Here is a 1,153,433-nt window from a genome sequence, read left to right on the forward strand (position 1 = left end):
CCCAAGAAAAACTGATTGAGGGGTGTGATATACCTGCTTCCACAAAATACTGATTAAGGGGTTTGATATACCTGCTTCCACAAAAAACAGATTGAGGGGTGAGATATACCTGCTTCCACAAAATATTGATTCAGGGGTTCTATATACCTGTTTCCACAAAATACTCAATGAGGGGTGCGATATACCTGCTTTTACAAAATACTGATTAAGGGGTTCTATATACCTGCTTCAACAAAATACTGATTGAGGGGTGCGATATACCTGCTTCCAGCAAATATTGATTGAGGCCTGCGATTGAGAGAGAGGGGCGGAATCAATCGCAAACACAGAAATATTTTTGTCTAATGCGCTTGTTGTCAAACCATGCATACGGACAAACTGGCCATCCACTAAGTTAACCCCTGCCCCACTGTCAATAAATACTTCCATTTCCACTGTTTTGGAAACTAGCGCCACCTTGGCAGGCAAGAGAAATCGGGTACTACCGGTAAAAGAAAAAAGTTTACTCTCAGTTTCCCTATCCACACTACCAAGAGTGAGAAAAGGACTAGACACATCAGGACTTTTTTTTTTCCTTTTCACCTTGATGTTTAACATAAGGACATACGTTAACAAAATGTCCCCCTTGACCACAGAAAAAGCAAAGTCTTTTCTTAACCCTAAAGTTTTTATCACCTAGTCCATGTGTGACCTGACCCAATTGCATTGGCTCATCACCAGACATGAGCTTGAGTGTCTCTTTACCCAGAGTGTCAGAAGAGACCGCTTCTCTGTATGATAATACCTCCCAAGCGAGAGGAACTTTAGATCTCTCCCTCAGGCGTCTATCAATACGCACCGCCAGAGACATGGTCGCCTCCAATGACTCTGGATTTGTGTGAAATGCCAAGGTGTCCTTCAGACCGAGAGGATGCAGAGGAGGCCGAAATAAATGCACCACTAAACAAGAAACCCAAACCAAAAAACACAGACAAAGTACAGAACCCTACACTAACTTGAATACTTTTGAGAAATCGAAGGGTATTTTGAACCTTTCTAAATACACACTGAACCGTAATGAAATTGAACTCCTTGGTAAAGGTTTATCATTCTGTCCTACTAACAGTCCCGATCTTTTTGAACTATTTGTAGACCTAAATCAATTTACAAGGAAACTCACATTACATAGACACTTCTCCACTAAAGCTCAAACACAACAGACTAGCATTATCGCCACTCCTTCTAACACTAACCCAGATCCTGCCACCTCCGCTATCTTAGAATCCGTGGGATCGACACCGTCTCCGATCACAACTATCATTCCATCTAATATCCAACCTAAATCCAGTTTTTACCCCATTACTAGTAGAGGCTCACATGTAGAAACATTCTACAATATGGTTCTAGCAGATCTCAAACAATACCTTTCAACCCCTGGCCTCCTGGGGGCCAATAATCTTAGCCCCAAACAAAGAATGGCCACAAAAACACTAACAGAAAATAAAGATATTGTCATTAAAAGTGCGGACAAGGGAGGGGGGGTAGTGGTTATGGATAGTAGCTACTATATCTCTGAATCCCTCCATATACTATCTGATGAGACGTATTATATACGTTTAGCTACAGACCCTACAGCTACATACAAGAAAGAACTATATAACCTCATAGATGAAGGTTATTCCCTGGGCATTGTCGATAAGAAAATAAGAACATATCTGAAAATACCCCACCCAGCCATGGCAAAATTTTATTTCCTTCCCAAAATTCACAAGTCCCTGGTTAACCCCCCGGGTAGACCTATTATCTCGGGTATAGGTTCACTGACCACAAACCTTTCCGAATATATTGACGGTATATTACAAAACTATGTTATCCAGTTACCATCATATTTGAGGGACACATCTCATCTACTACACACTTTGGAGATGGTGAAGTGGGAAGACAAATACCAGTGGGTCACCCTAGATGTTGCTGCTTTATACAGCAATATCACACACTCCTTAGGCCTTGAAGCTATTAGAGCAACCCTCAGCTCTGACCCCAAAATGCCACCATCACAATGTCAGTTCCTAGTTAAATCTATCAATTTCATTTTACAACACAATTATTTCTCCTTTATGGACAAAATTTATCTCCAGCAAAAGGGTACCGCGATGGGGACGAAATTTGCCCCATCGTATGCTAACCTTTTCATGGGTCACTTTGAGGATAAGATGGGGCTTCTCTCACATCCCAATATTCGATTATACAAACGGTATATAGATGACATTATCTTCATCTGGGATGGTGATGCAGGAGATCTATGCACTTTCGTGGAAACACTAAATAAAAACAGCTGGAATCTCTCATTCTCTTTTGAGTACAGCCAGAGAGAAATAACCTTCCTGGATCTTCACTTGAGTACAAAGGATAACTGCATCACGACCAGAACACACTTTAAGCAGGTCGACACTAACAGCTATCTCGACTATAAGAGCTGTCATCATTACCGTTGGAAAAATAATATTCCATACGGTCAAATGCGTAGAATACAGAGGAATTGTTCCGATAAAAAAACACTACAGGGACAACTGGAGACGATAGGGAAGAGATTTCTGGAAAAGGGCTACCCTAAAGGCCTTATTGCAGATTCAAAAAGACGGACCCTTGAGACCAGAAAAGAGCCTGTCCCCACAACCAATATAGATGGAGGAAAGAAATCCACACAATTTCCTTTGAATTTTATCACTCGATACAATTCACAACACCATGCCATCAAAAACACCTTCATGAAACATTGGCCGATCTTGTTAAAAGATCCGATCATTGGCAAAAGTATCCCTCAGGCCCCTATATTGACATTTCGGAGAGCCAGAACATTGAAAGAAATTTTGGCCCCCTCATGCCCTAAAATTGGTGACACAGACAAACTAACAACAATGGAGAGGTTTTTGGGAAACACTACCCACCCTAGCAAGGTAGGGTCTTTTAGATGTGGGAAGGCTCGGTGCAAATGTTGCGCTATGATTTCTCATAACACCAAAGTGTTATCCCTCGCCAAATTGGAGGGTACAATCCCCTTGCGGCAAGAGATGAACTGTGGCACATCTTTCGTTGTATATTTATTGTACTGCTCTTGTGATATATACTATGTGGGTCGCACCACACAATCTTTACGCGAACGGATGAACGAACATCGTTCGAATATCCATCGCAAAGTGGTCACCCACAGTGTTTCCCGGCATTTTTCTATCTATCACGACGGGGACTCTAGTTCACTTCGTGTCACGCCTTTGGAGTGGGTACCTTACTCATACCAAACCCTCTGCCGCAAGGAGATGTTTTGGATTTTCAAATTAAACACCCTGACCCCTTTCGGGTTGAATGAATCTCTAGAACATTCCAATTATTAAAACTCCACTATCGAAATTACGTGTTACTTGGATAACTAAAATACCGAAAACCAAAATACCAATAATAATAATAAAAATAGTTATGGATCCACTACATTCCTGTGATTTTGTATCGATACACTGTGTCCCTTACTTAGACCTACTGCCTAAAGTAGGCATAAATACCCAAATACCCAATGCAGAGCGCCACCCTTTAGTAAAGAAATGATAATGTGACCCGACTTTTACTCACTTATTTGTACATGTTATTAAGTTTACTACATTTATACTTACTAATTAATTCTTTATTCATTATCCACTAATATGTTATTAAGTTTACTAATTTTATACTTACTAATTAATTCCTTATCCATTATCCATCAACATCTTAATTTTTTCCTTTTTATCATTTTATTTTATATTTTTATTTATTTTTATATATTTATATTTCATCAGTGTTTCATTTACTATTTATTAATTAATTATTCATTACTAATACTATTATTATTATTATTTTCCACTTATATATTTTATTTCATATGTATATATACGTATATGAATATTTTTATAGAAAGAGTCTTTTATACCTACTTTTATATATTTATATGCATGTTTCCATGCCCATTGTATACCATATTATTATATCTGTGCATTACTGGCATTTTTATATGCCACTTTCTTCCTTTGGCATTAATTGCTAAACATCATGGGTCTTTTTTGACCCGCACTGTGCGTTCCGCCGGAGCCTTGATGTCACGGAACGGAAACCCTGGCTCCTGTCTCTGTTGGAGCGCATTAGGTGCGTTCCACAGAGCGGAAGTCAGGTACACTTCCGGCCCGGAGCGTCCTGTCCCGACGCAACAATTCACAGGACTTTTGAATATTCCGGCAAGTAATCCCCACGGTTAGATAGAGGAACTTGTAGTATTTGTAGATATTGCCACCGGACCCCCGTCTCTGGTCCCTGGTGGAGCGCATCTCTTTGCGGTCCACAGAGCGGAAGTCAGGGGCTTTTCCGGTCCGATATATCTGAGTTGCTAGACATAGTTCTTCCATACAAAGGGCAACTCTGGATATATCTAGCTCGTTTTGTATTACACACTACATTACTTGATGTTTTACCACTATTATTCAAGATGCTTTATTTGTATATGGTACGCATATGCGTTCCAAATACCGGAAGCGGCGTCATACCACTTCCGGTCTTTTGAAAATTGCGCCCTTTTCAGGGTTATCAAGGTATAAATTCTTTTACTTTATTGTCATTTGGTTATGTAATGCTCCTGAGGAAGGGGAATTGTTGTCCCCGAAACGCGTCGAGCCACATATGCATATTAAAGGTGATTGATCAGAAGCACTGGATTTTTGCTGCCTTCCATCACTACGATTCTACATGTGATCCTGGCCGGGGGGGTTCAAGTCACAGGTGTATTATGCTTATCCTGATGACTACCCCCCAGTGAAGTGAGTTTTATTTATTCATCTGTGTGTAACTGTAGTAAGGGGCACTCCACACTGTTTACACAAATTTTACTATACTATTTATATTATTTTTACTATATTATTATTTTTACTATGCTTACATGGTTTTAGTCGGTCCCTTTTCTACTAGCCTTGTATATCCAGGTTTTCCATCCGGAGTACCCATCATCCTTACTCCACTCTAATGCTTTATGATATATTTTGTGCAACATAGTAGTTATCACTGCAATTGGTGCCTTCTACTCTTATTCCATTTTTTATTTTTCAACTGTTCTTTGACACAGGGTTTGGCGCTCGTTTTCCCTCATTTTTTCTTTGGGGTCTTTACTGCAAGTGTTTGACTCTGTTCAACACGGCAGATATATCACCCTACACACGTATATACTACCTTCAGGTTCTGAAACAGTCCTTGACAAATTTAACTACGGAGAGATTGGTCATTCCACTCCGTATCAGTTGCCCACCTCCTAAATTCAGAGCAATAGGACTCAGCTGAATGATCTCCCTGCTGCAAGCAACGCAACTTACATTCGGCCAGGGAAACCCGATCTGAGTCATCGCAGATAAGTCCCAGAGCTCTGAAAAATTAATCTATCGACCGGAGGGATTGTGAACCAGTTGGCAAAGAGAAAGCCCAAGACTGAGCGTCACCTTTCAGCAGCTAAATAATAATCCTCACTCTTTGATTCTCATCCCCAGAAGAGCTAGGACGCAGTCTGAAATATAATTTACACGATTCCCTGAACCGAATAAAGTTGTCACAATGCCGGAACCCACTGCCTGTGGTCTCTGAAACTGTGCAACGGCCGTGCGGAGGTCAGACACCTCCAAAGACAGCCCCTGCATACGATCGACCAGTGCAGAAACAGTATCCATAGCTGCACTGATAAAACAAAGGATAATGGTTTAGGCGGTTGATAATGTCACAGGTTTAGGGAAGGGAAACACACCACAGCGAACAGACAACCATCTAGGCCTCAAAAGCTAAGGAAGAGGGATGGTGACCTCCTAGTAATCCCTAGGCCTTTCCCTAACTCCTGCCAGTATGAGCAGATCCTGATGGTGGAAATACTCATACACCAGATACCTAAAGCCCTGCTAAAACTGACAAGCCCTAGGAGAGGTGTAGCAGGGGATGAGACAGCTGGTTCCTTCAAGAATGAAGGAGCCTGCGTCTCCCTGAGGCCTAGAAACAACACACTTCAGATAATGAGAGACAGCGAAGGCAACAAGTACTTAGCTTAGAGATGTATGGAGAAACAGGAGATCCAAGACAAACCAGCACTAGCAACTCCAAGCAGAAACTATCAACCGCATGGTCAGCAGTGTGAGGCGAATCTAAATAGAGCCTCATCACTGATAATGAGCAGCACCTGAGGAGAGGTGAGATCCTGCCAAACAACAACATACATAGAGGAAAGCAGAGAGACCTGTCAGATAGCCTCACGTGCAGCAAGTCTATCCGATCTTCTCCCCTCTCTCACGGGAGGGACTGTGACACCATCTAATATACCTCCAGGCACATAATCACTTGTTCTTTTCTGTCCAGTGAATGCATAATTTTTGGGGCTGATACTCCACTGGCCTGTATAAAAATGGTCATACCCTGACCGCCTAACATACCTCCAGTCACATAATCACTTGTTATTTTCTGTCCGGTGAATGCCTAATGTTTTTGGCCTGTACTCCACTGGCCTGCAGAAAAATTGTTATCCACTGACCGCCTAATATACCTCCAGCCACAAAATCACTTGTTCTTTTCTGTCAGGTGAATGCATAATTTTTGAGGCCTGTACTCCACTGGCCTACAGTACAATTGTTATCCACTGACCATCTGATATACCTCCAGCCACATAATCACTTCTTCTTTTCTATCAGGTGAATGCCTAATTTTTGGGACCCGTACTCCCGTGGCCTAAAATAAAGTTTTTCTAGGCTCCAGCAGGGCACATTTTTGCGAGTTTTCCTTTAAGATGCATTAAAAATGGCCCCTGATTAAAATACAATTTTTTGTGGGAATTTTTGCCATTGATTCCCCTCTGGTATGTCACTGTCCATGTTGTGGGACTATTTGTGCACTTCTAGTAAGTATTTGGTGGCTGCAAATATGACCTAAAGTGCCATTAGATCGCGAACGCGCGTTCGAGAAACATCCCGGCCGATGTTCATCTATCACTAGATGCTGTGACCTAAAGATTAAATGCTGTGAACAGAAGACTACTGAACGGAGTCAGAGAGCCTGAACGGAGCAGTGGGGAGCAGATGAGTGTAAATTTTTCAACATGTCCAATATGCTGTGGGAAGCAAAATACCCAAAAGCTAAAAAACCTCTTTAAGTGGCCTGAAATAACAAAAGAATGGATGCTTACCTATTATCTTCTCTAAACCAAGCAAACATGGAACACCTCCATACATAGGTATTTTACAAACTTAGTAATTTATAAAAGATGATATCATAAAAAATATCTGCAACAGCAGACTGTGGTACACAGGGCAAATATCTAAGCAAAATTTTTATTAAAGAATGATATCAAACATATAGAACAGCAAAATTAACTATTGGAGTAACCAGCAGATAAGAACAGACAGTAAAGGACTGATGGAGAGGGCCGAGGGGTCGGCCACAGCAAAGATTCAGGCTAAAAATAGAGTGAAAATAATTCTAGTGATAATAATAATAAACGAGACTGCCAGCAAGAGGCAAAAAAAAAAAAAAGTATTAAATAAACCTGTTTCAAAGAAACTAGGTACAAGGATCCACAAGCTGGCCGCCAAAAGTAAACTGACAAAAAAGAATAAAAGTGTACTACCAGATGCTGCGTGTCGGTCCCTCGGTCACACCCTGGCCAACGCTGTTTCGCCTGTGAAGGCTTCTTCTTCTCACACTGGCCACGAGCATGTGATGTAATCACGTGACCGGATTGGGATCACATGACCAGATGATTCTGGGGAGGAGTGCAGGGTAGGCGGCGATAGCCAGACTAGAAGCAAATAAAAATATAATGATAAAGCCTGCAGACAAAGGAGGCGCAGTGGTTATAATGGACACTGATAAATACAAAAGGGAAGTACAGAGACAATTAGAGGATAGAGGGGTATATAAAAAGCTAGCGGTTGATCCAAAACTGGACATAACACAATAATTGGGAGAGATAATAGACAAAGCAGTTAATGAAGGGACAATAGAAAGAGATTTGGAAGAATATTTAAGAATATAATACCCGATAACCCCGCTGCTATATATACAAGCCCCAAAATCCATAAAAGTCTAGTAGACCCTCCCGGTAGACCTATTGTCTCAGGTAGAGGTTCAATATTTAGTAATATAGCCATCTTCCTTGATAGAGTACTTTGTGTCTATGTTCATAATGCTCCCTCGTACATCAGGGATACTAGCTATTTTTTGCTGAAATCACAGGAGATTGTATTGGTAAGTCATTGTTTTCTTGTTTCATTTTATGTGGTTTCGTTGTATACCTCTATTGAACACAATGATGGTTTGAGGGCCATCGTTGTGGCGCTCGCCAGCGCAGGATTCTCTCCAGAAGGTGCACAGTTTGTCCTCCAACTCTTGGAGGTGGTCCTGAGGAGGAATTATTTCCTCTTTGGGGACACCTTTTACCAACAACAACATGGTACGGCGATGGGGTCGAACGTGGCCCCTAGGTACATGAACATCTATATGGCGGATGTTGAGGACAGACTGGTGTACCAATCGACATTTGTGGAGAGGATCCTGTGCTGGTGGCGCTAAATCGATGACATTTTTTTTATAAGGACAGGCACAATGGGGGAATTGAATGACTTCCATTGTCACCTGAACTTGGGTATACCAGGATTACAATTTACTAAAACTATATCAGAAAATGAATTACAATTTTTTGATGTAAAGGTTTATGTTGAAGATGGATATATCAAAATGTATCTGTACCAAAAACCCGCAGACAGAAATAACCTGTTGGAATATAATAGCAATCATCCACGTGATATGGTACAATCCCTCCCACGGAGTCAATTACTCAGAGTCAGACGGGTGGTCTCTGATGAACAAAGATTTGATTTAAGAACTGAAGAGATGTGTAAAAGGTTCATGGACAGGGGCTATCCAAGACATCTATTGCAAAGATCAGGTAGTGAGATAAGGAAGATAGATACTAGTAGCACATTACAATCAGTATTTAAACATAACAAAACATGTAGAATCACCTTTGAAACACCAGTATATTGAAAAAAGAGTGGCACATTTTACATAAAGGATTACCCTCAATACAAGAGTTTGGGATACCCCCTTTAATGGCCTACAAAAAGCATAAATTTGAGAGATCGCCTGGTAAACGCAGATATAGGAGGCACACAGGTAGATAGTCAGAGATATCTTGCCCCAAGTAAAAATGTCAACTTTCCCTGTTTGGGTTGTTGTAATTGTGGTGACATGATTAAAGGGGACACCTTTGTACACCCCTATGCAGGACGTAAATACAGGATCAGGGGATATTATACGTGTAGATCAAGGGAGGTGATATATATGATTCAGTGTCCCTGTAGTATGATCTATATTGGGGAAACAACTATGGAGATTAGGGAAAAAATCAATAAACACAAAAGCACAATCAGAAAAGGTATGCTAGACAAACCAGTAGCTAAACATTTTATTGAATGCGGCCACTCAATCAATCAATTACGATTCAGAGTCATTGACTCTGTGGGATTTTTGAGAAGAGGAGGGGATAGGGAAACAATACTTAGGAAGAAGGAATTGAAATGGATGTTTACGTTGAAGTCACTGCAGCCATTTGGATTGAACATTGAATTCAATGTAGGTGGCATAGAATACGTCTTTACTATTTTTGTTCACTCGTGGAGAGTGTACGACAATGGATGCCTAATATGCACAGTTTTACACCGTGGGCGTTTTTCTAATTAATGCAATGTGGTGTTGTACAATAGGCAAAATACCTATAACGATAAGACATACCTATAACGATCAGAGGTTTGCTCTTGCAGAAATAAGTTGGAGTTTGCAGTGGAATATAGCTAGAGTCTTCTAGGAAACGTGATGCTCTTTCAGAAGGCTGTCTTTCACTGGCCACGATCACGTGATGTAATCACGTGACCGGAGTGGGATCACATGACCGGAGGATTCTGAGGAGGAGCGCAGGGTAGGCGGCGATCGCAGCTGAGCGCAGGTGATAGAGTAAGCCGAACCAGAAAGAAGCCTTCGGGATTACCAGGTGATGAAGCTCGAAGGTGATTCTAAATGAGCAGGGAGGAGATTTGCGCTCTTATACATGGGCATTGAAGGATCTAAAACGCCAAGCTGTGATATGATGCTTAAAGTAAGGTGTCCATTGGTCGTTGCTCTCAGTATCACCACTATGCACCACTATGTATAGGTGTATGGTGATGGCAATCACAGTTTGTTGATCTCCTATTGGTAGTGTTTCAAGCTAGGTAATTGTGAATATAAATTTGATTGATTTACCAAAATGTGGGTGTGCCCTATATAAGAGATGGGGGACCACTGCATACCATGCTTGAGAAAAACTACTGCGTAGTTGAAACGTTGCAGCTTTTATAGCCTTTTTGTACATTTTTCTTGAACTAACCACTATTAAAGATTTTTTGGAAGAATATGCTGTCGTCATCTACTATTTAAAACTCTATGAATGGACTTCAGGGGATCGGGAGTCACAGATGGGCTGTTGCATGTCTTCCAATGAGGAGTCAGTAAGGTACTGAAGTGCTGCTCTACATGTTATTGATTATACTGTGTGCACTGAATGTCACAACTGCAGCCAGTATGATGACGGGAGCAGCAGGAGGACCAGATCGCAGTGCAGGAATAAGCAGGGGTGAAAACGGGTGAGTATCCATTCTTTTGTGATTTTAGGCCATCTACAGTTTTTGTCTTAGATTTTATATAACTCAGACAACCCCGTTAAGCTACCTCTAGTGGTGTTTGAAGGCAGCCAGAGCCGTGTCATTTAAAGAGGTTGTCCAGGGGTAGAATATTCTTCAGAAGGGGCTCAAAGTGGAATAACCCCGCCCACCAAAACAATGAGATACCTACCCTTACCACATCACATACCGGCTCAATCCTCTTCTGACACTAACCAGGTTCCAGCTTGTGTCTACTACCTGGTCAACTCTCAAACAAAATAGGAAATGCCTGAAGATGCTTGATCAGCCAAACACTGAATCAGGGGGTCATCACTGCGGCTAGTGATTAGCTGAGCAGGATTATCCACATATTTCCTGTGTGTTGAGACCAGGACCAAGAAGTAGAGACCAACAGGGACCTGGTAAGAGTTGGAATGGGACCAGGGAGGATGAGTATTCCTACTATAATGTTTTTTATCCCTTTGATCTTTTTTTAAAATAATTCTCTCCCTTTAAATGTATGTCTATGCAGGGGATTTACAGCAGTGTATCAGCTCATTATTTGGGATCTATTCAGACAAAAAGCCCAACCAAATGGTGTTCACAGGTGGACGTTCACTGAAGATATTACCTTATATAACCTTTCCATAATCAAAACATCTACAATTGCCTGGAAGCCTTCCAATACTATGCAGAGTGCCATTAAACAAACAACAATATAGTCCAAGACATAAAATGCTAGTGCTTTTATCCTTCTATTGGAGATTATACACTGTCATGAAAATGAATAAGGATATAACTTGCCCTGAATTTTGTGGATGATACATTTCCAGAATGATGGGTAGGATTCTGGACTCTGTTTAAATAAACACACTCATTTATCATCTCTGAAAGAGCAATTACTGAGAGAAGATACAGAATATAATTTGTCATAACTTTACTAACCCATTGGTTTGCATTTGACTTAAATTGTAATGCATATTTCTCCCACAAATTAGTATAGAGTGTAAGAGGAGCACAGAGCTACGCAGATTTAAAATTGGATGATAAAGGTCAAATGTGCTTGATAGAATCCCTGGAATGAATGTTCTTCTCATGAAGAAAATAAAAAGCCATAAACTTTGAAAACAACTTCTATCTGGCCAGCCCTTCTCATTCGTCTTTTTCCATGTCAGTTTATGGCGTGGAAAATGGCCTTAAAGTACACCAGCAAAGTACCTGAGGTAGATTAAAGCATGTTGCATCCACAATTTGGTTAATCTTGTAAACAAAGAGAAGGCTTATTAAAAAATTCAATACAATTCTCAGAATAAGTTAGATGTCTGGTGCTTTTACAACACTAAAAGATCCATTGTTCCAGTGACCCAGTGATACCTGTTACAGGGCTTTCTGGAGAACAAGTTGAAATCAAAGTTTCCCCATGCTGAGAATCCAAGTGATCAGATGTAATCTGTAAGGAAACCTTTCAGTAAAGCTAGGCATACACATTCAATAACTGTCAGTGGAATGATCATTTGGCCAACAACTATCTCTGCCGGCTCCCTCCCTGCTCCTTCATATATGCACACATTTGGCTAGCTGAACGTGTATGCGTATTCTATAGGGAGAACAGCGAAAGCTAGACACTTCTGGTTGAGGATCATCTCCTGGTAGAACAAAAGGAGCAGGCAAAAATATTAATGTCTCCCTATTCTTGTCTCCCCGGATATCAGCTGTTGAGGGAGAGTCAGGTGCTCCCCATACAAAGTTCCGTTCTACCCTGGTGTGACTGACATTACACTAATGTGCATGGGGGCTTTAAGTGTTCAGTTTTTCCTGCAGCACCACCACCACCACCAATGGGATGTATATTGCAAGTCGGGAAGGTTCTCCAGAGCAAGAGATGCTCTTTGTAACTACTCTACATTCTGGCCAAAAGATGATGATCCCGAAGAGAGAAACTCAGAATTCCCTGAAAGGGTTTTCTAAGGTGGACAACCCCTTTAATAAGTTTTCATTGACACTGATCATCAATTCCAGTCTAAACGACTTTGTGTAGAATAGATACTAGAAATCTTACATAGGAAGATATAGATTTGCATACAACTGTTAACAAATTAGCTCTCCAGAAGAATGCAAACTGTCTCTGTAAGGGTAGCTACCTATTAAGTGTCACTAAAAAGACAGCTTTCTTCCTTCTGGAGGAGAGAATATATCATCAATATCTGACCAATATGGGTTTGACTCCCGACACTCCTGTCAATCAGCTGTTTTTCAGTAGCTTTGATGTGGAATAGGCACCCAAACAACACTGTTCTGTCCACTGTGTAGTGGTCAGAGCTGGTTACTGCAGCGCAGCTCCCTCAAATTAAATAGGAGAAGTGCTGAAGTAACCAGCTCCACCCACTACACCCTAACTTGAACTGTGTTGTTCAGATGACGGCATCAAAGTTACTGAAAAATAGCTGATTGGTGGAGGTGCTTGGAGTAGAATCGACGCTCATCAGAAATTGATGATCTATCCTAATGATAATGATAGGACATCAACATAAATGTCCTGGAAAACCCATTTAATGGTTGGCATTGCTGGATCTACACACACCTATTAAGATCAGCCTATTTTGCCACTATCAGTGTTGGAATGAGGTTCCTTAGGCTCGCAGAGAAAATGATTTTCCATATTGAACATGTATTTGTCCACTTTAAAGTTCATCATAATCCATATTATTATCAATGCACATGTAAGACGTACCATCAATATCGTCTAATGGCTTATGTGTGGCCGAACTATAGGGACAAACTCTAATCTCCAAGAAGTGTTGTCTTCTACTTGACCTCTGATATCTGTAATTGCAGTAACACAGTAAAGAAGAAGTGGTGCTGCTTTTCTCAGTGGATCAGAAGAACACAGATGGATAGGTTAGTATAATTTGTTTATTGGCAGGAATGCAGATGTTCCCATCTGCCTGCACTTTCTCTTTTTCTTGCAGCGATCCTCTCGATGTGCACTTCTATTTTGTTTTGCAAGATCTGACCCATATATGTAACCCATTAAAAAATCCTCTGTTATCCTGGTGGACCAGTTTGACTCTGCCCATTATGCTGACTGGTGCCATATAATGATGTGAAAAACTAGGTCAGACAGTGAAAAATCAAACCTGGGTGACTTTTAGTTGTCCATTTTTAATGTTTGAATGGGGAGAGGCAGGAGGAACCTCAATAAGGTTCTTTGTGTGTCCATCTTGTTTTATACTTTTAACATTTCAAGTTAAGGACATTTCCTTTAAAGTTTTACTTTATTTCCCATCAGCTGTAATGAGTTTAATTGTCCATGCACACTCTGTTTATCCTTTTATATTTGTCAAGTTCGTCTTGAAGCCAGCAGATTAATAGTTTGCCTTTTCTTCCATACCATCAATAGGACATTTTCTTGAAGTCTACGTCTTTATCTCCTGTGGCATGTTCAGTGTCATTCATCAGTATGGTACACAAAGGAAAGCTTTAGGGAATACTGGTCATGTCACACTGAGTTACAGCTTGTTCTGACATGACAAAACACAATAATTATAAAATGGAACAAACAATGCCTCAGAATCCTAGTGCTCTAAAATATGTAAGATTTTTATGGAGACCAGGATTTTTATGCCAGAGTGCAGTATGTACTATGCGTGTCACCCCTTTGTTTTTTATACGCAGCTCAGGGTTAGATTTACAGTCTAATTCTAAATCAGTTTTCCTTTTCATTCAATGCGCATGCCTTGCATTTCTTTTATAATGGATTTTCTGTGCTACAGCAGAGCAATAATATGGGGTAAATACAATATTAAAATGTAATAACGAACATACTAACAATAAGTCCAATTTACTTTACCAGTATCTCATAGTGTGTGATGAGATGTTCTTTGTTCAAACTATGAATAAGGTAGCTGCTTCTCCCCTCTCCCATCAATAACTCCAGCAGAACGTTGCCTTGTCCCCACTGGAAGTGGCTAAAGTGTTAATGTCACTGTATTTCATGCATTGTATGATCTAAAGTTTGTTTATGAAGTGGAAGGTTCCCTAGCGGCTGGTCAGGGATGGCACTTGTGAGTCTAATGGGAGCTGTTGAGTACACAGCCACGATCAGCAAGGGAAGCAATGCTGAGCCAGGGAATCCTTTACCCTGTGGATTACAAGGATCAAAGTGACAATTTATGTGCTAGTTATTAAGAGAAGGAGAACTTAGAGAACGTTTAACAGTTACTAAAGAGGATTGTAGACATTTGTCAGAGAAAGGTAATGCACTTACATAGAGGCTACAGACATGTCTGCATGTGGTAGAGCGATAAGCTTCAGGCTACTCACTATAACAAAAGAGACAGAAAGGATCTACTGTTCAGAGACTGTATTCCACTGAGGATACTGGGGTATCTAAATACCCAGAGAAAGGACACCCCTTAGGCTGGGAAAGATAAGATTGTGCAGACTATAAGAAAGGGATTCAGCTTCATCTTCATCTTCCATACACAGCCTAGGGAATTGCATATGCTCATTGTAAAGACTGCATTGGATGTGTACAATGCTTGTGTGAACCACCTAAAAATAGGCTTTGGGTAAATGCATAATAGTGGATGGTAACAACTAGGCTTTGTATGTTTAAAAAGTGGTCTGAAAAATGTATACACACACACACATACCACTTGGAATCATATGATCCTCTTTCTCCATCTGTTCTGTCTTCTGATCTGAAAAATGGCTGATGCCATTTTGTGAAACTTGCTCAAATGAAATCACCAAAACTTTGGATTTGGATTTCAACCAATATTTTGAAAAATTCAGGTTGATTTGATTAATTTAGAATCAAATTGTTCATCTCTTCTACTGACTAAATTCTAAACTTTTATGACTATCAATGTAAATGGCCAATGTTGCTAGGTATTTTTTCGCAATTCAGACATATGTTGCAGGAAATTGAACTACGATTTAGATTAGAACTAAAAATATGCATTCATATATACGTACTTCATGACACTGCTAAAATTGGGTCAAAAAAGTTATGTTTTTTGCATAAAAAAATACAATTTTTACCAAAAATTTTGAAAAATTTGCAAATTTCAAAGTTTCAGTTTCTCTACTTCTGTAATACATAGTAATACCCCCAAAAATTGTGATGACTTTACATTCCCCATATGTCTACTTCATGTTTATAGCATTTTTGGGAATGATACTTTATTTTTTCGGGATGTTACAAGGCTTAGAAGTTTACAAGCAAATTTAGAAATTTTTCTGAAATCTTCAAAATCCCATTTTTATGGACCAGTTCAGGTTTGAAGTCATATTGTGAGGCTTAGATAATAGAAACCTCCCACAAATGACCCCATTCTAGAAACTACACCCCTCAAGGTATTCAAAATTGTTTTTTCAAATTTTATTAACCCTTTAGGTCTTCCACAAGAGTTAATGGCAGATTGAGAAACAATTTCGAAATTTCAATTTTTTGGAAAATTTTCCAATATAATCAATTTTTTCCAGGAGTAAAACAAGGGTTAACTGCCAAACAAAACTCAAAATGGGTTGCCCTGATTCTGTAGTTTGCAGAAACACCCCATATGTGGTCGTAAACTACTGTTTGGCCGAACGGGAGCACATAGAAGGATATGGGTTTTGGAAGGCAGATTTTGCAGGACTGGTTTTGTTTATACCATGTCCCATTTGAAGCCCCCTGTTGCACCCCTAGAATAGAAATTTCAAAAAAGTGACTCCATCTAAGAAAGTACACCCCTCAAGGTATTCAAAATTGGGTTTACAAACTTTGTTAACCCTTTAGGTGTTCCACAAGAGTTAATGGCAGATGGAGAAACAATTTTGAAATTTCTATTTTTTGGAAAATTTTCCATTTTAACCCTTACTTTATTACTGGAAAAAATGGGTTAACAGCCAAACAAAACTCAAAATGGGTTGCCCTGATTCTTTAATTTGCAGAAACACCCCATATGTGGTTGTAAACTACTATTGGGCTAAACGGCAGGACATAGAAGAAGGGGAACCTCATATGGTTTTTGCAAGACAGATTTTGCTGGACTGGTTTATTTACTCCATGTACCCTTTCAAGCCCCCTGATGCACCCCTAGAGTAGAAACTACATAAAAGTGACCCCATCTAGGAAACTACGGGATAAGGTGGTTGTTGTTTTGGGACTATTTTAGGGGTAAATATGATTTTTGGTTGCTCTATATTACTCTTTTTTGAGGCAATGTAACAAAAAAAATTAATTCTAAAATTGTTTCTACATTCGCTATTTAGTTTTGTGGAACACCTAAAGAGTTAACATAGTTTGTAAAGTAACTTTTGAATACCTTGAGTGGTGTAGTTTCTTAGATGGGGTCACTTTTTTGGAGTTTCTAGTCTAGTCTACATCAGGGGGGGCTTCTAATGGGACATGGTGTAAAAAAAAAAAAACTGTCCATCAAAATCTGTTTGGCTGTTAACCCTTGCTTTATTACCGGCAAAAAGGATTCAAATGGAAATTTTGCCCAAAAATGGGTGTTTTGGCACCGTTTTTATTTTATATTTTTAACACCGTTCATCCGAGGCATTTGGTCAAAAGTTATTTTTATAGCGACGACTTTTACGCACGCGACGATGCCCAATATGTATGGCTCTCAGACTTTGGAGACACTAAGCAGGCATCCTAAAACTGCGGCCCTCCAGATGTTGTAAAACTACAATTCCCACCATGCCCTGCTGATGGCTGTAGGTTGTCTGGGCATGCAGGGAGTTATAGTTTTACAACATCTGGAGGGCCGCAGTTTGAGCATGCCTGCACTAAAACTAATATTTTTTGTTTCCGTGTCTCCAAAGTCTGAGAGCCATAGTTTTTTATGTTCTCTAGTGGACTGTTGGGGATTATAAAAATTTAGTACTCCATGGAAGTGTGATACTCCCTGAAGCAATTGATAACGCAGAGGCCCGGATGATCGGGGCACGTGTCGCACTGAGTGGTGGTGTCCTTCCGTATCCCCCTCTGCACTCTGCACTTTTTTTGGGTTTGTCCCTTCTTTCCAGTATGGGGGACAACACCTGGAAAGTGTTGGCCAGGGACGATCCGGGCGCCTCCAATTCCCGAGGTACTCCGGCCTGCTCTTTCCTGGTCCGAAAAGATCAGGTCCTTGAGGACTGCCTCATAGAATTGGAGGAATGTCCCTGTGCTGCCAGCGCTTCGGGATAGTACAAAAGAGTTGTACATGGCAACCTGCACCTAGTAGACCGCAACTTTTTTGTACCATGCCCGGGTTTTGCGCATGGCGTTATATGGCTTGAGGACTTGATCAGAGAGATCAACTCCTCCCATATACCGATTGTAGTCGACGATACAATCGGGCTTGAGGACCGTTGCCGCGGTACCTCGCACAGGGACAGGGGTGGTGCTGTTACCGTGGATTGTGGACAGCATAAGGACATCCCTCTTGTCCTTATACCTGACCAGCAACAGGTTTCCACTGGTAAGTGCACGGGTCTCACCCCTGGGGATAGGTACCTGGAGGGGGTAGGCAGGGAGGCCACGTTGATTTTTACGCACGGTCCCACAAGCGAACGTGGATCTGGCGGCAAGGGACCTGAACAAGGGAATGCTGGTATAAAAGTTATCCACGTACAAGTGGTAACCGTTATCCAGCAGTGGGTACATAAGGTCCCACACGAGTTTCCCGGTAACACCCAGAGTGGGGGGACATTCTGGGGGTTGAATCCGGGAATCTCGCCCCTCGTACACACGAAATTTGTAAGTGTACCCTGAGGTACTCTCACAAATTTTGTATAGCTTCACGCCATACCTCGCCCACTTTGGGAATATATTGGTGGAAACTGAGTCTCCCCTTGAACGCAATGAGAGACTCATCAACCGCGACCTCCCTTCCAGGTACGTAGGCCTGCTGAAACGTGGCCCCAAAGTGATCGATGACCGGCCGTATCTTATACAGCCGGTCATAGGCAGGATCACCTCGGGGTGGACATGCTGCATTATCGGAATAATGCAGACATTTCCGGATGGCCTCAAACCGGGGACGTGTCATGACCATACTGTACAGTGGGGTCTGGTATAGGACGTCCCCACTCCAGTATTGCCTGACACTGGGTTTTTGGACTAGACCCACATGCAGCACGAGGCCCCAAAATGTCCTCATCTCGGCTGCACTGACCGGCGTCCAGCCACCGGGTCTAGCCAAAAATGAGCCTGGGTTTTGAGCGACGAACTGTTGGGCGTACAGATTCGTCTGCTCCACCATTAGATTCACCGGTGGGTTACTAAAAAAAAAAACTAAAATAGTCAATTTCAGTAAACCCCACTGTGGGAATCTGGATTCCAGGATTGCCAGCAAAATCCAGAATCTCAGGCTCAAAGTCCACTGGGGGACACCAACTAGTGGCAGGGGGGGGTATGGGGTCTGATAGATGGATCAAAGAAAGTTTTGAATAAAAGTGCTTTTTTTTTCCTAACTAACTTTTCCCTTCTTTCCCTGCCTAACGTTTCCTCTCCCTCACTGACCCTAACCTACCTGGGTGGCGCCTCTCTCCCCTGCACCAATCAGCACCCTGGACAGCAGTGTTCAGCACCAGGGCCAGCACCGCCTCTCCAAATCTTCGGACTGCAATTGGTGGTGTATAATTACGCCACCGATCGCAGTCTTTTCCGGTTCATCGGGTCACAGGACACCCGAATGACCCCCCCCTGCCCTGCTACGGGATGCCGGCTGAATGATTTCAGCCGGCATTCCGTTACGATTAACCCCCGCGGCGCCGGAATCCCGATTTAAAGTTAGGACGTACCAGTACGCCCTGAGTCCTTAAAGGGTTTCTATCACTTCATATCACATATTTAGGTGTCAGACACTAGCGATCCGCTAGTGTCTGCTCTAACAAACCATCCTAATATGATAGGTTTTGGGGCAGCCGTTTTACTAAAATAACAACTTATATCTATATGCTAATGAGCCTCTAGGTGCTATGGGGGCGTCATTAGCACCTAGAGGCTCCATCTACCTTCATAAACTGTCGCCGCCCAGCGCGTCCCTCCAGCCCGCCCATCTCCTGCTGAATGCGATCTTCTCCGTGCGCGTCTCTGTTCTGCGCATGCGCAGGGAATGTCTGACCGCTTCCCTGCTCAGACATCTCCACTGCGCCTGCGCCGATGACATCATAGTGCTCCGAGGAACAGGCGCAGTGGATAGAAACCCTTTAAGGACTCGGGAAATAGGGTGTACCGGTACGCCCTGCGTCCTTAAGGGGTTAAAACAATATTCCACTGGCGCTTTTTACCCTCCTTTGGAACCTTCCTGTCGCTGCAGTACTGCAGCAGTACCGCTATTGCTGCAAACTTCTAAATACACCAATACTAGTCTATAATCTGGTCCCGCACACAGCAATTTACCCACACCTAATTAAAGAGGTTGTTTAACTTCAGTAAGGCTACTTTCACACCTGCGTTAGGTGCGGTTACGTCTGGTATCTGCACGCTTGCAGCGTTTTGATGTCCGCCTGACGATGCAGAGCCAAACGGATCCGTCCTGACTTACAATGTAAGTCAATGGGGACGGATCCGTTTTCACTGACACAATATGGTGCAATTGAAAACAGATCCGTCCTCCATTGACTTTCAGTGTAAGTCAAAACGGTCCGTTTGCATTATCATGAAAAAAAAAATATTATATATTTTTTTGTTCATGGTAATGCAAACGGATCAGTTCTGAATGGATACAATCGTTTGCATTATAGGTGCGGATCCGTCTGTGCAGATACCAGACGGATCCGCACCTAACGCAGGTGTGAAAGTAGCCTAATGCAAACGCTTGCATCCGTTCAGAACGGATCCGTTTGCATTACCATGAACAAAAATAAATAATGCAAATGCAAGGTAACAGATCCTTATCCATTCAGAATGCATTGGGGTTAACTGATCCATTTTGGGCCGCTTGTTAGAGCCCTGAAACGGATTTCACAAGCGGCCCCAGAAACGCCAGTGTGAAAGTAGCCTAAGTTGCATTTATCATGTAGAGGAAGTTAATACAAGGCACTTACTAATTTGTGATTGTCCATATTGCTTCCTTTGCTGGCTATATTAATTTTTCTATCACATTATACACTGCTCGTTTCCATGACTACAGACCACCCTGCAATCCATCAGTGGTGGTCGTGCTTGCCCACTATAGGAAAAAGTGTCAGCCTCTCTGGTGGCAGAGAACACAGGAGCGCATATAGGCTAGTGCTTTTTTCTATATTGTGCAAGCATGACCACCACTGATGGATTGCAGGGTGGTCTGTAATCATGGAAACGAGCAGTGAATAATGTGATAGAAAGATGGATCCAGTCTAGCAAAAAGCGATTACAGACATCAGCCGGTAATCTTGGAGTGTTGTAGGGACAGTATAAGGTCATATTAAGTTACCGTCGGTAGATTTAATCAATAGGTAGAAAAGTCAAGGTTTTATCAAGGTTAGGTTTCTATAGTTCATAATTTTTTTTAGGCTTTTTTTCAAGGCACCTCCAGCCCCAGCGGCATACATTTTGCTGCAAAATGCCCCTTTTTTCTAAAAACCTGTTTAAATTTTTTTCCCATTCTAATTTAAAACTTTCAGAGAAGCTGTTATAATTCCCATAAAAACAACAACAATTTTGCTGCATTGTATAATTAAGCAGTTCATTGTATTTTACAAGAGTTTTTTTTTGTAGCAGGGCACGTTTAATTGCACCTCTGTTAGTTACTGAAAAAACAGTTTCAGTTTTCCTACCTTTTGTAATTGTGTATTTCAGGGCATTTCAGTGCATCAATATACCAGTTTTATTCAACGTATTGTACTGCGTCAATACACCATGAAGTTTTAATTAACGTATTGTATTGTCGCAATATACTAAATAATAAACTGCATCAGTATTCAATGCAGTTTTATTTAATGTATTGTACTGCATCAATATTCCAGTTTCAATGAATGCATTATATTATTCAGTAAATGCATTGTAATGAACTGTGCCACCATGCAATTTTATTTACCGCATTATATATATACCAATTGCATTCATTGCATTGTATTGCATTGATATAGCATTGCAAATTGTCAATACCAATATGCAATGTGCTTGTAGAATGGGAAGGACAAATAATTGTGCCTCTGTCTGTACATTACAGAAAAAGACATTTACAATTTAGCTAGTACCATTTTACAATCTGTGTACTAAACCTGTGACCTTTTATTTATAGATTTCATAATAAAATGTCTGGTAAACAGAAGAGTGGAAAATGAAAGACCCATGCCTCATCATCCAAGATTTAAAAAAAATGGATGGCTGTAGTAGCAAAAAGCAGTAGCAGCACAAGCCATCCAGCCAGTAGCAGTAGTTTGCAATAGGTGCCACATTATTTTTGAGGACCAAAAGGATGAGCCTGTTGACTGGATGTGAAGCTAACTGCTGCACCCAGCTTTTCCACAGTCTGATATTGTCCACACCCCTTATCTTTCTTTCTCATTCCCTGATATGTCTACATTGAACTTTAACCGCTTTACGTCCGCCCATAGGATATAAACATCCTATGGGTGGACGTCTATTTCTGAAAGCACGTTTTAGAACGTCCTTTCAGAAATAGCAGCTGCACGCTAATCGTGCAGCTGCTGATCGGGTTGCCCGCTGTCAGTGACAGCAGGGCAACCCTAAGACAAGGCAGGGACAGTGCCCAGTTGTCCCTGCCTTCCGGATCGCTGCAGACACAGCGTTCACCGAGCGCTGTGTATGCAGAGAAGGAAGCGCTGTGCGCTTCCTGTTCCGGCCCGGCGGTCATGTGACCGCCGGGATCGGAGAGTGCAGGGGCTGTGTGAGGTCTCTCAGAGACCTCGATCAGCCCTGCTGTGAGGCTGTACAGCGCTGGATTGCTGCTGTACAGCCTCTCTAGGGGTGTATTTGTCCTGTAACTGGGGCTACTATGTCAGCCCCAGTTACAGGAGAAATCAACAGTGAAAAAAAAAAAAAAAAGTGAAGCAAATGTCCCCCAGAGGTCTTGTATGACCTTATGGGGGACGAAAAGTGTAAAATAAAAAAAATAAAAATAAAAGGTTGAAAATAAAAAAATAAAAAAAAGTTTCACATGTAAAAAAAAAAAAGTCCCCAAGTAAGAAATGAAAAAAAAAAGTTAAAAATAGAAAAAAAAAAAAAAAGTATACATATTAGGTATTGCCGCGTCCGTAAAAACCAGCTCTATAAAAATATCACATGACCTAACCCATCGGGTGAACACCGTAAAAAAAAAAAAAAAAAAAAAACTGTGTCAAAACAAGCAATTTTTGTCACCTTGCATCACAAAAGGTGCAACACCAAGTGATCAAAAACGCGTATGTCCCACAAAATAGTACCAATAAAACCGTCACCTCATCCCGCAGAAAATGAGCCCCTACATAAGAAAATCTCTAAAAATATATAAAAACTATAGCTCTTAGAACATGGAGACACTAAAACATCATTTTTTTGGTTTCAAAAATGCTATTATTGTGTAAAACTTTAATAAATGAGAAAAAGTATACATATTAGGTATCGCCACGTCCGTAACAATCTGCTCTATAAAAATGTCACTTGACTGAACCCCTCAGGTGAACGCTGTAAAAATAAATAAATAGAAACTGTGCTAAAACAACCAATTTTTTGGTCACCTTGCCCCATAAAGTGTTATAATGAATGATCAAAAAATCATATGTACCCAAAAATAGTACTAATAAAACTGGCACCTTATCCCCTAGTTTCCAAAATGGGGTCACTTCTTGGGAGTTTCTACTGTAAGGGTGCATCAGGGGGCTTCAAATGGGACATGGCATCTAAAAACCATGTGGAGTTCCTTTTCTTCTGCGCCCTGCCGTGTGCCCATACAGCAGTTTATGACCACATGTGGGGTGTTTCTCTAAACCGCAGAATCTGGGTAATAAATATTGAGTTTTGTTTGGCTGTTAACCATCGATGTGTTAAAGAAAAAAATTGGATTAAAATGGAAAATCTGCCAAAAAAGTGAAATTTAAAAATTTGATCTCCATTTTCCTTTAATTCTTGTGGAACGCCTAAAGGGTTAACAAAGTTTGTAAAATCGGTTTTGAATACCTTGAGGGGTGTAGTTTCTACAATGGGGTCATTTATGGGGGTATCCACTATGTAGGCCCCACAAAGTGACTTCAGACCTGAACTGGTCCTTAAAAAGTGGGTTTTGGCAATTTTCTTAAAAATTTGAAGAATTGCTTCTAAACTTCTAAGCCTTCTAACGTCCTAAAAAAATAAAATGACATTTCCAAAATGATGCCAACATAAAGTAGACATATGGGGAATGTTAAATAATAAATATTTTATGAGGTATCACTTTCTGTTTTAAAAGCAGAGAAATTGAAATTTAGAAAATTGCGAATTTTTTTAAATTTTTGGGTAAATTTGGGATTTTTTCATAAATAAAGGTGAAATATTTTGACTCAAATTTATGACTATCATGAAGTACAATGTGTCACGAGAAAACAATCTCTGAATGACTTGGATAAATAAAGGCGTTCCAAAGTTATTACCACATAAAGTGAGATATGTCAGTTTTGCAAAATTTGGCCTGGTCAGGAAGGGGGCAAATGTCCCAGATGGCAGGTGGTTAATGTTTCTTTCCCTGATGGATTTATGAGTATTTGTTTACATTGACTATTTCACCCCTGTATCTGGTCATCCCTTGATTAGGCCATATTGTATGTAGCCCCCTCCCCTCTTGGTCACACCTGTCTAAGCTTCTAGGTCTTCCAGATCTTGGTCTTTCCAAATGCAACATTTTTCAAGTGCAACTCTTTAAGTGCACATACTGAATTATTCTAGAATTGGACCAGAAGGGGACCACAGGTAATTACAGAAATAGTTAATGCAAACAATGTTTCACTTTTTCATCTTACTCTACCCACTACATGCCCAAAACCTCCTGAAATACCCCCACATCCATTCACCCAGCAAGGAACTATTCATCTCTCCCTCCATCTTACCTTCTCATCTGACCGCTTGCACAAACCTGTTTGGCAAAGTTAAACCCTTCCTTCCCAAACACACACAGATACCTCCTGACCTCTCTTATTCTCACCTACTAACACTTTCTCTGCTTCTCCTTATTGCTGGTGATATTCTCTCCAAATCCAGGGCCCCCCTCAGCAAATCCCCACTATCACCTCTACGTCCCAGTACAAATCTCCTTCTACAAATTTCTGCAACCCCTTAAACCCAATAACCATTCCTCTGACCCCTGATCCTTTAGTTCCTCTTGCAGGAGCATTATAGAACAGACGCTCTGTCTGTAACAAACTGTCCTACATTCATGATCTTTTCATCTCTCAAAAACTTTCCTTCCTGGGTTTCACAAAAACATGGCTGACACCCTCTGACACCTCCTCCCCTGCTGCACTCTCATATAGTAGACTTCATTTCACTCACACCCCCTGCCCCCACTGCAAACATGGTGGAGGAGTTGGTCTTCTCCTATAAGACACCTGCTCCAACAGCCCAACTCTACTGCCACCCTCTATTACGCTCACTTCATTTCAAGTACACTCTGTTCGCATCTACTCTCCATCCAACCTAAAAGTATCTGTCATTTACCACCCCCCAGGCCCAGCCACCATCTTTCTTAACCACTTTAACACCTGGCTACTACATTTTCTTTCTGCCGACATCCCCACTATCATCATGGGTGACTGCAACATCCCTATTGACACCTGCCACTCAGTCGCCTCTAAACTCCTATCACTCTCTTCCTCCTTCGGCCTCTCACAGTGGTCTTCCGCTACCACCCACAGAGATGGTCACACTCTGGATCTTATCTTTACCCGCCTCTGCTCCCTATCTAACCTTTCTAATTCGCTTCTCCACCTATACGACCACAACCTACTCACCTCCTCTTCATTGGTCTCTTCTGCTGCTCCCCCGGTCCACACACTAGCACACCCCCGCAGGAACCTTAAAAATCTCGACTTTCGCTTGCTTTCTGACTCTCTTCTGCCACTCTCTACTATTTGTTCCCTTGAAGACCCAGATGCTGCCACCACCCTATATTACACCACAATAATCACAGCTCTGGACACTGCTGCCCCCCTCACACACAACAAAACCCGAAAAATCAACAGACAACCCTGGCACACCAACCTGACCAAAAAACTCAGACAAGCTTCCAGGGTTGCTGAGCGGCGATGGAAGAAATCCCATTCTAAAGATCAATTCACCGCATACAAGCAATCCCTCCTCATATTCAAATTCTCACTCACTGATGCAAAACAGCCTTACTTCTCATCTTTCAAATCTTCCGTGGCCCACAGCCCTAAACAACTTTTTAACACTTTTAACTCCCTTCTCCGTCCTCCAGCGCCACCACCCTCTCCTCTCATCTCAGCCAAGGACTTTGCCACATACTTCAAACAAAAGATAGTCAACATCAGAGAAAGCTTCAGTGCACAGTCCCCACAGACCCTCTACACAACTGCTCAGTCCTCTTCTCCCAAAACCGCTTCTCCACCATTACATAAGGAAAACTCTCCACTCTACTCTCCAGATCACATCTCACCACCTGTGCTCTTGACCCAATGCCATCCCAACTCATCCCTAACCTCACCACAGTGTTTATCCCAGCCCTAACTCATCTCTTCAACCTATCCCTAACCTCTGGTGTCTTCCCCTCTGTTTTTAAACATGCTACCATTACATCCATCCTCAAAAAGCCTTCACTTGACCCATCTTCTTTGTCCAGTTATCGCCCCATGTCTCTTCTTCCTTATGCATCAACAACATGTCCATTCGGAACTGTCCTCTCACCTCTCCTCCTGCTCCCTCTTTGACTGGCTACAATCTGGCTTCCGACCCCACCACTCGACTGAGACTGCCCTTACCAAAGTCACCAATGACCTACTAACAGCCAAAACCAAAAAACATTACTCTGTCTTGCTTCTCCTTGATCTGTCCTCTGCCTTTGACACTGTAGACCACTCCCTTCTATTGCAAACTCTCTCATCTTTTGGCATCAATGACCTGGCCCTCTCCTGAATCACATAATACCTCACAGACTGGACGTTTAGCGTCTCCCACTCTCACACCTCTTTTGGCCTGGGATATCTCATAGAGTCCCATGACTTTCAGTATCACTCTTATGCTGATGACACACAATTCTACCTCTCTGGTCCAGACATCACCACCTTATTATCCAGAATCCCACATTGTCTATCTGTTATGTCATCCTTCTTCTCTTCTCGCTTTCTAAAAATTAACATGGATAAAACAGAATTCATCATCTTTCCGCCATCTTGCTCAACACCCCCAAAAGACCTATCTATCAAAGGCTGCACACTCTCCCCGGACAACCAAGTCAACTGCCTTGTAGTGACCTTGGATTCTGCCCTCTCCTTCCAACCACACACCCAAGCCGCCTCCAACTCAAAAACATCTCCTGCATCCGCGCTTTCCTCAACTTTGAATCTGCGAAAATGCTTGTACATGCCCTCGTCATCTCCCGCCTAGACTACTGCAACATTCTCCTCTGTGGCATTCCATCTAGCACCCCTCCAATCTATCCTCAACTCTGCTGCCTGACTAATGCAGCTCTCACCCTGTTACTCCTCTGCCTCTCCCCTCTGCCAATCCTTTCACTGGCTACCCACTGCCCAGCGAATTCAGTTCAAAATACTAACCAATACATACAAGGCTGTCCACAACCTGTCCCCTCCCTACATCTCTGAGCTACTTTCCCAATACATCCCCACACGCAATCTCAGATCCTCACAAGACCCCCTCTTCTCTCCTCTTATCGAGTCTTCCCACAATCGCCTCCAAGATTTCTTCCGTGCATCCCCCACACTGGAACTCGCTACCCCAACATCAGACTCTCACCGACAGTGGAATCCTTCAAAAGAAAACAAAAAACCCACCTCTTCAGACAAGCCTACAACCAGTGACCCTGCTGCCTCTATACCGCCATGACCAGCTTCACCCTCACCTACTGTGTCTTTCTCCCATACCATGTAGATTGTAAGCCCTTACGGGCAGGGCCCTCTCTCCTTCTGTACCAGTTTGTAACTCGTCTTGTTTATGCTTAGTGCAATTGTCTGTATTATGTATGTATACCCCTTTTCATATGTACAGCGCTATGGAATAAATGGCGCTTTATTAATAAATAATAATAATAATAACGTGCAGCCCCCCAGGTAAGATCATGTGCCAGATTAATCATAATGTCGAGTGATGTGGTGCGGCCTCAATAGTTTTCTGTATGTGTGAGGGTGCTCCTACCTGGATACCATCGCTCCCCAGGGTTAGGCTCCGAAGCAATAAAGGGGAGAGTAATGGTGGAGGTGGAGAAATAGTCGAGTCCAGACTTTGATAAAGTTCAACAGCTTTACTTGAATCAACTTGCATCAGTACAAGAAGTGATCTTTCTCTTGGCTTCAGCAGGTTTTGGCATAAACTTGCAGGCAAACTGGGATATTCTGCTTTATTCTTCTCTGCTGTGCTAAACTCAGATTTAGTCTGGTAGCTGGTAGCTGGACTTTAGGACTGTTCTGGCACATTTGAAGTGGGGTGCCTTTGGCTGTTGCCCCCCTCGTGACACTCTGTCGTTACAGCTGTAAGGAATCATGTTACTTTATAACTTCTGCCGCAGGACGAGGACTTTGCCCTATCTACTACATTTTGACACGTCTGCTTCAAATACTAGCCTAGAAAAACTAACTAGACACTTCCGGCAGCCCTTCCTTTAGTAGGAAGCAGGACTAGCCCACTTCTGCCTAAAAGGGGAGAATCTAAAGATCTTTCTGCCATATACGCTGCCACCTGCTGGTGAACCAGGCATATAACATGTAGTGCAACAAATAACAGTTACATAGCAGAATATTGCACCCTGTAAGAGGACCTGGAATAAATACACAGATGACATTATGGTTAGCCCATTATAGTAAGTAGTAGGGTGTAGGAATGGTAATACCACTCTGGGGTATTACAGATGGCTTACTCCTCCTCTTATTCAAAGCAGAAAGACAATGTCATTTCTGAGTCTGACAACACGTCTTGGACACAGGGGTCACAGTATTCCTCCTGTTCATCCTCCTTGCTGCCCCAGAAAAGCCCTTTAAATTATTAATTTCTGTCTTCACTGCCTCTTCTAGTGGGACACCTTCCAGGAACCAAACCAGGATCTTGTCTCGGCTGAGACATTGATCAAATCCTCAGCCTCAGCCATGCAGCCTCGGCTGGATGAAGCAAGCAGACAACCTCCAGTTCCAGGAAGAAAGCGTTCCCTGAGACGATAACTGTGAGTAAAGACCAGACACCCAGGAGAAGCCATATTCCTCCTCAGCTAGTCATTCCCCATACAGCAGAAGATAGAGAGTGCAGAAGCCAAATTCCTGCCACAGTATAGAGCTAACAAAGCAGATGTCCTTTTCTGCAAGCTCCAGGTTGATAGAGCAGAAGATAAGTACCTGTCAACCATTGTTGAAAACCTGCTGGGACCTAAGACTAAAGCTGTATCTTGCTTGGATAAAAGTTGCCATCAGTAAAGACAAGTTTGAACTTTACCAAAGGTCTGGATCTCAATTTCTGCTGCAAATTCCTCTATTACTCCTACTAGCACTACACTCAATTTATTGCAAATGAGCCAGGATCACGGAGTCCAGCCGTACCCAGACACCGTTGACACAATTAGCACTACCATACAGAGACATTACACCACTCTGGCATTTCTAACCTGGGGCGTGAGTTATAACACCTTAGAGGACCCTGTGACAGTATCCTGCGCACGCTGCAATTGGCGTCACAAAGAAAACTATAGACTATTACATTCATATCCTGACCCACTGCATAATTTGGCATCAGTGTAACCGTACCATGGTCCTGCTCATTGCAATAGCAATGCAGTGCCAAAGGAATAAGGCCAGGTCCTACTGACACCTCCATGTTTGTGTCGGTCTGGTTCCCACACCAGGCACTTATCTGTCTTTTCCACATCCTCCTTAATGGACATCCTCCATCCCCAGCAGGAACAGGGCATAGTGTTGCTTCCACTTCCCCGTCCTCCTATCATATGTGTATGGTAAAGTGTTGTCATGTTGCTGATCGGCCTGGACAGGAGTAGCCACACAGTGGTTCTCTTGCTAAAATGCATCAAGCAGCAAACATCCTGCTGGCTCTCTCCCTGCCATCTCAAACTGGGCAAGGTGGTCAGCGACAATAGAAGGAATGTTGTGGCCACGCTACATTTGGGGAAATAACACATGCTCCCTGCATGGCTCGTTTGATAATTTTAGTGGGGCAACACTTAAAAAACAATACCTTTGCAGAAGGTTCTAGCCATGTCCAGGATACTGTCATCACATTTCAGATATTCTTATGTGGCACTAAAATCCCTCCTGTATTTGCAGCAACAGAACGGTTTGCTCTTGCAAAGTTCAATCCACGATGTTCCAATTCACTGGAATTCCACCTTGCATATCCTGGAGCGTCTGTATGAGAAGCTTCTGGTGGTGAATGGTTTCATTATGCACCAGACCACCTCAGCAGGGACCATATGTTGTTTCAAGTTCAGGCAGCGGCAGCTCATGAGAGATGCATTTCACATGCTCAGGCCCTTCAAAGAGACCACTAGATTTGTCAGTAAGGACAACTACAGTATCAACAATGTCATCCACCTGATACTTATAAAAGCACAAATGCTTACGCTGATACAACATGGGAGCGCAGGAAAAGAGCAGTTTACACATCTTGCTGGCCTCCCTGTAGCTGTTGGGGACCCATGAAGGAGAAAGTAGAGGACGAGGATTAGGAGTTGCCCCTGTATAAGGAGGGGGAGGGGTGATGATGCAGATTAAGGACATGGCTGATGATTATAACAACACTGGACACAATAACCAATCATTGCATTAGGAGAATTTAGACTAGCATATCCAAAGTCATAGGTGCACATCTATAACGTTAACATGCAGACAGCAAGCAAACAACATATGGCAGTACACAGTTATGCATGAAAACAATGGAACTGGGAATTAGGCATTAATCTGAATTACATTGTTACTATACTTACTATACATGAAAAATGGAAGCTCTTTGCGCACATCTAAACTTCTTCAGCCCTGCTATGTTGGCTGGCTTTAATAGGAACTTTTCCTCTAGCTTTCTGTGGTAGGCTGCAACTTAGCTTTCTGTAGTCTGACTCTCACTGTAATTCTAGGAAAACTTCTTCCTGGCTTTAAGCTTACTTTGGCTTGGCTTCTTAGGCAATGCAAGCCCAGGAGGGGACATGCAACCATTTAGAACTTATAGGCAAGGCCTGTCAAAGCAGGACTAGGCCTGCTTTCTCGCTTTATCAGGAGACAAGCTACACACAACCTCACCACCTGAGGGGTAGGCTTAGATTCACTTACACTAGCTAAGACTCCTCCCTCTCTAGAGAGGGGAATAGAATGGAAAAAAGGGCTCCATTCTATATAGCACAGCTCTGCCAGTAATGCTGCCACCTTGTGGTAAACCAGGGAATTGCATGAACATGAACAGTTTCATAGGAATACAGTACCTTGCAAAACTATTTATTTTTTATTGTGAAGCAAACAACAAATAGGACAAAATAACAGAAAAAGTTAATGTGCATAACTTTTCCCCCCCCCCCCCCCTAAAGTCACAGACCAGCTGGCTGAAGAGTAATACACTGTGTAATACAATTACAGCCAAATGCCTGACAATACAGAAGTATTGTCATGCATTGTGAAGGGGATCAGGCCACCAAAGTGGGATAAAAAAGCAAAGTAAAAAAAAGTTAAAATAATAAAGTTTTACAAAAAAAAGCATATTTTTCCCAAAATAAAGTAAAAAAAAGAAATTGTGAAAAATAGGGAAACAAAGAAAAGTAGACATATTAGGTATAGACGTGTACATATTGACTGGCTGTATAAAAATAACATATGACCTAAACCCTCAGATGAACACTGTCCAAATTTTTTTATAAAAACTGTGTTAAAAAACAACAACTTTTTGGTCACCTTACATCACTAAAAGTGCAACACCAAGCGATCAAAAAGGCGTATGCCCCCAAAATAGTACTAATCTAACCGTCACCTCATCCCGCAAAAAATGAGCCTCTACCTAAGAAATCTCCCAAAAAAAAACAAAAAAACTATGGCTCTCAGACTATGGGGACACTAAAACATGATTTTTTTTTTTGTTTCAAAATGCTTTAATTGTGTGAAATGTAAAAGAAAAATTGGTATCGCCGCATCCGTAACAACCAGCTCTATAAAAATACCACATAACCTAACCCCTCAGGTGAACACCGTGAAAAAAATAAAATAAAAATGGTGTAATAGTAAGCAATCAAAAACTCATACACACCATAAAATAGTACCAATCAAACCGTCATTGCATCCCGCAAAAGTGATACCCTACCTAAGACAATCACACAAAAAATAAAAAATATATTGTTGTGTAAAACTTAAATAAATAAACAAAAGTATACATATTAGGTATTGCCACGTCCATAACAACCTGCTCTATAAAAATACCACATGACCTCAGTTGAACACTCAAAAAAAAAAAAGAACTGTGCTAAAAAAACATTTTTATGTCACCTTACATCACTAAAAGTGCAACATCAAGTGATCAAAAAGGCGTATGCCTCCCCAAAATAGTGCCAATCTAACCATCACCTCATTTCTCAAAAAATGAGACCCTACCTAAGACAATCACCCAAAAAATAAATAAAAATATGACTCTCAGAATATGGAGACACTAAAACACAGTTTTTTCTTGTTTCAAAAAGGCAGTAAGGCTCCATTCACACATCCGCAATTCCATTCATTTTGCGGAACGGAATTGCAAACCCATACATTTCTATGGGGCCGCACGACGTGCGGCCCCGATCTGAAATTGCGGACCCGCACTTCCGGGTCCGCAATTCCGATCCTGAAAAAAATAGAATATGTCCTATTCTTGTCCGCAATAGCGGACAAGAATAGGCATATTCTCTTTGTGCCGGCAATGTGCGGTCCGCAAAATGCGGAACGCACATTGCCGCTGTCCGTGTTTTGCGGATCCGCGGATCCGTGGATCCGCAAAACACACACGGATGTGTGAATAGACCCTTATTATGTAAAACTTTAATAAATAAGAAAAGTATACATATTAGGTATCGCCGTGTCTGTAAGAACCTGCAGTATAAAAATACCACATGACCTAACCCCTCAGGTAAACACCGTAAAAAAATAAAAAAGTCATATGCACCCCAAAATAGTGCCAATCTAACTGTCACTTTATCCCGACAAAATGATACCCTACCTAAGACAATCACCCAAAAAATTAAAAAAACTATGGCTCTCAGACTATGGAGACACTAAAACATGATTTTTTTTTATTTAAAAATTGATATCATTGTGAAAAACTTACATCAATAAAAAAGTATACATATTAGGTATCGCCGCATCCGTAAGAACTTGTTGTATAAAAATATCACATGATCTAACCCCTCATGTGAACACCGTAAAAAATAAAAATAAAAAGTGTCAAACATTTTTTGTCACCTTACATCACAAAAAGTGTAATACCAAGCGATCAAAAAGTCATATGCACCCTAAAATAGTATCAATCAAATTGTCATCTCATACCGCAAAAAATTGGACCCTACCTAAGACAATCACCCAAAAAATAAAAATAAACTATGGCAGACACTAAAACATAATTTTTTTTTAAATGCTTTATTATGTAAAACTGAAACAAACAACCCAAAAAAGTATACATATTTGCTATTGTTGCATCCTTAACAACCTTCTCTATAAAAATACCACATGATCTAACCTGTCAGATGAACATTGTAAATAGCAAAACATAAAAACGGTGCCAAAACAGCTATTTTTTGTTACCTTGCCTCCCAATAAGTGCAATATAGAGCAACCAAAAATCATATCTACACTAAAATAGTACCAACAAAACTGCCACCTTAAAATGGGGTCTTTTTTGGGAGTTTCTACTATAGGGGTGCATCAGGGGTTCTTCAAATGTGACATGGCAGCTTAAAATTATCCCAGTGAAATCTGCCTTCCAAGAACCATATGGCGTTCCTTTTTTTCTGCACCCTGCCGTGTGCCCTTACAGCAGTTTATGACCACATATGGGGTGTTTCTGTAAACTACAGAATCAGGGTAATAAATATTAAGTTTTGTTTGGCTGTTAACCCTTGCTTTGTTGCTGGAAAAAATGGATTAAAATGGAAAATCTGCCAAAAAAGTGAAATTCTGAAATTTAATCTCCATTTTCCATTAATTCTTGTGGATCACCTTAAGGGTTAAAAAAGTTTGACAAAATAAGTTTTGAATACATTGACATGTGTAGTTTCTAAAATGGGGTCACTTTTTTGGGTTTTCTACTCTAGGGATGCATCAGGGGGTCTTCAAATGTGACATTGCAGCTTAAAATTATCCCAGTTAAATCTGCCTTCAAAAAAACATATGGTGTTCCTTTCCTTCTGCCCCCTGCTGTGTGCCCGTACAGCATTTTACGACCACATATGGGGTGTTTCTGTAAACTACAGAATCAGGGCAATAAATATTGAGTTTCATTTGGCTGTTAACCCTTGCTTTGTTAGCAGAGAAAAATTTATTAAAACTGAAAATCTGCCAAAAAAGTGAAATTCTCCATTTTCCATTAATTCTTGTGGAACACCTAAAGGGTTAACAAAGTTTATAAAATCAGTTTTGAATACCTTGAGGGGTGTAGTTTCAAAAACAGGGTAATTTTTGGGTGGTTTCTATTATGTAAGCCTTTTTAAGGACCTGAACTGGTCCTTAAAAAGTGGGTTTTGGAAATTTTCTGAAAAATTTCAAGATTTGCTTCTAAACTTCTGAGCCTTCTAACGTCCCCAAAAAATAAAATGGCGTTCACAAAATGATCCAAACATGAAGTAGACATATGGGAAATGTAAAGTAATAACTATTTTGGAGTTATTACTATCTATTATAAAAGTAGAGAAATTGAATTTTGGAAATTTTATAAATACAAATGAATTTTTTTGACTCAATTTTACTACAATCATGAAGTACAATATGTGACAAGAAAACAATCTCATAATGGCCTGGATAAATAAAAGTGTTTTACAGTTATTACCACATAAAGTGACACATGTCTGATTTGCAAAAAATGGCTTGGTCCTTAAGCTGAAAAATGGCAAGGTCCTTAAGGGTACTTTCACACTTGCGGCAGGACGGATCCGACATGCTGTTCACCATGTCGGATTCGTCCTTCCGCTATTTCGCCGTGCTGCCGGACCGCCGCTCGAACCCCATTGACTAAAATGGGGACGGGGGCGGAGCTCCGGCGCAGCACGGCGGTGCACGGCGAAAGCCGCCGGACTAAAAAGTCCTGCATGTCCGACTGTCTCAGCAAACTACAAACCTGTCTCAGCAAACTACAATTTGCTGAAACCACTGCAGCTTACTGGATTTCAGTTATCTCACCTAGCTAAGGTACACATTACCACAGTAGATATAGATAGATATAGAGATGTAAATAGATACGTTAAATGTATGTTAGATGATAGATATCGCTCAATCTTCGCACACATATTATATATACACACACACACCCTGTAAACCTATTTACATATCCACACACATGTATTTTATATATATATATCACATTGTGGGAAAAGCAATAACATTTATTCAATGCCGCGAATGTAGGATTGCTATCATTATGTTGATTTCTCTATGTAGTTATTTGACTGAAGGACTGATGAGATGACACCTGAGGTGCTGTTGTCACTATTGCATCAAAAGTAGGCAGAGATGTCATGTGATCACTCCTCTGAAGATGCTTGCTGTGATGCATGCTGGGATTTTTACTTTCACTTTTGCACCTACACAGCCTCTCATCAATGTGAGCATGCTATGCTGAAGGCAGTAGAAAAATAAATATATACACAGTATATCTGTCATGATGCAAATACCTCTTGGCATTAGTTATTGTCATGCCTTCAGCTAGTTTATTGTTAATTTATGCATAGCTTTCATACATAGTTAATATGTTTTCTGTATCATTCTCTGTTGATTGTGTAACAGCTCCATCTAGTGGCCGTTTTACATACAATTGCAGTTATTCATACTACAAGTTTGGTCTACTTCAGCTTCCATATCTTAGTGACATCATCATTCCAGCACATAGCAGCCATCTTCTTCATTCACAGTCATAACTGCCTGAGGATAGAACATGGCTTGGAAGTCTCTTGAGTCATCCTCTACATCTAAGCTCACGGTAGCATCGCTGGTATGTCACATAGCTACATTATAGCGTGTTTTTATATGTATTTTGCATATCCTTTTCCTCTCCTTTATAGCAGCGTACAGTTAGCAGCTAGGGACCATGGTTGTTATGCAGATAGGTAACATGCTCTGGTTAGATGCATCTACCTATTGACTACCTCTTGATGCTCATCAAGAGAATGCCAAGAGTGTGCAAAGCAGTAATCAAAGCAAAAGTTGCTACATTGAAGAACCTAGAATATGACATATTTTCAGTTGTTTCACACTTGTTTGTTATGTATATAATTCCACATGTGTTAATTCATAGTTTCGATGCCTTCAGTGTGAATCTACAATTTTCATAGACATGAAAATAAAGAAAACTCTTTGAATGAGAAGGCGTGTCCAAACTTTTGGTCTGTACTGTACATCCTTGCAATAAAGATAAAGTTGGAAAAGGTTTAGCTGTCTGTCAAGCTATGTACCTTCACACATAACGAGGACAGAACAGTAGAGTTCCTAAAATTCCTTGCCCGACGTGAGTTAATAATCAAGGGTCTCTCCAAGTTTGATGACAGACCTGAAAGCTATAGGTCATGGCTGAAGGGAATCCATATTCTTCAGATATGTAGAAACTTATTCTGTTTTAGCAAAGTTTCTGTTCTGTGTAAAATGAAACATCTCTTTGGCACTACGCCCAGATGTTTCCCCCAAATATGGAAGTTCCGCTTTTTGCTCTATTTGCCTGTAGGATAGAACGTGTTGATCTATGATAGGTTGAATAAATAACTTACTTTGATATGCTAATATGGGGGCGTAAACCCCTCTATATAATCTGTGTGTACTAATAATAAACTTTAGAGCGTTCATTCAGTACATCATTGTTGTGTCTGTTATTTCCTACTGAGTGAAGCGCTCTCCTGACGTTAGTACAAGACTCAAACCAAGCCGATACTAGAAGTTCGGTACCAGGGGTACCAAGTGGGAGATTTCCTAACAGTTTGGGGGATCGTGTCCGGGATCGAGAAGGTCATCCTCGGGTCCGGTAAGAAAGACATCTGTTATTGTCCTCTGGCCGATCCGAGGACCACGCCTAGATCTAGTAAGTAGAACCCAAAACTTCTAGTATAACCACTGTATCAGGGATACAGGGAACAGACTCCGGGAGTCTGGGAAGAAGTGACCAGGGGACTCCAGGAGTCCACCGTGTGGATCACTCAAAGAAAATAAAAGTGCACTAGAAAATATTGTCTCAGGGAGGCAAGAACCACTGTATTAGGGATACAGGGAACAGACTCCAGGAGTCTGGGGAGAAGTGACCAGGGGACTCTGGGAGTCCGCCGTGTGGATCACTCAGAGAAAATAGTGCACTAGAAAATATTGTCTCAGGGAGGCAAGGACAGAGCTTGGTTTGACTCTTTTAAAATTGTTTAGAGTATAAGAATATTAGAGTTGATACAAGGATACTGATGTCCGGGTGGTAAGTGTACGGACTGAAGTTGACTATCTACATAGAGTTATAAAGACATTGCATTGTTGTTTTACTGTGTTGCGGACCCCTCCGGCTAGGAGCAATCCGTTGACCCGGAGATTGGTGAACGCAAGTGGTGGACCAAAACAACAAATTATAAGTTTGATGAAACTTTCTGATATTTTGTGATCAGACCTGAGTCCTTCATCTAGTTGACAGGAATTGTCGGAGCCTTTACGGTTCAGTACAGCCAGTCCTAGAGAAGTGGCATCATTAAAATATCAGACGGCATGGGGAACATAAGGGTCTAAGACAGAATACCCCAAACCTGAGATAGGAGAAACATGTAAGGTTTATGTTGCCCTGTGTAGTCCCATACATTACTTCCTAGTTAACCCATGGGTAGACAATTTGGCAGGATGTGATATTAATGGAGAATTGAAAGTTAAAATGTGAAAAAGAATGTTACAGAGAAAGTGTGGCCCGGACAGCAGGTCGCCTGGCTGGCAACAGGGATGAAAATCTGTAAGAATCTGTGTAGTTAGAGCTTACCGACTGTGGACATCAGAACTCCTGTGATGTTGAGGGGGGGTTCTAATGAGTGATAAAACAGAGCAGTTTCAGGAAGTTAATTGATGGCACTAGCAAGAAAGAAAGTGCCCCAGTGTCTGCAATCAGAAAGGCGCTTGTGTTAAATGTTCAGAAATTAACTGGTTAAGTTTTGTTACCATAATGATATGTGTGTGTTTAAATAGGGAAGATCCATAGCCCTAACATTAGAGATTAGAGCAGTAAAAGATGGTCAGTTAATGGATAAATATTGTACCTAGTGTGAGCCACAGAACACGAAGGTGTTAGAAAGATATCTCTGTTGAAGTAGTTCTACTTTCCAGAGTGTGAGAAGACACAGTATTGTCTGGTGCAGTATCTGTAAAAGTTTGAGGAATATTTAAGATGGTTGAACGTTCTGTGGTGGGCTGATTCACTTTCCCCTGCCTTAACAGGGAAACATTCCTAAGATAAGAGAAGCAGGCAAAGAAAAAAGGGGGGAGGGAATCATGCAGAGTAAGTGATGTTATATGTGTAATAACATTATAGAAGACAAAGAATTGTTTAATAATTTTCTTTCTTCTTTCCCAAGCAGTGTTATGTGGGAAATTGGGAATCCAGCTTTTAAAAAAAAATATTATACACTCACCTAAAGAATTATTAGGAACACCATACTAATACGGTGTTGGACCCCCTTTTGCCTTCAGAACTGCCTTAATTATACGTGGCATTGATTCAACAAGGTGCTGTTAGCATTCTTTAGAAATGTTGGCCCATATTGATAGGATAGCATCTTTCAGTTCATGGAGATTTGAGGGATGCACATCCAGGGCATGAAGCTCCCGTTCCACCACATCCCAAAGATGCTCTATTGGGTTGAGATCTGGTGACTGTGGGGGCCATTTTAGTACAGTGAACTCATTGTCATGTTCAAGAAACCAATTTGAAATGATTCGAGCTTTGTGACATGGTGCATTATCCTGCTGGAAGCAGCCATCAGAGGATAAATATATGTTCTCATTCTGTTTACGCCAAATTCGGACTCTACCATTTGAATGTCTCAACAGAAATCGAGACTCATCAGACCAGGCAACATTTTTCCAGTCTTCAACAGTCCAATTTTGGTGAGCTCGTGCAAATTGTAGCCTCTTTTTCCTATTTGTAGTGGAGATGAGTGGTACCCGGTGGGGTCTTCTGCTGTTGTAGCCCATCCGCCTCAAGGTTGTGCGTGTTGTGGCTTTACAAATTCTTTGCTGCATACCTCGGTTGTAACGAGTGGTTATTTCAGTCAACGTTGCTCTTCTATCAGCTTGAATCAGTCGGCCCATTCTCCTCTGACCTCTAGCATCCACAAGGCATTTTTGCCCACAGGACTGCCGCATACTGGATGTTTTTCCCTTTTCACACCATTCTTTGTAAACCCTAGAAATGGATGTGCGTGAAAATCCCAGTAACTGAGCAGATTGTGAAATACTCAGACCGGCCCGTCTGGCACCAACAACCATGCCACGCTCAAAATTGCTTAAATCACCTTTCTTTCCCATTCTGACATTCAGTTTGGAGTTCAGGAGATTGTCTTGACCAGGACCACACCCCTAAATGCATTGAAGCAACTGCCATGTGATTGGTTGACTAGATAATTGCATTAATGAGAAATAGAACAGGTGTTTCTAATAATTCTTTAGGTGAGTGTATATGTGCAACACTAACTAAGAACACATGGCATATAAGATGATTTGGGTTTAACAAAATTACTGTATGATTATAACATGTATATTGTTTTCTTATAAGAGTTGATTAATCACAGAGTGAAGAGCAGAAGACATTGGAAAACACAGCACAACAGCGACATAGACCATCAGAAATTCTGGGTGTGGTGTGGCTATCTGTTTCCAGGAAAGCTGTGTTTGTCCGTGCTGCAAGTTTTGGGATGAAACAAAGAAAACTGTGTGGCTGGGTTGGAAGACATAAATGATTCAGTGGCATGTGAATGGGTGTGGCTTTGAGTTGTAGTTGAGTCAAATATGTGTGAAGACTGATGGATGTTTTTAGCAGAGCTGTGTATGCAATTCATATTTTATGTATAAGGGCGTGGTTATGAGCTGTTTCTGAAAAGGAGTAAATGAAAATGTGAATGTGTATGGAGTACAATATTTGTTTTCATATAATATGCGCATTGAGAATTTAATTTTATTTTTCTTGGAAGATTTTTGGTTTTTATTGGTGCCAACAGTGTTAATTGAGCTGTAAATTTTTTTTTTTTAATTGAAGTCAATGAAAAGTTTCTTATGGGCCCTTTGTGTGTTCATGTCTGTATTGTCAGATCTGTTTGTTTCAATGTTTGAAGTTACGTGTTACATGTTAAGTGTTGTGCTTAACATCAGAGCTCTGTTCTCATGGACAGCTGGGACACTACTGACGGACAGAAGGAGGACCACAGCATCCGACTAAAAGGGGTGGACTTAGATGACTCAGAGTGGGAGGAAGGAGAGTAGGATTCATGGTAGATAGCGGTGCAACCTCTAGTGTGTTAAGTAAGGATATGTACAAAGGACCATTTAGAAAATCTGAGCCCTCTATGGGAATTATGGGGTATTGACAAAAACTTTCAAAACTGACTCATTACCACTCGAGACCATAGATAGGGAATACATCACAGATCATGTCCTCAGCATTATACCAGATTGCCCAGTCAGCCTGTTAGGGAGAGATTTGTTCATTAAGCTTGACTTACAAGTGACAGCCAAAAATCAGGGCATAAGAGTACACTCAGACCTCATTCGAACCTCTACACCTGTGCCACTGATTCTTGCAAACATACAGGACCACCCAGAACTTAACAACATTAACCCTGCATTATGGTCCTCAAATGAATATGACAGGGGGCTCATAGATTGCACACCTTACAAAGCTACTGTAAAACCAGGTGTCATCTCAGTGTTCCAGAAACAATACCCGTTGTCCACAGAGAAAATTAAGGGCTTAAGGCCAATGATTGAGGAATTTTTAAAGAAGGGCATTTTAGAAGAGGTGATTTCGCCCTTCAGCACCCCCATAAATTCTGTGGCAAAAGCAGATGGTTCGGTTCGCTTTGTGCAGGATTTAAGGGCCATTAACAGCATCATTGTGCCTATAGCCCCCGTTGCACCAGATGTTACCCAGCTACTATTTGCCATCCCAGCAGACGCTGTTTGTTTCAGTGTGATAGATCTGAAAAATGCATTCTTTTCTATCCCAGTTGACAAGCGGACCAGACTACTTTTTGCTTTTTCCTTCGAAGGGCGACAATTGACCTGGATGCCCCAATGATATGCTGATTCACCTGTAGTGTTCAGCATCGTCCTCCAAATGACTTTAAAACGATGGCACCCCCCCCAAGGTTCCGTGTTGTTGCAATATGTGGATGATTTACTGTTATGCAGTATGTCAGTGGAGGCCAACATTGAGGATGGTATATCACTGTTGCAATGGTTGTTTAATTGTGGACACAAAGTGTCATTGGGGAAAATGCAATGGTGTAAAAAGCAATTTGAATACTTGGGATTTGTCCTCACAAAGGGAGAAAGGAAGATCAGTCTAGAGAGAGTCTAGTCTGTGGCGGGCCTGGTCACCCCGCACTCCAAGAAGGAAATGCTGTCCTTCCTTGGTATGATTAACTATTGCAGACAATGGATCCCCGACTGTTCCTACTATGACAATGTCTTGAGGCAGGCAACACTGGAGGACAAACCAGATTTAATAAGATGGTCTTCAGAAATGTACAATGCATGTTCATTAATGTCAAGTCCAGGATTGGGCCTCCCTGACTACAAACTGCCCTTCCACATGTTTGCACGACAAAATTGTAAAACCATGGCGGGCGTACTGACACAAGAACATGGAGGCAAGTTGCGCCCATGTGCATTTTTCTCGAAGATAATGCCCACCTCTGTCCAAGGGATGCCTGGCATGTCTGCGTTCTCTTGCAGCCTGTGCTATGATGGTAGAGTTGGCAACTACTTTTACAATGGGACATTACACCATTTTGCACACCACCCATGATGTTGTAGGTCTACTCAAGGGCATCCACACGCAACACATATCTGCACAGAGGCTTTCAGGATATGAGGTAATACTGCTCAGTGACCCCTCACTCGAAATCAAGTATGCTTCCCACACCTCAGGTCCAGCACCAATACTGAATGCTCTCTTAGGCCTTAAAGGACAAGAAGATTGCCTCACAGATACACATGACTGTTTACAGGTCCTAGAACATGAAACTTCTCCAAGACATGATTTGTCATCCACACCCATTGAAGGAGCTCCAGAAGTTTTTGTGGATGGGTCATGCACCAGACAAAATGACACCAAATACTGTACAGGCTACGCCATTGTTATGCTCCCAGATGTCGTCCTAGAGGCGAAACCCATAAAATTCCAGTCTGCACAGGCAGCTGAGCTCATTGCACTCACTAGAGCATGCATTATACATACTGACAGACCTGTCGGCATCTACACTGACAGTAGGTACGCCCATGGAGTAGTTTGGGATCATGGAATGATTTGGCAGAGGAGAGGGTTCACGGCTGCAGATGATAAGCGTATCTCACACTCACAGTTGGTCACAGATCTACTTGAAGCCATCAGACTACCCTCACAAATAGTAATTGTCCACTGCAAGGCACACACCAATGGCAAGGATCATGTCTCACAGGGCAATGCGCTGGCAGATAAGGTGGCGAAACGAGTGGCCAAATGCAATCCCACAGGCCCGTGTAACCATTGGGAGATGCCATGTTTGGCACCCCCAACCCCTGAGATGTCACAGATGCTTACTGACCTTCAAAGATACGCCACTGAACAGGAACAGCAAGACTGGTGTTATCCAGTATTGCAAAAAAATCCTAGGACAGGATTAGTCTGCAAAGAGGGGAAGTCATGCATTCCACAACACAGTGCTTCCATCTTTATAGCACATTTCCACGGAGTAGGACATAGCAGCATTCACCTCTAAACTCAACAAGGAAATTGCTAAATAACTACAGATAGAATGGAAATTTCACATTCCATATCACCCACAGAGCTCAGGAATTGTAGAACGCATGAACAGGACAATGAAAGATAAATTGAGGAAGGCCACAGCAGGTACCTTTGAAAAATGGAAAGAGATTCTAACCATAATACTTGCAGAAATAAGGATGACACCTAATAAGAAGTTAGGGTTATCACCATTTGAGATACTCATGAGAAGACCTTTCCCCACCCCCTGGGCCAGACGCCCAATGATAGTACAGGAAGGGGACCTTGATTTAATAAGAGAGGAGTATGTCACCAAATTGATACAGGTACTTTTACAGGGAAAAAGTTGCTTGTAAGTCTCCCTCTCTTCCACAGGAACCCACCCACCCATACAGGGTGGGGGATGAGGTGGTGGTCGAAACACTGAAGAAAGGAAGAGCTCAAGGTGATTTTGTATATGGGCCACCTACTACCGTGGTCGCAGTAACCAGAACAGCCGTGCAGACTGAACAATCTCCAACGTGGATCCACGCCACCCAAGTAAGGCTTGTGAGAGCAAGAGAGGAGGCTGAAACGGGGGCAGACAGCCCTGACCTCCAACGAGGCCCAGAGGTACTAACGGGGGCAGACAGCCCTGACCTCCAACGAGGCCCAGAGGTACTAATAGGGGCAGACAGCCCTGACCTCCAACATAAAGATCCTCTCCCCCTGTTTTGGGAAATGGTCGAGCGCATTGATTAAGATTGCAATGGCCTCGATGACTTTATTGAGTTTACTAACCAATAGTAATAGGTGTAGTAGCATTATATGTTATTCCTTGTGTGAGACGAATGCTTGAAAAGGGGATCTCTAATATGTCATTATATCAAACTCTCTTATCCCAGGAGGATTGAAGCCCAGAAGGGTATAAAAATTATCTAATATCATATAGAGAGAAAAGGGACAAGAAAGTAAAGAACCATATAGTGTGATACACTAAAGGTTCTAAGAGGGGATTTGAAGGGAATCCATATTCTTCAGATATGTAGAAACTTATTCTGTTTTAGCAAAGTTTCTGTTCTGTGTAAAATGAAACATCTCTTTGGCACTACGCCCAGATGTTTCCCCCAAATATGGAAGTTCCGCTTTTTGCTCTATTTGCCTGTAGGATAGAACGTGTTGATCTATGATAGGTTGAATAAATAACTTACTTTGATATGCTAATATGGGGGCGTAAACCCCTCTATATAATCTGTGTGTACTAATAATAAACTTTAGAGCGTTCATTCAGTACATCATTGTTGTGTCTGTTATTTCCTACTGAGTGAAGCGCTCTCCTGACGTCAGTACAAGACTCAAACCAAGCCGATACTAGAAGTTCAGTACCAGGGGTACCAAGTGGGACGGAGATTTCCTAACAATGGCTATCATCATTCAGAAATACAATAAGAGACCTAGATCTGTCTGCATGTGAGAAAATTGATCTTCTTGTCAAGTGGCTAGGAAATGAATCGGCAGAGCATGCAAAACAGATTAGAGCCATTAATATTAACTACCCAAGCACTGGGTTAAACATGATATGGGAGAGACTTGAGGACTGTTACGGCTCACCAGGAGTAATAAAGAACACACTCTTCAAAAGAATTGAGGATTTCCCCAAAATCCAGAACAAGGGGTTCCAGAAACTGAGCTCCAAGTTTCCAAAGCTGAAGGAGATTTACAAGGTCTGGCTTTCTTAGATACTGCACATGGTGTAAACTCCATAGTACAAAAACTACCTTATAGCCTGCAAGAGAAGTGGAACAGCAAAATGTCCCATTTCCTCCATTCTCTTTCTTTGTGGACTTCGTGCTCCAGCAAGCAAAGACTGGGAATGATCCCAGCTTTGACCGCTCAATGTTTGACGCCATTTACCCCAAATCAGGTAAGCCTGTCTTAATCCGTAACATGAAAGGTACACCAGTTGCAGTACACAAGACCAGTGTATCTTTTAAAGACCCCTCAAACAAAAGTTACAGTACCTCAGATACTGAGAAGATCTCAACAAAAGACCCATGCAGAGAATGTCCGCTATATAAGAAACCACACTCATTGCTGAAATGCAGAGGATTTAGAGAGAAACTTCTCAGGGACCACAAAACTTTCCTCAAGGAGAACCACATATGTTACAGGTGTTGTGCATCAACCTCTCATCTTGCAAAAAACTGTACCGTAAACATCAAATGCTCTGAATGCAACAGTGAAGAGCACAATACAGCCCTACACCCTGGGCCAGCTCCATGGACTTTCACACCCTCAGAACAGGCTGTAGAGCATGGCAGGGAGGAGAGAGACACAGTACCTCCTGAAGTGACACCCCAGTGCAACGAAGTCTGCAGAAAAGGTCTTAGTAACAAATCTTGCTCCAAGATCTGTCTTGTCACAGTTTATCCTATTGGACATAAAGAGAAAGCGGTAAGGTTGTATGCTAACCTTGATTATCAGAGTAATAGATCTCTTGCTAACTCGACTTTCTTTGATTATTGGGCATTTTAGGCTACTTTCACACTGGCGTTTTGGCTTTCCGTTTGTGAGATCCGTTCAGGGTTCTCACAAGCGGTCCAAAACGGTTCAGTTTTGCCCTAATGCATACTGAATGGAAAAGGATCCGCTCAGTTTGCCTCAGGTTGCCTCAGTTCCGTCTCCATTCCGCTTTGCAGGCAGAAAATCAAAACGCTGGCTGATGAAACTGAGCCAAACAGAACTGTCCTGGCGCACAATGTAAGTCAATGGGGACGGATCCGTTTTCTATGACACAATCTGGCACAATAGAAAACTGATCCGTCGTCCATTGACTTTCAATGGTGTTCAAGACGGATCCGTCTTGGCTATGTTAAAGATAATACAAACGGATCCGTCTGTGCAGATCCATGACGGATCGGCATCAAACGCGAGTGTGAAAGTAGCCTTACTTGTGTGTTATTTTCCCAAAGTGCTGCAGATTACCGTATGTTGGCGCTACAATACATATAGAAAGAGGCTTATGAATATTGGTCTATTGATGTCCCTGAACATGGATTACCAATATCATAGAGCAATAAAAGTTTGTATTTCACGTTTATTCCTATTTTATAAAGGAAACTGGTCAGCTGATATGCCATAAATTACTGTGGTGGGAAACCCATTCATCTTCCATTATATGTCTAGTTTAACAGCACTGCAATATGGAAATATTTTGTGATAGGCCTGAATCTTGAATGAGTATGAATTATTCTCCAGAATCTGTGCAAATGATTCCAGATTTGAAATGTGGTTTGTGAAAATTGTATGATTTTCCTAAAATATGACGTAAAGTCATGATTTTATGAAAGACACGGAGGCGAGTATTGCTTAACCCTTTCTTTACTGACACACAACAGCAGCAAAGAATACATAACAAAATCAACCAATGGGCCCACAGCCCTGCCCCTTAGTCCCAGTATAAAGGGACCACCCCTTCAGTCAGTCTTCCTCTTTCTTTGTCTCAACAAGTCCACCAACGGAATAACTGGAACAACCGGAACCAGGAAACTCCAACGAAGCGATCACCACGTCCCCAAACAACTAACTTGGAGGCACGGCGTCGACAGAAACTGTAGAAGACACTCACAGTAGTCCAACAGCAGCGCTGGGTCAACCTTAAAAGAAAACAAATAATAATAATAATAATAGCAAGAACTTCAAAGACGCGTATATCATACATACATCTGGAACACCATATGCGGTAAGAAACACCAATAAATTAACATCAGTCAATCATAAATAAATAACTTGAAATAACAAGATAACATCATAAACATATCACAGAAACAACCCCCAGGGAGGGATAAATAATGGGCGGGGCAATACTCGCCTCCGTGTCTTTCATAAAATCATGACTTTACGTCATATTTTAGGAAAATCATACAATTTTATTTCAAGACACGGAGGCTCATATTGCTAGTTTAAAGTCTGTCTACAATAGAAGCGAACAGATGCGGATCCGGTCGAAAGTAAAATTCCCTAAAAGTGGAGACAATGGACCAATCCGCCAACCTCATGACGTCCTCCAAACGCGCCCCAGACAGAGTTAAAGAAGTTGCAGAAGCACTACGAACGGAATGTGCCGTAAAAATGGAAGTGTCAATCCCAGACAGAGACAAGATCCACTTCACCCAACGTGAGAGGGTTACTGCGGCCACCGGAGCAAATGGCCTACGGAAAGAAATAAACAATTGAGAAGCAGAAGAGGACCGTAAGGACCGAGTCCTAGACTCGTACTCCCTTAGACAACGACCGGGCAAAGCGCCGTCGAAGAAGGAAAAACAGGGTAAGACACCGACGTGATATTAGTTTTGGTACGTCGAGAGATGTTAAATGTAACTCCCTCCGGGGTAAAAGACCGGGCATCATGATCCAAAGCCCGAACATCGGAAACCCTTTTGCAAGAAATAAGGCAAAAAAGGGTGACCAACTTGGCCGAAAGTTGGCGAAGGGATAAGTCCTCATTGGCGTGCCAGGAGGAAAGAAAAGACAAAATGGAGGAAACGTCCCAAGAACTAGAAAAACGAGGCCTGGGAGGCCGCGCAAACCGGGAGCCCTTGAGCAACCGGCATACCAAAGGATGACGTCCAGCAGGACAACCATCGAATCCTTTATGTCCGGAGGAAATAGCTGACCGAAACACATTTATAGTACGATAGGCTTTCCCGTCTTCAAAAAGGGAACTGAGAAATTGAATCAACTCACCCACAGCAGCCGTAGAGGGATCCAGGTTCCGAAGGAGGCATCAACCAGCCCAAGATCTCCAAGCTGCCCTATAGGCTCTTCTGGTACCCGGGGCCCACGCACTTTCCAATAGGAAAATAGCCGTCTCCGAAAGTCCCTCGGTCTGCCATGACAACCCGAGAATCTGCACGCCAGTAGACGAAGGGATCCGTCCGACACCAGAGGATGAGGATGATTCAGAGGATCCAGAAGCAGTGACGTCCGGAGAGGAAGCAGAAGGGGAATCTCCACCAGAAGCTCCAAGAGTTGAAGGAACCACGACTGAGTGGCCCAAAAAGGAAGTACTAACACCAGCTTCGAGGCTTGCAGGCGTATCTTGGCCAAAATCCGTGGGATCAGCGAAAACGGTGGAAAAGCATACATCACGCCCTCCGACCATTGTTGAAGAAGGGCATCCACCGCCTCCGCGGCCGGGTCTGGTCTCCAACTGAAGTATCTGGGAAGTTGGGCGTTCCAGCGTGAAGCAAAGAGGCCGATCGAAAACGGGCCCCAACGAGATTTGATGACAGAAAAAACCTCCACGTCTAACCTCCAGTCGCTGGCATCCGAGATGTAGCGTGAGTTCCAATCGGCCAGTGTGTTGTGTAATCCCGGTAGGTATTCCGCCACCACCGATACGTTGTGGGCCAGGCAATAATCCCAAAAGTCTTTGGCCAGATGTGTCAACATCGATGAACGGGTACCCCCCATGGAATTGATGTAACGGACGGCCGAGATGTTGTCCATCCGAAGGTGAATACATGCCCTGGCCCTCCCGCAGGTGAAGCTGCGAATGGCAAAGGAACCCGCCAGAAGTTCCAGGGCATTGATGTGTAAATGAGACTCTCCCGTGGCCCAAGGGCCTCCCGTGGAGACCCCCTCGCAATGGGTACCCCAACCGTGAAGGCTGGCGTCCGATTCTATAACTACATCTGGGTGCAGGCCAAACAGAGCCCTGCCATTCCAGGCAGAGAGATTGGCAATCCACCATTCCAATTCGTCCCTCGTCTCTGGATCCAAAGAAATCAGATCCGCATAAGAAGCACCGGCCTGCAGGTGCGCTATTTTGAGACGCTGGAGGGCCCGATAATGCAGGGGAGCCGGAAAGATGGCCTGAATGGATGATGATAAGAGACCTATCACCCTGGCTAGATGACGTAGGGAGACCTGCGGAAGAGACAGGGTGCGACGTATCGCCTTGCGGATCGACCGTACCTTCGAAGGCGGAAGACTCAGAGTCAAAGAGAGGGAGTCCACTTGGAACCCGAGAAATTCCATGGACTGAGCAGGAACCAGACAAGACTTCTCCCGGTTGATTATGAAACCCAGGGCGGATAGAAGGTGTATTGACTACTGAAGGTGGGACAGGAGAGAGGTCCGGTCCGCAGCCATAATCAGAATGTCGTCTAGATATATTATGAGTCTCACCCCCCGACAGCGGAGCCATGCCACAACCGGACGCAACAGTTTGGTGAAGCACCAGGGGGCGGACGAGAGTTCGAAGGGGAGACATGTGAAGCGCCATATCGACCCCTGCCAATGAAAACGAAGAAGATCCCTGGAGGGGAGCGCTATTGGAACCGTCAAGTAAGCATCCTTGAGGTCCAACTTGGCCAACCAGTCCCCGGGTAAGAGCATGTCCCTCAGGAGGTGGATGCCCTCCATTTTGAAGTGCCTGTATCTGACGAATGTATTTAGGGCCTTGAGATTGATGACGGGACGGAATTGGCCTCCTTTCTTTTCCACCAGGAAAATACTGCTGATTACCCTGTCGTGATCGAGAGGGCCCGGTTCCACCGCCCCCTTGAAATAAAGGGCACGTAATTCCACGTCCACAAGGTTTCGTGATACCTGAGAACGGTACTTGGAAGGAAGTGGGGTTGGAACCACGGGGGGAGAGACCAGTTCTATGTGGAAACCCTGAACCGTGGACAGCACCCAAGGGTCGTTGGTAATGAACGCCCAAACATGCATAAAATGTTGGAGTCTGCCCCCTACATAACATTCCGAAAAAGGGAGAAGAGGAGGTAAACTTACCAAATGGGCGTCTGAGGTTTGGATTTCCTCTGTAAGGTCTTCCCCGTCCATGAGCACCGCGGGAAGGGAAGAAGGACGGTTGGTGTCTATGGTCCTGGATGAGCGGACGGTAGGAGGTGAAGGAGCCTCAACCCGAGCCTCGGGTCTGGAAGGAGGAACGGCCGGACAGACGGCCCCTAGTACTGCCGGCCCTGGTGGAAACCCTACCACTAAATACCCTACGCATTGATGTTTGGGCTTTATCAAGGGCGGTAAAGGTCCCTACGAACTTGCCCAGTTCCTTAATGAACGGATCCCCAAAGAGGAAACCTTGGGCCTCCTTACCTGATTCTGATAGAGCCATATTGGTCAGCTTCGGCTCGATTTTTAAGAGAATTGTTTTGCGCCTCTCAATACTTAGGGAGGTGTTTGCATTTCCTGCCATGCAAATGGCTCTTTGGGCCCAACCATGGAGTTCCTCCGGGTCGACCAGCTGACCTTCTGACATGGCGGACTCTGCCAAGTCAAAGATTTTTGTCAGGGGCCCCATAATATCCAATAACTTGTCCTGACAAGCTTTGAGAGCCGAGTCTAGGCCTCTCTTGGGGCTAAATCCTGTTTTCGACAGGAATTGGACCATCTTTGGGTCTACAACCGGAGTTTCGCATACCTTGTTAGGTATCGCCGGTCGGGGGCATTCAGCCCGGAGTTTGTTCCGTGCCTCTTTGCTAAGCAGCTTGCGGACCATGGATTCCAGATAACTGGTCACGTGAGGTGCCGGAAGCCATTCTGCGGACCTGGGGTGATGTAGGGAGTCCGGATCAAATAGCGGAACACCCGCTGGATCCAGAAGGGAAACGGAGTGACCAGGGTCCGCCGGGTCGACCTCTACCGGTCGCCGGGGAAAAGGAGAAAAGGAAACAGAGGTCCCTTGGACAGGTGACCCATCAATGTCTAGATCCTCGGAATCATTATAAGATTCTATCAAAGCCTCCTCCTCAGATTCTGCATTAGAATCGGACTCTAGCTCGGGTTAGGACCGGGCTGACTTCCAGTGCCGTGCTCTTTCTGCCTGGCGCGGACAGGCTCTTTTGCGCGGCCGAAGCGCGCTGTCATTGGATGGGACAAAGCCATCAGTCATATCAGTTCTGGAGGCATCAGGGGCTTGTATGGCCACGGGAGCAGGGGACACCGTAGCTGATGTATTAGCAATAAGCACCTGTGAGATTGAGTGCGTCAAAACTGACGACGTGGATCCCATGGCCGAAACAATGGCTTCAGAAATGGACCTCTGTAAGGACATGGCCTGATTATCAGTGGTTAAAGGGGCAGTGCCACCAGTAGAAGGTATAACCCCCATATTCTGAGTTGGTAGGGGGGAGCCACTATGAGAGGGAGTCCCTAGGGCTGAGGTAGGTGCCTTTTGGGAGGACATGGTCGGGTATGGTACTCACAGATAATAAACTAGATGGCAGGTCAGCAAAATCTCACTCAGCGAGATATGTCACAGACCCAATAGATCCCAGAACTAAAAGCTAACTAACTGAGCAGAGTAAGTCACCCTGCACAGAGGAGCCGCCGTTCCATGTCGCTGTAGGAGAGACCGCCCACCGAATGAAGCAGCGGTGCGGTTCACCTAGGCTGGCGTCCGAAAACTCGCGTGATCTCGGCGCACAGGAGGAGTAACAAAGCCACCGGAGTAAGGAGAGAGAGACTGCCCGAGATCCCGCAAATAATCGCGAGATCTCGGGCGTCCCAAGCCAGCGGCAAGAAGGTAAGTGTACCGCCGGTAACACAGAACGCATAGGAAAAACAAATTAGTAGAAGCGGTGTACAAAGGGGGAATGAAGCGGCGCACAAAAGGGGAAATGAGGAGAAAAGGGACCAGAGAGTTGTCCCCAGATAACTGGGAAAAAACGCAGGGGAAAAATGGGTAATGCGCACTATCTATAAACCTCAAAACATACAGGTCACAATACCACCAGCTCCTGCAAGCAGGAGGGTGGAATACTTAACTTGTGTGCAGCAGCAAAGAAAGAGGAAGACTGACTGAAGGGGTGGTCCCTTTATACTGGGACTAAGGGGCAGGGCTGTGGGCCCATTGGTTGATTTTGTTATGGATTCTTTGCTGCTGTTGTGTGTCAGTAAAGAAAGGGTTAAGCAATATGAGCCTCCATGTCTTGAAATAAAATTTGCATTCTTCTCATCTTTGATCTACAAAAAATAGAGAAAGCTGCTGATGATGATCAGAATTATCCACTAAATCAGAAAAGGGAAAACTGCAATCAGATTCACTATACTATTATAAGAAATGCTATAATTTTTCAATCTTCTTTGTTCCGGCAATGTAGCAGCAATGAGTTTGTCATTCAGTGTGCTCATGTTATTGGTGATTTTACATAGAACTGCCAGTAAACTATTGCATTATCACCTCTCCTGAAAAATTTTAGTAACTATTTGCATTCTCTTTTGTAATAATGATTCTGGATCATGTTTTCTTATGACTTTGTGTTGTGCAGGTCTTCCATTATTCCTACTGTATATTTATAAATAAATTGCCAACTGGGTGTTACCATTGCACCTGTCAAAAAGAGTGTGTCCATGCACATTCTGCCACTGCCAGCACTAACTGGCCAGTGTCAGACTGTGCAGTCCCCCCTCCCCACAACAGGTAACACCCAGTTTGTAATTTATTCCATACAATCTTTTAATAGTCATAATAGAGGAACAGCAGAATATAGAGTCATAAGAATAGATGCTCCAGAATTATCATTTCAGGTGGAATACAATTAATTGCTAAAACAGACATGTTGGGAGTGGTGACAGGTCCTCTTTAACTTATTAAAGTACTGAGAAAGAATATAACTTAAAGGGGTTTGTCATGTCAATTATTGGTGGCATATCGCTAGGATATGCCACCAATGTCTGATAGGTGCAGGTCCCACCTCTGCACTGTCTCTAGAACTTAGCCCACAAAGTGAAGAACAGCGGACCGCGGATGCACGGTCACCCTCCATTCATTTCTATGACAGTGCCAAAAATAGCCAAGCGGCTCCATTCACCTGTATGGAGCTGGCGAAAATAGCCGAGCCAGCACTTGGAAATGTTCAGAACTCCAGTAGAAATGAATGGAGAGCATGCTGCACATACACGGTCTACTCTCTATTACTTTGTGGACTCCGTTCTAGAGGTGGGACCCACACCTATGAGACATTAGCGGCATATCCTAGCAATATGCCACCAATGTATGCGGTAAGACAACCCCTTTAAGATATCTAACAACAGGAATATTACTATGAGGTCAGATGTTTGGTGGAAGCAAAGGATCAGACAGGTAAAAATCCAATCATTCTGATCCTCGTTGAAGACATCATAGGTCTATTGGCTTCCATACTCCAGCTTCACACAAGTGTATTATGGGCACGTTTTTCTGCCAACATTTTAGCCAAGTGCCTTAGCTTGACTGGGAGTCTAATGACCCAAACTGACAAGATCATAGATCCCTATTGTCACGAACCAGCGGGTGTGAACCCACTGTACCACGTGATAACCTCCTTTAAGGGCATTGTCTAAGTGAACGCCTTATTTTTCACAGTACCCTGATGGTGGGGATAGGCTTTCCTGAGGGGAACACCAGTTCGCTACCTTTTGAGGTGGATAGTCACATGAAGCAGCTGGTCCAGACGGACCAGGTGGTAGAAGAGCAAGCTACCAGAGATACAGTTGTAGTCAACTGGTCAAGTTGTAACCAGGAGCATCAGTGCAGGACCAAAGGATGAGGGAGAGATGAAGTCGGACAAGCAATGGGTCAGTCTTAGTTGGGATTATCTCCTATTCTACTGGAGGTGAAAATTTGTTCAGGACTCTACCCATTAACGTCCTCAGGACCGCCGTACGCAGGATTGCGTCTTTGCGGCGGCCCTGCTCTTCTGGGTGGATGCGCCGGTGCGTCCTCTCGCGAGACGCGAGATTTCCTGTGAACGCGCGCACACAGGCGCGCGCGTTCACAGGATCGGAAGGTAAGCGAGTGGATCTCCTGCCTGCCAGCGGCGATCGTTCGCTGGCAGGCTGGAGATGTGATTTTAACCCCTAACAGGTATATTAGACGCTGTTTTGATAACAGCGTCTAATATACCTGCTACCTGGTCCTCTGGTGGTCGATCCAAACAAAGGGGACAGGTAGCTCAGTAATATGTTGCACCAAGCACCACTACACTACACCCCCCTGTCACTTATTAACCCCTTATTCACCCTTGATTACCCCTGATCACCCCATATAGACTCCCTGATCACCCCCCTGTCATTGATTACCCCCCTGTCATTGATCACCCCCCTGTAAAGCTCCATTCAGATGTCCGCATGATTTTTACGGATCCACTGATAGATGGATCGGATCCGCAAAACGCATACGGACGTCTGAATGGAGCCTTACAGGGGCGTGATCAATGACTGTGGTGATCACCCCATATAGACTCCCTGATCACCCCCCTGTCATTGATTACCCCCCTGTCATTGATCACCCCCCTGTAAAGCTCCATTCAGACGTCCGCATGATTTTTACGGATCCACTGATAGATGGATCGGATCAGCAAAACATATACAGGCGTCTCCCTGGAGCCTTCCGAAGGGGTGATCACCCCATATAGACTCCCTGATCACCCCCCTGTCATTGATCACCCCCCCTGTCATTGATCACCCCCCCTGTCAGGCTGCATTCAGATGTCCGCATGATTTTTAGGGATCCACTGATAGATGGATCGGATCCGCAAAACGCATACGGACGTCTGAATGGAGCCTTACGGGGGCGTGATCAATGACTGTGGTGATCACCCCATATAGACTCCCTGATCACCCCCCTGTCATTGATCACCCCCCTGTCATTGATCACCCCCCCTGTCAGGCTGCATTCAGATGTCCGCATGATTTTTACGGATCCACTGATAGATGGATCGGATCCGCAAAACGCATACGGACGTCTGAATGGAGCCTTACAGGGGCGTGATCAATGACTGTGGTGATCACCCCATATAGACTCCCTGATCACCCCCCTGTCATTGATTACCCCCCTGTTATTGATAACCCCCCTGTAAAGCTCCATTCAGATGTCCGCATGATTTTTACGGATCCACTGATAGATGGATCGGATCCGCAAAACGCATACGGACGTCTGAATGGAGCCTTACAGGGGCGTGATCAATGACTGTGGTGATCACCCCATATAGACTCCCTGATCACCCCCCTGTCATTGATTACCCCCCTGTCATTGATCACCCCCCTGTAAAGCTCCATTCAGATGTCCGCATGATTTTTACCGATCCACTGATAGATGGATCGGATCCGCAAAACGCATACGGACGTCTGAATGGAGCCTTACAGGGGCGTGATCAATGACTGTGGTGATCACCCCATATAGACTCCCTGATCACCCCCCTGTCATTGATTACCCCCCTGTCATTGATCACCCCCCTGTAAAGCTCCATTCAGATGTCCGCATGATTTTTACGGATCCACTGATAGATGGATCGGATCCGCAAAACGCATACGGACGTCTGAATGGAGCCTTACAGGGGCGTGATCAATGATTGTGGTGATCACCCCATATAGACTCCCTGATCACCCCCCTGTCATTGATTACCCTCCTGTCATTGATCACCCCCCTGTAAAGCTCCATTCAGACGTCCGCATGATTTTTACGGATCCACTGATAGATGGATCGGATCCGCAAAACGCATACGGACAACTGTATGGAGCCTTACAGGGGCGTGATCAATGACTGTGGTGATCACCCCATATAGACTCCCTGATCACCCCCCTGTCATTGATCACCCCCCTGTCATTGATCACCCCCCTGTAAAGCTCCATCTCTATCCACTGATAGATGGATCGGATCCGCAAAACACATACAGGCGTCTCCCTGGAGCCTTCCAGGGGGGGTGATCACCCCATATAGACTCCCTGATCACCCCCCTGTCATTGATCACCCCCCCTGTCATTGATCCCCCCCCTGTCAGGCTGCATTCAGATGTCCGTATGATTTTTACGGATCCAAGGATACATGGATCGGATCCGCAAAACACATACGGACATCTGAATGGAGCCTTACAGGGGGGTGATCAATGACAGGGGGGTGATCAGGCCATATAGACTATCTGATCACCCCCCTGTCATTGATCACCCCCCTGTCATTGATCACCCCCCTGTCATTGATCACCCCATATTGACTCCCTGATCACCCCCCTGTCATTGATCACCCCCCTGTAAGGCTCCATTCAGACATTTTTCTGGCCCAAGTTAGCGGAAATAATTTTTTTTTTCTTACAAAGTCTCATATTCCACTAACTTGTGTCAAAAAATAAAATCTCACATGAACTCACCATACCCCTCACGGAATCCAAATGCGTAAAAAATTTTAGACATTTATATTCCAGACTTCTTCTCACGCTTTAGGGCCCCTAGAAGGCCAAGGCAGTATAAATACCCCACATGTGACCCCATTTTGGAAAGAAGACACCCCAAGGTATTCCGTGAGGGGCATGGCGAGTTCCTAGAATTTTATATTTTTTGTCACAAGTTAGCGGAAAATGATGATTTTTTTATTTTTATTTTTTTCCCTTACAAAGTCTCATATTCCACTAACTTGTGACAAAAGATAAAAACTTCCATGAACTCACTATGCCCATCAGCGAATACCTTGGGGTGTCTTCTTTCCAAAATGGGGTCACTTGTGGGGTAGTTATACTGCCCTGGCATTCTAGGGGCCCAAATGTGTGGTAAGGAGTTTGAATTCAAATTCTGTAAAAAATGACCAGTGAAATCCGAAAGGTGCTCTTTGGAATATGGGCCCCTTTGCCCACCTAGGCTGCAAAAAAGTGTCACACATCTGGTATCTCCGTATTCAGGAGAAGTTGGGGAATGTGTTTTGGGGTGTCATTTTACATATACCCATGCTGGGTGAGAGAAATATCTTGGCAAAAGACAACTTTTCCCATTTTTTTATACAAAGTTGGCATTTGACCAAGATATTTATCTCACCCAGCATGGGTATATGTAAAATGACACCCCAAAACACATTCCCCAACTTCTCCTGAATACGGAGATACCACATGTGTGACACTTTTTTGCAGCCTAGGTGGGCAAAGGGGCCCAAATTCCAAAGAGCACCTTTCGGATTTCACCGGCCATTTATTACAGAATTTGATTTCAAACTCCTTACCACACATTTGGGCCCCTAGAATGCCAGGGCAGTATAACTACCCCACAAGTGACCCCATTTTGGAAAGAAGACACCCCAAGGTATTCGCTGATGGTCATAGTGAGTTCATGAAAGTTTTAATTTTTTTGTCACAAGTTAGTGGAATATGAGACTTTGTAAGACAAAATAAAATAAAAAATCATCATTTTCCGCTAACTTGTGACAAAAAATAAAAAGTTCTATGAACTCACTATGCCCATCAGCGAATACCTTAGGGTGTCTACTTTCCGAAATGGGGTCATTTGTGGGGTGTTTGTACTGTCTGGCCATTGTAGAACCTCAGGAAACATGACAGGTGCTCAGAAAGTCAGAGCTGCTTCAAAAAGCGGAAATTCACATTTTTGTACCATAGTTTGTAAACGCTATAACTTTTACCCAAACCATTTTTTTTTTACCCAAACATTTTTTTTTATCAAAGACATGTAGAACAATAAATTTAGAGCAAAATTTATATATGAATCTCGTTTTTTTTGCAAAATTTTACAACTGAAAGTGAAAAATGTCATTTTTTTGCAAAAAAATCGTTAAATTTCGATTAATAACAAAAAAAGTTAAAATGTCAGCAGCAATAAAATACCACCAAATGAAAGCTCTATTAGTGAGAAGAAAAGGAGGTAAAATTCATTTGGGTGGTAAGTTGCATGACCGAGCAATAAACGGTGAAAGTAGTGTAGGTCAGAAGTGTAAAAAGTGGCCTGGTCTTTCAGGGTGTTTGAACTATGGGGGCTGAGGTGGTTAAAGGAAGAACCTTTAGCAAATGAGGCAGTGGAAAAATGGCCCAAGGATCATTGAAAAGGGTTTAGGCAGAAACCTTTCTGTCCTGTGTGGGGGACCTGGTTTGATCCTTGCTATGGGGTCTTTACTTTTCTATGTACGCTACTGGTCAGGGCAGGAGGTTTAGGTACAGGTCAGGCAATCCTGGTAGGCAACAGGATAGAAGAGACAGAGCAGATAAGGATCAAACAGGAAGCGAAGTCCAGAATACAAACACGGGTCAGGGATGCAGGAACACAATCACAAAAGACAGCAACCTTTGCAGGACACACAGACCTCTAGGAAAAGAGCTGGACCATTTATAAAGGGGCAGGAAGGCTGTGATTGGTTACACAAGTCACATGTACGAAACCTTTAAATCACAAGAAGTGACGTGCGCCAGCCCTTAACAAGGTGCTAGAAGGAACAGGCTGCAAGGTATGCTGAGTTCAGGGCTGGAAGGAAACCATGAAGCAGGTTCTAGGAAGGATGACTCCTGAAAGGACAATATCCAGGACAGCGGCAGTGAATGGGAAGACACCGGTAGCAGATCACCTCAGCTGCTTGCTCTGTAATGCAGCCGGAAGTGGACAATGATGGAAGTGGCCAGGGAGGACAGTGCTTACCGGAACATGGAGCCTGGGGCCGTTGTGGTGAGTAGGGGAACATCGGTGGTCAGCAACTGCCGTTACACCTATGATGTTATTCCTTAGCATCTTTGGACCCACAATGTCAGGGACACTCTGAAGTATCACAGTTGTGAAAATGCGCCACTTAGAAGGTTAAAGAAATCATAGTGAAATCTTTAAAATGTGGCAAAGAAAATGTAAAGTCTATGGTAAGCTAAAGAGTTAAATGACAAATCAAAATCTGCTACATCTGTATAATCCCCACTGTAGAAACATATTAATTAAAATGTAAAACCTCGACGCACAGGTCACTGTATATCACATGGTTTAAACAGCAATTTGATGATACTTTTTAATTACCAAAAAGACTGCCCTTGGCCACACAAGTAATTTACAAGCTTCTGTTCCATCTGGTAAAATTGAAAACCTTTCTGTTTCTAGATCCCTTTTGGGGCATATTTACATCTCCACAGCATCCAAGCAAACTCACAAAGCGTCTATTTCCAAATGCAGGTTACAAGGAAAAATCAATGACATAATGGAGAAGTAGGATTCTTCTCCAGCAAATAGATCTTGGTAAAATACAATGTTTATTAGAATAGCCATACAAAACCATATTCAAAAGTGTAGCATAAAAAGACTTGGGGTTTATATACTGTGATTAAAGATGTTTTCTAGGATTACTATGTTATTTAACACATCTGCTCATGTAGTTGCTTAGCTCATGTACATCTTCCTCATCTTCTTATTTTTTTTAAAGAGAACCTTTCATGGTTTTGTATTAATCGAGACAAATACCTTTACTTTACTCCGCTATGATTGAATCGCGGCACAGCCAGGGAGAAGGAGACGCCCATTGAGAAACCTTGGCGTCTCCTCCTCCCTGTACCGATGCTCAGTATTAGCATACTGAGCGGGAAAAGTGCAGGGGGGCACAGCGGGGAGTACGAGTGCTATTTTCAAAAATCAGGCAGGGTGGCAGCATTAGCGGGGTGTACACCACAAGTCAAGGTATTTGTCTCAATTAATACAAAACCATGAAAGGTCCTCTTTAAATTTGGACTCTCCTGAAATGTTTTTAGAATGTACACAAATGTCTCAGTCCTGTATTATAATTTGGTAATGTTCTAGGTGATGGGTATCTTGGCTGTAAGCGTCTTTAAAGAGGAACTGAGATGAAAAATGGTTGTAGAGCAGCACAAAATGGACCTTCTGACCAACCCGGAATGCATCAGCCGTGATGAGACCACCGATCCACAGCCGTCCCACGAATAGTAGTAGATAACAAAAGGGTTCACAGCAGCATGTCCAGTGTGACTTTTTATTGGGAACCAAGAGTGCACACACAGAGCAATACGACGTTTCGGCTACGCAGTAGCCTTTCTCAAGTAGCCGAAACATTGTATTGCTCTGTGTGCACTCTTGGTTCCCAATAAAAAGTCACACTGGACATGCTGCTGTGAACCCTTTTGTTATCTACTTTAACCCCTTAGGGACGCATGACGTACCGGTACAGCATGTTTCCCGAGTTCTTAAGGACCCATGACGTACCGGTACGTCATGGCTTTAAATCGCGATTCCGTCGCCGCGGGGGTTAATCGTAACGGGATGCCGGCTGAAATCATTCAGCCGGCATCCTGTAACAACGCCGGGGGGGGTCATTTGACCCCCCCGTATCGGCGATCGCAGAAAACCGCAGGTCAATTCAGACCTGCGGTTTGCTGCGTTTCCAGTCCATTCGGGTCTCCGGTGACCCGATGAACCGTAAAAAGACTGCGATCGGTGGCGTGATTATACACCACCAATTGCAGTACGAAGATTTGAAGAGGCGGTGCTGGCCCTGGTTGCTGAATGCTGCTGTCCAGGGTGCTGATTGGTGCAGGGGAGAGAGGCGCGAGATTCAAACTTCCTGCGCTCCTCTCTCCCCTCCTCTTCCTGCTCTGCAGGAGCACCCTGCAGCACCGTCCAGCACCAGCTCCTGAGTCCCCCTAATCGTCATCCATCACCCTCCTGCACCCATCGCCCTCCAGGAAGGTTAGGGTCAGTGAGGGAGAGGCACCGTTAGGCAGGGGTAGAAAGGAAAAGTTCGTTAGGAAAAAAAAAAAAAAAGCACTTTTATCTAAACTTTTTTGTTTCAGCTTTCAGACCCTAGACCCCACCTGCCACTTGCCCCCCCCATCCGATAATTCAGCATGTCCCCCCCGAGGTGATCCTGCCCATGACCGTCTGTATAAGATATGGCCGGTCATCGATCACTTCGGGGCCAAATTTGAGCAGGCCTACGTACCTGGAAGGGAGGTCGCGGTTGATGAGTCTCTCGTTGCGTTCAAGGGGAAACTCAGTTTCCGCTAATACATTCCCACAAAGCGGACGAGGTATGGCGTGAAGTTATACAAAATTTGTGAGAGTACCTCAGGGTACACTTACAAATTTCGTGTGTACGAGGGGCGAGATTCCCATATTCAACCCCCAGAATGTCCCCCCACTCTGGGTGTTAGCGGGAAACTCGTGTGGGACCTTATGTACCCACTGCTAGATAAGGGTTACCACCTTTACGTGGATAATTTTTGTACTAGCATTCCCTTGTTCAGGTCCCTTGCCGCCAGATCCACGTTCGCTTGTGGGACCGTGCGGAAAAATCAACGCGGCCTCCCTGCCCACCCCCTCCAGGTACCTATCCCCAGGGGTGAGGCCCGTGCCCTTACCAGTGGAAACCTGTTGCTGGTCAGGTATAAGGACAAGAGGGATGTCCTTATGCTGTCCACAATCCACGGTAACAGCACCGTCTCTGTGCGAGGTACCGCGGCAACGGTCCTCAAGCCCGATTGTATCGTCGACTTCAATCGGTATATGGGAGGAGTTGATCTCTCTGATCAAGTCCTCAAGCCATATAATGCCATGCGCAAAACCCGGGCATGGTACAAAAAAGTTGCGGTCTACTTGGTACAGGTTGCCTTGTACAACTCTTTTGTACTATCCCGAAGCGCTGGCAGCACAGGGACATTCCTCCAATTCTATGAGGCAGTCCTCAAAGACCTGATCTTTTCGGACCGGGAAAGAGCAGGCCGGAGTACCTCGGGAATTGGAGGCGCCCGGATCGTCCCTGGCCAACAATACCCCTCAAGGTATTCAAAAGTTACTTTACAAACTTTGTTAACCCTTTAGGTGTTCCACAAAACTAAATAGCGAATGTAGAAACAATTTTAGAATTTTAATCTTTTGTTACCTTGCCTCAAAAAAGTGTAATAAAGAGCAACCAAAAATCATATTTACCCTAAAATAGTCCCAAAACAACAACCACCGTATCCCGTAGTTTCCTAGATGGGGTCAATTTTATGGAATTTCTACTCTAGGGGTGCATCAGGGGGCTTGAAAGGGTACATGGTGTAAATAAACCAGTCCAGCAAAATCTGCCTTCCAAAAACCATATGGCGTTCCCCTTCTTCTATGTCCTGCCGTTTAGCCAAATAGTAGTTTACAACCACATATGGGGTGTTTCTGCAAACTAAAGAATCAGGGCAACCCATTTTGAGTTTTGTTTGGCTGTTAACCCATTTTTTCCAGTAATAAAGTAAGGGTTTAAATGGAAAATTTTCCAGAAAATAGAAATTTCTAAATTGTTTCTCCACCTGCCATTAACTCTTGTGGAGCACCTAAAGGGTTAACAAATTTTGTAAACCCAGTTTTGAATACCTTGAGGGGTGTACTTTCTTAGATGGAGTCACTTTTTTGAAATTTCTATTCTAGGGGTGCAAGGGGGGGCTTGAAATGGGACATGGTATAAACAAAACCAGTCCTGCAAAATCTGCCTTCCAAAACCCATATGGCGTTCCCCTCTTTCTATGTCCTCCGGTTTGGCCAAACAGTAGTTTAGGACCACATATGGGGTGTTTTTGCAAACTAAAGAATCAGGGAAACCCATATTGAGTTTTGTTTGGCAGTTAACCCTTACTTTATTACTGGGAAAAATGTATTATATTGGAAAATTTTCCAAAAAATAAAAATTTCTAAATTGTTTCTCCATCTGCCATTAACTCTTGTGGAACACCTAAAAGGGTTAACAAAGTTTGTAAACCCAGTTTTGAATACCTTGAGGGGTGTAGTTTCTTAGATGGAGTCACTTTTTTGGAATTTCTATTCTAGGGGTGCAAGGGGGGGGGGGGGGCTTGAAATGGGACATGGTATAAAAAAAAACAGTCCTGCAAAATCTGCCTTCCAAAACCCATATGGCGTTCTCCTCTTTCTATGTCCTCCCGTTTGGCCAAACAGTAGTTTAGGACCACATATGGGGTGTTTTTGCAAACTACAGAATCAGGGCAACCCATATTGAGTTTTGTTTGGCAGTTAACCCTTACTTTATTAATGGAAAAAATTGATTATATTGGAAATTTTTCCCAAAAATTTCTAAATTGTTTCTCCATCTGCCATTAACCACCTCCGGACCGCCTAACGCAGGATCGCGTTCCGGAGGTGGCAGCGCTGCGCACAGTCACGCATATATGCGTCATCTCGCGAGACGCGAGACTTCCTGTGAACGCGCGCACACAGGCGCGCGCGCTCACAGGAACGGAAGGTAAGAGAGTTGATCTCCAGCCTGCCAGCGGCGATCGTTCGCTGGCAGGCTGGAGATGTGTTTTTTTTAACCCCTAACAGGTATATTAGACGCTGTTTTGATAACAGCGTCTAATATACCTGCTACCTGGTCCTCTGGTGGTCCCCTTTGTTTGGATCGACCACCAGAGGACACAGGTAGCTCAGTAAAGTAGCACCAAGCACCACTACACTACACACCCCCCCGTCACTTATTAACCCCTTATTAGCCCCTGATCACCCCATATAGACTCCCTGATCACCCCCCTGTCATTGATTACCCCCTGTCATTGATCAACCCCGTGTAAAGCTCCATTCAGACGTCCGCATGATTTTTACGGATCCACTGATAGAAGGATCGGATCCGCAAAACGCATCCGGACGTCTGAATGAAGCCTTACACGGGCGTGATCAATGACTGTGGTGATCACCCCATATAGACTCCCTGATCACCCCCCTGTCATTGATTACCCCCCTGTCATTGATTACCCCCCTGTAAAGCTCCATTCAGACGTCCGCATGATTTTTACGGATCCACTGATAGATGGATCGGATCCGCAAAACGCATCCGGACGTCTGAATGAAGCCTTACAGGGGCATGATCAATGACTGTGGTGATCACCCCATATAGACTCCCTGATCACCCCCCTGTAAAGCTCCATTCAGTTGTCCGCATGATTTTTACGGATGCACTGATAGATGGATCGGATCCGCAAAACGCATCCGGACGTCTGAATGAAGCCTTACAGGGGCATGATCAATGACTGTGGTGATCACCCCATATAGACTCCCTGATCACCCCCCTGTAAAGCTCCATTCAGATGTCCGCATGATTTTTACGGATGCACTGATAGATGGATCGGATCCGCAAAACGCATCCGGACGTCTGAATGAAGCCTTACAGGGGCATGATCAATGACTGTGGTGATCACCCCATATAGACTCCCTGATCACCCCCCTGTAAAGCTCCATTCAGATGTCCGCATGATTTTTACGGATGCACTGATAGATGGATCGGATCCGCAAAACGCATCCGGACGTCTGAATGAAGCCTTACAGGGGCATGATCAATGACTGTGGTGATCACCCCATATAGACTCCCTGATCACCCCCTGTCATTGATTACCCCCCTGTCATTGATCACCCCCCTGTAAAGCTCCATTCAGATGTCCGCATGATTTTTACGGATGCACTGATAGATGGATCGGATCCGCAAAACGCATCCGGATGTCTGAATGAAGCCTTACAGGGGCGTGATCAATGACTGTGGTGATCACCCCCCTGTCATTGATCACCCCCCTGTCATTGATTACCCCCCTGTCATTGATAACCCCCCTGTAAAGCTCCATTCAGACGTCCGCATGATTTTTACGGATCCACTGATAGATGGATCGGATCCGCAAAACGCATCCGGACGTCTGAATGAAGCCTTACAGGGGCGTGATCAATGACTGTGGTGATCACCCCATATAGACTCCCTGATCACCCCCCTGTCATTGATTACCCCCCTGTAAAGCTCCATTCAGACGTCCGAATGATTTTTACGGATCCACAGATAGATGGATCGGATCCGCAAAACGCATCCGGACGTCTGAATGAAGCCTTACAGGGGCGTGATCAATGACTGTGGTGATCACCCCATATAGACTCCCTGATCACCCCCCTGTCATTGATTACCCCCCTGTAAAGCTCCATTCAGATGTCCGCATGATTTTTACGGATGCACTGATAGATGGATAGGATCCGCAAAACGCATCCGGACGTCTGAATGAAGCCTTACAGGGGCATGATCAATGACTGTGGTTATCACCCCATATAGACTCCCTGATCACCCCCCTGTCATTGATTACCCCCCTGTAAAGCTCCATTCAGACGTCCGCATGATTTTTACGGATGCACTGATAGATGGATCGGATCCGCAAAACGCATCCGGACGTCTGAATGAAGCCTTACAGGGGCGTGATCAATGACTGTGGTGATCACCCCATATAGACTCCCTGATCACCCCCCTGTCATTGATCACCCCCCTGTCATTGATTACCCCCCTGTCATTGATCACCCCCCTGTAAAGCTCCATTCAGATGTCCGCATGATTTTTACGGATGCACTGATAGATGGATCGGATCCGCAAAACGCATCCGGACGTCTGAATGAAGCCTTACAGGGGCGTGATCAATGACTGTGGTGATCACCCCATATAGACTCCCTGATTACCCCCCTGTCATTGATCACCCCCCTGTCATTGATCACACCCCTGTCATTGATCACTCCCCCTGTCATTGATCACCCCCCTGTCATTGATCACCCCCCTGTAAGGCTCCATTCAGACATTTTTTTGGCCCAAGTTAGCGGAATTTTTTTTTTTTTTTCTTACAATGTCTCATATTCCACTAACTTGTGTCAAAAAATAAAATCTCACATGAACTCACCATACCCCTCACGGAATCCAAATGCGTAAAATTTTTTAGACATTTATATTCAAGACTTCTTCTCACGCTTTAGGGCCCCTAGAATGCCAGGGCAGTATAAATACCCCACATGTGACCCCATTTCGGAAAGAAGACACCCCCAGGTATTCCGTGAGGGGCATATTGAGTCCATGAAATATTGAAATTTTTGTCCCAAGTTAGCGGAAAGGGAGACTTTGTGAGAAAAAAATTAAAAATATCAATTTCCGCTAACTTGTGCCAAAAAAAAAAAAATTCTATGAACTCGCCATGCCCCTCATTGAATACCTTGGGGTGTCTTCTTTCCAAAATGGGGTCACATGTGGGGTATTTATACTGCCCTGGCATTCTAGGGGCCCCAAAGCGTGAGAAGAAGTCTGGTATCCAAATGTCTAAAAATGCCCTCCTAAAAGGAATTTGGGCACCTTTGCGCATCTAGGCTGCAAAAAAGTGTCACACATCTGGTATCGCCGTACTCAGGAGAAGTTGGGGAATGTGTTTTGGGGTGTCATTTTACATATACCCATGCTGGGTGAGAGAAATATCTTGGTCAAATGCCAACTTTGTATAAAAAAAAGGGAAAAGTTGTCTTTTGCCAAGATATTTCTTTCACCCAGCAAGGGTATATGTAAAATGACACCCCAAAACACATTCCCCACCTTCTCCTGAATACGGCGATACCACATGTGTGACACTTTTTTGCAGCCTAGGTGGGCAAAGGGGCCCATATTCCAAAGAGCACCTTTAGGATTTCACAGGTCATTTACCTACTTACCACACATTAGGGCCCCTGGAAAATGCCAGGGCAGTATAACTACCCCACAAGTGACCCCATTTTGGAAAGAAGACACCCCAAGGTATTCCGTGAGGGGCATGGCGAGTTCCTAGAATTTTTATTTTTTGTCACAAGTTAGTGGAAAATGCTGATTTTTTAAAAAAAAATTTTTTTCATACAAAGTCTCATATTCCACTAACTTGTGACAAAAAATAAAAACTTCCATGAACTCACTATGCCCATCAGCGAATACCTTGGGGTCTCTTCTTTCCAAAATGTGGTCACTTGTGGGGTAGTTATACTGCCCTGGCATTCTAGGGGCCCAAATGTGTGGTAAGGAGTTTGAAATCAAATTCTGTAAAAAATGACCTGTGAAATCCGAAAGGTGCTCTTTGGAATATGGGCCCCTTTGCCCAACTAGGCTGCAAAAAAGTGTCACACATCTGGTATCTCCGTACTCGGGAGAAGTTGGGGAATGTGTTTTGGGGTGTCATTTTACATATACCCATGCTGGGTGAGAGAAATATCTTGGCAAAATACAACTTTTCCCATTTTTTTATACAAAGTTGGCATTTGACAAGAAGATTTATCTCACCCAGCATGGGTATATGTAAAAAGACACCCCAAAACACATTCCTCAACTTCTCCTGAATACAGAGATACCAGATGTGTGACACTTTTTTGCAGCCTAGGTGGGCAAAGGGGCCCATATTCCAAAGAGCACCTTTCGGATTTCACAGGTCATTTTTTACAGAATTTGATTTCAAACTCCTTACCACACATTTGGGCCCCTAGAATGCCAGGGCAGTATAACTACCCCACAAGTGACCCCATTTTGGAAAGAAGAGACCCCAAGGTATTTCGTGATGGGCATAGAAGTTTTTATTTTTTGTCACAAGTTAGTGGAATATGAGACTTTGTAAGAAAAGAAAAAAAAAAGAAAAAATCATCATTTTCCGCTAACTTGTGACAAAAAATAAAAAGTTCTATGAACTCACTATGCCCATCAGCGAATACCTTAGGGTGTGTACTTTCCGAAATGGGGTCATTTGTGGGGTGTTTGTACTGTCTGGCCATTGTAGAACCTCAGGAAACATGACAGGTGCTCAGAAAGTCAGAGCTGCTTCAAAAAGCGGAAATTCACATTTTTGTACCATAGTTTGTAAACGCTATAACTTTTACCCAAACCATTTTTTTTTTACCCAAACATTTTTTTTTTGTCAAAGACATGTAGAACAATAAATTTAGAGCAAAATTTCTATATGGATCTCGTTTTTTTTGCAAAATTTTACAACTGAAAGTGAAAAATGTAATTTTTTTGCAATAAAATCGTTAAATTTCGATTAATAACAAAAAAAGTAAAAATGTCAGCAGCAATGAAATACCACCAAATGAAAGCTCTATTAGTGAGAAGAAAAGGAGGTAAAATTCATTTGGGTGGTAAGTTGCATGACCGAGCAATAAACGGTGAAAGTAGTGTAGGTCAGAAGTGTAAAAAGTGGCCTGGTCTTTCAGGGTGTTTAAGCACTGGGGGCTGAGGTGGTTAACTCTTGTGGAACACCTAAAGGGTTAACAAAGTTTGTAAACCCAGTTTTGAATACCTTGAGGGGTGTAGTTTCTAGAATGGGGTCATTTTTGGATGGTTTCTATTATGTAAGCCTCACAAAGTGATTTCAAACCTGAACTGGTCCATAAAAAATGGCGCGTAATCCCGCGCATGCGCCGATGACCGCGATATCGGCGCGTGCGCATTGAATGACCACAGTCTGACCGGGGCATCACAGTTTACCGTGCGCATGCGCCGGCCCCGGCCTAACTTACGCTTCTGCCGTGATCACAGCATCACGTCAAGAACGTAAGTTAGGCCCGGGCCGGCGCATGCGCACAGTAAACTGTGATGCCCCGGCCAGACTGTGGTCATTCAATGCGCACTCGCCGATATCGCGGTCATCGGCGCATGCGCGGGATTACGGACAGTAGGAGGAAGGATAGAGAAGAGACCAAGGGTGGGCAGACGCGGCTGAAGGGCGGGCAGAAGCGGCGGAGGGGAAGTGAATTGGTATGAAAATGACCCAGGGGCCTGGCCATCGGCCGTTGTAAGGCCGCCCCTGGGCACCTTCACAGCCTAATTTGCATACGGAATAAAAGTGTTTTTCGGAGGAACGATGATAGCAAGCAACATATGGTAAGCACAGTTTTAATAGGGGGGATGCCGTGGACATAAGTCTGTTATTAGGTTAATAAGGTGATTCGGCGTGAAAGACTCCCTTTAAGGTGAAATAGGGCTGAGTCCTTAAGGGGTTAAAGAGGAACTGTCACCACAAAATGCAATACAATCTGAAAGCACATCTTATAGAGCAAATTAATATATAGTTTTGCAGGGAAAGATTCAGTAGAACCTGTAATTTATACAATTATATCTCTGTTTTTTCTACCTCCTGTGAACAGCATTGGTGCAGAAAGAGGGGTTATCAGTGATTGATGGCATTGTGTGTATAGGTGTGCATATAGAGATAGCTGTCAGTCACTAACAACCCCTCCTCCCTCTTGTACCAATAGCTGTTCAGATTAGGTGGAAAAAGAAAAGATTCAAATGTATAAATTTCAGGTTTTACTGAATCTTTTCCCACAAACCTATATATCAATCTCAGATTCGCCTGCATGGTGCTTTAACCCCTTAAGGACTGGGCTCATTTTCACCTTCAGGACCAGGCCATTTTTTACAAATCTGACCAGTGTCACTTTACATGGTGCTAACTTTGACTTATCCAGGCCATTCTGAGATAGTTTTTTCGTCACATATTGTACTTCATGACATTAGCAAAATGGAGTAAAAAAATATCATTTTTATTTATAAAAAAATACCAAATTTGCCCAAAATTTGGAAAAATTAGCAAATTTCCAAGTTTCAATTTCTCTACTTCTAAAATACATATTAATACCTACAAAAATAGTTATTACTTTACATTTCCCATATGTCTTCTTCATGTTAGGATCATTTTGGGAATGACCTTTTATTTTTGGCGGATCATTACAAGGCTTAGAAGTTTACAAGTAAATCTTGAAATTTCTCAGACATTTTCAAAAACCAACTTTTTAAGGACCAGTTCAGGTCTGAAGTCACTTTGTGAAGCTTACATGATAGAAACCACCCAAAAATGACCCCATTCTAGAAACTACACCCCTCAAGGTATTCAAAACTGATTTTACAAACGTTGTCAACCCTTTAGGTGTTCCACAAGAATTAATGGAAAATAGAAGTACAATTTCAAAATTTCACTTTTTTGGCAGATTTTCCATTTTTATATTTTTTTCCAGTTACAAAGCAAGGGTTAACAGCCAAACAAAACTCATTATTTATGGCCCTGATTCTGTAGTTTACAGAAACACCCCATATGTGGTCATAAACTGCTGCACGGGCACACGGCAGGGCGCAGAATGAAAGGAATGCTATACGGTTTTTGGAAGGCAGATTTTGCTAGACAGTTTTTTTGGAAACCATGTCCCATTTGAAGCCCCCCTAATGCACCCCTAGAGTAGAAACTCCAAAAAAGTGACCTCATTTTAGAAACTACGGGATAGAGTGGAATTTTTTTTGGTACTAGTTTAGGGTACATATGATTTTTGGTTGCACTATATTACACTTATTATGAGGCAAGGTAACAAGAAATAGCTTTTTGGGCACCGTTTTTTTTTTTGTTATTTACAACATTCATCTGACAGGTTAGATCATGTGGCGTTTTTATAGAGCAGGTTATCACGGACACGGCGATACCTAATATGTATACAATTTTTTTTATTTATGTGAGTTTTACATAATGATTTCATTTTTGAAACAAAAAAAATCATGTTTTAGTGTCTCCATAGTCTGAGAGCCATAGTTTCTTCAGTTTTTGGGCGATTATCTTAGGTAGGGTCTCATTTTTTGTGGGATGAGATGATGGTTTGATTGGCACTATTTTGGGGTGCATATGACTTTTTGATCGCTTGCTATTATACTTTTTGTGACGTAAGATGACAAAAAATTGTTTATTTAGCACAGTTTTTATTTTTTATTTTTTACGGTGTTTATCTGAGGGGTTAGGTCATGTGATATTATTATACAGATGGTCGATACGGATGCGGCAATACCCATTATGTATACTTTTTTTTTATTTATGTAAGTTTTACACAATGATTTCATTTTTGAAACAAAAAAAATAATGTTTTAGTGTTTCCATAGTCTAAGAGCCATAGTTTTTTCAGTTTTTGGGCGATTATCTTGGGTAGGGTATGATTTTTGCGGGATGAGATGTCAGTTTGATTGGCGCTATTTTGGGTTGCATATGACTTTTTGATCGCTTGCTATTACACTTTTTGTGATGTAAGGTGACAAAAAATTGTTTATTTAGCACAGTTTTTATTTTTATTTTTTTACGGTGTTTATCTGAGGGGTTAGGTCATGTGATATTATTATACAGATGGTTGATACGGATGCGGCGATACCCAATATGTATACTTTTTTTATTTATGTAAGTTTTACACAATATCATTTTTGAAACAAAAAAAAAAATCATGTTATAGTGTCTCCATAGTCTGAGACCCATAGTTTTTTTATTTTTTGGGCGATTGTCTCATGTAGGGGCTCATTTTTTGTGGGATGAGGTGACGGTTTTATTGGCACTATTTTGGCGTACATACGACTTTTTTGATCACTTTTATTACTTTTTGTGTGAAGTAAGGTGGGCAAAATTTTAATTTCCTCATAGTTTTTATTTTTTTATTTTTATAGCGTTCACCGTGCGGGGAAAGTAACATGACCGTTTTATAGATCAGGTCGTTACGGACGCAGCGATACCTAATATGTGTAGTGTATTTTTTTTTTTTTTTTTTTATTCAGTGATAAATGTGTTTTTTTTTATCTTTACATTTTTCACTTTTTTTACATTTTTTTTTACCCAGACCAACTTGGTTCTTGAAGACCCAGTGGGTCTGATGTCTGTATAATACAGTACACTATATAGTTTATTGTACTGTATTTTACTTACACTTTGTCTGAACAGATCTATGCCTTTAGCACAGATCTGTTCAGCACCATGGACAGCAGGATGCCTGAGAAGGCGTCCTGTTGCCATGGGAACCTTCCCCGTCTTCCACAACTGAGCAGACGGGGAAGGGGAAGGAGGGGGGCTCCCTTCCTCTGTGACACCATCCTGTCTGGGGGTTGCAAAGGCACAGCAGCCCCCCAATGGGAGAGGGAGGGAGCTCCCTGACTGTTAACCTTTTCCATACAGCGGTCCGTACGGACCGTGGTATGGAAAGGGTTAAACGGCTGACATCACAGCACAGAAGTCAGCCGTTTATACCAGAGTGTCAGCAATGTGTTGACACTCTGGTATACCCACTGGACGCCAATGAATATTCAAGAGGAGGCGGGCGGGGGATTGTGATCCCGCCTGCCGCACCGCCCGCCTCCCGCACCGCTCGCACCGCCTGCAACCCCCCCCTGCACCACCCGCCGGCATAAAATCATTCAGGGGGGTGAAAAAATCTTTATTTTTGGAATTTTAAAGTTTCTGATCCCTGCCGTCAGGGACCACGGGGATCAGAAACTGCAGAAAGCGCTGTAAACCGCAGGTCTGAATTTACCTGCGGTTTGTTGCGATCGCCGATATGGGGGGGTCACATGACCCCCCCGGCGTTGTGACAGGATGCCCGCTGAATGATTTCAGCGGGCATCCTGTTCCGATTAACCCCCGTGCCACAATCGCGTTTTAAACCCATGCGGTACGTCATGTGTCCTTAAGGATTCGGGAAACATGCCGTATTGGTACGTCATGTGTCCTTAAGGAGTTAAGATTGCATTGAATTTTGTTCGATGTGATCGGATCTCTTAAATGCTGGCCATAGCAGTTCACTCTGCTGTCTACTGTCTCAAGACTTCACTTGAAGTACTGTAGATGAATGATATATCTCTCTGGAGAATCTAAAATAGGAGCAGGAGCCCTGACTTGAGCTTCCTCTCTATTCTGTCTCTGGACAGGAACTCTCCCTCCTGGATGGAAACAGGACCAGCCCACTCGTACTAAGAGGGGAGGAACAGAGTGATTAGCCCTGTTCTTTGGCAACATTTAGCAAAAAAGGAGAGAGGTGCTCATAGGGTAAGGATGTAAGACCACAGGGACCCTCAGGAAGGGTAATGTAGTCTGCTCACCTGTTTGTGTTGTGCTAACCTGAGTACAACACCAGTGAAGGCAGAGGAAGAAATATTGCTGGTCGGTGCAGCCGGAATTATCCAAAATCCTTAGTCCGGGACCGTGGTAGTCGAGCTTGTAGCGGGTAGTATAAGGCACAGGATACAACCAGACATGAAATATCGAAAATTAATGCAGTTTTATTTTATTTTTAGTTCAGGACAACGCGTTTCGGGGTATGTAGCAGAACTGTTAGGGAGCAGGATCAGGCAGTGCTTCTTCAGCAATTGCTTCACGTCAGCAATTTAGACTTGACAAAGGGGTCCTATGTACCCCGAAAAGTGTTATCCTGAACCAAAAAATAAAAGAAAACTGCATTCATTTTCAATATTTCACGTCTGGTTGTGTCCTGCGCCTTATACTACCCACTACAAGCTCGACTACCTCGGTCCAGCTACGCTCCAGTGCCTTGACAACCTTTGGCCAACCATTCCTTGCTGGAACAAAACTGTACAATTGTACAACTTGTCGTACCCCAGATTTTGCGTACTACAGGAACATAGCACAAACCTGCAAACCTGTTAAGCAATAGGACATGCATTATTATATCATGTGAGCAGGCAAAGGCTGAGGTTCGTAAATACATTGTAAAGTTGTTTTTTCTTTTGTTTGTTTTCTGAATTCAGTTAGATCAAAGAAGAATTTGCATGGATTGCCCTAAAGTTTTACATATGAGCCTATGTAACTTTGAAATAATTGAATACCATTTGTATTCCAAGCATCCAACAAAACTCTCTAAGCCAATGCACTTATAAACATAAAGCGTATTAGTACCTCTAATATATGAAGCTACTTAGGGTTTCCATTTAATGATCTTTTAACATGGTGTATGCATAATAAAAGGGTATTAGGGATGTTTATGTGGGTATTTTAATGTTAATGGCAGGTTTTATGACACACATATTACTTAGTGGTTCTTATTTCTATTCTTCTGCGTCTGTAAGTATTGTTTTGCCCTTGAACAATTTTCTCCTTTGTTTTATTGTTCAATTACGTATAAAGAAATCATCTGACTGCCAGTGGTAGAAAACAAGGAAGGAAACACTTTAAATTGCAAAACCCTAATGTAGCCATAGCAATGTCTTCCTCAGAACTAAAAACAGTGCACCTCATAGTCATAGCCCCTGCATCCCCGAATAGTCACAACTTATTCAGTAGCTCACAGTCATAGTCCCAAATAATACCTAAATGTATACTTTTCAAAAAGAACCCCCTCACACAGCAGCCCCTCTCCCATCTTCTAAAGAGTATAAGCACCCAGCTACCAAATATACAGTCAGGTCCATAAATATTGTGACATCCACACAATTCTAACATTTTTGGCTCTATACACCACCACAATGGATTTGAAATGAAACAAACAAGATGTGCTTTAAATGCAGACTGTCAACCTTAATTTGAGGATATTTTTATCCAAATCAGGTGAATGGTGTAGGAATTACAACAGTTTGCATATGTGCCTCCCACTTGTTAAGGGACCAAAAGTAATGTGACAATTGGCTTCTCAGCTGTTCCATGGCCAGGTGTGTGTTATTCTCTCATTATCCCAATTACAATGAGCAGAAAAAAAGGTCCAGAGTTCATTTCAAGTGTGCTATTTGCATTTGGAATCTGTTGCTGTCAACTCTCAAGAAGAGATCCAAAGAGCTGTCACTATCAGTGAAACAAACCATCAGTAGGCTGAAAAAACAAAACAAACCCATCAGAGAGATAGCAAAAACATTAGGCGTGGCCTAAACAACTGTTTGGAACATTCTTAAAAAGAAGGAACGCACCGGTGAGCTCAGCAACACCAAAAGACCCGGAAGAACATGGAAAACAACTGTGGTGGATGACCAAAGAATTATTTCCCTGGTGAAGAAAACACCCTTCACAACAGTTGTCCAGATCAAGAACACTCTCCAGGAGGTAGGTGTATGTGTGTCAAAGTCAACAATCAAGAGAAGACTTCACCAGAGTGAATACAGAGGGTTCACCACAAGATGTAAACCATTGGTAAGCCTCAAAAACAGGAAGGCCAGATTAGAGTTTGCCAAACGACATCTAAAAAGCCTTCACAGTTCTGGAACAACATCCTATGGACAGATCAGACCAAGATCAACTTGTACCAGAGTGATGGGAAGAGAAGAGTATGGGGAAGGAAAGGAACTGCTCATGATCCTAAGCATACCACCTCATCAGTTAAGCATGGTGTTGGTAGTGTCATGGCGTGGGCATGTATGGCTGCCAATGGAACTGGTTCTCTTGTATTTATTGATGATGTGACTGCTGACAAAAGCAGCAGGATGAATTTTGAAGTGTTTCGGGCAATATTATCTGCTCATATTCAGCCAAATGCTTCAGAACTCATTGGACGGCACTTCACAGTGCAGATGGACAATGACCCAAAGCATACTGCAAAAGCAACCAAAGAGTTTTTTAAGGGAAAGAAGTGGAATGTTATGCAATGGCCAAGTCAATCACCTGACCTGAATCCGATTGAGCATGCATTTCACTTGCTGAAGACAAAACTGAAGGGAAAATGCCGCAAGAACAAGCAGGAACTTAAGACAGTTGCAGTAGAGGCCTGGCAGAGCATCACCAGGGATGAAACCCAGCGTCTGGTGATGTCTATGCGTTCCAGACTTCAGGCTGTAATTGACTGCAAAGGATTTGCAACCAAGTATTAAAAAGTGAAAGTTTGATGTATGATTATTATTCTGTCCCATTACTTTTGGTCCCTTAACAAATGGGAGGCACATATGTAAACTGTTGTTAGTTTCATTTAAAATACTTTGTGGTGGTGTACAGAGCCAAAAATGATAGAATTGTGTCACTGTCCCAATATTTATGGACCTGACTGTATAAAGGTGTTTGAAAATGTTCTAGTCATCATGGCAACCATCTGGGTTTGTTCTTCTGCCATGCAGGTGTTGTGGCTTCTGCATTAGTACTTAAAAGCAGATCAGAAAAAGACCTATTGTTTAAATCAATTTTTTTGTGTTAAATATATATATATAAATGTTTTGTGATTTTTTCTTTCAATTTTCATATCATTAATTATCTTTTAACATATCATTATCTTTGATTGACAGGCCCAGGCAATGGCAAAGCTTCCAGGGAGGGGCTGGCCACAGAAAGGAGTGGAGCTTGGGTGCAACAAGGACAATGGTGATGCCCTTGTTGCTCCAAAGGCCTAATTTGCATATTAAGAAAGAGTATCATAACTCAGGAATGGAGCCTCAGATCAACAAAAGCTCAACAGAGTTTTAATGTATCTAGGCAAACAGTTGAATAGGCAGGTCACTTGTAAGAGATTCCCTTTAAGACTTCCTGTCTGTTTAAAGCAACGATATGGGCCATAGACACAATGGACAGGAGGTGGCCTTATTGACTTATATGAGAGGGTTTTCTAGGAAGTTTTCTGTGACCTGTGCAGAGGTCAGGAGGGAGCTGATAAGCTTTGACTTCCCCTATTGTGAATAGTTACTTGTCATTGTAATTCTGTCTGTGGTGATAATGATTTGGGATGAGCAAATCGACTTCAGATGGTACATCCAAAGTCGATTTGCAAAAAACTTCATTCTAATACTGTACGGAGTTCCTACTCAGTACAGTATTAGAATGTATTGGCTCCGGCGAGCCAAAGGTATTGTTGCAGAGTATTATTGCTGGGTGCAGCAGAGTCAATTCAGATCAGACGTTGTGGAGCAACAGGAACTGGCTTTTTTGGAACATGCATGCAATAACAGAAGGTCACCTTACACCACCGTTGTGGCATTCCAGTTTCCTTCCCATGGATTGGATGGCTTTGACCTTTTGTTTAGTATAAGAGGGACACTATCTCATTTGCTCTGCTTTCCATATACATATATACAGGGAGTGCAGAATTATTAGGCAAATGAGTATTTTGACCACATCATCTTCTTTATGCATGTTGTCTTACTCCGAGCTGTATAGGCTCGAAAGCCTACTACCAATTAAGCATATTAGGTGATGTGCATCTCTGTAATGAGAAGGGGTGTGGTCTAATTACATCAACACCCTATATTAGGTGTGCATAATTATTAGGCAACTTCCTTTCCTTTGGCAAAATGGGTCATTGGAAGGACTTGACAGGCTCAGAAAAGTCAAAAATAGTGAGATATCTTGCAGAGGGATGCAGCACTCTTAAAATTGCAAAGCTTCTGAAGCGTGATCATCGAACAATCAAGCGTTTCATTCAAAATAGTCAACAGGGTCGCAAGAAGCGTGTGGAAAAACCAAGGCGCAAAATAACTGCCCATGAACTGAGAAAAGTCAAGCGTGCAGCTGCCAAGATGCCACTTGCCACCAGTTTGGCCATATTTCAGAGCTGCAACATCACTGGAGTGCCCAAAAGCACAAGGTGTGCAATACTCAGAGACATGGCCAAGGTAAGAAAGGCTGAAAGACGACCACCACTGAACAAGACACACAAGCTGAAACGTCAAGACTGGGCCAAGAAATATCTCAAGACTGATTTTTCTAAGGTTTTATGGACTGATGAAATGAGAGTGAGTCTTGATGGGCCAGATGGATGGGCCCGTGGCTGGATTGGTAAAGGGCAGAGAGCTCCAGTCCGACTCAGACGCCAGCAAGGTGGAGGTGGAGTACTGGTTTGGGCTGGTATCATCAAAGATGAGCTTGTGGGGCCTTTTCGGGTTGAGGATGGAGTCAAGCTCAACTCCCAGTCCTACTGCCAGTTTCTGGAAGACACCTTCTTCAAGCAGTGGTACAGGAAAAAGTCTGCATCCTTCAAGAAAAACATGATTTTCATGCAGGACAATGCTCCATCACACGCGTCCAAGTACTCCACAGCGTGGCTGGCAAGAAAGGGTATAAAAGAAGAAAATCTAATGACATGGCCTCCTTGTTCACCTGATCTGAACCCAATTGAGAACCTGTGGTCCATCATCAAATGTGAGATTTACAAGGAGGGAAAATAGTACACCTCTCTGAACAGTGTCTGGGAGGCTGTGGTTGCTGCTGCACGCAATGTTGATGGTGAACAGATCAAAACACTGACAGAATCCATGGATGGCAGGCTTTTGAGTGTCCTTGCAAAGAAAGGTGGCTATATTGGTCACTGATTTGTTTTTGTTTTGTTTTTAAAATGTCAGAAATGTATATTTGTGAATGTTGAGATGTTATATTGGTTTCACTGGTAAAAAATAAATAAATGAAATGGGTATATATTTGTTTTTTGTTAAGTTGCCTAATAATTATGCACAGTAATAGTCACCTGCACACACAGATATCCCCCTAAAATAGCTAAAACTAAAAAAAAACTAAAAACTACTTCCAAAAATATTCAGCTTTGATATTAATGAGTTTTTTGGGTTCATTGAGAACATGGTTGTTGTTCAATAATAAAATTAATCCTCAAAAATACAACTTGCCTAATAATTCTGCACTCCCTGTATATATATATGGGGGTACGTGGCTCTCCTGAGTTGGACAGTCTTTCATTTTATGGGTATGTAATTTCATAGCGTGTGGCTACCCTTTGCTTTGTAAACCAATGTCTTTGTGATACAACTCAGTTACTTTTGTGTTTGCTGCAGGGGTCGATCTCTGTGATCTTTGACTTCACTTGGTAGACACAGTTATTTAGCTGATCGATCCCTGTATATTCTTGTATATGTATATGCCTCTATACATGGCTCTATTTTAGGGCACTGGCAGTAACCTTATTTGCCTTCAAGGTGATATATACATATACAGTATGTTCACGCATGTCTATAGGACTTGGTTCTCTATTTCTGTGATAGATGATACTATGCACATACGCACTTTTTTGCTGAGATTTAGACATTTGTCTTTATCACAAGTGGATGGGACCATTTGAGTGATCAGTTGCTATACAGGTGTATGTCTCGAGCTGGGATTTTTGTCTTTGGTGCACTGGCAGCCTCTTATGTGGAGATATATACGTGTATACCAGCACAATTGTGGACACTTGTGACATCTCTAATATATAAGACCTGTCTTGTCCTATATGCATGTATATATATGTATATGTTTGGAGATATACATCTGCACTTTTTCTGGACATTTGTGACAATTGTGCGTGACATCCGCATAAGTCAGTGCGTTTGTTGTACATCTTAGCTTTTTGGTAGCCTCACTGCTCTCTTCCCTTAATTGTTATGTAACTATGTTATGTTCCCTCAGGTGTAGTCCACCTTTTTATCTGATGTGACACATCACATATAATAAACTTTTTTATGTATTGTCTAATAAAGTATATGTATATTTTGCTACTATACCCGTCTAGTCTGAGTTTATCCTTTGTTTGTGTCTGCTTTCCATATAGTACAGTCGTTCTTTATGTGTCCCTGTTTGTGGCATCTAAAACACACCCTGGTCTTCTTCCTGTGTAACCTTGCGTCTGTAGCTTTTAGAGTGGTTCTGGTGTCGGTTTCTGTGGAGTAACATAGTAACATAGTAACAAAGTACATAAGGCCGAAAAAAGACATTTGTCCATCCAGTTCGGCCTGTTATCCTGCAAGTTGATCCATAGGAAGGCAAAAAACCCCTGTGAGGTAGAAGACAATTTTCCCCACTTTAGGGGAATAAAAAATTCCTTCCCGACTCCAATCAGGCAATCAGAATAACTCCCTGGATCAACGACCCCTCTCTAGTAGCTATAGCCTGTAATATTATTAAGCTCCAGAAATACATCCAGGCCCCTCTTGAATTCCTTTATTGTACTCACCATCACCACCTCCTCAGGCAGAGAGTTCCATAGTCTCACTGCTCTTACCGTAAAGAATCCTCTTCTATGTTTGTGTACAAACCTTCTTTCCTCCAAACGCAGAGGATGTCCCCTCGTCACAGTCACAGTCCTGGGGATAAATAGATGATGGGAGAGATCTCTGTACTGACCCCTGATATATTTATACATAGTAATTAGATCTCCCCTCAGTCGTCTTTTTTCTAAAGTGAATAACCCTAATTTTGATAATCTTTCAGGGTACGGTAGTCCCCCTATTCCAGTTATTACTTTAGTTGCCCTCCTCTGGACCCTCTCCAGCTCTGCTATGTCTGCCTTGTTCACTGGAGCCCAGAACTGTACACAGTACTTCATGTGTGGTCTGACTGATGATTTGTAAAGTGGTAGAACTATGTTCTTATCACGGGCATCTATGCCCCTTTCGATGCAACCCATTATCTTATTGGCCTTGGCAGCAGCTGCCTGACACTGGTTTTTGCAGCTTAGTTTGCTGTTTATAAAAATTCCTAGATCCTTGCAGTAATTCCTTTCTTCTCTGATACTCATCTATGAGCCTGATTTTTACAAATGCTAGTGTCAGATCTGTCTCAGGCCATGTCTCCAGCGCATTGATGAGTGCAGTATATGTATCGGGTAAACTGCACAACAACATGGCTGCGGCGTGACTGTCTGTTATATTTTCCCCGATTGATCTGGCGTTTATATGCTCCTGTATGTCCTGTTCTCTGCTAAGCCTCATTTTGCAAAGTTTCCTCAGGAGAAACAACTTGCTGTTCAAACTGGATCTTTCATGCAGTCTTTTCAGTACACCCCACATGCCTTTCTCTGTGCCCTCATGGCATATGTGAATGAGCTGATCATTCTCCACTAGTAAGCGTATGGTGGCCCGTGACTATCTGTTTTTCTTGTCCCAGTCATGATCATTGTCCTGTGGCCTCTCTGTGGTGGTAACCTCCGACAACTCATCTCTGGATAATAGGATTTCCACTTTAAACTTCCATAGCTGATAATTGTCATTGTTCCGCTTGGCCACTGAGAGTTAATGTCTGAGTTTCTGGCCATTCTACCTCCTTTATTTATGAACAGTCTTACTTGTCTACAGGAGATGTCACTGGAAAGCTTCCTTATGTTGATCTCCGCATCAGCCACCCTGTCTCCCATTCGGGGCTTTGTTCTGCCTGGGCCGCACCTGGCCACTGGGCTTTATCCGGTCACTGGGCCCATAACCTGTTGCAGAGTATGATTGCTGGCTGCAGCGGCGTCAATTGAGATCAGATGTGAAGTAACTGGAACTGGCTTTATTAGAACATGCGTGCAATAATAGAAGGTCACCGTACATGGTGAATGACATAGACAGAAAAAAGAAATCAGTGAGTTCACCTCAATGTACAGGAAATACAACACATTATAGCAATGCATAGAGAGACTACAAGTGAGCATTTAGCAACAGTGACATCTAGCTTTATAACTGTAAACTGCAGTCAATCCAGCAATAGACTAAGCTGTAAGTTGTTGTATCTCCAACAGGTATTGCTTCGCAAATTATTACTGTAAAAAACCTTTTAACCGAACTAGGGTTAGGTTCCTAGTGGCACCTTGGAACCGAACCAGAGTTCTGTACCAAGGTTTTTTACAGTAATAATTAATTCCTGAATTCTAGCGTGACTTCGTGAAGTAATAACTTCGGCTCATCAGAGCCAATACATTCTAATACTGTACGGAGTGGGAACTCTGTACAGTATTACAACAATGTTTTTTGCGAATTCGATCATCCCTAATAATAATAATAGTTACTGAAAAGTTACCTCAACAGGAAATTATGAAGTAGTATCTAGTGTGAAAATGTCAGGATTACTCAAAAAAAATATGTCTAAGGCTACTTTCACACGCTTCAGTTTTGTCCCCATTCTTTGTCAATGGGGACAAAACGTAACTGAACAGAACAGAATTTTCCAAAATGCATTCCGTTCCATTCTCATACCGGAGAGCAAACTGCAGCATGCTGCGGTTTGCTTCCGTCCTGACCCACAATGCAAGTCAATGGGGACGAATCCGTTTTCTCTGACACAATCTGACACAATATAAAATGGATCCGTCCCCCATTGACTTTCAATGGAGTTCATGACGGATCTGTCTTGGGTATGTTAAAGATAATACAACCGGATAAGTTCATAACGGATGCAGATGGTTATATTATCAGTAACGGAAGCGTTTTTGCTGAACCCTGCTGGATCCAGCAAAAACGCTAGTGTGAAAGTAGCCTAAGACAAAAAACGTGATTTAAACAATTTCATTTTCTGATGACACATTCCCTTAGCTAAGAATTGCAATTACCTTATGAGAAATGTTCTCATCTGTTTATATATTATGTTGGAAGCAAGAGCAGTCTTTGGACAGGCAAAGTACATGGCCCACTAAATCAAGAAATGAAACACATAAATCAAGACGGAAAACATGAGGAAGTATATGGGAAACATTTTTATTATACAGTCTAAATTTCATATCATGCGGTCTCCTTAAAGAGGATATCCCATTATTAATGTAAAAAGTGCTGAATCATATAGTACATTAAAATCTCTAACAAAGCTAGAACCAGCCCTGGACCTTACATGGATCCAGAGATATTCACATTCATTGCTCCAATTGCTCTGCTAGATTTATTTCAAGCTGTCAACTCAAGGGGTTGTAGCTAGTGGCAGTTGAAGGATGGGATTGAGCATGCTTGTCCATCTGAGCAGGGTGGACATAGAAATTAGAAAAAGAACAAACAGCAGGCGGCGCTATACTGATGGATTTCATTGAATAACTCAGTAGCTACAATTTTTTTTTAATGACATGCAATTACAAAAGTATTCAGATCTACGTGATGGTTTGAAAACTGTAGAATCTTTTTGTGGGACAATCCTTTTAAATGATTTCGCTTTCCCAGTGAATAACAGCTAAAAAATAATAAATGTTTCAAGAAAGTGGTCACGTCCGAGCAAGAAAAAAACATACATTGCTGGGTGGCGGAGGCTGGTTGTGAGCTCTGTCATACATCTGATCCCCGCTCTTCACAGTGACTGATCCAGCGGGACTGATCCACAGTGACTGATCCAGCGTAATTGATCTCACCACCCTTTCCTGACTCTGGGGCCATGCTAAAAAGGAAGGGAAGAACCGGAGGCTGGAAAAACGCATGGATTTTTTCCCCTCGTCTCAGCCGGAGCCTCTGCAAGATGGGGCTTGCTGTTCCCCAGCCTCAGTAACACATAGTATAATGAGCACGTCACAAAGCCTTGCTCCTCCTGACAGCCCAACATTGGGCAGAAGCTCCACATCCCCTGCTTCCCTGGTGGGTTTGGATGAGTTACATAAATGGGGTGTTACAGAGGGCCCCTTCCCCACATGGCCCGGCTAATAATAAGGCTGTAAAGGCCCATGCCCGCCATGATCCTGGTGTTGCAGCAGAAGTACAAAAGTTAAGCTCTTTATCATGCTCTGATGAGCTCATCACTAATTCTTCATTAAAAGATATGCTCCTATCATTGCCCAAGTCTATCAAGAAAGATCTAAATATAGTAGTGACACAGATGCTGATGGCCATTGAGGAACTGGGAGGCCGCACAGCACACATTGAAACAAAAATGGTGGAATATTCTGGTGTGCATAATGACTTAGTGGTTTCGCACACTGGTTTAGAATATGAGGCGTAGTCGGAGGACTGATCAATATTAAACTCTGTGGTATTCTAGAGGATGTGTCCTCTATGGATCTGGTCCCTTATCTGCAGGATCTTTGTAAGTTGTTGGTAGCTTCCCTATCTGGCTGATTGACCGCACTCACAGACTGCTAAAACAGAACTCAGTCCCGGAGTCTGTGCTATGGGATGTTTTGGCCAGGATACATTACCATATCAAAGAACAGGTTATTGGTATTGCCCGGAAGCTTCATCCACTACCAGCTCCTTATGATTCTGTCTCACTTTACATTGATTTATCTGTGGCTACGCTACAGCTCCAGCACCAGTTTTCAGCTTTCGCCAAGGCATTTCGTGGTCAAATTAAGATGCCTCATAGATGATGTGGCCTATTGTCTCTTTAATGTTTATTTTCCTCATAGAAGGCACCTTGCTTTTATAAAGAAAGTTCTATCTCTATATCAGAAAAATCTGTATGGCACCTTGATTTTGTTGGGGGGACTTTAATTATTATGGATTCTGGGCTAGATACCACTGGCACAGCTGGGAGGTACACTCTTTTACCATTATATCTGCAAGATCAAGATCTAATTGACGATTAGAGGTGTCTCCATGGTTCAGAGAAAGATTTAAAAATTTTTTTTTCACATTCTTATCTTATTCTAGGATTGATATGTTTTTTTGTTAGCAAGAGACTCCTCCCCAATGTATCACAGTTCTTTGGATGAAAACATTCAGTAAGGGTGTAGCGATGTGGAAGTTATCGTGTAACATTATGCTTAGATTACTGTTGATCAAGCACCAAGGTGCCCGTGTGCTCGAGTAGAACACTTCGCGATGCTCTAGTGTTCTACCGAGCACCTGAAGAGGGGAAGGTTTTGGGAGTCTAGTTCAGCTTAGGCTATTTTCACACTGGCGTTTCTGGGTCCGCTTGTGAGATCCGTTTCAGGGATCTCACAAGCGGTCCAAAACGGATCAGTTTAGCCCCAATGCATTTTGAATGGATAAGTATCCATTCAGAATGCATCAGTTTGCCTCCGTTCAGCCTCCATTCCGCTCTGGAGGCGGACACCAAAACGCAGCTTGCAGCGTTTTGATGTCCGCCTGGCGATGCAGAGCCAAACTGATCCGTCCTGACTTACAATGTAAGTCAATGGGGACGGATCCGTTTTCGCTGACACAATATGGTGCAATTAGATCCGCCTCCCATTGACTTTCAGTGTAAGTCAAAAAGGATCAGTTTTTTTTTTGTTCATGGTAATGCAAACGGATCCGTTCTGAACGGATACAAGCGTTTGCATTATAGGTGCGGATCCATCTGTGCAGATACCAGACGGATCCGCACCTAACGCAGGGACGGATCCACACCTAACGCAGGTGTGAAAGTAGCCTAAGGAGTCCCTGCTCTGACTCCATATATAGCTATATCCATATATGGAGTCTTTGTGCTTGGGGACACCCCAGTATATTTAAATCTAATGTCTGAAAACTTTATGACAGGATTTGAACTCCCAATGTTGTACATTAGAGAAAAAGACCTTATCCACTCAGCCTCATAGTTCTTTTTGATGTAGTGAAAATGACTATTCAGCAGAAGACTTATTTTATATTTCTGTGCAGGGTATATATATACAGTACAGACCAAAAGTTTGGACACACCTTCTCATTCAAAGAGTTTTCTTTATTTTCATGACTATGAAGGCATCAAAACTATGAATTAACACATGTGGAATTATATACATAACAAACAAGTGTGAAACAACTGAAAATATGTCATATTCTAGGTTCTTCAAAGTAGCCACCTTTTGCTTTGATTACTGCTTTGCACACTCTTGGCATTCTCTTGATGAGCTTCAAGAGGTAGTCCCCTGAAATGGTCTTCCAACAGTCTTGAAGGAGTTCCCAGAGATGCTTAGCACTTGTTGGCCCTTTTGCCTTCACTCTGCGGTCCAGCTCACCACAAACCATCTCGATTGGGTTCAGGTCCGGTGACTGTGGAGGCCAGGTCATCTGGCGCAGCACCCCATCACTCTACTTCATGGTCAAATAGCCCTTACTTTCAAAGTTTTCCCAATTTTTTCGGCTGACTGACTGACCTTCATTTCTTAAAGTAATGATGGCCACTTGTTTTTCTTTACTTAGCTGCTTTTTTCTTGCCATAATACCAATTCTAACAGTCTATTCAGTAGGACTATCAGCTGTGTATCCACCTGACTTCTCCTCAACGCCACTGATGGTCCCAACCCCATTTATAAGGCAAGAAATCCCACTTATTAAACCTGACAGGGCACACCTGTGAAGTGAAAACCATTTCAGGGGACTACCTCTTGAAGCTCATGAAGAGAATGCCAAGAGTGTGCAAAGCAGTAATCAAAGCAAAAGGTGTCTACTTTGAAGAACCTAGAATATGACATATTTTCAGTTGTTTCACACTTGTTTGTTATGTATATAATTCCACATGTGTGGATGCCATAGTTTTGATGCCTTCAGTGAAAATCTAAAATTATCATAGTCATGAAAATAAAGAAAACTCTTTGAATGAGAAGGTGTGTCCAAACTTTTGGTCTATATATATATTAGTTATTTTTTTTTGTAATTACACATTTATTTTGTGCCATACATTTTTTACAATTACAAAAAAAATATATAAATTTAATCTCTATTTCTGAATTGTCTCTGCTAGGATTCGAACTCTGAACCTTGTACATTAGAGGCAAGGACTTTATCCACTCAGCTATGAAGCTGAATGCGAAACTGTGTCAGGGTACTTTCACAATTGCGTTAAACTTCTCCAGTATTGAATTCCGTCCTAGGGGCTCAATACTGGAAAAAAACTGACCAGTTTTATCCTAATGCTTTCTGAATGGAGAGCAATCCGTTCAGTATGCATTAGGATGTCTTCAGTTCATTCATCGTACTGTTTTTGGACGGAAAAAATACTGCAGCATGCTGGTGAAATTTCTTCGTCCAAAATTCCGGAACACTTGCCGGAATGCCGGATACATCATTATTTTCCCTTAAAATGCATTAATGCTGGATCTAGCTCCAAGTGTTCTGGAAAAACGGATCCGGCTTTGCTGTCTGCACTTGCACAGACCTTTAAAAATGTGAAAAAGATAAATAGTGGATCCGTTTTTCTGGATAACAACCGGAGAGACATATCCGATATTGCAATGCATTTGTGAGATGGATCCGCATCCGGATCCATCTACAAGTGGTATCCATTTGCATTCAGATTGCTGGCAGGCAGTTCCGGCGACGGTACTGCCTGCCGGAATCCAACAACACAATTGTGAAAGTACCCTCAGAAATACTTCATAGTAGTTTCTGATCTAGTGAGTATTCCTATTCTGCAGAAGACTTATTTTATATTTCTGTGCAGGTTAACATCCTTGCCTCTAATGTACAAGGTTGGGAGTTTGAATCATGGCAGAAACATTTCAGATATAGAGATTTAATTTGTATATTTTATATATTTTTTTGTAATTTAAAAAAATGTATGGCACAAAATAAATGTGTAATTACTAATATATATATATATATATATATATATATATACACTCACCTAAGAATTATTAGGAACACCTGTTCTATTTCTCATTAAAGAAATTATCTAGTTAACCAATCACATGGCAGTTGCTTCAATGCATTTAGGGGTGTGGTCCTGGTCAAGACAATCTCCTGAACTCCAAACTGAATGTCAGAATGGGAAAGAAAGGTGATTTAAGCAATTTTGAGCGTGGCATGGTTGTTGGTGCCAGACGGGCCGGTCTGAGTATTTCACAATCTGCTCAGCTACTGGGATTTTCACTCACAACCATTTCTAGGGTTTACAAAGAATGGTGTGAAAAGGGAAAAACATCCAGTATGCGGCAGTCCTGTGGGCAAAAATGCCTTGTGGATGCTAGAGGTCAGAGGAGAATGGGCCGACTGATTCAAGCTGATAGAAGAGCAACCTTGACTGAAATAACCACTCGTTACAACCGAGGTATGCAGCAAAGCATTTGTGAAGCCACAACACGCACAACCTTGAGGCGGATGGGCTACAACAGCAGAAGACCCCACCGGGTACCTCTCATCTCGACTACAAATAGGAAAAAGAGGCTACAATTTGCACGAGCTCACCAAAATTGGACTGTTGAAGACTGGAAAAATGTTGCCTGGTCTGATGAGTCTCGATTTCTGTTGAGACATTCAAATGGTAGAGTCCGAATTTGGCGTAAACAGAATAAGAACATGTATCCATCATGCCTTGTTACCACTGTGCAGGCTGGTGGTGTAATGGTGTGGGGGATGTTTTCAAATTGGTTTCTTGAACATAACAATGAGTTCACTGTACTAAAATGGCCCCCACAGTCACCAGATCTCAACCCAATAGAGCATCTTTGGGATGTGGTGGAACGGGAGCTTCGTGCCCTGGATGTGCATCCCTCAAATCTCCATCAACTGCAAGATGCTATCCTATCAATATGGGCCAACATTTCTAAAGAATGCTATCAGCACCTTGTGGAATCAATGCCACGTAGAATTAAGGCAGTTCTGAAGGCAAAAGGGGGTCCTACACCGTATTAGTATGGTGTTCCTAAACAGTGCCATGCCACAGATCCCCCTACAGTGCCATCCACAGATCCCCCTACAGTGCCATCCACAGATCCCCCTACAGTGCCATCCACAGATCCCCCTACAGTGCCATCCACAGATCCCCCTACAGTGCCATCCACAGATCTCCCTACAGTGCCATCCACAGATCTCCCTACAGTGCCATCCACAGATCTCCCTACAGTGCCATCCACAGATCCCCCTACAGTGCCATCCACAGATCCCCCTACAGTGCCATCCACAGATCCCCCTACAGTGCCATCCACAGATCCCCCTACAGTGCCATCCACAGATCCCCCTCCCCGACGCTCACAGCAGTATTCTTACTTTGTCTTTGCTCCGGTAATACAGGCAGTGTGGGGAGCGGCGCTCACTCACTGACGTCACGTGCCTTCTCCCACTAGGCGGCGCAGGCGCGTGACGTCAGTGATTGAGCGCCGCCCCCCGCACTGCCTGTATTACCGGAGCTAGACTAGACTCGAGTATAAGACGAGGAGGCTTTTTGAGCACAAAAATATGTGCCAAAAAACTCGTCTTATACTCGAGTATATACGGTATATTATAATATTTTAGATATTCTAAATATACTGTATAATAATATATGCAAAAATATTATGGCTAAAAACATATATATAAAAATGTTTCTGACAGGATTCAAACTCCCTATCTTGTACATTAGAGGCGAGGACATTAACCACTACACTATAAAGCTCCATGTTAACCTGCACATAAATATAAAGTAAGTCTTCTGCTGAATAGGAATTTTCACTGCATCAGAAACTACTATGAGGTTTTTCTGATACAGTTTAGCATTCAACTTTATAGCTGAGTAGATAAGGGCCTTGCCTCTAAAGTGCAAGGAGTTGGGAATTCAAGTCCCTGCAGAAACTTTTCAGAAATAGATGCTAAATTACATTTAAATACACTGACTCAAGCTTTGTGCTCGAGCACACACGGTGTTTGGCTGAGCATGCTCGATCAACACTAGCTTAGATGGTACCTAACTCCTGTACAAATTTCCCAAAATGACTCTGGTTATTCTGATCTCTCCTGGAGAGACTGTGGTGAATGAGGCTCTATTTTTTTATATGTGGTGGGGTTGCACGTTTGCATACCAAAAGTGGTGACTCGAGATACCTTTGCCTTCATTTCTAGAATACTTAAAGTTCAGGTTGTCCCAAACCCTGCATTATCATTATTATTCTTGAGACTAGATGTCATTTGGGTGTTTAGTCGTTGTCTAGTTTCCCACATATTATATTTCATGAGATCACTAATAGCTAAATCATGGAAACAGGCTTTCTCTTTGTCCACTGTAGACTTAATTCCACCTCTGCGGTATACATATGCCATTGAATAACTTATGGATACTCGTTTCCCCAGGTTGGCGAGGTTCTCAAAAGATTATGAGCCCTTTGTTAAATTTTTTGAAGTTACTAGTGTTGATCGAGCACCATAGTGCTCGGGGGCTCAGGCCGAAAACCTCGGGATGCTCAGCACAATGGAAGTCAATAGGAAAGGCCGAGCATTAAACCAGGCACCCCCTGCTCTGAAGAGGGGAGGGTGTCTGGTTCACACGAAAGGATGGAAACACCACTGAAATGGTTCGGGAACAGCATGGGGTGGATGTCTGGATGCATCTTGAAATCCCAGATCACTGCTTGCTGGGAACAATGTTGTCCGAGTAGTACGCCACTTTTACAGACTGACAATAATATGCACTAAACTGAAGATAAAATCGATTTTAGACGGAGGAAAAATTGTTAGGAAACATTCTTTCCCGTATATTTGCTTGTATATAAAGTGCAAGTGCTGCCAAAAATTACAAGGAAGAGGTACTCCGATACAACCTGTATATCACATAAAGGAGGGCCTCATTCACATTGTGGTGAAATTGTTCAGGTAGTGGGACTACTACACTCATATAGCCTATGCTCTAAGTGAAAGGGTTACAAAAAATTACAAGGAACCGGCGCTCCAATACACCGTTTATTACACATAAAGGAGGGCATCATACACCCTTGAAAAATTATGATTGATGGCCTGCTGGTGAGCTGGCCTTCTAAAAAATTAAATGCGAGTGCCTGCAGGTGAGCTGACCCTATAAAAGATTTTAGGTGCAGGCCTGCAGGTGAGCTGACCCTGTAAAAGATTGTAGGTGATGGCCTGCTGGTGAGCTGACCCTGTAAAAGATTTTAGGTGCGGGCCTGCTGGTGAACTGACCCTGTAAAACATAATATGCAAGGGCCTGCAGGTCAGCTGACCCTGTAAAAGATTTTAGATGCGGGCCTGCTGGTGAGCCGGGCCTTGTAAAAGATTTTAGGTGTGGGCCTGCTGGTGAGATGACCCTGTAAAACATTATATGCGAGGGCCTGTAGGTGAGCTGACCCTGTAAAAACTTTTAGGTGTGGGCCTGCTGGTGAGCTGACCCTGTAAAAGATTTTAGGTGCGGGTCTGCTGGTGAGCTGAACCTGTAAAAGATTTTAGGTGCGGGCCTGCTGGTGAGCTGACCCTGTAAAACATTATATGCGAGGACCTGCAGGTGAGCTGACAATGTAAAAGATTGTAGGTGAGGGCCTGCTGGTGAGCTGACCCTCTAAAGAATTATATGCGAGGGCATTATATGCAACGAATAAGCATGTTGATATGATGGAAGACGAGGAGGAGAATGAGAAAAGGAAGATTCAACCATATACCCTTGTTTGTGGTGAAAGGGGTGTATGGGAAAACAGTGTATTCAGTACATTAAAAATAACACATTTAAATTGCCTTTATGTACAGCGACTGGTGTAGTCGAGAAGAAATGGTCAATCCAGGCCTTGTTCATTTTTATGAGTCAACCTGTCAGCATTTTCAGTTGATAGGTGGATACGCTTATCTGTTATAATGCCAACAGCAGCACTAAATACCGGCTCAGACAAAACGTTGACGGCATTTCAGGCCAGCACCTCCAAGGCGTAGAGTGCCAGTTCATGCCACATGTCCAGCTTGAGCACCCAGTAGTTGTAAGGCTCTGAGGGATCATTGAGGACGCTGACACGGTCTGCTACGTACTCCTTCACCATCTTCCAAAATATTTCCCTCCTTGCCACAGTAAACTGCGCATCAAGGTGAGGGTGCTGGCAGGGTGTCATGAAACTGTCCCAGGCTTTGGAGAGTGTTGCCCTGGCCTCTGTTGGAACTGTAGTGTGGTCCCCTTGTCTCCCCTCCTTCTGGCACCGTTTTGCTCGTCCTCTCCACCGGAGGAATGAGAGATGAGAAGTTCTCTTTGTAGCGGGGGTCAAGAAGGGTATACAACCCGTAATCCGTGTTGTCTAAAATGCGTATAATGCGCGGGTCGCTGGAAAGGCAGCCTAACATGAAGTCAGTCATGTGTGCCAGAGAACTAACAGGCAAGACTTTGCTGTCGTCATCAAGAGGATGACTCTCAATCTCCTCATCCTCATCCTCTTCTGCCCACCCACGCAAAACAGATGGAATTAAACTTCCATGGGTACTACCCTCTGTAGCGGAGGCAACAGTCGCCTGCTCCTCCTCCTCTTCATCGTCCAATTCGTGCTGAGAAGATGAACTGAGAGTGGTCTGGCTTTCACCCTGTGTAATGTTTTCACCCATTTCCACCTATTCCACATGCAAAGCATCATCCTTAATTGTGAGCAGCTAGCATTTGAGTAGACACAGAAGTGGGATGGTTATGCTGATAATAGCGTTATCGCCGCTCAGCATCTCTGTTGATTCCTCAAAGTTTCTTAAAACCTCACAGAGGTCAGACATCCATGCCCACTCGTCGCTTGTGAATAGTGGAAGCTGACTGGAAAGGCGACGACCATATTGCAGCTGGTATTCCACTAGTGCCCTATGCTGCTCACAAAGCCTGGCCAAGATGTGGAACGTGGAGTTCCAGCGCGTGCTTACGTCGGACAACAGCCAATGAGCTGGCAATTTCCAGCGCTGTTGCAAAGTTGACAGACCGGCTGAAGATGTCGATGACTTGCAAAAATGTGCACACACGTGGTGCATGTTCATCAGTAGCTCAGGCAAATTGGGGTAGGTTTTGAGAAACTGCTGAACCACTAGGTTTAAGACGTGGGCTAGGCATGGGATGTGTGTGAACTTGCCGAGCTCCAAAGCCGCCACCAAGTTACAGCCATTATCAGACACAACTATGCCTGGTTCTAGGTTGAGTGGCGAGAGCCACAGCTCAGTCTGGTCTCTTATCCCCTGCCACAGCTCTGCGGCGGTGTGCTGTTTCTCACCTAAGCAGATAAGCTTCAGCACGGCCTGTTGACGCTTCCCCACTGTAGTGCTACACTGCTTCCAGCTACCGACTAATTGCTGACTGGTGCGATAATTCTGAGGTGGAAGTGGAGGAGGAGGCGGAGGAGGAGAAGTGGTGGTTGGAGCCACTAATGTAGGTGGTGGCATAAACCCTAATGGAATTAGGGCCCGCAATCCTTGGCATTGGTAGTATCTGTGCCATCCCAGGGTACGACTCGCTCCCGGCCTCCACAAAGTTCACCCAGTGTGCGGTCAGGAAAAAGTAGCATCCCTGGCCGAATGTGTCAGTGGTTAAGTGGACCTTCCCAGTAACTGCGTTGGTCAGGGCACGGGTGATGTTACGGGACACATGTTGGTGTAAAGCGGGATAGGCACACCTCGAAAAATAGTGGCGGCTTGGGACTGCGTAATGTGGGATGGCTGTCGACATCAGGCTGCAGAAGGCCTCAGTGTCCACAAGCCTAAATGGCAACATTTCCTGGGCCAGCAATTTGGAAAGGTGCACATTTAGAGCTATGGCCTGTGGGTGGGTGGCTGGGTATTTGCGCTTGCGTTCAAATGCCTGGGGTGAGGACATTTGTACGGTGTGCTGGGACACGGAAGTGGATGTGGTCGCTGATGGTGCTTGCGAATGTCCAGGTGCAGGGCGGGAGGCATCCAGACCTGCACCTTGGACAGGGGATTGGCCAGCACGTAACACAGGGGAAGATGAGACAATTGTGTGACCCGCAGACACAGACTGTGGATCCAGGCGTTCGGCCCACTTATTACGGTGCTTGGATGCCATGTGGCGGATCATGCTGGTGGTGGTGAGGTTGCTAGTATAAAGAAAAAAAAAAGTTGCCTGGACTTTTCAAGCTGCAGATCCTAGTATAATGATGTGGGTCAAGTTCACTTTAAATCCAAATTGTACGAAAATAGGATCGCGGTGCAGATATTCCTAAGGTTCTCTTTCAAACCATGTGGTTTTGCACCATCAGATCCAAGCACGGGACGAAATGTAAGTACTCATAAAATTCCTCCCCTCATCCAATTTTATGAGTACTTACATTTCGTCCCGTGCTTGGATCTGATGGTGTAAAACCGCATGGTGTGAAAGAGGACCTCAGGAAAATCTGCAACGCGACCCTTTTTTTATACAACAGTGAGGTTGCTTGTGTTCAAGCCCAGGCTCATTTTAGAACGGCATAGGTTGTAAATTTCTATTCTTTTATTGTCCTCACTTTCCTCAAAAAAGCACAATCTGCGGAACACCTACCCCTTGGCAAGGGAGATTTCCGTAAGGGGGTGCTCCATAGAACCATTGCGGGCCTGATTAGTGTGGCCTGCCTTCTCCCTTTTGCCACCCCACTGCCTCTTCCAGCCTGTTGCGGTGCAACAGATCCCTCCCCCTCTGTACTGCTGTCCTCGCTCGGCTTTCCACCTTCCCAGGTTGGGTCAGTGACTTCATCGTCCACCACTTCCTCTTCCACTTCTTCACTCTGCTCATCCTCCTGACTTGTTGACCTAACCACAACCTCAGTGATTGACAACTGTATCTCATCCTCTTCATCAACCTCTTGAGACAGTAATTGCCATTGACTTATTGGCAACTGTGTCTCATTATCATCCACCTCATTAAACAGTAATTGCTGTTCCACACCGTCATCTTCTTGTAACTGTGGATGTTCAAGAGTTTCGGAATCAGGGCACAAGATCTGTCCCTCTTCAAGCATGCTTGGCGAGAGGGCCAAATCAAGGAATGGCGCAGAAAATAGCTCCTCTGAACATCCAAGTGTGGGATAACTTGTTTGCCCAGACTCTCCATGGTGGGAGGAAGCAGGATCAGGGTGAGGATTGTGTTGAGCAGACTCTTGGCTACCAAGACTGGACTTTGTTGAAGACAGGGTGGTGCTTAAGCGACTGGAAGCATTATCTGCTGCAATACAAACGACCACCTGGTCGCACTGGTCTGACTTCAAGAGTGGTGCCCTGCGCCGCCCTGCAAACTGGGACATAAAGCTAGGTATTGTGGATGATTGTTCTTCTTGTGCTCTGGTAGGAGGCACAGTTTTAGCGCGCCCAGGGCCACGGCCTCTGCGTGCACCATCAGCATCACAGCCACTTCTCCGTCCCTTACTGCTTGCCTTCTTCATATTAAATGTTATATATGCTTGAAAGTATGTCACACGTCCATGATTTGGAAGTGTATGCGCAAAAAAATTTAAAAGGGTATTTGGGATGTGGAAACGTCACACAGGAGATATCCTGCAGATAATGTCAATGCTGTCACCAGCGGCTAATAAAAAATTACAAAAAAGTACACTGGATGTCACAGATATTTTTGGGATGCGCACAGTTTACACTGGAGATGTGGCGCAGCTAATGTCACTGTCAGAAGCGGACACCGTCTATGGAAAAAGTACACTGGTTGTCACAGATATTTTTTTGATGCGCACACTTTACACTGGAGATGTGGCGCAGGTAATGTCACTGTCTGCAGTGGCCTAACTATTGTACACTATTTAGCGCAGGATGCACTAAAAATAGATATTGTTGCCACACACAATAGTCTTAGAAGGACTTTTGGGTCTGTAAAGTTTTAGCTATTTAGCGCATTTTGCACAAAAAAAAGATTGAGCTGCTGCCACAATCAATAGTTCTTAAAAGGACTTTTGGGTCTCTGAAAAGTTTTGGTGGTAAAAATATTCTTAAATCACTCCCTACAGTGTTTGTCCCTTCCTCAGCACAGCTCTCCCTGACTAAGAATGAGCCGAACATGCGCCATTGGGTGCTATAGAGCATCCGTTGACGCATCCGATGACGCGTTCCAACCAGCTAATCACTGTAATGCCAGCAGTCAACATGCAGTACTTACCTGCACGCTTATTGGCTGTGTAGCAGCCAAGACACGTGCGGGGCGGAGACTCGAGCATTTGACAAGCATCGAGATGCTCGAGCCGAACTGGTGTTCGGCCGAGCATGCTCAATCATCATTAGAAGTTACTCATTCTCCTTTGGTGACATCCCAGTCTCCTTAATACCACTCTGAATAGAGGGGGGGAGCAACCACTATAATTGTTACAGTCCTATTCAATATGTAACACTGAACTATGATGGGGGCTGTTCTACCCATTTCCCTATACAACTTTACCGACGTGCAGAAGACAATAAGAATATGTTCACTCTTGTGAAGTAGTGAGGCCTTGTTGATATTATTGTCATTATTTTTGTAATGTTTTATTTTATTTTGTTGATATGTATTCTTTATTGCTGGAAAACTCTTAATAAAGATTATTGCATAAAAAACAAAAACATATATATATATATATATATATATATATATATATATATAAAATGGTTAAAATTTTTTACGAGAAAGCCTTGTATTTTCTGAATGTTTGGCTCTCAGATACAAGATTTGGCCAGCAGCCCTTCATAGACCAGAAAGCTTTATATGGGAATTCAAGAGTTCAACAATCTTCCATTTCAAAGGGTTCACAATGTTTATCTTATTTCTCACAACTGATTGTATGAAGTTTGTAATTTATTCTTAACCTTTACTTTTTATGTGCACTGCATATCCATATCACAAACAACTAAGAAAATTTATATTAGTGGCTATTTATTATTTTTATAATGACTATATACTGTATAGTCTGGACTGGCTATCCCTCAGTGTGCAGATTTATGAAACAATTTTTACTAAAACCCATTGAAAAATTGCTTTTATAATCTTCTTACAAGTCTTTCCACTTCCAGCTGCGTTGTAAAAGTGTAAAAATATTGGAGCCATTAACGCAATGTGACACTGCGTTAATGGTACAGTCATATTTTAAAACCCCGTCCTCAAAATATACATAGCAGTGTGAAGGTTAGAAGCTGGTGCACTGACTGATTTAGATATTGTTTCCACTTTTCTATACTTAAGTGGACTAAAGAAATTTATTTGAGTTAATTAAACTTTTATTTTCTTGCCATTCTTTCAGCTTGCATAAAAGCAACATTAATAAAATGAAAAACAGATCGTATCCAATGGGGATGCTAATTGGCGTGCCTACTTTTCACACAGCATCAAATCCCAGCAGCTTAAACTGTGGCTGACCTTACAAAATGTACAATGAGAAAGACCCATAGAGGAGAGATAGATGCAGTCAAAATTGGAAAGCAATAAATACTTTTAGAATGTACTTTTGATATTTTAGCTTGTATGAAATTTATTGGAATTGTCTGTACTATAAGCTCCTAATTATATAGGTAAATGATTTGCAGCAGAGAATGTATGTAATAGAAAAAAATGTATTTGGCTATAAGACATACAGCATGTGCGGGGCTGGATTATAAGAAGAGTTCCTTCCAACACTTACCAGACAAGGAACATAGAAGTTCTTAAGAAGGGTAAATTCAATTCCCCCCCTTAGGGTATAAATGGATTGTATTGTATGATCAATTTGTTTAAGAAACTGCTATATGGTTTTCTTGATATTTTCTTGAAAATATGGTGTAAATATAATATATTCAGTACTGTATATGCCTGTTAAAGGGATTGTCCAAGCTGAAACTAATAAGATAATAAAAATTAAAAAAAGGAAAGAAAAACAAACCACTATCCAGAGCCCCATTTCAAGCCATTCTGAAACCATGATGTATAGTTTTGGATGCAGTGGTGACATCCTTTATGACAACGTAGCCAATCAGTGGCCTTATTGGTGAGACTGCTAAGGCCACAGATTGGCTGTAGAAGTATATGGGACACCTGGACAGTGGCCATAAAAATACTATACTGAATCAGTCAGGTGGATAGAATGGAGTGGCAGTGCTGGTTCAGAGGAGGCTTGGGAAGATGAGTTTAAAGAGGCTATCCAAAGTCTAAAATTTCCCCCCCAATGCCCAGACATATACATTATACTTACCTGCTCCCCGGCACCCGTCTCGCTCCGGATCCCTGCACGGCCACTGCATCTGCAGCTAGGGAGGCTCATCTTCATCGTGGCCTGCTATTGGCTGCACCCCCATAGCTGGATGTTTTGACCCATGCAACAGGGAGATGCAGCGGTGGCTGTGAAGGGATCTGGAGTGATGCGGATGCTGGGGAGCAGGTAAGTATAATGTAAACCAAGGGCCTGCACATTGGGAGGGATATTTTAAACTTTGGATAACCCTTTTTTTTTTATCAGCCTGCTTGCAGTTTTCCCCATATAAGCTTCAACCCGGATGACCCCTTTAGGTTGAATTGTATTGTGCCAAACTGTATTGTGCTCCCTATAGAAAAAAGAGTTGTTTGGCACCAATGGGATGTGTGTAGATGGTCCATGTGTTGTGTCAAGAAGACCTGTGATTGGTAAATGTAAATGTTAGGCCTGGTCTTGTTCTTTAGTGACGCGAGTTGGAGCTTACAGTGGCTTGTTCATAGTGAGAGGCGATGGCTTGGAGGCCTATGCAGATGCTACATAGTGGGGCACGTACTCATAGGCAAGATGTATCATTGTGGCTTCACCTAGCAAAGCCTGAAGAACATCACTGGAAGGCAACTAGGGGGAACTCTCAACCACTGCCTTAAAAGTTTTTAAGTGTTCCTCCAATATTAAAAAAAGTTTTAAAATGTGTCAGAAGAAGTCCTGTCAGTGAGACGTCATCCTTCAATGATGTAACCATGGAGGAAGTAGAGCACATAGGACAGTGCAGTAGGGAAACGTAAAGATATTGCCTCCAAATAAGCATGCTTAAACATTTAAGCTATAATTCATACATACAATATATGACTAATCGTATTATTATTGTTAATATTATGATTGGGGCAATACATTTTTTCTAAGGGCCTTGATTTGCTCTGTTGATTTTCACTTTGAAAAGTAAACCTTGGTAATAGATCATAGAAGCGAAAGGCCCATCTGTCACCCATGACATATCACTTTATTGTGCTAAACCATAGTGAATTCTTGTATAGTTTCCTATAAATCTCAATAAAACAAGGAGCAATGCTAGTCATCTGCTCACAATTTATGCAACTTGCTATATCCATAAAATTAAAAAATAATTTTTTTAAAGTATAAATGTAGTGTTGATCGAGCACCAAAGTGCTTGGGTGCTCGAGTAGAACACTTTGGGATGGAAATCAATGGGAGATCACGAGCATTAAATCAGGCACCCCCTGCTCTGAAGAGGCGAGAGTGGTTCACATGAAAAGGTCAGAAATTTATGGAAACACCACTGAAATGGTTCAGGAACAGCATGGGCAGGATGTCTGGATGCATCTTGGACTCCCAGGTCGCTGCTGGGAACGATGTTGTCTGAGTAGTATGCCACTTTTACAGACTGACAATAATATGCACCAAAGCAAAGATAAAATCGATTTTAGAGGAAAAAATGTTAGGAAACATTCTTTCCTGTATATTTACTTGTATATAAAGTACGAGTGCTTCAAAGAATTACAAGGAAGAGGCACTCCGATACAACCTGTATATCACATAAAGGAGGGCCTCACTCACATTGCGGTACAATTGACCATCTAAAAAATTAAGGGTGAGGGTCTGCTGCTCAGCTGATCCTTTTAAACATTAGGGGTGACGGTCTGCTGCTGAGCTGACTATCTAAAAAATTAGGGGTGAGGGTCTGATGCTGATCTGATCATCTAAAACATTAGGGGGGAGGGTCTGATGGTGAGCTGACCATCTAAAAAATTAGGGGTGAGGGTCTGCTGCTGATATGACCTTCTAAAACATTAGGGTTAAAGGTCTGCTGCTGACCTGACCCTCTAAAACATTGGGGGTGAGGGCATGATGCTAAGCTGACCCTCTAAAACATTAGGTTCGAGAGCCTGCTGCTGAGCTGACCATCTAAAACATTATGGGCGAGGGCCTGCTGGTGACCCTCTAAAACATTAGGGATGAGGGTCTGCTGAAGAGGACGAGAAAAGGAAGATTGAACCATATACCCTTATTTGTGGTGGAAGGGGTGCATGGGAATACAGTGTATTCAATACACCATAAAAGCCACATTTAAAGTGCCTTTATGTTCATCCGCTTTCCTCTGGTGGAGTAGAGAAGTCAGGGGCAATCCAGGCCCTTGTCATTTTGATAAGAGTCAACCTGTCATCATTTTCAGTTGACAGTGGGGTGCGCTTATCAGTTATCATGCCCCCAGCAGCACTAAATACCCGCTCTGACAAAACGCTGGCAGCAGGGCAGGCCAGCACCTCCAAGGCGTAGAGCGGCAGTTCGTTCCACGTGTCCAGCTTAGACACCCAATAGTTGTAAGGCACAGAGGGATCATTGAGGACACTCCTTCACCATCTTCCAAAACTTTTCTCTCCTTGTGACACTAGGCCGCGCATCAGGGTGAGGGTGCTGACGGGGTGTCATGAAGCTGTCCCAGGCCTTGTAGAGTGTTGCCTTGCCTCTGTTGGAACTGCTGTGTGTTCCCCTCGTCTCCTCTCCTCAGTTGCCCAAGGAACTACGTAGCAATTTTTTCACAAGGACCTTCTGGTATTGCACAATATTGCTAGTCCTCTCCACCACAGGAATGAGAGATGAGAAGTTTTCTTCGTAGCGGGGGTCGAGAAGGGTGAACAACCAGTAATCGGTGGTGGCCAAAATGCGTATACTGCGAGGGTCACGGGAAAGGCAGCCTAACATAAAGTCAGCCATGTGTGCCAGAGTCTCAACAGACAAGATTTCTCTGTCCTCATCAGGAGGATGACTCTCAATCTCCTCATCTTCTTCCTCCTCTTTGGCCCATTCACGCTGAACAGATGGAATAAACCTGCTGTGGGTACTACCCTCTGTAGCGGAGGCAACTGTCTCCTGCTCCTCCTCCTCCTCATCATTATCCAATTCGCACTGAGAAGACGAACGGAGGGTGGTCTGGCTATCACCATGTGTACTGTCTTCCCGCATTTCCACCTCTTCCACATGCAAAGCGTCCTCCTTCATTGTGAGCAGCGAGCGTTTCAGTAGACACAGAAGTGGGATGGTTACGCTGATAAAAGCGTTATCGCCGCTCACCATCTGTGTTGATTCCTCAAAGTTTCTTAAAACCTCACAGAGGTCAGACATCCATGCCCACTCATCGCTTGTGAAGAGCGGAAGCTGACTGTTGACTGGAAAGGTGACGACCATGTTGCAGCTGGTATTCCACTACTGCCCTCTGCTGCTCACAGAGCCTGGCCAACATGTGGAACGTGGAGTTACAGCATGTGCTCACGTCACACAACAGTCGTGAGCTGTCAATTACAAGCGCTGCTGCAGCATTGCCAGACCGGCGGCAGCTGTAGATGACTTTCGGAAATGGGCACACACACAGTGCACCTTCACCAGTAGCTCACGTAAATTGGGGTAGGTTTTGAAAAACTGCTGAACCACTAAGTTGAAGACGTGGGCTAAGCATGGGATGTGTGTGAGCTTGCCGAGCTCAAAAGCCGCCACCAAGTTACGGCCATTATCAGACACAACCATGACTGGTTGTAGGTTGAGTGGCGAGAGCCACAGCACAGTCTGGTCCCTTATACCCTGCCACAGCTCTGTGGCGGTGTGCTGTTTGTCACCTAAGCAAATTAGTTTCAGCACGGCCTGCTGCTGCTTCCCCACTGCAGTGCTACACTGCTTCCAGCTACTGACTGATGGCTGACTGGTGCTGCAAGATGAGAATTCAGAGGTGGAAGCGGAGGAGGAGAACGGGAGGTTTCAGCCACTAATGTAGGTGGTGGCGGAAATCCTGATGGAAGTAGGGCCCGAAATCCTTGGCGTCGGTAGCACCTGTGCCATCCCAGGGTACGACTCGCTCCTGGCCTCCACAACGTTCACCCAGTGTGCCGTCAGGCAAATGTAGCGTCCCAGGCAAAATCACTTGTCCATGTGTCAGTCGTTAAGTGGACCTTCCCAATAACTGCTTTTGTCAGGGCACGGTTGATGTTACGGGACACATGCTGGTGTAATGTGGGGACAGCACACCAGGAAAAATAGTGGCGGCTGGGGACTGAGTAATGAGGGACGGCCGCCACCATCAGGCTGCGGAAAGCCTCAGTGTCCACAAGCCTAAATGGCAACAGTTCCATGGCCAGAAATTTGGAAAGGTGCGCATTTAGTGCTACGGCCTGTGGGTGGGTGGCTGGGTATTTGTGCTTTCGTTCAAAGGCCTGGGGTATGGACATCTGTACGTTGCGCTGGGATACAGAAGTGAATGTGCTAGCGGATGGTGCTTGCGAAAGTCCAGGTGCAGGGTGGGAGGCATTCGGTCCTGCGCCTTCGACAGGGGAATTTTCCAGAACGTAACACAGGGAAAGAGGAGGCAGTGGTGTTACCTGAAGACACTGATTGTGGACCCAGGCGTTTGGCCCACCTATTAGTGTGCTTTGATGCCATGTGGCAGATCATGCTGGTGGTGGTGAGATTGCTAGTGTTCACGCCCCTGCTAATTTTGGTGCGCCACAGGTTGAAAATGACGATTCTTTTATTGTCTGCACTTTCCTCAAAAAAGCGCCAGACTGCGGAACACTTAGCCGTTGGCAAGGGAGATTACTGCATGGAGGTGCTCCAGGGAACAGTTGCGGGCCTGTTTCGTGTGGTCCGCCTTCTCCCTTTTACCACCCCAATGCCTCCTCCAGCCTGTTCCAGTACTGCGGATCCTTCCCTCTCTGTACTGCTGTCTTCGCTCGGCTTGCCACCTTCCCAGGTTGGATCAGTGATTTTATCGTCCACCACCTCCTCTTCCACTTCCTCACTCTGGTTATCCTCCTGAATTGTTGACCTATCAACAACCTCACTTATTGACAACTGGGTCTCATCCTCATCATCAACCTCTTGAGACACTAATTGCCATTGACTTATAGGCAACTGTGTCTCATCATCCACCTCGTGAAACACTAATTGCCGTTCCCCACCATCATCTTCTTGTGACTGTGGATGCTCAAGAGTTTGGGCATCAGTGCACAAGATCTCCTCATGCCCCTCTTCAAGCGGGCTTGCCGAGAGGCCCAAATCAAGGAATGGCGATGAAAAGAGCTCCTCGCATTATCCGAGTGTTGGATCACTTGTTTGGCTGTCCATGTTGGGAGGAAGGAGGATCAGGGTTCGGATTTTGGTGACCAGACTCTTGGCTACTGAGACTGGACTTTGTGGAAGACAGGGTGGTGCTTAACCGACTGGAAGCATTATCTGCTGCAATCCAACCAACCACTTTGTCGCACTAGTCTGACTTCGAGAGTGGTGTCCTGTGCCGCCCTGCAAACTGAAACATGAAGCTAGGTATCGTGGATGAGTGCGTTTCTTGTGCTCTGGCAGAAGGCACAGTTTGACCGTGACCCGGGCCACAGCCTCTGCATGCACCATCAGCAGCACGGCCACTTCCCCATCCCTTACTGCTCGCCTTCTGCATATTAAATGGTATATTTGCTTGCAAGTATGTCACACGTACAGTACAGATTTTGTAAGTGTATGCGCAAATAAATTAAACTGAATGTCACTGATATTTAGGATGCGCAAACGTTATACAGGAGATGTAGCGCAGGTAATGTAGCTGTCACCAGCGGCGAAAAAATTTAACTGAATGTCACTGATAGAGATGGCCTTGCGGTTCGCCCGGCGGTTGTTTCGCGGCGAACTTTGCGCGTTCGCAATTCCCCAAACATTCGAACATATGGCGATATTCGCGCCCACCATATTCTTTTACTTTGTGAAGAACTTTGACCCATGACACATCCATCAGGTGGTACAGGACAGCCAATTGAGACATTTCAGCGCATGGACATACCCCCTACCTTATAAATAAACCTGATCTGGCCGCCATTTTACATTCAGTCTTTTGCCAGTGTAGGGAGAGGTTGCTGAGTGGAGCAGGGACAGGCTGTTAGGGACACCAAACACTAGCTAATAGGGCTACAAAAGTCCTTTTAAGGACTGGAATAGGTGTGCTATCGATAGGTGTGACATACTGAGGGGTGTAATATACTTATAATATACTTTCTAACATAGAAAGTATATTATAGTGCAATTGTATAGTGCTGAAGTTATGTGCGGTTGTGCTGCAATACTGCAGCCACACAGAGTGCCAAACGCTATTGGAACAAATAATTTCAACTGGTGTGATATACCAGTTGCCCCCCAAAAAAACTGAGTGAGGCAGGGGTGTTATATACCAATAATATACTTTCTATAAAGTGCATTTAGGTAGTGCAGCATTTGTTTGCTGTTTTGCTACGTTACCGCATCTACACATAGAGTGACAAACGCTATTGGAACCAATAATTTCTACTCGTGAGATATACCAGTTGCCCCCCATATTTTTTTATTGAAGCAGGGGTGTTATATACCAATAATATACTTTCTATATAGTGCATTTAGATTTTAATTTAATTTCCTCATGACAGCCCACAAATATCCGCCACCACCCAGAACAAATCATGGTCCCTGTCTTAGGTAAATACAGCGGCATAAAAGGCCTTTTATGTCCATTGAATGCCTAATTTCTGTGGCCTGTACTGGCCGACAGTTACATTTTTATCCTGTGACCGCTTAATGTCCCTCCAGCCACACAATCCTACAAAGTCGTGTGCTGTCAGGCGAATGCTTATTGGCTAATTTTTGGGGCCTGTACTGGCAAGTTCTCACAACAATACTTAGTGCACCATTCACTAATATCTCATGAGACCTTATAAAATGTGAAGTTGTGTGTACCACGAAAAAAAAGAACGCATCATTAGGGATTTTCGCAATGACGCTTTTTTTTTAAACACTCAATCTGCATATACAGCGATTGTTCTAACATGCATGTGAATTGTAATCAAATACACTGCTTTAATGTCAATTTACTTACAGTGAGAAGTTCTTCTCAACGTTGAGAAAATTGTTGCCAACCATCTTTTCTGATCGCATCCAACTTCGGTCTGGTGGAAACCAGTTGCTGTAGTATGCCGCGCCTATTTTGCGCAGGTGCATATGCAAAAATTACATTGCCAATATTTTGCATTGAAAAAAATAATGAATGGAGATCGCAAATTCGATTAATACATCTGGTATGTCACTGTCCATGTTGTGGGACTATTTGTGCACTTCTAGTAATTATTTGGTGGCTGCAAATATGATCTGAAGGTTTTTCAGGTTCGCCTGCCATTCAAGTCTATGGGGCCCGCTGCGAAAACACGGTTCGCGAACATTTGAACTGTCCCGGCCAATGTTCGTCCATCACTAGTCATTGATATTTATGACGCGCATACGTTATACAGGAGATGTAGCGCAGAAAATATCGCTGTCACCAGCGGCTAATCAAAAATTAAACTGAATGTCACTGATATTTATGATGCGCAAACGGTATACAGGAGATGTAAGGCAGGTAATGTCGCTGTCACCAGCGGCGAAAAAATTTAACTGAATGTCACTGATATTTACCATGTGCAAACGTTATGCAGGAGATGTAGTCGGGTAATGTTGCTGCTGTCACCAGCGGCTAACCTTATACAGAAGATGTAGCGCAGGTAATGTCGCTGCTGTCACCAGCGGCTAACGCTATACAGTAGATGTAGCGCATGTAATGTCGCTGCTGTCACCAGCGGCTAACGTTACACAGAAGATGTAGGGCAGGTAATGTTGCTGCTGTCTCCAGCAGCTAACATTATGCAGGAGATGTAGCGCAGGTAATGTCGCTGCTGTCACCAGCGGCTAACATTATACAGAAGATGTAGCGCAGGTAATGTCGCTGCTGTCACCAGCGGCTAACGTTATACAGAAGATGTAGCGCAGGTAATGTCGCTGCTGTCACCAGCGACTAACGTTATACAGAAGATGTAGTGCAGGTAATGTCGCTGCTGTCACCAGCGGCTAACGTTATACAGGAGATATAGCTCAGGTAATGTCGCTGTTGTCACAAGCGGCTAATGTTATACAGAAGATGTTGCGCAGGTAATGTCGCTGCTGTCACCAGCGGCTAACGTTATACAGCAGATGTAGCTCAGGTACGCTATTGTCACCAGCGGCTAACGTTATACATGAGATGTAGCGCAGGTAATGTCGCTGCTGTCACCAGCAGTTGCACTCAATTTAGCGCACGTTGCGCTAATATATTTTGCAGCCAAAGAAAACAATAGTCCTTTAAAAGGACTGTTGGGTCTCTAACTAGTGTTGAGCGAGCATGCTCGGCCAAACACCAGTTCAGCTAGAGCATAGCAGAACATCGCTGAGTTCGGCCGAACACCGCGTGTGCTCGAGCCAGTGTATTTAAATCCAATTTACACTCTATTTATATGCAGAAGATTGCTGTACAGTGAGGGAATCCCTAAGTGTGAGCCTGCGGCTTAGGAGTCCCTGCTCTGACTCCATATATGACTAAGTCAGTGCTTGGGACACCCCAGTGTATTTAAATCTAATTTAGCCTGTATTTCAGAAAAGTTTCTGCCAGGATTCAAACTCACAACCTTCTGCATCAGAAGCAAGGCACTTAACCACTCAACTATAATAGCTGCACAACCAGTTACTTAAAAAAAATGAAAAAAATAAAAGATTAATAAATGAGACTTCTACTGTACTGTACTTCTACTGAGACCTATACAGTTGAAGTCTCATATTATTTCATTTTTTTTAATGTGACTGGCTATGCAGCTATATAGTGTAGTGGTTAAAGTTCAAACTTTATTATTATATTAAATTAGATTTATATATTTTTTTTAGTAATTGTAAAAAAAGTATGGCACAAAATAAATGTGTAATTACTAGGAAAAAAATGGACACATATATACACTCAGCTAAAGAATTATTAGGAACACCTGTTCTATTTCTCATTAATGCAATTATCTAGTCAACCAATCACATGGCAGTTGCTTCAATGCATTTAGGGGTGTGGTCCTGGTCAAGACAATCTCCTGAACTCCAAACTGAATGTCAGAATGTGAAAGAAAGGTGATTTAAGCAATTTTGAGCGTGGCATGGTTGTTGGTGCCAGACGGGCCGGTCTGAGAATTTCACAATGCTCAGTTCCTGGGATTTTCACGCACAACCATTTTTAGGGTTTACAAAGAATGGTGTGAAAAGGGAAAAACATCCAGTATGCGGCAGTCCTGTGGGCGAAAATGCCTTGTGGATGCTAGAGGTCAGAGGAGAATGGGCCGACTGATTCAAGCTGATAGAGGAGCAACGTTGACTGAAATAACCACTCGTTACAACCGGGGTATGCAGCAAAGCATTTGTGAAGCCACAACACGCAAAACCTTGAGGCGGATGGGCTACAACAGCAGAAGACCCCACCGGGTACCACTCATCTCCACTACAAATAGGAAAAAGAGGCTACAATTTGCACAAGCTCACCAAAATTGGACTGTTGAAGACTGGAAAAATGTTGCCTGGTCTGATGAGTCTCGATTTCTGTTGAGACATTCAAATGGTAGAGTCCGAATTTGGCGTAAACAGAATGAGAACATGTATCCATCCTCTGATGGCCACTTCCAGTAGGATAATGCACCATGTCACAAAGCTCGAATCATTTCAAATTGGTTTCTTGAACATGACAATGAGTTCACTGTACTAAAATGGCCCCCACAGTCACCAGATCTCAACCCAATAGATCATCTTTGGGATGTGGTGGAACGGGAGCTCCGTGCCATGGATGTGCATCCCTCAAATCTCCATCAACTGCAAGATGCTATCCTATCAATATGGGCCAACATTTCTAAAGAATGCTATCAGCACCTTGTTGAATGAATGCCACGTAGAATTAAGGCAGTTCTGAAGGCAAAAGGGGGTCCAACACCGTATTAGTATGGTGTTCCTAATAATTCATTAGGTGAGTGTATATATATATATATATATATTATGGCTAAAAATATATACAGTACAGACCAAAAGTTTGGACACACCTTCTCATTCAAAGAGTTTTCTTTATTTAAATGACTATGAAAATTGTAGATTCACACTGAAGGCATCAAAACTATGAATTAACACATGTGGAATTATATACATAACAAACAAGTGTGAAACAACTGAAAATATGTCATATTCTAGGTTCTTAAAAGTAGCCACCTTTTGCTTTGATTACTGCTTTGCACACTCTTGGCATTCTCTTGATGAGCTTCAAGAGGTAGTCCCCTGAAATGTTTTTCACTTCACAGGTGTGCCCTGTCAGGTTTAATAAGTGGGATTTCTTGCCTTATAAATGGGGTTGGGACCATCAGTGGCGTTGAGGAGAAGTCAGGTGGATACACAGCTGATAGTCCTACTGAATAGACTGTTAGAATTGGTATTATGGCAAGAAAAAAGCAGCTAAGTAAAGAAAAACGAGTGGCCATCATTACTTTAAGAAATGAAGGTCAGTCAGTCAGCCTAAAAATTGGGAAAACTTTGAAAGTAAGGGCTATTTGACCATGAAGGAGAGTGATGGGGTGCTGTGCCAGATGACCTGGCCTCCACAGTCACCGAACCTGAACCCAATCAAGATGGTTTGGGGTGAGCTGGACCGCAGAGTGAAAGCAAAAGGGCCAACAAGTGCTAAGCATCTCTGGGAACTCCTTCAAGACTGTTGGAAGACCATTTCAGGGGACTACCTCTTGAAGCTCATCAAGAGAATGCCAAGAGTGTGCAAAGCAGTAATCAAAGCAAAAGGTGGCTACTTTGAAGAACCTTGAATATGACATATTTTCAGTTGTTTCACACTTGTTTGTTATGTATATAATTCCACATGTGTTAATTCATAGTTTTGATGCCTTCATAGTCATAAAAATAAAGAAAACTCTTTGAATGAGAAGGTGTGTCCAAACTTTTCGTCTGTACTGTATATATATATATATATATATATATATATATTTATATATATGAAAAAAGATACTAGGCACTCTCTAGAATAAAAGGAACCTCACAATGTATTATCAATAGGACATATAAACATATAGACAATTCATTTAATACCATTAAAACACCATAACATAAAATCCGGATAAATATAATAAAAATAAATATAAATATAAAACTGGATTCCTATTAGTCTAAAATATATTTAGGAATAAGACCACCTGATTGTTCGGGGATAAAAAGTCTTTTAAATAAATGTTCCTCCGACTTTGAGTTTGGGTATACTGTAGAAATATTCTTTAGGGTATTGATAGCCCAAAAATAACTTCTCCTCCGCAAATGAAATGAAATCTCAGATTTTCAATACAGTGATTTAGTTATGCGGCGTCCCGCTTTACTCACTGTTCAGTTGAAATGCTTTATTACGCTGCTATGCCGGTACTTTAAGTTCAGGGATATCACATATGAGTTTCGTTCCCCTCTCTGTCTCATAGGCGCCGCTCTATCAGTAGAAGAGCCGGCGCTCAATGGATATTGCAGGCTCCTTTTTCTGCGCTGGACTTGATTTGTGGATGAGGGTGTGATACTCCTCAGAGAAATCCTTTTAAAGTGCGCATAAGGTCTGCAGTGAGACACAGTTGGTCCGGGTATCTATGATACTTTAGCACGGAAAGTCAATGTCCATCAGGGGGGATCCTAGCACCAAACGCGTTTCGGGGTCTGTTATCACCCCTTCCTCAGTGGTAATGAGTCCCCCTTCTAAGTTTCTTTATATAGTCTTAGATAATGACACAACTATCATCTGCTGTGTAGTTGGACTTGTTTCACAAGACCTGGTGTAGATTTTGGAAACGCCTCATTTTCAACAGTTTCTTTTATTCTCCATACTAAATTTGTATATACTTCTTTTTATCTTTCAGCTATATCCCAATATAGGCAGTACGAAATGTAGAAAGATAAGATATTATAGAAATGGCGACAAATCACATTGGATGTAGTGATAAAGATTGGTATTTGCTTAATGCCAACTCAATTTGTTTTTCTACATTTCGTACTGCCTATATTGGGATATAGCTGAAGGATAAAAAGAAGTATATACAAATTTAGTATGGAGAATAAAAGAAACTGTTGAAAATGAGGCGTTTCCAAAATCCACACCACACACAATTGTCTATATGTTTATATGTCCTATTGATAATAAATTGTGAGGTTCCTTTTATTCTAGAGAGTGCCCAGTATCTTTTTTCATTTGCACATTTTATCAAAGGAAGGGTGATTCCTTTTTACTGAGAGCACCTCTACCATAATCTGCTCCAAATCCAGTGCGTCACCTGTCTTTATCCATATATATATATATGTTTAAATTAAGTTTAGCCTCTATTTCTGAAAAAGTTTGTGACAGGATTTTAACTCACAGCTTCTGCATCACAGCCTAGAACTTTAACCCCTACACTATATAGCTGCATGGCCAATCTCAGTAGAAGTACAGTACAGTAGAAGTCTCATATTTATTAACTGGCTATGCAGCTATTATAGCTGACTGGTTAAGTGCCTTGCCTCTAATACAGAAGGTCGTGAGCTTGAATCCTGGCAGAAACTTTTCTTAAATACAGGCTAAATTAGACTTAAATACACTGGGGTGTCCCTAAACACTGACTCCATATATGGACATAGCTATATATGGAGTCAGAGCAGGGACTCCTAAGCTGAACTAGAGTCCTGACACCCTCCCCTCTTCAGACAAGGGGTTGCCTGGTTTAATGCTCGGGTTCTCCCATTGACATCCATTGTGCTCATGTGCTCGGTCGAGCATTGCGAAGTGTTCTACTCGAGTACATGAGCACTACATTATCTCTAACACCTTTCAACACTCAAAACTCCCCCCCCCCCAAAAAAAAAAAAAAACACAGATAAAACAATAATCCTTAAAAGGACTGTTGAATCTCTAACACCTTTCAACACTTTCCACTCCCTACACTATCTGTCCCTTCTGCTGCAGCTCGCCCTGACTAAGCATGAGCCGAACCACGTGTCATCTGGTGCTATATAGCACCCGATAACACGTTTCAGCCAGCCAATCACTGTAATGTCAGTAACTAACATGGCTACAGCATTACAGTGAGTGCCATCACTTCCCCACACATTTATTGGCTGCGTAGCAGCCAACAAACATGCGGGGAGGAGACTCGAGAATCGCGTAAAATTCTGAATAATTAGTTCAGTGTAACCTTTTAAATGAGCCTTAAGACATGACGTGAATAATAATTAAGCCAGCACATCATCTGCAGACAGCTGTTTCAGGGTTATTGCCCTTCATCAGTGCAGAGCAGAGAGTACTGGCTTAACTGGGTTAGAGGCAAAAGTCAGGATTCGGGGAATACTGTATCTCGGAGTGACTAAACGGCTTGAGGAGTAATATAGGCTATGCAACCCTTCTCTGTAAATTCTATGAAAAGGGTATGAGAGGATGAGGGGGAATCACCCCGAAACAGCTATCTGAAGATGAGGTGCTGGCTTAATTATTATCCAAGTTATGTCCTAAGGCCTGTTTAAAAGGTCAAACATTGACATATAGGATAGCTGCCTTACATTTGGTGGCCTTTGAGGCAGAGCTTGCTTAGAACTCGTTTGTATACCCTCTTCCCAGAATTCCAGAGGAGAATTTCCTGGCCTATATGACTCCTTATGCCATTTAGGTGCTTTCTATAGGTACATATAGTATTCCCTGAATAAAGGAATATAAAAATTCTTGCATATTTTAAGACTTTTAAAAGGGTCATAATAATTCCCTTCAGCAAAATGAGAAGGGGTAATGTCTTTCATGTTCCTTTTCTTCATCGATCATAGCATCAAAACTGTTTGCAAATATTTGGACCCTCCAAAAACAAAGATCTAAACTAAAGGTTCTAGATGCATTCGCTAGAGGTCTCTACAAGAGTTTTTTTTATTTTTTTTTATTTCATACCGACAACAGGAGGGAAGGGAAAAGCCACTAGGCCTCAACGCTAGGGAAAGGGTCACCTACTCCTTTCCCTGACTCCTATCCGTATGGGCACACCTTGAAGGTAGGAGTACCCCCACACTAGAACCTGGAGGACCTTGAGAGCCTAAAGTGCCCTATGGTTATTGGCTGGGCTTGAGACGACCCGTTACTTCCAAGATGAAGGAACCAGCATCTCCCTGAGGCCTAGTAACAACAGATATGGGGAGAGACAACAAAACACAGAGGAATGAGACACTTAACTTCTGTAGAGAGATGGACGAGCAGGAACACCAGAGAGGTCAACACACCAAGTCTTCTAAAACCAAATGAAGCTATCAGCCGCATAGCCAGAAGGGTGAGGTCAGACTATATAGGGGAGGTGTAATGTCCACTAAGCTTCACCTGAAGCAAGGGGTGTGGTCATTGACAACAACAACACAGAAGCAAGAGAGGCTGTTATATCCCTTCACGTGCAGCCAGTCTCTTTGATCTTCTGACATCTTCTGACATCTGTGATGGGAGGGACCGTGACACCCGGCAGCAGATTTTAGCAACATCTATCTTCTGGAAGCTATGTCTGTGTCAACAAAACAAGGATTCAAATTAGAATATCTAAGCCTCGAGAACCTTGCATTATTTTTCTTTTGTTTGAAAATAGAGATCATTATTAGACTGGGCATAGTAAGTCAAACATAACCAAATATTAAAGGGGTTGGCCACTTTCTGGTTATTATTGACCAATGTGACTGCAAGATGATCATATACAGATTTAGCAGGGTTAACACACAAACTCTTAACTTAAATTTCTTAAATCATCACTTTATCTTAACTCTACTACATCTGTAGCACTTACTAATATAGTCCTTGTTGACATTCTGCATCATTTTCTATATTTCATGAGGTATCCCCCCTTGTTTACAAAGTCTTTTTTGCTGTCCACACAGAGGTCCTGTCCATAAAATGGCTTCTGATGGAAGGTCATGCGACCATGCATTCAAACACACTGCACCAGTACTAAACTTCCAAAAAAACAAGTTCAGATGGCACAGAGTATCTAAATGAAAGACATCACATGGTGGTGATTTTCCTGGTCACATGACCCTCCATCAGTGGTCATTTTATGGACAGGACCTCTGTGGGGACAGCAGAAAAGACTTTGTAAACAAGGGAGCATACCTTATGAAATATAGAAAATGGTGCAGAATTTTAACAAGGACTATATTAGTAAGAATCATTTAGTAAAGTTGAGCGAACACCTGGATGTTCGGGTTCGAGAAGTTCGGCCGAACTTCCCGTAAATGTTCGGGTTCGGGATCCGAACCCGAACCGAACTTCGTCCCGAACCCGAACCCCATTGAAGTCAATGGGGACCCGAACTTTTGGGCACTAAAAAGGCTGTAAAACAGCCCAGGAAAGAGCTAGAGGGCTGCAAAAGGCAGCAACATGTAGGTAAATCCCCTGCAAACAAATGTGGATAGGGAAATAAATTAAAATTAAAATAAAAAAAATAAAAATGAACCAATATCAATTGGACAGAGGTCCCATAGCAGAGAATCTGGCTTCACGTCAGCAGAGAATCAGTCTCTTCATGCCATAGCAAAGAATCTGGCTTCATGTCAGCAGAGAATCAGTCTCTTCATGCCATAGCAGAGAATCTGGCTTCATGTCAGCGCAGAATCAGTCTTCATGTCATAGCAGAGAATCAGGCTTCACTTCACCCACCACTGGAACAGGCTACTGTCACACATTTAGGCCACGGCACCCAGACAGAGGAGAGCGGTCCCGTAACAGAGAATCTGGCCTTATGTCAGCGCAGAATCTGTCTTCATGTCATAGCAGAGAATCAGGCTTCACGTCACCCACCACTGGAACAGGCCACTGTCACACATTTAGGCCCAGGCACCCAGGCAGAGGAGAGAGGTCCCGTAACAGAGAATCTGGCCTTATGTCAGCGCAGAATCTGTCTTCATGTCATAGCAGAGAATCAGGCTTCACGTCAGCCACCACTGGAAGAGGCCACTGTCACACATTTAGGCCCAGGCACCCAGGCAGAGGAGAGAGGTCCCGTAACAGAGAATCTGGCCTTATGTCAGCGCAGAATCTGTCTTCATGTCATAGCAGAGAATCAGGCTTCACGTCACCCACCACTGGAACAGGCCACTGTCACACATTTAGGCCCCGGCACCCAGACAGAGGAGAGCGGTCCCGTAACAGAGAATCTGGCCTTATGTCAGCGCAGAATCTGTATTCATGTCATAGCAGAGAATCAGGCTTCACGTCACCCACCACTGGAACAGGCCACTGTCACACATTTAGGCCCCGGCACCCAGGCAGAGGAGAGAGGTCCCGTAACAGAGAATCTGGCCTTATGTCAGCGCAGAATCTGTATTCATGTCATAGCAGAGAATCAGGCTTCACGTCACCCACCACTGGAACAGGCCACTGTCACACATTTAGGCCCAGGCACCCAGGCAGAGGAGAGAGGTCCCGTAACAGAGAATATGGCCTTATGTCAGCGCAGAATCTGTATTCATGTCATAGCAGAGAATCAGGCTTCACGTCACCCACCACTGGAACAGGCCACTGTCACACATTTAGGCCCCGGCACCCAGACAGAGGAGAGCGGTCCCGTAACAGAGAATCTGGCCTTATGTTAGCGCAGAATCTGTCTTCATGTCATAGCAGAGAATCAGGCTTCACGTCAGCCACCACTGGAACAGGCCACTGTCACACATTTAGGCCCCGGCACCCAGACAGAGGAGAGCGGTCCCGTAACAGAGAATCTGGCCTTATATCAGCGCAGAATCTGTCTTCATGTCATAGCAGAGAATCAGGCTTCACGTCAGCCACCACTGGAACAGGCCACTGTCACACATTTAGGCCCAGGCACCCAGGCAGAGGAGAGCGGTCCCGTAACAGAGAATCTGGCCTTATGTCAGCGCAGAATCTGTATTCATGTCATAGCAGAGAATCAGGCTTCACGTCACCCACCACTGGAACAGGCCACTGTCACACATTTAGGCCCCGGCACCCAGACAGAGGAGAGGTTCATTCAACATTGGGTTGCCCCGCAATATAATGGTAAAATGAAATTAAAAATAGTATTGAATGAGGAAGTGCCCTGGAGTAGAATAATATATTGTTAAGGGGAGGTAGTTAATATCTAATCTGCACAAGACAAGAGATGGACAGGTCCTGTGGGATCCATGCCTGGCTCATTTTTATGAACGTCAGCTTGTCCACATTGGCTGTAGACAGGCGGCTGCGTTTGTCTGTAATGACGCCCCCTGCCGTGCTGAATACACGTTCAGACAAAACGCTGGCCGCCACGACCATGTCCACGTCCGAGTCCGCATCCCTTATTAGATGTTTTCCTCATTGTTCCCGTTCACCACAATTTTGAGAATGGCAAATTTGGGAATGCTTTTTCAACCCAAAACAAAAAGTCTGCTTTTACGGTCACTACAAATAACTTGACCAGCTAAAACTGTGCAGATTTGGTTGAATAGAGATGTGAGACCTGTTTTTTTTTTGCGCTGTGTGACAGTTATAGGTTTAATCACAGAATGACACTTCTATCAGCACGCTAGCGTGTGTCTTAGATTTTTCTGAATGACACTATCAATACCTTCAATGTAAGATTTTCTTTTTGGGATAGATTTCAAGTAGGCCTCAAATACCACAAACTAGTTATTTTCAGAATGGCAAATTTGGGAATGCTTTTCAACCCAGAACAAAAAGTCTGCTTTTACGGTCACTACAAATAACTTGACCAGCTAAAACTGTGCAGATTTGGTTGAATAGAGATGTGAGACCTGTTTTTTTTTGCGCTGTGTGACAGTTATAGGTTTAATCACAGAATGACACTTCTATCAGCACGCTAGCGTGTGTCTTAGGTTTTTCTGAATGACACTATCAATACCTTCAATGTAAGATTTTCTTTTTGGGATAGATTTCAAGTAGGCCTTAAATACCACAAACTAGTTATTTTCAGAATGGCAAATTTGGGAATGCTTTTTCAACCCAGAACAAAAAGTCTGCTTTTAAGGTCACTACAAATTACTTGACCAGCTAAAACTGTGCAGATTTGGTTGAATAGAAATGTCAGGTCTATTTTTTAGGCGCTGGGTGACAGGCTCAACTTGCCCCTGATGTAATATATGGCCAAAAAATAACCACACTGTTGATGGTAAAATGCACTTGGGTGACACAGGCTCAGCCTGCAGCTGATGTAGGATATAGCACAAAAAAACCACACTATCGATGGTTAAATACACTTGGGTGACACAGGCTCAGCCTGCAGCTGATGTAGTATATGGCCAAAAAATAATCAGACTGTTGATGGTTAAATGCACTTGGGTGACACAGGCTCAGCCTGCAGCTGATGTAGTATATGGCCAAAAAATAACCAGACTGTTGATGGTTAAATGCACTTCGGTGACATAGGCTCAGCCTGCAGCTGATGTAGTATATGGCCAAAAAATAACCAGACTGTTGATGGTTAAATGCACTTCGGTGACACAGGCTCAGCCTGCAGCTGATGTAGGATATAGCACAAAATAACCACACTATCGATGGTTAAATACACTTGGTGATAGCTCGTGCTGGCGCACCACAAGTCACAAAATGGCCGCCGATCACCCCAGAAAAAAAAGTGATCTAAAAACGCTCTTGGCAGCCTCAAAAAAGTGAGCAAGTCAATAATAGTACTTCAATGATCCACAGCTGCAGATTGATCACAGAATGAAGTCTTTTGGAGGAGTTAATCTGCCTAATCTCGCCCTAACGTCGCAGCTGCAACCTCTCCCTATACTGATCATAGCAGAGTGACGTGCGGAGCTACGTGACTCCAGCTTAAATAGAGGCTGGGTCACATGGTGCACTGGCCAATCACAGCCATGCCAATAGTAGGCATGGCTGTGATGGCCTCTTGGGCCAAGTAGTATGACGCTTGTTGATTGGCTGCTTTGCAGCCTTTCAAAAAGCTCCAAGAAAGCGCCGAACACCGAACCCGAACCCGGACTTTTACGAAAATGTTCGGGTTCGGGTCCGTGTCACGGACACCCCAAAATTCGGTACGAACCCGAACTATACAGTTCGGGTTCGCTCATCCCTATCATTTAGTCATCTCGCAAACACATTGGACAACGATAACCAGAACATGGCCAACACCTCTAACTATAATAGAATAAGTAGATTAAGACACAGTAGAAGATTATGTATAATAATTAGATTAGGTCATGTTCACCTATTTTTTTCTCTGTTCTTCTGATCATCAGAAAAAAATGAAAAATAAAATAAAAATGTATTCTTTATTTTGAGCATCCGTTTTTGTCAGTTTCCTCAAAGATCCATTATTTTTCACAGGGGAAAAATCCTGCGTGGAGAACTTTTTCTCCTGTCAAAAATTAAGCTTCACTGAATGGGAAAAACATTTCCAGTACAGTGATAATATGACTAAAAATTACTCCTTTAAATAAGCAAGCTTGAAACCCACAGTTGTGCTGCCATTCATCCCAACCAGGTCATCATCACGGTCCACGATATGAATAATTAATTCAGGGATAATGTGATTGGTTACCATTCTGTGCACAACGTGCAATATATTACAGAATAAGGCTTATAACGGCTGTTTTTCTGTCCATATGATAGAAGCTAGGTCTAGATGACACAAGATTTATCATGGCGATGAGGCTAATTGATAGCTTGTAGGGTGCTTGTGTTTTCCACTCCGCAGCCTTTGCTTGAGGCAGAAATTTACTCCAATGATGAGAATATTTTGACAATTCCATCCATGGACGATGAGATGCTGCAATTTATTGTTATTTTTCTGGGTGCAGTGACCCAGTTTTTTTTAGACTGAAATGGCCACATTTATATTCATGTAGATTAAAAATGCATTACCATCGCACTAAATTGACTGATGCAGTTGAATAAAGTATATTTTAGGTAAATCAATGAGATCAGCCGCACTAATTCATTTCTATTGTGAAACCAAGTAGTTGATTTATCATAATAAATGCACCAAGGCAGAATGCACATAATATTTCTTGTGTACTAATGAATAAGAAATCTCAGTAGAATAGCTTAATAGTGGCGCGCACCCAAACCTACTGCACTGCTGCCAGAACGTCAGTTTTAGTTCTATTAAAAAATAATCTCTTTCATACCCAGACCAAGATGCTTATTCCTTTCTACGTGAATGGTATAATTTTAAAATATATTTTTATTACATTTTAATTTACATAATTGGAATAATCTGTTTTAAATATTTAATTCATATAATTGGAATAATCAATTTTTTAAGTAATATTTATACTGTTTATTATTTTTATAGCAAATCTTTACAGGTGCAAAGAAAACAATCTGGTGTATAGAGATGATCGAATCAATGAATCAATTCGTAAGAATCAATTTGTCTCATCAAGCAGGTGCCCGAAGCATCCTCCGATGCTTGATTGACAAGGCCGGACAACTCATCTGGCCCTGACTAGTGATGAGCAGGATGTGCCATATTCGATTTCGCGATATTTCGTCGAAAGTCAAATATTCATCAGTATTCTATTTATTGCGAATAATATGCGTGTATTGCGATTTTAACTGTATAAGGCATCTTTCCTATTGGTTGGCTATGGCTATGGCTAATATGTGTATTTTACGAATATTCACTATATTGCTATATATTCTTGTTTTAGAATATGACAAATATTCTAAAAAACGAAGTTATAGCAATATAGACTGCAATTTAGCTAATATAGTGCTATAATCTTTTTTTTTTTGTCAAATTTTTTTTGTCTCTTCTGAAAAAATGTACACTATAAAAAAAAATACTATAGCACTTTATTAGCTAAATTGCAATCTATATATGTATTTTACGAATATTGGCTACATTGCTATATAATCTTGTTTTAGAATATGACGAATATGACGAATATTCTAAAAAACAAAGTTATAGCAATATAGCGAATATATTAGTTATTTAGAATATTCGTCTTTTTTTTTTCAATCTGGTTATTCCACTTTGTCATACTCCTCCCCGACAAGCGTCCCCGTCACAATGGGAATGCCTGTGGGTTAGAATATACCATCGGATCAGAGTTTTCACGATCTCAGGGAAAACTCAGATCCGATGGTATTTTCTAACCCACAAGCGTTCCCATGGTGACGGGGACGCTTGTCGGGGAGGAGTATGTAAATAACTGTACAGATTGGGAAAAAAAGCGAATATTCAAAATAAGGAATATGTTCCCTATATTGCTATATATTCATTTTTTAAAATATTCGTCCTTTTTTTTCCATATGAAAACATGATTCCTTCCTGCTTAAGTTGCTTGTGGGCCAATGACTCATTGACCCACACGAAAGAAGCAGGGAGGAATTATGTTTTCAGATGTTAAAAAAATGACGAATATTCAATATAGCGAATATATAGCACTATATTCGAAATATTCGTGAATTAGCGAAGTTGTGATATTCGCGATTAATATTCGCTATTTGAATATTCGCGCTCAACACTAGCCCTGAGAATCTTGTGCCTGTGCCACTGCTATCAGTAGTATTCAAGCACTGAGGATCTGCTTCTACCACTGGAGCAGTGACTGTGTGTGTGCCCCTACACGTCCAGGTAGCTGTGACGAACAGTCACTGCTCCAGTAGCGGAAGCACAGCCTCAGTTCTTGCACCACTATTGAGAGCAGCAGCCCAGGCACAAGATTCTCAAGCCTGGCTGAGGTGATCAGCCCTGTCAATCAAGTGGTGGGGGGCGAGTCCTCAGCTTCGGGTATACCCCATCACAGGTGCAGAATTCTGCTTGATCAGATGAATCGATGCTTACGAATTCTCTTCTGGTGCATAACAATTTTTCACATTTACTGCACCCTGGGATACATGAACATTTTGTACATTTAAAGGCATTTAGGTACACTTTAATCGTCTCTATCACAGACACAGCTAGATTAGTGTCTTATAAAAACAGTGTTAGGTATTGGGGACATGTATTTTACATTGGTAGATTGAATGACTTTGTAGGTTTTAGGATCGGGATAGGATAGGGCAAGTTAGTTTATTCTTTGTGTTACAGAGCTTGAGGTGTCCATATACATAAAAACTCTGCTGCACTGCACATTAGTTTTCAAATTAGCAGTACTCATTGTGCATATGCAGGAGCCAGCTGGTAGCAAAATTAATATATATATATATATATAAAAAAAAATCTTCTGACTGATGATATCTTAAGCACTACAGTTGCACTGGACATTGTGCAATTGTACCTTGTTTTTTCAAAAACCTGTTACAAATTTTCTATAGTCAATATAAGTACATATAAATGTATTTTACTGTGTCACAAGTAGAGCATATCCAGTTGAGCCTCTTTTTCCCCAAAAGCCTGTTGTAAATTTTCCATCAACCGGGTTTACTTATAGCCAAATATGTCACTGTCACTCTGACATTACTACTGCTGTCTGTGTGTTTGAAAGTGAGGATAGAGAGAGAAATGTAAAAAAATATATATATAAAAAGAAAGAAAGAAAGAAAGAAAGAAAGAAAGAAAGAGAAGAGAGAAAAAATGGAAGATCTCAGATTGTCATACACAAATTTGTATTTCAGTTGTACCAAAGAACTTAAAGTGGTTGTCCCAAGATTGGTGAGGCTCTGCTGGGAACCCCATTGATCATGAGAATGAGAGCCCTATGTTCCTCCCAAATGAATGAATATGCAATTGGGCATTCGCACTGCCATTCCACTCATCTACATGGGACTGCCAGATATAGTCTGTCATTGTATACCCCAAATCAGACGCTCATTCCCTATCCTCTAGCCTACAGGGTCATCATTTTAAATCTTAGGACAACTCATTTAAATTACTGCAATGTGTAATTCCTCTGTCTATTCATGGGCCCACATTTTGTTACTCTTAGATTGCCGGTGTTCATTTTTCTTACAGCTTCATGGCCATATATAGCATCCTCTATACATAACATCGTATATCCTCGATGCTTCCTCTACATATCTTAGGATGCAAACAAATAAAATCACTATTAGGGTCCATTCACACGTCCGTTTTTTCTTTCCTGATCTGTTCCGTTTTTTCAGGAACAGATCTGGACCAGATCTGGACCCATTCATTTTCAATGGGTCCTGGAAAAAAAACGGACAGCTCAATGTCTGATTTTTTTCAGGACCCATTGAAAATGAATGGGTCCAGATCTGGTCCAGATCTGTTCCTGAAAAAACGGAACAGATCAGGAAAGAAAAAACGGACGTGTGAATGGACCCTAACACTTCACTCCTTTGGGTTTATGAGCATTCCATATCATATAGTTCCTTTCCGTTTGGATTTTATTAGCATTCCATTGCTACTGCTTTATGGTTTATCATTTGAATTGTATTTTTAGTTAATAATGTCCTATTTTCAATGATTTACCTTTTAGAATTTGAATTTGTTTTTTATTTAAATAATGAATTTTTCATTGAATAAATTGGTAATCCATTATTTTTGTCATTATTTTATTTCTATTTCAAGTCTGTACATAACGCAGAGAAAGAGAGAGGATTTTCACATAAAAAGTGCTAACACAGCAGCAGGAGTTGGATACTTTTTGGAAGCAGATCTATGTCTCTGTGGAAAAATGCAGGTGATGGATTCATTATTTTATTCTGCAGATGGTATTCTGTAAAAGAATTCTGTGTAGATCTACAAATATCAAGTTGAAATGTTAAAAAAGTAATGAGTAACGCACACCTAAAGGGCCGCTTTGTTTTCAGAAAACATTTGATATGTCATAGTGACATATCAAATGTTTTGGATGGTGGGGTCTGAGTGATGAGACCCTCACCGCTTGCTAGAACGAGGACAAAGAAATGCTCATATAGCATACAGTCTCTTCTAGCTGCAGGAAAGGAAGCTAGATGGATTGAATAGAAAGATTATGGGCCCCTCTTGATTCAGTCTTCTGCAGTGAAGGGGGAGAGAGTGCACTATGGAAGCGTTTTTACGCTCCTCATTCTAGGGATTGGTGGGGGTCTCAGAATGACATATCAAAATTTTTCTTAAAAATCTGTGACCCTTTAAGCTCTACATAAAGTGTTGATAACTATACTATGTTTTACGGCTGATGTGCTTGCTTAAAAGGGTTGGCCCATCTCATACATTGTGGGAATATCTCTAGGATAAGCCCTCAAAGTCTGATAGGTGAAGGTCCCATACAAGTGAATGGAGTGGAGGCCGCACTTGCGCGTTGCACTGCCCATTTATTTCTAAGGGAGCTCTTTCAGCAGCCCAATAGAAATGAATGAATGGCAGCTGCGCATGAGTGGTCGACTCTCCTTCACTTTGTGGGCCCCATTCTAGAAATAGATGCAGGTCCCAGGGGTGGGACCCACACCTCTCAGACATTGATGGCATATCCTAGCGATACGCCACCAATGATTGAGATGGCCCATCATTTAATATGCTGCCATACTACTCGCATTATTTACACAGTATGACAGCATTTTTTAAAGATACCTTCATGCAAAGCAAATGACACTGTCATAAAAATAGATCAAATAACACTTCGTAAAATGAAAATAATATTTCTTTACAGCCCCAAGTAATGGTAGCATACACTGACCAAAATACATTACCCTACACTACCCATACCCTACACTAATACTGTCATACAGTACCAAAATAAAAAGCCTAAATAAATACTGTACCGTTTCCTACTAAACAGTGCATATGATGCCTGGATAAACAGCAGACACAGTGAACCAGACACTATAGGTAGATGAAAATACGCATATGTATATTCATAATTCATGTGCATTTTTTTTAGCTGACTAAAAATACATTATCCATATTTTACTTGTTTGCTAATGATACAATAGTAAAATGCAATGCAAAATGTTTGATATTGTTTGATATTTGTGTACCTGCTGCTCCATTCAACTCTATGGGACTGCTGGAGATAATTGAGTACAATCATCTGGCTATCTCCAGCAGCCCCACAGATCTGAATCGAGTGGCAGCACACAAGCATGACCACCACTCCATTCAACAGGGGAGCACAGACCCCATATTTCATGATTGCTGGATGCCCTAATGGTTAACCTCCATTGATCAGATACTTATCCCCTGAGCGGCAAATGTCAGCTGTAAAGTACAGCTGATGCCCTTCTGCAAAAGCATGGATCCAAATTAACTTTGAAAAAAATAATGGGGTCATTTATCAAACTGGTGTAAAGTAGAACTGGCTTAGTTGTCCATAGCATCAGATTCCACCTTTCATTTTCAAAAGGAGCTTTCAAAAATGAAAGGTGGAATCTGATTGGTTGCTATGGGCATCTAAGCCAGTTCTACTTTATACCAGTTTGATAAATGAGCCTTATAAGTTTGTACTATGCAAAATTAGAAATATAAAATAAAAATTAAAAATGATATCAACATAATTGTAATGGACCGTAGAATAAAGTTGTCATTTGTACCAAAAAACAAACACCAAATAACATTGGTGGAATTTATGTTTTTTCCACCCCACCACCCCTGAAAATACTAAAAGTATACATTATTTGTAGCCCAAAATGATGCCATTACAGAGGACCTGTCATCACTACTGACATACTTGGAAAGAATTGAATTCCCTGTGATATAACAATTCTGCAGCATCCGTCCTACTGTGCTGTTGCGTTCATCTGTTATTGCACCTAAGAATTTATAAATAAATTGACAATGGGGAATTGCAGTCCTCAGCAATGTATACATATGTGCTTGTAGGAACAAAAATTGCATGGCACAATCTAGAGTCATAGGAAAAACGTGCTGGAAAATGGGAATATGAGTATTTACTAAAACAAACATGTCAAGAATGGTGACAGGTCCTCTTTAACCCCTTAGTGACCACCAATACACCTTTTTACGGCAGTCACAATTGACCGGCAGGGGTGCAGATCCGGGCTGTTCAACCCCTTACATGCCGCAGGCAATGGCACTCGCCACATGTAAGCAAATGCGATCAGCCTGCTGGTCAATGAAAGTATAGGACTGACAGTAAAATGCAATGCACTATAGAGATGGGTCCCGCATTGTATTTTAGAAGCAATAAAAATAATTGCCTGTTATAGTCCTCTTGTGGGATTATTAAGTGGTAAAAAAAGTTTAAAAAAAAAACATTTACTGAATAAAAAGATTCCAATAAAAAAGTTTTTTTTTCATTGGAAATACGCTTCACAATGAAAAAAATAGCAAAAATAAAATCTGCCCCACATGTTTGGTATCTCTGCATCTGTAGCGACCCACACTAAATAAATATCATATAAATTATCCCGTACAGTGAACGCTGTAAAAAAAAAAGAAAAAGAACCAAAAAAATGCCAGAATTGCACATTTTTTCTTAGCCACCGAAAAAGCATAATAACAAGCAATCACAAAGTGTTAATTACCCCAAAATGATACCAATGAAAACTACAAGTCATCCCCACAAAGATCAACCCCCCACACAACTCCATAGGAAAATTAAAAAAAGTTAAAAAAGATGCCGTGATGTAAAAAGATGTACATGTATTTGGTATTGCTGTAATCATACTGACCCAGAAAAAAAAGATTTTATGTTATTTATGCTGAAAAATGAACAACTTAAAATTTATGACGTAAAACTCAGTGGCAGTATTGCTGTTTTTCCCCATCTCCCTCCCAGAAAGATATAATAAAAGTTGATCAGAAAGTTGTATGTACTACAAAATGGTGCTATTAAAAATACAACCTGTCCCTCAGAAAACAAGCCCTCATACAGCCACATAGATGAAAAATAAAAAAGTTATAGGTCTTGGAAAGTGACAATGAAAAATGGAAGAAAAAAACTTGGTCGGTAAGGCCCAAAAACAGGCTGGTCACTAAGGGGTTAAAAAAACCAACTCACCTCACTGAACAAGCACACATGACTATGTTGACATAAAAGTAAAGTTATGGCTCTCAAATGTAGAATTGAAAAATTGATGCTTCCTTAATGAAAAGGCATACTACATATATTTTGGTTTTCTGGCATTTTACATTGATGGTCATATGTATGTAGGTCCACAGTGGAAACCCAAAAAAAGTTACCCCATTTTGTAAACTATACCCCTCAAGGAATGGTTTAGTGAACAGTTTGACCCCACATTTGTTTTATAGAATTTAGAAACACTTGGCTGTGGAAATAGCACCAGATTTTTAATTTGTACAAGAGGTAACAGGAGGTAACAAAAGAAAATCATCCCAAAATTTGTTACACATTTTCCCCTGAATATGGAAATAGCCCATATGTGGCCTTAAACTACTGTATGGGCACATGGCAGGGCTCAAACAGGAAAGTAGCGCCAATTGGCATTTGGATGGAAGACTTTGCTGGTATGGTTTTTGGGCTTTATGACACATTTGAAGAGATCCTGAGGTAACCCTACAATGGAAACTCATAAAAAGTTACCCCATTTTGGAAACTACATCCACCAAGGAATTCTTCATGGGGTGAAGTGTTTTGAGCCCACAGATGTTTACAGAATTTAGAACTCGGCTGTAAGCTGTACCAGGAGAAAAAACACCCCACACTTTTTTGGCAAACTGCTGTATGGGCACACCACAAATATTTTTTTTCAACCGTATTAACTATGAATACCATTTGGCTTTTGGAGGGTAGATTTTGCTGGAATTGTTCTCAGGTGCCATGTCACGTTTGCAGAGCCCCTGAGGTACCAGTACAGTGTAAAACCCTAAAAAGTTAGCCCATTTTGGAAATTAAACCCTTCAAGGCGCATAGTGATTGGCTTGACCACGCGGGTTTTTTAAAGAATTTTTTTAAGATTGGGACATGAAATTAAAAATTACATTGTATTTCAGTTATATGGAGTTTTAGCCTCAAACATTTCATTTTCATAAAAAAAGCACCCCAAATTTTGTTACATAATTTTTCATGAGGGCAGCAATACCCCCTAAGTGGTCATAAACTGCTGTTTGGGCACACTGCATGGTTCAGAAGAGAAAGAGCACCATGTGTATTTGAGGCCTAGTTTGGTGATTTATACAGCACTGGATGACAACTTCAGAGGCTCTGAAGTAAAATAAAAAAGAAATTCCCAAGAAATGACCCCATTTTGGAATCCACATCCCTTACAGAATTTACTAAGGGGTGTAGGGAGCATTTTAACCCCACAGGTGTTTTGAAAAAATGAATATACTCCACCCAGGCTCGGACTGGCCCACAGGGGTACAGGGGAATCCCCCGGTGGGCCTCTGAGCAAGGTGGGCCCCTAGTCTCCCACCCCCTGCACAAGTGGCACATGACACATTAGACTTACTGCACTACATACATATATTCAATGTACAGCACCTTCACAAGCCTATGTTCCTATAAAAAACATGTTAGATTATTTATTATATTTGAATGTACCCATACGGTGGGCCCCCAAAATAAATTTTACTGGTGGGCCCTAGGTACCCCAGTCCGACACTGACTCCACCACACCAAAACACAATACACAGCATACATTGATCCAAGAAAGTACTTTATTAATCACATATTAGAAAAATAAATAAGTAAAAAATAGCAGCGGCATACAAATACAGGAAAGAAAAAGATGATTAGTGTTGATCGAGCACCATAGTGCTCGGGTGCTCGGGGGCTCGGGCCTAACACATCGGGATATTCGGGTATTCGACCGAGCACCCGAGTATAATGGAAGTCAATGGGAGAACCCGAGCATTAAACCAGGTACCCCCTGCTCTGAAGAGGGGAGGGTGCCTGGTTCATAATAAAATGTCAGAAATTGTTGGTGACACCACCAAAATGGTTCTTTAACAGCATGGGGAGAATGTATGGATGCATCTTGGACTCCCAGGTTGCTGCTGGGAACGATGTTGTCCGAGTAGTACGCCACTTGTACATAATGACAATCATACGCATAAAACCAAGGAAAAAGAATCGATTTTAGAGGAATAATTGATAGAAAACATTCTTTCCTGAATATTTACTTATATATAAAGTGCAAGTCCTGCCAAAAATTACAAGGAAGAGGCACTCCGATACACCCTTAGTTAAACAAAAAAGAGGGCATCATACACACCCTTTAAAAATTATGATTGATGGTCTGCTGGTGACCCTCAAAAACATTAGGAGCAAGGGCCTGCTGATCTGACCATCTAAAACATTATGGGCGGTGGCCTGCTGCGGCTTTGGTGACTCAAGTTAACCTGGGGCCGATGGCACGTCCCCGTGACGGAGACGATCTATTCGGATGTCTGGCCTATCAACTTTCGATGTAATTGTCAGCTCAAAACCATTGTAAACTATGGGTAACGGGGAATCAGTGTTTGATTCCGGAGAGGGAGCCTGAGAAACGGCTACCACATCCAAGGAAGTCAAGCGCGCAAATCACACACTCCCGACTCGCGGAGGTAGTGACGATAAATAACAATACAGGACTCTGAAGATGGCCTGTTATTGGAATGAGTAATAAAAAATTACAGGGAATGTCACTGCGGTATTTTGGATGAGGAAACGTTATACAGGAGAGGCCCTGCTGCCGCTTTGTTGACTCTAGATAACTTCTGCCTGATCGCACGTCCCCATGACGTCCACAATCCATTTGGATATCTTCCCTATCAACTTTCGATGTTCTTTTATGTGCCTAACACGGTGACCACCGGTAACGGGGAATCATTGTGCGATTTCAGAGAGGGAGCCTGATAAACGGCTACGGCTACTACTTCAAAGCAAGGCAGCATGAGTTGTGGGCCTGCAGGTGAGCTGACCCTGTAAAAGAATTTAGGTGCGGGCCTGCTGGTGAGCTGACCCTGTAAAACATTATATGAGAGTCCCTGTGGGTGAGCTGACCCTGTAAAACATTATATGCGAGGGCCTGCAGCTGAGCTATCCCTCTAAAGAATTCTATGCGAGGACCTGCATGCGAGCTGACCCTGTAAAAGATTTGAGTTGCGGGCCTGCATGTGAGCTGACCCAGTAAAAGATTTGAGTTGTGGGCCTGCAGCTGAGCTAACCCTGTAAAAGATTTGAGTTGCGGGCCTGCAGGTGAGCTGACCCAATAAAAGATTTTAGGTGTCGGCCTGCTGGTGAGCTGAGGTGGAACCGACAAACCCAACTTGTTTTTTGATGGCTGCATTAATCTGCAGGTGACCGTCATACAGCTCTTCAAATTTGTTTCCATCTGCATCTTTCTCAACAATCTGTGGCCTTAGTCTTTTTTCCAGACTAAGTCATTGTGCCACTATGTAGCCTCCTCATGCTGCCATCTCCACACCATGTCACCTTGCCACTCATTTTTATCACCATGCTGCTGCTGACGCTTCTTAAAAGGCCTTAAAGTGATCACCAGCCCACAATTTAATTAAGGTTTTGGAATCGATAAACCCATCTTGCTTTTGTGGGCTGCATCAGTGGCGTAGCTAGAAATGACTGGGCCCCACAGCAAATTTTTGAATGGGGCTCCACCCCACAGTAATTTTTTAGCGACACCTTCCTTTCATGCCGCCCCCATTCCTGTGGCTAGTAAAGATCGCTATCTCAGACCAGGGCCGGCAGCTGTTCCATCCGTTTTATACACTGTCTATACTGTCACTATATATAATTTCTTTGTGTAATACTGTTGAGGGGGCCCTGACCAAATACTTTAGTCCTGCTGGAAGGGCCCCTTCTGGGTCAGGGCCCCAAAGCTTCAGCTTCCCCTGCTTCCCCTATAGCTACGCCCATGGTCTGCATTAATCTGCAGTTGACCGTGATACAGTTCCACAGATTCTTTCCATCTGCGTCTTTCTGAACAATCCTTGGCCTTAGTCTTTTATCCAGACTCAGTCATTGTGCCACTGTGTGGTCTCCTCATGCTGCCATCTCCACACCATGTCACCTTGCCACTCATTTGTATCACCATGCTGCTGCTGATACTGCTTAAAAGGCCTTAAAGTGATTGAAAACATCCTTTCCTGTATATTTACTTGTATATAAAGTGCAAGTGCTGCCAAAAATTACAAGGAAGAGGTTCTCCGATACAACCTGTATATCACATAAACAGGGCCTCATTCACATTGCGAGTCTGCAGGTGAGCTGACCCTGTAAAATATTTGATTTGCAGGCCTGCAGGTGAGCTGACCCTGTAAAAGATTTGATTTGTGGGCCTGCAGGTGAGCTGACCCTGTAAAACATTATATGAGAGTCCCTGTGGGTGAGCGAACCCTGTAAAAAATTATATGTGAGGGCCTGCTGGTGAGCGCAAATCACACACTCCCGACTCGCGGAGGTAGTGACGATAAATAACAATACAGGACTCTGAAGATGGCCTGTTATTGGAATGAGTAATAAAAAATTACAGGGAATGTCACTGCGGTATTTTGGATGAGGAAACGTTATACAGGAGAGGCCCTGCTGCCGCTTTGTTGACTCTAGATAACTTCTGCCTGATCGCACGTCCCCATGACGTCCACAATCCATTTGGATATCTTCCCTATCAACTTTCGATGTTCTTTTATGTGCCTAACACGGTGACCACCGGTAACGGGGAATCATTGTGCGATTTCAGAGAGGGAGCCTGATAAACGGCTACGGCTACTACTTCAAAGCAAGGCAGCATGAGTTGTGGGCCTGCAGGTGAGCTGACCCTGTAAAAGAATTTAGGTGCGGGCCTGCTGGTGAGCTGACCCTGTAAAACATTATATGAGAGTCCCTGTGGGTGAGCTGACCCTGTAAAACATTATATGCGAGGGCCTGCAGCTGAGCTATCCCTCTAAAGAATTCTATGCGAGGACCTGCATGCGAGCTGACCCTGTAAAAGATTTGAGTTGCGGGCCTGCATGTGAGCTGACCCAGTAAAAGATTTGAGTTGTGGGCCTGCAGCTGAGCTAACCCTGTAAAAGATTTGAGTTGCGGGCCTGCAGGTGAGCTGACCCAATAAAAGATTTTAGGTGTCGGCCTGCTGGTGAGCTGAGGTGGAACCGACAAACCCAACTTGTTTTTTGATGGCTGCATTAATCTGCAGGTGACCGTCATACAGCTCTTCAAATTTGTTTCCATCTGCATCTTTCTCAACAATCTGTGGCCTTAGTCTTTTTTCCAGACTAAGTCATTGTGCCACTATGTAGCCTCCTCATGCTGCCATCTCCACACCATGTCACCTTGCCACTCATTTTTATCACCATGCTGCTGCTGACGCTTCTTAAAAGGCCTTAAAGTGATCACCAGCCCACAATTTAATTAAGGTTTTGGAATCGATAAACCCATCTTGCTTTTGTGGGCTGCATCAGTGGCGTAGCTAGAAATGACTGGGCCCCACAGCAAATTTTTGAATGGGGCTCCACCCCACAGTAATTTTTTAGCGACATCTTCCTTTCATGCCGCCCCCATTCCTGTGGCTAGTAAAGATCGCTATCTCAGACCAGGGCCGGCAGCTGTTCCATCCGTTTTATACACTGTCTATACTGTCACTATATATAATTTCTTTGTGTAATACTGTTGAGGGGGCCCTGACCAAATACTTTAGTCCTGCTGGATGGGCCCCTTCTGGGTCAGGGCCCCAAAGCTTCAGCTTCCCCTGCTTCCCCTATAGCTACGCCCATGGTCTGCATTAATCTGCAGTTGACCGTGATACAGTTCCACAGATTCTTTCCATCTGCGTCTTTCTAAACAATCCTTGGCCTTAGTCTTTTATCCAGACTCAGTCATTGTGCCACTGTGTGGTCTCCTCATGCTGCCATCTCCACACCATGTCACCTTGCAACTCATTTGTATCACCATGCTGCTGCTGATACTGCTTAAAAGGCCTTAAAGTGATTGAAAACATCCTTTCCTGTATATTTACTTGTATATAAAGTGCAAGTGCTGCCAAAAATTACAAGGAAGAGGTTCTCCGATACAACCTGTATATCACATAAACAGGGCCTCATTCACATTGCGAGTCTGCAGGTGAGCTGACCCTGTAAAATATTTGATTTGCAGGCCTGCAGGTGAGCTGACCCTGTAAAAGATTTGATTTGTGGGCCTGCAGGTGAGCTGACCCTGTAAAACATTATATGAGAGTCCCTGTGGGTGAGCGAACCCTGTAAAAAATTATATGTGAGGGCCTGCTGGTGAGCGCAAATCACACACTCCCGACTCGCGGAGGTAGTGACGATAAATAACAATACAGGACTCTGAAGATGGCCTGTTATTGGAATGAGTAATAAAAAATTACAGGGAATGTCACTGCGGTATTTTGGATGAGGAAACGTTATACAGGAGAGGCCCTGCTGCCGCTTTGTTGACTCTAGATAACTTCTGCCTGATCGCACGTCCCCATGACGTCCACAATCCATTTGGATATCTTCCCTATCAACTTTCGATGTTCTTTTATGTGCCTAACACGGTGACCACCGGTAACGGGGAATCATTGTGCGATTTCAGAGAGGGAGCCTGATAAACGGCTACGGCTACTACTTCAAAGCAAGGCAGCATGAGTTGTGGGCCTGCAGGTGAGCTGACCCTGTAAAAGAATTTAGGTGCGGGCCTGCTGGTGAGCTGACCCTGTAAAACATTATATGAGAGTCCCTGTGGGTGAGCTGACCCTGTAAAACATTATATGCGAGGGCCTGCAGCTGAGCTATCCCTCTAAAGAATTCTATGCGAGGACCTGCATGCGAGCTGACCCTGTAAAAGATTTGAGTTGCGGGCCTGCATGTGAGCTGACCCAGTAAAAGATTTGAGTTGTGGGCCTGCAGCTGAGCTAACCCTGTAAAAGATTTGAGTTGCGGGCCTGCAGGTGAGCTGACCCAATAAAAGATTTTAGGTGTCGGCCTGCTGGTGAGCTGAGGTGGAACCGACAAACCCAACTTGTTTTTTGATGGCTGCATTAATCTGCAGGTGACCGTCATACAGCTCTTCAAATTTGTTTCCATCTGCATCTTTCTCAACAATCTGTGGCCTTAGTCTTTTTTCCAGACTAAGTCATTGTGCCACTATGTAGCCTCCTCATGCTGCCATCTCCACACCATGTCACCTTGCCACTCATTTTTATCACCATGCTGCTGCTGACGCTTCTTAAAAGGCCTTAAAGTGATCACCAGCCCACAATTTAATTAAGGTTTTGGAATCGATAAACCCATCTTGCTTTTGTGGGCTGCATCAGTGGCGTAGCTAGAAATGACTGGGCCCCACAGCAAATTTTTGAATGGGGCTCCACCCCACAGTAATTTTTTAGCGACACCTTCCTTTCATGCCGCCCCCATTCCTGTGGCTAGTAAAGATCGCTATCTCAGACCAGGGCCGGCAGCTGTTCCATCCGTTTTATACACTGTCTATACTGTCACTATATATAATTTCTTTGTGTAATACTGTTGAGGGGGCCCTGACCAAATACTTTAGTCCTGCTGGATGGGCCCCTTCTGGGTCAGGGCCCCAAAGCTTCAGCTTCCCCTGCTTCCCCTATAGCTACGCCCGTGGTCTGCATTAATCTGCAGTTGACCGTGATACAGTTCCACAGATTCTTTCCATCTGCGTCTTTCTAAACAATCCTTGGCCTTAGTCTTTTATCCAGACTCAGTCATTGTGCCACTGTGTGGTCTCCTCATGCTGCCATCTCCACACCATGTCACCTTGCCACTCATTTGTATCACCATGCTGCTGCTGATACTGCTTAAAAGGCCTTAAAGTGATTGAAAACATCCTTTCCTGTATATTTACTTGTATATAAAGTGCAAGTGCTGCCAAAAATTACAAGGAAGAGGTTCTCCGATACAACCTGTATATCACATAAACAGGGCCTCATTCACATTGCGAGTCTGCAGGTGAGCTGACCCTGTAAAATATTTGATTTGCAGGCCTGCAGGTGAGCTGACCCTGTAAAAGATTTGATTTGTGGGCCTGAAGGTGAGCTGACCCTGTAAAACATTATATGAGAGTCCCTGTGGGTGAGCGAACCCTGTAAAAAATTATATGTGAGGGCCTGCTGGTGAGCGGACCCTCTAAAAAATTTGATGTGAGGACCTGCTGGTGAGCGCACCCTGTAAAAAATAAGATGTGAGGGTCTGCTGTTGAGCGGACCCTATAAAAAATTATATTTGAGGGCCTGCTGATGAGCGGACCCTCTAAAAAATTAGATGTGAGGGCCTGCTGGTGAGCAGACCTTCTAAAAAATTATATTCGAAGTATATGTGAGGGCATTATATGTGACGAATAAGCAATGCATGTTGATATGACGGAAGAGGTGGAGGAGGATGAGAAAAGGAAGATTCAACCATATACCCTTGTTTGTGGTGGAAGGGGTGTATGGGAATAAAGTCTATTAACTACATTAAAAACAACACATGTAAAGTGCCTTTATGTTCATCAGCATTCCTCTGGTGGACTCAAGAAGTCATGGTCAATTTTCCGTTGACAGGCGGATATGCCTATCTGTTATAATGCCACCAGCAGCACTAAATACATGCTCAGACAAAATGCTGGTGGAAGGGCAGGCCAGTACCTCCAAAGCGTAGAGCGCAAGTTCTCGCCACGTGTCCAGCTTGGACACCCGGTAGTTGTAAGGCACTGAGGGATCATTGAGAACGCTGACACGGTCTACTATGTACTCCTTCACCATCTTCCAAAAATGTTCTCTTCTTGTTGCAGTAGGCCACACATCAGGGTGAGGGTGCTGGCGGGGTCTGATGAAAGTGTCCCAGGCTTTGGAGAGTGTTGCCCTGCCTCTGTTGGAACTGCTGTGTGTTCCCCTTGTCTCCCCCCCTCAGTTGGCCAAGGAAGTACGGACTCTGCCGCCAGCGTTGTCAGATGGAAAATTTTGGAGCAATTTTCCAACAAGGATCTTCTGTTATTGCACCATTTTGCTCGTCCTCTCCACCAGAGGAATGAGAGATGAGAAATTATATTTGTAGCGGGGGTAGAGAAGGGTGAACAACCAGTAATCCATGTTGTTCAAAATGCATATAACGCACAGGTCACGGGAAAGGCAGCCTAACATGAAGTCAGCCATGTGTGCCAGAGTACCAATAGACGAGACTTCGCTGTCCTCATTAAAAAGATCACTCCTAATCTCCTCATCCTCTTCCTCCTCTTCTGCCCACCCACGCAGAAAAGATGGAATTAAACTTCCATGGGTACTACCCTCTGTAGCTGAGGCAACCGTCTCTTGCTCCTCCTCCTCCTCTTCAGCCTCCAATTCGCGGTGAGAAGACGAACTGAGGGTGGTCTGGCTATCATTAAACTGTGTAATGTCTTCCCCCATTTCCACCTCTTCCACATGCACAGCATCGTCCTTAATTGTGAGCAGCGAGAGTTTGAGAAGACACAGAAGTGGGATGGTGACGCTGATAATAGCGTTATCGCAGCTCACCATCTGTGTTAATTCCTCAAAGTTGCAAAAACCTCACAAAGGTCATACATCCATGCCCACTCCTCGCTTGTGAATAGCGGAAGCTGACTGAAAAGGCGACGACCATGCTGAAGCTGGTGTTCCACAACTACCCTCTGCTGCTCACAAAGCCTGGCCAACATGTGGAACGTGGAGTTCCAGCGCGTGCTCACGTCGCACAACAGCCGGTAAGCTGGCAACTTCAAGTGCTACTGCAGCGTTTACAGACACAACCATGCCTGGTTCTAGGTTAAGTAGCGAGAGCCACAGCTCAGTCTGGTCTCCTATCCCCTGCAAGAGCTCTGCGGCAGTGTGCTGTTTGTCACCTAGGCAGATCAGCTTCACCACCGCCTGTTGCCGCTTCTCCACTGCAGTGCTACACTGCTTCCAGCTACCGACTGATGACTGGTGCTGCACGTGGATACTTCAGAGGTGGAAGTGGAGGAGGAGGAGAAGTTGAGGTTGGAGCCACTAATGTAGGTGGTGGCGAAAACTCTGATGGAATTGGGGCTCGCAATCCTTGGTGTCTGTAGCTCCATTGCCTTCCCAGGGTACAAGTGGCTCCCGGCCTCCACAACATCCACCCAGTGTGCCGTCAGGAAAATGTAGCATCCCTGGCCAAAAGCACTTGTCCTTGTGTCCGTGGTTAAGTGGACCTTCCCAGTAACTGTGTTGGTCAGGGCACGTGTGATGTTAAGGGACACATGTTGGTGTAAGGCTGGCACAGCACACCTTGAAAGATAATTGCGGCTGAGGACTGCATAACAAGGGACGGCCACCGACATCAGGCTGCGGAAGGCCTCAGTGTCCACAAGCCTAAATGGCAACATTTCCAGGGCCAGGAATTTGGAAAGCTGAGCATTTAGAGCTATGGCCTGTGGGTGGGTATTTGCGCTTGCGTTCAAATGCCTGGGGTAAGGACATTTGAATGCTGCACTGGCACAGGGAAGTGGATGTGGTGCTTGCAAAGGTCCAGGTGCAGGGCGGGAGGCATCCGGGCCTGCGTCTTGGACAGGAGATTGGCCAGCACGTAACACAGGGGAAGAGGAGGCAGTGGTGTGACCCACAGACACAAATTGTGGACCCAGGCGTTCGGCCCACCTATTAGGGTGCTTTGATGACATGTGGCGATCATGCTGGTGGTGGTGAGGTTGCTAGTGTTCACACCCTGGCTCATTTTGGTGTGGCACAGGTTGCAAACTACTATTTTTTTGTCGTCCGCACTTTCCTCAAAAAAGCGGCATACTGCCAAACACCTACCCCTTGGCAAGGGAGACTTACGCAAGAGGGTTGCGGGCCTGTTTGGTGGTGCCTGCCTTCTCCCTTTTGCCACCCCACTGCCTCTTCCAGCCTGTTGCAGTGCTGCAGATCCCTCCCCCTCTGTACTGCTTTCCTCACTCGGCTTGTTGCCACCTTCCCAAGTTGGGTCAGTGACCTCGTCGTCCAGCACTTCCTCTTCCACTTCTTCACTCTGATCATCCTCCTGATTTGTTGACCTAACCACAACCTCAGTGATTGACAACTGTGTGTTATCCTCTTCCTCAACCTCTTGAGACAGTAATTGCAGTTGAGTCATTGGCAACTGTGTCTCATCATCATCCACCTCTTTAAACACTAATTGCCATTCCCCAGCATCATGTTCTTGTGACTCTGGATGCTCAAGAGGTTGGGAATCGGGGCACAAGATCTCAGGTCCCTCTTCAAGCGTGCTTGACGAAAGGGCCAAATCAATTAATGGTGATGCAAAGAGGTCTTTGGAATATCCGTTTGTGGGATCACTTGTTTGGCCAGACTGTAAATGGTGGGAGGGAGGAGGGTCAGGGTGAGGATTGTGTGGACCAGACTCCTTGCTACTGAGACTGGACTTGGTGGAAGACAGGGTGGTGATTAACCGACTTGAAACACTATCTGCTGCAATCCAACCGACCACCTGCTCGCACTGGGCTGACTTCAAGAGTGGTGTCCTGTGCCGCCCTGCAAACTGGGACATGAAGCTAGGTATCTTGGATGATTGTTTTTCTTGTGCTCTGGCACCAGACACAGTTTCACCATGCCCAGAGCCACGGCCTCTGCGCCATCAGCATCACGGCCACTTCCCCGTCCCTTAATGCTCACCTTCTTCATATTCACATTATATGTTATAAGGGACCATTTATAGGAAAAATGTTTTTGCAAATATTTTTCCCAATATCTGGCCCTGACACACGCTATTGCAGCACAGATGTGACAATTCACTGCAGACACCGTTTATAGGCAAAGTGTGGATAAATTATGGAAAAAATATAATTATTTTCACTAATATTTTTCCCAATATGTGGCCCCTACACATGCTATTGCAGCGCAGATGTGACAATTCACTGCAGACATCGTTTATAGGCAAAGTGTTGTTAAATTATGGAAAAAATATATATATTTGTTGTCAGTAATATTTTTCCCAATATCTGGCCCTGACACACAGAAGGTATTGCAGCACAGATGTCACAAGTCACTGCAGACACCCTCTATCGAAAATGTATTGTAAAATAAAATTTGCTGGCCAGCCTGCCACCACACACAATATTCCTTAAAAGGACTTTTGGGTCTTTGAAACGTTTTTCTATCGAATATATTGCGATTACACTCCCTACACTATCTGTCCCTTCCTAAGCGCAGCTCTCCCTGACTCACAATGAGCCAAACCCGCATCATCGGGTGCTGTATAGCACCCGATGACGCGTTCCGTCCAGCCAATCACTGTAATGCCAGTAGCCAACATGGCTACTGGCATTACAGTGATGGCAGTACTTACCTGCACGTTAATTGGTTGCTTAGCAGCCGCGAAACGTGCGGGGAGGAGACTCGAGCATGACGCTCGAGCACATGCGGTACTAGGCAGAATACCGCCATATGCCGAGCATAGCGATGCTTGAGCCGAACAGGTATTCGGCAGAGCATGCTCGCTCAACACTACAAATTATACATAAAATATCAAAAAGCCAGATCCCTAGACAGATAACATCTCCTTTTACCCCACCAATCACCATCCTTAGATCCTGAGTGGTGATGGTGACATCACCTCTCAGGATCGCCTCTGATTGGTAGGTGGGCGGGCGGGCGGACAGGAGATTCAAATGTTGCCAGAGCTCCTCTCTTCCTCCTTTTGTGTCCGGAGCCCGAGGAGAGAGGAGCGCTGCTGTGCACATGTGGATCTGAGCCAGCATCACCCCATCTGTGCCCCAGCACCTATCTGATAAGCAGGTAATTAGGGAAAGTCTAGGGAAAGGTTGGGCTAGGCAGGGATAATAAAGGGAAAGTTAGTGTGAAAAAATGTTTTATTGCATCACCCTAAGTAGGGTGTCTGGGGTCCACAGCACAGCTGTGTGACCCTAGACCCCCCAGGGGTGCTCCAATTGCCCCCCTGCCCCACCCCACAACTTTTTTGGGGCGCAGGCATTTTTTTTTTTTTGTGCGTACGCTGACTGTGGCCGGCCACTGTTAGCGCATCACACACCCCACCGCTGATCAACTTCGGACGGTTGATCAGCGGTTTTAGTTATTTTTGTAATTTTTTGTTCACATTTTTCCCCTTTTTTTTGTTATTTATTTTATTTTTTTCTGTTAGTTTTAGGGATAAGTACTTGAACACCCGTGCCCCCACACACACGCACACTGAATAAAAATTTACATGCACGCACACACACACGCAGACACACACTCCCCTATGGCCCTCCGGATGTTCTTGGCTGAGGAGGCATGCGCCCAGCTTGCCTCTGAGTCCGAGAGTCCTAGTGAGGATGAGGATGACCCCACTTTCCTGTTGTCATCCGTGGAGACGCCACCAGGTGGAGCAAGGGGACCGCCATGCTAGGGACCCTGTGGCCCACCGTAGTACGAGCCGCTCTGTGGCTCGTACTAGTTTTCCGTCCCACCAGTTAAATCCACCAGTGCCCCCTGTCGGTGAACTTGTCTGGTGTACCCCAGAGCGATTTGAGCCCATGATTCCTGAGTTTGTAGGCCAATCAGGAATCCAGATTTCCACAGTGGGCTTCACTGAATATGACTTTTTTAGTCTTTTTATCAGTGACCAACTGGTAAATCTAATGGTGGAGAAAACAAAACTGTACGCTCAACAGTTTGTTGCTCAACACCCAGGCTCCTTTTTGGCTAGGCCCGGTGGCTGGACCCCGGTCAGTGCGGACATTTTGGGGCCTCATTCTGCATATGGGCCTAATCAAGAAACCTAGTGTCAGGCATTACTGGAGTGGGGACGTCCTCTACCAGACCCCACTTTAGAGTACGGCCATGACACGTATCCAGTTTGAGGCCATCCGGAAATGCCTGCATTATTCAGATAATGCAGCATGTCCCCCCCCAAGGTGATTCTGCCTATGACCGCTTGTACAAAATCAGGCCGGTCATCGACCACTTTGGGGGCAAATTTGTACAGGCCTATGTACCTGGAAGGGAGGTCGCGGTTGATGAGTCTCTCATTGCGTTCAAGGGGAGACTCATTTTCCGCCAGTATGTTCCCTCAAAGCGGGCGAGGTATGGCGTGAAGCTGTACAAACTTTGTGAGAGTACCTCAGGGTAACTTACAAGTTTTGTGTGTACGAGGGGCGAGATTCCCGTATTCAACCCCCAGAATGTCCCCCCACTCTGGGTGTTAGCGGGAAACTTGTGTGGGACCTTATGTACCCACTGCTAGATAAGGGTTACCACCTGCACGTGGATAACTTTAATACTAGTATCCCCTTGTTCCACGTCTGCTTTTGGGATCGTGTGGAAAAATCAACGCGGCCTCCCTGCCCACCCCCTCCAGGTACCTATCCCCAGGGGTGAGACCTGTGCTCTTTCCAGTGAAAACCTGTTGCTGGTCAGATATAAGGACAAGAGGGATGTCCTTGTACTGTCCACAATTCATGGTAACGGCATCACCCCTGTCCCTGTGCTAGGTACCGCGGCAACGGTCCTCAAGCCCGATTGTATCGTCGACTACAATCAGTATATGGGAGGAGTGGATCTCTCTGATCAAGTCCTCAAGCCATATAACGCCATGCGCAAAACCCGGGCATGGTACAAAAAAGTTGTGGTCTACTTGGTGCAGGTTGTCTTGTACAACTCTTTTGTGCTGTCCCGAAGCGCTGGCAACACAGGGACATTCCTTCAGTTCTATGAGGCAGTCCTCAAGGCCCTGATCTTCTCGGACCGGGAAAGAGCAGCCCGGAGTACCTCAGGAACTGGAGGCGCCTGGATCGTCCCTGGCCAACACTTTCCAGGTGTGGTCCCCCATACTGGAAAGAAGGGATGAACCCAAAAAAAGTGCAGAGTGTGTTGCAGGAGGGGGATACGGAAGGACACAACTACTCAGTGCGACACGTGCCCCGATCATCTGGGCCTCTGCATTGACGGTTGCTTCAGGGAGTACCACACTTCCATGGAGTACTAAATTAAAAAACTTAAGACACCAAGAAAAATGGTAAAAACTTAAATAATTGTAAAAAAGTATACAAATTAGGTATCGCCGCGTCGGTAATAATCTCCTCTATAAAAATACCCCATGACCTAACCCCCCAGATTAACACGGTCCCAAAAAAAATAAAAGACTCTTAGACTTTAGAGATGCAAAAAAAAATTTTTTTGGTATCAAAAAGGATAATATAGTCTAAAACCTAAATAATTGTAAAAAAATGGGGTAATTTTTAGGTGGTTTCTATTATATAAGCCTCACAAAGTGACTTCAGACCGGAACTGGTCCCTAAAAATTGGGTTTTTGAAAATATCAGAAAATTTTCAAGATTTGCTTCCAAATTTCTAAGCCTTGTAACATCCCTAAAATATTAAATATCATTCCCAAAATGATCCAAACATGAAGTAGACATATGGGGAATGTAAAGAAATAACAATTTTTGTAGGTATTACTATGTATTATAGAAGTAGAGAAATTGAAACTTAGAAATTAGCAATTTTTTGCAAATTTTTGGTACATTTTTTATTTTTTTATAAATATTATTATTATTTTTTTACTTCATTTTACCAGTGTCATGAAGTACAATATGTGACGAAAAAACAAACTCAGAATGGCCTGGATAAGTCAAAGAGTTTTAAAGTTATCATCACTTAAAGTGACACTGGTCAGATTTGCAAAAAATGGCCTGGTCCTTAAGGTGAAATAAGGCTGTGTCCTTAAGGAGTTAAAAGAAGTACAATACATGATGTATTGTGGTGAATTGACTGTCAGTAGCTAGCAGGCTCCGATGCCTGTGTAAAGCATCAGGGCGTCCATAGCAACCATAGGTCCCCTATCAACACAACGCGAGGGGGCAATGGGGTCAGAGCATTTGCGTTTTCAGCAAGGGGCCTGGCTCTCAGCAACAGCCGGGCCTGTGCCGCTGATTGAGCCGGCTCAGCTCCTGCTCCCGCCCAATCAGATCACATACATACACTTGGGGATGCAGCAAGAGATCACATTCCCTCAAGTACATGTACGTGAAAATGAGGGGGTTAAATAAATTGTCCAGGATTAGAAAAACATGGCTGTTTTCTTCCAAAAACAGCACCAGCCCTGTCCAAAGATTGTATATGGTATTTTAACTCTGCACCATTGACTCCATTGGATCTAAGCTGTAATACCACACACAACTCATGGACAGGGCTGGTGCTGTTTTTTGGAAAAAAGGAGTCATGTTTTTTTAATCTTGGACAACCTCTTTAAAGACTTTTGAGGATTTTTTCATTATTGCATTGTACTCATCTTAAGCTAATAATAATTATATAAATTGGTCTTTATTAAATATATGGAGCCCTTTTTTTCTGTACAGTCTTGTGTTGCTCTAGTAGTAATATCTAAATTTTGTCTCTTTTTTATATCTGCCAGCTCACCTGACGGGCTCCTTATCTCTGCTCTCTGACCTCCTAAGTACTCATTATAGCTCACTTCTTATGTTACTGTTGCTTAAATAAGTGTTTATAGAAGTGACATAGAAACATAGAATGTGTCGGCAGATAAGAACCATTTGGCCCATCTAGTCTGCCCAATATACTGAATACTATGAATAGCCCTTGGCCCTATCCTATATGAAGGATGGCCTTATGCCTATCCCATGCATGCTTAAACTCCTTCACTGTATTTGCAGCTACCACTTTTGCAGGAAGGCTATTCCATGCATCCACTACTCTCTTAGTAAAGTAATACTTCCTGATATTACTTTTAAACCTTTGCCCCTCTAATTTAAAACTATGTCCTCTTGTAGCAGTTTTTCTTATTTTAAATATTCTCTCCTCTTTTACCTTGTTGATTCCCTTTATGTATTTAAAAGTTTCTATCATATCCCCCCTGTCTCGTCTTTCTTCCAAGCTATACATGTTAAGGTCCTTTAATCTTTCCTGGTAAGTTTTATCCTGCAATCCATGTACCAGTTTAGTAGCTCTTCTCTGAACTCTCTCCAAATTATCAATATCCTTCTGAAGATATGGTCTCCAGTACTGAGCACAATACTCCAAATGAGGTCTCACTAGTGCTCCTAGTGGACAGCGCCGGCATCCTACATTGTATGCATTTTTTGCTGGGGATGGTCGTTTGCTGCTGTCCACATGCGGTGGGACTGCTCCCCCAATGAGAAACACGCTACAGTGTTTGGGGTTTGAGCAGTTCCCCCATATTTGCCACTATATTCCTGTGATTTTGCCTTCAATAGTGCCACTTTTAAGTAGTCCCATTTCTTCTGGACTCCAATGAAACTGTTCCAATCTGATAGGGACTCGTATACCACTAATCTAATTTTAGAAAAACTTTTGTTTTTGTGTGGTGTGTCACTGTACTTATAGTAAACTACACTGACTGGTGATCACTAGATCCCAAGCTTTCCCCTACAGTAATATCAGATACCAAATTCACATTTGTTAATACTAAATCTAAAATGGCCTCCTTCCGGGTTGGCTCCTCAACTTCTTGCTGTAGAGATAATCCCAGCAGAGAATTTAGAATATCTGTACTCCTGGTAGAACTAGCTATTTTGGTTTTCCAGTTTACATCAGGAAGATTGAAGTCTCCCAAAATGATAACTTCCCCCTTCAATGTCATTTTAGCTATTTCCTCAAATAGTAGATCATCTAATTTTTGACTTGGCTAAGTGGTCTATATATCACACCTACACGAGTTACCTTATGATTAGAGTTGAGCGAACACCTGGATGTTCGGGTTCGAGAAGTTCGGCCGAACTTCCCGGAAATGTTCGGGTTCGGGATCCGAACATGTAGGTAAATCCCCTGCAAACAAATGTGGATAGGGAAATGAATTAAAATAAAAATAAAAAAAATAAAAATTAACCAATATCAATTGGACAGAGGTCCCATAGCAGAGAATCTGGCTTCACGTCAGCAGAGAATCAGTCTCTTCATGCCATAGCAGAGAATCTGGCTTCATGTCAGCAGAGAATCAGTCTTCATGTCATAGCAGAGAATCAGGCTTCACGTCACCCACCACTGGAACAGGCCACTGTCACACATTTAGGCCCTGGCACCCAGACAGAGGAGAGAGGTCCCGTAACAGAGAATCTGGCTTTATGTCAGCACAGAATCAGTCTTCATGTCATAGCAGAGAATCAGGCTTCACGTCACCCACCACTGGAACAGGCCACTGTCACATATTTAGGCCCAGGCACCCAGGCAGAGGAGAGAGGTTCCGTAACAGAGAATCTGGCTTCATGTCAGGACAGAATCAGTGTTCATGTCATAGCAGAGAATCAGGCTTCACGTCACCCACCACTGGAACAGGCCACTGTCACATATTTAGGCCCCGGCACCCAGGCAGAGGAGAGAGGTCGTGTAACAGAGAATCTGGCTTCATGTCAGCAGAGAATCAGTCTTCATGTCATAGCAGAGAATCAGGCTTCACGTCACCCACCACTGGAACAGGCCACTGTCACATATTTAGGCCCCGGCACCCAGACAGAGGAGAAAGGTCCCGTAACAGAGAATGTGGCTTCATGTCAGCAGAGAATCAGTCTTCATGTCATAGCAGAGAATCAGGCTTCACGTCACCCACCACTGGAACAGGCCACTGTCACATATTTAGGCCCCGGCATCCAGACAGAGGAGAGAGCTCCCGTAACAGAGAATCTGTCTTCATGTCAGCACAGAATCAGTCTTCATGTCATAGCAGAGAATCAGGCTTCACGTCACCCACCACTGGAACAGGCCACTGTCACATATTTAGGCCCCGGCACCCAGACAGAGGTGAGAGGTCGTGTAACAGAGAATCTGGCTTCATGTCAGCAGAGAATCAGTCTTCATGTCATAGCAGAGAATCAGGCTTCACGTCACCCACCACTGGAACAGGCCACTGTCACATATTTAGGCCCCGGCACCCAGACAGAGGAGAGAGGTCCCGTAACAGAGAATGTGGCTTCATGTCAGCAGAGAATCAGTCTTCATGTCATAGCAGAGAATCAGGCTTCACGTCACCCACCACTGGAACAGGCCACTGTCACATATTTAGGCCCCGGCACCCAGACAGAGGAGAGAGGTCCCGTAACAGAGAATCTGTCTTCATGTCAGCACAGAATCAGTCTTCATGTCATAGCAGAGAATCAGGCTTCACTTCACCCACCACTGTAACAGGCCACTGTCACATATTTAGGCCCCGGCACCCAGACAGAGGAGAGAGGTCCCGTAACAGAGAATCTGGCTTCATGTCAGCAGACAATCAGTCTTCATGTCATAGCAGAGAATCAGGCTTCACGTCACCCACCACTGTAACAGGCCACTGTCACATATTTAGGCCCAGGCACCCAGGCAGAGGAGAGAGGTCCCGTAACAGAGAATCTGGCTTCATGTCAGCACAGAATCAGTATTCGTTGTTATAGCAGAGAATCAGGCTTCATGTCACCCACCACTGGAACAGGCCACTGTCACATATTTAGGCCCCGGCACCCAGACAGAGGAGAGAGGTCCCGTAACAGAGAATCTGGCTTCATGTCAGCACAGAATCAGTCTTCATGCCATAGCAGAGAATCAGGCTTCACGTCACCCACCACTGGAACAGGCCACTGTCACATATTTAGGCCAAGGCACCCAGGCAGAGGAGAGAGGTCCTGTAACAGAGAATCTGGCTTCATGTCAGCACAGAATCAGTCTTGATGTTATAGCAGAGAATCAGGCTTCACGTCACCCACCACTGGAACAGGCCACTGTCACATATTTAGGCCCCGGCACCCAGACAGCGGAGAGGTTCATTCAACTTTGGGTTGCCCCGGAATATAATGGTAAAATGAAAATAAAAATAGGATTGAATGAGGAAGTGCCCTGGAGTACAATAATATATTGTTAAGGGGAGGTAGTTAATGTCTAATCTGCACAAGGGATGGACAGGTCCTGTGGGATCCATGCCTGGTTCATTTTTTTGAACGTCAGCTTGTCCACATTGGCTGTAGACAGGTGGCTGCGTTTGTCTGTAATGACGCCCCCTGCCGTGCTGAATACACGTTCAGACAAAACGCTGGCCGCCGGGCAGGCCAGCACCTTCAAGGCATAAAAGGCTAGCTCTGGCCACGTGGACAATTTGGAGACCCAGAAGTTGAATGGGGCCGAACCATCAGTCAGTACGTGGAGGGGTGTGCACAGGTACTGTTCTACCATGTTATTGAAATGTTGCCTCCTTCTAACACGTTCCGTATCAGGTGGTGGTGCAGTTAGCTGTGGCGTGGTGACAAAACTTTTCCACATCTCTGCCATGCTAACCCTGCCCTCAGAGGAGCTGGCCGTGACACAGCTGCGTTGGCGACCTCTTGCTCCTCCTCTGCCTTCGCCTTGGGCTTCCACTGGTTCCCCTGTGACATTTGGGAATGCTCTCAGTAGCGCGTCTACCAACGTGCGCTTGTACTCGCGCATCTTCCTATCACGCTCCAGTCTAGGAAGTAAGGTGGGCACATTGTCTTTGTACCGGGGATCCAGCAGGGTGGCAACCCAGTAGTCCGCACACGTTAAAATGTGGGCAACTCTGCTGTCGTTGCGCAGGCACTGCAGCATGTAGTCGCTCATGTGTGCCAGGCTGCCCAGAGGTAAGGACAAGCTGTCCTCTGTGGGAGGCGTATCGTCATCGTCCTGTGTTTCCCCCCAGCCACGCACCAGTGATGGGCCCGAGCTGCGTTGGGTGCCAGCCCGCTGTGAACCTGCTTCATCCTCATCCTCCTCCACCTCCTCCACCTCCACCTCTTCCTCATCCTCGTCCTCCTCGTCCTCCAGTAGTGGGCCCTGTCTGGCCACATTTGTACCTGGCCTCTGCTGTTGCAAAAAACCTCCCTCTGAGTCACTTCGAAGAGACTGGCCTGAAAGTGCTAAAAATGACCCCTCTTCCTCCTCTTCCTCCTGGGCCACCTCCTCTTCCATCATCGCCCTAAGTGTTTTCTCAAGGAGACATAGAAGTGGTATTGTAACGCTGATAACGGCGTCATCGCCACTGGCCATGTTGGTGGAGTACTCGAAACAGCGCAACAGGGCACACAGGTCTCGCATGGAGGCCCAGTCATTGGTGGTGAAGTGATGCTGTTCCGCAGTGCGACTGACCCGTGCGTGCTGCAGCTGAAACTCCACTATGGCCTGCTGCAGCTCGCACAGTCTGTCCAGCATGTGCAAGGTGGAGTTCCACCTGGTGGGCACGTCGCATATGAGGCGGTGAGCGGGAAGGCCGAAGTTACGCTGTAGCGCAGACAGGCGAGCAGCGGCAGGGTGTGAACGCCGGAAGCGCGAACAGACGGCCCGCACTTTATGCAGCAGCTCTGACATGTCGGAGTAGTTGTGAATGAACTTCTGCACCACCAAATTCAGCACATGCGCCAGGCAAGGGATGTGCGTCAAACCGGCTAGTCCCAGAGCTGCAACGAGATTTCGCCCATTATCGCACACCACCAGGCCAGGCTTGAGGCTCACCGGCAGCAACCACTCGTCGGTCTGTTGTTCTATACCCCGCCACAACTCCTGTGCGGTGTGGGGCCTGTCCCCCAAACATATGAGTTTCAGAATGGCCTGCTGACGTTTACCCCCGGCTGTGCTGAAGTTGGTGGTGAAGGTGTGTGGCTGACTGGATGAGCAGGTGGAAGAAGAGGAGGAGGAAGCTGAGTAGGAGGAGGAGGAGACAGGAGGCAAAGAATGTTGCCCTGCGATCCTTGGCGGCGGAAGGACGTGCGCCAAACAGCTCTCCGCCTGGGGCCCAGCCGCCACTACATTTACCCAGTGTGCAGTTAGGGAGATATAGCGTCCCTGGCCGTGCTTACTGGTCCACGTATCTGTGGTTAGGTGGACCTTGCCACAGATGGCGTTGCGCAGTGCACACTTGATTTTATCGGACACTTGTTTGTGCAGGGAAGGCACGGCTCTCTTGGAGAAGTAGTGGCGGCTGGGAACAACATACTGTGGGACAGCAAGTGACATGAGCTGTTTGAAGCTGTGTGTGTCCACCAGCCTAAATGACAGCATTTCATAGGCCAGTAGTTTAGAAATGCTGGCATTCAGGGCCAGGGATCGAGGGTGGCTAGGTGGGAATTTACGCTTTCTCTCAAATGTTTGTGAGATGGAGAGCTGAACGCTGCCGTGTGACATGGTTGAGATGCTTGGTGACGCAGGTGGTGGTGTTGGTGGTACATCCCATGTTTTCTGGGCGGCAGGTGCCAACGTTCCTCCAGAGGCAGAGGAAGAGGCCGAGGCGGCGGCAGCAGCAGCAGCAGAGGTCGAGGCGGCGGCAGCAGCAGAAGAGGCCGAGGCGGCAGCAGCAGAAGAGGTAGCAGGGGGAGCCTGAGTGACTTCCTTGTTTTTAAGGTGTTTACTCCACTGCAGTTCATGCTTTGCATGCAGGTGCCTGGTCATGCAGGTTGTGCTAAGGTTCAGAACGTTAATGCCTCGCTTCAGGCTCTGATGGCACAGCGTGCAAACCACTCGGGTCTTGTCGTCAGCACATTGTTTGAAGAAGTGCCATGCCAGGGAACTCCTTGAAGCTGCCTTTGGGGTGCTCGGTCCCAGATGGCGGCGGTCAGTAGCAGGCGGAGTCTCTTGGCGGCGGGTGTTCTGATTTTGCCCACTGCTCCCTCTTTTGCTACGCTGTTGGCTCGGTCTCACCACTGCCTCTTCCTCCGAACTCTGAAAGTCAGTGGCACGACCTTCATTCCATGTGGGGTCTAGGACCTCATCGTCCCCTGCATCGTCTTCCACCCAGTCTTGATCCCTGACCTCCTGTTCAGTCTGCACACTGCAGAAAGACGCAGCAGTTGGCACCTGTGTTTCGTCATCATCAGAGACGTGCTGAGGTGGTATTCCCATGTCCTCATCATCAGGAAACATAAGTGGTTGTGCGTTAGTGCATTCTATCTCTTCCACCACTGGGAAAGGGCTAGGTGGATGCCCTTGGGAAACCCTGGCAGCAGAGTCTTCAAACAGCATAAAAGACTGCTGCATAACTTGAGGCTTAGACAGTTTCCCTGATATGCATGGGGGTGATGTGACAGACTGATGTGCTTGGTTTTCATGCGTCATCTGTGCGCTTTCTACAGAAGACTGGGTGGGAGATAATGTGAACGTGCTGGATGCACTGTCGGCCACCCAATTGACTAATGCCTGTACCTGCTCAGGCCTTACCATCCTTAGAACGGCATTGGGCCCCACCAAATATCCCTGTAAATTCTGACGGCTACTGGGACCTGAGGTAGTTGGTACACTAGGACGTGTGGCTGTGGCAGAACGGCCACGTCCTCTCCCAGCACCAGAGGGTCCACTAACACCACCACAACCATGTCCACGTCCGCGTCCCTTACTAGATGTTTTCCTCATTGTTCCCGTTCACCACAATAAGAAAAATATTATTCGGGCCAATGTATTGAATTAAAATTCAGGCCTTTTTTTACAGACACCTAACACTGTCTGGCTATCTATTTAGGTACCGTATTACACTAATACAGGCACACCAGTAATGACAGATTTAGCTGAATATAAATGTGAGGCCTATTTTTTAGGCGCTGTGTGACAGGTATACGTTTAATCACAGAATTAGACTTGTATCTGCACTGTAGCGTGTGTGTTAAGTTTTTCAGAATGACCCTATCAGCACCTTAAATCTAATATACCCTTTTAGGGATAGATTTAAAGTAGGCCTGATACAGCAGAAACCACAATTATTTTTTAGAATGGCAAATTTGGGAATTGTTTTTCAACCCAGAACAAAAACTGTGCTTTTACGGTCACTAAAAATAACTTGACCAGCTAAAACTGTACTGATTTGGAGGAATATAAATGTCAGGCCTATTTTTTAGGCGCTGTGTGACAGGTATACGTTTAATCACAGAATTAGACTTGTATCTGCACTGTAGCGTGTGTGTTAAGTTTTTAAGAATGACCCTATCAGCACCTTGAATCTAATATACCCTTTTAGGGATAGATTTAAAGTAGGCCTGATACAGCAGAAACCACAATTATTTTTTAGAATGGCAAATTTGGGAATTGTTTTTCAACCAAGAACAAAAACTGTGCTTTTACGGTCACTAAAAATAACTTGACTAGCTAAAACAGTACTGATTTGGAGGAATATAAATGTCAGGCCTATTTTTTAGGCGCTGTGTGACAGGCTCAACTTGCCCCTGATGTGGTATATGGCCAAAAAATAACCACACTATTGATGGTTAAATGCACTTGGGTGACACAGGCTCAGCCTGCACCTGATGTAGTATATGGCCAAAAAATAACCACACTATTGATGGTTAAATGCACTTTGGTGACACAGGCTCAGCCTGCACCTGATGTAGGATATAGCAAAAAATAACCACACTGTTGATGGTTAAATGTACTTGGTGGTAGCTTGTGCTGGCGCACCACAAGCCACAAAATGGCCGCCGATCACCCCAGAAAAAAGTGATATAAAAACGCTCTGGGCAGCCTAAAAAAAGTGAGCAATTGAATATCAGCACTTCAATGATCCACAGCTGGAGATCGATCACTGAATGAAGTCTTTTGGAGGAGTTAATCTGCCTAATCTCGCCCTAACGTCGCAGCTGCAACCTCTCCCTACGCTTGTATCAGCAGAGTGACATGCAGCGCTACGTGACCCAAGCTTATATAGAGGCTGGGTCACATGCTGCACTGGCCAATCACAGCCATGCCAATAGTAAGCAAGGCTGTGATGGCCTCTTGGGGCAAGTAGTATGACACTTGTTGATTGGCTGCTTTGCAGCCTTTCAAAAAGCGCCAAGAAAGCGCCGAACACCGAACCCGAACCCGGACTTTTACGAAAATGTTCAGGTACGGGTCCATGTCACGGACACCCCAAAATTCGGTACGAATCCGAACTATACAGTTCGGGTTCGCTCATCCCTAGTAAGGTTACATAAAAAAAATACTTACCTGTCTCCATCACAGCTTGTGGCGTCCCGGCGCAGGCGGTCACGAACGCCTCACTGTGCTTTCCTGCGCCGCGTCATCTCGCAAGATCCGAAGCAGGAGGTCACAGTGAGGTTATCGTGACCGAGTCCTGCATCGCTCTACTGACTTATAGGCTTCAGGCCTAGTGGCCTGAAGCCTATGAGTCATAACGGAGGGGACGGGAGCCATAGGCTCCCGTAGCCCTCATTGAAATTTAGGCTGCCTGGCGCCCCCTGCAATTTGGCGCCCGGGGCAACGGCCCCTCCGCCCCCCCCCCCCACGCTACGCCCCTGCGTACTGTTCCTGAGATATTCCCAAAAAACGACGTGCATTAGACAATACAAGTCTGCAAGTCTTGTATGATCCCAACTGCCATACACATGGTCACATGTCCCTTATCAGCCAATAGAAGCTCGCAGACCCTTAGTCTCCACATATACACAGTTTTACTCCAGGTTTCCATAACAACCCAGCCATTTTTCTTCACTGCTATAGGTCAGTTTTAGGCTAGGGCTACATGACAACATGTGTCGCCTGACAATAAGTCGCACGACACATAGGGTGCAACTACACTGCTACATGTGTCGCACGACATGTGACATGCTGCGACTGCGACGCGACAGTCGCAGAAAAATCCATCTTGGATGGATTTTTTGTGACTGTCGTGTTGCAGTCGCAGCATGTTACATGTTGCAGTGCAACACCATAGCCTATCATTATAAAAATTGTTTAGACAAAATGTCACGCGGCACATGTCGTTGTGTAGCCCTAGTATTAAAGGGACAGGGTGCTGTGGAGATCACTGTTAAAGGGGCAGGCACTGTGGAGGTCACTGTTAAAGGGGCATGCACTGTGGAGGTCACTGTTAAAGAGGCGTTCACTGTGGATGCTACTGTTAAGGGGGCAGGTGCTGTGGAGGTCACTGTTAAGGGTGCAGGGGCGACAATTAAAGGGGCAAACTGATGTGGAGGTCACTGTTAAGGCAGCAGGGTACTGTGAGGTCACTGTTAAGGGGGCGGGCCCCTGAGGAGGTCACTGTCAAGGGAGTGGGGTGCTGTGAAACTCACTGTTAAAGGGGCGGGCTGCTGTGAAGGTCAAAGTTAAGGAGATGGGCTGCTGTGGAGGTCCCATTTTAAAGTGGCGGGGTTAAAGGGGTGGGGTTCTGTAGATGTCATTGTTATGGGGGATACTGTCGATATATTTTAATAATACACACAAACATTAAATTAAATAGATGAAATATACCCGTGCGAAGCCAGGTCCTTCGGCTAGTTTTTAATAAAGACCAATTGAGAAAATGTTTCTGACCAACAAAAAGAAGCACACTAAGCGCATTCAAAGGCACAGTGTCCCTTTGTAACATGGCATGCTCTACTAGGTTATAAGAATATAGGTTTTTTAATGCAAATTGTAATTTTATACCTATAATAATAATAATAATACTTGAAACATGTTTTGTATTATTCAAACATTCTTATATCCTCATTTATCTTTGTCTTGATTTCTCATGTTTGTTGCAATCTGTTGTTGAATACTGCCCTGGAATATGGGACCTCATGGGCATTTGCTAAACGTTGCCTGCCAATAACACAACAGCCATTCCAATGTCATTCTCCTGGACCGAATATCCAAATGAAGCTCCGGCATAAGTCATTTGTCAACCAAAACACAAAGGTCTAACTTGTACGGAATGACCGTGGAACACTGCTAAAATATTTATTCCAAAAATCAAAACAGCGGAAAAACATGAGTAGCGTTGAGATTTAGCAAGTGATGACCTGTTACGCATGGACAGTAATTTGCTCCATATTTCCCTTGTCTATAAAAAGCTCCACCGAGAAGATTTTTCAGCCCACAGAATCTGCATTTCTTCTTGTTTAATGCAAACAGTATAATTGAGAGCAGCAGCGTTGCCCTTCTTTTGTCATTCAAGTACTCTACTTTGAAATGAGAAAGCAGAATTATTATTTCCCTTTAATTATTTCACAAGCATGTGAAGTAATTTACTATTGTAATCACACACCGCATGAGTCCCCATCACCCATTGGCATAAATGTTTGCTTTCTATTAACTGGTGAAGAATTTTTTTTATACGTTGTTCTGTAAGCTTTAAAGAGGTTGTCTGCTTTTTCATATTGATGACCTGTCCTTAGGATAGGTCATCAATATCAGATCAGCGGAGGGCCGACTCTCAGCACCCCCAATGATCAACTGTTTGAAGAGAACGCTCTGCTCATACGAACGCTGTGTTCTCTTCACTGTTTACCTGCTCGCTGTCGTAATTGTAGCGGCGGGCGGGTGCAATTACAACTCCAATGTCCCAGTCACTTCAATGGAACAGCTTCATCCTATTCATTTGAACAGGAAGGAGTCATCCCATTGAAATGAATGGGGATGTCAGAGTAGTATTACACTATTCCCGGCTGCAATATTGACAATGAGCAGGTAAGAGAACGTATGTATGAACCCGGTGTTCTCTGCTGCTGGAAGACGGCCCCCCATTGATCTGATATTGATGACCTATCTGGAGGTCATCAATATAAATAAGGGGACAACCCCTTTAAATGTAAGAGAACTCATTACGCTGGACAGATTTATTTTCCTGTTTGCATAGTTGTATGAGGGCTTTTATTTTTATTTCTTTTTTGTTGATAAATCATTTTTTATTTTTTTCTAATGGCACCATTTACTATTTCATACTATGTAGTGGGAGGCTGGAAACAAATTCTAAATTAGGTGGTATTGAAAAAAACATGATTGCATCATGGTTTTATGGGATAAGTTTACTGTGTTCACTATGTTGTATAAATGGCATATCATATTTATTCTGCGGGTCAGTATAATTACAGGGATACCAAATGTATATAATTTTTGTTATGTTTAAACTCTTGGAAAAATATGTCTCACAAGGTTCTCATTCTTCCAGGTCATAGTATATCAAAAGTAATCTCAGAGCTTACTGGGATTGTATTTTTTTTTTCTTGAAGATGTCTTGCTAGTCATCTGACTGACTTTCTCAATTATAATTTATAAAGGCAGTCGGATGAATAGCGGAACGTCTTTAAGAAAAAAAAATCAAGTCCAATTTTCTTTGCATCGCCACATTCTGACATTCATGACTTATCCATGATACATTTCTGTCTACAGAACTGTATAAAGGCTCATTTATTTCAGTGTGATCTGTAATATGTAAGCTTGACTTTGTTCACTTTGTATTCAACTTTTGTATTCAACTTTAATATTTTAATAGCTCGAGCAATTTTGACTGTGGTGATACCAAATATGTTTTTATTGTTTATTTTTATTTGTAAAATGAGGAAAGTGGGGATATTTTTTATATTTTGAAAAAACTTTTTAAAATCTTTTTTTTATTTATTTACATTTTAGTCTTCCTAGGGATCTTTAACATAGATAGATCACTTATGACATAGACTGCAATGGTTTACCACCATGCTCGGTATCTCTTGCCTTGCAGGGCTAAATCTGTGCCGAGCAAAAGTGGTCAGCTGTGAGTAGGATGAGAAGGACACAAAGTGCCATGGTGCTTTCCTGAATAGGGTGAATAGCGACATAGTGTTAAGTACCATCTGAGACTGAATATTTTGCTGAGTGGCGACTTGTTATTCCCATGTTATTTCTGACTGCGGGTGGACAAACATCTCAATTGCTTGAAAAGAGACTGACCTCAGCCATCATAGTATCCCATGTTCATTGCATTATATTTGCAACTGCCAAGAATAGTTTTCAGTAGATTTCAAGGAAATGGCCAATCACTGTGCCTAAACTCACTCAAACCATTAAAATTGTGGCCCAAGTGAAGTCAAGTTTTGCTTTGTCTTCAACCCCTGTGACGCCTACTGGATTTCCTTCATTCTAAGCTGTGCAAAGTTCCAGCTCACTCCTTCCTTATCACCCTGGCAATACTTCACATTATCGCTAGGATTTTAGGTACATAACCCAGTAAGGCATAAGGACAGAGGTTTTCTAGTTAGGACAAACCAGTTGAGCCTCTACATACTCAGCACCCAGCGAAATGCCCTTCCAGCCCATCCACCTACGCCCTGTCAATTGGGCTACTATTAACACTGGCGCCATGTTATTTGGTATGTCAGCATGTAATTATAGTGCCGCATGAGGTGTAGTCCCAAAAATGGCACACAATTATAAGTAAATTACATTATTTGCCAATCCTACATAGTAAAACCTCTCCAGAAGGACACCTCTTTCAAATGACCAACCTTTTATGTAGATTAGAGATGAGCGAATTTCTCAAAAATTCGATTCGGCCGGTTCGCCAAATTTTTTGTAAAAATTTGGTTTGATCCGAATTTATTTGTGGCGAATCGCATTAAAAAAATGTCTATTTCCTGGCCGCAGAGAGCCTTTATAGCGGGGGAGAACACTGTGCCTTGCAGTAACACGCATAGGGAGTTTTCTGTGGTAGTGGAACAATACTGTGAGTCAGTATGACATGCAGATGACAGGCGTCGCTCTTAGAATCACTGCACACTTCACTTATTTGGATAGTTAAGCGGCCAAAACTGATCAAATAACTGAAGTATGAACTCAGCCTTACAAGTCAATGTTAGCGTCAAGAAGAAGCGCATTCCTTTAACACCGTCGGCAGCTGATTCCACATAGATGTCTACAGAACTTGTTCTATTAAACGCTTATACAAGTAGAGCCCCCCTGACAAAGTGGAGAGGGTGTCATCAGTAAGCTTGTGTTGATGTCACTGATTATTTTGCCTTTCCTCTGATCAGAGTGTGGAGGTGGTGACAGCAGCAGCATCAGCTGGAGGCCACAGGGTGGCACAATGACAGTGTGGAAGTGGCAGCAGAAACATGAGGAGACCACAGAATGGCACAATGACAGAGTGTGGAGTTGGCAGCAGCAGCATCAGGAGGAGGCCACAGGGTGACAAAATGACAGAATGTGGAGGTGGCGGCAGTAGCATCAGGAGAAGGCCACAGGGTGGCATAATGTATCTCGATGCTCGGCACATGGCGGTATTCGGCCGAATGTGCTCGAGCGCAATGCTCGAGTCTCCTCTCTTCACGTTTGTTGGCTGCTATGCAGCCAATAAAAGTGCAGGTAAGTACTGCCCTTCACTGTAATGTCATAGCCATGTTGATTACTGGCATTACAGTGATTGGCTTCCCGGAACGCGTTATTGGGTGCTATATAGCACCCGGTGACATGTGTTCGGCTCAGTGTTAGTCAGGGAGAGCTGTGCTGAAGAAGAGAAAGATAGTGTAGGGAGTGAATTTATTTTTTTTTTAAAGACTATTGTTGTGTGTGGCAGCAGCAATATATATTTTTAGTGCAACCAGGGCTAAATTGCTAAAACTTTACAGACCCAAAAGTCATTTCGAGGACTATTGTTGTGTGTGGCAGCAGCAATATATATTTTTAGCGCAACCTGCGCTAAATTGCTAAAACTTTACAGACCCAAAAGTCCTTTTAAGGACTATGGTGTGTAGCAGCAATATAAATTTTTAGCGCATCCTGCGCTAAATAGCATGCAATAGTTAGGACGCTGCAGAAAGCGACATTATCTGAGCTACATCTCCTGTGTAACGTGTGCGCATCCCAAAAATATCTGTGACATCCAGTGTACTTTTTCCATAGATGGTGTCCGCTGCGGACAGTGACTTTAGCGGCGCTACATCTCCTGTGTAACGTGTGCACATCCAAAAAATATCAGTGACATCCAGTGTACTTTTTCTGGAGATGGTGTCCGCTACCAGACAGTGACATTACCTGGGGTACATCTCCTGTGTAACGTTTCCACATCCAAAATACCTGTGACATTCCCTGACATCAGCGACATTATCTGCGGTATATCTCCTGTGGGACGTTTCAACATCCCAAATACCATTTTTAATTTTTTTGCGCATACATTTACAAATCCTACGCTACTGTACATGTGACATACTTTCAAGCATATATAACATTTAATATGAAGAAGGCGAGCAGTAAGGGACAGGGAAGTGGCCGTGATGCTGATGGTGCACGCAGAGGCCATGACCCTCGGCGCGTTGAAACTGTGGCTGTTGCCAGAGCACTAGAAAAACAATCATCCACGATACATAGCTTCATGTCCCAGTTTGCAGGGCGGCGCAGGGCGGTGCAGGACAACGCTCTCAAAGTCAGACCAGTGTGACCAGGTGGTCAGTTGGATTGAAGCAGATAATGCTTCCAGTCGGTTAAGTACCACCCTGTCTTCCACCAAGTCCAATCTCAGTAGCAAATAGTCTGGTCAACAGAATCCTCACCCTGATCCTCCTTCCTCCCACCATGGAGAGTATGGCCAAACAAGTGATCAAACACGCTGATATTCCGTGGAGCTCTTTGCATCGCCATTACTTGATTTGGCCCTCTCGCCAAGCACGCTTGAAGAGGGACATGAGATCTTGTGCCCAGATTCCCAACCTCTTGAGCATCCCCTGTCATAAGAATATAACGGTGGGTAACGGCAATTAGTATTTAATGAGGTGGATGATGATGAGACACAGTTGAGTCAACCGCAATTACTGTCTCAAGAGGTTGATGAAGAGGAAGAGACACTGTTGTCAATCACTGAGGTTGTGGTTAGGTCAACAAATCAAGAGGATGATCAGAGTGAGGAAGTGGAAGAGGAGGTGGTGGATAATGAGGTCACTGACCCAACCTGGGAAGGAGGCAAGCCGAGCAAGGACAGCAGTACAGAGGGGGAGGGTTCTGCAGCACCGCAACAGCCTGGAAGAGGCAATGGGGTGGCAAAAGGGAGTAGGCGGGCAACACCAAACAGGCCCCTAACTGTGCCCCGGAGCACACCCTTGCGGAAATCTCCCTTGCCAAAGGGTAGGTGTTCCTCAGTCTGGTGCTTTTTTGAGTAAAGTGCGGACGACAAAAGAATTGTAATTTGCAACCTGTGTCATAAAAAAATGAGCAGGGGCGTGAACACTAGCAACCTTACCACCACCAGCATGATCCGCCACATGGCATCAAAGCACCATAAGAGGTGGGCTGAACGCCTGGGTCCCCAATCTGTGTCTGCAGGTCACACCACTGCCTCCTCTTCCCCTGTGTTATGTGCTGGCCAATCCTCTGTCGAAGGCGTAGGCCCGGATGCCTCCCACCCTGCACCTGGACCTTTGCAAGCACCATCAGCGACCACATCCACTTCCGTTTCCCAGTGAAGCATACAAATGTCCTTACCCAGGCATTTGAACGCAAGTTCAAATACCCACCCACCCATAGGCCATAGCACTAAATGCGCAACTTTCAAAATTACTGGCCCTGGAAATGTTGTCATTTAGGCTTGTGGACCCTGAGGCCTTCTGCAGCCTGATGTCGGCGGCCGTCCCTAGTTACGCAGTCCCCAGCTGCCACTATTTTTCACGATGTGTCGTGCCCGCCTTACACCAGCATGTGTCCCGTGACATCACCCGTGCCCTGACCAACACAGTTACTGGGAAGGTCCACTTAACCACTGACACATGGACAAGTGCATTCGGCCAAGGACGCTACATTTCCCTGACGGCACACTGGGTGAATGTTGTGGAGGCCGGGAGAGATTCGTACCCTGGGATGGCACAGGTTCTACCGACGCCAAGGATTTCAGGCACTAATTCCATCAGGGTTTCCGCCGCCAACTACGTTAGTGGTTCCAACCCTCATTTCTCCTTCTCCACCTCCTTCTCCACTTCCACCTCAGAATTATCCTCTTGCAGCACCAGTCATCCATCAGTCGATCAGTCGGTAGCTGGAAGCAAAGTAGCACTGCAGTGGGGAAGCGTCAACAGGCCGTGCTCAAGCTTATCTTAGGTGGCAAGCAGCACACCACCGCAGAGCTATGGCAGGGGATAAGAGACCAGACTGAGCTGTGACTCTTGCTACTCAACCTAGAACCAGGCATGGTTGTGTCTGATAATGGCCGTAACTTGGTGGCGGCTTTGGAGCTCGGCAAGCTCACACACATCACAGTCACGTCTTCAACTTAGTGGTTCAGCGGTTTCTCAAAACCTACCCCAATTTGCCTGACCTACTGGTGAAGGTGTGCTGCGTGTGTGCCCATTTCCGCAAGTCATCAACAGCTTCCGCCGGTCTGTCAACGCTGCCAGCTCACCGACTGTTGTGTGACATGAGCATACGCTGGAACTCCATGTTCCACATGTTGGCTAGGCTTTGTGAGCATCAGAGGGCAGTAGTGGAATACCAGCTGCAACATGGTCGTCGCCTTTCCAGTCAGCTTCCGCTCTTCACAAGCGACGAGTGGACATGGATTTCTGACCTCTGTGAGGTTGTAAGAAACTTTGAGGAATCAACACAAATGGTGAGCGGCGATAACGCTATTATCAGCGTCACCATCCCACTTTTGTGTCTACTCAAACGCTCGCTGCTCACAATTAAGGCCGACGCTTTGCATGTGGAAGAGGTTGGGATGGGGGAAGACATTACACAGGGTGATAGTCAGACCACCCTCAGTTCGTCTTCTCAGCACATATTGGATGATGATGAGGAGGAGCAGGAGACGGTTGCCTCCGCTACAGAGGGTAGTACCCAAGGAAGTGTAATTCCATCTGTTCAGCGTGGATGGGCAGAAGAGGAGGAAGAGGTTGAGGAGATTGCGAGTCATCCTTCTGATGACAACAGCGAAGGCTTGCCTGTTTGGACTCTGGCACACATGGCTGACTTTATATGTTAGGCTGCATTTCCCGCGACCCGCGCGGTTTACGCATTTTGGCCAGCACTGATTACTGGTTGTTCATCCTTCTCGACCCCCGCTGCAAAGAGAACTTCTCATCTCTCATTTCTGTGGTGGAGAGGACTAGCAAAATGGTGCAATACCAGAAGGTCCTTGTGGAAAAATTGCTCCAAAAATTTCCATCTGACCACGCTGGCGGCAGAGTACGTAGTTTCTTAAGCAACCGAGGTGGGGAGACGAGGGGAACACACAGCAGTTCCAACAGAGGCAAGGCAACACTCTCCAAAGCCTAGAACAGTATCATGACACCCCTCCAGTGTGGCCTAGTGTCTACTGGGTGTCCAAGCTGGACACGTGGTACGAACTGCTGCCAGCATTTTGTCCGAGCGGGTATTTAGTGCTGTTGGGGGCATAATAACTGATAAGCGCATCTGCCAGTCAACTGAAAATGCTGACAGGTTGACTTTTATAAAAATGAACAAGGCCAATGAACAAGGCCTGAATTGCCCCTGACTTCTCTACTCCACCAGAGGAAAGCGGCAGAACATAAAGGCACTTTTAATGTGTTTTTTTATAATGTATTGAATATACTGTATGCACCCCTTCCACCACAAAAAAGGGTATATGGTTCAATCTTCCTTTTCTCGTCGTCCTCCTCCTCTTCCATCATATCGACATGCTTATTAGTCTGCCCTCGCTCCTAATGTTGTAGAGGGTCAGCTCACCTGCAGGGCCTAACATATAATGTTTTAGAGAGTCAGCTCACCAGCTGGCCCTCACCTACAATCTTTTATAGGGTCAGCTCACCTGCATGCCCTTGAATATAATGTTTTAGAGGGTCAGCCCACCAGCAGGACCTTGCATATAATGTTTTAGAGGATCAGCTCACCAGCAGGCCCTCACCTACAATCTTTTAGAAGGTCAGCTCACCTGCAGGCCCTCGCATATAATTTTTTAGAGGGTCAGCTCACCAGCAGGCCCTCACCTACAATCTTTTAGAGGGTCAGCTCACCTGCAGGCCCTCGCATATAATGTTTTTGAGGGTCAGCTCACCAGCAGGCCCTCTACCATAATGTTTTACAGGGTCAGCTCTCCAGCAGGCCCTCGTTCATATTTTTTTCAATGGTTAGCTAAGCAGCAGGCATTCACCCATAATATTTTCAATTGTCTGCTCAGCAGCAGGCACTCGCCCATAATTTTTTTGATGCTCAGATCAGCAGCAGGCACTCGCCATTAATGTTTTAGAGAGTCAGCTCTGCAGCAGACCCTCACCACTAATGTTTTAGATGTCAGCTCAGCAGCAGGCCCTCGCTCGTAATGTTTTAGAGGGTCACCAGCAGGCCCTTGCTCCTAATGTTTTTGAGGGTCACCAGCAGTGATGAGTGGCAGGGGCAATATTCGAATTCGCGATATTTCACGAATATTTGGACAAATATTCGTCATATATTCGCAAATTTGAGAATTCATGATCTCGTCAACACTACTCCTAAAGTCCAAAATATTGCAGCCTTCTCATTGGCATACAAGCAAGAAGCAGTGAGGGATCATGGATACTGATGAATAGAAAATAGAATATTCGCGATTCCGAGGATATAGCACTATATTCTAGATATTCGCGAATTCTTGAAGTGCCAATATTCGCGATAAAAATTTGCGATTAGAATATTCACGTTCAACACTAGTCACCAGCAGGCCATCAATCATAATTTTTCAAGGGTGTATGATGCCCTCCTTAATGTGTAATAAAGGGTGTATTGGAGTGCCGGTTCCGTGTAATTTTTGGAAGCCCTTTCACTTAGTGCATAGGCTTTATGAGTGTAGGCATCCCACTACCTGAACAATTGCACCACAATGTGAATGAGGCCATCCATTATGTGAGATACAGGTTGTATCAGAATGCCTCTTCCTTGTAACTTTTGGCAGCACTTGCACTTTATATACAAGTAAATATACAGGAAAAAATGGTTCTTAAAATCTTTTCCTCTAAAATCGATTTTATCTTCGGTTTTGTGCGTATTATTGTCAGTCTGTAAAAGTGGCGTACTTCTCGGACAACATCATTCCAAGCAGCGACCTGGGTTCCCAGCAGCATCCAGACATCCTCCCCATGCTGTTCCCGAATCATTTTGGTGGTGTTTCCATCAATTTCTGACCTTTTCTTATGAACCAGACACCCTCCCCTCTTCAGAGCAGGGGGTGCCTAGTTTAATGCCCGGATTCTCCCATTGACTTCCATTGTGCTCGGGTGCTCACACCCAAGCATCCCGAAGTGTTCGGCCCGAGTAACAGAACACCCGAGCACTTTGGTGCTCGATCAACACAAATTAGCAGCATTAGCTTTAGAACAGATAACTGCACCGCTGAATGGCAAATATATATATTTTTTTGCCACTAATACACACCAAAAAGGGCTTTAGAACATATAACTGCACCCCTGAACGGCAAATACAGTATATATTTTTTTGCCACCAATACACGCCAAAAAGAACTGTAAATTTCTCACTTCACCAGACAACGGCAAATACTTTTTTTGTGCAACTAATACAAGCCAAAAAGGGCTTTAGAACATATAACTGCACTGCTCAACGGCAAATAGTATACCGTATTTTTCGCTTTATAAGATGCACCTGATGATAAGACGCAACCCTGGTTTTGAGGAGGAAAATAAGAAAAAAAAATTAACCAAAAGGTGTGCTTTTGGTTGGTTTTGAACTAATGGTGGTCTGTGGATGACACTATTATGGGGGACCTATGGATGACACTGTTTTGGAGGGGATCTGTGGATGATGCACTGTTATGGGGGATCTGTGGATGACACTGTTATGGGGATCTGTGGATGACGCACTGTTATGGGGATTTGTGGATGACACTGTTATGGGGATCTGTGGATGACACGGTTATGGGGATCTGTGGATGACACTGTTATGGGGGTTCTGTGTATGACACTATTATGGGGATCTGTGCATGACGCACTGTTATGGGGGCATCTGTGGATGACACACTGTTATGTGGCATCTTTGGATGACGCACTGTTATGGGGCATCTGTGGATGATACTGTTATGGGTGATCTGTGGATGACACTGTTATGGGGGGGATCTGTTGATGACACTGTTATGGAGGGATCTGTGGATGACACATATATAGCATCTTATGCTATATATGTGTCATCCACAGATCCCCCACATAGCAGTGTCCCTGTGTAAAAAGTGACCCCCAATACACCTGGCCCCGCTCAGTCCAGCCGGCAGCGTAACGTCACTCACTTCGTCACACGCCTGCTCCTTCCACTTTATTAATGAAGCAGGCGCGTGAGGGAGTGAGTGACATTACGCTGCCGGACGGCCTGCTACGGTAGTTTGATAGTAAGTACTACTGCAGAGGATTGCGCTACTTTAACAAAGCTAACAAAGAGGTTAAGGATTACATGACTACAGGCTAGATATGAAGACTGCTGTGCACAGGGCCCGGTGTAATAGAGTACAGTGACTGGACTGGGGCCCGCTGCGATCGCAACAGCAGTTGCCGGCCTCCAGCCCATTCTCCCTCCCTGCTAATACATCGCAGGCTGCTCTTTGTATCAGTGTCAGCGCACCATTCGTTTTATAAGACGCACTGCCATTTTCCCCCAACTTTCGGGGGGAAAAGTGCGTCTTATAAAGCAAATAATACGGTATTTTTTGCCACTAATACACGCCAAAAAGGGGCTGTAATTTTCTCACTTCACCACACAACGGCTAATAAGCCCTTTTTTTACAAAAAAGGTTTAGAACATATAACTGCACCACACAAGGGCAAATAAGACGTATAAATATTTCCTTGTAATAAACCCTGTTAATGGCTGTATCAAACAGCACTTGCACCCCAATAACAAGAATGGTCTGCTTGGGAGCCCCAGTCAGTGCAGCAAGGTTTAATAGGATTATTCCTATTACCCAGGCTGTACACTCCCCTACAGAACCCTGTTCTGCTTCAATACTGTGGAATTATTCCTCCCTATCCTTTCCCTGAACTTCTATACAGCAAAATAAAAGTTTTAAAGTATTTCCTAGCACTGTCCCTAGAACCTGCTGACGTCTCTCCCTGCACGAAGTACACTGGAAGATGGCTGAATCCAAGATGGCTGAGGCTATTTATAGGGCTGTGATATCACAGGTCTGGGTGGCTGCTGATTGGCTGCATGCATGGCATTGTGGGTGATCCCTCGCTCCCAGAGTTCCTTGCTCCGTGTCCTCACACGTGCAGCAGCCATTTTAGGAAAAAATTTGATTTGTTACCACGAAGTGTGAGGAAATTCGGATTAGGTGTGAATTTGAATTTTTCCTGAAATTCGGATCGAATTCCACTTCGTCAACTTTGATTCGATCATCTCTAATGTAGACTTTCAGTTCCATGATATATTATGTGTAATGGCTATTTTCTTAGAGAAGATCATTCCTATAGTAAACCACTTTTCAATGCAATTTTTTTGGTGGCCTCAAAGACATTCACTGTACGGTACTATCCGTACAGATTTTTCTCAGATGCCTCTGGTGTTATTTTAACATTCAATTGAAATAGATGTTTCAATAGGCATTACATGGCGAGATGGAAACTTTGACCTTCTCAAACTTGTGTGAATATTGATTTAAATTATCTGGTCCTTTAGAAATATATTGTTTACGGCTGATTATACAATCCCAGTATTACGGCATTGCTTATTTCGCAATGTAGCAGGCAGTAGTTGATATTTTTTTTTAGTAATTCCAAATTTGGCTTTCTTTTGACATGAAGCCAAGTTGCATATTTCATCATCACAATCAGTGGTTACTTGAAAGAGCGCATCAAACTGGGGCGGATTTGATTAGACAATAATCAGCCTTATGGGTTCTACATACAGTTTGACCATATTTTGGCTTTGGGCATTTGCTTCATAGTTAGTGCTAAGGGTGAGACCAGGTCAAAAAAGCTTTTTTCCATGAGATTTTGCTTGTACCTGTCTTCCCAGGAATAATTCAGCTGCTGTTGCTCTGCAGATTTTCAGTGCCACCTGGGTCCTGAACAGAATAAGTATTTTTTCTGCAAAGATTGCAGAATGTGTCATAAAAATGATAAAGCAAGTCCATTAGGCCTCTTTCACATGAGTGTCGCGTGTAAGGGCCGGAAAAGATGGGGGTGCGTTGCGGGAAAATGCATGATTTTTCCACGCGAGTGCAAAGCGTTTTAAAGCGTTTTGCACACACGTGAGAAAAATCGGCATGTTTGGTACCCAGACCCGAACCCGGACTTCTTCACAGAAGATTGGGTTTGGATTAGGTGTGTAGATTTTATTATTTTCCCTTATAACATGGTTCTAAGGGAAAATAATAGTATTCTTAATACAGAATGCAAAGTAAATTAGGGATGGAGGAATTAAAAAATAAAATAAAATTTAAACTCACCTCATCCACTTGTTTGCGCAGCCCGGCTTGTCTTCTTTCTTCCTCTTTGAGGACCTGGGAGGAAAAGGACCTTTGGTGATGTCACTGCTCTCATCACATGGTCCATCACCACTGTTGTTAAGTATTCTGCCCTTGTGTGAAACAATTATACAATATTGAAATACTTGTAATTTATAGCAGTACTGCTGCTAAAGACATGTATTGCCTGCCTCATCTCTGCATTATACCCATAAGGGCGCGCCCTAGAACCACCACTATCATCCTGATGTGCTCCCCATCTCCTTATTCATATATGGCCGAATTAAATTCTTTTGCTCTTCATTTACATTTTTTTAATGCCAAGATGGCCTACATGTATAATGGGTAGAATCATTATCATAGTAAGGACGCTACTACAATTTGATTTATCCAAGTTGAATAAAAATTTTAGCAACCTCTGTACATGTGATAAAATAACAAAAGAAAGAATATTTCCCCTTTTCTCCCTTGTTTCGTTCTCCATGCTACTGTTTTTTTCCCTAGCTGCAGTTGTGATATTCCCTGTAATGCCGAGGCCACTGATTGGCTGTAGTGGTGATGTGTGTTAAAGGAACGTCACCACTGCAGGTAACATCATCGGCAGAAAGGACCAGAGCTCAGCACTGGAAGCACTAGGAGAAAAGGGGTGAGTATTGATTCTTTTTGTTATGTTAGCACATTTACAGGGGCTGTCTGAGTTTTTTTGTTTAACTCGGACAACCTCTTTAAGCAGAATACCATTCTATACAGACAGTTTATCACTATGACCATATGATTTGAGAACATACATTTTTGGATGGGAAGACCTCAGGATGTTTTTCACTTCCTGTAAATGATTATGGGAGGCCATGTTTAATTTTAACATCTACTGTACTTTTCTTCTGACTTTCATGGCTATTTTATTGTTAATGTTGTTTCCATACTTTTTCTCTTTCCACCTTCAGAGTCACTTTTTTTTCATTCTGTGTCCTTGATAAGGCATCAAGTAGTAGGGAGCATCCTAGTCCACTGTATTGTCATAGTTTCAATAATAGACATTGAATACCTGACGATGCTTTCCACAGCTCCTTCGGTGCGATAGCATACTTACCAAGGGACTCCCTAACCCCACCCATGAACACCCACTTATAGGTGGGGCTAACATAAGTCTCATCCAGTTTCGATCCAAATTTGCAGGGACTGTGTCTGAAAATGAGGGGCTGTCAGCAGCTATGTGATAGTGAGCAATGACTTAAAATCTACTTCAATAATACACTTTATTCCAACTCATATCCGAAGGCCAAGCCCAAAGTCTCTTTTTCTGTTTGTGCATATTAGCTTTCTCTATGTATAAATAGACATTACACAAAGGCCATTTCTTCCATTCACTTCCAAAATAAAGATGCTTCAACTGGTACTTTTCAGATGGTGTATTAAAAGCATATCATTTTTTGCATTTGCCATGCAGATTTCATTTTGGGTAGAAATATGAACTAAATCTACAATGTTCCTAATTAACTATATCTTCCAATTTCCTTACACTGTCCCAATGACTTGTGTATCTAATTGCTGTGTCTGTGATAGACACGTCCTTTTGCATTAGTGGCTGAGCTCAGAATGGCTAATACACAAGTGAATATTCTCCCTCCTGATTGGCTGTGAGGCTAACTGCGATGCATTATGTGCAAGCCCACCAGCCAGGGTCTAACCGTCTTTATCTTCCCTGCTTTGTTTTTCACACTACTCTACAAAATTTGATATGTAAAATGGTGGGCGACCTTATATTGTGCCTAATACGCAAGCCAATATCTTCCCGCTGGATTTGCTGTGAGGCTGACTACCGTACAAGGAATTACGGGCAAGTCCTACGTCATCTGACCCTCAGTCTTTGTCTTCCCTGCCCAGTTTCTATCACTGGTGAACTGAATTTGATATGCACCCAATGCACCCCAATTGAATTGCCATAATTTTGGCTTTGTTTGGAAGTAGAATTTTTGGGAAAATCGAATTAGTTACAAATTTCCGAAAATATGCAATTTTTTTAAATTTAAAACTTTTTGTGATTCGTCCCACACAGATCAGAAGACAGAGAAGGCATCTGTCACCAAAAAGGGATTTTTTTGGGCCTATTTTTCAAATTAAAAAAATTCTAACCCTCTCCTGTGCATTTACCCCTAGCAATTTACTGTATGCAGCTGTCACTTTGACATTACTAATGCTGTCTTGGGTTTAAAAAGCTTGAAAGTAGTTGGAAACAGACCTAGGAGACTCCGAATTGAATCTGACTGCAGATTCGGCCAAATCGGACCAGAACAAATTTTGAGAAATTCTTGCTTCTCTAGCTGACACCATTAAATATCCCAGATACATGGAAACCAGATTCTAGCAACACAGAAGCAACCTCGTCGGTGTTATTAGCCCTTTTTGCAAATAAACTGCGATCATTCACTTGAATTAGGAAACTACTATACGTAATGAGAGAAGACAACAGTGTGCAGAAGTGGTAGCTTCAAATACAGTGAAGGGGTTTAAGCATGCATGGGATAGGCATAAGGCCATCCTTCATATAAGATAGGGCCAGGGGCTATCCATAGTATTCAGTATATTGGGCAGACTAGATGGGCCAAATGGTTCTTATCTGCAGACACATTCTATGTTTCTATGTTTCTATGTTTCTATCACAGGTTCTTTTTGCACTTGTATGACTTAGGTAGGCAAAATGCACACCGAATGCAGCAAGTTTTTTTTTTTTTTTTAATCCAGACCATGTTGTCATGGCAACTGGAGTTCTGAATCTTAAAGAAAGTGAATTATCCAGTCTAATCATCAATATAAGAACATTACTGTAAAACAGAGTTTCACTGTAAACATCAGATGGATCATGGGTCAAAACAAGTGTGTCTGTTCTGCAGAGCTTTTAACCCTTGCCACAGATTAACATATTATATACTACTTTTGGGGTTCTGATAGTTAACATCTAGATGCAGCATTTGGGATTGTAATTTTGTTCAATCTTGGTCAATCAACCCCTTAAACTCTAAGATGTTTGACACTATTGCAAGGTGTCGCTGGTACTTCATGGCAGCCAGTGGGCTGTTAAAAACGCAATTAGATCTGCCAAATGCATCTACCTATTAGGCTGCCCATCAGTTTTATATTGACAGGCAATTACTGTAACTATAGATGAGTAAACTGTTTAGGTAAAGTCTATGGTTTTAATTGTTGTTGAGGTGGCAAATGCTTCCATGTATGTTTGTACACTGGGTTAAGGTTTGTGTAGAAATTGGCCCAAAATTTTGTTCCATAAAGCAGGTGAGGTTATGGGAGGCCTTGTTTCACTGCAAGTGCACAATGTCAATGTATTTTTTTCACTGTATGTCCCAAAGGCTGCGCATGGAGAGAATGGGAGTCTCCTGGTTACTGTTGTTGGACATGGGCTGGCACCACCCCTTTCTCTAAAGGAAGTAAGTGAGTTGTGAGTTGAGTGTGAGTTGCTGTGAGTAAAGCAACATCACAGAGCAGAGCTATACAGGGGAAACCGCTTTCCCTGTGCATTAAGAGAAGCAAAGTGACATATACTGTATGCCAGCAATTGAGGGAAATAGATACTGTATTCAGCAGAACATTCAGTGGCCATATTAAGGAAAGTGCAGAGCATCTGTCAGAAAAGGTAACGCCTCCATTGAGGTTACAGACTTCCCTGAATGTTAGTGGGAGCAACAATTTCAGGTCCCCATCATGCTAAAAGATACTAAACAGACAGGCCCCCTGTATTCCGCTGAGAGTGCTGAGGAAATACCAACATAGTGAGGGTGAGAGAGACAAGTTGCCTTCCTTGGTCGATTTAAGAAGATTGTGCAGAATATAATAGAAAGGGAACTTTTTGTGACCACTACAGCCCATACACAGCTTTGGGAACTTGTATAGGCCAACTGTAAAGACTGGGCTTAATATGATCAGTGCTTGTGTGGACCATCTACCATCTGTAGTAAAGTACAGTGAATTTGTTTCACTAAAATCTGTTTCATCCTTGTAACATTCTGCGATCTGCATCACCATAGCTTGCATGCCATGGCCCATTCATGGGATCACTGCATTGCAACCCAAAACCCATCTACACCAAGGGCACCTCCACTACAACCAGACACATTGCCTCAGAACCATAGTGTGCCCTGATTGCACCCACCTATCACTGCACAGCCTGGGGGAGCACCAGGGTGAGAAATGCCACTGTGAATACTTCCACCACCCCGCCTGCCCAGTGCAATGACATGATGATGTAATTACGTCAGGGTGCGCAAGATTTTCTTCAATCAAGATCGCCATGATGGCCTCTCCACGAGCAAATGGATGAGGTGTCTGAGTATATATTTTTAGTTTTTAATCCCTTAATAAACCCCTGAAAGGCATGAATATGATGTCGGCCTCTGAGGGGGCATCGCAATCGGCATTCCCCGTAATTGCATTCGCTATATACAATGGAATACAAATCTTTACAAAGTAATTCGTAACAAATCAAATTTCTTTGTGAACTTCGGTGAAGCAGCAGAATCGAATTTTTGATAGCTTCGCTTATCTCTACTTGCAACTGCAACTTACCAAAGCCTCATAGTTCTTTCTTATTTTGGAGAAAGAAGATCCAGCCTTACACATTAAAGAGGACCTCAATCACCCCTTAAAGTGATTATGCCATGAATTATATAAATAATGTAAATTAGACATATAGTACATGGCAATCTCTTTGCAATAAATCAAGAACCAGCCCTGGACCTCACATGGACCAGAGATATTCCATTCATTGCTCCAGTTGCTCTGCTAGACTTTATTCATGCTGGAAGCTCAGGGGCATAGTCCTTTCTCAGAGGCGTGTCCTTTCTCAGGGGGCATGCCCTTTCCTCTGCAGTTGTCACTACCAGAGCTTTGGGACGTTCTCACAGCTCTGTTTCTCCACCCCTGTGATGATGTCACTACTAGAGCTGGGAGGAGTTCTCACTGCTCTGTTTACTTTTGGTTTCCTTCCTCCCAGCTGTTCCTCATGCGTTTGATTTCCCTCTCTTTATATCACCCCTCCTCCTATTGTAGGGCGTGGATTATAGTTCTCATTTCAGTTGTAGCTCTTGCTTTAGTATCTTCACTTGTAGCTATCAGTTCACTGGACCTGTGTTCTGCTGCAGCAAGCACTCCGGATATTGCCAGCTGTCCTTGGATCCGTCTTCTCTGCGGCTGCAACACCTTCAGCTAAGTGTACAGACATTGTTGTGTACCTGATTATTTTCTGACTGGATCTGAGGTGGCCACGGTTCCCTCCATATACTGAGTAGGGCACCGGTGGCCGTGCCCCTTCCACTATTGTAGGGGTTACAGTGGTCATCAGTCTTAGGCACGTGGGCATGCCTCGTTCCGCCATTTGGATCCGGGCATGTGCTTTAGCAGAATAGGGAGAGCTTTGAGGGTCGGACAGGGGTCACCCTTTATCCTCCCTAGTTTGGGTCCGGTCAGTAGCTCTTTTACGGTGTATACTATTGTTGCTCACATACAGCCGTGACATTATAATCCACCAAAACTGTCCTTTTTTTACATGGATCCGCTTTATGGCCTGGTTGACCGCATGCAGGGTCTTTCTTTGGAAGTAGCGGATCTCCGTCAATCTATGACTCAGCTTCAAGCATTGGGCTCTGCTCTGGCTCATGGAGTCTGTTGCGAGCCAAAGGTCTCACTTCCGGAAACGTTCTCCGGGGGCAGTGAGAATTTTGTTCGCTTCAGAGAGGCATGCAAACTCCATTTTTGCTTGTGTCCCCACTCCTCTGGTAATCAGGAGCAGAGGGTGAGGATTGTCATCTCCCTGCTCAGGGGTAATGCTCAGACTTGGGCTTTTTCGCTGCCATCGGGGGATCCCTCCCTTCGATCCGTGGAAAGATTTTTTGTGGCCCTGGGGCAGATTTATGATGACCCGGATCGTGTTGCTCTGGCCGAATCTAACTTACGTGTTTTATGCCAGAACAAACTGTCTGCGGAGCTTTATTGTTCTGAATTTCGGAGATGGGCAGCTGATTCGGGTTGGAATGATGCTGCACTCCGGAGTCAGTTCTGTCATGGTCTCTCAGAGAGATTGAAAGATGCGTTTGCTTTCCATGAGAGACCAACGTCCTTAGAGTCTGCCATGTCATTGGCGGTACGCCTTGACAGACGTCTAAGAGAAAGAAACGAGACCTCTCTGTCCAGCCATTGTCAGTCTAGGTGCAGTGGTGCGGACTCATTCAGTGTGCAGGGGCCTCATCCTGTCTCGCTCCCCTCTGAGGAGGAGCCCATGCAGCTATGTCGACTTGCCCCTGATAAAAGAGGATTTAGTCCTCAGAGTATGGTGTGTTTTTGTTGTGGGGGCATAGGTCATTTGGCAAATGTTTGTCCGTCTAGGAGATTCTTGAACTGTACTAAGAGCGATAATAAGAGAAAAACCTCAAAAGGTAAATCATCAAGTTCTGCTTCATCTGCTACTTTGGGCAAAGTTGATGTAGGAATTGATGCTTTTCCTCTGACCTGCAGTTCCCGTTTTCTCCTGTCTGCCAGGGTGGCGCTAGAGAGCAAAGTCATTTCTTGTGAGATTTTTGTCGATAGTGGAGCGGCCGTCAATCTTATTGACACTCAATTTGTAGCCATGCATGGTTTTCAGGTTTGCACATTAGAAAAGGATATACCTGTTTTTGCTATTGACTCTGCTCCACTCTCACAGAGATCTCTGAAGGGCATTGTTCACAATATCCGGCTAGCTGTAGGTGACACTCATGTGGAGGATATATCTTGTTTTGTCCTTAACGGATTGCCTTCTCCTCTAGTTTTGGGGTTACCCTGGCTCACTAGACATAACCCCACTATTGATTGGCAAGGAAGGCAAATAAATGAGTGGAGTGACTTTTGTAGAGAGAATTGTCTCACAGCGACTTTTGCAGAGGTGTCTACTAAAACTGTGCCATCATTTCTCTCTGATTTCTCGGACGTGTTTTCCGAGAGCGGTGTTCAGGAGCTACCTCCTCACCGGGAGTTTGACTGTCCCATTAACCTCATTCCCGGCGCCAAGCTGCCAAAAGCACGCCTCTACAATCTCTCACAACCGGAAAGAATCGCAATGCGAACTTATATCTCCGAGAGTCTCGAGAAGGGGCATATTCGTCCCTCAAAGTCACCTGTGGCCGCGGGTTTTTTTTTTGTTAAAAAAAAAGATGGCTCTCTGAGACCTTGCCTAGATTTTAGAGAGCTGAACCGTATCACGATTCGCGATCCCTATCCCCTTCCTCTGATCCCGGACCTCTTCAACCAAATTGTTGGGGCCAAGGTGTTTTCCAAATTGGATTTGAGAGGCGCGTACAACCTGGTCAGGGTCAGAGAGGGGGATGAATGGAAAACGGCCTTTAATACCCCTAACGGGCATTTCGAGAATCTCGTTATGCCTTTCGGCCTGATGAATGCTCCGGCCGTCTTTCAGCATTTTGTTAATAGTATTTTCTACCATTTAATGGGGAAATTTGTATTGGTGTATCTTGATGATATTTTGATTTTTTCCCCTGATGTTCAGACCCATCAAGATCATCTTTTTCAGGTTCTGCAGATTCTGCGGGAAAATAAATTGTACGCCAAGCTGGAAAAATGTCTTTTTATGGTATCGGAGATTCAATTTCTGGGTTTTCTCCTCTCTGCTTCTGGTTTTCGCATGGATCCGGAGAAGGTCCGTGCTGTACTTGAGTGGGAGCTTCCTGAGAATCAGAAGGCATTGATGCGCTTTCTGGGTTTTGCGAACTAGTACAGAAAGTTCATTTTCAATTATTCCTCTGTTGTCAAACCCCTCACTGACATGACAAAAAAGGGGGCGGATTTTTCCTCTTGGTCGGAGGAGGCGCTTGCAGCCTTTTCTAAGATTAAAGAGAGTTTTGCGTCTGCTCCCGTCTTGGTGCATCCCGATGTTTCCTTACCTTTTATTGTTGAGGTGGATGCTTCCGAGGTGGGTGTGGGTGCGGTTTTGTCCCAGGGCCCTTCTCCTGCCAAATGGCGACCCTGTGCCTTTTTCTCTAAAAAACTCTCCCCGGCAGAGAGAAACTATGATGTGGGAGATAGGGAGTTGTTGGCCATCAAGTTGGCTTTCGAGGAATGGCGCCATTGGTTGGAGGGGGCCAGGCACCCTATCACCGTTTTTACCGACCATAAGAATCTGGCATACTTGGAGTCGGCCAGGCGTATGAATCCGAGACAGGCCAGATGGTCTCTGTTCTTCTCCAGATTCAATTTTGTTGTTACATTCCGACCTGGGATAAAAAATGTGAAGGCTGATGCTCTCTCTCGCTGTTTTCCGGGAGGAGGAAACTCCGAGGACCCGGGTCCCATTTTGGCGGAGGGGGTAGTTGTTTCTGCTCTATATTCCGATTTGGAGGCCGAGGTCCAGGCTGCCCAGACTGAGGCACCTGCCCGTTGTCCTTCTGGGAAGTTGTTCGTGCCTCCTGAGCTACGTCACAAACTCTTTAAGGAGCATCATGATACGGTTCTTGCTGGTCACCCCGGGAGTAGAGCCACGGTAGATCTCATTGCTCGGAGATTTTGGTGGCTGGCTCTTCGTAAGTCGGTGGAGGGTTTTGTGGCTGCTTGTGAGACGTGCGCTCGCGCTAAGGTCCCTCGTTCACGGCCTTCAGGTTCCCTTCTCCCGTTACCCATACCTTCCCGTCCTTGGACACACCTGTCCATGGACTTTATCACGGATCTTCCTCGTTCCTCGGGGAAGTCGGTGATCCTGGTGGTGGTGGACCGTTTTAGCAAGATGGCTCATTTCGTACCTTTCCCTGGTTTACCCAATGCTAAAACGTTGGCGCAAGCTTTTGTTGACCATATTGTTAAATTGCACGGCATTCCCTCTGATATTGTTTCCGATAGAGGCACGCAGTTTGTGTCCAGGTTCTGGAAGGCTTTCTGTTCTCGCCTGGGGGTTCGGCTGTCCTTCTCTTCTGCTTTTCACCCGCAGTCGAATGGAAAGACTGAGCGCCTCAATCAGATTCTGGAGACATATTTGCGCTGTTTTGTGGCAGAGAACCAGGAGGATTGGTGTTCATTTCTCCCTCTTGCTGAGTTTGCTCTGAACAACCGTCGTCAGGAATCTTCTGATAAGTCACCATTCTTTGGTGCATATGGGTTCCATCCGCAGTTTGGGACATTCTCGGGAGGGGCTCTTTCTGGTTTACCTGAGGAGGAGAGATTTTCCTCGTCTTTGTCTACCATTTGGCAAAAGATTCAGAGTAATCTTAAAAAGATGAGTGAGAGGTATAGGCGTGTGGCTGATAAGAGACGTGTGCCTGGTCCGGACCTGAATGTGGGTGATCTGGTGTGGTTGTCTACAAGAAACATTAAACTGAAGGTTCCCTCCTGGAAATTGGGTCCCAAGTTTATTGGGCCTTATAAAATCTTGTCAGTCATCAATCCTGTTGCCTTCCGTCTTGATCTTCCACGGGTTTGGAAGATACATAATGTATTTCACAGATCTCTCTTAAAACCATATGTCCAGCCCACGGTACCCTCCTCTTTGCCTCCTCCTCCGATTTTGGTTGATGGCAATCTGGAGTTTGAGGTTTCCAGAATTTAGACTCTCGCATTGTCCGCGGTTCTCTTCAGTACCTCATTCATTGGAAGGGTTATGGTCCTGAGGAGAGGATGTGGGTTCCGGTGTCGGACATTAAAGCCACTCGCCTCATCAGGGCATTTCATAGGGCTCATCCTGAGAAGGTGGGTCCTGGGTGTCCGGAGTCCACCCGTAGAGGGGGGGATACTGTCACTACCAGAGCTTTGGGACGTTCTCACAACTCTGTTTCTCCACCCCTGTGATGATGTCACTACTAGAGCTGGGAGGAGTTCTCACTGCTCTGTTTACTTTTGGTTTCCTTCCTCCCAGCTGTTCCTCATGCGTTTGATTTCCCTCTCTTTATATCACCCCTCCTCCTATTGTAGGGCGTGGATTATAGTTCTCATTTCAGTTGTAGCTCTTGCTTTAGTATCTTCACTTGTAGCTATCAGTTCACTGGACCTGTGTTCTGCTGCAGCAAGCACTCCGGATATTGCCAGCTGTCCTTGGATCCGTCTTCTCTGCGGCTGCAACACCTTCAGCTAAGTGTACAGACATTGTTGTGTACCTGATTATTTTCTGACTGGATCTGAGGTGGCCACGGTTCCCTCCATATACTGAGTAGGGCACCGGTGGCCGTGCCCCTTCCACTATTGTAGGGGTTACAGTGGTCATCAGTCTTAGGCACGTGGGCATGCCTCGTTCCGCCATTTGGATCCGGGCATGTGCTTTAGCAGAATAGGGAGAGCTTTGAGGGTCGGACAGGGGTCACCCTTTATCCTCCCTAGTTTGGGTCCGGTCAGTAGCTCTTTTACGGTGTATACTATTGTTGCTCACATACAGCCGTGACAGCAGTTCTCTCCCTGCAACTTTCAGACCTTCTAATAGTAGACTTGGCTGGTAGTTGAAGGATGGAACTGAGCATGTGCGACCACCTCAGTAGGTGGATGTGTACATTGCTATATAGAATAAACACATGGGGGGCACCATTATATAATTAATTAAAGAGCATATTTCCCATCTGTGTAACAACAAGTAAATTACAAAAGTAACTAGTTTTTCATACTGAATCGTATTAAAATATTTAAATGATTACACACCCACTATAATGGGACATGGTTTTTGTCCGGCACTAATGCTGAAAAAAAGTGGGATCACCACTGGGTCCCTTTATAGTCAATGCGCTCCGGCAGGTTAGTAGCCCACTATTATGAACTCAGGCAGGCTGCTCCCTTGCTGGAACAGCCTGCAGGAACATTTTAATGCTGGTGAGAAAGTTGCCCAAAAAGTGGCGACCCTTAATATTTTATTCAGGAGATCTGCTCTCTATATGTCTTTTTATATAAAAGACAGGATAACATTCCAGCATAAAAGAGCAGGCAGACATAGAGTACGCTAAAGAAAATATATGGATTTAAAGAATACATAGGAGAACAATTCTCCCAATCATGGCATAAAAGGAACATAATGCAAACTTTAATGGGTTGCTGAGTTCTCATAGAGACATGTCAAAGATTTGGATCAGTGATGGCCTGAGTGCTGGGACCACCAACGATCACTAGAACGAGATGAGAGAAGCACTGATATAGCTCTCTCTCTCCTCCCTTGAGATGGCAGATACACTTCTATTGAGCCAGTCTCCTGCAGCCAGGAGAGAGAGCCCGATATGCAAGCGCTTATCTCTTCTTACTCTAATGATTGGTGGGCGTCTCAGCACTCAGACCCCCACCAATTAAAATATTTGATATGTCTCTAATGAAAAGTTTTTTTAAAACCCAGTGACTCTTTAAATCACCATCTCCGCTTTTATATCGCTCATTTAGTCACATCAAGCCTTTTTTCATGATTCTGCAATTTAAAAGGAAACAAGACATTCAGGTTACCATGGTAACGATGTACTTCTTTTTATTAATATGGAACTTTTTTTCTCAGCAAACAAAAATAGTTTTGCGATCCACACATTGAATTTTTTAAGGCTTTTTACTTAAAAGCTTATTCCAATTAATGTTTGATTTTGAAATATCCTCTTACATTGATGCTTTTTAAAAAAAAAAAAAAACTATTTGACAAAGTGAAAATGTATTTTCTGTGTTGGGAAATGAAATTCTACAGGTTATACAAGGCAGAGAATATCGCTATAATGCCTACTGTGATTATGCTGTATGATGGGTTATTGGGCACATACATATATACAGTGGGAGAAAGTCACTTCCCCGTACTGTTCTAAAAATTCTGCTTTCATTCACACATTACTTGATGGAACTCCATGTGTTCACCATATCGTTACTGATGAAAGTAGACACCAGACAAATTTATTTAGTTAACTTCAGGAAAATGCTATGGATTTATGGACTCTAGTACCAAGTCCGTCTCACCATGAGCCCTTTAACAGCGGTCTGGTCTGCTTCCAGAGTCAATATACCACTAGATGAGGAGGAAAAATTAGATAAAAATGTGTTCCTAGTAAAGGGTGTCACAATGGTTTGCTTACCAAAGACCTTTTATCTATGGATAATAGATTAACCTCTGTATTGAAGTCTATGAGAATTATGGAAACAGTCAAGTACAGCCATTGGGGTGTCTAGAGAATATTGTGGCAACGAGTCAGGATCACGTTCTCTCGGTCATTGTGCGTCCTAGAAGTGGGTCTAGAGTCCTGCGGATATGCCATAAATGCCTAAGATGGGACTACCCTATCAAGGCTCATGGATTATACTACTAAATAGTAAGGAAAGGAGTGTGTGTTTAGGCCAAGGGTTTTACTTTTTACAGCCACAAACTCGGCCAGTTGCGGACACAAATCCAGTAGACCAGTGGATCACAGTGGGGTGGTAGGGTGCTGTCCAAGTATGCCACCACTTGCTGGTTATGTTTCTGCTCCAGGTCTAGCTGCTGCTGCTGGTAAGTAGTTTCTTCACTAGACGTGTTAAGAAAGCTGCTAATCATCGACTCTAGACTCAAGCTGCTGCTGATGGAGCTGGTACTGCTCCTACCTGCCCACCCTGCCACAACAGCCATGGCAGTGGAAAGAGAGCGCAGAGGGCCCCCCGGTCAAACCTATGAGAGGATGGACGATGGCTTAGATAGGCAGCGGCCAACTCACTACATAGGATGTCTCTATAGTAGTTCAGTTTGTTCTCCCTGTCAGCAGGTGTAAAAAAAGCCCCCATTTTGGACCAGTAGCAAGGGTCCAACAGGGTTGAGAGCCAGAAGTCATCCCTCTGCCAAATGGTGACAATTCGGCTATCACTACCCAAGCAAGTGAGCATGCATCGGGCCATTTGTGCAAGTGACTCGGAGGGACTCCCTGCCTCCATCTCCACTGCATCCAGCCACGTTGTGCCTGGGTCATCTGCCTCGTCTTCCTCATCTCCCTCTTGCTCCTCCGGCTGCTCCTCCTCTTCTGTCACCTGTTTAGAAAAATTACCCATTTCGCTACACATTGCTTGTGCTCCAATGTCCTCCTCCTCCAGTTTAGTCCCCACAGGGCTCATGTGGCCATGAGATGTGGGCGCCACATCTCCAGTCTCCTGAACAACCAGATGTACCAGCATCTGTTCCAGGATATGAAGCAGTGGAATGACGTTCATCCCGTATTCCTGGCGACTGACAAATAAAGTGGCATTCTCAAAGGGCCTGAGCAGAAAAGCAGGTGTCACACATGAGCTGCCACTGGCTGACATCAAAGTTACATAGGGGAGTACTCCTGCTTGGATCATCAAGAAATCGTTTATGGCCTTTCTCTGTTCGTATCATGCTTTTTTTAGGGACCGCACGTTCCCTATTCAGGAGGTCAAACCTCTTCAATCTTGAGGCATCCAAAGTTTCTGACACAGGCAAATAAATCAGGTCCCCACTATCAGTACACTAAGGGATAACAGCTAGTTCGCATATAGTGAAGCACTGCAGGTCAACAGGAAATTCCTTGTGTGTAGATACTCACAAGCGCAGTTTGATATATAGGCACATAATATAGCTCCACGGCTCTCCTCTATCCACGTCTCTTCACCACCACTAAAACAAGGATTCCTCTAATAGTGAAGTACCTCTAGCAAGTGGTTATATAAAAAGTATTTATTATACTCACAAACATATGATTAAACAAAGCAGTCAAGGCTGTCTTTTCAAATCTGCCCAACCCGGGTTTCGCTCCAAGCTTCGTCAGGGGGTGTCACCATACTCTTCCTCCCACATGTTATATACCCTCCCCCATATATGAATCATAAAGTAAAACCATAAGATCCTTATAACCAGTAAAACTTCCTTTAAAACTTTTTCCTTCAACATCTACAATCGCATCCTAGATATAATTTTCTCCCTTTCCATTTCCATTCAGTTTCAAGTTTATTCATTCATAAACCCACTCTTAATTACTTACTTACTATCAGTGGCGTCGCCAGGGGGGGGCCAGAGGGGGCCACGGCCCCCCCCTACATCATGCTGTGCCCAGTGGCGTCGCCAGGGGGGGGCCAGAGGGGGCCACGGCCCCCCCTACATCATGCTGTGCCCCCCCAACTAAAATGACCCCCCCCCCAAGTGAGCCGCCGCCGCCGGGCACAGGGAGATGAGCGCTTCCATTGCGCTCATCTCCATTGTAAACTGCCTGTGCCAGCGGAGCGGAGGTGCAGGGGAGGGAGAGGCATGTCCCTTCCCCTTCCTCTGATAGGCTGCAGGCAGGCCCGAAGTGGAGGAGAGGCCCCGCCCCCTAATTGCTCCTGTTTATCTTTCTAAAGCTAAAGGACCTTTGATGATGTCATCACAGGTCCTGTAAGGGAACTGCACAGTGTAAAGTGTAGTTCGCAGGTTAGAACAGTGCATCTGCCAGGACCTGTGATGACATCATCTTCAACATCACAGGTCCTGCAGAATCTAGCAAAGGAACTGCACCAAAAATGGTGTAGTTCCTAGGTTTCAAAGGTATATCTGCCAGGACCTGTGATGACATCATCACAGGTCCTTCAACCCCTAACAGCAAGTATTAGAAGTTCACAAGCAGCTCTGCATTGATCCATACAGACTGGAATGGAGAGGTAAGAGGAGGTCCTCCACTTCTCATCATTTACCCCCCCCCCCTCCATGCCCTGTTTTTACTCATTGCTCACTCATGTATAATACTTCAGACAGTTACAGTGACCATTACCTCATGTACCTCACACACAGTGACCATAGTGTATAACTGACCACATATTTCTATAAACACTGCATCTACAGTATTATACCTTGTATGCCTCACATCTATATATATATATATATATATATATATATATATATACACACACACACTGCATTAAACAGTATTATAGATGCAATATGTACAGATATATAGTATATAGTGATGAGCGGGAGGTGCCATATTCGATTTCGCGATATTTCGCGAATATTCGCATGAATATTCGTGTTATATTCGTCGAAATCGTATATTCGCAATTATTCCAATTATCGCGAAATTATTTTTTCGCATATTGCGAATATTTATCTTGATAGTATAAGGCAACGTTCATATGCTAATGACTATTGCTAGGCTAATATGTGTATTTTACGAAATTTCGTAATATTGCTCTAACTTCGTCTCTTAGAATATTACGAATATTCTAAAAGACGAAGTTAGAGCAATATTAAGAACATTTGCAAAAGTCGAAATTGCGATGCGAGTAATATAACACGAAATAGTCGCATGAAGATTTAAACTTAGCACTGCTATATTCCATATTCTAGCCTAATATGGAATATAGCTGTGCTAAGTTAGCACTGCTATATTCCATATTAGGCTAGAATATGGAATATAGCTGTGCTAAGTTGAAATCTTCATGCGACTATTTCGTGTTATATTACTCGCATCGCAATTTCGACTTTTGCAAATGTTCTTAATATTGCTCTAACTTCGTCTTTTAGAATATTCGTAATATTCTAAAAGACGAAGTTAGAGCAATAATACGAAATTTCGTAAAATACACATAGATTGTATTTAAGCTAATATACTGCTATAGTAATAATTTTTAATAGTGTACATATTTTACAAAACTTAAGTTCAGAAGAGGCAAAAAAAAATTACAGGAAAAAAAAGGGATTATAGTACTATATTAGCTAAATTACAATCTATATGTGTATTTTACGAAATTTCGTAATATTGCTCTAACTTCGTCTTTTACAATATTCGTAATATTCTAAGAGATGAAGTTAGAGCAATATTACGAAATTTCTAAAAGACGAAGTTAGAGCAATATTAAGAACATTTGAAAAAGTCGAAATTGCCATGCGACTAATATAACACGAAATATTCGCATGAAGATTTCAACTTAGCACTGCTATACTCCATATTCTAGCCTAATATGGAATATAGCAGTGCTAACTTAGCACAGCTATATTCCATATTAGGCTAGAATATGGAGTATAGCAGTGCTAAGTTGAAATCTTCATGCGAATATTTAGTGTTATATTACTCACCTCGCAATTGCGACTATTGCGAAATTTTGTAAAATACACATATAGATTAGATTGTAATTTAGCTAATATGGAATATAGCAGTAAGTTGAAAACGCCACTGACTGGAGCAGCCAGGAAGCCAGGAATCCAAAGGACAGGTAAGAACAATTTTAGGGAAGTGGGAAAGAAAAAAATATAATAATAAAAAAAAAAAGAAAAAAAACGAATATTCGATTTCGCGAATATATAGAACGATATTCTAAATATTCGCAAAATCTCGAAATTGCGATATTCGAGAAAAAAATTCGCAATTCGAATATTCGCGCTCAACACTAATAGTATATACCGCAGTGCACTGATATGTGAGGTACGAGGTATAATAGATGCTGTGTGTACAGATATCAGTACACTTCTGTATATACTATATATATGAGGTACGAGGTATAATAGATGCAGTGTGTACAGATATATAGTATATACAGCAGTGTACTGATATCTGAGGTACGAGGTGTCAGTACACTGCTGTATTTACTATATACCTGTACACACTGCATCTATTATACCTCGTACCTCACATATTACACTACTGTATATACTGTATACCTGTATACACTGCATATATTATACCCCGTACCTCACATATCAGTACACTGCTGTATATACTATATACCTGTACACACTGCATCTATTATACACTGTACCTCACATATCAGAACACTAGGGAATATACTATATACCTGTACACACTGCATATATTATACCGCGTACCTCACATAACTGTACACTGCTGTATATAATATACATCTGCATCTATTATACCTCTTTTGTGTGCCAGGGCTGTTTTGTAATCCCAATCCGGCCCTGATGGCATAAATTATAAAACGCAGCAGCAAGAATAGTTCATGGAACAAAGGGAGGGGCTATAAAAGGGGAATGGGGGCCCAATTTAGATTCCTGCTATGGGGCCCAGTGATTTTTATGTACGCCCCTGGCTGCAGGCACTAGGCCGGCAGCCTATCAGAGGCCGGCGCTATGACGTCATCGTGCCGCCTGAGCCTTACATTACAGCGTGGGACACAGGAAGAGGCTGCATCGCATCACTGACACTTAGGTAAGTATAAGTGTTTTTTTTTTTTTCAATAGTGTTACTGCCACATTGGGGGGGCTTATTACAATACTGGCACATGATGATGGGGGGGACTTAATACTGGTACATGATGATGAGGGGGGACTTAATACTGGTACATGATGATGGGGGGGACTTAATACTGGCACATGATGATGGGGGGGACTTAATACTGGCACATGATGATGGGGGGGACTTAAAACTGGCACATGATGATGGGGGGGACTTAATACTGGTACATGATGATGAGGGGGGACTTAATACTGGCACATGATGATGGGGGGGACTTAATACTGGCACATGATGATGGGGGGGACTTAATACTGGCACATGATGATGGGGGGACTTAATACTGGCACATGATGATGGGGGGACTTAATACTGACACATGATGATGGGGGGACTTAATACTGGCACATGATGATGGGGGACTTAATACTGGAACATAGGGGGGCTTAATACTGGCACGTGATGGGGGGCTTATTACTGGCACGTGATGGGGGGCTTATTACTGGCACGTGATGGGGGCTTATTACTGGCACGTGATGGGGGCTTATTACTGGCACGTGATGGGGGGCTTATTACTGGCACGTGATGGGGGCTCTTGTTACTGGCACGTGATGGGGGGCTTATTACTGGCACGTGATGGGGGCTTATTACTGGCACGTGATGGGGGGCTTATTACTGGCACGTGATGGGGGCTTATTACTGGCACGTGATGGGGGGCTTATTACTGGCACGTGATGGGGGCTCTTGTTACTGGCAAGTGATGGGGGCTTATTACTGGCACGTGATGGGGGGCTTATTACTGGCACGTGATGGGGGGCTTATTACTGGCACGTGATGGGGGCTTATTACTGGCACGTGATGGGGGGCTTATTACTGGCACGTGATGGGGGCTCTTGTTACTGGCACGTTATTGAGGGCACTTATTACTGGCACATTATTGGTGGGCACTATAGGGGCATCTACTGAGGCCACAAAGAAGGGGTGTTTTATATGGGAGGCTCTGTACAGTAGCATTTTATACTGGGACACATTATGGTGGGTACTATGGAGAAGGGGAGAGAGGAGTACTATGGAGTCATCTACAGGGGCACTAAGAAGGGGTATTTTTTACTTGCAAATTATGGGGGACACTGAGGGCATCTACTGGGGCACGATATATGGGACATTTTATACTGGTACATTATGGGGGGCACTAGCAGGAAAGGGGGAGAGGAGCACTATGGAGGCATTTACTGGTGCACTATATAGGGGTATTTTATACTGGCACATTATGGGGGACATTAGCTCAACTGGGGGCATAAGGGGTTATGTTTTGCACATTATAAGGAGAATTATTTCTACTGGGGGGCATTATGGTGGGTTTTATTACTCCCCCATGGTATGACCCCCTAGTAGCAGCACCAGCCTCTCCCTGCTCTGTGACCCCTCTGCCCCTTCTCCAAATCCTTATTATGAAATCTTTCTCATTAGGATAAATCACAACATCAGCTCCGCCGAGCCCCCGGCCAAGTGTTGACGTGGCGTCCGAGATCCCCAAGGGCCAAGCCAAGTAACTGTAAGTGTTCATGTCAAATATGTTTATTTTATATATGTACACTCCTGTGAGAGGCGGGGAGGGAGATCTGTGGATGACACTGTTATAGGGAGGGAGATCTGTGGATGACACTGTTATAGGGAGGGAGATCTGTGGATGACACTGTTATGGAGGGGGAAATGGGGATGACACTGTCATGGGGTGGATCTGTGGGTGACACATATAGCATAAGATGCTATATACGGTATGTGGCATCCACAGATCCCCCCATAGCAGTGTCATCCACAGATCCCCCTCTCTATAAAAGTGTCATCCACAGACAGCTGGACTTTTCTTCCCTGTTGCGGTTTTAGGTATTGGGTAAAGTATTGCAGCATTTCTAAGCGTACTTGTGTAAATGTATCGTTGTTATAGCTGCCCCCCCTACTTTTGTCCTGGCCCCCAGTGTGCCCCCCCAAAATTTGAAAGCTAGAGACGCCACTGGCTGTGCCCCCCATGTGCCCCCCCAACTAAAATGACCCCCCCCCCCCCAAGTGAGCCGCCGCCGCCGGGCACAGGGAGATGAGCGCTTCCATTGCGCTCATCTCCATTGTAAACTGCCTGTGCCAGCGGAGCGGAGGTTCAGGGGAGGGAGAGGCGTGTCCCTTCCCCTTCCTCTGATAGGCTGCAGGCAGGCCCGAAGTGGAGGAGAGGCCCCGCCCCCTAATTGCTCCTGTTTATCTTTCTAAAGCTAAAGGACCTTTGATGATGTCATCACAGGTCCTGTAAGGGAACTGCACAGTATAAAGTTTAGTTCCCAGGTTAGAACAGTGAATCTGCCAGGACCTGTGATGACATCATCTTCAACATCACAGGTCCTGCAGAATCTAGCAAAGGAACTGCACCAAAAATGGTGTAGTTCCTAGGTTTCAAAGGTATATCTGCCAGGACCTGTGATGACATCATCACAGGTCCTTCAACCCCTAACAGCAAGTATTAGAAGTTCACAAGCAGCTCTGCATTTATCCATACAGACTGGAATGGAGAGGTAAGAGGAGGTCCTCCACTTCTCATCATTTACCCCCCCCCCTCCATGCCCTGTTTTTACTCATTGCTCACTCATGTATAATACTTCAGACAGTTACAGTGACCATTACCTCATGTACCTCATACACAGTGACCATAGTGTATAACTGACCACATATTTCTATAAACACTGCATCTACAGTATTATACCTTGTATGCCTCACATCTATATATATATATATATATATACACACACACACACGCACTGCATTAAACAGTATTATAGATGCAATATGTACAGATATATAGTATATACCGCAGTGCATTGATATGTGAGGTATGAGGTATAATAGATGCTGTGTGTACAGATATCAGTACACTTCTGTATATACTATATATGTGAGGTACGAGGTATAATAGATGCTGTGTGTACAGATATCAGTACACTTCTGTATATACTATATGTGTGAGGTACGAGGTATAATAGATGCAGTGTGTACAGATATATAGTATATACAGCAGTGTACTGATATCTGAGGTACGAGGTGTCAGTACACTGCTGTATTTACTATATACCTGTACACACTGCATCTATTATACCTCGTACCTCACATATTACACTACTGTATATACTGTATACCTGTATACACTGCATATATTATACCCCGTACCTCACATATCAGTACACTGCTGTATATACTATATACCTGTACACACTGCATCTATTATACCCTGTACCTCACATATCAGAACACTAGGGAATATACTATATACCTGTACACACTGCATATATTATACCGCGTACCTCACATAACTGTACACTGCTGTATATAATATACATCTGCATCTATTATACCTCTTTTGTGTGCCAGGGCTGTTTTGTAATCCCAATCCGGCCCTGACGGCATAAATTATAAAACGCAGCAGCAAGAATAGTTCATGGAACAAAGGGAGGGGCTATAAAAGGGGAATGGGGGCCCAATTTAGATTCCTGCTATGGGGCCCAGTGATTTTTATGTACGTCCCTGGCTGCAGGCACTAGGCCGGCAGCCTATCAGAGGCCGGCGCAATGACGTCATCGTGCCGCGTGAGCCTTACATTACAGCGTGGGACACAGGAAGAGGCTGCATCGCATCACTGACACTTAGGTAAGTATAAGTGTTTTTTTTTTTTTTTTTTTTACAATAGTGTTACTGCCACATTGGGGGGGCTTATTACAATACTGGCACATGATGATGGGGGGGACTTAATACTGGTACATGATGATGAGGGGGGACTTAATACTGGTACATGATGATGGGGGGGACTTAATACTGGCACATGATGATGGGGGGGGACATAATACTGGCACATGATGATGGGGGGGACTTAAAACTGGCACATGATGATGGGGGGGACTTAATACTGGTACATGATGATGAGGGGGGACTTAATACTGGCACATGATGATGGGGGGGACTTAATACTGGCACATGATGATGGGGGGGGACTTAATACTGGCACATGATGATGGGGGGACTTAATACTGACACATGATGATGGGGGGACTTAATACTGGCACGTGATGATGGGGGACTTAATACTGGAACATTGGGGGGCTTAATACTGGCACGTGATGGGGGGCTTATTACTGGCACGTGATGGGGGGCTTATTACTGGCACGTGATGGGGGCTTATTACTGGCACGTGATGGGGGCTTATTACTGGCACGTGATGGGGGGCTTATTACTGGCACGTGATGGGGGCTCTTGTTACTGGCACGTGATGAAGGGTTATTACTGGCACGTGATGGGGGGCTTATTACTGGCACGTGATGGGGGCTTATTACTGGCACGTGATGGGGGGCTTATTACTGGCACGTGATGGGGGCTTATTACTGGCACGTGATGGGGGCTTATTACTGGCACGTTATGGGGGCTCTTGTTACTGGCACGTGATGGGGGCTTATTACTGGCACGTGATGGGGGGCTTATTACTGGCACGTGATGGGGGGCTTATTACTGGCACGTGATGGGGGCTTATTACTGGCACGTAATGGGGGGCTTATTACTGGCACGTGATGGGGGCTCTTGTTACTGGCACGTTATTGAGGGCACTTATTACTGGCACATTATTGGTGGGCACTATAGGGGCATCTACTGAGGCCACAAAGAAGGGGTGTTTTATATGGGAGGCTCTGTACAGTAGCATTTTATACTGGGACACATTATGGTGGGTACTATGGAGAAGGGGAGAGAGGAGTACTATGGAGTCATCTACAGGGGCACTAAGAAGGGGTATTTTATACTTGCAAATTATGGGGGACACTGAGGGCATCTACTGGGGCACGATATATGGGACATTTTATACTGGTACATTATGGGGGGCACTAGCAGGAAGGGGGGAGAGGAGCACTATGGAGGCATTTACTGGTGCACTATATAGGGGTATTTTATACTGGCACATTATGGGGGACATTAGCTCAACTGGGGGCATAAGGGGGTATGTTTTGCACATTATAAGGAGAATTATTTCTACTGGGGGGCATTATGGTGGGTTTTATTACTCCCCCATGGTATGACCCCCTAGTAGCAGCACCAGCCTCTCCCTGCTCTGTGACCCCTCTGCCCCTTCTCCAAATCCTTATTATGAAATCTTTCTCATTAGGATAAATCACAACATCAGCTCCGCCGAGCCCCCGGCCAAGTGTTGAAGTGGCGTCCGAGATCCCCAAGGGCCAAGCCAAGTAACTGTAAGTGTTCATGTCAAATATGTTTATTTTATATATGTACACTCCTGTGAGAGGCGGGGAGGGAGATCTGTGGATGACACTGTTATAGGGAGGGAGATCTGTGGATGACACTGTTATAGGGAGGGAGATCTGTGGATGACACTGTTATGGAGGGGGAAATGGGGATGACACTGTCATGGGGTGGATCTGTGGGTGACACATATAGCATAAGATGCTATATACGGTATGTGGCATCCACAGATCCCCCCATAGCAGTGTCATCCACAGATCCCCCTCTCTATAAAAGTGTCATCCACAGACAGCTGGACTTTTCTTCCCTGTTGCAGTTTTAGGTATTGGGTAAAGTATTGCAGCATTTCTAAGCGTACTTGTGTAAATGTATCGTTGTTATAGCTGCCCCCCCTACTTTTGTCCTGGCCCCCAGTGTGCCCCCCCAAAATTTGAAAGCTAGAGACGCCACTGGCTGTGCCCCCCCATGTGCCCCCCCAACTAAAATGACCCCCCCCCCCAAGTGAGCCGCCGCCGCCGGGCACAGGGAGATGAGCGCTTACATTGCGCTCATCTCCATTGTAAACTGCCTGTGCCAGCGGAGCGGAGGTGCAGTGGAGGGAGAGGCGTGTCCCTTCCCCTTCCTCTGATAGGCTGCAGGCAGGCCCGAAGTGGAGGAGAGGCCCGGCCCCCTAATTGCTCCTGTTTATCTTTCTAAAGCTAAAGGACCTTTGATGATTTCATCACAGGTCCTGTAAGGGAACTGCACAGTGTAAAGTGTAGTTCCCAGGTTAGAACAGTGAATCTGCCAGGACCTGTGATGACATCATCTTCAACATCACAGGTCCTGCAGAATCTAGCAAAGGAACTGCACCAAAAATGGTGTAGTTCCTAGGTTTCAAAGGTATATCTGCCAGGACCTGTGATGACATCATCACAGGTCCTTCAACCCCTAACAGCAAGTATTAGAAGTTCACAAGCAGTCTGCATTTATCCATACAGACTGGAATGGAGAGGTAAGAGGAGGTCCTCCACTTCTCATCATTTACCCCCCCCCCCCCCTCCATGCCCTGTTTTTACTCATTGCTCACTCATGTATAATACTTCAGACAGTTACAGTGACCACTACCTCATGTACCTCACACACAGTGACCATAGTGTATAACTGACCACATATTTCTATAATCACTGCATCTACAGTATTATACCTTGTATGCCTCACATCTATATATATATATATATATACACACACACACACACACACACACACACTGCATTAAACAGTATTATAGATGCAATATGTACAGATATATAGTATATACCGCAGTGCATTGATATGTGAGGTATGAGGTATAATAGATGCTGTGTGTACAGATATCAGTACACTTCTGTATATACTATATATGTGAGGTACGAGGTATAATAGATGCTGTGTGTACAGATATCAGTACACTTCTGTATATACTATATATGTGAGGTACGAGGTATAATAGATGCAGTGTGTACAGATATATAGTATATACAGCAGTGTACTGATATCTGAGGTACGAGGTGTCAGTACACTGCTGTATTTACTATATACCTGTACACACTGCATCTATTATACCTCGTACCTCACATATTACACTACTGTATATACTGTATACCTGTATACACTGCATATATTATACCCCGTACCTCACATATCAGTACACTGCTGTATATACTATATACCTGTACACACTGCATCTATTATACCCTGTACCTCACATATCAGAACACTAGGGAATATACTATATACCTGTACACACTGCATATATTATACCGCGTACCTCACATAACTGTACACTGCTGTATATAATATACATCTGCATCTATTATACCTCTTTTGTGTGCCAGGGCTGTTTTGTAATCCCAATCCGGCCCTGACGGCATAAATTATAAAACGCAGCAGCAAGAATAGTTCATGGAACAAAGGGAGGGACTATAAAAGGGGAATGGGGGCCCAATTTAGATTCCTGCTATGGGGCCCAGTGATTTTTATGTACGCCCCTGGCTGCAGGCACTAGGCCGGCAGCCTATCAGAGGCCGGCGCAATGACGTCATCGTGCCGCCTGAGCCTTACATTACAGCGTGGGACACAGGAAGAGGCTGCATCGCATCACTGACACTTAGGTAAGTATAAGTGTTTTTTTTTTTTTTTTTTACAATAGTGTTACTGCCACATTGGGGGGGCTTATTACAATACTGGCACATGATGATGGGGGGACTTAATACTGGTACATGATGATGAGGGGGGACTTAATACTGGTACATGATGATGGGGGGGACTTAATACTGGCACATGATGATGGGGGGGACTTAATACTGGCTCATGATGATGGGGGGGACTTAAAACTGGCACATGATGATGGGGGGGACTTAATACTGGTACATGATGATGAGGGGGGACTTAATACTGGCACATGATGATGGGGGGGACTTAATACTGGCACATGATGATGGGGGGGACTTAATACTGGCACATGATGATGGGGGGGGGGACTTAATACTGGCACATGATGATCGGGGGACTTAATACTGACACATGATGATGGGGGGACTTAATACTGGCACATGATGATGGGGGACTTAATACTGGAACATGGGGGGGCTTAATACTGGCACGTGATGGGGGGCTTATTACTGGCACGTGATGGGGGGCTTATTACTGGCACGTGATGGGGGCTTATTACTGGCACGTGATGGGGGCTTAATACTGGCACGTGATGGGGGGCTTATTACTGGCACTTGATGGGGGCTCTTGTTACTGGCACGTGATGGGGGCTTATTACTGGCACGTGATGGGGGGCTTATTACTGGCACGTGATGGGGGCTTATTACTGGCACGTGATGGGGGGCTTATTACTGGCACGTGATGGGGGCTTATTACTGGCACGTGATGGGGGGCTTATTACTGGCACGTGATGGGGGCTCTTGTTACTGGCACGTGATGGGGGCTTATTACTGGCACGTGATGGGGGGTTTATTACTGGCACGTGATGGGGGGCTTATTACTGGCACGTGATGGGGGCTTATTACTGGCACGTGATGGGGGGCTTATTACTGGCACGTGATGGGGGCTCTTGTTACTGACACGTTATTGAGGGCACTTATTACTGGCACATTATTGGTGGGCACTATAGGGGCATCTACTGAGGCCACAAAGAAGGGGTGTTTTATATGGGAGGCTCTGTACAGTAGCATTTTATACTGGGACACATTATGGTGAGTACTATGGAGAAGGGGAGAGAGGAATACTATGGAGTCATCTACAGGGGCACTAAGAAGGGGTATTTTATACTTGCAAATTATGGGGGACACTGAGGGCATTTACTGGGGCACGATATATGGGACATTTTATACTGGTACATTATGGGGGGCACTAGCAGGAAGGGGGGAGAGGAGCACTATGGAGGCATTTACTGGTGCACTATATAGGGGTATTTTATACTGGCACATTATGGGGGACATTAGCTCAACTGGGGGCATAAGGGGGTATGTTTTGCACATTATAAGGAGAATTATTTCTACTGGGGGGCATTATGGTGGGTTTTATTACTCCCCCATGGTATGACCCCCTAGTAGCAGCACCAGCCTCTCCCTGCTCTGTGACCCCTCTCCCCCTTCTCCAAATCCTTATTATGAAATCGTTCTCATTAGGATAAATCACAACATCAGCTCCGCCGAGCCCCCGGCCAAGTGTTGAAGTGGCGTCCGAGATTTCCAAGGGCTAAGCCAAGTAACTGTAAGTGTTCATGTCAAATATGTTTATTTTATATATGTACACTCCTGTGAGAGGCGGGGAGGGAGATCTGTGGATGACACTGTTATAGGGAGGGAGATCTGTGGATGACACTGTTATAGGGAGGGAGATCTGTGGATGACACTGTTATAGGGAGGGAGATCTGTGGATGACACTGTTATAGGGAGGGAGATCTGTGGATGACACTGTTATGGAGGGGGAAATGGGGATGACACTGTCATGGGGTGGATCTGTGGGTGACACATATAGCATAAGATGCTATATACGGTATGTGGCATCCACAGATCCCCCCATAGCAGTGTCATCCACAGATCCCCCTCTCTATAAAAGTGTCATCCACAGACAGCTGGACTTTTCTTCCCTGTTGCGGTTTTAGGTATTGGGTAAAGTATTGCAGCATTTCTAAGCGTACTTGTGTAAATGTATCGTTGTTATAGCTGCCCCCCCTACTTTTGTCCTGGCCCCCAGTGTGCCCCCCTAAAATTTGAAAGCTAGAGACGCCACTGCTTACTATCCTCATTCATGACGAGAAATTCAGAACACTCCCCTAGTACACACCTTCCTATTTTGATTGGTCTCAATCGTCGTGTCTTCTTTCAGTTACACATCTCCCTCACCTTATTGGGTAACGGCGATCGATCTTTTGCTTGTTCGAAATCAGCTACTTTATTCCACCAGGCATGATTTTAAATCCAATTCGACATCAAGTCCCTGTGGCTGGATAGTATCTAGCTCATAGATCCAGCTGACCTCCCGCCGATCTATCTTCTTAATCGCATCTCCTCCCCGCCAGTTATTTTTCACCACCTCTAATCCAGTGAATGCACGCCCTTTAGGGTTTTTCTGGTGAACTTTTTTAGAATGCATCGATACCCCATGGGTCTCCAATCCCTTTTTAATATTATTAACATGTTCCTGTATCCGAATTTTTAGTTTTCTGGTTGTGCGACCCACATACTGGAGGCCACAAGGGCACTCCAGCATGTATACAACCCCTATACTGTCACACATAAATTTTGAAATCTTTATCTCTTTTGGTCGAATGGATCACTGTGGTATTCATCTTTTTCTCTTTATTACTTCTATTCTTACACGGAAGACAAAAACTGCACCACGAAAAAAAAAAAATAATCTTTTCGTTCTTCCTTATTTTTAATCGCACTGTGAACCAATCGATTTTTTTTTATTCGGTGCCTTTTTAAAAATAAAATTGGGATGACTGGGGATTTCTGCATCTATAATCGGATCTGTTTGTATAGTCGGTCCAGCATATGGAGGGTGGAATTCCAACGGGTGAAAAACTTTGCATGTCAGCTTATGTTGGGGGATGCCGTTCTGCCGCTGCAGCTCAAGGAGGGTGTGCTTGGTGGTGTACAAGAGTCTGAAGTGCATGCAGTTTACTGGCCATTTTTAGGTTGTCTTGCAGATAGGTGGAAGACTTCAGGAACCACTTGACAACCAGATTGAACATGTGCGTCATGCAGGGCGCATGGCTCAGCCCTCCTTGACACAGCGCCGACACCATGAACTTCTCATTGTCGGTCACCATGGTTCCAATTTTGAGTTGTCGCGAAGAAATCCAGAATTCTATTTCTTGATGAAGGACACAGAGCAGTTCCTCCCGTGTGTGACTCTGTTTGCCCAGGCCAACGAGGTGTAGAACAGCGCGACACCGCCATTCCCTGCACATGTGGTATGATGGAGGAGCATTGTGAATTTTCCCTGCAGTGGAGCCTAAGGACACAGTGGAGGATGAGGAGGCAGAGGCGAACATTTTCACAGGACCAGCGGCGTGAGAACGTGGAGGCGGAAGCGGCGTCACCTGCCTAAGTTGCTGGTTTGGCTGGACAGGAACCAATTTTACCCAGTAGGTCGTAAAGGACATATATTGGCCTTGACTGAAGTTACAGCTCCACATGTCAGCGCTGCCTTGCAGACACCGTGCCATGCAGAAGCCGACAGGCTCAAGTCTGGCCCACCTTCTGTTCTACATATTTGTGCAGGGCTGGTACTGACTTTTTGGCATATAAATGATGGCTTGGGACTCTCCACCTCGGCTCGGCACAAGCCATCAGTTCTCTGAAAGGTGCAGAGTCCATCACTTGGAAACAGAGGGACTGCAGCACCAGAAACTTGGCCAGGAGCACGTTCAGCTTCTGCTGCTCTCTGTTGGATAAGTGCATGCATACGGTAGGTAGTCTCTTGGATATCGCTTCGGTGATCGATTGCTGATGGAATGACTGACAGGTATTAGGAGGGCGAGGAGCAGGAACATCAGGACTAATTGATGATGGGAAAGACAGATAGCTCCCTTTTGTCGAGGTGGTGGAGCCTTGACTGCCTGAAATCAGGTGCGTGCCACTGGGTGATGCAGCGGTGGCTGCGGAATGCTGGACCACCACATTGGAGCCACGATTCTCCCAGGCCACTTTATGGTGATGCTGCATATGTTGACACAGGGCGGTGGTGCCAACATTGGCACCCTGGCCATGCTTCACCTTCTGCCCACAGATTCAGCAAATGGCCATGTTCACCTCCTCCGACGGCTTAACAAAAAACTGCCACACCGCCGAGTAGGTGATTTTACCCCCAACACTCCACACTGACTGACTGCTACCGCCGCTGCCTCTGTGAACCCCTGCACCACTACTTTCTGGGCAGTTAGGCTCCTGCGAAGTAGGTGGTCTACCCCAGGCACGTTTGGCTCCCCACCTCCCACTGCTGCCACCCTGCTAACTCCCGGCCACGCTACCGACTTGCTATCTTTGCCGCTTCCTCAAGCGCAAGCTGCCATCCTTTTCTCCCGATGATGATGAAGCTCCTTCGTCACCCGGCTCCCAATTGCGATCGGCTACTTTATCATCGAGTATTGTCTGCACATCACTGATGTTCTCCTCAACAGTCTCTGAGCTAGGATCCTGACCATTCGCAACACTAGCTCCCACGCAACTGTCCTCATCACTACTTGCCCGCCTACCGGAGGAAGCAGCAGATGTCTCTTCTAGATCTTGGCTGGGCAGTAGCTGCTGATTGTCCTCTAGTAGCTCGTCCTTGCTGTATAGTGGAGCTGAGCCCACAGCATATAATACTTCTCTGGCTGAGGGAACAGAAAAGGACAGAGGCAGTTTGAGGACAGGTGAGGGCACAGAGCCTGCTCCTGTGCCATGCCAACTAAGGGTTGTGTATGACAAACCTACCGACTCTGGGCTGGGGGTGTCTGATGTCACTTGGGACAAAGTGGATGACAGCGTTAACATTCAAGATCCGCTGGGTTGCTGCTCAAGACACAACCGCTAGCTGACACTGGGAGCTCAGTCCTCCGGAAGTGACCCCTGCTGCCACGTCCCCTTACTCTGCTGTGTTCTGTGCCTGCTCCAGAAACATTTAGGCCTCTTCCCCTCCCCTGTGCAGAGTCTGTCACTTTTCTGTCTGACATACTGTTAGATAAAATAAGTAAATAAAAAGGAAATTAATACACCCCAAAAAAGGCTGTAATTTTGTCACTTCACCACAGAACTGCAAATATTATTTTTTGACACTTATACATGACAAAAAAGGCTTTAGAACATATAACTGCACCACTAAACGGTAAATAATACTTTTTTTTCCACTAATACATGACAAAAAGGGCAATATTTTGTCACTTCACCACACAATGGCAAATAATACTGTAACGGGGAGCCGGCGAACAGCTTCCTCCTTCCTGCGCCGCTGGAATCCCGCCTCTGTGCAGGAGCAAGGACGTGGCCGGCGTCCTCGTCTCCATGGAGACCAGCGGGCGGGGAGAACCCGGCTGTGCATGCCTCCTCAGCGCGTCCGGTGTCCTCCTAGCTGATGTGTGAACTGAGCGCTGATCGTGAGTAATCGGCGCTCAGATGGTTTGGGCTGGACTTGGGTTACGCGACGCTAGCCACGTCACGTGACTTACCTGCTATTTAAACAGGCAGCCTGCCGGTCACAGGTTGCCTGTGATTGGTCTAGTTACTCTCACCAGCTTTCTTTATATATTGAGACCTTGCTTGTTTTGACCTCGGCTTTGTTTGTGACCTCGACCTCGCTACCTCCATTTGTATTTGACGTGACCTCTTGGCTTCCGAACTCGGCTTTGTTTGTGACCTTGCTATTGTGTTTTTCCCTGTGTACTGCGTGACCTACTGTTTTTTTACTTTTGCTTCCCTGACTCTGTTCACGGTTTTCCCTTTGCTTTTAGGCCCCTTCACGTATTTATGCTAGGGACTGCCGCCAAATTGTACGCCATCAGATAGGACAGATCGTGCAAGTAGGTAGGAACAGATGTGAGGGTGGAGTCCAGGGCTGCACTCTTCCCTTCCTTCTGTGACAGAATCACAGGCCTTACTATACCATGGAACCTTTGCAAGTTTTCACGGATCAGGTACATAGTCTTGCCCAAATGGTTCAGGAATTGGGAGAAAGGCTACAGCAGCAGGAGTTGCTTCAGACCTCGCGTATAGCGGCCTCCTCCACTCAGAACCCCGAAACTCATGTTAAAGAGGACCTTTCACCGATTCTTACCCTATGAACTAACTATACAGATATGTAGAGCGGCGCCCGGGGATCTCACTGCACTTACTGTTATCCCCGGGCGCCGCTCCGTTCTGCCGCTATGCCCTCCGGTATCTCCGCTCTGTAAGTTATAGTAGGCGGAGATACCAGTCCCTAAGTTATGGTAGGCGGAGTCTGCCCTAGCGCTGGCCAATCGCAGCGCAGAGCTCACAGCCTGGGAGGTTATTTTCTCCCAGGCTGTGAGCTCTGCAATGCGATTGGCCAGCGCTAGGGCAGACTCTGCCTACCATAACATAGGGAACGGAGATACCGGAGGGCATAGCAGGAGAACGGAGCGGCGCCCGGGGATAATAGTAAGTGCAGAGAGATCCCCGGGCGCCGCTCCACATGTCTGTATACTTAGTTCATAGGGTAAGAATCGGTGAAAGGTCCTCTTTAAATTGCCCGATCGTGTTTCAGGGGATCGCAAACTGTTTCTAACATTTAAGGAAAGTTGTAAGTAGAGTTGAGCGGACACCTGGATGTTCGGGTTCGGCAGGTTCGGCCGAACTTGAAAAAAAAGTTCAGGTTCGGGACCCGAACTTGACCCCGAACCCCATTGAAGTCAATGGGGACCCATACTTTTGGGCACTAAAATGGCTCTAAAATAGCCCTGGAAAGGGCTAGAGGGCTGCAAAAGGCATCAAAATGTGCTTAAGGGGGTTCTACCACCAGATTTGGTCCTATTTAGCTGACTGACACTAGCGATGTGCTAGTGTCAGCAGTCCATAACAGTGTTCTTATTTATCATCTGTCTGCTGCCGTTCACCTTAAAAACATACTTTTATAGATATGCTAATGAGCCTCTAGGTGCTATGTGGGCATCATTAGCACCTAGAGGGCTCCGTCCACTAACCATTTCAGCCGCCCATCGCGTCCCTCCAGCCCGCCCCGCTCCTGTTGATTGACGTGAAACTTCTCAGTATCTCGTACCAATTCCCGTGCCGTGCACTTCTGTATTCTCCTGGCGCCAGCTTCCTCACTGCGCCTGTGCCAACTACGTTACAGTGAGAAAGCCGGCACCAGGAGCGCGGCATTCACTCACTGCGCTCCTGGTGCACAACGTTTTTAAGGGGTACGGCAGCAGACAGATGATAAGTAAGAACACTGTTATGGACTGCTGACAATAGCACATCGCTAGTGTCAGTCAGCTAAATAGGACCAAATCTGGTTGTAGAAGCCCTTTAAGAGCATGGCAACTGTTCTGCAAACAAATGTGGATAGGGAAATGACTTAAAATAACATAACATACAGAAAAATTAAAAATAACAATCTGGATCTAGGAGTAGGAGGTTGAGGAGGCGGTGTATGGGTGGATGTGGCGGTGTAGGTTGACGTACCGGTGTAGGTGGAAGCGGCGGTGAAGGAGGTATAGGTAGCCAACACTGATTTGTGTTATTTTTTATATTGGGACATATAACAAAATAAAACAAAGAATAAGTGCATTTGAGTACGAATGGATGGTTGAGGCTGGTATAAATGTCTATTCTGCACAAGGTACGGACAAGTCCTGTGGGATCCATGCCTGGTTCATTTTAATAAACGTAAGCTTGTCCACATTGGCTGCAGCCTGTGATAATGCTCTATGCCGTGCTAAACACACGTTCACACTAAACACTGGCTGCAGGACAGGTCAGCACCTCCAACGCTGACAAAGCTTTTCCACATTTTGGCCATGCTAACCCAGCCTTCTTAGGTGCTGGTGGTGCCCCAGCTGCGTTGGCGACCTCTTCCTCCTCCTCTGCCTTCGCCTTGTGCTTCCACTGTGCCCCCGCTGTCAGGTGGGAATGCTATCATCAGCGTGCGCTTGTAGTCGCGCATCTTCCGATCAGTAACAGATGTTTTCACTAAATTTAGTTCCCTGTCAGCAATGCAGAGATAGGGTTCATTCACGGCAAAAGTGGGTTCTTGTCACCCAGCAATACAACAGACGATTTTGAGAGATTTAAGCCCCTGTCACCCAGGCACAGCAGGGGTTCATTCACGGCAAAAGGGGGTTCTTGTCACCCAGCAATACAACAGACGATTTTGAGATCCCAGATGTGCAGTATATTAGAGGGTTTTTTCACCCTAACCAAAAAGCTGTATTTATGGCCTAAATGTAACAGCCACTTATGCATGTGTAATCCCAGATGTGCAGTATATTAGAGGTTTTTTTCACCCTAACCAAAAAGCTGTATTTCTGTCCTAAATGTGACAGTGACTTATGCACGTGTAATTCCAGATGTGCAGTATATTAGAGGTTTTTTCACCCTAACCAAAAAGCTGTATTTCTGTCCTAAATGTGACAGTGACTTATGCATGTGTAATCCCAGATGTGCAGTATATTAGAGGTTTTTTTCACCCTAACCAAAAAGCTGTATTTATGGCCTAAATGTAACAGCCACTTATGCATGTGTAATCCCAGATGTGCAGTATATTAGAGGTTTTTTTCACCCTAACCAAAAAGCTGTATTTCTGTCCTAAATGTGACAGTGACTTATGCACGTGTAATTCCAGATGTGCAGTATATTAGAGGTTTTTTCACCCTAACCAAAAAGCTGTATTTCTGTCCTAAATGTGACAGTGACTTATGCATGTGTAATCCCAGATGTGCAGTATATTAGAGGTTTTTTTCACCCTAACCAAAAAGCTGTATTTCTGTCCTAAATGTGACAGTCACTTATGCACGTGTAATCCCAGATGTGCAGTATATTAGAGGTTTTTTTCACCCTAACCAAAAAGCTGTATTTCTGTCCTAAATGTGACAGTGACTTATGCACGTGTAATTCAAGATGTGCAGTATATTAGAGGCTTTTTTCACCCTAACCAAAAAGCTGTATTTCTGTCCTAAATGTGACAGTGACTTATGCACGTGTAATCCCAGATGTGCAGTATATTAGAGGGTTTTTTCACCCTAACCAAAAAGCTGTATTTCTGTCCTAAATGTGACAGTCACTTATGCACGTGTAATCCCAGATGTGCAGTATATTAGAGGGTTTTTTCACCCTAAACAAAAAGCTGTATTTCTGTCCTAAATGTGACAGTGACTTATGCACGTGTAATCCCAGATGTGCAGTATATTAGAGGGTTTTTTCACCCTAAACAAAAAGCTGTATTTCTGTCCTAAATGTGACAGTGACTTATGCACGTGTAATCCCAGGTGTGCAGTATATTAGAGGGTTTTTTCACCCTAACCAAAAAGCTGTATTTCTGTCCTAAATGTGACAGTCACTTATGCACGTGTAATCCCAGATCTGCAGTATATTAGAGGCTTTTTTCACCCTAACCAAAAAGCTGTATTTCTGTACTAAATGTGACAGTCACTTATGCACGTGTAATCCCAGATCTGCAGTATATTAGAGGCTTTTTTCACCCTAACCAAAAGCTGTATTTCTGTCCTAAATGTGACAGTCATTTATGCACGTGTAATCCCAGATGTGCAGTATATTAGAGGGTTTTTTCCCCATAACCAAAAAGCTGTATTTCTGTCCTAAATGTGACAGTCACTTATGCACGTCTAATCCTAGATGTGCAGTATGTCAGAGGCTTTTTTTACCCTAGTATGCTAAAGCCGTATTTATGGCCTAAATGTGACAGCCACTTATGCACTTGTAATCCCAGATGTGCAGTATATTAGAGGGTTTTTTCACCCTAACCAAAAAGCTGTATTTATGGCCTAAATGTGACAGCCACTTATGCACGTGTAATCCCAGATGTGCAGTATATTAGAGGGTTTTTTCACCCTAACCAAAAAGCTATATTTCTGTCCTAAATGTGACAGTCACTTATGCACGTGTAATCCCAGATGTGCAGTATATTAGAGGGTTTTTTCATCCTAACCAAAAAGCTGTATTTCTGTCCTAAATGTGACAGTGACTTATGCACGTGTAATCCCAGATGTGCAGTATATTAGAGGGTTTTTTCACCCTAACCAAAAAGCTGTATTTCTGTCCTAAATGTGACAGTAACTTATGCATGTGTAATCCCAGATGTGCAGTGTATTAGAGGGTTTTTTGACCCTAACCAAAAAGCCGTATTTCTGTCCTAAATGTGACAGTCACTTATGCACGTCTAATCCTAGATGTGCAGTATGTCAGAGGCTTTTTTCACCCTAGTATGCCAAAGCCGTATTTATGGCCTAAATGTGACAGCCACTTATGCACTTGTAATCCCAGATGTGCAGTATATTAGAGGGTTTTTTCACTCTAACCAAAAAGCTGTATTTATGGCCTAAATGTAACAGCCACTTATGCATGTGTAATCCCAGATGTGCAGTATATTAGAGGTTTTTTTCACCCTAACCAAAAAGCTGTATTTCTGTCCTAAATGTGACAGTGACTTATGCACGTGTAATCCCAGATGTGCAGTATATTAGAGTTTTTTTTCACCATAACCAAAAAGCTGTATTTCTGTCCTAAATGTGACAGTCACTTATGCAAGTGTAATCCCAGATGTGCAGTATATTAGAGGTTTTTTTCACCCTAACCAAAAAGCTGTATTTCTGTCCTAAATGTGACAGTGACTTATGCACGTGTAATTCAAGATGTGCAGTATATTAGAGGCTTTTTTCACCCTAACCAAAAAGCTGTATTTCTGTCCTAAATGTGACAGTGACTTATGCACGTTTAATCCCAGATGTGCAGTATATTAGAGGGTTTTTTCACCCTAACCAAAAAGCTGTATTTCTGTCCTAAATGTGACAGTGACTTATGCACGTGTAATCCCAGATGTGCAGTATATTAGAGGGTTTTTTCACCCTAAACAAAAAGCTGTATTTCTGTCCTAAATGTGACAGTGACTTATGCACGTGTAATCCCAGATGTGCAGTATATTAGAGGGTTTTTTCACCCTAACCAAAAAGCTGTATTTCTGTCCTAAATGTGACAGTCACTTATGCACGTGTAATCCCAGATGTGCAGTATATTAGAGGGTTTTTTCACCCTAAACAAAAAGCTGTATTTCTGTCCTAAATGTCACAGTGACTTATGCACGTGTAATCCCAGGTGTGCAGTATATTAGAGGGTTTTTTCACCCTAACCAAAAAGCTGTATTTCTGTCCTAAATGTGACAGTCACTTATGCACGTGTAATCCCAGATCTGCAGTATATTAGAGGGTTTTTTCCCCATAACCAAAAAGCTGTATTTCTGTCCTAAATGTGACAGTCACTTATGCACGTGTAATCCCAGATGTGCAGTATATTAGAGGTTTTTTTCACCCTAACCAAAAAGCTGTATTTCTGTCCTAAATGTGACAGTGACTTACGCACGTGTAATTCAAGATGTGCAGTATATTAGAGGCTTTTTTCACCCTAACCAAAAAGCTGTATTTCTGTCCTAAATGTGACAGTGACTTATGCACGTTTAATCCCAGATGTGCAGTATATTAGAGGGTTTTTTCACCCTAACCAAAAAGCTGTATTTCTGTCCTAAATGTGACAGTCACTTATGCACGTGTAATCCCAGATGTGCAGTATATTAGAGGGTTTTTTCACCCTAAACAAAAAGCTGTATTTCTGTCCTAAATGTGACAGTGACTTATGCACGTGTAATCCCAGGTGTGCAGTATATTAGAGGGTTTTTTCACCCTAACCAAAAAGCTGTATTTCTGTCCTAAATGTGACAGTCACTTATGCACGTGTAATCCCAGATCTGCAGTATATTAGAGGCTTTTTTCACCCTAACCAAAAAGCTGTATTTCTGTACTAAATGTGACAGTCACTTATGCACGTGTAATTCCAGATCTGCAGTATATTAGAGGCTTTTTTCACCCTAACCAAAAAGCTGTATTTCTGTCCTAAATGTGACAGTCATTTATGCACGTGTAATCCCAGATGTGCAGTATATTAGAGGGTTTTTTCCCCATAACCAAAAAGCTGTATTTCTGTCCTAAATGTGACAGTCACTTATGCACGTCTAATCCTAGATGTGCAGTATGTCAGAGGCTTTTTTCACCCTAGTATGCTAAAGCCGTATTTATGGCCTAAATGTGACAGCCACTTATGCACTTGTAATCCCAGATGTGCAGTATATTAGAGGGTTTTTTCACCCTAACCAAAAAGCTGTATTTATGGCCTAAATGTGACAGCCACTTATGCACGTGTAATCCCAGATGTGCAGTATATTAGAGGGTTTTTTCACCCTAACCAAAAAGCTGTATTTCTGTCCTAAATGTGACAGTCACTTATGCACGTGTAATCCCAGATGTGCAGTATATTAGAGGGTTTATTCATCCTAACCAAAGAGCTGTATTTCTGTCCTAAATGTGACAGTGACTTATGCACGTGTAATCCCAGATGTGCAGTATATTAGAGGCTTTTTTCACCCTAACCAAAAAGCTGTATTTCTGTCCTAAATGTGACAGTCATTTATGCATGTGTAATCCCAGATGTGCAGTATATTAGAGGGTTTTTTCACCCTAACCAAAAAGCTGTATTTCTGTCCTAAACATGACAGTCACTTATGCTTGTCTAATCCCAGATGTGCAGTATATTAGAGGGTTTTTTCACCCCAGTATGCCAAAGCTGTATTTTTGGACTGGCAGATAGCCTATGCTGGTGCACTATCGTTGCATAAAATGGCTGCCGATCATGTATTGATATTGACTAACTGAAGACATTTTTTTTCATTTTCAGCAGTAGGGCAGGTTAAAAAAAATTGTGCACTGCACCCACAAAACACTTTTTCTGTAGATTGCTGAGTACATAAACCAGTTCTTTATAAGATTTCTCCCTGATCTCCTTCTCACAGCAGCTGCAGCCTCTCCCTACACTAATCCGAGCAGAGTGACGGGCGACGCTACGTGACTCCAGCTTAAATAGAGGCTGAGTCACATGCTGCAGTTGACTAATCACAGCCATGCCAATAGTAGGCATGGCTGTGATGGCCTTTTGGGGCAAGTAGTATGACGCTTGTTGATTGGCTGCTTTGCAGCCTTTTAAAAACTGCCATAAAAATCGCCGAACATCGAACCCGAACCCGAACTTTTACGTAAATGTTCGGGTTCGGGTCCGGGTGCGAAAACCCTAAAGTTCAGTAAGAACCCGAACTTTTCAGTTCGACTTCGCTCAACTCTATTTGTAAGCTTTATTTTCGTTTACGCCCTCATTCTTCAGGTCCCTAGCAGCAAAGAGTGGGAAGCATTATCTCTTTGCTGCAAGGGGACCCAAAAGAATGGTCTTTCTCTCTCCCATTGACTCCCCTTACCTAATTTCTGTTGAAGCATTTTTTCAGGTTTTGGGTGTATTATATGACGAACCTGACAAATCGAGCCCCAATTAAAATCTCTGAGTCAGGGAGACAGACCTGTGAAAGAATATTGCACCCAATTTCGGAAGTGTTGCGTTTCCTCTGTCTGGAAGTGTCAGTTCAGGACAGGACTCTCTGAAAATTTAAAGGACATGTTGGTCAGTTATACCCCTCCTGACACTTTAGAACAGACTATGACTTTGGCTGTTAGACTGGACCGACATATTAGGAAAAGACAACAAAAACAACAGATGTTTCCACAGATGGTGATCAACCCGGATCCCTCACCCTTGAGAGTCAGATTGAAGAATCCTCCTGAAGAGCCCATGCAAATCAGTATGATGAGGAGGGATCTAAGACGTCAGAGGGGTGCCTGCTTTTATTTCAGAGTCTGATCACTGGCTATGACAATGCCCTAAGATTCCTCCCCCAGGAGATCACCAGGACCGAACGCCCAGAAGTATAAGGTACTCCCGGAAGTGGTTAAAAGGAAAATATTGTTACCAGTAGCTATTTCCTTGGGTTCCTGTAAAGGTTTTGGTAAAGCGTTTATTGATTCAGAGTCTGCCTCTAATTTTATTGACCATGATTTTGTTATTTCCATGGGGATGCCCATATTATCTCTTTCTGACCCTATCCACATTATTGCTATTGATTCTACTCCTTTGGTGGGCGGTACTGTGGAGTTTTGTACTCCGGAGATAACCTTGACTGTGGGGGTTTGTCATACTGAATATTGTTCTTTTTTTATATAAAAAAATGTACCCGTGGAGGTAGTTTTGGGCATGCCTTGGCTCCAGAATCATAACCCAGTCATCAACTGGTCCACGGGTGAATTAGAGAAATGGGGACCTAAGTGTGATTCATGCTGTCTATCCTTTTTTTTAGGCTGGAATCACTACTGGGTTAGAAGCCCTTCCCCCATACATCAGTGACTTTGTCAATGTTTTTTCAATGTCTGATGCTAAATTCTTTCCCCCTCATAGACCTTATGATTGTGCCATCGAGTTGGTTCCGGGATCCAAGTACCCTAGGGGTTGTATTTATAATTTCTGAACAAAAGGCTATGAAGGAAAGTTTACTAAAAGCTCATATTAGACCCCCGGTCTCTCCTATGGGGGCAGGATTTTTCTTTGTTGAGAAAAAAGATGGGGGATTGAGACCGTGTATTGACTACAGAGAGTTAAACAAAATAACTGTTTAAAAATCTGTATTTTTTGACGTTGATTCCAGACCTGTTTAATCAGGTTCTTGGAGCTCAGTGGATCACTAAACTTGATCTCAGATGTGCCTACAATCTCATTCAAATTAAGGTGGGGGATGAGTGGAAAACGGCCTTTAATACCCCTGAGGGCCATTATGAATATTTAGTGATGCCGTTTGGGTTAAGTAATGCCCTGCAGTTTTCCAAAATTTTGTCAATGATCTTTTTAGACAGTTTATTGGGAAATTCATGATTGTGTATTTGGATGACATTTTGATTTATTCACCTGATTTTGATTCTCACATTAGCCACATTAGGCAGGTACTGAAGGTTCTTTGTGAGAATCAATTATTCGCTAAACAGGAAAAGTGTATCTTTGGGGTACAAGAAATTTTATTCTTGGGATACATTATCACACCCCAATCCTTTAAGATGGATCCGGGAAAGGTGAGGCTATTCTAGAATGGGTGAGACCCTCCTCCCTTAAAGCGTTACAAAGTTTTTTTGTTTTCTCCATTTATTATCAAAAATGTATAAAAAAAATTCTCTTATTGCTAAGCCTCTCACCGACCTAACTAGGAAGGGGGCAGATTTACTGAATTGGTCACGGGAAGCCATTAAAGCTTTCGAATCACTCAAGAGGTGTTTTGTTAACGCCCCAATATTGGTCCAACCAGACCAAGAGAGGCCTTTTATAGTCAAGGTTGATGCCTCCGAGGATGGGGTAGGAGCAGTACTCTCCCAGGGGCCAGCAACTCTCACTAATCTTAGGCCCTGTGCGTTCTTCTCTCGTAAATTCTCTCCTACTGAGAGAAATTATGATATTGGCAACCGAGAGTTACTTGCTATTAAATGGGCCTTTGAGGAAAGGCGCCATTTTTGGGAGGGGGCCCACCATCAGGTCACTGTACTTACCGATTATAAGAATTTGATGTTTTTGGAGTCTGCTAAGCATTTGAATCCCAGACAGGTTAGGTGGGCATTGTTCTTTACATGTTTTAATTTTTGTATTACGGATGTAGTAGAGTTAACACTTATGATTTATAAGACGTGTTATTTAAACTAAATACGTTAAGAAAACACATTCAATTGCTTTTAAATGGCTTTTGTCTCAAGATAACGCGACGAGTTAAGAAATTTGAGTTAAGAGCTTGAGTGCTAACCCTGCTACATCTGTACTTTCAGGCCAGGAAGTAAAAATATCAAAGCAGACGTCTTATCCGCAGTTTTTGCGCTTTTCAATCTCCCGATACTCCACCAAAACCCAACCAATATTACCAGCAGGTATCATTATGGCTTTGGTCTCCTCCTATCTGACGACCGTAATAACTGCGGGGCAACACTTGGCCTAGGTTCAATCTCCTACAGATAAGTTATTTGTCCCGGGTCATTTATGTCTCCGACTGTTGGGTGAGTGCCATAATTCTGTGTTTAGTGGACATTCGGGTATTAATGCCACCAAGGAATTCGTCTCCAGGTTTTATTGGTGGCCTACTTTGTCTAGAGATGTCTAATCATATGTGTCTTCATGTGAGATTTGTGCCAGTTCCAAGACACCTAGGTATCGTCCGGTGGGGGAGTTACGACCACTGCCCATCCCTAGTAGACCTTGGTCCCATATCTCCATTTACTTTATCAAAGACCGACCGGTGTATGAGGGTAAGTCGGTGATATAGGTAGTTGTGGACAGATTTAGTAAAATGGTGCACTTTATCCCTCTGTCAAAACTGCCCAATGCCAAGACTCTAGCTTCTCTGTTTGTTGATCATGTTATACAGTTACATAGAATTCCAGAGAATGTGGTTTCGGATAGAGGAGTTCAATTTGTTTCTAGGTTTTGGAGGGCCTTTTGTCATAAATGTAACAGCTCTTTGTCTTTTTCTTTGGCCTTTCATCCGGAAACCAACGGTCAAACTGAACGTTTGAACCAGTCTCTGTAGCAGTATCTGAAGTGCTATGTCTCCAACAACCAACAGCTGTGGGTGAAACATCTGCCCCTGGCTGAATTCGCCATCAACAACCAGGTGAACTCATCTATTGGTATGTCTCCTTTTTATTGTAATCTTGGTTTCCATCCGCATTTTAGTTTGTTTTCGCCGTCTTCCTCACAAATTCGGGAAGCTGATCTGGTAGCTAAAGAACTGTGCACAGTTTGGGCCCAGGTTCATTCGAACCTGAAAAAAGCCCAAGAGATTAAAAAAACGAATGCGGATAAAAAGCGCTCTCGAGGAGTAGACTTTGGGTTTGGTGATAAAGTTTGGTTATCCACCAAGAATTTGTCCATGAAGGTACCTTTCAATTAGTTTGCACCACGGTTTATTGGAATGTATGAGATTATTGACATTTATAATCCTGTGTCTTTTATGTTACGATTGCCTGACTCTTTTCGTATTCATAATGTGTTTCATAAATCTTTACTCAAAAAGTATGTGTCGCCTGCATCCCCTACACAGAAATCTCTGTCACCAGTGGAGGTTGTCGGTCAACCATAATTTGAGATTTATAGGATTTTTGATGTTAGAAAGGTCCAGAATCTCTTCAATATTTGGTCCATTGGAGGGGTTTTGGTCCTGAGGAGAGGTCTTGGGTGCCGGCTAGTAGGATGCATGCTGCGAGGTTGGTGAGGAAATTCCATCTAACTTACCCGGAAAAACCCGCTCTGGTGAAAGGGGGGGGAGTACTGTAACGGTGAGCCGGCGATGCGCTTCCTCCTTCCTGTGCTGCTGGCATCCCGCCTGTGTGCAGGAGCGAGGACGTGGCCGGCGTCCATGTCTCCATGGAGACCAGGGGGCGGGGAAGACCCAGCTGCGCACGCCTCCTCAGTGCAGCCGGCGTCCTCCGAGCTGATGTGTGAACTGAGCGCCGATATTGAGTAATCGGTGCTCAGATGGTTTGGGTTGGACTTGGGTCACGTGACGCTGGCCATATCACGTGACTCACTTGTTCCTGCTATTTAAACAGGCAGCCTGCTGTTCACAGGTTGCCTGTGATTAGTCTAGTTACCCTCACCAGCTTTCTTTATATATTGAGACCTTGCTTGTTTTGACCTCGGCTTTGTTTTTTACCTCGACCTCGCTACCTCCATTTGCATTTGACGTGACTTCTTGGCTTCCAACCTCGGCGTTGTTTGTTACCTTGCTATTGTGTTTTTACCTGTGTACTGAGTTACCTCCTGTTTTTTTACTTTTGCTTCCCTGACTCTATTTACGTTTTCCCTTTGCTTTTAGGCCTCTGCACGTATTTAAGCTAGGTACTGCCGCCAAATTGTATGCCGTCAAATAGGACGGATCATGCAAGTAGGTAGGGACAGATGTGCAGGTATAGTCCAGGGCTGTACTCTCCCCTTCCTTCCATGTCAAATACTTTTTTTTGCCACTAATACACGCCAAAAAAGCTTTAGAACATATAACTGCACCGCTGAACAGCCAAAAAAGCTTTAGAACATATAACTGCACCGCTGAACGGCAAATAATACTTTTTTTTGCTACTAATACACGCCAAAAAAGGCTGCAATTTTCTCACTTCACCACACACCAGCTAAAAAGCCCTTTTTTCCCCACTTATACATGCCAAAAAAGGCTTTAGAACATATAACTGCACCGCTGAACAGCCAAAAAAGCTTTAGAACATATAACTGCACCGTTGAACTGCAAATAATACTTTTTTTTGCCACTAATACACACCAAAAAGGGCTGCAATTTTCTCACTTCACCACACACCGGCTAAAAAGCCCTTTTTTCCCCACTTATACATGCCAAAAAAGGCTTTAGAACATATAACTTCACCGCACAAGGGCTAATAAGACGTAGAAATATGTATTCGTAATACACCCTGTTAATGGCTGTATAAAACAGCACTTGCACCCCAATAACAAGAAAGGTTTGCTGGAATTACAGAGGTTTCATCTATTGCAAACCTGAAAGCAGCAGTTTAATGGCAATTTGGATCCCCAGTCAGTGCAGCAAGGTGTAATAGGATTGTTCCTATTACCCAGGCTGTACACTCCCCTATTGTAGCCTCTTTTTTATTTTTATAGTGTCAAATAATTCCTCCCTATCCTTTCCCTACACTTCTAATGCACTTTCCCTGAACTTCTATTTAGCAAAATAAAAGTTTTCAAGTCTTTCCTAGCATTTTCCTTAGTGCCTGCTGACATCTCTCTCTGCACTAAGTACATTGGCTGAATCCAAGATGGCTGAGGCTATTTATAGGGCTGTGACATCACAGGGCTGGCTGGCCACTGATTGGCTGCATGCATGGTATTGTGGGTGAACCCTCATTCCCAGAGTTCTTTGCTCCATGTCCTAACATGTGCAGCAGCCATTTTAGGAAAAAATGTGATCCGTTACCACAAAGCGTGAGGAAATTCAGATTCGGTGCACATCGACTTTGATTCGCTCATCTCTAGTACCCCCCCCATGCCAAATTCTTGACCTATCCCCTTCCCTCCAGCCTGAGGTATAACTTGATCAGCATGGACTTTCTATAATACTGGTGTCTTCTTATGCGACACAAGGGTCTTTGGGCCACTCAGGCTCCTGAGCCTGATAGCGACTGCTACCCCTGCAGCCCCTGTAGCTACACCCGTGTTGCCAACCCAAAAGCAGGGCTGGACAAGTAGGAAGCTGGGCAGCTATTTTGGAAGAGGTGCCCGAAGTAGAGGGATTTGCAGCTGTAAAGATTCAAAGGAGGGGAACACAAGCAAGTGTTCTATTTGTTCCTCACTTAATATGTTTTTTCCTTGAACTAAAGAGGTAGACTATTGTCCCCAACATAAAGACCTTCATAAGACATAAATAATATCAATATACAGTTGCAAGAAAAAGTATGTGAACCCTTTGAAATGATATGGATTTCTGCACAAATTTGCCATAAAATGTGATCTGATATTCATCTAAGTCACAACAATAGACAATCACAGTCTGCTTAAACTAATAACACACAAAGAATTAAATGTTACCATGTTTTTATTGAACACCCCATGTAAACATTCACAGTGCAGGTGGAAAAAGTATGTGAACCCTTGGATTTAATAACTGGTTGAACCTCCTTTGGCAGCAATAACTTCAACCAAATGTTTCCTGACGTGCACAACGGTCAGGAGTAATTCTTGACCATTCCGCTTTACAGAACTGTTTCAGTTCAGCAATATTCTTGGGATGTCTGGTGTGAATCTCTTTCTTAAGGTCATGCCACAGCATCTCAATCGGGTTGAGGTCAGGACTCTGAGTGGGCCAAACCAGAAGGCGTATTTTCTTCTGTGTAAGACATTCTGTTGTTGATTTACTTCTATGCTTTGGGTCGTTGTCCTGTTGCAACATCCATCTTCTGTTGAGCTTCAGATGGTGGACAGATGGCCTTAAAGGGACACTCACAGGCCCAAAAAGCATATTTAGGTATATATATGACAGTACAGGTCTTATAAAGTGTATTAGAATCATCTAAGTATCCCCCCTGTCCACCTTATAAATACAGTAAAATGAAGTTTTATAACCTGCTTGAATCGTCTTCAATCTGCCCAAGGGGCGGCGTTTCATCTCAACTTGTGCCCAGCCAGCCTCGCCCCAACTGCCGTTTGAAGCGCCGCCCAGCTCATCAATATTCACTTCGCTGGGCGGCTACTAGTGTCCCCGACGCAAGATCCGGCGCATGCCCAATACAATACTATGGGCATCGGCCTCCGGCTCATCTTGCATGCGCCCGGCACCCTCACTGGCCGAGATTGCATCGCGCCTGCACACAGTCTGATTCTCAGAGGCCGATGCAGCCTCTGCTTTATGCACATGCGCCGGGCACAGTTCATAGCAGCGCTTCAGAGCGCTGCTCTGTTACATCTCAAAAGGGGTTAATTAGTGCGCAGGCGCAATATGATTAGTGCGGATTAGTGCGCCGCCCAGCGAAGTGAATATTGATGAGCTGGGCGGCGCTTCAAACGGCAGTTGGGGCGAGGCTGGCTGGGCGCAAGTTCAGATGAAACTCCGCCCCTTGGGCAGATTAACCATGATTCAAGCAGGTTATAAAACTTCATTTTACTGTATTTATAAGGTGGACAGGGGGGATACTTAGATGATTCTAATACACTTTATAAGACCTGTACTGTCATATATATACCTAAATATGCTTTTTGGGCCTGTCAGTGTCCCTTTAAGTTCTCCTGTAAAATGTCTTGATAAACTTGGGAATTCATTTTTCCTTCGATGATAGCAATCCGTCCAGGCCCTGACGCAGCAAAGCAGCCCCAAACCATGATGCCCCCACCACCATATTTCACAGTTGGGATGAGGTTTTGATGTTGGTGTGCTGTGCCTCTTTTTCTCCACACATAGTGTTGTGTGTTTCTTCCAAACAACTGAACTTTGGTTTCATCTGTCCACAGAATATTTTGCCAGTACTGCTGTGGAACATCCAGGTGCTCTTATGCAAACTGTAGACATGCAGCAATGTTGTTTTTGGACAGCAGTGGCTTCCTCTGTGGTATCCTCCCATGAAATCCATTCTTGTTTAGTGTTTTACGTATCGTTAGAGTACGCCAAAGGCTTTTGTAAGTCTTTAGCTGACACTCTAGGATTCTTCTTCACCTCATTGAGCAGTCTGCGCTGTGCTCTTGCAGTCATCTTTACAGGATGGCCACTCCTAGGGAGAGTAGCAGCAGTGCTGAACTTTCTCCGTTTATCAACACTTTGTCTTACCGTGGACTGATGAACAGCAAGGCTTTTGGAGATACTTTTATAACCCTTTCCAGCTTTATGCAAGTCAACAATTCTTAATTGTAGGTCTTCTGAGAGCTCTTTTGTGCGAGGCATCATTCACATCAGGCAAAGATTCTTGTGAAAAGCAAACCCAGAACTGGTGTGTGTTTTTTATAGGGCAGGGCAGCTGTAACCAACACCTCCAATCTCATCTCATTGATTGGACTCCAGTTGGCTGACACCTCACTCCAATTAGCTATTGGAGATGTCATTAGTCTAGGGGTTCACATACTTTTTCCACCTGCACTGTGAATGTTTACATGGGGTGTTCAATAAAAACATGGTAACATTTAATTCTTTGTGTGTTATTAGTTTAAGCAGACTGTGATTGTCTATTGTTGTGACTTAGAGGAAGATCAGATCACATTTTATGATCAATTTGTGCAGAAATCCATATCATTCCAAAGGGTTCACATACTATTTCTTGCAACTGTAGAAGTAAATATTACTTATACCCATACTAGACTTCAATTCAAAGCTGGTCAAGGGCTTAGCTTGTTTTGACATTCATTTTATATTTTATGCCATTTCAAAGAAATATATATATATATATATAATTACAAAATGAATAGGTTTTTGATCACATCTTTTAAAATAGCTATTCCAGGGTTTTAAGCTATTGTTATGGAATTCATGAATTCTAATGTCTCATTTGGTTATAATTCTAATAACCAATTGGTCTGAAATCTTACAGCTCAGGACAGAATAGGTTGTTGAAAAGTCACAGCTATTCTTTATTCAAAGTTAGAAGATTCCTGGAGTTTTATGCATTCTACAGCGCCCATTACACGAAACTGATTATTCTGATTATTTTATATAGCATCTAACATCATTTTCACTCATTTAATGCATGCTTGCTCTAAGTGATGGGGAAATAAATGTTAGACTTGAATGGCTATGTGTCCAGAATTAATTATCTCATTTGTACTAGATATTAACAGATTACAATTATTCACGGCCATTATGAAAGGCATCTAATGCCTTGTACACACTAGAATAAATCAAATATAATGCTTTAATAAAATGCTATCAGAGACCTATGAAAAACCCTTAAAGGGAATTCGTCCTGTCCCCTGTACTATGCTGCCCTCACTAGCATAGTGTAATGACAGACCGCTGATCTTTTGACTGATGGCAGTCAGTACATTTAGAGTAGTGAGATGCCGAACCCCACAGCGGACGTGCGCATGCGAGCAAGGAAGATGAATCTCATGGGGCTCTGCCCCACCCCCTCCTCCAGACAATGACTGCCAGGTTTCTTTGCTGTTGTGCATAGAAAAGAAACCTGCCAGTGGGGGAGGGGGGAGGCAGCAAGCCCCATCAGACTCATCTTGCTTGCGCTGTGGGGTTTGGTATCTCACTACTCTAAAAATACTGACTGCCAACACAGAAGTGACAAACCACTGAAATAAGCAGGTCTGTCATTACACTGTGCTGCCCTCAGTGAGGGCAACATTGTACACGTGACAGGTTCCATTTAAATAAACCTAACTTGCATAATGGGCAGAGATGTTTAGCTCTGGCACTGAAGCCACTGTAGAACACATGACTATTAAGGATTCAGGGTGTCAGACTGCCACCTACAGGGGTGGACTGGGAAGTTAAAGTGGCCCTGCAAAAAAAGCCACATATTGTAGGAGTGTATAAATTGGTAGAAGGCGAGGGAACACAAGTAGGTGTAGCCAGGAATACCATAGCACAAAATACCATCCCAGCAGAACTATATACACAGTGTGGACGCAGTATATTGCCCCAAAAGCTGTCCCTCTGTGGTGGCCATTAATAGCTGCCATTTTCTGTCCGCCACCTCCAGTTGTTGGCCACAGTTGAATTCAGGAGGGCATGTGCGGTTACTGACAGGTTACGTGAGCATATGATTCTCACAGCGCTCATTCTCGCTGAGATCACATTTTGTACCCAGCCAGTGGCAGAGAGGAGGGTCCAGGCGGCCACCTGAGCATTGGCCCACCGGGAAATTTCCCTGTAAGGTCTATGGCCAATCCACCCCTGGCCACCTATCAGATTGTGACAGCCTATCCCAGTGATGGCTAACCTCCTGGACTCCAGCTGTGGTGAGACTATAACTCCCAGCATGCTCCGCTCATTTCTGTGGAGTTCTAAGAACAGCCAAGCAAGTGTGCATCTTGGGAGTCGTAGTTTTACCACAGCTGGAGTGCTGGAGGTTAGCCATCACAGGCCTATCCTGATAACAGGCTATTACTTATAAACGGTTGGAAACCCCTTTAAAGGGGATCTGCTGCCACAAACTTGGAGTATTATCTTCTACTACAGATATGAAGTCCAGATTGATATTTTCTTTTTTCCTACTGCCTTCCATTCTTCTGCTATCTGCAATCAAAGCTGCACTGAACTACATTGTCGGGCTGAGTTCTCTCCATTATGGTAGCACAGCAGTCTAAACGGTGTATTTCTGCACAGCTTTGAGCATCAACAGCAGGAAAATAGGAAATAAAATAGAGAAAAAGAGAATTAAAATGTAAAATAGCAATTTGGACTCCTCATCTGCAGTGCTACCCATGCATTACTGCAGGTAACAGTCCAAGATCATGGAAATATTCCCTTTAAGATCCATTATGCACATGATCTTTAAGGCCTCTGTTTAATACATATGCCAGAAAAATCTCCCACAAATGCGATACAGTAGCATCGGCCATCCATAGAAAAGGTCTTATTGAAAAGAAAAACATACCATACTATACCACACTTTTTTTTTTGCACTATAATGATTGAAACCAGACAGACAGAAGCCAAAAGAACATTCTTTTGACTTCCGTTAGACTAATGTCACCCTATTGACACCTTTAACGAGCACATCAGGAGCTTTCCCATTGTGCATGTTAAACCTATGTCACAAACCTTTCCCCTGACTCCCCTTTTCTAATCACGTGTAGTGATATGCAAAATAACCGTGGAGCCCCAGTTATAGGTCTTCAACACAGTGAAAGCCAGATATCCCTCAAAGGAAGGAAAACTGAGCAAAGGGGTGTCCCCATTACAGGGATCACCAAATCCACCATATTAAGTGGCCCCTATGTCAAGATCTTGCTCTTTTACAAGCTTTAATTATGTGACAGGGAAGACCTAAGCCAGTTATCCATCCACAGACAGCTGTTTCGGGGTGTTGCCCCTCATCAGTGTGGAGTAGGATTCTGACTCCCCTTTCCTAATCACGTGTACTCTGCTTGGTTAAAATTGCATGTTTATTTCAATGAAAAGAGGAGAATAAGCTGCTGGCCAACATGCCTAATCCATCTTTCCTCAAAATCTACCATTCAGAGACATCTAAGAGGACTCCATATACATTAGATCATTTACCGATCCCATCAAAATTGGCAGCTTTGGCCAACTTTTAACTGGCTACTATGAATTTTTCCAGCCCATCTTACATGACTACATTGGAATTTCAGATATTCTGTGAAATTTCAACAACTCATTTTATTTCAGAAATTGAGTTCTATGTGCTTAGCATGAGGATTTTAACTGGTTGGCCAAAATATATAATCCAGTTTGAAGAGCTAAGCTCTGATAAAGGTTTCTTCTCCGAATAAACTAGTTCAAATAATCTTTTCTAGTAGAGGGTCTTAATTAGAGATGAGCGAATTTTTGAAAAGTTCGATTCGGCTGATTTGGCAAATTTAACAAAAAAATTAGCTTTGTGACAAATTACTTTGTCACAAAGCGCATTTTTTTGTAAGTAGCGGGTGCAATGACAGGGAGCTGCGATAGCACCGTCCCCTGTCATTGTACCCCTCAGATGCCGCGTTCATACATGATCAAGGCATCTTAGTGTAAAATGAACATTACTTTTTTTTATCAAACTTACCGCCTCCATTTGCTCACGATGGGCCGGCCACCGCCATCTTGCTTGAAGTTCTGGTGCAAAATCTTGTGCGGCGCGAGATTACATCATCACTCCGGCCGGCGTGGTGACGTTATACGTCACTACGCATAGGAATTTTGGCCAAGATCTTCAATCAAGATGGTGGCTGGCTGCCCATCGCAAGCACATGGAGGAGGTACAGTAAGTATGATTTTTTTTGTTTTTTACACTATTTCAGGTTAAATCGATTTGCTAACACTAAGCACGAGGAAATTCGGCTTCAAGGTGAATCGAATTTATTCTGAAATTCAGATCGAATTCCACTTCGTGGGATTCGATTTGCTCATCTCTAGTCTTAATGCTTGAAGTCCCAATGATGCCTGTTATCAATTGAAAAAATACTGTAAGGTTCATATTCTCTGTGGTGCCAAATCCATCTCATTGAATGCACCAAAATGATTGGTACTCATTTATTGTTTCCAATGGGCATCCACAGTCTTCCTTGGTCAAATGTTATGCTGAACCTGACTTTCAAATTTCACTTATAGAAGCAGATCTTCATTATCTAAAAACAAACTAATATCACATACCAAAAGGGTAGTCTAAAGTAGGAAAGATCTGTTATTAGTGGTCTACTGCCTTAGGTTTCATATTAAGCTTTTGCATTATTATAAGTATGTGCTCTTGCTATCTAGCTACCCAAAAAGCAGTGATCTTGTTAAAAGTAGATTTGCAGGATCCTTTAGAATTGAGGCTTACTAGGGGGGCGGAGCTTGTGCCGGTCTGAGATGGCCACACGTTACTGAGCTCCTGCACTACTGCCGTCTATATCACTAGCTATCAGCAGCTATAAGCCTCACCATGGTAAAAATTGGGAACCCTAAGTTCGGCGAACACCAGGCCCAACAGAAGAACTTACCAGTAGTGTTGAGCGAACAGTTCGAGCATAGTTCGGGTCCGTACCGAATTTTGGGGTGTTCGTGACACGGACCCGAACCCGAACTTTTTCGTAAAAGTTCGGGTTCGGGTTCGTCGTTCGGCATGTATTTTGGCGCATTTTGAAAGGCTGCAAAGCAGCCAATCAACATGCATCATACTACTTGCCCTAAGATGCCATCGCAGCCATGCCTACTATTGGCAAGGCTGTGATTGGCCAAGTGCAGCATGTGACTCAGCCTCTTATAAGCTTGTGCGCACGTCGGGACGTGCTCACTCCCGATGTGAATAGAACAGGGTTAGACGCAGCTGATGCTAGGGCGAGAATAGGCAGGGATAATTGAATAACTGGAAGCAAATTTCTCTCCTCCACCTGTGATTCATCTGAACAACTGCAGCTGAGCTGCTTTTTTGATAGGGATTGGCTATTTTTAGAGTGGCCAGAGTGATTTTTCCATCCACATGTACCCGGGCTGACCGCCGGCCGCCATTTTGCGACTTGTAGTGCTGCAGCAGAAGCTGCCACAGTGTGCATTCCAAAGCTCCAAACAAGTCAGACATCTACACCTGGGATTCAGACCAATAGCGATTTAGCAGCACAGTCCAAGGCTATTTTTTTTAAAGGTTGTGCAGACCATTTTGTGGCATATGTTACTGGGCTGATAGGCGGCGGCTATCTTGGGACTAGTGCTGCAGCACAATCTCTCCCAACGTCCATTAATCACTTGTAATAGTGGTCTGTGCCATAGAAATCCTACATCAGGGACTTGGGTGTGCTTGTGTCACCCCTACTAATACCAGTCCACCTGTAATCCATACAGTGAAAAGCCATAAAGTATTCCAGTGAGGGAATTTTTTATTTATTTAAAAAAGGCCAAGTTAGTTTATCTGGCGTTCAATATACTAGATACAGTTAGGCCTGCGTTTCATACATCTGGAATTAGCAAACTAATGTGCTGGGGTTGGGAAAACATATATGTACCCATACTAGAATCTGTCAAAGAAAGCGGTACTCACATATAACAGTCATTCCATCTGTAATCCATACAGTCAAAGGACTGAAAGTATTCCAGTGAGGGAATTTTTTTTTTATTTAAAAAAGGCCAAGTTAGTTTATCTGGCGTTCAATATACTAGATACAGTTAGGCCTGCGTTTCATACATCTGGAATTAGCAAACTAATGTGCTGGGGTTGGGAAAACATAAATGTACCCATACTAGAATCTGTCAAAGAAAGCGGTACTCACATATAACAGTCATTCCATCTGTAATCCATACAGTCAAAAGACTGAAAGTATTCCAGTGAGGGAATTTTTTTTATTTAAAAAAGGCCAAGTTAGTTTATCTGGCGTTCAATATACTAGATACAGTTAGGCCTGCGTTTCATACATCTGGAATTAGCAAACTAATGTGCTGGGGTTGGGAAAACATATATGTACCCATACTAGAATCTGTCAAAGAAAGCGGTACTCACATATAACAGTCATTCCATCTGTAATCCATACAGTCAAAAGACTGAAAGTATTCCAGTGAGGGAATTTCTTTTATTTAAAAAAGGCCAAGTTAGTTTATCTGGCGTTCAATATACTAGATACAGTTAGGCCTGCGTTTCATACATCTGGAATTAGCAAACTAATGTGCTGGGGTTGGGAAAACATATATGTACCCATACTAGAATCTGTCAAAGAAAGCGGTACTCACATATAACAGTCATTCCATCTGTAATCCATACAGTCAAAAGACTGAAAGTATTCCAGTGAGGGAATTTTTTTTATTTAAAAAAGGCCAAGTTAGTTTATCTGGCGTTCAATATACTAGATACAGTTAGGCCTGCGTTTCATACATCTGGAATTAGCAAACTAATGTGCTGGGGTTGGGAAAACATATATGTACCCATACTAGAATCTGTCAAAGAAAGCGGTACTCACATATAACAGTCATTCCATCTGTAATCCATACAGTCAAAAGACTGAAAGTATTCCAGTGAGGGAATTTTTTTTATTTAAAAAAGGCCAAGTTAGTTTATCTGGCGTTCAATATACTAGATACAATTAGGCCTGCGTTTCATACATCTGGAATTAGCAAACTAATGTGCTGGGGTTGGGAAAACATATATGTACCCATACTAGAATCTGTCAAAGAAAGCGGTACTCACATATAACAGTCATTCCATCTGTAATCCATACAGTCAAAAGACTGAAAGTATTCCAGTGAGGGGATTTTGCTTATAAAAAATAATTTATTTCATTGTGGTGCGAGTTGAATCGCAACAATGAAGAAAAATACTATTAAGGGACGAGGACGCGGTCGTGGTGGTGTCCGTGGAGCCTCTGTTGCTGGTAGAGGACGTGGCCGTTCGGCCCCAGGCGCACACAGTAGGGAACGAACTCCCTCAACTAGCCGGCAGAATGTACCGCAATATCTCGTGGGGCACAATGCCGCTCTTAGGATGGTAAGGCCTGAGCAGGTACAGGCATTAATCGATTGGGTGGCCGACAGTGCTTCCAGCACGTTCACCACATGGTCTTCCACCCAGTCTTCTGCGGAAAGCGCACAGGTGGCACCTGAAAACCAAGCCCATCAGTCTGTCACATCACCCCCAAGCATATCAGGGAAACGGTCTGAGCCACAAGTTATGCAGCAGTCTCTTCTTCTGTTTGAAGACTCTGCTTCCAGGGTTTCCCAGGGGCGTCCACCTAGCCCTTCCCCAGTGGAGGAAGACATACCATGCACTGACGCACAACCACTTATGTCTCCAGATGAAGAGGACATGGGAATACCACCACAGCAGAGTCACCGACTCTCTGATGATGACGAAACACAGGTGCCCACTGCCGCGTCTTTTTGCAGTGTGCAGACTGAACAGGAGGAGGTCAGGGAGGGAGACTGGGTGGAAGACGATGCAGAGGACGATGAGGTCTTAGACCCCACATGGACTGAAGGTCGTGGCGATGACTTTCACAGTTCAGAGGAAGAGGTAGTGGTGAGACCGAGACAACAGCGAAGCCAAAGAGGGAGCAGGGGGCCAAAGCAGACGAGCCGCCGCCCCCAGAGTTCGCCTGCTACTGGACATCGCCAACAGGGACCCAGCCCCACAAAGGCAGCTTCAAAGAGTTCCCTGGCATGGCACTTCTTTAAACAATGTCCTACCGACAAGACCCGAGTGACTTGCACGCTCTGCCATCAGAGCCTGAGGCGAGGCATTAACGTTCTGAACCTCAGCACAACCTGCATGACCAGGCATCTACATGCAAAGCATGAACTGCAGTGGGGTACACACCTTAAAAACCAGGCACTCGCTGAGGCTCCCCCTGCTCCCTCTAGCGCTGCTGCCTCGGCTTCCGCCTCGAGAGGAATGTTGCCACCTGCCGAGCAGCAAACAGAGGATGTGCCACCGACACCACCACCACCGCCACCGTCAACTAGCGTCTCCACTATATCACACAGCAGCGTTCAGCTCTCAATATCTCAAACCTTAGACAGGAAGCGCAAATTCCCCCCGAGTCACCCTCGAGCCCTTGGCCTGAACGCCAGCATTTCTAAACTGCTGGCCTTTGAAATGCTGTCATTCCGGCTGGTGGACACAGACAGCTTCAAAAAGCTGATGGCCATGGCTGTCCCGCAGTATGTGGTTCCCAGCCGCCACTACTTCTCCAAGACAGCCGTGCCTTCCCTGCACATGCAAGTGTCCGATAAAATCAAGTGTGCACTGCGCAACGCCATTTGTGGCAAGGTCCACCTAACCACAGATACGTGGACCAGTAAGCACGGCCAGGGACGCTATATCTCACTAACTGCACACTGGATGAATGTAGTGGCGGCTGGGCCCCCGGCGGACAGTTCCTTGGCGCACGTCCTTCCGCCCCCTAGGATCGCAGGGCATCATTCTCTGCCTCCTGTAGCCTCCTCCTCCTACTCGGCTTCCTCCTCCACTGCTTCCACCAGCTCATCCGGTCAGTCACACACCTTCACCACCAACTTCAGCACAGCCCGGGGTAAACGTCAGCAGGCCATTCTGAAACTCATATGTTTGGGGGACAGGCCCCACACCGCACAGGAGTTGTGGCGGGGTATTGAACAACAGACCGACGAGTGGTTTCTGCCGGTGGGCCTCAAGCCAGGCCTGGTGGTATGCGATAATGGGCGAAATCTCGTGGCAGCTCTGGGACTAGCCGGTTTGACGCACATCCCTTGCCTGGCGCATGTGCTGAACTTGGTGGTGCAGAGGTTCATTCACCACTACCCCAACATGTCAGAGCTGCTGCATAAAGTGCGGGCCGTCTGTGCGCGCTTCCGCCGTTCACATCCTGCCGCTGCTCGCCTGTCTGCGCTACAGCGGAACTTCGGCCTTCCCGCTCACCGCCTCATATGCGACGTGCCCACCCGGTGGAACTCCACCTTGCACATGCTGGAGAGACTGTGCGAGCAGCAGCAGGCCATAGTGGAGTTTCAGCTGCAGCACGCTCACGTCAGTCGTACTGCCGAACAGCACCACTTCACCACCAATGATTGGGCCTCCATGCGAGACCTGTGTGCCCTGCTGCGCTGTTTCGAGTACTCCACCAACATGGCCAGTGGCGATGACACTGTTATCAGCGTTACAATACCACTTCTATGTCTCCTTGAGAAAACACTTAGGGCAATGATGTTAGAGGAGGTGGCCCAGGTGGAGGAGGATGAGGGCTCGTTTCTAACACTTTCGGGCCAGTCTGTTCGAAGTGGCTCAGAGGGAGGTTTGTTTAAGCAGCAGAGGACAGGTTCACAAGTCGCCAGCCAAGGCACTGTACTGGAGGACGAGGAGGATGAGGAGGAGGAGGTGGAGGGGGACGAGGATGACGCAAGTTCACAGCGGGGTGGCAGCCCAGGCCCATCACTGGTGCGTGGCTGGGGGGATACGGTGGACGATGACTATACGCCTCCCACAGAGGACAGCTTGTCCTTACCCATGGGTAGCCTGGCCCACATGAGCGAATATATGCTCCAATGCCTGCGCAACGACAGCAGAGTTGCCCACGTTTTAACGTGTGCAGACTACTGGGTGGCCACCCTGCTGGATCCCCGGTATAAAGACAATGTGCCCACTTTAATTCCTGAACTGGAGCGCGACCGTAAGATGCGCGAGTACAAGCGCACGCTGATAGAGGCGCTCTTGAGAGCATTCCCACATGTCACAGGGGAACAGGTGGAAGGTGAAGGCAGAGGAGTGGCAAGAGGTCGCCAACGCAGCTGTGTCACGGCCAGCTCATCTGAGGGCAGGGTTAGCATGGCAGAAATGTGGAAAAGTTTTGTCTCCACGCCACAGCTATCTGCACCGACACCTGATACGGAACGTGTTAGCAGGAGGCAGCATTTCACTAACATGGTTGAACAGTATGTCTGCACACCCCTCCACATCCTGACGGATGGTTCGGCCCCATTCAACTACTGGGTTTCGAAATTGTCCACGTGGCCAGAGTTAGCATGTTATGCCTTGGAGGTGCTTTCCTGCCCGGCGGCCAGCGTTTTATCTGAACGCGTATTCAGCACGGCAGGGGGCGTCATTACTGACAAGCGCAGCCGCCTGTCCACAGCCAACGTGGACAAGCTGACCTTCATAAAGATGAACCAGGCATGGATCCCACAGGACCTGTCCCTTCCTTGTGCAGAGTAGTCCTTATTAACTGCCTAAAACATGTCTTGTTGTGCTACGGGCCACTTCTTTATTTGATACAAATTTTATGAAACCCACAGTTGAATGAAACTCTTCTCTGTCTGGGCGCCGGGGCCTAACCAGATGAAAGTGGCCGGTTAAACTAACGGGTGACATGAAGCCATAACCTCTGCCATGCTACCTCTGTCTTCTGTCTGGGTGCTGAGGCCTAAGTCAAATAAAGCGGTCTTCTGCTGTGCTGGGGGATATGAAGCTAATCTCTGACCTCTCTCCTCTGTCTGGGTCCAAAGGCCTAAATCACTGAAAGAGGCCTTCTCCTGTGGTGTGTGATATGATGCCAGAATATGTGCTGTGGGGCCTCTCTCCTCTTCCTGGGTGCAGGGGTCAAATAAACTAAATTGTGGCCTACTCCTGTGGTGGCTGATATGATGCCAGAATATGTGCTGTGGTGCCTCTCTCCTCTTCCTGGGTGCAGGGGTCAAAGTAACTAAATGGTGGCTTCTCCTGTGGTGGCTGATATGATGCCAGAATATGTGCTGTGGGGCCTCTCTCCTCTTCCTGGGTGCAGGGGTCAAAGTAACTCAATGGTGGCTTCTCCTGTGGTGGCTGATATGATGCCAGAATATGTGCTGTCGTGCCTCTCTCCTCTGTCTGGGTCCAAAGGCCTAAATCACTGAAAGAGGCCTTCTCCTGTGGTGTGTGATATGATGCCTGAATATGTGCTGTGGTGCCTCTCTCCTCTTCCTGGGTGCGGGGGTCAAAGTAACTCAATGGTGGCTTCTCCTGTGGTGGCTGATATGATGCCAGAATATGTGCTGTGGGGCCTCTCTCCTCTTCCTGGGTGCAGGGGTCAAAGTAACTCAATGGTGGCTTCTCCTGTGGTGGCTGATATGATGCCAGAATATGTGCTGTGGTGCCTCTCTCCTCTTCCTGGGTGCAGGGGTCAAAGTAACTAAATGGTGGCTTCTCCTGTGGTGGCTGATATGATGCCAGAATATGTGCTGTGGGGCCTCTCTCCTCTTCCTGGGTGCAGGGGTCAAAGTAACTAAATGGTGGCTTCTCCTGTGGTGGCTGATATGATGCCAGAATATGTGCTGTGGGGCCTCTCTCCTCTTCCTGGGTGCAGGGGTAAAAGTAACTCAATGGTGGCTTCTCCTGTGGTGGTTAGTATGATGCCAGAATATGTGCTGTGGGGCCTCTCTCCTCTTCCTGGGTGCAGGGGTCAAAGTAACTCAATCGTGGCTTCTCCTGTGGTGGCTGATATGATGCCAGAATATGTGCTGTGGTGCCTCTCTCCTCTTCCTGGGTGCAGGGGTCAAAGTAACTAAATGGTGGCTTCTCCTGTGGTGGCTGATATGATGCCAGAATATGTGCTGTGGTGCCTCTCTCCTCTTCCTGGGTGCAGGGGTCAAAGTAACTAAATGGTGGCTTCTCCTGTGGTGGCTGATATGATGCCAGAATATGTGCTGTGGTGCCTCTCTCCTCTTCCTGGGTGCGGGGGTCAAAGTAACTCAATGGTGGCTTCTCCTGTGGTGGCTGATATGATGCCAGAATATGTGCTGTGGGGCCTCTCTCCTCTTCCTGGGTGCAGGGGTCAAAGTAACTCAATGGTGGCTTCTCCTGTGCTGATTGATATAAAGCTGATGGTTGTGCCATCTGACATGGTTGCCAGGGTCTGATTCAATGGGGGCCTACTCCTGTGGTGGGTGATCTAAATGCCTGATTCTCTGCTGTGAAACCTCTCTCCTCCGTCTGGGTGTAGGGGTCAAAGTCTTTCAAAGTCGCCTTCTCCTGTGCTGATTGATATGAAGCTGATGGTTGTGCCATCTGACATGGTTGCCGGGGTCCCATTAAATTGTGGCCTACTCCTGTGGTGGTTGATATGATGCCTGATTCTCTGATGTGGAACCTCTCTCCTCTGTTTGGGTGAAGGGGTCAAAGTAACTAAATGGTGGCTTCTCCTGTGGTGGCTGATATGATGCCAGAATATGTGCTGTGGGGCCTCTCTCCTCTTCCTGGGTGCAGGGGTCAAAGTAACTCAATGGTGGCTTCTCCTGTGGTGGCTGATATGATGCCAGAATATGTGCTGTGGTGCCTCTCTCCTCTTCCTGGGTGCGGGGGTCAAAGTAACTCAATGGTGGCTTCTCCTGTGGTGGCTGATATGATGCCAGAATATGTGCTGTGGTGCCTCTCTCCTCTTCCTGGGTGCGGGGGTCAAAGTAACTCAATGGTGGCTTCTCCTGTGGTGGCTGATATGATGCCAGAATATGTGCTGTGGTGCCTCTCTCCTCTTCCTGGGTGCAGGGGTCAAAGTAACTAAATGGTGGCTTCTCCTGTGGTGGTTGATATGATGCCTGATTCTCTGCTGTGAAACCTCTCTCCTCCATCTGGGTGTAGGGGTCAAAGTCTTTCAAAGTCGCCTTCTCCTGTGCTGATTGATATAAAGCTGATGGTTGTGCCATCTGACATGGTTGCCAGGGTCTGATTCAATGGGGGCCTACTCCTGTGGTGGGTGATCTAAATGCCTGATTCTCTGCTGTGAAACCTCTCTCCTCCGTCTGGGTGTAGGGGTCAAAGTCTTTCAAAGTCGCCTTCTCCTGTGCTGATTGATATGAAGCTGATGGTTGTGCCATCTGACATAGTTGCCGGGGTCCCATTAAATTGGGGCCTACTCCTGTGGTGGGTGATCTAAATGCCTGATTCTCTGCTTTGAAACCTCTCTCCTCCGTCCGGGTGTAGGGGTCAAAGTCTTTCAAAGTCGCCTTCTCCTGTGCTGATTGATATAAAGCTTATGCTTGTGCCATCTGACATGGTTGCCGGGGTCTGATTCAATGGTGGCCTACTCCTGTGGTGGGTGATCTAAATGCCTGATTCTCTGCTGTGTAACCTCTCTCCTCCGTCTGGGTGTAGGGGTCAAAGTAACTAAATGGTGGCCTACTCCTGTGGTGGGTGATATGATGCCTGGTTCTCTGCTGTGGGACCTCTCTCCTTTGTCTGGGTGCTGTGGTCAAAATAATAGTAAGTGACCTTCTCCATTGGTGGGTGACTTGAAGCCTGATTCTGTGCTATGGGACCTCACTCCAATTAATATTGTTTAATTTTTATTTATTTTATGTTAACTCATCATTTCCCTATCTACATTTGTTTGCAGGGGATTTAACTACATTTTGCTGCCTTTTGCAGCCCTCTAGCCCTTTCCGGGTGTGTTTTACAGCCTTTTTAGTGCCCAAAAGTTCGGGTCCCCATTGACTTCTATGGGGTTCGGGTTCGGGATGAAGTTCGGGTCGAGTTCGGATCCCGAACCCGAACATTTTTCGAAAGTTCGGCCGAACTCGTCGAACCCGAACATCCAGGTGTTCGCTCAACTCTACTTACCAGCGAGCGGTGAAATGGACAAGTTCATAAAGAAAGCGGCATCTTCGTTTGTGGCGCGGGAATCTAAGATGGTGCCGACTCAGCCTGCACAGCCTCACAAAGCCAGCGCACAGGAGAGATCTGATGAAGACAGTGAAGCCGATGAACCGCAAGGTAAAGGGACTCTCCCTATAACTCGGCACTATCTAAAGCATACCCTGTGTAAAGCTATGGAGCCGATCCTTAGTGAGATAGCAGCCATGTGTCAAGACATGAGGCAAGTGGGGGACAGAGTTGAGGCCCTTGAGACTTACCAATCTATGATCCTGGACCACCAGAAAGCCACATCCACTTCATTACAGAAGTGCAGCGCCTACCTTAACGATCTGCACAATGCCCTGGAGGACCAGGAGAACAGGGGGCGCTGCAACAACCTCCGGATACGAGGAATCCCTGAAACGGTTGCTCCAGGAGATATCCCTAATGCGGTCAAACATCTTTGCTTATCACTCCTGGGCCCAAATTTCTCTCCAGAAATTACATTGGAGAGAGCCCACAGAGCGCTACGCCCCAAGCCTAAAACAGAGGATCCCCCTAGGGACATAATCAGTAAATTTCTTAATTTCCAGGTTAAGGCTGCGGTGCAAGAAGCGGCTAGAAATCGCCCTGATATTATATTTGAAGGAGCACAAATATCCATATATCAAGATTTAGCTCCCTCCACGCTCAGAAAGCGCCGGATCATGAAGCCCTTGACAGAATGGCTGAGTACTAACAGGATCCAATATAAATGGAACTTTCCTTTTGGGCTATCTTTTACTCAGGAAGGACACCGCTTCAATATCTCCTCACACTCAGATTCAGATGCAATGTACGAGGCACTACAAATACCTCACTTCCAGATTGAAAACTGGGATCTATTTCAAGATATTGCTGCACTTCCAGAAGTTCCAACCGTCACACCTTTCACCGTGATGCATACCCCTAACCTCTTAAGGACATAGGGCGTACAGGTACGCCCTTGTGCCCTGGTACTTAAGGACACAGGGCGTACATGTACGCCCTGTGTATTTTCGATCACTGCCGTGCGGCTGGCAGTGATCGGAACCCGGTGCCTGCTCAAATTTTTGAGCAGGCACCTAGGCTAAATGCGCGGGGGGGTCCCGTGACCCCCCCATGTCGGCGATCGCGGCAAACCGCAGGTCAATTCAGACCTGCGGTTTGCTGCGATTTCTGAAGTTTCTGGTCCCCGCAGTCCCTGACCGCGGGGATCAGAAACTTTATATGCCTAAAAAAAAAGTTTTATTCACCCCCCCCTGCACCCCCGAATGATTTTTATGGTGGCGGGAGGTGCAGGGGGAGGGTTGCGGGCGGTGCGGGAGGCGGGCGGTGCGGCAGGAGGGATCGCGATCCCCCGCCCGCCTCCCCTTGTATAATCGTTGGTGTCTAGTGGGGATACCAGGGTGCCAGCACATTGCTGGCACCCTGGTATAAACGGCTGACATCTGCGATGCGATGTCAGCCGTTTAACCCTTTCCATACAGCGGTCCGTACGGACCGCTGTATGGAAAAGGTTAACAGCGCAGGGAGCTCCCTCCCTCTCCCATCGGGGGGCTGCTGTGCCTTTGCAGCCCCCCGATGGGGAGGGAGAGAGCCCCCAGAGAGCCCCCCGAGAGATCCCCTCCTTACCCTTCCCCGTCTGCGAAGTTCTGAGCAGACGGGGAAGGTTCCCATGGCAACAGGACGCCTCTCAGGCGTCCTGCTGTCCATGGTGCTGAACAGATCTGTGCTGAAAAGCATAGATCTGTTCAGTGTAAGTAAAATACAGTACAGAACAATATATATTGTACTGTACTGTATTATTCAGACATCAGACCCACTGGATCTTCAAGAACCAAGTGGGTCTGGGTCAAAAAAAAGTGAATAAAAGTGAAAAAAAAGTAAAAATCAAAAAACACATTTATCACTGATAAAAAATGAAAAAAATAAAATTCCCTACACATGTTTGGTATCGCCGCGTCCGTAACGACCTGATCTATAAAACGGTCATGTTACTTTACCCGAACGGTGAACACCATAAAAATAAAAAATAAAAAACTATGATGAAATTGAAATTTTGCCCACCTTACTTCCCAAAAAAGGTAATAAAAGTGATCAAAAAAGTCGCATGTACGCCAAAATTGTAACAATCAAACCGTCATCTCATCCCGCAAAAATCATACCCTACCCAAGATAATCGCCCAATAACTGAAAAAACTATGGCTCTTAGACTATGGAAACACTAAAACATGATTTTTTTTGTTTCAAAAATGAAATCATTGTGTAAAACTTACATAAATAAAAAAAAAGTATACATATTAGGTATCGCCGCGTCCGTATCGCCCGGCTCTATAAAAATATCACATGATCTAACCCCTCAGATGACCACCGTAAAAAAATAAAAATAAAAACGGTGTAAAAAAAGCCATTTTTTGTCATCTTACATCACAAAAAGTGTAATAGCAAGCAATCAAAAAGTCATATGCACCCCAAAATAGATGCCAATCAAACCGTCATCTCATCCCGCAAAAAATGAGACCCTACTTAAGATAATCGCCCAAAAACTGAAAAAACTATGGCTCTTAGACTATGGAGACACTAAAACATTTTTTTGGTTTTAAAAATGAAATCATTGTGTAAAACTTACATAAATAAAAAAAATTGTATACATATTAGGTATCTCCGCGTCCGTGACAACCTGCTCTATAAAATTACCACATGATCTAACCTGTCAGATGAATGTTGTAAATAACAAAAAAAAAAACTGTGCCAAAAAAGCTATTTCTTGTTACCTTGCCGCACAAAAAGTGTAATATAGAGCAACCAAAAATCATATGTACCCTAAACTAGTACCAACAAAACTGCCACCCTATCCCGTAGTTTCTAAAATGGGGTCACTTTTTTGGAGTTTCTACTCTAGGGGTGCATCAGGGGGGCTTCAAATGGGACATGGTGTCAAAAAAACCAGTCCAGCAAAATATGCCTTCCAAAAACCATATGGTGTTCCTTTCCTTCTGCGCCCTGCCGTGTGCCCGTACAGCTGTTTACGACCACATATGGGGTGTTTCTGTAAACTACAGAATTAGGGCCATAAATAATGAGTTTTGTTTGGCTGTTAACCCTTGCTTTGTAACTGGAAAAAAAAAATTAAAATGGAAAATCTGCCAAAAAAGTGAAATTTTGAAATTGTATCTCTATTTTCCATTAAATCTTGTGCAACACCTAAAGGGTTAACAAAGTTTGTAAAATCAGTTTTGAATACCTTGAGGGGTGTAGTTTCTTAGATGGGGTCACTTTTATGGAGTTTATAATCTAGGGGTGCATCAGGGGGGCTTCAAATGGGACATGGTGCCAAAAAAACAGTCCAGCAAAATCAGCCCTCCAAAAACCAAACGGCGCACCTTTCACTCTACGCCCCGCTGTGTGCCCGTACAGTAGTTTACGGCCACATATGGGGTGTTTCTGTAAACAGCAGAGTCAGGGCAATAAAGATACAGTCTTGTTTGGCTGTTAACCCTTGCTTTGTTAGTGGAAAAAATGGGTTAAAATGGAAAATTAGGCAAAAAAATGAAATTCTCAAATTTCATCGCCATTTGCCAATAACTCTTGTGCAACACCTAAAGGGTTAACGACGTATGTAAAATCAGTTTTGAATACCTTGAGGGGTGTAGTTTCTTAGATGTGGTCACTTTTAGGGAGTTTCTCCTCTAGGGGTGCATCAGGGGGCTTCAAATGGGACATGGTGTAAATAAACCAGTCCATAAAAATCAGCCTTCCAAAAACCAAACGGCGCACCTTTCACTCTACGCCCCGCTGTGTGGCCGTACAGTAGTTTACGGCCACATATTGGGTGTTTCTGTAAATGGCAGAGTCAGGGCAATAAAGATACAGTCTTGTTTGGCTGTTAACCCTTGGTTTGTTAGTGGAAAAAATGGGTTAAAATGAAAAATTAGACAAAAAAATGAAATTCTCAAATTTCCTCCCTATTTGCCAATAACTCTTGTGCAACACCTAAAGGGTTAACAACGTATGCAACATCAGTTTTGAATACCTTGAGGGGTGTAGTTTCTTAGATGGGGTCATTTTGGGGTGGTTTCTATAATGTAAGCCTCGCAAAGTGACTTGAGACCTGAACTGGTCCCTAGAAATTGAGTTTTTGTAAATTTCGGAAAAATTTCAAGATTTGCTTCTAAACTTCTAAGCCTTATAACATCCCCAAAAAATAAAATATCATTCCCAAAACAATTCAAACATGAAGTAGACATATGGGGAATGTAAAGTCATCACAATTTTTGGGGGTATTACTATGTATTACAGAAGTAGAGAAACTGAAACTTTGAAATGTGCAAATTTTTTTCAAATTTTTGTTAAATTAGGTATTTTTTGGTGCAAAAAAAATTTTTTTTTTGACTCCATTTTACCAGTGTCATGAAGTACAATATGTGACGAAAAAACAATCTCAGAACGGCCTGGATAAGTCAAACCGTTTTAAAGTTATCAGCACTTAAAGGGACTCTGGTCAGATTTTCAAAAAATGGCCTGGTCCTAAGGTGTAAAAAGGCTGTGTCCTTAAGGGGCTAAAGCTCAGAGAACAGGAAAAAGAGGAAGACAACTAACCCCAAAGAGACTTACCCAAGACCGGTGAACTCACTTTGCTTTATTCTGTTTCTTCGTTTATTACTACCGGAATGTTATCCCAGAATCCTTTCCAATATATTCCAGAATAGACAACAATGGATATCTCACAGTGTGGACTTGTCTCAGCGAAATCCAGAGAAGTCTTAACCAATTGAAATTTCCTATTGTTTGTCTGTTTCTCTAATGCTTCCTGATCTTCCCTCACTGGTGACCTTGGTCACACATTAGTAATTGAGTATTTGTCCTGCGACCCCACTCACCATATCTATTGGATTTGTCAACTCTATCCAATGTTCATAGTTCGCTCTGCCAAACCACCGCCATTAGTTAGTTGGCCTTTTTCATAACTGTTCATTTTCCCTACTTTTGCAGAAAATGTCTATCCCACGTGGGCTGCCACTTAATGTGCTAGACGGCACAAAACCTGGTCTGTAGACCTCACTCCCCCCACGATGAGTAGTTTATGGGTGACCCTATGCTCGAATTGTTCTTCTTTTGTTTTAACGTTTTCCTTTCTTTCCTTTTTTCCCCTGTTTGATCTAAGGTACATGATACTATTGCTACACCACAATAGAGGACTCCGCATCAACTTAGGAACCTTTTCCTCTGACCTGTTGACTGGCACCCTACCGGTAAGTGCTCTCCCCTGGGGGACTGACACATTTATATGCCCCGTTCCCCTCTCATCATACAAATATGGCTGATCTACAAATTGCCACTTATAATGTGAGGGGATTTAACTCTCCTTCTAAGAGATGACAGATTTTTGCGATGCTACGCAAAGAGGGGTCGGATGTGTTGCTTCTCCAGGAGACACACTTCAGGTTCGACCATTACCCCAATTTGGAATTTTCGCATTAACCTGTGTGGTTCCATTGTGGTGGTGGTTCTTCAGCATCCGGGGGTGTGAGTATCGGTTTTAAAAGAAAAATCCCATTCAAATACTCAGAACACATTCAAGATCCTGATGGGACATACCTTTTGGTGAAAGGGAGTATTGGCCCTCAGATCTACACATTTGTTAATCTGTATGCTCCCAACACCAAACAAACATCCTGGTTTTCCAGCATCTATAAAATCATTGAGTCCTTTAAAGATGGTATTGTAGTGCTGGGAGGCGATTTCAACATAGCGCTTGACCCTCTATTAGACATATCCTCCCATAAATCAACTCACTCAATGAACTCATTAAGACGGGTGAGAGATGTTTTCTGGAACCTACACCTAGTCGACTCTTGGCGTACTCTGCATCCCAGTGATGTAGACTACACCTTTTTTTCACACGTACATAACACATACCACCGAATCGACTACTTATTTGTATCCAAGGAACACCTCCAGCACTGCTCAGCGGCAAAGATCGGTTCTATCCACATATCCGATCATGCACCTGTATTCCTTACAGTCTCGTCCCCTACACGAAACACCTCATGCTTCAATTGGCGACTAAATGAATCCATTATAGGAGATCCCAAAGTCATTACAAAAATATCTTCCCTACTAGAGGAATACTTCAAATTGAATACTAACCCCTCTTTATCCCATCAAACTATTTGGGATGCACATAAACCCTTTATAAGGGGACACTTTATTAGCATTGGATCATATATTAAGAAACTAAGGGAACAAAATATAGCTTCACTCCTCATTAAAATTAGAAAACTCGAGACTCTACACAAGCGCTCCCTAGCAGATTCTCAACGCCAGGAGCTTGCTAGTCTTAGAGCTGAACTGAAAGCCTTATTGGATGCTAAATCCGCTAAATATTATCTTAATTCGCAGCATAAATTTTATGCTCATGGTGATAGGACTACCAAGTTCCTGATGAACAGAATTAAGGCAAGAAGAGACAGCAATTATATACACCAGTTAAGCTCCCAAAATGGGGAAACCATTTTCTCCTCGAACCAAATAGCTAACCAATTTAGAGCTTTCTATGAGGAACTCTACAACATCCCTTCACCTCCTTCCTCTGAAAACCATCTATCTTCAATCTCCTCCTTTTTAGTAGCAAACCCACTCCCTACGCTCACCGATGCTCAGAGAACCCTTCTAGCTGCTCCCTTCTCAAACGAAGAACTAGCTGTAGCCCTCTCTCAACTGCCCCTTGGAAAAAGTCCCGGCCCTGATGGCCTCCCGTCATCATATTATAAAACCTTTAAGACTCAGCTACTCCCACACCTTCTTGAAGTGTGCAATGCTGCAATTCAAGGTAATACCCTTTCTAGGGATATGACGACTGCACACATAGCACTGATCCCTAAAGAAGGGAAGGACCCCAATCTGTGCAAACTACAGACCTATATCCCTCCTAAATATAGATCTCAAACTTTTAGCTAAAATGTTGGCCAACCGCCTGGCAAACTTCCTCCCTTCTTTGATACATGGGGACCAGGTAGGCTTTATCCGCAATAGAGAAGGCAAAGATAACACGACGAGAGTTATCAATGCATTGTGCTTAGCCAAACACACTTCATCTCCTCTACTTCTACTTAGCACCGACGCAGAAAAAGCGTTCGATAGAATAAATTGGACATACCTGAGACAAGTTCTGTTGGGCTTTGGTCTGCCTGGTCCCTTTGTTCAAGCGATCTTTGCTATGTATGCACAGGCCACTGCCCTGGTAATGGTTAACGGTAATTTGTCACTGCCTTTTCACATACACAATGGTACCCGTCAGGGTTGTCCTCTGTCCCCCCTCCTATTCGTGCTGACAATGGAACCTCTGTTGTCTACATTTAGGAAAGATCACAATATTAAAGGCATTAATTTGGGAGGAAGGGACCACAAAATAGCGGCGTTCGCTGATGATGTAATGATCATGACGACAAATCCTACCATTTCTCTACCTTTCATACAAAAGCACCTACAACAGTATAGCTTCATCTCAAACTTCAAGATAAATACTAGCAAATCCCTGATCCTTACTTCAGGGATATCTACCCATACCAAATCTTTACTGATGAAAAATTCCCCCTTTAACTGGTCTTCTCCAACCCTCACCTACCTAGGAGTTAAAATTAGCTCTCAAATATCAGACCTCTTCGCCCTTAACTATATCCCCCTTAAAAACTCGCTTTTTAAAGCCATAGACAACTTACAGGCTAGAGCGCCCATGCTATCTTGGTTTGGGCGTAAGAATCTTCTCACTTCATTAATTTTACCACGCTTAACATACCTCCAAAAGGTTCTACCAATTCCCATACCTTGCTCCTTCTACACTTCCCTGAAACAGAAATTTAGATCCTTCATATGGAATGGCAAAAAGGCCAGACTTTCATATAAACTCTTAGCCCACCCACGTCAGTTAGGCGGAATGGGTCTCCCAGATCCAGAAATGTATGGAAAAGCTATACTTTTAGCTAGAGTGGTTGATTGGCTCCGCAACTCTACTGACAAACCCTGGGTAAGTTTAGAACAAAGCATACTCGATACTCCTTTTTGGACAACATTATTAGGTCACCACTCCCCCCCACATATTCCAATGCCTAACTTCCCAATTCTCAAAGCAACTGTTGATGCCTGGAGATGGCTGAACTCCTTTCATTGTTCAGTTCCCTTCCCCTATTTTGACGATTGCTGATATCCTAGGTACGTCCTCTCCAATACTTCTGCAATCCTCTTCTAAACGCATCAAATCTTCCTCCTTGCCAATTAGAGATCTCTTAAATTCCACAGGGAAGCTCCTGGAAACAGATGCCATACATACCCTACTTAATCCCTGCCCATGTGACCTTACTTTAATCCCTCACATTAGATCCTTTCGAATAAAAAATAACACTAAAGGTGAACTCCTTCGTCCAATAGGATGGTTTGAAGCCCTTATCATTAACCCTAAACCCTTGAGAAAACTAATCTCACAAATTTATAGCAAATTGAGGAGTCCACCACTTATCACCAAACCATTTTTCATACACAATTGGGAAAGAGAAACTGGGATAAATATACCCTTCAATGACTTACCTGACTTATTTGATACTCCCCACAAGGCTTCTAGATGTGTTCGCATTCAGGAAAATGGGTACAAAATATTGACTCAATGGTATATCACTCCATCTAGATCTGCCCATTTTTCTGAATCTTCCTCTGACAAGTGCTGGAGGTGTTCCGAGGAGACTGGGACTTTCCTCCATATTTGGTGGAATTGTCCAGTAATTAATAAATGGTGGTCAGACATTTTTCGTTTGAGCAACCAAATTTGTCACGAATCTGTAAAGATGTCCCCTCTTGGTGCATTGTTGTCCCATTACAAGGACGCAAACCAACACCCACCTAGCTACCTCTTCAAACAACTTTTGTGTGCAGCGCACTTACTCGTACCCAAACATTGGCTTCAGACCACATTGCCAACAATTGATCAATGGAAGCTCAAAGTAGACCAGCTCTATCGCTTTGAAGAACTTTCTGCTTGGGAATCTCGCACACACCCAGCCTTCATTAAACATTGGTCAATCTGGTCTAGTTTTAGGTTCTCTGGTGGCACTAATCCACTTCTCCCCCTTTAGACACTTTTATTTCTGGGCTTTGTCATCATAACCTATACTTATTTCAGGCGCTCTAAGTTTTGATATGCCTATACTTACTTGTATGCCATTGATATCAGGAATTAAATTACATCCAAACCTCTTTAGATTGGACATACTCATAAACAGGTTCAGATTTCTAATCTGATGGATAGCTCTCTCCGTGCACAACTTGTAGTGAATATGGTCAGCTAACCTAACCAAGTATTTGTCGGTTTCCTATTAGTCACTGATGTGCTTGTCTCCTTTATATATGCTTGACTTCTATGCTATTGATTATTATGTACCTTCTCCACGTTATGTTATACCGTGTAACCTTCTGTCGTGTTTTATCACTATGAAAGTTAAAATAAAAAACTTTAAAAAAATAAATAAATAAAAAGAATTGAGGCTTACTAGACAGAATATGCAGGGCATCATCTAATAACCTACTTTTTCACACTGATAATTACAGTAAGCCACTTACACTCACCTAAAGAATTATTAGGAACACCTGTTCTATTTCTCATTAATGCAATTATCTAGTCAACCAATCACATGGCAGTTGCTTCAATGCATTTAGGGCTGTGGTCCTCGTCAAGACAATCTCCTGAACTCCAAACTGAATGTCAGAATGGGAAAGAAAGGTGATTTAAGCAATTTTGAGCATGGCATGGTTGTTTGTGCCAGACTAGCTGGTCTGAGTATTTCACAATCTGCTCAGTTACTGGGATTTTCACACACAACCATTTCTAGGGTTTACAAAGAATGGTGTGAAAAGGGAAAACCATCCAGTATGCGGCAGTCCTGTGGGCAAAAATGCCTTGTGGATGCTAGAGGTCAGAGGAGAATGGGCCGACTGATTCAAGCTGATAGAAGAGCAACGTTGACTGAAGCCACAACACGCACAACCTTGAGGCGGATGGGCTACAATAGCAGAAGACCCCACCGGGTACACCTCATCTCCACTACAAATAGGAAAAAGAGGCTACAATTTGTACGAGCTCACCAAAATTGGACTGTTGAAGACTGGAAAAATATTGCCTGGTCTGAGGAGTCTCGATTTCTGTTGAGACATTTAAATGGTAGAGTCCGAATTTGGCGTAAACAGAATGAGAACATGTATCCATCCTCTGATGGCTACTATCAGCAGGATAATGCACCATGTCACAAAGCTCGAATCATTTCAAATTGGTTTCTTGAACATAACAATGAGTTCACTGTACTAAAATGGCCCCCACAGTCACCAGATCTCAGCCCAATAGAGCATCTTTGGGATGTGGTGGAACGGGAGCTTCGTGCCCTGGATGTGCATCCCTCAAATCTCCATCAACTGCAAGATGCTATCCTATCAATATGGGCCAACATTTCTAAAGAATGCCATCAGCACCTTGTTGAATCAATGCCACGTAGAATTAAGGCAGTTCTGAAGGCAAAAGGGGGTCCAACACCATATTAGTATGGTGTTCCTAATAATTCTGTAGGTGAGTGTATAGTTCATAATTATTCAAGCCTTGTAATCAACACAATGGCTTCCAGGAAAGTTTGTGGGTGTTCTGTCCTCCTTATGTATGAGAGGGACATACAGTAAGTTGACAGGCAGCTCCTAACAACTCATTGACAGAAGTAACATCCATCTTCAGCTTTATTTGCAAGGATAGGGTAAAACTCATGAACAGAAAGAGAATGGGCCTACTATTGTTGATCAGCATATGGCAATAGGCTATAGCATAATACAGTACAAAGCTATACAAACATGTGTATGAAATACAGGTTATGTACAGTACACTATATCAATATGCATGAATATACAATCCTGTAATGCTAAATAATAACCTAAACATAACAGTGATGCCACAGGATGATTAAAGATGCTCTATTTCCAATAGTTGATCTTGGAAAAGATGGCTGCTAAGAGCTGAGTTGATGTCACCAGGGTCATAGGTCAAAGCTGGTCATCTCACACCATATACCTTGGGAGTAAGGAAGGAACTAACTTCATAACATGGGGGTATAGAAAGGTTGGCTTACATAGGAGCATTGGGAACTAGATGCATTGTCTGTTCACAATATGTTTTCCTTTTCCTTCCTGTTACAATTATCCTTTAGTTATGTCAAAGATAGATAGATAGATAGATAGATAGATAGATAGATAGGTAGATAAATAGATAGATAGATTTTTTGTGTTAAAGCATTTCCACAGCTTAATGAGGACAAAAAAATAAAATGATAAAAATACCATTCTTTCAGTCTCCCTTGAGAAAATCACAGAATTATATGGAAATGAAATGGCAGCATAATATCAATTATGAAATTCTGTTTCTGTTTTGCTAATTACCATGCAAGATGAAAGGCATTCATGTGCATCTGCATGACTCACGCAAGATGCCTGAAGCCTCTATTGCAAACAATGTCATTTGTATAGATCATACGGTACGTACACTCATGGAATAAGCACGCAACCAAATTATTATTCAGCTTATATTTATTGAATCATTCAACAGGGGAGCAACAGTGAACCCAGAGATCACAAGAGCAGCCGCAAGACACTAACCTTTACTCGGTGTGTCAGCCGCATCATTAGTGGCATAAAGAAAGCCTTTGCTTTATCTAAATTTAACTTGACATAAAGCCCTGACTGGAACGTGCTGTGGCATTTATCGAGCTGGCTGATGTTTACTGGAGGTTGGGGACTCATAATTATATCTGTCGTTCGGCTTTACACAGGCTTTGCTTTAGGAAGACAGTTATAAAAAGCATTTTTATGTTAATCAAGGTATAGAAAAATGTCCTGTAATAATTCTTGCTTTGGTGCAAGGAACATAACTCAAAGTACTACTCCAAAGAAAATGTGATGGTTGGTTCTTCTTGCATCTTACTTGGTTTAAAATTGTTCTTAGAGAAAATTTACCATGCTATTATAACATTTCCTCTTTGTAGACAATGGAGGGAATTTAGAAAGCCTTTAACACCAGTTTTGTGCCATAGAAAAGTTATACATTTTTGTGCAACCTCCTTTTGAGCAACAATGTGTGACTTTTTGTTTTATGTTGTGCTTGTCAGTTTTCTAAAAAGTGCGCAGGTCGAGATGAAGAAATTTCTCAATATTTATTTTGGGTCCGATTCGGTTGAATCGGGCATCACCATTTATTTGGTCAGAATAAATTTCACTTGAAGTGAAAGTGCCCTCATACTCCTGAAAAGACATGTATGACACTATGAGGCCTCCTAGGACTGTGTCCAGACCCTTTCAAGCTCTTTAATACAAAGACAGCATTAGTAATGTCAAAAATAACAGTGATATACTGTATATGGCTGTGGGTAAACAGATGGCAGTGAGTATATTGGGTTGTGACGGCTCACCTTGTTGTTATATATGGGGCGGGTGCTCCAACTGATAGACACACCCCGTCTATAAAGTAAGAAATAGATATAAAATGTAGATTGGTTGTGCATCCTGTCTAAGGAGGACCCCCAGTAAATTAACCCTTAATGACCCTAATTTGACACCTACTTAATTATTAACATGACGGGGCCAGACTCCCTAAAAACCCTATGGGGAAAAGGGGGGAGGGGGAGGACCATCAGTCCCTGAGCACCCTCCCTATACAGTTGGGCGCTTGCCAAATTGCTTAAAATGGCAGGCACCATTTTACAGATCAGAAGACAGAGAAGAAGGAATCTACCACCAAAAAGAAATAATTTTTTAATAGTTTTTTTAATTTAACAAAAAAAGTCTGACAGCATCGTGTTTTATTAAACAGGCTATTTGCTACCACTCACTGCCATCTAAAATGTAGATTGGTTGTGCACACCTCATATGGAAGTATATGTTTGTATGTATATATATATATATATATATATACACAGAAATTTCCTTGTGTGTAGTATTCAGTATTTATTATACATGTAAAACAATCTATTCAGATATTGTATATCATCACCAATATGCAGGATATTTTTCAATATATAGTGGTCACAGTAGAATATGAGATTTAGTGTAATATATTCCCTAGAGTAGTAGTACAGATATTGTGCCAACAAAATTTATAAATAGGTATATGTGAATAATTACGTGAATTAATAAGTGCAGAAATGTATATAAACCTGCAAAGGAAAATTTAAGAAACCATCCACAATAGGACCTTCTGGGTTTGGTATATAAGAAATTATAAAAAATATTATTATGAGTGCATAAATCTAACCACAATGGGGTGAATACTACAATAAACAGAACACGTTGTGTTACAATTCAGCGGGTCAGCGATAATTCCGCTGCACTGTAAAGGACAATTGAAAATGATATCTCTTCCAGCGATAGTTAAAAATCCTCAATAATATATAAAATTTAGTATATAACAATAAATATCAATATGGTATAAAATGTAAAACCACAATCTGTTATATTTCATCCAGCAGATCGGCAGTGATCTCATTGCACTATATCACGCGGACCTGGACACTCATATCTTATCCAGCAATGATCAAGGATTGTATTCCATCCAGCACTATAAAAGTTATGGTTCCTCCTGCAAGGTAGCGATTCAAAAACCACACTATGGTATATAGATAATATTCGGTTTCTCCAATTACAATGTCATATAAATGCAGGTTCCGTTATGTAGTTTTATGATTTCAGTCTGTCGGCCGACTTGCTATCTACATTCGTTCACTGAAAATAGTTGAGTGTTGTATCTGTTACTCACAGTTAGTTGTCTCCGAATTTAGATCCTGATATAAGTAACCTGATGGTGTCGTATCGTTTGTAGTAGCCCGCTGATATTGTATATATCTGTGGCCGCGGCGTCCCACGTGCCTACAGGACTTGTAGTGCTTGTACCCGCCAAAGCATCTCCATAAGTGTAGGATGATTACCAGGTCCAGAATACAGGTTAACTTTGTGTGGCTGCAATAGATGTCAGGTGCTGCGTCAGGAAAAACTTAATTAGAGCGCTCTTTGAGGACATGGGGGTCCTCTTTCACCAGACGCGTTTCGGAGTTCTCAGTCTCCTTCCTCAGTGGTCATGAGACCCCCAGATATGGTAGACCTTTTATAGTCTTATTGGATCAATACCTTAAGTCGGCTGGAAAACCTGCTATGGATTCACTCTTTTGCTGCAGATATCATGGCTATATCAAAGGTAAATATAGTCTGGCTGAACACATTGCGGTTTTAGTGTGGTTATTCATATACAGTTAATTCATGTTAGACAATATTCTGATCAGGACTTATAGCTCATTTAATGCAATTTTATAATAGCTATAGATATAAAAATAAGGATAAAAATATTATAAAATCATAAATGTATCCTATCTTACAATGTTTTATAATATGAATTGCAATCGCTGATATTAATACATAATATTTTATATTTTATAAAGGACATATTTAATAGGAGTATAGATGTAATCGCAATGCAAGGATATTAATGCAAATAGACAAAACTCATTACGATTTTGATGCGGTTTTTAAAATAAAGAATTTATTTGCAGTATATAGTCTTATGATTTTAATCTATAACTGGTGAAACTCCGAGCATATCCTATAGACGCGGCAGGAGCCTCAAGGATAGGCTGGTTCATAGCCAATACACCCCACAACCATCGTCGGGTTGTGCTTGGCTGCCCGCACATCACAACTGGCAAATCTTTCAGGAGTAATGTTACGGGCAAGGAATTTACAATTCGCGACTTCATGAACTGCAAGACCCGGGGGGTTATTTACCGGATTGTCTGCCAATGTGGGAAAGAATACATTGGCAAAACAATCCGTGAATTCTGTAGGCGAGTAGGTGAACACCTTAGCGATGTGGCCAAACTCAAGGATACCCCAGTGGCTAAACATGTCCACATTCTCACAAAGGCCATGGTCGTCTTTCATTCATGGCCATTGATAAAGTGAATCCACCAACAAGAGGGGGAGACTGGGACAGAATGATCCTGCAGAGGGAAGCAAGATGGATATATGACCTTAAGACCATGGCTCCCTTAGGACTTAACGAACAGCTAAATTTTGGTTGTTTTTTGTAATGGACCATCCCTCCACTGTTAGTCCCAGCCATCCCAGTATCTGCATACATTATGCACCCCGATGTATTAGGGGGCATATTAAGGGGTATCATCTCACCCCCAGTATATATTGAAAGCTACCTGCTTAGTCCTTTCCCACGCCCCCTTCCCGTCCCCCTGTCCTTCCCTCCTCCCCTCCTCCCCCTGATTAATGTTATTAAATGCTCATATTTATAAATCTTATGCCTTTCTGGCTTGTAATCATAGGAGCATTCATGCCTCTCTAACTGTTAATCTGCACAAAATGCTATATCTATATCTTTAGGAGCGCAAGCTATTATGCTTGCTCTCTAGCAGCTAACCCGGACGTCTGAGCATTCCTGGCGTCCGTCAGTTGCCCAGCAACAGGCGCTGCATTCAGCCCTTCTCCCGGCCGCCCCACGTGACCGGACGCTGCGCTGCTCGGCTTGGTGCGGTGCGGTCCACAGGACGGCCGCGCCTGCCGATGGGGCGTAGCGTTCCGATCACGTGATCGGACCATCCCACCCCCAGAGGCGGTCGCTAGACAAAGGGCGCGCATTCTGCTGCTTAAATACAGCGTCCTCATGGCAAATCGGTGTGCAGCTGATAACATCAGATCAGCTGCCCCAGAGGTGCCCCTCTTTAAAGAATCTGTGGGGTCCTCCTTCCCTTAGGACCATCATTGTCCTTTTCTTCCAATCCTATTGATCCATTGATCTAAGGTATGTCCCTGTTCCATTCTTTTTTTCCCCAATATATGTGAACTCCTTCTTTTTTCTAGATCCTCATGTTAAATATATTTTTCCTTGCAGGATTACTGTTGCACATTTTTGGATCTCTTCCCCTGATGATTTATCACTTGAAACGTGACACGTTGGGAACCATCCTTTAGGGCACTATTAGGGATACCCGCCTTATCTAGGATAGGGTATCCGGACAGGGCCGCCCCTTGCGGGGTAGGAACTCTGTGTAGATAGGTAGGGGAACAGCAGCATTGCCCCCTTCCCCATCAGGGCTTACTAGGGACAACGGTTCCCTTACCAGTCTACATTTTGGAATTACCTACGACCACATCTAACCCTCGGCCCAGACGCAGTATTATTTCCACCACGCTAGGCTGATCCCTATCAGGGGGCGTCTGAATGGTAAGACTGTTCCATACATTCTAGCCATATTTCAAGCATCTGTTTGTGGCGCTATATATTTTATATAAATTAACAATAAAAGTTATATTTTAAGCTCTCCCAAATTCTCTATTGTTCATTAAATTGTTAGTGGGAGCGCCAATATCTGTAAATCCTAACCACCCTACATATAATTTTTCGTCTATAGCTGGTTTAATGGTTATAGATATAAATAAAAATACAGAATGTCGTACTGTATAGTATTACGTGTACTATATGTTTTGGGTCACCTATCATTCTTGCAATAGTGTTGTTGATGGTAGGCAATTGATGGAAGACTAAAAACATATTGGAAACATATTGAGAACATATTGATGAAAGTGTAGATGTATAGATGTGGACGCTAAATGCGGAGGGGATATAGCATGACTGCTGTTTCACATCAGCAAGAAGCGTCACACATCAATTTATATTCATAAGAAGCCAAAAATTTCCAGGTCGGCATTAAGTCCATTGGGGAGGAGGGTGCCCAGTTCATAAATTCTTCTAGATTCAAGTCTGGACATTCTGAAGATGTGATTACCTCCTCTCCAATGTATAGGGACCTTTTCAAGCGCGGTAAATATTGAACCTACAGGATCCTGATTGTGATGTGTTTTATAATGTTTAGATAAGGAGTGATTGTCGTATCCTTTTTTTATATTGTTTATATGTTCAGCTATGCGTTTTTTGAGGGGCCTTTTTGTCCTTCCCACATATTGTAGCTTGCACGGACATTGAAACATGTATATTACGCTACTAGTGTCACATGTTATAAAGTCTCTCATTTTATGTATATGACTGTTTGCAGAGGATGTAATGGAGTGAATGGTCCTTGGAAACTTCATCAGACGACACCCCATACATCTACCGCACCAATGGAAACCTGAAAGGCCCATCCAACCTGTTAAGGTAGGTGTTTTCACATTTATAGTATTTTTTATTTTAACTGTAGGGGCTACCAATAAATTTAAATTAGGAGCCTTGGTAAATGTATTATTTGGTGCATCGGGTGTTGATGGACCTAACACTTTATCACTTCGAATGAACTGCCAATGTTTTTGGATAATCGATTTTATTTTCTTGTATTGAGGATTACCGTATTTTTCGCTTTATAAGACGCACTTTTTTCCCCCAAAAGTGGGGGGAAAATGTCAGTGCGTCTTATAAAGCGAACACTGCCATGTTTACTTTGGTGACGCTGATACATCGCAAGCCGCGATGTATCAGAGGGGTGGGAGGAGGGGACGGAGGCTGGCAACACTTACGGCGGGGCCCGATGCAGTCACTGTACTGTAATACATCGGGCCCCGCTCACGGCAATTATCACATGTAAAGTCTATTATCTTCAAGCAGTATCTCTGCTTTTAACTAGGGCAATCCTCTGTAGTAGTACACCTTACTATGAAAGCGGCAGGCAGAGCGGCAGCGTAATCTCGCGATGCTCACTCATTCACGCTCCTCCCACTTCCTTCATGAATGAGTGAGCATCGCGAGATTACGCTGCCGCCCTGCCTGCCGCTTTCATAGTAAGGTGTACTACTACAGAGGATTGCCCTAGTTAAAAGCAGAGATACTGCTTGAAGATAATAGACTTTACATATGAAAACGGCTTTATTACACTCTGCTTTCTTCTATAACAGTACTCACTATGAAAGCAGCGGTCCAGCCGGCGCGTGACGTCACTCACTCGGTCATGCTCCTCCCACTTCATTAATGAAGCTGGCAGGAGCGTGACTGACTGAGTGACGTCACGTGCTGGCCGGACTGCTGCTTTTATAGTGAGTACTGTTATAGAAGAAAGCAGAGCCATTAAAAGATTTTACATATAAAGTCTGTGTGCACTGTGGTGTAATGGGGGTCACTATTCACACAGGACAATATACTGTGACACATATGATACTGTGACCAGCATAAGATGATCTTATGCTGGTCACAGTATCATATGTGTCACAGTATATTGTCCCTGTGTGAATAGTGACCCCCATTACATAAGATGCTATATATGATGCTACATCCCCCTCATAACAATGCGTCATCCACAGGTCCCCCCATAACAGCGTCATCCACAGGTCCCCCCATAACAGTGTCATCCACAGGTCCCCCCATAACAGTGTCATCCACAGGTCCCCCCATAACAGTGTCATCCACAGGTCCCCCCATAACAGTGTCATCCACAGGTCCCCCCATAACAGTGTCATCCACAGGTCCCCCCATAACAGTGCGTCATCCACAGACCACCATTAGTTCAAAACCCAGCAAAAGCAATACCTTTTTGGTTCAAATATTTTTTTTCTTATTTTCCTCCTCAAAAATCTAGGTGCGTCTTATCATCAGGTGCGTCTTATAAAGCGAAAAATACGGAATGGTAGAATTAATCTGATAATGTCAGTTTGCGGTTCATGAATCTTGATTCTTTCTTCAAAAAAGGATTGACGATCCAACCGACGGATTCTTTCTACTGATTTATCCAGTATTGATAATGGATATTTTTTCTCCTATAATTGATCTTTCATTCGCTGTGCTTCTATCTCAAAGTTTTCGGTATGGGTACAATTTCTCCTAACTCGTCTAAATTGTCCCTGAGGGATATTTAACAGCCATTGAGGTAAGTGGCAACTATCAAACAATATGTAATTATTCTTGGAAATCTCTTTCTTTTTTTTTTTTTGTAAATATTTTTATTGTTTTAATTTAACAACAAGAATAGCAAATAGACAATCAGGTGGTGACGGACATACAGTGTGTCTCACAATATCACCTTACAATCAATATCGTGGGAGACATTAAAGACAACAATGAAAAATAGTAACAAATAATAATAATAATAATAAATAATAATAATAAAAAAATATATAATATAAACAGGAAAATGTGGGACACTGCACAATACATCTGGTAACAAAATTCATCATAAGGGTTACATCACCCAAATGATTAGGATCACTGCGATGACTTCCTATAGTCCTGCCAGGGTTTCCATAGGGAGCTGAAAGGTTTATAAGAGTGGTTTTCCCAGGCAGCCATTTCTTCGAACCTGTAGATGGAGTCAATTTTATTAAGCCAATGATCAATCAGGGGAAGGTCTTGGGTCAGCCAGTATCTAGGTATTAACAATCGGGCAGCCGACACTAATTTCTTAAATAGTTTAATCGGTATGGGGCAGAAAGGGCCGGAATGTAGGCCCAAAAGAGCTAGTTTGGGACAAGGAGGAAGGAGTGTATTGCAAATTGAATTGCATATTGTATAGATTTTGGACCACCAAGTGCTAATTAAAGGGCAAGTCCACCAAATGTGATAAAACGTCCCTCTGTCAGAATCACACCTCCAGCATACGTCAGAACCAGAAGATGAAAAGCGGCAAGTTAAATCTGGTGTTTTATACCACCTCGTGAGGACTTTATACCCATTCTCCTGGATCCTGACGCATCTGGGTGAAGTGTGGGGTTCTAAGTAAAGGCGTTGTTGATCTACTAATGAAATCGTTGAGCCCAGATCTTTCTCCCAAGAGCCAATAAAGGATGGTTTAGGCATATCAACCGGAGAAGTAAGTTTCCTATAAAAAAGGGAGATTTGGAAACCTCTTTCTGATGAGTTTTGCAAACAAGGTTATTATTGTTGACCAAAACTTCCATAGTCAATGTATGGCTTGGTGAATGGTGTCTGTACCAAGGGTTTGGCTGTGTGTCTCATGTTAGCTCTTGTTGGAATGGAAAAGAACTGTACAAGATAGATGGTTTGCATCTTTCTCTCAAGGGAACAAATGTTCTTGGTGAACAGTTCCAAGTATTTGCTAAGTAGCATTTAAACTAGGAAAGGGGGGCAAAAGAGTGATAATCCAGCAGTCCAACTACCCCCCGGAACAATGCCAGAAGATGCCAGTAGCACAAAGGTTAAGAAATGACAAGCTCAGATTCTTGTCTACAAATGCTTGCAGTTTAGGGAATAAGATCAATGAACTTGAGGCTATAATGGCATCTGAGAATATAGATGTAGTGGCTGTTACTGAGACGTGGTTCAAGGGGAGTAATGACTGGGATATAACAATACCAGAGTTCTCTCTATACTGGAAAGACAGAGAAGGCAAGAAGAGGGGAGGGGTGACAATGTATGTGAAAGATAGCATAAAATCTAATTTGATACAAGTTAGCGAGAACAATTTAGAGTCAGTTTGGGTTACCTTGCAGCTTGATAATCATAAGGTAACTTGTGTAGGTGTGATATATAGACCACCTAGCCAAGTCAAAGAATTAGATGATCTACTAGTTGAGGAAATAGCTAAAATGACATTGAAAGGGGAAGTTATCATTATGGGAGACTTCAATCTTCCTGATGTAAACTGGAAAACCAAAATAGCTAGTTCTGCCAGGAGTACAGATATTCTAAATTCCCTACTGGGATTATCTCTACAGCAAGTAGTTGAGGAGCCAACCCGGAAGGAGGCCATTTTAGATTTAGTATTCACAAATGGGAATTTGGTATCTGATATTACTGTAGGGGAAAGCTTGTCATCTAGTGATCACCAGTCAGTGTGGTTTACTATAAGTACAGTGACTGAGTCACACCACACAAAAACAAAAGTTTTAGATTTTAGAAAAACTGACTTCTCTAAAATTAGATTAGTGGTATACGAGTCCCTATCAGATTGGAACAGTTTCATTGGAGTCCAGGAGAAATGGGACTACTTAAAAGTGGCACTATTGAAGACAACAGAAAATTGCATTAGGCTTGTCAGTAAAAGCAAAAAAAGGAAGAGACCACTGTGGTACTCAGCAGAAGTGGCCAAAATCATTAAAAACAAAAAGATAGCATTTAGGAATCATAAAAAAAAAACGAGGATGACAGGCAAATTTATAAGATTAGGCAGAGAGAGGCCAAACAAGTTATAAGAGCTTCTAAAGCACAGGCAGAAGAGAAATTAGCTCAGTCAGGGAAAAAAGGCGATAAGGCATTCTTCAGATACATAAATGAAAAAAGGAAACTAAAGCAAGGAATTACAAAATTATAAACAAAAGAAGGAAGGTATATGGAAGAAGATAAAGAACTAGCTGACTGCCTCAATGAATACTTCTGTTCAGTTTTTACAAAGGAAAATGAAGGAAAAGGACCTCAGTTAGGAAAGAAGACTAATGAATATCTTGATGCATGTGTCTTTATAGAGGAAGAGGTTCTAAGTCAGCTGTCTAAAATTAATACACTGCTCAAAAAAATAAAGGGAACACTTAACCACCTCAGCCCCCATAGCTTAAACACCCTGAAAGACCAGGCCACTTTTTACACTTCTGACCTACACTACTTTCACCGTTTATTGCTCGGTCATGCAACTTACCACCCAAATGAATTTTACCTCCTTTTCTTCTCACTAATAGAGCTTTCATTTGGTGGTATTTCATTGCTGCTGACATTTTAACTTTTTTTGTTATTAATCGAAATTTAACGATTTTTTTGCAAATAAATGACATTTTTCACTTTCAGTTGTAAAATTTTGCAAAAAAAAACGACATCCATATATAAATTTTGCTCTAAATTTACTGTTCTACATGTCTTTGATAAAAAAATAATGTTTGGGTAAAAAAAAAATGGTTTGGGTAAAAGTTATAGCGTTTACAAACTATGGTACAAAAATGTGAATTTCCGCTTTTTGAAGCAGCTCTGACTTTCTGAGCACCTGTCATGTTTCCTGAGGTTCTACAATGGCCAGACAGTACAAACACCCCACAAATGACCCCATTTCAGAAAGTAGACACCCTAAGGTATTCGCTGATGGGCATTGTGAGTTCATAGAACTTTTTATTTTTTGTCACAAGTTAGCGGAAAATGATGATTTTTTCTTTTTTTTTTTCTTTTCTTACAAAGTCTCATATTCCACTAACTTGTGACAAAAAATAAAAACTTCCATGAACTCACTATGCCCATCAGCGAATACCTTGGGGTGTCTTTTTACATATACTCATGCTGGGTGAGAGAAATATCTCGGCAAAAGACAACTTTTCCCATTTTTTTATACAAAGTTGGCATTTGACCAAGATATTTATCTCACTCAGCATGGGTATATGTAAAATGACACCCCAAAACACATTGCCCAACTTCTCCTGAGTACGGCGAAACCTGATGTGTGACACTTTTTTGCAGCCTAGATGCGCAAAGGGGCCCACATTCCTTTTATGAGGGCATTTTTAGACATTTGGATCCCAGACTTCTTCTCACGCTTTAGGGCCCCTAAAATGCCAGGGCAGTATAAATACCCCACATGTGACCCCATTTTGGAAAGAAGACACCCCAAGGTATTCAATGAGGGGCGAGTACATAGAATTTTTTTTTTTTGGCACAAGTTAGCGGAAATTGATTTTATTTTATTTTTTATCACAAAGTCTCCCTTTCCGCTAACTTGGGACAAAAAATTTAAATCTTTCATGGACTCAATATGCCTCTCACGGAATACCTAGGGGTGTATTCTTTCCGAAATGGGGTCACATGTGGGGTATTTATACTGCCCTGGCATTCTAGGGACCCTAAAGCGTGAGAAGAAGTCTGGAATATAAATGTCTAAAAAATTTTACGCATTTGGATTCCGTGAGGGGTATGAGGAGTTCATGTGAGATTAAATTTTTTGACACAAGTTAGTGGAATATGAGACTTTGTAAGAAAAAAAAAATAATTTCCGCTAACTTGGGCCAAAAAAAATGTCTGAATGGAGCCTTACAGAGGGGTGATAAATGACAGGGGGGTGATCAATGACAGGGGGGTGATCAGGGAGTCTATATGGGGTGATCAACCCCCTGTCATTGATCACCCCTCTATAAGGCTCCATTCAGATGTCCGTATGTGTTTTGCGGTTCCGATCCATGTATCCGTAAAAATCATACGGACATCTGAATGCAGCCTGACAGGGGGGGTGATCAATGACAGGGGGGGTGATCAATGACAGGGGGGTGATCAGGGAGTCTATATGGGGTGATCACCCCCCCCTGGAAGGCTCCAGGGAGACGCCTGTATGTGTTTTGCGGATCCGATCCATCTATCAGTGGATCCGTAAAAATCATGCGGACATCTGAATGGAGCTTTACAGGGGGGTGATCAAAGACAGGGGGGTAATCAATGACAGGGGGGTGATCAGGGAGTCTATATGGGGTGATCACCACAGTCATTGATCACGCCCCTGTAAGGCTCCATTCAGACGTCCGTATGCGTTTTGCGGATCCGATCCATCTATCAGTGGATCCGTAAAAATCATGCGGACATCTGAATGGAGCTTTACAGGGGGGTGATCAATGACAGGGGGGTAATCAATGACAGGGGGGTGATCAGGGAGTCTATATGGGGTGATCACCACAGTCATTGATCACGCCCCTGTAAGGCTCCATTCAGACGTCCGTATGCGTTTTGCGGATCCGATCCATCTATCAGTGGATCCGTAAAAATCATGCGGACATCTGAATGGAGCTTTACAGGGGGGTGATCAATGACAGGGGGGTAATCAATGACAGGGGGGTGATCAGGGAGTCTATATGGGGTGATCACCACAGTCATTGATCACGCCCCTGTAAGGCTCCATTCAGACGTCCGTATGCGTTTTGCGGATCCGATCCATCTATCAGTGGATCCGTAAAAATCATGCGGACATCTGAATGGAGCTTTACAGGGGGGTGATCAAAGACAGGGGGGTAATCAATGACAGGGGGGTGATCAGGGAGTCTATATGGGGTGATCACCACAGTCATTGATCACGCCCCTGTAAGGCTCCATTCAGACGTCCGTATGCGTTTTGCGGATCCGATCCATCTATCAGTGGATCCGTAAAAATCATGCGGACATCTGAATGGAGCTTTACAGGGGGGTGATCAATGACAGGGGGGTAATCAATGACAGGGGGGTGATCAGGGAGTCTATATGGGGTGATCACCACAGTCATTGATCACGCCCCTGTAAGGCTCCATTCAGACGTCCGTATGCGTTTTGCGGATCCGATCCATCTATCAGTGGATCCGTAAAAATCATGCGGACATCTGAATGGAGCTTTACAGGGGGGTGATCAATGACAGGGGGGTAATCAATGACAGGGGGGTGATCAGGGAGTCTATATGGGGTGATCACCCCAGTCATTGATCACGCCCCTGTAAGGCTCCATTCAGACGTCCGTATGCGTTTTGCGGATCCGATCCATCTATCAGTGGATCCGTAAAAATCATGCGGACATCTGAATGGAGCTTTACAGGGGGGTGATCAATGACAGGGGGGTAATCAATGACAGGGGGGTGATCAGGGAGTCTATATGGGGTGATCACCACAGTCATTGATCACGCCCCTGTAAGGCTCCATTCAGACGTCCGTATGCGTTTTGCGGATCCGATCCATCTATCAGTGGATCCGTAAAAATCATGCGGACATCTGAATGGAGCTTTACAGGGGGGTGATCAATGACAGGGGGGTAATCAATGACAGGGGGGTGATCAGGGAGTCTATATGGGGTGATCACCACAGTCATTGATCACGCCCCTGTAAGGCTCCATTCAGACGTCCGTATGCGTTTTGCGGATCCGATCCATCTATCAGTGGATCCGTAAAAATCATGCGGACATCTGAATGGAGCTTTACAGGGGGGTGATCAATGACAGGGGGGTAATCAATGACAGGGGGGTGATCAGGGAGTCTATATGGGGTGATCACCACAGTCATTGATCACGCCCCTGTAAGGCTCCATTCAGACGTCCGTATGCGTTTTGCGGATCCGATCCATCTATCAGTGGATCCGTAAAAATCATGCGGACATCTGAATGGAGCTTTACAGGGGGGTGATCAATGACAGGGGGGTAATCAATGACAGGGGGGTGATCAGGGAGTCTATATGGGGTGATCACCACAGTCATTGTTTACGCCCCTGTAAGGCTCCATTCAGACGTCTGTATGCGTTTTGCGGATCCGATCCATCTATCAGTGGATCCGTAAAAATCATGCGGACATCTGAATGGAGCTTTACAGGGGGGTGATCAATGACAGGGGGGTAATCAATGACAGGGGGGTGATCAGGGAGTCTATATGGGGTGATCACCACAGTCATTGATCACGCCCCTGTAAGGCTCCATTCAGACGTCTGTATGCGTTTTGCGGATCCGATCCATCTATCAGTGGATCCGTAAAAATCATGCGGACATCTGAATGGAGCTTTACAGGGGGGTGATCAATGACAGGGGGGTAATCAATGACAGGGGGGTGATCAGGGAGTCTATATGGGGTGATCACCACAGTCATTGATCACGCCCCTGTAAGGCTCCATTCAGACGTCCGTATGCGTTTTGCGGATCCGATCCATCTATCAGTGGATCCGTAAAAATCATGCGGACATCTGAATGGAGCTTTACAGGGGGGTGATCAATGACAGGGGGGTAATCAATGACAGGGGGGTGATCAGGGAGTCTATATGGGGTGATCACCACAGTCATTGATCACGCCCCTGTAAGGCTCCATTCAGACGTCCGTATGCGTTTTGCGGATCCGATCCATCTATCAGTGGATCCGTAAAAATCATGCGGACATCTGAATGGAGCTTTACAGGGGGGTGATCAATGACAGGGGGGTAATCAATGACAGGGGGGTGATCAGGGAGTCTATATGGGGTGATCACCCCAGTCATTGATCACGCCCCTGTAAGGCTCCATTCAGACGTCCGTATGCGTTTTGCGGATCCGATCCATCTATCAGTGGATCCGTAAAAATCATGCGGACATCTGAATGGAGCTTTACAGGGGGGTGATCAATGACAGGGGGGTAATCAATGACAGGGGGGTGATCAGGGAGTCTATATGGGGTGATCACCACAGTCATTGATCACGCCCCTGTAAGGCTCCATTCAGACGTCCGTATGCGTTTTGCGGATCCGATCCATCTATCAGTGGATCCGTAAAAATCATGCGGACATCTGAATGGAGCTTTACAGGGGGGTGATCAATGACAGGGGGGTAATCAATGACAGGGGGGTGATCAGGGAGTCTATATGGGGTGATCACCACAGTCATTGATCACGCCCCTGTAAGGCTCCATTCAGACGTCCGTATGCGTTTTGCGGATCCGATCCATCTATCAGTGGATCCGTAAAAATCATGCGGACATCTGAATGGAGCTTTACAGGGGGGTGATCAATGACAGGGGGGTAATCAATGACAGGGGGGTGATCAGGGAGTCTATATGGGGTGATCAGGGGTGATCAGGGGTGATCAAGGTGTGAATAAGGGGTTAATAAGTGACAGTGGGGGGGTGTAGTGTAGTGGTGCTTAGTGCAACATATTACTGATCTGCCTGTGTCCTCTGGTGGTCGATCCAAACAAAAGGGACCACCAGAGGACCAGGTAGCAGGTATATTAGACGCTGTTATCAAAACAGCGTCTAATATACCTGTTAGGGGTTAAAAAAATCACATCTCCAGCCTGCCAGCGAACGATCGCCGCTGGCAGGCTGGAGATCCACTCTCTTACCTTCCGTTCCTGTGAGCGCGCGCGCCTGTGTGCGCGCGTTCACAGGAAATCTCGGCCATCGCGAGATGACGTGTATATGCGTCGCTGAGCACAGGGCTGCCACCTCCGGAACGCGAATCTGCGTTAGGCGGTCCGGAGGTGGTTAAACAACACAATGTAACTCCAAGTCAATCACACTTCTGTGAAATCAAACTGTCCACTTAGGAAGCAACACTGAGTGACAATCAATTTCACATGCTGTTGTGCAAATGGGATAGACAACAGGTGGAAATTATAGGCAATTAGCAAGACACCCCCAATAAAGGAGTGGTTCTGCAGGTGGTGACCACAGACCACTTCTCAGTTCCGATGCTTCCTGGCTGATGTTTTGGTCACTTTTGAATGCTGGCGGTGCTTTCACTCTAGTAGTAGCATGAGACGGAGTCTACAACCCACATAAGTGGCTCAGGTAGTGCAGCTTATCCAGGATGGCACATCAATGCGAGCTGTGCAAGAAGGTTTGATGTGTCTGTCAGCGTAGTGTCCAGAGCATGGAGGCGCTACCAGGAGACAGGCCAGTACATCAGGAGACGTGGAGGAGGCCGTAGGAGGGCAACAACCCAGCAGCAGGACCGCTACCTCCGCCTTTGTGCAAGGAGGAACAGGAGGAGCACTGCCAGAGCCCTGCAAAATGACCTCCAGCAGGCCACAAATGTGCATGTGTCTGCTCAAACGGTCAGAAACAGACTCCATGAGGGTGATATGAGGGCCCGACTGTCACGGCTGTAAGTGAGCAACTAGAGCATACACAGAAAATAGAGCCACTGACCGGACCCAAACTAGGGAGGATAAAGGGTGACCCCTGTCAGACCCTCAAAGCTTTCCCTATGCTGCTAAGCACATACCCGGATCCTAATGGTGGAACGAGGCATGCCCGCGTACCTAAGACTGATGACCATTGTAACCCCTACAATAGTGGAAGGGGCACGGCCACCGGTGCCCTGCTCAGTATATGGAGGGAACCGTGGTCGCCTCGGATCCGGTCAGAAAACAAACAGATACACTACAATGTCTGCACACTTAGCTAAAGGTGCTGCGGCAGCAGAGAAGACGGATCCAAAGACAGGTGGCAATATCCGGAGTACTTGCTGCAGCAGAACAAAGGTCCAGTGAAAAGATAGCATACAAGTGAAGATACTCAAGCAAGAGCTACAACTCAAATGAGAAATATAATCCACACTCTACAAAAGGAGGAGGGGTGATTTAAAGACAGAGAAATCAAACATAGGAGGAACAGCTGGAAGGAAGGAAACAGAAAGTAATGACCTCATCCCAGGGGCGGAGAAACAGAGCAGTGAGAACTCCTCCAAGCTCTGGTAGTGACATCATCACAGGGGTGGAGAAACAGAGCTGTGAGAACGTCTCAAAGCTCTGGTAGTGACAGTACCCCCCCCCTCTACGGGTGGACTCCGGACACCCAGGACCCACCTTCTCAGGATGAGCCCTATGAAATGCCCTGATGAGGCGAGTGGCTTTAATGTCCGACACCGGAACCCACATCCTCTCCTCAGGACCATAACCCCTCCAATGAACGAGGTACTGAAGAGAACCGCGGACAATGTGAGAGTCCACAATTCTGGAAACCTCAAACTCCAGATTGCCATCAACCAAAATCGGAGGAGGAGGCAAAGAGGAGGGTACCGTGGGCTGGACATATGGTTTTAAGAGAGATCTGTGAAATACATTATGTATCTTCCAAACCCGTGGAAGATCAAGACGGAAGGCAACAGGATTGATGACTGACAAGATTTTATAAGGCCCAATAAACTTGGGACCCAATTTCCAGGAGGGAACCTTCAGTTTAATATTTCTTGTAGACAACCACACCAGATCACCCACATTCAGGTCCGGACCAGGCACACGTCTCTTATCAGCCACACGCTTATACTTCTCACTCATCTTTCTAAGATTACTCTGAATCTTTTGCCAAATGGTAGACAAAGACGAGGAAAATCTCTCCTCCTCAGGTAAACCAGAAGGAGCCCCTCCCGAGAATGTCCCAAACTGCGGATGGAACCCATATGCACCAAAGAATGGTGACTTATCAGAAGATTCCTGACGACGGTTGTTCAGAGCAAACTCAGCAAGAGGGAGAAATGAACACCAATCCTCCTGGTTCTCTGCCACAAAACAGCGCAAATATGTCTCCAGATTCTGATTGAGGCGCTCAGTCTGACCATTCGACTGCGGGTGAAAAGCAGAAGAGAAGGACAGCCGAACCCCCAGGCGAGAACAGAAAGCCTTCCAGAATCTGGACACAAACTGCGTGCCTCTATCGGAAACAATATCAGAGGGAATGCCATGCAACTTAACAATATGGTCGACAAAAGCTTGCGCCAACGTTTTAGCATTGGGTAAACCAGGGAAAGGTACGAAATGAGCCATCTTGCTAAAACGGTCCACCACCACCAGGATCACCGACTTCCCTGAGGAACGAGGAAGATCCGTGTACCTAAGACTGATGACCACTGTAACCCCTACAATAGTGGAAGGGGCACGGCCACCGGTGCCCTGCTCAGTATATGGAGGGAACCGTGGTCGCCTCGGATCCGGTCAGAAAACAAACAGATACACTACAATGTCTGCACACTTAGCTGAAGGTGCTGCGGCAGCAGAGAAGACGGATCCAAAGACAGGTGGCAATATCCGGAGTACTTGCTGCAGCAGAACAAAGGTCCAGTGAAAAGATAGCATACAAGTGAAGATACTCAAGCAAGAGCTACAACTCAAATGAGAAATATAATCCACACTCTACAAAAGGAGGAGGGGTGATTTAAAGACAGAGAAATCAAACATAGGAGGAACAGCTGGAAGGAAGGAAACAGAAAGTAATGACCTCATCCCAGGGGCGGAGAAACAGAGCAGTGAGAACTCCTCCAAGCTCTGGTAGTGACATCATCACAGGGGTGGAGAAACAGAGCTGTGAGAACGTCTCAAAGCTCTGGTAGTGACACCGACGTCCACAGGTGGGGGTTGTGCTTACAGCCCAACACCTTGCAACACCAAGATTGGCAAATTCGCCACTGGCGCCCTGTGCTCTTCACAGATGAAAGCAGGTTCACACTGAGCACATGTGACAGACGTGACAGAGTCTGGAGACGCCGTGGAGAACGTTCTGCTGCCTGCAACATCCTCCAGCATGACCGGTTTGGCATTGGGTCAGTAATGGTGTGGGGTGGCATTTCTTTGGAGGGCCGCACAGCCCTTCATGTGCTCGCCAGAGGTAGCCTGACTGCCATTAGGTACCGAGATGAGATCCTCAGACCCCTTGTGAGACCATATGCTGGTGCGGTTGGCCCTGGGTTCCTCCTAATGCAAGACAATGCTAGACCTCATGTGGCTGGAGTGTGTCAGCAGTTCCTGCAAGACGAAGGCATTGATGCTATGGACTGGCCCGCCCATTACCCAGACCTGAATCCAATTGAGCACATCTGGGACATCATGTCTCGCTCTATCCACCAATGTCACGTTGCACCACAGACTGTCCAGGAGTTGGCAGATGCTTTAGTCCAGGTCTGGGAGGAGATCCCTCAGGAGACCGTCACCACCTCATCAGGAGCATGCACAGGTGTTGTAGGGAGGTCATACAGGCACGTGGAGGCCACACACACTACTGAGCCTCATTTTGACTTGTTTTAAGGACATTACATCAAAGTTGGATCAGCCTGTAGTGTGTTTTTCCACTTTAATTTTGAGTGTGACTCCAAATCCAGACCTCCATGGGTTGAAAAATTAGATTTCCATTTTTTTATTTTTGTGTGATTTTGTTGTCAGCACATTCAACTATGTAAAGAACAAAGTATTTCAGAAGAATATTTAATTAACTCAGATCTAGGATGTGTTATTTTTGTGTTCCCTTTATTTTTTTGAGCAGTGTATATACAAACATATGCTTCCATATGAGGTGTGCACAACCAATCTACATTTTAGATGGCAGTGAGTGGTAGCAAATAGCCTGTTTAATAAAACACGACGCTGTCAGATTATTTTTGTTAAATTTAAAAAACTATTAAAAAAGTATTCCTTTTTGGTGGTAGATTCCTTCTTCTCTGTCTTCTGATCTGTAAAATGGTGCCTGCCATTTTAAGCAATTTGGCAAGCTGATGGTCCTCCCCCTTCCCCCTTTTCCCCTTAGGGCTTTTAGGGAGCCTTGCCCCGTCATGTTAATAATTAAGTAGGTGGCAGATTAGGGCCATTAAGTGTTAATTCACTGGGGGTCCTCCTTAGACAGGATGGGGGTGGTGCAGGAAATCCTGAAGGTTACATATACCCCCTCTTTGTTCTGGTCACTTCCTCTTGCAAGTGGAAGCAAATTGGCCCTCCCTCCCTTTGCGGTTATTTTTGGGAGGTGGGTCGAGGTGCACGGTTATAATCAGTTATGGATACTTGGTTATTTTGTTTTGTTTTTCTATTTTTAAGAGCCCTCGCTGGGAGTCCAGCGGTTTGGATATCGCTCCGATGAGTATGGATTTTGAGAGCTGCGAATTCTGGTCAAGTTTATGAAGTCACAGCTGGCGGCATTTGAATACAGCGGAGATAAGGTGGTAGCAGATGGGGTACTTGCCCACTGGGAGTCCAGCGGATGGCATACCGCTCCGATATTATGGTTTATTAAGATTTTCCGCTTTAATAAAGAAGCTGTGGCCGATCACCACCCAGCAATAAAGTGACACAGGTGTCTGTGTTTTTTGTTATGGGTCTAGGTTGGGTAAAGGGGCCAAGGGTGAGTAAAAGGTGGTAGCCCCTCCCGTATTTCCCTGGATACCAGCAGTCCGTGTGGGATGAAACACAAAAATTTCAGTTTGTTTGAAATTAGAATTTGAGAAATTTATAATGAATTTTATTTATGTGCAATTATTTCACTCATCTCTATGGGTAGGGTGTGTTCTGGAGGGAATGGGCAAAGCTGCCTGATGAATTGAACACTACTTATTTATTTTATGCACTTATATAGCGCTACTATATTCCACAGCGCTTTACAGACATTAGCATCCAACTGTCCCCAATGGGGCTCACCATCTAAGGTCCCTATCAGTATGTCTTTGGAGTGTGGGAGGAAACCTACGCAAACACGGGAAGAACATACAAACTCCATGCAGATGCTGTCCTTGGTCGGATTTGAACCTAGGACCCCAGAGCTGCAAGGCACCAGTGCTAACCACTTAACCACCGTGCTGCCCCTTATGCCACTAAACTGGAGTAAATTACACCTATTTCTCTGCAGTATAGTATTTGGGGGCACAGTATTGAGATGGCAGCAGGATGACAAAGTTAGGGCAGCAGGAGGATGATGGAAAAGTGAAGAAACCAAGATGCCTGTGTGAAATGGAGAAGAGGAGGAAAGAGGACATGTACATCAGAAGAGACATCAGAGGATGTAATAGATATGTAGTGCTGTATTTTACTGTATGTTTGGTACAATGACAGACCAGGCGGCATGCTGAAGGTAGGGTTGGCTTGCTGCTATGATCACCATCTCACTTTCTCAGCCACCTGCTCCATATCTTAATTAGAGATAACTGAAGGAGGAGTTGGTGGACAATACATGGCTGCTTGTGCTGGCTGCCACAGAAGATCAGCTTCTGGGGAGGTTTTTAATTAAGCACTGTGCTAATTGGTTCTGCTGGGATGGCATTTTGTGCTGTACTATAATATTGCTGGCCCCTCCTTCTTCTGTTGGCCTTGCCTACTTGTGTTTCTCCTACTTCTGTCAATTTGGACCCACCTACAGCATGGGGACACTTTTATGTTACTTTCTAGAGCCACTTTAAGTTCCCAGTCCACCCCTGCTCCGATTTCATGTACAGGAGTATAGATTTCATATAAATCAGACATAAACAGATTGTGGTAATTGGACAATGTATTCTGGAGTACTGATGGACGAACATCGGCCAGGACAATTCGCATACGCCAACGTGCGTTCGCGATCAAATGTTCGCGAACCGCGCGTTCGCGGCAGGCCCCATTAACTTTAATGGAAGGCGAACCTGAAAAAACTTCAGGTTATATTTGCAGCCAAAAAACACTTATTAGATGTACACAAATAGTCCCACAACTTGGACAGTGATTTTTCCCACAAAAAATATGTATGTATATTTTTTTTCTACAATGGAACTGTATGGTGAACAGACGCCACTGTACGGCATCAGTCTGAGGCATCTGTTAATGCATACATTTTTGGTATGCATTAAATGGATGGCAAAATTAGAATGTGAACCCAGCCCTAGTGTCAGAATAAGCACCAGTACACAGCGGAGAGGGGAGGCCGCCATGTACTGACAGAGCGCTACCTGGTCCTGGTGGTCAGGGATGAGGACTGTGTTTCCCAAGGATCATTTTCTACTGGGAAATACAGGGCACAGTATAATACACTAGAATCTATATAAAATAAAGATATTAGCCCTACTCCGGAATAATAATACAATTAGGTGGTCATTTATTATATAGAAATACATCTATGCTAGTCAAATTTCTGACACAGATTGTGGCGCAAAGGTCCTTAGCACAGCAATCTGCTTATTTTTCCCGCTTACCCTAAGGTCTAAGAAAGGATGGCGTGGGCAGGGAAAGGGATACAGTTATGGCCATGCAGTTATTGGATACCACCGCCATATATTGACCGGATAACACCTCTGTACAGTGACCGGATAATACCACCATACTGTGACCGGATAAAAGTGTTTAAGAGGGCACAGTACAGGAATGACTAGGGGCACTGCACAGGGTGTGGTAAGTGGGCACAATGCAGGGTATAAGGGGGCACAGTACGGGGTGGGGGGCATAGTCACATGACCCTGTGACATTAGAAGGTCCTTATGGTAAATGCGGCTCATAAGCCACCATAATGAGAGGGAGAGTAGTGAGACAAAGGTGTGATTATGTGGCGAGAAATAAAATATGTAACTGTCGGCCAGTACAGGCCCCTCAAATTAGGCAATAGACATGCACCTGACAGCAAAGAACTTTGGATTCTGTGGCTAGAGGTACATTAGCCGTTCACAGGATAAATATGCGACTGTTGGCCAGTACAGGCCCCAAAAATTAGGCAATAGGCATTCACCTAACAGCAAATAACTTTGGATTCTGTTGCTGGAGCTACATTAGCCGGTCACAGGATAAAAATGTAACTGACGGACAGTACAGGCCACAAAAAATTAGGCAATAGGCATTAACCGGACAACAAAGAACTTTGGATTCAGTGGTTGGAGATACATTAGGCGGTCAGTAGAGATGGCCTTGCGGTTCGCCTGGCGGTCATTTAGAGGCAAACTTTGCGCGTTCGCGATTCGCCAAACATGCGAACATATGGCGATATTCGCGCCTGCCATATTCTTTTACATTGTGAAGAACTTTGACCCATGACTACGGATGAGCGAACCCGAACTGTATAGTTGGGGTTCGTACCGAATTTTGGGGTGTCCGTGACACGGACCCGAACCCGAACATTTTCGTAAAAGTCCGGGTTCGGTGTTCGGCGCTTTCTTGGCGCTTTTTGAAAGGCTGCAAAGCAGCCAATCAACAAGCGTCATACTACTTGCCCCAAGAGGCCATCACAGCCATGCCTACTATTGGCATGGCTGTGATTGGCCAGTGCAGCATGTGACCCAGCCTCTATTTAAGCTGGAGTCACGTAGCGCCGCACGTCACTCTGCTCTGATCAGTGTAGGGAGAGGTTGCAGCTGCTGTTAGGGCGAGATTAGGCAGTGATTAACTCAGCAAAAACACTTAATTTAGTGATCGATCTACAGCTGTGGATCATTGAACTGCTGCTATTTAATTGCTCACTGTTTTTAGGCTGCCCAGAGCGTTTTTATGTCACTTTTTTCTTGGGTGATCGGCGGCCATTTTGTGTCTTGTGTGCGCCAGCACAAGCTGCCACCAAGTCCATTTAACCATCAATAGTGTGGTTATTTTTTTGCTATATCCTACATCAGGGGCTTGGCTGTGCTTGCTATTTTATTGAGGGGTAAAATACAATTGCCAAAATAACAGTACCCTAAATCTGGTGTTTCAGCTGTGGCTAGCCAATTGTAATACTGTCTGCTGTCTGGCAAAGGATATATTTTTGTTCTGGGTTGAAATACATTTCCCAAGTTAGCAATTCCCTAAATCAGTGGTTTCTGCTGTATCAGGCCAAGTTTAAATCGATCCATAAAAGGGTATATTAGATTTAAGGTGCGGATAGTGTCATCCTCAATAACTTCACACGCTACCGTGCATTTCCAAGTCTAATTCTGTCCGTAAACGTATACCTGTCACCCAGCGCCTAAATAATAGGCCTAAAATTTATATTCAGCTAAATCTGTGTTTATTGCTGAGGCTGGTCAATTCATTTAATGTCCGCCAAAGCACAGTTTTTGTTCTGGGTTGAATACAATTCCCAACTTAGCAATTCCCTAAATAATAAAAGTCATCACACAGCTCGACTTAGCCCAGCTCACTTTAAGGGTTGACAAACCCACACATAAAGCGGGTCACCTGCTTGATCCGATTTTTGAAAAAAATCTAAAATTAATGGTAGAAGATCCCGAAGAATTGCTCTGTACTGACCATAGACTTATAGCCTTCGAACTCCACATCCCAATTAATACGAAGCAGCTAACCACAGGAGAAAAAAATTGGCGAAGAAATAACAACAACCTGACATATGACAAAATTCTACCTACCCTAGAAGAACACATCAGCAAAATTGACCTCAAACTGCCCTGTGAGAAACTCACATTACAATTTGACGACATCGTCAAAAAAACGGCGGACCAACATGCCCCCTTGAGATTGGTAAAGAAATCAGGGGAAAAAGCACCGTGGTATACGAGAGAACTAAAAATAGTGAAAATAGAATGCAACAGACTAGAGAGGGCATGGAGGAAAAATCCGATAGAAGAATCACAGCTAAAATATAAGACCCAACTGACGATTTACCACAAAGCAATCTTCAAGGCCAAACAAGACCATTTTGCTAGCGAGATCGAAAACGCTGCTCAAAAGCCTAAAAAGATCTTTCAGATAATTTTCGATCTAGCTAACCCTGATGGCCTCAAAACCACTATCCCCGAATCCCAAGACCTCTGCAACGACATCTCGAAATTTTTTAAACAAAAAGTTGATGACATCCAAAACGACATCCTGCTAGCTCAACAGGCAACTGTCCCCCCCATAGAGAACAACGTGACAAACCCTACCCACACCTTCACTCTATGCCCATTAAAACTTGAGGACCTAACTAAAAGCATGAAAAACATGTCCAAAGCAACTTATCCCCTCTCCAATATCCAAACTAAATCTCTTATTGAATGCACGACCACCATTGCCCCGTTAATTCTAACAATTATAAATGACTCCTTTCTCAGTGGTAACGTCCCCGAGACTCTCAAGTTAGGAATCATAACTCCCCTCCTCAAGAAACCAGGAGCAGACATAAACATGATGGCCAACTTCAGACCGATTACCAACATCCACCTAATAGCTAAAATCATGGAGATAGCAGTGGCAAGCCAACTCCAGCTGCACGTAGAAAAGCATCGACTTCTAGATGAACATCAGTCGGGCTTCAGGCCAACACACAGCACGGAATCAGCCCTGGCCAGCCTTTGGAATGAAGCCCTAGGGGTCGCTGACGAGGGAGGGGGGACCTGGCTGGTTCTCATAGACATGTCGGCAGCCTTCGACACTATCAGCCATTCCATCCTCCTCAATAGATTAAAAGCTGACATTGGAGTAGATAACCACGGACTTGCCTGGTTTGACTCTTTCCTGAAAAACAGAACTCAGAGAGTCAAACTGGGCTTATTCTTTTCCCCAGTCGAGAAGGTGGAGTGGGGAGTCCCTCAGGGATCTCCCCTCTCGCCATTACTTTTTAACATTTATGTCCGACCTCTGCTCGCCATTCTGAAGGAGTATAACATCAGCTATGAGTCTTATGCAGACGATACACAGATCCTTTTGAGAGTATCGAAATCCGCTGATAACTATAAACTCACGCAAGAAGGACTAAATAAGGCCAGGAACTGGCTAGCACATAACCACCTCAAACTCAACCCGACCAAGACTGAGCTTATTGCACTACATAAAACACCTGAGGCTGCCGCCCCGTCTATCTTTGGGGAAAACGTTGCCATCGCCACACAAGGAAAGAGTCTGGGGATAATTTTGGATCAAGAAATGAGCCTCCGTCCCCAGATTAAAGAAGTAATACGGAAACCAAACTTCACCCTATTCCTTCTAAAAAAAAGCCCTACCGTTTCTCCCCAACACATGCAGACAGGTCGTGGTGGGAGCGCCAGTCAACTCTCACCTGGACTATGGCAATGCAATGTATGCGGGGCTACCAGTGAAAGATCTGAGAGCTTTGCAACGCTGTCAAAACAGAGCCATCCGGCTCATCAAGAAACTAGACTGGACAGACTCTGTTACAAAAGCACGCAGGGAACTCCACTGGCTCCCAGTGAAAGAGCGAGTGCAGTTTAAGCTGTGCTGCTTAACACACAAAGCTCTCTACAAAACAGGCCCCATTTATCTGCAAAAAAAGATAACACGTTACCATTCTCCTAGAGAGCTGAGATCCACCTCAGCCTCCCTTTTGTCGGTGCCAAGAACCCGCCTCAAGACAAGGGGGGACAGAAGTTTCTCAGTATTAGCCCCCAAGATCTGGAACTCCCTCCCAGAACATATTAGAACTATACAAGATTACCTGGAATTCAGGAAGCTGGTTAAGACCTGACTATTTGTGTAGGATGACGTAGGGGCCCACCAATATAGCCGTCCACAAGCGCTTCGATCGGATTGAGTTCCTCTAGAGCGCTATACAAGGACTTAGTAACATAACATAACACCACCACCTCCGTCACCAAGCATCTCAACCATGTCACACCGCAGCCTTCAGCTCTCCATCTCACAAACATTTGAGAGAAAGCATAAATTCCCACCTAGCCAACCTCGATCCCTGGCCCTGAATGCCAGCATTTCTAAACTACTGGCCTATGAAATGCTGTCATTCAGGCTGGTGGACACAGACAGCTTCAAACAGCTCATGTCGCTTGCTGTCCCACAGTATGTTGTTCCCAGCCGCCACTACTTCTCCAAGAGAGCCGTGCCTTCCCTGCACAACAAAGTATCCGATAAAATCAAGTGTGCACTGCGTAACGCCATCTGTGGCAAGGTCCACCTAACCACAGATACGTGGACCAGTAAGCACGGCCAGGGACGCTATATCTCCCTAACTGCACACTGGGTAAATGTAGTGGCGGCTGGACCCCAGGCTGAGAGCTGTTTGGCGCACGTCCTTCCGCCGCCAAGGATCGCAGGGCAACATTCTTTGCCTCCTGTTGCCTCCTCCTCCTACTCGGCTTCCTCCTTCTCTTCTTCCACCTGCTCCTCCAGTCAGCCACACACCTTCACCACCAACTTCAGCACAGCCGGGGGTAAACGTCAGCAGGCCATTCTGAAACTCATATGTTTGGGGGACAGGCCCCACACCGCACAGGAGTTGTGGCGGGGTATAGAACAACAGACCGACGAGTGGTTGCTGCCGGTGAGCCTCAAGCCCGGCCTGGTGGTGTGCGATAATGGGCGAATTCTCGTTGCAGCTCTGGGACTAGCCGGTTTGACGCACAACCCTTGCCTGGCGCATGTGCTGAATTTGGTGGTGCAGAAGTTCATTCACAACTACCCCGACATGTCAGAGCTGCTGCATAAAGTGCGGGCCGTCTGTGCGCGCTTCCGGCATTCACATCCTGCCGCTGCTCGCCTGTCTGCGCTGCAGCGTAACTTCGGCCTTCCCGCTCACCGCCTCATATGCGACGTGCCCACCAGGTGGAACTCCACCTTGCACATGCTGGACAGACTGTGCGAGCAGCAGCAGGCCATAGTGGAGTTTCAGCTGCAGCACGCACGGGTCAGTCGCACTGCGGAACAGCACCACTTCACCACCAATGACTGGGCCTCCATGCAAGACCTGTGTGCCCTGTTGCGCTGTTTCGAGTACTCCACCAACATGGCCAGTGGCGATGACGCCGTTATCAGCGTTACAATACCACTTCTATGTCTCCTTGAGAAAACACTTAGGGCGATGATGGAAGAGGAGGTGGCCCAGGAGGAGGAGGAGGAAGAGGGGTCATTTTTAGCACTTTCAGGCCAGTCTCTTCGAACTGACTCAGAGGGAGGTTTTTTGCAACAGCAGAGGCCAGGTATAAATGTGGCCAGCCAGGGCCCACTATTGGAGGATGAGGAGGACGAGGATGAGGAGGAGGTGGATGAGGATGAGGATGAAGCATGTTCACAGCAGGGTGGCACCCAACGCAGCTCGGGCCCATCACTGGTGCGTGGCTGGGGGGAAAAAGCAGGACGATGACGATACGCCTCCCACAGAGGACAGCTTGTCCTTACCTCTGGGCAGCCTGGCACACATGAGCGACTACATGCTGCAGTGCCTGCACAATGACAGCAGAGTTGCCCACATTTTAACGTGTGCGGACTACTGGGCTGCCACCCTGCTGGATCCCCGGTACAAAGACAATGTGCCCACCTTACTTCCTGCACTGGAGCGTGATAGGAAGATGCGCGAGTACAAGCGCACATTGGTAGACGCGCTACAGAGAGCATTCCCAAATGTCACAGGGGAACAAGTGGAAGCCCAAGGCGAAGGCAGAGGAGGAGCAAGAGGTCGCCAACGCAGCTGTGTCACGGCCAGCTCCTCTGAGGGCAGGGTTAGCATGGCAGAGATGTGGAAAAGTTTTGTCACCACGCCACAGCTAACTGCACCACCACCTGATACGGAACGTGTTAGCAGGAGGCAACATTTCACTAACATGGTGGAACAGTACGTGTGAACACCCCTCCACATACTGACTGATGGTTCGGCCCCATTCAACTTCTGGGACTCCAAATTGTCCACGTGGCCAGAGCTAGCCTTTTATGCCTTGGAGGAGCTGGCCTGCCCGGCGGCCAGCGTTTTGTCTGAACGTGTATTTAGCACGGCAGGGGGCGTTATTACAGACAAACGCAACCGCCTGTCTACAGCCAATGTGGACAAGCTGACGTTCATAAAAATGAACCAAGCATGGATCCCCCAGGACCTGTCCATCCCTTGTGCAGATTAGACATTTATAACTACCTCCCCTTAACCATATTAACCATATATTATTGTACTCCAGGGCACTTCCTCATTCAATCCTTTTTTTGTTTTCATTTTACCATTATATTGAGGGCAACCCAAAGTTGAATGAATCTCTCCTCTGTCTGGGTGCCGGGGCCTAAAAATATCTGACAGTGGCCTGTTCCAGTGTTGGGTGACATGAAGCCTGATTCTCTGCTATGACATGAAGCCTGATTCTCTGCTATGGGACCTCTCTCCTCTGTCTGGGTGCCGGGGCCTAAAAATATCTGACAGTGGCCTGTTCCAGTGTTGGGTGACATGATGACATGAAGCATGATTCTCTGCTATGACATGAAGCCTGATTCTCTGCTATGGGACCTCTCTCCTCTGTCTGGGTGCCGGGGCCTAAAAATATCTGACAATGGCCTGTTCCAGTGTTGGGTGACATGAAGCCTGATTCTCTGTTATGACTTGAAGCCTGATTCTCTGCTATGACATGAAGCCTGATTCTCTGCTATGGGACCTCTCTCCTCTGTCTGGGTGCCAGGGCCTAAAAATATCTGACAGTGGCCTGTTCCAGTGGTGGGAGACGTGAAGCCTGATTTTCTGCTATGCCATGAAGCCTGATTCTCTGCTATGGGACCTCTCTCCTCTGTCTGGGTGCCGGGGCCTAAATATCTGACAATGGCCTGTACCTGTGGTGGGTGACGTGAAGCCTGATTCTCTGCTATGACATGAAGCCTGATTCTCTGCTATGACTTGAAGCCTGATTCTCTGCTATGACATGAAGCCTGATTCTCTGCTATGGGACCTCTCTCCTCTGTCTGGGTGCCGGGGCCTAAAAATATCTTACAGTGGCCTGTTCCAATGGTGGGTGACGTGAAGCCTGATTCTCTGCTATGCCATGAAGCCTGATTCTCTGCTATGGGACCTCTCTCCTCTGTCTGACATGAAGCCTGATTCTCTGCTATGACTTGAAGCCTGATTCTCTGCTATGACATGAAGCCTGATTCTCTGCTATGGGACCTCTCTCCTCTGTCTGGGTGCCGGGGCCTAAATATCTGACAATGGCCTGTTCCAGTGGTGGGTGACGTGAAGCCTGATTCTCTGCTATGACATGAAGCCTGATTCTCTGCTATGACTTGAAGCCTGATTCTCTGCTATAACATGAAGCCTGATTCTCTGCTATAACATGAAGCCTGATTCTCTGCTATGGGACCTCTCTCCTTTGTCTGGGTGCTGGGGCCTAAATATCTAACAATGGCCTGTTCCAGTGGTGGGTGACGTGAAGCCTGATTCTCTGCTATGACATGAAGCCTGATTCTCTGCTATGGGACCTCTCTCCTCTGTCTGGGTGCCAGGGCCTAAAAATAACTGACAGTGGCCTGTTCCAGTGGTGGGAGACGTGAAGCCTGATTTTCTGCTATGCCATGAAGCCTGATTCTCTGCTATGGGACCTCTCTCCTCTGTCTGGGTGCCGGGGCCTAAATATCTGACAATGGCCTGTACCTGTGGTGGGTGACGTGAAGCCTGATTCTCTGCTATGACATGAAGCCTGATTCTCTGCTATGACTTGAAGCCTGATTCTCTGCTATGACATAAAGCCTGATTCTCTGCTATGGGACCTCTCTCCTCTGTCTGGGTGCCGGGGCCTAAAAATATCTTACAGTGGCCTGTTCCAATGGTGGGTGACGTGAAGCCTGATTCTCTGCTATGCCATGAAGCCTGATTCTCTGCTATGGGACCTCTCTCCTCTGTCTGACATGAAGCCTGATTCTCTGCTATGACTTGAAGCCTGATTCTCTGCTATGACATGAAGCCTGATTCTCTGCTATGGGACCTCTCTCCTCTGTCTGGGTGCCGGGGCCTAAATATCTGACAATGGCCTGTTCCAGTGGTGGGTGCCGTGAAGCCTGATTCTCTGCTATGACATGAAGCCTGATTCTCTGCTATGACTTGAAGCCTGATTCTCTGCTATAACATGAAGCCTGATTCTCTGCTATAACATGAAGCCTGATTCTCTGCTATGGGACCTCTCTCCTTTGTCTGGGTGCTGGGGCCTAAATATCTAACAATGGCCTGTTCCAGTGGTGGGTGACGTGAAGCCTGATTCTCTGCTATGACATGAAGCCTGATTCTCTGCCATGAGACCTCTCTCCAATTGATATTGGTTAATTTTAATTTATTTTATTTTTATTTTAATTCATTTCCCTATCCACATTTGTTTGCAGGGGATTTACCTACATTTTGCTGCCTTTTGCAGCCCTCTAGCCCTTTCCTGGGCTATTTTACAGCCTTCTTAGTGCCAAAAAGTTTGGGTCCCCATTGACTTCAATGGGGTTCGGGGCGAAGTTCGGGTCGAGTTCGGATCCCGAACCCGAACATTTCCGGGAAGTTCGGCCGAACTTCTCGAACCCGAACATCCAGGTGTTCGCTCAACTCTAATTGTAACCTATTAGGCACTGGCTAGACTCTGGGATGGAGTCTAAGCAATGCCTCAGGCCTCATGCACACTGCCGTTATGCGTCCGTTCCGTGCATTGGGGACCACAATTTGTGGTCCCCAATGCAATGGCAACGTCCGTGCGGCGGCCGGGACAGATTGAGACCCATTCAACATGAATGGGTCCATGATCCGTCCGCACCGCACAAAAAATAGAACATGTTCTATTTTTTTGCGGTGCGGAGGCACGGACGGAAACACCACGGAAGCACTCCGTAGTGCTTCCCATTGAGCGCTTGCGGACCGATTCAAGTGAATAGGTCCGCATCCGTGATGCCCACGGTCGGTGTGCATGAGGCCATAGACACAGAAAGGGGCACACACACAGGGATAGACTGACACACACACACACACAGGGACAGACAGACACACACATCATGGCCCTCAGAATACACCCACATCTGTATGATAAACCCCCTTAATTGCACCAGATTCCACTCCACTTGAACCCCACTGCCCCTGAGTGCTCCACGTGCCCCCTCATATATGAGCTCCATATGCTTCCCCTCACGAAGTTCTGTGTTCTCCAGCAGCACATCCTACCTCACTCTGTATCTTGCAGGCACACACAGCCCCTCCTCCTTCCACAAGCTGCTGCTGCCGTCAGGGTTTGTCATGTGACCATGAAGGAGCATGTGACCAGTGATGTCACAGAACTCCTTCTAACAACTACATTCTAGCATAGGATCATCTACCGAAACAACACCATCTACCCTGTTCTGAGTTCTGGGGCCGCTTACCCCAGCAGTGCACATGGTGGAAATTGTCTGCATTGCTGGGGTAAGCTGCCCTAGAATTCAAAACAGGCAGGACACAGCTGCAGGAGTGAGCGGGCACAGTGGGCCCTCCCAGGAGCAGGGGGCCCCTGCACTTGCCAAGTTTGCCGGGTGGTAGCGCCGGCCCTGCATATAGTGCAGGGATGCCCTTCTAGGAGAAATATTTTCTTCCATTGCGGTGTGCCAATGTCCACAAGCCAGCAGTCAGCCGTTGGGCAAGAGCATTTAGAGAAGAGCAGTATTTGTGGAAGCTTATATATGGCAGGCCTCAATCAGTTGTTAGTTGAAGCTGGTATATCACCCTCAAGCAGTAATTTTGTGGACACAGGTATATGGAAAACCGCTATTACTATTTTGTGGAAGCTGATATATGGCAGGCCTTAATCAGTTGTTAGTTTTGTTAGTTGAAGCTGGTATATCACCCTCAAGCAGTAATTTTGTGGATGCAGGTATATGGAAAACTTTAATCACTATTTTGTGGAAGCTGATAGATTGCAGCCCTAATCGGTATTTTCTGGAAGCATACAAATGCACTATAATATACTTTCTATGTTGGAAAGTATATTATAAGTATATCACACCCCTCTGTGTATCACACCTATCGATAGCACAACGTTACCAGTCCTTAAAAGGCCCTAATAGCTAGCGTTTGGTGTCCCTAGGTTCCTAACAGCCTGTCCCTGCTCCAAAATGCAACCTCTCCCTACACTGGCAAAACACATAATGTAAAATGGCTGCCAGATCGGGTTCTGTTATAGGGTTAAGGGTGTGTCCATGTGCTGAAATGTCTCAATTGGCTGTCCTGTCCCACCTGATTGATGTGTCATGGGTCAAAGTTCGGCGCAATGGAAAAGAATATGGTGCGTGGACATCGCCATATTTTCGCATGTTTGGCGGATCGCGAATGCGCAAAGTTCGCCTCAAACCGACCGCCGGGAGCACCGAAAGGCCATCACTATTCTGGAGATATTTTTTTAAACGTTTTGCTATAGGAGAGCGCATATGACAGCACACATGGGGGTGATTTATGAATATTTATACTGTATGCTAATGTTTTGTGTATATCTGTCACAGATTCATTTGCAAAGAGGATTTGTGGACGAATCTGCGACTTCTTCCCCATCCACGCCACATACATCAGGGGTGTGGAGTGGCCGGTGAAGGGGACGGATGGCCCATCTCATAATTTTCTACGCCTGTTTTAGCATCAAGCACCAGCGCAGGGTTATTAAGACCGGCATCTAAAACTCCAGTATTAATAAATTACCCCAATAGTTCCTACAGCTAAAAAAGTGCAAAGCTGCAAGTACCCTACACATGACTCAAAAGTAAATACAGTTGAAATAAAAAGTATGTGAACCCTTTGGAATGATATGGATTTCTGCACAAATTGGTCATAAAATGTGATCTGATCTTCATCTAAGTCACAACAATAGACAATCACAGTCTGCTTAAACTAATAACACACAAAGAATTAAATGTTACCATGTTTTTATTGAACACACCATGTAAACATTCACAGTGCAGGTGGAAAAAGTATGTGAACCCTTGGATTTAATAACTGGTTGAACCTCCTTTGGCAGCAATAACTTCAACCAAACGTTTCCTGTAGTTGCAGATCAGACGTGCACAACGGTCAGGAGTAATTCTTGACCATTCCTCTTTACAGAACTGTTTCAGTTCAGCAATATTCTTGGGATGTCTGGTGTGAATCGCTTTCTTGAGGTCATGCCACAGCATCTCAATTGGGTTGAGGTCAGGACTCTGACTGGGCCACTCCAGAAGGCTTATTTTCTTCTGTTTAAGCCATTCTGTTGTTGATTTACTTCTATGCTTTGGGTTGTTGTCCTGTTGCAACACCCATCTTCTGTTGAGCTTCAGCTGGTGGACAGATGGCCTTAAGTTCTCCTGCAAAATGTCTTGATAAACTTGGGAATTCATTTTTCCTTCGATGATAGCAATCCGTCCAGGCCCTGGCGCAGCAAAGCAGCCCCAAACCATGATGCCCCCACCACCATACTTCACAGTTGGGATGAGGTTTTGATGTTGGTGTGCTGTGCCTCTTTTTCTCCACACATAGTGTTGTGTGTTTTTTCCAAACAACTCAACTTTGGTTTCATCTGTCCACAGAATATTTTGCCAGTACTGCTGTGGAACATCCAGGTGCTCTTGTGCAAACTGTAAACGTGCAGCAATGTTTTTTTTGGACAGCAGTGGCTTCCTCTGTGGTATCCTCCCATGAAATACATTCTTGTTTAGTGTTTTACGTATCGTAGATTCGCTAACAGGGATGTTAGCATATAACAGAGACTTTTGTAAGTCTTTAGCTGACACTCTAGGATTCTTCTTCACCTCATTGAGCAGTCTGCACTGTGCTCTTGCAGTCATTTTTACAGGACGGCCACTCCTAGGGAGAGTAGCAGCAGTGCTGAACTTTCTCCATTTATAGACAATTTGTCTTACCGTGGACTGATGAACAGCAAGGCTTTTGGAGATACTTTTATAACCCTTTCCAGCTTTATGCAAGTCAACAATTCTTAATCGTAGTTCTTCTGAGAGCTCTTTTGTGCAAGGCATCATTCACATCAGGCAATGCTTCTTGTGAAAAGCAAACCCAGAACTGGTGTGTGTTTTTTATAGGGCAGGGCATCTGTAACCAACACCTCCAATCTCATCTCATTGATTGGACTCCAGTTGGCAGACACCTCACTCCAATTAGCTCTTGGAGATGTCATTAGTCTAGGGGTTCACATACTTTTTCCACCTGCACTGTGAATGTTTACATGGTGTGTTCAATAAAAACATGGTAACATTTAATTCTTTATGTGTTATTAGTTTAAGCAGACTGTGATTGCCTATTGTTGTGACTTAGATAAAGATCAGATCACATTTTAGGACCAATTTGTGCAGAAATCCATATCATTCCAAAGGGTTCACATACTTTTTCTTGCAACTGTATGCTTGCTTTTATAGCCCAATACCTGGTGCTCTTTTGGTTTGGCTAATTCAAGAGGGTCCATACATTCTTTGTGTTATACGTATTAGTAAAGGCTTTCTTGTAGGATTTCGGGTAGTTTTTAATTATACTGTATAGCACACCAGAGAATGGATGACAGCACAGCTTCAATATGTACAGTAGGTGCATGTCCTTTGAAAACCATTCTGCCGAAAGAAGAGACCGTTTTAGTAGATTTAAAAATTTACTATAGCCATTGGCTACCAGCCAACATCATTAATCACATTTTGGGTGACAATATGCCCTTTGTTGGGCATTATTTCTGTAATATAGTAAATATATATATATAAAAAAAAAATAATCATGGATTGGCCTCCTGGGCATCCTTGGAACAAATCCAATAAACACACACACAGACCAACACTTCATACTCGGGCAGTGCTGGGTACTTTTTATAGTAATACATATATCTGCATCGCCGTTTAATGAACTTACTGTAGATTTGTAGTATATGATTTTAACCAAGGGCTCTTTGCTTTTGCATGACCAAACTTGTCACTAGTATTATCCCTTATTTTTAGCGCACTCATGTCTATAGTAAATACATTACATATTTATTACAATATTATTACATTATTTATTAAATTTTAAAACATCTTTAAGTGTTAGAAGATTAGAGTTGATTTTAAGGGATTATATAAGCAGAAATAATAAAAACAGTATATACTAAAACAAAAAGTGAATATGTGAATCCGTTAGAATTTCAGGTGTGTTCTGATTCAAGTCATTTCGGCAGTTTTGACTTGAATGAACTATTTATGGGAATGTGCTTGGTCTGTGCTAGCTTTGTACTGATTTGTATGAAAAAGACACATTAAGAAAATGTCAGAAATGAAAGGTATAACTGCCCTGTACAAGATAAGTAATTTGTCAGAAGATTACTTCCTCTGAACTGTGCACAGAGAATGTAAATCTTGATAAGGAGGATAGAAGAGTTTTTAATCCTGTTTTATGGAAAAAAGTTCTTAAAGAGGAAAATGTAAATCTGAAAGGAATCTCATTGATGACACAACAGATGATTAAAGTAGTTGTAGAAGATGTTAAAAAAAAAAATGTCTGTGGCCCCCCCACACCAGAAACTGTGGACTGTATCTGATATTGCCTCTCATCCCCATTTAAGTAAGCCAGGCTGCCTTCAATACCAGACCCAACCCACAGAAAAGAGTGTCATTCTTTTTGGAAACAGCAGACCTTTTTAATTCTGCCCCTTCATGATATACTACATACAGTTAAAGGGATGCGTCTGTCAGAAAGGGGTATTTTTATAAACTGAATATTCATAGAACACAATTTTTCTAAATCATTTTAGTGTTTTGGTAGTACTACGCCATTGGAAAATTAAGTACAAAATATGGTTCTTCTGTAGCAGTCAGCACAGAGGTAAAACTCCTATGTAGACAGGTAATCCATGGTTATTTTACTGCTGCTGCGAGGGAAAGTATAAAAGTAGAATTTTAATAACAGCATGCCAGTTCTATTGTTCCCTTGATAGGCCTAGATAACGGTACTACAGAAAAGCATTGCACGTACCAATGTAATGTGTGACGCTCTAATTGGGTCACACACACCCTTCTCTGACTGCAGTAAATAGTCTGACTGAGAAAGTCAAGCAAGGGTGTTTGCCATGCTAAAAGTCCAAACAAAGGAGGAAGTTAAAGAGCCAAGAAGTAGAATGCATGTGTTATGTTTGTGCCTTATGCTGTTGTTCCGCTATGTCAGGCCTGCACGGGTGTCACTCCACTCCTGCTGCATCTGGTGGTTTGGACTCACTGGTCTCCTACAGCTTCCTTGCGGAGGGTCCAGCCACCATACTCCTCTTCTCCATCCTCCATGGCAGACCACAACTTGTGCTTGCTGGCTAGGCCTCTTCCTCTTGTCCATAAGGAGCGTGCTTGCCTCAGCTCTTAAAGGGCAAGTGCACATCCTAATTTTTACCAGACAATGGCTGGCTTGTTAGTTCCTGCACGGATATGCTGTATCTGTTTGCCTGCCCATGTACTGCCCTTCTCATTTCCTAGATTCTAACCCCTCACTGCCTGCCCTGACCTTGGACTGTTTGTAGGATTTCTCATACTCTGCCTGCCTCAACCTCAGCCTGTTCCTGATTATGGTTTAGCCTGATCCCTTTATGTTCCACACTGGTGTGTCTCAACAGATGATTAAAGTGGTTGTAGAAGATTTTAAAAAGTCGGCCCCCCCCCCCCCCAGTACCCGTGGATCAGCTGTCAACAACTACCTATCACACAGAGACTACTTAAGGAAGTAGCGGCCTGGTGGCTCCCCTGCAGCAAAGTCAAGATCCCTGTATAGAGGTTAAAAGGTGAAAACCAGGGGACTGCCAGGATAACACGCTTAGGAGAAGCCCAAAGTCAACTCTGTTGGTTGTCACAGTGTTTTCACATCCACTGCCGTAAGAATATGAAGTGAGTTTAGAATGTTAAATCCAGACAACCATCCACCTGTTTTTGTATAAAAAATAAATAAAAAAAACATAGAATATTAATATACAGGGTGGCCCATTTATATGGATACACCTTAATAAAATAGGAATGGTTGGTGATATTAACTTCCTGTTTGTGGCACATTAGTATATGTGAGGGGGGAAACTTTTCAAGATGGGTGGTGACCATGGTGGCCATTTTGAAGTTGGCCATTTTGAATCCAACTTTTGTTTTTTCAATAGGAAGAGGGTCATGTGACACATCAAACTTATTGGGAATTTCACATGAAAAACAATGGTGCGCTTGGTTTTAACGTAACTTTATTCTTTCATGAGTTATTTACAAGTTTCTCTTTGCTTACAGCCATTGACATGTCGCCGAGGTTAACACGTGAGGAGCGGATAGAAATTGTGTTGATGTCTGGTGAACGCAGTAACCGGGTCATTGCAGCAGATTTCAATGCAAGACACCCTACGAGACCACCCATCTCCCATGCTACAGTTAGCAAACTGCTTGCTAAGTTTCGTGAAACTGGTTCAGTGTTGGATTTGCCAAAATGTGGACGCATGAAATCTGTCTCTAATGAAGAAACATCAGTGGCTGTCCTAGCTTCATTCAGCAAGAGCCCACAGCGTAGCACTCGCCGCATGTCACTGGAGAGTGGCATTAGTCGAACATCCCTTCGGCGGATATTAGCTACTCACAAATGGCACCCTTACAAACTCCAGCTACTGCAGCATCTCAACGAGGATGACCCAGATCGGCACACTGAATTTGCAGAATGGGCAAAACAAAAATTGGAACAGAACCCTCAGTTTACACAGAAGATTTTGTTCAGTGACGAGGCAAACTTTTATGTGAATGGTGAAGTTAACAAACAAAACCACCGCTATTGGTCTGACACTAACCCACATTGAATAGATCCCTCCAAGACTGTTGCAACAAAAAAATGTATGGTATGGTGTGGTATACGGGGTACAAAGATAGTGGGGCCATTCTTCATCAATGGAAACCTCAAGGCCATTGGATATGCGAAATTGCTACATGATGATGTGTTTCCCTCTTTATGCACTGAAGCTGGCACGTTCCCTGAGTTTTTCCAGCAAGATGGTGCACCACCACATTATGGGTGTCAGGTCCGATCATTCCTAGATGAACAGTTTCCTGGAAAGTGGATTGGTCCTCGTGGGCCAGTTGAATGGCCCCCAAGGTCTCCCGATCTGACCCCCTTAGACTTTTATCTTTGGGGTCATCTGAAGGCAATCGTCTATGCTGTGAAGATACGACATGTGCAGCACCTGAAACTACGGATACTGGAAGCCTGTGCTAGCATTTCTCCTGCGGTGTTGCTATCAGTGTGTGAAGAGTGGGAGAAGAGGGTTACATTGACAATCCAACACAATAGGCAGCACATTGAACACATTTTATAAGTGGTCAGAAACTTGTAAATAACTCATGAAAGAATAAAGTTACGTTAAAACCAAGTGCACCATTGTTTTTCTTGTGAAATTCCCAATAAGTTTGATGTGTCACATGACCCTCTTCCTATTGAAAAAAAAAAAGTTGGATTCAAAATAGCTGACTTCAAAATGGCCGCCATGGTCACCACCCTTCTTGAAAAGTTTCCCCCCTCACATATACTAATGTGCCACAAACAGGAAGTTAATATCACCAACCATTCCCATTTTATTAAGGTGTACCCATATAAATGGCCCACCCTGTATAGACTATTAATATGTGACATTTTGAAGATAGCGTCTCTTCAAGTTTTGAAGCTTTGTCCAGTTGAGGTTAATGAAATGCCATCTTGCAGTTTATTGTCCACAGCTTTTCTAGGTAAGTACTCATTAATGAGATCATCTGATATCACTGAAGGATCCTCCATTTTAAAACCATTTTATTATCTAGACTCAGCCGATCATGTCTTATGTGGTTGCATGTTTTATGCTTTTGCCAATAAAAACTGCTTTTAAGGGATGACAAAATCAGTAGACAATCCCTTTATTTTAAGATTGATTAAATAATCTGAACCTTGTTCCTTAGTGAGATGGAAACCTGAAAGTATTTAGTAAGAGAACAGTATATTAATTGAAATACTAGGGGTGCATTCGATTACACACTTGTGGCCAAAGTTCAGTCTTTTCCTTTAGATCCCAATTTATTGATTTGATTAACTTTTCAAAGAGTTTGGGCATTAGCTCGAAGAATTCTTGGCAGAAGAAATACTTGGCACTTTTTTTCAAAACTAGTTTCTAGTTCTTGACAGCTATTTCTTCTCTATGAATGCTAATTCATCTAATCTATGTCACTGCTGTGGTGAAACTATATTTTTTTTTTATGGTGATTTGTTTATGAGCAAGTCTAAATTGATAAAAATAATTTTTACAATTGCTTAACAAGAGAAATGTCATATTATAGAGCAGACTTACAACGAAGACTCCCATAAAATGTGCTATATTATTGTGTTATGGTTGACTTTAGTGGTAAAACTGCTGCATTAAAGACCACGTCATGAGGTGGAACTTGAAGATCCTGTGCACTCAATGAAAAATATTTAACTGCCCCTGCCAACTCTTGAGTGATTTGTATTAATGCTCTCCACATTTGTGCAGAGGGATTTTTACAGTTTCAACCTCTGCACTAGAAATTAGCAAACCACTCAAGATTTGATTCGGATTGTCCTGGAAATTGGAATATACCCTCCTCTAGACTCCTAGGACTCATCATTTTTAGGAAAACGTATCTCTTTCAGTTTATTTTTATGATTTTTTTTACCCTTCTCCTTCCCACCTCCCAGGTTCTGGAACGCAATGACAGCAATAGTAAATCATTTCTGAGTGACACTGGCATACATAGCTGTGGGTAAACGCATGTTTGATGGCGTTAACTTACAGCGTCTTTAAAAAGACACTGCGCCGGCATGTCTAATGCATTTTCCTATTCTAAAGTAAGGATGGGCCAACCAGATTGGAGTGAACTGGGTTCAGGGCCTTGTCTGCTTTGGGATTTAGTGATGCCACTCACACTGTGGGTGGGTTAGGCCCAAAATCTGCCAGAGCTAAACCAAGCTTGGCTGCCTGTAGTTCTGTGCGAGCAACTTCCGTATGGCACTTTTTCTCCACAAGGTGGACACACAAAACCACAGCAGTGTGCAGGATCTGCAGGATTAAAATAATCTGCAGTTATAATGCAATTATGGTTTTCAATGTTTACATTCTACAACAGTGATTGTATCAAAAGGCATAATAAAAGGGAACAGGCAATTTTTACCAATGTATTATTAAAGACTAGAACCATTTTTTCCTTTATTTAGTGCTCTGATGTTCCACCTTCCTGGGCTGCTAACAAAAATACATGTTTATGATCATGTCGACAGGGGATTAAGTGACTGGCAGATCTTTGGCTCATTGCCTCAACCAACAGCAGATATTGGGGAAGAGTTAAGTTACTATCATGCACAAGATATTGCAGGTAGATCCTGTGGACACTGGTGTTATCTACCAAAACGATCTTAATGGGGTTGCTTAACATTAGGAAAAAGTGGAACTCAGTAGGCTGTAAAATTAAATACGCATTACTTACCTTTTGATTCAACCACCACTTCATCCCCATTCTTGCCCTCCACCACATCAGTAACATATGACCACTGAATCAAATTACTGGCCTCAACAGTCTTCCTTTGTTGCCCATATGATGTCAAGGCTGCAGCCCTGTAAACACAGACTGAAAAGGAGGACAGGAAAGACAGCAGTGTATCAGTCATCTAATGTATATTTTTTGTCCAGGTATGTGTAAAGGACAAACAGACAGTGGATGTGGATTAACTGTACCAAAAACTGAAATAATAGTAGTTGTTCAATTAGTAATGTTCCTAATAGAACTAGCGGAGCAGCGATGGACACGGGCCACTGAAGGAACAGTATATATTAGACAAACCACAGCCTTCAACCTAATTTAAAATGTATTACATTGTGTTGAGCATTAACAAGCTTATCAAGGGCATCCAAACCAAGGTCTGCTTTGGGGCTCTTTGGTGGGGTGCCATGGTTGATCTCATTTCTTTTGTTTCTTGATGGAAAAATAGCATACAGGATTGTTATCTTCAAAGGGGATTGGCCCAATGGCCATGAAAGAGGTGAGGGGAGTGCAACAAATACTTAGTTCTTCATTTTATTTTGGGTGATTCTGATCTTTAATATGGAGCTCAATCATTTCTATGTATGCCACAGAGAAATCTGTATATACTGAAGCCCTGGACATTACTGCAGCAAAAGAAAGGTAAAACATGGGTTTTTGTCATTCAAATATAACGGTTTTATTGTACATTCTGAGACACAAACCCTGAACAGTGTTTTTTTTCCACACAGAACTTCTCTGACTTTCAAAAAAATCTAATAATGTACATAGTTCTCAGTACAGCAATGTAAAAAATCTACCGTACGTATAAATTGTTCTTGTTTAACAGAGGTTCAGTATTTATTCCGTCTCCTAAACATTGTGTTCGGTCTGTATAAAAGCATCTGTAACAATTTGTTATACATTTGTCTTGCTCTTAAACCAAGACTCTCACATTCCATAAAAATGTAATATGATTGGTACGGAATATTTTCAATCTGACAGATACATGACCAGCCCTTACCTGCCAGTCTGAGTAATGTACAAAGTAGAAATCAAAAAGGCAGTATCGCTAAGAGAAGTATTTCATGATTCACTCTAGTCTAACAACAGATTTGATTAATTGCCATCAAGATCCATGCCTCGTTTTGACACAAAAAATATGCTTTCTTATAACCATGTAGAAATTGAATTATCTTCATGAGCTTCTAATGTAATGATCGACCGGAATAGTATCTATCAGGGGAATAGAATGCAGATTGAAGTTTGACAGCAGTAATACATTTTCTTATTCCTCTAGTGTTAGAATATAAAATCCATATTTTAAGCGATTCAATTGGCAGAGATCCGGATGTATATCTTTTTTATTTATGAATTATTAATTTGGCAGCTTTGAAAAATAATAAAATACAAATTTTGGAAATTTAACCTACTCAGGTTTGCATGCCTAACTTTCTGTTCCAAAGTTATGTGAATAGGGAAAATGAAAATTGAAAACTGAAAATTCTAGATCTGACTTTATTAAAGTGAAACTTTGTACATCTGTTTTTGTAAGAAATTGTGACTTTGGACAGAATGTAGAAACCCAATGAGAAGTTAAAGGTGTATTCCAATGCATCTACAACCATCAATATCGGATTGTTGGATGTCTGATACCCCACACTACGCTGATCAGGTCTTCTGTAGTAGTTCCGGCCTTAAAAATCAGCATTGAAAGTACAGCTCTGTCCATTCATTGTGTGTAGTGGATGGAGCTGGTTACTACATCACTGCTTGCATTTACTTCACCATTACCTATTATTTGTTGGAAGTTTTGATATATAATATGTTTTGTTTGCTGTGTGTGTGTTTTACTTGATTTATTCTTTATTCTTTCTTTTTATATTTTTTGTATATGATATGCCTTCAAGAGGTCATAAAAACTTTTTGGGACATTTACAGTATTTTTTTTGGACTTTTCTACTCTAATTGGGGCATCAATAGGAGCTCAAGTTACAGTGGAAAACATTCTCCTGAGGGGTCATTTTACACAGGCAAATCTGATCTGGGTCTGCTAAGACAAAGCAGCTCTGATTTCTGAGAACATCCGGTTATCACCAGGTCCAACAGCATAAGTGCACTTTCCAGCAATGAGCACTTCTTCATGCTCATTGAGTGCTATGTACCCAGGAAAAGAGAAGACAGAAGTGGTAATAAACTATTAAAACCGGCGTCTCTGGCCACGCCGTAGGTCTGCAGTTAACCTGGACCTCGGTGGGGCTGGACGCCGGTCAGTAGTACATCTAAATGTAAGTGTTCCATCTGTCTGTTTTTGCTTGCATTGTGGATGTTTTTTTTTATCACTGGGTCTTTTTCTCTTTAGTGTAATGTTGAGTTTTCACGCCTCTCCCTCCCCTGCCTCAGCACAGTCATCTGTATCACTGTCCTGAGGACGGCGATACAGATGACTATGGAGATGAGCGCTTCCACAATGGAAGTGCTCATCTCCCTGTGCCCCTCCGGCGCACCCCCACTTCTAAGCAGCTCGCTGGCCCCAGGGGGGGCACTTGCCCCTCTTGCCCCTACCTGTGGACGCCCATATGGCCATTGACAGATATATATGTTACTGGTCATTAAGAGGTAGACAAAAAAAAAAATTAGTTAGATTCCCCTAGTGGGAACAGAAATAATGTTTTAATAAACCCAGCAACCCCCAAATTGTCCATGCATATAGCTACAGAAGTGTTTACTGTCAATTTACTTCACCAACGCTCCTGACAGCCATTTAGCAATTTATGAGCTATACCAGATAAGTGCCCATGAGCTCATTTTTACTCTATGGAAAATAGAATGCTTTCCCAAATTGCTTGCTCTGGTTTAAAACCTATGCATCGTTTGCTGACCCCACATAATGCTTTAGTAGCCCACTGATGTATAATCAATGCTGCATTCAGGGAATCAATGTGTTTCTTTTGTTCAATTTAATAGGGAAAATATTGGAAATATGTCCTGATGCCTTGAAGTACTAAATGTACAATTGTTTAAATCCATTAACAAGTGGAACACTGCAACTGCTACAATAAATTTAAACCAATATCAATTAGAAGTCTTCATTAGACCAGCTCTGCCACTTCAATGTTTTATTGCTTATTCCAGACACCACTGATGTGTTATTATATTCATTAATGTTCAATAACAAATGTTTTATGGCTTCCTTTAGAGTGGCATAAATTCCTTTACTTGTTGATGTTCGAGCACAGAGATACTTTTTGGAGAATTAGTGTTGAAAAAAATGCATAATTATTTGGAAATTGCAGTAAGGACGTCTTCAAACCTAAGATTGCTTGACAGGATTACACCGTTGAGTACTGGCCGAACGCTTAAGGGGCCTCCGTTTACACAATTTTCATCCTCTTTTCAACAATGACCATTAGTTAAATGTACTTACAGTAGTTATGCAGCATAGAACGCATGTGTCTACATATTCACTTTGACAATTATGTGTTGACAGCCCAAAAGAAACTATCAAATGGCTGCTAAATATGTAAAGTTACAATAAAGGTAAATGTAACATTTTTGAAATCTTCACAAATTTAACCAATCCATGTCTGAAGAGTGCCCTTAAATACTGTATATACCCAAGACATATGTAACTGTAGACCTCTGAGTGGCCAACATATGTAACTGTAGACCTCTGAACCCACATCCTTCAGTAACAGCTGAGAAGTTGCTAATGTGCAGTGGCTCTGACTCTTGTTGACTTGGGCCATTCATGTATTACATGAACAGTAATTCACCTGAATGGCCATCATGTAATATTCTAGTTCTATTTTAGTGGCCACTACAGGTAAAATTATCAGATAAAGGCAGACTCCTCCAAGAAAATTAGTCGTTTACAAGATTGTACAAACATTATACAAAGTTAAACCAATTACAAGGAGAAAGTAATCAGTGATTAAGTGTGGTTAATCTCATGGATATCAAATCAGAATGCCATATTAGGGTACATGGATGTTATAGAGGAGGTCTTGAATCCTAACAACCCCTCCCCTCTCAAAAATAAGCCGAGGAGCTGCTAATGTGTAGTGCCTTTGAATATTGTTGACTTTGGCCATCCATGAATTACATGGACAATAAGTTATCTGAATGGTCATCATGTAATGACATATTTTTCCTCTAGTGGCCACTGCACAGAAAACAATCAGATGCCAGCAACCTGTTCCATCAAAAGCAGTAGTTTACAAGATTATATGTGTAAGACACTCTCCTGTTTCACGGTCCACTGGGGCCTGTGGGGGACCCAATTGGAGTAGCGGGACAGGTCACGCATGTGCCTGCGAAATCGTCGCCTTTGAGGGCGGACGCGGTTCCGGCATCCGTGCCGATCGCTTGAGCATCCACGTACACGCTTGAGAGGAGGTTCACAAAGGGTTACGCAGCTGAACGTACGCGCATCTTATTCGTTACGCCACCCGCTCATGGGGAATATACCTGTACATAAACTCTAGTAGATTTAGAGGGCAGGCATGGGTTAAGTGATCGGTGACCAGCTAAGGCCGCACAAGTGTCAGGGATTAGGATAATCATATGGCCTATGAGGAATAGACACTTGGCACTCTGTGATTGGCTAGCAGGTATTTAAGAGGTGATCTCCCTGGCTGGTCAGTGCCCACTGTTGGTTTGACAACCCGAGTGTATGTTGCTGTTCACATTCTTCCAGACTACCTGTGCATGACCTCTGACTTCCTCAATCTATCTCTAGAGACTGCCTGTGGGAAACTTCTATGCGGAACAGTTTGTCTCGTGTTGGACCTCGGATCGGACCCTGGAAATGTCTCATCCCTAGGTACTACATTACACTGACTATTTCTGTACATATGAAATTTGGCCTGGTCTGGCTGTCCCTTGTGAGTTTTCCTGCACAAGTTATTATTTGGATTGATTACCTGCATATGATTTCTGATCTGCACTGTACTGCCATTATTTAATAAACCCACCATTGCTTAAACTCTGTCTGGTTGTTTGGGGTTATGCACCATTACAATATGAAAGTAAATCAAATACAATGTGGATTATTATTTTTTGGATGTGAGTTATAACTGGAAATGTAAAAAATGAACTGCATTAAAGAAACTTTAGAACTAATTTTCATACTATGACTTTTCCAACTCCTTTGATTGCAAACACAAATAGCGGGAGGTCAACAGAATTAGAGTAGGTTGTTTCAAAGATTGATGATTAAACTAGGGGAAGAATCCTAGAGAGTGCAGTTCTGGAGTCAAAGTACTCTTAATTTAAATTAATGGCAATAATTGCTCAGCAGCTGAAGTTCCATTAAAATAATTAAGGAATTACCTTTTACAGTGTTGAACTTTTAAAGAGGACATGTCACTGCTAAAAGGAGCCAAATAATTTCCTAGACAAAGTCACCGCAGAAAAAGTGAACAATAATGGAAGCAGGTGAAAATTAATAGGAGATTGTGACCTTAGTGGAGCTACATTGCGTGCAGAATTATTAGGCAAATGAGTATTTTGACCACATCATCCTCTTTATGCATGTTGTCTTACTCCAAGCTGTATAGGCTCGAAAGCCTACTACCAATTAAGCATATTAGGTGATGTGCATCTCTGTAATGAGAAGGGGTGTGGTCTAATGACATCAACACCCTATATTAGGTGTGCATAATTATTAGGCAACTTCCTTTCCTTTGGCAAAATGGGTCAAAAGAAGGACTTGACAGGCTCAGAAAAGTCAAAAATAGTGAGATATCTTGCAGAGGGATGCAGCACTCTTAAAATTGCAAAGCTTCTGAAGCGTGATCATCGAACAATCAAGCGTTTCATTCAAAATAGTCGACAGGGTCGCAAGAAGCGTGTGGAAAAACCAAGGCGCAAAATAACTGCCCATGAACTGAGAAAAGTCAAGCGTGCAGCTGCCAAGATGCCACTTGCCACCAGTTTGGCCATATTTCAGAGCTGCAACATCACTGGAGTGCCCAAAAGCACAAGGTGTGCAATACTCAGAGACATGGCCAAGGTAAGAAAGGCTGAAAGACGACCACCACTGAACAAGACACACAAGCTGAAACGTCAAGACTGGGCCAAGAAATATCTCAAGACTGATTTTTATAAGGTTTTATGGACTGATGAAATGAGAGTGAGTCTTGATGGGCCAGATGGATGGGCCCGTGGCTGGATTGGTAAAGGGCAGAGAGCTCCAGTCCGACTCAGACGCCAGCAAGGTGGAGGTGGAGTACTGGTTTGGGCTGGTATCATCAAAGATGAGCTTGTGGGGCCTTTTCGGGTTGAGGATGGAGTCAAGCTCAACTCCCAGTCCTACTGCCAGTTTCTGGAAGACACCTTCTTCAAGCAGTAGTACAGGAAGAAGTCTGCATCCTTCAAGAAAATGCATCCTTCATGATTTTCATGCAAGACAATGCTCCATCACACACGTCCAAGTACTCCACAGCGTGGCTGGCAAGAAAGGGTATAAAAGAAGAAAATCTAATGACATGGCCTCCTTGTTCACCTGATCTGAACCCCATTGAGAACCTGTGGTCCATCATCAAATGTGAGATTTACAAGGAGGGAAAACAGTACACCTCTCTGAACAGTGTCTGGGAGGCTGTGGTTGCTGCTGCACGCAATGTTGATGGTGAACAGATCAAAACACTGACAGAATCCATGGATGGCAGGCTTTTGAGTGTCCTTGCAAAGAAAGGTGGCTATATTGGTCACTGATTTGTTTTTGTTTTGTTTTTGAATGTCAGAAATGTATATTTGTGAATGTTGAGATGTTATATTGGTTTCACTGGTAAAAATAAATAATTGAAATGGGTATATATTTGTTTTTTGTTAAGTTGCCTAATAATTATGCACAGTAATAGTCACCTGAACACACAGATATCCCCCTAAAATAGCTAAAACTAAAAACAAACTAAAAACTACTTCCAAAAATATTCAGCTTTGATATTAATGAGTTTTTTGGGTTCATTGAGAACATGGTTGTTGTTCAATAATAAAATGAATCCTCAGAAATACAACTTGCCTAATAATTCTGCACTCCCTGTATAGGCTCTGGTGTGCCTCGGGGAAAAGGAAGCACAGGCTTTTTTTTAGGGTTCTTTCACACTTGCTTAAAATTTTTCCGGTATTGAGTTCCGTCCGAGGGGCTCAATACTGGAAAAAACTGATCAGTTTTATCCTAATGCATTCTGAATAGAGAGCAAACCGTTCAGTATGCATCAGGATGTCTTCAGTTCAGTCACTCTTATGGTATTTCGCAGGAGAAATACTGCATGCAAAATTCTGGAACACTTGCCGGAATGCCGGCATTATTTTTCATTAAAATGCATTAATGCCGGATCCGGCACCAAGTTTTCCGGCAAAACGGATGCGCAGACCTTTCAAAATGCAGAAAAAATAAATACCGGATCTTTTTTTCCGGATGACACCGGAGAGACGGTTCCGGTGTCTCAATGCATTTGCTAGACGGATCCGGATATGTCTACAAATGCTATCCGTTTGCACATGGATTTCCAGATCTTCACAATTAGTTTGGGGTATTTGTGCAGTTTATTGTGAATTATTGTTAGGGTACTTTCACACTTGCGGCAGGACGGATCCGACATGCTGTTCACCATGTCGGATCCGTCCTGCGGCTATTTCGCCGTGCCCCCGGGCCGCCGCTCCGTCCCCATTGACTATAATGGGGACGGGGGCGGAGCTCCGGCGCAGCACTGCGGTGCACGGCTTAAGGCCGCCGGACTAAAATACTGCATGTCAGGTTTTTTAGTCCGGCGGCTTACTCCGTGCACCGCCGTGCTGCGCCGGAGCTCCGCCCCCGTCCCCATTATAGTCAATGGGGACGGAGCGGCGGCCCAGGGGCACGGCGAAATAGCCGCAGGACGGATCCGACATGGTGAACAGCATGTCGGATCCGTCCTGCCGCAAGTGTGAAACTAGCCTTATCATGGCTTTAAAGGAAATGTTGCTAATGTGTGCACATTAGTTGTAAACATTTAGAGTGCTTTGTTTAAAAAAAAATTCTGACCATGACTTTTTGGCTAGTAGATGTGATTAAACAGGGGAAATTTACTGGCTTAGAGCTAAAGCTGAGCAAGTTTCTTAAAATGCGATTTGGGTCTGAATTGGTTCTATTCGGCTCCAAATACATTTCAACCCGAAAAGCAAGTGCCCTGAATGCTTGGAAAAGTATCTAATTATGTGTCTGTTTTTATGAACTGGTTGAAATTATATTATGGGAAGGTATCTGGGTTAAGTAAATATTATTGACCATGCCTTGATCAATGGAGGCCTCAATTTCCTAATTCTGACTTTATCTTTAGAATCTTTAAAACAGTCGCCATATTGGAGATTCTTTACTGCCATGCCTGATTCAGATCCTCTTTACTTGGAATAAATAAACCTTAAAGGGGTGGTCCCACAAAAACCAGCACCTAGATCTGAATACTTTTGTATTTGCATGTAATTAAAAATTAAGCATAGCCACTGAGTTATTCAATAAAATGTATCTGTATAGCGCCACCTGCTGTTTATTTTTTTTATGATTTCTTTGTCCTGCTCACAGAGATGGCCACCCATGGTCCGTTTCAACCTTCAACTTCCTCCTGTGCTGTGATATTGACAGAAGTGGAGCAGAGTAGACATGCCCTCTGAGCTTCAGCAGTACGAATACTCCTTTTGAGCTGTCAAGTTGATATAAATCTAGCAGAGCAATGAATGGGGGAATCTTTGGATCCATGTGAGGTACAGGGCTGGTTCTACCTTTTTTTTAAATTTTATTGTCATGTACTATATGATGTCTGATTTTCACTTTTTACAATATTCATGGGATAAGTCCTTTATTAAGTAAAACAATTCCAGTGGAACAGATTTATCAATGTACTGTATGCATCTCAGTTTTCTGGGGGAAAATGCAAATATGGTGTTTGAGTCATAATGGCTATGGACAAAAAGAGAGAGCCTCTTTGTACAGTAAGTGCATCTCCCATTCTTGTATAGACCTGGCCTACTATACAGTACATGGTTTTCTAGTCATCTAAATAGGCAACATGTAATGGCACATTACTACTACAGCATTGATATAAATAATCCTTTTGATTAGAGGCAGTGATAAAAATATCAGAAAAACTACTGCCTGACTGATCCCCCAAAAAACATTTCAAAAGAGCCTCAAGGAAGTTATAGTCGTAGTCATGGGAGAAAGTGTACAAGTGTCTTACCTTATTGTCTATGTCTAGTGATACATTGAACGTGATCAACTAGAGTGCTTAAACCTTAACTGCTAACTAATAGAAATAAAGACCCTCTATATATTAAAACAGATAAGTTACTAGACAGCAAAAAACAGTTTTATCACTAAGCATCAAATACGGTTTTCATGAACCATTCTGTGGATGACGAATGCATTAGTGGGAAATTTAGGTTTATTTTTAAAAGAAATTAAAATATGTTTTTTCTTATTGTCGCCAACTGAGTCAGAAAAGTAGAGAGATCAAGACAACTTTCAATATTTCAAGGAAGAATGTATTTCTCACAGTACAGGATGAAGTTGTCTCTAACTGCTCTGCATTAATTATGTAAGAGAAGGAAGTAAAGTTGAAAATATTAAAAATGTATTAATGCAACATTAAATTGACAAGAAAAACAGGGAGATTTCTAACCGGATATGTGAAGCAATAATAGCGAAACCCTACAGTAGTCATTTGGGTGATATGACCAGGAAGGTTCCATGGCAGAATTGTATTATATGAGATTTCACTGTGCAGATTTCTAAAGTTATAAATAGTGTTGAGCGAATCGAAGCATCCGAAGAGGAATTTGATCCAAAGTTTAGGAAAAATGAGTTCACCATGAATCCGAATTTCCTTGTGCTTCGTGGTAACAAATCTTTTTTTTTTTTTTAATGGCTGCTGCACGTGTTACAAAATGAAAGTAAGATACCCTGCAGCCAGCCAATCCGCAAATTGCTATCCCCTGTGATGTTACTGCCCCATCAAAGCCTCATCCAGTGCGATCTCAGTCATTTCACTGTGAGCTGAGCTTAGGGAGAGACATGACAGTGACAGATTAGGGAGAAATTTTGCAGAAAGCTATTAATAGAAGAATATTGGATAGGGAGAGAGCAGAGACAGTGCATAGGCAGTGTAGGGAGATCGTAGGGAGTGTTTTTAGAGACTGTAAGGAGAGCATAGGGACACTGCAGGGACAGTGCAGGTTTAGTGTACTCACCATATGCACCTTGTTAAACCGCTGCCACAATCCCAGTTAATATTAGTTTATACATATAAGGCTACTTTCACACTAGCGTTCGGGGCTCCGCTTGTGAGTTCCGTTTGAAGGGGCTCACAAGCGGCCCCGAACGGATCCGTCCAGCCCTAATGCATTCTGAATGGATGCGGATCCGCTCAGAATGCATCAGTCTGGCTCCGTTTGTCCTCCGCTCCGCTCAGCAGGCGGACACCTGAACGCAGCTTGCAGCGTTCGGGTGTCCGCCTGGCCGTGCGGAGGCAAACGGATCCGTCCAGACTTACAATGTAAGTCAATGGGGACGGATCCGTTTAAAGTTGACACAGTATGGCTCAATTTTCAAACGGATCCGTCTCCCATTGACTTTCAATGACGGATCCGCATTGCATTATCATTTTTTTTTTTTTGTTCATGGTAATGCAAACGGATCCGTTCTGAACGGATCTAAGCGTTTGCATTATAGGTGCGGATCCGTCTGGGCACATACCAGACGGATCCGACCTAAACGCTAGTGTGAAAGTAGCCTAATTATGGTGCCTCAGTATTAAAGGGCTGGCTAATATATCACCATCTGCATCTTGTTTAACTGCTGCAACAATCCCAGTTAATCTCTTAGTTTATATATAGAATTACTGTGCCTCAGTATTAAAGGGCGGTCTAATATATAGTCGTGTGCATCTTGTTGAACTACTGCTGCAATCCCAGTTAATCTCATAGTTTATACATAGAATTACTTTTCCTCACTATTTAACGGTGGTCTAATACATTGCCGCGCTTATCTTGTTCAACTACTGTGATAATGTTCTCCTCTGCCTCCTCATCCTTAACCTTGTCCTTACCTTCCCTTCGAGGCACAGTTCACCACAGCCTTGGTGAACAGAGCCACACCAGGGAGGAACTGCTCCACGTCATCAATAAAGAAATCAAATACTAACATTTTGTCTGCGTTGCATCGCGAGGTCTGACCCATGCGCTCTGCATGGAGCACGTCTCCAATCTTGTTGTTACCCGGTTCCTTAAGGCCTCCTTTACACAAACAATACAGATTGTGTCAGCATCTGCTCAGGAAAAAACTGATGGTTTTGCACGCAAGTTCAGTCAGCTTTGTCTGCGATTGCATTCAGCATTTCAGTTTTTTCTGAACTGGTGCAATCACTTTTGGATGAGTTTTTCAAATGTGTGAAAAAAAAATTGAAGAATAACAATCTACAGCTCCTAGCAACCATCAGTGAAAAACAAATTGCATCTGAATGCAATGCGTTTTTCATGCAAGCCGCATTTACTTCTATGGAACCAGAGCTGTGTGAAAAACGCAGAATATAGAACATGCTGCGATTTTTCTTGAATACAGAAATGATGCGTGAAAAACTATGTTCATGTACACAGACCTATTAAAATGAATGGGTCAGGATTCAGTCTAGATGCTATGTGTTTAGCTTGCTGCTTCTCCAAGACTGCTTACCAAGAGCTGATTTACAAGAGCATTGAGATATTCAGGAGATACTCAGGAGGTAATCTGGAGGTGGATACAATCTAAACAAGTAAGAGTTGTTTGTTTAAAATCTTTCCCCTCTTTACAATGGCAGACCTGGTTCTGTGCAGGAATTGTTGTGCTTTTATTTCAGGTTCCACTCTTCAGAGGTTTGGATACTGTCTGATCTGTAGACAGCTCTCCATAATGCAGCAGGAAATTACCTTTTTGATATATGAGGTTTTTAAATTAACCACTAAACAAACTCAGGCTGAGAACATTGCAATGCCACTGCCACAGAGGCCCCCTAGAATAGGGAGATGGGTTACTGTAGGTTCTGGTAGACTGAGAGTTGTGGATAGAAGGCATGTCCCACAGTCTGTGGCTCTCCATAATTCATTTGCAGCACTTTCAGAGTGCAAGAGCAACATGGAGGATGGCTCAAGCACAGTGGGTGAGAAACAATCATCTCCCATGCCTAAAGTATGCAAGACTGCAGCCAAAGACAAAAAGGAGAAGGCGAGGATTGATAGTAAGCAGCTGTTGGTGGGCGATTCCATCATAAGAGGTGTGAAGTTTGAGGAGAATGGTGTTGTGAGATGTCTCCCTGGTGCTACCGCTAGCAGGGATAGACGACGGATCGTTAATATTGTTAGGCAAGCAAAGCAGGAAAGGGAAGTGGATGTTATTCTCCATCTTGGGACAAACAATCTGGCTTGCAATGAGGTTTCAAAGGTGAAAGAAGCTTTTCACACACTTGGAAAGGATATACAGGAGGTTGCATCAACTGTTTCATTCTCTGCAGTTTTGCCTGTGCATAACCTTCAGCATGACAGGAAGATGCGCATTAAGGAATTCAATGTATGGCTTGGTGAATGGTGTCTGAACCAAGGGTTTGGCTTTGTGTCTCATGTTAGCTCTTGTTGGAATGGAAAAGAACTGTACAAGAAAGATGGTTTGCACCTTTCTCTCAAAGGAACGAATGTCCTCGGTGAACAGTTCCAGGTATTTGCTAAGAAGCATTTAAACTAGGAAAGGGGGGCAAAAGAGTGATAATCCAGCAGTCCAACTGCCCCCCGAAACAATGCCAGAAAAGGGCAGTAGCACAAAGGTTAAGAAATGACAAGCTCAGAGTCTTGTCTACAAATGCTCGCAGTCTAGGAAATAAAATCAATGAACTTGAGGCTATAATGGCATCTGAGAATATAGATGTAGTGGCTGTTACTGAGACGTGGTTCAAGGGGAGTAATGACTGGGATATATCAATACCAGGGTTCTCTCTATACAGGAAAGACAGAGAAGGCAAGAAGGGGGGAGGGGTGGCCCTGTATGTGAAAGATAACCTAAAATCTAATTTGATACAAGTTAGTGAGAACAATTTAGAGTCAGTTTGGGTTACCGTGCAGCTTGATAATCATAAGGCAACTCGTGTAGGTGTGATATATAGACCACCTAGCCAAGTCAAAGAATTAGATGATCTACTAGTTGAGGAAATAGCTAAAATGACATTGAAGGGGGAAGTTATCATTATGGGAGACTTCAATCTTCCAGATGTAAACTGGAAAACCAAAATAGCTAGTTCTGCCAGGAGTACAGATATTCTAAATTCCCTACTGGGATTATCTCTACAGCAAGTAGTGGAGGAGCCAACCCGGAAGGAGGCCATTTTAGATTTAGTATTCACAAATGGGAATTTGGTATCTGATATTACTGTAGGGGAAAGCTTGGGATCTAGTGATCACCAGTCAGTGTGGTTTACTATAAGTACAGTGACTGAGTCACACCACACAAAAACAAAAGTTTTAGATTTTAGAAAAACAGACTTTTCTAAAATTAGATTAGTGGTATACAAGTCCCTATCAGACTGGAACAGTTTCATTGGAGTCCAGGAGAAATGGGACTACTTAAAAGTGGCACTATTGAAGGCAACAGAAAATTGCATTAGGCTTGTCAGTAAAAGCAAAAAAAGGAAGAGACCACTGTGGTACTCAGCAGAAGTGGCCAAAATCATTAAAAACAAAAAGATAGCATTTAGGAATTATAAAAAAAAACAAAACGAGGATGACAGACAAATTTATAAGATTAGGCAGAGAGAGGCCAAACAAGTTATAAGAGCTTCCAAAGCACAGGCAGAAGAGAAATTAGCTCAGTCAGGAAAAAAAGGCCAGAAGGCATTCTTCAGATACATAAATGAAAAAAGGAAACTAAAACAAGGAATTACCAAATTAAAAACAAAAGAAGGAATGTATATAGAAGAAGATAAAGAACTAGCTGACTGCCTCAATGAATATTTCTGTTCAGTTTTTACAAAGGAAAATGAAGGAGAAGGACCTCAGTTAGGAAAGAAGTCTAATGAATCTTTTGATGCATGTGTCTTTACAGAGGAAGAGGTTCTAAGTCAGCTGTCTAAAATTAATACAAATAAGTCACAGGGGCCTGATGGGATACACCCAAAGCTATTAAAAGAGCTCAGCGTTGAACTAGCAAAACCATTAACAGATTTATTTAACCAATCGCTGGCAACAGGAGTCGTCCCAGAAGATTGGAAATTAGCAAATGTTGTGCCCATTCATAAGAAAGGTAGTAGGGAGGAATCGGGCAACTATAGGCCAGTAAGCCTGACATCAATAGTGGGGAAATTAATGGAAACCATACTTAAGGAGAGGATTGTGGAACATCTAAAATCCCATGGATTGAAAGATGAAAAACAGCATGGGTTTACTTCAGGGAGATCATGTCAAACTAATCTTATTGATTTTTTCGATTGGGTGACTAAAATAATAGATGGAGGAGGTGCAGTAGACATCGCTTATCTAGACTTTAGTAAGGCTTTTGATACTGTCCCACATAGAAAGCTTATCAATAAAGTGCAGTCTTTGGGCTTGGACTCCCATATTGTTGAATGGATTAGGCAGTGGCTGAGGGACAGGCAACAGAGGGTTGTAGTCAATGGAGTATATTCAGACCAAGGTCTTGTTACCAGTGGGGTACCTCAGGGATCTGTTCTGGGACCCATATTGTTTAATATCTTTATCAGCGAAATTGCAGAAGGCCTCGATGGTAAGGTGTGTCTTTTTGCTGATGACACAAAGATTTGTAACAGGGTTGATGTTCCTGGAGGGATACACCAAATGGAAAAGGACTTAGGAAAACTAGAGGAATGGTCAAAAATATGGCAACTAAAATTTAATGTTGATAAGTGCAAGATAATGCACCTGGGCCGTAAAAACCCAAGAGCAGAATATAAAATCAGTGATACAGTCCTAACCTCAGTATCTGAGGAAAGGGATTTAGGGGTCATTATTTCAGAAGACTTAAAGGCAGGCAGACAATGTCATAGAGCAGCAGGAAATGCTAGCAGAATGCTTGGGTGTATAGGGAGAGGCATTACTAGTAGAAAGAGGGAGGTGCTCATGCCGCTCTACAGAGCACTAGTGAGACCTCATTTGGAGTATTGTGCTCAGTACTGGAGACCATATCTCCAGAAGGATATTGATACTTTGGAGAGAGTTCAGAGAAGAGCTACTAAACTGGTACATGGATTGCAGGATAAAACTTACCAGGAAAGATTAAAGGAACTTAACATGTATAGCTTGGAAGAAAGACGAGACAGAGGGGATATGATAGAAACTTTTAAATACATAAAGGGAATCAACAAAGTAAAAGAGGAGAGAATATTTAAAAGAAGAAAAACTGCTACAAGAGGACATAGTTTTAAATTAGAGGGGCAAAGGTTTAAAAGTAATATCAGGAAGTATTACTTTACTGAGAGAGTAGTGGATGCATGGAATAGCCTTCCTGCAGAAGTGGTAGCTGCAAATACAGTGGAGGAGTTTAAGCATGCATGGGATAGGCATAAGGCCATCCTTCATATAAGATAGGGCCAGGGGCTATCCATAGTATTTAGTATATTGGGCAGACTGGATGGGCCAAATGGTTCTTATCTGCCGACACATTCTATGTTTCTATGTTTCTATGTTTCTATGGATGAAAACCTTGCTCGAGTGAAAGAGGCCTAAGTCTTTCACTGAACTGCAAGAGCTGTTAAAAATGTCCAGGAAACTGTGCATGCACTTCAGCCACTCTTACTGTGCAAAATGCTCTTCACCAACATTGCCTGATATGTGATATGTTTCCATCCATCGGAACTCCATGCTCCATATGTTAGACAGTCTGTACAAGCAGAGGAAGGTGGTCAACGATTTCTTAATGCTGCAGACGGTCTGGTCTACTCCCTGATGTAACTTCCATGCAGAGACGGACTGGGAACTTAAAGTGGCCCTGGATAAAAAAAACTAAAAGTGGCCCCATGTTGTAGGCTGGTCCAAACTGACAGAAGGCATGGCAACAGAAGTAGGCAGGGCCAACAATACTGTAATGCAGAACAAAATGCCACCCTAGTTAAACCAGATACAGTACCACAAAATACGTCTGCCCACACCACAGTATGAAACTGTATTATTGTCCTGGAAACATTAATTAATGCTGATAGCCTCAGATCTTTATGTATCTGGCTGGCGGCCAAGAGGAGGGCTTGGGCAGCCCTCTGGTCACAGGACCACTGGAAAATTTCCCTGTAGGATCTATGGCCAGTCCACCCATACTTCCACATTAGCCAGTGGCAGCTCATGCGTAACACGTGCCGTTTGATCAGGCCCTTTGAGGTGGCCACTTTATTTGTCATTTAGGCAGAACTACAAGATTAATGATGTTATTCCACTCCTTCACGTCCTGGAGGAGATGCTGACAAATCTGATTGGCGAGGTGATAGAAGAAGTGGCATCTCCATTTCATGGCCACCTGAGCCCTGAGGAGGAGGAACTGGCAGAGGAGAAGGACATAAACGCCCAGGAATTTTATACACAACTAGGTGGTTTATCTTCCCAAATGGCAGGAGAGGAGAAGGAGCTGGAGGGCCACAACACAGATGACACCGACAGACTGCGGCAGTATGCAGTAGAGATAGAGGTAGGGAGTCCTTCCGAGTCAATTGTGCAAATGGCCAGATGCATGCTGAGTTTGCATAGTGACAGCCACATTATCAACATTCGGCAGAGGGATGACCACTGGCTATCAACACTGTTAGACCCTTGCTAGTGCTCAAAAATGGGGGCATTTTTTAGACCTTCTGAAAGGGATGCAGAAATTGACTACTATAGAGGCATGCTGTGTATGTAGTTGGTCGCTGCCTACAAACGCCATCGCCCATCCCCAGGAAGGTCTGACTGGGGGGACCCTCTATGCTCACACTCCACTGCCATGACTAGTTGAGGAGGGGGCATTAGCAGAACCAGCTCCATATGTAGCAACTTCAGTCTGGAGTCTCTGAAGAGCATCAGCAGCAGAACCTAAACCAGCAGGTGGTGGCATACTTGGACTGATCCCCACCCAGGTTCCCCTAGATTGCTGGGCATGCAAGCTTAAAGTGTGGCTGCAAGTGGCCAAGTTTACCATAGGTATGCGTTCCTGCCCAGCCAGTAGTGTGGCCTCAGAGGAGGTGTTCAATGCAAGAGGGGGCATAGTTACCCCTAAGGCCTCTTTCACACGGGCGAGATTTCCGCGTAGGGTGCAATGCGTGAGGTTAACGCATTGCACCCGCACTGAATCCGGACCAATTCAATTCTATGGGGCTGTGCACACGAGGGGTGATTTTTACTCATCACTTGTGCGTTGCGTGAAAATCGCAGCATGCTCTATTTTGTGTGTTTTTCACGCAACACAGGCCCCATAGAAGTGAATGGGGCTGCGTGAAAATCGCAAGCATCCGCAAGCAAGTGCGGATGCGGTGCGATTTTCACGCATGGTTGCTAGGAGATGATCGGGATGGGGACCCGATCATTATATTATTTTCCCTTATAACATTGTTATAAGGGAAAATAATAGCATTCTTAAAACAGAATGCTTAGTAAAATATGGCTGGAGGGGGTTAAAAAAAAATTAAAATAATTTAACTCACCTTAATCCACTTGTTCGCGCAGCTCGGCTTCTCTTCTTGTCACGGCTGTGTCATGGTGTGGAATTGTGGACCATGACACTTTTGCCGTGCATGCTTGTTGCTGGTGGCAACATGTTGTTTTTGCATGTTTTGACACTTCCCCTTTAAGTTGTGTGTCCCTTCCCATCCTGGCGAGCAGGGGGTTAAGGTGTGTTTGCTAGGTGTGGTGGGTGTGACCTCAGGCCTCCTTATATGTTGGGGTGGTGGAACCTGAGGTCAGTTTTGATTTTGCTTGTCAGTCTGTGTAGGAGCTCTGCTCTCTGGCTGTATGTAAAAGTCTGTGTGAGCCACCCCTATTTGTTATATTGTTTCCTTTGCTCTGTCTGTGTGTCCCCTCCGGCGTGTTTCTGTTTTCCCTCTCCCACCTGGTGTATGTTGTTATGGTGTGGGCCTTGTTTGGAGGTTATTGTGTTGTGGTGTGTTTTCTCCGAAAGGGGGTTGGTTTCCTGGAGGGGTCTAGACAGTGCGTTTCTGGTCCATCTCGTCAGCGGCAGGTAAGTTCTGGTAACCTAGGTTATCTGTTGCCTTTTGTTACTTACCTGTCGTTCGGCTGTGAACCCTGTCTAGTTGGTGGCCAGCTGCTGGTCTTCTGGAGACACCATGCATCCGTTGTGTAGGATGAATGGGTGGTCTCTGCCCTGTCTTCAGGCTTAGGGCATAGCAGGGATACTTAGGGTTCTAGGTTGGTGAGCATGAGCCCCCTTACCTTCTGAAGCGGCTCATGCATTAGGAGTTTAGGGAGATCTTCATGGTCGCGTTAGGGGGTGACCTGCTCCCTGCTATCCGGCATAGCAGCGACTGATATTGTACGGTGGGGGGTTTCCCCCACTCCCCGCCGTGACACTTCTGCCTTCATCTGTGAGGAAAAGGACCTGTGGTGACATCACTGCGCTCATCACATGGTCCATCACATGATCCATAACCATGGGTGAGTTTTTTTTTTTTTAACCCCTCCAGCCCTATTTTACTAAGTATTCTGTTTTCAAATTCAATTATTTTCCCTTATAACCATGTTATAAGGGAAAATAATTACATCTACACAACCTTGAACCCAAAGCTGAACTTCAGTGAAGAAGTTCGGGTCTGGGTACCACATTCAGTTTTTTATCACGCGTGTGCAAAACGCATTGCACCCGCGCGATAAAAACTGAACAACGGAATGCAATCGCAGTCAAAACTGACTGAAATTGCGTACCTACTCGCGCGGGTTTGCCGCAATGCACCCGGGACGCATCCTGAGCCAAAACGTGACGCCCATGTAAAAAGAGGCCTAAGAGAACTCATCTTTTCTAAAAATGTTGAGAGACTAACCTTCTTAAAGATGAATCAGGCGTGAATCAACCAGGATTTCCAGACACCAGTGTCTGATGCAACAGAATAGATCATTCTGCAACTAATGATCACTGAAGTTGCGGCCACCCTCCCTACTCTGCCATGGGGCCATAATTGTCACCATTACTGCCACTGTTGCTGCTGCCACCCTCCCAATCTGCCATGGGGCCACTACTTGAATATTGGGCCACTGCTTGGTTAAGTGCATGGCAATAAATTAGACCAGATGGTAACATTGACCTGTAATACTGATGCACAGTAAATCTACAGCTAACAGAAGGGATTAAAAAGCATGTTATTGGACTGCCTCAGCATGCATTAATAGAGCGTTTTTTTTCTCTCCACTACTTTATTGCCGCTGCCTCCAGTTCTTTATTTTGTTTCACTAACAAACCATCTGGAAACAGCTCCTGTGGGGGCGCGTACACGTTTTTGGCTTTACTGAAGGGTGCTGTATGCTTTTATTTTTGTTTAACAGAAGGGATTAGCTGTGAATCTTGGTGCCCTGCACAGTGATGTAGACAACGATAAATTACACCTGTAATACTGACGGCATAGCACCTACAGAATGGATTAACTATGAATGTGGCTGCAGTAGAATGTAATGCATAGAGTGATGCAATCTTTCTGCAGTTTAAGTTCCGAGACTTAACACTGAGAATGGGCCACCAAGTGGGATGAATATGATTAACCAAAGTGGCCTAGTATACCTGATTTATCGTGATTAGTGACAAACTAATTCTTAATTAATCAAATTTCTTGACGAAGTTCGGTGACTCATCTGAATCAAATGTTTCAAAACGTCATCTCTCATAACATCTCTAGTTATAAGCCCTAAAACTGGATGATTAAAAGATTACATTACAAAAAAAAAAAAAAAAAAACTAAGCACTTCTTTAAAGGGATTGGCTCATCTTACACACTGGTGGCATATCGCTAGGACCTGCACATATCAGACATTGATGGCATATCCTAACAATATGCCACCAATGTATGAGATGGGCCAACCCCTTTAATACTCATTGGTCTTTCATATTATTTTTAGCGGAAGCAGTCTCTAGTTATCCAGAGATTTTACTTTCTTTAAAAATGTTCTAAAACAGTAAATTATAAGATACAATAAATTTATCTTATTTCTAAAATGTACATACTGTATATGCAATAAATGTACTGCACAAGAAAACCTATAGGTCTTCAGCAACGTAAGAAGGTAAATTGATTAAGTGCAATAACTATCTTGTTACATTGACTTGATTATGTAAATACTTGTAAACACGTACAAATGTGCATTGAAAACATGTTAACCCAATTGAGCTCTGCACACCATAGGGCAATTTCACAGCTTTATTTAAGCATATAAAAGTTAGTCGGTATCCTTCTCTTGTGCAGTATTATATATTCTCTTTGACGTAGAGTTGTCATCAAGCAGGCATGCTGTGTTACTGGTGTATTCTGAACAAATTAATTGCCAGGAGTAAAAGTGGTATGTTTTATGGCAGTAATATGGAGATTGAATGTATCATTTACTTATATATAAACAGTTGATAGAATTCAGATGAGTCAACTCTAATGTCAGGTTGAATTTGCTAAATTTCACTTTTATTTGTAACACTTGATATCCGTCCTTGGAAAAAGGGCATGGAATACCTCCAACATAGAGAGGCAGATCAAAGTGTTCCTATCCAAAATGCAGGATAAGATGCTTAACCTAGAATATTTGCTTGTATGAATACCTTTCCATTTAATGGTTATTGCACATTACATTGAGGAATAATAAGAAAAAACTTTTATTGGGCTAAATACATATCTTTAAATATATATAGCTCAAAGGGGTTGTTTTATGAAAATATTCTACATTTTTCAAACTAGCACCTGGATCTTAATGTATTTAACTGCATGTAATAAAAAAAAAATGCATAGCCACTGAGTTATTCAATAAAATGTATCTGTTTAGCGACACCTGCTGTTTGTACTTCTCCTGATTTCTCTGTCCACCTTAGTAAGATCTAGAGATGAGCGAATTTTTCAAATGTTCGATTCGTCCCGTTTGCCAAATATTATTATTTTTTGGTTAGATCCGAATTTATTCACGGTGCATCGCGTTAAAAAACGGCTATTTCCTGGCTGCAGAGAGCCTTTATAGTGGTGTGCCTTGCAGTAACACACATAGGGAGTCTGCTATGGTAGTGAAATAATACTGTGAGTCAGTTTGACATGCAGATGACAGGCATCGCTCTTAGAATCACTGCACACTTCACTTATTTGGGCAGTCACGGGGCTAAAACTGACTCACAGGTCAATGTTATATCCAAGAAGAAGCACACTCCTTTTTTACAGCGTCATCAGCTGATTCCACATAGATGTCTACAGAACCTGTTCGTTCTATTAAACGTTTATACAAGTAGAGGCCCCCCTGACAAAGTGAAGAGGGTGTCAGCAGTAAGTTTGTGTTGACGTCACTGATAATTTTACCTTCCTCTGATCCATAAGAACAATAACCCCCTAAAAATTGATCCTTTCTGTTGGGGATTCTCCTTCACTCGGTCAGCATTTGGTCAGTAATCCATCAGTATTGTTAATGCCAAAAAAACAGAAGTAAATCCAAAACAGAGATGACACATGAATGGAATATTTGCATGTCTTCTGTGTTTTGTACCCACTCCTGCTTTTGGCTACCAAATCACAAGCCAATTCTGATGGGACCATATAGTCCTTACAGCTGCTACACAGACAGGATTCATTGTGCGTCTCATTTTTCTATCCTTCTGACAGATCAGAAAAAGGGTCAAATGAATGATGATGTCAGCCAGGCCAAAAGGCAAAATAGTGGCCCAGTCATGAAGTGGGGAGGGTGGGAACAGCATGAGAAGTCCACAGAGTGGCCCTATGACATAATGGTGAGGTGGAAGCAGCATGAGGAGACCACAGACTGGCCCAATGTCAGAGTCTGGAGGTGGCGGCAGTATCAGGAGGAGGCCACAGAGTGGCACAATGACAGTGTGGAGGTGGCGGCAGCATCAGGATTCCACAGAGTGGCACAATGACAGAGAGTGGAGGTGGCGGCAACATCAGGAGGAGGCCACAGAGTGACACAATGACAGTGTGGAGGTGGCAGCAGGAGCATCGGAGACCACAGAGAGACCCGGTGACAGAGTAGGGAGGTAGCAGCAGCATCAGGAGACAACAGAGTGGCAAGGTGGCATAGTGTGGAGGTGGCAGCAGCATCAGGAGACCACAGAGTGGCAAGGTAACATAGTGTGGAGTTCACAGTAGAATCAGGAGAACACAGAGTGGCAAGATGACATAGTGTGTAGGTGGCAGCAGCATAAGAAGACCACAGAGTGACCCGGTTACAGAGTGGGGAGGTGGCAGCAGCATCAGGAGACCACAGAGTGGCATATTGACATAGTGTGGAGGTGGCAGCAGCATCAGGAGACCACAGAGTTGCAAGGTGACATAGTGTGGTGGTGACAGTAGAATCAGGAGACACAGAATGGCAAGGTGACATAGTGTGTAGGTGACAGCAGGATCAGGAGACCACAGAGTGGCAAGGTGACATAGTGTGGAGGTGGCAGCAGCATCAGGAGACCACAGAGTGGCAAAGTGACATAGTGAGAAGAAAGCAGCAGCATCAAGAGACCACAGAGTGACCCGGTGACAGAGTGGGTAGGTGAGTGGCAATATAAGTACCAGCTGTAGATGATGGGTGAAAGAAGGAGCACTTGGCATCAGATGTGTGGCATCAGACGGGTGGCAGCATCAGAATAGTAGCTTAGGCAGGTAGCCAGAAGAAACCGGTCTCTTTTGTCAAAGTGTTGGTGTGGCACCTTGGATGATCTAGTGTGATGCATCAGGCATTGGTGGGTTGAAATCCAGGCTGATCCACCCCTGATTCATCTTGACAAAGGTCAGTTTCTCCACATTTTGGGTGGACAGGCGAGTTCTTCTTGGGGTAACTATGGCCCCGCCGCACTAAACACCCGCACCGATGCCAAACTACTGGCCGGGCAGGATAGCTTTTCCAGGGTAAACTCTGCTAGTTGAGGCCATAAATCCGGATCTTCAATTTGGGGTGGTAGGGTACTGTCCAAGTATGCCACATCCTGCTGTTTCAGGTCCTGCTCTAAGTCTAGCTGCTGGTGAGTAGTTTCTTCACTAGGCGGGTGAAGAAAGCTGCTCATCAGCGACTCTAGACTCAAGTTTCTGTTGATGGGGTTGGAACTGCTCCTACCCCCCAAACCTGCCACAGCAGCCATGACAGAGGAACGTGAGCACAGAGGGCCCCCCGGTCAGACCTGCAAGAGGATGGACGATGGCGCAGATAGGCAGCGGCCAACTGACTTCATAGGATGTCTCTATAGTAGTTCAGTTTGTCCTCCCTCTCAGCAGGTGCAAAAAAGGCCCCCATTTTGGACCGGTAGCGAGGGTCCAACAAGGTGGAGAGCTAGAAGTCATCCCTCTGCCGAATGGTGACAATTCGGCTGTCGCTACGCAAGCAAGTGAGCATGCATCTGGCCAGTTGTGCAAGTGACTAAGAGGGACTCCCTGCCTTCATCTCCACTGCATACTGCCATACTGGGTCCTCTGCCTCGTCTTCCTCATTGCCCTTTAGCTCCTCTGGCTGCTCCTGCTCCTCCTTTCCTGTCACCTATGTGTAAAAACCACCCATTTCGCTAAACATTGCTTGTGCTCCAATATCCTCCTCCTCCAGTTCAGCCCTCACAGGGCTCATGTGGCCGTGGGATCTAGGCGCCACGTGTCCAGTCCCCTGATGAGCCAGATTTACCAGCATCTATTCCAGGACATGAAGCAGTGGAATTACATTGCTCATCCCGTAGTCCTTGCGACTGACAAATAACGTGGCCTCCTCAAAGGGCCTGAGAAAACGGCAGGTGTCATGCATGAGCTGCCACTGGCTGGCATCGAGGTTACACAGAGGAGTACTCTTGTCTGCTTGGATTATCAAGAAATTGTTTAGGGCCTTTCTCTGTTCGTATAGTTGGTCCAACATATCGAGGGTGGAATTCCAATGGGTGGAAACATCGCATATCAGCCTATGTTGGGGGATGCCGTTCTGCCGATGCAGCTCAAGGAAGGTGTGCTTGGCGCTGTACGAGTGGCTGAAGTGCATGCAAAGTTTCCTGGCAGGGCACATGACTCAGCCCTCCTTAACGCAGCGCTGACACCATGTTCTTGTCGGTCACCATGGTTCCGATTTTGAGTTGTCGCAGAGAAATCCAGGATTCGATTTCTTGAGGAAGGAGACAGAGCAGTTCCTCCCCTGTATGACTCAGTTCGCCCAGGCAAATGAGCTGCAGAACAGTATGTATGCTGGAGGGGCACTGTGACTTGTGAAAAAGAGTAAGGGGCAGTAACGTATTAAAAAACTAAGTTTTATTAGAATTGATTAAGATCCCTAATGGGAATGACAAGCCCCTACCAAACAAACAAGACAGACAACAATATGGAGCCCACATGGGTGAGTCTCCAAAAGGTAGGTCACTCCGCAGAGCTGGCCAACAGTAAACATGGAAATGGGGTCTTTGGCGGATGCCGTAGACCTGAATTATGCCAAAAGGCAGGATACAGGGTAGATCTTACCGGTATGCCAGTCAGGACCGAAGTAGTCCAGAGCACCGGAAGTGGAGGAGCCTCTCGTGTTCTGAAGAAAGTCCTCTTGTTGATGATACTTAGGTTCCAAGGGGCTACAGGGAAATGCTATCCCTGTTGATGCCCTACTTGGCTTGTGAGTCCCTATGGTATCAATCAAACACGAGGTCCTGTCCCCGCAAGGGGTGGCCACGTCCGGAACCTAGCCCTGTTACGTCGCCCTAGATAGCCCTAAAGGGACAAGGTGAATGGTCCAGATGATGGTAAGGGCTACCAGGGTGGAGTGGAATAAATTGGTATAAAGGATATATATATATATGTAGGAGTTCCTACGCGTTTCGTTATTTTTGGGAATATATTAGGATATAAAAGATACCCGCACTTTATTTAAAGTGAGACCCCCTAACTCTTCAGGGGACAGGGATCCTGAGTGGAGGTTGTAATCTCCTCTCCTACCACCATACAATTAAGTGTTTAGATCAAAGGGGGGCGGGCCTCTTGGTTGCACAGGCCTGGCCTAGACCTGTATGGTCAAAGTAAGCCCGGGTACCTGTAAAAGGCAAAGGGAAATCTGTTCAAGTAACAAACCTAACAATAATCTTTGTAAATATATCGTATAGTTGGTTGGTTTACTTACAGTTATAGGTATGGAGCGCGTATCACGTATGCCTAAAAAACACACAGCGCTCCCAGCCCAATGTATGACCTAGGTTGGAAGGAGGGATGAGCAGGGAAAGCCCTGTTGGTTGCACAGACCTGATAAGACTAATAAAGTCCGGATCAGCCCAGATACCTATAGCAGAAGAAGTGATCCGTTCAGGGCATGTGCTTTACAACCTTCACAGAAGTAGCATAAAAAGTGGTTGATTTACTTACAATTTTCCAATATGGAACGCTTGTGGCGAATACCATAGGGGGCGGTAGTGCAACGTGACTTGCCGCCTGTGTACCGGCGTCTGTCAGCGTTGCTATGGGCGCCAAAATAGTTTAAATGGAAGAAGCAGGCTGGCTATGCGCCTCACACAGTGGAGGATGAAGAGGCGGAGGCAGACATTGTCGCAGGACCAACGGCGCGACAACGCGGAAGCGGCGTCACATGGCCATTTTGCTGGTGTGGCTGTGCAGGAACCACATTCACCCAGTGGGCTGTAAAGGACATATATTGTCTCTGACTGTAGTTACAGCTCCACACGTCGGTGCTGCTGTGCACTTTGGCAGACATCGACAGGCTCAAGGACTGGCTAACCTTCTGTTCTACATGTGTGTGCAGGGCTGGTACTGCCTTTTTGGCAAATAAATGACGGCTTGCAACTCTACACCTCGGCACAAGCCATCAGTTCTCTGAAAGATGCAGAGTCCACCACTTGGAAAGGAAGGGACTGCAGCACCAGCAACTTGGACAAGAGCACATTCAGCTTCTGCGACGTTGGATGAGTGCACGCATACTGTTGTCTCTTGGCAATCGCTTCAGTGATCGATTGCTGACGGAATAACTGACAAGGAGGAGGAGGAGCAGGAGCATAAGGACCGTCAGATGATGAGAAGGACAGACAGCTCCCTTTGGCTAAGATGGTGGAGCCTTGACTGCCTGAAACCGGGTGCGTGCCACTGGGTGATGCAGCGGTTGCTGAGGCAGGCTGGACCAGCACATCAGAGCTAGTGATGAGCGGGAGGTGCCATATTCGATTTCGCGATATTTCGCGAATATTCGCATGAATATTCGTGTTATATTCGTCGAAATCGAATATTCGCAATTATTCCAATTATCGCGAAATTATTTTTTCGCATATTGCGAAAATTTATCTTGATAGTATAAGGCAACGTTCCTATGCTAATGACTATGGCTAGGCTAATATGTGTATTTTACGAAATTTCGTAATATTGCTCTAACTTCGTCTCTTAGAATATTACGAATATTCTAAAAGACGAAGTTAGAGCAATATTAAGAACATTTGCAAAAGTCGAAATTGCGATGCGAGTAATAGAACACGAAATAGTCGCATGAAGATTTAAACTTAGCACTGCTATATTCCATATTCTAGCCTAATATGGAATATAGCTGTGCTAAATTAGCACTGCTATATTCCATATTAGGCTAGAATATGGAATATACAGTAGCTGTGCTAAGTTGAAATTTTCATGCGACTATTTCGTGTTATATTACTCGCATCGCAATTTCGACTTTTGCAAATGTTCTTAATATTGCTCTAACTTCTTCTTTTAGAATATTCGTAATATTCTAAAAGACGAAGTTAGAGCAATATTACGAAATTTCGTAAAATACACATAGATTGTATTTAAGCTAATATACTGCTATAGTAATAATTTTTAATAGTGTACATATTTTACAAAACTTAGGTTCAGAAGAGGCAAAAAAAAATTACAGGAAAAAAAAGGGATTATAGCACTATATTAGCTAAATTACAATCTATATGTGTATTTTACGAAATTTCTTAATATTGCTCTAACTTCGTCTTTTAGAATATTCGTAATATTCTAAGAGACGAAGTTAGAGCAATATTACGAAATTTCGTAAAGACGAAGTTAGAGCAATATTAAGAACATTTGAAAAAGTCGAAATTGCGATGCGACTAATATAACACGAAATATTCGCATGAAGATTTCAACTTAGCACTGCTATACTCCATATTCTAGCCTAATATGGAATATAGCAGTGCTAACTTAGCACAGCTATATTCCATATTAGGCTAGAATATGGAGTATAGCAGTGCTAAGTTGAAATCTTCATGCGAATATTTCGTGTTATATTACTCGCATCGCAATTGCGACTATTGCGAAATTTCGTAAAATACACATATAGATTAGATTGTAATTTAGCTAATATGGAATATAGCAGTAAGTTGAAAACGCCACTGACTGGAGCAGCCAGGAAGCCAGGAATCCAAAGGACAGGTAAGAACAATTTTAGGGAAGTGGGAAAGAAAAAAATATAATAAAAAAAAAAAGAAAAAAACGAATATTCGATTTCGCGGATATATAGAACGATATTCTAAATATTCGCGAAATCTCGAAATTGCGATATTCGAGAAAAAAATTCGCAATTCGAATATTCGCGCTCAACACTAATCAGAGCCACGGTTCTCCCAGGCCACTTTATGGTGACGCTGCATATGTTGACGCAGGGCCGTGGTGCCAAAAATTGGCACCCTGGCCACGCTTCACCTTCTCCCCACAGATTCTACATATGGCCATGTTCACCTCCTCCGGCAGCTTAACAAAAACTGCCACACCGCCGGGTAGGTGAGTTTACCCCCAACACTAATCACTGACTGACTGCTACCGCAGCTGCTTCCTTGAACCTGTGCACCACTACTTTCCCGGCAGGTAGGCTCCTGTGAAGCGAGCTGTCTACCCCAGGCACGTTTGGCTCCCGACCTCCCACTGCTGACTCCCGGCCACGCTAGCAACCTGCTGGCTCCGCCGCTGCATCACGGGCAAGATGCCACCCCCTTCTCCCGATGATGATGAAGCCCCTAATTCACCTGGCTCCCAAGTGTGATTAGCTACATCATCATCATCATCGAATACTATCTGCACATCATCCTCAACCATTTCTGGGTCAGATATTTGGCTGGAGGTGTCTGATTTCACTTGGGACGAAGTGGATGACAGAGTCATCCATTCAAGAACCGCTGGGTTGCTGGTCAAGACACGACCGCTAGATGACACCGGGAGCTCCTGCCACGCCCCCTTACTCTGCTGCGACTTGTGCCTGCGCCAGAAACATTTATGCCTCCCCTCTGCAGGGCCTGGCACTTCACTGTCTGATATACTGTTATATCAAATAAATAAATAAATAAAAAGGAAATTAAAACACCCCAAAAAAGTCTACAATTTTCTCACTTCACCACACAACGGCTAATAAGCCCCCTTTTTCCCCCACTTATACACGCTAAAAAGGGCTGTAATTTTCTCAATTCACCACACAACGACAAATACTTTTTTTGTGCCACTGATACATGCAAAAATGGGCTTTAGAACATATAACTGGTCTACTAAATGGCAAATATATTTGTCTTTTGCCACTAATACACGACAAAAAAGGGCTTTAGAACATATGACTGCACCGCTGAATGGCAAATAGGCCCTTATTTTTTTCCACTTATACATGACAGAAAAGGCTTTCAAACATATAACTGTACCGCTGAACAGCAAATAGGCCCTTATTTTTTTCCACTTAAACACAACAAAAGGCTTTAGAAGATATAACTGCACCGCTGAACGGCAAATGGGCCCTTATTTTTTTCCCACTTATACATGACACAAAAGGCTTTAGAATATGTAACTTCGGGGCGGAGCTAGCGCCGGATGGAGATGGCCGAGTTACTGCTCCGTGTACTACAGCACCCTTTCAGCCTGGTATCACCGAGATAACGATCAACTATGGTCAAGATCGGTAATCCCAAGACAGGGGAATATACTAGCCACCCGAAATCGAGGGTAAATAGCGGAGATATGGAGAAATCTATAAAGAAAGCTGCTGCCACATATGTCTCAAAGATAGCGCCGGCGACGCCACGAGCGGCGAGCCAGAAACAGCAAGAGGAAGCAGGACCAGCAAGCGGAGGTGAGGATGAATCGGATAACCTCCTTATATCTTGCTCATATCTAAAATAAATACTGTCAACCTCCCTATCCTCAGCGCTGGAACCACTAAGCGCTGACTTAACGGCCATAAAGCAAGATGTCCGCCAGATAGGAATTAGAGTAGAATCTTTAGAAGACTCTCAAGCTGTAATCCTCCAGCATCAGGCTGCTGTAACGCAGCGCTTGCAAATTTATCAATCCAACCTAAACAACATATATAATGCGATCGAAGATCAAGAAAATCGGAGGAGACGCAATAACCTGTGGTTCCGTGGAATCCCAGAAACGGTTGGCGCTGGCGAATTCCCTAATACGATCGCAGAAATATGTCTGCAACTTCTGGACCCAGACTCTGCCCACGAAATTATACTAGAGAGGGCACATAGAGCCCTTCCCCCGAAGCCACCTTTATCTGAACCACCAAGAGACGTTATTTGTAAATTTCTCCGTTTTCCAGTGAAAGAGGCGATTCTATCTAGAGCAAGAGGCACTAATAACATCATGTGGGATGGCCACGAAATTTATGTTTTTCAAGACCTAGCACAATCCACGTTGAAAAAAAGAAGAGCACTCTAAGATCACGCAAAATTCTATATCGGTGGTCCTTTCCTTTTAGCCTATCTTCTGCACACGAAGGTCGCAGATTCCAAATATCCACATTCAGTGCCAGGGAACTCAAATAGGATCTATTCATCTATCAGACCACTCACCGGTATTCATGAAGATCTCCACTCCACAACGAAATTCCCGTGCTTTTAAATGGCGGCTCAATGAACAATTAATATCCACCCAGACACAGAAGGAGCAGGTGCAAAAGTTGCTAGATGAATATTTCCTGTTAAACTCCCTCCCAGAAACCTCCCCCCATGTAATTTGGGATGCCCACAAAGCTTATATAAGAGGTCAATTCATCAGCATCGGAGCTAGACTCAAGAAAGAGAGGGCAGCTCAGGTAGATGCCTTATTGGAAGAGATACACAAATTAGAACTTCTCCACAAACATTCCTTAGTCCCATTTAACGAGATTAACAGATCTTAGGTCAGAGCTTAAGAATAGAGTTGAGCGAACACCTGGATGTTCGGGTTCGAGAAGTTCGGCCGAACTTCCCGGAAATGTTCGGGTTCGGGATCCGAACCCGAACCGAACTTCGTCCCGAACCCGAACCCCATTGAAGTCAATGGGGATCCGAACTTTTGGGCACTAAAAAGGCTGTAAAACAGCCCAGGAAAGAGCTAGAGGGCTGCAAAAGGCAGCAACATGTAGGTAAATCCCCTGAAAACAAATGTGGATAGGGAAATGAATTAAAATAAAAATAAAATAAATAAAAATGACCCAATATCAATTGGACAGAGGTCCCATAGCAGAGAATCTGGCTTCACGTCAGCAGAAATTCAGTCTCTTCATGCCATAGCAAAGAATCTGGCTTTATGTCACCCACCACTGGAACAGGCCACTGTCACATATTTAGGCCCCGGCACCCTGACAGAGGAGAGAGGTCCCGTAACAGAGAATCTGGCCTTATGTCAGCACAGAATCTGTCTTCATGTCATAGCAGAGAATCAGGCTTCACGTCACCCACCACTGGAACAGGCCACTGTCACATATTTAGGCCCCGGCACCCTGACAGAGGAGAGAGGTCCCGTAACAGAGAATCTGGCCTTATGTCAGCACAGAATCTGTCTTCATGTCATAGCAGAGAATCAGGCTTCACGTCACCCACCACTGGAACAGGCCACTGTCACACATTTAGGCCCAGGCACCCAGGCAGAGGAGAGAGGTCCCGTAACAGAGAATCTGGCCTTATGTCAGCGCAGAATCAGTCTTCATGTCATAGCAGAGAATCAGGCTTCACGTCACCCACCACTGGAACAGGCCACTGTCACACATTTAGGCCCAGGCACCCAGGCAGAGGAGAGAGGTCCCGTAACAGAGAATCTGGCCTTATGTCAGCACAGAATCTGTCTTCATGTCATAGCAGAGAATCAAGCTTCACGTCACCCACCACTGAAACAGGCCACTGTCACACATTTAGGCCCAGGCACCCAGGCAGAGGAGAGAGGTCCCGTAACAGAGAATCTGGCCTTATGTCAGCACAGAATCTGTCTTCATGTCATAGCAGAGAATCAAGCTTCACGTCACCCACCACTGAAACAGGCCACTGTCACACATTTAGGCCCAGGCACCCAGGCAGAGGAGAGAGGTCCTGTAACAGAGAATCTGGCCTTATGTCAGCACAGAATCTGTCTTCATGTCATAGCAGAGAATCAGGCTTCACGTCACCCACCACTGGAACAGGCCACTGTCACACATTTAGGCCCAGGCACCCAGGCAGAGGAGAGAGATCCCGTAACAGAGAATCTGGCCTTATGTCAGCGAAGAATCAGTCTTCATGTCATAGCAGAGAATCAGGCTTCACGTCACCCACCACTGGAACAGGCCACTGTCACAGATTTAGGCCCAGGCACCCAGGCAGAGGAGAGAGGTCCCGTAACAGAGAATCTGGCCTTATGTCAGCACAGAATCTGTCTTCATGTCATAGCAGAGAATCAGGCTTCACGTCACCCACCACTGGAACAGGCCACTGTCACATATTTAGGCCCCGGCACCCAGGCAGAGGAGAGAGGTCCCGTAACAGAGAATCTGGCCTTATGTCAGCGCAGAATCAGTCTTCATGTCATAGCAGAGAATCAGGCTTCACGTCACCCACCACTGGAACAGGCCACTGTCACACATTTAGGCCCAGGCACCCAGGCAGAGGAGAGAGGTCCCGTAACAGAGAATCTGGCCTTATATCAGTGCAGAATCTGTCTTCATGTCATAGCAGAGAATCAGGCTTCACGTCACCCACCACTGGAACAGGCCACTGTCACACATTTAGGCCCAGGCACCCAGGCAGAGGAGAGAGGTCCCGTAACAGAGAATCTGGCCTTATGTCAGCACAGAATCTGTCTTCATGTCATAGCAGAGAATCATGCTTCACGTCACCCACCACTGGAACAGGCCACTGTCACACATTTAGGCCCAGGCACCCAGGCAGAGGAGAGAGGTCCCGTAACAGAGAATCTGGCCTTATGTCAGCGCAGAATCAGTCTTCATGTCATAGCAGAGAATCAGGTTTCACGTCACCCACCACTGGAACAGGCCACTGTCACACATTTAGGCCCAGGCACCCAGGCAGAGGAGAGAGGTCCCGTGACAGAGAATCTGGCCTTATGTCAGCGCAGAATCAGTCTTCATGTCATAGCAGAGAATCAGGCTTCACGTCACCCACCACTGGAACAGGCCACTGTCACACATTTAGGACCAGGCACCCAGGCAGAGGAGAGAGGTCCCGTAACAGAGAATCTGGCCTTATGTCAGCACAGAATCTGTCTTCATGTCATAGCAGAGAATCAGGCTTCACGTCACCCACCACTGGAACAGGCCACTGTCACACATTTAGGCCCAGACACCCAGGCAGAGGAGAGAGGTCCCGTAACATAGAATCTGGCCTTATGTCAGCGCAGAATTAGTCTTCATGTCATAGCAGAGAATCAGGCTTCACGTCACCCACCACTGGAACAGGCCACTGTCACACATTTAGGCCCAGGCACCCAGGCAGAGGAGAGAGGTCCCGTAACAGAGAATCTGGCCTTATGTCAGCGCAGAATCAGTCTTCATGTCATAGCAGAGAATCAGGCTTCACGTCACCCACCACTGGAACAGGCCACTGTCACACATTTAGGCCCAGGCACCCAGGCAGAGGAGAGAGGTCCCGTAACAGAGAATCTGGCCTTATGTCAGCACAGAATCTGTCTTCATGTCATAGCAGAGAATCAGGCTTCACGTCACCCACCACTGGAACAGGCCACTGTCACATATTTAGGCCCCGGCACCCAGGCAGAGGAGAGAGGTCCCGTAACAGAGAATCTGGCCTTATGTCAGCACAGAATCTGTCTTCATGTCATAGCAGAGAATCAGGCTTCACGTCACCCACCACTGGAACAGGCCACTGTCACACATTTAGGCCCAGGCACCCAGGCAGAGGAGAGAGGTCCCGTAACAGAGAATCTGGCCTTATGTCAGTGCAGAATCAGTCTTCATGTCATAGCAGAGAATCAGGCTTCACGTCACCCACCACTGGAACAGGCCACTGTCACACATTTAGGCCCAGGCACCCAGGCAGAGGAGAGAGGTCCCGTAACAGAGAATCTGGCCTTATGTCAGCGCAGAATCTGTCTTCATGTCATAGCAAAGAATCAGGCTTCACGTCACCCACCACTGGAACAGGCCACTGTCACACATTTAGGCCTAGGCACCCAGGCAGAGGAGAGAGGTCCCGTAACAGAGAATCTGGCCTTATGTCAGCACAGAATCTGTCTTCATGTCATAGCAGAGAATCAGGCTTCACGTCACCCACCACTGGAACAGGCCACTGTCACACATTTAGGCCCAGGCACCCAGGCAGAGGAGAGAGGTCCCGTAACAGAGAATCTGGCCTTATGTCAGCGCAGAATCAGTCTTCATGTCATAGCAGAGAATCAGGCTTCACGTCACCCACCACTGGAACAGGCCACTGTCACACATTTAGGCCCCGGCACCCAGACAGAGGAGAGGTTCATTCAACTTTGGGTTGCCCCGCAATATAATGGTAAAATAAAATTAAAAATAGTATTGAATGAGGAAGTGCCCTGGAGTAGAATAATATATTGTTAAGGGGAGGTAGTTAATATCTAATCTGCACAAGGGATAGACAGGTCCTGTGGGATCCATGCCTGGTTCATTTTTATGAACGTCAGCTTGTCCACATTGGCTGTAGACAGGCGGCTGCGCTTGTCTGTAATGACGCCCCCTGCCGTGCTGAATACACGTTCAGACAAAACGCTGGCCGCCGGGCAGGCCAGCACCTCCAAGGCATAAAAGGCTAGCTCTGGCCACATGGACAATTTGGAGACCCAGAAGTTGAATGGGGCCGAACCATCAGTCAGTACGTGGAGGGGTGTGCACAGGTACTGTTCCACCATGTTAGTGAAATGTTGCCTCCTGCTAACACGTTCCGTATCAGGTGGTGGTGCAGTTAGCTGTGGCGTGGTGACAAAACTTTTCCACATCTCTGCCATGCTAACCCTGCCCTCAGAGGAGCTGGCCGTGACACAACTGCGTTGGCGACCTCTTGCTCCTCCTCTGCCTTGGGCTTCCACTGGTTCCCCTGTGACATTTGGGAATGCTCTCAGTAGCGCGTCTACCAACGTGCGCTTGTACTCACACATCTTCCTATCACGCTCCAGTGTAGGAAGTAAGGTGGGCACATTGTCTTTGTACCGGGGATCCAGCAGGGTGGCAACCCAGTAGTCCTCACACGTTAAAATGTGGGCAACTCTGCTGTCGTTGCGCAGGCACTGCAGCATGTAGTCGCTCATGTGTGCCAGGCTGCCCAGAGGTAAGGACAAGCTGTCCTCTGTGGGAGGCGTATCGTCATCGTCCTGTGTTTCCCCCCAGCCACGCACCAGTGATGGGCCCGAGCTGCTTTGGGTGCCACCCCGCTGTGAACATGCTTCATCCTCATCCTCCTCCACCTCCTCCTCATCCTCCTCGTCCTCCAGTAGTGGGCCCTGTCTGGCCACATTTGTACCTGGCCTCTGGTGTTTCAAAAAACCTCCCTCTGAGTCACTTCGAAGAGACTGGCCTGAAAGTGCTAAAAATGACCTCTCTTCCTCCTCTTCCTCCTGGGCCACCTCCTCTTCCATCATCGCCCTAAGTGTTTTCTCAAGGAGACATAGAAGTGGTATTGTAACGCTGATAACGGCGTCATCGCCACTGGCCATGTTGGTGGAGTACTCGAAACAACGCAACAGGGCACACAGGTCTCGCATGGAGGCCCAGTCATTGGTGGTGAAGTGTGTCTGATCCGCAGTGCGACTGACCCGTGCGTGCTGCAGCTGAAACTCCACTATGGCCTGCTGCTGCTCGCACAGTCTGTCCAGCATATGCAAGGTGGAGTTCCACCTGGTGGGTACGTCGCATATGAGGCGGTGAGCGGGAAGGCCGAAGTTACGCTGTAGCGCAGACAGGCGAGCAGCGGCAGGGTGTGAACGCCGGAAGCGCGAACAGACGGCCCGCACTTTATGCAGCAGCTCTGACATGTCGGGGTAGTTGCGAATGAACTTCTGCACCACCAAATTCAGCACATGCGCCAGGCAAGGGATGTGCGTCAAACCGGCTAGTCCCAGAGCTGCAACGAGATTTCGGCCATTATCGCACACCACCAGGCCGGGCTTGAGGCTCACCGGCAGCAACCACTCGTCGGTCTGTTGTTCTATACCCCGCCACAACTCCTGTGCGGTGTGGGGCCTGTCCCCCAAACATATGAGTTTCAGAATGGCCTGCTGACCTTTACTCCGGGCTGTGCTGAAGTTGGTGGTGAAGGTGTGTGGCTGACTGGATGAGCAGGTGGAAGAAGAGGAGGAGGAAGCTGAGTAGGAGGAGGAGGAGACAGGAGGAAAAAGAATGTTGCCCTGCGATCCTTGGCGGCGGAAGGACGTGCGCCAAACAGCTCTCCGCCTGGGGCCCAGCCGCCACTACATTTACCCAGTGTGCAGTTAGGGAGATATAGCGTCCCTGGCCGTGCTTACTGGTCCACGTATCTGTGGTTAGGTGGACCTTGCCACAGATGGCGTTGCGCAGTGCACACTTGATTTTATCGGACACTTGTTTGTGCAGGGAAGGCACGGCTCTCTTGGAGAAGTAGTGGCGGCTGGGAACAACATACTGTGGGACAGCAAGTAACATAAGCTGTTTGAAGCTGTGTGTGTCCACCAGCCTAAATGACAGCATTTCATAGGCCAGTAGTTTAGAAATGCTGGCATTCAGGGCCAGGGATCGAGGGTGGCTAGGTGGGAATTTACGCTTTCTCTCAAATGTTTGTGAGATGGAGAGCTGAACGCTGCCGTGTGACATGGTTGAGATGCTTGGTGAAGCAGGTGGTGGTGTTGGTGGTACATCCCATGTTTGCTGGGTGGCAGGTGCCAACGTTCCTTTAGAGGCAGAGGAAGAGGCCGAGGCGGCGGCAGCAGCAGCAGAAGAGGCCGAGGCGGCGACAGCTGCAGAAGAGGCCGAGGCGGCAGCAGCAGAAGAGGTAGCAGGGGGAGCCTGTGTGACTTCCTTGTTTTTAAGGTGTTTACTCCACTGCAGTTCATGCTTTGCATGCAGGTGCCTGGTCATGCAGGTTGTGCTAAGGTTCAGAACGTTAATGCCTCGCTTCAGGCTCTGATGGCACAGCGTGCAAACCACTCGGGTCTTGTCGTCAGCACATTGTTTGAAGAAGTGCCATGCCAGGGAACTCCTTGAAGCTGCCTTTGGGGTGCTCGGTCCCAGATGGCGGCGGTCAGTAGCAGGCGGAGTCTCTTGGCGGCGGGTGTTCTGATTTTGCCCACTGCTCCCTCTTTTGCTACGCTGTTGGCTCGGTCTCACCACTGCCTCTTCCTCCGAACTCTGAAAGTCAGTGGCACGACCTTCATTCCATGTGGGGTCTAGGACCTCATCGTCCCCTGCATCGTCTTCCACCCAGTCTTGATCCCTGACCTCCTGTTCAGTCTGCACACTGCAGAAAGACGCAGCAGTTGGCACCTGTGTTTCGTCATCATCAGAGACGTGCTGAGGTGGTATTCCCATGTCCTCATCATCAGGAAACATAAGTGGTTGTGCGTTAGTGCATTCTATCTCTTCCACCCCTGGGGAAGGGCTAGGTGGATGCCCTTGGGAAACCCTGGCAGCAGAGTTTTCAAACAGCATAAGAGACTGCTGCATAACTTGAGGCTCAGACAGTTTCCCTGATATGCATGGGGGTGATGTGACAGACTGATGGGCTTGGTTTTTATGCGCCATCTGTGCGCTTTCTGCAGAAGACTGGGTGGGAGATAATGTGAACGTGCTGGATCCACTGTCGGCCACCCAATTGACTAATGCCTGTACCTGCTCAGGCCTTACCATCCTTAGAACGGCATTGGGCCCCACAAAATATCGCTGTAAATTCTGCTGGCTACTGGGACCTGAGGTAGTTGGTGCACTAGGACGTGTGGCTGTGGCAGAACGGCCACGTCCTCTCCCAGCACCAGAGGGTCCACTAACACCACCATGACCATGTCCACGTCCGCGTCCACGTCCCTTATTAGATGTTTTCCTCATTGTTCCCGTTCACCACAATTTTGAGAATGGCAAATTTGGGAATAGTTTTTCAACCCAGAACAAAAAGTGTGCTTTTACGGTCACTACAAATAACTTGACCAGCTAAAACAGTACAGATTTGGTTGAATAGAAATGTGAGGCCTGTTTTTTTTTGCGCTGTGTGACAGGTATAGGTTTAATCACAGAATCAGACTTCTATCTGCACGGTAGCGTGTGTCTTAGGTTTTTCTGAATGACACTTTCAGCACCTTCAATGTAAGATATCCTTTTTCGGATAGATTTTAAGTAGGCCTCATATAGCAGAAACTAGTTATTTTGAGAATGGCAAATTTGGGAATATTTTTTTTAACCCAGAACAAAAAATATGCTTTTACGGTCACTACAAATAACTTGACCAGCTAAAACAGTACAGATTTGGTTGAATAGAAATGTGAGGCCTGTTTTTTTTTGCGCTGTGTGACAGGTATAGGTTTAATCACAGAATCAGACTTCTATCTGCACGGTAGCGTGTGTCTTAGGTTTTTCTGAATGACACTATCAGCACCTTCAATGTAAGATATCTTTTTTGGGATAGATTTCAAGTTGGCCTCATATAGCAGAAACTAGTTATTTTGAGAATGGCAAATTTGGGAATAGTTTTTCAACCCAGAACAAAAAATGTGCTTTTACGGTCACTACAAATAACTTGACCAGCTAAAACAGTACAGATTTGGTTGCTTTGCAGCCTTTCAAAAAGCGCCAAGAAAGCGCCGAACACCGAACCCGAACCCGGACTTTTACGAAAATATTCGGGTTCGGGTCCGTGTCACGGACACCCCAAAATTCGGTACGAACCCAAACTATACAGTTCGGGTTCGCTCATCCCTAGTCAGGAGGTGACCTTGATCCCCAGCTTCTTGCCTAGACACTTGTTTGTTGACATTCTGTGTTTCTTGTATTCTGTCCGCCATGACTTTATCACCCGACAATACTTTGACTGCCATTTCTCAGCTGTTTTGAGATGGAGTCAATTGATGCGCTAGTTGATCGCATGCAGGCATTATCCCTAGAGGTTGCGGATCTGCGTAATTCGGTCACACAGTGTCAGAATGCTCTGGCATCAGGTGCTATAGGAGGAAGTCAAATTTATGGGGAGCCCAAAGTCGCTCTCCCTGATAGATTTGCAGGGGGTGTGGATGACTTTATCCGCTTTAAAGAGTCATGCAAGTTGTATTTTCGGCTGCGTCCATCTTCGTCTCGTGATGAGAGTCAGAGGGTAGGGATAATCATTTCCCTGCTTAAAGGGGACGCGCAATCCTGGGCCTTTTCTCTGCCGTCCGGTTCTCTGGCCCTCCGGTCAGTGGAAGAATTTTTTAAAGCCTTGGGATTAATTTATTATGATCCAGATCGGGTCTCGATGACGGAATTTAAATTGCATAATTTATTACAAGGTGAACATACTGCAGAGGCTTACTGCGTTGAGTTTAGGAGATGGGCTACCGAGTCAGAGTGGAATGACCCCGCGTTACGTAGTCAGTTTTGTCAGGGGTTATCTGAGAGATTGAAAGATGCCCTTGCTTTTCATGAGTACCCGGATACATTGGAGAATGCTATGTCTTTGGCAGTACGGTTAGATAGACGTATTAGAGAGAGGTGTAAGGTTCCCTCCGCGCAAGGGATCCCTTCTGTGAGTGGTTTCGTCTCACCTGCTCCCCAGGGTGATATGACATGTATCTCTGGGGTAGGGGAGGAACCCATGCAGCTGGGTCAGGTATCTTTCCGTTCTGGTAGTAGGAACTTTAGGAGGTTGCATAAACTATGTTATTACTGTGGAAAAAGTGGTCATTTTATTTTTGCTTGTACTTTTTTTAAACCGCATGTTGATGAGAAAGAATCACAAAGAGGTTTACTTAAAGAAAAAAAAGAAACATCCCTGACTCTTGGTAGTGTGAATTGAGTGGTATGCAAGCTCCCTGTAATACTCGTTTTCTCCTTCCAGCTATGGTGGCCCGGGTTACGTAAGAGTGTTGAGGATTACGTAGCTGCTTGTGAAACCTGTGCACGGTCAAAGGTTGCTCATACTCGACCTGCTGGTTCACTTCTTCCTTTGTCTATTCCGTCTCGTCCTTGGACGCACTTGTCTATGGATCTGCCGAGTTCCTCTGGGAAAACAGTAATTTTAGTGGTTGTTGACCGTTTTAGTAAAATGGCTCACTTTGTATCGTTAGCCAGTCTGCCCAATGCCAAGACTCTTGCTCAGATTTATGTTGATAATATCATGAAATTGCATGGCATTCCCTCGGATGTGGTTTCTGATAGGGGCACGCAGTTTGTCTCCAGGTTTTGGAGGGCGTTCTGCTCTCGGCTTGGCATTCAACTTTCATTCTCTTCAGCTTTTCATCCGCAGTCGAATGGGCAGACAGAGCGTACTAATAAAAACCTGGAGACCTACTTGAGGTGCTTTGTGGCTGAGAATCAGGAGGACTGGTCCTCATTCTTGTCCCTAGCAGAGTTTGCTTTGAATAACCGTAGGCAGGAGTCCACGGGTAAGTCGCCATTTTTTGGCGCATACGGTTTTCATCCTCAGATTGGTACCTTTTCTGGGACTAGTTCCTCTGGGATGCCAGAGGAGGAGAGATTTTCTTCTGTCTTGTCTTCTATCTGGCGGAGGATCCAAGTGAATTTGGAGAAGATGGGTGAGAGGTATAAGCGAATGGCTGACAAGAGACGTATGACTGGTCCGGACCTGTGTGTGGGTGATCTGGTGTGGTTATCTACTAAAAATATTAAACTGAGAGTTCCATCTTGGAAACTGGGTCCAAGATTTATTGGACCTTACAAAATATCTGTGGTGGTCAATCCAGTAGCGTTTTGTCTGGATCTTCCGCAGACTTGGAGGATCCATGATGTGTTCCACAAGTCTTTACTGAAGAAATACGTGAAATCGGTGGAACCATCGCCATTGCCTCCTCCCCCTGTTCTGGTTGATGGAAATTTTGAGTTCGAGATTTCCAGGTTTCTCAACTCAAGAGTTCTTCGGGGTTCCCTTCAGTACCTGGTACACTGGAGGGGATACGGCCCTGAGGAGAGGATGTGGGTTCCGGCTGTGGATGTTAGTGCCAGCCGACTGGTGAGGGCTTTTCACAGATCCCACCCGGATAAAGTTGGGCCGGGGTGTCCGGAGGTCACCCGTAGAAGGGGGGGCACTGTCATGCCCTGCTCAGGCTATGTGCGGAGGTCTGCCAAGTTAGCAGCACGTGTGTAGCCTTTTGTTTTTGTTTTGGAGTTGAGCTATATCCGCCTCCCTTCAGGTGCACTGGGTGGGGTCGTTGGTTTGAGTTTAAGTTACACCCACTCCCAGTGTCCTGTGCGGGTTATAGCTTTTGTCTGGCTCAGAGGAAGGAAGGATTTGCTGTTCCTGCTCAGAAAGATAAGTTGGTTTTGTTTTTCTTGTGGTTGTCTGTCTAGGCTGTTAGAGAGACGCCTGCCCCCTCCAGGTCTGAGGGAGCAGGCTGCCTCTTTCCCCCTTTCACCATCTTAGGGATTTTAGGGAATCTTCAGCCTAGGCACGAGGACACGCTCATTCCCACCTTCAGGGTCTGAACGTGGGCAAAGAAGTCTAGGGAGATCTGGTAGGGATTTGTCAGGAGGTGACCTTGATCCCCAGCTTCTTGCCTAGACACTTGTTTGTTGACATTCTGTGTTTATTGTATCCTGTCCGCCGTGACAGGTGGCACTGTAGAGACAAGAAATGTATCAGGTGAGTATTGGTTCTTTTGTCATTTTATTAAATTTTCTCCATTTAGTAAATTTCCTTCCAGGTTTTGGAAAATATTCTACAGTTTTCAAACCAGCCCCTGCATCTGAATACTTTTGTAATTGCATGTAATTAAAAATTTTGTATAGCCACTGAGCTATTCAATAAAATGTATCTGTATAGCGTCACCTGCTGTTTGTTCTTTTTCTAATTTCTTTGTCCTGCTCACTGAGAAGGCCGCACATGCTCAGTTCCATAATTCAACTGCCTTCTGAGCTATGATAGGGAGGGCTGAGACATGCCCCATTAGCTGCAGCAGAAAAGACACTCCCCTTGAGCTGTCAGCTTGATATAAATCTAGCAGAGCAATGAATGGGGAAATCTCTGGATCCATGCAAGGTACAGGAATGGTTCTAACTTTGTTAGAAAAAGATTTTCATGTACTATATGATGTCTTATATTCATTTTTTACATTAGATATAGGTAGTGTTAGCACTCCCGCCAACCTGCATGGTGCTTTTAATCAGAGTTACAATGGAGCTGGACACTCCGTGTTAGAGTAGGTCCCATCTGATGAGAAGCCACCTTCACGTTTGGTAAATGGGCCCGACATATTTTTGATCAATTATATGCGCTAAGAGCTTCTACTCCGCTTATTAGTAAAAGCACCAGACAGGTGGGCGGGAGTGCTAAGTTCCACAGAGGATGCCTACTCCTCTACTAAATATACATAATTAAAAAAAGGAACAGCACCTGGTGCTTTTAATCAGAGTTACAATCGAGCTGGACTGCGCTAAGAGCTTCTACTCCGCTTAATAGTAAGTATGGTAGTTATGAATTGGACCCTGTTCACACATTCACCTGTTTACCCACGCTTAGTGCATTTAGTGGTGTGCTCTTATTTATTTGTTTTTCTACATAGTTGCTATGGCAGCTTGCACCTGCTTTTAAATTAATTATGTCAGGTTGTCTCTGTTCCTTTTTTTGATTATGTACAGTACGACCAAAAGTTTGGACACACCTTCTCATTCAAAGAGTTTTCTTTATTTTCATGACTATGAAGGCATCAAAACTATGAATTAACACATGTGGAATTATATACATAGCAAACAAGTGTGAAACAACTGAAAATATGTCATATTCTAGGTTCTTCAAAGTAGCCACCTTTTGCTTTGATTACTGCTTTGCACTCTTGGCATTCTCTTGATGAGCTTCAAGAGGTAATCACCTGAAATGGTCTTCTAACAGTCTTGAAGGAGTTCCCAGAGATACTTAGCACTTGTTGGACCTTTTGCCTTCACTCTGCGGTCCAGCTCACCCCAAACCATCTCGATTGGGTTCAGGTCCGGTGACTGTGGAGGCCAGGTCATCTGGCGCAGCACCCCATCACTCTCCTTCACGGCTGACTGACTGACCATTATTTCTTAAAGTAATGATGGCCACTCGTTTTTCTTTACTTAGCTGCTTTTTTCTTGCCATAATACAAATTCTAACAGTCTATTCAGTAGGACTATCAGCTGTGTATCCACCTGACTTCTCCTCAACGCAACTGATGGTCCCAACCCCATTTATAAGGCAAGAAATCCCACTTATTAAACCTGACAGGGCACACCTGTGAAGTGAAAACCATTTCAGGGGACTACATCTTGAAGCTCATCAAGAGAATGCCAAGAGTGTGCAAAGCAGTAATCAAAGCAAAAGGTGGCTACTTTGAAGAACCTAGAATATTACATATTTTCAGTTGTTTCACACTTGTTTGTTATGTACAGTGGGATGCGAAAGTTAGGGCAACCTTGTTAATCGTCATGATTATCCTGTATAAATCGTTGGTTGTTACGATAAAAAATGTCAGTTAAATATATCATATAGGAGACACACACAGTGATATTTGAGAAGTGAAATGAAGTTTATTGGATTTACAGAAAGTGTGCTATAATTGTTTAAACAAAATTAGGCAGGTGCATAAATTTGGGCACCACAAAAAATAAATGAAATCAATATTTAGTAGATCCTCCTTTTGAAGAAATTACAGCCTCTAAACGCTTCCTGTAGGTTCCAATGAGAGTCTGGATTCTGGTTGAAGGTATTTTGGACCATTCCTCTTTACAAAACATCTTTAGTTCATTCAGGTTTGATGGCTTCCGAGCATGGACATCTCTCTTTAAGTCACACCACAGATTTTCAATTATTTTCAGGTCTGGGGACTGAGATGGCCATTCCAGAACGTTGTACTTGTTCCTCTGCATAAATGCCTTAGTGGATTTTGCAAAGAGAAAAGAAAAAAGAGGTTGAGTGGTCCCACCAGGACTGGAGGTCCTGGGGAAAAGGCGCCAGAGGGATGGAGGAGATGTAGATGTAGACAAAAGAAGTATAGAATATCCTATAGGATGAGATAAAAAAGCACCACAAACTACGTGCCTGTTGAATAACTATTCGGGGAAGGCAGCACAAGTGTTATAGGGATATGAAAAAAGATTTCATTCCCATTTGACAAATACCAATAACAGGTGAACCTAGTCTGGAGGTTCCAATTGAGGATCCAACCGGACGTGATTCAAAAAAGAAGGAACACTGTAAAGGCGCCACTCCCATAGATGTGGAGAAATTAGATGTGGTGGTTAGTACCCCCTTAAGCCGGAGGATAATATATGGTGATGAAAGATGTAGAATACTCTCCAAAGGGGAGATTCCTGATGATGAGAGCTGGAGTACTCACTTCACAGGGGGGGTAGTCACAGGATAAAGCTCAAGACACCTGTGGCCAACTGCCCCCCTAGCCGGGATCTCATGTAGAATGATTTCAATTGATGGCAGCCAACGACAAGGCTTCTGATCAATGTAGTTTATTACAGTAAAATAGCCCAACGCGTTTCGGAGGTATTATAGTCCTCCTTCTTCAGGGGTATTAAGAGAACAAAAAAGGTTTTCTCAGACATACAATATGGTTAAATCAACTAGATACACAGAGGTGCACACAATAGAGTATATGGAAAATGTATGAAGATATATAAAAATATATAAATATATAAATAGCATAAAAAAAATACATAGTCATGAATAGAATATGGACATAATAAATAAATACACATTCACATGTCTCTAACAAAAAACCTTGTGATGTATAAAGAAAAAACACTTGTGATATACAGAAGAGGGTCAGACTGTTATATCTTCCACTTGCAAATAGTGCTACATCGTATTTACTCAATGAAACATTAAGGACAGGTTTGAGTTCCATTATGCAATACACTAAAAAATCATTTACCTTCAGGGGTCTTTTCACAAGGGTCTCCACTGCTTCAAAAAAGGACTTGTTCCTTTTTGGTGCGCTTCCCCTTTAATGGATACTTAAATAGCACATGGAGATGGCGTGCAGGATGAGTATGGCCCAAACCGGAAGTTCAAGTCCCTCCCAGCTTGAGCCCAGCTAGTTGCCACAGTCGGCAAACGGATGTCACAATTGACTAGCCCCAGATATATAAGTTAAATACATATTCATCGCCATATATGTTGGCGTGAAACTATAATAATATAACCTAAACTAGCTGGATTGCCGTGCGTTCCAGTGTGGAACGCACCGCGACTTCCGGTGAGCGGCCCACATGTCAACTTCCTGTGCGTTCCACAGTGGAACGCACAGCATTTTCAAGGGAGCGTCCCGCGCATCACTTCCTGTGCGTTCCACAGTGGAACGCACAGCAGCTTCCGATGGGGATCGCGGCTCTCATATGTGTTCCAGTGTGGAACTTTTGCCTCAGATATCAAGATAGTTGTATATATAGGTAGTTTCCTTCTATTTTATGTTAGAAAGGGGGTGGGGTAAGTCTCCTAATGTATAGTGAAAAATAAGAATATAAAACTGAAAGATTCGATTTTCTGATGGTATATAATGATTATAGTTGGTAGGGATTAGTATAAATTAGTCCATCTAGATATATAAATATATATATAGAGATAAAATATATAAAAATAAAATCCTAAATAAAAGGTGTAGGGATGAAATATAATCAGTAATAAGATAAAAGGACTGTTAATATATTTCAATTAAAATTATATTACACTAGAATGAACCAATGGATTATTAATATACTTAAATTATGTTTAGATTATACTAAAAATATATATAATAGATCAATATATTCCTATAATGTGTTAGAATAATATGACTGAATGGATTCATAGGGTTTTAGTTGCTTATTCAAAGTGGTATTGATAAATTCCTTAGTACTATGTTATGTTATTTCGTTATTCTATTAAAAATTAAAAATTGACATATTCAAGGCACTCATTGAGACCGAATGGTGTTAAAGTGTTCAGGTGAAATATCCAGTACATTTCTTTTTTACACAGTGTCTGGAAACAGTGGGTAACCTGTTCGATTGGAGTCACCCGTAGGCTTATAGGGTTGCTATCGTGTACTTTAGCAAAGTGTCTGGACACGCTATGGGTGAGCACTTTTCTCGTGATGTTGGAACGGTGTTCATTCATTCTTTCACGAAGGGTTTGTGTGGTACGGCCCACGTAATAGAGTGAGCAGGAGCATTGCAGAAGGTAAACGACATTCATCGTGCTGCAGTCCATATGTTGTTTAAATGTGTAAATTTCGCCGTTTGAGGGATTTCTTATATTCTGAATATCATGTGTAATCATGAGGCAACATTTACACCTACTACCTTTACACTTAAATACACCTAGTGTGCCCTTAGATGTTTTTGAGGGGTGGTCTAATTTCGGGCAGGAGGGGGCTAATAGATTTTTCAAGGTTTTGGCTCTACGGAATGTAAGGATGGGTGTAGGGGCAATGCCTTTGTTACAGCAAACCTATCGGCATATGTGGACAATTATCTGCAGAAATATGTCACTAAGCTGCCTTCTTATATTAGGGACACAGCCCACTTGATTACCTCACTTGAAAGCTTGTGTTGGGAAAATGACTTTATTTGGGTTACATTGGACGTGTCAGCCCTCTACACCAATATTAAACATGAACTAGGTATCGCTGCTACAATTCACACGTTATCCCAGGATACCCAGATGCCAGATAATCAGAGGGATTTTATTGGTAGGGCCATGGAATTTATTTTAAAATACAATTACTTCACTTTTAATAACAATTTTTATCTGCAAACCCAAGGTACGGCAATGGGCACAAAATTTGCCCCGTCTTACGCTAATTTATTTATGGGTAAGTTTGAAGAGAAATTTGGTCTTTTATCCCACCCGAATATTAAATTTTACCGTAGATTTATAGATGATATTATTTTTATTTGGCAGGGTGATAGTTTGGAACTATGTAATTTTATTGAAAAACTCAACCTAAATGATTGGAATCTGTCCTTTACTTTGGAGTATAATACTACATCGGTCATCTTTTTGGATCTTAAACTCACCATAGAAGATAAGGAAATTGTTACACAAACTCATTTTAAGGCGGTTGACGCTAACAGTTATTTAGAATACTCAAGCTGTCACCATACAAAGTGGATTAGAAACATCCCATTCAGCCAACTGAAAAGGATAAGGAGAAATTGCTCTGATGATAATACGGTGAAGAGTCAAATAGGGTTTCTCAAGAAGAGATTTAGGGACAAAGGTTACCCGAAAAAACTATTAGAAAATTCCATAAAAAGAATCTCGAAAACCACCCAACAAGAGAGTCTACAACCAAAGGCAGACAAGTCTGTACTTGGGAAACAGGACCCTGGCTCTATCCGCCGTCTAAACCTGGTCACCAGATATAGTTCCCAACATAACTTGATCCGAGAAATTTTAAGAAAAAATTGGTCAATATTACTAAAAGACCCACTCTTGAACAAAGGCATTGCCCCTACACCCATCCTTACATTCCGTAGAGCCAAAACCTTGAAAAATCTATTAGCCCCCTCCTGCCCGAAATTAGACCACCCCTCAAAAACATCTAAGGGCACACTAGGTGTATTTAAGTGTAAAGGTAGTAGGTGTAAATGTTGCCTCATGATTACACATGATATTCAGAATATAAGAAATCCCTCAAACGGCGAAATTTACACATTTAAACAACATATGGACTGCAGCACGATGAATGTCGTTTACCTTCTGCAATGCTCCTGTTCACTCTATTACGTGGGCCGTACCACACAAACCCTTCGTGAAAGAATGAATGAACACCGTTCCAACATCACGAGAAAAGTGCTCACCCATAGCGTGTCCAGACACTTTGCTAAAGTACACGATAGCAACCTTATAAGCCTACGGGTGACTCCAATTGAACAGGTTACCCACTGTTTCCAGACACTGTGTAAAAAAGAAATGTACTGGATATTTCACCTGAACACTTTAACACCATTCGGTCTCAATGAGTGCCTTGAATATGTCAATTTTTAATTTTTAATAGAATAACGAAATAACATAACATAGTACTAAGGAATTTATCAATACCACTTTGAATAAGCAACTAAAACCCTATGAATCCATTCAGTCATATTATTCTAACACATTATAGGAATATATTGATCTATTATATATATTTTTAGTATAATCTAAACATAATTTAAGTATATTAATAATCCATTGGTTCATTCTAGTGTAATATAATTTTAATTGAAATATATTAACAGTCCTTTTATCTTATTACTGATTATATTTCATCCCTACACCTTTTATTTAGGATTTTATTTTTATATATTTTATCTCTATATATATATTTATATATCTAGATGGACTAATTTATACTAATCCCTACCAACTATAATCATTATATACCATCAGAAAATCGAATCTTTCAGTTTTATATTCTTATTTTTCACTATACATTAGGAGACTTACCCCACCCCCTTTCTAACATAAAATAGAAGGAAACTACCTATATATACAACTATCTTGATATCTGAGGCAAAAGTTCCACACTGGAACACATATGAGAGCCGCGATCCCCATCGGAAGCTGCTGTGCGTTCCACTGTGGAACGCACAGGAAGTGATGCGCGGGACGCTCCCTTGAAAATGCTGTGCGTTCCACTGTGGAACGCACAGGAAGTTGACATGTGGGCCGCTCACCGGAAGTCGCGGTGCGTTCCACACTGGAACGCACGGCAATCCGGCTAGTTTAGGGTATATTATTATAGTTTCACGCCAACATATATGGCGATGAATATGTATTTAACTTATATATCTGGGGCTAGTCAATTGTGACATCCGTTTGCCGACTGTGGCAACTAGCTGGGCTCAAGCTGGGAGGGACTTGAACTTCCGGTTTGGGCCATACTCATCCTGCACGCCATCTCCATGTGCTATTTAAGTATCCATTAAAGGGGAAGCGCACCAAAAAGGAACAAGTCCTTTTTTGAAGCAGTGGAGACCCTTGTGAAAAGACCCCTGAAGGTAAATGATTTTTTAGTGTATTGCATAATGGAACTCAAACCTGTCCTTAATGTTTCATTGAGTAAATACGATGTAGCACTATTTGCAAGTGGAAGATATAACAGTCTGACCCTCTTCTGTATATCACAAGTGTTTTTTCTTTATACATCACAAGGTTTTTTGTTAGAGACATGTGAATGTGTATTTATTTATTATGTCCATATTCTATTCATGACTATGTATTTTTTTATGCTATTTATATATTTATATATTTTTATATATTTTCATACATTTTCCATATACTCTATTGTGTGCACCTCTGTGTATCTAGTTGATTTAACCATATTGTATGTCTGAGAAAACCTTTTTTGTTCTCTTAATACCCCTGAAGAAGGAGGACTATAATACCTCCGAAACGCGTTGGGCTATTTTACTGTAATAAACTACATTGATCAGAAGCCTTGTCGTTGGCTGCCATCAATTGAAATCATTCTACATGAGATCCCGGCTAGGGGGGCAGTTGGCCACAGGTGTCTTGAGCTTTATCCTGTGACTACCCCCCCTGTGAAGTGAGTACTCCAGCTCTCATCATCAGGAATCTCCCCTTTGGAGAGTATTCTACATCTTTCATCACCATATATTATCCTCCGGCTTAAGGGGGTACTAACCACCACATCTAATTTCTCCACATCTATGGGAGTGGCGCCTTTACAGTGTTCCTTCTTTTTTGAATCACGTCCGGTTGGATCCTCAATTGGAACCTCCAGACTAGGTTCACCTGTTATTGGTATTTGTCAAATGGGAATGAAATCTTTTTTCATATCCCTATAACACTTGTGCTGCCTTCCCCGAATAGTTATTCAACAGGCACGTAGTTTGTGGTGCTTTTTTATCTCATCCTATAGGATATTCTATACTTCTTTTGTCTACATCTACATCTCCTCCATCCCTCTGGTGCCTTTTCCCCAGGACCTCCAGTCCTGGTGGGACCACTCAACCTCTTTTTTCTTTTCTCTTTGCATTCCATGGATCAACGGGGGAACTATCCCCCCAAGACCAGAGGACGGATGGCTGACTCAGGGTGGAGTTACATTGAAGACGATATTCCAAACCTTTTTATCAGATTGAAACGTGAACTAGAACAATTACTTACCGAGTTCAACCACCATTATCCCACAAAAACCGCAGAAGGCTCATGGGCCTCAACCCATTCTACAATGGAGGTAGGAGACCTTGTGGATCCGGATGACAATATCATCGAATTGACGAAAGACTTCATCCATAATGAAATAGATTGGTTCTTTCTTTCTATCTACTTGCTATTTGACATTATACCAAGAGGTCTGCGATTGCCTCTAAAGCCAACTTTTTCCAATGACCCGTCTTTTGAAAACCAATGGCTTGGTATCAGCGATCGCTGCTCTAGGGACTATATGAGGACTCTCATAACCAAAAGAAAACAAATGTGCCTTCATCTTGCGGGTAAACTGAAGAGTTATGTAAATAGGGATAAAGGTTCCATAGACCCCCACTCCCCGTTACTACAGAAAAGGGAACTATTTAGAACCTTTGAATATAGGGAAGTTAGAACCAAATGCTCAAAACTCTATAGGGACCTTTCCGACTATAGAGACCAGAAGGTTAGGGCATGGGAGAGGAAAAGAACAAATATCCACTCTAGAACAGGTCCTCCTCCTTTAGTAAGTAGACCCCATCATAACACCCTCAGAGCGGTCCCCCCCCCTCCAGTCGAAACATCACGCCATCCAACTGGGATTGACAATGTAACTATTACTAATAAGGAATCATATACATATGCAGAATCGGTTATTTTAGGTAGAACCATCTACAACAGCAGTAGATACGGGTTTGACAATCGGAAAACTAGATCGAACCAGGTTGCCACACAGGAATCCAATCCCAGGAGACCTGTACCCTTAATGTCCAAACCCATTGCCAGGCCATCGAGTAATACACCCCCATTCCTCTCAGGGTCCCATCAAATGGCTCTGATGGCAACCCAAAGACCGTGCTCTGTCCAGGGTAGGACACTAAGGCGGGCAAATAATAATAATATAAACAATAAAAATAACAAACCCACCCCACTTGACACCCCTAAATTACCTTCGGCGTCGCTGACAATAACGGACAATAGATGTAACTCTGAAGAAGCTAGACCTTTCAATCATTGCAATACCTCTATATATCATACACCAATAGGCAGCTGCCGTGCTGACATGGAAGGATCCTTTACTGAAACAACTACGGAACAATTGAGGGTATCAGCTGATCACACATCTCCAACATCAGTCGTATCAATTCTAGACATCTCTACACATTCAGTGCCTATTGGTAGTCCCGAACCAGGAACATCCATTTTAGGCCTCTCTACCCACTCAGTATCGACTAGTAGTCCAGACCACTTCCTAAAACTACCATCCTCAATAGTAGATAATAGTTTTTTAGAGCGAATTTCGCCAACAGCCAAACCAACCAAAAACATGACACCCCCGATACGAAAAAACTGGACCACCACTCTATCTGTGAGCCCGTACCTGACACCAATGAGTCAACCCCAAACCCAGATCCACCTTACCAAAATCACCAAATTTTTTCCTCCACTAAACCGATCCCGCAAAAGACAAATTTCCGGCAGAGAGGGAGAAGAGGTGGAAAACGCAGACAGTCCCGCAAAGAAAAAATTAAAACCAAAGAAAATCCTGAAATAACATCACCTACTGCACTAGAGAGATCAAAGGGAATATTCAATCTCTCCAAGTATAATCTAGACTCCAATGAGATATTACTTTTGAGCAAGGGACTTTCATTCTGCCCCACGGACCAATCAGACCTCTTTGAGGTGTTCGTTGACCTGAACCAATTTATCAGGAAGCTAACACTACAGAGACATTTTGCGGGCAAATCCCTAGAACCCAAGGGTATATCCAACCCGACCCCTGCTTTGATCGACACATCCATCCAGGCACCCATTCCCTGTGACCTCAGAGGGAAATCCACCTTTTATCCACTAGATAGCAAAGGCCCCTACATTGAATACTTCTATGATGTAACAATGAGGGACCTCAAAGAGGCTATAGCCAAACCAAAAACAGATAACACCGACAAGGGACTAGGGTACAAGTTAAAGGAAAATTTGAAACATAAAGAGAAACTTGCCATCAAAACCTTAATGAGGAATAAGGAAATTGTTATAAAAAGTGCAGACAAGGGAGGGGGGATCGTGATTCTAGATACAGAATACTACATTGCGGAATCCATGAGGATTCTTTCGGATAAAAACTTTTATAAGCCCCTGTCAGAGGACCCTACCCGAGGTTTCAAAAAATCACTCTATGATCTAGTTCTAATAGGATACGAAGGGGGACTAATTGATAAGAAATTGAAAAACTTCCTCCAAACAGCACACCCCTCAACTCCACGCTTCTATTTTCTGCCAAAGATACATAAATCCCTAACCAACCCCCCAGGTAGGCCAATCATATCAGGGGTTGGGGGCCTTACAGCAAACCTATCGGCATATGTGGACAATTATCTGCAGAAATATGTCACTAAGCTGCCTTCTTATATTAGGGACACAGCCCACTTGATTACCTCACTTGAAAGCTTGTGTTGGGAAAATGACTTTATTTGGGTTACATTGGACGTGTCAGCCCTCTACACCAATATTAAACATGAACTAGGTATCGCTGCTACAATTCACACGTTATCCCAGGATACCCAGATGCCAGATAATCAGAGGGATTTTATTGGTAGGGCCATGGAATTTATTTTAAAATACAATTACTTCACTTTTAATAACAATTTTTATCTGCAAACCCAAGGTACGGCAATGGGCACAAAATTTGCCCCGTCTTACGCTAATTTATTTATGGGTAAGTTTGAAGAGAAATTTGGTCTTTTATCCCACCCGAATATTAAATTTTACCGTAGATTTATAGATGATATTATTTTTATTTGGCAGGGTGATAGTTTGGAACTATGTAATTTTATTGAAAAACTCAACCTAAATGATTGGAATCTGTCCTTTACTTTGGAGTATAATACTACATCGATCATCTTTTTGGATCTTAAACTCACCATAGAAGATAAGAAAATTGTCACACAAACTCATTTTAAGGCGGTTGACGCTAACAGTTATTTAGAATACTCAAGCTGTCACCATACAAAGTGGATTAGAAACATCCCATTCAGCCAACGGAAAAGGATAAGGAGAAATTGCTCTGATGATAATACGGTGAAGAGTCAAATAGGGTTTCTCAAGAAGAGATTTAGGGACAAAGGTTACCCGAAAAAACTATTAGAAAATTCCATAAAAAGAATCTCGAAAACCACCCAACAAGAGAGTCTACAACCAAAGGCAGACAAGTCTGTACTTGGGAAACAGGACCCTGGCTCTATCCGCCATCTAAACCTGGTCACCAGATATAGTTCCCAACATAACTTGATCCGAGAAATTTTAAGAAAAAATTGGTCAATATTACTAAAAGACCCACTCTTGAACAAAGGCATTGCCCCTACACCCATCCTTACATTCCGTAGAGCCAAAACCTTGAAAAATCTATTAGCCCCCTCCTGCCCGAAATTAGACCACCCCTCAAAAACATCTAAGGGCACACTAGGTGTATTTAAGTGTAAAGGTAGTAGGTGTAAATGTTGCCTCATGATTACACATGATATTCAGAATATAAGAAATCCCTCAAACGGCGAAATTTACACATTTAAACAACATATGGACTGCAGCACGATGAATGTCGTTTACCTTCTGCAATGCTCCTGTTCACTCTATTACGTGGGCCGTACCACACAAACCCTTCGTGAAAGAATGAATGAACACCGTTCCAACATCACGAGAAAAGTGCTCACCCATAGCGTGTCCAGACACTTTGCTAAAGTACACGATAGCAACCCTATAAGCCTACGGGTGACTCCAATTGAACAGGTTACCCACTGTTTCCAGACACTGTGTAAAAAAGAAATGTACTGGATATTTCACCTGAACACTTTAACACCATTCGGTCTCAATGAGTGCCTTGAATATGTCAATTTTTAATTTTTAATAGAATAACGAAATAACATAACATAGTACTAAGGAATTTATCAATACCACTTTGAATAAGCAACTAAAACCCTATGAATCCATTCAGTCATATTATTCTAACACATTATAGGAATATATTGATCTATTATATATATTTTTAGTATAATCTAAACATAATTTAAGTATATTAATAATCCATTGGTTCATTCTAGTGTAATATAATTTTAATTGAAATATATTAACAGTCCTTTTATCTTATTACTGATTATATTTCATCCCTACACCTTTTATTTAGGATTTTATTTTTATATATTTTATCTCTATATATATATTTATATATCTAGATGGACTAATTTATACTAATCCCTACCAACTATAATCATTATATACCATCAGAAAATCGAATCTTTCAGTTTTATATTCTTATTTTTCACTATACATTAGGAGACTTACCCCACCCCCTTTCTAACATAAAATAGAAGGAAACTACCTATATATACAACTATCTTGATATCTGAGGCAAAAGTTCCACACTGGAACACATATGAGAGCCGCGATCCCCATCGGAAGCTGCTGTGCGTTCCACTGTGGAACGCACAGGAAGTGATGCGCGGGACGCTCCCTTGAAAATGCTGTGCGTTCCACTGTGGAACGCACAGGAAGTTGACATGTGGGCCGCTCACCGGAAGTCGCGGTGCGTTCCACACTGGAACGCACGGCAATCCGGCTAGTTTAGGGTATATTATTATAGTTTCACGCCAACATATATGGCGATGAATATGTATTTAACTTATATATCTGGGGCTAGTCAATTGTGACATCCGTTTGCCGAATGTGGCAACTAGCTGGGCTCAAGCTGGGAGGGACTTGAACTTCCGGTTTGGGCCATACTCATCCTGCACGCCATCTCCATGTGCTATTTAAGTATCCATTAAAGGGGAAGCGCACCAAAAAGGAACAAGTCCTTTTTTGAAGCAGTGGAGACCCTTGTGAAAAGACCCCTGAAGGTAAATGATTTTTTAGTGTATTGCATAATGGAACTCAAACCTGTCCTTAATGTTTCATTGAGTAAATACGATGTAGCACTATTTGCAAGTGGAAGATATAACAGTCTGACCCTCTTCTGTATATCACAAGTGTTTTTTCTTTATACATCACAAGGTTTTTTGTTAGAGACATGTGAATGTGTATTTATTTATTATGTCCATATTCTATTCATGACTATGTATTTTTTTTATGCTATTTATATATTTATATATTTTTATATATCTTCATACATTTTCCATATACTCTATTGTGTGCACCTCTGTGTATCTAGTTGATTTAACCATATTGTATGTCTGAGAAAACCTTTTTTGTTCTCTTAATACCCCTGAAGAAGGAGGACTATAATACCTCCGAAACGCGTTGGGCTATTTTACTGTAATAAACTACATTGATCAGAAGCCTTGTCGTTGGCTGCCATCAATTGAAATCATTCTACATGAGATCCCGGCTAGGGGGGCAGTTGGCCACAGGTGTCTTGAGCTTTATCCTGTGACTACCCCCCCTGTGAAGTGAGTACTCCAGCTCTCATCATCAGGAATCTCCCCTTTGGAGAGTATTCTACATCTTTCATCACCATATATTATCCTCCGGCTTAAGGGGGTACTAACCACCACATCTAATTTCTCCACATCTATGGGAGTGGCGCCTTTACAGTGTTCCTTCTTTTTTGAATCACGTCCGGTTGGATCCTCAATTGGAACCTCCAGACTAGGTTCACCTGTTATTGGTATTAGTGGATTTTGAGCAGTGTTTAGGGTCGTTGTCTTGTTGAAAGATCCAGCCCCGGCGCAGCATCAGCTTTGTCACTGATTCCTGGACATTGGTCTCCAGAATCTGCTGATACTAAGTGGAATCCATGTGTCCCTCAACTTTGACAAGATTCCCAGTCCCTGCACTGGCCACACAACCCCACAGCATGATGGAACCACCACCATATTTTACTGTAGGTATCAGGTGTTTTTCTTGGAATGCTGTGTTCTTTTTCCTCCATGCATAACGCCCCTTGTTATGGCCAAATAACTCAATTTTAGTTTCATCAGTCCACAGCACCTTATTCCAAAATGAAGGTGGCTTGTCCAAATGTACTTTAGCCCACCTCAAGCGGCACTGTTTGTGCTGTGGGCGGAGAAAAGGCTTCCTCTGCATCACTCTCGCATACAGCATCTCCTTGTGTAAAGTGCGCCAAATGGTTGAACGATGCACAGTGACTCCATCTGCAGCAAGATGATGTTGTAGATTTTTGATGTTGGTCTGTGGGTTGACTCTGACTGTTCTCACCATTCGTCACTTCTGCCTATCCGAGATCTTTCTTGGTCTGCCACTTCGAGCTTTAACTTGAACTGAGCCTGTGGTCTTCCATTTCCTCAATATGTTCCTAACTGTGGAAACAGACAGCTGAAATCTCTGAGACAGCTTTCTGTATCCTTCCCCTAAACCATGATGGTGAACAATCTTTGTCTTCAGGTCATTTGAGAGTTGTTTTGAGACCCCCATGTTGCTACTCTTCAGAGAAAATTAAAAGAGGAGGGAAACTTACAATTGACCCCCTTAAATACTCTTTCTCATAATTGGATTCACCTGTGTATGTAGGTCAGGGTCACTGAGCTTACCAAGCCAATTTGAGTTCCAAAAATTAGTTCTAAAGGTTTTGGAATCAATAAAATGACAACAGTGCCCAAATATATGCACCTGCCTAATTTTGTTTAAACAATTATAGCACACTTTCTGTAAATCCAATAAACTTAATTTCACTTCTCAAATATCACTGTGTGTGTCTCCTATATGATATATTTAACTGACATTTTTTTATCGTAACAACCAACGATTTATACAGGAAAATCATGACGATTAACAAGGTTGCCCAAACTTTCGCATCCCACTGTATATACACTGCTCAAAAAAAAAAAGGGAACACTTAAACAACACAATGTAACTCCAAGTCAATCACACTTCTGTGAAATCAAACTGTCCACTTAGGAAGCAACACTGAGTGACAATCAATTTCACATGCTGTTGTGCAAATGGGATGGTGGAAATTATAGGCAATTAGCAAGACACCCCCAATAAAGGAGTGGTTCTGCAGGTGGTGCCACAGACCACTTCTCAGTTCCTATGCTTCTTGGCTGATGTTTTGGTCACTTTTGAATGCTGGCGGTGCTTTAACTCTAGTGGTAGCATGAGACGGAGTCTACAACCCACACAAGTGGCTCAGGTAGTGCAGCTTATCCAGGATGGCACATCAATGCGAGCTGTGGCAAGAAGGTTTGCTGTGTCTGTCAGCGTAGTGTCCAGAGCATGGAGGCGCTATCAGGAGACAGGCCAGTACATCAGGAGACGTGGAGGAGGCCGTAGGAGGGCAACAACCCAGCAGCAGGACCGCTACCTCCGCCTTTGTGCAAGGAGGAACAGGAGGAGCACTGCCAGAGCCCTGCAAAATGACCTGCAGCAGGCCACAAATGTGCATGTGTCTGCTCAAACGGTCAGAAACAGACTCCATGAGGGTGATATGAGGGCCCGACGTCCACAGGTAGGGGTTGTGCTTACAGCCCAACACCGTGCAGGACGTTTGGCATTTGCCAGAGAACACCAAGATTGGCAAATTCGCCACTGGCGCCCTGTGCTCTTCACAGATGAAAGCAGGTTCACACTGAGCACATGTGACAGACGTGACAGAGTCTTGAGACGCCGTGGAGAACGTTCTGCTGCCTGCAACATCCTCCAGCATGACCGGTTTGGCATTGGGTCAGTAATGGTGTGGGGTGGCATTTCTTTGGAGGGCCGCACAGACCTCCATGTGCTCACCAGAGGTAGCCTGACTGCCATTAGATACCGAGATGAGATCCTCAGACCCTTTGTGAGACCATATGCTGGTGCGGTTAACCCTGGGTTCCTCCTAATGCAAGACAATGCTAGACCTCATGTGGCTGGAGTGTGTCAGCAGTTCCTGCAAGACGAAGGCATTGATGCTATGGACTGGCCCGCCCGTTCCCCAGACCTGAATCCAATTGAGCACATCTGGGACATCATGTCTCGCTCTATCCACCAACGTCACGTTGCACCACAGACTGTCCAGGAGTTGGCAGATGCTTTAGTCCAGGTCTGGGAGGAGATCCCTCAGGAGACCGTTCGCCACCTCATCAGGAGCATGCACAGGTGTTGTAGGGAGGTCATACAGGCACGTGGAGGCCACACACATTACTGAGCCCCATTTTGACTTGTTTTAAGGACATTACATCAAAGTTGGATCAGCCTGTAGTGTGTTTTTCCACTTTAATTTTGAGTGTGACTCCAAATCCAGACCTCCATGGGTTTTAAATTTGATTTCAATTTTTTTATTTTTGTGTGATTTTGTTGTCAGCACATTCAACTATGTAAAGAACAAAGTATTTCAGAAGAATATTTAATTAATTCAGATCTAGGATGTGTTATTTTTGTGTTCCCTTTATTTTTTTGAGCAGTGTAATTCCACATGTGTTAATTCATAGTTTTGATGCCTTCAGTGTGAATCTACAATTTTCATAGTCATGAAAATAAAGAAAACTCTTTGAATGAGAAGGTGCGTCCAAACTTTTGGTCTGTACTGTATATATAGTAGAGGAGTAGGCATCCTCTGTGGAACTAAGCATTCCTGCCCACCTGCCTGGTGCTTTTAATCAGAGTTACAATGGAGCTGGACACTCTGTGTTAGAGTAGGTCCCATCTGATGAGAAGCCACCTTGACGTTTGGTAGATGGGCCCAACATATTTTTGATCAATTATATGCGCTAAGAGCTTCTACTCCACTTAATAGTAAGTGTGGTAGTTATGTATTTGACCCTGTTCACACATTCACCTGTTTACCCACCCTTAGTGCATTTAGTGGTGTGCTTCTACTTTTTAGTTTATACATATATATATATACAGTTGCAAGAAAAAGTATGTGAACTCTTTGGAATGATATGGATTTCTGCACAAATTGGTCATAAAATGTGATCTGATCTTCATCTAAGTCACAACAATAGACAATCACAGTCTGCTTAAACTAATAACACACAAAGAATTAAATGTTACCATGTTTTTATTGAACACACCATGTAAACATTCACAGTGCAGGTGGAAAAAGTATGTGAACCCTTGGATTTAATAACTGGTTGAACCTCCTTTGGCAGCAATAACATCAACCAAACGTTTCCTGTAGTTGCAGATCAGACGTGCACAACGGTCAGGAGTAGTGTTGAGCGAACAGTTCGAGCATAGTTCAGGTCCGTACCGAATTTTGGGGTGTTCGTGACACGGACCCGAACCCGAACTTTTTCGTAAAAGTTCGGGTTCGTCGTTCGGCATGTATTTTGGCGCATTTTGAAAGGCTGCAAAGCAGCCAATCAACATGCATCATACTACTTGCCCTAAGATGCCATCGCAGCCATGCCTACTATTGGCAAGGCTGTGATTGGCCAAGTGCAGCATGTGACTCAGCCTCTTTATAAGCTTGTGCGCACGTCGGGACGTGCTCACTCCCGATGTGAATAGAACAGGGATAGACGCAGCTGATGCTAGGGCGAGAATAGGCAGGGATAATTGAATAACTGGAAGCAAATTTCTCTCCTCCACCTGTGATTCATCTGAACAACTGCAGCTGAGCTGCTTTTTTGATAGGGATTGGCTATTTTTAGAGTGGCCAGAGTGATTTTTCCATCCACATGTACCTGGGCTGACCGCCGGCCGCCATTTTGCGACTTGTAGTGCTGCAGCAGAAGCTGCCACAGTGTGCATTCCAAAGCTCCAAACAACTCAGACATCTACACCTGGGATTCAGACCAATAGCGATTTAGCAGCACAGTCCAAGGCTATTTTTTTTAAAGGTTGTGCAGACCATTTTGTGGCACATGTTACTGGGCTGATAGGCGGCGGCCATCTTGGGACTAGTGCTGCAGCACAATCTCTCCCAACGTCCATTAATCACTTGTAATAGTGGTCTGTGCCATAGAAATCCTACATCAGGGACTTGGGTGTGCTTGTGTCACCCCTACTAATACCAGTCCACCTGTAATCCATACAGTGAAAAGCCATAAAGTATTCCAGTGAGGGAATTTTTTTTTTATTTAAAAAAGGCCAAGTTAGTTTATCTGGCGTTCAATATACTAGATACAGTTAGGCCTGCGTTTCATACATCTGGAATTAGCAAACTAATGTGCTGGGGTTGGGAAAACATATATGTACCCATACTAGAATCTGTCAAAGAAAGCGGTACTCACATATAACAGTCATTCCATCTGTAATCCATACAGTCAAAAGACTGAAAGTATTCCAGTGAGGGAATTTTTTTTATTTAAAAAAGGCCAAGTTAGTTTATCTGGCGTTCAATATACTAGATACAGTTAGGCCTGCGTTTCATACATCTGGAATTAGCAAACTAATGTGCTGGGGTTGGGAAAACATATATGTACCCATACTAGAATCTGTCAAAGAAAGCGGTACTCACATATAACAGTCATTCCATCTGTAATCCATACAGTCAAAAGACTGAAAGTATTCCAGTGAGGGAATTTTTTATTTATTTAAAAAAGGCCAAGTTAGTTTATCTGGCGTTCAATATACTAGATACAGTTAGGCCTGCGTTTCATACATCTGGAATTAGCAAACTAATGTGCTGGGGTTGGGAAAACATATATGTACCCATACTAGAATCTGTCAAAGAAAGCGGTACTCACATATAACAGTCATTCCATCTGTAATCCATACAGTCAAAAGACTGAAAGTATTCCAGTGAGGGAATTTTTTTTATTTAAAAAAGGCCAAGTTAGTTTATCTGGCGTTCAATATACTAGATACAGTTAGGCCTGCGTTTCATACATCTGGAATTAGCTAACTAATGTGCTGGGGTTGGGAAAACATATATGTACCCATACTAGAATCTGTCAAAGAAAGCGGTACTCACATATAACAGTCATTCCATCTGTAATCCATACAGTCAAAAGACTGAAAGTATTCCAGTGAGGGAATTTTTTTTTTATTTAAAAAAGGCCAAGTTAGTTTATCTGGCGTTCAATATACTAGATACAGTTAGGCCTGCGTTTCATACATCTGGAATTAGCAAACTAATGTGCTGGGGTTGGGAAAACATATATGTACCCATACTAGAATCTGTCAAAGAAAGCGGTACTCACATATAACAGTCATTCCATCTGTAATCCATACAGTCAAAAGACTGAAAGTATTCCAGTGAGGGGATTTTGCTTATAAAAAATAATATATTTCATTGTGGTGCGAGTTGAATCGCAACAATGAAGAAAAATACTATTAAGGGACGAGGACGCGGTCGTGGTGGTGTCCGTGGAGCCTCTGTTGCTGGTAGAGGACGTGGCCGTTCGGCCCCAGGCGCACACAGTAGGGAACGAACTCCCTCAACTAGCCGGCAGAATGTACCGCAATATCTCGTGGGGCCCAATGCCGCTCTTAGGATGGTAAGGCCTGAGCAGGTACAGGCATTAATCGATTGGGTGGCCGACAGTGCTTCCAGCACGTTCACCACATGGTCTTCCACCCAGTCTTCTGCGGAAAGCGCACAGGTGGCACCTGAAAACCAAGCCCATCAGTCTGTCACATCACCCCCAAGCATATCAGGGAAACGGTCTGAGCCACAAGTTATGCAGCAGTCTCTTCTTCTGTTTGAAGACTCTGCTTCCAGGGTTTCCCAGGGGCGTCCACCTAGCCCTTCCCCAGTGGAGGAAGACATACCATGCACTGACGCACAACCACTTATGTCTCCAGATGAAGAGGACATGGGAATACCACCACAGCAGAGTCACCGACTCTCTGATGATGACGAAACACAGGTGCCCACTGCCGCGTCTTTTTGCAGTGTGCAGACTGAACAGGAGGAGGTCAGGGAGGGAGACTGGGTGGAAGATGATGCAGAGGACGATGAGGTCTTAGACCCCACATGGACTGAAGGTCGTGGCGATGACTTTCACAGTTCAGAGGAAGAGGTAGTGGTGAGACCGAGACAACAGCGAAGCCAAAGAGGGAGCAGGGGGCCAAAGCAGACGAGCCGCCGCCCCCAGAGTTCGCCTGCTACTGGACATCGCCAACAGGGACCCAGCCCCACAAAGGCAGCTTCAAAGAGTTCCCTGGCATGGCACTTCTTTAAACAATGTCCTACCGACAAGACCCGAGTGACTTGCACGCTCTGCCATCAGAGCCTGAGGCGAGGCATTAACGTTCTGAACCTCAGCACAACCTGCATGACCAGGCATCTACATGCAAAGCATGAACTGCAGTGGGGTACACACCTTAAAAACCAGGCACTCGCTGAGGCTCCCCCTGCTCCCTCTACTGCTGCTGCCTCGGCTTCCGCCTCGAGAGGAATGTTGCCACCTGCCGAGCAGCAAACAGAGGATGTGCCACCGACACCACCACCACCGCCACCGTCAACTAGCGTCTCCACTATATCACACAGCAGCGTTCAGCTCTCAATATCTCAAACCTTAGAGAGGAAGCGCAAATTCCCCCCGAGTCACCCTCGAGCCCTTGGCCTGAACGCCAGCATTTCTAAACTGCTGGCCTTTGAAATGCTGTCATTCCGGCTGGTGGACACAGACAGCTTCAAACAGCTGATGGCCATGGCTGTCCCGCAGTATGTGGTTCCCAGCCGCCACTACTTCTCCAAGACAGCCGTGCCTTCCCTGCACATGCAAGTGTCCGATAAAATCAAGTGTGCACTGCGCAACGCCATTTGTGGCAAGGTCCACCTAACCACAGATACGTGGACCAGTAAGCACGGCCAGGGACGCTATATCTCACTAACTGCACACTGGATGAATGTAGTGGCGGCTGGGCCCCCGGCGGACAGTTCCTTGGCGCACGTCCTTCCGCCCCCTAGGATCGCAGGGCGTCATTCTCTGCCTCCTGTAGCCTCCTCCTCCTACTCGGCTTCCTCCTCCACTGCTTCCACCAGCTCATCCGGTCAGCCACACACCTTCACCACCAACTTCAGCACAGCCCGGGGTAAACGTCAGCAGGCCATTCTGAAACTCATATGTTTGGGGGACAGGCCCCACAGCGCAAAGGAGTTGTGGCGGGGTATTGAACAACAGACCGACGAGTGGTTTCTGCCGGTGGGCCTCAAGCCAGGCCTGGTGGTATGCGATAATGGGCGAAATCTCGTGGCAGCTCTGGGACTAGCCGGTTTGACGCACATCCCTTGCCTGGCGCATGTGCTGAACTTGGTGGTGCAGAGGTTCATTCACCACTACCCCAACATGTCAGAGCTGCTGCATAAAGTGCGGGCCGTCTGTGCGCGCTTCCGCCGTTCACATCCTGCCGCTGCTCGCCTGTCTGCGCTACAGCGGAACTTCGGCCTTCCCGCTCACCGCCTCATATGCGACGTGCCCACCCGGTGGAACTCCACCTTGCACATGCTGGAGAGACTGTGCGAGCAGCAGCAGGCCATAGTGGAGTTTCAGCTGCAGCACGCTCGCGTCAGTCGTACTGCCGAACAGCACCACTTCACCACCAATGATTGGGCCTCCATGCGAGACCTGTGTGCCCTGCTGCGCTGTTTCGAGTACTCCACCAACATGGCAAGTGGCGATGACACTGTTATCAGCGTTACAATACCACTTCTATGTCTCCTTGAGAAAACACTTAGGGCAATGATGTTAGAGGAGGTGGCCCAGGTGGAGGAGGAGGAGGAGGATGAGGGCTCGTTTCTAACACTTTCGGGCCAGTCTGTTCGAAGTGGCTCAGAGGGAGGTTTGTTTAAGCAGCAGAGGACAGGTTCACAAGTCGCCAGCCAAGGCACTGTACTGGAGGACGAGGAGGATGAGGAGGAGGAGGTGGAGGGGGACGAGTATGACGCAAGTTCACAGCGGGGTGGCAGCCCAGGCCCATCACTGGTGCGTGGCTGGGGGGATACGGTGGACGATGACGATACGCCTCCCACAGAGGACAGCTTGTCCTTACCCATGGGTAGCCTGGCCCACATGAGCGAATATATGCTCCAATGCCTGCGCAACGACAGCAGAGTTGCCCACGTTTTAACGTGTGCAGACTACTGGGTGGCCACCCTGCTGGATCCCCGGTATAAAGACAATGTGCCCACTTTAATTCCTGAACTGGAGCGCGACCGTAAGATGCGCGAGTACAAGCGCACGCTGATAGAGGCGCTCTTGAGAGCATCCCCACATGTCACAGGGGAACAGGTGGAAGGTGAAGGCAGAGGAGTGGCAAGAGGTCGCCAACGCAGCTGTGTCACGGCCAGCTCATCTGAGGGCAGGGTTAGCATGGCAGAAATGTGGAAAAGTTTTGTCTCCACGCCACAGCTATCTGCACCGACACCTGATACGGAACGTGTTAGCAGGAGGCAGCATTTCACTAACATGGTTGAACAGTATGTCTGCACACCCCTCCACATCCTGACGGATGGTTCGGCCCCATTCAACTACTGGGTTTCGAAATTGTCCACGTGGCCAGAGTTAGCATGTTATGCCTTGGAGGTGCTTTCCTGCCCGGCGGCCAGCGTTTTATCTGAACGCGTATTCAGCACGGCAGGGGGCGTCATTACTGACAAGCGCAGCCGCCTGTCCACAGCCAACGTGGACAAGCTGACCTTCATAAAGATGAACCAGGCATGGATCCCACAGGACCTGTCCCTCCCTTGTGCAGAGTAGTCCTTATTAACTGCCTAAAACATGTCTTGTTGTGCTACGGGCCACTTCTTTATTTGATACAAATTTTATGAAACCCACAGTTGAATGAAACTCTTCTCTGTCTGGGCGCCGGGGCCTAACCAGATGAAAGTGGCCGGTTAAACTAATGGGTGACATGAAGCCATAACCTCTGCCATGCTACCTCTGTCTTCTGTCTGGGTGCTGAGGCCTAAGTCAAATAAAGCGGTCTTCTGCTGTGCTGGGGGATATGAAGCTAATCTCTGACCTCTCTCCTCTGTCTGGGTCCAAAGGCCTAAATCACTGAAAGAGGCCTTCTCCTGTGGTGTGTGATATGATGCCAGAATATGTGCTGTGGGGCCTCTCTCCTCTTCCTGGGTGCAGGGGTCAAATAAACTAAATTGTGGCCTACTCCTGTGGTGGTTGATATGATGCCTGATTCTCTGATGTGGAACCTCTCTCCTCTGTTTGGGTGAAGGGGTCAAAGTAACTAAATGGTGGCTTCTCCTGTGGTGGCTGATATGATGCCAGAATATGTGCTGTGGTGCCTCTCTCCTCTTCCTGGGTGCAGGGGTCAAAGTAACTAAATGGTGGCTTCTCCTGTGGTGGCTGATATGATGCCAGAATATGTGCTGTGGGGCCTCTCTCCTCTTCCTGGGTGCAGGGGTCAAAGTAACTCAATGGTGGCTTCTCCTGTGGTGGCTGATATGATGCCAGAATATGTGCTGTGGTGCCTCTCTCCTCTGTCTGGGTCCAAAGGCCTAAATCACTGAAAGAGGCCTTCTCCTGTGGTGTGTGATATGATGCCTGAATATGTGCTGTGGTGCCTCTCTCCTCTTCCTGGGTGCGGGGGTCAAAGTAACTCAATGGTGGCTTCTCCTGTGGTGGCTGATATGATGCCAGAATATGTGCTGTGGTGCCTCTCTCCTCTTCCTGGGTGCGGGGGTCAAAGTAACTCAATGGTGGCTTCTCCTGTGGTGGCTGATATGATGCCAGAATATGTGCTGTGGGGCCTCTCTCCTCTTCCTGGGTGCAGGGGTCAAAGTAACTCAATGGTGGCTTCTCCTGTGGTGGTTAGTATGATGCCAGAATATGTGCTGTGGGGCCTCTCTCCTCTTCCTGGGTGCAGCGGTCAAAGTAACTCAATGGTGGCTTCTCCTGTGGTGGCTGATATGATGCCAAAATATGTGCTGTGGTGCCTCTCTCCTCTTCCTGGGTGCGGGGGTCAAAGTAACTCAATGGTGGCTTCTCCTGTGGTGGCTGATATGATGCCAGAATATGTGCTGTGGGGCCTCTCTCCTCTTCCTGGGTGCAGGGGTCAAAGTAACTCAATGGTGGCTTCTCCTGTGGTGGTTAGTATGATGCCAGAATATGTGCTGTGGGGCCTCTCTCCTCTTCCTGGGTGCAGGGGTCAAAGTAACTCAATGGTGGCTTCTCCTGTGGTGGCTGATATGATGCCAGAATATGTGCTGTGGTGCCTCTCTCCTCTGTCTGGGTCCAAAGGCCTAAATCACTGAAAGAGGTCTTCTCCTGTGGTGTGTGATATGATGCCTGAATATGTGCTGTGGTGCCTCTCTCCTCTTCCTGGGTGCGGGGGTCAAAGTAACTCAATGGTGGCTTCTCCTGTGGTGGCTGATATGATGCCAGAATATGTGCTGTGGTGCCTCTCTCCTCTTCCTGGGTGCGGGGGTCAAAGTAACTCAATGGTGGCTTCTCCTGTGGTGGCTGATATGATGCCAGAATATGTGCTGTGGGGCCTCTCTCCTCTTCCTGGGTGCAGGGGTCAAAGTAACTCAATGGTGGCTTCTCCTGTGGTGGTTAGTATGATGCCAGAATATGTGCTGTGGTGCCTCTCTCCTCTTCCTGGGTGCAGGGGTCAAAGTAACTCAATGGTGGCTTCTCCTGTGGTGGCTGATATGATGCCAGAATATGTGCTGTGGTGCCTCTCTCCTCTTCCTGGGTGCGGGGGTCAAAGTAACTCAATGGTGGCTTCTCCTGTGGTGGCTGATATGATGCCAGAATATGTGCTGTGGGGCCTCTTTCCTCTTCCTGGGTGCAGGGGTCAAAGTAACTCAATGGTGGCTTCTCCTGTGCTGATTGATATAAAGCTGATGGTTGTGCCATCTGACATGGTTGCCAGGGTCTGATTCAATGGGGGCCTACTCCTGTGGTGGGTGATCTAAATGCCTGATTCTCTGCTGTGAAACCTCTCTCCTCCGTCTGGGTGTAGGGGTCAAAGTCTTTCAAAGTCGCCTTCTCCTGTGCTGATTGATATGAAGCTGATGGTTGTGCCATCTGACATGGTTGCCGGGGTCCCATTAAATTGTGGCCTACTCCTGTGGTGGTTGATATGATGCCTGATTCTCTGATGTGGAACCTCTCTCCTCTGTTTGGGTGAAGGGGTCAAAGTAACTAAATGGTGGCTTCTCCTGTGGTGGCTGATATGATGCCAGAATATGTGCTGTGGGGCCTCTCTCCTCTTCCTGGGTGCAGGGGTCAAAGTAACTCAATGGTGGCTTCTCCTGTGGTGGTTAGTATGATGCCAGAATATGTGCTGTGGGGCCTCTCTCCTCTTCCTGGGTGCAGGGGTCAAAGTAACTCAATGGTGGCTTCTCCTGTGGTGGCTGATATGATGCCAGAATATGTGCTGTGGTGCCTCTCTCCTCTGTCTGGGTCCAAAGGCCTAAATCACTGAAAGAGGTCTTCTCCTGTGGTGTGTGATATGATGCCTGAATATGTGCTGTGGTGCCTCTCTCCTCTTCCTGGGTGCGGGGGTCAAAGTAACTCAATGGTGGCTTCTCCTGTGGTGGCTGATATGATGCCAGAATATGTGCTGTGGTGCCTCTCTCCTCTTCCTGGGTGCGGGGGTCAAAGTAACTCAATGGTGGCTTCTCCTGTGGTGGCTGATATGATGCCAGAATATGTGCTGTGGGGCCTCTCTCCTCTTCCTGGGTGCAGGGGTCAAAGTAACTCAATGGTGGCTTCTCCTGTGGTGGTTAGTATGATGCCAGAATATGTGCTGTGGTGCCTCTCTCCTCTTCCTGGGTGCAGGGGTCAAAGTAACTCAATGGTGGCTTCTCCTGTGGTGGCTGATATGATGCCAGAATATGTGCTGTGGTGCCTCTCTCCTCTTCCTGGGTGCGGGGGTCAAAGTAACTCAATGGTGGCTTCTCCTGTGGTGGCTGATATGATGCCAGAATATGTGCTGTGGGGCCTCTCTCCTCTTCCTGGGTGCAGGGGTCAAAGTAACTCAATGGTGGCTTCTCCTGTGCTGATTGATATAAAGCTGATGGTTGTGCCATCTGACATGGTTGCCAGGGTCTGATTCAATGGGGGCCTACTCCTGTGGTGGGTGATCTAAATGCCTGATTCTCTGCTGTGAAACCTCTCTCCTCCGTCTGGGTGTAGGGGTCAAAGTCTTTCAAAGTCGCCTTCTCCTGTGCTGATTGATATGAAGCTGATGGTTGTGCCATCTGACATGGTTGCCGGGGTCCCATTAAATTGTGGCCTACTCCTGTGGTGGTTGATATGATGCCTGATTCTCTGATGTGGAACCTCTCTCCTCTGTTTGGGTGAAGGGGTCAAAGTAACTAAATGGTGGCTTCTCCTGTGGTGGCTGATATGATGCCAGAATATGTGCTGTGGGGCCTCTCTCCTCTTCCTGGGTGCAGGGGTCAAAGTAACTCAATGGTGGCTTCTCCTGTGGTGGCTGATATGATGCCAGAATATGTGCTGTGGTGCCTCTCTCCTCTTCCTGGGTGCGGGGGTCAAAGTAACTCAATGGTGGCTTCTCCTGTGGTGGCTGATATGATGCCAGAATGTGTGCTGTGGTGCCTCTCTCCTCTTCCTGGGTGCGGGGGTCAAAGTAACTCAATGGTGGCTTCTCCTGTGGTGGCTGATATGATGCCAGAATATGTGCTGTGGTGCCTCTCTCCTCTTCCTGGGTGCAGGGGTCAAAGTAACTAAATGGTGGCTTCTCCTGTGGTGGTTGATATGATGCCTGATTCTCTGCTGTGAAACCTCTCTCCTCCATCTGGGTGTAGGGGTCAAAGTCTTTCAAAGTCGCCTTCTCCTGTGCTGATTGATATAAAGCTGATGGTTGTGCCATCTGACATGGTTGCCAGGGTCTGATTCAATGGGGGCCTACTCCTGTGGTGGGTGATCTAAATGCCTGATTCTCTGCTGTGAAACCTCTCTCCTCCGTCTGGGTGTAGGGGTCAAAGTCTTTCAAAGTCGCCTTCTCCTGTGCTGATTGATATGAAGCTGATGGTTGTGCCATCTGACATGGTTGCCGGGGTCCCATTAAATTGGGGCCTACTCCTGTGGTGGGTGATCTAAATGCCTGATTCTCTGCTTTGAAACCTCTCTCCTCCGTCCGGGTGTAGGGGTCAAAGTTTGTCAAAGTCGCCTTCTCCTGTGCTGATTGATATAAAGCTTATGCTTGTGCCATCTGACATGGTTGCCGGGGTCTGATTCAATGGTGGCCTACTCCTGTGGTGGGTGATCTAAATGCCTGATTCTCTGCTGTGTAACCTCTCTCCTCCGTCTGGGTGTAGGGGTCAAAGTTACTAAATGGTGGCCTACTCCTGTGGTGGGTGATATGATGCCTGGTTCTCTGCTGTGGGACCTCTCTCCTTTGTCTGGGTGCTGTGGTCAAAATAATAGTAAGTGACCTTCTCCATTGGTGGGTGACTTGAAGCCTGATTCTGTGCTATGGGACCTCACTCCAATTAATATTGTTTAATTTTTATTTATTTTATGTTAACTCATCATTTCCCTATCTACATTTGTTTGCAGGGGATTTAACTACATTTTGCTGCCTTTTGCAGCCCTCTAGCCCTTTCCGGGTGTGTTTTACAGCCTTTTTAGTGCCCAAAAGTTCGGGTCCCCATTGACTTCTATGGGGTTCGGGTTCGGGATGAAGTTCGGGTCGAGTTCGGATCCCGAACCCGAACATTTTTCGAAAGTTCGGCCGAACTCGTCGAACCCGAACATCCAGGTGTTCGCTCAACTCTAGTCAGGAGTAATACTTGACCATTCCTCTTTACAGAACTGTTTCAGTTCAGCAATATTCTTGGGATGTCTGGTGTGAATCGCTTTCTTGAGGTCATGTCACAGCATCTCAATGGGGTTGAGGTCATGACTCTGACTGGGCCACTCCAGAAGGCGTATTTTCGTCTGTTTAAGCCATTCTGTTGTTGATTTACTTCTATGCTTTGGGTTGCTGTCCTGTTGCAACACCAATATTCTGTTGAGCTTAAGCAGGTGGACAGATGGCCTTAAGTTCTCCTGCAAAATGTCTTGATAAACTTGGGAATTCATTTTTCCTTCGATGATAGCAATCCGTCCAGGCCCTGATGCAGAAAAGCAGCCCCAAACCATGATGCCCCCACCACCATACTTCACAGTTGGGATGAGGTTTTGATGTTGGTGTGCTGTGCCTCTTTTTCTCCACACATAGTGTTGTGTGTTTCTTCCAAACAACTCAACTTTGGTTTCATCTGTCCACAGAATATTTTGCCAGTACTGCTGTGGAACATCCAGGTGCTCTTGTGCAAACTGTAAATGTGCAGCAATGTTTTTTAGGACAGCAGTGGCTTCCTCTGTGGTATCCTCCTATGAAATCCATTCTTGTTTAGTGTTTTACGTATCGTAGATTCGCTAACAGGGATGTTAGCATATGCCAGAGACTTTTGTAAGTCTTTAGCTGAGACGCTAGGATTCTTCTTCACCTCATTGAGCAGTCTGCGCTGTTCTCTTGCAGTCATCTTTACAGTACGGCCACTTTCAGGGAGAGTAGCAGCAGTGCTGAACTTTCTCCATTTATAGACAATTTGTCTTACTGTGGACTGATGAACAGCAAGGCTTTTGGAGATATTTTTATAACCTTTTCCAGCTTTATGCAAGTCAACAATTCTTAATTGTAGGTCTTCTAAGAGCTCTTTTGTGCAAAGCATCATTCACATCAGGCAATGCTTCTTGTGAAAAGCAAACCCAGAACTGGTGTGTGGTTTTTATAGGGCAGGGCAGCTGTAACCAACACCTCCAATCTCATCTCATTGACTGGACTCCAGTTGGCTGACAGCTCACTCTAATTAGGTCTTGGAGATGCCATTAATCTAGGGGTTCACATACTTTTTCCACCTGCACTGTGAATGTTTACATGGTGTGTTCAATAAAAACATGGTAACATTTAATTCTTTGTGTGTTGTTAGTTTAAACAGACTGTGATTGTCTATTGTTGTGACTTAGATAAAGATCACATTTTATGACCAATTTGTGCAGAAATCCATATCATTCCAAAGGATTCACATACTTTTTCTTGCAACTGTATATATATATTAATAATAATACTTCTCATATATATGAATGCATAATTTGTCGGAAACTACTACTGATATATTAACATATATTACATATATTATAATATATTATGTATTCTAAATATATAATAATGTGTAAATATATTATGGCTAAAAACTAAACTAAAAATAAATATAAGACTTCTACTGTATACGTCTCATTTTTTATATATATATTTTTTTTAAGTAACTGGCTATGTAGCTATTATAGCTGAGTGGTTAAGTGCCTTGCCTCTAATACAGAAGGTTGTGGGTTTGAATCCTGGTAGAAACCTTTCTGAAATACAGACTAAATTATATTTAAATACAATGGGGTGTCCCCAAGCATTGACTCCATATATGGGCATAGCTATATATGGAGTCAGAGCAGGGACTCCTAAGCTGAGCTAGAGTTCCCACACCCTCCCCTCTTCAGAACAGGAGGTTGCGGGGGTTCTCCTATTGACTTCCATTGTGCTCGGGTGCTCGGTAGAACACCCTAGCATCGAAAAGTGTTACTTTGGTGCTCGATCAACACTAGTCATAGGATAACTCTTTTAATGGCAATGATCGGGTCAATTATACAAAAATATTGTATTACCAGCACAGGTAGAAGAAGGCACAGATATATCTGAATTTCATCAGTGATAATTCTAAGGAAATCTTGGGAATATATTTATCACACAGTACCAAGAGTAGTATATAACATGTTCTCTATAAGTATACCAATGAGGCTTTTCTTCTCTGCTAATGTTAATATACATCATGTCAACTCATTCAATTAATTGTATCTCCTGACATTGAATTTTATTTTAACTCCTATGGGTGAGCCTTAAAGAACATCCATCTCTGTTTTATGTTGCCTTATAATATATTCTCTTTGGAGTGTCTAATTGGGTTTTCCAGTACTTCTAATTTTATAGCCTGAAGGAACTGCCTCCCAAAAGAATCTCGCTCACCTTAGCCATTATAGAAAAATAACATAACTCTATTTTCTATTTTTCTATTTTTCACTGCCAATAACCTCTTGGACCCAAATGGGACATCAAAACAAAGTCAACCAATCTGTCAAGAGCAATGGTGATCATACAGAAGTATGACCTATGGGCAATAATCTAATATATAAAGCTGAGTGTATGTGTGTATGTGCATTTACAATCATGAAATTCAACACACATGTACATCAGGTGCCTGGGAAGGTTTTAAACCGGGTCTCAGTTCTCTAGCATGTATCGTTCCTGAGATATACCCCAAAAATGCATTAGCCAATAGAAGCCTGGTCACATGACCCTTAGCAGCCAATAGAAGCTCGCAGAACCTTAGTCTCCACTGCTGTAGGTCAGTTTTAAAGGGGCAGGGCGCTGTGGATGACACTTTTAAAGGGATTCTGTCACCTTTTTTTACGCTATAGAGATGCGGACATGCATGGCTAGATCGCCGCTAGCATGTACGCAATATACCTGTCCCATATCTCTGAGTGGTTTTATTGAGTGTAATAAATGATTTTATTTATATGTAAATCAGCCTGGTAAAGAGCCCAAGGGGCTGTACTAACCATTCTGGAGCCCAGCCACGCCCCCTGTGAAGGAGCCCAGCACTTCCTGTATCCACAAATCTCCTCCTTGCTCAGATCGCGGTAATTTCGCGGTGCGCGAGCTCGGACATGCGTAGTTCCTTCCCTGAGGCTGATCCCAGCACAGGGAAGGAACACTATGCCGGCACTGTGCACCGCAAGATTACGGCGATCTGACTTTATGAGCAAGGAGGAGATTCGTGGATACAGGCGGTGCTGGGCTCCTTAACAGGGGGGCGTGGCTGGGCTCCAGAACGGTTAGTACAGCCCCTTGGGCTCCTTACCAGGCTGATTTACATATATATAAAATAATTTTTTACACTCAATAAAACCACTCAGAGATATGAATCAGGTATATTGCGGACATGCTAGCGGTGATCTAGCCATGCATGTCCGCATCTCTATAGGGTAAAAAGAGGTGACAGAATTTAAGGGAACGGAGTGCTGTGGAGGTCACAGGTAGGGTGGCCCCCTACCAAGTTAGGCCATGCCCCCTCCCACTCAACGGTGGGTAAAATGAAGGTAAAAATCAAGTTCTGTCAGCTCCAGGGGTGGGAGGGATGGGGATTTTCTCCCTGCAGCTCACGTTCAGACAGCACAGTGGTGCTATCTGAGAGTGAGCTATTCAAAAGGACAGCTCTGTGTCCTTCCATACACTGCGCCGGATGAAGGACAGGGAGTCTGAAAGCCGGACTGTCCGGCTTAAAACTGGACCTTTGGCCACCCTAGGGGCAGGTATCTGTAGAGGCCACTGTTAAGGGGGCTGGTTATTGTGGAAATCACTGTTAACGAGACGGGGTACTGTGGAGGTCACTAATAAATGAGTGGCCACCGTGGAGATCACTGTTAAAGGGGAGGGTGCTGTGGATGTTACAGTTAAGGGGGCAGGCCACTGTGGAGGTCACTGTTAATGGGGCGGGGTACTGTACACTGTTATAGTGGATACTGTCTATATCTTTTAATGACACACAAACATTAAATTAATTAGATGAAATAAACCCATGAGAAGCCGGGTCCTTCTGCTAGTGAAATATATAAATAAATAAAAAGTATACATATTAGGTATCGCCGCATCCGTATCGACCGGCTCTATAAAAATATCACATGACCTAACCCCTCAGATGAACACCGTAAAAAATGTAAAATAAAAACTGTGCTAAATAAATCATTTTTTGTCACCTTACATCACAAAAAGTGTAATAGCAAGCGATCAAAAAGTCACACGCACCCTAAAATAGTGCCAATAAAACCGTCATCTCATCCCCTACCCAAGGTAATTGTCCAAAAACTGAAAAAATTATGGCTCTCAGACTAAGGAAACACTAAAACATGATTTTTTTTGCTTCAAAAATGAAATCATTGTGCAAAACTTACATAAATAAATAAAAAGTATACATATTAGGTATCGCAGCGTCCGTAATAACTTGCTCTTTGAAAATATCACATGACCTAACCCCTCAGGTGAATACCATAAAAAAATAAAAACTGTGTAAAAAAAGGCATTTTTTGTCACCTTACATCACAAAAAGTGTAATAGCAAGCGATCAAAAAGTCACACGCACCCCAAAATAGTGCCAATAAAACCATCATCTCATCCCGCAATAATCATACCCTACCCAAGGTAATCGCCCAAAAACTGAAAAAAGTATGGCTCTCAGACTATGAAAACACTAAAACATGATTTTTTTTGTTTCAAAAAAGAAATCATTGTGTAAAACTTACATAAATAAAAAAAAGTATACATATTAGGTATCGCCGCATCCGTGACAACCTGGTCTATAAAAATATCACATGATCTAACCTGTCAGATGAATGTTGTAGATAACAAAAAATAAAAACTGTGCCAAAACAGCTATTTCTTGTTACCTTGCCTCACAAAAAGTGTAATATAGAGCAACAAAAAAATCATGTGTACCCTAAACTAGTACCAACAATACTGCCACCCTATCCCGAATTTTCTAAAATGGATTCACTTTTTTGGAGTTTCTACTCTAGAGGCGCATCAGGGGGGCTCCAAAAACCGTATGACATTCCTTTCCTTCTGCGCCCTGCCGTGTGCCCATACAGCAGTTTATGACCACATATGGGGTGTTTCTGTGAACTACAGAATCAGGGTCAAAAATATTGAGTTTTTATTTGGCTGTTAACCATTGCTTTGTTACTGGGAAAAATGGATTAAAATGGAAAATTTGCCAAAAAATTGAAATTCTGAAATTTCATCTCCATTAGCCAATAACTCTTGTGGAACACCTAAAGTTTTAACAACGTTTGTAAAATCAGTTTTGAATACCTTGAGGGGTGTAGTTTATAGAATGGGGTCATTTTTGGGTGGTTTCTATTATGTAAGCCTCGCAAAGTGACTTCAGACCTGAACTGGTCCCTAAATTGGGTTTTTGAAAATTTCTGTAAAATGTCAAGATTTGCTTCTAAACTTCTAAGCCTTGTAACATCCCCAAAAAATAAAATATCATTCCCAAAATGATCCAAACATGAAGTAGACATATGGGGAATGTAAAGTAATAACTATTTTTGGAGGTATTACTATGTATTATAGAAGTAGAGAAATTGAAACCTCAAAATTTGCAATTTTTTAGAAATTTTTGGTAAATTTGGTATTTTTGTATAAAATAAAAATAATTTTTTTTTTACTTCATTTTACCAATGTCATAAAATACAATATGTGACGAAAAAACAATCTCAGAATGGCCTGGATTAGTCAAAGCGTTTTAAAGTTATCAGCACTTTAAGTGACACTGGTCAGATTTGCAAAAAATGGCCAAGTCCTTAAGGTGAAATAGGGCTGAGTCCTTAAGGGGTTAATAAAGACCAAATGACAAAATATTTTAGCCCACAATGAATAAAATGCAATCATAAAAAAAAATTCCCCTGAAGATGCTCATAGACTAAACATCATTTGTCTAAGTATATGTGTGGCAGTTATATTTTATTTATCTTTCTCTCACTAGTGGTTTAGTAGTCTGTACTTATTTATTATTTAATTATTATGCCCTTTTTGGAGTGGATATTAGCTGTCTCTACACTGAAATGAACATCTGATATACTTGAATTTTAGGAGGCAGAGCTGGAGGGGTAGGGAAAGAGCACCAGTCTGAACCAATTAGGATGCAGGAGTTGCATTTTAGGTTAGGGCTAAGGAACACACGTGTTGCACTGCCAGTCACATCTAATGATAGAGAATGTAGTCATGGTGGCCACATTCATCATGATTAGGTGTCGGTCTAGCCATAGGCTAGATTAGACTCCCTGAAGGCGCTGTAGCTAAACTGTATTCACAGATCACCTATTGTATCTGCACTAATGGGGCTGAGCTAAAAGGCAGCAAGATTTTAGGAAAACAAATAGCAGGTAATCATCGTAGTTACTAACTTATTTTTTATACTCCTGACTGAACAGTTACTTTAAGATTCTGGCCTCCTAAGGGTTCACATGTCCGCAATTGTTTTGTGGTCTGCAAATTGCGGATCCGCAAAACACGGACACCGGCCATGTGCGTTCCGTATTTTGCTGACCGCACATCGCCGGCACTATAATAGAAATACCTTTTCTTGTCCGTGGCTGCGGACAAGAATAGGACATGTTCTATTTTTTTGCAGGGCCATGGAACAGAAGTGCGGATGCGGACAGCACACAGTGTGCTGTCCGCATCTTTTGCTGCCCCATTGAAAATGAATGGGTCCGCCCCCGTTCTTCAAAATTGCGGAACGGATATGGACCCATAATGCGGACATGTGAATGGACCCTTAGAAATGTAATTGCCCAGAAGATGTTCTATGTCACTGTAACGGACCGTTTCAGCAGACAAGGGGTTAAAATCCGTTTAGGCGATATGCCCCTTTCTGAGGGACAGGCACAGCTACTGCAGGATACACCAAACTCCCGAACTGGATACAAAATAGCACTCCAAACTGGAACCTCACGAATAGCTGCTAGCAGACGAACAGGGATCAGCTTACACTTCTGGCAATCGGTCTTCTAACAGCATACAGCGGATCCCCCCAATAACGAGACAAGGCTCCGTGTTGAGGGTCAAGCAGTGGTCTGAGGTGCTGGCACTCCCAGCCTGGTTTTCATTACAGTTGTTGCAAATACAGGTCCGCCCACAGGGGTTTGAAATACAGCCAATCAATATGTTACAACACATACAATGTAAGTACACGCCCCTAGGGGACCAGAAGGAAGACTTGTGACATAGGACAGATATGCAGCACTGTAGGATACACAGAGACAATACATCCCCACAATGCATCATGGTTTCCTCCTCTCTGTCCCGGAGACAACCGAGGCGTAATCCAATTATCTCTCAAGACAAAGAGAAGTCACCAATACACATGCACAGACAACAGGACAGACATCACCCTTTAAACACACAATGGGACAATGGCACAATAGAAACACACCCAGCATTTTCCTCCCAAGCTGACAAGTTACACTTATTATAAATTGTTACAACTTTGTGAGTTTACATTGGCCATACATATAACTTACATCAATTTAAACAGTATAACTTGGGGACAAACCTATCCAAAATTCACTTGAATCGGGTCAGGGGTTTAAAAGTTAGTATATGGCCCATAATCCAGGGGCAAGAGGCCAGCAGCCAGTCCTCTCCAAAACCCAGTGGTGAGGTTGGTTTCGCCACAGTCACTAACTGCTTTAAGGAGCTGTCAAACGGGATACCAATTTTTAGAAATGGGCTGAATGGGTTAACAAAAATGTTTTAAAAAAGCATTACTCACCTCACTGATCCCCTGCCACTGATCTCTTACTACACATGAAATTACTACTCATTCAACCACTGGTCACAAAACCTCAGGCAGTGTTTGGTTAAGGGTCTACTTCCTCTGTTTTGAGACTGGACCAACAGTGACACAGTAATCAATGGAATTATAGCAGCGGGGTAATAGCGACGTGATAATTCTTTTATTTTATTTTTTTAACCTATTCTGTCCCTTTAAAAAAAAAAAAAAAAACTTATCCTGCTGCACATCCCCTTTAATTTTGAAACTCATTAGTAATTATAGTCATAGGTAAAAGCCCTTAATGAAGCTCTAAGCTTAAGGATCATTAAGATGTTCTTAGATGTATTCACTTCTTTTTTATGTAAATGCCCCTGAAAAAAAAGACTGAATAAGCCCTAAAAAGTAAGATCTGTCAGAATATATTGTAATAGAACAATGGCTAAAGAACAATAAAATAATGTGTGATAGTAAATAATTGATTATTGTATGTAATTTATAGAGTTGAGCGGACACCTGGATGTTCGGGTTCGCCGTGTTCGGCCAAACTTTGCAAAAAAAGTTTGAATTCGGAACCCGAACTTGACCCTGGACCCGAACCCCATTGTCAAGTCAATGGGGACCCGAACTTTGGAGCACTGAAATGGCTCTAAAAAAGTCATGGAAAGGGCTAAAGGGCTGCAAAAGCCAGAGAAATGTGGTTAAGAGCATGGCAAGTGCTCTGCAAACAAATGTGGATAGAGAAATGACTTCAAATAACATAAAATACGTAAAAATAACAAAATAATAATCTTGATCTAGGAGGAGGAGGTCCATATGGAGTAGGAGGTTGAGAAGGCGATGAAGACCATTTTTTTTATTTTTTATTTAGTTTAAATTTGGGTAAACCCCAAAACATTGGGAAATATAAAAAATAAAACAAAGAGAAAGTGTGCTGGAGTACAACAATGGCTGGGTGAGGCCGGTATACATGTCTATTCTGCACAAGGTACGGAAAAGTCCTGTGGGATCCCTGCCTGGTTAATTTTAATGAACGTGATCTTGTCCACATTGGCTCTGGAAAGGCGGCTGCGCTTGTCTGTGATAAGCCCCTCCTGCCATGCTAAACAAACGTTCAGACAATACACTGGCTGCAGGGCAGTCCAGCACCTCAAAGGTGTAAAGGGCAAGCTCAGGCCATGTGCCCAATTTGGAGACCCAGAAGTTGAAGGGGGCAGACCCATCAGTCAGTACGTGTAGGCGTGTGCACACATACTGGTCCACCATGTTGCACGTCTCCGTGACGTCAACGATCCAATTGGATATCTTCCCTATCAACTTTCGATGTTCTTTTATGCGCCTACCATGGTGATCACGGGTAACGGGGAATCAGGGTTCAATGCCGGAGATGGAGCCTGATAAAGGGATACTACAGCCAATGGAGGTCAATGGCTGAAATGCGATCGAGCGGAAATGTGGGACAAGTTAATGAAGCAGAAGCATCCAAGTAAAGGAGGGGAAGCACGGCAATTACCCACTCCGGACTCGGGGAGGTAGTGACGATAAATAACAATACAGGACTCTTAAGATGCCCTGTTATTAGAATGATTAATAAAAAAATTACAGGAAATATCACTGCGGTATTTGGATTAGGAAACGTTAGACAGCACATGCGCCAGGCAAGGAATGTGCTTCAAACCGTCTAGACCCAGAGCTGCTACGAGATTTCGTCCATTATCGCACACCACCAGGCCGGGCTTGAGACTCAGTGGCACCAACCACTCATCGGTCTGTTGTTCCATGCCCGTCCACAGCTCCTGCGCGGTGTGGGTTTTTTCCCCTAAACAGATACGTTTCAAAACTGCCTGCTGTCGTTTACCCCTGGCTGTGCTGAAGTTGGTGGTGAAGGTGTTATGCTGACCGGATGAGGAGGCAGTAGAGAATGAGGAAGCGGAGTAGGAGGAGGAAGCAACAGGAGGCAAAGAGAAACGCCCTGCAATCCTCGGTGGTGGAAGGACATGTGCCAAACTCTGGCCCAGCCACCACTGCATTTACCCAGTGTGCTGTTAGGGAGATATAACGTCCCTGACCGTGCTTACTGGTCCACGTATCTGTAGTTAGGTGGACCTTGCCACAGATGGCGTTGCGCAGTGTACGCCTGATTTTGTCCCCCAACTTGGTTGTGCAGGGAAGGGATGGCTCGCCTGGAAAAGTAGTGGCGGCTGGGCACAATGTACTGTGGGATAGCCACTGCCATCAGATTCTTAAAACTGTCCGCATCCACCAGACGGAATGACAGCATTTCAAAGGCCAGGAATTTGGAAATGCTGGCATTCAGGGCCAGGGATCGCGGGTAGGTAGGGGGGTACTTCCTCTTTCACGCCAGTGTTTGGGAGATAGACAGCTGAACGCTTCCATGGGACATTGTGGAGATGCTTGGTACCCGAGGTGGTGGAGTTGCTGCCACATCCTCTGTTTGCGGGGTGGCAGGTGCTACTGTCACTCCAGAGAGGGATAAAGAGGCCGAGACTGCAGCAGAAGAGGAAGTAGAAGGAGCCATGGACCTTTCTTGGTTTTTGAGGTGTCTACTCCACTGGAGCTCGTTCTTTGCACTAAGATGCCTGGTCATGCCGATTGTGCTTAGGTTTAGAACGTTTATGCCTCGCTTCAGACTCTGATTGCACAGTGTGCAAACCACTCGTGTCTTGTCGTCAGCACGTTGTCTGAAGAACTGCCATGCCAGGGAACTCCTTGGAGCTGGCTTTGGTGTGCTCGGTTCCTTGCTGCGGTGGGCAGTAGCAGGAGTACTGTCTAGGGGACGGCCTCTCCACTTTTGCACCCTGCTCCCTCTTTTGCTGTGCTGGTGGCTCTGTGCGACCACCGCCTTTTCCTCCGAACTACACAGGTCACTTGCAGGACCTTGGTTCCATGTGAGGTCAAGGACCTCATCATCCTCCACATCATCTTCCACCCAGTCTTCACCCGTGCCCTCCTTGTCGGTCTGCACACTGCAGAAAGCCACAGCAGTTGACACCTGTATTTCGTCATCATCCGAGACGTGCTGCGGTGGTCCTCCTATGTACTCATCCTGAAACATAAGTGGTTGGCCATCGGTGCACTCAATCTCTTCCACTTCTGGGGCAGGGCTATGTGGATGGCCCTGGGAAACCCTGCTAGCAGAGTTGTCAAAAAGCAGAAGAGACAGCTGCATGACTTGGGGCTCAGACTGCTTGGCTGATTTGCAAGTGGGTGAGGTGAAAGACTGATGGCCATGGGCTGCAGGTGCCAACTGTGATCTTTCAGCAGGGGACTGGGTGGGAGACAATGTAAAGGAACTGGAGGCACTGTCAGCAACCCAATCTACTAGCGCCTGTACTTGTTCTCGCCTCACCATTCGTAGAGCGGCATTCGGGTCTACTAAATAGCGAGGAAGGCTCTGTCGCCTACGCGCACCTGAGGAAGGTATTTCATTTGGGCGTGTAGCTGGCACAGATCGACCACGTCCTCTCCCTGCAACAGGAGCTCCACCAACACTAGCAGCACGACGACCAGGGCCACGTCCCTTATTTGATGCTCTCCTAATTTTTTGCGGTCACCCACCGAAGTAACAGATGTTTTTACTAAGTTTAGCAATGCAGAGCAGGGGTTTTTCAATGGCAAAATTGGGTTAATGTCACCCACCAATGAAACAGACAAATTTTTGAAATTTTAATCCCTGTCACCTATGCAGAGCAGGGGTTTTTAAACGGCAAAAATGGGTTAATGTCACCCACCAAAGGAACAGACGATTTTTTGAAATTTCAGTCCCTGTCACCTATGCAGAGCAGGGGTTTTCAAGAGCAAAAATGGGTTAATGTCACCCACCAATGGAACAGACGAATTTTAGAAATTTAAGTCCCTGTCACCTATACAGAGCAAAGGTTTTTAAACGGCAAAAATGGTTTAATGTCACCAACCAATGTAACAGACAATTTTTTTTTTATTATTTCCCTTTCTACTATGTAAAGCAGGGGTATAAAACAGCCAAAAAAGGGTTAATGTCAACCAACAATGTAACAGACACATTTTTTAAAATTATTTCCCTGTCTGCTATGTAGAGCATGGGTATAAAACAGCCAAAAAAGGTTTAATGTCACCCAACGATGTAACAGACGAATTGTTTAAAATTATTTCCCTGTCTGCTATTTAGAGCAGGGGTATAAAACAGCCAACAATGCAAATATGTCAACCCCTGAACTCCCAGACGGATTAACTATATTATTGTCCCTGGCACATATGCAGGTGCAGGTGCACTTCACAAAAATTGGTTTGTCGCCCACCTAACTAACAGACAGATTAAGTATTAAATTATTAATATTTATTTTAGATGTTGCATTGCGCCCACCAAAAAATTGCTGTAGGAAGGTTAACCACAGAATGAACAGACAGATGAATTATCTTTCTGTGTCCGGGGTGTAAAAATCATGTATTGCACATGTGCCCTGGCTGGACAATTGTGTACCTGGCCTAAGATGGTGCAGGAACCCACCCTCTGAGCCATTTGTGAATGACTGGCCTGATAACTGTGGAAATGTCACCCAACAGTCCTACAGATGGATTTACTGAATTTATTTGTCTGGCTGTCAGATATGCAGTGCAGGCTGCAAAGGCATTTTATGGCCCAAAATAAAAATGTTTTTTTCACCCACAATGTCCAAGTTGTATTCACTGATTATATTTCACTATCAGATTTCCAGCACAGGCCGCAAAGGTACTATATGGGCTAAAAGTGAGTTTTTTTCAAACGACAATGTAACAGCAGCATTTAACAGTTTTGGACTGTCAGAAATGCAACGCAGGCCGCAAATGTACTATCTAGCACAAAATGGGTGTTTTTTTCAAACCACAATATAACAGCAGTATTTAACGGTTGCATTAGACTGTCAGAAATGCAGCGCAGGCTGCAAATGTACGATGTAGCACAAAAAGTGTGTTTTTTTTTCAAACCACAATATAACAGCAGTATTTAACGGTTGTATTGGACTGTCAGAAATGCACCGCAGGCCACAAATGTACGATGTAGCACAAAAAGGGTGTTTTTTTCAAACCACAATATAACAGCAGTATTTAACGGTTATATTGGACTGTCAGAAATGCAGCGCAGGCCGCAGATGTACGATGTAGCACAAAAAGGGTGTTTTTTCCAAACAAAAATATAACAGCAGTATTTAACGATTGTATTGGACTGTCAGAAATGCAGCGCAGTAAATGTACAATCTAGCACAAAAAGGGAATTTTTTTCAAACCACAATATAACAGCAGTATTTAACGATTGTATTGGACTGTCAGAAATGCAGCGCAGGCTGCAAAGGTACTTTCTAGCAAAAAAAATATGATTTTTTTCACCCACAGTGAAACAGATGGATTTACTGATTATATTTCACTATCAGATTTGCAGTGCAGGCCGCAAAGTTACTTTATGGAAAAAAAAGATATGATTTTTTTTCACCCACAAATGAAAGAGATGGATTTTACAGATTTTCTTTCACTATCACAAATGCAGTTCAGGGCGCAAATGTACTTTTTTGCAAAAAAAATGTATGTGTCCCCCCAGAATCTAGCAGATGGATTTACTGAATTGATTACACTCACATATGCAGCACAGGGGTACTTTACAGAAAAAAAATTGAATATGTCACCCCCTGGGTCCCTGAACTCACAGACGGATTACCTATATTATTTTCCCTTCCCCTGGCACATATGCAGTGCAGGTGCACTTAAAAAATGGGTATATGTTGCCCACTGAACTAAAAGAACAGTATTAAATTATTGTCCCTGGCACATGTGCACTGAACGCCCACCTACATAACAGACGGATAAAACTTATTTTTCACTGGGCTCAGGGCAGGGTACAAAAATGTTGCATTGCACCCACAAAAAAAAAAATGGCTGTAGATCGCAGAGTTAACAACAAGTTCTGATCCCAGATAGATTTTTTCCTATTCTCTCCCTCACAGCAGCAGCATCCTATCCCTACACTAGTAAGAGCTGAGTGACGTGCGGCGCTACGTGACTCCAGCTTATATAGAGGCTGGGTCACATGCTGCACTGGCCAATCACAGCCATGCCATTAGTAGGCATGGCTGTGATGGCCTCTAAGGGCACACTAGTTAAACGCTTGTTGATTGGCTGCCCTGCAGCCTTTCAAAAAGCACCATTAAATCGCCGAACACCGAACTCGAACCCGAACTTTTACTAAAATGTTCGGATTAGGGTCTGTGGTCAAAAAATCCTAAAGTTCGGTACAAACCTGAACTTTACAGTTCGGGTTCGCTCAACCCTAGTAATTTTCCAATATTTTATGTTTATAGGAAATCCAATACTTTAGACAATTGATTTACATTTGCTAATACCTGCAACAATGGTGACTCTATGTTCTGTAGAACTGTAGGAATATATAGTGTAGCCTGAAAATAATTATTTTCATATCTAAATTATTTACCAGATATTCACTTTAATTCAACTGGCAGCAAACACATTATTGCAAGACTGGTATGAGTCACGTTGTTTATCTTTTATGAAACATGCATCTTTAAACATTGCATAATCAAGTACAATTAAATTTAGCTTCAATATAGTTTAGTAAAAAGAATATCATTTTCCTACGCTGCCATTTATAATGTCTTCTATGTTAGCCTAAGGGGAGAAGCTAGCTACTTCCTCCTTCTTTTCTCAATTTAGTCATGTTCTAGGTGTCACGAAGGTGCACTCGGTCCCCCATTGCCCGCAGAACTGTTGCTTAGCTTTTGGAATGAGGTTCTGTGTTTGACCTCATTCCCAGGGCGGCTTTACTAGCTGGGTGGCTCCCTGCTCCTAGTCTGCCTTGAGCGCCGAGCTAATCACTCGGTGCTCGACGGGTTGGTCTGTCGGTCATGTGACGCTGGCCACGTCACATGACCCTCACTCCCCACTATAAATACAGGCAGCCTGCTGGCTACAGGTTGCCTGTTAATTTCTAGGTTCCTGGCTATTTGTTGGACTGCTGAATACTTACCTGATCCTGTTCCTGACCATCCTTTTGCCTGCTCCTCTTGTACTGCGCTTCCGTCCTGGTATTGTGACCTCGGCTCACACCTGACTACTCTCTTAGGACTCCTCTTGTACTTCTCTGCTCTCCTGGTATTTATGACCCCGGCTTCTCCTGACAATTCTCTGCTTGCTCCATTTGTACTTTGCAGCTTTCCTGGTATTGACTCGGTCCGTTCACGTCCTGTTGTTTGTCTGTCTGTCATCCCTGCACTTATTCCAAGTTAGGGATTGCCGTCCAGTTGTCCCCTGTCATTAGGACTCGCGAGGCAAGTAGGCAGGGCCAGGGGTAAGGGTGGAGCGCAGTGGTCACTTCCCTCCCCCCTGTGTGTGTGTGTACGCGACCGTTACACTAGGGCTTAGAATCTAGGCTTTCATGTATATTGGTTTATATTTAGGAGGAGAAGCTAGCTACTTCCTCCTTCTTTCTGATCCTTTTTTTCAATGGAGTTATCTTATAGGCTGCTACCTATATCGGTTTCTATGTAAGATGAGAAGCTAACTACTTCCTCCATCTTCCTGTTCCCATTTCCATTGGAGTCATGTTCTAGCCTGCCATTTGTAATAATTTATATTAACCTAAGTAGGAACAGAAGCTAGCCATCTCCTTACTCATATAAATTATGGTGAAGAGGTGAAGGTTCTCTTAATTTGACAAAATGCCAAGTAGACTTGATAGAGGGAGGAAAAAAAAATATTAGTGATTAGGTGACAGAAAAAAAACATCCTACAAAGGCTAATATGGCTGCCTTCAGCAGATGTCAGACAGCTACCTCATGTCCTTCAAACTCATGTAAATTTGTAATATGTCCATTAACTACTTTTTAGGCTCTCCTGAAAACTACTGGACTGTATGTAATAAATAAAAGGGCACATCATATAAAAAAAGGTTTAACTTATCTAGAAACATGACACTGAAATATTAGATACCAGGCAAGGATCTCGGAGTGAAAAATGTTCTTAGATTATTGCAGCTCACAAGGAACAGATAACATGACAAAAAATTACATTGAATCAAACACAGTCTTGTAAATATGATATCCTCTCTAACTTCAAGCCAGGCACAGACGGTTTTCCATTTTGTTAATAAGCATCTCTAAAACTTGATGCAACATTTTGCACCAGAAATGCACAAAATTTTGGCACATTTTATGCCACATTCTAGGCATAGACACATTAATAAATGTGAGCCAATTTTTATTAAATGAATATTCTAATCTCAGTATGGCAATACAAGAGATCCAAGATAGAACATGCCAGGATATTTATAAAGGTTGGTAGGCTTGACCAATGGCTACATAGGGAGTCCAGCTTAGCAGATTGATGCTGGAAGTAGACATGCCCTATTCCGATGCATGAAATGTCACAATTGTTTGGGTTCCCTAGCTATACATTGTCTTCTCAACAAAACTGTGTATTGTGGAGGATTAAAGGGTTTAACAGGTAGTTAAACCCTTAAATGTGGAAACCTTGATGTGGATCCACTGTGGCACTTGATCATATTTGGTTTGGGTCTACTCCTAAAGGTGTTTAAGGGTCCTTCTGGTCTTCTTCCTTTTACCCGTTATGTAAGGTTTTGGACTCCGCTGCAGGCCACTACATCTTGGAGTAGACTTTGTTCAAGTGACTGCTGACCCACGGGGGTTAAGAGACAGTGGTGCGGAGCACTGAGGGATCAGGAGAAAGCATACCATATTTTTCGCCCCATAAGACGCACTTTTTCCCCCCAAAAGTGGGGGGAAAATGCCCCTGCGTCTTATGGGGCGAATGCTTCCATTTTACATCGCAGTCTGCGACGCTGCAGCATCGCAGACTGCGATGTATGAGCTGGGAGAGAGGAGGGGCTGGAGTCCGTAACTAGGAGCGGGGCCCGGTGCAGTCACTGTACTCTTACACCGGGCCCCGCCGCTCACCGCAGTATTTAAAACATGATTCCTTATCCTGTTATTAAGCTTAACTAACGCTGCGCTCTCCCCTGTTCCCATGTCACCCCTGTATCCCCACAGCACTTACGAACACACTTTCATAGCAGGCAGAGCGGACGGCACCAGTAACGTCACTCACTGACGTCGCGCGCCTGCTCCGCCCACTTTTTGAATGAAGCAGGCAGAGCAGGCGCGCGACGTCAGTGAGTGACGTTACTGGTGCCGTCCGCTCTGCCTGCTATGGAAGCGTGTTCGTAAGTGCTGTGGGGATACAGGGGGGACATGGGAGAGGGCAGCGTTAGTTAAACTTAATAACAGGATAAGGAATCATGTTTATAGATAATTCGGCGAGCAGAGGGCCGGTGTATTTTGGGGGACACTGTTATAAGGGGGATCTGTGGATGACATATAGCAGTGTCATCCACAGATCCCCCCCATAACAGTTCCATACACAGATCCCCACCCCATAACAATGCCATCCACAGATCCTCCACCCCATAGCAGTACCATCCACAGATCCCCCCACCCCATAACAGTGCCAACCACAGATCCCCCCACCCCATAACAATGCCATCCACAGATCTCCCACCCCATAGCAGTACCATCCACAGATTCCCCATAACAGTGCCATCCACAGATCCCCCATAACAGTGCTATCCACAGATCCCCCATAACAGTGCCATCCACAGATCCCCCATAACAGTGCCATCCACAGGTCCCCCATAACAGTGCCATCCACAGATCCCCCATAACAGTGCCATCCACAGGTCCCCCATAACAGTGCCATCCACAGATCCCCCATAACAGTGCCATCCACAGATCCCCCATAACAGTGCCATCCACAGGTCCCCCATAACAGTGCCATCCACAGATCCCCCACATGACAGTGCGTCATCCACAGATGCCCCATAATAGTGTCATGCACAGACCACCATTAATTCAAAACCCACCAAAAGCACACCTTTTGGTTAAAAATATTTTTTTCTTATTTTCCACCTCAAAAACCTAGGTGCGTCTTATAGGCCGGTGCGTCTTCTAGGGCAAAAAATACGGTAGTCAAGGGCAGGTTGAGGTCAAGTCAGGTAGTAAAGGGTCAAATCATAAAAGCAAGCAAAAGTTGGTGCATGGCCAGATGAGTGTAGAAACAGCACACTTTTGCAGGGCACTAGCTAACTAGAACCTATTTCTCCAGTACCTTCCCTCAAAGGAAGCTGCTTTAAGTACCCCAAGGTATCTAGATATTGGCTTGGGAAGATTAGGATACGTGAGCTGGCTCTTTAAGAACTGAATGGGGGGGAAAGTGTGTGGCCTATGAGCAGTGATAAAGACTGTGTGTCGAAAGGCGTTATATATTGTTACTTCTCATATAACAAGCAATAAAAGAAGAAGATTCAGCATATTTAAGCAGTTGCTGGGATTTACTTTCACTATGAGCAGTGATAGACATTGCCAGCAAGAACCAAACAGCAGCCTGCATGGAGGGAAGAGAGAGCTAGTCCAGCGGCCCAATCTGCAGGGATGGAAGAAAAAGAGGCCAGCTGGTCCGAGCCCGTAACATATATATATATATATACATATATATATATATAAAATCACAAATATCGCAGCAGCACAGTCAGACGTAGTAAACTGGGTGGAATTCCCCACAGAGGCCGGCCCCTCCTCCACGATATATACTTCACAAATGACGAGGCAGCACTTCCAGCTTTAGGTGATAGGGTGAAGACCCCAAAACTTTAATCCCAGCAACATTTCGGCCTGCTCAATGAGGCCTTTATCAAGCTACATAACAGTGCATACAACCAGGTATATATACCCACAGTTCAATAAATGCCAAATACAATCAGTGAATACACATGTCATCAATTAGGTCACATGATCGCTAACCACACCATCACGGACTCTGTGGGGAATTGCACCCAGTTTACTACGTCTGACTGTGCTGCTGCGATATTTGTGATTTTGTATTGGGACTTAGCAGCTTAGCACTGAATCCACTGAAGATGCCTGATCAATCCGAGAGAGACCCCCCCCCGTTGTATTCTCCTACACCAGGCAGGATGAGGAGAGGATCCTCCATGATTTGGTGAGCGACTGCACATTCCTGTCCACCCCATCTGTTACAGAGCTAAAGAAAGGCTATGAGGCTGATGGTAAACGGCTGGCTTCAATGGAGCTGCATTTAGCGACTCTAGCTGAGTACTAAAAGTCGCACAGAATCCCAAGGGGGATGCGCTCCCAATTGAAGCCTAGCTTATTTCCAGCTGACAGTAAATTTGCGCATAAATTCACGCAGATCTCCAATAAATACGCCCTAGATGTTATACTACTTAATCTGGAGTTTCTCCAATATGAGTTGGGCGTGACACGTGAGCAGCTTGATAAAGCTAACAATAAGCTGAAGGAAGCCCTCCCTGTACAGGACTATGACACGTTTTTAATCAGCTGTTCTGCTTATCTGGAAAAATTCAGAAAAGAGCAGGAGGTGATCAAACGACGAAAATGGCTACGGGATGAAGAAGATTATAAACGGGGTAATGTCTATATATGGCAGGAGCAAAAAGGCCAGAGATGGCAACCCCTCTATGGTAACTTTAATAATAAGAAAAACAACGTTAACTCCAGGAAGAGAACAACATCAACTGCTGAAGAGGGATTTACACCAATTGAGCAGCGGCGAGATAATTGTTTTTTAGGCCCAGCTCTGGACTCAAAAGGACCAGACGTGGTGGACAGAGACAATACAGATGGAGAAAAAGAACAACGGACTGTAAGGAATCGGCCCACGAGGAAAAGAAATCCATAGTGGTGATTATATCCTCCCATATACTGACAGTCGCACAGACTGATTTATTATCTAAGGGTTTAACGTATTGCCCCGCAGTGGGTATAGATTGGTTTCAACTTGAAGTTGACCTGCAGAAGTTTTTTAGAAACATAAAATTGAAAGTGTGGTTTTCTGAAACGGATAAACATATGATTAGTGGAGACATTGAGCGGAGTTGTGAACTCTCTCTTCGCGGTGTGGGTTTGCACACCAAGAGTGACTTCACACCACAGATCAAATGTCCAACCATAGACACGTATATCAATGCAGTGAAGGCAGACATTGAGAGCCTGAAAGGCTCTATGCTAACTGGTGGTCTCAAACATCCAATATGACGTCTGCGGAGATACAGGCATTGGGTGAACTGTGCAACAACGGCTCCCTCACGGTGAAACCCGCCGACAAGGGGGGAGCCGTCGTTGTAATGGACACCAAATGCTATATCTCGGAGATACACAGACAATTGGGGGATGCCCTGGTATACAGATGGCTTCACCATGACCCAAAATTTGAGGTGATGAAGGTCATTACCAGAGTGCTAGACAGAGCTAAGACAGGAGGTCTGATTGATGAAGCTCTGTATAAGTACTTAATGGTAACACACCCGAAGACACCATTGATATACGTCTTACCTAAGATTCATAAGTGCGTAAAAAATCCCCCGGGGAGACCCATAGTCTCCGGGAGGGAGTCTGTGTTCTCGAATTTGGCTATCTTTTTAGACAAAATTCTCAATGAGTTTGCGGTTGGAGCTAAATCGTATATACGAGACACAGGCGACTTCTTGAATAGAATTGCACATGTGGAAGTAACGGCAAGTACGATACTGGTTTCGTTTGATGTGGTGAGCCTCTACACCTCTATTAATCATGATAGGGGTGTAGAGGCAGTCAGGAAGTGTCTGGCTAAGACTCAGTACACAGATGAATGTAGAGAGTTAATTTTGGACCTGCTCAGTGTAGTACTTAGATACAACTATTTTGCGTTTCAAGATGGCTACTACCTTCAACAGCGGGGAACCGCAATGGGTTCAAATATGGCGCCGACTTAAGCCAACATTTTCATGTCGGGCCTGGAGGCTGAACACGTCTATGTGTCCCACCACTACAGCCATGTGCGGGGGTGGTGAAGATACATAGACAATGTTTTTGTCGTCTGGGACGGCACTGAGGGTGAGTTGGCTAGTTTTCATGAATTTTTAAATGAAATGGATCCTGAGATCCAGTTCACTCTCACGTACTCCACTGAGCAGGTCCAATTTCTGGACACCATGGTTATGAAACAGGATGCCGGACTAGTGACGGATTTGTTTACTAAGCCGACGGACTGTAATAAACTATTGAGGTTTGAGAGCTGCCATCCGCGGTCCATGGTAAAAACATTGCCATGGAGTCAGTTTCTCCGCGTGCAGCGTATAGTGAAAGATCCACAGTTACGGATTAAGAGACTGTCAGAAATGGCAGACAAATTCACCAACAGAGGGTATCGAAGAAGATTGGTCCATAGACAGTTGGATGAATTGGAGTCCAAGGGCCCGAAGGAAGTTAACAAACAAGTTAGGGTGCCATTTATCTCTACATACACTGAGGGAAGTTACCAGATAGCAGGTGCCATCAAGAAACATTGGCCTATACTCAGTAGTAATTTTGGCAAGGTTAAAGAGTTTGCCGTACCCCCCCTAATGTCATATAGGAGAGCTGACAGCTTGAGAGACAAATTAGTCAGAGCAGAGGTGGCTGGTGATAGGGCCTCGGTTTAGACTTATATAGGTCGCAGAAAATATGGATGTTATCCGTGTTTAAGTTGTGTTAATTGTAGCTATATGCTGAAAGGGGAGAAATTCATGCACCCGGTGTTAAATACGCAATTTGAAATACGACACTTCTTGACCTGTGATAGTTCATTTGTCGTCTACCTTCTGTCCTGCCCCTGCAATCTTTTGTATGTGGGGGAAACTATCTGTGATGTGAAGACTAGAATGAACTATCATAGGTATTCTATTCGCCAAAAGAGGAGAGATCTCCCTGTGTCCAAACACTTTGTTGAAGCTGGACACAGGGAGAATGACCTCAAGTTCAGGGTGATAGATCATATCCCCCCACTTAAAAGGGGAGGTAATAGGGAAAGACTGTTGAAACAACGTGAGATTATGTGGATTCATAGGTTACACACATTGAAGCCTGATGGCCTCAATGCAGAATGTAGATGGGAACTTTGTGGATAGGGAATGTGTAGTTAGCTTATTGAACATGGGGGATCTTAGTCATCTGGTCTGGTTTGGGGGATGTATAACAGTGCTGGCTTTCTTGAACCTATTGCATCCCTTGTATGTTTATACAATTTTCATTTATTTCAGATAACTTCTGGATGAGCCTAATGACCCTTTTTCTATAGTATGGATGGAGCCGCGTGTGGACCCCCTGAGTACGCTAGTGAGGAAGTGGCCACTGTGAGATGAATTGGCGGACGGTGGCTGATGTGTGCCGGAGTGGGCTACATGGTGCACAATATGTTTATTGATTTCTGCATGTTATTTTACAAGCTAGCAATTCTTTCAGAGACGGTGTATGCCATGTTACTAGCCACAAGCCTGGAAGCTAGTTGGTATACACATGTATAATTACTTTAGGTGCGAGTAGATGGGAAGGGTTTGTCCCATTGGAGCTACACAGAATTATCCTGCAGTTTAGTGGGGGGCCGGTGGGGATGCTGAGATTGCCTCTGGCTATGGCCGAGTGTGATTGCTGCTGCCCCCGGACATCCCCACATACTGATGTTAAGGATGTACAGGTCCTTCTCAAAAAATTAGCATATTGTGATAAAGTTCATTATTTTCTGTAATGTACTGATAAACATTAGACTTTCATATATTTTAAAAAAACAATAAAAGATTATGAATCTATAGGTACCAAATCACAACTCAGGCAACAAAATTTTATACAAAATCACAGATGTTTTTATTGGTACAAAATAAAGTTGTGACCACTGGCCACACAGACATTTAAGAACACTTAAAATGCCATACAGACCGCAGATATGTGGTAGTTACAATAATTATGCGTAAAGTGCAAGTGCTACAATTACTTTACAGCAAAGGAGATTGGTCAGTGCCTAACACCGAGTTCGGTCCTGTCTATACTATATTGCAAACGGTCAACAATGGACCGTAGACTAAAAGGACCTGATACTCACATCAATGACTCTAAACAAATAATAACATAGATGAGAAAGCATACTGACCAAAATCTCTACCACGGCACTGGCAGTCTGTGCCCCGACGCGCGTTTCGCCGTCAGCTTTTTCAAGGGGTAATGACAAACAGCTTCCTAGCCGGGTATATATGATTCACATAGTGGGCGGACACATATTCACCTAACCTATAGATGAAGGGCACACTGATAAGGAGGCAGGTTCCACAAAGTTCCTCACCTGCATGGTATATGGTGCTCGTCTCGTGTGTTATGGCGCACGAACCGCCGCACACACCGCCGATGCCCGCGTACCCGGCCGTAGCAATGACGCAGGACGGCTACGCTCACCAGAGCACAGAACGTCCTACGTCAGAGACAGGGCCGCGTCAGCGCGCCCGCGGCTGCGCAGAGGGACGTGCGCACTACGAGCTCCATGCAGGTTAAGGGCAAAACAATATCTTAGATCCATTACTCCAACAGTGCGCTCTCCATCCTAAAACATATATATATACGTATGTGGTTATGTTATTTTCTTTTTCTCCCTATAGATGTTTAATTCATCATATATCTCTAAAAACATATACATCAACATAGATAAATATCACACATTATAGATTGAATTCTCCCACATTAGAAATATAAGAACCCACAATAACAGTGATTAGTGTCACTAGTGATAGTGCTATAAACAGCTTTCTCATCTATGTTATTATTTGTTTAGAGTAATTTCATATATTTTAGATTCATTACACACAACTGAAGTAGTTCAAGCCTTTTCTTGTTTTAATATTGATGGTTTTGGCATACAGCTCATGAAAACCCCAAATTCCTATCTCAAAAAATTAGCATATCATGAAAAGGTTCTCTAAACGAGCTATTAACCTAATCATCTGAATCAACTAATTAACTCTAAACACCTGCAAAAGATTCCTGAGGCTTTTAAAAACTCCCAGCCTGGTTCATTACTCAAAACCGCAATCATAGGTAAGACTGCCGACCTGACTGCTGTCCAGAAGGCCATCATTGACACCCTCAAGCAAGAGGGTAAGACACAGAAAGAAATTTCTGAATGAATAGGCTGTTCCCAGAGTGCTGTATCAAGGCACCTCAGTGGGAAGTCTGTGGGAAGGAAAAAGTGTGGCAGAAAACGCTGCACAACGAGAAGAGGTGACCAGACCCTGAGGAAGATTGTGGAGAAGGACCGATTCCAGACCTTGGGGGACCTGCGGAAGCAGTGGACTGAGTCTGGAGTAGAAACATCCAGAGCCACCGTGTACAGGCGTGTGCAGGAAATGGGCTACAGGTGCCGCATTCCCCAGGTCAAGCCACTTTTGAACCAGAAACAGCGGCAGAAGCGCCTGACCTGGGCTACAGAGAAGCAGCACTGGACTGTTGCTCAGTGGTCCAAAGTACTTTTTTCGGATGAAAGCAAATTTTGCATGTCATTCGGAAATCAAGGTGCCAGAGTCTGGAGGAAGACTGGGGAGAGGGAAATGCCAAAATGCCTGAAGTCCAGTGTCAAGTACCCACAGTCAGTGATGGTCTGGGGTGCCATGTCAGCTGCTGGTGTTGGTCCACTGTGTTTTATCAAGGGCAGGGTCAATGCAGCTAGCTATCAGGAGATTTTGGAGCACTTCATGCTTCCATCTGCTGAAAAGCTTTATGGAAATGAAGATTTCATTTTTCAGCACGACCTGGCACCTGCTCACAGTGCCAAAACCACTGGTAAATGGTTTACTGACCATGGTATTACTGTGCTCAATTGGCCTGCCAACTCTCCTGACCTGAACCCCATAGAGAATCTGTGGGATATTGGGAAGAGGAAGTTGAGAGACGCAAGACCCAACACTTTGGATGAGCTTAAGGCCGCTATCGAAGCATCCTGGGCCTCCATAACACCTCAGCAGTGCCACAGGCTGATTGCCTCCATGCCACGCCGCATTGAAGCAGTAATTTCTGCAAAAGGATTCCCAACCAAGTATTGAGTGTATAACTGAACTTAATTATTTGAAGGTTGACTTTTTTTGTATTAAAAACACTTTTCTTTTATTAGTCGGATGAAATATGCTAATTTTTTTAGATAGGAATTTTGGGTTTTCATGAGCTGTATGCCAAAATCATCAATATTAAAACAAGAAAAGGCTTGAACTACTTCAGTTGTGTGTAATGAATCTAAAATATATGAAAGTCTAATGTTTATCAGTGCATTACAGAAAATAATGAACTTTATCACAATATGCAAATTTTTTGAGAATGACCTGTATTATGACATGTAGTTTTGTGCACTGTGTGCCGGTCCTGGCACTTCCGCCATTTACCGCATTGGGATACACATCCCACATCTCCATGGATACTGAACACGCCCCCCGACGCTGTGCGACTGTTGTCGTGTCACATGACCTTGCCCTCCCCCCCCCCTTGCTGCTGTGCCTGAGATGCGCTTCATTGGATGATGCTGCGATCCATGGAGTGTGTGCGTAGGTACGCGGCGTCGTCGGGGGTTGGGTGAGAGACGTCTGGCCCGATGCATGCGCACTGCTGAAGGAGGGACGCCAACGCTGGCTGGCTCGGCGGGTCCACGGGCGGTGAGACCCATTGCTTTTAATTTTAGATATGATGCAGCTGCATCATTAACAATAGATTTTAACTCTTGATGCACTGAACACTTATGTACTGGACTCACTATCTGGAGTATGCACGTAAGGGACACGAATTCTGTGTAACAAAGAGCGTTTCTACAGGGAGGAACAAAAATACCAAACTTCAAAAAAGCTAAATTTAGCCAACTAAGAGAGGCCATAGGCCTAACTAACTGGGACAAAGTCCTCACAAATACAGACACAAAATGGGATATCTTTAAAAACATACTAAAAACTCATTGTGAGAGGTACATACCGTATGGTAATAAAAGGTTAAGGAACAAAAAGAAACCAATGTGGATAAATAGAACTGTAAAGAAAGCAATAAATGACAAAAAGAAAGCATATAAAACACTAAAACAGGAGGGTTGCACGGAAGCACTGAAAAACTATAAGGAAAAAAAATAGAACATGTAAAAAACAAATAAAAGCGGCCAAACTAGAGACCAAGAGATTAATTGCCAAAGAGAGTAAAACTAACCCTAAAATGCTCTTCAATTATATAAATGTTAAAAAGTATAAATCTGAAGGTGTTGGCCCTTTAAAGAGTAATGAGGGGGGAGTCGCAGAGAGCGACGAGGAGAAAGCAAAGCTGTTAAATATTTTTTTCTCCAATGTGTTTACTGAGGAAAATAAATTGTCAGATGACATGCAGAATGCAAAAATAAATTCCCCATTAAAAGTGTCCTGTCTGACACAGGAAGAAGTACATCAGCGACTTAAAAAGATTAAAATAGACAAATCGCCAGGACCGGATGGCATACACCCCCGTATCCTAAAGGAATTAAGTAATGTCATAGCCAGACCCTTATTTCTGATATTTGCAGACTCTATACTGACAGGGAATGTCCCACAGGATTGGCGCGTGGCATATGTGGTGCCAATATTCAAAAAGGGGCCAAAAATAGAGCCTGGAAACTATAGGCCGGTAAGTTTAACATCTGTTGTGGGTAAACTGTTTGAAGGTTTTCTGAGAGATGCTATATTAGAGCATCTCAACGGAAATAAGCAAATAACGCCATATCAGCATGGCTTCATGAGGGATCAGTCATGCCAAACTAATTTAATCAGTTTCTATGAGGAGGTAAGTTCTAGACTTGACAGCGGCGAATCAATGGATGTCGTATATCTGGACTTCTCCAAAGCATTTGACACTGTACCACATAAAAGGTTAGTATATAAAATGAGAATGCTCGGACTGCGGGAAAACATCTGTATGTGGGTAAGTAACTGGCTGAGTGATAGAAAACAGAGGGTGGTTATTAACGGTACACACTCAGATTGGGTCACTGTCACTAGTGGAGTACCTCAGGGGTCAGTATTGGGCCCTATTCTCTTCAATATATTTATTAATGATCTTGTAGAAGGCTTGCATAGTAAAGTATCAATTTTCGCAGATGACACTAAACTGTGTAAAGTAATTTACACTGATGAGGACAGTATACTACTACAGAGGGATCTGGATAGATTGGAGGCTTGGGCAGATAAGTGGCAGATGAGGTTTAACACTGATAAATGTAAAGTTATGCACATGGGAAGGAATAATGCAAGTCACCCGTACATACTAAATGGTAAAACACTCGGTAACACTGACATGGAAAAGGATCTAGGAATTTTAATAAACAGCAAACTAAGCAGCAAAAACCAGTGTCTGGCAGCTGCTGCCAAGGCCAACAAGATAATGGGTTGCATCAGAAGGGGCATAGATGCCCGTGATGAGAACATATTCCTACCACTTTACAAATCGCTAGTCAGACCACACATGGAGTACTGTGTACAGTTCTGGGCTCCTGTAAACAAGGCAGACATAGCAGAGCTGGAGAGGGTTCAGAGGAGGGCAACTAAAGTAATAACTGGAATGGGGCAACTACAGTACCCTGAAAGATTATCAAAATTAGAGTTATTCACTTTAGAAAAAAGACGACTGAGGGGAGATCTAATTACTATATATAAATATATCAGGGGGCAGTACAGAGATCTATCCCATCAGCTATTTATCCCCAGGACTGTGACTGTGACGAGGGGACATCCTCTGCATCTGGAGGAAAGAAGGTTTGTACACAAACATAGAAAAGGATTCTTTACGGTAAGAGCAGTGAGACTATGGAACTCTCTGCCTGAGGAGGTGGTGATGGTGAGTACAATAAAGGAATTCAAGAGGGGCCTGGATGTATTTCTGGAGCTTAATAATATTACAGGCTATAGCTACTAGAGAGGGGTCGTTGATCCAGGGAGTTATTCTGATTGCATGATTGGAGTCGGGAAGGAATTCTTTATTCCCCTAAAGTGGAGAAAATTGGCTTCTACCTCACAGGGTTTTTTGCCTTCCTCTGGATCGACTTGCAGGATGACAGGCCGAACTGGATGGACAAATGTCTTTTTTCGGCCTTATGTACTATGTTACTATGTTACTATGTAAAGCACACATGTAAATTGGAGTGTACATTTTATAATAATGAAGTATGATCATTCTTATAACTTTTGTAACTTTTGTATGGATGTATTAGTAATGTATATCACACACAGGGTGTCATGTGATGGTGTGGTTAGCGATCATGTGACCTAATTGATGATATGTGTATTAACTGATTGTATTTGGCATTTATTGAGCTGTGGGTATATATACCTGGTTGTATGCACTGTTATGTAGCTTGATAAAGCTCTCATTGAGCAGGCCGAAACGTTGCTGGGATTAAAGTTTTGGGGTCTTCACCCTGTCACCTAAAGCTGGAAGTGCTGCCTCGTCATTTGTGAAGTATATATATATATATATATATATATATATAACAGACAATGTTTGAAATGTAGGCATTGTATTAAATGCCTAGGTATTGTATACCTAAAGTATTTATGCAAAGTCTGTGTTATTTCAATCATTTTTATACTTTGCCTAAGCATTGTATACAATGCCTAGGCAATATATAGGACAAGCATTCTTTAGGCCAATTATAAAATGTTAACAAGTAGTCAATGTTAAGAACACAAAATCCATCAAGAAAGCCGCATCCAGAGTTGCTTAGTGTGTTTAACGTCTCATAGACCCTTAAAAGCACAAGACCAATAGCGACCAACAGTGGCGCTCAGCTACTTGTTTTTGAACTAATATAAAGACACAGTTGAACTCCGCAGCTTTATTAAAGATAAAAAGGGTTGGACACACCTCGCGCTTTGTCAAGCCTGCAATGATCCGGTGTGGGCGTGAGATATACCTCACACCCTCTACTCCGATCACATGATCTTCCACAAATGAATTATTAGTGAAATAATTAAAACACAAATCGTCAAATACATATCAATACATATAACAATACATATGACAATACACACTCACCCATAAAAATGAATTAAACAAAAAAACAGCAAGGTCATTTTTATCGTAAAGTCCTAACGGACCCATGGCATTAGTTTTGATAATTCACGCCTCTTCTTTCTGCAGGAGGAGACGCTTTCCGTCCCCTCCTCTTGTCGCCATGCGAACCACCTCCAATCCCGCACACTTAAAGACATGTTTATCCCCTCCATGTTCTGAAAAATAGTTTATCAAAGGTACATGCGAAGGGAGTCCCCATCGTGGTTCCTGATATCTGCTGGTACCACTTACGGTCAAAAGTAAATGCATTGTGTGAGGATAAATATCAGTGCTTGCATTACAAAATCATTATAATCCCCACTGCCGCCAGCTCTCTGCAGAGCACTGCGGATATACTGTACACCCCGTTCCTGGGGAATTCTAGTGTATAAGCTTTCCACATCTACAGTATAGATGCAAGTAAGTATCCAGTTTGCCACTCAACATCTTTCAAGGCGTCCAGTAAGTCACTGGTGTCCTCCAGGTAAGAAGGTATTTCCTTCAATAAAGGACGTAGCAGCCAGTCCAGAAACTGGGATAGCGGTTCGGTCACAGACACAATCCCCGTCACAATTGGACGTCCTCGGGGATTAACCAGTGACTTGTGGATTTTAGGGGTGCAGTACCAAACGGGTACAGTCGGAAGCTGTGGGTACAGTTTCTCCGCAGTGCTCCAGGGTAGAAAGCCACTGTCAACGTAACACCAAAGAAAAGATCTCAATTGATGCTGGTACTTGAGAGTAGGATTGGATAGGGGGGGTTCGTAAGCCTTAGTTCATTCAACTGCCTTTCTGCCTCCCCAACTTATGCATCCCTATACATAATCACTATACTACTGCGCTTGTCCGCCAGTTTAATTACCAGGTCACTGCGCTGTTTCAGCCACAGCAAGGCCGCCTACTCTCCAGCAGTAAGATTAGGCTTACACTCTGGATAGACCAAGGCTTTAATTTTCTAGTACTCGGGCCGTATTCACATTTGATTATGACCACGGCGTCTGAGGGGTTAAATACCTGCTGTGTAAAACACCAGGCACATGGTGGCTATGGCACTCGCTCCTTAAAGACCAGACTTCTACCATACATGCATGGTGGAGGTCAGGAAAGGGTTAAATTCCTGTTCATTCTGAGCTTTGAAGTCAAGGAGGTGGTCCTATAAGTGTTATGACAATAGATATGGAACCACTGTGTCAACCAACAGATTTGATTTTGGGCTAAACCATTTTCCTGGCAGTTCCTTGGTATTCAATTTTTAACCCCATACAGCAGGGATGCTCAACCTGTGGCCCTCCAGCTGTTGCAAAACTACAACTCCCAGCATGACCTGTAGCTGTAGGCTGTTCGGGAATGCTGGGAGTTGTAGTTTTGCAGCAGCTGGAGTGCTGCAGGTTGGGCATCCCTGCCATACAGGGTTGTTAGCCAATGGCTGGGGAAAATTAAGGTGTGTGTGCTGGCCCTTTAACAACTGATGGGAGTACGCAGGCTCTGTGGACAGAATAGGAGACACTTTTCTGGCAAGCAGGTCCTAGCCTTCATGGAGGGACAGAGCAGAAATGGCAGCCGGACCCACCAGAAAGAAGACAACAGGAGGTGCGTCCAGGCCACCAGGCAGGATAAGCAGGGCAGTCGTAGCCACTGCTATATTAATTAGTGATTGAAACCTATGCACAGTCATAAGGGGAAGGCTGTCCTTTACTGGTAGGACTACCTTTTTGACTTCAAAGTGCAGATTTTAAATAAAGTTTTACTAAGTGTTTTCTCACATAAAACTAGATATGCTCAGCAACTCCTTGTAAGTGCTTGAAAGGGGGTATATTAAGTCATAGGAGACCACCGAGTGCCATACATGACTTTTCATGGCATTTGGGGCACTTTTGATTTGAGTCGAACTTACTTGGACCTTAATTGATTATTACAAGCATTTCATGCAAATAGGACCCAAAATGAATTCCAAGACATTTGCTCTCATCCCTATAATTACTGTGTTATGTATTTTAATTTCATTTGGGATATGACTGTTTTAGACAGAAGAACTTTGGCACTATCTGTGTCAAGATCTAACTTTCCCAAGTGTTTTTCTTCATTCTTTCTACATTGTAATGACCTGATAAATATACAAGATCAGTTCAATCAAGCGAGCTCCTTCTTTAGAACTCTTCTTCTGCCCTCTTGAGGTTTAGCCGTTTGAGCAGTTATTTTTAGTGAGTCTAATTTCTACACTTGCATATAATAAAATGATTCTATTAAAATATATTGCCCTATGGTAGACTTTTCCATGAGACCATTATCTATCTGATAGCAACCTAATTACGCCAATCTCATTACAGTTTTATATCAGTACTAGAAAAAAGATTCCCTACAGGTGCTTTTATACGACAAACAGGTTTGGCATGGCTAGATTAGGGGGTCTACAGGGCACCACAATAACAACTTCAGGGTTCTGTTGATTGTTTCTTTTTTTAAATTGCTATTATTTTCTAAACTGATGATCTCTGGAAATTATAAAGCTCCATATGCTGCTAAAATATGGAAATTAAAGAGCTCAATGTATCATTTAACTCCTTAAAGGGGTGGTCTCATGAAGAAAGCTCCTGTCTATATAATTTACAGTAAACACAGCATATACAGTAAACACCATAGATGGGGTCTCATGATATCTTTACATAGGCCAGAGTGGAGAACTGCCAACCAGCGGTGGTTCCCTCTTTGGTGGAGTCGTTCTATGCATTATATGGACATATATTCATCTAGTAGCTGCCATGTAATATTACATTTTCTCTACAGTGGCTGTTCTATCAGAAATGTCTAGCTGGCCATGTCTTTTCCTGACAAAATCAGCTGTTGAGAAAACTCTGATGAAACAACACCTTCCAGCTTTACAGAGAAAAATGATTATTATTTTGGGGTGTGTAAGTCAACCACTTAAGGACCACAGGTTTATACCCCCCTAAAGACCAGGCCCTTTTTTACAAATCGGCACTACACTACTTTCACCGTTTATTGCTCGGTCATGCAACTTACCACCCAAATGAATTTTACCTCCTTTTCTTCTCACTAATAGAGCTTTCATTTGGTGGTATTTCATTGCTGCTGACATTTTTAGTTTTTTTGTTATTAATCAAAATTTAACGATTTTTTTTGCAAAAAAATGACATTTTTCACTTTCAGTTGTAAAATTTTGCAAAAAAAACGAGATCCATATAGAAATTTTGCTCTAAATTTATAGTTCTACATGTCTTTGATAAAAAAAAATGTTTGGGTAAAAAAAAAATGGTTTGGGTAAAAGTTATAGCGTTTACAAACTATGGTACAAAAATGTGAATTTCCGCTTTTTGAAGCAGCTCTGACTTTCTGAGCACCTGTCATGTTTCCTGAGGTTCTACAATGCCCAGACAGTACAAACACCCCACAAATGACCCCATTTCGGAAAGTACACACCCTAAGGTATTCGCTGATGGGCATAGTGAGTTCATAGAACTTTTTATTTTTTGTCACAAGTTAGCGGAAAATGATGATTTTTTTTTTTTTCTTACAAAGTCTCATATTCCACTAACTTGTGACAAAAAATAAAAACTTCTATGAACTCACTATGCCCATCACGAAATACCTTGGGGTCTCTTCTTTCCAAAATGGGGTCACTTGTGGGGTAGTTATACTGCCCTGGCATTCTAGGGGCCCAAATGTGTGGTAAGGAGTTTGAAATCAAATTCTGTAAAAAATGACCTGTGAAATCCGAAAGGTGCTCTTTGGAATATGGGCCCCTTTGCCCACCTAGGCTGCAAAAAGTGTCACACATCTGGTATCTCTGTATTCAGGAGAAGTTGAGGAATGTGTTTTGGGGTGTCTTTTTACATATACCCATGCTGGGCGAGATAAATATCTTGGTCAAATGCCAACTTTGTATAAAAAAAATGGGAAAAGTTGTCTTTTGCCAAGATATTTCTCTCACCCAGCATGGGTATATGTAAAATGACACCCCAAAACACATTCCCCACCTTCTCCTGAGTACGGCAATACCAGATGTGTGACACTTTTTTGCAGCCTAGGTGGGCAAAGGGGCCCATATTCCAAAGAGCACCTTTCGGATTTCACAGGTCATTTTTTACAGAATTTGATTTTAAACTCTTTACCACACATTCGGGCCCCTAGAATGCCAGGGCAGTATAACTACCCCACAAGTGACCCCATTTTGGAAAGAAGACACCCCAAGGTATTCCGTGAGGGGCATGGCAAGTTCCTAGAATTTTTTATTTTTTGTCACAAGTTAGTGGAAAATTATGATTTTATTATTTTTTTTTTCATACAAAGTCTCATATTCCACTAACTTGTGACAAAAAATAAAAACTTCCATGAACTCACTATGCCCATCAGCGAATACCTTGGGGTCTCTTCTTTCCAAAATGGGGTCACTTGTGGGGTAGTTATACTGCCCTGGCATTCTAGGGGCCCGAATGTGTGGTAAGGAGTTTGAAATCAAATTCTGTAAAAAATGACCTGTGAAATCCGAAAGGTGCCCCTTTGCCCACCTAGGCTGCAAAAAAGTGTCACACATCTGGTATCGCCGTACTCAGGAGAAGTTGAGGAATGTGTTTTGGGGTGTCTTTTTACATATACCCATGCTGGGTGAGATAAATATCTTGGTCAAATGCCAACTTTGTATAAAAAAATGGGAAAAGTTGTCTTTTGCCAAGATATTTCTCTCACCCAGCAGGGGTATATGTAAAATGACACCCTAAAACACATTCCCCACCTTCTCCTGAGTACGGGGATATTCCAAAGAGCACCTTTCGGATTTCACAGGTCATTTTTTACAGAATTTGATTTCAAACTCCTTACCACACATTTGGGCCCCTAGAATGCCAGGGCAGTATAACTACCCCACAAGTGACCCCATTTTGGAAAGAAGAGACCCCAAGGTATTCGCTGATGGACATAGTGAGTTCATGGAAGTATTTATTTTTTGTCACAAGTTAGTAGAATATGAGACTTTGTATGAAAAAAAAAAGAAGCATTTTCCACTAACTTGTGACAAAAAATAAAAAATTCTAGGAACTCGCCATGCCCCTCACGGAATACCTTGGGGTGTCTTCTTTCCAAAATGGGGTCACTTGTGGGGTAGTTATACTGCCCTGGCATTTTCCAGGGGCCCTAATGTGTGGTAAGTAGGTAAATGACCTGTGAAATCCTAAAGGTGCTCTTTGGAATATGGGCCCCTTTGCCCACCTAGGCTGCAAAAAAGTGTCACACATGTGGTATCGCCATATTCAGGAGAAGTTGGGGAATGTGTTTTGGGGTGTCATTTTACATATACCCATGCTGGGTGAGAGAAATATCTTGGCAAAAGACAACTTTTCCCATTTTTTTATACAAAGTTGGCATTTGACCAAGATATTTCTCTCACCCAGCATGGGTATATGTAAAATGACACCCCAAAACACATTCCCCAACTTCTCCTGAGTACGGCGATACCAGATGTGTGACACTTTTTTGCAGCCTAGGTGGGCAAAGGGGCCCATATTCCTTTTAGGAGGGCATTTTTAGACATTTGGATACCAGACTTCTTCTCACGCTTTGGGGCCCCTAGAATGCCAGGGCAGTATAAATACCCCACATGTGACCCCATTTTGGAAAGAAGACACCCCAAGGTATTCAATGAGGGGCATGGCGAGTTCATAGAATTTTTTTTTTTTTTGGCACAAGTTAGCGGAAATTGATATTTTTAATTTTTTTCTCACAAAGTCTCCCGTTCCGCTAACTTGGGACAAAAATTTAAATCTTTCATGGACTCAATATGCCCCTCACGGAATACCTGGGGGTGTCTTCTTTCCGAAATGGGGTCACATGTGGGGTATTTATACTGCCCTGGCATTCTAGGGGCCCTAAAGCGTGAGAAGAAGTCTGGAATATAAATGTCTAAAAAATTTTACGCATTTGGTTTCCGTGAGGGGTATGGTGAGTTCATGTGAGATTTTATTTTTTGACACAAGTTAGTGGAATATGAGACTTTGTAAGAAAAAAAAAATAATAATTCCGCTAACTTGGGCCAAAAAAATGTCTGAATGGAGCCTTACAGAGGGGTGATCAATGACAGGGGGGTGATCAATGACAGGGGGGTTGATCAATGACAGGGGTGGTGATCAATGACAGGGGGGTGATCAGGGAGTCTATATGGGGTGATAACCACAGTCATTGATCACGCCCGTGTAAGGCTTCATTCAGACGTCCGTATGCGTTTTGCGGATCCGATCCATCTATCAGTGCATCCGTAAAAATCATGCGGACATCTGAATGGAGCTTTACAGGGGGGTAATCAATGACAGGGGGGTGATCAGGGAGTCTATATGGGGTGATCACCACAGTCATTGATCATGCCCCTGTAAGGCTTCATTCAGACGTCCGGATGCGTTTTGCGGATCCGATCCATCTATCAGTGCATCCGTAAAAATCATGCGGACATCTGAATGGAGCTTTACAGGGGGGTAATCAATGACAGGGGGGTGATCAGGGAGTCTATATGGGGTGATCACCACAGTCATTGATCATGCCCCTGTAAGGCTTCATTCAGACGTCCGGATGCATTTTGCGGATCCGATCCATCTATCAGTGGATCCGTAAAAATCATGCGGACGTCTGAATGGAGCTTTACAGGGGGGTAATCAATGACAGGGGGGTGATCAGGGAGTCTATATGGGGTGATCACCACAGTCATTGATCACGCCCCTGTAAGGCTTCATTCAGACGTCCGGATGCGTTTTGCGGATCCGATCCATCTATCAGTGGATCCGTAAAAATCATGCGGACGTCTGAATGGAGCTTTACAGGGGGGTAATCAATGACAGGGGGGTGATCATGGAGTCTATATGGGGTGATCACCACAGTCATTGATCACGCCCCTGTAAGGCTTCATTCAGACGTCCGGATGCGTTTTGCGGATCCGATCCATCTATCAGTGCATCCGTAAAAATCATGCGGACATCTGAATGGAGCTTTACAGGGGGGTAATCAATGACAGGGGGGTGATCACCACAGTCATTGATCATGCCCCTGTAAGGCTTCATTCAGACGTCCGGATGCGTTTTGCGGATCCGATCCATCTATCAGTGCATCCGTAAAAATCATGCGGACATCTGAATGGAGCTTTACAGGGGGGTGATCAGGGAGTCTATATGGGGTGATCACCACAGTCATTGATCACGCCCCTGTAAGGCTTCATTCAGACGTCCGGATGCGTTTTGCGGATCCGATCCATCTATCAGTGCATCCGTAAAAATCATGCGGACATCTGAATGGAGCTTTACAGGGGGGTAATCAATGACAGGGGGGTGATCACCACAGTCATTGATCATGCCCCTGTAAGGCTTCATTCAGACGTCCGGATGCGTTTTGCGGATCCGATCCATCTATCAGTGCATCCGTAAAAATCATGCGGACATCTGAATGGAGCTTTACAGGGGGGTGATCAGGGAGTCTATATGGGGTGATCACCACAGTCATTGATCATGCCCCTGTAAGGCTTCATTCAGACGTCCGGATGCGTTTTGCGGATCCGATCCATCTATCAGTGCATCCGTAAAAATCATGCGGACATCTGAATGGAGCTTTACAGGGGGGTAATCAATGACAGGGGGGTGATCAGGGAGTCACTATGGGGTGATCACCACAGTCATTGATCACGCCCCTGTAAGGCTTCATTCAGACGTCCGGATGCGTTTTGCGGATCCGATCCATCTATCAGTGGATCTGTAAAAATCATGCGGACGTCTGAATGGAGCTTTACAGGGGGGTAATCAATGACAGGGGGGTAATCAATGACAGGGGGGTGATCAGGGAGTCTATATGGGGTGATCAGGGGTGATCAGGGGCTAATAAGGGGTTAATAAGTGACGGGGGGGGGGGGGTGTAGTGTAGTGTAGTCGTGTTTGGTGCTACTTTACTGAGCTACCTGTGTCCTCTAGTGGTCGATCCAAACAAAGGGGACCACCAGAGGACCAGGTAGCAGGTATATTAGACGCTGTTATCAAAACAGCGTCTAATATACCTGTTAGGGGTTAAAAAAAACACATCTCCAGCCTGCCAGCGAACGATCGCCGCTGGCAGGCTGGAGATCAACTCTCTTACCTTCCGTTCCTGTGAGCGCGCGCGCCTGTGTGCGCGCGTTCACAGGAAATCTCGGCTCACGCGAGATGACGCCTATTGGCGTTAGTGTGACCTGGGAGCGCCGCAGAAATGACGCCTTTCGGCGTTAGCGTGGCGGGAAGTGGTTAAAGGGCATCCGTCAGCAGATTTGTACCTATGACACTGGCTGACCTGTTGCATGTGTGCTTGGCAGCTGAAGGCATCTGTGTTGGGACCATGTTGATATGTGCCCGCATTGCTGAGAAAAATGCAGTTTTGATATAGGCAAATGAGCCTCTAGGAGCAACAGGGGCATTGCCATTACACCTAACGATTCTGGTCTCTGCAACTGCTGCACCCTCTCCACTTTGATTAACAGTGCCAGGCAGTGAAACTTTAATCACGCCTGGCCCTGTCAATTAAAGTGGAGAGAGCACGGCAGTTGCAGAGACCAGCGTCGTTAGGTGTAACGGCAATGCCCCCGTGGCTCCTAGAGGATAATTTGCATATATCAAAACTGCATTTTTCTCAGCAATCTGGGCACATATCAACATGGAACCAACACAGCTGTCAAGCACACATGCAACAAGTCAGTACAAATCTGCTGACAGATGCCCTTTAATTTTTAATTTTTATAATGGTTCATTTTAAGCCCTTTACAACATTAGTTGTACATTTATGGTACAGTGGGCAAGGAGTTCCCGCATCACGCTGAGTAATACTTGAGTTATTTGGTTGGTTTTGGCCCCGTGGCTGCCCAAATAAGTGAAGTGTGCAGTGTGATTCTAATTGCGACACCTGTCATCTGCATGTCATACTGACTGAGTATTATTTCACTACCCCAGCACACTCCCTATGCGTGTTACTGCATATGTCGCCAAATGAAATTTTTTAGAAATTTGCTTATCTCTACTGTACATGTATAGTTCAGTGATCAGGTGGGCACAGAGCTGTGCTTATTCAATCCTGGTAGGGTACTGTAAATACCGGCATCAGAGATAACTGCTGAACACTATATCTAAAAGTGTTTTACAGAGGGGGGACACTGTTTTTGACCTCCGATGCGATCACAAGGTGTCAATGGTTGATATGGCAGTTGGAAGCTTTACAAAAGCCTCCAGATGTACCAGCTAGGGAAGCCTATCAGGCAGGGTATTATAGGCATAGTGTGTCAGTATAAAACAGAATGTATTGTAATGTATTGTACCAAATGTCAGGATATCAGAAGTTGAAGTCCCCTAATGGGACTAAAATAAAAGAAAAAATACTGTCTTTTCATTATAACAAATACATTTCAAGTTAAAAAAGCCAATTTTCTTTCATCAATTAATTTAGTATTGTAAAAATCTGAAACAAAACCCACATCCATAACGGCCTAAGCTATAAAAAATATCACAAGGTCTATCCCGTCAGGTGAAAGACAGAAAAAGTAAATAAAAACATCAGAACTGACATTTTCTGGATGCCTCACTTCCCTAAAAGCATATTAAGTGTAGAGATGGCCCGAACTATCCGACGGCGAACAGTTCCCGGCGAACATAGCTTGTTCGCGTTCGCCTCTGCCGGGCGAACACATGCGATGTTCGGTCCGCCCCCTATACATCATCATTGAGCAAACTTTGACCCTGTACCTCACAGTCAGCAGACACATTCCAGCCAATCAGCAGCATACCCTCCCTCCCAGACCCTCCCACCTCCTGCACAGCATCCATTTTAGATTCATTCTGAAGCTGCAGTCTTAGTGAGAGGAGGGAGACTGTAACTGCTGCTGATTTAATTGGGAAATCGATAGCTAGGCTAGTGAATTCAGTGTCCACTCCAGTCCTGAAAGACTCATCTGATCTCTGCTGTAAGGACAGCGTCCTGACAGCACCCCAAAAAGCCCTTTTTAGGGCTGCAACATTAGTCTGCTTTTTTTTTTTCCTTTATATACATATTGCAGTTGCCTGGCCTGCCTGTGTGTGAGGAGCTGCAGGCCCACAGACTGTAGTGTGCCCACTGCCAGTGCTCACCCCTGTCATTCCGTGTGGCACAGGACTTTGCTTAAAAAAAGGCACTTAATTTTTACACTTTAATCTAAGGTTAGTTGCCTGCCAGTGTGTGTCAGGCTGACTTCCACTGACTGTAGTGTGCCCACTGCCAGTGCCCACCACTCATACCGGCTGGCACAGGACTTTGCATAAAAAAGGCATTTAATTTTTACACTTTAGTGTAATTTCAGCTGCTTGCCTGCTGCTAGTGTGTGTCAGGCCGACTTCAACTGACTGTAGTGTGCCCACTGCCAGTGCCCACCCCTGTCATCCCGTGTGGCACAGGACTTTGCTTAAAAAAAAGGCACTTCATTTTTACACTTTAATCTAAGGTTAGTTGCCTGCCAGTGTGTGTCAGGCCGACTTCAACTGACTGTAGTGTGCCCACTGCCAGTGCCCACCCCTGTCATCCCGAGTGGCACAGGACTTTGCTTAAAAAATAGGCACTTAATTTTTACACTTTAATCTAAGGTTAGTTGCCTGCCAGTGTGTGTCAGGCTGACTTCCACTGACTGTAGTGTGCCCACTGCCAGTGCCCACCACTCATACCGGCTGGCACAGGACTTTGCTTAAAAAAGGCATTTAATTTTTACACTTTAATGTAATTTCAGCTGCTTGCCTGCTGCTAGTGTGTGTCAGGCCGACTTCAACTGACTGTAGTGTGCCCACTGCCAGTGCCCACCCCTGTCATACCGAGTGGCACAGGACTTTGCTTAAAAAATAGGCACTTAATTTTTACACTTTAATCTAAGGTTAGTTGCCTGCCAGTGTGTGTCAGGCTGACTTCCACTGACTGTAGTGTGCCCACTGCCAGTGCCCACCACTCATACCGGCTGGCACAGGACTTTGCTTAAAAAAGGCATTTAATTTTTACACTTTAATGTAATTTCAGCTGCTTGCCTGCTGCTAGTGTGTGTCAGGCCGACTTCAACTGACTGTAGTGTGCCCACTGCCAGTGCCCACCCCTGTCATACCGAGTGGCACAGGACTTTGCTTAAAAAATAGGCACTTAATTTTTACACTTTAATCTAAGGTTAGTTGCCTGCCAGTGTGTGTCAGGCTGACTTCCACTGACTGTAGTGTGCCCACTGCCAGTGCCCACCACTCATACCGGCTGGCACAGGACTTTGCATAAAAAAGGCATTTAATTTTTACACTTTAGTGTAATTTCAGCTGCTTGCCTGCTGCTAGTGTGTGTCAGGCCGACTTCAACTGACTGTAGTGTGCCCACTGCCAGTGCCCACCCCTGTCATACCGAGTGGCACAGGACTTTGCTTAAAAAATAGGCACTTAATTTTTACACTTTAATCTAAGGTTAGTTGCCTGCCAGTGTGTGTCAGGCTGACTTCCACTGACTGTAGTGTGCCCACTGCCAGTGCCCACCACTCATACCGGCTGGCACAGGACTTTGCTTAAAAAAGGCATTTCATTTTTACACTTTAATGTAATTTCAGCTGCTTGCCTGCTGCTAGTGTGTGTCAGGCCGACTTCAACTGACTGTAGTGTGCCCACTGCCAGTGCCCACCCCTGTCATACCGAGTGGCACAGGACTTTGCTTAAAAAATAGGCACTTAATTTTTACACTTTAATCTAAGGTTAGTTGCCTGCCAGTGTGTGTCAGGCTGACTTCCACTGACTGTAGTGTGCCCACTGCCAGTGCCCACCACTCATACCGGCTGGCACAGGACTTTGCATAAAAAAGGCATTTAATTTTTACACTTTAGTGTAATTTCAGCTGCTTGCCTGCTGCTAGTGTGTGTCAGGCCGACTTCAACTGACTGTAGTGTGCCCACTGCCAGTGCCAACCACTGATACCGGGTGGCACAGTAGCTTGCCGATAAATAAGGCATTTAATTTTTAGACAGTAGTCTAAATTCAGTTGCTTGCCTGCTGCCAGTGTGTGTCAGGCCCGCTTCCACTGACTGTAGTGTGCCCACTGCCAGTGCCAACCACTGATACCGGGTGGCACAGTAGCTTGCCGATAAATAAGGCATTTAATTTTTAGACAGTAGTCTAAATTCAGTTGCTTGCCTGCTGCCAGTGTGTGTCAGGCCCTCTTCCACTGACTGTAGTGTGCCCACTGCCAGTGCCAACCACTGATACCGGGTGGCACAGTAGCTTGCCGATAAATAAGGCATTTAATTTTTACACTTTAGTGTAATTTCAGTTGCTTGCCTGCTGCCAGTGTGTGTCAGGCCCGCTTCCACTGACTGTAGTGTGCCCACTGCCAGTGCCAACCACTGATACCGGGTGGCACAGTAGCTTGCCGATAAATAAGGCATTTAATTTTTAGACAGTAGTCTAAATTCAGTTGCTTGCCTGCTGCCAGTCAGTGTGTCAGGCCCTCTTCCACTGACTGTAGTGTGCCCACTGCCAGTGCCAACCACTCATACCGGGTGGCACAGTAGCTTGCCGATAAATAAGGCATTTAATTTTTACACTTTAGTGTAATTTCAGTTGCTTGCCTGCTGCCAGTGTGTGTCAGGCCCGCTTCTACTGACTGTAGTGTGCCCACTGCCAGTGCCAACCACTGATACCGGGTGGCACAGTAGCTTGCCGATAAATAAGGCATTTAATTTTTACACTTTAGTGTAATTTCAGTTGCTTGCCTGCTGCCAGTGTGTGTCAGGCCCGCTTCCACTGACTGTAGTGTGCCCACTGCCAGTGCCAACCACTGATACCGGGTGGCACAGTAGCTTGCCGATAAATAAGGCATTTAATTTTTAGACAGTAGTCTAAATTCAGTTGCTTGCCTGCTGCCAGTCAGTGTGTCAGGCCCTCTTCCACTGACTGTAGTGTGCCCACTGCCAGTGCCAACCACTCATACCGGGTGGCACAGTAGCTTGCCGATAAATAAGGCATTTAATTTTTACACTTTAGTGTAATTTCAGTTGCTTGCCTGCTGCCAGTGTGTGTCAGGCCCGCTTCTACTGACTGTAGTGTGCCCACTGCCAGTGCCAACCACTGATACCGGGTGGCACAGTAGCTTGCCGATAAATAAGGCATTTAATTTTTACACTTTAGTGTAATTTCAGTTGCTTGCCTGCTGCCAGTGTGTGTCAGGCCCGCTTCCACTGACTGTAGTGTGCCCACTGCCAGTGCCAACCACTGATACTGGGTGGCACAGTAGCTTGCCGATAAATAAGGCATTTAATTTTTAGACAGTAGTCTAAATTCAGTTGCTTGCCTGCTGCCAGTCAGTGTGTCAGGCCCTCTTCCACTGACTGTAGTGTGCCCACTGCCAGTGCCAACCACTCATACCGGGTGGCACAGTAGCTTGCCGATAAATAAGGCATTTAATTTTTACACTTTAGTGTAATTTCAGTTGCTTGCCTGCTGCCAGTGTGTGTCAGGCCCGCTTCTACTGACTGTAGTGTGCCCACTGCCAGTGCCAACCACTCATACCGGGTGGCACAGTAGCTTGCCGATAAATAAGGCATTTAATTTTTACACTTTAGTGTAATTTCAGTTGCTTGCCTGCTGCCAGTGTGTGTCAGGCCCGCTTCTACTGACTGTAGTGTGCCCACTGCCAGTGCCAACCACTGATACCGGGTGGCACAGTAGCTTGCCGATAAATAAGGCATTTCATTTTTAGACAGTAGTCTAAATTCAGTTGCTTGCCTGCTGCCAGTGTGTGTCAGGCCCGCTTCCACTGACTGTAGTGTGCCCACTGCCAGTGCCAACCACTGATACCGGGTGGCACAGTAGCTTGCCGATAAATAAGGCATTTAATTTTTAGACAGTAGTCTAAATTCAGTTGCTTGCCTGCTGCCAGTGTGTGTCAGGCCCTCTTCCACTGACTGTAGTGTGCCCACTGCCAGTGCCAACCATTCATACCGGGTGGCACAGTAGCTTGCCGATAAATAAGGCATTTAATTTTTACACTTTAGTGTAATTTCAGTTGCTTGCCTGCTGCCAGTGTGTGTCAGGCCCTCTTCCACTGACTGTAGTGTGCCCACTGCCAGTGCCAACCACTGATACCGGGTGGCACAGTAGCTTGCCGATAAATAAGGCATTTAATTTTTAGACAGTAGTCTAAATTCAGTTGCTTGCCTGCTGCCAGTGTGTGTCAGGCCCACTTCCACAGACTGTAGTGTGCCCACTGCCAGTGCCAACCACTCATACCGGGTGGCACAGTACCTAGCACGCGTAGTACCACTTATCTAAAAAAAAAATGACAGGCAGAGGCAGGCCACCCCGCAGGGGCCGTCGTGGTCGTGGTGCTGTGATTTCCACTGTCCCTGGAATAATGCCCAGTTTTCAGAGGCCACGTACCCTGAACCCGAAAAATTCAGAGGACGTAGTTGACTGGCTTAGACAGGACACCCAATCTTCAACAGCTTCCGCTAAGAACCTTGACGCACCATCCTCCTCCAACTCAGCTTCGGTCACCTGATCTCAAGTTACCACGCACCCGCCCGTCGCCACTACCACCACAGCCACCACAGCCGCTTCACTTGATCCGTCAGAGGAGTTATTTACACATCAGTTGGATGCAATTAGTGATGCGCAACCATTATTGCCAGATGATGTAGATTACGGGGATATGTCTCAGTCAGGCAGGATTACACACATGGACGTACAGTGTGATGATGATGATGTTGTACCCGCTGCTGCTTCCTTTGCTGAGGTGTCAGATACAAGTGAAGCGGTTGATGATGACGATGTGTCCACGGATGCCACGTGGGTGCCTGCTCGAAGAGAAGAAGAGGGGGAAAGTTCTGAAGGGGAGACAGAGAGAATGAGGAGACGAGTTGGAAGCAGGGGGAGGTCGTCGCAAGGAGTTAGTGGCACAGTCAGACAGCATGTATCGGCACCTGGGGTCAGCCAGACAGCACGCCAGTCAACGCATGCTGTTGCCACCACTAGAATGCCGTCATTGCAAAGCTCAGCAGTGTGGCATTTTTTGTGTGTGTCTGCCTCTGATAAAAGCAATGCCATTTGCAACCTGTGCCAAAAGAAACTGAGTCGTGGGAAGTCCAACACCCACCTTGGTACAACTGCTTTGCGAAGGCACATGATCTCACATCACAAACGCCTATGGGATCAACACATGAGCACAAGCAGCACACAAACTCAAAGCCACCATGCTCCTCCTGGTCCTGCATCTTCAGCCACGTCAACCACTGCTGTCCTCCCTGCCCCCTCTCAACCACCCGCCACTCCATCTCTCACCTTCAGCAGTTCCTGCTCATCTGCCCACAGTCAGGTGTCTGTCAAGGACATGTTTGAGCATAAGAAGCCAATGTCACAAAGTCACCCCCTTGCCCGGCGACTGACAGCTGGCTTGACGGAACTCTTAGCCCGCCAGCTTTTACCATACCAGCTGGTAGAGTCTGAGGCCTTCAAAAAATTTGTCGCTATTGGGACACCACAGTGGAAGGTACCCGGACGAATTTTTTTTTCAAAAAAGGCAATCCCAAACCTCTACCATGTCATTGAAAAGGAAGTCATGGCATCTCTGGCATACAGTGTTGGGGCAAGGGTCCATCTGACCACTGATACCTGGTCTGCAAAGCACGGTTAGGGCAGGTATATCACGTATACTGCGCATTGGGTCAACCTGCTGACGGCTGACAAGCATGGAATGCGTGGCTCTGCAGCGGAGTTGGTGACACCACCACGACTTGCAGGCAGACCTACTGCCACCTCCTCTACTCCTACTCCATCCTCTTTAATTTCCTCCTCGGCTGAGTCCTCTTCTGCTGCGGCGTCTGGCTGCACATCAACTGATTCCCCCCAGCTCCCCGGGGCTATTCCACATCCCGGATACGACAGTGTAACGCTATCTTGGGGTTGACTTGCCTGAAAGCAGAGAGCCACACAGGACCAGCACTCCTGTCCGCCCTGAACGCACAGGTGGATCAGTGGCTGACCCCGCACCAACTGGAGATCGGCAAAGTGGTGTGTGACAATGGAAGCAATCTGTTGGCGGCATTAAATTTGGGCAAGTTGTCACATGTGCCGTGCATGGCACATGTGTTGAATCTCATCGTACAACGTTTTGTGTCTAAGTACCCAGGCTTACAGGACGTCCTCAAGCAGGCCAGGAAGGTGTGTGGCCATTTCAGGCGTTCCTACACGGCCATGGCGCACTTTTCCGATATTCAGCGGCGAAACAACATGCCAGTGAGGCGCTTGATATGCGACAGCCCGACACGTTGGAATTCAACACTCCTAATGTTCGACCGCCTGCTCCAACAAGAAAAAGCCGTCAACGAGTATTTGTATGACCGGGGTGCTAGGACAGCCTCTGCGGAGCTGGGAATCTTTTTGCCACGTTACTGGACACTCATGCGCAATGCCTGTAGGCTTATGCGTCCTTTTGAGGAGGTGACAAACCTAGTCAGTCGCACCGAAGCCACCATCAGCGACCTCATCCCATTTGTTTTCTTCCTGGAGCGTGCCCTGCGAAGAGTTCTGGATCAGGCTGTAGATGAGCGTGAAGAGGAAGAGGAAGAGTTGTGGTCACCATCACCACCAGAAACAGCCTTGTCATCATCGCTTGCCGGACCTGCAGCAACGCTGGAAGAGGAGTATGAGGAAGAGGAGTCAGAGGAGGAATGTGGCGGCTTTGAGGAGGAGGAAGACCAACCACAGCAGGCACCCCAGGGTGCTCGTTGTTGTCACCTATCTGGGACCCATGGTGTTGTACGTGGCTGGGGGGAAGAACAGACCGTCAATGACATCAGTGAGGACGAGGAACGGGAAATGAGAAGCTCTGCATCCAACCTTGTTCAAATGGGGTCTTTCATGCTGTCATGTCTGTTGAGGGACCCACGTATAAAAAGGATAAAGGAGAACGATCTGTACTGGGTGACCACGCTACTAGACCCCCGGTATAAGCAGAAAGTGGCAGAAATGTTACAAAATTACCGAAAGTCGGAAAGGATGCAGCAGTTCAAAACCAAACTAAAAAATATGCTTTACACAGCTTATAAGGGAGATGTCACAGCACAACGGGAATCTAACAGGGGAAGAGGTGAGTGTAATCCTCCTCCTACCACGGCGGCAAGGACTGGACGATTTACAGATGTGTTGTTGATGGAGGACATGCGGAGCTTTTTCAGTCCTACTCATCGCCACAGCCCTTCGGGATCCAGCCTTAGAGAACGACTCGACCGACAGGTAGCAGACTACCTCGCCTTAACAGCAGATATCGACACTCTGAGGAGCAATGAACCCCTTCACTACTGGGTGTGCAGGCTTGACCTGTGGCCTGAGCTATCCCAGTTTGCGATAGAACTTCTGGCCTGCCCTGCTTCAAGTGTCCTGTCAGAAAGGAGCTTCAGTGCAGCAGGAGGCATTGTCACTGACAAGAGAAGTCGCCTCGGTCAAAAAAGTGTTGATTACCTCACCTTCATAAAGATGAATGAGGCATGGATCCCGAAGGGACTGACAGTGGGGGATACGTTTGACTAACAAAAGGCCTGATTACATGCCTTGGCCTCAAAATGGTCCCCACGCTGCTGTATTTAATGTCTGCATACCGGATGACTTTCGTGAATTCTCCACCACCAACTAGGGTTCAAGCCGTAATGTTTTAGTCACTTTTCTGCCTGGAAAACATAAATTTTTCCGGCCGCTGCTACAATAGCGTCTGCAACAGTGCCATTATTTTTCAGGCATGTGTACATGCCTAATTTTTCTGTCCTATGGTGCAGCACTGTGGCTGCAAAAACAAACCAAAAAAAAAAGGCACATACAAGTGTCAATTCCCCTTCGTGATCGTTACCTTGTTGTGGTGAAGGGGCTTGCGTATCACAATGAAGCAATCATCATCACCTCTATAAAAGTGTGTTGGCAATGTTGCCACACCCCAGATGATAAGGCCGTTGCTTCATTATGGTCAGACCAAAAGCGATCGGGTGGCCACGCTACTAGACCCCCGGTATAAGCAGAAAGTGGCAGAAATGTTACCAAATTACCAAAAGTCGGAAAGGATGCAGCAGTTCAAAACCAAACTAAAAAATATGCTTTACACAGCTTATAAGGGGGATGTCAATGGGGGATTCGACAATGGTTAATCAATTCGACCGGATAGGGTCCGTAACAGGGATTAAACTGATAGCAATAGTACTAGTTAAGACACCACTCATATAGGGTGTCACAGCACATTGCTCTGTGCACGCGCAGTGCCCCAATTTGGGAGTAAGAGGACCGACCAAGCTGCTTTTTCCATCTCCCGGTTCCTGAAATCAATTCAGTTTAGTGTATGAGAGTTTGGTCTGTCACTGTGAAGGCAGTCGAAGGTACCCGGCCTAAATTTTTTTTCATAAAAGGCAATTCCTGATATGGGACGTAACAGGGATTAAACTGATGAGAATAATACTACAGAAAATACCACTCATATCGGTGGAGGGAGCCAGCGTTTTTTTAACCATCTCCCCGTTCAAAAAATCTATTTAATAAATGGCCCCCAGATTGGGGATGTTAGAGGGATTAAACTGATGAGAATAGTACTACAGAAAATACCACTCATATCGGGTGTGACAGTAAATTGCACGGCGCAGATGCAGTCACCGTGGTTTAAAACAGAGTGGAGGGAGCCAGCGTTTTTTTAACCATCTCCCCGTTCGAAAAATCTATTCAATAAATGGCACCCAGATTGGGGACGTTAGAGGGATTAAACTGATGAGAATAGTACTACAGAAAATACCACTCATATCGGGTGTGACAGTAAATTGCACGGCGCAGACGCAGTCACCGTGGTTTAAAACAGAGTGGAGGGAGCCAGGTTTTTTTTAACCATCTCCCCGTTCGAAAAATCTATTCAATAAATGGCACCCAGATTGGGGACGTTAGAGGGATTAAACTGATGAGAATAGTACTACAGAAAATACCACTCATATCGGGTGTGACAGTAAATTGCACGGCGCAGACGCAGTCACCGTGGATTAAAACAGAGTGGAGGGAGCCAGCGTTTTTTTAACCATCTCCCCGTCCGAAAAATCTGTTTAATAAATGGCCCCCAGATTGGGGAGTCGGGGACGTTAGAGGGATTAAACTGATGAGAATAGTACTACAGAAAATACCACTCATATCGGGTGTGACAGTAAATTGCACGGCGCAGACGCAGTCACCGTGGATAAAAACAAAGGGGAGGGAGCCAGCGTTTTTTTAACCATCTCCCCGTTCGAAAAATCAATTCAATTGACCTTTCGGGGACCCTTGGTGTTGTACGTGGCTGGGTGGAGGAAGAAACCTTCAATGACATCACCGGGACGTGGCTAGCTTGGTATCCAACCTTGTGCAAATGGGGAGTTTGCGGTTGTGCAGATGAACTGTTTGCGGTGCATTAAAAGGGGAGTTTGGTCTGTCAATGTCTGTGATGCGGGCGTAACCCTTACACTACCTGATCGATACAACATCATACCTGATCGTATACACACACTGGATGTTTTAAAGCACGTTATTCCAAACAATTTAGGAATGTTAGTTGATTTATGCCCTTTATGGATTAAAACCCGACTCTGCGTCCACTACGTAATTTTCCATGGGAGTTTTGCCATAGATCCCCCTCCGGCATGCCACAGTCCAGGTGTTAGACCCCTTGAAACAACTTTCTCATCACTATTGTGGCCAGAAAGAGTCCCTGTGGGTTTTAAAATTCGCCTGTCTATTGAAGTCTATGGCGGTTCGCCCGGTTCGCCAGTTCGCGAACATTTGCGGAAGTTCGCGTTCGCTGTTCGCGAACTGAAAATTTTATGTTCGCGACATCACTAATTAAGTGATCAAAAACTCTTAGGTACTCAAAACATTACCAATGAAACGATCAACTAATCATGCAAAAAATAAGCCTACACAAAAGACAACACCAGAAAAAAAAAAATGGCTTTCAGAAAATGGAAACACAATATCATGATTTTTTAAATGCTTTTATTGTGCAAAAGTGATAAAACCTAAAAAGACTATATAAACTTGGTATCTCTGTAATTGTCCTGACAGAAGAATACAGTTAACATGTCCTTTTTCCCATCCTGTTTATGTCAAAAAATAAAACCCAAAAACAACCCAAAATGCTGCGGAATTGTCGCAAAAAAAAAAAGAATAATTGCCAGAGAAATAAAAATCAATCAAAATATTGTAGGTATTTAAAAATAGAACCTATGTTTTCCAAAAAGATTTGATCAGAATTTATTTGTGGCAAATCTCATTAAAAAACAGCTATTTCCTGGCTTCAGAGAGCCTGTATAGTGGTGTAGAACACTGTGTCTTGCAGTAACACACATAAGGAGTCTGCTGTGGTAGTGAAGCGATATTGTCAGTGTGACATGCAGATGTCAGGCATCGCTCTTAGAATCACTGCACACTTCACTTATTTGGGCAGTTACGGGGCCAAAACTGACCAAATAACTCAAATGTGAACTAAGCCTTACAGGTCGATGTTAGCGTCAAGAAGAAGCACACTCCTTTTACACCGTCGTCAGCTGATTCCACGTAGATGTCTACAGAACCTGGTCTATTAAACGCTTATACAAGTAGAGACCCCCCTCTGACAGAATGGAGAGGGTGTCAGCAATAAGTTTGTGTTGACGTCACTGATTATTTTGCCCTTCCTTTGATCCTTCAGAACAATAACCCCCAAAAAACGTATCCTGTCTGTCGAGCATCTGCTTTTACTCGGTCAGCATTTGGTCAGTAATCCATGAGTAGCTAAAGTAAAAAAAATAATCAGGAGTGGATCCAAAACAGAGATGACACATAAATGGAAAATCTGCATATCTTCTGTGTTTTGTACCCCCTCCTGCTTTTGGCTACCAAATCACAAGCCAATTATGATGGGACCATACAGGCCTTACAGCTGCTACATAGACAGCATCTCATTTTTTCTTTACTTTGGACAGATCAGAAGAATGGTCAAATAAATAATTATGTCAACCAGGCCAAAAAGGCTAAATAGTGGCCCAGTCATAAAGTGGGAAGGGTGGGAATAGCATGACATGTCCAAAGAGTGGCCCAATGACATTGTACTCTCCTCATGCTGCTGCTACCTCAACACTGAGTGGACCAATGACATAGTGGTTAGGTGGCAGCAGCATGAGGAGACTACAGAGTGGCCCAGAGACAGAGTTGTGAGTTGGCAGCAGCATGAGGAGACCACAGAGTGGCAAGGTGACATAGTGTGGAGGTGGCCGCAGCAGCAGCATGAGGAGGCCACAGAGTGTCACAATGATAGAGTCTGGAGGTGGCAGCAGCAGCAGCATGAGGAGACCACAGAGTGGCCCAGTGATATATTTGGGAGGTGGCAGCAGCACAAGGAGACCACATTGTGGCACAATGACAGAGTGTGGAGGTGGCAGCAGCAGCAGCATGAGGAAGCCGCCGAGTGGCACAATGACAGAGTGTGGAGGTGGAAGCAGCAGCATGAGGAGACCACAGAGTGGCCCAGAGACAGAGTGTCGAGGTGGCATCAGTAGCAGCATGAGGAGGCCACCAAGTGGCACAATGACAGAGTGTGGAGGTGGCAGCAGCAGCATAAGGAGACCACAGAGTGGCCCACAGACAGAGTTGTGAGCTGGCAGCAGCATGAGGAGCCCACAGAGTGGCACAATGACAGAGTGTGGAGGTGGCATCAGTACCAGCATGAGGAGGCCACCAAGTGGCACAATGACAGAGTGTGGAGGTGGCAGCAGCAGCATAAGGAGACCACAGAGTGGCCCAGAGACAGAGTTGTGAGTTGGCAGCAGCATAATGAGGCCACAGAGTGGCACAATGACATAGTGTGGAGGTGGCAGCAGCATAAGGAGACCACAGAGTGGCAAGGTGACATCAGCATGAGGAGACTAGAGTGGCAAGGTGACATCAGCATTAGTGTTGAGCACGAATATTCAAAAAGGGAATTTTTATCTCGAATATTGCCACCTCGAGAATTCACAAATATTTAGAATATAGTGCTATATATTTGTTTTTAGAATATTCGTAATTTTTTCCATCTGAACACATGATTCTTGGCCCACAAGCAACTTAGGAAGGGAGAAATCATGACTTCAGATGGAAAAAAAATGCTGAATATTCAAAAAAAATTATATACAGTATAGCACTATATTGAATATAGTGCTATATATTTGTATTTTAGAATATTCGTAATTTTTTTCCATCTGGAGTGAACACTGAACACTGTTCACTTCAGATGGAAAAAAAATGACGAATATTCTAAAATTCGAATATATAGCACTATATTCAATATAGTGCTATATATTCATTTTTTAGAATATTCGTCATTTTTTTCCATCTGAAGTCATGATTCCTCCCTGCTTAAGTTGCTTGTGGGCCAATGACTCATTGGCCCACAAGCAAGAAGCAGGGAGGAATTATGTGTTCAGATGGAAAAAGTGACAAATTTCTAAAAACGAATATATAGCACTATATTCTAAATATTTGCGAATTCTCGAAGTGGCAATATTCGAGATAAAAATTCCCTTTTAGAATATTCGTGCTCAACACTAATGCTGATGTCACCTTGCCGCTCTAGTCTCCTCATGCTGATGTCACCTTGCCACTCTGTGGTCTCCTCATGCTGAGGAGAACGGAGCCTCTAGGAGCAGGAACAATGCCCCCTGCTCCTAGAGACTAATTAGCATATTATAAAAGTTAGATTTCTGGCATAACGGGGGCATAGATAAAAGTAGGTATAGGCTAGTTAGGTTTAGCTGACATTAGCAGATCGCTAATGTCAGCTAGCTTAATAGGCTAAAATCTGGTGACAGAATCCCTTTAATCACTGAGTTAGTGATTTCTTTTTTGTCTCTAATAGTTTGAACTCATCTTGCCCTACTAAAGACCAGACAAGATGGCTCCTATATAGCACATATATCAGTCCATATTGTAATCTGTATAAGCCTTCATAAGATGGATTCCTTTTAGATCCAATAGCTCTGACAGTGGCAGCAGCAGCAGCAGCATGAGAAGACCACAGAGTGGTACAATGACAGAGTGTGGAGGTGGCAGCAGCAGCATGATGTGAGGTGGCAGCAGTATCAGGAGACCACAGAGTGACCCGGTGACAGAGTGGGTAGGTGGGTGGCACTAACAGTACCCGCTGACGATGGTGGGTGTAAGAAAGAACACTTGGCATCAGATTTGTGGTATCAGGCGGGTGGCAGCATCAGAATAGTAGTTGAGGCAGGTAGCCAGAAGAAACAGGTCTCTTTTGTCAAAGTGTAGCACCAGGGATGATCTAGTCTGATGCATCAAGCATTGGTGTTTGAAAATCCTTGCTGATCCACACCTGATTCATCTTGACAAAGGTCAGTCTCTCCACATTTTGGGTGGATAGGTGAGTTCTCCTTGAGGTAACTATTGCCCTCGCTGCACTAAACACCCGCTCTGATGCCACACTACTGGCCAGGCAGGATAACTTTTCCAGGGCAATGTCAGCCAGTTGCGGCCACAAATCCAGTTTGGCTACCTAGTAGTCCAGCGTATCTTTAATGTGGGGTAGCAGGGTGCTGTCCAAGTATGCCAACACCTGCTGGTTCAGATTCTACTCCAGGTCTAGCTGCTAGTGAGTAGTTTCTTCACTAGGTGGGTGAAGAAAGCTGCTCATCAGCGACTCTAGACTTAAGTTGCTTCTGATGGAGCTGGTTCTGCTCCTACCCCACCACCCTACCACAGCAGCCATGGCAGTGGAATCTGAGCGCAGAGGGGCCCCCGGTCAGACCTGCAAGAGGATGTGCGATGGCACACATAGCCAGCGGCCAACTAACTACATAGGATGTCTTTATAGTAGTTCATTTTGTCCTACCTCTCAGCTGGTGTAAAAAAGGCCCCCATTTTGAAGCGGTAGCGAGGGTCCAACAAGGTGGAAAGCCAGAAGTCATCCCTCTGCCAAATGGTGACAACTCAGCTGTCACTACTAGGGATTAGTGTTGAGCGCGAATATTCAAATATCGATTTTTTTTCGCGAATATCGCTAATTCGCTAATTCGCGAATATTTAGAATATAGTGATATAAATTCGATATTTCGAATATTCTTTTTTTTTTTTTTTTTTTTTTTATTGTTATATTTTTTTCTTTCCCACTTCCCTAAAGTTGTTCTTACCTGTCCTTTGGATTCCTGGCTTCCTGGCTGCTCCAGTCAGTGCCCGTTGCCGCTTCTGCCGACTTCCGTGCTCATGGAGCGTCCCCATCACCATGGGAACGTCTCCATATACTAGAATGTACTGTCGGATTTGAGAATTACGTGAAAAATCGCAATTCGATTATTTCAAGTTATAATAATTGAATTTCGATTTTAACTTAGCACTGCTATATTTAATTCTAGCCTAATATGGAATATAGCAGTGCTAAGTTAAAATCGAAATTCGATTATTATAACTTGAATTAATCGAATTGCGATTTCAACTTGGACCTGGTTTACTATGGTTGGCTTGGTAGAATTAGCGAATATGACGAATGTATTCGTCATAATCCACAAAACGAATATAACGAATGTATTCGTCATATTCCACAAAACGAAGATAACGAAGTATCCTGCATCTTCGTTTTAGCTACCTATTCATCAACTTCGCTAATTCTAGCAATCATATAGGAAAGTTTACTATAGAGACAGCTAAGTTTAATTCGCTATGCGATTATATGACTGCTTTTTAAAAAAAAAAAAAAAAAATAGAATAATTATAATACCTGATAATTATTATAATTATTCTATTTATAAAAAAAAAGCAAAGTAATATAATCGCATAGCGAATTAAACTTAGCTGTCTCTATAGTAAACTTTCCTATATGATTGCAAGAATTAGCGAAGTTGATGAATAGGTAGCTAAAACGAAGATGCAGAATACTTCGTTATCTTCGTTTTGTGAAATATGACGAATACATTCGTTATATTCGTTTTGTGGAATATGACGAATACATTCGTCATATTCGTTTTGTGGAATATGACGAATACATTCGTCATATTCGCTAATTCTACCAAGCCAACCATAGTAAACCAGGTCCAAATCGAAATCGTAATTCGATTAATTCAAGTTATAATAATCGAATTTCGATTTTAACTTAGCACTGCTATATTCCATATTAGGCTAGAATTAAATATAGCAGTGTTAAGTTAAAATCGAAATTCGATTATTATAACTTGAAATAATCGAATTGCGATTTTTCACGTAATTCTCAAATCCGACAGTACATTCTAGTATATGGAGACGTTCCCATGGTGATGGGGACGCTCCATGAGCACCGTAGTCGGCAGAAGCGGCCATGGGCACTGACTGGAGCAGCCAGGAAGCCATGAATCCAAAGGACAGGTAAGAACAACTTTAGGGAAGTGGGAAAGAAAAAAATATAACAATAAAAAAATAAAAAAATTCAAGTTTTAATAATCGAATTTCGATTTTAACTTAGCACTGCTTTATTCCATATTAAGCTAGAATTAACGAATATGGAATATAGCAGTGCTAAGTTAAAATCGAAATTCGATTATTATAACTTGAATTAATCGCATTGCTATTTCAATAGGAGAGTAGCCTTTAAGTTAAAATCGCAATACGCGATTATTTAAATCGCATATTAATCGCAATAACAAGAATAATGACGAATATTCGATTTCGACGAATATAAAACGAATATTCTATCGAATATTCGCGAATTTCGTCGAAATCGAATATGGCACCTGCCGCTCATCACTACTAGGGATGAGCGAACCCGTGGAAGTTGTGGTGAGCTCAGTGATGTAATAGCTGGTCCTTTTTCAGGTCCTGCAGAAAGAAGAGGATACCGGCTGCGCGATCAAGTGAACAAGGTAATTTTTTTAATTATTTTTAACCCCTCAATGGCCATTTTATTTAGCATTCTGTCTTAAGAATGCTATTATTTTCCGTTATAACCATGTTATAATAGAAAATAATAAATTCACCCCAACACAGAACCCGAACTTCAGTGAAAAGTCTGGGTTGGGGTCCGGTTACCCGTACTCGGAAAGTTCCATATGAACTTGAACTTTGCAGTTCGGGTTCGCTCAACCCTAGTCACTGCAGGTCCTTCTATCTTCATTCAGCAGGACCTGCGATGATGTCACCGCCCTCACCACGTGGTGAGCGCGGTGATGTCATCGCAGGTCCTTTTGCAAGTCCTGTAAAAAGAAGAAAGAAGATGATACTAGCTGCGTGATCAAGTGGATGAGGTGAGTTTTTTTAAATTATTTTTAACTCCTCAATGGCCATTTTTTTTTTAGCATTCTGTCTTAAGAATGCTATTATTTTTCGTTATAACCATGTTATAATGGAAAATATTAAAATCACCCGAACACCGAATCCGAATTTCAGTGAAAAAGTCCGCTGGCAGGCCGTGCTCCAGCTTGTGAGCTTAGGGGAACGGAGACACACTCACAAGCCCTCCAGGCTCAGGTCCACAAGTGGCTGACACCCTGAAGCCTCCAGGCAGGTGACAACAGCAGCAACCTCCTCGCCGCCCTCCATGCTAGCAGTCTCACAAACGTGCCCTGAATGGCACATGTCCTGAACCTTGTGGTGCAGAAGTTCCAACGCACATACCCAAGGTTGAGCGACATCGTGCCAAGGGTACGTAGGATTGCCAGCCACTTCCGACGCTCCCCAACTGCCACCGCGTCCCTGTCCAAACTGCAGCAGGACAACAGTCTGCCCCCTCACAGGCTGATTGTGGACAGCATGACTCAGTGGAACGCCACCCTCCACATGCTGGAGAGGTTGTGGGTGCAGCGACGGGCGGTGAAAGAATACCTGCTGGACCAAGGCACTTCCAGGCCATCACACCCACTCCCCTACATCACCAATGCGGAGTGGCCCCATTCGAGCAGGCAACCAAGATGGTCAGTGGGGAGCATGTCGGTCTCAATGACATGCCCCCCCTAGTGTTCCTCATGGAGAGGACACTAGATCACCTGCTCAAGGCTAGGGAGAGTGCCTTGGTGGAGCAAGAAGAGGCAACAACGCTCCACCAAGACCATGCCCAGGACGAGGAGGAGGAAGAATTTGTTGAGGAGTTTACCGATGTCCAGGAGTCTGGGCCTGGTCAGGAGGGAGAGCCGGTGCGAGGGGCACTGTTAGTCTGGGGGTATGGCGGCTCCAACAGGGAGCAGCAGCAGCAGGAGGAGGAAGACCAAGATGTCATGGTCTGGGCAGCCAAGAAGAGTCCCAGCGGGCTGTCCTCTTCCCCATGGCTGCCCACATGCTGTGATGCCTCAGGAGGGACCCCCAGATCATGAAAATTAAGGAGATGGATGAGTTTTGGTTGGCCACCCTTTAAGAACCTCACTACAAGGGGAAACTGGAGCACTTCTTCCCAACCAGCTGGAGGGAGGCCCATATGCAAAACCTGCGAGCAGGCAAACCTCAGCCTCACGTTCCAGTTCTTCCCGCCCATCTCACCCAGTAGGTGGCTTGCCCAAGCACCTCCAGCTTGAGCAGGTGATCTTATGGGTGAGATCAGGCTGTTCTACCAGCCTGCGCAATGCAGTAGCTGCAGCATTCAACACCAGCGGCTGGCCCGCATGGTGGCAGACTACATGGGGTCCATCGGTGCTTACGACAGCATGAGCACTGATGACCCCATTGAGTACTGTGTTGCCAGGCTGGACACCTGCTGTGAACTGGAAGTACTGTCTTGCTCCCCCTCCAGCGTACTGTCTGAGCGGACATTCAGCCCGGCAGATGGGGTGATCACCGACAAGCGGACCCGTCTGTCCTGGATCGGCAGTGACTTCTTGGCCCCCGCCGTAGGTTCAGGGCGCTGAAGGGTCCCTTGTCAATCTCTCTCCTTGGCTCTCCCTCCCAAACTTCGTTGTTTTTTAACTTCTGTATATATTTCTTGATGATTTTAATTATTTATTTATTTAGGGATTCAATTTTTTATATATTTATTGATAAATTTATTTATATATCTATGTATAGGTGAATTTATTTATTTATTTATTAATGATTTTATTTATGTAATAATTTAGGACGTGAGGGAATCTCGTGTACCTAGGATGAATGCCGGCGCCTGCGCAGTACCCGGCATGGGACGCTGAAGTTTGGCTACACATGTGAGAATTCATGACGTGGGTTTGTCCTTTTTTTTATTGATTTCTGACCTAGCACTTTATGTATAAATTAGTGGTAATTATGTATGTAACACTGAATCATGGATATGGAATGATTATTTATATGTTATAATACTGCCTTTTGTGCACATGTACCATATTGATAGATGTTTTTAATCAGGTTTTTCACTGTATATTTGTATTCATTTATTGATGACCAATTATGTAACACTGATGAGATCTACCTATTTAAACATATTGAGAGCACTGTATTCACTAGCTTGACAAAGGATCCATTGAGAGAGCTGAAATGCTGCATTGCTTTTGGGTGTAATAAATTCCACCTTATTTTCATCACAAGACCGGAGTGCTGCGCTCTTTTCATCGTTTATATATATATATATATATATATATTTGTGTTAGGTGCTTACGGTAGTACAGTGAAGAGCCCTGGAATGCAGGGAAAGAAATGCAGTCGGTTGTGGTGTGCCGAAACCGAGGATGAGGTAGGCCTAAGAAAGAAGAGGGCCCACCCAAGGAAAAGACATAAAAGAAATGAGTTGTAAATGAGTGGAGTGGTGGGAGGGACAAAGCTCAGACCTCAGACGGTGCAGGAGCCAGGTAAGGGGGGTGCCGTAAATAGGCTGGAGGCGGACCTCAGCCCCTCCCACAAATCCAGGCAAATGCCTTAATACTTGTGTTAGGTGCTTACGGTAGTACAGTGAAGAGCCCTGGAATGCAGGGAAAGAAATGCAGTCGGTTGTGGTGTGCCGAAACCGAGGATGAAGTAGGCCTAAGAAAGAAGAGGGCAAAAATGGAAATAAACTCGTTTATTTGTAGCCAATAAATACATGAATAGCTCAACCCGTCATGCTTTGGAAAGCCACTCTCAACTCTTGCGCTGGATTGGAAATGTATCGTGCGTAAGCGGATGACTTCCAGCGCCCCAATTTCTTGATGACATGAGTAGGGATGTTGGCACTAGAGGCCGTGGATGCAGCTCCGATGCGAAAGGAGTGCCCTGAGTAGTTGGCTGCGTTGAGGCCCAGTTGGGTGAGAAATGACCTGACATGGATCATGAAGGTGGTAGTGGTGAGTACCGACCCATGAAGTTGAAGTAGCGGTTGAGAGGGTAGAAACTTGTGAAGCTGACTGTAGGTGTCCAGAACCCTGACTGGACACCATTTGTTGTGCGTGGGGTAAAATGAGATGTTGACGGGTGAATGCTGACTACTCTTGGAGTGAGGTATGGTCAGGACGTAGTGATCCAGGTGTTTCGACAGGTGGGAGACAAGAAGACAAGGTGAGGTTTGGGACGTGGAGGTTGTAGTGAATTCACCGGGCCTCAGGAACCCGTAGAAGGCTAAGTAAATTGCAGTTTTGATGACGGCGTTGGTATCTGTATCAAAAGGCGTGGCGTCCAGCAAGTCGGATAATGCTTTGAAGACATGACTGTTGATGGGCAGCCTCTGGGCTGGACGTGCGGGTTCCGTCTTCTGAATGCCTCTGAGTATTGTTTTGATTTGGTGTGAGGCCATGAAGCTGATGTTGTTGGGATGCAAGATTAGCATATGATGTTGAATGCCAGTAAGATATAGTTTGATGGTGTTGTATGACATTTTGAGTTTGAGGTGGCAGAAAGAAGCAAACCCCAAAAGAGACGTCATGACGAAAGGGTGCGTGATGTTGTGTTCCAACAGGAACCTGTTGAATAGTGTGAATGCTCTGTTGTACGTTCTATGTGTATTGACTGACAGCGCTAAGTGGGACAAAGACTGGCTATGCCGCATGATGACCTCTAGTCCAGAATGAGTTGTTGAAATGACGGAGTGCTGGAGGCTGTGGGTGATGCTGATGGGAGAGCCTGATGAAATGCCTGAAATTTGAAGCGAGACAAATTGTCAGCTGCCGAATTGCACACCCCCGGGACATGGAAACAATGCAAGAAGAAATTATTGCAGGCGGCCAGCCAAGTAAGTCTTCGCATGAACCTCATGATTGTGAGAGATTTAGAACGACCTTTGTTGATGATCTGGCAGGTTACTTGGTTGTCTGAGTAGCACCGGACCGACATGTTTGCCCATAAATGACCCCACGCCACGGCAGCCGCTACGATGGGATAGATCTCAAACAGCGCTGAGGTAGTGGAGAATCCTTCCAGACCCTGGACCGCAGGAGGCCAGCTGCCCCACAGCCAATCGTTCCCAAATATGGCCGCAAAGCCTGTGGTAGATGCCGCATCTGACCAGATAGAGGGGGAAGAGTCCGACAGCTGAGGGAGAAACAAGCTCCTGCCATTCCAGGTGGACAGAAATCTCCTCCACATGCCCAGATCCGCCGCAGCGTGGGCATCCAGGGACAATCTGTGCAAGTCGTGTAGGAACAAGGGGAAGAGGTGCAGAAGCCGTGATATGAATGAGCGACCCTGGGGTATGATGCGCATGGCAAAGTTCAGGGAGCCCAGCAGGGACTGTAGTTCTTTGCGGTTGCAGGTGCCGAGTTGAAGATAGCCATCTATGTGGGTGAGAATATCCTGGATCTTCCGAGATGGCAAACTGGCTTGCATTGAGGCTGAATCCAACTGGATACCCAGGAAGGTGATGATCGTGTCCGGCCCCTCTGTCTTCTTGGTGGAGAGGGGTACCCCCAGTTCCTTGAACAGCTCGATGGTGGCTCTGAGGCTGGAAGGGGGGGAAGTGTTTTCTTCCACCAATAGGAAATCATCAAGGTAATGTAATACCAACGGGCACCTTGCTACATTCAAAAGCAACCAGCATAATGCTTCTGCAAATATGTCGAAGATGGCCGGGCTACTTTTGGACCCGAAGGTCAACCGGGAGAAAAAATAATAATCCCCGGACCACTTGATGCCGTGCAGGTGCCATAGTGTAGGGTGAATCGGTAGCAATTTGAAGGCGTTGGTTTTGCTGAGCCATGCCCCCACCCCTGCTTGTATGATGGCTGTGATGGCGTGATCTATGGTGGTGTATTGCAGAGAGAATTCCTCCGAGGGAATGAGGGAGTTGAGACTGGGGTTGCCTGACCCGTGAGGCGCCGATAGGTCGATGATGAGCCTCTGTTTCTGGGAAGATTTTCCAGTGACGATGCCAATAGGGTTGGTGCGCCATGTGGCGAATGGGGGAGTTTTGAAAGGACCTAGCACAAAGCCCTCTGTTACTTCTTGGGCTATGAGGGCGTCAATGGCGGTGGGGTTGTGTAGAGCGGATAAAAGATTGGGACATTCCAGGGTGCCAGTTGGCATATACAGGATGCCCGTGTGGAAGCCTTCTGTCAACCCCGAAACGAGGAAATCTGAGAGATGCCTGGATGGGTGTTGGGACATGAACGCGGTAAAAACTGGCATGTTGATGGTTGTTAGATACGGTTTTGCAAACATTTTATTTGGACACATGGATTTGGCATGCGCCCGGAAACATTTGGTGCATATATGTAACAACTTGCACCCGCTGTAATTACAGGACCCCTCATTGAATATATTGCAAATCATGGATTTGCCTAGAAATTTGATCGGCCGACCCAGCTTGTCCCGGGCCACCCTTTCCGGGACCCCGGAAGGACCAGCTGCTTGTGAGAGGGCCTGTCTGTCCGACGTGTTCGGGCAGAAATTGGTGGTGTGGGCCGTGGAGGAGCAGTGCGCACAGGCTGGGGTCCTAAGGCCTGCGAAGTGGCGACAGAATATGACCGTGTCGATCCTCACCCAGTTGGAGCGGACTCCGTACTGGGAGAAAGCCCCCGCCACTTTCGCCGAAAAAGACCTGTGATAGTCGTAAAATGCTGATCCTCCGTATTTGTTGCCCAGGTCCACCAGTTTGTGCATGTAGAGGTCAAATTCCTCCCTTCTGTTGGGGTAGACCGCACAGATGACCTCTCTATAGATTCCGAAAGCCAAAACGAATTCGGGAATAATCAATTTCCTATTGAGCCGGGCATCCCTGGACTTGACCACAACTGAAACCTCGTCATAGGCATAAGTCGTGTTCTCGACCACATCCTGGGAGGCAATCAGAAGGGAGGCCAGGTTTACATCCTTACCTTCCAGGATATCCCGTTTTAAGTGCTCTGGTATCATATGCACCGGGTTGACTTCCTGGTCCTCCACGCTAACGGACGGCGTGATCACCGGTAATCCAGCCGGTGCCGGTGATGCCGCCGGTGGCGGACCTGCCAAGGAAAGGGTCGTGGTGACCGATTCTAGCCTCTCCAACCTGGTGTTGACTGTCGACATGGATGTCATCAGAGAGGCCAGCATGGCATGGATGTCCCCGGTGCCGGACTGGCTGGGTCCTTCCCCCGCATCCCTATTATCGGTTGATGCGCGCAGCAGCCGGAACAGTTCCGCTTTCCTTGCTGTGGCGGGGAAGGGAACATGCCGTTTCCTCAACTCCGCCGTGATGCGCGGAATTGTCCAAGACCGGATGGATGCTGGACTGGCTAGATCGTCTCCCAGGGTAGCAGTGACGGATCTAGCAGGGGTGCCAGGCAGGGAGATGTTTTCTAACCCATCCAGAGACATACTAAAAATAGAATAGTTGATTAGCTTGAGGACACACGGGATCGTGCTGGCAAGCTAGCTAGGCCGTACGGCGAAAAAATTACACTTGCATGGTGACAGATGAGGCCCTGCTAATTTGACAAGCGGCTTGAGAGGCTCTACCTATGATTTGGCGCGAGGGGTTAATGAGGCCACTCGTGGTAGTGGCAGGAGCGTTGGCATCTCGGTGACTGTAAGACAGGACTAGGGGAAGGGAGTGACAGGTGAGGCCCTCTCTATGCAACACGCGATGCGGCTTACTAACGAGGTGGCGCGTTGGGCGGTTGCCTCTGTACGTTTGAGGCGGGGTGTCGGCCTCGCGGGACCACTAACTGCTTGCGAAGCCAAGAAGGGGGTAACCTAGTGGGATGATGGTGCCCCCAAAGCCAGCACGCTGACCCTAACGGGACCATCCGAAATGTAAGGAAGACTTTGTTAATGAGCAGGTGAACGTACCTGGTAGTAAGAAAAAATTCTCCAGATACACGGTAGTGCAAAATACAATATAGGTTGACCGCCTGAAAAAGGGGGAGGGTAGACATAAAATAGTGTGATGAAATGTGAAATGTATATGGTACATATGTATGACCCGGAGGATCATGACGGTTGTTAATGAAATGACAGTTTGCGCCTGGTGTGAAAAGAGACCAGCGCGTGCCGCATGCCTATGCACAAGTGGGAACGTGCGGTTTGCAATCCAATGATATGTATTGGTTTGTGTCATTTATTTTTTTTTTTTCATTAGCAACCAGTTGATATCTCTTCCCGCCTTTTTTTTTTTTTTCTTTATTAGCAACCAGTTGATATCTCTTCCCCCCTTTTTTCTTTTTTTTTTTTCCTTTTTTTGTGTGGGGCTGCTGGGGTGATGTTTAACTGCAGGGTGCTTTAGTGGGGCGTGCTGGAAGCCCCCCCTGCAGCCTGTGCAGGAGGGGCCTGCTGTGTGACCGGCGCCCCCGGAGCTCCGCCGACCAGCCGAGCCGGACCGCCCGACGGCGGCCCCCCGCATCAGATGCGGCGCGAACGGCCGCCGGGACACCACTCATGTGCCGACGAATCGCCGCGCATGCGCAGTACCCCGGCCAGTACCCCGGGCGCCATCGGCCGCGCGGCAGGAGGAGCGGCGGAACAGGCAGGAGGCGGTGGGGAGGGGAGGGGATGCTTGTGGCAGCGGTATGCCCAGCGGAGGCGGACATGAATGGAGGGTGTACCGGGTGCACCGCAGCTGGCACCTGTAGCCGTGCACATGAACATGAGGAGGGGGGGGGCATGAATGTGGATGATGTGGGGTGATATGAACTAACCCAGAAATGGGGAATGAGCCCGGAACCACCAGGGTGCTGACCGGAGTGTTGGTACTGTGGGAAGACGCCAGAATAGACATGAGAGAAATGAGATGCCGGTGATTGATGCGAGAAAGCCGTGACATTGGTGCAGCGTGTATGAGATGAACAAACAGAAATGGGGGATTAACCCAGGAACCATTGGCCGCCTGCTGCAGAGCTGTTGACCGGAATGGTGGTACGGTTGTGAACAAATTGTGCATGAACAGGCGTGACAGAAATGAATACTGGTGACTTGTATGAAAAATCCGTGACATTGGTGCGCAACCGTGAGGCCCCGGCTGTACCGTATGAATGACTCACAGTTTAACGGGCAAACGCGACCCACAGTGAACCGAGTGAAGCTGGGAAAAAGAACAGCAATACTCCAAATCCAGAAACAGACGGCGACAAAAAGCTTTCAGAAATTCAGCGGCTCGCAGGTAATTCTCCAGAAACTCCACAAGCGACTTCCTCTCTCAAAGCTCAGACCTCAGACGGTGCAGGAGCCAGGTAAGGGGGGTGCCCTAAATAGGCTGGAGGCGGACCTCAGCCCCTCCCACAAATCCAGGCAAATGCCTTAATACATATAACCAAAGAAAAGAACAGCACCTCCAGACAGAATCGCAGGTGCAAGCTACCAAGGCAACAATGTATAAAAACACGAAAAAAGTAGCAGCACACTACTAAATTCACTAAGACTGGTGCATTTAGTAGTGTGCTGCTACTTTTTTCTATGCTACTGCTTCTATGTAGTTTTAGAGCATCAATTAAAGCAACTGTACAAGATTGCGATTGGGGCCAGCTCTCTCTCTTCCTCTCACAGCAGAAAGTTCTAGCATAGGCACCAATTCGCAGCTGAACTTCATCCAATAAAAATTGTATGTTAAGAAATACCTTTGGTCCTTAACAAACACAATTTCACAATAATATGCAGCTGGCATGACTTTCTATAAAGAGAAGCTCTGGTTTTGAATCTATCAAAGTTATTTGCAGTAGACATAATAATGGACCCTTTAAAGTCCACTTTTTACTAATATTAGAGTTTAAAAAAAGCACTCCAGGATTATTATTTTTTTGCCTATACAGTGCATAATAAGCCATTATTAACGAATAAAATAGAGGCTCATGTCTATGCCTTGTGTATACCTGTTTTATTTGATGTACTTTGTGGGTTGTCTACCACCTTGTTTGCTTCTCCCCTCAGATATGACAAACGAATCCTACATTTCCAATCATGCCTGGCTTTGCAGAGACAGAAAAGATGGAGTCTGTCCACACTGCACTACTCTGTGTCTTCTGATGGCAGCCATGACAGATTAGTGAGACAGCTGCTGTCCCTTCACACTGCAGGCTCTCTATGTATTCCTATGTGAGGCAACTTGAGCCTGCTTGCCATCTCTGCCCTGTCATCTCTCTCCCGTAAGCCTTTATATGCAGGAGGCAGAGAGACCAGTGTGAAGCTACATCTCATAGAACTACACTAGAGAGTCAGCACACACAGAGAGTACAGGCAGGCAGTGTGAGTCAGGAGGTTTATATAACTAATGTAGCTAATCATATACACGAGTATCCACTCACCTACTATATACAGTACAGACCAAAAGTTTGGACACACCTTCTCATTCAAAGAGTTTTCTTTATTTTCATGACTATGAAGGCATCTAAACTATGAATTAACACATGTGGAATTATATACATAACAAACAAGTGTGAAACAGCTGAAAATATGTCATATTCTAGGTTATTCAAAGTAGCCACCTTTTGCTTTGATTACTGCTTTGCACACTCTTGGCATTCTCTTGATGAGCTTCAAGAGGTAGTCCCCTGAAATGGTCTTCCAACAGTCTTGAAGGAGTTACCAGAGATGCTTAGCACTTGTTGGCCCTTTTGCCTTCACTCTGCGGTCCAGCTCACCCCAAACCATCTCGATTGGGTTCAGGTCCGGTGACTGTGGAGGCCAGGTCATCTGGCGCAGCACCCCATCACTCTCCTTCATGGTCAAATAGCCCTTACTTTCAAAGTTTTCCCAATTTTTTGGCTGACTGACTGACCTTCATTTCTTAAAGTAATGTTGGCCACTCGTTTTTCTTTACTTAGCTGCTTTTTTCTTGCCATAATACAAATTCTAACAGTCTATTCAGTAGGACTATCAGCTGTGTATCCACCTGACTTCTCCTCAACACCACTGATGATCCCAACCCCATTTATAAGGCAAGAAATCCCACTTATTAAACCTGACAGGGCACACCTGTGAAGTGAAAACCATTTCAGGGGACTACCTCTTGAAGCTCATCAAGAGAATGCCAAGAGTGTGCAAAGCAGTAATCAAAGCAAAAGGTGGCTACTTTGAAGAACCTAGAATATGACATATTTTCAGTTGTTTCACACTTGTTTGTTTTGTATATAATTCCACATTTGTTAATTCATAGTTTTGATGCCTTCAGTGTGAATATACAATTTTCATAGTCATGAAAATAAAGAAAACTCTTTGAATGAGAAGGTGTGTCCAAACTTTTGGTCTGTACTGTATGTGCAACAAAATATAGAGATATACAGAGGAGCATAAAGGGTGGAGAGGGGTAAAGCCTGAGAGCTGCCAGGAGAGATTTGATTGGTGGTGATGTCACCCTGTAGTTCACAGGAAGTGAAAGGAGTCAGATTTGAGATCACGTGTATGGATACAACTGAGTTAGGGTGCGACAAATTATGCTGCTAGAATACTGGTGGCGAGGTGGAAATATATGTAAAATTTTAAGTGTGCTTCTTTAATCAATTTACATTTTTAATGTGCAAATTCTTTTATTAATGATTTTTAAAATATTTCTTTAGTTAATGGTCAAAATTGCAAATCACTGAAGGAAAACCTGCTTACGGTTCACTAAGACTTTTTCTAGACAATCATAGAAGGCAGTGAATTATTGCTGCTTCCCATTGTGACATATCTGACATGTGCTAACTCCTTCTTCACATTCTCTGTACTGATCTGCCATTTGAGATTATAGTTAGTAACGCCTGTGGTGTGTGTCTGCTAGAGAGTATGAATAGTTTACAGAGTCTTTTATCATCTTTAGACATTAGAAAATATATTGTAATGGAAAGGAAAGTACAGGATGCAATATCAGAATTATAAAAAATATGCACTTCTATTGCTTAGAACAGGATAGGCAATAAAATATTTACATCCCCTGGTTCTGACAATGTAGTAATGGTGGATCATTTATTTTCTTTTCCAATATTTCAGGTACATAGCTTCACAAATTGCAAACGAGACAGACACTCACTTTGGGAAAGATTTGCTTCATTTTATTAATGAATCTGAATCTGGCTTTATATTAATGACTTCCAGCAGTAGAAGAATTCTACATTTCCTGTGGTTGCACTGTAGATCTGTCAGCATGCACAAGTTTACATTAAATTTGGAACCATCAACCATGTATTGTGTATGAGGCTGTCACAACTTTCCCCTGCGGTCAGTGGAAAGAAGGATCAGGTTGTTGGTTTTCAACATGCCTGATCCTATTGTTCTCAGGAGAGATAAGCCGATGCCAGAAGTGTTTGACAGTGGCTTAAAAGGGTTGTTCTGTTTTAGGAGTAAATTGGACAGAAAATGCCATCCACCTGCAGTAAAGAATAGATTGTTACTAGTGTTGAGCAAATCAAAGTCACGAAGTGGACTTCGATCCGAATTTCCGGGAAAATTTGAATTTCCTCGTGCTTCGTGGTAGCAATTAGATTTTCCCTGCAATATTGTAAAAATAAAAATATATATATATCATACTTACATACCTCATCCATTTGCTTGCGACGGGCCGGACACCACCATCTTGCTTGAAGATCTCGCGCAAAATCCTGTCATCATGGTCTTCAAGCAAGCTGGCAGTGGCCGGCCTGTCGTAAGCAAATGGATGAGGTAAATATGATTAAATGTATTTATATATTTTTTTACACCCGATTATCGCTATCATACATGATTGCGGCATCTAAGTGGTACAATGACTGGGGGCTGGCGCAATCGTCGCTCCCTGTCATTACACCTGCTACTGACAAAGAAATGTGCTTTGTAACTAAGTAATTTGTCACAAAGCAAATTTTTTTCTAAAATTCAGCGAACCAGCTGAATCGAATTTTACAATACTTCACTGATCAGTAATTTCTACCTATACAATAGATCTCGAGCTGTGGCTCCGGTTTACCTGGCAGGGCTCTGTTTATATGTCTGTAGCAGTGATGTCACGTCGAGAATATGTGACTAGTGCAACCAATCAATGGCCTGTTCGTTGCACTGCTGATGCCAATGATTTTGATGACGTGATGTCACTGCTGCAGGTCGGTAAACACAGCCCTGCTGGGAGAACCTGACTTTTAGCATGGTAGCTGTCAGGTAAGAAATACCGTATTTTTTGCCCTATAAGACCCCCCCCCCCCCCCCCAAAGTGAGGGGAAAATAGCAGTGCGTCTTATGGGGCGAATGCTGCATTTTACCGCATTTTCAATGATACGCCGTGCGGTGGGTGTGTCAGCTGAAAGGGAGGAGGGGCTGGGGGCCGGCATCTGCTTTTATAATGACAGCGGGGCCCGTGCAGTGACTGTATTCTACTACACGGCCCCGCTCACTGTATATAATCGTATCTGTAATTGTTAATTGTTATGTATATAATCGGGTAACCAGCGCCTGTATACTTACAAGCGCTCGGTAGCAGAGAGGAGGGAGGAGGCAGGCCGGGAGGACGGGCGCTGGAAGCGTGAGTCACTACGTCACGCGCCTGCGCCGCCCACTTTATGAATGAAGCAGGCGGCGCAGGTGCATGACATAGTCCTCCCGGCCTGCCTCCTCCCTCCTCTCTGCTACCGAGCGCTTGTAAGTATACAGGCGCTGATTACCCCCATAACAGTGTCATCTACAGATCCCCATAACAGTGCCATCCAGAGACCCCAATAAGTGTCACCCACAGATCCCCCATAACAGTGTCACCCACAGATCCCCCATAACAGTGCGCCATCCACAGACCCCCATAACAGTGCATCATCCACAGATCCCCCATAATAGTGTCATCCACAGACCACCATTAGTTCAAAACCCACCAAAAGCACACCTTTTGGTTAAAAATATTTTTTTTCTTATTTTCCTCCTTAAAAACTGCGTCTTATAGGGTGAAAAATACGGTAATCTATTCTTTATTGTAGGTGGGTTCCATGTGTTGTTCAATCTCCTCCTTAAACCAGACAACCCCTTTAATCCCCTTTTCCAATTTAAAGGTCATCTGTCAGCAGATTTGTACCCGTGAAACTGGCTGACCTGTTACATGTGCTCTTGGCAGCTGAAGGCATCTGTTTTGGTCCCATGTTCATATGTGCCCGCATTGCTGGGAAAAATGATGTTTTAATATAAGCAAATGAGCCTCTAGGAGCAACGGGGGCATTGCCGTCACACCTAGAGGCTCTACTCTCTCTGCAACTGCCACGCCCATAGCACTTTGATTGACAGGGCCGAGTGTGATCACATTTACACTGCCTGACCCAGTCCATCAAAGTGCAGAGGGTGCGGCAGTTGCAGAGAGAGCTGAGCCTCTAGGTGTAATGGCACCCGCGATGCTAGGGAGGCACGTCCCCGTCCCCGCCTGCCATTGGCCGCTCCCCCGACACCAGATGTTTTCTTCAGCGCACAGGGAGAAGCAGCAGTGGCAGCGCAGTGAGTGGGGAGCCAGGTCAGTAGATTCAGTGTGAGGGGCCCGGGAATATGGGGGGAATTTAATAATCTCAGAAAACCCCTTGAAATAAACAGTTGCTACAAGCATCTACTTGAAGGTCAATGGCTATTAAGCATCAATTTAAAGGGATTGTCCAATTTATTTTTTTGTTGTTTGTAAGGAATTATCAATTCATTTACTTCATCTACAGTGGCCTGTTCTCCCAGTTAGCTGAGGGTCATATGATCTATGATGTCAGCTTCTTTCCCTGCACTGATGACGTTCAATGCACAAGCCTGAGGGAGCAGGAAGAGAAGGTCTGCCTCTATGCATGGAACATCACTGTTGGCTGTGATGGTTGGGCAGATAAGCTACACCCCCTGCACTGCCCAATCTGCTGTCTGAGCTGTCTGCCCTGTGTCTCCTCTCCCACTGGATTCTTCAGCTAAGTTTAACCCAGGGGCGTACACAGAAATCACTGGGCCCCATAGCAAGAGTCTGAATTGGGCCCCCAACCCCGCCCACTACCCACCCCTGGCCCATCCCACCTCCTGGCTCCTCCCCTGCCACACCCCCATTTGCCAATAAAAAAATGTATACATGTTCTACTGAAACCGTTAGAAACCTTTAAGAAATAGGTGCTGAATTCAGGTGCTTATAGCGCTTTATATCCATACTCTCTCTGTATGGGAGTAAGGATCTCAGCCATGTACAGCACACATCACTGCTCCTGCCTGTCTGCTTTGGTAAAGTCGGGCATAAATGGACGATGTCAGGCTTTAGCAGAGTGGGCACAGGGCGCCATATGTATGCGAGCACAACTGAACAAGTGCAGGGAAGGAGCCCGCATATATATCACTTCTCCTGCCTGTGCCCACTGCGGTAAAGCCTGACACAGCTTTGTTACCAGCGCCATTTTTTCATCACTTCTCTCACCCCAAAAAATGTAATAAAATGTAATTTAAAAAGTCACACACACTCCAAAAGGGTATCAATAAAAACTACAGTTCATCCCGCAAAAAATGAGCCCCCACACAGCTCAGTAGATCATATAACTCTAAAAAAGTTATGGGGGTCAGAATATGGTGATGTAAAAAAGTAAATATATTTTTTTAAATCAAAGTGTTAATGTATTTTTACACTATTTAGACATAAAAAACCTATACATATGTGGTATCGTTGTAATCGTACTGACCCAGAGAATGAAGGGCACAGGTCAGTTTTGCCACAAAGGTAAAGCTGTAGGAACAAAACCCCTAAAAAGGTGGAAAGATTGTGGGGTTTTCCCACAAAAAAAAGTTATGGCTCAAGGAAGATAGGGAAGGAAAAATAAAATGCAAAAATGAAAAAAACTCTGGTATCCTAAGGGTTAAAGGGGCTATCTAATCCCTATTATGCCCCCCAAATTGCCCAGGCACCGCATACAGTTAATACTTATGTCCAATGGGGGGGGTGCAGACAATAGCAGGCTGCGTCGGAAATGAGCCTCCCTAGCGTCACCCACGATGCTAGGGAGGCTCGTTCCCCCCTATGTCGCTGGATGTATTAATCTGCGTGACGGGAGGGAGGCAGTGGCGGCTGTGTGGGCATCAGGAGCAATGCGGGTGCTGGGGAATGAGGTAAGTAAGGTGCCTGGCCCGAGCATTTTGGGGGGCATTATAGGGGTTGGATAACCCCTTTAACTCATTGCTGCTGATGCTAAGTGTGCACATAGCCTCCAATCATATTCTCCCCCCGCCCCTGCAAGGTGACTGATATGCTGGGGGGTCCTGTAGGATCATAGAGGACTCAGGAGGACAGTGTGCTTCCACCCTCTTCTCCCCGGGGAGTGAGGGGGGGGGGGGAGTAGGAGGAAAGCACACTGTCCTCCTGAGTCCTCTATGATCCTACAGGGCCCCCTTCCCCCCAAACCCCACTGCTTGCTGCTGCCCTCCCCCTATCAAGAATACCCATATCCAACCAATAACATATATGAGCTTTATATTAAGTCTGCTGCTGTCCTCTTACTGTGGCACACTTCTGTGTTCACGGACCAGTCCTTCAGTATGGGCCAGGGGTGTGGGGCACTCACTGGCTGATGACTGTCTTGAGGGCGGGCAGCACGTGAGCGCAGAGGATAACTCTGCCACACCGGGTGCACTCCTCTATTAGGGTGACCAGACGTCCGTTTTTTAGACTCCTGGTCCTCCGTCCGGAACAAGGCCAGGACGGACGGCCAGAAGTCCTCCTTTTTTGTGGTCATCAGCGACTCTAGACTCGACGAGTACGGGGCACTTTAAGGATCACTCACATCACGGCGTAGAGCGCACCGACATCAGTCGCACGTCCGGCAGCTCCTGCATCGCGCCAGTCAATTCTGGTTTGTGCAGGCGCGGCCACGCAGGAAGTGGAGGAACAGACTCTGAGGAGCGCAGCTGAGGTACTCTCTGGTCTGTGCTGTGGGCACATTCCAGCCAATCAGCATCATACCCTCCCTCCCAGACCCTCCCACCTCCTGGACAGCATCCATTTTAGATTCATTCGGAAGCTGCATTCTTAGTGAGAGGAGGAACAGTGTAGCTGCTGCTGATTTAATAGGGAAATCGATAGCTAGGCTAGTGTATTCAGTGTCCACTACAATCCTGAAAGACTCATCTGATCTCTGCTATAAGAACAGAACCCTAAAAAGCCCTTTTTAGGGCTAGAACATCAGTCTGCTTTATTTTTTTCCTGTGTAATCTAATTGCAGTTTCCTGCCAGCGTGTGTGTCAGGCTCACAGCGTATACTGTGCCCACTTGCCCAGTGCCACCACTCATATCTGGTGTCACAGTAGCTTGCATTAAAAAAAAAATAATTTTGACTGTGAAATAATAGCAGTCAGTTGCCTTAACGCGTGTATGTTTCAGGCCCTGCCAGTGCACAGTGTCACACCAGTGCAACTCATATCTGGTGTCACAGTAGCTTACATTAAAAAAATGACTGTGAAATAATAGCAGTCAGTTGCCTTAGGCTACTTTCACACTTGCGTTCGGAGCGGATCCGTCTGGTGTCTACACAGACGGATCCGCTCCTATAATGCAAACGCTTGCATCCGTTCAGAACGGATCCGTCTGCATAACTGTTTTTTTCAGATCTGATTTTTCACTTCGTGAAAACTCAAATCCGACAGTATATTCTAACACATAGGCTTTCCCATAATGATGGGGACGCTTCAAGTTAGAATATACTAAAAGAACTGTGTACATGAATGACCCCTGCTGCCTGGCAGCACCCGATCTCTTACAGGGGGCTGTGATCCGCACAATTAACACCTCAGGTGCCGCACCTGAAGGGTTAATAGTGCGTATCATAGCCCCCTGTAAGAGATCAGGTGCTGCCAGGCAGCAGGGGCCAGAACACCCTCCCTCCCCAGTTTTATATTCATTTGTGGCCAGTGCGGCCCCCCTCCCTCCCCAGTATTATATTCATTGGTGGCCAGTGCGGGCCCCCTCCCTCCCCAGTATTATATTCATTGGTGGCCAGTGCGGCCCCCCCTCCCTCCCCAGTATTATATTCATTGGTGGCCAGTGCGGCCCCCCTCCCTCCCCAGTATTAAATTCATTGGTGGCCAGTGCGGCCCCCCTCCCTCCCCCCTAATTAAAACCCCCCCCCCCCCCCCCCATTATTGGTGGCAGCGGAGAGTTCCGATCGGAGTCCCAGTTTAATCGCTGGGGCTCCGATCGGTTACCATGGCAGCCAAGACGCTACTTCAGTCCTGGCTGCCATGGTTACTTAGCAATTTTAGAAGCATTATACTTACCTGCGATGTCTGTGACCAGCCGGGCGCTCCTCCTACTGATAAGTGAAAGGTCTGTGTGGTGCATTGCTTATAGCACACACCTTTCACTTACAAGTAGGAGGAGCACCCGGCCGGTCACAGACATCGCAGGTAAGTATAATGCTTCTACAATTGCTAAGTAACCATGGCAGCCAGGACTGCAGTAGCGTCTTGGCTGCCATGATAACCGATCGGAGCCCCAGCGATTAAACTGGGACTCCGATCGTAACTCTCCGCTGCCACCAATGATGGGGGGGTGATTTTAATTAGGGGGGGAGAGGGGGGCCGCACTGGCCACCAATGAATATAATACTGGGGAGGGATGGAGGGGGGCCACACTGGCCACCAATGAATATAATACTGGGGAGGGAGGGGGGGCCGCACTGGCCACAAATTAATTTAAAACTGGGGAGGGAGGGGGGTCCTGAGGGGTTAATTGTGCGGATCACAGCCCCCTGTAAGAGATCAGGTGCTGCCAGGCAGCAGGGGGCAGTTATTACACAGTTCTCAGTATATTCTAACTTGAAGCGTCCCCATCACTATGGGAACGCCTCTGTGTTAGAATATACTGTTGGATCTGAGTTTCACGATCTAACTCAAATCCGATGGTATATTCTAACATAGAGGCGTTCCCATGGTGATGGGGATGCTTCAAGTTAAAATATACCCTCGGATTGGAGAAAACTCTGATCCGATGGTATATTAATAGGGACTCCATACTTTACATTGAAAGTCAATGGGGGACGGATCCATTTGCAATTGCACCATATTGTGTCAACGTCAAACGGATCCGTCCCCATTGACTTGCATTGTAAGTCAGGATGGATCCGTTTGGCTCCGCACGGCCAGGCGGACACCCGAACGCTGCAAGCTGCATTCAGGTGTCCGCATGCTGAGCGGAATGGAGGCCAAATGGTGCCATACTGATGCATTCTGAGCGGATCCACATCCACTCAAAATGCATTGGGGCTGTACGGATCCATTCGGGGCCGCTTGTGAGAGCCTTCAAACGGAACTCACAAGCGGAACCCCGAACGCAAGTGTGAAAGTAGCCTTAACGTGTGTGTGTTTCAGGCCCTGCCAGTGCACAGTGTTACACCAGTGCAACTCATATCTGGTGTCACAGTAGTTTACATTAAAAAAAACACGACAATTTTGACTGTGAAATAATAGCAGTCAGTTGCCTTAACGTGTGTGTGTTTCAGGCCCTGCCAGTGCACAGTGTCACACCAGTGCAACTCATATCTGGTGTCACAGTAGTTGACATTTTAAAAAAAAACTACAATTTTGACTGTGAAATAATAGCAGTCAGTTGCCTTAACGTGTGTGTGTTTCAGGCCCTGCCAGTGCACAGTGTCACACCAGTGCAACTCATATCTGGTGTCACAGTAGTTTACATTTTAAAAAAAACTACAATTTTGACTGTGAAATAATAGCAGTCAGTTGCCTTAACGTGTGTGTGTTTCAGGCCCTGCCTGTCACGACTGTGACTGATCCAGACAGGTCTGGGAGGAGAAGGTCGCAGCGACTTGCTACTCGCGATAGCTTGCGAGTTTGCTCCGTGGTTCAGGGTATGTCATCTGGGTTTTGCCTTGTGAACCTTTTTGTCCTGACTGGGAGTTTGTAGGCATCCTTCTCAGGTGAGTCCTGTCTGCCACTCCCAGCTACTATATTAGTTTCACTTTCACTTGCAGTCATTGCCAGATATAGTCCTTACTTCCAGTACTATTCTGACCTTTGAAGGAGATCGTTTGATGGTGTTGCTGTGGAGCTCTTGTCCGGCGTGGACTGTCGTGATTGGGATCGCCTTCTCTGCTCGTGACTGGATAAGTCTATCTCTGATATAGTTTGTTTGTTGCTGTCTTCCCCTGCTGTTCTCCTAGACATGAGTGATGGTGACTAGTGCTCCCATCGGCCTTTCCCCACTCTAGGCTTTAGGGTGACTGAGGGTTTAGGCATCCTGCTCGCCGCACGGGTTCACACCCCGTCTAGGGTATCAGGGCAGACAGGTGCCAGCTTAGGGTTAGTCAGGGGTGGCCATACTATTCCCATCTGTAGATAAGGGTCCCCCTTCCCCTCCGTCTGGTGCGACACGACTGCTGCTGGGGTAGCGGTCGTGACAGTATATCTGGCCTTTTAAAAAAAAAAAAAGACTTTTCTTTTCTTTTTTTTTTTTTTTGCTTGCTGTTTTGCTTTGTATTTTTCTGTTCCACTATGGATCCGGTTACGGTTTTGGCGAAACAATTACAGGGATTATCCCTTGAAGTGGCAGGATTAAAAGCAACAGTGCTGCAGCAGTAGCAGCCATCCTTGGGTTCCACCGTTGTGTTAAAGATGTGTGAATTTTATTCTATATTTTTTGTATATCTAGGACTGTAATGAGTTAAACTTTTTCTACTCCAAGTGCCTCCCCCCCATCCCTCTCTTTGTTTCAAGGCTAGAGAGGAGAGAGAGGGGGGCAAAGTGCTGGGCTGTAAGAAGTGTCTGATTTCTCATCTTACTACAGGTGTCCCATAGAGTGTGGTAGAGATGCATAAGCCAATCATATGGCTTGATGATATATATATTATTCACTGCCTATAGAGAAGCACCTCTTTGAAGTGTCACATATGACGTATGCAGTATTATTGTTAGATTGTCCGCCATTACAAAATGGCGAACACCTAGATGTTTACATTAGTTCACATTCCAAAAAAGGTACTCACTGCGCAGATGTTGAGTGTTATCTATGTTTCTCTTATCACTTTTTCCTTTTTGACCAATGAAACAATGTTTAAGCCTCAGAGAGGACTGCCCTCTTCTGAAGATGTATAATACGGCTTACCTGATTTAAATAAAGTTAGAGATTGCTTTGACCAACTTCTGTGTCAGTGTCCAGTCTCTCAACCACGCGTGGATATTAACCCCCTGAGGGTACATTGATTAGGAACACCAGAGTGTATCTTAAATGCCCTAATTTAGGGTGTCTTTATCAAAATGGCGACCACGAAGGGACTCTGAGCGAAGTAGCGTCCAACAGCTGACAAGATCGGCCCTGAGCTTGACGAACGGCAGAGGGGAGAGGACTGCAGCCTCAAAGAAAGGTGAGAAAACGTTTATCTTATCTGCCTTTCTGCTATTTACTTCGTCATGCTCAGATAGCTCAGTCTGCTGTGAGGTGGTACTGATGTAAGTATAGTAGTCGGCTGTAATGCTGAAGCTTGGAGTCTATAGAACCAATAGTCTGAATTTATAGATCACTCTGGTGTGTATATGTTTCGTGTGTGTTTGTATATGTGAGGAGTGAGTTGAGCACAGACGGTAAAACCACAGACAAAGGGAGGGGACCGTAACCTCCTGGTTTGGAAGGGGGCGCTGTAGCGCTGAGGTGTGGGACAAAGGAACTCCGGCTGACCTGACCAGGGAGACTGTAGTTCCACATGACCGTTTTGATCTAAATGGAAGACTGCGGAGACTACCTGACCTGACCCTAGGAAGATGGTAGAACCTCTCATGACCTTTTTGATCTAATGGAAGACTGTGGAGACTACCTGACCTGACCCCCAGGAAGATGCGACGGAGCCCGGCATGACCCCTGGTTTTGGGGAAGACGTGCGGGGAGTCCCGGCTGACTAGTCAGACGTGATAGTCAGATTTGAGCAAACCAGTGGGGAGGGTGAATCCTTTGTCTGCGGAGGAAAGGGTTAAAGGTGCTGATCACTCCTCTGTTTTGTGTGTGTGTCAGTCTGAAATACTGTTGTTAAGATGGGCAACTCCCACTCACATGGAAATGGAGAAGGAGAATATACTGCTCCTCAGATTGTAGCGAGAGAAGAAGGAAGTCAACATGTGAAAAGTTATAAAAAGTTAATGAAGATTGCAGGATGTGATATAAATGGAGAATTGAATGTTGAAGTATTGAAACGGCTGATACAGCGATGTCGGGGAAAGCTGAATCATGAAGGGTTATTAGGTGCTGCACAGTCATGGCACAGAGCGGCAAGTCGATTTATGGCAACTGGAGGGACAGAAAGATGGGATGAAAAAACAAAGATGTATATTTATACTGTGGGACCAGATGAGCCACCACCCTATCATGGTGCTCACAAACAAAAGAGCTTGCAGCCCCTGTTAAAAAGTGCCCCCTCCCAACAGAGACCAGAGGGGTGGTTTTGTAATGTATGCAGGCAGAAAAATCCAGATGCACATAACACTTGCCTGGCATGTGGAGCTCCCATGCTTCGTAACGCCTCTTCTCTGATAGCAGTGGCTGCAAACCCCTCAGCCCCCCCCCCCTTGTGGCTGCAGATAATGTACCGCCTCTCATCTCCCTTGGGGAAACAAAGGAGCCAACTCAGCTCATGCCCCCCCTGCCAGCGCCCATATATCCAGTCATAAATACTGACGGCACGTACTACGTACCAGAAAAGGGAGTGTCACAAAGAGTGAAACCAGTGGTGCCAATCATGATGGGGGCAGGAGAGGGGGGAGTGAAGAGAACAGGAGCTGGAAAATCTAACAGTTGCTACGGGAAACCAAGGTACTCCTGAGTAGAGTTGAGCGAACACCTGGATGTTCGGGTTCGAGAAGTTCGGCTGAACTTCCCGGAAATGTTCGGGTTCGGGATCCGAACCCGATTCGAACTTCGTCCCGAACCCGAACCCCATTGAAGTCAATGGGGACCCGAACTTTTGGGCACTAAAAAGGCTGTAAAACAGCCCAGGAAAGAGCTAGAGGGCGGCAAAAGGCAGCAACATGTAGGTAAATCCCCTGCAAACAAATGTGGATAGGGAAATGAATTAAAATAAATATAAAAAAAAAAAAAATTAACCAATATCAATTGGACAGAGGTCCCATAGCAGAGAATCTGGCTTCACGTCAGCAGAGAATCAGTCTCTTCATGCCATAGCAAAGAATCTGGCTTCATGTCAGCAGAGAATCAGTCTCTTCATGCCATAGCACAGAATCTGGCTTCATGTCAGCGCAGAATCAGTCTTCATGTCATAGCAGAGAATCAGGCTTCACGTCACCCACCACTGGAACAGGCCACTGTCACACATTTAGGCCCCGGCACCCAGGCTGAGGAGAGAGGTCCCGTAACAGAGAATCTGGCCTGATGTCAGCACAGAATCTGTCTTCATGTCATAGCAGAGAATCAGGCTTCACATCACGCACCACTGGAACAGGCCACTGTCACACATTTAGGCCCCGGCACCCAGACAGAGGAAAGCGGTCCCGTAACAGAGAATCTGGCCTTATGTCAGCGCAGAATCTGTCTTCATGTCATAGCAGAGAATCAGGCTTCACGTCACCCACCACTGGAACAGGCCACTGTCACACATTTAGGCCCAGGCACCCAGGCAGAGGAGAGAGGTCCCGTAACAGAGAATCTGGCCTTATGTCAGCGCAGAATCTGTCTTCATGTCATAGCAGAGAATCAGGCTTCACGTCACCCACCACTGGAACAGGTCACTGTCACACATTTAGGCCCCGGCACCCAGACAGAGGAGAGCGGTCCCGTAACAGAGAATCTGGCCTTATGTCAGCGCAGAATTTGTCTTCATGTCATAGCAGAGAATCAGGCTTCACGTCACCCACCACTGGAACAGGCCACTGTCACACATTTAGGCCCAGGCACCCAGGCAGAGGAGAGAGGTCCCGTAACAGAGAATCTGGCCTTATGTCAGCGCAGAATCTGTCTTCATGTCATAGCAGAGAATCAGGCTTCACGCCACCCACCACTGGAACAGGCCACTGTCACACATTTAGGCCCAGGCACCCAGGCAGAGGAGAGAGGTCCCGTAACAGAGAATCTGACCTTATGTCAGCGCAGAATCTGTATTCATGTCATAGCAGAGAATCAGGCTTCACGTCACCCACCACTGGAACAGGCCACTGTCAGACATTTAGGCCCCGGCACCCAGAAAGAGGAGAGCGGTCACGTAACAGAGAATCTGGCCTTATGTCAGCGCAGAATCTGTCTTCATGTCATAGCAGAGAATCAGGCTTCACGTCACCCACCACTGGAACAGGCCACTGTCACACATTTAGGCCCAGGCACCCAGGCAGAGGAGAGAGGTCCCGTAACAGAGAATCTGGCCTTATGTCAGCGCAGAATCTGTATTCATGTCATAGCAGAGAATCAGGCTTCACGTCACCCACCACTGGAACAGGCCACTGTCACACATTTAGGCCCCGGCACCCAGACAGAGGAGAGCGGCCCCGTAACAGAGAATCTGGCCTTATGTCAGCGCAGAATCTGTCTTCATGTCATAGCAGAGAATCAGGCTTCAGGTCACCCACCACTGGAACAGGCCACTGTCACACATTTAGGCCCAGGCACCCAGGCAGAGGAGAGAGGTCCCGTAACAGAGAATCTGGCCTTATGTCAGCGCAGAATCTGTATTCATGTCATAGCAGAGAATCAGGCTTCACGTCACCCACCACTGGAACAGGCCACTGTCACACATTTAGGCCCAGGCACCCAGACAGAGGAGAGCGGTCCCGTAACAGAGAATCTGGCCTTATGTCAGCGCAGAATCTGTCTTCATGTCATAGCAGAGAATCAGGCTTCACGTCACCCACCACTGGAACAGGCCACTGTCACACATTTAGGCCCAGGCACCCAGGCAGAGGAGAGAGGTCCCGTAACAGAGAATCTGGCCTTATGTCAGCGCAGAATCTGTATTCATGTCATAGCAGAGAATCAGGCTTCACGTCACCCACCACTGGAACAGGCCACTGTCACACATTTAGGCCCAGGCACCCAGGCAGAGGAGAGAGGTCCCGTAACAGAGAATCTGGCCTTATGTCAGCGCAGAATCTGTATTCATGTCATAGCAGAGAATCAGGCTTCACGTCACCCACCACTGGAACAGGCCACTGTCAAACATTTAGGCCCAGGCACCCAGGCAGAGGAGAGAGGTCCCGTAACAGAGAATCTGGCCTTATGTCAGCGCAGAATCTGTATTCATGTCATAGCAGAGAATCAGGCTTCACGTCACCCACCACTGGAACAGGCCACTGTCACACATTTAGGCCCAGGCACCCAGGCAGAGGAGAGAGGTCCCGTAACAGAGAATCTGGCCTTATGTCAGCGCAGAATCTGTATTCATGTCATAGCAGAGAATCAGGCTTCACATCACCCACCACTGGAACAGGCCACTGTCACATATTTAGGCCCAGGCACCCAGGCAGAGGAGAGAGGTCCCGTAACAGAGAATCTGGCTTCATGTCAGCACAGAATAAGTCTTCATGTCATAGCAGAGAATCAGGCTTCACGTCACCCACCACTGGAACAGGCCACTGTCACACATTTAGGCCCCGGCACCCAGACAGAGGAAAGGTTCATTCAACTTTGGGTTGCCCCGCAATATAATGGTAAAATGAAATTAAAAATAGTATTGAATGAGGAAGTGCCCTGGAGTAGAATAATATATTGTTAAGGGGAGGTAGTTAATATCTAATCTGCACAAGGGATGGACACGTCCTGTGGGATCCATGCCTGGTTCATTTTTATGAACGTCAGCTTGTCCACATTGGCTGTAGACAGGCGGCTGCGTTTGTCTGTAATGGCGCCCCCTGCCGTGCTGAATATACGTTCAGACAAAACGCTGGCCGCCGGGCAGGCCAGCACCTCCAAGGCATAAAAGGCTAGCTCTGGCCACGTGGACAATTTGGAGACCCAGAAGTTGAATGGGGCCGAACCATCAGTCAGTACATGGAGGGGTGTGCACAGGTACTGTTCCACCATGTTAGTGAAATGTTGCCTCCTGCTAACACGTTCCGTATCAGGTGGTGGTGCAGTTAGCTGTGGCGTGGTGACAAAACTTTTCCACATCTCTGCCATATTAACCCTGCCCTCAGAGGAGCTGGCCGTGACACAGCTGCGTTGGCGACCTCTTGCTCCTCCTCTGCCTTCGCCTTGGGCTTCCACTGGTTCCCCTGTGACATTTGGGAATGCTCTCAGTAGCGCGTCTACCAACGTGCGCTTGTACTCGCGCATCTTCCTATCACGCTCCAGTGTAGGAAGTAAGGTGGGCACATTGTCTTTGTACCGGGGATCCAGCAGGGTGGCAACCCAGTATTCCGCACACGTTAAAATGTGGGCAACTCTGCTGTCGTTGCGCAGGCACTGCAGCATGTAGTCGCTCATGTGTGCCAGGCTGCCCAGAGGTAAGGACAAGCTGTCCTCTGTGGGAGGCGTATCGTCATCGTCCTGTGTTTCCCCCCAGCCACGCACCAGTGATGGGCCCGAGCTGCTTTGGGTGCCACCCCGCTGTGAACATGCTTCATCCTCATCCTCCTCCACCTCCTCCTCATCCTCGTCCTCCTCGTCCTCCAGTAGTGGGCCCTGTCTGGCCACATTTGTACCTGGCCTCTGGTGTTGCAAAAAACCTCCCTCTGAGTCACTTTGAAGAGACTGGCCTGAAAGTGCTAAAAATGACCCCTCTTCCTCCTCTTCCTCCTGGGCCACCTCCTCTTCCATCATCGCCCTAAGTGTTTTCTCAAGGAGACATAGAAGTGGTATTGTAACACTGATAACGGCGTCATCGCCACTGGCCATGTTGGTGGAGTACTCGAAACAGCGCAACAGGGCACACAGGTCTCGCATGGAGGCCCAGTCATTGGTGGTGAAGTGTGTCTGATCCGCAGTGCGACTGACCCGTGCGTGCTGCAGCTGAAACTCCACTATGGCCTGCTGCTGCTCGCACAGTCTGTCCAGCATATGCAAGGTGGAGTTCCACCTGATGGGTACGTCGCATATGAGGCGGTGAGCGGGAAGGCCGAAGTTAGACAGGCGAGCAGCGGCAGGGTGTGAACGCCGGAAGCGCGAACAGACGGCCCGCACTTTATGCAGCAGCTCTGACATGTCGAGGTAGTTGCGAATGAACTTCTGCACCACCAAATTCAGCACATGCGCCAAGCAAGGGATGTGCGTCAAACCGGCTAGTCCCAGAGCTGCAACGAGATTTCGCCCATTATCGCACACCACCAGGCCGGGCTTGAGGCTCACCGGCAGCAACCACTCGTCGGTCTGTTGTTCTATACCCCGCCACAACTCCTGTGCGGTGTGGGGCCTGTCCCCCAAACATATGACTTTCAGAATGGCCTGCTGACGTTTACCCCGTGCTGTGCTGAAGTTGGTGGTGAAGGTGTGTGGCTGACTGAATGAGCAGTTGGAAGAAGAGGAGGAGGAAGCTGAGTAGGAGGAGGAGGAGACAGGAGGCAAAGAATGTTGTCCTGCGATCCTTGGCGGCGTAAGGAAGTGCGCCAAACAGCTCTCCGCCTGGGGCCCAGCCGCCACTACATTTACCCAGTGTGCAGTTAGGGAGATATAGCGTCCCTGGCCGTGCTTACTGGTCCACGTATCTGTGGTTAGGTGGACCTTGCCACAGATGGCGTTGCGCAGTGCACACTTGATTTTATCGGACACTTGTTTGTGCAGGGAAGGCACGGCTCTCTTGGAGAAGTAGTGGCGGCTGGGAACAACATACTGTGGGACAGCAAGTGACATGAGCTGTTTGAAGCTGTGTGTGTCCACCAGCCTAAATGACAGCATTTCATAGGCCAGTAGTTTAGAAATGCTGGCATTCAGGGCCAGGGATCGAGGGTGGCTAGGTGGGAATTTACGCTTTCTCTAAAATGTTTGTGAGATGGAGAGCTGAACGCTGCCGTGTGACATGGTTGAGATGCTTGGTGACGCAGGTGGTGGTGGTGGTGGTACATCCCATGTTTGCTGGGCGGCAGGTGCCAACGTTCCTCCAGAGGCGGAGGAAGAGGCCAAGGCGGCGGCAGCAGCAGAAGAAGCCGAGGCAGCAGCAGAAGAGGTAGCAGGGGGTGCCTGAGTGACTTCTTTGTTTTTAAGGTGTTTACTCCACTGCAGTTCATGCTTTGTATGCAGGTGCCTGGTCATGCAGGTTGTGCTAAGGTTCAGAACGTTAATGCCTCGCTTCAGGCTCTAATGGCACAGCGTGCAAACCACTCGGGTCTTGTTGTCAGCACATTGTTTGAAGAAGTGCCATGCCAGGGAACTCCTTGAAGCTGCCTTTGGGGTGCTCGGTCCCAGATGGCGGCGGTCAGTAGCAGGCGGAGTCTCTTGGCGGCGGGTGTTCTGATTTTGCCCACTGCTCCCTCTTTTGCTACGCTGTTGGCTCGGTCTCACCACTGCCTCTTCCTCCGAACTGTGAAAGTCAGTGGCACGACCTTCATTCCATATGGGGTCTAGGACCTCATCGTCCCCGGCATCGTCTTCCACCCAGTCTTGATCCCTGACCTCCTGTTCAGTCTGCACACTGCAGAAAGACGCAGCAGTTGGCACCTTTGTTTCGTCATCATCAGAGACGTGCTGAGGTGGTATTCCCATGTCCTCATCATCAGGAAAAATAAGTGGTTGTGCGTTAGTGCATTCTATCTCTTCCACCCCTGGGGAAGGGCTAGGTGGATGCCCTTGGGAAACCCTGGCAGCAGAGTCTTCAAACAGCATAAGAGACTGCTGCATAACTTGAGGCTCAGACAGTTTCCCTGATATGCATGGGGGTGATGTGACAGACCGATGGGCTTGGTTTTCATGCGCCATCTGTGCGCTTTCTGCAGAAGACTGGGTGGGAGATAATGTGAACGTGCTGGATCCACTGTCGGCCACCCAATTGACTAATGCCTGCACCTGCTCAGGCCTTACCGTCCTTAGAACGGCATTGGGCCCCACCAAATATCGCTGTAAATTCTGCTGGCTACTGGGACCTGAGGTAGTTGGTTCACTAGGACGTGTGGCTGTGGCAGAACGGCCACGTCCTCTCCCAGCACCAGAGGGTCCACTAACACCACCACGACCATGTCCACGTCCGCGTCCCTTATTAGATGTTTTCCTCATTGTTCCCGTTCACCACAATTTTGAGAATGGCAAATTTGGGAATAGTTTTTCAACCCAGAAAAAAAAGTGTGCTTTTACGGTCACTACAAATAACTTGACCAGCTAAAACAGTACAGATTTGGTTAAATAGAGATGTGAGGCCTGTTTTTTTTTTTGCGCTGTGTGACAGGTATAGGTTTAATCACAGATTCAGACTTCTATCAGCACGCTAGCGTGTGTCTTAGGTTTTTCTGAATGACACTATCAGTACCTTCAATGTAAGATATTCTTTTTGGGATAGATTTCAAGTAGGCCTCAAATACCAGAAGCTAGTTATTTTGAGAATTGCAAATTTGGGAATGGTTTTTCAACCCAGAAAAAAAGTGTGCTTTTACGGTCACCACAAATAACTTGACCAGCTAAAACAGTACAGATTTGGTTAAATAGAGATGTGAGGCCTGTTTTTTTTTGCGCTGTGTGACAGGTATAGGTTTAATCACAGAATCAGATTTCTATCAGCACGCTAGCGTGTGTCTTAGGTTTTTCTGAATGACACTATCAGTACCTTCAATGTAAGATATTCTTTTTGGGATAGATTTCAAGTAGGCCTCAAATACCAGAAACTAGTTATTTTGAGAATGGCAAATTTGGGAATGGTTTTTCAACCCAGAAAAAATAGTGTGCTTTTACGGTCACTACAAATAACTTGACCAGCTAAAACAGTACAGATTTGGTTAAATAGAGATGTGAGGCCTGTTTTTTTTTGCGCTGTGTGACAGGTATAGGTTTAATCACAGAATCAGATTTCTATCAGCACGCTAGCGTGTGTCTTAGGTTTTTCTGAATGACACTATCAGTACCTTCAATGTAAGATATTCTTTTTGGGATAGATTTCAAGTAGGCCTCAAATACCAGAAACTAGTTATTTTGAGAATTGCAAATTTGGGAATGGTTTTTCAACCCAGAAAAAAAAGTGTGCTTTTACGGTCACTACAAATAACTTGACCAGCTAAAACAGTACAGATTTGGTTAAATAGAGATGTGAGGCCTGTTTTTTTTTGCGCTGTGTGACAGGTATAGGTTTAATCACAGAATCAGATTTCTATCAGCACGCTAGCGTGTGTCTTAGGTTTTTCTGAATGACACTATCACTAGCTTCAATGTAAGATATTCTTTTTGGGATAGATTTCAAGTAGGCCTCAAATACCAGAAACTAGTTATTTTGAGAATGGCAAATTTGGGAATGGTTTTTCAACCCAGAAAAAATAGTGTGCTTTTACGGTCACTACAAATAACTTGACCAGCTAAAACAGTACAGATTTGGTTAAATAGAGATGTGAGGCCTGTTTTTTTTTGCGCTGTGTGACAGGTATAGGTTTAATCACAGAATCAGACTTCTATCAGCACGCTAGCGTGTGTCTTAGGTTTTTCTGAATGACACTATCACTAGCTTCAATGTAAGATATTATTTTTGGGATAGATTTCAAGTAGGCCTCAAATACCAGAAACTAGTTATTTTGAGAATGGCAAATTTGGGAATGGTTTTTCAACCCAGAAAAAAAAGTGTGCTTTTACGGTCACTACAAATAACTTGACCAGCTAAAACAGTACAGATTTGGTTAAATAGAGATGTGAGGCCTGTTTTTTTTTTGCGCTGTGTGACAGGTATAGGTTTAATCACAGAATCAGATTTCTATCAGCACGCTAGCGTGTGTCTTAGGTTTTTCTGAATGACACTATCAGTACCTTCAATGTAAGATATTATTTTTGGGATAGATTTCAAGTAGGCCTCAAATACCAGAAACTAGTTATTTTGAGAATGGCAAATTTGGGAATGGTTTTTCAACCCAGAAAAAAAAGTGTGCTTTTACGGTCACTACAAATAACTTGACCAGCTAAAACAGTACAGATTTGGTTAAATAGAGATGTGAGGCCTGTTTTTTTTTGCGCTGTGTGACAGGTATAGGTTTAATCACAGAATCAGATTTCTATCAGCACGCTAGCGTGTGTCTTAGGTTTTTCTGAATGACACTATCAGTACCTTCAATGTAAGATATTCTTTTTGGGATAGATTTCAAGTAGGCCTCAAATACCAGAAACTAGTTATTTTGAGAATGGCAAATTTGGGAATGGTTTTTCAACCCAGAAAAAAAAGTGTGCTTTTACGGTCACTACAAATAACTTGACCAGCTAAAACAGTACAGATTTGGTTGAATAGAAATGTCAGGTCTATTTTTTAGGCGCAGGGGCTCAACTTGCCCCTGATGTAATATATGGCCAAAAAATAACCACACTGTTGATGGTTAAATGCACTTGGGTTACACAGGCTCAGCCTGCACCAGATGTAGTATATGGCCAAAAAATAACCAGACTGTTGATGGTTAAATGCACTTCGGTGACACAGGCTCAGCCTGCAGCTGATGTAGGATATAGCACAAAATAACCACACTATCGATGGTTAAATACACTTGGTGATAGCTTGTGCTGGCGCACCACAAGTCACAAAATGGCCGCCGATCACCCCAGAAAAAAAGTGATCTAAAAACGCTCTGGGCAGCCTCAAAAAAGTGAGCAAGTCAATAATAGCACTTCAATGATCCACAGTTGCAGATCGATAACAGAATGAAGTCTTTTGGAGGAGTTAATCTGCCTAATCTCGCCCTAACGTCGCAGCTGCAACCTCTCCCTATACTGATCATAGCAGAGTGACGTGCGGCGCTACGTGACTCCAGCTTAAATAGAGGCTGGGTCACATGCTGCACTGGCCAATCACAGCCATGCCAATAGTAGGCATAGCTGTGATGGCCTCTTGGGGCAAGTAGTATGACGCTTGTTGATTGGCTGCTTTGCAGCCTTTCAAAAAGCGCCAAGAAAGCGCCGAACACCGAACCCGAACCCGGACTTTTACGAAAATGTTTGGGTTCGGGTCCATGTCACGGATACCCCAAAATTCTATACAGTTCGGGTTCGCTCATCCCTACTCCTGAGCCAAAAGTGGCTTTACCTGATAGGTTCTCAGGAGGGGGAGACCAATTTGTAACCTTCAGAGAAGCTTGCAAATTGTTTTTCAGGTTACGCCCTAGATCCTCCGGCGGTGAGGAACAACGGGTGGGTATTGTAATTTCTCTCCTGCAAGGAGATCCGCAGGCTTGGGCTTTCTCCCTACCATCAGACTCTCTGGCCTTACGATCAGTGGAGGAGTTTTTTGAAGCCCTGGGTCTCGTATATGATGACCCGGACAGGGTCTCACTGGCTGAGTCGAAGCTACGTGGACTTCGGCAGGAGAACCGGTCTGCTGAACTATATTGTTCCGAATTCCGTAGGTGGGCTACTGATACGTTATGGAACGACTCGGCCCTTAGGAGTCAGTTTTGCCAGGGGTTGTCTGAAAAATTAAAAGACGCGCTGGCGGTATACGAGGTCCCTAGGTCTCTGGAGGCTGCTATGTCTCTGTCCATAAGAATCGACAGACGACTCAGGGAGAGACTATTAAATTTTACGGAGGCCTCTATAGGGCAGGGATCGGTTTGTTATGATCCAGTCGAACCAATGCAAATAGGGGGCGCCACTAGACGGGTGAATCCTCCTAAGTTCCGCTGTAGGTCAGAGGTTTGTTTTCGTTGTGGGGGGAGGGGTCATTTTGTAAAGGTTTGTCCCTCAGAACCCAAGAGACCACAAACAAAGGAGCCGCCGGGAAAACTAGAGTCCCCAGATTGTGCGGAGGATAACAGTCTGGGCGTATTCGTTTCCTCCATACGCATGTCTCAGTTTTTGTTGTCCGCTACCGTTGAGGCGGGCAATAAGACTGAGATCTGTTCCGTCTTTTTGGACAGTGGGGCGGGGGTCAACTTGGTGGATTCACGGTTTGCTCAGGCTCTGGGTTTTACTCCAGAACCGATACGCAGAACTATTCCTGTTTTTGCCATCGACTCCTCCCCTCTTACTCAGAAAGAGTTAACTCAGATCATTCATAATATCCATCTGCAGGTAGGGTACCTCCATAAAGAGCATATCTCGTGTTATATCCTGGACGGTCTTCCGGCTCCTATGGTATTGGGGCTTCCCTGGCTGGTGACTCACAATCCAGTGGTGGATTGGCAGGCCGGGGAGATTGTGGAGTGGAGTGAACATTGTAAGGACAACTGCTTGAGTAGTAGGTGCTCTACACTCTCTGTAACATCTTTACCTGCCTTTCTGTCAGATTTTATGGATGTGTTCTCTGAGAAGGGTTGTCAGGGGTTACCACCTCATCGTCCATATGATTGCCCGATTAATCTACTACCTGGGGCCAAACTACCTAAAACCCGGTTATACAATCTTTCCGGCCCAGAGAGGAAGGCTATGAAAGATTATATTTCGGAGAGTTTGGCTAAGGGACACATCAGACCCTCTTCTTCACCTGTGGCTGCAGGGTTCTTTTTCGTTAAAAAGAAAGATGGGGGCCTACGTCCTTGCCTGGATTTCCGGGAATTAAACCGGATAACTATCCGAGATCCCTATCCTCTTCCTCTCATTCCCGACCTCTTTAATCAGGTTGCTGGTGCTAAATGGTTCTCCAAAATGGATCTCAGAGGAGCCCATAACCTGGTTCGCATCAAAGAGGGGGATGAGTGGAAGACGGCTTTTAATACTCCGGAAGGGCATTATGAAAATCTGGTCATGCCATTTGGTCTTACTAATGCGCCTGCAGTATTCCAACATTTTGTCAACGATATTTTTAGTCACCTTATCGGGAGATTTGTTGTGATATATCTTGATGACATCCTGGTCTATTCCCCGGATCTGGATACACATAAGATCCATGTGAGACAAGTGCTGCAGATATTAAGGGCCAACAAATTGTTTGCTAAGTTAGAAAAATGTGTGTTCGCCGTAAAAGAACTGCCATTTCTGGGGTATGTGTTGTCAGATTCAGGTTTCCGCATGGATCCAGAGAAAGTCCGGGAGATTATAGACTGGGATCTGCCTGAGAACCTGAAGGCATTGCAACGCTTCCTGGGGTTTGCCAATTTTTATAGAAAGTTTATAAAAAACTATTCCTTGGTGGTCAAACCACTGACGGATATGACCCGAAAGGGATCCGATTTTTCCAAATGGTCACATGCAGCCAAAACTGCCTTTGCATCTCTGAAGGAGAGATTCACCTCGGCCCCTATTCTCGTACAGCCAGATGTCTCGCTTCCTTTTATTGTAGAGGTTGATGCATCAGAGGTGGGTGTGGGAGCGGTACTATCTCAGGGCCCGTCCCCTGGTGAATGGCGTCCGTGTGCTTTCTTTTTCGAAGAAATTGTCTACTGCAGAAAGGAACTATGATATTGGCAACAGGGAACTTTTGGCTATTAAGTTGGCTTTTGAGGAGTGGCATCATTTTTTGGAGGGGGCGGTTCATCCCGTCACGGTGATTACTGATCACAAAAACTTATTATATGTAGTTAAGGCTGCCGTGCAGCCTGTATTTGTGGGAGGGGCAGAGGCCACGCCCCTTGGCTATATCAACCCCACGAAGTTCAAGGGACGGGACGTGCGGCCAGGTACTTCCGGTTACGTCTACATGCCTGGTTCCCTGCACGTCCCGCACCATCGCGTCCAGGTTTAGGTGAGTATCGTGGCAGGGCGGTTCACCAGTTCATGCTGCCACAGGTAAGCGGTGGAGTCCGGTGCCGGGCATCGGCGGCGGCTGCTCGCACGTAGCAATCACAGGTACTTACCCCAGGGCAGAGGGATGGATGTCGGATCCTCAGCTCGCGTTCACGGGGCAGGCCGGACGGCGCAGGGCCGCCCTCGTCGGGCACATGTTCGGGGTGCGGCGGCGGGTGCCGGTTGCCAGGCGCGCTCGGCGGCTCCCCGCCCCTGCCACGCCCCAGGCCACGCCCCTGCCACGCTCGCTCCTACTAGAGGGATCCCTCCTGCAGCCAGAGGCATCCTATATTGTTTCTCAGCTATCGCCTACAGGAGCCTCCATATGTTCAGGTCCATATAGATACATACATTCAGGTAATGTAATGGTACAAGGAGGATCATTGTTATGTTTAAGAACTTACTAAGATCCTTGTACTGGTTAAACAGTCACAGAACCGCAGTAAACATGACGCATTCGTTTGCCAGCAGGGTTACACAGCAAGCCGCACATTCAGGCTTCGGTATGAATTATGTATCCTTCGCACCATGGCAATCCCTGCTCTGTTTGTTTTTGCCTTACTCACCGATGACATTAACAAATCACAGCTAATATTACGCGTTTTTGGTAACGTCTTCTAGCAAGTTCAGAAGTAAACACTACATTTGGCCGTACGTGCTTTAAGACTAAAGCTTGTCTTTCTGCATGCCGCTGATAACGCCCACACAGTCCTGGACACCTCAATTCCTGGTCCCAAGAGCTACCAGGAAATGTTCTCAAGTAAGACATAAAGGGTATCTGCAGTCCAGAAAAGACAAGTGTAAGCAATGTATTAAAGTGTAAAATGCAGGTTTATATATGTTGGCGTAAAGCATCATTTAAGAAAAATGTATATTCTGCATGGACAAAAAGGCTGTTTTAATTTTCTTAAAAAAAAAAAAAAAACTTCAAGTACCAGCTTTCCAGGGTGGCTGGAGTATCACATGTACCGTCAGTAGATGTGATTTTGTTACTTTACTAGAATTTTTCCATCTGGTGGTCTTGCTACGTATGATAGTTCTCAAGCACCAGCTTTCCACCATAGCTGGAGTCTCACACGTATACTAACAGTAGAGGTGTTTTTATTTTTATTTTTATTTTTATTTCGTCTAAATGGTATTTTATATATATATATAGATATATAAGTTGTATCAATTAATACCTTGTTTTTATGTACCCACTGTTTCCATCAGGCACGTTGCTAATCATCATTGGGGAACATTCTGTTGTTCCCCACTCACTGTCCCAGTCTCACTTCAATTGTGGCCAAATGTGTGGCATCTGCAGGCCTACTTGGTGGTCCTGGTGCTCGCACTGTATTGGTACCCCGCAGCCGACCGGGAGTCTGCGGTCGCATGTACAGAGGCGCAGGTACACCAGCACGGGCACATTACTAGGCACAGGGCTGGTTTCATGGGAGCTGTCACCCTTTTACTCTGTTCCCAGTGTTCCACAGGTGTGTATTATTGTCATGGGTATCGTGTCTGGGATTTGAGCTTGTTCACGTGAACATTCGCCCAAACGTATTCCACTGTCTACCTACATACTACATAGATCTGCTATTAGTTCCCATAGGGTAATGTTGTGCAGTCAAGTTAATAATACAGTATACTTCGTAAGCACCACATTTAGTTGAATTGGCGTGTCGGATAGATACGACACACGTCGGGGAACCTAGACATGAATTCATGGTGGCACAGTTCTCATTCTGTTTATATGGGCTTCTACTGTACATTTAACCTGCGGCCGTTGCGGTACCTGTCTGTGATTGTCATATATGAATACCTCAAGCTTCTAGATATCTTCTCAAAAAAAAAAAAAAAAAGTTAAATAAATAAATAATTAATAAATTAATTAGAAGGTGCCAGGCGAGTGCTTGGTTCCACGGTCCATGACTTGTAGCGCTCTGGGGCAAAGGGAGTGGGGGCTCCATGGTCAACGATCGTGGTTGGAATTGTTACCTTCAAGGTACATCCGTGTGTCTGCATTTACATTTTGTCCTATACGCCATTCACTACTAGAGCAGCGGGCGCGGTTGCATTACGTTAATACTCTGCCCCCTTTCAGATTGCATTCATACGGCTGCGTTATACCATGATCCTCATGCTCATACTCAGAGCTGGGCCCATACCATGTTAGGCACCACTCACATCCAGAGCTGCATTTACCCACTTGTTCTTACATCATGTGTTCTACTCGGCTTCCAGTATTCTTGCTAGGACTATCAGCACACCGCTCTGATTCTGCTCTTCTGATAAACATAGCTGCTTCTTTTCAGGTTAAGTTCTTTCCTCGGTGGTTTGTTTCACAGACTGTTCTCCTTTACTTCTGGTCCGCATTCACGCAGATTGATCGCCCGCCCCAGTTAACCGAATAGCTCCATAGCGGACAGTGGGCCGAGAGGAGTAAGTTCCTACTATGTTTTACAGTTGTTCATTTGTTTGTCACGACAAGGGTCTTTTCTTAGCTAACTGCAATGCCTCTGGCTCTTGTTTTTCTCCCATCTGTTTCAATTTCACGGTTGGTTAATTTTTCATTCATGCAAGTGGTTCGGATCACTAATGTCTATGCATTTGCCTTTACGTCGGGCTCACGTTTAATTGCATATCATCACGGTAACGTCTTCCAGGTCGATCCCTTGGCTTCGGGGGGCCTCAGGGCCTCGGGGGCCCGGTGACCGTTTTTATGTTGTTCGTTAGGGGGCAATATGGTTGTAGGCTGGTCAGCGTCCTAGGTCATTGTCGGAGAGGATCATGGTTATGCGAGTCCCCAAGTCATACTGGTGCTGCATAGTGGTTGTTAATTAATCAAGAGGGACATTAAGCCGCCATACGACTCCGCCATTAGAGTCTCTCACGCATGGCTTCTCCCTTTTAGTGTTACGTATGACTCCGCCATTAGAGTCTCTCACGCATGGCTTAGCCATTTGAGTCTCTCACGCATGGCTTTCCCCCTCCTTTTTAGTGTTACTTATGACTCCGCCATTTGAGTCTCACGTATGGCTTCTCCCTTTTAGTGTTACATATGACTCCACCATTAGAGTCTCTCACGCATGGCTGTGCCATTAGAGTCTCTCACGTATGGTCCCGTCCCCCCCCCTTTTTGTGTTACATATAACTCCGCCATTAGAGTCTCTCACGCATGGCTGTGCCATTAGAGTCTCTCACGTATGGCTTCTCCCTTTTTAGTGTCACATATGACTCCGCCATTAGAGTCTCTCACGTATGGCTTCTCCCTTTTTAGTGTCACATATGACTCCGCCATTAGAGTCTCTCACGTATGGCTTCTCCCTTTTTAGTGTCACATATGACTCCGCCATTAGAGGCTCTCACGTATGGCTTCTCCCTTTTATTGTTACATATGCCTCCGCCATTAGAGTCTCTCACGTGTGGCTTTGCCATTTGAGTCTCTCACGTATGGTTACCCCCTTCAGTGTCACATAGGACTCCGCCACTGGAGTCTCACGCATGCCTTCTCCGTTTAGTCTTCACGTATGACTCTGCCATTAGTCTCATGCATGGCTTCTCCATTCTAGTGTTACACATATGAATCCACCATTAGTCTCTCACGCAGGGCTTCTCCCTTTTAGGGTTACACATGTCTGCCATTAGGGTCTCTCACGCATGGCTTCTCCATTTAGTCTTACACGTATGACTCCGCCATTAGTCTCCCACGCATGGCTTCTTCGTTTTAGTGTTACACATATGTCTCCACCATTAGTCTCTCACGCATGGCTTCTCCGCTTTAGGTTACACATATGACTCCACCATTAGTCTCTCACGCTTGGCTTCCCCTTTTTAGGGTTACACATGTGTTTTGCCATGAGTCTCTCACGCATTGCTCCGCCACTTGAGTCTCGCGTATGGCTTCTCAAAAATAAAAAATAAAAAATAAATAAATAAATAAATAAATAAATAAAAATAAATACACACACAACAACGCCGGTCGAGGCCGGCTGCGTGGTCCCACAACAAGTAAGTTCCATGTCTTTTCTGTCCTCAGACCCGCTCGCATGGCTCGGTCATCTGTGGCTCGCAATACAATTTCTTGGGGTGGCTCGCACGTGTGGCTTGTGCCATTAGAGTCCCACTCACGTTATTGTTTTCTCTGACTCTTTTATTTTCTAGGTTGTTGGGTTTCATTGTTTTATTTATAAGCAGTCATTTCAAGCCGGCCTTTTGCGGACATCATCTTCTCCCAGGCATGCTTACTTCATCTACAAACTCGGGCTGAGGATGTTGGTGTCCGGCCTAAGTCCTGGGTATCGGTCCATCTTCCAGTTGGAGGTACAGTATAAGGCGCAAGTTTACGAAGTCTGTCGTCACCTGACACGACAAGTCCTATCACGACTACAGGCGCAGCATACATAGTTTATCACGACCTTAAGCATGTTCTGTCACAACTGCAGGTATTGGGGTACGTCCTGTCCTTAGTACAGGCACATTAGCTCATTAATCATAATAGCCATATATTTCTGTGGATGGTTCCCCAGGCCTGGTGGGTTTACACTTCACTGAGTTGCTACTTCGGTAGGACAACAGGCACCATGTTCTGACTTTTTTGGCCCTTATTAGGATGTGTGGCCGGGGGAATAAGTAGAGGTAAGTATTTTGCCACCAGGAACAGTTGGTGCCCGATCGGGGCCCTTGGTGGATGGTTGGGGTTCATCTGGGCCGGGGGTCGTGGGCTGCGGCCCTCCGGCTGTTGCGGGGTTGTGGCTCCCGCGGTGCCCGGACAGCCTGCAGGTATCTGCCGGCGGCAGGGCGTTGTGGGGGTTGTGGTTGCGGCAGCTGAGGGGCCGCGGTTTGGGATGCCTGATCTAGGCACTTCCAACCGTTTCACCATTGTTTGTTTCAGTCTGCAGCTCTCAGGATTCAGACCTTCTCGTATATGGTCATCTGTTAGTCAACATAGGAGTGAATCGTTCCTGGTTCCAGACACTCTTTCAATTGCATCAGCATTTAACCAGCTCCAAGAACGGTGTGGCGGTACACATGACAAGGAGGTAAGGTAGATGAAAGTCACTGGGATATAAGACGGTATATCCCGCACCTCCATCGTGAAGGGTCTTTTCGTTCAAAACGGGTGTCGTAACGGTAGGTGTATATTTACTCTGAACAGGGTCTGCTCCACTCCTTTCGTTTTTTAAGGCGGTGTCTAAGCACCAGATGCCTCCTCAGGTTATCAGGTGCATGGGACGTTGGAGGTAGTCGTGTTCTCCAGATATGGTCCAAATCCTCCGATCGGAGATCCGTGATGCTTTCTGTTCACTTGCCCTGTACGGTGCAATGAGGGTTTGATGGTATGGTTGGGTCTCCTTTTTGGCCCCTTTTAGGCCTATCCTCGCTACGGGCTCCTGGCATTTCCCAGCCTGAGGTTAGCTCTAGTTCCTACGTCCAGGGGCCGTCGCCCTGACCACAAGTAGTTAAGGCTGCCGTGCAGCCTGTATTTGTGGGAGGGGCAGAGGCCACGCCCCTTGGCTATATCAACCCCACGAAGTTCAAGGGACGGGACGTGCGGCCAGGTACCCCTCCCTCCCTTCCCTTTTCTTAGCTCTTCCTTAAGGATAGGCCCCCTTTTAGGCCTATCCTCGCTACGGGCTCCTGGCATTTCCCAGCCTGAGGTTAGCTCTAGTTCCTACGTCCAGGGGCCGTCGCCCTGACCACAAGTGGAGTTTGCTAAACGTCTCACCCCTAGACAGGCTCGGTGGTCGTTATTTTTTACTAGGTTTAATTTTGTAATAACCTATCGCCCGGGGGCAAAAAATACTAAGGCGGATGCATTGTCTCGAAGTTTTCCTGGAGGGGGTGATGTTAAGGTACCAGAGCCCATTTTGCAAAAGGGGGTGGTGGTCTCTGCATTACACTCAGGTTTGGAGGGGAGGGTGTTGGAAGCTCAGGCGGACGCCCCGGCCTCCTGCCCCTCGGGTAAACTGTTTGTGCCAGAAAATTTACGACTGGAGATACTAAAAGAACACCATAACTCCACACTGGCAGGACACCCAGGTAGTAGGGCAACCTCTGAGTTAGTGTCTCGTCGGTTCTGGTGGCCTAAATGGCGCCAGGAGGTGTTGAATTTTGTGTCTGCATGTGCTACCTGTGCTCGTTCTAAGGTAGATCATACTCGTCTGGCAGGGCGTCTTTTACCTCTGGCCATCCCCAACAGGCCTTGGACGCACCTGTCAATGGATTTCATTACGGATCTACCAGTATCAGCGGGGAAGACTGTTATTCTTGTAGTTGTTGACAGATTCAGTAAAATGGTGCACTTTATTGCTCTTGCCGCATTGCCTAATGCTAACACACTGGCTCAGGTTTTTATTGACCACATCGTGAAGCTTCACGGGGTCCCTTCCGATATTGTTTCGGATCGTGGTACCCAATTCGTTTCTAGATTTTGGAAAGCTTTTTGTTCTCGTTTAGGGGTTTATCTGTCATTTTCTTCATCTTTCCATCCACAGTCCAACGGTCAGACTGAACGTACCAATCAAAACCTAGAGACATATTTGAGATGCTTTGTTTCCGAAAATCAGGAGGAATGGTCATCTTATTTACCGTTAGCTGAGTTTGCCATTAATAATCGTCGTCAAGAATCCACCGATAAGTCACTATTTTTTGGTGCGTATGGTTTCCATCCTCAGTTTTGTACGTTTAGTGAGGGGGGGCCGTCTGGGATTCCCGAGGAGGAATGATTTGCGTCTTCACTTTCTTCAGTGTGGCAGAGTGTGCAAGAAAGTTTGAAGAGAATTGGTGGTAGATACAAACGTGCGGCTGATAGGAAGCGCTCTGAAGGTCCGGACCTTGGGGTGAATGACTTGGTGTGGTTGTCTACCAGAAATATCAAGTTGAAGGTTCCCTCGTGGAAATTAGGTCCGAGATTTATTGGTCCTTATAGGGTAATTAAGATCATTAACCCGGTGGCTTTTCGTCTGGAGCTACCTCAGACTTTAAGGATCCATAATGTCTTCCACAGATCTCTGCTTAAGAGATATGTAGAACCTCCTGAACCATTGCCACTACCGCCTCCACCGGTGGTTGTTGATGGCAGTCTTGAGTTTCAGGTAGAAAAGATTGTTGATTCACGATATGTTCGCCGCTCTCTTCAGTACCTGGTGCACTGGAAAGGTTATGGTTCCGAAGAGAGAATGTGGGTTCCAGCATCAGAGATAAAAGCGGACAGACTCATTCGGGCTTTTCATAGCTCCCATCCGGAGAGGCCTGGTCTTGAGGGTCCAGGGGCCCCTCGTAGAAAGGGGGGTACTGTCACGACTGTGACTGATCCAGACAGGTCTGGGAGGAGAATGTCGCAGCGACTTGCTACTCGCGATAGCTTGTGAGTTTGCTCCGTGGTTCAGGGTATGTCATCTGGGTTTTGCCTTGTGAACCTTTTTGTCCTGACTGGGAGTTTGTAGGCATCCTTCTCAGGTGAGTCCTGTCTGCCACTCCCAGCTACTATATTAGTTTCACTTTCACTTGCAGTCATTGCCAGATATAGTCCTTACTTCCAGTACTATTCTGACCTTTGAAGGAGATCGTTTGATGGTGTTGCTGTGGAGCTCTTGTCCGGCGTGGACTGTCGTGATTGGGATCGCCTTCTCTGCTCGTGACTGGATAAGTCTATCTCTGATATAGTTTGTTTGTTGCTGTCTTCCCCTGCTGTTCTCCTAGACATGAGTGATGGTGACTAGTGCTCCCATCGGCCTTTCCCCACTCTAGGCTTTAGGGTGACTGAGGGTTTAGGCATCCTGCTCGCCGCACGGGTTCACACCCCGTCTAGGGTATCAGGGCAGACAGGTGCCAGCTTAGGGTTAGTCAGGGGTGGCCATACTATTCCCATCCGTAGATAAGGGTCCCCCTTCCCCTCCGTCTGGTGCGACACGACTGCTGCTGGGGTAGCGGTCGTGACACTGCCAGTGCACAGTGTCACACCAGTGCAACTCATATCTGGTGTCACAGTAGTTTACTTTTTTTTTTAAACTACAATTTTGACTGTGAAATAATAGCAGTCAGTTGCCTTAACGTGTGTGTTTCAGGCCCTGCCAGTGTACAGTGTCACACCAGTGCAACTCATATCTGGTGTCACAGTACAGGGTGGGCCATTTATATGGATACACCTTAATAAAATGGGAATTGTTGGTGATATTAACTTCCTGTTTGTGGCACATTAGTATATGTGAAGGGGGAAACCTTTTAAGATGGGTGGTGACCATGGCGGCCATTTTGAAGTCAGCCATTTTGAATCCAACTTTTGTTTTTTCAATAGGAAGAGGGTCATGTGACAGATCAAAATTATTGGGAATTTCACAAGAAAAACAATGGTGTGCTTGGTTTTAAAATAACTTTATTCTTTCATGAGTTATTTACAAGTTTCTGACCACTTATAAAAATGTGTTCAATGTGCTGCCCATTGTGTTGGATTGTCAATGCAACCCTTTTCTCCCACTCTTCACACACTGATAGCAAAACCGCAGGAGAAATGCTAGCACAGGCTTCCAGTATCCGTAGTTTCAGGTGCTGCACATCTCGTATCATCTGAAGGCAATCGTCTATGCTGTGAAGATACGAGATGTGCAGCACCTGAAACTACGGATACTTGAAGCCTGTGCTGGCATTTCTCCTGCGGTGTTGCTATCAGTGTGTGAAGAGTGGGAGAAAAGGGTTGCATTGACAATCCAACACAATGGGCAGCACATTGAACACATTTTATAAGTGAATCTTGAATACTGGGTGGAAGATGATGTGGAGGACGATGAGGTCCTCGACCCCACATGGAATTAAGGTCATGCGAGTGACCCATGTAGTTCGGAGGAAGAGGCGGTGGTCGCACAGAGCAACCAGCACAGCAGAAGAGAGAGCAGGGTGCAAAAGCGGAGCGGCCGTCCTCTAGATAGTACGCCTGTTACTGCCCACCGCAGCAAGGGACCGAGCACACCAAAGCCAGCTCCAAGGAGTTTCCTGGCGTGGCAGCTCTTCATACAATGTGCTGATGACAATACACGAGTGGTTTGCACGCTGTGCAATCAGAGCCTGAAGCGAGGCATAAACGTTCTCAACCTGAGCACAACCTGCATGACCAGGCATTTAAGTGCAAAGCACGAGCTGCAGTGGAGTAGACACCTCAAAAACCAAGAAAAGTCTCTGGCTCCTCCTGCTTCCTCTTGTGCTGCAGTCTCGGCCTCTTCATCCACCTCTGGAGTGACAGTGCCACCTGGCACCCCGCAAACAGAGGATCTGCCAGCAACACCAACACCTGGGTCACCAAGCATCTCCACAATGTCCCACGGAAGCATTCAGCTCTCCATCTCCCAAACACTGGAGAGGAAGAGGAAGTATCCCCCTATCCACCCGCGATCCCTAGCCAATAATGCCAGCATTTCTAAATTACTGGCCTTTGAAATGCTGTCATTCCGTTTTGTGGAGACTGATAGTTTTAAAGGGCTTATGGTGGTGGCTGTCCCACAGTACGTCATTCCCAGCCGCCACTACTTTAACAGAAGAGCCATCCCTTTCCTGCACAACCAAGTAGGGGACAAAAACAACAATGTAATGACGGGGGGCACACCGATAATAAAGTGAAGGAGTGCAGGCCTGGTATAGACAAAAGCATGAGCTAAGCTAAGAGAAAGAAATACCAAAAACAGCCGCACCTCCAAGAAACAATAATGATTTATTGAAGACACAAAATTTTAAAACCATGGACAAATACAGCCTAATCCCACTGGAGGGAGAAGATGATGAAAATGAGACAAACCTCATCCAAAAGTACCATAAATAACATGGTGCTAACATGAGCAGAACATATCCATAGGACCAAAATGGTATACTTATCCGGTAGCACAGTGGTAACACAGGAGGAGAGAAAATAATGAACAACCCTTCAGTGGGACAAGCAGGAAAAAAAATCCCTTTCCTCACGCGTATCGCTAGTCTCTAACTAGCTTCATCAGAGGTCCATGTAAATCTGCAGTAGTGCTTCATAGTTTATATACTAACAGTAATTAACATATAATGAAATACATCTGTGGTCAAACCTGTTGAGGCAATTGAGAGGAGAGGCGGGCAGGTGGGCATATCGAGGTGCACCGCCTCAATGCACCGGGGAGCATTGAGGCGGTGCACCTCGATATGCCCACCTGCCCGCCTCTCCTCTCAATTGCCTCAACAGGTTTGACCACAGATGTATTTCATTATATGTTAATTACTGTTAGTATATAAACTATGAAGCACTACTGCAGATTTACATGGACCTCTGATGAAGCTAGTTAGAGACTAGCGATACGCGTGAGGAAAGGGAATTTTTTTTCCTGCTTGTCCCACTGAAGGGTTGTTCATTATTTTCTCTCCTCCTGTGTTACCACTGTGCTACCGGATAAGTATACCATTTTGGTCCTATGGATATGTTCTGCTCATGTTAGCACCATGTTATTTATGGTACTTTTGGATGAGGTTTGTCTCATTTTCATCATCTTCTCCCTCCAGTGGGATTAGGCTGTATTTGTCCATGGTTTTAAAATTTTGTGTCTTCAATAAATCATTATTGTTTCTTGGAGGTGCGGCTGTTTTTGGTATTTCTTTCTCTTAGCTTAGCTCAAGTAGGGGACAAAATCATGTGTGCACTGCGCAACGCCATCTGTGGCAAGGTGCACCTCATTACGGATACGTGGATCAGTAAGCACGGTCAGGGACGTTGTATCTCCATAACAGCACACTGGGTAAATGCAGTGACGGCTGGGCCTGAGGCGGATAGCAGTTTGGCGCACGTCCTTCCACCACCGAGGATTGCAGGGCGCTTCAGTTTGCCTCCTGTTGCTTCCTCCTCCTACTCTGCTTCCTCATCCTCTACCAGCTCCTCATCCGGTCAGCGTAACACCTTCACCAACAACTTCAGCACAGCCAGGGGTAAACGACAGCAGGCAGTTTTAAAACTTATCTGTTTGGGAGACAAACCCTACACCGTGCATGAGCTGTGGATGGGCCTTGAACAACAGACCGATGAGTGGTTTGTGCCAGTCAGCCTCAAGCCCGGCCTGGTGGTGTGCGATAATGGGCAAAATCTCGTAGCAGCTCTGGGACTAGCCGGTTTGACACATATCCCTTGTCTGGCGCATGTGCTGAATTTGGTGGTGATTCCTTAAAAATTACCCAGATATGTCAGAGCTGCTGCATAAAGTGTAGGCCGTCTGTGCGAGCTTTTGGCGTTCTCACCCTGCTGCTGCTCGCCTGTCAGCCCTGCAGCGTAACTTCGCCCTTCCTGCTCACCGCTTCATATGCGACGTGCCAACAAGGTGGAACTCCACCTTGCACATGCTGGCCAGACTGTGCGAGCAGCAGCAGGCGATAGTGAAGTTTCAGCTGCAGCACGCACGGATGAGACGCTCGGCGGAACAGCACCACTTCACCACCAATGACTGGGCCTCCATGCGAGACCTGTGTTCATTGTTGCGCTGTTTCGAATACTCCACCAACATGGCCAGTGCCTATAACGCTGTTCTCAGCGTTACTATCCCACTTCTATGCCTCCTTGAAAAAACGCTCCTGGCGATGATGGAAGAGGATGTGGCACAGGAGGAGAAGGAGGAAGAGGGATCATTTTGTAGGGTTTCCGGCCAGTCATTCCCAAGTGGCTCCGAGGGTGGGTTCCTGCACCCACAAACCCAAGGTACACAATTGTTCAGCCAGGGCACAGTTCTGGAGGATGACGAGGTGAAGAATGAGGAGGAGGAGATGGAGGAGGAGGAACCATGTTCACAGCAGAGTGGCACCCAGACCAGCTCATGGCCATCACTGGATACAGAGGACACAGACGATACAACTCCCGCAGAGGACAGCTTTTCGTTGCCTCTGGGCAGCCTGGCTGACATGAGCGATTAAATCTGCAGTGTCTCCGCAACGACCGCTGAGTTGCCCACATTCTAACTTGTGCTGATTACTGGGTGGCCACGCTGTTGGGTCCCTGTTACAAGGACAACGTACTGTCCTTAATTCCGTCACTGGAGCGTGATCGTAATACCTATACATTAATAGGTCTATTGGACATGATTAGGCTGATGTACTTGCTATGAAAATTCATGTCACGAAAACTATATAAACCATTTGAAAGCTATCTCATCTGATATTAAACCCTTAAGGACTAAGACAATTTTGAAGGAAACATTTGTTTTTCCTTTCCCACTCTTATACACAGTGGGCATGGACCCACTGTGCCAACTCTCTGGTTTGGCTTTGGGCTAAACGTAAAGGCGTCATCCTGGCAGATCCCTGGTATTTACCTTTTCACCTCTGTACAGGGATATCCTGTACATATTCGAGAAACAAGTCCGAGGTCAGGGCAGGCGGCAGAGGATCAATACGAGAAACAAGCTGCTAGAAGTCATAGTCTGCAATCAGGCAGGAATTAAGTACAGGGGAAGTAAGACACAATATCACACCTTCATTGATAATTAGAGAATAGGAACCTAAAGCTCAGGGACCCTAAAGCTCAAGAGCTACTTTGAGATACGTACAACTTTTTGTTCATTTTTTATTCCTGTAAAATTGGAGGTGAAATTGTGTACAGTTCTGGGCTCCTGTGAACAAGGCAGACATAGCAGAGCTGGAGAGTGTTCAGAGGAGGGCAACTAAAGCAATAACTGGAATAGGGGGACTACCGTACCCTGAAAGATTATCAAAATTAGGGTTATTCACTTTAGAAAAAAGACGACTGAGGGGAGATTTAATTACTATGTATAAATATATCAGGGGTCAGTACAGAGCTCTCTCCCATCATCTATTTATCCCCAGGACTGTGACTGTGACAAGGGGACACCCGCTGCGCCTCGAGGAAAGAAGGTTTGTACACAAACATAGAAGAGGATTCTTTACTCTGCCTGAGGAGGTGGTGATGGTGAGTTCACTAATAGAGTTCAAGCTGGGCCTGGATGTATTTCTGGAGTGTAATAATATTACAGGCTATAGCTAGTAGAGAGGGATCGTTCATCCAGGGAGTTATCTGATTGCCTGAATAGAGTCGGGAAGGAATTTTTTTCCCCTTAAGTGGGGAAAATTGGCTTCTACCTCACAGTTTTTTTTTTGCCTTCCTCTGGATCAACTTGCAGGATAATAGGCCGAACTGGTTGCACAAATATCTTTTTTCAGCATTATATACTATGTTACTATGAAATTTAAAAAAATATTTAAAAAACATTTTTTATTTTTTTTTCTCTTTAAATAGTTAAATAAAAAAAATATAACAGTTTAAGCTCATGTAGGATACTGAAGAATGTATAAATACTGTACGACATTTATTTTTGTTGGTTGGTGTCCCTTTTGGTCTTTAAATTAACTATAGGCTTTTAAGAAAAAAACTGTCGACAGAAATTCTAAGTATTGGTACGGTATTTTAGAAATATCTATTTTAGTACACCCTTATAGTTAAAATGAATAATGTAGTCATTAGTAAATTATTAATATTTTTTGGTACATTTCATACTCAAGCGTTATTTAAATGACTGTACCGTAATGCATCACTTAATAAATCTGCTCCCCAGCCCTTTTTTGGATTGGTAAACAAATAAATTAGGGTAGATAGTGATGCTTTATCTCGCCTGTGCTTTTCATATAAAAAAAAATCCAAACGTTAATTACTTTGAATTCATTAATATTCATCCACAAGTTCATTTAGACAGGATTTAGAAGAATAGATTGATCTAATTTAAATAAATAGTGGATTAACAAGCAAGTTGCAATGATTGTTTAAAGGACAATTTGTTGGGCTGACAAATTGAATTCAAATTATGCTGCAAGTTTTCATTAGGAAGCTAAATGTAGAAATCACTTTAGAATAATGTAACCTAAAATCTCCACCTCATCGGCTAGATAGTAATCCAAGTTAATAAAATTATGCCAAAGTATTCTCAAAGCTACTATTGGGACTGGATATATGCATGAAAACATAGGATCTAGAACAATTATAGATGGGTTGCAGTTTTAACTACTGATCACAGATATCTCCAGTAGAAGAAAGTGTGACCACAAACCTTCACCTGTCTTAGTGTTGTCTATACATCTGCATTGCAACTAAAGTGGCTGTAGAAGATTTTGATCATCCGTTTAACCAAATATAGTCCAAATTTTGAATTTCATGACACATAAGTTCTTTTGTTTTGATAATCAGTTTTGCTTATTGTAGGGTGCTTCAGTGGGGGCAAAACATTCCTGTCACTGGCAAATTTAGACTTGGTGGGAGGAGTTGTTTTTTTTTTTAGGCCTCTTTCACACGTGCCTGTGCTGCGGACCGCATATGGCGGTTCCGCAATTCACGGGTCACCAGCCGTGTGCATTCTGCATCACGGATGCGGACCCATTCACTTGAATGAGTCCGCAAATCCGGATATGTGGTACGGAACGGAAGCACGGAATGGAACCACTACGAAGTGCTTCTGTGGTGATCAGTTCTGTGGTTCTGTTCTGCAAAAAGATGGAACTTGTTCTATCTTTTTGCGGAACGGACGGATTGCGGACCTCATTCAAGTGAATGGGTCTGCTATCCGCATGCAGCTGCTCCACGGTCGATGTCCGTGCATTGCGAACCGCAATTTGCAGGCCTTAGCATGGGCACGGAGCCCTTACGTTCCAAGAGGCCTTAAGTAGATAACACATACGCTCTTATTTGGAATATATTGATGATCTCCTCTTTAGAACTAGGATGCAATTGCCACACAAGAATTTATAGATTAAACAAAGTCATAAATTTACATACACCTTAACCATATTTTTTTCACAATTCTCTTCATTTAGTCCTAGAACACATTCCCTCTCTCAAGTCAGTTATGATCTCTAATCTATTTCAAGAATGTGACATGTCAGAATAATACTACAGACAATGATTTATTTTAGTTTTCATTTCTTTCATCACCTTTCCAGAGTTTTTTTTAAAGTTTTTTTTATACAAGTTAACTGTATCTTTAAGGCCGCCCGTGTGCCCATTGTAGAAATGCCTATTCTTGTCCGCAAAATGGACAAGAATAGGACATGCTATATTTTTTTTGTGGGGCCACGGAACAGTGCAACGGATGCGGACAGCACACGGAGTGCTGTCCGCATCTTTTGCGGTCCCATTGAAGTGAATGGGTCCGCACCCGAGCCGCAAAAACGGTTGTGTGCATGAGGCCTAAAGGAAATGTTTTCTATTCTTTTCTGATTGCAGATATTTTTTAATTTTAGTTCTAGTGTTGAGCGAGCATGCTTGTCCGAACACCACGTGTGCTCGAGTCAGTGTATTTAATTCTAATTTAGCCTCTATTTCTATGCAGAAGATCGCTATACAGTGAGGGAATCCCTCAGTGTGAGTCCGCGGCTTCGGAGTCCCTGCTCTGGCTCCATATATAGCTATGTCCATATACAGTATGTGCTTGGGGACACCCTAGTGTGTTTAAATCTAATTTAGCCTATATTTCAGAAAAGTTTTTGCTGGTATTTAAACTCAGAACCTTTTGCATTAGAGGCAAGGTACTTAACCACTCAGCTACAGTCCTAATCAAAAGTTTAAGACCACTTGAAAAATGACATTGTTGGCTCTTAACAAGGTTCCAAGTAGAGCCTCAACATGCAACAAGAAGAAATGAGAGTGAGACAAAACATTTTTTGAGCATTCAAATAATTGAAAATAACGATTAAACTGAAACAGGCTGTTTTTCAGCTGATCCAAATTTTAGGACCACATGCCTTTAAAAGGCCAAATCTGTGCAAAGATGTGGATTCATTGTCATTTTCTGTCAGGTAGTCACACGTTGTGATGGCAAAGGCAAAAAAACTCTCCCTTTTTGAACGTGGTCGGGTTGTTAAACTGCATAAGCAGGGTCTCTCACAGCGTGCCATCGCTGCTGAGGTGGGACGCAGTAAGACAGTCATTTGGAATTTCTTAAATGATCCTGAGGGTTATGGAACAAAAAAGTAAAGTGGAAGACCCAAAAAAATTTCATCAGCACTGAGCCGGAGGATCCAATTTGCTGTTCGTCAAGACACTGGACGATCCTCGACCCAAATTAAGGCCCTTACTGGTGCTGACTGCAGCCCCATAACCATCAGACGGCATCTGAGACGGAAGGGCTTCAAAAACAAAAAACGTCTTCAAAGACCTCGTCTCCTTGAACGCCACAGAACTGCTTGTTTGGACTTTGCAAGAGAGCACCAAACATGGGACATTCAAAGGTGGAAGAAAGTTTTATTCTCTGATGAGAAAAAATTTAACCTTGATGGTCCTGATGGTTTCCAACATTACTGGCATGACAAGCAGATCCGATCTGAGATGTTTTCTACGCGCCACAGTGGAGGGGGCGCCATAATGGTCTGGGGTGCTTTTTCCTTCAGTGGAACAATGGAGCTTCAGGAAGTGCAGGGGCGTCAAACGGCCACTGGCTATGTCCAGATGTTGCAGAGAGCATTCCTCATGACTGAGGGCCCTCGTCTGTGTGGTAACAATTGGGTTTTTCAACAGGACAACGCTACAGTACACAATGCCCGCAGGACAAGGGACTTCTTCCAGGAGAATAACATCACTCTTTTGGCCCATCCTGCATGTTCCCATGATCTAAATCCAATTGAGAACCTTTGGGGATGGATGGCAAGGGAAGTTTACAAAAATGGACAACAGTTCCAGACAGTATATGGCCTTCGTGCGGCCATCTTCACCACTTGGAGAAATGTTCCCACTCACCTCATGAAACGCTTGCATCAAGCATGCTGAAACAAATTTTTGAAGTGATAAACAATAACGGCGGAGCTACTCATTACTAAGTTCATGTTTGGAAGTTGGATTTCTGTTTTGGGGGGGTTTCGTTTTTTTTTGGAGGTGTGGTCCTAAAATTTTGATCAGCTGAAAAACAGCCTGTTTCAGTTTATTCGTTGTTTTCATTAAATTGAATGCTCAAAAAATGTTTTGTTTCACTCCTATTTCTTCTTGTTGCATGTTGAAGCTGTACTTGGAACCTTGTTAAGATCCAGCCATGCTAAATATGATTTTTTGCAATTTTTCAAGTGGTCTTAAACTTTTGATCAGGACTGTATAATAGCTGCATAGCCAGTTACATAAAAAAAAAATATATATATATATATATATATATATGAGACTTCTACTGTACTACCGAGACCTACACAGTAGAAGTCTCATATTTGATTTTGTTTTAAAGGGCTTCTGTCACCCCACAAAACTCATTATTTTTTTTTTTGGATAGTTACATTCCTTATAGCGCGATATAGGAGAATATAATCTTATCACTTACTTTCATGCGGCCGTTTCTTTAGAAAACAAAGTTTTATAATATGTAAATCCGGTCTCTACCAGCAAGTAGGGCGTCTACTTGCTGGTAGCCGCAGCAGAAAACCGCCCCCTCGCCGTGTTGATTGACAGGGCCAGCCGTGATCTCCTCCTCCGGCCGGCCCTGTCAGTATTTCAAAAATCGCGCGCCTCTGTTCATTCGGCGCAGGCGCTCTGAGATGAGGAGGCTCGTCTCCTCAGAACTCCCTCAGTGCGCCTGCGCCGATGACGTCTTCTCTTTTGGTGATGTCATCGGCACAGGCGCACTGAGGGAGTTCTGAGGAGACGAGCCTCCTCATCTCAGAGCGCCTGCGCCGAATGAACAGAGGCGCACGATTTTTGAAATACTGACAGGGCCGGCCGGAGGAGGAGATCACGGCTGGTCTGTCAATCAACACGGCGAGGGGGCGGTTTTCTGCTGCGGCTACCAGCAAGTAGACGCCCTACTTGCTGGTAGAGACCGGATTTACATATTATAAAACTTCGTTTTCTAAAGAAACGGCCTCATGAAAGTAAGTGATAAGATTATATTCTCCTATATCGCGCTATAAGGAATGTAACTATCCAAAAAAAAAAAAATGAGTTTTGTGGGGTGACAGAAGCCCTTTAATGATTTGCTATGCAGCTATATAGTGTAGTGGTTAAAGTGCTGGGCTATGATGCAGAAGCTGTGAGTTTGAATCCCTTCACAAGCTTTTTCAGAAATAGAGGTTAAATTAGATTTATATATTTGTTTGTAATTGTAAAAAATGTATGGCACAAAACAAATGTGTAATTACTAAAAAAAAAAAAATAATAATAAAAAAAATAAAAAAATAAAAATATATATATATATATATATATATATAATCATTCTGATATATATGAATGCATAATATGTGGGAAACTACTACTGATGTTTTAGCCATAATATATTATAATATATTTTATATATATATATATATATGTAAATATATTATGACTAAAAGCATATACAGGGAGTGCAGAATTATTAGGCAAGTTGTATTTTTGAGGATTAATTTTATTATTGAACAACAACCATGTTCTCAATGAACCCAAAAAACTCATTAATATCAAAGCTGAATATTTTTGGAAGTAGTTTTTAGTTTGTTTTTAGTTTTAGATATTTTAGGGGGATATCTGTGTGTGCAGGTGACTATTGCTGTGCATAATTATTAGGCAACCTAACAAAAAACAAATATATACTTATTTCAATTATTTATTTTTACCAGTGAAACCAATATAACATCTCAACATTCACAAATATACATTTCTGACATTCAAAAACAAAACAAAAACAAATCAGTGACCAATATAGCCACCTTTCTTTGCAAGGACACTCAAAAGCCTGCCATCCATGGATTCTGTCAGTGTTTTGATCTGTTCACCATCAACATTGCGTGCAGCAGCAACCACAGCCTCCCAGACACTGTTCAGAGAGGTGTACTGTTTTCCCTCCTTGTAAATCTCACATTTGATGATGGACCACAGGTTCTCAATGGGGTTCAGATCAGGTGAACAAGGAGGCCATGTCATTAGATTTTCTTCTTTTATACCCTTTCTTGCCAGCCACGCTGTGGAGTACTTGGACGCGTGTGATGGAGCATTGTCCTGCATGAAAATCATGTTTTTCTTGAAGGATGCAGACTTCTTCCTGTACCACTGCTTGAAGAAGGTGTCTTCCAGAAACTGGCAGTAGGACTGGGAGTTGAGCTTGACTCCATCCTCAACCCGAAAAGGCCCCACAAGCTCATCTTTGATGATACCAGCCCAAACCAGTACTCCACCTCCACCTTGCTGGCGTCTGAGTCGGACTGGAGCTCTCTGCCCTTTACCAATCCAGCCACGGGCCCATCCTTCTGGCCCATCAAGACTCACTTTCATTTCATCAGTCCATAAAACCTTAGAAAAATCAGTCTTGAGATATTTCTTGGCCCAATCTTGACGTTTCAGCTTGTGTGTCTTGTTCAGTGGTGGTCGTCTTTCAGCCTTTCTTACCTTGGCCATGTCTCTGAGTATTGCACACCTTGTGCTTTTGGGCACTCCAGTGATGTTGCAGCTCTCAAATATGGCCAAACTGGTGGCAAGTGGCATCTTGGCAGCTGCACGCTTGACTTTTCTCAGTTCATGGGCAGTTATTTTGCGCCTTGGTTTTTCCACACGCTTCTTGCGACCCTGTTGACTATTTTGAATGAAACGCTTGATTGTTCGATGATCACGCTTCAGAAGCTTTGCAATTTTAAGAGTGCTGCATCCCTCTGCAAGATATCTCACTATTTTTGACTTTTCTGAGCCTGTCAAGTTCTTCTTTTGACCCATTTTGCCAAAGGAAAGGAAGTTGCCTAATAATTATGCACACCTAATATAGGGTGTTGATGTCATTAGACCACACCCCTTCTCATTACAGAGATGCACATCACCTAATATGCTTAATTGGTAGTAGGCTTTCGAGCCTTTACAGCTTGGAGTAAGACAACATGCATAAAGAGGATGATGTGGTCAAAATACTCATTTGCCTAATAATTCTGCACGCAGTGTATATATATATACAGTGGGGGAAATAATTATTTGACCCCTCACTGATTTTGTAAGTTTGTCCAATGACAAAGAAATGAAAAGTCTCAGAACAGTATCATTTCAATGGTAGGTTTATTGTAACAGTGGCAGATAGCACATCAAAAGGAAAATCGAAAAAATAACTTTAAATAAAAGATAGCAACTGATTTGCATTTCATTGAGTGAAATAAGTATTTGAACCCCTACCAACCATTAAGAGTTCTGGCTCCCACAGAGTGGTTAGACACTTCTACTCAATTAGTCACCCTCATTAAGGACACCTGTCTTAACTAGTCACCTGTATAAAAGACACCTGTCCACAGAATCAATCAATCAAGCAGACTCCAAACTCTCCAACATGGGAAAGACCAAAGAGCTGTCCAAGGATGCCAGAGACAAAATTGTAGACCTGCACAAGGCTGGAATGGGCTACAAAACCATTAGCAAGAAGCTGGGAGAGAAGGTGACAACTGTTGGTGCGATTGTTCGAAAATGGAAGGAGCACAAAATGACCATCAATCGACCTCGCTCTGGGGCTCCACGCAAGATCTCACCTCGTGGGGTGTCAATGGTTCTGAGAAAGGTGAAAAAGCATCCTAGAACTACACGGGAGGAGTTAGTTAATGACCTCAAATTAGCAGGGACCACAGTCACCAAGAAAACCATTGGAAACACATTACACCGCAATGGATTAAAATCCTGCAGGGCTCGCAAGGTCCCCCTGCTCAGGAAGGCACATGTGCAGGCCCGTCTGAAGTTTGCCAATGAACACCTGAATGATTCAGAGAGTGACTGGGAGAAGGTGCTGTGGTCTGATGAGACCAAAATAGAGCTCTTTGGCATTAACTCAACTCGCTGTGTTTGGAGGAAGAAAAATGCTGCCTATGACCCCCAAAACACCGTCCCCACCGTCAAGCATGGGGGTGGAAACATTTTGCTTTGGGGGTGTTTTTCTGCTAAGGGCACAGGACAACTTATTCGCATAAACGGGAAAATGGACGGAGCCATGTATCGTGAAATCCTGAGCGACAACCTCCTTCCCTCTGCCAGGAAACTGAAAATGGGTCGTGGATGGGTGTTCCAGCACGACAATGACCCAAAACATACAGCAAAGGCAACAAAGGAGTGGCTCAAGAAGAAGCACATTAAGGTCATGGAGTGGCCTAGTCAGTCTCCGGACCTTAATCCAATCGAAAACCTATGGAGGGAGCTCAAGCTCAGAGTTGCACAGAGACAGCCTCGAAACCTTAGGGATTTAGAGATGATCTGCAAAGAGGAGTGGACCAACATTCCTCCTAAAATGTGTGCAAACTTGGTCATCAATTACAAGAAACGTTTGACCTCTGTGCTTGCAAACAAGGGTTTTTCCACCAAGTATTAAGTCTTTTTTTGTTAGAGGGTTCAAATACTTATTTCACTCAATGAAATGCAAATCAGTTGCTATCTTTTATTTAAAGTTATTTTTTCGATTTTCCTTTTGATGTGCTATCTGCCACTGTTACAATAAACCTACCATTGAAATGATACTGTTCTGAGACTTATCATTTCTTTGTCATTGGACAAACTTACAAAATCAGTGAGGGGTCAAATAATTATTTCCCCCACTGTATATATATATATATACACTCACCTAAAAAATTATTAGGAACACCTGTTCTATTTCTCATTAATGCAATTATCTAGTCAACCAATCACATGACAGTTGCTTCAATGCATTTAGGGGTGTGGTCCTGGTCAAGACAATCTCCTGGACTCCAAACTGAATGTCAGAATGGGAAAGAAAGGTGATTTAAGCAATTTTGAGCGTGGCATGGTTGTTGGTGCCAGACGGGCCGGTCTGAGTATTTCACAATCTGCTCAGTTACTGGGATTTTCACGCACAACCATTTCTAGGGTTTACAAAGAATGGTGTGAAAAGGGAAAAACATCCAGTATGCGGCAGTCCTGTGGGCGAAAATGCCTTGTTGATGCTAGAGGTCAGAGGAGAATGGGCCGACTGATTCAAGCTGATAGAAGAGCAACGTTGACTGAAATAACCACTCGTTACAACCGAGGTTTGCAGCAAAGCATCTGTGAAGCCACAACATGCACAATCTTGAGACGTATGGGCTACAACAGCAGAAGACCCCACCGGGTACCAATCATATCCACTACAAATAGGAAAAAGAGGCTACAATTTGCACAAGCTCACCAAAACTGGACTGTTGAAGACTGGAAAAATGTTGCCTGGTCTGATGAGTCTCGATTTCTGTTGAGACATTCAAATGGTAGAGTCCGAATTTGGCGTAAACAGAATGAGAACATGTATCCATCATGCCTTGTTACCACTGTGCAGGCTGGTGGTGGTGGTGTAATGGTGTGGGGAATGTTTTCTGGGCACACTTTAGGCCCCTTAGTGCCAATTGGGCATCGTTAAAATGCCACGGGCTACCTGAGCATTGTTTCTGACCATGTCCATCCCTTCATGACCACCATGTACCCATCCTCTGGTGGCTACTTTCCAGCAGGATAATGCATCATGTCACAAAGCTCGAATAATTTCAAATTGGTTTCTTGAACATGACAATGAGTTCACTGTACTAAAATGGTCCCCACAGTCACCAGATCTCAACCCAATAGAGCATCTTTGGGATGTGGTGGAAAGGGAGCTTCGTGCCCTGGATGTGCATCCCTCAAATCTCCATCAACTGCAAGATGCCATCCTATCAATATGGGCGAACATTTCTAAAGAATGCTATCAGCACCTTGTTGAATCAATGCCACGTAGAATTAAGGCAGTTCTGAAGGCAAAAGGGGGTCCAACAACGTATTAGTATGGTGTTCCTAATAATTCTTTAGGTGAGTGTATATGTTAAAATTAAGTTTAGCCTCTATTTCTGAAAAAGCTTGTGACAGGATTTGAACTCACAGCTTCTGCATCACAGCACAGAACTTTAACCACTACACTATATAGCTGCTTAGCCAATTGTTTAAAAAAAATAATAATATGAGACTTCTACTGTATAGGTCTCAGTAGAGTAGAAGTCTCATTATTTATTTTATTTATTTTTTTGGACAGCAATTTTTTTTTTTTACGCAGCTATTATAGCTGAGTGGTTAAGTGCCTTGTCTCAAATACAGAATGTGGAGAGTTTGAATCCCAGCAGAAACTTTTCTGAAATACAGGCTAAACTAGATTAAAAAAAAGGGGTGTCCCCAAGCACTGACTCCATATATGGACATAGCTATATATGGAGTCAGAGCAGGGACTCCTAAGCTGAACTAGAGTCCCGACAACCTCCCCTCTTCAGAGCAGGGGGTTCGTGGGGTTCTCCCATTGACTTCCATTGTGCTCGGGTGCTCGGTAGAACACCCGAGCATCGCAAAGTGTTCTACTCGAGCACACAAGCACTTTGGTGCTCACTCAACACTATTTATTTCCTGAAAATTATTATGGAGCAACCATCTTACCTGATCTGTTCTTAAAAGTTTAGAAAGCATTGTTTTACAGCAGCCATATGTGCCACAGAAACAATATTCTAGAGCTGACCACATTGACTTCTATGGGAGAGTTTGTTTGTGGACATGCTCTGTGACCTGTGCAGAGGTCATTGTACAAGGAAAGAATAGATAAGCTCTGACTGTTACCTATTGTGAATGGTGGATCCTATCTTATCTATACACAGAGGTGATATCATTAGAGGCAGGATTAGAATGAAAAATAAGCAGGTAACTGCAGTAAAGTGATCTGTACAGACCAAGAAGTGGTGTCTATTAGAGATGAGCGAATAGAAGTTGACAAAGTGGAATTCAATCTGAATTTCAGGAAAAATTTGATTCACACCGAATCCGAATTTCTTTGCGCTTTGTGGTAACGAATCAAATTTTTTCCTAAAATGGCTGCGGCACATGTTAGGACATGGAGCAAGGAACTCTGGGAATATGGGTTCACCCACAATGCCATGCATGCAGCCAATCAGCAGCCAGACAGCCCCGTGATCCTATAAATAGCCTCAGCCATCTTGGATTCAGCCATTTTCCAGTGTACTTAGTGCAGGGAGAGGCGTCAGCAGGCGCTACGGACAGTGCTAGGAAAGACTTTAAAACTTTTATTTTGCTGAATAGAACTTCAGGGAAAGATTATTAGAAGGCCTCATGCACACGACCGTTGTTTTGGTCCGCATCCGAATCGCAGTTTTTGCGGCTCAGATACGGACCCATTCACTTCAATGGGACCGCAAAAGATGCGGACAGCACTCCATGTGCTGTCCGCATCCGTTGCTCCATTCAGTGGTCCGCAAAAAAAATATAACCTGTCCTATTCTTGTCCGTTTTGCGAACAAGAATAGGCAGTTATATCAATGGCTGTCCGTGCCGTTCCCCAAATTGCGGAACGCACACGGACGCCATCCGTGTTTTTCAGAGCCACGCTTTGCGGACCCCAAAACAGACAACGGCCGTGTGACCGAAGTGTAATGAAAGGATAGGGAGGAATTATTCCACACTATAAAAGGAGAACAGGGTCCAATAGGGGAGTGTACAGCCTGTTTAATAGGAACAATCCTATTACAGCTTGCTGCACTGACTGGGGATCCAAATTGCGAATATACTGCTGCTTTCAGGTTTACAATAGATGATACCTCTGTAATTCCAGCAAACCTTTCTTTTTATTGGGGTGCAAGTGCTGTGTGATAGAGCCATTAATAGGGTGTATTATTAGGAAATATTTCTATGTCTTATAAGCCCTTGTACGGTGTAGTTTTATGTTCTAAAGCTTATTTTGGTGTGTATAAGTGGGGGAAAAAAGGGACTTATTAGCCGTTGTATGGTGAAGTGAGAAAATTACAGCCCTTTTTGGGGTGTATTAGTGGCAAAAAAGGGCTTATTAGCCATTGTGTGGTGAAGTGAGAATATTACAGCCTTTTTTGGCGTGTATTGGTGGCAAAAAAAAAGTATTATTTGCTGTTCAGCGGACAGTTATATGTTCTAAAGCTTTTTTGGCGTGTATTAGGGTCTATTCACACATCCGCAATTTCATTCCACATTTTGCGGAACAGAATTTCGGACCCATTCATTTCTATGGGGCAGCACGATACGGGGCTGCCCGGATATGGGTCCGCAATTCCCGGGTCCGCAATTCCCGAAAAAAATAGGACATGTCCTATTCTTGTCCGCAATTGCGGACAAAAATAGACATATTCTATTAGTGCCGGCAATGTGCGGTCTGCAAAATGCGGAACGCACATTACCGCTGTCCGTGTTTTGCGGATCCGTGGATCCGCAAAACACACACGGATGTGTTAATGGACTCTTAGTGGGAAAAAGGGCTTATTAGCCGTTGTGTGGTGAAGTGAGAAAATTACAACCCTTTTTGGCGTGTATTAGTGGGGGAAAAAAGTATTATTTGCCGTTCAGCAGTGCAGTTATATGTTCTAAAGAACTTTTTGTTGTGTATTAGTAGAAAAAAAAGTATTATTTGTAGAGTTGAGCAGACACCTGGATGTTCGGGTTCGACAAGTTCGGCCGAACTTGAAAAAAAAGTTCGGGTTCGCGACCCGAACTTGACCCGAACTTGGCCCCGAACCCGAACCCCATTGAAGTCAATGGGGACCCGAACTTTTGGGCACTAAAATGGCTCTAAAATAGTCCTGGAAAAGGCTAGAGGGCTGCAAAAGGCCTCAAAATGTGCTTAAGAGCATGGCAACTGTTCTGCAAACAAATGTGGATAGGGAAATTACTTAAAATAACATAAAATACGGAAAAATTTAGAAGTAGGAGGTTGAGGAGGCGGTGGATGGGTGGATGTGGTGGTGTAGATTGACGTGGCGGTGTAGGTGGAAGCGGCGGTGAAGGAGGAATAGGTAGCCAACACTGATTTGTGTTATTTTTTATTTTTTAATTGGGGTTTCCCCAAAATATTAGGACATATAACAAAATAAAACAAAGTATAAGTGCACTTGAGTACAATAATGGATGGTTGAGGCTGGTATAAATGTCTATTCTGCACAAGGTACGGACAAGTCCTGTGGGATCCATGCCTGGTTCATTTTCAAATTTAGGGCACTAAAATAGTCCTTGAAAAGGCTAGAGGGATGTAAAAGGCAGTAAAAATGTGCTTAAGAGCATGGCAACTGCTCTGCAAACAAATGTGGATAGGGAAATAACTTAAAATAAAATAACTAAAAATTACAAATTATTAACCTGCAACTCAGAGAAGGAGGTGGAAATGGAGTCGGAGGTTGAGGAGGTGGTGAATGTGTTATTGTAGGTGGAGGCAGCAATGTGGGAGGAGGAGGTAGCCAACAATGTTTTTTTTTATTTTTTTATTGGGGTAGGTAGCCCCACAAATAAAAAACAAAAACAAAGAATCATTGCACTTGACTTGAGGTCAAAAATGTATGTTTGATGGTGGAATAAATGTCTATTCTGCACAAGGTACAGACAAGTCTTGTGGGATCCAAGCCTGGTTCATTTTAATGAATGTGAGCTTGTCCACGTTGGCTGTGGACAGGCGGCTGCACCTGTCTGTGATGACGCCGCCTGCCGTGCTAAACACACGTTCAGATAATACACTGTCTGCAGGGCAGGCCAGCACCTCCAAGGAGTAAAGGGCAAGCTCAGGCCATGTGCCCAATTTGGAAACCCAGAAGTTGAAGGGGGCAGACCCATCATTCAGTACGTGTAGGCGTGTGCACACATACTGCTCCACCATGTTGGTGAAATGCTGCCTCCTGTTAAGACGTTCCATATCAGCTGGTGGTGCTGGTTGTTGTGGCGTGCTGACAAAGCATTTCCACATGCTAACCCTGCCTTCTGAGGTGCTGACGGTGCCCCAGCTGCGTTGGCAACCTCTTCCTCATCCTCTGCCTTTGCCTTGTGCTTCCACTGTGCCCCCGCTGTCAGGTGGGAATGACACCAGCAGCGCGTCTACCAGCGTGTGCTTGTACTCGCGCATCTACACTCATAAAGCCTATGCACTAAGTGAAAGGGCTGCCAACAATTACAAGGAACCGGCACTTCAATACACCCTTTATTACACATAAAGGAGGGTATCATACACACCCTTGAAAAATTATGATTGGTGGCCTGCTGGTGACCATCAAAAACATTTGGAGCAAGGGCCTGCTGATATGACCAAAATATGAGGGGCGAGGGCCTGCTGCTGAGCTGACGCTCTAAAACATTATATGCGAGTGCCTGTATGCTAGTGCCTGCAGGTGAGCTGATGCTCTAAAACATTATATGCGAGTGCATGCTGTTCAGCTGATGCTCTAAAACATTGTATGTGAGTGCATGCTGTTCAGCTGACGCTCTAAACATTATATGCGAGTGCATGCTGTTCAGCTGACGCTCTAAAATGTTATATGCGAGTGCCTGCAGGTGAGCTGATGCTCTAAAACATTATATGCGAGTGCATGCTCTTCATCTGATGCTCTAAAACATTATATGCGAGTGCATGCGGTTCAGCTGACGCTATAAAACATTATATGCGAGTGCATGCTGTACAGCTGACGCTCTAAAACATTATATGCGAGTGCATGCTGTTCAGCTGACCCTATAAAAAAATTTGAGTTGAGGGCCTGCAGTTGAGTTGATACTATAAAAAAAATTAAAGTGGAGGGAATATATACAATCTGGATGAGTAGGAGGAGAAAACAAGAGTCAACCATATACTCTTTTTTGTGGTGGAAAAGGTGCATGGGAATACACTACAGTAGATTGAGTACATTATAAATGATAGTTTGAAATTGCCTTTATGGTCATCATTAGCTCAGCTCTCCTCTGTTCATTTTTATCTGAGTCAACCTGTCAGCATTGCCAGTGGACAAGCGGATACGCTTATCTGTTATAATGCAACCAGCAGCACTAAATACACGCTCAGACAAAACGCTGGCTGCAGGGCAGGCCAGCACCTCCAAGGCGTAGAGCGCAAGTTCATGCCACGTGTCCAGCTTGGACACCCAGTAGTTGTAAGGCACTGAGGGATCATTTAGGACTCTGACACGGTCTGCGATGTATTCCTTCACCATCTTCCAAAACCTTTCCCTCCTTGTACCACTAGGCTGCGCTTCAGGGTGAGGTTGCTGGCGGGATGCCATGAGTGTTGCCCTGCCTTTGTTGGAACCGCTGTGTGTTCCCCTTGTCTCCCTTCCTCGGTTTCCTAAGGAAGTACTGACTCTGCTGGCCGTGTTGTCAGATGGAAAATTTTGGAGCAATCTCTCAACAAGTAGCTTCTGGTATTGCACTACTTTACTCATCCTCTCCACTACAGGAATGAGAGATGAGAAGTTCAGAGGTCTGAGATCAATGCCCACTTCTTGCTTGTGAATAGTGGCAGTTGACTTGAAAGGCGACGACCATGTTGCAGCTGGTATTCCACAGCTGCCCTCTGCTGCTCACAAAGCCTGCTCACAAAGCCTGGCCACAACGTCGCACAACAGTAGGTGAGTTGGAAGCCGCAAGCGCTGCTGCAGCATTGACAGACAGGCTAAAGCTGTGGACGAATTGCGGAAATGGGCACACACGCAGCGCGCTTTCACTAGTAGCTCTGGCAAATTGGGGTAGGTTTTGAAAAACCGCTGAACCACTAAGTTTAAGACGTGGGCTAGCATGGGATGTGTGTCAGCTCCAAAGCCGCCACCAAGTTACGGCCATTGTCAGACACAATCATGCCTGGTTGTAGGTTGAGTGGCGAGAGCCACAGCTCGGTCTGGTCCCTTATACCCTGCCACAGCTCTGCGGCGGTGTGCTGTTTGTCCCCTAAGCAGATCAGCTTCAGCATGGCCAGTTGACGCTTACCCACAGCAGTGTTACACTGCTTCCAGCTAGCGACTGATGTCTGACTGCTGCTGGAGGTGGAAGTGGAGGAGGCAGCGGAGGAGGAGAGGTGGGGGTTGGAGCCAGTAACATAGCTGCTGGCGGAGACCCTGATGGATGTAGGGCCTGCAATCCTGGGTGTGGGTAGCACCTGTGCCATCCCAGGGTACGACTCACTCCCGGCCTCCACAACATTCACCCAGTGTGTGGTCAGGGAAATGTGGCATCCCTGGCCACCAGCACTTGTCAATGTGTCCATGGTGAAGTGGACCTTCCCAGTATGTGCATTGGTCAGGGCACGGATAATGTTCTGGTACACATGCTGGTGTGAAGCGGGCACGGCACACTGTGAAAAATAGTGGCGGCTGGGGACTGCGTACCGAGTGAAGGCTGCCGCCAATAGGCTGCGGAAGGCCTCAGTGTCCACAAGCCTAAATGGCAACATTTCAAGGGCCAGTAAATTTGTGCAATGGCCTGTGGGTGGGTGGGTATTTGCACTTGCATTCAAATTACTGTGTTATGGATATTTGGAGGCTGCGCTGGGACAGGGAAGTGGATGTTGTTGCTGATGGTTCATGTGAAGGTCCAGGTGCAGGGCGAGGGGTATCCGGGCCTGTGCCTTTGACAGGGGATTGGCCAGCAGTGCGTAACACAGGGGAAGAGTAGGCAGTGGTGTGACCTGCAGACCCAGATTATGAACTCAGGAGTTCGGCCCACTTATTAGGGTGCTTGGATGCCATGTGGCGGATCATGCTGGAGGTGGTGATGTTGCTAGTGTTCACGCCCCGCCTCATTTTGGTACGGCACAGGTTGCAAACTACCACTCTTTTGTCGTCTGCACTTTCCTCAAAAAAGCACAAAACTGCGGAACATCTACCCCTTTGCAAGTTGGATTTACCCATGAGGGGGCTCAGTGTAACGGTTGCTGGCCTGTTTACTGACTTCTCCCTTTTGCAACCCTATTGCCTCTTCCAGCCTGTTGCAGTGCTGCGGATCCCTCCCCTTCTGTACTGCTGTCCTCGCTTGACTTTTCACCTTCCCATGTTGGGTCAGTGACCTCATCGTCCACCACATCCTCTTCCACTTCCTCACTCTGCTCATTCTCCTGACTTGACCTAACCACAACCTCAGTGATTGACAACTGTGTCTCATCATCATCCACCTCGTGAACGAATGATTGCCGTTCACCACCATCATCTTCTTGAGACTGTGAAGGCTCAAGAGGTTGGGAATCAGGGCACAATATCTCAGGTCCCTCTTCAAGCGTGCTGGGCGCGAGGGCCAAATCTAATAGTTGCCCTGGAAAGAGCTCCTCGGAATATCCGAGTGTGGGATCACTCGTTTGGCAAGCCTCTCCATGGTGGAAGGAAGGATGATCAGAGTGAGGATTCGGTTGACCAGACTCTTGGCTACAGAGACTGGACTTGGTGGAAGAGAGGGTGGTGCTTAATTGACTGGAAGCATTATCCTCAGCAATCCAACCGACCAACTGTTCGCACTGGTCCGATTTGGACAGTGTTGTTCTGCGCCGCCCAGCGAAGTTGGACATGAAGCTGGGTACGGTGGATGTTTTTTTTTTCTGGTGCACTGGCAGCAGGCACAGTTTCATTGCGCCCAGAGCCATGGCCTCTGCTTGCACCATCAGCATCACGCCCACTTCCTCGTCCCTTAGTGCTTGCCTTCTTCATATTAACGGTTTTGTCACTAGATGTGGCGCAGATTGTTTTACTGTCCACTAAAGACACAAAGTTTTTGGATGCAGGACAGTATATGTCACAGAAACCCACAGAATATGGACACTATATTAGGTCCAGATTATTGGAATTTGCAATACAGTTTTCGGATGCAGGACAGTATATGTCACAGAACACCACAGATTATGGACACTATAGGCCCAGATTATTGGAATTTGCAATACAGACACAGTTTTTGGATGCAGGACAGCATATGCCGCAGAAACCCACAGAATATGGACACTATATTAGGCCCAGATTATTGGAATTTGTAATACAGACACTGTTTTCTGATGTAGTACAGTATTGGTTACAGAAAACCACAGATTATGGACACTATATTAGGCCCAGATTATTGGAATTTGTAATACAGACACTGTTTGCAGATGTAATTCAGTATTTTGTACACAAAGCCACACACTATGGACACTAGATGTGGCCCAGATTATTAAAGACACAGTCTGCGGATGATGTACAGTATATGTCACTAATAGGTATAAAATAAAAAATATCTTGTTGCTGTCAAACACACACAGTAGTCCTTAAAAGGACTTTGGGGTCTTTGAAAAGCTTTTGGTAGTAAAAACAGCAAATTTCTCTCCCTGCACTATCTGTTTCATCCTCAGCACTGTCCCTGAGACTGCAGGTAAATAGATTGCTGCTCTAAAACACACACACACACACACACACACAGTAGTCCTTGAAAGGACTTTTGGGTCTTGGAAAAGCTTTCTCAGAATAAAAACTGTGAAATTCGCTCCCTATTCTGTCTTTCCCCTCCTACGTGTAAACCTACAAAACCTCTCTGTCTACCGCCGACAGCACAACACACCACCTGGGACAACACACAATGTCATAACAAAAAAGCCAGTGGAAATAATATATCAAAAATAATATCAACTTTATTACTTGATATGTATAAAAATATGAAGGAAAAAAAGGCAAGGATATACAGAGAAGGGAAGGGCTTTCCTTCAGCAGCTTCGTCAGGTTAACCCTTTGTAATCCTAACCCTCAAGACGAAGCCGCTGAGGTGAAACGCGCGTCGAGGTCTTGCGCTTAGGGCTTCTTTACCTCCCTTGGGCCAGATCATGTCTTCAGGTACGTCCCCGGTTAGATGTGTCTATTAAGACACTGCCATGTTAAAGTATCCATATTAGGCCTATGATATAGACTAGGCTGCGAGTATACCAACCTTTATGTTACCAATATACATTGTTGTTCATGGTTACCAGGGGCGTAGGTTGTAGATCTCACAAATGTCCAGGGACTACTTTCTGACACAACTGTACCACTGTGTGTAATCCCCTATAGTGGTGTGTAATATATTTAATCACCATTTTTGTGGTGCATAACTCGGGCTGTTTTGAGACACAGCGTATGGCCTGGTACCCGGTAAGTGCTTATTAGCTCCGTGGGGGTACATGGTTGTCCAGTTGAGGGAATGCCCTTTGCTTCTCTGTATATCCTTTCCATCTTGCCTTTTTTCCTTCATATTTTTATACATATCATGTAATAAAGTTCATATTATTTTTGATATATTATTTCCACTGGCTTTTTTGTTTTCCCTTCCTACGATCTACTCTCCCTGTCTACGTCTGAGCCGAATATGCGTCATCGGGTGCTATATAGCACCCAATGACGTGTTCTGGCTAGCCAATCACTGTAATACCAGCAGCCAACATGGCTACTGGCATTACAGTGAGGGCAGTACTTAACTGCACCTTTATTGGCTGCTTAAAACCCGTGAAACGTGCGGGGAGGAGACTCGAGCATTGCACTCGAGCGTATGCGGTACTTGGTCGAGTACCACCATGTGCCGAGCATAGCGATGCTCGAGCCAAACAGATATTCAGCCAATCATGCTCGCTCATCACTAATGGTCATCACAGATGTTGAATTCCTCTGAGGCCCCAACAAGTAGGCATTCACCGTTCAGAAAAGATTAAGTGATTATGTGGCTGGAGGTATATTAGACGGTCAATGGATATCAATTTTACTGCAGGCCAGTGGAGTACAGGCCCCAAAAATTATAAATTCACCGTACAGAAAAGAACAATTGATAATGTGGCTGGAGGTACATTAGGCGGTCACCGTATAACAATTTTACTGTTGGCCAGTTAGATTACAGGCCCCAAAAATTATTAATTCACCATACATAAAAGATCAAGTGATTATGTGGCCGGAGGTATATTAGACGGTCGATGGATATAAATTTTACTGCAGGCCAGTGGACTACAGGCCCCAAAAATTATTCATTCACCGTACAGAAAATAACAATTGATAATGTGGCTGGAGGTACATGAGGCGGTCACCGTATAACAATTTTACTGTTGAACTGTTAGATTACAGGCCCCCAAAATTATGCATTCAACAGACTTGGCCGGAGGTATATTAAACGGTCAATGGATATCAATTTAACTGTAGGCCAGTGGACTACAGGCCCCAAAAATTATTTATTCACCGTACAGAAAAGAACAATTAATAATGTGGCTGGAGGTACATTAGGCGGTCACCATTTAACAATTTTACTGTTGGCCAGCTAGATTACAGGCCCCAAAAATTATGCATTCACCGTACATAAAAGATCTAGTTATTATGTGGCTGGAGGTTTATTAGACGGTCAATGGATATCAATTTTAATGCAGGCCAGTGGACTACAGGCCACAAAAATTATTCATTCACCAGACAGAAAACATCAAGTGATTATGTGGCTGGAGGTATATTAGACGGTCATTAGATATCAATTTTACTGCAGGCCAGTACAAAAATTCGTCAAATACATATGTTTAAAAGAACAAAAAATATTAAATTGGATTAAAAACATGGCTAACGAAATCCCCCCTATTGAAAAAAAAAAATAATTATAATAGTTGAAATTCGATAACACTTGGTCGTCACAGGTGTTAAATTCCTCCGCGGTCCTAAACATTAGGCATTCACCAGACAGAAAAGGCCTTTTATGCCGCTGTATTTCTATGTTTCTATGTTTCTATGCCGCTGTATTTACATAAGACAGGGACCATTATTTGTTCTGAGTGGTGGCCGATAAGTGTGGGCTGGCATGAGGAAATTCAATTAAAAGTGGTCGTCACAGGTGTTGAATTCCTACGAGATCCATGCCTCATTCATTTTTATAAATGTGAGGTAATCCACACTGTCATGAGCTAGGCGAGTGCACTTACCGGTCACATTCCCCCTGGCTACGCTGAACGTCCATTTGGACAGGACACTCGACGAGGGGCAAGCCAAGAGTTCCATGGCAAATTGTGCCAGCTCTTGCCACAGGTCAAGCCTGCAAACCCAGTAGTCAAGGGGTTCCTTGCTTCTCAGAGCGTCCACATCGGCCGTTAACCCGATGTAGTCTGACACCTGTCAGTCTAGGCGTTCCCTGAGGCTGGATCCGGAGAGCGGCTGTCGATGGGTTGGATGCAAGAATGATCTCATATCCGAAGTGACCAACACATCTTCAAACCGCATCGAAACAAGGCCTGGAAATGCTGCATTCTGACAGCTCTCTGTGATGCTTCTGTGATGCTGGTAACATTTCCTCCATTTTGTGTTTGTACTGGGGGTCTAAGTACTTTGCCACCCATAACTGGTCCTTGCCCTTTATGCTTTTTATACGGGGGTCACTCTTCAAACACTGGAGCATGAAGGCCCCCATTTGCACTAAATTGGAAGCGATGGAGCGGCCTGGCTCCTGCTCATCACCCAGGATAATGTCGTCCTTGGTCTCTTCCCCCCATTCACGGACAACACCAGGGATACCAGAAAAGTTTAAGGCCTGCTCTTCTTGCTTCTGCTCCTCCCCCCAGAGACCATTCTCCTCTGACTCCTCTTCAGACTCCTGCTGACTTGTCTCAGATGGAGTATCCACCCTTGGAATTCATTCAGCATTGCGACTTCCTTATCTTCCTGCTCCTCGAAGGCTTGATCAATGACATGATGCAATGCATGCTCCAGAAAGAAGGCGTAAGGTTCGATGTCATTAATGGTGCCCTGGCTGCGACTGACCAGTTTGGTGATCTCATCAAATGGCCGCAGAAGTCTGCAAGCTCCCCAGAACTTGTCCTGCTGCAGAGTTCGTATAAGTAGTTGTTAATGGCACGTTTATGCTGGGGCAGCCTATCAAGCATATACAAGGTGGAGTTCCAGTGCGTCGGGAAGTCACAAATCAGATGTCTGACGGGCAAGTGGTGTCACCGCTGAACGTCAGAAAGGCGAGCCATGGCCTCGTAAGATCATCTAAAATGGCCATAGATTTTCCTGGCCTGCCGAAAGATGACCTGAACCCCGGGGTATTTGGCAACAAATCGCTGCACGACTAAGTTCAGGACATGTGCCATGCACGGCACATGTGTCATTTTGCCCTGTTTCAGCATGCTCAGCAGATTGGCACCGTTGTCGCACACCATTTTACCAACTGTCAAATTGTGCGGGGTTAGCCACTGATCGGCCTGTGAGCGCAGAGCTTAAAGGAGTGCAGGACCGGTGTAGCTCTTGGCTTCCAGGCACAACAGCCGCAGCACAGCATGGCAATGTCTCACCTGGCACGTCAAATAGGTTCTGGGGAGTTTGGGTGGTGCAGCGGAAGAGGAGGTAGCAGTGGAAAAAGAGGAGTCAGCCGAGGAGGAGACGGAGGATGGAGAAGGAGTAGGAGAATAAGAGGCAAGCTGCATGCAATCCGTGGTGGTAACACCAAATTCACACGGGTGCCACAGGTTACATGCTTCAAAAACTAAACTTTCCATTTTAGTGTTAGGATGCGGTGTTTTATACAATAAACATTAACTGATGTCCCTAGGACTGCCTTACACCTGTTAATCCTACACCTACCTCTATTCCTAAAACTTAACCTTTATTGGTATGCTCATAATAGTATGCCCTAACCCCTCTGCCCTAACCCCTGAAGACGCCGGTAATCGGCGAAACATGTCAGGGGGCAGTAAGGAGCTTTAGTTTTAATACAGCACTCTGTTGCAGCCAGCTTCACAGGGCTAAATGAAACACAGTGCCTATATTATACTGGCAGCGCGCAGCCAGGAAGGCACCAGTGCGACTCACCCTGGATAAGCACATCTAGTTAGGGGACTCCTAACAGGAATTACGGCATGTTAAGGGAAATACGGCTTTCAGCCAGGACCTTATCCTGATGACCACACAAATATGCCTAATAATTGGAGCCAGTGGTATTCACCCATTCAGTATAGCCAGTAGCATTGTGTATACATACTGTACACATTATTAGCCACATTTGCTTAGCATCCAGGGTGGGCAGGAATGGAGGTGGCTGTGTGTGGTGGTGTCCTCTATGTATTGTGTTATCTGTATCTCTATGTATAATGTCCATTGCTTTGTCATCTCCATGTTATCAGTAAACTACTTTTATATATAAGTATCTGCGAGGGTTGTGTGTTGCTCCTGGGATATATGAAGGACTGGAAGAGGTGTAATTATACACAGGATATTCGGGTTGTATGGGAAACAAAGGCAACATGCTAGGAATAGAATAGAAGGGATGGAAAACTGAGATATACATAAATCTCCAATCTTCCAAGAAGCAAAAATCCCCTCTTCAATGGCGAGCTAGGCCCAAATGTTTTAATTGATCTCTGTTAGGATATACTGTTGAAATTGCTGTTATACTGTGAATTTAGGTTTTTAGACCTGGGAGATTCGGACAGGTAACACGGTTTGATTGTGTCCTAGTGTGAGTTCAATTAATTACAAAGAACCTATTTAAGTGACATTCCTAGGTTACTGACTGTTTCCCATTATAACCTGTGAGGTTTGTTTTGTATTTTTTGTTTTTTTATTTTATTTTTTCTCCAGTCCTTCAGTAGAATCTGCTGGTTGGTAAAAGATTCTTTCAGGAGTAACACACAGATTGCAGGGATAACCATGAGTGACAAAGCAGGACATGGGACTTTTGAAAAGTTAAGTAGATACAGTACGTTTAACCCTGTATTGCCTAGATCAAATGAATCTGTGCAAATGTTATGGGAATCTCTGGTAGATCAAGCTGATTCCTATGACAAATTGCACATTGCTAAGCGTAGTGTACTCAAACAAACGTCCAAGCGACTTCACATGCTTGCTAAGCTGATGTGCATATTTGATGATGCCATTAGCAAGCTGGAGAAGGTGGAATCCTTTGAAGAGACAAAGCCCCCTGTAAATTTGCATTGTTATTGTTGTACAGAAGCGGTTAAACAGGTTTCTAGTCTAGAAACACAACACAAAGAAAAAGTCAGTCAGATCAGCCTGCTGCAGTCTCAGTTAGCTGAGAAAGAAAAATACTATACAGATGTTGATAAAGTTTTTATACAGCTGTATATGGAGATAAAGGGCTATAAGGAAAAAGCAGCCTCTACAGAGGTGATAATTGCTGATCTGAGGACCGAGTTAATAAAGAGAGATGAGACAATTAGTAATATGCAGAAGACAATAACTGAGCTCTCACATCCCAAAGATTTGCACTCAAGGCAAATTTGTGTTTTGAGTGTACATAGGGCTGCTGGTGACACAGTTCGTGGATTAGGAGGTGGCATGGGACAGACCACTTCCAACTCACAGACGTGTCATAGCAATGCGGCAGAATTGCATTCTTTCCATAACATGGAGAGGATGCAATTTCTGCTAAAGATATGTAAACTGATTCCTACATATGATCCAGACGCTGATCCTTTCCCTTCCTGTGATACTTTTGAGAGACATTGCCAGAAATTTTCTGTCCCTCCAGAATATCGCATGGAACTGTTCAAGCTATGGTTGCCTACACATCTTTTTCAAAGATATGAGGTCATAGAAAAAATTGCCTCCAGGAATGGCCTATTTCATGATGAGGAAGACAGGCTTTCCATCCTCATGAAATTGGTAACAGGGCACACGGACGTCACCCCAGAGGTCCTAAGTAACTTCAGGCCTACCATCCATGATGATCCCTTGTCGCTATGTGGAAGGTTTGAAGTTATGTATAGGAAGGTGACAAAGGATCATGGTGTGGGAGCCCCACAAGGCATGATACGTATGTTTGTGGAGAAGTTTCCATATCTTGATACCACAATTCGTTTAACTGCAGCTAAGGAGACATCACTGATTGAAGCAGCAATGGTAATAGAGCAGGTCAGGCAGGATTTGCTAAAGAGTCACAAATCTATAAAAATCAGGAAGAAGGTAGCATTTAATAAAAAAATGCAAGATGGCTGCACGTTAAAGGGGATGGCAGCTAACAAAATATCTGTGTATTCTAGTGCTCTTCAAAGAAGAAAGTGGGAGAATATACAGTGTTTTCATTGTCTGCAATCTGGACACATTAAACGACTCTGTCCGCACAGAGATGTAAGGCGGGGTGGCTTTCAACCACACATACAATTGCAGAGACAGAGACCTGTTCTATTTGTGAGCCAACAGGCTACACATGAAACAGGGCTGCAAAAAGACACCATTACAACAGATATCCCTACTGGGAATCTGTTATAATAGATATGTGGTGGGGATCCCTAAAGATCTGGCCATAATATGTAACTCAGGGATCCCCCATATACTGGCCAGAGCATGCAATCAATATAAACCCATAATAGCCCCCAGTGCATGGTCACCAACACAGGGAGGGGGGTTAGGTTTACTGTTGCAGAACCTTTTGTTTGTTTGTCCTCAGTGTGTAATGCAAATGTGATAGAGTTCTTATCTTTAATCTCTACACCAAGGTGTCTATTGGGGGAGCTATTAGGAATTTAAGGCCATACAGCTCACAAACAGATGGTATTGTCCCTCAACCATGAGGAGTCAATGGATCTTAGATGAGCTCTTTTGCTTGCATCAATTGGCAATACTGTTGGTTCATAAAGGATAACTTCTTGCATAATAAGACAGTTTAGTCTGGGAGTGCTCTTTTCATGTTGGGCAGGTACCTTAAAATAAAAAATAAAAAACTAATTTTTCGTGCCAAGGTCTGTTGCTCCCTTAACTTGGCTCAGAGTGTCATCATAAGGGCATGTTCATCATAAGGGCATGTTCATCATAAGGGCATATTCATCATAAGGGCATGCCGTTGCATATCTCCAATGTGTCTTACTCAAGTAAACCCTGTACTGTCAGCTTCTGAATTGGGTCACTAAAGAGTATGGAGAAATGGCAGTTTATCTCCCTGTCTGTCACTGGCACTTATAAGTAGGCGTTCAGTCAGGCCAAAACTGACTGGGCCCATTAACGGTAGTAACTAACTACCATGGATACATGGCGTGTAATTTGGGTGCTAGCCCACAAAGTCCGCGGCGCAGCCAGTAGGTTGTGGGGCATAGCTCTCCCTATTGGGGATTCTGCGAGGGAGTGGGATGACCCCACAGTGATCCGCAGAGGCGCTTTGTATAAATTGCGACTGTCCAGTCGGACGCGGAACTTGGGCGCAGTCGTTGCAAGTGGGAGCTCCCACTGGGTTGTGATATATAGCCTGAATTTGTAATGTACCTACTAAGAGTGCCAAGTGTTATCTACAGATACTGTCAACAGGGGGAGGCCATGATATCTCCTGATGGATTTTCAGAACTGCAGCTGTTGAGGTGTGCTCCCCTGAGGGGCAGACTGTTTAATATGATCCCAGGTGGAGAAATGCCTAGAGACACAATGATTGCCCTTGATCTAAGAAGATGACCAGACATCTGTACTCATCATGAAGCCACCAGATGATCCCAGATGAAATCCCAGATGAACATCAGAACCATCCATACACAAGAAGATGAATCAGCCGATTGGCCAAAGATGCAACATAAATGAGCTTATAATGTATTGTGTTTGTTCTTATTGTAAACACCTCCACACACAGACCAGGCTTACAACATAGTGTGTCGGTATACCGACAACAGGGGGATATTTTAAGGGAAATATGGCTTTCAGCCAGAACCTCATCCTGATGACCACACAAATATGCCTAATAATTGGAGCCAGTGGTATTCACCCATTCAGTATGGCCAGTAGCATTGTGTCCCTTGTTAGCATATCCTAGGCAGTTGAACAACATACTCTTGACCAAGAGATGGGGGGAGATATTTGGGTGGTCACAGGGTGGAGTCTATGGTGGGGGGCTGGGACACAGCAAGATATAGGTGAAAGTTGGGAGTGAGGCAGGGGCTTCTCTTCCTGGACACCGATGGATGCAGGAGCAAGCTAAGTTATGTGTGTGCGTATGTGGGTATGTATATAAATATAATATCCCAGTAGACTTTATATGTGTACATATAGATATTAGCAGTCTGCAATTGTATTACCAGTTAGAATATATATGCTGTTTATGCATGAGTCTCTATATGTACATGTACTAATGGTCAGGTACTGGATGTGCTGTATATTGGTGAACTCTGGATATACTGTATATACATACACATTATTAGCCACATTTGCTTAGCATCCAGGGTGGGCAGGAACTGAGGTGGCTGTGTGTGGTGGTGTCCTCTATGTATTGTGTTATCTGTATCTCTATGTATAATGTCCATTGCTTTGTCATCTCCATGTTATCAGTAAACTACATTTATATATAAGTATCTGCGAGGGTTGTGTGTTGCTCCTGGGATATATGAAGGACTGGAAGAGGTGTAATTATACACAGGATATTCGGGTTGTATGGGAAACAAAGGCAATTTGCTAGGAATAGAATAGAAGGGATGGAAAACGGAGATATACATAAATCTCCATTTTCCAAGAGACAAAAATCCCCTCTTCACGGCACACACCAATGGCTGCGATGTACTGGAATTTTAAATATTTAGCTAGCTATTACAAATACTATTATGAGCATACTAATAAAGGTTAAGTTTTAGGAATAGAGGTAGGTGTAGGATTAACAGGTGTAAGGCAGTCCTAGGGACATCAGTTAATGTTTACAGGTTACATGCTTGACAGTCGAACAGAAGGTTCACCCAGTGGGCAGTAAAAGTTATGTACTTTCCCTGCTTGTGTTTGCTAGACCACGTGTCTGTGGTCAGATGTATCTTGGCACAGGACACTGTGTGCCAGAGATACATTCACTTGCCGCTGAACATGGCCAATAGCTCTGGGATGCCCTTCTGGGAGAAATATTTCCTTGCGGGTACCTTCCATTGCAGTGTGCCAATGGCCACAAATTTTCTAAATGCCTCCAAGTCCACCAGTTTATATGGCAGTAGTTGGCGGGCTAGCAGTTCCAACAAGCCGGCGGTCAGCCATTTGGCAAGAGGGTTATCCGGCGTCATCAAGTTTTTACATTCGAACATTTGGGCCACGGAAGCCTGCGTTTTGCCAGATGAACGCGATGATGGCACGGTGGAAGGGGGAGTGAAGGACAAATAGGAGGAGAGAGGTGCTGGAGAAGAGTCAGGACGTGGAGCGCCGGGAGTGTGGCTTTGTGGGTTCTGACGGTGTTGCTCCCACTGGGCTCAGTGATGGGAGGCCAGGTGCCTTCTTAAGGTGTTGACAGCACAGGGTGCAGATGGCAACACTATTGTCAGCAGCTGACACATTAAAAAAAGCCCACACTGAGGAGCCATGTGCCGTCGTCCTGGGAGCGCCAAATGTGACCATGCATGGTGGATGGCTCGCTCCAGATACATTTGCAGTCTGCTTTTTGCCTCCTGTGCACTGCGAGATCTGCCTGCTTCTCCTCCTTTTCCTCCCTATCTGCTGCTCCATCTCTACCTCTGAACTCCCCTCCTCTTCCTCTCTTGTGGACACCCATGTGACGTCCATCGACACGTCATCATCGTCACCTTCACCAACACTGACATTAGAGATCTCAGAGTAGGCAGCAAGAGTGGGGACAACCCTCCTTGGGCTGATCTGTGTACTGTCATCAGACTGCTGGGTGGCGGCCGTTGCTATCTCCTCTTCCTCATCCGATGCCATGAATGGCTGCGCACAGGTAAGGTCTGGAAATTGATGGGAAAATTATTCCTCTAACTCGAGTGGAGGGGCTATGGTGGTGGGGGTGGTGTCTTTGGGGGTGCAGAGAATGAGGATCGTGCTGATATAGAGGATGAGGAGGGTACAGAAGCGGAAGGCTGATTGAGCCACTCAACCAACTCTGGTGTGTCCTTTGTCGTAATCATACGCACCTTCTCTAACTTCCCACTTAGGCTTCGGCCTGGTACACCTGCCCGATGCCTACCACCCCTGTGGAATGGACTTCCTCTTCCTCTGCCTGTCATTTTCAAAATGACCCTGTGACAAAGTCCCTAGAGAAGAGCAGTATTTGTGGAAGCAGGTATATAGAACCCCTTAATGAGTATTTTCTGGAAGCAGGTATATCAAACCCCTTAATCAGTTTATTTTGGGGCAACAACAGGTATATCACACCAGTTGCAAATAGTTGTTCCAATAGCGTTTGTCCCTCTGTATAGCTGTGCTATCTCAGCAGATGCAAAAGAATTTGGCGCCAGCGGACATCTCCATATGTTCGCCTGTCCTTTTCTATTCCCTTAGCAAGAGAAGTATTATATGCTGTGGGCTCAGCTTCACTATACAGCAAGGATGAGCTACTAGAGGACAGTCAGCAGCTACTGCCCAGCCAATATCTGGAGGAGAAATCCGCTGCTTCCTCCAGTAGGAGGAAAAGTAGTGATGATAGTGGCGTGGGAGCTGGTGTTGCGAGCGGTCAGGCTCCTGGCTAAGAGACCATTGAGGTGGACATCAGTGACGTGCAGCCAGTACTCGATGATGAGCCGATCATAATTGGGAACCAGGTGATGAAGATGCTTCATCATCATCGGGAGAAGAGGGTGGCAGCATGTGCGTGATGCAGCGGCGGAGCCAGCAAGTCGGTAGCGTGGCTGGGAGTCAGCAGGGTGGCAGCAGTAAGAGGTCGGGAGCCAAATGTGCCCTGAGTAGACCACCTTCTTCGCAGGAGCCTACCTGCCCGGAAAGTAGTGGTGCAGGGGTTCCTGGAGGCAACGGCGGTAGCAGTCAGTCAGTGCAGAAAGTTGGGGGTAAAATCACCTACTAGGCAGTGTGGCACTTTTTTGTTAAGCCGCCGGAGGAGGTGAACATGGCCATTTGCCAAATCTGTGGGAAGAAGGTGAAGTGGGGCCAGGGTGCTAATGTTGACACCATGACCCTGCATCAAAATATGCAGCGTCACCATAAAGTGGCCTAGGAGAACCGTTGCTCCAATGTGGTGGTCCAGCCTGCCGCAGCAACCGCTGCATCACCCAGTGACACGCACCCGATTTCAGAAAGTCAAGGCTCCACCATCTCAGCCGAAGGAAGCTTTTTGTCCTTCCCATCAGCTACCGGTCCTGATGCTACTGCTCCTCGCCCTCCTACTCCTCGTCAGTCATTCCGTCAGCAATCGATCACCAAAGCGATTTCCAAGAGACAACAGTATGCGTGCACTCATCCAACGGCGCAGAAGCTGAACGTGCTGCAGGCCAAGATGCTGGTGCTGTAGTCCCTCCCTTTCCAAGTGGTGGACTCTGCACCTTTCAGAGAACTGATGGCTTGTGCCGAGCCGAGGTGGAGAGTCCCAAACCGTCATTTCTTTGCCAAAAAGGCAGTACCAGCCCTGCACAAATATGTAGAACAGAAGGTGGGCCAGTCCTTGAGCCTGTCGGTGTCTGCCAAGTGCACGGCAGCGCTGACGTGTGGAGTTGTAACTACGGTCAAGGACAATATATGTCCTTTACGGTCAACTGGGTAAATGTGGTTCCAGCCCACCCAAAGCAGCAACTTGGCCAGGTGGCGTCGCTTCCGCCTCCACGTTCTCACGCCGTTGGTCCTGCGACAATGTCCGCCTCTTTATCCTCTTCCTGCACCGTGTCCTCAGCCTCCACTGCAGGGACAATTCACAGTGCTCCTCCAGGATACCACATGTGCAGGGCACTGCTCTGTCACTCTGTTCTACACCTCGTTTGCCTGGGCGAACGGAGTCACACAGAAGAGGAACTGCTCTGTGTCCTTCATCTAGAAATCAAATCCTCGCTTTCTCCGCAATCGGAACCATGGTGATCGACAACGGGAAGAACATGGTGTCGGCGCTGCATCAAGACGGGCTGAGCCATGCGCCCTGCATGGTGCGTGTGTTCAATCTTGTTTGTCAAGCAGTTCCTGAAGTCTTCCACCCATCTACAAGACATCCTGAAAATGGACAGGAAACTTTGCATGCACTTTGGCCATTCATACACCGCCAAGCATACCCTCCTTTAGCTGCAGGGGCAGAAAGAGGGCCCCCAACATAGGCTGATATTCAACGTTTCCACCGGTTGGAATTCAACCCTCCATATGTTGTACCGACTATATGCACAAAGAAAGGCCATAAACGATTTCTTGATGATACAGGCAGACAGGAGTTCTCCCCTGTGTAACTTCGATGTCAGACAGTGGCAGCTCATGCATGACACCTGCCGTTTGCTCAGGCCCTTTGAGGATGCCACTTTATTTGTCAGTCGCCAGGACTACGGGATGAACAACGTCATTCCACTGTTTCATATCCTGGAACAGATGCTGGTACATCTGGCTGGTTAGGGGACTGGAGATGTGGCCCCTAAATCTCATGCCACTTGAGCCCTGTGGGGGCTGAACTTGAGACGGATGAGGAGAAAGACATTGGAGCACAAGCAATGTGAAGAAAAATGCGTGTTTTTTTACATACAGTACAGACCAAAAGTTTGGACACACCTTCTCATTCAAAGAGTTTTCTTTATTTTCATGACTATGAAAATTGTAGATTCACACTTAAGGCATCAAAATTATGAATTAACACATGTGGAATTATATACATAACAAACAAAGTGTGAAACAACTGAAAATATGTAATATTCTAGGTTCTTCAAAGTAGCCACCTTTTGCTTTGATTACTGCTTTGCACACTCTTGGCATTCTCTTGATGAGCTTCAAGAGGTAGTCCCCTGAAATGGTTTTCACTTCACAGGTGTGCCCTGTCAGGTTTAATAAGTGGGATTTCTTGCCTTATAAATGGGGTTGGGACCATCAGTGGCGTTGAGGAGAAGTCAGGTGGATACACAGCTTATAGTCCTACTGAATAGACTGTTAGAATTTGTATTATGGCAAGAAAAAGCAGCTAAGTAAAGAAAAACGAGTGGCCAACATTACTTTAAGAAATGAAGGTCAGTCAGTCAGCCGAAAAATTGGGAAAACTTTGAAAGTAAGGGCTATTTGACCATGAAGGAGAGTGATGGGGTGCTGCGCCAGATGACCTGGCCTCCACAGTCACCGGACCTGAACCTAATCGAGATGGTTTGGGGTGAGCTGGACCGCAGAGTGAAGGCAAAAGGGCCAACAAGTGCTAAGCATCTCTGGGAACTCCTTCAAGACTGTTGGAAGACCATTTCAGGGGACTACCTCTTGAAGTTCATCAAGAGAATGCCAAGAGTGTGCAAAGCAGTAATCAAAGCAAAAGGTGGCTACTTTGAAGAACCTAGAATATGACATATTTTGTTATGTATATAATTCCACATGTGTTAATTCATAGTTTTGATGCCTTCATAGTCATGAAAATAAAGAAAACTCTTTGAATGAGAAGGTGTGTCCAAACTTTTGGTCTGTACTGTATGTGACTGGAGAGGAGGAGCAGGAGCAGCCGGAGGAGCAAGAGGGAAATGATTAAGATGAGGCAGAAGACCTAGGCACACCGTGGCAGTATGCAGTGGAGATAGAGGCAGGGAGTCTTTCCGAGTCACTTGCGCAAAGGCCCGATGCATGTTCACTTGCTTGGGTATCGACAGCCGAATTGTTACCATTCGGAAGAGGGATGACTTCTGGCTTTCCACTTTGTTGGACCCTCTCTACCGGTCCAAAAAGGGGGCCGTTTTAACACCCGCTGAGAGGGAGGACAAACTGAACTACTATAGAGACATCCTATGTAGTCAGTTGGCCGCTGCCTATCTGCGCCATCGTCCATCCTCTCGCAGGTCTGACCAGGGCGCCCTCTGCACAGTCGTTCCACTGCCATGGCTGCTGTGGCGGGGTAGGAGCTCTACCAGCTCCATCAGCAGGAGCTTGAGTCTAGTCGATGATGAGCAGCTATCTTAACCCGCCTAGTGAAGAAACTACTCACCAGCAGAAGCAGCAGCTAAACCTGGAGCAGAACCTGAACCAGCAGGTGGTGGCATACTTTTACAGCACCCTGCCACCCCACATTTAAAATCCGCTGGACTACTGGGCAGCCAAACTGGATTTGTGGCCGCAACTGGCCGAGTTTGCCCTGGAAAAGCTGTCCTTCCCAGCCAGTAGTGTGGCATTACAGCGAGTCTTTAGTGTGGCGGGGGCCATAGTTACCCCAAGGAGAACACACCTGTCCACCCAAAATGTGGAGAGACTGACCTTTGTCAAGATGAATCGGGTGTGGATCAGCCAGGATTTCCAGCCACCAATGCCTGATACATCAGATTAGATCATCCATGCTGCCTCACCCAAACCTTGACAAAAGAGACCGATTTCTTCAGGCTACCTGCATCATCTACTATTGCGAAGCTGCCATCCGCTTGATGCCACACATCTGATGCCAAGTGATCCTGCTTACACCCACCATCATCAGCGAGTACTGTTATTGCCACCCACCTCCCCAGTCTGTCACCGGGTCACTCTGTGGTTTCCTGATGCTGCTGCCACCTCACCACTCAAGTCTCCTCATGTTGCTGCTGCCACCTCCACGATCTGTCATTGTGCAACTCTGTGTCCTCCACATGCTGCTGCTGCCACCTCCCCACTATGTCACCTTGCCACTCTTTGGTCTCCTCATGCTGCTGCTAAATAAAAACTATTTCACTAGGTCACTCTGTGGCCTCCTCAAGCTTCTGATGCTGCCACCTCCACACTATGTCACCTTGCCAGTCTGTGGTCTTCTCATGCTGCTTACAACTCACAACCCTGTCTCTTGCCACTCTTTGGTCTCCTCATGCAGCTGCCACCTCCACACTCTGTCATTGTGCCACTCTATGGCCTCCTCATGCTGCTGCCACCACCACACTATGTCACCTTGCCACTCTGTGGCCTCCTCATGCTGCTGCTGCTGCCACCTTCACGCTATGTCACCTTGCCACTCTGTGGCCGCCTCATGCTGCTACTAAATCAACACTATGTCACTGGGCCACACTGTGACCTCCTCATGCTGCTGCCACCTCCACACTATGTCACCTTTGTCAGTCTGTGACCTCCTTATGCTGCTGCTGCCACCTCCACACTATGTCACCTTGTCACTCTGTGTCCTCCTCATGCTGCTGCTGCTGCCACCTTCACACTACGGTATGTCACCTTGCCACTCTGTGGCCTCCTCATGCTGCTGCTAAATCAACACTATGTCACTGGGCCATACTGTGGCCTCCTCATGCTGCTGCTGCCACCTCCACACTATGTCACCTTGTCACTCTATGTCCTCCTCATGCTGCTGCTGCTGCCACCTCCACACTATGTTACCTTGCCACTCTTTGGTCTCCTCATACTGCTGCCAACTCACAACTCTGTCTCTAAGCCACACTGTGGTCTCCTCATGCAACTGCCACCTCCACACTCTGTCATTGTGCCACTCTGTGGCCCCCTTATGCTGTTGCTGCCACCTCCGCACTAGGTCACTCTGTGGCCTCCTCATGCTGCTGTTGTTGCCACCTCCATACTATCTCACCTTGCCAGTCTGTGGCCTCCTCATGCTGCTGCTAACTCAACACTGTCACTGGGCACTCTGTGGCTTCCTCATGCTGCTACCACCTCAACAATATGTAAATAAACCACTCTGTAGTATCTTCATGGTGCTGCTGCTTCCTCCTCCCCACTATGTCACTGGGACACTCTTTGGTCTCCTCATGCTGCTGCTACCTTAACACTTTGTCATTGGGCCACTCTGTGGACTTCTCAAGCTGTTCTGCTACCCTCTTTACTCCATGACTGGGCCACTATTTTGCCTTTTTGGCCTGGTTGACATCATCATTCATTTGACCCTTCTTCTGATCTGTCAGAAGGAAGGAACATTAAGATGCACAACAGATCCTGTCTGAGTAGCAGCTGTAAGGCCTTTATGGTCCCATCATAATTGGCTTATGATTTGGTGGCGAAAAGCAGGAGTGGGTACAAAACACAGAAGACATGCAAATATTCCATTCACGTGTCATCTCTGTTTTGGATCCACTCCTGTTTTTTTTTTCTTTAGCAATACTGATGGATTACTGACCGAATGCTGACCGAGTGAAGGCGGATGCTCAACAGACAGGATCCATTTTTTGGGGGGTTATTGTTCTGATGGATCAGAGGAAGGGCAAAAGGATCAGTGACGTCAACACAAACTTACTGCTGACACCCTCTCCACTCTATCAGGGGGGCTCTGCTTGTATAAGCGTTTAATAGAACAGGTTCTGTAAACATCTATGTGGAATCAGCTGACGACGGTGTAAAAGGAGTGGACTCTTTCACGCTACAGTATGATCTTAGGCCTCTGCACGATTCTTTATACCTGGCGCAAACATTGACTTGTAATGCTGAGTTCACACTTGAGTTACTGCCCAAATAAGTGAAGTGCCCAAATAAGTTAAGTGTGCAGTGATTTCAAGAGCGACGCCTGTGATCTGCATGTCATACTGACAGTATTATTTCACTATCACAGCAGACTCCCTATGCGTGTTACTGTAAGGCACAGTGTTCTACACCACTATACAGGCTCTCTGCAGCCAGGAAATAGCTGTTTTTAAAGTGATTTGGCACAAATAAATTCAGATTGTATCAAATCTTTTCGAAAAATTCGCCGAACCGGCCGAATCGAATGTTTGAAAAATTCACTCATCTCTAGTGTCTATTATTAGGCTCAGTAGCCAGTGCAAAAAATGCTGAATTTTATGGTTTTTGTTTAAATCTAGATATTGACATGGAAAATTAAAAATATTAGGATTGAAATTTTCAAAAAATATGTTAAACACAAAAATATGATTTAAACAATAGGTAATTTTCTGATGACACATTCCCTTTAAATAGCTTTGAAAATTAAATCATGGCTTTAGAAGCTTCTTGTGAGCTAAATTATATCATTTGAGTTGATATTTATTAAGAGGAACACCTATTAAAAAGGAGAGCATTAAAACCCAGAGTAACAAGAACAGGCTTATAAGGTGCTTTGATAGCAGAAATGAGGAGGGTAGCAAATCCCTTTATGCAATGCACCTTAACTGAGATGCACTGCGCAGCAATGCTGTTGGACACACTCACTATTGTGTGTGGCAGTGAGTCTGTGCGTAGTGTATTACAAATAATTTAACTACACTACACATACAGCTCCAACTGCATAATAATGTGAGCAAACCCCCAGCAAAGGAGCTAGCAGGCAGAGAATCCTGTCTCACAGTGGAGCCTGGTAACGTTCCACATATACAGCTCCAGGCATATGGTAGTGGGGTATAAACCCCAGCACTAGAATAGGCAAAAAGAATCTCCTGCCTAATAGAGGGACCTTGTAGCGCTCAACGCGTTTCCACGTGAGACTGACCCCATGTTTCATCAGGAGCAATAATGCTATGTATAAGCAGTGGTTTCTGAGGCTCATCCGTCACTGATGGCGTGCAGACAGCTTATAACCGGCGCTGTGATGACCATATGTGGACGCACACACACAGAGTATATGAAGTATTAGAGCCGCCCCCCATGTGTGTGTGCTTCGGCAGCCATCAAATCAGGAATGCAGGCATATCACTGATCAGGCCCCCTGATCAGTGATGAGCGGCAGGGGCAAAATTTGAAGTTGCGATATTTCGCAAATATTAGCGAATTCGTGAATTTCTGATCTCGTCATTGATTTCTTGATTGTGAAAATCAGCAATCAGAAAATTTCCAATAACAATTTGCGATATGAAAATTTGCTATCGACACTACTCCTAAAGTCAAAGATATTGCAGCCTTCTCATTGGCCCACAAGCAAGAAGCAGTGAGGGATCATGGGTGCTGATGAAAACAAATCTAGAATATTCGCAATTACGAAGATATAGCACTATATTCTATATTGGCAAATTCTCGAAGTGCCAATATTCACAATAAAAATTTGCCATTAGAATATTCGCCATAAACACTACCCCTGATGACAAACGCAGAAGCGCACTGTGCTTACAGTTAAGGGGGAAAGCATTAAGGCGGCTATAAAATGTTAGTGAAAATTAAAGCCAACCATGGCCCAAGGTGAGGCCAAAGAGAAGAAAACAGAAAGAGAGTATACGTATGTAATATATATATATATATATATATATATATATATATATATATATATACAGAAGGAAAAATCCAAGGCAGCACACAAGTTATCCGTGAAAAAAAGGGTGTTTATTAACCCATGTGGACAGCTGTCCACATGGGTTAATAAACACTCTTTTTTTCACGGATAACTTGTGTGCTGCCTTGGATTTTTCCTTCTGTATATCTAATTTGGACCAGGTCCCGTGGCCCTTTTCAAGGTATTGCACCTGCTGATATTTTGTGTGCTGCTCTTCTATTTTTTTACTTTATATATATATATATATATATATATATAATTAAACCTAAACGGAAACGGAACCTCCAAGATGTCATTTTAAATAAAGCAAGTAAAGGAAAATGCTTCATTTAATCCATTAGAGTTAACAGTGCTCAAGTAAAAAATGCACTGAGCTTCCTTATGTAGAAGCGTACCATGAATATTGCCTCCACGCAGAGGTTTCTTCACATGCATAATGCCCTGAAATTTGATCACATCTGTTTTACCATCATGATGGTCATGTACATGGCGTGCAATTGGTGTATCTTTTTGATTTCTGATGTCTAATAGGTGTTCACCAATTCTTCGTCTGAATTCCCGTTTCAGACGGGAAGTCAGACCAGTGTGACCAGGTGGTCGGTTGGATTGCAGCAATGCTTCCAATTGTTTAAGCACCACCCTGTCTTTCACCAAGTCCAGTCTCAGTAGCCAAGAGTCTGCCCAACCCAATCCTCATCCTGATCCTCCCACCATGGAGAGTCTGGGCAAACAAGTGATCCCACACTCGGATATTATGAGGCGCTCTTTTCAGCGCCATTCCTTGATTTGGCCCTCTCGCACACTTGAAGAGGTACATATCTTGTGCCCTGATTACCAAACTCTTGAGCATCCACAATCACAAGAAGATGACAGTGGGGAAAGGCAATTACTGTTTAATGAGGTGGATGATGATGAGGCACAGTTGCCAATAACTCAACGGCAATTACTGTCTCAAGAGGTTGATGAAGAGGATGAGACACAGTTGTCAATCACTGAGGTAGAGGAGAGATGTGGTGGACGAAGAAGTCACTGACCCAACCTGGGAAGGTGGAAAGCCGAGCGAGAACAGCAGTACAGAGTGAGAGGGAACTGCTGCACCGCAACAGGCTGGAAGAGGCAGTAGGGTGGAAAAAGGGACAAGGCGGGCCCCATCAAACAGGCCCGCAAATGTTCCACGGAGCACCCCCTTGCGGAAATCTCCCTTGCCAAGGGGTATTTGTTCCGCAGTATGGCGCTTTTTTGAGGAAAGTGTGGACGACAAAAGAATAGTAGTTTGCAACCTGTGCTGTACCAAAATGAGCTGGGGCATGAACACTAGCAACCTCACCACCAGCAGCATGATCCGCCACATGTCATCCAAGAATTGTAGCAACCTCACCACCACCAGCATGTTCCGCCACATGTCATCCAAGCATTGTAATAAGTCAGCCGAACGCCTGGGTCCACGATCTGTGTCTGCGGGTCACACCCCTGCCTACTCTTCCCCTGTGTTATGTGCTTGCCAATCCGCTGTCGAAGACGCAGGCCCGGATGCCTCCCGCCATGCACCTGGACCTTTGCAAGCACCTTCAGCGACCACATCCATTTCCTTGTCCCAGCACAGCGTCCAAATGTCCTTACCAGCTTTCCAAATTACTGTCCCTAGAAATGTTGCCATTTAGGCTTGTGGACACTGAGGCCTTCTGCAGCCAGATGTCGGCAACCTTCCCACATTACGCAGTCCCCAGCCACCACTATTTTTCAAGGTGTGCCGTGCCCATCTTACACCAACATGTGTCCTGAAACATTACACATGCCCTAACCAACGCAGTTACTAGGAAGGTCCACTTAACCATGGACAAGTGAATTCGGCCAGGGACGCTACATTTCCCTGACGGCACACTGGGTAAATGTTGTGGAGGCTGGGAGTGAGTCGTACCCTGGGATGGCACAGGTGCTACTGACGCCAAGGATTGCGGGCCCTAATTCCATCAGGGATTCCGCCACCACCCACATTAATGGCTCCAACCCCCACTTCTCCTCCTCCGCCTCCTTGTCCACTTCCACCTCCGAATTATCTGTGTGCAGCACCAGTCAGTCCGCAGTCGGTAACTGGAAGCAGTGTAGCACTGCAGTGGGGAAGCGGCAACAGGCCGTGCTGAAGCTGATATGCTTAGTGGATAAACAGACACTGCCGCAGAGCTGTGGCAGGGGATAAGAGACCAGACTGAGCTATGGCTCTCGCCACTCAACCTAGAACCAGGCATGGTTGTGTCTGATAATGGCCGTAGCTTGGTAGTGGCTTTGGAGCTCGGGAAGCTGACACATATCCCATGCCTAGCCCACATCTTAAACTTAGTGGTTCAGCGGTTTCTCAAAACCTACCCCAATTTGCCTGAGCTTCTGGTGAAGGTGCGCTGCGTTTGTGCACATTTCCACAAGTCATCTACAGCTTCAGTCGGTGTTTCAACGCTGCAGCAGTGCTTGAAATTGCCAGCTCACCGGCTCTTGTCGACGTGAGCATGCGCTGGAACTAGACGTTCCACATTTTGGCCAGGCTTTGTGAGCAGCAGAGGGCAGTAGTGGAATACCAGCTGCTACATGGTCGTCGCCTTTTTAGTCAGCTTCCGCTATTCACAAGCGAGGAGTGGGCATGGATGTCTGACCTCTGTGTTTTAAGAAACTTTGAGGAATCAACACAGATGGTGAGCGGCGATAATGCTATTATCAGTGTAACCACCCCACTTCTGTCTACTCAAACGCTCGCTGCTCACAATTAAGGACGGCGTTTTGCATGTGGAAGAGGTGAAAATGGGGGAAGACATTACACAGGGTGATAGCCAGACCACCCTCAGTTCGTCATCTCAGCGCAAATTGGACAATGAGGAGGAGGAGGAGGACCAGGAGACGGTTGCCTCCGCTACACAGGACATCCTGAAAATGGCCAGAAAACTGTGCATACACTTCAGCCACTCTTACATTGCAAAACAGTGTGGATGTTTAATTCCATCTGTTCTGCGTGGGTGGGCAGGAGAGAATGAGTAGCCTGAGAGTGATCCTCCTGATGACAACAGCAAAAACTTGCCTATTGGTACTCTGGCACACATGGCTGACTTCATGTTAGGCTGCCTTTCCCGTGACCCGCACCATATACGCATTTTAGACAACACGGATTACTGGTTGTTCACCCTTCTCGACCCCTGCTACAAAGATAACTTCTCATCTCTCGTTCCTCTGGTGGAGAGGACGAGCAAAATGGTGCAATACCAGAAGATCCTTGTTGGAAATTTGCTCCAAAAATTTCCATCTGACAACGCTGGCGGCAGAGTCTGTAGTTGCTTGGCCAACCAAGAAGGGGAGACAAGGGGAACACATAGCAGTTCCAACAGAGGCATGGCAACACTCTCCAAAGCCTGGGACAGTTTCATGACACCCCGCCAGCACCCTCACATGCGCGGCCTAGTGTCACAAGGAGGGAAAATTTTTGGAAGATGGTGAAGGAGTATATAGCAGGCCGTGTCAGCGTCCTCAATAATCCCTCAGTGCCTTACAACTACTGGGTGTCCAAGCTGGACACGTGGCACGAACTGACGTTCTATGTCTTGGCCTGCCGCCAGCATTTCGTCTGAGCGTGTATTTAGTGCTGCTGTTGGCATTATAACAGATAAGCGTATCCGCCTGTCAACTGAAAATGCTGACAGGTTGACTCTTATAAAAATGACCAAGGCCTGGATTGACCATGACTTCTCGACTCCACCAGAGGAAAGCTGATGAACATAAAGGCACTTTGAATGTGTTGTTTATAATGTACTGAATACACTGTATTCCCATGCACCCCTTCCACCACAAACAAGGGTATATGGTTGAATCTTCCTTTTCTCATCTTCCTCCTCCTCTTCCATCATATCAACATGCTTATTCGTCGCATATAATGCCCTCGCATATATGCCCTTCACATATAATGTTTTACAGGGTCAGCTCAGCTGCAGACCCTCGCATATAATTTTTTAGATGGTCAGCTCACCAGCAGGCCCTCACCTACAATGTTTTACAGGGTCAGCTCACCAGCAGGCCCTCGCATATAATTTTTTAGAGGGTCAGCTCACCAGCAGGCCTGCACCTAAAATCTTTTACAGGGTCAGCTCACCAGCAAGCCCTCGCATATAATTTTTTACAGGGTTAGCTCACCAGCAGGCCCTCGCATATAATTTTTTACACGGTCAGCTCACCAGCAGGCCTTCACCTACAATATTTTACAGGGTCAGCTCACCTGAAGGCCCTCGCATATAATGTTTTAGAAGGTCAGCTCACCGGCAGGCCCTCACCTACAATCTTTTACAGGGTTAGCTCACCTGCAGGCCCACGCCTAAAATATTTTACAGGGTCAGCTTACCAGCAGGCCCGCACCTAAAATCTTTTGCAGGGTCAGCTCACCAGCAAGCCATCGTATATAATGTTTTACAGGGTCAGCTCAGCTACAGGCCCTCGCATACAATCTTTTATAGGGTCAGCTCACCTGTAGGCCCGCACCTACAATCTTTTACAGGGTCAGCTCACCTGCAGGCCCACGCATATAATGTTTTACAGGGTCAGCTCACCTGCAGGCCCTAGCATATAATTTTTTACAGGGTCAGCTCAGCAACAGGCCCTCAAACATAATTTTTTCAATGGTCAGCTCAGCAGCAGGCCCTCGCCCCTAATGTTTTAGATAGTCAGATCAGCAGGCCCTTGCTCCAAATGTTTTAGAGGGTCACCAGCAGGCCATCAATCATATTTTTTCATGGGTGTTTATGATGCCCTCCTTTATTTGTAACAAAGGGTATATTGGAGTGGCGGTTCCTTGTAATTTTTGGCAGCCCTTTCACTTAGTGCATAGGCTTTATGAGTTTACGAGTCCCACTACATGAACAATTGTACCACAATGTGAATGAGGCCCTCCTTTATGTGATATACAGGTTGTATCGGAGTGCCTCTTGCTTGTAATTTTTGGCAGCACTTGCACCTTTATATACAAGTAAATATACAGGAAAGAATATTTCCTAAAAAAAATTCCTCTAAAATCGATTTTATCTTCGTGCGTATTATTGTCAGTCTGTAAAAGTGGTGTAGTACTCGGACAACATCGTTCCCAGCAGCGACCTGGGAGTCCAAGATGCATCCAAACATCCTCCCCATGCTGTTCCAGAACCATTTCGGTGGTGTTTCCATTAATTTCTGACCTTTTCCTATGAACCGGGCACCCTCCCCTCTTCAGAGCAGGGGGTGCCTGGTTTAATGCTTGGGTTCTCCCATTGACTTCCATTATACTCGAGCATGTGTTCGGCCAGAGCACCCGATCACCCGAGCACTTTGGTGCTCGATCAACACTACTTATTAGCTGTTGAGTGGTGAAGTGCTAAAATTACAGCCCTTGTTGTTGTGTATCAGTGGCAAAAGTAAAATATATTTGCCGGTCAGGGGTGCTGTTATCTGTTTTAAAGCCATTTTTGCCGGGTATTAGTGGCAAACCAAAAATATATTTGCTGTTCAGCGGTGTAGTTATATGATTGAAAGCCTTTTGTGGCATGTATTACCGTTAAAATAAAAAATATATTTGCCGCTCAGCGGTGCAGTTATCTGTTTTAAAGCCACTTTTGCCATGTATTAATGGCAAAACCTAAATATATTTGCTGTTTAGCGGTGCAGTTATTTGATTGAAAGCCTTTTGTGGCGTGTATTACCGTAAAAAGAAAAAATGTATTTGCCGCTCAGTGGTCCAGTTATCTGTAGTAAAGCCTTTTGTGATGTGTATTAGCATAAAAAGAAAAAATACATTTGCCGATCGGCAATGCACTTATCTGTGGTAAAGCCTTTAGTGACATTTATTATCGAGAAAGAAAAATTACATTTGCCGATCAGCAGTGCACTTATCTGTGGTAAAGCCTATTGTGATGTATATTAACGGAAAAAGGAAAAAATATATTTGACACTCAGCAGTCCATTTATCTATGTTAAACCCTTCTGTGATGTGTATTAGCGGAAAAAGAAAAAATATATTTGCCAGTCAGCGGTGCAGTTATCTGTTGTAAAGCCAATTTTGCCATGTATTAGTGGCAAACCAAAAATATATTCGTTGTTCAGCGTTGCACTTATATGTTGAAAAGCCTTGTGTAGTGTGAAAGTTGAAAAAAAAAATAGGGTCAATTTGCTGTTCAGCGGTGCAGTTATATGTGGTAAATACCTCTTTGCGGTCTGGACCAAATTACTGTCACAACCAGACAGCTGAGAAGCTCTGACAGGAGCCGTCCAGATCCTCCTCCTTGAGTTTCTTTGTTTTGGTTTCTGTTCCTCACCTCGTTAGTCTATCTCAGCTGTCATGCAGTCGGACTGATTACTTCCCTTTAAATTCCTACCCATAAGGCAGTAGTGTGCGGCTGATACAACTTCCTGGAGTGTGTGTGCATGCTGTCCCAGCTCCCAGCTCCCAGCTCCCAGTTCCCAGTTCCCTGTCCACAGTCGTCCGCAAGATAAGTTCTGTTTATGTATTTATGATTTTCTGTTTTCAGGATCCAGGTGACCCTGACTCCCTCCGTGTCTGTGTAGGGAGCCGGTGGTCGTGTCCCCTCACTATTGTAGGGCCTTCAGGTCTAAGATAGCCAAGGTACGTGGATATGCACCCATCCACCTTTGGGGTGGTCGCATAGGCTGAGCAATAAGGGAGAGCGGCAGGTCGATTGCAGGGGTCTCCCTTTTGTTCCTTAGTTGTGGGTCCAGTGAGTCATTGTTTGTATTGTATTATCTTGTTTCCTGTACACCATCCGTGACAATTACATAGTGGTGAAATTTTTCATGCGAAACAGGCTTTTTTGGGAAAAATTGATGGGTGATTGTAGACTTTCTTCTGTATGAACCAAATTCCATTATCCTTTCACTGGTGACATTTTTTTTTTATAGAAAACATATTGTTTTCAGCAAAATTGATGGGTGATTGTAGACCTCCTTTTGCTGTATGGACCGAATTATGTAGCGGTGAAATTTTTCATGTGAAACAGCCTTTTTCTGGGAAAATTGATGGGTGATTGCTCCATTCTTTGTATAGGATGCTGTCCTAAATTATGTTCCACAATGTCCATAGAGGAATTTGGTAATACACAACCACGCGTATAGTCGTCCGGTTGTGTGCAGGCGCTTTTAGGCTTCTCCCGGTCACTGGTGCTTGTGCAGCCCATGAGCTAATGCTGCTTCTATCTCCACTAGACTCACTCTACTGTATATCCATAAGCAACTCTGGTCTGCGCTAGGTAGCTGTAAGGCTGGTTTCCATGCTCCCTCAGCCTGGCCACAGCCAAGGAGGTAAAATGGCAGCTACATCCTGGACAGGTGCTGCTCCACACCTCCTCACACATAACTAGCTTCCTTCCTGTTCTTCCACTGTTCTCCTGTTCTCCCTTGTATTAGAAAACTCTCTGATATATATATATATATATATATATATATATATATATAAAAACAACAGAAGTTCAGGGCAGCACACCTGGTGGTGATAGTTGGGTGCCAGCGGTGAAAACACCTTACCAAGGTGTATAATACAAAAGAAAGAAAGACACCGCAGCACATCCGTTGGTGAAGAAAAAAGTGTGAACCTTTTTCAAGCCAAAAAAAAGTCCCAGCAAGTGGACTGAAACGTTGCAAGAGTGAATAAAGGTTCTAACTTTTTTCTTCACCAACGGATGTGCTGCGGTGTCTTTCTTTCATTTTTTTTCTCATATATATATTTAAGTGGGGCCATAACCACCTAGGGGTGAATAGATGTAATGACACTCTCCTCTAAAACAGCCTGTTATAAGGAATTTACAGTTTACACAGCAATATATTGACATGATATATACAGAAGTTTGAAGTGCCCACAACCGTCACTAAGTGGGACACTGCAAATGTGTCCAACTATTTCCCTCTCACGATTTACTGTATATCAAATACATTATTTTTATGTAGAGATCCAAGATTTATGTTGGAGGCATGTAGTGTATGCAAGCCATGTGTGACCCCTCTCATCACTCTCACGCTGTTCTGCACCTGGTTTGCCTGGGCAAACTGAGTCACACAGGGAAGGAACTGCTCCGTGTCCTTCAGCAAGAAATTCAATCCTGGCTTTCTCCGCCACAACTCAAAATCGGAACCATGGTGACCGACATCGGGAAGAACATGGTGTCGGTGCTGCGTCAAGGAAGGCTGAGCCATGCACCCTGCATGGCACATGTGTTCAATCTGGTTGTAAAGCGGTTCCTGAAGTCTTCCACCCATCTGCAAGACATCCTACAAATGGCCAGGAAATTTTGCATGCACTTCAGCCACTCGTACACAGCAAAGCACACCCTCCTTGAGCTGCAGCGGCAGAATGGAATCCCCCAACATATGCAATGTTTCCACCTGTTGGAATTCCACCCTCCATATGTTGGACCGACTATACGAACAGAGAAAGGCCATCAACAGTTTCTTGATGATCCAAGAGGACAGGAGTACTCCCCTGTGTAATTTCGATGTCAGACAGTGGCAGCTCATGCATGACACATGCCGTTTGCTCAGGCCCTTGGAGGATGCCGTGTTATTTGTCAGTTACCAGGACTACGGGTTGAACAACATCATTCCACTGCTTCATGTCCTGGAACAGATGCTGGTACATCTGGCTGGTCAGGGGACTAGAGACGTGGCGGCTAGAAAGATGGCGGCAGAGTTTGATACATTTCTCTGTCAAGATATCTGTTTACAGTCAGTTAATGGGAGCATCATTTATCGCAAGAATATGCAAACACCTACCATTGGGGTGTTGACCCCCAGAAGCAGGTCATCGGCATGAAAGAGCAGTCATTTTCACAGCTCGAGGTATCCTCCCGGAAGCTTGACCTTTGCACGTCGACGGTCTGCAGTGCGAAGCTTGTCTAAAAGAAAAATCCTGCAGTGCACCCCCTTAGAGGAAACTCTTGATCCGGCACAGGCTGCTCTGCACCTTCAAAAACAAGGGACTCTGTACAGCGTTATACCGATGTATAATTTTTCATACACCAGACTGAAAGAGTATTACGAGCACCTGTCTGCCCACATAGCTGCCGAGAAGCAGAAGGGTCTTGCCATTGAAGTGGGCTCAGAGCTAAACCTAAAATCCAAATTTTATTGTTTAACTGGACTCAAAGGAAAGGACAGAGATCCACTGGCTGTGCTCATACAGATTTCATCCAAGCCTCCACTCACCAAGGCAAGCACAGAGGACCGGATTGTGTGGGCAGGTTGGTTCTGCGGGACGTATACAGAGGACGATCTACTGGAGGTGTTACCAGAGACATTTACTTCCCTCTCGCTCTTCCTGTATAACGGCTCCGAGGCGCTCACGGCTATTGTAGGGACGTGGTTCCAAAGAAACTTTGTTGTTACGGTAAGCTGGTGATCAGTTCTCAGGACCCGACGTAGCTAGCAGCAATGTGGACCGGGTATGACGTGTCTGGATCAGTGTCGGCCACAGAGCGTGTATTCTCTGTGGCTGTTGAACCTCGCATGGACATTTCTTATGCCATCCATGCAGAGGACTTTATGGAATGATATTCATAAATCAAAAGATGAGGTTACGTTGGAGGAAGTGGACAATTTATTTCAATGTCTTTACTCGCATTTCTTCAGACACTTTAGAATCCACTTATCAGCAACCCAGCTCGTCAAGGTAACGGCATCTGTGGCATCAGGGCATTGTGAAGGAAAAGTTCCTCAGTAAGTACTACCAGTGTTGGACTGGGGTACCTAGGGACATAGGAACATAGGCTGGTTGAGGTGCTGTACATTGAATATATGTATGTAGTGCAGTAAGTCTAATGTGTTATGTGCCATATGTGCAGGGGGTGGGAGACTAGGGCACACCTTGCTCAGGGGCCCACCAGGGGATTACCCTGTATACCTGTGGGCCAGTACAAGCCTGAAGTCTACCTAATCTGAGTGCTGGGATTCATCACAGAGCTGGACATCAATAACATCCAGTATTGAACACATGGACGACTCTCATCTCGGACCTTGTCCACAATGTTCGAGAACCCCTGGACGTCTTAAATGTCTTAGACATGATCCCTGCAGTGCTTACTACGTGTTATACCGCTTCTTACCGTTCTGTTACAGTGGCTGTAAGACCTGCACATAATATGGCTTATTTTAAATAAGTGGGTACAAAACACAGAAGACATGCAAATACCCCATTCATGTGTCATCTCTGTTTTGGATGCACTCCTCTTTTTTTTGCCATTAGCAATACTGATGGATTACTGACCAAATGTTGACCGAGTGAAGGCGGATGCTCCACAGACATGATCCGTTTTGGGGGTTACTGTTCTGACAGATCAGAGGAAGGGCAAAATAATCAGTGACGTCAACACAAACTTACTGCTGACACTCTCTTCACTCTGTCTGGGGGGGGCTCTACTTGTGTAAGCATTTAATAAAACAGGTTCTGTAGACATCTATGCGGAATCAGCTGACGACGGTGTAAAAGGAGTGCACTTCTTTTTTGGCGCTAACATCGACCTGTAAGGCTGAGTTCATACTTGAGTAATTATGTGGTCAGTTTTGGCCCCGTGACTGCCCAAATAAGTGAAGTGTGCAGTGATTCTAAGAGTGACGCCTGTCATCTGCATGTCATACTGACTCACAGTATTAATTCACTACTACAGCAGACTCCCTATGCGTGTTACTGCAAGGCACAGCGTTCTACACCACTATTCGGATCGAACCAAATATTTCCAAAGAAATTCGGCGAACCGGCGAATCAAATTTTTAAAAAATTCGCTCATCTCTACTTGCGTGCTTTTGGTCATTATAACACTGTATAACACTACTGAGCTAGAGCTTTAGGTCACAAACAGGTGTGTGGATACTCTCCTTCAGGATATTCTTTTAGAGAGCAAAATTTATGGACCTATCAATTATGGCAAGTTTTTCATATCATGCAAAATCTAATTATTGGTATAATGTTCTTATGGTGGAATGCAGTGTTAGCTTTATACAACATGTATCGGGATCCCCATGTTTTTCAAAAAGTTCCAGCTTTGATTCATCAATCCAAAGAATGCTGTCTCAAAAGTCTTAGGATCACCCATATATTTTTTTAACAAATGAAGGCGAGCCTTTGGGTCTTGTTTGGTCAACAGTGGTTTGAACCTTTGATCTCTCCTATGAATAACATTTTTCAAGGGTATTTCTTATTATAGAATTGGGTAGATTGACCATAACTAAGGCAAGTGAGACCTGCAGTACCTTAGATGTTCATTAGTGTTATTTTTCTGACCTCTGACCTCATGAATGAGTTGTGGATGCTCCTTGGATGGTTCACCACTATTTCATGTTTTCCATAGATTCTAGCTCTCACTATGGTTTGCAAGAGTCCTAGAGCCTCAGCAATGGCTTTTAACCCTATCCAGACTGGTAGATTTCAATTACTCTGTTTCTAGTCTGTATTTAGAATTTGGCTGCTTTTTCAGACCCTTTAGCAGACTCGTGCTATCTAACGTTACATTCAACAGGTATGGCAATATTCATGCCTGGGTGCAGCTTGTGAACCTGAACCCAATTGTCTATTGACTTTGGCTAACTAGTTGATTTAGTAGATAAGGGGGAAATTACTTTTGCATGTAGGGCCAGGTAGGACTGAAAAGCATTTTTCCTTCAACAAATTAAATTATTTAAAAATGGCATTCTGTGCTTACTTGGGTAATCTTTGTCTAATATTAAGTAGCATTGTGATTCTAACACATTCAGGTGTGACACCTATGCAAAAATTGAATAAATTTGGCAGGGGCAAATCCTTTTTCATATCACTGTATATGTTTAAAGCATTTTTCTGAGACAATGCACCATCAACCCCATATTAACACAAGGAGCACAAACATCCATAAATCAGTCTAACGCATACTAATGGGGGGTTCCTTGGCAACACTTCCAGTTTGGACAATAGATGAATTCATGTAACTCTCAAATACTTAGAATACTGAAATAGTTAACTTTAGTGGTGCAGATGATGTATTTACTATACATGAAATACAAGAACTTTTGGAAATGATTAAACAAATTAAAGTTTCAGCAGAGATAAAACCTTTTGAAAATTGGCTACAACAAAACTTTGTAGAGAAATGATATTAATTTATTTCATTACATGTAAACCGCAGCTAAACAGTACTTTATAGGATATCTATAAAATGTAATCAGTTACACAAGTTCTGCATCATTTCAGAAACACCCGACATAAATGGACTAAATTAGATAGAAATGAAAAAGTGCATTGCTTTAAAAGCTTAGAATTTCTTCCTGAGTAATGACCCATATGAAATAATTGTTAATGACGGTATCAGATTTTGACAGAATTATTTAAATGGCAAAGTGTTGCTAAAAAAAAACGCTAGTACCGAACTCATAAAGTTCCCTGCACATATTAATTGCATAATACTTCAGCATTTGTATATTCATCAAAATGATTTCTCTTCACGTAGAAGATATAATTCTTTAGGGCAACACTACAAAGACAAATGAGAGGAAATGTTACATGGTTTAAAAAAAAACAGCAAAAGTGAAAAATTATAAGTGGGGATCAAAATGAAAAGAACACTCATTTTACAAGTCTTAATGTAATATGCAGCACTGTCCATGTTAATAACCTCCTTCTCCGCCTTAATATACAGTAATGATGAACACTTCCATTAACTTAGATAATACTACATACACAGAGTTTATATGCTGATAAAATTCAGAAAATTCTATGTCTATTTTAGTGGATTGTACTTGCATCAGTCTCACCACTGCGCATGTGCCAGAAACTACCAGCTTGTCAAAAGAGGATTTCCTGGGGAAAGTACACCCAGCTTCACTGTGCCCTGGAACTGTTCAGGTTTTATTATGTGTTTGCACCACTGTTTCTTTTGTCTTCCTTTGTCTGGAGCCAAGGACCAATTGTTGATGTCAATTGGATAATTTAAGTGCTTTGTCTCTATATAAGGGTTCTTTGTTTATAAACACTAAATATTGTCAGTACACATTCCAATATGGCTCTGGGGTAACATATGACCCCATACGCCATGGTGAAGGACATGGCCCCTTTGCAGCATGAGAATGCATAGTCGTGGAAATACTGCACTCCTCACATGGCCCATGACTAAGTTATAAAAGGAGATGTCCTTTCCATCTTTGGAGAGTTTGGAGGCTTTGTTGGGTGTGAATGGAATTGCTTCGTTGCTGTGTCAAACTGGGTTCCATGAAAGGCTGCTGCCTTGGAGGAGACTATGTGATTGCTGGTAGCAAGGCATATAGTCTGGTTGGCCATTCTACAGCAGTCCATGTGACAACATCAGCCACCCAGTGACCAGGACAGTAGTAGGAACTAGTGGTGAAAGCTTGTCCTACATGTAGTTCTTAGAAAAACGATACTGGCACAACTTTAGCAGGTCTTATGGAGGCACTGCATGATACAGCCATCATAAAACAACATAACTGAAGTCAGGGTACAATAGAAAGTATTACCACATGGAAACACAACTGCTGCATTGTAAGTTGAACTGTGTAACATTTATAAAACTGCTGCTTGCTATATTCTGCATGAGTACCCCTGTAACTTGGCCACTAGTATTCTTGACTGTGTTGTTGCATCATACGGTGTCAACGTAAACTTTTTGAAACTGTAGTACTGCTGCACAATACCTTGGCCAAATTTCTTACAATGGTTTTGCAGTTTTATTTGCCTCTGATTAATTGGGAACAACTATAACTACCCATGACCCCAGATCACTAAGTTATATGCCCATGCTCACTACTGTTGCCATGCTGTCAGCCTGAAAACCAGCACTGAACTACATGAAAAGGACTCATCCTGGAGTCCTCTTCATTATATGTGCATGAGTCCTTGCAATTTATTGAGGCACTGGTTTGCAGACACACAGCGAGGGAACAGGGATCAGCATGGACATATGACTTAGTGATCTGGAGTCATGGATAGCAGTACTGCACTTAATAGGACATAGGGTGTTGACACATTCCCTTTAATCATTACTATGTTACAAAGTTATAAAAAATTTGATTCAACTGGAATTTCACCAAAAAATTTGATTTGTAATTAATAACTTTCTCAAGTGCATTGTATGTCGCGGTCGCAATGCCTTCAATCAAGATGGCCACGACCGTCTCTCTGCGAGCAAATGGATGAGGTGAGTATTCAGCTTAACTGCAAATAAAAAATTTCCTGAAATTTGGATCAAAGTCAGTTTGTTTGGCTTTGATTTGCTCAACACTAATCATTACTATACAGCTAACTATTGCGACTCTTGATCTTCCATAGGTCACCTTTTGCTAGAAACAGAGTGCTTCCAGTGGTAATAGACATCATACTCCTTGTTACTGTGTGGAAAAGGTGTATTTGTGCTTCTTCTATAGAAACAGTATTGAACACTGATATAGTATATGACATAGACATTCATTTTGCTCATGCTAGGTTTAAAAAAATCCAACTTGAACAACTTTTAACATTTAAAAGCATAATTTTTACATTTGTTAATGGTTACCTTGAGTTACAACATTGTACTGAGATTCAGGCTGCAATCTTTATTCTTTCATTTATTTTCAGAATCTCGGGTATGCAGTCCTAAATGTTTCTCATGTGTCCAGGATGCTGCTACTTTCACTAGCTCTCATGCATCAGCACAGATACCTATACCAATTTCTCCTTCTATAGGTTCTCCTCTCCCTGGTAGACCCTAACGCTGATAAGTGTGATCCCATCACAGCTTCAGGGTTCTCTCCTTTCTCTGCACTCAGATACATCCACTCTCCTCTCTCCTGTGTGTTCTCTCCTCCCCATCTACTTTCTGATACAGTGTAATCTGTTTGATCTACTTTCCCTGTCTGAAACGGAGTCAACAAATGAATGAATAAATGACATAACTAATTTAAGACAACACAAAGAGAGCTATAAGAAGTTACCTATGCTTCCTAGATATGGAAGGAACAGGGCTTAAAGGGACATTCCCATCTCAGACATTGATGGCATATTTCATATGCCATTAATGTGAGATAGTTGCTGGTCCCAGAGGCAAGTCCTGCTCCTACAGATGCAGCCGAGCAAAACTTGATGGTTAATGTGGAAAAAGGGGTTTTCCCATCTCAGACATTGTCTGATAGGTGCACTGAGAAAGGAGCCCTGAAAGTCATGAAGGGCGCACTGCACATGTGCAACCCCCCTCCATTCAACTCAATGGGGCTGCAAAAAATTGCTGAGCACTGACTCGACTATTAGTCAGCACCTTTTGCACTTCTTTTTGGATCACATGTATTGGATCCGGCCACGGATTCCGGACTATTCCTAGAAGGACTCCTTACATTAATTTTGCCTCCTGATGGATCATGAACCTCCCACTGTTCAAGGACTCTGAACACTAACTCTTAAACCTGGATTTATTAAACTTTTTAATAGACTTCTTATTGATGTATTGTTATGTTGTATATATTTATATATAAATATGAATTAAGATCAGTCTTCAGGTGGTTAGGCTTTTCCCCTTTGGTATTCTCCTCTCTCCCCCCCTGTCCTCTTTATTGATCCCCGATGCAGGCCCATGGGTCTTTCAACCCACAACCGATTTTATTTCTTAGGTTGTATGCACTTTTGAGTGCTTTTCAATTTTGTATTGGGGCATTTTTGATGTAAATATTATGAATTATTCTCTTTTTGATATATGAATTTGATATGAGTTTATGATAATCATGTTATAAGCATATATATCTTTTATAGGTGTATTATACATACATTTTGGTGGATTTATGATAATCACGTTATAAGCATATACATATCTTTTATAGACGTGTTACACATTAATTTTGGTGGCTTTATGATAATCATGCTATAATTATATATTTTTTATTTTCTATTATAGGGTGTAGTGCACTTTATTAAATTATATTTTAGGTTGCATAATTTTGTTATAATCTATTTAATCATGTTTATTATTCTTTTCACTATTATGTTTTCATGCCAGGTTGCTGGGCACTTCATTACATTTTGTTACAAGTGGTGTAATCATGTTCATGTATGGAAATTTTTAATAGTTGGTATACACTTGGTGATTGATTTATTATTTTACTACAGTTCATTACTTATTAGTGTATATCTAATGCATTAAACCAAATTTAATTTGGCTTGAAATCATGTTTATATTTTAATCATCGGTGTATTTGTGCTTTCGCTCTATCTATATGTTCTCTACCCATCTTAATTGATTGTTACGTTTATTCCAAACTTTTTACGTCGGTAAGTAAGTTGGGGTCTTTGCGCAGGCGCTTTCCACGACGGTCATGTGCGCAACTGCAGTTCAGGTCTTTGGAACGCACGTTTCCGGGCTTGCGCCATCTTGCTCATGCGTGGATGGTTCATCCACCCGCCGTCTTGTTTGGTGCGGCGACATCCTTTGTGCATACATGGGTACTGCACCGGGGATCATTCCCAGCCTCTCCATACCACTCCTCCCACTTTGTGTTTATTACAGGTGACATTTATTATTTAATAATCATATATTTATATATATAGGAAATACTCACATTACCACTAGATACCCCTGAGGAAGCCAGACTTGACAGGTGATATACGTTGGGCGTATTCATTAGTGATGATCGAGCATGCTCGGCCGAACACCAGTTCGGCTCGAGCATCTCGATGTTCAGCACATGGCGGTATTGGGCTGTTACGCAGCTAATAAATGTGCAGGCAAGTACTGCCCTCACTGTAATGCCGTAGCCAATCACTGCACTGTGAACATTTAATTCTTTGTGTGTTATTAGTTTAAGCAGACTGTGATTGTCTATTGTTGTGACTTAGATGAAGATCAGATCACATTTTATGACCAATTTGTGCAGAAATCCATATCATTCCAAAGGGTTCACATACTTTTTCTTGCAACTGTATAATGTTTTACAGGGTCAGCTCACCAGCAGGGCCTCGCATATAATGTTTTACGAGGTCAGCTCACCAGCAGGCCCTTGCATATGATCTTTTACAGGGTCAGCTCACCAGCAGCCCTTCACCTACAATCTTTTATAGGGTCAGATCACCTAAAGGCCCTTGCATATAATGTTTTAGAGGGTCAGCTCACCTGCAGGCCCTCACCAAAAACCTTTTAGAGGGTTAGCTCACCAGCAGCCTCTCGCATATAATTTTTTACAGGGTCAGCTCGCCTGCAGGTCCTCACCTACAATCTTTTACAGAGTCAGTTCACCAGCAGGCCGGCACCTAAAATCTTTTACAGGTCAGCTCACCTGCAGGCCCTCACCTAATTATGCCTAATAGGTTTTTTGCACGCATGCTGCCTTGCTTGGATGTTGTAGCCATAGCCGTTTCTTAGGCTCCCTCTCCGGTATCGAACCCTGATTTCCCCTTACCCGTGGTCACTGTGGTTGGCGCTGAAAATAACATCGAAAGTTGATAGGGAAGACATCCAAATGGATCGTCGCCATCACAGGGATATGCGATCGGCTCCAGGTTATCTAGAGTCACCAAAGCAGCAGCAGGCCCTCACCCATAATGTTTTAGCTGGTCAGATCAGCCAAATGTTTTTGAGGGTCACCAGCAGGCCATCAATCATCATTTTTCAAGGCTGTGTATGATGCCCTCCTTTATGTGTAACAAAGGGTGTATTAGAGTGCTGGTTCCTTGTAATTTTTGGCAGCCCTTTCACAGTGCATAGGCTTTATGAATGTAGGAGCCACACTGCATGAACAATTGTACCACAATGTGAATAAAGGCCCTCCTTTATGTGATATACAGGTTGTATCGGAGTGCCTCTTCATTGTAAGTTTTGGCAGCACTTGCACTTTATATACAAGTAAATATACAGGAAAGAATGTTTCCTAACAATTATTCATCGAAAATCGCTTTTATCTTTGCTTTTGTACTTATTATTGTCAGTCTGTAAAAGTGGCGTACTTCCAGGACAACATCGTTTCCAGCAAGCGACCAGACATCCTCCCCATGCCGTTCCAGAACCATTTCAGTGGTGTTTCCATCAATTCTGACCTTTTACTATGAACCAGGCACCCTCCCCTCTTCAGAGCAGGGGGTGCCGCCTGTTTTAATGCTCGGGTTCTCCCATTGATTTCCATTGTGCTCGGGTGCTCGGTAGAGCACCTGAGTATCCCGATGTGTTTGGCGCGAGCCGCCGAGCACTATGGTGCTCAATCAACACTAGTATTTATCTGTTCACCATGCTGATGTATCTTTGACCAGATAAGTACTCTGCCAATTGAATTTCTTTGATGCCTTATTTATATTCACAATTGTTATACAGTATATGTAAACTATCTTTGGCGGCATATGTATGTTTGTATTGTGCAATTTGGTACTCACAGGCAATTGTGTTGGACACATGTAGTCCACACAGCATGGTCTCACTGTATACAGTGATTTTAAAATATTTGTGTTGTGTCTAGTGTGGTCTTCCAATAATTTTTTTTTTTTTTATTAGATGTGAGGCCTACTGTATGTTTGAGGTATTTCTTTTTCCTGGTTTCTGGGACTCGCCTATTTTCATCGGCGCCATAGAAATGAATGGGAGCAGCGGCCGCGCAAGTGCGGTGCGCTCTCATTCAATATTATGAGAAGAGAGCTTGGTAGTGGCCAGACCCTGGAAAACCCGGGGTCCTCTTGCCACCACCGTCCCCGCTCAGTTCTTGGCTTAGTGGTATCCTAGTGATATGCCCTCATTGACGCAGATGGAAATACCCCTTTAAAGGGTTTCTGTCACCCCATTAAACCGTTTTTTTTTTTTTTTCCTTTACTAATAATCCCTATAGTGCGATCTCATGATACATAAGCAAATTAATCATTTTGGTTCAGTAGAATTTGCTAAAAATCGATTTTTAAAATATGCTAATTACCTTGCTACCAGCAAGTAGGGCGGCTACTTGCTGGTAGCAGCCGCATCCTCCGATGGTAATGACGCCCCCTCGGCATGCTGATTGACAGGGCCAGGGAAGGGAATCGTTCTCTGCTGGCGCTGTTAGAATTTGAAATCTCGCGCCTGCGCCGTACCTGTCTTCAATCGGCGCAGGCGCACTGAGAGGCGGCCGCTCTCTCGACCGCTCCATCCTCAATGCGCCTGCGTCGATGACGTCATCAAGTACACCCGGAAGAGATTTATTATTAATAATCGTTGGTGGTATAGTGTTAATAACTGTCATTTTTATAAAATTATTTATTCCCATTTCGTTGGTGGTTTTTGTGGCAGCATGCTTATTATGTACATACTTACCTGATTCGAGCATCCAGCGACGTCACCAGACTCTCCGCCTCCTTCCAGCGATGCCGGCGTCTTCTCTTCCGGGTGTACTTGATGACGTCATCGACGAAGGCGCATTGAGGATGGAGCGGTCGAGCGAGCAGCCGCCTCTCAGTGCGCCTGCGCCGATTGAAGACAGGTACGGCGCAGGCGCGAGATTTCAAATTCTAACAGCGCCAGCAGAGAACGATTCCCTTCCCTGGCCCTGTCAATCAGCATGCCGAGGGGGCGTCATTATCATCGGAGGATGCGGCTGCTACCAGCAAGTAGCCGCCCTACTTGCTGGTAGCAAGGTAATTAGCATATTTTAAAAATCGATTTTTAGCAAATTCTACTGAACCAAAATGATTAATTTGCTTATGTATCATGAGATCGCACTATAGGGATTATTAGTAAAGAAAAAAAAAAAAATGGTTTAATGGGGTGACAGAAACCCTTTAAGTAAAGAATGGCAAGAAAAGATTAACTGACCTTTGGCTACATCAGTATCTCCAGAAAAGGGCCCTTGAAGTGAAAGAGAGCCTACCACTCATGTGAGGCATGCTCTCCATTCACTGCCATGGGTGTTACGAAAATAGCTGTGAACAGAGGGTGGCCACACATGCATGGCTACTCTCCCTTCATTTTGGGGGAGCCCATTCTGGAGATAATAGTAATGTTCCATGTTTTCCACCTCTCCATTGTTTTGTTCTACTTTTCAAAACTCCTCCCCTTCTCTGCTGCTATCTTTAGCACATTAATGAGCCTGCTGCAGATTTTCTGTATTACATTTTTACACTAAATTTGAATGGGTTTTTGAAACTTCCACCAACCAATCTTTGACTGGAATTTTCAGCGTGGTCTGAACTTACCCTTTCATATAAGTAGGAAGTTTCATAGACCATTAGAAACCTTTAGTTATACAAAGCATTTCTAACATGCTATCTTCAGGAGAGGTCATCAATATCTAGCACCCCTGCCAACCAACTGTTTGAAGAGTGCTCCAGTCAGTGCTCAGCATCTTCCTAGGACAGTGACGTCACGTTCATTGTTCACATGGTCTATGTGAAGCTCATTCAATTTAAGTGAATGGACCTGGACTGCAAAACCAACCACAAACAACATCATGCAATGAACGATGGTGTACTTGGTATACTGTGGAAGAGGCTGCAGCTCTCAGTGGAGGTGGTGGCGCTGGATGTTGGACTCTCACCACTCCTCACAGATCAGATATTGATGAGCTATCCTGAAAATTGGCCATCAATATTCTACTCCCAGGAAATCTCCTTAAAGCCCTTTTACACTGCTCAATGGAGCAGACATTTGTTGGAAAGCAAGTGCTCCATCCTGACAATTGCCTGCTTGTCAGTGGAGGTGACTGCCCCTGCATTTACATGAGGCAATCCTCTCCAGAGTATGGGGAGGAGCGATTGCTGATGTCATCACTAGAGTTGAGCGAACACCTGGATGTTCGGGTTCGAGAAGTTCGGCCGAACTTCCCGGAAATGTTCGGGTTCAGGATCCGAACCCGACCCGAACTTCGTCCCGAACCCGAACCCCATTGAAGTCAATGGGGACCTGAACTTTTGGGCACTAAAAAGGCTGTAAAACAGCCCAGGAAAGAGCTAGAGGGCTGCAAAAAGCAGCAACATGTAGGTAAATCCCCTGCAAACAAATCTGGATAGGGAAATGAATTAAAATAAAAATTAAAAAAATAAAAATTAACCAATATCAATTGGACAGAGGTCCCATAGCAAAGAATCTGGCTTCATGTCAGCAGAGAATCAGTCTCTTCATGCCATAGCAGAGAATCAGGCTTCACGTCACCCACCACTGGAACAGGCCACTGTCACACATTTAGGCCCAGGCACCCAGATAGAGGAGAGAGGTCCCGTAACAGAGAATCTGGCCTTATGTCAGCACAGAATCTGTCTTCATGTCATAGCAGAGAATCAGGCTATACGTCACCCACCACTGGAACAGGCCACTGTCACACATTTAGGCCCAGGCACCCAGGCAGAGGAGAGAGGTCCCGTAACAGAGAATCTGGCCTTATGTCAGCACAGAATCTGTCTTCATGTCATAGCAGAGAATCAGGCTTCACGTCACCCACCACTGGAACAGGCCACTGTCACACATTTAGGCCCCGGCACCCAGGCAGAGGAGAGAGGTCCCGTAACAGAGAATCTGGCCTTATGTCAGCACAGAATCTGTCTTCATGTCATAGCAGAGAATCAGGCTTCACGTCACCCACCACTGGAACAGGCCACTGTCACACATTTAGGCCCCGGCACCCAGACAGAGGAGAGGTTAATTTAACTTTGGGTTGCCCCGCAATATAATGGTAAAATGAAAATAAAAATAGTATTGAATGAGGAAGTGCCCTGGAGTAGAATAATATATTGTTAAGGGGAGGTAGTTAATATCTAATCTGCACAAGGGATGGACAGGTCCTGTGGGATCCATGCCTGGTTCATTTTTATGAACGTCAGCTTGTCCACATTGGCTGTAGACAGGCGGCTGCGTTTGTCTGTAATGACGCCCCCTGCCGTGCTGAATACACGTTCAGACAAAACGCTGGCCGCCGGGCACCTCCAAGGCATAAAAGGCTAGCTCTGGCCACGTGGACAATTTGGAGACCCAGAAGTTGAATGGGGCCGTACCATCAGTCAGTACGTGGAGGGGTGTGCACAGGTACTGTTCCATCATGTTAGTGAAATGTTGCCTCCTGCTAACACGTTCCGTATCAGGTGGTGGTGCAGTTAGCTGTGGCGTGGTGACAAAACTTTTCCACATCTCTGCCATGCTAACCCTGCCCTCAGAGGAGCTGGCCGTGACACAGCTGCGTTGGCGACCTCTTGCTCCTCCTCTGCCTTCGCCTTGGGCTTCCACTGGTTCCCCTGTGACATTTGGGAATGCTCTCAGTAGCGCGTCTACCAACGTGCGCTTGAACTCGCGCATCTTCCTATCACGCTCCAGTGTAGGAAGTATGGTGGGCACATTGTCTTTGTACCGGGGATCCAGCAGGGTGGCAACCCAGTAGTCCGCACACGTTAAAATGTGGGCAACTCTGCTGTCGTTGCGCAGGCACTGCAGCATGTAGTCGCTCATGTGTGCCAGGCTGCCCAGAGGTAAGGACAAGCTGTCCTCTGTGGGAGGCGTATCGTCATCGTCCTGTGTTTCCCCCCAGCCACGCACCAGTGATGGGCCCGAGCTGCTTTGGGTGCCACCCCGCTGTGAACATGCTTCTTCCTCATGCTCCTCCACCTCCTCCTCATCCACGTCCTCCTCGTCCTCCAGTAGTGGGCCCTGTCTGGCCACATTTGTACCTGGCCTCTGGTGTTGCAAAAAACCTCCCTCTGAGTCACTTCGAAGAGACTGGCCTGAAAGTGCTAAAAATGAACCCTCTTCCTCCTCTTCCTCCTGGGCCACCTCCTCTTCCATCATCGCCCTAAGTGTTTTCTCAAGGAGACATAGAAGTGGTATTGTAACGCTGATAACGGCGTCATCGCCACTGGCCATGTTGGTGGAGTACTCGAAACAGCGCAACAGGGCACACAGGTCTCGCATGGAGGCCCAGTCATTGGTAATGAAGTGGGTCTGATCCACAGTGCGACTGACTGACCCGTGCGTGCTGCAGCTGAAACTCCACTATGGCCTGCTGCTGCTCGCACAGTCTGTCCAGCATATGCAAGGTGGAGTTCCACCTGGTGGGCACGTCGCATATGAGGCGGTGAGCGGGAAAGCCGAAGTTACGCTGTAGCGCAGACAGGCGAGCAGCGGCAGGGTGTGAACGCCGGAAGCGCGAACAGACGGCCCGCACTTTATGCAGCAGCTCTGACATGTCGGGGTAGTTGCGAATGAACTTCTGCACCACCAAATTCAGCACATGCGCCAGGCAAGGGATGTGCGTCAAACCGGCTAGTCCCAGAGCTGCAACGAGATTTCGCCCATTATCGCACACCACCAGGCCGGGCTTGAGGCTCACCGGCAGCAACCACTCGTCGGTCTGTTGTTCTATACCCCCCCACAACTCCTGTGCGGTGTGGGGCCTGTCCCCCAAACATATGAGTTTCAGAACGGCCTGCTGACGTTTACCCCGGGCTGTGCTGAAGTTGGTGGTGAAGGTGTGTGGCTGACTGGATGAGCAGGTGGAAGAAGAGGAGGAGGATGCTGAGTAGGAGGAGGAGGAGACAGGAGGCAAAGAATGTTGCCCTGCGATCCTTGGCGGCGGAAGGACGTGCGCCAAACAGCTCTCCGCCTGGGGCCCCGCCGCCACTACATTTACCCAGTGTGCAGTTAGGGAGATATAGCGTCCCTGGCCGTGCTTACTGGTCCACGTATCTGTGGTTAGGTGGACCTTGCCACAGATGGCATTGCGCAGTGCACACTTGATTTTATCGGACACTTGTTTGTGCAGGGAAGGCACGGCTCTCTTGGAGAAGTAGTGGCGGCTGGGAACAACATACTGTGGGACAGCAAGCGACATGAGCTGTTTGAAGCTGTGTGTGTCCACCAGCCTAAATGACAGCATTTCATAGGCCAGTAGTTTAGAAATGCTGGCATTCAGGGCCAGGGATCGAGGGTGGCTAGGTGGGAATTTACGCTTTCTCTCAAATGTTAGTGAGATGGAGAGCTGAACGCTGCCGTGTGACATGGTTGAGATGCTTGGTGACGCAGGTGGTGGTGTTGGTGGTACATCCCATGTTTGCTGGGCGGCAGGTGCCAACGTTCCTCCAGAGGCGGAGGAAGAGGCCGAGGCGGCGGCAGCAGCAGCAGAAGAGGCCGAGGCGGCGGCAGCAGCAGAAGAGGCCGAGGCGGCAGCAGCAGAAGAGGCCGAGGCGGCAGCAGCAGAAGAGGTAGCAGGGGGAGCCTGAGTGAGTTCCTTGTTTTTAAGGTGTTTACTCCACTGCAGTTCATGCTTTGCATGCAGGTGCCTGGTCATGCAGGTTGTGCTAAGGTTCCGAACGTTAATGCCTCGCTTCAGGCTCTGATGGCACAGCTTGCAAACCACTCGGGTCTTGTCGTCAGCACATTGTTTGAAGAAGTGCCATGCCAGGGAACTCCTTGAAGCTGCCTTTAGGGTGCTCGGTCCCAGATGGCGGCGGTCAGTAGCAGGCGGAGTCTCTTGGCGGCGGGTGTTATGATTTTGCCCACTTCTCCCTCTTTTGCTACGCTGTTGGCTCGGTCTCACCACTGCCTCTTCCTCCGAACTATGAAAGTCAGTGGCACGACCTTCATTCCATGTGGGGTCTAGGACCTTATTGTCCCCTGCATCGTCTTCCACCCAGTCATGATCCCAGACCTCCTGTTCAGTCTGCACACTGCAGAAAGACGCAGCAGTTGGCACCTGTGTTTCGTCATCATCAGAGACGTGCTGAGGTGGTATTCCCATGTCCTCATCATCAGGAAACATAAGTGGTTGTGCGTTAGTGCATTCTATCTCTTCCAACCCTGGGGAAGGGCTAGGTGGATGCCCTTGGGAAACCCTGGCAGCAGAGTCTTCAAACAGCATAAGAGACTGCTGCATAACTTGTGGCTCAGACAGTTTCCCTGATATGCATGGGGGTGATGTGACAGACCGATGGGTTTGGTTTTCATGCGCCATCTGTGCGCTTTCTGCAGAAGACTGGGTGGGAGATAATGTGAACGTGCTGGATCCACTGTCGGCCACCCAATTGACTAATGCCTGTACCTGCTTAGGCCTTACCATTCTTAGAACGACATTGGGCCCCACCAAATATCCCTGTAAATTCTGGCGGCTACTGGGACCTGAGGTAGTTGGTTCACTAGGACGTGTGGCTGTGGCAGAACGGCCACGTCCTCTCCCAGCACCAGAGGGTCTACTAACACCACCACGACCATGTCCACGTCCGCGTCCCTTATTAGATGTTTTCCTCATTGTTCCCGTTCACCACAATTTTGAGAATGGCAAATTTGGGAATAGTTTTTCAACCCAGAACAAAAACTGTGCTTTTACGGTCACTACAAATAACTTGACCAGCTAAAACAGTACAGATTTGGTTGAATAGAAATGTGAGGACTGTTTTTTTTTGCGCTGTGTGACAGGTATAGGTTTAATCACAGAATTAGACATGTATCTGCACGGTAGCGTGTGTGTTAATTTTTTCTGAATGACACTATCAGCACCTTGAATCTAAGATATCCTTTTTGGGATAGATTTCAAGTAGGCCTGATATATATAGCATAAACTACTTATTTTGAGAATTGCAAAGTTTGGAATAGTTTTTCAACCCAGAACAAAAACTGCTTTTACGGTCACTACAAATAATTTGACCAGCTAAAACAGTACAGATTTGGTTGAATAGAAATGTGAGGCCTATTTTTTTTGCGCTGTGTGACAGGTATACGTTTAATCACAGAATTAGACTTGTATCTGGACGGTAGCGTGTGTGTTAATTTTTTCTGAATGACACTATCAGCACCTTGAATCTAAGATATCCTTTTTGGGATAGATTTCAAGTAGGCCTGATATATATAGCATAAACTACTTATTTTGAGAATTGCAAATTTTGGAATAGTTTTTCAACCCAGAACAAAAACTGTGCTTTTACGGTCACTACAAATAATTTGACCAGCTAAAACAGTACAGATTTGGTTGAATAGAAATGTGAGGCCTATTTTTGTTGCGCTGTGTGACAGGTATACATTTAATCACAGAATTAGACTTGTATCTGCACGGTAGCGTGTGTGTTAATTTTTTCTGAATGACACTATCAGCACCTTGAATCTAAGATATCCTTTTTGGGATAGATTTCAAGTAGGCCTGATATATATAGCATAAACTACTTATTTTGAGAATTGCAAATTTTGGAATAGTTTTTCAACCCAGAACAAAAACTGTGCTTTTACGGTCACTACAAATAATTTGACCAGCTAAAACAGTACAGATTTGGTTGAATAGAAATGTGAGGCCTATTTTTTTTGCGCTGTGTGACAGGTATACGTTTAATCACAGAATTAGACTTGTATCTGCATGGTAGCGTGTGTGTTAAGTTTTTCTGAATGACACTATCAGCACCTTGAATCTAAGATATCCTTTTTGGGATAGATTTCAAGTAGGCCTGATATAGCATAAACTACTTATTTTGAGAATGGCAAATTTGGGAATAGTTTTTCAACCCAGAACAAAAACTGTGATTTACCGGTCACTACAAATAACTTGACCAGCTAAAACAGTACAGATTTGGTTGAATAGAAATGTGAGGCCTATTTTTTTTTGCACTGTGTGACAGGTATAGGTTTAATCACAGAATTATACTTGTATCTGCACGGTAGCGTGTTTGTTAAGTTTTTCTGAATGACACTATCAGCACCTTGAATCTAAGATATCCTTTTTGGGATAGATTTCAAGTAGGCCTCATATAGCAGAAACGAGTTATTTTGAGAATGGCAAATTTGGGAATAGTTTTTCAACCCAGAACAAAAACTGTGCTTTTACGGTCACTACAAATAACTTGACCAGCTAAAACAGTACAAATTTGGTTGAATAGAAATGTCAGGTCTATTTTTTAGGCGCTGGGTGACAGGCTCAACTTGCCCCTGATGTAGTATATGGCCAAAAAATAACCACACTATTGATGGTTAAATGCACTTGGGTGACACAGGCTCAGCCTGCACCAGATGTAGTATATGGCCAAAAAATAACCAGACTGTTGATGGTTAAATGCACTTCGGTGACACAGGCTCAGCCTGCAGCTGATGTAGTATATGGCCAAAAAATAACCAGACTGTTGATGGTTAAATGCACTTCGGTGACACAGGCTCAGCCTGCAGCTGATGTAGGATATAGCACAAAATAACCACACTATTGATGGTTAAATACACTTGGTGATAGCTTGTGCTGGCTCACCACAAGCCACAAAATGGCCGCCGATCACCCCAGAAAAAAGTGATATAAAAACGCTCTGGGCAGCCTAAAAAAAGTGAGCAAGTCGATATTAGCACTTCAATGATCCACAGCTGGAGATCGATCACAGAATGAAGTCTTTTGGAGGAGTTAATCTGCCTAATCTCGCCCTAACGTTGCAGCTGCAACCTCTCCCTATGCTTGAATAAGCAGAGTGACATGCAGCGCTACGTGACCCAAGCTTATATAGAGGCTGGGTCATATGCTGCACTGGCCAATCACAGCCATGTTAATAGTAGGCAAGGCTGTGATGGCCTCTTGGGGCAAGTAGTATGACGCTTGATGATTGGCTGCTTTGCAGCCTGTCAAAAAGCGCCAAGAAAGCGCCGAACACCGAACCCGAACCCAGACTTTTACGAAAATGTTCGGGTTCAGGTCCGTGTCACGGACACCCCAAAATTCGGTACAAACCCGAACTATACAGTTCGGGTTCGCTCATCCCTAGTCATCACTCATCCCCATACAGAATCATTGTTTGTGGGCAACAGAGTGCTGTTTAGACAGCATGAGCTAATGCTTGTTTATCGGGTATTCGGCAGCACCATTTAACGGGCCGATTATCCCTAACGAGCGTTCATGCAAATGCTTTGTTAGAGAAAATCTTCCTGAATATCGAGTGGTGTAAAAGGGCCATTAGTCATACAAAACATTGCTAAAATGCTGCTATTTTTATTAATCTACTAGAGTTGTCACAATATCAGCCATGTGAAAGTTGTTTTGAAGAAATCACAATACTAAGAACTTGAGATTGACCGACAGTTGCTGGAAATTTAATGCCTTTAATCATGAATATTGTAAACACTCCTGGGCTCACAGAATGTTCCCTTTGCTCTCTAATGATCTTTTCCTGCTTAGAATTTAGAAACCTCTAATTCAGCCAGATGACAAATGACTTTCCTTGACTAAGGACATTTTATTGTTCAGAAATAGCTTACTGTTGGACCAAACTCCTCACTGAGTGACAGTGGTATCACATTTATAAATGTGAATATAGAATAAAAGGTGGAACACAGCAGAAAAATAGTAATATCCTTTAGATGAATGGGCTTCAAGATGAGCAGAGATGAATAATTCTATTAGGAGCCAGAGATAACTGTATTTACTTCCAAGTCTGGGAACACATTGAAATTGGTTGACACAATGTGTTGTTACCAGTAGGAAGCAACCAGATTATAAATGTAATTCTTGTAGGCTTGCTGGGGTCTTAGGGCTTCAAAACATCATTAGAGTGCAAGGATAATGTCCCATATCAAAAATAATGGTACTTGCCCTCCTAGATAATCAGATTTTGTGCATTCAGTTCAACATGCACTGCCATTTAGTCCAATACGCACATGAAAAAAGTCATAGACTTGCAAAATCTTCAACAATATTTTCTAGTTTGAAAAAGCCATCATTACATAAAAATAACAAATAATTGCACAATGGAGTGTGGAGGTAGCGGCAGCATCAGGAGGCCACAGAGTGGCACAATGACAGAGACTGGAGGTAGCGACAGCATCAGGAGGCCACAGAGTGGCACAATGACAGAGTGTAAAGGTGGCAGCATCAGCATCAGGAGACCACAGAGTGGCAAGGTGACATAGTGTGGAGGTGACAACAGCATCAGGAGACCACAGAGTGACCCGGTGACAGAGTGGGGAGGTGGCAGCAGCATTAGGAGACCACAGAGTGGCAAGGAGAAATAGTGAGGAGGTGGCAGCAGCATCAGGAGACCACAGAGTGACCGGGTGACAGAGTGGGGAGGTGGGTGGCAATACGAGTACCAGCTGAAGATGGTGGGTAAAAGAAGGAGCACTTGGAATCAGATGTGTGGCATCAGGCGGGTGGCAGCATCAGAATAGTAGCTTAGGCAGGTAGCCAGAAGAAACCGGTCTCTTTTGTAGGTTGGTGTGGCACAGTGGATGATCTAGTCTGATGCATCAGGCATTGGTGGGGGGAAATTCTGACTGATCCACACCTGATTAATCTTGACAAAGGTCAGTCTCTCCACATTTTAGGTGGACAGGCGAGTTATTCTTGGGGTAACTATGGCCACCACCGCACTAAACACCCGCTCTGATGCCACACTACTGGCTGGGCAGGACAGCTTTTCTAGGGCAAACTCTACATCTTGTGGCCACAAATCCAGTTTGGCTGCCCAGTAGTCCAGCGGATCTTCAATGTGGGATGGCAGGGTACTGTCCAAGTATGCCATCACCTGCTGGTTCAGGTCCTGCTCCAGGTCTAGCTGCTGCTGTTGGTGAGTAGGTTCTTTGATAGACAGGTGAAGAAAGCTGCTCATCAGTGACTCTAGACTTAAGTTGCTGCTGATAGAGCTGGAACTGCTCCTACCCCACCCCCTGCCACAGCAGCCATGGCAGAGGAACGTGAGCACAGAGGCCCCCCCCCCCCAGTCAGACCTGCGAGAGGATGGACGATGGCGCAGATAGGCAGCGGCCAACTCACTACTTAGGATGTCTCTATAGTAGTTCAGTTTGTCCTCCCTCTCAGCGGGTGTAACAAAGGCCCCCATTTTGGACCGGCAGCTAGGGTCCAACAAGGTGGAAAGCCAGAAGTCATCCCTCTGCCAAATGCTGACAATTCAACTGTCACTGCTCAAGCAAGTAAGCATGCATCGGGCCATTTGTGCAAGTGACTCAGAGGGACTCTCTGACTCCGTCTCCACTGCATACTGCCACGGTGTGTCTGGGTCCTCTGCCTCATCTTCCTTATCGCCCTGTAGCTTCTCTGGCTGCTCCTGCTCCTCCTCTCCTGTCACCTATGTGTAAAAAAAAAACATTTCGCTACACATTGCTTGTGCTCCAATGTCCTCCTCCTCCTCCATTTCAGCCCCCACAGGGCTCATGTGGCCTTCAGATCTAGGCACCACGTCTCGTCCCCTGACCAGCCAGATTTTCCAGCATCTGTTCCAGGACATGAAGCAGTGGAATGAAGTTGTTCATCCCGTATTCCTGGCGACTGCCAAATAACATGGCATCCTCAAAGGGCCTGAGCAAATGACAGGTGACATGCATGAGCTGCAACTGGCTGGCATCGAAGTTGCACAGAGGAGTACTCCTGTCTGCTTTAATCATCAAGAAATTGTTTATGGCCTTTCTCTGTTCGTATAGTCGGTCCAACATATGGAGGGTGAAATTCCAACTGGTGGAAACGTCGCATATCAGCCTATGTTGGGGGATGTCGTTCTGCATGCTTCAGCTCAAGGAGGGTGTGCTTTGCGGTGTACGAGTGGCTGAAGTGCATGCAATGTGGGGTAGGCAGGATAGCAACTAGGCCTGGATGCCGAGAAAAAGGAGCTGATCACCTCTTACTGTAACCCTCATCTTAGCCCTGACTTCCTAACCGCATGAGCGAACTCAGATGGTAGGAGGGCTCATGCACTGTAACCTCAGGCCCTAACTAACCCTGATGATCCCTGGGATAAAGGTCAGGAAAAGGAGACGACCAGTTCATCCACAACACAGAGTCTCCTGCAGGCCTAAGAACTAGAAAGAAGCAGACAGCAAGCAAAAAAATATAGCAGCAGGTAAGAGCCCAGCGTAAAACAACAAGCACTGGCACAACAGGACTTACCTGCCACAACGACTGGGTGGAACAACTACTGCTTACTGACTTGTGGTTCCTCCTCCAAGGAACCCCAGGGACCCCCTCACTGAAGATACAGACAAACAACCATGCTGGGCTACAAACACAAATAGACCAGACATGGAACACAAAATGACATACAACAAATACCCTGTACATAAACCCACACCAAACATCATAAACAAGTGAAGAAGGGTAAGGTAAATAGGGAAACATTGGGGTGACATTCTATGTCCAATAAGGTGGCCCTCAAGCTGGTCAGATGGAAAGGTCCAGGATGGCAGCATAACTCCAGCTCCCAAAGAAGCTGAAGTCCCAGACTCCAAGCACAAGTACTATAAGAGCCATGAGGCCACACCCAGCTTCACCTAGCTCACACCTTAACCCCAAACACACCAGAATGGGCAGAGAAACAGCCTTAAAGGGGAAGTGCACACGCATGCTTAACAAACAACTTGTTGCCACTAGCACAGTCCAAGTGTCACAGTCCACTAACACCAGACTATGGCACAGCTGTGACACCTGGTCATTTTTAGGATATCTTGTAGATGGGTGGAAGACTTCAGGAACTGCTTGACAACCACATTCAACACGTGTGCCATGCAGGGCGCATGGCTCAGCCCTCTGCCCCAGCACTGGCACCATGGTTCCGATTTTGAGTTATCGCGGAGAAAGCCAGGATTAGATTTCTTGATGAAGGACATGAAGCAGTTCCTCCCCTGAAATGACGGCTTGGGACTCTCCACCTCAGCTCGGCACAAACCATAATTTATCTGAAAGGTGCAGAGTCCACCACTTGGAAAGGGAGGGACTGGCGCACCAGCAACATGGACAAGAGCACATTCAGCTTCTAGACCGTTTGATGAGTGCATGCATACTGTCTCTTGGCAATTGCTTCAGTGATCGATTGCTGACGGAATGACTGACGAGGAGGAGGAGCAGGAGCATCAGGACCAGCAGATGATGGGAAGGACAGACAGCTCCCGTCGGCTGAGGTGGTGGAACCTTGACTGCCTGAAACCATTTTGCGTGCCACTCGGTGATGCAGGCTGGACCACCACATCGGAACCACGGTTCTCCCAGGCCACGTTATGGTGATGCTGCATATGTTGACGTAGGGCCGTGGTGCTAACATTGGCACCCTGGCCACGCGTTAGGCTTAACAAAAAACTACCACACCGCCGATTAGGTGATTTTACCCCCAACACTATGCACTGACTGCTACCTCTGACGTTTTCGTGAACCCATGCACCACTACTTTCTGGGTAGGTAGGCTCCTGCGAAGCGGTCAGTCTACCCCGGGCACGTTTGGCTACCAACCTCCCACTGCTGCCACCCTGCTGACTCCCGGCCACACTAGCAACTTGCTGGCTCTGCCGCTGCCTTACAGGCAAGCTGCCACCCTCTTCTCCCGATGATGATGAAGCCCCTAATTCACCCGGCTCCCAAGTGCGATCAGCTACATCATCATCATCAAGTATTGTCTGAATGTCACTGATGTCCTCCTCAACAGTCTCTGGGTCAGGAGCCTCACTGCTCGCAACACCAGCTCCCACGCCACTCTCCTCATCACTACTTGCCTGCCTAGCGGAGGAAACAGTGGATGTCTCCTCCACATTTTAGGTGGCCAATAGCTGCTGACTGTCCTCTAGTAGCTCATCCTCGTTGTATAGTGGGTCTGAGCCCACAGCATATAATACTTCTCTGGCTGAGGGAACAGAAAAGGACAGAGGAAGGTTGAGGACAGGTGAGGGCACAGGGCCTGTTCCTGGGCCATGACAACTAAGAGTTTTGCCACTAATACACGACAAAAAGAGCTTTAGAACATATATATAACTGCATCACTGAACGGCGAATCTATTTTTCTTTTTTCCACTTTTCCACTCCACAAAAGAGCTTTAGAACATATAATTGCACAGCTGAAAGGCAAATAGGCCCTTATTTTTTTCCACTTATATACAACACAAAAGGCTTTAGAACATATAACTGCACCGCTGAACGGCAAACATATATATATTTTTTCCTCTCATACACGCCACAAAAGGCTTTAGAACATATATCTGCACCGCTGAACAGCAAATTGCCCCTTATTTTTTTCCACTTGTATGCGACACAAAAGGCTTTAGAAAATATAACTGCACCGCTGAACTGCAAATAGGCCTTTATTTTTTTTCCACAAATTGGGGGTGAGGGTCTGCTGCTGAGCTGACCATCTGAAAAATTAGGGGTGAGAGTCTGCTGCTGATCTGACCTTCTAAAACATTAGTGGTGAGGGTCTGCTGCTGATATGACCTTCTAAAACATTAGGGGTGAGAATCTTCTGCTAAGCTGACCACCTAAAAAAATAGGGGTAAGGGTCTGCTGCTGAGCTGACCATCTCAAATATTAGGGGTAAAGGTCTGCTGCTGAGCAAACCATCTGAAAAATTGGGGGTGAGGGTCTGCTGCTGAGCTGACCATCTGAAAAATTAGGGGTAAGGGTCTGCTGCTGATCTGACCTTCTAAAACATTAGCGGTTAGGGTCTGCTGCTGATCTGACCTTCTAAAACATTAGTGGTGTGGGTCTGCTGCTGAGCTGACAATCTATAAAATTAGAGGTGAGGGTCTGCTGCTGATCTGACCATCTAAAACATTAGGGGTAAGGGTCTGCTGCTGAGCTGACCATCTAAAAATTTTTGCGGGCAAGGGCCTGCTGCCGAGCTGACCATCCCAAACATTTTGTGGGCAAGGGCCTGCTGCCAAGCTGACCATCTAAAATATTTTGTGGGCGGGGGCTTGCTGCCGAGCTGACCATCTAAAACAATTTTGTGGGCGAGGGTCTGCTGCCGAGCTGACCATCTAAAACATTTTGTGAGCGAGGGCCTGCTGCCGAGCTGACTGACAATCTATAAAATTAGAGGTGAGGGTCTGCTGCTGATCTGACCATCTAAAACATTAGGGGTAAGGGTCTGCTGCTGAGCTGACCATCTAAAAAATTTTGTGGGCGAGGGCCTGCTGCCGAGCTGACCATCTGAAAAATAAAATTTTTCAGAAATTTTCAAAAACCCAATTTTTAGGGACCAGTTCAGGTCTGAAGTCACTTTGTGAGGCTTACATAATAGAAACCACCCATAATTGACCCCATTCTAGAAACTACACCCCTCAAGGTATTCAAAACGGATTTTACAAACATCATTAACCCTTTAGGTGGTCCACAAGAGTTATTGGCAAATGAAGATGAAATTTCAGAATTTCAATTTTTTGCCAAATTTTCCATTTTAATCCATTTTTTCACTAACAAAGCAAGGGTTAACAGCAAAACTAATCTCTACATTTGTTGCCCTGACTCTGCGGTTTACAGAAACACCCCATATGTGGTTGTAGACTACTCTACGGCCACACGGCAGGTCGTAGAGTGAATGGAGCGCCGTGTGGTTTTTGGAAGGCAGATTTTGATGGACTGGTTTATTTACACCATGTCCCATTTGAAGCCCCCCCTGATGCACCCCTACAGTATAAACTCCCTAAAAGTGACCCCATTTTGGAAACTACACCCCTCAAGGTATTCAAAACTGATCTTACAAACTATGTTAACCCTTTACGTGCTTCAGAAGAGAAACTCGCTAAAAGTGACCCCATTTTGGAAACTACGGGATAAGGTGGCGGTTTTGTTGGGACTATTTTAAGGGAACATATGATTTTTAGTTGCTCTATATTAGATTTTTGTGAGGTAAGGTTACCAAAAATAGAAATTCTGAAATTTCATCTCCATTTGCCATAAACTGTTGAGGAACACCTAAAGGGTTAATAAAGTTAGTAAAATCAGTTTTGCATACCTTGAGTGGTGTAGTTTCATAGATGGGGTCACTTTTATGGAGTTTCTACTCTAGGGGTGCATCAGGGGGGCTTTAAATGGGACATGGTGTAAAAAAAAAAAGGTCATCAAAATCTGCCTTCCAGAAATCATATGTCAGTCCTTTCCTTTTGCGCCCTGCCGTTTGGTCATACAGCAGTTTACAACCACATATGGGGCGTTTCTGTAAACTGCAGAATCAGGGTAATAATTATAAAGTTTTGTTTGGCTGTTAACCCTTGCTTTGTTACCGGAAAAAAATGGATTAAAATGGAAAATGTGCCCAAATTTTTTTTTTGTGACCGTGTTAATCTGGGGGGTTAGGTCATGGGGTATTTTTAGAGAGAAGATTCTTACGGACGCGGCGATACTTAATATGTCAACTTTTTTACATTTATTTAAGTTTTACCCTATATCAGTGTTGTCGAACCTATGGCACGGGTGGGCACCCACACCCTAAAAAAAGTCTAAGGCATGCCAGTATGCCTAACACTTTTCCTGCCATTCATCAGCGCAGGCGCGCTATGAACAGCACAGGCAGCGCTCAGAATGTAGGCAGGCTATTATAGCTAAATGATAAAGTACATAAAAGATATATTATATTGGACTGTAGTATTCAGGGTAAATTGCCGTGTTGGCACTTTGCGATAAAGAAGTGGGTTTTGGGTTGCAGTTTGGGCACTCAGCCTCTAAAAGGTTCGCCATCACTGCCCTATATTATCCTTTTATAAACAAAAAAAAAAAACATTTTAGTATCGCCATAGTCTAAGAGTCAGTTTTTTTTAGTTTTTAGCCGATCATCTTAGGTAGGGGCTCATTTTTTGCGGGATGAGGAGACTGTTTTATTGGCACTATTTTGGGGGCTATATGACTTTTTGATCGCTCGCTATTACACTTTTTGTTATGTAAGGTGACAAAAAAATACCGTATTTTTCGCCCTATAAGACGCACCGGCCTATAAGACGCACCTAGGTTTTTGAGGAGGAAAATAAGAAAAATAATATTTTTAACCAAAAGGTGTGCTTTTGGTGGGTTTTGAATTAATGGTGGTCTGTGCATGACACTATTATGGGGGATCTGTGGATGACGCACTGTCATGTGGGGGATCTGTGGATGGCACTGTTATGGGGGACCTGTGGATGGCACTGTTATGGGGGATCTGTGGATGGCACTGTTATGGGGGATCTGTGGATGGCACTGTTATGGGGGATCTGTGGATGGCGCTGTTATGGGGGATCTGTGGATGGCACTGTTATGGGGGATCTGTGGATGGCACTGTTATGGGGGATCTATGGATGGCACTGTTATGGGGGATCTGTGGACAGTACTGCTATAGGATGGGTGATCTGTGGATGCCATTGTTATGGGGTGGGGGATCTGTGGATGGCATTGTTATGGGGTGGGGGATCTGTGGATGGAACTGTTATGGGGGGAATCTGTGGATGACACTGCTATATGTCATCCACAGATCCCCCTCATAACAGTGTCCCCCAATACACCGGCCCTCTGCTCACTGAAGTATTTATAAACATGAATCCTTATCCTGTTATTAAGTTTAACTAACGCTGCGCTCTCCCATGTTCCCCTGTATCCCCACAGCACTTACGAACAAGCTTCAATAGCAGGCAGAGCGGACGGCAGCAGTAACGTCACTCACTGACGTTGCGCGCCTGCTCCGCCTGCTTTATTCATAAAGTGGGCGGAGCAGGCGCTTGACGTCAGTGAGTGACGGTACTGCTGCCGTCCACTCTGCCTGCTATTGAAGCTTGTTCGTAAGTGCTGTGGGGATACAGGGGAACATGAGAACATGGGAGAGCGCAGCGTTAGTTAAACTTAATAACAGGATAAGGATTCATGTTTATAAATACTTCGGTGAGCGGCGGGGCCCAGTGTAAGAGTCCAGTGACTGCACCGGGCCCCGCCCCTAGTTCCGGACTCCAGCCCCTCCTCTCTCCCGGCTCATACATCGCAGTCTGCGATGTTGCAGCATCGCAGACTGCGATGTAAAATGGAAGCATTCGCCCATTAAGACGCAGGGGCATTTCCCCCCCACTTTTGGGGGGGGGAAGTGCGTCTTATGGGGCGAAAAAATACGATACCTTTTTTTTCATTTTTTATTTTTTTTACCGTGTTAATCTGGGGGATAAGGTTTTGGGGTATTTTTATAGAGGAGATTCTTACGGACGCGGCAATACCTAATATGTCTACTTTTTTTAATTTATTTTATTTTTACTAAATATGATATTTGGGGAAAAACATTTTTTTGGGTGTCTCAAGTCTGAGAACCATAATTTTTTTTTCGATGGTCAGTGGCTAAATTGGGGAAGGGGATTATAAATGTAGTACTCCATGGAAATGTGGTACTCCCTGAAGCAACCAATAATGCAGAGGCCCGGATGATCGGGGCACATGTCACACTGAGTGGTGGTGTCCTTTCGTATCCCCCTCCTGTGACACACTCTGCACCTTTTTTGGGTCCGTCCCTTCTTTCCAGTATGGGGGACCACACCTGGAAAGTGTTGGCCAGGGACAATCCGGGCGCCTCCAGTTCCCGAGGTACTTCCGCCTGCTCTTTCCCGGTCAGAAAAGATCAGGGCCTTGATGACTGCCTCATAGAACTGAAGGAATTTCCCTGTGTTGCCAGCTCTCTGGGACAGTACAAAAGAGTTGTACAAGGCAACCTGCACCAAGTAGACCGCAACTTTTTTGTACCATGCCCGGGTTTTGCACATGGCGTTATATGGCTTGAGGACTTGATCAGAGAGATCAACTGCTCCCATATACTGATTGTAGTCGACGATACAATCGGGCTTGAGGACCGTTGCCGCGGTAGCTCGCACAGGGAAAGGGGTGATGCCGTTACCGTGAATGGTGGACAGTACATGGACATCCCTCTTGTCCTTATATCTGACCAGCAGCAGGTTTCTACTGGTAAGGGCACGGGTCTCACCCCTGGGGACAGGTACCTGGAGGGGGTAGGTAGGGAGGCCGCGCAGATTTTTCTGCACGGTCCCACAAGCGGACGTGGATCTGGCTGCGAGGGACTGGAACAAGGGGATACTAGTATAAAAGTTATCCACGTACAGGTGGTAACCCTTATATAGCAGTGGGTGCATAAGGTCCCACACAAGTTTCCCGCTAACACCCAGAGTGGGAGGACATTCTGGGGGTTGAAAACGGGAATCTCGCCCCTCGTACACACGAAACTTGTAAGTGTACCCTGAGGTACTCTTACAAAGTTTGTACAGCTTCACGCCATATTTCGCCCGCTTAGAGGGAACATACTGGCGGAAAATTAGTCTCCCCTTGAAAGCAATGAGAGACTCATCAACTGCGAGCTCCCTTCCAGGTACATAGGCCTCCACAAATTTGGCCCCAAAGTGATCGATGACCGACCTGATTTTGTACAGGTGGTCATAAGCAGGATCACCTTGGGGGGGGGGGGACATGCTGCATTATCTGCATAATGCAGGCATTTCCGGATGGCCTCAAACCGGGTACGTGTCATGGCCATACTATAGAGTGGGGTCTGTTAGAGGACGTCCCCACTCCAGAAATGCCTGACACTGGTTTTTTTTTACTAGGCCCATGTGCTGCACTGACCGGAGTCCAGCCACCGGCCCTAGCCAAAAGAGAGCCCGGGTGTTGAGCAACGAACTGTTGGGCGTACAGGTTCGTTTGCTCCACCATCAGATTTACAAGGTGGTCACTGGAAAAAAAGACTAAAGTAGTCATATTTAGTGAAGCCCACTGTGGAAATCTGGATTCCTGGTTGGTCTACAAAGCTCCGGGTCCAGATGGAGTACACCCAAAAGTGCTTAAAGAGCTCAGTTCAGTCATTGCTGTGCCCCTGTTTATAATTTTTAAGGATTTTCTAGGGACTGGTACAGTGCCAAGTGATTGATGCAAGGCCAACGTGGTTCCCATATTCAAAAAAGGATCAAGGTCCTCCACAGGTAATTATAGACCTATTCGCTTGGAAAGTATAGTTTGTAATTGGATTGAAAACTGGCTGAAGGACCGTCTCCAGAGAGTTGTGGTCAATGATTCCTATTCAGAATGGTCCCAGGTTATAAGTGGTGTACCCTAAGGTTCAGTGCTGGGCCCTTTATTATTTAATTTATTTATTAATGATATTGAGGACAGGATTAATAGCACCATATCTATTTTTGAAGATGACACTAAGCTGTGTAGAACTGTACAGTCTATAGAAGATGTCCACACACTACAAGCTGACTTGAACACTCTGAGTGATTGGGCATCAACTTGGCAAATGAGGTTCAATGTGGACAAATGTAAAGTTATGTATCTTGGTAGTAATAATCTCTGTGCTTAATATGTCCTAGGTGATGTAGCACTCAGAGAGTCACTTATAGAGAAGGATTTGGGTGTCCTTGTAGATGGTAGATTAAATTACAGCTTACAATGTCAATCAGCTGCTTCTAAGGCCACCAGGATATTGTCATGCATTAAACAAGGTAAGGACTCGCGGGGCAGGGATGTAATATTACCACTTTACAAAACGTTGGTGTGGCCTTATCTGGAATATGTAGTTCAGTTCTGGGCACCAGTACATAGAAGAGATGTACTGCAGCTTGAAAAAATACAGAGGAGAGCGACTAAAATGATAAGGGGCATGGAGGGTCTTAGTTATGAATAGGGATGAGCGAACCCGAACTGTATAGTTCGGGTTCGTACCGAATTTTGGGGTGTCCGTGACACAGACCCGAACATTTTCGTAAAAGTCCGGGTTCAGGTTCGGTGTTCGGCGCTTTCTTGGCGCTTTTTGAAAGGCTGCAAAGCAGCTAATCAACAAGCGTCATACTAATTGCCCCAAGAGGCCATCACAGCCTTGCCTACTATTGGCATGGCTGTGATTGGCCAGTGCAGCATGTGACCCAGCCTCTATATAAGCTTGGGTCACGTAGCGCTGCATGTCACTCTGCTGATTCAAGCATAGGGAGAGGTTGCAGCTGCGACGTTAGGGCGAGATTAGGCAGATTAACTCCTCCAAAAGACTTCATTCTGTGATCGATCTGCAGCTGTGGATCATTGAAGTGCTAATATCGACTTGCTCACTTTTTTAAAGGCTGCCCAGAGCGTTTTTAGATCACTTTTTTTCTGGGGTGATCGGCGGCCATTTTGTGACTTGTGGTGCGCCAGCACAAGCTATCACCAAGAGTATTTAACCATCAATAGTGTGGTTATTTTGTGCTATATCCTACATCAGCTGCAGGCTGAGCCTGTGTCACCGAAGTGCATTTAACCATCAACAGTCTGGTTATTTTTTGGCCATATACTACATCAGCTGCAGGCTGAGCCTGTGTCACCGAAGTGCATTTAACCATCAACAGTCTGGTTATTTTTTGGCCATATACTACATCTGGTGCAGGCTGATCCTGTGTCACCCAAGTGCATTTAACCATCAATAGTGTGGTTATTTTTTGGCCATATACTACATCAGGGGCAAGTTGAGCCTGTCACCCAGCGCCTAAAAAATAGACCTGACATTTCTATTCAACCAAATCTGTACTGTTTTAGCTGGTCAAGTTATTTGTAGTGACCGTAAAAGCACAGTTTTTGTTCTGGGTTTAAAAACTATTCCCAAATTTGCCATTCTCAAAATAAGTAGTTTCTGCCATATCAGGCCTACTTGAAATCTATCTCAAAAAGGATATCTTAGATTCAAGGTGCTGATAGTGTCATTCAGAAAAACTTAACACACACGCTACCGTGCAGATACAAGTCTAATTCTGTGATTAAACCTATACCTGTCACACAGCGCAAAAAAAAACAGGCCTCACATTTCTATTCAACCAAATCTGTACTGTTTTAGCTGGTCAAGTTATTTGTAGTGACCGTAAAAGCACAGTTTTTGTTCTGGGTTGAAAAACTATTCCCAAATTTGACATTCTCAAAATAAGTAGTTTCTGCTATATCAGGCCTACTTGAAATCTATCCCAAAAAGGATATCTTAGATTCAAGGTGCTGATAGTGTCATTCAGAAAAACTTAACACACACGCTACCGCGCAGATACAAGTCTAATTCTGTGATTAAACCTATACCTGTCACACAGCGCAAAAAAAAACAGGCCTCACATGCACGAGTACAAGCGCACGTTGGTAGACGCGCTACTGAGAAATCACAGTGAACGGGTAGCTTTATAATATTTAAAACATAACATTTAATGATGTACGTAGATAAAATAATGGGCCCTACTATGCTTGACAAAGATGAATAGTTGCCACTAGTAACACTTATCTCCTGAAAAAATGGGCGGAGATATGGAGGGACCAATAAGGGATAGTAATAAAGTAGGGAGATAGGATGAAGGGTAGCCAGGTACCAAGGCAGAGAGACACAGTGCTGGGTCACTTTCCCTAGATCACCCTGTCTCTCTATATCCTCCTCCTATCTAACACAATATCCCTATTGCAACCCTTCCTTAAGATGGACTGCCCAGCTTTGCCCGATAGCCAGAAATGGTCCTTAGGTGGTTACCCTAGCACCAGGGGAGGGGGCAAAAAAGATGGCAAAGATAAATGTGATGAATCAAGAGCAAGCGAATCCACAACTGGTGTGAAATCGCCTACAGTACCAGACACGTTCATACACAAAATAAGATATGTTATCCAAAATAATTAACACTTAATGATGGTGGTATAGTCCCGACGCGTTTCCTCAGTGTTACCTGATTCGTCAGGGGACAGAATTATATCTAGAGAGCCCTTAGGTTGGGCTCAGTTATCCAACAAAATAGGGTCACAGGGGGCACACTGATAAATCAAGCCCACAAAGCTTTTACAGTCTCCCTAGTGGTGGAGAACTGTACAGCAAATGAGGTATGAAGATGAACAATTGTGTGACCTCCAATCGGTCAACCGTTGTAAAGTTAGAGACCGAGACACCCTCTATTTTGTAAGGCCTGTGGTGATTCCTGGTATTTAATCCTCTATCCGTGTGGACAAAGAGATCTCAGGTGCTCAATGTTTAATGCACACCAATGTCCAGGTATAGGTGTCCAGACCTGGAGGATAAACCAGGAGTAACCAGAGGTCAATAGTCTTAACCAAACCTAGTTATATTGTTTGGTAAGACTTCAATCCAAACCTAGTAAACCGGTGATCATATATTCATAAATGCTTCTCATTAACTGAAAGTATCTATTCAATACACTTCCAATAAGAAAAGCATTCTGTCAGTTGATAGTATCAGTTTAACACACATTGTAACCGATCCCCCACCAGTGATGTCACTAGCGGACGTTTAAGAGACGGTACAACATAACTTATCTCATGCTAGTAACAGTCTGGTATAAAAGCATAAGGTAATGAGCAGCTTATCTGTCCAGTCGTTGGTAATGACCGTTCCCAGATATGGATGGATGGAGGGTATTCCCTGGCGTCCCGCGTGTAGCAGTGGCAGTGAGGCCAGGTTCGCGGGTCATTTAAAAAGCCGAGAGGCCCCGCCTCCATACAACGCCCCCTCATCGTCGAGACGCGTCATCGTCACGTGGTCCTGCCGCTGTTCCGCCTATGGTCACATGATACTCTGTTTTCCTATGACGTCTAGCGTGGAGGCGGATTCCTGTTACCAGGCAACCATGACAACGCTATGCTCTAATAATAGAGCCGAGGTCAGTATATGCCAGGTAGCCTGTCGGAACGCCGCCTTCCCTAGTTAGGTTACAGGCGGCTTAAAGTCTCCACTACACTTGCTTGAGGTGGTTGTTATAGTGAGATGCAGGGATGAAATCAAAGGGCAAGTAAGTTCAACCTCTGCTCCCACCACAATCTAACATGATTTCCATTGGTCCGTCAGGTCTGCGGTTCTCCTAATGGAATATTTAAGTTTATAAGCTGGTTCTTCAGGTGACTGTCGTTGGCACTTGATTGCTACAACGCAACCATGTTTCAATATGCCTCTACTGATCCGGTTTTGGTGACCTAGTTCGAGATGTCACTCCAACAGAAATTTTTTTGTTGTTGTCCAATTTGTTCTCACAGTAATGCAACCAATTACTGGGGGAAGCTAGGGGGGGGGGGGGGGGGGGGGGGTGGGACAACCGGATGGTTTCGCTCTTAGGGTACAATATAACAGCCAAACGACAATTGCTCGTTTAGACCATTAGGGGCTACGGTTTGAAGATGGAATATCCACCAAGTCTCCCTCTGCAATATTTTCCGGTCCCAATCCCCACCCCTTTTGGGTCTTGCGACCAGTTCGATGCCCATAAACCTCAGTCCTGAGGCATCACCCCCATGCATCATGTTGATATGTTTAGCAATGGGTGTGTCTTTGTCATTTCTAATGTCCCCCAAATGTTCACCTATCCGGCGTCGCAACTCACGGGTGGTTTTCCCAATGTATTCAAGACCGCATATGCAGTTGGCCCTGTAGATCACTCCCCTGGTGCGACAATTAATGAAATGTCTGATTTGGTGACACTTGCCGGTGACATTGGCCTGGAATGACCGTCCCTTTTGAATGTGTCCACATGCCACACAACCACTACAGCGAAAACAGCCGATTGGACGTTGGAGCCATGTCTCTTTAGAATCACGTGTGTCGCTGTAGTGGCTGTGTACAAGGCGATCCCTAAGGCTCAGGCCCCTACGGTAGGTGACCTGTGCTGTTTCCGGGATAACCACCTTGATGTCTGGGTCCATGAGGAGAACCTCCCAGTGGTTCTTCAATATCTGTTTAACCTCTGCAGAACAATCATCAAAAGTACCAATAAGGCGTATTAAACCAGTATCCGGTATTTTAGGTTTAGGATAGAGAAGTTCATCTCTTTTACTACCACACGCTCTTTTGAAGGCACTTTTTAGAACCGCATCTGGATATCCCCTTTCCCAGAAACGACTTCTAAGGTCGTCTGCCTGGGTTTTGAATGTTTCCCAGGTGGAACAGTTCCTCCTGATGCGCAGGTACTGTCCCACTGGTATTCCCCTTTTCAAAGGGAAAGGGTGGTGACTGCTCCAATGTAGGAGTGAATTTGTGGAGGTGGGTTTCCTAAAGATGTCAGTTTGAATCAAGTCATCCCTTCCCCTTGAGATGGAGATGTCCAAGAAAGGCAGAGTGTTCGTTTCAAAGACAGAGGTAAACTTCATGTTTATCTCATTTACATTAAGAGACTTAACAAAATTTGAGAATTCAGTTTCTCCCCCTTTCCAGACGACAAAGACATCGTCAATGAATCTTGCCCAAGTGACGATACAGGAAATGTGTCTATTGGGAGCGTCACCAAAGACCAGAGTCCTCTCCCACCAGCCCAGGAACAAATTGGCATACGACGGGGCACATGAACTCCCCATCGCGGTGCCCCTGAGCTGGCGGTAGAGGACTCCGTCAAAGAGAAAGTAGTTCCTTGTAAGGACGAAATTAAGTAGTTGCAGGACGAAAACATTATGTGGAAAAAACTGTTGGCCCCTAGTATACAGGAATGATTCCACTGCCCTCATCCCGAGGTGATGAGGTATGGACGAGTAGAGGGCCTCAACATCAATAGAGGCTAGGGAGGTCCCCTCCTCCAAGCTGATGCCCTCCAGGCGACCAAGAAGGTCACTCGTATCCCTCAGGTATGAGGGCAGTGTTTTCACAAATGGTGCCAATATATGATCTAGGTAGATCCCCAAGGGGGAGAAACTGAATTCTCAAATTTTGTTAAGTCTCTTAATGTAAATGAGATAAACATGAAGTTTACCTCTGTCTTTGAAACGAACACTCTGCCTTTCTTGGACATCTCCATCTCAAGGGGAAGGGATGACTTGATTCAAACTGACATCTTTAGGAAACCCACCTCCACAAATTCACTCCTACATTGGAGCAGTCACCACCCTTTCCCTTTGAAAAGGGGAATACCAGTGGGACAGTACCTGCGCATCAGGAGGAACTGTTCCACCTGGGAAACATTCAAAACCCAGGCAGACGACCTTAGAAGTCGTTTCTGGGAAAGGGGATATCCAGATGCGGTTCTAAAAAGTGCCTTCAAAAGAGCGTGTGGTAGTAAAAGAGATGAACTTCTCTATCCTAAACCTAAAATACCGGATACTGGTTTAATACGCCTTATTGGTACTTTTGATGATTGTTCTGCAGAGGTTAAACAGATATTGAAGAACCACTGGGAGGTTCTCCTCATGGACCCAGACATCAAGGTGGTTATCCCGGAAACAGCACAGGTCACCTACCGTAGGGGCCTGAGCCTTAGGGATCGCCTTGTACACAGCCACTACAGCGACACACGTGATTCTAAAGAGACATGGCTCCAACGTCCAATCGGCTGTTTTCGCTGTAGTGGTTGTGTGGCATGTGGACACATTCAAAAGGGACGGTCATTCCAGGCCAATGTCACCGGCAAGTGTCACCAAATCAGACATTTCATTAATTGTCGCACCAGGGGAGTGATCTACAGGGCCAACTGCATATGCGGTCTTGAATACATTGGGAAAACCACCCGTGAGTTGCGACGCCGGATAGGTGAACATTTGGGGGACATTAGAAATGACAAAGACACACCCATTGCTAAACATATCAACATGATGCATGGGGGTGATGCCTCAGGACTGAGGTTTATGGGCATCGAACTGGTCGCAAGACCCAAAAGGGGTGGGGATTGGGACCGGAAAATATTGCAGAGGGAGACTTGGTGGATATTCCATCTTCAAACCGTAGCCCCTAATGGTCTAAACGAGCAATTGTCGTTTGGCTGTTATATTGTACCCTAAGAGCGAAACCATCCGGTTGTCCCCCCCCCCCCCCTAGCTTCCCCCAGTAATTGGTTGCATTACTGTGAGAACAAATTGGACAACAACAAAAAATTTCTGTTGGAGTGACATCTCGAACTAGGTCACCAAAACCCTCCCCTTTTGGGGATCGGATCAGTAGAGGCATATTGAAACATGGTTGCGTTGTAGCAATCAAGTGCCAACGACAGTCACCTGAAGAACCAGCTTATAAACTTAAATATTCCATTAGGAGAACCGCAGACCTGACGGACCAATGGAAATCATGTTAGATTGTGGTGGGAGCAGAGGTTGAACTTACTTGCCCTTTGATTTCATCCCTGCATCTCACTATAACAACCACCTCAAGCAAGTGTAGTGGAGACTTTAAGCCGCCTGTAACCTAACTAGGGAAGGCGGCGTTCCGACAGGCTACCTGGCATATACTGACCTCGGCTCTATTATTAGAGCATAGCGTTGTCATGGTTGCCTGGTAACAGGAATCCGCCTCCACGCTAGACGTCATAGGAAAACAGAGTATCATGTGACCATAGGCGGAACAGCGGCAGGACCACGTGACGATGACGCGTCTCGACGATGAGGGGGCGTTGTATGGAGGCGGGGCCTCTCGGCTTTTTAAATGACCCGCGAACCTGGCCTCACTGCCACTGCTACACGCGGGACGCCAGGGAATACCCTCCATCCATCCATATCTGGGAACGGTCATTACCAACGACTGGACAGATAAGCTGCTCATTACCTTATGCTTTTATACCAGACTGTTACTAGCATGAGATAAGTTATGTTGTACCGTCTCTTAAACGTCCGCTAGTGACATCACTGGTGGGGGATCGGTTACAATGTGTGTTAAACTGATACTATCAACTGACAGAATGCTTTTCTTATTGGAAGTGTATTGAATAGATACTTTCAGTTAATGAGAAGCATTTATGAATATATGATCACCGGTTTACTAGGTTTGGATTGAAGTCTTACCAAACAATATAACTAGGTTTGGTTAAGACTATTGACCTCTGGTTACTCCTGGTTTATCCTCCAGGTCTGGACACCTATACCTGGACATTGGTGTGCATTAAACATTGAGCACCTAAGATCTCTTTGTCCACACGGATAGAGGATTAAATACCAGGAATCACCACAGGCCTTACAAAATAGAGGGTGTCTCGGTCTCTAACTTTACAACGGTTGACCGATTGGAGGTCACACAATTGTTCATCTTCATACCTCATTTGCTGTACAGTTCTCCACCACTAGGGAGACTGTAAAAGCTTTGTGGGCTTGATTTATCAGTGTGCCCCCTGTGACCCTATTTTGTTGGATAACTGAGCCCAGCCTAAGGGCTCTCTAGATATAATTCTGTCCCCTGACGAATCAGGTAACACTGAGGAAACGCGTCGGGACTATACCACCATCATTAAGTGTTAATTATTTTGGATAACATATCTTATTTTGTGTATGAACGTGTCTGGTACTGTAGGCGATTTCACACCAGTTGTGGATTCGCTTGCTCTTGATTCATCACATTTATCTTTGCCATCTTTTTTGCCCCCTCCCCTGGTGCTAGGGTAACCACCTAAGGACCATTTCTGGCTATCGGGCAAAGCTGGGCAGTCCATCTTAAGGAAGGGTTGCAATAGGGATATTGTGTTAGATAGGAGGAGGATATAGAGAGACAGGGTGATCTAGGGAAAGTGACCCAGCACTGTGTCTCTCTGCCTTGGTACCTGGCTACCCTTCATCCTATCTCCCTACTTTATTACTATCCCTTATTGGTCCCTCCATATCTCCGCCCATTTTTTCAGGAGGTAAGTGTTACTAGTGGCAACTATTCATCTTTGTCAAGCATAGTAGGGCCCATTATTTTATCTACGTACATCATTAAATGTTATGTTTTAAATATTATAAAGCTACCCGTTCACTGTGATTTCTAATATTGACCAAGGGTTTAGCCCATTACTTCATTATAGTTTGACCGACTCTAATTGGTTGTGTTAAATTATCATTTTTCTTTTTTGAGTATGGCTGGTTTCCTCTCCACTGGCGTTGACAAAAATATATTGCTCTCTGAAGCAAACAAGGTTTTCTCTGAGAAGACTTTGATTCAGAGTAAATACGCACCATCATTTAAGGCTGCCTTTAAGGATCTCACAAGAATATACAAGGAACAAATATCTTCATGGTGGGAGATTCAATCAATAGAAAACTATCTCAAAAATAAAATTGTACCCAGAGGTTTAAGAATTAGCCTGACCCCAGCTAATAGATGCAGATCTACATCCCTTATGAGCAAATGGGAGGAGGAAGCGACTAAAAGCTCCTTGAGATTTATGCATCTTTTGCTGGAGGAGGAAAGAACTAATCTGGTGAAATTAGAGAGTAATTTGAAAGAACAGATTGAACTCACACAGAAATTTGGGGGGGAAGCTGACTTTGCCAATAAGGAACTACAACTGAAGAACACTATTGACAAATTTCAGTTTCACCTCAAAGAGCGAAAACATCGCCAATTTAATAGAGATCTACAAGACTTTCGGGATAATAAGGTATATTCCACACTAGATCGCAACACATCGCAGACCAGACGTCCAGACGTGGACGCCTCATCTAGCGATACAGAGGTCTCAGAAAACGAGAAGGAGAGTGGTCAGACACACAGAGGTAGGGGAAGGGGCTACAAGAAAACTCAAAATAACAGGGGTAGAGGAGGAAGGAATAATCAGAGAGGAAGACAGGATCAGGGTGGGTCCGATTTTTTAGAAACACCCTACCCCCTACGCAACCGAGGGCCTCAAAGATCACCACCCCAGACCAACAAGGGAGTGGGCAACATAACCAAATAATCAACCTCTCTAACCAACAATTGCAGGACCCAGAGATGTGTTTACTTAGCAGGGGCCTGTCCTTTGTCCCCACCTCTAGCTTTAGCCTCTTCAACTGGGTTAGAGATATCCATCTCTTTGCCAGAAAGCTTAAATGGCGCAAACATTTTGCGCTTGTGGCTAGGCGAGAGAGCAAGGAGATGGGTATTTCACCCGACATCCTTCAAGATGTTCGCCTTCTATACAGCCTGAGTGATAGTATTCCCCAGGAGGGCAAAGGCCCGTTTACCTCACTCAGAAACAAAAGCCTAAAGATGCCTCCGTTGGGGGACCCAACTTGTATAGATGTTTTTGTGAACCAGGTGTGTCGTGATCTTACTAATCTGATATCTAGTCATGGTGGCTTCAATTGCAGCAAAAGCGAGTATAAAGCCTTGCTGGATTTGGAGAAAAAGAAAAATCTTATCATCAAACCCTCGGACAAGGGGGGGAACATCGTCTTGATGAACACCATTGACTATGCCAACATGTGTCATGCCTTACTTGACGACAGGAACACTTATGAAAAACTGAAGTGTGATCCCACTGAGAAATATCAGAGTGAGTTAATTGACATGTTACGACTGGCAAAAACTAATGACCTGATTTCTGGTGATGAATTTGAATACCTGTATAAGAAACATCCTACACTAGCCACCTTTTATAGCCTACCTAAGGTGCATAAGGGTGGTTTCCCTGTTAAGGGACGCCCGATTGTTTCGGGCGTGAACAGCTTGACCCAAAACTTGGGGATCTACCTAGATCATATATTGGCACCATTTGTGAAAACACTGCCCTCATACCTGAGGGATACGAGTGACCTTCTTGGTCGCCTGGAGGGCATCAGCTTGGAGGAGGGGACCTCCCTAGCCTCTATTGATGTTGAGGCCCTCTACTCGTCCATACCTCATCACCTCGGGATGAGGGCAGTGGAATCATTCCTGTATACTAGGGGCCAACAGTTTTTTCCACATAATGTTTTCGTCCTGCAACTACTTAATTTCGTCCTTACAAGGAACTACTTTCTCTTTGACGGAGTCCTCTACCGCCAGCTCAGGGGCACCGCGATGGGGAGTTCATGTGCCCCGTCGTATGCCAATTTGTTCCTGGGCTGGTGGGAGAGGACTCTGGTCTTTGGTGACGCTCCCAATAGACACATTTCCTGTATCGTCACTTGGGCAAGATTCATTGACGATGTCTTTGTCGTCTGGAAAGGGGGAGAAACTGAATTCTCAAATTTTGTTAAGTCTCTTAATGTAAATGAGATAAACATGAAGTTTACCTCTGTCTTTGAAACGAACACTCTGCCTTTCTTGGACATCTCCATCTCAAGGGGAAGGGATGACTTGATTCAAACTGACATCTTTAGGAAACCCACCTCCACAAATTCACTCCTACATTGGAGCAGTCACCACCCTTTCCCTTTGAAAAGGGGAATACCAGTGGGACAGTACCTGCGCATCAGGAGGAACTGTTCCACCTGGGAAACATTCAAAACCCAGGCAGACGACCTTAGAAGTCGTTTCTGGGAAAGGGGATATCCAGATGCGGTTCTAAAAAGTGCCTTCAAAAGAGCGTGTGGTAGTAAAAGAGATGAACTTCTCTATCCTAAACCTAAAATACCGGATACTGGTTTAATACGCCTTATTGGTACTTTTGATGATTGTTCTACAGAGGTTAAACAGATATTGAAGAACCACTGGGAGGTTCTCCTCATGGACCCAGACATCAAGGTGGTTATCCCGGAAACAGCACAGGTCACCTACCGTAGGGGCCTGAGCCTTAGGGATCGCCTTGTACACAGCCACTACAGCGACACACGTGATTCTAAAGAGACATGGCTCCAACGTCCAATCGGCTGTTTTCGCTGTAGTGGTTGTGTGGCATGTGGACACATTCAAAAGGGACGGTCATTCCAGGCCAATGTCACCGGCAAGTGTCACCAAATCAGACATTTCATTAATTGTCGCACCAGGGGAGTGATCTACAGGGCCAACTGCATATGCGGTCTTGAATACATTGGGAAAACCACCCGTGAGTTGCGACGCCGGATAGGTGAACATTTGGGGGACATTAGAAATGACAAAGACACACCCATTGCTAAACATATCAACATGATGCATGGGGGTGATGCCTCAGGACTGAGGTTTATGGGCATCGAACTGGTCGCAAGACCCAAAAGGGGTGGGGATTGGGACCGGAAAATATTGCAGAGGGAGACTTGGTGGATATTCCATCTTCAAACCGTAGCCCCTAATGGTCTAAACGAGCAATTGTCGTTTGGCTGTTATATTGTACCCTAAGAGCGAAACCATCCGGTTGTCGTCCCCCCCCCCCCCCCCCCCCCCCTAGCTTCCCCCAGTAATTGGTTGCATTACTGTGAGAACAAATTGGACAACAACAAAAAAATTTCTGTTGGAGTGACATCTCGAACTAGGTCACCAAAACCCTCCCCTTTTGGGGATCGGATCAGTAGAGGCATATTGAAACATGGTTGCGTTGTAGCAATCAAGTGCCAACGACAGTCACCTGAAGAACCAGCTTATAAACTTAAATATTCCATTAGGAGAACCGCAGACCTGACGGACCAATGGAAATCATGTTAGATTGTGGTGGGAGCAGAGGTTGAACTTACTTGCCCTTTGATTTCATCCCTGCATCTCACTATAACAACCACCTCAAGCAAGTGTAGTGGAGACTTTAAGCCGCCTGTAACCTAACTAGGGAAGGCGGCGTTCCGACAGGCTACCTGGCATATACTGACCTCGGCTCTATTATTAGAGCATAGCGTTGTCATGGTTGCCTGGTAACAGGAATCCGCCTCCACGCTAGACGTCATAGGAAAACAGAGTATCATGTGACCATAGGCGGAACAGCGGCAGGACCACGTGACGATGACGCGTCTCGACGATGAGGGGGCGTTGTATGGAGGCGGGGCCTCTCGGCTTTTTAAATGACCCGCGAACCTGGCCTCACTGCCACTGCTACACGCGGGACGCCAGGGAATACCCTCCATCCATCCATATCTGGGAACGGTCATTACCAACGACTGGACAGATAAGCTGCTCATTACCTTATGCTTTTATACCAGACTGTTACTAGCATGAGATAAGTTATGTTGTACCGTCTCTTAAACGTCCGCTAGTGACATCACTGGTGGGGGATCGGTTACAATGTGTGTTAAACTGATACTATCAACTGACAGAATGCTTTTCTTATTGGAAGTGTATTGAATAGATACTTTCAGTTAATGAGAAGCATTTATGAATATATGATCACCGGTTTACTAGGTTTGGATTGAAGTCTTACCAAACAATATAACTAGGTTTGGTTAAGACTATTGACCTCTGGTTACTCCTGGTTTATCCTCCAGGTCTGGACACCTATACCTGGACATTGGTGTGCATTAAACATTGAGCACCTGAGATCTCTTTGTCCACACGGATAGAGGATTAAATACCAGGAATCACCACAGGCCTTACAAAATAGAGGGTGTCTCGGTCTCTAACTTTACAACGGTTGACCGATTGGAGGTCACACAATTGTTCATCTTCATACCTCATTTGCTGTACAGTTCTCCACCACTAGGGAGACTGTAAAAGCTTTGTGGGCTTGATTTATCAGTGTGCCCCCTGTGACCCTATTTTGTTGGATAACTGAGCCCAACCTAAGGGCTCTCTAGATATAATTCTGTCCCCTGACGAATCAGGTAACACTGAGGAAACGCGTCGGGACTATACCACCATCATTAAGTGTTAATTATTTTGGATAACATATCTTATTTTGTGTATGAACGTGTCTGGTACTGTAGGCGATTTCACACCAGTTGTGGATTCGCTTGCTCTTGATTCATCACATTTATCTTTGCCATCTTTTTTGCCCCCTCCCCTGGTGCTAGGGTAACCACCTAAGGACCATTTCTGGCTATCGGGCAAAGCTGGGCAGTCCATCTTAAGGAAGGGTTGCAATAGGGATATTGTGTTAGATAGGAGGAGGATATAGAGAGACAGGGTGATCTAGGGAAAGTGACCCAGCACTGTGTCTCTCTGCCTTGGTACCTGGCTACCCTTCATCCTATCTCCCTACTTTATTACTATCCCTTATTGGTCCCTCCATATCTCCGCCCATTTTTTCAGGAGATAAGTGTTACTAGTGGCAACTATTCATCTTTGTCAAGCATAGTAGGGCCCATTATTTTATCTACGTACATCATTAAATGTTATGTTTTAAATATTATAAAGCTACCCGTTCACTGTGATTTCTAATATTGACCAAGGGTTTAGCCCATTACTTCATTATAGTTTGACCGACTCTAATTGGTTGTGTTAAATTATCAGACGCGCTACTGAGAGCATTCCCAAATGTCACAGGGGAACCAGTGGAAGCCCAAGGCGAAGGCAGAGGAGGAGCAAGAGGTCGCCAACGCAGCTGTGTCACGGCCAGCTCCTCTGAGGGCAGGGTTAGCATGACAGAGATGTGGAAAAGTTTTGTCACCACGCCACAGCTAACTGCACCACCACCTGATACGGAACGTGTTAGCAGGAGGCAACATTTCACTAACATGGTGGAACAGTACCTGTGCACACCCCTCCACGTACTGACTGATGGTTCGGCCCCATTCAACTTCTGGGTCTCCAAATTGTCCACGTGGCCAGACCTAGCCTTTTATGCCTTGGAGGTGCTGGCCTGCCCGGCGGCCAGCGTTTTGTCTGAACGTGTATTCAGCACGGCAGGGGGCGTCATTACAGACAAACGCAGCCGCCTGTCTACAGCCAATGTGGACAAGCTGACGTTCATAAAAATGAACCAGGCATGGATCCCACAGGACCTGTCCATCCCTTGTGCAGATTATATATTAACTACCTCCCCTTAACAATATATTATTCTACTCCAGGGCACTTCCTCATTCAATACTATTTTTATTTTCATTTTACCATTATATTGCGGGGCAACCCAAAGTTGAATGAACCTCTCCTCTGTCTGGGTGCCGGGGCCTAAATGTGTGACAGTGGCCTGTTCCAGTGGTGGGTGACGTGAAGCCTGATTCTCTGCTATGACATGAAGACAGATTCTGTGCTGACATAAGACCAGATTCTCTGTTACGGGACCTCTCTCCTCTGCCTGAGTGCCGGGGCCTAAATGTGTGACAGTGGCCTGTTCCAGTGGTGGGTGACGTGAAGCCTGATTCTCTGCTATGACATAAAGACTGATTCTGTGCTGACATAAGGCCAGATTCTCTGTTACGGGACCTCTCTCCTCTGCCTGGGTGCCTGGGCCTAAATTTGTGACAGTGGCCTGTTCCAGTGGTGGGTGACGTGAAGCCTGATTCTCTGCTATGACATGAAGACTGATTCTGCGCTGACATAAGGCCAGATTCTCTGTTACGGGACCTCTCTCCTCTGCTTGGGTGCCGGGGCCTAAATGTGTGACAGTGGCCTGTTCCAGTGGTGGATGACGTGAAGCCTGATTCTCTGCTATGACATGAAGACAGATTCTGTGCTGACATAAGGCCAGATTCTCTGTTACGGGACCTCTCTCCTCTGTCTGGGTGCCGGGGCCTAAATATGTGACAGTGGCCTGTTCCAGTGGTGGGTGACGTGAAGCCTGATTCTCTGCTATGACATGAAGACAGATTCTGTGCTGACATAAGGCCAGATTCTCTGTTACGGGACCTCTCGCCTCTGCCTGAGTGCCGGGGCCTTAATGTGTGACAGTGGCCTGTTCCAGTGGTGGGTGACGTGAAGCCTGATTCTCTGCTATGACATGAAGACTGATTCTGTGCTGACATAAGGCCAGATTCTCTGTTACGGGACCTCTCTCCTCTGCCTGGGTGCCTGGGCCTAAATGTGTGACAGTGGCCTGTTCCAGTGGTGGGTGACGTGAAGCCTGATTCTCTGCTATGACATGAAGAAAGATTCTGTGCTGACATAAGGCCAGATTCTCTGTTACGGGACCTCTCTCCTCTGTCTGGGTGCCGGGGCCTAAATATGTGACAGTGGCCTGTTCCAGTGGTGGGTGACGTGAAGCCTGATTCTCTGCTATGACATGAAGACAGATTCTGTGCTGACATAAGGCCAGATTCTCTGTTACGGGACCTCTCTCCTCTGTCTGGGTGCCGGGGCCTAAATATGTGACAGTGGCCTGTTCCAGTGGTGGGTGACGTGAAGCCTGATTCTCTGCTATGACATGAAGACTGATTCTGTGCTGACATAAGGCCAGATTCTCTGTTACGGGACCTCTCTCCTCTGACTGGGTGCCAGGGCCTAAATATGTGACAGTGGCCTGTTCCCGTGGTTGGTGACGTGAAGCCTGATTCTCTGCTATGACATGAAGACAGATTCTGTGCTGACATAAGGCCAGATTCTCTGTTACGGGACCTCTCTCCTCTGTCTGGGTGCCGGGGCCTAAATATGTGACAGTGGCCTGTTCCAGTGGTGGGTGACGTGAAGCCTGATTCTCTGCTATGACATGAAGATTGATTCTGCGCTGACATGAAGCCAGATTCTCTGCTATGGCATGAAGAGACTGATTCTCTGCTGACATGAAGCCAGATTCTTTGCTATGGCATGAAGAGACTTATTCTCTGCTGACGTGAAGCCAGATTCTCTGCTATGGGACCTCTGTCCAATTGATATTGGTTAATTTTAATTTTTTTCATTTTTATTTTAATTCATTTCCCTATCCACATTTGTTTGCAGGGGATTTACCTACATGTTGCTGCCTTTTGCAGCCCTCTAGCTCTTTCCTGGGCTGTTTTACAGCCTTTTTAGTGCCCAAAAGTTCCGGTCCCCATTGACTTCAATGGGGTTCGGGTTCGGGACGAAGTTCGGGTCGGGTTCGGATCCCGAACCCGAACATTTCCGGGAAGTTCGGCCGAACTTCTCGAACCCGAACATTCAGGTGTTCGCTCAACTCTAGTTATGAAGGAAGATTAAAAGAATTGAATTTATTTAGTCTTGAGAAGAGACGTCTAAGGGGTGACATGATTAACCTATACAAGTATATAAATGGGCCATACAAATAATACAGTGAAAAGCTGTTCCATGTAAAATGTGCTCAATAGACAAGGGGACACTGCCTCTGACTGAAGAAGAAAAAGTTCAGTCTCCAGAAGAGTCAAAGCTTCTTTACTGTGAGAACTGTGAATCTGTGGAATAGACTTCCTCAGGACGTGGTCACAGCAGGAACAGTGGACAGTTTCAAAAAGGGTTTAGACGAATTCTTAAAAGTAAAAAACATTAATGCTTATGAAAACGTGTATATATATACACTCACCTAAAGAATTATTAGGAACACCATACTAATACGGTGTTGGACCCCCCCTTTGCCTTCAGAACTGCCTTAATTCTACGTGGCATTGATTCAAAAAGGTGCTGAGAGCATTCTTTAGAAATGTTGGCCCATATTGATAGGATAGTATCTTGCAGTTGATGGAGATTTGAGGGATGGATACATGTTCTCATTCTGTTCTCATTCTGTTTACGCCAGTCCAATTTTGGTGAGCTCGTGCAAATTGTAGCCTCTTTTTCCTATTTGTAGTGGAGATGAGTGGTACCCGATGGGGTCTTCTGCTGTTGTAGCCCATCCGCCTTAAGGTTGTGCGTGTTGTGGCTTCACAAATGCTTTGCTGCATACCTCGGTTGTAACGAGTGGTTATTTCAGTCAACGTTGCTCTTCTATCAGCTTGAATCAGTCGGCCCATTCTCCTCTGACCTCTAGCATCCACAAGGCATTTTTGCCCACAGGACTGCCGCATACTGGATGCTTTTCCCTTTTCACACCATTCTTTGTAAACCCTAGAAATGGTTGTGCATGAAAATCCCAGTAACTGAGCAGATTGTGAAATACTCAGACCGGCCCGTCTGGCACCAACAACCATGCCACGCTCAAAATTGCTTAAATCACCTTTCTTTCCCATTCTGACATTCAGTTTGGAGTTCAGGAGATTGTCTTGACCAGGACCACACCCCTAAATGCATTAAAGCAACTGCCATGTGATTGGTTGACTAGATAATTGCATTAATGAGAAATAGAACAGGTGTTCCTAATAATTCTTTAGGTGAGTGTATATATATAAAAACCAGATGTTGAGTGCCTGCTATTTTGTTACATAAAGATTTTTTCTTAAGTAAGTGACCGGGTGAACCACTTTAAAGCAGAGCACCATTACCATAGTGTTAGGAGGGGTGAGCCACTATAAACAAGTTATACCGGCTAATAAAAAATTATGAAAACTCAAAATGGTGGCTCACCTCAGGCGGGGTTCTGGGTAAGGTGCTGCTAGCCCAATATAGAGGAACACCCCCCTCCTCTAGTAATGTATATAGAAAAAGATCAAGTTTAGGGCGAGCACTCAACACTTGGACCAATAGAATAAGGATAAAACGTTTATTAAATCACAATTTAAACACGTGTGTATTACAATCATAAAAACTAAAATATAGGAATAAAATACATATTAACAAATGCCACATATAGGGATAAAAGAATCGTGACGGTCGCTTATCAGGAAACTTGTATAGTACTGTGTATGATCTAACACTTATATCAGAGCAACTGGTAATAGTCAGCCAGGACAATTAGATGCAGCAGTGGGCTGATAACCCCTGCGCAAATAGAATAGTCAATAGGTGGTGCTGGCTTGTGTGCGCTGCTCCAGTATTGCTGACGTAATGAGGCAGCTGAATCAAACAGTTGCTACTGTTGTGTAGACACATGTGTCAGTGTCCTTAAATAGCGGTGATTCGATATAATATCTGTGCACATTCAAAAGTATGCCTGGTCGCATACAATCTGCAACGATAATGTTCCTACCTTCCTCTTAATCAATAGCGAGGACGTCTCTATGGACGTGTGCGGTGGATAGGCAACAGGTGAATAGTTCCGGCGTCTGGATAGCAACTGCTATGGTTCGCTGTCCCCAGATCTCGCGGGATTTAGGAAGTGGTGAGTATCTTGGACGGCCCAAAGCGCTGTTAGACAGATTCTGTGCTTGGCGTCCTAGAAATCCATATTCTTCCGATTTAAATTAGTATTTGCATGGCCATGCATAGAGTGCGGAGGTGCTTCTGTTACAGGTGTGCGGACCAGACGCGTTTCGGGAACTCCTTCCCTTCGTCAGTGGTACTGCAACACCTGTCTTGCTCCGCCTTTTATATCCGCAGCTTGCCTGAAATCCTGGATCACTGGATTAACTATCAGCTGAAATAAATCGCATGCGTTTTTTCATGCGTTTTCAGTGCGTTTTTTTTTCCCCATATGCGTTTTTTCATGCTATACATAGCTCGTAACATTCTACATGTCCTACAGAGGTCCAATTTATAATTACATATTGCATAAATGAAATATACTCATTATACTGCATAAATGGCACAAGTTGTTGTCATTGTACTACAACTGCAACATAGGTAAACAGACTCATTATGACCCTGCTTGTGCACTTAACTATATGATGCAAAATATGAAAAATAAAATAAAAAATAAAAAATATACAAAATACAGATATAAAAAATATAAAATATATATATGTGTTTAGAATCTAATATATAATAGATATCAATATAGCTACCTAATATACGGAAATAAACATATAGTCCATATTTAAAATAGTGTGAATGGTGCGATATCTCAATAAATGGAAATTACCATAAAATTCATAAAAATATATAAAAATGTAAAAAATATATAAAACGGTTGAGAGAGAGACCTGGAAGTTGTTTTAAGAAGTGCTCATTCAGGCCAGATTTCAAATGTGCAGATATTGGTAATTGGACTGTATCTAGTTGGCTGGTTGTGTGTGAGACTAGGGGCCCACAGCCGAGTCCACGACTCAGTGTCGATAAACGGCCTGACTGAGTCGCAAGAGTCGGAATGGGGGCACCCAGTCTACAAAAATCCTAAAATCTCCAATTCAGCATTTAAACCCACTGGCAGCAGAGAGCCAAACTGATATATGTGTTTGGATTCTATCCTGGACATTTGTTTAATGTAGTTTCCCCCTCGCCAGTGTTTGTCTACCCTTTCCAGTGCCGTGAATACCAGGCCGGAGGGATCTTTGTTATGTATGTCTTTGTAGTGTTTTGATAGACAATGCTTATCATAACCCTTCCTTATATTGGCTATGTGTTCAGCCAGCCTGGTTTTCAAGGGACGTTTGGTTCTCCCTATGTACTGTCTCCTGCAAGGGCACTGAATAAGGTAGATAACTCCTGACGTATTACAAGTTAGGCAATCCTTGATCTCCCATATATATTTATTTTGTGTTGAGGAGATAGTTGTGGTTTTTCTAGATGTGGGGTTGACCTTGCACGCCATACACTTACCACACTTGAAAAAACCTTTTAAGTTCATCCAGGAGCCCAAAATTGTATTCTCCTTTTTCATTATTTTAGATGTTTTAATTGATGGAGCTATTTTTAGGCCTAAATTAGGTGCCTTGGTAAATATTAGTGGCGGGGTAGTTGATAATAAATGCCCTATCTTTTTATCACTTAACAGATGATGCCAGTGGGTTTTGATAATTTTCTGTAATCGTTTGTGGCTGTTGTTGAATGGAAGAATGATTTTATTATTGATAGCCTCACTATCTTGTAATTCCTCAGTCCTACCCGTCTTATTCGTAAAAAAGGTACCTCTATCCAATTTTCTAGTTTTTTCTAGAGCTGAATTAATCACTCTTTCGGGATATTGTCTCTCCATAAATTGATCTTTCATCTTAATCGCTTCTACCTCAAAATCATCGTCCTGTGTACAGTTTCTTTTTATTCTGCGAAACTGGCCATATGGCACATTTATTAGCCAGGTCGGTAAGTGACAGCTAGAAAACTGTATAAAGCTGTTTTTTGCGGTAGGCTTCGAGAATGTATTGCATATATATCTTTGTTCTACTGATTTTATTTTCAGATCCAAAAATTCTGTTTCCTCTGCAATACTTGCAGTAAATCTCAAATTAAGCTGGTTTTGATTGATTTCTTCCAGGAAAGAATCCAATTCCTCTCTACTTTTATTCCAAATGAAAATGACATCATCTATAAATCTCCGCCATAGGACCAGATCCGCCCCCAGCCTGGGTTTGATGATGTTGTGTTCCCATTCTGCCAGAAAAAGGTTGGCACAGCTGGGGGCGAATCTGGTTCCCATGGCGGTCCCACACTTCTGTAAATAGAAGTTGCCTTCAAAATAAAAATAATTGTGGGTCAAAATGTAATTTATACCCTCTAGGATAAATTCAATACATGTTTCATCCATTGTACCGTCTCTTCTTAATTGTTCCCCTACTGCTAATCTACCTTGTTGATGGTCAATCACTGTATACAGTGACTGAACATCAAGAGTTCCCATAATCCACCCTGGCTCAGTTCGCATTTCTTCCAGTATTTTAATGATGTGGGTTGTGTCCTTGATGTAGGAAGCTGTTTTCTTCACAACCGGTTGTATCTGTACATCTATGAATTTCGACAGATTAGATGATATTGAGCCAATTCCCGAAACTATCGGTCGACCCGGTGGTTTGTCCAGGCTTTTATGCACTTTGGGGAGACAGTAGAAGACTGGTAGTCTCCTCTGTGTCCCTAAAATGAAGTCATGTTCTTGTTTAGAAATTATTGTGAGTTCCAAACCTTTTGTACATAATAGTTTCAGGTCTTGCTCAAAGCCATCTAGTGGATCGTTTTTTAACAGGGAGTATGTCTCAATATCTGTTAATTGACGTAGACATTCCTCATTATAATCTACTGTATTAAGAACGACCACTGCCCCCCCTTTGTCTGCGGGTCGTATTGTGATGGCTTCATTTTTTTTGTAACTGTCTAATAGCATAGTGTTCTTGTTTCGTCAGATTATTCTGGCATGTTGGTCCTACTTTCAATTTGCGTATGTCCTCTTCCACATTTTTCTGGAAGGTAGCCATTTCTGCACTGATTTCATTCCTAGGAAAAAATGTGGATTTGTTTTTCAATATGGGTTTACTCGGGTCTGTGGGTGTATTCCTCATTATTGGATTTTTTAGAAAGTGCTTTTTTAAGCATATATTTCTAATGTATTTTTGGATCCCTATATAAGCGGAAAATTTATCCAATTTTTCGGTTGGTGCAAATTTCAGACCTTTTTCTAATAACTTAATTTGTGAATTGGTGAGAGTCGTTGAGCTTAAATTAATTATTGTAGTGTTTTTATTTGTTAGTGTCTCCTGTGGTATCTTGTTCTTTCTAGAACTTCTTCTGTTTTTTTTCGTGCCTCTGTGTAGTCTTGGTGGTGATTCTTCCGTGAATCCCTCTGATTCCTTGAGGGGTATATGTTGTGATCTCTGCCTTGGGGATTTTGAGGACATGTAGAATGTTACGAGCTATGTATAGCATGAAAAAACGCATATGGGGAAAAAAAAAACGCACTGAAAACGCATGAAAAAACGCATGCGATTTATTTCAGCTGATAGTTAATCCAGTGATCCAGGATTTCAGGCAAGCTGCGGATATAAAAGGCGGAGCAAGACAGGTGTTGCAGTACCACTGACGAAGGGAAGGAGTTCCCGAAACGCGTCTGGTCCGCACACCTGTAACAGAAGCACCTCCGCACTCTATGCATGGCCATGCAAATACTAATTTAAATCGGAAGAATATGGATTTCTAGGACGCCAAGCACAGAATCTGTCTAACAGCGCTTTGGGCCGTCCAAGATACTCACCACTTCCGAAATCCCGCGAGATCTGGGGACAGCGAACCATAGCAGTTGCTATCCAGACGCCGGAACTATTCACCTGCTGCCTATCCACCGCACACGTCCATAGAGACGTCCTCGCTATTGATTAAGAGGATGGTAGGAACATTATCGTTGCAGATTGAATGCGACCAGGCATACTTTTGAATGTGCACGGATATTATATCGAATCACCGCTATTTAAGGACACTGACACATGTGTCTACACAACAGTAGCAACTGTTTGATTCAGCTGCCTCATTACGTCAGCAATACTGGAGCAGCGCACACAAGCCAGCACCACCTATTGACTATTCTATTTGCGCAGGGGTTATCAGCCCACTGCTGCATCTAATTGTCCTGGCTGACTATTACCAGTTGCTCTGATATAAGTGTTAGATCATACACAGTACTATACAAGTTTCCTGATAAGCGACCGTCACGATTCTTTTATCCCATCAACTTGTAGGATAACAGGCCGAACTGGATGGACAAATGTCTTTTTTCGGCCTTATGTACTATGTTACTATGTTACTACTATGTATATGTGGCATTTGTTAATATGTATTTTATTCCTATATTTTAGTTTTTATGATTGTAATACACACGTGTTTAAATTGTGATTTAATAAACATTTTATCCTTATTCTATTGGTCCAAGGGTTGAGTGCTCGCCCTAACCTTGATCTTTTTCTATATACATTACTAAAGGAGGGGTGTTCCTCTATATTGGGCTAGCAGCACCTTACCCAGAACCCCGCCTGAGGTGAGCCACCATTTTGAGTTTTCATTTTTATCCATTTAATCACCCCTTGTGTGAGCTCCTTCAGACGGGATTATGGACATTTGGCACCATTTAGAAGCCAAAAGGTTGAGAGCTGAGACCTATAGGTTCAATGATACTAGAAGTGCACAGTCGGGAGATAGAGATATGTCAGATATTTTCCGTGAAGTAGAGGGACTTCTACAAAAACAGTTAAGACAACACTGGGAGATTAGGTCTCTCCAACAATATTTAGAGAATAATGACATACCCAAAGGTCTCTTATGCAACAAAATTCCTGCCCAAGATTTAATCAGCGACAAATTTGAAGAGGAATGGAATGCCTTATTGGCCTCACATTCAGTGTCGCTGATTAAATTAATTATTAAAAGAAGAATGGAAATATTGGATGACCTCAATGTTAAAATCACAAGTCTTAAAGAACAGATTGAGAAGCTGCCCAGGAATGAAGAAATCGAGAATTGGCAGGAAAGACTATGTAGGGGCCTGGATAGGATAGAAAGTGAAATAATAAACAGAAAAGGGAGGAAACATCAGAATCCCCATAGGAACTATCAGACAGAAAATAGCAGGGATCACCCAAATGTATCTGAGGATAACCCCTTAAATAATAAAGAAATAGAAGAAGACAACTTACAAAACAGATATGCGGTAACGGTTAACAACCGATATGACCAATTATCCAATCAACATTTTTTAGACCACACCCCAGCACACCACAAGACACGAATAAGACACAGAAAACACACTCCTCCAACACACAATCAGGAATCACCAACACACAGATACAACCTAAGGCACAAAAACCATTATTCAACACAGATTTTAGAGAATCACCAACATCACAATCCCCAAGGCAGAGATCACAACATATACCCCTCAAGGAATCAGAGGGATTCACGGAAGAATCACCACCAAGACTACACAGAGGCACGAAAAAACCCAGAAGAAGTTCTAGAAAGAACAAGATACCACAGGAGACACTAACAAATAAAAACACTACAATAATTAATTTAAGCTCAACGACTCTCACCAATTCACAAATTAAGTTATTAGAAAAAGGTCTGAAATTTGCACCAACCGAAAAATTGGATAAATTTTCCGCTTATATAGGGATCCAAAAATTCATTAGAAATATATGCTTAAAAAAACACTTTCTAAAAAAGCCAATAATGAGGAATACACCCACAGACCCGAGTAAACCCATATTGAAAAACAAATCCACATTTTTTCCTAGGAATGAAATCAGTGCAGAAATGGCTACCTTCCAGAAAAATGTGGAAGAGGACATACGCAAATTGAAAGTAGGACCAACATGCCAGAATAATCTGACGAAACAAGAACACTATGCTATTAGACAGTTACAAAAAAAATGAAGCCATCACAATACGACCCGCAGACAAAGGGGGGGGGCAGTGGTCGTTCTTAATACAGTAGATTATAATGAGGAATGTCTACGTCAATTAACAGATATTGAGACATACTCCCTGTTAAAAAACGATCCACTAGATGGCTTTGAGCAAGACCTGAAACTATTATGTACAAAAGGTTTGGAACTCACAATAATTTCTAAACAAGAACATGACTTCATTTTGGGGACACAGAGGAGACTACCAGTCTTCTACTGTCTCCCCAAAGTGCATAAAAGCCTGGACAAACCACCGGGTCGACCGATAGTTTCGGGAATTGGCTCAATATCATCTAATCTGTCGAAATTCATAGATGTACAGATACAACCGGTTGTGAAGAAAACAGCTTCCTACATCAAGGACACAACCCACATCATTAAAATACTGGAAGAAATGCGAACTGAGCCAGGGTGGATTATGGGAACTCTTGATGTTCAGTCACTGTATACAGTGATTGACCATCAACAAGGTAGATTAGCAGGAGGGGAACAATTAAGAAGAGACGGTACAATGGATGAAGCATGTATTGAATTCATCCTAGAGGGTATAAATTACATTTTGACCCACAATTATTTTTATTTTGAAGGCAACTTCTATTTACAGAAGTGTGGGACCGCCATGGGAACCAGATTCGCCCCCAGCTATGCCAACCTTTTTCTGGCAGAATGGGAACACAACATCATCAAACCCAGGCTGGGGGTGGATCTGGTCCTATGGCGGAGATTTATAGATGATGTCATTTTCATTTGGAATAAAAATAGAGAGGAATTGGATTCTTTCCTGGAAGAAATCAATCAAAACCAGCTTAATTTGAGATTTACTGCAAGTATTGCAGAGGAGACAGAATTTTTGGATCTGAAAATAAAATCAGTAGAACAAAGATATATATGCAATACATTCTCGAAGCCTACCGCAAAAAACAGCTTTATACAGTTTTCTAGCTGTCACTTACCGACCTGGCTAATAAATGTGCCATATGGCCAGTTTCGCAGAATAAAAAGAAACTGTACACAGGACGATGATTTTGAGGTAGAAGCGATTAAGATGAAAGATCAATTTATGGAGAGACAATATCCCGAAAGGGTGATTAATTCAGCTCTAGAAAAAACTAGAAAATTGGATAGAGGTACCTTTTTTACGAATAAGACGGGTAGGACTGAGGAATTACAAGATAGTGAGGCTATCAATAATAAAATCATTCTTCCATTCAACAACAGCCACAAACGATTACAGAAAATTATCAAAACCCACTGGCATCATCTGTTAAGTGATAAAAAGATAGGGCATTTATTATCAACTACCCCGCCACTAATATTTATCAAGGCACCTAATTTAGGCCTAAAAATAGCTCCATCAATTAAAACATCTAAAATAATGAAAAAGGAGAATACAATTTTGGGCTCCTGGATGAACTTAAAAGTTTTTTTCAAGTGTGGTAAGTGTATGGCGTGCAAGGTCAACCCCACATCTAGAAAAACCACAACTATCTCCTCAACACAAAATAAATATATATGGGAGATCAAGGATTGCCTAACTTGTAATACGTCAGGAGTTATCTACCTTATTCAGTGCCCTTGCAGGAGACAGTACATAGGGAGAACCAAATGTCCCTTGAAAACCAGGCTGGCTGAACACATAGCCAATATAAGGAAGGGTTATGATAAGCATTGTCTATCAAAACACTACAAAGACATACATAACAAAGATCCCTCCGGCCTGGTATTCACGGCACTGGAAAGGGTAGACAAACACTGGCGAGGGGGAAACTACATTAAACAAATGTCCAGGATAGAATCCAAACACATATATCAGTTTGGATCTCTGCTGCCAGTGGGTTTAAATGCTGAATTGGAGATTTTTGGATTTTTGTAGACTGGGTGCCCCCATTCCGACTCTTGCGACTCAGTCAGGCCGTTTATCGACACTGAGTCGTGGACTCGGCTGTGGGCCCCTAGTCTCACACACAACCAGCCAACTAGATACAGTCCAATTACCAATATCTGCACATTTGAAATCTGGCCTGAATGAGCACTTCTCAAAACAACTTCCAGGTCTCTCTCTCAACCGTTTTATATATTTTTTACATTTTTATATATTTTTATGAATTTTATGGTAATTTCCATTTATTGAGATATCGCACCATTCACACTATTTTAAATATGGACTATATGTTTATTTCCGTATATTGGGTAGCTATATTGATATCTATTATATATTAGATTCTAAACACATATATATATTTTATATGTTTTATATCTGTATTTTGTATATTTTTTATTTTCTATTTTATTTTTCATATTTTGCATCATATAGTAAAGTGCACAAGCAGGGTCATAATGAGTCTGTTTACCTATGTTGCAGTTGTAGTACAATGACAACAACTTGTGCCATTTATGCAGTATAATGAGTATATTTCATTTATGCAATATGTAATTATAAATTGGACCTCTGTAGGACATGTAGAATGTTACGAGCTATGTATAGCATGAAAAAACGCATATGGGGAAAAAAAAAACGCACTGAAAACGCATGAAAAAACGCATGCGATTTATTTCAGCTGATAGTTAATCCAGTGATCCAGGATTTCAGGCAAGCTGCGGATATAAAAGGCGGAGCAAGACAGGTGGTGCAGTACCACTGACGAAGGGAAGGAGTTCCCGAAACGCGTCTGGGCCGCACACCTGTAACAGAAGCACCTCCGCACTCTATGCATGGCCATGCAAATACTAATTTAAATCGGAAGAATATGGATTTCTAGGACGCCAAGCACAGAATCTGTCTAACAGCGCTTTGGGCCGTCCAAGATACTCACCACTTCCGAAATCCCGCGAGATCTGGGGACAGCGAACCATAGCAGTTGCTATCCAGACGCCGGAACTATTCACCTGCTGCCTATCCACCGCACACGTCCATAGAGACGTCCTCGCTATTGATTAAGAGGAAGGTAGGAACATTATCGTTGCAGATTGTATGCGACCAGGCATACTTTTGAATGTGCACAGATATTATATCGAATCACCGCTATTTAAGGACACTGACACATGTGTCTACACAACAGTAGCAACTGTTTGATTCAGCTGCCTCATTACGTCAGCAATACTGGAGCAGCGCACACAAGCCAGCACCACCTATTGACTATTCTATTTGCGCAGGGGTTATCAGCCCACTGCTGCATCTAATTGTCCTGGCTGACTATTACCAGTTGCTCTGATATAAGTGTTAGATCATACACAGTACTATACAAGTTTCCTGATAAGCGACCGTCACGATTCTTTTATCCCTATATGTGGCATTTGTTAATATGTATTTTATTCCTATATTTTAGTTTTTATGATTGTAATACACACGTGTTTAAATTGTGATTTATTAAACGTTTTATCCTTATTCTATTGGTCCAAGTGTTGAGTGCTCGCCCTAACCTTGATCTTTTTCTAATAAAAAATTAACACTGAATAAATGTCACTGATATTTAGGATGCACAAACGTTATACAGGAGGTATATACCGTCTACGGAAAAAGTACACCGGATGCCACAGATATTTTTAGGCTGCTCACACGTTAGACAGGAGATGTAGCACAGATAATGTCGCTGTCTGCAGCAGCCAAACAATTGCAAGCTATTTAGCTATTTGGATCTCTAACAAGTTTTAGCAATTTAGCGCAGGTTGCGCAGAAAATATATATTCCTGCCACACGCAACAATATTCCTTAAAAATACTTTTGGGTCTATAACAAGTATAAAAACTAAAATATTCCTATTTTACTCCCTACACTATCTCCCCCTTCTGCTCTCCAGCTCTTCCTGACTAATACTAAGCCGAACACGTGTCATCGGGTGCTATATAGCATCCGATGACGCGTTCCGGCCAGCCAATCACTGTAATGCCAGCAGCCAACATGGCTATGGCATTACAGTTAATGGCAGTACTTACCTGCACGTTTATTGGCTGCGTAGCAGCCAACAAACATGCGGGGAGGAGACTCGAGCATCGCGCTCGAGCACACGCGGTGAGCCGGGCTTCGCAATGCTCGAGCTGAACTAGTGATCGGCCGAGCATGCTAGCCCAACACTACTAATAAGCCTTTTTTTTCCCACTGATACAAGCCAAAAAATGCTTTAGAACATATAACTGCACCGCACAAGGGCAAATAAGACGTAGAAATATTTCCTTGTAATAAACCCTGGTAATGGCTGTATCGAACATAACTTGCACCCCAATAACAAGAACGGTTTGCTGGAATCACAGAGCTGTATAATGGCAATTTGGATCCCCATTCAGTGCAGCAAGGTGTAATAAGATTGTTCATATTACCCAGGCTGTAACCTCCCCTACTGAACCCTGTTCTACATAAATGTTGTGGAATGATTCCTCCCTATCCTTTCCCTACACCTTGAATAATCTTTCCGTGAACTTGTAAATAGTTTTTTTTAGCACAATGAAGTCTTTCCTAGCACTGTCCCTAGCGCCTGCTGACATCTCTCCCTGCACAAAATATACTTGAAAATGGCAGAATCCAAGATGGCTGAGGCTATTTATAGGACTGTGACATCACAGCGCTGGCTGGCTGCTGATTGGCTGCTGATTGGCTGCATGCATGGAATTATGGGTGATCTCGCATTCCCAGAGTTCCTTGCTCCATGTCCTCACACGTGCAGCAGCCATTTTAAGAAAAAATTTGATTCGTTACCACAAATCATGAGGAAATTCGGATTCGGTGAGAATCAAATTTTTCCTGGAATTCGGATCGAATTCCAGTTCGTCAACTTCGATTCACTCATCTCTATCTATAATATTGTACTGTACACAGACACCACATTAAGATCCTATGGCTTGGTATTAATGAGCTGCAGGGGCTCTGTATACAATATTCCTGGCCATGACTTAAAGGAGTTATCTAATTTCGGCAAGTGGCATTTATCATGTAGAGAAAGTTGATTAACATCACCGTTATGGATTCCGTCATTTTTTTCTGTTATAACATGTTATAACAGAAGATAATGGAATCCATAAGACAGAAGTCAAAACGGAAGCCATTAAGAGACATTCAATTTGATCCTTAATAATACAAGTCTATGGGCAGCATAACGGATCTGTCCTGGTTTCCGTTATGCAGGAGTCCGTTATGATTCTCTTAGACTTCTATTATGACAGATCAAAAAGGAATGCCTCTTAAAGGCTTCCGTTTTGACTTCCATCTTATGGATTCCGGTATTTTCTATTATAACCATGTTATAATGGAAAAAAATGACAGAATCCATAACGGTGATGTGATTCTGCCCTTACTAATGTATTGTGATTGTCCATATTGATTTCTTTGCTGACTTAATAAATTTTTCCATCACATTATACGGGTAAGGAAGGTAGAGAGGAAGTGCACCCCCTAAACTGCCACCCTCAACCCTGTCCCTGCCTACTTGCACCACCCGCCCTAGGTGACGGGGCGCAACTGGGTGACGGTCCCTGACCTACGTAAGTGTAGAGCAGAGCAAACAGAGAAAGAGAGGAACAGACAGCCAAGGCAGAAGGCGGTACACAAGACTAAGGCAAACGGATAGACAGGGAGGTAGATAAGACAACAGTACCCAGTGATGGGAAAGGTAATGGCGGGTCAACTAGCCGAGGTCGGTCCGGGAGGTCACGTCAATACAATGTATGAGGCAGGAGACAAAATCCGAGAACGAGCCGAGGTCAAATCCGAGAGATAGCGTAGGTACCAAAGGAGAGGGCAAAGCTAGGTCAAGTAGGAAGCAATAATATAGTACACACAGCCCTAGAGACGAAAATCACAGGCAACCTGTAGCCAGCAGGCCGCCTGTATTTATAGTGGGGAGTGAGGGTCATGTGACGTGGCCAGCGTCACATGACCGACAGACAGACAAGTTGAGCACCGAGTGATCAGCTCGGAGCTCAAGGCAGACCTAGGAGCAGGGAGCCTCCCAGCTAGCAAAGCCACCCTGGAAACGAGGCCAAACACAGATCCTCGCTCCCGAAGCTAAGCAGCAGGTCTGCGGCTGATGGGAGACCGAGTGCGCCTTCGGCGCCCCGTTACAGTCATGCTTGCACACTATAGGAAAAAGCGCTGGACTCTCTGTTGGCCGGGACTGTGGGAGCGCAAATAGGTTAATGCTTTTTTCTATAGTGTGCAAGCATTGATATATTACAGGGTTATAACCATAGAAAAGAGCATTGTATAATGTGATGGAAAAATGAATCCAGCCAGTAAAGGGGGCAATATGGACAATCACAATATATTAGGAAGTGCCTTGTATTAACTTTCTCTACATGATAAATGCTATTTGCTGAAGTGAGACAACCCCTTTAAATATTGGTGACTAGCCGAATTTCCTTGTGCATCATGGTAGTGAATCAATTTAATCTGAAATAGTGTAAAATAACTAAAAAAATCATATTTTCCTGATCCATTTGCGGGCTGGATGATGCCATCTTGCTCGTAGATCTCGGCCAAAATCTTGTGTGCTGTGACATATGACATCACCACATCGGCCGTCATGAGCAAATGGATCAGGTAAGTATTTATTTTTTATTTTAATTTTACACTCTGTTATTAATATCAGATGCCGCGATCATGTATGAACGTGGCAACTGGCATCTGAGTGGTACAATGACTGGGGGAAGCGCAATCACCGCTCTCTTTCATTGCACCCACTACTTACAAAGAAATACGCTTCTCGACAAAGTAATTTGTCACAAAGGTTTTTTTTTTTGTAGAATTCAGCGAAGCAGCCGAATCAAATTTTTAAATGCTTCGCTCTTCCCTTAGGACAGGGGTCTGGCTTTTACTCCATTGCTTATCAGCTGTTGCAAGGGGTTTGCTGCATATGACACACAGTGCCTTACAATGTGTCGTTGCTATACCTGGTGTTTCAACTCAATTCCATTCACTTAAGTGTAACAGAGCTGCAGAAAGACCAGGTGCCCTAGAAAAATGACATCACAGGCCTGAAAAAGTGGCTACAGTGCTCACCCAAGTTTCATGCCCATAGTCCTTTCCAACAGCTAATTGGCAGGGGTGCCAGTAATTGGACCCCCATCTACAGGTATCTGATATTGATGACCTTCTCTAGGTATAATGTAGGCCATTCATGTTTAAGACTTGGAAACCCACTTTAATGCTCCTATCATCCTACTCAATATTATTTTTCTATACCCTTCATTTTACCTACATTGTCCCAAGACAATTATTTCATCAAACTCCCTTCTTCATTGTCCCATCTTCTCTCCAGCTTGACAGCAAGGCTTAGATTATGTGAATGCTAGAAACATTGTTTTACTTGTCAAAAACCATTACTGGGACCCAAGAGACAACACAGAACATATCCAAAGCTTTTTTTTTTTTATGAGTAATGATATGCAATCTTTTAATTCCTTAAGACAGGTTTCTCCATACATATAATTGCGGCATTGATCTTCTTAAAAATAATGTCATGAAAGATCTATCACACATTGCAGACAATATCCTCCTTTTACTTTAGGCCTCATGCACACGACAGTTGTTTTCTGCGTCCGCTAATTTTGTGTCCGCCAAAAAAAACGGATGCGGCATCTGTTTTTTTTGGAGGATCCGTTTTTTTCCACAGATCCCTTGTAATAAATGCCTGTCCTTGTCCGCAAATGTGAAAAAAGTAGGACATGCACTATTTTTTTTGCTGAAGGGAAACACGGACGTGGAACACAAACGGATGAACTATCAGCATTTTTTTGCTGACCCATTGAAATGAATAGGTCCCCATCCTATCCGCAAAAAAAACTAAACGGAGGCCGAGAAAAACAACTATCGTGTGCATGAGGCCTTTATAATATGTACAGTTGCATGACTTGCTGGAAAAAGATAGCATACACTGTACAGCCTTCGATGTCAACAATTTTTTTTGTTAAATTTGAGCACTTAGAATACATGCAAGAAATATAATAAAACCTATTTTTCTTTTTGACTTTTTGAAATCTATTGACTTCTTCCCCGGAGCCTCAGCTAAAGATTAATGAGTATAGTATTCTGAAAATATAAGTCATGGGTTTAAAGATATCATTATTTCTCTTTGACAGAATAAATCCAGTGGGAGTCTATTTTCCCCCAAGATGAATGTTTATATGCTTCTGATGAAAAAAATAAATAAAAGAAAGAACATAACCCCCTTTATCATAAAATATTTTTGAGAAAATGTGGCTGATGTGTAGCATAATGTTTTCATTTCAGTTTGTAAGTTTCACAAAGAACTCAATCTATTATTTTCTGTATAAAATAGAATACACAATTGGTGTGTAAATTAACATTATAATGTAGCTTTTTATGGGAGGATCTTATAAGCTTTTATCAATGCACTATATTCTTTTTAGAAGGAATAAAAGAAGTAAATAGAGAAATACATGACAATAAATCCCCTCATTTTTGTGTACAGTATGTGTGATAAGGATGAGCTATGCTGACACCTACTTGTACTTTCATCCTTATCTCACAGACTTTGTACACTGCATGTGTGTGTGTAGGCATGTATACAGGGACAATTACCTGATGTAGGGTATACAATGATGTTCTTATATACTTTACTGATTAAAAGGGTGTTCACCTTACAAACCTAACTTATGTTTAGCTGGGATGCATTTGGATCCCACAATGCCATCTGTATTGATAAGCATCATATAATGTACTTTTAAATACGACTTTATAGAAAGACAAATAAATCCCATGTGTGAAGGGTCATACTAGTGATATACACAATCAATTCACCCAAGGGACAATTCCTATATTTAATGCAGAGAGTTGCTTCACTGTGAATATATCATTTAGAGGGAATATGTCACCTGGTCAGTACCTTTTCGTTTTATAGGGTATAGCCACCTTTGAAACCAGTTTTAATTGATCTAGCAGTAAAGATAAACAAATTGCTCAAAATTAAATTATCTGTTGAGTATCGGTCACTTTGAATTGATTTTACTGGAATCAAAAGAGGTCAAATTGGCCTGAGAATTTGTGTGTGAGTCTCTGAGATCTCCTAAATTTTCTCTTTTGTTAATCATTTTTTAAAAGTTGTTTAATTAAAGGCGTTGTCCCATGAAAAATGTTCTGCAGTTTTCAAATCACCACCTAGATCTGGATACTTTTGTAATTGCATATAATAAAAATTTTTGCATAGCCACTGAGTTATTCAATAAAATGTATCTGTATAGCGCCACCTGCTGCTTGCTTTTTTCTTATTTCTTTGACCTGCTCACTGAGAAGGCCGCACATGCTCAGTTCTATCCTTCAGCTGCCTCATGAGCTGTGATAGGGAGTAGTGTTGATCACGAATATTCGAATTTCAAATTTTTTTGCGAATATAGGTACTTCGAAAATTCACAAATATTTCAAATATAGTTATATATATTCGTAATTTAGAATATTCAATTTTTTAATATTTTTTTTTGTATTTTTTTTCCGATTTTTTTTATTTTTTTTATCAGTACACATGATCCCTCACTGCTTCTAGCTTGTGGGCCAATAAGAAGGCTGCAATATACTTGACTTTAAGAGTAGTAGTGTTTGCGGATTCGTATTAGTTTTTTTTGAATATTCGCTATATTGCTATATATTCTTGTTTTAGAATATTACGAATATTCGAAAAAACCAAGTTAGGCTACTTTCACACGAGCGTTCGGGTGTCCGCTCGTGCGCTCCGTTTGAAGGGGCTCACGAGCGGCCCCGAACGCATCCGTCTGGCCCTAATGCATTCTCAGTGGAGGCGGATCCACTGAGAATGCATCCGCCTGCCAGCGCTCAGCCTCCGCTCCGCTCAGTGAGCGGACACCTGAACGCTGCTTGCAGCGTTCGGGTGTCCGCCTGGCCGTGCGGAGGCGAGCGGATCCGTCCAGACTTATAATGGAAGTCAATGGGGACGGATCCGCTTGAAGATGACACCATATGGCTCAATCTTCAAGCGGATCCGTTCCCCATTGACTTTCAATGTAAAGTCTGAACGGATCCGCTCAGGCTACTTTTCTAAGTAATAATGCAGACGGATCCGTTCTGAACGGATGCAAACGTCTGCATTATCGGAGCGGATCCGTCTGATGAAACATCAGACGGATCCGCTCCGAACGCTCGTGTGAAAGTAGCCTTATAGCAATATAGAGAATATTCGAAAAAAATCGAATATAGAGCAATTTAGCTAATATAGTGCTATAATCTTCTTTGTCTAATAGTTGTAAGTTGAAAAATTTGCAATAAAAAATTTGAATCCGAAAATTCGAATCTGAAAATTTGCATATTACACAATCATTACCTTTCCGATTTTTCGAGTTCGGTGTTCGGTGCTTTCTTGGCGCTTTTTGAAAGGCTGCACAGCAGCCAATCAACAAGTATCATACTACTTGCCCCAAAGAGGCCATCACAGCCATGCCTACTAATGGCATGGCTGTGATTGGCCAGAGCAGCATGTGACCTAGGCTCTATATAAGCTTGAGTCACGTAGCCCTGCACGGTAGAAATACACCAATCATTTTCTGGGGTTTTAACCACCTCAGCCCCCAGTGCTTAAACACCCTGAAAGACCAGGCCACTTTTTACACTTCTGACCTACACTACTTTCACCGTTTATTGCTCGGTCATGCAACTTACCACCCAAATGAATTTTACCTCCTTTTCTTCTCACTAATAGAGCTTTCATTTGGTGGTATTTCATTGCTGCTGACATTTTAACTTTTTTTGTTATTAATCGAAATTTAACGATTTTTTTTGCAAAAAAATGACATTTTTCACTTTCAGTTGTAAAATTTTGCAAAAAAAACAAGATCCATATAGAAATTTTGCTCTAAATTTATAGTTCTACATGTCTTTGATAAAAAAAAAATGTTTGGGTAAAAAAAAAATGGTTTGGGTAAAAGTTATAGCGTTTACAAACTATGGTACAAAAATGTGAATTTCCGCTTTTTGAAGCAGCTCTGACTTTCTGAGCACCTGTCATGTTTCCTGAGGTTCTACAATGCCCAGACAGTACAAACACCCCACAAATGACCCCATTTCTGAAAGTAGACACCCTAAGGTTTTCACTGATGGGCATAGTGAGTTCATAGAACTTTTTATTTTTTGTCACAAGTTAGCGGAAAATGATGATTTTTTTTTTTTTTCTTACAAAGTCTCATATTCCACTAACTTGTGACAAAAAAGAAAAAGTTCTATGAACTCACTATGCCCATCAGCGAATACCTTGGGGTCTCTTCTTTCCAAAATGGGGTCACTTGTGGGGTAGTTATACTGCCCTGGCATTCTAGGGGCCCAAATGTGTGGTAAGGAGTTTGAAATCAAATTCTGTAAAAAATGACCTGTGAAATCCGAAAGGTGCTCTTTGGAATATGGGCCCCTTTGCCCACCTAGGCTGCAAAAAAGTGTCACACATCTGGTATCTCCGTACTCAGGAGAAGGTGGGGAATGTGTTTTGGGGTGTCATTTTATATATACCCATGCTGGGTGAGAGAAATATCTTGGCAAAAGACAACTTTTCCCATTTTTTTATACAAAGTTGTCATTTGACCAATATATTTATCTCACCCAGCATGGGTATATGTAAAAAGACACCCCAAAACACATTCCTCAACTTCTCCTGAGTACGGGGATACCAGATGTGTGACACTTTTTTGCAGCCTAGGTGGGCAAAGGGGCCCATATTCCAAAGAGCACCTTTCGGATTTCACAGGTCATTTTTTACAGAATTTGATTTCAAACTCCTTACCACACATTTGGGCCCCTAGAATGCCAGGGCAGTATAACTACCCCACAAGTGACCCCATTTTGGAAAGAAGAGACCCCAAGGTATTCTCTGATGGGAATAGTGAGTTCATGGAAGTTTTTATTTTTTGTCACAAGTTTGTGGAATATGAGACTTTGTATGAAAAAAAAAAAATCATCATTTTCCACTAACTTGTGACAAAAAATAAAAAATTCTAGGAACTCGCCATGCCCCTCACGGAATACCTTGGGGTGTCTTCTTTCCAAAATGGGGTCACTTGTGGGGTAGTTATACTGCCCTGGTATTCTAGGGGCCCAAATGTGTGGTAAGGAGTTTGAAATCAAATTCAGTAAAAAATGACCAGTGAAATCCGAAAGGTGCTCTTTGGAATATGGGCCCCTTTGCCCACCTAGGCTGCAAAAAAGTGTCACACATCTGGTATCCCCGTACTCAGGAGAAGTTGAGGAATGTGTTTTGGGGTGTCTTTTTACATATACCCATGCTGGGTGAGATAAATATCTTGGTCAAATGACAACTTTGTATAAAAAAATGGGAAAAGTTGTCTTTTGCCAAAATATTTCTCTCACCCAGCATGGGTATATATAAAATGACACCCCAAAACACATTCCCCACCTTCTCCTGAGTACGGAGATACCAGATGTGTGACACTTTTTTGCAGCCTAGGTGGGCAAAGGGGCCCATATTCCAAAGAGCACCTTTCGGATTTCACAGGTCATTTTTTACAGAATTTGATTTCAAACTCCTTACCACACATTTGGGCCCCTAGAATGCCAGGGCAGTATAACCACCCACAAGTGACCCCATTTTGGAAAGAAGACACCCCAAGGTATTCCGTGAGGGGCATGGCGAGTTCCTAGAATTTTTTATTTTTTGTCACAAGTTAGTGGAAAATGATGATTTTTTTTTTTTTCATACAAAGTCTCATATTCCACAAACTTGTGACAAAAAATAAAAACTTCCATGAACTCACTATGCCCATCAGCGAATACCTTGGGGTCTCTTCTTTCCAAAATGGGGTCACTTGTAGGGTAGTTATACTGCCCTGGCATTCTAGGGGCCCAAATGTGTGGTAAGGAGTTTGAAATCAAATTCTGTAAAAAATGACCTGTGAAATCCGAAAGGTGCTCTTTGGAATATGGGCCCCTTTGCCCACCTAGGCTGCAAAAAAGTGTCACACATCTGGTATCCCCGTACTCAGGAGAAGTTGAGGAATGTGTTTTGGGGTGTCTTTTCACATATACCCATGCTGGGTGAGATAAATATCTTGGTCAAATGACAACTTTGTATAAAAAAATGGGAAAAGTTGTCTTTTGCCAAGATATTTCTCTCATCCAGCATGGGTATATATAAAATGACACCCCAAAACACATTCTCCACCTTCTCCTGAGTAGGGAGATACCAGATGTGTGACACTTTTTTGCAGCCTAGGTGGGCAAAGAGGCCCATATTCCAAAGAGCACCTTTCGGATTTCACAGGTCATTTTTTACAGAATTTGATTTCAAACTCCTTACCACACATTTGGGCCCCTAGAATGCCAGGGCAGTATAACCACCCACAAGTGACCCCATTTTGGAAAGAAGACACCCCAAGGTATTCCGTGAGGGGCATGGCGAGTTCCTAGAATTTTTTATTTTTTGTCACAAGTTAGTGGAAAATGATGATTTTTTTTTTTTTTTTTTTTTTTTTCATACAAAGTCTCATATTCCACAAACTTGTGACAAAAAATAAAAACTTCCATGAACTCACTATGCCCATCAGCGAATACCTTGGGGTCTCTTCTTTCCAAAATGGGGTCACTTGTGGGGTAGTTATACTGCCCTGGCATTCTAGGGGCCCAAATGTGTGGTAAGGAGTTTGAAATCAAATTCTGTAAAAAATGACCTGTGAAATCCGAAAGGTGCTCTTTGGAATATGGGCCCCTTTGCCCACCTAGGCTGCAAAAAAGTGTCACACATCTGGTATCCCCGTACTCAGGAGAAGTTGAGGAATGTGTTTTGGGGTGTCTTTTTACATATACCCATGCTGGGTGAGATAAATATCTTGGTCAAATGACAACTTTGTATAAAAAAATGGGAAAAGTTGTCTTTTGCCAAGATATTTCTCTCACCCAGCATGGGTATATATAAAATGACACCCCAAAACACATTCCCCAGCTTCTCCTGAGTACGGAGATACCAGATGTGTGACACTTTTTTGCAGCCTAGGTGGGCAAAGGGGCCCATATTCCAAAGAGCACCTTTCGGATTTCACAGGTCATTTTTTACAGAATTTGATTTCAAACTCCTTACCACACATTTGGGCCCCTAGAATGCCAGGGCAGTATAACTACCCCACAAGTGACCCCATTTTGGAAAGAAGAGACCCCAAGGTATTCGCTGATGGGCATAGTGAGTTCATGGAAATTTTTTTTTTTTGTCACAAGTTAGTGGAATAGGAGACTTTGTATGAAAAAAAAAAAAAAAAAAATCATCATTTTCCACTAACTTGTGACAAAAAATAAAAAATTCTAGGAACTTGCCATGCCCCTCACGGAATACCTTGGGGTGTCTTCTTTCCAAAATGGGGTCACTTGTGGGGTAGTTATACTGCCCTGGCATTTTCCAGGGGCCCTAATGTGTGGTAAGTAGGTAAATGACCTGTGAAATCCGAAAGGTGCTCTTTGGAATGTGGGCCCCTTTGCCCACCTAGGCTGCAAAAAAGTGTCACACATCTGGTATCTCCGTACTCAGGAGAAGGTGGGGAATGTGTTTTGGGGTGTCATTTTACATATACCCATGCTGGGTGAGAGAAATATCTTGGCAAAAGACAACTTTTCCCATTTTTTTTATACAAAGTTGGCATTTGACCAAGATATTTATCTCACCCAGCATGGGTATATGTAAAATGACACCCCAAAACATATTCCCCAACTTCTGCTGAATACGGAGATACCACATGTGTGACACTTTTTTGCAGCCTAGGTGGGCAAAGGTGCCCAAATTCCTTTTAGGAGGGCATTTTTAGACATTTGGATACCAGACTTCTTCTCACGCTTTGGGGCCCCTAAAATGCCAGGGCAGTATAAATACCCCACATGTGACCCCATTTTGGAAAGAAGACACCCCAAGGTATTCAATGAGGGGCATGGCGAGTTCATTGGAAAAAAAAAATTTGGGCACAAGTTAGCGGAAATTGATTTTTTGGATTTTGTTCTCACAAAGTCTCCCTTTCCGCTAACTTGGGACAAAAATTTCAATCTTTCATGGACTCAATATGCCCCTCAGCGAATACCTTGGGGTGTCTTCTTTCCAAAATGGTGTTATTTGTGGGGTGTTTGTACTGCCCTGGCATTTGAGGGTCTCCGCAATCATTACATGTATGCCCAGCATTAGGAGTTTCTGCTATTCTCCTTATATTGAGCATACAGGTAATGAGATTTTTTTTTCCGTTCAGCCTCTGGGCTGAAAGAAAAAAATTAACGGCACAGATTTCTTCATTCGCATCGATCAATGTCATTCGCTCATATGCCTCGGCAAACATATCTTTTACTGCAGAGGAGAAATCTCGTCTTGCAGCGCCGCATACACCGACTTGCGTGTAATCTGACAGCAGCGCAATGCTTCTGTCCGAATGCACATCAGTGCTGCAGCTGGTCGATCGGTTGGTCCACCTGGAAGGTAAAAAAAACAAAACAAAAAAGAAAAAATCAGGCCGCAAAGCAATAACTTTATTAACTTTAGAACAGAACATATTAACTTTTTTAAACTTTTTTAACTTTTTTACTTACCGGTAATTTTTTTTATTGTTTAGTTTTTTTTACCTTTATAGAACAAACCTCTCCTTCCCCATGGGACAATGTGCAAAGCGCAAATCGCCCAAAGATGTGGCGAAGTACGTTATGCACTTTATCCCAGGTGAAAGGAGAGGTTTGCAGCAGCTGAGAGTAAAAGGGCCCTAATAGCCCTGTGTGCCTGTCCTGTGAGATGCAATCCCTATGCTAGGTCTACCTGTGTGTGGTACTTCCGGAAACACTCTCCATAGCATAGGGCAGGGTGGTCCGGACAGTCAGAACAGAAATAGCGGGTGTCACGCCTTATTCCACTCCTGCTACAGACACGACATCTTTTTCGGGGTGACGGTTGGGTTGAGGTACCAGGAACGACACTGGGGAAATGTCGCTCGTGTAGACGGCTAACTACACTGGGGGATGGGGCCACGGAACCTCCTGGGTAAAGGAGGTTCTCGATGATCTCTTTCTGGAATTTGAGGAAAGATCGTGTTCTCCCAGCCTTACTGTAGAGAACAAAACTATTGTAGAGCGCCAATTGAATTAAATATACAGACACCTTCTTATACCAGCGTCTGGTTCTGCGGGAAACTAAATACGGAGACAACATCTGGTCATTGAAGTCCACCCCTCCCATGAGCGCATTATAGTCGTGGACACAGAGGGGCTTTTCAATGACACGGGTTGCTCGCTCAATTTGGATTGTCGTGTCTGCGTGAATGGAGGAGAGCATGTAAACGTCACGCTTGTCTCTCCATTTCACCGCGAGCAGTTCTTCGTTACACAAGGCAGCCCTCTCCCCCCTTGCAAGACGGGTGGTTACAAGCCGTTGGGGGAAGCCCACGCGACTAGTTCGCGCGGTGCCACAGGCGCAAATCCGTTCTAGAAACAAATGCCTAAAGAGGGCCACACTTGTGTAAAAATTGTCCACATAAAGATGGTACCCCTTGCCGAATAAGGGTGACACCAAGTCCCAGACTGTCTTCCCACTGCTCCCCAGGTAGTCAGGGCAACCGACCGGCTCCAGGGTCTGATCTTTTCCCTCATAGATCCGAAATTTGTGGGTATAGCCTGTGGCCCTTTCACAGAGCTTATACAATTTGACCCCATACCGGGCACGCTTGCTTGGGATGTACTGTTTGAAGCCAAGGCGCCCGGTAAAATGTATTAGGGACTCGTCTACGCAGATGTTTTGCTCGGGGGTATACAAATCTGCAAATTTCTGGTTGAAATGGTCTATGAGGGGCCGAATTTTGTGGAGCCGGTCAAAAGCTGGGTGGCCTCTGGGACGGGAGGTGGTGTTGTCGCTAAAATGCAGGAAACGGAGGATGGCCTCAAATCGTGCCCTGGACATAGCAGCAGAGAACATGGGCATGTGATGAATCGGGTGCGTTGACCAATATGACCGCAATTCATGCTTTTTTGTCAGGCCCATGTTGAGGAGAAGGCCCAAAAAATTTTTAATTTCGGAAACTTGGACTGGTTTCCACCGGAAAGGCTGGGCATAAAAGCTTCCCGGGTTGGCGGATATAAATTGTGTGGCATACTGGTTGGTCTCTGCCACGACTAAGTCCAAGAGCTCCGCAGTCAAGAACAGCTCAAAAAATCCCAGGGCCGAACCGATTTGAGCCGTCTCAACCCGAACTCCAGACTGGGCGGTGAAAGGGGGAACTACAGGTGCGGCTGAAGTTGGTGACTGCCAATCAGGGTTTGCCAACACCTCAGGGATTCTAGGGGCTCTACGGGCCTGTCTGTGCGGTGGCTGCGACGGGGTAACTACTGCACGTGCCACCGTACCAGCTTCAACTGCCCTTCTGGTGCTCGCCACGTCACCATGTTGTACGGCAGTGCTGGTACTAGGTCCAGGAAGGGCTGCGCTGCTGGTGTATGCCTCACCACGTGATCCGGCAGCGACAGCCCCACTCTGCTGCTCTTGAAACGGATCCTGCGTAACCTGTGGTCTAGCGACACGGGGCCGGGTACGCCTGGTGCTGCCAGGGACCTCCACCTCCTCGTCCGAACTTTGGGTCAGAGAGCCACTGCTTTCCACAGGTTCATATTCTGACCCGCTAGATTCATCAGATGAGGGTTCCCACTCCTCATCCGACTGGGTCAGAATCCTGTAGGCCTCTTCAGAAGAATACCCCCTGTTTGACATTTTGGACTACTAAATTTAGGGGTATTCCCTGAGACTACCCAAGAAAAAAAGCAAGCCTGTCTTACAAAGGGGAGGCTAGCGAAGTACCGGAGGCCGCTGCGGTTGATAAAAAATATCAAAACTGATTTTTTTATCGCCGCAGTGCTTGTAAAGTGAATGTGCAGTGATCAAAAAATATATATTTTTTGTCACTGCGGTGGGGCGGGCGTGGGTAAACGCACGTGTGGGCGACCGATCAGGCCTGATCGGGCAAACACTGCGTTTTAGGTGGAGGGCGAACTAAAGTGACACTAATACTATTATAGATCTGACCGTGATCAGTTTTGATCACTTACAGATACTATAAAAGTACAAATGCTGATTAGCGATACGCTATTCAGCGAATAAAAGTGACTGCGGTGCGGTGGGGTGGGCGCTAACTGACGCTAACTACCTAACCAAGGGGCCTAAACTATCCCTAAAACCTAACAGCCAATACTAGTGTGAAAAAAAAGTGACAGTTTACACTGATCACTTTTTTTCCTTTCACTGGTGATTGACAGGGGCGATCAAAGGGTTAATTGGGGTGCAGGGGGGTGATCAGGGGCTACAGTGAAGTGTTTGGTGTACTCACAGTGATGTCTGCTTCTCTGCTGGATCCAACCGACGAAAAGGACCAGCAGAGGAGCAGAGAAGCCATATAACAGATCATATTTACTAATATGATCTGTTATATGGCTTGTGATTGGACTTTTTAAAAATCGCCAGCCTGCCAGCCAATGATCATTGCTGGCAGGCTGGTGACGAACTTGTTCTTTAACTTTTGCCGGCCCGCCATGCGCATGCGCGGGCCGGCTTGGAGCGAAATCTCGCGTCTCGCGAGATGACGCGTATATGCGTGACTGTGCGCAGCGCTGCCACCTCCGGAACGCGAATCTGCGTACAGCGGTCCGGAGGTGGTTAAAAACACTTTTTTTTTCAAAAAACTGTATTTTCCAGATCTGCAAGTGTTAAATTCAAGTTTAATACATACAGCTTTCATATTCGGTTACCAAAAAAACACTTTTTTGGCAATCTACAACATCTGTATTAGTCAAGGAAAGATAGTAAAGAAGTTACCCATATGTAAGTCCACATGCAAAGGATTTTAGTGTGTTTGTGTTGCTTTGGATTTTGCGGTCAAATAAATAAATTATTTACGGCAAGGACAACCCCTGTAACTGATGGTATTTCACAGATGCCAGTACTTTTGTTTGTTAGATACTCTTGGGGCATCCACATGGTCCTGCCCCACCGCTAGTAGTTCAGTTTCTATTGAGAATTGAGGCTGGTTGGTTTTCCATAAGGCCACTTTCAGATATGGCAGAACTGGCACACCAATTTAGAATGTGATGCATTTAGATAGGGGTTTTCAAAACCAGAAGCATGGAAATGCAAGCATATTGTGGTCTTTCAAATCTGAAGCATAATCATTCTGTTGTAAGAAAAATATAGATTTTCAGCACAGATTTTACACATTCAGAGCACTGGGGAAAATCCTTTTTAAAAGATCCAAAATGGGTTAAAATTGAAAACTAATAAAAATAAACTTTAATCCACTCAAGAACCCCTTGCCACTGCTCCAGTCCCCAATGCTCTCTACTTTCTGGACCCAGCTGGACACCCAGCAAAGACTGGAAATGCTCTCCTGGCTATCCACTAGCTGACACTGACCAGTGCTACAAGCAATGATTGGATGAGTAGGCATTTCCAGTCATTTCCTGTGAACAAGGAAGGATGAGAAAGTAGAGAGCAGTGTCGACCAAAGGAGTATTGGTATTAGTGTTGAGTGAATCAAAGAATTTAAAGTTGACTTTGATTTGAATTTCAGGAAAAATTTGATTCACCACAAAGCTGAATTTTCTTGCTCTTCATGATAGCAGATCTATTTTTCCTGAAATGGCGGTAAAAAAAAAACATAAACATATTCACCTCATTCATTTGCATGCGTCTCGCAATGCGCCTGTCATGAATCTAATTTATTTGTGAAATTCGGGTAAGCAGCCAAATCAAATTTTTTATAACTTTTATTATTATTATTATTATTATTATTTATTATTAAAGCGCCATTCATTCCATAGCGCTGTACATGTGATAAGCGGTGCACATACATAATACAGACAATTGCACTAATCATAAACAAGACAAGATACAAACTGGTACAAAAGGAGAGAGGGCCCTGCCCGTGAGGGCTTACAATCTACATGGTATGGGAGAAGGACACAGTAGGTGCGAGTTAAGTTGGTCATGGCGGTATAGAGGCAGCAGGGTCACTGGTTGTAGGCTTGTCTGAAGAGGTGGGTTTTCAGGTTTCTTTTGAAGGATTCCAATGTAGGTGAGAGTCTGATATGTTGGGGTAGCGAGTTCCAGAGTATGGGGGATGCACGGGAGAAATCTTGGAGTCGATTGTGGGAAGAGGCAATAAGAGGAGAGGAGAGAAGGAGGTCTTGTGAGGATCAGAGAGTGCGTGTGGAGATGTATCGGGAAAGTAGCTCCGAGATGTAGGGAGGGGACAGGTTATGGACGGCCTTGTATGTATTTGTTAGTACTTTGAAGTGAATTCGCTGGGCAATGGGGAGCCAGTGAAGGGATTGGCAGAGGGGAGAGGCAGAGGAGTAATAGGGTGAGAGGTGGATTAGTCGGGCAGAAGAGTTGAGGATAGATTGGAGGGGTGCGAGAGTGCTAGATGGAAGGCCACAGAGGAGAATGTTGCAGTAGTCTAGGCGGGAGATAATGAGGGCATGTACAAGAATTTTCGCAGAGTCAAAGTTAAGGAAAGCACGGATGCGGGAGATGTTTTTGAGTTGGAGGTGGCAGGTGGTGGAAAGAGCTTGGATTTGCGGTCGGAAGGAAAGTGCAGAATCAAAGGTCACTCCAAGGCAGCAGACTTTGTTGACCGGGGAGAGTGTGCAGCCATTGATCATGATAGATAGGTCTGCTGAGGGGGTTGAACAAGATGGGGGAAAGATTATAAATTCTGTCTTATCCATGTTAAGTTTTAGAAAGCGAGAGGCGAAGAAGGATGATATAGAAGATAGACATTGTGGGATTCGTGATAGTAAGGTGGTGATGTCTGGACCAGAGAGGTAGATTTGTGTGTCGTCAGCGTAGGAGTGATACTGAAAGCCATGGGACTCTATGAGCTGTCCCAGGCCAAAAGTGTAGATAGAGCTTTGCTCTCTAATTTGAATGGCAGCAGCAGGGGATATGTAAGTGGAGCAATGCAAATTTGTTATTTCCAAAGTATAGTAAGGTGGTGATGTCTGGACCAGAGAGGTAGATTTGTGTGTCGTCAGCGTAGGAGTGATACTGAAAGCCATGGGACTCTATGAGCTGTCCCAGGCCAAAAGTGTAGATAGAACTTTGCTCTCTAATTTGAATGGCAGCAGCAGGGGATATGTAAGTGGAGCAATGCAAATTTGTTATTTTTAACCTATTCTGGCCATATAAATAAGTATTCTCCGGAAAACCCCAAATTTGTTGTTGAATTCAAGGCATTTAAATTCCATCTTAAGCAAGCTCCAAACCAGACCAGGACCACCAACTTTTGGCCCATCCATTGTAAGCCTAGGACAAAACAAATTAGCTGGGATTATTTCTGACAGCTATGAACATATCACTTTAATTTTGCATTCCTTTGGGGCATTTTTGAATTATTGAATTGTACTCATTTTTATCTAAAAATAATTATTTTCAATTGGTCTTTATTAAAATTGCTGAACCCCTGTCTCTGTGCAGACTTCAGTTTCTCTAGTAGCAGACTTTTCACTCTGTTCCATCAGGCAGCTCAGCAGACGGCTCTGCACTCAAGTGTTTACAATCTTTTAGTAATTTAGAGATACGTTTTATTAGATGATAGTGAAAATGAAAGTGCCAGTCACACAGCTACACAAATTGTTAACCCTTTGTGACAGAACTGCTCAATATTTTTTAATAAAGACCAATTGAAAAAATATATTTTGAGCCCAAAATGAGTAAAATGCAATTATAAAATAATTTGCCCCTAAAGGTTTACATAGCCTTTAAGGAGCCTTTTAAACAGATGCCTAGGCCTTTAAATCATCAATGTTCACCTGGAATCATGGAATATATTTATATTACTTACTCTAACATTGTTTCTAGTACAACGAGATACTATAAAGTAGACCTCATCATAGAAGATAAAACCATAGAAACAGGTAGAAGACATTACTTTGAAATGTTCTACACCATCAAGCATCTGTTCTAGATTATGCCATTACATTTTTATACTGCATTCATTTCCTACCTGGGCACATTAGCCAGGTTAGTCAGTCCGCTTGATCGCTTTCTATTCAGTTTTTTCCTCTATGATAATTCTTAGTGCTATATCCAACACATGATATGGAATTACTTTCCTTTGATGAATAAGATAGCTTGTTAAAATATGCCTGTCATGACAGGCAGGGAAAACTCTGGCTCAGTTATTGCATTCTGTACATCCAATATATATTATTAAAATACTTCCACAATCTATGAACATGCAAATGAATGAAATATCTAAAACTTGCAATCCTCCAGTTCTCAGACAGAGCAGATGAAATCTCTAGGCCATAAATTATTGACATTATGGCAAATGTAGTTGTGAGTATAATATTTAACGCATTTAAATACATTAATATAAATACATAGGACACCCGTTTCCTTTTACTTGGTATATTTTACCCTAAACAATTAAAGGTAATCTACCCTAATCTATTCCTGAAACAAGAAGTGCTGTAACTTCTGATTTAAGTCTTTTCAGTCTCTATGCAGTGAGAAGATATGTCACACTTTCCCCAGCTCTCCTCCCCTCTGGGTCAAGTCAGAGGTCACATGATCTGATATCCTGATTGCATGAATGAAAGTGACTTATAGGAGATATGTATAGAAGCTGAGCATGTCCTAGATCTGGCGCATTTGGAGTCTCTGCCCATAGTATCAGTGGCATCACCAGTTGCTAAGTTGTCCAAAATAGAAGCAGATCTGTCCCTGGCTAGTCTTTTGGATGTTTTGGCAAGACGTTGACTCTGCTCTTTATTGCTGCCACATCCACCACCATATTACTCTGATGTCACCTCCTACTCATCACCCCGATCAGGCTCCCAGGTCCTGTCCAACAGACAATCATCATTATTGTCCTACTTACCCTCCCCACCACTTGTCACTGTTACCATGGCTACAAGTTGCTCTACTGCCACCATCACGACTAATACAACTACCACTACCAACACAGCTATGCATTTGAGTCATTAGCCGCCCCCCCCCCCCCCCCCCCCCCACGCTTTCCTCTTAACTTCCTTCTCCTGGCAGTCCAAACACTGACTGTGCTCACATAATTCTTCAACAGGAAGACTACATTGAGTATATTCCATAGCAGCCAGGGTATTATTGGATCTTCTTAGGAGAAGACAAGGTGCCTCATTGGGAGGGGGCAGTGAAGACATAAACAATGCCAATAAAAGGCTTCTCTGGGGCTGCAAAGAGGAGAAGTAGGAATGTGCTGAAACCTGGTTCAAAAGCATGGTGTCAGACTCAGCGGTGGCATCAACATCATCCTGCTGTGAATGAAATGTTTAATGAGCCATCCAGCCCACAATGTTGTGTTGTGGCCTACCACTACTACTACTGGTGCTGACTGTGCTGCTACTGCTGTTTACATTACTACAGACAACCACATTATTCTTACTCACGTATGACAAGACACTGGTATTTCATGTTTCATGTAGTTTATCAGACATTTTATTATGAAGCCTATTTAAACAATTGGAAGTCACAAAGACTGGCTCCTGCACATAAAAAAGAGTACTGTCTCTTTAAAAGCTTGTGTCTTGTGATGTGCAATACATGAAGTTATGAACAGCTCTGGTTACAGACTCACAACACTCTAACTGACTTTATCCTGTCCCTAATAATAAAACCTGACTTTCTACCTAGTAATTTAATCTACCTAACTAAATATATTGCCTTCATTATCCTTACACTATCCCTGCAAGACCTAGAATGGCTTGTGTATCTAATTGGTGCCTGTCTGAGAGATGATAAACACATTTGTCCCCCAATTGAATCTGAAGCATTCACAATTTGTTTCGGACAAATCGCATAAAACGTAGCACGGTGCCATTTTACTGTGAGAATTGATGGGTAAATACCATGAAGAAGAAGGATGCTCACATGACACTTGGAGGAAGTGGGGAGGAATTCTTTCTCTGAGTGGCTACCAGGCTGACCGACAGTCTAGATCAGCCAATCAGGGGGAAACATACAGGGAGGTGCCTGTGCAGAATAAGCAGAACGTCATTCTACTGTGTACTTGTGACCAGGAAGGAAGCTGTGCTCGAAGACTGAAACCCCGAGCTCTAAACACAATATAAGAAGAATATAGGGAGAGAATAGGTGATTGGTGGGCATCCCAGTGGTCGTTCCTCAGCAAACAGTTAGTTATCGCCTATCCTATGGATAGGGGATAACATCTAAAGTCGGCACAACCCCTTTAAAGAGGTTATCTCACTTCCACAAGTGGCATTAAACATGTACAGAAAGTTAATACAAGCCACTTACTATTGTATTGTTATTAGCAATATTACCTCTTTGCTGAATTGATTAATTTTTCCATCACATTATACACTGCTCGTATCCATGGTTATGACTAACCTGCAATTCAACAGTGGTGGTCGTGCTTGCATGCTGTAGGAAAAAGCACCAACCTCTTTGGTGGCCGGGACTATGGGAGCTCACATAGGCTAGTGCTTATTCCTATAGTGTGCAAGCACGGCCACCATTGTTGAATTGCAGGGTCGTTGTAACCATGGATACGAGCAGTGTATAATGTATGGAAATGTTTTGATTTTTTTTTAAATTAAATTAAGGTGATTGAGTGCAGATTGAAGGGGATAACTTATTATTTTTTTTTACTTTAACACAAGGCCACAACATAACAAAATGTGAAAAAATGAAAGGACCTGAAGACTTTCCAAATGCACTGTATATAACATTTATTGCTCTATTTGTGAGGATGCGTATATATTAAACTGAAAACATGAATGTTCCATATATTGTATAAAGCAATGCAATGTAATCTTGACTTTATCCTTGAAAATATTAATGAAATCTCCTTCACTTTTATCTGCCCATAGGATTCAATGATCTTATAAAGAAGAAAAATGTCCTAAGCCTTTGTGTACCAGAACAGCACGCCTCCTCTTCTGACAGCTTGTTCTGGAAAGGTGTATTGGAGCCAATGACATCTGGCACACAACAGGCCTTTAGCAGTGTCAGCACTATGTCAGCACTATAGCAGAACAGGACTCAAGGTTGGGATCACAATAAAAGTGTTTGGATACTACATCTTAACGCCCAACAGGAATTTTTTTGCCTTTTGGTAATAAAACAGATGAAAAGCATTTATCAAATTATCTCTAATCATTAATGTCAAAGCTCCATATAAAAAGTAGGAAAACTCAACAGTAGACAATCTACCTGTGTATTAGATTTGTCTTAACAAATGAACTTGTCTTTGCTTGCAAATTTGTTGATAATTAACCACCTTCCTGACAGTAATTTTTCACCTTTCCGAAAAAGCCTATTTTGCAAATTTGACATCTGTCACTTTATGTGGTAATAGCTTTGTAATGGTTTTACTTATCCAAACAATTCTGAGACTGTTGCCGAATGACACATTGAGTCATGTTGCTGGTAAGTTTGGGTCGACATGTTTTACCTTTATTTAAAAAAAAAATCCAAAATTTAGAGAAAATTTGGAAAAATTTGCCATTTTGAAAGTTTGCATTTCTCTGCTTTTAAGACAGATGCTGATGCCTCATAAAATAGTTGATAATTAACATTCACCATTTGTCTACTTTATTTTTGCCATCATTTTGTAAATGTCATTTTGTAGGACATAAGAAGGCTTAGAGTTTTAGAAGCAATTTTTTAAATTTTCCCGAAAAATTGCTAAAGCAAGGATATTAGAAACCACTCATAAATTACCCCCACTCTAGAAACTCTACGTACCCTTTAGGTATTTCACAAAAATTTGTGAAAATAGCAGTGGAATTTCAAAATTTCTTTTTTCTCCCGGATTTCTCATTTTAATCCATTTTCCATGTAATACATTGCTGTATTACATGGTTAACGCTAAGACAAACCTCAATATTTATTCTGCAGCTTAGAGAAACACCTCATATGGCAGATTTTGCTGGAATGTTGTTTGACGAGACCCTGAGGTACTCACACAGTGAAAAAAACCCAAAAAGTGACCCAATTTTGGAAACTAAAACCCCTAAGGAATTTATCAGGTATTGTAATGAGCATTTTGACCCCCACAGACATTTCATAGAATTTAGAAACACTTGACTGTGAAAATGAAATATGTAATTATTTCCAATTAAACATTGCATAAACCTCAGATTTAGCATTATCACAAGGAGTAACAAGAGAAAGCACCATGCAATTTGTTACCTATTTTCTCGGGAACATTTTAAGATCAAAAAATTGCTGTTCTGGCACCATTTAAATTTTTTTATGACGTTCACTTGATGGGGTAGATCATGTGATATTTTTATAGACCTGGTCGTTACGGATGCGGAGATTCTTAACATGTCAATTTTTTTCTGTTTTAAAATTTTGAATTGATAAAGGGAAACGGGTACATTTTTTTAATGTAACACTTTTATTTTTATAACACACTTTTTTTTTACTTTTTATTTTTGTCCTAATTCAACTTTTGGTGGCCTCATAGGCCTCCATACATTGTAGGCCCGGACGCCTTTGAAAGTCTTCCGTGTGCCATGGTAACCATCGGCACCCTGCCATTGCATCACAGGGAGCCTGCCACAGAGACATACGGACGTCCCTGCGACAGTGAGTGGCAGGAGATCTTTGAGACTGGCAACATGATTTGACATGATTTGACATGATTTGACATGTTTACCGTGTGGATCAATAGGCGTCTGTGTTGTTTCTGGTACTGGCCACACCCTTAACTTCGAGGTGTTGCTATTGTGGTTATTTAACTTTCCCTATTTATAGTTATGTCTCCCACAATGCTGTGCGGTTTATAGCTTCAGTTGGACCTGTGGATAGCTGGTGTTTGGATCTCGGCTGAGTTCCTGGTGCTGCCATAGCTTCTTGGAAGTTAAGTGTTACCTTTCTCTTTTGCATTTTATTTTAACTTTTCTGTGTGTTGCATTTTCTTGTTTTTTTGTATTAGGCCTCAGGGAGACTCCCGTTTATCCTTCCTTTTGGAGGAACAGGTTGTCTCATTCCTGTCATTAGTACTAGGGTCCTTAATGGTTAGATAGGACTTTAGGTATTCCTGTGCATGAACTCACCTACCTTTGGGGTCTGTTCATACTGGTAGTCAGTCAGGGCTTTGGTTAGGGTTTTCACTAGGAGGTTTCCATCTTCCTTCCCCAGTTTTCAGGCCTTATTTCCTTTTCCCTTTCCCTCCTATGTTCGGTGTGGGGTTTTACTCCCACATTAGAGAGTGACAGAGCTGTTGGAGTTAAAGAGGGAGCTGTATACATGCGGTTGGCGTTTTCTGCGGCGTTGGTGGATGCACCAGCATTTGTACTAATTGAGTGAGCACAGCACCTTTGCCCACTTGATTAGTGCACAGTATGTGTACGGCGGATTGCTGCTGTACATTACATGTATGCCACATGTTGGGAAAGGACTTAAAAGTTTTTTTTATACATATCTTTTTGTATGAACACAGTTTTATATACGTCGTGTTCAATATTTCTCCATTAAGACTTCATATTCTATACAGCTCCTATAAGTATACTATATAGTCAAAGGTGATTCCCCTCTTAATTACGGAGTTCAAGTGTTTCAGGCTCAACCACTGCAAACAGGAGTATAAAACATTGGTAGTATTGTGGGTCATACTGAAGGGCTCAGTGAATAAATGTTTAAAAGGATATTCCCATTTGGCATGATCAGCTGACTCTCCATACAATGCAGCCTACAAATGGGGCCCTGTTCTCGAGATACTATAGATGCAGAGTTGGTACTAGCGTCTATTGAACTTTTATGGCATATTCTCAGTAGTCTGAAATGGGAATACGTCTGTAACCATCATAGGAAGCCATCTTTGCGACAAGTCAGTTAAATTTCTAATCAACTTTGTAAAGTGGAACTGTCTAGAAGTAACAGCAACTCATGTCTGAAGCAATAGACTGTCCAAACTCACAGAGCAGGCATGCTGAGTGCTTAAGCCGTGGCATGTCAAAGTCGCCTATCCTCTGTTGCATCACTCAATACAAAGTTCAAAAACTCTCTGGAAGTGACATCAGTAGGGTTGAGCGAACCCAAATTGCAAAGTTCGGATTCGTACCAAACTTTGCGAGTTCGGATACCCGGACCCAAACCCGGACTATTTCACTGAAGCTCGGGTTCAGTGTTCGGGTGATTTTATTATTTTCCATTATAACATGGTGTGACACAGTGAAGGGTGTGGCTTGGGAAGACAGGTATTTTCCTCCTAGTGTGTGCTGCCAGGCTGATTTGCAGCCAGGTGGGGTCAAACACCGGACTGGATCTCAAGTGCCGGTCTGGGTTTTGGCAACACCTAGCTGTCCTTAAAAGACAGCTGGGCTCAGCAGCAATCCATCTCTGTATTGGGATCTGAGGCGTGTGCCAGTTTGTAAGGCTGAGACCCGTGTCGGGGAAACAGGCCCCCTAAAGCCTGCTATGGACTGTTTGAGGCAGAACTGCCAGCAAGGTGTGAACCAACACCCAAAAAACTACAAGGTGATTTTTGCTGTATGAACTTGCCATTGTTTGTAAATTAACACCAAGACTGCAAAGTGACGGATGTAGTAGGGGAGAACACCAAAAGACAACAAGAAGGAAGGGAAAAGACACTAGGCCTCACCGCTAGGGAAGGAAAAGGGTCACCACCTATAAAACCCTGCTCCTGGCCCTAACTCCTATCCGTATGGGCACCTCTCGATGGTAGAGATGCCCATACACAGGAACCTAGAAAACCCTGGTGGCCCTCGGATGCCCTAATGTTAATGACAGGGCAGAGACTACCTGATCCTTCCCTGGTGAAGGAACCAGCGTCTCGCTAAGGCCTAGTAAACAATAAAAGGTGGGGGGGGAATACAAAATACAACAAACTGAACAGTTAACTTCTGAGGCTGATGGATGATGGATGAACATGACTTCAACTAGAACCACACTCCAGATCTTCCAAAAACCAAATGAAGCTATCCAGAGCAAGGAGTGATGGGTAGAGTCAGACTAAATAGGGGGACGTAAAGGTCACATGATCAACATCTGAACAGGAGGTGTGGACATACAAGCAACACACAGACAAAGTGAAACCAAAACCAAAAGAGGCTATCAGATCACTAATGTGCAGATAATCTTTCAGACCTTCTAAAACCTGTCACAGGTGTGACAGTAACCCCCCTTCTACGGGTGAACTCCGGGCACCCAGGACCGACCTTATCAGGATGAGTTCTGTGGAATGCTCTCACCAGGCGACTAGCATTAACATCGGTCGCTGGAACCCACTTCCTCTCCTCTGGTCTGTACCCTCTCCAATGAACGAGATACTGGAGGGATCTCCGAAGAACTCGGGAGTCCACAATCCTGCTGATTCTAAATTGCCGTCCACCATGACAGGAGCGGGAGGCAAGGAGGATGGCTCAACAGTTTCAACACATTTATTTAACAACGATTTATGAAAAACTTTATGGATTTTCAATGCCTGAGGAAGTTCAAAACGGAAGGCTGCAGGGTTAACAATGGCAGTGATCTTATATGGACCAATAAATCTTGGTCCCAACTTCCAAGAAGGTGCCTTAAGTTTAATTTTTCTTGTAGACAGCCACACAGAATCAGGTCTGGACCACTCATACGTTTCATGTCAGCCGCACGCTTATACCTGTTGCCCATCTTTTCCAGGTTATTTTGGATTTTCCACCAAATAGAAGACAAAGAAGAAGAAAATCGTTCCTCCTTAGGAAGGCCAGAATTATGAGCATCAGAAAATGTACCAAACTGTGGATGGAACCCATATGCCCCAAAAAACGGCGACTTATCAGTGGATTCCTGTCTACGGTTATTTATAGCAAACTCAGCTAACGACAAAAATGAAGACCACTCTTCCTAATTATCTGAAACAAAACATCTCAAGTAAGTCTCCAGATTCTGATTAGTGCGCTCCGTCTGTCCTTTCGACTGAGGATGAAAAGCCGAAGAGAAGGACAGTTGTACACCCAGACAAGTACAGAACGCTCTCCAGAATCTGGAAACAAACACCACATCAGAGGGAATGCCATGTAGTTTAACGATGTTGTCGACAAACACCTGCGCAAGAGTTTTAGCATTGGGTAGACTAGGTAATGCAATAAAGTGTGCCATTTTACTAAAACGATCGACAACCACCAGAATCACGGTCTTTCCCGAAGAATTCGGTAAATCCGTGATAAAATCCATGGACAAATGGGTCCAAGGTCTGGACGGGATGGGCAATGGAAGCAGAGATCCGGAAGGCCGAGTATGTGTCACCTTAGCACGTGCACAGGTGCCACAGGCTGATATATAGTCCTCAATACACTTACGCAACCCGGGCCACCAGAATCTGCGAGAGATGAGATCGACAGTCGATCTACTCCCAGGGTGCCCAGCAAGCACCGTACAGTGATGTTTCTCAAACACCTTGTGACGTAATTTGTAGGGAACAAACAACTTCCCCCGAGGACAAGAGTCCGGAGCATCTCCTGTGCCTCCAACACCCTGGCCTCAAGATCAGGATAAAGAGCGGATATAACCACCCCTTCAGATAAAATGGGACTAGGGTCATTAGACTCACCCCCCCCCCCAGGAAAGCTACGTGACAAAGCATCCGCCTTGACGTTCTTAACCCCAGGGCGGTAAGTGACGATGAAGTTAAATCTGGTGAAAAACAATGACCATCTGGCCTGCCTTGGGTTCAGTCACTTAGCCGACTCCAAGTAGGCCAGATTCTTGTGATCCGTAATTACCGTAATAGGATGAATTGCTCCTTCCAACCCATGCCGCCATTCCTCGAACGCCAACTTAATGGCCAGGAATTCCCTATTCCCCACATCATAATTCTTTTCAGCAGTCGAGAGTTTTTTAGAGAAAAATGCACATGGGCGCCCTTTACTGGGTGAAGGATCCTGCGACAATTTTGCTCCTACACCTACCTCAGACGCATCAACCTCAACAATAAATGGCTGAGACACATCCGGTTGCACCAGAATAGGGGCCGAAGCAAAACTATTTCACAGCAGAAAAGGTCTGTAATGCCGCATCAGACCAGATAGAAATATCCGCACCCTTCCTAGTCATGTCTGTTAAAGGTTTAACCACCGATGAATAGTTCAAGATAAATTTACGGTAGTAGTTGATAAACCCCAAAAACCGCATAGGCGCTTTCAGATTTTCGGATCGCTCCCAGTCCAACACGGCACAGACCTTCTCGGGATCCATACGAAAACCTGAGGATGAGAGCAGGTAACTCAGAAATTGCACTTCCTGTACAGCAAATACACACTTTTCCATCTTAGAATACAACTTATTCTCTCTTAGGATCTGTAACACCTGTCCCACATGATCCTGATGAGTCTCCATATTAGGCGAATAATTTAGTATGTCATCAAGGTATACAACGACAAACCTCCCCACCAGATGATGAAAGATGTAATTGACAAAGTGTTGAAAAACCGCAGGAGCATTGGTTAACCCAAAGGGCATGATCAGATTTTCAAAATGACCCTCAGGTCTTCCACTCATCCCCCTCCTTGATCCTTACCAGATTATATGCCCCCTCAGATCCAATTTAGAGAACCCCTTGGCACCGACAATCTGACTAAACAAATCCGGAATCAAAGGAAGGGGGTAAGGATCACAGACGGTAATACGATTGAGCTCACGGAAGTCCAGACATGATCTTAGGGTACCATCCTTTTTCTTTACAAAGAAAAATCCAGCAGCCACTGGGGACTTGGATGGTCTAATATGTCCCTTTGCCAAACTCTCGGTGATATACTCTCGCATAGCCTTTCTTTCGGGTTCCAAAAGATTATACAACCGAGATTTGGGCAATTTAGCTCCGGGAATAAGATTGACGGGACAGTTATACTCCCGGTGCAGAGGCAACTCCTGATTACCGCTCTCAGAAAACACATCAGAAAATTCAGAAATGAACGAGGGTACAGTTTTAGTGGTAACCATAGAGAACGATGCATTAAGACAGTTGTCCATGCAAAAATGTTAGCTTAACCATGGTAAGCCCAACACCAACGGAGCAGGCAGACCCTCCAACACATAACAGGAGATAGATTCCTGATGCAAATCACCCACTCTTAAATGAATGTCATTCACTACCTGCGACAGGTGCTGAGTCAATTGCAAAGACAGAAATACTAATCTCTGATGCATTAGTAGTCAACCCGTGAATGCGTACAAACTGTCCATCAATCAAGTTAACTCCTGTCGATAAATGCTTTGATTTTCACCGTTTTGGACTCTAGCGCCACCTCGGCATACAGGAGAAAACGGGTACTACCAGTAAAAGACAAAAGTAGGTTCTCTTGTTCCCCACCCACACTACCAATAGTAATATGGGGATTAAACTTTTTTTTCTTTTTGTTTACACCTTGATGCTGCAAGTACGGACAAATATTCACAAAATGTCCCTTCTTGTCATAACAAAAGCAGACTCCTTTCACATGACCCAAGCTTTTGCCAGTAGTTCCAGGATTAGCTCCTCCTAACTGCATAGGCTCATCACAAGGCACAACCACCCGTGTCTCTCCACCATAAGTGTCAAAGGAAGCAGTACCCTTATTGGATAGTACGTCCTGAAGGTGAGGACCCCTAGATCTCTCCCTCAGGCGTCTATCAAGACGTACAGCAAGAGACATAGCTGCTTCCAATGACTCAGGATTTTCATGAAAAGCCAATGCGTCCTGCAGTCTCTCAGAGAGACCCTGGCAGAATTGGCTACGGAGAGCAGAGTCGTTCCACTCTGTATCTGTAGTCCATCTCCTAAATTCAGAGCAATAGGTCTCCGCAGAACATTCTCCCTGCCGCAAACCCCGTAACTTGGTCTCGGCCTGAGAGATCCGATCCGGGTCATCATAGATAAGACCCAAGGCTCTAAAGAATTCATCTACCGACCGGAGGGATGGTGATCCAGTCGGCAGAAAAAAAGCCCAAGATTGGGCGTCCTCTTTAAGCAATGAAATAATCATACCCACACGTTGAAACTCATCACCAGAAGAGTATGGACGCAGCCTAAAGTATAATTTACATGACTCCCTGAACCGGATGAAATTGTCACTACCCCCTGAAAACCTGTCCCGGAGAGCTACCTTCGGTTTAGGTCAGGCCTGGAACCAGCAGCCTCTGGACTCTGAATCTGCAAAACCATCGCACGGAGGTCTGCTACCTCCAAAGTCAGATTCTGCAGCTGTTCGACCTGTGCAGTCATAGCATCCATACCTGCACAGATCAGAACAAAAAATGACGGTATAGGCTCTGGATAATGTCACGGATGTAGTAGGGGAGAACACCAAAAGACAACAAGAAGGAAGGGAAAAGAAACTAGGCCTCACCGCTAGGGAAGGAAAAGGGTCACCACCTATAAAACCCTGCTCCTGGCCCTAAATCCTATCCGTATGGGCACCTCTCGATGGTAGAGATGCACATACACAGGAACCTAGAAAACTCTGGTGGCCCTCGGATGCCCTAATGTTAATGACAGGGCAGAGACTACCTGATCCTTCCCTGGTGAAGGAACCAGCGTCTCGCTGAGGCCTAGTAAACAATAAAGGTGGGGGGGAATACAAAATGCAACAAACGGAACACTTAACTTCTGAGGCTGATGGATGATGGATGAACAGGACTTCAACTAGAACCACACTACATCTCTTCCAAAAACCAAATGAAGCTATCCAGAGCAAGGAGTGATGGGTAGAGTCAGACTAAATAGGGGGAGGTAAAAGTCACATGATCCACACCTGAACAGGAGGGGTGGACAAACAAGCAACACACAGACAAAGTGAAACCAAAACCAAAAGAGGCTGTCAGATCACTAATGTGCAGATAATCCTTCAGACCTTCTAAAACCTGTCACCGGTGTGACAGTGACGTTTTGTTTTGTGAACTTGCCTCGTGTGTGAATAAATACTGAAGTTTTATTTAAGAACTGGTAATTTGCCTCTGTACTGTGTCCTCTTACCCTGCCTACCAGAACGAATCCCCACAATGGTTATAACGGAAAATAATAGCAATCTTAAGACAGAATGCTAAATAAAATGGCCATTGTGGGGTTAAAAATAATTTGAAAAAACTCACCTCATCCACTTGATCGCACAGTGAGTATCCTCTTCTTTCTTCAGGACCTGAAATGAAGTCATCGCTCTCACCACGTGGGGAGCGCGGTGACGTCATTGCAGGTCCTATTGCAGGTCCTGAAGAAAGAAGAGGATACCGGCTGCGTGATCAAGTGGATAAGGTGAGTTTTATTTATTATTTTTAACTCCTCAATGGCCATTTTATTTAGCATTCTATCTTAAGATTGCTATTATTTTCTGTTATAACCATGTTTTAACGGAAAATAATAAAGTGAAGTTCGGGTCCACATTGACTTTAACGGGGTCCAGGTTCGGGTTTGGTTTTCGGGTCAAGTTCGGGTCCCGAACCCGAACTTTGACCTGAAGTTCGGCCGAACCCGGCGAACCCGAACTTCACCAGGTTCGCTCATCCCTAGACATCAGCACAAGAACTGTGCATTCCGATCTTCTTGAAACGATTCTCCATAGTCAAACAACTGCAAAGTGCAGAATAACTGCATTATTCATTACTTAATGGATTATCCATTATTTGTCAACCCAAACCAAAGGTATAATGGCTCTAGTGGAGACCCATGTTGTAGGATTGAAAAAGGACCTGTACAACTATGTCCGTTTCTTTTTTCTATTAATGCTGATCTTCAATTGAAGACTGCAAGAAATAAATCAATAATAATAAAATCACTTTCTCCTGAAGAAGCCAAGGACACACAGTGATATGCATGGCTTATTTTTGAGGGATCATTATACAGCAAGCTGTAATGTCCTAAAACTTTTCTTCACCTGGTTATTTTTCTTATTTCCTTCATTTTTTTTACTTGTTTTTCTTTTAATTTAATTGCACTTTATTGTATATCATTTAAATTTTTTCCTTGAGGGGTAGGGTATTAGTTAATACTGCATTATTTATATCACACTATTTATTTGTGTGTCTTATATATATTTTAATATTCTCAGACCATGTATTGACATCTGAGTTATGCCTTCTTCAGATCTTTTCAAGGTCATATTATAACTAGAGATGAGCGAAATTAGAAAAATTATATTCAGCAACTTTGCCAAAGTTAGCCCAGAAATTTGATTTGTTACATATTACTTTGTCACAAATAGTTATAAATCAGGTATACCCAAGCCACTCTGCCTTAAAGGGGTTATCCCATCTTAGACAATGGGGCATATCGCTAGGATATGCCCCCATTGTCTGATAGGTGCGGGTCCCACCGCTGGGACCCGCACCTACAAGGAGAATGGAGCGGAGAAAGTGGAGGAGGGCGCACTGCTCATGCGCAGCCACCGTCCATTCATTTCTATGGAGCCACCGAAAAGCCGGTCCTATAGAAATGAATGGGAGCGGTGGCCGCGCATGCGTGGTGCGCTCCCATTCACTTCAATTGGAGAGGCGGGGAGCTGTGCCTGGTGGTGGACGGACCCTGGGAAACCCGGGGTCCTCCAGCCACAACTCTCCCTGGCTCCGTTCTTGTTGTAGTTGCGGGTCCCAGAGGTGGGACCCGCACCTATCAGACAATGGGGGTATATCCTAGCGATATGCCCCCATTGTCTAAGATTGGATAACCCTTTTAAGGTACGGCCACATGGAGTGGTCATGCTGCGGGCGGCTTGTGGCCATGTTGCGGTGAAGAACTGTGCGGTCAATTTGCCTGCAGCTGCCTTTCGTTTAACCCTTAGGATAGTTTTTTTTTCTTTTTTCATTTTAATTTTCCTTCCCAAATTTCCTTGAGCCATAACTTTTTTATATTTCCAGTCAAATAGCTGTATGAGGGCTTATTTTTTGCGGAACAGGTTGTACTTTCTAATGCCCCATTAATTATGGAATAAAATGTAGTGGGAAGCGGTAAAGAAAATTCCAAATGGGGTGGAATTGGAAAAAATGAAATTCCTCCACCGTTTTACGGGTTCTGTTCCCACAGAGTTTCGTTTACAGCAAAACTGACCCATGCCCTTCATTCTCTGGGTCAGTATGATTGCAACAATACACCATATGTATAGGTTCTTTATGTCTAAATAGTGTAAAAAAAAATATTAAGCTTTGATAAAAAAAAATTTACATCACCATATTCTGACCCGCATACCTTTTTTTATACTTATGTCTACTGTTTAAGGGCTCATTTTTTGCAGAACAATCTGTTGTTTTTATTGATACCATTTTGGAGTGTTCGTGACTTTTTGAATCACATTTAATTAAAAAAAATTGGGTAAGAGAAGCAATAAAAAAAGACAAATCGGCCATTTTTACCTTTTTTCCCCGTTACGCCATTCACCGAATTGGATTTTTTTAAAAATATTTTAATAGCATGGGCATTTTCAGTCGCTGTAATACCCATGATTTTTATTGTTGTTTAGGTATTTATTTTTTAATTATATGGAGAGGGGGGTGATTTAAACAATTCTTAAATTTTTTTGTGATGATTTTGTGGCTCATATATGATCCTATAAATTATGTTTTTTTTTATTTTTATTATGCACTATCAGGGATTTTTTAAATGGGGTTTGGATTGGAAATTGCTAATTTCTTATCCTGGCCTGTCATCTGGTGGCCAAAATAAAATTGCAAAAGTGTTCAGCGCAACTACCGATGCCCCAATTGGCCACACGGGACATTGGTAGGAAGCAAGGTTCTGGATTTTTGCGCATTAAGATGCCGTGATCTCACTTGGTCACGGCATTTAAAGCATTTAATTACCGCGATCGGTATTATTGCTGGTCACGGTTATTAGCCGTAGGTCTCTGCTGTTTGAAACAGCAGAGATCTGCAGGCCATGGCGCCCGCTGTATCTGAAAGTGGGCACCATGTTTACACATCGCTCCAACGCCGTACATGTACAGTGCTGGTAGCGAAGGGGTTAATAATGAAGACCGTACTGTATAGTCGTTCTTCATTGTTTTTTTTTAATAAATCTTCATTGTTTTCTTGACATTATACAAAAACAGATTTTACAATCATTCATTTACACAACATTCCACATATCAACCCCACCTCCCTTGTTTTTAACTACTCCCCAAAAAAAATAAAAAATAATAATTATAATACAAAAAAAAATATATATATATATTTCTTTCCTTTTTCCCCCTCCTCCCCGCTCCCCTCCCATCCCCCCTCTCTCCACCACACCTCAATACCCAAATTCAGACTGCACATCTCTCCAAAAAGGTTCCACTATAGTAGCCATTTCTGCCATAATCTAGCGAATCTGTATTTTTTCTTAACCACTTCCATCTGGGAAATTTGCCCTCTTCCTGACCAGGCCTAATTTAGCAAATCTGACATATCTCACTTTATGTGGACGCCTTTACTTATCCAAGTCATTCAGAGATTGTTTTCTCATGACACATTGTACTTCATGATAGTCATAAATTTGAGTCAATATATTTCACCTTTATTTATGAAAAAAATCCCAAATTTACCAAAAACTTTGAAAAATTCGCAATTTTCGAAATTTCTATTTCTCTGCTTTTAAAACAGAAAGTGATACCTCATTAAATATATTTATTACTTAACATTCCCCATATGTCTTCTTTATGTTGGCATCATTTTGGAAATGTCATTTTATTTTTTTAGGACGTTAGAAGGCTTAGAAGTTTAGAAGCAATTCTTCAAATTTTTAAGAAAATTGCCAAAACCCATTTTTTAAGGACCAGTTCAGGTCTGAAGTCACTTTGTGGATACCCCCATAAATGACCCCATTTTAGAAACTACACCCCTCAAGTTACTTAAAACAGATTTGACAAACTTTGTTAACCCTTTAGGCGTTACACAAGAATTAAAGGAAAATGGAGATCAAATTTTCAAATTTCACTTTTTTGGGAGATTTTCCATTTTAATCCAATTTTTTATTTAACACATCGATGGTTAACAGCCAAACAAAACTCAATATTTATTAGCCAGATTCTGCGGTTTACAGAAACACCCCACATGTGGTCATAAACTGCTGTATGGGCACATGGCAGGGCGCAGAAGAAAAGGAACTCCACATGGTTTTTAGATGCCATGTCCCATTGGAAGCCCGCCTAATGCACCCTTACAGTAGAAACTCCCAAGAAGTGACCCCATTTTGGAAACTAGGGGATAAGGTGCCAGTTTTATTGGTACTATTTTTGGGTACATATGATTTTTTGATCATTCATTATAACACTTTATGGAGCAAGGTGACCAAAAAATTGGTTGTTTTAGCACAGTTTTTATTTATTTATTTTTACAGCGTTCACCTGAGGGGTTCGGTCAAGTGACATTTTTATAGAGCAGATCGTTACGGATGTGGCGATACCTAATATGTATACTTTTTCTTATTTATTTAAGTTTTACACAATAATAGCATTTTTGAAACAAAAAAATTATGTTTTAATGTGTCCATGTTCTAAAAGCTATAGTTTTTTTTATTTTTTGAGAGATTTTCTTTTATAGGGGCTTATTTTTTGCGGGATGAGGTGACGGTTTTATTGGTACCATTTTGTGGAACATGCGCCTTTTTGATCACTTGGTGTTGCACTTTTTGAGATGTAAGGTGACAAAAATTGTTTGTTTTGACACAGTTTTTTTTTCTTTTTACGGTGTTCACCCGAGGGGTTAGGTCATGTGATATTTTTTATAGAGCTGGTTGTTACGGACGCGGCAATACCTAATATGTATACTTTTCTTTATTTATTTCACTTTAACACAATAATAGCATTTTTGAAACCCAAAAAATGATGTTTTAATGTGTCCATGTTCTGAGAGCTAAAGTTTTTAAATTTTTTGAGAGATTTTCTTATGTAGGGGCTCATTTTTTGCATGATGAGGTGACGGTTTTATTGGTACCATTTTGTGGGACATACGCCTTTCTTGATCACTTGGTGTTGCACTTTATGTGATGTAAGGTGACAAAAATGTTTTTTTTGACAGTTATTTAGATTTTTTTTTATGGTGTTTATTGGACTGGGTCGATCATGTGATATATTTATAGAGCCGAACGTCACGGACGTGGCAATACCAAATATGTCGATTTTATTTTATTTTTTCTATTTTTTTTTTATTCCTTACTTGTGGAATTTTAATTTTTTATATGTGAAACCTTTTTTATTTAATTTTTTTAATGCTTTATTATTTTATTTTTTTATTTTACACTTTTTGTCCCCTATAAGGTCATACATACATCTGGGAGACATTTACTTCACTTTTTTTTTTTTTTCCACTGTTGATTTCTCCTGTAACTGGGGCTGACATAGTAGCCCCAGTTACAGGAGAAATACCCCCCCCCCAGAGAGGCTGTACAGCGCAATACAGCACTGTACAGCCTCAGTGCAGGGCTGATCGAGGTCTCTGAAAGACCTCACACAGCTCCTGCACTCTCCGGTCCCGGCGATCACATAGCGCTTGGGGAGCGCTGTGTATGCAGCAATCCAGAAGGCAGGGACACCTTGGCACTGTCCCTGCCTTTTCTATGGGTTGCCCTGCTGTCACTGATAGAGATGTCGCGAACATAAAATTTTCCATTCGCGAACGGCGAACTTCTGCAAATGTTCGCGAACGGGCGAACCGCCATAGACTTCAATAGACAGGCAAATTTTAAAACCCACAGGGACTCTTTCTGGCCACAATAGTGATGGAAAAGTTGTTTCAAGGGGACTAACACCTGGACTGTGGCATGCCGGAGGGGGATCCATGGCAAAACTCCCATGGAAAATTACGTAGTTGACGCAGAGTGTCGCAATGCGATTAACTTAACGTTCATTAATCGCATTGCGAATTCAACTTAGAGCTAAGTTCCTAATGGTTGTATTGCTAGAATTGACGAATATAACGAATATAGCACTATATTCTCAATCTTCGTTATATTCTAGCAATACAACCATTAGGAACCCAGCTCTAAGTTGAATTCGCAATGCGATTAATATAACCTGTAATAATCGCATTGCGATTACAACTTAGTCAAATTTGTGACACTGCAGCTTCAGAATGAATCTAAGATGGATGCTGTCCTTGCTTTTTGATAGGAGATGGGAGGGTCTGGGAGGGAGGGTATGCTGATTGGCTGGAATGTGTCTGCTGACTGTGAGGTACAGGGTCAAAGTTTGCTCAATGATGATGTAATAGGGGGCGGACCGAACATCGCATATGTTTGCCCGCCGCGGCGAACGCGAACATGCTATGTTCGCCGGGAACTGTTCGCCGGTGAATAGTTCGGGACATCTCTAATCACTAACAGCGGGCAACCCGATCAGCAGCTGCACGATTAGCGTGCAGCTGCAGTTTCTAAATGGAAGTTCTGGAACTTCCATTCAGAAATAGAGAACCACCTCCCGGACGTCTATAGTCTATGGGCGGACGGGAGGTGGTTAATATTTACGAGATGGAATTCCTCTCTAATGAGTGCGGTTCTGGTAAGCCTTTCCCATTCCCTAACCGTGGGAACAGAGCTACCACCCCAATGCCCAATAATACATTTCCTAGCTTGAAAAAGGAGTTTAGATGCTAGTTCTCGTTGTTGGGGGGTATCTATCTTGTCCATCACTCCCAATATGCACATTTCAAATTGCCTGGGGATTGTAAACCGATGGGATTGCTCTATTCTATCACTTACCTTACCCCAGAACTCTTGGATCTTTATACATGTCCAGAGTATATGAATATCATCTGCCCCTACCTCCCCACATTTTAAACAACTAAAAACTTTAGGTTTGTAGCACTTCATTAATATCTTAGGGGAGTAATACAGTAGATATAGTATATTGAATTGCGTAATCCTATAGGAAAAGTTCCCCTGTATCGCCAACTCCCAAAACCCTTCACGCTGAGGATTAATAACATTTTGCCATTTATAGCTTAAGCTATTAATTGCTCTTTTCTTAGTCTTTTGATGTAACAAACATTCATATATTTTAGAGACTAATTTCCTCTCTACTGTTAGTTTAGAAATATTTACTAACGGCTGCGGAAGGGTATCGATTTGTGTACCTTTTCCTACCAGCGATCGCAGAGCTTGTTTTAATTGCAAATAAAAAAACCTCGGTTCTACATTACACAATCCATACTCCTTTTTAAGGTCTTCATATGATATTATATCCCCCTGTCTTCATACCTGGCCCAGTTTGTAAATACCATGCTGGCACCAAATTTTCTGTTCAATTGCTTTTAATTCTTTAAGGTGGGTGTTTCCCCACAGTATAGTGTCAGCATGGAGCTCAACCCGGGTCCACAATGCTCCTGCCTCCCTCCAAGCCTTATCCATCAGCTCAAATATCGGTATCTTCCTATCTCCCTGTTGTCCCAAAACACCTGCTTCTATTAGTTGAAAAATAGTACAGTTACCTAACCTAACATTTATCCCTGTAGTCAGATTTATATATTTGCGTGTTACTCCATACTATCGTATTTTTTATATGCCCAGAGATAAAGTAGAGTTCCATATCTGGTAATGAGAGTCCTCCCTCCCTTTCATGAATACATAATATTTGTGCTTTTATCCTTGGTTTCTTCCCTTGCCATATTAAATCCGTTAAAAGACTAACAATTATTTTAAATATTTTTTGGGGAATTATTACCGGTGAATTCCAGATAATATAATTCAGGGAAGGAAGTAAGCACATTTTCACCAAGGAAATGCGACCTGTAATCGAAACATATAGTCTTTTCCATATATCTATTTTCTCCCTAATTTCCAATATTTTAGGGACCACATTCAACTGGACATAGTCCTTGGGGTTTGGGGTTATTGAATACCCAGATATTTAACAGGTTGATTAAACTTCTTAATTTCCAATGCGCCTGGTATAAAATTGTTCAAAGGATCAATCGGGACACAAGCTGATTTAGCCCAGTTTATGTTGAGCCCAGCGTGTTCAAATACCTGAAAAATCTTCATAAGTGATCTATGTGAGCCAACAAACAGCATAATATCATCCGCATATAAAGCTATTTTTTCCTCATGATAGCCAAACTTGAACCCCACAATTTCTTCATCTTGCCTCATCATTTCGGCTAGTGGTTCCACAACAATAGCAAAAAGCAGAGGAGAAAGAGGGCATCCCTGCCTAACCCCCCTGCAGATCTTTATGTTATCAGAGTGTTCCCCATTTAATATCACTTTTGCTGAAATTTCGGTGTATAATAAATTTACCCATGATATAAACTTATCACCGAATCCCATCATCTTCAGCGTTGTAATCAAAAAGGGGTCCGTAGGTCCGTGATCTGTGTCCGTTTTTTCTTCTGTGGGTCTTCCTTGATTTTTGGAGGATCCACGGACATGAAGAAAAAGTCATTTCGGTGTCCGCCTGGCCGTGTGGAACCAAACGGATCCGTCCTGACTTACAATGCAAGTCAATGGGGACGGATCCGTTTGACGTTGACACAATATGGTGCAATTGCAAACGGATCCGTCCCCCATTGACTTTCAATGTAAAGTTAGGAGTTCCTATTATACCATCGGATCGGAGTTTTCTCCAATCCGATGGTATATTTTAACTTGAAGCATCCCCATCACCATGGGAACGCCTCTATGTTAAAATATACCATCGGATTTGAGTTATATCGTGAAAACTCATATCCGACAGTATATTCTAACACAGAGGCGTTCCCATAGTGATGGGGATGCATCAAGTTAGAATATACTAAGATCTTTGTACATGACTGCCCCCTGCTGCCTGGCAGCACCCGATCTCTTACAGGGGGCTGTGATCCGCACAATTAACCCCTCAGGTGCCGCACCCTGTAAGCTTTTATGCAGACGGATCTGCGGATCTGTCTGTGTGAAAGTAGCCTACGGCCACGGACCCCGGACGCGGATGTCAATCTTGTGTGCATCTGTGCTTTTTCACTGACCCATTGACTTGAATGGGTCCGTGAACCGTTGTCCGTCAAAAAAATAGGACAGGTCATATTTTTTTTACGGACAGGAAACACGGATCATGGCCGCGGATGAACAACGGTGCATTTTCCGAGTTTTCAACGGACCCATTGAAAGTCAATGGGTCTGCAGAAAATCACGGAAAACGGAACGGCCACGGATGCACACAACGGTCGTGTGCATGAGGCCTTAATTAGAGAGATGGGCCGATATGAATCCGGAAAGGTTGGATCCTTTCCTGGCTTTAAAATCAATGTAATTAGGGCTTCCCTCAGAGAGTCTGGCAGTTTCCCTACCTCCCCCGAGTCTTCCCACATTATCAATAGTTTCGGAGTTAGTACTTCTTTATACTGAGCGTAAACTTCAAAAAGAATACCATCTAATCCTGCTGACTTGTTCTTTGTAATCCTGGATAATACTTTGTCCACTTCCAAGGCATTTAAAGGGGGCTTCCATGGTTTCAAGTTGTTCTATTGTTAGCTTAGAGATAGTAATTTCCTCCAAATACTGTTCTATCTGTGTCAAATTCTTATTTGTCCTACTGCTGTATACATCTTCAAAATATTGTTTAAGCAATTCTATTTTGGCCGCTTGATCGTTTATTTTATGTCCTAGTTTATCTGTTAAACAATGAATATAATTATTTTTTTTGACTGGGTCGCTACAAGGGCAGCTAACTTTTTACCCGTTATATGAGCATAGATAAAATTATCCCTCACATAATTCTCTTTTTGTTGTTCCGCCATCAAAAGTCTCTCATCTTTTAATCTAGCAGCTTTCACTACCCAGTTCTCATAATTTTTATCTGTAGGATCCTCAATATACACTTTTTCATATTTACCCACCTCTTGTTCCAGGTCCATTATTTTTTTCCTTATTCTTTTCTTGTATTTTACTGTATATTTTGTAAAGATCCCTCTAATGTAAGCCGTTGCAGCCTCCCATACTATGTTTGATACCGCTGAACCGTCATTCATAACAAAAAAATCCATTATCTCTTTCAAAATCCTATCCTGTATCCCCATTTTATTTATCCACCCTACATTTATATGTAACCTTCTTATATTTTTCCTTATAGTTTTTATAGTAGTAATAATTGGATTGTGGTCCGAAATCCCTCGCTGTCCGTATTTAACCTGTTCAATATCACACAAACATTTATTATTAGTGAAAACTAAATCAATCCGTGATAGACTCTTATGAATCTTTGAAAAACATGAATATTTTTTTCATTTAGGGTGCATTACTCTCCAAATATCAATCCAGCCCATTTCCTCAGTGATATTTTTTAATTTAAATCCCATGCAGAATTTTTGGACATTACCTGCTCTATGTCTATCAATTTTACTATCCATAACATTATTAAAATCTCCCATAACCAACAGTGATTTGTCCCCTACCTTGAACACAAAATCGTGAATTTTTAATAGGACATCTACTTTAAAGGGAGGCGGTATATAAACATTTGCTATTATCCAAGGCCTTCCTTCCAGTAAGCAGTCAATCAGGACATACACTGCGTGCAGAATTATTAGGCAAATGAGTATTTTGACCACATCATCCTCTTTATGCATGTTGTCTTACTCCAAGCTGTATAGGCTCGAAAGCCTACTACCAATTAAGCATATTAGGTGATGTGCATCTCTGTAATGAGAAGGGGTGTGGTCTAATGACATCAACACCCTATATTAGGTGTGCATAATTATTAGGCAACTTTCTTTCCTTCGGCAAAATGGGTCAAAAGAAGGACTTGACAGGCTCAGAAAAGTCAAAAATAGTGAGATATCTTGCAGAGGGATGCAGCACTCTTAAAATTGCAAAGCTTCTGAAGCGTGATCATCGAACAATCAAGCGTTTCATTCAAAATAGTCAACAGGGTCGCAAGAAGCGTGTGGAAAAACCAAGGCGCAAAATAACTGCCCATGAACTGAGAAAAGTCAAGCGTGCAGCTGCCAAGATGCCACTTGCCACCAGTTTGGCCATATTTCAGAGCTGCAACATCACTGGAGTGGCCAAAAGCACAAGGTGTGCAATACTCAGAGACATGGCCAAGGTAAGAAAGGCTGAAAGACGACCACCACTGAACAAGACACACAAGCTGAAAAGTCAAGACTGGGCCAAGAAATATCTCAAGACTGATTTTTTTAAGGTTTTATGGACTGATGAAATGAGAGTGAGTCTTGATGGGCCAGATGGATGGGCCCGTGGCTGGATTGGTAAAGGGCAGAGAGCTCCAGTCCGACTCAGACGCCAGCAAGGTGGAGGTGGAGTACTGGTTTGGGCTGGTATCATCAAAGATGAGCTTGTGGGGCCTTTTCGGGTTGAGGATGGAGTCAAGCTCAACTCCCAGTCCTACTGCCAGTTTCTGGAAGACACCTTCTTCAAGCAGTGGTACAGGAAGAAGTCTGCATCCTTCAAGAAAAACATGATTTTCATGCAGGACAATGCTCCATCACACGCGTCCAAGTACTCCACAGCGTGGCTGGCAAGAAAGGGTATAAAAGAAGAAAATCTAATGACATGGCCTCCTTGTTCACCTGATCTGAACCCCATTGAGAACCTGTGGTCCATTGATGAGGGGATTTTTGTCTCTTGGAAAATGGAGATTTATGTATATCTCCGTTTTCCATCCCTTCTATTCTATTCCTAGCAAATTGCCTTTGTTTCCCATACAACCCGATTATCCTGTGTAAAATTACACCTCTTCCAGTCCTTCATATATCTCAGGAACAACACACAACCCTCGCAGATACTTATATATAAAAATAGTTTACTGATAACATAGAGATGACAAAGCAATGGACATTATACATGGAGATACAGATAACACAATACATAGAGGACACCACCACACACAGCCACCTCCGTTCCTGTCCACCCTGGATGCTAAGCAAATGCGGCTAATAATGTGTATGTATATACAGTATATCCAGAGTCCACCAATATACAGTCTCTTCTAACCAACTCACCTCCAGTACCTGACCATTAGTACATGTACATATAGAGACTCATGCATAAACAGCATATATAATCTAACTGGTAATACAATTGCAGACTGCTAATATCTATATGTACACATATAAAGTCTACTGGGATATTATACTTATATACATACCCACATACGCACACATATAACTTAGCTTGCTCCTGCATCCATCGGTGTCCAGGAAGAGAAGCCCCCGCCTCACTCCCAACTTTCACCTATATCTTGTTATGTCCCAGCCCCCCACCATAGACTCCACCCTGTGACCACCCAAATATCTCCCCCCATCTCTTGGTCAAGAGGATGTTGTTCAACTGCCTAGGATATGCTAACAAGGGACACAATGCTACTGGCCATACTGAATGGGTGAATACCACAGGGTCCAATTATTAGGCATATTTGTGTGGTCATCAGGATGAGGTTCTGGCTGAAAGCCATATTTCCCTTAACATATCCCCCTGTTGTCGGTATACCGACACACTATGTTGGAAGCCTGGTCTGTGTGTGGAGGTGTTTACAATAAGAACAAACACAATACATTATAAGCTCATTTATGTTGCATCTTTGGCCAATCGGTTGATTCATCTTCTTGTGTATGGATGGTTCTGATGTTCATCTGGGATCATCTGGTGGCTTCATGATGGGTACAGATGTCTGGTCATCTTCTTAGATCAAGGGCAATCATTGTGTCTCTAGGCATTTCTCCACCTGGAATCATATTAAACAGTCTGCTCCTCAGGGGAGCGCACCTCAACAGCTGCAGTTCTGAAAATCCATCAGGAGATATCATGGCCTCCCCCTGTTGACCGTATCTGTAGATAACACTTGGCACTCTTAGTAGGTACATTACAAATTGAGGCTATATATCACAACCCAGTGGGAGCTCCCACTTGCAACGGCTGAGCCCAAGTTCCGCGTCCGACTGGACAGTCGCAATTTATACAAAGCGCCTCTGCGGATCACTGTGGGGTCATCCCACTCCCTCGCAGAATCCCCAATAGGGAGAGCTATGCCCCACAACCTACTGGCTGCGCCGCGGACTTTGTGGGCTAGCACCCAAATTACACGGCATGTATCCATGGTAGTTAGTTACTACCGTTAATGGGCCCAGTCAGTTTTGGCCTGACTGAACGCCTACTTATAAGTGCCAGTGACAGACAGGGAGATAAACTGCCATTTCTCCATACTCTTTAGTGACCCAATTCAGAAGCTGACAGTACAGGGTTTACTTGAGTAAGACACACTGGAGATATGCAACGACATGCCCTTATGATGACACTCTGAGCCAAGTTAAGGGAGCAACAGACCTTGGCACGAAAAATTAGTTTTTTATTTTTTTTATTTTAAGGTACCTGCCCAACATGAAAAGAGCACTCCCAGACTGAACTGTCTTATTATGCAAGAAGTTATCCTTTATGAACCAACAGTATTGCCAATTGATGCAAGCAAAAGAGCTCATCTAAGATCCATTGTCTCCTCATGGTTGAGGGACAATACCATCTGTTTGTGAGCTGTATGGCCTTAAATTCCTAACAGCTCCCCCAACAGACACCTGGGTGTAGAGATTAAAGATAAGAACTCTATCACATTTGCATTACACACTGAGGACAAACAAACAAAAGGTTCTGCAACAGTAAACCTAACCCCCCTCCCTGTGTTGGTGACCATGCACTGGGGCTATTATAGGTTTACATTGATTGCATGCTCTGGCCAGTATATGGGGGATCCCTGAGTTACATATTATGGCCAGATCTTTAGGGATCCCCACCACAAATCTATTATAACAGATTCCCAGAAGGGATATCTGTTGTAATGGTGTCTTTTTGCAGCCCTGTTTCATGTGTAGCCTGTTGGCTCACAAATGAAACAGGTCTCTGTCTCTGCAATTGTATGTGTGGTTGAAAGCCACTCCGCCTTACATCTCTGTGCGGACAGAGTCGTTTAATGTGTCCAGATTGCAGACAATGGAAACACTGTATATTCTCCCACTTTCTTCTTTGAAGAGCACTAGAATGCACAGATATTTTGTTAGCTGCCATCCCCTTTAACTTGCAGCCATCTTGCATTTTTTTATTAAATGCTACCTTCTTCCTGATTGTTATAGATTTGTGACTCTTTAGCAAATCCTGCCTGACCTGCTCTATTACCATTGCTGCTTCAATCAGTGATGTCTCCTTAGCTGCAGTTATACGAATTGTGGTATCAAGATATGGAAACTTCTCCACAAACATACGTATCATGCCTTGTGGGGCTCCTACACCATGATCCTTTGTCACCTTCCTATAAATAGCTTCAAACCTTCCACAAAGCGACAAGGGCTCATCATGGATGGTAGGCCTGAAGTTACTTAGGACCTCTGGGCTGACGTCCGTATGCCCTGTTACCAATTTCATGAGGATGGAAAGCCTGTCTTCCTCATCATGAAATAGGCCATTCCTGGAGGCAATTTTTTCTATGACCTCATATCTTTGAAAAAGATGTGTAGGCAACCATAGCTTGAACAGTTCCATGCGATATTCTGGAGGGACAGAAAATTTCTGGCAATGTCCCTCAAAAGTATCACAGGAAGTGAAAGGATCTGCGTCTGGATCATATGTAGGAATCAGTTTACATATCTTTAGCAGAAATTGCATCCTCTCCATGTTATGGAAAGAATGCAATTCTGCCGCATTGCTGTGACACGTCTGTGAGTTGGAAGTGGTCTGTCCCATGCCACCTCCTAATCCACGAATGGTGTCACCAGCAGCGCTTTGTACAGCTATTGGAGTTGTATCAGTCTGATTGGAGGCAGCCATAGGAGCGGTCTCACTCTCATCTGTCCCCCTGTTTGCACTCAAAACACAAATTTGCTTTGAGTGCAAATCTTTTTGATGTGAGAGCTCAGTTATTGTCTTCTGCATATTACTAATTGTCTCATCTCTCTTTATTAACTCGGTCCTCAGATCATCAATTATCACCTCTGTAGAGGCTGCTTTTTCCTTATAGCCCGTTATCTCCATATACAGCTGTATAAAAACTTTATCAACATCTGCATAATATTTTTCTTTCTCAGCTAACTGAGACTGCAGCAGGCTGATCAGACTGACTTTTTCTTTGTGTTGTGTTTCTAGACTAGAAACCTGTTTAACCGCTTCTGCACAACAACAACAATGCAAATTTGCAGGGGGCTTTGTCTCTTCAAAGGATTCCACCTTCTCCAGCTTGCTAATGGCATCATCAAATATGCACATCAGCTTAGCAAGCATGTGAAGCCGCTTGGAAGTTTGTTTGAGCACACCACGCTTAGCAAATCCTGCCTGACCTGCTCTATTACCATTGCTGCTTCAATCAGTGATGTCTCCTTAGCTGCAGTTATACGAATTGTGGTATCAAGATACCAGGTCTAAAAACCTAAATTCACAGTATAACAGCAATTTCAACAGTATATCCTAACAGAGATCAATTAAAACATTTGGGCCTAGCTCGCCATTGATGAGGGGATTTTTGTCTCTTGGAAAATGGAGATTTATGTATATCTCCGTTTTCCATCCCTTCTATTCTATTCCTAGCAAATTGCCTTTGTTTCCCATACAACCCGATTATCCTGTGTAAAATTACACCTCTTCCAGTCCTTCATATATCTCAGGAACAACACACAACCCTCGCAGATACTTATATATAAAAATAGTTTACTGATAACATAGAGATGACAAAGCAATGGACATTATACATGGAGATACAGATAACACAATACATAGAGGACACCACCACACACAGCCACCTCCGTTCCTGTCCACCCTGGATGCTAAGCAAATGCGGCTAATAATGTGTATGTATATACAGTATATCCAGAGTCCACCAATATACAGTCTCTTCTAACCAACTCACCTCCAGTACCTGACCATTAGTACATGTACATATAGAGACTCATGCATAAACAGCATATATAATCTAACTGGTAATACAATTGCAGACTGCTAATATCTATATGTACACATATAAAGTCTACTGGGATATTATACTTATATACATACCCACATACGCACACATATAACTTAGCTTGCTCCTGCATCCATCGGTGTCCAGGAAGAGAAGCCCCCGCCTCACTCCCAACTTTCACCTATATCTTGTTATGTCCCAGCCCCCCACCATAGACTCCACCCTGTGACCACCCAAATATCTCCCCCCATCTCTTGGTCAAGAGGATGTTGTTCAACTGCCTAGGATATGCTAACAAGGGACACAATGCTACTGGCCATACTGAATGGGTGAATACCACAGGGTCCAATTATTAGGCATATTTGTGTGGTCATCAGGATGAGGTTCTGGCTGAAAGCCATATTTCCCTTAACATCCATCATCAAATGTGAGATTTACAAGGAGGGAAAATAGTACACCTCTCTGAACAGTGTCTGGGAGGCTGTGGTTGCTGCTGCACGCAATGTTGATGGTGAACAGATCAAAACACTGACAGAATCCATGGATGGCAGGCTTTTGAGTGTCCTTGCAAAGAAAGGTGGCTATATTGGTCACTGATTTGTTTTTGTTTTGTTTTTGAATGTCAGAAATGTATATTTGTGAATGTTGAGATGTTATATTGGTTTCACTGGTAAAAATAAATAATTGAAATGGGTATATATTTGTTTTTTGTTAAGTTGCCTAATAATTATGCACAGTAATAGTCACCTGCACACACAGATATCCCCCTAAAATAGCTAAAACTAAAAACAAACTAAAAACTACTTCCAAAAATATTCAGCTTTGATATTAATGAGTTTTTTGGGTTCATTGAGAACATGGTTGTTGTTCAATAATAAAATTAATCCTCAAAAATACAACTTGCCTAATAATTCTGCACTCCCTGTATCGGCCCTCACCATCTATAGCTGTTTCCCCAATTTTAATATCAATATCGCTATGTATTAATACACTCACACCTCTAGCGTAAGATGAATATACTGAGTGAAAAGAGTGTTGTATCCACGGTCTATACAACCCGTTTATCGTTTTGCCTATCAAATGTGTCTCTTGTAGGCAGATTATAGCAGGTAAGGTTCTGTTTATTGCGTCAAACACCGCCACTCTCTTTACACCTCTACTCAGACCCCTAATATTCCAAGAGATAATTCTCATAAAAGTCTATTTATTTATCTAGCCATATCCAGAATATACTGAAAACCCCTGGAGGAGGGGAAAAGAGAGAAGGCAGAGGAGAGGGAGAGAAAAAAAAAACAAAAAAAAAACCCTATCCCACTCTTCCTGAATGACCCAGAATAGCATTTAGCCCTGGCTCTCTTCCAAAGCATTACTCCCTCCTAGCCCCGCCCCGACCTGTTTTACATCTCAGCTCTTTATTTTTTCTCTAATCCAATCTCCCGCCAACTCTGCAGTATCAAAAAAACAGGTTCTATTCTCCCATTCAACTCGTAACTTCGCTGGGAACATCATTGAATATTTTACATTATGCAAACACAACTTTTTCTTAACATCAATGAACTGACTCCTTTCCCTTACTGTTTACCTAGCATAATCGGGAAATAACATGACTGCTGTACCCGCACACTCCGATCTCTCCTTCTTTCTGGACCTGCGTACTATCTCCTCCTTATCCCTTACTGATAGTGAATTTATAATTATTGATCTCGGTCTTGTTCCGAGTCTGATACTCTTTTCTCTACCTCTACCAGTAAATCCATTCTAAGGAGCCCAACCGCCTCCTTAATATTACCAGTTTGGAAAGAGAGATCTTTTATTGCCAAACTGCAATTTTTTATTTCTTGGAAAATGTCTTGCAAGCTGGGCGCCTGCTCCCCTTTATTAAGATTACTATCACCCCCCTCTTTTAGCTGGTTAATACCTCTCTCTCCAATCTGGGAACCCTCGACTGGAATTTTAATGTTAGTGATTTCCACCAAGTCAGAAAATTCCCCCTCCAGGTCTTGGAGTACATCATCTTTTTTCTTTTTAGGGGGGCTCGTCTGACCTCGCATATTATTCAAGAGTTGTTGCTTGGTCCTTTCTGTTTTTTTTAAACATTGGGGAAATTGAAGTGTTCAGTTCCACCTGCCTGCGCCCCTTTTTCCCAGCACCCTGTCTGGCCATCTCTGCCTTACGTAATTGACCAGGTCAAGGCCCAGTTCTCTGTTCGTCTAATATAATTAGCACTCTTAGTTGCATTACAGCTGGCACATTTATGCTTTTGTTCCAGCTAGTGTGGCCAACACGAATGAGACAGCAATCAGAAAATGTAACTAACCCAGTGGTGACCACCCGACTGTAAATTGCTTCAATCGCCCATCAGTGTAAGCCACACAACCGAACTCACAGACCCATTAGTGTGGTTATATGGTTAACCCAATTAAACTCACATTGCGGTTAGTATAATCAGTCGGCTAAGTCAATCCCTGGTATTTCCCCAGGCAATAAAAACCATGGCAGTTTTACAGTTATAAGACAAATAGTCAGTTGCATGAGTTAGTTCATAACACATCATTTGTAGTTAACATAGCTGAAGCTCACCACCCAGTTAGGATAGCTAGCACAGTTATATGCATAGACCAGTTAGTATTTTAACACTGTTAGTAGTTCCGCATGACACCGCAGTCATATACGTGGCAGCTTTACTCCTATGTAGTAGCAGTCAATTAGTGAGATATATATCAATAGAAACCAGCTATGCTGTACCGTTTATCCATATGCACATGGCTACCAACACATCACTGTAGGTCACATTCAATTAGCCCAAGCTACATGGTTAAATGATTTCCACTTCATGCACAGTGATCAGGGAAAAGAAGGAAAAACACAGTTCTTACATATATACAGCCACCAGACGTCCTCCAAAACTGTTTCGGTCCGAACCAACATGCGGTTTTCAGCCCCAATATTCCTCAGCTTGGGAGCCAACAATGCAATTCACAATCTAGGGGCAAAGGGTGGCCAAATGTTCTTTTGCCACTCTCCTTTATCGTATATCTTTCCCCCTTCCCCTCTTTCCATTTTTTTCTTTTACCCTTCCCCTCTCCCCTTCAGCACTTCTTCTCCATCAGCTGCAAACAGAAAACAGCCTCCTCTTCCCCTGCCGCAATCCGATCCTTCCCTTCTCAGTATTCGTTATCCTGGTGGAGGGGAGGAGGGGGAAGAAACCACCGGGTACCTGCACTTGGGACCAGTTAACATGGAAACCCCTACCCCTCACTCATTAAACCCTCCTAACCCACAGACGAACTCAACTCGGGGTCTAATTAAGTCCGGCAGCCACACATCTTCCCTCTATACCTGCTCCCAGCGTAGAAGGAGAGACGAAAGGGTTAAGCACTCGCATGGCCGTCACACGATCCTCTTGTCAGTATCGGCCTTCCAAGCTTGGCACGTCCGCTGCAGGATCCAGAAATCAGCCAGGCGCATCTCACCCCCTCAACCTCCAGGTGGCGCGAACAGGGCGACAGACAGCAGTATGGCCGGACATCGGAGCAGCAGGGCCGCAACTAGAATAGCCTCGGTCCCATCTTGCTGCTAGCTGGACACGGAGCGGGGCTTGGCGGCCGTAAGGGAGGTGCAGACGTCACGTACGTGCGTCCGCACACACGTGCTCCACCTCGTTCTTCATTGTTAATAGCTGCGTGGCACCTTTAAATAGGAGCTGTGACTGGTATGGAGTTTGGCTGGTTAGGTGGGTGGACAAAATGTATACGATTGCTGTTCTTGCCTGCACTCTCCTGCAAGTTTTTTGACAGCAAACACTGAATATTAATCAGCTCTGGCATAACTACTCTGCCCTTCAGGTTGGAACGCTTCTTCTGCCATCTGCATTTCCTCCTTTTCAGCATCATCTAATATTGATGAGAATATCCAGCTACTCCTCTCTCTGCATGTTGTTGACTTTTCTAGGACATGATGACTTTGAAGGATGATTTGGAAGAAGTAAAGCCAGCAAAGGATGAGGATGGTCATCATTATGACCTGGCCCCCCTAAGGGTTGTTGCAGACTGGATAGTTTTGGTTGGCACGTAGGCACTTGACTAATAAAGGATTCCATCTTATTGCTATTGAATTACCTTTATGGCAGATGTAAGAATAAGTAAATTAAGGAATAAATAAATAAAACTGATGCAGCGTAAGTCTCCCTGCACTCTACCTCGCCAGTATTCTTCTATTAATCATTTTCAGCAACGCTGTTCCAAGCACATGCCACGCTTGCCACGTCTCTCCCTATGCTCAGCTCACAGGACAATGGCGGAGACCATTGGTGATGAGGTTTTTATAGGGCTGTGACATCACAAGGGATGGCTATCTGTGGATTGGTTGGCTGCACGGCATTATGGTTGATTTCGCATTCCCTGGCTTCTTGCTTTCACTTTGTAACACGTGCAGCCGCCATTCTAGGAAAAACTGATCCGTTACCGCGAATCGCGAGGAAATTTGGATTCATTGCGAATCAAAGTTTTCCTGAACTTCAGACTGATGATCCAAAGTCAATTTGTTCAAACACTTCAGTTTTAATGCTGTCTCCGCGTACTACATTAAAATATATTGCCTCCATGTAGACAAAATTTGTCTCACCCAAAGTCATGCAAGACTTTGGTAAATTAATTTGGTAATCACATCTGCATCTTTAAAAACATTTTTAAACAGCAATCCGAAGTTGGGTTTGGTACCGGCTGTACCTCGGTAGAAAACCAGACTTCGGATTGCTATTTTAAAATGTTTTTAAAGACGCAGACGTGATTTCCAAATGATTTCACCAAACTCTCATGCGACTTCAGGTGAGACAAATTTTGCCTACACAGAAGCAAGACATTTTAATGCTGTAGTGTTTGAATGAACTGACTTCAGATCTTTGATCCAAAGCTCGATTTCCTGAACACTACCTGCAATCATCACTAGGAGGAGCTCAGTGCATAGGAAAGTATAGTTGCGATTGAAGTGGAACCTGTGAAATTTTTGTTCACCGAGCCTCCCCTGCTGGTTGCTGCTGGGGATTGTCATTTTTTTGTGTATTTTGTGATATTGAATACATAAAGAATCACAATATCTTTGCATACATTTTTGATTTATGGTTATTGTTTGATTCTGCTGGGTTGTATCTTGGACCTTTTCCTTTTCTTTTTGTAGAATATTTATTTGAGGATTTCATGACAAGGCACAAAATCATTATTTACTATAGCATTAAACTTACAGTAGTTTTCTCTTTTGAAAAGCTACTCATACATTTATACAATAGCATTAGACATTGACTCATTCTCCTTTGTTTTCAAAATTGATTTAGGAAATGTTATCTATTCAACAAACAATCCAGTAAACAATCCCCCAGAAAGCAAATCAGAATGCTTCATTATCTTTTAAATCCATAATTCTGCCTTGCATTTCTCATCTTGTCATAAAGGTGGCATATTTTAAAGAGGCTCTGTCAGCATGATCAACCCTATTAAACCAGGCATACTAGCTGGTAGGGTTCTTAATGTTTATTAAAAAGGTACCTTTGTTATGTTTGTATGAAAAAAATTTGCTGGGCTATCTGAGTTTTTATTCTTGTGCAAATTAGTATGTTGGAGCACCAGTAGCAGGGGCTAAATCCTTGGAGCATTGCACAAAAATCTTTAGGATGTCTTCAAACATGACAGATTTTGTTGCAGAAATTTCTGTGACTGAAAATCAGTTCCATTCATCTGAGTTGAGTTGTTTTTGTGGGAAACACATGGATTTCTGCAAGCCACATTTAGGTGTATGGGACTGAATTTCAGTTGCAGAATCTTCTGCAACAGTATTTGCCCTGCATTAAGGCAATCTTTAAGCCATTTTTGTCATCTTGGTAATGTCCACAATGAAGATATTAGGCTTTTCATTCAGTCATTTCCTGACAATATTCACCATCTATTTTTATAGAATAACAAACAAACTGCTGATCTTTATTAAGGAATAGAGATGAGTGAATTGCTTAAAATTTTATTTGGGTCTGATTTGGCTGAATCTGGCATCTAATTCGATTCAGGTCCAAATAAAAAGGCCCCAAGTAGAAAGTACTCTGAGTGCTTGGAAAAGTGTCTCTCACTTTCTCTCTATCGATTCTTCCGAATCAAATCACACAGACTTCTGGTTCAATAAAATCAAAACTTTTAGAAAAATTTGGGTCAAATTTTTGAATTTTAGAATCGATTCACTTATCTCTATTAGGATCTTAAATTTGCCAGTCACCAAAATATGACACATTTCCTCTGAATTACAGTTATTGTCTTGGCTCCAGACATTTTGTGGTTATTTTCCTATAGACTGGCTGTTCAGGGACCTATGATATAATTGATCTACATGGATGAGAAGCAGCTGGCCTATTAGTCACTCATCGCTGCATCGAAAGCATTACTGGGACACCTCTGTGATCCTGTTGAGGCAAAAATATGGTGTTTGACTACATCTTAGGAATCACAATGCCGTTCCCAGCAGAGGAAAATATCAGATCTCTTTCCATATTCAATAAAAACTGTTGCTTTGGTCTTATTTAGTGTGGGAACCATGAGTGCACTGAATGCTTCCTACCTAGCAAGAAAAAATATAAATACAAAGATTTGTTTTGGAAATTGCAGAAGGGAAAAAAAGTGTTGTGATGACCTTTCTATTAACATTATATGTACAATATGGCCAATTTTATGTTGCTTCATTCACTTTCTACTAGTGTTGAGTGAGCATGCTCGATCAAACTGCTGTTCGGCTCGAGCATAGAGATGCTTGGCAAATTGCAGTGCTCGGCCGAATACTGCTGATGCTTTAGTACAATTTAATACAATGAAAGTTAATAGGAGACCTGAGCATCAAACCAGGCACCCCCTGCTCTGAAGAAGAGAGGGTGTCTGGTTCACTAAAAAGGATTGGAAATTGATAGAAACCCCATCAAAATGGTTTGGAAACAGCATTAAGAGGATGGCTAGATGAGTCTTGGACTCCTATTATCTATGACATACAATAGACAACCACACAAAGGCAATATGCCAAAAGCCAGGTATGTGGAAGCCAACAATCTATCCATGAGACAGATAACAGTCAGCATACCTTACAATGGCAGCCTTGTGCACTATGCGACATTCCAAACCAGTTCTCATCTGACTGAGAGCCAGTAAGCCATAAAGTTACTTCACATCTGTTGGATGGCTTGGGTGGACCTGCGAACCTAGATCAATATCATTAGGGTGACAAAATGTTTTCTAATTGTCCTAACATAATAATCAATAAAAAATAAAAAAAATATTAAAACTATGCCAAAACAGCCTTTTTTTTCACCTTGCCTTACAAAAAGTGTAATACCAAGCAAACAAAAAGTCTTATTACCCTAAAATGTCACCAATAAAAAGGTCACCTCATCCCACAAAAAATGAGCCCCCACATAAGACAATCACTCAAAAAATAGAAACCAATGGAGCACATGAACTAATCCATCAAAATCTGTGCTACAAAAGCCATATGGCACTCCTTTTGTTCTGAGTCCTGCCATGTGCCCCCACAGCAGTTTACCACCACATATGGGGTGTTGCCATATTAAGGAGAAAATGGGTAACAAATTATGGGGTGCTTTTTCTTCTGTTACCCCTTGTGAAAATGAAAAATTTGGGGCTAAAGCAACATTTTATTGGAAGAAATGAAACTTTTCATTTTCACAGCCAAATGTTTTCAAATGCCATAAAATGCTTAGGGGGTCAAAGTGCTAAGTACACCCCTTAATATATTATTTGAAGGGTGTAGTTTCCAAAATGGGGTCACTTTTTGAGGGTTTTCATTGCAGGGGTACTTTAGGGTCTCTTCAAATACAAAATGGTGCCCAAAAACCATTCTACCAAAATCTGCCTCCAAAATTCATATGGCTCTCCTTTCCTGACAACTGCCACGTGCCCACAGAGCAGTTTACCACCACATATGGGGTTTTTCTGTAAACTGCAGAATTAGAGTAATGCATATTGATGTTTAGTTTGCTATTGACCCTTTGTCACGGAACCATGAACCAGACGTACAACAAGAGATAAGTGAAAATAAGAAGGCTTTATTGAAAATAAAGCTGTAAAGCAAAAGTCCAAACGGATGGTGAAACCGAGCAGAGTCTTTGCGAAGCCAGAGGTCAGGAACCAGAAGGGTAGTCAGACGAAGCCAGGATCAGGAACCAGCAGGGTAGTCAGACGAAGCCAGGATCAGGAACCAGCAGGGTAGTCAGACGAAGCCAGGATCAGGAACCAGCAGGGTAGTCAGACGAAGCCAGGATCAGGAACCAGAAGCAGCAGCAGTCTTAGAAGCATGTGAACACAAGAGGACCAAGCAAGGAACTGAAGCCACAGACCTCCTATATATATGAGCTAGGCATCCAGCTCCTCCCAGGGGAAGGAGGAGCCGCAGGGTGGAAGGCTACAAGAAACCCAGAAACCAAGATGGCCGCCAGCACATGTCAAACGAAGGAGAGCAGCAAGCAGGTAAGACCATGACACCCTTGCTATGTTGCAAGAAAAATTAACATGAAAAATCTCCATAAAAAATGAAATTTTGCCTCCATTTTCCTTTAATTCTTGTGAAACACCTAAAGGGTTAACAAAGTTTGTAACATCAGTATTGAATAATTTGAGGGGTGTAGTTTCTAAAATGGGGTCATTTATGGGTGGTTTCCATTATGTAAGCCCCTCAATATTACTTTATAACTGAATTGGTGCTTAAAAAAATGGTTTTGGAAATGTTGTTGAAAATTTGAAAAATGGCTTCTAAACTTCTAAGCCTTCTAACGTCCTAAAAAATAAAATAACATTTACAAAATGATGCCAACATAAAGCAGACATATGGGGAATGATGACTGATAACTATTTTATGAGGCATTACTATCTGTCTTAAAAGTAGAGAAATTCAAATTTAGAAAATTATTTTAATAAATAAAGGAAAAATATATTGACTCAAATTTAGCACTGTCATGAAGTACTATGTGTCATGAGAAAACCATCTCAGAATGGCCTGGATAAGTAAAAGTGTTCCAAAGTTATTGCCACATAAAGTGACACATGTCAGATTTGCAAAAAATGGCCTGGGCAGGAAGGTGAAAACTGGCCCAGGATAGAAAGGGATAAAAATAGTCAAAATGAAACAATCCATTCAAGGGTGAATACTAGTGTTGATCGAGCACCAAAGTGTTCGGGTCGAACACCTCGGAATGCTCGGGTGCTCTACTGAGCACCCGAGCACAATGGAAGTCAATGGGAGAACTCTAGCATTAAACCAGGCACCCCCTGCTCTGAAGAGGGGAGGGTGTCTGGTTCATAGGAAAAGGTCAGAAAATGATGGAAACACCACCGAAATGCTTTGGGAACAGCATGGGGAGGATGTCTGGATGCATCTTGGACTCCGAGGTCGCTGCTGGGAACAATGTTGTCCGAGTAGTACGCCACTTTTGCAGACTGACACTAATACGCACAAAACCGAAGGTAAAATCGATTTTAGAGGAAAAATTGTTAGAAAATATTCTTTCCTGTATATTTACTTGTATATAAAGTGCAAGTGCTGCCAAAAATTACAAGGAAGAGGCACTCCGATACAACCTGTATATCACATAATGTATATCACAATAGTTCAGGTAGTGGGACTCCTACACTGATAAAGCCTATGCACTAAGTGAAAGGGCTTTTAAAAATTACAAGGAACTGGCACTCCAATAATCTAGTGATGATCGAGCATCTTAGTGCTTGGGTGCTCTGCCGAACACCCAAGTAAAATGGAAGTCAATGTGAGGACCCGAGCATTAAACCAGGCACCCCATGCTCTGAAGAGGGGAGAATGCCTGGTTCATATCAAAAAGTTCAGAAATTTATGGAAACACCACCGAAACGGTTCAGGAACAGCATGGGGAGAATGTCTGCATGCATCTTGGACTCCCATGTTGCTGCTGGGAGCGATGTTGTCCGAGTAGTACGCCACTTTCACAGACTGACAATAATACGCACAAAACCATAGATAAAATCGATTGTAGAGTAAAAATTGCTAGGAAACATTCTTTCCTGTATATTTACTTGTATATAAAGTGCAAGTTCAGCCAGAAATTATTGGATCGGCGCAAGACAAAAAACAGCCATAGCATTTGTTGCCTCGAATGTTTTCATTAATCAACAATGAAAGTCGGAGGTTCGAAGACTATCCCACAGGCGATCCAGCGGCGTTATTCCCATTACACGCCAAGCATTTTTGGGGAAAACAAACTCTTTGGGTTCCGGGGGGGAGTATGGTTGCAATGCTGAAACTTAAACTAATTGACGGAAAGGCACCACCGGGAGTGGAGCTTGCGGCTTAATTTTACTACGCAAGGGGAACCTCACCCGGCCCGGACACGGAAAGGATTGACAGATTGATACCTCTTTCTCGATTCTGTGGGTGGTGGTGCATGGCCGTTGCGGGTGGATCGAGACGATTTATGTGGTTCATTCCGATAACCAACGATACTCCTCCGTGCTAAGTAGTTACGTGACCCCCGGTGTTGAGGAGTGTGTTGAACAGACTCTTGGATAGTGAGACTGGACTTGTAGGTGAGGGCCTGCTGATGAGCTGACCCTGTAAAAGATTGTAAGTGAGGGCCTGCTGGTAAGCTGACCCTCTCAAACATTATGTGCAAGGGCCTGCTGTCGCTTTGTTGACTCTAGATAACTTCTGGGTGATCGCACGTCCCCGTGATGTTGACGATCCATTAGGATGTCTGCCCTATCAACTTTCGATGTTTTTTTTATGCGCCTACCGTGGTGACCACGGGTAATGGGGAATCAGGGTTCGCTTCCAGAGAGGGAGCCTGAGAAACGGCTACGGCTACCACTTCCAAAAAAGGCAGGCGGGGGCGCGCAAATTACCCACTCCCGACTCATGGAGGTAGTGACGATAAATAACAATACAGGACTCTTAAGAGGCCCTGTCATTGGAATGAGTACTAAAAAATTACAGGGAATGTCATAAATATTTAGGAAGAGGAAATGTTATACGGGAGAGGTACCACAGGTAATGACACTGTTCGCAGCGTCTACGCAAAGGTACACTGTATCTCACAGATATATAAGGGCCTGCAGGTGAGCTGACCCTCTAAAAGATTTCAGCTGAGGGCCTGCGGGTGAGCTGACCCTCTAAAAGATTTAATTTTTTATATCCGCATACTTTACACAGCAGATGTGACGTGGATAATTTAATTGTCCGCAGCAGACACCGTCTACAGAAAAAGTATGATTGATGGCCTGCTGGTGACCCTCAAAAACATTAGGGGTGAGGGTCTGCTGCTGAGATGACCATCTAAAACATTATGAGTGAGGGAATGCTGGTGAGCTGACCCTCTAAAAGATTTTTGCTGAGGGCCTGCGGGTGAGCTGATGCTGTAAAAAAATAAAATGAGAGGGCCTACGGGTGAGCTGACCCTGTAAAAAATTATATGAGAGAGTCTGCTGATGAGCTGACCCTATAAAAAAAGTATATGCGAGGGCATATATACAAGGGCATTATATGCGACGAATAAGCATGTTAATATGATGGAAGAGGAGGAGGAGGAGGAGAAAAGGAAGATTCAACCATATACCCTTGTTTGTGGTGGAAGAGGTGCCTGGGAATACAGAATATTCAGTACATTATAAACAACACATTCAAAGTGCCTTTATGTTCATCCGCTTTCCTCTGGTGGAGTTGAGAAGTCAGGGGCAAACCAGGCCTTGTTCATTTTTAAGCGTCAACCTGTCAGCATTTTCAGTTGACAGGCGGATACGCTTATCTGTTATAATGCCACCAGCAGCACTAAATACCCGCTCAGATGAAACGCTGGCGGCAGGGCAGGCCAGCACCTCCAAGGCGTAGAGCGCCAGTTCGAGGCACGTGTCTAGCTTGGAGATGCCAGAAGTTGTAAGGCACTGAGGGATCACTGAGGACGCTGACACGGTCTGCTACGTACTCCTCACCATCTTCCAAAACTTTTCCCTCCTTGTGACACTAGCCCGTAGGGCTGTTATTTATGTATATGTTGCAGAGGCTCCTCCTCTAAGTGTCCACCTATTTTAGATTCGTTCACATTAAATGTTAATTTTTACCCCTCTGTCCCCTAGGGGATCAGTACATAACTACTACAATTTTTGGGAGTAAATAGGTCCGTCGTCAAACCCGGCCTCTTTGTGTTTTCTTATGACACTAGACCGCGCATAAGGGTGAGATTGCTGGTGGGGTGTCATGAAACTGTCCCAGGCCTTAGAGAGTGTTGCCCTGCCTCTGTTGGAACTGCTGTGTCTTCCCTTTGTATCCCCTCCTCGGTTGCCCAAGGAAGTAAGGACTCCGCCGCCAGCAGATGACAAGTTCTCTTTGTAGCGAGAGTCCAGAAGGGTGAACACCCAGTAATCCGTGTTGTCTAAAATGCGTATAACGTGCTGGTCGTGGGAAAGAAAGCCTAACATGAAGTCAGCCATGTGTGCCAGAGTACCAACAGGCAAGACTCTCAATCTCCTCATCCTCTTCCTCCTCTTCTGCCCACCCATGCTGAACAGATGGAATTAAACTTCCATGGGTACTACCCTCCTCCTACTCCTCCTCATCTTCCAATTTGCGCTGAGAAGACGAACCGAGGGTGGTCTGGCTATCACCCTGTGTAATGTCTTCCCCCATTTCCACGTCTTCCACATGCAAAGCATCAGTCTTAATTGTGAGCAGCGAGCGTTTGAGTAGACACAGAAGTGGGATGGTGACGCTGATAATAGCGTTATCGCTGCTCACCATCTGATTTGATTCCTCAAAGTTCCTAAAAACTTCAGAGGTCAGACATCCATGCCCACTCCTTGCTTGTGAAGAGCGGAAGCTGACTGGAAAGGCGATGACCATGTTGCAGCTGGTATTCCACTACTGCCCTCTGCTGCTCACAAAGCCTGACCAACATGTGGAACGTCGAGTTCCAGCACATGTTCACGTCGCACAACAGTCGGTGAGCTGGTAATTGTAATCGCTGCTGCAGCGTGGATAGCCTTGCGGAAGCTGTCGATGACTTGCGGAAATGGGCACACACGCGGCGCACCTTCACCAGTAGCTCAGGCAAGTTGGGGTAGGTTTTGAGAAACCGCTGAACCACTAAGTTGAAGACGTGGGCTAGGCATGGGATGTGTGTGAGCTTCCCCATCTCCAAAGCCGCCACCAAGTTAATGCCATTATCAGACACAACCATGCCTGGTTCTAGGTTGAGTGGCGAGAGCCACAGCTCAGTCTGGTCTCTAATCCCCTGCCACAGCTCTGCGGCGGTGTGCCGTTTGTCACCAAAGCAGATCAGCTTAAGCACGGCTTGTTAAAGCTTCCCCACTGCGGTGCTACACTGCTTTAAGCTACCGACTTATGGCTGACTGGTGCTGCAAGAGGATAATTGTGAGGTGGATGTGGAGGAGGAGGTGGAGGAGGAGAAGTGAGGGTTGCTGCTACTAACGTAGGTGGTGGCAGAAACCCTGATGGAATTAGGGCCCGCAATCCTAGCACCTGTGCAATCCCAGAGTACGACTCATTCCCGGCCTCCACAACGTTCACCCAGTGTGCCGTCAGGGAAATGTAGCGTCCCTGGCTAAAAGCACTTGTCCATGTGTCAGTGGTTAAGTGGACCTTCCTATTAACTGCGTTGGTCAGGGCACGGGTGATGTTACGGGACAAATGCTAGTGTAAGGCAGGCACGGCACACTGTGAAAAATAGTGGTGGCTGGGGACTGCGTAATGAGAGACGGCAACCGACACCAGGCTGCAGAGGGCCTCAGTGTCCACAAGCCTAAATGGCAACATTTCCAGGGCCAGTAATTTGGAAAGTTGCACATTTAGTGCTATGGCCTGTGGGTGGGTGGCTGGGTATTTGTGCTTGAGTTCAAATGCCTGGGGTAAGGACATTTGTACGCTGTGCTGGGACACGGAAGTGGATTTGGTCGCTGATGGTGCTCGCGAAGGTCCAGGTGCAGGGCGGGAGTCTTTCGGGCCTGCGAATTTGACAGGGGATTGGCCAGAACGTAACACGGGGAAGATGAGGCAGTGGTGTGACCCGCAGACACAGATTGTGGACCCAGGCGTTTAGCCCACCTATTATGGTGCTTTAATGCCATGTGGATGATTATGCTGGTGGTGCTGAGGTTGCTAGTGTTCACATCCCTGCTCATTTTTGTATAGGACATGTTGCAAATTACAATTCTTTTGTCGTCTGCAATTTCCTCAAAAAAGCTCCAGACTGCGGAACACCTACGCATTGGCAAAGAAGATTGCCGCAATGGGGTGCTCCGGGGAACAGTTGCGGGCCTGTTTGGTGTGGCCTGCATTCTCCCTTTTGCCACCCCACTGCCTCTTCCAGCCTGTTGCGGTGCTGCGGATCCCTCCCCCTCTGTACTGCTTTCCTCGTTCGGCTTGCCACCTTCCCAGGTTGGGTCAGTGACTTCATTGTCCACCACTAGAGTTGAGCGGACACCTGGATGTTCTGGTTCGATGGGTTCGGCCGAACTTCACAAAAAAGTTTGAGTTCGGGACCCGAACTTGATCCCGAACCCGAACTCTATTGAAGTCAATGGGGACCCGAACTTTGGAGCAATAAAATGGCAAGGAAAGGGCTAGAGGGCTGCAAATGGCATCAAAATGTGGTTAAGAGCATGGCAAGTGCTCTGCAAACATATGTGGATATGGAGATGACTTAAAATAAAATACGTAAAAAAATTATTAAAAATCTTGATCTTGGAGGACGAGGTCCATATGGAGTAGGAGGTTGAGGAGGCAGTGGATGTGGCAGCGTAGGTGGAAGCGGCAGTGGAGGAGGAAGAGGTAGCCTACACTGCTTTTTGGTTTTATTTTTTATTTTTATTTTTTGTTTAAATTAGGGTACACCCCAAAACATTGGGAAATATAACCTGTGATAACCCCTTCCAGCCGTGCTAAACAAACGTTCAGACAATACACTGGCTGCAGGGCAGGCCAGCACCTCCAAGGCATAAAGGGCAAGCTCAGGCCATGTGCCCAATTTGGAGACCCAGAAGCTGAAGGGGGCAGACCCATCAGTCAGTACGTGTAGGCGTGTGCACACATACTGCTCCACCATGTCTCACGTCCCCGTGATGAGGGAGCGTGAGAAAGGGATACCACATCCAAGGGAGATCAATGTATGAAATTAAATGTGATCGAGCGGAAATGTGGGACAAATTATTGAAGGCGAAGCTTCCAAGTAAAGGAGGGGGCACGTGGCAATTTACCCACTCCCGACATGGGGAGGTAGTGACAATAAATAACAATACAGGACTCTTAAGATGCCCTGTTATTGGAATGATTAATAAAATATTATAAGGAATGTCACTGGGGTATTTTGGATTTGGAAACGTTAGACTGGAGAGGCCCTGCTGCCGCTTTTTTGACTCTAGATAACTTCTGCCTGATCGCACGTCCCCGTTACGCCCACGATCCATTTGGATATCTTCTCTATCAACTTTCGATGTGCTTTTCTGCGCCTACCATGTTGATCATGGCTTCCACACCGGAGAGGGAGCATGAGAAAGAGATACCACATCCAAGGGAGGTTAATGGCTCCAATGTGATCGAGTGGAAATGTGGGACAAGTTGTTAAAGTTGAATCATCGAATGAAAGGAGAGGGCATGCGTCAAAAAAAGACAAATTTTTGAAATTTAATTCCCTGTCACCTATGCAGAACAGGGGTTTTTCATTGCCAAAAATGGGTTAATGTCACCCACCAATGGAACAGATGACTTTAAAAAATTTAGGTCCCTGGCAACTATGCAGAGCAGGGGTTTATTCACGGCAAAACTGGGTTCATGTCACCCACCAATTGAACAGACGATTTTACAAATATTAGGTCTCTGTCACCTATGCAGACCAGGGGTTTGTATACGGCAACATTGGTAAAATGTCACCTGACAATGTAACTGATGATTTTTTTAAATTTATGTCCCTGTCACCTATGCATAGCAGGGGTTTATTCACGCAAAAATGGTAAAATGCACCCAAGAATGTAACAGACGAATTAGTGAAATGTATTTCCTTGTCCACTAGGTAGAGCAGGGGTATATCACAGCCAAAAATTGGTGAATTTCACCCGACAATGTAACAGACAAATTAGTGAAATTTATTAACCTGTCCACTAGGTAGAGCAGGGGTATATCACAGCCAAAAATTTGTGAATGTCACCCAACTATGTAACAGATACATATGTGAAATGTATTAACCTGTCCATCAGGTAGAACAGGGGTATATCACAGCCTAAAATTGGTGAATGTCACCCAACTATGTAACAGAGAAATATGTGAAATGTACTAACCTGTGCACCAGGTAGAACAGGGGTATATCACAGCCAAAAATTTGTGAATGTCACCCAACTATGTAACAGATACATATGTGAAATGTATTAACCTGTCCATCAGGTAGAACAGGGGTATATCACAGCCTAAAATTGGTGAATGTCACCCAACTATGTAACAGAGAAATATGTGAAATGTACTAACCTGTGCACCAGGTAGAACAGGGGTATATCACAGCCAAAAATTTGTGAATGTCACCCAACTATGTAACAAAAAAATATGTTAAATGTATTACCTGTCCACTAGGTAGAACAGGGGTATATCACAGCCAAAAATTGGTGAATGTCACCCAACTATGTAACAGAAAAATATGTGAAATGTATTAACCTGTCCACCAGGTGGAACAGGGGTATATCACAGCCAAAAATTGTTGAATGTCACCCAACTATGTAACAGAAAAATTAGTAAAATGTATTAACCTGTCTACTAAGTAGAGCAGGGGTGTATCACAGCCAATAATTGGTGAATTTCACCCGACAATGTAACAGACAAATTAGTGAAATTTATTAACCTGTCAACTAGCTAGAGCAGGGGTATATCAAAGCCAAAAATTTGGGTTATGTAACCCAACAATTAGACAAATTAGAGAAATGACTTAAAATAAAATAGGTTAAGGAGGTGGTGGACGTAGCAGTGTAGGTGGAAACGGCGGTGGAGAAGGATGAGGTAGCTGGTTTTTGGTTTTAATTTTAAGTTTTAAATTTAAAAAAAAATTAGGGTACACCCCAAAAGAGTGGGAAATATAAAAAATACAACAATGAGCAATTGCGCTGTAGTATAACATTGGCTGGGTAAGGTGTATACATGTCTATTCTGCACAAGGTACGGACAAGTCCTGTGGGATCCATGTCTGGTTCATTTTAATGAACGTGAGCTTGTCCACATTGGCTGTGGACAGGCGGCTGCGCTTGTCTGTGATAACGCCCCCTGCCATGCTAAACACATGTTCAGACAATACACTGGCTGCAGGGCAGGCCAGCACCTCCAAGGGGTAAAGGGCAAGCTCAGGCCATGTGCCCAATTTGAAGACCTAGAAGTTGAAGGGGGAAGATCCATAATTCAGTACGTGTAGGCTTGTGCACACTTACTGCTCCACCATGATGCTAAAATGCTGCCTTCTGTTAAGATGTTCCATATCAGCTGGTGGTGCTGGTTGTTGTGGTGTGCTGACAAAGCTTTTCCACATTTCGACCATGCTAACCCTGCTTTCTGAGGTGCTGGTGGTGCCCCAGCTGTGTTGGCGACCTCTACCTCCTCCTCTGCTTTAGCCTTGTGCTTCCACTGTGCCCCCGCTGTCATGTGGGAATGCCACCAGCAGCACGTCTACCAGCGTGTGCTTGTACTCGCACATCTTACGATCACGCTCCAGTGACGTAATTAAGGACGGTACATTGTCCTTGTAACAGGGATCCAGCAGCGTGGCCACCCAGTAATCAGCACAAGTTAGAATGTAGGCAACTCGGCGGTCGTTGCGGAGACACTGCAGCATGTAATCGCATATGTGTGCCAGGCTGCCCAGAGGCAACGAAAAGCTGTCGTCTGTGGGAGGTGTATCGTCTGTATCCCCCCAGCCACGCACCAGTGATGGCCACCCTGCTGTGAACACGGTTCCTCCTTCTCCATCTCCTCCTTCTCCACCTCCTCATCCTCCAGAACTGTGCCCTGTCTGGACAACTGTGTACCTGGCGTTTGTGGGTGCAGGAACCCACGCTCTGAGCCACTTGTAAATGACTGGCCGGAAACCCTATGAAATGATCCCTCTTCCTCCTCCTCCTCCTGTGTCACATCCTCTTCCTTCATCGCGTTTTTTCAAGGAAGCATAGAAGTGGGATAGTAACGATGAGAACGGCGTCATCGGCACTGGCCATGTTGGTGGAGTACTCGAAACAGCGCAACAAGGCATACAGGTCTCGCGATATGCCTTCCCTTAGGGACAGACGACAATCTGGCCCAGTGGCCGAGGATCCCGATGCGGGGATACCAGCCGTAGGGGTCACCACATCACCTGTAGAGTGTCATCCCGATAGGTTTCCCCTAGAGGTGTTGGCAGGCGAATCCGTGGGAAACCCCGTCCATCCCGGACCTGGAGGTATCCCGTGACACGTTCGGGACCGCCCAGCTCCAGGATCCGACATTATTGCGAGCGAGGGAAGGGGTGACAGTGGTAAATGGGGTGGCTCAGCACCCAGGGGCCGACTCGGTGTTTCCCCATTTGGCTTTTAACCAGGACCTGCTGTATAGGGTGGACAAAGTGCAGCACGAGGTAGTGGAGCAGCTGGTGGTACCCCAGCCATACCGCCGTGTGGTACTGGACTTGGCCCACTCCCACGTGCTGGGAGGACATTTGGGCGTAAAAAAAAACCAAGAGCGGATTCTGCAAAGGTTCTATTGGCCCGGGGTTTATGAGGAGGTCAAAAGGTTTTGCCAATCCTGTCCAGTGTGTCAGATGACGAGCCCCCAACCCCACTATCGCAGTCCCCTAGTACCCATGCCCATCATTGAGGTCCCCTTCGAAACAATAGGGATGGATCTGGTAGGCCCCATAAACAAGTCGGCCAGAGGGCACCAGCATATCTTGGTGGTCTTAGACTATGCCACCAGATATCCTGAAGCGATCCCACTACGTCATACTTCAGCTAAGCTCATAGCTAAAGAACTCATGGGCATGTTCGCAAGAGTGGGGATTCCAAAAGAGATCCTGACCGACCAGGGGACACCCTTCATGTCTAAGGTGACGAGGGAGCTCTGCAAGCTTTTAGGGGTTAAACGGTTACACACGTCCGTATACCATCCTCAAACCGACGGACTAGTGGAGCGCTTTAACAAAACCCTAAAAACTATGCTTAAAAGAACCGTAGCCAAAGACGGAAAGGATTGGGACTTGTTGCTGCCGTACGTATTGTTCGCAGTGCGAGAAGTGCCCCAGGCCTCTACGGGATTCTCGCCCTTCGAGCTATTGTACGGTCGACGGCCAAGAGGGTTGCTGGACATCGCTAAAGAGGCGTGGGAGCAACAGCCAACCCCACACAAGAGTATTATAGAGCTTATAGAAAAGATGCAGGACTGTATCGAGACAGTCCTACCAATCGTCCGGGAACACATGGAGCACAGAGCCGGGTATACAACCGGAGTGCCCAGGTCCGGACATTTAACCCGGGTGACCGGGTACTGGTGCTAGTCCCCACCATTGACAGTAAGTTTTTGGCACGGTGGCAAGGTCCCTACGAGGTGAAAGAGAAGGTAGGGCCAGTGAATTACAAGATATCCCAGCCAGGCCGGCGGAAGCCAGAACAGGTATATCATGTAAATTTACTGAAATCGTGGAGAGATAGGGAGTGTCTCATTGGGGACGGCCCAAGCACTGTCTTGTCTGCGGGGAAGATCCCAGCTCCACCCGAGGTCCCGGAGGGCACCTCCGTGGTAAAGATAGCGGGTGGTCTGTCGACCAAACAAGCTCAGGAAGCCAAAGAGTTGGTGAGTCGAAATAGGGACGTGTTCTCTGAGCTTCCTGGTCGAACTTCGGTAGTCCGACATGACATCGTCACCGAGCCCCACGTCAGGGTACGGTTAAAGCCGTATCGTGTACCGGAGGCCCAGCGACAGGCCATTTCAGAAGAAGTAAGGTCGATGTTGAGGTTAGGGGTGATTGAGGAGTCAAGGAGCGAGTGGGCCAGCCCCATAGTCCTCATCCCAAAACCTGACGGTACTCTGCGCTTCTGCAATGACTTTAGAAAGCTCAACGAAGTGTCGAAATTCGATGCCTACCCCATGCACCGGGTAGACGAGCTCATAGAACGGCTAGGGAAAGCTCGCTATTTCTCGGTCCTCAACCTCACAAAAGGATATTGGCAGGTGCCTCTCACAGAGGCGGCAAAGGAGAAGACTGCCTTTGTCACCCCCGAGGGGTTATTTCAGTACCAAGTTTTGCCCTTTGGCCTACATGGCGCTCCAACCACCTTCCAGCGATTGATGGACGTCATCCTACGGCCCCATCGTCCATATGCTTCGGCATATCTGGACGACATCATCGTGTTTAGCCAGGACTGGGAGAGTCACCTGCCCAAGGTACAGGCCGTAGTCGATTCACTTAGAAAAGCCGGACTGACGGCCAACCCAAAAAAATGTTCGATCGGGTTCGAGGAGGTCCGGTACCTGGGATACGTGATTGGGCGGGGAGTTGTCAAACCCCAGGTAGACAAGGTTGAGGCGATCAAGAGCTGGCCCAGACCTCTTACCACCAAGCAAGTACGTTCGTTCCTAGGGATGATAGGATATTACAGGCGCTTTATCCCCAACTTTGCCACAGTGGCGGCCCCATTGACAAGACTTTTAAAGGGGAGGAAGACTGTGATGGTCCGCTGGGATGAGCAGGCGGAAGAGGCGTTCTCCCGTTTGAAGTCGGCTCTGTGTGGGTCCCCGGTTTTGGTGACACCAGACTTCACACAGGAATTTGTCGTTCAGACGGACGCCTCTGGAGTGGGCCTAGGGGCAGTACTCTCTCAGGAAATCAGTGGGGAGGAACACCCTATTGTCTTCCTGAGTCGCAAACTCACCCCAGCGGAAACCAGGTACAGCGTGGTAGAGAGAGAATGCCTGGCCATTAAGTGGGCCCTCGAGTCCCTTAGGTACTATCTGTTAGGGAGAAGGTTCCGTCTGGTGACCGACCATTCCCCTCTTCAGTGGATGAGCCGGGCCAAGGAGGGGAGTGCCCGGGTCACCAGATGGTTCTTATCCCTCCAGAATTTTAAGTTCAGTGTCGAACACAGGGCAGGCCGCTTACAGGGGAATGCCGATGCCCTGTCCCGGGTACACTGTTGTACGTGTGTCCAACCTCTCAGGATTGAACAGGGTGTGCAACCCTTCAGGGTTGAACAAAGGGGGGGGATATGTAGGAGAGTACCTGGGGTGGTGGTAAACGGGAGGTACGTGCCAGCGGGGGTCCTGGCCCCGCTGGAGTAAGAGCCAGAAAAGTGCATTTTGCAGCGGTTACGCTGTTAACAACGGATCCGGGCCGGCTCTTATTGGGAGCAGGCAGATATGCGGGCGGGTGCCTGTCTCCCCACGGTCCAGGCCAGGTTTTGCAGAAAAGGGTTAAAACCTGACCAGCAACAAGGGTGTGGTGCACAGTGTGGAGCTTCTGTGTTCTCTGGCTGTGAGAGTGAGGAGTGGAGGTGAGCTGGGCTGCGTGCTGAGGCCTGTAAAGGAGTGTGCAGGGACCTGCAGCTGAATCCAGGAGGGATCCATGTCCTGTGGCTAGGAGCCGGACCCATGGACTTACTTCACCAAGGAGAAAAGGTGACATTACTCCTGGCTTTAAATAGACTTTGCTTTATGTGACTGAAACAGGCCTCAAGTAGCCTGCAGCAGGGACTTGCTGTGTTTGAACTATTATTTTGCTGTGTGTGACCACCCTCCCTATGAACTGCACCGTCTTTCACAAATATGCACCGTGTGAATAAACAAAGCATTGTGGTTTACACCAAGACCGGTCTGTGATGCCTCTATACTGCACTCGCTACCACTGCCTACCAGAGCGGATCCCCACAAGGCCCACTCATTGGTGTTGAAGTGGTGCTGTTCCGCAGAGCGACTCACCTGTGAATGCTGCAGCTGAAACTCCACTATCGCATGCTGCTGCTCGCACAGTCTGGCCAGCATGTTCAAGGTGGAGTTCCACCTTGTGGGCAAGTCGCATATGAGGCGGTGAGCGGCAAGGCCGAAGTTACACTGCAGCACTGACAGGTGAGCAGCAGCAGGGTGAGAACTCTGAAAGCGCGCACAGACGGCCAGCACTTTCTGCAGCAGCTCTGACATAGCGGGGTAATTTTAAAGGAACCTCTGCACCACCAAATTCAGCACATGCACCAGACAAGGGATGTGCGTCAAACCGGCTAGTCCCAGAGCTGCTACGAGATTTCCCCCATTATAGCACACCACTAGGCCAGGCTTGAGGCTCACTGGCACCAACCACTCATCGGTCTGTTGTTCCATGCCCGTCCATAGCTCCTGCACGGTGTGGGGTTTGTCCCCCAAACAGATAAGTTTACCTCTGGCTGTGCTGAAGTTGGTGGTGAAGGTGTTACGCTGACCGGATTAGGAGGCGGTAGAGGATGAGGAAGCAACAGGAGGCAATCCTTGTGGTGGAAGGACATGCGCCAAACTGCTATACGCCTCAGGCCCAGCCGCCACTGCATTTACCCAGTGTGCTGTTCGGGAGATATAACGTCCCTAACAGTGCTTACTGGTCCACGTATCCGTAGTTAGGTGGACCTTGCCACAGACGGCATTGCGCAGTGCACACCTGATTTTGTCCCCCACTTGGTTGTGCAGGGAAGGGATGGCTCACCTAGAAAAGTTGTGGCAGCTGGGTACGACGTACTATGGGACAGCCACCGCCATAAGGATTTTAAAACTCTCCGTCTCCACCAGATGGAATGACAGCATTTCAAAGGCCAGTAATTTTGAAATGTTGGCATTCAGGGCCAGGGATCGCAGGTGGGTAGGGGGGTACTTCCTCCTCCGCTCCAGTGTTTGGGAGATAGTGAGCTAAACGCTTCCATGGGACATTGTGGAGATGCTTGGTGACCCAGGTGGTGGTGTTGCTGGCAGATCCCCTGTTTGCGAGGTGGCAGGTGCCACTGTCACTCCAGAAGAGGATGAAGAGGCCGAGACTGCAGCAGAAGAGGAAGCAGGAGGAGCCAGAGACCTTTCTTGGTTTTTGAGGTGTCTACTCCACTGCAGCTCATGCTTTGCACTTAGATGCCTGGTCATGCAGGTTGTGCTCAGGTTGAGAATGTAAATTTTTTTAATAACAGAATATTATTGCAGTATTTCAAGCTTGTATTTCACACTGACAAATGCAGCAAAGGCCACAGATGTAGGGTATTGCCCAAAATTGGTGTTTTTTTAAACCCAGAATATTATAGCAGTATTTCAAGCTTGTATTTCACACTGACAATTACAGAAAAGGCCCCAGATGTAGGGTATTGCGCAAAATTGGTGTTTTTTTAATAACATAATATTATTGCAGTATTTAAAGCTTGTATTTCACACTGACAGATGCAGAAAAGTCTGCAAATTTAGTATTTTGCCCAAAATGGCTGTTTTTTTAATAACAGAATATAACAGCAGTATCTAACGCTTGTATTTCACACTGACAGATGCAGCAAAGTCTGCAAATTTAGTATTTTGCCCAAAATGTTTTTTTTTTTTTTATAACAGAATATAACAGCAGTATCTAATGCTTGTATTTCACACAGACAGATGCAGCAAATACATGCTTGACACACTGACAAATGCAGCAAAGGCCCCAGATGTAGGGTATTGCCAAAAATGGGTGGTTTTTTTAAACCCAGAATATTATTGCAGTATTTCAAGCTAGCATTTCATACTTACAGATGCAGCAAAGGCCGCAAATTATGTATTTTGCCCAAAATGGGTGTTTTTTTAATAACAGAATATTATTGCAGTATTTCAAGCTTGTATTTCACACTGACAAATGCAGCAAAGGCCCCAGATGTAGGGTATTGCTAAATATGGGTGTTTTTTTTAAACCCATAATATTATTGCAGTATTTCAAGCTTGTATTTCATACTGCAAAATGCAGCAAAGGCCCCAGATGTAGGGTATTGCCAAAAATGGGTGTTTTTTTAAACCCATAATATTATGGCAGTATTTAAAGCTTGTATTTCACACTGACAGATGCAGCAAAAGTCCCAGATGTAGGGTATTGCCAAAAATTTGTGTTTTTTTTATACCCAGAATATTATTGCAGTACTGTATTTCAAGCTAGTATTTCACACTGACAGATGCAGCAAAGGCCCCAAATGTAGGGTTTTGCCAAAAATGGGTGTTTTTTTAAACCCAGAATATAATTGCAGTATTTAAAGCTTGTATTTCACACTGACAGATGTAGCAAAGGCTGCAAATTTAGTATTTTGCCCAAAATGGGTGTTTTTTTTTAATAACAGAATATAACAGCAGTATCTAACGCTTGTATTTCACATTGACAAATGCAGCAAAGGCCCCAGATGTAGGGTATTGCCCAAAATGGGTGTTTTCTTTAAACCCAGAATTTTATTGCAGTATTTCAAGCTAGTATTTCACACTGACAGATGCAGCAAAGGCCGCAAATTATGTATTTTGCCCAAAATGAGTGTTTTTTAACAACGGAATATTATTGCAGTATTTCAAGATTGTATTTCACACAGCAAAATGTAGCAAATGCCCCAAATGTAGGGTATTGCCAAAAATGGGTGTTTTTTTAAACCCAGAATATTATTGCAGTATTTCAAGCTTGTATTTCACACTGACAGATGTAGCAAAGGCTGCAAATTTTGTATTTTGCCCAAAATGGGTGTTTTTTTAATAACGGAATATTATTGCAGTATTTCAAGCTTGTATTTCACACTGAAAAATGCAGCAAAGGCCCCAGATGTAGGGTATTGCCAAAAATTGATGTTTTTTTTAAAACCCAAAATATAATTGCAGTATTTCAAGCTTGTATTTGACTGTCACAAAAGCAAATATGCTGTGCTGGTGCACTGAACTTGAATAAAATGGCCGCCGACGCTGACCTAACTAACAGACGGATAAAAGCTATTTTTTAGTGTCACTGGGCTCAGGTGCACTGCACCCACAAAACAAAATCGCTGTAGATCGCTGAGTTAAACAAGCACTTCTGATAAAAGATTCTTTCCTTTTCTCTCCCTTACAGCAGCAGCATCCTATCCCTTCACTAGTCAGAGCAGAGTTACATGCAGCGCTACGTGACTCCAGCTTATATAGAGGCTGGGTCATATGCTGCACTGGCCAATCACAGCCATGCCATTAGTAGGCATGGCTGTGATGGCTTCTAAGGGCACACAAGTTACAGTAAAGTCACATAGCATATTACCGTGTAATGGGATGCTTTCAGCCCAACTATGCTGCACCCATGCTTTATACAGACAAAAAAATGAGAATGATGCATTGCTTGATTTCCTCCTTAGTATGACTGCAAGAGATCTGAATGTTTGGTGACAGGTTCCTCTATTGATTACCGCTGATCTGAGTCCCAGAAACATTATATACATATACCTACAAAAAACAGTCAACCCCTTTAAACCCTTTAAGGATTACGGTCCTTTCTGATTGGTATCTCCACATCATGATCACCATATAGTAGTCTCTGGCACCACCACTGAGGGACCAATTACAGATGTAGTCAGAAAAAGCCAAGAATAAGAATCTGAAGCAGGATGGAATATTGCATCACCTGGATGGCAAAGCCTGATTTAGAAATTGGTGAACATGTCAACATTAAGACCAGGACCCACAGAACAAAAGAAGGGAACATTCAGGTCAACAATAAAGATCAGGAATGGACTCCTAACACAAGCAGGTTTAACAGTGATGATGTCATCCGATTGCCGCAAAATCCACAGCTATTCCAATCACACACAAAACATAATTCCATCTTAAAACAGCACAGATCTTAAGACGTCTCCATATGTCATATCTAAGAATTAAAAAGCCAATCAAATGCATAATGAACCAACTATTTCACTTGTAGTAGAATAACCATAAAACAACTTACAATAATAAATTGCCACATAAAAGCAATAGTCTATAAAGATAGGAAACAATTAATGTGAAAAATAGGTATGAACCTAACACATACATGTAATTACAATCAATGTGCTGTATAATTATCATCAATTTGATCCATACTATCATATCTATAATGATTTAGAAAATGACTCACATCACCCGGGTACTCCATCACTCCATCCAAGTACAGATATGTACTGGGTGCACTAAAGCCGTAGTTCACAATGCAGTAGTGGTACAGTTTCTTCTAACATTACTATATATATTGTATTTGTATATACAGTAGTAATTCTTATTTCTGGCAGATGCTTTTCTATATTTTCTGAAAGGGTTATAGCTGTCTGCCCACAAGGAAGCAATCTGCTCCTTACAAATTACTTTCTCCAATAAAAGATGAAGGTTTTTCATTGGAGACTCACTAACTATATACTGTATCAGGTTACCTCACCTGGTATTCCAAATCCAACACAGGGGGGAAGAATCTTTGCACAGCCCAGAGGTCATGCAGCTTTCAGGCACTGACACTAAATGAGGCTCTCTGCCCTGTCTTTATCCCCACAGTAATGAGCCCAGAACTATACCTGGGTTTACCTCAGGCTAGGGGAAAGTGTTGTACTGGAAGGAAAAGAATATAATGTCCAACTACAAACACCTACGTGCCATTCTATAAAAATCCAGCCTATGAAATAACTTAAACAACAAATCTTCAGCAAACTATGCTTTCCTGAAACAACCAAGTGTTCTGGATGTTTTTTACATCACCCATCTGAGCATTGTGGGTGAGATATACCGCCCCCCCCCCTTCCTCCAGTACTTTACCATACACAGTGTTACCCCTATAAGAAACCTAACTTGTGATCCTTCTTTACAAACAAAACGGGTCATTTAAAGAAAGAATAGAATTTCACACACCTATCAGTAAAAACCTCTGTGGAGGAAGATCCAACCAATTTATTAAAAGATGCACACCTATTAATACATTTGTTGCATCTTCTGCATCTTCTGCGGTCAATGAACCAGAAACTGAAATCTACTCCAGAGTAGATTTGTTATAATTTAGGTCTGGCATAAATTACTGTAAATATATCAGGCTGTGGAGCCCCCTTCCCCCCCCTTCCTAACCACAAAGCCTCGGTCACTTTACAAAATAGGGCAAAATTTGCGGGGGGAAAAAAAGTTTCTAAATTTTTAGAAAAAAATTGCATGAACTTTTGTGACTTTTATGCTAAAAAGCTGGTATAATGATTTGGTAAATGACCCCCATTGACTGCAAACCAATAATATTTGACCAACGGTTGGTGCAATGCACATAAAGGTGTAAAGTCTAAAATCAAGTATATTAAGATACAAATCCTCAAATATTAATCTTTATTAGCATCTTGAATAGTGCAGCAGAACACAGGTAGGTATCAAAAATTATTTTAAAAAAAATCTAAATTTATATATCATTATACTAAATAAAAGGCATCATTTGATATAAAAAGTTTTCAAGCAAACAGTAACAGCTTATATAATTAATAATAATAAATTACACTATGTTATGTAGAATGTGCAGTATTAGAGATGAGCAAATTTCTTGAAATTAGTTTTGGGTTAGATTCTAATGAATAGGTTGGAAGATCTGGAACTAATAAAGTCAACTCAAATCCAAAGTGCCTCAAATGCCCTGAAAAGTTGTGTATGACATTCTCAGATCTCCTAGGACTGTACCTAACACCATTTAAGCTCTTTAACACCAAGACAGCAATAGTAATGTCAAAATGACAGGAACGTATATGGCGATGGATAAACACATGGTAGAGGGTGGTATCAAACAGCCTGTTTAATAACACACTGCACTGTCAGATTTTAGTTTTTAAATTAAAATAGGATGCACAAATTATCCTTTTTTGGTGGCAAATGCCTTCTTCTCTGTCGGGTGACCTGTAAAATGGTGGCTACCATTTTAAGAAATTTTTCAGATTCGGATCTCAGAAGATTCAGATTCATCTCGAACACAACGTTTTTGAAAATTCAAGGCAAATTTAATTAGTTTAGAATTGATACGCTCATCTCGATGCAGTACCTCTTATATAACATACTGAACATTAGCAAGCATTTTAAAAACATGGACACAAAAAGTGGGCAATAAAGAACACACCAGCTATGTAACGCCTCAGGCACATTTCATCGTTGACTCTGTTCCTCACTAGTCAACTTCAGTTATACTTTGAAGGGTTACAACATTCATTTTCCTTATTGTTGCACACTTCAAACTTGTTATAGTTATAAACTGGCTACAAACTTCCATATATTAACATTTTATAATAAATTATTTTGATCAAAGGAGTTGTCTTATGATCACATATTTTACTTCTGTGTTAGATCATGCAAAATGTAACAATTTTTTTTTATTGGAATAATTTTAAAAACATGTTCCTGAGTGTAGGTATTGCCATTACTTACTTGTTATAGCTCCCCCTGGCGTTCTTTTGTGTCCAGTGTGGGTTCCACAGTCCCACTGGTCCAATTTTCACTGAAATCATTAGGATTCTTTCACACAGTAAGTGTTTGGTCAGTGTTTGATCAGTGATTTCCATAAGTGATTGTGAGGCAAAACCAAGTGCGGTGTCAAACACAGAATAGGTGCAAATCTTTCCCTTATACCTTATCTCTGTGTAGTCTCCCCTCTTGGTTATGGGTCACAATCACTGATGAAAGTCAATGATCAAACACTGACTTTGTGAAAGCGACCTCACTTGGGTGTTCTGAGAAAGAAATCAAAAGAACACCAGGGGGCACCATCACAAGGATGTGGAAGTAATATCTACCATAGTTGCAAAATGACAACTCCCATCAAGCTCTGACAGCTATCAGGGCATGATGACAGTTTTTGTTTTGCAACTGCTAGAGAACCACAGTTTGGAGATCACTTATCTAAACACCACTGAATTTTTTGTGAACTTATTTGTAATGGCAAACTACTTTTTCTATCATCAAACAGAGAATTGTAAAAGGGTTATCTAGGAAATAATATTCATGACCTATCCACAGAATAAGTTATCAATATGAAATTGTGTGTAGGATCCCTGCCGATCTGATATTGATGACCTATCCTGAGGATATATCATCAACATTAATTCCCAGATACTCTCTTTAATATTTTATGGGGGAACTCTCTTTTCTTCATAGGTTCAATTTTAAAAAAAAACTATGGAATTTTTTTTTTTATAGGTTAATTTAGTCTTATCCTTAAATGAACTGTCCAGACATAAACTAAGGGATAGGTCACACCTTCCCAGTGTGCAAATAGGTATCGGATTATCCATTTTCCATTTATAATGGTACTAATGCCTAAAATAATATGAATTATTATATTATCGCTACCAGTATAATAGTACACCATACATGATATAGCTTAGCAAAATTTATAGGTCAGTTCATATTGGATACAGATTGTTTTTTATCCACTTAGTTCCTTTTCAATCCAAAGAACTCATCAAAGCGATTTAGCACTGCCTCAGATACTCAGCGAGAAATACAAGTGTGAATTCAATGGTTTATGATCCATGTCATTATCATACACAGCTTGGCCCGCTAGACAGCCGCAAGTGGCAATTTTTCTCACTAATTTCTTAAACTGGCCTTTTCTGGAGTACAATAATAAAAAACTGTAATTTATCTATGAACATTGAAAATAGAAATGACTTCTTCCGGAAAATGAAATGTAGAAAACTCCTGAAATGTCCTGAATTAACTTGTATTTGACTTTCAGTATGAAAAAGTAGAGAGGGCTATAAATATACTGTGATTTTCCATCATACAGAATTAAATACAGTAGGTTGCCCAATGCCAAATGCAGGAAATGGCAAGAAATGCCCATTCAGCTGATCACCAGTGATGATATTTGGGTGAATATTCGTCATATATTCACAAATTCGAGAATTCGCATTCTCCAGTCATTATTTTCTTGATTGCAAAAAATTGGCAATCAGAAAATTAGCGATAAAAATTTGCGATACGAAAATTTGGGATAAACACTCCTCCTAAAGTCAAAGATATTGCAGCCTTCTCATTGGCCCACAAGCAAGAAGCAGTAAGGGGTCATGGGTACTGATGAAATAAAATCTAGAATATTTGCGATTACGAAGATATAGCACTATACACTATATTCTAGATTTGCCAATAGTGCCAATATTCGCAATAAAAGTTTGCGATTAGAATATTTGTGATCAACACTACTGATCACTGGCTGAGGTGAGTCAGTGAATGGCTGAGTCAGTGAATGGCTGAACAGATATTTCCTGCTACTTCTTGTGTGTCAGTGTTAGATCAGAAGTGGTAGGAGTCAGGAGGTGAGTAAGGCATCTTTTTTTAACTCATTCTGTCCATATTATTATTTTTTTTAAACCCATTTAAGACATTTTTTAAATTAAAATTAAGGCTTTTAACAAAATGTCACAACTGAAACATTAACAGAAAGTTTTGTTTTACACATTTCTTTAATGCTTTTGTCTTGATTTCAACTTATTTTGTATTGTGTGCTGCTTTCAATACTTCTGCACAACTAACTTTATAAGCTTTATAATTTGCTGCAGTTTGCTATCTGACATGCATAGGCCAACTGGCCATAGACAGGGAATTTTCCATGTAGGCCAATGCCCAGGGGGCCGGTTTTACCAAATTATTAATGACCAGAACTGTAAAAGTATCATGCTATTAATTCTGCACAGGGAATTCCATGTGACCAAAAAGTTATACGTACGCCAATGTTGTACCCATTTATTTATTCAAATAAAGAGCATTACATATTTCACATTCCTGTATGGAGATTGTCGACGCTAACATGAGTTTTTCTCCCCATAAGGTCTTCTAATAAGGCTTGAGCGAATTGACCTTCGGACCATAGATCCGAAGTCGATTTGGTTAAAACTTTGATGTAAATGTCGTGAGACTTTTTTGAATTACTACTGTCTTCAAATCTGAAATGGGCTTTGGTAGTGGCTGGCAAGGTTGTATGTTCCCCACACAAACATGAGGAGAACATACAAACTTCCTATTTTGTATGCTATCCTTATTCATAGCATGTGTCTGTTCGAAACAGGAAGGCCGTGATGTACTAACTTAGATGTTATGCTCTTAATGTGATCTAATAAAGGAGAAGATTTTATGGACGTGCTGCTGGAGTTTGTTATGCTCTATCCATACCCAAAGCGGCCTCCTGTGCACCATCCCATACGTCTGGTCAGATATATTAAACCTATAGACTTGTTGAGCTGAACTGGCTTCCTGTTTTATTTACTTGTTGCCAGTACTTTATGTGAGCAGAACTTTAAATACATATGTGTTAGAGAACTTTGGAAAATTGATCAAAGGTTTTTCTGTAGGTTATTTAAAACCCTGAACTAGCAGCGCATGGATTGTGGTGTTTGCATTAGGAGTCTCACAGAGAAGCTAAAGCAGCATGGAGCATAGTAGTTAGTGTTCTGCATGTGGTAAAGTGTACCAGCCATGTGATGATTTCTTTTATAACGCCAACTGTGCAGCTTTACTTTATGGAATAAAAGCGTTTCATGGTCCAAATAAATGTTTCTGTAAGACTATATTTTAGAAACTACTTGTTACTATTTTATGCTCTATAACTGGTTTCTCTTTGGAATTTTTTTGACCCAATGACGTTCCGTGCAGCTAACAAAATAAATATGTGTGTACTGAAGAGCTAGAAAACAGATTATTTAAAGAATTCCATTGGTAATATATTTTCTCTTAAACTCCATTTTAAGACAACCGCTATTTCTTTCCAATAAATTTATCCATAGATAGATAAAAAAGTTCTCCTAGATTATTTATAGTAAAATTATTAGTCCCTTAGATTAAATATTTTATTGCTAATAGAGAATAGTGATGGACGAACATTGGCCGGGAAGTTTCGCGAACGCAAACGTGCGTTTGCGATCAAATGTTCACGAACCGGGCGTTCGCGGTGGGCACAATTAACTTTAATGGCAGGCGAACATGAAAAACCTTCATGTCATATTTGCAGCCACCAAATGCTTACTAGAAGTGCACAAATAGTCCCACAACATGGACAGTGACATACCAGAGGGGGATTAATGGCAAAAATTCCCACATAATATATGTATTTTAATCAGGGGCCATTTCTATGCGTCTTAAAGGGAAACTCTCAAAAATGTGCCCTGCTGGAGCCTAGAAAATTTTTATTTTAGGCCTCGGGAGTACGGGCCCCAAAAATTAGGCATTCACCTGACAGAAAAGAACAAGTTATTACGTGGCTGGAGTTATATTAGACGGTCAGTGGATAACAATTTTACTGTAGGCCACTGGAGTAGTGTGTGGGCTGGCATGAGGAAATTCAATTACACGTGGTATTCACCGGTGTTGAATTCCTCCGAGATCCATGCCTCATTTATTTTCAGAAATGTGTGGTAGTCCATACTGTCGTGAGCTAGGCAAGTGCGCTTATTGGTCTCGATTTCCCCCCCCCCCCTGCTGCACTGAACGTCTTTTCGAAAAGGACACTTGACGAGGGGCAAACCAAGAGTTCCATGGCAAATTGTGCCAGCTCTGGCCACAGGTCAAGCCTGCACACCCAGTAGTCCAGGGGTTCCTCGCTTCTCAGAGCGTCCACATCGTTCGTTAACCTGATGTAGTTGGACAACTGTCGGTCTAGGCGTTACCTGAGGCTGGATCTGGAGGGTGGATCTCGATGGGTTGGCTGCAAGAATGATCTCATATCCAAAGTGACAAACACATCTTCAAACTGCCCTCTTCTTGCAGGTGAGGTAGGCTTGGTACCCGCACCTGTTTGCTGTGGGTGGAAATTCCTGTGCCAGAGCACGCAAAAGCAGAATGCAGCATCTCTAGCAGCAAGGCCTGGAAATGCTGCATTCTGACAGCCCTCTGTAATGCTGGTAACATGTCCGCCATTTTGTGTTTGTACCGGGAGTCTAAGTACGTTGCCACCCAGTACTGGTCCTTGCCCTTTATGCTTTTTATACGAGGGTCCCTCTTCAAACACTAGAGCATGAAGGCCCCCATTTGCACTAAATTAGAAGTGGTGGAGCGGCCTGGCTCCTGCTCATCGCCCAGGAGAATGTCGTCTTTGGTTTTCTCCCTCTAGCCACGGACAACACCAGGGATCCCCGAAAAGTTTAAAGTCCCCCTCAAAACCTGCTCTTCTTGCTCCTCCTCCTCCCCCCCAGCCACCATCCTCCTCTAACTCCTCTTCAGACTCCTGCTGACTTGTCTCAGATGGAGTAGCCCCCCCGGGAATTCATTCAGCATTGCAAGTACCTCATCTTCCAGCTCCTGCTCCTCAACGGCTTGATCAATGAAACGACACAATACATGCTCCAGAAAAAAAGCATAAGGTACAATGTCACTGATGGTGCCCTGGCTGCGACTGACCAGTTTGGTGATCTCATCAAATGGCCACAGAAGTCTGCATGCATCGCGCATGAGCAGCTACTGGTGCGGTTAAAAGAAACCAAGCTTCCCAGAACCTGTCCTGCCGCAGAATTCGTATAGGTAGTCGTTAACGGCATGTTGCTGCTGGAACAGCCTACCAAGCATATACAAGGTGGAGTTCAAGCGCGTCGGGCAGTCACAAATCAGACGTCTGACGGGCCGGTGGTGTCGCCACTGAACGTCAGCAAGGCAAACCATGGCCGTGTAAGATCTTCTAAAATAGCCAGACATTTTCCTGGCCTGCCGCAAGATGTCTTGGACCACGGTGTATTTGGAAACGCATCGCTGCACGATTAAGTTCAGGACGTGTGTCATTTTGCCCGGTTTCAGCGCGCTCAGCAGATTTGCACCATTGTCGCAAACCACTTTACCAACTGTCAAATTGAGCGGGGTTAGCCAATGATCGGCCTGTGACCACAGAGTTGAAAGCAGTGCAGGACCGGTGTGGCTCTTGGCTTTCAGGCACAAAAGCCGCAGCACAGCATGGCAACATCTCACGTGACATGTCGAATAGGTTCTGGGGAGCTTGGGGGGTGCAGCGAAAGAGGCGGTAGCAGTGGAATAGGAGAAGTCAGCTGAGAAGGAGATGGAGTAGGAGTAGGAGAAGAAGAAGCAGGCCTGCATGCAATTTGTGGTGGTGACACTAAATCCACACGAGGGCCATGGGTTACATGCTTGACCACCGTCAACAGATACACCCAGTGGGCAGTAAAAGTTATGTACATTACATTCCCTGCCCATGTTTTCCAGACCACGTGTCTGATGTCAGATGTATCTTGGCACCGACACTGTGTGCCAGAGATATATTCAATTGCCGCTGAATGTAGCCATATAGCTCTGGGATGCCTTTCTGGGAGAAATATTTCCTTCTAGGGACCATCCATTGCAGTGTACCAATGGCAACAAATTTTCGAAAGGCCTCCGAGTCCACCAGTTTATATGGCAGTAGTTGGCAGGCTAGCAGTTCCGACAAGCCAGCTGTCGTTGGCCAAGAGAGTTATCCGGAGTCAACAACTTTTTAAGCTCGAATATTTGGGTCAAGGAAGCCTGCCTTCCGCCAGATGAACGCGATGATGGGACGGTGGAAGGTGGAGTGGAGGACAAATGAAAGGAGAGAGGAGAAGGAGAAGAGGCAGGACGTGGAGCGCTGGAAGTGTGGCTTTGTGGGTTCTGACGGTGTTGCTCCCACTGGGCTTGGTGATGGGAGGCCAGGGGCCTTCTTAAGATGAACGACCCTTGGTGAGTGTTGGGCTTACGACAACTTGACAGCACAGGCTGCAGATGGAAACACTATTGTCAGCAGCTGACACGTTAAAAAAGCTCACACTGTGGAGCCATGTGCCGGCATCCTGGGAATGCAAGATGTGACCGTGTGTAGTGTCCCACTAGGTAGGCATGGGCACTACACAAGGGTCAATTGGTTCACGTGTTACTTCTGCTCACAAGGGACAGTAATATTACATTTAACTGTGCACTTTAATGTATTCTCTATGTGTTTTTATATGCAATGTTCCCCCTGTGTCATGCATAGCAGGCCTATTAGGGTGTAGTTAGGCATCCTAGACACTAGAGGGAGATAGGGAGCCCCTAGTATAAATGTTCAGGCCCAGACAGGGAGTAGTTAGGTTATAGTCAGGAGTCTGTGGAGACAGAAGTGAGAAGGCACCAGCCAGAGATATGCTGAGGGCCTCCTCCTGACATGCAGCTTGATAGTCCTGGCTGCTAGCCACTACCAGGAGGATAGTGAAGAACTCTAGCCTGCCTGTAGATAAAGTGAGCCGCAGTTAGCTCAGAAGACACCCCAGTAGTAGGAGTGCACCTCCTGGGAGAAACCTGCAGTCACCTATCTAATCCAGCAGAGAATCCAGCTAATAAGCAAAGGTACTGTAATAGTTAAAGCAAGTGCCAATACTGGAGGAAGGAATTGATATACCAAGGATTCAAGCCAGCAATTAGGCATCCGGGCCTTGGGATCCAGCCAGCTAGAATAGCTGTGGGGATAGAGCAGCATTGTACTGCAAAGCATTAACTGTATACCCGCCAAGTATCTTGCAAGATTGAAACCTGCTGTGCTGTGAAGTAAACCTGCTGTGCATTTGTACTATAAAGTACTGCATTATTATCACCTACTGCAACTGTCTGTATAAAGTTGGACTGTTTCCTAAAGTAAAGCAACGTTTGGTTTACCACCTGTGTACTCCATTAATCCTCCTGCAAATCGGTGTGCCACCGTTACAGGCACTGGCGTCACGATTCTTAAAGGGACCTTGCCTCAGGCACTCAAAACACCTGCAACATCCAGGGCACCTCACCCAACATCAGGCCAGGTCTCTCCATACAGAGTGTGCCCCAGAGGAACTTGTGTCTACCTCTCATTCACTGCCGCATGCCTGCCCAGGGTTCTCCTCCAAAAAGTGAGTAACCCTCGATTGCCCATAACCGTGACCTCACTGTCGCTATACCCTGCAGGTCTGGCGTGCTGCACGTGCATGGTGGATGGTTCGCTCCAGATACATTTGCAGTCTGCTTTTTGCCTCCTGTGCACTGCAAATTCTGCCTGCTTCTCTTCCTTCTCCTCCCTATCTGCTGCTTCGTCTTTCCCTCTGAACTCCCCTCCTCTTCCTCTCTTATGGGCACCCACGAGACGTCCATCGACAGGTCATCATCGTCACCTTCACCACCTCTGACATTAAAGATCTCGTAGTAGGCAGCAACAGCTCGGACCGCTGGGCTGATCTGGGTACTGTCGTCAGACCGCTGGGTGGCGGCCGTTGCTACCTCCTCTTCCTGATCCGATGCCAAGAATGGCTTTGCATCGGTAAGGTCTGGGAATGGATGGGAAAATAATTCCTCTGACTCGAGTGGAGTGGCTATGGTGGTGGGGTGTCTTTGGGGGTGCACACAGCAGAGAGTGAGAAGGGTGCAGATACAGAGGATGAGGAGGGTGCAGAAGCAGAAGGCTGAGTGAGCCACTAAACCAACTTTGGTGCGTTCTTTGACGTAATCGCACGAACCTTCTCCAACTTAAGACTTAGGCTCCCGTCTGGTGCACCTGCCTGACCCCTATCACTCCAGCGGAATGGCCTGCTTCTTCTTTCGCCTGTCATTTTCAAAATGACCCTGTCCCGAAGACCCTAGAGAAGAGCAGTATTTTTTGAAGCAGGTACATTGCAGGCCTTAATCAGTATTTGGTGTAAGCAGGTATATAAAACTCCTGAATCAATATTTGGTGGAAGCAGGTTTATCGCACCCCTCAATTTGTATTTTGTGGAAGCAGGTATATAGAACCCCTTAATCAGTATTTTGTGGAAGCAGGTATATCAAACCCCTTTATGAGTATTTTTTGGAAGCAGGTATATCAAACACCTTTATCAATATTTTTTGGAAGCAGGTATATCGCACCCCTCAATCAGTATTTTGTGGAAGCATGTATATCGCACCACTCAATCAGTATTTCGTGCAAGCAGGTATATTGCACCCCTCAATCAGTATTTTGTGGAAGTGGGTATTTAGAACCCCTTAATCAGTATTTTGCAGAAGCAGGTATATCGCACCCCTCAATCAGTATTTTGTGGAAACAGGTATATAGAACCCCGGAATTAATATTTGGTGGAAGCAGGTATATCGCACCCCTCAATCAATATTTTGTGGAAGCCGATGTATCGCAGGCCTCAATTAAAATTTGGTGAAAGCAGGTATATCGCACCCCTCAATCAGTATTTTGTGGAATCAGGTATAACGCACCCCTCAATCAGTATTTTGTGGAAGCAGGTATAAAGAACCCCTTAATCAGTATTTTGTAGAAGCAGGCATATCGCCCCTCAATCAGTATTTTGTGGAAGCAGGTATATCAAACCCCTTAATCAGTATTTTGTGGAAGCATGTCTATCGCACCCTTCAGTCTGTATTTTGTGGAAGCCGGTGTATCGCCTGCCTCAAATCAATATTGGTTGGAAGAAGGTACATAGAACCCCTTAAAGGGTTATTCCCATCACGCTGTTTCATACTTACCTGCTCCCGGCGCGCTGTCCACTTCCTGGTTTCAGCAGGGGGCAGGTTACATCTTGATTGAAGACTTCTCCCAGCCGGGTCGCGCGCTGGACTGAACGCGCACGCCGCCGCGCATGCGCCCTGGTGACTTTTTCCTGGCAAGTATACTATACTGGCCAGGAAGAAACCACCATAGAGCATGCGCGGCATTGGCGTGCGCTTTCGGGACTGCGCGCGGTCGGCCGGGAGAAAAGAAGAAGTCGTCTGCGCAAGCGCGGCCACTGCGATTCCGGAGAGGAACGGTGGCCGTAACCAGGGGAGACGGAAGACAACAGTCAGATAAGTATATGTTCATTTTCTTCTAAGGGGTGGGAATTAGTTAATTAAATATATTTAGAAAAATGATTACTGTTAAATCATTAACAGATTTAACAGTGATCATTAAGATGGGAGTACTCCTTTAATCAATATTTTGTAGAAGCAGGTATATTGAACCCTCAATCAGTATTTTGTGGAAACAGGTATATAGAACACCTGAATCAATATTTTGTGGAAGCAGGTATTTCGCACCCCTCAATCAGTATTTTGTGGAAGCCGGTGTATCGCAAGCCTCAATCAATATTTGGTGGAAGCAGGTATATCGCACCCCTAAATCAGTATTTTGTGGAAGCAGGTATATAAAACCCCATAATCAGTATTTTGTAGAAGGAGGTATATCGCACCCCTCAATCAGTATTTTGTGGAAACAAATATATTGAACACCTGAATCAATATTTGGTGGAAGCAGGTATATCACACTCCTCAATCAGTATATTGTGGAAGCAGGTATATCAAACCCCTCAATCAGTATTTTGTGGAAGCAGCTACGTGTATATGTTAGAAAGTATAAGTATATCACACCCCTCAATCAGTTTTTTTGGGGCAACAAGTATATCACACCAGTTGAAATTAGTTATTCAAATAGCGTTTGTCCCTCTATATAGCTAGAAAGCATATTATAAGTATATCACACCCCTCAGTATATGACATCTATCGATAGCACACCTGTACCAGTCCTTAAAAGGACTTTTGTGGCCCTATTAGCTAGCGTTTGGTGTCCCTAACAGTCTGTCCCTGCTCCACAAAGCAACCTCTCATACACTGGCAAAACATAGAATGTAAATGGCTGCCAGATCAGGTTTATTTATAGGGTGGGGGGGTGTCCATGTCCATGTGCTGAAACGTCTCAATTGGCTGTTCTGTCCCACCTGATGGATGTGTCATGGGTCAAAGTTCGGCGCAATGCAAAAGAATATGGAGCATGCGAACATTACCATACTGTATGTTCATATGTTCGGCGAACGAGCAAAGTTTGCCGTGAAACAACCACCGGGGGAACCACAAGGCCATCTCTAATAGAGAACTAGCAGAAATGTACATAAACTGCCTTCAACCACTTTTAAAATGTGAAAAAATAGCAAAAATGGTATAGAATATCTAAGTTCTAAGAGTAAAGACGATGGGCTTGTTGTAAGTAGAGCTACTTTCCCTGGAACTACAGGGTGAGTCAAAAGTCGCAGGACACCCTTTTATATCAGAAATGAAAGGGAAAATGAAATATCTGAATACCCCAGCATGTAATGGGTGAGTGGGCCTATCTTTTAGGAACATGGTTGTCATCTTGAAAACCACCATATTGGATCAAGGGTAGTGTTGAGCAAACTCGAACTGTAAAGTACCAAACTTAGCGAGTTCGGGTACCCGGACCCGATCTTTGCCGGAAAAGTTAAGGTTCAAATTCGGTTTTCGTGCATTTAGAAAAGCTTGTCGAAAGGCTGCAAGGCAGCCAATCAACAAGCTTTTAAGCTGTAGGGACTTAGAAGCCATCGCAGCCATGCCTAATAATGTCATGGCTGCGATTGTCCGGTGCATCATGTGACCCATCCTCTATAAAAGCTGGATCACGTGTAGCACCGCCCATCAGCTCAGAGTATTGCAGGGACAGGAAGCAGGCAACTGAACTGAGGGAGAGAGTTAGGAATCGGGCTATTTGTTTTGTGGGTGACCTACAGTATAATGATTTTTTGTGGGTGCAATACACCACTTTTGCACCCCTGACAAAGAAATATAATACTAAATCTGACTGGTAATTGTGTGGGTGACCTATAGCAATCTTTTGGAGGTGCAATGCACCATCTTTGCACCCCTGACACAGAAATATAATAATTAATCTGGCTGTTAATTCTGTGGGTGACCTATAGCAATTTTTTGGTGGGTGCAATTCACCATCTTTGTACCCCTGACACAAAAATATAAATTTCCATTTTTTGTGTGAGGTACACCTGCACTGCATACGTGACAGGGAAATTAATATAGTTAATCCGTTTGTTAGATTGGTGTGTGATATATTCCCATTCTTGTTGTGAGGTACACCTACACTGCATACCTGACAGGGAAATAGGTTTTAGGCAAATGGCTATTTGCCGCATTTGTGTGAGGGGAGGTGGGGCTATACTGCTTATAGCCGCAGCCTCCTCCTCACCTTACCGGCGGCTCATTTCTGCGTCACTTCCGGGCGCCGGTACGCACGTGAGTATACGGTCTCTGCCTCTCATCGGTGTCTACATACCAGCGTTCACGTCTTCCAGCGGTAAGATCGGGGCCTTGCGGCTTCATTTCTGGGCGGGGGGAGGGATCGGCACCGACACGCCGCATATTGTTACCTGCACGTCTCGGCTGGCGGCAGAGCTGGCTTCCATGTGTTCAGAGCCGCGCTCTGCTGCCTTAGGTTGTCCAAGCATGCCATCTGCTGGTCGCCAGTGGTATTACAGCGCACATTTGCCTGTCATGTCTTGATACATCCTGGTTATGGTTGTGCAGTATTACAGTGGTTAAATAGGGAAAAGGAAAAAAAAAAAGGGGAAAGAGGGGTTAAGAATGATGAGGAGTGTTTTATATGTATATCCAGTATTGTTTAACGTCATAGGACAGGGCAGTACATAGGCTATATTTAGTCCCATCAGGCTTATGTCTGGCCGCAGAGGGGCCTTGGTTGCATTCTTTTTCCTGATTCATGAACTAGTGAGGTCATCTCAAGCAGTGCGTTACTTATCAATTATTGGGTCAATTGTCTACAAGTTTTTCTTTCATATATGCGTCCATAGGTTCGTGGCTCCTTCTATCTAGCAGACGCAGCTATACTTAGTAGACACGTTTGGCATCAGGGCCAAAGTAAGCTATTGTGCATCACGGGAGTAGATTTTAAGACTAGGGTGTTTTATACAGTAGCTAATACTCAATTTTTAACATGTTTAGCTACGTTCAGTCACTACATCAGCAAGGAAGCAGTTGCCAGGTACAGTAGCATTGTGGGTGCGTAGTCACATTCCACTTACCAAGTTGGTTATGGCAAGTCTGTCTGTCGGACAAGTCTCTCACGTGTCTTTTATATCCTCGGTTAGACTGTAGCCTGTCATGGCCACAGACTCTATAAAATATATATGAAAAAGATTAAAAAAAATATTTAAAAATAAAAATAAAAAAATAAAAAAAAGATAAATAAAATAAAATAAATTACGGTAATTAAAACTTGAGTCCTGTCACGTCTACAGGCATCAATTCAATACGTCTGTCACGTGTACAGACACGTTAAGTCCTGTCACGACTACAGGCATCAATTCGGTACGTCTGTCACATCTACAAACACGTTAAGTCCTGTCACGACTACAGGATACGGTCCTACAATGCATGCCTTGTTCACTCAGATGTCTCAGTCTACACTCGTTCGGGGCTTGCAAGGCTACGTAGGTCACATTCTATTCTGCTATGTACACATCTTTCCATATTCAGTCACTTAGGTGAAGGGGTGCTCCGCATGCTGGACGGTATCTCGTGTGCTGGTACGGCGGTTCTTGGCACATCGGTAGTCCGTGATACTGGTGAATGGCACAAGCTGGTGTTGGGTATTCATCTTCTGCATTAATCATGTTGTGTTTTAGTAGGATGTCTCAAGAATCATTGATGGACGATACATCATCATCCCGTGGGAGCGTGGCGTCAAATTACGCAAGAGACTCCACACCATGCTTAAGGTCATGGACTGTGCCCAAGTTGATGGCAGAGTTGTCCAAGAGAGGCATTCCATTTCCAGCTTCTGCAAGGAAGGCGGAACTGTTCCGTCTTCTGTCTTCAGTTCCGGAGGTCCAAAATGCGCAGGTGGTGTCCACAGACCTCGCTTACGCAACTGCACGCGGCCATCAACTCCATGGCGTCATCAATGTCGAACTTTCAGGTCAGGCTAGAGTCGGTCGAGGCAGGCGATACAGCTGCCCATTTGGTGTGCCAGAGTCCGGCAGGTTCTTCTAGCCTCCAGGCTAGTGTGGCTAGTGGGTCAGGCTCTATACCCCCTATCACACCGTCCCACTTCGTTCCAGCCAACATTCAACAGGACATTAATTGACGACAAGGATGTGAACTTATAAATACAGAGTAATGTCGCACTCGAATGAGGTGGAGATCCAACAGAGGTGCTCCCACTAACATACAACACCCAGTCTGATAATGATAAGTGTAATAAAGAAATAGAAGTGGGGCACTCTCTAAAAGTAAAGGGATCTTTAATATACGTGGATTACAATAAATTGACAATATGCAATAAAATTCAATAATATTTAAAATAGCGGAGGATAAATGTCAGTAGTACAAGTTCAGCAATGGATAAAACCTAAAATAATAAAATATAAGATAAAAGAATATATAGATCCCAATAAATATAAGACAATAAATTCGAATATATAAGAATCAAAAAAATTTGAATAAATAATCTTAAGAATATTATTTTCCACTGATGGTGAATAGATGCTTTTTCCACATATGCTGTATAAATATTCGGATAAATAATCTCAAGAATATTTTTTTCCACTGATGGTGAATGGATACGTTTTTCCACATATGCTGTATGAGTGAATAAATGAATAGTCGTTTATATCTTGGTGATAATAAGCTTGTGACCAGTCTCTTATACACATAAGCAAATGAATAGTCAATACGTGATTTTCATTGTGTAAAAAGTCGCTGACTACCTAATAATATATTCGATTTGCGGACAGTCTTAGTAGTGGCCAGAGCTCCAAGTAATTGTGGCTTTCAATAGTTTAAACAGACAATGTTACAGCTGCTTGCTAGCACAGCGGCGTCCCGCTGTATTTGATTAAGAAGCAATCGCTTATATCGGATTTGCGTTGTCTTACCAGAAGGTGTTTTCACTGGACGAATAAGCCCTCGACTCGGTGTGTTTTTTCTTTAGAATTCCGGTCTCAAGGGCTGTATGTTCAGATTCGAATTTTCCCGCCAGTTGAATTGTTTGCTGCACATGGATTTGTCTCTTCCATATAGTAGTGCTTTCTTTGGCAATTATTTATCATAAAGTCCAGACCTCCTGAATGTCGCAGTATTCTTGCTTTCCTTAGTGGAGGGATTAGCACCAGACGCGTTTCGGGGATTTGAGACAATGACCCCTTCCTCAGTGGTTGACATCCCCCTGCTAAATGGTCCACTTTTATAGTGAATAAGGAGTGTAAAAAAGACTGGTCTGGAATGCAAACTTCTTAAAAAGACTGGTCTGGAATGCAAACTTTTTAAGGATTGGGATCCATACATATTGTTTCTACCTAAAAACGTTAAAAAATTATGATGGCAATGAGTTACACAAGAAATCTTTCATACAGTGGTTCACCATCTCCTTTAGAATCACATAGTATAAAAAACGCATCAGTATCGCATGCGGTTTTAATGCGTTTCCGGTGTGGTTTTTTTTTGGGGAAATTTGATATTCCCAAAGGATTTTTCAGAGGGATTCATTTTAAAGCCTCTTGCAATGGTTAAGAGAAATGTAAGCATAGGGGGCATTATCAAAATGTTTTTTTTGGGTGTTTCTCCAGATGCAAGTAAAATTACATAAGAGAGCATAAAAAATCTTTCATATAATTATTCAACATCCCCTTTAAAATCACATAATGTACAAAATGTAAAAAACGCACCGGTATCGCATGCATCTTAACCACCTCCCGACCGCCTAACGCACGGATGCGTCCAGAAGGTGGTTGATTCATTCATCCTGGACGCATCCATGCGTCATCTCGCGAGACGCGAGATTTCCTGTGAACGCGCGCACACAGGAACGGAAGGTAAGAGAGTGGATCTCCAGCCTGCCAGCGGCGATCGTTCGCTGGCAGGCTGGAGATGTGATTTTTTTTAACCCCTAACAGGTATATTAGACGCTGTTATGATAACAGCGTCTAATATACCTGCTACCTGGTCCTCTGGTGGTCCCCTTTGTTTGGATCGACTCCACACCATGCTTAAGGTCATGGACTGTGCCCAAGTTGATGGCAGAGTTGTCCAAGAGAGGCATTCCATTTCCAGCTTCTGCAAGGAAGGCGGAACTGTTCCGTCTTCTGTCTTCAGTTCCGGAGGTCCAAAATGCGCAGGTGGTGTCCACAGACCTCGCTTACGCAACTGCACGTGGCCATCAACTCCATGGCGTCATCAATGTCGAACTTTCAGGTCAGGCTAGAGTCGGTCGAGGCAGGCGATACAGCTGCCCATTTGGTGGGCCAGAGTCCGGCAGGTTCTTCTAGCCTCCAGGCTAGTGTGGCTGGTGGGTCAGGCTCTATACCCCCTATCACACCGTCCCACTTTGTTCCAGCCAACATTCAACAGGACATTAATTGACGACAAGGATGTGAACTTAACGTCCTTACTCATAACTAGAGTTGAGCGAACACCTGGATGTTCGGGTTCGAGAAGTTCGGCCGAACTTCCCGAAAAATGTTCGGGTACGGGATCCGAACCCGACCCGAACTTCGTCCCGAACCCAAACCCCATTGAAGTCAATGGGGACCCGAACTTTTCGGCACTAAAAAGGCTGTAAAACAGCCCAGGAAAGAGCTAGAGGGCTGCAAAAGGCAGCAACATGTAGGTAAATCCCCTGCAAACAAATGTGGATAGGGAAATGAATTAAAATTAAAAAAAAAAAAAAAAATTAACCAATATCAATTGAACAGAGGTCCCATAGCAGAGAATCTGGCTTTACGTCAGCAGAGAATCAGTCTCTTCATGCCATAGCAGAGAATCAGGCTTCATGTCAGCACAGAATCAGTCTTCATGTCATAGCAGAGAATCAGGCTTCACGTCACCCACCACTGGAACAGGCCACTGTCACATATTTAGGCCCCGGCACCCAGACAGAGGAGAGAGGTCCCGTAACAGAGAATCTGGCCTTATGTCAGCACAGAATCAGTCTTCATGTCATAGCAGAGAATCAGGTTTTACGTCACCCACCACTGGAACAGGCCACTGTCACACATTTAGGCCCCGGCACCCAGACAGAGGAGAGAGGTCCCGTAACAGAGAATCTGGCCTTATGTCAGCGCAGAATCAGTCTTCATGTCATAGCAGAGAATCAGGCTTCACGTCACCCACCACTGGAACAGGCCACTGTCACATATTTAGGCCCCGGCACCCAGACAGAGGAGAGAGGTCCCGTAACAGAGAATCTGGCCTTATGTCAGCACAGAATCAGTCTTCATGTCAAAGCAGAGAATCAGGCTTCACGTCACCCACCACTGGAACAGGCCACTGTCACATATTTAGGCCCAGGCACCCAGGCAGAGGAGAGAGGTCCCGTAACAGAGAATCTGGCCTTATGTCAGCACAGAATCAGTATTCATGTCATAGCAGAGAATCAGGCTTCACGTCACCCACCACTGGAACAGGCCACTGTCACATATTTAGGCCCCGGCACCCAGACAGAGGAGAGAGGTCCCGTAACAGAGAATCTGGCCTTATGTCAGCACAGAATCAGTCTTCATGTCATAGCAGAGAATCAGGCTTCACGTCACCCACCACTGGAACAGGCCACTGTCACATATTTAGGCCCCGGCACCCAGACAGAGGAGAGAGGTCCCGTAACAGAGAATCTGGCCTTATGTCAGCACAGAATCAGTCTTCATGTCATAGCAGAGAATCAGGTTTTACGTCACCCACCACTGGAACAGGCCACTGTCACACATTTAGGCCCCGGCACCCAGACAGAGGAGAGAGGTCCCGTAACAGAGAATCTGGCCTTATGTCAGCGCAGAATCAGTCTTCATGTCATAGCAGAGAATCAGGCTTCACGTCACCCACCACTGGAACAGGCCACTGTCACACATTTAGGCCCCGGCACCCAGACAGAGGAGAGGTTCATTCAACTTTGGGTTGCCCCGCAATATAATGGTAAAATGAAAATAAAAATAGGATTGAATGAGGAAGTGCCCTGGAGTACAATAATATATTGTTAAGGGGAGGTAGTTAATATCTAATCTGCACAAGGGATGGACAGGTCCTGTGGGATCCATGCCTGGTTCATTTTTATGAACGTCAGCTTGTCCACATTGGCTGTAGACAGGCGGCTGCGTTTGTCTGTAATGACGCCCCCTGCCGTGCTGAATACACGTTCAGACAAAACGCTGGCAGCCGGGCAGGCCAGCACCTCCAAGGCATAAAAGGCTAGCTCTGGAGACCCAGAAGTTGAATGGGGCCGAACCATCAGTCAGTACGTGGAGGGGTGTGCACAGGTACTGTTCCACCATGTTAGTGAAATGTTGCCTCCTGCTAACACGTTCCGTATCAGGTGGTGGTGCAGTTAGCTGTGGCGTGGTGACAAAACTTTTCAACATCTCTGCCATGCTAACCCTGCCCTCAGAGGAGCTGGCCGTGACACAGCTGCGTTGGCGACCTCTTGCTCCTCCTCTGCCTTCGCCTTGGGCTTGGGCTTTTACTGGTTCCCCTGTGACATTTGGGAATGCTCTCAGTAGCGCGTCTACCAACGTGCGCTTGTACTCGCGCATCTTCCTATCACGCTCCAGTGTATGAAGTAAGGTGGGCACATTGTCTTTGTACCGGGGATCCAGCAGGGTGGCAATCCAGTAGTCCGCACACTTTAAAATGTGGGCAACTCTGCTGTCGTTGCGCAGGCACTGCAGCATGTAGTCGCTCATGTGTGCCAGGCTGCCCAGAGGTAAGGAAAAGCTGTCCTCTGTGGGAGGCGTATCGTCATCGTCCTGTGTTTCCCCCCAGCCACGCACCAGTGATGGGCCCGAGCTGCTTTGGGTGCCACCCCGCTGTGAACATGCTTCATCCTCATCCTCCTCCACCTCCTCCTCATCCTCGTCCTCCTCGTCCTCCAGTAGTGGGCCCTGTCTGGCCACATTTGTACCGGGCCTCTGGTGTTGCAAAAAACCTCCCTCTGAGTCACTTCGAAGAGACTGGCCTGAAAGTGCTAAAAATGACCCCTCTTCCTCCTCTTCCTCCTGGGCCACCTCCTCTTCCATCATCGCCCTAAGTGTTTTCTCAAGGAGACATAGAAGTGGTATTGTAACGCTGATAACGGCGTCATCGCCATTGGCCATGTTGGTGGAGTACTCGAAACAGCGCAACAGGGCACACAGGTCTCGCATGGAGGCCCAGTCATTGGTGGTGAAGTGGTGCTGTTCCGCAGTGCGACTGACCCGTGCGTGCAGCAGCTGAAACTCCACTATGGCCTGCTGCTGCTCGCACAGTCTGTCCAGCATGTGCAAGGTGGAGTTCCACCTGGTGGGCACATCGCATATGAGGCGGTGAGCGGGAAGTCGGAAGTTACGCTGTAGCGCAGACAGGCGTGCAGCAGCAGGGTGTGAACGCCGGAAGCGCGAACAGACGGCCCGCACTTTATGCAGCAGCTCTGACATGTCGGGGTAGTTGCGAATGAACTTCTGCACCACCAAATTCAGCACATGCGCCAGGCAAGGGATGTGTGTCAAACCGGCTAGTCCCAGAGCTGCAACGAGATTTCGCCCATTATCGCACACCACCAGGCCGGGCTTGAGGCTCACCGGCAGCAACCACTCGTCGGTCTGTTGTTCTATACCCCGCCACAACTCCTGTGCGGTGTGGGGCCTGTCCCCCAAACATATGAGTTTCAGAACGGCCTGCTGACGTTTACCCCGGGCTGTGCTGAAGTTGGTGGTGAAGGTGTGTGGCTGACTGGATGAGCAGGTGGAAGAAGAGGAGGAGGAAGCTGAGTAGGAGGAGGAGGAGACAGGAGGCAAAGAATGTTGCCCTGCGATCCTTGGCGGCGGAAGGACGTGCGCCAAACAGCTCTCCGCCTGGGGCCAAGCCGCCACTACATTTACCCAGTGTGCAGTTAGGGAGATATAGCGTCCCTGGCCGTGCTTACTAGTCCACGTATCTGTGGTTAGGTGGACCTTGCCACAGATGGCGTTGCGCAGTGCACACTTGATTTTATCGGACACTTGGTTTTGCAGGGAAGGCACGGCTCTCTTGGAGAAGTAGTGGCGGCTGGGAACAACATACTGTGGGACAGCAAGCGACATGAGCTGTTTGAAGCTGTCTGTGTCCACTAGCCTAAATGACAGCATTTCATAGGCCAGTAGTTTAGAAATGCTGGCATTCAGGGCCAGGGATCGAGGGTGGCTAGGTGGGAATTTACGCTTTCTCTCAAATGTTTGTGAGATGGAGAGCTGAACGCTGCCGTGTGACATGGTTGAGATTCTTGGTGACGCAGGTGGTGGTGTTGGTGGTACATCCCATGTTTGCTGGGCGGCAGGTGCCAACGTTCCTCCAGAGGCGGAGGAAGAGGCCGAGGCGGCGGCAGCAGTAGAAGAGGCCGAGGCGGCAGCAGCAGAAGAGGTAGCAGGGGGAGCCTGAGTGACTTCTTTGTTTTTAAGGTGTTTACTCCACTGCAGTTCATGCTTTGCATGCAGGTGCCTGGTCATGCAGGTTGTGCTAAGGTTCAGAACATTAATGCCTCGCTTCAGGCTCTGATGGCACAGCGTGCAAACCACTCGGGTCTTGTCGTCAGCACATTGTTTAAAGAAGTGCCATGCCAGGGAACTCCTTGAAGCTGCCTTTGGGGTGCTCGGTCCCACATGGCGGTGGTCAGTAGCAGGCGGAGTCTCTTGGCGGCGGGTGTTCTGATTTTGCCCACTGCTCCCTCTTTTGCTACGCTGTTGGCTCTGTCTCACCACTGCCTCTTCCTCCGAACTGTGAAAGTCAGTTGCACGTTCTTCATTCCATATGGGGTCTAGGACCTCATCGTCCCCTGCATCGTCTTCCACCCAGTCTTGATCCCTGACCTCCTGTTCAGTCTGCACACTGCAGAAAGACGCAGCAGTTGGCACCTGTGTTTCGTCATCATCAGAGACGTGCTGAGGTGGTATTCCCATGTCCTCATCATCAAGAAACATAAGTGGTTGTGCGTTAGTGCATTCTATCTCTTCCACCCCTGGGGAAGGGCTAGGTGGATACCCTTGGGTAACCCTGGCGGCAGAGTCTTCAAACAGCATAAGAGACTGCTGCATAACTTGAGGCTCAGACAGTTTTCCTGATATGCATGGGGGTGATGTGACAGACTGATGGGCTTGGTATTCATGCGCCATCTGTGTGCTTTCTACAGAAGACTGGGTGGGAGATAATGTGAACGTGCTGGATGCACTGTCGGCCACCCATTTGACTAATGCCTGTACCTGCTCAGGCCTTACCATCCTTAGAATGGCATTGGGCCCCACCAAATATCGCTGTAAATTCTGCTGGCTACTGGGACCTGAGGTAGTTGGTTCACTAGGACGTGTGGCTGTGGCAGAACGGCCACGTCCTCTCCCAGCACCAGAGGGTCCACTAACACCACCACGACCATGTCCGCGTCCCTTATTAGATGTTTTCCTCATTGTTCCCGTTCACCACAATTTTGAAAATGGCAAATTTGGAAATAGTTTTTCAACCCAGAACAAAAACTGTGCTTTTACGGTCACTACAAATAATTTGACCAGCTCAAACAGTACAGATTTGGTTGAATAGAAATGTGAGGCCTATTTTTTTTTGCGCTGTGTGACAGGTATACGTTTAATCACAGAATTAGACTTGTTTCTGCACGGTAGCGTGTGTTTTAAGTTTTTCTGAATGACACTATCAGCACCTTTAATCTAAGATATCCTTTTTGGGATAGATTTCAAGTAGGCCTCATATAGCATAAACTACTTATTTTGAGAATGTCAAATTTGGGAATAGTTTTTTAACCCAGAACAAAAACTGTGCTTTTACGGTCACTACAAATAACTTGACCAGCTAAAACAGTACAGATTTGGTTGAATAGAAATGTGAGGCCAATTTTTTTTTGCGCTGTGTGACAGGTATACATTTAATCACAGAATTAGACTCTTATCTGCACGGTAGCGTGTGTGTTACGTTTTTCTGAATGACACTATCAGCACCTTGAATCTAAGATATCCTTTTTGGGATAGATTTCAAGTAGGCCTCATATAGCATAAACTACTTATTTTGAGAATGTCAAATTTGGGAATAGTTTTTCACCCCAGAACAAAAACTGTGCTTTTACGGTCACTACAAATAACTTGACCAGCTCAAACAGTACAGATTTGGTTGAATAGAAATGTCAGGTCTATTTTTTTAGGCGCTGGGTGACGGGCTCAACTTGCCCCTGATGTAGTATTTGGCCAAAAAATAACCACACTATTGATGGTTAAATGCACTTGGGTGACACAGGCTCAGCCTGCACCTGATGTAGTATATGGCCAAAAATTAACCACACTGTTGATGGTTAAATGCACTTGGGTGACACAGGCTCAGCCTGCACCTGATGTAGTATATGGCCAAAAATTAACCACACTGTTGATGGTTAAATGCACTTGGGTGACACAGGCTCAGCCTGCACCTGATGTAGTATATGGCCAAAAAATAACCACACTGTTGATGGTTAAATGCACTTGGGTGACACAGGCTCAGCCTGCACCTGATGTAGTATATGGCCAAAAAATAACCAGACTGTTGATGGTTAAATGCACTTCGGTGACACAGGCTCAGCCTGCAGCTGATGTAGGATATAGCAAAAAATAACTACACTATTGATGGTTAAAAGCACTTGGTGGTAGCTTGTGCTGGCGCACCACAAGCCACAAAATGGCCGCCGATCACCCCAGAAAAAAGTGATCTAAAAACGCTCTGGGCAGCCTAAAAAAAGTGAGCAAGTCGATATTAGCACTTCAATGATCCACAGCTGCAGATCGATCACAGAATGAAGTCTTTTGGAGGAGTTAATCTGCCTAATCTCGCCCTAACGTCGCAGCAGAAACCTCTCCCTATGCTTGAATCAGCAGAGTGACGTGCAGCGCTACGTGACCCAAGCTTATATAGAGGCTGGGTCACATGCTGCACTGGCCAATCACAGCCATGCCAATAGTAGGCAAGGCTGTGATGGCCTCTTGGGGCAAGTAGTATGACGCTTGTTGATTGGCTGCTTTGCAGCCTTTCAAAAAGCGCCAAGAAAGCGCCGAACACTGAACCCGGACTTTTACGAAAATGTTCGGGTTCGGGTCCGTGTCACGGACACCCCAAAATTCAGTACGAACCTGAACTATACAGTTCGGGTTCGCTCATCCCTACTCATAACAGCTCATGAGGCGCCAGACAACAAGACCATAGTCTGTGGGGAGGTCTCGGTGGTCCTCAAATCTAAGGATGTGAGGTTGAATAGAAAGCTCAGCATACCAGAGTTTGTCTTAGCCTTTAGTCTGTACAGAAATGTTGTCTGTTCTGTTAATCCACAACGCAGGGAGGAGTTAGATCTTTATTTGTACAAAGTAGTGGATCTAGCTATAAATATGGTGGGTCCGCCTTCTACGACTATCAGCGTTCCTTCTCAGCGAAAGCTGCAGTGGCGTTGGCTCAATTCCAACACACGGTGGATTGGTCTAATATGGACACAGAACTATTCTGTAGGCACTTTGCGGGCCTCAAAGCTCCTGCCTGTTCTAAATGCCACTCCTACTCCCATATGACAGACTGGTGCTCATTTGTCAACAATCCAGCACAGTCGCAGGCTAGTAGTATTCCTGGGCCATCAGTCAGCAGAAATGTCCCGGGAGTGGACAAGTTGGGGCGCCCCATCAAGTAGGGAAGTCTCAGATCTGCAATAATTTTAATTTCTCTGCATGCTATTACAGCCAGTGTAGACTTCTGCATTTATGTGCAATATGCTTCAGAGCCCACCCCCGTGTGTCTTGTCCACAAAAAAATCATGATCCATGACTAAGCGTGGTGGACGTAATTCTTCTTCGCATCCACATACCGACTGGGTACAGTATGTTATCAATGGTCTTTCCGCAGGTTTACATACAGGGCTATTGGCTTTTCCACAGGTCTCTTACGAGTGCAAGAACCTGTTGTCAGCCTCGAGAGACCCCGTTGCCATTTTCCAGCTTGTGCAGGCAGAGCTGGACAAGGGGTATCTCATCGGGCTTTTCAAATATCCCCCCTTTGATTGTTGGAGGATTAACCCCGTTGGGGTAGTGACTGGGAAGTTCAGTAATAAAAAAAGATTGATATACGACCTGTCAGCCCCACACTCATTACCCATACCTAGTCTTAATTCTCTAGTCCCGTCAGAAGAATTCGCAATGAAATACACTTCCATCGATGAAGCCTTTCAGGTCATACTGAGGTTGGGTCGGGGAGCTTGGCTGTCTAAAGCGGACATCACAGACGCCTTCAAGCTACTCCCAATCCAGCCGCAGTTGTGGCAATGGCACGGGATTAAGTGGTTAAACAAATATTACTTTGCCAATAAGTTGACCTTTGGCTCTAAATCCAGACCATGGATTTTCGATCAGTTTGCCAGATCCCTACATTGGATCCTTCAAGAATTATTTTGTGTCGTTCACGTTATTCACTACTTGGATGACTTCCTCTTGATAGAACCTCCAGAACATACACCCCAGGACCTACAGGTGCTACAGTCAGTGTTTGCAGACCTCAGGGTGCGTGTAGCCCCACACAAGGTGGAAGGGCCCGGTACTACCATTACATTTCTTGGTATTCGTCTGGATACTGGCAGTATGGAAGCTAGCCTTCCTTAAGACAAATTGCTCAGGGTCAAAGAAGCGGTACATAAGCTAGCCCGAGTTAGGGTCACCACTAAATCAGATCTTCAGTCGCTGCTTGGTATGCTTAACTTTGCCATGCGCATCATACCCCAAGGCAGGTCGTTTATTTCCAGACTCTTGAAATTGCTGCCACACGCTCTCAATCAGGATAGTCCAGTAGTCTTGGATCAGGAAGCTATGGCGGATTTGGTCATGTGGGATGAGTTCCTGTCACGATGGAATAGCATCTCGTTGTTTATCCTGACGGTTTCAAATAGCTCCCCTGTAGTCCACACGGATACGTCATCTTCAGTAGGCTTTGCAGCTATCTTTGGTGCTCATTGGTTTGCCGACCGGTGGCCGCTGGAGATTGTGAGCTTGGAGGCTTTCTCCAGGTGTTCCCCATTGTTCGAGATTTACCCCCTCGTGGGGGCAGCTTGGGTATGGGGACCACTATGGAGGAACCAGACAGTTCTTTTCCTGACTGACAACGAGACACTAGTCGAGATTCTCTCAAAGGGTAGGTCAGCTTCCACACAGATCGTGTCATTCGTCAGGAGACTGGTTTGGTTCTCGCTTCAATAAAATTTTTACATCAAGTGTGAACACATTAGGGGGCAAGTTAATGTAGCTGCGGATGCGTTATCCAGAGGTAACTTGTCACTCTTTTTTGAGGTCTCTCCACAAGCAGACCGCGCACCATCACCAGTACCCAGGCTCGACCAGCTAGTGATGGACTAACGGTTCATCTCGCCACCCCCAGGTCCCTTATGACTAAAGCCCTGTCCTGTAACACCCTGAGGATATATAAGAAGGCATGGACCTCGTTCTGTAATTTTAAGAGAACCCATTCTTCGGCAGAAGTGGGCAACATCTCTTACCTACTGGCCTTTTTTTGCGTGGCGTGGCAAGTTCTCCAAAATGTTCAGTTGTGCTTTGACCATCCAAATATAGGATTGCCATATAACTTTGATTTTTATGGTTTTGTGAGCTTCATTTCATCCACTCTTTGAGGCGCCAGCATTGCATATAATCAGATATATTTATCAGTACCTTGATATTGAATATTAAGATGTGCTGCACCATAGCCCCACAATTAAGTATTCAATTATTTCAATTAAATACATTCATCAAGTCTGCAATGTAGAGCATTTCTTTTTAATTCTAGTTCCCATGGTGAGATAATAGTCAGTGCCAACAGGGCTTGCAATAAAACTACTTCTCCCGCTGAGTGATTTCAAATGGTTTTTAATGAACTTATTGGGAAGGAGGAACTCTTATTGGAGGAGCATAATAGATAATTGGTTACTTATGTTTTTATTCTGGTCGAATTTAATAATCAGCATTATTTTGGGTACAGACGCAGATGGAGTTGCATTTATCATCTCTAGACAGCATGTAAGCTAAATTTTTCAACTATGACAAAGTGTAATGAGTTATTAGGTTTAGTAGACAGCCAAACAGAAATATTAAAGAACACTTCAGGGTAGACTGGAAATGTATAAATACATCTAGAAAATAATCTATATAAATGTAAAATAATAAAAAAAGATTTCCATAATTGACCATGTTTTTAGACCATGTTTTTATGTTTCAAATGCTTTATTGAAAAATAATTTTTTCATCTTCATATAAGCATCATGATGCAGCAAAAACATATGCATTTCGGTCATACATAAATTGTAAACAGGAAAAAAAAAAATAATAAATAAAAATCAAAATGACAATAGTTTTTAAAGGTGGGGGCATATTGCTAGGATATACCCCCATTGTTTGATAGGTGCAGGTACCACCGTTGGGAGCCGCACCTATCTCCTAAACAGAGTCCCGAAAGTGGCCGAGGGCACACTGGGCATGTACAGCCGTTCTCCATTAATTTCTATGGGGCCACCGAAAATAGCAAAACGGAAGCCTTTAAAAAGGCATTCCGTTTGCTTTCCGTCCTAATGGAAGTCTATGGGAAAGCAGAATGGATCCGTCTGGGTCCCGTTATGCAAGACGGAAAACAGGTAGTCATTAACTGCACGTTTCTGCTGGAGCAGCCTATCAAGCATGTACAAGGTGGAGTTCCATCGCGTCGGGCAGTCACGAATCAGACGTCTGACGGGCAGGTAGTGTCGCGGCTGAATGTCAGCAAGGCGAGCCATGGCCATGTAAGATCTTCTAAAATGGCCAGAGATTTTCCTGGCCTGCCGCAAGACGTCCTGGACCCCGGAGTATTTGGAAACAAATCGCTGCACGACTAAGTTCAGGACGTGTGCCATGCAAGGCACATGCTTCATTTTTCCCTGTTTCAGCACGCTCAGCAGATTCGCACTGTTGACGCACACCACTTTATCAACTGTCAAATTGAGCGGGGTTAGCCACTGATCTGCCTGTGACCGCAAAGCTGAAAGGAGTGCAGGACCGGTGTGGCTCTTGGCTTCCAGGCACAACAGCCACAACACAGCATGGCAACGTCTCACCTGCCATGTCAAATAGTTTCTGGGGATCTTGGGGTAGGAGGAAGAGAAGAAGAGGCAGGCCTGCATGCAATCTGTGGTGGTAACACCAAACTACACGGGTGCCACGGGTTGCATGCTTGACTGCCGTCAGAAGGTTCATCCAGTGGGCAGTAAAAGTTATGTACCTTCCCTGCCCGTGTTTGCTAGACCACATGTCTGTGGTCAGATGTATCTTGGCACCGACACTGTGTGCCAGAGATATATTCACTTGCCACTAAACGTGGCCATATAGCTCTGGGATGCCCTTCTGGGAGAAATATTTCCTTCCGGGGACCTTCCATTGCGTTGTTCCAATGACCACAAATTTTCTAAAGGCCTCAGAGTCCACCAGTTTATATGGAAGTAGTTGGCGGGCTAGCAGTTCTGACAAGCCAGCGGTCAGCCATTCGGCAAGAGGGTTATCCGGCGTCATCTTTTTTCACTTAAACATTTGGGGCAAGGAAGCCTGCCTTTTGTCAGATGAGCGCGACGACAACACGGTGGAAGGTGGAGTGGAGGATAACTGGGAGGAGAGAGGAGAACGAGAAGAGAAAGGACGGTGAGCACCTGGAATGTGGCTTTGTGGGTTCTGACGGTGTTGCTCCCACTGGGCTCGGTGATGGGAGGCTAGGTGCCTACTTAAGGCGGTCGTCCCTAGGCGAGTGTTGGGCTTACCGTGACGTATGCGTTCACAGCATAGGCTGCAGATGGCAACACTATTGTCAGCAGCGGACACATAAAAAAAATAAAAACACTGCGGAGCCTTGTGCCGGCGTCCTGGGAGCGCCAGATGTGACCATGCATGGTGGATGTTTCGTTCCAGATAACTTACCAGTCTGCTTTTTGCCTCCTGTGCACTGTAAGTTCTGCCTGCTTCTCCTCCTTATCTGCTGCTCCGTCTCTCCCTCTTAACTCCCCTCCTCTTCCTCTCTTGCGGGCACCCACGTGACGTCCATCGACATGTCATCATCAGATTTGCCACCTTCACCACCACTGACATTAGCGATCTCAGAGTAGGCAGCAACAGTGGGAACCACCCTCCATTGGCTGATCTGGATACTGTCGTCAGACTGCTGGGTGGCGACCGTTGATCCCTCCTCTTCCTGATCCATTGCCAAGAATGGCTGCGCATCAGTAAGGTCTTGGAATGTATGGGAAAATAATTCCTCTGACTCGAGCAGAGGGGATATGGTGGTGGTGTCTTTGGGGGTGGACACAGCAGACAGTGAAGAGGGTGCAGATAGAGAGAATGAGGAGGGTGCAGAAGCGGAAGACTGAGTGAGCCACTCAACCAAGTCTGGTGCGTCCTTTGACGTAATCGCAGCACCTTCTGCAACTTCCCACTTAGGCTCCGGCCTTGTGCACCTGCCTGACGCCTACCACCCCTGCAGAATGGCCTGCCTCTTCCTCTGCCTGTAACTTTCAAAATGACCCTGTGACAACTGTCCCTATAAAAGAGCCATATTTGTGGAAGAAGGTATATCACACCCCTGCCTCAATCCGTTTTTTGGGGGGGCAACTGGTAAATCACACCAGTAGAAATGATTGGTTCCAATAGCGTTTGGCACTCTGTGTGGCTGCAGTATCACAGCAGAACCGCACACAACTGCTTCACAATACAATTGCACTATAATATAATTTCTATGTTAGAAAGTATATTACACCCCTCAGTAAGTCACACCTATCAATAGTACACCTAAACCAGTCCTTAAAAGGACTTTTGGGCCCTATTAGCTAGTGTTTGGTGTCACTAACAGTCTGTTACTGCTCCACACAGCAACCTCTCCCTACACTGGCAAAAAACTGAATGTAAAATGGCTTCCAGATCAGGTTTAATTATAAGGTAGGGGGTATGTCCATGTGCTGAAACGTCTCAATTGGCTGTCCTGTACCACCTGATGGATGTGTCATGGGTCAAAGTTCTTCACAATGTAAAAGAATATGGCAGGCCCGAATATCGCCATATGTTTGCCCGTTCAGTGAACAGCGAACGAGCAAAGTTCGACGCGAAACGACAACCGGGTGAACCGCAAGGCCATCTCTACCCACTGTCAGTGACAGCAGGGCACCCCAGAGAGAAGGCAGGGACCATTCCTGGGTGTCCCTGCCTTCTAGATCGCTGTATACACAGCGCTCAACGAGCGGCAACAACCGGCTCTATAATAATATCAAATGATATATCCCATCAGGAGAATGCCGTAAAAAAAAAAAATAATAATAATTAACATTGCACCAAAACAGATTATTTTGTGAGCTCACCTCCCAAAAAAAAAACATAGGGCCAGAATTTTTGCGCAATCACTTAAACTGCGCAAAAATATGCGACTTATTGGCTCTGCACTATGCTCGCCAGTTTTCTGAATGTGGGTGTTTTTTCTTATGTAAATGAATCTCTAGATAGTCGCAAAAAAAGGCGCAAAATCACTCCAGTGCGGACCATGCTTATCTTATGCGACTTTTTAAAAGAACGTGCAACTTTTTCGTAAAGACATGTGACTTTTGTAAAGCCGTTTACTGACGGATAAACTGCTACTGTCAAACCACATTTATCACAGTCTTAGGGCTCATGCACACGACCATATGGCTTTTTCAGTGTTTTACGGTCCGTTTTTTACGGATCCGTTGTTCCATTTCCGTTGTGTTTCCGTTTCCTTTCCGTTTTTCCATATGCCATATACATTATACAGTAATTACATAGAAAAAATTGGGCTGGGCATAACATTTTCAATAGATGGTTCTGCAAAAACAGAACAGATACGGAAGACATACGGATGCATTTCCGTATGTGTTCAGTTTTTTTTGCGGACCCATTGACTTGAATGGAGCCAAGCACCGTGATTTGCGGACAAGAATAGGACATGTTCTATCTTTTCACAGTACGGAAATACTGAAACGGAATGCACACGAAGACACAGTATACAGAACGCAAAATACTGTCGTGTGCATGAGCCCTTAAAGGGCAGATCATAAATCTGACTTAGCCAAAACTGACTTTAGCCATATGTGAAAGTGGAGTGAGCTGTCAGAGTAATGATAAATCTGGCCCATAATGTTAATCAAAAAGACATATTTTGTATCCCCGCGTCCGTAACAATTGGTTCTACAAAAATGTCACATGATCTACCCCATCAAGTGAATGCTGTAAAAAAATTTTTAAAAAAATTATGCCAAAACAGTTTTAGTCACCTCACAAAAATCATAATATCAATCTAAAAGTCGTATTGTAATGACCGACGACACGCACAGGGAGGAAAACAGGGAAAGCCCTGCCCAAGGGAGAGGGAAAAGTGGTGACCCCTAACTCACCTTGCGGCTGGCACCTGACTGCCCTGACGTCCCTAGACGGGTTCCTCACCCGTGCGGCGATTGCGTGCCTAAACCCTGGCTTTCGCTAATATGAGCCCTGGATAGTGAACAGGCCGGTGGGATCGCTAGTCCACACCACTATCACTAAGAGGGAAACACCAGGGAGAGGACAGACAAAACATACAAACACATACACCCAGGTGGGCGACCACAATAAACCAAAAAGGTCCAACAGGGATCTGGAGGGTAGCGTACTGGACCAACTACCAGCGAACGCAGCAACACAGCTCCAGAAGGTCAGAATAGATGTCCAGGCAGGAAGTTCTATCTCTGGCAACCAGAGAAGTGTGAGAGAGAAATATAAGGAGGTCTGGGAGTGCTGGACAAAGAACAGCTGAGGAGAAGGAGCTACGGATCCCTGAGTGAGCCAAAAGGGTTTGCTAAGCAAACCCAGAAAGCTACCATAAGGAAAACAGCCCTATCTTAAATAGAGCGTGCAGCCAACCGCTGCGACTTCCTGACCCCGGGTATAACTGAGTCAGGCGTGGTCCTCGACACCCTCGTGACAGTACCCCCCTCTCTACGAGGGGCCTCCGGACACTCAGGACCAGGTCTCCCAGGATGAGAGGCATGAAAAACCCGAACTAACCTGTCGGCGTTTACCTCAGACGCAGGAACCCACATTCTTTCCTCGGGACCGTAACCTCTCCAATGCACCAGATATTGAAGAGAGCGGCGGACCCGACGAGAATTAACAATTTTGGATATCTGAAATTCTAGGTTACCATCCACGACAACAGGAGGGGGTGGCAGCGGTGATGGTTCTAGAGGTGGAACATATTTTTTGAGTAACGACTTATGAAAAACATTATGAATTTTAAAAGTCTGAGGTAACTCCAGGCGAAAAGCCACGGGGTTGATGATGGCTACAATTTTGTAAGGGCCAATAAACCTAGGACCCAGTTTCCAAGAGGGAACCTTCAATTTAATATTCCTAGTAGACAACCACACATAGTCATTCACTCCTAGGTCCGGACCTGGCGACCGTCTCTTATCAGCCATGCATTTGTATTTACCTCCCATATTTTTCAAGTTAGCTTGCACCTTCTGCCATACCGATGAAAGAGATGACGAAAACCGTTCCTCTTCGGGAACCCCAGAAGACCCCCCCTCTTTGAAAGTACAGAATTGGGGATGAAAACCATATGCACCAAGAAATGGTGACTTGCCAGTGGATTCCTGACGACGATTATTTATGGCAAACTCAGCTAACAGTAAATATGATGACCACAACTCTTGGTTTTCAGACACAAAACATCTTAAATATGTCTCAAGGTTTTGGTTGGTACGCTCAGTCTGTCCATTCGACTGAGGATGGAAAGCAGAGGAAAAGGACAAGTGTACCCCCAAACGAGAACAAAAAGCTTTCCAAAATTTAGAAATAAACTGGGTACCCCGATCCGAAACAACATCGGAGGGGACCCCGTGAAGCTTCACGATTTCACTGACGAATACCTGAGCAAGAGTCTTAGCATTAGGTAGTGCGGGTAACGCAATGAAGTGTACCATTTTGCTAAACCTGTCCACTACTACCAAAATAACTGTTTTACCCGCAGACAAAGGTAAGTCAGTGATAAAATCCATTGACAGATGTGTCCACGGTCTATTGGGAATGACGAGTGGTAATAGAGACCCTGCAGGACGTGTATGTGAAACTTTTGCGCGCGCACAGGTAGAACAAGAAGACACAAAATCCAATACATCCTGACGCAACCTTGGCCACCAAAAACGACGAGACAATAGTTCCAAGGTTGCTTTACTACCCGGGTGCCCAGCAAGTGCCGAATTATGATGTTCCTTTAATAATTCGAAACGTAAGTTCAACGGTACAAACTATTTCTCTGAGGGGCAAGAGACCGGGGCGTCCCCCTGGGCCTCTAACACCTTCCCCTCCAAAACAGAGTGTACCGCAGAAACAACCACTCCTCTTTGAAGAATGGGTACCGGATCACTCACATTACCCCCTCCAGGGAAACAACGAGATAGTGCATCAGCCTTGGTGTTCTTTGCCCCAGGACGATAGGTAATCACAAAGTTAAACCTGGTAAAAAATAGCGACCACCTAGCCTGTCTAGGGGTGAGACGCTTAGCTGATTCGAGGTACAGAAGATTTTTGTGGTCCGTAATTACAGTGACGGGGTGGACTGCCCCCTCTAAGAAATGACGCCACTCCTCAAACGCAAGTTTAATAGATAATAGTTCCCTATTGCCAATATCGTAGTTCTTTTCTGCTGCAGATAGTTTTTTAGAAAAGAAAGCACAAGGACGCCATTTGCCAGGAGACGGACCCTGAGACAGCACCGCCCCCACTCCCACCTCTGACGCATCGACTTCAACAATAAAAGGCTGAGAGACATCAGGTTGGACCAGTACAGGTGCTGAGGTAAACCTCTCTTTTAGAGAGGAAAAAGCAACTTTAGCGGCGTCAGACCATTTAGAAAAATCAGTCCCCTTCCTAGTCATGTCAGTAAGCGGTTTTACAATAAGTGAATAATTTTTAATGAATTTCCTATAGAAATTCGCGAAGCCCAAGAACCGTTGTAGTGCTTTGAGGTTCTCAGGAAGATCCCAATCTAAAATTGCCTGGACCTTCCTAGGATCCATACGGAAACCTGACGCAGATAAAAAATAACCCAGGAATTGTATCTCCTGAACGGCGAAGACACATTTTTCAATTTTAGCATATAATTCATTCGTCCGTAGGACCTGCAGTACTTGTCTGACATGCACCTCATGTGTTTTCAGATCGGACGAATAAATTAAAATATCATCTAGGTATATTACCACAAACCTGCCGATTAGATGACTAAAAATGTCATTAACGAAATGTTGAAAGACGGCAGGAGCATTGGTCAGACCGAAAGGCATAACTAGATTTTCATAATGCCCCTCAGGGGTGTTAAACGCTGTCTTCCACTCATCCCCCTCCTTAATACGAATCAGATTGTAGGCACCCCTAAGATCAAGTTTGGAGAACCACCTAGCACCCGCAATCTGATTAAACAGGTCAGGAATGAGAGGAAGAGGGTATGGGTCTCGGATGGTTATCTGATTTAATTCGCGAAAATCTAAGCAAGGACGCAGGCCCCCATCTTTCTTTTTAACGAAGAAAAACCCTGCAGCCACGGGTGAAGAAGAGAGTCTGATGTGTCCCTTAGCCAAGCTCTCGGAGATATAATCTTTCATGGCTTGTCTCTCTGGACCCGAAAGATTATATAACCTGGTCTTGGGTAATTTTGCGCCGGGAATAAGGTTAACCGGGCAATCATAAGGACGATGAGGTGGTAACTTCTGACAACCCTTTTCAGAAAAAACATCCTCAAAGTCCGAAATAAATGTAGGTAGGGTAGTTATGGAGGCGACTAAGCAATTGCTATTTAAGCAATTTTCTCTGCACTGCTCACTGCACTCCAATATCCCCCTGGCCTGCCAATCCACCACTGGATTGTGCGCTACCAACCAGGGAAGACCCAGCACTACCGGAGTGGGAAGCCCCTCCAGAACATAACCTGAAAGCATCTCGTTATGGTGGTCCCCTACCCGAAGGTGTAAATTATGAACCATGTGCGTGAGGTTTCTCTGAGACAGGGGAGCAGAATCAATAGCGAATATGGGAATAGGTCTCTGTAAAGTACAGAGAGACAAACCCAAAGTGCGGGCAAAATGGGCATCTATCAAATTTACCCCTGCTCCACTGTCTAGAAAGAAAGAAATAGTCTCCGTCTTATCACCAAAAATAATAACCGCTGGCAACACAAATTGCGATGTACGTATGGAGGAAACGTATACCCCCCGGCTGACATCCTCCACACAGCCTGGGGTTAGTAGTTTTTCCGACGGTCTTTTGTTTCTGAGGAAAGAAGGACAGACATTAATGAAATGACCCCTCTCCCCACAAAAAAAACAAACCCCACGCCTACGGCGAGCCTCAGGAGGACGGACCTGACGAGTAGTTCCTCCTAGCTGCATAGGCTCGTCTAAGTCCGTACAGACTAACTGCTGCTTGGGAGGGGTTACCAATTGCTCCGGTTTTTTCAACCTGACCCTAAGGCGTCTATCTATTCGGATAGAAAGGGACATAACCGCATCAAGGGAAAAGGGGGTCTCATATAATGCAAGCGCATCCTTAACCCTTTCGGATAACCCAGAGCAGAACTGACTCCTGAGAGCCGGGTCGTTCCATTGGGTATCCGTAGCCCACCTACGGAATTCAGAGCAATACTCCTCTACCGGCCGCTCTCCTTGAAAGAGTCTCCGTAATCTTGATTCAGCCAGGGCGACTCGGTCAGGGTCATCATATATGAGACCCAAGGCCCCAAAAAACTCATCCACTGACCGAAGAGCCTGGGAATCAGTAGGTAAAGAGAACGCCCAGGACTGCGGATCCCCCTGCAGCAGGGAAATAACAACCCCCACCCGCTGATCTTCATTACCAGAGGAGTAAGGGCGCAGTTTAAAATATAACTTACAGGCCTCACGGAATGTCAAAAACTTGTCCCTTCCCCCAGAAAATCTGTCAGGGAGAGGGACCTTGGGTTCAGCAACAACCTGGTTACCAGTAGCAACCGCTGGGCTTGCAGTCAGTTGTAATTGCTGCTGTTGCTGGAGGACCGACGCCTTCAATCCTACCACCTCCAAAGACAGGCCATGAAATTGTTTGGACAGAGCAGCAATTTGATCCATACTGGATTCTAAGTAGGTAAAAAAATATTTTTTTTTTTTTTTTTTTTACCTACACAAAATAAGGGCCAGAGATAATGTAATGACCGACGACACGCACAGGGAGGAAAACAGGGAAAGCCCTGCCCAAGGGAGAGGGAAAGGTGGTGACCCCTAACTCACCTTGCGGCTGGCACCTGACTGCCCTGACGTCCCTAGACGGGTTCCTCACCCGTGCGGCGATCGCGTGCCTAAACCCTGGCTTTCCCTAATATGAGCCCTGGATAGTGAACAGGCCGGTGGGATCGCTAGTCCACACCACTATCACTAAGAGGGAAACACCAGGGAGAGGACAGACAAAACATACAAACACATACACCCAGGTGGGCGACCACAATAAACCAAAAAGGTCCAACAGGGATCTGGAGGGTAGCGTACTGGACCAACTACCAGCGAACGCAGCAACACAGCTCCAGAAGGTCAGAATAGATGTCCAGGCAGGAAGTTCTATCTCTGGCAACCAGAGAAGTGTGAGAGAGAAATATAGGGAGGTCTGGGAGTGCTGGACAAGGAACAGCTGAGGAGAAGGAGCTACGGATCCCTGAGTGAGCCAAAAGGGTTTGCTAAGCAAACCCAGAAAGCTACCATAAGGAAAACAGCCCTATCTTAAATAGAGCGTGCAGCCAACCGCTGCGACTTCCTGACCCCGGGTATAACGGAGTCAGGCGTGGTCCTCGACACCCTCGTGACACGTATGTACCCAAAATTGTAGCAATAAAACGTCACCTCGTCCCACAAAAAACAAGCCCTCACACAAGACTATAGCCCGAATTTTTTTTTTTATAATTGTTCTAAGAAAATGGCAGCACGAAAAACATGATTTTTTTTTTCTAAAAATTTTTTTATTGTGTAAAACATAAAAATAAAAAATAAAAAGACATTTGGCATTGTTGCATCCGTAATGACCGGATGCAACAATGTGGATGTCACTGTTATGGCAGCAATGTGGATGTCACTGTTATGGCAGCAATGTGGATGTCACTGCTATGAGAGCACTTTAGATGTCACTGTTATGGGAACACTGTGGATGTCACTGTTATGGGAGCAATGTCACTGTTATAGGAGCAATGTGGATGTCACGGTTATGAGAGCACTGTAGATGTCACTGTTATGGGGGCACTGTGGATGTCATTGTTATGGACGCACTGTGGACGTCACTGTTATGGACGCACTGTGGATATCACTGTTATAGGGACACTGTGGATGGCACTGTTATAGGGACACTGTGGATGTCACTGTTATGGGGGCAATGTGGACGTCACTGTTATGAGGCACTGTGGACATCACTGTTATGGGGGCACTGTGGACGTCACTGTTATGGACGCACTGTGGATATCACTGTTATGGGGACACTGTGGATGGCACTGTTATAAGGACACTGTGGATGGCACTGTTATGGGAGCAATGTGGATGTCACTGTTATGGGGGCACTGTGGAAGTAACTGTTGTGAGGGCACTACTGTGGGCGTCACTATTATGGGGCCACTGTGGACGTCAATGTTATGGCAGCAATGTGGATGTCACTGTTATGAGAGCACTGTGGATGTCACTGTTATGGGAGCAATGTGGATGTCACTGCTATGGGGGCACTGTGGACGTAACTGTTATGGGGGCACTGTGAATGTCATTGTTATGGGAGCACTGTTGGTGTCACTGTTATGGGGGCACCGTGGACATAACTGAATGTCACTGTTATGGGGGCACTGTGGATGTCACTGTTATGGATGCAATGTGGATGTCACTGTCATGGGGACACTGTGGATGTCAATGTTATAGGGGCATGGTGGACGTCATTGTTATGAGAGCACTGTGGATGTCACTGATATGGGGGCACTGTGGACGTCACTGTTATGGGGGCACTGTGGACGTCACTGTTATGTGGGCACTGTGGCTGTCACTGTTATGAGGGCACTGTGGACATCACTGTTATGAACGCACTGTGGACGTCACTGTTATGGACGCACTGTGGACGTCACTGTTATTGACGCACTGTGGATGTCACTGTTATGAGGACGCTGTAGATGTCACTGTTATGGATGCAATGTGGATGTCACTGTTATGGGGACACTGTGGATGTCACTGTTATGGGAGCACTGTGGACGTCACTGTTATGGGGGCACTGTGGATGTCACTGTTATGGGGGCACTGTGGATGTCACTGTTATGAGGGCACTGTGGACGTCACTGTTATGGACGCACTGTGGACGTCACTGTTATGGACGGACTGTGGACGTCACTGTTATGAGGACGCTGTGGACGTCACTGTTATGGACGCACTGTGGACGTCACTGTTATGGACGCACTGTGGACATCACTGTTATGGACGGACTGTGGACGTCACTGTTATGAGGACGCTGTGAATGTCACTGTTATGGACGCACTGTGGACGTCACTGTTATAGACGCACTGTGGACGTCACTGTTATGGACGCACTGTGGATGTCACTGTTATGAGGACGCTGTAGATGTCACTGTTATGGATGCAATGTGGATGTCACTGTTATGGGGACACTGTGGATGTCACTGTTATGGGAGCACTGTGGACGTCACTGTTATGAGGGCACTGTGGACGTCACTGTTATGGGTAATAAATAGTAGTTGTAGAGCAGCACAAAATGGACCTTCTGACCTATCCCGAATGCATCAGCCGTGATGGAACCGCCAATCCAACGCTGTCCCATATATACGAGTAGATAAGAGAAGATTTCACAGCAGCATATCCAGTGTGACTTTTATTGGGGACCAAGAGTGCACACACAAATACAACGTTTCGGCTACGCAGTATCCTTTCTCATATATACTTGAGAAAGGCTACTGCGTAGCCGAAACGTCGGATTTGTGTGTGCACTCTTGGTCCCCAATAGAAGTCACACTGGATATGATGCTGTGAAATCTTCTCTTGTCACTGGGGGCACTGTGGACGTCACTGTAATGGGGGCACTGTGGACGTCACTGTTATGGGGGCACTGTGGACGTCACTGTTATGAAGGGACTGTGGACGTCACTGTTATGAAGGGACTGTGGACATCACTGTTATGGACGCACTGTGGGCTTCACTGTTATGGACGCACTGTGGACGTCACTGTTATGGACGCACTGTGGGCTTCACTGTTATGGACGCACTGTGGACGTCACTGTTATGGACGCACTGTGGATGTCACTGTTATGGACGCACTGTGGACGTCACTGTTATGGGACACTGTGGATGGCACTGTTATGGGGACACTGTGGATGTCACTGTTATGGGGACACTGTGGATGTCACTGTTATGGGGACACTGTGGACATCACTGTTATGGGAGCAATGTGGATGTCACTGTTATGGGCGCTGAGTATAAGTGATAGGGCTCGTGCACAGAACCGTATCTGTTTTGCGGTCTGCAAGTCGCCGATCCTCTAAATAAGGCTACTGTCCGTGTGCGATTCACATTTTTTTGCAGCCCTCTTGCGTCCTATGGGTTTTAGATCTGCATCATGAGGACCAGAATAGGACATGTTCTATCTTTCGCAGAACTGACATACAGATGTGGAAAGCACATGGACGTCATCAGTGTATTTTTTACTTCCGTATGTCAGTTCCAGTAAAGACAGAACATGTCATATTCTGGTCCTCAAAATGAGGACCTCAAATCCATGGAACTCAGTGGGACTGCAAAAAATGTGGACCGCAAAATGGATACAGTCGTGTGCACACTCTGGAGATAGTGAGGGAAGAGCCTGTGGACTGTCAGTGATGGGATTAGATACACCGCTCAGCAAGCTGTATCACACAGGATAGAATTAGATACATATGTGAGGGCAGAGCCTGTGGACTGTCAGTGATGGGATTAGATACTGAGTGAGAAGTAGATTCATGTCTGGGAGTAGAAAGACAGACACAGGAGTTATAGATGGAGTCGCTGCTGCAGGCAGAGCAGTGTGGGGGGCGTGGCCAGCCTGTGACTCATCACTGTGCAGTGCAGCCAGGCTTGTGTATCAATAAAGTTATATATTCAACAAAACAAGAAGGGGAGAAAGTAAACAGATCTGCCAGGATAATGTGATGTCTTCCAGGGGGGAAGGAAAGCTCAGACATGAAAAACAGGTATTGGGGGCATATGTATGCATGGTGAGGGGTGTTAGGAGCACATAAAAAGGGGACCGGACAACCTCTTTAAGAGCCAACCTGCTGGCCAGAGCACTGCACAGGGTTATGCAATCCTCTTTCTTCATCTAATCTGCCCTGCATTGCTGTCTTTGAATCTGTAAAATTGAAGATGCCATTTTGAGCAGTGAATAGCAAAAAGTTTTGGATTTGCTAGAATCCGAAGGCTTTGGAAAATTTGCAACAAAATCCAAGGTCCAATAACTGTTCCTTAATTACCTGCTGCTGGATGCTGGCTGCCTAGCACATGATTTTTCTTTATTAGGGAACCTGATTAGTGTTGATCGAGCATGCTCGGCTCGAGCATCTCGATACTCGGCACATGGCGGTATTCGGCCGAATGCCGCATGTGCTCAACAGGGCCGGCCTTAGGTGTTCAGGCGCCCTGTGCGAGCTAACCTTGTGGTGCCCCCCCCCCCCCACAAAAAAAAAAAACACTGCTTGTTGCTGGCATCATGGCATAGGCTGGCTGACTATCCAACCAAGTAGTTACCAGCCCACACACCCCAAAGGCCGGTGTAATGTTATACTTCCCTACTTCGTGAGATGTCCCTACCTTCGTCACTTCCAGTCGAACCGGACATGAGGTGAGGAGGTGTGCAGCGCCGCGCAGGCGCACAACGACAGGTTAGGGAAATTTCACAGCAGAGTGCGCATGCGCCAGGAGCCTCGCCGGCGGTTAGGGTAGGGAAAAACTATGGGCCAGTGCGCAGGCGCAGTAATCGGATGGATGTTCTCAGCTGGACACCGGCCGACACTGTGCATGCACCGGGAGCCTCACCAGCGGTTAGGGAAGGGAAAAATGACGTACGGGCCAGTGCTTTTTCCCTACCCTAACCGCTGGTGAGGTTCCCAGCGCATGCGCAGTGTCAGCCGTTGTCCAGCTGAGAACATCCATCCGATCACCGCACCTGTGCACTGGTCATAATAAACATTGGTGGCGCAGTGCGCCCCCCCAATATAATAAACATTGGCGCAGTGCGCCCCCCCAATATAATAAACATTGGTGGCGCAGTGCGCCCCCCCAACACCCCAGTATGATAAACATTGGTGGCGCAGTGCGCCCCCCCAACACCCCAGTATAATAAACATTGGTGGCGCAGTGCGCCCCCCAATATAATAAACATTGGTGGCGCAGTGCGCCCCCCCAACACCCCAGTATGATGAACATTGGTGGCGCAGTGGGCCCCCCCAATATAATAAACATTGGTGGCACAGTGCGCCCCCCCAATATAATAAACATTGGCGCAGTGCGCCCCCCCAATATAATAAACATTGGTGGTGCAGTGCGCCCCCCCAACACCCCAGTATAATAAACATTGGTGGCGCAGTGCGCCCCCCCAATATAATAAACATTGGTGGCGCAGTGCGCCCCCCCAACACCCCAGTATGATAAACATTGGTGGCGCAGTGCGCCCCCCCCAACACCACAGTATAATAAACATTGGTGGCGCAGTGCGCCCCCCCCCCAATATAACAAACATTGGTGGCGCAGTGCGCCCCCCCAGCACCCCAGTATGATAAAAATTGGTGGCGCAATGCGCCCCCCCCAACACCACAGTATGATAAACATTGGTGGCGCAGTGCGCCCCCCCAACACCCCAGTATAATAAACATTGGTGGCGCAGTGGGTCCCCCAATATAATAAACATTGGCACAGTGCGCCCCCCCCAATATAATAAACATTGGCACAGTGCGCCCCCCCCAATATAATAAACATTGGTGGTGCAGTGCGCCCCCCCCAACACCCTAGTATAATAAACATTGTTGGCGCAGTGCGCCCCCCCCCAATATAATAAACATTGGTGGCGCAATATAATAAACATTGGTGGCGCAGTGCGCCCCCCCCAATATAATAAACATTGGTGGCGCAGTGCGCCCCCCCTCAATATAATAAACATTGGTGGCGCAGTGGGCAGTGCCAATGAGGGTTAAAAAATAAAAAAAATAATAACTCACCTCCTCCAATTGATCGTCTCCTGTTCTTTCTTCAGGACCTGTGGTGACATCACTGTGCTCATCACATGATACATCACATGATCCATCACCATGGTAATGGACCATGTGATGAGCTCAGTGACGTCACCACAGGTCCTGAAGAAAGAACAGGAGACCGGCAGCTACGCGATCAACTGGAGGAGGTGAGTTAATTTTTTAAATTATTTTTTAACCCTCATTGGCACTTCCCACTGAGCCACCAATGTTTCTTATACTGGGGTGTTGGGGGGGGGGGGGCGCACTGTGCCACCAACGTTTCTTATACAAATACAGGAGGCGGGTGCCGGAATCAAATAGCTGACACCCGACCTTTGTGACAGGGAGCTGCGATCAGCGGCAGTTAACCCCTCAGGTACCTGAAGGCTGGGTTCACACTTGAGCGTTTTACAGCGCGTTCAAACGCGCTGTAAAACGCTCAACACATGAAAACCAATGCTTCCCTATGGCCCTGGTTCTCACTTGAGCGTTTTACAGCGCGTTTGAACGCGCTGAAAAACGCCCTACGCTCAAACAAGTTCTTGAGCTTCTTTGGGGCGTTTTGACGCGCGTTTGTGGCCATAGGACACTGCAGTCAATCACACAAACGCGCGTCAAACGCGCGTTTACTATTGCAAAAAACGTGCATAAAAACGCGCGACAAAAACGCGCGTTAAACGCGCATATCAAATACGCTCAGGTCTGAACCCAGCCGAAGGGTTAACTCAACTGCAGCTGATCGCAGCTCCCTGTCACAGAGGTCGGGTGCCGGCTATTTGATTCCGGCACCCGCCTCCTGTATTTGTATTACAGGTCAGTTATCTTCATTGGTGGCGCAGTGGCCACAGCCCCTCCCCTCCTCCTCCCGTCTCTCTTCTCATTGGCAGCGGCAGGGGCAGCAGGCAGGTCAGAAACAGGGGAGGAGGAATCAGGTCAGACAGGGGAGGGGGAGATGTAGGGGGCGCCCCGAGGGAGAACACAAGTGCAGCCTCGCCTGCCGCATATTACATTGCGAGCTGTCGGCCGCCCAGCGCCCCTGTTGCTATGGCGCCCTGTGCGGCCGCACAGCCCGCACACCCCAAAGGCCGGCCCTGGTGCTCAAGCGCAATGCTCGAGTCTCCTGCCCGCACGTTTCTTGGCTGCTATGCAGCCAAAAAACATGCAGGTAACTACTGCCCTCACTGTAAGGCCTCACACACACGGCTTTTGTTTTTGTCCGCATCCGAGCCGCCGTTTTGGCGGCTCAGATGCAACCCATTCACTTCAATGGGGCCGCAAAAGATGCGGACAGCACTCCGTGTACTGTCCGCATCCGTTGCTCCGTTCCATGGCCCCGCTAAAAAAATATAACATGTCCTATTGTTTTCCGCGCTTTGCGGACAAGAATAGGCATTATATTGAAGGCTGTATGTGCCGTTCCGCAAATTGCAGAAACGCGCACGGACTCCATCCGTGTTTTGCGGATCCGCAATTTGCAGACCGTAAAACACACCACGGTCATGTGCATGAGTCTTAAGACTACATGCACACGACCGTTCCGTTTTTTGCAATCCGCAAATCGCCCATTGTAAAAATGCCTATTTTTGTCCGCAAAACGGACAAGAATAGAACATGCTATATTTTTTGGGCGGGGCCACGGAACGGAGCATAAGGCCTAATGCCGTAGCCATGTTGGTTACTGGCATTACAGTAATTGGCTGTCCGGAACGAGTCATTGGGTGCTATATAGCACCCGATGACGCATGTTCGGATCATTCTTAGTCAGGGAGAGCTGTGCTGAGGAAGGAACAGACAGTATAGGGAGTGATATACGAATATTTTTAGTAGAAAGTCTTTTCAGAGACCCAAAACTATTGTTGTGTGTGGCAGCAGCAATACCTATTTTTAGCGCAAACTGCGTGTAACGGATACTGCCGCTGGTGGGGAAGTACATCACCTTCAGCTCCCTGGGGTTCACACTGCCGCTGGGGGGGAAGGACGTACCTTTGGCCCCCTGGGGTACACACTGCCGCTGGGGGGGAAGGACGACACCTTCGGCCCCCTGGGGTACACACTGCTGCTGGGGGGGAAGGACGACACCTTCGGCCCCCTGGGGTACACACTGCTGCTGGGGGGGAAGGACGACACCTTCGGCCCCCTGGGGTACACACTGCCGCTGGGGGGGAAGGACGACACCTTCGGCTCCCTGGGGTTCACACTGCCGCTGGGGGGGAAGGACGACACCTTCGGCCCCCTGGGGTTCACACTGCCGCTGGGGGGGAAGGACGACACCTTCGGCCCCCTGGGGTACACACTGCCGCTGGGGGGGAAGGACGACACCTTCGGCCCCCTGGGGTACACACTGCCGCTGGGGGGGAAGGACGACACCCTCGGCCCCCTGGGGTACACACTGCCGCTGGGGGGGGACGACACCTTTGGCCCCCTGGGGTACATACTGCCGCTGGGGGGGAAGGACGACACCTTCGGCCCCCTGTAACTCACGTTTTTGCTGGGGCGCAGGGACGGAATACTTCGCCATCTCTGCCCGATATTCTGCTTCCTGCTGCAGATACTCCGCCAGTTCTCTCCTCACTTCCGGTACAAGTTCCTCTGTTAGGTGGGACCCGTAGATAGCCAACCGCCTCTTCAGCATAGCGTCAAACCGTACGTGACTATACCAATACTCAAGCTCTGCTTGGTGTTCCCAGGATGCTGCTCCTTGCACTAGGGAAGCCATCCCACCGCTTGCCACCAATGTAACGGATCCCCTTCCGTTAATGGACGCTTCCTAGCTTGCGCCGAGGACCACAAGCACCGCACTGGACACCACAAGCACCGCAGACTCCACAACCGCCGTAGCTTAACTGGAGCCGCGCCGTCTTCCTTCCACCCTGAATGAACCTCCAGCATTCAGGACCTTGTGGGAAAGATCTCTCCTCCAGGGAATATGCAGAGCATAGCAATCCCCAGCGTGATACAGCAATTCCCTCCAATAACGAGACGAGGCTGCGTTTTGAAGGGTTAGAAAAACAGGAACTCAACTGAACTCTTTATTGAGGGCTACCCGCCCGTATTTATGCAGGTCCCCACAATGCATCATGGTTTCCTCCTCTCTGCCCCTGAGACACCCGAAGTGCAATTCAATTATCTCCCAGGACAAAGGAAGATCACCAATACACATGTGGGAACAATAGGAGAGGAATCCCCACCCGAATACACAAAATCCTCCCTTCTGTCTGGGATATAATTATGGAGTAACATAACTATCACAGACAGTAAAAATACAGTTTTTAAACATACACTGTAACTTTAAAACCATACATTCCATCTCCATAAAAATTACATATTTAAACTCAGCATACATCAAACATAAACACTTCCAAAAATCACACAAATCCCTCCAGCGGATCAAAAGTTTAGTGGAAGTCCTTTATGACCGACCGCAAACACAATTTCCTGCCCAAAACAGTTCCATAGATTCTATAGTATACACCGCTGACCGCGTTCGGTCCTAAGAACAGTCCAGACATGCGGCATAGTTCTGTTCTTGAAGGGTAATATGTCCCGGGGCCATAGTCGTAGGGCAGGAGGCTAGCCATAAGTCCTCTACAATGCCCAGTGGCAAATGGCAGTTTGTCACACTGCGCTAAATAGCTAAAATTTTACAGACCTAAAAAGTCCTTTTAAGCACTGTTCTGTGTGGCAGCAATATCTATTTTTAGCGCATCCTGCACTAAATAGCGTGCAATAATTAGGGTCCATTCACACGTCCTTAGAATGTGTCCGCACCCGTTCCACAATTATCTGGAATGGATGCGGACCCATTCATTCTCTATGGGGCAGGAAAGGATGCGGACAGCAAACAGTGTACTGTCCGCAGCAGCATTTCCAGAGTGCGGCCCCGAACTTCCGGTCCACGGTTCTGGAAATAAATAGAACATGTCCTATTCTTGTCCGCAATTGCGGATAAGAATAGGCAGTTCTATGGGTGGTGCTGGCCGGGTGTATTGCGGAACCGCAATACACTACAGACGTGTGAATGGACCCTTAGGCCACTGCAGACAGCGACATTAGCTGCACCACATCTTGTGTGTAAAGTGTGCGCATCCCAAAAATATCTGTGACATCCAGTGTACTTTTTCCGTAGATGGTGTCCGCTGCGGACAGTGACATTAGCTGTGCCACATCTCCAGTGTAAAGTGTGCGCATCCAAAAAATATCTGTGACATCCGGTGTCCTTTTTCCATAGACTGTGTCTGCTGCGGACAGTTACATTACCAGTGCCACATGTGTAGTGTAACGTGTGCGCTGAAAAAATGTATCTGTGTCATACAGTGTCCTTTTTCCGTAGACGGTGTCTACTGCGGACAGTGACATTACCAGCTCCACATCTGCAGTGTAACGTGTACGCTTAAAAAATGTTTCTGTGACGTACAGTGTACTTTTTCCGTAGACGGTGTCCGCTGCGGACAGTGACATTCGCTGCGCCACATCTCTTGTGTAAAGGGTGCACATCCCAAAAATATCTGCGACATGCAGTGTACTTTTTCAATAGACGGTGTCCGCTTCTGACAATGACATTATCAGTGCCACATATGCAGTGTAACATGTGCGCTGAAAAAATGTATATGTGACATACAGTGTACTTTTTCAATAGACAGTGTCTTCTGCGGACAGTGACATTACCAGCTCCACATCTGCAGTGTAATGTGTGCGCTGAAAAAAATTATCTGTGACATACAGTGTACTTTTTCAATAGACGGTGTCCGCTTCTGACAGTGACATTACCAGTGGCAATTCTGCAGTGTAACGTGTGCGCTGAATTTCTTTTCTGTGACATACAGTGTAATTTTTCAATAGACGGTGTCCGCTTCTGAGAGTGATATTACCATTGCCACATCTTCAGTGTAACGTGTGCGCTGAAAAAATTTATCTGTGACATACAGTGTAATATTTCCGTAGACGGTGTCTACTGCGCACAGTGACATTACCACCTCGCTGTGTACTTTTTCAATAGACGGTGTCCGCTTCTGACAGTGACATTACCAGCGCTACATCTGCATTGTTACGTGTGCGCTGAAAAAATGTATCTGTGACATACAGTGTACTTTTTTCGTAGATGCTGCGGACAGTGACATTACCTGTGGTACCTCTCCTTCATAACATTTCCTCATCCCAAATACCTGTGACATTCCCTATAATTTTTTATTTGCCACTGGTGACAGCATTGACATTATCTGCGGGATATCTCCTGTGTGACGTTTCCACATCCCAAATACCTTTTTTAATTTGTTTGCGCATACGCTTCCAAATCCTACGATACTGTGATTATGACAGACTTTCAAGCATATATAACATTTAAGATGAAGAAGGCAAGCAGTAAGGGACGGGGCAGTGGCTGTGATGCTGATGGTGTACGCAAAGGCTGTGGCCCTGGGCGCGGTGAAACTGTGACTGCTGCCAGAGCACAATAAAAATAATCATCCACGATACCTAGCTTCATGTCCCAGTTTGCAGGGCGGCGCAGGACACCACTCTTGAAGTCAGACCAGTGCGACCAGGTGGTCGGTTGGATTGCAGCAGATAATGCTTCCAGTTGGTTAAGCACCACCCTGCTCAACACTATTCTCACCCTGATCCTCCTTCCTACCATCATGGAGAGTCTGGGCAAACAAGTGATCCCACACTCGGATATTCCGAGGAGCTCTTTTCAGCACCATTTCTTGATTTGGCCCTCTCGCCAAGCACGCTTGAAGAGGGATAGATCTTGTGCACTGATTCCCAAACTCTTGAGCATCCACAGTCACAAGAAAATTATGGTGGGAACGGCAATTACTGTTTAATGAGGTGGATGATAATGAGACACAGTTGCCAATAAGTCAACGGCAATTACTGTCTCAAGAGGTTGATGAAGAGGATGAGACACAGTTGTCAATCACTGAGGTTGTGGTTAGGTAAACAAGTCAGGAGGATGAGCAGAGTGAGGAAGTGGAAGAGGAGGTGGTGGACGATGAAGTCACTGACCCAACCTGGAAAGGTGGAAAGCCAAGCGAGGACAGCAGTAAAGAGAGGGAGGGATCTGCAGCACCGCAACAGGCTGGAAGAGGCAGTGGGGTGGCAAAAAGGAGAAGGTGGGCCACACCAAACCTGTCTGCAACTGTTCCACAGGGCACCCCCTTGCGGAAATCTCACTTGTCAAGGGGTAGGTGTTACGCAGTATAGCGCTTTTTTGAGGAAAGTGCGGACGACAAAAGAATAGTAGTCGTAGTAGTAGTTTGCAACCTGTGCCATACCAAAATGAGCCGGGAAGTGAACACTAGCAATCTCACCACCATCAGCATGATCCGCCACATGGCATCCAAGCACCGTAATAAGTGGGACGAACGCCTGGGACCACAATCTGTGTTTGTGGGTCACACCACTGCCTCCTCTTCCCCTGTGTTACGTGCTGGCCAATCCCCTCTCGAAGGCGCAGGCCCGAATGCTTCCCGCCCTGCACCTGGACCTTCGCAAGCACCATCAGTGACCACATCCACTTCCGTGTCCCAGCGTAGCGTCCAAATGTCCTTACCCCAGGCCTTTAAACGAAAGCGCAAATGCCCAGCCACCCACCCACAGGCCATAGCACTAAATATGCAGCTTTCCAAATTCCTGGCCCTGGAAATGTTGCCATATAGGCTTGTGGACACTGAGGTCTTCCGCAGCCTGATGACGGCGGCCATCCCGCGTTACGCAGTACCCAGCTGCAACTATTTTTCCATGTGTGCGTTCCTGCCTTACACCAACATGTGTCCTGTAACATCACACGTGCCCTGACCAACGCAGATACTGGGCAGGTCCACTTACCCACTGACACATAGACAAGTGCATTCGGCCAGGTCGTAACATTCTCCTGATTAGAGATGGCTTTGCGATTCGCCCGGCGGTCGTTTCGCAACAAACTTTGCTCGTTCGCCGAACATATGCGAACATATGGCGATGTCCGCCGGCTCCATATTCTTTTGCACCACACCCTATAAATGAACCCGATCTGGCAGCCATTTTACATTCTTTTTTTTGCCAGTGTAGGGAGAGGTTGCTGTGTGGTGCAGGGACAGACTTTTAGACACCAAACAAAAGCTAATAGGGCCACAAATGTCCTTTTAAGGACTGGTATAGGTGTGCTATTGATAGGTTTGACATACTGAGGGGTGTGATATACTTATATTATACTTTCTAACAAAGAAAGTATATTATAGTGCATTTGTATTGTGCAGCAGTTGTGTGCGGTTCTGCAAACGCTATTGGAATAACTAACTGCAACTGGTGTGATATACCTATTGCCCGCCAAAAAAAACTGATTGAGGGGTGTGATATACCTATAATATGCCTTCTAACATAGAAAGTATATTATAGTGCATTTGTATTGTGCAGCAGTTGTGTGCGGTTCTGCTGAGATACCGCAGCTAGATAGAGGGACAAACGCTATTGGAATAACTAATTGCAACTGGTGTGATATACCTGTTGCCCCCAAAAAAACTGATTGAGGGGTGTGATATTTCTATAATATACCTTCTAACATAGAAAGTATATTATAGTGCATTTGTAATGTGCATGTCACGGTAGGTAAGATAAGGGAAGGAAACAGAACACGACAAGGCAAACAAAACAACTGACTAGGCCCCAAATGCTAGGGAACAAAGGAGTAACCTCCTAGCAATCCCTAAAACACTTTCCCTAAGCTGCTATGCCCATGTGCATATCTCGATGGTAGCTATGCACATGCCCACGTACCTAAGACTGTAACACACTGAGCCAAACCCTCAGCTGTTGGGAAGAGGGAAAGAGACACCCATCTCCTTCCACAACCGAAGGAGCTAGCGTTACTCTAGAGGCCTAGTAAAAACAGACACAGAAGGAAAAGGGAAAAGGACTTATCTAGAGATGTGTTGGAGCAGACGATCCACCAAACTTCCAGAGCTCGCACAAGGCAGAACTTTAACCCGCAAAGGCTAGAGGGAGAGGGAGGAATAAATAGCCTCACCAATTGCCTAAAGAACAACACCTTGGAGGAGGTGTGATTCAGTTCTAACCCACAAAAAAACAAACTGTCAGATCGAGTCACGAGCAGCAACTCTGACAGATCTCCTCAGAACACCCCAAAAAACTGATTGAGGGGTGTGATATACCTATAATATGCCTTCTAACATAGAAAGTACATTATAGTGCGTTTGTATTGTGCAGCTGTTGTGTGCAGTTCTGCTGAGATTCCATAGCTAGATATAGGCACAAACGCTACTAGAATAATTAATTGCAACTGGTGTGATATACCTGTCGGCTCCCCAAAAAAAACTGATTGAGGGGTGTGATATACCTATAATATACCTTATTACATAGAAAGTATATTATAGTGCATTTGTATTGTGCAGCAGTTATGTGCAGTTCTGCTGAGATACCGCAGCTAGATAAAAGGACAAACACTATTCAATTAACTAATTGCAACTGGTGTGATATACCTGTTGCCCCCAAAAAAACTGATTGATTGAGGGGTGCGATATACCTGCTTCCACAAAATTCTGATTGAGGGGTGTGATACATTGGCTTCCACAAAATATTGATTTAGGCCTGCGATACACCGTCTTCCACCAAATATTGATTAAGGTGTTTGATTTGCCAGCTTCCAGAAAATACTCATTAAGGGGTTCTATATACCTTTTTCGACAAAATACTGATAGAGGGGATTTATATACCAGCTTCCACCAAATAAAGATTGAGGCCTGCGATACAACAGGTTCCACAAAATATTGATTAAGGGGTTTGATATCCCAGCTTCCAGCAAATACTCATTAAGGGGTTCTATATATCTTTTTCCACAAAATACTGATAGAGGGGATTGATATACCGTCTTCCACCAAATATTGATTAAGGGTTTGATATACCAGCTTCCAGCAAATACTCATTAAGGGGTTCTATATACCTGTTTCCACAAAATACTGATAGAGGGGATTGATATACCAGCTTTCACCAAATATAGATTGAGGCCTGCAATATACCGGCTTCCACCTAATATTGATTAAAGGGTTTCTAATACCAGATTTTCACCTATTTAGCTTTCTGACACTAGCGATCTGCTAGTGTCTGCTGTACCTAACCATGTTCATGTATTACCTTTGTCTGGAGCGGTTAAGCTTAAAAACTTCGTTTTATTGATATGCAAATGAGCCTCTAGGTGCTATGGGGGCGTCTTTTCAGCACCTAGAGGCTCCATCTACTCACTATTTCTGCCGCCTAGTGCGTCCCTCCAGCCCGCCCCTCTCCTCTAGATTGACAGCCTACTTCTCTCCATCTCGGCCGAGTAGGCTCCGTCTACTCACTATTTCTGCCGCCCAGTGCGCTCCAGCCCGCCCCTCTCCTCTAGATTGACAGCCTACTTCTCTCCATCTCGGCCAAATTCTCGCGCCTGCGCCGTGTGCTTCTGTATTCGGCGCAGGCGCAGTGACTGTCAGGCCGCTCCCTGCGCCGGCATCTTCACTGCGCAGGGAGTAGTCCGACAGTCACTGCGTCTGCGCCGAATACAGAAGGACACGGCGCAGGCGCGAGAATTCGGCCGAGATGGAGAGAAGTAGGCTGTCAATCTAGAGGAGAGGGGCGGGCTGGAGCGCACTGGGCGGCAGAAATAGTGAGTAGACGGAGCCTCATTTGCACCTAGAGGCTCATTTGCATATCAATAAAACTACGTTTTTAAGCTTAACCGCTCCAGACAAAGGTAATACATGAACATGGTTAGGAACAGCAGACACTAGCAGATCGCTAGTGTCAGACAGCTAAATAGGTGAAAATCTGGTGGTAGAAACCCTTTAAGGAGTTTAAAATACCAGCTTCCACCAAATATTGTTTGAGGCCTGCAATATACCTGCTTCCACAAATACTTCTCTTCTATAGGGACTTTGTCACAGGATCATTTTGAAAATGACAGGCAGAGGAAGAGAAAGGCCATTCCGCAGAGGTGGTATTGATCGTGCAGGTGCACCAGGCTGGAGCCTAAGTGGGAAGTTGGAGAAAGTGCATGGTTGAGTGGCTCACTCAGCCATCCGCTTCTGCACCCTCCTCATCCTTTGTATCTGTACCCTTCTCACTCTCTGCTGTGTACACCCCCAAAGACATCACCACCACCATAGCCCCTCCACTCGAGTTAGAGGAATTATTTTCCCATCCATTCGCAGACTTTACCAATGTGCAGCTATTCTTGGCATCGGATCAGAAAGAGGAGGTTGCAACGGCCGCCATCCAGCGGTCTGACGATAGTACCCAGATCAGCCCAAGGACGGAGGTCCTCACTGTTGTTGCCTACTCCGAGATCTCTACAGGGAGTGCAGAATTATTAGGCAAGTTGTATTTTTGTATGTTCTCAATGAACCCAAAAAACTCATTAATAAGTAGTTTTTAGTTTGTTTTTAGTTTTAGCTATTTTAGGGGGGTATCTGTGTGTGCAGGTGACTATTACTGTGCATAATTATTAGGCAACTTAACAAAAAACTAATATATACCCATTTCAATTATTTATTTTTACCAGTGAAACCAATATAACATCTCAACATTCACAAATATACATTTCTGACATTCAAAAACAAAACAAAAACAAATCAGTGACCAATATAGCCACCTTTCTTTGCAAGGACACTCAAAAGCCTCCCATCCATGGATTCTGTCAGTGTTTTGATCTGTTCACCATCAACATTGCGTGCAGCAGCAACCACAGCCTTCCAGACACTGTTCAGAGAGGTGTACTGTTTTCCCTCCTTGTAAATCTCACATTTGATGATGGACCACAGGTTCTCAATGGGGTTCAGATCAGGTGAACAAGGAGGCCATGTCATTAGATTTTCTTCTTTTATACCCTTTCTTGCCAGCCACGCTGTGGAGTACTTGGACGCGTGTGATGGAGCATTGTCCTGCATGAAAATCATGTTTTTCTTGAAGGATGCAGACTTCTTCCTGTACCACTGCTTGAAGAAGGTGTCTTCCAGAAACTGGCAGTAGGACTGGGAGTTGAGCTTGACTCCATCCTCAACCCGAAAAGGCCCCACAAGCTCATCTTTGATGATACCAGCCCAAACCAGTACTCCACCTCCACCTTGCTGGCGTCTGAGTCGGACTGGAGCTCTCTGCCCTTTACCAATCCAGCCACGGGCCCATCCATCTGGCCCATCAAGACTCACTCTCATTTCATCAGTCCATAAAACCTTAGAGAAATCAGTCTTGAGATATTTCTTGGCCCAGTCTTGACGTTTCAGCTTGTGTGTCTTGTTCAGTGGTGGTCGTCTTTCAGCCTTTCTTACCTTGGCCATGTCTCTGAGTATTGCACACCTTGTGCTTTTGGGCACTCCAGTGATGTTGCAGCTCTGAAATATGGCAAAACTGGTGGCAAGTGGCATCTTGGCAGCTGCACGCTTGACTTTTCTCAGTTCATGGGCAGTTATTTTGCGCCTTGGTTTTTCCACACGCTTCTTGCAACCCTGTTGACTATTTTGAATGAAACACTTGATTGTTCGATGATCCCGCTTCAGAAGCTTTGCAATTTTAAGAGTGCTGCATCCCTCTGCAAGATATCTCACTATTTTCGACTTTTCTGAGCCTGTCAAGTCCTTCTTTTGACCCATTTTGCCACCTAATATAGGGTGTTGATGTCATTAGACCACACCCCTTCTCATTACAGAGATGCACATCACCTAATATGCTTAATTGGTAGTAGGCTTTCGAGCCTATACAGCTTGGAGTAAGACAACATGCATAAAGAGGATGATGTGGTCAAAATACTCATTTGCCTAATAATTCTGCACTCCCTGTAATGTCAGTGGTGGTGAAGGTGACAATGATGACGTGTCGATGGATGTCACGTGGGTGCCCACAAAAGATGAAGAGGAGGAGAATTTAGAGTGAGAGAAAAAGCAGCAGATAGGGGGTAGAAGGAGGAGAAGCAGGCAGAACTTGCAGTGCACAGGAGGCAAAAAGCAGACTGCAAATGTATCTGGAGTGAGCCATCCACCATGCACAGTCACATCTGGTGCTCTCAGGATGGCGGTTCATGGCTCCGCAGTGTGGTCTTTTTTTAACGTGTCAGATGCTGACAATAGTGTTGTCATCTGCAGCCTGTGCTGTCAACGCATAAGTCGCAGTAAGCCCAACACTCACCTAGGGACGACCGCCTTAAGAAGGCACCTGGCCTCCCATCACCGAGCCCAGTGGGAGCAACACCGTCAGAAACCAGAAAGCCACACTCCCGGCGCTCCACATCCTTCCTCTTCTCCTTCTCATCTCTCCTCTCATTTGTCCTCAACTACACCTGCCACGGAGCCATCGTCGCATTCATCTGGCAAAAGGCAGGCTTCCATGGCCCAAATGTTCGAGCATAAAAAGTTGATGACGCTGGATAACTCTCTTGCCCAATGGCTGACTGTTGGCTTGTCGGAACTGCTATCCCGCCAACTACTGCCATATAAACTGGTGGACTCGGACGCCTTTAGAAAATTTGTTACCATTGGCACACTGCAATGGAAGGTCCCCGGAAGGAAATATTTCTCCCAGAAAGGGCATCCCAGAGCTATATGGCCATGTTCAGCGGCAAGTGAATGTATCTCTAGCACACAGTGTTGGTGCCAAGATACATCTGACCATAGACACGTGGTCTAGCAAACTTGTGCAGGGAAGGTACATACATTTTTCTGCCTACTGGGTGAACCTTCTGACGGCTGTCAAGCATGCAACCCGTGGCACCAATGTGGATTTGGTATTACCGCAATGGATTGCATGCAGGCCTGCCTCTTCTTCTCCTCCTCCTACTCCATCCTTCGTCTCCTCCTCGGCTGACTCCCCCTTTTCCACTGCTAACGCCTCTTCCGCTGAACCCCCTCTAGCTCCCCAGAACCTATTCGACGTGCCAGGTGAGACGTTTCCATGCTGTGGTGCGGCTTTTGTGCTTGGAAGCCAAGAGCCACACCGGTTCTGCACTCCTTTCAGCTCTGCGGTCACAGGCTGATCAGTGGCTAACCCTGCTCAATTTGACAGTTGGTAAACTGGTGTGCGACAATAGTGCCAATCTGCTAAGTGCGCTGAAACAGGGCAAAATGACACACTTGCCGTGCATGGCACACATCCTGAACTTAGTCGTGCAGCGAATCGTTGCCAAATTCCCCGGGAATGTCTTGCGAAAGACCAGGAAATTCTCTGGCCATTTTAGAAGATCTTACACGGCCATGGCTCGCCTTGCTGACGTTCAGCGTCCACACCACCTGCCCGTCAGACGTCTGATTTGTAACAGCCTGATGCGCTGGAACTCCACCTTGTATATGCTTGATAGGCTTCTTCAGCAGCAACGTGCCTTTAACGACTACCTGTACGAACTCTGCAGCAGGACAGGTTCTGGGGAGCTTGGTTTCTTTTCACCGCGCCATAGTCTGCTCATGCGCGACGCATGCAGACTTCTGCTGCCATTTGGTAAGATCACCAAACTGGTCAGTCACAGCCAGGGCACCATCAGTGACATCGTAGCTTACACCTTCTTTCTGGAGTGTGCATTGCGTCATGTAATTGATCAAGCCATCGGGGAGCAGGAGCTGGAAGATGAGAATGTCGCAATGCTGAATGAATTCCCAGGGGGGCTACTCCATCTGAGACAAGTCAGCAGGAGTCTGAAGAGGAGTCAGAGGAGGATGGTGGATGGGGGGAGAAGGAGCAAGAAGAGCAGCCGTTGAGGGGGACTTTAAACTTTTCGGGGATCCCTGGTGTTGTCCATGCTTGGGGGGAGGAGACCGAGGACGATATTCTCCTGGGTTATGAGCAGGAGCCAGGGCGCTCCACCGCTTCCAATTTAGTGCAAATGGGGGCCTTCATGCTCCAGTGTTTGAAGAGGGAACCCTGTATAAAAAGCATAAAGGGCAGGGGCCAGTACTGGGTGGCAACGTACTTAGACTCTCGATACAAACACAAAATGGCGGACATGTTACCAGCATCACAGAGGGCTGTCAGAATGCAGAATTTCTAGGCCTTGCTGCGAAGGATGCTGCATTCTGCTGTTGTGGGCGCTGGCAGAGGAATTTCCACCCACAGAGAAACAGGTGCGGCTACCAATCCTACTGCGCATGCAAGAAGAGGACGGTTTGAAGATGTGTTGGTCACTTCGGATATGAGTTCATTTTTGCAGCCAACCCATTGAGAGCTGCCCTCCTGATCCAGCCTCAGGGAAACCCTAGACCAACAGGTGTTCGACTACATCGGGTTAACGGCCGATGTGGACACTCTGAGAAGCGAGGAACCCCTTGACTACTGGGTGTGCAGGCTTGTCCTGTGGCCAGAGTTGGCACAATTTGCAATGGAACTCTTGGCTTGCTCCCCGTCGAGTGTCCTGTCCGAAATGACTTTCAGCGCAGCAGAGAGGATCGTGACTGATAAGCGCACTCGCCTAGCTCATGACAGTGTGGACTACCTCACATTTCTAAAAATTAATGAGGAATGGATCTCGGAGGAATTCAACACCTGTGACGACCACGTTTAATTGAATTTCCTCATGCCAGCCCAAACATATCCACCACCACTAGAGTTGAGCGAACACCTGGATGTTCGGGTTCGACGAGTTCGGCCGAACTTTCGAAAGATGTTCGGGTTCGGGATCCGAACTCGACCCGAACTTCATCCCGAACCCCATAGAAGTCAATGGGGACCCGAACTTTTGGGCACTAAAAAGGCTGTAAAACACACCCGGAAAGGGCTAGAGGGCTGCAAAAGGCAGCAAAATGTAGTTAAATCCCCTGCAAACAAATGTAGATAGGGAAATGATGAGTTAACATAAAATAAATAAAAATTAAACAATATTAATTGGAGTGAGGTCCCATAGCACAGAATCAGGCTTCAAGTCACCCACCAATGGAGAAGGTCACTTACTATTATTTTGACCACAGCACCCAGACAAAGGAGAGAGGTCCCACAGCAGAGAACCAGGCATCATATCACCCACCACAGGAGTAGGCCACCATTTAGTTACTTTGACCCCTACACCCAGACGGAGGAGAGAGGTTACACAGCAGAGAATCAGGCATTTAGATCACCCACCACAGGAGTAGGCCACCATTGAATCAGACCCCGGCAACCATGTCAGATGGCACAAGCATAAGCTTTATATCAATCAGCACAGGAGAAGGCGACTTTGACAGACTTTGACCCCTACACCCGGACGGAGGAGAGAGGTTTCAAAGCAGAGAATCAGGCATTTAGATCACCCACCACAGGAGTAGGCCCCAATTTAATGGGACCCCGGCAACCATGTCAGATGGCACAACCATCAGCTTCATATCAATCAGCACAGGAGAAGGCGACTTTGAAAGACTTTGACCCCTACACCCAGACGGAGGAGAGAGGTTTCACAGCAGAGAATCAGGCATTTAGATCACCCACCACAGGAGTAGGCCCCCATTGAATCAGACCCTGGCAACCATGTCAGATGGCACAACCATCAGCTTTATATCAATCAGCACAGGAGAAGGCGACTTTGAAAGACTTTGACCCCTACACCCAGATGGAGGAGAGAGGTTTCACAGCAGAGAATCAGGCATCATATCAACCACCACAGGAGAAGCCACCATTTAGTTACTTTGACCCCTGCACCCAGGAAGAGGAGAGAGGCACCACAGCACATATTCTGGCATCATATCAGCCACCACAGGAGAAGCCACCATTGAGTTACTTTGACCCCCGCACCCAGGAAGAGGAGAGAGGCACCACAGCACATATTCTGGCATCATATCAGCCACCACAGGAGAAGCCACCATTGAGTTACTTTGACCCCTGCACCCAGGAAGAGGAGAGAGGCCCCACAGCACATATTCTGGCATCATATCAGCCACCACAGGAGAAGCCACCATTTAGTTACTTTGACCCCTGCACCCAGGAAGAGGAGAGAGGCACCACAGCACATATTCTGGCATCATATCAGCCACCACAGGAGAAGCCACCATTTAGTTACTTTGACCCCTTCACCCAAACAGAGGAGAGAGGTTCCACATCAGAGAATCAGGCATCATATCAACCACCACAGGAGTAGGCCACAATTTAGTTTATTTGACCCCTGCACCCAGGAAGAGGAGAGAGGCCCCACAGCACATATTCTGGCATCATATCACACACCACAGGAGAAGGCCTCTTTCAGTGATTTAGGCCTTTGGACCCAGACAGAGGAGAGAGGTCAGAGATTAGCTTCATATCCCCCAGCACAGCAGAAGACCGCTTTATTTGACTTAGGCCTCAGCACCCAGACAGAAGACAGAGGTAGCATGGCAGAGGTTATGGCTTCATGTCACCCGTTAGTTTAACCGGCCACTTTCATCTGGTTAGGCCCCGGCGCCCAGACAGAGAAGAGTTTCATTCAACTGTGGGTTTCATAAAATTTGTATCAAATAAAGAAGTGGCCCGTAGCACAACAAGACATGTTTTAGGCAGTTAATAAGGACTACTCTGCACAAGGGAGGGACAGGTCCTGTGGGATCCATGCCTGGTTCATCTTTATGAAGGTCAGCTTGTCCACGTTGGCTGTGGACAGGCGGCTGCGCTTGTCAGTAATGACGCCCCCTGCCGTGCTGAATACGCGTTCAGATAAAACGCTGGCCGCCGGGCAGGAAAGCACCTCCAAGGCATAACATGCTAACTCTGGCCACGTGGACAATTTCGAAACCCAGTAGTTGAATGGGGCCGAACCATCCGTCAGGATGTGGAGGGGTGTGCAGACATACTGTTCAACCATGTTAGTGAAATGCTGCCTCCTGCTAACACGTTCCGTATCAGGTGTCGGTGCAGATAGCTGTGGCGTGGAGACAAAACTTTTCCACATTTCTGCCATGCTAACCCTGCCCTCAGATGAGCTGGCCGTGACACAGCTGCGTTGGCGACCTCTTGCCACTCCTCTGCCTTCACCTTCCACCTGTTCCCCTGTGACATGTGGGAATGCTCTCAAGAGCGCCTCTATCAGCGTGCGCTTGTACTCGCGCATCTTACGGTCGCGCTCCAGTTCAGGAATTAAAGTGGGCACATTGTCTTTATACCGGGGATCCAGCAGGGTGGCCACCCAGTAGTCTGCACACGTTAAAACGTGGGCAACTCTGCTGTCGTTGCGCAGGCATTGGAGCATATATTCGCTCATGTGGGCCAGGCTACCCATGGGTAAGGACAAGCTGTCCTCTGTGGGAGGCGTATCGTCATCGTCCACCGTATCCCCCCAGCCACGCACCAGTGATGGGCCTGGGCTGCCACCCCGCTGTGAACTTGCGTCATCCTCGTCCCCCTCCACCTCCTCCTCCTCATCCTCCTCGTCCTCCAGTACAGTGCCTTGGCTGGCGACTTGTGAACCTGTCCTCTGCTGCTTAAACAAACCTCCCTCTGAGCCACTTCGAACAGACTGGCCCGAAAGTGTTAGAAACGAGCCCTCATCCTCCTCCTCCTCCTCCACCTGGGCCACCTCCTCTAACATCATTGCCCTAAGTGTTTTCTCAAGGAGACATAGAAGTGGTATTGTAACGCTGATAACAGTGTCATCGCCACTGGCCATGTTGGTGGAGTACTCGAAACAGCGCAGCAGGGCACACAGGTCTCGCATGGAGGCCCAATCATTGGTGGTGAAGTGGTGCTGTTCGGCAGTACGACTGACGCAAGCGTGCTGCAGCTGAAACTCCACTATGGCCTGCTGCTGCTCGCACAGTCTCTCCAGCATGTGCAAGGTGGAGTTCCACCGGGTGGGCACGTCGCATATGAGGCGGTGAGCGGGAAGGCCGAAGTTCCGCTGTAGCGCAGACAGGCGAGCAGCGGCAGGATGTGAACGGCGGAAGCGCGCACAGACGGCCCGCACTTTATGCAGCAGCTCTGACATGTTGGGGTAGTGGTGAATGAACCTCTGCACCACCAAGTTCAGCACATGCGCCAGGCAAGGGATGTGCGTCAAACCGGCTAGTCCCAGAGCTGCCACGAGATTTCGCCCATTATCGCATACCACCAGGCCTGGCTTGAGGCCCACCGGCAGAAACCACTCGTCGGTCTGTTGTTCAATACCCCGCCACAACTCCTTTGCGCTGTGGGGCCTGTCCCCCAAACATATGAGTTTCAGAATGGCCTGCTGACGTTTACCCCGGGCTGTGCTGAAGTTGGTGGTGAAGGTGTGTGGCTGACCGGATGAGCTGGTGGAAGCAGTGGAGGAGGAAGCCGAGTAGGAGGAGGAGGCTACAGGAGGCAGAGAATGATGCCCTGCGATCCTAGGGGGCGGAAGGACGTGCGCCAAGGAACTGTCCGCCGGGGGCCCAGCCGCCACTACATTCATCCAGTGTGCAGTTAGTGAGATATAGCGTCCCTGGCCGTGCTTACTGGTCCACGTATCTGTGGTTAGGTGGACCTTGCCACAAATGGCGTTGCGCAGTGCACACTTGATTTTATCGGACACTTGCATGTGCAGGGAAGGCACGGCTGTCTTGGAGAAGTAGTGGCGGCTGGGAACCACATACTGCGGGACAGCCATGGCCATCAGCTGTTTGAAGCTGTCTGTGTCCACCAGCCGGAATGACAGCATTTCAAAGGCCAGCAGTTTAGAAATGCTGGCGTTCAGGCCAAGGGCTCGAGGGTGACTCGGGGGGAATTTGCGCTTCCTCTCTAAGGTTTGAGATATTGAGAGCTGAACGCTGCTGTGTGATATAGTGGAGACGCTAGTTGACGGTGGCGGTGGTGGTGGTGTCGGTGGCACATCCTCTGTTTGCTGCTCGGCAGGTGGCAACATTCCTCTCGAGGCGGAAGCCGAGGCAGCAGCGGTAGAGGGAGCAGGGGGAGCCTCAGCGAGTGCCTGGTTTTTAAGGTGTGTACCCCACTGCAGTTCATGCTTTGCATGTAGATGCCTGGTCATGCAGGTTGTGCTGAGGTTCAGAACGTTAATGCCTCGCCTCAGGCTCTGATGGCAGAGCGTGCAAGTCACTCGGGTCTTGTCGGTAGGACATTGTTTAAAGAAGTGCCATGCCAGGGAACTCTTTGAAGCTGCCTTTGTGGGGCTGGGTCCCTGTTGGCGATGTCCAGTAGCAGGCGAACTCTGGGGGCGGCGGCTCGTCTGCTTTGGCCCCCTGCTCCCTCTTTGGCTTCGCTGTTGTCTCGGTCTCACCACTACCTCTTCCTCTGAACTGTGAAAGTCATCGCCACGACCTTCAGTCCATGTGGGGTCTAAGACCTCATCGTCCTCTGCATCGTCTTCCACCCAGTCTCCCTCCCTGACCTCCTCCTGTTCAGTCTGCACACTGCATAAAGACGCGGCAGTGGGCACCTGTGTTTCGTCATCATCAGAGAGTCGGTGACTCTGCTGTGGTGGTATTCCCATGTCCTCTTCATCTGGAGACATAAGTGGTTGTGCGTCAGTGCATGGTATGTCTTCCTCCACTGGGGAAGGGCTAGGTGGACGCCCCTGGGAAACCCTGGAAGCAGAGTCTTCAAACAGAAGAAGAGACTGCTGCATAACTTGTGGCTCAGACCGTTTCCCTGATATGCTTGGGGGTGATGTGACAGACTGATGGGCTTGGTTTTCAGGTGCCACCTGTGCGCTTTCCGCAGAAGACTGGGTGGAAGACCATGTGGTGAACGTGCTGGAAGCACTGTCGGCCACCCAATCGATTAATGCCTGTACCTGCTCAGGCCTTACCATCCTAAGAGCGGCATTGGGCCCCACGAGATATTGCGGTACATTCTGCCGGCTAGTTGAGGGAGTTCGTTCCCTACTGTGTGCGCCTGGGGCCGAACGGCCACGTCCTCTACCAGCAACAGAGGCTCCACGGACACCACCACGACCGCGTCCTCGTCCCTTAATAGTATTTTTCTTCATTGTTGCGATTCAACTCGCACCACAATGAAATATATTATTTTTTATAAGCAAAATCCCCTCACTGGAATACTTTCAGTCTTTTGACTGTATGGATTACAGATGGAATGACTGTTATATGTGAGTACCGCTTTCTTTGACAGATTCTAGTATGGGTACATATATGTTTTCCCAACCCCAGCACATTAGTTTGCTAATTCCAGATGTATGAAACGCAGGCCTAACTGTATCTAGTATATTGAACGCCAGATAAACTAACTTGGCCTTTTTTAAATAAAAAAAATTCCCTCACTGGAATACTTTCAGTCTTTTGACTGTATGGATTACAGATGGAATGACTGTTACAGTAGGTGTTTGTGAGATTGTGCTTTTAGCACGACAGCGTCGCGCTGATACTCGGCAACATGGTGCCGAGATCTCGCACTCACTGGAATAGTGACAGCACATCCCAGCAAGCGCGTCATAGAAGCGACGGGAGATCCGACTTGGATTCCCGCCAATTCTACACGTGTGCGGCGTTTGTTATGAATCCTGAGGGGGAAGTCCCCGCCGGATTTTAAATAAAAATCCGGCCTGGGTCCCCCCCTCAGGAGCATACCGGGCCCTTAGGTCTGTTATGGGTTGTAAGGAGAGCCCCCCCTACGCCGAAAAAAACGGCGTAGGGGGTACCCCTACAATCCATACCAGACCCGTATCCAAAGCACGCTACCCGGCCAGCCAGGAAGGGAGTGGGGACGAGCGAGCGCCCCCCCCCCCCCCCCTCCTGAGCCGTACCAGGCTGCATGCCCTCAACATGGGGGGGTTGGGTGCTCTGGGGCAGGGGGCGCACTGCGGCCCCCCCACCTCAGAGCACCCTGTCCCCATGTTGATGAGGACAGGGCCCCTTCCCGACAACCCTGGCCGTTGGTTGTCGGGGTATGCGGGCGGGAGGCTTATCGGAATCTGGGAGCCCCCTTTAATAAGGGGGCCCCCAGATACCGGCCCCCCACCCTAAGTGAATGAGTATGGGGTACATCGTACCCCTACCCATTCACCTGCAAGAAAAGTGGTAAAAACACAAATAAACCACACAGTGTATTAAAATATTTTATTTTTCTGCTCCGGAGGCCGCCCCCTGTCTTCTTTATTAGCTCTTTTACCAGGGGGGGCTCTTCTTCTTCCGCTTTCCCGACGGGTCTTCTCCGCTATCCGGGGGGTCTTCTCAACTCTCCGGGGTTCTCCTTCTGTCTTCTCCGCTATCCGGGGGGGTCTTCTCAACTCTCCGGGGTTCTCCTTCTGTCTTCTCCGCTATCCGGGGGGGTCTTCTCAACTCTCCGGGGTTCTCCTTCTGTCTTCTCCTTCTGTCTTGTTGACTCGGCGCACCCCGGTTCTTCGTCTCGCGAGACTCGGCGCACCCCGGTTCTTCGTCTCGCGAGACGTCTCGCGAGACGAAGAACCGGGGTGCGCCGAGTCAACAAGACAGAAGGAGAAGACAGAAGGAGAACCCCGGAGAGTTGAGAAGACCCCCCCGGATAGCGGAGAAGACAGAAGGAGAACCCCGGAGAGTTGAGAAGACCCCCCCGGATAGCGGAGAAGACAGAAGGAGAACCCCGGAGAGTTGAGAAGACCCCCCGGATAGCGGAGAAGACCCGTCGGGATAGCGGAAGAAGAAGAGCCCCCCCTGGTAAAAGAGCTAATAAAGAAGACAGGGGGCGGCCTCCGGAGCAGAAAAATAAAATATTTTAATACACTGTGTGGTTTAATTGTGTTTTTACCACTTTTCTTGCAGGTGAATGGGTAGGGGTACGATGTACCCCATACTCATTCACTTAGGGTGGGGGGCCGGTATCTGGGGGCCCCCTTATTAAAGGGGGCTCCCAGATTCCGATAAGCCTCCCGCCCGCATACCCCGACAACCAACGGCCAGGGTTGTCGGGAAGGGGCCCTGTCCTCATCAACATGGGGACAGGGTGCTCTGAGGTGGGGGGGCCGCAGTGCGCCCCCTGCCCCAGAGCACCCAACCCCCCCATTTTGAGGGCATGCAGCCTGGTACGGCTCAGGGGGGGGGGGGGGCGCTCGCTCGTCCCCACTCCCTTCCTGGCTGGCCGGGTAGCGTGCTTTGGATACGGGTCTGGTATGGATTGTAGGGGGACCCCTACGCCGTTTTTTTCGGCGTAGGGGGGGCTCTCCTTACAACCCATAACAGACCTAAGGGCCCGGTATGCTCCTGAGGGGGGGACCCAGGCCGGATTTTTATTTAAAATCCGGCGGGGACTTCCCCCTCAGGATTCATAACAAACGCCGCACACGTGTAGAATTGGCGGGAATCCAAGTCGGATCTCCCGTCGCTTCTATGACGGCTCTGTCTCCATCGCGGCAAGCCAGCTCGGCGCTGGCTCCCGCGATGGGGCTCGTAGGTGCTCAATCTCGCCGAGAAAGAGAGCGAGATTGACACAAAATCGGGTTCACCTACTGTATATGTGAGTACCGCTTTCTTTGACAGATTCTAGTATGGGTACATATATGTTTTCCCAACCCCAGCACATTAGTTTGCTAATTCCAGATGTATGAAACGCAGGCCTAACTGTATCTAGTATATTGAACGCCAGATAAACTAACTTGGCCTTTTTTAAATAAAAAAAAAATTCCCTCACTGGAATACTTTCAGTCTTTTGACTGTATGGATTACAGATGGAATGACTGTTATATGTGAGTACCGCTTTCTTTGACAGATTCTAGTATGGGTACATATATGTTTTCCCAACCCCAGCACATTAGTTTGCTAATTCCAGATGTATGAAACGCAGGCCTAACTGTATCTAGTATATTGAACGCCAGATAAACTAACTTGGCCTTTTTTAAATAAATAAAAAATTCCCTCACTGGAATACTTTCAGTCTTTTGACTGTATGGATTACAGATGGAATGACTGTTATATGTGAGTACCGCTTTCTTTGACAGATTCTAGTATGGGTACATATATGTTTTCCCAACCCCAGCACATTAGTTTGCTAATTCCAGATGTATGAAACGCAGGCCTAACTGTATCTAGTATATTGAACGCCAGATAAACTAACTTGGCCTTTTTTAAATAAAAAAAATTCCCTCACTGGAATACTTTCAGTCTTTTGACTGTATGGATTACAGATGGAATGACTGTTACAGTAGGTGTTTGTGAGATTGTGCTTTTAGCACGACAGCGTCGCGCTGATACTCGGCAACATGGTGCCGAGATCTCGCACTCACTGGAATAGTGACAGCACATCCCAGCAAGCGCGTCATAGAAGCGACGGGAGATCCGACTTGGATTCCCGCCAATTCTACACGTGTGCGGCGTTTGTTATGAATCCTGAGGGGGAAGTCCCCGCCGGATTTTAAATAAAAATCCGGCCTGGGTCCCCCCCTCAGGAGCATACCGGGCCCTTAGGTCTGTTATGGGTTGTAAGGAGAGCCCCCCCTACGCCGAAAAAAACGGCGTAGGGGGTCCCCCTACAATCCATACCAGACCCATATCCAAAGCACGCTACCCGGCCAGCCAGGAAGGGAGTGGGGACGAGCGAGCGCCCCCCCCCCTCCTGAGCCGTACCAGGCTGCATGCCCTCAACATGGGGGGGTTGGGTGCTCTGGGGCAGGGGGGCGCACTGCGGCCCCCCCACCTCAGAGCACCCTGTCCCCATGTTGATGAGGACAGGGCCCCTTCCCGACAACCCTGGCCGTTGGTTGTCGGGGTATGCGGGCGGGAGGCTTATCGGAATCTGGGAGCCCCCTTTAATAAGGGGGCCCCCAGATACCGGCCCCCCACCCTAAGTGAATGAGTATGGGGTACATCGTACCCCTACCCATTCACCTGCAAGAAAAGTGGTAAAAACACAAATAAACCACACAGTGTATTAAAATATTTTATTTTTCTGCTCCGGAGGCCGCCCCCTGTCTTCTTTATTAGCTCTTTTACCAGGGGGGGCTCTTCTTCTTCCGCTTTCCCGACGGGTCTTCTCCGCTATCCGGGGGGTCTTCTCAACTCTCCGGGGTTCTCCTTCTGTCTTCTCCGCTATCCGGGGGGGTCTTCTCAACTCTCCGGGGTTCTCCTTCTGTCTTCTCCGCTCTCCGGGGGGGTCTTCTCAACTCTCCGGGGTTCTCCTTCTGTCTTCTCCTTCTGTCTTGTTGACTCGGCGCACCCCGGTTCTTCGTCTCGCGAGACTCGGCGCACCCCGGTTCTTCGTCTCGCGAGACGTCTCGCGAGACGAAGAACCGGGGTGCGCCGAGTCAACAAGACAGAAGGAGAAGACAGAAGGAGAACCCCGGAGAGTTGAGAAGACCCCCCCGGATAGCGGAGAAGACAGAAGGAGAACCCCGGAGAGTTGAGAAGACCCCCCCGGATAGCGGAGAAGACAGAAGGAGAACCCCGGAGAGTTGAGAAGACCCCCCCGGAGAGCGGAGAAGACAGAAGGAGAACCCCGGAGAGTTGAGAAGACCCCCCGGATAGCGGAGAAGACCCGTCGGGATAGCGGAAGAAGAAGAGCCCCCCCTGGTAAAAGAGCTAATAAAGAAGACAGGGGGCGGCCTCCGGAGCAGAAAAATAAAATATTTTAATACACTGTGTGGTTTATTTGTGTTTTTACCACTTTTCTTGCAGGTGAATGGGTAGGGGTACGATGTACCCCATACTCATTCACTTAGGGTGGGGGGCCGGTATCTGGGGGCCCCCTTATTAAAGGGGGCTCCCAGATTCCGATAAGCCTCCCGCCCGCATACCCCGACAACCAACGGCCAGGGTTGTCGGGAAGGGGCCCTGTCCTCATCAACATGGGGACAGGGTGCTCTGAGGTGGGGGGGCCGCAGTGCGCCCCCTGCCCCAGAGCACCCAACCCCCCCATTTTGAGGGCATGCAGCCTGGTACGGCTCAGGAGGGGGGGGGGGGGGGGGCGCTCGCTCGTCCCCACTCCCTTCCTGGCTGGCCGGGTAGCGTGCTTTGGATATGGGTCTGGTATGGATTGTAGGGGGACCCCCTACGCCGTTTTTTTCGGCGTAGGGGGGGCTCTCCTTACAACCCATAACAGACCTAAGGGCCCGGTATGCTCCTGAGGGGGGGACCCAGGCCGGATTTTTATTTAAAATCCGGCGGGGACTTCCCCCTCAGGATTCATAACAAACGCCGCACACGTGTAGAATTGGCGGGAATCCAAGTCGGATCTCCCGTCGCTTCTATGACGGCTCTGTCTCCATCGCGGCAAGCCAGCTCGGCGCTGGCTCCCGCGATGGGGCTCGTAGGTGCTCAATCTCGCCGAGAAAGAGAGCGAGATTGACACAAAATCGGGTTCACCTACTGTATATGTGAGTACCGCTTTCTTTGACAGATTCTAGTATGGGTACATATATGTTTTCCCAACCCCAGCACATTAGTTTGCTAATTCCAGATGTATGAAACGCAGGCCTAACTGTATCTAGTATATTGAACGCCAGATAAACTAACTTGGCCTTTTTTAAATAAAAAAAAAATTCCCTCACTGGAATACTTTCAGTCTTTTGACTGTATGGATTACAGATGGAATGACTGTTATATGTGAGTACCGCTTTCTTTGACAGATTCTAGTATGGGTACATATATGTTTTCCCAACCCCAGCACATTAGTTTGCTAATTCCAGATGTATGAAACGCAGGCCTAACTGTATCTAGTATATTGAACGCCAGATAAACTAACTTGGCCTTTTTTAAATAAAAAAAAAATTCCCTCACTGGAATACTTTCAGTCTTTTGACTGTATGGATTACAGATGGAATGACTGTTATATGTGAGTACCGCTTTCTTTGACAGATTCTAGTATGGGTACATATATGTTTTCCCAACCCCAGCACATTAGTTTGCTAATTCCAGATGTATGAAACGCAGGCCTAACTGTATCTAGTATATTGAACGCCAGATAAACTAACTTGGCCTTTTTTAAATAAAAAAAATTCCCTCACTGGAATACTTTCAGTCTTTTGACTGTATGGATTACAGATGGAATGACTGTTATATGTGAGTACCGCTTTCTTTGACAGATTCTAGTATGGGTACATATATGTTTTCCCAACCCCAGCACATTAGTTTGCTAATTCCAGATGTATGAAACGCAGGCCTAACTGTATCTAGTATATTGAACGCCAGATAAACTAACTTGGCCTTTTTTAAATAAAAAAAAAATTCCCTCACTGGAATACTTTATGGCTTTTCACTGTATGGATTACAGGTGGACTGGTATTAGTAGGGGTGACACAAGCACACCCAAGTCCCTGATGTAGGATTTCTATGGCACAGACCACTATTACAAGTGATTAATGGACGTTGGGAGAGATTGTGCTGCAGCACTAGTCCCAAGATGGCCGCCGCCTATCAGCCCAGTAACATGTGCCACAAAATGGTCTGCACAACCTTTAAAAAAAATAGCCTTGGACTGTGCTGCTAAATCGCTATTGGTCTGAATCCCAGGTGTAGATGTCTGACTTGTTTGGAGCTTTGGAATGCACACTGTGGCAGCTTCTGCTGCAGCACTACAAGTCGCAAAATGGCGGCCGGCGGTCAGCCCAGGTACATGTGGATGGAAAAATCACTCTGGCCACTCTAAAAATAGCCAATCCCTATCAAAAAAGCAGCTCAGCTGCAGTTGTTCAGATGAATCACAGGTGGAGGAGAGAAATTTGCTTCCAGTTATTCAATTATCCCTGCCTATTCTCGCCCTAGCATCAGCTGCGTCTATCCCTGTTCTATTCACATCGGGAGTGAGCACGTCCCGACGTGCGCACAAGCTTATAAAGAGGCTGAGTCACATGCTGCACTTGGCCAATCACAGCCTTGCCAATAGTAGGCATGGCTGCGATGGCATCTTAGGGCAAGTAGTATGATGCATGTTGATTGGCTGCTTTGCAGCCTTTCAAAATGCGCCAAAATACATGCCGAACGACGAACCCGAACTTTTACGAAAAAGTTCGGGTTCGGGTCCGTGTCACGAACACCCCAAAATTCGGTACGGACCCGAACTATGCTCGAACTGTTCGCTCAACACTAACCACCACTAAGAACAAAGAATGGTCCCAGTGTTATGTAAATACAGCGGCATAAAAGGCCTTTTCTGTCTGGTGAATGCCTAATGTTTGTGGCCTATACTCCACTGGCCTGCAGTAAAATGGTAATCCAATGACCGTCAAATATACCTCCAGCCACATAATCACTTGATCTTTTCTGTACGGTGAATGCATAATTTTTGGGGCCTGTAATCTAACTTCCCAACAGTAAAATTGTTATACAGTGACCGCCTAATGTACCTCCAGCCACATAATCACTTGTTCTTTTCTGTACTGTGAATGCATAATGTTTGGGGCCTGTACTCCACTGGCCTGCAGTAAAATTGTTATCCACTGACCATCTAAAATACCCCCAGCCACATAATCACTTGTTCTTTTCTGTCCGTTGAATGCATAATGTTTGGGGCCTATACTCCACTGGCCTGCAGTAAAATTGATATTCAATGACCGTCTAATATACCTCCAGCCACATAATCACTTGATCTTTTCTGTACGGTGAATGCATAATTTTTCGGGGCTGTAATCTAACTGGCCAACAGTAAAATTGTTATACGGTTACCACCTAATGTACCTCCTGCCACATAATCAATTTTCTTTTCTTTACGGTGAATGGCTAATGTTTTGGGCCTGTACTCCAATGGCCTGCAGTAAAATTATTATCCAATGACCTTCTAATATACCTCCAGCCACATAATCACTTGATCTTTTCTGTATTGTGAATGCCTAATGTTTGGGGCCTGTACTTCAGTGGGCTACAGTAAGATTTGTATCCATTGACTGCATAATGTACCACGAGCCACATAATCACTTGTTCTTTTATGTCAGTTGAATGCCTAATTTTTAGGGCCCATACTACCGTGGCCTAAAATAAAAAAAATTCTAGGCTCCAGCAGGGCACATTTTTGAGAATTTTCCTTTAAGACACATAAAAATGGCCCCTGATTTAAAATACATATGTTTTGTGGGAATTTTTGTCCTTGATTCCCCTCTAGCATGTCACTGTCCATGTTGTGGGACTATTTTTGCACTTCTAACAAGTATTTTGTGGCTGAAAATATGATCTGAAAGTTTTCCAGGTTCGCCTGCCATTAAAGTGAATGGGGCCCGTCGTGAACTTGCGGTCTGCGAACATTTGATCAAGTTCACGAGATCGTGCTCGCGAACCTGATGTTGATTTATTACTATACCCGATGACACACTGGTTGAACGTTGTGGAGGCCAGGAGAGAGTAGTACCCTGGGATGGCACAGGTGCTACTGACGCCAAGGATTGCTGGCCCTATACGTCGATCAGGGTTACCGCCAGAACCTGTGTTAGTGGCTCAAACCTCCACTTCTCCTCCTCCGCCTCCTCCTCTATTTCTACCTCCGAATTATCCACGTGCAGCACCAGTCAGCCAACAGTCGGTAGCTGGAAGCAGTGTAGCACTGCAGTGGGGAAGCGGCAACAGGCCAGACTGAAGCTGATATTCTTAGGGGACAAACAGCACACCGCCGCAGAGCTGTGGCAGGTGATAAGAGACCAGAATGAGCTGTGGCTCTTGCCACTCAATCTAGAACCAGGCATGGTTGTGTCTGACAATGGCTGTAACTTGGTGGCGACTTTGGAGCTTTGCAAGCTCGCACACATTCCATGCCTAGCCCATGTCTTAAACTAAAGTGGTTCAGCGGTTTCTCAAAACCTACCCCAATTTGCCTGAGCTATTGGAGAAGCTGCGCTGCGAGTGTGCACATTTCCACAAGTCATGGACAGCTTCAGCCAGTCTGTCAACGCTGCAGCAGCGCCGGAATTTCCCAGCTCACCAGCTGTTGTGCGACGTGAGCACGTGCTGGAACTCAACGTTCCACATGTTGGCCAGGCTTTGTGAGCAGCAGAGGGCAGTAGTGGAATACCAGCTGCAACATGATCGTCGCCTTTTTAGTCAGCTTCCACTTTTCACATGCTAAGAGTGGGCATTGACTGACCTCTGTGAGGTTTTACGCAACTTTGAGGAATCAACACAGATGGTGAGTGGCGATAACGCTATTATCAGCATAACCATCGCACTTCTGTGTCTACTCAAACGCTCGCTGCTCACAATTCAGAACAACGCTTTTCATGTGTAAGAGGTGGAAATGGGGGAAGACATTACACAGGGTGATATCCAGACCACCCTCAGTTCTTCTTCGCAGTGCGAACTGGACGATGAAGAGGAGGAACAGGAGACGGTTGCCTCCGCTACAGAGGGTAGTACCCATGGAAGTTTAATTCCATCTGTTCTGCGTAGGTGGGCAAAAGAGGAGGAAGAGGATGAGGAGATTGAGAGTCATCCTCCTGATGAGGACAGCAAAGTATTGCCTGTTCGTACTGTGGCACACATGGCTGACTTCATGTTAGGCTGCCTTTCCAGCTACCCACGCATTATACTCATTTTAGACAACACGGATTACTGGTTGTTCACCCTTCTCTACCCCCGCTACAAAGAGAACTTCTCAATTCTTATTCCTCCGGTGGAGAGGATGAGCAAAATGGTGCAATACCAGAAGGTCCTTGTTGAAAAATTTCTAGCTGACAATGCTGACGGCAAATTCCGTAGTTACTTGGGCAACCGAGGAGGGGAGACAAGGGGAAGACACAGCAGTTCCAACAGAGGCAAGGCAACACTCTCCAAAGCCTGGGACAGTTTCATGACACCCCGCCGGCACCCTCACCTGATGCATGGCCTACTGTCACAAGGAGGGAAAAATTTTGGAAGATGGTGAAGGAGTACATCCTCAATGATCCCTCAGTGCCTTACAACTACTGGGTGTCCAATTTGGACACGTGGCACAAACTGGCGTTCTACGCCTTGGAGGTGCTGGCCTCCCTTGCCACCAGCGTTTTTTTCTGAGCAGGTATTTAGTGCTACTGGTGGCTTTATAACAGATAAGCATATCCGCCTGTCAACTGAAAATGCTGACAGGTTGACTCTTATAGAAATGAACAAGGCCTAGATTGACCATGACTTCTCGACTCCACCAGAGGAAATCTGATGAAAATAAAGGCACTTTAAATGCGTTGTTTATAATGTACTGAATACACTGTATTCCCATGCACCCCTTCCACCACAAACAAGGATATATAGTTGAATCTTCCTTTTCACATGCTTCTCCTCTTCCATCATATCAACATGCTTATTCGTCGCATATAATGCCCTCGCATATAATGTTTTACAGGGACAGCTCACCTACAGGCCGTCGCATATAATTTTTTAGAGGGTCAGCTCACCAGCAGGCCCTCACCTACAATCTTTTACAAGGTCAGCTCACCTGCAGGCCCTCGCATATATTTCTTTAGAGGGTCAGGTCACCTGCAGGTCCTTGCATATAATTCTTTAGAGGGTCAGCTCACCAGCAGGCCCTTACCTACAATCTTTTATAGGGTCAGCTCACCTGCAGGCCCTTGCATATAAATTTTTTAGAGGGTCAATCCACCTTCAGGCCCTCACATATAATGTTTTACTGGGTCAGCTTACCTGCAGGCCCTCGCATATAATGTTTTACAGGGTCAGCTCACCAGCAGGCCCGCACCTAAAATCCTTTATAGGGTCAGCTCACCTGCAGGCCCTCGCATATAATTTTTTATAGGGTCAGCTCACCTGCAGGCCCTAACCTACAATCTTTTATAGGGTCAGCTCACTATCAGGCCCTGACCTAGAATCTTTTAAAGGGTCAGATCACCTGTAGGCCCTCGCAAATAATTTTTTAGAGGGTCAGCTCATCTGCAGGCCCTTGCATATAATGTTTTACAGGGTCAGCTCATCAGCAGGCCCTCACCTACAATCTTTTACAGGGTCCGCTCAACTGTATGCCCTTGCATATAACTTTTTTAGAGGGTTATCTCACCTGCAGGCCCTCGTATATAATTTTTTAGAGGGTCAGCTCAACAGCAGGCCCTCACCTAAAATCTTTTGCAGGGTCACCTCACCTGCAAGCCCTCGCATATAATGTTTTACAGGGTCAGCTCACCTGCAGGCCCTCACCTACAATCTTTTACGGGGTCATCTCACCTGCAGGCCCTCACCTAAAATCTTTTACAGGGTCAGCTCACCTGTAGGCGCTTGCATATAATGTTTTATAGGGTCAGCTCACCTGCAGGCCCTCACATATAATGTTTTACAGGGTCAGTTCACCAGCAGGCCCGCACCTAAAATCATTTACAGGGTCAGCTCACCTGCAGACCCTCGCATAGAATCTTTTACAGGGTCAGCTTACCAGCAGGCCATCACCTACAATCTTCTAAAGGGTCAGCTCACCTGTAAGCCCTTGCATATAATTTTTTAGAGGGTCCGCTCACATGCAGGCCCTGGCATATAATGTTTTACAGGGTTAGCCCACCAGCAGAACCTCACCTACAATCTTTTAAAGGGTCAGCTCACCTGTAGGCCTTCGCATATAATTTTTTAGAGGGTCAGCTCATCTGCAGGCCCTCGCATATATTGTTTTACAGGGTCAGCTCACCTGTAGGCCCTCGCAGATAATGTTTTACAGGGTCAGCTCACCTGCAAGCCCTCACATATAATGTTTTACAGGGTCACCTCACCTGCAGGCCCTCGCATTTAATGTTTTATATAGTCAGCTCACCTGCAGGCCCTCACCTACATTCTTTTACAGGGTCAGCTCACCTACAGGCCCTAGCATATAAAGTTTTACAGGGTCAGCTCACCAGCAGGCCATCAATCATAATTTTTCAAGGGTGTATGATGCCCTCGTTTATGTGTAATAAAGGGTGTATTGTAGCGCTGGTTCCTGTAATTGTTGGAAGCCCTTTCACTTAGTGCATATGCTTTATGAGTGTAGGAGTCTCACTACCTGAACAATTGTACCACAATGTGAATGAGGCCCTCCATTATGTGATATACAGGTTGTATCGGAGTACCTCTTTCTTGTAATTTTAGGTAGCACTTTCACTTTATATACAATTAAATATCCAGGAAAGAATGTTTCCTAACAATTTTTCCTCTAAAATCGATTTTATCTTCGGTTTTGTGCGTATTAGTGTCAATCTGTAAAAGTGGTGTACTACTCGGACAACATCGTTCCCAGCAGCGACCTGGGAGTCAAAGATGCATCCAGACATCCTCCCCATGCTGTTCCCGAACCATTTCGGTGGTGTTTCCATCAATTTCTGACCTTGTTCTATGAACCAGACATCCTCCCTTCTTCAGAGCAGGAGGTGACTGGTTTAATGCTCGGATTCTCCCATTGACTTCCATCCCGAGGTGTTCGACCTGAGCACCCAAGCACTAAACTTGCTTAATCAAAATTACATTGTATTGGACAATTGCCATATTTATGCAACCTCTTGAAAATCGGTGTTAAACATTATAAATAAAAATAAAGTAGCATCTGGCATTTAATATCTGGCATTTAGTAAATGAAAAGTTGCACTTTTTCCACGCAAAACTGCAGATAATCTGGAATTTCAGAATATCTGAAACAGAAAATTAAGCAAAGAAAACAAACTACATAAGGGCTGTGTTTAAATAAATTATATAATAGCATATTTATTGACTACTGCTAGAGATGTTGTACCCTAAGAAGTCAGCTTTACTGTTTTATATATTGTTCTATGACATGCACAGTCCTGCAATCAAGACTTTTTTTGTCAGGTAAAATCCCACTGGACCCCATTATAGTCAATAGGATGCATCTGGCTCCATTAGTCTCAGTTATGCGCAGAAGTGTGGGGGCATTGCACAGTCACTTCTCCAGCATTGGCAGCAGAACCTCTGCGCTTGCGCTGCAAAATCAATTTGGCCATCACTACTTTTCATTTCACTTCAGTCAGCTTCAGGGAAAGTAAGTGCCTGCATGGAGTTTCCTCAAGAATAACAGCTATAATCTCTCTAAGGCAGTGTTTCCCAACCTTTTTTACACTAGGGGCCGGTTTCATGGAAGACATTTTTTTCCACGGAGCGGGGGGGGAATGTCTGCGTTTGAAGGGGGTGTTTGGGGTTGGTGCGGACGTTAATCACGTACATAACAACATAGAAACATAGAATGTGTCTGCAGATAAGAACTATTTGGCCCATCTAGTCTGCTCAATATACTGAATACTATGAATAGCCGCTGGCCCTATCTTATATGAAGGATGGCCTTATGCCTATCCCATGCATGCTTAAACGACTTCACTGTATTTGCAGCTACCACTTCTGCAGGAAGGCTATTCCATGCATCCACTACTCTCTGTCACGGCTGTATGTGAGCAACAAGAGTATACACAGTAAAAAGAGCTACTGACCGGACCCAAACTAGAGAGGATAAAGGGTGACCCCTGTCAGACCCTCAAAGCTCTCCCTATGCTGCTAAAGCACATGCCCGGATCCAAATGGCGGAACGAGGCATGCCCGCGTACCTAAGACTGATGACCACTGTAACCCCTACAATAGTGGAAGGGGCACGGCCACCGGTGCCCTGCTCAGTATATGGAGGGAACCGTGGCCACCTCAGATCCAGTCAGAAAATAACCAGGTACACAACAATGTCTGCACACTTAGCTGAAGGAGCTGCAGCCGCAGAGAAGACGGATCCAAGGACAGCTGGCAATATCCGGAGTGCTTGCTGCAGCAGAACACAGGTCCAGTGAACTGATAGCTACAAGTGAAGATACTCAAGCAAGAGCTACAACTGAAATGAGAAATATAATCCACGCCCTACAATAGGAGGAGGGGTGATTTAAAGGCAGGGAAATCAACCGCAGGAGGAACAGCTGGGAGGAAGGAAACAGAAAGTAAAGACTTCATCACAGGGGCGGAGAAACAGAGCTGTGAGAACGTCTCAAAGCTCTGGTAGTGACACTCTCTCAGTAAAGTAATACTTCCTGATATTACTTTTAAACCTTTGCCCCTCTACAATAAAGTACATATTATACAATATGTGGCCAAAATTGGCAATAATATCACTTTATAAAGGCCAAATAATACACCACACCATGACCTAGTCATTAATAATACCGTTTAGACCCCAATCAATGACTTACAGGTAATGTCTCCTCTGGATGGAGTCATTCTCTTTCCTTTTTGTTTCTCATTCTTTCTACATAATTGAACACACCCCATTTAGTATTAATGCTTCCTTTTATGCCCCTACTTGGTAATCATCCCCGTTTAGGCCCAGTGGATATAATTAACTCCCCTGTAGTGGTCTATGGACATATAACACCCTCTAGTAGTGCCATATTTACATACAATGCCCCCCAGTAGTTGCCTCTTTACATATAATGCTCACCAGTAGTGGCCTCTTCACATATAGTGTCCCTCCAATAGTGGCCCCTTTAAATATAGTCTTAAATATCTCTTTAATTATACCCTCCTAGTAGTGTCCATAAACAATAAAAAGAGAACAAAATACTCGCCTTGCTCTCGCTGTCTGCCCACATCATTCTCCCACCCTGCTGCTACTGCTGTCCTGGCTGCCTGCATAATGGCACAGGCACTCTGCGCCGGGTCTCTGGTGGCATCATAATGTTATCACGTCACCTATGACCTATGACCCAACACAGTGGCGTGCCTAGGGTGTTTGGCACCCGGGGCAGGTCCTTTCTCTGGCACCCCTCCCAATACTTGACTACATAACTCTTACATCCAGGGACATCTCCTGTCATGTAGACTTTCTCTTTCCTCTTCTCTTCCATTACACTGCCATGACAAATTCTTTCAGCTGCATCTCGCCTCTACAGAGTTTTTAATAAAGACATGTTAGATTTCTCAGTTTTTCCATCAACCTCCCCATCCTGGTGTCCCCACAGTGTTATCCTGCTGCCACCCCCAATACTGTGGCCGTTGTGCCCCCAATGCCCCAGTTACTATACTGCTGAAACAATAGTGACCCCAGTAGACATAATTGGGGTCATTTATCAAACTGGTGTAAAGTAGAACTGGATTTCCAAAAGAGCTGTCAAATATGAAAGGTGGAATCTGATTGGCTGCTATGGGCAACTAAACTAGTTCTACTTTACACCCCAAATGTCCCTATAGTGTTATAATGTCGGCAGTTATAATGTCCCCTAGAGTGCCCTAGTAAAAACAACACCCTATATTGTGCTCCGGGTAATAATCCCTGTATAGTGTCCCCAGAAATAAGAGAATTGCCCTTACAGTGCCTCCCCAATAGCAACGCCACCCACACTGCCCCCATATAGTAATTACCCCCACATTGCCCCCCATAGTAATCCCCCATAGTAATTTGCCCCCCACACACAGTAGTTTCCCCCACACTGCCCCATACAGTAATTTCCCTCACACTGCCCCATACAGTAATTTCCCCCTCATTGCCCCCACACTGCTCCCATATAGTAATTTGCCCCTCACTGTACCCATACAGTAGTTTCCCCCACACAGTAATTTCCCCCACATTGCCCCCATATAGTAATTTGCCCCACACAGTAATTGCCCCCACACTGCCCCACACACCCAGTAGTTTCCCCCACTCATCACGCACGCCTGCGCCGGGATTTCACTACCACATAGGCCTCAGGCCTACTAGTCGTGAAGCCTATGGCGGTGATCAGCGGCGAGTCAGTGAACTATGTGCTCCCGTGCCCCGCAGCAGTACGTGGGCGTTAGCGCTCCAGCAATGAGCGCTTCCATCTGTATTGATGAAAGCGCTCATTGCTTCTGGCACCCCCCTGAGAGCCGGCACCTGGGGAAGACCTCCCGCCCCCCACCCCCCCTAGGCATGCCACTGACCCAACACAGGAAGTTGTGATGATGTCTTCGCGACCTCCTGCATGTTAGCACTGCCTCATATGAGGCTAAATGGCGGGAACAGTAACCAATAGTTCCCGTCACCAATGCTCAACAATGGTGCTCCCACGGACCAGTATCTGATGATCTACGGCCCGGTACTGGTCTGCAGCCAGAAAAAAAACTAAGAGTGGCCGTGTTGTAGGCGGGGCTACAGAAGTAAGCAGGCCCAACAAAAATACCATAGTACAAAACAAAATACTGCCCCAGCAGAACCTGCACCACAATATGAAACTGAATCATTGTCCTGAAGATGGCAATACAATTGAATTCAGGAGGGCACCTGTGGACGCTGGCCAGGAGCATAAAGTTCCTGATGCTACTACATTAATTAATGATGACAGCATCAGATCTATATGTACCTGGCTGGTGGCCAAGAAGGGGGTTTGGGCGGCCCTCTAGGCATCGGTTCATGAGTAAAATTTCCATATAGGGTCTATGGCCAGTATGCCCATGTGGCTGCTCTAAGTCCTAATAAAGACACATCAACTGCAGCTTCCTTGTAAGAAGAGGTTGTACTGGATTAAATGAGTTTTTCACCGAGACAAAGTAGGTCGTGAACAAACTAGGGTAGTTTGGATTTGGCGTAGGCTAATCCAGAGAGCCTAAAGGCCGCTTTACTCTCTACAGTTTAGCAGATGATTGCTGGGAAGGAAGGATTCCTTCCCGGCGATCATCTGATCATCAGTGAAGGAGACCACCACATTTACTTGCAGCGATCTCCTCCACAGTATGGGATCATTGTTTGCCGACAATGCTGACAGCAGAAGCTGTTTAGACGGCACAATCTGCTGATGATTTTGTTGACCATTTGAAAGATGCAATTACCCGATGAACGGTCGTTTCACCGGTTTATCGGGTAACTGGAGGCACCTTTACAACAGCAGATAATCACTAATAAACGTTCCCTATGAACTCTTGTTATCAACTTTCTATCTGAAGCTCGGCCAGTGTAAAAGGGCCTTTAGAGATTATTTATTCACCTGAATTGAAGACAGGTTTAAGAGTTGTAGCATAGTACCAATACAGAAGATATTAGTAGACACAGTCTTGTGCAGACACTTACTTACATGGATATAGTACTGCTTGTAGAATCGGTAACTTGGGGAAAACCAGAGAAATGTAACCAAACATGTTCATGAAGCACTGATACCAAATGTACCCATTCCTCAGACTGAAGAGAGAGTCATCAAGAGCCTAAAATATACTAAATAGTTAAAACTAAATTATTGAATTTAGATGTTTCACTCACATCCGTTGCACACAGCCATAGAAAATCAGGCACACGGCTATTCAGATTTCTATAGACAAACATTAGTAGCACTATAGGTCGTACTAAAAAGCTCAGTGTCTGTAAACATGGCCTCCTTTGTCACTATTAGTGTCAGCATTAGAAATGAGCGAATTTTAGAAAAATTTGATTTGGCTACTTTGCGATTGTGATTATGCCGCCCCCTGATCATTAAACCCCTCAGATGTCGTGTTCATCACTGATCGTGGCATCTGAAAATAATAGTGAGGGATTTCAGGGGTTAATCTGTAAAAAAAAAAACAACTTAATAATAATACTCACCTTATCCTTTTGAGCGCGAGTAGGCCGCCATGGCCATCTTGATTGAAGATCCCGGGCAAAATGTCATGCTGACCGGCCTGGTGACTTCATACGTCGCCGCGCACGAGATTTAATAAGGGATCTTCAATCAAGATGGAAGCCTCTTCACGCTTAAATGGATGAGGTGAGTATGTTTTTTTTGTTCGTTTTTTACCGCCATTTTGGGGAAATTAGATTCGTTACCACGAAGCACGAGGAGATTCTGCTACGTGGTGAATCTAATTTTTCCTGAAATTCTGATCGAAGTCCACTTCAGATACTTCGGTTCGCTCAACCCTAGTCAGTATGTGAAATTTCTGATCTGCCCTGGTAAGCTGCAAATGCTATTATTGTGAAGTGGAAGCATCCAGAGTAACAACAGCTTAGCCATGAAGTCACACAAGCTCAAGGAGCGGGGTTGCCATCTGCTGAAGTATATGGTGCATAAAAAACACCTATTCTCTGTTGTGTCCCTCACTTCTGAGTTCTAAACTGCTTGCTGAAACCTCATCGTAGGTTCATTGCATCGGAAGTTTGTATGTTAGAGACCTATCAAAACTGGTGTAAAGTAAAACTGGCTTAGTTGCCCATAGCAACCAATCAGATCCCATCTTTCATTTTTCAGAGCTCCTTTGGAAAATGGAAGGTGGAATCTGATTGGTTGTTATGGGCAACTATGCTATATTTCCTTTACACCAGTTTGATAAATGTCGCCCATAATCTTTATTTATTGCCCTTAAAAATTGGTAATTGTGTTTAGCGCTAAATAATGGTTCATATATATGCAGGGTTCCTCCTAAGGCTAGGTTCACATCTGTGGTAGAGGTTCAGGCATGCAGCAGTATTACCAGTATTTATGTGGAAACTGATGGACCCCATTATTGTAAATGAGATCTGTAAGGCAGTGTCTCACACATATCAGAATTTGAATGCATATGTTAACCCTGCGTAACCTCAAACAATATTGTCCCCTATGCACAGGATCAATAGTCTCTAGTCAGGAACTAATAATGTATGAAGCCTAAATGGTTGGACAATGTTTAGAGCTTCTGCTTTCAGAAGGGAGACCCGCAGCTTAAAGGGATTATCCCATGACTAATGTAAAAAATGAAAATCAGCTCTCATATAGTACATGACAATACCTTTCTAACAAAGCTAGAACCAGCCCTGTACCTCACATGGATCCACAGATCTCCTCATTCATTGCTCTGCTAGATTTATAGAAAGCTGAGAACTCAAGGGGAGTGTCTTTTCTGCTGCAGCTAAGGGGGCGTGTCTCAGCTCTCCTTATCACAGCTCAGGAGGCAGTTGAAGGATGAAACTGAGCATGTGCGGAATTCTCAGTGAGAAGGTCAAAGACATTAGGCTACTTTCACACTTGCATTCGGAGCGGATCCGTCTGGTGTCTGAACAGACGGATCCGCTCCTATAATGCGAACGATGGTATCCGTTCAGAACGGATCCGTCTGCATTATATTTCACAAAAAAAATCTAAGTGTGAAAGTTAGTCAGACGGATCCTTCCAGACTTTGCATTGAAAGTCAATGGGGGACGGATGCGTTTGAAAATTGCACCATATTGTGTCAACTTCAAACGGATTCGTCCCCATTGACTTACATTGTAAGTCTGGACGGATCCGTTTGGCCCCGCACGGCCAGGCGGACACCCGAACACTGCAAGCTGCGTTCGGGTGTCCGCCTGCTGAGCGAAACGGAGGCCAAGCGGAGCCAGACTGAGGCATTCTTAGCGGATCCGCATCCACTCAGAATGCATTGGGGTTGGACGGATGCATTCGGGGCCGCTTGTGAGAGCCTTCAAACGGAGCTCACAAGCGGAACCGCGAACGCAAGTGTGAAAGTAGCCTAAGAAAAAAAAAACAGCAGGAAGCGCTATACAGGTACATTTTATTGAAAAACTGACTGGCTATGCTAAGTTTTTAATTTCATCCAATTTCAAAAGTATTCAGATCCAGATGCTGGTTTAAAAACTGTAGAATATTTTTCATGGGACAGCCCCTTTAACTCCTTAAGGACACAGCCTTATTTCACCTTAAGGACCAGGCCATTTTTTGCAAATCTGACCAGTGTCACTTTAAGTGGTGATAACTTTAAAATGCTTTGACTTACCCAGGCCATTCTGGGATAGTTTTTTCGTCACATATTGTACTTCATGACAGTGGTAAAATGGAGTAAAAAATAATATTTTATTTATAGAAAAATACCAAATCTGCCAAAAATTTAGAAAAATTTGCAAATATCCAAGTTTCAATTTCTCTATCTCTATAATACATAGTAATAACTACAAAAATAGTTATTACTTTACATTCCCCATATGTCTACTTCATGTTAGGATCATTTTGGGAATGACATTTTATTTTTGGGGCTTAGAAGTTTAGAAGTAAATCTTGAAATTTCTCTGAAATTTTCAAAAACCAACTTTTTAAGGACCAGTTCAGGTCTGAAGTCACTTTGTGAGGCTTACATAATAGAAATCACCCAAAAATGACCCTATTCTAGAGACTACACCCCTCAAGGTATTTAAAACTGATTTTACAAACGTTGTTAACCCTTTAGGTGTTCCACAAGAATTAATGGAAAATAGAGATAAAATTTCTAAATTTCACTTTTTTGGCAAATTTTTCATTTTAATATTTTTTTTCCAGTTACAAAGCAAGGGTTAACAGCCAAACAAAACTCAATATTTATGGCCCTGATTCTGAAGTTTACAGAAACACCCCATATGTGGTCGTAAACTGTTGTATGGGCACACGGCAGGGCGCAGAAGGAAAGGAATGCCATACGGTTTTTGGAAGGCAGATTTTGCTAGACAGTTTTTTTGGACACCATGTCCCATTTGAAGCCCCCCTGATGCACCCCTAGAGTAGAAACTCCATAAAAGTGACCCCTTCTAAGAAACTACACCCTCAAGGTATTCAAAACTGATTTTACAAATGTTGTTTACCCTTTAGGTGTTCCACCAGAATTAATGGAAAATAGAGATACAATTTCTAAATTTCACTTTTTTGGCAGATTTTCCATTTTAATATTTTTTTTCCAGTTACAAAGCAAGGATTAACAGCCAAACAAAACTCAATATTTATGGCCCTGATTCTGTAGTTTACAGAAACACCCTATATTTGGTTGTAAACTGCTGTACGGACACACGGCAGGGCTCAGAAGGAAAGGAATGCCATACGGTTTTTGGAAGGCAGATTTTGCTGGACTGTTTTTTTTTTTATACCATGTCCCATTTGAAGCCCCCCTGATGCACCCCTAGAGTAGAAACTCCAATAAAGTTACCCCATTTTAGAAACTTCGGGATAGGGTGGAAGTTTTGTTGGTACTAGTTTAGGGTACATATGATTTTTGGTTGCTCTATATTACACTTTTTGTGAGGCAAGGTAACAAGAAATAGCTGTTTTGGCACCGTTTTTTTTTTGTTATTTACAACATTCATCAGACAGGTTAGATTATGTGGTATTTTTATAGAGCAGGTTGTCACGGACGCGGCGATACCTAATATGTATACAATTTTTTTTATTTATGTAAGTTTTACACAGTGATTTCATTTTTGAAACCAAAAAAAAACATGTTTTAGTGTCTCCATAGTCTGAGAGCCATAGTTTTTTCAGTTTTTGGGCGATTATCTTAGGTAGGGTCTCATTTTTTGCAGGATGAGATGACTGTTTGATTGGCACTATTTTGGGGTGCATATGACTTTTTGATCTCTTGCTATTACACTTTTTGTGATGTAAGGTGACAAAAAATGGTTTATTTAGCACAGTTTTTTTTTTTTTTTTTACGGTGTTCACCTGAGGGGTTAGGTCATGTGATATTTTTAAAGAGCCGGTCGATATGGACGCGGCGATATCTAATATGTATACTTTTTTATTTTATTTATGTTAGGCCTCTTTCACACGGGCGTTGCGGGAAAATGTGCGGGTGCGTTGCGGGAACACCCGCGATTTTTCCGCGCGAGTGCAAAACATTGTAATGCGTTTTGCACTCGCGTGAGAAAAATCACGCATGTTTGGTACCCAAACCCGAACTTCTTCACAGAAGTTCGGGCTTGGGATCGGTGTTCTGTAGATGTTATTATTTTCCCTTATAACATGGTTATAAGGGAAAATAATAGCATTCTGAATACAGAATGCTTAGTAGGTGATCAATTGAGGGTTAAAAAAAAATAAAAAAATAATCTCACCTTCTCCTCTTGTTCGCGTAGTTCCCGGTCTCTTCTTTACTTCTTTAATGATGAGCTGTGGGCTAAAGGACCTTTGGTGATGTCAGATCACATGCTCCAATCACATGGTCCATCACCGTGGTGATGGACCATGTGATTGGAGCATGTGATCTGATGTCACCACAGGTCCTAGCCGGTAGTTCATCTTTTAAGAAGTAAAGAAGAGACCGGGAACTACGCGAACAAGAGGAGAAGGTGAGTTAATTTTTTTTATTTTTTTTTAACCCTCAATTGATCACCTACTAAGCATTCTGTATTCAGAATGCTATTATTTTCCCTTATAACCATGTTATAAGGGAAAATAATACAGTGAATAGACTGTCACCTAGCAACCATGCGTGAAAATCGCACCGCATTCGCACTTGCTTGCGGATGCTTGCGATTTTCACGCAAACCCCATTCACTTCTATGGGGCCTGCGTTGCGTGAAAAACGCAGAATATAGAGCATGCTGCGATTTTCACGCAACGCACAAGTGATGTGTGAAAATCACCGCTCATGTGAACAGCCCCATGAAAATGAATGGGTCGGTATTCAGTGCGGGTGCAATGCATTCAACTCACGTATCGCATCCTCGCGGAATACTCGCCCGTGTGAAAGGGGCCTAAGTTTTACACAATAATATCATTTTTGGAAACAAAAAAAAAATCATGTTTTAGTGTTTCCATATTCTGAGAGCCATAGTTTTTTTTTATCTTTTGGGCGATTGTTTTAGGTAGGGGCTAATTTTTTGCAGGATGAGGTGACGGTTAGAATGGTACTATTTTGGTGGGCTTTTGCCTTTTTGATCGCTTGCTGTTGTACTTTTTGTGATGCAAGATGACAAAAAAATTGTTTATTTAGCACAATTTTTATTTTTTACGGTGTTCATCTGAGGGGTTAGGTCATGTGCTAATTTTATAGAGCCGGTCGATATGCACGCGGCGATACCTAATATGTCTATTTATTTATTTTTCCCTATTTTTTCCCTATTTTTTTTTTTTACTTCATTTGGGGAAAATGCCGTTTTTGGTTTATTTTTACTTGAAACTTTAAATTTTTTGGTGGGAAAACTTTATTTTTTCAACTTTTTTTTTCACTTTATTTTTTGTCCCACTTTGGGACTTGAACTTTTGGGGATCTGATCCTTTACAATGCATTCCAATACTTCTGTATTGGAATGCATTGGCTGTATGAGTAATACTGTGTGTATTACTCATACAGCTTCCGGCCTGTGAGATCCAGGGGGCTGGATCTCACAGGCACGTCACAGGAAGGCAGCAGCGATGCCTCGCGCTGCCTTCCATGCCATCGGGTCCCCCCTACAGCCACATGGGGACCCGATGGCACCACAGCCGCCGCCGCCCGTACAATAAAAAGACGCAAACCGCAGGTCTGAATTGACCTGCGGTTTGCGGCGATCGCCGACATGGGGGGGTCACGGGACCCCCCCGCGCATTTAGCCGAGGTGCCTGCTCAATGATTTGAGCAGGCACCGGCTTCAGATCACCGCCCGCCTCGCGGCGGTGATTGGAAATACACAGGGCGTACAGGTACGCCCTGTGTCCTTAAGTACCAGGAAATAAGGGCGTTCCTGTACGCCCTGTGTCCTGAAGAGGTTAAGCTCCAAATATTGTCCAACCACATCATGGTATGATGAGTTTAGTGTAGAGGAACTCAACCCCATCAAACACCATTTGGATATATTGGAAATCTAAGTGTGAAACAGATCTTCTTGTCCAACTTCAGTATTCCATGAACACACTCCAAAATCTCACGCAATGGCTCACCAGAAGAGCGAAGGCTCTTATAGACTGAGAAGTGTGACCAAATATATAGTAAAGCACACAATGTTAAAATAGGGTGTCCAACAATCTCATTTAGGTGTGGTGAGGCTAGTTTCACATTAGCGCTAAAATCTTCTGGCAGGCTGCTCCGTCAGAGGAATAGCCTGCTGGAGTTTACTGGATACTACCATTCCCCACCGTACACCAGTGACTATGATTGGACCTGGTGGGGATCTGACCCGTTTCCAGCCGTAGTGCCAGGATTCAGCAGAAAAAAAAACAATCCCGATACTAATGCCGGAAACAAGCCAGATCCCCGCCGGGTCCCATTGTACTCAATGGGGCCTGGAGGTTCTCCGCTCATTTCGGGCTATGCCGGATATGATGAACTCTGGAAGGTATTTCTTCTGCTGGAAGATTTTAGTTAAACTAATCTTAGGATACTACACCCTTTCTCTACATACTTTCAGCCATATAGTGTAGCATAACATGCTAAGTCCCATGCTCAACAAAATTTAAATTTGGATCCTTTAAGAGCCTAGGTTCAGCACATAGACACAGAAACAGGAGCTTGGCAGTAGACAGGACATTGGCCATAAGGAGCGGGTAACCAGCCTGAGTCCTATTATAGAATTACCATCTATCGTGCATGGTAGTTTGAGATGATCAGTGCTATATGAGTATCATGATTATTTTTTTTTATGTTTGCACACATCTATGTATATGTTCTAGGAATTTTACTGAGTGAAAACATCAGAATTATCATTAGCAAACAAATGTGGCAGTTTTTGGGACAAGTACTTTCCTCCCAATATATCTGCTACCACTGTGTCTGCAGTGAAATGTATTGGATGGCAATGCGGTACAGATGGGTAACTCCTGTCATTTTGACTTGCATTGTTATTGCTAACGATTGAACTCTTGATGTCATGTGAAATTACATTGCTTCTAGAATTTATCTCTGCGCTCTTGGAGATAGAAGAATGCTAATTAGCCTTTCTGCTGGTAATCACAACTTCAAAGTAGCTGATAAGCTTGTGGTCTGTAGAAGTATGAAGCATACAAAAAGAGCTAATCTCTTAGACAAAGGATTGTCTTGCTAACGGGAAAGCTCTGAGATGAAAAACCATGGCAGGACGTGAGGAGGTCACCATATACAACTTAATTATACAAATGGAGCTAAATCTTTTAATGCAGAAGTTCCATGTAGAAATCCGTTAACATGACTTCAGTAGTCAGATCATTGCCCTGCCATATAAAAGGTTTATATAAGTTAAAGACGGCTTGTCACCTCTCCGGTCTGCTTTAGTGACTACTTGCATTCCCCTTGTAATAACAATTCAGGAGCATATATTCTTATGTGCCATCCCTGTATTATTCCTGATAGAAGTTATGAATAAATTGCTAGCAGTTTACAATGAAGGTCCAGATGGGTGTTACCAGCTGAGGGTGTGTCCCTACGAAGTCTGATGCTATCACTCTCCTACAAGCAGCCAATGATGAGTGTATTATAGGGCTTTCAATAATGAAATACATGTGGATTAGGTATTAAAGAGAATCTGTCACAAAAAAAAAATTATGTTATAGGGCAGGAGGAGCTCAGAAGATTGATAAATAATTTAGATAAAATTCAGGAAAACGTATAAGTAGAGTTGAGCGAACCCGAACTGTAAAGTTCGGGTTAGTACTGAACTTTAGGGTTTTCGGCACCCGGACCCGAACCCGAACATTTACGTAAAAGTTCGGTATTCGGCGATTTTTATGGCGCTTTTTGAAAGGCTGCAAAGCAGCCAATTAACAAGCGTCGTACTACTTGCCCCAAAAGGCCATCACAGCCATGCCTACTATTGGCAAGGCTGTGATTGGCCAACTGCAGCATGTGACCCAGCCTCTATTTAAGCTGGAGTCGCGTAGCGCCGCCCGTCACTCTGCTCGGATTAGTGTAGGGAGAGGCTGCAGCTGCTGTGAGGGAGAGATCAGGGAGAAATCTTATCAAGAACTGTTTTTTGTACTCGGCGATCTACAGCAAATGTGTTTTGTGGGTGCAGTGCACAATTTTTTTACGCCTGACCTGAGCCAACTACTACTGAAAACCAACTTTTTTTTCTTCAGTTAGTCCAATATCAATACATAATCAGCAGCCATTTTATGCAATGATAGTGCACCAGCACAGGCTATCTGCATGTCTGCAAGTCCAGAAATACAGCTTTTTGCTTACTGGGATAAAAAAAAATACATCTGTTAAATATAGTGCACATCTGGGATTACACGTGCATAAGTGATTGTCACATTTAGGCCAGAAATATGGCTTTGGCATACTAGGGTGAAAAAAGCCTCTTATATACTGCACATCTGGGATTACACGTGCATAAGTCACTGTCACATTTAGGACAGAAATACAGCTTTTTGGTTAGGGTGAAAAAACCCTCTAATATACTGCACATCTAGGATTAGACAAGCATAAGTGACTGTCACATTTAGGCCAGAAATGCGGCTTTTTGGTTACTGGGGTAAAAAAAACCTCTAATATACTGCACATCTGGGATAAGACGTGCATAAGTGACTGTCACATTTAGGCCAGAAATACATCTTTTTGCTTACTGGGGTGAAAAAACCCTCTAATATACTGCACATCTGGGATTAGACAAGCATAAGTGACTGTCACATTTAGGCCAGAAATACGGCTTTGGCATACTGTGGTGAAAAAACCCTCTGATATACTGCACATGTGGTATAAGACATGCATAAGTGAGTGTCACATTTAGGCCACAAATACCACTGTCATATAGAGTTAAAAAAATAATAATTAAGTGCAATAACCTACATCAGGGTTTTTATTGGCGGTTAATTATTTTTAACATACTTAACCACTTTTTACTTTGCTTTGTGAATGCTAACTTGTCATGGTCTTACCTGCTTGCTGCTCTCCTTCGTTTGACATGTGCTGGCGGCCATCTTGGGTTCTGGGTTTCTTGTAGCCTTCCACCCTGCGGCTCCTCCTTCCCCTGGGAGGAGCTGGATGCCTAGCTCATATATATAGGAGGTCTGTGGCTTCAGTTCCTTGCTTGGTCCTCCTGTGTTCACATGCTTCTAGACTGCTGCTGCTTCTGGTTCCTGATCCTGGCTTAGTCTGACTACCCTGCTGGTTCCTGATCCTGGCTTCGTCTGACTACCCTGCTGGTTCCTGATCCTGGCTTCGTCTGACTACCCTGCTGGTTCCTGATCCTGGCTTCGTCTGACTACCCTGCTGGTTCCTGATCCTGGCTTCGTCTGACTACCCTGCTGGTTCCTGATCCTGGCTTCGTCTGACTACCCTGCTGGTTCCTGATCCTGGCTTCGTCTGACTACCCTGCTGGTTCCTGATCCTGGCTTCGTCTGACTACCCTTCTGGTTCCTGACCTCTGGCTTCGCAAAGACTCTGCTCGGTTTCACCATCCGTTTGAACTTTTGCTTTACAGCTTTATTTTCAATAAAGCCTTCTTATTTTCACTTATCTCTTGTTGTACATCTGGTTCATGGTTCCGTGACATTAGGACCAAGCCATGAATTCTGACGGTACAGGGCCATCCTCGCTACCCACGCTGGTTGCCAGACTTGATCAGCAGGATCACCTGTTGGGTCGGTTCGCTGTGGCGTTGCAAACCCTGCTTGAACGCACGGCTCATTTCGCTCCCGTTGCCGATGGGTCGGTTGTCGCTCCTGGGCTCGCTCCTACTGCCGCTCCGGTTGTTGCGCCAGAGTCTACCCCGACACCTGTTGTTGCGCCTGCGGTGTTTCGGGGTATGACCGGTTCTGCCCCTCTTCCACAGCGCTTTGGGGGAGAGCCAACTCAGTGCCGAGGTTTCCTTAACCAGGTGGGCATTTATTTTGAGTTGCTGCCACATGCCTTTCCTACTGAGAGATCAAAGGTGGGCTTCTTGATCTCGCTGCTCTCGGACAAGGCCTTGGCCTGGGCCAGCCCTTTATGGGAGAACAACAATCCGGTGGTTGCCGAGTTTTCCGGTTTTGTTGCTTCTCTTCGGAAGGTATTCGATGTGCCGGCTCGTGCTGCCTCTGCTGCGAAGCTCCTTATGTCCATCAGACAGGGTTCACGATCCGTAGCTGAATACGCCATTGAGTTTCGTACCCTGGCAGCAGAGGTGGGCTGGAATAATGAGGCTCTGGTCGCTGCTTTCTCTCATGGTCTCTCGGATGCCTTGAAGGATGAGGTTGCAGCTAAGGACCTACCAGTTGAGCTCGAGTCTCTTATTTCTTTCCTGATTTTGATTGACACCAGACTCAGGGAGAGACCTTCCTTTAAGGAGAACCTGCGGAGGTCTTCTAACAGATTGGTGCCTACGTTTGCTGTCCCACCCGTGCCTCCCTCTCCTCCCACGCCTCCTGGGGATGACTTGTCTGGGGGTGAACCCATGCAGCTGGGGTTTGCTCGCCTGTCCGAGGGGGAGAGGGCACTCCGGAGACGCGAGGGCCGATGCATGTACTGTGGTCTCGGTGGGCATTTTCGGTTGGCATGTCCGAACCGTCCGGGGAACGCTCGTACCCTGAGATCCTGTCGGGGGCAGATCTTGGGTGGAGTCTCCTCGTCCCCGGTTTCCCGTGTTGACAAACCACTGATCACTGTTGTCCTCTCCTGGGTCGGGGGCTCGGTGACGACCCAGGCGTTGGTGGACTCTGGTGCTGGTGGTTTGTTCATTGATAGTGTGTTCGCTGCCGCCAATTCCATTCCTCTGCAGGCTCGAGGTTCCCCACTGGCTCTTGAGGCGATAGACGGCAGACCCCTTCTGCCGCCACACGTGACTCATGAGACCCTTCCAGTGGGGATAGCCATTGGTGCCGTTCACAGAGAGTCGGTCTGCCTCCAGGTTATTTCGTCTCCACACTACTCGGTGGTCTTGGGGTACCCCTGGCTCCAGAAGCATAATCCGACTTTCGATTGGAGATCGGTCGAGATCCTCTCGTGGTCACCGCAGTGTGGGGCTAGTTGCATCCATGGGTCTGTCAAGTTGCTGTGTACTTCCTCGGACTCTCTGTTGCCTCCTGAATACGAGGAGTACCGGGATGTATTCGATAAGGTGCGCGCGGTTGCCCTACCTCCGCACCGCCCATACGATTGTGCCATAGAGTTACAATCTGGTGCCGTTCCTCCTCGTGGCAAAGTCTATCCACTGTCGGTAGCGGAGAATGAGGCCATGGAGGAGTACGTGAGGGAGGCGCTTTCACGCGGACACATTCGCAAGTCTTCGTCCCCGGCAGGGGCTGGATTTTTCTTTGTGAAAAAGAAGGGCGGTGAGTTGAGGCCTTGCATCGATTACAGGGGTCTCAATCGCATCACGATCAAGAACGCTTACCCGATACCCTTGATTTCCGAGCTGTTCGATCGCCTTAAAGGGGCCACGGTCTTTACCAAACTCGACCTGAGGGCGGCATATAACCTGGTAAGGATCAAGGCGGGCGATGAGTGGAAGACCGCGTTTAACACCAGGACCGGTCATTACGAATCCTTGGTTATGCCCTTTGGGTTGTGCAATGCGCCCGCAGTCTTTCAGGAATTCATCAACGATGTTTTCCGTGACCTGTTGCAGCAGTGTGTGGTAGTCTATTTGGATGACATCTTGGTATATTCTGAATCCATGGAGGCCCACATTCTGGATGTCAGACGAGTGTTGCAACGGTTACGAGAGAACAAGCTGTTCGGTAAGCTTGAGAAATGCGAATTTCACCGATCCCAGGTAACCTTCTTAGGTTACATCATTTCCGCTGAGGGGTTCTCCATGGATCCTGAGAAGGTTTCGGCTGTCTTACAGTGGCCCCAGCCCAGTGGTCTTCGTTCCCTGCAGCGCTTTTTGGGCTTCGCCAATTATTATCGGAAGTTCATCAGGGACTTTTCCATGCTGGCCAAGCCTCTCACGGATCTGACCAGGAAGGGCAGTAATTCCCAGGTCTGGCCGCTCGAGGCCATCCGAGCTTTTGAGGCCCTAAAGTCCGCCTTTGTGTCGGCTCCGATTCTGTCGCATCCCAACCCTGGGTTGCCCTTTGTCCTCGAGGTGGACGCGTCTGAGACGGGAGTAGGCGCCCTTCTGTCTCAGCGTAGAACACCAGAGGGTCCTCTGCTTCCTTGTGGGTTTTACTCCCGGAAACTGTCTTCCGCGGAGTGCAACTATCAGATTGGTGACAGGGAGTTATTGGCCATCGTGCAGGCCCTTAAAGAATGGAGGCACTTGCTCGAGGGTTCGGTGGTTCCGGTTCTCATCCTGACGGACCACAAGAATCTGACCTACCTTTCTGAGGCCAAGAGATTGACACCACGTCAGGCCAGATGGGCTCTGTTCTTGTCACGTTTTAATTACGTGGTCTCCTACCTACCCGGTTCCAAGAACATCAGGGCGGATGCCTTATCACGGCAGTACTCCGAGCTGTCCAGGGAGGAGTCGATTCCGACTTCGGTCATACCTCCGAATCAGATCCTGGCCGCCATTCGCACCAGCCTGACCTCTCCCCTGGGTGAGCAGATTTTGGCGGCTCAATCTGGTGCTCCCTCTGGGAGACCCAACGGCAGATGTTTTGTGCCTGAGGTGTTGCGCACTCGGTTGTTGCGAACCTACCATAACTCCAAGACCGCGGGGCATCCTGGAAAGAATCAGCTGTCCTGGGCTGTTTCACGTCTGTTCTGGTGGCCTTCCCTACGTTCCGACATCGCCGCATATGTAGCGGCATGCTCCGTTTGTGCCCAGAGTAAGTCCCCTCGGCACCTTCCGTTGGGCCTTCTGCAACCCATAGCCACCGGGGAGCGCCCATGGTCACACCTGGGGATGGATTTCATTGTGGACCTCCCTGCATCCCGAGGCCATACGGTCATTCTCATGATTGTGGATCGGTTTTCCAAAATGTGCCACTGTGTTCCTCTCAAGAAGTTACCCTCTGCACAAGAGTTGGCCACGATTTTTGCCAGGGAGGTCTTCCGGTTGCACGGTTTGCCTAAGGAGATTGTGTCGGATCGGGGGAGTCAGTTTGTGTCCAGGTTCTGGCGCGCCTTTTGCTCCCAGTTGGGGATTCATCTCTCCTTCTCCTCGGCCTACCACCCTCAGTCCAATGGGGCCGCAGAACGATCCAATCAGGCCTTGGAGCAATTCCTTCGTTGCTATGTCTCCGATCACCAAGACAATTGGGTTGACCTCCTGCCTTGGGCTGAGTTTGCCAGGAACACGGCGGTGAACTCTTCCTCTGGGACGTCTCCCTTTATGGCCAATTATGGGTTCCAACCTGCCGTGTTACCGGAGGTATTCTCTCCCCAGGATATTCCGGCTGTGGAGGATCACCTTTCCGTCCTACGTGCTTCTTGGGTACAGATCCAGAAGTCCCTTGAGGTCTCTGCGCAGCGCCAGAGACTCCAGGCTGATCGCAGACGAGCGCCTGCTCCTTCCTACCAGGTCGGAGACCGTGTATGGTTGTCCACCCGCAACCTCAACCTTCGAGTGCCCACTCCCAAGCTGGCGCCTCGCTTTGTTGGTCCCTTCCGAGTGCTTCGCAGGGTAAACCCGGTAGCCTATGCTCTTGCGCTTCCTCCTGGCATGCGGATCTCCAACGTGTTTCATGTCTCCCTGTTGAAGCCACTGGTGTGTAATCGTTTCACTTCCTCGGTTCCTCGGCCTCGTCCGGTCCAAGTGGGCAATCGTGAGGAATATGAGGTGAGCAATATCCTGGACTCACGCCTGGTCCGCGGTCGGTTGCAGTTTTTGGTCCATTGGCGTGGTTATGGTCCAGAGGAGCGTTCCTGGGTTCCCTCCGCAGATGTCCATGCTCCTGCCTTGCTCCGAGCCTTCCACGCACGCTTCCCTCAGAAACCGTTTTGTGCTCCGCGGAGGAGGGGCCCTTGAGGGGGAGGTACTGTCATGGTCTTACCTGCTTGCTGCTCTCCTTCGTTTGACATGTGCTGGCGGCCATCTTGGGTTCTGGGTTTCTTGTAGCCTTCCACCCTGCGGCTCCTCCTTCCCCTGGGAGGAGCTGGATGCCTAGCTCATATATATAGGAGGTCTGTGGCTTCAGTTCCTTGCTTGGTCCTCCTGTGTTCACATGCTTCTAGACTGCTGCTGCTTCTGGTTCCTGATCCTGGCTTAGTCTGACTACCCTGCTGGTTCCTGATCCTGGCTTCGTCTGACTACCCTGCTGGTTCCTGATCCTGGCTTCGTCTGACTACCCTGCTGGTTCCTGATCCTGGCTTCGTCTGACTACCCTGCTGGTTCCTGATCCTGGCTTCGTCTGACTACCCTGCTGGTTCCTGATCCTGGCTTCGTCTGACTACCCTGCTGGTTCCTGATCCTGGCTTCGTCTGACTACCCTTCTGGTTCCTGACCTCTGGCTTCGCAAAGACTCTGCTCGGTTTCACCATCCGTTTGAACTTTTGCTTTACAGCTTTATTTTCAATAAAGCCTTCTTATTTTCACTTATCTCTTGTTGTACATCTGGTTCATGGTTCCGTGACATAACTATAAGGCAAACATCTAATAAGGGACGCGGTCATGGTCGTGGTGGTGGTGTTGGTGGAGCCTCTGGTGCAGGGAGTTCTGCCACAGCTACATGTCCTACTGAACCTACTACCTCAGGTCCCAGTAGCCGCCAGAATCTACAGCGATATTTGGTCGGGCCTAATGCCGTTCTAAGGATGGTAAGGCCTGAGCAAGTACAGGCGCTAGTCAATTGGGTGGCCGACAGTGGATCCAGCACGTTCACATTATCTCCCAGTCTTCTGCAGAAAGCGCACAGGTGGCGCCTGAAACCCATGCCCATCAGTCTGCCACATCACCCCCGTGCATATCGGGGAACCTGTCTGAGCCTCAAGTCATGCAGCAGTCTCTTATGCTGTTTGAAGACTCTGCTGGCAGGGTTTCCCAAGGGCATCCACCTAGCCCTTCCCCAGGGGTGGAAGACATAGAATGCACTGACGCACAACCACTTATGTTTCCTGATGAGGACATGGGAATACCACCTCAGCACGTCTCTGATGATGACGAAACACAGGTGCCAACTGCTGCGTCTTTCTGCAGTGTGCAGACCAAAAAGGAGGTTAGGGAGGAAGACTGGGTGGAAGACGATGCAGGGGACGATGAGGTTTTAGACCCCACATGGAATGAAGGTCATGCCACTTTCAGAGTTTGGAGGAAGAGGCAGTGGTGAGACCGAGCCAACAGTGTAGCAAAAGCGGGAGCAGGGTGCAAAAGCAGAGCAGCCGTCGCAAAAACAGTTCGCCTGCTACTGTCCACCGTCACCAGGGACCGAGCACACCAAAGGCAGCTTCAAGGAGTATCCTGGCATGGCACTTCTTCACACAATGTGCTGACGACAAGTCCCGAGTGGTTTGCACGCTGTGCCATCAGAACCTGAGGCGAGGCATTAACGTTCTGAACCTTAGCAAAACCTTTATGACCAGGCTTCTACATGCGAGACACGGGCTGCAGTGGAGTAAGCACCAAGAAAGGGCTCAGGCCTCTCCTGCTCCCTCTTCTTCTGCTGCCTCGGCCTCTTCCTCCGCCTCTGGAGGAACGTTGGCACGTTGGCACCTGCCGCCCAGCAAACAGAGGATGTGCCACCAACAATACCGCCTCAGTCACCAAGCATTTCCACCATGTCACACGGAAGAGTTCAGCTCTCCATTTCACAAACCTTTGAGAGAAAGCGTAAATTCCCACCTAGCCACCCTCGATCCCTGGCCCTAAAAGTCATTCAGGCTGGTGGAGACGGACAGCTTCAAACAGCTCATGTCGCTTGCTGTCCCACAGTACGTCATTCCCAGCCGCCACTACTTCTCCAGAAGAGCCGTGCCCTCCCTGCACAACCAAGTATCAGATAAAATCAAGTGTGCACTGCGCAACGCCATCTGTGGCAAGGTCCACCTAACCACAGATACGTGGACCAGTAAGCATGGCCAGGGAAGCTATATCTCCCTAACTGCACACTGGGTAAATGTAGTGGCGGCTGGGCTCCAATCGGAGAGCTGTTAGGCGCACGTCCTTCCGCCGCCAAGGATCGCAGGGCATCATTCTTTGCCTCCTCTTCCTCCTCCTCTTCTACCACCTCCTCATCCGGTCAGCGACAGACCTTTACCACCAACTTCAGCACAGCAGGGGTAAACGTCAGCAGGCCGTTCTGAAACGAATGTGTTTAGGGGACAGGCGCCACACCGCGCAGGAGTTGTGGCGGGGTATAGAACAACAGACCGACGAGTGGTTGCTGCCAGTGAGCCTCAAGCCCGGCCTGGTGGTGTGCGATAATCTCGTTGCAGCTCTGGGACTAGTTGGTTTGACGCACATCCCTTGCCTGGCGCATGTGCTGAATTTGGTGGTGCAGAAATTCATTTACAACTACCCTGACATGTCTGAGCTGCTGCATAAAGTGCGGGCCGTCTGTGCGCGCTTCCGGCGTTCTCATCCTGCCGCCGCTCGGCTGTCTGCTCTACAGCGTGACTTCGGCCTTCCCGCTCACCGCCTCATATGCGACGTGCCCACCAGGTGGAACTCCACCTTGCACATGCTGGAGAGACTGTGCGAGCAGCAGCAGGCCATAGTGGAGTTTCAGCTGCAGCACGCACGGGTGAGTCGCACTGCGGAACAGGACCAGTTCACCACCAATGACTGGGCCTCCATGCGAGACCTGTGTGCCCTGTTGCGCTGTTTCGAGTACTCCACCAACATGGCCAGTGGCGATGATGCCGTTATCAGCGTTACAATACCACTTCTATGTCTCCTTGAGAAAACACTTAGGGCGATGATGGAAGAGGATGTGGCCCAGGACGAGGAGGAGAAAGAGGGGTCATCTCTAACACTTTCAGGACAGTCTTTTAGAAGTGGCTCAGAAAGAGGATTTTTGCAACAGCAGTTGCCAGATACAAATTTGGCCAGCCAGGGCCCACTATTGGAGGAGGAGGAGGATGGGGATGAAGCATGTTCACAGCGGGGTGGCATCCAACGCAGCTCGGGCCCATCACTGGTGCGTGGCTGGGGGGATACGGAGGACGCAGATGATATGCCTCCCACAGAGGACAGCTTGTCCTTACCTCTGGGCAGCCTGGCACATATGAGCGACTACATGCTGCAGTGCCTGCTCAACGACTGCAGAGTTGCCCACATTTTAACGTGTGCTGACTACTGGGTGGCCACCCTGCTGGATCCCTGTTACAAAGACAATGTGCCGTCCTTAATTCCCTCACTGGAGCGTGATCGGAAGATGCGCGACTACAGGCGCACGCTGGTGGAACACGCTGTGCACACGCCTACACGTACTGACTGATGGTTCTGCCCCATTCAACTTCTGGATCTCCAAATTGTCCACATAGCCAGAGCTTGCCCTGTATGCCTTGGAGGTGCTGGCCTGCCCTGCAGCCAGTGTACTCTCTGAACGTGTATTTGGCACAGCAGGAGGCGTCATTACAGACAGACGCAGCCGCCTGTCCACAGCATACGTGGACAAGCTCACGTTCATTAAAATAAACCAGACTTGGATCCCACAAGACTTGTCTGTACCGTGTGCAGAATAGACATTTATACCACCATCAAACATACATTCTTGTACTCAAGTCAAGTGCAATGATTCTTTGTTTTCTTTTTTTTTTTATTTGTCCCAATATTTTGGGGGCTACCTACCCCAATAAAAAATTTAAAAAAAACATTGTTGGCTACCTCCTCCTCCTCCATTGCTGCCTCCACCTACAACACCACATTCACCGCCTCCTCAACCTCCGACTCCATATCCACCTCCTTCTCTGAGTTGCAGGTTAATAATTTGTAATCTTTAGTTATTTTATTTCATTTTGTTATTTCCCTATCCACATTTGTTTGCAGAGCAGTTGCTATGCTCTTAAGCACATTTTACTGCCTTTTACATCCCTCTAGCCTTTTCAAGGACTATTTTAGAGCCATTTTAATGCAAAGAAAGTGCCAATTTTAGTGCCCTAAATTGAAAAAATTCTTATTTTCAATTGTCGGGTGACATTTTACAATTTTTGGCGTATACAAACCCCTGCTGTGCCTGGGTGACATGGGCCTAAATCTCTCAAAATCCTCTGTTCTATTGCTGGGTGACATGAACCCCCTTTTGCCGTGAATGAACCCCTATTGTGCCTGGGTGACAGGGGCCTAAATCTCTCAAAATCGTCTGTTCTATTGCTGGGTGACAAGAACCCACTTTTGCCGTGAAAAAAGAACCCCTGCTGTGCGTAACAGACAAACTATTTTTTTTTTACCTGTCTACTAGGTATAGCAATGGTATATCGCACCCAAACATTGGTGAATCTCACCCGAAAATGTAACAGACAAAAAAAAATTGATTTATGAGGTGGAGGTCCATATGGAGTAGGAGTTTGAGGAGGCGGTGGACGTAGCGGTGTAGGTGGAAGCAGCGGTGGAGGAGGACGATGTTGCCAACACTGACTAGGCTGCAATTATGGTTTTTGCCCAAAATGGGTGTTTGTTTAATAACAGAATATGACAGCAGTATATAACCCTTAACTTTCACACGTGCTGATGCAGCAAGGGCTGTAAAATTGTGTATTTTGCCCAAAAAGGGTGTTTTATTAATAGAAGAATATAAACACAGTATCTAAAGTGTGTATCTCACACGTACAGATCCAGACTAGGCCGCAATTTACAGTTGTGTTCAAAATTATTCAACCCCCACTGAAATTTAGTGTTTTGGCCAGTTTGACATTGATTTTAATCATTTCAGTCATCTTGTTTACAATTAAATCAAAGAGGCACTTGTAAGTCAGACAAATATAACATAACATTTATAATGAAATAACCACAAATGTCTTTTCTGTGCTCACATCATTATCAGTTTTATTCAACCCCCAAGTGACATTCAATCTTAGTACTTAGTACAACATCCTTTTCCAGTTATAACAGCTTTTAAACGTGAAGCATAGCTTGACACAAGCTTGCAGTGTCTTTCAGCGATCTACGGGTATCTTCGCCCATTCTTCATGGGCAAAAGCCTCCAGTTCAGTCACATTCTTAGGCTTGCGCGCTGCAACTGCTTTCTTTAAGTCCCACCAAAGGTTCTCAATCAGATTTAAGTGTGGTGACTGCGATGGCCACTTCAAAATGTTCCAGCCTTTAATCTGCAACCATGCTCTAGTGGACTTGGAGGTATGCTTGGGATCATTGTCCTGTTGAAAGGTCCAAGTCTCCCAAGCCTCAGGTTTGTGACGGACTGCATCACATTTTCATCCAATATCTCCTGGTACTGAAGAGAATTCATGATACCTTGCACACGCTGAAGCTTCCCTGTACCTGTAGAAGCAAAACAGCCCCAAAGCATGATTGACCCCCCGCCATGCTTCACAGTAGGCAAGGTGTTCTTTTCTTCATAGGCCTCGTTCTTCCTCCTCCAAACATAGCGTTGATCCATGGGCCCAAACAGTTCTAATTTTGTTTCATCAGTCCAAAGAACACTTTTGTGGTTTGTCCACATGACTTTTGGCATACTGCAGTCGACTCTTATTCTTTGGAGACAGCAAGGGGTTGCGCCTGGGAGTTCTGGCATGGAGGCCTTCATTACGCAGTGTGCGCCTTATTGTCTGAGCTGAAACTTCAGTACCCACATCTGACAAATCTTTTTTCAGTTCCTCAGCAGTCACATGGGGACTTTTCTCCACTTTGCGCTTCAGGTAGCGCACAGCAGTCGAAGTCAGCATCTTCTTTCTGCCACGACCAGGTAGCGTTTCAACAGTGCCCTTTGCCTTGAATTTGCGAATGATGCTTCCTATGGTGTCTCTTGGTATGTTTAACATCTTTGCAATCTTCTTATAGCCATTGCCCTTCCTGTGAAGAGAAATCACCTCTTCTCTTGTCTTCCTGGACTATTCTCTTGACTTCACCATGTTTGTAAACACACCAGTAAATGTCTAGAAGGAGCTGAGTATCACAGTCCTTTTAAATCTGCCTAATTGGTGCTTATTATGCTTGATTGCTGCTCCTTGACATCCACAGGTGTTTTCAATACCTGATCGAAAACACTTGAATGAACCTCTGTTCTTAAGAGTGGTAGTCTTTAAGGGGTTGAATAATTGTGTCAATGAAGAAATCACAAAAAAAAACATTTAATACTGTATTACAAATACAATTGATGTCATTTTAGTTGCATTTGGTTCTTTAAAAATTCCTTGTAAGATTTCATTCTGAACACAATTACAAATGTACACTAAATTCCCTAAAACCCTTTACAGCATTGGGGGTTGAATAATTTTGAACACAACTGTAAGTTTCTTGCTGTTTTTCACCTTAGGCCGAATGCACACGCTGCGCGCTCCTGCTCTGAACAGGAATTTAGCCCGGCATACCACGGACTGCTCTCGGCCGTGTTCGGCCTAAGGTGAAGGTCCAGCACCACAAAACATAAACCAAACCAAAATAAAACACCTGCCTGTCTGGGCTCTTTCTAATACAGTAAAGATTCTAGCTCACCTATTAAACACAGGTCACACAGAGAATTTGGCTTCTCTAGCCAGCGGGGCAGCCATCTTCCCAGACTTTCTCCAGGCATTACTCTCCCCAGACTGACAGCCTGGACTGTGCTTTATTTCCCCTTGACGGATTTTGGGGATCCCTCAGCTGGGGATCCCTCAGGCTAGGGGAAAACCTGTCCTGGAATGGGGTGGACTGGGGAGGTCCCTCTACCAATCCTACCTTCTCCCAATCCAATAAAATCCAGCCCATAAACTTAACTAAACTGTCTCAGCAACCTACACATTTCTGAGACCATTTTAATCTTCTGGATTTTATTTACCTCACCCAGTTGAGGAAGCTGGGTGGGATATACACCCCTTCCAGGAGTTTACCATACACATTTCTGTTCACCTTACCACAGTGGGAAATTGCTGCGCGCGCCCTCCTTTCCTTCAATTCTTCCATTTTAATAGCTTCTCCCACATTTGACGGACAGACTGATGGTTCTGCTCCCTGCAACTTCTGGGTCTCCAAATTGGATACATGGCCTGAGCTTGCCCTTTACGCCTTGGAGGTGCTGGCCTGCCCTGCATCCAATGTATTGTCTGAATGTGTGTTTAGCACGACTGGAGGGGGGTTATCACAGGTTATATTTCCCAATGTTTAGGGGTGTACCCTAATTAAAAAAAAAATAATAATAATTTAAAACCAAAAAGCAGTGTAGGCTACCTCCTCCTCCTCCACTGCCGCTTCCACCTACACCGCCACATCCACCGCCTCCTCAACCTCTTACTCCATATGGACCTTGTTCTCCTAGATCAAGATTATAATTTTTTATTTTTATGTATTTTATGTTATTTAAAGTCATTTCCTTATCCACTTTTGTTTGCAGAGCACTTGCCATGCTCTAAACCACATTTTGCTGGCATTTTCAGCACTCTAGCCCTTTTCATGACATTTTTACAGCCATTTTAGTGCTCAAAAGTTTGGGTCCCCATTGACTTCAATGGGGTTCGGGGTCAAATTCGGGTCCCGAACTCGAACATTTTTGTGAAGTTCGGCCGAACCCGTCGAACCCGAACATCCAGGTGTCCGCTCAACTCTATCCATAACTGGAATAGATCAAAAATGATAAGGGTTATCCCTTGTTTAATGTAAAAATGAAAATCAGACATAATATAGTACGTGATCATTTCTTTCTAACAAAGCTAAAACCAGCCCTGTACCTCACATGGATGAAGTGATATTCCCATTCATTGCTGCAATTGCTCAGCTAGATTTATTTCAAGCTCGGGGGCATGCCCTTTCTGCTGTAGCTGGTGGCAGTTGAAGGATGGAACTGAAAATCTATGTCAACTTTAGCTGCACAGAAAATTTTGAAAAATGGAAAACAGCAGGTGACGCTATACAGATAGATTTTAATAAATAATTTTTAATTACATGCAATTCGAGAAGTATTCAGTTCCAGGTACTGGTTTGAAAAATGTAGAATATTTTTCGTGGTATGACCTGTTTTCCATGCCAATAAGGGACACTTTTCATGCCAATTAGGAATAATATTGACCCCAATTAGGAACACCGTCCAGTGCACCTCCCTAAAATTAAAGCATTTTGTAAGTTCATACGAAGTCGGTAGAGTAGATGCTAAAGTAGGTCTTAGTTCAGAATAAATCCAGCATATACAAGAAAGAAGTTCGTCATATTTGCATCCTCTCTATAATCAGAGCACACAATTTGAAATGGCGCATTGTAACACGCTTTCCATAATTCATTACCCCATTGCTTCGATTCACCTTAAAGGCCATTAATGCAAAAGATAAGGCATTAAGATTTATTAAAATATCAGAAAATGGTAGAATTATTAAAATATCAGAAAAGGGTAGAGCAAGAATAATGAAGGCAGCCTATTATTCCAGATATGGAAAATATGAAATATAGCTGGGCTCATAATACTGATATCATTTATCAGATATCATGTGCCTGGGAAAAGTGAATAGATAGGGAAAAACATTCACTAACCCAGGTACAGAACTGGACATTGAATATTTGACTGAAACATTTTACAAAATAAACATTTTGATGACTAAATCAGCTCTGCTTCATTTTCATTTCCACCATCTGTGTCACTGGTTTAAAGGGAATACCTATTGATCCACCGGTTCAATTTTTCCCATTTTACTCTCATGACCAGTCTAAATGAAGTGATCTTGTGTGTATCCTACATATTTTTGCCCTCATCTAGGGAATATGGCAATATCTAAGTTTCTGTGACTATACGAACTTCCAGGATTTTGATATTGATGGCCTATCCTTAGGACAGGCTATCAATATTAGATTGGTGGGGGTCCGACAACCCTGACCTGGTAGTCAGTGCTTGAACTACACAGTTCTTTCCACTACATGGTGAACAGAGCTGTGTAGCTTCGGCACTAGAAGTCTAAGAGTTAAGAGCTGATTAAGGCCTCTTTCACACTGACGTGTGTGATCCGTGGCCGTATTGCGGCCCGCAAATCGCGGGCCGCAATACACGGCCACAGTTCCGTGTGCATTCCGCATCACGGATGCGAACTCATTCACTTCAATGGGTCCGCAAATCCGGAATCACGGAACGGCCGCACGGGATGGGACCCCTCGGAAGCACTACGGAGTGCTTCCGTGGGGTTACGTCCCGTACTTCCGTTCCGCAAAAAGATAGAACATGTCCTATCTTTTAGCGGAACGGGCGGATCGCAGACCCATTAAAGTGAATGGGTCCGCGATCCGATGCGGCCGACCTACGGCCGGCGATCGTGCATTGCGGCCCGCTATTTGCGGGCCGCAGCACAGACACGAGTCACACACGTCAGTGTGAAAGAGGCCTAAAGGGGGTGCGGAGTGTGTGACCTCTGCTGACCTGATAATAATGGCCTATCCTAAGGGACATGCCATCAATATCAAAATCCTGTATGATACTTTTAAAGAACATCTGTCCGCAGATTTGTACCTGTGAAACGGGCTGACCTGTTACATGTGCACTTCTGTGTTAGTCTTATGTTCATATGTGCCCGTGTTGCTGAGAAAAATGATGTTTTAATATATGCAAATGAGCCTCTAGGAGCAACGGGGGCATTGCTGTTACACCTAGAGGTTCTGCTCTTTCTGCAACTGCTGCACCCTCTCCACTTTGATTGACAACATCACTACACCTGCCCCTGTCAATCAAAGTGCAAAAGGCGCAGCAGTTGCAGAAAGAGCAGAACCTCTATTTGTAACGACAACACCCCAGTTGCTCCTAGAGGCTCATTTGCATAAATTAAAACATAATTTTTCTCAGCAATGCGGGCATTTTTCTCAGCATATAAACATGGGACCAACACAGATGTCTTCAGCTGCCAAGTGCAAATATAACAGGTCAATCAGTGTCCTAGGTACAGATCTGCTGACGGATGCCCTTTAAACTGGCTATGCACTTTCAATTGCTAATGAACTCCCCATACACACGGATTGGGCATGTTGTAATTCACCACACATGATTATTTTTATTCCACAAAATGTATATTGAATGAATGTCAGCCTCACAAATCATTAGTGTTGATCACGAATATTCGAATTTCGAATTTTTATCGCGAATATAGGTACTTCGAAAATTAGCGAATATTTGGAATATAATTATATATATTTGTAATTTCGAATATTAGAAAAAAATATTAATTTTTTTATTTTTTTAGACTTTTTTTTTTTTATCAGTACACATGATCCCTCACAGCTTCTAGCTTGTGGGCCAATAAGAAGGCTGCAATATACTTGACTTTAGGAGTAGTAGTGTTTGCGAATTTTGCTCTATATTAGTTTTTTTTTGAATATTCGCTATATTGCTATATATTCTTGTTTTAGAATATTACGAATATTCGAAAAAACTAAGTAATAGCAATATAGAGAATATTCAAAAAAAATCTAATATAGAGCAATTTAGCTAGTATAGTGCTATAATCTTCTTTGTCTAAAAGTTGTAAGTTGAAAAATTCTCAATAAAAAATTCGAATCCGAAAATTTGAATTCTGAAAATTTGCATATTATACAATCATTACCGTTCTTAATTTTTAGAGTAAAAAAATAAATCACGAATTTTCGAATTTGCAAAAAATCGACGAATATTCTACTAAATATTCGCGAAATATCGCAAATTCAAATATGACCCCTGCCGCTCATCACTGCAAATCATATACATCAGATGGTCAGCCAGTTTAGTCTAAATCTGTGTGTTCCACCATCATAAGTCTAATGGTATGTTCAAACGGCTTAAAATTTTACTGAATTTCAGCACACGTTTACACATGGAGCCAAATGGCACCCTTCAAATTGCATAACTTTACACTAAAAATAAAAACACTACCACTTAGTTGGAATAAAATGGCCGCATTGGTTTATTAAGGGTATAAAAGTTAATTTAATAAATAATAAATTCATTTGCATTAATAAATTAATGAACCATCATAACCATTAAATAAATACCGACATCCACTTAGAAACACTGAGTGATACAGCCCCTCTATTAAAGCAAAGCAACATTGCAACAATAAGGGGAGGGTGGGCGGGGCGATGAATCCGGTCTTCTTAAACTGGCCCAGATGTGTCCCGCCAGACCTGCAATTAAAAATGCAACAACTTTCCCGACGCAGGCCAGAAGACGAATCAGGGAGCGGTATTCTCCCTGAGCAACCGCTTCCACCAATCAGGGGTTTTCAGATGCTTCACAACATCTTGCTGTAACCAGCTGGAACCGGTCCCAGGTAAATTACCTCAGGTAAATCTGAAAAATAAAAGTGGGAAAACAAACAGGGGGGAGGGAGAGACACACAAACAGAAAAAGCCCTGCCTAACTAAAACTAATGGTGCCATTGCCCCCATGTGTCCCCCAAGCTAAACGCTCTGGGGGGCCTAAACATTCTACTTTACACCAGTTTGATTATTGTACCCCTTAGCTCTGTAATCCGTGTAAATAACTGTAAATCTGTGTCCCATCGTTTGTAATAAGAATGCTGTTCATATGGCGTCAGATTTTTTCCAAAAATAAATTGTTTCTAAACAAGGTATCCTTGTGAAATTCCTGCAGAAACTATGACCATGTATACTGTGGTAATGTGTATGGTATAACCGGGGAGGGTGTGTATATCCCACCCAGATACCTCAGCTGGGTGAAGTAAATAAAGTCCAGAAATGTTGTTGCTTCAGCAAGGCATAGTTGCTGGGGCTGTTTTGTTAAAGTTATATGGGCTGAATTTTATTTGGATTGAGAGGTAGGTTTGGCAGTTGGACCTTTCAGTCCACACACCGTTCCACTGCACATATTCCCTTTAACCTGAGGTGATCGCAGGTGATGCAGTCTGTGATAATTAATGAGGGATAAAACAACCTTCTGTATATGAGTCAGGGGGAGAGGAAGTGACCCTAGAGGAACTGGGAAGGAAACCTATAGAGGCTCTGTGTGGTCCCAGCTGGGGACCACGAGACTGTGTGAAAGAGGAAAGTGGTGTTGTACGGTCAGAGTCGGGAGGACTGTTGGACCATATCCCCCAAGGTATTGGTGTGGTATCAGCCAGGAGGGCTTTGGGACCGCGATCCCCCAAGGTTGGACTGTATGGCTGAGTAAAGCTGGATCTCTCCCCATGTGTGAACTGCGTCTTAGAGGTGAGTTAGGGAAACATATGTATTAGGTAGGGCCCAGACGGGCAGGTGTTAGTTTTGTATTTGTGTTTTGTGCTGCTGGAACCACATATCACCCAGTAACATTAACTGGGTGATCATCTGTACTGCTAAAGAGACAAAATAAAGCACCTTGTGGACTTTTAACCCCCACTGTCTGAGAGAAGTCTGTCATTGCCAATCCCCTGTGAGAGAGCAATCCCTTACAATGCACACACGGATTAGCCTATTTGAATCCACAGAATGAAGGCTACCAATTCAACCTCAGATTTCTCCTGCAGATAACAATGGGAATACATTTAAGATTATCTCTGCAAATCTGTCACTTGCCAACATGCTATAGAGTAGAAAAAGCTGAGCAAATTCATAAATAGCTTTGTTCGAAAAGTTCCAACGTAACTTGCCAATTATTTATTCAAAATTCCACTCATTCTGGGTTTAGGAGTCCAGTAGGCGGTCCTAATCAGTGACTGACATCATTCTCTGTATGACTCTACAGAGATAGCTGTCAATCACTGAGACCACCTACTGGACTCCTAAGATCGGACACCAATTATACAAATAGCACAGCAAGTGGTAAAGACATAGTGCTGAACAATATAATGATTAGATAGGTATATAATCCCTTGAGAAGGATCCTAGGGCAATATTATTATGAAGTAATGGTCTAAATGGCTAACAAAATCCACTAGGGATCCTCTCATATGAAAATTAAAACTTAACCTTTATTTAAGAATTTTTAAACAATAGAAAGTGAAAAATTGCACACCAAAATACCCAGGACAGTATACTGTATATATACAAGTGGCAATCAAAATGAGAGAACAACACACAATTTCCGAAATGTCAAGGTCATAGTGTCGTCCTATGTGAATGTATCCTAACATGAGTAAAATAGCAGTATTTTAAGATTATTTGATAAATTGTATTTATTCTAAAGCACAGAATAATAATGTAAATGAGATAATTGAAAAAGAATACTGATCAAAAATTAAAGAATACTTTCAGATACCTGCCAGTTATTGGTGTTAATCTGGCAACTGGTGCTAATTTCCTTAATGATCTGACAAACCCTATTTAACTGGCAGCCTAACTTTCCAGTTTTTACTGACTTTGCCAAAATGGTGTGCTGTTCCAAAGTGACTGAAACCCTCCGGCTGCAGGTTGTCCAGATGAAGGCCAAAGGGGTGACCCTATCAGCCATAGCAAGAGAAGTTGGTTGTTCCAAGTCTGTGATTTCTAGAATATTGCATCTTTTCAACATCACAAACTCATTCAAGTTCCCCAAGAAGGCTGGTCGTCCTTGAAAGACAAATGCAAGAGAGGTCAGGATAATGCGAAGAATCTCCATGGGTAATCCTTTCAACACTGCAGCTGGAATTGCTCGCCAGTTCAGCACTGAACAGGGTAAGGATCTGTCTCATCATACAGTGTCTCGACATCTAAGAGAATTTGGGCTGAAAGCCCACTCTGTAGTGACCAAACCTCTCATTAGCAGAATGATCCAAAAGGCTGGACTCACCTTTTGCTGAGGAACATGTTGTGTGGACAGAGGAGAAGTGCTTCAGAGTTCATTTTAGTGATGAAAGCAAGTTTAATTTATTTGGGTCTGATGAGAACCATTATGTTTGTCGACAAACTGGGGAAAGACTGAACCCAAAAAGTGTGTAAAGAAGTCGGTGAAAGGTGGAGGAGGCGGTGTTATGGTTTGGGGAATGTTTTCTGCAGCAGGAATTGGACCTCTCATACAGCTACATAGCAGAGTGAATGCAAGTGTGGATCAGAATCAGAACCTTCTTCAACAACACACGGTTCCTTCCTTCCTTCCATCAGTCATCAATTTTCATGCAGGACAATGCCCCCTGTCACACAGCAAAATGGGTAAAGCAGTTGCCAGCGAACACATGCGGGCTGCCATCTTGACTCACCCGTCATGCACAGGTAAGCCTCTACCTGTGGCGGGAGCCAGTCTGAAATCAAATGCAGTCACCGGGAGCAGGCAGTTCCGAGAACAGCCCGATGAAGGCCCCGGCGGCTGTTCTCGGAACTGCCTGCTCCTGGTGACCGCATTTGATTTCAGACCGGCTCACGGCATAGGTAAGGGCTTACCTGTGCATCACCGGACGGGTGAGTCAAGATGGCAGCCCGCATGTGTTCGCTGTTGAACACTGCGAACTGGCCATCACTGCCTGAGAGTAGCCAGAAGCCTATTTCCGACGATCGTTTTCTTCCTGAAAGCAGATGAAGCAAAAGCTCAGAAAACATTCTTTTATCCCCTGCCCACATGATTTTCTAGTCATGCTTGAAGTCAAGGGGGCAGCAGACTCCTTGCTTCAAGTCAAGGTAAACACGCCCCCTTCTCTGCTCCTTCTCTATGACTGACAGCGCTTATGCACGAGAGTTCGGCTGCCTTTGCCGAACAGCCGGCTGTCAGTCACAGGCAAAGGGGCAGGGAAGGGGACGTGGTAACCTTGACTTGAAGCAAGGAGGCCGCTGCCCCCTTGACTTCAAGCATGACTAGAAAATCACACGGGCAGGGGATAAAAGAACGTTTTCTGAGCTTTTGCTTCATCTGCCTCCAGGAAGAAAATGATCGTCGGAAACACGCTGCTGGCTACTCTCAGGTACTGCTGGTGGCTTGGGATGGTTTTTGGAGGTGACAGGTTCCCTTTAAAGGTTATGCACATGGGAAGGAATAATGCAAGTCACCAGTATATACTAAATGGTAAAACACTGGGTAACACTGACATGGAAAAGGACTTAGGAATTTTAGTGAATAGCAAACTAAACAGTAGAAACCAGTCTCAGGCAGCTGCTGCCAAGGCCAATAAGATAATGGGTTGCATCAAAATGGCATAGATGCCGTGATGAGAACATAGTCCTGCCACTTTACAAATCACTAGTCAGACCACACAAGGAGTACTGTGTACAGTTCTGGGCTCCTGTGAACAAGGCAGACATAGCAGAGCTGGGGAGGGTTCAGAGGAGGACAACTAAAGTAATAACTGGAATGGGTGGACTACAGTACCCTGAAAGATTATCAAAATTAGGGTTCAGTCCAGAAAAAAGATGACTAAGGGGAGAGCTAATAATTATGTACAAATATATCAGGGGTCAGTACAGAGATCTCTCCCATCATCTATTTATCCCCAGGACTGTGACGAGCGGACACCCTCTACGTCTGGAGGAAAGAAGGAACTCTCTGCCTGAGGAGGTGGTGATGGTGAGTTCACTAAAAGAGTTAAAGAGGGGCCTTTATATGTAACGGTCACATACACACACACACAGGGGGGAGGATAGTGACCACTGCGCTCCACCCTCACCCCTGGCCCTGCCTACTTGCCTCACGAGTCCTGATGACAGGGGACAACTGGACGGCAGTCCCTAACTTAGGATACGTGTGGGAAGGACAGACAAGACAAATAACGGATAGTGAACGGACCGGGTCAAAACCAAGAGGACAACGCAGTACAGAGGGATAAGCAAAGAATGGTCAGGAGAAGCCGGGGTCATAAATACCAGGAGAGTCGAGAAGTACCAAAGGAGTCCGCAAAGAATAGTCAGGTGGAAGCCGAGGTCAAAATACCAGGAGGAGCAGGCAAAGGATCGTCAGGGAACAGGATCAGGTAAGTATATGTAGTGTCCCACTAGGTGAATGTGGGCACTACACAAGGGTCAATTGGGCCACGTGGTACTCCTACTCCTGAGGGACAGTGGCAGTATATTTAACCGTCCATTTTAATGTATTTTCTATGTTTTTATATGTATTGTTCCCCTGTGATATGTACAGCAGGCCTATTAGGGTGTAGTGTAGCATCCTAGACACTAGAGGGAGATAGGGAGCCCCTAGTATAAATGTTCAGGCCCAGACAGGGAGGAGTTGGTCTGTAGTCAGGAGTCTGTGGAGACAGAAGTCAGAGGGAACCAGCCAGAGATATGCTGAGGGCCTCCTCCTGACATGCAGCTAGATAGTCCAAGCTTCTAGTTGCTACCAGGAGGCTAGTGAAGGATTATAGCCTACCTGTGTATAATGAGCCTCAGTTAGCTCAGAAGATTTACCCCATGAGAAGAGTTTTCCTTCTGGGAGAAAACCTGCAGTTCCCACCAAGCCAAGCAGAGCCAGTGTTTTCCAGCTAGTACAAGTAAGCTGAAGGGCAGAAGGATTAGTAATGTAAAGCAAGGATGAATACCTGAGGAAGATTGTTACCAAGGATAAAAGCCAGCATTGAGGTATCCGGGCCTTGGGATATAAAACCAGACAGGAGTTCTAAGGAACAGTGTACACTATTTCTGAGGAGAAGGTACAGCCTGATTTTGAGTGTGTTGTTGTTTACCCTCTGAGTATCTTGCAAGGAACAGTATACCTGCCATTGATGTGTAAAGCCTGCTTGTGAAGTGTATCTCATATGTGGAACTGAATTGACATCCAACTGTATAAAGTTGAACTGTTTTCAAGTAAAGCAAAGTTTGGTTCACCATACCATCTGTGTACCTCACTTATTACAACTAGAAATCGGTGTGCCACCGTTACAGGCACTGGTGTCACGAACCTTAAAGGGACCTTGCCCCAGGCACATAAAACACCCGCAACATCCAGGGCATCTAATCCAACACCAGGCCTGGTCCCTAAATACAGAGTGTGCCCCAGAGGACTACTGTGCCAGGAACCTAAATTAACAGGCAACCTGTGGCCAGCAGGCTGCCTGGATTTATAGTGGGGAGCGAGGGTCATGTGACGTGGCCAGCGTCACATGACCGACAGACCGACCAGTCGAGCACCGAGTGATCAGCTCGGTGCTCAAGGCAGACCTAGGAGCAGGGAGCCTCCCAGCTAGCAAAGCCTCCCTGGGAACGAGGTCAAACACAGATCCTCGCTCCCGAAGCTAAGCAGCAGGTCTGCGGCTGATGGGAGACCGAGTGCCCCTTCGGCACCCCGTTACAGTATGTATTGCTGGAGGGTAAAAATATTACAGGCTATAGTTACTAGAGATGGGTGGTTGATCCAGGGAGTTATTCTGATTACCTGATTGGAGTCAGAAAATAATTTTTCCCCTAAAATGAGGAAAATTGACTTCTACCTCACAGTTTTTAATTTTTTTCCTTCCTTTGGATCAACTTGCAGGATAACAGGCTTAACTGGATGGACAGATGTATTTTTTCAGCCTTATAAATTATGTTACTATGTATTAGATTATGGTATTTAATGTAAGTGGCATGATGGGAAGCAAAAGAATAGAAGGAGGAGAACTAATACGGAGTGTACAGAGAGAGAGGGCATAAACAGACACTTCTTAGGACATCTTAGAGTGCAACCCACTGCTACTCTACCAGCTTCAGCAAAGAGTAGCACCCTCTGATAAAGGGGATGCCCACTTAGAGAGGACACCATGCCCAGAGAAAGGACACGCTCATTAAGTTGCCAGCTTGAAAAAAATCTAGCAGAACAAATGGAGCAATAAATGGGGAGATCTCTGGATCCATGTTGGGTACAGGGCTGGTCTAGCTTTGTTTAAAATAAATTGCAGTATACTATATGATTAGAGATGAGCGAATTTTTAAAAAATTCGATTCGCCGGTTCGCTGAATTTTTTGGGGAAAATTCGGTTCGATCCGAATATATTCGTGGCGAATTACGTAAATTTTTTTTTATTTCCTGGCTGCTGAGGACCTTTATAGTAGTGTAGAACATTGTGCCTTGTAGTAACATGCATAGGGAGTCTGCTTTGGTAGTGAAATAATGTGAGTTTATATGACATGCGGATGACAGACGTCGCTCTTAGAATCACTGCACACTTCACTTATTAGGGCAGTCACGGGGCCAAAACTGACCAAATAACTCAAGTATGAACTCAGCCTTACAGGTCGATATTAGCGCCAAGAAGTGCAAACCTTTTACACCGTCGCCAGCTGATTCCACATAAATGTCTACAGAACCTTTTCTATTAAAAGCGTATACAAGTAGATCCCCCCGGGCAGAGTGGAGGGTGTCAGCAGTAAGTTTGTGTTGACGTCACTGATTAATTTGCCCTTCCTCTGATCTGTCAGAACAATAACCCACAAAAAACGGATCCTGTCTGTGGAGCATACGCCTTCACTTGGTCAGCATTTGCGCAATAATCCATCAGTATTGCTAATGCCCAAAAAAAAAAACAGGAGTGGATCTAAAACAGAGATGACACGTGAATGGTATATTTGCATGTCTTCTGTGTTTTGTACCCACTCCTGCTTTTGGCTACCAGCTGCTTCACAGACAGGATCTGCTGTGTGTCTCATTTTTTCTTCCTTCTGACTGATCAGAAGAAAGGTAAAAAAAATTAGGATGTCAGCCAGGCCGAAAGGCAAAATAGTGGCCCAGTCATGAAGTGGGGAGGGTGGGAACAGCATGAGAAGTCCACAGAGTGTACCTATGACATAGTGGTGAGGTGGAAGTAGCATGAGGAGACCATAGAGTGGCCTAATGACAGAGTCTGGAGGTGGTGACAGTATGAGAAGGCCATAGAGTGGCACAAAGACAAAGTGTGGAGGTGGCAGCAGCATGAGGAGGCCAGATTAGCACAATGATGAGAGATTGTGGAAGTGGCAGCAGCATGAGGAGGCCACAGAGTGGCACAATGACAGAGTCTGGAGTTGGCAGCAGCATGAGGAGACCACAGAGTGGCCCAATGACAGAGTCTGGAGATGGCGGCAGCAGCAGCATCACCGAGTGGCACAATGACTGAGTCTGGAGGTGGCGGCAGTATGAGGAGGCCACTGAGTGGCACAATGACTGAGTCTGGAGATGGCGGCAGCATCAGGAGGCCACAGAGTAGCACAACGACGAGAGACTGTGGAGGTGGCACAGAGTGGCAGCATCAGGAGGCCACAGAGTAGCAAAGTGACATAGTATGGAGATGGCAGTAGCAGCAGCAGCATTAGGAGGATACCACAGAGTGGCAAGGTGACATAGTGTGGAGATGGCAGTAGCAGCATCAGGATACCACATATGGTGATGCTGCATATGTTGACGCAGGGCTGTGGTTCCAACATTGGCACCCTGGCCATGCTTCACCTTTTGCCCACATATTCTACATATGGCCATGTTAACCTCCTCCGGCGGCTTAACAAAAAACTGCCACACCACCAAGTAGGTGATTTTACCCTTAACAGTCCGCACTGACTGACTGCTTTCGCCGCTGCTTCCGTGAACCCTGCACCACTACTTCCCGGCCAGGTAGGCTGCTGCGAAGCAGGTGGTCTTCCCCAGGCACGTTTGGCTCCCGACCTCCCACTGCTGCCACCCTACTGACTCCCAGCCATGCTTTCAACACATATAACCGCTGACGTGAACTGGAACTGAGAATATATTTTTCTTTTTGTACTGAAATACAAAATAACACACATAACCGCCGTACTGACTGACTGCTACCACCGCTATTTCAGTGAACCCCTGCACCACTACTACCCGGGCAGATAGGCTGCTGCGAAGCAGGTGGTCTACCTCGGGACATTTGGCTCCCGACCTCCCACTGCTGCCACCCTACTGACTCCCAGCCATGCTTTCAACACATATAACCGCTGACGTGAACTGAGAATATATTTTCCTTTTTGTACTGAAATACAAAATAGCACACATAACCGCCGTACTGACTGACTGCTACCATCGCTACTTCAGTGAACCCCTGCACCACTACTACCCGGGCAGATAGGCTGCTGCGAAGCAGGTGGTCTACCTCGGGACATTTGGCTCCCGACCTCCCACTGCTGCCACCCTGCTGACTCACTGCTGCCACCCTGCGGACTCCCAGCCATGCTTTCAACACATATAACCGCCGACGTGAACTGAGAATATATTTTTCTTTTTGTACTGAAATACAAAATAGCACACATAACCGCCGTACTGACTGACTGCTACCATCGCTACTTCAGTGAACCCCTGCACCACTACTACCCGGGCAGATAGGCTGCTGCGAAGCAGGTGGTCTACCTCGGGACATTTGGCTCCCGACCTCCCACTGCTGCCACCCTGCTGACTCACTGCTGCCACCCTGCGGACTCCCAGCCATGCTTTCAACACATATAACCGCCGACGTGAACTGAGAATATATTTTTCTTTTTGTACTGAAATATGCCACTAAACGCTTTCAAGACAAATAACCGCCGCCGAAGTGAACTGAGAATATATTTTTCTTTTTGTACTGAAATAGGCCACTAAACGCTTTCAAGACAAATAACCGCCGCCAACGTGAACTGAGAATATATTTTTCTTTTTGTACTAAAATAGGCCGCTAAACGATTTTAACACAAATAACCGCCGAAGTGAACTGAGAATATATTTTTCTTTTTGTACTTAAATACAAAATAACACATATAACCGCCGCACTGACTGCTACCGCCGCTACTTCTGTGAACCACTGCACCACTACTTCCCAGGTAGGTAGGTTGCTGCAAAGAAGGTGGTCTACCCCGGGCACGTTTGGCTCCTGACCTCCCACTGCTGCCACCCTACTGACTCCCAGCCATGCTTTTAACACATATAACCGCCGACGTGAACTGAAAATATATTTTTCTTTTTGTACTGAAATAGGCCAGTAAACGCTTTCAGCAGAAATAAATGAACCAGTGAAGTGTGTATATTTTTTTCTTTCTATGATAAAATAGGCCACTAAACGCTTTTGCCACAAATAAGTGCACCTGTGAAGTACGTATATTTTTTTCCTTCTGTACTGAAATAGGCCACTAAACGCTTTTGCCACAAATTACTGCACCTGTGAAGTACGTATATTTTTTTCTTTCTGTACGCTTTCAACACATATAACTGCAGTAGTGAACTGCGTATATATTTTTCTTGTTTGAAAAGATATAAGCCACTAAAGGATTTTCAACATGGCACTTGCACCCCAAGAACAAATTGCTGGAATGACAGAGCTGTATAATGGCTATTTGGATCCCCAAATAATCTTTCCCTGCACTTGTAAATCGCTTTTCTAGCACTGTCCCTAGTCCCTTTTCACAATGAGGTTTTTCCAATTGCTGTCCCTAGCACCTTATCACGTCTGTCCCTGCACTCAGAACTCTGAAAAATGTCTGACTCTAAGATGGCCCCTGTATTTATAGGGCTGTGACATCACAGGCCAGGCGGGCTGCTGATTGGCTGCATGCATGGTATTATGGGTCAGCCCGCCTTTCCAGAGTTCCTTGCCCCATGTCCTCACACGTGTAGCCGCCATTTTAGGAAGAATTGCGATTCGTTACCACGAATCGCGAGAAATTTCGCATTCGTTGCGACTCAAATTTTTCTGGAAATTAGGATCGAATTCCACTTCGTCTGATTCGATTCGCTTATCTCTATATATGATGTCTGATTTTCTTTTTCTACATTTATCATGACATAACCCTTTAAGTCCATCCCTGTGGACAGCTATCACACATAACACCTCACTCGAGTACAACTGAAGTCAGAAATAGCTGAGATTTTAATTAGTAAATTAGAAGCTTTACTGAATATTTTCCCATAAAACTATATATTACTATATTTCACTTTAAATTAATTCTAAATACAGAAAATACACAATAAACGAAGATAAAATATCCTGTCTCTTCCTTCCTGTATCCCTTATTCTTAACTTCTTTCGTATTACAATTTAAACTAAGAAACCTATAAAGAAGTCTTATCTGTGTGAGACCAGCCATGTCCTCTATCCTCCTCCTCCTCCTCACTGTCCTTTTTCTAGCTGTAAGAAAACTGAGTGGCGCAGCAGCCTCCCGCCTCTGCTCTTTTTGCTGTGGGAGAAAAATATATTTAAACCACATCCACAACCACCTCCACTTCTGACCACCAGTCAAAGATGGAACAGACTAGCAGGAGATGAACTCCTTTGTTTTCTGCATGATTTCAAGACTGTTTGTGTTAGGCTCATGCAGAAAACTGTGAGGCCACCTACAGTATATTTTTGTTTGCTTTTATGATTCATTTCTAGGCTTAGTGTTCCTTTGAGCGGCAGTTGCAATAAAATCTAAAGTTCTTTATATGGACAGTATGTACAGTTGTGTATCCTCTGTGTTTAGCTAGATATCGCAGTTTTTTATAGTCGGAATACTTCTTTTCCTGCCGACCGTATTGTAAATTGCTCCCCCTTCCCAATGGTGCCCAAGGTGGATGCTTTCTCTACTCACCCTCATCCTAGTCCTGGTTGACAGTTCTGATACTTAAGCTATTTAGTAAAGCTGCTTTCACGTCAATGCTAATTTCTTATTAAAACCAATGTGAACGCCATCCAACATCCAAAGATTATAATAGCCTTCTGTGCGGGGGATTTCTGTGCAGCATACGTGGAGGGCAATATCTGCTTTCCAATAAAAAGTTTAAACATCCACTCATGTAGAAAGCTGACGGGGCTGACAATTGTGAATTCAGAAAATGTTCCGCTCTCTGGTGTGCTGATAATTAAATCTACTTCTCTTCAATGCAGCTGTGGAACTCTCTAGCTGATTGTGGAAGGCAGATGCATGCTATGGATTATGCAATGTAATCAGATGGATTGATGATGCCTTGCTAGCTATTTTGTAAGATCTGACAAATATAAATATAGCATGTGCTCATTTTCTGTTTACCATTTTCAGTCTGGTATAGCTACCGCAGTTTTATCAATGAAGATTCACAATTTTGTCAGTACCGTTTTGCTGTATTACTTTTCATGTCACTTAGCATTTTTAAAGCCTTCCAGAAAATGTAACATGCATTTGGGCATTTAAAGATCAAGATGCAATACAGGTGTGTAAAAAGGAACAAGGGGCCGTCATTGACGGAAGATAAGCGTCTCCGAGGTTCCTGGCCTCGGTGAGGTAAGAACAGGATTTTTCCCTGAAGTGTCAGTTTTGCAGTTGCAGTCTGACACTTCAGCTGTTTAGTATCGCTGTAAAGCCGATCCGGGCCGGTTCTTATTGGGAGCAGCCAAAGAGCAGGGTGGGTGGCTGTTCCCCATGGTTCCAGGCCGGGTTTTGGGCTGGAACATAAAAACCCAGCCAGCACGTTCAGCTGGGGTGGATTATCCTCCATGTCAGAGAAGCTGTGGAGTCTGTGTCTTGAGAGCCGCATGCTGGGGAAACAGGCCTCTAAAGCCTGCTGTGGACTGCGGGTGGAAAACTGCTGACCAGGTGAAGGTTTTTTGCACTGTGGACTTTGTGTGGTGTGATCAGGCACCAAAACTGAACACCGTTACTTTTGGCTTGTTTTTTCTTATGTGTGAATAAAACACTGAACTTTGCTTTACATCCTTGTTTTTGCCTCTGTACTGCATCCGCATACACTGCCTACCAGAGTGAATCCCCACATTTAATGGAGGATGCGGGCACATGCAGTGAGGCAGGCCTGAAGGCCGAAAAGTTTTTGTTTTCACCGGCACAAGTGCATGTCCTATATCAAGCCAGCAAGGTTGTGACCCGTGTCCCCTGACAAAATGGAGGCAGTCATGAAGGCCCTCGTGGAGGCTAACTTGCAGCAGCGGGAGGCTAACAAGCAGCAGCAGTAAACTAACCAGCTACTATTGCAACATGTGATGGCGTTGCAAGCTGCTGGAGCGCCGCACAACGTCCACGATGCCCAGAAATCTGTCCGCGCAGCGATCCCTAAGATGACCCCCTCTGATGAGGTTGAGACCTATCTGGCGGTGTTCGAAAAGGTGTCCATGAGGAAAAAGTTACCCCAAGACCAGTGGGCTGAGGTCGCCGCTCCGTTCCTGGCATCTGGACCCCAGCAAGTTTTTTTTTATCTCCCCGATGATAAAGCGGCAGACTACCTGACCGTAAAAGGTGAGATCCTGGTGAGACTTGGGGTAAATGTGTTGGTCCGGGCCCAGCGGGTGCATCAGTGGGAATTTAACCTGGCTGAACCTGCCAGACCACAGTACTATGAACTGTTACACCGGTTGCAAAAATGGCTGCAGCCTGACATTTTGACTCCCACTGCTATGCTGTTGGCGGATGTGTTCTGGAGGGCTTTGCCGTACCCTCTCCAGCACTGGATCGGCCAGGTGTCTCCGGGTAATGCCTTGGAGATGGTTGACCTGGTCGAGCGTTACAAGGCCACCAGAAATCTACAGGGGGGTTCTTTTGGAAGGGTGCCATTTAAACCCCGGAAATCTCCACCCCAGACCCGGCGGCCAGTGCCAGCTAGACCTGCCCGGGACGTACCCCCTTATGGACACATAACGGCCGACTGTCCCCATCGGGGGGAACTTATGGACACCAACTATGGCTACCGCCACTCATTATATGCCAGAAAATTGTGTGCCACAGGATCCTCTGAGACTATGGACAATAGCCACCTGTGCCAGGTGGAAGTGGGGGGACACTCTGGCGGTGGCACTGCTGGATTCAGGGAGCCTGGTGTCCCTGGTAAGAGCTGCCCTGGTGCGGCCTGCTGAGTATACTGGCCGAAAGATCGGCGTAGTCTGTATCCATGGGGACTTAAAGGACTATCCCACTGCATTGGTCTGTCTATCCATGGTGGCCGGCAGGTGGACTCATGAGGTGGCCGTCGCCACAGGGCAACATTATGAATTAATAATTGGGAGAGACTTCCCCGGTTTCCTGTTACTGTGGCCTGAGGCGAGAGTCACCAATACACATGAGACAGATGTAACCCTAGCAGAGTGGCCCAGCTCAGGGGGGAGACCAGAGCCCTGGTAACCTGAGTCCGAAGGGCCAGCGGTAGGGGTGACCGCCACTTCGGTGGAAGAGGGGGAGACAACCCCGCTAAGTGTGATGGTAGGAGACTTGAAGGACTTGCCGCCGGGTCCAGAGTTGGCAGACTTCAACGTCTCCGGAGATAATTTTGGTACTGCACAGCACCAGGACCCGACTCTATCTCGAGCCATTACAGTCTAGTCTAGACTCTATACAGTTGTGCCATGGTAAAATAAATATGTGCGCCGTCATAGTTTGTTACCTACAATCTGAATCACCTTATATACCTCAGGCTCATATACTATTATACAGTGTGTTATATCATGTATTCTATACCTCGAGCGTGCTACATCATACACGGTGCCACATTATATAGTATGTAATTGTATTGTAATGTGTGTATGATGTAGTATGAGGTATATATAATACATATAACACACTGTATATGTGTTATATGAGGTATATAACACAGTATATGATGGTATACTATTATCAGGTATATAAGGACTCTAAGAAGTGTATGATAATAGTATGACCGAGGTATATGATATATAACACTGTATAATAATATGTGTAATATAATGAGGTATATATAAGGACTCCTATACCTCATTATATTACACACATACAGTGTGTTATATTATATCATATACCTCGCTCATACTACATCATACACTCCTTAGAGTCTTTATATACCTGATAATAGTATACCTATACATAACATATACTGTGTTATATATACCTCATGCTATTATACATATACAGTGTGTTATATATGTATTATAATATTATATACCTCATACTAGATCATACACACATTACAATTACATACTATAATGTGTGTATGATGTAGTATGAATATGAGGTATATAATACACACGGTATATGTATAATAGTATGACTATATGAGGTGTATATATAACACACATATTATGTATACTATTATCAGGTATATAAGGACTTTAAGGAGCGTATGATGTAGTTATGAGCGAGGTATTATACACTGTATATGTGTAATATGAGCTATGTATAAGGCCTCATGTACACGACCTTGGAGTGTTTTGCGGTCCACAAATCGCAGATCCGCAAAACACGGATGGCGTCCGTGCACGTTCCGCAATTTGCGGAACGGCACGGACACTCAGCCTTTAATATAACTGCCTATTCTTGTCCGCAAAGCGCAGACAATAGGACAGGTTACGCTACTTTCACACTAGCGTTCTGCTGTCCGCTCGTGAGCTCCGTTTGAAGGGGCTCACGAGCGGAGCAGAACGCTTCCGTCCAGCCCTGATGCAGTCTGAATGGATGCGGATCCGCTCAGACTACATCAGTCTGGCGGCGTTCAGCCTCCGCTCCGCTCGCCTCCGCACGGCCAGGCGGACAGCTGAACGCTGCTTGCAGCGTTCGGGTGTCCGCCTGGCCGTGCGGAGGCGTGCGGATCCGTCCAGACTTACAATGTAAGTCAATGGGAACGGATCCGCTTGAAGATGACACCATATGGCTCAATCTTCAAGCGGATCCGTCCCCCATTGACTTTACATTGAAAGTCTGAACGGATCCGCTCAGGCTACTTTCGCACTTAGAAATTTTTCTAAGTTATTAACCACCTCAGCCCCCTTAGCTTAAACACCCTTAATGACCAGGCCACTTTTTACACTTCTGACCTACACTACTTTCACCGTTTATTGCTCGGTCATGCAACTTACCACCCAAATGAAATATCTTGGCAAAAGACAACTTTTCCCATTTTTTTTTTATACAAAGTTGGCATTTGACCAAGATATTTATCTCACCCAGCATGGGTATATGTAAAAAGACACCCCAAAACACATTCCTCAACTTCTCCTGAATACAGAGATACCAGATGTGTGACACTTTTTTGCAGCCTAGGTGGGCAAAGGGGCCCATATTCCAAAGAGCACCTTTCGGATTTCACAGGTCATTTTTTACTGAATTTGATTTCAAACTCCTTACCACACATTTGGGCCCCTAGAATGCCAGGGCAGTATAACTACCCCACAAGTGACCCCATTTTGGAAAGAAGAGACCCCAAGGTATTCGCTGATGGGCATAGTGAGTTCATGGAAGTTTTTATTTTTTGTCGCAAGTTAGTGGAATATGAGACTTTGTATGAAAAAAAAAAAAAAAAAAAAAATCATCATTTTCCACTAACTTGTGACTAAAAATTAAAAATTCTAGGAACTTGCCATGCCCCTCACGGAATACCTTGGGGTGTCTTCTTTCCAAAATGGGGTCACTTGTGGGGTAGTTATACTGCCCTGGCATTTTACAGGGGCCCTAATGTGTGGTAAGTAGGTAAATGACCTGTGAAATCCGAAAGGTGCTCTTTGGAATGTGGGCCCCTTTGCCCACCTAGGCTTCAAAAAAGTGTCACACATCTGGTATCTCCGTACTCAGGAGAAGGTGGGGAATGTGTTTTGTGGTGTCATTTTACATATACCCATGCTGGGTGAGAGAAATATCTTGGCAAAAGACAACTTTTCCCATTTTTTTATACAAAGTTGGCATTTGACCAAGATATTTATCTCACCCAGCATGGGTATATGTAAAAAGACACCCCAAAACACAACCTCAACTTCTCCTGAGTACGGAGATACCAGATGTGTGACACTTTTTTGCAGCCTAGGTGGGCAAAGGGGCCCAAATTCCTTTTAGGAGGGCATTTTTAGACATTTGGATACCAGACTTCTTCTCACGCTTTGGGGCCCCTAAAATGCCAGGGCAGTATAAATACCCCACATGTGACCCCATTTTGGAAAGAAGACACCCAAAGGTATTCAATGAGGGGCATGGCGAGTTCATTGAAAAAAAAAAATTTTGGCACAAGTTAGCGGAAATTGATTTTTTTGATTTTGTTCTCACAAAGTCTCCCTTTCCGCTAACTTGGGACAAAAATTTCAATCTTTCATGGACTCAATATGCCCCTCAGCGAATACCTTGGGGTGTCTTCTTTCCAAAATGGTGTTATTTGTGGGGTGTTTGTACTGCCCTGGCATTTGAGGGGCTCCGCAATCATTACATGTATGCCCAGCATTAGGAGTTTCTGCTATTCTCCTTATATTGAGCATACAGGTAATGAGATTTTTTTTTTCCGTTCAGCCTCTGGGCTGAAAGAAAAAAATGAACGGCACAGATTTCTTCATTCGCATCGATCAATGTGGATGAAAAAATCTCTGCCAAAAAAAGAAAAAGGAGGGGAAAGGCGTCTGCCAGGACATAGGAGCTCCGCCCAACATCCATACCCACTTCAGCTCGTATGCCCTGGCAAACCAGATTTCTCCATTCACATCAATCGATGTGGATGAATAAATCATTGCCGGGATTTTTTTTTTTATATATACAAAGTGTTTGCCAAAGTATATGAACACCGCCACCTCCTCAGCTCATATGCCTCGGCAAACATATCTTTTACTGCAGAGGAGAAATCTCGTCTTGCAGCGCCGCATACACCGACTTGCGTGTAATCTGACAGCAGCGCAATGCTTCTGTCCGAATGCACATCAGTGCTGCAGCTGGTCGATCGGTTGGTCCACCTGGAAGGTAAAAAAAACAAAACAAAAAAGAAAAAACCAGGCCGCAAAGCAATAACTTTATTAACTTTAGAACAGAACATATTAACTTTTTTAAACTTTTTTAACTTTTTTACTTACCGGTAATTTTTTTTTTTTTTTTTTTTTTTTACCTTTATAGAACAAACCTCTCCTTCCCCATGGGACAATGTGCAAAGCGCAAATCGCCCAAAGATGTGGCGAAGTACGTTATGCACTTTATCCCAGGTGAAAGGAGAGGTTTGCAGCAGCTGTGAGAGAAAGGGCCCTAATAGCCCTGTGTGCCTGTCCTGGTGAGATGTGATCCCTATGCTAGGTGTACCTGTGTGTGGTACTTCCGGAAACACTCTCCTAAGCATAGGGCAGGGTGGTCCGGACAGTCAGGACAGAAATAGCGGGTGTCACGCCTTATTCCACTCCTGCTACAGACACAACATTTTTTTCGGGGTGGCGGTTGGGTTGAGGTACCAGCAACGACACTGGGGAAATGTCGCTCGTGTAGACGGCTAACTACACTGGTGGATGGGGCCACGGAACCTCCTGGGTAAAGGAGGTTCTCGATGATCTCTTCCTGGAATTTGAGGAAGGATCGTGTTCTCCCAGCCTTACTGTAGAGAACAAAACTATTGTAGAGCGCCAATTGAATTAAATATACAGACACCTTCTTATACCAGCGTCTGGTTCTGCGGGAAACTAAATAGGGAGCCAACATCTGGTCATTGAAGTCCACCCCTCCCATGAGCAAATTATAGTCGTGGACTGAGAGGGGCTTTTCAATGACACGGGTTGCCCTTTGAATTTGTATTGTCGTGTCTGCGTGAATGGAGGAGAGCATGTAAACGTCACGCTTGTCTCTCCATTTCACCGCGAGCAGTTCTTCGTTACACAAGGCAGCCCTCTCCCCCCTTGCAAGACGGGTGGTTACAAGCCGTTGGGGGAAGCCCACGCGACTAGTTCGCGCGGTGCCACAGGCGCAAATCCGTTCTAGAAACAAATGCCTAAAGAGGGCCACACTTGTGTAAAAATTGTCCACATAAAGATGGTACCCCTTGCCGAATAAGGGTGACACCAAGTCCCAGACTGTCTTCCCACTGCTCCCCAGGTAGTCAGGGCAACCGACCGGCTCCAGGGTCTGATCTTTTCCCTCATAGATCCGAAATTTGTGGGTATAGCCTGTGGCCCTTTCACAGAGCTTATACAATTTGACCCCATACCGGGCACGCTTGCTTGGGATGTATTGTTTGAAGCCAAGGCGCCCGGTAAAATGTATTAGGGACTCGTCTACGCAGATGTTTTGCTCAGGGGTATACAAATCTGCAAATTTCTGGTTGAAATGGTCTATGAGGGGCCGAATTTTGTAGAGCCGGTCAAAAGCTGGGTGGCCTCTGGGACGGGAGGTGGTGTTGTCGCTAAAGTGCAGGAAACGCAGGATGGCCTCAAATCGTGTCCTGGACATAGCAGCAGAGAACATGGGCATGTGATGAATTGGGTGCGTTGACCAATATGACCGCAATTCATGCTTTTTTGTCAGGCCCATGTTGAGGAGAAGGCCCAGAAAAATTTTAAGTTCGGAAACTTGGACTGGTTTCCACCGGAAAGGCTGGGCATAAAAGCTTCCCGGGTTTGCGGTTATAAATTGTGTGGCATATTGGTTGGTCTCTGCCACGACTAAGTCCAAGAGCTCCGCAGTCAAGAACAGCTCAAAAAATCCCAGGGCCGTACTGATCTGAGCCGTCTCAACCCGAACTCCAGACTGGGCGGTGAAAGGGGGAACTACTGGTGCGGCTGAAGTTGGTGACTGCCAATCAGGGTTTGCCAGCACCTCAGGGATTCTAGGGGCTCTACGGGCCTGTCTGTGCGGTGGCTGTGACGGGGTAACTAGTGCACGTGCCACCGTACCAGCTTCAACTGCCCTTCTGGTGCTCGCTACTTCACCAGGTTGTACGGCAGTGCTGGTACTAGGTCCAGGAAGGGCTGCGCTGCTGGTGTATGCCTCACCACGTGATCCGGCAGCGACAGCCCCACTCTGCTGCTCTTGAAGCGGATCCTGCATAACCTGTGGTCTAGCGACACGGGGCCGGGTACGCCTGGTGCTGCCAGGGACCTCAACCTCCTCGTCCGAACTTTGGGTCAGAGAGCCACTGCTTTCTACAGGTTCATATTCTGACCCGCTAGATTCGTCAGATGAGGGTTCCCACTCCTCATCCGACTGGGTCAGAATCCTGTAGGCCTCTTCAGAAGAATACCCCCTGTTTGACATTTGGACTACTAAATTTAGGGGTATTCCCTGAGACTACCCAAGAAAAAAAGCAAGCCTGTCTTACAAAGGGGAGGCTAGCGAAGTACCGGAGGCCGCTGCGGTTGATAAAAAATATCAAAACTGATTTTTTTATCGCCGCAGAGCGTGTAAAGTGAATGTGCAGTGATCAAAAAAAAATAATTTTTTGTCACTGCGGTGGGGCGGGCGTGGGTGAACGCACGTGTGGGCGACCGATCAGGCCTGATCGGGCAAACACTGCGTTTTGGGTGGAGGGGAAACTAAAGTGACACTAATACTATTATAGATCTGACCGTGATCAGTTTTGATCACTTACAGATACTATAAAAGTACAAATGCTGATTAGCGATACGCTAAACAGCGAATAAAAGTGACTGCGGTGTGGTGGGGTGGGCGCTAACTGATGCTAACTACCTAACCAAGGGGCCTAAACTATCCCTAAAACCTAACAGCCAATACTAGTGAAAAAAAAAAGTGTCAGTTTACACTGATCACTTTTTGTCTTTCACTAAGTGATTGACAGGGGGCGATCAAGGGGTTAATTTGGATGATGGGGGTGATGGATGGTGATCAGGGGCTAAGGGCAGTGTTTGGTGTGTACTCACAGTGATGTCTGCTTCTCTGCTGGATCCAACCGACGAAAAGGACCAGCAGAGGAGCAGAGAAGCCATATAACAGATCATATTTACTAATATGATCTGTTATATGGCTTGTGATTGGATTTTTTAAAAATCGCCAGCCTGCCAGCCAATGATCATTGCTGGCAGGCTGGTGACGAAATACTTCTTTAACTTTTGCCGGCCCGCGATGCGCATGCGCGGGCCGGCTTGGAGCGAAATCTCGCGTCTCGCGAGAGGACGCGCCGGCGCGTCCAGGAGGAATTAAACAACCACCTCCAGGACGCGTCTGTGCGTACAGCGGTCCGGAGGTGGTTAATGCAGACGGATCCGTACTGAACGGAGCCTCCGTCTGCATTAATATGATCGGATCCGTTCAGAACGGATCCGATCAAGCGCTAGTGTGAAAGTAGCCTTATATATTTTTTCGCGGGGCCATGGAACGTAGCAACGGATGCGGACAGCACACGGAGTGCTGTCTGCATCTTTTGCGGCCCCATTGAAGTTAATGGGTATGCATCTGAGCTGCCAAAAATGCGGCTTGGATGCGGACCAAAACAGCTGTGTATGCATGCCATGAAGCCTAAGAAGTGTGTGATGTAGTATGAGGTTTAACACACTGTATATGTGAGGTATATATTTATAATATAGTATACCTCATTATATTATACATATACAGTTACAGACTACAGTGTGTTATATATAATATATATATATATATATATATATATATATATATATATACACACACCTCAGCTCATATACTACATCATACACTCCACCTCACAAGCTTTTATTGTTCTATATATATATATTTTACTCCCCCCTCAATTCCACATATTTCTTGCGCACTGTTCCTTAATCTGTACTGTTCCTAAAAGGCTAAGAGCACTAGTAGTCATGTTACCCTCTTCTTTCAATGCAGGTGGATGCACAAAGAAAAAATATAAGTATAGTCTGGGACTATTTTAGTCAGCCCACCCCAGGAAGAGCAATGTGCAACACATGCGAGTCAATGTGAGCATGGGATCTGCAACTGCAAAAACAAAGAATACATGAAATCTTTGGACCCATCTAAGAATTAATCATGTTGAATTATTTAATGACGCAGAAAAAGAAAGGGAATCATCTCAAACACCAACTTTACTTCAGCCAAAAATAAAAGACCTATTTCAGAAACACACAAAGTGGCAAAATTCCAATGAAAGATCCCAACTTCTGGACAGAGCAATCACAGAGATGATGGTTACGGATAACCAGCCATTTACAATGGTGTCTGACTCTGGCTTTAAGCGCTTGATGTCCATAGTTGAGCCAAGGTACACACTGAAAAATGAAAAGTTTTACAGAACAGAAATGCTGCCAAAGATTCATCACAAGGTGGTTCAAAAATTGAAAACAATGTTACAACCAGAGGACGCTGGCAATTCACTCTCATTCACTACTGACTGCTGGTCTGGATCAACAGAATCACTAATGAGTCTTACGTGTCACTTCATTGATAATGGATGGACAAAAAGGCAGTTGGTGTTGAACACAAAGGTGATGCAAGGATCCCACACTGGCGAGTACATTAAAGAAATGTTTCTAGGCATGCATGATGACTGGGGATAACCAAAGATCGAGTGCTGCTTGTGCTCCGAGACAGCGGAGCAAACATAGTGAAAGGAATGAAGCTTGCTGAAGTGTCAGATCTCAGCTGCATGGCACACACCCTGCAACTTGAAGTAAATGATGGTCTGTCAAGCCAGAGAGCTGTGATCAACATAATTGCCATGCTAAAGAAGTGCGCAAGTCATTTCCACCATTCATTCATTGCCAAGCACTGACTGAGGTGCATTCAGTCAGACCCTGGCCTGCCCCAAAACAGCCTGATTCAGGCTGTTCCAACACGGTGGAACTCCACCAGGGGTCAAGTCCTGGGAAAAAAAGTGTGGGAACTCACCCAAGATCCACTGCAAACCCCCCCCCCCCGTCAGTGCCTCTCATCAGCGCCCCCCCGTCAGTGCCTCTCATCAGCGCCCCCCCCGTCAGTGCCTCTCATCAGCGCCCCCCCCGTCAGTGCCTCTCATCAGCGCCCCCCCGTCAGTGCCTCTCATCAGCGCCCCCCGTCAGTGCCTCTCATCAGCGCCCCCCCGTCAGTGCCTCTCATCAGCGCCCCCCCGTCAGTGCCTCTCATCAGCGCCCCCCCGTCAGTGCCTCTCATCAGCGCCCACCCGTCAGTGCCTCTCATCAGCGCCCCCCCGTCAGTGCCTCTCATCAGCGCCCCCCCGTCAGTGCCTCTCATCAGCTCCCCCCCCGTCAGTGCCTCTCATCAGCGCCCCCCCGTCAGTGCCTCTCATCAGCTCCCCCCCCGTCAGTGCCTCTCATCAGCTCCCCCCCCGTCAGTGCCTCTCATCAGCTCCCCCCCCGTCAGTGCCTCTCATCAGCTCCCCCCCCGTCAGTGCCTCTCATCAGCGCCCCCCCCGTCAGTGCCTCTCATCAGCTCCCCCCCCATCAGTGCCTCTCATCAGCTCCCCCCCCGTCAGTGCCTCTCATCAGCTCCCCCCCCCGTCAGTGCCTCTCATCAGCTCCCCCCCCGTCAGTGCCTCTCATCAGCTCCCCCCCCGTCAGTGCCTCTCATCAGCGCCCCCCGTCAGTGCATCTCATCAGCCCCCCCGTCAGTGCCTCTCATCAGCCCCCCCGTCAGTGCCTCTCATCAGCCCCCCCCGTCAGTGCCTCTTATCAGCGCCCCCCCCGTCAGTGCCTCTTATCAGCGCCCCCCCCGTCAGTGCCTCTCATCAGCGCCCCCCGTCAGTGCCTCTCATCAGCGCCCCCCGTCAGTGCCTCTCATCAGCCCCCCCCGTCAGTGCCTCTCATCAGCCCCCCCCGTCAGTGCCTCTCATCAGCCCCCCCCGTCAGTGCCTCTCATCAGCCCCCCCCGTCAGTGCCTCTCACCAGCCCCCCCCGTCAGTGCCTCTCATCAGCCCCCCCCGTCAGTGCCTCTCATCAGCCCCCCCCGTCAGTGCCTCTCATCAGCGCCCCCCCCGTCAGTGCCTCTCATCAGCCCCCCCGTCAGTGCCTCTCATCAGCCCCCCCCGTCAGTGCCTCTCATCAGCGCCCCCCCCGTCAGTGCCTCTCATCAGCGCCCCCCCCCCGTCAGTGCCTCTCATCAGCCCCCCCCGTCAGTGCCTCTCATCAGCGCCCCCCCCCGTCAGTGCCTCTCATCAGCGCCCCCCCCCGTCAGTGCCTCTCATCAGCGCCCCCCCCGTCAGTGCCTCTCATCAGCGCCCCCCCCCCGTCAGTGCCTCTCATCAGCGCCCCCCCCCCCGTCAGTGCCTCTCATCAGCGCCCCCCCCCCGTCAGTGCCTCTCATCAGCGCCCCCCCCCGTCAGTGCCTCTCATCAGCGCCCCCCGTCAGTGCCTCTCATCAGCCCCCCCCCCCGTCAGTGCCTCTCATCAGCCCCCCCCCCCGTCAGTGCCTCTCATCAGCGCCCCCCCCCGTCAGTGCCTCTCATCAGCCCCCCCGTCAGTGCCTCTCATCAGCCCCCCCCGTCAGTGCCTCTCATCAGCCCCCCCCGTCAGTGCCTCTCATCAGCGCCCCCCCCCGTCAGTGCCTCTCATCAGCCCCCCCGTCAGTGCCTCTCATCAGCGCCCCCCCCGTCAGTGCCTCTCATCAGCGCCCCCCCCCCCGTCAGTGCCTCTCATCAGCCCCCCCCGTCAGTGCCTCTCATCAGCGCCCCCCCCCCCCGTCAGTGCCTCTCATCAGCCCCCCCCGTCAGTGCCTCTCATCAGCGCCCCCCCGTCAGTGCCTCTCATCAGCGCCCCCCCGTCAGTGCCTCTCATCAGCGCCCCCCCGTCAGTGCCTCTCATCAGCGCCCCCCCCCCCCCCCGTCAGTGCCTCTCATCAGCGCCCCCCCCGTCAGTGCCTCTCATCAGCGCCCCCCCCGTCAGTGCCTCTCATCAGCGCCCCCCCCCCCAGTGCCTCTCATCAGCGCCTATAGTATAAATAAAATATGGAAAAAAAACCCACTTACACTTACCTCTCCTGCTCCTGGACGCAGACGCTCCTCTTCTACTGCTGTAGGCTGCGCACGGAGTGACGTCACAGAGCGACTCACTCGGCTCCTGTGCGCAGCCCTCACAGCCGACAGCCGAGGACCAGGAAGGCGGCGGTGAGTACAACGCCTTCACCGCTTCCTCCTGGTCCTTTTGCCCTGAAAGGGAACGGCGATCCTGCCATGAAAAAAGTGCAGGAACGCCGTTCCCACGCGTTCCCCCTCGACTCGACCCCTGAACTCCACACTCCATATGCTACAAAGAATGCTGGAACAAAAGCGAGCTCTTAGCATCTACGCTGGTGAACATGGAGGATATTCTTGCCCTAATGCTAGATTGTGGGAGATTGTAGCAAATCTGATTCAGACCCTCCTCCCAATAGAGGAAGTGACCCTAGAGGTTAGCCATAACGACTCAAGTGTGTCATCCGTCATTCCATGTGTGAGAGTGCTGAAGATGCTTCTTCAAGAGAATGAAGGGCCCACTACACGAGGCATTAAAACGCTTAGGGAGGTCATGAAGGAAAGCCTCAACAAACGTTTTTTGAAGTATGAAGAGAATATAAACGTAGTGTAGGCATGTCTTTTAGATCCTCGATTCAAACATCATGCTTTCTCTTCTGATAATGTATTGAGCAAGGCAAAAGAATGGCTGACAGAAGATATGCAAAAGGAGGTGCAGGTTCTAGAAAGGTCACATCTGGAAGAGCCTGTTGTTACTAGTCTGGAAGAGCCTACTACTAGTACTACTAGTCTGAAACATACAAATTCCCAAAAAGGAAACACATGGAAAAAAGGTTTAAACATGACCAAATTAATGCCATGTTCAGCGTTTTATTGGGGCCTCATGTAGAGGATTCTCTAACTATACCAAAAGTCTGCCTTGATGATGAGCTTCATCTTTATTTGAAAGAACCAGTGATCAATAGAAAGGACAATCCACTTGAGTGGTGGAAAAAAAATGAGGCACGCTTTAAAACCCTTGCTTCTTATGCCAGAAGATACCTTTGCTCTCCACCCTCCTCTGTACCTAGTGAGCGTGTTTTTAGTGAACTGTCAGCAATCTACGAAAGGAACAGAAGCCGTTTAACAGGAGAACATGCAGAAATGTTGTGCTTTCTGCACTACAATGTACTCCTTCTCAACTGGAAGTATTGAAGAAATTCTAAATATTCTATCATTGTGTACCAAGGCGGGCTCTCGGCACATAAATGTGAAAGGATAAATTCCAGCACTGGATAAATTTACCGTTGCACTTGCATTGTATTTATTTTTAATTTCATATCACAGGTTTCATCTTGTGGACATCACCTCCCACCATAACAGGTTGACATGTTTTGAATGTCCAGGAAGGTTACAACTAAAGGTACTTTCACACTTTTTCGTTTTTCTTTTCCGGCATAGCGTTCCATCACAGGGGCTCTATACCAGAAAAGAACTGATCAGTTTTATCCTAATGCATTCTGAATTGAGAGCAATCCGTTCAGGATGCATCAGGATGTCTTGACTCTTCAGTTCAGTCTTTTTGACTGATCAGGACAGAGATAAAATCACACCATGCTACGGTTTTATCTCCGGCCAAAAAAACTGGCGACGGAACTGCCTACCGGATTTCTCTGCCGCAAGTGTTAAAGTAGCCTAAGAACGCTACAGTTTGAAACATGTCAACCTGTGGTAGTGGGAGGTGAATCAGGTGATGTCCACATTTGAACATTGTAAAACAGAATATCGGTATAAATTATCGGCTATCAGCCTGAAAGTTCACAGATTATCGGTATCGGTCCTAAAAAATCAATATCGGTCGATCCCTAATCCGTGTATCATCCGCAAACGGATGGCCTGGTAGAGCGGTTTAACCAGACGTTAAAAAATATGTTGAAAAGAGTGGTGTTTAAGGATGGGAAGGACTGGGACCTTCTTCTGCCCTATCTCATGTTCGCAGTGCGAGAAGTGCCCCAGGCCTCTACCGGGTTCTCGCCCTTTGAACTGCTATACGGCAGACACCCTCGCGGTTTGTTGGACGTCGCCAAAGAGGCGTGGGAACAACAAACCACACCACACAAAAGTGTTGTTGAGTACGTCACCCAGATGCAGGGATGGATGGAAACAGTGTTACCTCTGGTTAGGGAGCATATGGAGGCAGCGCCGCGAGCCCAGAGTAGGGTCTATAATCGGCAGGCTCGGGTCCAAAACTTTAACCCGGGTGATCGGGTGTTGGTTCTGGTACCAACTGTAGACAGTAAGTTCCTAGCTAGGTGGCAGGGGCCCTACGAGGTACTTTAAAAAATTGGAGAGGTAGATTACAAAGTACATCAGCAAGGGAGGCGAAAGCCGCAGCAGGTGTACCATGTGAATCTGTCAAGCCTTGGAAGGAAAGGGAAACCTGTACGGAAGACAGCCCACGACCAGGGTTCCTAGGGGAAGCGGTTTCGGCCCCTTGGTCTGAAGCAGGGAAAGCGGCTGCAACAGTGAAAATTGCTGACAGCCTCTCCTCTAAACAGGCTCAAAAAGTCAGGGAGTTCATTAGTCGGAACACGGATGTGTTTTCAGACCTCCCTGGACGCATGTCCGTAATCCGGCATGACATTATCACTGAGCCTCGGGTACCCAAGGCTCGGTGACAAGCCATCACGGAGAAATTGCAGCTAATGCTCCAGCTGGGTGTCATCGAGGAGTCAAAAAGTGAGTGGGCCAGTCCGATAGTATTAATATCCAAGCCAGATGGGACATTGCGGTTCTGTAATGACTTCCGCAAACTTAATGAGGTGTCCAAGTTTGACGCGTATCCCATGCCCCGAGTGGATGAGCTTATTGAAAAGTTTGGCCAAGCCCGGTATTTTTCTGTGTTGGACCTCACCAAATGGTACTGGCAGGCACCCTTGATGGAGGCTGCCAAAGAAAAAACAGCTTTCATTACACCAGAGGGGCTGTATCAGTACAAGGTATTACCCTTTGGTCTACATGTCGCTCCCACCACGTTTCAAAGGCTAATGGATATTGTACTCCGTCCACATCGTTGATACGCTTCGGCATACCTGGACGATATCGTTGTCCATAGCACTGTCTGGGAAAATCACCTACCTAAAGTACAGGCTGTAGTGGACTACCTTAGGAAGGCTGGCTTAACCGCTAACCCCAAAAAAGTGTGCGATAGGGTTAGAAGAGACCAAGTACCTTGGGTATGTAATTGGGCGCGGAATGATCAAACCTCAGGTGAACAAAATTGAGGCAATTAGAAATTTGCCCCGACCTGTCACTACTCGGCAAGTAAAGTCATTCCTGGGTATGGTGGGGTACTATATGAGGTTTGTCCCCAATTTTGCTACAGTCGCCGCACCATTGACAGGCCTTTTGAAGGGACGCAAGTCAGTGACGTCCACTGGAATGAGCAGGCGGAAAAGGCTTTCTCCGCTTTAAAGTTGGCCCTGTGTGGGTCCCCGGTTTTGGTGACGCCCGACTTCAAAAGGGAGTTTATAGTGCAGACCGATGCCTCCGAATTAGGTCTCGGTGTTGTACTGTCTCAAGATGTTGACAGGGAGGAGCATCCCGTTATCTTCCTCAGCCGGAAGCTCACCCCAGCCAAGACTAGGTACAGTATAGTGGAAAAAGAGTGCCTGGCCATCAAGTGGGCACTCGAGTCTCTCCGCTATTATCTTTTAGGGAGAAAGTTCCGTCTGGTGACTGACCACTCCCCTCTCAAATGGATGAGCCAGGCCAAAGAGAGGAATGCTCGGGTCACCAGATGGTTCTTATCTTTGCAAAACTTTAAGTTTTCTGTGGAACACAGGGCTGGCAGGTTACAAGAAAACGCGGATGCCCTGTCCTGGGTCCACTGTCTGGCAAGTGTTCACCCCCTCAGGGTTGAACAAAGGGGGGAGGTATGTAAGAAGTAACAAGGGGCCGTTTTTGACGGAAGATACGTGTCTCCGAGGTTCCTGGCCTCGGTGAGGTAAGAACCAGATTTTTCCCTGAAGTGTCAGTTTTGCAGTTGCAGTCTGACACTTCAGCTGTTAGTATGGCTGTAAGGCTGATCTGGGCCAGTTCTTATTGGGAGCAGCAGAAGAGCAGGGTAGATGGCTGTTCCCCACGGTTCCAGGCCGGCTTTTGGGCTGGGATATAAAAACCCAGCGAGCACGTTCAGCTGGAGTGGATTATACTCCATGTCAGAGAAGCTGTGGAGTCTGTGTCTTGAGAGTCGCATGCTGGGGAAACAGGTCTCTAAAGCCTGCTGTGGACTGCGGGTGGAAAACTGCTGACCAGGTGAAGGTTTTTTGCACTGTAGACTTTGCGTGGTGTGAACAGGCACCAAAACTGAACACCGTTACTTTTGGCTTGTTTTTCCTTATGTGTGAATAAAACACTGAACTTTGCTTTACAACCTTGTTTTTGCCTCTGTACTGCGTCCGCATACCCTGCCTGTCACGAACTATGGATCCGATCGCTCCGGATCCCACAGCTCTGACGTAGTGGTCTGTGACGGAGTCTGCGCACACACAGAGACCTCACGTGACCGGGGTATTACCATCCGGCTAACACCCCTTCACTACACTTCGGTAACTGCCACCACGTGGGTTCCCGGTCCACGAGCCGACTATCCGGGTCATTCACTATCACACAGATCAGTGGATGAACCGGATATCACTTACTGACCAACCGCAGTCAATCACCCCCAGCTACAATTCCTAAATGCAATTTAACTAACTACTTGGTAACGTCTCTTCAAAGGCAAGGTACGTTGTTCAGCAGCTTAGAATATGGAAGACTTGGCCACTTAGATTTTATAATCTTTAATAAGAGGTAAAAAGCAGTGCATACAAATCTAATGAAAATGACTATAAATCTACAGAATAATAATAACAATATAAATAATCACGACAGTTCAAATGAAAGGGAAAAAGATGAAAGAATACTTAGTTTCTCTGGAGGGTTTCAGATGGTCGTTCATATGTCCTTTTTGAATCCTTGCAAACCCCGTTCAGTATGTATCAGGGGAGACCCTCAAAGTTCTTCTGATACAGGGATATGCCGTCAATGTCCAATTAAGTGTCTGGTGATGTTCCATGGGTCTCTCTCCTCTGTCCTTGTGCACAGATCTTTATAAACTCTGCCATGGGCAGGAGACTTACTCCTGTCAGCCAATGGCAGCAGAGTGACTGTGAAGCCTAGAGATTGGCCTCCAAGTGTTTTATGACCCCATCAAAGTTCAGTTCCTACAATGAGGATTATACTTCAGCCCGTATCTCCCTGATACATCGGCATATTTTTATACAGAATACATATTTGCGATCCTTATGTATTTACATACAGAATGAGACCACACACGGTAATGCTGGGACCTGTAGTTCTTCTACCACCCATAGGTGAGCTACAGAATCACATCCTCGGGTCATATTTGATACCCAATTAATCACAATACTCTGTAGAGCCTGGATCTGGTGTCAGAAAAGGCATAAGTTGATTCATAAATGAAATATGAAAGTGGACTGGTTTTATGCCCAGAGCTAATTAAGGGCTATTAGCTCTCCTCAAACCAGACCTGGAAATTAATGACGTCACGCTCCAGCCAGGCTTGACAGCGAGCTGATCTTTATCTTATAGGACAGGATGAGCTGGGCCTGGTATAGCCTTTATGACCTTTTATAGCCGGCCTCACAGAGTAGTGGTAATAAAAGTGTCCATTTATATCATAGGTGACCCAGGCTTCAGGAAGATGAGAGTTCACAGTTTATTTTTACATAGGCCAGAAGCATATAAGATGGCTACCCAGAGGAATTATGTATGTATGCCGGCACACTGCCTACCAGAGTAAATCCCCACAGGTGCCAACCAGAATTCTCCATATACCGTAAGCTAATAGAATGAGCAGCTGCACTTTGGAACAGGCACAGGAACATACACTGGGCAGTGGCCATGGATGGTGTGGCAGTGCTGCTTTCATATAGGAGATTGGTAGGGGGTGCTGGGAATCTGCCACCCACCGGTCTGATATTGATGACCTATTGTAAGGATAATAACAGCCGACGATAACTGCTTGGAAAAAAAAAAGTTCTAGTTCTAGGAAAACTGGATGAAAATTGTTTACATGTGGAATGGGGACATTTGTTAAAAAGTTGCTTCTTGTTCAAAAATTACTGTAAAATAATATTTAACTAGTTTTTTTAAACGTTAAAACATAAAAAAAAATACATGCACAAAGTAGCCTTGTGAACTTACCTTTTCCCCGGACATACAATTCGTTAGGGAGTTTAAAAACAAAACAAAACCGGAGGCAGGAACTCCTTATCCATCAGTGAGGAGTTCCCATGCAAATATTACTTTCCAAATTGGAATATAGTGAAATTAGACATATAATCAGTACAAGGACATAAAGAAAAACTTTCCAAGCACTGCCATGACATTATATTACATACTCCATACACTGCATAAAGATGAAGATCAGTCCACAAATTTACAGAGCTGTACTATGCATACTTAGGATTGTCCAAGTCTGGTATCTAACAAACCTTGGGATGGTAACCCTGGGATGTCATTCCATCTGCTCATCAAATTTAGTAATATACTTCCTTTTTAAATAAATCCCGCTTTCCAGTCTAATAATAGTATTCTTGTTGATTTATTCTTGCTTAGTGAGTGGGTAAGGCAGAATCCAGTAGTGAGCAATGAACTTCCTTGCTTGATATAGTATACGCCAAATTCCTAAGGCTGTAAAATTATCAACCTCCTATCTTTTATTTGCCTGTACTATTGATTTAAGCAAAGATTGTTGAAAGTTTTGTGACTATTAATATATGGAGTTAAGTACATCAACACCCATAGCTTGTGGACAAATCTTTTGGTTTTGGTTTATTTCTTAATGTGTGGTTCTAATTATTTTGCAAATAACCCACTTAAAATTAAAGGTATTTTCTGGAACGTCAGTGATAACCATTTTTCTGGATGCACAATCAGTGATTGATGCAGATCTGAACTCTGGGATACCCCCTTCCCCTTCATGATGATTAAAAGGAAGGGCTGTGGTACATGAATGGGACTAAGATTTTATACGAGGCATGGCCACCGTACTCATGACTTGTTGAACCTGGGTAAATAATGAAGAGCATGCTTGCACATTATGTATGTACAATGAAAGACTTTATGTGGCCTATGCTGTAATATATCTCCTACTAAATTGGCAAAACTCTAGTAGCTATAGTAATACCAAAAGTTGTCAGTTTAGGGGCAGATACTTAATCATTTATTAATTTTTAAAATGGAGTTATATATCACTGGCTATGCCCAGAGTGTTCTGCAGAATTCAAGTTTATAACCATATACTTCTGCCAGCTGCAAAAATGTAGGCCAGTCCTATTCTAGTCCTAGCACATCTGATAACACATGTCCTCATTAGCCTGACATACAGCAATTTAGGGACGTGTTGATTGCTCTATTCTGTGCTGAGGACTAGACGTTAACCCTTTCACTACAGTGAGCTTTAATTATTTTCTCCCAAAACAAAATAATAGATTGGCAATAAGCAATACTGCAGGAGAGCAGAACTTTTGGATGTGGCATTGACCTTCACTCCCAAGTAAAATGACATGCACTACAGAACCTGCGATAAGTGTCCCACCTGGTAAATTTAAGTTTTATTGACTATGAGAAAGAGAAATACTGTGTTTCCCTTATATGAATGTTACATTTATTTGTTAGTTTTGAAATGCACTAGCTCCAAGCTGTAGCTGGCCAGCTAAGACCTGTCCTAGGTTACTAATATAGCTTATATTTTTATACAGCTAGACTTGCCAATGACCTTAATATAGTTGCTATAGTTGTGTGTTAAAGACCAAAGCAGAGTTATTTACAGTAACTTCATGTTTGGATGTCATATAACTGTTATATATATATTGTGTTCACAGAAGCAGAAAAGATAATATGCCTTAAAGATTCATTATATAGATGTGAGGTAAGCTCAATGACACAGCAGAAACAACATAAAGCATAGAGTTAAACTGTTGTTGCTGGGCAGGAGTCTAGACCAATCACAGCCAGCCTCACACACAGCAGAAGTCTTGGCCAATCACAGCCAGCCTCACACACAGCCTGTGTGGAAAATTCCCTAGCAGGAGCTGCTAGAAATTATTATTCACCAGAGAGAGAAGCTGAACAGACATTCACTCCACTAAGAGCTGTGTTTTATGGAAGCAGAGAGGCCAAAATAGGTATTTAAAACAGTTATATAATGTTCCTACTATTAATATAGTAATTCGAACGGTATACTGAACCAGTTATATGTGTTTTTACTTACCAATTGCAAACTACAAAGTTCACAATACAAATTACATATTGCAATCCAAATTGCATACAACCGTACCAGATCAAACTCAACCAATCTGCAAATAGTTACTGCTAACTGCATATTGCGACCATATTCAGCAAGTGAACTATTAGTTAGACCTCAGATACACCTCTCAGAGAGATCATAAAGTGCTTAAATAACTTAAAGTGAGAGTACAGATACTCGAGAGAAATATATCCACTATTTTATGTTGAATGACAAGATTGAACAGGTGAACCACCATCTTATGCATACTGCCATTTTGTGATATCTTTTCAACACGTGTTATGTACATGAACTATCTGCTGTGGAGGCGGCAGTGTTATATATGAAGAAAAGTTGAAATTAATAAAGAAGTTATTTCAAGCATTTGGTGTACTCTTTAAACCTATTGTTTCCATAGAACGGCGCTAGAGGAATTACAGAGTAATAGACAGTCTGGTTAGACTAAAAGTCAGAGATTTTAAAATTCTTCTAATGCCACAGCGCAAAAGGCACTTCATAGTGCTGTGCCTGCCATAGAGCTGCCATAGAGGTATGTCTTAATTTAGAACAGAAAATATACATGAAAATAAAATCATACCCGCCCGTGCCAAACCTCTTTGGAAAAGTCTCGAGAACAGTGTAGAAATGCTACTTGCACCTAGATTTAGGCTCATTGGCATTTTAAAAGTTACAAACCTTGGGGCACATTTATTAAGGCCAGCATTTTAGATGCTGGTCTTAATAAGTATTATACCTGGCGGGGAATTAGCCGGAGTTTTGAAGAGCCGCTGGCCTCTTTATAACTTTGGCGGATCCACCGCCGCTTCTAAATGAAAGACAGATAGCTAGTTGTCTTACAGTTAGACCATTTTCTACACCTAAAACAGGCGTAGAAAATTGTAAATGAGACCGGCCTTCTACGCAACGCCCACTTTTTTAGACCTAGCTTAAGCAGGGAGAAGTCACAGATTGCAGCACAAAGGACCTTTGCGCCACAATCTGCGCCCAAAATATTTCTAATTTAGCCGTATTTCTGTTTAATAAATGACCCCCTTGTTTTTTACATCAGAAAACTAGAGTGAGGGGAATGATAAATACCCTCCATGAGCTATGCAGCCTCCAGGAAATTATGAAATACAGAATCTCTTAAAAAAACAGGGAATGAAAAGGTGATGTATACAGGCCCTATCTGCGCGTATAGTGTTAGGCTAGGCGTATACAGGGGATCATTTGCTAACTGATATATGCTAGTTTTCTGGCGTGTATGTGTCGCAGAATGAGATGCAAAGGTTATTTACGCCATAATCTGCAACCTTTTCCCACTCACGCTAGGTCTATAAAGTAGGGCGTGGTGTGGGCGTGGGAAGGGGGCGGACTTCCAGGCCCGTCTCATTTATCATCTTCTATACCTGTTTTAGGCATAGAAAATGTTCTAAATCTACGCCAGCATGGAAGCCTCTACATAACTTCGGCGGATCCACAGCCAGCGCAGGGGTTATTAAGACTGGCATCTAAAATGCTAGTCCTAATAAATGACCCCCACAGTGCGTATTACACCTGAATTTTTCGCATGGATTTTTCTGTAGAAAAATCACTTGTAATACAGTACTAGTTAAGTACATAATGTGGAAATTTTCTAAATTGAAATTAACCTACAGGGCGGGTATTGAAATCTACAGGATGTGCAGATTTTACCCTTTGGAAAGCAAAGGGTGAGATCTATCACAAATCTCTGTCAAAGTCCATTACAAAATTCATAAAGGGTAACTGAGTTTTAGAGATTCTCAAAAATTAACTTCTGCTTTTGCTGGGGACAGTGTGATGATCCATTCCAATCTCCTCCGGTGCTTTGGTCTTCTTATAATGACTTCTAGCAGCCCTAGTGTGCTGCTCTTGCATCCAGCAGTTCTCAAGCATTGGGGCGTGTTCTGATACAGGCAGTCTTCCAATACTATACTGTTCCTTTCCCATACTTCTAGGCCTATCATCAGTCGCCCTATCCTTGCCCCTATCCTCAACACAAACAGTGTGTAAGAGAAAGTTTATGCTCAAAGTACACAGATCTAGGACTCAGAATACACAGAGTCCCAGAGGACCCAGAGTATGACCAAAAAAAGTAAAAGTGTTTTTCATAAAAAAAAAAAAGTTTCAAGTAAAAAAAATAAAACTTTCCCCCCAAAAAACACATAAAATTGTAAAAAAAATTTAAAAATATATAAAAAACAGACTTATTGGGTATTGCCGCGGTCGTAACGACTGGCTCTGAAAAAATATCACATGATCCACCCCCTCACCTTAACGCCATAGAAAAAAATAAAATAAAAACTGTTAATACAACCATTTTTTGTCGCCTTACATTATCAAAAAGTGGAACACCAAGCGATCAAAAAGGCGTATGCCCCCCAAAATAGGACCAATCAGACCATCTCATCCTGCAAAAAATGAGACCCTACATAAGACAGTCGCCCAAAACATAAAAAAAAACTATGGCTCTCAAAATATAGAGACACTAAAACATGTTTTTTTTTTGTTTCAAAATTGCTTTTATTGTGTAAAACTTAAATAAATAAAAAAAGTATACATATTAGGTATCACCGTGCCTGTAACAACCTGCTGTATAAAAATATCACATGACCCAATCCCTCAGGTGAACACAGTAAAACATAAAAAATAAAAACTGTGTAAAAAAACCTTACATCACAAAAAGTGTAATACCAAGCGATCAAAAAGTCATATGCACCCTAAAATAGTACCAATCAAACTGTCATCTCATCCCCAAAAAAATAAGAGCCTACCTAAGACAATCGCCCAAAAAAAAAAAACTATGGGCAGAATATTGACACTAAAAATAATTTTTTTAAAAATGCTTTATTATGTAAAACTGAAACAAACTAAGGGTGCATCGGGGGGTCTTCAAATGTGACATGGCAACTTAAAATGATCCAAGTAAAATCTGCCCTCCAAAAAAACATATGGCGCTCCTTTTCTTCTGCGCCCTGCCGTGTGCCCAAACAGCAGTTTACGATCACAAATGGAGTGTTTCTGTAAACTACGGAATCAGGGTAATAAATAACGAGTTTTGTTTGGCTGTTAACCCTTGCTTTGTTACCGGAAAAAAAATTATTAAAATGGAAAATCTGCCAAAAAAGTGAAATTCTGAAACATAAATTCAACATTTTCCTTAAATTTTTGTTGAGCACATAAAGTGTTAACAAAGTTTGTAAAATCTGTTTTGAATACCTTGAGGGGTGTAGTTTCCACAATGGGGTCACTTTTTCGAGTTTCTACTCTAGGGGTGCATCAGGGGGTCTTCAAATGTGACATGGCAACGTAAAATTATCCCAATGAAATCTACCCTCCAAAAACCAAATGGTGCTCTTTTCCTTCTGAGCCCTGACATTTTCTTTAAATTCTTGTGGAACACCTAAAGTGTTAACAAAGTCTGTAAAATCAGTTTTGAATACCTTGAGAGGTGTCATTTATGGGTGGTTTCTATTGTGTAAGCTCCACAGTGATTTAATAACTGAACTGGTCCTTAAAAAGTGGGTTTTGGAGATTTTCAGAAAAATCTCAAGATTTGCTTCTAAACTTCAAAGTTTTCTAACGTCCCCAAAAAATTAAATGGCATTCACAAAATGATCCAAACATAAAGTATACATATGGTAAATGTAAAGTAATAACTATTATATGAGGTATCTGTTTTAAAAGCAGAGAAATAGAAATTTGGAAAAGTTTCAAATTTTTCAATTTTTTTGGGGTAAATTTGGGATTTAAAAAAAAATTAGATTGGCTGAAATGTTCCACTATCATGAAGTACAATGTGTCACGAGAAAACAATCTCAGAATGTCTTGGATAAGTAAAAGCTTTTCTAAGTTATTACCACATAAAGTGACACAAAAAACGGCCTGGTTCTTAAGGTGAAATATGGCAGGGTCCTGAAAGGGTTAAAAAGTCACATTTTAAAAGTTGTATGTGCTTTTTGATATATGAGGAGAAACAAATCACCACTTTTGATTTTGTAATTTTTTGTATTTTTTTGGTGCAAATTATGCCATTATTGATAAATGTCCCCATTGTCTCTGCAGTCTGAGATGTTGAGCATTCTGCAGTGTTGAAGCTCTGAGACCTGGTATGGGGAAGGGGCCTCTGCATTGAGCTCACAAGCACACAAGCCAGCCAGTAAAGAACTACACACCCAATTCCTTCAGTCTGTTTGTACTGCTAAGGACGGGATTCACCTAGTAGCAGTGGGTGGAAGCAAAATTGCTACCAGGGAAACTCTAGTGCCTGAGATTTCAGAAGTGTTTTTAGGGTGAATAACATGAACATTTTTAATTAAAGTGATGTCTAGATTTGTTCAGGCTCACCTAAAGTGACCTTTGAAAAGTTAGTGCCCATTTAAAGGGAACCTGTCATTAACTTTATGCTGCCCATACTAACGGCAGCATAAAGTAGAGACAGGCGAGTTGATTTTCAGCGGTATGTTATTTATAAGTTAAAAGTAAGTGGTTTCCGAGAACCAACATCACAATTATTACAGATTGGCCTGGATCACGGCCACCTGAGAAGAGTCCTGGTTATTCATGAATTCCTGTTCTCCCTGCTCTCCCTGCTGATGACTGACAGTCTTATACCTAGTTGTCTCCCTCTCTCTCTAGGAGAGAACTGCCAATCATCAGCAGATGGGCGAGAGAGCAGGAGATTATAAATAACCGTGACTCTTCTCAAGTAGATTTGACTCTTTTCAAGGCCTGTGCTGCAATGAACTTTTAGCTCATGAGTGACACACCGCTGAAATCAGCATTTAAAGGGAACCTGTCATCTCAAAAATGCATCTACACCTGCCAGCAGTAGTAGTAGCCCGCAGCCTGTTAATAATTATATGTTTCATCCTGTTGTCCGATGCTGCGTAAGTTAAAAAAGACAGTTTTATTCTTCATCAGCGCTATATTGCCGGCCAGCTTGAAGTCAAGGGGGCAGTGGCCTCCTTGCTTCAAATCAAGGTAACCGCACCCCCTAACCGTCCCCTCTTGCCTAAGAGTGACAGCCTGAAGTGCGGCCGCAATTCCCAAAGTCTTGCGCATGCGCATTGCGCCACTGAAACCCGGCTAACATTGGCAGCAGGAGATGGGATAGCTCATTACTACAGAGCGCATCGGGCATGCGCAAGACCTAGGGAATTGGATGGATGTTTTTTTGCTTTCCCTCCTGGATTTATCAATGTGCACTGGAACCCCCCGGATTGTGGTAGGACATATGGTTTCTGATTTGGTGCCGCAGAGCACCTGATTTAGTGCCGCCGAGCACTTTTTATTGCCTACCACATCTATGCATTTTGCTTAACTTTAATAATTAAATTTATTTTCATTTTGAGGGATATCTTTTCCATTCACACGTTCGCAAAATGGGTCCGCATCCATTCTGCAATTTTTCAGAACGGGTGCAGACCCATTCATTTTCAATGGGGATGGAATGTGCTGTCCGCATCCACATTTGCGGATCCACATCCGCATTTGCGGATCCAAATCCGCATTTGCGGATCCGCACTTCCGCATCTGTGCTTCCGTTTCCGCAAAAAAATAGAACATGTCCTATTCTTGTCTGCAATTGCAGACAAGATTAGGCATTTTCTATTATAGTGCTGGCGATGTGTGGTCCACAAATTGCGGAATGCTCATTGCCAGTGTCCGTGTTTTGCGGATCCGCAAAACATTTACGGACGTGTGAATGGACCCTCATAGTAACATTATTAAAGGTTGCGTTTTATCTTTATGTATATTCTAATGGATTGCCTTCCTTGTACAATGTTATAATATACTTTCTATGTTAGCGATACTGCAGGTATATAGAGGGACAAGCGTTATTGGAACAGATAATTTCTACTGGTGTGATTTACCAGTCGTCCCCCCAAAAAACTGATTGAAGCGGGGTGTTATATACCAATATACTTTCTTTATAGTGCATTTGGGTACTGTATAGTGCATTTGCGCATGCGCGTACGCGAAAATTATATTGCCGATATTTTGCATTGAAAAAAAATAATGAATGGAGATCGCAAATTCAAATAATACATCTGGTATGTCACTGTTCATGTTATGGGACTATTTGTGCACTTCTAACAATTATTTATTGGCTGCAAATATGAGCTGAAGGTTTTTCAGGTTCTCCTGCCATTAAAATGAATGGTACCCACATTTGATCGCGTTCTGGCAGCCATTTTACATTCTGTTCTTTGCCAGTGTAGGGAGAGGTTGCTGTGTGGAGCAGGGACAGGCTGTTAGTGACACCAAGCACTAGCTAATAGGGCTACAAAAGTCCTTTTAAGGACTTTTATAAGTATGCTATTGATAGGTGTGACATACAGAAGGGTGTGATATACTTATAATATACTTTCTAACATAGAAAGTATATTATAGTGCATTTGTATTGTGCAGCAGTTGTGTGCGGTTCTGATGCGATACTGCAGCTAGATAGAGGGACAAACGCTATTGGAATAACTAATTGCAACTGGTGTGATATACCTGTTTCCCCCCCAAAAAAAACTGATTGAGGGGTGTGATATACTTATAATGTACCTTCTAACATAGAAAGTATATTATAGTGCATTTGTATTGTGCAGCAGTTGTGTGCGGTTCTGCTGAACTACCGCAGATAGATAGAGGGACAAACGCTATTGGAATAACGAATTGCAACTGGTGTTATGTACCTCTTTCCCCCCCAAAAAAAAATTGTGATTGAGGGGTGTGATATACCTATAATATACCTTCTAACATAGAAAGTATATTATAGTGCATTTGTATTGTGCAGCAGTTGTGTGCTGTTCTACTGAGATACCGCAGCTATATAAAGGGACAAACGCTATTCTAATAACTAATTGCAACTGGTATGATTAACCTGTTGCCCCCAAAAAAACTGATTAAGGGGTGCGATATACCTGCTTCCACCAAATATAGATTGAGGCCTGCGATGCACCAGCTTCCACAAAATATTGATTAAGGGATTTGATATACCAACTTCCAGCAAATACTCATTATTGGGTTCTATATACCTGTTTCCACAAAATACTGATACAGGGTATTGATAAACCGGCTTCCAGCAAATACTCAATGAGGCCTGCGATACACCGGCTTCCACCAAATATTGATTAAGGAGTTTGATTTACCAGCTTCCAGCAAATACTCATTATTGGGTTCTATATACCTGTTTCCACAAAACAGTGATGGCCCGTTCACTGTGTTCACCCGCGAACACATGCGAGCTGCCATCTTAAATCACAAGTCCGGCGAGGCACAGGTAAGTCCTTACCTGTGCGTGTACCGGGAGCCAGTCTCAAACAAATGCGGTCACCGGGAGCAGTCAGTTCCAAGAACAGCCACCGTGGGCCTTCTTCGGGCTGTTCTCGGAACTGCCTGCTCCCGGTGACCGCATTTGTTTCAGACCGTCTCGCGGCGCAGGCCCAGGTAAGGACTTACCTGTGCATCGCCGGACTTGTGATTTAAGATGGCAGCTCGCATGTGTTCGCGGGCGAACACGGCGAACTGGCCATAACTGCCACAAAATACTGATAGAGGGGATTGATATAACGGCTTTCTCAAAATATAGACTGAGGCCTGCGATACACTGGCTTCCACAAAATATTGATTAAGGGGTTTGATATACCAGCTTCCAGCAAATACTCATTATTGGGTTCTATATACCTGTTTCCACAAAATACTGATAGAGGGTATTGATATACCGGCTTTCACCAAATATTGATTGAGGCCTGCGATACACCGGCTTCCACTAAATATTGATTAACTCCTTAAGGATCGGGCTCATTTTCACCTTAAGGACCAGGCCATTATTTGCAAATCTAACCAGAATCATTTTATGTGTGAATAACTTTAAAACTATTTTACTTATCCAGGCCATTCTGAGACAGCTTTTTCATCACATATTGTACTTCATGACACTGGTAAAATGGAGTCAAAAAAATTAATTTTATTTATAAAAAATACAAAATTTACCCAAATTTTTTTTTTAATTTGCATATAATACATAGTAATACCTCCAAAAATAGTTATTAATTTACACTCCCCATATGTCTACTTCATGTTTGGATAATTTTTGGAATGCCATTTTATTTTTTGGGGAAGTTATAAGGCTTAGAAGTTTAGAAGCAAATCTTGAAATTTTTCAGAAATTTTCAAAAACCCAATTTTTTAAGGACCAGTTCAGGTCTGAAGTCACTTTGTGAGGCTTACATAAAATAAACCACCCAAAAATGACCCCATTCTAGAAACTAAGCCCCTCAAGGTATTCAAAACTGATTTTACAAACTTTGTTAACCCTTTAGGTGTTCCACAAGAGTTAATGGCAAATGGAGATAAAATTTCAGAGTTTCAATTGTTTGGCAAATTTTCCATTTTAATAAATTTTTTCCAGTAACAAAGCAAGGGTTAACAGCCAAACAAAACTCAATATTTATTGCCCTGATTCTGTAGTTTGCAGAAACACCCCATATCTGGTCGTAAACAGCTGTAGGGGCAAATGGCAGGGCACATAAGGAAGGGAATGCCATATGGTTTTTGGAAGACAGATTTTTCTGGACTGGTTTATTTACACCATGTCCCATTTGAAGCCGCCCTGATGCACCTCTACAGTAGAAACTCCAAAAATGTTACTCCATTTTGAAAACTACGGGATAAGGTGGCAGTTTTGTTGGTACTATTTTAGGGTAAATAAGATTTTTGGTTGCTCTATATTACACTTTTTTTGAGGCAAGGTAACAAAAAATATAAATTCTGAAATTAAATTTCCATTTGCCAATAACCCTTTGGAACACCTAAAGGGTTAACAAAGTTTGTAAAATCAGTTTTGAATACCTTGAGGGGTGTAGTTTCTTAGATGGAGTCACTTTTTTGGAGTTTCTACTCTAGGGATACATCAGGGGGGCTTCAAATGGGACATGGTGTCAAAAAACCAGTCCAGAAAAATGTGCCTTCCAAAAACCATATGGCGCTCCCTTCCTTCTGTGCCCTGCCATTTTGGCCATACAGCAGTTTACGACCACATATGGGGTGTTTCTTCAAACTACAGAATTGGGGCAATAAATATTGAGTTTTGTTTGGCTGCTAACTCTTGCTTTATTACTGGAAAAATTGATTAAAATGGAGAAATTTGCACAAAAAAAATTGCTGTTTTGGGACCGTTTTTATTTTTTGTTATTTACATCGTTGAGGTTAGATTGTGTGCTATTTATATAGAGCAGGTTGTTACGGACGTGACAATACCAAATATGACTACTTTTTGGGGTTTTTGTTTCAGTTTTACATAATAAAGCATATTTATATATTTTTTTGGGGCGACTGTCTTATGTAGGGGCTCATTTTTTGCGGGATGAGGTGTCGATTTGATTGGTACCATTTTGGCATATATACGACTTTTTTGATCACTTTTATTACCTTTTTTGGGAAGTAAGGTGGGCAAAATTTAAATTTCATCATAGTTTTTATATATTTTTTTTTATGGCGTTCACCGTGCGGGGAAAGTAACATGAGCGTTTCATAGATCAGGTCATTATGGACGCGGTGATATCAAACATGTGTAGTGCATTTTATTTTTTTAATTTTTAATCAGTGATGAATGTGTTTTTATATTTTTACTTTTTTTTCACTTTATTTTTACTTTTATTTGACCCAGACCCACTTGGTTCTTGAAGATTCAGTGGATCTGATGTCTGTATAATACGATACAGTACACTGTACTGTATTTTCACTTTACACTTAGTCTGATTAGACTTCTGCCTTTAAGAGAAGTCTGATCAGACTTAGCCTTACCATGTCAAGCCGGATGCCTGTGAAGGCGTCCGGTTGCCATGGTAAACATTACCCGCTGCCACAACAGAGCAGCGGGTGATGGGGAGGGAGGGGGGCCCTTCCCTCTGTGATCCCGTCTAGAATCGGGGGCTGAAACGGCACAGCAGCCCCCGATGGGAGAGGGAGGGATCTCCCTCCCTGTTAACCCCTTCCATACAGCGGTCCCTACGGACCGCGGCATAGAAGGGGTTAAATGGCTGACATCACAGCACATATGTCAGCCGTTTCAAGCCGAGTGTCAGCAATGTGCTGACACTCTGCTAAAACCGCTCAGCCATCCTGGAAATGAGAGGGGGCTGACGGGATGATTGCGCGCCTGCCTGCACCGCCTGCACCCCCCCAGCCGGCCGGCACATAACAATGAGGGCTGCAGGGGGAGGGTTAAAAATTTAAAGATGTGTCATTTTGAAGTTTCTGATCCCCACAGTCAAGGACCACAGGGATCAGAAACTTCCGAAAGCGCTGCAAACCGCAGGTCGCCGATACAGTGGGGTCACAGTAACCCCCTTGACATTGTCACAGAGTGCCTGCTGAATGATTTCAGCAGGCACTCTGTTCCGATCACCGCCCGCTGCGCAGGTACAGGTGTCCTTAAGTACCGGGACATCAGGTCGTACCTGTACGCCCTGTGCACCCAAGAGGTTCAAGGGGTTTGATTTTTCCAGCTTCCAGCAAATACTCATTATTGGGTTCTATATTCCTGTTTCCACAAAATACTGATAGAGGGTATTGATATACCGGCTTCCACCAAATATTGATTAAGCGGTTTGATTTACTGGCTTCCAGCAAATACTACATTTTGGGTTCTATATACCTGTTTCCACAAAATATTGATAGAGGGTACTGATATACTGGCTTCCACAAAATATTGATTGAGGCCTGAGTATTATAATTTGCTGCATCTCTTGCAAAAATTGCTATCGCCTGACGTACTGAGTCCCACTGCTATGCTGGACCGTATTGTAGCTGACAAATTCTGGATGGCATCGTCACCACCACTCCTACGCTGGGTTGGCCAGACGTCTCCTACTAGTCCCCTGGAGATGGTGGACATGGTAGAACAGTATGGGGCTACTGAGAAACTCCAGGGAGGAACTCTGGGGAAGGGTGTAACAAAATCCCAAAAATTCCCGCCCCAAACCCGGTGGCCTGAGCTGAGAAAAACCGCACAGGATTTGCCCTTTGGGGATCGGAACCCGACTGTCCCCACCTGGTTGACCCCATGGACGTAAACTTTGGGTATCAACAGTCATGGTATGCCAGAAGGGTCGGTGTGTCAGACACTCCAGAAACTCTAAATAACGAACCTTTGTGTCAGGTGGAGGTGGGAGTCACTTCTGTGGTGGCTCTGCTGGATTCAGGGAGTCGGGTGACCCTTGTGAGGGATTCCTTGGTGCAACCCACTGAGTTTACGGGCTGGAAAGTTGGGGAGCCCAGCATACATGGAGATTAAAAAAAGTACTCCACTGCTCTGGTGTCCCTAAGCACCTGTGCCAGCAGGCGGATCCATGAGGTGGCCGTAACCACCAGCATGCACTATAAAGTGATACTAGGAAGAGACTTTCTGTTGTTCCCAGCCCTGTGGCCGGCCATTGTACATACTAATCCCCGGGAGATAGGGAAAGCTCCAGTAGCGAGGCCTCGCCCAGTTGAGAAGTTAGACCACCAGAATCTCAAGGCGGAGGGGCCCACGGTAGGTCTGGTGGGTGAGGAGGAGACAAGCCCACTGAATATGATAGGTAGGGAGCATAAGAAGAGAGCTCAGCCAGCCCAGAATCGGGCCTATAATCGAACATCTGGGGTCAGTAACTGTAGCCGAGGAGATCCGGTTTTGGTTTTTGGGCCTCCTGTCGACAGTAAGTTCCTTGCTAGGTGGAAGGGGCCCTACAAAACATCAGAGAAAGTTGGAGACACAAATTACAATGTATGCCAGCCAGGTCGGCAAAAGCCATGGCAGGTCTACCATGTCAATTTACTAAAACCATGGAAGGTTAGGGAGACCTGTAATGAGAACAGCCCGCAGCCGATTCATCTAGGGGAAGATTACAGACAGCCTTTTCCGCTAAACAGACTCAGGGGGCCAGGGAGTTCGTTAGCCGTAGCCCACCGTGATATTGTCACTGAGCCCCAGGCAAAAATCTTGTTAAGGCCATACTGGGTGCAGGTGGCTCAGCGACAAGCCATTTCTGAAGGAGCGATACGGGGTTGGCCGTGGCCTGTCACCACTTGGACAAAGAGAGGAAGTCCTGGGTCACCAGATGGCTCTGGTCACTGCAGAACTTTGAGTTCACGGTGGAGCACAGAGCAGGCCGGTTGCAGGGAAATGTGGAGGCACTGTCCCGGATGCACTGTTTATGCATGTGTTCACCCCCTCAAGGTTGGGGGGGGAAGTATGTGACACAGTAAAGGGAATTGTATGTGGAGGCAGGTATTTTCCTCCCAGTGTGTGCTCCTGGACTAATTAGCAGTCAGGTAAGGTCAAACACCTGACTGGTTCGCAGGTGCCGTCCAGGTTTTTGTTAACACCTAGCTGCCTTTAAAAGACAGCTGGGTTCATGCAGAGGGGATCTCTGTATTTGGATATGAGGCTTGTGCCGGGGTGGAGGGCTGAGACCCATGTGAGAGGAAACAGGCCGACTAAGGCTGGATTCACACGAGCGTGTCCGGATTAGTTCCGGATGCCTCCCGGTGTGTTGCGGCAAACCCGCGGGAGTAGGAATGCAATTGCAGTAAGTTTTGACTGCGATTGCGTTCCGATGTTCAGTTTTTATCGCGCGGGTGCAATGTGTTTTGCACGCGCGTGATAAAAAACCGACTGTGGTACCCAGACCCGAACTTCTTCACAGAAGTTCAGGCTTGGGTTCGGTGTTGTGTAGATGTTCCCTTATAACATGGTTATAAGGGAAAATAATAGCATTCTGAAAACAGAATGCTTAGTAGGTGATTAGAGTTGAGCGAACACCTGGATGTTCGGGTTCGAGAAGTTCGGCCGAACTTCCCGGAAATGTTCGGGTTCGGGATCCGAACCCGACCCGAACTTCCAATGGGGACCCGAACTTTTCGGCACTAAAAAGGCTGTAAAACAGCCCAGGAGAGAGCTAGAAGGCTGCAAAAGGCAGCAACATGTAGGTAAATCCCCTGCAAACAAATGTGGATAGGGAAATGAATTAAAATAAAAATAAAAAAAATAAAAATTAACCAATATCAATTGGACAGAGGTCCCATAGCAGAGAATCTGGCTTCACGTCAGCAGAGAATCAGTCTCTTCATGCCATAGCAAAGAATCTGGCTTCATGTCAGCAGAGAATCAGTCTCTTCATGACATAGCAGAGAATCTGGCTTCATGTCAGCACAGAATCAGTCTTCATGTCATAGCAGAGAATCAGGCTTCACGTCACCCACCACTGGAACAGGCCACTGTCAAACATTTAGGCCCCGGCACCCAGACAGAGGAGAGAGGTCCCGTAACAGAGAATCTGGCCTTATGTCAGCGCAGAATCAGTCTTCATGTCATAGCAGAGAATCAGGCTTCACGTCACCCACCACTGGAACAGGCCACTGTCACACATTTAGGCCCCGGCACCCAGACAGAGGAGAGAGGTCCCGTAACAGAGAATCTGGCCTTATGTCAGCGCAGAATCAGTCTTCATGTCATAGCAGAGAATCAGGCTTCACGTCACCCACCACTGGAACAGGCCACTGTCACATATTTAGGCCCCGGCACCCAGACAGAGGTGAGAGGTCCCGTAACAGAGAATCTGGCCTTATGTCAGCACAGAATCTGTCTTCATGTCATAGCAGAGAATCAGGCTTCACGTCACCCACCACTGGAACAGGCCACTGTCACACATTTAGGCACAGGCACCCAGGCAGAGGAGAGAGGTCCTGTAACAGAGAATCTGGACTTATGTCAGCGCAGAATCTGTATTCATGTCATAGCAGAGAATCAGGCTTCACGTCACCCACCACTGGAACAGGCCACTGTCACACATTTAGGCCCCGGCACCCAGACAGAGGAGAGCGGTCCCGTAACATAGAATTTGGCCTTATGTCAGCGCAGAATCTGTCTTCATGTCATAGCAGAGAATCAGGCTTCACGTCAGCCACCACTGGAACAGGCCACTGTCACACATTTAGGCCCAGGCACCCAGGCAGAGGAGAGAGGTCCCGTAACCGAGAATCTGGTCTTATGTCAGCGCAGAATCTGTATTCATGTCATAGCAGAGAATCAGGCTTCACGTCACCCACCACTGGAACAGGCCACTGTCACACATTTAGGCCCCGGCACCCAGACAGAGGAGAGCGGTCCCGTAACAGAGAATCTGGCCTTATGTCAGCGCAGAATCTGTCTTCATGTCATAGCAGAGAATCAGGCTTCACGTCAGCCACCACTGGAACAGGCCACTGTCACACATTTAGGCCCAGGCACCCAGGCAGAGGAGAGAGGTCCCGTAACAGAGAATCTGGCCTTATGTCAGCGCAGAATCAGTCTTCATGTCATAGCAGAGAATCAGGCTTCACGTCACCCACCACTGGAACAGGCCACTGTCACACATTTAGGCCCAGGCACCCAGGCAGAGGAGAGAGGTCCCGTAACAGAGAATCTGGCCTTATGTCAGCGCAGAATCTGTATTCATGTCATAGCAGAGAATTAGGCTTCACGTCACCCACCACTGGAACAGGCCACTGTCACACATTTAGGCCCCGGCACCCAGACAGAGGAGAGCGGTCCCGTAACATAGAATCTGGCCTTATGTCAGCGCAGAATCTGTCTTCATGTCATAGCAGAGAATCAGGCTTCACGTCAGCCACCACTGGAATAGGCCACTGTCACACATTTAGGCCCCGGCACCCAGACAGAGGAGAGCGGTCCCGTAACAGAGAATCTGGCCTTATGTCAGCGCAGAATCTGTCTTCATGTCATAGCAGAGAATCAGGCTTCACGTCACCCACCACTGGAACAGGCCACTGTCACACATTTAGGCCCCGGCACCCAGACAGAGGAGAGCGGTCCCGTAACAGAGAATCTGGCCTTATGTCAGCGCAGAATCTGTCTTCATGTCATAGCAGAGAATCAGGCTTCACGTCAGCCACCACTGGAACAGGCCACTGTCACACATTTAGGCCCAGGCACCCAGGCAGAGGAGAGAGGTCCCGTAACAGAGAATCTGGCCTTATGTCAGCGCAGAATCAGTCTTCATGTCATAGCAGAGAATCAGGCTTCACGTCACCCACCACTGGAACAGGCCACTGTCACACATTTAGGCCCAGGCACCCAGGCAGAGGAGAGAGGTCCCGTAACAGAGAATCTGGCCTTATGTCAGCGCAGAATCTGTATTCATGTCATAGCAGAGAATTAGGCTTCACGTCACCCACCACTGGAACAGGCCACTGTCACACATTTAGGCCCCGGCACCCAGACAGAGGAGAGCGGTCCCGTAACAGAGAATCTGGCCTTATGTCAGCGCAGAATCTGTCTTCATATCATAGCAGAGAATCAGGCTTCACGTCAGCCACCACTGGAATAGGCCACTGTCACACATTTAGGCCCAGGCACCCAGGCAGAGGAGAGCGGTCCCGTAACAGAGAATCTGGCCTTATGTCAGCGCAGAATCTGTATTCATGTCATAGCAGAGAATCAGGCTTCACGTCACCCACCACTGGAACAGGCCACTGTCACACATTTAGGCCCCGGCACCCAGACAGAGGAGAGGTTCATTCAACTTTGGGTTGCCCCGCAATATAATGGTAAAATGAAATTAAAAATAGTATTGAATGAGGAAGTGCCCTGGAGTAGAATAATATATTGTTAAGGGGAGGTAGTTAATATCTAATCTGCACAAGGGATGGACAGGTCCTGTGGGATCCATGCCTGGTTCATTTTTATGAACGTCAGCTTGTCCACATTGGCTGTAGACAGGCGGCTGCGTTTGTCTGTAATGACGCCCCCTGCCGTGCTGAATACACGTTCAGACAAAACGCTGGCCGCCGGGCAGGCCAGCACCTCCAAGGCATAAAAGGCTAGCTCTGGCCACGTGGACAATTTGGAGACCCAGAAGTTGAATGGGGCCGAACCATCAGTCAGTACGTGGAGGGGTGTGCACAGGTACTGTTCCACCATGTTAGTGAAATGTTGCCTCCTGCTAACACGTTCCGTATCAGGTGGTGGTGCACTTAGCTGTTGCGTGTTGACAAAACTTTTCCACATCTCTGCCATGCTAACCCTGCCCTCAGAGGAGCTGGGCGTGACACAGCTGCGTTGGCGACCTCTTGCTCCTCCTCTGCCTTCGCCTTGGGCTTCCACTGGTTCCCCTGTGACATTTGGGAATGCTCTCAGTAGCGCGTCTACCAACGTGCGCTTGTACTCGCGCATCTTCCTATCACGCTCCAGTGTAGGAAGTAAGGTGGGCACATTGTCTTTGTACCGGGGATCCAGCAGGGTGGCAACCCAGTAGTCTGCACACGTTAAAATGTGGGCAACTCTGCTGTCGTTGCGCAGCCACTGCAGCATGTAGTTGCTCATGTGTGCCAGGCTGCCCAGAGGTAAGGAAAAGCTGTCCTCTGTGGGAGGCGTATCGTCATCGTCCTGTGTTTCCCCCCAGCCACGCACCAGTGATGGGCCCGAGCTGCTTTGGGTGCCACCCCGCTGTGAACATGCTTCATCCTCATCCTCCTCCACCTCCTCCTCATCCTCGTCCTCCTCGTCCTCCAGTAGTGGGCCCTGTCTGGCCACATTTGTACCTGGCCTCTGGTGTTGCAAAAAACCTCCCTCTGAGTCACTTTGAAGAGACTGGCCTAAAAGTGCTAAAAATGACCCCTCTTCCTCCTCTTCCTCCTGGGCCACCTCCTCTTCCATCATCGCCCTAAGTGTTTTCTCAAGGAGACATAGAAGTGGTATTGTAACGCTGATAACGGCGTCATCGCCACTGGCCATGTTGGTGGAGTACTCGAAACAGCGCAACAGGGCACACAGGTCTCGCATGGAGGCCCAGTCATTGGTGGTGAAGTGTTTCTGATCCGCAGTACGACTGACCCGTGCGTGCTGCAGCTGAAACTCCACTATGGCCTGCTGCTTCTCGCACAGTCTGTCCAGCATATGCAAGGTGGAGTTCCACCTGGTGGGCACGTCGCATATGAGGCGGTGTGCGGGAAGGCCGAAGTTACGCTGTAGCGCAGACAGGCGAGCAGCGGCAGGGTGTGAACGCCGGAAGCGCGAACAGACGGCCCGCACTTTATGCAGCAGCTCTGACATGTCGGGGTAGTTGCGAATGAACTTCTGCACCACCAAATTCAGCACATGCGCCAGGCAAGGGATGTGCGTCAAACCGGCTAGTCCCAGAGCTGCAACGAGATTTCGCCCATTATCGCACACCACCAGGCCGGGCTTGAGGCTCACCGGCAGCAACCACTCGTCGGTCTGTTGTTCTATACCCCGCCACAACTCCTGTGCGGTGTGGGGCCTGTCCCCCAAACATATGAGTTTCAGAATGGCCTGCTGACGTTTACCCCGTGCTGTGCTGAAGTTGGTGGTGAAGGTGTGTGGCTGACTGGATGAGCAGGTGGAAGAAGAGGAGGAGGAAGCTGAGTAGGAGGAGGAGGAGACAGGAGGCAAAGAATGTTGCCCTGCGATCCTTGGCGGCGGAAGGATGATATTCCCATGTCCTCATCAGGAAAAATAGGTGGTTGTGCGTTAGTGCATTCTATCTCTTCCACCCCTGGGGGAGGGCTAGGTGGATGCCCTTGGGAAACCCTGGCAGCAGAGTCTTCAAACAGCATAAGAGACTGCTGCATAACTTGAGGCTCAGACAGTTTCCCTGATATGCATGGGGGTGATGTGACAGACCGATGGGCTTGGTTTTCATGCGCCATCTGTGCGCTTTCTGCAGAAGACTCTGTGGGAGATAATGTGAACGTGCTGGATCCACTGTCGGCCACCCAATTGACTAATGCCTGTACCTGCTCAGGCCTTACCATCCTTAGAACGGCATTGGGCCCCACCAAATATCGCTGTAAATTCTGCTGGCTACTGGGACCTGAGGTAGTTGGTTCACTAGGACGTGTGGCTGTGGCAGAATGGCCACGTCCTCTCCCAGCACCAGAGGGTCCACTAACACCACCACGACCATGTCCACGTCCGCGTCCGCGTCCCTTATTAGATGTTTTCCTCATTGTTCCCGTTCACCACAATTTTGAGAATGGCAAATTTGGGAATGCTTTTTCAACCCAGAACAAAAAGTCTGCTTTTACGGTCACTACAAATAACTTGACCAGCTAAAACTGTGCAGATTTGGTTGAATAGAGATGTGAGACCTGTTTTTTTTTGCGCTGTGTGACAGTTATAGGTTTAATCACAGAATGACACTTCTATCAGCACGCTAGCGTGTGTCTTAGGTTTTTCTGAATGACACTATCAATACCTTCAATGTAAGATTTTCTTTTTGGGATAGATTTCAAGTGGGCCTCAAATACCACAAACTAGTTATTTTGAGAATGGCAAATTTGGGAATGCTTTTTCAATCCAGAACAAAAAGTCTGCTTTTACGGTCACTACAAATAACTTGACCAGCTAAAACTGTGCAGATTTGGTTGAATAGAGATGTGAGACCTGTTTTTTTTGCGCTGTGTGACAGTTATAGGTTTAATCACAGAATGACACTTCTATCAGCACGCTAGCGTGTGTCTTAGGTTTTTCTGAATGACACTATCAATACCTTCAATGTAAGTTTTTATTTTTGGGATAGATTTCAAGTAGGCCTCAAATACCACAAACTAGTTATTTTCAGAATGGCAAATTTGGGAATGCTTTTTCAACCCAGAACAAAAAGTCTGCTTTTACGGTCACTACAAATAACTTGACCAGCTAAAACTGTGCAACCAACCTGTCACCGGAATTTTGGGTATAGAGCTGAGGACATGGGTTGCTAGATAGCCGCTAGCATATCCGCAATACCCAGTCCCCATAGCTCTGTGTGCTTTTATTGTGTAAAAAAACGATTTGATACATATACAAATTAACCTGAGATGAGTCCTGTACGTGATTCATCTCAGGGACAGGACTCATCTCAGGTTATTTTGCATATATTTAAAATCAGTTTTTTTACACAATAAAAGCACACAGAGCTATGGGGACTGGGTATTGCGGATGTGCTAGCGGCCATCTAGCCACTTATGGCCTCAGCTCTGTACACAAAATCCCGGTGACAGGTTCCCTTTAAGGTACCTCAGATGGCTGAGACAGATAAAATTCAGAGAGTGGCAGTAGTCTCAGCAAAGCATAGTTTGCTGAGACATTTTTGTATACATTTTCTGGGCTGGATTTTACTTGAACTGGCGGCTAGGCTTGGTAGAGGGAGTTGCCAGTCCACACCCTTCCAGTATGGGTTTTCCTTTCTACCTGAGGTGATGGCAGATGAGGCCTGCTGTAATCAGGCTGGCATAAAGCGCCTCAGAGTAGGTCAGTCTGGGAGAAGGGTGAGTGTCTGTGATACTGGAGCAGAGGCTCTGTGTGTGGTCTCAGACTAAGGGGCCACAAGGCTATGCAAAGCCTGATCTCTCCCCTGTGTGGACTGATGCTTAATGAGTGGAACCTGCTAAGGCTTGGAGCCTGAGACCCTGACACTAAGTGGTACTTAGAGGTGAGTCGGGGAAACCTATATGTTTAGGTAGAGCCCAGATGGGCAGGTGTTTGGTTTGGTTTATGTTTTGTGATGCTGGACCTTCACCTTACCCAGTGAATCATAACTGGGGTTGCCTGTATTGCCGGAGTGTGATAAATAAAGCAACACTTGGACTTTAACCCTGTGGTCTGCAAGAGAATCTGTCATCGCCGCCCTACCTTAGAGTGTAACCCCTTACAATATATATACATATATAAATGGAAAAGATGGCAGCACCAATAACCAGGTAATACGTTGTGTGCTTTGTCCAAGGGTGTAGCTCCTTACCCAATACAATAATCCAAAAAACAGGCAGCACATCCAGTAGAAAAAATTGTGGTTTATTCACCCATGTGGTACAGTGAGTCAACGTTTCGGCTCAAACACAGAGCCTTTCTCAAGCATGTTTGAGCCGAAACGTTGCTTCACTGTACCACATGGGTGAATAAACCACAGTTTTTTTCTACTGGATGTGCTGTCCGTTTTTTGGATTATATATACAGTACAGACCAAAAGTTTGGACACACCTTCTCATTCAAAGAGTTTTCTTTATTTTCATGACTATGAAGGCATCAAAACTATGAATTAACACATGTGGAATTATATACATAACAAACAAGTGTGAAACAACTGAAAATATATCATATTCTAGGTTCTTCAAAGTAGCAACCTTTTGCTTTGATTACTGCTTTGCACACTCTTGGCATTCTCTTGATGAGCTTCAAGAGGTAGTCACCTGAAATGGTCTTCCAACAGTCTTGAAGGAGTTCCCAGAGATGCTTAGCACTTGTTGGCCCTTTTGCCTTCACTCTGCGGTCCAGCTCACCCCAAACCATCTTGATTGGGTTCAGGTCCGGTGACTGTGGAGGCCAGGTCATCTGGCGCAGCACCCCATCACTCTCCTTCATGGTCAAATAGCCCTTACTTTCAAAGTTTTCCCAATTTTTCGGCTGACTGACTGACCTTCATTTCTTAAAGTAATGATGGCCACTCGTTTTTCTTTACTTAGCTGCTTTTTTCTTGCCATAATACAAATGCTAACAGTCTATTCAGTAGGACTATCAGCTGTGTATCCACCTGACTTCTCCTCAACGCAACTGATGGTCCCAACCCCATTTATAAGGCAAGAAATCCCACTTATTAAACCTGACAGGGCACACCTGTGAAGTGAAAACCATTTCACTGGACTACCTCTTGAAGCTCATCAAGACAATGCCAAGAGTGCGCAAAGCAGTAATCAAAGCAAAAGGTGGCTACTTTGAAGAACCTAGAATATGACATATTTTCAGTTGTTTCACACTTGTTTGTTATGTATATAATTCCACATGTGTTAATTCATAGTTTTGATGCCTTCAGTGTGAATCTACAATTTTCATAGTCATGAAAATAAAGAAAACTCTTTGAATGAGAAGGTGTGTCCAAACTTTTGGTCTGTACTGTATATCCAACAAAGAAAAACAGCACAATGTTGTCAATCCAGGTGCAATTTCCTCAGACCGCGGACAAAGCAGTCATCAGTGGTTATAGTTCTCCTAAAAAGAGGCAGAGGGAAAATAAAGCGGGTCTTTCACCTTAAATATACCGGAGTGCTGCCTCTTTTTTGGAGAACTAATATAAACTCACCTAAAGAATTATTAGGAACACCTGTTCTATTTCTCATTAATGCAATTATCTAGTCAACCAATCACATGGCAGTTGCTTCAATGCATTTAGGGGTGTGATCCTGGTCAAGACAATCTCCTGAACTCCAAACTGAATGTCAGAATAGGAAAGAAAGGTGATTTAAGCAATTTTGAGCGTGGCATGGTTGTTGGTGCCAGACGGGCCGGTCTGAGTATTTCACAATCTGCTCAGTTACTGGGATTTTCATGCACAACCATTTCTAGGGTTTACAAAGAATGGTGTGAAAAGGGAAAAACATCCAGTATGCGGCAGTCCTGTGGGCAAAAATGACTTGTGGATGCTAGAGGTCAGAGGAGAATGGGCAGACTGATTCAAGCTGATAGAAAAGCAACGTTGACTGAAATAACCACTCGTTACAACCGAGGTATGCAGCAAAGCATTTGTGAAGCCACAACACGCACAACCTTGAGGCGGATGGGCTACAACAGCAGAAGACCCCACCGGGTACCACTCATCTCCACTACAAATAGGAAAAAGAGGCTACAATTTGCACGAGCTCACCAAAATTGGACTGTTGAAGACTGGAAAAATGTTGCCTGGTCTGATGAGTCTCGATTTCTGTTGAGACATTCAAATGGTAGCGTCCGAATTTGACGTAAACAGAATGAGAACATGTATCCATCATGCCTTGTTACCACTGTGCAGGCTGGTGGTGGTGGTGTAATGGTGTGGGGGATGTTTACTGGGCACACTTTAGGCCCCTTAGTGCCAATTGGGCATCATTTAAATGCCACGGGCTACCTGAGCATTGTTTCTGACCATGTCCATCCCTTCATGACCACCATGTACCCATCCTCTGATGGCTACTTCCAGCAGGATAATGCACCATGTCACAAAGCTCGAATCATTTCAAATTGGTTTCTTGAACATAACAATGAGTTCACTGTACTAAAATGGCCCCCACAGTGACCAGATCCTAACCCAATAGAGCATCTTTGGGATGTGGTGGAACGGGAGCTTCGTGCCCTGGATGTGCATCCCTCAAATCTCCATCAACTGCAAGATGCTATCCTATCAATATGGGCCAACATTTCTAAAGAATGCTATCAGCACCTTGTGGAATCAATGCCACGTAGAATTAAGGCAGTTCTGAAGGCAAAAGGGGGTCCAACACCTTATTAGTATGGTGTTCCTAATAATTCTTTAGGTGAGTGTATGTATATATATATATCCATACATATATGCCCATATGGCACTTCCCTCTACAGACACGATAGTGAGCTGCACCACTGATGTGATAGGACATGTCTGCCATCTCTTTTGCCAACACCAATTAGACACACAAGCTTGCAATCTTAGGGTCTTGCAGGGACAGGGTAGGAATTCAGAAGAAGATACAGTATATTTACATTGAATTACTAAGTAGAAAGTCATGTTTTATCATTAGGGACAAGATAGGGGCAGTTAGAGTAATTGTCACGGATGGTGTACAGGAAACAAGACAATGCAATACAATTAATGACTCACTGGATCCACAACTAAGGAACAAAAGGGAGACCCCTACATGAGACCTGCCACTCTCCCTAATTGCTCAGCCTATGCGAACACCCCAAAGGTGGATGGGCGCATATCCACGTACCTCGGCTATCTAATACCTGAAGACCCTACAATAGTGAGGGGACACGACCACCGGCTCCCTACACTAGACACGGAGGGAGTCAGGGTCACCTGAAAATCCAGCAGACAGAAAATCACAAATAAAGGAACAGCACTTATCTTGCAGAGGACTGAGGAATAGAAACAGCATGCACACACACTCCAGGAAGTTGTATAAGCCGCAACCTAATGCATCATGGGGAGGAACTTAAAGGGAAGCAATCAGTCCAACTGCATGACAGCTGAGATAGACTAACGAGATGAGGAACTTAACCAAAACAAAGAAACTCAAGGAGGAGGATCTGGAAAGCTCCTGTCAGAGCTTCTCAACTGTCTGGTTGTGACAGTACTCCTCCCTCTACGAGTGGACTCCGGACACTCAGGGCCCACCTTCTCAAGATGGGACCTATGGAAATCCCTGATGAGACGAGTGGCCTTAATGTCCGTCACTGGGACCCACATCCTCTCCTCAGGACCATAACCCTCCCAATGAACGAGGTACTGGAGGGAACCGTGGACAAGACGAGAATCCACAATCCTAGAGACCTGAAATTCAAGATTTCCATCAACCATAATCGGAGGAGGAGGCAAAGGCGAGGGTACAATAGGTTGAACATAAGGTCTCAATAAGGACTTATGAAAAACATTATGGATCTTCCAAGTCTGAGGAAGATCAAGACGGTAGGCAACAGGATTGATGACAGACAGGATCTTGTAAGGCCCAATAAACCTAGGACCCAACTTCCAGGAGGGAACCTTCAATTTGATATTCTTGGTAGACAACCACACCAGATCACCAACATTCAGGTCCGGACCAGGCACACGTCTCTTATCTGCCACACGCTTATATCTCTCACCCATGCTCTTTAGATTATCCTGAATCTTTTGCCAAATAGATGACAAAGACGAGGAGAATCTGTCCTCATCAGGTAAACCAGAAGACCCCTCTCCCGAGAAAGTCCCAAACTGCGGATGAAACCCATATGCACCAAAAAATGGTGACTTATCAGAGGACTCCTGACGACGGTTATTTAAAGCAAACTCAGCAAGGGACAAAAAAGAACACCAATCCTCCTGATTCTCCGCCACAAAACAGCGCAGATATGTCTCCAGAGTCTGATTGACGCGCTCTGTCTGGCCATTCAACTGCGGGTGGAAAGCAGAAGAGAATGACAACCGAACCCCCAAGCGAGAACAGAAAGCCTTCCAGAATCTGGAAACAAACTGCGTGCTCCTATCAGAGACTATGTCTGAAGGAATACCATGCAATTTGACAATGTGGTCAATAAATGCCTGCGCCAGCGTCTTAGCATTGGGCAAACCAGGAAAAGGGATGAAATGCACCATTTTGCTAAAACGGTCCACCACCACCAGAATCACAGTCTTCCCCGAGGAACGAGGCAAGTCCGTTATGAAGTCCATGGACAGATGTGTCCAAGGATGGGAAGGAATGGGTAAGGGAAGGAGAGGACCTGATGGCCGTGAATGAGGGACTTTGGCACGAGCGCAAGTCTAGCAAACTGCCACAAAACCCTCAACCGACTTACGAAGCGCAGGCCACCAGAATCTCCGAGCGATGAGATCCAGTGTGGCTCTTGCCCCCGGGTGCCCAGCAAGGACCGTATCGTGGTGTTCCTTAAAAATCTTTAAGTCTCAAAGCGAGAGGCACAAACAACCTCCCAGGAGGACAAAGATCAGGAGCCTCTGACTGGGCTGCCTGCACCTCTGCCTCCAATTCAGGAAAAAGAGCAGAGACCACCACACCTTCAGCCAAAATAGGACCCAGGTCTTCAAAATTCCCACCTCCCGGAAAACAACGTGACAGGGCATCTGCCTTCACATTCTTAACCCCAGGGCGGAACGTGACAACAAAATTAAACCTTGAAAAGAACAAAGACCATCTGGCCTGTCTTGGGTTCAGACGCTTGGCTGACTCCAAGTAGGCCAGATTTTTATGGTCAGTAAACACGGTAATAGGGTGTCTGGCTCCCTCTAGCCAATGGCGCCATTCCTCAAAAGCCAACTTGATGGCCAACAATTCCCTATCTCCCACATCATAATTTCTCTCTGCGGAGGAGAGTTTCTTCGAGAAAAAGGCACATGGTTGCCATTTGGCAGGAGAGGAACCCTGAGACAAGACCGCACCCACCCCTACCTCAGAAGCATCAACCTCAACTATGAAGGGTAACGAAATATCAGGTTGTACCAGGATGGGAGCGGAAGCAAAACTCTCCTTGATATTAGAAAAGGCCTTACGCGCCTCTACCGACCAGGAAGAAAAATCTACCCCCTTTCTGGTCATATCAGTGAGTGGTTTAACAACAGAGGAATAATTCAAAATAAATTTCCTGTAATAATTGGCAAAGCCCAAAAAACGCATCAGCGCCTTCTGATTCTCAGGAATCTCCCACTCAAGCACAGCGCAGACCTTCTAGGGGTCCATGCGAAAACCAGAAGCGGAGAGAAGAAACCCCAGAAATTGAATTTCTGGAACCGCAAACACACATTTTTCCAGTTTCGCGTATAATTTATTCTCCCGCAGGATGAGCAAGACCTGACGTAAATGTTCCTTATGAGTCTTGAAATCAGGAGAAAAAATCAAAATGTCATCCAAATACACTAATACAAATTTTCCCATTAAATGACAAAAAATGCTGTTCACGAAATGCTGAAAAACGGCTGGGGCATTCATCAAACCAAAAGGCATAACCAAATTCTCAAAATGGCCCTCAGGGGTATTGAAAGCGGTCTTCCATTCGTCTCCTTCTCTGACCCTGACCAGGTTGTATGCCCCTCTTAGGTCTAATTTGGAAAAGACTTTAGCCCCAACAACCTGGTTAAACAGGTCCGGGATCAGAGGAAGCGGATAAGGGTCACGAATAGTGATACTGTTCAGCTCCCTGAAATCCAGACAAGGTCTTAAAGAACCATCTTTTTTCTTAACAAAGAAAAAACCAGCGGCAACAGGTGACTTCGAGGGTCGTATGTGTCCTTTTCTCAGACTCTCAGAGATATAAGCACGCATAGCGACCCTCTCAGGTTGGGAAAGATTGTATAAACGAGATTTAGGCAGCTTGGCACCTGGGATGAGATTAATAGGGCAATCATACTCCCTGTGCGGAGGCAAATCCTGAACTCCACTCTCAGAGAAGACATCCGAAAATTCAGAGAGGAAAGGTGGTACAGTCTTAGTAGAAACCTCAGAAACAGATGTCATGAGGCAATTCTCTCTGCAAAAGTCACTCCAACCATTTATTTGCCTCGCTTGCCAATCAATGGTGGGGTTATGTTTAGTGAGCCAGGGTAGCCCCAACACTAGAGGAGTAGGCAAACCGCTAAGGACGAAACATGACACATCCTCAACATGAGCATCACTCACAATTAAGCGGATATTGTGAACTATGCCCTTTAATGATTTCTGAGAAAGTGGAGCGGAATCAATAGCAAAAACAGGAATATCCTTTCCCAAAGTGCATACCTGGAAACCATGAGTTATTGCAAATTGATTATCAATGAGATTGACAGCTGCTCCACTATCCACAAAAATCTCACAAAAAATTATCTTGCTCTCTAGCGCCACCCTAGCAGGCAGGACAAAACGGGAACTACAAGCAAACGGAAAACCTTCAATTTCCGCCTCAACCCTGCCAATAGTAACAGACGGAACATTTTTAAAAGATTTTTTCCTTTTTGTTTCTTTATTACTCCCAGAAGACTGCCTGAATCTCCTAGAGGGACAAACATTTGCCAAATGATTTATACCTCCACAACAAAAACAAACCCTCCCATGCGGGCTGAATCTTCTATTGTCAGAGGCAATCAACCCCAGCTGCATGGGCTCCTGCTCAGAAGGGGCTGACAGCGACTGAGACCCCTGCGCACAGAAAGAGACCACTGCACTGTCCCGGGACTGAGTATGACAGGAAGGAGAGATCGCTCCTCTCTCTCTAAGACGCCTGTCAATACGAACGGCCTGAGACATGGCAGAATCCAAGGAGGTAGGTCTCTCATGAAAGGCAAATGCATCTTTCAATCCCTCTGAAAGACCATGGCAAAATTGACTTCGGAGTGCAGCATCATTCCAACCAGTATCAGCTGCCCATCTCCGAAATTCTGAGCAGTATATCTCTGCGGATTGTTTACCCTGGCATAACAGACGTAGTCTAGACTCAGCCAGAGTAATACGATCCGGATCATCATATATCTGACCCAGGGCTAAAAAGAATTCATCCACTGAACGGAGGGGCCGTGCCCCCTCCGGCAGCGAAAAGGCCCAGGATTGAGCGTTACCCCTGAGCAGCGATATAATGATCCCCACCCTCCGTTCTTCATCACCAGAGGAATGGGGAAGAAGGCGAAAATGGAGTTTGCAAGCCTCTCTAAAACGCACAAAATACTCACTACCCCCGGAGAACGTATCCGGGAGCGAGATCTTAGGCTCAGAACAAACTCCATGAACGCAAGCTGAACCGGTCACTTGAAACTGAGAAAAAGTCTTACGGAGATCAGCTACCTCCAATGAAAGACCCTGGAAGCGCTCAGCCAAAAGTGAAACCGGATCCATGCTTGAGACGGTTTTGGCGGCTTATAATGTCACGGATGGTGTACAGGAAACAAGACAATGCAATACAATTAATGACTCACTGGATCCACAACTAAGGAACAAAAGGGAGACCCCTACATGAGACCTGCCACTCTCCCTAATTGCTCAGCCTATGCGAACACCCCAAAGGTGGATGGGCGCATATCCACGTACCTCGGCTATCTAATACCTGAAGACCCTACAATAGTGAGGGGACACGACCACCGGCTCCCTACACTAGACACGGAGGGAGTCAGGGTCACCTGAAAATCCAGCAGACAGAAAATCACAAATAAAGGAACAGCACTTATCTTGCAGAGGACTGAGGAATAGAAACAGCATGCACACACACTCCAGGAAGTTGTATAAGCCGCAACCTAATGCATCATGGGGAGGAACTTAAAGGGAAGCAATCAGTCCAACTGCATGACAGCTGAGATAGACTAACGAGATGAGGAACTTAACCAAAACAAAGAAACTCAAGGAGGAGGATCTGGAAAGCTCCTGTCAGAGCTTCTCAACTGTCTGGTTGTGACAGTAATGTGGGTCTGTACTAGAGCTGCACTGCACAAGACATATGCTTTTAAAGAGACAGTACTCTTTTTTTAATGTGCAGCAGCCAGCCTTTTTTTATCCAGAAACCTGTTGCAAAGCTTCTATAGTTCAAAAGTGTCACCAGAAATAGATAACATGCCACATAAGCTGCACAATTGCACCTTTTGCAAAGATTCTACAGTTTATAGGTGTACAATAAACATATATTAGCGCATCAAAAGCAGAGTAATAGTGTATACTGTTGTCACACCCAGGGGATGTCCAATTGCACCAGTTTTTCTTTCCCCAAAAACATTTTACAGTTTTTCTACCATTATAAGTGTGTAAATAAGCAATTTTTGTGTATCCATTGCAGTTGTCACGACTGTGACTGATCCAGACAGGTCTGGGAGGGGAAGGTCGCAGCGACTTGCTACTCGCGATAGCTTGTGAGTTTGCTCCATGGTTCAGGGTATGTCATCCGGGTTTTGCCTTGTGAACCTTTTTGTCCTGACTGGGAGTTTGTAGGCATCCTTCTCAGGTGAGTCCTGTCTGGCACTCCCAGCTACTATATTAGTTTCAGTTTCACTTGCAGTCATTGCCAGATATAGTCCTTACTTCCAGTTCTATTCTGAGCTTTGAAGGAGATCGTTTGATGGTGTTGCTGTGGAGCTCTTGTCCGGCGTGGACTGTCGTGATTGGGATCGCCTCTCTGCTCGTGACTGGATAAGTCTATCTCTGCTATAGTTTGTTTGTTGCTGTCTTCCCCTGCTGTTCTCCTAGACATGAGTGATGGTGACTAGTGCTCCCATCGGCCTTTCCCCACTCTAGGCTTGTTAGGGTGACTGAGGGTTTAGGCATCCTGCTCGCCGCACGGGTTCCCACCCCGTCTAGGGTATCAGGGCAGACAGGTGCCAGCTCAGGGTTAGTCAGGGGTGGCCATACTATTCCCATCCGTAGATAAGGGTCCCCCTTCCCCTCCGTCTGGTGCGACACGACTGCTGCTGGGATAGCAGTCGTGACAGTAGTATATATTTTTGTATGACCCAGATGATGTCCTATTTCTCCTGTGCTTATTTTTTCCTAAAAACTGCTGCAAAGATTCCATACATCTCCTGCATTTTAGACAGATTTCAAGGTTCCATACTATGCTGCTTCTTATGCCGCTATTACTACCCATATAGAGCTGAACATCTACTGTTTATCTAGTACCATACTGTAGAGCTTCTGCTTACAAAAAAAGGGATAACTTTTGAACACTTGTTAAGAACAAGCCACTGCTTTTTCTAATATTACCATGTCTGTATATAAACATGCACCAGCACTCTGCAAACACAAATAAAGCCATTTTGGCACCAAAAGAGATATAGTACATTGTGGGCTCCCTGAATGTAATGAAAGCCAGTATGGAATCAACAGAGGTAGTATTTAGTGTACTACAGTCCTTGACAAAAGTCTTGTCGCTTGTGTACAAATTGACCTGAAGTGCCGCTAAAATATATTTGTAATCAAGATTTTGTTACAAGAAAAGGGTAATTTTATTCCCAACAGCTTTTGTAATAATGTTTCAGCGCAAAACGAAACTGCCAAAAAGTATTCTAATATTCACAGCTTGGTAAAGCCCATTGAGTCAATTTTTGCCAAGACATAAGTGTTGTCGCCTTGTCATATGAGCTTCACCTGTGACTAATAATGAATCAATTAGGTCTCAGGTGTGTGTATAAAAAGAACCCCAGTACACTAGACCTTCACATCAACTGCAACTAGATCTCTGCAAACATGCCTAAGATTCAACCGGAGACTAAAGTGTTGATTATCAAGAGGCTGAAGACCAGATCAACTGCTGATGTGGCAGACACCTTCAATGTGTCTCAGCGTCAAGTTCAGAGGATAAAAAAAAGATTTGAAGAGACTGGAGACGTTTTGGACAAGGCCAGGTCAGGCCGACCCCGCAAGACAACAGTTTGAGAGGACCGTTTGTTGGCTCGAAAATCCAAGGCCAGCCCATTTTCCACTGCAGCAGAACTCCACGAGACCTGGTAACCTGAAGTCCCTGTGTCAACCAGAACAGTTTGTCGGATTCTTTCTCGAAATGGCCTCCATGGTCGAATCAGTGCCCATAAGCCAGCACTAAACAAAAGACAATTGAAAAACCGTGTGGCATTTGCCAAGGGCCACAGCATGCTAAGGATGGACGCTGGAAAAGTGGCAGAAGGTGGATTTTTCAGAGGAATCTTCTGTTGAATTACACCACAGTCGCCGCAAATATTGCAGGAGACCTACTGGAACCTGAATGGTGCCGAGATTTACCCAGAAAACAGTGAAGTTTGGTGGAGGCAAAATCATGGTCTGGGGTTACATCCAGTATGGGGGTGTGTGAGGGATCTGCAGGGTGGAAGGCAACATCAATAGTCTAAAATACCAAGAAATCTTAGCTACCTCTTATATTCCCAACCATTAAAAAGGCCAAATTCTGCAGCAGGATGGTGCTCCATCGCATACTTCCATCTCCACATCAAAGTTCCTTAAGGCGAAAAAGATCAAGATGCTCCAGGATTGGCCAGCCCAGTCACCAGACATGAACATCATTGAGCATATGTGGTGTAGGATGAAAGAGGAAGCATGGAAGACGAAACCAAAGAATATTGCTGAACTCTGGGAGGCATGCAAGACTGTTTTCTTTGCTATTCCTGATGACTTCATCAATAAATTGTATGAATCCTTGCCAAACCGCATGGATGCTGTCCTTCAAGCTCATGGAAGTCATACAAGATATTAAATTTGGATCTCACAGCACCACTACTAAATTTGCTGACATATTTTTGGATTTGCAGTAAAGTTGTTCAATTTCTGTATAGGCGACAAAACTTTTGTCTTGCCAAAATTTGACCTTTCTGTCTTGATTAAATGATAAATCTTTTTTCAGTGAAACTAATTTATTTCAGTGCATTAAACATCATTTGGGAGGGCTTTAGCTTTTCATATGAGCTATTTCTAAAACCAATTGATTAATTAAAAGTCAGGTTAATAGCAGGAGTTTCTACAAAATAGAGAAGTGACAAGACTTTTGTCAGGGACTGTATAGGTTCCTGTCCTAAAGAGATCACCTTGTCGTCGGCGACCAGGCACAGATAATTTTGTACAAAATGTATTTGCCAAGAATATCACGTTTAATTATTACGATAATTCTATAGTTTTTATGATAAGCAGTCGATAGGATAAGACTGGAGAACCTCCAGGGGAAGATTAGACAACCTGCCCAATTTTTTATATCTGAAGATAAATAAGTGGTATCTCTCTGTCTCCCAGGTTTAAGTAAGGCTGTGTTCACACCTCTGTTACATATGTTCCGGCAGCCTTATCTGGCATAAACACCGGCTGTCAAACAGACAAGAAACATTGCATGCAAACCTGCCATTTACAGTATGCTCGAAAGTGGAGGATCACTGCTAGATCCCATTGTATAAATAAATCACTTGTATAAAAGTAAAAAGACACCACGCTCAGCCTATTAATATTGAACTACGGGCTGCTCAAGAGGTGACGTCACCAGCTCCCATTGCGAGCATGAGCGTAAGTACAAGTGGAGTCTCGCTACCGGCCGGGGCGAACTCCATGCAGCCTGTTTTACCTGCTATTACCTCTGCGCAGAAGAATTTGTGTATATTGGGACGCCGGAGAAGGTGGTCCCCTGATCCCACATATCAGAAACAAGGTAATCTTGATGTTTTAAACTGAGGTGGACAGGTCCTACACAGTCAGAGCCTGAGGTTAATAAGGGTCAGGATTAATAGGCTGAGCGCGGTGTCTTTTTACTTTTATACAAGTGATTTATTTAGCCCCTGATAAGTTATTGCGGAGCTGTTTGGACACTGCTGCTTATCTTTGTGCAATTAGCGCCGGTGGTGTATATATTTTTTATAGATCCGATTGTAGTCAACAAGGATCCGGCAACGTTGGATCCAGTAAACGCTGGCAGGCTGTTCTCTGCCAGAACAGCCTGCTAGAAACGTTCACCGGAGATGTGAATGTAGCCTAACCGGAAAAGTGAGCACCCCCTATTTTCCAGTATGTAATTGAATGCATGCACAATGCACAGATGACGCCAAGGCTGGTACTCCTCATGCATGTGCCAGATGTAGCTTGTGATGATGTACTTGTCCTGTGGGACATTCATTTAGCCATGAGGGGCACGAGTCAGTATGACCTCTCAGAGCAATTCCACCCCTGTGACTTTATTTAATGTCAGGAATCCAGTGTTTAAAGTTCTATATCTTCGTGATGCTGAACCTGCCAAAAAGCTCAGTTCAACTCCAGTTATAGAAAATCACAAACTGTTTCCTGCAGATTATTTCCAAAAAGAAAAAAGAAACTTGACTACTGTTCTACCCCAAAACCCCTTTAAGAAAGCAGTCTTGAGCAACAAGCAAACAGACGTAAGTGAAAAATTTGGTTGTCCTCAATTCATTCACCATATTTATGTGCTCCATTACTTATTCAATATAATAAAGTAACAGATGAATTGGCTTTTAAAGCTCTGTATCCTCAGGGTTGGCTTTTAAACTGCACTTAATACAAAGCTGTCCCCTTTCTGCCTTGTGGATATAATGCACACAATTGAAAATGTCAGCATTTATTGCATTGTCCTTGCCCCCTTTTATTGTTATTTATTTAACATTCGGCAGATCGTATTCTCCATTGATTTTGTTAATATATTTTGGTTTAAAGGTATTTTAAAACTATGAGCTCAGTGGTGCAATTTATTAAAGAGGTAGACCCAACAAATAAAAAAAAAGGATTTGGCTGAGCTAGAAAATATGGATGTGAATATTATATGTTTCATATACCTTGCTTTATTATGCATATATAAATATTATAAACATTAACCCACTTATCCATATATTTAACCCCCTCCCAACCAGTACATGTTAGGCACTGCAGGACATGACTTAAGCCCCAGCACCATAAAAGTACGGCGCAAGGATTGAGTGGGTGCTGTCACTGACAGCCAAGCCCTTGCTGTATACGCCGACATCAGTAAGAACACTTATGCCGACAAGTTGATTGTGGAGGATACGGTTCCCCATTGCAGATGAGGCCCCTATGACTGTGAAGGCCATCCACATGCATTGGAGCTAGGCTTCTATGGAAGCCTATGAGACCCAGCCCCCTGGCTGAGTCTCCCAGGCAGGCTGTCAGTGTATTGCACTGGTAATACACTGACAGGCAATGCAAAAAAATAATAATAAATTAAAAGTGTTTTGCATAATAAGTAAAAAAAAGTGCCCTTTTCCCATAATTAAATCATATAAAATTATAAAATAAAATAGGAAAAAAAAGAGAAATAGAAATATTAGGTATCGCCACGACCGTTTCGACTGGCTCTATAAAAATATCACAGTATTCATGGTGAACACCTTAAAAAATCTAAATAAAAACTGTGTCAAAACAGCCATCTTTTGGTCACCTTGCCTCACAAAAAGTTAAATTAGTACCATTTTGGGGTACATACAGCTTTTTGATCACTTGGTATTACACTTTTTGTCTTTTTGACAGTTGAATTAGTACTACTAATCAAACCATCATATAATCCCCAAAAAATGAGCTCCTACAGAACACAATTGCTCAAAAATAAAAAATAGACATATTAGGTATCGCTGCTTCCATAACAACCGTATTTTTTTAATTATCATGTTATACCCCCTCAGGTGAATGCTGCAAAAAAATAAAAATAAAAATGGTGCCATAACAGCCATTTTTGGCCACCTTGCCTCATAAAAAGTATAATACCAAGCGATCAAAAAGTTGTCTGTACTCCAAAATGGTACCAATCAAACCATCATCTCATCCCTCAAAAAATAACCTCTACATAAAACAATTGCCAGAAAAATAAAAAAAATGGCTCTCAGAAAATGGCAACACAAGAACAAAATGGATTTTTTTTTTTTAAATGCTTTTACTGTGTAAAATAGACATATTAGGTATTGCCATATCCATAACAACTGGCTCTATAAAAATATAACATTTCTTTCAGGTGAATGCTGGAAAAATAAATAAATAAAAACTGTGCCAGAACAGTCATTTTTTGTCAACTCACCTTACAAAATGCATAATATCCAGTGAACAAAAAGTCATATGTATCCCAAAATGTTACCATTCAGAATTTCACCTCATCCCACAAAAAATGAGCCCCCACATAAGAAAATGGCCCAAAAAGTTAAAACCAAGGGCGTCCGTAAACCAATCCATCAAAATTAGTGCTGCAAAAGCCATATGGTGCTCCTCCCCTTCTGAGTCCTGCCATGTGCCCTTCAGGAGAAAATGGGCAACAAATTATGTGGTGCTTTTTCTCCTGTTACTCTTTGTGCAAATGAAAAAATTGGAGCTAAGGCCTCTTTCACACTTGCGTTGTTGGGATCCGGCATGCACTTCCGTTGCCGGAGGTGCCTGCCGGATCCGTAACAACGCAAGTGTACTGAAAGCATTTGAAGACGGAACCGTCTTCCAAATGCGTTCAGTGTTACTATGGCACCCAGGACGCTATTAAAGTCCTGGTTGCCATAGTAGGAGCGGGGAGCGGGGGAGCGGTATACTTACAGTCCGTGCGGCTCCCCGGGCGCTCCAGAATGACGTCAGAGCGCCCCATGCGCATGGATGACGTGATCCATGTGATCACGTGATCCATGCGCTTGGGGCGCCCTGACGTCACTCTGGAGCGCCCGGGGAGCCGCACGGACGGTAAGTATGCTGCTCCCCTGCTCCCCGCTACACTTACCATGGCTGTCAGGACTTTAGCGTCCCGGTAGCCATGGTAACTATTCAGAAAAAGCTAAACGTCGGGTCCGGCAATGCGCCGAAACGACGTTTAGCTTAAGGCCGGATCCGGATCAATGCCTTTCAATGGGCATTGATCCCGGATCCGGCCTTGCGGCAAGTGTTCAGGATTTTTGGCCGGAGCAAAAAGCGCAGCATGCTGCGGTATTTTCTCCGGCCAAAAAACGTTCCGTACCGGAACTGAAGACATCCTGATGCATCCTGAACGGATTACTCTCCATTCAGAATGCATTAGGATAATCCTGATCAGTATTCTTCCGGCATAGAGTCCCGACGACGGAACTCTATGCCGGAAGACAATAACGCAAGTGTGAAAGAGCCCTTAATCAACATTTTATTAGAAGAAACTAAACTTTTCATTTTCACAGCTAAGTGTTTCTAAATTCCGTAAAACGCCTATGGGGTCTAATTGCACAGTACACCTCTTAATGAATTCCTTGAGGGGCATAGTTTTCAAAATGGGGTCACTTTTTGGGGGTTTCCACTGGAGTACCTCAGCGTCTCTTCAAATACAAAATGGCACCCTTAAAACAGTCTAGCAAAATCTGCCCTCCTTTCCTTCTGATCACTGTCATGTGCCCCTACAGTAGTTTACCACCACACACCGTATGGGGTATTTCTGCAAACTGCAGTATAAGAATAATAAATATTGAGGTTTTTTTGCTGTTAACTCTTGCTGTTTTACAAGAAAAAATTGATTAACATGAACAAAAAATGAAATTTTTATTTTTCACCTCCGTTTTCCTTTAATGTGGAACACCCTCAAGTGCTAATAAAGTTTTTAACATCAGTTTTGATGGATGTAGTTTTTAAAATGGGGTCATTTATGGTAGGTTTCTATTACGTAAGCCTCTGAAAATCACTTTATAACTGCCTTTGGTGCTTAAAAAAATGGTTTTGGAAATTTTCTTAAGAATTTTAAAAATTGCTTCTAAAATTCTAAGCTTTCTAATGTCTTAAAAAAAATAAAATTACATTTACAAAATAATGCCAACTACTGTTGGGGCGAGCATGCTCGGCCGAACACTTTTTTACTTGAGCATCGCGATGCTCTGCACATCGCGGTGTTTGGCCGAACACTGCGTGTGCTCGCAGCCAATAAAAGTGCGTGGAGGTACTGGCACTCACTGGCATTACAGTGATTGGCTGGCCGGAACGCGTCATCGGGTGCTATATAGCACCTGATGACATGTGGTTCGGCTCAGTCTTAGTCAGGGAGAGCTGCAGCAGAAGGGACAGATAGTGAAGGGACAGGAATATTATTATTATTTTTTTTTAGGTAGGGTTTACTGGTGAAAGGTGTTAAAGACCCAAAAGTCCTTTTAAAGACTATTGTTTTATCTGGCTGCCATATATATTATTAGCGCAACCTGAGCTAAATTGCGTGCATTTGTTTGGCCGCTGCTGACAGTGACACAACCTCTGTTACATCTGTTGCATCTGTTGTGTTACATTTGCGGTGTGAAATTCAGCACAATTGTTTGGCCGCTGTATACCTGTGCTACATCTCCTGTATAACGTTAGCGCATCCTAAATATCAGTGACATTCAGTGTAATTTTTTCGCTGCTGGTGGCAGCGACATTACCTGTGCTACATCTCCTGTATAACGCTTGCGCATCCTAAATATGCTGCCAGAGCACAAGAAACACACTCATCCACTATACCTAGCTTCATGTCCCAGTTTGCAGGGTGGCGCAGGACACCACTCTCGAAGTAACACCACTGCGACCAGGTGGTGAGTTGGAATAATGGTTCCAGTCGGTTAAGCACCACCCTGTCTTTGACAAAGTCCAGTCTCAGTAGCCAAGAGTCTGGTCAACAGAATCCTCACCATGATCCTCCTTCCTTCCACCATGGAGAGTCTTGGCAAACAAGTGATCCCACACTCGGATATTCAGAGGAGCTCTTTTCATCACCATTCCTTGATTTGGCCCTCTCGCCAAGCCCGCTTGAAGAGGGACATGTGGAGATCGTGTGCACTGATTCCCAAACTCTTGAGCATCCACAATCAGAAAAAGATGACGGTGGGGAATGTCCATTAGTGTATTACGAGGTGGATGATGATGAGACACAGTTGAAAATAAGTCAACCGCAATTAGTGTCTCAAGAGGTTCATGATGAGGATGAGACACAGTTGTCAATAAGTGAGGTTGTTGTTAGGTCAACAACTCGGGAGGATGACCAGAGTGAGGAAGTGAAAGAGGAGGTGGTGGACGATGAAATCACTGACCCAACCTGGGAAGGTGGTAAGCCGAGCGAGGACAGCAGTACAGAGGGGGAGGGATCCGCAGCACCGCAACAGTCTGGAAGAGGCAGTGGGGTGGCAAAAGGGAGAATGCAGGCCACACCAAACAGGCCCTCAACTGTTCCCCGGAGCAGCCCCTTGCGGAAATCGCCCTTGCCAAGGGGTAGGTGTTCCGCAGTCTAGCGCTTTTTGATGAATAAAAGACGATAAAAGAATTGTCATTTGCAACCTCTGCCGTACCATAATGAGAAGGAGTGTGAACACTTGCAACCTCACCAACACCAGCATGATTCGCCACATGGCATCAAAGCACCCTAATAGGTGGGCTGAACGCCTGGGTCCACAATCAGTGTCTGCGGGTCACACCACTACCTCCTCTTCCCCTGTGTTACATGCTGGCCAATCCCCTGTCCAAGACGCAGGCCCGGATGCCTCCCGCCCTGCACCTGGACCTTTGCAAGCACTATCAGCTAGCACATCCACTTCTGTGTCTCAGCGCAGCATACAAATAAGTGACTTAACCAAAATTGTGGCCGGTCACACCAAATATATAAATATGGCCCCCAACTTATGAATAGCAATAAATTGAATAATGGGAAAACCTTAAAACAAACTTTAATTCATCATGTATTAAAATAATAGGCCCAAAAATGAGTCAAACAAAACTACCTAAAAAGATAGTCATCTACTGCCAACCAGAGTGATATGGTGGAGAGTTTTAAGCAACCAAGAGGTGTGTTCACTGGCTTACTCAGAGGGTGAGTTAGGAAACACAGGGATACAATAAAAGAGAGAGATAGATACTGGGTCTCTTCCCCTAAAACATCCCTCAATCCTCACTTATAAACCAACACCCCTCTCTGTCTGTCCCTAGGTGTCCCTTATAGGCAATATGGTGACTGCCCAGCTTCGTCAGAATTTAAAGATGAATCACACCCTGGGGCAGACAGACAAACAAATATGATACAAACTGTCCCGAGGCGTTTCACTGGTTATGGGCCAGGTCATCAGGGGACCAATGAATACCAGGAATTCAATCAAAACGCATAGTGGGTGCTATTCCAGCATCAGGCACTACCAAGTATGCCGGCTCCAGCAAGTAAAGAACAGTCCTATTGGTGAAATAGAGAGTACTTAGCTCGCCATGTGTGTAGGATTCCTGGGTCCGCTCCTCTCCTGCCTGTGGCAGTGGGGAGCGATTACTTACTTAAAGCCGTGCGGGTCTAATTGAGTCCGCCCCTAAGATCACATGATCGGTCGTGACGTAACTAGTCACAAGATACCCGCGTCACAGCCCGGAGTCACATGATCAGGATCGGCACCATCAGTGCCTCCCATTCACTGAGGCCAGCCCTCTACAATAGGAGGTAGGTCCAGCGCTGTAGGGAGGCGGATCTATGATGAGAATGTAGAGACATAGAGATGGGCTATCTCCAGATCCCACAGACCACCATCTAGACTGGCGAAAATCGCCAGATGAGGTGTGTCGCTTCCATACAGTCGCGGAAGGCGCTACCAGGGCATTTAAATAGCAGATTCAATAGGTAACAGGCCTGTTAGACAATAATCAGTGAATACAATACTTTTTGTCTGTACATTTAAAACCAGTCAAACCCACAAGTGCATGAATTATATGCACAGGTGAGAATCTCAGAAATGTTAAGGTCAGATACCTGTCAGACGACAGATCGAACCACAAATCATATAGTAGTGGGACAAATCGTATAGAGCCCTATTATATTGAATTCAGGGGGATTTTTGTTGCTAATCGTGATTGAACTCTGTAATGGGTCTCTTCAATTCAGTATATGGAATATGGATTATCGCAGAGGGAGTAGAGCGGTCCCCGAAGTCACCGGGAGGACCTTGTTTCCTCAATTTAGAACTGCTCATTGAGGCCAGTGGGGTGGGAGGTCTTTAACTCAAATATCCACCATGTCTCCCTCTGCAGTATCCTCCTATCCCAATTGCCCACTCTCTTCAGGGGAGGGATCAATTCAATGCCCAAAAAGGTCATCCCCTTGAAATTTCCATTGTGACTCAATTCTATGTGCTTAGCTAGTGGGGTGTCTCTATTGTGCCTTATGTCACCAAGGTGTTCCCCCACCCTCCTTCAGAGTTCACGGGTAGTTTTGCCCACATATTCAAGGCCACAGTGACAGGTAGCCTTGTATATTACTGGATCTGCAGTTCAAAAAACGCTTGATAGAATAAGTCTTGCCTGTTACATTGCTGCAGAAGTCACGGCCCCTGCCAATAAAGGGGCAGGCGACGCAGCCACTACAGCAAAAGCAGCCCTCCAGTGGTTTGAGCCACATTTCCACATGTTCGTTGGTCTCACTGAAGTGGCTGCGAACTAAGCGATCCCGTAGGCTGCGGCCCCTACGATATGTGATCTGTGCAGTTGGTGCGACAATTCCTTTGATATCGAGATCCAACAATAAAATATTCCAATGTTTGGAGATGACATTACGTACTTCTCTTTTGTAGCACCATCAAAGGTGCCTATCAGGCGTATTTGATTATCCACCACATCTGTTTTATTAGGGTGGAGAAGTTCCGTTTGACTCCTCGAACGGGCTCTCTGATAGGCTATTTTAAGAGTAGATTCGGGATATCCCTTTTCCCTAAATCGCTCACGTAAATCATTGGTCTGTTTGTATTCACTCAACGTGGAGCAGTTCCTCCTCATATGTAAGTACTGCCCTGTGGGGATACCTCATTTTAAGGGGAGGGGATGGTGACTATTCCAATTCAATAGAGAGTTTGTAGATGTTGGTTTTCTGTACGTTTTGGTCTGAAGTTCCACCCGATAACCTCTCATGATAACTATATCCAGGAAAGGGAGGGTGTCCTTTTGGGCTTCCGAGGTAAATCTCAACCCCACATCGTTGATGTTGAGTCCCTCCACAAAGTGCTGCAGTTGTCCAACTTCACCATTCCATAGTAGGAAAATCTCATCGATGAATCTGACCCATGTCCCCATGTGTGCAGCAACATGGGTCAAAGATTCACCGAAGACAATGGTCTCCTCCCACCAGCCCAGGAACAGGTTAGCATACGATGGGGCGCAGTTGAAGAGGAAATAATTCCAGGTAAGCGTGAACTCCAGAAGTCTAAGTATCAGACAGTTATGGGCGTGGAACTGGCAACCCCTGGTTAACAAAAATGTCTCCACTGCCCTCAATTCCAGATGGTGTGGGATTGAGGAGTAGAGCGCCTCCACTTCGATGGAGGCCAACCATGCGCCATTTTCCACGGAGATACCCTCCAAACGACCCAAGAGATCACCTGTGTCCCTGATGTCAGCGCAACATACAGATGTCCATACCCCAGGCCTTTGAATGAAAGCGCAAATACCCAGCCACCCACCCACAGGCCATAGCACTAAATGCACATCTTTCCAAATTGCTGGCCCTGGAAATGTTGCCATTTAGGCTTGTGGACACTGTCTTTCCGCAGCCTGATGGCGGCGGCTGTCCCTCGTTACTCAGTACCCAGCCGCCACAATTTTTCCCGGTGTGCCATCCCCACCCTACACCAGTATGTGTCCCATAACATCACCCGTGCCCTGATCAACGCAGTTATTGGGAAGGTCCACTTAACGACTGACACATGGACAAGTGCTTTTGGCCAGGGATGCTACAATCCCCTGATGGCACACTGGGTGAACGTTGTGGAGGCCGAGAGCGAGTCGTACCCTGGGATAGCACAGGTGCTACCGACGCCAAGGATTGCGGGCCCTAATCAGTTTCTATGAGCAGGTAAGTTCTAGACTTGACAGCGGCGAATCAATGGATGTCATATATCTGGACTTCTCCAAAGCATTTGACACTGTACCACATAAAAGGTTAGTATATAAAATGAGAATGCGAGGACTGGGAGAAAACGTCTGTATGTGGGTAAGTAACTGGCTCAATGATAGAAAACAGAGGGTGGTTATTAATGGTTCACACTTAGATTGGGTCACTGTCACTAGTGGGGTACCTCAGGGGTCAGTATTGGGCCCTATTCTCTTCAATATATTTATTAATGATCTTGTAGAAGGCTTGCAAAGTAAAGTATCAATTTTCGCAGATGACACTAAACTGTGTAAAGTAATTAACACTGAAGAGGACAGTATACTACTACAGATGGATCTGGAGATTGGAGGCTTGGGTAGATAAGTGGCAGATGAATTTAACACTGACAAATGTAAGTTTATGCACATGGGAAGGAATAATGCAAGTCACCCGTACATACTAAATGGTAAAACACTTGGTAACACTGACATGGAAAAGGATCTAGGAATTTTAATAAACAGCGAACTAAGCTGCAAAAACCAGAGTCAGGCAGCTGCTGCCAAGGCCAATAAGATAATGGGTTGCATCAAAAGGGGCATAGATGCCCGTGATAAGAACATAGACCTACCACTTTACAAATCGCTAGTCAGACCACAAATGGAGTACTGTGTACAGTTCTGGGCTCCTGTAAACAAGGCAGACATAGCAGAGCTAGAGAGGGTCCAGAGGAGGGCAACTAAAGTAATAACTGGAATGGGGCAACTACAGTACCCTGAAAGATTATCAAAATTAAGTTTATTCACTATAGAAAAAAAATGACTGAGGGGAGATCTAATTACTATGTATAAATATATCAGGGGTCAGTACAGAGATCTATCCCATCATCTATTTATCCCCAGGACTGTGACTGTGACGAGGGGACATCCTCTGCGTCTGGAGGAAAGAAGTTTTGTACACAAACATAGAAGAGGATTCTTGGCTGTAAGAGCAGCTAGACTAGGGAGCTCTCTGCCTGAGGAGGTGGTGATGGTGAGTAAAATAAAGGAATTCAAGAGGGACCTGGATGTATTTCTGGAGCGTAATAATATTACAGGCTATAGCTACTAGAGAGGGGTCGTTGATCCAAGGAGTTATTCTGATTGCCTGAATTTTTTATTCCCCTAAAGTGGTGAAAATTGGCTTCTACCTCACAGTTTTTTTTTTTTCCTTCCTCTGGATTAACTTGCAGGATGACAGGTCGAACTGGATGGACAAATGTCTTTTTTCGGACTTATGTACAGTCGTGGCCAAAAGTTTTGAGAATTACATAAATATTGGAAAAGTTGCTGCTTAAGTTTTTATAATAGCAATTTGCATATACTCCAGAATGTTATGAAGAGTGATCAGATGAATTGCATAGTCCTTCTTTGCCATGAAAATTAACTTAATCCCAAAAAAAACTTTCCACTGCATGTCATTGCTGTCATTAAAGGACCTGCTGAGATCATTTCAGTAATCGTCTTATTAACTCAGGTGAGAATGTTGACGAGCACAAGGTTGGGGATCATTATGTCAGGCTGATTTGGGTTAAAATGGCAGACTTGACATGTTAAAAAGAGGGTGATGCTTGAAATCATTGTTCTTCCATTGTTAACCATGGTGACCTGCAAAGAAACGCGAGCAGCCATCATTGTGTTGCATAAAAATGGCTTCACAGGCAAGGATATTGTGGCTACTAAGATTGCACCTCAATCAACAATTTATAGGATCAAGAACTTCAAGGAAAGAGTTCAATTCTTGTTAAGAGGGCTTCAGGGCGTCCAAGAAAGTCCAGCAAGCGCCAGGATCGTCTCCTAAAGAGGATTCAGCTGCGGGATCGGAGTGCCACCAGTGCAGAGCTTGCTCAGGAATGGCAGCAGGCAGGTGTGAGCGCATCTCCACGCACAGTGAGGTGAAGACTTTTGGAAGATGGCCTGGTGTCAAGAAGGGCAGCAAAGAAGCCACTTCTCTCCAAAAAAACCCATCAGGGACAGATTGATCTTCTGCAGAAAGCATGGTAAATGCACTGCTGAGGACTGGGGCAAAGTCATATTCTCCGATGAAGCCTCTTTCCGATTGTTTGGGGCATCTGGAAAAAGGCTTGTCCGGAGAAGAAAAGGCTAGCGCTACCATCAGTCCTGTGTCATGCCAAAAGTAAAGCATCCTGAGACCATTCATGTGTGGGGTTGCTTCTCATCCAAGGGAGTGGGCTCACTCACAATTTTTCCCAAAAACACAGCCATGAATAAAGAATGGTACCAAAACACCCTCCAACAGCAACTTCTTCCAACAATCCAACAACAGTTTGGTGAAGAACAATACATTTTCCAGCACGATGGAGCACCGTGCCATAAGGAAAAAGTGATAAGTAAGTGGCTCGGGGACCAAAACGTTGACATTTTGGGTCCATGGCCTGGAAACTCCCCAGATCTTAATCCCATTGAGAACTTGTGGTCAATCCTCAAGAGGCGGGTGGACAAACAAAAACCCACTAATTCTGACAAACTCCAAGAAGTGATTATGAAAGAATAGGTTGCTATCAGTCAGGAATTGGCCCAGAAGTTGATTGAGAGCATGCCCAGTCGAATTGCAGAGGTCCTGAAAAAGAAGGGCCAACACGGCAAATACTGACTCTTTGCATAAATGTCATGTAATTGTCGATTAAAAGCCTTTGAAACGTATGAAGTGCGTGTAATTATATTTCACTACATCACAGAAACATCTGAAACAAAGATCTAAAAGCAGTTTAGCAGCAAACTTTGTGAAAACTAATATTTGTGTCATTCTCAAAACTTTTGCCCACGACTATACTATGTTACTACTTCCATCAGAATTTCTGCCACCACCTAAATTGGCTGCAACCCACCCCCCCTCCTCCTCCTCCACCTCCTCCTCCACTTCCACGTCTGAATTCTCATCTTTAAGCACCAGTCAGCCATCAGTCAGTAGCTTGAAGCAGTGTAGCACTGCAGTTGGGAAGCGGCAACAGGCCGAGCTGAAACTATTTTCCTTAGGTTTCAAACAGCACACTGCCGCAGAGCTGTGGCAGGGTATAAGGGTCCAGACTGAGCTGTGGCTCTAGCCTTTCAACCTAGAACCAGGCATGGTTGTGTCTGATAATGGCCGTAACTTGGTGGCGGCTTTGGAGCTCGGCAAGCTCACACACATACCATGCCTAGCCCACGTATTAAACTTAGTGGTTCAGCGGTTTCTCAAAACCTACCCAAATTTGCCTGAGCTACTGGTGAAGGTGCGCCGCGTGTGTGCCCATTTCCGAAAGTCATCTACAGCTGCCGCCGGTCTGGCAACGCTGCAGCAGCGCTTGCAATTGCTAGCTCACCGACTGTTTTGCAACGTGAGCACGCGCTGTATTTCCACGTTCCACATGTTGGCCAGGCTTTGTGAGCAGCAGAGGGCAGTAGTGGAATACCAGCTGCAACATGGTCGTCGCCTTTCCAGTCATCTTCCACTCTTCACAAGCGACGAGTGTGCATGGATGTCTGACCTCTGTGAGGTTTTACGCAACTTTGAGGAATCAACAGAGATGGTGAGCGGCGATGCTGCTATTATCAGCGTAACCATTAGTGTTGATCGAGCACCAAAGTGCTCGGGTGTCCTGGCTGAACACATCGGAATGCTCGGGTGCTCTACTGAGCACTCGAGTATAATGGAAGTCAATGGGAGGGGAGGGTGCCTGGTTCATAGGAAAAAGTCAGAAATTGATGGAAACACCACCAAAATGGTTCCGGAACAGCATGGGGGGGGGGATGTCTCGATGCATCTTGGACTGCCAGGTCGCTGTTGGGAACGATGTTGTCCAAGTAGTACGCCACTTTTACAGACTGACAATAATATGCACAAAACCAAAGACAAAGTCGATTTTAGAGGAAAAATTGTTAGGAAACATTATTTCCTGTATATTTACTTGTAAATAAAGTGCAAGTTCTGCCAGAAATTACAAGCAAGAGGCACTCCAATACAACCTGTATATCACATAAAGGAGGGCCTCATTAACATTGTGGTACAATTGTTCATGTAGTGGGAGTCCTACACTCATAAAGCCTAAACACTAAGTGAAAGGGCTGCCATAAATTACAAGGAACCGGCACTCCAATACACCCTTTGTTACACATAAAGGAGGGCATCATACACACCCTTTAATAATTATGATTGATGGCCTGCCGGTGACCCTCTAAAACATTTGGAGCAAGGGCCTGCTTATCTGACCATATAAAACATTAGGGGTGAGGGCCTGCTGCTGAGCTGACTCTCTAAAACATTATGAGGGAGGGTCTGCTGCTGAGCTGACCCTCTAAAAAATGATATGCCAGGCCTGCAGGTGAGCTGACCCTGTAAAACATTATATTCGTGGGCCTGCAGGAGAGCTGACCCTGTAAAAGATTATAGGTGTGGGCCTGCAGGTGAGCTGACCTTGTAAAAGATTGTAGTTGAGGGCCTGCTGGTGAGCTGACCCTCTAAAAGGTTTTAAGTGAGGGCCTGCAGGTGATCTGACCCTATTAAAAAATTATATGCGAGGACCTTCAGGTGAGCTGACCCTGTAAAAGATTGTAGGTAAAGGCCTGCTTGTGAGTTGACCCTCTTAAAAAATTATATGCAAGAGCCTGCTGGTGAGCTGACCCTCTAAAAAATTATATGCGAGGGCCTGAAGCTGAGCTGACCCTGTAAAAGATTGTAGGCGAGGGTCTGCTGGTGAGCTGCCCCTTAAAAAAATCACATGCGAGGGCCTGCAGCTGAGCTGACCCTATAAAACATTATATGCGACAAATAAGCATGTTGATATGATGGAAGAGGAGGAGGAGGAGGATGAGAAAAGGAAGATTTAACCATATACCCTTGCTTGTGGTGGAAGGGGTGCATGGGAATACAGTGTATTCAGTACATTATAAACAACACATTTAAAGTGCCTTTATGTTCATCATCTTTCCTCTGGTGGAGTCGAGAAGTCATTTTTAATCCAGGCCTTGTTCATTTTTATAAAAGTCAACCTGTCAGCATTTTCAGTTGACAGGCGGATACGCTTATCTGTTATAATGCCATCAGTAGTACTAAATACCCTCAGACAAAATGCTGGTGCCAGGGCAGGCCAGCACCTCCAAGGCGTAGAGTGCCAGCTCATGCCACGTGTCCAGCTTGGACACTCAGTAGTTGTAAGGCACTGAGGGATCATTGAGGATGCTGACACGGTCTGCTATGTACTCCTTTACCATCTTCCAAAATTCTTCCCTCCTTGTGACACTAGGCTGCGCATCAGGGTGAGGGTGCTGGCGGGGTGTCATGAAACTCTCTCAGGCTTTGGAGAGTGTTGCCCTGCCTCTGTTGGAACTGCTGTGTGTTCCTCTTGTCTCCCCTCTTTGGTTGGCCAAGGAACTACGGAGTCTGCCGCCAGCATTGTCAGATGAAAATTATTGAATAAATTTTTCAACAAGGATCTTCTGGTATTGCACCATTTTGCTTGTCCTCTCCACCAGATAAATGAGAGATAAGAAGTTGTCTTTGTAGCGGAGGTCGCTATGTGTGAACAACCAGCAATCCCTGTTGTCTAAAATGCATATAACGCGTGGGTCGCAGGAAAGGCAGCCTAACAGGAAGTCAGCCATGTGTGCCAACAGGCAAAAATTTGCTGTCATCAGGAGGATCACTCTCAATCTCCTCATCTTCTTCCTCCTCTTCTGCCCACCCACGCTGAACAGATGGAATTAAACTTCCATGGGTACTACCCTCTGTAGCGGAGTCAACCGTCTTCTGCTCCTCCTCCTCTCCATCGTCCAATTCACGCTGAGAAGACGAAATGAAGGTGGTCTGGCTATCACCCACTTTAATGTCTTCCCCCATTTCCACCTCTTCCACATGTAAAGCGTCGTCCTTAATTGTCAGCAGCGAGCGTTTGAGTAGACACAGAAGTGGGATGGCTACGCCGATAATAGCGTTATCGTTGCTCACTATCTGTGTTAATTGCTCAAAGTTTCTTAAAAGCTCACAGAGGTCAGATATCTATGCTCACTCCTCGCTTGTGAATAGCGGAAGCTGACTGGAAAGCCGACGACCATGTTGCAGCTGGTATTCCACTACTGCCCTCTGCTGCTTACAAAACCTGGCCAACATGTGGAACGTCGATTTCCAGCGCGTGCTTACTTCGCACAACAGCCAGTTAGCTGGCAATTTCAAGCGCTGCTGCAGCGTTGACAGACCGGCTGAAGCTGTCGATGACTTGCGGAAATCTACACACACACGGCGCACCTTCACCAGTATCTCAGGCAAATTTGGGTAGGTTATGAGAAACCGCTGAACCAATAAGTTTAAGACGTGGGCTAGGCATGGAATGTGTGTGAGCTTGCCGAGCTCCAAAGTCGCCACCAAGTTACGGTCATTATCAGACACAACCATGCCTGGTTCTAGGTTGAGTGGCGAGAGCCACTGCTCAGTCTGGTCTCTTATCCCCTGCTACAGCTCTGCGGCGGTGTGCTGTTTGTCCCCCAAGCATATCAGCTTAAGCATGGCCTTTTGCCGCTTCCCCACTGCAGTGCTACACTGCTTCCAGCTACCGACTGATGACTGACTGGTACTGCACGCGGATAATTCGGAGGTGGAAGTAGAGGAGGAGAAGGAGGAGGAGTGGGGGTTGGAGCCACTAACGTAGGTGCTGAAGGAAACCCTGATCGACGTACGGCCCGCAATCCTTGGCGTCGGTAGCACCTGTGCCATCCCAGGGTACGACTCGCTCCCGGCCTCCACAACATTTACCCAGTGTGCCATCAGGGAAATGTAGCGTCCCTGACCGATTGCACTTGTCCATGTGTCTATGTTTAAGTGGACCTTTCCAGTAACTGCGTTGGTCAGGGCACGTGTGATATTATGGGACACATGTTGTGTAAGGGGGGTACGCACAACTTGAAATATAGTGGCCGCTGGGTACTGTGTAACGCGGGACGGCCGCCGTCATCAGGCTGTGGAAGGCCTCAGTGTCCACAAGCCTAAATGGCAACATTTCCAGGAACTGTAATTTGGAAAGCTGCACATTTAGTGCTAAGGCCTGTGGGTGGGTGGCTGGGTATTTGTGCTTGCATTTAAATGCCTGGGGAATGGACATTTGTATGCTGCGCTGAGACACGGAAGTGGATGTGGTCACTGATGGTGCTTGCGAAGGTCCAGGTGCAGGGCATTCGGGCCTGCGCCTTCGACAGGGAATTGGCCAGCACGTAACACAGGGGAAGAGAAGGCAGTGGTGTGACCCGCAGACACAGATTGTGGACCCAGGCGTACGGCCCACCTGTTACGGTGCTTTGATGCCATGTGGCGGATCATGCTGGTGGTGGTAAGCTTGCTACTGTTCACGTCCCTGCTCATTTTTGTATGCCACAGCTTGCAAATTACAATTCTTTTGTCGTCCACACTTTCCTCCAAAAAGCGCCAGACTGCGGAACACCTACCCCTTGGCAAGGGAGATTGCTGCAAGGGGGTGCTCCGGGGAACAGTTGCGGGCCTGTTTGGTGTGGACCGCCTTCTCCCTTTTGCCACCCCACTGCCGCTTTCAGCCTGTCACGGTGCAGCAGATCCCTCCCCCTCTGTACTGCTGTCCTCGCTCAGCTTTCCACCTTCCCAACAGTAACTTCATCGTCCACCACCTCCTCTTCCACTTCCTCACTCTGCTCATCCTCCTGACTTGTTGACCTAACCACTACCTCAGTGATTGACAACTGTGTCTCATCCTCTTCATCAACCTCTTGAGACAGTAATTGCCGTTGAGTTATTGGCAACTGTGTCTCATCATGATCCACCTCATTAAACAGTAATTGCCGTTTCCCACTGTCATCTTCTTGTGATTGTGGATGCTTAAAGGGATTCTGTCATGAGATTTGAGGCCTATAACCTAAACATATGGCCAGGTCCCTACTAATACCCTGAATCCGAAACAGACCTTATTAAATGTGCCTGTGGCTCTATTAGCATATAAAACAGGTTTTTATAACCTGTCATTCACGTACCTAATGTGTCCAAGGGGACGTCTCATCATGCAGGGTGCCCGGCTGCAGCCATCTCCGTCTGGTGCCCAGCGCCGCCTTCCCAGTTGAAATCACCGCCTTCCTCACCTCAGCCTTGCCTCCGCAATCGTCCAGTCCCTCTGCCAGATACCGCGCGTGCGCACTAGGCATAACCTGAGGGACCGGACAATTGCGGAGGCGGGGCTGAGGTGAGGAAGGCGGCGATTTCAACTGGGAAGGCGGCGCTGGGCACCAGACAGAGATGGCTGCAGCCGGGCACCCTGCATGATGAGACGTCCCCTTGGACACATTAGGTACGTGAATGAAAGGTTATAAAAAACTGTTTTATATGCTAATAGAGCCACAGGCACATTTGATAAGGTCTGTTTCGGATTCAGGGCATTAGTAGGGACCTGGCCATATGTTTAGGTTATAGGCCTCAAATCTCATGACAGAATCCCTTTAAGAATTTGGGAATCAGGGCACAAGATCTGTCCCTCTTCAAGCGTGCTTGGCGAGAGGGCCAAATCAAGGAATGGCGCTGAAAAGAGCTCCTCAGAATATACAAGTGTGGGAGGAAGGAGGATCAGGGTGAGGATTGGGTTGAGCAGACTCTTTGCTACTGAGACTGGACTCGGTGGAAGACAGGGTGCTGCTTAACTCTCTGGAAGCATTACCTGCTGCAATCCAACCGACCACCTGGTCGCACTGGTGTGACTTCAAGAGTGGTGTCCTGTGCCGCCCTACAAACTGGGACATGAAGCTAGGTATCGTGGATGATTTTTTTTCTTGTGCTCTGGCAGCAGGCACAGTTTCGCCACGGCCTCTGCGTGCACCATCAGCATCACGGCCACTGCCCCATCCCTTACTCATATTAAATGTTATATATATAATGTCAATGCTGTCACCAGTGGCTAATGAAAAATTACAGGGAATGTCTCAGGTATTTGGGATGAGGAAACGTTATACAGGAGAGGTACCACCGGTAATGTCACTGTCCGCAGCGTCTACGCAAAAAAGTACACTGTATGTCATAGATACATTTTTTCAGTGCACACCTTACACTGCAGATGTGGCACTGGTTATGTCACTGTCAGAAGCGGACACCATCTATTGAAAAAGTACACTGTATGTCACAGATAAATTTTTTCAGCGCACACGTTACAATCCAGATGTGGCGCTGGTAATGTCACTGTTAGAAGCGGACACCGTCTATTGAAAAAGTACACTGGATGTCACAGATAATTTTTTTTAGTGCACACGTTACACTGCAGATGTGCCGCTGGTAATGTCACCGTCACAAGCGGACACTGTCTTTTGAAAAAGTGCACTGTATGTCACAGAAAAAATATTTAAGCGCACACGTTACACTGCAGATGTGCCGCTGGTAATGTCACTGTCCGCAGCAGATACCTTCTATTGAAAAAGTACACTGGATGTCACAGATATTTTTTGGATGCTGTGACATAGCAAGGGGTTTTGTTTGGGAAGGCAGGTAATGTCCTCCCAACATGGGCGGCTGGGCTTATTTCCAGCCAGGTGAGATCAAATACCGGACAGGAGTTTAAGTGCCGGTGCGAGTTTTGTCAGCACCTGGCTGTCCTTTAATCAGGCAGCTGGGCTCAGAATCAAGGTCTCTGTTTTGGGATCGGAGGCATGGTGCCGTGCTAGAGGGCTGAGAGCCGCATGCAGGGAAAGAGGCCCCCTAAAGCCTGTTGTAAACGCTGAAAGAACCTTCTAACAAGGTGACTGTTTTGCTCTTTGGACTTTCCTTTTTTCCTCCTGTGTGAATAAACACTGAAATTTAGTTTTACAGACTGTTTCTTTTGCCTCTGTTCTGTGTCCGCTTACCCTGCCTACCAGAGCGAATCCCCACAATGCGCACACTTTACACTGGAGATGTGGCGCAGCTAATCTCACTGTCCGCAGTGGACACCATCTACGGAAAGAGTACACTGGATGTCACAGATATTTTTGGGATGCGCACCCTTTACACTGGAGATGTGGCGCAGCTAAGGTTACTGTCCACAGCGGCAACAGTCTACTGAAAAAGTACACTGGATGTCACGGATATTTTTTGGATGCGCACACTTTACACTGGAGATGTGGCGCAGCTAATGTCGCTGTCTGCAGCGGCCTAACTATTGTACACTATTTAAAGCAGGATGCGCTAAAAATAGATATTGCTGCCACACACAAGGATATTTGGGTCTCTGAAAAGTTTTGGTGGTAAAAATATTCATAAATCACTCCCTACACTGTCTGTCCCTTCCTCAGCACAGCTCTACTTGTCTAAGAATGAGCCGAACATGCGTCGTTGGGTGCTATATAATGGCTACAGCATTACAGTGAGGGCAGTACTTACCTGCACGTTTATTGTCTGCGTAGTAACCATCCCACTTCTGTGTCTACTGAAACGCTCGCTGCTCACAATGAAGGCGGACACTTTGCATGTGGAAGAAGTGGAAATGGGAGAAGACAGTACACAGGGTGATAGCCAGACCACCCTCAGTTCGTCTTCTCAGCACAAATTGGTTGATGATGATGAAGAGGAGGAGGAGCAGAAGGGCGGTTGCCTCCGCTACAGATGGTAGTACCCATAGCAGGTTTATTCCTTCTGTTCAGCGTGGATGGGCCGAAGAGGATGGATGAGGAGATTGATATGTTATGCTGTCTTTCCTGTGACCCTCACGTTATGCACATTTTAGCCTACATCGACTGGTTGTTCACCCTTGTTGACCCCCGCTACAAAGAGAAATTCTCATCTCTCATTCCTGTGGTGGAGAGAACTAGCAAAATGGTGCAATACCAGAAGGTCCTTGTGGAAAAATTGCTTCAACGCTGACAACGCTGGTGGCAGAGAACGTAGTTCCTTGGGTAACCGATGGGAGACGAGGGGAACACACAGCAGTTCCAACAGAGGCAGGACAACACTCTCCAAGGCCTGGGACAGTTTTATGACACCCCTCCAGCACCCTCACCCTGATGTGCGACCTAGTGTCACAAGGAGGGAAAAGTTTTGGAAGATGGTGAAGGAGTACGTAGCAGACCGTGTCAGCGTCCTCAGTGATCCCTCTGTGCTTACAATTATTGGGTGTCCAAGCTGAACATGTGGCACGAACTTGCGCTCTATGCCTTGGAGGTGTCGGCCTGCCCTGCCGCCAGCGTTTTGTCAGAGCGTGTATTTAGTGCTGCTGGGGGCATAATAACTGATAAGTGCATCCGCCTGTCAACTGAAAATGCTGATAGGTAGACTCTTATCAAAATGAACAAGGCCTGGATTGCCCCTGCCTTCTCTACTCCACCAGAGGAAAGCGGCTGAACATAAAGGCACTTTAAATGTGGCTTTTATGGGGTATTGAATACACTGTATTCCCATGCACCCCTTCCACAACAAAAAAGGGTATATGGTTCAATCTTCCTTTCTCGTCCTCCTCCATCATATTAAAGGATAACTGTAATTTTCTTTTTTTTTTTTGCTAAAGTGTAGGGCAAGTGATAGGTAACAATTTTGCAATAGACTTTATTTAGCCAAAACGTTTATTTTTGGTAGAAAACTGGGGCTGAAATGGCCCTTAGCAGCACTCTTCAAAAGCGCGTTGCTAAGGGCCATCCGTCCATTAGAAAATACGGGCTGTGCAGACGCTCTGCTTCTGACTTGTGCTTTCCTGGGAGACAGAAGGCTGGGCACAGGAGTCTTAGGAGTTAAAATTACATTTATATTCCCTCTTTTTATGCAATCTAATGCTCCGTTACATTCACTGACCTGCGATCCCTGTGATAATAATTCATGTAGCAGCCGGCTCACTGCACACAGTGCTTCTACTTCCAGCGGCTGCTACATGAATTATTATCACAGGGATCGCAGGTCAGTGAATGTTACGGCTGCCTTCGCTCCTAATATTTTAGATTGTCAGCTCAGCAGCAGACCCTCACCCCTAATGTTTTTTAGGGTCACCAGCAGGCCCTCGCCCATAATGTTGAAGATGGTCGGATCAGCAGCAGGCCCTCGCCACTGATATACAGGTTGTATCGGACTGCCTCTTGCTTGTAATTTTTGGCAGCACTTGCACTTTATATACAGGAAAGAATGTTTCCTAACAATTTTTCCTCTAAAATCGATTTTATCTTCGGTTTTGTGCGTATTATTGTCAGTCTGAAAAAGTGGCGTACTACTCGGACAACATCGTTCCCAGCAGCGACCTGGGAGTCCAAGATGCATCCAGACATCCTCCCCATGCTGTTCCCGAACCATTTCAGTGGTGTTACCATCAATTTCTGAGCTTTTGATGTGAACCAGACACCCTCCCCTCTTCAGAGCAGGGGGTGCCTGGTTTAATGCTCAGGTTCTCCCATTGAATTCTATTGTGCTTGGTTGCTCTGTAGAGCACCCGAGCATCCCGGTGTGTTCTACTTGAGCACCCGAGCACTTTGGTGCTCGATCAACACTAATGCCAACATAAAGTACAGGGAGTGCAGAATTATTAGGCAAGTTGTATTTTTGAGGATTAATTTTATTATTGAACAACAACCATGTTCTCAATGAACCCAAAAAACTCATTAATATCAAAGCTGAATATTTTTGGAAGTAGTTTTTAGTTTGTTTTTAGTTTTAGCTATTTTAGGGGGATATCTGTGTGTGCAGGTGACTATTACTGTGCATAATTATTAGGCAACTTAACAAAAAACAAATATATACCCATTTCAATTATTTATTTTTACCAGTGAAACCAATATAACATCTCAACATTCACAAATATACATTTCTGACATTCAAAAACAAAACAAAAACAAATCAGTGACCAATATAGCCACCTTTCTTTGCAAGAACACTCAAAAGCCTGCCATCCATGGATTCTGTCAGTGTTTTGATCTGTTCACCATCAACATTGCGTGCAGCAGCAACCACAGCCTCCCAGACACTGTTCAGAGAAGTGTACTGTTTTCCCTCCTTGTAAATCTCACATTTGATGATGGACCACAGGTTCTCAATGGGGTTCAGATCAGGTGAACAAGGAGGCCATGTCATTAGATTTTCTTCTTTTATACCCTTTCTTGCCAGCCACGCTGTGGAGTACTTGGACGCGTGTGATGGAGCATTGTCCTGCATGAAAATCATGTTTTTCTTGAAGGATGCAGACTTCTTCCTGTACCACTGCTTGAAGAAGGTGTCTTCCAGAAACTGGCAGTAGGACTGGGAGTTGAGCTTGACTCCATCCTTAACCCGAAAAGGCCCCACAAGCTCATCTTTGATAATACCAGCCCAAACCAGTACTCCACCTCCACCTTGCTGGCGTCTGAGTCGGACTGGAGCTCTCTGCCCTTTACCAATCCAGCCACGGGCCCATCCATCTGGCCCATCAAGACTCACTCTCATTTCATCAGACCATAAAACCTTAGAAAAATCAGTCTTGAGATATTTCTTGGCCCAGTCTTGACGTTTCAGCTTGTGTGTCTTGTTCAGTGGTGGTCGTCTTTCAGCCTTTCTTACCTTGGCCATGTCTCTGAGTATTGCACACCTTGTGCTTTTGGGCACTCCAGTGATGTTGCAGCTCTGAAATATGGCCAAACTGGTGGCAAGTGGCATCTTGGCAGCTGCACGCTTGACTTTTCTCAGTTCATGGGCAGTTATTTTGCGCCTTGGTTTTTCCACACGCTTCTTGCGACCCTGTTGACTATTTTGAATGAAACGCTTGATTGTTCGATGATCACGCTTCAGAAGCTTTGCAATTTTAAGAGTGCTGTATCCCTCTGCAAGATATCTCACTATTTTTGACTTTTCTGAGCCTGTCAAGTCCTTCTTTTGACCCATTTTGCCAAAGGAAAGGAAGTTGCCTAATAATTATGCACACCTAATATAGGGTGTTGATGTCATTAGACCACACCCCTTCTCATTACAGAGATGCACATCACCTAATATGCTTAATTGGTAGTAGGCTTTCGAGCCTATACAGCTTGGAGTAAGACAACATGCATAAAGAGGATGATGTGGTCAAAATACTCATTTGCCTAATAATTCTGCACGCAGTGTATACACATGGGCAATGTTGATTGATAACTAGTTTGAGGTATTACTATCTGTCTTAAAAGTGGAGAAATTCAAATTTAGAAAATTGTGAATTTTTAAAATTTTTGGTTAATTTGGGATTTTTTTTTATAAATAAAGCTGAAATATATCGAGTCACGTTTAACACTGTCACAAAGTACAATGTGTCACAAGAAAACAGTCTCAGAATGGCTTGGATATTTATAAGCGTTCAAAAGTTATTACCACATAAAGTGACACAGCATATTTGCAAAAAATGGCCTGGGCAGGAAGGTGAAAACAAGCCTGAGGTAGAAGGGGTTAAAGGGTTTTGGTAATTCTGGCTACTGTTGACAATGTGTTTATAAGATGACAGTATGGTACTTATATAGCCTTTGTTGAAATTCTATATTTCATAGTGTATGATCTCTTGTTTACAAAGTCTTTTGTGCTGTCCGCACAGAGGTCCTGTTCATAAAATAGCTGCTGATGGTAGGTCATTTGACCAGGCAGATCACATCAAAGTAATGCCTCCTCCCAACAGAACAAGTGCAGTTGGCAGGTGCAGTGTGTTTGAAAGGAGGAGACATCACAGTACCACACAGTGCCCCACAGTAGTACCCTTTGTACATAAATGCTTGCCAGTAGTGCCCCCTGTACGTATCATGCGCCCAGTAGGGCCCTCTGTACATATAATGCCCCCTCATAGTGCCATCTAAACATATAATGTCCCCATAGTGCCATCTCTACATGAAATGCCCCCCCCCATAGTGCAATATATAATATAATATAACATATAATCCCTACCCCCCATCTCGTAGAGCCCCCAGCAGTGAGGAAATAATAACATCATCAAATCGCCTATAACCCAGATGAAGGAGCTCCGAATTATGTCATTGCGACCATCCTACACTGTTCCACTGCCTCATAGGCCTTAAGCCTATGAGGCTGAAGGGCAGGGATGGGAACCATCATATCCTGTTCCCCTGCCATCAACTCCGACACCCTCTTGGAGTTTTTTCGGGGCAACCATCCCTTTGCCCCTACTCTCCACACTAGGCAACTGCTCTTGTTGCACCCAGGCTCCACTCATTTCTGGGGCCAGTCCCTCTCACAAGGGAGGGCCTGACCACATAAAGGAGTGGAGCTTTGATACAACAAAAGCAATGGTGATGCCCTCATTTCATCAAATGTCTAACTTGTATATTAAGAAAAGATGTCACAACTCGGGAAATGGGCCTCAGATCAACAAAAGAAAAACAGTGGTTTAATCCGGCGAATGTGTTGGGATTGAGAACAGTTGGATAGGGAGGTTGCTGGTGACATACCACAGATCTAATGCTTTTGGATTTTTTCTACCTGTCTGGGTGGATATTTAGTTTTGTGCCACAGAGTATCCAAGGAAAGACCAATGAATATTGTTCAAATAAAATTCAGACATATTAAAATACAGTACATAATGATCTTGAATGTTCATTGAACAAAATTTGACATAATTTATAAGTAATAGCACACTGCACATTATTGTCGGTAATTGCATTATGCCTCTCAATTACTGAAAGAGTTCTTTTACCAGTCAAGTGATGTTTTATGATTGAGCTGAAAGTTCTGGAATGACGACAATCATTTGAAGACACTTCACTGTGTAAAACACCAATCACTTCTTCATATTTTGCCTGCATATCAACGTGATCTAAGTTGAATGTGAAGATTAGAACTGAAATAAAAACTAGATAAGTGCATTGCAACTAGAAGTTTTTAGGTTGCTGAATTATAAGTAAGTAGTCTCTTTTTTTTACAGGACTTAAGTTCTGGGTTCAAAGTCCACAATGGCTGCAAAGCTACATGGATTTGGAATGTTTATCATGTTATTGTGCATTTTATATTTTAACAACATATTAATTGGTGAAATGGCTTCTTAATGGGGGTTCTCCGGGAATGATTTAAGACTAGTTTCACACTAGCCATAAGAGATCCAGCAGGGAACAGGCTGACAGAGCTCTCTGGATCTGGCATTGCTGGACGGTACCTGAATGCGAATAGTTCGGGACATCACTAAAGATTAGTGATGTCCCGAACTATTCGCCGGCGAACATAGCTTGTTCGCGTTCGCCACGGCGGGCGAACATATGCGATGTTCGGTCCGCCCTCTATACATCATCATTTGACCCTGTACCTCACAGTCAGCAGACACATTCCAGCAAATCAGCAGCAGACCCTCCCTCCCAGACCCTCCCACCTCTTGGACAGAATCCATTTTAGATTCATTCGGAAGCTGCATTCTTAGTGAGAGGGGGACAGTGCTGCTGCTGATTTAATAGGGAAAGCATTAGCTAGGGCAGTGTTCTGTGTCCACAGACTCATCTGCTGTAAGGACAGCGTCCTGACAGCACCCCAAAATGCCCTTTTTAGGGCTGGTACATCAGTCTGCTTTTTTTTTTAATATATATATATTGCAGTTGCCTGCCCGTGTGTGAGAGGCTGCAGGCCCACAGACTGCACACCACTCATATAGGGTGTCACAGTACCTTGCAGAAAAAAAAAGTCAATTTAGTATTATTTTTTTTTATATAATCGCAGTTGCCAGACAGTGAGAGGCTGCAGGCTCACAGACTGTACTGTGTGCACACCATTCATACAGGGTGTCACAATACCTTGCAGATAAAACTAAAGTCAATTAATTTTTTCTCTGTAATAAATATAATCGCAGTTGCAAGCCAGTGAGTGTCTGGCCCACAGACTGTAATGTGGCCACTGGCCAGGCCACCACTCATACCGTTACAGGGTGTCACAATACCTTGCAGATAAAACTAAAGTCAATTTATTTTTTCTCTGTAATAAATATAATCGCAGTTGCAAGCCAGTGAGTGTCTGGCCCACAGACTGTACTGTGGCCACTGGCCAGGCCACCACTCATACCGTTACAGGGTGTCACAATACCTTGCAGATAAAACTAAAGTCAATTAATTTTTTCTCTGTAATAAATATAATCGCAGTTGCAAGCCAGTGAGTGTCTGGCCCACAGACTGTACTGTGGCCACTGGCCAGGCCACCACTCATACCGTTACAGGGTGTCACAATACCTTGCAGATAAAACTAAAGTCAATTTATTTTTCTCTGTAATAAATATAATCGCAGTTGCAAGCCAGTGTGTGTCAGGCCCACACAGACTGTACTGTGCCCACTGCCCACCACTTATATAGGGTGGCACAGTACCTTGCACGCATAGTACCACTTATCTAAAAAAAAATGACAGGCAGAGGCAGGCCACCCCGCAGGGGCCGTCGTGGTGCTCAGATTTCCACTGGCCCTGGAATAATGCCCAGTGTTCAGAGGCCAGGTGCCCTGATCCCGAAAAATTCTGAGGACAAAGTTGACTGGCTTACACAGGACACCCAATCTTCAACAGCTTCCGCTAAGAACCTTGACGCATCATCCTCCTCCAGCTCAGCTTTGGTCACCTGCTCTCAAGTTACCACTCTCCCGCCCGCCGCCACCACCAACACTACCACCACAGCCACCACAGCCGCTTCACTTGATCCGTCAGAGGAGTTATTTACACATCAGTTGGATGAAATTAGTGATGCGCAACCATTATTGCCAGAGGATGTAGATAACAGGGATATGTCTGTCAGGCAGGATTACACAAATGGACGTACAGTGTGATGATGATGTTGTACCCGCTGCTGCTTCCTTTGCTGAGGTGTCAGATACAAGTGAAGTGGTTGATGATGACGATGTGTCCGTGAATGCCACGTGGGTGCCTGCTCGAAGAGAAGAAGAAGAGGGGGAAAGTTCAGAAGGGGAAACAGAGAGAAGGAGGAGACGAGTTGGAAGCAGGGGGAGGTCGTCGCAAGGAGCTAGTGGCACAGTCAGACAGCATGTATCGGCACCTGGGGTCAGCCAGACAGCACGCTAATCAACGCATGCTGTTGCCACCACCAGAATGCCGTCATTGCAAGGCTCAGCAGTGTGGCGTTTTTTTTTGTGTGTCTGCCTCTGATAACAGCAATGCCATTTGCAACCTGTGCCAAAAGAAACTGAGTCGTAAGAAGTCCAACACCCACCTCGGTACAATTGCTTTGCGAAGGCACATGATCTCACATCACAAACGCCAATGGGATCAACACATGAGTACAAGCAGCACACAAACTCAAAGCCACCATCCTCCTCCTGGTCCAACATCTTCAGCCACATCAACCACTACTGTCCTCCTTGCCCCCTCTCAACCACCCGCCACTCCACCTCTCACCTTCAGCAGTTCCATCTCATGTGTCCACAGTCAGGTGTCTGTCAAGGAAATGTTTGAGCGTAAGAAGCCAATGTCACAGAGTCACCACCTTGCCCGGCGTCTGACAGCTGGCTTGGCGGAACTCTTAGCCCACCAACTTTTACCATACCAGCTGGTGGAGTCTGAGGCCTTCAAAAAATTTGTCGCTATTGGGACACCACAGTGGAAGGTACCCGGACGAATTTTTTTTTTTCAAAAAAGGCAATCCCAAACCTCTACTCTGAAATTGAAAAGGAAGTCATGGCATCTCTGGCATACAATGTTGGGAAAGCGTCCATCTCACCACTGATACCTGGTCTGCAAAGCACGGTCAGGGCAGGTATATCACGTACACTGCGCATTGGGTCAACCTGCTGACGGCTGCCAAGCATGGAATGCGTGGCTCTGCAGAGGAGTTGGTGACACCGCCTCGACTTGCAGGCAGGCCTGCTGCCACCTCCTCTACTCCTCCTACTCCATCCTCTTTGCTAACCTCCTCGGCTTAGTCCTCTTCTGCTGCTGCGTATTGCTCCACATCTACTACACCCCCCAGCTCCCCAGGGGCTATTCCACTTCCCGGATACGACAGTGTCACGCCGTCTTGGGGTTGACTTGCCTGAAAGCAGAGAGTCACATCGGACCAGCACTCCTGTCTGCCCTGAAGGCACAGGTGGATCAGTGGCTGACCCCGCACCAACTGGAGATCGGCAAAGTGGTGTGTGACAATGGAAGCAATTTGTTGGCGGCATTGAATTTGGGCAAGTTTTCACATGTGCCGTGCATGGAAAATGTGTTGAATCTCATCGTACAACGCTTTGCGTCTAAGTACCCGGGCTTACAGGACGTCCTCAAGCAGGCCAGGAAGGTGTGTGGCCATTTCAGGCATTCCTACACGGCCATGGCGCACTTTTCCGATATTCAGCGGCGAAACAACATGCCAGTGAGGCGATTGATTTGCGACAGCCCGACACGTTGGAATTCAACACTTCTAATGTTCGACCGCCTGCTCCAACAAGAAAAAGCCGTCAACGAGTATTTGTATGAGCGGGGTGCTAGGACAGCCTCTGTGGAGCTGGGAATTTTTTTGCCACGTTACTAGACGCCCATGCCTGTAGGCTCATGCGTCCTTTTGAGGAGGTGACAAACCTAGTCAGTCGCACCGAAGGCACCATCAGCGACCTCATCCTATTTGTTTTCTTCCTGGAGCGTGCCCTGCGAAGAGTGCTGGATCAGGCTGTAGATGAGCGTGAAGAGGAAGAGTTGTGGTCACCATCACCACCAGAAACAGCCTTGTCATCATCGCTTGCCGGACCTGCGGCAACGCTGGAAGAGGAGTCTGAGGAAGAGGAGTCAGAGGAGGAATGTGGCTTTGAGGAGGAGGAAGACCAACCACAGCAGGCATCCCAGGGTGCTCGTTGTTGTCACCTATCTGGGACCCGTGGTGTTGTACGTGGCTGGGGGGAAGAACAGACCGTCAATGACATCAGTGAGGATGAGGAACGGGAAAGAAGTAGCTCGGCATCCAACCTTGTGCAAATGGGGTCTTTCATGCTGTCATGTCTGTTGAGGGACCCTCGTATAAAAAGGATGAAGGAGAACGACCTGTACTGGGTGGCCACGCTACTAGACCCCCGGTATAAGCAGAAAGTGGCGGAAATGTTACCAAATTACCGAAAGTCGGAAAGGATGCAGCAGTTCAAACCCAAACTCAAAAATATGCTTTACACAGCTTATAAGGGGGATGTCACAGCACAACAGGAATCTAACTGGGGAAGAGGTGAAAGTAATCCTCCTCCTACCACGACCACGGCGGCAAGGACAGGACGCTTTACAGATGTGTTGTTGATGGAGGACATGCAGAGCTTTTTCAGTCCTACACATGGCCACAGCCCTTCGGGATCCAGCCTTAGAGAACGACTCGACCGACAGGTAGCAGACTACCTCGCCTTAACTGCAGATATCGACACTCTGAGGAGCGATGAACCCCTTGACTACTGGGTGTGCAGGCTTGACCTGTGGCCTGAGCTATGCCAGTTTGCGATAGAACTTCTGGCCTGCCCGGCTTCAAGTGTCCTGTCATAAAGGACCTTCAGTGCAGCAGGAGGCATTGTCACTGACAAGAGAAGTCTCCTCGGTCAAAAAAGTGTTGATTACCTCACCTTCATTAAGATGAATGAGGCATGGATCCCAAAGCGACTGACAGTGGGGGATATGTTTGACTAACAAAAGGCCTGATGACATGCCTTGGCCTCAAAATGGTCCCCACGCTGCTGTATTTAATGTCTGCATACCGGATGATTTTCGTGAATTCTCTGCCACCAACTAAGGTTCAAGCCGCAATGTTTTAGTCACCTTTCTGCCTGGAAAACATAAATTTTTCCGGCCGCTGCTACAACAGCGGCTGCAACAATACCATTATTTTTCTGTCCTCTGGTGCTGCACTGTGGCTGCAAAAACAAAACAAAAAAACGCACATACAAGTGTCAATTCCCCTTCGTGATCATTACCTTGTTGTGGTGAAGGGGCTTGCGTATCACAATGAAGCGATCATCACCTCTATGAGTGTGTTGGCAATGTTGCCACACCCCAGATGATAAGGCCGTTGCTTCATTATGATCAGACCAAAAGCGATCGGCTGGATAATTTTTCATAGAAAAAACATTAATTTTCTTTTTTTCTTTTTCTTTTTTAAGTTGTATGGGTTTTTAATACCTAAAATAAAAAAATCATAATAAAGTCTCTTAATAGTTTATTAGAAATAATGCAGACAATTTAAAAAATCCCCATCAATTCCAATACAAAGCAAGTACAGAGCTCAGAACTAAATTATTTCAAGATGTCGTAATGGTTTGTTAATTCGACAATGGTTAATCAATTCGACACACGTCTCCGGATAGGGGACGTAACAGGGATTAAACTGATAGGAATAGTACTAGTTAAGACACCACTCATATAGGGTGTCACAGCACATTGCTGCGTGCACGTGCAGTGCCCCAACTTGGGAGTAAGAGGACCGACCAAGCTGCTTTTTCCATTTCCCGGTTCCTAAAATCAATTCAGTTTGGTGTATCAGAGTTTGGTCTGTCACTGTGAAGGCAGTCGAAGGTACCCGGCCTAAATTTTTTTTCACAAAAGGCAATCCCTGATATGGGATGTAACAGGGAGTAAACTGAAAGGAATAGTACTAGTTAAGACACCACTCATATAGGGTGTCACAGCACATTGCTGCATGCACGCGCAGTGCCCCAACTTGGGAGTAAGAGGACCGACCAAGCTGCTTTTTCCATCTCCCGATTCCTAAAATCAATTCAACACAAGTCAGGGATTAAACTGATAAGAATAGTTAACACACTACTCATACCGTGTGGCAGAGTACATTGCACGGTGCACGCGCAGTGCCCCAAATTGGAAGTAACAAGAAGGACGCACACAGATAAATCACATTTCTGCAAGGAGTTTGTCAACTTTTGACAACTGTTTGCGGTTGTCTAAAATCAATTCAATACACGTCCTGATAGGGGACGTAACAGGGATTAAACTGATGAGAATAGTACTACAGAAAATGCCACTCATATCGGGTGTGACAGTAAATTGCACGGCGCAGACGCAGTGACCGTGGATTCAAACAAAGGGGAGGGAGCTAGCGTTTTTTTAACCATCTCCCCGTTCGAAAAATCAATTCAATAAATGGACTCCAGATTGGGGGACGTAACAGGGATTAAACTGATGAGAAGAGAACTACAGAAAATAACACTCATATCGGGTGTGAGAGTAAATTGCACGGCGCAGACGCAGTGACCGTGGATTCAAACAAAGGGGCGGGGGCCAGCGTTTTTTTAACCATCTCCTCGTTCGAAAAATCAATTCACCTTTCGGGGACCCTTGGTGTTGTACGTGGCTGGGTGAAGGAAGAAATCTTCAATGACATCAACGGGACATGGCTAGCTTGGTATCCAACCTTGTGCAAATGGGGAGTTTGCGGTTGGGCAAATGGACTGTTTGCGGTTGTTTGCGGTGCATTAAAAGAGGAGTTTGGTCTGTCAATGTCTGTGAAGCGGGCGTAACCCTTACACTACCTGATCGATACAACATCATACCTGATCGTATACACACACTGGATGTTTTAAACCACGTTGTTCAAAAAAATTTAGGATTGTTAGGTGATTTATGCCCTTTATGGATTAAAACCCAACTCTGCGTCAACTATGTAATTTTCCATGGGAGTTTTGCCATGGATCCCCCTCCGGCATGCCACAGTCCAGGTGTTAGTCCCCTTGAAACAACTTTTCCATCACTACTGTGGCTAGAAAGAGTCCCTGTGGGTTTTAAAATTCGCCTGCCTATTGAAGTCTATGGCAGTTCGCCTGGTTTGCCCGTTCACGAACATTTGAGGAAATTTGCGTTCGCCGTTCGGGAACTGAAAATTTTATGTTCGCGACATCTCTACTAAATATAAGTTTAGAAAATTTTGATTTGTCAATTTTGCCAAACGTTATCGGAGAGATTCAATTTGTTCTGAATTAATTTATCATAAATCGCTATAAATCAGGTATACCCAGGCCAGTCTGCCTTAGGGTATGACCACAAGAAGCAACCATGGTGCAGACGGGTTGTGGCCATGCTGCGATGAAAAACCAAACGGCCAATTAGCCTGCAGCTGCCTTTCATGTAATAATGAAGACCACACTATCAGTGTAACTGCCGTTTCATTTTTTATACCCTAATGTATAAATGCTTTTGTGCTTTAAAATTTATTCATTTTCAGTTTTACCTGATAATAACTCCCACAAATGTGTGCTACTTTCCTATTCTGCAGCCTCTTCTCACAGGGTTGTCATTTGCAGCCGTCTCCTCTGTATTATAAACAAGAGACGGGGAGAGCACTGGGAGGAGGAGCTCAGCCCTGAGTGTCTGGACTCGGGCAGAAAGTGGAGGGGGGCGGGCTACTTTAGATCGTGATATCTCCTGAATGGTAGCAGCTAGAAACATGCAACTGGTCTTGTCCAAGCAACAGAGGAGAAATCACTGTCCATCATGGGTAAAATCTGCTTTTATTTTCACTTTCAGCTTCATTCACATCATCCCGATTTATGTCAGTGATATCTTCCCCTGTACTGAACATATTGCTGTCATTCTGGTATTGGCTAAAAGCTTGGAATGTCAGCTTTCAAAAAATATAAGGCCAAATTCTCTATCTAACTAGAGATATGAGCAGTTAAAGCACCCCGCCAAGACCACCTCCCTGTCAGTGTGGAGGAGAATGAGGAAGCAGCTGCAGAGCTGACAGGTTACTATTAAGAGGCTAAAACAAATGCTTACTGATTTCATGTCTCTGGTTAGCTGGATGTGAGAGGATACACACTGCTCTGGGGTAGTGGGGGAGGTTATCTGCATTCTGATTGGTCCTGCTAGTTCATGTGATGAGAGTGAAAGGTTAAATAGAATAAGCTATATGATCTGTATGAATGACAGGATGTTGGGTGACATCATACTAGAGGGTGAATGTATTTACATTAGCCTTATTTCCATATAAGGAATTGTTTCTACTTAGCACAATTGTAATGTGAACCACATCTGTTTCCTGTATGTATGGTTGTATGTATAAGAGGCTGTATTCTCATAATAAACTCAGAGCTGTTTCAGTGACCATACTGTCTGTGTGTGTGTCATTGACCACTCTCCAGGCGCCTGTCATTCGGGATGGAGGAGGAATCAGGGTGCGAACAGAAGCAGATCTCTTTCAGCTAGGGGCTCTGTCCGGGATAGAACACACAGGAATTCGGTAAGTACGGAAAATTCCTGCCTTTAGGACTCGGGAAATTCCGATGCGTTCCGAAAACTGTTGATTCTATCTTGAATCCACTTCAGACAAACTGAAAGGAATAGTATCTATCTTTAGGCAAGATAGACTATAAATAGACTACTGGCCAAGTCTAAAAGATAAATTCTTTAGGGAAGGATTTACAAGAGGAATTCTTTTGGGAAGAATTCAAATATTGTCTGCACCCTGGTTTCTCTATAGCCAATTTCTATCGCTTCTTATCTGTCGCTTTCTTATGCTTTCTTTTATGTTATGATGTTATGAAGCATTAATTAATTCTATTTTATGCTGAAGGTAAGCAGCAAATGATACTGTGAAAACTGTACTAACTTTATTGTGTGTCCTGGAGAACCGTTAGACGCCCCACCACTCTGGCGAGGGAAAACCCGCTAACCCAGAAACTGGTGAAAGCAAGTGACGGTTTTAAGGGATAATACTAACAGGAAGTTGAGCATAGACATAAGTCCTCTATACCCAGTGCACTCTCCCTGCACTCTCCCTCTCTAATATTCTTCTATTAATCATTTTCAGCAACACTGGCTTACCACATCTCTCCCTATGCTCAGCTCACAGGACAATGGCGGAGGCTGCGCGTCATGAGTTTTTCTTTTAGGGCTGTTACATCACAGAGAAATAAATACTAATGGCGCCCATAAACCAATCCATCAAGATCTGCACTGCAAAATCCATATGGCACTCCTTCCCTTCTGCGTCCTGCCATGTGTCCCTATAGCAGTTTACCACCACATAGGAGATGTTGCCATATTCAGGAAAAAATTGGTAAAAAATAATGGAGTGCTTTTACTCCTATTACCACTTGTGAAAATGAAAATTAGGGGCTAAAGCAACATTTTATTGGAAGAAATTAAACTTTTCATTTTCACAGCCAAGTGTTTCTAAATTCCATAAAACGTCTATGGCTCAAAGTGCTCAGTACATATATTGGACAATTTTTTTTTTAAAAACTGGCCCAACCAAAGTTGCTCCATTTGTCCTGAAAGTTGGCAAATAACCCCCCCCCCCAGCCCCCTAGGACTCAAAATGTTTTAGGAAAACTTGTTATCTCTTTTTGTTTATTTTTTATGATTTTTTTTCTCTCCCCCTCCCCTAAGCTCTGCCACACAAGGATAGCAATAGCAAATGACGTCTGAGTCACTCTGATATACATAACTATGGTTAAGCACACATTTCATGGCGTTAACATACAGCGTGTTTAAAAAAAATCTGCGCCGGTACATGTCTCATGCTTTTTCATATTCCAAACCTTCTAAAAATTGTCCCTGATCGGGTGTAGATGATGTTTAAACACACACGGTGTTATGAGATTTAAAAAAAAAAAAGTGGCTTGAGGGAATGCGATAGTTGGCAAGTGGCATTAGTGACATGATACAGGCTGCAGCAGCAGCCGTACAGAACGTGATGGTAGGTAGACAGACAGCAAGAGTGGAAAAATGGGGCACTGGCTTGGTTAATTTTGAGAAAAGGAATGTTTCGGACACTGGCGGAAGATAAGCCCATTGGGTGTCACAACGTGACACTGGTCTGCTGCAGTAATCACACATATATGTTGCTTAATTAAATTGACCCCCCAAAATTTTTTGATTGCATCCGTGTGGAAACTGAAAATACATAAATGGACGATTGAGGTGTGATGCTCAATTTCAACTTAACACACACAGGTAGATTTCTGCCACACCGTGGGGATTGCAGCAGTAATCACATATATTCAATTTCAGCTTAATACACACAGGTAGACTGATGCCACACCGTGGGTATTGCTGCAGTAATCACATATATATATTGAAGGTATTTGCTTGCAGGTAGATGCTTTTGAGGTGCACTTGCACTTCTCATAGCAGGCACAGCCAGAGGTGCTGTCTCCTATTCCCCTGTCTGTCAGCTGCCCTGCTTCTCTCTGTTGTACACAACACACATGTATGTTACACATGTATTTACTATGTAGCCACCCCTTCATGTGTGACATAAATTTTTCTCCTCCCCTCCCTTACCTTTGTGCTCCATTGTGAAACGCACTAGATACCCGAATTCTCTCATCAGCGGTTACTTCCGGTTGAGCTCCCCGCGCTTCCGGTTACCTCTGCGCTCCACGGTGGAACGCATCGCACTCTGGATGCGTTCCACTGACTACTTCCGGTGTGTCACTTCCGGTATCGGCGCTTTAGCGAGCCTTTTGATCTGAACATCAAGCCACATGGCTATAAATAGCTGTTATTGTGCTGTAAGTGTTTTTAATTATTTTTGGATATATTGTACCTGCTCCTGAGGAAGGGGAATATTGTTCCCAAAACGCATTGAGCCACATACTGTCTACTGAAATAAAAGGATTGATCAGAAGCCTCCAGACCTGTGCTGCCATTAATCCTCAACATCTCTAAATGCGATCCTAACCAGAGGGGTTCAAAGTCTCAGGTGTCTTGAGTTTATCCTGCTGACTACCCCCCAGCAAAGTGAGTGCATACAGATTCTATTTTATATTATTTTATTCTATCTTACTATTTATTGATGCTTATGCTCATTTTAAACTGTTAGCGTCAAATATTTTATCTGTGCATTTTTTCTATTGGAACCTGGAGTCTTTATATTCACTAAGCTATTTGTAACTGCATCTCTCTTACTGAGTATACTACATCCAATATTAAGGGAGTGGCGCTTATCATCCCCCACGTTGTGGACATTTACTTTCGTCCTGGTGAAACCCCATCACCACACGACGATCCTTTGTCGCATTTCCTAAATACCTATGTCTAAGTGTTTGACATTATAAAACACTCCTCTATAAGCTGCCTCCCCCCCCCACCTATATTAGCTACCTTATTTATTTCTCACCTCCTACCATATCCACCAATGTTGGCGCCCTAACCTTCTTCGTTCCTTTTGGGATCTCATGATCCCCTGGGATTGGATTAACTTCCTTTTTGTTTTCACTGTCAGACACTGTAAGACCCAACCACTCTATCTCACAGCCTAGCGCATCTGGAGATCTGCTTATTCTGCTAGGGCACCTCCCTGCCTGTTGCAGCACTGATTGGCTCATCCAAGTTGTCTGTAAACTTGGAAGCCAATCAGGGCAAGCCCCCCCCACTTCCTCCAAGGGTCATGTGAGAACCTTTTTAGTTGATACATGTCTGTGATGTAGTTCTAGGGTGTGTGGTCATCCCTTACCAAATAAAATGTATTATTTTATGTTAACTTCTGCCTCAGTCCAGGAGAAGAGACTGTCCTGGCTTCAGTCTTATGTAACACCCCACAGAACACAGTGATGACTCTCTGGGTATAGATAATGGAGTAGATGTTACCTGTGATCCTATGTAAAACCCCATATAACACAGTGTAAGGCAGTGACAGGCCTCATAGCGCCTAGGGGAGATTCATGGCAACAGTTTCTGTGTCTTCTCCATCAGACATCAGGTCTGAGGCAGCACCAGGTGACACAATCAGTCTAGGATTAGAGCCCAGCCCAGACTGTCAGTCAAGGAGAGAGAGTCTTGGTGCAACAGAGGCCTGCTGGAGGCTCTGGAAGAGTGGTCTCAGCCGGGCTGGCTAAGGAGCCATGGGGCTAGGTGTTAGCCTGAACTTTGGGGGACTCCGCGAGGTCTGGGAAACGACGGTCGCAAGGTCCGAGTCAGCAGGACTGCTAGACCCATACCCCCAAAGGTACTGGACTTGCTACTACCTGAGAGGCTGGAAAAGCCGCATGTTGTTGCCGTGTGTGAACGGCGCTTTAAGGGAGGTAGGGATATTTCCTGTTTAGTTAGAGCCCAGACGGGTAAGGTGTTATTTTATGTTTTGTTGCTATGAGAATAAACCTCACGTTTGGACCTGCAATCTGGCTGTTGTGGAAATAATTGCGAGAATGACCCCCGAAAAAGAGCTAATCCCCCACAATTGGTGTCGGATGCGGGCAGGTGTCCGTGCTGAAAAGTAAAAAGCAATGCAGTTGCTAGGGGCAACAACAACTCAGGAGCCTATTTGTTCGTTGGAGCAGGTGCTGCTGGTGTTAATCTGGACTTTTTTTTCCTGAGGTGCAAGCTGTGCAGGAATTTAAAGGGCCAGAAGCACTGTAAAAGAAACTGACCTGTCAAAATGCCTGCGGCTTGGAGGACCCTATGGGAGAGATCCTGCGAGATGGTGATTGGGGGACTCCCAGTGTGGGTTACGCTAGACTCCCACCAACAAGTGTCTCGGGTCAGGCCCGAAGTTTTGAAGAAGGCCTCGATGGTAAGGTGTGCGTTTTTGCTGATGACACAAAGATTTGTAACAGGGTTGATGTTCCTGGAGGGATACACCAAATGGAAAAGGATTTAGGAAAACTAGAGGAATGGTCAAAAATCTGGCAACTAAAATTTAATGTTGATAAGTGCAAGATAATGCACCTGGGGCATAAAAACCCAAGAGCAGAATATAAAATCAGTGATACAGTCCTAACCTCAGTATCTGAGGAAAGGGAGTTAGGGGTCATTATTTCAGAAGACTTAAAGGTAGGCAGACAAGATACTTTGGAGAGAGTTCAGAGAAGAGCTACTAAACTGGTACATGGATTGCAGGATAAAACTTACCAGGAAAGATTAAAGGACCTTAACTTGTATAGCTTGGAAGAAAGACGAGACAGAGGGGATATGATAGAAACTTTTAAATACATAAAGGGAATCAACAAGGTAAAAGAGGAGAAAATATTTAAAAGAAGAAAAACGGCTACAAGAGGACATAATTTTAAATTTGCGTGGCAAAGGTTTAATAATAATTTTAGAAAGTATTACCGTATTTTTCGCTTTATAAGACGCACCTGATGATAAGACGCACCTAGGTTTTTGAGGAGGAAAATAAGAAAGAAATATTTTGAACCAAAAGGTGTGCTTTTGGTAGCTTTTGAACTAATGGTGGTCTGTGGATGATGTACTGTTATGGGGATCTGGGGATGACGCACTGTTATGGAGATCTGTGGATGACACTGTTATTGGGGATCTGTGGATGACGCACTGTTCTGGGGGGATCTGTGGATGACGCACTGTTATCTGGGGATCTGTGGATGACGCACTGTTATGGGAGGATCTGTGGATGACGCACTGTTATGGGGGGATCTGTGGATGACGCACTGTTATGGGGAATCTGTGGATGACACTGATGGGGGATCTGTGGATGACACTGATGGGGGATCTGTGGATGACACTGATGGGGGATCTGTGAATGACACTGAGGGGGGATCTGTGAATGACACTGAGGGGGGATCTGTGAATGACACTGAGGGGGGATCTGTGCATGACACTGAGGGGGGATCTGTGCATGACACTGATGGGGGATCTGTGGATGACACTGAGGGGGGATCTGTGCATGACACTGAGGGGGGATCTGTGCATGACACTGAGGGGGGATCTGTGCATGACACTGATGGGGGATCTGTGGATGACACTGATGGGGGATCTGTGGAGGACACTTATGGGGCTCTGTGGATGACACTTATGTCATCCACAGATCCCCATAAGTGTCATCTACAGATCCCCCATCAGATGCATCAGTGTGGAGGGAGGAGGCGGAGACACTCATGGCGGGGCCCGGTGCAGTGACTCTACTCTAATACACCGGGCCCCGCAACTGTTAAACATTCAATCTGATCTATATCTAATAGTATATGCTCTGTACGGCTCTTACTGTAGTACCGTAAGTATAGCGCAGACCGGCATCTCCATCGGTCATGCGCCGCTTGCCGCACCTCCCTCCTCATGCGCCGTCTGCTCCAGCTCCCTCTGTCATGCGCCGCCTGCCCCAGCTCCCTCCTCATGCGCCGCCTGCCTGCTTATCTCACTTTATGAATGAACAGGCAGGCGGCGCATGACAGAGGGAGCTGGAGCAGAGGGCGCATGAGGAAGGAGGTGCGGCAAGCGGCACAAGACCGAGGGAGATGCCGGTCTGCGCTATACTTACGGTACTACAGTAAGAGCCGGACAGAACATATACTATTAGATATAGATCAGATTGAATGTTTAACAGTTGCGGAGCCTGGGGTATTAGAGTAGAGTCACTGCACCGGGCCCCGCCTCCTCCCTCCACACTGTCACTGATAATTCGCTGGCCGCGCTGTTCAGCATAGCGGCCAGCGAAATATTAGCTTTATAAGACGCACGGCCATTTTCCCCCCACTTTTGGGGGGGAAAAAGTGCGTCTTATAAAGCGAAAAATACGGTACTTTACTGAGAGAGTAGTGGATGCATGGAATAGCCTTCCTGCAGAAGTGGTAGCTGCAAATACAGTGAAGGCGTTTAAGCATGCATGGGATAGGCATAAGGCCATCCTTCATATAAGATAGGGCCAGGGGCTATCCATAGTATTCAGTATATTGGGCAGACTAGATGGGCCAAATGGTTCTTATCTGCCGACACATTCTATGTTTCTATGACCTGGCAAAAGGACCTTTGATGACGTCACTGCGCTCATCACATGGTCCATTCACTTCTATGGGGCCTTTGTTGCGTGAAAAATGCACAATATAGAGCATGCTGCGATTTTCACGCAACGCACAAGTGATGCGTGAAAATCACCGCTCATGTGCACAGCCCCAAAAAAATGAATGGGTCCGTATTCACTGCGGGTGCATTCACCTCACGCATTGCACCCGCGCAGAAAATTCGCCCGTGTGAAATCCGGATTCATTCACTTCTATGGGGCTGTGCACATGAGCGGTGATTTTCAAGCATCACTTGTGCGTTGCGTGAAAATCGCAGCATGCTCTATATTGTGCATTCTTCACGCAACGCAGGCCCCATAGAAGTGAATGGGGCTGCTTGAAAATCGCAAGCATCCGCAAGCAAGTGCGGATGCGGTGCGATTTTCACGCATGGTTGCTAAGATGAAAGTCTATTCACTGTATTATTTTCCCTTATAACATGGTTATAAGGGAAAATAATAGCATTCTTTAATACAGAATGCTTAGTAGAAGGTCAATTGAGGGTTAAAAAAAATAATAATTAACTCACCTAATCCTCTTGATCGCGTAGTTGCCGATCTCTTCTTACTGCCGGCTAAAGGACCTGTGGTGACGTCATATCACATGGTCAAATCACATGGTACATCACCGTGGTGATGGACCATGTGATTGGACCATGTGATGAGTCCAGTGACGTCACCACAGGTCCTTTGACAGGTCCTGAAGAAAGAACAGGAGACCGGCAGCTACGCGATCAGGTGAGTTAATTTTTTTAAAAAATTTTTAACCCTCAATTGACCTTCTACTAAGCATTCTGTATTAAAGAATGTTATTATTTTCCCTTATAACCATGTTATAAGGGAAAATAATTACATCTACACAACACCGAACCCAAACCTGAACTTCACTGAAGAAGTTCGGGTCTGGGTACCACATTCAGTTTTTTATCACGTGGATACCAAGCTAACCATGTCCCGTTCCTTGTCCTCACTGACATCATTGAAGGTCTCTTCCTCCACCCAGCCATGTACAACACCAAGGGTCCCCGAAAGGTAAAAAAAAGCCCCCTGTGACGCATGCTGTGGTTGGTCTTCCACCTCCTCAAAGCCACCTTCCTCCCCTGACTCCTCTTCTTCAGACTCCTCTCTCTGCGTTGCCGCAGGTCCAGCAATCGATGACGACAAGGCTGCTTCTGGTGGTGATGGTGACCACAACTCTTCCTCTTCATGCTCATCTACGGCCCGATCCAGCACTCTTCGCAGGGCACGCTCCAGAAAAAACGCATATGGGATGAGGTCAATGATGTTGCCTTGGGCTTGACTGACCAGGTTTGTCACCTCCGCAAAAGGACGCATGAGCCTACAGCCATTGTGCATGAGCGTTCAGTAACGCGGCCAAAAAATACCCAGCTCCGCAGAGGCTGTCCTCTTTTTTTTTTTTTCATTAAAAAAAACTGTTTTTACCAGTTTAATCTCTGTTTTGTCCCCTATCAGGGGCCGGTGTATGAAATAGATTTTAGGAACTGGGAGATGGAAAACGATGGTTGGTCGGTCCTCTTACTTCCAATTTGGGGCACTGCGCGTGCGCCGTGCAATGTACTGTGCCACCCTATATGAGTGGTGTGTTAAGTAGTACTATTCTTATCAGTTTAATCCCTGTTACGTCCCCTATCAGGGGCCGGTGTATGAAATAGATTTTAGGAACCGGGAGATGGAAAACGATGGTTGGTCGGTCCTCTTACTTCCAATTTGGGGCACTGCGCGTGCGCCGTGCAATGTACTGTGCCACCCTATATGAGTGGTGTGTTAAGTAGTACTATTCTTATCAGTTTAATCCCTGTTACGTCCCCTATCAGGGGACGTGTATGGAATAGATTTTAGACAACCGCAAAGAGTTGTCAATAGTTGACACACTCATGACATAAATTTTATTCCTCAATGCGTCAATCTTGGTGTAGTGATGACTGTGCTCGTGCGCACGTTTGGGAGATTGTAGGCGATGGCAGTTTTTCAAAGCCTATGGTCGTGCTGAGGTAGTTCAGTGACAGTTAAGTGACCCAGAAAACAATGATTCTGCAGTGTGGGCCCATTGTTGGCCTAGTAGGCTTTAATGATCACCTTAGATGATCACAAAGAAAATTAATGTTTTTTTCTATGCAAAATTATCCAGCCGATCGCTTTTGGTCTGTTCACAATGAAGCAACGACCTTATCATCTGGGGTGTGCCAACATTGCCAACACACTCATAGAGGTGATCGCTTCATTGTGATACGCAAGCCCCTTCACCACAACAAGGTAACGATCACGAAGGGGAATTGACACATGTATGTGCCTTTTTTTTTGTTTTGTTTTTGCAGCAATAGTGCAGCACTAGAGGCCAGAAAAGTAAGGCATGTACACATGCCTGAAAAATTAGGTATTGTTGCAGCCGCTGCTGCAAAAACATAAAAATTTATGTTTTCCAGGCAGAAAGTGCACTAAAATATTGCGGCTTGAACCCTAGTTGGTGGTGGAGAAGTCACGCAAGTCATCCGGCATGCAGAGATTAAATGCAGCAGCGTGTGGACCATTTTTAGCCCAAGACATCTCATCAGACCTTTTTTAGTCAAATGCATCCCCCACTGTCAGTCCCTTTGGGATCCATGCCTCATTCATCTTAATAAAGGTGAGGCAATCTAGACTTTTTTGACCTAGGCGACTTCTCTTCTCAGTGACAATAACTCCTGCTGCGCTGAAGGTCCTTTCTGACAGGACACTTGAAGCAAGGAAGGCCAGAAGTTCTATCGCAAATTGGGATAGCTCAGGCCACAGGTCAAGCCTGAACACTCAGTAGTCAAGGGGTTCATCGCTCCTCAGAGTGTCGATATCTGCAGTTAAGGCAAGGTAGTCTGCTACCTGTCGGTCGAGTCGTTCTCTGAGGGTGGACCCCGAAGGGCTGTGGCGATGCGTAGGACTTAAAAAGCTCTGCATGTTCTCCATCAACAACACGTCTGTAAAGCGTCCTGTCCTTGCCGGCGTGGTCGTGGTAGGAGGAGGATTACTTTCACCTCTTCCCCTGTTAGATTCCCGTTGTTCTGTGACATCACCCTTATACGCTGTGTAAAGCATACTTTTTAACTTGTTTTGGAACTGCTGCATCCTTTCCGACTTCCGGTAATTCGGTAACATTTCCGCCACTTTCTGCTTATACCGGGGGTCTAGTAGCGTGGCCACCCAGTACAGGTCATTCTCCTTCAGCCTTTTAATACGAGGGTCCCTCAACAGGCATGACAGCATGAAAGACCCCATTTGCACAAGGTTGGATGCCGAGCTACTCATGTCCCGTTCCTCGTCCTCACTGATCTCATTGAAGGTCTGTTCTTCCCCCCAGCCACGTACAACACCACGGGTCCCAGATAGGTGACAACGAGCACCCTGGGATGCCTGCTGTGGTTGGTCTTCCCCCTCCTCAAAGCCACATTCCTCCTCTGACTCCTCTTCCTCAGACTCCTCTTCCAGCGTTGCCGCAGGTCCAGCAAGTGATGATGATAAGGCTGTTTCTGGTGTTGATGGTGACCACAACTCTTCCAGTTCCTCTTCACGCTCATCTACGGCCTGATCCAGTACTCTTCGCAGGGCACGCTCCAGAAAGAAAACAAATGGGATGATGTCACTGATGGTGCCTTCGGTGCGACTAACTAGGTTTGTCACCTCCTCAAAAGGACGCATGAGCCTACAGGCATTGCGCATGAGCGTCCAGTAACGTGGCAAAAAAATACCCAGCTCCACAGAGGCTGTCATAGCACCCCGGTCATACAAATACTCGTTGATGGCTTTTTCTTGTTGGAGCAGACGGTCGAACATTAGGAGTGTTGAATTCCAACGTGTCGGGCTGTAGCAAATCAAGCGCCTCACTGGCATGTTGTTTCGCCGCTTAATATCGGAAAAGTGCGCCATGGCCGTGTAGGAACGCCTGAAATGGCCACACACCTTCCTGGCCTGCTTGAGGACGTCCTGTAAGCCTGGGTACTTAGACACAAAGCGTTGTACGATGAGATTCAACACATGTGCCATGCACGGCACATGTGTCAACTTGCCCAAATTCAATGCCGCCAACAAATTGCTTCCGTTGTCACACACCACTTTGCCAATCTCCAGTTGGTGCGGGGTCAGCCACTGATCCACCTGTGCCTTCAGGGCAGACAGGAGTGCTGGTCCGGTGTGACTCTCTGCTTTCAGGCAAGTCAACCCCAAGACGGCGTGACACTGTCGTATCCGGGATATGGAATAGCCCCTAGGGAGCTGGGGGGTGCAGTTGATGTGGAGCAAGACGCAGCAGCAGAAGAGGACTCAGCCGAGGAGGTTAGCAAAGAGGATGGAGTAGGAGGAGTAGAGGAGGTGGCAGCAGGCCTGCCTGCAAGTCGTGGCGGTGTCACCAACTCCTCTGCAGAGCCACGCATTCCATGCTTGGCAGCCGTCAGCAGGTTTACCCAATGCGCATTGTACGTGATATACCTGCCCTGACCGTGCTTTGCAGACCAGATATCAGTGGTCAGATGGACCATTGCCCCAACACTGTGTGCCAGACATGCCATGACTTCCTTTTCCACAATAGAGTACAGGTTGGGGATTGCCTTTGTGAAAAAAAAAAAAATTGCCGGGTACCTTCCACTGCGGTGTCCCAATAGCTACAAATTTTTTGAAGGCCTCAGACTCCACCAGCTTGTATGGTAAAAGCTGGCGGGCTAAGAGTTCCGACAAGCCAGCTGTCAGACGCCGGGCAAGGGGGTGACTCTGTGACATTGGCTTCTTACGCTCAAACATTTCCTTGACAGACACCTGACTGTGGGCGGAGTGGCGGGTGGTTGAGAGGGTGCAAGGAGGACAGTAGTGGTTGACGTGGCTGAAGATGCTGGACCAGGAGGAGGATGGTGGCTTTGAGTTTGTGTGCTGCTTGTACTCATCATGTGTTGATCCCATAGGCGTTTGTGATGTGAGATCATGTGCCTTCGCAAAGCAGTTGTACCTAAGGGGGTGTTGGACTTCCCACGACTCAGTTTCTTTTGGCACAGGTTGCAAATGGCATCGCTGTTATCAGAGGCAGACACATAAATAAAATGCCACACTGCTGAGCTTTGCAATGACGGTATTCTGGTGGTGGCAACAGCATGCGTTGATTGGCGTGCTGTCTGGCTGACCCCGGGTGACGATACATCCTGTCTGACTGTGCCACTAGCTCCTTGCGACGACCTTTCCCTGCTTCCAACTCGTCTCCTCCTCCTCTCTGTCTCCCCATCTGAACTTTCCCCCTGTTCTTCTTCTCTTCGAGCAGGCACCCACGTGGCATTCACGGACACATCGTCATCATCAACCGCTTCACTTGTATCTGACAACTCAGCAAAGGAAGCAGCAGTGGATACAACATGATCATCATCACACCGTACGTCCATGTGTGTAATGCTGCCTTACTGAGACATATCCCTGTTATCTACATCCTCTGGCAATAATGGTTGCGCATCACTCATTTCTTCCAACTGATGTGTAAATATGTGTGCTGGCGGCGGGCAAGTGGTAACTTGAGAGGTGCCCAAAGCTGAGCTGGAGGAGGATGGTGCGTCAAGGTTCCGAGCGGAAGCTGTAGAAGATTGGGTGTCCTGTGTAAGCCAGTCAACTATGTCCTCAGAATTTTTTGAGTTCAGGGTACGTGGCCTCTGAACACTTGGCATTATTCTAGGGCCAAAGGAAATCACAGCACCACGACCACGACGGCCCCTGCTGGGTGGCCTACCTCTGCCTGTCATTTTTTTTTAGATTAGTAGTACTATGTGTGCAAGGTATTGTGCCACACACGGGCAGTGGGCACAGTACAGTCAGTGGGCATGACACTCACTGGCAGGCAACTGCAATTAAATTACAGAGAAAAAATTAAATGACTTTTTTATCTGCAAGGTACTGTGCCACCCGATATAAGTGGTGGGCACTGGCAGTGGGCACAGTACAGTCAGTGGGCCTGACACACACTGGCAAGCAACTGCAATTATATTACAGAGAAAAAATGAAATGACTTTTTTATCTGCAAGGTACTGTGCCACCCGATATGAGTGGTGGGCACAGTACAGTCAGTGGGCCTGACACTCACTGGCAGGCAACTGCAATTATATTATAGAGAAAAAAATGTATGACTTTTTTATCTGCAAGGTACTGTGCCACCCGATATGAGTGGTGGGCACTGGCAGTGGGCACAGTACAGTCAGTGGGCCTGACACACACTGGCAGGCAACTGCAATTATATTACAGAGAAAAAATTTAATGACTTTTTTATCTGCAAGGTACGTGCCACCCGATATGAGTGGTGGGCAGTGGGCACAGTACACTCTGTGGGCCTGACACACACTGGCAGGCAACTGCAATTATATTACAGAGAAAAAATTAAATGACTTTTTTATCTGCAAGGTACTGTGCCACCCGATATGAGTGGTGGGCACTGGCAGTGGGCACAGTACAGTCGGTTGGCCTGACACACACTGGCAGGCAACTGCAATTATATTACAGAGAAAAAATGAAATGACTTTTTTATCTGCAAGGTATGTGCCACCCGATATGAGTGGTGTGCACACAGTACAGTCTGCAGGCCTGTGGCCTCTCACACACGGGCAGGCAACTGCAATATATATATATAAAAAAAAAAGAAAAGCAGACTGATGTACCAGCCCTAAAAAGGGCTTTTTGGGGTGCTGTCAGGACGCTGTCTTTACAGCAGATGAGTATTTGAGGACTGGAGTGGACACAGAACACTGGCCTAGCTAATGCTTTCCCTATTAATTCAGCAGCAGCAGCAGCACTCTCCCTGCTCTAACTAACACTGCAGCTTTAGAATGAATCTAAGATGGATGCTGTCCTTTTTGATAGGAGGTGGGAGGGTCTGGGAGGGAGGGTATGCTGACCGTGAGGTACAGGGTCAAAGTTTGCTCAATGATGATGTATAGGGGGCGGACCGAACATCGCACATGCTCGCCCGCCGGGGCGAACGCGAACAAGCGATGTTCGCCGGCGAATAGTTATGGACATGTCTATTGGGGTGGTGAAAGTCAGAGATCCCATGCTAGCCCGGGTAAGAGGTAGCATTATAGCCGCCCGAGAGACTGATAGAATGTTAAATGTTTGGGACAATTATGTGGATAATACGGACTATAAGGTGGTTCTCACTGTGGGAGAGTGTCCGGTGAGAACTGGGACTTGTGAACCTGATGTTACAAATACACTCATACATGAGAGAATGGTGGGCTGTAATTTTCCCTTATGCTTGGAGGTTTTGAGTAATGGAGACACTTCTGCAGAGAGTGACAACTACTGTCCCTTTAAATGATAATGTGAAGTAGCTGCACATTGAGAACAAGGGTGCAGATAAGATGCAAAGTGAAAGTGTCAAGTTACTTGAACGCCATAATGACAATGTGGATTTTTGTAAAAGATGTGAACTTGATGTTAAGGTGCTCGTACATGAGGTGAAGTGGGGAAACACTTCTGCATCTAGTGGTGAAACTCCTTCAGAAGTTGTTTCTAGCCCTTTAAATGAAGTGACCATTAGAAACAATGGTGCTGATAAAATGCAAAATGAAAATGTTGCATCTTGTGAAATAGGTGATGATGATGACATGGCTTTTCCGTTGCAGGATGTGGTCGGGGAAATAGCGCCCCCTGGAGGAAAAATTTTAAATTGCCATAAAATTTTAAAAATGGCAGAAGGGTTGATAAATATTGTGAGCACAGAGTGGAGCAATCCTACTCTTGTGAACATGCAAGAAAGGGTTGCAGTCCTAGAGGGTGTACCACACGTACCAGAGGTGGATATGCAGTCTCCATAGTGTTCTATGATCAATAAAGTAATGTCCCAGGTAGGGATTAACTTGTCAGTGCCCCTAGAGGTCAGCATTAACAATAACACGAGCGGCATAGGTGACGTATGCGCTGTGACCATTAGCAACTCTGAGAGGGAAGCTACCTGGTCGAAGTCTTGCGTAGTTGAGGTGGTTACTAGTAGCGACCAGATGACAGTTGTATCTGATATTATAAAAGTTAAGTGGGGAGACTTCATCCTAATGTCTGAGACCCATACCCAAGTCGTGGTAAATGACCTGACATGTCGTTATAGCTGCAAGCAGGAAGATGATTTCTTCCTCTCTATACAGTCCCTAGATCTGATAAAGAAAAGACTTCACAGAGTCACAAAAAAGGCTGCAGAGGGGTCAAGGGAGGAGACCCTGAAAGAAATGAGTGAGATGAAGTGTCAACGGCCTGATATCCAGGTGAAGAGTAAAGGCGCTGAAAAAATACAGAAAACTGCAGTAGACACTGATAAAGTGCTTGAAGGGACTCTGGGTGGAACCCCCCCAAATCTTTGACCGGCCCCGGGCTGGAGAGAAATACATCTCGGCCTGATATACCGAAGAAAATGACCAAGCGAGGCCGGGTGCTCGAGAAAAAGAGACCAAGGCCCTCTTCTTGGCTAGAGCCCTTGAAGAAGAGCAAGATGAGTTTGAAAGACTGAACAAGCAACTCAGAGCAGAGATGGAGGATATTATAAGCTCAAAAGGATGACGTCGGGAAGAACGTCTATGAGTTGGAGAAGTCTAAGCCAGAGCCTGTTAAGAAGGGATCTGGAAATGATGGCACTGCGGTGCCGACCGAGGCAGAAAAGACGGAAGATCTTTCTGCTGAACCTGTGGATGGGGCTAATGTAGATGCAGAGGCCAAGAGGCTCCTGGCAGTGGGTAGCCAGGACCTGGTCCCGAAAGACGTCCCCTCCGCCTACAAAGCCGTCTAAGTAGCCAGCAGCCTGCTGGGGAAGGAATATGAGGAGTTGGACGACCAGTATGCGGGTCCTGTCTACTACTGTGGGTTTGCTCTCCTGAATTCTTCCCGAAAGGAGAACTGTGTCCTAAGTGAGCCTCTGGAGAAAATGCCAGAAGTCTACGAGTCTGGTGAAGTCCCTGTTGTCCCCGGTACTTACTACCTTGATGAGAAAGAGGAAAAGGATTTAAGAGGGCAAGTATATGATGCTGGGTCCAAGAAAACCAAGGTTGAAGAAGTTAAGGCCTAGGTGTTGGAGGACTTGAAGTCCTCAGGTGCCGCAGTGACCGAAGGAGTTGCTACCGAAGCGGATAAAACCTACTAAAGAAGCCGAGATCTCTGAAACTGCCGCCACAGTGGGAGAAACCGCTGCTGGAAAGAAGTGAGCCGGAGGCACGTAAAAGAAGTGAGCGAGGATAAGCCTGCTCTGCTGAAAGAGCCTCTCAAGGCAAAGGAGAAAGGGTCGGGACACGACCATGACTCGGAACAGTTCAGTCAAGAGCTGCAGCAGTCAAAGAAAAGACATGAGGAGCGTGTGCAGAAGCCAGAAATCTGAAAAGAGAGCCTGCTAGTCGTATAAAAACATCTTCTGAGAGAAGTTCCAGAAACCGAATGCCAATGTGGAGAGGAACAGAAAAAAGAAAAGAGAGAGACCACGGGGGCGAAAGGGCATCACCCTCGCTCGTGAAAGAGAGTACCTGCTCATGAGATGGGCAAGAACATCCCATAGGTCTTATGGGCTCTGTAATAAACTCATGAGGGTGACAAAACAAGCGCCGTTGGCCTCGGTCTGGCAGAATAAGGCCTCATGCACGCGACCGTTGTTTTGGACCGCATCCGAGCCACGGTCCGCATCTGTTGCTCCGTTCCGTGGTCTGCAAAAAAAAATATAACCTGTCCTATTCTTGTCCATCTTGCGGAGAAGAATAGACAGTTATATCAGTGGCTGTCTGTGCCGTTCCACAAATTGCCATACGCACACGGACGCCATCCATGTTTTGCTTAGCCAGGACCCTGTGGTGGGGAGTAGCTAAGCATGCTTCAATCCGAAGGTCTGGTGGCATGGGAACTGAAAAGCACCTGAAGGTGGAAAACCCTTTTAAGGGTAAGTGTATTGTTTGGACATGTCTCAATTCAGAGTTTCCGTTACTCCGTCTTCACAATATCTATGTTTCTGCTCTAAGGGGGCAGGACTGTAGTGTAGCCGTTGCCCATACGAAGCGCTCTTCTGATGTTGCCCTCACTTCCCATAATTCTCTGCTGCAACTCATCACCAGCAAGGGGAAAGCTGGGTAATGAGAGCGCTCTTCAGACAGTGCGGGAGCGCACATTGCTTAACCAACAGGAAGCAATCCGTAGACGTACGCAGTGAATCAGTCTACGGATTATGCCTGACAACAGAAGACATCCTCAATGTTTGTGAGTAAGACGACTGTAGCAACAGCAAAAGTGAGGACACATATAGAGGATTTATGAACTACTTTTAAAAAGACAATATATTATACATTTAAAAATTAACATGACAACTACTGAATTAAGAAAAAAAAATTAAATATAACAGTGAAACTTGATCGCACATTCTCAATACTATGCTTTTATCTAATAACTGCTTCTCAGCATAATTAACATCGCTTCTCAGCGCAATTTATAGTATACCTACCCCTATGTTGCATACTGTACATGAGGCATTGGTATACAATTTGATCAAAAAGCATAAGCCGACTCACCACGACAAGGTTGCCTCCTCGAGTTGGAACCTACTCTAAATTTGGCACGGCGCTGCACGGCGACCACCGGTGCTGCAGCACTGCACCAATAGGTAGCGGGATCCTGCAGCCAAACAACGCCCCCGCTGTCTGGCAGAGCCACCCTGGCACTGGGCCCCACCAACCCACCAGCACAGCACCAGAGCAACAATGACCGACTCACAGCACCGCATCATGTGAACAGTTGTCAAAGCTCACCTTGTCACATGTGCTCAGGAACTTCAACTGAGAGGTAGGAATTTATACACCCTTAGGTCTCTTTCACACTGGCGTGTGCGGCCCGTTGCCGTATTGTGGCCCGCAAAATGGGGGCAGCAGTACACGGGCGCCGTTCCGTGGTTATTCCGCATCACGGATGCGGACCCATTCACTTGAATGGGTCCGCAAATCCGGAGATGCGGAATTGTGCGGAATGGAACCACGGAATGGAACCCTACGGAAGCACTACAATCCAGATTATTATTAGTATAGTAGGCACTAATTACATTTCAACTGATTGGATTTGTGACCATGACACTAGCGTTAAATGAGATTTATAGCACAGATATTTAAGGTACTATTAAACTCACATTTGGCAATTACATTCAATTTACATAGCTGGAAAGTATCTACACTGAGCAAAAATAAACGATGCTGCAGCACTGCACCAATAGGCAGCGGGACCCAGCAACCAAACAACACCCCTGCTATCTGGCAGAGCCACCCTGGCACTGGGCCCCTGGCACTGGGCCCCACCAGCACAGCTCCAGAGCAACGATGGCCGCCGCAATTAAGAAAAAAAGATTGAAATGATAGGTACACTTTAATGCTTAACAACAAGGAAGTAACATGCACTCAGTGCGGCGATAATTCACATGCCTTCACCCATGAGAAATCTAGGGACAGGTGCTTTGCTGCTAACCAGGGTGATCCCACTCGTATTTCATTGATGTGTCTACAATAAGATTAATGTACAATACAATCCAGATTATTATTAGTATAGTAGGCACTAATTACATTTCAACTGATTGGATTTGCGACCATGACACTAGCGTTAAATGAGATTTATAGCACAGATATCTAAGGTACTATTAAACTCACATTTGGCAATTACATTCAATATACATAGCTGGAAAGTATCTACACTGAGCAAAAATAAATACACAACACTTTCGGTTTTGCTCCCATTTTGCATGAGCTGAACTCAAAGATCTAAAATGTTTTCTACAGACACAAAAGACCCATTACTCTCAAATATTGTTCACAAATCTGTCTAAATATGTGTTAGTGAGATAATTCATCCCACCTCACAGGTGTGGCATATCAAGGTGCTGATGAGACAGCATGAATATTGCACAGGTGTGCCTTAGACTGCCCACAATAAATGGCCCACTCTGAAATGTGCACAGTTTTGCCTTACTGGGGGACAGAAAACCAGTTAGTATCTGGTGTGGCCGCCATTTGCTTCGCGCAGTGCAACACATCTCCGTCGCATAGAGTTGATCAGGTTGTTGATTGTGGCCTGTGGAATCTTGGTCCACTCCTCTTCAATAGCTGTGCAAAGTTACAGAATATTGGCAGGAACTGAAACACGCTGTCGTATACGACGATCCAGAGCATCCCAAACACGCTCAATGAGTGACGTGTCCGGTGAGTATGCTGGCCATGCAAGAACTGGGATGTTTTCAGCTTCCAGGAATTGTGTACAGATCCTTGCAATATGGGGACGTGCATTATCATGCTGCAACATGAGGTGACTGTCGTGGATGAATGGCACAACAATGGGCCTCAGGATCTCGTCACGGTATCTCTGTGCATTCAAAATGCCATCAATAAAATGCACCTGTGTTCGTTGTCCATAACATACACCTGCCCATACCATAACCCCACTGCCACCATGGGCCACTCGATCCACAACGTTGACGTCAGCAAACCGCTCACCCACACGACGCCACACACGCTGTCTGTCATCTGCCCTGAACAGTGAAAACCGGGAGTCATCCATGAACATCCGCCTGTCCAACGTGCCAGACACCATCGAATGTGAGCATTTGCCCACTTAAGGCACACCTGTGCAATATTCATGCTGTCTAATCAGCACCTTGATATGCCACACCTGTGAGGTGGGATGGGTTATCTCGGCAAAGGAGAAGTGCTCACTTGCTCACTAACACAGATTTAGACAGATTTGTGAACAATATTTGAGAGTAATGGGTCTTTTGTGTATGTAAAAAATGTTTCAGATCTTTGAGCTCAGCTCATGCAAAATGGGAGCAAAACCGAAAGTGTTGCCTTTATATTTTTGCTCAGTGCATCTATATTCTGTAACATACATATAGACGTCTAGGCCTTCTTGTTTGGATATCCTCTTAACTGTAAGAAAAAAACTCCACATGTTAGTATAACAGGACATCTCAAAATTTTTAAGTGAGAATTTATCAATTTATCAAGGGTTTCATCCTTGTAGTGGTCAGTGCTCAGATTTTCTAATACACTGCTCCAAATTCCCTGCATATACGTGGATTTTGAAGATAACATTTCATCTGCCTGCAGCCACCGTTAGAGTAAGTTTAGGAACTTGAGTGGAGGCGGAATTTATCTGCACTCCAGAATTCTGGCTTCAAAAAGTTTTACTTGCGGAAAATTTGCAAGTTTTTTTGCTCTTACTCCATTTACTCCAGTTTTGAAAAGTAGGCCAGATTTAAGAAATTGAAAAAGTTGAACTAGTGTTGCATAAATATTGAAGGTTTGCTCCAGTGGGGGAGTGGGGTTGGCATAAAAACTGGGGTATCATCTCTAGACCTATTTAAAGTAGCGCCCCCACAAAAATTTCTGACCTGTTATAAGATCTAAAAAATAAGCTTGCTTAGATTTGCTCGATAATTTATACCAGTTTCTGGGATAATGGTATGTATGTCTGGCTCTGGGAGTTCAATAGGAGGAGGATTTATCATGGGTGAAAATTTTGAAGACAGGTTTGCTTGAGTATGCATTGTCATTGTTTGCACCAAAATTTTCAATCCCAACTTCTTTGATAGGTTTGGTGCACCTTTAAAGAAGTACTCCTACAAAAATTTCTAATCTCTGACCCCATAGAAAGGTACATGATGTAAACTGTATTGAAGGTAATCTTCTTACCAGTGACAGAATTTGTGAGTTATAACCTACCTTTTGATCCTGAGCTGTGTCATGTGACCAACTCTCTGATCTCCATATAACTATCTTATGTGTGAACAGAAAGCCAGTTTCTCTATGGTTATAACTCACAAATACAAATGTAAGTACCATGAGCTGCAGATAGGGTATGGGCTAGGGAACTGCTATATCCAGTTCTGTCATCTTGTGCACAATCCACGTTTTTACAAATGTAAAAATAATAATAATAAAAAGATCCATAAAAGCATATTGCTCAGTATCATGTGCCCATACTGACCTACGTAGCCCTCATGTCCCAACATGAGTTTCACCATTGCTTCTTCTCCTTTCAGTGTTTGGCATTTGCTGCTTTGTTTTATCTGTGGTTTTACTATATGTTTTCTCAATAAATCTTTGTATACAGTTCAACATGTTTTCTGTATAGGGTATCCATATTTCTTAATACTGTAGATTAATTCTCTTTTCACATGTAAAACATGGACAGTAAGGAGGAGATTTTTTATCTCCCTTGCGTCTGAAAAGTGGTGGTAAGTCACAAACTATGGGGTTAATTTATTTAGCCAGGGTTTTAAATGCCGGTTTTAATAAGCCCCTGCGCTGGCAGTGGATCCGGCGTCAGCCTCTACATAACTTCGATGTATCCAGCGCTGGTCTAAATGTAAGCCAGCTTCCTTGGTGGCTTAGGCTACTTTCACACTAGCGTTTTCACTGGATCAGGCAGGGTTCTGCAAAAACGCTTCTGTTACTGATAATACAACCATCTGCATCCATTATGAACGGATCCAGTTGTATTATCTTTAACATTGCCAAGACGGATCCGTCATGAACTCCATTGAAAGTCAATGAAGGACGGATCCATTTTCGATTGTGGCAGAGAAAACGGATCCATCCCAATGACTTGACTTGGGTGTCATGCCGGCTCCGTCTTGCTCTACATCCCAGGACGGAAAGCAAACTACATGTTGCGGTTTGCTCTACGGTATGGAAACACAACTAAACGGAACAAAATGCATTTTGGAGCATTCCGCTCTGTTCAGTTCAGTTTTGTCCCCATTGACAATGAAACGGAACAAAACTGGATAATTTTTTTTTTTCGTTATTGAGCCCCTATGATTAATTTCAATACCGGAAAAGTAAAATGCTAGTGTAAAAGTAGCCTTACATTTAGACTATTTTCTATTCCTAAAACAGGCGTAGAAAATGATGATTGAGATGGACCTGCTGGCCCATCCTCTTCCCCACCCATGCCACGTCCTGCTTTTTTAGACCTGGTGTGAAAGGGGAAGAGTTGCAGACTGAGGCGCAAATAATCTTTGCGTTGCAATCTGTGCCAGAAATCTATAGATGTATTTCTGATTGTAAATAACCCTCTATGTGTTTGTGATTTTTTTTAACTGCAACTTCTTAAAAAATGATTGCATCTCTGAGCTGGAGCAGATTTCTGTCGGAGAATGCACCCAATTTATGATGAGGTGTGTGCCTTATCAGAAATCTAGATGCAGGCGTTTCTGAATTTCGCTCAGTAATAGAGGGAAATAAAGAGAGAAAAGGGGATGCACAATAAGGTAGCATGTTCGACAAAATGTATGTAATCAGAAATTTATGAGAATGGAGGCTCACCTTATATGGTTGTGCTAAAGATAGGCACAACCCTATTGTAGACTGTAACAGAACACCTGGCACCCCGACTGCGTACCTCCGTTGATAGATGCTCCTAGTGCTTCCCGAGTGCTCCAAGCACTCCGCTCGACACCGTAAGCACTGCAGACCCCACTAAATGCTGCAGCTTGTTTGGGGTCTTGCCATCTCCTACCCACCCTGGACCTACGACAAGACTCCAGGCTCTAGTGGGTGAACCTCTCTTCCTTCAGAGAGCGATGCAGGAACAAGGAACAGGAACAGCTCTTACAAGAGCTAGGGATTATAGCCAGGGGAGTATAAAGCGTATAGCAATCCCCACACACATGAGACGAGGCTCTATGTTGAAGGTAAAACAGGGACTCACTTTATTGAAGAAGTCTAACAACATAAATCAATCAACCATGAACAACATGCAAACAGACATCTTCACCACCTCCCTAATGAATGAATAGGGAGAGAGGAGACACATGTGATGGGATTATCTCCTTAGTGTATCATACGGTCATCTACTCATCTACATTGGAGTCGGCTACTCCTAGAGTCAGCTATCTTAATCCCATCACTAACACAATCAGTGGGAGTCTCAGTGCAGAGTTAACCCTTTTTGTGTTGCTGGATTCACACCTTGCACCTTTAGTGGTCAATAGGAAATATGTGGCATATAAATTCCACACATAAATCAGGGTTCATAGTTCCTTGTAACCCCAAAAGGTCAGAGGGGGTCTCCATAATTCTGTATCCATAGTCCGTAGGAAGGAGGCTAGCCCTCAGGCTTCCCCAGCAGCCCAAGTGACGGTTCAGTCCGTCACATAGACTTTACCGAAAAAGACTTTTGGTCACCAGGTATGCAGCCGCAGAGGTAGTATCTTTGAAATGGGATGCCCAATTCCACAAAAAGATGCTTACGGAAAGGAAGATTCTGTTTTGACGCAAAAGCACTGGTGTGGACGATCCATGAAGTATCCAATGATCTTCTTTATTTTCACAGATAAGCAAGATCTTGTAACCTGATGAAGTGGACATTAGATTCCTCGAAACGCATTGTTACTTTATGTATATGTGCTCATCTGTGAAAATAAATTAGATCATTTGATACTTCATGGACCATCCACACCAGTGCTTTTGCGCTGAAGCAGAATCTTCCTTTCCTTATCAGAAATCTGGCATCCTCCGGCAGAGCAAAAAGCCCCAGTCTAAGTTTTTGGATGGATGACAGTTGGGTAAAAATTGACTTTTAACTTGCTCTATCTAACTAAGAGGGTTGTAAAGTCAGTGCTAACTAGGAAATTTGTCATCCTTTGGTGCAGATGTTCTTCTGTAAAAGAGGAACTTCAGAGTCTGAAATATTTAATATACAGTGATACCTCGGTTCACGAACTTAATTCGTGAACTGACTCTGGTCGCGAACCGAATTGGTCGCGAACCGAGGCACATTTTCCCATAGGGTTCAATGTAAATCCGGTTAATCCGTGCTGACCTTTTTTTGGGTGTTTTTGAAGCACAAAAATATGAAACAAATTACAATACACATTAGTACAGTATAGTAATGTATAAAGAGAGGACACTAACCTTGCTTGACATGACTTCTGGCATGGAGGAAGGCAGGTGGGAGGCAGTTATTGTTTGGAGGGAGAGTCCCCCTCCATAAGGACATCAGGGGGATCTCCTTCAGGGGTTTCCTCTCTCCTTTGTCTCCTAGCTGCAGGCTCAGTTTTTCTGAAAAATCTGTCCAATGTCACTTGTCTCTTCCTGTGCTGCATAACCCTCCGGAAATGAGAGACCACATTATCATTCATGAGATTTAGCACTCTGTTCACGACAGTTATGTTGGGGTGGTGCTTTTCAAAAAAATCATGGCACTCATTCCATTTTTGCATAATGGATTTTATGGCATCACTGCTAACCTCCTCCCTTTCTTCCTCTTCCTCAGTGGAATGCTCCTCAAGAAGTGCCTTCTGCTGCTCACTGTGGAGTTCAGAAAGTTCTTCCGTGGTCAGCTCCTCCCTATGTTCCTCAACAAGCTCTTCCACATCAGCACCATCAACGTCCAGACCCATACTCTTGCCCATGGACACAATTTCCTCCACTACCTCTGCATCAGACCCTTCAAAGTCATGTTCACATTCAGCGACACATTCTGGCCACAGTTTCCTCCAGGCTGAATTTAGGGTTCGGGGAGTGACCTCTTCCCAGGCTTTGTCAATGAGGTTAATGCAGTGGACAACATTGAAATGTTTCTTCCAGAAGTCTTTCAAAGTCAAGGACGTCTCTTCAGTGACATTAAAACACCTAGTGAAGAGTGCCTTTGTGTACAGCTTCTTGAAGTTGCAGATGACTTGCTGGTCCATGGGCTGCAGAAGTGGTGTTGTGTTGGGGGGGAGGAACTTTACCTTGATGAAGTCATACTCAGCATCCATATCATCCACCAAGGCTGGAGGGTGTGCCGGGGCATTGTCCATCAGAAGAAGGCACCTTTCAGGCAGCTGGTTATCAGAAAGATATTTTCTGACGGTGGGTGCAAACACCTCGTGCAGCCATTCCATAAACAATTGCCTTGTGACCCAAGCTTTGGCATTGGCTCTCCACATGACGGGCAGTCTGGCCTTGTTCACATTTTGTTGCCTAAATGCACGAGGGGTTTGAGAATGGTACACCAGTAGTGGTTTAATTTTCAGATCGGCGCTTGCGTTGGCACACAGCAAAAGGGTCAATCTGTCCTTCATGGGCTTGTGCCCTGGTAGTGCCTTTTCCTCCTGCGTGATATAGGTTCTGTTCGGCATTTTTTTCCAGAAGAGCCCTGTTTCATCACAGTTGAAAACTTGTTGAGGGACGTATCCTTCTGTCTTCATGAATTCCGCAAAGTCTAACTTGTAGGCTTCTGCTGCGGCCTTGTCAGAACTGGAAGCCTCACCATGTCTAATCACACTGTGGATGCCACTTCTTCTGCGGAATTTTTCAAACCACCCCCTACTGGCTTTAAATTCGTCACTTGCTGCACTTGTAGAGGGGCTTCTTTGCAGTAAATCACTGTGCAATTTCCTGGCTTTCTCACAGATCATAGCTTCACTAACGCTATCACCTGCCAGCTGTTTCTCATTCAACCACACCAACAAAAGTTTTTCCACCTCTTCCAGCACTTGCGTCCTCTGCTTGGTTAACATTGTTACTCCTTTTGCAACATCAGCTCCTTTGATGGCGGCTTTGTTTTTCAGAATAGTTGAGATTGTTGACTTTGCCATCTTGTACTCCGAGGCCAGATCAGTCACACGAATACCACGGTCATGCTTTTCTATAATTTCCTTCTTCAGCTCAATGGTTATTTTCTTCACAACCTTGCTGTCACCTTTACTACTGCTCTGCACTTTCTTTTTGCCACCATGCTTGCGCTGCACATTCTTGTCACCTGCATTTCCACTTTGCACATTGTCACTTGCATTTCCACTTTGCACATTGTCACTTGCATTGCTGTTCTTGTCACCTTCATTGCTGCTCTGCACTTTCTTTTTGCCACCATGCTTGCGCTGCACATTCTTGTCACCTGCATTTCTACTTTGCACATTGTCACTTGCATTTCCACTTTGCACATTGTCACTTGCATTTCCACTTTGCACATTGTCACTTGCATTTCCACTTTGCACATTGTCACCTGCATTGCTGTTCTTATCACCTTCATTGCTGCTCCGCACTTTCTTCTTTCCACTATGCTTCTTGGGAGCCATATTGGGTGTCCAGTGAACTGTATAGTACTGTATGTGCTAAAAAGCACACCAATGTTTGCAGAGTACTCACAGTACTTCTTTCTGTGTCTCTTCTTCTCTCCACGATCTTCCTACAGGAAGTGACGACCATGTGACAGCCTGGAAATAGCATTAAAATGGCCGCGGCTCCTGTTCGTGAACCGAGGCGGAGTTCGTGAACCGGAGCATATTTTTATGAACTTTTCTGTTCGTGAACCGAGTTGTTCGTGAACAGAAGCGTTCGTGAACCGAGGTATCACTGTATTATGTTCTTTATATGAGAAATGTTTTTTGCATGAGAAATATTCTTTCTATGAATTTTTTTTCTATTAATTTCTTGCAGGTGCATTAGATATGTCACTGGGTAGAAAAAAATTAATTGTAGAGGGACGTAGTCACAATGCCTTTTGCCTGACAAGAGTGATTAAAGAGACTTGTAACAGTTATTGCTGATGACTGTAGGAGCATCTGAATTTCCGGACACCTTTTATTACTTTTCCTGCTTTGTTCTTCTTATGTTTTCAGACAGTTCACTGAGATCCGTGAATGTGATGATGAAGACACAGATATTCTAGCTAGGGAAATAAGTCTTAAATTATTTTGTAGATCTCTAGAGCCTCGTTCTAGCTTTAGCTATTCACAGAGTATATCAGAAGGGACCAGTCCAAGTTTACATGGAAACAACACGAAAGTTCTGGTATTCTAGAGATAATTACTTATTCCCATTAAAGAAAAATAATAGGTTATAAATATAAGTCTTTGGCGGAAATTATCATAAGGATACTGCCACACATCAGGTTTCCTGATGCCGTTTTGGAAGACAAAACCAGGAGTGAATTGAAAAAAAAAAGATGAGAAGTTGTATTTGTGCTTTAGATTTTCTCTCTTTTTATGATCCACTCCTTATTTTAGCCTCCAAAACTACAGTACATCAAAAAACCATAATGGGAATCATTTTTAGACGATGAAGTCTGCATTCATGAAGATTGTCAAAAAGTTTTGTAGCTATAAGCTTGTTGCACTATGTGAGTCAAGTAAAGACTGCCTAATTTAGGTTACAGCTGTGTCTGCCTGACTGCTTCCACATCCCAAAGTGGGGAGTAGAAATGAGAAAATCTATTCTAATATTTAGAAAATTCCCCTTAATTTTCCAAAAAGTTCGGATTCTAATGAACTTGAATTTTGTGTGATTCAAGAGAGAGAGATTTTCAGACAATTAGAGTACTTTCGATTCAGGTCAACTTCATTCAGACACTAATCAAATCGATAGGCCGAAACAGACACAAATCAAATTGGGGTACCATTCTTCTCAGGGGGTAAAGATCCATTTCTGCGAGGTCTGACACAAAAAGGCAATATGTATAGTGATTTTGGCATTGTGCACCTATAGTATGGAACTGAGCAGAAGGCACTGAATCAATCAGCATGGATTCCCCTCAGATTTTTTTGTGCATTTCATCTGCTGTGTGAACATCCCATTTCCAGCAAGAATAATAAATGCAGATTTTCTGTGTGTCAAATGCAAAATGAGTAGACTTATGGATATATATATATATCTGACTGTCAGCCCCGATACTGGCAGGTCTTCTTCCTGCTTGTTTTTGACACAGGAGATAGCTTCCTGCATCAGCATTGAACCTGTACTATGTGTGAAGAGTCTGGCATGAAGCAAGGAACTCTGGGAATGAGGGATCACCCACAATGCCATGCATGCAGCCAATAATCAGCCAGCCCTGTGATGTCACAACCCTACAAATAGCCTCAGCTATCTTGGATTCAGCCATTTTCCAGTGTACTTGGTGCAGGAAGAGACATTAGCAGGCGCTAGGGAAAGTGCTAGGAAAGACTTGAAAACTTATATTTTGCTCAATAGAAGTTCAGGGAAAGAGCATTAGAAGTGTAGGGAAAAATTGGGGAGGAATTATTCCCCAGTATTGAAGGAGAACAGGGTTCAATAGGGGTGTTTACAGCCTGGGTAATAGGAGCAATCATATTACACCTTGCTGCACTGACTGCGGATCCAAATTGCCATTATACTGATGCTCATTTCAGGTTTGCAATACCTCTGTAATTCCAGCAAACCGTTCTTGTTATTGGGGTCTTATTAGCCCTTGTGCGGTGCAGTTATATATATCTTCTAAAGCCTTTTTTTGTTGTGTATTAGTGGGGGGAAAAAAGGGGGCTTATTAGCCGGCGTGTTGAAGTGAGACAATTACAGCCCTTTTTGGCGTGTATTAGTGGCAAAAATAAATATTATTTGCAGTTATATGTTCTAAAGCCTTTTTTTGTCGTGTATTAGTGGGGAAAAAAGAAAAAGGGCTTATTAGCCATTGTGTGGTGAAGTGAGAAAATTAAAGCCCTTTTTGGCGTGTATTGGTGGCCAAAAAAATATACTATTTGCCATTCACGGCCGCAGTTATATGTTCTAATGACTTTTTTTGGCATGTATTAGTAGGGAAAAAGAAAAAGGGCTTATTAGCCATTGTGTGGTGAAGTGAGAAAATTAAAGCCCTTTTTGGCGTGTATTAGTGGCAAAAAAAACATTATTTGTTGTTCACGACTGCAGTTATATGTTCTAAAGCCTTTTTTTTAGCGTGTATTAGTGGGGAATAAGAAAAAGGGCTTATAAGCCATTGTGTGGTGAAGTGAGAAAATTAAACCCCTTTTTTGCGCGTATTAGTAGGGGTAAAAAAAAAGGGGCTTAATAGCCATTGTGTGGTGAAGTGAGAAAATTACATCCCTTTTTGGTGTGTATTAGTGGCAAAGAAATATATATTATTTGCCGTTCACGGCCGCAGTTATATGTTCTAAAGCCAAAATCCAGCAGAAAACAACCCATTAAAAATAAATTATACTTTATTATTACTATTTTAATATAGATATCCCAAAATAACAAAGGTGACGGTAAATGATGTCACGTATATTTGATATGCTTCAATTGATGAGGGAAAATTATCAGGTGGAAAATAGGGAATTCTTACCCTAGAAAACTCTATGCTATTCCTCAGCCTAGGGATGGCCCCTGATGGTGGGGACTCCCTGTCCTCGTTCCTGGGATATCAGGCCCTGAATTTCCCTAGCGAGTCCCTTCTACCTATTAAAAGCTAGTCGATAGGTCTGTCCCATCTGTAATAAATGGCATTACTCTGTGACATTTAGTTCCCCAACCGTGCCTGTGATGCGAGAAGCATCCAAATCTTTGTAGTTATCACTGGAGGATAATATCATTCCCCACTATTGTTTTATATTTTTTCAACGACTGATGGTCTATGGTGATCATGTGAATTATAAGATCCCTCACAGCCTGTGACATCTACATGATATGTCCCCCTATTTTCGTCTTAGGTCCCACTGCACATAATAAGTATTTCCTACCAACATACACCACTAGCCCTGATTTATCTTAATACCAATGTTATAGGGGCTCATCATTGTAACTTGTTTGAGGGACTGTTTCCCCACCTGCTGGCGGCACGTGATTTTTCCACTTCCGGCGTATCAGATCCGGTGGAGCGCATTTGTGTTCCACCTACCAGTGGACTGCCCTACTTCCGGTGTGTGCGTTTCACCTGCCGGAAGTTGGGGTGGCATTCTGACATTGCGGCACCGGTTGCAGCTGATGCCGCTGCCCGGATCAATGTATCAGGGTATGGGGATCATAGTAGGGGGAGCCTCCTCCCTCCCAGTGTTGCTGTTGCGCAGAGTGTGCAAAGCTAATCTTTTCTGACGGCCAATGCGTTCCACCCATAATAGGTGAAAAGGGAAACGCATCAGGTGGCCAGAAAGGGAGGGGTATCGGCACCCTTAGCGGCGGGAAAATTTGACTATAAAAAGGGTTAGTTTTGGGTTTCCTTTTGAGTATATGTATCAATGTACCCACAAATATTGTGGCAATAGGGTAACCTGTTCATGAAGTATCATCAGGGGGAGAAAAACAGAACTGGATCACACATCCACAATCAGTGGCGTAGCTATAGGGGTCGCAGCGGTCGCAATTGCGACCGGGCCCCTAAGTCAGGGGGGCCCACAGGGCCCCCTCAAGCCAGGAGAACGCAGCCGCAGCTGATAACTAAAATAAGATTTACAGGGGGCGGAGCGGAGGCCGAGAGGAGAGGCCCTGCGTGACGCGCACTGTGCAGGGCAGCTGGGCAGGCGAAGTGAGGAGGGGCCGGGGGAGCGGATTCAGTTGAGGTCAGAAGAGGAGAGTGACTCACTGACTCCTCTCCTATCCTGCGAGTGTGACTGCGACTGCGAGACACACTGACTGACCTGACTGACTTACTGAGGTGAGCGTCCGACCAACCGAGGTCCTGGTCCGGTCGGTCCAGTGAGTGAGTGACTGCGACTCTGTGTCTGTCCTGAGTGAATCCGGGCTCTGACCCGCCTGGTGGGAGCGCCGGTGAGATCGTGATAATAAGCCCAGACCAGACCAGTCAATACACCCTTTAGGAAATCTCAGTATTCTCATCATGCATCATGTGACTGCAGCAGGCAGCGATCGATCAGCCAGGATTAATGTGCACAGCCTGGGAGGCCCCCCTTAGGCAAGTGACAAACTTCCCCCCCCTCAATCTTAGGCAAGTGACAAACTCATCTCTGCTACATCAACCAGCCCGTCCCTAGGAAATCTCTCATCAGATGTGAGAGCAGCAGCGATCGATCAGCCAGGATTAATGTGCACAGTGGGAGGCCCCCCCTTAGGCAAGTGACAAACTGCCCCCCCCTCATTCTTAGGCAAGTGACAAACTCATCTCTGCTACATCTACAATGAGCAACTACAACAAATGTAATGCCAAACTGCAGTTCCTTGTGATGCCTTGGATAGCTTCCACTGGACCCACACAGCCTGTGAGTCCAGTGGAAGCTATCCAAGGCATCACATAGAGGAACTGCAGTTTGGCATTACATTTGTTGTAGTTGCTCATTGTAGATGTAGCAGAGATGAGTTTGTCACTTGCCTAAGACTGAGGGGGGGGGGGCAGTTTGTCACTTGCCTAAGGGGGGGCCTCCCACTGTGCACATTATTCCTGGCTGATCGATCGCTGCTGCTCTCACATCTGATGAGAGATTTCCTAGGGACGGGCTGGTGGATGAGGGCAGCCACCCGGTCCTGCCTATGGATCACCCAGTTTGCACTTAGCTATGCCCAGGCCCCATGCCAGGGGGTCCCTGATGTATTAACTGACCAATAACATGGAGATCCCAGTGCCAGCTGCCTTGCTGGTGGACGATTGGCATATACTTCTGCTGTGGGGAAGGGGGGACCCAAATTGAACCAGGGCCCATGAGCCTATAGCTACGCCCCTGTCCACAATGCTATGCTTTGATCTAATTAAACTCGCTTCTCAGCACCATATTAAAATGTGTACAGCCCCCCATTCTACATGCTGTACAAGAGGCATTAGTGTACATTTTGATCAAAAGGCATAAGCCCACTCACCACGCCAAGGTCGCCTCTTTGAGTGGGACCTACTCTGACAGAAAGGCGCAGCACAATGCGATGACAAAGCGGCACTGCCCTAGTAAGCGGCCGGACCCAGGAGTCAACCAGCCACCCTGCTGTCTGACAATGCCACCCATGGCACTGGATCCCACCAACCCACCAGCACAGCACCACAAAAACAAAGGCCACCACGCAGTACTGCACCATGTGAACAGTTGTCTAACACAACATGTCCATTGCTCTCAGGAGCTACAGGTCAATGACCACTTATATGCAGATTTCTGTGATTAACCCCTTAAGGACTCAGCCCTATTTCACCTTAAGGACTTGGCCATTTTTTGCAAATCTGACCAGTGTCACTTTAACTGCTGATAACTTTAAAATGCTTTGACTTATCCAGGCCATTCTGAGATTGTTTTTTCGTCACATATTGTACTTCATGACACTGGTAAAATGAAGTAAAAAAAATAAATAGTTATTACTTTACATTCCCCATATGTCTACTTCATGTTTGGATAATTTTGGGAATTATATTTTATTTTTTGGGGATGTTACAAGGCTTAGACGTTTAGAAGCAAATCTTGAAATTTTTCTGAAATTTTCAAAAACCCAATTGTTAGGGACCAGTTCAGGTCTAAAGTTACTTTGTGAGGCTTACATAATAGAAACCACCAAAAAATGACACCATTCTATAAACTACACCCCTCAAGGTATTCAAAACTGATTTTACAAACGTCGTTAACCCTTTAGGTGTTCCACAAGAATTAATGGAAAATAGAGATACAATTTCAAAATTTCACTTTTTTGGCAGATTTTCCATTTTAATAATTTTTTTCCGGTTACAAAGCAAGGGTTAACAGCCAAACCAAACTCAATATTTATGGCCCTGATTCTGTAGTTTACAGAAACACCCCATATGTGGTCGTAAACCGCTGTACGGGCACACGGCAGGGCGCAGAAGGAAAGGAATGCCATATGGTTTTTGGAAGGCAGGTTTTGCTGGACAGTTTTTTTTGACACCATGTCCCATTTGAAGCCCCCCTGATGCAAACCTAGAGTAGAAACTCCATACAAGTGACCCCATCTAAGAAACTACACCCCTCAAGGTATTCAAAACTGATTTTACAAACGTTGTTAACCCTTTAGGTGTTCCACAAAAATTAATGGGAAATAGAGATACAATTTCAAAATTTCACTTTTTTGGCAGATTTTCCATTTTAAGATTTTTTTTTACTTTTACAAAGCAAGGGTTAACAGCCAAACGAAACTCAATATTTATGACCCTGATTCTGTAGTTTACAGAAAAAAAACATATGTGGTCGTAAACCGCTGTACGGGCACACAGCAGGGCGCAGAAGGAAAGGAATGCCATACGGTTTTTGGAAGGCAGATTTTGCTGGACTGTTTTTTTTTACACCATGTCCCATTTGAAGCCCCCCTGATGCAACCCTAGAGTAGAAACTCCATAAAAGTGACCCCATCTAAGAAACTACTCCCCTCAAGGTATTCAAAACAGATTTTACAAACGTCGTTAACCCTTTAGGTGTTCCACAAGAGTTATTGGCAAATGGAGATGACATTTCAGAATTTAAATTTTTTGGCAAATTTTCCATTTTAATCCATTTTTCCCAGTAACAAAGCAAGGGTTAACAGCCAAACCAAACTCAATATTTATGTCCCTGATTCTGTAGTTTACAGAAACACCCCATATGTGGTCGTAAACAGCTGTACAGGCACACGGCAGAGCGCAGAAGGAAAGGAATGCCATACGGTTTTTGGAAGGCAGATTTTGCTGGACTGTTTTTTTTGACACCATGTCCCATTTGAAGCCCCCCTGATGCACCCCTAGTGTAGAAACTCCAAAAAAAAGTGGCCCCATTTTAGAAACTATGGTATAGGGTGGCAGTATTGTGGGTACTAGTTTAGGGTATATATGATTTTTGGCTGCTCTATATTACACTTTTTGTGAGGCAAGATAACAAGAAATAGCTGTTTTGGCACCGTTTTTATTTTTTGTTATTTACAACATTCATCTGACAGGTTAGATCATGTGATATTTTTATAGACCATGTTGTCACGGATGCGGCGATACCTAATATGTATACTTTTTTTTATTTATGTAAGTTTTACACAATGATTTCATTTTTGAAGCAAAAAAATCATGTTTTAGTGTTTCCATAGTCTGAGAGCCATAATTATTTCAGTTTTTGGGCGATTACCTTGGGTACGGTATGATTTTTTGCGGGATGAGATGATAGTTTTATTGGCACTATTTTGGGGTGCATGTGACTTTTTGATCGCTTGCTATTACACTTTTTGTGATGTAAGGTGACAAAAAATGGTTTATTTAGCACAGTTTTTTTTTACGGTGTTCATCTGAGTGGTTAGGTCATGTGATATTTTTATAAATACGGACGATACGGATGCGGCGATACCTAATATATATACTTTTTTTATTTATGTAAGTTTAACACAATAATATCATTTTTGAAAAAAAAAATAATCATGTTTTAGTGTCTCCATATTCTGAGAGCCATAGTTTTTTTATTTTTTGGGCGATTGTCTCATGTAGGGGCTTATTTTTTGCAGGATGAGGTGACGGTCAGATTGGTACTATTTTGGTGGGCAAACGCATTGATCGCTTGCTGTTGTACTTTTTGTGACGTAAGTTGATAAAAAATTATTTATTTAGCACAGTTTTTTTAGGTTTTTTTTACGGTGTTCATCTGAGGGGTTAGGTCATGTGATATGTTTATAGAGCCGGTCGATACGGACGTGGCGATACCTAATATATATACTTTTTTTTCCCCCTATTTATTACCAATTTTTTTTTTTACTTTATTTGGGGAAAATGACGTTTTTGTTAATTTTTACTTAAAACTTTGAATTTTTGGGGGGGAAAACTTTATTTTTTCAACTTTTTTTTTCACTTTATTTTTTGTCCCACTTTAGGAAATCTCTCATCAGATGTGAGAGCAGCAGCGATCGATCAGCCAGGATTAATGTGCACAGTGGGCGGCCCCCCCCAGGGGGCTGGATCTCACAGGCACGTCACAGGAAGGCAGCGCGATGCCTTCCTTAGACATCGCGCTGCCTTCCATGCCATCGGGTCCCCCCTACAGCCGCATGGGAATGATTTCAGCGGGCATCCTGTTCCTATTAACCCCCGCCACGCCGCAATGTCTGTTTAAAGTTAGGACGTACCGGTACGCCCCGAGTCCTTAAGGACTCGGAAAACAGGGCGTATCGGTACGCCCTAAGTCCCTAAGGGGGTTAAAACCACCTGTGCCGAATGGGAGGAGTGCTGATACCAGTAGTAAAGAAGAAGTATACTGTCTGGCGAGATGTGTACCTACCACCAAGAGGAAGGATCACTTTAGGTTCTAGCAACATATCTGTAAGTCATATTGCTGGTTTTTGGACTTAAATATCAGTGTGCTAGCTGACCTTCAGGAATCTTTCTGTCTCTTTCAGACTCTACTCCCTGCTCATCGACTGGACGTTTTTGATGGGACTGTCATTCTGGTTACCCTCTGAGTGCAATAGCCATCTGTGAAACTAGATTTTATCTACCAGTTTCACTTTTGTTCAAATACACCACCCCTTGAATATCTTGATTATCCTCTTTTATCTATTGATATCTTTGTGGTTTTATAAATGCAGTTTGAGTAGTGACTCACCCACTGTATTGACCCCCTGAGGAACCTGTTTATGGGGGAAACTCGTTGAGGTAGTAATACCCGTTGGATACTGGGATCCACGCATGGGTAGTAATACCCACCCTGTGCACTAGGATCCTCCCATGGGTAATTATGGGTGAAATTAAGGTATATAACCCGATAGGGAAATTCAGAGCCTAATAGCCCAGGCAAGAGGACAGGGAGTCCCCACCATCAGGGGCCATCCCTGGGCTGAGGAGTAGGATAGGGTTTTCTAGGGTAAGAATTCCCTATTTTCCACCTGAAAATTTTCCCTCATCAATTGAAGCATATCAAATATACGTGACATCATTTACCGTCACCTTTGTTATTTTGGGATATCTATATTAATATAGTAATAATAAAGTATAATTTAATTTTAATGGGTTGTTTTCTGCTGGATTTTGGATTTATATCTCTGACACAACTAGTTGACATTATATACAGTTAAAGCTGGATTTTTCTTTGAGGTATATGTTCTAAAGCCTTTTTTGGTGTGTATTAATGGGGGGCAGGGGTTATTAGCCGTTGTGTGGTGAAGCGAGAATATTAAAGCCCTTTTTGGCGTGTATTAGTGGCAAAAATAACATTATTTGCCGTTCACGGCCGCAGTTATATGTTCTAAAGCCTTTTTTTTGGCGTGTATTAGTGGGAAAAAGAAAAAGGGCTTGTTAGCCGTTGTGTGTGTGTAAGTTAGAAAATTACAGCCCTTTTTGGCGTGTATTAGTGGCAAAAAAACAATTTATTTGCCGTTTAAGACCGCAGTTATATGTTCTAAAGCCTTTTTTTGGCTTGTATTAGTGGGGAAAAAGGAAAAGAGCTTATTAGCCTTTGTATGGTGAAGTGAGAAAATTAAAGCCCTTTTTGGCATGTATTTATTTCCTTTTTATTTACTTATTTGACATAGCAGTATATCAGAGAGATAAGTGACAATCCCTGTACAGGGGAGGGGCACAGGCCTAAATGTTTCTGGCGCAGGCACAGGTCGCAGCAGAGTAAGGGGTCGTGGCAGCATCGGTCACTTCGAGAGGTCTGAGCTCCCAGTGTCAGCTAGCGGTCGTGCCTTGCCTAGCAACCCAGCGGTTCTTGAATGGTTAACTTGATCTTCGACTTTGTTGCAAGTGAAATCAGACACCCCCAGCCAAGAGTCTTTGGGTTTGTCATACACAAACCTTAGCGCCTTCATGCCCCTGCGGAATAAACAAACAATCGAGACCTATATCTCCCTCTCTTAGCATACAATACAGAACATCCTGATAGAAAACGCATGAGGTGAGTTTAAACACACCAATAATTTATCTGTGTAGGAAAAGATGGCCCTTGACTCTCTACAGAGTGCTGCACGCTATGCACCAGAGCGTGTCAGCACAGTTTGTTTGTGTATGTGTGTCTTAAAGCGCTCCTGATGAATCGGTGACAGACATGGTCACCAGAGAAACGCGTCAAGCCACTTGTAGACTGCTGTCCCTGAAACATGGAGGGGAAAGCTTTTTAGTCTAACAGTAGACACAGTTAGGTAGCCTTACTTAGCCCCAGTGGGGAATACAGACTATTGCGAGTGACCGGACTATTGATCAAGAGGGGTGGATGGAGGCTCTCGTACCACAATAAGTCTGTCCTCCCTAGGGTTCTGGTCACGAGTCTGCCCTATTTGGTGATTAATTATTGCACCCTGGGTTAGGCCAGCTACATACGCTCCAGTATAGTGGGTGCCACCCAGGTGTACGTATTTGTTTGTCTGTGTATTGAGAACTTCTTTTTAAAATAATTTAAAAAGAGTTCTTTTTAAAATAATTTAATAAAAGTTACTTTTTAGCGACCACCACTTATACAGTTAAACGTTACTAATGAGGTAGCCGCCTATCATGTACTACAATTATCAGTTAACCCCTATTTTCAAAACGGCCAATAAAGGTGGAGCTTTGGTAGTAATGGACAAAGCAGAATTCCTTGGAGAGATCAGACGACAACTGGCGGACGCGGAAACTTACGAGATTTTACCTAATGATCCTACTAAACAAATACAGGGACTAATATCCAACACATTAATGACTTATACATGCCATGCCATCATTGATTCCAAAACAGCCACATTCCTCACCAAACAAGATCCCATTACACCGGCTTTTTACATATTACCCAAAGTACACAAGAGACTTAATAACCCTCCTGGACGTCCAATAGTAGCATCTACACACTCAGTTTTTTTCCCCCTTGCAATTTACATGGAGAAGATTCTCACGCCCTTAATTAAATCATCCAAGTCATTCCTGTTAGACACCACTGATTTCCTCATAAAATTACAACAACTTGACAAGGCACCCAGCTGTACATTAATGACCCTTGACGTAAATAGTCTATATACATCCATTGAACATGAAAAGGGGTTACAAGCAACAGCAAGACTACTACATACCCACTCCAATTTACAGGACATACAACAAAAGTTCTGTCTTGAACTACTGAGTATTATATTGACAAAAATTTATTTTTGTTTGGGGACACATATTACTGCCAAAAGAGGGGGACCGCTATGGGGTCCAACGTGGCCCCTCCATGTGCTAACATGAGAGCATTTGAAGAAGATCACGCTTATACACATCCATCATTTTGCCAGTATGCCATCATTTAGCTCTGCTTCATTGATGACATCTTCTGCATATGGAGGGTCCCAGAATTGACCATTCACAACTTTGTCCAAGATCTGAATCGGATACATACGGAACTCAGTTTTACTATGCATACCAGCCAAGAAGAAATCAGTTTTCTGGACACCATGATTAAGATTGATCACATAGGCAATATCACCGTCGACCTCTACAATAAACCCACTAACCGCAATAGCCTCCTCCATTACAGCAGCTACCATTCTAAAGTCATAAAGAAAACCCTATCATTATCACAATACATGCGGGTTAACCGTATTGTGTCTAATGATGACACCAAAAGGGAAAGATTAAACAACATGACACAAAAATTCCTCACAAGGGGTTACCCACAATCACCCCTAGACACTTCATTAACCAATTTAGGGAAAACCACTATACCACGAACTAACAACAAAAACAGAGTAGCTTGTGTTACAACTTACTACTAGGGATGAGTACCGAATTTTGGGGTGTCCGTGACACGAACCCGAACATTTTGGTAAAAGTCCGTGTTCGGGTTCGGTGTTCGGCGCTTTCTTGGCGCTTTTTGAAAGGCTGCAAAGCAGCCAATCAACAAGCGTCATACTACTTGCCCCAAGAGGCCATCACAGCCTTGCCTACTATTGGCATGGCTGTGATTGGCCAGTGCAGCATGTGACCCAGCCTCTATATAAGCTTGGGTCACGTAGCGCTGCACGTCACTCTGCTGATTCAAGCATAGGGAGAGGTTGCAGCTGCGACGTTAGGGCGAGATTAGGCAGATTAACTCCTCCAAAAGACTTCATTCTGTGATCGATCTGCAGCTGTGGATCATTGAAGTGCTAATATTGACTTGCTCACTTTTTTGAGGCTGCCCAGAGCGTTTTTAGATCACTTTTTTTCTGGGGTGATCGGCGGCCATTTTGTGACTTGTGGTGCGCCAGCACAAGCTATCACCAAGTGTATTTAACCATCAATAGTGTGGTTATTTTGTGCTATATCCTACATCAGCTGCAGGCTGAGCCTGTGTCACCGAAGTGCATTTAACCATCAACAGTCTGGTTATTTTTTGGCCATATACTACATCAGCTGCAGGCTGAGCCTGTGTCACCGAAGTGCATTTAACCATCAACAGTCTGATTATTTTTTGGCCATATACTACATCTGGTGCAGGCTGAGCCTGTGTCACCCAAGTGCATTTAACCATCAACAGTGTGGGTATTTTTTGGCCATATACTACATCAGGGGCAAGTTGAGCCTGTCACCCAGCGCCTAAAAATTAGACCTGACATTTCTATTCAACCAAATCTGTACTGTTTTAGCTGGTCAAGTTATTTGTAGTGACCGTAAAAGCACACTTTTTGTTCTGGGTTGAAAAACTATTCCCAAATTTGCCATTCTCAAAATAACTAGTTTCTGGTATATGAGGCCTACTTGAAATCTATCCCAATAAGGATATCTTACATTGAAGGTTCTGATAGTGTCATTCAGAAAAACCTAAGACACACGCTACCGTGCAGATAGAAGTCTGATTCTGTGATTAAACCTATACCTGTCACACAGCGCAAAAAAAAACAGGCCTCACATCTCTATTCAACCAAATCTGTACTGTTTTAGCTGGTCAAGTTATTTGTAGTGACCGTAAAAGCACACTTTTTTTTCTGGGTTGAAAAACTATTCCCAAATTTGCTATTCTCAAAATAACTAGTTTCTGGTATTTGAGGCCTACTTGAAATCTATCCCAAAAAGGATATCTTACATTGAAGGTACTGATAGTGTCATTCAGAAAAACCTAAGACACACGCTAGCGTGCAGATAGAAGTCTGATTCTGTGATTAAACCTATACCTGTCACACAGCGCAAAAAAAAAACAGGCCTCACATCTCTATTCAACCAAATCTGTACTGTTTTAGCTGGTCAAGTTATTTGTAGTGACCGTAAAAGCACTTTTTATTTTCTGGATTGAAAAACTATTCCCAAATTTGCCATTCTCAAAATAACTAGTTTCTGGTATTTGAGGCCTACTTAAAATCTATTCCAAAAAGGATATCTTACATTGAAGGTACTGATAGTGTCATTCAGAAAAACCTAAGACACACGCTAGCGTGCAGATAGAAGTCTGATTCTGTGATTAAACCTATACCTGTCACACAGCGCAAAAAAAAACAGGCCTCACATCTCTATTCAACCAAATCTGTACTGTTTTAGCTGGTCAAGTTATTTGTAGTGACCGTAAAAGCACTTTTTATTTTCTGGATTGAAAAACTATTCCCAAATTTGCCATTCTCAAAATAACTAGTTTCTGGTATTTGAGGCCTACTTGAAATCTATCCCAAAAAGGATATCTTACATTGAAGGTACTGATAGTGTCATTCAGAAAAACCTAAGACACACGCTAGCGTGCAGATAGAAGTCTGATTCTGTGATTAAACCTATACCTGTCACACAGCGCAAAAAAAAAACAGGCCTCACATCTCTATTCAACCAAATCTGTACTGTTTTAGCTGGTCAAGTTATTTGTAGTGACCGTAAAAGCACTTTTTATTTTCTGGATTGAAAAACTATTCCCAAATTTGCCATTCTCAAAATAACTAGTTTCTGGTATTTGAGGCCTACTTAAAATCTATTCCAAAAAGGATATCTTACATTGAAGGTACTGATAGTGTCATTCAGAAAAACCTAAGACACACGCTACCGTGCAGATAGAAGTCTGATTCTGTGATTAAACCTATACCTGTCACAAAGCGCAAAAAAAAAACAGGCCTCACATCTCTATTCAACCAAATCTGTACTGTTTTAGCTGGTCAAGTTATTTGTAGTGACCGTAAAAGCACTTTTTATTTTCTGGATTGAAAAACTATTCCCAAATTTGCCATTCTCAAAATAACTAGTTTCTGGTATTTGAGGCCTACTTGAAATCTATCCCAAAAAGGATATCTTACATTGAAGGTACTGATAGTGTCATTCAGAAAAACCTAAGACACACGCTAGCGTGCAGATAGAAGTCTGATTCTGTGATTAAACCTATACCTGTCACACAGCGCAAAAAAAAACAGGCCTCACATCTCTATTCAACCAAATCTGTACTGTTTTAGCTGGTCAAGTTATTTGTAGTGACCGTAAAAGCACTTTTTATTTTCTGGATTGAAAAACTATTCCTAAATTTGCCATTCTCAAAATAACTAGTTTCTGGTATTTGAGGCCTACTTGAAATCTATCCCAAAAAGGATATCTTACATTGAAGGTACTGATAGTGTCATTCAGAAAAACCTAAGACACACGCTACCGTGCAGATAGAAGTCTGATTCTGTGATTAAACCTATACCTGTCACACAGCGCAAAAAAAAACAGGCCTCACATCTCTATTCAACCAAATCTGTACTGTTTTAGCTGGTCAAGTTATTTGTAGTGACCGTAAAAGCACACTTTTTTTTCTGGGTTGAAAAACTATTCCCAAATTTGCCATTCTCAAAATAACTAGTTTCTGGTATTTGAGGCCTACTTGAAATCTATCCCAAAAAGGATATCTTACATTGAAGGTACTGATAGTGTCATTCAGAAAAACCTAAGACACACGCTAGCGTGCAGATAGAAGTCTGATTCTGTGATTAAACCTATACCTGTCACACAGCGCAAAAAAAAACAGGCCTCACATCTCTATTCAACCAAATCTGTACTGTTTTAGCTGGTCAAGTTATTTGTAGTGACCGTAAAAGCACTTTTTATTTTCTGGAATGAAAAACTATTCCCAAATTTGCCATTCTCAAAATAACTAGTTTCAGGTATTTGAGGCCTACTTGAAATCTATCCCAAAAAGTATATCTTACATTGAAGGTACTGATAGTGTCATTCAGAAAAACCTAAGACACACGCTAGCGTGCAGATAGAAGTCTGATTCTGTGATTAAACCTATACCTGTCACACAGCGCAAAAAAAAACAGGCCTCACATTTCTATTCAACCAAATCTGTACTGTTTTAGCTGGTCAAGTTATTTGTAGTGACCGTAAAAGCACACTTTTTGTTCTGGGTTGAAAAACTATTCCCAAATTTGCCATTCTCAAAATTGTGGTGAACGGGAACAATGAGGAAAACATCTAATAAGGGACGCGGACGTGGACATGGTCGTGGTGGTGTTAGTGGACCCTCTGGTGCTGGGAGAGGACGTGGCCGTTCTGCCACAGCCACACGTCCTAGTGTACCAACTACCTCAGGTCCCAGTAGCCCCCAGAATTTACAGGGATATTTGGTGGGGCCCAATGCCGTTCTAAGGATGGTAAGGCCTGAGCAGGTACAGGCATTAGTCAATTGGGTGGCCGACAGTGCATCCAGCACGTTCACATTATCTCCCACCCAGTCTTCTGCAGAAAGCGCACAGATGGCGCATGAAAACCAAGCCCATCAGTCTGTCACATCACCCCCATGCATATCAGGGAAACTGTCTGAGCCTCAAGTTATGCAGCAGTCTCTTATGCTGTTTGAAGACTCTGCTGCCAGGGTTTCCCAAGGGCATCCACCTAGCCCTTCACCAGGGGTGGAAGAGATAGAATGCACTAACGCACAACCACTTATGTTTCCTGATGATGAGGACATGGGAATACCACCTCAGCACGTCTCTGATGATGACGAAACACAGGTGCCAACTGCTGCGTCTTTCTGCAGTGTGCAGACTGAACAGGAGGTCAGGGGTCAAGACTGGGTGGAAGACGATGCAGGGGACGATGAGGTCCTAGACCCCACATGGAATGAAGGTCGTGCCACTGACTTTCAGAGTTTGGAGGAAGAGGCAGTGGTGAGACCGAGCCAACAGCGTAGCAAAAGAGGGAGCAGTGGGCAAAATCAGAACACCCGCCGCCAAGAGACTCTGCCTGCTACTGACCGCCGCCATCTGGGACCGAGCACCCCAAAGGCAGCTTCAAGGAGTTCCCTGGCATGGCACTTCTTCAAACAATGTGCTGACGACAAGACCCGAGTGGTTTGCACGCTGTGCCATCAGAGCCTGAAGCGAGGCATTAACGTTCTGAACCTTAGCACAACCTGCATGACCAGGAACCTGCATGCAAAGCATGAACTGCAGTGGAGTAAACACCTTAAAAACAAGGAAGTCACTCAGGCTCCCCCTGCTGCCTCTTCTGCTGCTGCCGCCTCGGCCTCTTCTGCTGCTGCCGCCGCCTCGGCCTCTTCTGCTGCTGCTGCCGCCGCCTCGGCCTCTTCTTCTGCCTCTGGAGGAACGTCGGCACCTGCCGCCCAGCAAACATGGGATGTACCACCAACACCACCACCTGCGTCACCAAGCATCTCAACCATGTCACACGGCAGCGTTCAGCTCTCCATCTCACAAACATTTGAGAGAAAGCGTAAATTCCCACCTAGCCACCCTCGATCCCTGGCCCTGAATGCCAGAATTTCTAAACTACTGGCCTATGAAATGCTGTCATTTAGGCTGGTAGACACACACAGCTTCAAACAGCTCATGTCACTTGCTGTCCCACAGTATGTTGTTCCCAGCCGCCACTACTTCTCCAAGAGAGTCGTGCCTTCCCTGCACAAACAAGTGTCCGATAAAATCAAGTGTGCACTGCGCAACGCCATCTGTGGCAAGGTCCACCTAACCACAGATACGTGGACCAGTAAGCACGGCCAGGGACGCTATATCTCCCTAACTGCACACTGGGTAAATGTAGTGGCGGCTGGGCCCCAGGCGGAGAGCTGTTTGGCGCACGTCCTTCCGCCGCCAAGGATCGCAGGGCAACATTCTTTGCCTCCTGTCTCCTCCTACTCAGCTTCCTCCTCCTCTTCTTCCACCTGCTCATCCAGTCAGCCACACACCTTCACCACCAACTTCAGCACAGCACGGGGTAAACGTTAGCAGGCCATTCTGAAACTCATATGTTTGGGGGACAGGCCCCACACCTCACAGGAGTTGTGGCGGGGTATAGAACAACAGACCGACGAGTGGTTGCTGCCGGTGAGCCTCAAGCCCCGCCTGGTGGTGTGCGATAATGGGCGAAATCTCGTTGCAGCTCTGGGACTAGCCGGTTTGACGCACATCCCTTGCCTGGCGCATGTGCTGCATTTGGTGGTGCAGAAGTTCATTCGCAACTACCCCGACATGTCAGAGCTGCTGCATAAAGTGCGGGCCGTCTGTTCGCGCTTCCGGCCTTCACACCCTGCTGCTGCTCGCCTGTCTGCGCTACAACTTCGGCCTTCCCGCTCACCGCCTCATATGCGACGTACCCACCAGGTGGAACTCCACCTTGCATATGCTGGACAGACTGTGCGAGCAGCAGCAGGCCATAGTGGAGTTTCAGCTGCAGCACGCACGGGTCAGTCGCACTGTGGATCAGACACACTTCACCCCCAATGACTGGGCCTCCATGCGAGACCTGTGTGCCCTGTTGCGCTGTTTCGAGTACTCCACCAACATGGCCAGTGGCGATGACGTTGTTATCAGCGTTACAATACCACTTCTATGTCTCCTTGAGAAAACACTTAGGGCGATGATGGAAGAGGAGGTGGCCCAGGAGGAAGAGGAGGAAGAGGGGTAATTTTTAGCACTTTCAGGCCAGTCTCTTCGAAGTGACTCAGAGGGAGGTTTTTTGCAACACCAGAGGCCAGGTACAAATGTGGCCAGACAGGGCCCACTACTGGAGGACGAGGAGGACGAGGATGAGGAAGAGGTGGAGGAGGATGAGGATGAAGCATGTTGACAGCGGGGTGGCACCCAAAGCAGCTCGGGCCCATCACTGGTGCGTGGCTGGGGGGAAACACAGGATGATGACGATACGCCTCCCACAGAGGACAGCTTGTCCTTACCTCTGGGCAGCCTGGCACACATGAGTGACTACATGCTGCAGTGCCTGCGCAACGACAGCAGAGTTGCCCACATTTTAACGTGTGCGGACTACTGGGTTGCCACCCTGCTGGATCCCCGGTACAAAGACAATGTGCCCACCTTACTTCCTACACTGGAGCGTGATAGGAAGATGCGCGAGTACAAGCGCACGTTGGTAGACGCGCTACTGAGAGCATTCCCAAATGTCACAGGGGAACCAGTGGAAGCCCAAGGCGAAGGCAGAGGAGGAGTAAGAGGTCGCCAACGCAGCTGTGTCACGCCCAGCTCCTCTGAGGGCAGGGTTAGCATGGCAGAGATGTGGAAAAGTTTTGTCAACACGCCACAGCTAAGTGCACCACCACCTGATACGGAACGTGTTAGCAGGAGGCAACATTTCACTAACATGGTGGAACAGTACATGTGCACACCCCTCCACGTACTGACTGATGGTTCGGCCCCATTCAACTTCTGGGTCTCCAAATTGTCCACGTGGCCAGAGCTAGCCTTTTATGCCTTGGAGGTGCTGGCCTGCCCGAAGGCCAGCGTTTTGTCTGAACGTGTATTCAGCACGGCAGGGGGCGTCATTACAGACAAACGCAGCCGCCTGTCTACAGCCAATGTGGACAAGCTGACGTTCATAAAAATGAACCAGGCATGGATCCCACAGGACCTGTCCATCCCTTGTGCAGATTAGATATTAACTACCTCCCCTTAACAATATATTATTCTACTCCAGGGCACTTCCTCATTCAATACTATTTTTAATTTCATTTTACCATTATATTGCCGGGCAACCCAAAGTTGAATGAACCTCTCCTCTGTCTGGGTGCCGAGGCCTAAATGTGTGACAGTGGCCTGTTCCAGTGGTGGGTGACATGAAGCCTGATTCTCTGCTATGACATGAAGACTTATTCTGTGCTGACATGAAGCCAGATTCTCTGTTACGCGACCTCTCTCCTCTGCCTGGGTGCCTGGGCCTAAATATGTGACAGTGGCCTGTTCCAGTGGTGGGTGACGTGAAGCCTGATTCTCTGCTATGACATGAAGACTTATTCTGTGCTGACATGAAGCCAGATTCTCTGTTACGCAACCTCTCTCCTCTGCCTGGGTGCCTGGGCCTAAATATGTGACAGTGGCCTGTTCCAGTGGTGGGTGACGTGAAGCCTGATTCTCTGCTATGACATGAAGACTGATTCTGCGCTGACATAAGGCCAGATTCTCTGTTACGGGACCGCTCTCCTCTGTCTGGGTGCCGGGGCCTAAATGTGTGACAGGGGCCTGTTCCAGTGGTGGGTGACGTGAAGCCTGATTCTCTGCTATGACATGAAGACAGATTCTGCGCTGACATAAGGCCAGATTCTCTGTTACGGGACCGCTCTCCTCTGTCTGGGTGCCTGGGCCTAAATGTGTGACAGTGGCCTGTTCCAGTGGTGGGTGACGTGAAGCCTGATTCTCTGCTATGACATGAAGACAGATTCTGCGCTGACATAAGGCCAGATTCTCTGTTACGGGACCGCTCTCCTCTGTCTGGGTGCCTGGGCCTAAATGTGTGACAGTGGCCTGTTCCAGTGGTGGGTGACGTGAAGCCTGATTCTCTGCTATGACATGAAGACAGATTCTGCGCTGACATAAGGCCAGATTCTCTGTTACGGGACCGCTCTCCTCTGTCTGGGTGCCTGGGCCGAAATGTGTGACAGTGGCCTGTTCCAGTGGTGGGTGACGTGAAGCCTGATTCTCTGCTATGACATGAAGACAGATTCTGCACTGACATAAGGCCAGATTCTCTGTTACGGGACCGCTCTCCTCTGTCTGGGTGCCTGGGCCGAAATGTGTGACAGTGGCCTGTTCCAGTGGTGGGTGACGTGAAGCCTGATTCTCTGCTATGACATGAAGACTTATTCTGCGCTGACATAAGGCCAGATTCTCTGTTACGGGACCTCTCTCCTCTGCCTGGGTGCCTGGGCCTAAATATGTGACAGTGGCCTGTTCCAGTGGTGGGTGACATGAATCATGATTCTCTGCTATGACATGAAGACAGATTCTGCGCTGACATCAGGCCAGATTCTCTGTTACGGGACCTCTCTCCTCTGCCTGGGTGCCTGGGCCTAAATGTGTGACAGTGGCCTGTTCCAGTGGTAGTGGACGTGAAGCCTGATTCTCTGCTATGACATGAAGACTGATTCTGCGCTGACATAAGGCCAGATTCTCTGTTACGGGACTTCTCTCCTCTGCCTGGGTGCCTGGGCCTAAATGTGTGACAGTGGCCTGTTCCAGTGGGGGGTGACGTGAAGCCTGATTCTCTGCTATGACATGAAGACTGATTCTGCGCTGACATAAGGCCAGATTCTCTGTTACGGGACCTCTCTCCTCTGCCTGGGTGCCTGGGCCTAAATGTGTGACAGTGGCCTGTTCCAGTGGTGGGTGACGTGAAGCCTGATTCTCTGCTATGACATGAAGACTGATTCTGCGCTGACATCAGGCCAGATTCTCTGTTACGGGACCTCTCTCCTCTGCCTGGGTGCCTGGGCCTAAATGTGTGACAGTGGCCGGTTCCAGTGGTGGGTGACGTGAAGCCTGATTCTCTGCTATGACATGAAGACTGATTCTGCGCTGACATAAGGCCAGATTCTCTGTTACGGGACCTCTCTCCTCTGCCTGGGTGCCTGGGCCTAAATGTGTGACAGTGGCCTGTTCCAGTGGTGGGTGACGTGAAGCCTGATTCTCTGCTATGACATGAAGACTGATTCTGCGCTGACATCAGGCCAGATTCTCTGTTACGGGACCTCTCTCCTCTGCCTGGGTGCCTGGGCCTAAATGTGTGACAGTGGCCTGTTCCAGTGGTGGGTGACGTGAAGCCTGATTCTCTGCTATGACATGAAGACTGATTCTGCGCTGACATAAGGCCAGATTCTCTGTTACGGGACCTCTCTCCTCTGTCTGGGTGCCGGGGCCTAAATGTGTGACAGTGGCCTGTTCCAGTGGTGGGTGACGTGAAGCCTGATTCTCTGCTATGACATGAAGACAGATTCTGCGCTGACATAAGGCCAGATTCTCTGTTACGGGACCGCTCTCCTCTGTCTGGGTGCCTGGGCCTAAATGTGTGACAGTGGCCTGTTCCAGTGGTGGGTGACGTGAAGCCTGATTCTCTGCTATGACATGAAGACAGATTCTGCGCTGACATAAGGCCAGATTCTCTGTTACGGGACCGCTCTCCTCTGTCTGGGTGCCTGGGCCTAAATGTGTGACAGTGGCCTGTTCCAGTGGTGGGTGACGTGAAGCCTGATTCTCTGCTATGACATGAAGACAGATTCTGCGCTGACATAAGGCCAGATTCTCTGTTACGGGACCGCTCTCCTCTGTCTGGGTGCCTGGGCCTAAATGTGTGACAGTGGCCTGTTCTAGTGGTGGGTGACGTGAAGCCTGATTCTCTGCTATGACATGAAGACTGATTCTGCGCTGACATAAGGCCAGATTCTCTGTTACGGGACCTCTCTCCTCTGTCTGGGTGCCGGGGCCTAAATGTGTGACAGTGGCCTGTTCCAGTGGTGGGTGACGTGAAGCCTGATTCTCTGCTATGACATGAATACAGATTCTGCGCTGACATAAGGCCAGATTCTCTGTTACGGGACCTCTCTCCTCTGCCTGGGTGCCTGGGCCTAAATGTGTGACAGTGGCCTGTTCCAGTGGTGGGTGACGTGAAGCCTGATTCTCTGCTATGACATGAATACAGATTCTGCGCTGACATAAGGCCAGATTCTCTGTTACGGGACCGCTCTCCTCTGTCTGGGTGCCTGGGCCGAAATGTGTGACAGTGGCCTGTTCCAGTGGTGGGTGACGTGAAGCCTGATTCTCTGCTATGACATGAAGACAGATTCTGCGCTGATATAAGGCCAGATTCTCTGTTACGGGACCTCTCTCCTCTGCCTGGGTGCCTGGGCCTAAATGTGTGACAGTGGCCTGTTCCAGTGGTGGGTGACGTGATGCCTGATTCTCTGCTATGACATGAAGACAGATTCTGCGCTGACATAAGGCCAGATTCTCTGTTACGGAACCTCTCTCCTCTGCCTGGGTGCCTGGGCCTAAATGTGTGACAGTGGCCTGTTCCAGTGGTGGGTGACGTGATGCCTGATTCTCTGCTATGACACGAAGACAGATTCTGTGCTGACATAAGGCCAGATTCTCTGTTACAGAACCTCTCTCCTCTGTCTGGGTGCCGGCAGGCATGGGATCCAGCCGGTTCTCTCCGGTTCTGCCGAACCCTTTGTTAAAATTACAGGCGGTTCGCAGGACCGGTGAGAAGCAGGGATCCCGACCCGGTCCTGCAGCTGCGCCTGCACCCCTGTATTTTTCAGCCTGCGGCCGTTACTTACAGTCAGTCAGCGTGAGCGTGGCTGTGTGTGTGTCAGCCAGTCTTCCACAGTGATGCCGCCCCCCCCCCCCCCCCGCCCCCAGCCTCGCAGTCATGGCAACAAAGGGGAGTGTCTTGAGAGTGAACAGCGCCGCGAAGCTGCCAGCCCAGAACAGAGAAGGAGAGAGGAGTCCTCTCACTGTCTGCCGGATGCCCTAGTTGCTGACAGTCCACACCCCACACACAGCCATGAAAGATTGAAGAGCCGGCCCCTAGCCTAACAGAAAGGAGTCTGGACAGGTCAGGACTCAGGACAGCCTGGTTGGTTGAGTGTGATTTGTGTGACACTGACAAGTTGGCATTAAGGAGGGGACCACCGACCAGGGGCTGAAATTGAAATGTGACAACATAACAAAAATGGAGGGGGCCATGAATCTGTGGGGAGAAGCTATATGAGAAGTTTGAGAACATGGAGGGAGCTATGAATCTGTGGGGAGAAGCTATGTGAGAATATGGAGGGGGCCATGTGGGGAGAAGCAATGTGAGAACATGGAGGGGGCCATGTGGGGAGAAACAATGTGAGAACATGGAGGGGGCCATGTGGGGAGAAGCAATGTGAGAACATGGAGGGGGCCATGAATCTGTGGGGAGAAGCAATGTGAGAACATGGAGGGGGCCATGTGGGGAGAAGCAATGTGAGAACATGGAGGGGGCCATGTGGGGAGAAGCAATGTGAGAACATGGGGGGGGCCATGTGGGGAGAAGCAATGTGAGAACATGGAGGGGGCCATGTGGGGAGAAGCAATGTGAGAACATGGAGGGGGCCATGTGGGGAGAAGCAATGTGAGAACATGGAGGGGGCCATGTGGGGAGAAGCAATGTGAGAACATGGAGGGGGCCATGTGGGGAGAAGCAATGTGAGAACATGGAGGGGCCATGAATCTGTGGGGAGAGTGCTCCAGATTCGGTTGTTAAAATTACAGCGGCAGCAGGAGATGAGCGCTTCAATTCCAGAGTTTAGCTCCTAAGGCTTTTTAAAAGTTGAGTGGTATGTGTGTAGTGTATATATAGTGTATTTGTGTGTAGCATATATATGGTGTATGTAAATATGTCGTGACTGTGTTGCATATATATGGTGTATGTAAATATGTGTCGTGACTCGTGACGCGCTGCGTATCCACCGCTGAGTAGGGAACCTGTTGTTAAAAATTTGAATCCCACCCCTGGGTGCCGGGGCCTAAATGTGTGACAGTGGCCTGTTCCAGTGGTGGGTGACGTGAAGCCTGATTCTCTGCTATGACATGAAGACTTATTCTGCGCTGACATAAGGCCAGATTCTCTGTTACGGGACCTCTCTCCTCTGCCTGGGTGCCTGGGCCTAAATATGTGACAGTGGCCTGTTCCAGTGGTGGGTGACATGAATCATGATTCTCTGCTATGACATGAAGACAGATTCTGCGCTGACATCAGGCCAGATTCTCTGTTACGGGACCTCTCTCCTCTGCCTGGGTGCCTGGGCCTAAATGTGTGACAGTGGCCTGTTCCAGTGGTAGTGGACGTGAAGCCTGATTCTCTGCTATGACATGAAGACTGATTCTGCGCTGACATAAGGCCAGATTCTCTGTTACGGGACTTCTCTCCTCTGCCTGGGTGCCTGGGCCTAAATGTGTGACAGTGGCCTGTTCCAGTGGTGGGTGACGTGAAGCCTGATTCTCTGCTATGACATGAAGACTGATTCTGCGCTGACATAAGGCCAGATTCTCTGTTACGGGACCTCTCTCCTCTGCCTGGGTGCCTGGGCCTAAATGTGTGACAGTGGCCTGTTCCAGTGGTGGGTGACGTGAAGCCTGATTCTCTGCTATGACATGAAGACTGATTCTGCGCTGACATCAGGCCAGATTCTCTGTTACGGGACCTCTCTCCTCTGCCTGGGTGCCTGGGCCTAAATGTGTGACAGTGGCCGGTTCCAGTGGTGGGTGACGTGAAGCCTGATTCTCTGCTATGACATGAAGACTGATTCTGCGCTGACATAAGGCCAGATTCTCTGTTACGGGACCTCTCTCCTCTGCCTGGGTGCCTGGGCCTAAATGTGTGACAGTGGCCTGTTCCAGTGGTGGGTGACGTGAAGCCTGATTCTCTGCTATGACATGAAGACTGATTCTGCGCTGACATCAGGCCAGATTCTCTGTTACGGGACCTCTCTCCTCTGCCTGGGTGCCTGGGCCTAAATGTGTGACAGTGGCCTGTTCCAGTGGTGGGTGACGTGAAGCCTGATTCTCTGCTATGACATGAAGACTGATTCTGCGCTGACATAAGGCCAGATTCTCTGTTACGGGACCTCTCTCCTCTGTCTGGGTGCCGGGGCCTAAATGTGTGACAGTGGCCTGTTCCAGTGGTGGGTGACGTGAAGCCTGATTCTCTGCTATGACATGAAGACAGATTCTGCGCTGACATAAGGCCAGATTCTCTGTTACGGGACCGCTCTCCTCTGTCTGGGTGCCTGGGCCTAAATGTGTGACAGTGGCCTGTTCCAGTGGTGGGTGACGTGAAGCCTGATTCTCTGCTATGACATGAAGACTTATTCTGCGCTGACATAAGGCCAGATTCTCTGTTACGGGACCTCTCTCCTCTGCCTGGGTGCCTGGGCCTAAATATGTGACAGTGGCCTGTTCCAGTGGTGGGTGACATGAATCATGATTCTCTGCTATGACATGAAGACAGATTCTGCGCTGACATCAGGCCAGATTCTCTGTTACGGGACCTCTCTCCTCTGCCTGGGTGCCTGGGCCTAAATGTGTGACAGTGGCCTGTTCCAGTGGTAGTGGACGTGAAGCCTGATTCTCTGCTATGACATGAAGACTGATTCTGCGCTGACATAAGGCCAGATTCTCTGTTACGGGACTTCTCTCCTCTGCCTGGGTGCCTGGGCCTAAATGTGTGACAGTGGCCTGTTCCAGTGGTGGGTGACGTGAAGCCTGATTCTCTGCTATGACATGAAGACTGATTCTGCGCTGACATAAGGCCAGATTCTCTGTTACGGGACCTCTCTCCTCTGCCTGGGTGCCTGGGCCTAAATGTGTGACAGTGGCCTGTTCCAGTGGTGGGTGACGTGAAGCCTGATTCTCTGCTATGACATGAAGACTGATTCTGCGTTGACATCAGGCCAGATTCTCTGTTACGGGACCTCTCTCCTCTGCCTGGGTGCCTGGGCCTAAATGTGTGACAGTGGCCTGTTCCAGTGGTGGGTGACGTGAAGCCTGATTCTCTGCTATGACATGAAGACTGATTCTGCGCTGACATAAGGCCAGATTCTCTGTTACGGGACCTCTCTCCTCTGCCTGGGTGCCTGGGCCTAAATGTGTGACAGTGGCCTGTTCCAGTGGTGGGTGACGTGAAGCCTGATTCTCTGCTATGACATGAAGACTGATTCTGCGCTGACATCAGGCCAGATTCTCTGTTACGGGACCTCTCTCCTCTGCCTGGGTGCCTGGGCCTAAATGTGTGACAGTGGCCTGTTCCAGTGGTGGGTGACGTGAAGCCTGATTCTCTGCTATGACATGAAGACTGATTCTGCGCTGACATAAGGCCAGATTCTCTGTTACGGGACCTCTCTCCTCTGTCTGGGTGCCGGGGCCTAAATGTGTGACAGTGGCCTGTTCCAGTGGTGGGTGACGTGAAGCCTGATTCTCTGCTATGACATGAAGACAGATTCTGCGCTGACATAAGGCCAGATTCTCTGTTACGGGACCGCTCTCCTCTGTCTGGGTGCCTGGGCCTAAATGTGTGACAGTGGCCTGTTCCAGTGGTGGGTGACGTGAAGCCTGATTCTCTGCTATGACATGAAGACAGATTCTGCGCTGACATAAGGCCAGATTCTCTGTTACGGGACCGCTCTCCTCTGTCTGGGTGCCTGGGCTGAAATGTGTGACAGTGGCCTGTTCCAGTGGTGGGTGACGTGAAGCCTGATTCTCTGCTATGACATGAAGACTGATTCTGCGCTGACATCAGGCCAGATTCTCTGTTACGGGACCTCTCTCCTCTGCCTGGGTGCCTGGGCCTAAATGTGTGACAGTGGCCTGTTCCAGTGGTGGGTGACGTGAAGCCTGATTCTCTGCTATGACATGAAGACTGATTCTGCGCTGACATAAGGCCAGATTCTCTGTTACGGGACCTCTCTCCTCTGTCTGGGTGCCGGGGCCTAAATGTGTGACAGTGGCCTGTTCCAGTGGTGGGTGACGTGAAGCCTGATTCTCTGCTATGACATGAAGACAGATTCTGCGCTGACATAAGGCCAGATTCTCTGTTACGGGACCGCTCTCCTCTGTCTGGGTGCCTGGGCCTAAATGTGTGACAGTGGCCTGTTCCAGTGGTGGGTGACGTGAAGCCTGATTCTCTGCTATGACATGAAGACAGATTCTGCGCTGACATAAGGCCAGATTCTCTGTTACGGGACCGCTCTCCTCTGTCTGGGTGCCTGGGCTGAAATGTGTGACAGTGGCCTGTTCCAGTGGTGGGTGACGTGAAGCCTGATTCTCTGCTATGACATGAAGACAGATTCTGCGCTGATATAAGGCCAGATTCTCTGTTACGGGACCTCTCTCCTCTGCCTGGGTGCCTGGGCCTAAATGTGTGACAGTGGCCTGTTCTAGTGGTGGGTGACGTGAAGCCTGATTCTCTGCTATGACATGAAGACTGATTCTGCGCTGACATAAGGCCAGATTCTCTGTTACGGGACCTCTCTCCTCTGTCTGGGTGCCGGGGCCTAAATGTGTGACAGTGGCCTGTTCCAGTGGTGGGTGACGTGAAGCCTGATTCTCTGCTATGACATGAATACAGATTCTGCGCTGACATAAGGCCAGATTCTCTGTTACGGGACCTCTCTCCTCTGCCTGGGTGCCTGGGCCTAAATGTGTGACAGTGGCCTGTTCCAGTGGTGGGTGACGTGAAGCCTGATTCTCTGCTATGACATGAATACAGATTCTGCGCTGACATAAGGCCAGATTCTCTGTTACGGGACCGCTCTCCTCTGTCTGGGTGCCTGGGCTGAAATGTGTGACAGTGGCCTGTTCCAGTGGTGGGTGACGTGAAGCCTGATTCTCTGCTATGACATGAAGACAGATTCTGCGCTGATATAAGGCCAGATTCTCTGTTACGGGACCTCTCTCCTCTGCCTGGGTGCCTGGGCCTAAATGTGTGACAGTGGCCTGTTCCAGTGGTGGGTGACGTGATGCCTGATTCTCTGCTATGACATGAAGACAGATTCTGTGCTGACATAAGGCCAGATTTTCTGTTACAGGACCTCTCTCCTCTGTCTGGGTGCCGGGGCCTAAATGTGTGACAGTGGCCTGTTCCAGTGGTGGGTGACGTGAAGCCGGATTCTCTGCTATGACATGAAGACAGATTCTGCGCTGACATAAGGCCAGATTCTCTGTTACGGGACCGCTCTCCTCTGTCTGGGTGCCTGGGCCGAAATGTGTGACAGTGGCCTGTTCCAGTGGTGGGTGACGTGAAGCCTGATTCTCTGCTATGACATGAAGACTGATTCTGCGCTGACATAAGGCCAGATTCTCTGTTACAGGACCTCTCTCCTCTGTCTGGGTGCCGGGGCCTAAATGTGTGACAGTGGCCTGTTCCAGTGGTGGGTGACGTGAAGCCTGATTCTCTGCTATGACATGAAGACAGATTCTGCGCTGACATAAGGCCAGATTCTCTGTTACGGGACCGCTCTCTGTCTGGGTGCCTGGGCCTAAATGTGTGACAGTGGCCTGTTCCAGTAATGGGTGACGTGAAGCCTGATTCTCTGCTATGACATGAAGACAGATTCTGCGCTGACATAAGGCCAGATTCTCTGTTACGGGACCTCTCTCCTCTGCCTGGGTGCCTGGGCCTAAATGTGTGACAGTGGCCTGTTCCAGTGGTGGGTGACGTGATGCCTGATTCTCTGCTATGACATGAAGACAGATTCTGTGCTGACATAAGGCCAGATTCTCTGTTACAGGACCTCTCTCCTCTGTCTGGGTGCCGGGGTCTAAATGTGTGACAGTGGCCTGTTCCAGTGGTGGGTGACGTGAAGCCTGATTCTCTGCTATGACAAGAAGACACATTCTGCGCTGACATAAGGCCAGATTCTCTGTTACGGGACCGCTCTCCTCTGTCTGGGTCCCTGGGCCTAAATGTGTGACAGTGGCCTGTTCCAGTGGTGGGTGACGTGAAGCCTGATTCTCTGCTATGACATGAAGACTGATTCTGCACTGACATAAGGCCAGATTCTCTGTTACAGGACCTCTCTCCTCTGTCTGGGTGCCGGGGCCTAAATGTGTGACAGTGGCCTGTTCCAGTGGTGGGTGACGTGAAGCCTGATTCTCTGCTATGACAAGAAGACACATTCTGCGCTGACATAAGGCCAGATTCTCTGTTACGGGACCGCTCTCCTCTGTCTGGGTCCCTGGGCCTAAATGTGTGACAGTGGCCTGTTCCAGTGGTGGGTGACGTGAAGCCTGATTCTCTGCTATGACATGAAGACTGATTCTGCACTGACATAAGGCCAGATTCTCTGTTACAGGACCTCTCTCCTCTGTCTGGGTGCCGGGGCCTAAATGTGTGACAGTGGCCTGTTCCAGTGGTGGGTGACGTGAAGCCTGATTCTCTGCTATGACATGAAGACAGATTCTGCGCTGACATAAGGCCAGATTCTCTGTTACGGGACCTCTCTCCTCTGTCTGGGTGCCTGGGCCTAAATGTGTGACAGTGGCCTGTTCCAGTGGTGGGTGACGTGAAGCCTGATTCTCTGCTATGACATGAAGACAGATTCTGCGCTGACATCAGGCCAGATTCTCTGTTACGGGACCTCTCTCCTCTGCCTGGGTGCCTGGGCCTAAATGTGTGACAGTGGCCTGTTCCAGTGGTGGGTGACGTGAAGCCTGATTCTCTGCTATGACATGAAGACTGATTCTGCGCTGACATAAGGCCAGATTCTCTGTTACGGGACTTCTCTCCTCTGCCTGGGTGCCTGGGCCTAAATGTGTGACAGTGGCCTGTTCCAGTAGTGGGTGACGTGAAGCCTGATTCTCTGCTATGACATGAAGACTGATTCTGCGCTGACATAAGGCCAGATTCTCTGTTACGGGACCTCTCTCCTCTGCCTGGGTGCCTGGGCCTAAATGTGTGACAGTGGCCTGTTCCAGTGGTGGGTGACGTGAAGCCTGATTCTCTGCTATGACTTTAAGACTGATTCTGCGCTGACATCAGGCCAGATTCTCTGTTACGGGACCTCTCTCCTCTGCCTGGGTGCCTGGGCCTAAATGTGTGACAGTGGCCGGTTCCAGTGGTGGGTGACGTGAAGCCTGATTCTCTGCTATGACATGAAGACTGATTCTGCGCTGACATCAGGCCAGATTCTCTGTTACGGGACCTCTCTCCTCTGCCTGGGTGCCTGGGCCTAAATGTGTGACAGTGGCCTGTTTCAGTGGTGGGTGACGTGAAGCCTGATTCTCTGCTATGACATGAAGACTGATTCTGCGCTGACATCAGGCCAGATTCTCTGTTACGGGACCTCTCTCCTCTGCCTGGGTGCCTGGGCCTAAATGTGTGACAGTGGCCTGTTCCAGTGGTGGGTGACGTGAAGCCTGATTCTCTGCTATGACATGAAGACTGATTCTGTGCTGACATGAAGCCAGATTCTCTGCTATGGCATGAAGAGACTGATTCTGTGCTGACATGAAGCCAGATTCTTTGCTATGGCAAGAAGAGACTGATTCTCTGCTGACGTGAAGCCAGATTCTCTGCTATGGGACCTCTGTCCAATTGATATTGGGTCTTTTTAATTTTTTTAATTTTTATTTTAATTCATTTCCCTATCCACATTTGTTTGTAGGGGATTTACCTACATGTTGCTGCCATTTGCAGCCCTCTAGCTCTTTCCTGGGCTGTTTTACAGCCTTTTTAGTGCCCAAAAGTTCTGGTCCCCATTGACTTCAATGGGGTTCGGGTTCGGATCCCGAACCCGAACATTTCCGTGAAGTGCGGCCGAACTTCTCGAACCCGAACATCCAGGTGTTCGCTCAACTCTACTTACTACCTATCACCCCTTAATGCCCAAAATCCATTAAGCTCTAAGAAAACACTGTTCACTATTAGCAAAGGCTTACCTAACATAGAGGAATTCCTCCAACCTCCATTAACATGTTACAAGAAGCCGCACAACATTAGGGACAAACTTGTCAAAGACCACCTAGACAATTGTTCTTACGGAGCCAGAAACAGAGAACATTTCCCTGCCTAAGTTGTGCCCAATGCTCAAGCGTTATCAAGGGTGAATACGTAACCCATCCACGAATGGGACAATCTTTTCCTATTAGAGGACTTTTTACTTGTGACTCGATTTTTGTCATTTACCTACTGAAATGCCCCTGCGGCATTGCATATGTTGGCGAGACCACACCACATATCCGAGACCACATAAGTAAACATAAATACACTATTAGACTGGGACACATGATGCTACAGACTCCACATCATTTTTCTGAGATGAAACACCAAGTGTCAAAGTTACGTTTTCAAATATTGGAATAGACGAATCCCCTTAGATGAGGTGGCAATCAAACATTAATTTAGCAACGTATTGGATTCACAAACTGGGGACATTATCACCAAATGGCCTGAATCGTGAATGCGACTTCTTTATTAATGTATAAATTTTCCCTCTGACAAACAAGAATTGAATGTAACTCTTACATTTTATACACACCCGCTGAAAATCTAGTCAAATCTGGTGAGGGTGAGATATGTTCCTTACCCCTCCTTCCCCCCCACCCTTTTTTTCCCTATACTTACCAGATGTTACTACTATATATAATATACATGTCTTATAATTTGTACCATTTACTAATTTTTATTAATTTTTGTTTAATAATTTTTGTCCTGTAATTTTTGTCCTTTAATCTTTGCTCAAATTTTTGTTCTGTGCTTTGTCCTGTCCAATATCTTCTCACCACTTTTATATATGCTGAATTATTACTCAGGAGTTCATTCCTTTATACCACATTTCGGTTCATTTGCATATGCTTAAGTTCTGTATTTTTTTTTTTAACCTCCAGGAATTAATTCTTCTACTATATTCTCTGTCTATTCTTATATCTCCATATGCTGATAAACATCACCCAGTCAACCGCACTTTTCCCAATCCTCTCCATAAATACTATTCATGTTCTTATTTCACTTCATATTTTCCTTTTTCACCCATTCATGTTCTTATTTCATTCTATGTTTTCTTTCCATTCATCCTTTTCTCACACATCCATATGCCTTCATCCCATCTACTAACTATCGCTCAGATCCCAATAAATTCTCCCTTTTTCCCTGTTTGCAAATAGCCATATCTCCCGTGAAACGCATATTGCGATCCCCGGGGTCATGTGACGTCACAATAGAATGCATATGTGCGCTACCCACATCGTGTGACGCTCCGATCAAGTGACCGAGCTCCTATCTTGTGACTGGAGCTACGATCACGTGACCGGTACAGCCCATACCATTTCAAAAGCAGCGGACACAGGATAGCTTACTGTGATCCAGCCCAGACCTCCTCTACCATATTTTACAGGTAATTTTCTCCTTTTATACAGGTATAATCGCTATCTCTCCATTGTGTAGCCACCTCATCTTACTTCCTAGCTCTAATAGTGATCTCCATCTACTATATACAAGCCTTGCAATCTTTCCCCCACCACCACCACTCTGTATACAATGTCCTGGACTTACTACTCTTACCTGGCTTCTACTCATTAGGGCTAACACACTCCCCTCATATCTTCACCTTTAAGGAATATGACCTTCAACATAGTTTTATCAATATGCTATGTTTAATTTATTGTATATATTTATTTTTATTTTATTTTATTTTTTCATCTTAGTAATTGTATTTTATTTATCTGGTTACACTACTAATGGGGACCATGTTATTATTATAGATAATAACACATCTGAAGAAGGTCCATCTGGACCGAAATTTTTGGTCGCTATCATTTTCAGGAGTGGTCAATGATTTACAATGTAACTGGATCACGAAATGTTGAATGATATCGCACCAATAAAATATTGAAATTGCATCCAAAGAATCTGTGTGCCGCAATTTGCATATTTTTGACTACGACTATACAGTCCTTGCTGGCACCAGTAAACATAGTGTGCGGTGCTCCAATTTCAATATTACAACCCTTAGTTGGCATGGCCCGGGAGCAGGCCCGGTGCCCTCATTTGTCCTCAACCTGTCACGACGGACATTATCTCAGATATACAGACAACCAAATAAACAAGTGCCTAGGCGAGATGCTGGGGAATGGTCACCTCCTAGCATATCCCTGACTTCTGTCCCTACGCTGCTAAGCCCACATTCAGACCTAGATGGTAGGAATAATGTGTCCTCGTGCCTGGACTGCAAACACCCTAGAATCCCTGAGATGGTGAAAGGGCAGAAGGGGCAGAAGACACACAAACAGCCTAGACCGCAAATAACAAAAACAGAAACCAAACTTATCTGAGCTGGAACAGACAATCCTTCCTTCCTTGAATCCAAGGCCATACTGAATTCTATAACCCGCGCGGCCCTCTGGGAGAGAAGGCAATTTAAGCCAATGACCCCACCCAGAGCAGCTGGAGGAAGGCGGATCCAGCATGATTCCAAAACAAAACAAAACAAATGGTTAGACACGTGCTGCCAATCTGACAGACCTCCGCACACCGTCCGAGCAGGGCATGACACAACCTTCCTCTGTCCTTTTCTGTTCCCTCAGCCAGAGAAGTACTATATGCTGTAGGCTCAGCTCCACCATATGGCGAGGACGAGCTACTAGAGGACAGTCAGCAGCTACTGCCCAGTCAAGATCTGGAGGAGACATCTGCCGCTTCCTCCGGTAGGCGGGCAAGTAGTGATGAGGAGAGTGGCGTGGGAGCTGGTGTTGAGAGCGGTCAGGCTCCTGGCTCAGAGACTGTTGAGGAGGACATCAGTGACGGGCAGACAGTACTCGATGATGATGTAGCCGATCGCAATTGAGAACCTGGTGTTGAAGGGGCTTTATCATCTTCGGAAGAAGAGGGTGGCAGCTTGCTCGTGAGGCAGCGATGGAGTTAGCAAGTCAGTAGCATGGCCGGGAGTCAACAGCTTGGCAGCAATGGGAGGTCTGGAGCCAAACGTGCCCGGGGTAGACCACCCACTTTGCAGGAGCCTATCGGCCTGGAAAATAGTGGTGCAGGGGTTCACGGAGGCAGTGGTGGTAGCAGTCAGTCAGTGCGGAGTGTTGGGGGTAAAATCACCTACTCAGGGGTGTGGCAGTTTTTTGTTAAGCCGTCGGGGGAGATGAACATGGCCATATGTGGGCAGAAGGTGAAGCGTGGCCAGGGTGACAATGTTGGCACCACGACCCTGCATCAACATATGCAGCATCACCATAAAGTGGCCTGGGAGAACCGTGGCTTCAATATAGTGGTCAAGCCTGCCGCAGCAACCGCTTTATCACCCAATGGCACGCAGCCGATTTCAGGCAGTCAAGGCTCCACCACCTCAGCCGAAGTGAGCTGTCTGTCCTTCCCATCATCTGCTGGTCCTTATGCTCCTGCTCCTCCTAGTCAGTCATTCCGTCAGCAATCGATCACCGAAGCGATTGCCAAGAGACAACAATATATATGTGCACTCATCCACGATGCAGAAGCTGAATGTGCTCCTGGCCAAGTTGCTGGTACTGCAGTCCCTCCCTTTCCAAGTGGTGGACTCTGCACCTTTCAGAGAACTGATGGCTTGGAGGTGGAGAGTCCCAAGCCATCATTTCTTTGCCAAAAAGGCATTACCAGTCCTGCACACATGTAGATCAGAAGGTGGGCCAGTCCTTGAGCCTGTCTGTGTCTTCTAAAGTGCACGGCAGCGCCGACGTGTGGAGCTGTAACTACGGTCAAGGACCCGTGGGTAAATGTAGTTCCTGCCCAGCCAAACCAGCAACTTGGCCAGGTGACGCCGCTTCCGCCTCCATGTTCTCACGCTGTTGGTCCTGCGACAATGTCTGCCTCTGCCTCCTCATCCTCCACCTTGTCCTCAGCCTCCACAGCAGGGAAAATTCACAGTGCCCCTCCAGCATACCACATGTGCAGGGCACGGCGGTGTCACGCTTTTCTGCACCTAGTTTGCTTGGGCGAACGGAGTCACACAGGGGAGGAACTGCTCCACGTCTTTCATCAACAAATCGAATCCTGGATTTCTCCACGACAACTCAAAATCGGAACGATGGTGACCGACAACGGGAGAAACATGGTGTCGGCGCTGCGTCAAAGAGGGCTGAGCCATGCACCCTGCATGGCACACGTGTTCAATCTGGTTGTCAAGTGGTTCCTGAAATCTTCCACCCATTTGCAAGACATCCTAAAAATGGCCAGGAAACTTTGCATGCACTTCAGCCACTCGTACACCTCCAAGCACACCCTCCATGAGCTACAGCGGCAAAAAGGCATCCCCCAACATATGCTGATATGTGATGTTTCCACCCGTTGGAATTTCACCCTCCATATGTTGGACCAACTGTACGAACAAAGAAAGGCCATAAATAATTTCTTGATGATACAGGCAGACAGGAGTACTCCCCTGTGTAACTTCGATGTCAGCCAGTGGCAGCTCATGTGTGACACCTGCCATTTGCTCAGTCCCTTTGCGGAGGCCACTTTATTCGTCAGTCACCAGGACTACGGGATGAACAACGTCATTCCACTGATTCATATCCTGGAAAAGATGCTGGTACTTCTGGTTGGTCAGGGGACTGGAGACGTGGTGCCTACATCTCACGGCCACATGAGCCCTGAGGGGGCTAAACTGGAGGAGAAGGACATTGGAGCACAAGAAATGTGTAGTGAAATGGGTAGTTTTTATATACAGGTGACAGGAGAGGAGGAGCAGGAGCAGCCGGAGGAGCAAGAGGGAGATGAGGAAGACAAGGCAGATGACCCAGACACACCGTGGCAGTATGCAGTGGAGATGGATTCAGGGAGTCCCTCAGAGTCACTTGCGCAAATGGCCCGATGCATGCTCACTTGCTTGTGTAGTGACAGCAGAATTGTCACCAATCGGCAGAGGGATGACTCTTGGCTCTCCACCATGTTAGACCCTTGCTACCGTTTTTTTTACACCCGCTGATAGGGAGGACAAACTGAACTACTATAGAGACATCCTATATAGTCAGTTGGCTGCTGCCTATCTGTTATACGCAGAGATCTGGCAGCACTACTGGGCCCAACAAACAATTGGGAAAACCATACAAAATACCTTAAAAGGTGGTGGTGGTGGTGCAAGCAGATGGGGGTCTTGGCTGATGATCCCAACGTCAGATAAATACAAAAAAATCTGCAGCACTCGCCATTTGTGAAAAATCCAGTAATGGTTTTATTCCATAAAACAGCAAGCTGGTGCAACGTTTCGACCTTCCTCTGTCTTTTTCAAGCAATACAATGAATACAAATCATGTGTCTTATATAGTGCCTAGTGGGTGGGATTAACCCTCCCTCAGGTGAATTAATACATCCTCATCAATATGTCACCATACATAGTCATTAATATACAATCCTCCAGTGCAATAAACAATCTTATAGGTTAATATTACCTCCCATATAGAAATGGCGTCCCCAGGGTATTGTAATGTCCGCATAGCTTCTCAGAACATGACAAACTCAGCGTCCCGGAAGCTACAGTGCGCTTGCGTCCTGCTCCGTCATCAGCCAATGGGAAAAATTCCCCTAGTGACGTCACCTGTTGCCAATGGCATGGAGGCAGATTGCCTTCCACGGCACTGTAGTGCGTCAGGTTTGTCCCTCATCAATGACGTAGGGGTTGCCATGGAGACGCGGCCGTCCACACAATGAATCATGGAACGTACGCGTCGCACGGCTCTTCCCCTCGTCAATGTTAAAGTGGTTCCAGGACAGGTCCTCATGGGTGAAGGTCCAACTCATTGTGCCCAAATACCTCCAATATTAAAGTTGGTGTGGTTTATAGACATTACAAGTTCATAATCCCCATATACCCTGAATATTGTATACGGTTCCTCCAGGGTGATCGCTGATTTCCTTCAGCCATACACCCCTATGGGGATACCCTATACTCAAATATACTACCCCTTCAAAATGGTAACCCTGTCCTACCTGTGCCATCAGATAGGGCAGATGTCCCCTATTGGGGTTCACGGTCGTTTAGGGTGCCACACGGGCCAATCATATTTAATAACAATAGCCCCCGTGACCAGGGGTGTACATAGAAATCACTGGGCCCCATAGCAAGAATCGAAATTGGGCCCCCATTCCCCGTTTATAGCCCCTCCCACTACCCATTCCAGGCCTCTCTCTTTGTTCCATGAACTATTCTTGCTGCTGCGTTTTATAATTTGTGCCTTCAGGGCCGGATTGGGATTACAAAACAGCCCTGGCACACAAAATAGGTATAATAGATGCAGTGTGTACAGATGTATAGAGTATACAGCAGTGTACAGTCGTGGCCAAAAGTTTTAAGAATGACACAAATATTAGTTTTCACAAAGTTTGCTGCTAAACTGTTTTTAGATCTTTGTTTCAGTTGTTTCTGTGATGTAGTGAAATATAATTACAAGCACTTCATACGTTTCAAAGGCTTTTATCGACAATTACATGATATTTATGCAAAGAGTCAGTATTTGCAGTGTTGGCCCTTCTTTTTCAGGACCTCTGCAATTTGACTGGGCATGCTCTCAATCAACTTCTGGGCCAATTCCTGACTGATAGCAACCCATTCTTTCATAATCACTTCTTGGAGTTTGTCAGAATTAGTGGGTTTTTGTTTGTCCACCTGCCTCTTGAGGATTGACCACAAGTTGGGATTAAGATCTGGGGAGTTTCCAGGCCATAGACCCAAAATGTCAACGTTTTGGTCCCTGAGCCACTTAGTTATCACTTTTGCCTTATGGCACGGTGCTCCATCGTGCTGGAAAATGCATTGTTCTTCACCAAACTGTTGTTGGATTGTTGGAAGAAGTTGCTGTTGGAGGGTGTTTTGGTACCATTCTTTATTCATGGCTGTGTTTTTGGGCAAGATTGTGAGTGAGCCCACTCCCTTGGATGAGAAGCAACCCCACACATGAATGGTCTCAGGATGCTTTACTGTTGGCATGACACAGGACTGATGGTAGCGCTCACCTTTTCTTCTCCGGACAAGCCTTTTTCCAGATGTCCCAAACAATCGGAAAGAGGCTTCATCAGAGAATATGACTTTGCCCCAGTCCTTAGCAGTCCATTCACCATACTTTCTGCAGAAGATCAATCTGTCCCTGATGTTTTTTTGGAGAGAAGTGGCTTCTTTGCTGCCCTTCTTGACACCAGGCCATCTTCCAAAAGTCTTCGCCTCACTGTGCGTGCAGATGCGCTCACACCTGCATGCTGCCATTCCTGAGCAAGCTCTGCACTGGTGGCACTCCGATCCCGCAGCTGAATACTCTTTAGGAGACGATCCTGGCGCTTGCTGGACTTTCTTGGACGCCCTGAAGCCTTCTTAACAAGAATTGAACCTCTTTCCTTGAAGTTCTTGATGATCCTATAAATTGTTGATTGAGGTGCAATCTTAGTAGCCACAATATCCTTGCCTGTGAAGCCATTTTTATGCAACGCAATGATGGCTGCACGCGTTTCTTTGCAGGTCACCATGGTTAACAATGGAAGAACAATGATTTCAAGCATCACCCTCCTTTTAACATGTCAAGTCTGCCATTTTAACCCAACCAGCCTGACATAATGATCTCCAGCCTTGTGCTCGTCAACATTCTCACCTGAGTTAACAAGACGATTACTGAAATGATCTCAGCAGGTCCTTTAATGACAGCAATGAAATGCAGTGGAAAGTTTTTTTTGGGATTAAGTTAATTTTCATGGCAAAGAAGGACTATGCAATTCATCTGATCACTCTTCATAACATTCTGGAGTATATGCAAATTGCTATTATAAAAACTTAAGCAGCAACTTTTCCAATTTCTAATATTTATCTAATTCTCAAAACTTTTGGCCACGACTGTACTGTTATGTGAGGTGCGGTGTATAATATATGCAGTGTGTACAGGTATATAGTATATACAGTAGTGTACTGATATGTGAGGTACGGGGTATAATATATGCAGTGTGTACAGGTATATAGTATATACAGTAGTGTACTGATATATGAGGTACGGGGTATAATATATGCAGTGTGTACAGGTATATAGTATATACAGCAGTGTACTGATATGTGAGGTACGAGGTATAATAGATGCAGTGTGTATAGATTTATAGTATATACAGCAGAGTACTGATATGTGAGGTACGAGGTATAATATATGCAGTGTGTACAGGTATATAGTATATACAGCAGTGGACTGATATATGAGGTACGACCTGTAATTTATACCTCATACCTCACGTCAATACACTGCTGTATTTACTTTGTGCCTGTACACACTGCATCTATTATACCTCGTACCTCACATATTACACTACCGTATATACTATATACCTGTACACACTGCATATATTATACCTCGTACCTCACATATCAGTACTCTGCTGTATATACTATAAATCTATACACACTGCATCTATTATACCTCCTACCTCACATATCAGTACACTGCTGTATATACTATATATCTTTACACACTGCATCTATTATACCTCGTACCTCACATATTAGTACACTACTGTATATACTATATATCTGTACACACAGCATCTATTATACCTCGTACCTCACATATCAGTACACACTGTATCTATTATACCTCCTACCTCACATATCAGTACACTGCTGGATATACTATATATCTGTACATATTGCATCTATAATACTGTGTAATATATGCAGTGTATGTGTATATACATATACATATATATATATATATATATATATATACACACACACACAGAGCAGTGTATTGATGTGAGTCATACAAGGTATAATACTGTAGATGCAGTGTTTACAAAAATATGTGGCCAGTTATACATTATGGTCACTGTGTGTGTGAGGTACATGAGGTAGTGGTCACTGTATCTGTCTGAAGTATTATACATGAGTGAGCAATGAGTAAAAACAGGGCAAGGAGGGGGGGGGGGGGTAAATGATGAGAAGTGGAGGGCCTCTCTTACCATTCCATTCCAGTCTGTATGGATCAATGCAGAGCTGATTGTGAACTTCTAATACTTGCCGTTAGGGGTTGAAGGACCTGTGATGTACTGCACTTAATACTTGCTGTTAGGGGTTGAAGGACCTGTGGTGATGTCATCATAGGTCGTGGCAGATGTACCTTTCAAAACTAGGAACTACACCATTTTTGGTGCAGTTTCTTTGCTACATCCTGCAGGACCTGTGATGTTAAAGATTATGTCATCACAGGTTCTGGCAGATGCACTGTTCTAACCTGGGAACTACACTTTACACTGTACAGTTCCCTTACAGGACCTGTGATGACATCATCAAAGGTCCATTAGCTTTAGAAAGATAGACAGAAGTAATTAGGGGGCGGAGCCTCTCCTCCACTGCGGGCCCCTCTTCCTCACGGGCCCCATAGCAGCTGCGTGGTCTGCCTATATGGTAGGTACGCCACTGCCCGTGACACACCACGTCCGTCCATACACACACTACAGTTTCTTTTTAGAGGTAAAGGACCAATGGATAGGACTCACCCCCCACTGGCCAAGCCTGGATACCACAAATACTGGACATTGGACTATATGACATTGGGGACATCAGAATCAGTGGTTGCAGACCAAGGAAAAACCCGGCGAGGATATCCCTAGAAAGAGACAATTGAATATTAGTGTTTGGTGAACTTCTCTAAATATTAAAATCATCAGAACAAAATCATTGTTGGGCCCAATATTTAGTTACACAAAATAACAAAATAAATATCCCATCTACACTTAAGAGGAAGAGATACACTCTGGACCCCTTATAGAAAGACCCCCAGATTGAAATCCCTATTGAGTCCCCTAGGTTCACGCGTATCAAGCCTATATATCTATTTTAGTTCTAGTTGTTTAAGAGGGGTTTCTCGATCTCCTCCCCTCCATAGTGGTGGTACCCCATCTATGATCTGAAACCTCAATTGAGATAGATTATGCCCCAGCTTGTCAAAATGGTCTGGTACTGGGAGATCCAAAGCTTTTTTCCGGATCTTGGACTTATGTTGTGTGACCCTTTTTTTTATCTCCTGTGTGGTTTCTCCCACATAGAGGAGCCCACATGGGCACTGAAGAGTGTAAATGACATAGGATGAATTACAGGTATAAAACTGTCTGATTTTATATTTTTTTCCTGTATGGGGGTGTGCAAATGTTTTTCCTTTTATCATGTTATTACAATGGCAACACCCTAAACAGGGATAACATCCTATCTGTTTCCGTTGTTGTATGTTTGGAGGTCTGTCAGCATGTACCAACCTGTCTCTAATGTTAGGTCCTCTTCTGTATGAAAATAGGGGGGGATTTTTAAACTCCAGGGTATCTGGAAATGCCTGTGTAAGGAGTGTCCAGTTCTTTCTAATTACCGTAGCCACCTGTCTACTCAACATTGTGTATCTGGAAACAAAGGGAATCCTATTTTGAACACTTGATTTGTCTGTGTTTTTCTCGAGTATTGTATCCCTTTCTATCCTACGGGCCCTATCCTGATGCTTATTGGTCAGTTGTGAAGGGTAGCCCCTATTCACAAATTTTTTGTTCATTTCCCGCAATCTTGTCTCCACCTTTTCCTCATCGCTCACAATTCTACGTACCCGTAAGAATTGGCTGTAGGGCAGTGATTTTATCATATCTCGTGGGTGTGAGCTATCATACTGCAAAATATTAATTTTGTGAGTATTCTTCACATGTATATCTGTGCCCAATTTCCCGCCCTGTACACACACCAGTGTGTCCAGGAATTGCAATTGGGTCACAGAGCTGACTCTCGTGAATTTTAGGGCTGGATGGATATTATTCAGGTACTCGTTGAATATATGTAGTTCCGGTTCTGTACCTGTCCATATACAGAAGATATCATCTATGTATCTCATCCAGCCCCTCACGTTATTGAAGGAGCTGAATGGATACACAAACAGACTCTCTATATAGGACATGTAGATGTTAGCGTAAACCGGTGCGCCGTTAGACCCCATTGCGGTCCCCCTGGTTTGTAAAAATAATTGGTCCTTAAACTTAAAATAATTGCAGGTCAGTATAATCTCCTCAGTATAATCTCCAATAACGCAGGAATAAAATTCACCATTTCTGGTGTAAATTCTGAGTCATTCAAGACATACCTTGACCACAGCTCTGTGACTCAATTGCAATTCCTGGACACACTGGTGTGTGTACAGGGCGGGAATTTGGGCACAGATATACATGTGAAGAATACTGACAAAAGTAATATTTTGCAGTATGATAGCTCAAACCCACGAGATATGATAAAATCACTGCCCTACAGCCAATTCTTATTGGTACGTAGAATTGTGAGCGATGAGGGAAAGGTGGAGACAAGATTGCGGGAAATGAACAAAAAATTTGTGAATAGGGGCTACCCTTCACAACTGACCAATAAGCATCAGGATAGGGCCCGTAGGATAGAAAGGGATACAATACTCGAGAAAAACACAGACAAATCGAGTGTTCAAAATAGGATTCCCTTTGTTTCCAGATACATGATGTTGAGTAGACAGGTGGCTACGGTAATTAGAAAGAACTGGACACTCCTTACACAGGCATTTCCATATACCCCGGAGTTTAAACCCCCCCCCCTATTTTCATACAGAAGAGGACCTAACATTAGAGACAGGTTGGTACATGCTGACAGACCTCCAAACATACAACAACGGAAACAGATAGGATGTTATCCCTGTTTAGGGTGTTGCCATTGTAATAACATGATAAAAGGAAAAACATTTGCACACCCCCATACAGGAAAAAAATATAAAATCAGACAGTTTTATACCTGTAATTCATCCTATGTCATTTACACTCTTCAGTGCCCTCTATGTGGGAGAAACCACACAGAAGATAAAAAAGAGGATCACACAACATAAGTCCAAGATCCGGAAAAAAGCTTTGGATCTCCTAGTACCAGACCATTTTGACAAGCTGGGGCATAAATTCTCACAATTGCGGTTTCAGATCATAGATGGGGTACCACCGCTACGGAGGGGAGGAGATCCAGAATCCCTTCTTAAACAACTAGAACTAAAATGGATATATAGGCTTAATACGCGTGAACCTAGGGGACTCAATAGGGACTTCAATCTGGGGGTCTTTCTATAGGGGGTCCAGAGTGTATCTGTCACTACCAGAGTTTTGAGACGTTCTCACAGCTCTGTTTCTCCACCCCTGTGATGATGTCACTACTAGAGTTTGGAGGGGTTCTCACTGCTCTGTTTCTCCGCCCCTGTGATGGAGTCTTTACTTTCTGTTTCCTTCCTCCCAGCTGTTCCTCCTGCGGTTGATTTCCCTGCCTTTAAATCACCCCTCCTCCTATTGTAGGGCGTGGATTATATTTCTCATTTCAGTTGTAGCTCTTGCTTGAGTATCTTCACTTGTAGCTATCAGTTCACTGGACCTGTGTTCTGCTGCAGCAAGCACTCCGGATATTGCCAGCTGTCCTTGGATCCGTCTTCTCTGCGGCTGCAGCACCTTCAGCTAAGTGTGCAGACATTGTTTTGTACCTGGTTATTTTCTGACTGGATCTGAGGTGGCCACAGTTCCCTCCATATACTGAGCAGGGCACCGGTGGCCGTGCCCCTTCCATTATTGTAGGGGTTACAGTGGTCATTAGTCTTAGGTACGTGGGCATGCCTCGTTCCGCCATTTGGATCCGGGCATGTGCTTTAGCAGCATAGGGAGAGCTTTGAGGGTCGGACAGGGGTCACCCTTTATCCTCTCTAGTTTGGGTCCGGTCAGTAGCTCTTTTTACTGTGTATACTCTTGTTGCTCACATACAGCCGTGACATTATAATCCACCAAAACCGTCCTTTTTTGACATGGATCCGCTTTCTGGCCTGGTTGACCGCATGCAGGGTCTTTCTTTGGAAGTAGCGGATCTCCGTCAATCTATGACTCAGCTTCAAGCATTGGGCTCTGCTCCGGCTCATGGAGTCTGTTGCGAGCCAAAGGTCTCACTTCCGGAAACGTTCTCCGGGGGCAGTGAGAATTTTGTTCGCTTCAGAGAGGCATGCAAACTCCATTTTTGCTTGTGTCCCCACTCCTCTGGTAAGGAGGAGCAGAGGGTGAGGATTGTCATCTCCCTGCTCAGGGGTAATGCTCAGACTTGGGCTTTTTCGCTGCCATCAGGGGATCCCTCCCTTCGATCCGTGGAAAGATTTTTCGTGGCCCTGGGGCAGATATATGATGACCCGGATCGTGTTGCTCTGGCCGAATCTAACTTACGTGTTTTATGCCAGAACAAACTGTCTGCGGAGCTTTATTGTTCTGAATTTCGGAGATGGGCAGCTGATTCAGGTTGGAATGATGCTGCACTCCGGAGTCAGTTCTGTTATGGTCTCTCAGAGAGATTGAAAGATGCGTTTGCTTTCCATGAGAGACCAACGTCCTTAGAGTCTGCCATGTCATTGGCGGTACTCCTTGACAGGCGTCTAAGAGAAAGAAACAAGACCTCTCTGTTCAGCCATTGTCAGTCTAGGGGCAATGGTGCGGACTCATTCAGTGTGCAGGGGCCTCATCCTGTCTCGCTCCCCTCTGAGGAGGAGCCCATGCAGCTAGGTCGACTTGCCCCTGATAAAAGAGGATTTAGTCCTCAGAAGATGGTGTGTTTTGGTTTTGGGGGCATAGGTCATTTGGCAAATGTTTGTCCGTCTAGGAGATTCTTGAACTGTACTAAGAGCGATAATAAGAGAAAAACCTCAAAAGGTAAATCATCAAATTATGCTTCATCTGCTACTTTGGGCAAAGTTGATGTAGGAATTGATGCTTTTCCTCTGACCTGCAGTTCCCGTTTTCTCCTGTCTGCCAGGGTGGCGCTAGAGAGCAAGGTCATTTCTTGTGAGATTTTTGTCGATAGTGGAGCGGCCGTCAATCTTATTGACACTCAATTTGTAGCCATGCATGGTTTTCAGGTTTGCACATTAGAAAAGGATATACCTGTTTTTGCTATTGACTCTGCTCCACTCTCACAGAGATCTCTGAAGGGCATTGTTCACAATATCCGGCTAGCTGTAGGTGACACTCATGTGGAGGATATATCTTGTTTTGTCCTAAACGGATTGCCTTCTCCTCTAGTTTTGGGGTTACTCTGGCTCACTAGACATAACCCCACTATCGATTGGCAAGGAAGGCAAATAAATGAGTGGAGTGACTTTTGTAGAGAGAATTGTCTCACAGCGACTTTTGCAGAGGTGTCTACTAAAACTGTGCCATCATTTCTCTCTGATTTCTCGGACGTGTTTTCCGAGAGCGGTGTTCAGGAGCTACCTCCTCACCGGGAGTTTGACTGTCCCATTAACCTCATTCCCGGCGCCAAGCTGCCAAAAGCACGCCTCTACAATCTCTCACAACCGGAAAGAATCGCAATGCGAACTTATATCTCCGAGAGTCTCGATAAGGGGCATATTCGTCCCTCAAAGTCACCTGTGGCCGCAGGTTTTTTTTTTTGTTAAAAAAAAAGATGGCTCTCTGAGACCTTGCCTAGATTTTAGGGAGCTGAACCGTATCACGATTCGCGATCCCTATCCCCTTCCTCTGATCCCGGACCTCTTCAACCAAATTGTTGGGGCCAAGGTGTTTTCCAAATTGGATTTGAGAGGCGCGTACAACCTGGTCAGGGTCAGAGAGGGGGATGAATGGAAAACGGCCTTTAATACCCCTAACGGGCATTTCGAGAATCTCGTTATGCCTTTCGGCCTGATGAATGCTCCGGCCGTCTTTCAGCATTTTGTTAATAGTATTTTCTACCATTTAATGGGGAAATTTGTATTGGTGTATCTTGATGATATTTTGATTTTTTCCCCTGATGTTCAGACCCATCAGGATCATCTTTTTCAGGTTCTGCAGATTCTGCGGGAAAATAAATTGTACGCCAATCTGGAGAAATGTCTTTTTATGGTATCGGAGATTCAATTTCTGGGTTTTCTCCTCTCTGCTTCTGGTTTTCGCATGGATCCGGAGAAGGTCCGTGCTGTACTTGAGTGGGAGCTTCCTGAGAATCAGAAGGCATTGATGCGCTTTCTGGGTTTTGCGAACTATTACAGAAAGTTCATTTTGAATTATTCCTCTGTTGTCAAACCCCTTACTGACATGACAAAAAAGGGGGCGGATTTTTCCTCTTGGTCGGAGGAGGCGCTTGCAGCCTTTTCTAAGATTAAAGAGAGTTTTGCGTCTGCTCCCGTCTTGGTGCATCCCGATGTTTCCTTACCTTTTATTGTTGAGGTGGATGCTTCCGAGGTGGGTGTGGGTGCAGTTTTGTCCCAGGGCCCTTCTCCTGCCAAATGGCGACCCTGTGCCTTTTTCTCTAAAAAACTCTCCCCGGCAGAGAGAAACTATGATGTGGGAGATAGGGAGTTGTTGGCCATCAAGTTGGCTTTCGAGGAATGGCGCCATTGGTTGGAGGGGGCCAGGCACCCTATCACCGTTTTTACCGACCATAAGAATCTGGCATACTTGGAGTCGGCCAGGCGTATGAATCCGAGACAGGCCAGATGGTCTCTGTTCTTCTCCAGATTCAATTTTGTCGTTACATTCCGACCTGGGATCAAAAATGTGAAGGCTGATGCTCTCTCTCGCTGTTTTCCGGGAGGAGGAAACTCTGAGGACCCGGGTCCCATTTTGGCGGAGGGGGTAGTTGTTTCTGCTCTATATTCCGATTTGGAGGCCGAGGTCCAGGCTGCCCAGACTGAGGCACCTGACCGTTGTCCTTCTGGGAAGTTGTTCGTGCCTCCTGAGCTACGTCACAAACTTTTCAAGGAGCATCATGATACGGTTCTTGCTGGTCACCCCGGGAGTAGAGCCACGGTAGATCTCATTGCTCTGAGATTTTGGTGGCCGGCTCTTCGTAAGTCGGTGGAGGGTTTTGTGGCTGCTTGTGAGACGTGCGCTCGCGCTAAGGTCCCTCGTTCACGGCCTTCAGGTTCCCTTCTCCCGTTACCCATACCTTCCCGTCCTTGGACACACCTGTCCATGGACTTTATCACGGATCTTCCTCGTTCCTCGGGGAAGTCGGTGATCCTGGTGGTGGTGGACCGTTTTAGCAAGATGGCTCATTTCGTACCTTTCCCTGGTTTACATAATGCTAAAACGTTGGCGCAAGCTTTTGTCGACCATATTGTTAAATTGCACGGCATTCCCTCTGATATTGTTTCCGATAGAGGCACGCAGTTTGTGTCCAGGTTCTGGAAGGCTTTCTGTTCTCGCCAGGGGGTTCGGCTGTCCTTCTCTTCTGCTTTTCACCCGCAGTCGAATGGTCAGACTGAGCGCCTCAATCAGAATCTGGAGACATATTTGCGCTGTTTTGTGGCAGAGAACCAGGAGGATTGGTGTTCATTTCTCCCTCTTGCTGAGTTTGCTCTGAACAACCGTCGTCAGGAATCTTCTGATAAGTCACCATTCTTTGGTGCATATGGGTTCCATCCGCAGTTTGGGACATTCTCGGGAGGGGCTCTTTCTGGTTTACCTGAGGAGGAGAGATTTTCCTCGTCTTTGTCTACCATTTGGCAAAAGATTCAGAGTAATCTTAAAAAGATGAGTATGAAGTATAAGCGTGTGGCTGATAAGAGACGTGTGCCTGGTCCGGACCTGAATGTGGGTGATCTGGTGTGGTTGTCTACAAGAAATATTAAACTGAAGGTTCCCTCCTGGAAATTGGGTCCCAAGTTTATTGGGCCATATAAAATCTTGTCAGTCATCAATCCTGTTGCCTTCCGTCTTGATCTTCCACGGGTTTGGAAGATACATAATGTATTTCACAGATCTCTCTTAAAACCATATGTCCAGCCCACGGTACCCTCCTCTTTGCCTCCTCTGATTTTGGTTGATGGCAATCTGGAGTTTGAGATTTCCAGAATTGTGGACTCTCGCATTGTCCGCGGTTCTCTTCAGTACCTCGTTCATTGGAAGGGTTATGGTCCTGAGGATGTGGGTTCCGGTGTCGGACATTAAAGCCACTCGCCTCATCAGGGCATTTCATAGGGCTCATCCTGAGAAGGTGGGTCCTGGGTGTCCGGAGTCCACCCGTAGAGGGGGGGGTACTGTCACTACCAGAGTTTTGAGACGTTCTCACAGCTCTGTTTCTCCACCCCTGTGATGATGTCACTACTAGAGTTTGGAGGAGTTCTCACTGCTCTGTTTCTCCGCCCCTGTGATGGAGTCTTTACTTTCTGTTTCCTTCCTCCCAGCTGTTCCTCCTGCGGTTGATTTCCCTGCCTTTAAATCACCCCTCCTCCTATTGTAGGGCGTGGATTATATTTCTCATTTCAGTTGTAGCTCTTGCTTGAGTATCTTCACTTGTAGCTATCAGTTCACTGGACCTGTGTTCTGCTGCAGCAAGCACTCCGGATATTGCCAGCTGTCCTTGGATCCGTCTTCTCTGCGGCTGCAGCACCTTCAGCTAAGTGTGCAGACATTGTTGTGTACCTGGTTATTTTCTGACTGGATCTGAGGTGGCCACAGTTCCCTCCATATACTGAGCAGGGCACCGGTGGCCGTGCCCCTTCCATTATTGTAGGGGTTACAGTGGTCATTAGTCTTAGGTACGTGGGCATGCCTCGTTCCGCCATTTGGATCCGGGCATGTGCTTTAGCAGCATAGGAAGAGCTTTGAGGGTCTGACAGGGGTCACCCTTTATCCTCCCTAGTTTGGGTCCGGTCAGTAGCTCTTTTTACGGTGTATACTCTTGTTGCTCACATACAGCCGTGACAGTATCTCTTCCTCTTAAGTGTAGATGGGATATTTATTTTGTGTAACTAATATTTAGAGAAGTTCACCAAACACTAATATTCAATTGTCTCTTTCTAGGGATGTCCTCGCCGGCTTTTTCCTTGGTCCGCAACCACTGATTCTGATGTCCCCAATGTCATATAGTCCAATGTCCAGTATTTGTGGTATCCAGGCTTGGCCAGTGGGGGGTGAGTCCTATCCTTTGGTCCTTTACCTCTAAAAATAAACTGTAGTGTATGTATGGACGGACGTGGTGTGTCACGGGGGCTATTGTCATTAAATATGATTGGCCCGTGTGGCACCCTAAACGACCATGAACCCCAATAGGGGACATCTGCCCCATCTGATGGCACAGGTGGGACAGGGTCACCATTTTGAAGGGGTAGTATATTTGAGTATAGGGTATCCCCATAGAGGAGTATGGCTGAAGGAAATCAGCGATCACCCTGGAGGAACCGTATACAATATTCAGGGTATATGGGGATTATGAACTTGTAATGTCTATAAATCACCCCAACTTTAATATTGGAGGTATTTGAGCACAATGAGTTGGACCTTCACCCATGAGGACCTGTCCTGGAACCACTTTAACATTGACGAGGGGAAGAGCCGTGCGACGCGTACGTTCCATGATTCATTGTGTGGACGGCCGCGTCTCCATGGCAACCCCTACATCATTGATGAGGGACAAACCTGACGCACTACAGTGCCGTGGAACGCAATCTGCCTGCATGCCATTGGCAACAGGTGACATCACTAGGGGAATTTTTCCCATTGGCTGATGACGGAGGAGGACGCAAGCGCACTGTAGCTTCCGGGACGCCGAGTTTGGCATGTTCTGAGATGCTATGCGGACATGGTACAATACCCCGGGGACACCATCTCTATATAGGAGGTAATATTAACCTATAAGATTGTTTATTGCACTGGAGGATTGTATATTAATGACTATGTATGGTGACATATTGATGAGGATGTATTAATTCACCTGAGGGAGGGTTAATCCCACCCACTAGGCACTATATAAGACACATGATTTGTATTCATTGTATTGCTTGAAAAAGACAGAGGAAGGTCGAAACGTTGCATCACCTTGCTGTTTTATGGAATAAAACCATTACTGGATTTTTCACAAATGGCAAGTGCTGCAGATTTTTTTGTATTTATCTGCTGCCTATCTGTGCCATGGTTTATCCTCTCGCAGGTCTAACTGGGGGGATGGGGCCCTCTGCGCTCATGTTCCACTGCGATGGCTGCTGGGAGGGGGGTGGCAGGAGCAGTACCAGCTCCATCAGCAGCAGCCTGAGTCTAGAGTCACTGATGAGCAACTTTTTTCACCCGCATAGTGAAGAAACTACTCACCAGCAGCTAGACATCGAGAACCTTAACCAGCAGGTGGTTGCATACTTGGAGTGCATCCTGCCAGTCGTCATTGAAGATCCGCTGGACTACTTGGCAGCCAAACTGAATTTGTGACTGCAACTGGCCGAGTTTGCCCGGCCAGTAGTGTGGAATCAGAATGGGTGTTTAGTGCAGTGGGGGCCATAGTTACCCCAAGGAGAACTTGCCTGTGCACCCAAAATGTAGAGAGACTGACCTTTGTTAAGATGTATCAGGCATGGATCAGTCACGATATCCACCAACCAATGCCTCATGCATCAGATTAGTTCATCCATGCTGCCTCACTCAAACCTTGACAAGAGACCGGTTTCTTCTGGCTACCTGCCTCAGCTACTATTCTGAAACTGCCACCCACCTGATGCCACACATCTGATGCCAAGTGCTCCTTCTTACACCCACCATCGTCAGCAGGTACTGTTAGTGCCACCCACCTCCCCTCTCTGTCACCGGGTCACTCTGTGGTCTTCTGATGCTGCTGCCACCTCCACACTATGACGACACCTTGCCAATCTGTGGTCTCCTGATGCTGTTGCCACCTCCACACTGTCACCTTGCCACTCTGTGGTCTCTTGATTCTGCTGCCACCTCCACACTATGTCATTGTGCCACTCTGTGGCCTCCTCATGCTGCTGCTGCTCCCACCTCTTGTAAACACAGTACAGCCACAGCACTCATACACTAAATGGCTTTTGTGGGTGCACGTAGCCAGTTGATCCCTTCCACCCTAGGAATCCACATAAATTATTCCCATAAATTTTGAGACAGCACGTCAAAAAGTTAATATTCAAAGATTCCGTTTTTATTCATTCAAGTTTCAACACAAGTGGAACATTTAACATTTATTGTAACGTTTTGGGCCCATTTGTGGTGCCTTCTTAAGGCTACAAAATAATGAAGAAACACCATCAGAATACATACGACACCATGATAGTACATAATTTGCTCATATAGACCTACCATTACAGCAAATTGAAAGAAAAGAAAAAGAAAAAACTAATTATTTTAATTATAAACAATATATAGGTATAATGTACATGATTATTTAACGTAATTCCAAATAGGAAGATAAAGAGGGGGAATAAATATATATATATATATATATATATATATATATATATAATAAATGAAATCCGCAGCACATCCAGGTAGTGAACAAGTAAAGGAAGCTTTAATCAATCACCAAGCATGCGACGTTTCAATCCTCTCAATGGGATTTTTCTCAAGCAGTGACTGCTTGAGAAAAATCCCATTGAGAGGATTGAAACGTCGCATGCTTGGTGATTAAAGCTTTCTTTACTTGTTCACTACCTGGATGTGCTGCGGATTTCATTTATTTTATATTATTTGGAGGTGGATCGCCGACTCAGCCGCTGGCACTCCGTCTGTACCTTTCAGACAGTGGTGCTGCCCACATTCCTTGATTTATATATATATATATATATATATATATATATTACCACAATCCAGTGTAAGTAAATGAGGAGTTAGGTGCTAACAAATATCCTTTAATTGTACATAATAACAGATTAGGGATAACATATGAGGGAAGGGAGGTTATCCATGAGCAAGCATCCTTCTGTATATACATGGCCAGGTATCACGAGACTACAACATTTAATAATATGCACATCTAGCTATTCCTGCCTAAGGCTAGTTGCCACCATATCAATACATCTAAGTAGATATACAGTAGAAACGCATATCCAAATACAAGGCTGATACATCTGAATACACGTGTTTAGTCACCGGTATAAACATCACTTAACTGTACCCAATGATAGATTAGGGATGCAATGCGGGGATGAGAGGAGTTATCCCAGCCAAGCCTCCTCATATTCGTGTTTGGTCAGATATCACCAGACCACAACACGTCCATAAGGCTACTTGCTGCCATGTCAGTACATCTGAGTACATATACATACACGTATCCAACTATAGGGCTGATACATCTGAGTACATTTAAATCCACATATTTATCCACCGATATAAACATCTAAATGTAGGTATTATGTAAAGGTTTGTACCCCAAATTATATTAACTTCTTGGCGTGCTGTCTCAAAATGTATGGCCACCTCCACACTATGTCACCTTGCCACTCTGTGCTCTCCTGATGCTGCTGCTGCTATCTCAACACTGTCACCTTGCCACTCTGTGGACTCCTGATGCTGCTGCTACCTCAATACTATGTCACCTTGCTACTCTGTGGCCTCCTCATGCTGCTGCCACCCCTACACTATGAATGAAACTACACACTCTCAAAATGATATGCAAAGGTAGGTTTAATGTAGTGCTCCTTTATACCAAACCAGGTATATATCTCAAAATACAAAAAAGGTAAAAAAAAAATTTAAAAAAAATCGCAAAAAAAATAAACCAGATCTCCGTTGGTAATTTTATTGAAGCACTCTATATTGCGATGACTGGGGGAGACGTTTCGGTCCGATAGACCTTTACCAAAGCATTGCTGTAATAAAAAAAATAGTATAAAAGTATATTAGTAATAAGAATTGGTAGTAAATTATAGGTATAAATAGTAAGGAGGAAAATAAAAGTAAACTAAATCATGAAAATTTGCTATAACTCATTTTACAATTGACACACCCAATAGAGAGATTTTACTTCTTCCTGGAAACCTCCTTTAACCTCAAATAACTGTAAATAATTCAATAAGCACCATACAATGTCATTACTCACTTGCAAGCACCTGGCCAGGAGCTGTACAATGACAGCATAGAGCTATATTACTTATAATGAATGAAGAATACTGCACATTGAATAAAACCAACCCTTGAGGACTAGATGCCCTCTCCTACAAGGACATGCATGGGCACAGGTCTCAAATAGGAAAACCAGGAAATTTTGCTTTGAGTTTTGGGCTGTTGGGTACATTTCCAGTTAACCAGACATGAAGTAAATCAACATCTCAAATTAGCCACAGCAGCCCTCTGGTATGGCTAATAAAAGATTCTGATATCTACAGTATATGTTCCAATATCGTACAAGAACAGCAGTTGACTACATTAGAAAGCCCATTTAAAGTAATTTTCCAGGATGTTGATACTGATGGCCTGTTCTCCGGAAAGGAAATCAATATCTGATCAGTGGTGGTCTGACTCCTGGCAACCCCAGCAATCAGCTGTTTGAAGAGGCAGCGTGTTCCGTTGAGTGTTGCGGCCTCCTCACAGCTTACCAAGCACAGCATTATATAGCAGCTATGCTTGATGCTGCAGTTGAGGTCCATTCACTTGAATAGGACTGAGCTGCACCTAGGCCAAGGAAGAGGCCACAGGACTCACTGGTGTGCTGCAGCCTCTTTAAACAGCCAATCGGTAGAGGTGACGGAAGTTGGACCCCACACTGATTAGATACTGGTCATCTGTCCTGAGGATAGGCCACTAATATAAAAATTCAGGACAGCCCCTTTAAGCTATATCTAATGTGAAATATACAATAGATTTTATAAATCACCTTAATCCTTTGGGCTACAACTTTGTACCTTTTATAATGTAATGAAATAATTATTTCTATATATGTGTAGAAGCTTGCCATGATATCTTAGATACATTACACTGGGTAGACGTATCACTGCCGCAGGCTTTGTCTTCATCACTAAAAATATACTTTTTGATATTTATAGCACCTTTTTTCCTAAAACAATGCATTGTTATTTATTACGACATTAGAAATTATTCTGTTTGCCGCTTACAGAAAACTGGTTTATTAAGTAGGCATCTCCATCTATATTTCTATGTCATAAAACAAGCAGCTTTTCCTTAAATTCACATTATTTTTAACAAATGCTTGGGAAAAAACAAACAGAGAAACTCATTTTAAATCCTCAATCTCTTGCGAAAATTTGTATGTAGATTACTTTGAAGTTGGAGCCGAGTCTTTTTCTTGCTCTGTCATCACTAATGGAAACTGTCTTTTTTATTGCAAAAAATGCAGCACACCAATCAAAATTATGCCCCGGCTTCAAATGATAATTACATGAGATTTTAAATACATTAATAAATATGTTTCATTTCCCAGTTTCAAATCTGTCCTTCATTTTCATAATCACTGGAAGTAATAAGCTCAGAAAATCCAAAGTTAGAATTTAATTCCATCCCAGAAAAAGCTCAATAAATGAGCGGAAAAGGTAGAGAGTCGACATTTTAAGGAAATAAAATCATAGCATCTGTCAGCTGAAAACGAAGTATATTTTGTAGGCATCAAACTGAGTGCACAGTTGTGGATTTTAAAATGAAATGTTTCTTGGCAGTTGGGGGTTTGCATACATTTTCTTTGGTTTTATTTCAGTTAGAAATCTTTGGGGGCTATTTAATCAGAAAACAGAATTATTTAAATCATACAGGGCTCCGGAAGTCACAGAATGTTGTGAAGAGGGAAAAGGTACATTCAGCTGTGAACGCATTTTAATATATGACAGAATGGCAAAGACTGAATTGTTAGGGCTACTATAATAAATGTATTACTGGAAGAGCTTCTCCGCCTCATTAATTTTTTTTTTTTTTACAAATCTTTGATTAAAAATCGTAATGGTGGATGATGTAGACAGGCTGCAGCCAAGATGCTTTTTTCCTTATCTGTAGCAAGTTTAGTGGCAGTTAAGCATTTGAGCTGAACAATTAAAGGGGTTTAAGATTAGAATAAAAAGTGGGTTAAAGGGTGGAAAAATACAGTTTTTTTTCTCTCAATAAGATGCACCTGACCGTCGGATGCACCTAGGTTTTAGAGGAAAATAAGAAAAAATAATGTTTTCATCCGACCGCAGATCAGACCCCCAATGTTCAGCAAACCGCAGATCTAAGCTTTAATCTCCATCAGACCTCAGATCATTCCTACATAATCCACTCAGTCGTATTAGTCTTAGGCTTATTGCACACGAACGTGTGCGCTCCGTGGCCGTATTGCGGATCGCATTTGCGGATCCGCAATACACGGGCACCGTTCCGTGTGCATTCCGCATCACATTCCGCAGACACATTCGTAAAAAGGTGAACAGCGTAAAAAAAAAAAATTATAAACTATGGCAAAAAAAATTATTTTTGTTACCTTACATCACTAAAGTGCAACACCAAGTGATTAAAAAGGCATATGACCACCAAAATAGTACCAATCTAACCTTCACCTCATCACAGAAAAAAATGACTATGGAGACACTAAAATCCGATTATTTTTTATTTATTTTTTTGTTTAAAAAATGCTTTTATGGAGTTAAATGTAAAATTATTAGGTATCGCCGTGTCCATAACAACCTGCCCTATAAAAATACCACATTACCTAACCCATCAGGCGAACACCGTAAAAAAATAATATAAAAACGATGTCAAAAAGCCATTGTCATCTCATCCCGCAAAAATAACCTACCTAAGACAATCGGTCAAAAAATATAAAACCTATGGCTCTCAGACTATGGAGACACTAAAACATGATTTATTTTGTTTTAAAAATGATATTATTCAGTAAAAATTAAATAAATAAAAAAAATTACACATATTAGGTTATGCCACATCCGTAACGACCTGCTCTATAAAAATATCTCATGACCTAATCCATCAGATGAACACTTATAAAAAAATAAAAAAAAAGGTGTAAAAAAAAGTCTTTTTTTGTCACCTTACATCACAAAAAGTGTAATACCAAGCGATCAAAAAGCCATACACACCCCAAAATAATACCAATCAAACCGTCATCTCATCCCGCAAAAAAGTAGACCTATCTAAGACCAAAAAAATAAAAAAAACTATGACACTCAGAATATGGAGACACTAAAACATGATTTTTTTTTTGTTTAAAAAATGCTGTTATTGTTTAAGGCCCCTTTCACATGAGCGAGTATTCCGTGCGGGAGCAATACATGATGCGAACTCATTCCACTCGCACTAAATGCTGACCCATTCATTTCAATGGGTCTGTGTACATGAGCGTTGTTTTTCACGCATCGCTTGTGCGTTGCGTGAAAATCGCAGCATGTACTATATTCAGCGTTTTTTACGCAACGCTGGCCCCATAGAAGTGAATGGGGCTGAGTGAAAATCGCATCGCATCCGCAAGCCAGTGCGGATGCGATGCGTTTTTCACGGATGGTTGCTAAGAGTAGAGTTGAGCGAACACCTGGATGTTCGGGTTCGAGAAGCTCGGCCGAACTTCCCGAAAATGTTCGGGTTCGGGATCCGAACTTCGCCCCGAACCCCATTGAAGTCAATGGGGACCCGAACTTTTCGGCACTAAAAAGGCCGTAAAATAGCCCAGTAAAGGGCTAGAGGGCTGCAAAAGGCAGCAAAATGTAGGTAAATCACCTGCAAACAAATGTGGATAGGGAAATGAATTTTAAAAAATTAAAATAAATAAAAATTAACCAATATCAATTGGAGAGAGGTCCCATAGCAGAGAATCAGGCTTTATGTCACCCACTACTGGAACAGGCCACTGTCAGATATTTAGGCCCCGGCACCCAGACTGAGGAGAGAGGTCCCATAGCAGAGAATCAGGCTTCATGTCATAGCAGAGAATCATTCTTCATGTCACCCACCACTGGAACAGGCCACTGTCAGATATTTAGGCCCCGGCACCCAGACAGAGGAGAGAGGTCCCAAAGCAGAGAATCAGGCTTCATGTCATAGCAGAGAATCAGGCTTCATGTCACCCACCACTGGAATAGGCCACTGTGAGATTTTTAGGCCCCGGCACCCAGACAGAGGAGAGAGGTCCCATAGCAGAGAATCAGGCTTCATGTCATAGCAGAGAATCAGGCTTCATGTCACCCACCACTGGAACAGGCCACTGTCAGATATTTAGGCCCGGGCACCCAGACAGAGGAGAGAGGTCCCATAGCAGAGAATCAGGCTTCATGTCACACACCATTGGAACAGGCCAGTTTACGATATTTAGGCCCCTGGCACCCAAACAGAGGAGAGGTTCATTCAACTTTGGGTTAATAATGGTAAAATTAAAAAAAGAGGATTGAATGAAGAAGTGCCCTGGAGTACAAGAATATATAGTTAAGGGGAGGTAGTTATAAATGTCTAATCTGCACAAGGGATGAACAGGTCCTGTGGGATCCATGCCTGGTTCATTTTTATGAACGTCAGCTTGTCCACATTGGCTGTAGACAGGCGGCTGCATTTGTCTGTAATGACACCCCCTGCCGTGCTGAATAGAGGAGGTTAATATGCACTTTAACGGAAAGAAATACACACGGTAGCGTGTGAAGTTATTGAGGATGACCCTATCAGCACTTGAATTTGCCCCTTGAATGTAATATACTCTTTTACGGACAGAAATACACTATGAGATGCACAATAGTGCATGCAAATTTTAAGGCTTATGCTTTCAGCAATTGTAATTTAACACTTTGTGTAATATACCCTTTTACGAAAAAAAAATACACTTGGAGATGCACGCTGAGCGTAATATACCCTTTTACGGACAGATTTACACTTGGCCTGCAACAGCAGAGACCACTGATTTAGGGTATTGCTATTTTGGCAATTGAATTTCACCCCAGAAAAAAATATATCCTTTGCCAGACAGCAGACAGTATTACACTTGGCTAGCCACAGCTGGAACACCAGATTTAGGGGATTGCTATTTTTGCAAGTGAATTTCACCCCTCAATAAAATATAGAAAATTCTAGGGGTGACGATAAGCACAGCCAAGCCCCTGATGTAGGATATAGCAAAAAAAAAAAAAACTTATTGATGGTTAAATGGACCTGGTGGCAGCTTGTGCTGGCGCACCACAAGACACAAAATGGCCGCCGATCACCCCAGAAAAAAGTGACAAAAAAAAAACGCTCTGGGCAGCCTAAAAACAGTGAGCAATTAACTAGCAGAAGTTGAATGATTCACAGCTGTAGATCAATCACTTCATTAAGTGTTTTTGTTAATCCCTGCCTAATCTCACCCTAACAGCAGCTGCATCCTCTCCCTACACTGATCAGAGCAGAGTGACGTGTGGCGCTGCGTGACTTCAGCTTAAATAGAGGCTGGGTCACATGCTGCACTGGCCAATCACAGCCATGCCAATAGTAGGCATGGCTGTGATGGCCTCTTGGGGCAAGTAGTATGACGGTTGTTGATTGGCTGCTTTGCAGCCTTTCAAAAAGCGTCAAGAAAGCGCCGAACACCGAACCCAAACTTTTACGTAAATGTTCAGGTCCGTGTCACGAACGCCCCAAAATTCGGTACGAACCCGAACTATACAGTTCGGCTTCGCTCATCCCTAGCTAAGAGATGTTTGTAAACCTTCAAAAAACTGAACAACTGAACACAATCGAAGGAAAAACTGAATGAACTTGCTTGTGAAATCGTGCATTTTTAACTGAATGCATCCTGAACGCATCCAGACCTAATCCGTATTGTTCGTCTGCAAGGGGCCTAAAAGATAAATTAAAAAGTATACATATCAGGTATCGCCGCGTCCGTAAGAACCTGCTGTATAAAAATATCACATGAACTAACACCTCAGGTGAACAGCGTAAACGGTGTAAAAAAGCAATTTTTTTGTCACTTTACATCACAAAAAGTGTAATTCCAAGCGATCAAAAAGTCATACGCCCCAAAATTGTACCAATCTAACCTTCATCTCATCCCACAAAAAATGATATGTTACCTAATACAATCTGCCTAAAAATTTAAAAAAAACTATGGCTTTCAGAATATGTAGACACTAAAAAATATTTTTTTTCAAAAATGCTTTATTATGTAAAACTGAAACAAACAACCAAAAAAAGTAGTATATATGGTATTGTCACGTCTGTAACTACCTGCTCTATAAAAATACCACATTATCTAACCTGTCAGATGGACATTGTAAATAACAAAAAATTAAAACGGTGCCAAAACAGCTATTTTTTGTTACCTTGCCTCACAAAACGTGTAATATAGAGCAACCAAAGATCATAAGTACCCTAAAATAGTACCAACAAAACTGCCACCTTATCCTGTAGTTTCCAAAATGGGGTCTTTTTTGGGAGTTTCTACTCTAGGGGTGTATCAGGGGGTCTTCAAATGTGACATGGCAACTTAAAATGATCCCAGTGAAATCTGTCCTCGTAAAACCATATGGCCTTCCTTTCCTTCTGCGCCCTGCCGTGTGCCCGTACAGCAGTTTACGACCACGTATGGGGTGTTTCTGTAAACTACAGAATCAGGGTAATAAATATTGAGTTTTGTTTGGCTGTTAACCCATGCTTTGTTACTGGAAAAAAATGGATTAAAATGGAAAATCTGCCAAAAAAGAGAATTTCTGAAATTTCATCAACATTTTCCTTTAATTCTTGTGAAACACCTAAATAGTTAACAAAGTCTGTAAAATCTGTTTTAAATACCTTAAATGGTATAGTTTCTAAAATGGGGTCATTTTTGGGTGGTTTCTATTATGTAAACCTCGCAAAGTGACTTCAGACCTGAACTGGTCCTTAAAAAATTGGGTTTTTGAAAATTTCTGAAAAATTTCAAGATTTGCTTCTAAACTTCTAAGCCTTCTAACGTTCCCAAAAACTAAAATGGCATTCACAAAATTATCCAAACATAAAGTAGACATATGGGAAATGTAAAGTAATAGCTATTATATGAGGTATCACTATTAGAGATGAGCGAATCGAATCCGACGAAGTGGAATTCGATCCGAATTTCAAGAAAAGTTTGATTTGCAACTAATGCAAATTTCCTCACCCTTCGTGGTAACGAATCACAATTTTTCTTAAAATGGCGGCTACACGTGTGAGGACTGAACATGGGTCAAGGAACTCTGGGAAGGCGGGATCACACAGATTGACATGCTTGCATGCAGTCAATCAGCATCCAGCCAGCCCTGTGATGTCACAGCCCTATAAACACGGCAGCAATCTTGGATTCAGACATTTTCCAGCATTCTGAGTAAAGGGACAGATGTAAGAAGGCACTAGAGACTGCAATAGGAAAAACTCATTGTGAAAACAAAACTGAAAAATTGATTTACAAGTGCAGGGAAAGGATAGGGAGGAATCATTTCACAGCATCTTAGTGCAGGACAGACGTCAGAAGGCGCTAGGAACAGGGATAGAAAAGTGATTTACAAGTGCAGGGAAAGAATATTTGGGGATCCAAATAGCCATTTAGCCATTATACAGCTCTGCCATTCCAGCAATTTGTTCTTGGGGTACAAGTGCTATGTTGAAAAGCCTTTAGTGGCTTATATCTGTGGAAAAAGAAATATATATACGCAGTTCACTTCTGCAGTTATATGTGGTCAAAGCGTCTAGTAGCGTATTTCAGTACAAAAAGAAAAATATATACGCAGTTCACTATTGCAGTTTTTTGCAGTGAAAGCGTTTAGTGATGTATTTCAGTACTAAAAGAAAAATTTATACGCAGTTCACTATTGCAGTTATTTGAGGTGAAAGCGTTTAGTTGGGTATTTCAGTAAAAAAATAAAAATATATACGCAATTCACTGTTACAGTTATTTGTCGTGAAAGCGTTTATTGGCATATTTCAGTACAAAAAGAAAAATATATACGCAGTTCACTGTTGCAGTTATTTGTGTCGAAAGCGTTTAGTGATGTATTTCAGTACTAAAAGAAAAATATATACTAAGTTCACTGTTGCAGTTATTTGCAGTGAAAGCATTTAGTGATGTATTTCAGTACTAAAAGAAAAATATATACGCAGTTCACTGTTGCAGCTATTTGCGGTGAATGCGTTTAGTGACAAATTTCAGTACAAAAAGAAAAATATATACGCAGTTCACCATTGCAGTTATTTGAGGTGAAAGCTTTTAGTGGGGTATTTCAGTACTAAAAGAAAAATATATAATAAGTTCACTGTTGCAGTTATTTGCAGTGAAAGCGTTTAGTGATGTATTTCAGTACTAAAAGAAAAATATATACGCAGTTCACTGTTGCAGTAAATTGCGGTGAAAGCGTTTAGTGGCGTATTTCAGTACTAAAAGAAAAAAAATACGCAGTTCACTGTTGCAGTTATTTGTGGTAAAAGCGTTTAGTCATGTATTTCAGTACTAAAAGAAAAATATATACGCAGTTCACTGTTGCAGTTATTTGCGGTGAAATGACGTCACCGCACTCACCACTTGTATAACAAAATGCAGATAAGGTGCATCACAAAACGCAGGTGGCTTGGTGTTTGTTCACACACAAGGAAAGTCCATAAACTATAAAAAGTCACCTTTTCTCCTGAGTGTTAATTTATACCCTGTTAGCAGTTCAGCCTCATCAAGTCCATAGGCGGTCTGAGTCCTCCAGCCAGACTCAAACCACAAATCCCAGCACAGCCCTCAGTTCACAGCACACAGACTCCTGAGCTCCACTGTCAGAGGGAGGTAAATCCACCACACCTGGCAGTGCTGGCTGGTTTTTATGCCTAGCAAAACCCGGCCTGGAACATAGGGAGTATTCACCCATCCGGGACTTTGACTACTCCCAGTAAGAGCCATGCCGGATCAGCTATGATGGCCATGGTAAATCTCAAGGTGTCAATTAGTAATAGCTGCTGCTATGTACTTCACCGAAGCCAGAAACCTTAGTGACACATACCTTCCAACCACGATGATTCCAGGTACCTTCTTACAATGGCAAGAGAGATGATGTGTGTTATAGGTAATGTACCAAGTAACCTTCTGCAGATGGTGTAGTAAAGGTTGGGCCTGTTAAGGGTAGAAGGAAGACGTAAAGAGAAAGTACTGTAAGGGAACAGCAGAAATAAAGAGGATGTGGAGTGCAGTTAGAGTAGTTATGTCGTAACAGAAACAGTAGAAATTAAGCCATTAATGTGGGTGAAAGGTGTCACATAATTGAAGAAACATATTCATCATTACTTGTAGAAGTATAGATTTTAGGAGTACTATACATTAAGTGGTCTAACCATAATCTCTCGGTTTTGGGGGGGGGGGGATATAGGTAGGAGAAGGTGTAGAGGAGGTAGGCTGCAGAAGCAAAAATAAATAAAAGGGAAAGGAAAGGGGGTGAGAGGAGCTAAGGTGGTTTAGGATGAAAGTGAGAGATAGGTTACCACAAGTCATTGGATCGACTCAGGTGCTGTCTGCGATGATTCTTTTAGGCGTCAGTTTTCCTGCTTTTTTCTTGGTCTTCGTATTGCGGTCATAGGAAACTTCCTCCCATGGGGTGGGCGGCTGTACATGAGGTAACCTGGTGAAAGGAAAGGGGGTGAGAGAAGCTAAGGTGGTTTAGGATGAAAGCGAGAGATAGGTTACCACAAGTCATTGGATCGACTCAGGTGCTGTCTGCGATGATTCTTTTAGGGGTCAGTTTTCCTGCTTTTTTCTTGGTCTTCGTATTGCGGTCATAGGAAACTTCCTCCCACGGGGTGGGCGGCTGTACATGAGGTAACCTGGTGAGTCCCTTCACCGTTGACCAGTCAGGGATCTGGAGGTCTGGGAGATCCAAATAGCATAAGCTACAGGAAGATCAATAGCTGTTCAGATGAGGAACTTCTTCCCTTCATGAGAGAACATAAGTCAAAAAGGGAATTTCCAGCCATACTGGATTCATTTAGATCTAAGGGCCTCTGTTAATGGCTTCAGAGTTCTCCTTTTCTGCAATGTTTGTGGGGATAAGTCTTTGAAGACACAAATTTGCGTATTCTTATATTCAGTACGATCAGATAGTCTTGTGTGCCACAGTATTTCTTCTTTCACATTAAAGTTAAGAATACGGAATATGACATCATGGGGTGGTTCAGAGTCTTTGGGTTTTCTTCATAGTGCTCTGTGGGTCCGTTCTATGATAATGTCATCTGAGGAGTCACCCAGAATGGACTTGAATATTTGTATCAGTGTCGCATGTAGGGCTGTGGGTGCCACAGAGTCTGGGAGGCTTTTTATCCATAAGTTATTCCTGCGCCTCTGTTTTCTTGATCCTCTGGAGCCTCAAAGGCAGCATTTAGAAAGTAGCTACATATGGCCGTCTGCGCATTTTCAAGTTGTTCCACCCAGATTCTAATGTGTTTCATTTCTTGCTTTATATCTTGTAAGTCCCTTGAGAGAAGGTCTAGAGCCTTAGCCAGTGCTTTACCAAGGGATTTTTGAAAAAAGGAGCGGGAGATTGGGAGAGAGTCCTGGTGTGGTGGAATATCTGTATCACTATTAGAGTCATCCCCAGTATCAACTTGGGCCATAGGGAGAGAGTCTTTGGATGGCGTAATCATTTTTTGAGTATCAGAATATGAGTTTTTCTTTTTCATGTATTTATACATCTCTCCTTGTGGAGCGTTGGGTTTTTGAAAGTTGCTGGTGTCTTTAGAGGCAGCATGCCCAATTTTCACCATGGTGGCAGAAATATATCAGCAGATTAGTTGGGTCTCAATAGAGTTGTAGTAGCAAATGTTACATCTGCAGCAGTGGGAGAAAACTAAGTGATGTAAATGGCAGTGACTGGTATAGGACACTCACTTATAAAAATTGGGGCAAAGTCCCGAGGTTAATTGCAATGTATCACTATTATCGTGGTAAATAGTATAGAATAAACCACTGTGGTGGTCCAGAAAAATTAGAGCGCATCTCTCAGGAAAGTGGGAGGAGGAGGGGAGAGAGAGAAGGGGTGCAGAGGGGGGGTTATGTGGTCTGGTATCTCCAGTGAAGATTGTGCTACAGTCTTCCAAGGGAGACGTTTTGAGTATGGGATCCAGCCAGTAGTCTGAAGAACAAGTGTAGCAATGCTTGCAGGGTGTTCCGTGGACCCACAGCTTCCGGTCGGGTACGCTTTTGGGATAGATGATGACCACGCCATTCTGGAGCGGCCAGCAAGGCGCTACCGAGCTGTATCAAGGCCTCTTACCGGGACCACAAAGGTAGTCTGATAGGTCACGGTCAGAAGGATGGAAGGCTGAGAGGCTGCGCAGGGCGTGTAGGCCTCAGACCGAAGGAGTATAATTGCCTCCAGCTAAAGTGCTCGGAGAGTCCAGGAAGATGCTATAGGAAGCCCAGAGAGGTTATATGTGGGTTAGCTGGTTCTGGACAACTGGTTAATCCGCTGATGGTCAAGATTTAGATGGGTAGAGCCAGAGAGCTCTCTGAGACGCGTTTTAGCAGCATAGCGGCAGACCCTCATGGTATAATCTTAAATGGTTCACTGTTAAAAAGGTTTAATAAATGCTAGCTGAGCACTTCCAGTGCTACACAAGGCCAATGTGACTATACTGTGCACTATTCATTCCAAAAGGCTGTATATGAGTAGTTTACACTTAGCTGGCAGTCCTTAGTAATAGATGCCAGGTGGTGTGCTCGGCCCACTTTTCCATGGATAGTGAATAGTATTTGGCAAGTTAGCCAAGAGTGAATACACATATGCTGCTGTTGGTGTGTAAGCCAAGCAAGCTGAAGCAGAAGAAAATAATTCTTCTCCAGGAAGACACCATTTCTCTGAGTGAAAGCTGCTAGAAGAGTACATTTGAGCATTGAGTTTTCAAAGAAGGTTGAGGACCATAGCTACAGTGTTTGGACAGACAGTAAAGTAACATACAAATGCGGCTGTTAACTTTCCTGCACATGGTTTGGGTTATATTGCTTTTGGCATCAACACACTACTTTGATAGACTGGCCATATGAACCCTGCAGCTTGAGCATTGCAAACAAATATACCACCATAGTAGCCATCCCATATACACAGCCTTTGGGAAAATAACATACTCTTTAATATACTTGAGAACTGTGTCTTCAGTATATTTGCACTGACATCCATCATCAATTCAGTGAAGGAGAGACTCTATTTTACTATAATCAATCCTGCCTGGTCATTCATATCCGACTCTGGCCCCTGTTCACTTGCCTTGAACACTGATACCCATACATCTAACATCAAGGGCACCCCAGCCACAACCCCAAGAGGAAGATGGGTTGCAAATCTCCAACCCCAGGGAGTGCTGGAGCTGGGTTAGCCACTGTGAGTACTACAACCACCCTCATTGTCACCACCACTCTTATCCTCCTCCCCAACCCTACGTGCCTTCCTCATCAGCGTGCCCGCACATGGCACCCCTAAGAAGATACTGTTACTTTCTTTTTGCCTGCTTCAGTGACAAGGTCCGAACAGTGGCATCAACTCTAGCCAACTGCCATGTCCAGCTGGTAGACATCCATAAACATTTTACTTGTGTCAATGTCAACCATGGATTTGCTGGATCTAGTCGTGGCTCTTCTCATCATGGCTTGATCTTGTGCTACTGATCCTGATTTTGTCTCCTGATTGATTGTTACCATGACCTCAGTCTTGTTCCTTGTTGTTCATTGATATCACTCCTGTCTGAACCTGGTACCTGTTCTTTACATTGTTCTGACCCATGGCTGTCCCCTGACTAGGCTCTTGTCCTCTGGCTTGTTGCATACTACCCATGATGACCCATGGCTTCGTTTCTGACTACACTATTGCTCCTCCAGTATCACTGCCACCAAGTGACTACTATTCTGGGGAATGTGACCTGGGAATCCAACCAGCAAAGTCTATATCTCCTTTTTCAGTTTAGGCTGAAGAATGCAGAGATTCCTTAGACTTCACGACCAATTCTAATTAGTGCCAAACCAATAAGAGCTTAGAAAAGTCATATTTGGTGAGATACACACATCAGTAGTTGTTGTGGTAGTTAGAAGCCTTGTTACAGATTTGGCATTGGAACCCAAGAGATTCATATTATATCTCTGCAATCCCCTTTGCTGCTCAGTGGTAAGAAATTGTGATGGAAAAGAATTGGACCAAAGTCATGAAAAGAATGTAGAGCAAAGAACAAACACTAGTCCCTTCTGTCCTGGTGCATTAATGGGGAGTAGCTTCAGTATTAGAAACCAGTGGACAGAAGAAATCAGCTATGTATTTCTATTCTAATACAAGAAAAGCACTACAAAATCCACAATTTTTTCCCTGCATTAAAGTGTGAAGGGTTTTTGTTATGTTATTATTTTTATAGCATTGGTTGCACAATTCATAAAACAGCAGAAAAAAACTAAGCTAAAAATAATACCAAAACTGTAATAGTTTTACTTTGCTTCAAAGATGATGAATGCATAATAAGTCAGATGTTTGATTTACTAGAATATGAACTAGCTACTTAGCGCCTAAGTCGTTACTCTTCCTATTAAACATGATTAACATATCATCTCATTACCATTATATAGTAATGACTGTCATCCAAGTAATAGGAGCATACAAATTTTCTTCTGATGCATGACTTTTATCAGGTAATTAGTAAACAGTATTTTCTTAGATTGAACATGGACAATATTCTTTGCATTAAATGCACAATTGAGTTTTTTGCACATATTTAAAATAAAGTGAAATGCTATAGTAATGTTCCGCTGCGTGCAGCTTAAATATTCATGCCCCTTTAAAAAAATATTCATTACTATAACAAAACCATGTTTGCTTGGGGTTTAAATGTTTTTGTCTTGTTTCATTCATTTCAGAGCATATTGTTGCTGGATTCCTAAACAAAACCAAGACATTGGATTTATTTCTAGTTTTTAATATCATCTGAATGCCATAAAGCGACCTATAGTAAAATGCGGATAGTAATTAGAAGTCATGATGGCTATTTATCCCATGTGTACATAATCTTCAATAATTTATAGTGCTTTTGTTCATGGTCAGAGTCCTGTTCACAATGATTAAAGGTCAGCAAATATAGTATTCAATACATCTATTTTGGCGGAAGCTGCAGAGAGAATTTGTAATGAATTATAAATAGCAACCCGGGGCACTATGACATTCATAAAGGTAGATACATAAAGATTTACCTATAGTCAGTTCAGGAGCTGTCAACATTGGAACACTCATGTGATTCTTAACCCCTTCAGGACCTCCCCTGTAGTGATGGATGAACATCGGCCGGGATGTTTCGCGAACGTGAACGTGCGTTCGCGATCAAATGTACGCAAACCGTTTGCGGCGGATCCCATTCAATTTAATGGCAGGCAAACCTGAAAAACCTTCAGGTCATTTTTTTTTAGCCACCAAATACTTACAAGAAGTGCACAAATAGTCCCACAACATGGACAGCGACATACCAGAAGGGGATCAATGGCAAAAATTTCCACAAAAATTATGTATTTTAAATCAGGGGCCATTTTTATGCGTCTTAAAGGGAAACTCTCAAAAATGTGCCCTGCTGAAGGCTAGAAAATTAAAATTTTAGGCCAAGGGAGTACGGGCCTCACAAAATAGGCATTCACCTGACAGAATGTGGCTGGAGGTATATTAGACTATTAGTGGTTAACAATTTTACTGCAGGACAGTGGAGTACAGGCCCCAAACATTAGGTATTCACCTGACATAAAAGAACAAATGATTAGGTGGCTGGAGGTATATTAGATGTTCAGTGGATAACAATATTACTGTAGGCCAGTGGAGTACAGGCCCCAAAAATTATGCATTCACTGGATATAAAAGAAAAAGTGATTATGTGGCTGGAGGTATATTAGACGGTCAGTGGATAACAATTTTACTGTAGGCCAGTGGAGTACAGGCCCCAAACATTAGGCATTCACCAGACAGAAAAAAACAAGTGATTATGTGACTGGAGGATTGGTACCTGCATCGGTTTCGTTGTGGGTGGAAATTCCTATGCCAGCGCCTGTAACAGAAAAACACAGCATCTCTGGCAGCAAGGCATGGAAATGCTGCATTCTGCCAGCCCTCTGTGATGCTGTTAACATGTCTGCCATTTTGTGTTTGTACCGGGGGTCTAAGTATGTTGCCATCCAGTACTGGTCCTTGCCCTTTATGCTTTTTATATAGGGGTCCCTCTTCAAATACTGGAACATGAAGGCCCCCATTTGCACTAAATTGGAAGTGGTGGAGCCCCCTGGCTCCTGCTCATCACCCAGGAGAATATAGTCCTTGGTCTCCTCCCCCCAGCCATGGACAACACCAGGGATCCCCGAAAAGTTTAAAGTCCCCCTCAAAGCCTGCTCTTCTTGCTCCTCCTCCCAGCCACCATCCTCCTCTGACTCCTCTTCAGACTCCTGCTGACTTGTCTCAGATGGAGTAGCCCCCCCTGGGAATTCATTCAGCATTGCGACTTCCTCATCTTCCAGCTCCTGCTCCTCGACGACTTGATCAATGATACGACGCAATGCACGCTCCAAAAAGAAGGCGAAAGGTACGATGTCACTGATGGCGCCCTGGCTGCGACTGACCAGTTTGGTCATCTCATCAAATGGCAGCAGAAGTCTGCATGTGTCGCGCATGAGCAGCCACTGGCACGGTGAAAAAAAACAAGCGCCCCAGAACCTGTCCTCCTGCAGAGTCCGTACAGGTTGTCATTAATGACACTTTGCTGCTGGAGCAGCCTATCAAGCATAAACAAGGTGGAGTTCCAGGACAACGGGCTGTCACAAATCAGACGTCTGAAGGGCAGGTGGTGTCACTGCTGAACGTCAGCAAGGCGAGCCATGGCCATGTACAGTAATATCTTCTAAAATGGACAGAGATTTTCCTGGCCTGCCATAAGATGTCCTGGACCCCGGGGTATTTGGCTCGCTGCACGACTAAGTAAAGGACGTGTGCCATGCACAGCACGTGTGTCATTTTGCACTGTTTCAGCACGCTCAGTAGATTGGCACCATTGTCGCACACCACTTTACCAACTGTCAAATTGAGCGGGGTTAGCCACTGATTAACCTGTGACAGCAGAGCTGAAAACAGTGCATGACCGGTGTGACTCTTGGCGTCCAGGCACAACAGCCGCAGCACAGCATGGCAACGTCTCACCTGACACGTCAAAAAGGTTCTTGGGAGCTGGAGGGATGCAGCGGAATAGGCGGTAGCAGTGTAAAAGGAGGAGTCAGATGAGGAGGAGATGGAGTAGGAGGAGGAGAAGAAGAGGCAGGCCTGCATGCAATCCGTGGCGGTAACACCAAATCCACACGGGTGCCACGGGTTACATGCTTGACGGCCGTCAGAAGGTACACCCAGTGGGCAGTAAATGTTATGTATCTTCCCTGCCCGTGTTTGCACGTGTCTGTAGTGAAATGTAGCTTGGCACCCACACTGTGTGCCAGAGATATATTTAAATGCCGCTAAACGTGGCCATATAGCTCTGGTATGCCCTCCTGGGAGAAATATTTATTTCCGTGTACATTCCATTGCGTTGTGCCAATGGTCCCAAATTTTCTATTGGCCTCCTAGTCCACCAGTTTATATGGCAGTACCGACAAGCCAGCGGTCAGCCGTTGGGCAAGAGGGTTATCCGGCGTCAACTTTTTACGCTCAAACATTTGGGCCACGGAAGCCTGCCTTCTGCGAGATGAACGCGACGACGGCACGGTGGAAGGTGGAGTGGAGGACAAATGGAAGGAGAGAGGAGTAGGAGAAGAGGCAGGACGTAGAGCGCCAGGAGTGGGGCTTTGGGGGTTCTGACAGCGTTGCTTATTCTGGGTTCGGTGATGGGAGGCCAGGTACCTTTTTAAGACGGTCGTCCCTAGTTGAGTGTTGGGCTTACCGCGACTTATGCGTTGACAGCACAGGCTGCAGATGGCAACACTATTGTCAGCAGCTTACACATTAAAAATAGCCCACACTGCGGAACCATGTACTGGCGTCATGGGAGCGCAAGGTGTGACCATGCATGGTGGATGGCTCGCTCCAGATACATTTGCAGTCAGATTTTTGCATCCTGTGCACTGTGAGTTCTGCCTGCTTTTCCTCCTTCTCCTCCCTATCTGCTGCTCCATCTCTCCCTCTGAACTCCCCTTCTCTTCCTCTTTTGTGGGCACCCACGTGTCGTCCATCGACACATTATCATCGTCACCACCACTGACATTAGAGATCTCGGAGTAGGCAGCAACCGCGGGGTTCACCCTCCTTGGGGTGAACTGGGTACTGTCGTCAGACCGCTGGGTGGCGGCCATTGCTACCTCCTCTTCCTCATCCGATGCCAAGAATGGCTGCGCATCGGTAAGGTCTGGGAATGGATGGAAAAATAATTCCTCTGACTCGAGTGGAGGGGCTTTTGTGGTGGTGGTGGTGTCTTTGGGGGTGCACACAGCAGAGAGGGAGGAGGGTGCAGAAGTGGAAGGCTAAGTGAGCCATTCAACCAAATATGGTGGGTACTTTGATGTAATCGCAAGCACCTTCTCCAACTTCCCACTTAAGCTCTAGCCTGGTAACACCTGCCCTACCCCTACCACCCCTGTGGAACTGCATGCCTCTTCCTGTCATTTTCAAAATTACCCTGTGCCAAAGTACCTAGAGAAGAGCAGTATTTGTGGAAGCAGGTATATCGCAGGCCTCAATCAGTATTTGGTGGAAGCCGGTATATCGCACCCCTCAATCAGTATTTTGTGGAATCAGGTATATAGAACTCCTTAATCAGTATTTTGTAGAAGCAGGTATATCGCACCCCTAAATAAGTATTTTGTGGAAACAAGTATATAGAACCCCTGAATCCAAATTTGGTGGAAGCAGGTATGTCACACCCCTCAATTAGTATTTTGTGGAAACAGGTATATAAAACCCCTTAATCAGTATTTTGTGGAAGCAGGTATATCGCAGCCCTCAATCTGTATTTGGTGGAAGCAGGTATATCAAATCTCTTAATCAGTATTTTGTAGAAGCAGGTATATCCCACCCCTCAATCAGTATTCCGTAGAAACAGGTATATAGAACAGCTGAATCAATATTTGGCAGAAGCAGGATTATCGCACCCCTCAATCAGTATTTTGTGGAAGCAGGTATATCGCACCCCTCAATCTGTAGTTTGTGGAAGTAGGTATATTAAACCCCTAATCAGTATTTTGTAGAAGCAGGTATATAGAACCCCTGAATCAATATTTGGTGGAAGCAGGTATATCTCACCCCTCAATCAGTATTGTGTGGAAGCATGGATATAGAACCCCTTAATCAGTGTTTTGTAGAAGCAGGTATATCAAACCCCTCAATCAGTATTTTGTGGAAAATGTTTTATATAGGAGAAACTCGAAAATTTTGAATATTGTGCAAAGTTCATTTATTTCAGAAATGCAACCTAAAATGTGAAACTAACATATGAGATAGACTCATTACATGCAAAGCGAGATATTTCAAGCCTTTATTTGTTATAATTTGGATGATTATGCCATACAGATTATGAAACCCCAAAGTCACAATTTTAAGGTAACCTTTGCTCAGGGGGTATGGACTAATTAGCTGACTAGAGTGTGTCACTTTGAGTCTAGAATATTGAACCTTTTCACAAAACTCAAATTTTAAGCTGCATTAATGCAATTCCATTCAATTTGCATTACTGAAATAAATTAAATTTTGCATGATATCTTTATTGTTCGAGTTTCACCTGTATAACCCCTTAATCAGTATTTGGTAGAAGAAGGTATATCGCACCCCTCAATCAGTATTTTGTGGAAGCAGGTATATAGAACCCCTTAATCAGTATTTTGTAGAAGCAGGTATATCACACCCCTCAATCAGTATTTTGTGGAAACAGGTATATAGAACCCCTGAATCAATATTTGGTGGAAGCAGGTATATCTCACCCCTCAATCAGTATTTTGTGGAAATCAAATAGGTTTTGGAACCGCGCTGCAGGAAAAATATGTATTCCGGTCCCAAATGGATGATACACGGGTGTCAGCCCTTCTCCTCGACAACCAGAGGGTACGGTCCTCCCAGACCCCCTCCTCTACAAGATTTAAGGAGATAGGCAAGATAGTGAAGCACCCCTGAGAATGTTATAATAAAAGGTTTTATTCTACTTACAACAGGTCAGTAGACAAAAGGCATAAAATTACAAGATGATCGTTATGCCTTTTGTCTACTGACCTGTTGTAAGTAGAATAAAACCTTTTATTATAACATTCTCAGGGGTGCTTCACTATCTTGCCTATCTCCTTAAATCTTGTAGAGGAGGGGGTCTGGGAGGACCGTACCCTCTGGTTGTCGAGGAGAAGGGCTGACACCCGTGTATCATCCATTTGGGACCGGAATACATATTTTTCCTGCAGCGCGGTTCCAAAACCTATTTGACTTTGATTTTACCTGTGTGAAACCTACCGCACTACTCCGGGACCAGCAGCAGCGCTAATAGTGTCCGTGTTGGGACACAGGACTGACCTTCTGTTTTATCTGTAATTTATCAGTATTTTGTGGAAGCCAGTGTATCACAGGCCTCAATCAATATTTGGTGGAAGCAGGTATATGGCACCCCTCAATCTGTATTTTGTGGAAAAAGGTATATACACTAGACACTATACACTAGAGTTGAACGGACACCTGGATGTTCGGGTTCGACGGGTTCAGCCAAACTTCACAAAAAAGTTTGAGTTCGGGACCCGAAATGACCCCAAACCCTCACCCCATTTTAGTCAATGGGGACCCGAACTTTGGAGCACTAAAATGGCTCTAAAAAAGTTAAGGAAATGGCTAGAGGGCTGCAAATGGTAGCAAAATGTGTTTAAGAGCATGGCAAGTGCTCTGCAAACAAATGTGGATAGGGAAATGACTTAAAATAACATAAAAATATGTAAAAATAAAAAATAATAATCTTGATCTAGGAGGAGGAGGTCCATATGGAGTAGGAGGTTGAGGAGGCGGTGGATGTGGCGGTGTAGGTAGAAGCAGCGGTGAAGGAGGAGGAGGTAGCCAACACTGGTTTTTGGTTTGGTTTTTTATTATTTTTTATTTTTTTTTGTTCAAATTTGGGTAGTCCCCAAAACATTTGGAAATATAAAAAATAAAACAAAGAGAAAGTGTGCTGAAGTGCAACAATGGCTGGGTGAGGCCAGTATACATGTCTATTCTGCACAAGGTACTGACAAGTCATGTGGGATCCCTGCCTGGTTAATTTTAATGAACGTGAGCTTGACCACATTGGCTGTGGACAGGCGGCTGCGCTTCTCTTTGATTACCCCCTCCTGCTGTGCTAAACAAACATTCAGACAATACACTGGCTGCAGGGCAGGCCAGCACCTTCAAGGCATAAAGGGCAAGCTCAGGCCATGTGCCCAATTTGGAGACCCAGAAGTTGAAGGGGGCAGACCCATTAGTCAGTATGTGTAGGCGTGTGCACACATACTGCTCCACCATATTGCTGAAATGCTGCCTCATGCTAAGACGTTCCATATCAGCTGGTGGTGCTGGTTGTTGTGGCGTGCTGACAAAAATTTTCCACATTTCGGCCATGCTAACCCTGCCTTCTTAGGTGTTGGTGGTGCCCCAGCTGCGTTGGCGACCTCATCCTCCTCCTCTGCCTTAGCCTCGTACTTCCACTGTGCCCCCACTGTCAGGTGGGAATGACATCAGCTGCCCGTCTACCAGCGTGCGCTTGTACTCTCACATATTATGATCACACTCCAGTGACGGAATTAAGGATGGTACGTTTTTCTTGTAATGGCGATCCAGCAGCGTGGCCACCCAGTAATCAGCACAAGTTAAAAAGTGGCCAACTCGGTGGTTGTTGCGGAGACACTGCAGCATGTATTCTCTCATGTGTGCCAGGCTGCCCAGAGGCAGCGACAACCTGTCCTCTGTAGGAGGTGTATCGTATGTGTCCTCTGTATCCCTCCAGGCACGCACCAGTGATGGCCATGAGCTGGTCTGGGTGCCACACTGCTATGAACATGGTTCCTCCTCCTCCTCATCCTCCACCTCGTCATCCTCCTGGCTGGACAATTGTATACCTGGCATATGTTGGTGCAGGAACCCACCCTCGAAGCCAAGTGTGAATGACTGGCCTGAAACCCTTGTAAATGATCCCTCTTCCTCCTTCTCTTGTGTCACATCCTCTTCCATCATCGCCGAAGCGTTTTTTAAAAGAGGCATAGAAGTGGGATAGTAACGCTGAGAACGCCATCATCGGCACTGGCCATGTTGGTGGAGTACTCGAAACAGCGCAACAAGGCACACAAGTCTTGCATGGAGGCCCACTCATTGGTGGTGAAGTAGTACTGTTCCGCAGAGCGACTCATCCGTGCTGCATGCTGCTGCTCACACAGTCTGGCCAGCATGTGCAAGGTGGAGTTCTACCTTGTGGGCACGTCGCATATGAGGCAGTGAGCAGGAAGGCCGAAGTTACGCTGCAGCGCTGACAGGCGAGCAGCAGCAGGGTAAGAACGCTGAAAGCTCGCACAGACGGCCCGCACTTTCTGCAGCAGCTCTGACATATCGGGGTAATTTTTAAGGAACCTCTGCACCACCAAATTCAGCACATGCACCAGGCAAGGGATGTGCGTCAAACCGGCTAGTCCCAGAGCTGCTACGAGATTTCGCCCATTATCGCTTGAGGCTCACTGGCACCAACCACTCATCGGTCTGTTGTTCCATGCCCGTCCACAGCTCCTTCGCGGTATGGGGTTTGTCCCCCAAACAGATAAGTTTTAAAACTGCCTGCTGTCGTTTACCCCTGGCTGTGCTGAAGTTGGTGGTGAAGGTGTTACGCTGAACGGATGGGGAGGAGGAAGCAACAGGAGGCAAAGAGAAACTCCCTGCAATCCTCAGTGGTGGAAGGACATGTGACAATCTGCTATCCGCCTCAGGACCCAGCCGCCACTGCATTTACCCAGTGTGCTGTTAGGGAGATATAACGTCCCTGACGGTGCTTACTGGTCTACGTATCCGTAGTTAGGTGGACCTTACCACAGATGGCGTTGCGCAGTGCACCCCTGATTTTGTCCCCCACTTGGTTGGGGAGGCTTTTAAAACTCTCTGTCTCCACCAGACGGAATGACAGCATTTCAAAGGCCAGTATTTTGAAATGCTGGAATTCAGGGCCAGGGATCGTGGGTGGGTAGGGGGGTACTTCCTCTTTCACTCCAGTGTTTGGGAGATAGACAGCTGAATGCTTCCATGGGACATTGTGGAGATGCTTGGTGACGCAGGTGGTGGCGTTGCTGGCACATTCTCTGTTTTCGGGTTGGCAGGTGCTACTTTCACTCCAGAGGGGGATGAAGAGGCCGAGACTGCAGCAGAAGAGGAAGCAGGAGAAGCCAGAGACCTTTTTTTGTTTTTGAAGTGTCTACTCCACTGCAGCTCATGCTTTGCACTTAGATGCCTGTTCATGCAGGTTGTGCTTAGGTTTAGAACTTTTATGCCTCGATTCAGGGTCTGATTGCACAGCGTGCAAACCACTCGTGTCTTGTCATCAGCACATTGTCTGCAGAACTGCCACGCCAGGGAACTCCTTGGAGCTGGCTTTGGTGTGCTCGGTCCCTTGTTGTGGTCGGCAGTAGCAAGGGGACAGCCGCTCGGCTTTTGCACCCTGCTCCCTCTTTTACTGTGCTGGTGGCTCTGTGCGACCACCGCCTCTTCCTCCGAACTAGACAAGTCACTCGCATGACCTTGATTCCATGTGGGGACCTCATCATCCTCCACATCATCTTCCACCCAGTCTTCACCCCTGCCCTCCTTGTCGGTCTGCACACTTTGGAAAGCCCCAGCAGTTGGCACCTGTGTTTCGTCATCATCTGAGACGTGCTGCGGTGGTCTTCCCATGTACTCATCCTTATACATAAGTGGTTGGGCATCGGTGCACTCAATCTATTCCACTTCTGGAACAGGGCTATGTGGATGGCCCTGGAAAACCCTGCTAGCAGAGTTATCAAAAAGCAGAAGAGACTGCTGCATGACTTGGGGCTCAGACTGCTTGGCTGATTTGCAAGGGGCGGAGGTGAAAGACTGATGGCCATGGGCTGCAGGTGCCAACTCTGATCTTTCAGCAAAGGACTGGGTGGGAGACAATGTGAAGGAACTGGAAGCACTGTCAGCCACCCAATCTACTATCGTCTGTACTTGTTCTGTCCTCACCATTTGTAGAACCACATTCGGCCCTACCAAATAACACTGAAGGTTCTGTCGCCTACTTGCACCTGAAGAAGGTGTTTCACTTGTGCGTGTAGCTGGCACAGATCGACCATGTCCTCTCCCTGCAACAGGAGCTCCACCAACACAAGCTGCACCACGACCAGGGCCACGTCCCTTATTTGACGCTCTCCTCATTCTTTGCGTTCACCCACCAAACTAACAGATGGTTTATGTCAGGCGACAATTTAACCGCCAATTAGAGTTGGGTGAACCCGAACTGTAAAGTTCGGGTTCGTACCGAACTTTTGGTTTTTTGGCACCCGGACCCGAACATTTACGTAAAAGTTTGGGTTCGGTGTTCGCCGCTTTCTTGGCGCTTTTTGAAAGGCTGCACAGCAGCCAATCAACAAGCGTCATACTACTTGCCCCAGAAGGCCATCACAGCCATGCCTACTATTGGCATGGCTGTGATTGGCCAACTGCAGCATGTGACCCAGCCTCTATTTAAGCTTGAGTCACGTAGCGCCACCGGTCACTCTGCTCGGATTAGTGTAGGGAGAGGCTGCAGCTGCTGTGAGGGAGAGATCAGGGAGCAATCTTATCAAGAACTGGTTTATGTACTCAGCGATCTACAGAAAAAGTGTTTTGTGGGTGCAGTGCACAATTTTTTTAAGCCTGCCAAGGCCAACTACTGCTGAAAACGAACTTTTTTTTCTTCAGTTAGTCAATATCAATACATGATCGGCAGCCATTTTATGCAACGATAGTGCACCAGCACAGGCTATCTGCAAGTCCAGAAATACAGCTTTGGCATACTGGGGTGAAAAAAGCCTCTGATATACTGCACATCTGGGATTAGACAAGCATAAGTGACTGTCACATTTAGGACAGAAATACAGCTTTTTTGTTAGGGTGAAAAAACCCTCTAATATACTGCACATCTGGTATTAGACAAGCATAAGTGACTGTCACATTTAGGACAGAAATACAGCTTTTTGGTTAGGGTGAAAAAACCCTCTAATATACTGCACATCTGGGATTACACATGCATAACTGACTGTCACATTTAGGACAGAAATACAGCTTTTTGGTTAGGGTAAAAAAATAACTCTAATATACTGCACATCTGGGATTACACGTGCATAAGTGACTGTCACATTTAGAACAGAAATACAGCTTTTTAGTTAGGGTGAAAAAACCCTCTAATATACTGCACATCTGGGATTACACATGCATAAGTGACTGTCACATTTAGGACAGAAATACAGCTTTTTGGTTAGGGTGAAAAAACCCTCTAATATACTGCACATCTGGGATTACACGTAGAGTTGAGTGGACACTCGGATGTTCGGGTTCGGCAGGTTCAGCCGAACTTGAAAAAAAAATTCGGGTTCGGGACCCAAACTTGACCCGAACTTGACCCCGAACCCTATTGAAGTCAATGGGGACCCGAACTTTTGGCCACTAAAATGGCTCTAAAATATTCCTGGAAAGGGCTAGAGGGCTGCAAAAGGCATCAACATGTGCTTAAGAGCATGGCAATTGTTCTGCAAACAAATGTGGATAGGGAAATGACTTAAAATAACATAAAATACAGAAAAAAATAAAATAAAATCTGGATCTAGGAGTAGGAGGTTGAGGAGGCGTTGGATGGGTGTATGTGGCGGTGTAGGTTGACGTGGCGGTGTAGGTGGAAGCGGCGGTGAAGGAGGAATAGGTAGCCAACACTGATTTGTGTTATTTTTTTATTTTTATTGGGGTATCCCCCAAAATATTGGGACATACAGTACAGACCAAAAGTTTGGACACACCTTCTCATTCAAAGAGTTTTCCTTATTTTCATGACTATGAAGGCATCAAAACTATGAATTAACACATGTGGAATTATATACATAACAAACAAGTGTGAAACAACTGAAAATATGTCATATTCTAGGTTCTTCAAAGTAGCCACCTTTTGCTTTGATTACTGCTTTGCACACTCTTGGCATTCTCTTGATGAGCGTCAAGAGGTAGTTTCCTGAAATGGTCTTCCAACAGTCTTGAAGGAGTTCCCAGAGATGCTTAGCACTTGTTGGCCCTTTTGCCTTCACTCTGCGGTCCAGCTCCCCCCAAACCATCTCGATTGGGTTCAGGTCCGGTGACTGTGGAGGCCAGGTCATCTGGTGCAGCAACCCATCACTCTCCTTCATGGTCAAATAGCCCTTACTTTCAAAGTTTTCCCAATTTTTCGGCTGACTGACTGACCTTCATTTCTTAAAGTAATGATGGCCACTCGTTTTTCTTTACTTAGCTGCTTTTTTCTTGCCATAATACAAATTCTAACAGTCTATTCAGTAGGACTATCAGCTGTGTATCCACCTGACTTCTCCTCAACGCAACTGATGGTCCCAACCCCATTTATAAGGCAAGAAATCCCACTTATTAAACCTGACAGGGCACACCTGTGAAGTGAAAACCATTTCAGAGGACTACCTCTTGAAGCGCATCAAGAGAATGCCAAGAGTGTGCAAAGCAGTAATCAAAGCAAAAGGTTGCTACATTAAAGAACCTAGAATATTACATATTTTCAGATGTTTCACACTTGTTTGTTATGAATATAATTCCACATGTGTTAATTCATAGTTTTGATGCCTTCAGTGTGAATCTACAATTTTCATAGTCATGAAAATAAAGAAAACTCTTTGAATGAGAAGGTGTGTCCAAACTTTTGGTCTGTACTGTATAACAAAATAAAACAAATAATAAGTGCACTTGAGGTACAAGATTGGATGGTTGAGGCTGGTATAAATGTCTATTCTGCACAAGGTACGGACAAGTCCTGTGGGATCCATGTCTGGTTCATTTTAATAAACGTAAGCTTGTCCACATTGGCTGCAGCCTGTGATAATGCTCACTGCCGTGCTAAACACACGTTCACACTATACACTGGCTGCAGGGCAGGTCAGCACCTCCAAGGCTGGACAAAGCTTTTCCACATTTGGGCCATGCTAACCCTGCCTTCTCAGGTGCTGGCGGTGCCCCAGCTTCATTGGCGACCTCTTCCTCCTCCTCTGCCTTCGCCTTGTGCTTCCACTGTGCCCCCGCTGTCAGGTGGGAATGCCATCAGCAGCGTGCGCTTGTAGTCGCGCATCAGTAACAGATGTTTTCACTAAATTTAGTTCCCTGTCAGCAATGCAGAGCAGGGGTTCATTCACGGCAAAAGTGGGTTCATGTCACCCAGCAATAGAACAGACGATTTTGAGAGATTTAGGCCCCTGTCACCCAGGCACAGCAGGGGTTCATTCACGGCAAAATGGGGTTTATGTCACCCAACAATAGAACAGACGATTTTGAGAGATTTAGGCCCCTGTCACCCAGGCACAGCAGGGGTTCATTCACTGCAAAAGGGGGTTCATGTCACCCAGCAATAGAACAGATGATTTTGATAGATTTAGGCCCATGTCACCCAGGCACTGCAGGGGTTCATTCTCGGCAAAAGGGGGTTCATGTCACCCAGCAATAGAACATACGATTTTGAAAGATTTAGGCCCCTGTCACCCAGGCACAGCAGGGGTTCATTCACGGCAAAAGAGGGTTCATGTCACCCAGCAATAGAACAGACGATTTTGAGAGATTTAGGCCCCTGTCACCCAGGCACTGCAGATGTTCATTCACGGCAAAAGGGGGTTCATGTCACCCAGCAATAGAACAGACGATTTTGATAGATTTAGGCCCATGTCACCCAAGCACAGCAGGGGTTCATTCACGGCAAAAGGGGGTTCATGTCACCCAGCAATAGAACAGACGATTTTATGAGATTTAGGCCCCTGTCACCCAGGCACAGCAGGGGTTCATTCACAGCAAAAGGTGGTTCATGTTACCCAGCAATAGAACAGACGATTTTGAGAGATTTAGGCTCCTGTCAACCAGGCACAGCAGGGGTTCATTAACGGCAAAAGGGGGTTCATGTCACCTAGCAATAGAACAGACGATTTTGATAGATTTAGGCCCATGACCAGAGGCTCCACCAACACCACCACCGCGACCATGACCGCGTCCCTTATTAGATGTTTGCCTCATAGTTAGCGTTCACAAAGAAAAGTAAAAATTGGTTAAGTATGTTAAAAATAATTAACCGCCAATATAAACCCTGATGTAGGGTATTGCACTCACCTTTTTTTTTTTAAACTCTATATGACAGCGGTATTTGTGGCCTAAATGTGACAGTCACCGATGCACGTGTAATCAAAGATGACCAGTATATGAACAAAAGTTTTTTTTTTTAACCGCAGTAACCTAATGGCCGTATTTGTGGCCTAAATGTAACTGTAATCAATGTACGTTTAATCAAAGATGACCAGTATATGAACAAACGTATTTTTTTAAACCGCAGTAACCAAATGGCCGTATTTGTGGCCTAAATGTGACTGTCACCTATGCACGTGTAAGCAAAGATGACCAGTATATGAACAAATGTTTTTTTTAAACCGCAGTAACAAAATGGCCGTTTTTGTGGCCTAAATGTGACTGTAATCAATGCACGTTTAATCAAAAATAACCAGTATATGAACAAACGTTTTTTTAAAACCGCAGAAACCAAATGGCCATATTTCTGGCCTAAATGTGACTGTAATCAATGCACGTTTAATCAAAAATGAGCAGTATATGAACAAACAGGTTTTTTAAACCGCAGTAACCAAATGGCCGTATTTGTGGCCTAAATGTGACTGTAATCAATGCACGTTTAATCAAAAATGACCAGTATATGAACAAATTTTTTTTTTTTTTAACCGCAGTAACCTAATGGCCGTAATTGTGGATAAATGTGACTGTAATCAATGTACGTTTAATCAAAGATGACCAGTATATGAACAAACGTTTTTTTCAAACCGCAGTAACCAAATGGCCATATTTGTGGCCTAAATGTGACTGTAATCAATGCACGTTTAATCAAAAAAGACCAGTATATGAACAAACGTTTTTTTTAAACCGCAGTAACCTAATGGCCATATTTGTGGCCTAAATGTGACTGTAATCAATGCACGTTTAATCAAAAACGACCTGTATATGAACAAACTTTTTTTTTTAACCACAGTAACCTAATGGCCGTATTTGTGGCCTAAATGTGACTGTAATCAATGCACGTTTAATCAAAAATGACCAGTATATGAACAAACGTTTTTTTTTAAACCGCAGTAACCAAATGGCCGTATTTGTGGCCTAAATGTGACTGTGATCACTTTTAACCACCTCAGCTCCCCTAGCTTAAACACCCTTAATGACCAGACCACTTTTTACAATTCTGCACTACACTACTTTCACGGTTTATTGCTCGGTCATGCAACTTACCACCCAAATGAATTTTTCTTCCTTTTCTTCTCACTAATAGAGCTTTCATTTGGTGGTATTTCATTGCTGCGGACATTTTTATTTATTTTGTTATTATTCGAAATTTAACGATTTTTTTGCAAAAAAAAGACATTTATTGCTCTACATGTATTTGATAAAAAAAAAATGTTTGGGTAAAAAATAAAAATAAAAATGGTTTGGGTAAAAGTTATAGCGTTTACAAACCATGGTACAAAAATGTGAATTTCCGCTTTTTGAAGCAGCTCTGACTTTCTGAGCACCTGTCATGTTTCCTGAGGTTCTACGATGCCCAGACAGTAGAAAATCCCCACAAATGACCCCATTTCGGAAAGTAGTCACCCTAAGGTATTCGCTGATGGGCATAGTGAGTTCATAGAACTTTTTATTTTTTGTCGCAAGTTAGCGGAAAATTATGATTTTTTTTATTTAATTTTTTCCTTACAAAGTCTCATATTCCACTAACTTGTGACAAAAAATAAAAACTTCCATGAACTCACTATGCCCATCACGAAATACCTGGGGGTGTCTTCTTTCCAAAATGGGGTCACTTGTGGGGTAGTTATACTGCCCTGGCATTTTAGGGGCCCTAATGTGTGAGAAGTAGTTTGAAATGAAAATGTGTAGAAAATGCCCTGTGAAATCCTAAAGGTGCTCTTTGAAATGTGGGCCCCTTTGCCCACCTAGGCTGCAAAAAAGTGTCACACATGTGGTATCGCCGTACTCAGGAGAAGTTTTGCGGTGTATTTTTAAGACAACTTTTCCCATTTTTTATACAAAGTTGGCATTTGACCGAGATATTTATTTCACCTAGCATGGGTATATGTAAAATGACACCCCAAAACACATTTCCCAACTTCTCCTGAGTACAGCGATACCCCCTTTTGCCGTGAATGAACCCCTGCTCTGCATTGCTGACAGGGAACTAAATTTTGTGAAAACATCTGTTACTGATCGGAAGATGCGCGACTACAAGCGCACGCTGCTGATGGAATTCCCACCTGACAGCGGGGGCACAGTGGAAGCCCAAGGCGAAGGCAGAGGAAGAGGTCGCCAACGCAACTGGGGCACCGCCAGCACCTGAGAAGGCAGGGTTAGCATGACCAAAATGTGGAAAAGCTTTGTCAGCCTTGGAGGTGCTGACCTGCCATGCAGCCAGTGTATAGTGTGAACGTGTGTTTAGCACGGCAGAGAGCATTATCACAGGCCGCAGCCAATGTGGACAAGCTTACGTTTATTAAAATGAACCAGACATGGATCCCACAGGACTTGTCCGTACCTTGTGCAGAATAGACATTTATAACAGCCTCAACCATCCATTCTTGTACTCAAGTTCCCTTATTCTTTCTTTTATTTTGTTATATGTCCCAATATTTTGGGGGATACCCCAATTTAGAAATAAAAAATGACACAAATCAGTGTTGGCTACCCATTCCTCCTTCACTGCCGCTTCCACCTACACCGCCACATCAACCTACACCGCCACATTCACCAATCCACCACCTCCTCAACTTCCTACTCCTAGATCCAGGTTGTTATTTTTAATTTTTCTGTATTTTATGTTATTTTAAGTCATTTCCCTATCCACATTTGTTTGCAGAACAGTTGCCATGCTCTTAAGCACATTTTGACGCCCTCTAGCCCTTTCCAGGACTATTTTAGAGCCATTTTAGTGCCCAAAAGTTCGGGTCCCCATTGACTTCAATGGGGTTCGGGTTCGGGGTCAAGTTCGGGTCCCGAACCCAAACTTTTTTTTCAAGTTCGGCCGAACCTGCTGAACCCGAACATCCAGGTGTCCGCTCAGCTCTACCGCTAATAGTAAACAATTAAGTTCACTGACAGTAAGGCAGTGTTGGTGTCATAAAGAGGAAAAATTTCTTGAGGTCACACAATAGTGTGCCAAGCGATTGTTATACAATTACTTCACGTTCCCAAAAAATGTTAGTTTGTCAACCAACAATGTAACAGCAGTATTGACTGGTTGTATTGGACTGTCAGAAATGCAGCAAAGGCAGCAAATGTAGTATCTAGCACAAAATGGGTGTTTATTTAAAACCAGAATATTACTGCAGTATTTAACACTTGTATAGGCATTTCAAAAATGCAGCACAGGCTGCAAATGTAGTATTTTGCACAAAATGGGTGTTTTTTCAAAACCAGAATATAACAGCAGTATCTAACGCTTGTATCGGACTGTCGGAAATGCAGCAAAGGCCGCAAATGTAGTATCTTGCACAAAATTGGTGTTTTTTTTTTAACCAGAATATAACAGCAGTATCTAATGCTTGTATTGGACTGTGAGAAATGCAGCAAAGGCCGCAAATGTAGTATCTTGCACAAAATGGGTGTTTTTTTAAAACCAGAATATAACAGCAGTATCTAACGCTTGTATTGGACTGTCAGAAATGCAGCAAAGGCCACAAATGTATTATCTTGCACAAAATTGGTGTTTTTTTTAAACCAGACTATAACAGCAGTATTTAAAGGGTTTCTTTCACCCCATTAAACCGTTTTTTTTTTTTTTTCTTTAATAATAATCCCTATAGTGCGATCTCATGATACATAATCAAATTAATAATTTTGGTTCAGTAGATTTTGCTAAAAAAACGATTTTTAAAATATGCTAATTACCTTGCTACCAGCAAGTAGGGCGGCTACTTGCTGGTAGCAGCCGCATCCTCCGATGGTAATGACGCCCCCTCGGCATGCTGATTGACAGGGCCAGGGAAGGTAATCCTTCTCTGCTGGCGCTGTTAGAATTTGAAATCTCGCGCCTGCGCCGTACCTGGCTTCAATCGGCGCAGGCGCACTGAGAGGCGGCCGCTCTGCTCGACCGCTCCATCCTCAATGCGCCTGCGTCGATGACGTCATCGCATACACCCGGAAGAGAAGACGCCTGCTGCAAAGGCCGCAAAGGTACTTTATGGCAAAAAAAAAAAGATTTTTTTCACCCACAATTAAACAGATGGATTTAACAGATTTTCTTTCACTATCACAAATACAGTGTAGGGCGAAAATGTACTTTTTAGCAAAGAAAATAATAAATTGTTCCCACAGAATCTAACAGATGGATTTACTTGGATTGTACATCACAGAAAAAAATGAGAATTTGTCACCCCATGGGTCCCTGAACTCACAGACGCCTGGCACATACGCAGTGCAGCTGCACTTAAAAAATGGGTATATGTTGCCCACTGAACTAAAAGAACAGGATTAAATTATTGTCCCTGGCACATATGCAGTGCTTGTGCACGGAACTTGCACAAAATGGCTGCCGACACCCACCTAACTAACAGACGGATAAAACTTATTTTTCTGTGTCACTAGGCTCAGGGCAGGGTACAAAAGTGTTGCATTGCATCGACACAAAAAAACAAGTTCTGATAACAGATAGATTTTTTCCTATTCTTTCCCTCACAGCAGCAGCATCCTATCCCTACACTAGTAAGAGCAGAGTGAAGTGCAGCGCTTTGTGACTCCAGCTTATATAGAGGCTGGGTCACATGCTGCACTGGCCAATCACAACCATGCCATGGCTGTGATGGCTTCTAAGGGCACACTAGTTAAACACTTGTTAATTTGCTGCCCTGCAGCCTTTCCAAAAAGCGCCATTAAATCACGAACACCGAACTCGAACTTTTACTGAAAAGTTTGGTTTCGGGGTTCAAAAATCCTAAAGTTTGCTCAACCCTATAGAACACCTGAATCAATATTTGGTTGAAGCAGGTATATCGCACCACTCAATCTGTATTTTGTGGAAGCAGGTATATCAAACCCCTTAATCAGTATTTTGTGGAAGCAGTTATATCCCACCCCTCAATCCGTATTTTGTAGAAACAGGTATATAGAATACCTGAATCAATATTTGGTGGAAGCAGGTATATTGCACCCCTCAATCAGTATTTTGTGCAATCAGGCATATTAATCCCCTTAATCAGTATTTTGTGGAAGCAGATATATCGCACCCCTAAATCTGTATTTTGTGGAAGCAGATACATCAAACCCTATAATCAGTTTTTCATGAAAGCAGGTATATCACATCCCTCAATCTGTATTTTGTGGACGCAGGTGCTGTATATCAAACCCCTTAATCAGTATTTTGTGGGAGCAGATACATCAAACCTTTTAATCCGTTTTTCATGGAAGCAGGTATATCACACCCCTCAAACTGTATTTTGTGGAAGCCGATGTATCGCAGGCCTTAATGAATATTTGGTTGAAGCAGGTATATCGCACCCTTCAATCAGTATTTTGTGGAAGCCGATGTATCGCAGGTAGAGTTGAGCGAACACCTGGATGTTCGGGTTCGAGAAGTTCGGCCGAAGTTCCCGGAAATGTTCGAACTTCGTCCCGACCCGAACTTCGTCCCGAACCCGAACCCCATTGAAGTCAATGGGGACCCAAACTTTTGGGCACTAAAAAGGCTGTAAAACAGCCCAGGAAAGAGCTAGAGGGCTGCAAAAGGCAGCAACATGTAGGTAAATCCACTGCAAACAAATGTGGATAGGGAAATGAATTAAAATAAAAAAAATAAAAATGACCCAATATCAATTGGACAGAGGTCCCATAGCAGAGAATCTGGCTTCACGTCAGCAGAGAATCAGTCTCTTCATGCCATAGCAAAGAATCTGGCTTCATGTCAGCACAGAATCAGTCTCTTCTTGCCATAGCAGAGAATCTGGCTTCATGTCAGCACAGAATCTGTCTTCATGTCATAGCAGAGAATCAGACTTCACGTCACCCACCACTGGAACAGGCCACTGTCACATATTTAGGCCCAGGCACCCAGGCAGAGGAGAGAGGTCCCGTAACAGAGAATCTGGCTTCATGTCAGCAGAGAATCTGTCTTCATGTCATAGCAGAGAATCAGGCTTCACGTCACCCACCACTGGAACAGGCCACTGTCACACATTTAGGCCCAGGCACCCAGGCAGAGGAGAGAGGTCCCGTAACAAAGAATCTGGCCTGATGTCAGCACAGAATCTGTCTTCATGTCATAGCAGAGAATCAAGCTTCACGTCACCCACCACTGGAACAGGCCACTGTCACACATTTAGGCCCCGGCACCCAGGCAGAGGAGAGAGGTCGCGTAACAGAGAATCTGGCCTTATGTCAGCTCAGAATCTGTCTTCATGTCATAGCAGAGAATCAGGCTTCACGTCACCCACCACTGGAACAGGCCACTGTCACACATTTAGGCCCAGGCACCCAGGCAGAGGAGAGAGGTCGCGTAACAGAGAATCTGGCCTTATGTCAGCACAGAATCTGTCTTCATGTCATAGCAGAGAATCAGGCTTCACGTCACCCACCACTGGAACAGGCCACTGTCACACATTTAGGCCCCGGCACCCAGACAGAGGAGAGCGGTCCCGTAACAGAGAATCTGGCCTTATGTCAGTGCAGAATCTGTCTTCATGTCATAGCAGAAAATCAGGCTTCACGTCACCCACCACTGGAACAGGCCACTGTCACATATTTAGGCCCAGGCACCCAGACAGAGGAGAGCGGTCCCGTAACAGAGAATCTGGACTTATGTCAGCGCAGAATCTGTCTTCATGTCATAGCAGAGAATCAAGCTTCACGTCACCCACCACTGGAACAGGCCACTGTCACACATTTAGGCCCAGGCACCCAGGCAGAGGAGAGAGGTCGCGTAACAGAGAATCTGGCCTGATGTCAGCACAGAATCTGTCTTCATGTCATAGCAGAGAATCAGGCTTCACGTCACCCACCACTGGAACAGGCCACTGTCACACATTTAGGCCCAGGCACCCAGGCAGAGGAGAGAGGTCGCGTAACAGAGAATCTGGCCTTATGTCAGCACAGAATCTGTCTTCATGTCATAGCAGAGAATCAGGCTTCACGTCACCCACCACTGGAACAGGCCACTGTCACACATTTAGGCCCCGGCACCCAGACAGAGGAAAGCGGTCCCGTAACAGAGAATCTGGCCTTATGTCAGCGCAGAATCTGTCTTGATGTCATAGCAGAGAATCAGGCTTCACGTCACCCACCACTGGAACAGGCCACTGTCACATATTTAGGCCCAGGCACCCAGACAGAGGAGAGCGGTCCCGTAACAGAGAATCTGGCCTTAGGTCAGCGCAGAATCTGTCTTCATGTCATAGCAGAGAATCAGGCTTCACGTCACCCACCACTGGAACAGGCCACTGTCACATATTTAGGCCCAGGCACCCAGGCAGAGGAGAGAGGTCGCGTAACAGAGAATCTGGCTTCATGTCAGCACAGAATAAGTCTTCATGTCATAGCAGAGAATCAGGCTTCACGTCACCCACCACTGGAACAGGCCACTGTCACACATTTAGGCCCCGGCACCCAGACAGAGGAGAGGTTCATTCAACTTTGGGTTGCCCCGCAATATAATGGTAAAATGAAAATAAAAATAGTATTGAATGAGGAAGTGCCCTGGAGTAGAATAATATATTGTTAAGGGGAGGTAGTTAATATCTAATCTGCACAAGGGATGGACAGGTCCTGTGGGATCCATGCCTGGTTCATTTTTATGAACGTCAGCTTGTCCACATTGGCTGTAGACAGGCGGCTGCGTTTGTCTGTAATGACGCCCCCTGCCGTGCTGAATACACGTTCAGACAAAACGCTGGCCGCTGGGCAGGCCAGCACCTCCAAGGCATAAAAGGCTAGCTCTGGCCACGTGGACAATTTGGAGACCCAGAAGTTGAATGGAGCCGAACCATCAGTCAGTACGTGGACGGGTGTGCACAGGTACTGTTCCACCATGTTAGTGAAATGTTGCCTCCTGCTAACACGTTCCGTATCAGGTGGTGGTGCAGTTAGCTGTGGCGTGGTGACAAAACTTTTCCACATCTCTGCCATGCTAACCCTGCCGTCAGAGGAGCTGGCCGTGACACAGCTGCGTTGGCGACCTCTTGCTCCTCCTCTGCCTTCGCCTTGGGCTTCCACTGGTTCCCCTGTGACATTTGGGAATGCTCTCAGTAGCGCGTCTACCAACGTGCGCTTGTACTCGCGCATCTTCCTATCACGCTCCAGTGTAGGAAGTAAGGTGGGCACATTGTCTTTGTACCGGGGATCCAGCAGGGTGGCAACCCAGTAGTCCGCACACGTTAAAATGTGTCCGCACACGTTAACTCTGCTGTTGTTGCGCAGGCACTGCAGCATGTAGTCGCTTATGTGTGCCAGGCTGCCCAGAGGTAAGGACAAGCTGTCCTCTGTGGGAGGCGTATCGTCATCGTCCTGTGTTTCCCCCTAGCCACGCACCAGTGATGGGCCCGAGCTGCTTTGGGTGCCACCCCGCTGTGAACATGCTTTATCCTCATCCTCCTCCACCTCCTCCTCATCCTCGTCCTCCTCGTCCTCCAGTAGTGGGCCCTGTCTGGCCACATTTGTACCTGGCCTCTGGTGTTGCAAAAAACCTCCCTCTGAGTCACTTCGAAGAGACTGGCCTGAAAGTGCTTAAAATGACCCCTCTTCCTCCTCTTCCTCCTGGGCCACCTCCTCTTCCATCATCGCCCTAAGTGTTTTCTCAAGGAGACATAGAAGTGGTATTGTAACGCTGATAACGGCGTCATCGCCACTGGCCATGTTGGTGGAGTACTCGAAACAACGCAACAGGGCACACAGGTCTCGCATGGAGGCCCAGTCATTGGTGGTGAAGTGTGTCTGATCCACAGTGCGACTGACCCGTGCGTGCTGCAGCTGAAACTCCACTATGGCCTGCTGCTGCTCGCACAGTCTGTCCAGCATATGCAAGGTGGAGTTCCACCTGGTGGGTACGTTGCATATGAGGCGGTGAGCGGGAAGGCCGAAGTTACGCTGTAGCGCAGACAGGCGAGCAGCGGCAGGGTGTGAACGCCGGAAGCGCGAACAGACGGCCCGCACTTTATGCAGCAGCTCTGACATGTCGGGGTAGTTGCGAATGAACTTCTGCACCACCAAATTCAGCACATGCGCCAGGCAAGGGATGTGCGTCAAACCGGCTAGTCCCAGAGCTGCAACGAGATTTCGCCCATTATCGCACACCACCAGGCCGGGCTTGAGGCTCACCGGCAGCAACCACTCGTCGGTCTGTTGTTCTATACCCCGCCACAACTCCTGTGCGGTGTGGGGCCTGTCCCCCAAACATATGAGTTTCAGAATGGCCTGCTGACGTTTACCCCGGGCTGTGCTGAAGTTGGTGGTGAAGGTGTGTGGCTGACTGGATGAGCAGGTGGAAGAAGAGGAGGAGGAAGCTGAGTAGGAGGAGGAGGAGACAGGAGGCAAAGAATGTTGCCCTGCGATCCTTGGCGGCGGAAGGACGTGCGCCAAACAGCTCTCCGCCTGGGGCCCAGCCGCCACTACATTTACCCAGTGTGCAGTTAGGGAGATATAGCGTCCCTGGCCGTGCTTACTGGTCCACGTATCTGTGGTTAGGTCGACCTTGCCACAGATAGCGTTGCGCAGTGCACACTTGATTTTATCGGACACTTGTTTGTGCAGGGAAGGCACGGCTCTCTTGGAGAAGAAGTGGCGGCTGGGAACAACATACTGTGGGACAGCAAGCGACATGAGCTGTTTGAAGCTGTGTGTGTCCACCAGCCTAAATGACAGCATTTCATAGGCCAGTAGTTTAGAAATGCTGGCATTCAGGGCCAGGGATCGAGGGTGGCTAGGTGGGAATTTACGCTTTCTCTCAAATGTTTGTGAGATGGAGAGCTGAACGCTGCTATGTGACATGGTTGAGATGCTTGGTGACGCAGGTGGTGGTGTTGGTGGTACATCCCATGTTTGCTGGGCGGCAGGTGCCAACGTTCCTCCAGAGGCAGAGGAAGAGGCCGAGGCGGCGGCAGCAGCAGCAGAAGAGGCCGAGGCGGCGGCAGCAGCAGAAGAGGCCGAGGCGGCAGCAGCAGAAGAGGCAGCAGGGGGAGCCTGAGTGACTTCCTTGTTTTTAAGGTGTTTACTCCACTGCAGTTCATGCTTTGCATGCAGGTTCCTGGTCATGCAGGTTGTGCTAAGGTTCAGAACGTTAATGCCTCGCTTCAGGCTCTGATGGCACAGCGTGCAAACCACTCGGGTCTTGTCGTCAGCACATTGTTTGAAGAAGTGCCATTCCAGGGAACTCCTTGAAGCTGCCTTTGGGGTGCTCGGTTCCAGATGGCGGCGGTCAGTAGCAGGCGGAGTCTCTTGGCGGCGGGTGTTCTGATTTTGCCCACTGCTCCCTCTTTTGCTACGCTGTTGGCTCGGTCTCACCACTGCCTCTTCCTCCAAACTCTGAAAGTCAGTGATGTAGTACAGTCGATATGAACCACATGAATGTAGAAAAGAGATAACTGGGCACACCTAGGATATTGGTAATTGGTATTTAATAGTTAGTTATATAAGTTATTAAAAGTTTATTAAAGGTACTTGCGATAGTTTAGAATGTAAAATCACTGACACACTGTTACTTAACATACAAAATATCAATTCTGCGTCCCAGTGGCTGGAGTGGAGCCGCAACAGTCACTGCCGGCAATTGAGCAGCCTCACTCCAATCCCTGCGCAAGCAGAACGAATATGGAACATATAGGCTACATGCGCCAAAATAACATTAAGTTGGCGGATTACTGTAGTAATGACATATAGAGGTGATAAAAGTGATAAGATAAATGCAATCTAAAAGGAATAATGTCCCGGTAACGTTATAAATAGAAATTTGTTTCTCCTGAAGGTTAGCAAAAATGTCCAAATGTGCCAGAGGTACCAACAGGTGGTGGTGTGTAGTCTATTCACAATGGTGCGATAGTTTGGTTCATTCAATCATTAGGCCAGCGGCGTCCCGCTTATGGTCTAGAATTAATCCGACAGTTGGACAAAAGGACATAGAGGAACAGTCTTACCGGTGATGGAGGGTTCTCACAATAAGGAGAAACCTCTGCCGTCTAACGAAACTTAATCCTGGTTTTTGTGCAGTCGGGTAGGGCTCGCGGTAGATGCTGTAAATCACCTGTTCGCAGTCAAATCACTGCACGAGGTCCCGCTTGTTTGAGTCCTAATAGAATATCCCAACCTTTCAGATGGATGTTTCAGATCGGCTGTGCGTGACGAGTCGGCTCAAGATTGTTCCTTTCTCCAGTCGATGCGGTGCACTCGCATATGCTTGAATTTGGGGGGTCAGACCAGACGCGTTTCGGGGTTAAAGTATCCCCTTCATCAGTGGCTATCCGACCTCCCCAAGAGACCTTTCTTTTATGCTCTGGCAAAGAGCTTTACAAAACCCGGTTCCGAATTCAGTTCCGGAAGTCCTGAAAAAAACTTTATATCTCATCGGCGAATATTTTCCTTGTGAGTGTAACAATTCCGCTTTACTTATTCTACTTATTTAGGAAACCATTGTTATGTTTGCACATTTATAAAGTAGTAATCACTTATAGACTGCATCATTTGTTGCAATGTGAAACAACTAGATGACAAAGCTGCGGTTCACTAGCGTCTTTGCTGTCGCCTACCGCCGTCCAGATGATACAATATAAAATGGTACGTTTATAAATATATATATATGTGATATACAACACATATGTAGAACATTTCAGGAGATTTTTCGACAAATATCTCACCATTCCACCATTATATATAGAAAATATCTGTAAGAGTGTCTATAAGAACAGGAATGTGGAGACGTATAAAAGGTATTATGTTATATAAAATGAGGGAGATGAGTATTAAAAAAGCACCATGGTGCTATATTCACAATACAATATATAAATTCTAACTCCAAAGGGTCATATATTAATGCCTCTATGGAGTCGGATATCCATATGGCTAGAGGGAGGAAATCGATATGGGTATTGGTGTACACTCATATAGTAAAAAGAAAATTTATAAACATTTTGAATTTTTAATGTTTTTGATTTTTTCTTATATGTTATTAGTTTTTTCTGAGATGAGGGACCAAATCTCAATGGTTAATTGTATTCTTGCCCAAAAATTGGACTGATTACATGAGTCCCATGGGCATAATGTTCATAATGTTAAACATAATATAGAGTCTTGTACAGCCCAAAATATATATATATATGTGTATACACACTAATACCCATAAAATGTTTCTATGGGAATATTAAAATATATAATAGAATATATAATACAAAAATATATATAATAAAAAATTACATATAATAAAAAAAAATTTATAATACATTTTTTTAACAAAAATCCCTTCATAGAAATTTTTTCCATAAAAAAATCCTTCATAAAATTTTTTTTACAAAGAATCCTTTTCCATAAAAAAAATCTCTTTCCCTTCAATAGAAATCCCATATAAGTCCAAAAGGTTGTGTTGATGTAAATACATATCTCAAAATGTATATATGTATATATGTTAAAATTGGAGAATAAAAATGGAGAATAAAAAATGGAGAATAAAAAATGGTAAAAGTCAATAAAAATTAAATTAAAAATTAATGATCGATAAAAATAATGATTGTCTGTTTGCACAAGGGTTGACCCACACAAGGGAAGCTTTATAGGTAAAACAGAACAAGCCATGAACAGTCGGTCAGTTTTATTATATGTAATTTTTTATTATATATATTTTTGTATTATATATTCTATTATATATTTTAATATTCCCATAGAAACATTTTATGGGTATTAGTGTGTATACACATATATATATATATTTTGGGCTGTACAAGACTCTATATTATGTTTAACATTATGAACATTATGCCCATGGGACTCATGTAATCCGTCCAATTTTTGGGCAAGAATACAATTAACCATTGAGATTTGGTCCCTCATCTCAGAAAAAACTAATAACATATAAGAAAAAATCAAAAACATTAAAAAATCAAAATGTTTATAAAATTTTTTTTACTATATGAGTGTACACCAATACCCATATCGATTTCCTCCCTCTAGCCATATGGATATCCGACTCCATAGAGGCATTAATATATGACCCTTTGGAGTTAGAATTTATATATTGTATTGTGAATATAGCACCATGGTGCTTTTTTAATACTCATCTCCCTCATTTTATATAACATAATACCTTTTATACGTCTCCACATTCCTGTTCTTATAGACACTCTTACAGATATTTTCTATATATAATGGTGGAATGGTGAGATATTTGTCGAAAAATCTCCTGAAATGTTCTACATATGTGTTGTATATCACATATATATATATTTATAAACGTACCATTTTATATTGTATCATCTGGACGGCGGTAGGCGACAGCAAAGACGCTAGTGAACCGCAGCTTTGTCATCTAGTTGTTTCACATTGCAACAAATGATGCAGTCTATAAGTGATTACTACTTTATAAATGTGCAAACATAACAATGGTTTCCTAAATAAGTAGAATAAGTAAAGCGGAATTGTTACACTCACAAGGAAAATATTCGCCGATGAGATATAAAGTTTTTTTCAGGACTTCCGGAACTGAATTCGGAACCGGGTTTTGTAAAGCTCTTTGCCAGAGCATAAAAGAAAGGTCTCTTGGGGAGGTCGGATAGCCACTGATGAAGGGGATACTTTAACCCCGAAACGCGTCTGGTCTGACCCCCCAAATTCAAGCATATGCGAGTGCACCGCATCGACTGGAGAAAGGAACAATCTTGAGCCGACTCGTCACGCACAGCCGATCTGAAACATCCAACTGAAAGGTTGGGATATTCTATTAGGACTCAAACAAGCGGGACCTCGTGCAGTGATTTGACTGCGAACAGGTGATTTACAGCATCTACCGCGAGCCCTACCCGACTGCACAAAAACCAGGATTAAGTTTCGTTAGACGGCAGAGGTTTCTCCTTATTGTGAGAACCCTCCATCACCGGTAAGACTGTTCCTCTATGTCCTTTTGTCCAACTGTCGGATTAATTCTAGACCATAAGCGGGACGCCGCTGGCCTAATGATTGAATGAACCAAACTATCGCACCATTGTGAATAGACTACACACCACCACCTGTTGGTACCTCTGGCACATTTGGACATTTTTGCTAACCTTCAGGAGAAACGAATTTCTATTTATAACGTTACCGGGACATTATTCCTTTTAGATTGCATTTATCTTATCACTTTTATCACCTCTATATGTCATTACTACAGTAATCCGCCAACTTAATGTTATTTTGGCGCATGTAGCCTATATGTTCCATATTCGTTCTGCTTGCGCAGGGATTGGAGTGAGGCTGCTCAATTGCCGGCAGTGACTGTTGCGGCTCCACTCCAGCCACTGGGACGCAGAATTGATATTTTGTATGTTACGTAACAGTGTGTCAGTGATTTTACATTCTAAACTATCGCAAGTACCTTTAATAAACTTTTAATAACTTATATAACTAACTATTAAATACCAATTACCAATATCCTAGGTGTGCCCAGTTATCTCTTTTCTACATTTTTCCCACTCTAGCAGCGGGGTGACGCTGCTAAAACTGAGAGCACCCTACTTGGTGCATCAACCTCCCTGTGCATCTAACTTAACTTTTATTAGCATGAACCACATGAAGTTTCACCAAATATCCAGTCTGCAGGTTTGCAATAGGGTCATACCAATATACAGGAGCTGCAGCAATGATCACTTGTTAAATATAGTTCCATATATTCATAAGCTGTTAGCAGAGAGTCAGGACATGCTAAATAAACCTCTTCAAATGTGCTATTAGATAACTGAGGAAAGTTTTAACAGACAGAGTCTTTACAGTGGACTCTTCCAGAAAGCCCCCTGTGTATTCTGCTACTTGGTTTGGTCTCCTCAGTGCAGACATTTACTGTGAAGGAGGTAGGATCTCTGTCTAAGTTCTCGAAAGCTAAAGTTAATTTATCTATTGTAAAAAGTTATAATATATACCCATAATAGTTCTGTAGAATGTAAAGAGGTGACTGTATGCTTTTTAGCAGCCTTTAAACCCTGCAGCACATGCTAGGCTGAGTAGATGATGTACAGTTAGAGAACCATGTGTTCTTCCTAAAATGGCTGCAAGACATGCTGTATTCCAGGTCACCCTGCTGCAATATCTTTGTAAATGATTTTCTCTTGTTCATTTTTCTGTATGCTTTGTTATATCCTGTAACATGTATGTGGGAATGTAATATAATGACTGCCTGTTATGATATAGGTGGGCTGGTGACCTGGCTGTATACCACAAAGTGGCAGTGTTTCCCTGTTGTATTACAGGCTCCAGCCAAGTGCACTCCACCTCAATAAAGCTTTAAACCACAGAAGACCTGAGTGTCGTCCCTTAGAGTCCACTTAGAGTTTATGCCTGGAGGAGCTGGTGACCGAGTGAGTGTGAAAGCTGGAGGTGTCGCAGATGGTGCAATTAAAAGAGGGTTACATTTGGTGCCGTGACTCGGATGTCATCATTCTGCTCAAAGTGACCAGTGAAGATACCTAAAGTCACCATTGTGCGAGTTCTGAGGTGATTGTGCCACGGCGGAGCTGCTAGGCGGCAGATTGACCTTATTAGCGGTTTATATCCTCTCAGGAATAGAAGATGAGTGGACGAGCCAGAGCCCGCGGAAGAGCACGTGCCAGGGGGCAGCCCAGCCAAGGACAGCCTGGACAGGAGCAAGAGGCTCAAGAACCTAGACGCATTGAAAGACCCCAGCAGCCACCAGCCAAGCCGCCAGTAGTGGAGAGACCTCCGACTGTTGTTCTGCAGCTTTCAGCTGGATTTCAGGACATATCCCTCGGAGAACGGGGTGGCCGCAGGCGTGAGTTCCATGACCTTGGAGTGAACACCCGGCAGACCATTGAATAGAAATGTGAGACCTGTTTTTTTTTTTGCACTGTGAGACAGGTTAAGGTTTAATCACAGAATCAGACTTCTATCTGCACGGTAGCGTGTGTCTTAGGTTTTTCTGAATGACACTATCAGTACCTTCAATGTAAGATATCCTTTTTGGGATAGATTTCAAGTAGGCCTCAAATACCAGAAACTAGTTATTTTGAGAATGGCAAATTTGGGAATAGTTTTTCAACCCAGAAAAAAAAAAGGTCTTTTACGGTCGCTACAAATAACTTGACCAGCTAAAACAGTACAGATTTGCTTGAATAGAAATGTGAGACCTGTTTTTTTTTTGCACTGTGTGACAGGTTAAGGTTTAATCACAGAATCAGACTTCTATCTGCACGGTAGCGTGTGTCTTAGGTTTTTCTGAATGACACTATCAGTACCTTCAATGTAAGATATCCTTTTTGGGATAGATTTCAAGTAGGCCTCAAATACCAGAAACTAGTTATTTTGAGAATGGCAAATTTGGGAATAGTTTTTCAACCCAGAAAAAAAAGTGTGCTTTTACGGTCGCTACAAATAACTTGACCAGCTAAAACAGTACAGATTTGCTTGAATAGAAATGTGAGACCTGTTTTTTTTTTGCACTGTGTGACAGGTTAAGGTTTAATCACAGAATCAGACTTCTATCTGCACGGTAGCGTGTGTCTTAGGTTTTTCTGAATGACACTATCAGTACCTTCAATGTAAGATATCCTTTTTGGGATAGATTTCAAGTAGGCCTCAAATACCAGAAACTAGTTATTTTGAGAATGGCAAATTTGGGAATAGTTTTTCAACCCAGAAAAAAAAGTGTGCTTTTACGATCGCTACAAATAACTTGACCAGCTAAAACAGTACAGATTTGCTTGAATAGAAATGTGAGACCTGTTATTTTTTGCACTGTGTGACAGGTTAAGGTTTTTTTTTTTAAATCAAATATTTTTTATTGATTTTATAACATTTTATAGTGAACAGTACAACAAAATAGGAAAAATCCCTCCCACAATCCCACCCATATCCACCCTCCCCAGCCCATTCTTGCAGCCAATATAGTAAACAATATAGATTAAAGTTCAAAGGTCCATTTTTTAATGTCTTCTTATTGGTCACAGAACGTCCATGAAAGCAGAGTAAAGTCCTTCACTAGGTTCCCCACGTCTCACCATCACAGCATTCATTACTCTCACATACATTCACTACAGCTTACTATAGCAATACTATGCAGGGTAATATTCAATTTTCAAAGATCTACTTTCCCGCTACATTGTAACATTTAGGACACTAGACTAAAACATTGTAATGATCTATCCACAAAGACCATATTTTATTAAATTTTTTATTGTTCCCTCTTTTCTGGTACACGTAACTTTCTAGTTTGACTAGTATATGTATTTTGTTTATCAGTTGCGATAAGAGTGGAGGATCAGGGGCAATCCAATAGAAAGCTATCAGCTTCCTGGCTTGGTATAATATTCTCAGGATAGCCAGTTTCAATTCACTAGAGACTGGGATATCTCCCATATGACCTAGTAGATATACCAGAGGAGATAAATCAATCTGCACATGATATACAGTGTTAATTAATTCCCGAACATCTATCCAGTAGCGCCGAAGTCTCGGGCAATTCCATATCATGTGAACCAGGTCTCCGTTATGAGCTCCACATCGCTGACAGGTATCATCTGACCGATAACCCATTCTAAACAGCAAAGCCGGTGTCCTATACACCCTATGTAATAGAAAGAGTTGAGAGACTCTATGGGCCTCACTTACTGCCACATTTGGAAAGCTTTCTACTACCTCTTCCCACTGCTCTACTGACAAACCGGGAATATCTTGCTTCCATTTGTCATATAATTTTAACGGTTGAGATTTCTGAATTGCTTCCAAGAGGGTCAGATAATGAAGTGAAATTACTCCTTTTGTCGCCCCTCTAGTAGAAGCAAGATCTAGTATGACATGCTTTCCAGCAGGAATTATTTCCTCCTGCTTCCCCTGCGCCTGAATAGCATGTCTAACTTGCAGGTAAACGTAAAAGAGAGATTTAGGTAACTCATATTCCTGTTGTAGTACTGCAAAACTCTTAAGGGACCTTTCTGTGTATAGCTTATACATTCGGTCAAGACTATATCGTTCCCAGGTCTTGGCAAACGGGATCTTATCCAATTCCTTATAATTAAAATTCGGCCATATCGGAGTAAAGTTTGTGTATCCATGAATTCCTGCTATATTCCTAGCTTTCCACCATACCTTATGTATAACACGCAGAAGGCTATATTGTCCTCCCATTTTGTCAAAAGTACCGTCTTCTAGGGCTGCCATTATACATCTACCACCAATAAGATGTTGCACAATCCTTCCTACTGTGTTAACAGTGTCATTTTCTCCCCAACCTCTGATATGTTGTAATTGGGCCGCTAAGTAATACACCCAGGGGTCTGGGACACCCAACCCTCCCTGGGTCTTGGATCTACATAGAGTCGCAAGCTTTATACGTGGAATCCCTTTCTTCCAAATAAGGTCACGGAATATCGCATTAACAGTGTGGAAGATTTTAAGTGGTATCCATGTCGGTGCATTATGAAGGATATACAAAAGTTGCGGCATGAGTATCATTTTTAAAAGATTAGTGCGACCAATTAATGTCAAGGGTAATTTAGACCACACCTGAACCTTTTTCCTAAACTTATCTAGGATTGGCAGTATATTAAGGTTAGCAAACTCGTTAATTTGTGCTGACACTTGAATGCCTAAGTATTTAAATGCTGATACTACCTGCAAACCTGCGGTATGACAGGGGTCAATCTCTAGATTTGGAGACAGTGCCATAATCACCGACTTGGAGCAATTAATGGATAAGCCTGATAATTTCCCAAAATCATTAATGATCGACATGGCCTTAGGAAGGGATGAACGCCAGCTCTCCAAAAACAATAATAAATCGTCGGCATATAGAGCGACCTTTTCAGTCAGTGTGCCATAGACCATACCTTTCACCTCACTTGCCTTTCTCAGGGCAGCAGCTAACGGTTCCACTGCCACTGCAAATAGCAATGGTGATAGGGGACATCCCTGCCTAGTCCCCCTATATAATCTAAAGGAGGCCGATAGTTTTCCATTCACCTGAATCCTGGCAGTAGGACAAGCGTACAGTAGCCTAATCCATTGTATGAATCCTGCCCCTACCCCCATAGCCTTAAGCACCAATATTAAGTAGAGCCATTCCACACTGTCAAATGCCTTGGCCGCATCTAGAGATGCGACCACTGCATCCGAGGTGCGGACCTGGCCTGCCTGAATATTAAGGTATAACCTTCTAATATTCACTGCTGTTGACATATTGGGCATAAATCCAGCCTGATCAGTACAGGGAGTGCAGAATTATTAGGCAAGTTGTATTTTTGAGGATTAATTTTATTATTGAACAACAACCATGTTCTCAATGAACCCAAAAAACTCATTAATATCAAAGCTGAATATTTTTGGATGTAGTTTTTAGTTTGTTTTTAGTTTTAGCTATTTTAGGGGGATATCTGTGTGTGCAGGTGACTATTACTGTGCATAATTATTAGGCAACTTAACAAAAAACAAATATATACCCATTTCAATTATTTATTTTTACCAGTGAAACCAATATAACATCTCAACATTCACAAATATACATTTCTGACATTCAAAAACAAAACAAAAACAAATCAGTGACCAATATAGCCACCTTTCTTTGCAAGGACACTCAAAAGCCTGCCATCCATGGATTCTGTCAGTGTTTTGATCTGTTCACCATCAACATTGCGTGCAGCAGCAACCACAGCCTCCCAGACACTGTTCAGAGAGGTGTACTGTTTTCCCTCCTTGTAAATCTCACATTTGATGATGGACCACAGGTTCTCAATGGGGTTCAGATCAGGTGAACAAGGAGGCCATGTCATTAGATTTTCTTCTTTTATACCCTTTCTTGCCAGCCACGCTGTGGAGTACTTGGACGCGTGTGATGGAGCATTGTCCTGCATGAAAATCATGTTTTTCTTGAAGGATGCAGACTTCTTCCTGTACCACTGCTTGAAGAAGGTGTCTTCCAGAAACTGGCAGTAGGACTGGGAGTTGAGCTTGACTCCATCCTCAACCCGAAAAGGCCCCACAAGCTCATTGTAACGGACCGTTTCAGCAGACAAGGGGTTAAAATCCGTTTAGGCGATAAGCCCCTTTCTGAGAGACAGGCACAGCTACTGCAGGACACCAACCTCCCGAACTGGATACAAAGTAGCACTCCAAACTGGAACCTCACGAATAGCTGCTAGCAGACGAACAGGAAAAGCATACAATCCTGGCAATCGGTCTTCTAACAGCATACAGTGAATCCCCCCAATAACGAGACAAGGCTCCGTTTTGAGGGTCAAGCAGTGGTCTGACTGTACTTGAAGTACAGCCTCTTTTATTCACAAAAAACAAACATAGTACTGCCCACAGGGGTTTGAAATACAACCAATCAGTAATTAACAAGACATACAATGTAACTACAGCAACCAATCGTTCACGCCCCCAGAGGACCAGAATGAAGACTGTAACATAGGACAACATATCCCCACAATGCATCATGGTTTCCTCCTCTCTGTCCAGACAACCTGAAGAGAAATCCAATTATCTCTGAGGACAAAAGGAGATCACCAATACACATGTGAGGACAACAGAACAGACATCACCATTTTAAACACACAATGGGACAATAGAAACACACCCAGCATATTCCCTCCCCTTATCCTGAGAGGAGACTCAATTATACATACAGTTAAACATACTTTCTACCCAACTTTCATAACTCTAAAACCATACATCACATTCACATAAAAATTACATATTCACAATCAATCCATTCAGGGGAACAACATATTAAAAAATAGCATGAATCAGACCAGGGGTTCAAAAGTTAGTAAAATATCTTTTGGGCCCTGGCTGGCACATGGCTATCTGGCTCAAACCAGTTTTACAGAGCCCTCTTTCCTGGAGACAATGGGAAATAATCAAATTATATCCAGGGATAGAGGCAGACTCCATTGAGCACATGGTTGCAAAAAGACATAAAATACAATAAAATACACAAGGTTACATTTACTACATAAAATAAAGACATGCAACATATCCCCAGATAGCTTAGGTCTGAGCGCATATTATTGAATGGCGCTCAGACCACACACATACAGTTCAATTGCCATGGAGCTTAAGTTTTGCATGGGCTGATGATAGGGCCCATAATCCTGGGGCAAGAGGCCAGCAGCCAGTCCTCTCCAAAGCCCAGTGGCGAGGTTGGTTTCGCCACACTCATCTTTGATGATACCAGCCCAAACCAGTACTCCACCTCCACCTTGCTGGCGTCTGAGTCGGACTGGAGCTCTCTGCCCTTTACCAATCCGGCCACGGGCCCATCCATCTGGCCCATCAAGACTCACTCTCATTTCATCAGTCCATAAAACCTTAGAAAAATCAGTCTTGAGATAGTTCTTGGCCCAGTCTTGACGTTTCAGCTTGTGTGTCTTGTTCAGTGGTGGTCGTCTTTCAGCCTTTCTTACCTTGGCCATGTCTCTGAGTATTGCACACCTTGTGCTTTTGGGCACTCCAGTGATGTTGCAGCTCTGAAATATGGCCAAACTGGTGGCAAGTGGCATCTTGGCAGCTGCACGCTTGACTTTTCTCAGTTCATGGGCAGTTATTTTGCGCCTTGGTTTTTCCAAACGCTTCTTGCAACCCTGTTTACTATTTTGAATGAAACGCTGGATTGTTCGATGATCACGCTTCAGAAGCTTTGCAATTTTAAGAGTGCTGCATCCCTCTGCAAGATATCTCACTATTTTTGACTTTTCTGAGCCTGTCAAGTCCTTCTTTTGACCTATTTTGCCAAAGGAAAGGAAGTTGCCTAATAATTATGCACACCTAATATAGGGTGTTGATGTCATTAGACCACACCCCTTCTCATTACAGAGATGCACATTACCTAATATGCTTAATTGGTAGTAGGCTTTCGAGCCTATACAGCTTGGAGTAAGACAACATGCATAAAGAGGATGATGTGGTCAAAATACTCATTTGCCTAATAATTCTGCACGCAGTGTATGTATCAATGAAGTAATTACTGAGTTGAGGCGTTTGGCCAGGACTTTTGCCAAAATTTTTACGTCAACCTGCAATAGGGAAATAGGACGGTAAGACTCTGCTTCTAGGACATCTTTTCCCGGTTTTGGGATCACCGCTATGATCGCTTCGTTCATAGTTGCTGGGAGTTCGCCTAGTTGTTGGGCTTCTTTCAGCACCTCTAGTAGCTGAGGTAATAGCACAGATGAGAAAGTTCTATAAACCTCAACAGGTAGACCATCGCCCCCTGGTGATTTATTATTAGTCATATCACCCACAGCCATTTCTAATTCCCGCAGGGAAACAGGAGCATCCAATATGGCTTGTTGCTCAGCTGTGAGAGTGGGAAGGCCTAGTGGGTGGAGGAAACCTTCTATCTCCGATTCAATGGCTGTAGATTTGGATGTATACAGGGAGGCATAGAACGTATACATGATCTGTGCTACTTGCTCAGGTGAGGTATGTAACACTCCACTACAATCTCGCAGCGCTGCTATATAGTTAGTCTGGTGTTGAGCCTTGGTCAGTAAGGCAAGTAATCTCCCTGCTCTTTCTCCTTCCTCATAATATTTCTGTTTCTGAAAGAATCTCCTGTTCTGTGCATTTAATAATAGTCTTTCATTTAACTTTTGCTGAGCCTCTTTCCATTGGCCTTCATGTTCTACAGAGGGGGTCATTACGTAATTAGTCTCAGCATTTTTAACCCTTAGAAGCAATTCCTGTACTTTAGCCCTACTTTCACTTCTCCTCCCATTAACTTTGGCAATCAATATGCCCCTTAAAAAAGCCTTCATGGCATCCCATACAACAAGTCGGGAGGAAGTATGTGTGTTGAATTGGAAAAACTCAACCAACTCCTCCTTAACCTGAGATGTGTCAGCCAGGACAGTTAACCAGTATGGGTTAAATTTCCAGCACCTATCTCCCCGAATTAAAGGGGATACTAAACAGACAGTAAGTAGGATAGGGGAGTGATCGGATAGTCGCCTAGGGAGATATACGATATCTTGGAGTAGCTGGCCCATTTCCTCATTACCAAGGATCATATCTATCCTAGACAATGATTTATATGTACTTGAGTAACACGAATATACTCTAGCTTCCGGGTTCCTAAGTCTCCAGAAGTCAAGCAGGGAAGCTTCCTGTAACATCCGTCCAAAGGGGGTTATTTCCCTATTAACTGTTAGTGTGTTATCATTAAATTTATCTAGTACAGGGTTAATCATATTGTTGAAATCTCCCAATAAGACCACAGGAATACTCGGGAGGTCTATAATAAGTGATATCAACTTTTTAAGGACTATTGGTGAATAGGGTGGGGGTATATGCACACCAATAATAATGCATTCAGTGTTATATAATTTACCATGTAAAAATATAAAGCGCCCTTCTGTATCCACACGTTTTGTCTTGCATTCAAGTGGGATGGCTCTGTGTATAAGAATGCTCACACCCCTGGCATACGTAGAATACGTGGCATGAAAACATTGCCCGGCCCAATGAGGAGTAAGCAAACGTGTTTGATCTGACGTTAAGTGAGTTTCTTGAAGGCACCATATTAATGGCTGGTATTGCTTCAGACTATCTATGACCGCCCTTCTTTTGATTGCGTCTTTGATGCCCCTAACGTTCCAACTTAGGAATTTAACTGAGTTAGCCATATTCGATATTTACATATGGTGAATATTTCGCCAGCTCAGTCAAGGACCTCTCCCTCACAGTGTTATTTTTAGAAGACAATATAAAATTTCTAATAGGATACCTCTTAAATAACATTCTCATGGCTGCAAAAATTAAACAAATTCCCCAAAACCTTACAAGCTCAACATAAACCCTCGTAGGCGGGTTACTGAGTTCGCCAACTAGTTCCCTCCTGGGATTCCCATACCGGGACTGGAGGCGTGAAGAACAACAGAACCCATCGGCGTCATCAGGCCCTTGGGTAACAAATATTACCCAGTGGAGGGGTGACAAGCGCATAGTTAACTGCACTACCGTGCTCAATAAAGCTGTATATAACCAAGCTTAAACAGTTAAACCATTAGTATCCGAGCTCCCGCCCGATTCCCGGACAGTATGCATTTTAGAACCATTTTGTCATGGACATCAAAGACTGGATTAGATCATAGCAGAGAAATAAACTGATATCACTTATGATTACATTGCAATAAGACTCTCTGAGGTATATCGCAAACACACATTCAGTCATACACCCTGCCCAGAAATACTTATACAGCCGGGGACTTTAAGGATCACAGCAGCTCAGACTCCATCCACATTCTGTCTTGCTTCTCTTAACTGGCGTTCATGACGGTCCAACCACCGCAGAGCTTCCTTGGGGTCTTCAAAGAAGGATGTATTTCCCAACGCCGCAACTCTCAGCTTTGCTGGATAGATCATGGAGTAGGAGACGTTCAGTCCTCTCAGCCGTCTTTTAATATCAAGGAATCTCGCCCTTTTCTTTTGGACCTTCATAGAATAATCAGGAAAGAAGGATATCTTGTGCCCATCAATAGATATTTCCGGAAGTTCTCTAGCTTTTCTGAGGATGATGTCACGATCCCTGTAGTGGAGAACTTTCATGAGTACAGGCCTTGGCGGAGCACCTGGGGGTAAAGGGCGGGTAGGGACCCTGTGGGTTCTCTCTATCGCAAATAAAGGAGTCAGAGTTTCGGGTCCAAACTGATCCTTCACCCATTTCTCAAAGAATTCCGTAGGATTCGCCCCTTCCACTTTTTCCGGAACCCCCACCAGTCTGACATTATTTCTGCGCAGGCGATTTTCCAAGTCGTCTTGCTTAGCCATAAGGGAATCCAACTGGCGTGCTTGGTTAGCTGACTCTCTCTTAATGGGTGTTATGGCATCTTCCACATCCCCCATACGATCTTCCAGGGCAGTGGTACGTTCCGCCAATCGTTTCAGATCGTGCCGCACAATGGAGATATCTTCTTTTATAGTCCCCACCTGCATATTGAGAGCAGTTAATGATTTACCACATTTTGCAATGGCTCTCATAACTTCCTTAAGTGTGGGCTCTTCAGTGTCAGAATCAGGAGCATCCGTCCCAGTGTCTGCATCGCAGGCCAGCAGAGGATCATATCTATTTGGGCTGCAGGCTTCACTTATGTCCGCTCCAGCCTCTTCCTCCTCGATAAATTGCCTACTGGCAGATGAAGCCCGTTTATTTCTGTCCCTTGTAGCCTGTGAGAGAGCGGCGTCGCGTGCAAACTTGCCGAGTCTCACTGCAGCCTCTTTCTGTATTGTGCCTGCACGCTCTCGGCGGCTCGGCGTGTCGGGCCCGGCGCCATCTTGGATCTCCCTGGCTGCGCCCCGTCCGTCTCTCTTTCTGGACATGGCGGCAGGATCGGTGATTCTAAGGAGCAGGATTTCACTCCGTAGCTGACGGGCGATATCAGCGGCTCAGGAGGGTGCAGTTTGTGCAGGTACAGATGCGTCCACAGGATAAATTGCCGGTTTCAGTGCAGGAGCTCAGCGAACTTGCTGCCGCTCACATGCCTGGCTAGCCACGCCCCTATCGACAGGTTAAGGTTTAATCACAGAATCAGACTTCTATCTGCACGGTAGCGTGTGTCTTAGGTTTTTCTGAATGACACTATCAGTACCTTCAATGTAAGATTTTCTTTTTGGGATAGATTTCAAGTAGGCCTCAAATACCAGAAACTAGTTATTTTGAGAATGGCAAATTTGGGTATAGTTTTTTTAACCCAGAAAAAAAAGTGTGCTTTTACGGTCGCTACAAATAACTTGACCAGCTAAAACAGTACAGATTTGCTTGAATAGAAATGTGAGACCTGTTTTTTTTTTGCACTGTGTGACAGGTTAAGGTTTAATCACAGAATCAGACTTCTATCTGCACGGTAGCGTGTGTCTTAGGTTTTCTGAATGACACTATCAGTACCTTCAATGTAAGATATCCTTTTTGGGATAGATTTCAATTAGGCCTCAAATACCAGAAACTAGTTATTTTGAGAATGGCAAATTTGGGTATAGTTTTTCAACCCAGAAAAAAAAGTGTGCTTTTACGGTCGCTACAAATAACTTGACCAGCTAAAACAGTACAGATTTGCTTGAATAGAAATGTGAGACCTGTTTTTTTTTTTTGCACTGTGTGACAGGTTAAGGTTTAATCACAGAATCAGACTTCTATCTGCACGGTAGCGTGTGTCTTAGGTTTTTCTGAATGACACTATCAGTACCTTCAATGTAAGATATCCTTTTTGGGATAGATTTCAAGTAGGCCTCAAATACCAGAAACTAGTTATTTTGAGAATGGCAAATTTGGGAATAGTTTTTCAACCCAGAAAAAAAAAACGGCTTTTACGGTCGCTACAAATAACTTGACCAGCTAAAACAGTACAGATTTGCTTGAATAGAAATGTGAGACCTGTTTTTTTTTGCACTGTGTGACAGGTTAAGGTTTAATCTCAGAATCAGACTTCTATCTGCACGGTAGCGTGTGTCTTAGGTTTTTCTGAATGACACTATCAGTACCTTCAATGTAAGATATCCTTTTTGGGATAGATTTCAAGTAGGCCTCAAATACCAGAAACTAGTTATTTTGAGAATGGCAAATTTGGGAATTGTTTTTTAACCCAGAAAAAAAAAAGAGCTTTTACGGTCGCTACAAATAACTTGACCAGCTAAAACAGTACAGATTTGCTTGAATAGAAATGTGAGACCTGTTTTTTTTTGCACTGTGTGACAGGTTAAGGTTTAATCTCAGAATCAGACTTCTATTTGCACGGTAGCGTGTGTCATAGATTTTTCTGAATGACACTATCAGTACCTTCAATGTAAGATATCCTTTTTGGGATAGATTTCAAGTAGGCCTCAAATACCAGAAACTAGTTATTTTGAGAATGGCAAATTTGGGAATAGTTTTCCAACCCAGAAAAAAAAATGTGCTTTTACGGTCGCTACAAATAACTTGACCAGCTAAAACAGTACAGATTTGCTTGAATAGAAATGTGAGACCTGTTTTTTTTTTGCACTGTGTGACAGGTTAAGGTTTAATCTCAGAATCAGACTTCTATCTGCACGGTAGCGTGTGTCTTAGGTTTTTCTGAATGACACTATCAGTACCTTTAATGTAAGATATCCTTTTTGGGATAGATTTCAAGTAGGCCTTTATATACCAGAAACTAGTTATTTTGAGAATGGCAAATTTGGGAATAGTTTTTAAACCCAGAACAAAAAGTGTGCTTTTACGGTAACTACAAATAACTTGACCAGCTAAAACAGTACAGATTTGGTTGAATAGAAATGTCAGGTCTATTTTTTAGGCGCTGGGTGACAGGCTCAACTTGCCCCTGATGTAGTATATGGCCAAAAAATAACCACACTGTTGATGGTTAAATGCACTTGGGTGACATAGGCTCAGCCTGCACCAGATGTAGTATATGGCCAAAAAATAATCAGACTGTTGATGGTTAAATGCACTTCGGTGACACAGGCTCAGCCTGCAGCTGATTTAGTATATGGCCAAAAAATAATCAGACTGTTGATGGTTAAATGCACTTCGGTGACACAGGCTCAGCCTGCAGCTGATGTAGGATATAGCACAAAATAACCACACTATTGATGGTTAAATACACTTGGTGATAGCTTGTGCTGGCGCACCACAAGTCACAAAATGGCCGCCAATCACCCCAGAAAAAAAGTGATCTAAAAACGCTCTGGGCAGCCTCAAAAAAGTGAGCAAGTCAATATAGCACTTCAATAATTCACAGCTGCAGATCGATCACAGAATGAAGTCTTTTGGAGGAGTTAATCACTGCCTAATCTCGCCCTAACGTCGCAGCTGCAACCTCTCCCTATGCTTCAATCAGCAGAGTGACGTGCAGCGCAACGTGACCCAAGCTTATATAGAGGCTGGGTCACATGCTGCACTGGCCAATCACAGCCATGCCAATAGTAGGCAAGGCTGTGATGGCCTCTTGGGGCAAGTAGTATGACGCTTGTTTATTGGCTGCTTTGCATCCTTTCAAAAAGCGCCAAGAAAGCGCCGAACACCGAACCCGAACACGGACTTTTACGAAAATGTTCGGGTTCGGGTCCGTGTCACGGACACCCCAAAATTCGGTACGAACCCGAACTATATAGTTCGGGTTCGCTCATCCCTAATCGCAGGCCTTAATCAATATTTGGTGGAAGCAGGTATATCGCACCCCTTAATCAGTATTTTGTGGAAGCAGGTATTTAGTACCCCATTATCAGTATTTTGTAGTTACAGGTATATCCCACCCCTCAATCAGTATTTTGTGGAAGCTGGTGCATCGCAGGCCTCAATCAATATTTGGTGGAAGCAGCTATATCGCTCCCCTAAATCAGTATTTTGTGGAAGCAGGTATATAGAACCCATTAATCAAAATTTTTCAGAAGCAGGTATATAGAACACCTAAATAAATATTTGTTGGAAGCAGGTTTATTGCACCCCTCAATCTGTATTTTGTGGAAGCAGGTATATCAAACCCCTTAATCAGTATTTTGTGGAAGCAGGTATATCGCAACCATTAATCTGTATTTTGTGGAAGTAGGTATATCAAACCCCTTAATCAGTATTTTGTAGAAGCATGTATATCCCACCCCTCAATTAATATTTTGTGGAAACAGTTATATGGAATACCTGAATCAATATTTTGTGGAAGCAGGTATATCGCACTCCTTAATCTGTATTTTGTGGAAACAGGTATATAGAACCGCTTAATCAATATTTGGTGGAAGAAGGTATATCGCACCCCTCAATTAGTATTTTGTGGAAGCAGGTGTATCACACCCCTCAATCAGTATTTTGTGGAAGAAGGTATATCAAACCCCTTAATCAGTATTTTTTAGAAGCATGTATATCCCACCCATTACATCAATATTTGCTGGAAGCAGGTATATCACACCCCTCAAGCTGTATTTTGTGGAAACAGGTATACCCTTCAATAATTTTTTTTTGGGGGGGGGCAACAGGTATATCACACCCTTTGCAAATAGTTATTACCTTAACACTTGTCCCTCAATATACCTGTGGTATCCCAGAAGAACGGCACCAACCTGCTGCACAATACAAATGCACTATAATATACTTTCTATGTTAGAAAGTATATCATAGGTATATCACACCCATTAATACGTTTTTTTTTTTCACAATAGAGTTTGTCCCTCTATATAGCTGAGGTATCACAGCAGAACCGCACACAATTGCTGCACAATACAAAAGCACTATGTTATACTTTCTATGTTAGAAAGTATATTATAAGTATATCACACCCCTCAGTATATCACACCTATCGATATCACACCTATACCAGTCCTTAAAAGGACTTTTGTGGCCCTATTAGCTAGCGTTTGGTGTCCCTAACAGTCTGCTCGTGAGCGCTACAACTTCCAGGTTCATGCTGTTTTAAACAGCAGAGACCTTGGGCTAATGTCTACGATAGGCGGTAATGCCGATTGCAGACATTTAACGCCTCAGATCCTGTAGTCAATTGTGACCACAGCATCCGAGAATGCTAAAGCTGGATGCCGCAAGCTTTCTGGCCCTGGTCCTTCTTCTGGTGGAGATCCTGGATGGCGTCCTCTACTAATAACAGGCCTGAGCCTGCTTAAGGCTTTCAGGCTGATTACTAGTATATTCCAATGCAGGCCTGAAGGTGGCAGCACTGCTTTGGAATATACTGAATCCTGTATTCTGTAATGGATAGATATGCACTACAGAATACATGCAGCAATCTAATGATTGCTTGTTTTAGTCCTCTAGGGTAACTTAAAAAGGGGGGAAAAAATATTAAAAATAAAAAAATATATAAAAATTCTAATAACCCCCTTTTTCTAGAATAAAAAAAAATTGATAAACAATAAAGAATAAACATTGTGGGCATCTCCATGTCCATAAACACTTTTACTATTAAAATATAAAAATATGATTCCCATACGGTGAACAGTGTTATGAGGGAAAAAATGGTTGATTTGTCATTTGTTCTTCACGTCCCCTATATAAAGCAAAGATTTTTTAATTGGTTCTTCCCCTTTAACTTCATGAAGTTATTTAGTTATATTTACACCTGGCAAGATTTCTGCAGTAGGAGGTATTAACCTTTAGGTGGGGCTAGGAGGGGCCAGGAGAGCAGAAAACAGTTTTGGAGCAGAGGGGGTCATTTATTATCCTAAAATATGCCTATATTAGGCATATTTCAGGCACAGATTGCGGCACAACGGTCAGCTGCGCCACAATCTACATAGAGTTTTTTGTTTTTCTTACAAGCCCAGTGGTGCCAAGGTGGTTTCCTGTTAAACAATAAGGGGCAGTATTCTTTAATGAATAGGGTTGATAAATTATATAGAAAAGGTCACTTATTCTGTATATACCTTTATGGAATTGACTTCAAAACTAAGGTGTGCCACGGTGTAATAGCCATTGCATACCATACATTTATATATACAGTACAGACCAAAAGTTTAGACACACCTTCTCATTCAAAGAGTTTTCTTTATTTTCATGACTATGAAAATTGTAGATTCACACTGAAGGCATCAAAACTATTAATTAATACATGTGGAATTATATACACAACAAACAAGTGTAAAAAAACTGAAAGTATGTCATATTCTAGGTTCTTCAAAGTAGCCACCTTTTGCTTTGATTACTGCTTTGCACACTCTTGGCATTCTCTTGATGAGCTTCAAGAGGTAGTCCCCTGAAATGGTTTTCACTTCACAGCTGTGCCCTGTCAGGTTTAATAAGTGGGATTTCTTGCCTTATAAATGGGGTTGGGACCATCAGTGGCGTTGAGGAGAAGTCAGGTGGATACACAGCTGATAGTCCTACTGGATAGACTGTTAGAATTTGTATTATGGCAAGAAAAAAGCAGCTAAGTAAAGAAAAACGAGTGGCCATCATTACTTTAGGAAATGAAGGTCAGTCAGTAAGCCGAAAAATTGGGAAAACTTTGAAAGTAAGGGCTATTTGACCATGAAGGAGAGTGATGGGGTACTGCGCCAGATGACCTGGCCTCCACAGTCACCGGACCTGAACCCAATCGAGATGGTTTGGGGTGAGCTGGACCGCAGAGTTAAGGCAAAAGGGCCAACAAGTGCTAAGCATATCTGGGAACTCCTTCAAGACTGTTGGAAGACCATTTCAGGGGACTACCTCTTGAAGCTCATCAAGAGAATGCCAAGAGTGTGCAAAGCAGTAATCAAAGCAAAAGGTGGCTACTTTGAAGAACCTAGAATATGAAATATTTTCAGTTGTTTCACACTTGTTTGTTATGTATATAATTCCACATGTGTTAATTCATAGTTTTGATGCCTTCATAGTCATGAAAATAAAGAAAACTCTTTGAATGAGAAGGTGTGTCCAAACTTTTGGTCTGTACTGTATATGAAAAAAATGGCAGCACCGACTATCCAATTCACAAATGGGTGCTATGTCCCAGGGTACTGGCTAGTGACACAAACATAATGTAGAAAAATGGACAGCACTTGCGGAAATAAAAAAAGCTTGAAAAATGTATTTACCCATGTGGTACAATGCAGCAACGTTTTGGCTCATCCATAGAGATTTCTCAAGCAAAGAGAAAGGCTCTATGGATTAGCCGAAACGTTGCTGCATTGTACCACATGGGTAAATACATTTTTCTAATTTTTTTATATTTCCAGAAGTGCTGTCCATTTTTCTACATTATATATATATATATATATATATATATATATACAGTGCCTTACAAAAGTATTCACCCCCTTTTTGTGTTTTGTTACATTACAGCCTTAAGTTCAATGTTTTGTTAATCTGAATTTTATGTGATGGATCAGAACACAATAGTCTAAGTTGGTGAAATGAAATTAGAAAAATACAGTATATAAATAAAACTATTGTTTAGAAATAGAAAACAGAAAATTGGCATGTGCGTATGTATTCACCCCCTTTGTTAGGAAGCCCATAAAAAGCTCTGGTGCAACCAATTACCTTCAGAAGTCACATAATTAGTGAAATGATTTTTACCTGTGTGCAATCTAAGTGTCACATGATCTGTCATTACATATACACACCTTTTTTTAAAGGCCCCAGGGGCTGCAACACCTAAGCAAGAGGGATCACTTACCAAACACTGCCATGAAGACCAAGGAACTCTCCAAACAAGTAAGGGACAATGTTGTTGAGAAGTACAAGTCAGGGTTAGGTTATAAAAAAATATCCAAATCTTTGATGATCCCCAGGAGCACCATCAAATCTATCATAACCAAATGGAAAGAACATGGCACAACAGAAAACCTGCCAAGAGACGGCCACCCACCAAAACTCACGGACCGGGCAAGAAGGACATTATTCAGAGAGGCAGCACAGAGACCTAAGGTAACCCTGGAGGAGCTTCAGAGTTCCACAGCAGAGACTGGAGTATCTGTACATAGGACGACAATAAGCCGTACGCTCTATAGAGTTGGGCTTTATGGCAGAGTGACCAGAAGAAAGCCATTCCTTTCAGATAAAAACAATAAGGCATGTGAGTTTGCAAAAAGGCATGTGGGAGACTCCCAAAATGTTAGGAGGAAGGTTCTCTGGTCTGAAGAGACTAAAATTGAACTTTTCGGCCATCAAAGAAAACGCTATGGCTGGCGCAAACCAAACACATCACCCAAAGAACACCATCCCCACAGTGAAACATGGTGGTGGCAGCATCATGCTGTGGGGATGTTTTTCAGCAGCCGAGAGTGGAAAACTGGTCAGAGTTTAGGGAAATATGGAAGGTGCTAAATACAGGGATATTCTTGAGCAAAACCTGTACCACTCTGTGCGTGATTTGAGGCTAGGACGAAGGTTCACCTTCCAGCAGGACAATGACCCCAAACACACTGCTAAAGCAACACTTGGGTGGTTTAAGGAGAAACATGTAAATGTGTTGGAATGGCCTAGTCAAAGCCCAGGTCTCAATCCAATAGAAAATCTGTGGTCATACTTAAAGATTGATGTTCACAAGCGCAAACCATCCAACTTGAAGGAGCTGGAGCAGTTTTGCAAGGAGGAATGGGCAAAAATCCCAGTGGTAAGATGTGGCAAGCTCATAGAGACTTATCCAAAGCGACTTGGAGCTGTGATTGCCGCTAAAAGTGGCTCTACAAAGTATTGACTTTAGGGAGGTGAATAGTTATGCACATTGACTTTTTTTGTTATTTTGTCCTATTTGCTGTTTGCTTCACAATAAAAAAACATCTTCAAAGTTGTGAACATGTTCTGTAAATTAAATTATGCAAATCCTCAAACAATCCATGTTAATTCCAGGTTGTGAGGCACTGTATATACTTATTTGTTCACAGTACCTGATAAAAGGTAATGATGTAATGTCACGTTATTGAAATCACAAAGCATCATCTTTATTACATGTCAATATGCAAAAGTAAATTTTTCCTCCTTGTGCCTCTCCTTCTGTTAGCATAATGAATAGTTAATATTATTTCAATCTACGATAATTTTAAGACTGGCAGGTGGCAATAGAAAAAAGAAAATGAACAATATTAGTTTAAAATTATATCTCTGCATAATGACCCTTCATAATTTATGAAACCTACATGCACAATATAAACAGCTGAAGGGTGTCAGCTCAAAGAATATTTCTCTACTGGTATCTGTGATAATCGACATGGGAGGCCTAGCATATTAAATCTAGTTTTCTCAATCATAAAGTGATTTAAAAAAAAGCTGTGGCTACATACTGTATGAAACTAGGAATATAATTAACTATAAACATATATTCAACACTTGGAGAGCTCACATTTGTTCTTAAAGGGTTGTCAAACAGCATAAAACTAATAAAGACTGGTGTAGAATAGTAAAACAAGTAATAATTAACTTACCGATCCCCCACTGCTCCCATTCCATGGGTTCCCGGGTTCCCCGCCTGTCTCTGTGCATGCTGGTCCCTTTGGGCATACATATGCTGCAGCCAATCACTGTGTTGAAAGAGACCAGGGAGTATAGAGCTCCCTTAGGGGAACCAGGAAGCATCAGAACGGGAGCACAAGGTAATAGTAAGGTGAGTATTATTTCCCTTTTTTTTTTAACATGTAAGTGGCTGAACAACCCATTTAAAAAGTTTGTCTAAGCTCAACAAATGGCATTTATCATGTAGACCAGGGGTAGGCAACCACCGGCACTCCAGCTGTCGTGAAACTACAGCTCCCAGCATGCATACTTGTTCTACTCTTCTCAGAACTCTCATAGAAATGAATGGAGCATATCGGGAATTGTAGTTTCACAACAGCTGGAGTGCCGAAGGTTGCTGACCACTGATGTAGACAAAGCTAATGCAAGGCACTTACTAAAGTATTGTGATTGTCCATATTACCTCGTTTGTTGGCTGGATTCATTTTTTTGTTGCATTTAGAAAAAAACTTTGTTATGTTCAACTCTAGCCTCCTTCTTCAGTACTATAACTCCATTGCACTGATCCCCAGGGAATGGTCTGAGGGAGTAAACTGTGATACAACACTTCTAAGGGGGTTCCTGCAGTACTAAAATGCCCAGCTATAAGGTGTAGTCCTGTAGCAGACCTGCAATCTGCCTCTCCAGTATGCCTGGGTACCTGAAGCTCTCTATTCCCCAGGCAAATATGCTGTGGAGCCCAATGCCTTAGACAGACTTCATCTCCACAGTTGTTTTCTAGTGTTGAGCGCTAATATTCAAATTACGAATATTTATCTCGAATATCGCAACTTCGAGAATTCTCGAATATTTTGAATATAGTGCTATATATTCGCTATATCGAATATTTGTCATTTTTTAACATCTAAAAACATGATTCCTCCCTGCTTCTTGCTTGTGGGCCAATGAGTCATTGGCTCACAGGCAACTTAAGCAGGGAGGAACTTTAGATGGGAAATATGACGAATATTTAAAAAAAACTAATATATGGCACTATATTGAATATATTAGTTTTTTAGAATATTCGTAATATTCAAAAACAAGAATATATAGCAAAAATAGTGAATATTCAAAAAAACGAATATAGAGCAATTTAGCTAATATAGTGCTATAATCTTCTTTGTCTAATAGTTGTAATTTTTTTCTCATCTGAAGTTCAGATTGGAAAAAATTACAACAATAAAAAAAATGATTATAGCACTATATTAGCTAAATTGCTCTACATTAGTTTTTTTTTCAAATATTCGCTATATTGCTATATATTCTTGTTTTAGAATATTACAAGTATTCTAAAAAACAAACATATAGCACTATATCGAATATCTTTGTTTTTTAGAATATTTGTCTTTTTTTCCATCTGAAGTCATGATTCCTCCCTGCTTAAGTTACTTAAGCAGGGAGGAATCATGACGTCAGATGGAAAAAAATCATTACCTTGCCGATTTTTCGAGTAAAAAAAATTGCAGAATATAACGAATATTCGAATTCGCGAATATTCAATGAATATTCTACAAAATATTTGCAAAATATCGCAAATTCGAATATGACCCCTGCCGCTCATCACTATTGTTTTCCAGCACCACCCTTGAAAAGGCCACTCTACAATTCACAATGCGTCCTCAGAAGGGGGTCTTTTTGGGTTCTGGTTTACTCAATTCCTTTTAGCTAGCTGGTGTCACTTTCCAGGACTGCTCAGCAGCTTCTTTAGTCTCTGTCTTACACACACTCACTAACCTCAATAAATGGAGGGGGTGGGGGCAAAAGGCCCAACCTAGCAACTGTTCTCATGGGCTGATGTTAACCCTATACACCAGCTGTAAGATGCCAGTACATGTCATATACAATCTTAACTCCTTATGAAGTCAGCGCTGGCACACTGCAAATATACACTACTCACAAAAGGTTAGGGATATTTGGCTTGTTGGTGAAATTTCAGGATGAATCTAAAAGGCACTCTAACTTTTACAAGTGAACTTAATGTAACCTTCTCTAAACTTTTGAATGCACATGTCCAACTGTTCAATGTTTCAGTACTTTTTGCACAACTTGTTGTTCTCTAACAAGCAGCTTAAGGGCAAAATTTGATCCATTAATCGGCCAATAAATAATTGGTATTTTAACAGTCCTCCTCCTCATGCTGTTCACATTTTGAAATCATGAGACCAAAATGAAACCTAACAGTTGATCAACAGTACCTCACGATTGCGAGGCTTCAAGCAGGATGTTATCAGTCAGAAGTGGCTTAGAGTGTCATCAGCAGGTTTCAACAGAGATACAGAGACACTGGAAGAGTCACAGAAATGCATTGCCGTTTGGCCACATCCCACACTGATTACTGCTTCCTTGTGAACAATGCCCTGTGGAACCGGATGATGAATGTCACACAACTCCAGGCATATTTAAGGGAGGTGAAAGGCACCCAAGTGTCACGTCAGACCATTCGAAACCATTTACATCAGCGTGGTCTGCATGCTAGATGACCTGCAAGGGTACCTTACCACACCACCAGGCAAAGGCGTCATTGTCTTGCATGGGGCAGGGAGCATCTACGCTAGACAAGGGACCAGTGGGCCTCCGTGCTGTTCACTGATAAAAGTCGATTCACGCTGAGCAGAAATTATGAACACCAACAAAGTTGGCGACGTCAAGGAAAGAGCTATGCATCAGCCACTGTTGTCACCAGACGAGCCTTTGGTAGTGATGGTGTTACAGTGTGGGCAGGTGTGTCTAGTCAATACAGAACTTCCCTACACTTTGTGAATGGCACAGTGATGAGCCCATACTATTTGAATAACATCATTAATCCAGCCATTGTGCCTCTGCATGAACAACACAGGCCTAATTTCATCTTCATGGATGACAATGCGCCAGCGCATCGAGGCCACATGACAAGTTATTGAGATACTGACATTTTTGTGGGGGTATAGCCACTAGTGATGGACAAACATCAGCCGGGACGATTTACGAATGCGATCAAATGTTCGCGAACCGCAAGTCCGAGACGGGCCCCATTCAATTTAATGGAAGGCGAACCTGAAAAACCTTCAGCTCATATTTGCAGCCACAAAATACTTACTAGAAGTGCGCAAATCGTCAATGGATATCAAATTTACTGCAGGCCAGTAAACAACAGGCCCCAAAAATTATTCATTCACTGTACAAAAAAGAACAATTGATAATGTGGCTGGAGGTACATTAGGCGGTCACCGTATAACAATTTTATTGTTGGCCAGTTAGATTACAGGCCCCAAAAATTTTGCATTCACCATACAGAAAAGATCAAGTGATTATGTGGCTGGAGGTATATTAGACGGTCAATGGATATCAATGTTACTGCAGGCCATCGGACAACAGGCCCCAAAAAAATGTTATTCACCGGACAGAAAACATCAAGTGATTATGTGGGTGGAGGTATATTAGACAGTCATTGGATATCAATTTTGCTGCAGGCCAGTGGAGTACAGGCCCCAAATATTAGGCATTCACTGGACAGAAAACATCAAGTGATTATGTGGCTGGAGGTATATTAGACGGTCATTGGATAGCAATTTTACTGCAGGCCAGTACAAATACATGTCAAATACATATGTTTAAAAGAACTAAAAATATAAAATTGGATTAAAAACATGGCTAACGAAATCCCCCCTCTTGAATAAACCCTAAATGATAATAAGTGAAATTCGATAACATGTGGTCGTCAGAGGTGTTGAATTCCTGCGAGGCCCTAACAATTAGGTATTCACCGTACAGAAAAGTACAAGTGATTATGTGGCTGGAGGTATATTTGACGGTCAATGGATATCAATTTCACTGCAGGCCAGTGGAGTACAGGCCCCAAGCATTAGGCATTCACCGGACAGAAAAGATCAAGTGATTATGTGGCTGGAGGTATATTAGATGGTCATTGGATATCAATTTTACTGCAGGCCAGTGGAGTACAGGACCCAAACATTAGGCATTCACCGGACAGAAAAGATCAAGTGATTATGTGGCTGGAGGTATATTAGATGGTCAATGGTAATCAATTTTACTGCAGGCCTGTGGACTACAGGCCCCAAAAATTATTCATTCACCGGACAGAAAACATCAAGTGATTATGTGGCTGGAGGTATATTAGATGGTCATTGAATTTCAATTTTACTGCAGGCCATTGGAGTATAGGCCCCAAACATTAGGCATTCACCGTACAGAAAACATCAAGTGATCATTATGTGGCTAAAGGTATATTAGACGGTCATTGGATATAAATTTTACTGCAGGCCAGAACAAATACATGTCAAATACATATGTTTAAAAGAACTAAAAATGTAAAATTGGATTAGAAACATAGCTAACAAAATCCCCCCTCTTGAAAAAAAAACTACTGATAATAGTTGAAATTCGAAAACAAGTGGTCGTCACAGGTGTTGAATTCCTCCGTGACCCCAAACATTAGGCATTCACCGGACAGAAAAGGACTTTTATGCCGCTGTATTTACATAAGACAGGGACCATTATTTGTTCTTTTGGTGGCGAATATGTGTGGGCTGGCATGAGGAAATTCAATTAAACATGGTCATCACAGGTGTTGAATTCCTCCGAGATCCATGCCTCATTCATTTTTAGAAATGTGAGGTAGTCCACACTGTCGTGAGCTAGGCGAGTTCGCTTATCGGTCATGATCCCCCCTGCTGCACTGAACTTCCTTTCGGACAGGACACTCGACGAGGGGCAGGCCAAGAGTTCCATGGCAAATTGTGCCAGCTCTGGCCACAGGTCAAGCCTGCACACCTAGTAGTCAAGTGGTTCCTCACTTCTCAGAGCATACACATCAGCTGTTAACCCAATGTAGTCGGACACCTGTCGGTCTAGGCGTTCTGTGAGGCTGGATCTGGAGGGCGGCTGTCGATGGGTTTAACTGCAAGAATGATCTCATATCTGAAGTGACCAACACATCTTCAAACTGCCCTCTTCTTGCATGCGCTGTAGGATTGGTACCTGCAACTGTTTCTCTGTGGGTGGAAATTCCTCTGCCAGCGCCCGCAACAGCAAATTGCAGCATCTCTCGAAGCAAGGCCTGGAAATGCTGCATTCTGACAACCCTCTGTGACGCTGGTAACATGTTCGTCATTTTGTGTATGTACCAGGGGTCTAAGTACATTGCCACCCAGAACTGATCCTTGCCCTTTATGCTTTTTATACGGGGGTCCCTCTTCAAACACTGGAGCATAAAGGCCCCCATTTGCGCAAATTGGAAGCGATGGTGGAGCCTGGCTCCTGCTCATCGCCCAGGATAATGTCGTCATTGGTCTCCTCCCCCGCAACCATGGACAACACCAGGGATCCCAGAAAAGTTTAAACCCTGCTTTTCTTGCTCCTCCTCCTCCCCTAGGCACAATCCTCCTCTGACTACTCTTCAGACTCCTGCAGACGCAATGCACGCTCCAGAAAGAAGGCGTAAGGTACGATGTTACTGATGGCTCCCTGGCTGCGACTGACCAGTTTGGTGATCTCATCAAATGGCCGCAGAAGTCTGCATGTGTCGCGCATGAGCAGCCACTGGTGCGGTAAAAAAAAACAAGCTCCCCAGAACCTGTCCTGCCGCAGAGTTCGTACAGGTAGTTGTTAATGGCACGTTTTTGCTGGAGCAGCCTATCAAGCATATACATAGTGGAGTTCCAGGGCAGTCACAAATGAGAAGTCTGACGGGCAAGTGGTGTCGCCACTGAACATCAGCAAGGCGAGCCATGGCTGTGTAAGATCTTCTAAAATGGCCAGAGATTTTCCTGGCCTGCCACAAAACGTCCTGGACCCCGGGGTATTTGGCAACAAATCGCTGCATTACTAAGTTCAGGACATGTGCCATGCACGGCACATGTGTCTTTTTGCCTTGTTTCAGCAGATTGGCACCGCTGTCGCACACCACTTTACCAACTGTCAAATTGAGCGGGGTTAACCACTGATGGGCCTGTGACCGCAAAGCTGAAAGGAGTGCAGGACCGGTGTGGCTCTTGGCTTCCAGGCACAACAGCTGCATCATAGCACGGCAGCGTCTCACCTGGCACGTCGAATAGGTTCTGGGGAGCTGGTAGGGTGTAGCGGAAGAGGCAAAAACATTGGAAAAGGAGGAGTCAGCCAAGGAGGAGACGGAGGATGAGTAGGAGGAGGAGAAGAAGAGGCAGGCCTGCATGTAATAGGTGGCTGTAACACCAAATCCACTCTGATGGTGTTGCTCCCACTGGGCTCGGTGATGGGAGGCCAGGTGCCTTCTTAAGGCGGTCGTCCCTAGGTGAGTGTTGGGCTTACCGCGACTTATGCGTTGACAGCACAGGCTGCAGATGGAAACGGTATTGTCAGCAGCTGACACACTTAAAAAAGCCCACACTGCGCAGCCATGTGCCAGCGTCTTGGAAGCCCCAGATGTGACAGTGCATGGTGGATGTCTCGCTCCAGATACATTTCCAGTCTGCTTTTTGCCTCCTGTGCACTGCGAGTTCTGCCTGCTTCTCCTCCTTCTCCTCCCTATCTGCTGCTCTGTCTCTCTCCCTCTGAACTCCCCTCCTCTTACTCTCTTGTGGGCACCCACGTGACGACCATCAACACATCATCATCATTGCCTTCATCACCACTGGCATTAGAGATCTGGAAGTAGGCAGCAACAGCGGGGACCACCCTCCTTGGGCTGATCTGTCGTCAGACCGCTGGGTGGCGGCTGTTGCAACTTCCTCTTCCTCATCCGATGCCAAGAATGGCTTTGCTTTGGTAAGGTCTGGGAATGTATGGGAAAATAATTCCTCTGACTTGAGTGGAGGGGCTATGGTGGTGTTGGGGTCTTTGGGGGTGCACACAGCAGAGAGTGAAGAGGGTGCTGATACAGAGGATGCGGAGGGTGCAGAAGCGGAAGGCACCTTCTTCAACTTCCTACTTATGCTCCAGCCTGGTGCACCTGCTCGACCCCTACCACCCCTGCGGAATGGCCTGTCTCTGCCTTTGCCTGTCATTTTCAAAATGACCCTGTGACAAAGTCCCTATAGAAGAGCAGTATTTGTGGAAGCAGGTATATCGCAGGCCTCAATCAATATTTTCTGGAAGCCTGTATATCAATCCCCTCTATCAGTATTTTGTGGAAACAAGTATATAGAACCCAAGAATGAGCATTTGCTGGAAGCTGGTAAATCAAACCCCTTAATCAATATTTGGTGGAAGCCGTTATATCAATACAATTTATCAATATTTTGTGGAAATAGGTATTTAGAACCCAATTATGAGTATTTGCTGGAAGCCAGTAAATCAAACCCCTAAATGAATATTTTGTGGAAGCTGGTGTTTCGCAGGCCTCAATCAATATTTGGTGGAAGCCGGTATATCAATACCCTGTATCGGTATTTTGTGGAAACAGGTATATAGAACCATATAATGAGTATTTGCTGGAAGCTGGTATATCAAACCCCTTAATCAATATTTGTTGGAAGCTGGTGTATCGCAGGCCTCAATCTTTATTTGGTGGAAGCCGATGTATCACACCCCTCAATCAGTATTTTGTGGTAGCAGATATATCACACCCCTTAATCAGTTTTTTTGGAGGCAACAGGTATATCACACCAGTTGCAATTAGTTATTTGAATAGCGTTTGTCCCTCTATATAGCTGCGGTATCTCAGCAGAACCGCACACAACTGATGCACAATACAAATGCACTATAATATACTTTCTATGTTAGAAGGTATATTATAGGTATAGCACACCCCTCTATCAGTTTTTTTGGGGGGGCAACAGGTATATCACACCTGTTGCAATTAGTTATTATAATAGCGTTTGTCCCTCTATCTAGCTGCGGTATCTCAGCAGAACCGCACACAACTGCTGCACAATACAAATGCATTACAATATACTTTCTATGTTAGAAGGTATATTATAGGCATGTCACACCCCTTAATCAGTTATTTTTTTGGGGGGCAACAGGTATATCACACCAGTTGCAATTAGTTATTCCAATAGCATTTGTCCCTCTATCTAGCTGCAGTATTACAGCAGAACCTCACACAACTGCTGCACAATACAAATGCACTATAATATACTTTTTATGTTAGAAAGTATATCGTAAGTATATCAGACCCCTCACTATGTCACACCTATCGATAGCACACCTATACCAGTCCTTAAAAGGACTTTTGTGGCCCTATTAGCTAGCGTTTGGTGTCATTAACAGTCTGTCCCTGCTCCACACAGCAACCTCTCCCTACACACTGCCTACCCTACTGTAAAATGGCTGCCAGATCGTGTTTATTTATAGGGTAGGTGGTGTGTCCATGTACTGAAACTTCTCAATTGACTGTCCTATCCCACCTGATGGATGTGTCATGGGTCAAAGTTCTGCGCTATGCAAAAAAATATGGCGTGTGCAAATATCGCCATATGTTCGCATGTTCGGCGAATCGCAAAGTTGGACGCGAAATGACGGCTGGGCGAACCGCAAGGCCATCTCTAATACCAACCACTGTTGTTGGCTTTTGTTTCAATAAATAGTTTAAAATGAGAAAATCACCATTGCATGTTTCAACTTAAATGCCCTACTTTCATGATATAACATCACTGTAGCAGGAACTTTTTACATTTTCCATAAATTTTACCCTAAAGCCAAATATCCCTGTCATAGAGGGGATCGTTTTAACAGGTAAACTACCTGCTATAAGGGTTAAAATTAGCGATTTTTTGCCTTTTAGGGATAGTTGGTACAGTATGTGACTGGTGACTTCACACACTAATCACCAGCCGATTTACAAAACTATTTTTGTAAGAAATTGCTGGAGCATTAAAAATAAACCAGTCACAGAATTTTAGAACATAAAATACATTCCTGCAGGTGCTGGTAACAAACATTATCAGAGCAGAAATTCAGAGCAACTGCTGTAAATGACTACATGCTGTCTGACTGAGTTCTCATCACGGAAAATAAAAAGATACTGTAAAAAAAAAGGATCCTGAGCATCAGAAGAACGGAAAAATAAATGGTAATGTGAACTTGCCCTAAGCACCCATTCATATTTAGTTAATGTCCTTATTTCTTTGGCACTATTTCTATGTGCCCTATTCTTGTTTAATGCCCTTAAAGTGCAGGATTACTAATACAAAATATTGGAGTGAACAACTATGAAATATAACAATCTTAAAGGGAATGTGTCACCTACAATTTTTTTTTCCACCAGTGAAAACCAGATAGTGACCCATATCCTTTTTTCTTATTTTCTTTTTATTTTCTTATTGTAGATTTTTTAAATTCTATTTTCTGAAATATTTTGGAGATTATGGGGGATGCCATCTTGCCTGAGCTACGGTATTGTTAACTTCATTTAGAGATTTGCTTTACAGCAGCCGCCACGGGCCATAGACACAATAGTCTGGAGGAAATTCTATGGGAAGGTTTTCTAGGCACGCTCTGTGACATGTGCAGAGGTCATTGTATTGTTCAATGAAATAATACCATAGATAAGTTCTGACAATCGCTTATTGTGAATGGTAGGTCCTCTATTACTTGTATACACAGAGGTGATATCTGTCATTGTAATCCTGCCTATGATGATAATGATGAAAAGTGATCTGTACAGACCAAGAAGTGGCATTTACTAGGCTCAGTGCAGAATATGCAGGATTTTTTTAATGAAGATATTGACATGGAAAATATAACATTGCCAAAAATTTATGAAAAATATGTTTCACATAAAATGTGATTTAAACAAAAGGTAATTTCAAATGTCACCACAGCATCTGGGAGCTAAAAAAAACAAGAGCAATCTTCCAGGCATGCAACTTCTCCTCCTAGCAGGGATCGGGGGAGCCGAATAGTGTTTGTGGCAGCCTTAGGCTCTATTCACACGTCCGTGATGTGTTGCGGACCCGCAAATTGCGGGTCCGCAACACACCAGCCCGTCACCCCCATTGAAATGCCTATTCTTGTCCGCAAGCTGCGGACAAGAATAGGACATGCTCTATCTTTTTGCGGAGCTGCGTACCCAAAATCGGGGGCGCGCTCCGCAATTGCGGCTGCAGACAGCACACTGTGTGCTGTCCGCATCCATTCCGTCCCCATAGAGAATGAATGGGTCCGCACACTTTCCGCAAAATTGCGGAAAGGATGCGGACCCATTTTGCGGACGTGTGAATGGAGCCTTAGTCCTCCTGAATAATCTGAGGCTGCCAAAGATAGGTTCCCGCGGAGACCCTGCCTGTGGCAGGGCTCCACAGGGACAAAGCATAATTCTAATAGACTCTATTGCTAATGCATTGGAGTATATTAGAAAAGCAATCTAATGATTGTATGTTGAAGTTCCCTATGGAAAAAAAAATTCAAAAAAATTAAAAATATAAAAAATTCTAATCACCCCTCTTTCCTCAAAATCAAAATAGATAAAATATGACTATTAAAATATTAAATATTTATCCCATATGGGAATGGAAAACAAATCTAAATGGCCGATTCACTTTTTTTTGTCCCTTCACCGCCTCAAAAAAATGTAATAAAAAGTGATCAAAGAGTCATTCTCAAACCAAAATGGTATCAATGAAAGATTACCCTGCAAAAAAATTAGCCCTCACACAGCTCTGTACACATAACTACAAAAAAGTAAAAAAAATGTCAGAATATGGCAATGAAAATAAAAAATATATTTTAACTTTTTTTATATAGTTTTTTTTTCAGTATTAAAACAAAGTGGAATTTTTTTTCCAGCTTTTCACTACATTGTATGCAATAATAAATTAGGACATTAAAACATACAACTTGTTCTTCAAAAAACAAGCCCTCCCATGGCTTTGTAAATGGAAAAATAAAAAAGTTTGGCTCTGGAAAAATAAGGAGTAAAAAAAAGAAAGAACAAAAACAAACAAACAAACAACAAAAAAAACACGAAAATGGCCTGGTCCTGAAAGGGTTAATCAAAAGCTAATTTTCTGATGACACATTCTATGTGTTATGTAGTGATTTTACAAAAAACATGTGTGGATAGGTGACAAATGGATAATCGCTGTGGACCCCACCACTAGGACTCCCTTCTATTCTTAGAACAGGGATCCTGAGCCCCCATTCTTTCTGCATAGATAACTACTACATTCGAACTCCTCACTGCGGTCTAGCATTGCGTTATAAAGTGGGTCTAGGGACCCCTATTCTAGTGATTAGTGAGAGTTAGTTAATCAGATTGACAATTTTTCACTTTAAAAATTCATAGCACAGGGTTCTCTAAGGTTCTCTAAAAAAGCAAATAGAAAATTGCATGCTATGCTATGTAAAACTTTGCATTCTCCATCTATACATGTATTATTGCGGGCTGTAAAAAGTATGCAAATTTTTCAAGGCTTTTCAATAAAATGTTGAAGAAAAGTGCTGAGGATGCATTGAGCTTTATACTTCTTCCACATAATGTACTTCAGTAACAGCACATTCCAAAGCACCTTTGTAGCGGTAGGTTTTATAGGTAGATAGTTTGACACATTCATAAACTCTACAAATTGGTCCCAATGTTTTGCTGAGTTGCCTCTAAGTGAAGCGTCTTTGCGAAAATCCACATCTCCTGCAGGGGCTGTTAAAGTGTTGTATTGTGTTCATTGCTTGGTGTTCAGCATGTTTGCCAATTCCAGCTTTTAAATAAGTTAGACTTATTTTGTCATGCTGAGTTTGTACATACTAAACCAGGAAATGGTTGTCTGGGGTGTATTCCTTTAAATGTAATTGGCGTAGGCTTGTATTTAAAGCAGAAATAGGTAATTAAAAAAAAAAAGCACGGGCTGCGCGGGCTATGCAAATGGTAGAACTTTGGGATGAAATATGACATTTTGCAGTCATGTGTGCAGAATTTTAAAAGTGTATCATTATGCATTTTAAAATTAATAACCCAGAGTTGTCTGTCACCGAGATATTACATTTCCAGTAAATGAAGTTTATGGGAAAGGGGGATTTATCAAGAAGACCACAGGCGTAAGAAATGAAAAACGAAAAGACTAAAGAAAGGACACACTATGAAAAATCTCCTTCAATTTTAAGGTGGAAGCTGCAGTTATCTAAGTATCATAGAAATATATCAACGCAAAGCGGATAATCTACTGATGATCAAATGTTTGAATGTCCTCTGTCTTCTTGAAGACATAGGCCAATATACGAGTTAAGGGCTCATGCACACGACCGTTGTTGTTTTGCGTCCATTTTTCACAGATTTGTTGTTCAGTATCTGATGACATATACATGTGTTCCATGTACGTTCCATTTTTTTGCGGACCCATTGACTTAAAATGGGGCCTCGGACCGTGATTTGCGGATAATAATAGGACATGCACTACTTTGGCCATGCGGACAAACGGAAACGGAATGCACACGGAGTAACTTCTGTATTTTTTACAGCCCCATTGAAGTAAATGGTTCCGCATATGGTCCGCAAAAAAAAAAATGAAGGGAAGCGTAAAGAAAATACGTTCATGTGCATGAGTCCTAAACCTCTCCTAAAGACTATGGGGGGGATTTATCATGAGGGTAATATTCAAAGTCAGTTTTGCTTGACATACTATGCAACAAATTTTTCACATTGGTTGTTAAATTTGGAGCCTTTTTAAACCAAACACTTGCCTACAAATGCTACTCCATTTTTTACACCACCCCCTCATTAGAGTGAGGTTGTGACTTTTTGTCACTTTAAAAAAAAAAAGTTATGCCTTTTTCACATGGGCGAGTTTTCAGTGCGGCTGCAATGCGTGAGGTGAATGCATTGCACCCCCACTGAATCCAGACCCATTCATTTCTATGGGGCTGTGCACATGAGCGGTGATTTTCACGCAATCATAGCATGCTCTATATTGTGCAATTTTCACGCAAAGCAAGCCCCATAGAAGTGAATGGGGCTGCGTGAAAATCGCAAGCATACGCAAGAAAGTGCGGATGCGGTGCGATTTTCACGCATGGTTTCTAGGTGGCAATCGGGATGGGGACCCAATCATTATTATTTTCCCTTATAACATGGTTATAAGGGAAAATAATAGCATTCTTAATACAGAATGCTAAGTAAAATAGGGAGGGGTTAAAAAATTTAAATTAAACTCACCTCATCCACTTGTTCGCGCAGCCTGGCGTCTCTTCTTTCTTCTTCTTTGATGACCTGGGAGGAAAATGACCTTTGCGCTCATCACATGGTCCATCACATGGAAAACTCCTTAAAACACTTTGCATTCACGCTGAAAAATCACGCATTTTCCCGCAACGCACCCACATCCTATCCGGCCCTCACACGCGACGCCCGTGTGAAAGAGGCCTAATAGTGATAAATCCTCATCCACTTTTGAAAACTGGGGTGAGTGCTGTAAAATTGAAATAAATCAAAATTTTTTACTCAACTAAGTTAAAAATGTCTCAAAAGCCCTATTTGAAATTTTTTGAAAGCCAGAATTCTAGAATGTGGCTTATCTATCTATCTATCTATCTATCTATCTATCTATCTATCTATCTATCTATCTATCGTCACTGCTACGGGGTCAGTGTGAAGGGAAGCAGAGGATGCAGAGCTGCATGGATGATGCATATATTGTCCCACTTCTTTGAGAAGACCAGAGCTGTAAAACACATAGTAAACCATGTGGATGTGTTTAAAAAACAAAACAAAAAACAGGCTTGAGCATATGGACTAGAGATGAGTGAATTTCCATTCAAATTCCTTGAATTTTAGAGAGTAAGAGAGAGATTAGTAAGCTAAGCAATGATTGGATGGCTACGCTGTATATGCAGGTGTGAAACATTCAATTTTCTTTTAATTTTAGAAATCTGAATTGCACATATTTTTCACATGCAGATATTTCTTGATTTGCCTAAACAAATTGCAAAAATTCTGAAATTCTAATTGATAGAATTGATTTGCTTAGAGGGGGCGGAGCCAACTGCCTAACAGAGAGAACGCATCGTGCCTGAGCACCTGCATGGATCATCTTTTCAATGCTTTTACACAGCTTTTATAGAGGATCTGTGAGTAAAAAACTGTATATTAAGAACAAGGAGACTCCAAGCTATCAGCCCATTCCCTTTTTGGGATCTCACGGACACATCCTATATTGCCGCCTAGACTGAAGGAGAAACCGGGGACTAAAGTGCTGGGTAGGGGGCACAGTAAACCCGGGAAGAACCCTTTTTTTTCCTCTGCTCCAGGAACCTCATAACTACTGCTAAGGGCTCTCCGTCTCTCCCTTTTCGGACTTATATTTATACTTCTTAGGCTATTTTTCAGTCATAACCAGTGCGTAGCAATAAGAGGCCTACAGCAGGGAGAAGTCGGGGAGTACATTTATATTGGCAATACCGGAACTGGGAAATAGATTCTTTTTCACAGTGAGTCTCATCATACAAGAAATACCTATAGATATCCAACAGTGAGGAATTGTTTACTAGTGATGAGCGGCAGGTGCCATATTCGATTTCGACGAAATTCGCGAATATTCGATAGAATATTCGTTTTATATTCGTCGAAATCGAATATTCGTCATTATTCTTGTTATCGCGATTAATATGCGATTTAAATAATCGCGTATTGCGATTTTAACTTAAAGGCTACTCTTAAAGGCTACTCTTCGTTTTGTGGAATATGACGAATGCATTCGTCATATTCGCTAATTCTACCAAGCCAACCATAGTAAACCAGGTCCAAGTTGAAATCGCAATTCGATTAATTCAAGTTATAATAATCGAATTTCGATTTTAACTTAGCACTGCTATATTCCATATTAGGCTAGAATTAAATATAGCAGTGCTAAGTTAAAATCGAAATTCGATTATTATAACTTGAAATAATCGAATTGCGATTTTTCACGTAATTCTCAAATCCGACAGTACATTCTAGTATATGGAGACGTTCCCATGGTGATGGGGACGCTCCATGAGCACGGAAGTCGGCAGAAGCGGCAACGGGCACTGGCTGGAGCAGCCAGGAAGCCAGGAATCCAAAGGACAGGTAAGAACAACTTTAGGGAAGTGGGAAAAAAAAAAATATAACAATAAAAAAATAAAAAATAAAAATAAAAATTCAAGTTATAATAATCGAATTTCGATTTTAACTTAGCACTGCTATATTCCATATTAGGCTAGAATTAAATATAGCAGTGCTAAGTTAAAATCGAAATTCGATTATTATAACTTGAAATAATCGAATTGCGATTTTTCATGTAATTCTCAAATCCGACAGTACATTCTAGTATATGGAGACGTTCCCATGGTGATGGGGACGCTCCATGAGCACCGAAGTCGGCAGAAGCGGCAACGGGCACTGACTGGAGCAGCCAGGAAGCCAGGAATCCAAAGGACAGGTAAGAACAACTTTAGGGAAGTGGGAAAGAAAAAAATATAACAATAAAAAAAATAATAATAATTAAAGTTATAATAATCGAATTTCGATTTTAACTTAGCACTGCTATATTCCATATTAGGCTAGAATTAAATATAGCAGTGCTAAGTTAAAATCGAAATTCGATTATTATAACTTGAAATATTCAAATTGCGATTTTTCACGTAATTCTCAAATCCGACAGTACATTCTAGTATATGGAGACGTTCCCCTGGTGATGGGGACGCTCCATGAGCACGGAAGTCGGCAGAAGCGGCAACGGGCACTGACTGGAGCAGCCAGGAAGCCAGGAATCCAAAGGACAGGTAAGAACAACTTTAGGGAAGTGGGAAAGAAAAAAATATAACAATAAAAAAAAAACGAATATTCGAAATATCGAATTTATATCACTATATTCAAAATATTCGCGAATTAGCGAAGTGCCGATATTCGCGAAAAAAATTCGATATTCGAATATTCGCGCTCAACACTATTGTTTACTTCTCTTTTTGTGAATTTTAAACAACTTTTTATTTTATTGCTGCGTCATGGCTTCTCACACACACCATTTGCCTATTAAAGTGATAGAAGCTTCAATCTCTACAATAATTTGCTAACAATCTATATCTCCAGGACATTATGCTTAACCTCTAGCCCTAATGACAGCCTAACCTCTCATATAGTGTGCTTCCATTTTTAAGTGTACTGTCTCTTATTTCTTCCCTTCTCTCTCTTAATTTGCTTGGTCTTTGTGGCTCTTTATGATTTAAAGGACATCTCATATACATTTGATCTGAGTCTCTTCTGCAGGACATGCTGTATAAAACATGGGGAAACCGAAACTGATCCCAGATGAAGGAATACCTCTACAAACACCTAAGGCTGCGTTCACACGGGCGAGTATTCCGCGCGGGTGCAATGCGGTAGGTGAACGCATTGCACCCGCACTGAATCCTGACCCATTCATTTCTATGGGGCTGTTCGGAGGAGTGGTGATTTTCACGCATCACTTGTGCGTTGCGTGAAAATCGCAGCATGCTCTATATTCTGCGTTTTTCACGCAACACAGGCCCCATAGAAGTGAATGGGGTTGCGTGAAAATCGCAAGCATCCGCAAGCAAGTGCGGATGCGGTGCGATTTTCACGCATGGTTGCTAGGTGACAGTCTATTCACTGTATTATTTTCCCTTATAACATGGTTTAAGGGAAAATAATAGCATTCTGAAAACAGAATGCTTAGTACAAGGTCAATTGAGGGTTAAAAATAATAAAAAAAATTAACTCACCTTCTCCTCTTGTTCGCGTAGTTCTCCCGGTCTTTAGTTCATTAAAAGATAAACTATGGGCTAAAGGACCTTTGGTGACGTCAGATCACATGCTCCAATCACATGGTCCATCACCATGTTATAAGGGAAAATAATAACATCTACACAACCCCGATCCCAAACCTGAACTTCTGTGAAGAAGTTCGGGTCTGGGTACCACAGTCGGTTTTTTATCACGCGCGTGCAAAACACATTGCACCCGCGCGATAAAAACTGAACATCGGAACGCAATCGCAGTCAAAACTGACTGCAATTGCATTCCTACTCGCGCGGGTTTGCCGCAACACACCGGGACGCATCCGGAACTAACCCGGACACGCTCGTGTGAACCCAGCCTAAAAAGCAAGTTAAACTGAACAAACTGCAAAAGAATATTACCGCTGCGTCAGAACGCTCTACTAATATGAAAAGCTCAAGTAAGTTCTTTGCAGCTCAAGGATCAGGTTCCGATAGCGAAGACGAAGACTCTGTTCAAGAATGTGATGACTTAAGAACATACATTAAAGCCTTACCTACTTCAGAGAGCATAAGAAATAGGTTTCAAGATCTCTCCAACACCATTAAAACAGAGCTGAATAAATGAGAGGGGCACACCTACATCTAAGTCACATGGAGCTGCAGCCAATACGTTTATAAAACTATTTATTTGCACCAAAAATAATTAATTCAAAACAAGTGGGGTACCTCAATATATTACATTAAAAATACATTTGCTTAAAATCATAAAATTAAATAACCATCTGTAGGGAATAAATATATTTATTCCCTACAGATGGTTATTTAATTTTATGATTTTAAGCAAATTTATTTTTAATGTAATATATTGAGGTACCCCACTTGTTTTGAATTAATTATTTTTGGTGCAAATAAATAGTTTTATAAACGTATTGGCTGCAGCTCCATGTGACTTAGATATAGGTGTACCCCTCTCATTTATTCAGCTAATTGATATACCATTAAAAGATTGGGGATATCTTTTTTAGGGGGAGCACCCATTCCATAATTTTTTGGAGGGTGAGGCAATCCAATTTTTTCAATTTAACCATTAAAACAGAGCTATTGGAGATTAAATCCAATATCAAGCAAGTGTTTTCTAGGCTGAACTGTATAGAAGAGGCCTCAGAGAAGGTAGTTCAACATGCTAGTCACTTGGAAGATAAACTCAAAATACAACAAAAAGAGATCTATGATTTGCGCCTCCATATTCATGACCTTGAAAATACATCTAGGAGGAACAATCTTAGAAAAAAAGGCCTTTCAAAACCAGTGGAGAATAGGGAAATCCCACAGGTACTGATCCAGATTTTTCTAGAGCTACTGGGCAAATAGGGACCCCAAGATCTGGGAATTGAAAGAGCCCATTGAATATTCCATCCCAGAAACATCTCTTCAGACAATCCAAGAGACATATTGTGCTACTTCACAGAAAAACAAGGGTAAGCAGGCACACTCTAATCTGGGTACAAGCAAGTATTTTATTTGTAGTAAAATAAGATGGGTCGAGATATAAAATTAGTAAATATAGAGATGGTGGAGATAAAAATATATAAAAAGATAGTCTTTTAGTAGAAAAATATATAAAAAGGTAGTCTTTTGGTAGAAAAATCTGAGTAGAAAAATCTGAGTAGAAAAATATGGGTAGTGGGTGATCACCACTGGGTAATGAATACCCTGTAAAATATCTGGAAAAAATATATATGAAGAAAAATCTGGAAAAAAGAAGATCTTAAAGTCTTTCATATACTGATATGCATATGATGGTGGCCACTGTTTTAGAGGTAAAATTGAATAAAAGATATCTTATAAGATAGCGTAGTCCTTTATGAAGATGAAGAAACGCTGAGCAGAGGATGATGGCTCTGTCAGTTGCCGCACAGTCCGGGATAAATATTGCACTGGTTCAATATATTTCTAATAAAGCAGCAGGCATGTATATGTAGTTGCACTTCAATACTTTAGACAATATGTACTTTGAATTTCATATGCCGAGCTGTGGAGGGAAAAAGGAGCTCTGAGCCTGAGTGCGGCGTCCCGGACTGTCTCTGGCTGCAGAGGTCACTTACCCTTCCTAGCGCTGCTTGTGTGTAATCCTCCGGCAGTGATCGGCGGTTCCTGGAAGGCTGTGTTGGTTCAGTCCTGTTCAGAGTCAGCGGTCCCGTGATCGCGGACTTTTCAGAGTTCCAGACTTACTGATGAAGGGACCAGCGTCTCGAAACGCGTTTAAGCAGCTGAGGATTATTGGATCATTCACTTGAAACAGAGCAGGAGGAATACGGAGTACAAACTCTGAAAAGTCCGCGATCACGGGACCGCTGACGTCATCCACCAGACGCGCGAACCACGCCCCCCCCCCCCCGCGTCCTAGGCAACACGAGGGACGCTATCGACTCTGTAACTTTCTTCCAAGATACGTATCTCTAAGTACACATTAGACCTGAGAAGGCAGCTCACTCCACTAACAAAAGCACTGAGTGACCAAAATATGAAGTACCGATGGCTTTACCCTTTTGGATTATTGGTGACGCACAACAACAGGACTTTTACTATCAGAGCACCTGAGGATCTGAGAGTTGTCCTTCCAAAGCTAAATCTTGCTCAGATCAAGATTCCTGACTGGACAATGAGCAATCCTACAGATGTTTTCCCTAATCTCCTGCAGGTGGATAAATGGGAATGTGTCACCACCCCCAGACAGAAAAAACTGAAAATTCAGGACCCACTGGTCCCCAAGGCACCTCGTAAAAGCCTGAGAGGCTTTCCGCCCTACTGATCTTGCTCCATATCCTTTTTCATGTGATTACTAAGTTGTTTGGCGTGTAAGCTGACCTGCATTCCCTGGACTTTGTGTGGCTATCATGGCCCATAAACAGGTAGGAGCTAGTGTTAGGGACCACTCAATAGAGGTGACCTTGACGTGGTGAGTGGCTTATTACGCTTTGGCCAAAATGTACACCAATGCCTCATCCAGCATGGAGGCAGGGCAGAATGCTGGATGCAGAGTGCTATCACATTTGTATTTTCCGTTTGTATATGTATTTCGCCATAGTGATGTGCACCTACATACAGGTTGTGCTGACTCAATCCCCCACATTTTTTCTTTGTAGTATATATTGGAGGCGTGGCGATCTCCTTGGAGTCATGTACACCTGACCAGTCAATCTGTCCTGGAGGCTGGTTTTAAAGTCAGTATAAAACTGAGTCTGCTTATATAGAACCTACCAGTAGCCATTTGGCTCCAGGAGAAGTATATGGTGGGCTCAGCGTGCATGTTGGTACTTGCATCCCTGGATCCGATGAAAGCTGTAATGGCACCGGACGGGGTTAAAAGCAGAGTGTGCTTGGCGTGTATGCTGACCTGCATTCCCTGGACTTTGTGTGGCTATCATGGCCCATAAACAGGTAGGAACTAGTGTTAGGGACCACTCAATAGAGGCGACCTTGACATGGTGAGTGGCTTATTACGCTTTGGCCAAAATGTACACCAATGCCTCATCCAGCATGGAGGCAGGGCAGAATGCTGGATGCAGAGTGCGATCACATTTGTATTTTCCATTTGTATATGTATTTCGCCATAGTGATGTGCACCTACATACAGGTTGTGCTGACTCAATCCCCCACATTTTTACTAAGTTGTTTGTGTTGGTTCAGATTGGGGCATCTGAAGTCCTATGTGAAATCAACAGAATCGGTTATACCAATAGGATAGGCCAGAGGTCAAATCAATTAGCTCTGACACCGCCTACCTATTTACTTACTTACTATTTTAGTTCTGTTATTATTGTTTTAAATTTTATGTTATGTAATACTACTAATAAATAGGCTCACAACTGTGTATTAAATAGTGCTCATTAGAAATACCCATTTCTAATGGCACCTCCCCCCAGGAGTGCAATAACCTAAACACCTTCAATATTACTTTGAGGAGACCTTGACAGAGGGAGAATGCAACCCTCTGACTTGGGAGGCACGCAAAGCAGTTCTTAGGGGGGTTATCATCCAGCTAAGCTCCATGGAAAAAGACTAGGAACAAGGAGGTGGATGAGGTGCTTGGTAAAATCAGGAAACTTGAGAGGCTACATAAAGCTTCCTTTTGTAAAAAAGTAGAGGGAGAACTCCTAGAACTTAGATTAAAACTGAAAGAGTTACTTGAGACACTCCCAGAAAAACGTATTTGTTCTGCTCATTTTGTGCATAATAAATGGATGTAATGTACTGTAAAGATTATACTGAAATGTTATGTTTGACGTTGCTGCCATCTAGTGGTCAAAGTTAGTTTCTACTTCGCCAGAACTTTACAGGAAGTGTATTGTCAGAGGCAGTAACCTTTAACCTGGAACTGTATTTCCTCCATTTCATCAATGCTCCTGGATCTTGCAGGCTGCATGCAGAGGAGCTCTTGATCTATTCCTGGACTAATGATGGAATTGTCTGTGAGTACTCTCACTGATGGAGTGAGGCTGCTGCACTATATGTAATGTACTGACACATATGTTTTGTTTATGTTTATATTGTAGTTTTACAAAGTTATTCAGAAAAGAGAATACATACAGATCTGATGTCTCACGTTTCTTGACTTCTGAATTATTGTTAAGCTGTCTGACTAGTGTTATACAACAGTTCAATAACGCGAAGCAGAACAGTAAAAAGACAATCCACTTGGCGGTCTGGAATAGCCAGTAAAAAGACAATCCACTTGGCGGTCTGGAATAGCCAGTAGAAAGACAATCCACTTGGCGGTCTGGAATAGCCAGTAAAAAGACAACCCACGTGGCGGTCTGGAATAGCCAGTAAAAAGACAACCCACGTGGCGGTCTGGAATAAACTGAGACGCCATTACTGCAGCATGAGTCTAAGATCAGGAACAAAGTACCAGGCTGATGCCACGCTACCGCCGACACAGCAAGGCAGGGAGAACATTCCCAGTGCCCAGCAAGACGATGCAAAGTCACATGTGTCCAGAACTTCACGGGCTAGCAAGATGTCCTCAGCAAGTTCCTCAGCAGTTAGAGCTCGTGCCAAGGCAGAAGCTGCCCGTGTCCAGCTATAGTACGCAGAAAAAGAAGCCATGATGATGCAGGAGTTAGCAGCAAAGAAAGCCGCCATAGCACAAGAAAGAGCTAAGGAAGCAGCTAAGGAAGCAGCTAGGGAAGCTGCCATAGCACAAGAAGAAGCGGTTTTAGAATTAAAATTGCTCATCCTGCAGCGACAGACTGCAGTTGCAGCTGCTGAAGCAGAGGCCGCTGCCTACGGGGCAACAAGTCGGTCAGGAAGTGAAAAATCATATAAAGACTCAGAGGTTCCAGAAAAACCTCTATTCTCTGCAGATCGTACAAGTGAATACGTCCAGAACCTTACTGATGCGCATACAAAGGAACAGTCTCTCAAACCTGAAGCAAAGGAATTCAGGCCGAGATTAACATACCCCCTGAGCAGGCCCAATCAACCTCATGAGGTCAGCGGCTGCCAGCAAACCAAGAAGGAAGCACCAGAAACCCCATAGAACAAAAAACAAGTGTTCCCATCACCTCAACCTATAGATTACATGTGCAAACAACAATGTGCAGTGGATGTCACCAAATATCTCATCCGCAAAGAAATGGTTAGCTCAGGGTTTATCCAATTTGATGACTGTCCTGAAAACTATTGGGCATGGAAATCTTCCTTTCTGAATGCCACTGAAGGTCTGAACTTATCACCAGCAGAAATGCCTTATTTAATGATAAAATGGCTTGGTACTGAGTCAGCAGAGCATGCTAAGAGGATGAGAAGAGCAAACCTGTTCAACCCTGCAGCAGGACTCAACATGACCTGGAGAAGACTAGAAGAAACGTATGGATCCCCAGAGGTAATAGAAGGAGCACTGTTGAAAAAACTTGAAGTCTTTCCCAAGGTGGGCTACAGAGACAACGTGCGGCTACAAGAACTAAGTGATCTTCTACTAGAGATAGAATATGCCAAAGAGGATGGCTACTTGCAAGGACTTTCGTATCTAGATACAGCTAGAGGCACTAATCCCATAGTAGAGAAACTACCCTCAAATCTGCAAGACAAGTGGATGTCTGTGGGAGGTAAATTCAAAGAAGATTATGGAGTTGCCTTTCCCCCTTTCTCTGTGTTTTCTAGGTTTGTCCGACAGCAAGCGAAAATCCGAAGTGATCCCAGTTTCGCCTTCACCACCAGCGGCAATCAATCACACAGACCTGAGAGACCTCACAGACCTCACGGTAGGACCTATGTATCCACACACAAAACAGCTGTACCTTCAGAAGTCACTGACTACCAAAGCACACACAAGGTACACACCATAGAAAACCCTGACAGACATTGTCCAATACACAAAAAAACACATCCACTAAAGAAATGCAAAGGCTTTAGAAGCAAATCCATTGCAGAGCGGATGTTCTTCCTTAAACAAAACGGCATCTGTTTCAAGTGCTGCGGATCTACTTATCACATTGCCAAAGACTGCAAAATACCAGTAGAATGTACAGAATGTGGCAGTGAGAGACATATTGCAGCTTTGCACCCTGGCCCTGCTCCTGCCCCACTAGAGACTGTAGAACCCAGGAAAGATCAGGGCAGGGAGCCACAAGAGACCCCACTCTCCTCTGTAATGTCTAATTGCACAGAAGTATGTGGACAAGGCAAGAGTGCACGATCATGCTCTAAAATCTGTTTAGTGACTGTGTATCCCACTGGCAAGAGAGAAAGGGCAGTGAAAATGTATGCAGTGCTAGATGAACAGAGCAACAGATCCCTTGCAAAGTCAGATTTCTTTGATATCTTTAACCTTAAGGCAAGTGCAGTTCCATACACTCTAAGGACATGTGCAGGGACAATTGAAACCACAGGGAGAAGAGCTACTGACTTTACCATTGAATCCTTCAATAAGAAAGTGCAGTTCCCACTTCCTACCCTAATAGAGTGTGGCATGATACCTGACGACAAAACTGAGATTCCATCTCCAGAAGTGGCTCATCACCACCCTCACCTCCGCTCAATTGCTCACCTTATCCCAGTTGTTGAGCCAGATGTTCCTATCCTTCTACTTCTTGGAAGAGATATCCTGCAAGTACACAAGGTACGCCAGAAAATCAATGGACCTTATAACGCCCCCTATGCACAGAGACTGGACCTGGGGTGGGTCATTGTAGGAGAAGTTTGCCAGGGGACAGTGCACCAGCCTGACAACATTAGCACTTTGAAGACGTCTGTGTTAACAAATGGACGCACATCCCTTCTCAGTCCCTGTCACAACAACTTCATTGTCAAGGAAAGCTTTGGCAGGTCAACACAACACTGTGACTCTCCTACACTATATGGTAAAGAAGAAGTCAATTCCAACATTGAGATAGACAATCTAGGGATAACAGTATTTCAGAAAACTAAAGATGATGATAAACAGGCCCTCTCTACAGAGGATCAAAACCCTGCAGATTATGCTACTAGGCCTACTCAAGCAGCATACCTTCAGAACTCTATATGGTTCTCAGGCCCATCCTTTCTGTACCAACCACACTGTGAGCAGATAGACACTGCTAATGTTTTTCCACTCATAGAGCCTGAAGCTGACCCTGAAATCAGATTTGAAATTACAAGCTTCAGCACAAGAGCTTCTGAAGCCACACTTCACTCACATTGCTTTGATAGATTTTCTTGCTGGAAGATATTAGTTAAGACCCTAGCCAGACTCATCCATGTCGCTAGAACCTTCCAGAGGGGAACCAGCAGCAATCAGGTCAGAAGGTGGGAAAGTTTCCATGAACAGGTCAATCTAGAAGAACTTACTCAGGCAAAGTCTGTTATAATCTCTTCTGTTCAAAACAAACATTTCCAGAAGGAAATTGACTGCATCAAAAAACAAAAGACATTCCTAAAACTAAGCCGTCTTAGGAAGCTTAGCCCCTTTTTAGACAAAAATGGGTTGTTGAGAGTAGGTGGACGTTTGTCTCTTGCAGAACTTACAGAGGAAGAGAAACAGCCTGTCATTATACCTTATGATCACCATATTGCGACACTGCTTGTTAGGTACTATCATGAACAAGTAGTTCACCAAGGGAGACACATCACAGAGGGTGCAATTAGATCCGCAGGTTTCTGGATTCTTGGTGGCAAACGCTTGGTATCAGCTGTCATACACAAATGTGTCATCTGTCGCAAGCTGCGAGGAAGGTTACTAAGTCAAAAGATGGCAGAGCTACCAGAGGACAGAGTAATTGCTCAACCACCTTTCACCAATGTGGGCTTAGATGTATTTGGTCCGTGGTCTGTTTTAACTCGCCGCACTAGAGGAGGCAGCGCAGACAGTAAACGATGGGCAGTCCTTTTCACTTGTCTGTACACATAGAGCTACTTGAAACCATGTCAACATCAAGCTTTATTAATGCCTTAAGGCGATTCTTCTCAATTCGTGGCCCAGCAAAACTGCTTCGTTCTGACAGAGGAACAAACTTTGTAGGAGCCTGCAAGGAACTTAACATTTGTGCCAGCGAATCACAAATGCAAGACTTTCTCCAAGACAGAGGATGTACATGGGTCTTTAATCCTCCACACTCTTCACACATGGGTGGTGTCTGGGAGAGGCTCATAGGTATTGCCAGGCGAATCTTGGACGCTATGTTGCTACAAACTAAAACTGCTCACTTGACCCATGAGACTTTAAGCACCTTTATGGCAGAGGTTACAGCAATTATGAATGCCAGGCCTATAGTTCCTGTGTCCTCAGACCCAGATACACCTATGGTCCTTACCCCAGCAATGTTGTTGACTCAAAAGGTGAACTCTTTGTCTGCTCCATCCGGAACCATAAGTACAACACAAGTTCATGCAAAACAATGGAAGCAAGTACAATGTTTGGCAGACACCTTTTGGAAAAGATGGAAGAGGGAGTATCTGTCCAATCTGCAACGCCGTAGGAAATGGACTGAGGATCGCCCAAATGTAAAAGTGGGTGATGTTGTTCTGTTGAAAGACAGCCAAGAGAGCAGGAACGAGTGGCCTGTAGGACTTATTGTCAATGCTCTACCAAGCACGGATGGCAAGGTTAGGAAGGTGGAGGTCAAGATTGCAAAGAATGGGACTTCCAAAATCTATCTTAGACCTATAACTGACATTATAGTTTCCGATTAGCTAGGATTCCATTTCCTGTTTATATGTTTTTCCTGCATAGCAGTAGTTATTTAGGTAGTGACATAATAATTATGCCAGACAGGGAGTGTTCTGCTCATTTTGTGCATAATAAATGGATGTAATGTACTGTAAAGATTATATTGAAATGTTATGTTTGACGTTGCTGCCATCTAGTGGTCAAAGTTAGTTTCTACTTCGCCAGAACTTTACAGGAAGTGTATTGTCAGAGGCAGTAACCTTTAACCTGGAACTGTATTTCCTCCATTTCATCAATGCTCCTGGATCTTGCAGGCTGCATGCAGAGGAGCTCTTGATCTATTCCTGGACTAATGATGGAATTGTCTGTGAGTACTCTCACTGATGGAGTGAGGCTGCTGCACTATATGTAATGTACTGACACATATGTTTTGTTTATGTTTATATTGTAGTTTTACAAAGTTATTCAGAAAAGAGAATACATACAGATCTGATGTCTCACGTTTCTTGACTTCTAAATTATTGTTAAGCTGTCTGACTAGTGTTATACAACAGTTCAATAACGCGAAGCAGAACAGTATTCATGTCTAAATTTTAATTCTACGTCGAAGCAAATAAATGTGGCAAATCACTTGCTAATATAGTACGCAAAGACAGAGCTAAATCCTATATAGCAAAAACTAAGAAAGAAATGAACACTGAAGCATATGAGTCAAAAGAAATTGCTGATACCTTCAAGGACTTTTATTCGAGATTATACAATTTGCACCCTTGCAGTACAAATGAAACACCTCTGAGGAAATATGTAGATGAATATCTGGAACATGTTGAGGTGCCCAAACTTTCCACTGAACAAATTGAGAATCTTAATGTACGTTTTATAAGTGACTCATAAGTGTCTGGAGTCTGGCCGCAAGGAGCTTCGCAAATTTTTTTAGGTCATAATTGAGCAGTGATATAGGCCTGTAGTTTGAGCAAAGTGTATTGTCCCTACCCTCAGGGAGTACAGTAAAATGGGCTAATAGTGATTCCTTGTCACGGAACCATGAACCAGACGTACAACAAGAGATAAGTGAAAATAAGAAGGCTTTATTGAAAATAAAGCTGTAAAGCAAAAGTCCAAACAGATGGTGAAACCGAGCAGAGTCTTTGCGAAGCCAGAGGTCAGGAACCAGAAGGGTAGTCAGACGAAGCCAGGATCAGGAACCAGCAGGGTAGTCAGACGAAGCCAGGATCAGGAACCAGCAGGGTAGTCAGACGAAGCCAGGATCAGGAACCAGCAGGGTAGTCAGACGAAGCCAGGATCAGGAACCAGAAGGGTAGTCAGACGAAGCCAGGATCAGGAACCAGAAGCAGCAGCAGTCTTAGAAGCATGTGAACACAAGAGGACCAAGCAAGGAACTGAAGCCACAGACCTCCTATATATATGAGCTAGGCATCCAGCTCCTCCCAGGGGAAGGAGGAGCCGCAGGGTGGAAGGCTACAAGAAACCCAGAAACCAAGATGGCCGCCAGCACATGTCAAACGAAGGAGAGCAGCAAGCAGGTAAGACCATGACAGTACCTCCCCCTCAAGGGCCCCTCCTCCGCGGAGCACAAAACGGTTTCTGAGGGAAGCGTGCGTGGAAGGCTCGGAGCAAGGCAGGAGCATGGACATCTGCGGAGGGAACCCAGGAACGCTCCTCTGGACCATAACCACGCCAATGGACCAAAAACTGCAACCGACCGCGGACCAGGCGTGAGTCCAGGATATTGCTCACCTCATATTCCTCACGATTGCCCACTTGGACCGGACGAGGCAGAGGAACCGAGGAAGTGAAACGATTACACACCAGTGGCTTCAACAGGGAGACATGAAACACGTTGGAGATCCGCATGCCAGGAGGAAGCGCAAGGGCATAGGCTACCGGGTTTACCCTGCGAAGCACTCGGAAGGGACCAACAAAGCGAGGCGCCAGCTTGGGAGTGGGCACTCGAAGGTTGAGGTTGCGGGTGGACAACCATACACGGTCTCCGACCTGGTAGGAAGGAGCAGGCGCTCGTCTGCGATCAGCCTGGAGTCTCTGGCGCTGCGCAGAGACCTCAAGGGACTTCTGGATCTGTACCCAAGAAGCACGTAGGACGGAAAGGTGATCCTCCACAGCCGGAATATCCTGGGGAGAGAATACCTCCGGTAACACGGCAGGTTGGAACCCATAATTGGCCATGAAGGGAGACGTCCCAGAGGAAGAGTTCACCGCCGTGTTCCTGGCAAACTCAGCCCAAGGCAGGAGGTCAACCCAATTGTCTTGGTGATCGGAGACATAGCAACGAAGGAATTGCTCCAAGGCCTGATTGGATCGTTCTGCGGCCCCATTGGACTGAGGGTGGTAGGCCGAGGAGAAGGAGAGATGAATCCCCAACTGGGAGCAAAAGGCGCGCCAGAACCTGGACACAAACTGACTCCCCCGATCCGACACAATCTCCTTAGGCAAACCGTGCAACCGGAAGACCTCCCTGGCAAAAATCGTGGCCAACTCTTGTGCAGAGGGAAACTTCTTGAGAGGAACACAGTGGCACATTTTGGAAAACCGATCCACAATCATGAGAATGACCGTATGGCCTCGGGATGCAGGGAGGTCCACAATGAAATCCATCCCCAGGTGTGACCATGGACGCTCCCCGGTGGCTATGGGTTGCAGAAGGCCCAACGGAAGGTGCCGAGGGGACTTACTCTGGGCACAAACGGAGCATGCCGCTACATATGCGGCGATGTCGGAACGTAGGGAAGGCCACCAGAACAGACGTGAAACAGCCCAGGACAGCTGATTCTTTCCAGGATGCCCCGCGGTCTTGGAGTTATGGTAGGTTCGCAACAACCGAGTGCGCAACTCCTCAGGCACAAAACATCTGCCGTTGGGTCTCCCAGAGGGAGCACCAGATTGAGCCGCCAAAATCTGCTCACCCAGGGGAGAGGTCAGGCTGGTGCGAATGGCGGCCAGGATCTGATTCGGAGGTATGACCGAAGTCGGAATCGACTCCTCCCTGGACAGCTCGGAGTACTGCCGTGATAAGGCATCCGCCCTGATGTTCTTGGAACCGGGTAGGTAGGAGACCACGTAATTAAAACGTGACAAGAACAGAGCCCATCTGGCCTGACGTGGTGTCAATCTCTTGGCCTCAGAAAGGTAGGTCAGATTCTTGTGGTCCGTCAGGATGAGAACCGGAACCACCGAACCCTCGAGCAAGTGCCTCCATTCTTTAAGGGCCTGCACGATGGCCAATAACTCCCTGTCACCAATCTGATAGTTGCACTCCGCGGAAGACATTTTCAGGGAGTAAAACCCACAAGGAAGCAGAGGACCCTCTGGTGTTCTACGCTGAGACAGAAGGGCGCCTACTCCCGTCTCAGACGCGTCCACCTCGAGGACAAAGGGCAACCCAGGGTTGGGATGCGACAGAATCGGAGCCGACACAAAGGCGGACTTTAGGGCCTCAAAAGCTCGGATGGCCTCGAGCGGCCAGACCTGGGAATTACTGCCCCTCCTGGTCAGATCCGTGAGAGGCTTGGCCAGCGTGGAAAAGTCCCTGATGAACTTCCGATAATAATTGGCGAAGCCCAAAAAGCGCTGCAGGGAACGAAGACCACTGGGCTGGGGCCACTGTAAGACAGCCGAAACCTTCTCAGGATCCATGGAGAACCCCTCAGCGGAAATTATGTAACCTAAGAAGGTTACCTGGGATCGGTGAAATTCGCATTTCTCAAGCTTACCGAACAGCTTGTTCTCTCGTAACCGTTGCAACACTCGTCTGACATCCAGAATGTGGGCCTCCATGGATTCAGAATATACCAAGATGTCATCCAAATAGACTACCACACACTGCTGCAACAGGTCACGGAAAACATCGTTGATGAATTCCTGAAAGACTGCGGGCGCATTGCACAACCCAAAGGGCATAACCAAGGATTCGTAATGACCGGTCCTGGTGTTAAACGCGGTCTTCCACTCATCGCCCGCCTTGATCCTTACCAGGTTATATGCCGCCCTCAGGTCGAGTTTGGTAAAGACCGTGGCCCCTTTAAGGCGATCGAACAGCTCGGAAATCAAGGGTATCGGGTAAGCGTTCTTGATCGTGATGCGATTGAGACCCCTGTAATCGATGCAAGGCCTCAACTCACCGCCCTTCTTTTTCACAAAGAAAAATCCAGCCCCTGCCGGGGACGAAGATTTGCGAATGTGTCCGCGTGAAAGCGCCTCCCTCACGTACTCCTCCATGGCCTCATTCTCCGCTACCGACAGTGGATAGACTTTGCCACGAGGAGGAACGGCACCAGATTGTAACTCTATGGCACAATCATATGGGCGGTGCGGAGGTAGGGCAACCGCGCGCACCTTATCGAATACATCCCGGTACTCCTCATATTCAGGAGGCAACAGAGAGTCCGAGGAAGTACACAGCAACTTGACAGACCCATGGATGCAACTAGCCCCACACTGCGGTGACCACGAGAGGATCTCGACCGATCTCCAATCGAAAGTCAAGACCACCGAGTAGTGTGGAGACGAAATAACCTGGAGGCAGACCGACTCTCTGTGAACGGCACCAATGGCTATCCCCACTGGAAGGGTCTCATGAGTCACGTGTGGCGGCAGAAGGGGTCTGCCGTCTATCGCCTCAAGAGCCAGTGGGGAACCTCGAGCCTGCAGAGGAATGGAATTGGCGGCAGCGAACACACTATCAATGAACAAACCACCAGCACCAGAGTCCACCAACGCCTGGGTCGTCACCGAGCCCCCGACCCAGGAGAGGACAACAGTGATCAGTGGTTTGTCAACACGGGAAACCGGGGACGAGGAGACTCCACCCAAGATCTGCCTCCGACAGGATCTCAGGGTACGAGCGTTTCCCGGACGGTTCGGACATGCCAACCGAAAATGCCCACCGAGACCACAGTACATGCATCGGCCCTCACGTCTCCGGAGTGCCCTCTCCCCCTCGGACAGGCGAGCAAACCCCAGCTGCATGGGTTCACCCCCAGACAAGTCATCCCCAGGAGGCGTGGGAGGAGAGGGAGGCACGGGTGGGACAGCAAACGTAGGCACCAATCTGTTAGAAGACCTCCGCAGGTTCTCCTTAAAGGAAGGTCTCTCCCTGAGTCTGGTGTCAATCAAAATCAGGAAAGAAATAAGAGACTCGAGCTCAACTGGTAGGTCCTTAGCTGCAACCTCATCCTTCAAGGCATCCGAGAGACCATGAGAGAAAGCAGCGACCAGAGCCTCATTATTCCAGCCCACCTCTGCTGCCAGGGTACGAAACTCAATGGCGTATTCAGCTACGGATCGTGAACCCTGTCTGATGGACATAAGGAGCTTCGCAGCAGAGGCAGCACGAGCCGGCACATCGAATACCTTCCGAAGAGAAGCAACAAAACCGGAAAACTCGGCAACCACCGGATTGTTGTTCTCCCATAAAGGGCTGGCCCAGGCCAAGGCCTTGTCCGAGAGCAGCGAGATCAAGAAGCCCACCTTTTATCTCTCAGTAGGAAAGGCATGTGGCAGCAACTCGAAATAAATGCCCACCTGGTTAAGGAAACCTCGGCACTGAGTTGGCTCTCCCCCAAAGCGCTGTGGAAGAGGGGCAGAACCGGTCATACCCCGAAACACCGCAGGCGCAACAACAGGTGTCGGGGTAGACTCTGGCGCAACAACCGGAGCGGCAGTAGGAGCGAGCCCAGGAGCGACAACCGACCCATCGGCAACGGGAGCGAAATGAGCCGTGCGTTCAAGCAGGGTTTGCAACGCCACAGCGAACCGACCCAACAGGTGATCCTGCTGATCAAGTCTGGCAACCAGCGTGGGTAGCGAGAATGGCCCTGTACCGTCAGAATTCATGGCTTGGTCCTAATGTCACGGAACCATGAACCAGACGTACAACAAGAGATAAGTGAAAATAAGAAGGCTTTATTGAAAATAAAGCTGTAAAGCAAAAGTCCAAACGGATGGTGAAACCGAGCAGAGTCTTTGCGAAGCCAGAGGTCAGGAACCAGAAGGGTAGTCAGACGAAGCCAGGATCAGGAACCAGCAGGGTAGTCAGACGAAGCCAGGATCAGGAACCAGCAGGGTAGTCAGACGAAGCCAGGATCAGGAACCAGCAGGGTAGTCAGACGAAGCCAGGATCAGGAACCAGAAGGGTAGTCAGACGAAGCCAGGATCAGGAACCAGAAGCAGCAGCAGTCTTAGAAGCATGTGAACACAAGAGGACCAAGCAAGGAACTGAAGCCACAGACCTCCTATATATATGAGCTAGGCATCCAGCTCCTCCCAGGGGAAGGAGGAGCCGCAGGGTGGAAGGCTACAAGAAACCCAGAAACCAAGATGGCCGCCAGCACATGTCAAACGAAGGAGAGCAGCAAGCAGGTAAGACCATGACATTCCTTTCTTAATGGTATTTCAGCAAAAAATCTTATTAAAATAATTAGAAAGGTGAGGGGTGAGAATCTTTTTAAATTGTTTGTAGTAACAGATGGCAAGTCCAGCTGGTCCTGGACTCTTGCCATTGGCCAATGAATCAATAGTTTTTATAACTTCTTACATTGTAAAAGGAGGAAGTTATAAAAACAATTGATTCATTGGCCAATGGCAAGAGCCCAGGACCAGCTGGACTTGCCATCTGTTACTACAAACAATTTAAAAAGATTCTCGCCCCTCACCTTTCTAATTATTTTAATAAGATTTTTGCTGAAATACCATTCAGAAAGGAATCACTATTAGCCCATTTTACTGTACTCCCTAATGGTAGGGACAATACACTTTGCTCAAACTACAGGCCTATATCACTGCTCAATAATGACCTAAAAAATTTTGCAAAGTTCCTTGCGGCCAGACTCCAGAGACTTATGAGTTTTTTTGTTCGGGAAGAGCAGGTTGGGGAAATTCCAGGTAGAGAGGCCTAGGACAACACTATTAAAGTACACCAGATGATTCAACATGCAAAACTGAGATAAGCTCATTTGATGTTGATTGCATTGGATGCCGAAAAGGCTTTCAATAGACTGAGTTGGATATACTTGAAAGCAATGTTACACAAATTTCATTTCCGGCTTTGTTTAATGGAAAAGTAATGGCTTTATACTGTTTACCATCAGCACTGATGAAGTGGATGGTCTCTTATCATATGCATTTGATAACCACAACGGCACAAGGCAGGGTTGCCCCCTATCCCCTCTTCTTTGTTTTGTCCTTAGAACCATTCCTGTCCAGAATCAGAAACAATGAGAATATTAAAGATGACCTAAAAAATAGCTGTATATGCTGATGACACATTATTTGCGATATCAGATCCTTTGAGATCCTTACCAGCATTAGTAAGTGAATTTGAGGCCTTCAACAAAGTTTCAGATTTTAAGATTAACCTGAATAAATCTGAAATCTTTAACTTTTCATTGCGCGCTTCAGTGTGGGACGAGGTGAAATAGTTAAGTACGTTAAAACCTGCGCCTAAAGCGTTTAAATATCTCGGTGTTAATATCTGCCTAGAAATAGCTGACTTGTACAAACTTAATTATGCCCCTCTATTAAAAAATATAGAGAAAGACCTAAATGGCTGGGACTCAATTGCCCTCTCTTGATTCGGGAGAATAAATATAAATCAAGATGTTAATATTGCCTAAAGTCTTATATCTATTCCAAACCCTTCCTATCGATGTTCCCCAGGAGTTTTTTAAATCATTTAAGAAAATTATGCTGAAATATATATGGCAAAAGAAACATAATAGGATTGCTTACCACACAATGATCAGGGGTAGGAGAAGAGGAGAGGTAGGCCTGCCTGACATTGAAGGGTATCGCAATGCTTCCATGGGAGTTTCCCCAGCTAAAAAACTATGGGTAGACATAGAGAATGACATCTCAGATATCGACTTATATACTCTACTTTGGAAAACATCCCCCTACGCAGATAAACTAAAGAAGATTAAGAACCCCATTACCAGTAGCTCTCTGAAAAAATGGCATTCTATTAATAGTGTTGAGTGTGAAAATTTGAAAAGCTAATTTTTATCTTGAATATCGCAACTTTGAGAATTCAGGAATATTTAGAATATAGTGCTATATATTCGTTTTTTGACCCACAAGCAACTTAAGCAGGGAGGAATCATGACTTCAGATGGAATAAAATGACGAATATTCTAAAAAATATATAGCACTATATTGAATATAGTGCTATATATTATTTTATTTTTAGAATATTTGTCATTTTTTTCCATCTGAAGTGAACAGTGTTAAGTGTTCACTTCAGATGGAAAAAAATGACGAATATTCTAAAAAAACGAATATATAGCACTATATTCAATATAGTGCTATATATTAGTTTTTTAGAAACAAATATTTTGCCCCTGCCGCTCTTAATTATCTATTAATAAATCACAGGGATTCTTGCCAAACTTAGGCACTGATACCCCATTAATATGCATTATTCCCAGTAAATATCGAGTATTGAGGAAATTACTATGACATAATAGGTAACTACGTGCTGCGCCATTGAAGACTGTCTATAAAATAATACTCTTATACCCCACAAGGAGTTTAAGAACTTACATGGTCTAGTGAATATTCCAAAAAAGCAATATGAGTATTTAAGGGTATTAGTATCCAACATGCAGCATCACCTGAGGCAGATCTAGTGCTGTCTCTCCTATATTCCCGTACGATCACTAAACGGTTATTATGAAAATGTTATAAGCTGGTAAATACATCTCTGGCACCTCTATTCTCCATTTAACGAGGTACATCTATTAAAATGTGCTCATTCACACTCCATTTGCTACAATTTCCAAGAGATGCAATACAAACTTACCTCTAGGTGGTACAAAACATCGGCTCTGCTACACAGAATTAATCCAGAGATTACTGGTCAGTGCTGGGGGTGCAGTGGTGAGACAGGGACATATGCTCATATTTGGTTTAATTGTAACCGTATTGTAACATTCTGGGCAGCAATAAATAAGGTGATAAATGAGGTTTTTCAATTTAAGGTTAAGATTACAATAAAACTGGTTTTATTTCAGTTGTTTGATGTACAACATGCACCCATAAAATCTGCCTTGTGCCTGTTTTTCCTTAACGCTGCTAAGATCTTGATTCCCAGGAACTGGCTGGAAACAGATTTGCCTACCTGAAAGAGTGGTACATAGAGATGAAAAGAATCCAAAGCTTTGAGAAGATGAGATGGACTTTGGAATTTGATCTAGAGAAATATAATACTATCTGGAACAGATGGACAGCTTATCTTACATCTCACAAGATTGCACAGTTCTTGTTTTAATTCCAGCCTTTTTTTCTTCTTTATTGCTGAATTAATGGTCCACTTGAATGTTAGCCTGATTAGGGTGAAGTGATATCTGACTGATCTCCTATTCCCCTACTTTCCCTTTTTCACTCGCCCCTCACCCTTCCCTTCCTTCCTTGTTTTATTGTCCTTTTTACATTTGTTATTATTTGAATATATGCCACATATGAAGCTACATCATATATAGGGATTTTTGTTTTTATTACAATGTTATTTTTGCATAAATTTGAGTGCTATATTTTGATTTAGGATGCTACTGATTGCTTGCATATATTTAAAATAAACAGAATTTACAAGAATTGATTTGCTTAACTCTAGTATTTATAGTATATTTATAGTTATCTATTTGTATTTTTATAGATCAGTGTTCCCTTATTTCTTATACATAGATTTTTTTAAAGCTTTTGGTGTAGCCTCAAACTGTTCAATCAGTGTTGTGTCATGATAAGATGTATCCCTCGTGATAGCCTCAAACTGCTCATTCCCTTTTCTAATAAGACGTTTCCCTCATAGTAGCCTCAAACTATTCAAACAGTGTTTTTTCATAATAAGATTGTCCATCTATTGTGCCCACATAATGCTTCTCTGGAAAACAGACATGCAAGTGAATCTCCTTTCCCAAAAGAAAGGAAAATATTCTGTCTCATGCCATAAACCCCAGCTCTTTCTGGGTAACTACCCTTTAGCAGAGCTGAACAAAGAAAATTTGTTTGCCTGCCTGAGAGGCCTTGGTTGGGGTACTATTTCTCCATATGGAGGGCACCAAGTAAGCATGAGGAGTATTGTAAGCCAGTCAACGTTCCTCTGGGCTTTTTTAAAAAATATATAAAAATTAGTACATCTTTTATCTGCCTGCATTAGATAGGCTCAGGAAAGCTAATTTAAATATCTATCCCAAAAAATGACATTACCTGGCCTAAAATACTTCACACACATACTATGCATACTAGGTGGTCTCTATAGTGAAACACAGTACCCCCCCCCCCCCCCCCCCCAGGCAATGCATATCTTTGCCCAGAAACCCAGAGTAACATACTAGGTGCCTTTTTTCTATCTCACATATATATCACAAAAAGTTTTTAGAAGTTAGAACCTGAACTTTTTGGTAGAATTGATTCACTCTTTTACATTGGACGTAAGGAAGAAAGTTTCTATTGGCTATCAGCAAGCAGAGATTTTAAACATGGTGTGGAATTGAACAAATGGCAAACTAGAAAGTTGAATGTTTGTCTTCATTCTAAATGAGCTGGAAAAACCAGATGCAGATTTTGCAGCGTATTTGCTTCAACATCCAACTGGATTATTTACAGATTAGTTGTGGATTTGCTGCGGATTAAACACTAAGCATTGTAAAAGGTGGATATCACATCTGAGATGGCAGGTAACAGACATGCGCTACAGAGGGGAGGGAAGAGGAGTACCCTTCCACTAGGGAGAGGGAGGAGTGGTGACCCTAGCTCACCTGGCACTGGCACCTGACTTACCTGAAGTCCCTAGACAGGCTGCTCACCCGTATGCCGATCACGTGCCTCGTTCCTGGCTTACCCTGAAATAAGCCCTAGGTAGTGAATAGGGTGGTGGGAGCACTAGTCCTCACCACTGACACCTAAGGTAACAACAGGGAAAGGACACAAACACAATCAATAATCCCCGAAGCGAGACAACAATAACAGGTGACAACACTCATGACCAGTTTTCTCCGGGTGAGAAATGTGGAAAGAACAAATTAACCTTCTGGCGTTTACTTCTGAAGCTGGCACCCACATTCTTTCTTCCGCACCTTAACCCCTCCAATGCACCAGATATTGAAGGGAGTGATGGACGAAAAGAGAATCTACAATTCTTGCCACCTCAAATTCCAAATTGCCATCAACAGTGATTGGAGGGAGAGGTAAAGGTGATGGTTCCGGAGGTGAAACATACTTTTTGAAAAACGATTTATGAAAAACATTATGAATAGAGATGAGTGAATAAAAAATAAAAAAAAGTAGATGTCATCTCTGAGCGCAATACATGTTCATAGTCATCATATCTCATGGATCTAAGTACAAGGATCAAAGCACAGTCAAAGGACGGTCAATGACCTCTATTGAACTGTCTAAATTCTTCCCAACATTTCCACTGAACACAAAATCTATTGTGAGTACAATTCTCCCGGCTATTTCCTCAAATCTGTAAATGGTATCGTCCTTGTTTATCAAATGGTCTATTGATGGGAGGTCAGATGTCAACCAATTTTGAGGAACTAATAGGCGAGCTGCCATCAGTAATTTTTTAAACAATAATTGAACTCTGGTGTCAGTGCAGAAAGGGGAAAGGGGCTAATTGAGGCGAAGGCAAAATCGATGTTTTGCACACCAGATTGCTGTGTCTAAAAATCTCTGTCCATCACTTGTGGATTGGTGGACATGTCCACCAGATATGGTCAAAGTTTTCTCTCCCCTTCCCACACCGCCAGCAGGTATCCGACCTCATTACGTCAAACCTACAAATAATGTCAGGAATTTTATACCACCTCGTGAGAATTTTATACCCATTCTCCTGTATTCTGACCACATCTTTATTGTAGCTTTATTGTAAAGTGATGGGTCTGGGAGGTTTATGCCTCCAAAAGACTTTGGTCTTTGAAGGACAGAAAGGGCTTTCTTTCAGTTCCATATAAAGGCTCGGATTTGCTTAGTGAGGGTTTGTAAATAGGATTTGGGGATAGGGAGGGGCAGTACTTGTAAATAATTTAATCTGAGTAGAACTAAAGAGGTAGACAGATTTTTACGGCCAAACCATGGGAGTGTTGGGAGTTGTAAGTTAGTCAGTCGATTTTGCATGGACTGTAGGTAAGGAGATTGTTGGGTTAGTGGTTAGTATTAAGAGGTCGTCGGCAAATGCTGCGACTTTGTGCTCGTCGATCTCCAGTTTAATACCTTTCATTTTGTTGTCCTGACAGATAGATTGGAGAAGTGGTTCCATAATCATCACAAAGACCAGAGGGGAGAGTGGGCATCCTTGGCGTGTTCCATTCCTGATAGGAAAGGAAGGCTAGATAGACTCATTCACAAGCACCGATGCTGAAGAATTTATATACATGGAAAAAATAGCTTGGATAAAGGGATCAGGAAGGCCAAATTTTTATAGGGTAAGGCGTAAGAAATCCCAACTAATCCTATCAAAGGCCTTTTCGGCATCGGTGCTGAGAAGGACTAAGGGGTGTGAATATTTTTTAACATGGTATATGGCATTGAGAATCCTTGCCGAGTTGTCTTTACCTTCTCTGCCTAAAATGAATACCGTCTGGTCTCTATGAATCAATGAAGGCAAGATTGGGGAAAGACGATTAGCCAGCATTTTAGCGAGGAGCTTCAAGTCTAAATTCAATAAGGAAATTGGGTGGTAATTTGCACAGTGGGCCAAGTCCTTTCCTTCTTTAGGAATGATGGATATACAGTACAGACCAAAAGTTTGGACACACCTTCTCATTCAAAGAGTTTTCTTTATTTTCATGACTATGAAAATTGTAGATTCACACTGAAGGCATCAAAACTATGAATTAACACATATGGAATTATATACATAACAAACAAGTGTGAAACAACTGAAAATATGTCATATTCTAGGTTCTTCAAAGTAGCCACCTTTTGCTTTGATTACTGCTTTGCACACTCTTGGCATTCTCTTGTTGAGCTTCAAGAGGTAGTCCCCTGAAATGGTTTTCACTTCAAAGGTGTGCCCTGTCAGGTTTAATAAGTGTGATTTCTTGCCTTATAAATGGGGTTGGGACCATCAGTTGCGTGGAGGAGAAGTCAGGTGGATACACAGCTGATAGTCCTACTGAATAGACTGTTAGAATTTGTATTATGGCAAGAAAAAAGCAGCTAAGTAAAGAAAAACGAGTGGCCATCATTACTTTAAGAAATGAAGGTCAGTCAGTCAGCCGAAAACTTTGAAATTAAGGGCTATTTGACCATGAAGGAGAGTGATGGGGTGCTGCGCCAGATGACCTGGCCTCCACAGTCACCGGACCTGAACCCAATCGAGATGGTTTGGGGTGAGCTGGACCACAGAGTGAAGGCAAAAGGGCCAACAAGTTCTAAGCATCTCTGGGAACTCCTTCAAGACTGTTGGAAGACCATTTCAGGTGACTACCTCTTGAAGCTCATCAAGAGAATGCCAAGAGTGTGCAAAGCAGTAATCAAAGCAAAAGGTGGCTACTTTGAAGAACCTAGAATATGACATATTTTCAGTTGTTTCACACTTGTTTGTTATGTATATAATTTCACATGTGTTAATTCATAGTTTTGATGCCTTCATAGTCATGAAAATAAAGAAAACTCTTTGAATGAGAAGGTGTGTCCAAACTTTGTCTGGGTCAAGGGTTAGGGGAAGACCTCGGAGAGATTGGTTACAAACAGGTAATAGATGGGGGAGAAGGTATTTACTGAATGTACTGTAATATTGGGCTGGAAGGCCATCGGGCCCGGCGCCTTGCCATTAGGAAGCTGTTTGATAGCTTCATTTAATTCATCAGGTGTAAAAGGGGCTCTCAATGTGTCACTCTGGGAATGATCTAGTTTGGGGAGTGTTACTGATTGAAGAAATAGATTTATGGCTTCTATATTTGATGGGGCACCTTCTTTCGTTGTTGTCCGGGTAATGTTATATAGCGATTGGTAGAAGGCTTGAAACTGTATTGCTATGTTTTTAGTTATCATAGCTATGTCTCCTACATTTTTATACATTTTGCAGATATAGTTTTGTGCCTTCCTTTGCTTAATCCTACTCATCATAAATTTTGAAGCCTTGTTCCCATGGGCAAAATATTTATATTGTGAATGGAGGAAATATTTGGCCGAAGCTGTGTTCAAGTGATATTTCAGTTTGGCACGTAGTGTGTTAAGCATGGAAAGGTGCTGTTCAGAGAGGGATTTTCTGTGTAATGCTTCTAGTTTCTATATTTCTGACAGGAGAGCATCAATTCGGGCCATTTTCTGTTTAAGGTGAGACCCGAGGCTAATGAATTGACCACGCATGTACGCCTTGTAAGCATCCCATAGAATGTGAGGGGAGGTGTATGGGAGAGAGTTTAAAGAAAATAAATCATCAAGGGATTTCTGGACTTTAGCCATGAGTTCAGTCGAGGAGATTAGTTGCTCGTTGAGTCTCCATTTGAATATTTTTGGGGATACTTGAGGTGTGGCGATAGATACAAATATTGGGGAGTGATCTAACAGATGAGTAGAATCTATACGGGATCTAGAGCATAATTGGAGATGTTCTCTAGATATTAGCAGATAGTCTAGTCTCGGGTATGAACTGTGGACATTTGAGAAAAAAGAGTAGTCCCTTTCGGTGGGGTTTAGGATTCTCCAGATATCAACCAAGTGTAAGTTATGGAGCTTTTTTCAAAGGGAGCTAAGGGCTCTCTGTGACAAAGCAGACTTTTGAGATGAGGAGTCCAAAAGGGGGTCTAGTGTAACATTAAAGTCACCACCCATGAGGACGATGCCCTCTTTGAAGGATTCTATAATCGTAAAAAGATTGTTAAACCACGTAACTTGGTTGATATTAGGAGCATATATGTTGATAAATGTATACATATTATTGGCTATGGAGCCTTTTAACATTATATATCTTCCCTTAGCGTCTTGAATATGAGAGCAATATTGGAATGACGTATTTCTGCTAAATCCTATACTGACCCCTCTAGAAGCAGAGGAATTTGATCCGCAGTGGAACTACATAGGGAAACTGGAGCGAGAAAGGTCTTGAAGTGTGTTTCCTGTAGGAAGAGAATAGAGCAGTTTTTCTTTTTTAAGAAAGAAAAATTTGGCATCTTTTGGAGGGGGCATTGAAGCCTTTAACATGAAATTAGGTTACTACCAGATCTGTCATCTCGCTTCAGTTTGAGCAGTGGGCCACGTCATGTTTAGTGTCAAAAGGTGTGAGTTAAACATCTGAGGTGGTATACCATTATGTACATAAGACATTTTCCTAAACGTGATCGCTAGATCCTCTAACAAAAGGGGTATGTTTGAGCGTCTAAGAGGACATCCACGAGAGTGTTTTGCAGTACAAACAAAAACAACAATTTAACATAGGTATGGGAAATATCAATAGCGCAAGTGCGCAATACTTCAGAGATGTGAGTGGCAGGGGAATGTTAGTGACATGTAATTTTCAACCTATGACAGGATAGTGATCCAGGTAGAGCAATAGGAGGGTTAAAATGTGTAGGAAAGATATCAATATAAGGCACTAGGAAATGATGTTTAAAGTATAGATTAGGACGAATAAGGAGTTAGGAGACATAAGTAGACCTAGGCTGTCTCTGAGAGTATCGTATATGGAGGGACATAAGCTTAAGTCTATCTCACTCTCCCATGGGCAATCTTCTGTGGGTAGAATTCGAGACATCTCTCTTGTTCTTGTAGGTTATTGGAGTACGTTGCCTTTCCCATTGATCGGGTGCTGGTAAGTCTGGGAGCCTTCTAGTGAGACCAGCAGAACGTATAGCGTCACCATCCCTGACAAGTAGGTGGGAGGAGCAATTAGACTGTAGTTCACTAAATTTGATGAAAATTCTTCTGGAAGAGGAGAGATTGATGTTTGATAAAACAGCTGTGAGTCTACAAGAACAGATCGAGCTCGCCCTTACACTTAAGGACGACCCCGACTTTGCGAGACGAGAGACCTCCCTTCAAGCGTCCGTTGAGAGATTCCAGAGTCTAATAAAAGAGAGAAAACATAGACAATTTACTCGGGATCTGGCCGAGTTCAGAGAGAATCGGGCTTACACTCAACAATCTGCCAATAATATACCAGCAGCATCTGAGGTGTCCACATCAGAGGTGGATTCCTCTGATGCTGAACCATCAACTGGAACATATAGAGGTAGAGGTACCGCACAAACCAAGAGACGTGGTAAACGATGGCAGGGAGGTGGGGGTGGCGGGAGGGGCCGGACAAGGGGAATGGGTTACTCTACTGGTCCATCATCTTACTCTGCTGCTACTTCCTCCAACAGTCTCTCCTCACCACAACCATCTTTTTTAGAAAAAAAGCCAGGTCCCATACCAGCTACGAGACAGGGTCAGGACCGACAAGGCTTGAAGGGAGGTCTCCAGATTATGAATCTAACATCACGTGCACTGAGCACATTAGAACTTAATGTATTGAGCAAAGGGCTATCATTTGTACCCACCACAAACTTCTGTCTATTTACTTGGACGAAGGACCTTAACCTGTTTAGCAGGCGCCTGTTTTTCAAGGACAGTGATAGACAAACATGTGAAAGACTTGGCCTCAGTGAGGGGGACTCCGCAGCCTGGGGGTGGAAGTTAGTCGCCGGCCAGGACAGGGTCCATATACTAACCTCAAACCTAAAAGTAGAAAGATGCCCCCACCCATGAACTATGAATGTGTGGACATTTTTCTACAGATGGTGATCAATGACCTGGAACAACTTGAATACGTTTCTCCTCGCCATTTTAATCTGTCTCAGGCGGAGATGCAAGCACTTATCTCCCTTGAAAATGACAAATCAATCATAATTAAACCATCAGACAAGGGTGGCAACCTGGTGATCCTTGATCATGCGGCTTACCAGGTTATGCGTCTTGACCTCCTTAAGGACAAAGAAGGCTACAGGGTGTTGCCTGCGAACCCCTCAATCTAATTTTCTGATGAACTTAAAGACATTCTGACTGGAGCCCTACTAGAGAAGGTAATTTCCACGGCGTATGATTTCCTCCTCCCCGGCCCATCCCACCATAGCTACCTTCTATGGACTGCCCAAGGTCCATAAGGGCATCATACTACTTAAAGGCCGCCCGATGGTCTCTGGGGTTAACTCATTGACCCAAAACTGCGGTGAATACATCGACCAGGTGCTGAGGCAGTTCGTTATGTCCCTACCATCATACACGAGGGACACAATGGAGATGATCAATGTGGACCCAGGCTGCCTATTGGCCAGTGTGGATGTTGAATCCCTCTACAGCTCAATCCCACACAACAGGGGTCTGTATGCTGTGGAGTACTTCGTCCCGAACCCGAACCCCATTGAAGTCAATGGGGACCCGAACTTTTGGGCACTAAAAAGGCTGTAAAACAGCCCAGGAAAGAGCTAGAGGGCAACATGTAGATAAATCCCCTGCAAACAAATGTGGATAGGGAAATGAATTAAAATTAAAATTAAAAAAATTAAAATGAACCAATATCAATTGGACAGAGGTCCCATAGCAGAGAATCTGGCTTCACGTCAGCAGAGAATCAGTCTCTTCATGCCATAGCAAAGAATCTGGCTTCATGTCAGCAGAGAATCAGTCTCTTCATGCCATAGCAGTGAATCTGGCTTCATGTCAGCGCAGAATCAGTCTTCATGTCATAGCAGAGAATCAGGCTTCACGTCACCCACCACTGGAACAGGCCACTGTCACACATTTAGGCCCCGGCACCCAGGCAGAGGAGAGAGGTCCCGTAACAGAGAATCTGGCCTGATGTCAGCACAGAATCTGTCTTCATGTCATAGCAGAGAATCAGGCTTCACGTCACCCACCACTGGAACAGGCCACTGTCACACATTTAGGCCCCGGCACCCAGACAGAGGAGAGCGGTCCCGTAACAGAGAATCTGGCCTTATGTCAGCGCAGAATCTGTATTCATGTCATAGCAAAGAATCAGGCTTCACGTCACCCACCACTGGAACAGGCCACAGTCACACATTTAGGCTCCGGCACCCAGGCAGAGGAGAGAGGTCCCGTAACAGAGAATCTGGCCTTATGTCAGCGCAGAATCTGTATTCATGTCATAGCAGAGAATCAGGCTTCACGTCACCCACCACTGGAACAGGCCACTGTCACATATTTAGGCCCAGGCACCCAGGCAGAGGAGAGAGGTCGCGTAACAGAGAATTTGGCTTCATGTCAGCACAGAATAAGTCTTCATGTCATAGCAGAGAATCAGGCTTCACGTCACCCACCACTGGAACAGGCCACTGTCACACATTTAGGCCCCGGCACCCAGACAGAGGAGAGGTTCATTCAACTTTGGGTTGCCCCGCAATATAATGGTAAAATGAAATTAAAAATAGTATTGAATGAGGAAGTGCCTGGAGTAGAATAATTTATTGTTAAGGGGAGGTAGTTAATATCTAATCTGCACAAGGGATGGACAGGTCCTGTGGGATCCATGCCTGGTTCATTTTTATGAACGTCAGCTTGTCCACATTGGCTGTAGACAGGCGGCTGCGTTTGTCTGTAATGACGCCCCCTGCCATGCTGAATACACGTTCAGACAAAACGCTGGCCGCCGGGCAGGCCAGCACCTCCAAGGCATAAAAGGCTAGCTCTGGCCACGTGGACAATTTGGAGACCCAGAAGTTGAATGGGGCCGAACCATCAGTCAGTACGTGGAGGGGTGTGCACAGGTACTGTTCCACCATGTTAGTGAAATGTTGCCTCCTGCTAACACGTTCCGTATCAGGTGGTGGTGCAGTTAGCTGTGGCGTGGTGACAAAACTTTTCTACATCTCTGCCATGCTAACCCTGCCCTCAGAGGAGCTGGCCGTGACACAGCTGCGTTGGCGACCTCTTGCTCCTCCTCTGCCTTCGCCTTGGGCTTTCACTGGTTCCCCCGTGACATTTGGGAATGCTCTCAGTAGCGCGTCTACCAACGTGCGCTTGTACTCGCGCATCTTCCTATCACGCTCCAGTGTAGGAAGTAAGGTGGGCACATTGTCTTTGTACCGGGGATCCAGCACACGTTAAAATGTGGGCAACTCTGCTGTCGTTGCGCAGGCACTGCAGCATGTAGTCGCTCATGTGTGCCAGGCTGCCCAGAGGTAACGACAAGCTGTCCTCTGTGGGAGGCGTATCGTCATCGTCCTGTGTTTCCCCCCAGCCACGCACCAGTGATGGGCCCGAGCTGCTTTGGGTGCCACCCCGCTGTGAAAATGCTTCATCCTCCTCCTCCTCCACCTCCTCCTCATCCTCGTCTTCCTCGTCCTCCAGTAGTGGGCCCTGTCTGGCCACATTTGTACCTGGCCTCTGGTGTTGCAAAAAACCTCCCTCTGAGTCACTTTGAAGAGACTGGCCTGAAAGTGCTAAAAATGACCCCTCTTCCTCCTCTTCCTCCTGGGCCATCTCCTCTTCCATCATCGCCCTAAGTGTTTTCTCAAGGAGACATATAAGTGGTATTGTAACGCTGATAACGGCGTCATCGCCACTGGCCATGTTGGTGGAGTACTCGAAACAGCGCAACAGGGCACACAGGTCTCGCATGGAGGCCCAGTCATTGGTGGTGAAGTGTGTCTGATCCGCAGTGCGACTGACCCATGCGTGCTGCAGCTGAAACTCCACTATGGCCTGCTGCTGCTCGCACAGTCTGTCCAGCATATGCAAGGTGGAGTTTCACCTGGTGGGTACGTCGCATATGAGGCGGTGAGCGGGAAGGCCGAAGTTACGCTGTAGCGCAGACAGGCGAGCAGCGGCAGGGTGTGAAGGCCGGAAGCGCGAACAGACGGCCCGCACTTTATGCAGCAGCTCTGACATGTCGGGGTAGTTGCGAATGAACTTCTGCACCACCAAATTCAGCACATGCGCCAGGCAAGGGATGTGCGTCAAACCGGCTAGTCCCAGAGCTGCAACGAGATTTCGCCCATTATCGCACACCACCAGGCCGGGCTTGAGGCTCACCGGCAGCAACCACTCGTCGGTCTGTTGTTCTATACCTCGCCACAACTCCTGTGCGGTGTGGGGCCTGTCCCCCAAACATATGAGTTTCTGAATGGCCTGCTGACGTTTACCCCGTGCTGTGCTGAAGTTGGTGGTGAAGGTGTGTGGCTGACTGGATGAGCAGGTGGAAGAAGAGGAGGAGGAAGCTGAGTAGAAGGAGGAGGAGACAGGAGGCAAAGAATGTTGCCCTGCGATCCTTGGCGGCGGAAGGACGTGCGCCAAACAGCTCTCCGCCTGGGGCCCAGCCGCCACTACATTTACCCAGTGTGCAGTTAGGGAGATATAGCGTCCCTGGCCGTGCTTACTGGTCCACGTATCTGTGGTTAGGTCGACCTTGCCACAGATGGCGTTGCGCAGTGCACACTTGATTTTATCGGACACTTGTTTGTGCAGGGAAGGCACGGCTCTCTTGGAGAAGTAGTGGCGGCTGGGAACAACATACTGTGGGAGAGCAAGTGACATGAGCTGTTTGAAGCTGTGTGTGTCCACCAGCCTAAATGACAGCATTTCATAGGCCAGTAGTTTAGAAATGCTGGCATTCAGGGCCAGGGATCGAGGGTGGCTAGGTGGGAATTTACGCTTTCTCTCAAATGTTTGTGAGATGGAGAGCTGAACGCTGCCGTGTGACATGGTTGAGATGCTTGGTGACGCAGGTGGTGGTGTTGGTGGTACATCCCATGTTTGCTGGGCGGCAGGTGCCAACGTTCCTCCAGAGGCGGAGGAAGAGGCCGAGGCGGCGGCAGCAGCAGAAGAGGCCGAGGCGGCGGCAGCAGCAGAAGAGGTAGCAGGGGGAGCCTGAGTGAGTTCCTTGTTTTTAAGGTGTTTACTCCACTGCAGTTCATGCTTTGCATGCAGGTGCCTGGTCATGCAGGTTGTGCTAAGGTTCAGAAAGTTAATGCCTCGCTTCAGGCTCTGATGGCACAGCGTGCAAACCACTCGGGTCTTGTCGTCAGCACATTGTTTGAAGAAGTGCCATGCCAGGGAACTCCTTGAAGCTGCCTTTGGGGTGCTCGGTCCCAGATGGCGGCGGTCAGTAGCAGGCGGAGTCTTTTGTCGGCAGGTGTTCTGATTTTGCCCACTGCTCCCTCTTTTGCTACGCTGTTGGCTCGGTCTCACCACTGCCTCTTCCTCCGAACTGTGAAAGTCAGTGGCACGACCTTCATTCCATGTGGGGTCTAGGACCTCATCGTCCCCTGCATCGTCTTCCACCCAGTCTTGATCCCTGACCTCCTGTTCAGTCTGCACACTGCAGAAAGACGCAGCAGTTGGCACCTGTCTTTCGTCATCATCAGAGACGTGCTGAGGTGGTATTCCCATGTCCTCATCATCAGGAAAAATAAGTGGTTGTGCGTTAGTGCATTCTATCTTTTCCACCCCTGGGGAAGGGCTAGGTAGATGCCCTTGGGAAACCCTGCCAGCAGAGTCTTCAAACAGCATAAGAGACTGCTGCATAACTTGAGGCTCAGACAGTTTCCCTGATATGCATGGGGGTGATGTGACAGACCGATGGGCTTGGTTTTCATGCGCCATCTGTGCGCTTTCTGCAGAAGACTGGGTGGGAGATAATGTGAACGTGCTGGATCCACTGTCGGCCACCCAATTGACTAATGCCTGCACCTGCTCAGGCCTTACCATCCTTAGAACGGCATTGGGCCCCACCAAATATCGCTGTAAATTCTGCTGGCTACTGGGACCTGAGGTAGTTGGTTCACTAGGACGTATGGCTATGGCAGAACGGCCACGTCCTCTCCCAGCACCAGAGGGTCCACTAACACCACCACGACCATGTCCACGTCCGCGTCCCTTATTAGATGTTTTCCTCATTGTTCCCGTTCACCACAATTTTGAGATCGGCAAATTTGGGAATGGTTTTTCAACCCAGAAAAAAAAGTGTGCTTTTACGGTCACTACAAATAACTTGACCAGCTAAAACAGTACAGATTTGGTTAAATAGAGATGTGAGGCCTGTTTTTTTTTTGCGCTGTGTGACAGGTATAGGTTTAATCATAGAATCAGACTTCTATCAGCACGCTAGCGTGTGTCTTAGGTTTTTCTGAATGACACTATCACTAGCTTCAATGTAAGATATTCTTTTTGGGATAGATTTCAAGTAGGCCTCAAATACCAGAAACTAGTTATTTTGAGAATGGCAAATTTGGGAATGGTCTTTCAACCCAGAAAAAAAAGTGTGCTTTTACGGTCACTACAAATAACTTGACCAGCTAAAACAGTACAGATTTGGTTAAATAGAGATGTGAGGCCTGTTTTTTTTTGCGCTGTGTGACAGGTATAGGTTTAATCACAGAATCAGATTTCTATCAGCACGCTAGCGTGTGTCTTAGGTTTTTCTGAATGACACTATCACTAGCTTCAATGTAAGATATTCTTTTTGGGATAGATTTCAAGTAGGCCTCAAATACCAGAAACTAGTTATTTTGATAATGGCAAATTTGGGAATGGTTTTTCAACCCAGAAAAAAAAGTATGCTTTTACGGTCACTACAAATAACTTGACCAGCTAAAACAGTACAGATTTGGTTGAATAGAAATGTCAGGTCTATTTTTTAGGCTCTGGGTGACAGGCTCAACTTGCCCCTGATGTAATATATGGCCAAAAAATAACCACACTGTTGATGGTTAAATGCACTTGGGTGACACAGGCTCAGCCTGCACCAGATGTAGTATATGGCCAAAAAATAATCAGACTGTCGATGGTTAAATGCACTTCGGTGACACAGGCTCAGCCTACAGCTGATGTAGTATATGGTTAAAAAATAACCAGACTGTTGATGGTTAAATGCACTTCGGTGACACAGGCTCAGCCTGCAGCTGATGTAGGATATAGCACAAAATAACCACACTATCGATGGTTAAATACACTTGGTGATAGCTTGTGCTGGCGCACCACAAGTCACAAAATGGCCGCCGATCACCCCAGAAAAAAAGTGATCTATAAACGCTCTGGGCAGCCTCAAAAAAGTGAGCAAGTCAATAATAGCACTTCAATGATCCACAGCTGCAGATAGATCACAGAATGAAGTCTTTTGGAGGAGTTAATCTGCCTAATCTCGCCCTAACGTCGCAGCTGCAACCTCTCCCTATACTGATCATAGCAGAGTGACGTGCGGCGCTACGTGACTCCAGCTTAAATAGAGGCTGGGTCACATGCTGCACTGGCCAATCACAGCCATGCCAATAGTAGGCATGGCTGTGATGGCCTCTTGGGGCAAGTAGTATGACGCTTGTTGATTGGCTGCTTTGCAGCCTTTCAAAAAGCACCAAGAAAGCGCTGAACACCGAACCCGAACCCGGACTTTTACAAAAATGTTCGGGTTCGGGTCCGTGTCACGGACACCCCAAAATTCGGGTTCGCTCATCCCTACCCACAATGCCTTCATTCTCAGACTTCTCGAGTTCACTCTGACCCACAACTTCTTCCTTTTTAATTCTTGCTTCTACCACCAGCTCAGGGGGGTGGCGATGGGGAGCCCTTGTGCCCCCACTTACATCAATCTCTTCCTGGGCTGGTGGGAGGATGTTTACGCGTTTCCACGTTATATTGATGATATTTTTGTGGTCTGGAAGGGTGGGTCAGAGGAACTTCGAGATTTTGTAACGGCCTTGAATAGCAACGATATTGGTTTGCGGTTTACATTTGAGTTTGATCTATACACCATCCCCTTCCTCGATGTCCACATAACAAAAGAGGGAGAGAGACTCACTGCGGGCATGTACAGGAAGGAAACCGCAACCAATTTGTTGTTATACTGGGAAAGTCATCATCCCACACCACTTAAGCGTGGCATACCCAGAGGCCAATACCTCCGCACTCGGAGAAATTGTTCAGAGAATGAGGCGTTCTACGGTGAAGCTAAAAAACTCCAGACGAGATTTAAAGAGAGGGGCTACCCCCAAACGGTTCTCGGGGGCGCTTTTCAGAATGCTCTGGACTGAGAGCACACTGAACTTCTCATTCCTAGACCAAGAACACAAAGTGGACAACAGCCAGTACGCCTTATTTCGACCTTTGACTCAGCAAATACACAGGTGGTCTCGATACTTAAAAGATATTGGCCCATCCTACATATGGACCCTGACCTTAGGGACGTGCTCACTGCACAACCAAGTGTCACTTACAGACGGGGGAGGAGTCTTAAAGATCATCTGGTCCATAGCCACTATACAACACCAAGTGGAGTGGGGACGTGGCTTGATCGCAAACCATGCGGCATGTTTAGATGCGGTTCTTGCAAGGCATGCTCGTTCATCTCTACTGCGAAATCGATCACATGCTCGGTTACTGGGCATACCTTCAAAATCAGGGACTTCTATAATTGCAGGAGCAAAGGTGTGATATACATATGTCGATGTCCATGTCCTATGGATTACATAGGAAAAACAATCAGAGAAGTCAGGCGGCGGATATGCGAGCATGTGAATGACGTGGCCAAAAAGAACATCACTCCGGTCGCGTCACATGTCAACGATGTCCACGGTGGTAACCCTAACTGTCTGAGGTTTTCGATCCTGGAGAGCATTCCCCTATCCCCAAGGGGGGGGCGACTGGGATCGTAAAATCCTCCAGAAGGAATGCGTCTGGATCCACCGGTTCAAATCCCAGACACCCCTTGGTATTAATGAGAGACTTACTTTCTCTTGCTTCTTATGATCTGTAGGGGAGGATGTGCTTAGCTTGATCTCTCTGATAATGAATAGGCCTGCCCGGTAGAATAATTAAGCCAGGATAAAAATAACTGTATACGTGAAGTATCCAAATACTGACTGTATAGCGTCAATTATCAAGTATACGTTTGGTGCTGCCCATCATCTAGGGCACGCACTTAGGTGAAATTTTGCGTAACATGTTTTCTTCCATTTTCTATGGTTCACACCTATCTTCCCTATATATACCCTATCCCCCTTGCTATATGACTAATGTAGCGTTGCCTCTGCTGGCCCAACAGTGTGTCGCCTCTGTGGGTCTAATATATAGTGTGGGGGCATCTGGATTAAACATCCGTCATCTCCCATCTCGATGTAATACCTAGAGCAGGAGTATCGACACTCCGGCGCACTGTGTCGATTCTATGATGTAATAGCTGTTATCCATATGTTCAGACATATGGTATATTTTTACACCATATGGTTCTGAGATTATAGCCATATATATGTCAGCAACCAGATCTCGTACTATACCTCCCAAAATTGCCCCTCAATGGTAGTTACTGGTGTATATTATAATACATCTCATTCATGTCTATCTAGTACTTCTGTCACGGCTGAGGATGGGGAAAACCCTCAGCTGTGCGATGCCAGAAGATGGATGGTCGATGCAAGGCCAGGACAGGAATCAGGGAGCAGATCACCTCCTATCAATCTCTAATTCTGACCCTGTCTCCTAGCCGTATGAGCCGACCCTGATGGTGGGAGGGCTCATACTCCGGAACCTTGAAGTCCCTTCTAGCTCTCAGGGTGGCCCTGGACTAGGAGCAGGGTAAGACGACCTGTTCCTCCTGGATACGGAGGAACAGGAGTCTCACTGGTCAAGCTACAAAGAAAGGGGAACATGAACAGCTTATGGCAATGGCAAGTAAATGCAACAACACAACACCTACCTGCCACAGACACAGAGCCTGGAACCTATGTGTAAGTGCTGCTGTCCACAAGAACTCAAACGGACACAGCACACACCACACCTCACACAGGAACTCAGGACCATAAGCTGCAATAACAAGGAGACCAAACACACACCTTCATAACACCATGTAACATAACTTATGACCACAAGGGTGGCCCTCACTGGCAGATGGAATATAAACCAGGAGGAAGACTCCAGCTAACCATGGCTGAAGTACCCCTCAGACTTCTGCTCTCAACTGAGGCTAAATAGCCCATGTAGCCACACCCACACAGACACACCCAGTGCACACACACTAGGAAGGGAATTAACCCTTCCCACACCAGGGAAGGGAAGACAGCCACTTAAAGGGGACGTGCACACATACAAAAACCTCGTGCACAACAAAACACAAGGCACACCTAATAGACAGGTTGCCAGGTGCAACCGCATGCAATGACAGCGAGCAGCCTAGCAACCAGCTCCAGCTGCTCGACTGCCACATACCTAATGTTGCCAGCGGCAACCACAGGTGAGGCAACATACTCCAGCCCTCACCTGTGATTGACAACAACCCCAGACCACAGGAAACTGCATGCGGTTCAAGAGTCACGGCCATACCATGGTCGTGACACTCCCACCCCTCAAAGCCCCCCTACCAAAAAAAAAGGGAAAACTAGTGAGGGACCAAACAAGGGGATAGGAGAAGGGGAAACAGCATCAAAACATGCGAGTCTCCCCAGGACTGCTGCCGGCCCCTGGAGCAACACACAGGAACTAGGAGCCGACTGCCAGGCTCCGGAGCAACACACAGGAACCGGAGACCAGCAAAGAAACAGCCCGGGGAGACCGCATTGACACTGGGTCCACTCTCTATTAACGTCCCCACTCCAGTCGCTGCCAACAGACACTCCTACCCAGCACACAGCCGAAACACTAACGGAATGCTGCCAGCAGACGACCAGAGATAGGAACATAGAGAGGGACGAGGGATCACCAACACGGACACGGAAGGTAAGGTGGCGGGGAATAAGCCACCAACCACGCCGTTAACGGTGATCCCCAAAACGCTCTCCCTCCGGAGAACGCGCATGCACCTCAAAAGGAGATAGCGATGCATGCTGCACCCTCTTTCGAAGGTGTGCAACCGCACACCAAATAAACAACGGTGAGGGAATAAAAGTAAGGGGACACCAAGACAGACAACGGTGAAGGAATGGCGGGGAAAAGCCACTCACCGCGCAGTCAGCGGCGAAACCCCCAAAAACGCTCTCCCTCCGGAGAACGCACATGTACGCCGAAAACGACTGCCAATACATGCTGCACCCTCTTTCGAAGGTAAAACGCCACGTGAGGAGCCATTGTGGTCATACTGGCGATGTCACATCCGGTTTATGAAATTACATGGCGATGTCACATCCGGTTTATGAAATTACAATAGAGGGGGGCCGACGGAGGCCGCACACTGGCCACCAATGATATAACAATAGAGGGGGGGCTGGGGGCGCACACTGGCCACCAATGATATTACAATAGAGGGGGGGGGGGCGCACACTGGCCACCATTGATATTCAAACTGGGGAGGGAGGGGGGTCTGCCCCCTGCTGCCTGGCAGCCCCTGATCTCTTACAGAGGGCTGAGATACGCACAATTAACCCCTTCAGGTGCAGCACCTGAGGGGTTAATTGTGCTGATCACAGCCCTCTGTAAAAGATCGGGTGCTGCCAGGCAGCAGGAGGCAGTCATGTACACAGTTCGTAGTATATTCTAACTAGAAGCGTCCCCATCACTATGGGAACGCCTCTGTGTTAGAATATACTGTCAGATCTGAGTTTCACGATGTAACTCAAATCCAATGGTATATTCTAACAGAGGCGTTCCCATGGTGATGGGGACGCTTCAAGTTAAAATATACCATCGGATTGGAGAAAACTCTGATCCTATGGTATATTAACTCCTGACTTTACATTGAAAGTCAATGGGGGACGGATCCGTTTCAAATTGCACCATATTGTGTCAACGTCAAACGGGTCCGTCCCCATTGACTTGCATTGTAATTCAGGACGGATCCGTTTGGCTCCGCACGGCCAGGCGGACACCAAAACGACTTTTTTTTTCATGTCTGTGGATCCTCCAAAAATCAAAGAAGGCCCACAGACGAAAAAACGGTCACGGATCACGGACCAACGGAACCCCGTTTTGCGGACCGTGAAAAAATACGGTCGTGTGCATGAGGCCTTATACTATATTTTTTACAGCTTCTTGGACACTGTGTTGGCCCTTATCTTTATGGGCTTCTGGTGTATCTGATCGTCCAGGATAGTAAGTAAGTGCCTCAGATACCTAGGGGGTGGTAGTATAAGTAAATTTGAATCAAGCTCTTACCCTGATATTTCTCTACCTTCCATCTACAGGTGGGATTTATCCAATGGTCCCCTTGGTCCTACACACATTATTGTCTGCGTTTCTGGTCCTGTGTCCTCCATCTGTATCATGAGTATATCAAAAAATTATCTTTATTTCATTATGACGGTTCACCCATGACTGTTCTTTTACCCCCTGATGAACCTAGAAATAGGGAAAACGCGTCAAGGTTTTTGTAAGAATTAGTCTGGGAGCGTATGGCCACCGTGACGCCCCTTTTTGGCTTTTCTACATGGTGTTATAGGTGATATCTACACATCCCTTCCAGTCGCAGATCCTGCGGTCAGTCCATCCACGAATCCGGTAGCCATCAGTTGCAAGCCGGTGCCGACTAACGATGCCAATCCAAGAGGGGGAGGAGTACAAGCGCTGCTGCTGCTTGCTGACATCGCAGAGCCAGCGTCCTGCTGCCCGTTTCCGAGATCCAATACTTTGCTAGTGCCGGCACAGAAGGGGATGGGGCCAGCGTCCTGCCGCCCGCACATGTGCTCCAGCCTGCCCCCCCCCACAACTCCAGGGGGAAACAGCCGCCTCATCATCTCTCCTAACGTGGAATGCCAGGGGAGCGGCCGAACCTGCTCCCGTTCCAGCACTCCCGCCAGCAGAGGGAGCGCTAACGCTGATCTGAGGTCTGATGGAGTCCCACCGTGCGCGTGGATTCCACCCACAGGGAAAGGACAAACAACACAAACACCATCAGCAATCCCCAAAGGGAGACAACAACAACAGGAGTAAACCAGAGATCCCACAGCTCTAGTTCCAACGGCTCAACAGCAACAGTTGTCCACCTGAGATCAGAATAGAAGATCTGGAAGGAAGGTCTATATTTGGCAAAAAGGGAAGCAGAAAGGGAGAATATATAGTAGCTGGAAGTGGCTGACAGAGAACAGCTGAAAGGAAAAACTACAGATTCCTAAATGGGACAAAAAGGATCGCAAACCTAAGCAGGAAAACCAGGATCGGAATCCATTCTCACCATTAGGTCATGGAGTGATCCCTTGAGAAACTGAGCGCGTAGCCACACGCAGCAACCTTCTGACCCCAGGCACAACAGGGTCAGCGATGGGTCGTGACTAGAGATGAGAGAATCGAAGCTGATGAAGTTGAATTTGACTGCACTGTTGCAGTTATTTCTGGTCAAAGCGTATAGTAGCCTATTTCAGTCCAACAAGAAAAATATATTCTTAGTTCACTTCTGCAGTTATTTCTTTTGAAAGCGTATAGTGGTGCATATCAGTAACAAAAGCGAAAATATATACGCACTGCACTGTTGCAGTTATTTCTGGTCAAAGCGTATAGGGACGTATTTCAGTCCAACAAGAAAAATATATTCTTAGTTCACTTCTGCAGTTATTTCTGTCGAAAGCGTATAGTGGTGCATATCAGTAACAAAAGTGAAAATATATACGCACTGCACTGTTGCAATTTTTTCTGGTCAAATCGTATAGGGTCGTGTTTCAGTACAACAAGAAAAATATATTCTCTCAGTGCATTTCTGCAGTTAATTCTGGTGAAACTCTTTACTGGCCTATTTCAGTATAAAAAGAAAAATATATTCTCAGTTCACGTCGGCGGTTATATGTGTTGAAAGTGTACAGAAAGAAAAAAATATATGCTCTTCACTGGTGCACTTATTTGTGGCAAAAGCTTTTAGTGGCCTGTTTCATTATAGAAAGAAAAAAATATACACACTTCACTGGTGCACTTATTTGTGGTAAAAGGGTTTAGTGGCCTATTTCATTATATAAAAAAAAAAGCACTTCACTGGAGCACTAATTTGTGGCAAAAGCGTTTAGTGGCCTATTTCATTTTAGAAAGAAAAAATATACGCACTTCACTGGTGTATTTATTTCTGCTAAAGGCGTTTACTGGCCTTTTTCAGTACAAAAAGAAAAATATATACGCATTTCACTTCTACAGTTATTATTACCGTATTTCAGTTAAAAAACAAAATATATTCAGCGTTCACTTTTTCAGTTATATGTGGTAAAACCTTTAGTGCTGTATTTCGGTCGAAAAACTAAATATATTCAGCCTACAGCTCTGTAGTAATATGCGGTAAAATCTTTTGTGATGTATTTCGGTGGTAAACAAATCTTATTCAGAGTTCAGCGCTGCAGTTATATGCGGTAAAATCTTTTGTGACTTATTTCAGTGGAAATACAAATTGTAATCAGCATTCAGCGATGCAGTTATATGTGGTAAAATATTTTAACAAATTTTATTCAGCGTTCCGCGCTGTAGTTATATGCGGTAAAATCTCCATGATGTCTCCATGAAAAATCTGCAGCATGGGGGCCCCTTGTGGCTTCAACACACTTTCAAAATAATCCTTCAGTGGAGCGAATAGATGCCGGATGACCGGGACGCTCCATGACCTACCCAGGAGCTACTGTTGGGAGCAGCGGGTAATTTCTAAGACGTTCGTATACTGCAGGGGAAATCCGAAGACCCGCTCCATCTCCGTACTCCGCTATATGCGGTAAAATCTTTTGTGACTTATTTTGGTGGAAAAACTAATTTCATTCAGTGTTCAGCGCTGCAGTTATATGCGGTAAATTCTTTTGTGACATATTTCGGTCGAAAAACTAATCTTATTTAGCATTCAGCGCTGCAGTTATATGTAGTAAAATCTTTTGTGATGTATTTCGGGGAAAAAACTAATCTTATTTAGCATTCAGCGTTGCAGTTTTATGCGGTAAAATCTTTTGTGACTTATTTTGGTGGAGAAACAAATTGTAATCAGCATTCAGCGTTGCCACCTCCAGACTCGGTCATTGTGCCACTCTGTGGCCTCCTCCTGATGCTGCTGCTGCCGACACCTCCAGACTCAGTCATTGTGCCACTCTGTGGCCTACTCATGCTGCTGCCACCTCCAGACTCTGTTGTTGTGCCATTCTGTGGCCTACTCATGCTGCTGCCACCTCCAGACTCTGTTGTTGTGCAATTCTGTGGCTTCCACAGGCTGCTGCTACCTCCAGACTCAGTCATTGTGCCACTCTGTGGCCTCCTCCTGATGCTGCTGCCACCTCCAAACTCTGTCATTGTGCCACTCTGTGGTCTACTGATGCTGCTGCCACCTCCAGACTCTGTCGTCGTGCCATTCTGTAGCTTCCACATGCTGCTTCCACTGTGCCACTCTGTGGCCTCCTCCTGATGCTGCTGCTGCCACCTCTAGACTCTGTCGTTGTGCCACTCTGTAGCCAATTCATGCTGCTTCCACCTCCAGACCCTGTTATTGGGCCATTCTGTGGTTTCCTCATGCTGCTTCCACCTCACCACTATTTCATAGGGCCACTCTGTGGACTTCTCATGCTGTTCCCACCCTTCCCCACTTCATGACTGGTCCACTATTTTAGCTTTCGGCCTGGCTGACTTCATCATTTATTTGACACTTCTTCTGATCTGTCAGAAGGAATGAAAAATTAAATGCACAACTGATCCTGTCTGTGTAGCTGCTTTAAGGCCTGTATAGTCCCATTAGAATTGGCTTATGATTTGGTAGCCAAAAGCAGGAGTGGGTATAAAACACAGAAGACATGCAAATATTCAGTTCACGTGTCATCTCTGTTTTAGATCCACTCCTGTTTTTTTTTTGGCATTAGCAATACTGATGAATTACTGACCAAATGTTGACCGAGTGAAGGCAAATGCTCCACAGACAGGATCCGTTTCTTAAGGGGTTATTGTTCTAACGGATCAGAGGAAAGGCAAAATAGTCAGTGACGTCAACACAAACTTATTGCTGACACCCTCTCCACTCTGTCAGGGGGGGCTCTACTTTTATAAGCGTTTAATAGAACAGGTTCTGTAGACATCTATGTGGAATCAGCTGACGAGGATGTAAAAGGAGTGTGCTTCTTCTTGACGCTAACATCTACCTGTAAGGCTGAGTTGATACAGTACTTGAGTTATTTGGTCAGTTTTGGCCCTGTGACTGCCCAAATAAGTGAAGTCTGCAGTGATTCTAAGAGCGACGCCTGTCAGCTGCATGTCATTACTGACTCACAGTATAACTTCACTGCCACAGCAGACTCCCTATGTGTGTTACTGCAAAGCACAGTGTTCTACACCACTATAAAGGCTCTCTGCAGCCCGGAAATAGCTGTTTTTTTTACACGTTTCGCGCGCAAAAAAATTCGGAACGAAGCTAATTTTTCTGAAAAATTCGCTCATCTCTTGTCGTGACACCCTCGTGACCGAGGAATCCACTGTGAAAATCCACAACATAAATTGACATGCTGAAGATTTAGAATCCACAGAGCAGCTAATTTTCCACAATGATATTTTCTGAATAAGATTTGCCAAAATTGAATCCAGAACACTGACAAATCCTCAGTGGCAAAACTTTTGGGCTTTTCGGCATGATATTGCCGTTTCCTACACATCAGGTTACTAGGCAACAAAAGCCATTTATATCCTGTGGAGTGGGATGACATTTCCATTACATTATATAACATGCCTGTTTATCTTATATACAGAAGGTACTCTCGCTCCTAAAGAGATTAGAAAGGCGGTTAACAGAGGAAGTGAGTCATCTCGCCTCATATTAGGTGATGCAGGAAGTAATACAGTATAGCTAATAACAGTGTGTCAAACTCTCATGTATGTGATTATACAGTATATAGTGCTGAACAGAGTAGATTTATTCAGTTCATTTTATTCCCCTAATTTCAACTAATCTTTTATAATAATAGCTAAAATATGTAGCAGAGTTGTGGTTGTGATTTATCCATTTCTGCTGAACCTGTATAGCAGTGTAAATAACAGTGTTCCCTGTATAGGTTCTGGGCAGGTCACGACGACCATTGACTAGGACCTGAGATTTGGGTTAAGGTGATCCTCCAGTCCCATAATTAAAGGGCATCTGTCAGCAGATTTGTACCTATCAAACAGACTGACCTGTTACACATGCACTTGGCAGCTGAAGGCATCTGTGTTGGTCCCATGTTCATATGTGCCCTCGTTGCTGAGATAAATGTTTTTTTAATATATTCAAATTAGTCTCTAGAAGCAACGGCGGCGTTGCCGTTACAAGAGGCTTTGCTCATTCTGCAACTGCAATGCCCTCTCCACTTTAGAAGACGTCAGGGCCATGCAGCCGTGATGATGTTTTCACTGCCTGGCGCTCAGTAATGCGAGCACATATGAACTAGCTTCCACCTAGCTTTCCCCATGGAGAGCCCCGTACGTCATCAGATCTCCAAAAAAAAGCCTTTGCCCTTTGCCCTGTGCGCTTCAGCACAGGGCAAAAGAGAGCATCGAAGCATGAAATGCTCCGATGCTCATATCAGGGGTAAAAATGGTATGATCCAGGTTCAGCTCTGAACCCGTACAACCTCTTTAAACCTGGACAGGCTGTCTAGACCTGAGTTAACACAGGGGCACAATCTGGGTGATAAATGTGGTGCAAGGACAGGAACTTTTGTATAACTGTATGCCAACTGTTGGTTGACTTAAAGGGGATGGCCACTATATCAGTACTTTACACAACATTGTTGGAGGCAGGGTAAAAAAGATATTCCAAATATACTTTATTTAAAAAATCTGTCTGGTAATCAATTTATAGCAAGCCACGCCTCCTGAGACAAGCTCTGCCATGCAGCCAGTTCATCCATGGCTGCACGCGACAAGGAGAAAGCTTGTCCATGCCTTTATTGTAACTGCACATGTGCTGCTTTTCCAAATCTGCCTAAGAGCAGCACATGCCCAATCTGCCCCCCGGCGATCGCTCTAAGTGGCTAGTCTGTACAGACTAGTCAATCACACAATCCTAATGCCGGCTGAAAGGTTCTGATCCCCACAGTCCATGACTGTGGGGATCAGAACCTTCTAATATGTTTGTATATATAATATCTCCCCACTTGTGGGCCCCAGACCCCATTGTGCCCCCGTAATTTCAGGATGGTCGAGCGGTTAGCAGAGTGTCAGCTATAATATACAGCTCACACTCTGCTTGAAATGGCTGACATCGGTGTTGGCACCGATGTCGGCCGTTTAACCCCTTCTATGCTGTATGGAAGGGGTTAAGAGATGGAGGGAGCTCCCCTCCTCTCCCATTGGGCTGCTTCTGTGCCTGAGTTAACAGAGGGAGGGAGGGAGCTCCCTCCCCCATCTGCAACATAAAGAATAAAGGCTGTCACTGTATGGAAGATGGAGGTCTGCACGAATTTTATTTTGCCATAGTCTGGATATTGGCGCTTGGTTCTCAGCGCAATCCATGGTTCCCGTGTGAAACAAGCCTGGTGAGCGCCACAACCTCTTTTTGTTTTATTCCTACATGAGTCTGGAAACTATAGGCCGGTAAGTTTAACATCTGTTGTGGGTAAACTGTTTGAAGGTTTTCTCAGAGATGCTATATTAGAGCATCTTAACGGAAATAAGCAAATAACGCCATATCAGCATGGCTTCATAAGGGATCGGTCATGTGAAACTAATTTAATCAGTTTCTATGAGGAGGTAAGTTCTAGACTTGACAGCGGCGAATCAATGGATGTCGTATATCTGGACTTCTCCAAAGCATTTGACACTGTACCACATAAAAGGTTAGTATGAAAAATGAGAATGCTCGGACTGGGAGAAAACATCTGTAAGTGGGTAAGTAACTGGCTCAATGATAGAAAACAGAGGGTGGTTATTAGTGGTACACACTCAGATTGGGTCACTGTCACTAGCGGAGTACCTCAGGGGTCAGTATTGGGCCCTATTCTCTTCAATATATTTATTAATGATCTTGTAGAAGGCTTGCATAGTAAAGTATCAATTTTCGCAGATGACACTAAACTGTGTAAAGTAATTTACACTGATGAGGACAGTATACTACTACAGAGGGATCTGGATAGATTGGAGGCTTGGGCAGATAAGTGGCAGATGAGGTTTAACACTGACAAATGTAAAGTTATACACATGGGAAGGAATAATGCAAGTCACCTGTACATACTAAATGGTCAAACACTCGGTAAGGCTACTTTCACACTAGCGTTCGGAGCGGATCCGTCTGATGTTTCATCAGACGGATCCGCTCCGATAATGCAGACGTTCGCATCCGTTCAGAACGGATGCGTCTGCATTAAAACTTAGAAAATTTTCTAAGTGTGAAAGTTGTCTGAGCGGATCCGTTCAGACTTTACATTGAAAGTCAATGGGGAACGGATCCGCTTGAAGATTGAGCCTTATTGTGTCATCTTCAAGCGGATCCGTCCCCATTGACTTACATTGTAAGTCTGGACGGATCCGCTCGCCTCCGCACGGCCAGGCGGACACCCGAACGCTGCAAGCAGCGTTCAGGTGTCCGCTCACTGAGCGGAGCGGAGGCTGAACGCTGGCAGGCGGATGCATTCTGAGCGGATCCGCCTCCACTGAGAATGCATTGGGGCCAGACGGATGCGTTCGGGGCCGCTCGTGAGCCCCTTCAAACGGGGCGCACGAGCGGACACCCGAACGCTAGTGTGAAAGTAGCCTAACAATGACATGGAAAAGGATCTAGGAATTTTAATAAACAGCAAACTAAGCTGCAAAAACCAGTGTCAGGCAGCTGCTGCCAAGGCCAATAAGATAATGGGTTGCATCAAAAGGGGCATAGATGCCCGTGATGAGAACATATTCCTACTACTTTACAAATCATTAGTCAGACCACACATGGAGTACTGTGTACAGTTCTGGGCTCCAGTGAACAAGGCAGACATAGCAGAGCTGGAGAGGGTCCAGAGGAGGGCAACTAAAGTAATAACTGGAATGGGGCAACTACAGTACCCTGAAAGATTATCAAAATTAGGGTTATTCACGTTAGAAAAAAGAAGACTGAGGGGAGATCTAATTACTATGTATAAATACAGTACAGACCAAAAGTTTGGACACACCTTCTCATTCAAAGAGTTTTCTTTATTTTCATGACTATGAAGGCATCAAAACTATGAATTAACACATGTGGAATTATATACATAACAAACAAGTGTGAAACAACTGAAAATATGTCATATTCTAGGTTCTTCAAAGTAGCCACCTTTTGCTTTGATTACTGCTTTGCACACTTTTGGCGTTCTCTTGATGAGCTTCAAGAGGTAGTCCCCTGAAATGGTCTTCCAACAGTCTTGAAGGAGTTCCCAGAGATGCTTAGCACTTGTTGGCCCTTTTGCCTTCACTCTGCGGTCCAGCTCACCCCAAACCATCTCGATTGGGTTCAGGTCCGGTGACTGTGGAGGCCAGGTCATCTGGCGCAGCACCCCATCACTCTCCTTCATGGTCAAATAGCCCTTACTTTCAACGTTTTCCCAATTTTTCGGCTGACTGACTGACATTCATTTCTTAAAGTAATGATGGCCACTCGTTTTTCTTTACTTAGCTGCTTTTTTCTTGCCATAATACAAATTCTAACAGTCTATTCAGTAGGACTATCAGCTGTGTATCCACCTGACTTCTCCTCAACGCCACTGATGGTCCCAACCCCATTTATAAGGCAAGAAATCCCACTTATTAAACCTGATAGGGCACACCTATGAAGTGAAAACCATTTCAGGGGACTACCTCTTGAAGCTCATCAAGAGAACGCCAAGACTGTGTAAAGCAGTAATCAAAGCAAAAGGTGGCTACTTTGAAGAACCTAGAATATGACATATTTTCAGTTGTTTCACACTTGTTTGTTATGTATATAATTCCACATGTGTTATTTCATAGTTTTGATGCCTTCAGTGTGAATCTACAATTTTCATAGTCATGAAAATAAAGAAAACTCTTTGAATGAAAAGGTGTGTCCAAACTTTTGGTCTGTACTGTATATCAGGGGTCAGTACAGAGATCTATCCCATCATCTATTTATCCCCAGGACTGTGACTGTGACGAGGGGACATCCTCTGCGTTTGGAGGAAAGAAGGTTTGTACACAAACATAGAAAAGGATTCTTTACGGTAAGAGTAGTGAGACTATGGAACTCTCTGCCTGAGGAGGTGGTGATGGTGAGTACAATAAAGGAATTCAAGAGGGGCCTGGATGTATTTCTGGAGCGTAATAATATTACAGGCTATGGCTACTAGAGAGGGATCATTGATCCAGGGAGATATTCTGATTGCCTGATTGGAGTCGGGAAGGAATTTTTTATTCCCCTAAAGTGAGGAAAATTGGCTTCTACCTCACAGGGTTTTTTTGCCTTCCTCTGGATCAACTTGCAGGATGACAGGCCGAACTGGATGGACAAATGTCTTTTTTTGCCCTTATGTACTATGTTACTATGTTACTATGAGTCAATCGCCCAAAAAATGAAAAATATACGGCCTTCAGAAAATGGAGAGACTAAAACATTTTTTTTTCTAAAATGCTTTTATTGTTTAAAGTCAAAATAAATAAAAAATATACAAATTAGGTATCACTGCGTACGTAACGACTTGCTCTTTAAAAAATCACATACTCTTCCGGCAAAAGGTAAATGCCATAAAAAAAATTAATAAAAAGTATGCCAAAACAACAAATTTTATTGCTCTATTTGCCAAATAAAGTGTAATATTGAATGATCAAAAAATATTATGTACTTAAAATTGGGACCAATGAAAATATCAACTCTTCCTGCAAAAAATTAGCCCCTGCACAAGACGATCGGCAGAAAAATTGAAAAAATATGTCTTTCAGAAAATGAAGACAAAAAAACATGATTTTTTTTCAAAAATGCTTTATTCTTATCATCGTGTCCGTAACAACCTGCTCTATAAAAATAGCACATGATCTAACTTGTCAGATGAACATTGTAAAAAAATAAAAATAAAAACTGCCAGAACAGCCATTTTTGGTTACCTTGCCTAACAAAAAGCGAAATATTAAGCGATCAAAAATTCATATGTACCCCAAAATAGTACCAATAAAACCATCATCTCATCCTGAAAAAAATGAGCCCCTATATAGGACAATCTCCCAAAAAATATAAAATATGTCTTTCAGAAAAAGGATACACTAAAACATTACATTTTTTTCAAAAATGCTTTCATTGTGTAAAACTGATTAAAAATATTTTTTTTACATATTAGATTCCGTTCTCCTGGTATAGGCTCCGGTATCTTCCGATTTTCGGCTCAACTGGGAGGAGCCTGCCAGCGTCTCCTCCTCCCAGGCTGGAGTGCTGGCCAATCAGCTCATAGCCTGGGAGAAAAAAAAACTCTCAGGCTATGAGCTGAGCGCTGCGATTGGCCAGCGCTACAGCCTGGGAGAAGGAGACGCCGGCAGGCTCCTCCCAGTTGAGCCAAAAATCTGATACTGGAGCCTATACCGGGAGAACGGAGCGGCAGCCCAGGGATAATAGTAAGTGCAGGGAGATCCCTGGGCGCCGCTCTCCATGTCTGTATGCTTAGTTTAGATTTTTTTATTGTAATGAAAGGTCCTCTTTAAGTTATAACAGAATTTTACTCCAGAAATGTGGAACAATTTTGGCTCAAAATGTCACATCTCTTATTAGGGCTGGAGATTTTGCGCGGGATCTTCAATCAAGATGGCCGCGGAGGACTCTTTGCTCGCAAATGGATGAGGTATGATTTTTTTGTGTTTTACCACAATTTTAGGGAAAATTGATTTGATACCACAAAGCACAAGGCAGTTCGGCTTTGCAGCGAATCAAATTTTCCCTAAAATTCGGATCAAAGTCCACTTCGTGAACTACGATTCACTGAACACTTATTATTGTTTTCTGTAATTGAACGTCTTCTGAATGCAAATGACTCGCAAATGTTGCTTGCTGCTTTTTAATTTAAAAACAAATCTGACGTCTAATAGACCCTTGGGATTTTGACCATGGCCTCTACTGCTTAACATTTATGTCTAGTCCTGGCTGCTTATCATTTTGACTAGTTTTGTTGTTCCTGAGCATTTTACCTGACAGTAGGAAATGGTATAAAATAAATTTACCAGTTAAGTCCCCCGTCATGTTATACCACAGCTCCAATGGTACCCCTTAGTCTTCCAGTGATGACGTCACATACATCATTTACATAACTGCTGCAACCAATCACTGGCATCACCTGCCATACATGTCGGCATCACCAGTGAAGCCATTGTTTGGCTTTAATAGTCAAATGCATGATGTACATGACATGTGATGTCATCATTGCAGGACCACTGGGGACAACAGGAGTGGTGTCACTTTAGCTATAGAACTGTTCTATATTAAAGGGGTTGACCCATCTCTCTAGGATATGACATCAATGTCAGATGGAGACCCTCAAAGTGACTGGAGAGCAGCCGCCCATGTGGAATGGTGGCCGAGCTTGTGTTGTGTGCTCTCTATTCGTCGCTATGAGGCTGGACTTCCGAAGACAGCTAAGTACTCTCACTTAGCTATTTTTAGAATTCCCATAGCGATGAATGGAGAGCACTCTGCACATGTGCAGTGCACTCTTAACTTCAGGGGTCCTATTCTGGGGATAGAAGCAGGTGCCAGAGGTGGGACCCGTAACTATCTGACATCTTAGTGATATGCCATCAATGTCTGAGATGGGCCAACTCCATTAATGGAGCACATTAAGAAGAATTTTTAAATGTTACATATAATCTCAACCTTGATGTAAATTATCCCAATATCAGTCATTGTAAAGTGTTCTGCATCCTTCATTTGTTGTTTAAGTCATATTAATCCCCTTCTTTAAGAATCTCTTATCTTGAGTTTACTGTGATCATTCACATTAGGTATATTGTGTTTACAATCCTTCGGTTAGATGATAAATTGAACAGACGGCTCATATTAATCATATTCTGCTTGTAAAAAAGAAATACATAAGTCTACATAATTGTGCAATGATAATTTGATTTTGTTTCCAAAGTATTTATTCATTATTCATTATTATACACCGGGAACAATAACTCATGAATAATGTGAGACTAGAATAGCGGCTGCTAGGATCAGGTGGTCAAATTATGCAGGAATATGTCCTTTGTGTCCGCCATTATATCAGCTATGGTTCAGCACATCTAAGTGTCTGCATTCAACCCTTCTTGGTACAAGGTGCATACAGATGCCATGGTTGATATATACTATATGTATCTGCAAATTTATATTTATGCATGTTGCTTACTTATATACAACTCTGTGTAGATATATTATATCATATTCACTGTTTGGGTAACATATTTCATATGGTCTAATATCTTCCATGTTATTCCCTTTCTGTGTGGGGTACAAAAATCGAATTCTCTTCTATTAACTCCTTAGTGACCACCAATACGCCTTTTTACTGAAGTAGGCTAGACCACTGATTATATGTACCCAAAATGGTGCATTACAAACTATAACTTGTCCTGCAAAAAATAAGCCCTCATAAAGTTACATTGATGAAAAAACAAAAAAATTAAAGAGATCTAACTTTACAATCATTTTTCTTTGTTGCTCTATTGCATTTAAAATTAAAAATAAAGGAAATCATTGTGTGTCTACAGCTCATATGCAGACCTATTTGTTGCTATGGATACAGACTACAAACACTTCATGTGTAGTCTGATTATACTCCCTTTCTTTTGTCCCTTTCTTCTTTCTGACATACCTTGGTAGGTTTTCCTAATGTAAAGTGCCTCTATGTAAAGATTTATTGCAGTGATTTAGCATAGATGAAAATGATATAAGGACATCTTCTAGTTCTACCTTTAAAAACCTGTAGCTACTAGAGGGCTCAAGATGGCCACAACCCCTTTCTTCATGTATGTACCTTTTTTCCTCCAACCATATTTACGAGATTTGGTGGTCACATAGTTCTTTTCACATACATAACATGGATAAAAAATGTGTTGGTCCATAGGAGGGTTAGGGTTAGGGCTAGTTAACCTCAATGCAATTGAGCAAACAGAAAACACGTCTTTAATTTGTGTTCATAAGCCTCACATTTGTTATAAAGTAACAATGTTAAATTGTAGGCAAAACTTTGCAAGGATGGTTTATTAGCGTGACCAAAATGAGTCAAGCTAAGAGCGGTCAGGCTTAGATTGGAAATGAGCATCTGATTTTTTTTCTTCAAATATCTTTAAGGTTTTTTAAATGAATAGAAGAAAGAGACTTCTGGAAATTGTTGTGAAGTATGGAGGCTAGAAATTTTATTATCTTTTAATGCTTGCCAAATTGTTATCTAACTAACTTTAACATGTTACCAACTCTATTCATGTGGTTGGATAAAGCAAACCGATTATGTAGACTTAAAGGGGTTGTCTGAGATTTTGATATTGATGAGCTATCCTCGTGATAGGTCATCAATATCAGATTGGTGGGGGTCTGACTTCCAGCATTCCCATTGATCAGCTGTTTGAAGAGTCCACTGTGTTCCAGTGAGCTCTGCAGCCCTTTTCTAGGCCAGTGATGTCACGTTCATCAGTCTCGTGGCCTAGGTGCAGCTCGGTCCCATTCAAGTAAATAGAGCTGAGCCACAATACCAAGCACTGCACTGTGCTTGGTAAGCTGTGAGAAGGCCGAAGCCTCCTCAAACAGCTTTTCGGGAGGTGTTGAATCCCTGCTAATCTGATATTGATGACACATCCTATGGATAGGACATCAATATCAGGATCTCGGAAAGACTCTTTAAGGAACTCGTAAGTTGAAAAGCGGGAATTCCTGACAGATTTTGTAGCTATGGGGTCCCTGGATCAGCTGTAAAAAGGCTAAGTCCCAAAGGCCTCATAAATATAAACTCAGACAGAAAAATTTCCCTCAGTTATCTTCAATTTGGTTCTTCAATTTGGTACCTTGACACCAGCACTGATTATCCTTTTTGTTATAGTTTGTTATACTTTGCTTTATTTTCTGAATACCTAACAAATATCTTGCCTGATGCTAGGTGGTCTGACCTCTGCTTTTTCTCAACCTATGAAATTTGTATGTATACTTTACTAAGTTCTAACCATTTTAACTTTTATTCTTTTCTATTCCATAAAAAGTGATTTTCAAAATAGAGATAGCAAAGGGCTGTGTGGTAAGGGCCACTTGTACGCTATCTATACGGTTGTTGAGAAAGCAAATCAGATCTACACTAGATCTACAGGATTGACTGGACATGTGCCTATAATTTTTTTTGTTTAGTTAGCCTAATGAGTTAAGTGACTAATACCCTTTCATTATCTTTCCTGACCCCTCTGTGGTGATCTAATTAACTTATAATTCATTTAGAATCATCTGCTTTATTCAAACAGTACTTTGTAGCTACTTCTCAGTGTACAGCGTTTGTTAGATCAATTCCTTTTCTTGCCAACGCTCTGCATTACACATTCAAGAGCCTTTTTCTTTGAAGCCGAATCATACATCCAATGTATTGACAAGCACAATTATATTCCATCATTTAAAGTGCAGCTTTGGAGTGATAGGAAATGTGATTCCTTTGATTAAACAAGTGACAAAGCCAGAACAGTTTTTAAAACTCCTTTCACCTCATAACAAAGCAAACTTGGCTCAAAAAGGCAAAAAGAAAATATAAAACCCTTTATATTTTTAGTCTGAATTCTAATTTCAATAACAAAGGATGCCTATAAAAAATGCAGTAGATTACATTTATTTGCGAAAATGAATATGCAAATTGTATATCATGTCAATGGGACAACAAGGTACAAAACACATTTAGAACCATGTTGAAGAACAATATGGCTATGGCTCAACAAGACATAGGGTCACCCTAAAGTTGGAGTACCGTTATATGAAATTATTGACACTCATGAAAAATGAAGTTGGGACATCAGTAACAGTAGTGGTGCAATTTCACAGTAGCTCATGGTTAATACTGTGTCACCATGGAGTCCTAGCCTAAATCTAAACCCTGTTCTAAGTGCACTTTCTGTGCATATTTATTGAATCCTTTGTCCCCCATAAGCAGCCAAGAAGAAGCTTATCGTAGTGTTCTTCAATAAGATGATTAACAGGAATAAAATGCCTGCTCTCATGATCACGACTTAAATACTGCTGAAAATGTTGCAGTCCTGTTTCTAGAGTTGAGCAAATATCCCAAATTAAATTTTGGGCTTGATTCAGTTGAATCGGCTGTCAGATTCTATTAGGTCTGAATTAATTAAGTCTGAATCGAAAGTGCCCCAATTGCCCTCTAAAGTTATGTATGACACTCTGGGGTCTCCTAGAACTGAACCCAACTTTTTTCAAGCTTTTTAACGTCAAGACAGCATTAATAATTAGGGACTGATGAATGTGACATCAATTAATAATTACTATAAAAAAAACTCAGGTTTGGTTCCAAGTGTTACCTTGAAACCGAACCAGAATTTGGTATCAAGTTTTTTTTACAGTAATAATTAATTTACAAAGTTATTACACAAAGTCTTGCGAGACTTCGCGAAGGAATAACTTCAGCTCATCGGAGCCAATACATTCTAATACTGCATGGAGCTCCTGCGAAGTTTTTTTGCGAATCGACTTTGGATGAAGTATCCGAAGTTGATTCGCTCATCCCTATTAATAATGACAAAGTGACAATTACATATATAGCTATCGGTAAGGGGATGGCAGCCAGTGGTAAAAACAACCTGTTTAATATCAGATTGCACTGTCTGATTTTATTAAATGAAAAAAAGGTACAAAAACTATCCATTTATGGGGCAGAAACCTTCTTCTTTGTCTTCTGAACTGTAAAATAGAAGCATAGTGCAATGCATGCAGGACAAGCCCTAAAAGCCTGGGAAATTCGAAATGAATTCAATTTGTTTAGAATCAATTAGCGCATTTCTGCCAGTTACTAAAAAAGAAAAGGAAAAAAAGCTTAACCAAAATAATGGAAGATACTGTAATATGTAAAAAAAAACAAGATGAAAATATTTGTCCTATATACAGTGGCCAAACCCCCCCCCCCCCTTCCCATTGACTTTTTTTGTGTTTTGGTGCCTCACAACCTGGAATTAACATGTGTCGTTTGAGGATTTGCATCATTTAATTTACAGAACATGCCGACAACTTTGAAGATGTTTTTTATTTTTATTTCTTTTTTTATTGTGAAGCAAACAACAAATAGGACAAAATAATAGAATAAGTTAATGTGCATAACTATTCACCACCTAAAGTCAATACTTTGTAGAGCCGCCTTTTGCAGCAATCACAGCTCCAAGTTGCTTTGGATAAGTCTCTATGAGCTTGCCACATCTTACTACTGGGATTTTTACCCATTCCTCCTTACGAAACTGCTCCAGCTCCTTCAAGTTGGATGGTTTGCGCTTATGAACAGCAATCTTTAAGTCTGACCACAGATTTTCTATTGGATTGAAATCTCGGCTTTGACTAGGCCATTCCAACACATTTACATGTTTCCCCTTAAACCACTCAAGTTTTGCTTTAGCAGTGTGTTTGGGGTCATTGTCCTGCTGGTAGGTTAACCTCCGTTCTAGCCTCAAATCATACACAGAGTGGTACAGGTTTTGCTCAAGAATATCCCTGTATTTAGCACCATCCTCCTTTCCCTCAACTCTGACCAGTTTCCCAGTCCTGGCTGCTGAAAAACATCCCCACAGCATGATGCTGCCACCACCATGTTTCACTGTGGGGATGGTGTTCTTTGGGTGATGTGATGTGTTAGGTTTGCACCAGTCCTATCGTTTTCTTTGATACCCAAAAAGTTTAATTTTAGTCTTATCAGACCAGAGCACCTTCCTCCATACATTTTGGGAGTCCCCCACATGCCTTTTCACAAACTCACAACGTGCCTTTTTGTTTTTTGCTGAAAGTAATGGTTTTCTTCTGGCCACTCTGCCATAAAGCCCAACTCTATGGAGCGTACAGCTTATTGTCGTCCTATGTACAGATACTTCAGTCTCTGCTGTGGATCTCTGCAGCTCCTCCAGGGTTACCTTAGGTCTCTGTGCTGCCTCTCTGATTAATACGCTCCTCGCCCAGTCCGTGAGTTTTGGTGGGTGGCCGTCTCTTGGCAGGTTTGCTGTTGTGCCATGTTTTTTCCATTTGGTTATGATAGATTTGATGGTGCTCCTCGGATTATCAAAGATTTGGATATTTTTTTTATACTCTAACCCTGACTTATACTTCTCAACAACATTGTCCCTTACTTGTTTGAAGAGTTCCTTGGTCTTCATGGCAGTGTTTGGTTTGTGATGCCTCTTGCTTAGGTGTTGCAGCCTCTGGGGCCTTTCAAAAAAGGTGTGTATATGTAATGACAGACCATGTGACACTTAGATTGCACACAGGTGGACATCAGTTCACTAACTATGTGACTTCTTAAGGCAATTGGTTGCACCAGAGCTTTTTATGGGCTTCCTAACAAAGGGGGTGAATACACACACACATGCCAATTTTCTGTTTTCTATTTCTAAACAGTAGTTTTATTTATATATATTCTCATTTCACATCACCAACTTAGACTATTGTGTTTTGATCCATCACATAAAATTCAGATTAACAAAACATTGAACTTTAGGCTGTAATGTAACAAAACACAAAAAAAGTCAAGGAGGGTGAATACTTTTGCAAGGCACTGTATTTTATATACTTTATTTTTCTCTTTTCTTTGTTTAGAGTCTCAGATTGCCAAGTCTTATCCTAATTACTAGGAATCTTAAACAAGAATATCATGTCACCGGGCATTGTTCTGGACTGTGAAACTTGACATTAATGAATATGTGCATCAAGGGGAAGTACATGCCCAGAAGTAACATGTATAATATACAAAAAGCGATTCAGATTCCTTTCTTCCAGCTGGTATCCTGCTTCTTTGCATTATGCAACAGAGAGGAAATGATTTGCTAAGAACCAGCTGGTATTACTCTTAATTTTTCTGAAAATCTCATCATGAATTGTCTTGTTTTTCAGCTATGCAGTGTTATGTGAGAATTGTGTATGATTGTCTAAATACTACTTATAAACAATCGAAATCCACGAATTTCAGGATAAATTTGATTTGCTGCAAAGCCAAATTTCCTCATGCTTTGTGATAGCTAATCGATTTAACCTGAAATAGTGCAAAAAAACCAATCATACTTACCTGCTCCATTTGCTTGCGACTGACAGTCCGCCGGCATCTTGCTTGAAGAACTCCGGTGAAATCTCGTGCTTGGTGACGTATGTTGTCACCACACCGGCTGGGATGATGACAACATCTCAGGCCGCACAAGATTTTGTGCTAGATCTTCAAGCAAGAAGGCGGCAGCTGACCCGTCACCAGCAAATGGATCAGGTATGATTTATTAATTAATTTTTTAGTTTTACACCGTGTTATGTATATCAGATGCTGAGTAGTGTTGAGCGAGCATGCTCGGCCGAATACCAGTTCGACTCGAGCATCGCTATGCTCGGCACATGGTGGTACTCGGTTGAGTAGTGCTGTCATGGTAAGTGGGGATAAGAGGAACACCAAGTAAACAAACAGCAACAGGAAAACAGACTAAGCCTCAAAGCTAGGGAGGATGGAATGGTAACCTCCTAACAATCCCTGAGCCTCTGACTGACTGCTGAGAGTATGAGCAAGTCCTGATGGTGAACGAACTCATACGCTGGAACCTAAGCCCTGCTGACACTGTCGCAAACCCTAACTTTGGGAGCGGGGAACGAGACAGCCGGTACCTTCCACCGTGAAGGGACCAACGTCTCCCTGAGACCTAGAAGCAACACACGCACAAAGGAGAAAACAGGATGACTTAGCTTGAGACGAGCGGGAAGTAGAGGATCCACAAACAGCCAATATAGAAATATCAACCGCAAAGTCAGCAGTAAGAGGCGGACTTAAATAGAATCTCTTAAACAGCTAACGAGCAGAACCTGTGGAGAGGTGGGATCCTGCCCACAACAACAAACAGAAAGGAAACACAGAAAGACCTGTCAGATAGACTCACGTGCTGCAAGTCTATCCGATCTTCTCAGATGTCTCAGAGGGCAGGCAGTGACAACCGCATGTGCTCGAGTGCAATGCTCGAGTCTCCTCCCTGCACGTTTTGCCGCTGCTAAGCAGCCAATAAACGTGCAGGTAACTACTGCCTTCACTGTAAAGCCAGTAGCTATGTTGGGTACTGGCATTACAGTGATTGGCTGGCCGAATCGCGTCATCGGGTGCTATATAGCACCCAATGACGCGTGTTCAGCTCATTCGAAGTCAGGGAGAGCTGAGCATAGGAAGGGACAGACAGTGTAGGGAGTGTAATTGCATATTATTTCTGTACAAAAACATTTCAGAGACCCAAAAGTCCTTGTAAGGACTATTGTGTGTGACAGCAGCAATATATGTTTGTAGCGCAACCTGCGATAAATTGCTCAGTGTTAGGGAGAGCTGTGCATAGGAAGTGACAGACAGTGTAGGGAGTGTAATAGGAAGATTTTGAGGACTATTGTGTGTGACAGTAGCAATATAAATTTTTAGCGCATTCTGCGCAAAATACCGTGTAATCGGTCTCTGCGGACAGTTAAATTATTTGCGCCACATCTCCTGTGTAAATTGTGAGCATCCCTAAAATATCAGTGAAATCCAGTGCACTTTTTCCATAGACGGTGTCCGCTGCGGACAGTTAAATTATCCTCGTCACATCTACTGTTTAAAGTGTGCGCATCCCTAAAATATCAGTGACATCCATGACTTTTTCTGTAGACGGTGAATAAACACTGAAGTTTTGCGTTAAGAATTTGTCTTTTGCCTCTGTACTGTGTCCGCTTACCCTATCTACCAGAGCAAAACCCCACAGTGGTGAGAGCTAAAAGCGGATGAATATGAGGACTTATTAATATGCGCTGGTGCTGGCTTAGGAGCTAAAACTAGTGATAGATTCTCTGGGAATTATTTAATATGTCTTCTGGCAACCCATCAAAGAATGTGAATAGGATTGGTTGCATTCAGCTGCCAAGCTGGATAGGAGAAAGTGGGTTGGGTCTTGATTCAGTATACTAGCTTCAGTATCTGCAGTACAGTCGTGTGTTCCTGTCAGGCTCACAGCATATCACACATAGTGTTGAGCGCGAATATTCGAATCGCGAATTTTAATCACGATTATAGCCACTTCGAGAATTTGTGAATATTTTGAATATAGTGGTAGGTTGTGGTGGCTCACTAGCAAGTAGTTAAGGTATGGTGCTGCAAGCTCATATAGAGGGAATCACCCCACCCTCTCTTAAAGGCAAATGTAGTAATAGAGTAATGAGCGAGCACTCATACACTTGGCAACCAAATTGACATGTGCAGAAAATATTTATTATATCCCCATAAAATACAAGTAATAAAATTTATAAGAACAATGTAGCAATAATATACAACATTACAATCACATATATTGTGGTAGATATAATCAACACTATATTCATATGACTCAATAGTGTCGATAAATTCAATAATATATATCACACCAAGAAACTTCAAGTATATGCTGTTATTTGGGAAAGAGGGGGTATTATCTTCTAGCGCTCTATCCCAATTTGGGAAACTGAATGTCACTGAAAATGTTGTAGGTGTATTCACTGGGAGCGCAATATGTTCATAAAGTGTCCACAGAAATCCTGATAATGTGAAAAGTCTCTTATAGCATATCCTTTTAAGCTCGATATGAGCTTTGGATTGGAGAAAACTTTAAATCGATGTTTGGCTTACCGTCTAGCGTCTGCTGTCTCCCTATTGCTTCAATGGAGCTTTAAATATTTGCCGGCTTATTCAGTCGCTCCATACAGCAAGCTGGTTTAAATTTCGCAGGAGTTCCAAAGATCGCAGGAGTTGCCACTCTGTTCCGCAATTTCCTTTGGTGCAGCTTTCGACGATAAGAATAGTTAATCCTTTACTGTAGAGATTTTCTTCTGTATGGCCATACAATATTATCGGAGGCTTTTCAATGCAGGTACATCACTTTTTTCACCATACGCGTTACGGGTAGATTCACTCTCCCTTCCACTTATCGTCGAAAGCTGCTCCAAAGGAAATTGCGGAACAGAGTGGCAACTCCTGCGATCTTTGGAACTCCTGCGAAATTTAAACCAGCTTGCTGTATGGAGCGACTGAATAAGCCGGCAAATATTTAAAGCTCTATTGAAGCAATAGGGAGACAGCAGACGCTAGACGGTAAGCCAAATATCGATTTAAAGTTTTCTCCAATCCAAAGCTCATATCGAGCTTAAAAGGATATGCTATAAGAGACTTTTCACATTATCAGGATTTCTGTGGACACTTTATGAACATATTGCGCTCCCAGTGAATACACCTACAACATTTTCAGTGACATTCAGTTTCCCAAATTGGGATAGAGCGCTAGAAGATAATACCCCCTCTTTCCCAAATAACAGCATATACTTGAAGTTTCTTGGTGTGATATATATTATTGAATTTATCGACACTATTGAGTCATATGAATATAGTGTTGATTATATCTACCACAATATATGTGATTGTAATGTTGTATATTATTGCTACATTGTTCTTATAAATTTTATTACTTGCATTTTATGGGGATATAATAAATATTTTCTGCACATGTCAATTTGGTTGCCAAGTGTATGAGTGCTCGCTCATTACTCTATTACTACATTTTGAATATAGTGCTATATATTCGTATTCGCGAATAGTGTTTATAGTGAATATTCGAATCACAAGTTTATCGCAAATTTATTGTGAATTTAGCGCGAATATCAGCACTTAGCAACATCCCTAGCAACCAATAGGAAAGTTGCCTACCCATTAGTGTTGATTGCGAATATTCTAATTGCTAATTTTTTATTTCAAATATATTACATTGCCGATTTTCGTAATCAAGAAAATAATGACGAGATCACGAATGCTCAAATTTGCAAATTTATGGCGAATATTCGGCCAAAACTTCATGAAATATCGCAAATTTGAATATTGCCTATGCCGCTCATCACTAATCACACAAAGGATGTCTTCATTATGATAAATTTTAGAGCAGGAATTGTGTGCAAGGTGTTACCATTATCGGCACATCATGGAACCAAAGCTGCATTGCTTCCAGTGACCTCTCTGTTAAGGGCTCAAAACACGGATAGCAGTCATGTGCATTCCACATTTGGCGGAACGGAATGGCCAGCCCTTAATAGAATAGTCCTATCCTTGTCTGTGAAACAGACAAGAAAGGACATGTTCTATTTTTTTGCGGGACTGTGGGACAAACATACGGATACGGGCAGCACACTGGTGTGCTGTCGACATCTTTTTCGGCCCCACTGAAGTAAATGGGTCCGCATCCGAGCCACAAAATATGCAGATCGGATGTGGACAAAAAATATGTTTGTGTACATGAGCTCTAATAATGTTATGGTTGTTATTTTATTTTTGCTGAATATAGTTGTGCATATCTCTTACTCAGGAATCTTATGCAAATATTTATAGGAAACAAAAAATGGCATCTGATTTTTCGATTTAGAAAACCTTTAACAAGAACCACCATACAGTTGCTGTCACAAACTCACCTGTCCAGGCTCCAGCAGCAAAATCTCCAACTTCAGTGCGACTAGGTCGAGAGAGACACTGCTTAGCCACGTCCCCTGATGACACAACAGAGTCATTAGCAATTGGATGCAATGCACTTTCTCCCCACAGTGGGTGTGTGCAGGAGGAAATTAGCTGATCTATTCCCGCGTGCTAATTTTCTGACTAATGGAGTGCTTAACAGGTTCTGATCCTGGGACTCGGTGCTCTATTTAAACCCCTTCCTGGCCTTGTGCCAGTGATAGTGATTGACTCCCTAGCTTTGCTCCTAGTTCTGGTTCTATGTGCGGCTGGATTGCTTCTATTATTGGCTCGCCTTTGACCACTCTCTATCTTGTGTTTCGGTACTGTGTTCTCATCTTGTTCTGACTTTGGCTTGGACATTTGACTACCCCCTGTCTAGTGATTTGGTACTGTATTGTCCGCTTGGTTCCAACCCATTTTCGTATGATTCCATCTCTAAGTTGTTCTGTCTCTGTGTTGCAGACTTGCCACCCAGGCCTTGCACTACAAGGAGCCATGGAAAATGGGTGGGGTTCACTGTCTGTGTATTCCTGCCTACTGTAGTGGCAATTGCACTCTATTTTCTGGTCAATTTGCCTTTTATCCAACTAATGAAAAGCAGCTCGCTCTGTTTTCACTTTGAGTAGTTTGAAGAACATTAGTTTACCACCAAGCGCTCTGCCCAACAATAAAGGAAACTGTGAAGTTGTTCAGTCATAGCTACGCAGTCCTCTGTCTTCTAATCTGAACTTATCAAAATTGGCAGTATTAACTGGACAGTATGTAGAAGTATTATTTACCTACCATATGGAAAATTACTTGATTGTTGCATGATCCTGGCAGTTCCCTGGCATTCACCTTTTAATCCCTATACAGCAATCTGAACTTTGCTGCAGGGGAGTCACCATGTGCAGCATCCTGCTCCAAAAAGTTGCGCATACTTCAAAGTACTGATAATTAAAGGCCATATCTCACAGCCACCACTCGATGGGGCTGGTGTCACCATCTATATAAGGAGAGGATTGAGTCAGCCTAGTGCAGAGTCAGTGAGTGAGTCCAGTTTGAACCCGTCTGAGTCTAAACCAGTTCAGTCAGGGACAACGCAGTGTTAAAGCAAGCATGAAGATGTGAAGCTGACACCCTAGCCACCCCTGGACTCGGGTATCAGCCAATGGGAGGCCTACAGGGGAAAGGCACAACTACCAAAAGGGTACCACATAATAGAGAGGTGTAAAGCAAGACATGTAGAGATGAGTAGTCTACAAAGGACTTATCTAACTCTAGGGCATCCATGTTTAGCAGTTACCTCCAGTGCCTAAGCACACACCAAATAAAGTTTGGCCCACCTGTATGCATCTCCACATCCCAAGGCAGAAATGTGGATAAGCAACCTGTCAAAGAATGGAGCAGAGGAGTTTGCCTGCCATTATGGAGAACCACCCTGTTGATTGCATTGTATTGCCTTAAGTAAAGTGTACATCCTGTGCCTGGATGCTTGTGTGTATTGTCAGCTAGAGAACTGCAGAATAAGGGAGATTGCCTAAAACATCTAAAAAGACACTGGTTTGGCCTATGGTTATTTGTGCTGCTGTGAGACCTGTACCATTTGAGGAGATTTGGCCTATGGTTATTTGTGCTGCTGTGAGACCTGTACCATCTGAGGAGATTGCATTTCTGTGTAACATCAGCCAGTCCATAACAAGTGAGACCCGTCCTGAATTGACTGCATCTGAAGCTTTAGTAAAGAATTGTTTGCTGTTTACTCATTATTTCTATCCTACATTTGCACCCAAGGGTGCTGGAGTCATGAACCATGCCTTCCCTGCCTCTAAAACCCATACCACCAAGGCCACCTTGACTACCATTGAGCATGAGAACCCCTGTAACCATAAGAGTGCCCCCGAAGGAATCCAGTGCTATCCTTCCACGCAATGTAAACTGACACAGGGAGCTGCTAACCGAGATTAGAGACTATTCCTCGATCCACATTCACAACATATGCCCCACTCACATGCCCTTGTGGCCCGGTGTCTGCACAGGCCTCTAATTCCTAGAGTAGTCTCTGTGTGGTTGACAGCTGACCCATGGGAGTCAGATACACCAGTGTGGGCCATTGAGGTGTAAGGAATATTTTTTTTTAGTTAAGAACAGACCAATAAAAGCAATCCAATAAACAGTCTAAGGGCAGTGTCAATATAGAGGTCAGGTGCAGGTCAAGTCTCTTAGAAGAGATCCATAATCCATGAATGAAGCAGTACACGGACAGAAAAACAGGTACAGCACACCTTTGCGGGAACTAGCAAGTTAGATAACCTATTAGTCTGGTACAAAATTGTATGTGCAAAGAGAAGGGGCCTTGCCAGCAGGAAGTAGGCTTGGCCTGCAGAAAAGCAGGACAGAAGCAATTCCTGTAGCCGATTGTGTTTCAAAGCAGCAGGGAAAGGCCAGCGACTCTAGATGGCTAGAGAAGAGAAAAAAAGTAAGTGAATAGAGAGCTGGACAGCACTGATACATACCATCATTGTTGCAGCGTGGTCCAGGGCCCAATTTTCTATAAAATCTGCATCAATCTGGTCACCAGTACTGCTCACCCGTTGATTATGTGGGAATTGAGGATCCTTGGTAAAAATCTTCATTTTTTGCAATGATACATGAACTGCTTCTGTTTGGTTGCTGTTTGAATCTCTAGGAAAGCTCACTAAAAACTCACCCATGTGCAAGCATTAACAACAATATCACTTTTCATCCATCATTCCTTGACACAGACACCAGTGAGAATTACAAGCATCTAGAAGTAAATAGGCACAACTACATTGGCTACATATTGACAATTTGTAGTACTTTATGAAGGTTAGTTTCAAACTGTGAGCAAAGTTGAAGCTTCAGCCACAAGAGGTACAAGACAAGCTTGATAAATGACTGGAAATATAAATCATTAATTTAGCATTGCTCCCAAGATTTTGGGAAATATAGAACAAAGGGAATTCAAGCGTACAATTGATCTGTTTACTGCATAAATAAAGTAAGCTTAAAGCAAATCTGAGTTTTACTGATGATCAGAACCTCTAGGCCAACCAGTGTATTAAACCTCACATTTATCAGATAAAATGATATTTAAGAAACAGAATTTTAAAAATAAGGAAGCTATAGAGAAGATTGAGAATGTGTATTCAGAAGATACAGGTGTTTTGATAAGTGGATTCAAGTATTTTGTGAATAAAAATGTTTATACTAACCATTAAGGGAACTAATGACAAAGAAAACATGTACATGATTTAAAAGATGTCATCAAAAGAATATAAAGAATAAAAATGTATAGTAACAAGATATAGAGAAACAAATAGGCAATACATGAAGACCATAATATGATTTACAGTATGTTTTTGTTGGCTGAACCTACTGTTTTTGTAACCAACCAACTCTAATATTTATGAGGATTACCCAACTCTGGGATGCATGGAAGAATTGACAGAAGTTGAGTTTCAACACCTAAACCTTTTCTTCTTCCCAGAGACAAGCCACCACCAGAGTTGTCTGGCAACTGATTTCTCCTCTGCTCCCATTGAAAAATATATGGGGCAGTCAGGAGAGCTATCAGTTGTGTGAGCCCACAGCTATTGAAAATGTATGGGCACTCAATTTTTTGAGGAAGCCTGTGGTTGTTACCACCTTTAAGTTAAAGGGGTTGTCTCACTTCAGCAAGTAGCATTTATCATGTAGAGAAAGTTATTACAAGGTACTTACTAATGTATTATGATTGTCCATATTGGCTCCTTTGCTGGCTTGATTCCTTTTTCCAGCACAGTTGTGGTGATGTGCACAGTATAAGTGCTGGGGGGCATGTATATGCCACCCAGATACCTCAGCTGGGTGAGATAAATAAAATCCAGAAAGATGCAGGGGTTTCAGCAAAGCATAGTTTGCTGAGACAGTTTTGTTTAAATCTTGTTCTGGGCTGGATTTCATTTGGACGGGTGAATAGGTTTGGTAGTGTGATCTGCCAGTCCACACCCTTCCAGTCCGGGTATTGTCTTTTACCTGAAGTCATCGCAGGTGAGGCCTGCTGTAATAAAGGAGGGAAAAAACAACCCTCTGTGTGTCAGTCTGGAGAGAAAAAACTTGGAAACAGAGGCCTACAGAGGCTCTGTGTAGTCTCAGCCAGGAGGGCTGAGGGGCCACAAGGCTTTGTAAAGCCTGAACTTTGGAAGGCCTAGCAACGCCTACAGAAAAAGGGTCACACAGTCAGAGTCGGGAGGACTTCTGGACCATCTTCCCCCAAGGATGCTTGTGTGGTCACAGCCTGGAGGCTGCAGGACTGTATGTGGCTGAGGGGCCATGATGCTATGTGAAGCCGGATCTCTTCCCTATATGGACTTGTGTCTGATGAGCAGATCTGATAAGGCTTTGAGCCTGAGACCCTGTACTTAGAGGTGAGTCAGGGAAAAACTACTCTGTATTAGTTAGAGCCCAGACAGGCAGGTGTTTATTTGATGCTTATGTTTGTGCGGGTGCTGAAGTGCCACAAAAAAGCACCAGTTTGGACATTAAATCCGGCTGTCTGCAAAGAAGTCTGTGATTGCGACCCCCTGAGAGAGAGCGATCCCTTACACAGTATACTAATTATACACTGTTCCATGGTTACAACGACCCTGAAATCCGAATAATCTAAATAATCATAATTTAAAAATGCATTTTGTGTTTACTTGTGTTATCTTTTTCTTGGATTAAAATTAGTAGATGACGTGAAACAGAGAGTTATCAGGATACAAAATGTAGAAAATTAGCCTATTATAAACACCAAAAGTATGGCTTCACCAAGATCTAACCTTAAAGGGGTTGTTTCATTTCAGCAAATGGCATTTATCATTGTTGCTCCTGACGATCCGGGCTGTTAGAGCAGAAGCGCAGCTCTCATGTGAGAGTTGAGCCCCTGCTCTCTGCTGTGCAGACCCGTGCAGAGTTTAGACCGGGCAGCCGTGAAAAGGCAGCAGATTTAATCATAGTCCATTGACATCTGGGTTCAGTTTCACTAGCCATACCCAGGCATGAATATTGATAGACTTGTTGAATCTAAACATCAGTTAGGCTAAGTTCACACTTCAGTTTTTCGATCAGTTATTTCCACCAGATATTGTGAGCCAAAACTTGGTGCAAGTCAAAAACAAAGAGCAGTTGCAGGTCCTTCCATTTTATTTTATCTCTGTGTAGCCTTCACTACTGCTTCAGAGTAGCCAATCAACAAGCGTTTTACTCTTGTGCCCTTAGAAGCCATCACAGCCATGCGGAGGAAGTTGTGACGGTAACATACACTACACACAGGGGGGAGGATAGTGACCACTGCGCTCCACCCTCACCCCTGGCCCTGCCTATTGCCTCGCAAGTCCTAATGACAGGGGACAACTAGACGGCAGTCCCTAACTTAGGATACGTGCTGGGAAGACAGACAAGACAAATAACGGAACGTGAACGGACCGGGTCAATACCTAGAGAGCTACGCAGTACTAAGGAATGAGCAGAGAATAGTCAGGAAAAGCCGAGGTCAAATACTAGGAGAGACATCCGACATAAACGAGACAAACCCATGGCGAATCATGTACTTGAGTTCCATGGGGGTGATCCCAGACCCCTGGGATTCCAAATCATTGACATCATCCCTCCATCTCTACGGAAGGGAGATTGGGATAAAAAGATCTTACAGAAGGAATGCCAGTGGATATATAGATTAAAAACATATAGTCCACATGGCCTTAATGAACAATTATCATTTGGCTGTTTTTTTTAAGATGGTTGCTCCCCCGCTCATATCCACCTACTCTGTACTGCGCACTTGAACACGACTATTAAGTGGGTTTTTACATCCCACAGCGTCCACTTAACCACGACTACTAATTTCCCTTTAATTATCGTCTGTTTCGGGCCTCTATATAATTCTTTCTAGGCTTGGTCCAGAATCATCGTTCTTCTCCGGATCCTGAATCACCATTCCGGCCTTCTTCATGTGCCCACTTGGGCACGACTATTAAATTTATAATGTCCGATTGTGTGGGGTTCTCTCTCCTGGGGTGGCCCCCCCTCCTTCTCCAAACAAACCAACTACCAATGGTGTACTCAATTGGTATCATGTGCTCTGCCATAAATTAAAAATATCGGATCAGAATTGGTCCTATAGTAATTATTATGGTGCCGGAAGGGGGTGTATTTTGTAAACAAGTTGTTTTCCCCCTGATAGTATGCTAATGGCTGGTCCGGTGTTACCTTGTCAATATATAAAGAATTATAACTCCCCTGGTGTCTGGTTTGATTAAATATGTCCTCAGATCTCCCCTATGTGTCCCTTCCCCCTCTTTACTAATTCTTGTCAAGTGTTAAAATCATATTGTCCATCTAATGACTAGTTTCGATTAAAATAGTACATACGGAATGGAATAGCACATGATAAACATATTATTTCCTGGTATTCAAACAGTATTATGATTATCAATTAACTGTACAGCCTCATTGAATCTCCTAAATGGCACGGTGGAACGCAATTTGCGTTCCAGAGCGACTTCCGGTTTGCGGGACAGCATTATATGTGTCACTTCCGGTTTAGTACATCACATATGCGTTCCAAATCGGCGTTCACATGCTGTCTCAATGGAATTATTATCTGTGAGGTATTTTATGATCCTACAATGTATTTTCTTAAAAGTGGTATCACCATATCGATGGGGGACACTAAATAGTTCGTGAGAAATTACTTTTAATATCATTTTTTCATCTATTTTGTGAACTAAATTGTTTGAGAGGGGAGGGACCAAATGGGGGGTGGACACTTTTTAAGGCTCTGATTTTGATCAGGACTTGGGGACACCGGTCATCTATTGCCTACATCTGGGCTTCTACTCCTGGAGGGTCCTGATTGAGGGACGCCAAATTTGAAAAATCTCTATTATGAGACACTGCTGTTGGAGTATTGATCTCCACTTCCCCTGACGAACCAGTCAGAAGTTATACTGACTGGGGAAACGTAACGTTGGAATTTGTGTTTTTGTATCTGTATGTGTTTTTCCAGTGTGTCTGTTATGTCATATATAATTTTTGTTTAAGCAGGATAGGGCGATATAGGGAGAGTCAGTTTAGGCACGAGGACAGGGAACCTCTACCTTCAAGGGGTGTCCCTGGGCTGAGTTTTTTAGGGTCATTAAGGGATTTCTGTAGGATAGGATGGTCTCTCTTACTATGATATATTATATCTGCGAGTTGTATTATTGTTATTTCGACCTTCAGACCACCACGGCTATTATTAGGATCAAGTAACCATCTGAACGCTCTTTTCTACCAGCATTAGACCTCCATTTAGCTATAGAGCGTTACACCCATTTCTGAGCTAACCATCCTTTTCCATTCCTACTGGTATCTCAGCAAACCGTGAGTAACCAAATAACCTGTTTATAGTGGTTCAACAATGTGTGAATTTTCACGATATACATATCTAGTACTTCAGCTAACCGTGAATTTTCACGGAACATGTATTTTGTGAACCCACGTAATAAGGTCATTAGTGAACTGTAATATATTGTTCTCTATGTTTTTGTTCTCAGCTGTTTCCCACATATAAAGTCACTCATGTGGGGGTAATCTTAATCCCTCGGTTTGCTCACCAGTACTGCATATACGTCTATCTTAAATCTTTTATAGTCGTAACTGTAGTTACATCCAATATACCTTCCTGCCATTATATGACAGTAATTGTTTTGTATGTTGACCTTCCTTGTAGGTGTAGTCCGGCTGTAGGCCAGATTTTAATTAATAATTATTAAAAGGTATATTTTAATTGGGAAGGTGTTCCAGTATATATTCAAATACTAGGAGAGAAACGAAGTACAACAGGAGTCCGCAAAGAATCGTCAGGTGGAAGCCGTGGTCAGGATACCAGGAGAGATGCGCAGTAAAGGAGGAGCAGGCAGAGAATCGTCAGGGAACACAGAATCAGGTAAGTATGCAGGAACAAAACAATCACCAGATACCTAAAATTAACAGGCAACCTGTGGCCAGCAGGCTGCCTGTATTTATAGTGGGGAGTGAGGGTCATGTGACGTGGCCAGCATCACATGACCAACAGACCGACCAGTCGAGCACCAAGTGATCAGCTTGGCGCTCAAGGCAGACCTAGGAGCAGGGAGCCTCCAAGCTAGCAAAGCTGCCCTGGGAACAAGGTCAAGCACAGATCCTCGCTCCCGAATCTAAGCAGCAGGCCTGCGGCTGATGGGAGACTGAGTGCGCCTTCGGCACCCCGTTACGGAAGTATGCCCTACCCACCCGCGATCCCTGACCCTGAATGCCAGCATTTCAAAATTACTTACCTTTGAAATGCTGTCATTCCGTGCCAGTGAGTCTCAAGCCTAGCCTAGTGGTGTGCGATAATGGGCGAAATCTCGTAGCAGCTCTGGGACTAGCCGGTTTGACGCACATCCCTTGCCTGGCGCATGTACTGAATTTGGTGGTGCAGAGGTTCCTTAAAAATTACCCCGATATGTCAGAGCTGCTGCAGAAAGTGTGGGCCTTCTGTGCACGCTTCCTGCGTTCTCACCCTGCTGCTGCTCGCCTGTTAGTGCTGCAGCGTTACTTCGGCCTTCCCGCTCACCGCCTCATATTCGATGTGCCCACAAGGTGGAACTCCACCTTGCATATGCTGGCCAGAATGTGCGAGCAGCAGCAGGCGATAGTGGAGTTTCAGCTGCAGCATGCACGGGTGAGTCGCTCTGCGGAACAGCACCACTTCACCACCAATGACTGGGCCTCCCTGCGAGACCTGTGTTCCTTGTTGCGCTGTTTTGAATACTCCACCAACATGGCCAGTGCTGATAACGCCGTTCTCAGCGTTACTATCCCACTTCTATGCCTCCTTGAAAAAACGCTTCTGGCGATGATGGAAGAGGATGTGGCACAGGAGGAGGAGGAAGAGGGATCATTTCATAAGGTTTCCGGCCAGTCATTTACAAGTGGCTCCGAGGGTGGGTTCCTGCACCCAAAAACGCCAGGTACACAATTGTCCAGCCAGGGCACAGTTCTGGAGGATGACGAGGTGGAGAAGAAGGAGATGGAGGAGGAGGAGCCGTGTTCACAGCAGGGTGGCACCCAAACCAGCTCATGGCCATCACTGGTGCGTGGCTGGGGGGATACAGAGGACACAGACGATACACCTCCCACAGAGGACAGCTTGTTGTTGCCTCTGGTCAGCCTGGCACACATGAGCGATTACATGCTGCAGTGTCTCCGCAACGACTGCCGAGTTGCCCACATTCTAACTTGTGCTGATTACTCAGTGGCCACGCTGCTGGATCCTCGTTACAAGGACAACGTACCGTCCTTAATTCCGTCACTGGAGCATGATCGTAAGATGTGCGAGTACAAGCGCATGCTGGTAGACGCGCTGCTGGTGGCATTCCCACCTGACAGCGGGGGCACAGTGGAAGCACCAGGCGAAGGCAAAGGAGGAGAAAGAGGTCGCCAACGCAGCTGGGGCACCACCAGAACCTCAGAAGGCAGGGTTAGCATGGCCGAAATGTGGAAAAGCTTTGTCAGCATGCCACAACGAGCACCACCAGCTGATATGGAACGTCTTAGCAGGAGGCAGCATTTCACCAACATGGTGGAGCAGTATGTGAGCACACGCCTACACGTACAGAATGACGGGTCTGCCCCCTTCAACTTCTGGGTCTCCAAATTGGGCACATGGCCTGAGCTTGCCCTTTACGCCTTGGAGGTGCTGGCCTGCCCTGCAGCCAGTGTATTGTCTGAACGTTTGTTTAGCACGGCAGGGGGCATTATCACAGACAAGCGCAGCCGCCGGTCCACAGCCAATGTGGACAAGCTCACGTTCATTAAAATGAACCAGACATGGATCCCACAGGACTTGTCCGTACCGTGTGCAGAATAGACATGTATACTGGCCTTAACCAGCCATTGTTATACTACAGCGCAATTGCTCATTGTTGTATTTTGGATATTTCCCACTCTTTTGGAGTGTACCCGAATTAAAAAAATATAAACCAAAATCCAGTGTTGGCTACCTCGTCCTCCTCCACCGCCGCTTCTACCTACACTGCTACGTCCACCGCCTCCTCAAACTCCTACTCCATATGGACCCCCACCTCATAAATCAAGTTTATTTATTTTTTATTTGTACGTATTTTATTTAATGTAATTTCACTAATTTGTCTGTTACATATTTGGGTGAAATTCACAAATTTTTGGCTGTGATATACCCCTGCTATACCTAGTAGAAAGGTAAAAACATTTCACTAATTTGTCTGTTACATTCTTGGGTGACATTTTACCAATTTTGTCATATTCAAACCCCTGCTCTGCATAGGTGACAGGGAATTAAATGTAAAAAAATCTTCTTTAATTGATGCGTGCCCCCTCCTTTCATCCAATGTTTTGTAACCTAATAAAAAAAATTAAAAAAATGTAATCAAAAACTAGTGTAGGCTACCTCCTCCTCCACCGCCGCTTCCACCTACACCACCACATCCACTGCCTCCTCAACCTCCTACTCCATATGAACCTCGTCCTCCTAGATCAAGATTATTTTTTATTTTTACGTATTTTATGTTAATAGAAAAAACGGTAAAGGAGTGAGTGAGCACTCACAACATTTGGACCATAAAGGATATATTTATTAATTGATAAGGGAATTGCTTATACAATAAAAACCTACTATATAAAATACATAAATTGCACAAAGTTCATATATCATACAATAAAATACAATTGGTACCAAAGGTTAAAAAATAATAAAGAATACTGGTAAAGGGGTGTTGCCCCTATTCCCACAATAGTAGTAACGTAGTATGCAGGGATAATTCAATACGTTCAGGAAGTCTCTTTAAGCAACTAATTGGTTGCAGTAGATAGTCCCTGTTAAGTACCGCAGACCGCAAATAGAAGAGAGGGTCCTGTAAATTTCTATAATGGGTCATTTGAGAAAGTGATTTATCCTCAATGGATGCAGGCAAATAATAGTCAGAATGCAAGAAGGCAAATACAAAAAGTCTGTCCAGAGTTTGCCGTTATATTTACTTTTTCAGCTGTTTAGCCTTGCCGCTAAGGTAAATAAATTATAAATCACTCGATGTTAGAATGATAGTTCCAGGTTCCTACCTGTCTCCTGTCGAACCGTTCCACTGAGACATGTGTTGCTCTCGTTGCACGAGGGGCGAGCGGTGCCTGCAGCACTCAGCATCTCGCGTCGCACGCCTCGGGTAGATGACGTCGCAGTATTGTGGGATTATACAGACAGGAGTGATACCTTGTCAGCGGCGTCCGTTGCTACAAACTGTATCGATGATTTGGCTGAAAATCTTTATTGCATGGCCATGCAATATTTTAGTGGAGGTCCAGTTGGTTAAGTGGGCGCTTTTCCTTCTTTCGCTAGACACGTTTCGGGGCGTCTACACCCCTTCCTCAGTTTTTACGTATTTTATGTTATTTGAAGTCATTTCACTAATTTGTCTGTTACATTCTTGGGTGACATTTTACCAATTTTGCCGTATACAAACCCCTGCTCTGCATAGGTGACAGGGAATTAATTTTCAAAAATTCTTCTTTAATTGATGCGCGCCCCCTCCTTTCATTCAATGCTTAAACTTTAACTACTTGTCCCACTTTTCCGCTCGATCATATTTTGTTTCAAACAATTAACCTCCCTTGGATTTGTGGTCTCTCTTTCTCCGGCGTGGAACCCCGATTCGCCGCTAACCGTGATCAACATTGTAGGTGCAGAAAAGAACATCGAAAGTTGATAGAGCAGATATCCAATTGGATCGTGAACATCACGAGGACGTGCGAGATGGTGGAGCAGTATGTGTTCATACGCCTACACGTACTGACTTATGGGTCTGCCCCTTTCAACTTCTGGGTCTCCAAATTGGGCACATGACCTGAGCTTGCCCTTTACGCCTTGGAGGTGCTGGCCTGCCTTGCAGCCAGTGTATTGTCTGAACATTTGTTTAGCACCGCTGGAGGGGGTTATCACAGGTTATATTTCCTAATGTTTTGGGGTGTAACCTAATTTAAAAAAAATAAAAAAAATAAAATTAAACAAAAAACCAGTGAAGGCTACCTCTTCCTCCTCCACCGCCGCTTCCACCTACACCGCCACATCAACTGCCTCTTTAACCTCCTACTTCATATGAACCTCGTCCACCTAGATCAAGATAATTTTTTATTTTTACGTATTTTATGTTATTTGAAGTCATTTCCCTATCCACATTTGTTTGCAGAGCACTTGTCATGCTCTTAACCACATTTTGCTGGCATTTGCAGCCCTCTAGCCCTTTCCATGACATTTTTAGAGCCATTTTAGTGCTCAAAAGTTCGGGTCCCCATTGACTTCAATGGGGTTCGGGTTCAGGGTCAAGTTCGGGTCCCGAACTCGAACTTTTATGTGAAGTTCGGCCGAAACCGAACATCCAGGTGTCCTCTCAACTCTACTTATGAGGGCTTGTTTTTTGCAGAAGAAGTTGCACTTTCCAACGCCACCATTTATTATTGCATATGATGTAGTGGGAAGCAGGTCAGTACGAATTCGGAAATACCTTATATGTATAGCTTTTCTGGCATTTTGATAGTGATAAAATAAAAAAGTTGGAAAAAAATCTGTTTTATTTTTTCGTCGCCATATTTTGACTCCTATAACTTTTTTGTAGTTATGTGTACGGAGGTGTATGGGGACTAATGTTTTTTGCGGGGAGATCTGAACTTTTCAGAACTTTAATAACATTCTGGGATGTGTATGACTTTTTGATCACTTTTTATTAAAAAATTTTGTAGAAAATGAAGCGACCAAAAATCGTGAATCGGCCATTTTTAAGTTTTTTTTTCCCGTTTCACTGTTTGCCGTATGGGTAAGATATTTTTATATTTTTATACTATGGTCATTTTCGCACATGATATTTTTTATTTTTTTATAATTTTTTGGGGGGGAAAGGGGGTTCATTAGCATTTTTATGTTTAAAAAAATAATAATAATTATAGTTCCCATTGGAATCTATAACAAGCAATCATTAGATTGCTATTCTCATAGACTCCAATGCACTAGCATTGGAGTCTATAAGAAAATTGCTTGTTTCCTATGGAGCCCTATTACAGGCAAGGGCTCTATAGGAAATACTATGCAGCAGCCTCCTGTCATTCACAAAGACAGGGGCTGCTGCACACAAGCTCCGGCTCCTCCGATAGCCGCACGGGAAAGCCAAAGCATCACTGGAAGCGCGCGCTTCCAGTGTTTCATGCGCTGAGATGCCGTGGTCAGGATTGAGGGGTTAAATGTCCACGATCAGTATTACAGCTGAATCTGTGAGAACAGGGACACTTGCGCTACCATCAGGTATTAATCTATTCACCTAGTTTGCTGCTGCCTGGTATTAGGAGTGAGTGTCCAACATACTCTCACCGATAATGAATGGCTGATAGCTATAGATATTTGTAGAATACCGGCGCTGGCACAGAGAAGGTAGGGAAGAGTGAAAATTAATACATGTACACAGGACACTAATTATAAAGTCTCTTCCTTCGGTGATGTGGTGTGATCCCGTTTGTTCCAAGAAGCGCTGTGTAGATCTATTGGGACGCTTCTTGCTCTAACTCACACCTTGCGCGCTGCAATTTGAAATTTGTATTCTACAAATATCTATAGCTATCAGAATTACAGCTGGTTGCGGACATTAGCGCGGGTGTCTGCTATAAGAAAAATCAGGCACCCCACGGCTATGGCACCTGCTCTGCTTAAATTCACTGAGTGGTGCACTTGTCACTTGATGCACCATAGCTCTCTGCTTCTCTGGACACTCCTCCCTCTACCTGGACGCCTAGTCCTTTTAATCAAGTGTGGGGGGGGAGAGTGTCAAGTTCCTATAGAATTGAATGAGGGCAGCTTCATCTACTACACAATTGACAGAGCTGTTTAATTTTGGGACCAACTTTTTGTTGTTGGATGCCAGACCCCCATTGATCAGGTATTGACTTATCTTGGGGATTGGTCATTAATATAAAAGGCCTGAACAGCCCTTTTAAGGTTGTTCTCTTAAAAGTCATGTGTTGGGTGCCCAAAGTATTCTGGTTGCATTTTTTTTGTAATGGGTAAGACAGCCCTAAAATACAACAAATCTCTCATAGCTTAGAAAATGCAAATCTGAACTAGGTTTCAATAAGGTTCCTAATATACCGTTCACTATATTTTATGTACACAATTACAGATACTGCTGGAGAAGTAAAGGACAAATGGGAAGTATAAAAAGAGAATTTGCTATAAATGCAAAAACGATAAGTCAGGTTCTACCGAAATGTGTTTTTGTAGTCATTTGAGATTTACATTGCAAAACAGATGTGAGCACAGTTGTGTCTTAATAGGCGACCATAAAGAAGGATTCAAATTATTCCCTTTAACTTATTTCCTGAAAATTCAGACTTCTTTTGAACTGCACTGGATTAAAATTTTAAGAACAAACTGCATTTACTTTCAGATGTATGGGTAAATTTAGTTTGAGGGTGAATAAAATGGTATTATGGGGAACATAGTTAACATTCAAGAGAAGGGGCAGGATGCCCTCACTAATGTCAACATAAAGAAGCGACAGACCTGCTGATTTCAGAAGTGTGACATTTATGTGCTAAACAGATTTGGTTGCCAAGAACCAGCATCTTAACCCCTTCCCGACTGCCATACAGCTATATACATCAATGGTTGGGACTTTAAAGATGGTGCCAGCTCCTGAGCGGAGCGGGTGCCATAGCCGTGGGGTACCTGCTGTTTCAAACAGCAGGCACCGATGGCTAATGTCCACCACTAGCAATAATGCCGGTCTCGGACATTTAACACTTCTGATGCCATGGTCAATCCTGACCACGGCATCTGAGTGCGTGCAAACCAGGAGGCGTGAGCTTCTGGGTGTGCTCTGGCTCATCCCTGCTTGTCTCATCTCTAGAACCTACTCCTATCTTCAGACCAGGGCCCCTGAAGTGAATAGACAGCACTTCACAAATGCATTCACTGCCATTGGACTAATCAAAAAAGCCTAGGGAGTGTGCTCAGCATTTTTCCAATGTTTCATATCACTGAATGGAAAGCAAGCAGTGCAAGTACACCAGAAGTGATCAGCACCTATCAGAAAGTTATGGCATATCCTAAGTGATACACCATAATTGTTGGTGTGGGAAAACCCCTTCAACTGTGAATGTGATAAAATAAAAAAAGTCATAGAATATACATTACATTATTATGGAAAATGGTGTGAAAACATCCTTATGTGCCACAATAGACAAATAACAAAACATTTGCTTTGGTAGCTCTTGAAATAAAGTGAGGATCCTCAGGAAAGGACATCAGTATCTGACCAGTGGGCTGTTCGAGAAGGCAGCAGCGCTCCTGTAAATGCTGCTGTCTTGTCCGTGCTGGGGCTGAGCACAATACCAAGCACAGCCGCTATACAATGTATAGTTCTGTGTTTAGTAAGCACAGAGAAGGCGCCGCTGCCTTCTTAAACAGCTGATCGGCGGGGGTCCCGGAAAACCCCTTTAAACAATCACATAGGAATTTATGAACAAAATACTTGTTAATTGCTTAAATATGAAGCAATCGTAACTAATAATGAGGTTGGTATGATTGAGAAAGACTGGTTGTACAAACTTGGAGCAGATTTATTGTGATCCCACTAAACTAAAAAAAGAAAATGTTAAAAAATATAATATTATAGAAACTAAACATCAAAAGCAAAGTGGTTGGTAAGATTTGCATAAACTTTGGGTCTACTGTAGTATGGATATAAAATATAAATGCGGTCAAGGATCAAATATTTTACATAAGTTCAGTACAGAAATAATCGACAGAACTCTCCGTATAATCCACTTCATGCTTCTACTTGATGGGTTTATATATTACTGCTTAATTACATAGACCCAAGTGATTACATCAAAAATATTTATGTGTAGCAGATTCATCTAATCCCTTATTAACGACTCACTCGCCATGACATAAAAGACGGAGGAGAGCCTGCAGAACGATGCTCTTTACTTATATAAACCAAGCATCACAATATCTTACCAGTGATTGATGGTGAAGGAAAATGAAGCCTAAATAATGAATCCTATGAAATTGTCATTTAGGATGTCCCCATAAATGAATTGTGTACATTGTTTTGCATATCTACTGTAGTAGAGATAAGCGAACGTGGCAAGATTCAGTTAATTTCAAGTTCGTTGAATAAAAAAATATATATATAAATAAAAAAAACAAGGAAGAGAGAGAGAGAGAGAGATGTACTCTTTCTCATTATGGAGAGCCCCTAGTATGCCAAATACATTTGCACTGTATTGTTGGCCAAGCGACACCCCTATGAATTTCTTAGAAAGATAGTCAAATTAGCTTTCCTAAACCTATTTGATGCCAGTAGATGTTAGAAATTATAATTTGCATATATTTTCCCCAGAAATCAAGAGGAGCATTGTCTAGCCTACAATAGTCATCAAATATATCAATTGATCTCCACAACAGAAATAGTACCCACCCAGAGTTTCCACTAAGGTCTTGCAACTAGAAAAGCCAGCCTCACATCTGCAAGTAGGTCTTTCAGGACAAAAGCCCTTTATCTATTTTTCCCAGAAACCCATAGGGGCATCGCCGCACCTACAATATTGCACACATGTACTCGGAATACTAGAGGTTTTACATAATGAGAAAGAGTACCCCTTAGACACAAAGGCTCTCTCTTTCTTTGTCTCTCTTTCAAATTTGATTTTGTTTGAATCCAAACTGTTTGAAAAATTTTGACTGAACCAGTAGAACCAGTTAACTCATCCTTAATACCTAGCCATCAAGCAGTGCCCTGAGTTATCAAAGCCCCCAATGTATCCTTGCAGTAATTGAATACATAACGCCTGTGATCTTTACATTATAACAGTGCAACATACCAAAAATATAGGTGACTTGAAATATTTATATAAGCAGCCTGTAACTATCCTTATTCCTGTATTATAGGCCTCATGCACACGACCGTTGTGTGCATCCGTGTCCGTTGTTCCGTTTTCCGTGATTTTCTGCAGACCCATTGATTTTCAATGGGTCCGTGGAAAACTCGGAAAATGCACCGTTTGTCTTCAGCGTCCATGATCCGTGTTTCCAGTCCGTCAAAAAAATAGGACCTGTCCTATTTTTTTGACGGACAACGGTTTTCGGACCCATTCAAGTCAATGGGTCCGTGAAAAAACACGGAGGCACACAAGATTGTCATCCGTGTCCGTGATCTGTTTTTTTCCTATCATTTTCAAGGCAAACTTGACTTTGATTTTTTTTTCACTTTTCTTGTCTGGTGATCCTCCAAAAATCAAGGAAGACACACGGGAACAAAAAAAAGGGAGACGGATCACGGAACAACGAAACCCCGTTTTGCGGACCGTGAAAAAATACTGTTGTGTGCATGAGGCCTAACAGAGAGGTATCCTCCAGCCCTCTTCTACTGTAGTTTCACTCCTGGAAAATTACACGATTTCACTTAAATGAGGCCTATTAATTAACTTCTGATTTGGTGCGATAAAAACAAATAATTTACACAATCTGCTTTCTGGGCATTCAGAGAGGAGCTTAAAGGGGTTGTCTCATATCAGCAAATGGCATTTATCATGTATAAAGTTAATACAAGTCACTTACTAATGTATTGTGGTTGTCCATATTGCCTCCTTTGCTGGCTGGATTCATTTTCCCATCACATTGTGCACTGCTTGTTTACAGGGGTTATGTCACGGTCATATTGGTGTTTGACAGTGACGCGGTTGCTGTGCAGACTGGTTGCCAGGGGCAACATGTAGTTTGTGGTTTGCACATGCACTTCCCCTTTAAGGTGTGCCTCCCTGCTGTTTGGTCAGCCAGGGGTTAATCTTCTGGCTAGTGAGGATTAAGGTGTTTCCTGGGTGTGGCCGCAAGCTTGATATAAACCTGTGGCTTACTCAGGAGAAGTTGGGCAATGTGACAATGCTGAAACTACATCAGAGTATAACACCCCCAGCCTGGGGAGAGTGGTTCTACTGCCTTTGTTGGATTAGGACCTTGCTCCTAGCTCTTTGTAATCTGAGGGCCATCCAATGTTATCCCGGTGTCTCCTTCCCTTCCTGTCCCTATTTGTATGGAGTGGGTTATGTTCAGGGTGTTTGTATGTCTAGTTTGGTGTTACTTGTTTGGTGTCCAGCATGTTTACTAGACATTCCCCTGTTTTATGTTTATTGCAGCTATGGGTATCCTGGGTTTCTGTGTGGTTTGTGGTGTGTGCTGTGTCCTTTAATGTTGGTGTGGACAGCAGCACTAGTGCACGGGTTCCAGTCGTTGTGTCTTTGGCAGGTAAGTGTGTTACTGGTTTCACTTACCTGCCACCTCTATAGCTGTATGTGTTCCCCCCTCCTTGCAGCCTGGCCTCAGATAGAGACTCCTGTTCCTCCATGACTGGGATGAACAGGTTGTCTCTCCCCTGCTCCTAAGTGAGGGATTACCGGGGAGACTTAGGGTCTCTAGGAATCCTGAGTATGAGTCGTCTTACCATCGGGGTCCGCTCATATGGTGAGGAGTCAGGGAGAGGATTAGGGACACTGTAGGAGGTGACCTGCTCCCTTATTACTCCTTTTGGCCAGGCTGATCCCCTTTTTACCCTTAGACACCGCACGGTGGGAGGTTTCCCCCACTCCCCACAGTGACAGGTTATGACCACCCTGCAATCCGGCAGTGCTGGCCGTGCTTGCACAATATAGGAAAAAGTGCTGGCCTCTCTGGTGGCTGGAACCATGGGAGTGCACAAAGGCATACATGCGCAGCAACCCCTCCCATCCCATCCACCACATATTTGCGCTGCAACCGTGGCCATAAACCCCAGAAATGAGCAGTGTATAATGTGATGGAAAGATGAAACAAGCCAGCAAAGGAAGCAAGATGGACAATCACAATACATTAGTAAGTGCCTTGTGTTAACTTTGTCTACATCATAAACATCTTTTGCTGAAGTGAGACAACCCCTTGAAGGAAATAACGTGCAGCTAATGGATATATGTTTAAAGGGGTATTCTGGTTGTAACATATTATCCCCTTTTGCCAGGATAGTGGAAAAGTAGAGATGAGCGAATTTCTTGAAATTTGCTTCTGGTCCAATTGTAGTGAAAATTCGACATAGATCGAAAGTTGTCCTAAAATATTGTTTTTCTCTCCTTTCTTTGTTTCCAGATGTCTCTCTCTGTCTCCTTTCAAGCTCTTTGATGCAAACACAACATTAATAGTGTTGGTTGAGCACCAAAGTGCTCGGGTGCTCGAGTAGAACACCTTGAGATGCTCCCGAGAGCACCCGAGCACAATGGCAGTCAATGGGAGAACCAGAGCATTAAACCAGGCACCCCCTGCTCTGAAGAGGGGAGGGTGCCCGGTTCATAGGAAAAGGTAAGAAATTGATGGAAACACCACTGAAATGGTTCGGGAACAGCATGGGGAGGATGTCTGGATGCATCTTGGACTCCCAGGTCGCTGTTGGGAACGATGTTGTCCGAGTAGTACGCCACTTTTACAGCTGACACTAATACGCACAAAACCAAAGATAAAATCGATTTTAGAGGGAAAATTTTTTAGGAAACATTCTTACCTGTATATTCAATTGTATATAAAGTGCAAGGGCTGCCAAAAATTACAAGGAAGAGGCACTCCGAAACAACCTGTATATCACATAAAGGAGGGCATCCTACACACCCTTGAAAAATTATGATTGATGGCCTGCTGGTGACCCTCAAAAACTATTGGAGCAAGGGCCCGCAGATCTGACCATCTAAAACATTAGGCGTGAGGATCTGCTGCTGAGCTGACCCTCTAAAACATTAGAAGCGAGTGCCTGCTGCTGATCTGACCATCTAAAACATTAGGGGCAAGGGCCTGCTGGTGACCCTCAAAAACATTATGGGCGAGGGCTTGCTGGTAACCCTCTTACACATTAAGAACAAGGGCCTATTGGTGACCCTCTAAAACATTATGGACGAGAGCCTGCTGGTGACCCTCTAAAACATTATGGGTGAGGGCCTGCTGGTGACCCTCTAAAACATTATGGGTGAGGGCCCACTGCTGAGCTGACCCTCTAAAACATTAGGAGCGAGGGCAGCCTAAAAAGCATGTTGATATGATGGAGGAGGAGAACGAGAAAAGTGAGATTGAACCATATACCCATTTTAGTGGTGAAAGGGATAAATGAGAATACAGTGTATTTAATACACCATAAAAGCCACATTTAGAGAGCCTTTATGTTCAGCCGCTTTCCTCTGGTGGAGTAGAGAAGTCAGGGGCAATCCAGGCCTTGTTCATTTTGATAAGAGTCGACCGTCGGCATTTTCAGTTGACAGGTGGATGCGCTTATGAGTTATTTGCCCCCAGCAGCACTAAATACCCGCTCTGACAAAACGATGGCGGAAGGGCAGGCCAGTACCTCCAAGGCATAGAGCGCCAGTTCGTGCCACGTGTCCAGTTTGGACACCCAATAGTTGTAAGCCACAGAGGAATCACTGAGGACGCTGACACGGTCTGCTACGTATTCCTTCACCATCTTCCAAACCTTATCTGACCATCTAAAACCTTAGGGGCGAGGGCCTGCTGCCGCATTGGTGACTCTAGATAACCTCTGTCCGATTGCACGTCCCCGTGACAGCGACGATCCATTTTGATGTCTGCCCTATCAGCTTTTCTGCGCATACCATGGTGATCACGGGTAAAGGGGAATCAGGGTTCGATGCTGGAGAGGTAGCTTGAGAAAGGGATACCACATACAAGGGAGGTCAATGGCTGAAATCTGATTGGGTGGAGAGAGTGGGTCAAGTTATTAAAGCAGAAACATCCAAGGAAGGCAGCAGGCGTGCGGCAATTACCCACTCCCAACTCGGGAAGGTAGTGATGATAAACAACAATACAGGTCTCTTAAGATGCCCTGTTATTGGAATGAGTAATAAAAAATTACAGAGAATGTCACTGCAATATTTTGGATGAGGAAACGTTATATAGGAGAGGCCCTGCTGCCGCTTTGTTGACTCTAGATAACTTCTGCCTGATTGCACGTCCCCGTGACGTCCACGATCCATTTGGATATCTTCCCTATCAACTTTCGATGTTCTTTTATGCGCCTAACATGGTGACCACTGATAACGGGGAATCATTGTTCGATTTCGGAGAGGGAGCCTGATAAGCTGCAAACTTGAATTTGATGGCTGCATTAATCTGCAGGTGACGGTGATACAGCTCCACAGATTTGTTTCCATCTGCATCTTTCTAAGCAATCTGTGGCCTTAGTCTTTTATCCAGACTCAGTCATTGTGCCACTATGTGGCCTCCTCATGTTGCCCTCTCCACACCATGTCACCTTGCCTCTCATTTTAATCACCATGCTGCTGATGCTGCTTAAAAGGCCTTAAACTGATCACCAGGCACACAATTTAATTAGGGTTTTGGAATCGATAAACCCAACTTGCTTTTGTGGGCTGCATCAGTGGCGTAGCTAGAATTGACTGGGCCCCACAGCAAATTTTTGAATGGGGCTGTATCCCACAGTAATTGTTTTAGCGACCGCTTCCTTTCATGCCGCCCCCATTCCTGTGGCTTGTAAGCTCCGTTTGAAGGCTCTCACAAGCGGCCCCGAACGGATCCGTAGAGCCCCAATGCATTCTGAGTGGATGCGGATATGCTCAGAATGCATAAGTCTGGCTCCGCTTAGCCTCCGTTCCGCTCAGCAGGCGGACATCCGAACGCAACTTGCAGCGTTCGGGTGTCCGCCTGTCCGTGCAGAGACAAACGGATCCGTCCAGACGTACAATGCAAGTCAATGGGGACGGATCCGTTTGAAGTTGACACAATATGGTGCAATTTCAAACGGATTCGTCCCCCATTGACTTTCAATGTAAAGTCTGGACTGATCCGTCTGACTAACTTTCACGCTTAGAATTTTTTCTGAACTATAATGCAGACGGATCCGTTCTGAACGCAAGTGTGAAAGTAGCCTTATACACTGTCTATACTGTCACTGTATCTGATTTCATTGTGTAATACTGTTGAGGGGGCCCTGACCAAATCCTTTAGTCCTCCTCCTCCTGGATGGGCCCCTTCTGGGTCAGGGCCCCAAAGCTGCAGCTTCCCCTGCTTCCCTTATAGCTACGGCACTGGTCTGCAATAATCTGCAGGTGACTGTGATACAGCTCCACAGATTGATTCCATCTGCATCTTTCTAAGCTATCTGTGGCCTCAGTCTTTTATCCAAACTCAGTCATTGTGCCACCATGTGGTCTCCTCATGCTGCCATCTCCACACCATGTCACCTTGCCACTCATTTTTATCACCATGCTGCTGCTGATATAGCTTAAAAGGGCTTAAAGTGATCACCAGGCCCACAATCTAATTAAGGTTTTACACACAAAACAAAAGTAAAAAATCGATTTTATAGGAAAAATTGATTGAAAACATTCTTTCCAATATATTTACTTGTATATAAAGTGAAAGTCCTGCCAAAAATTACAATGAAGAGGCACTCCGATACAACCTGTATATCACATAAAGGAGGCCCTCATTCACATTGAGTTGCTGCTGATCTGACCCTCCAAAACATTAGGGGCGAGAGCCTGCTGCTGAGCTGACCCTCTAAAACATTAGGGGAGAGGGCCTGCAGTTGAGCTGACCCTATTAAAAAAATTTGAGTGGAGGGAATATAAACAATCTTGATGAGGAGGAGGAGGATGAGAAAACAAGATTATACCCTTTTTTGTGGTGGAAAAGGTGCATGGGAATACACTACTACAGTAGATTGAGTACATTATAAATGATAGATTGAAATTGCCTTTATGTTCATCATCAGCTCAGCTCTCCTCTGGTGGAGTTGAGAAGTCAGGGGCAATCCAGGACTTGTTCATTTTTATCTAAGTCAACCTGTCAGCATTGCCAGTGAACAAGCGGATACGCTTATCTGTTATAATGCCACCAGCAGCATTAAATACACTCAGACAAAACACTGGCGGCAGGGCAGGCCAGCACCTCCAAGGCGTAGGGCGCAAGTTCGTGCCACGTGTCCAGCTTGGACACCCAGTAGTTGTAAGGCACTGAGGGATCATTTAGGATGCTGACACGGTCTGCTATGTATTCCTTTACCATCTTCCAAAACTTTTCCCTCCTTGTACCACTAGGCCGCGCTTCAGGGTGAGATTGCTGGTGGGGTGTCATGAAAGTGTTCCATGCCTTGGAGAGTGTTGCCCTGCCTTTGTTGGAACTGCTGTGTGTTCCCCTTGTCTCCCTTCCTTGGTTGCCTAAGGAAGTACAGACTCTGCCACCAGCGTTGTCAGATGGAAAATTCTGGAGCAATTTTCCAACAAGGATCTTCTGGTATTGCACCATTTTGCTCGTCCTCTTCACCAGAGGAATGAGAGATGAGAAGTTCTCTTTGTAGCGGCGGTTGAGAAGGGTGAACACCCAGTAATCCATGTTATCAAAAAATGCGTATAACGCGAGGGTCGCTGGAAAGGCAGCCTGACATTAAGTCAGCCATGTGTGCCAGAGTACGAACAGGCAAGACGTCGATGTCGACATCAGAATAACTCTCCATCTCCTCATCCTCCTCTTCTGCCCATCCACGCTGAACAGATGGAATTAAAGCTCCATGGGTACTACCCTCTGTAGCAGAGGCAACTTTCTCCAGCTCCTCCTCCTCCTCTTCATGGTCCAATTCGTGCTAGACTAGGCCCAGATGTTTGGAATTTGCAATACAAACTCAGTTTTCGGATGCAGGACAGTATATGTCATAGAAACACACAGAATATGGACACTAGATTAGGCCTAGATTTTTGGAATTTGCCCTAAAGAAACAGTTTTTGGATGGAGTACTGTATGTGTCACAGAAAGCCACACACTATGGACACTAGATTAGGCCCAGATTTTTGTAATTTGCAATACAAACTCTGTTTTCGGATGCAGGACAGTATATGTCACAGAAACCCACAGAATATGAACACTAACTAGATTAGGCCCAAATTTTGGGAATTTGCAATACAAACTCAGTTTTCGTATGCAGGACAGCATATATCACAGAAACCCACAGAATATGGACACTAGATTGGGCCCAGATTATTGGAATTTGCCCTAAAGAAATAGTTTTTGGAGGGCGTACTGTATTTGTCACAGAAAGCCACACACTATGGACACTAGATTAGGCCCAGATTATTTAAATTTATGGTAAAGAAACAGTTTTCGGATGGAGTACTGTATATGTCACGGATGTGTATAACACGCACACACTACAGAGACAGTAGATGAGAACTGACCCCTGATTATTTAAATTTACGCTAAAGAAACAGTATTCGGATGGCGTACTATATATGTCACAGAACACCAGAGAATATGGACACTATTTTAGGCCCAGCTTATTGAAATCTGCGGTACAGAAACTGTTTTCTGATGTACAGTAGTTTATATTTATATTTTTCACTATATCTGTGCCTGACAACCACACAATGTATTGAAGCACAGATTACACCGTTGACAGAAAAAATGTGGATAGTTTATGGGAAAAAAAATAGTGTTCTCTGTATTATAATTTTTTCCCCTATATCTAGACCTGACAACCACACAATGTATTGAAGCGCAGATCACACAATTCACGGATTACACCATTGACCGCAAAAATGTAGATAGATTATGGGAAAAAAATAGTGTTTTCTGTATTATAATTGAGGAGAGCATCAAATAAGGGACGTGGCCCAGGTCGTTCGGAGGAAGAGGCGGTGGTCGCACAGAGCAACCAGCACAGCAGAACAGGGAGCAGGGTGCAAAAGCGGAGCGGCCGTCCTCTAGACAGTACGCCTGCTACTGCCCACCACAGCAAGGGACCGAGCACACCAAAGCCAGCTCCAAGGAGTTCCCTGGCATGGCAGTTCTTCAGACAATGTGCTGACGACAAAACACGAGTGGTTTGCACGCTGTGCAATCAGAGCCTGAAGCGAGGCATAAACGTTCTCAACCTGAGCACAACCTGCATGACCAGGCATTTAAGTGCAAAGCACGAGCTGCAGTGGAGTAGACACCTCAAAAACCAAGAAAGGTCTCTGGTTCCTCCTGCTTCCTCTTCTGCTGCAGCCGGCCTCTTCATCCACCTCTGGAGTGCCACCTGCCACCCAGCAAACAGAGGATCTGCCAGCAACACCACCACCTGGGTCACCGAGCATCTCCACAATGTCCCACAAAAGCGTTCAGCTCTCCGTCTCCCAAACACTGGAGCGGAAGAGGAAGTACCCCCTACCCACCCTCGATCCCTAGCCCTGAATGCCAGCATTTCTAAATTACTGGCCTTTGAAATGCTATCATTCCGTCTGGTGGAGACGGATAGTTTTAAAGGCATTATGGCGGTGGCTGTCCCACAGTACGTCGTGCCCAGCCGCCACTACTTTTCCAGGCGAGCCATCCCTTCCCTGCACAACCAAGTAGAGACAAAATCAGGTGTGCACTGCGCAACACCATCTGTGGCAAAGTGACGTTATAGCTCCATAACAGCACACTGGGTAAACGCAGTGGCGGCTGGGTCTGAGGTGGATAGCAGTTTGCCGCATGTCCTTCCACCAACGAGGATAGCAGGGTGATTTAGTTTGCCTCCTTTTGATTCCTCCTCCTACTCCGCTTCCTCATCCTCTACCGGCTCCTCGTCCGGTCAGCGTAACACCTTCACCACCAACTTCAGCACAGCCAGGGGTAAACGACAGCAGGCAGTTTTAAACTTCATCTGTTTGGGGTACAAACCCCACATCACGCAGGAGCTATGGGCGGGCCTTGAACAACAGACCAATGAGTGGTTGGTGCCAGTGAGCCTTAAGCTCGGCCTGGTGGTGTGCGATAATGGACGAAATCTCGTAGCAGCTCTGGGACTAGCCGGTTTGACGCACATCCCTTGCCTGGCGCATGTGCTGAATTTGGTGGTGCAGAGTTTCCTTAAAAATTACCCCGATATGTCAGAGCTGCTGCATAAAGTGCAGGTCGTCTGTGCGCGCTTTCGGTGTTCTCACCCTGCTGCTGCTCGCCTGTCAGTGCTGCAGCGTAACTTCAGCCTTCCCGCTCACTGCCTCATATGCGACGTGCCCACAAGGTGGAACTCCACCTTGCAGATGCTGTCTAGATTGTGTGAGCAGCAGCAGGCGATAGTGGAGTTTCAGCTGCAGCACTCACGGGTGAGTGGCTCTGCGGAACAGCACCACTTCACCACCAATGACTGGGCCTCCATGCGAGACTTGTGTATCTTGTTGCGCTGTTTCGAGTACTCCACCAACATGGCCAGTGCCGATAACGCCGTTCTCATCGTAACTATCCCACTTCTATGCCTCCTTGAAAAAACGCTGCTGGCGATGATGGAAGAGGATGTGGCACAGGAGGAGGAGGAAGAGGGATCATTTCGTAGGGTTTCCGGCCAGTCATTCACAAGTGGCTCAGAGGGTGGGTTCCTGCACCCACAAATGCCAGGTACACTATTGTCCAGCTGGGGCACAGTTCTGGAGGATGATGAGGTGGAGGATGAGGAGGAGGAGATGGAGGAGGAGGAACCATGTTCACAGCAGGGTGGCACCCAGACCAGCTCATGGCCATCACGGGTGCGTGGTTGGGGGGATACAGAGGACACAGACGATACACCTCCCACAGAGGACAGCTTTTCGTTGCCTCTGGGCAGCCTGGCACACATGAGCGATTACATGCTGCAGTGTCTCCGCAACGACCGCCGAGTTTCCCACATTCTAACTTATGCTGATTACTGGGTGGCTACGCTGCTGGATCCCCATTACAAGGACAATGTACCGCCCTTAATTCCGTCACTGGAGCGTGATCATAAGATGCGCGAGTACAAGCGCATGCTGGTAGATGCTGGTTATACTGCAGCGCAATTGCTCATTCTTTTATTTTGGATATTTCACACTTTCGGAGTGTACCAAAAACCAGTGTTGCCTACCTCGTCCTCCTCCACCGCCGCTTCCACCTACACCGCTACGTCCACAGCCTCCTCAAACTCCTACTCCATATGGAACTCCACCTCATAAATCAATTTTTTTTTTATTTGTACGTATTTTATTTTATGTCAATTCACTACTTTGTCTGTTACAAAGAGAGTAGACAGGCTAAAAAATAATAATTGGTCTGTTATATTTCCGGGTAAAAATTCACCAAATTGTTGGTGTGATGTACCACTTCTATACCTAGTAGACAGGTAAACAAAAAAACTGGGGCTCCATGCTAGATCTCACCTCGTGGGGTATCACTGATGATAAGAAAGGAGAGGAATCAGCCCAGAACTACAAGGAAGGAGCTGGTCAATGACATGAAGAGAGCTGGGACCACAGTTTCAAAGGTCACTGACGGTAGAACACTACACCGTCATGGTTTTAAATCATCCACTGCACGCAATGTTCCCCTGCTCAAGTCATCACATGTCCAGGCCAGTCTGAAGTTTGCCAATGATCATCTGGATGATCCAGAGGAGGCATGGGAGAAAGTCATGTAGTCAGATGAGACCAAAGTAGAACTTTTGGGTCTAAACTTCACTCGTCGTGTTTGGAGGAAAAAGAAGGATGAGTTGCATCCCAAGAACACCATCCCTATTGTGAAGCGTGGGGGTGGTAACATCATGCTTTGGGGGTGCTTTTCTGCGAAGGGGACAGGACGACTGCACTGTATTAAGGAGAGGATGAATGAGGCCATTTACAGTTGCAAGAAAAAGTATGTGAACCCTTTGGAATGATATGGAATTATGAACAAATTGGTCATAAAATGTGATCTGATCTTCATCTAAGTCACAACAATATACAATCACAGTCTGCTTAAACTAATAACACACAAAGAATTAAATGTTACCATGTTTTTATTGAACACACCATGCAAATATTCACAGTGCAGATGGAAAAAGTACGTGAACCCTTGGATTTAATAACTGGTTGAACCTCCTTTGGCAGCAATAACTTCAGCCAAACATTTCCTGTAGTTTCAGATCAGACGTGCACAATGGTCAGGGGTAATTCTTGACCATTCCTCTTTACAGAACTGTTTCAGTTCAGCAATATTCTTGGAATGTGTGGTGTGAATCGATTTCTTGAGGTCATGCCACAGCATCTCAATTGGGTTGAGGTCAGGACTCTGACTGGGCCACTCCAGAAGGCGTATTTTCTTCCGTTTAAGCCATTCTGTTGATTTACTTCTATGCTTTGGGTCGTTGTCCTGTTGCAACACCCATCTTCTGTTGAGCCTTCAGCTGGTGGACAGATGGCCTTAAGTTCTCCTGCAAAATGTCTTGATAAACCTGGGAATTCATTTTTCCTTCGATGATAGCAATCTGTCCAGGCCCTGACGCAGCAAAGAAGCCCCAAACCATGATGCCCCCACCACCATACTTCACAGTTGGGATGAAGTTTTGATGTTGGTGTGATGTGCCTCTTTTTCTCCACACATAGTGTTGTGTGTTTCTTCCAAACAACTCAACTTTGGTTTCATCTGTCCACAGAATATTTTGCCAGTACTGCTGTGGAACATCCAGGTGCTCTTGTGCAAACTGTAAACATGCAGCAATGTTTTTTTTGGACAGCAGTGGCTTCCTCTGTGGTATCCTCCCATGAAATCCATTCATGTTTAGTGTTTTACGTATCGTAGATTCGCTCACAGGGATGTTAGCATATGCCAGAGACTTTTGTAAGTCTTTAGCTGACACTCTAGGATTCTTCTACACCTCATTGAGCAGTCTGCGCTGTGCTCTTGCAGTCATCTTTACAGGACGGCCACTCCTAGGGAGAGTAGCAGCAGTGCTGAACTTTCTCCATTTATAGACAATGTGTCTTACCGTGGACTGATGAACAGCAAGGCTTTTGGATACTTTTATAACCCTTTCCAGCTTCATGCAAGGCAACAATTCTTAATTGTAGGTCTTCTAAGAGCTCTTTTGTGCGAGGCATCATTCACATCAGGCAATGCTTCTTGTGAAAAGCAAACCCAGAACTGGTGTGTGTTTTTTATAGGGCAGGGCAGCTGTAACCAACACCTCCAATCTCATCTCATTAATTGGACTCCAGTTGGCTGACACCTCACTCCAATTAGCTCTTGGAGATGTCATTAGTCTAGGGGTTCACATACTTTTTCCACCTGCACTGTGAATGTTTACATGGTGTGTTCAATAAAAACATGGTAACATTTAATTCTTTGTGTGTTTATTAGTTTAAGCAGACTGTGATTGTCTATTGTTGTGACTTAGATGAAGATCAGATCACATTTTATGACCAATTTGTGCAGAAATCCATATCATTCCAAAGGGTTCACATACTTTTTCTTGCAACTGTATTGTGAGATTTTGAGCAACAGCCTCCTTTTCGGAGTCAGAGCATTGAAGATGGGTTGTGGCTGGGTCTTCCAACATGACAATGAACCGAAGCACACAGCCAGGATAACCAAGGAGTGGCTCCGTAAGAAGCATATCAAGGTTCTGGAGTGGCCTAGCCAGTCTCCAGACCTAAATCCAATAGAACATCTTTGGAGGGAGATGAAACTCTGTGTTGCTCAGCGACAGCCCCGAAACCTAACAGATCTAGAGGAGATCTGTGTGGAGGAGTGGGCAAAAATCCCTGTTGCAGTGTGTGCAGACCTGGTCAAGAACTACAGGAAACGTTTGACCTCTGTAATTGCAAACAAAGACTTCTGTACCAAATATTAACACTGATTTTCTCAGGTGTTCAAATACTTATGTTCAGCAGTGCAAGACAAATAAATTCTTTAAAATTCATACAATGTGATATATTATATAATATACTTATTCCTCACTGTAGGTATAGGCTGCATATAGGTATAGGCTGTATATAGGTATAGGCTGTACATAGGTGGAGACTGTATATAGGTATAGGCTGTATATAGTGTAGGAAGGTGCAAGGGTCCGTTATTGATGGAAGGTATGTGTCACCGAGATTCCTGGCCTCGGTGAGGTAAGAGCCGGTAATTTTAAGTGTCAGCGGCAGTTAGTGCTGACTGACACTATTTGTTATTTAGTATGCCTGTAGAGCCGATCCGGGCCAGCTCTTACTGGGAGCAGCCAAAGTGCAGGGTGGGTGGCTTCTCCCCACGTTCCAGGTTGGGTTTTGGTTAGGGATAGAAAAACCCAGCCAGCAGTCTCAGCTGTGTGGATTATCCTCCAGTGAAGCTGTGGAGACTCTGTAGTTTTGGATCTGCATGAGGTGTGCCGTGCTAAAGGGCTGAAAGCCGCATTTTTGGAAAACAGGCCCCCTAAAGCCTGCTGTGGATGGCTGATGAAAAACTGCTAACAAGGTGAACATTTGTGTTCTGTGGACTTTCCATGGTGTGAACATACACCAACACTGTGAACTATTATTTTGTTTTGCCTTCTGTGTGAATAAACACTGAACTATTTAAGTTAAAGACTTTGTGATTGCCTCTATACTGCATCCGCTAAGCTGCCTACCAGAGCGAATCCCCACATTTGGTGGAGGATGCGTGCAAAAGCAGTGAGGCTGGCCTGAAGGCTTAAAAGTTTTTGTTTTTTTCCCCCGGGCACAGGTGTATGTCCTCTATCAAGCCGGCAAGGTTACGACCCGTATCTCCTGACAAAATGGAGGCGGTTGTGGAAGCCCTCATGAAGGCTAACTTGCAGCAGCTGGAGGTAAACAAGCAGCAGCAGGAAACCAACCAGCTTCTTTTACAGCATGTGATGGCATTACAAGCAGCAGGAGCATCCCAGATTGTCCACAATGCCCGGAAAGCTGTTCGTGTGGTGATCCCTAAGATGACCCATTTGGACGACGTTGAGACGTATCTGGCAGTGTTTGAAAAGGTGGCCGTGAGGGAAAAGTTACCCCGAGACCAGTGGGCTGAGGTTGTCGCTCCATTCCTGGCGTCTGGACCCCAGCAGGTGCTTTTTGACCTACCAGCTGATTGCAGTGTCACAAGCCTGGACACATAAGGGCCGACTGTCCCCATCGGGGTGAACCCTTGGACACTAACTTTGGCTACCTTCCCTCAATGTATGCCAGGAGTCTGTGTGCGGAGATACCCTGTCAGTGGTGCTGCTGAACTCAGGGAGCCTGGTGTCCCTGGTAAGAGCTGCCCTGGTGCGGCCCGCCGAATATACTGGCCGAAAAGTAGGCGTAGTGTGCATCCATGGAGACTTAAAGGACTATCCCACCGCCCTGGTGTCACTATTCACGGTGGCCGGCACATGGACTCATGAGGTGGCCGTCGCCACAAAGTTGCACTATGAACTAATAATTGGTAGAGACTTCCCCGGTTTCCCGGCACTATGGCCAGATACGAAAGTTACCGATACCCGGGAGACAGAAGTGACCCTAGCAGAGTGGCCCAGCTCAGGGGGGAGACCAGAACCTGGGAACCTGAGTCCAAAGGGTCAGCGGTAGGGGTGACCGCCACTTAGGTGGAAGAGGGGGAGACAACCCCACTAAGTGTAATGGTGGGAGACTTGGAGGACTTGCCGCCAGATCCGGAGTTGGCAGACCTCAACGTCTCCGGAGATAACTTTGGTACAGCACAGCACCAGGACCCGACTCTATCTCAAGCCTGGGAAAATTTGGTAGTAGTTGAGGGTGAGCTGCAACAACCGGGACCGAGTTTATGTTCCTCCGGTTTGTGGTTCAACAGGAGATGCTGTACCGGGTAAATCAACTACGGAGTGAGCATATTGAACAGCTGGTGGTGCCCAAGGCGTATCGCAAGCTCGTGTTGGAGTTAGCCCATTAACATGTTCTTGGGGGACACCTGGGCCAGCAGAAAACACAGGACCGGATTCTAGAGTGGTTCTACTGGCCCAGTGTGTTCAGAGAGGTGGAAGAGTATTGCAAGTCTTGCCTAACCTGTCAGATAACCAGCCCCCAGCCACATTTCCGTAGTCCCCTGGTCCCTCTCCTGATTATTGAGGTTCCATTCGAGCAGATCGCTATGGATCTCATAGGCCCAGTACCGAAGTCTGCTAGAGGGCACCAACAAATCTTAGTCGTCCTCGACTACGCCACTCGGTACCAGGAGGCCGTAACACTGCATCATACATCAGCCAAACTCATAGCTAAGGAGTTAATGGAGATTTTTTCTCGAGTGGGTCTGCCTAAGGAGGTTCTGACTGACCAAGGGAACCCATTTATGTCCAAGGTCATGAGGGAACTCTGTAAGTTGCTCCACATAAAACAGCTACGGACGTCCGTGTATCATCTGCAAACGGATGGCCTGGTAGAGAGGTTTAATCAAACACTAAAAAATATGTTAAATAGAGTGGTGTCTAAGGATGGGAAGGACTGGGACCTTCTTCTGCCCTATTTCATGTTCGCAGTGCGAGAAGTGCCCCGGGCCTCTACTGGGTTCTCACTCTTCGAACTGCTATACGGCAGACACCCGCACGGTCTGTTGGACGTCGCCAAAGAGGCATGGGAACAAGAGAGGTAGATTACAAGGTACACTAGCCATGGAGGTGAAAGCCGGAGCAGGTGTACCATGTGAAGCTGCTCAAACCATGGAAAGATAGGAAAACCTGTACGGAAGACAGCCCACAACCAGGGTTCCTAGGGGAAGTGGTTTTGGCCCCTCTGTCTGAAGCAAGGGAAGCGGCTGCCACAGTGAAAATTGCTGACAGCCTCTCCTCTGAACAGGCTCAGGAAGCCAGGGATTTAATTAGTCGGAACACTTATGTGTTCTCGTTCTCCCTGGATGCACGTCCATTATCCGGTATGACATTGTCACTGAGCTTCAGGCAAAGGTCCGGTTAAAACCATACCGGGTACCTGAAGCTCGGCGACAAGCCATCACGGAGGAAGTGCAGCTAATGCTCCAGCTAGGTGTCATCGAGGAATCAAAAAGCAAATTGGCCAGTCCGATAGTCTTGATACCCAAGCAGGACGGGACATTGCGGTTCTGTAACGATTTCCGCAAACTGAATGAGGTGTCCAAGTTTGACACGTATCCCATGCCCAGAGTGGATGAGCTTATTGAGAAGTAAGGCCAAGCCCAGTATTTTTCTATGTTGGACCTCACCAAAGGGTACTGGCAGGTACCCTTGACGGAGGCTGCCAAGATAAAAATGGCTTTCATTACGCCAGAGGGGCTGTATCAGTACAAGGTATTACCCTTTGGTCTACATGGCGCTCCCGCCACATTTCAAAGGCTAATGGACATGGTACTCCGTCCACATCGTCGGTACGCTTCAGCGTACCTCGACAATATTATTGTCCATAGCACCCACTGGGAAAGTCACCTACCTAAAGTACAGGCTGTAGTTGAGTCCCTTAGGAAGGCTGGCTTAACCACTAACCAAAAAAAGTGCGCGATAGGGTTAGAAGAGACCAAGTACCTGGGGTATGTAATTGGGCGCAGAATGATCAAACCTCAGGTGAACGAAATTGAGGCAATTAGGAATTGGCCCCGACCTGTCACGATTAAGCAAGTAAAGACGTTCCTGGGTATGGTGGGGTACTATATGAGGTTTGTCCCCAATTTTGCTACAGTCGCCGCACCATTGACAGGCCTTTTGAAGGGAAGCAAGTCAGTGTCTGTCCAATGGAATGAGCAGGCGGAAAAGGCTTTCTCCACTTTGAAGTCGGCCCTGTGTGGGTCCCCGGTATTGATGACGTCCGACTTCAAGAGGGAGTTTGTGGCACAGACCGATGCCTCTGAAGTAGGCCTCGGAGCTGTACTCTCTCAGGACATCAATGGGGAGGAACATCCCGTCATTTTCCTGAGCCGAAAGCTTACCCCAGCCGAGACTAGGTACAGTATAGTGGAGAGAGAGTGCCTGGCCATGAAGTGGGCACTCGAGTCTCTCCGCTATTATCTGTTGGGAATAAATTTCTGTCTGGTGACCGAGCCCTCCCCTCTCAAATGGATGAGCCAAGTCAAAGAGAGGAATGCTCGAGTCACCAGGTGGTTCTTGTCTTTACAAAACTTTAAGTTTTCCGTGGAACATAGGGCAGGCAGGTTACAGGGAAACGCGGATGACCTTTGTCCCGCATACACTGTCTGGCAAGTGCTCATCCCCTCAGGGTTGAACAAAGGGGGGAGGTATGTAGGAAGGCGCAATGGTCCGTCATTGACGGAAGGTATATGTCACCAAGATTCCTGGCCTCGGTGAGGTAAGAGCCGGTAATTTTAAGTGTCAGCGGCAGTTAGTGCTGACTGACACTGTTTGTTATTTAGTATGGCTGTAGAGCCGATCTGGGCCGGCTCTTACTGGGAGCAGCCAAAGTGCAGGGTGGGTGGCTACTCCCCACGTACCAGGCCGGGTTTTGGTTAGGGATATAAAAACCCAGCTAGTAGTCTCAGCTTTGTGGATTATCCTCCAATTCACAGTAAAGCTGTGGAGACTCTGTGGTTTTGGGATCTGCATGAGGTGTGCCGTGCTAAAGGGCTGAGAGACGCATTGCTGGAAAATAGGCCCCCTAAAGCCTGCTGTGGATGGCTGATGAAAAACTGCTAACAAGGTGAACGTTTCGTTCTGTGGACTTTCCATGGTGTGAACATACACCTCAACACTGTGAACTTTGTGATTGCTTGTATACTGCGTACTCTAAGCTGCCTACCAGAGCGAATCCCCACAATATATGTGTGTGTGTGTATATATATATATATATATATATATATATACACACTGCTCAAAAAAATAAAGGGAACACTTAAACAACACAATGTAACTCCAAGTCAATCACACTTCTGTGAAATCAAACTGTCCACTTAGGAAGCAACACTGAGTGACAATCAATTTCACATGCTGTTGCGCAAATGGGATAGACAACAGGTGGAAATTATAGGCAATTAGCACGACACCCCCAATAAAGGAGTGGTTCTGCAGGTGGTGACCACAGACCACTTCTCAGTTCCTATGCTTCCTGGCTGATGTTTTGGTCACTTTTGAATGCTCGCGGTGCTTTCACTCTAGTGGTAGCATGAGACGGAGTCTGCAACCCACACAAGTGGCCCAGGTAGTGCAGCTTATCCAGGATGGCACATCAATGCGAGCTGTGGCAAGAAGGTTTGCTGTGTCTGTCAGAGTAGTGTCCAGAGCATGGAGGCGCTACCAGGAGACAGGCCAGTACATCATGAGACGTGGAGGAGGCCGTAGGAGGGCAACAACCCAGCAGCAGGACCGCTACCTCCGCCTTTGTGCAAGGAGGAACAGGAGGACCACTGCCAGAACTCTGCAAAATGACCTCCAGCAGGCCACAAATGTGCATGTGTCTGCTCAAACGGTCATAAACAGACTCCATGAGGGTGATATGAGGGCCCGACGTCCACAGGTGGGGGTTGTGCTTACAGCCCAACACCGTGCAGGACGTTTGGCATTTGCCAGAGAACACCAAGATTGGCAAATTGGCCACTGGCGCCCTGTGCTCTTCACAGATGAAAGCAGGTTCACACTGAGCACATGTGACAGACGTGACAGAGTCTGGAGACGCCGTGGAGAACGTTCTGCTGCCTGCAACATCCTCCAGCATGACCGGTTTGGCATTGGGTCAGTAATGGTGTGGGGTGGCATTTCTTTGGAGGGCCGCACAGCCCTCCATGTGCTCGCCAGAGGTAGCCTGACTGCCATTAGGTACCGAGATGAGATCCTCAGACCCCTTGTGAGACCATATGCTGGTGCGGTTGGCCCTGGGTTCCTCCTAATGCAAGACAATGCTAGACCTCATGTGGCTGGAGTGTGTCAGCAGTTCCTGCAAGACGAAGGCATTGATGCTATGGACTGGCCCGCCCGTTCCCCAGACCTGAATCCAATTGAGCACATCTGGGACATCACGTCTCGCTCTATCCACCAACGTCACGTTGCTCCACAGACTGTCCAGGAGTTGGCAGATGCTTTAGTCCAGGTCTGGGAGGAGATCCCTCAGGAGACCGTCCGCCACCTCATCAGGAGCATGCACAGGCGTTGTAGGGAGGTCATACAGGCACGTGGAGGCCACACACACTACTGAGCCTCATTTTGACTTGTTTTAAGGACATTACATCAAAGTTGGATCAGCCTGTAGTGTGTTTTTCCACTTTAATTTTGAGTGTGACTCATAATCCAGACCTCCATGGGTTGAAAAATTTGATTCCCATTTTTAAATTTCTGTGTGATTTTGTTGTCAGCACATTCAACTATGTAAAGAACAAAGTATTTCAGAAGAATATTTAATTAACTCAGATCTAGGATGTGTTATTTTTGTGTTCCCTTTATTTTTTTGAGCAGTATATATATATATATATATATATATATATATATAGGTATAGGCAATACATAGTTGTAGGCTGTATATAGGTAAAGGCTGTATATAGGTATAGGCTATACATAGGTGTAGACTGTATGGGTATAGGCTGTACATAGGTATGGGCTGTATATACGTGGAGGGCATGCTGCTGCAGAACACAAGGGGTGAAACCACTGGCAGGAACACACCATCCCAGTGATAGACTATTACTGGGATGGGATGGTGTGTTTCTGCCAGTGGTTTCACCCCTTGTGTTCTGCAGCAGCATGCCCTTCAGGTCTGTTCCCAGCATACTTATGTGGCAGGCGCAGCAGGCAGCTCTCAGTCTCAGGAAGGAGTCTAGCTTCTAAGATGGCGCCGCCACCAACGCCGCCTCCACGTTACCTCTTCCTGTGCACTGCTGTTCTTCCTCTTCAGTCAGAAAAAGAAGGAGGCAGCAGTAGCACAGGAATATGTTGTAGGCGGTGCCCCACTTACCACACACACAGAAGGAGGAAGTTTGGAAGAACTCATCAATAGTGTGGGCAAGTGTGTGAGCATTTTGCAAGCAGGGTGAGCGGATGAGCGGGGGCACAATAATTGCTGTGCGGCCGCTCACCCGTGCAGCTTAGTGGGAATACTGTCTGGCACGCCCCTGAGAGCCGACACCCGGGGTGGACAGCCCCCCTGCCCCCCCCCCCCCCCTTAGTACACCACTGGTATGAATGAAGAGTGTCTAGGCCGCTTCTCCTGCTTCACTATGAGATCACTATGCTGGCAGTGAGAGGAGGGGAAGAAAGCATAGAAGCATAAGTCTACTTCTGAGAAGATGGACCAAAGGATAAACAACAGTGGGTGATGCCACAGATAAAAGTGTGATGTACATAAAAAAAAAAAAAACTAGCAATATTTTATTGCATGTATATTACAATAATACTGCCATTTATTGCAGCAGACCTGAGATGGGAGAGTGAGAGAATGAGAGTGGTGGTAGTGGCAATGATAGGAGCAGTAGTAGCAGTCACAATAGACATCCTGACCCTGGCACTCCCTGGGAGGGGCAGAACCGTTCTTCCCCTTGGAGCACTCCCTGGTTTTGGGGCTCCTGCCTGGTGTTAGGTATGATTCACTTGATGTCAGAAAGTCTTAAGGTGAAAGGCAGGGCTCCCTCAAAGCATCGGCAAAGAAAATGCAATAGTGTTACAGTTCAGTTAGGAGTCTCTTCCTAATTAATCCAAGCAACTTCCCAAATTGCACTCCACAAAGAGGATCAACTGCAAAACCCAAATGCTGGGTGCAGGCCTCAAATGGATATGCAGCCCATCTCAACAGTGTGGTGGGCACCAGAAGCAATACTACCCAGAGCACATGCAGTGAAGCTTACAGCCATAAACATACATTACCGTACACTGGCTTTCTTGTCCATGCACTCTCCCTTTTGTAATGGCACTCAACCTTCTGCAAAATTCAAGGCTTATTACCTTGTCTGATGCTTCTCTCCCAGACACCAGCTATACAGACTGTTGCTCACTTTCTGGATGCTAGCTGCACACTCTCAAGTCCTACACTACAGCTCCTAGCTCAGAAGGGTGGGGCAAGCCCACTCCTAGCAGCTGAATCCAAGCCAGGGAAAAATAACTATTTCTCCGATACACAGCCTATGGGACCTAATTAATTTTGAGTGAATAAAAGTATCCTAAGGTGACTTCGATCTGAATTTGAAAAATTTGATTTGTCACAAAGCTGAATTTCCTTACTCCTTTGTGGTAACAAATCATGTTTTCCTAAAATGGTGGCTGATGACATCACCACGTGCACCCAACAAATTTAATTTCTTGTCAAAGTTCATCGAAGCAGCCAAATAGAATTTTTTAAAACTTTACTCATCTCTAGACATAATATACACAGTAAAGTCTTTTAACTTTTTTTGTAGTGAATCAGAGTACAATAGAACATTTACCCTTTAGCAGTGAACCAGCATGTCACTGCCATGGCATAGTAATACTTTTTATAGGATAACCCCCTTTATATAATTGCAATGTGTAACCACTAAAACAAGTAGAACATCCTTATCTTTAAATGTGCCAGAAACAAGAACAATCTTGCAACTCGAAAAATTTTACAAGAAAAACCTGCACATTTAGTGACCTTTTGTGATCAACCTTCATACGGAATTTATTCAAAGCGTATAAGCAAACTGATCTTCCTTCCTTTGAACTATCACTCTCAGCTTCTTGGCCTCACAATAATGGATGGAACTTTTTTTTTTCCTCCTCTCCTTTTGACTTTACTTTTGATTCGGACAGAAGGGGTAGGTTAATTGTATTCTGTCTATAGCTTTCACCTGAAGATTTCATAAAGCCTTTAGGATGCCTGGTTCTCTAGTATATGTCAAATTTACTAAGCTTAAGCGGCGGCTAAACCGCTATGATGGATTTAAATGGAATGTAAATGAGGAAACTTAATTAGGCTCCATTTCTCAGATTTTTTAAAATAAAGTATGCAGGGCTCTTTCATGTGTCACGAATAGCTTAAAAGGATAACTAATATCTTGGATGATTGTAAGTCATTCACTGTCAATTGTTTAATGAGTAAAGCTATACCAACCTGAGTAAATTCATACACTTGCTATACTGGTCTGTTATTAAAAAGCCTGCATGTACCGTAGAAGTAGACATGAAAAGTACCTTATGTTGACAGGTCATTGACTCTACTCATTGATATGGTTACCAGGATTGTTTGCATAATGTGTTGCACATAGACCGACACATTACACGGCAGTCTTAATTTATCACCCTCTGGAGTCAGATACCCCACAATTATTAACAGACACATACCTCTTAATGATTGTGGCACCTCTGTTCAAGCCCATGGAAAATCTACTCCAGCCAAAAAAGATGCAAAACTTTGCGGGGCCATAGCGAGTGCCAAACGGTGCTACTTTTGACATCAGTTTTTCTTACGTACATGAGCCATAAATTTCCCCCATAATGTTTTTAAGAAAAATACTGAACTTTTTGTAGTGTTGCAGATAATGCAGATGTTTGATGACAGCCCATAGTTAAATATAAATGCACTATGTTTAGTATCCCAGACCTGGGGGGAAACTATTGGGTTCTTTAATTGCTGCATTATACGTATTTGAATGCAATGCTTTGTAATTTGAGTTGTAACATGTCATTTGATTCAGCAGGTGAGGTACTGGTTGGCAATGGCTGGCTGTAGCACGCTGTTCCATCCCTCCTAGTAGAGTGGGCTGGTCCAACTTCCTGCCAGGATGGGGAGACCTAGAGTAGTTTGTCACTCTAGAGGAGTGCAGGGGGAGAGAGAATGTGAGAGGTCTTGTCCCAATAGTGGGGGAGTTGGGAAGTACCTCATAGTCCATCCACTCCAAGGAACCATAGTCCATCTGTTAGTTCGGTGGGCAACATATACCCATTGTTTGTGTGAGGTACACCTGCACTGCATACGTGACAGGGAAATAAATCTAGTTAATCCATCTGTTAGTTAGGTGGATGACCTCAAAATTGAGGAGAGCATCAAATAAGGGACGTGGCCCTGGTCCTGGTGCTGCTGGTGTTGGTGGAGCTCCTGTTGCAGAGAGAGGACGTGAATGTGGTCGATCTGTGCCAGCTACACGCCCAAATGAAACACCTTCCTCAGGTGCACGTAGGCGACAGAACGTTCAGCGTTATTTTGTAGGCCCGAATACTGGTGTACGAATGGTGAGGCCAGAACAACTAGATGCGGTAGTAGATTGGATGGCTGACAGTGCCTCCAGTTCCTTCACATTGTCTCCCACCCGGTCCCTTGCTGAAAGTGCAGAGTTGGCACCTGTAGCCCATAGGCATCTGTCTTTCACCTCACCCCCTTGCAAATCAGGCAAGCAGTCTGAGCCCCAAGTCATGCAGAAGTCTCTTATGCTTTTTGATGACTCTGCTGGAAAGGTTTCCATCGGCCATCCACCTAGCCCTGCCCCAAAAGTGGAAGAGATTGAATGCACTGGTGCCCAACCACTTGTAATGTGCCGGGGATCACACGGGGAACCCCCAAGACATCAGGCAAGGCAGGACACGGGCAAAACAGGCTACAGAACACGGAAACTTTAATGCAAGGTAACAGAAGCACATGACAATGATAGACGTGCCACAGAGAAATGTACAGATCAGTGGGTGAAAACCCACTGTGCTACTGACGGTATGTACTCAGAAGGGGCGTGACTAAGCAGCTACCTGGACTTCACTAGGGCCCCTGATGGTGGGAATATACTTTTCCATTAGGGTAGTTGCCAGGTGCCACTCCAGAGCCACACCCATACAGTAGCAACTGGTCAGGAGGACCAGGAGATACCTACGAAGGTATCTACAGAAGTACAGGCATGAACCAAATTACAGGCAAGACAGAAACTAGGAATAGACAGGACAGAGCCAGAAGCAGTTACCTGCGCCGCAAGCAGTGGGAGCTAAGCGGCCCCAGGCAGAGCAGCACACGGATGGCGATTCCCCCTCCAGGGAAGCCAGGGACCCACTTCTGCAGGCTGACAGACATGAACAGAAGCAGAGTAAACTGCCACAAACAAGAACAGAAATAGGCATAACAGAAACAGACGCAGATACGCTCTGCTAAGCACTCGGACGCATATATAGCTCTGCTAAGCTATGGACAGATACAGATACAGACATGAACAGCCAAAAACATAACATAGCAACCAAACGGAAACATCACTGCATAACAAGGAATACCACACAGAAACTTGGACAGACATGAACGGCAGTGGCGTCGCCAAGGGGGGGCCAGAGGGGGCCACGGCCCCCCCTACATCACGCTGTGCCCCCCCATGTGTCCCCCAACTAAAATGCCCCCCCAACTGAGCGGCCGCAGCCGGGCACAGGGAGATGAGCGCTTTCATTGCGCTCATTTCCAAAGTCATCTGCCTGTGCTAGTGCGGCGGGGCAGGGGAGGAAGAGGCGTGTCCCTTTCCCTTCCTCTGATAGGCTGCAGGCACTAGGCCGGCAGCCTATCAGAGGCCGGCGCGATGACGTTATCGCGCCGCCTGAGCCATACAGTGCGGGACACAGGCCGGAAGAGGCCTGCATCGCATCGCTGACATGGAGGTAAGTATAAGTGTTTGTTTTTTTTACAATAGTTTTATAGGCACATTGGGGGGGCTCTTGTTACTGGCACATTGGGGGGCTCTAAGCTCTTGTTACTGGGCTGGCACATGATGGGGGGCTCTTACTGGCACATGGGGGACTCTTGTTACTGGCACATGGGGGGGCACTTGTTACTGGCACATGGGGGGGCACTTGTTACTGGCACATGGGGGGCACTTATTACTGGCACATGGGGGCACTTATTACTGGCACATGGGGGCTCTTGTTACTTGCACATGGGGGGCTTTTGTTACTGGCACATAGGGGGCTCTTGTTACTGGCACATAATGGGAGGCTTATTACTGGCACATGATGGGGGGCTTATTACTGGCACATGATGGGGGGGCTTATTACTGGCACATGATGGGGGGGCTTATTACTGGCACATGATGGGGGGCTTATTACTGGCACATGATGGGGGGGCTTATTACTGGCACATTATGGGGGGCTTATTGCTGGCACATGATGGGGGTCTTATTACTGGCACATGATGGGGGGCTCTTGTCACTGGCACATTGGGGGCTCATATTACTGGCACGTGATGGGGGATGAGCTCTTATTACTGGCACATTGGGGGGCTCTTATTACTGGCATGTGATGGGGGCTCTTATTACTGGCACATGGGGGGCTCTTGTTACTGGCACATGATGGGGGGCTCTTGTTACTGGCACGTGATGTGGGGCTCTTATTACTGGCACGTGATGGGAGCTGGGCTCTTATTACTGGCACATTGGGGGGCTCTTATTACTGGCACGTGATGGGGGCTCTTATTACTGGCACATGATGGGGGGGCTCTTGTTACTGGCACGTGATGGGGGGCTCTTGTTACTGGCACGTTATTGGGGGAACTTATTACTGGCACATTATTGGGGGCACTTATTATTGGTGGGCAATATAGGGGCATCTACTGAGGCAACAAACAAGGGATATTTTATATGGGGGGCTCTGTACTGTAGCATTTTATACTGGGACACATTATGGTGGGTACTATGGGGAAGGGGGGGAGGTATACTATGGGGTCATCTACGGGGGGGCACTAAGAAGGGGTATTTTATACTTGGAAATTATGGGGGACACTGAGGGCATCTACTGGGGCACGATATATGGGGCATTTTATACTGGTACATTATGGGGGCGCTAGGAGGAAGGGGGGAGAGGAGCACTATGGGGGCATTTACTGGGGGCACTATATAGGGTTATTTTATATTGGCACATTATGGGGACATTAGCTCAACTGGAGGCATTACAAGGGGGTATTTTTTGTATTGTCACATTATAAGGAGAATTATATCTACTGGGGGGGCATAATGGTGGGCTTTCTTACTCCCCCATGGTATGACCCCCTAGTAGCAGCACCAACCTCTCCCTGCTCTGCTATGCCTCTGCCCCTTCTCCAAATCATTATTATGAAATCTTTCTCATTAGGATAAAACACAACATCAGCTCCGCCGAGCCCCCCAGCCAAGTGTTGAAGTGGGGGCCGAGATCCCCAAGGGCCAAGCCAAGTAATTGTAATTTTTTATGTGAAATATGTTTATGTTATACACATATAGCATACACTGTGCCACACAATATACAGTATACCTCTACACTGTGTAGTCTGTTCTATAAGCACCATTGTTTTGTGGCGGCAGACAGGAGTGTACATTTCTTCTAAACTGTAATCCGTATCCTCTGACCAGCACTTGCGCGGTAACAACTAACAGGCAGTGCCTGTAGGCTGTAGCCTGGCCCTGTTACCGAAGCTACTGTAGCCGAGTGGTGTAAGGTTAAGGTACTAGTAGAGATGAGCGGCCGCTTAATCCTGATTTAAAGTTAAAGTTACTGCAGGATATGGATTACAGTTTAGAAATGTCAAATGTACACTCCTGTGAGCGGCGGGGATGGGGGATCTGTGGATGACACTGTTATAGGGAGGGGGATCTGTGGATGACACTGTTAAAGGGAGGGGGAAATGGGGATGACACTGTCATGGGGTGGATCTATGGATGACACATATAGCATAAGATGCTATATACGGTATGTGTTTTTTACAATTACAAAAAAATATATAAAATATCAAAATTTAATTTAGACCCTATTTCTGAAAAGTTTCTGACGGGATTCGAACTCACAACCTTCTACATTACAGCCCAGAATATTAACAACTACACTATAGAGCTGCATGGCCAGTTACAAAAAGAAAAAATATAGTAAGTATTCCTGTACAGCAGAAGTCTCATATTTTTAATTATTGTCATGAGAGGCAGACGGCGGAATTCTGTCCCCCTGCGCTGACGGCAGTCCCCGATCTCACGGCAGCCCGGATGCTCGCTGCGTCCGGCTGCGCTTCCCAGTTCCCGGCGTCTCCGTTGTCCTGGTGACGGGGGACGCGGTACGTCCGGCTGCACTCCTCCTGCAGGAGCGGTCGGCGTTCCCCGTCACCATAGGAACCAGGTGGGGCTGAGCGCCGAGCTAGGCACTCGGCACTCGGCTACTGTAAGGGAGGATGGGCCATGTGACGCTGGCCACGTCACATGATCCCTTTCCTCCCCTATTTAAACAGGCAACCTGCTGGCCACAGGTTGCCTGTGATTTTGTCTCTTGGGCTGTGTGTATTATACACTATTATCTTACTTGACCTCTGGTATTCGACCTTGATCGTTTCCTGACCTCCCTGCACTTACGTAGGTCAGTAACCGTCGCCCAATTGCGCCCCGTCACCTAGGGCGGGTGGTTCAAGTAGGCAGGGACAGGGTTGAGGGTGGCAGTCAAGGGGGTGCACTTCCTCTCTACCTTCCTTACCTGTGACAAAATCACAGGCCTAATTAGCATGGACCCTCTACAGAGTCTCACCGAGCATGTGCAGGGTCTTGCTCAAATTGTGCAAGAGTTAGGGGAGAGATTACAGGCACACAGGAGACCGCCCGAACACCCCCCATTCTCGCTCCCGCCGCCATTCAGGTGGAACCGCATATTAAATTACCCGATCGGTTCTCGGGTGACCGCCAGAGTTTTTTAGCTTTCAAAGAGAGCTGCAAACTTTATTTCCCACTACGACCTCACTCCTCTGGTCCTGACCAACAGAGGGTTGGGATAATCATCTCTTTGCTTCAAGGGGACCCCCAGGAGTGGACCTTTTCCTTGCCGCCTGATTCCCCTTGTCTGAATTCTGTCGACCTCTTTTTCCAGGCACTAGGGGTCCTTTACGATGAGCCTGACCGAGCATCTGTGGCTGAGTCTAATCTAAAGGCCCTTACCTGGGAGGATCGGCCCATGGAAGATTACTGCACCCAGTTCCGCAAGTGGTGCATTCCCTCGGGCTGGAACGAACCAGCGCTCAAGTGCTAGTTTAGGGCAGGGTTGACTGAGATGTTAAAGGATATGCTGGTCTGTTACCCCAGTCCTGACTCTTTAGAAGAGACCATGACGTTAGCCATCAGATTCGACAGACGGATTAGAGAGAGACAGCGGGAGCATTTGTTTTCCCCTCATACCCTTCTTAAACCTGAGGCTACTCCTTCCGAACCCAAGATGGAGGCTCAGTTGGACGAGCCCATGCAGCTCAGGATGGCGCGAAGAGAACTACGCCGTCGTCTGGGCTCTTGTTTCTATTGTGGCAATTTCGACCACTGGGTCCGTCAGTGTTCCAAGGCTTCTTCTTCCGGAAGATCGTCTAAGTCAGAGGGATCCAAGGACAAGATACTCCTGGAGGTGGTAAGAAGCAAACTATTGCTGCCTGTCTCAATTGCCTTTGGGGTCTTAAAGGGGTCAGGAAGTGTTTTTGTGGATTCCGGGTCAGCATTTAGTTTTGTTGATCTCAAATTTGTAGAACAGGTGGGGATCCCAATACTAAAATTGTCCACCCCGATCCAGGTGGTCGCCATTGACTCTACCCCCCGCTGGGGGGCACGGTAAAACTCCGTACTCCCGAGATTACCCTGTCTGTAGGGGTCTGCCACTCTGAGAAATGTTCTTTCTTTGTTTTAGAAAATCTTCCGGTTCAGGTAGTTCTTGGCATGCCCTGGCTTCAGCAACATAACCCGGTCATAAACTGGAGTTCTGGCGAGTTAGAGAAATGGGGTTCCAACTGTAGTTCTTGTTTAACTGTAGTTCAAGCTGGGGTTTCTTTAGATGCCATTCCTCACTTTATTGCTGATTTTCATGATGTTTTTTCCACTGCTGAGACCGACACTCTCCCCCCCCATTATGACTGTTATTGAGTTGGTTCCCGAGTCCAAATTTCCTAATGGACAGATTCACAATCTTTCCGGGCCTGAACGCACTGCCATGAGAGACTACATCCAGGAGAGTCTTAAGAAGGGGCATATTAGGACCTCCACCTCTCCCTTGGGAGCAGGGTTCTTTTTCGTTAAGAAGAAGGACGGTGGTCTCAGACCCTGTATTGATTATAGAAACTTGAATAAGATCACTATTAGGAATCAATATTCCATCCCGTTGATTCCTGATTTATTCAACCAGATCTTGGGTGCTTCTTGGTTTTCTAAACTCGATTTTAGGGGGGCTTATAACTTGATTCGTATTAAGGAGGGTGATGAATGGAAAACTGCCTTTAATACCCCAGAGGGACACTTTGAGTATCTTGTTATGCCATTCGGTCTCTGCAATGCCCCAGCTGTGTATCAGAACTTTATGAATGACATTTTCAGATAACTTATCGGCAAAGTTATGATTGTTTATCTTGATGATATTCTTGTCTTTTCACCTCACTGGAATACCCATGTGTCTCACATGAGATTGGTTCTTAAAATCCTCAGGGAGAATCATCTGTCTGTTAAATTGGAAAAATGTGTGTTTGGAGTTCAAGAGATTCCCTATCTTGGGTATATTCTTACTCCATATTCAATAAAATGGATCCCAGTAAGGTTCAGGCTATCCAAGACTGGGTAAGACCATCCTCCTTAAAGGCACTTCAACGCTTTTTAGGATTCGCCAACTTTTACCATAAATTCATAAAAAAAAATTCTGTTAATGCCAAGCCCCTTACTGATTTAACTAAGAAAGGGTCTGATCTTGTCAACTGGTCATTGGAAGCCTGTCAGGCCTTTGAGACTCTGAAAAATTGTTTTCAAATGGCCCCAGTCTTGGTTCAGCCTAATTCTGAGGTACCTTTTGTGGTGGAGGTGGATGCCTCGGAGGATGGCGGGGGGCCATCCTTTCACAGGGGTCTTCCAACTTCACAAATTTAAGACCGTGTGCGTTTTTCTCTCCCAAGTTCTCTCCTTCGGAGAGAAATTATGATATTGGAAACCGCGAGTTACTGGCCATAAAATGGGCATTTAAGGAATGGAGGCATTTTTTAGAAGGGGCTAAACACTGTGTTACGGTCCTCACTGATCATAAGAATTTAGTGTTTCTTGAGGCGGCCAAACGCCTTAATCCTAGGCAAGCCAGGTGGGCCCTGTTTTTTACTCGATTTAACTTCTCTGTTACTTTCAGACCAGGAAGTAAAAATATTAAAGCGGATGCCTTGTCCCGGAGTTTTAATGCCGTCCAACCTCCTGACGCCCCTCCTGAACCCATCTTGCTGGCAAGCATCTTTGTGGCAGCGATATCTTCAGATCTTTCCTCTGAGATTCAACGGGCTCAGCAACTTGCTCCTCCACAAACACCTTTAGATAAGTTGTTTGTTCCTGAGCATTTTCGTTTTCGACTATTGGGTGAGTGTCTCCTTTCTGTGTGGTCATCCAGGCATCGCTGCCACTAAGGAATTGCTGTTGAGGTCTTTCTGGTGGCCTACTTTGTCTAAGGATGTATGATCTTATGTTTTGGCTTGTGAGGTATGTGTCAGATCTAAAACCCTGAGGACACATCCCGCCGGTGAACTACAACCACTACCCATTCCCTGCAAGCCATGGTCACACATTTCCATGGATTTTATTTCTGACCTGCCCCCCTCCGAGTGGTTTGGGTAGTGGTAGACCATTTTAGCAAGATGGTGCATTTTGTTCCCTTAAGTAAGCTCCCTGATGAGAAAACCTTAGAATACTTGTTTATTGAACATGTGGTACGCCTGCATGGTGTCCCTGAAAATATTGTCTTGGCTAGGGGCGTTCAGTTTGTTTCTGGATTCTGGAGAGCTTTTTGTCAAAGATGGGACATCTCTTTATCCTTTTTGTTTGGTTTCCATCCAGAGACTAATGGGCAGACGGAACGGTTAAATCAGGCATTGGAGCTTTTTCTGAGGAGTTATGTATTGCACAATCAGCTTTTATGGGTGAGATACCTCCCGTTGGCAGAGTTTGCCATCAACAATCGGGTTAATTCGTCCACGGGGTATCTCCTTTTTTTTGGAATAGTGGTTTTCATCCTCGTTTTAGCTCTAATTCCTCCACGTTCTCACTCAACCCGCAGACAGATTCTTTCACCTCTAGACTGTGGAAAAGGCCCAGAAGATTCCGCGTAAACATGCCAATAAGAAACGTTCCAAGGGAGTAAATTTTGTATTTGGCGATAAAGTGTGGTTGTCGACTAAGAATCTTTCTTTGAAACATTGTTCTAGGAAATTCTCTCCGCGTTTCATAGGACCATATGATATTATTGAGGTTATTAACCCAGTGTCTTTTAGAGTAAAACTACCCGACTCCCTTTGTATACATGATGTGTTTTATAAGTCTTTACTCAAGAAATATGTGTCACCAGTGGTTTCTTCTAAAAAATCTCCCCCACCTGTGGAGGTTGAAGGTCAGGAGCAATTTGTCATCTCTAGAATCATGGATGTTAGAAAGGTTAGAAATCCCATTCAATACCTGGTCCACTGGAAAGGTTTTGGACCTGAGGAGTGGTCCTGGGTACCGGTGTCTAGGATGCATGCTTCCAGATTAATTGCTAAGTTTCACCAGGAACACCCTGAGAAGCCCTGTCCGCGATTGTTGGGTCCAGAGGCCCCTCGTGGAAGTGGGGGTACTGTCATGAGAGGCAGGCGGCGGGCTTCTGTCCCCTTGCGCTGCCGGTGGTCCCCGATCTCACGGCAGCCGGACGCTAGCTGCGTCCGGCTGTGCTTCCCAGTTCCCGGCGTCTCCGTTGTCATGGTGATGTGGGAAGCAGTACGTCCGGCTGCACTCCTCCTGCAGGAGCGGTCGGCGTCCCCCGTCACCATAGGAACCAGGTGGGGCTGAGCCCCAAGCTAGGCACTCGGCACTTGGCTACTGTCAGGGAGGATGGGTCATGTGAAGCTGGCCACGTCATATGATCCCTTTCCTCCACTATTTAAACAGGCAACCTGCTGGCCACAGGTTTCCTGTGATTTCGTCTCTTGGGCTGTGTGTATTATATACTATTATCTTACTTGACCTCTGGTATTTGACCTTGATCGTTTCCTGACCTCCCTTCTGCCTGCTCCCTTGGTACTGACGCTATCTCTCGGATTTGATCTCGGCTCGTTCTCGGATTTGTCTCCTGCTTCTTCCCTTGTATTGACGTGACCTCCCGGACCGACCTCGTCTAGTTGACCCGCCATTGCCTCTCCCATTACTGGGTACCTTTGTCTTGTCTACCTCCCTGTCTATCCATTTGCCTACGTCTCGTGTACCGCTCTCTGCCTTAGCTGTCCGGTTCCTCTCTGTCTCTATTCTCTCTACTTGCACTTACGTAGGTCAGGGACCGTCGCCCAGTTGCGCCCCGTCACCTAGGGCAGGTGGTACAAGTAGGCAGGGACAGGGTGTTGGGGTGGCAGTCCAGAGACTGCACTTCCTCTCTACCTTCCTTACCCGTGACAATAATTTTTTTTTGTAACTGGCCATGCAGCTCTATAATAGTAACATAGTAACATAGTACATAAGGCCGAAAAAAGACATTTGTCCATCCAGTTCGGCCTGTCATCCTACAAGTTGATCCAGAGGAAGGCAAAAAAAACCCTGTGAGGTAGAAGCCAATTTTCCTCACTTTAGGGGAATAAAAAATTCCTTCCCGACTCCAATCAGGCAATCAGAATAACTCCCTGGATCAACGACCCCTCTCTAGTAGCTATAGCCTGTAATATTATTACACTCCAGAAATACATCCAGGCCCCTCTTGAATTCCTTTATTGTACTCACCATCACCACCTCCTCAGGCAGAGAGTTCCATAGTCTCACTGCTCTTACCGTAAAGAACCCTTTTCTATGTTTGTGTACAAACCTTCTTTCCTCCAAACGCAGAGGATGTCCCCTCGTCACAGTCACAGTCCTGGGGATAAATAGATGATGGGATAGATCTCTGTACTGCCCCCTGATATATTTATACATAGTAATTAGATCTCCCCTCAGTCGTCTTTTTTCTAACGTGAATAACCCTAATTTTGATAATCTTTCAGGGTACTGTAGTTGCCCCATTCCAGTTATTACTTTAGTTGCCCTCCTCTGGACCCTCTCCAGCTCTGCTATGTCTGCCTTGTTTACAGGAGCCCAGAACTGTACACAGTACTCCATGTGTGGTCTGACCAGTGATTTGTAAAGTAGTAGGAATATGTTCTCATCACGGGCATCTATGCCCCTTTTGATGCAACCCATTATAATGTAGTGGTTAACATTCTTGGCTGTAATGTAGAAGGTTGTGAGTTTGAATCCTGCCAGAAACTTTTCAGAAATAGAAGCTAAATTAGATTTAAATACATTGACTGGAGCATCACGCTCAAGCACGCGCTATATTCGGCCGAGCATAGTGATGCTCGAGCCGAAACTAGTGTTCAGCCAAGCATGCTTGCCCAACATTTCGAATTGGATAGTATCAGACTGTGCAGGGACACCCCCTTAACTGGTAACACCTACCAGAACCTTCATTGCAAATTGGTAGCAATTTATTCCCAAAATCTAACTGGAATAATAGAGGAATGACACTTCATAAATTCCTAAGAATGCATGCTCCAGAATTACTATTGCAGAGGGATGTAGTTGCTAAAACACATATGTCAGGAGAGGTTACAGGTAGAGATGAGTAAGTCGATTCATTAGAATCAAAATTCTACCCATATTTATTTTTTTTGATTTTCTGGAATCAGACTTTCGATTTGTTTAAGTGGAATTTTTCAACAGATATTTACATTTTTCAAGAGAGAAATTTCCTACTTATTGAGAGCGCTTATTAGGCCAGGCAAATTAGCTTTCCTTCCCAAAGGAAAAGTAAGTGCTTGACCTTTTTTTTTTTAACAGGCCTTGAAACATAACTTGGATTTCATCTGCAGACAGCTGTTTCAGTGTTACATAGTTACTGTACATAGTATGGTTGAAAAAATACATAAGTCCATCAATTAAGAAATGGGTGTGGTGTGGCTTTTAGGAAAGAGGAGTGAAAACCAGACTTCTACACATTTACATAAGTATTAATCTTATTTAATTCTAAGAATTTATGTAAGACACCTGTTCGTGCTATGGTCTACTAAAGTGCTTATGGTGAAAAAGTGTTGACACCACTTTAGGTTAAACTTTTTCTTCTGCAAGCAGAGGCAGTGCTCCCTTGTATTTTGAGGAGATTTTACATAGAACAGCTTTTCACTATATAAATTTTATGGGACATTTATATATTTATATAAGTTAACCATATCCCCACCTTAGACACCTCTTTTGAAGACTAAACCAATTTAATTATTTTAATCTTTCTGCATAACTAAGACCCTCCATGCACCTTATCAGTTTAAAGGGCTTCTGTCACCCCACTAAACTCATTATTTTTTTTTTGTGTACTTATAATCCCTATCCTGCCATATTGCCATACATTATGTTATTAATCATTTTCATTCAGTAGATTTAGCAAAAAACTTACTTTTATGATATGCTAATTACCTTTCTACCAGCAAGTAGGGCGTCTACTTGCTGGTAGCAGCCGCAGAAAACCGCCCCCTCCTTCTGTTGATTGACAAGGCCAGCCGCGATCTCCTCCTCCGACTGGCCCTGTCAGCATTTAAAAAATCGCGCGCCTGTGTTGATTCGGCGCAGTCGCTCTGAGATAAGGAGGCTCGCCTCCTCAGCACTCCCTCAGTGCGCCTGCGCCGATGACGTCACCGAAAGAGAAGACGTCATCGGCGCAGGCGCACTGACGGAGTGCTGGTAGAAAGGTAATTAGCATATCATAAAAGTACGTTTTTTGCTAAATCTACTGAACGAAAATTATTAATAACATAATGTATGGCAATATGGCAGGATAGGGATTATAAGTACACAAAAAAAACTAAATGAGTTTAGTGGGGTGACAGAAGCCCTTTAATCGCTCTCCTTTATACTTTTTCCAGCTCCAGGGCATCCTTTTCATGGACTGGTGCTCAGAACTGAACTGCATGTTCCAGATGAGGCAGCACCAAAACGTTGTAAAGTTGTAATATTACATTCTTGTCCTGTGAGTCCATGCCTTGTTTAATACATGACAATATCCTGCTGGCCTCAGAAGCAGCTAATTGACATTGCATGCTGTTATTTAGGCTATGGTCTGCAAGTACACCCAAATCGTTCTCTACAAGTGTGTCTTCCAGTCCTATTCCCCCTAGGGCATATAATGCAGATAGTCACTTTCCCCAGCTGTTAAAGTACTTTTCATTCAGGCAGAATCGATTCGTACCCAAATTAAATTTCTTTGTCAATTTAGATGTAACAAAACAATGCGATGTTGAATACTTTTGTGTTAATAAATACAAAAGTGTTAAGGGAGTGATACCTTTACAGGTTAATCATAAAAAACATATTGCAAGCTGTCAGAGCACAAAGACTCCTTCTTCAGGCAGGATTACATATGAAAGACTGAGAAACAGAAACTAGTGTTTGGCGAGCATGCTCGACCGAACACTAGTTCGGCTCGAGCTTCGCTATGCTCGGGCGAATATCGAATGTGCTCGAGCGCGATGCTCGAGTCAGTGTATTTAAATCTAATATAGCCTCTATTTCTGAAAAGTTTCTGGCAGGATTCCAACTCACAACCTTCTACATTATAGCCAAGAATGTTAGCCTCTAAACTATAGAGCTGCATGGCCAGTTGCTTAAAAAAAAAAAAAAATAAGAGACTTCTGCTGTTTATTATTATTTTTTTGTACCTGGCCATGCAGCTCTATACTGTAGTGGTTAACATTCTGGGCTGTAATGTAGAAGGTTGTGAGTTCAAATCCAGTCAGAAACTTTTCAGAAATAGAGGCTAAATTAAATTTATATATTAATATTTTTTTTGTAATTGTAAAAAATGTGTAATTACTAATATATATATATACGCAGAAAAAAGCAGGCAGCACTCCAGACTTGTGAAAAAATTGTGGAACTTTATTCACCCATATAACAATAATAAATTACTAATAGGAATTTACTATAAACCACCTAATATACCAGAGTCCACAGAAAATCTACTACTAAACGAGATAGACAAGGCGGCAAATCATAATGAGGTGGTTATTATGGGGGACTTCAACTACCCAGATATGGACTGGGAAACTGAAACTTGTATATCTCATAAAGGAAACAGGTTTTTGGCAATAACCAAAGACAATTACCTCTCCCAACTGGTTCAGGACCCGACTAGAGGGACGGCCATACTGGACTTAGTATTAACCAATAGGCCTTACAGAACAACAGACATGCAGGTTGGGGGACACCTGGGAAATAGTAATAACCTTCCAATTATCATTCAAAAGAGTAACAAAAATAGGAACAAAAATACCAAACTTCAAAAAAGCTAAATTTAACCAACTAAGAGAGGCCATAGGCCTAACTAACTGGGACAAAGTTTCAAAAATAAAAATACAGCCACAAAATGGGTTATCATTAAAAGCATCCTAAAATCTCATTGTGAGATGTACATACCTTATGGGAATAAAAGGTTAAGGAACAAAAAGAAACCAATGTGGATAAATAGAACTGTAAAGAAAGTAATAAATGACAAAAAGAAAGCATATAAATCACTAAAATAGGAGGGTGCGAGGAAGCACTGAAAAACTATAAGGAAAAAAATGTAAAAAACAAATAAAATCGGCCAAACTAGAGACCGAGAGATTAATTGCCAAAGAGAGTAAAACTAACCCTAAAATGCTCTTCAATTATATAAATGTTAAAAAGTATAAATCTACAGGTGTTGGCCCTTTAAAGAGTAATGAGGGGGAGTCGCAGAGAGCGACGGGGAGAAAGCAAAGCTATTAAATATTTTTTCCCCCAATGTATTCACTGAGGAAAATAAACTGTCAGATGAAATGCTGAATGTAAAAATAAATTCCCCATTAAAAGTGTCCTGTCTGACCCAGGAAGAAGTACAACATCGACTTAAAAAGATTAAAATAGACAAATCGCCAGGACCGGATGGCATACACTCCCGTATCCTAAGGGAATTAAGTAATGTCATAGCCAGACCCTTATTTCTGATATTTGTGGACTCCATACTGACAGGGAATGTCCCACACGATTGGCGCATAGCAAATGTGGTGCCAATATTCAAAAAGGGTCCAAAAACAGAGCCTGGAAACTATAGGCCGATAAGCTTAACATCTGTTGTGGGTAAACTGTTTGAAGGTTTTCTGAGAGATGCCATCTCGACGGAAATAAGCAAATAACGCCATATCAGCATGGCTTAATGAGGGATCAGTCATGCCAAACTAATTTAATCAGTTTCTATGAGGAGGTAAGTTCTAGACTTGACAGCGGCGAATCAATGGATGTCGTATATCTGGACTTCTCCAAAGCATTTGACACTGTACCACATAAGGTTAGAATATAAAATGAGAATGATCGGACTGGGAGAAAATGTCTGTATGTGGGTAAGTAACTGGCTGAGTGATAGAAAACAGAGGGTGGTTATTAACGGTACACACTCAGATTGGGCCACTGTCACTAGTGGGGTACCTCAGGGGTCAGTATTGGGCCCTATTATCTTCAATATATTTATTAATGATCTTGTAGAAGGCTTGCATAGTAAAATATAAATTTTCGCAGATGACACTAAGCTGTGTAAAGTAATTAACACTGAAGAGGACAGTATACTACTACAGAGGGATCTGAATAGATTGGAGGCTTGGGCAGATAAGTGGCAGATGAGGTTTAACACTGACAAATGTAAAGTTATGCACATGGGAAGGAATAATGCAAGTCACCCGTACATACTAAATGGTAAAACACTGGGTAACACTAACATGGAAAAGGATCTAGGAATTTTAATAAACAGAAAACTAAGCTGCAAAAAACAGTGTCAGGCAGCTGCTGCCAAGGCCAATAAAATAATGGGTTGCATCAAAAGGGGCATAGATGCCCATGATAGGAACATAGTCTTACCACTTTACAAATCGCTAGTCAGACCACACATGGAGTACTGTGTACAGTTTTGGCCTCCTGTGAACAAGGAAGACATAGCAGAGCTGGAGAGGGTCCAGAAGAGGGCAACTAAAGTAATAACTGGAATGGGGCAACTACAGTACCCTGAAAGATTATCAAAATTAGGGTTATTCACTTTAGAAAAAAGACGACTGAGGGGAGATCTAATTAATATGTATAAATATATCAGGGGTCAGTACAGAGATCTCTCCCATCATCTATTTATCCCCAGGACTGTGACTGTGACGAGGGGACATCCTCTGCGTCTGGAGGAAAGAAGGTTTGTACACAAACATAGAAGAGGATTATTTACGGTAAGAGCAGTGAGACTATGGAACTCTCTGCCTGAGGAGGTGGTGATGGTGAGTACAATGAAGGAATTCAAGAGGGGCCTGGATGTATTTCTGGAGTGTAATAATATTACAGGATATGGCTACTAGAGAGGGGTCGTTGTTCCAGGGAGTTATTCTGATTGCCTGATTGGAGTCGGGAAGGAATTTTTTATTCCCCTAAAGTGGGAAAAATTGGCTTCTACCTCATAGTTTTTATTTTTGCCTTCCTCTGGATCAACTTGCAGGATGACAGGCCGAACTGGATGGACAAATGTCTTTTTTCGTCCTTATGTACTATGTTACTATGTTACATATGGCAAGGCAACGTTTCGGCTCTGTAGCAGAGCCTTTCTCAAGCAAGGAACAGGACCAAATGAACAGCATACAGTCAGGTCCATAAATATTGAGACATTGACACAATTCTAACATTTTTGGCTCTATACACCACCACAATGGATTTGAAATGAAAAGAACAAGATGTGCGTTAACTGCAGACTGTCAGCTTTAATTTGAGGGTATTTACATCCAAATCAGGTGAACGGTGTAGGAATTACAACAGTTTGTACAGTGGGGGAAATAATTATTTGACCCCTCACTGATTTTGTAAGTTTGTCCAATGACAAAGAAATGAAAAGTCTCAGAACAGTATCATTTCAATGGTAGGTTTATTGTAACAGTGGCAGATAGCACATCAAAAGGAAAATCGAAAAAATAACTTTAAATAAAATATAGCAACTGATTTGCATTTCATTGAGTGAAATAAGTATTTGAACCCTCTAACAAAAAAAGACTTAATACTTGGTGGAAAAACCCTTGTTTGCAAGCACAGAGGTCAAACGTTTCTTGCAATTGATGACCAAGTTTGCGCACATTTTAGGAGGAATGTTGGTCCACTCCTCTTTGCAGATCATCTCTAAATCCCTAAGGTTTCGAGGCTGTCTCTGTGCAACTCTGAGCTTGAGCTCCCTCCATAGGTTTTCGATTGGATTAAGGTCCGGAGACTGACTAGGCCACTCCATGACCTTAATGTGCTTCTTCTTGAGCCACTCCTTTGTTGCCTTTGCTGTATGTTTTGGGTCATTGTCGTGCTGGAACACCCATCCACGACCCATTTTCAGTTTCCTGGCAGAGGGAAGGAGGTTGTCGCTCAGGATTTCACGATACATGGCTCCGTCCATTTTCCCGTTTATGCGAATAAGTTGTCCTGTGCCCTTAGCAGAAAAACACCCCCAAAGCAAAATGTTTCCACCCCCATGCTTGACGGTGGGGACGGTGTTTTGGGGGTCATAGGCAGCATTTTTCTTCCTCCAAACACAGCGAGTTGAGTTAATGCCAAAGAGCTCTATTTTGGTCTCATCAGACCACAGCACCTTCTCCCAGTCACTCTCTGAATCATTCAGGTGTTCATTTGCAAACTTCAGACGGGCCTGCACATGTGCCTTCCTGAGCAGGGGGACCTTGCGAGCCCTGCAGGATTTTAATCCATTGCGGTGTAATGTGTTTCCAATGGTTTTCTTGGTGACTGTGGTCCCTGCTAATTTGAGGTCATTAACTAACTCCTCCCGTGTAGTTCTAGGATGCTTTTTCACCTTTCTCAGAACCATTGACACCCCACGAGGTGAGATCTTGCGTGGAGCCCCAGAGCGAGGTCGATTGATGGTCATTTTGTGCTCCTTCCATTTTCGAACAATCGCACCAACAGTTGTCACCTTCTCTCCCAGCTTCTTGCTAATGGTTTTGTAGCCCATTCCAGCCTTGTGCAGGTCTACAATTTTGTCTCTGACATCCTTGGACAGCTCTTTGGTCTTTCCCATGTTGGAGAGTTTGGAGTCTGCTTGATTGATTGATTCTGTGGACAGGTGTCTTTTATACAGGTGACTAGTTAAGACAGGTGTCCTTAATGAGGGTGACTAATTGAGTAGAAGTGTCTAACCACTCTGTGGGAGCCAGAACTCTTAATGGTTGGTAGGGGTTCAAATACTTATTTCACTCAATGAAATGCAAATCAGTTGCTATCTTTTATTTAAAGTTATTTTTTCGATTTTCCTTTTGATGTGCTATCTGCCACTGTTACAATAAACCTACCATTGAAATGATACTGTTCTGAGACTTTTCATTTCTTTGTCATTGGACAAACTTACAAAATCAGTGAGGGGTCAAATAATTATTTCCCCCACTGTATATGTGCTTCCCATTTGTTATGGGGCCCAAAAGTAATGGGACGGAATAATAATAATCATAAATCAGACTTTCACTTTTTAATACTTCAAATCCTTTGCAGTCAATTACAGCCTGAAGTCTGGAACGCTTAGACATCACCAGACGCTGGGTTTCATCCCTGGTGATGCTCTGCCTGGCCTCTACTGCAACTGTCTTCAGTTCCTGCTTGTTCTTGGGGCATTTTCCCTTCAGTTTTATCTTCAGCAAGTGAAATGCATGCTCAATCGGATTCAGGTCAGGTGATTGACTTGGCAATTGCCTAACATTCCACTTCTTTCCCTTAATAAACTCTTTGGTTGCTTTTTCAGTATGCTTTGGGTCATTGTCCATCTGCACTTTGAAGCGCCGTCCAATGAATTCTGAAGCATTTTTCTGAATATGAGCAGATAATATTGCCCGAAACACTTCAGAATTCATCCTGCTGTTTTTGTCAGGAGTCACATCATCAATAAATACAAGAGAACCAGTTCCATTGGCAGCCATACATGCCCACGTCATGACACTACCACCACCATGCTTCACTGATGAGGTGGTATGCCTCGGATCATTAGCAGTTCCTTTCCTTCTCCATACTCTTCTCTTCCCATCACTCTTCTCTTCCCATCACTCTGGTACAAGTTGATTTTGGTCTCATCTGTCCACGGGATGTTGTTCCAGAACTGTGAAGGCTTTTTTAGATGTCGTTTTGCAAACTCTAATCTGGTTTTACTGTTTTTAAGGCTCACCAATGGTTTATATCTTGTGGTGAACCCTCTCTTATTCACTCTGGTGAAGTCTTTTCTTTATTGTTGACTTTGACATACATACACCTACCTCCTGGAGAGTGTTCTTGATCTGGCCAACTGTTGTGAAAGGTGTTTTCTTCACCAGGGAAAGAATTCTTTGGTCACGCACCACAGTTGTTTTCCGAGGTCTTTCAGGTCTTTTGGTGTTGCTGAGCTCATTGGTGTGTTCCCTCTTTTTAAGAATGTTCCAAACAGTTGTTTTGGCCACGCCTAATGTTTTTGCTATCTCTCTGATGGGTTTGTGTAGTTTTTTGAGCCTAATGATGGCTTGCTTCACTGATAGTGATAGCTCTTTGGATCTCATCTTGAGAGTTGACAGCAACAGATTCCAAATGCAAATAGCACACTTGGAATGAACTCTGGACATTTTATCTGCTCATTGTAATTGGTATATTGAGGGAATAACACACACCTGGCCATGGAACAGCTGAGAAGCCATTGTCCCATTACTTTTGGTCCTTTAACAAGTGGGAGGCACATATGCAAACTGTTGTAATTCCTACACCGTTCACCTGATTTGGATGTAAATACCCTTACATTAAAGCAGACAGTCTGCAGTTAAAGCACATCTAGTTAGTTTCATTTCAAATCCATTGTGCTGGTGTATAGAGCCAAAAATGTTAGAATTGTGTCAATGTCCCAATATTTATGGACCTGACTGTATTTATAGAAAAAACATGTGCAGTGCTAATCAATCAATGTGTGTACAATTATGTAAATAAGATATATCTCATTAAACGTGCATAAAAAACATAAAATATCATATATTAAACTATATTATAATAATAATTACATGAATAATAAACAATGTGCATAGTCTTTATGTTCAAATTTCATGCAAAAATGGACATAGTGTTATCAAACAATATACATAAAAGTAAATTGATAAAGTGCAACACCCTGTGTAACAAATTAGATAGGGGGAGGGGGAAAATTCAAGTAAAGACTGTGTGAACACTGACCAGAAGTACCGCGTCCTTGTGCCTGCCGAATATCAAATTCGGCGTATCTATTATTACAATGCCCACGATCGTATTCAGGACAACCAAAGTCATCTGATCAAACAGAATACTGGGGCATGCGCTGTAGAGCGTTCTACACTTCCGCGCCCATGTTGGAAAAGGGCAATGCCCCCTTTGATTGCCGGTCAGTCACCAGCGTGTATCACGGACACATGAAAGCGTTAATATCACGGACACATGAAAGGAGGACTCCAGGCAGAAATGTTGTCCACCGTCAAGTGGACATCACTTGCCACGAGGGGACACCTGGCTGGGTCATGCCCGCTCGCCCCAGGGAGTCCAATCCCAAAATCCCAGATGGTTCTCCTTATATAATATTCTTTTCAAACAAATACACTGTTCTAATAAAACAGCAATTCTTTATTATCATGACACAATCCGGGCATGTTTAAAAAAAAAAAAGAACTTATAAAAAATAAATAGAGGATCGCAATCACTTTTAATCAGTGCTGTCCACAGATCCATTCTGATTTTCATTCCCCTCCAAGGTGTCAACTAAAAATAGAGAAAGAAAATATAAGTGATTTAAAAATATGTAAAATACATATAATAGTCCTAAAAATACTACCCAGTCAACAGGAGATACAATGACTAGCAAAAATCGACACAGAAAAGAAATCGCTGGCGGCACCATTCGGTACGTAATCCATTTCAAATCAATCTGGCGACCCTTGTATCATGCAGTGTACGTGGTGCTCAGCCCGTAGAAAAACATTTCTTAAGGTAATTTGATTGTAGAAAACAGAATAAACAGGCGGCACTCACTACTGGATGATTCAAACTTCTTTATTCCTTAATAAACTTGTCATACAAAAATGGGGCTGGGGCAGACTCACATCTCCCGAAAAGTTAAGAAGCGACAGCCGTTTCACACACAAAGCGCTTCTTCCGGCTACTGACGTTAGGGTGCAGTATCAGCGCCCTTTATAAGCCTCACAACCTGCAATTAACAGCAGCACCTGTGACCTTTAGACACCAATTAAAAACAGATACAAAACCTAACTAAGGCCTCTTTCACACTTGCGTTGTCCGGATCCGGCGTGTACTCCACTTGCCGGAATTACACTCCGGATCCGGAAAAACGCAAGTGTACTGAAAGCATTTGAAGACGGAACCGTCTTCCAAATGCTTTCAGTGTTACTATGGCACCCAGGACGCTATTAAAGTCCTGGCTGCCATAGTAGGAGCGGGGAGCGGGGGAGCAGTATACTTACCGTCCGTGCGGCTCCCGGGGCGCTCCAGAATGACGTCAGAGCGCCCCATGCGCATGGATGACGTGTCCATGCGATCACATGATCCATGCGCTTGGGGCGCCCTGACGTCACTCTGGAGCGCCCCGGGAGCCGCACGGACGGTAAGTATACTGCTCCCCCGCTCCCCGCTACACTTTACCATGGCTGCCAGGACTTTAGCGTCCCGGCAGCCATGGTAACCACTCTGAAAAAGCTAAATGTCGGCTCCGGCAATGCGCCGAAACGACGTTTAGCTTAAGGCCGGATCCGGATCAATGCCTTTCAATGGGCATTAATTCCGGATCCGGCCTTGCGGCAAGTGTTCCGGATTTTTGGCCGGAGCAAAAAGCGCAGCATGCTGCGGTATTTTCTCCGGGCAAAAAACGTTCCGTTCCGGAACTGAAGACATCCTGATGCATCCTGAACGGATTTCTCTCCATTCAGAATGCATTAGGATAATCCTGATCAGGATTCTTCCGGCATAGAGCCCCGACGACGGAACTCTATGCCGGAAGACAAGAACGCAAGTGTGAAAGAGCCCTAAACTATCTGACAGCAATACTAAGCTATTAGATGAAGGCACTGAGGTGATTCCTCTCATTCCGGCCCCGCGCACCAGTGACGTCTGAGCGGATTATCCACCTTGCTTATTTTTGAAGCAAAAGGCGGTTCCTATCTCCTCCTTGTGCTAAAGGAGGAACAACCTCGATGCCCGCAAAATTTAAATTCTTACTGTTACCTCCATGAGCTGTGCGCACATGTTCAATGAGGCGGGGACAGTTTTTCCTGTCCTCACCGAATTCAAATGTTCTCTGAATCTTTCAAACATTGGTCTTATAGTTGTTCCTACATAAAAAGCTGTGCATCGACACATAACAACATAGACAACATACACTGTCCTACAGGTGATCAATTGCGTTACTTTCTGGTTCACCCCACCAAACATGAGATATTTTTGTTGGTGATTATAGGTGCAGAAAGAACAATCCCCGCACTTATAGTTTCCCACTGGTTTCCTGCTGTTTAACCAGTTAATGGTCTTATTCTCTGTGAATCGGCTCCTAAACAATGTATCTTTTAGTGTATGACACCTTTTAAACGCTACCAAAGGTCTTTTAATCACCACGTCTTTCAGACTGGGTTCATTTTTTAATATATCCCAGTTGTTGCAAATAACCTGACTAATCAAGTCAGATACCGGGCTGAACTTGAATGTGAACACGAACCTATTCACTGTGTTGCTATTGGATTTCTATTTCCTGCTTTTATGCAGTAGTTGTTCCTGTGTATATGCATGTGCCCTCTGCATCGCTCTATCAAGCTCACTGGCTAAATAACCTCTTCTAATCAATTTCTCCTTCAAATCTCCTGCCTGTATCAAAAATCCCTCCTCTGTATTATTAATTCTTCTAAGTCTAATAAATTGCCCATAAGGAACTGATTGTTTGACGCTATGTGGATGAAAACTGTTGTGATGCAGAATGGAATTTGTCGCAGTAGGTTTACAAAAATGAGATACAACGACTACAGCAATCAGGAAAGAAAGCACACCACTAATTACTAAATCTTCCCAATCCTAAAATCAACATTAAGCCATTAGGCCTAAGACTATTTAAAGTATGAATCCACTGTAACTCTTTTTTCTTAAGTAAACTAACTGTCACGGTAGGTAAGATAAGGGAAGGAAACAGGATACGGCAAAGCAAACAAAGCAACTGACTAGGCCCCAAACGCTAGGGAACAAAGGGGTCACCTCCTAGCAATCCCTAAAAGACTTTCCCTACGCTGCTATGCCCATGTGCATATCTCAATGGTAGATATGCACATGCCCACAAACCTAAAGCTGTAACACACTGGACCAAACCTCAGCAGTAGGGAAAAGGGAAAGAGACTACCAGCTCCTTCAACCACCGAAGGAGCTAGCGTCACTCTAGGGGCCTAGTAAAAACAGACACAAAAGGAAAAAGGACTTATCTATAGATGAGTTGGAGCAGAAGATCCACCAAAACTTCCAGCGCTCAAACAAGGAAGAACTATAACCCGCAAAGGCTATATGGAGAGGGAGGAATAAATAGCCTCCCCAATGACCAAACGAACCACACCTGATAGGAGTTGGGATTCTGTTCAAACCCAAAACAAAACAAACTGTCAGATTGAGTCACGTGCAGCAACTCTGACAGATCGTCTCAGAACACCCGCAGGGCAGGGCGTGACAGTACATCCCGCTCTACGGGTGACCTCCGAACACCCAGGCCCACTTTATCCAGGTGTGCCCTGTGAAAGGCATTTACAAGGCGGCTAGCGTTAACATCGGTAGCCGGAACCCACATTCTTTCCTTGGGACCGTATCCTCTCCAATGCACCAGGTACTGAACTGAACCCCGAAGAACACGTGAGTTGAGAATTCTAGAGATCTGAAACTCCAGATTACCATCAACCAAAACAGGAGGAGGAGGCAAAGGAAATGGTTCCGCAGGTTCCTCATATTTCTTCAATGGACCTGTGAAACACATTATGGATCTTCCAGGCCTGCGGAAGTTCCAGATGAAACGCCACCGGATTGACAATGGCCTAGATTCTGTAAGGCCAATAAATCTTGGACCCAATTTCCAAGAGGGTACCTTCAGCTTAATGTTTTTAGTGGACAACCACACCAAATCACCCACACACAGGTCCGGACCAGTCAACCGTCTCTTGTCAGCCATCCGTTTATATCTTTCACCCATTTTTTTAAAATTAACTTGAATCTTCCGCCAGATAGATGACACAGAGGAAGAGAATCTCTCCTTTTCTGGTATCCCAGAAGATTTGGTTTCAGAAAAAGTACCAAACTGAGGGTAAAAACCATATGCGCCAAAAAATGGTGACTTATCAGTTGACGCCTGCCTACGGTTGTTCAAGGCAAACTCAGCTAAAGACAATAACGAGGACCACTCATCCTGATTCTCAGCGACAAAACACCTCAAATAGGTCTCCAGGTTTTGGTTAGTGCACTCAGTATGACCATTCGACTGAGGATGGAAAGCCGAAGAGAAAGACAACTGAATACTTAGACGAGAACAAAACGCCCTCCAAAACCTGGAAACAAATTGCGTCCCCCTGTCAGACACCACATCAGAGGGAATAAATAAATAGATAATAGTGGGGCACTCTCTATAGTATTGGGATTTTATTTGATAATAGATAAAATTCTGATGATACGGGTACAATCAAGGGTATAGATAGGTCAGTGAAAACCAAATACTAATGCTAAAATTGATTGGCAGCAATAATAAATAAATATGTATATATTGTATCACAATAATGTTATAAAAGGATTCACCAATTCATCAAGAGATCTCAGTCCCTGGAAGGGTAACCATCAACCAGGCCTCTAATGGTATAGAGTGTTCGCAATACAAAAGTCTTCCAAGAGCCAAATCAATGTGCCAGGTAGTTGTTAGTCTCAAGCGCAGACGAGCGCTGGCAACAAGCAGAGCGGCGTCCCGCTGTATTATCCAAAGGATGCGATCGCTAAGTGGAACAAACTGTCACAATCTTACCGGGAGGATTTCAGTGGACTTCGTTGCCCTCGACACGGTAAGCCTCCTATTGAAATCGGGGTTCCGGTCTCTAGGGCTTTTACTTGTATTCAAATCCCGCGCCAACCTTTAAAGTACACGTGACCCCACGATGAGTGAGGGTTTCCTCCGTGTAGCGAAAGTTGTCTGCGCGGCTCGATAACTTCAGTAATAGGTTCCACGCCTCCTCAGCAGGTCGATGTGCGTCTGTCTCCACTCCAGAACAAGGGGTAACACCAAACGCGTTTCGGGGTTTAGAGAGATGACCCCCTTCATCAGTGGCTTGTCATACGTCAAGGATACTACGCAAATTATGAAAATTATTGAATCATTAGAATTTTATCAAAAATGGATTACGGGCACGCTTGACGTACAGCCACTGATGAAGGGGTCATCTCTCTAAACCCCGAAACTTTAAGAATGTAATTACCATATACATAAAACCTATTTTTATAAAAAATGAAACAACAGGTGGGGGTAAAACTAGTATATTTTTAATTAGATAAAGGAGACTAATATGATGATACGAAAAGCTCAGTATCGAAAATCGGGCTGACAGAATCCCTTTAATGACTTGAATGTAGTCATCATTTTAAATTCCCAAGTTTTTCTGTCTCTATCATTCTTAACCCTTTCATGACCAAGGGTCATTGATGCCCTAGTGTCCAGGTCAAAATTTACAAATCTGACATGTGTCAATTTATGTGGTAATATCTTTGGAACACTGTTACTTATCCAAGCCATTCTGAGATTATTTTCTCGTGACACATTGTACTTCATGATAGTCATATATTTGAGTCAATATATTTCACCTTTATTTATGAAAAAATCCAAAATGTACCCAAAATTTTAAAAAAATTCACAATTTTCCAAATTTCTATTTCTTTGCTTCTAAAACAGAAAGTGATACCTAATAAAATATTTATTACTTAACATTCCCCATATGTCTACTTTAAGTTGGCATCATTTTGGAAATGTAATTTTATTTTTTGGGGACGTTAGAAGGCTTAGAAGTTTAGAAGCAATTCTTAAAATTTTTAAGAAAATTTCCAAAACCCACTTTATAAGGACCAGTTCAGGTCTGAAGTCACTTTGTGGGGCCTACATAGTGTATACCCCCATAAATGACCCCATTGTAGAAACTACACCCCTCAAGTTACTCAAAACTGATTTTACAAACTTTGTTAACCCTTTAGGTGTTCCACAAGAATTAAAGGAAAATGGAGATGAAATTTCAAAATATTTACTTTTTTGGCAGATTTTCCATTTTATAAAAAAAATTTCTTTAACACATTGAGGGTTAACAGCCAAACAAAACTCAATATTTATTACCCTGATTCCGCGGCTTACAGAAACACCCCACATGTGGTCGTAAACTGCTGTACGGGCACACGGCAGGGCGCAGAAGGAAAGGAATGCCATACGGTTTTTGGAAGGCAGATTTTGCTGGATTGGTTTTCTGAACACCATGTGTTTTTTATTTTTCTGCCGATCGTCTTGTGCAGGGCCTAGTTTTTTCAGAAAGTGTTGAGGTTTTAATTGGTACCATTTTTGGGTACATAGGATTTTTTGATCATTCATTATTACACTTTATGAGGCAAGGTGACCAAAAAATTGGCTGTTTTGGAACAGTTTTCATTTATTTATTTTTACAGCGTTCATCTGAGGAGTTTTGTCATGGGATAGTTTTATAGAGAAGATCGTTACGGACGTGGAAATACCTAATATGTATACTTTTTCTTATTTATTTAAGTTTTACACAATAATAGCATTTCTGAAACCAAAAAAATGATGTTTTAGTGTCTCCATAGTCTGAGAGACATAGCTTTTATATTTTTTGGGGGATTGTCTTAAATAGGGTATCATTTTTTGCGGGATGAGGTGACGGTTTGATTGGTACTATTTTGGGGGTCATAAGCCTTTTTGATCGCTTGCTGTTGCACTTTTTGTGATGTAAGGTGACAAAAATAGCTTTTTTGGCACAGTTTTTTTTTTTTTTGTAATGGTGTTTATCGGACGGGGTCTATCATGTGATATATTAATAGAGACGGGCGTTACGGATGCGGTGACACCTAATATGTGTATTTTTTTTATTTTTTTTTATAGGAAAAGGCAATTTCTTTTTTTAATTTACATTTTTATTTATTTTATTTTTTTTCATTTTTATTATTTTCACTTTCTTTTTTTATCAAGTCCCTCTTGGATCATGAAGATCCAGTGGGGCTGATGGCTGTACTATACTTTGCAATGCTCTTGCATTGCAAAGTATAATACTATTAGATGCCCTGTAGGTGGCAGCACCGGACGCCTTTGCCATGGCAACCGGACGCCTTTGCGAAGCGTCCGGTTGCCATGGCTACCATCGGGCGCTGCCATCACAGCGCTGCAGCCCCGATGGTTGAGAGAGGGAGCTCCCTCCCTCTATTAACCCCATGGATGCCGCAACCGCGGCATCTATGGGGTTACAGCAGAGTGTCAGCAATGGAGCCGCCGCCATCACACACACCAGGGGGACCGGGGGCAGCACTGGAAAGGGAGGGGGGGAGGTGGGTACGGCCACCAACATTGAGGGAGGCTGGGGCAGGAGGGGCGGGGAGAATGCATGGGGCGGACCGCATCAGGGGCTACATGAATATGGATCGGGCGGGGGAACTGCATCAGGGGCAGGCACGGACAGGGGGGTGTTGGAGGCGCACAGATCGGGGGGCACAGATTGGGGGCCACAGAGACACTACCTGATTTCAGGCTCTGATCTGCAGAGTGCAGATCAGAGCCTGAAACCGGCATTTTTTTCACTGCCGCGATACGATTGGTTAGTCTGCACAGACTAACCAATCGAATCGATTGTCGGCAAGGGGCTACTCTGATTGGTCCCTTGCTGGCATTACTGCACTGTATGCTGTCCGTGACAGCAGCAGTGCAGGGGCAGAAGCTTTAATCCAAGCGCTGCAAAGCTTGTTTGACGTTTATAGACGTGATAGCTGCACGGGGCATGTGCAAATATCACGTATATAAACGGATTGAAGTCGGGAAGGGGTTAAAGTTCCCTTTGAGAATTAAAACCTTTAAGTCATTCATGGAGTGTCCTAGTCCAGGAAACTTCTTGCAGCTTGGAAAATATAGCAAAAGTGACCCAAGCCTGTATTTCGTGCGCATATTACAATATTACATTGCCGATTTTTCGCAATAAAAATAATAATCTCGAATTCGAGAATATATGACGAATATTTGCCCAAATATGGCAAATTCGAATATAGCCCCTGCCACTCATCACTAATTCTTAGTTACAGGTTTTGTTTTAGTTGTTCTTTCTTCCTTTCCTCATACCTTTATACACTGTATCTCTTGCTAGCCAAGGGAGAATTTTAAGATTCTTCAAATCTCTCCCAGCACATCAGCACTTATTGCACTACAGTAATACAGTCCAATGGTTGTAATGTGTAACAAGAGCAACAGGAAGCTAAGAATAGGTAAAATGATCAAGAAAACACATTTTTATAGAAACAATTCAGATGATATCAGCTTATCCAGTGACTAAAGTACATATACAATGAGGCAGAGCCCCAGCTTCTGCATCCTTGTGACTAGTTTTGATCGCAAATATTCGCCCAAATATTTGCGAAATATCGCAAATTCGAATATTGCCCCTGCCGCTCATCACTGCTTGTGACCATGGTTTACTCTATAGCATTTTTCACAATATTGTGTGATGCATCTTCCTGTGATCCTCATGCAAACAGCAGGAACTTAACACATGCACACAGGCAATTTTCTATCTCTATTTATTGCTCTTCTTCTGTTTATTGTAATATACTGTTACATGTTTCTCAACTTTTATTAACATACATTTTAAAAATAGTGATAAGAAACTCCTATGAAAAGTTATTTCATGGTCTCAGATTGTCAGATGTTATAGAAAAATCAGGTCTGATCAGAGACTTATCCTATATCCACGTAGTACGGATAATGCATCAGACTTGTTGCATGTTGACAGTCTGCGGCTTTATTACTCTATCTGCAATGTGTATGAGATTTTAAGAAAAATCCACTCTGTGTGGCCATACCCCCGGGGTTCTTTTACAAGACCCAACTGTAGGCCATAAGAAGTGCCACAGCATGTTTAATTTCTACTAGCTTGAAAGGCCTTTACACTGACCGAAGGTCAGTGCATGTTGGAAGAAACTATTGATCGTACGATCATTCATCCCCATTGTGAAGCATGTCTTGTATACACAGGGAGATGTCTTGCTGAGCAACAAGCATTTTCATGCTTACATAACTGATCCAAAGACCTGTTTACTTGTTTGACAGCAGCTCGACAGTACGTTTACAGAGGCCGATTATCAGGAATGAGCCTTTATACAAAACATTTGTAGCAATAATTGCCTCAATCATCTAACCGTGTAAAAGAGTTTTTTTGGTGGCTAGCTAAAGTATCTTTACATTGTTTATTTGAAGTCCTCCTAACATTATAGTCCCCCATGTTATATACCAGTAGGGGACAGGGAGTCGGCCAACAATTGAACAGAACAGTAAAAAAAACTATAAACCTGATGCAGTTTTTTTTTTTTTTTAATGCCAATGTTACAGGGAGTCAACTTATACAGAAAAATATTCAACTTCTATTCATAACTTGAATAAAAAAAACTGCATATAAATGGCATGTTTGAAGGCACCCCAAGGCCAATAAAAGCCAGATTGATTTAATACTAGACTATTGCGCTCTTTACGGCTCAGATACAACATGTTAAAATTTTAAGTAATCAGATTTATTTAATGTGTCAATAGAAACCATGGTTGAATTTCCCTCTGGGTTATAAAGACGCAGCATTTTAATTAATAATCAATGCAGTATGATTGCTTCTGGGTTTACAAAACCAGTTTTGCATCCAACTGATTCGTATATAAATGAAAATAATGAGCAATTTATCACAAGTTCATTAATTCATATCAAATTATAGCTGAAGGTACAATTAGGTGGTTGAAGGATAATGAAGAATATGATTTTAGTGGCTTTTATGCTGGAAGACAAAAAACAAACAATTATGTGCAGTATATTCATTTCTTTATGGGTAACTGTCTGTTTCAAGAGTAAACACTGAGCAATTACTTGTAAAAGTTTGTTTTGTGATTTCAATAATTAACATAAATGTTTCTAATCTGTGAGTTCAATTTAGAAACGACGGCAGCATTACACTACCAGATCATCACCTACGAACGCTCGCTAGCGATTATCTGTCTGACAACCGGCCAGTGTAATACAGGCAGTCATGAGGGCTTGAAAGGTCCCCTGGGCATTGTCCCACTGAGAGATTTCCATTTAAGGTCGATGTCAGTCTACTCTGGATTCACATGCCCTCTTTTCCTTCTTTTCTCCATCCTTCTGGATCTTCCTCTGCTCTCCTGGATCACTCTACTCCAGGTCTCCTGCTTCTTTCCCTGCTTAGTTAAGTACCCTGTTCTATGTAGCATCAGGCTCTTATAAAATAACCTTACTTGTTATCATGTCTTTTAATAAGCATAGCAAAAAAACTGGCCATGCACCTAAGATAGCTGTCAGACGTGCAGTACAACCCTTCCCATAAACACATGCCTTGTTCCACAAAGACACTGCTGCCAGCTAATGAGTACGTCTTGACATATTTGTAATGTTACATAAAGTTTTGGACTGATTTGGTTTGCTCGTAGAGAAAAAGTATACAAGTAACTTTACATGTATATTGCTGGCTGTGCTGTTAACCAGGATCCTCAGAGATGTGTTTCTAGAAGAAGGTTTGAGCTAAAGGTAGGCCTCTCATTCCTTGTCCTCTACAGTTAGTACAGTTTAGTCTTGACTGTTGATGGAGTAACTTAAATGTTTGCTAGTCCAGTCAGTCAGTAACTTCAGTCAGTGAACTCCATTGGACTGTGTGCAGCTGAAATGAGGTACAAGGAGACATCTGTGATGGTAACTCTTTCTATACAGACCTCACAGCACTTGCATGGGTTTTTGTCTTCTGGTCACCTTATCATATTTGTCTGCAGCTTGCATTGCTTCTTGTTAATTTACTCTACAGAAGGAATATAAAGTTTATTCAGGAGTTGTCCAGTTTATCTGAATGAACAAAGGCTTCACTGAAATGTGTGTGCAAGGTATTGTCCAGATTATTTGATAGAATCATTATGACCTGTAAATGACCAAGGAAATATTTGTGCAAGAGGTTATCTTGGGATTCTGGTTTGTTTATCGAAGATCTGGAATGATAACAGATTAAAGGGGTTGTCCCATGAAAAATATTCTGCAGTTTTTAAGCTAGCACCTGGATCTGAATACTTTTGTGATTTCATGGAATTAAAAATGTAGCATAGCCAGTGAGTTATTCAATAAAATGTATCTGTATAGCGCCACCTGCTGTTTTTTTTATTTTTTATTATTTCTCTGACCTGCTCACTGAGATGGCCGCACATGCTCAGTTTCATGCTTCAACTGCCTCCTGAGCTGTGATAGGGAGAGCATGGGCACGCCCCCTGAGCTGCAGCAGAAAAGACACTCCCCTTGAGCTGTCAGCTTGATATAAATCTAGCAGAGCAATGAATGGGGAGATCTCTGGACCCATGTGAGGTACAGGGCTGGTTCTAGCTTTGTTAGAAATAGGTTGTCATGTACTATATGATGTCAGATTTTTATTTTTTACATTAGTCATAGGATAACCCCTTTACCAAGATATACATAATGACTGTTATATAATGCATATGTTGGCTACATTCTACTAGGGGTGAGGTTCTTTGGTTAAACAGTATAAAACTTGGAACTTTTCAGCTAGTGGTTGAAGCTCACCTACGAAAAGACACTTTGCCCAGGAATCAGTGTTGAGACTCTAACTGCTTTTGCTGTAATGGAGCTTCCCAGCTGATGTGTTGCTATCAGATGATGTTAACTCAGTGATGTTCTCTATCAACCTTATATACTTAACTTGTAAAAAGAAGGACATTATGGAGGTCATTTAAGTCTCGCTTTGCTTTGTCTGTCTGCACCAAATTTGTGAACTGGTGCACCTTAATAATATATGTGGCATGAGTTTAATGCTTTTTGTACCTTTAAGTGTAAAAGTACATCAGGGGGCTGCCTGGCATGGGTTATAACTTCTTTGCAACTTTTGCAAAAATTGCACACAGTAAATGGGCCATAATTCAGGTCTGATCTAAATTTTAGCACCTAAAAAATAGACCACTGGAAAAGTAGCGAGGGTCACAAAATGCAATGAAAATATTGCAGTTGCCATGACTTTTGTTTTGTGCCACAAAACCAACATATCTGATTTCATAAAGGGTCCCCTATATCTGTATGTATATACTATTGTTGCTATATTTAATAAAATCATTATTAACCTTCATTTTAAGTGTAGTTGTCACCTTCATTTGAAGTGTAGTTCCAGTTAATAGTCTCTCTATAAAGAGTATCAGAACCTGAAGTTTTGCTTTTATCCGCAAAACCGAATGGCAGAGGAAAAACTTTGGATTTGCTGGGCATCCCTAAGCTGAAATTGCAAGGAATTGCTATTTGACTTACACTTTAGTGAATATTGAGAATAGAAAACTGTGCTACAGTTAAAGGGGTTGGCCACTATATAAGTACTTTCCACTATATAGTAGGAGGTAGGGTAAAAAAGAGTTTCTTAACATACTTAATTTAAAAAATCCAAATGGTAAAGTTTTTATAATCAGGCCCGCCCCCTCAGCCCCGCTCTGCGTGCAGCCAGTTCATCCATGGCTACACGCGACATGGAGGAGTTTTAGAGAAAGCTCATCCATGGCTTTATTCTAACTGCAAGAAGAGAAAGAGGACAAAGTCCCAAAAAAGGAAGAGTGTTAGTCACAAAATTCCCTTGTAAAAAACCAATAGAGGAGTTTTTAGAGTAACTACCGGGCGCCGACAGGGAGAAAATTGGAAAAAGGAGGAGATGGCCAGTAGTTTTTAGAAGGTAGTGGAAGGCTGCCTGAGGTGGTTAGATATGCATCAGGCAGAAACATATCATCATGAAAGAAAAAGAAAAAGAAGACCTAACCACCATGTGGGCGCCAATCCACAAATTATACTTGGGTCAATGTGGTACTCTAGATCTGTGAGTCTACAGTGAAATATAAGAATAGACATAAAGTATGTCTTTATTTCTATTCCTATATCTCCATTATATACCTCTATTTTTAGATCTCCATTTTTTTTTTTTACTTCAATTTTTATGTTTGATGTTCACTGTAGACTCACGGATCTAGAGTACTACTTCGACCCAAGTATAATTTGTGGATTGGCGCCCACACGGTGGTTAGGTCTTCTTTTTCTTTATTCTAACTGCACATGCGCTACTTTTCCTAACAAGAGCAGCGCATGCCCAGTCTGCCCCTGCCACTGGCGCGCTCTTACTTTTCTTCCCGCTCCGAACTCTGACAGGAATAAACCGGTTGTAGAGACAGAGTCAGAGCAGGGAGCGCGCCAGTGGCAGGGGCAGACTGGGCATGCGCTGCTCTTATTAGGAAAAGCAGCACATGTGCAGTTAGAATAAAGCCATGGAAGAGCTTTCTCTAAAGCTCCTCCATGTCGCGTGCAGCCATGGAGGAACTGGCTGCACGCAGAGCGGGGCTGAGGGGGCGGGGCTCATTATAAAAACATTACCATTCAGATTTTTGTAATAAAGTATATTAAAAAAACTCTTTTTTACCCGACCTCCCAATATATAGTGGAAAGTACATATATAATGGCCAACCCCTTTAAGTCAAAAGTTTATTGGAACTTTGCCAAGACTGTGTTACACCATCATATGTGAAAGTATTTTGCAACGTACTGCTCAGTAAAGAGTTGTAAGTTTACTTTGGTCTCCAGCCTATCCTTCGCACCTCACCATCATGGACCTCCCGCATTCCATCACCCAGGAGACTCAAAATAGGATTTTCTCCATGGGGAACTACTGCTCCTAACACCGTCAGTGTTATCCCCTCTTCACTGTGCCATCCCGGGTGTGAAGAAGAAGGACTCCACAACCGTGAGTATTGTGACAACTACTTCAACCCAAATCACTCCTATCCTCCTCTCTTCACCCCTCCCTCCAGGTTGCAGCAAACACAAACACACTGATTGCCTAGATTACATGTTTCATACAAAGGGGAGATGTAGATAAGATTCTGAAAGACACCTTTTCTCAGGACAGCAAACGATCAACTATGTTGAAATCTTGCCTCTTTCTAATTTTGCCTCTTTCTAATTTTGGCTGACATCCGTCCCCTCAAGGGGCAGTTTGGCTCCATTATAAGAAAAGTATCCAAGATGCAACACCAGACCAGTGTCTGGAATTTACATGTCTTGTAAGTTCCTATTTCTATTTAACTGCTTTATCCTCTCTTGAATTTTGTGCATGTCTACAAAGACCACAACATATTCTACATTCATAATGTTAACAGAACAGCGCTGAATGAATGCAGTTATAGCCTTCAAGAAATTGGAATCAGTTAATTAACTTCTCCTACAAGGCATAATTTAGACCCCGGGATTTGCCCCTTCTAATTTACAATGTCAATAGGCTCCAGCGTGTATAATACAGGGAAATTAACACTAAATTGAATATGGGAATAATGCAAGTTTATATTGTTACTCATTTTCAGTGGAAATACTCTGCTGAGGGTAATTCAGAAAAATGGCTAAGGTCACACCTATTATTTAAAGAAGGTCATCATATTGTATGTTATGAGCTGATTAAATTTAGCTGAATTCAGAAAGCTCTGAGAAGAAAAAGCCATTAAAAGTCACCCAGTGACCTTAGCATCCAAACTCTTTTGCATTCCCAGCAGCAGAAATGCTATTTTTATTAGTTTGCAAGTGATTTCCAAAAACATACATTTTTATAGCTATTTAATATGTACATGTGAAGGGGTTAAGAATGGTCCCATGATGATAAGTTGGTGGAAGAAGGTCCCAGTGCTAGAACCCCAGCAATCAGATGTAATAGGCAAGAGAATCTAGCAGCAAATATTCACCTGCCCTTCAATGCCACCACAGGGTAAATTAAAGGACTTACTGTATACCTCCCAGTGGCGTAGCTAGAAATGACTGGGCCCCACAGAAAATTTTTGAAAGGGGCCCCCTCCACCAGTATTTTTTTTCGCAACCCCTTCCTTTCATGCCGCCACCATTCCTGTGGCTAGTAAAGATCGCCCTCTCGGACCAGGCCCGGCAGCTGTTCCATCCGTTTCCTTCACTGTCTATATACTGTCACTGTATATAATTTCATTGTGCAATACTGTTGAGGGGGCCGTGACAAAATCTTTTAGTCCTCCTCCTCCAGGATGGGCCCCCTTCTGGGTCAGGGCCCCAAAGCAGCAGTTTCCCCTGCTTCCCCTATAGCTACGCCCCTGATGCCTCCATTTACTGTTATTTTAATTGAATTCACCATGAAAAACGAGTTACTTTGGTAATTTAATTTTTGTTACTAAAATGCTCAAGTTGTGAGATACGAAGAAAAAAAGACAATGCAACAGCACTCTGCAAACACAAATAAAGTACAATAATGCCATGATTATAGAAAACATTCTAATGCTAATGCTACGCTTATTTTGCAAATTTGTGAGATATTCTCTTTACTTATTTATAATGGCGCCCCCTGGTGTTAAACCTATGTTGTATTGAGCATACTCACCCACTGAGCTAGATGAACATGGTCACACATGCTCAGTTCCACCTCTCAACTGTCACCAGCTGTATCTAATGTTAGAAGCTATGGCAGTTATATGAAGAGAGCTGCAGAAGAAAGGATACACCACCTGAGAAAGGACACGCTCCCAATATATGATAGTAAGAAAACTGCAGTAACACACATCCTCTAAGAAAGGGCACACCCCTTGAACTGCAAGCCTGAAGAAGATCTCCTCCAGCATGAAACCATGCTAGCAATGGGAGGAGGGAGGAGTCTGCGAGTCCCACTCAAGACTGGCTGATATGGCCCAGGCATCGCAGGACCTTATAGTAACAGGAACACGTGGATGGATTCAAATCTAGGGTAAGTATAATATAATATACTTACCCTTCCAGTGTCAGACTGGAATCCCTAGGGCCCACCATTAAAAGTTATTCTGGGTCCCACTGCACAGATGCATGCAAATATTACCTACACAGCAGCAGACAGCAGCAACACGCTATTAAATTATTGATTGTGGGGGTCCCTTGAAAAAGCCGGGTCCCTAGGAAATGAGGACACCGGCTGGCCTGTCTCTATACCAAGTTATCTCAGCAACCTGATGCATGTATAATAATAGACTAGGTGGTTTTGGTAAATAATGTACACAGTTTTTATATGAACATAGGCTAGTTGAGATGATATCCGCTGCCTATCTACTGTGCCATGTGCCACTTGTGAATGGGGTGGGGGAATAGGGACCCACCTTGCTCAGTGGGACCTGTACCCCTGTGGGCCAGTCTGAGACTGTACCCCTCTGTAACTTGAAAAGGGCCCCAGAGTCCTGAAGTGTTGTTTTTACAAGATATTACTATTCCAAGTTTTTATTTTATATTTAATAATAAAACATCTTTTTAGATAAAGTTCACCTGGATTTGGATCCATCCACTTGTTCCTGTCCCTATAAGTAGCGATGGGCGAATTTTAAAAAAATTCAATTTGCCGGTTTGCCGAATTATTTGGGAAAAATTTGGTTCGAGACAAAAAACTGCTATTTCCTTTCTGCAGAGAGCCTTTATAGTAGTGTAGAACACTGTGCCTTGCAGTAACACACATAGGGAGTCTGCTTTGGTAGTGAAATAATACTGTGAGTCAGTATGACATGCAGATGACAGGCGTCGTTCTTAGAATCACTGCACACTTCACTTATTTGGGCAGTCACGGGGCCAAAACTGAACAAATAACTCAAGTATGAACTCAGCCTTACAGGTCGATGTTAGCGCCAAGAAGAAGCGCACTCCTTTTACACCGTCGTCAGCTGATTCCACATAGATGTCTACAGAACCTGTTCTATTAAATGCTTATACAAGTAGAGCCCCCCCGACAGAGTGGAGAGGGTGTCAGCAGTAAGTTTGTGTTGACATCACTGATTATTTTGCTCTTCCCAAAAAACGGATCCTGTCTGTGGAGATAATGAGGTGCAGAACTCCCTTTCGGCTGAGGTGGTGGAGCCTTGACTTGCCTAAGACAAGAGAGAATCGGCCAGTTTTCTGGTTATTTGAGAATGTGGTTGCGATGGAGAAAGCATTCCAGCTGGAGACAAATCCTGTCAAGTTTTATGCAAGTGCGGTATTGGCTGCTCATCGAGCCAGATATTTCTGGGGGAACCTGCCTGGCATGAACAGGCTTCTAGTAGCTACAGACTATGAGAAGACAAAGCTTCAAGATTGCTTGGAGCCCTGAAGAGTCGCGAAGTTCATCAAGATTCAAACCATAACTACCAGCCCCTGGTATCTTCATCAGGGAAAAAATCACGAGTTCCCAGTCATCATGGATGGGAAGGAGGAAATCCTGTGGTGCACAGAGATGGAGAGGGTCTTCGGATCCCACACCCCGCACTATACGGATGTCTCAGAAATGAACTGCTGCTCCCGACAAAATCTCCTAGGAAGGTCATGGGGCGTCCCAGTCATCTGACATCTATTGCCCCACTGAAAGATTATTTTGTGTGTAGAAGCCACATGCAGCCCCCACGCTGCAGATTTATCATGGAGACACCAGATTTTATAATATTACATTATTATATAAAGAAAAAAATTAAGCCCTTTTGTCACCCGGCTCTCAAGTGCGAACAGCTACATCATCATCATCGAGTACTGTCTGCATGTCACTCACTGATGTCCTCCTGAAACGTCTCTGGGTCAGGAACCTGACCGCTCGCAACACCAGTTCCCATGCCACCGTCCTTATCACTACTTGCCCGCCTAGTGGAGGAAGCGGCGGATGTCTCCTCCACATCTTGGCTGGCCAGTAGCTGCTGACTGTCTTCTAGTAGCTCGTCCTCACTGTATAGTGGAGCTGAGCCCACAGCATACAATACTTCTCTGGTTCTGGGAGCAGAAAAGGACAAAGGCAGGTTGAGGACAGGTGAGGGCACAGGGCCTGCTCCTGGACCATGCCAACTAAGGGTTGTGTCTGACAAACCCACTGACTCCTGGCTGGAGGTGTCTGATGTCACTTGCGACGAAGTCGAAGATTGAGTCAACCACTCAGGAACCGTTGGGTTGCTGGTCACGACACGACCACTAGCTAACACTGGGAGCTCAGGCCTTTCTAAGTGACCCCTGCTGCCACGGCCCCTTACTCTGCTGCGACATCCGCCTGTGCCAGAAATATTTATGCCTTTGCCACTCCCCTGTCTGGCATACGGTACTGTAAGATCAAATAAAAAAAATAAAAAGGAAATTAAAACACCCCAAAAAAGTCTGCAATTTTTTCACTTCACCACACAACGGCTAATAAGCCCTTTCTTTCACACACCACAAAAGGCTTTACAAAAGCTAACTGCACCGCTGAGTGGCAAATATATTTTTTCTTTTTCCACTAATACACACCAGAAAAGGCTTTACAACAGATAACTGCACCGCTGAGCGGCAAATATATATTTTCTTTTTCCACTAATACACTCCACAAACTGCTTTAGAACAGATGACTGCACTGCTGAGCGGCAAATATATTTTTTCTTTTCCCACTAATACACTCCACAAACGGCTTTACAACATATAACTGCATCGCTGAGTGGCCTACAGCGGAGCCAAACTGATCTGTCCTGACACACAATGTAAGTCAATAGGGACAGATCTGTTTTCTCTGACACAATCTGACACAATAGAAAACAGATCCATCCCCCATTGACTTTAAATGGTGTTCAAGACAGATCCGTCATGGCTATAGAAGACATAATACAACCGGATCTGTTCATGACGGATGCATGCGGTTGTATTATTGTAACAGAAGTGTTTTTGCAGATCTATGACGGAACATGAGTTAGGCTTGGGCCCCCTCCCCAGTGCTTTGTGGCAAGGGGCAAGGGAGCACCTAGTCTTTCTAATGCCTGAGGTAAAACTTGAAACTCCCCCTCTCCCATGCAAAATTCTCAACCTAACTTCTTCCCTCGAGTCCTATTGTTAAAGGGGTTGTCCTCTTTTTACTATTGATGACCTATCCCCTGGCACCCCCGCCGATCAGCTGTTTGAAGAGAAGGCAACGCTCAAAATAATGCTGCCTTCTCTGTTCACCTGCTTGCCGCAGCAATTGCAGAGATGAGCAGTGTAATTACAAGTATGGTATATACTGTACTACAGAAGTGAATGGGTATGTCATACTTGTAATTACACTGCTCAAAGCTGCAATTGCTGCGGCAATCAGGTAAACAGAGCCGAGAAGGCAGCACTCGTGTGAATGCTGACTTCTCTTCTAGCAGCTGATCGACTATTGTGTCGGGAGTCGGATCCAGCTAATCTGATTTTGATGACCTATCCTGAGGATAGTTCATCAATAGTAAAAAGCAGACAACCCCTTTAAAGACAAATTCAAAAACATTGTTTCAAAAGATAGGCACTCAACATTTGGGATCACTCTGAACCGACATTTTAGTTATAAAACCACATTATCAATATCCCTTAAAAATCTGAAATTGAAATCAATTAATTAAAAATCAATTAATACTCTCTGCTTGGTGATATATTAGACCTGAAGGAGGATCAATATTTTCAGGACTCCTCTGACTCGTTGTGACCTCAATCAGCTAAAATACCTGGCTATGGAACAGTCTCGATATAATCCAGTCTCAATATAATCCACCACAATTGTAATATTACCACAATTGGAGTATTACCACAATAAAGAATTTACTGTATATATTTTCCCAACAGGGTGTCTCACTGCAGAGCGATTCTGGCACAATGTAAAATTATTTTAGTACAATATATCACAGTATATATCTTGGGTACCTAATGCGTAGTTATTTCCAATAACAGTATCTGAGGATTTGATTCTCTTAGTCCCGGTTACAATGAATCTAACAGCGATATCAGTCCGTGCCATTTGCTAATTGTGCATATCTATGCAAATTTTGTTGTTGTTTCTCCGGATTTAGTAATTATTTGGTGGTTGCAACTGGTTTGTTTTAGGTACCGGTTTATAATGAGCAATTTTAATGATGTATTTTCATATTAAAAATCCACATGAATGTCTGTTACTCACTGTTCAGGAGCGCAAGGCAGGAGTCGGCTGTGGCGTCCCACATGAAGCATGGACTCAATTAATCTTACCTGTGTCTCCCCTGCATCGACAATTGCGTGGTTCGGAGGGACTAGTCGGCATCCCACGTGTTTAGTGGGAAGACGTCACCTAGTTGGTTGTTTTCCCGTCCTTTGCCGAGTGTCTGGCCGGCGTCTCAAGTGTCAAGAGGGTAATTATCGGACGGACAGCTGGCTGCACTGATCGCAGTCCTTTCTTGTGTATATCGGATGTCTGCTGTTCAAATCCTGGAATGTTCCATTGGATATTGTTTTAAAAGTTCATATGGGGGTACTCACACATAGTGGTTCTCTAAACCATACGCGTTTCGGAGCTTTGGACTTGCTCCTTCCTCAGTGGTTAATATCCATGTGTTACTTGTACCCTTATATATCCTTTATCTGTATATCTTTGGAGTGACGTAGGTGAACACACCGGAAAAGATGGCATGGATCGTGCCTTCCATATCGCTCTTTCACTATATTAGTGTTCGTTGATTGATTTCAGCAGGTGTATATCGCTCTTCTGCAATATATTTTGCAATATAATACATCTGCAACATTTCTGACCTATAATAATTGGGTATAGATGGATTAATGGTTCGTTCATCAGCAAATTACCGCATTTTGTTCATATGCGGTTTGCATGCGGTTGTTGTATATAATTCATAAGCATTCATATACAATAAGCCCATTTTACTTATGTACCTTTGAATGATCAGACCATATAGTGTTCTAGTGATTTGTATGCAGTTTATTACAAATGATTCATATTAGGCAAGGACCTTTTAACCATTTAATTATTGGTGCATCTTCCTTCTTCTCCAACGGACTTTTATACATAATATACCCTTTTTTTCAAAGGAGCAGAGAATTTTTTAGATAAACACCTTTTAAAAAAAATTATAAAATACAATGAAATTAAATAAAATCAAATTCAATGTTTTTAATAAAAATATCATTCCTATTTCATATGCAATATTTTAGGTGTATATCTGCGATCTGCATCCGTATCGATCGGGTGGGAGCCTACCGCTAAGGAAGGATAAGTACACCAACTGGATACCCCGATCTCTCGTCAGCAGAGGGCACCCACCCAAATCTACAGGAACCCGAATAATTCAAGTTCTGCATTCAAGCCTCCAGGTAATAATGTATTAAATTCGAAGATTCTCCTTGATTCTAATCTTGACATTTTAATAGTATGATCACCGCCTCTACAGTGTCTCTCTACCTTTTCTAATGTTGCAAATTTCAACCCCGTAGGGTCTTGCTTGTGAATCGCTTTAAAATGGCTTGATAGAGAGTGTTTGTCAAAACCTTTCCTAATATTCGTGATGTGTTCCGAAAATCTCTTTTTTAGAGTTCTTTTGGTCCTCCCTACGTACTGTTTATTACAAGGGCACTGAATAATGTATATTACGTTGGTTGAATTACATCTCAAAAATTCTTTACTTTTTTTGTGTATGGGTATTTGTAGTTGAAGTGATTTCCAGAGGTTTTTTTTGGGGAATGAAGTAGTCTTACAATTGATGCACTTTCCACAACTGTAGAACCCAGTTAGTCCTGCTCATTTTTGAATCATGTATTTGTCCCTCTATTTGGTCTTAATGGACGGCGCTACTTTAAGATCCAAATTAGGGGCCTTAGTAAATGTAATCTAGGGTATATTGGGAACTAACGGGCCTATAACTTTATCCTTTGCAATGTAGTGCCAATGTTTTTTAATGATTTGTTGTATCTTTCTGTATTGTGTGTTAAATGGTAGGATTATCCGTACTACCTCTTCCTTCTGTTTGTCCACTGTTGTACTATCATTTTTGAAAAATGTTCTTCTGTACATATCTCAAACTTTATTCAAGGATGTTTCTATCATGGTCGCTGGATATCTTTTATCTAAAAATTGCTCCTTCATTTTTATGGCCTCTTCCTCAAACTTCTCTTTTCTGGTACAATTGCGTTTAATTCTACGAAACTGTCCTAAAGGTATGTTTAAGATCCACCTAGGGAGGTGGTAGTTCGTATATAAAATGTAACAGTTTTTTGTGACAGATTTCTGATAGGTATTGCAAATTAGATTTTATTTTTCTATGGTAATTTGGAGATCTAAAAATTCTATTGACGTCTTGCCTATATTAGATATGAATTGTAAATTCAAAGAATTGGAATTGATTTCTTCTATAAATTTTTGTAGTTCTTCTTCATCTTTTTGCCAGATAAATATGATGTAGTCAATATATCTTTGCCAGAGCACCAGGTCTGTCCCCAGTCTAGGCAGAATGAATTGATGTTCCCAGTCTGCCATAAACAGATTTGCATAACTGGGGGCAAACCTTGTGCCCATGGCAGTACCCTGTATATGTAAATAAAAATTATTATGGGTTAATATAAATTCTACCCCCTCTAACAAATAGTCTATCTGTTCTAGGGATAATTGACTTTTTATTAGTAATTGTTTTTTCATGGCCTCCATCCCTTGTTGGTTGTTGATTATGGTATATAGGGAATGTACATCTAGCATACCAATAATCCAATGTGGTTGAAATTTTACATTTTCTATAACATAGTTACAAAGTTACATAGTTAATACAGTTGAAAAAAGACAAACGTCCATCAAGTTCAACCAAGGGATAGGTGGGGACGCGAATCCCAGAAGGAAGTGAGTCTCAGATTTCTGCACGTTTTCATAAGCATCATTTTTTTTTTGCTTTTACTTTTTACTTTTAAGAATTCATCTAAACCCTTTTTGAAACTGTCCACTGTTCCTACTGTGACCAGGTCCTGAGGAAGTCTGATCCACAGATTCACAGTTCTCACAGTAAAGAAGCTTTGACGCTTCTGGAGACTGAACTTTTTCTTCTTTTGTCAGAGACACGGCCCCCTTGTCTTTTGAGCACATTTTACATGGAACAGCTTTTTGCTGTATTTTTTGTATGGCCCATTTATATACTTGTATAAGTTAATCATGTCCCCCCTTAGATGTCTCTTCTCAAGACTAAATAAATTCTATTCTTTTAATCTTTCTTTATAACTAAGACACCCCCCATGCCCCTTATCATTTTAGTCGCTCTCCTTTGTACTTTTTCCAACTGCAGTGCATCCTTTCTATGTACTGGTGTCCAGAACTAGACTGCATATTTCAGATGAGGCCACACCATTACTTTGTAAAGTGGTAATATTACATCCCTGCCCCACGAGTCCATGCCTCGTTTAATGCATGATAATATCCTGGTGGCCTTAAAAGCAGCTGATTAACATTGTATGCTGTAATTTAATCTACCATCCACAAGGACACCCAAATCCTTCTCTATAAGTGACTCTCCCAGTGCTACATCGCCTAGGACATATGAAACACAGAGATTATTACTACCAAGATACATAACTTTACATTTGTCCACATTGAACCTCATTTGCCAAGTTGTTGCCCAATCACTCAGAGTGTTCAAGTCAGCTTGTAGTTTGTGGACATCTTCCATAGATCGTACAGCTCTACACAGCTTAGTGTCATCTGCAAAAATAGATATGGTGCTATTAATCCCATCTTCAATATCATTAATAAATAAATAAAATAATAAAGGGCCCAGCACTGAACCTTGGGGTACACCACTTATAACCTGGGACCATTCTGAATAGGAATCATTGACCACAACTCTCTGGACATGGTCCTTCAGCCAGTTTTCAATCCATTTACAAACTATACTTTCCAAGCCAATAGACCTTACTTTAATTATTAAGCGTCTATGAGGGACAGTATCAAAAGCCCTTGCAAAATCCAGAAACACTACATCCACAGCCGTGCCTCTGTCCAGGCTACTACTCACCTCCTCATAAAACAAATCAGGTTAGTCTGACAACTTCTGTCCTTGGTAAACCCATGCTGGTTATCACTTATAATATTATTTATAGTCACATACTCCTGTGTATAGTCCATTAAGAGTCCTTCAAACATTTTTCCCACAACAGAAGTTAAACTAACTGGTCTATAATTACCTGTGGAGGACCTTGATCCTTTTTTGAATATGGGCACCACGTTTGCCTTGCGCCAATCACTTGGGACTGTACCAATCCATAGAGAATCCTTAAAAATTATAAACAGGGGCACAGCAATGACCGAACTGAGCTCTTTAAGCACTCTTGGGTGTAATCCATCTGGACCCAGAGTTTTGTTCACATTTACCCTATTTAACTTCTCTTGGACCATATCTACAGTTAGCCAATTGAGTATATCACTCGATGTACTAACAACCCCGCGCCACAGATATCAGCTCCTTTCTCTTTTGTATATACAGAGCTAAAAAACCTATTTAGGAACTCTGCCTTTTCCTTATCTTCAGTGACTAACCCCCCTTTACCATTATTTAGGTTACCTACCTGCTCAGACCTAGGTTTTTTAGCATTTATATAGTTAAAAAACTTTTTGGGATTTGTTTTGCTTTCTTTTGCTACCTGCTGTTTGTTTTGTATCTTTGCTAATTTTGTCTCCTTTTTGCAGATTTTATTAAGCCCTTTGTAATCTTCAAACGCTACAGCTGACCCCCTCAGATTTGTATATTTTAAATGCCCTCTTTTTGTCTTTTATTGCTCTTTTTACAGTAGCTGTAAGCCATGGGGGGTTTAATTTTAGCCGTTTATACTTGTTACCTAAAGGGATACATTTTTTAGTGCAATTACTTAATATGGATTTGAAGCTCTCCCATTTATCCTCAGTATTATTATGTGACAGTAGCTGCACACAGTCTATGCCCTGAAATGCTGCCCTCAACCCAGGGAAATTAGCCTTTTTGAAATTCAGTGTCTTTGCTCTGCCTGACAAAGTTTTCTTTTTATAGTTTAGGGGGAATATAATTATATTGTGGTCACTATTACCTAGTGTTTCTCAAACCGTAACATTACAAAAAAGCTCTGCATCATTAGAAATTACCAGATCCAACAGAGCATCGCCCCTAGTGGGAGCTTCTACAAATTTGCCTATAAAGTGGTCCTGAGCAAGTTGAAGAATTTTTCCCCCTTTGCAGTTGAGGCAGAACCATGACCCCAGTCAATGTCTGGGAAGTTAAAGTCTCCCATTATGACCACTGTACCAGCCTGTGCCACCCACTTTATTTGGTTATACAGTTGCATTTCTTTCTCTTCTGTGATGTTAGGGGTTTTAAAAAAGTATTATTTTTTCAGTTTTCATATCCCTTTGAACTTCCACAAATAAGGTTTCCACATCCTCACCATGCTCACCCACAATTGCCTCTTTTACACTTGTCTTCAGATCACTCCTCACATACAGGCACACACCACCACCTTTTCTATTGATCCAGTCTTTCCTAAATAGTGCAAAACCCTCAATATTTACAGCCCAGTCATGTGAAGAGTCCAACCATGTCTCAGCCACACCAACTACATCTATGTGTTCTTCTAGTACCATAGCTTCCAGCTCCCCCATTTTGCTAGCTAGACTTCTGGCATTTGTGAAAATACATTTTAAATTACTATTACCTGTAAAGTGATTATCCTGGATTTTTTGGTTACCTTGGTTAATTTTTGTATGTAACAGGTTCTTGTTACCAGCAGTTCTATTTTTATAAATGTATAGTTATGCCCAGTCTTCTCCCTATTTTCCTTGCTAACCCCAGCCCCCACTAAATCCCCACTGTCCCCTTCTATGACCCACTCTCTATCTACACTATCTACCCCCTTATTAGTATGACACCTCCCCCCCCAGATCCTAGTTTAAAAGCTCCTCCAGCCGTCTAACCATTTTTTCCCCCAGGGCAGTTGCACCTTCCCCAGGGTATTATCTGTATGATTTGTGTTATATCTTTAATATATGTTTTTTTTTTTTTTTTTTGCTGTTGGTTGTAGTAGTCTGTCGATGTATTGAGACAAATTTGCAGTGAGGGAACCTATTCCTGAAATAATTGGGCGACCTCGAGGGTCTTGTGGATTCTTATGTAGTTTGGGTATGCAGTAAAAGATGGGTAACCTTTGTTGTGTGTTAAGGATGAATTTTTGTTCTTGTTCCGAGAGAATGCCTTTTTGATAACCTTTGTTTCAGTATTCAACTAATTCTGTATAGTATTCCTTAGTTGGATCATTTTTTATTTTTTATATGTGGTGGTATCCGTTAATTGTCTTCTGCACTCTCTACTGTAATTATCTGCCCCCAAGTGTACAATAGATCTGCCTTTATCCGCGGGGCGCATTACTATTTGTTTTTCTGCTTGCAGTTGTTTGATCGATTCCATTTCTTGTTTATTGAGATTACTGTTACTCCTATAGTTCTCTTTAATTTTCTGTATGTCATGTTCGACACATTAGCGAAATGTGGCCATTTCCTGACTGATAGAAACATAGAAACATAGAATGTGTCGGCAGATAAGAACCATTTGGCCCATCTAGTCTGCCCAATATACTGAATACTATGGATAGCCCCTGGCCCTATCTTATATGAAGGATGGCCTTATGCCTATCCCATGCATGCTTAAACTCCTCCACTGTATTTGCAGCTGCCACTTCTGCAGGAAGGCTATTCCATGCATCCACTACTCTCTCAGTAAAGTAATACTTCCTGATATTACTTTTAAACCTTTGCCCTTCTAATTTAAAACTATGTCCTCTTGTAGCAGTTTTTCTTCTCTTAAATATTCTTTCCTCTTTTACCTTGTTGATTCCCTTTATGTATTTAAAAGTTTCTATCATATCTCCTCTGTCTCGTCTTTCTTCCAAGCTATACATGTTAAGGTCCTTTAATCTTTCCTGCTAAGTTTTATCCTGCAATCCATGTACCAGTTTAGTAGCTCTTCTCTGAACTCTCTCCAAAGTATCAATATCCTTCTGGAGATATGGTCTCCAGTACTGAGCACAATACTCCAAATGAGGTCTCACTAGTGCTCTGTAGAGCGGCATGAGCACCTCCCTCTTTCTACTGGTAATGCCTCTCCCTATACACCCAAGCATTCTGCTAGCATTTCCTGCTGCTCTGTGACATTGTCTGCCTACCTTTAAGTCTTCTGAAATAATGATCCCTAAATCCCTTTCCTCAGATACTGAGGTTAGGACTGTATCACTGATTTTATATTCTGCTCTTGGGTTTTTACGTCCCAGGTGCATTATCTTGCACTTATCAACATTAAATTTTAGTTGCCAGATTTTTGACCATTCCTCTAGTTTTCCTAAGTCCTTTTCCATTTGGTGTATTCCTCCAGGAACATCAACCCTGTTACAAATCTTTGTGTCATCAGCAAAAAGACACACCTTACCATTGAGGCCTTCTGCAATTTCGCTGATAAAGATATTAAACAATATGGGTCCCAGAACAGATCCCTGAGGTACCCCACTGGTAACAAGACCTTGGTCTGAATATACTCCATTGACTACAACCCTCTGTTGCCTGTCCCTCAGCCACTGCCTAATCCATTCAACAATATGGGAGTCCAAGCCCAATGACTGCACTTTATTGATAAGCCTTCTATGTGGGACAGTATCAAAAGCCTTACTAAAGTCTAGATAAGCGATGTCTACTGCACCTCCTCCATCTATTATTTTAGTCACCCAATCAAAAAAATCAATAAGATTAGTTTGACATGATCTCCCTGAAGTAAACCCATGCTGTTTTTCATCTTTCAATCCATGGGATTTTAGATGGTCCACAATCCTCTCCTTAAGTATGGTTTCCATTAATTTCCCCACTATTGATGTCAGGCTTACTGGCCTATAGTTGCCCGATTCCTCCCTACTACCTTTCTTGTGAATGGGCACAACATTTGCTAATTTCCAATATTCTGGGACGACTCCTGTTGCCAGTGATTGGTTAAATAAATCTGTTAATGGTTTTGCTAGTTCACCGCTGAGCTCTTTTAATAGCTTTGGGTGTATCCCATCAGGCCCCTGTCTTGGGCACATGATCTCCTGTCTTGGATATTTTCTAGATTTATTCTTTAAATCTGTGTGTTGATATTTAGCTGTTTCTTCTGTGTGTCTCGCTACTGTAATTGGGTTTTTAATGAAATATTTTTTAAGGCATAGTGTCCTGAAATTTTTTTCAACACCAATGTATGTATGAAGAAGAACTACAAAAATTTATAGAAGAAATCAATTCCAATTTTTTCAATTTACATCTAATATAGGCAAGATGTCAATAGAATTTTTAGATCTCTAAATTACCATAGAAAAAGAAAATCTAATTTGCAATACCTATCAGAAATCTGTCACAAAAAACTGTTACATTTTATATATGAGCTGCCACCTCCCTAGGTGGCCCTTAAACATATCTTTAGGACAGTTTTGTAGAATTAAACGCAATTGTACCAGAGAAGAGAAGTTTGAGGAAGAGTCCATAAAAATGAAGGAACAATTTTTAGATAAAAAAATCCGGCGACCATGATAGAAACATCGTTGAATAAAGTTTGAAATATGGACAGAAGAACATTTTTCAATAATGATAGTACAATAGTGGACATACAAAAGGAAGAGGTAGTACAGATAATACTTCCATTTAACACACAATACAGAAAGATACAACAAATCATTAAAAAACATTGGCACTACATTGTAAAGGATAACGTTATAGGCCCGTTAGTTCCCAATATACCCCAGATTACATTTACTAAGGCCCCTAAATTGGGTCTTAAAGTAGCGCAGACCATTAAGACCAAACAGAGGGACAAATGCACGATTCAAAAATGAGCAAGACTAACTGTGTTCTACAGGTGTGGAAAGTGCATCAATTATAAGACTACTTCATTCCCGAAAAAAAAAACTCTGGAAATCACTTCAACTACAAATACCCATACACAAAAAATTAAAGAATTTTTGACATGTAATTCAACCAATGTAATATACGTTATTCAGTGCCCTTGTAATAAACAGTACGTAGGGAGGACCAAAAGAACTCTAAAAAATAGATTTTCGGAACACTGGGCACACTGTAGAGGCGGTGATCATACTAGTAAAATGTCAAGACTAGAATCGAGGAGAATCTTCGAATTTAATACATTATTACCTGGAGGCTTGAATGCAGAACTTGAATTATTCGGGTTCCTGTAGATTTGGGTGGGTGCCCTCTGCTGACGAGGGATCGGGGTATCCAGTTGGTGTACTTATCCTTCCTTAGCGGTAGGCTCCCACCCGATCGATACGGATGCAGATCGCAGATATAAACCTGTAAAATGGAGAAAACAACAAGCAAGTTAGCAAAGTAAGTTCCCCAAAACCAGGATATAATATCCATGGAATAAGATTTTTATAAAAATACAAAAATAAAATAAATAAAAAAGCAAAAGAGGCCACGCTAGATTCCCCTTATAAATTACATTTTACCGCAGTTCAAATATGAGTCTAGAGAACTAGCGCTAAAATATCGCTTGTGAAATACGAATTATATTTTTATTAAAAACATATTGAATTTGGTTTTATTTTATTTCATTGTATTTTATCTTTTTTATTTTTTTTAAAAGGTGTTTATCTAAAAAATCCTCTGCTTCTTTGAAATAAGGGATATATGATATATAAAAGTCAGTTTGAGAGGAAGGAAGATGGATGCACCAAGAATTAAATGGTTAAAAGGACCTTGCCTAATATGAATCCTTTGTAATAAACTGCATACAAATCACTAGAACACTATATGGTCTGATCATTCAAAGGTACATAAGTAAAATGGGCTTATTGTATATGAATACTTATGAATTATATACAACAACCACATGCAAACCGCATATGAACAAAATGCGGTAATTTGCTGATGAACGAACCATTAATCCATCTATACCCAATTATTATAGGTCAGAAATGTTGCAGATGTATTATATTGCGATATATATTGCAGAAGAGCGATATACACCTGCTGAAATCAATCCACGAACACTAATATAGTGAAAGAGCGATATGGAAGGCACGATCCATGCCATCTTTTCCGGTGTGTTCACCTACGTCACACAAAGATATACAGATAAAGGATATATAAGGGTACAAGTAACACATAGAGATTAACCACTGAGGAAGGAGCAAGTCCAAAGCTCCGAAATGCGTATGGTTTGGAGAACCTCTATGTGCGAGTACCCCCATATGAACTTTTAAAACAATATCCAATGGAGCGCTCCAGGATTTGAACAGCAGACATCCGATATACACAAGAAGGGACTGTGGTCAGTACAGCCAGCCGACCGATACTTACCCACTTGAGACGTGGGACGCTGGCCAGACACTCGGCACAGAACGGGAAAACGACTGACTAGGTGACGTCTTCCCATTAAACACGTGGGATGACGACCAGACCCTCCGAACCACACAATTGTCGATGCAGGGGAGACAGAGGTAAGATTCATTGAGTCCGTGCTTCATCTGGGACACCACAGCCCTGCCTTCCGCTCCTGAACAGTGAGTAACAGACATTCATGTGGATTTTTTATATGAATTACATACATCATTACAATCGCTCATTATAAACCGGTACCTAAAACAAACCAGTTGCAACCACCAAATAATTACTAAATCCAGAGAAACAACAACAACATTTTCATAGATATGCGCAATTAGCAAATGACACAAACTGATATCGCTGTTAGATTCATTGTAACCGGGACTAAGAGAATCAAATCTTCAGATTCTGTTATTGGGAATAACTACGCATTAGGTCCCCAAGATACATACTGTGATATATTGTACTAAAATAATTTTACATTGTAGCAGAATCGCTCTGCAGTGAGACACCCTGTTGGGAAAATATATACAGTGAATCCTTTATTGTGGTAGTACTCCAATTGTGGTGGATTATATTGAGACTGGATTATATCGAGACTGTTCCATAGCCAGATATTTTAGCTGATTGAAGTCACAACGACTCAGAGGAATCCTGAAAATATTGATCCTCCTAAAGGTCTAATATATCACCAAGCAGAGATTTTCCAACAGACCGCATAATATAGTGTATTGTATTGTATTATATTATATATGGTGTATTAATTGATTTTTAATTAATTGATTTTAATTACAGATTTTTAAGGGATATAATTTATGTGGTTTTATAAATAAAATGTCGGTTCAGAGTGATCCAAAATGTTGAGTGCTATCTTTTGAAACAAACTTATTAACGCAAGGTGATTGGGTGAATCATACCGATAGTGCACCTATTCCATACTAGTAAAAAAGGTGAACCACCTTAAAATACATCTATTAACATTGGAAGACATTGGGCCAGATTTATCATTCGCTCAAGTCAAAATAATGGAGTGAAAAAGTCTAAAATTTTTGCTCAATCGATAAAACTGCGCAAAAATGTGCGACTTCTATTGGCTCTGCGCTATGATCACGAGTTTTCTGAAAGTGGGTGTGTTTTGTTATGTAAATGAATCCCTAGACAGATTTACTATTGCGAAAATATAAAAAGTCGCAAAAAATTGCTCAATTTCACTCCAGTGAGGACCATGCTTATCTTATGCGACTTTTTAATAGAACATGTGACTTTTGTAAAGCCGCTTACTGAAGGATAAACTGCTACTGTCAAACCACATTTATCACAGTATTAAAGGACCATTAATAAATTTGTATTAGCCAAAAGTGACTTTGTACATATGTAAAAGTGGAGTAAGATGTAAGTGTAATGATAAATCTGGCCCATTATATACAGCTCTACAAAACATACAGAAGAATACAGCGCCACATACCTCTTACATCCAGTGTCGTCTCCACTGATGTAGATGTTCTCTTTCCTCATCTTTTCCTTTCAGACCAGACCGCCATTATGATTTCTTTCAGCCATCTTTTCTTTCTGCAGAGTTTTGACAAACGGACATTTTAGTTTCTTTCTTTTCCATCATCCTCCCACTTTCTAAACACCCAATTCTGCCACCTCCAATATTGTGCCCGTTGTGCTCCCAAATACTATACTGCAGAAACATTCCACCCGAAAAGTCCCACCAATAGAAGTAATTATCTGCTAGAGTGCATAGTGTTAACAATGCCTCTCAATAGTAATAATACCCCCATTGTGCCCATACTAGTGTAACGCGGGGCTGGCGACGTATGCTTCCTTCGCAGCGCCGCCGGCGCCCTGCGCAAGGAGAGGGTCAAGAACGCAGCCTGTGTCCTCGTCTCCATGGCAGCAGGCGAGCGGCAGAGGAGCTGAGCGCCGATAATATTGATCGATGCTCAGCTGTGTTGGGCTGTGTACTGTGAGTCACGGGACGCTGGCCATGTCATGTGATTCATCAGCCAGGGCTATTTGGTCTTATTTCATTCACCAGCATATCATCTGTTAGTGTTTGTTGTGTTTTGACCTCGGCTCCGTTTTTTGACCTCACTCTTGCTACCTCCTGCATTTGACGTGACCTCTTGGCTTTGACCCCGGCGTGAGTTTGACTTGATCTTGCTTTTCCCTTTTTGTATTGTTGCCCCTCCTGGCTCCTGACCTCAGTTCGTATTGAATTTGATATTTTATTAACCCCTCAGTGACTGCCTGTCACTTTGTTTGTTGTTTTCTCCTTTATTGTATTCTTACCTTTAAGGCCCTGCACGTACTCAGATTAGGGACCGCTGTCAAGTTGTACACCGTCGCCTAGGGTGGACCGTGCAAGTAAGCAGGGACGGAGGTGAGGGTAGAGCTCAGGGCTGCACATACTCCTCCTGTGCGTGACAACTAGTAATTGTGTTCCCCATAGCCCCCCAGTTGTAGTACTTCTCGTTATATAATGTGTGCCAATAGAGAAATACCAACTAATATGTGCCAGTGCAAAAACTACCCCCTTATAATGTGCAACAGTGCAAATACCTCCTTATAATGTGCCCCAATACAAAAAATACCCCCTTAGAGTGTGCGCCAGTGCAAAAAATACCTCCTTGACTTTCAGATCAGACCCCCATAACAGATCTTCAGATCAGACCCCCATATCAAACCTCCGATGAGACCCCCCATCTAAGATCTCAGATTATACACCCATATCAAACTTCTGATGAGACTTCCCATCTCAGACCGCAGGTTAGACCCCATAACAGACCACCATTAGACCTCTGAGACCCCAACTAGACCTCTCAGACTCCCATTAGAACTCTGAGACACCCATATCAGACCTCAGACCAGAACCCCACTAGACCCCTCAGACCCCCATTGGATATAGTGACCCCCATATCACACCTCATACGGACCCCTATTAGACCTCCAGACCCCCATATCAGACCTCAGACCACACCTAAAGACCCCCATTAGACCTCTCAGACCCTCCAAATCAGACATCAGACCAGACCCTCATTAGACCAACAGACTCCCATATCAGACCTCAGACCAGACCCCCATTAGACCTCCATATCAAACCCCCATTAGACCTCCAGACCCCATTAGACCTCTCCACAGCCCCCTACCCCTTAACACTGACCCCCCACAGTGCCCCGTCCCTTAAAATTGGACCTCCACAGCAGCCCACCCCCTTAACTTTGACCTTTATAGCAGCCTTCCCCTTTACCAGTGACTTTCTTAGCATACCACCCCCTTGACAGTGACCTCCACAGGGGCCCGCCCAGGGCCGGTGCAACCATATAGGTGAACTAGGGTGCCGGCCTGCTGGGGGTGCCCTGGTGGGCTCCACCTGACTGGGGCTGCAGCCCTGGGCAAGCGGCTCTTGAGCCACCCCCAGCGCCATTACAGGGGGGCCAGGAGGTAGAGGTCCTTCTTAAATATGGCAGAGCAGGCATCTGCTTACCCTGATGGCAGGTGTCTTCTCTGCCAGTAAATTACCGGAGGAGAGGAGGCGGGCGGCAAGGGAGGCTGTTCTAGCAGCTCCCCATTCCTCCTTCGTGCGCCCTCTGTGATGCCCGAATATGACGTCATTCCGGCCCCGGCAAACTAAACGGCGCACTGGAGGACTGAGGAGCTGCACCACACTGGACCCCAGGGAGGTGAGTGTTTAAGTGTTTGACTGAGTGAGTGTCTGCCTGTGTATTTATGTCACTGAGTGTATGTATGTCTGTCTGTCTGTCAGTAAATGTATGTGTGTCTGTCATTGAGTGTCTGTGTGTGTATGTCAGCGAGTGAGTGTATGTCAGTGAGTGTGGATGTCTGTCGGTCAGTAAGTGTCTGTGTGTTTGTCAGTGAGTATATGTGTGTTTGTCTGCCATTGAGTGAGTGTCTGTCAGTGAGTTTCTGTGTGTGTGTGTGTTTCAGTGGGTAGGTGTATGTCTGTCAGTGTATGTCTGTCAGTGAGTGTCTGTCAGTGAGTGAGTGTGTGTCTGTCTGTCAGTGAGTGTATGTGTGTCTGTCAGTGAGTTTCTGTGTACGTCATTCAGTGAGTGTCTGAGTGCATGTCTGTCTGTCAGTGTGTGTGCGTGTGTGTCTGTCAGTGAGTGAGTGACATGAGGGGGCGGCAAAATGGATCTTTGCCTAGGGCGGCAAAAATCCTTGCACTGGCCCTGGGCCCGCCCCCTTAACAGTTGCCTTTACTGAATCGGGGGCGTGTCCTTTTGAACAGCTTACTTTAAGACAGCAGCACTGAGTGTGAGCTGCAGGGAGAAAGTCATCCTCCCTCCCACCCCTGCAGTTGACAGAAGTTGATTTTTACCTTCATTTTTTTCAATCCCCATTGGCTGAGGAGTGGAGGGGCGTGGCCTAACCAGATCGGGGAGTGGCTAAGAGGGACCTAGAAGTTAATTATTAACTTCATGTTTTCAATCTCAGTTGGCTGAGGAGTGGGAGAGGGCGTGGCCTAACTGGATCAGGGGCGTGTCCTTTTGAACAGCTCACTCTAAGACAGCTGCACTGTTCTGTCTGAGTGTGAGCTTTAGGGAGAAAGTCACCCTCCCTCTCACCCCTGCAGCTGACAGAAGTTGATTTTTACCTTCATTTTTTCCATCCCCATCGGCTCAGGAGTGGGATGGGGCGTGGTCTAACCAGATCTGGGGCGTGGCTAAGCAGGGCCTGGGGCGGGGTTTTAAGTCTTTTGAGGGTGGATACATCGTGGCAGGGGGCGTGTCTGGGCTCCTTCTTGCAAGAGTGACGCCCCTCTGGTCACCTTACTAGCTCATTTGCATACCAAATAAACTGGATTTTCAGAGGATAAAAACATCTATTGCTGGAGCAGAAGCACATCTTGAAATAAGGTACTAAGTGCTATTAGGCCATGGCTTTACTTCAATAGCGATTATCCTGGTGACAGATTTCCTTTAAAGCTCACCTACAGCAGTGAAGATAAATGGCTGGGTAGTTATGGAAACCTGGAGTAAAACTGTGTATGTGGAGACGGGAGGACCTGCGAGCTTCTATTGGCTGATAAGGGTCATGTGATAAAGCTTCTATTGGCTAATGCATTTTTTGGGAATATCTCAGAAACGGTACGTCCTAGAGAGCTGAGACCTGGTCTAAAACCTTCCCAGACACCTGAGGTACCTGTGTACCAAATTTCATGATTGTAAATGCGACGGTGCTGATTCCTTTAGCGGACATACACACACACACACATACATACACTCAGCTTTATATATTAGATGGTGCAGATTGTATTCGTTTCTAGCTGTGGGGATGATCAGCTAGTTTATGGCAGCTGAGAATTTTTGATGTAGTCCCACATCTATACCCCAATTCTGCACCATTGATTGACATATATAAGAGTGAATTTATTTATATCCTCTTCTGATTTTTATCATTCAATCATTAATAAAGATTTTTTGTTTTCATTTTAATGTCCCCAAACTACTGTAAGAAAGACTTATTATTGATAACCTTATAACATTAATGGATGGTCCCATTAATAATGTCTTATAAAGTAACTCATTGTGTTTCTTCTAGCATAAAAATATCTTTTCTTGCTTCCATATCATTGTATTGCTTCCTTCGGTGCTTCTGCCAATCTGTAATGAGAAGAAGAGGCCCCAAACAGAAACTACTACCTCCTCTGGCAGCTGACAATATAGTCCTGTCTTTCTCCAAAGAAGAAGTCTTCTCAGCTAAACTGCCAATCTACTGAAAACGCTGCTGCTTCTCTGACAAACAGGACAGAAAGCTGATGACCATTATGCAGAGACCTGGCTGTGAGGAGAATGGCTTAGCATGAAGGTCCGCCAGAATTCTATTCATTAAGAGGATATGCACATTGCCATTTGGTGTCAATTTGCTAATTTAAAGAAAAGCTATCATTTGGAAAATACTTTTTTGGAGTTTTTCCCGAAATAAAACAAATAAATAAATAAAAAAATCTCTAAAAATGTATAAATAAAAAAGTACAAAATGCAACACAGTTTATTTTGGTAGGCAAAAAAAAATGAAAAGTTAAACCACCAGTGCTACTTGTACTGCTTATGTAGAGTCTGAATGTTGTATGAAGTAGACCTTTGATATCTGCAACCTTTCATTTTGCTGAGTGCCTGTAAATGTAGGGCTAGCTAATTGGCCAATTAGGGTGACATAAATGTCCTTGTTTGGCCAATCTTGGCTTACTAATGTCATTTATTAAAACAGATCGTGAGCTACATGGTTGATGGCTCATCTGTCCACTCTAGGCAGAGTTTCATGTGATCAGAACTTACACTTAATTAGGATACCATGCTGTTTTAAGGGTAATGAACGTGACATTTTCCACCAAGGATGTGCAATGTTTTTCTAATTTGTGTTACATTTTGTTATATCACATATACAATTTATTGCACTGTCTTTGAAAGTGCGAAAAGACAATAGTTCTTATTATATCTTTACAGGGTTGGAGCTTGGTTTTTCTGAGACAAACCTCCATATCCTCTGTATAATCAAACTGTTAAATTGTAACATTTTGTCTGCCTGATACCACCACAAGGGGGAGCTTAGGAGCCTAAGTTATATAAATCCATCATCAGTAACGCAATGTCATTGCATAGTCCTTAATTTTCTTACAAGATTATAACCTTGCAGCAAATTCATTTGCTTATCACTATATATTATAAGCCTGAACAGTAAGCCAGTTAAAGATTTTTCAGCTACTGAGCAGCCCCAAAAAAGACTTAGGCCTAATGCACACAAACGTATTTTCTTTCTGTGTCCGTTCCGTTTTTCTTTGCAGACCGTATACGGAACCATTTATTTTAATGGGTCGGCAAAAAAAAACGGAGACGGAGGTAACTCCGTGTGCATTCCGTTTCCATATGTACGTATTTCCGTTCCACAAAAAAAATAGAACATGTCCGATTATTGTCCGCATTACGGACAAGGATAGTACTGTTCTATTAGGGGCCAGCTGTTCCGTTCCGCAAAATACGGAATGCACACGGAACTCATGTGTATTTTTTGCAGATCCGTTTTTTGCGGACCGCTAAATACATACGGTCATGTGCATAAGGCCTAATGGACCTGGCCATTTGTCTCTTGTAAACCAATTTGCTTAAAGTTTTTTTCCCCAGGATTACTATGGTTTTAAACCAATATGGTCATGTATTTGCCTACCTCATCTACATCTTCCTTTTTTATTTTCCAATTTGGACTCTCCTGACTAATTGACATCATTGAAAGAAAATCCCTCTGGTTTGTTTCCATCCTGTATGTAGCATTTCCTGTTGCTGTGTCCAACCAAACTCATGATGCATTTCTCCTTTCTTTGCATACAGCTCCAGCACCGTTTATATCTTCTTCAACCCAGCTACTGATGTAGACACTCCTCTATCACTGCCCTGTCCATGGACGTAGCATCACAGGAAATAGGAATGAGCTAAATGGACATGGTCATGTGACCACAGCCAAGAATGGAAGATAGGAGCAAAAAAAGTTAAAACATAGAAACATAGAATGTGTCGGCAGATAAGAACCATTTGGCCCATCTAGTCTGCCCAATATACTGAATGCTATGGATAGTCCCTGGCCCTATCTTATATGAAGGATGGCCTTGTGCCTATCCCATGCATGCTTAAACTCCTTCACTGTATTTGCAGCTACCACTTCTGCAGGAAGGCTATTCCATGCATCCACTACTCTCTCAGTAAAGTAATACTTCCTGATATTATTTTTAAACCTTTGCCCCTCTAATATAAAACTATGTCCTCTTGTAGCAGTTTTTCTTCTTTTAAATATTTTCTCCTCTTTTACCTTGTTGATTCCCTTTATGTATTCAAAAGTTTCTATCATATCCCCTCTGTCTCGTCTTTCTTCCAAGCTATACATGTTAAGGTCCTTTAATCTTTCCTGGTACGTTTTATCCTGCAATCCATGTACTAGTTTAGTAGCTCTTCTCTGAACTCTCTCCAAAGTATCAATATCCTTCTGAAGATATGGTCTCCAGTACTGAGCACAATACTCCAAATGAGGTCTCACTAGTGCTCTGTAGAGCGGCATGAGCACCTCCCTCTTTCGACTGGTAATGCCTCTCCCTATACATCTAAGCATTCTGCTAGCGTTTCCTGCTGCTCTATGACATTGTCTGCCTACCTTTAAGTCTTCTGAAATAATGACCCCTAAATCCCTTTCCTCAGATACTGAGGTTAGGACTGTATCACTGATTTTATATTCTGCTCTTGGCTTTTTACGCCCCAGGTGCATTATCTTGCACTTATCAACATAAAATTTTAGTTGCCAGATTTTTGACCATTCCTCTAGTTTTCCTAAATCCTTTTCCATTTGGTGTATCCCTCCAGGAACATCAACCCTGTTACAAAAGGAATACATTACAAAATTATAACGAACCTCATAAAGAATTATTTAAATGAAGTTGATGCAAACAAAGAAAAACCCTTCTACTAAAATAAAATACATTTATTTTATTTTTTTAGTTTTTACTTATAGGGTTTACTTAAATTAGCTTAGTGAGTGGAGATCACAAAAACATTTCTTACTGAGCTGTAGCTTCAAGAGAAGAAAGTTCTATAGGGAGAGAGAGGTGGAATAGCGTATTTCTAGGTGACAACTACACATAGGATGAAAGAGATCTGTAGTCGCCCAATGCATTTATGGCTGCTGTATATAATACATTTCCAGGCATGCTCCAGCAAATATTTTATTATTTTTCAAGAATTCAGATAACAATTTACATAGAAATTTTGATTTTCTCTGGAGTTACTCTTTCAGGGGGACAATCAGTAGATTAAAGGGGCTGTGCTACCTTTTACAACTGATGGTCTATCCTCAGGGTTGGCCATCACTATTGTCAATGGGGTCTGACACCCCACATCCCTACTGATCAGCTGTTCTTCACTAGATCCTGGAGCTAGAAACTGCACCAGAACTACACAGCTCTGTCCATTGTGCAGTGAACGTAGCTGGTTACCGCAGTTCTACTCAGATTGAAATGAACGGAACAGCTGATCAGCAGTGGTATGGGTTGTCAGAGCCTCGCAGATCAGATAGTGATGGCCTATCCTAAGGATAGGCTATCACTTGCAAATGGTTGGACAGTCCCTTTAAAGTTATCCCTCTACTAAATTTTATATTCATTGTCCTCTATTCAATGCATAGTGCTATTGAGCATTATGTAGGCTGGAACAAGAAAGACAGAAGCGGTAATAAAGTGATTCTGTTTTCTCCTCTAGGTCCTCGGCTATCTCTGACAGCTTCCAACCTGCTCCTGCTAGATTGCAGGAACTTAAAACCAACATTGTACATTATAAACCTAAAGGGTTATAGGTTTTGACGATTTTGCTTCATGAGACCAGATTCTCAGAGTACACAATACTATGTACAGGTCTTCTTTAACCAAACATACATACAGTTGCAAGAAAAAGTATGTGGACCCTTTTGGAATGATATGGATTTCTGCACAAATTGGTCATAAAATGTGATCTGATCTTCATCTAAGTCACAACAATAGACAATCACAATCTGCTTAAACTAATAACACACAAAGAATTCAATGTTACCATGTTTTTATTGAACACAGCATGTAAACATTCACAGTGCAGGTGGAAAAAGTATGTGAACCCTTGGATTTAATAACTGGTTGAACCTCCTTTGGCAGCAATAACTTCAACCAAACGTTTCCTGTAGTTTTTGATCAGATGTGCACAACGGTCAGAAATAATTCTTGACCATTCCTCTTTACAGAACTGTTTCAGTTGAGCAATATTCTTAGGATGTCTGGTGTGAATCGCTTTCTTGAGGTCATGCCACAGCATCTCAATCGGGTTGAGGTCAGGACTCTGACTGGGCCACTCCAGAAGGCGTATTTTCTTCTGTTTAAGCCATTCTGTTGATTTACTTCTATGCTTTGGGTCGTTGTCCTGTTGCAATACCCATCTTCTGTTGAGCTTCAGCTGGTGGACAGATGGCCTTAAGTTCTCCTGCAAAATGTCTTGATAAACTTGGGAATACATTTTTCCTTCGATGATAGCAATCAGTCCAGGCCCTGATGCAGCAAAGCAGCCCCAAGCCATGATGCCCCCACCAGCATACACAGTTGGGATGAGGTTTTGATGTTGGTGTACTGTGCCTCTTTTTCTCCACACATAGTGTTGTGTGTTTCTTCCAAACAACTCAACTTTGGTTTCATCTGTCCACAGAATATTTTGCCAGTACTGCTGTGGAACATCCAGGTGCTCTTGTGCAAACTGTAAACGTGCAGCAATGTTTTTTTTGGACAGCAGTGGCTTCCTCTGTGGTATCCTCTCATGAAATCCATTCATGTTTAGTGTTTTACGTATCGTAGTTCGCTCACAGGGATGTTAGCATATGCCAGAGACTTTTGTAAGTCTTTAGCTGACACTCTAGGATTCTTCTTCACCTCATTGAGCAGTCTGCGCTGTGCTCTTGCAGTCATCTTTACAGGACGGCCACTCCTAGGGAGAGTAGCAGCAGTGCTGGACTTTCTCCATTTATAGACAATTTGTCTTACCGTGGACTGATGAACAGCAAGGAATTTGGAGATACTTTTATAACCCTTTCCAGCTTCATGCAATTCAACAATTCTTAATTGTAGGTCTTCTAACAGCTCTTTTGTGCGAGGCATCATTCACATCAGGCAATGCTTCTTGTGAAAAGCAAACCCAGAACTGGTGTGTGTTTTTTATAGGGCAGGGCAGCTGTAACCAACACCTCCAATCTCATCTCATTAATTGGACTCCAGTTGGCTGACACCTCACTCCAATTAGCTCTTCGCGATGTCATTAGTCTAAGGGTTCACATACTTTTTCCACCTGCACTGTGAATGTTTACATGGTGTTCAATAAAAACATGGCAACATTTAATTCTTTGTGTGCTATTAGTTTAAGCAGACTGTGATTGTCTATTGTTGTGACTTAGATGAAGATCAGATCACATTTTATGACCAATTTGTGCAGAAATCCATATCATTCCAAAGGGTTCACATACTTTTTCTTGCAACTGTATATATTTGAACTGTTTGGGTTGATATTAGTCCAGCTCTGTAACCATAGTGTGCTATCTTTAGCATAGTTTGGTGGTCCATTTGATCATGGCTGTGCTTCCTACTGGATGCCAGGCTCATTCACTTGAAGTGCCTAGGCCAAGTGACTGAGGAACATGACATCAGTGACCCAGGAAGAGGCTGTGGCACTCACTGGAGCCCTGCAGTCTCTTCAAAATGTTGATTGGCCACGGTGTTGGGAGTTGGACCTCCACTGATCTGATATTGATGAACTGCCCTGAGGATTGGTCATCAATATTTAAATCTCTGAAAATCCTTTTAAACAGATATCTCACTAGCAACAATTCTTAACTTGCTGTCTGATGGAGTATGCCATGTTTTGTTGGATTCATATGAAATCTGTCTAAAAAAGCCTCCTTATGAAAGCGTAAGCACACAGAACAGTAGGTCCTCTCTGCAATGCCTGCCTTTATTATGGCTCCCATTGTGTTCACTCATACATATTTAGGCTGTACTGAAGCACATTAAATACAAGGGTATCAATCATCACAAAAGTGATATGGTTGCCGAAGATCAATGCAAGAGAGACGGACAACTAGAAGGATATCTGCTGTCTCCACGACTAGAGTACCTGCAAAACAGATAAGTTGATGATTCATGCTGAGTCTCTCTTGACAGATTATAAACTCAGTAAAATACATATCTGCTGACATTTGACCATTATGCTGCCACAAAAATCAGACTTTTGCAGATTAAGGCCTCATGCACACTACAGTGTTTTTTCACTGGCAGTGATTTGGCTTTAGTGGTCCGTGTCCGCATTTGCTTCAGTTGTGTTTCCTTGTGTCTTCCTTTTTTTTGTCTGACAGGGGGAAAAAAAAGGAAGGTTAATGAAAAGTGCAATTTTATTGCACCAAGGTCTTGTAGAAAAAAATGGACACGGACGCGGACACGGATGACATGCCAGTTGTGCATCCGTTTTATTTGACGGACCCATTGACTTGAATGGGTCCGTCCTCCGTTTTCCACTGACAAGAATAGGACAGGTTATATTTTTTTGACGGACTGGAATCACGGACGCGGAGAAAAAACTGAGGACTATCAGTTTTTTTTCACAGCTCCATAGAAATGAATGGGACCTCCGCTAAACTGTGAAAAATGACGGAACGGATGCGGATGCACACAACGGTTGTGTGCATGAGGCCTAATAAAGACAGCCCAAGAATGCTCTTTTTGTATGTTTTTCTCTTGAAGGACATTAGTAAAGTTGAAAACACCAGCATCAATCCCAAAATTTACATCTAAATCAATGAATGAATGCAATATGTGTTTTGAGTCAGTCATTTACTAAGGTATTAAGGTCAGTAAAGTTCCAGTTAAACTTTAGAAACAGGTCAGAACTTAGGTAAGATGGCAAGAGTATAACACGCATCGGAATGGTTACTGCTAACTGACTTTTAATTGTAGATGTATTTAGCACAACGGTATAATATAACCAGAGGTACAGTAGGCAGAAAAGCAAGGCAATCCATGGTGAGAAGGAGTCCAATCTTGTTTGGTCAAAGGATCACATTGTTAGAAAGCACTTTGTGCATAGATGCCGAGGCGTTTGATCTCCCCCAGGGGCGGGGCTTAGGGGATGGGCAGGGCTGACTGATTCACGCGCATAACAAAACACAAGGTGCATATTAAAATATATAACACCATATAACGACTATATAAACTGACTATGGTCTCTGCTGCACTGTACCGTATTTTTTGCCCTATAAGATGCACCTAGGTTTTAGAGGAGAACAATAAGAAAAAAAAAAATTTCTTTACACCTCAGGTCAGACCAGCAATCAAACCCCCAATGTTAATCAGACCTCAGATCAGATCCCCCAATGGCTCAGATCAACCCCCAAACCTTTAGCCATCTATCAGCCCCCCATGTCAGCCATAAGCCCCCCAGGTCAGCCATATGTCCCCCAGGTCAGCCTCCAGTGCAAATAAAATAAAAAAAAACACTTACCTCTCCTGCTTCTGGTCACCATCGCGATCCTCTTCATTCTGCTGTCGGCTGGCTGTGTATAGCGGCGCACAGTGTGAGGTCACAGAGCGACAGCCCTGCACAGTCGATAGCCGAGCCGTGGACCAGGAAGCGGTTAGTACAGATCCTTTACCGCTTCCTGCTCTTTCTGTACTAATGAAGCGCTTCCATAATGGAAGCGCTCCATTAGTACAGCGTTAAAGACTGCCCTGATCGCCACGGCCTGGCAAACCATCTTCCATGGCCCGGTCCTGGGCCGTGGCCCGGCGGTTGGGGAACGCTGCCTTAAACCATAACTTTTATTTTTCTGTTAACCTATCCATTTGAGGGCCTATTTTTTGCAGGCCAAGTTGTACTTTAATATGGCATACAATGTAGTGTGAAGCGGGCAAAAAAATCCAAATGAGGAGGATTAAAAAAATAAATAAATAAATAAATTCCTCCATTTTACGGGTTTTGCTCCTATGGCATTCCCTTTGCGTAAAAACTGACCTGTGCCCTTTATTCTCTGGTTCAGTAGGAATACAATGGGGTGTGGCAGGGGAGGAGCCAGGGCAGGTGGGATGGGCCAAGAGTGGGTAGTGGGCGGACTTAGGGGGGCCCAATTCAGATTCTTGCTATGGGGCCCAATGATTTCTATGTACGCCCCTAGGTGGAGTAGTACAGCTAAAGACAAAAAAAAAAGGCAACGGGATGCAAGCTTCAAACAAGGTCAGTCTCCAAACCTGACCCCTGATAAAGGCACAGAAGGTGGCAATATGTCTGAGGTTCCATATCCCTCCTTTGGTTTTACTCTTTTTTTTTATCTACACGGTTAAATTTGCTTTCTAATTTCTATTTATTTTCTGCCTATCTTGGTTTAGCCTGTGTATGTTTTTTTTTTTCTTTTTTTCCCCTTTGGGTATTTTCCCATATATATTTAGCATATTAGCTTTATACTTTTTGTGATGGACATTATTTATATGGCCCCCTCCCTTGTGTGTTAGTACTTTTAATTGTTTTTAATAGTATTCTTTTTGAAAAACACGCTTAAAAAATCAGCACGGAACCCATGTGTCTTTTTTCAGCAAGCAATAAACATGTTTTTTTCATGTGTTTTTGATGCTGTGTTTCGAAGCATCTTTTTTTAACCAATGGGTTCATAACAAACTCCAGTTGAAGAAGCAGCACTCCAAAGATCTTCCATTAAGAAGTGAATGTATTCAAAACCAAAGCACAAGCAACGTTTCAGTACCTCCATGGAACTCCAAAGTCTTGAGACTGGTTCCATGGAGGTACTGGAACATCACTTGTGAATTGGGTGAATAAATTCAGTTTTATTATTTAAGATCTGAGTAGAGCTTCTTTAAATTAAGTTTGCTGAAAGTGCTAGGTTTGGGTTGAGGAGAAAAGGACATTTTGGAGCCTTTATTATCAGGAGTAACCAGCTTTCTCAACTACACAGTGTACAGAGCTGCAAAGTTCTGATGCTGACTTCCTGAGCCGGTGCTACTGCGGAACAGATGGTTGCTGGAAGTGCAGGCTGACAGACCCAACCAATTAGATATTGATAGCCTATCTTGAGGATAGGCTATCAATGTTAAAGTTCTGAAATACTTCTTTAATGGGGTTGTCCTTAGAAAAAATATGTTAAATTTTTCAAACCAGCCCCTGGGTCTGAATACTTTTTTAATTTATATGTAATCAGGCTCGGACTGGCTTACAGGGGTACAGGGGAATCCCCCGGTGGGCCCCTGAGCAAGGTGGGCCCCTAGTCTTCCACCACCTGCACAAGTGGTACATAACACAGTAGACTTACTGCACTACATACATATAGTCAATGTACAGCACCTCAACCAGCCTATTTTCATATAAAAAACTTGTTAGATTATTTATTATATTTGAATGTATCCGTACAGTGGGCCCCCAAAATACATTTTACTGGTGGGCCCTAGGCACCCCAGTCCGACACTGTAAATAATTTTCCTTTTTTTTTCCACATTAATAATGGTTTAACCCTTTCAAGCACAAGGTACTGTACATACGTGTTTTCTTAACCTACTGAATACAAACCTTCTGCTTTGTGAAGAACAATACATTTATGTCACAGTTTTTTTTCCCATTTCAATTCAAAATGCTGTAAATAATGATTATTTTGTAATAGCATTTAATCATTAATAAACCATGTATCGCAATGTGCAGGTGTTTTTAGCATATGTTGAGCAGAAAGATGGATGCCTCTACACTGTTATTCACACATAAACTGGAATTGTGCCTAACTTCCAAAAACTGAATTTATTTTTAGTGCCATTCCTGATTCAACCCAATAATTAGCAATGATACTGATGGCCTTATGAATATGCAACATTTGGCATGATCACTGCTATTCATCAGCAAGAGCCATTGCAATTTTGCCTACAGAAAACTGAATGTAGTGAAGTGCATTAAGATTCCAGCACACAATGTACCATGCTGTGCTTTAGATCATAGGTGAAAACAAGCCGCAGTCAGGGGAGGTCATTGAGGACACTTTTCTATGGAGCCACAGCTCAGCTACAATGATCTAAAATGTCTCTTGTTTTCAGAGCAAACTTCCCATATTGTATAATCATTGCTGAGTTTTTAGGCCAGTTTTTTAACTAGTGCCAAATATAGGGCCCGTAATATGAAGCCATGAGCACGGTATTGGTATTGGATTTCATATGGCTCAAAATGTGGCATAGTTGATCCCATGTCACATTATGGAGGCACCACTTCGCAGCCAACAGCATGCCTACAGGTCCTTAATATGGAACCATAAGGACTTCATACACAAGTCTTTGCTACATGCGTGAGCCTCAGAGGGGTTGTCCAACAGTCCATCCATAGGCTAAGCAATTGATGCAATCAATATACAGTCCCGATCAAAAGTTTAAGACCACTTGAAAAATGGCAAAAAATCATATTTAGCATGGCTGGATCTTAACAAGGTTCCAAGTAGAGCTTCAACATGCAACAAGAAGAAATGGGAGTGAGACAAAACATTTTTTGAGCATTCAATTTAATGAAAACAACGAATAAACTGAAACAGGCTGTTTTTCAGCTGATCAAAAGTTTAGGACTACATGCCTTTAAAAGGCCAAATCTGTGCAAAGATGTGGATTCATTGTCATTTTCTGTCAGGTAGTCACACGTTGTGATGGCAAAGGCAAAAAAACCTCTCCCTTTTTGAACGTGGTCGGGTTGTTGAACTGCATAAGCAGGGTCTCTCACAGCGCGCCATCGCTGCTGAGGTGGGACGCAGTAAGACAGTCATTTGGAATTTCTAAAATTCTTAAATGATCCTGAGGGTTATGGAACAAAAAAGTCAAGTGGAAGACCCAAAAAAAAATTCATCAGCACTGAGCCGGAGGATCCAATTGGCTGTCCGTCAAGACACTGGACGATCCTCGACCCAAATTAAGGCCCTTATACTGGTGCTGACTGCAGCCCGATAACCATCAGACGGCATCTGAGACTGAAGGGCTTCAAAAACAAAAAACGTCTTCAAAGACCTTGTCTCCTAGAATGCCACAGAACTGCTCGTTTGGACTTTGCAAGAGAGCACCAAACATGGGACATTCAAAGGTGGAAGAAAGTTTTATTCTCTGATGAGAAAAAATGTAACCTTGATGGTCCTGATGGTTTCCAACGTTACTGGCATGACAAGCAGATCCCACCTGAGATGTTTTCTACGCGCCACAGTGGAGGGACCGCCATAATGGTCTGGGGTGCTTTTTCCTTCAGTGGAACAAAGGAGCTTCAGGAAGTGCAGGGGGCGTCAAATGGCCGCTGGCTATGTCCAGATGTTGCAGAGAGCATTCCTCATGACTGAGGGCCCTCGTCTGTGTGGTAACGACTGGGTTTTTCAACAGGACAACGCTACAGTTCACAATGCCCGCAGGACAAGGGACTTCTTCCAGGAGAATAACATGACTCTTTTGGCCCATCCTGCGTGTTCCCCTGATCTAAATCCAATTGAGAATCTTTGGGGATGGATGGCAAGGGAAGTTTACTAAAATGGACAACAGTTCCAGAGAGTAGATGGCCTTCGTGCGGCCGTCTTCACCACTGGGGGAAATGTTCCCACTCACCTCATGGAAACGCTTGCATCAAGCATGCCGAAACAAATTTTTGAAGTGATAAACAATAACGGCAGAGCTACTCATTACTGAGTTCATGTTTGGAAGTTGGATTTCTGTTTGGGGGAGTTTAGTTTTGGAGAGGTGTGGTCCTAAACTTTTGATCAGCTGAAAAACTGCCTGTTTCAGTTTATTCGTTGTTTTCATTAAATTGAATGCTCAAAAAATGTTTTGTCTCACTCCCATTTCTTCTTGTTGCATGTTGAAGCTCTACTTGGAACCTTGTTAAGATCCAGCCATGCTTAATATGATTTTTTGCCATTTTTCAAGTGGTCTTAAAATTTTGATCAGGACTGTATGATTAATTAGACGCCAAACCATGGGATATCAGTAAAGTGGCTTAGGCTACTTTCACACTAGCGTTGTTTTAATCCGGCGTTCAATTCCGACACCGGAACTGCCCGCCGGATACGGAAAAACGTGTGAAAACGGATTACATTTGAATCCTGATCAGGATTTTGATCACAATGAAAAAATGCATTGGAAAAAACGGATCCGCCATTTATGGACTTTAACTTTTTTTTCACATTTTTCGGGTTTAACATGCAAAAGCCGGATCCGGTTTGACTGAACACACAGCGCCGGATCCGGCGTTAATGCAAGTCAATGGGAAAAAGACCGGATCCGTCGTTCAGTCAAAGTGTTCAGGATTTTTTTCCGGAGGTAAAAATACAACATGCTACGTTTTTCTGAAAAGCCTGATCAGTCAAAAAGACTGAACTGAAGACATCCTGATGCATCCTGAACGAATTATTCTCCATTCAGAGTGCATTAGGATAAAACTGATCAGTTCTTTTCTGGATTTGAGCCCCTAGGACGGAACTCAGCGCCGGAAAAGAAAAACGCTAGTGTGAAAGTACCCTTAGTGTGGCTTAGATGCCTTCATGATCAAGCAAGCGACAAATATTCTGGGATCTGCTGATAGTTGGGGCCTCCGAAGCAGATAACCACAACTGATCATACATTGTTAACCTATCCTATCAATTAAAAGACTAAATAATCCCTATAAAGGGGTTACCCATGCTTTTAGAATTGATGGCTTATCCTTAGCATCAATATTTGATCTGCAGGGGTCCAAGTCTCAGCACTCATCCAACTCCTTTAAATATCTGCTCAGCCGGGGTGCTGAGAGCCAGACAACCACCATAATACCCATCAATTTTGAAAGTCTGGTGTCTTTCCTTACCTTTCTTTTTGGCTCAACATATCCAGATGTGTGTGATGTGAGGAAATCTTTTCTGGCAGTCGTGGTTGTCTGCAGGCTGCACTGCTGGCGTTAATTTGGCATGGTAACCAGGCAAGGCGCTGCCTGTCCTGGAGTGCCAGCCAATTAGAAGCTATGCCGACATATCTGGCACCCTGACATCACTGGTCATGTGATATCGGATGCATCATGTGACCAGAAGGCGCGGCCTATTTAAACAGGCAATCTGCTGGCCAAAGGTTTCTTGTTATTGTTGTTATTCCCTGGAGTGACAGTCTCTTGGAATTGACTTTGGCACATTTCTGATTTACTGTTCCTGATTTTATATATTTTTGTTTCTATTGGTTTAAAACCGGCTTGTCTGTTTCTGTCTTATTCCTGTTTTTGTGGTTGCCGATCTCTCACTAGTTTATTATTTTCCTCCTAGTCTTCCCTCCTGTATAGACCCCTGCACTTATTCAGGAAGGGACTGCTGACCAGTTGTGGGCCATTTTCAAGGGCTGATTGTGCAAGTAGGTAGGGACAGTGAGACAGGTGAGTTCAGGGTACACTGTTTCCACTGTGACAACATTATTTTGTGATACACTTTTATGAGATGATTATCCTACAGTGGATATAAAAAGTCTACACATCCCTGTTAAAATGTCAGGTTTCTGTGATGTAAAAAAATGAGACAAAGATAAATCATTTCAGAACTTTTTCCACCTTTAATGTGACCTATAAACTGTACCACTCAATTGAAAAACAAACTGAAATCTTTTAGGTGGAGGGAAGAAAACAAAAAAAACTAAAATATTGTGGGTGCAAACCTATAATTGGGGATGTAGCTGTGTTTAGCATTAAGCAATCATATTAAAAATCATGTTAAATAGGAGTCAGCATACACCTTCCATCATTTAAAGTGCCTCTGATTAACCCCAAATAAAGTTCCACTGCTCTAGTTGGTCTTTCCTGAAATTTTCTTAGTCGCATCCCACAGCAAAAGCCATGGTCCACAGATTCCACAGAGAGCTTCCAAAGCATCAGAGGGATCTCATTGTTATAAGGTATCAGTCAGGAGAAGGGTACAAAAGAATTTCCAAGGCATTAGATATACCATGGAACACAGTGAAGACAGTCATCATCAAATGGAGAAAATATGGCACAACAGTGACATTACCAAGAACTGGACGTCCCTCCAAATTGATGAAAAGACCAGAAGAAAATTGGCCTGGGAGGCTACCAAGAGGCCTACAGCAACATTAACCCCTTAAGGACCGGGCTCATTTTCACCTTAAGGACCAGGCTCATTTTCACCTTAAGGACCAGGCCATTTTTTGCAAATCTGACCAGTGTCACTTTAAGTGCTCATAACTTTAAAACGCTTTGACTTACCCAGGCCGTTCTGAGATTGTTTTTTCGTCACATATTGTACTTCATGACACTGCTAAAATTGGGTCAAAAAAGTTAATTTTTTTGCATAAAAAAATAAAATTTTTACCGTAAATTTTGAAAAATTAGCAAATTTCAAATTTTCAGTTTCTCTACCTCTGTAATACATAGTAATACCCCCAAAAATTGTGATGACTTTACATTCCCCATATGTCTACTTCATGCTTGAATTGTTTTGGGAATGATATTTTATTTTTTGGGGATGTTACAAGGCTTAGAAGTTTAGAAGCAAATTTTGAAATTTTCAGAAATCTTCAAAATCCCACTTTTTATGGACCAGTTCAGGTTTGAAGTCATATTGTGAGGCTTAGATAATAGAAACCTCCCAAAAATGACCCCATTCTAGAAACTACACCCCTCAAGGTATTCAAAACTGTTTTTTCAAACTTTGTTAACCCTTTAGGTGTTCCACAAGAGTTAATGGCAGATGGAGAAACAATTTTGAAATTTCTATTTTTTTGAAAATTTTACAATATAATCAATTTTTTCCAGGAGTAAAACAAGGGTTAACTGCCAAACAACACTCAAAATGGGTTGCCCTGATTCTGTAGTTTGCAAAAACACCCCATATGTGGTCGTAAACTACTGTTTGGCCGAACGGTAGCACATAGAAGGAGGGGAACACCATATGGGTTTTGGAAGGCAGATTTGGCAGGACTGGTTTTGTTTATACCATGTCCCATTTGAAGCCCCCTGTTGCACCCCTAGAATAGAAATTTCAAAAAAGTGACTCCATCTAAGAAAGTACACCCCTCAAGGTATTCAAAACTGGGTTTACAAACTTTGTTAACCCTTTAGGTGTTCCACAAGAGTTAATGGCAGATGGAGAAACAATTTTGAAATTTCTATTTTTTGGAAAATTTTCCAATATAATCAATTTTTTTCCAGGAGTAAAACAAGGGTTAACTGCCAAACAACACTCAAAATGGGTTGCCCTGATTCTGTAGTTTGCAAAAACACCCCATATGTGGTCGTAAACTACTGTTTGGCCGAACGGTAGCACATAGAAGGAGGGGAACACCATATGGGTTTTGGAAGGCAGATTTGGCAGGACTGGTTTTGTTTATACCATGTCCCATTTGAAGCCCCTGTTGCACCCCTAGAATAGAAATTTCAAAAAAGTGACTCCATCTAAGAAAGTACACCCCTCAAGGTATTCAAAACTGGGTTTACAAACTTTGTTAACCCTTTAGGTGTTCCACAAGAGTTAATGGCAGATGGAGAAACAATTTTGAAATTTATATTTTTTGGAAAATTTTCCAATATAATCAATTTTTTCCAGGAGTAAAACAAGGGTTAACTGCCAAACAACACTCAAAATGGGTTGCCCTGATTCTGTAGTTTGCAAAAACACCCCATATGTGGTCGTAAACTACTGTTTGGACCGAACGGTAGCACATAGAAGGAGGGGAACACCATATGGGTTTTGGAAGGCAGATTTGGCAGGACTGGTTTTGTTTATACCATGTCCCATTTGAAGCCCCTGTTGCACCCCTAGAATAGAAATTTCAAAAAAGTGACTCCATCTAAGAAAGTACACCCCTCAAGGTATTCAAAAACTGGGTTTACAAACTTTGTTAACCCTTTAGGTGTTCCACAAGAGTTAATGGCAGATGGAGAAACAATTTTGAAATTTATATTTTTTGGAAAATTTTCCAATATAATCAATTTTTTCCAGGAGTAAAACAAGGGTTAACTGCCAAACAACACTCAAAAGGGTTGCCCTGATTCTGTAGTTTGCAAAAACACCCCATATGTGGTCGTAAACTACTGTTTGGCCGAACGGTAGCACATAGAAGGAGGGGAACACCATATGGGTTTTGGAAGGCAGATTTGGCAGGACTGGTTTTGTTTATACCATGTCCCATTTGAAGCCCCCTGTTGCACCCCTAGAATAGAAATTTCAAAAAGTGACTCCATCTAAGAAAGTACACCCCCTCAAGGTATTCAAAAACTGGGTTTACAAACTTTGTTAACCCTTTAGGTGTTCCACAAGAGTTAATGGCAGATGGAGAAACAATTTTGAAATTTCTATTTTTTTGAAAAATTTTCCAATATAATCAATTTTTTCCAGGAGTAAAACAAGGGTTAACTGCCAAACAACACTCAAAATGGGTTGCCCTGATCTGTAGTTTGCAAAAACACCCCATATGTGGTCGTAAACTACTGTTGGCCGAACGGTAGCACATAGAAGGAGGGGAACACCATATGGGTTTTGGAAGGCAGATTGGCAGGACTGGTTTTGTTTATACCATGTCCCATTTGAAGCCCCCTGTTGCACCCCTAGAATAGAAAATTTCAAAAAAGTGACTCCATCTAAGAAAGTACACCCCCTCAAGGTATTCAAAACTGGGTTTACAAACTTTGTTAACCCTTTAGGTGTTCCACAAGAGTTAATGGCAGATGGAGAAACAATTTTGAAATTTCTATTTTTTGGAAAATTTTCCAATATAATCAATTTTTTCCAGGAGTAAAACCAAGGGTTAACTGCCAAACAACACTCAAAATGGGTTGCCCTGATTCTGTAGTTTGCAAAAAACACCCCATATGTGGTCGTAAACTACTGTTTGGCCGAACGGTAGCACATAGAAGGAGGGGAACACCATATGGGTTTTGGAAGGCAGATTTGGCAGGACTGGTTTTGTTTATACCATGTCCCATTTGAAGCCCCCTGTTGCACCCCTAGAATAGAAATTTCAAAAAAGTGACTCCATCTAAGAAAGTACACCCCTCAAGGTATTCAAAACTGGGTTTACAAACTTTGTTAACCCTTTAGGTGTTCCACAAGAGTTAATGGCAGATGGAGAGAAACAATTTTGAAATTTGTATTTTTTGGAAAATTTTCCAATATAATCAATTTTTTCCAGGAGTAAAACAAGGGTTAACTGCCAAACAACACTCAAAATGGGTTGCCCTGATTCTGTAGTTTGCAAAAACACCCCATATGTGGTCGTAAACTACTATTTGGCTAAACGGCAGGACATAGAAGAAGGGGAACGTCATTTTTGGAAGGCAGATTTTGCTGGACTGGTTTATTGACACCATGTACCCTTTCAAGCCCCCTGATGCACCCCTAGAGTAGAAACTCCATAAAAGTGACCCCATCTAGGAAACTACGGGATAAGGTGGTTGTTGTTTTGGGACTATTTTTGGGGTAAATTTGATTTTTGGTTGCTCTATATTAGTCTTTTTTGAGGCAATGTAACAAAAATGTAATTCTAAAATTGTTTCTACATTCACTATTTGGTTTTGTGGAACACCTAAGGGTTAACATAGTTTGTAAAGTAACTTTTGAATACCTTGAGGGGTGTAGTTTCTTAGATGGGGTCACTTTTTTGGAGTTTCTAGTCTAGGCTACATCAGGGGGGGCTTCTAATGGGACATGGTGTCAAAAAAAAAACTGTCCATCAAAATCTGCCTTCCAGAAACCATATGGAGTTCCCTTCGTTCTATGCCCTGCCGTGCGGCTATATAGCCATTTACGACCACATATGGGGTGTTTCTGCAAACTACAGAATCGGGGCAATAAATATTTAGTTTTGTTTGGCTGTTAAACCTTGCTTTATTACCGGCAAAATGGATTCAAATTGAAATTTTGCCCAAAAATTGGTGTTTTGGCACAGTTTTTATTTTATATTTTTAACACCGTTCATCCGAGGCGTTTGGTCAAAAGTTATTTTTATAGCGACGACTTTTACGCACGCGACGATGCCCAATATGTATGGCTCTCAGACTTTGGAGACACTAAGCAGGCATCCTAAAACTGCGGCCCTCCAGATATTGTAAAACTACAATTCCCACCATGCCCTGCTGATGGCTGTAGGTTGTCTGGGCATGCTGGGAGTTATAGTTTTACAACATCTGGAGGGCCGCAGTTTGAGGATGCCTGCTCTAAAACTAATATTTTTTGGGGAAAGAAAAATTGTTTCCGTGTCTCCAAAGTCTGAGAGCCATAGTGTTTTATGTTCTCTAGTGGACTGTTGAGGATTATAAAAATTAAGTACTCCATGGAAGTGTGATACTCCCTGAAGCAATTGATAATGCAGAGGCCCCGGATGATCGGGGCAAGTGTCACATTGAGTAGTGGTGTCCTTCCGTATGCCTCTCTTGTGACACACTCTGCACTTTTTTTTGGGTTCGTCCCTTCTTTCCAGTATGGGGGACCACACCTGGAAAGTGTTGGCCAGGGACGATCCGGGCGCCTCCAATTCCCGAGGGTACTCCGGCCTGCTCTTTCCCGGTCCGAAAAGATCAGGTCTTTGAGACTGCCTCATAGAACTGGAGGAATGTCCCTGTGCTGCCAGCGCTTCGGGATAGTACAAAAGAGTTGTACATGGCAACCTGTACCAAGTAGACCGCAACTTTTTTGTACCATGCCCGGGTTTTGCGCATGGCGTTATATGGCGTGAGGACTTGATCAGAGAGATCAACTCCTCCCATATACCGATTGTAGTCGACGATACAATCGGGCTTGAGGACCGTTGCCGCGGTACCTCGCACAGGGACAGGGGTGGTGCCGTTACCGTGGATTGTGGACAGCATAAGGACATCCCTCTTGTCCTTATACCTGACCAGCAACAGGTTTCCACTGGTAAGGGCACGGGTCTCACCCCTGGGGATAGGTACCTGGAGGGGGTAGGCAGGGAGGCCGCGTTGATTTTTCCGCACGGTCCCACAAGCGAACGTGGATCTGGCGGCAAGGGACCTGAACAAGGGAATGCTGGTATAAAAGTTATCCACGTACAAGTGGTAACCATTATCCAGCAGTGGGTACATAAGGTCCCACACGAGTTTCCCGCTAACACCCAGAGTGGGGGGACATTCTGGGGGTTCAATACGGGAATCTCGCCCCTCGTACACACAAAATTTGTAAGTGTACCCTGAGGCACTCTCACAAATTTTGTATAGCTTCACGCCATACCTCGCCCGCTTTGTGGGAATGTATTGGCGGAAACTGAGTCTCCCCTTGAACGCAACGAG

The 1,153,433-nt window shown here is 44.6% G+C and overlaps 1 long non-coding RNA gene across 1 annotated transcript; it reads left to right on the forward strand.

The window, feature by feature from the left end:
* Nucleotides 1-849,134: 849,134 nt before the first annotated feature.
* Nucleotides 849,135-856,051, forward strand: LOC121009349. The gene is made up of 3 exons (XR_005780742.1): nucleotides 849,135-849,277; nucleotides 853,648-853,649; nucleotides 856,038-856,051. It is a non-coding gene; the product is annotated as an uncharacterized LOC121009349 (long non-coding RNA).
* Nucleotides 856,052-1,153,433: the final 297,382 nt, after the last annotated feature.

This window comes from Bufo bufo, chromosome 8, assembly GCF_905171765.1.
Source record: "Bufo bufo chromosome 8, aBufBuf1.1, whole genome shotgun sequence".
Lineage (NCBI taxonomy): Eukaryota > Metazoa > Chordata > Amphibia > Anura > Bufonidae > Bufo > Bufo bufo.